The sequence below is a fragment of the Antechinus flavipes genome, chromosome 3 (genome assembly GCF_016432865.1).
Source record: "Antechinus flavipes isolate AdamAnt ecotype Samford, QLD, Australia chromosome 3, AdamAnt_v2, whole genome shotgun sequence".
NCBI classification, from domain to species: Eukaryota; Metazoa; Chordata; class Mammalia; order Dasyuromorphia; family Dasyuridae; genus Antechinus; species Antechinus flavipes.
This window is the reverse complement of record NC_067400.1, coordinates 423967919-425121351: the sequence shown is the minus strand read 5'-3', so window position 1 is coordinate 425121351 and position 1153433 is coordinate 423967919. Positions and strand designations below refer to the sequence as shown.

General features: G+C 34.1%; 3 protein-coding genes and 1 non-coding gene across 4 annotated transcripts; all 4 read left to right on the top strand.

Moving 5' to 3' along the window:
* The first annotated feature begins 215581 nt into the window (after positions 1 to 215581).
* On the top strand, positions 215582 to 277454 carry XIRP2 (xin actin binding repeat containing 2). Its single transcript, XM_051986230.1, has 8 exons — positions 215582 to 215707; positions 222620 to 222751; positions 256691 to 256783; positions 257981 to 258053; positions 262540 to 262673; positions 263354 to 272777; positions 274955 to 275088; positions 277356 to 277454. Exons 1-7 carry the CDS (start codon positions 215642 to 215644, stop codon positions 275047 to 275049), a joined length of 10017 nt encoding a protein of 3338 aa, XP_051842190.1. The 5' UTR covers positions 215582 to 215641; the 3' UTR covers positions 275050 to 275088; positions 277356 to 277454.
* A 79053-nt stretch (positions 277455 to 356507) lies between these two features.
* LOC127557298 (circumsporozoite protein-like) lies at positions 356508 to 444713 on the top strand. Its single transcript, XM_051990669.1, has 3 exons — positions 356508 to 356688; positions 356831 to 357260; positions 444623 to 444713. Exons 1-3 carry the CDS (start codon positions 356508 to 356510, stop codon positions 444624 to 444626), a joined length of 615 nt encoding a protein of 204 aa, XP_051846629.1. The 3' UTR covers positions 444627 to 444713.
* A 40963-nt stretch (positions 444714 to 485676) lies between these two features.
* On the top strand, positions 485677 to 1081654 carry B3GALT1 (beta-1,3-galactosyltransferase 1). Its single transcript, XM_051986229.1, has 7 exons — positions 485677 to 485763; positions 648488 to 648582; positions 700455 to 700484; positions 795570 to 795632; positions 935627 to 935705; positions 1027099 to 1027246; positions 1078447 to 1081654. The coding sequence occupies exon 7, from the start codon at positions 1078667 to 1078669 to the stop codon at positions 1079645 to 1079647; it is 981 nt and encodes a 326-aa protein (XP_051842189.1). The 5' UTR covers positions 485677 to 485763; positions 648488 to 648582; positions 700455 to 700484; positions 795570 to 795632; positions 935627 to 935705; positions 1027099 to 1027246; positions 1078447 to 1078666; the 3' UTR covers positions 1079648 to 1081654.
* On the top strand, positions 855775 to 855878 carry LOC127558457 (U6 spliceosomal RNA). The gene has a single exon (XR_007952844.1). It is a non-coding gene; the product is annotated as a U6 spliceosomal RNA (small nuclear RNA).
* Positions 1081655 to 1153433: the final 71779 nt, after the last annotated feature.

Below are 1153433 nucleotides of genomic sequence, written 5' to 3'. Positions count from 1 at the left end.
TAGATTAGTTTAGGTAGTATTGTCATTTTTATTATATTTGCTTGCCCTATCCAAGAGCATTTAATATTTTTCCAATGGTTAGATCAGACTTAATTTGTGTGAAAAGGAAACACGCATTTATTAAGCACTCACTATATGCTAGGCACTATGTTAAGCACTTCACATTATTTCATTTGAGTCTAATAAAAATCCTAGGGAAGTAAATCCCCATTTTACAGTTAAGACGACTGAGGAAGAAAGCTGTTAAATGATATGCCCAGAGTCACACAGTTGTTTAAAATTAAATTTGAATTTGGGTATTCCTGACTCCATGTCTATCAAATGCATTTCTTCCCTATGTTAGTTTTTTTGAAATAGTTCTCCTTCTAGGAATGGAAAGGTAGACAGATGACCATAACTAGTGCCCAAGATCCCTGTTTTTGTTTTTGTTTTTGTTTTTTTTAATTTAGGTATAAGACCCATAATGTTTCATTATATGTTTGGAGTTCAGCACCAAATAATAAGATTTATGTAAGCACCAAATATTGGGATTTGGTGATGTGAAGAATTCACAATGCCATTCTTTTTGATGAAAAGTAACTTTATTTAGAAGAGATTACAAACAAAATGAAGAGATAAAATAGACACCAAGAATGGGAGAGCAATAGGTTTACCAAGGAAAGGGGCTTTAACAATTAACAGTGGAAAAGACAAGTTTCCTACTAGAACTTACAATTAACCAGGAGAAAAAAAATAACTCCATGAGGTGAGAGTGTACCATTCATTGAGTAGCAGGCTAAATCTATTAGAGGAGTTTAGAACCCTAAAAGAATTAATTAGGTATAAGGAGAAAGATACATGAGGCATGGGAGAGGGATGAAGAGATAGACATTATGAGGCAAAATGTCATTCCAGGCTTACCCCAAAAGGAGATCAGCAAAGATGGGGTGAGCCATGGAAGGATTTCTAGAGAAAATTTAACTTCAGGGGGTTGATGTTCCCTTGCACAGGATTAATGACACAGCCAGTATGTATTAGCAGCAACACTTGAACTCAGACCATCCTGACACTGAGGTCAGTTACATCTCTCTAGATTATCTTTTCTCAAATCTACTCTCTAGACATCTATAAAAATAAATTTTCTCTTACCCAGAAAGCTTTGGTGGTCCCCCATTGCCTGTAATATAAAATGCCAACTCCTTAGTGACATTTAAGGTTCTTGTTAGGAGAACAAACTTCAAAATCTGAAATAACTTAGAAAAAAAATTTATTTGGCAAAGGGGAGAGCTGAAAGAAAGGGTGACAAGAGGTTTATTTTATATAGAGTTCAGACAAGATCATTTGCCTGATTGGCCTCAGGTAGGCAATAGATAGTCTCCAGAGAAGATGCATATCAACAGGTTATTCAATCTAATTTGAGGAACTCAAAACACAAGATATCATGGACCCAAAACAAACAGTGAGTGGGATTTAAACAATTCTTAAACCAATCCTGCTTTCTGGGACTCTCTTACAAAGGCTTGACCTCTGAGGAAAGCTTTTGAATTAGGCAATTTTCTAGCCACATAAAGTTAGGTTCAAATTATTTTAATAAATGATATATAATAAAGTATTTTTCTCACACCCTCTATAATTTAACACTGATCTACCTTTCCAGCTTAATTTCAAGTGTTCTTTAATTTAGATAGTATGGTTGTAGATTGACCCCTGTATTTGTCCAGATTTTTGTTGCTTCTCCATGTTGTCATTTTCTGTTTTGTTGTTATCACTGTATGTGCTACTAATTTAGATCTACTTTTCTCACCCTGTTTTACTTTATACAAGTGTTCTCATTTTTTTTGAAATGTCTCATTCTAAATTCCATTGTTTATGCCACAATAATATCCCCTTACATTTTAGATACATGATTTGTATCACCAATTATTAAGTAAGCATATATTTTGTTTCCAGCTTTATAATCACAAAATATTGTTGTGAATATCTTTGTACAAATGAATTTTTATTGTTGTTATTAAACCAACTTGGACTATAATCTCAATAGTGAAATCTCTTTGTCATAAGGCACAAACAATATAAGAAATTTTTTTTCAAAGTTCTAAATTGTTTTCCAGAACAGTTGAAGCAATTCACATGTCTACTAGTAAAAAAAATTGATATTGGACAATCTCTTTTGTGTAACCTTGGATCTCAGTGAGAAAGGCCTTTAGTGTCCTAGTCCTTATGCAATCATCACAATGTCACAGGCAAACAGGAAATATGGAGAACTTAATCATGTAGAATGTCTTTTCTAAATTTTTTGTGGGCTTTGAGAGTGATACTGAGAACTGTTGAACAAAACTATCATTTTTTTTCCCATTTTCCAGAGCCAACAATAAGTTTGCATAGGTTGGGTGGCATAGAAGCATGTGTGGTCTTTCCAGCTTTATCTTTTTTATCTAATTTGGTATTGATTTTGCCCTTTGTTCCAGTCAGACCTATGTATGACTACATAGAGATGGACAATGATCATGATAATGATAATAATAATTAATTTACTATGTAAAGAGTTAACAAGTTCTTTTTTCACATTTCTGTCAATTGGTAAAGCCAGGAGACAAACCCTGATATTTTGCCCCTGAGATTCATACTCCTTCAGTCAGAAAAACCTGAGTTCTAAACTTTCCCTGTCACAGACTGACTGTGTCATTGATGCGGGAAAGCTTGCTTTCTAGATTCCCACCCTCTCCTAGTTAATAATGTAAATTGCCCTTTAACTCACAAATCCTGGTCCTTTTGAATTCCAATAGAAGATCTGACCTGTTCCCAGCCCCACCCGGATATGAGCCAACTTTGGGGCTACACCCGAAAGCCCCTCGAGCTAAGTCTCCTATTATAAAAAGGCCACGCTGGGAACCCCTCTTTGCAGAGATTCCAAACATGGCTACCATGTGAGGACCCTCTGTCCACTGGACCCTCTGTCCAGTGCCCTCCTTATCTCTACCTTCCCCTATACTTTAACTTTGCTTATATAATAATAAACCTCTTTTATCAATCTAGCTCTCTGGGCCAATAAATGCTTTTATTGGGAACTCGCGCCGCTACTAGACCCCCTTGCGTCGAATCTGTACCCCAAACCTGCCACTAGACCTTAACCCTAATTTCATTTAGGTACCCCAAAGCTAGACCTCAACATCATAACCTTTCTGAGTCTCTGTATTCACAACTGTAAAATGAAGAATAATACTGACATCATTTACCCCCAAATAACTTAGGACTGCTTTATGCTTACCTCAAATTGAGGACTAGATGAAGTGATTTGACAATACTGCCTCTTACACAGCACCTTAGTCTGGGTTGTTTTGAGGATCAGATGAAACAATATTAAAAAAAAAAAAAAAAAAAACACTTAGTATAGTATCTGTTACAAAGCAGGTGCTATATTAATGCTTATTTCTTTTTATTCTCTTCCCTTTGTAAATCTTAATGTTGCTTAAAGCAAAATCTGTTATTGTTATACAATGTTACTATTGACACTGATACTAATGATGTTAGAAACCAAGAAATAGTATCATTTCTTATTTAGCCCCATGCTATGCTTTACTCTCTCATTTCCCTCTTCCAAAACCTTACACACACACACACACACACACACACACACACACACACTTTTTAATCTCTAGTACTACCATTGCTTCTAAGAATATACTAATTAACTTCCCTGTATAACTACTTAATGTTCCTATGATTTCCCAGTTAAAAACTCCTCTTCCTGGCTAACAGTCACCTATTCCTGTTATTTGCTTCTAGTGGAATGCTTTGTATTTGTATCTCCAGCTTTTATTATAGTGCCTAGAACAAAGTAAATATTTCATAAACTCTTATTTATCTATTTATTCAATCATTCATTGAAATCAATCAACAAATATCAATCAATAAGCGTTAAGTACCAACACTGGGCCAAGTGGTAGACACACAAATAAAAACAATAGAATGATCACTGCTGACAAGTAGCTTACATTCTAATGAGAAAGAGAACAAGCATACAATTAACTACATACAGCATAAATTTGAAAAGAGTAGTATGAAGTTGTTCAATACAAGGTTTTTTGGGAGGGAGGGCATTAGCAGATTGGTAGATCAAAAAGGGTTTTTTATCGATGGTAGTACTTGATCTGAGTCTGGAAAGAAAAGAACTATATGAGGCAGAAGTAAGGAGGAGGAGGAGGAATATTCCAAGCATGTAGGGATAACTAGTACAAAGACAGAGAGATAGGAGATGGAGCACAGGACTATCAGAGTATGGTAACAGAAAGAAGGCAAGTTTAGCTGGATGAAAGTGAGATATAGTATACTGTTCAATAAAATTGTATAGTTAAGTTGGGGATAGGTTAAAAAAAAGTAACAAATATCTATTATGGAAGGATAAGGCATGGGAACAATTTGAAATCTGACAATTATTTGTCAGATATGGAAATGTCAGATTTTCTCATTAAGAAAGTGGGATGTTTATAGTTAATGGCAAGATCTAATGCCTACAGTGTGGCAAAGAAAGAATGAAGGAGTAGATCATGGAATTTGAGGAATTAGGAGGTTAAAGAATTGGGGGATCATTCATGTTGAAATCCCCTGGTGTTGAGCGGTAATGATACCCTAAAAACAATGGGGTCCCCAGACCAATGTTGCAGGTTTTGTGAAAGAATTTGCAGTCCTAATCTCCAAGCAAGGTCTTTGGCAGAAATGGATTTATTATCACTGAGAAGTCTTTCAGTGGGCTAGTTCCTGTTAGGAATTAGCAAAGGTTGGGCTTCAGAGCCTTGATTATATTCACCTTTCTATGACCCGGGGCTAGGTCCTGGGAATCAAATAGGAGGGTGGATGCTCCCAAAGGCTGGGAGAGGTTGAGATTCAAGTTTTTTTCCAACCCAAGTTCACCCCCTCCCAAAGATCACGGGTACACAGTTCTGTTACGTGATTGGTATGGAGGCAAAAACTGGACAGTAGAAGATACTGAATACCTTGAGAAAGTAGAAAGAATGACCTGGGAATTGGTATACAACAACTGTGATTTGTACTAGTTGGAACACTTTGAGTGCAGTTCTAAGGAAAAAAAGCTTTCTGAGCAATAGTTGTGAAAAAGACTATGTGGCAGTTACAGTGGGTAGTTAAGTATTTCTAAGAAGCGTATTTGAAGAGAGAGAAAAGAGAGAAAGGAAATGGATGCTGGAAGGGGATTTAACCTGAGATTCTTTGTCTTTCTGCAAAATGATCTCAGTAAGGATAAATATGGGGAGGGAGCATGAGACAAAGAGGTCCTGAATTACGGATATTTGTTCATTTAGCGACCTGCAATTCAAAGATCTCAGCTAAGCGATGAGCTCCTTCTGGAAGGTCATAGATATATGAGGCAAGATGAGTAGACCCTTAAAGTTTAATGTTTTGTAATAAAGCAAATGGATCACTATAGCTAAAGAATTTATTGCTTTTTCTGTGTGATTGGCCTACTAGAGTTGAGACTTTAGGTGTTTAGAAGACTGGTTCTTAAGATATGATCTGTTACTATGCTTAGTCTTTCCAGTACAGTAGTAGAGGTAAACTTGGGTCTTTTAGTTTATTATTCAAGGATCCAGAAAAACTCCAAGCCATAATGAGACTTTTGGGTAAGACTGAATATTACCAGGAATGGAATGGAGTGCAGGGCTTTGAATAACGAAGTGCAGGTTTCTAAATTTGCCTCTGCCTGGGAGCTAGTTGACATTGGATAAATCTTTGTTTAATTTCTTTCAGACCCAGAAGTGATTTCTCTAAGGAATCTGAGGTTTTAAGGGAGGAAATTTCCAAAGAGGTCCTAATTTTCTGGGACTTAAAAAGAATTGAGACATAGATCTTCAGATCTGTGAAGAAGAGATGCTAGAAGAGATTTTGCACCTAGGAAAAGCTGACAGTAAAAACCACTGCTGTCTGTTCTTCATTCCAAAGAAAACACAAATCAATTTCTGTGAGAAACTGGTTGATGGAATGTACTTAACAAACATTGCTACTATTTTTTCTCCTCTTCTTTTCAGAGTTAAATCAATTAGAATAGTAATTAGAGCAATTAAGAGTACAACTAAATAGGCACAGATAACAGACAGGTTAGGTAGAGATAATAAAAGAAAGAATAATCTATACAGTTACATAATGGGGGAAAAAACAATGTATGTTGTAATGCATCTACTAGAGTTTTTTTTTTTTTTTTTTTTTTTTTTTTTTAAGGAGCTGCTTTTATCCAATAGATCGCCTAGTGACTTGTAAGAAAAGAAGGAAGGAAGAGAGGAAGGAAGGAAGAAAAGAAGGAAGGGAAGAAGGGAGGAAGGAAGGAAGAAAGGGAAGAAGGGAGGGAAAAAAGGAGGGAGAAGGGAGGGAGGGAAGCCTTTTTATAGTTGTGTGCTAGGCATTCTGCTAAACACTTTACAAATAGCTCATTTGATTCTTATAACAATCCTAGGTGTTAGAATCCTTACAAGCTGTTAAGTCATTAGAATTGATAGAGACAATAATTATCTAATTTAGTATGGTTCAGTATGATTGATCTGATCTTACAAGGAGATGTTATAGGCCAGAACTTGAAACAAGGTACTAAGTGGAACTGATAGAAACAATGCTTGTGTTCACACCTTTAGAGAGCTCATATAAGCAAGAAGCTCTTAGGGCCAAAGAGCACTCTGGGAGATACAGAAGCCCACAAGCCCACTCTCAGAGGCAGAGGCAGATTCATTCCATCTCCCACCTTTGTGCTGGCTAAAGGCTGAAGAAAGCAGAGGCAAAGGACAAGCTTCAAGAGCTCTTAGAATCAAGGAGAGAGATAGGTCTCTAAGAAAGCTAACCAGGCCCAAGACTTGAAAGGAGAAAATAAATGTTTGGATTTTATCAGCTGGCTGCATTTGAAGTGATTATTACTTGGAACTGAAACTAAGGCTGCCTCCAGAAAACCTCCCCGAGAAACCTGCTCCCAGAGAACCATTATATTAAAGAAGAGAACACCACATTTTGGCGCCCCGAATGTGGGATTGACAGACCCTGATCTCAGCTCCTGAATTCAGTGAAAAATCCTCTGATCCTGAATCCAGTGGAAACGTCTCCTCAACCCAGAAGTTAGGGTGAATACAACAAAGACATTTTGTTAAAAGAGTTAAAGTAGAATTTCAGCTAAGATGGGACAGATGTTTAGAAAACAGCCTTCTGTTTCTGTTCAAGGAAAATGTTTAGAGAACATTGTCAAAGTTATGGAAAGCCAAGGTTTGATTATAATTTTGGAGCATGTCACTGAACTTTTGGAAATTGTAAAGCCCATATATTCTTGGTTCTGTACAGAAAAAGAATTGAATCTAGATGAGTGGAAATTAATAGGAGAGCAACTGGGTAAAATACTACAATTCTAATCCAAACTCAATAGAGTGGAAATTAGTAAGAGAGGATCTTTGTCAATTCTACAATAAAAATGGATCTGACTCAATTTCCAAAGACATACTTAATACATACAATTTAATACAACTGTCTTTAAGAAATTATCTACGTGTTAGAATGAGGAAAAAGAAGAAAGAACAGGAGGGGGAGCTGCCAACTAAACTAGGTGAAAAGGAGGAAGAATCAGATAAAAATGGAGTTAAGTACAATTTTGAGTGTGATACTTCACAGCAGGAAAATTAGATCATTCCACATCTCTCCCTCCCCCCCCTCAATTAACCTTTCATGGGTGGAGGAAGAAGGAGGGGGAGAGACAGAAACACAATCATCTCCTGTGAAGCAGAATATGACAAGATTAGAAGAGGCATTAAGGCAAAAAATGAAGGAGAAGCTATATCTGATTTTATAAATGCATACCCTGTGATCAAAGAGCTTGACTCTTCAAGTTAAAAAGGGAGAAGATACACTCCTTTTAATTTGGAAAAAATTAAAGCTTTGAAAAAGGGTTATACTCTTTATGGGGCTATATCCTCTTATGTTAAGATATTACTGGATAATTTGTTTTATGAAATCTTAATCCCGAGTGATTGGAAATCCATATCTAGAACATGTTTAGAACCTGGGCAAAATTTGTTGTGGCTTTCAAAGTTTCAGATGCAAGCCCAACCCAACAGGAGCTAATGTACAAGTAGCTTTTCACCAACTAGCTGGTGAAGGTCAGTATGGAAAGAATTCAGAACAGATTTATTATCCCATACCAGTGTATGAGCAAATTTCTAAGGCTGCAATAAAAGCTTGGGGTTCCCTCCCAGGACAAAAAGATCAAGGGGAAGCCTTCACAAAAATAGAGCAAGGTCCCAGTGAACCTTTTGCGGATTTTGTGGGATATTTGCAAACAGCTGTAATAAAAATCATTGGAGATAATGCAGCTACAGAAATAATGACCAGATATCTAGCTAAGGAAAATGCCAATGAGGTTTGCAAAAGAATTATATGGGGACTAGACAAAAATGCTCCTTTAGAGGAGATCATAAGACGCTGTGCCACAGTGGGCACAAATACTTATTATACCTAAACTATGATGAACATGGGAAGACAGGGTCCTTCTTGGCAAGGGACTTCTAGAGAAACTCGTAGATGCTTTCAGTGTGGAAAAGTTGGACATCTTAGAGCTCAGTGTAGATATAGAGGTAGAATAAGAGGACAGGGTGAGAGAATAAAACCCAAAACCCCATGAGAGACAAAGCGCAGCTCTAAGATATCAATCAAAAGACAGGTAGGGCATGATGACAGCTGAGGTTACACCCAGAGAGCCTGTAGAAGGTCAGGACTCTGATGTGATCAATCAGCCTAAAAATAATCATATGGCAGGAAGAGATTACAGTTAGGGAGAATACAGACCTTTTAACCCAACAGAGCAGTGTCCAGTACAAATAGCTCCAATGTCATTGCCAGATGATGAGAAGAAATCCCAAAAGTGGTAAATAGAAGGGAATTGGATAGGTTAACTGCCTGGGAGAGAGGGTTTGCTTATATTTTGTACAGATGGAGAAGGAATTAGATGGGTGCCAACAAGCTGTATTCGCCTTGTCCGTCAGAGAAACAGAAAAGAAGAAAAACTTCAAAACAAAGGAAAAGATTTAAGAAACATCTGACACTGAAAGAGCATGGCTGACAGTAAGACTGTTGAAGGAGCTTTGAAATCTTCAAGAATCATTGGATTCCCTAATACAAGATGAACAAAACCCAGCAGGAATCATTGGATTCCTTGAGATGAAAAATTGTTGATGAGACTATTGCAATACTTCAAAGCTTTACAGGAATTATTGGATTCCTGGCACATGAACTGATAGACAATGGATTCCTTTTGTACTATTTCTAGAACTTATGGACATGTATAATTCTGTATGTTGATTCATGTTATTTGTTCCATCACTATTAGCCTGTGTTATATTGCTATGTGCTTATGTAATTATGTGTAATGCCTCCCATATTGATGGATTTATGTATACTTCTTTCAAGTGAGCCCCTTTAAAAACCCGCGAATCTGATTTGATTTCCCATTTCCTTTGGTATTTTCATCTCCCTTCCTGAGATGTCAGGGAGGGTGTGATCACCTTCTTTTTATGGTGTTTTCACTTTTTTTTTGAGCAGTCAGGGAAGGTGTGATCACCTTCTTTTGGGGGATTCTCACCTCCTTAAGAAGTCAGGGAGGTCATGACCACCTTATGTTCTAAATCAAAAGAAAGCAGGAGATATTAGAATCCTTACAAGCTGTTAAGTCATTAGAATTGATAGAGACAATAATTATCTAATTTAGCATGGTTCAGTATGATTGATCTGATCTTACAAGGAGATGTTATAGGCCAGAACTTGAAACAAGGTACTAAGTGGAACTGATAGAAACAATGCTTGTGTTCACACCTTTAGAGAGCTCATATAAGCAAGAAGCTCTTAGGGCCAAAGAGCCCTCTGGGAGATACAGAAGCCCACAAGCCCACTCTCAGAGGCAGAGGCAGATTCATTCCATCTCCCACCTTTGTGCTGGCTAAAGGCTGAAGAAAGCAGAGGCAAAGGACAAGCTTCAAGAGCTCTTAGAATCAAGGAGAGAGATAGGTCTCTAAGAAAGCTAACCAGGCCCAAGACTTGAAAGGAGAAAATAAATGTTTGGATTTTATCAGCTGGCTGCATTTGAAGTGATTATTACTTGGAACTGAAACTAAGGCTGCCTCCAGAAAACCTCCCCGAGAAACCTGCTCCCAGAGAACCATTATATTAAAGAAGAGAACACCACATTTTGGCGCCCCGAATGTGGGATTGACAGACCCTGATCTCAGCTCCTGAATTCAGTGAAAAATCCTCTGATCCTGAATCCAGTGGAAACGTCTCCTCAACCCAGAAGTTAGGGTGAATACAACAAAGACATTTTGTTAAAAGAGTTAAAGTAGAATTTCAGCTAAGATGGGACAGATGTTTAGAAAACAGCCTTCTGTTTCTGTTCAAGGAAAATGTTTAGAGAACATTGTCAAAGTTATGGAAAGCCAAGGTTTGATTATAATTTTGGAGCATGTCACTGAACTTTTGGAAATTGTAAAGCCCATATATTCTTGGTTCTGTACAGAAAAAGAATTGAATCTAGATGAGTGGAAATTAATAGGAGAGCAACTGGGTAAAATACTACAATTCTAATCCAAACTCAATAGAGTGGAAATTAGTAAGAGAGGATCTTTGTCAATTCTACAATAAAAATGGATCTGACTCAATTTCCAAAGACATACTTAATACATACAATTTAATACAACTGTCTTTAAGAAATTATCTACGTGTTAGAATGAGGAAAAAGAAGAAAGAACAGGAGGGGGAGCTGCCAACTAAACTAGGTGAAAAGGAGGAAGAATCAGATAAAAATGGAGTTAAGTACAATTTTGAGTGTGATACTTCACAGCAGGAAAATTAGATCATTCCACATCTCTCCCTCCCCCCCCTCAATTAACCTTTCATGGGTGGAGGAAGAAGGAGGGGGAGAGACAGAAACACAATCATCTCCTGTGAAGCAGAATATGACAAGATTAGAAGAGGCATTAAGGCAAAAAATGAAGGAGAAGCTATATCTGATTTTATAAATGCATACCCTGTGATCAAAGAGCTTGACTCTTCAAGTTAAAAAGGGAGAAGATACACTCCTTTTAATTTGGAAAAAATTAAAGCTTTGAAAAAGGGTTATACTCTTTATGGGGCTATATCCTCTTATGTTAAGATATTACTGGATAATTTGTTTTATGAAATCTTAATCCCGAGTGATTGGAAATCCATATCTAGAACATGTTTAGAACCTGGGCAAAATTTGTTGTGGCTTTCAAAGTTTCAGATGCAAGCCCAACCCAACAGGAGCTAATGTACAAGTAGCTTTTCACCAACTAGCTGGTGAAGGTCAGTATGGAAAGAATTCAGAACAGATTTATTATCCCATACCAGTGTATGAGCAAATTTCTAAGGCTGCAATAAAAGCTTGGGGTTCCCTCCCAGGACAAAAAGATCAAGGGGAAGCCTTCACAAAAATAGAGCAAGGTCCCAGTGAACCTTTTGCGGATTTTGTGGGATATTTGCAAACAGCTGTAATAAAAATCATTGGAGATAATGCAGCTACAGAAATAATGACCAGATATCTAGCTAAGGAAAATGCCAATGAGGTTTGCAAAAGAATTATATGGGGACTAGACAAAAATGCTCCTTTAGAGGAGATCATAAGACGCTGTGCCACAGTGGGCACAAATACTTATTATACCTAAACTATGATGAACATGGGAAGACAGGGTCCTTCTTGGCAAGGGACTTCTAGAGAAACTCGTAGATGCTTTCAGTGTGGAAAAGTTGGACATCTTAGAGCTCAGTGTAGATATAGAGGTAGAATAAGAGGACAGGGTGAGAGAATAAAACCCAAAACCCCATGAGAGACAAAGCGCAGCTCTAAGATATCAATCAAAAGACAGGTAGGGCATGATGACAGCTGAGGTTACACCCAGAGAGCCTGTAGAAGGTCAGGACTCTGATGTGATCAATCAGCCTAAAAATAATCATATGGCAGGAAGAGATTACAGTTAGGGAGAATACAGACCTTTTAACCCAACAGAGCAGTGTCCAGTACAAATAGCTCCAATGTCATTGCCAGATGATGAGAAGAAATCCCAAAAGTGGTAAATAGAAGGGAATTGGATAGGTTAACTGCCTGGGAGAGAGGGTTTGCTTATATTTTGTACAGATGGAGAAGGAATTAGATGGGTGCCAACAAGCTGTATTCGCCTTGTCCGTCAGAGAAACAGAAAAGAAGAAAAACTTCAAAACAAAGGAAAAGATTTAAGAAACATCTGACACTGAAAGAGCATGGCTGACAGTAAGACTGTTGAAGGAGCTTTGAAATCTTCAAGAATCATTGGATTCCCTAATACAAGATGAACAAAACCCAGCAGGAATCATTGGATTCCTTGAGATGAAAAATTGTTGATGAGACTATTGCAATACTTCAAAGCTTTACAGGAATTATTGGATTCCTGGCACATGAACTGATAGACAATGGATTCCTTTTGTACTATTTCTAGAACTTATGGACATGTATAATTCTGTATGTTGATTCATGTTATTTGTTCCATCACTATTAGCCTGTGTTATATTGCTATGTGCTTATGTAATTATGTGTAATGCCTCCCATATTGATGGATTTATGTATACTTCTTTCAAGTGAGCCCCTTTAAAAACCCGCGAATCTGATTTGATTTCCCATTTCCTTTGGTATTTTCATCTCCCTTCCTGAGATGTCAGGGAGGGTGTGATCACCTTCTTTTTATGGTGTTTTCACTTTTTTTTTGAGCAGTCAGGGAAGGTGTGATCACCTTCTTTTGGGGGATTCTCACCTCCTTAAGAAGTCAGGGAGGTCATGACCACCTTATGTTCTAAATCAAAAGAAAGCAGGAGATATTAGAATCCTTACAAGCTGTTAAGTCATTAGAATTGATAGAGACAATAATTATCTAATTTAGCATGGTTCAGTATGATTGATCTGATCTTACAAGAGATGTTATAGGCCAGAACTTGAAACAAGGTACTAAGTGGAACTGATAGAAATAATACTTGTGTTCACCTTTAGAGAGCTCATATAAGCAAGATGCTCTTAGGGCCAAAGAGCCCTCTGGGAGATATAGAAGCCCACAAGCCCACTCTCAGAGGCAGAGTCAGATTCATTCCATCTCCCAACTTTGTGCTGGCTGAAGGCTGAAGAAAGCAGAGGCAAAGGACAAGCGTCAAGAGCTCTTAGAACCAAGGAGAGAGATAGGTCTCTAAGAAAGCTAACCAGGCCCAAGACTTGGAAGGAGAAAATAAATGTTTGGATTTTATCAGCTGGCTGCATTTGAAGTGATTATTACTTGGAACTGAAACTAAGGCTGCCTCCAGAAAACCTCCCTGAGAAACTTGCTCCCAGAGTACCATTATATTAAAAAAGAGAACACCACAGGTAGGTGCTAATATTATCCTCATTTTACAGTTTAGATAATTGAGGCAAACAAAAGTGAAGTGACTTCCCACAATCACACAGCTAGTGATTGTCTGAGGCTGGATTATATTTGAACTCTTCTTAACTCTTGGCCCAGTATCTTGAGCAACCTCCCTCCCCACCCAATATAGCATTCTGCCTAAAACATTATGATAAGTAGACTAAGTATCAGTTGTAGTTTCTATCAATGTAGCCATTTAAGGCATATCTGGGAAACCTAACTGACAATGATAATCAATATTCACTTTTATATTCTTTTATATGAGAAATGAGCTATTGTTTCTCAGTTCCTGGTTTTTTTTTTTTTTTTATTGAATTTTTAAAATTTATTTTGGAATCAAAGATCAGTATCTTTCCATAGCTCCATGACATACCTAGAAAGAACTCTCTTCTCATCTTCATTTCTCAGAATTTAAGGTTAATTCAGATGCTATATTACTCATGAAGCCTATTTTGAGGTTTCATTTGTGTGTCTGCCCAGTCCAAAATTATCTTTGACTATGGAAGTGACAAAACATGCATTATTATAAAATTCTAGCCTTCAGATCTAAGCTTCCAAAACATGATTACTTGGGGGGAAAAAATCTGATGATAATATTTGAATCCAGATTTTTTTCCTGTTCATTGTGTTGACAGGAGAGAAGATTAGGATGAAGTTGGAAGCATAGAATGCTTTGGTATGGGTGACTGTTCTGATTTTCCTCTGAAAAGTTATCTATATTATGATAAACTACAGTAGGCAAATTACTTCCATCCTCTTCTAGCATTGAAGTTCTTTGGTATTACTGCTGATATGAAAGCATATAAATACAGTTTGTGTGTATATCAGAAGTAGAATTTGAATGCAAGAAATGCTGATCCCCAAAGCCAATTCTCTCTAATGTACTGCATTTCCTCTGAGCATGTCATTTAACTTCACCATAATATAGACTATTCTCTAACTTTCTAGGGCTATATGGTTACTTGTATGTATTTGTGTTTATATATATATAATATATATTTATGTGTGTGTGTGTGTGTATATACATATAAATTATAAGTTCACAATCCCCAATATAATACAAGACAAACTATAACCTCCCATATACATATATTGTTGTCATTCAGTCTTTTTAATTACATTTGACTTTTGTGACTCCATTTAAGGCTTTCTTGGAAAAGTTAACACAAGATTGTCCTTTTTCTTCTTCAACTAATTTTACAGATAAGGAAACTGAGGCAAACTGGGTTAAGTGACTTGCCCAGAGTCCTCATAGCTAATAAATGTCTGAGGCCTGATTTGAACTCCGGAAGATGAGTCTTCCAAATTTGACACTCTACTGTGCTACCTAGCTACTCTCCACAAATATATATGGGTGAATTAATATCTATGTTTGAGAGAGGCAGTGTGGAATGTGAATAAAAAGCCATGAACAGCATGTATTAAAAACGCCCATGAAATTGATGGTCAACCAATACCAATCTGAAGTTTAGAAAAGAAGTTAATTAGTTTGTGTTAATAAACTGGTAATACAGCTTCTTTCCAAATTCAACACTTGGATTTTTCTACTTCACTTATATAATTATTGATAATTAATGCATATAATTAATTATTAGAAAGACAATCCAGCCTAGAAAAGAGATGTGGCATTTTGTCAAAAGCACATTAATTTGACAAGCAGAATAATTAAACACCAAGTATAACTTCTATCATTCTAGCCATATAGGTCATTTTTAGGAAACCTAAGTGACATGATCATCAATATTCACTTTTAAATTCTCTTAGATTATAAAGGGGCTATTATTTCTAGCAAAAAGAGTTCGTTTCAAGCTCAGGAATTTCTAGATTCAAATTTCACCTGCTATAGATAGAGGCTATGTGACCTAAGTAGGTCATTGAACATCGATATTCCCAGTAGCTCCTTCAAATTATAAATCACAGAGCAGTTGTAGGTTTAAATTGATATAAGAAATTTCCTCAAAATTTAAACCATTGAAATCAGAGGCATGATCTGAAAATAGTAAAAGATGTTATCTTTTATTTCTGGCATGGACTTAAAGATAGTAGTTATTTCGTTTTTTGTTTTTTTTCATATTCTGATGGGGTACTTCAAGAGGGAATAGAAGCAATTTAGAAGATAAGAATCATTAAAGAATACCACCCCTTCTGTTTTTTTTTTTAAATAAGTATTAATTTCTTAAGCTTTTGAGTAAGGAATAGATCATTTTAGTACAAAACTTGTTAGAATGAGACAATAGGAAAACTATCTCTTCCTGACTGTGTACAAATAGACAAGAGATAAAAGAGATGATAAATTTGGTTCTTGAAAGAATTATTCAATCTCTGGAAACTACATCAATTAAGCCATTATTTTTAAGGTAATCAATGAAATGTTCCTTTTGAATTTGCCCTTCATTATGCCTTTAGTATATGTTAAGTTATGAATGATAACTATTTCATAAATTAATCTTCCTATAGTTTAGCTGCGTATCAAAAGATTTGTATCCTAGTTATTAATGCTCTCCCTACACTCCCTACCCCCCCCATTTTTTTTATATTTACTTTGCATACATTTAGCATTCACATGTGAGTATTTGTTGTTTCCTGACTCATCTCCCTCTTCTCAGAATGTAAGCTCCTTGAGAGCAAGAATTATTTTAATTTTTATTCTTTTATTTCTCATGTCAAGCATAGGGTCTAGCACATAGTATACATCTAATAAATGTTTTTGTAAGTGAATTGGACTGCATTTAATTGAACTACATAATTACAGAAAGCACTAGGAAAAATGTGTTATGAAACGGGTATTCCCAACATCATACCAGTGACTTTATGTAAAGAAAAAAGAAAGACACAGTCTCTTTAAATATCGATGATTTGTCATATGAAAAAGGGATTGGAACATGTGAGACTTTTATCAATACCCATCAACTCTCAGGGCTTCAGTTTCCTCATTTGTAAAATGGAGATTTAAAAAAATAACTCTACTATTCATTTTAATATATTTTTATTTTCCCCAGTTACACATAAAACAATTTTTTTACATTTGTTTTTAAAATTCTGAGTAACAAATTTTCCTCTTTTGTCACCATCCCTACTCTTTGAGAAGACCAGTGTGAAGTGATGTAAAATATTTCCATAGAAGTCATGGCACAAAAGAAAATATAGATCTCCCCTCACTCTCCAAAAAAAAAACCTCAAGAAAAAAAGAAAGTTTTTGTTTTAAAAGTATGCTTCAGTCTACATTCAGAAAAAAATCATTTCTTTCTTCCCCAAAAAAACCTCAAGAAAAAAAAGAAAGTTTTTTGTTTTGAAAATATGCTTCAGTCTATATTCAGAAAAAAAAAATTCTTTCTCTGGGTATGGATAGCATTTTTCATCATAGGCTCTTCAAAGTAATCTTGGATAATCATATTGCTAAGAATAGCAAAGTCTTTCACAGTTGACCATTCCACAATTTTGCCAATACTATATATAAAGTACATTTCATTTTGTTTGACCTCATGGAGGATTTCCCAAGTTTTTCTGATAGTATCATGCTCATTATTTCTTATAGAATAATAATATTCCTTCAAAATCAAATACCATAATTTATTCAGCTATTCCCCAAAAGATGAGCATCCCCTCAATTTCCAATTTTTTGCCCTGAAAAAAAAAAACCTACTAAAATATTTTTATACATATAAGTTCTTTTTTTAAAATCTCTTTTGGGATTCATGCCTAATGGTGTAATATTAGGTCAAATGATATGTTTTTATAACCCTTTGGGCATAGATCATATCTTTTGATCATTTATCGATTGGGGAATGGCATATATATATGACTTGGTTCCCTATATGTATGAGAAATGAAGCCTTCACCAGAAAAACTTATTTCAAAATTATTTTCATAGTTATTATTGCTAACTGTATTTTCTCCCTAATTATTCTATTCTATCTTTCCTTTTACTCTGTCCTTCCTCAAAAGTATTTTGCTTTTGACCAGTCTCTCTCCCAATATGACCTCTCTTCTATCACCCTCTTCCCTTCTTATATCTCTTTCCCCTCTTACTTTTTTGTAGGATAAGATAGATTTCTATACCCATATTGAATGTGAATGTTATTTCCTCTTTGAGCCAATTCTAATGAGAATTTTTCACTCACTTCCCTTTCTCTCTTATTCCCCATCATTGTAAAAACTTTTTCTTGCCTCTTTTATGGCAGATAATTTAAAAAGTATTCCACCTCTCCCTTTCTGTTCCAGCACATTCTTCTCTCACCCCTTACTTTAATTTAATTTTTTAAATATTATCATTTCATACTCAACTAACACCTATGTCCTCTGTCAATATATACTCCTTCTAACTGTCATAACAATGAGGAAATTCTTATGAGTTACAAGTGTCATTCTCCTATGTAGGAATGTAAACAGATAAACCTTGTTAAGTCTCTTATGATTTCCTTTTCCTAATTATCTTCTTAAGCTTCTCCTGAATCCTGTATTTGAAAATTACATTTTCTATTCAGCTCTGGTCTTTTCATCAAAAATGTTTAACTGTTCTCTATTTCATTGAGTTTCCACCTTTTTTTCTCCCTGAAGGATTATACTCAGTTTTGCTATAAGTGATACTTGGTTATAATCCTAGCTCCATTGCTCTCCAGACATCATATTCCAAGCCCTCTGATCCTTTAATGTAGAAGCTCTTTTAAATCTTGTGTTATGATGACTGTGGCTCTATTCTACTTTAATTTTTTCTTTCTGGGTGTTTGCAATATTTTCTCCTTGACCTAAGAGTTCCAGAATTTGACTATAATATTCTTGGGAGTTTTCATCTTGGAATTGCTTTTAAGAAGTGATTGCTGGACTCTTTCTACCAATCTTCCAATTTCTATTTTACTCTCTGGTTTTAGAATACTGGGACAATTTTCCTTGATAATTTGTAAAAAGATTCTGCTTAGGCTTTTAAAAATTATTATCATTATGGCTTTCAGATGGAGCAATGATTTTTAAATTATCTGTCTTGCATTTATTTTCCACTTCAGTTGTTTTTCCAATAAGGTATTTCTCATTGTTTTCTTTTTTCTTTTTCTTTCTTTCTTTCTTTCTTTTTTTTTTTTTTGTTTTAATGTTTCTTGACTTCTCATAAAGTCATTAGCTTTCATTTGCTCAATTCTAATTTCTAAGGAATTATTTCCCTTAGTTAATGTACCCCCTTTTCTATTTGGCTAATTTTGCTTTTTAAGGCATTCTTTTCCTCATTAGCTTTTTATTATTATTATTATTATTATTATTTTGCATCACTCATTTCTTTTCTCAATTTTTCCTCTACCTCTCTTACTTGATTTTCAAAATCCCTTTTGAACTCTTCCATATGCTAAGACCAATTCCTATTTTTTCTTGGAGTATTTGGTTGTAGGAGCTTTGACTTTGTTATCTTCTAAGTCTACATTTTGATCTTCCTTGTCATCATAGTAACTTTCTATGGTCAGAATTTCATTTGTTTACTCATTTACTTATCCTGCAAATCTATTATTTGGCTTTTAACTCTTTTTAAAAGTATGGCTCTGTTTCTGGGGTTGAGAGTGCAATGTATTATGCTTCAGGGATTTTGTGCAGCTGTTTTTATAGATCCTTCCAGGGACCTGTACTATGAACCAATACTGCTACTCAGATCTGAGTGTGGGCAACTAACAGAATCCTGACACAGTGCCTGCAAAGAGGTCCCTGAAAGGCTCCTCTGACTAGGTATCTGCCATCACATACACCTATGAGCTGAGATTTTCTGAAACTGGTTCTGTGGCTGTGGCTGTCACTGCTCTGTATTGCAGTATTGCTGCCACAGCTGTTGATTCAGTGGCTCCCAAAGTCCAATTCTCGACTGAGACTCCTCCACATCCTAGCTTGCCAAATCTTTCTTGCTGAGTTGTTACTAGCCTCTGTGACCTGAGAAGTCTGGAGATTGCTGCAACTTCCTAGTTTGCTGGGGCTTGACAGTGTTAGCACAGCCTGCACTGAAATTGTGCTTCAGACCTACCCTGATGCAACAGACTCCTCCTGCAAACCTTCCAAACTGCCTTTGGCTGGAAAATTGCACCATCCCATTTTTTTTTTTTTTGTGGGTTCTAATGTCCTGAAGTTTCTTTAGAGTCATTATTTCAAGGTATTTGGATAGCAATTGTAGAAGAACCCAGACAAGTCTCTATATTCACTCTACCTCCTTGACTCCACCCTCTACTACTAATTATTTTATATAAATCTTGTTACCATAAAGTACTAATATAAACTGTGAGTATAGATTACATTAGCTAGTAGTATATCAATTTATTTTTGTGGTCTAAAAAAGAATCCAAAAACTTCCAACTCAGGACTAGATCAGACAGTGACAGAATCTGGCTTTTCATTCATTCATAGAGTGAAATTCATTTAGTTTTATCTTTAGTTTTGTCTCCAGTTATTTCCTTCAAAGAAATATATTCACCAGAAAATGGCAGGTACAGGTGACTTGTGTCAGTGACTGCATTTCAATACATTATATATGCTCTGATTTAAACCAGTGTGGCAATTAAAGAGGCTGATGACTAGGAACAAACTATGTGGTTAAGGTCCTGATTTTTGTAGTACCTACCTATTACAGTTATAGCCCAAGAAGAGTTACTTTTTATAAAATTGTATGGTTAATTATAAAATGAACAGATGCTTCTATCACCTTGCAATCATTTCTCCAAAGTACATATTTTAGTCCAATAGATTTAATGTCTGCTATGTAAATATCTGAATATATTTAAAAGGAAAATAAAGTTGAAAAAACTTTTTTTTTTCTCTAGGTAAGTGTTAACAACAATCATAAGATGAAAGAGTTTTTCTGAGGCTATGCAATGTATTAAAGAAAATTAACAGCTGAGGAAATATATAATCAAATTAGATTATCAAGTGTTAGCCAGATGATAAAAGGCTTTAAATGCAAAAGAGAGGAGTTTCTATTAAATTCCTCCTAGTCCTCCTAAGACTCCACCTAGATCTTATAAGTATTTCAGCCAGCTTTTGGATAGTTTTTATGATTGGTATACCTTGGTCAAAAAGCCCTTACCTTGAGAGAGTTTAGAAGAAAAAATCAAATGAGATTCCCAGGAACAGTGTGGTCTGCTTTTTCCCACAGATGATCATATGTATTTCTGGATATGCCACTGTGCACACCTTAGGGAAAGGATAATCAGTTTATGTGACATTTGTCTTTTCCTGTGTCTTATGTGGCCTATATTTGGAAAGACTTCAGCAAAAAAAGAGATGTCCAGTGAAGTTAGCCTCAGAACCATTACCTGAACCTCTATAACTAAACATAATTTCCCAACAAGGTATCACAAGGGAAAATAGTTTCAAAATAGGCTGAAACAGAAGGAAGATAGCAAGTTTCCTGAGAACTTTTTATTTATAACTTTAAATATTAACTGTCATTTAACTTGTTAATGTACCACTCTGAAAAGGGACAAATATAGAGTTTGAAGTATGAAACTTAATCATCGAATTTGAAATGAGCACAAAAAACAAAAAAATAATTGGCCATAATAAAAATAAAATAAGCAGCACTTGTCCTAGCTACCCTTTTATTACAAAAGACCTTTCAATCCAAGAATTATTTTATTAAAGAATGCAATCAACTTTTTTTTTTTAACAGTAAGCCAACCTGATGTATTTAGGGTAAAGTCATTATAGATTTCAGCTGCTACATTAGTCTGCAATGACAGAATTGGAAGGAATTAACCTTCACTAATACTTTATTTCAAGTTTTAAACAACTGATTTTAATAAGGATTGGATATCAAGTGGGGAATAGCTAAATATATTATGGGACATGCATGTATTAGACTATTACTACAATAGAAGAAACAATGAAAATGATAAATAAAATTGGAAAGATTTACATGAACTAATACAAAAATGACATAAGTGGAAGCTGAATTACAATATATATATATATATATCATGACTATAACAAAGTAGATGAAAAGAACCACAACAAAAAAGTAAAACTGAATGCTGCAAGTATTCTTGACCTCCAAGAAGATTTGTAAGAATTGACTTCATTACCTTCATTGTTAGAGAGATATTAAGACTTTACTTGCAGAACTCTGAGCATCATGTCTATCTTAGTAGTTTTTCATTGTAGGATTCATTTTTTGTTTGCTTATTTTTCCATCTTACTGACTTTGTGCAATTGTTCCTTCTAGAAGGAAGGTATATGCTGATATTGCTGTTGCTTTCTTCTAATATTGGATATTATGTTATACCAGGCTCTCAGGGATAGCTCAGGTTAGGGACTTACAAACTCTTAGGACTCATAAAACGGTCATATTGAGAGCAAAATCTGAGTTCTGCAGGTTCTTTACCTCAGATTGGGTCTGAGCAAGAATAGCTTACTGCTAAATTCAACCATGAAAACCAGATGGGAAGCTCTACTAGTTCAGAGTGATGAAACTGTGGGATTACTTTTGCTCTGCAACCTGTCCTAGTTATTCTTCTATAGGTTTTAAATTAGGCTAAAAGCTGAAACATATTGTTCCTTACCCTAAAATAAAATGGAATCCCATCCTTAGGCATCAGTCACTTTTTCAGACTTCCTTATACTATGACCAAGAATTAAGTACTGGGCTTCAAAGCTGCCAGTTCAGATGTGTTCCTGTCACAGATCATGTTCTAATATTAAACAGAGACTTCTTCCCTTTATGCACAGCATCTTTGCCTTTACTGTAAGTACACTAGGCTGTGGGTTCTGGTCAGGCCCTCTAGTATCTCCACATACTTTCTGTCTTTATTTCTATATTGATTTATGCTAAAAATAACTCATGGGTAATTTTTCTTGGATTTCTGCATCAGAATTTGTTCTTATGAATTTTCTAAGTCTATTCACAGGAATCTTTGATAGAAAGAAGAGTTTACTGTACTACTTCTGCTACTCTTGTCATCTTGACTAAGCCCCAAGAGTAATTAACTTCTAGAACTTGGAATTAACTAGAAGTTGTTCCATTCTAATTTTCAAATAGCCTAATTGCATAGGCAAGGTTTTTGCTTGTTTTGTTTTGTTTTTTAACATCTTATGTCACGCTATTATTTCTTTTTCCAATTCTTTCTTACATGGCTCGCATTTTCAAACCATTTTTAAAAAATATTCTCTGTAAATTAATTTTAAATTAATTTTTTTCCAAAAATCTTGCTTCAGGAATCCTTTTTTAAAGGAATTTTACTTAAATGTATGATCATGTGGTATTTTTCTTCAAAGTTTTATCTTTAGATATTTTAGAGTCATTTTCTTCTGTGTTTGTGTTTTGAGTATCCCTGGTGCAATAATAGGCTTTTATGGTGAGATTTTTTGTTTGTTTGTTCATTCTTCTGGTCTTACTTCCTGACTTCAGACTTTGAGTTAGGGTAAGCCTCTTGCACCTTCTGGAGGAGTGTCTAGGCTATGTTTTGTTTTGTTTTGTGTCTTCTTGGGTCTTCTTCCTGCTTTCACAGAGAACTTGTCTCTAGTATTTTCATATTTCTTAAGCTATCTTCCTATGACTACCTGGACTAGAAAAAAAATGACTCACTGTGATTTTTGTTTGGATATCCTAATTAGGATATGCTCTAGGACATTTTATTTATTTTTATTTTTTTAATAACTTTTTGTTGACAGAAACCATACCAGGGTAATTTTTTGCAACATTATCCCTTGCACTCTCTTCTGTTCCAATTTTTCCCCTCCCTCCCTCTACGCCCTCCCCCAGATGGCAAGCAGATCTATACATATTAAATAGGCTACAGTATATCTCTAGGACATTTTATAATCTTGATGAAATAGTTATGGGGAAACACTAAATTGTATCTCTTACTTCTGCTCTAATATTTTATCTGATTTATGATCATTACCAATGTCTTAGTCAGGCTCTGCAAGTGGATATTGAGCTAAACTTAAAAATGAGTAAATGAAAAGACATTGACTAGATACATTTAAGAGATTGTTCAACAACAATCCTAAATTTCTTAAGGTGCTGAACTATCTTTTTTTAACTCTAGTATTTCTGCCTATGATGTTGTAAAGAAGTGGTGTCAAACTCATATATGATGGCATCCTTGCTATAGCTAGCTAGCTAGCTAGATAGATAGATAGATAGATATAGAGAGAGACTCAGAATCTCAAAAATTAACATCATCTAGGTGGTGTTGGCTTTTTGTTTGTTTTGTTAAATTCTTCCCAATTACATTTTAGTTTGGCACAAAACACTAAGGGATTTTGTTATTATAAGTTTGATACCTCTGCTAAAGCTTCCTTTTATGGAATAGAATCATTGCTAAAGAAACAAAACATATAGAACAATAATATTCCATTACCTTCATATACCACAACTTGTTCAGCCTTCCTCAAGTGATGGACATCCACTCTTTTTTCCAATTCTTTGCTGCTACAAACTTTTTTGCACATATGGATCCTTTTCCCTCCTTTAACATTTCCTTGGGATACAGATCCATTAATGGTGTTGCTGAGTCAAAGGGTATGCACAGTTTTATAGCTCTTTGGGCATAGTTCCAGATCACTCTCCAGAATAGCTGGATCATTTCACTTTACTGATAATGCATAATGTACAAATTTTACTGAGAGGGAAAGGTTAAGGTCCCCCACTAAAATAGTTTTGCTGTCTATTTTTTCCTGTAACTGGTTTAAAATCTTCTCTAGGAATTTGCCTGCTCTACCACTTGGTGTATACATATATAGCATCATTATGGATTCATTAGTTATTTTTATCAAGATGTATGTACTAATATTGCTATATTAATTATTCTTTTTTTTTCTTTTTGATGAGGCAATTGGAGTCAAGCGACTTGCCCAGGGTCACACAGCTAGGAAGTGCTAAGTATCTGAGCCTAGATTTGAACTCAGGTCTTCCAGACTTCAGGGTTGGTGCTCTATCCACTAGGTCACCAAGCTGTCCCCTCCTTATTTCTTTTAATAAGATCTATTTTTATTTTTGCTTTATCTGAGATCAGAATTGCTACTTCTGGTTTTTTTGTTTGTTTGTTTGTTGTTGTTGTTGTTGTTTTACTTCAGCTGAAGCATAATAAATTCTGTTCAAGCCTTTTACCTTTACTCTGTATGTATTTCTCTATGTCAAATGTGTTTTTTGTAAACAACATATTGTAAGGTTCTGGTTTTTTTAATCTACTCTGCTACTAGCTTCCATTTCATGAGAGAGTTCATCCCATTCACATTAACAATTATGATCACCAGCTCTGTATTTCTCTCCATCCAATTTTTCTTTCTTGTATATACTTTTGTTCTCTCCACCGTGTCCTCAGTTGTGTTTTTTAACCCACCCCACCCATAACCTTATCTCCTATTATTCTTCCTCCTTCTCTTACTAGGTTTTTTTTACCCATCCTACTCACTACCTTTCCTTCTATCATCCCCTCCTTTCTTAGTAGTGATTTTTTTAAGCCCCTCTACCCACTACTTTATCTTCTATCAATCTTTCTCTCCTTTTCTTATCTTTTCCCCTACATTTCTGCCCTTCCATCTAACCTGTTCCTCCATTTTCTTTTCCTCTTTCTTCTCCTACTTCTTTATAGGATTAGATAAATTTCTATATCCAACTAAATGATTTAGTTATTCTCTCTTAGGGTCAAAACTGATGAGATCAAACTTTAGATAATACTCATCTCCCTCCCTTTTTTCTCTGAATTTTAATAGGTTTTTTGAGCCTCTTGGTGTGAACTAATTATCCCATTATAGCTCCCCATCTTTTACCAGTACAGAGCTTGTTCCACATCTTCATGTCTTTTTCTTTGATGTTATCACATCAGAATCCATTCACAATCATATCCTTAGTCCATGTGATGGCCCCCTTTATTTGCCCTAGTGACAGACAGTCCTCAAACGTTACAAATATTGTTTTCCCATTTAGGGAAGTAAACAGTTTAACTTTTATACACACACACACACACACACACACACACACATGTTGGCATTCAAAACTCTTTATAAACTAAACTCTCCTTACTTTTCCAGTCTTCTTATCCCTTACTCCTAACATATACTTTTCAGTCCAGTGACCCTGACCTCCTAGTTGTTCCACAAATAAGACATTCCATCTTTTTGTTCTAAGCATTTTCTCTGGCTATACTTTATACTTAGTTTATTTTTCTTCCTCATCTCTATACACCAGTTTCCCTGCCCTTCTTAAAGTCTCAATTAAACTTCCATCTTCTACAGAAAGTCTTTTTAAATAGCTCTTCATTCTAGTGATTTCTCTATTATCATTAGTTCCTATTTAAATTGTATACATCATGTTTCTATATATTTGTTTGTTGATCTCTATGAGAGGAGAAACTGTCTTTTGTCTCTTTGTGTTTCCCTAGCCCTTAATATAATGCCTGGTTCATTGTAAGTCATTAATAAATCTTTATTGAATAATTGATTATACCAAGTTATTTTATAACTTCTTTTATCTAATGTAAATGTTCTTAAATTACCATTCTAGTTTTAATCTTGTGTTCAGCGTTAGCAAAACACTCTGCTTCTGACAAGTCTTCATTAAATTGCAGCTAATCATCATTTACTTCTAACAAGATCTGTTATATAGACTTAAGAAAAATTTAGCATCATGTTAAATTTTTGCTCTTCTATAACAAAGATAGTACATTTTTTTTCATATTCACTTTCATTTCTTAAGTGGGTATGCCTTCCCTAGAAGAGTGAAAGTAATTATATTAAAAGAAGTAAATTTATTTGTTTGTTTGCTTGTTTGTTTATTTTGTAGAGTCTGATAAAGCTAGAAGTGACTTTACATTAAGTTTGACTTTGAAATAGAATCTTTAAAATTAAGGGAGGGAATTTTTTTGATGCTTCATGTGCATGTAAAATTTATGATTGGGGAAAAACAACCTAATATTAGTGCAAAATTTAAATCACCCACTGGCTTTCCCATCTTAAGTCTTTCAATGTATCAGATGTTGAAAGGCAGAAAGAATATTCACAGAGGGATAAATCCTTACAACTAGAGGAAAGTAACTCATGAAGAGGCAAGAATTCCATTTCTGGTCATGATGATTTATGCTGAATTCCTTTCAGAAAGGGGAGGAAACACTTTACATATGATTTAGATTGGGGTTACTTCATTAAAGAAGCCCATGTTAGGACATCTGTGACTTTCCCAACCTCCTTATCAATGTAGAGAGAAAGACATTTATTATTGTGTCAGCTCCTAAATTAGTACAGTATTTTGGACAGGATGAAGCTGTCTTGTTCAAGAACCAGTACCATTTAACTTATCTGATATTAAAAAGAAGTGGAGAAGGATGTATCGGAAGCCTTCTTAAGCCCCAGAGGTACAAAAATCTATGCATCTTTCCTTCATCTTTAGTTCAACACTGGGAAACTTTTAAAATTCATTATTAATGTCTCTGCTTTCTTGTCATTCAGAAGCAATGACACGCACACATATATAGTCTTTTTCTATGGTTCCTTAAGATAATTGAAGGCTTTTCTCTGCCTAATTAGATTCTTCAATTGGGAAGCCAATTTGGAAACCAAAAGGAAAACAAGGACTATAGAATATTAGTCATTTAAATTCCTTTTGCTGTGCCTGAATTCTCTGCTCCTTCCTAATTTGAACTGACTAGTTTAATAATTTACCTAACTTGGGAAAGAAAAACCATAATGAACACATTGGACTTAGGTTTTCTAGGCTGACTTAAAAACATTATATGGTAATTGCTTGAATTTTTGGTGAGGATATTAGGGAAGATGATGAGTGTTATTTTTATTTGGGGGTAGATCAGATAAAATAAAGATGAGGTACATTTTAATAACTAAGTACTATGTGCTTGCCATCTAGGGGAGGGGGTGGAGGGAGGGAGGGGGGAAAAAAAATCGGAACAGAAACGAGTGTCAATATAAAGTAATTATTAAATAAAAAATTAAAAAAAAAAGTCTATTACAGACTGTGACAAATAGTCAAGTGTTAGGTTACTTCTGGTAAATAATAAAAAAAATTAGTGACCCTTAAAAAAAAAAATAACTAAGTACTATGGCTTTGAATTGGGAGTTAGCAGCTAGTGATTCTGAAATGATAGAAAATCTGTGTTCAATATTTCCATGATAATTTTCTTTCCAATATTTGGAGAATGCCTGCTGGACCCTGTCTCTTCTTTCAACTGACACAGTATTTTGGCCTTGTGTTGTCAAGAGGCAATTGGAAGATCTAGAGATTATTCAAAATTCAATACCTCATTTGAAAACACCAAGACCTTATTGGTTGAAAGGAGACAGAAAGTTCATCTCCATAACTAAAAACTGAATCACCATATCCCTGGGAGTTTCAAGGGAGTGACAGTCAAATGTTCCCTGGGGCAGCCTCTATAGTGAGAGTCCTATTAAACCTCACCACTAGAGACCTGTAATAGGGATATTAACTTTTTTTTTTGAGTCGTGGATTCCTTAAGCAATATGACAAAACCTATGGAACCCCATTCATAAAATTATAATTTTAAATACATAAAATAGGATTACAATGGAAACTAATTATATTAAAACATAGCAATATATGTACATATGTACATATATAGATATAATATATGCATGCATATATGTAGAAAGAATATGCACACATAAAATAAAAAGATATATATGATTTTATATAATATATATTATGTATGTATCTATTTTTTTCCCCACAAACTGCAGGCTAAGATGTCTCTCTCATATGTAATCTCAATCAATAAGCATTTATTAAATGCTTATTATGTTCCAAGCACCTTAATAAGTTCTTAGAATGAAAAGAAATCCAAAAGGAAGCACACCCTTAAGTTTTCTATTTCCTTATGAGAGATAAATTAAGATGAAACAGAATTTAGATTAGAAGGAGGGCATCCTTTGAGAGGTTGGCTCAAATGTCTACTTTTTAAGTTTTTTGGGTAAAGGGACCATTTTATTGTTGCTTTTGGATATCTAGCTGTATCTGACATGTAAGAGTATATAGTATTCAATACTTACTAAGCACACAATATTTTAAGTGCTTGACTGAAGAAAAACATAGCATAAAGTCCACATGATGATATGACCTCTTGGTGTATTAAAAACCCAAATAACTTCAGAGTTTCAGAAAACTATTTGCATATTGAATTCTTCTTCATTGTGTATGTGATTAATATCTTTTCCCTAAATCTCCCCAATTCCCAGAATATAACTTTACAAAACAGAATGATAAATGAGTTAACTAGAAAGAATGGTATTCAGTATTTTATTTGATATTGTTGCTGTGTTCTCATAATTTTTTTTTATTTCAGTCAACCATGTTAAAATAGTTTACTTCATATTAATATATTTAATATAAATACATTAAATACTTTTCTGCATATAGAATGTCATGGCTATTTTCCTTGCCACTCTTCACTCTCCAAAATACTTGAGTGTTCATCATTTTGAACTCAACAATGTGCAAAATATACAATAATAAAAATAGAATTATCTTAACACATCATTGCTTTTCAATAGAATTATCATCTTTGCTTTAAAATAAAAATGTATTTTAAAAAAAAATTCTAAATTCTTTTCCTTCTCCTTCCCAACTTATTGAAAAGAAATTCAATAGTCAGTATGCATGAAATTATAGAAGAGAAAGAAAGAAAGAGGCAAAAGAAAAAAAAATCAAGTTGCACTCAGCTCATCAGTTCTCTAGAATTCAGTAGCATTTTTCAACATTAATCTTTTGAAATCATGGTGGATTGTTGTAAATTTTAACAGCTGATAATTTTTACAATATTGCTGTTACTATATTATACTGTTTTTGCTCAGTTTACTTTGTATCAATTCATATGTCTTCCCTGATTTTTGTGGAAAAATCCATTTCATCATTTTTTACAACACAATAGTATTCCATCACATTTATATACCATAAGTTGTTCAGGCATTCACCAATTGTTGGGCATCCTCTCAATTTTCAATTTTTTATAATCACCAGATGAACTGTTATAAATATTTTGTGTATATATAGATAAATATGCTTATCTCATTTTTCTTTATGTGATACTTTTAGGAATGTAAATCTAATAGATATAATTCTGGGTCAAGGGAGTATTTATAGTTTTATCTCTATTTTCATAGTATTTTGTCCATAGTTCCAAATTGCTTGCCAAAATATTTGGAGTCAGTTGTTCAGAGATTCAACAACAATATATTACTATACTTATTTTCCCAAATTCCCTCCAACATTTGTCATTTCTCTTTTCTTTTGAAAATTTATTTATCAAAATGCTTTTTTTGAAAATTTTATCTTCCCTAGTTACATTTGAAAAACAACATTTGGGGAGTTACACATGTACATTCATTTTGTACATATTTTCATATAAATCATACTGGGAGAGAAAAATCAGAACAAAATAGAAAAACTATGAGAAGAAAAAAGTGAATGTGGTTTATATTGATTTATGTTCAGTTTCCATAGTTTTCTCTCTCTGAGTAGGGAGAGCATTTTCCATCAAAAATTTATTGGAATGGACTTGGATCACTGAACTGCTGAGAACAACCAAGTATATCAGAATTGATCTTTGCAAAATATTGCTGTTCCTGGGTACAATGCTTTTCTGATTCTGCTTCTTTCACTTAGCATTGGTTCATGTAAATCTTTTTAGACCTTTCTATTTTTTAAATGTATTTATTTTTAATACACATTGATTTGTAAATCATGTTGAGAGGCAAAAGTCAGAGCAAAACGGAAAAATACATGGGGAGGATTAAAAAAAAAGAAAAAAGAAAAAAGAAGTGAACATTATATGTGTTGATTTATTTTCAGTCTCCATAATTCTTTTGCACCTGCATCTGGATGCAGATGGCATTTTCTGTCCAAAATTTGTTGGATTGCTTTGGATCACTGAACCATTGAGAAGAACCAAGTTTTTTATACTTGATCACTACATATTCTTGCTATTATTGTGTATAATATATTCTTGGTTCTGTTTGTTTCACTCAGCATCAGTTCACCTAAATCTTCCCAGGTCTATTTAAAATCAACTTGTTTATCATTTTTTATAGAACAATAATATTCCATTACCTTTGTATACCATAACTTGCTCAGCCATTGCCCAATTAATGGGCATCTACTCCTTTTCCAATTCTTTGCTACACAAAAAGAGCTGCTACAAACACGTTTGTATATGTGGGTCCTTTACCCTCCTTTATGATTTCCTTGAGAAATAGACCCAGTAATGTCACTGTTGGATCAAATGGTATACATAGTTTTATAGCCCTTTGGGCTTAGTTCCAAATTGCTCTCCAGATTGGTTGGATCATTTTACAACTTCACCAGCGATGCCAATTTTTCCACATCCTCTCCAATATTTATCATTATCTTTTCCTGTTTTTTTAGCCAATGAGAAGTGTAAGAGGATACCTCGGAGTTGTTTTAATTTGCATTTCTCTAATCAATAGTAATTTAGAGCACTTTTTTCATATGACTATAGATGGGTTTAATTTTGCACCTGGAAATTGTCTTCATATTCTTTAACCATTTATGAACTGGGGAATGACTTATATTTTTAATAAATATGATATAGTTCTTTAGAAACTTTAGAAATGAGATCTTTATCAGAAACACTGGCTATAAAGATTTTTTTCCCCTAGCTTTGTACTTCCCTTTTAATCATTTCTGTTGGTTTTATTTGTGCAAAACCTTTTTAATTTAATGTAATCAAAGTTGTCCATAATTTTCTCTAGTTCTTCTTTGGTCATAAATTCCTCTATTCTCCATAAATCTGATAGATAAATTATTCCTTGCTCTCCTAATTTCTTTATGGTGTCATCATTTGTACCAAAATCATGTACCCATTTTGATCTTATTTTGTTATTGAGTGTGAGATATAGGTTTATGCCAAGTTTCTGTGATGTTATTTTCTAGTTTTCCCAGCAATTTTTGTCAAATAGTATGTTCTTATTCTAGAAGCAGGAATTTGGGGGGGTTATCAAATATTAGACTACTATAGGTCTTGATTATCATGTCATGTGTATTTAATCTATTCCACTGATCCACCAGTCTACTTCTTAGCCAATACCAAATGATTTTGATGACTGCTGTTTCATTATATAGTTTGTTTGGTACTGCTAAGCCATTCTTTGTATTTTTTTTTCTAATAATTCCCCTTACATTCTTGACCTTTTGTTCTAACAAATGAATTTTGTTTTTATTTTTTCTAGTTCTATAAAATTAATTTTGCCAGTTTGATTGGTATGACACTGAACAAGTAGATCAATTTAGGCAAAATTGTAATTTTTATTATATTATCTCAGCCTACCCATGAGCAATTGATATTTTCCAATTGTTTAGATCTGACTTTATTTGTGTGAAAAGTATTTTGTAATTGTGTTCATACAGTTTTTCTAGGCCTTTCAACAATTAGCCTGTTCATCATGTTCATAGAACAACAATATTCCAAAACATTCATATACCATAACTTATTCAGCCATTCCCCAATTGATGGGCATCTACTCTTTTTCCAATTCTTTAACACTACAAAAGGAATAACTACAAATATTTTTGTACATATGAGTCCCTTTCCTTCTCTTATGATTTCTTTGGGATACAGACCTAGTAGTGGCACTGCTGAATCAAAGAGTATTTTTGTAGCCCTTTGGTTATAGTTCCAAATTGCTCTCTAGATGGATTGGATCATTTTACAACTCCATCAATAATATATATGTGTCCCAGTTTTTCCACATCCTCTCCAACATTTTTCTAGCTCTACATTTTTTTTTTCAGTTTGATTGGTATGGCACTGAATAAGTAGACTAACTTAGATAAAATTGCTATTTTTATTGTATTATGTTGACTTACCCATAAACACTTGATATTTTCCCAATTGTTTAGAAGCTTGACTTTATTTGTATGAAAAGTGTTTTGTAATTGTATTCATATAGTTCCTGAGTTTGTCTTGCAAGGTAAATCCCCAAATATTTTATTTTTGTCTGCAGTTATATTAAATGGAATTTCTCTTTCTATTTCTTCCTATTGGACTTAGTTAGTAATATATAGAAATGCTGATGATTTTTGTGGGTTTTTTACATCCTGCAACTTTGTTAAAGCTGTTGTTTCCAGTAGGTTTTTGGATGATTCTCTAGGATTCTCTAAAGATATGATTTGCAAAGAGTGATAGTCTTATCTCCTCATTGCCTACTCTAATTCCTTTATCTGCTTTTTCTTTTGTTATTACTAAAGCCAACATTTCTATACAACGTTAAGTAATAGTAGTGATAGTGGGTATCCTTGTTTCATCCCTGATCTTACTGGTAATTCATCTAGTTTCTCCCCTTTACAAATAATATTTGCTGATGGTTTAAAAAGATGCTGCTTATCATTTTAAGCAAAACTCCATTCATTCTTATGCTCTCTAGTGTTTTTTAATAGGAATCGGATTTGTATTTTGTCAAAATCTTTTTTCTACATTTATTGAGATTATCATATGATTTCTGTTGTTTTGTTATTGATATGGTAGATTATGGTAATAGTTTTCCTGTATTGAACCAGACCAGCATTCCTGGAATAGATCTTACTTGGTCATAGTATATTATTTTTTCTTTGTTTGTTGTTGTTGGTGGTGGTGGTGATGGTGGTGGTGGTGGTGGTTTTGTTTTTGTTTTTGCTGAGGCAATTGGAGTTAAGTGACTTGCCCAGAGTGACACAGGTAGGAAGTGTTAAGTATCTGAGACCAGATTTGAACTCAGGTCCTCCTGGCTTCAGAGCTAATGCTCTAAACACTTTGTCACCAAGCTGCTCCCATAGGGTATTCTGCTAATAAATTGTTGTAATCTCTTTGCTGGTATTTTATTTACATTTTTTGCATCAATATTCATTAGGGGGAATTGGTCTATAACTTGCATCATCCCATTTACTGTCACAGTTATGATTTCCAGCTGTATATTTCATTCCATCCTATTTTCTCCCCTCTATATACTTTTCTTTCTCTCTTTTCACTCTGTCCTTCCTTTGTATTGTTTTGTTTCTAACTCACCTAGCCTAAAACCTGACTTTCCTTCTATCACCCTTTCTCTCTTCTCTTATCCCTTTTTTCTAGTGTTGCTGGCCTCCCTTGTATCCAGGCCCTCCCTTTTCTTTCCATTTTCTCCTCCTACTTCCTTATACAGTAAGATAAATTTTTGTACTCAATTGATTGAATACGTTATTTCCTCTTTGAGCCAAAACTGATGAGATTAAGCTTCAGAAAATGCTCTACCCCCTCCCTTCTTTCCCTCTACTATAATAGGTCTTTGGTACTTCTTCATGTGATCTAATTTATTTCATTTTATCTTCCCTTTCCTCTGTCTATGTATGACACCTCTAATTGCCCTAATAAAATAAATAGTTCTCAAGATTATTTATATTGTTTTACCACCTAGGGTTGTAAACAGTTTAACCTTTAAATAATGTAGATAGATAGATAGATAGATAGATAGATAGATTTTTTTTTCTTTCCTGTTTACATTTCTATGCCTTTCTTGAGCCCTTTGTTGGTAAATCAGATTTTCAGTTTAGTTCTGGTCTTTTCCATAGAAATGATTGAAAATCCCTTATTTCATTGAAAATCCATCTCCTTCCCTGAAAGATGGTGTTCAGTCTTGCAATGTAGTTGATTCTTGGTTGTAATATTTTGACTTCTGGAAGATGGTATTTCAGGCCTTCTGATCCTTTATTTTAGAAGCTGCCAAATTCTGGGTAATCCTGACTGTGGCTCCGTGATAATTGATTTTTTTTTTTCCTGGAACCTTGCAGGATTATTTCCTTGGGGTTATAGTTCAGGAGTTTTGCAACAATGTTTCTTGGGGTTTTCCTTGTGGGATCTGTTTCCAGAGGTTATCAATGAATTCTTTCAGTGATTATTTTGCCCTCTGATTCTAGTATATCAGGGCAGTTTTTCTTGATTATCTCTTGAAGAGTGCTATCCAGTCTCTTTTTGTGGTCAGGGACTTCAGGTACATTAAGAATTTTAAATTACCTCTCCTGGATGTATTTTCCCGGTCAGCTATTTTTTATCAATGAAGTATTTTACATTTTCTTTCATTTTTTAAATTCATTTTAGTTTGTTTGACTAATTTTAAATATCTCTTAGAGTCATTAGCTTTCATTTGTCTGCTTCAATTTTTAATGTATGTTTTTTCTTCACTTAGCTTTCATATTTCCTTTATCATATGATGAATTCTACTTTTCAAGGTGTTTTCTTCAATGGATTTTTTTTTTTTAATTTGCATTTGACCAATTGTATTTTTAAGGAATTGATTTCTTCAGTGGATTTTTTTTTTTTGTATTTGGCCAACCACACCTCATTTATTTATTTATTTGTTTGTTTTATTTGTTTAATTTTCAAAAAATATGCAAGGATAATTTTTTCAGCATCTGTCCCAACCTGCAGGACCAGAGCATGGACCCTGAAAGCAAAGAGAAAGGGCAAGGGACAGGAAACACGAAGAATGGAGACAAGACAGGCTTTCTGATCAAATCTCATTTATTGTGGGCAAAAGTACAGGTATTTATAGCAAGAAGAAAGGAAGTAGGGGTCATTCAAACTCAGTACAGAGGGGGCCCTAGACAAAGGATTAGTTGACCGCAGGTCTCTGATAAAGTATGGAACTCCAGGATGTGATTAGAACTGCGCCTAGAAGTCTGCCTATCCAAGGTTAAAGTAGTTTTAGGAATGTGGCCTTCACCCGTAAATTAGTGTTGGTTTCCCACAAGCATCAATCCTTGAAAAACCTTGTGTTCCAATTTTTCCCTCCCTTTCCCCCAACCCCTCCCCTACATAGCAAGTAATCCAACATATATTAAACATGGTAAAAATATATGTTAAATCCAAAACAGGCATACATATTCACACAATTATCTTGCTGCACAAGAAAAATCAAAACAAAAAAAAATTTTTTTAAATGAGAAAGAAAATAAAATTCAAGAAAACCACAACAAAAAGAGTGAAATGCTATGTTGTAATCCACCCTCAGTTTCCATAGTCCTCTCTGTGTGTAGATGACTCTCTTCATCACAAGATCATTGGAACAGGCTTGAATCATCTCATTGTTGAAAAGAGCCACATCTGTCAGAATTCATCATTGTATAATCTTATTATTGCTTTGTACCATGATTTTCTGGTCCTACTCACTTCACTTAGCATCAATTCATGTAAATCTCTCCAGGTCTCTCTAAAATCCTGCTGATTGTTTCTTATAGAACAAAAATATTCCATAGCATTCATATGCCATAAGTTATTCATTCATTCTCCAACTAATTGCTATCCATTCAACTTTCCAGCTACTTGCCACTAAAAAGAGCTGTCACAAACATTTTTGTACTTTTGGTTTTCTTTTCTTCCTTTGAGATCTCTTTAGGATATAAATCCAATAGAAACATTGCTGAGTCAAAAGATATATACAGTTTGATAATCCTTTGAACATAGTTCCAAATTGCTCTCCAGAATGATTAGATCCGTTCACAATTCTACCAACAATGTATTAGTGTTCCAGTTTTCCTACATCTCCTCCAACATTTGTCATTATTTTTTTCTGTCATCTTAGCCAAAATGAGAGGTGTATAGTGATATCTCAGAGTTGTCTTAATTTGCATTTCTTTCATCAATAGTCATTTAGAGCATCTTTTTGTATGACTAGAAATGATTTCAATTTCTTCATCTGAAAATTGTCTGTTCATATTCTTTGATCATTTATTGCCAGTTGTATTTTTTTTAAAAGATTGTTTTTTTCAGTCAATTTTTGTCTTATCTTTTTTGAATTGTTGACTCTCTCTTGCATATCTTTTGTTTTTTATCTCAGTTTTTCTTCTATTTGGCTTTCAAAATCCTTTATGAGTGCTTCCAAGAGGGCTCAAAAGGTACTCTGGAGTAAGAGAGACAGAGGGAAAATTAAGAAAAGAAATGAGAGTGATGCAAAGGGAAATACAAAAATTATAATAAAGAGAAGGATGCCTTAAAAAGCAAAATTAACCAAATGGGAAAGAAGTTACAAAAGCTCACTGAGGAAAATAATTCCTTAAAAATTAGAATTGACTGGAGAGCAATCAAACTGTGCATACTCTTTGACCCAGAAGTTTCTCTACTGGGTCTTTATCCCACAGAGATCATAAAAAGGGAAAAGGACCCAGATGTGCAAAAATGTTGTAGGAGCCCTTTTTGTAGTGGCAAAGAACTGCAAACTGACAGATAACCATCAGTTGGAGGGGTTAATCAACATGCCCACAGTCACCCAGCTTATTAATATCCGATGCTGGATTTGAATCCAGACTTTCCTGACTCCAGAGTCAGTGCTTTGTATCATTTTAGCTTACTAAACTCTGTACTCTGAGAATAGACAAATATAAATGGTGAAAAGTAAGTGCTTGAAACTGTTTTCCATTTTTACAAGATTGTTATAAAGAGTCATTACAGATTTCATTCTTATCAGGTAAGTATCCTTTAAAGTATTCAAATAAGGCAAATGTGGTGTTTATGCATTGCATGAAATATAGTATATTCCATTTGATGCTTCACTTGTCAAAAACTCATGGTTTATTAACCTGGTAGCTTATAGATTTGATGATAAATAAATAAATAAATGATGAGACCTTTCACAGATTTTATTTGCATATTTCAGCAATGCAATTCCTTTTCTTTATTTTTTCTCATTGCATAATACATTTGCATAAAAAAGTCAGTATTGTAGTAGGAGTACTTGTACAAGAGGAAAGAGAAAAGCACAAATTCACATAATTGAAGAAAGGAAATATTCAAATGAGTCTGCTCAATCAAATTGATTTCATCAATCAACCACAATGCAATCAATCAACAAGCATTTATTAAGGCCTTTTTATCTGTGAGGAACTGTTTAAGTACTAGAGAGACAAAGAAAAAGCAAAAACATATACTAGGTGGATAGAGAAAATGCAAATTTTATAGGAGAAGGCACTAGAAATTACAGGAAAGATCTCCAGAAAGTATTATTTTTTAAGAAGCAGAAATGAGAAGAGAGTATTCCAGTGATGAAAGACAGACATTACATTCCATGCACAAGACATTCAAATGTATGCTTTCAATGTGAGGAAAAATGAGCAAATCAGTATAATTGGACCATAGAGTATGCAGAAGTAACTAAGGTATAAGTGATCCAGAAAGATAGGAATTGGGAAAGTTATGAGGTGTTTTAAATGCTAAGCAGAAGAATTTATACTTGTTTCTAGAGATAATTGGTAGACTGAAACTCTTCACTTTCTATTCTTTAGAATTTATAACTTTCTTGAATAGCTATTAATAATACTGGGAATGTTGATATTTAAAATGCAAGCCCTTGTTTCAATGAGAAACTTTGTTTGTTTAAAATAACTTTTCAGTTTTCTGAGACAACCCAGCCCTCATCTTCTATTTAATTTTGGACCCAACTCATTTTCTATGTCAGGATTTATCACAAATACATTCATACTCATAGATGGAGAAGCTCTATAGGATATCCATCTAGCTCTATATGGCAGACATCCTTCATCCACTTGTTTTTTTCCTGTGAGTTGAATTGTCAGAGTCTATTGAGAGATTATGCATCTTAGTCAGGAATCTCTGCAGTGTCTGGAAGCTTGATGCAACAACACTTTGTCATCTGCCAACAAGAGCATCTAGGTGACCTTACTATGTATGTGGATATTTTTTTTCCCAATCTGGATTCTATATTAGATCTTCTCTATGACAGCAGCAAACATTGAATAAGCTTTTGTTGACCCTTTTGATGCATGCCTCATCTAAATTATCAGAGGATCATTCATCAAAATTATCCCCATTGTTATATCTTTTCAGAAATCCTATATCATTTGACCTCTTTCTTAGAGGAGAACCTTTATAGTGGCATTTTGTTTCGATGAATCAATTTTTTTTTATATATAGTCAACCAGCAATAAATATAGGAGAATTCTATATCTGTCAGTGTTATGATGGTAAATGTATAATCTACTGTGGAATATCACTCATGAAAGTCTACTTATTCTGTACTAATTAATTTATTAAATGTTATCTTTGATGAATCTATAGATTATTATTTTAAAATTTTATTTGGGAAACTAAACATATGATTCAGTAATTATTAATGTCCTTTCAGTCACTTTTCTTTCTAGAATAAAATCTGAGGTGGTTTTTTACTAAATCTTTAGAATCTTCCTTTCTAGATACCTCAAGAATTATCACAGTGCTCTCAAAATTTTAACATCCAGTTGTTTTTGCCATTTTCATATAGTTCTACTTCCTCCTTTAGAAGTTTATATGGGGCTGTGATTTGCATCTAGATATAGTGGCTTATCTTCCCTTAATGGAGAGAATATGTGGTCTGTCTTTCACTTCTATATTTCCTCATTTTAATTTCTTTCTGCTGCCTTTATCTCTGTTTTTGGATTGAACCTATTTAGTTGGGTCTTTTGTAAAAGTTTCTTTAAACATTTTCCCCTCCCCTACTTATACTGTATTATGAGACAACAATGCTTACTCATTTATGCTATCTTTTTGTGGAAGATATAAAGTAGAAATGCTATTCTAGACCAGTGTTGCCATTGGTATTATGTCTTTCTATTAAGATAGATCAAATTTTTCTAAGGCAATTTTAAAACTCTTTTGGTCTTCTCATTTTAGCAACTGATACATATCAGTTAAATTTTGTGTGCAAGGTTATTAAAGTTGACATCAGCATTCTTTCCTCCCTTAATTTCTCTCTCTCTTTTTAGCATCAATAACTTGTTTGAATAGGTCAGATTGGAGTTGTCTTAATTGCATACAATCTTTTCCTCATGTTTTTTTGGTGGTCTCTCCTAGCTTTGAAGTGGTTTTAATCTTTGTTCCAGTGTGTGATAGTAGTAATCCAACTGCACATAAAGAGCTGATTCCAGAATGAATGATACCAGTGTTAGTAGCAAGTTGTTGATTGATTCTTGATGTCAATTTTATATTGTTATGTTATTCAATAATCATTATTCAATTCTTTTATTGAAAAAAATATTCATAATGAATAGGCATTAAGCTTCTATATATCCAAGTCTTTGCCCTCTCCTGATCCATACTTTTTGATTTTTCTCTATCTTTATTTCAACTTGTGTATAAAAGCCACTAAAATATTAAAGTTAATGTTGATTTAATCTATAGAGTATTATCAAATTCTTCATATTAATTCTTTTTTCTCCTCATCCTGTGCAACAATGTTGGCACATTAGTTGCAAGTTATTTTCCAAAATCATTTAGTTTTGCAAATATTTAACCAATCTAAGCCTCAATTTCCTCAACTATAAAATGAAGAGATTTGACTAAGTGGTCTCTAAGATCCCTTTCAGCTCTGAATCCTTGATATTATGACTTCAAGATACACACACACACACACACACACACACACACACATTTTCATCCTAATGTTCTAGTACCACATCACCAATTCCTTATTGCCATTTCTAGTTTAATACTTGCTGCATATCTCATCCTCAACATTTCCAAAATAGAATTCAGCATCAATTTCTGTTGAGTGTACTATCATTGATGCCATTTTGGTCTTCTTCAAAAACACAGGATAACTATCAATCAACCACCATTGTAACATGCCATCATAGATTTTAAACATTTTAAAAGTTTTTTAAAAGACTAATGATCTTAGTCATTATTTCAGCCAGATCCTTCCTTTTATAGATAAATAAGATAAAGCCCAGAGAGGATAAATAATTTCTTTGGGGTGACATAGATAGTAAGTAGCAGGATCAAGAATTGAATACATATCATTTTGCTCCGTATCTAAGACTATTTCCACAACACTGCTATGCTTCTAGTCACTCGGTTTTGCCTCTTTAGAATTATCCTCATCTTGCTACTCTCCCTCAAACCCCATGTCAAATCTTATCCTAAAGTTAGCTTCTTATAACTTCACATTATCTCTTGCATTAGTTCTTTTTTCTCTGTTTTTATGTCTACTACTTAAAGTTCAAAGACCTTATTATGTGACCTACTACTGCAATCCCCCCATTAGAGTACCAGCTCCCATCTCCAACCCATTCTCCATACAGTGATCAAATTCTCTTCCTAAAGCAGAATTCTCTCTGGGTCACTTGCTTAAGAAAATTTAGTAATCCCTTATTGACAAATGGCTCAGTCCTGCATTTCAAAAGAAAAATATTCTGATTCTAGATTGCTTTCCAAAGTTATCATATAATACTTCTTTGGTCATTCTCTAGTCCCTCAAACTCTTCTATTTTCTGTTTCCTGAATTGATAATATATTTCTCATTGGTATACCTTTGCAAAGGCTGTCCACATCATCCTCAGCATCTATAATACATTTCTTTTCCTACAGATTAGAATCCTTAAATTAAAAGATCAAAACAGTTACCACCTACAAGGGGAAGATTTCCTGATTCCCTCTACAATTTGTACTCACTCTCTCCTTACATCAAATTGCTTTTTAAAAGTCACGTATTCCCAAAGATTTATTGAACTCTTCTTATGTGCTAGGTACTGCTTTGGGTGTTAGAGATGACCAAGACAAAAGAAAGAAAGAAAGAAAGAAAGAAAGAAAGAAAGAAAGAAAAAAAGAAAGAAAGAAAGAAAACAAACAAACAAAAAACCTCCCACAACTTTCCGTACTTCAAGAAGTTTAGCTTCTATTGTAGAGGAAACTACATGAACACAATTAAGTAAATATAAAAATGGAGTCAGTACTAACAACAGCATTATCAGGATAGACTTTGAATAGGAGGTGGCCTCCAGGGAAACTAGAAGATTTATTTTAATTTTTAAGAATGAATTAAATGAAGCCATAAATGGCAAGCTAGTCAACTTTGTAGATGACACAAAGCTGAGAATACAATTCATATGCTGAATATAGAATATATCTAGATTGGTACAATCACTTTGGTGTCATCTAGTAGTTATGGCAAGACTATTTCTATTTAAATATTATTCTTTGTGCTTTGGGATAAAAATAGAGGGAAAGTTAACTAACTTTTACCAAAGAAAATGTAGCAAAGGGAATCAGTATTTTAAAGGCAACCATAGCAACATAGCAATCTACCACCTTATATGTCTACTTTCTCCTCCCTGTAAATTATTTTTTTAGAATGGCATATGTACCATGAGTGTCTTTCATTAACAAATGACAGGGGAATAGAAAGATTTTCACAGATAACTGTCTGTAGCAGACTATTTCTTCACACTTACACATTTGACCAAGATGACACAAAATCCTGTTGTTTATATTTTTGATTTTTTTTTTTTGGAAAGCTTTTATCTTAGGCGGTCTTCAAGATTCTTCTCAAACAACATATTTCCTCTATATGTAATAAGATCAGAAAAGATTCCATGACTATTTCAACAACAATTCCGTTTTTTTATTTCTGGCATCACCCTATGTCCCATGTTTATTACCCTGGGATCAATGACTCCTTCCTTTTCCACATCTAATGCTCATAGCCTGCTGATTCAATCGCCACAATATTTCTCCACTTCTTTCTATTCTCTGCAATTGTTCATGTTCAGACTCTTATCATTATTGCATATTTAGATTTCCCAATCTTTTGCACTAGCTTTCTTAAAGGTTTTCCCTTAAAATCATACTTAATATTACAATCAGGGGAAAAATAATATTCACAGATCTATTCATGATCTTTGTTCAAAAATCTTCACTGGGAATTAAGAGATTGGTGATATTCTTAAAAGTATAGAATAGGTTGTTATCTCAATTGTCTTTTTTCTTATGCTTATACTTCCCTCCTAGTTATGAATAGAAATGAATTTTAATGTTCAGGTATTCTTTTGACTTGAGAAAAAATTTCCTCTTTTCTTTTTAAGCGGTTGCATAGTTTGAAAATATAAGGGAATTTTTAAAAATTAATTATTCCTAAGCATGTATTAAAAAAAAAAAACTTGGTTCAGATGCAACTTCTGAAAAATAGGTCAGTAAGAAGAAACCTACTTTGCTCTGTGAAAGCACAATTACAAGTAAAAGAAATAAAACAGGGAAAAAAATTAATTATTGTGTACTTATTGGGTACAAGATCCAGTACTATATGAAGTAATAAAAGGATGAATTTTATTGTAAAGGATTTGTAAAGTAAGAATTTTGTGAGTTGATAAAATATTTCATATTAAATTGACATATTTTAGAAACATCTGAATAACATAGAACATGAAAATCATGTAATGGTCCCTTTTGCTTATTTCCCATTCAAATCAAAGATGCCTGCTAGTTCTTCCCCAAGATGGCTTTCCATAATTTCCTATCTCCAAACCTTTGTACAAATATAATATCCCATCTTTATAAGTCCCACCTTATCTTTCATGTATGGTTAAATTGTAATCTCTTAAGCAAGATAGTTTGTGAGACTATTTTTAATACTAGTTTATTAAAACTTTTTTCTCTTTTGAAATAGCTTTTTGTTACTTTGTATTTACTTACTTATAATGGTGTTACATTATGTGAGCAGAATATAAACTCTGTAAGGATAGGAGTTGTTTCATTTCTATCTTTGCATTCTGATAATTTGGCACAGTTCCTAGAAATTCTTGGCTTTTACCTGATTTTATTTGACATTCCAGAGGTTTCTGCTTGAACTACAATCCAGTTGTATTTTCCATATCTTAGGGAGTGAGTGATTGAAGCCATTTGGAAATAGCAGTCAAAATATTTTTAGAACTTTAAAATGGTATAAAAATGACAGGAAGGTTTTTAAAAGTCTAATTATTCCAGAGTAGAGGAGACAGAAGGATAACTTTATATTGAAATCATATTTATACTGTAGACAACATAAAATATTTGGGTGTTTACCTGCCAAAAGAGTCAAAGGAAATATATGAACACAATCACAAAACATTTTTCACACAAATAAAGACAGATTTAAACAATTGGAGATATGGTAATTTTTCTTGGATAGGCTGAGGCCATTATAATAAAAATGACAATTCTCCCTAAATCAGTTTATTTATTCAGCACCATGTCAGTCAAACTGACAAAGAATAGTTTTTTTTAAGAGCTAGTACAAAAATAATAACAAAGTCTATCTGGAAGAACAAACTATTAAGAATATCAAGGGAATCAATGGAAAAAATGTGAAGCAAAACAGCCTAGCAGTGCCAAATTTGAAGCTATATTATATAGCAGTAATCACTAAATAAACAAATCTATCTGGTACTGGCTAAGAAATAAAGTAGTAGATCAGTGAGACAGATTGGGTACAAAATTTCAGAGGTAAATGACCACAGAAATTTAGAGTTTAATAATATTTTAGGGCAAGAACTCACTATTTGACAAAGGCTTCTTAGAAAATTAGGATGTTGTTTGGCAGAAATTTGGCATGGACCAATATCTCATAGCACATACCAAGGTCAACAGGGATATACAATTTAGACATAAAGGGTGATATCCTAAGCAAATTAGAGAAGCATGGAAAAAACTACATGCTTAGAAACAATTAATTCAATAAGCCCATATTCCCTTAAATTTTTAAACTATGCAATGCCATGGATAAGAGAAGGATCTATGATCAATTAAGGAATGGAGAAGAAAGTAAAAGGGATAAAGTAAAAAGAATAATTTTGATTATATGAATTGAAAAACTTTTTGTACCAATAATGCACCCAAATTTGAAGAAAAATAGAAAACTGAGGGAAATTTACAGAAAATGTTCTTTCATAAAGGTCTCATTTCTCAAATAAATATAGAACTAAGTCAATTTTTTTAAAGGAGTTATTCCTTAATTGATAAATGATCAAAGGACATGAACAGGAAATTTTCAGAAGAAGAAATTGAAACTATTGATAGTCTTATATAAAAAGGTCTAAAATCTGTAAAACTGTATATATTCTTTGACCCAGCAATACCACTACTAGATCTGTATTCCATGGAGATAAAAGAAAAGGGGAAGGGACTTATATGTACAAAAATATTTATAGCAGCTCTTTTTGTGATGGCACAAAATTGGAAACTGAGAGGAGGCCCATCAGTTGGGGAACAATTGAACAAGTTATAGTATGTGATTGTGATGGAATACTATAGTACTATAAGAAATGACAAGCGTAATAGATTCAGAAAAATCTGGAAAGACTCATATGAACTGATGCAAAGTGAAGTAAACAGAATCAGAACATGGTACATGGTAATAGCCACATTGTAAGAATGATTAACTGTGAAGGATTTAGCTACTCTGATCAAAGTGATCCATGACAATTCCAAAGGATTTGTGATTTTAAAAAATTGCTACCCATCTCAGAATAATAAATAATAAGCTCTGAATACAAATTAAAGCATATTTTCTTACTCCGCTTATCTTTTTTCCTCCCTCTTTTCCTCTCTCCATTCTTCCTCCCTCCCTCCCTCCCTCCCTTCATCCTTTCCTCCCTCCCTTCCTGCTTTCTGTCCTTCTTTCCTGCTTTCTTTTCTATCTAGATTTCCTTCCTTCCTTCCTTCCTTCCTTCCTTCCTTCCTTCCTTCCTTCCTTTCTTTTTTCTTCTTTCCTTCCTTTTTTCTCTTTCTTTCTTTCTTTTTCATAGTCAAAATGAGATAGTCTTCTTGTGAATTGATTCTTATTCAGTTCATTTGCAGATTCTCCTACTTGAATGAATGGACAAAAATATGTTAGGAGAGTTAAGTATGAAACTTCTTGAAAAATCTTTCCAACCTTTTTCCAGTTGACTTGAATGATAGCATTGATATTAATTTCAATAACTTTTACTGTGTTGTGCCAGAATTATCGTTATGAAGAAGAAATAAGTTATTTACAAAGATAATTAAAGAAAATAAAGAGCAGCTAGGTGGTGCAGTGGATAGGGCACTGACCCTGAACCAAGAGGACCTGAGTTCAATTCTGATCTCAGATTCTCTACATTTATAAGCTGTGTGACCCTTGGCAAGTCATTTACCCTACATTCCTCTGAATTTTCCCCCACTCCTAAAACAAGAAAATAGGAACTATAAAAGAGGAAGAGAGCTGAGTGTAATGGCCCTTGGTTATGAAAATTTTGATGGAGGAAATGATTATAGTTTTAGAACTTTTTGCACAAGATGCTGGGATATTCACACACACAAACATTTCCCATTGTTAGGAGTCATAAAAGAATGAATAGGCAAGTGAGAAAGCTCTATTCCCTCAAGTTGATGTTAAACAGAAGAAGATCCATGGAAACAAGATTTTTTTAATGAAATGTTGCCTGGGGAAAATGAGGTACACTTTAAAAAAAATCTTAGAAATAATATAGTATTAATTTTATGAGAGAGAGAGAGAGAGAGAGAGAGAGAGAGAGAGAGAGAGAGAGAGAAGAGAGTACCTTTCATCACTAACTTAATGATGAGGAAGCAAGGACCCAAGAAACAAAATGTCTTAATACCATTCCTGCATCCAAAGTGTGCTGTATTTCATCAGTATGGTAGTGCTTCATTGACTTGTACGAAAGACAGTCCTCTATGAACAGGGAAAATGTGTTGTATGATTCATAGCCAATGTGGAATATGTGAAGTCCTTTGGGTCCAGAGGAGAACAGTCTTCACAGCAAAATACTCACTACTTTTCTGTCAGAAGCTGATAAAAGATCCTTTGGGTGAACTGAAGAGGCAGTTAAAATTCCAGTATTCCAACCTTTTTCTTGCTTTGAAAAAGACAGTTTCTGCTCTTTTGAATACAACCTGGGCTCACACTTAATGATTCAAGCCCTATATGGCAGGCTGTCCATGTTCCCACTCTTCTAGTATTTCTGGTCTCCTGTGCTGCTTCTTCAAAAAACTGACTTTTTTTTTTTAATTACTGGACCTGAAATATTCAAATTTCACCTAAGTCAGGGAAATAGCAGAAAAAAAAAGAAGGAACTGTAGAGAGAACTTTATGTAAATAACAAAGCTAAAATAATTTCTTGTTATTTAAATGGGGAAAAACACCTGAAACTGAGATTATTTGTATTCAATCACAACAATAAATCTTGGACAAGTTCCAGTCTTTGAATTTGGACTTCAGAAGAATCCCTCTCTTTGTCCTAGTCTCTTTCTTACACACACACACACACACACACACACACATACACACACACACACACTTCATTAATAGGGAACTCCAGAAAGAAGGAACCCCTCCACCAAAAGTCACCACATTCAGGAATTTTTAGTTTTGGATAGTTAACTGGGACACTGAAAGTGTCTTGCTCAGGGTCATGCATGAGTGAGACACAGGATTAGCTCTTTTTGTTTCTAAAACAATTATCCCTAAGTTATATTGCCTTTCTATGGAGTCTCATGATAAATTAATTCTGCATTTAAGACAATTCTAAGTAAAAACTCTGCTTTTCATTGCAATACTATTGGTAGTCTTCTAGAATTTAAAATTTAGGTTGTGACTTTCCCAATCACTCAAATAAAGTTTCAGACTTTGATTTCTATTCATCTCTGAGTAGAAACACAGTCTAACAGAGTTAGAATAGAAAGAAGAGAGTTCAAATTCAGTCTCAAAATTCTAGTTTTGTGACCCTGAGCAAGATATTTGTCTATTTAGAGTCCTCACCTGTTTCAGCTCTAACTCTATTATACCAAAACATTTTGAAGAACAATTTCTATAATTCATATGACTTAAAAAAAAAAAAAAAGGAAAATTAAGTTCAGGCTCTGTGTGTGTGTGTGTGTGTGTGTGTGTGTGAAGGACAAGGAAAAAGACACTATGAGGTTGGGGAAGGAGATGAGAAGAAAGACATCATGGGGCAGAACCCTGTGGTGGGCTAATCCAATAAATATTCAGCAAATAAATGAAATGAGCAGAACCAGGAGATCATTATACACTTTAACAACAATACTATATGAGGATCAATTCTAATGGAAATGGCTCTCCTCAACAATGAGAGGATCTAAATCAGTTCCAAATGATCATTAATGAATAGAACCAGCTACACCCAAGCGAAAGAATACTGGGAAATGAGTGTGGACTACAACATAATATTTATACTCTTTCTGTTATTGTTTGCTTGTATTTTTGTTTTTCTTCCCTGGTTATTTTTACCTTCTTTCTAAATCTGATTTTTCTTGTGTAGCAAAACAACTGTATAAATATGTATACATATATTGTATTTAACATATACTTTAACATATTTAACATGTATGGTACTACCTGACATCTAGGGGAGAGGGTGGAGGGAAGGAAGGAAAAAGTTGGAAGAGAAGTTTTTGCATGGGTAAAAAATTACCCATGCATATGTTTTGTTAAAAAAAAAAAAAAGATTCAGCAAAGATGGCGGACCATGGGCAGATTTATAGAGGAGATTTAATCTTTGAGGGATATTTGATTGTATACAGTAAAATAGAGTTACCCAAGACTTCCACAGGAGGTGACACTGTAAGATTGAACTGATTTCCATTGGATGCCCTTCCTTACATATCTCAGAGAGTAATCTTATCAGTGCTTCAGACTTTTTTCCAACCTCATATAGTTAAACATGACCCCATCAGTAAGTTCTCAATAAATGCTTGCTAACTGACTGAACAATATTTCTAACTAATTCTAAAATCTTCTCAAGGAAAGCAAACTTCAGCCACCTAAAATAGTCCATTAAACTTTTGGGAAACTTTGTCAGGAAATCTTTCTTGACATCAAGCCAAAACTAGCAACTGTAACATATCCATTACTTTTAAATTTATCCTCTGGGGTAAATATAAACAAATGTAGTCACTCTTCCAATCTTTCTTATATTTTTTTTGATAATAACCTTCCTGTCCTCTATCTTCTAATCTGATCCCAAATCTTCTCTTAACCAAGGCAAACAGACTTTGTTCCTTCAAACTATGTTGATTTATATTGATCTTGAATAACTTAAAAAAAAAAAAAGGTCTCAAAAAAAAATTAAATTAAAAAGCAGGTCTCTTCATATGAATTTCTCTTTACTAAAGTCTCTCCTGTTTTACATTTGTGAAACCCTACATGTAATATTTTCATTTTAGTTTTACTAAATTTTTTATTATAATAAGTGCAATATTCTAATCTGTAACAGTCTTTTTGAATCTTGATTTTGTAAACCAGTATTATTAGTTGTATCTCCAAGCTTTGTGTCATATGCAACATTGATAAGTATATATGTCTACTTTTATACAAGTTATTGCTAACAATGCAATCAACATAGAATTAAACATAAATCTGTGAACCATTCTGTCAGAAACTTCTTCCCAAGTTGACATCAAACCATTAGATCTAATCATTCAGATTTATCTAACTGCCCTTTCATTGTGCAAAAATCTTTCTATTTTTCCCATAAGAAATTTTTTCAGAAACTTGACTAAAATGTAAGTGTTATCTGCATTTTCTCTCTGACCTATTAGTCTAGTATTCTAGGAATTTAGGAAAAAAATTAACTTGGTAATGCTCTGTTCTTCATGAAGCCTTGACTAAGAATGATCACCACTTCCTTTTCTAAATATTCTCTAAAACTCCTTTTAATATTACACCCTAGAATTTTGTTATGAATTGAATCATTGATTGGTCTATGGTTTTCAGGATCTATTGTCTTTTTTCTTTAAAAAACAATCAGAACATTTCCTTTTCTGCATTCCTATGGTACAATGGGAAATCTCTCTTTTCCCAGTATCCTTCAAAGATCAGTGAGTTTACCTCAGTAACCACAATGGACAATCCAGCTAGTGACTTAAGTCCATCAAGAACTACTAGATGTTCTCTTGATCTATCTTGGGTATCAACTGCCTCTTAACCATTTTTCTGGTTTTGCATTACTAGGCCAAAAATCATGCTTCTTGGCAGAGAGGCAAAATAGCAATTGAATAACAATCACTCATTGTCACCACATCTTATATGAAGGGCAACAACCCAATCCATTCTTTGCTCCTCTTCTTTTCTGCATAATAGCTTAAAGAACTTTCCCACTCTTTTATTTTTCTTGTCAATTTCAACTCATTCTTAATTTTATTACTCTTGACACTATTCTGAAAAAATAATGCCATGCTATTCTCTTCATCCTCTCCTATTTGGCTTACTTGACTGTACTTTTCTGTACAAGAAATTTAAATAAATCTAAAGTTCTCTGGGCATCCATATTAACCTCTCTAAATAGTGTCTTCCTTCCACCATCACTGGAAATGTGAAAATGTGAAAAAAAATTTTTTTCTTTGTATCATGAGAATTTTATTCTTAAGAGCTTTCTATCAATCCAAGTGTGACTTCCTTAAAAAAATTTTGGCCATAGGACCATACCAATGATCTCTTTGAACTCTGAAATAAATTCTGCTAAAATCTGGGAATTAGGTCAAATTTAATAGATTTTTTTCTCTACTTTTCAAACTTTAAGACAGAATAGTTGCCTTTCCCTAAATTTTTCATCATTTCTATCTTAACAGCCTCTTGCTAAAAACAATATCCAAAATAAATTTCAACCCACTTTTAAATGATAAAAATATCTTTAAGGAAATTCAAGAAATTATTACGTGCTTGATTTGGGGGCTGTCATTTTGAGTTACATTTCAGGAATCTAAATCCTATTTTTAGATGCCAGTTTTATTTGTTCACTTTCTAAATCTTTTATTTTTCTTCTAAAGCTCTGTCCTGTTATTGAAAGGTTTCTAACTGTGTTCTTTTTTTTCTGGCTAGGACAATAGTGTAAGTAAGTGCTTAGTGACAGTTGTAAAAATTTTTGATTATGCTTTGTGTGTGTAATATGCCCCAAATCAAGTATAATGCAAACTTTTACATTATACTTTACCATTGTATCTCCAGTGCTCAGTATAGGTTTTTGCACATAGTAGGAATATAGCAAATGTTTTTTCAAATGAACTAATTTCCTCTTATAACTCTCTGAGAATGGAAGAGGCAGACTGGGGAGATAGCTATGTTTCTTTGAGGTCATGTACAAGCAGAGATTGGATGGCCACTGATTTGAGATCTTGTAATGAAGAGTCATTTTGGGGGGCAAAGAACCATAGCTTCACAGTCTTACAAGAATTGGAAGCCACTTTGTACAACACTTTTATTTAATAGATAAGTAAATTGATGCTAAAAGAAGTTATTTCTTGCTAATGGTTACCTAGCTAGAATGTGTCAAAAGTGAAACTACAATGTTTTCCAGAGTCCTGATCCAATAATCTATATACTATGTCTTTCTGCCTTGCATCATAATGCCTCTTCAAATGCCTTTCAAGGGGGCAGCTAGATGATGCAGTGGATATAGTACCGACCTTTTAATGTTCCATTCTACTGGATAGTATGATTCTTGACCTGCTAAAAACATCCATACTTTAAGATGTTATCAAAATATATAACAGAATTACAAGGAAAAACTAACCTCAGTAATTATACCACAAATGAGAAACAGTAGCAGGGGAGTAGATACAAAATTAGAAATCCTCTGTTATTGTTTGGTTGTCTTGGATTCCTCTCTTCATTAGAGTAAAATAAAATCAAAATGATATAGAAGATGTAAGAAAAGCAAATTTACTGACTAGGTCTAAGACCCTTGCTTTTTACTATGTACTTAGTTGACAATTTTGCATTCTTAAAAAAAATGAATTATTTTATAGAGAAGTGACAAAGCAATGAGAAGATTTTTTCCACTGACTAAGGCAGGTTAATTTTTATAAAGGTTTTCATAGCTTTGATATTTATTAATGAGATAGTGGACAAAAATATCAGAAAATGAGTTATATACTTCATGGGTTGTGAATTCCTAAAATATATTTTACTTTCTCCATCTGGGAAGAATATCTCATTTATTAATGCATTAAAAACTTAGATACATTTTACAGCAGTAATTTGTACAGCAAATCTAAATGCCTCTATTTGCAGCAAGATGATAATAAAACAAAAGCTTGTAATTTTCCGGATAGCAATAAATGAATAGCATAGCACACAAATGCATGCCTATTTTATTGTTATTTGTTTATAATACCTTCCAGTTTTCTACCCACAATGAAAAAAGCCAAAGAAAAGTTTGTAGATTGATACTTGTCTATTCAAGGTTATCTTCCTCAAAAGTTATATGCTCAAGATTGAGAAATATGACTGAATTTAGAAGATTAATAAAAATCCTGAAAAACAGGTACCTACAAGGATTACTCAGTCTGAAAACTTCAATAGTGTCTCAGTAACCTAGATAATTTTTAAAAGTCTGATTATTGTATTTTAAGTCTTACCCATTCCCATTTAAGCTGTTTTCTGCTTTTTTTTTTTTTTTTTTTTGGCATTACATATATAGCTGCTATAAAACTTTTGAAGTTTTTTTTAATGTTGTTTTTATCACTTTCAGATTATATTTCCCAAAATTGAATTATTAAGTAAAAAGTATATTTGAAAGGTAATTTTTATTGCACATAATCTGATTTTTCTTCATAAAAATCCTTTAAGTGTTCAATTTTATCAGAAATGAATAACTCAATTGTTTTGAGTTATTTTTGGGTTTTGTGTTTTTTTTTTTTGTTCTGAATATGTAGATAATTGTAGCATCAGCAAATCTAGCTAGACACATTTAGCCCCTAAAAGCAAGATACATCTCTCCCCATCCATCATTTATTTTGTTTATTTTAAAAGGAGTCCTCTCCTTCACACTTTGTGGTATTTTTTCACCCCCAAGAAGTGTGAAGTATTAATCTAAGCCAGATTAAAATAAAATTGGAAAATGTTTAACAAAATATATTTTGAAATTATACTAGAACAGAACGAGTGTTAACATGAAGTTTCCTAAGTCAATATACAGCTAACACAGATCTTTATGTATGGTTTAATATGAATTTGACACCCTGTTTTGAATAATTAGTTATACAGATAACACCTTACATCCACAAACCATGAATTCTCTCTTATAGACCATGGAAGAATCCTAAATCATATAGTAAATTGTTTAATTAAGATAAAGTAACAAATTAACATGGTTAAAAATCATACTAGTAACAAAATCATTCTAGTCCATCTAAACAAAATGAGTGCAACTTCTTTTAAGTAAAAATGGATATAGAACAATTTTTGTTGAAATTCATCCTCTCGATGGCCAATGAGTAGATTGTATTCTTGCTATCCTGTCTTCCCTCTTTAAATCAGCTATTCATACTAGCGTAATTTTTTTCATATAACTACAAATATTATAAAGACTCTGATTCTTTGGGCCTCCCTCAATGAATACTTGCTCCTTAAAGTCAATCTGCTTTATAATTCCTATTAGACTTTAGGATTCATGAAGTTAGGAATCATAATTGCATTACCATTCAGTTACATACCCAGAAACCATAGTTTGTTTAGGTAGTTGATTCAATTGCGTGTTTACACTTTTGTTTAATGTATTTTCAAATTAACTGAAGAATAGCGATGCTGTCACTTTATCTTTTAAAAGAGCTGAATGCTGGTTGTTTAAATTGACGTTTCACATATTTTGTTTCATTTCATTATGTTGCATTTGAAATAACCTCATATCCACTCGTGTTCTAATAAATAATTGTTCTGTGTTTGAATTCTTCCATTCTTCATAGAATATTCAAGATTAGACATTAAACACAGCTTCTTTTTGTTAAAGCCATACAAATTCATAGGGTGATCACCATTTCCCTTTCTGAATATTCACAAACTATCCTTCTAGTCCACAATCTGGAATTTTACCACATAAAGTATAGCTAGAATCACATACCAGGCCCATTAATGACACTGTTTTCAAAGCTCTGTGTTATATGAACCTTCAATTTTTACAATTATAAAACTTTTTATATTTATAGCCACAAATTTTATTGACATTCTTTCCTTTTGATGAAAATAAAGATTTCTCAGTTTCGCATTATTCTTGTTATTGCTAAAATATTTTAAAGTGTATTAAAATACTTCTTTATTTTCTTGCTTTTAATGCCTTGAATAAAGAAGAATAGTCATTATAAAAATTATTTTGTGAAAATTCTATGCACTTCAACTTACCAAACATTTAGTAAGTTTTTATTTTGTACAGAGCATGAAATTTCAGTTTCCATGATAATTTGTCTCTTTTATTTTTCCATTTTTATTAAGGTTAGTTTGAATTGGTAGTATAGGAGATCTTTTCCTCCAGGTAAATATATATTAGAGAAAAAGCATAAAAAACAATTTTGCATTAATTATTTGTACCTTATTCTGACACAAATAATAGAAAAAGCAACAGGAATTTTTCAAAACCTGGAGGCTACCAAGCTCAACCTTAAAAATACTTTTCACTCTTTTTCTGGAAGGATTTGAGGAGAAAATTAGGGGAGGAATAGAAACAAAAATTGAAAGACATTCATTTTAAATGTTCTATTCAATGCAGCTCAATTTTAAAAGAAAACAACATTAAACATTAACTTTATACAAAATATTATGTTAAATCCTGAGGGAAACACAAAGATGAATGATATGATCTATACATCACTTCCTTGGAAATTGCAAACAGACACCTGCTTTTAAAAATAATAACTGGAATTTCTCTGTAGCAGACACTGTAATCAGCATTTTACTCCAGTTGATCTCATAAAGACCTTGGGAGATAGATGCTATTAGTATCCCCACTTTACGGGTGAACAAAACTGAGCCAAACAGAGGCTTACCCAGGCTCACAAAATTGTCTGAGACTGGATTTGAACTCAGATTTGAAAGTCAAAAAAACTTTAGGCCCAGTGCTCCATCTACTGTACCATCCAAGCCATAAGTCTTCAAAGATTTATGATCCAATTCTAATGTGTTAATTATTAGGATAAATTCTCTTTCCCAAATTACTATTACTTTTTAAATTTTTAAAAAATTAATTTTAAATGTTTTTAAATTAAAGAAAATTTTTTGGGTAAATTACTATTACTTTTGGGAATTGTAATGATTAAATCTCTATTGATAGCACTAAAGCAGCTTACCAGAAGTTGACAGTCATTTGTAATATTTGGCATTATAGACATTATAGGCTTATAAATTTAGACATGAAAGGTACTTTAGCAGATATCTCGTCCAACTTTCCAGATTTACTGGTGAAGTTCAGGTACTAACACATCACTCTCAAAGCTCTACATTCTATTAACCTATTTAGCAAAATTATAAAACTGTATTTTTTAAAAATTTAACCCAATGAGGATAAGACCTTGTCTATTGTGGTTTGTTTACTATATAAGAAAAATTTAATGAATGTAAACAAACCTCTTGTATGTCCAAAGAGTACTGTTTTTAGATTTGGAGGATCTAGGTTCAAATTCTGACTCTGCTACTTAGTACTTGTATGACTTAAGCAATTAGGCCTCAGTTTTCTCATCTATAAAATGAAGGAGTTAGACTAAATGATCTCCAAGAGCCCATTCAGCTCTAAATCTCTCTGGTTCCTGTGACTTCTTCCCTTTGTTAAAAGAACATTGAAAGTATCATTTACCACTCCAAATTGTTATTATAAATTCTTCTGAAATATCTATTTTTTATAATATAGTTCCCTTATTATTTTTTTAATTCTAGTGTCCTTTTCTCTGTATTTATCTTAGTTGTTAAAAGACATGTATCTCCTTTTTAAGCCACTTGTGAATTTAGCAATTTCATCTCATTTTCGGAGTCATTGTCGTTCATCATGTCTGATTCTTCATAATCCTCTGGACCATGCTCTTGACAAAGATACGTGAGTGGTTTGTCATTTTCTTCTCTACAGGATTAAGGTTAAGAGACTTCTCCCCATCACATAGCTGGTAAATGTCTGAGATGTGATTTAAACTCAGATCTTCCTGATTTCAGGCCCAGTGCTCTACCCATTATGCCACTTTCTAGTGACTTTTGAGTCATTAGAAAAGCTCAAATAGGATAGAAAATATCTATAGAACACATTTCACTTAACTTTATTGAGGAAATTGGAGTCTGTGCTTTATCAGTATGCAGGAATCTATCAATATCCACAAACAGCTGGTATTTTTCTGACCATAATATGATTTGAAAGTGTTATGTGATCAGTAATTTTAAAAACAAATACTTTACTAGGTAACTTTTTTGTTTTATTCTTTTAGCTTCATTAAAACTGGAGATAGATGCAGAAACGCTCCTCCATATTAACACTGAACTATTTACCATAAATATAAAATAGGGAACATGTAGCTTCCAGAGCTCAACATTTCCTTCACAGACTTTTCTTTTCATAAAGATACAAGGATTTCTAATTAAAAGATGGAGGGGTTGGTTTATGTGAGGCAGAGATTAGGAAAACAATCACTTCTCTTCCCTTTTTGCTTCCATTGTCTTAGTAGTAGGCAATAGAATATAGAACATGACTATTGTTTTTATCAATTTTTTAAAATGCCCTAATTTCAATATCTTCCATTTCAATCACTTTTGAGCTAGAATTTAATCACATTCTTTGACATTAAAGAAATAGTATTTTGATATGCTAATTGTATTTGAGATTTCTCACAAAAGGCCAGATATATAGAAATCACTTGAGAAATCAGTTTTCAACTTTCTTATGTATTTGAGCTTCAGTGTGAAAAACTCTTTCTTGTATATATGTGTTACATTCCATTACTAGATTGTTAGCAAGATGAAGGCAGGGACCCAAGGCCAGAATCCTCTTCTAGGAGAAAGAGCAAAGAGCTCCTCTATGAGTAGCTGTAGAAACTGTCCCACTGGGGACGTAATTGCAACTTGCCAGTTGTGCAACATAGCTTCTTTTCTTTTTCCCTTTCTTTCCCTTCCCTTCCCTTTCCCCCTCTTCTGTTTGCTTCTTTTCCCTTTCCTTCCCTCTTCTTTCCTTATCTTCTCTTCCTTTCCCTTCCCTTTCCTTCCCTTGCCTTTCTTCTTGCCCTTTTCCTTGCCTTTCTCCTCGCCTTTCCTTGCCTTGCCTTTTTCCTTTCTTTTCCTCTTCTGTTTTCTTTTCATTTCTTCTTTTCTTTTTTTTTTCTTTTCTTTCCTCTTCTCTGCTTTTCTTTCTCCTTTCCTTTCCCTTTCCTCTGTCCACATAGGGTATCATACCCTTACCTGTGGGGTTCTGCCAAAAAGAATGTAAGTTTTGATCTCTGAAACCTTCCAAGATATATTGGGATTTACTGACCAAGTCCTAGCCTTACATCCAAATCACTCTGGCTCTCATTGATCAACAATAGGCCATAGGCCAAGACTCATTTGGTCATTGCTTAGGCCCAGACTGGCTCAGAATGAAGGTAAATAGCAATTGTTTCTGTTTTGGCCAGAAGCCCAGAGGGTCTTCCCCTTCCAAACTGATTTTTTTTTTTTGCCTCATTTTTTTCCTACCCTTAATCATCGATTGGGTGCTATCTCAGTCAAACTGAAGTCGGTTAAAGACCTGAGCTTAAAAAGGCCAAGGTCTCCCACTGCACCCAGAGCCATCTAAAGTTGCTCTTTGTCTACATTTTGCCACTGAACTCAGAAGGCTCTGGAGTGGAAAGTGAGGCAGGTAATCTTGTCCTTACCCACTTAAATCCGACTCACTTGCAAGTCATGGCACTATCTCCCTGCTATTATGGTCTGAGTTGACCGCGTATTTAAAATCAGCTGGAGTCAGGAATTCAGATTAAGGGAAAAATCTTCAATCTTTATTCTTTTTGAGGTGAAGGAAGATTGTGATAGCAATATGGGCAGCTGCAACAGGAAGCCAGCCAGCAGAGGTGAAGGGGGATTGCAGGTGAAAGGGGGATTGGAGGTGAAGGGGGGTTGTGATAGCAATGCGAGAGCAGCTGTGTCAAGAAACCAGCCAGCAGTCTCTCTTTCTGCTTCCCTTTCTGCCCACCCCCCCCCTCCCCGCCTCCACCCACCAAAATCGTCATTTCCTATATAACACATCAGGACTTGCACAAAGAGTGGGCAGGGGCCATTCTTTCTCCAAGGATATATATTAATAGAGTATAGTCCAATTATTATTTAGCCTCACGTGCTTGGGATCTCAGTGCATCAACTCGAGCCTCAGCCCATTACAATGGTCCTCTTTGAGAATGAAGGACAAACAACAAAAAGATTCTAAGCAAAATGAGTACAGGGACCCAACTTTATTACCTGTTCTGAAGCCAAACAAAGCAGTGTTATACAAATAAAAAAATCTTACTCAACATTTGCAGAAACTGAGATGATATTTGTAAAGTACTTAACACAGTGCTTGGCACATTGGAGATACCGTATAAATACTTATTTTTCCCCTCCTAGAAACTGAAGTTTCAATAGATTTTGATCAATTCTATCATAAGATATCCTGCTAAATTTCACCTTTTGTCTAAACCATATGTACACTGATGCTTATGTAGTTTTAAAACTAGCTAAAATGCAGTAAGATTTAGGAGTGCTGCAATACCATTGGCATGATCCTTTATCAGCATTAAGTATCTTTGCACAAGTTTTAATAATCACCAGCATACAAATTAGTAGTTGATAACATTTTTTTTTAAGTGCTTTCACATTCATTATGACAAGTGATCCTGACAATTGCCCAGTGAGATAGAAAGAGCAAGGTTGATTTTTTTTTTATTATTGTTATTTTATAGAAGAATAAACCAGAGTTTATGCAATTAAGTAAGCTGTCTACAATTTCATTCAATTTCTTCACCAGTAAAATGAGTACACTGAATTTATCAGCCTCTGAGGTTCCTTCTACTTTAAAATCTAGGATCCTATACTCCTTTGATCCTATAAATTGTGGAATAGGGACCATGGCCTATTTCCTATCTTCAAGAAAATTACAGACTAGTTTATAGAACAAGAAAATTTTCACACAAGAAAATGGTTATTGTTGTTCAATCATTTTGAAGTCATGTCTGACTCTTTGAGACCCCATTTGGGATTCTCTTTGGCAAAAATAATGGAGTGTTTTGCTAATTCCTTTTCTAGCTCATTTTAAAGATGAGCAAATTGAGTGAAGCAATATTAAGTGATTTGCTCAGGATCACTCAGTTAATAAGTGTCTCTTCTCTTTTCTTCCCTCTTCTTTCCTTATCTTCTCTTCCTTTCCCTTCCCTTTCCTTCCCTTGCCTTTCTTCTTGCCCTTTGCCTTGCCTTGCCTTTTTCCTTTCATTTCCTCTTCTGTTTTCTTTTCATTTCTTCTTTTCTCTTCTTTTTTTCTTTTTTCTCTTCTTTTTTTTCTTTCCTCTTCTCTGCTTTTCTTTCTCCTTTCCTTTCCCTTTCCTCTGTCCACATAGGGTATCATACCCTTATCTGTGGGGTAGGAAAATGATTCTTCACAACTCAAGACCTAATGCTCCATCTATTATATTACCTAAGTACCTAAGAAAATAGACAGAAGAAATTTTATGTAATACTAGTAAGCACTAATTATTCAGATTACAAATATACAGAAAGTCAGTATAATAAGAGCTCTTAGGAAAGGAGAGATCACTGTTATCTACATTGTGAAAAGAATCAGAGTTTCATGGTTATGCTGAAGAAAATATGTTTAAAAAACAACAAGAAAATTTTTAAAAAAGCATAAAGAACCAATCAATCCATTACCTGGGGAGGATGCTTGTTTCCTTATATTTGCTATATAGTATAATTACCCTTCAGATAGGAAAAACAATTGTCATAATAGTATTTTTATGTACAGCCAAGAAGGATTTATGTCAGGATCAGCAGGTCAGTGATATGTAAAGAACTGAATAGAAAGTCATTATTTAGTGTGATTGCCTTTATTTATTTTATTCTGAACTTAAGAAATAAAATAAGCATTTCTACAGCATAGTACAAAGTGGGGGGGGAGAGGGGAAAAATGATTGCTCATGAAACTGCAAATCAAATTTGTACAACTTTCCATTTCTAGTTCCCTTTAAGTCTATAATAAAGTTATCATGTAACTTTTTTTTTCCTCCCATCCCTATAGAGAGCTACCAAATATATGTATATATATGTATATATGTATATATATATATATATATATATATATATATATATATACACACACACATACATACACACATATATGTCTGTATTTATGTAAAATCATTCTATACATGCATTTTTTTCTCTACTTCCTACCTCCCTAATTCCTGTCCAAGAAAAGTTTTTTAAAAAAGAAAAAAATAAATAAAAGAAAAGGGCAAGAAGAAAGGCAAGGGAAGGAAAGGGAAGGGAAAGGAAGAGAAGATAAGGAAAGAAGAGGGAAGGAAACAAATATGCAGTTACACAAAACAAATTCTCCACCTGGCTGAACCCAACAATGTATGTCTTATCCCACAGTTTGCATGTTTCCCATAACTGTCAGTAAGTGGGTAGTATTCTTCCTCCTTGGTTATGATAGGTCATTACATGGATCAGAATTCTTAAGTCTCTCAAAGTAAAATTTTTATAATGTCCTTTACTGTCCTGTCCTGATTCTTTTCATGGCACTTTGCAACAATCCATATAAGTCTTTCTTGGTTTCTCTACAACTGCCCCCTTCATAGAAAGGTATGGTAGTATATGTGATTTGGAAAGAAATAAAAGAGACCTAAGCAAAATCTAGATTTTATTGTTGTCACTCGGTTGTTTTCAGTTGTGTCTGAATCTTCATGACCCCATTTGGAATTTTCTTGGCAAAGAAATTGGAGTAATTCATTTTATAGTTCATTTTATAGATGAGGAAATATCTAAAGCCAGATTTGAACTCAAGAAGATGAGTCTTCCCCTCTACAGGGCCAGCACTCTATTTCTTGTGCTAACTAGCTGCCCAGCTAGACTAAGAATCCCATTAAAATTTTTCTCTAGAGCCGTGCTTTAGAATTTCTAGGTTTGTATGCTTAAAGCTCCAACCCCTTTATTTTAATGCTAAGGGAACTCAGGTTGAGTTTTTAAGAAAAAGGACTTGCCCAAGATAACTCAACCAGCCAATTTGTGTCCTGACTGAAACCCAGGTCTCTTTAATTCCAGTCTACAATTTTTTTTCCTACTATACCAGAGTATCTCATGAAAACATAGTACAGAAATTCTCTATATTCAGGCATACTTTGTCATAAGAACATTGATTTAGAAACCTTAGAGGTTATCTAGTTAAAAAAAAAAAGCTCTTTTGACTGATAAGAAAACTGAAGCCTAGATATAATGTCCTGCCAATGGTTTCATAGGTAAATATTTTTATTTGTCAAATAAAAGAAATAAAAATTAATAAATAATTAAAGAGTAAGGATTAACTTAGGTAGCTTGCTTTTGAATTCAGTTGTTCTTTCCCCTATGGCTAACTTCTACTACTGCTTCCAAGACCATCTCCAGTTATACTGATCTAAATCTGGCCTGTGAATCCAGACATCTCTGGAGGCGAAAGTGAGGCAGGTGACCTTGTACAGCCCTCCCTCACTTCAATCCAATCACTTGCATGACATAGCATCACCTCCCTGAGGCCATTATTCTTTTCAAGAACTAAGGACAAACAACAACAACAACAACTTTCCCCTATATTCCATACAGCCATTTCATTTGGTTCTCTATCAGTTGTTTTTTTGGTAGTATTGAGTGATTTGTGACAACCAGTACGTTTAGTTTCCACACATTTCTTTGTAAAACCACACAGCTTATTGATTTTGGATATAATGGGTTAATGGGGTTAAATGGGCCTGTGACTTGTAGAAATGGTTCTCCTTCATCCAGAAGGATGAAAATAGAGAGTATTGTCATTTACTTTTGCCTATTTGGTATCATTTTGAGTCCAGAAGGGTTATTGGATGGACTAAAATCCTTTCCACAGAAGCAATTCATTTTAAAAGAAAAAAAAGGGAAACCAATAGAAAATGTCTAAAATAAAGTAAAAGACAGAATGAAAACTAATAGGGAAGAAAATCCCCTGCTGGGAGTCTCTGATGAACATAGTGGTCCTGCCTTGCTTCAACTAGAACCACTGTTTATAAGATGAAGGATATGAGATTTCACAGGCCTCAGGCTTTGATTTCAGAGTATGTCTGCAATGAGTTTGGAATGTTGACTGAGTTGCCACACATTATGGCATAATAGAACTTTTTCCCTATTTCTACTCTTAAAATTTGAGCAGCAACTGCCTTATCTGAGTCGAGCAGGGCACTCTACATTTGGAGAGCAAGGTGCCAATTCACTTGTGATTATTTTTTTCCTTCCCCCCCTCCTCCTCCCCTTTCAGATAGTTTCCAATGTGACTAGTGATGGAGTAGCTGTCACAGACCTGAGCTTCTCATTTTGAACTGGAAGCTACCTTTCACTTGTTACATATGGTGTGGCATAATCCATCGATTTCTTGGGGGGTTAGTATTGATTCAGTCTAAATTCTATTTATGTCTTCAAACTGCTTAGTTTCTAACTGGTTTCAATGACAGACATTTAAAACCTGTGAGCACAAAGGCTCCAAGTGTTATACATTTGAGGAATTTAAGGTTTTGAGTTCAACTTATTCTGGTCCCCCAACAATTGTGTGTCTCTGTGCATGTATGTGAAAATGTGTGTATACATTTGGGCATATATAATGCATATATTATTATGTACACATATATAATACATATTTTTGGTTTTTAATAAAATGTTTTTTGGAACATATGAGGTAATACAAATAACTATATCTCAAGATTCTATTTTCCCCTTCTACACTGATTTATAATGTTAGATAATAATATTAATAGAATTTATATAGCACTTTAATGGCAGCTAGGCCTGGAGTCTTGAAGTTCAAATCCAGTCTCATATACTTCCAATGGACAAGTCACTTTTTTTTTTTCTTTTTTCTTTTTTTTTTTAAATAACTGTTTATTGATAGAACGCATGCCAGGGTTGGACAAGTCACTTAACCTCATTTGCCTCAGTTTCTTCTTATATAAAATGAACTGGGAAGGAAATGGTAAATCACTCCTGTATTTTTGCCAGTAAAACCTCAAAAGGGGTCATGAAGAAGCAGAAATGATTGAAACAATTGAATAATGAGTACTTTAATATTTATAAAGACCTTCATAAATATTATCTCATTTTATCCTCACAATAACCCTGGGAGGTAGGCATTTTTGTTATCCTCGTTTTATGAATGAGGAAACTGAAAACAAATATGATTAACATATTTGCTCAGGATCACACAGTGAGGCCAAATTTAAAGTCTTGAAGGTCCTGAGCTCTATCTACTGTACCACATAGCTGCAAAAGTAGTTAGTTCCATTGCTGCTATACCTTTTAGGAAAGATATATGAGAAAAGATGGAGAATTAGGCTGTTCAATTCTGCAAACATTAAGTACCAACTGTTGACAGAGCTTTCTGTAAGTGGGGTGGGAAACAGTAAAGTTTAAATAAAATAATTTATACCCTCTGCTTTTATAATCCAATAGTGCTATTATCAGCTGAAAAGCTATTATCAGCAGAAAAGGAGCTACAAGTCAAAACTAGACAAATAGAATTATGTTTTCCCCTAAGAAAATACTTTAATAATGGGATCTGTCTATTTATCTATCTATATTTGATAAGAAACATGGATACTTAAAAAGTATCAGTTTTGATCACTAATAAACTATTATTAATACTTCCATATACTTTATACATAAATTTATCTATAATGGACCATAAAATAAATAGGGTAATATGATAATCAGTCATGCTGCATTTTACTTAATAGATTTTCATAGACTTTTATATAAAGTTGTTATCTCAGTCCTTCTTAATTCCTGTTTAATTTTTATTATAATAAAATGGAAGCTTAAGGAGCACTTGCTACATTGAGAACATGGTATTCCTCAGGGCTTCTTTAGGAAAGTCATTATTGAGGAGACTTTTGGGGAAACAAACCACTTGATGACTTTCTGGATAAATGAATGTATGAATATTACTCTCTCTTTTCTTATTATAAGTTACATGGGAATAAATGTAAACTTTAAGGTTCAATTTCTTATACTTTCTTCTGCATTTAAAGTTGGAATCAATTTTCTCAAAAAATTATTATTGCAGCCTCCAGTATTGAAAGGTCTCCCTCTTACAGTTGGTTGTCATGGTACCCAGATCAAGAATTTCTTCAATTTAAACTTTACCTTTTGCCTTTCTTTACTCCCATGGTCATAAATTTAGAGCCAGAAGGGACCTTGAAACTATACTTTTTTTTCAGAACTTAATGGGGAACTGAGATGTGGAAGTGAAATAATTTACCCAAGAACACACAAGTTGTAAGTAATAGAACCAGAATTTGAATCCATGTCTTAGAATTTTATATCCAGTGCTCTTTTCATTATATTATGAGCTGTTCATCAGTAGATTTGTAGGAATGATTGATTTCTTCATTCATTAGAAGATTGATGGGCATCAAAAAATAATAATTTTAGTGTTGCAGTCTGTTGGTAAGGTGTCCACTTATTTCTTTTCCTATTTCTTGTTCTTCTTACTCCTCATTCTCCTTCTCATTCTCATTCTCCTCCCCCTCTTCTTCTTCTTCTTCTTCTTCTTCTTCTTCTTCTTCTTCTTCTTTTTCTTCTTTTTCAATGAAGAAATGCTTAATAATTCTTTCTCCAATTTTTCTCCCTTCGCTAAGGGGGATGGGTGAGAGGAAAATGTAACCCTTATTATAAATATGTATAGTAAAGTAATATAAATGCCTATTTTGGAATTATCCAAAAATATCTCATTTTGCATTAACTCTGTCTCGTTTTGTAGAGTGCTTCATTTCGGTCCTTAGAATCTTAATGGTTATTGCATTAATTAGGGTCACTTAATTTATTTTTTAAAGACTGGAAAGAAGACATACTGCTTCTCTAAACTTTCTTTCCTTGCTTAATTCTTCATTCTTTTCTGCCCTCAGCTGTGCTGTTTTGTTTTTTTTTTTTTTTTTTTTTTTTTTTTTTTTTTTTTTTTTTTTTTTTTGGAAGTGCCACAGTCCTGACATTTCACCTAGGCAATCTACATTTGGAGGATACCCAAGAGAAGGGTGTATTCACCAGACTGAGACTGGAAAAATGCAGGAGCATATCAGGCAGCAAATTTTTTATGAACTATCTGTTAAGAACATCAAATAATAATGTCATTGAATATTGTTGGAGCATCACAAAAGTGAATTACTGAATTTAGGAGCAACTGTAGTTATTTGATATTTTCTTTTATTTCCCCACTTCAGACTATAGTTTCAGTGATGTTGTGAGGTCTCCTTATGGGAGCTTTCTTCACTGATGCAGAATTATAAGCCCTCTAAGGCTTACAATTCTAGAAAATTTTCTAGAGGCACTGGGAAGCCTAATGAACTTCATGGTCATACAGCTAATGTTTCAAAGACAATACTTGACCTCATCTATTTATGTATATACATTTCTCTGTATACATATTTTTCATATTTAATTATGACAAGACATTTTGTAATTCTGAAATTGGTAAAGAGACAAATCTTATGTACCATACTTTAACAACATTTAACAACAAGTGGTATCACTTGAATTTGAATCAAATCAAATATAACCTGTTTTAGGAGAGTTGAAATAATCTCTTTCAGGTATTTGGCTTCCATGTTAAGTTCCTTAGCACATGTTCTTAGTATTTATAACTTATAGAATACTAATTCTTATCTTATTTAATAGTATATCTTTTTGAAAATATGCACAGAAAATAGATCTGCCTCTTTCTATGATTTTTTTAAAATTATGTCTATTGTTTCAACCTTTTGAAAAACAGACATTAAGCTTATTGATAAAAATGATCAGGGTGTAGTAGAATGATTAGAATCAGGAGTTCTTAACTTTGGGACCATGAACTAGATTTAATCAAAATTTGATATCTGCTCCTTGGTATAATTAGTTTCCTTTGTGTTATTATATATTTTATACATTTATTTTAGCATATTAATTTGTTTCATATATATAATTTGTTATATATTTTATTTTATGCATAAAAGCCCATTCTGAGAAAGGAGTCATAAATTTTATCAAAATGTCAAAGGACTCCAGGTCACAATAATGTTTAAGTTATTAAACTATTAAGTAATTTCCTAGACTAAAAGAACTGTTTTTACAGTCTTGGTTTTAAAATTATATTCAATGCTGCCACTAATTAACTTTGTGATTATGAACATGCCAATTTGATTCTCTGGATCTCAGTTTATTTATTTGTAAAATAAGATTGGATTAAGTGGTTACAAAGTTCCTTTCTAATGCCACATCATTCCATGATGATTCTCAGACTATATAACCTGTCTCCGTTCAAAAATCAAATCAAATCCACTTCCAACTGTTGAATCATTCATCCCAAAGAGATAGTAGAAAGCTCCTACTTGATGGGAATAATTAAGGCAAGATATTAGTAGGAACTAATCTTATTAGGATATGACTATAACCTCAACTCCTTAGTAATGATAAAAACAAAAGTTTTTTTTTTTAATTTTAAAGTTAGAATACCATTTAATATCTAGAATTAGCAACTAGCATTTCTAAGTTATCATTTCACTTTAAGATTTACAAAACTTCTTATAAATATTATTACATCTGATCCTCACAACAGCCTGGAAGAATATTATTTCCATTTAATAACTGAGGAAACTATTGCAGATTTAGATGATTTTTTTCCCAGAACACCAGTATTTTGAGTGGTTTTGAACTTAGTACTTTCTTATTTCAATACTTAGCTGATATTTTCGCGATAGTAAACAAAGGAAATGTCAAACTACTCCAGCATCTTTGTCAAGGAAATCCCAAATGAGTCACAAAAAGTCAGAGCTCACTGAAAAACAACTGAATAACAGCAACATTTAGCTACACAGAATTAGATGTAGAATAAACAATTATAAAGTCACTGTTTTACATAGTTATAATTTTGTAAATGATCCAAATCTGATCTTTTAAATGAGATCATATTTGTAAAATGATTAGCACAGCATCCCATATATTGCAAACACTTAATAAATGCGTTGTTTCATTCCTTCTTTCATTTCTGAGAAACATTTAGTTCTCCCTCTACTAGCCTACTCCTCTGTTCTTTCTCACCCAATCATTACCATTGCTATTCCATTATTTTCTCTTTCAATTTTAATTGGATCATTCTCCTCAGTTTTCTCATCAATTTCCCTTTCCTGTCACCCATTCTTTTGATCTAACATCATTCCCTTATAAACATTATTAAATGTCTATTATATTCTGAGTTCTGAGTTATCTAACTCTCAAAGAGAATTCAGTCTAGCTTTTGTTGTAAGTCTTTTTGACTAGATTCTAGGTTTTCTTGGAAAAGATACTGCAGTGGTTTGCCATTTCCTTTTTACAGATAGAAAACTGAGGCAAACAAGAATAAAGTCACTTTTTCAGGGTCACATAGTTAATAAGTGTCTGAAGCCAGGTTGGAATTTAGATCTTCCTGACACTCTATCCACTGTCCCAACAACTCACCCTTTTACTCTAGGTGAGGAAAGCAAATGCTAAAATATCCAACTGTATGTCAAAGGTCTATAGTTTTCCACTCTAGGCTAGAACTCAGGAAATTTGAAAATGACATTATCCTGTCTCTCCTGGAGTAAACAGCTCACTGAGTGAATCAATCCCTTGAAGCTTAGAAACATTCAGCTTTTTCCAGGACCATAGATCTAGTGCCATAGACTGTACTTGAATGCTAGTCTTTTTGATTCTAAGTTGGGCAGTCTATTCTTAATGCACAGGGCTGCCTCTCAAATATCAACATATATAAAGCATCTTTTTAACCTATTTTTTTCTAAATTTAAAAACAATCTACATACTTCACATTATACAAAATGTTACAATGCACACCACCCCAATCTGTAGAAAGAAGACTAGATTTGGAGCCAAAGGCTTTGTATTCAAAACTTTGACCTGCATCTTGCTCCCTTTGTGGCTTTGGACAATTCACTTACTTCCCTAAACCTCAATTTCCTCATCTTCTAAATATGAAACCCAACTATTATAGATTTAGAGCTAGAAAGAACCTAAGAAATTATCTATTCTTACCCCTTCCTTTTATAAAAATGCAGTCTGAGCCTTGAGTTAGTGAAGTATCTGAGATTGGATTTGAATTCAGAAAGATGAGTCTTACTGAATCTAAGCTCAACACTCTTATGTATTGTGCCACTTAGCTACCTCAGCTTTTCTGGCCTACTGTCCTAAATCAGAATAATCTTTGTTTGTTGTTATTTTTTGTAGTGGTGGGTGACCCTTTTGGCCCTGGAATTTTATTGTCTTGCTTACTTTTTGTTCCATGCTTCAATTTAACGCCTGACTATTTTCTTGACATTTGACCCCACTCTGGACCCTCTAAATTAAAAAGAACACAACTAGAAAGGCTTTGCCAATCTTCTTCCCAGAAGCTTGGCTCTCCATACAACACACTCCTTCCTGGCCCATTCCCCTATAAGTGAAGGGGCACAGGAGTACATAAGCAGTAACCCCCCAAATATATTGTAATTTTAAAATATATGGGAGTTCAATTCACCAGATGTCGGGGAGTGTCTGTTGTGCCACAGTTCCCTTTTACTGAACTGCCTTAGTTTCCCTTAATTGTCCTGCCTCAGTTTCCCTGAATTGTTCGGCCTCAGTTCCTAATTGTTCTGCTCAGTTTTGCAACACCACCCTTTCCTCCTAATCATCATGATCCAGATAAGGAGAAAGACCCTCTATCTTAGACATCATGATCCCAGCCCTTCGCTACTTATCAGAATGTCCGATGCCTCCCCCCATCCTGTCATTGTTTTTCTTGATCCCAACTTATCAGAATGACCGGTGCCTCCCCCACCCTGTCAGAACTGGTTTGATAGTCTGGTCCCTCTCTCAGTGCTTGGACTCTGCCGCTACCTCAGTTTATCCTTGGTAGCTTGGACCCATGTATGTATATATACTTCATGGGAAGCACATATTGGTTACTGGATGCTTTGGATATCAGCCCTGGGGACATCATGCCCCCAACACAATCTCTGCCTTTCAAATAAATTATTTAAAAATTCTTTAATTTCTATTTTGCCTCAGTTTCTCCAGCATTACAGTATCAAAATAATTTATAGGCTCCAAATCAAGAGGTAAAGATTTTATTATTATACCATATAAGGTAGGCTAAATTCCTAAAGGCAGTGAACAATTCTGATACTTAATAAGCTGATGAAAGGAGTTAGTTATAAAAAGAAGATACCATTTAAGGCAAAAATCCCTAGAATACTGTAAGGCAGGTTAAATTGTTGTGGGGTGAAGGGGATGAAGGAGATTAGGGTATCTACTAATAGGTTCTTTTTTAGGGTAAAAAATAAATTTGGGATTTGACATTATAACTTGGTCTTCTGATTGGGTATAGTAACTGTGGGGTCATGATGACTTTGTTAATGTAAAATATTCTACAAGGAATAAAAAGTCTACTTAAGAACAAAGGTCCACTTAAAGAGAGATTTCAGTGCACCATCCTGATTGCTGCAGGGAGTAGTTTGTACAGTAATTCAGGCTTTCTCTGTTGGTAGGTTGATTGATTGTTGACCTTCTTTTTCAAATGGAACTAAAATGACATCACTATGTTAGAGTCAAATTAGTTTGTACAACTGTGGCTGATTAGATCTAATAATATAAGAAGGCTCTGCCACAGGCTGGACACAAATAATCCCCATGAATATTTGAGGTGGCTTCTTCAACTTTACAGATCTCATTTTTCTTCTGAGTTAAATCTATATGCTTTGCTCACAAAGCACAGCACCTTCTCTGATGAGTGCACTCTATGCCTGGTGGGGCTGGGGAGTGTACTGCCAACGTAAGTGGATTTATCCACAGCATCAAAAGTTCTCCATTTGCTGGTTCTGTTGGTTCTACATATGGATGGTATGATGCTGGCTGATGGAGTACCTATGTTTCCTTGGTGTTAATTGTTAAGACAAAATTAGTAGCAGAGAATCTGTCTCTTGTTAACTCCCATCTAGCTACCAAAAACTAAAGACCCAATCATTTGGTAATAATCTCCTTAAGAACAAGAGCTTCCTTGCTTTTGTATTTGTATTACCAGCACCTCATTCATTCATTCATTTCCCAAAAGTCACCCAGGTATTGGCAAAGCCAGAATTTGAGTCCAGTTTCTCTAAATTGAATCCAGTACTTTTTTTCCTACTTTATTACAACCTCAAAGGCCCTTTCTAGTTCTAGACTTATCCCATTGCTATTCTATACTTTGAGTTCTATTGTTTCATAGGACCATAGGACCAAAAGATAGTACCCAAGACAAATGTTAGATGGGGCAGATCTTTGGTTAGTTATTCAAGAGGTTGCACTATGTCAGCTATGATGGGGAACGTGAGCTCAATAAGGACTTGATGAAAGAAGAGTCTATCCTTCCCCAAACCAAAAGCTAAATTCTTACTTTGCAGGCTAATAATCCTGGAACATACACAGAGACAAATTTTATGCCCAAATACTGCCTTTCTTCACTCAGTGACACATCAAGTTCAATGATTTGTTATGTTTTACTGAAGGTGATCCTGCTTTCTAATAGGGTCGTTAGACATTTAATTTGCAACTTCCAATTACTGCCCTCTGCCACCTTGCATTTCTCTTAGTCCTCAAAATATCAATCAATGTGAGACCATTGCTCAATAAATGTCCACAGGAAAAAAAAGAAAAAAAGAAAATACAATTGATGAAAGGCAGTGTGCATCAGAGCTGAGGAACATTTGAATAGGGTTAGCCTGCAGGCTTTAAGAAAATGCACTATTTGAATAGGTTTTCTGCACCCTCAATTCTGGGACAAGGTCTCTTACCAGAAATAGAATTGTTTCTCTGTTTTGCCTGGAAAGTTTTCCAACATACATTCAGCAGACAATTTTCATAACCATCCACAGTGGATGCATTAGAAGAATAACACTCGATGCCATCCTCAGCATTTGAGCAGATGGTCAGCATGATTTTTTTTTTTTTTGCATTGCCTGCTTTTTAAATTGCATTGGAATGAGTTTTCATCTTGTTTTTAATTAACGAATGTGAAACAGAGTATAGGCCTGTCCATGCCTTTGTTTTCAAGAAGGCTGATTTTCCACAACAACTAGAAAGCCTGCTTTCCTTGCAGTTTTAATTGACTATGATGGGCATCCTGATACAGACTTTCATTTTAATCCTGCAACAATGGTACATTTTATTACCTATTAGTAGAATTGATGGAACTAGATGAAAGGGGGATCATGATCATATGATCCTATCCATATAACTTACAGTCTCTGCACCTCAGTTTCTCTGATGGATTAAATAAGAGTTACATATTATATTTAGCTCCAAAAGTAACTTGTTAACTTCAAAGATTACTGGACTTCAAGTAGGGAATATTTGGGTGCAAGCAGTACCTCTGAAACAGAGTAAACTGCACAACCCTGAACGCCTTAATTCTTTGAGAAACAGGAAGGTGGAGTGCTGGTAAATGTTTAACAACTATATATATATATATTGGAAGTGGGTAGGGATGTACACAGAACAATTTTTAAACAAAATTTGTACTATTAACATTTCTCTATTACAATTTAAAAAACCAACAAATCCTGGGATTTGTAGCCTCAGCCAATTTCCAAGCTGTAAATGCTTACAATGAAAATATAACAATAGGGTCTATCAAACTGGTTTGGATTGACTTTGACATACTCCTGGAAATAGTGTCCAGGAATAATGTCTTGGGAAACAGTCATTAGTTCATTTGAAGGAGTGCATGAATTTGAGAGCTATTACAGAGAAATAATTGAAATGATTTGTCAGATGATTTGCATATGAAAAGAGAGGGAAAGAGAAGAATAAAAAGTGATTTTGAAGTCATGAGCATGGAAAAGGCGGAGTTAATGCTGATTGAGATGGTACTGTAGAATGTCTTGCAGAAATAAGGAATTTTGGAATAGATGTAGGTTAGAGAGAGCAAATAAATTTCATTTTGAACATATTCAGAAGGAGAATTAGGGTTGACTATGTAGATTTCACTGTCTTTGTGCAGAGATGCTTTTTGAACACATGGGAGCTACTATTAAGGGTAGAAATTGACTAACAAAGATTCTAAGATGGAAGCCTCCTGTGCTAAAGAGACTGGAATTAGTTAATTATCCTACAAAGGAGAATCTGATGCAATGACCCAAAAGATGAACCAAAAGACAAAAATATTACACAAGCCAAAGAAGTGGATCATTCCATTAGAAGGAGGTAATCAAATGCATCCACAGAAATTTCAAAGAGGATAAAGATTAAGAGAAAGTCATTGGATTTTTTTACTCCTTCCCAAAACCTCTTTTATTGATGCATTTCATTTTTATACAAAAATCAATAATCAACACCAACCCCATCCTCCCAATCAGGGTTTCTTAAATTTTTTCCACTTGGGATTCTTTTTTGCCCAAGAAATTTTTGTACGAACCTTGGTATATATGTATATAAAATAAGTATACAGACCATACATTAACTGATAAGAAATCATAATTCACAACCTCCATGTTCAATTAGGAGATACCATGCAGGGGTCCTCAAACTATAGCTCACGGGCCAGATGCAGCATCTGAGGACGTATATCCCCCTCACCCAGAGCTATGAAGTTTCTTTATTTAAAGGCCCACAAAACAAAGTTTTTGTTTTTACTATAGTCCAGCCCTCCAACAATCTGAGGGACAGTAAACTGGCCCCTTATTTAAAAAGTTTGAAGACCCCTGCAGGGTTATAAACCAAAATTTAAAATGCTGGGCTCTCCACCTAGTAACTTCTCTCAAAAACACTGCACCATCCCCAGATACAACAACAAAAATCCTGTTTACACAAAGCATCTGTTTTGATAATTGTAATTAATCATGTAACATTATCATTTCTTAACTGAGAGGAAAGATGTTTGTTTTAATATCAGTCACATGGAATCATCATTAGTCACTATATTTGATTTGAATACTTAAATTTTTAATGTTATTGGGTTTTTGTCTTTTTTGTTATTTTTACATTTTTATCTTTGTTTAAGTTGTTCTCCTAATTTTGCTTTCTTCATTTTGCATCAGTTCAAATATGACCTTTCATTTGTCTCTGTATTAATTCTCGATCTTCATTGTTCTTTATGGCACAATGAAAGCCCATCATAACCATATATTGCAAGTTGTTCACACATCAGGCAAATGACAAGCATATTTTTTATGTTTTTTTGTTAATATTTAAATGCAACTTTGTTTATTTGGGTAAAGTATATATGATACATTTCTTTCTGTTACTTGTCAATCAATCAATTAATCATATGTGCTCTCTTTGTGCCAGGTAACATGGTAAGTAAGCATAGGAATAAAGAGACAAGAGGAGCAAAATGGGACTTTGCTCAGGCAATTCTATGTGATCTATGGGTCAATAGATTTGAATTATTTAGTCATTTTTTTTCTTACAAAATGCTCTATCAACAATCTATTATGGTAGTTGTCTTCCCACATTTCCATCTGTTTTTTTGTTTCCATCTTTTTTTTTTTTCTTACTTTATAAGACCTAGTATAACGTAGTTGATAGAATCTGTCCTCATTAGGTGAAAGATCTGGCCTCAAAACTCTTCTTAGGCACTATGGTAGTCTAATTTTGGCTAAATTTATTCCTTTCTCATTGCCCTGGGTAATTTTCTAAGATTTGAAAAGAAAATAACACTATGCATTGGTAAAGGGAATTTCCAAAGAGGGACTTCCCTACACCAGTGTAATCACAGGTGTTAATTTAAAAAAATATATATCAGTTTGATGGATATGAGGATAAAAATATTACCATTGTTTAGTTCTTTTCTATTATTAGTAGTAATTTGGAGCAATTTTGTATAGTTGTTAGCAGTTTATGTTTCTGTTTTTGAAATTAATTTGTTCATATTCTTTGATTACTTATCAAGAAAAGGATATTGGTTTTACATATTTTTGAAGATTCTCTAAAATTTGAGTTGTTTGAATAATAAAATTGGCCTAAAGCAAGTATTTTCCTAATTTATAATTTTTCATCTTACTCTAATTGTATTTTAAATTTGTATCTAAAATTATTTTCCCTTTTAAAATTTCCTCAAACTACATCTCAAGTATGAATGCTATATATCAATCATAACTGTAAAAGATATGCCCTTCAATATGTAAAGCATCACATCATCTGTGATAATTTTGCTGATTTTCCTTCCCCTGATTTCTTTCTCCTACCTTATTGCTAGAGATAGCATTTCAAGAAATATGTCAAATGAAAGTGGGAAAAGATATATCCTGTATGCCTGAACCTACTGGGAAAGTTTCCAGTGTTTCTCTATCATATAAAAAGCCAGTTTTTACTTTTAATTATATGCTTTGATAATTAGTGCCCTTATGTGCTTATATTTTGTACACAATACAAACTACTAATATTGTATTTTTAAGCCATTTATGCATCTATACATATAATAATTTGATATTCATTATTTTGTTCTGTGTACGGCTAAGCAATCCTATTTTTTTTTCCTCTCCTGATTTTGAACAGTCTTTCTAAATACATGGTAAAAATGAACAATTTTTTGCAGAAAATTTTTGTATGTTACTGTAGTTAATCTTAATAATTCTTAGAAAAAAATTGAATCCCCAAAGGGCTATAAAACTGTGTATATCCTGTGACCCAGCAGTGCCATTTATTACTGGGTCTGTATCCCAACAAAATCATAAAGGAGGAAAAAAGATCCACACTGTCTAGTAGCTCTTTTTGTGGTAGCAAAGAAGTGGAAAAGGAGTGGATGATGATCAACTGGGGAATGACTAAACAAGCTTTGGTACATGAAGGTAATGGAATATTATTGTTCTATGAAAAATGATGAACAAGTTGAATATAGAAAGGCCTCAAAAGATTTACATGAACTGGTGCTGGGTGACACAAGCAGGACCAGGCAAATATTGTATAAAATAAAAGCAAGATTGTGTGATGATCAACTATGAAAGACTTAATTCTTCTCAGTAGTTTAGTGAGTCAAAGCAATCCCAATAGACTGTGGACAGAAAATGCCATCTGCATCCAGAAAAGTATCTAAGGAGACTGAAAGTAAATCAATAAATGCTATATTCACTTCTTTTTTCTGTTTATTTTTAATCACTCCCATGGTTTTTCCCTTTTGCTCTGATTTTTCTCTCCCAACATGATTCATAAAGCAATGTGTATTAAAAATAAATAAATGTACTATAATAAAAATGCATTAATATTTAATAATCATAGTAGTCTTTTTTTTTTTTTTTGCTTCAAGACTTACTCTTGTGGATGCTAGGAACTTAAATAAATATTAAAAAGTACTATAATAGTAGTAATAGTGTATGATAGTGGTGATAGTGGTGGTGTAATCACAACTATAATGCAAATTGAGCTTTCGATATTCAACTGCTTTCCTCCCTACTTAGGTCGCATCCACCTTCTGATTAGAGAACTAAAGCATCAAACTCACCCAAAGTTTTATTTATAGAGGGAAATCTTTGGACTTTCCAGTTCTCTCCATTTTCCATCCTTAGCAGCTCTGCTTGGTTTCAATTCCGACATTCTTTCCTTCCAAGTATCTCTATTCCCTCCCACCCACTTTTCCAGTTTTATTTTGTGTGTTGTCCTCCCCTACTATATTATAAACTCCTATAGGCTTGGGATTATATTATTTTTATCCCCAACATTCATCACAATGCTTGGCACATTATATACACTTAATAAATGTTTATTGAATTGAATTGAATTGAATACTGTTTTAAAGTTTGCAAAGTGCTTTCCATACTTGAGCCTTAGAAGTTTTATAAGATACAGACCACGATGCAATGAAAACTACATTCAACAAAAAGCCAGGGGAAAATAGACCAAAAAATAATTGGAAACTAAATAATCTTATACTAAAGAATGAATGGGTGAAACAGCAAATCATAGACATAATTAATAACTTCACCCAAGAAAATGACAATAATGAGACATCATACCAAAATGTGTGGGATGCAGCCAAAGCAGTAAGAAGGGGAAATTGCATATCTCTAGAGGCCTACTTGCATAAAATAGAGAAAGAGAAGGTCAATGAATTGGGCTTGCAAATAAAATGCTAGAAAAGGAACAAATTGAAAACTCCCAGTCAAACACTAAACTTGAAATTCTAAAAATAAAAGGAGAGATCAATAAAATTGAAAGTTAAAAAAAACTATTGAATTAATTAATAAAACTAAGAGTTGGTTCTATGAAAAAACCAACAAAATAGACAAACCCGTAGTAAATCTGATTTTAAAAAGGAAAGAGGAAAATCAAATTGTTAGTCTTAAAAATGAAAAGAGAGAATTTGCCACTAATGAAAAGTAAATTAGAGCAATAATTAGGAGTTACTTTGCCTGACTTTATGCCAATAAATTCGACAACTTAAAAGAAATGGAAGAATACCTTCAGAAATATAGCTTGCCCAGATTAACAGAGGCCTAAACAGTTCCATTTTAGAAAAAGAAATAGAACAAGCTATTAAACAGCTCCCTAAGAAAAAATCCCCAGGACAAGATGGATTTACATGTGAATTCTACCAAACATTTAAAGAACAATTAACTCCAATGTTATATAAACTATTTGAAAAAATAGGGATTGAAGGAGTCCTACCAAATTCCTTTTATGGCACAGACATGGCACTGATACCTAAACCAGGTAGGTTGAAAACAGAGAAAGAAAATTATAGACCAATCTCCCTAATAAATATTGATGCTAAAATCTTAAATAAAATATTAGCAAAAAGATTACAGAAAATCATCCCTAGGATAATGCACTATGACCAAGTAGGATTTATACCAGGAATGCAAGGTTCAATATTAGGAAAACTATTAGCATAATTGACTACATCAATAACCAAACTAACAAAAACCATATGATCACCTCAATAGATGCAGAAAAAGCATTTGATAAAATCCAACATCCATTCCTAATAAAAACACTTGAGAGTATAGGAATAAATGGACTTTTCCTTAAAATAGTCAGGAGCATATATTTGAAACCATCAGTTAGCCTCATATGCAATGGGGAAAAACTGGAACCTTTCCCAGTAAGATCTGGAATGAAGCAAGGTTGCCCACTATCACCATTATTATTCAATATTGTATTAGAAATGCTAGCCTTAGCAATAAGAGTCGAGAAAGAGATTAAAGGAATTAGAGTAGGCAATGAGGAAACCAAACTATTACTCTTTGCAGATGATATGATGGTATACTTAGAGAACCCCAAAGATTCTACTGAAAAGCTATTAGAAATAATTCATAACTTTAGCAAAGTTTCAGGATGCAAAATAAATCCCCATAAATCCTCAGCATTTTTATACATCAACAGCAAGAGATACAAAGAGAAATTCCATTCAAAATAACTGTCGATAGCATAAAATATTTGGGGATGTATCTACCAAAGGAAAGTCAGGAATTATATGAGCAAAATTACAAAAAAACTTTACACACAAATAAAGTCAGATTTAAATAATTGGAAAAATATTAAGTGCTCTTGGATAGGCTGAGCAAATATAATAAAGATGACAATACTCCCTAAATTAATCTATTTATTTAGTGCTATACCAATCAGACTTCCAAGAAAATATTTTAATGATCTAGAAAAAATAACAACAAAATTCATATGGAAGAACAAAAGGTCGAGAATCTCAAAGGAATTAATGAAAAAAAAATCAAATGAAAGTGGCCTACCTGTACCTGACCTTAAACTATATTATAAAGCAGCAGTTACCAAAACTATTTGGTATTGGCTAAGAAATAGATTAGTTGATCAGTGGAATAGGTTAGGTTCACAAGATAAAATAGTCAACTATAGCAATCTAGCATTTGACACACCCAAAGATCCTAACTTTTGGGTTAAGAATTCATTATTTGACAAAAACTGCTGGAATAACTGGAAATTAGTATGGCAGAAATTAGGCATGGACCCACACTTAACACTGTACACCAAGATAAGATTAAAATGGGTCCATGATTTAGGCATAAAGAACGAGATTATAAATAAATTAGAGGAACATAGGATAGTTTATCTCTCAGACTTGTGGAGGAGGAAGAAATTTGTGACCAAAGATGAACTAGAAACCATTATTGATCACAACACAGAAAATGTTGATTACATCAAATTAAAAAGCCTTTGTATAAACAAAACTAATGCAAACAAGATTAGAAGGGAAGCAACAAACTGGGAAGACATCTTCACAGTTAAAAGTTCTGATAAATTTCCAAAATATATAGAGAATTGCTTCTAATTTATTTATTTATTTGTTTTTTTAAATAACTTTTTATTGACAGAACACATGCCAGGGTAATTTTTTTACAACATTATCCCTTGCACTCTCTTCTGTTCCGATTTTTCCCCTCCCTCCCTCTACCCCCTCCCCCAGATGGCAAGCAGTCCTATACATGTTAAATAGGTTACAGTATATCCTAGATACAATATATGTGTGCAGAACCGAATAGTTCTCTTGTTGCACAGGGAGAATTGGATTCAGAAGGTATAAATAACCTGGGAAGAAAAGCAAAAATGCAAGCAGTTTATATTAAATTCCCAGTGTCCTTTCTTTGGGTGTAGCTGCTTCTGTCCATCCTTGATCAATTGAAACTGATTTAGATCTCTTTGCCAAAGAAATCCACTTCCATCAGAATACATCTTCATACAATATGGTTGTTGAGGTATATAATGATCTCCTGGTTCTGCTCATTTCACTTAGTTCATGTAAGTCTCACCAGTCCTCTCTGTTTTCATCCTGGTGGTCATTTCTTACAGAACAATAATATTCCATAGCATTCATATATCACAATTTATTCAACCATTCTCCAATTGATGAGGATCCATTCATTTTCCAGTTTCTAGCCACTACAAACAGGGCTGTCACAAACATCTTGGCACATACAGGTCCCTTCCCCTTCTTTAGTATCTCTTTGGGGTATAAGCCCAGTAGAAACACTGCTGGATCAAAGGGTATGCACAGTTTGATAACTTTTTGAGCATAGTTCCAAAATGCTCTCCACAATGGCTGGATGTATTCACAATTCCACCAACAATGTATTAGTGTCCCTGTTTTCCCACAACCCCTCCAACATTCTGCATTATCTTTCCCTGTCATTCTAGCCAATCTGACAGGTGTGTAGTGGTATCTCAGAGTTGTCTTAATTTGCATGTCTCTGATTAATAATGACTTGGAGTAAATTTTCATATGGCTATAAATAGTTTTAATTTCTTCATCTGAGAATTGTCTGTTCATATCCTTTAACCATTTATCAATTGGAGAATGGCTTGATTTCTTATAAATTAGAGTCAATTCTCTATATAATTTGGAAATGAGGCCTTTATCAGAACCTTTGACTGTAAAAATGTTTTCCCAGTTTATTGTTTCCCTTCTAATCTTGTCTGCATGAGTTATGTTTGTACAAAAACTTTTCAATTTGATATAATCAAAATTTTCTATTTTGTGGTCAATAATGATCTCTAATTCTTCTTTGGTCATAAATTCCTTCTTCTTCCACAGGTCTGAGAGGTAAACTATCCTATGCTCTTCCAATTTATTTATAATCTCATTCTTTATGCCTAGGTCATGAACCCATTTTGATCTTATCTTGGTGTACTGTGTTAAGTGTGGATCAATGCCTAGTTTCTGCCATACTAATTTCCAATTTTCTCAGCAATTTTTGTCAAATAATGCATTCTTATCCCAAAAACTGGGGTCTTTGGGTTTGTCAAACACTAGATTATTAAAGTTATTGAGGCATATAACTCACTAAAAGAAAAATTTGATCAAGTGGAAAAAGAAAACAACTTCCTGAAATGTGAATTAGAAAAGGTAAAAAACTCCCAAGAAGTTCAGGGAAACAGAATTTGTGAATTGGAAAAAGAAAATAACTCACTAAAAAATCCTTTGAACCTAACCTATCCCATCTTTGGGTGTAGCTGCTTCTGTCCATCCTTGATCAACTGAAACTGAGTTAGATCTCTTTGTCGAAGAAATCCACTTCCATCAGAAAACATCCTCATACAATATCGTTGTTGAGGTATATAATGATCTCCTGGTTCTGCTCATTTCACTTTGCTCTTAGCCAATACCAGATGGTTTTAGTAACCACTGCTTTATAATATAATTTTAGATCTGGCCACCTTAATTTGATTTTTTTTTCATTAATTCCCTTGAGATTCTGGACCTTTTGTTTATCCATATGAACTTCATTGTTATTTTTTCCTAGGTCATCAAAATAGTTTTTTGGGGGTCTGATTGGTATAGCGCTAAATAAATAGATTAGTTTAGGTAGTATTGTCATTTTTATTATATTTGCTTGTCCAATCCAAAATCATTTAATATTTTTCCAGTTGGTTAGATCAGACTTAATTTGTGTGGAAAGTTTTTTGTAGTTTTGCTCATAAAGTTTCTGATTTTCCCTTGGCAGATACATTCCAAAATATTTTATACAATCAGTAGTTACTTTAAGTGGCATTTCTCTTTGTAACTCTACCTGTTGGGTTTTCTTAGTGATATATATAAGAATGCTGATGACTTATGTGGGATTATTTTGTATCCTGCAACTTTGATAAAGGTGTGGATTGTTTCTAATAATGTTTTAGTAGAATCTCTAGGGATCTCTAAGTATACCATCATATCATCACAAAGAGTGATAATTTAGTTTCCTCATTGCCTGCTCTAATTCCTTTAATCTCTTTCTCAACTCTTATTGCCAAAGCTAGCATTTCTAATACAATATTAAATAGTAACGGTGATAGTGGGTAACCTTGTTTCACTCCTGACCTTATTGGGAATGGTTGCAGTTTGTCCCTATTACATATGATGCTCACTGCTGGTTTTAAATACATGCTACTGATTATTTTAAGGAAAAGTCCATTTATTCCTATACTTTCAAGAGTTTTTAATAGGAATGGATGTTGGATTTTATCAAATGCTTTTTCTGCATCTATTGAGATGATCATATGGTTTTTGTTAGTTTGGTTATTGATGTAGTCAATTATGCTAATAGTTTTCCTAATATTGAACCTTGCATTCCTGGTATAAATCCTACTTGGTCATAGTGCATTATCCTAGGGATGATTTTCTGTAATCTTTTTGCTAATATCTTATTTAAGATTTTAGTATCAATATTCATTAGGGAGATTGATCTATAATTTTCTTTCTCTGTTTTCAACCTATCTGGTTTAAGTATCAGTACCATGTCTGTGTCATAAAAGGAATTTGGTAGGACTCTTTCATTCCCTATTTTTTCAAATAGTTTAAAAAGCATTGGGGCTAATTGTTCTTTGAATGTTTGGTAGAATTCACATGTAAATCCATCTGGTCCTGGGGATTTTTTTTTAGGGAGTTGATTAATAGCTTGTTCTATTTCTTTCTCTGAAATGGGACTATTTAAGCAATTTACTTCCTCCTCTGATAATCTGGGAAGCCTATATTTTTGGAAGTAGTCATCCATTTCACTTAGGTTATCAAATTTATTGGCATAAAGTTGGACAAAGTAACCCCTTATTATTTCTTTAATTTCTTCTTCATTGGTGGAAAGTTCTTCCCTTTCATTTTTAAGACTACTAATTTGATTTTCCTCTCTCCTTTTTCTAATCAGATTTATCAAAGGTTTATCAATTTTATTATTTTTTTCATAAAACCAACTCTTAGTTTTATTTATTAGTTCAATAGTTTTTTTTTTTTTTGCTTTCTATATTATTAATTTCTCCTTTTAATTTTAAAATTTTAAGTTTAGTAATTGATTGGGGGGGTTAATTTGGTCTTTTTCTAGCTTTTTAAGTTGCAGGCCCAATTCATTGATCTTCTCTTTCTCTATTTTATTCAAGTAAGCCTCTAAGGATATAAAATTTCCTCTTATTACTGCTTTGGCTGCATCCCATAAATTTTGGTATGATGTCTCACCATTGTCATTATCTTGAGTGAAATTATTAATTGTGTCTATAATTTGCTGTTTCACCCAATCATTCTTTAAGATGAGATTATTTAGTTTCCAATTACTTTTTTGGTCTATTTACACCCAACTTTTGGTTGAATGTAGTTTTTATTGCATTGTGATCTGAAAAGAAAGCATTTACTATTTCTGCCTTCCTGCATTTAATTTTGAGGTCTTTATGTCCTAATATATGGTCAATTTTTGTGTAGGTTCCATGAACTGCTGAGAAGAAAGTATGCTCCTTTCTGTCACCATTAAGTTTTTTTTCCAGAGATCTATCATACCTAATTTTTCTAATATTCTATTTACCTCTTTAATTTCTTTCTTTTTTTTTTTTTTTGTGATTTGATTTATCTAAGTCTGAGAGTGCAAGATTGAGATCTCCCACTATTATAGTTTTGCTGTCTATTTCTTCTCGCAACTCTCTTAACTTCTCCTTTAGGAAGTTATATGCTATATCACTTGGTGCATATATGTTTAATACTAATATTGCTTCATTGTCTATAGTACCCTTTAGCAAGATATAGTTTCCTTCCTTATCTCTTTTAATTAGATCAATTTTTGCTTTTGCTTGATTTGAGATAAGAATGGCTACCCCTGCTTTTTTGACTTCACCTGAAGCATAATAGATTCTGGTCCAGCCTTTTACCTTTACTTTGTATGTATCTCCCTGTTTTAAATGTGTTTCCTGTAAACAACATATTGTAGGGTTGTGACTTTTGATCCAGTCTGTTATCCGCCTCCTCTTTATGGGAGAGTTCATCCCATTCACATTTACGGTTAAAATTACTAATTCTGTATTTTCTGCCATCCTAATATCCCCAGATTATGCTTTTCTTTTTCTTGCCCTCCTTCCCTAGTATTAAACTTATTGGTCCCACTTGCGTCACATAGTTCTCCCTCTTTAGTATCCCTCCCTCTTCCCTTTGAATCCCTTCCCCTTTCTTGTACCCTTTCCTTATTACACTTTTTCCTTTTCCCTTTTCCTCTCCCACTTTTTAATGAAGTAAGAGAAGATTCTCTGTAAAACAAATATGTCAATTATTTCCTCTTTGAGCCAACTCTGATGAGAGTAGGATTCACACAATGTTCCTTCCCCTCTCTAAGTTCCCTCAGATATAATAGGTTTCCTTTGCCTCATCATCACATGTAGTTTCCCTCTTTTTATCTCCCCTTTTCCCTTTTTCTGACACTATCCCCTTTCCATTTCTACTTCCCTTTTTTATGTTATATCAGTAAAATCAGATTATAATGTGGTTTTTATGTATATCCACAACAGAAATACAATTCTCAAGAGTTCCTTTTACCTTTTTCTACTTCTCTTGAGTCCTGTTGTTGGAGATCAAATTTTTTGTTTAAGTCTTGTTTTTTTTTTTTTTTCCTTAGAAATAAATGGAATTCCTCTGTTTCATTAAATGTATCTTTTTCCATGGAAAAAAAAATACTCCGCTTAGCTAGGTAGTTTATTCTTGGCTGCATTCCAAGTTCTTTTGACTTTTGGAATATCTGATTCCAGGCCCTTCGAACATTTATGTTGAGGCAGCCAGATCTTGTGTGACCCTTATTGTGACACCTTGGTATTTGAACTGTTTTTTCCTGGATGCTTGTAAATTTTTTTCTTTAGTCTGAAAATTCTGCAGTTTGGCCACAATATTCCTTGGAGTCTTTATTTTAGGGTCTTTTTCAGAAGGTGTTCGATGAATTCTTTCAATGCCTATTTTACCTTCCGGTTCTATTACTTCTGAGCAGTTCTCTTTGATGATTTCCTGTAAAATAGTATCTAGGCTCTTTTTTTCATCTTAATTTTCGGGTAGTCCAATGATCCTGAGGTTATCTCTTCTAGATCTATTTTCTAGGTCTGTTGTTTTTCCAAGTAAATAGTTGACATTTTTCCCCAATCTTTCATTTTTTTGGTTTTGTTTGACTGATTTTTGATGTCTCAATGATTCAGTCATTTCTATTTGTTTAGTTCTGATTTTTAGTGAGTTATTTTCTTCATTACCTTTTTTTACTTCTTTTTGTATATGTCCAATTGAGTTGTTTTGCTCTATGGAATTTTTTTCCATTTCACTATTTTTTTTTTTAGTGAGTTATTTTCTTTTTCCAATTCACAAATTCTGTTTCCCTGAACTTCTTGGGAGTTTTTTACCTTTTCCAATTCACATTTCAGGAAGTTGTTTTCTTTTTCCACTTTATCAAATTTTTCTTTTAGTGAGTTATGTGCCTTTTCTGTACTCTCTTGCATAGCTTCTCTTTCCTTTCCCCATTTTTCTCCTAGTTCTCTTTTAAGGTTTTTAATAGTGTCTTCTAGGAGAGCCTTTTGTATTGGGGGCCAACAATTGTCTGGAGATTGTCTGCTATTAGTTTCTTCAGCGTTAAAAAGCTGTTCTCTTTCTTTATAGAAACTATCAATCATTCTTTTGATTTTTTTACTCATTTTGTTAAAGCCTGTAGGGTCTGCCTTCAGAGCCAGGAGGTTACCAGCTTCCTCTGCAGAGCAGTGAAAGGTTATGGATGGGTAGCTGTCCTGCCAACTGGCTATAAAAAGCAGCAAGGTACTGGAGCACTCTGGGAAAGATTTCCCCACCCGAAAGTAACTCAGGCCTGCAGGGCTGAGCTGGGAAAGTGCCCTTCAAAGAACCCCTGCTGTGTGAGATAACGACTGCCCTGGGGCTAGATGCTGAGCAGTGAGAGTTTCACTTCCCAAACCAAAGTCTGCCCTGGAGCTATGGGTATTAGCAGCTGAGCAGTGAATGGATTTGCAGGGACTGGAAGTGTCTGCCCAGGAAGTGCAGTCAGCTGGGGAGGTTCTCTGCCAATTAGAGGCTGCCCAGGCTGTGCCCCCCTGCAATGCAGATTTGTAACTGCCCCAGCAAAAGCCCAGAACTGCAGGATGTGGCTGCAGGGCTGTGTTACAGTCTACCTGAGTCACTTCCGGGTTTGAGTGGTTACATCTAGATCTTGTTAGGTTCTGGCATTTTTTAGAGTACCCTCAGTTTTAGACTTTAATTTCTCTGCCAGTTTCATGCTTTGTAGTCAAGGCAGAGCAGTTAGCCTATAGCAGAGTCATCTCTATAATTTCTTAGCTATAGAGATCACCCCCGCCCCTGGTCTGCTCAGGACGCTAGTCTCTCACTGCCTATGCTAGTCTGTTCCTGGCCCCTCAGGACAAATCTTTCCCAGTGATTTTTCAGATTATCTTCTGCTGGTAAATTGTAGTGCTTCTAATCTTCATGAATTTAAGCAGTGAAGATTTGTTTTTGTGGCTGAATTAAATAGTTGGTTATGAGGGGAATGAGAGGAGCTTAGAAAGTTGTGTGTGCCTTCTCCGCCATCTTGGCTCTGCCCCAATTGCTTCTAATTTATAAGAAATCAAGCCATTCTCCAATTGATAAAGGGTCAACAGATTTGAACAGACAATTTTCAGATGATGAAATTGAAACTATTTCCACTCATATGAATGTTCCAATTTTTTTTTCTATTGATCAGAGAAATGCAAATTAAGGCAGTGCTGAGATACCACTACACATCTGTCAGATTGGCTAAGATGACAGGAAAAAATAATGATGAATGTTAGAGGAGATGCGGGAAAACTGAGACACTGATGCATTGTTGGTGGAATTGTGAACGAATCCAACCATTTTGGAGAGCAATCTGGAATTATGCCCAAAAAGTTATCAAATTGTGCGTACCCTTTGATCCAGCAGTGCTACTACTGGGCTTATATCCCAAAGAGATATTAAAGAAGGGAAAGGGACCTTTGTAGTGGCTAGAAACTGGAAAATAAATAGATGCTCATCAGTTGGAGAATGGTTGAGTAAATTGTGGTATATGAATGTTATGGAATATTATTGTTCTGTAAGAAATGACCAGCAGGATGAATACAGAGAGGCTTGGAGAGACTTACATAAACTGATGCTAAGTGAAATGAGCAGAACCAAGAGATCATTATATACTTCAACAATGATACTGTATGAGAATGTATTCTGATGAAAGTTGATTTCTTTGACAAAGAGAAGATCTAACTCAGTTTCAATTGATCAATGATGGACAGAAGCAGCTACCCCAAAGAAAGAACACTAGGAAATGAATGTAAACTGTTTGCATATTTGTTTTTTCTTCCCAGATTATTTTTACCTTCTGAATCCAATTCTTCCTGTACAACAAGAGAACAGTTCAGTTCTGCACACATATATTGTATCTAGGATATACTATGACATATTTAACATGTATAGGACTGCTTGCCATCTGGGGGAGGGGATGGAGGGAAGGAGGAGAAAAATCGGAACAGAAGTTAGTGCAATGGATAATGTTGTAAAAAATTATCCTGGAATGGGTTCTGTCAATAAAAAGTTATAATTATTTTTAAAAAAAGTTTTATAAGATAAATGCTACAGATATGATCATCTCCATTTTAATATTAAAAATTGTACTAAGGATAGTTTATGATCACTTAATAAGTTTCCATAAAATTTATGTTTAGATTTTTAGGGCTACAACATTTCCTACTATTCAACCCTGCCTCCTAAAAGGAAAAATGATAGTATTATTCTTAAGAATAATCTGATAAATGGATTATCTGTTCTTTAAGCTTTTGATAAAATTGACTTGAAAATCCACTTGAACCAAAGGGTTTTTGGTTTTTTTTTCCCTTTTGTAGTACATTTTTGGATTGCTCATTTTCTTTTTTTGACATAGATTTATCTATGCCATTAATTCCTATTTTATAAATTTATATTTTTATACTGAATTATATATTTATTGATTTCATTTAAATTCTCAATTTTCTGTCACATAATTTGTAAACCTTAAATGAAGAAGACTACCAAAGTGACAAGAACTAATAGAGACAAGAGGATTGCAATTTAAGGTTATCATGCAGCATTAGGGTATTGGAATGCCCAGTGGTGGCAGAGGGGTTATAGAGTTAAATACATTTCAACAGAGAAGGAATCTCACAAGAGGTACAACCTTGAGAATCTATTAGATAAGTTATTTTGTATAACAACTAAAAATTCATAGAGAAGGGTAGGGAGGCTGTGGAGGAGGAATGACATCTGGTCAGAACAGCAGGCTCAGATTCCAGATGCAGTTACAGGGAAATTAAGCCTTTGGACCAGCTCCAATTATGGGATCAATTGGGATCAAAGTCAGGAAGCCTCTTCTGATGTTTGCATTCAATAATCTTTTTTAACTGGCTTCCATGATTTTGATCCCCTTCAGGTAACTTGTAGATCTGGAATCAGGCAAACTTACTTGCTTTTAACATATTCTGTATAGTATTATTTTAAATAATTATCTTAATTTGTTCTCTATTTATTATGTCTTGTTTATTTTTTATTTTAGTAATTTAATTTTCTTCTCCTATTTTATTATTCTCTTCTCTTTTTTCCATTTTTTTCTCCATTTTTTCCTTTTAAAACCTATGACAACCTTGTTTCCTGTTCTTTACCTTTGCTCTCCCCCTCCACAAAAAAAAAAAAAAAAAAAAAAAAAAAATCTCTCCCTGCTCTTCCAGATTCCTTCAACATTCACCTGATTTCTCTTTTAAGTCAGCAGTAGATGTGACTTCTCCCTAGTTCTTCTGTTCCACACTTTCTTTTTGCACTCATCCAGAAATGTTAATTCATAAATGAGACATGGTTTCAAACCCAAACCCCAGAAATACTAACTTTTTCTCTTCTGAGTCTTTTGATCCCCACCCCCACTCCCCCCATCCTGCCTCTTTTGAAGTTTACTCACATGTAATCTTTCTTTGTTCTATTCTATTACCTTCAAATAAGATGAAATAACTTTTTTAAACTTTGAAACACTGATTTTTCCCATTTCTTGCTATTGGAACTTATTTATTTCTGATGTTTCTTTTTAAAAATAAATTTGCATGAAAAATACAATGTTAGCTTTTTATTTTTCTTGAAGCATTAACATTTGCCTCCCTTTTACCTAAATTCCATTCTTTCTCAATGATAATTAGATTCAATCTTGCAGGATTTTATTTAAGAATTCAAAATTATTTCCTTTGTTTTTTAGAGTATCTATATATTATGTTTCCTATAATTTTCCATGAATGGAATGTAGTATTGTATGATTTGGGCAGTTTCTTTTTCTTGGTAATGAAAAGGGTTTCCTCCATACTTCCTACAATATATATTTGTTTGTTTGAAATTGAAATTCTGAAGTTTATTCATGCATTTCTGAGTGATTCAAATCTGAGGTTTCTCTCTGTTATTTCACTCCTGCGTGGACAGGTTGTTTCCTCTACCCTATAGAATATAAGATTCTTGAGGACTTTAGGTTTTGCTTTTGTCTCTCAGAACTCCCATAGCCTAGCAATGCTTGATAAATTATAGATGATTACTAGACTATTGGATTGAATGTATGAAAACAAATTTGAATAAAATACTTTTGGTAACCTGTATTTGATAAAAATGCATGCCTTTGGCAAGAGAAGAATTACTTTAAATATACATAAATAAGTGAATTGATAATGGCAGAAGAACATTAAAGAAGAAAAATACTATTTACTTTTGATTTATCTCATTCTCATTTTGAATATGTTTGTGGATTTGCCTTTTCTAGAATACTTTATGTTTCTTTTGCTTGATATTCATCCTCTTTTCAAGTCTCTATTCTAAGTCATCATCTTTCACTTTATACTAAATAACTTGCTCATCTTAACAATTCCTTTGTGTTTTAGTTTCATCTCTGAATAGATGACCCTCAATCTATTTTTGTAGCTCTATTTTTTCTCTGACTTTCAGATCTACATTGTTAACTTTGTGCTAGACATTTCTTCTTGGATGTCTCATCTATATCCTAAAATCTACTTCTCCAAAATGGAACACATAAATAGATAAGTAAATATAGGTCTTATTTCCTATCATAAAATGCAAAATGCTTACAATTACAAAATCAATTCTTGGGAATGAGAAAAACATAATGTGCTTGTGATATGATTTTTGATTCTAAACATATTTCTGTTGATTAAATGGGGATTTTGCTGGTTTTATTCTGAATATGTTAGCTTCATCGATTGTAAGTAAGAGTATTAATAGCTAGTATCTATGTAGTACTTTGAGGTTTGGAAAGTGCTTTACAAATATTACCTCATTTGAGCATCACAAAATAGATGCTGTTGTTATTCCTTTTAAGAATGAAGAAATAAATAACCTACAAAGAATCAAAGAAAAGATGAATATTTGTGACTACAAGGTCATCCGTTATTATATATGCTTACTTGAAATGGAAATTTATTGTTACATATTTTGAATCCTCATGTTCTGCTGGGCACATGTCTTGTTTTGATTTGGGGGAGTTATTTTATATTTTCTTTTTTTGTCTTTCTTTTTCTATTTTTTTCTTATTTTGTATTTAGTTGTAAATAAATTTTTGAAAAAGAATGAAGAAATAGAAGTTAACTGATTTGCCTAAGAGGTCACCCAACTAGTGTCTGAGGTGGCATTTAAACAGATCATCCTGATTCTAGATCTAGAATTCCAGCTTCTTCATCACCTAGTTGTATCAACTGATGCAAATGGTTTAAGATCACATGGATCAAAGGTTCTTAAACTTTTTTCCACTATGACACCTTTTTGCATGAGAAATTTTTGCATGACCCCAGGTATATACATATATGTATACAAATTAAAGATTTGCTGATAATAAATCATAATTTCACAGCCCTCACATTCAGTTTTGAGACCCTCATAGAGGGTTAAGAAGCTGAGACATAGATAATACAAATGGATGCAGTGGATAGAGTACTAAATCTGGAATAAGAAAGAGCAAAATTCAAATTTGATGTCAATCACTTACTCTCTGTGATGCTGGGCAAGTCACTTAGCCTTTGTCTAAAACTAGAAAAGAAAATGCCAAACAGTTCCAATATTTTTGCCAAGAAAACCCCATGGACAGTTGGTTCACAGGGTCATGAAAAATTGAACATGATTAAACAACTGGAAAATATATGTACACACAAACATATACACACATATATGCATGTATGCATATACATGCACATACATATACTTATATACATACTGTAATGCCAGAGAAACTGAGGCAGGAGAGAGATTAGAGAGTTTTTAATATTTTATTAATGGGAGAGTAAGATTGACTGGACAGGACTCTCATCTCAAATTATCCAGTCAGACAAAGATAAGTATACTGGGACCAAGGAATCCATATTGGTCCAGGACTGGAGAAGACTGTCATCCCAAAGAATTCAGCGTCCAGCATACAGCCAGCTGCCAGCTGCCATCCTCAAGCAATGAATGGAGGAACCCCAACTTCTTAAATACCTTTTCTTTAAACAAAGGAAAGGGTAAGAAGCTGTGAGGATGGGGGAGGCCATAAATCCTTAAAAAAAACCCCAGAGACAGGATGTCTGAATACACAGAGATATCTTGGAATATTTTAGAGGGATATTATAAATTCTTGAGGACAGAAAAGAGTCAGGAGGTCTACTCTCTTGTTTATCTTGCTTGGGCTAACAATTTATAACCTTAGAGTAATTGGTCCTTAGTAATGGAACAGAGGGAAATTTACAGCTTAGGGGAGTAATTAGGGAGACTGAGATAAGGGAAACTTGTACAAGGAAACTGAGTCAGGACAGTTAAAGAGAACTGTGGCATAACATTCCACACTCTCTCTCCTGAATATTCAAACCTTTGAATCTTAGCACCTTCCTCTAGATACCCAGGAGATCTTTGACCCATCTTATGCAAAGTAAACGAGCAGGAATAAAACTAGAAAAATGAAAGGACTCATATGGCAAAAGCAAGTCTCTCCCTGCTAACCCCAGAGTTAACAGCTGTACAAACGCTCCCTTGTTGCAAGCTTGTCAGGTCCTCTACAGTTCTGGAGCACCATCTCAGCCAGAGAGAATCCAGTTTGAGATGGACAGTTAGGTCTGTGATCATTTTGCATTTAATTCAGTCTCTGCTTACAGAGTAGCAGGGCCAAAGACTCAAGCCCATTCAGAGGGGCAAATCTCTCCAGGGGAGAAGGGTAAGGCTGTAGTAGCTTCACCAGTCCCCGCCCAGAGAAACAGGCAGGGCTACTACTAGAATACAGATTTCTGAGCAGATTATGCACAGTTAGACCATCAAGGCAGGCAAATCCCAAACTTTTTAGGTGCCTGATATCAAACAAGGTCCTTTGAAATGCTGAGGTACTAATTTATGAACTGGGGTTACAGGACTGGAAAAACAGATCAGAGAGACTGCCAGTCCCAGGACAGGTGTCTGATTTCTAAAACTTTTCTAAAAAAAATAATAATGCCAAAAACTGAGTCTGCCAGGGCAATTTTAACAAAATAAGGGATTCTAAAGCTAAAGCATCCAAATTCAATCTGAACTAGTGAGATAGGGGGGTGGGGCAGAAATGCCTAAGGCAAAGTGAATAGGAGCTAGGGGTTTCCATTCTTTCAGGTACTTTGAAAAAATATACCAGTTTCCCCAATGTTCTATCTCTTCCTCCACTTTTTTTTCTCAGGGAAAGGAATTATCAAATGACCATTCCCCATATAAATCCCAAGAATGAATCAAAATCCCTATACATAACATTAGTACAGTAGCATTTCCTAAAAAACCCTCCAACATAATAGCAATAATCACAGAGTTTTTAACAAATCCCATCCCAGATCTTAAACACACAGTAATAGATGATCCAGGCAAGGTTTAACAGTCAGTCATCAACCATTCCCAAAGTCCCTTATATCAGTCCAAAGTACATTCGATGCAGGGTCCAGTTCATGGTCTCATTTAAAACACGGTGCTCCAGGCTGATAAATGGAATTCCATGCAGAGTGGGTGTATCATGCTGACAATCAAAAGCTGATCCCGGTTCCAGAAGCAAGCCAATATCTGTAATTTGACCAAAATCTAGAACAAAAACACAAATCTAACAAATAAAGATTAGATCAGTCTCAGATAGAAAGACTCGGTTCACCAGACTGCTGCAAAATATGAGGAGGCCAAAATAAATTGGCCAGCAGTTTCCTATGTGAAGAGATGAGTTTGCTTTACAGGCCAAGCAAACGGCTGCAGTCCCAAGTTGTAACATCAGTGAGGTCTCACAGATCCCTGTTAATTGTCCTTTTATCATGTAGAAACCTTAAAGAAACAAAACACAAATATCCAGTAACTGACAGATGACCAGGCTAAATACTTAGTTGTCCAAGCATTTAGGATACAATGACCAGGCTGAAAATAGCAAGGCATGACATAATTGAATTGCATTAACAGTTCTATTGACCATTGCTCTGATAAGAGAGATCAGTTACAAAAGGAAAAATGCAAGAACATAACTATAACATAATATAAACAGTTGAGTTTTAACTACTTATCCATTGTCCCAGTAACTGTCAGAGGGTAGAGCTTTAAAACTTCCAATAGCATTAACTAATTAACTCTAAGCCCAAAAAATTTTACCCCCAATAACAAATTCCATTAATCAAAATTCTGATAACTCCTAAACAAAGATTTACCCTAACCTTATAGTAATAACAGAAAGAAATTTTGTCTCAATAAATTCACAATTTAGAACAATTATCATATCTAGGTAGATGTTACATGAGTGAACATTATACATACAAATCATTTTGCTTTTAAAACACCCAATACATAGAAAAACATCCCAAACTGCATATTGTCCATAACAGAAACATCTTCAAAAGGACAAAGAAAAAAACTATTATGTTCAGAGACCCTTTAAATAACCTCAGGATGACCCAATATAATCAATTTAAACTTATACAAAAGACCCAATTCCACATAAAAGAATTCAAGTTTTTTTTTTTTTTTAATAGCAATTAAACTTTTAGAAATATTCGTACCAACGTATGGATCACATTTATGACCATATCTCTTAACCAAGAAAACCTTTATGTATCAAAAAAAACAAATATTCAATCAATTAACCTAAAAGTAAGCATGCCCTTAAAAATCACAGTTTGCTGAACTGGCCATAATCAGTTAAGAAAAAAACGGCAAGAACATACTCAGTGGGGTGAGGGAAGGAGAGGATTCCACGTGACCACCCTTCCCCCACTCCTGCCCCCTAAAAAAAAAACTTCCCTCAGATTCCCCACTCAATTTCCTACATGGGGATCCTTTTCAAGATTTAGCCCATCAGTTTCCCAACATCAGATTTCTTCCCAAATCCACCCATTTCCAACTTTCTCTTTCTCCCTGGCTAAATACTTGAACAATCTCCTTAAAGAACTTTCCTACCAGATGCTCCTTTGGTAAAGTAGCAGAAGACGGTGGAGGTGGGTGGCTCCCTCCCCCACCTCTTCACTTACTCCCAAAAGTCTTTTTTTCACCTTCCTAAAACCATGCAAACCTCTAATTTCCCCTACAAATCAGTCCTTACTAAATCACCTGTATTCTGCTTTCCTTTTTCCTTCAAAAACCTGTAAGATTCACATTATAGTGAATAGCCCAAACCTCCATAAAGCCCACACATGATTTAAAGTGTAACTTATGTTAACAAATAATTCAATATATTTCAGAAGGTAACAAACTGAATCAAAATAATACAGCTGTTTTTTTAAAAGTTTTTTTTTCTTTTTTTCTTTCTTTTCTACCACATTTCTTCTAACAGCTATTAGCATCTTGTCTCCAGAGCTTTTTATTGCCCAGGCCAGGCTAAGCTTGAATTTTATTGCTCTTTACTCTAGTAGGCTTTTCCTTAAAAAAGTTTAAAATCACAAGCAAATTTTCCTTAAACATTGTTCTTAAAACTCAACGAAGCTTTTACATCAGCAAAAACAGACTAGGGGCTTTTTCCAAGACCTCCACCCCCAGAGAGAAGTTTGTTTCACCTTGAATTCCCTTTTTCCCTTCCAGAATCCAAAGGGGCTTCTGTTAACTTCCAAGCTCATTTAGTGCTTTTCTCTGCCTTCACACAGAATGCCTAGATATTCCATTCAAACTTCACACTGCTCTTCTATATACATATTTTAACTTTCCGAACTTTCAAATCCCTTTCAATCTATTTTTTATTCATTTCCTTTTTTTACTTCTTCCTTTCTCTCCCTTTTCTCCCTTTTTCTCACAGGCTGCTGCAGTCAGCCAGAGACAGAAGGAGAGAGAAAGATTTTTCAAACTTCTTGATATTTTCTAAGCCTGCAACACAGAGGCTGAATTCTTATCTCTTACAAACTTGCTAACTTTTAATACAGACACACACAGAAACATGTGGAGCTAAGCACAGTTGAAACATTGTTCTTAAAAATTTCCAACCAACAACATAACAGACAAATCACACAGAACATAGAACACACATCACACAGACTACACAGTTACAATATTAAATAAACATATAACATATACCCAGAGGATATTTTCCAGCATCCCAGAAAATACCCATCTCAGAACTTTTAAACCTGTCGGTATTTATTCTGAGACCACAGGTTGCTAGCAACAGACTAGAACAGAACCAGAATAACCAGAACCAGAACCAGAACCAGAAGCAGATGGTACCCCAAAAGGTACCCAGACAGACTTACTCTCCCAAATGCCGAATCGATTTCGTTGTCCACTGTAGGTCAGACTGAGGCTGAAAAACTGCTTCCTTTTCCATCCAGAGTGCTGATCTTTTCCCAAGGAATAGACTAAAATCCTCAACCTCCTCAAGCCTAGGTGGAGACAGAGAAGTCTCTAATCTCTAATTCAGTTGTCAGTTTCTATTATCTCGGGGGAACCTCCAAAATGTGATGCCGGAGAAACTGAGGCAGGAGAGAGATTAGAGAGTTTTTAATATTTTATTAATGGGAGAGTAAGATTGACTGGACAGGACTCTCGTCTCAAATTATCCAGTCAGACAGAGATAAGTATACTGGGACCAAGGAATCCATATTGGTCCCAGGACTGGAGGAGACTGTCATCTCAAAGAATCCAGCAGACAGCATCCAGCATACAGCCGCCAGCTGCCATCCTCCAGCAATGAATGGAGGAACCCAACTTCTTAAATACCTTTTCTCTAAACAAAGGAAAGGGTAAGAAGCTGTGAGGATGGGGGAGGCCATAAATCCTTAAAAAAAAAAAAAAAACCAGAGACAGAATGTCTGAATACACAGAGATCGATATCTTGGAATATTTTTTTTTTAATTTTATTTAATAATAGCTTTATATTGACAGAATCCATGCCAGGGTAATTTTTTTTATAACATTATCCCTTGCATTTGCTTCTGTTCCGATTTTTCCCCTCCCTCCCTCCAGCCCCTCCCCAGATGGCAAGCAATCCTATATATGTTAGATATGTTGCAGGATATCCTTGATACAATATATGTTTGCAGAACCGAACAGTTCTCTTGTTGCACAGGGAGAATTGGATTCAAAAGGTAAAAATAACCCGGGAAGAAAAACAAAAATGCAAATAGTTCACATTTGTTTCCCAGTGTTCTTTCTTTGGGTATAGCTGCTTCTGTCCATCATTGATCAATTGAAACAGAGTTAGGTCTCTTTGTCAAAGAAATCCACTTCCATCAGAATACATCTTCATACAATATCATTGTTGAGGTATATAATGATCTCCTGGTTCTGCTCATTTCACTTAGCATCAGTTCATGTAAGTCTCTCCAAACCTCTCTGTATTCATCCTGCTGGTCATTTCTTACAGAACAATAATATTCCATAACGTTCATATACCACAATTTACCCAGCCATTCTCCAATTGATGGGCATCCTTTCAATTTCCAGTTTCTAGCCACTACAAACAGGGCTGCCACAAACATATCTTGGAATATTTTAGAGGGATATTATAAATTCTTGAGGACAGAAAAGAGTCAGGAGGTCTACTCTCTTGTTTATCTTGCTTGGGCTAACAATTTATAACCTTAGAGTAATTGGTTCTTAGTAATGGAACAGAGGGAGATTTACAGCTTAGGGGAGTAATTAGGGAGACTGAGATAAGGGAAACTTGTACAAGGAAACTGAGTCAGGACAGTTAAAGAGAACTGTGGCATAACAATACAAGCATACATATGCATATAGAGGTTCTCTCACTGCATTCTTATCTACTTAATACAAAAAGGAATCAATTAACAATCCAGGACGTCCTGGTCTTTTCTTATGTTTTCTTAGCTTTCCTTTTGTGTCCCTTGTTCTGCTTTTTGTTTTTTTATATTGCTTTTGTGGGTTTCTTGCATGTGTTAGTAGATCTTTTTCCCATCCTTTTCCTGGGAAAGCTGAATAGTATAATGTATTACTGAGACAACTTCTCTGAATCAGCAATAAGTACCAGATGCTTGTTTTTCTTGTTGACATAGTAAACAATTGTTTAGGAATAAACTAATGACATGGTTACACTAGTACCAGTGACTGAATACAGATTTAACTATATGCCCTAGAGGATTTTTTTTTTTTTTTTTTTTTTTTTTTTGCTTAAGGGGAAGTGGTGAGAATAGAAGTCAAAATATGCTAGAAGTAATAGGTTTTGCTCATTCAGTTTCATTCAGTTCTTAGCACTCACAGATTTAATTAGAATGTTTTGTGCCTTAGATCAATTCATTCAGGAGGGACTTATTTAGCTCCATTTGGTCAGGTGTACCATTTTACCTGTTAACTCCCAGAATGTATAGGTAAGGTCCACAGAAATGGTGCTAGAAAAGATCAGAGTCCTCAAAATCAGGTGGACAGTAAGATTGTCCTTTAACCTTCATATTTGTATTTTTGATCAAAGCTCTAGTCATTCCCACCTGATTATAGATCTGTCCTTTGGCATTTATAAAATTTCTCTAGGAAGAATTTTGAGATAGTAAATTCTTGGAGTGAGAGGCAGTGTTATATAATGGATAAAGACTGATCTGATTCAGGAAGGCTTGGGCTAGGGGAAGTGAGGTTAAATCCCACTCTGATCCATATTATTTCTGGGACCTATTATTGTCTAACTCTTGTCCATGGGGTTTTCTTGGCAAAGATACTGAGATGTTTTCCATTATTTTCTCCAGAATATATCCATTTTACAAATGAGGAATGGAATGAAATAGAGCTTAAGTGACTTGTTCAGGATCACACAGTTAGTAAATGTTGGAGGTTGGATTTGAACTCAGATCTTTCTGACTCAAGGCCTTGTGCTCTACTCACTGCTCCTAGCTGTCCCTTAACTTCTTTTAATTTCTCAATATCCTTAGACAGCTTTCTAAGGCAATAGGCATAGAAGCAGATGCTGAACTGCATTGGTAAAGAAATTTCTCATTGAAAGTTCCCTGTGCAAATGCAATCATAGGGTCAAAAAAAACCACATTAACAAGCCCTCTCATGTTATGTCTCTTTGCCTCTTTCCCAATCTAATAATAACTTTTTAATTCATCATCCCTTTTTGCCTGAAAAAATTTTTGCATGACCCCAGGTATATAGATATATAAAATAGGTATATAAATCAAACATTTACTAATAATAAACATAATTTCACAACCCCCATATTCAGTTATGAGACTCCTGTGAGGTTATGACCCACAATTTAAGAAACTAGGATATAGATGATGCAAATGGATGTAGTGGATAGAGTACTATAAATAAACATAGAATAACTGAATGAATTCAATTAAGAATAGCACTTAATAAACAAATCACTATATTTATACCCCATGAGTACAAAGGTGATACCTCTATCCTCCAAGGCCTTAAAATTAAACTGGTGGGAATGGAGGTGATAAGACATAAACACAAATGTCTTCACTCCAAGACATCTCCAGAAAAATATTCACATTAGGAGAAACATCACTTTTAGTTGAAATAATAGAGGAAGGTTTCCAGGGACAAGTGTTGAGCAGAAGTATTGAGCAGAAACTTGTAAGATAAATATGACTTCAATACTAAAAGATGTTTTTGTGACCCTTTTTATAAACAAGGGATATCATGAGACTTGAGGCTTTGAGAGTTATGGCTGTGCAAAGTGGGCAAGATTGTCACAAGGAAGATTTGGGATGAAGAGAGAACCATACAAAGAAAATGGATAATAAAACTTTAGTAATATAGGGGGAAGAGAATGGATATACAGGGAACTAGTTGGAGTGTATGAACTCCAGGACCTTGCACTCCAGTTGAAGGCAGAAAGTAAACTGTATGAGGACTTTCACACTCTGATGAAAGACCAAGGGCCCTTCAGGACTGAAACTTACAGAGAGTTTTTTAGAATAAGATCCATTTGGTACCTAAAGAAGATAGTTTTGCTATCCATATGGGGGGATAGTGAGGACCAGGGACATGATCACATTTTCTATCTTGCTTCATAAAAAGTATATATCAAGAAGTAAGCATCTTAGCACTAACTGTGTCACACCAACAAAGTTGTTGGATAAGGGGGAACACACAGTCTATTGGTCTATTATTAGCCTTGGTATATATATATGTCCTAAGGTAAATGGGGCTATAGCAGTCAAACAATTTTAATCACTTCATGAGAATTAATGAAATAGAGAACAAGAGAAAAAGAAAGAAGAAAAAAAAGAAAACATGCACTAAAACCGTGAGAATACGAATTTTAGAAATTAGGAGAAACAATTGTTAGTAAGAGACAGAAAAAAAAATATATAATGGAGCTATTTGGATAAGTATAAGAATGGAAGAGGTCAGAACTGAAAGGGACCTGAGAGATAACCTAGTCTGGTCCCTTGATTTTATAATTGTGGAAACTGAAGCTTAGAGGGCTTTAACTGATTTATCTAGTCACACAGTTAATAAATATCAGAGCTAGAATTTGAACTCAAGTTCTCTGACCTTACATGTATTTGTCCTCCCATTCCTAAACAATATAATTTCACCACTCACCAAGAGAGTATTAAAAGCCTTTCTTTTTTTAAGTTCTCATTACTATTACTACTCTGGTTCATTTTTATTTAATATTTATTTAGTACACATGAGAAAGCAAGTTGGAGAAGTTAGGCAGCAAAGTGGGTAGAGTGGCAGGCCTGTAGTCATAAAGATCTAAGTTCAAATCCAGCCTCAAACATATATTAACTGTGTGACCCTAAGCAAGTCACTTAACCTGTTAGCCTCAATTTCCTCATTTGCAAAATAAACTGAAGAAGGAAGTGACAAACCATTTTAGTACCTTTGCCAATAAAACTCCAAATGAGGTTATGAAGCCAGGCACTATGAAAAACAACTGAACAAATTTCTATTACTTGCAAGATACTTTTCTATGTTTGAGAATACAAAGTTGAAAACTTTCCTACCTGCTGCCCTCAAAGATCTTATGATCTTATATCTAGGAAGAGGTAGAGATAAAAGAATTATATAAGTAAGCATCACACTAGACACTACAATGGGATAAAGGGAAGATAGAAGCAAAAAATTCTAAGGAGATACCCTTTATAATTTCCAGCTCGAATCAAACCTTGAAAAGCCCAGATTTCTGGTTATTATTTTTACTGATTATTAATTTGCCAAGAGCCCAGATAGCATTATTTTTGGTGAATTTCTCCATACTATTTGAACTCAGCTTGCTAGTCCTGTCCCTATTTTTCTAGCACATAATCCCTCTTTTCCCATGTTCATCTATTTCAATACTTTCTTTTCTTCCCCTAATCTTTTGCTATATTCATCATTACAACACCTAATACTACTCTACCCCAATAACTCAGGAGGCTGCATTGTTTTTATTTTTTTGGTTGTGTTTTGGGGGGAGGGTGGTGGAGAAGAGTCATGCTAGGAATTGTCATGATAATGCAACAAAAACTCAAAAGAGGTAAGGGAAGCAATGAAATAGATGACCATAGAAAAAGAAGGATTATACATTGGAAAAATGGAGACAGGACAATAACCTGCGGGCAAAGTTGATGTGACAGAATGGGAAAAAAGGGAGAAGAAATAGAAACCAAAACGTCTCTTATGGATATCACAGTACTGGTAGGAATCTTTGACAATATCTGAGGCTCTGCAGTGGAGTGAAGATGAGGCAATTTGCCATAAATTAGCTGGATAATTCCCTCCATTGAACTGAATTATTGAATGGAGAGGATTTTACAGGAGATTCTGATACTCTGAAATGGACTCTATATAAGAGGAAGGACTCTGGTCATTGTCAATCAAGAAGTGGAGTCTATATTATTTTTTCTAGCACCTCCCTATCCTACTTCTCCAGGTTCCTAAGTATATTCTGGTACTTACCTCAAGACAAGCTCAGCTTCTGTTGTACCTAGTATTGAAAATTTAAAAGCTATTCTCTACATCAAGTTTTCAGAAATTGATTTTCCTTAAAGATCAACCATCCCCTTTGATCTATTTAGCTTGTTATTTGTGTGTATTGTGTGTCTAGAGAATGGGATTTTTATTTTCTATCACAAAATCACAGAGTTGGATAGGATCTTACAGGTCATTTTAAATCCTTTAGAATCTCTTTTACACCTTTCTGATTCACACTCATTTGGCTTTTGTTTAATAGCCTCTAATGAAAAGTAATCTGTTACATACAGGGGCAATTCATCCTACTTTTGGAAAACTCCAATTATTAGAAAGTTTTTCCTTCAAAGAGCTTAAATCTCCCTTTTTGAAGCTTCCATCCCAGTTCTTTCCTCTATGGTCCATAAGAGTAAATCTATTCTTCCTCATGTTAGCCCTTCAAATACTCTAAAAAAGTTAAGTTTTCTCTTCTCAAAGCTAAGCATGCTCAGTTTTTTCAAGAAGTCTTCACATGAGAAATGCACATTTAACTTATATAGTATTGCTTGCTCTCTTGGGGAGAACAGAGGGAAGGAGGGAGGGAAGAAGAAAATTTTGGAATACAAGGTTTTATAAATGTGAGTGTTGAAAACTTTTTTTTATGTATTTAGAAAAATAAAATACTATTGAAAACAAATAACTCTTCATGGGAAATGATCTCAAGATTTCATCATCATTATTGATCTTCCCTAGATTGGTTCTTTAATAAATTTAATTTATTCCATAGTATTTTAAATCTTCAAGTTAGAAATGCAAAGATAATCTGCCCCTACTCCCTACTTTCATATGGAGAAAGTAAAGTTAAATGACTTGTACAAAATCAGAATTAGTAATTGGCTGAAAGAAAACTAGAAGTTGAGTCTCTTATTTCGCTAGTTCATTGCTCTGTAAGAATTAAGATAAGTATGTATAAGTGAAATGTCATTTGCTAGGGCAGACAGATTCTGAAAAGTCAGCAGAAAAATGCCTTGATCTTCCTCTAAATGCTGTAAAATTGATACATGAGAGGTCTTAGAAGCAAAATAGCTCTAGAAAGAGAAGGGAACCCCTGATGTAGCTGCCCTTTCTTACCATAGAACATATTCTGTAAACCACAACTCATCAGATTTCAATTGTAGAGAGGTTAAAAGAGTTCATGGTTCACTGAATCTTTATCTTGAAAATATGTTATTTTTTACTGAGGATCTGAAGGGATGGGTTAAAGCATCTCTAAGTCAAATGTAATGTGTTCCTTCTAACTGAAGTAGACTGTCAATATTGAAAGAACCTAGAGTCCCTTCTGTTTATAAATCATTTGTTTAGTGCTTGGATTTTATTTTCCAGTATGAACAATGTAATTTCTGTTGGGTTCCTAGGACACTCCTCTAAAATTTACTTAGCCAATCATATATCCAAAGTATAGTATTACCTTTATATCATTTACAATTTACAAAGAATTTTCACATAAATATCCTATTTGAAAATCCTGACATCCACTTTAGGCAGCTCAGCTATCATTTACTCCATTTTACAGAAGAAATAGATATTTACTCTATACAACAACTCAACCACCACCACACCACACACACACACACACACACACACACACACACACACACACACTCAGCTAGCTCTTAGAATTTCTAGTATTTTTCAAAATATAGTTCAGATATTACTTCTGATATTGAACTTTTCACCAGGTGCTAATGACTCACTGAAATTATCTTTTGATTTGTTCTTTTACATATTTTTTAAAAATTTATTTTGTGTGTATTTATATGTGTATATAATGGAATATAAGTTTTTGGAAGACCAACTATGCATCCCCTATATAGTACCTGTAAATAACAGGCACTTAATGAATGCTTATTGATGGATTTATTGTTCTTTCTTGTTTCACATCTATGAGTCTAGGCCCCAGAGGTATTTCTTTTTTTAAGGAAGGCAGTGGAAAAGAGAGTAAAGGAGCAAGATGGACAAAGGGGAGAAGGAATCCAGTCTGTCATTCCACCAGCTTGCAGAATTCTCAACATAGAAATTCCTACCATTTGTTTAGCGATAACTTGTCAATGACATATAATCTTAGAGAAGGGCCTGGGACACTGAGAGTGACTTGCCTAAAATCCCACAGTCTATGCCTATGTCAGAAGCAAAGTTTGAACCCAAATTTTGGCTCCAAATTCTGACTCCAAAGAGAACCCTCAAATATATAGTTAGTAAAGTTAGAAGGGCCCTGACAAAAAAACTTTTTTTTTAAATCCATACTTTTCCTATAAAGAAGTGTATGTAAATATATATATATATATATATAATACACACACACACACAACACACACACACACACACACACAGACATATACAAGGTCTCCAAACTATGTATCCAGTCAGTTCATTTATATTTAAGGATAATTAATATAGGATTAAATATTTATAAATTAAGAATTGGGGGTTATAGCATTTAGTAATTCTGCTGATTCTTGCTTTGCCCTTTGTTCTCCTTTCCCCCTGGCCTCCTAATCAGTAAAAATTCACTAGGCATGAGGTTCTTTAGTAGATAGGTTTTCCTCTGGGAAAGTCTTAATGTTGAGCTTCCTGACCTTTAGGTTGGCAGTACTAGTACCATATAAACAGAAAATCCACTATCTAAATGAAGTTTCCTCACTGAACAGACTAGTGAAATTGGAATCTTTATCTTTGACATATTCTGAATTTAATGACTACATATAAGTTGGAATTTGGCATTCACATACTTTGTTCTTTAAAATGTCCATGGGACCCCAGATGGCAATTTCCTATCAGATAATAAAAATAGTTTTTTCTTATAACTATATTTCATCTGTCCTCTTCTTTTATGAGTTTAGATTAGAAGCAGGCAACAAGTCTATAAGTAGAAATTTTTGTCATTAAGAATTTTTAAAGATTTGGCCTTAAAAAATTAGGTTTTTGGAGATTAAAGCATTTCATCAAAAATATGGTTTGAGCACTTTTGGCTGAGATATCAGCTCTTACTTTCTTGATATCTGGTGCCCCTTCTCTTCTCTATATATGTTTCTTTAGTGATTGGATCGACTTCACTAATTTAACTTATAATTTCTATATTTGTACCTACCAAATCTATATATCCAGCCCTCAACTATTTCTTGAACTTCTGAATTTCCAACTGTCTACTGGACAATTTGGACTAGATATTTTCTAGGTAGCCCCCAAATCTCATCATTCTTTCAAACTGCCCCCTTTCTGTTGATACTACCATCATTCTTAGGATTAAACTTTAAATCAAATCAAATAAAATTAAGCCAATTTCAAAATCTCAGGGTGCTCCTTGGCACTTTTCTTCTTTTTTAACCTCTGCATTGAATCAGTTGCTTCATTTTGCTATATTGCTCATCCTTTCTTCACAATCACTCTTACTTCTATCTCTTTTCTCTGATTTTACATCTTCTACTCTAGTCTAGACCCTTAACATAATAGACCTCTAATTGGCCTTTCTGACTACAATCTCTCTGCTTTCTAATATAGATTCTACCCAGATGATAAATTTATATTTCTGAAATATAGCTGTCACCCTACTTAAGCATCTTAAGTGGTTCTCTATTTCCTTGGATAAAATGAAAACTTTTTTTTTTTGGTGGGAGGGGGTGAAAGAGAGGAAAGGTGGGGAGAAAGGCAACATTTAAATGACTCATAATCTGATTCCCATCTAGATTTGCAATCTTGTGTGATTTAATTCTCTTTTTGCTTTCTGTTCTAATCAAATGGACTTGGTTCCTGTTCTTTTTCTGATTCATGCCTTTACACAAATGGTATTGCAAGACTGCAATAAACTCTATCCGCCTTTCTGTCTCTTGGAATCCTTAGGTTCCTTCAATCACATTCAGATGTTACTTGCTACATGGAGACTTTCCTTTCCTAATATCTTTAGTTTTTAGCATTCTCTCCTTGCACTTATTTTTGAGATACCTTGCATAGATTTTTACATTTACTTTTTTTTTTTTAACTTTTTATTGATAGAACGCATGCCAGGGTAATTTTTTACAGCATTATCCCTTGCATTCACTTCTGTTCTGATTTTCCCCCTCCCTCCCTCCACCCCTTCCCCCAGATGGCAAGCAGTCCTTTACATGTTATGGGTTACAGTATATCCTAGATACAACATATGTGTGCAGAACTGAACAGTTTTCTTGTTGCACAGGGAGAATTGAATTCAGAAGGTATAAATAACCTGGGAAGAAAAACAAAAATGCAAGCAGTTTATATTCATCTCCCAGTGTTCTTTCTCTGGGTGTAGCTGCTTCTGTCCATCTTTGATCAATTAAGGCTCTCTTTATCGAAGAGATCCACTTCCATCAGAATACATCCTCAAACAGTATTGTTGTTGAGGTATATAATGTTCTCCTGGTTCTGCTCATTTCACTTAGCATCAGTTCATGTAAGTCTTGCCAGTCCTCTCTGTATTCATCCTGCTGGTCATTCCTTACAGAACAATAATATTCCATAACATTCATATACCACAATTTACTCAACAATTCTCCAATTGATGGACATCCTTTCATTTTCCAGCTTCTAGCCACTACAAACAGGGCTGCCACAAACATTTTGGCACATACAGATCCCTTTCCTTTCTTTAGTATCTCTTTAGGGTATAAGCCCAGTAGAAACACTGCTGGATCAAAGAGTATGCACAGTTTGATAACTTTTTGAGCATAACTCCAAATTGCTCTCCAGAATGGCTGGATGTGTTCACAATTCCACCAACAATGAATCAGTGTCCCTGTTTTCCCACATCCCCTCCAACATTCCCCATTATCTTTCCCTATTATTCTAGCCAATCTGACAGGTGTGTAGTGGTATCTCAGAGTTGTCTTAATTTGCATTTCTCTGATTAATAATGATTTGGAGCATATTTTTACATTACTTTCTTGTGCACATGTTATATCTCAGTATAGATTATAAGTTCCCCCAAGACAAGAACTATGTGATTTTTTAAATTATATTCAAAATGTCTTGCATATAGTAAGTGTTTAATAAATATTTTTGTTTTTAATTTAATGGAATTCATTAAGTCTCAAAGTCAAAGTAGCTTAAATAAATTACTATTATAATCCAAACCATATCCCCATCCCCAATAAAGCATAGTCAGTCTCAAGTGAAAATCAGTAGGGATCAGATCAAACTGAGATATTCAGGTTTTTGAGCACTTAATATGCTAGGGTTCACAGAAAAAAAAGAAGAAATTGATATTGAATACAGAGTGTATAAGCATTAATATCCAACTTTTATAAAGTATGGCATGCTTTTAAAAGCAATTCCCCTAAAAATAATTTCCACCTCCACAAAAAGACAAATATGTTACAGTTCCATGTATGAAAACTGGCTTTTTGCACAAGGACCATTTTCCAAATATTGGTTATGTGAATTCTGTTTCACATGGTTATTCTTACTTTTTCTTCTGTAAACAAACACCAGGTTAACTGCCTTTCCCTATTGTATAGCCAATAAAAAAATGCCCTTCCTCCTAAGGAAACATTTTCCCAGCTCTCCAAAAGACTGAGTTACAGAAAATAAAAGTGTATTTATTTCTCTTCTGCTTAGTTATTATCTGATAGCAACTAAGTGGTGCAGTAGATAAAATGCCAAAGGTGGAGTTAGGAAGACCTGAAGTAAATGTAGCTTCAGACTTTTACTAGCTATAAGATCTTGGGCAAGTCACTTAAACTCTGCTTCTATTTCTACAAATGTAAAATTGAGATAACAATATCACTTATTTAATAATTGTACCCATTTATTAGGGCTGTTATGAGGACCAATTAATATAACATCCCTGCAGTGGTTAGTGTAATGCCTATGACATTAAGAATAAATTCTTCCTTCTTTCCTTTTTACTTTCTTGTTTGTTATTATAGAAGTAACTTGTGTTTCTAGGATGCCTCTAATTCCAACTGACTGAAATAACTTACAGGATATCCTGGAGCTCTCCTCATATGCCTGCCTACTTTTCCATGAAATATCTATCCTCAGATGGCCTTCAATCCAGTCAGAGACACCTTTTTTAGAATCCTAGTGAGGGTAAAAAATCTTACTTTCACAATAACAGACAATCTTTCTCCAATGAGACTACTAACTAATTTATCTCACATGAAACATTGTTTTATTCTCATGACAACCCTGGGAAATGGCTACTATAGGTATTTTTAGTCCCATCTTATAGAAGAGGAAAGAGATTTTAGTTAAGTGACTTGTTCAGGGTCTCTCAACCAGTAATAATTTGAAGTGGGTTCAAACTTGTTTATTTTGCTTATAGGACAAGCATTTTTTCTTGCAATATCACATTGTCCTTCAACTCCTATACAAAAGAAAAGAGTCACTGCCTTCACATTCATCTGAGAAGTATTTTTATGTAGAACTCTTTGGAAACTAAAATATGTATAGTAATTATAGCTGTTTTACCATAAGACTACTACTATAGCTTAAGGAATTGAAAATATTAATAATTAGCACTAAATTACGATTTAAAGATTTGCAAATCAATGTACATTTTTTCATCTCAATTAAATATCACAATAGTCCTAAAAGGATTGAAATAGTCATGCAAGTTTTAAAATGGATAATATTTGTAAAGCACTTACCACAGTGCCTGGCACATAGTAACTGATACTTAATTAATGCTAATTCTATTCCATTCTCTCATTTACCCTATTACAAGTGAGGGAACTGAACCTTAGAAAAGTTCAGTGATTTGCCCATAAACACAAGACAAAAAACTCCAGAGGCAGGAGATTCATTAAGATGATTTGGCTACTGACTCTGCTACTTATTACTTGTGTGACTTTGAGTAAGTAATTTTATCTCTTTAGACCTCAGTTTCCTCATCTTTAGAATGAGGGGGTTGAAGTGGATAACCTCTATCGTCCTTCCCAGTTCAAAATCTCTGATATGTTGAATATATGCTCTATTAGTATCATACTTTCTACTATATCAAACTCCCTCTCATGTTGAAAATCCAATTTGTACAGCATCACTGTCCTACCTCCCATGTCTGGGGAAATTTGTGAAGTTAAAGTCTGATAGAAATTTGCTCCAGTTAATATCAACATTTGAGATAACATAGTAGAAGAGGGCAGAGCCAAGATGAGAGAGAGGAGACAGCTTTTTTTCTGAGCTCTTTCCTCAAATCACCACCAGATCAAGCCTCTGAATGCATTTTGGAGTGACAGAAGCCATAAATATTTGGATAGTAACAAATTCCCGCAAAAGATATTTTGGAAGAACTTCGGGAAAGTTCTCAATCTGGCATATAGTAACTGGTACTTAAGTAATGCTAATTCCATTCCATTCTCACATCTACCCTATTCCAAGTGAGAGAACTGAACCTTAGAAAAGGTCAGTGATTTGTTCATAAATACAAAACAAAAATTCCAATCAGGCAGGGTAGGAGGGCAGGTTGGGGAGGGGAGCCAGCCCAGCAGTGCAGCACAGGGAGTTCCAGCTAGAGTTGTTTTTGTGCATCAGGAGAATGTACTGGGAGGCTCTTAGCCAAAATATAGCAGTGTTGGCTACTGTGTCCTGGTTAAGGAGCTAGTGGATCAGCAGATTGTGAGACCTCCAAAGCAAATACAGAAGGCAGATAGAGAGTCCCTGAACTTCAGCATAACAAAATGAATTAGATGTAAGCCAGTAACACAGGATAGTGTGAAGTCACTAGTGCTTGTAAAGGAAGCTTGGGAAAATTGATTGAGCAGACCTCAATCTTTAAAAATGAGCAAAAAAGCAAAAGAACTCTGACCATGGATAGCTATTAGGGAGACAAGGAAGAACACAACTCAAACCCTGAGGACAGTAAACATAAAAGGTCTCCAGATAAAGGCTCAAAAGGTTCTCTCCAATTCAAAAGGTTCTCTTGGAAGAATTCAAAAAGGATCTTAAAAGATAGTTAGAAGAAAAATGCAAAAAGGAATTGAGAACTTTGGAAAATTGTCTGAAAAAAATTTGCTCCTTAGAAAAGAACCCATGTGTGAAAAATGTTTGTAACAGCCCTTTTCATAGTGGCAAGGAATTAAAAAGTGAGTAGAGCCCATCAGTTGGGGAATGGCTGAATATGTTATGGTATATGAATGTTATGGAATATTATTGTTCTGTAAGAAATGATAAACAGGCTGATTTCAGAAAGGCCTGGAGAGACTTACATGAACTGATGCTAAGTGAAGAGAGTAGAACCAAGAGAACATTATACACAGCAACAAGATTATGTGATGATCAATTCTGATGGAGTTGTTAAGGCGATTAAGCCCAATTTCAATAGACTTGTGGTGGAGAAAGCCATTTGCATTCAGAAAGAGGACTATGGGGACTGAATGTGGATTACAACATAGTATTTTCAACTTTTTTGTTGTTGTTTGCTTGATTTTGTTTTTTATCTCATTTTTTTTCCTTTTTAATATGATTTTTCTTGTACAGCATGATAAATGTTGAAATATGTATAGAAGAATTGTATATATTTGGCATATATTGGATTAGTTGCTGTCTATGGGAGGGAGAGGAAAAGGGAGGCAGAAAAATTTGGAACACCAGGTTTTGCAAGGGTGAATGTTGAAAACTATTTCTGCATGTATTTTGAAAATAAAAAGCTATTATTTGAAAAAAAAGAAAACAAAACAAACAAAAAAAAAAAGAAAATCACTCCTTAAAAAAAGATTCAGAGAAATGAAAATAAAAAACCCAATTCCTTGAAAAACAGAATTGGTAAAATGGAAAATGAGAATAATTTCCTAGGAATTACAATTGGTGAAGTGGGAAAAATCCAATAAACAAAACAACTCATTTAAAAGTTGAATTGGTCAAATGCAAAAGGAGGTAAAAAAGCTAACTGAAGAAAATAATTCACCAGAAATTAGGGAAGTGAATGATTCAATGAAATATCAAAAATCAGTCAAACAAAACAAAACAATATGAAAAAATAGAAGAAAATCTAAAACACCTCATCAGAAAAACAACTGACCTGGAAAGTTGTCCAGGAGACAATCTAAGAATTATTGAACTACCTGAATACCATGATGAATAAAAAAGAGACTAGACAGCATCTTTCAAGATTAACTGCCCCGATATCTTAGAACCACAGGGCAAAATAGTCATTGAAAGAATTCACCAATAACCTCCTGAAAGAGACCCCAAAATGAAAACTCAAAGGAATATTGTAGCTAAATTTCAAAATTATCAGATCAAGTAGAAAATACTGCAAGCATCCAGAGATCAAATATTGAGCCACAAGAAGGATTATCCAGGATCTTGAAGCTTCCAATTTAAAGGCCCACTTTGAAGGGCCTGGAATATGATATTGCAGAGGGCAAAGCAGCTTGGACTGTCACCAAGAATCACTATCCAACAAAATGAAGCATTAATTTTCAGAGGAAAAGATGGACATTCGATTAAATAGGGGTTTTTCATTTATTTTGGATGAAAAGACCAAAACTGAACAGAAAATTTGATCTTCAAATACAGAACTCCCGAGAAACATAAAAATGTAAAAAGAGAGAAAAAAAACTGTTTTTTAAAAGTTAAGACATTTACTTCCCTATGTGGGAAGAAGTTATGTTTAACCCTTGAGAACTGTATCTTTGTTAGGAGTATATTTAGAGAATACAGGTACAATTTGACTTTATTGTGATGATATTAAAAATCTAGAGATGGAAAATGTATTGTACTTGAAAAAAAAGAAAGGTGAGGTAAAATGGGGTAAATTACATCACATGAAGAAGCAAAAGAGACCCTTACAATTGAAGGAAAAAAGGGAGGGGGATGAGTATTGTGTGAACCTTCATCAGACTTGGCTCAAAGAGAGAAATATCAGACATATTTAGTTTGATAGAGAAACTTATCTCACCCTATAGTGAATTAGGAGAGGAAAGGGGAAAGGAAAGGGAAGGGCTAATAGAAGGGAGAACAGAAGTAGGTCAAAGTGATAAGAAAGGGGAAAGGGTTGTAAAAGTTGAGGGCAGATTGAAGGAGGTGGAGACAAAGAAAAAGGAAAGGGAAAAAAAAAACTATAACTTCGGGAAAATAAATGGCAGTAAATACAGAGTTAATAAAGTTAAAAGTTTAGGATGAACTCTCCCATGAAATTAAAATGCATGACAAACTGGATTAAAAGCGAGAAAACTACAATATGTTGTTTACAAGAAACACATTTAAAGCAGAGTAAAACATATAGAGTAAAGTAAAAGGCTGGAGCAGAATCTATTATGCTTCAGCTGAAGTCAATAAAGAAGGATTAGTGATCCTGATCTCAGATCAAGCAAAAGTAAATCTAATTAAGAGATAAGAAAGGAAACTATATTTTGCTAAAGGAACCTTAGATAATAAAGTAATATCATTAAAAACATATATGCACCAGGTGGTATAGCATCCATATCCCTTGAGGAGATGTTACTAGTACAAGAAGAAATATACAGCAAAATTATACTAGTGGGGGAATCTCAACCTTGCTCTATCAAAATTAGATATATTGAAACACAAAATAAATGAGAAAGAAGTTAAGTAGGTAAATAGAATTTTAGAAAAGTTAGGTATCATAGATCTTTAGAGAAAATTGAATGGTGACAGAAAGAAATTTTTTTTTTCCAGTGGTACATGAAACTTGCACAAAAATTGACTATGTATTAGGGTACCTCAAAATCAAATGTAGAAAGGTAGAAATAATAAATGCATCTTTTTTCAGATCATGATGCAATAAAAATTACATGTAATAACAGGCCAGGGAAAAGTAAATCAAAAATTAATTTGAAACTTAATAATCTAATCCTAAAGAATGAGTGAGTGAAATAACAAATCATAGATACAATCAATAATTTCATCCAAGAGAATGGCAATAATGAGACAACACATCAAAATTTATGGGATGCAACTAAAGAAGCTCTTAGGGAAATTTTTATATCTCTAGATGCTTACATGAATAAAATAAAGAGAAAATTAATAAATTGGGCATGCAAGTAAAAAAGCTAGAGAAAGAACAAATTAAAAACCTCAAATTACATATCATCTTTGAAATTCTGAAAATAAAAGGAGAGATTAAGGAGGTAAATAAAATTTTAGAAAAGTTAGGTATGATAGACCTTTGAAGAAAATTGAATGGAGACAGATCACAGCATAGTATTTTCACCTTTTTTGTTGTTGTTTGCTTGCTTCTTATTTTTTATCTCATTTTTTTTCTTTTGAATTTGATTTTTCTTGTGTAGCATGATAATTGTGGAAATATATATAGAACAATTTTACATGTTTAATATATTGTATTAATTGACATCTAAGGATGGGGATGGAAAGAAGGGAGGGAGAAAAAATTTGGAACACAAGGTTGTACAAGGATAAATGTTGAAAACTATTTTTGCATATATTTTGAAAATAAAAAGCTATTTTTAAAAAAGATAATATAGTGGAAAGTATATTGAATGTGTAGTCAGAAAACTCCAGAAGTGGTTTCAAATATGGACTTAGATACCTACTACTTTTATGTCATTGACCAAATCACTTTAGCATCTTGGGTCTCCTTGTGCATAAAATGAGAAGTTTAATCTAGATATCAGCTTCTTAAATTGTGGTTTGTGGTTTCATTTGGAGTTTTATAATTGAATATGGAGGTTGCAAAATTATGATTTTCTATCAGTAAATGTTTGATTTGTGTGTGTGTGTGTGTGTGTGTGTGTATGTGTGTGTGTGTGTACACACACATAAACCTGGTTTCATGTAAATTTTTCTTGGGTAAAAAAGGTTCACAAATGGAAAAAAAGTTTAAGAAGACTTGCTCTAGATGACCAATGAGTTCCCTTCTGGATCTAAATGTTTGATCTAATTGGCCATTTATACCTTATATGAAATGGAAATATATACTTTCCTCTCCCACAAGTATTTGCATTTAAGTTTTGCTGAAAAAGAGCATTTATACTGGGAAGTGGTTTGAAGTAAGCCCAGAGGGTTAGGCTAGATCCACATTGTGAAGATTTTGCTTATGTTGGGTAGTGATGATATCAAGCTTATGATCTTGTTTAGGCCCCAAAGTCTAGTTAACTCTAGCAATACTATTGCCATTTTTTTCCAATCTACTTTACACTGAATCTGGCCTTCATTTTCATTTTATCCCTGCTAGCTCCCTTGACCCTTCATGTCCTGACAGCTAGGGATCTCAATCTTTTTTTCATTTTTAATTAAAATTGAAATTCTCTTTTCCCTTCTGCCTCTTTAGACCTAATGATGGTTATTGCCTTCATCCAACCTGAAGATGGACCTGATAGATGGAATAAAATAAGAACAATCTTTTCCTGGATGGAACACCCAAATATATTAACTGTTATAAACACTGATTACTCTTACATGACTGATATAAGTGGATATATAGGCTTTCCTTTCTATTTCTCCTCTAACTTGAGTACAAATCCATGTTTTTACCTAAAACTCTAGAAATTGTGCCAATAAGAAGCAGACAAAACTTTAAACATATAAATAACAAAATCCCTAGTTTGGAAAATTCTCATACTATTCAAACTAGTATAATTTGCTTATTTTGTGGCTTTTTAGGTGGGAGACTTGGATTCCCTCTCTACTTTGAGCTGGAAAGATAATCTCCATTCACAGGCCATTCACAGGCCTGATTGAGCTTCAACATTGATTAATAGAGAAATTTTAATCTGCTCTGGTTTTCTGACTTATTCTGGTTTATTTCTCTTAAAGACTTTTGTAATCCAAAACTTCCTAGATCACAATATTAATGTCAGATTTAGTATAGATATCTGATCAACTTTAGCTCTCCTTCAGCTAAAAAAATTGCAAAAAAAAAAGCCACAAGCCTCAGTTTCTCCCAGTAGCAGCCATTTTCTATTCCACTTGGCTAGCACAACTTTTATTTTTTTAAATAATATTTCAACTAATTCTCTTCGGGATTTATTTTTATATGATTGTGACCCGTTCTTGACAAATGCTAGGTCAACATAAAGTAAACTCTGGTTGTAGGTCTTCTTCTAAAGTTAGGAAGTTTCATTTATGGGTCTATGATGTAACTGTGTCTTATTTTAGTTTGATAATTACTTTATTTAAGGAGGCTCATCATCATATTGACAATATAGTTATAAATTTTTCAAGCATAATAATTCTGTCTCTTTTAAATTTTAATATTTTGTTTTTTACATCTTTTTATATCACCTCTGTTTCTAAATATGTCCCCCTCAAGAAAAGTATCTTTTATAGCAAAGAGGGATAAAAAGTTTGGCAAAACTAATCTCACATAAACTGAGCCTGATATCCTATGCAATGTTTCATAGTTATGGTCTCCCCATTTATGCAAAGAAGAAAGGGGGCCTCAAAATACTCAAAGATTATCTTCTAAGTTTTAAAGGTCCATTATTTGAACTGGCAGACATTTTTGGATCTTTATTCTATTTTCCATATTGTAAGCTATTCCTATCAGTTTTATGTTATCTTCAAACTTGCTAAACATACCATTGATGCCTTTATTTAAGTTAAATAAACACTGATAAACAAGTTGAGTAGAATAGGACCAAGGACAGATTGGCACAGGAAATTGTGATTTTCTTCCAGGTTTAAACTATTAAATTTTACACACACACACACACACACACACACACACACATCTTCAAGTCTATAATGTGAGATTTTGTTAGGTACCTTGATGAAATCCAGGTATCCTAATGTCTGTGTCATGTCAAAAATGTCAAAAGAAGAAATAAGATTAGTCTGGCTTTAGGCTCAGTGTTATTCTCTTCTCATTCCCTCCCTTCTCTTCTCTCTTCATATGTATTCAAATATCCAACTCAGTTCAGTAATCCAGCATAGGGAGTCTGTGCAGTTGCCTTACATATAGGAATAAGGACAGAGCTTATAATTTCATGGGTACATGTAAGTAAGGAAACCAATTTTACCAGTACAGATTGATATCTTCCTGTAATTTATAACCTTAGAAAGTTGCCCAGAGCAACTGATTTGCTCCGGATTATACAAACATTATACAAAGAGGCAGTACTTAAATCCTAGCATCCTACTTCTGAAGTCATATTTCTATCTGCTTTCTCCTGATCCCTCTGTTTTAGATAGATATTGTACACATGCATATTAACATACATGATGTTTACTGTGTGTCTATGTATATATATATCCATTTCCATCTATATCTTTATATTCATAAATATATATATACATATGAAGTCTAGCTGTGTGACCTTGAGCAAGTCATTTAACCATTTTTTGCCAGTTTCTTCATTTGTAAAATGAGCCGGAAAAGGAAATGACAGAGTACCCTAATATATGCCAAGAAATACCCAAATGGTTCCACAAAGAGTTGGATACAACTGAAATAACAAAACATCAAATATACACACATATACAACACAGACATCTATGTGTGCACATGTGTACACATCACCATATAACTTTGCAGAGATTTGGCTAAAGGCACCTTCAGTTAGACAATTTAATTAGGAATTGGACCTTTGTCCTGTCATAACAAATGAACAAACAATTCTATTAAGTTCTATTAAGAATTCTATTAACAATAAACAATTCTATGTCACTTATTAGCCATGAGACCTCAAGGAAGCCAGGAACTTCTCCAAATATGTCTCTTTATCCAGAAAAGGAGGGAGTTAGATTAGATCTTTGTTAAGGCCTTATCATCTTGTATAATTCTTTATTGTTTCTCTGTATTCAAAGTCAGCACCATTCCCAATGTACTTAGAAATGTTGCAAAAGAAGATTGATTGGTGCTTTTTAGTCCTTTCCTGTTGGTTATATCAGCACCACTTTTGGTGATTTGTGGAGCATTTCTAGTTTGTGGCCACCCAGCTTTTTTGGGTTCAATCTGGCTTCACATTTTGCTTAAATAGAATCAACTTGTCTCCAATTATTGTAAACTAAAGTATGTTGGATACTTTGCTGAAGAGCTACTGCCCACAATCATAAAAAACATTTTTCTCTCCTCATTTTGTTCCATAATTAAATCGTGTAGCAGAGGCCATTATTTTCTGAATGTGCAATAACATATCTACACATCACGTTTTTGCATGTCAAAAATAGTTAATATTAATTGGTTTCTTCCTAAAGAATAGACAGTGAATAATGCTTGCTTTGTAGGTCGAATAAAATCTTACAAAGCACCTGACCTAATGACAGGGAAAATGATATTATGAGAGTTGACCATCAATTTCTGATTAATTATATTTCTCTGTAGATAATAATTGCAGTTCTGGTTGGTTTGGTTTTGTTTTTTACTTTCCATTTCACTGAAATGTAAATGAACCTAAATTAGTGGGTGTTCAAGTGATGGGTGAAAGTTAAGAAAACAAATTTAAAGACATTTACAAGGGATTTATTTGGTATCAGGTTAGTTTTTGCTCTAGCAGCCTGTTCAATCTTCTTTTTAAATGTTGAAAGGTTTGCAGCTAGAGCTAAAGCAAAATTCACATAATTGAGAGAGTTGACAAATTGCAACAAAATACAAAATAGTAATGAATTTCCACAAAATGATGTCCATTATATATCAGAGAAAATACATTGTGAAAAAGAAAGCCAAAATTATAAGATGAATCAAGAAATGAAAGACAGAACTCAGATATTTGGGGCAGTGAATGGGAAGCTCTAGAGAGGGAAGAGATTTATTATAGAAGACAAACAAGGGCAAATCATTCTTGCTCCCTTGCAGTTCAGAAGATTTAAACACATTATTTTGGTGCATGGCCAACCTACTTTTGTCAGAATTTGGGGTGAATAGTTTATTTGAATTGATTGTATGTTCTTGCTGTAGAAAGAGTTTTGAAATAATAGATTTGTTGTTCCAACTTGCACTGAAAAATGCACACCTTTTATTTTTTTTTCTGGGAAAGAAACTTCAAGGAAATGTGTTTTTTCCTCCCATTTTAAGAAAACTGCTACTTTATTTTTTAAAGTTATTTCTGGGCAAAAGGGAATTTTAAAAAATGGCAACATGAAGGAATCACTTTGAGACTGTGAATGGAACATTCAGGTACACTCTATCAAAAATCCATTTAGCTGGTTCTTATTTTTAGCCTTTTTAAAAAGGACACTGAAGTTCTCTGACACAAGCTAGTTTTTACTCTCCACTTGTGTCCATTTTATAATTTTTTACTTTTGTAGCCTATGTAGCTACTTTAGAGGTAAACTACTCCACTGGGGATAATTACATATTATAACAGGCAGTCACTGACTCCAGAACAGCTGACTAAGGCGAGGCAGTGCAGTGTTTTTGTGAAAAGAACAGATTGGGAGTTAGAGAATCTGGGCTCTAGTTTTGACTCTGCTCAATAGAAAAGAGGTGTGTGTGTGTGTGTGTGTGTGTGTGTGTGTGTGTGCGCGCGCACAGATGCACCAGAGAAAGAGACAGAGAGAGACACACAGAGACAGACGGAGAGATACACAGAGACAGAGACAGAGACACACACACACAAAGAGACAAAGAGAAGTAGAGTGAGAGGTGGGTAGGGGAGGGAGAGAGGCATAAAGAGAAAGAGGGGGAGAGAAAGAAAGAGAGAAAGAGAGAGAGAGAGAGTTCAGACCAATTAACTTACCTACTTCAGCCTCCATTTGGTAAAATAATCCTGGGCTAGACAAGATAATCTTTTGAGTGCCATCTATTTCTAAAATTCTGTCATCCCAGAAACTTAAAAAAAAAAAGTCAATTTTTAAAAATGCATATCTAACATTTCCTTTTAAAATTATTTTAGCATTTTTGTTCAATGTTTTGAGTTCCAAATTCTATTCATTTCTCCCTTCATCCTCTACCTCCTTCATGAAACTGTTATACATGTGCAATTATATAAAACTTGTCCATATTAGTCAGAAAGGAAAGAAGGAAGGAGGAAGGAAGGAAAGATGGAATGAAGAAAGTAGAGAGTGAAGAAATAAAGGAAGAAAGAAAAAAGGAAGAAAGGAAAGTAGGAAGGAAGAATGAAAAATTAAAAATAGCATGCTTCAGTCTGTATTTAAACATTTTGATTTTTTTCCTCTGGAGGGAGATAATATGCTTCATCATTTGTCCTTTGGGATTATTTTGGGTAATTGTAATGCTAATAATACCAAAGTCATTCACAATTTTTCATCATATTACTGTTACTATGTACAATGTTCTTATGGTTCTATTCATTTCATGTGAATCAGTTCATGTAAGTCTTTCCAAGTTTATTCTAACTTGTCATCTCTTATGGTACAATAATGTTCCATCACAATCATATACCATAGCTTATTTAACCATTCCACTAAATGATAAACCTCTCTTTGATTTTCAGTTCTTAGACACCATGAAAAAAAAAATTGCTATTGGTGCAAATAGGTCCTTTTCCATTTTGAGGACTGTCTTTGGGCTGACTTAGCAGCAGTATTACTGGATGTAAAGCTATGTAGTTTTAAAGCCCCTTGGGCATACTTCCAAATAGCTCTTCAGAATGGTTGAATCAGTTCACAGCTCACCAATAGTGGCTTAATGTCTCAGTTTTCCAACATTCAACATTTTCCTTTTCCATCTTATTAGTCACTCTGATAGATGTGAGGTGATAGTTGTTTTAATTTGCATTTCTCTGAAAAATACTAATCTAAAGTACTTTTTCATATGACCAGAGATAGCTCTGATTTCTTTGATGAAAAACTAGCTGTTCATATCGTTTGGCTATTTATCAATTGGGTATGTATGATTTGTTTTAAGAAATGAGGCTTTCTCAGAGATATTAGCTATAAAATTCCACCTCCCTCCCCAGTTTTTTGCTTTCCTTTATTTTTATTTGCACAAAACTTTTAAATTTAATATAACCAGTATTATTAATTTTATATTTTGTAACACATTTCTTGTTTAGTCAGTTTAGTCATCCCTTATTCATAATCTGACAGATAAACTATTCTGGGCTTTTTAAATTTGCTTATGGTATCAACTTTCAGGTGCAAACATGTTTCCATTTTGATATTATCTTGATATATGGTATGATCTTGATTTATACCTAGTTTCTGCCAAACTAGTTTTTCTGGCAGTTTTTATTAAATAATGAGTTTTTGTCCCCAAAACTTGGATCTTTGGGTTAATCAATTCTAGATTACTATAGTATTTTGCAATGCAATTTGTATTTAACCTATTCCATTGATCCACCACTAAATTTCTTGTCCAGTACCAGATTGTTTTGCTGATTCCCATTTTATTATAAAGTTTGAGATCTGGTATGGCTAGGCCACCTTCTTTTGCATTTTTTTTTTCATTTCCCCTGATATTTGTGAACTTTGAGTCTTCCAGATGAATTTTTTATAATTTTTTTCTAGCTCTATGATTTTTTTTATTATTGATTGGAATAGCACTAAATAAGAAGATTAATTTAGATAGAATTGCCATTTTTATTTTATTGGCTCAATCAACCCATAAGCCATTAAAGATTTTCCAGTTATTTAGATCTGACTTCAATTTTGTAAAAAGTGTTTTATAGTTGTATTCATAGAGTTCCTGGGTTTATCTTGGCATGTAGACTACCAAGTATTTTATATTGGGATTTATTTTTGGATATATATTGGAACATTTTATATTAAGTTATTTTAAATGAAATTTCTCTCTTTATCTCTTGCTATTTTTGTTGTTGATACCTGGAAATGATGGTGATTTATGTGGGCTTATTTTGTATCCTGCAACTATGCTAAAGTTACTCATTGTTTCAAGTAGTTTTTAGTTGATTTTCTAGAATTCTCTAAGTATACCATCATATCATCTTCAAAGAGTGATAGCTTTGTTTCCTCATTGCCTATTCTAATTCCTTCAATTACTTTTCCTTCTCTTATTAATAAAGTCAGAATTTCTAGTATGAAATCAAATAATAGAAGTAGTAATGGGCATCCTTACTTCATCTCTGATTTTAACTCTTCCTGGTTTGGATATCAGTACCATATTTGTATCATAAAAAGTATTTGATAAGACTCTATCTTCTGCTATTTTTTAAACAAGTTTATATATTATTGGGATTAATTGTTCTTTAAATGTTTGTTAGAATTTGCTTGTGAATCCTTCTGGTCCTAGGAATTTTTTTTCTTAGGAAGTTCATTGTTGGCTTATTCAATTTCTTTTTTCTAAATTTAGATTATTTAAGTATTTTATTTCTTCTGGTAACCTGGGTAATATATGTTTTTGTAGATATTCATCAATTTCATTTTGAATGTCAAAATAATTGGCATACAATTAGGCAAAATAACTCTTAACAGTTGTCTTAATTTCCTCTTCTTTGGTGATATTCTTTTTTTATACTACTATTTTTTCCCTTTTTAAATTAAATTAATTAATGGTTTAACCATTTTATTCGTGTGGTTTTTTTTTTTTTTCAGAAAAAACTTCTAGTTTTTCTTATTATTTTAATGATTTTATTTCTTTCAATTTTATTAATTTCTCTTTTGATTTTCAGGATTTTAAAATTGGTGTTTAATTGAGGATTTTTAATTTGTTCTTGTTCTAGTTTTTTTAGTTGCATGTTCAATTCACTGATTTATTTTTCCTCTATTTTACTGACACACATTTTGCTGTCATGCTGTTTTGACTACAATCCCATATGTTGTATGTTGTTTCATTAATGTCATTTTCTTTAGTAAAATTATCAATTTTTTACAATTTTTCTTTGATTAGGATTAGCTTATTAATTATCAAATAAGTTTAATTTCTTTCCATTTTCTAAACTGAAAACAATTTTTATTACATTATAATCTGAAATGGATGTGTTTACTATTTGTTTTTCTGCATTTGGTTGCAAGATTTTTAAATCCTAATAAATGACATTTTTTGCATTCATTTTTCTCAAGAGATCCATCATGTCTAAGTTTTTCAGAATTGTATTACCTCCTTCACTTCTTTCTTATTTTTTTTTTGGTTAAATTTATTTAGTTCTGAAAGGAGAAAGTTGAAATTCTGAACTAGTATAATTTTGTTATCTATTTATTCCTCTAACTCATTCAACTTCTTGAAAAATTTAAATGCTACCCCATTTGGTACATCTATGTTTAATATTGTTATGATGTCAAAGTCTATCTCAACAAAATGTAGTTTTCCTCTTTATCTCTTAATTAAATTTATTTTTGCTTTTTTTTTGTCTGACATCATGATTTCTACCCTTGCTTTCTTTGCTTCAGCTGATTCATGATAGATTCTCCTCCAGCCTCTTAACTTCACCCTATGTGTATCTCTCTGCTTCAAGTGTGCTTCTTGGAAATTAGACAGTTTTTAGAATGCAGTGACTGGGCTCTGCCTGATTAGTCCTGCTGATTGGTTAGGCATGAGTGGACTTTGTTCAGTATAGAATCGGACATGGTAATGACTACATGCAATGTTCCATTTGCAAGGATTTGGCAAATCAAAAAAAAAAAAAAGAGTTGGCAGCCCCTCCTATTTTGACAACTGAAAGAACTCATATTACTCAGGATGACATGGGCTAAGCCTCATTTCAATTCCTAAATGGACTCCTTGAATTTTAAGGTGAAGTCAAAAAGAATCAAACCTTCATATTCCTGATGTCATTCTTATATGATAGAGCATTATTTTGTGTTAATCATTAGTTATTTGAATTTGATTTCACATCCTGTGTGTGATTTCTTGAAATCTAAGTTATACAGTGAATTTCCTGTGCATCCGTATTCATTCCTTTAATGTACCTTTTTCTTACTTTCTTCCCTATCAAAATGAGTATGTATGTATGTATGTATGTATGTATGTGTATGCCACCAGAAATTCATTCTGAAAGCCACCCATCTCTCTGCTGGCTTCCTTTGCATAACTATAGGCCATGGGATACCATTTATTCTCCCACTCTTCCTAATTCTTATTTGTAGTATGTCAAAGTAGGTTCATTTTATATATCACAAAATATAAGATGAATGCTAACTTCTTCCTGAGGTTTCCCTCAATATTACTTCAACTACTTTTTATTATTTTTTAAATTTATAATTAAAAAAATAATAATTTATCAGTTCAAAATAGTAGTTCCCTGCATAGTTTCTTCCACCCAATGAGGAAAAATAATTAAGATCAGTCAAATATTCCTTAGAAAAGTTCAATCTCCATACTAACTATATTATACACACATACATGCCATATTTATGACCTTTGTTTATAGTTTTCCTTGGAATCAATGTGAGAGATAATGGTTAGGATAATAGTTTTATTAATTAACTATAAATTAACTACATTATGGGCAACTAGATGACACAGTGGATAAGTGATGAACCTGTAGTTACAAATCTCTGAATTCAGTTACACTGACTAGCTGTGTGACCCTGGGCAAGTCACTTAACCCTGTTTGCCTCCGTTTTCTCATCTATAAATTGAGTTGGAGAAGGAAATGGCAAAGTAACCACTCCAGTATCTTTGCAAAAAACAACAACAACAACAACAACAACAACAAAACCCTTAAATGGAATCACAAAGAGCTGGATATAACTGAAATAACTAAATAAGAACTGGCTACAATGTAGATTAGGTAGACTTTTCTGATTGGTTAGGGGCCTAATTATAGTAACTGAGAAGAGCTTATAATGCCCTTTCCTATAGAACCAAAAATTTTAGTTCCCCATAAATATTTTATACATCCCCTGTACATACTCTGTGGTCTAACCATAGACTAGACCTCTTTGCTGCTTCCCTCACATAATGCTCCATCTCCTAAGCTCATCATTTCATGTTGGCTACCCTGTAGCCTTGAAATGCTATCTCTTTTCCTCTAAGATTTCTTAGAATCTCTGACTTCCTTTAAAATCCAGCTAGAATTCACCTTCTGAAGAAAATCTTTAAACATGTAAATAGCAAAATCACTAATTTGGAAAATTTTCATGCTATTATCCCAATTGATATAACATTATTTGCATTGCAAAACTATATCATAATTCCTACCCAATATAGATTTACAGTGAAAGGTGAGCACTTCTTAAAATCTGTATCATTGGAGTGTGATATGGCAGTTCTAGGAATCAAGTTGATTTTAATTTGTGCTGTTTAGATGAATCTAATCCTGGGACTCAATTCTCTCACTCCAACCTAGATCAGTCATTGGTCCTCACTTATTTTTATCATTTGTTTTGTTTATTGTACATGCAAACTTTCTTGGAGATCAAGTTTAGGACAAAAAAGGGAGCAACTTTGTTCTCAGGTAAAATCTGAAAGTTCTCTGAGCTTAGAGGTCATTGAACAAAAGTGGCCTTCCTATGGGCCCACAGGCCTTTCTCTTCTTTTTTGCTCTATGCTCAAGCCTTTTAGAAGTGTTACAAAAAGGTGAGCTAAAAATGTAATAATCTCAAGTATTGAAAAGATGTATGATGATTTCTGAAGTAGTAGTGAAGGCATTTCAAAATTTGTCTAAGTTGCTCATTTTCAAAGAAAATTACACTTTGAAAAAGTATAAGAAATTTGATTAGGAATGAACTTTAGTTGAACTGTATATAACTTATGTTAAATAAATATTTATGAAAAAGAAGCAAACTTAGATAAGCTTCTTACCTATCAGTTAAAGTACAAAAATCAGGGGAAAAAAAAGGATTACATATACTGAATCCTAATCAAGAATTGCATTTTAATAACAAAATTACCAAAGTATCTGAATGCCTTTCTGGTCACATGTAGTTTTCAATTTCTGAAATGTCTAAGTGCTACATCCAGTTATTTATCTAAGATTTCTCTTCTCATTGTACATCCCTAAGACAGAAACAATTTAGGTAATGCTAGTTCCCCTTGTAATGTGGAGAAAGCTATCAGAGAATTACCGGCAAATAAAGCAGTTTTCCTTAATGGATTCTCTCTAGAATTTTTAAAATTATTCACACAAATATTAGTCCGTAGTCTGGTTGCCATTTTGATGGGTCTCTTATCTGATTCACTGCTTTACATGAGACAGTAAATGGAAAAAACATAAAAAACTAGGTGTAATTTGAGATATCTATATTAAAGAAACAAAATTTGTGAACTTTGCTCTACATGGGATGAACATGGCTAGCTGAATTCTAGGCATTCTTTCTTCAGGCAAAGCAACACTCACTTATTAAACATTATGTGCCAGGATACTGATAAACAAAAAAGAAAGAAAAAAGTCCTCATGGGGACTTCCATTCAGAAACAACAAATAAATGGGAGTTAAAATGGAGGAAGATGTCCCTCCCCAAGAGCATAGTATTGAAGTCTGAAAAATTGGAAGCACAGAAAGGAGGAAATGAGAGTTTACCAGCCTGACGCCCTTTTGAAAATGGAAGCCCTGGGAAGAACTCAGTAATGGAAAAAGAAGATTGGTATGGCAGAGGAATATTAGGTAAGATGGTCTGGATGATAGATTAGGGATGATCCAAAATAAGGATGCCCTGGGTTCCAAGGGGAATTCCAGAGTGAGACAGGAATTTAAGCAGTGGTAGGCAATCTCAAAAAAAAAAAAAAAAGTCTTCAAAAATATTTGTGTATCCTTCCTATTTTCCAAATAGAGAAAATAAGGTGATAGATTTGGAAGCAGAAGAGACTTTATAGTTCAATCTCACTGATCTTAAATACTTCTAAATTGAAGTTAAATGTCTTGCTCAGGACAGTTATAAAATATCTAAGGCAGAATTCAAACCTGGGTCATCCTATTGCTAAAATAGCACTCCACCAAGTCATCCTGACTCTGATTCTTAAAATGATTTCTAAAATCACATAATGAAATAGGTAAAGAGTTTTGATCTTCTGATTCACTCTCTATTGCAGTGAAGTCAAAATGGAAATCTGGAGATTCTTTGTGATTCATACAGGGATTTTCTTCTCTCTGCCAATGAATCTGTGCTCTATGATCCTAGATAATTCACTTCTTGGATCTGGGTCTCAGTTTATTCATCAATAAAATGAAGGAATTGAATTAAATTGCTTCTAAGGACTCTTCCAATTCTAAATTTATGATCTGTGATTTTCTTGGAAGATGACAGGTCACATCTAGAAACAATAACTGAATGAGAAAGGTCACTAATTATATGATACTGTTGGAAAAATAAGTCATTGAAGAGAGAATTGAAAGCTGAGGAAACTAGGAAGACAAAAAAGGCTAGATACTAATGAGGGATCATAAAGTTTCTTTGTAGCTAGTAAAATGCCATGGCAAATTAGAAGCACTTAAATATTTGCTGAATTGAATTAGTTTAGATATAAAATAAAGGCCTTGGTAGAAACTTAAATTTGCAATTGTGAGCCAGTAGGGAACCTATGTTAAATGCAGTGTTTATACCTTTTATCACACATGAGAGGATACAAGGGATGTCAAAAAAGGAAATATTTGTGTCCATAGTATACTCTCACATCTTTGCCAGCATCCCAGTTGTAACCTGAGCCAGTTTGTTTGTTTGTTTTGAAAGTACTCCAAGTTATATACTACTTATTTTAAAATATGTGAGCAGATTTTCAAATAACTTATCTTTTTCATCCATTTTTAAATTGATGGGTGATTCATGTTTCAGCAAGTGTTTTTTTTTATTTAAATTAGTTTTATTCTTTATTGAGCCACATAAAGGATGATTTAAGACAATGAGTATGAGAGGTCTTTTCATTAAATTTTTGGTAAAAATCTAAAAGAATCATACATTTACTAGTCATGCACAAAGCTCAGAAAGTTTATAGAAATTAGATGAGGCATAATCCCAATATTCATGATTCTTAAAGTCTAGCAAGGCAATAAGATTGGCATAGTAAAATATTTTTTACAAAGATTATAAAGCATGTGAACATATGTGCACAGAAGTTCAGCATCCCAGGGGTAGTAAGGGGTGGTTAAAGGCTCTGAATTAATCAGGGAAAACTCAAGGAATTTCTCATTGAATTAACACTGTTTCCATACTTCACTGTTTGCTTCTCCTTACACAATGTGTAGCTAAGGTCAAAATTAGGGTCTGGAATTTGAGTCAGAGTTAAGAAGTGTTACAGTGGGATTAATTTGAATGACTCAAGCCAGGTGGGATCCATTAGTTGGTCTAGGAACTGATGCAGAGTACAAACCACCTCCATTCAATATGACTGGATTCTCCCCTAGGTATAAGAGCAAGTAAAAAGTGATACATTTCTCTTGACCTAAGAAGGTTGCTGAAGATATTATCCACTTATTTTCTGAATTTCTATAGCAAGTATTATGTGTTCTATCCGCCTGCTTATTATTTTCCTTTCTATGTAAATGCCTACGGACTTCCCCTTATAACTTGATTTTAATTTCCTTGAGTAAAGAGGTCATGATATACTTTTTTGATCTATAGTATAAAAAAGTAAAAAAGAAATAAATGAAAAAGGAAGAAAAATAATGAAATAAAGAAAAATATCAATAATCAAGTATGAAAGTGCTTATTATATATTAGCTAAATAAAATCTGGATATACAAGTATGAATAATGAAACAATCTCTGCTCAAACTAAATTAATACTTTATGTGAAAATTTTTATATTTCACTTTTTCAAATTATATGTAAAAATAATTTGTAACTTTAATTTTTTTTTAAATTGAACTTACAATTTTTCCCTCTTGCCTTCCTCCCTGAGATGTCAAATAATTAGATTATCCATGGGCTGTTATACAAAACATTTTCATGTTAACCATTTTATGAACAAAAACAAAGACCAAAAAAATTAAGAAAAATCAAGTTTAAAAAATTCTATTTGTCTTTCAATTTCACCAGTTTTTTCTCTGGAGATAGATGGACAACATTTTACATTATGGGACCTTCAGAATTGTCTTGGATCATTGCATTGCTGAGGACAGCTAAATCATTCAAAGTTGATCATTACAATATTGCTATTAATGTATACAAAGAATCCCTGGTTCTTTTTACTTCATTTGCATCAGATGTTCAAGTTCTCCCAGCTTTTTTCTGAAAGCATCCTGTTCAACATTTCTTATAGCATAATAGTATTCCATCACAATCATATGCCATAACTTCTTTTGCTTTCCCCAATTGATGGGCATTTCCTTAATTTCCTATCTTTTCTCTTTTTTTCTTATTCTTTTCTACCACAAAAGAGCTGTTATTAATATTTCTGTTATTAATATTTTATTACAAGTTGGTCCTTTCCCCTTTTTCTTTGATTCCTTTGGTATATAGACTTAGTGTTGGTGTTTCTGAGTCAAAGGATACTCATGGTTTCTGAGCCCCTTGGATATATGAACTAACATTTTATTGGAAGAGGCAAATAAAGGAATTCCTATGACATGGAGATAAAAAGGGCAATTAATTTTAGGCATAGAGCCTTAGATTAGATGGTAGTTATAATGGCCAAAAGGAATAGAATAGATAAGAAAGGTGAGGCAGGTAAATGATGCAGTAGATAGAAGATAGATAGATTGTGGAAGATGATGAAGAAAAAAACAAAACAAAACAAAACAAAAAAATCAAAACAAACCAAAAAAAAAAAAAACTTTTGTTCCTGGAAGATCAGTCAGGGCTACTTTGATTTTCCATCTGTAGCCTGACCTAACAATATATTGAGTAACCTTAAGAGATGAGGACCTTAATGTAGTTCACTTTCACGCTCTCTCATTTTATGTCAGAAGAGTTTAAAAACAACATAATATAGCTCATTTAATAAATTTTGGAAGAGAAGGAATAGAACTATTTTCTTCTTCCTCATTTGGATTGATTTTCTTTTCTGCGAGGCTTTGGATAACTCATCTTTTGCATCTAGTCTAAAAACATCTAAATATTCTAAGGGATATACCATAGATCAACTAGCTTCAGTATAGTAATCTTGACTTTCTTCCTTGTACTTTATTCTATGAAAGTATCCACCCATAAGATCATAGTTTGATGCTTTTCAAAATATTTCTTCGTTTTTTGGTCATTTGGTCCAGAAGACATACCAATAGGACCACTCTCTATGTTAATCAGAGAATTAGATTTTTGTACTTGATGTGAGCATACACCTCTTTGTATAAATCCTTCTTTCATCTGATCTCTTTACTAGCAATAACTCCCATCTTTGAAACATTCTGTCCTCTTTTCTTTCATTAGTCCAACCCTTTAGACCTGAGCACAAAATCTACATGATTCAGAAAGTTTTCCCTCAGCAATTAAATACTTTCTGTTACATGAAACCTAATTTTTTCCTACCTTTTTTTTTTTGCTTATGCTGAAATACCAGTTATATGATTAACAGTTGCCTTTGTCTTACTCCTTATTTAGATTTTTGCATTGTGATAATGACAATATTTATATAGTATTATGTGCCAAGCATTGTCCTAAGTATTTTACAATTCTTGTCTGATTTGTTGCTTGTGGCAAACCTAGGAGCTAGGTACTATTTTAATCCCCATTTACATTTGAAGATATTGAGGCAAACAGAAGTTAAATGACTTGCCCAGAATTACACAAATATAAGTGTCTTAGGGTAGATTGGAACTAAAGCCTACTCTACTGTACCATCTAATATAATAACTAGAATTTTTATAACACTTTACAAATATCAAATCATCAGAGAAAAAATTAGGGAGACTGAGTATGGATCAAGGCATAGTATTTCTATCTTTTTTGTTTATTTGTTTTTTTCTTTCTCATAGTTTTTTTTTTTTTTTTTCCCTCTTTGGGTTTGATTTTTCTTGCACAACATAAGAACAATGGACAAATATGAAAATATGTTTTAAAAACTGTACATATTTAATTTAAATCAGATTATTTTTGCTGTCTTGGGAAGGGGGAAGGTAAGTAAGTGAGGGAAAAATAGGTATGCAAAATCTCATAAAAATAAATGTTGAAAAATATCTTTATATCTACTTGAAAAATAAAATACTATTGAAATAAAATATCAAATCATTTTATTTTCACATCAATTCTGGGGAGAAAGTGCCATTATTCTCCCCACTCTATAGATAAGAAAACTGAAAGAGAAAGGTGTTAATTAACTTTCCCAAAGTTATTTAACTTGCAAGTGTGTGACCTCAGATTTAAACTCAAAATTTCTTAATATTGTAGAGAACATCCTAGATTTCAAGTCAGAAGACCTAATTTCAAATCTTGGCTCAGTAACTATCTGAACTTCTTTGGGCAAGACATCTCATTTCTTGTGGCCTTCAAATTACCTTAAGGAAATTTCTATGGAATTATTATCTTGAACTAGGAACTTTCTAGTTTATGATTCTATACTTCAATTTGAAATTGATTCTCTTCAGGCTAACTGTGTAAAGAGAAGAAGAAAGTCTTCCACAGCATTGTTGGTGAAGAGATTATTGAAAATGATGAACATTTCTAGAAACATAAATATTGAAGGCACTCACCTGTCCCCTGGAATCCATATATACTCTTTCTTATATTCTATTTCTTATTTCACTTAGCTTAGGGCAGTAGATATAGAAGTTTTGTAGTATTCATTGGTATTTCTATTCATAGTATAACATACAAGTAAACTTTTTTTTTCAGAAGCAATTAAAATCAAGACAATTAATAATTATATTGTGCTATAGTTTGAAAACAATCTCTCCGCATTTTTGGTAGCGCTACTATTACCATATCATTAATATATGTATGCAGCTATGAAACATTTCACTGTAAACAGAATATTCAGAAAGGATAAGCATAGCCATTCATTTTCAGTGGAACTAACAAATTTAAACATTAGCTTCTTTTAATTTAAAAGTTGTATCTTCAGAAGCATTTGAAGTCTGAAGGGCCTGCTGGCTTACCATCCATACTGTTAGGAAATCCTGCAGCATATTCCTTTCTGATTACTATGATATGTCACATTTATTCACCTGATTTGACATTGTTTTGCAAGGAGCAGATTTTTATCACTTGATTTCTTAATAGATTTATTTAATCACAGAGATTGCTTTAATTGAAAATAATTAATTGTTCTGTTGAATTTAATACTTGTTTCATTCAGTAAATTTCAGTACTCATTTGATTCATTCAGGCATCTGGCATAGGGTCTGGCATAGAGTAGACACTTTAATAAACACTTCTTGATACATTACTTCTTAGTTTCCTTAGTTTTCCTTAGGAAAAACTTTTAAATGTTAGCTTATTGCTATTTATAAGATCAGCTTTAAAAATTATTTCAGAAACCATAATTTTTAATGAATTTTAAAAATTTATATAATATTTATTTTCCTCAATTGCATGTAAAGACAATTTTGAATATTTTTTTAAATTTTGAGTTCCAAATTTTCTCTCCTCTTCTGTAGCCCTCCTTTCCCTAACATTGTAAGCAATTTGATATAGGTTATACAGGTGTAATCATGCAAAAATCTCCATATTAATCATGTGTGAAGACCCAGGCCTCCCCCAATCGAAAAAAAAAAAAGGATGTAAAAATAATAATATGCTTCAATCTGTATTCATACTCCATCAGTTTCTCTGGATAGCATTTTTCATCCTTTGGAATTGTCTTGGATCTTTATATTTCTGAAACTAAGTTATTCACAATGGATCTCAATGTTGCTATTACTGTGTACAATATTCCTCTAGTTTCTGCTCATTTCACTGTGCATGAGTTCATATAAGACTTTTCAGATTATTCTGAAATCGTCCTATTCATTATTTTTATAGCACAATAGTATTCCATTACATTAATGTACCACAAATTGCTCAGCCATTCCCTAATGATGGACATCCTATCAGTTTCCAATTTTGCTATCAAAAAAGTGCTATTAAAAATATTTTTTAACACAAATAATCTCATTTTTAAACATTCTACCTTGACACACGTTTCTTAGAAGGTCAGGGATTCTCCTTTCATAATCAGAAATCTTTAATCATGACACCTGAAATAGTACATTCACAGGGACTAAATGTACCCATTTTAATGATTCTCTAGAGAAAAACATACTGGAGGCTCTTGGTTTTATATGGGTTTTCCTTATCTTTATTTTAATATTTTTTTTTATTTTAGTTTATTCATCTTCCAAATATGTAGTCAAGTTTCCCAAGTTTTATAAAACTAAGTGTTCCTCCCTTCCAAATGTACAGTAAAGGTTCTCTCCCCAGGTTTCTTAAAACTAAGTGTTCCTCACTACCTCAACTTCTCTAGTTCTGGAATCATGATCAGATCAACTTGTGCCATTATTTCCAGAAGAGGGGGTTTCAATTTATTCCCTTCTAACCCCACTCGCCATCTCTATTACTCTTGTGCCAAAGTGTTTCTTCCTTGGCCCTCAGTTCTTGACCAAGAATGTGTGTTATTCCCCCTATTATAATGTAATCTTTTTTCTTTTTAGTTACCACAATGAGATACATTAATGTTTTCTTTTATTTTCTTAACTATAATTTAGCAGTAAGTTTCTTTTTTAAGCTTTTTCTTTTCAAGACATATTGAGGAATAATTTTTCAATATTGGCCCTTGCATAGCCTTGTGTTTCAGATTTTCCCCTCCTTCCCCCCACCACTCCCCTAGATGGCAAGAAATCCAATAGATGTTATACATGTTAAAATATATGTCAAATTCAAAATGTGTAAACATTTATACAATTCTCTTGCTGCACAAGTAAAATCAGATCAAAAAGGAAAGAAAATGAGTAAGAAAACAAAATGCAAGAGAACAACAACAAAAAGAGTGAGAATGCTATGTTGTGATCCACATTCAGTTCCTACAGTTCTCTCTCTGGCTATAATTGACTCTCTTCATCACAGAGTCATTGGAACTGACATCAGTCATCCCATTGTTGGAAAGAGCCACATCCATCAGAATTAATCATTGTATAATCTTGTTGTTGCTGTGTATAATCATCTCTTGGATCTGTTCTTTTTACTTAACATCAGTTCATGTAAGTCTCTCCAGGCCTCTCTGAAATCACCCTGCTAATTGTTTCTTATAGAACAATAATATTCCATAACATTATCATTCTATGTAGTGGTTCATAGTCATCTCCCAGAGTTCTTTCCCTGGGTGTAGCTGGTTCAGTTCCTTTCTGCTCTATTAGAACTAATTTGGTTCATCTCATTGTTGAAAAGGGCCACACCCATCAGAATTGATCATCATATAGTATTGTTGTTGAAGTATATAATGATCTTCTGGTCCTGCTCATTTCACTCAGCATTAGTTCATGTAAGTCTCTCCAGAGTTTTCTGTAATCATCCTGCTGGTCATCTCTTACAGAACAATAATATTCAATAATATTCATATACCACAATTTATTCAGACATTCTCCAATTGATGGCATCCACCCAGTTTCCAGTTTCTTGCCACTACATAAAGGGCTGCCAAAACATTCTTTCATATACAGGTCCCTTTCCCTTCTTTAGTATCTCTTTGGGATATAAGTCCAGTAGAAACACTGCTGGATCAAAGGATATGCACAGTTTGGTAACTTTTTGAATACAGTTACAAATTGCTCTCCAGAATGGTTAAATCCATTCACAATTCCACCAACAATGTATCAGTGTCCCTATTTTCCCGCATCCCCTCCAACATTCATCATTATCTTTTCCTGTCACCTTAGCCAATCTAAGAGTTGTGTCCTGGTATCTCAGAGTTGTCTTAATTAGCATTTCTCTAATCAATAGAGAGTTAGAGCACCTTCTCATATAATTAGAAATGGTCTTAATTTATCTGAAATTTGTTTGTTCATATCCTTTGACCATTTATCAATTGGAGAATGGTTTGGATTCTTATAAATTCAAGTCAATTCTCTATATACTTTAGAAAAGAGGCCTTTAGCAGAACGCTTAAATATAAAAATGTTTTCCCAATTTATTGCTTCCCTTCTGATCTTGTCTGCATTAGTTTTGTTTGTAACAAAAGCTTTTTAACTTAATATAATAAAAATTATCTATCTGGTGTTAATTACGAGTTCCATTTCTTCTTTGGACATAAATTTCTTCCTTCTCCACAGATTTGAGAGGAAAACTGTCCTGTATTCTTCTAATGTGCTTATAATATCATTCTTTACATATAAATCATGAAACCATTTTGATCTTATCTTGGAATATGGTGTTAGGTGTGGGTCAATGCCTAATTTCTTCCATGCTAGTTTCCAGTTTTCCCAGCTGGTTTTGTCAAATAATGAGTTCTTATCCTAAAAGCTGGGATCTTTGGGTTTGCCATACACTAGAGTGTTATAATTATTGACTATTTTGTCTTGTGAACCTAACCTATTCCACTGATTGACTACTCTATTTCTTAGCCATTACCAAATGGTTTGATGACCACTGCTTTATAAGAGAGTTTTAGGTCTTGCACAGCTAGACCACCTTGATAATGTAATCTTCTTAAATTAACGATTGTCTTTTTTATATATTTATATCCTATGACTTAGCACAGTGCTTGGCTCATTGTAGGTGCTTTAAAAGTACTTATTCATTCATTTGGATTTCCTTATACCCTGAGCAATTCAGGGGATCAACTTTCTATGTAGGAATTTATAGCACACTAAGGTGGTGAATCAAGCTGGGTCCAATATCACAGGAATGCTCTGGGCGACCTAGAGGAAAATGCTTATTTTACCAGATTTTATTAGGTGAGTGAAAACCATATTATTTTTGATAAGTTGGTTTGGCAGAAAACTTTCATAAAGTATTTATACTCAAGAAAGCACAGAAATTCATTTGTTCAGAAATTTTTTCAACTAAATAGAATTGAACATTGGGGACAATAGACTTTGTGAGAACTCATGAATCTTGGTCACGCTTCAGAGAAACAAAAAAAAAAAAAAGGCATCAAAATCAGGCTCAATCTGCTTTTTGAGGAAATTATTACTTTCTCAACATGTTCATTTACCTGTTCCAGGTACTGTGCTAAGTGCTAGATATGCAAATAATCAAACAATCCTTTCTCTCCAGTAGCTTTTATCTGAACAAGAGAAATAACAAACATGTATAAGAGTATCTACCAGCACTTTACTGGTAAATGTTAACAACTGACTCTCTGGGAGAAAAATGCATGATATACTTTTAACTTTGATCTACATTAATAATATCCCCCTAATTTTTCTTGTTTGCTTATAAAAAATAAATCAACCCTTGATTTGTCGTGTTTGCTGATTTCTGAAGTGTGAATGATCAAAGTAAAAATTTAACAATCAGCCCCCTGGAGAGGTAGCTCCAACATACTTTTGTAGTAATAACAGAAATACAAGGAGAATAGTTATGAAGTAATTAAATACAAAAGGACTAAGGGCAATTGAATACATATGTAGAGAATAAATATAGAGTAATAAGATTCAAGAAGTTTGAGAGGTAGGGAACTAGTAGTTAGAAGGTATAGGGAAGGCTTCATATAAAAGATAATATTTGAGCTATGTCTTAAAGTAAATGTAAAATATATTTATAAAACCTATAAATATTAAAGAATAGGATAGCTTCTTGAAAGCAGAGACATTTTTTACTTTTATCTTTGTCTGTCCAATAACTAAAGTTTGGATCACAGATGTTGATTAATAAATGTTGGTTGAATTGAATTGAACTGAACCAAAGGCAAATCAATACATTCAACTCCAAAGCTAGGAAGGCTGAAAATACAAAATACAGAACATGTTAAACTTCAGCACTTTATTTATAGAATAATTATGTTTCTGCTTCTTTTGCTGCAATGAGCAGAAGGTGTTAAACATTAATCTGTCATATACCAAGAACTGATCTAATTGACCTAAAAGAGCATTCTTTTTTTCCCTTTCAGCATTGTAAAGATATCATACATATTGAGTGCACTTACTTAACCTTTTTTAGTGATATCATATTTAAAATAGCTTATTCTTGTGCATGGAGATTTATAAAATGAGTTTTTAAAAGATGAAGAATCATGGAGTTTTATCATGTTTACCCCTTTTATGCTGTTTTTAAAAGCATTCACCTTGCACAGAGTGAGATGGCTTTCTTTGAACTAGTCTAGATTGTTGGCAGCAAGAGAACTCAGAAAAGAATAAGGTATAAACATTCTCTCCCTGTTCACCTTTCTAGTTGAGCTTCATAGGAGGTTAAGTTCCCTTTACACTTCACCAGGAGCCTACAGCTGAACATTAGCCTTTTACAAGTCACATCTCACGTCTTGTGTATTCACATTTCTGTTTCTAGCAGAATTCATGTCCCCAAGCAATGAGTGACTTGAATAAATTTGCTAAGCCCTCTGTCTCTTTTGGTGTTAAATGCTAAATCCTCCAGAGACAGCAAATAATCTTTTAGGTTGTAAAGAAGTTAAGTAGTATTCACAACATTACTACCACTCTCATTAGAATCATATTGTGTCTGACTAATAGATGTTTGGGGTACTCTTATGGAAGTAGGATTTAAGAATTATCCCTATTATTAAGCCAACCTCAAGTTAAGAAGACAGCTTCATAAACTTTTTGTAGTTTATGGATCCCTATGGTTATCTGGTGAAGACGAGTAACCCCTTCTCAGAATGTCATTAAATACATAAAATATATAGGATTACGAAGGATATCAATAATAATGGAATACATCAAAATGTTAGGGGGGGAAATCATGGATTCCAGGTTAAGAATTTTTAAATTTAAAGTGAGCAAAAACAGGTATGTATAAGTTGGGGTGAGGGTTGGGGATCAAACTTAAAACTTATCTAAAGCCTCACAGCTCTTAGTGAAAAGTGTGAGAGGGAGAATCTTTTTTTTTTTTTTTTTTTTTTTTTTTTTTAACAATGAAAGTTGACTATACTTCTTTCCTTCGGATATACAAGTCCTGAAAACAACCAAAAAGAATTCTATCTATATACAATCTATAAGATGCCATATATTTTAAAATATATGACATCACACACACACACACACACACACACACACACTTAAATGAGTGCGTATGTATGTATGTATATACACATTCAAGATTTTAGCAAGTTTTTCCACTCTGGGATAGGATATGTAGTATGGAGAAAATTTTGCAAGACCCATGACCTAGTATTTACTTTGCTGGTAAATGTTTTAACAACCAGCTTTCTAAGGATGAGGATTACATACATAGGAATATGTACACTAGATACTTTTAAGTATAATTCTTCATTAATAACATTTTCTTAAGTCTAGAAAATAAACAAGACAATATATTAAGCTCTGATTTGTAAAGTTTGCTAACTTCTGAGATACAAATGTTCATCCTGAAAAATTAATAATTAGGTCTCCTGAAAACTAGCTTCAACATACCTAGGACCATTTTTTAAAGGACTCCAAAAAAGAATTATTAAATGTGGCTTATCCTTATGGCCAGATAAGCTAGTTTAAATTCAAGAATATTTTCAATTTGCTCATTTTAGACTATTGGGAGTTGTCATTGAATTGCCTTATTTCTGAAAAATTAAATTGGTTAAAAAGAAAGTCAGAGGTTAGTTTAAAAAGTAGAACCAAACAGTAACAATGAAAAAAAAATCCCACAAACCTTTTCATAGTCATATCTAAATCTCTGATGGCACATTCGTTTTTAAAGTGATTTAGAGATTAGATTTAAAAGATTTGGTCATTAGGGATTTTCCATTGCCAGCACTAGGGTCAATTGAAACTTGTTAAAATATTTTAATAGAAATTTTTTTTTCATTAGGATTCTTTTAAGAGTGGATATAGTCTCCAACTAATAAAGATAATAGTAAAATACATTAGGGCCCTATTGCAGAAGATGAGAGATACTGGGGCAAATTGCTGTTTTTTATTCCTGGCTGGGAATGGCTGTATTTCTTTCTGTTTTACATGGAAAATTAACTACCTAAATGCAATGCCAGCACGCAAATAAGAGTGTATAGTAGTAAAGTTCTGCATCTCATCAGGGACTTGTGTTCAATATTTCTTGGTATAAAATACCACAGGCTTTCTCAAGCATAGCCCAAGTCAAATGAAAATGGCTTCTAAGCAGGCAGAAAGCAATAGGACACATTAAGTATTGCATATCAATCCAAAACATTAATACTAGTACATTTGAATCATTGCACCATGCCTTCATTTGAGAGCCTCAATGTATTTAGAACTATCATCTCTTTAAACTCACCAGAACCTCTGTGTGTGGCAAGTAGCAAACAGCAACCCAACCATGCAAATGAGCCAATGCCCATATTTCCAGACTCTGAATTATACCAGCAGACAATATCAGAGAAATTAGGAAAACTGCTTAATAAAATAACAACAATAAAAAGCCATACAACACAAGGTTTTTTTCTTTCTTGTATAACCTTCCTCTAAGGAATCTGGACTGGGTTGTACACAGAGGTGATGGGATCTGACCTGGACAAGAATTACAGATTCCAACTTAGAATCCTGGCTTGGCTTTAGTACTAAATCAATGTGAAATCAAATCTCTTAAAGTGTTAGTGATCGATTTTTCTCCCCATCTATAGAAGATGAGGCTTGTGCATCCCAGGTTAACTCTATATGATGCTTATTATTATTTAAGTCTGGAACTGCTATTCCCCTGAATGGGGAACTTCCAATATATAAGCTCCTTTCATCAGTGCAGATCTGCTGTAGCCACTGAGAATTCCCCAAAGCACTGAGAGGTTAAGTCTCTTGCCTACGTACACCCCACTATTGTGTTGCCCCAGAACTTGAACCTTGGTCTCTGACTTTAAACTTAGTCCCTATCTGCTTGTCATGCTGCCTCTGAAAGGTTTTTATTTTTTTTTCAATCCCTTTTATTTTAGAGTTCATATAATGCCTCAGGCATCATCTCATTTTACAGAATAGGAAATGGACATAGAAAAGGTTAAGTGGCCTCTGCAAAGTCTCAGAGCTGATCACTGAGGTTTTGCACGTCAGGAGAAAAGCTGATTTGCTGTTCCAAGTTCAGGTGGAGATCAGTCCTGTGTGTAGGAGCCTCTTCCCACCCCGCTCCCCACCTGTACCAGAACATGGACACCAGGTGGCGCCTCTTGGAGCAGTCTGTTCCGACTTGCAGTGATTTCCAGGGCTTCAGAGCTGCTTCAGACATGATCTGCCCTGGATATTTACAGTCACATAGCTATTAGCTTGCTGAAATCCTAAGGAAAAAGACCTTTGGCCAAAATCAGCTGAAATTCTCAAAATCAGTAGCAGGTAAGGGCATGGAACTGAATTAAAGTAGGGAGATCTTAATTCATTACTCCACTAGCTTATGTGGAGAAATATAATAGGAAGAGTAGATAATTATGGACTCCAAAGGCTTTACAATTTAGGTGATGTTGGGTTGGGGGGGAGCAATTGCCTAAGTATTGCTATTTAGTCCTATTATTTGGGGTGGTGTGGCTGTCACATATTTGATGACTGAGATGTCTTGATAATAGCATAGAACTAAAGATAAAATGTGGTATGGAGTAAGGAAGTGGATTTCAAATTAAGTAGGTAAGTGTAGACTAATAGGGCTCTTTAATGACCTTGGGAGAAAAGTCAATCATATATTCATACCTTTTTAACTTGAGTTTTATACAATAAGAACGTGGTTTTGTGTTTCACATTATAACACCAAAGATTGAATACTCATTCCATCTGAGAGTTTATAAAAAACTAAGAAGTTAATGTGATGGATGGCAGGATCCTAGTACAATAATCTAACATGTCAATTTCACATGCCACCATTCACTTGGTGATCTTCTCAGCTCTTATGTGTTCAATTATCCTCTCGGTACTGATTCTCAAACCTACTTAAAAGCTCTAACATCTCTTCACATCCTGAATTTTCTGTTCATCAGATGTCATGGCATTAAGAAAGTCTGTCCTCCATTCCTCTGAGGTAGAAATGGGAGTTCCAAAGAGTGTTCCTATTATTTTGGAGCTTTATCATGTACCCATTTTCTATGCCTACACTGGTTGTCTGTACAGTCTGTACAGTGAACATGAAATGAAGAAGTGGGAGAGGACCTGAAAGTTATAGAATTACTTGGGAGATCATCCCATGTGATTCAGTTTCATAGATGTTGGAGTCTTGATTATCTTAATCGGCTGGGTGAATGATATTAATAGCAGCCAGTAAGCGGTTCTCAGATGTAGAGAGAGTACAATATATTGCCTTCATAAATGATGGGTTTTTAGCTTGTTTAGTTTGCATTTGTATTTGCATAGGTCTATTGCATTCAGGTGCTCCTTAGAACAAATATATAAAATAAAGTGAATGAATCCCAAGCATGATACAACTCAAAATTATTTTTTAGAACTTCAGACTGGATTTGGGATGGGAGTCCCCTGAATTTGCTACATGCATTTGGGTTGGACTAAATAGCAGTCAAGATCCCTTCCAATTCTAAAATTCATGTACTCTGAAAAACTAGAGATGTTTCAAAACTGTTGATATTTTTGGAGGGAAGAATGTATGAATAAAATTATAATTTTTTCTTCAAAACAATTGGAAATATCATGAAAAAGATAATTTTAAAAAATCAATGAATCTAGTTTATATAATTCAAACTGGATTTAGTTTTTCTCTTTTTTCTTTCTTTCCCCACATTTCTGTAATTTACAATAACATGCCATTTTCATACTCAAAGTGAAATAATCTGCTTTACAAAGTCACTTTATCCATTTCAATCTAATCAGCTTTGCTTTGACTTTTCCTTATTTTTTTTATGAAAACTCAGATAATTTTCAGTATTCAAATAGATTGACTATTTTCCAAAAGGAAAAATCAGAGAGACAATCAAGTAGTCATGAATAGTGATTGACCATACAAGGATTTTGGAAAAGGAAGAAAGTAGTATAGGCAGAATAAATGAAAATGGCTTCATGGAGGTGATGACCTTTGACCTGGATAGTAAAGGATTTAGACAGGTAGAAAAGAGAGAGGTATTTTAATGGTGGAGAATCTAAAAGAGCAAATGCTTGAAAGTACACATAATATGCTACTCTGAAGTGTACAAACACTGGAAAAGAAAAAAGTATCAGATATTTTGACAGATGTGTAGACCAGTTTCTTTTTAAAAAATGTTTTCATCAGTTCAAAAACAATTATTAAGAATGTATATGTCAAGTACCTTACCAAGTTCTGTGAAAACAAAAAAAAGTCAATGATAAGATCCCTAGTCTAAGGAAGTTAATATTCTGTTATAAATATATAGATATATTCTAATTCATATAAAATTATTTTTAATCTTCATTTTTTAAAAAGTTTTCATTGCAAATTCTTTCCTTCTCTCACCTCTCCCCTCATTGAGAAGATAAGCAATTTGATAGGGGGTATGCATGGGCAAGCATGTAAACATGTTTCCATATCAGTCATGTTATGAAAGAAAACAGACCAAAAGAAAAATGAAATATGAAAAATAAAGAAAACTTTTAAAAGAATTATACTTCTTTTTTTAATTTTTATTTAATAATTACTTTATATTGACACTCGTTTCTGTTCCGATTTTTTTTTTCCCCTCCCTCCCTCCACCCCCTCCCCTAGATGGCAAGCAGTCCTTTATATGTTGGATATGTTGCAGTATAAAAAGAATTATACTTCATTCTGTATTCAGCCTCCTCTAGTTATTTCTCTGGCGATAACATTTTCTATCATGAGTATTTCAGAATTGTCTTGGGTTGTTATATTGCTGAGAATAATTCAGTCATCACACTTTATCATCTTTTTACTACTGTTGTTTCTGTGTACTCCGTTCTGGTTCTGCTCACTTCACTTTTCATCAATTCATTTAAGTTCAGATTTTTCTGAAAGTGGAATTTTCCTGCTCATCCTTTCTAAGTCAATCAGAATTATATACTATGGCTTCTTCAGTCATTCCACAACTGATAGACATTCCTTCAATTTCTAATTCTTTGACAACACAGAAAGAACTGCTTGAATATTTTTGTATATATAAGTCCTTTTTTCCTTTTCTTTTTAAAAAAAATTCCTCTGGGGTACAAAACTAATAATGGAATTACTAGATCAAAAAGTATAGTAAGCAAAGTTTTATAGTTCTTTGAGCATAGTTCCAAATTGCTTTCCAGAAAGTTGGAATCAGTTCACAATGCCACCTTTTCTGTCTTGTTGGCCAATCTTATAGGTTTGAGGTACTTTAGAGTTGTTTTAATTTGTATTTCTCTGATCAATAGTGATTTAGAGCACTTTTTATGATTACAGGATAACTCCGATCTATTTGTCTCAAAACTGTCTGCATATCCTTTGACTATTAATTAACAAGGAATGGTTTTTATTCTTATAAATTTGACTCCATTCTCTATATATTTGAGAAATGAAGCCTTTACCAGAGAAAATTTCTATAAATTATTTTTCATGGTTATGATTACTGTGTATTTCTTCACATCCCATTTCCCCCATTTATTCATGTCTCCCCTTTCACTCTGTCCCTTCTCAAAATTGTTTTGCTTTTGCCCACTACTTCTCCTAATAATTCTTCTTTCTATCAGTTTTGCCCTTCTCTGAAGCCTCTTCTATACTACTTTCCTATATAAAACTACATTTTATACCTGAGTGAGCATGTTATTTCCTTTTTGAGACAATTCTGATGAGAGCACGATTTGAATACTTCCTGTTTTTCTTTTCATTTTCTCTTTTACTATGAAAGCTTGTTCATGCTTCTTAATCTGAGATAAATTGCCCTATACTACTCTGACTTCTCCTAATGCATCTTTCTTTCTGAACCTTTAATTTAATTTGATTTTTTAAAAGATATCATCCCATTATACTTAACTCACACTTTTCTGTTTATGCATACTTCTTCTAATTTCCATAAGAATGATAAAGTTCTTAGGCATTAAACATATTCTTTTGCCATATAGAAGGATAAATAGTTTAAATTTATTGAATCATTTATGATTGCTCTTCCCTTTGCTTTTCATTATTTTTCTTGAGTTGTACGTAAAAATTGAATTTTCTATCCAGATCTGGTCTTTTCATCATGAATATTTGAAAGTTCTCTATTTCATTCAATATCCATTTTTTCCCCTGAAGAATTATACTCAAATTTTCTGGGTAGATGATTCTTGATTGTAGTCTTATCATCTTTATCCTCTAGAATATCATATTCCAAGCCCTCTGGTACATTTATGTAAATTTAATATAAATTTTCTCCAATCTTGACTATGGTTCTGTGATATTGAAATGGTTTCTGGCTCCTTGAAGTATTTTTTCCTTGACTTTGGAGTTCTGAATTGGCTATGATATTTCTGCGAGTTTTCATTTTGGGAATCTTTCAGGAAATGACAAATGTATTTTTTCAATTTCTATTTTACCATTTAGTTCTACATTATCAGGGACATTTTCCTGAATAATTTCTTGAAAGATGGTGTCTACACTCTTGTTTTGATCATGTCTTTCAGATAGTCCAATAATTTTTAAATTATCTATTCTTGAACTATTTTCTAGGTCAATTCTTTTTCAAATTAGATATTTCATATTTATTTTTGTTTTTATATTTTGATTTCATTTTACTGCTTCTTGATGTCATCAGCTTCCACTTGCCCAATCCAAATTTTTAAAGAACTATTTTCTTCAGTGAGCTTTTACACTTCCTTTTCCATTTAACCAATTCTGTTTTTTTAAGAAATTCTTTTCTATGGTGTGTTTTTTTTTTATCATTTTGCCTAATAACCAAGCTATTAAGTGGTGAAAAATTTTTTTCTTCATAGTTTTCTTGCACCATTCTCATTTCTTTTCCTAATTTTCCCCTCTATCTCTCTCATTTGAGTTTTAAAATCTTTTTTGAGCTCTTTCAAGATTTCTTTTTGAGACTGATACCAGTTCACTTACCTTATATTATTGTTGTAAGGTCAAATAATTAAAAATGTATATGTCTTTGAAAAAATCTTAAAACATTATATAAATGCTATCTATTAATTAATATATGATTGTATAACTAATAGGAAGCCTCATGATTCTGAAAGCAGGGCTGGAATGGACTAATACATTAATAGCTATATTTTGGTAAAAATCACTTAGGCAAAGAAGTAGAGAATGTACTTGTATGGAGAGAGACTTGAGACCAGTATCAAATCAAAGGACCAACCAGAAATCTATTGCAGCAGTGAGGTCCTGCACTTCTGGATATGGGGGTATGTGAATCAGTGGAAATAAATGGGCAATGTTAATTGCTAGCATTACTAACTAATATTATTAGATGAAAGGCACTGTGCTAAGCTAAGATGAATAAAATTTCATTTTATCTATCTAACAACCCTGGGAGATAGGGAAATAGGTGCTATTCCCTCCCCCCCTTATTTTGTTACTTTTAAATTTGAACTCTGATTCTGAGGCAGCTTTGAGCTTTGCCTTTGAGTGTATGGGCCCTTTGTATTGTTTTGCTCACAGCATTGGGGGTAATTTGACCTAGTTCTGCCTGTTATTGCCTGGTTTCCCAGGCTAGCAATTTGTCTTCTCCTTTGGGAATGGAAGCTTTCCCACTGATCTGCTCTACTGAGTCAGAACTGAAGGTCTTGATTGTGAATCCACTGTGATTAAGACCCTCTCACTGGTTATCCCAAATATTGAGCTGAGTTGCACACCCTGTTCATCCCCATGAGACTGACTTTACTTGAAGTCCTTCCAACCTATCTTAAGCTGGAAAATTTTTTCATCTACTCTCTTCATAGGTTCTGTCATTCCAGGCTGTTTAAAGCTGTTTCATGTGGTTTTCAAGGAAAATGGGGCAAGCTCTAATAGCTTCCTGGCTTTGTTTCACTTGGCTCTGCCTTCTCTCCTCTATACTATTTCACTTGGTGATCACATTAGGTGCCATCATCTATGCTCATGATTCTCAAATTTGCTTATCCAGTCCTAATATCTCACTAACTTCCAATTTTATATCTTCAACTTCTATTGGACATTTTGACCTGAATATCTTAAATTCAATATCTTCAAAACTGAACTCAATATCTCACCTCTCAAAACTTCTCTTCTTCTTAACTTTGCTGTAACTTTTGGACATAATCTCACTCTCGTAGTCACCCAGGCTCACAAGCTAAATATCCTCCCAAATTCCTTATTCTTTCTCACTCTTCAACCCATATCCAGTCTATTGACAAAGCCTATCGATTTTATCTTTATAGTAGCTCTCATTTTTGCCTCCTTCTCTTTTGAAACTGCTACCACTCTGCTGTGGGCCTTTGTTATTGTTCAGTCATTTTTTAAGTCATTTTCATCTTTTTATGATCCTAGTGAGATTTTTTTTTTTTGACAAAAATACTGAAGTGGAGTTCTCCAATTCATTTTATAGATAAGGAAATTGAAGCAAAAAAGATTAAATGACAATTCAAAGTTTTGCTAATACCTATTTTGGACATGATAACTAATTTGGAAATGGCTCATATTTTAGTAGATGACTAATCTTTTTGTTTTGTTTTCCTTAAGATAGAATCGGTTTAATTTTTTTTATGTGTTTACTTTGGAAGAACATGATGAAATATTAGATAAAACATATTAAATGTTTACTATACTAAGTGCTCAGATGTCAATAAGCCAAAAGACAGTCCATGTTCTTAAAAAGTTTATATTCTTAACAGGGGAATAAAATAGAAGAAAGAATCCTGAAAAGGCTGAAAAGTAAGGGGACAAGTAAGAAAGATGATATAATATTGGTAAAGATTTAAGGATATATTAGAGTATATTGCAGATTTGCAGGGTGTGAGTAAGATGAAAAGATTTTTGGCCTCTTGTCTTGACATTAGCACAAAATTTTAAAGTAATTCCTCATGTCTGGTACCATTTTATTCTATTCCTGAAAAAAAATCTTCATAGTATATGAAACTGAGACTTCTTAATAGATTACCAAAAGATCACAGACTTATAGAGATGCAAGGGAAGTTAGAGACCATCTCTACTTTAACAGATGAGGAGCAGAGGGCATGGAGGAATAATTAACTTGCTTAAGGTCATTCAGTAGCAGAAGTAAGATTTGAAATCAGGTCTTCTAATCTAAAAATCAGTACATTTTCATTGTTTTAAATTTGTTTTTAAATACCTTAATCTGAAACAATATTTTTCAACATTTTTTTTTTACTCTGATTTTGTACTAAAGTCACAGAATGTCAAGATATAGGTTGATAAAGTATGTGGGGAAAATGCACCTTTTCTGTAATAAACTTTTTTTCCTTTTTTAAAATATTTTTCCCCCAAATTACATGTAATGACAATTTTTGGCATTCTTTTTTTTTCCTTTTGAATTTGAATTTTTCTTCTCTTCCTTACCTGCTTTCTCTCTAAGATGGTAAGCAACATGCTATAAGTTATATATGTGTAAGCATGTAAAATGTATTTCCATATTTGCCATGTTATGAAAGAAAAAAGGCAGATCAAAAGAATAAAACCATGAAAAGAAATGAAAGATAAAATAATATGTCTCTGTCTATGTTCAGACTTCATCAATTCTTTCTCTGGGTATAGTTACCATTTTCCATCATAAATCCTTTGGAATTGTGTTGGATCATTGTATTGCTGCAAGGAGCACAATGTTGCTGTTACTGTGTGAAATGTTCTCCTGGTTCTACTCATGTCATTTTGTATCAGCTCATTGAAATCTTTTCAGGTTTTCCTGAAATCAGCTTACTTATCATTTCTTATAGTACAATAATATAAAATGAATCTGTAATATAGAAATAGAATCTGTCTGTGCTAGTTTGACATTTCAAATACAGTTAATAAAACTATTTCTCTGACCAATTTACATTATTTTCTCTACTTATATCCTCAATAGAGTACATGCTACTGTATTTGTCTTGGAATTTGCAGTGGAGAACTGGCGCAGGGGCTAATCTTGAGACATTTCACTCAAAATAAGCATTGTTTAATGATTATTAAGAGTAGCCTTTATTCTTTAAAATTTATGTTGTTTCCCAAGGTTTTATATTAACTGTTTAATGATGGACGAAAACTAAATTTAAAAAAAGAAAAAATATATAAAGAAAACAATCTTAGACTGATTTAACATAACCTACCTTGGACCTAACTTCAATTAATGGTGACAATAATAATTTTTTTTTTTAAATTATGATGAACAAGAGAACTACCTTGTTTGTTTAAATAAGAGGCTATTAAGTATATGCAAATAGACCACAGCACATTGAAATTGTTTAGCAGCTTCTGTTTTAATTGATGTACAATTCAGAAAATATGCCAAAGGGTTATTTAGCCAAAGAGCTATTTTTTCCTATGACAGATGAAGATGCAGCAAAGTAATCTACTGTAAAAAGTGCTTTTAGAGCCGAGCTGCCTTTCAATCCTAAAGTCACATTCATTAAGCCCTCTATTGAAGATTCCATAAATGTGAAAAGTGACTTATTATATTACTGACTTGTTGGTTTAGAAGTCAGCAAGTCAACAAGCATTTATTAAGCATTTACTATGTGCCAGGAATACTCTGAGGGTGAACATTCAGATCTCTTGAACAAGGATAGAAGAAACTCCTGCCTATATTACGCCACCCCCCACCCCACCCCGCCCCAAACTTTTTTTTTTTTTTTTTTGGAGAAATTAACAGACTAACAAATAAAGAATATTGACTTTCCCTTTAGGGAATCTCTGGTATTTGTTTCCTTTTTTCCCTTTTTTAAAAAAGTTTTTTCAAAAAAAATAAAATATTTAAAGGTATAATTGTGAGTGTGTGTGTGTGTGTGTGTGTGTGTGTGTGTGTGTGTCCATTTCCCAATACATTTTCTGTGGAGTATACTTTGGAAACACTGTAGTAAAGGAAATGGTATGCCACCCCCACACACACACACACCCTTAATTTTATTTAATGGTATATAACTTCATTGATTCTTTATTTCAGATGCTGATAATTTTTTTTGAAATATCACAGGTGGGCATGATTTTCTTTTTAAAATCTCATTTTCCTTTGTCTTCAGCACATAATGTTGATACATAATATATATTTTTTTGAATTTCAAGCTATCGACTCTTTTTGGACTCAGTAAACTGCATATATTAGCATGCATTGCATTAAATTTCTACTCTTTTTGTGAAAAGCTTTACATGAAAGAAAAGCTAAATCAGAAATCATATTGGTGGCTGAAATGTAAACTAAATAGTAAACATGCATCTGTAGTTCTCGGTAAAGTTAGAAATTTACCCTAAAGCTTATTGGAAAATATCCCTTGTGATAGAAACCCCCCTTCTTCCCTCCCTCCCTCTCTCTCCATCTTTTGCCTTCCCAACCCTCTGAAAGCCACATCTGTTTCCTACTGATAGCTTTTAACACACATCCCCTTAATGCCTTCTAACAGGAAGTGGAAACGGAGCGAAGTTTGTGTTCTCCAGCATTGAAGAGTCAGCCCAGTAGCCGTCCCGTCAGTCCTGTGAAAGATCCAGACAAGAAAGGTGGAAAAACATCTTTTGACAAGATGTCATCTGAAAGTGGTCACAGCAACAACTTTGAAGGTTAGCATAACACTTTGATCTGATTTCTTGGCATAGCACCTTGTTCAATAGAAGTAAGCCAATAAAGTGTGTGGGTAGGTTTGCTTTTCAAAACAGTGAGGGGGAAAAACTGATGAGGCAGCAGATGGCTTACTTTCTAGCAAATCACCACAATTCAGGAAAATAAAAATAGGATTTTTTTTTAAGTTTGTAAAAACCAGGACAAGAATTGTAATACAGAAGGCATTCAATATGAATGCCTCCTATGTCCTAAAGCTCTGAATAAGTTAGTTTATTAGCTGCAAATAAATCAGTGCAATCATTTGTTTTCCAAAACTATAGTTAGAGAACAATGCATTGGATCATCCTCTGGCTGTTCCTTTTGTGACAAAAGAAAAAAACATATTTGTTTCACTAAGTCAGCGGGTAGTAAAAGAATGAAGTATGACTGCCTGTCACTTGCAAAATAAAAAATTTTTAAAAAGGCCTTCCAGCAGCTTGTCTTCAGTCGATTAAACTAAATGTGCTTAATGAATTTGGTATAAAATGTGACAGGACAATGTCACATTTTGGGAGAAAAACATATAAATTTGATTAATGTTTTTGAAATGCCATTAAAATGTTAATAGCTCATATGTTTGAAATTGCATCATTACCATAATTTTCAACAATGACAGAATTGCAAAATATAAATAATTTATTGAAAAATGGAGGAGGCATTTATCACATCTGAAGAGGCACTAACAGGATTTTCCATTTTAACCAAGTATAATTTAGAATTAGTAACATTTGTTAAAAGAAAAAAATATTAAATGACACCCAGTCCTTTCAGGTATGTCCTCACATAAAAAAAAAAAAAATCATGTTGACAAGCAAGTTTGTTTTGGTAATGTGGGTTTTTTGTGTGAAATGTCATTCAAGATTTGGGAAAATATATTTACCTATAAACCATTGCTAGCACTAAGTTCAGTGACTGTTAGTGTTATCTGCACATTACATCTTTATGAAATTTAAGATTTGTAGTCTTTTGCTTCAATACATGGTAAATAGTGCCTAATTAGAAAGAGCACAAGAGAGAGAATGGGTATCTAGATATTAGCAATGGGACTGAACTAAACTATATAATCTTGAAAGTCACTTTGTGTCCCTGAAACTCAGGTTAGTTACTGTTTCACAAAATTAAGGAATTGGATTATATGGTCTTGTTTCTAGCTTTCCAGACCTGACATCCTATGTTTCTGTGAAGAAAAGATTCAAAAGAGATAGCTGTAAGGATTCGAACGGATGTGATAAGATAAAAGGGAAAGATTGGGGTGAGAAAATAAATGTAAGCATACACAGTTGAGTGAGTTCATGCACTTTGTTGTTCAGTCATTTTTCAAACTTGCTTCACTTTTTGCATCCTCATTTGGGCTTTTCTGACAAAGTTCCTGCAATGTTTTTTTTTCCATTTCCTTCTCCAGCTCATTTTACAGATGAGGAAACTGAGATATACAGGATGAAATCATTAACCCAGTCTAGATCTGAACTCAGAAAGACTAGTCTTCTTGATTCCAAGCCTAGCACTCTGATTTCAGGCCCAGGGTTGTATTTTTTGTGCCATCTTGCTGCACGCTAAATCTACCTTGCTACCTACTAAAGACAATGTTCAATGCATAGATTTATTAGCTACTATCATTTGCAAACTTTTGTCAGGAGGTTCTAGAAGTACGCTATGAAATTTGCACAGAAGAATCATATATTATGATTGTAAAGGATATTCAAGATGTTAGGTCAAATTTAAAGACAAAACTATTGGATAAGAAAAATTACACCAAACTTTTTGGCTTGCTCTCACACATTCTTCCAACTATGACAAGACCAACAGTTCCTTTCAATCAGTTAAGAGCTTTCATTAGTGGGAAGGGATTGCTCTTCATCTTTGGTAAAATGCCTAGGGCATCCATTCATCCATGGCTTCACAGTGTTTAATATTATGGTCCATTAATGCCTATTTTTTATAAAGACAATAGAATGTATTTTAAAAGTAGCTCCTATTTATATCTTTTGTTTCTGGAAATACTTCCAGCCCTTCCTTATTGAAACTTCAAGTATAACTAAGAAAATAGTTAAGCAAAAGTTGATATAGTAACTAAGTCAGGCAAATGCCAGCAACATTCTGCCCTCGCAGTGCCCCTGATTCTCTGCTGAGAAAGGAAAGATGTTTCTGTAGATCCCCCAACCCACCCACTCATCCAGCTTGCTCTTTTCACAGGTATGCATGTTGACAGCCCCGCTACCCTGACCCCAAATGCTGAGAAAAGATGAGACCCCCATTTCTATAATAGAATTCTTGATAAAGCTTATACAATAAGAGAGTTAACATCACTCTCCAAGAACTTATTTAAAGGGAAAAAGGTATATGTGTCTGGTAGATGTTTCCAAATCAGTGTGGGCTATCCACACCCCTGAATAGTTATTAAACATCTGAGGAGACTATTGGAGGAAGGAAGATTTAGAGTCAGAGGACTAGTCTGTGGTCTTCTGACAATGTCACTTACTGCTTATGAGACCTTGGGCAAAATTATGTTATGTCTATGAAATTATTTCCTCCCTTTTAAAATAAGAGGGTTTAACTACAAGACTTTTAATGTCCTCTCTAAATCTTTAATTCTATAAATTAGGGAAGTGAATATTTACTCATTCTATAAATCAGTCGAAAAGAATGCAATTATCTATAGGAAACCAAGAATATTCTCTCTTTTCCTCTCTCTGTCTCTCTGTCTCTGTCTCATTCTCTCTCTCTCTCTTTCTCTCTCTCTCTCTCTCTTTCTCTCTCTCTCTCTCCTTTTCTCCCTTTCTCCCTCCTTCCCTCCCTCTATGTATATATACATAAAGACATGTGTGTCTACATATATATGCATGTACACACAGATACAAAATAGCATGTGTTTATGTTTGTGGGTGTATTTACATGTGTGTGTACATTCAAAATGTACATACATATGTGCGTATTGTTTATATTATAGATAAATAGATAATTTAAACAATCAATGTGTACATAGATAAGTTGCTTTAGATCTTAAGACCTAAATGAGTTTTCTCATTTGTTGAAGTAGATATCTAAGATTCCTTTCAGCACAAAAATATTGTATTATGAACCTAAGATCAAAATGAAGTTAGCCAATACTCTAAATTACTTCATCTTGGTAAGATGAATCTTATCTGAAAAATGAGTTTAGCAGTTGATCAACTCTCATAGATCAGTAGATCTGGCAACATACCTGAGAATTAATTCCATTCTTTGTAGATCCAAAGGTATAGCCTCTTTGCTTCAAACCCACACATAACTTCGCTTCAAACTTGCTTCAAACCTAATTTTAGCTTCCCCCCTTAGATGACTGCTCAGTTTTGTCCTCTTCTCATCTTCCTTGAATGAGAAATTATTCATTCTTGAATGGGAAAAAAACTACTGGAAAAAGTTAATGATTCTTTCATCCCTGCATTTGCAATGTGCTTCTCATATATTTGTTAGAACCTGTTAAGATTTAGTAGATTGGAAAGTAAGTGATGAAACAAACACTTGTATATACTTGGGATAGAGGAAAGAAAATGTGGTCTAAGAAATACCAAAGGAAAATTGAAAATCAGATATAAAACTGTGACAAGTCATTGCTATTGTTGTAATTCACAGTCTTAATTTGCTTAGCTTTCTTTAGTGATTTCTAAAATGAGTAAATTGGAGAATGAACAGGGGGTCCTAAGTGTTGAAGACATTGATAGCCTTCATAATAGGCTTTTTTTCCCTGATGAAATCTTGGGGATCTAGCAATGCTTCAGAAACCAAGCACAGGTGAATTGGACCATGTGGACTGTTATCTGTCTGTGTAATTATGCACATTCATATAGATGAATACATATAGATACACACACACACACATACACACACATATATACAAACACAAATATGTGGTTCAAAACCCTTTTACCACAACATTTTTCTTCTTCTCAACTTTTTGCTCTTGGAGTCATAATTTTAAAATTTAATTTTCTAGGTCATGAACATATAAAAAGCTAACAGAATAAAACCATACATTAAAGATTCCTGTTTCCAAGGCTTTTTATAGGAAGCTTTTGAAATTACCTGCCACATTTCTCTTTCTTATTCAGCTTCATTAAAGCTAAATTCATTCTTTATTCTTAAATTGGTCGTTAATTTTCCCTGACAGTTTTAACAAAACAGACTGTTACTTTTAAATTTTCTGTAACCAAGTGGAAGTATCATATATTTTTATATTATTAACTAAGTCTTAAAAATAAGAATGTTTTAAATCTCTCAGTCATTCTCTCTTTCTTTTGTCATTTTCTTTCAATTTCTCTAAATCTCACTCTCATTCTCTCTCATTATCTCTCTCTGCCTCTGTCACTCTTTCACACCCCATCATGCTTCTATATCTTACTTTTTGTCTAATCTAAGATTTTTAGAGATAGTAATTCCTCAGAACAGCTGAACTTCCTACAGGAAGTGATAGAATGGGCAAACCCCCTCTTTTAAAGACCTTTCTCTCTGCACACTTATCTATATGATTGAGAACATAGATGAGTAGAGAACAGGATATATTCATGTCAATAGAAATTGAAATATATTAATTCCCACACTAAGGAGGAAGCCTTCAAAAACTAGTAAAAGCTTCTTATAGTGATAAACTTGCCAAGTTTTTCCTTCTTGTACTTTTTTTCAACTGTTAAAAGACAGTGGTTTTATTAAAGGAAAAGCAAAGTCTAGAGTTAAGTCCATGTATCTTTTTCATGGCTTATTTCCTAGGGCTTAGTCATCCTGGGAATACTAAGTCTCAGACCAGGAAGCAGTACATCTGATAAATACCAGAGGTCTCTAGGTTAAAAGGAAATGAAACACCAGGATATTTAACATTAAACATCAGCTAAGCAAAAAAGTTCCTTCTGAAATCTACAACATAATTGATATTTAGTCACAGAACAGTACCAGCAAACGGTATTAGTATCATTTGTCTTTCTCTAAATTATTTGTTCTTCTCTAATGAGAATTACAGGGAAGACTTTTAGATCTGGTGTCTGGAGAGTGACTTGACAGAACTTATATCTCCTGTTCATAGTAATATCTCTTTACTCAGCACATTACTTATTTCTTGTACCTAGCATGATTCTTTTATAGATGGGCAGCATTATATCTGTATTCTCACAATAGAAAATTAATTTCAGTATATGATAAGAAATCAAAAAAGCCTTTACAGAAAAGATTTGAAAGAGAAGCTTTTTCTTCAAAGAATCTCAACTATTGTTCTTATAGAATGGATTCCACAGAAATGTGGGAATAGAATAGTAGTGATTCTCTACTCTGATTTTAAGGTCTTAACATAAATTGTTGGTATATGATGTAGAATAGCCAATCTTCATGAAAATCCTGTACTTAGTCATTGAGATTTCAAGCTATGACACTTTGAAATTCCCTACATTATTTTGGGGTCATATTAAGCCCTAACTTGGGATGAGAGGCTATACAGAATATCCATATAGCCTCAAAATCAACTGAGGCTAGAATGTGACACACCTGTCATCCTAATTAGTGTGACTAAGGACCCTAAACCATTAAGGAGTCCCAGTTATTGAGGAGAGAGCAAAAGGTCTAGCCCCGTTCTCTCAAAGCATACACATCATCATTCTAGAAATGTAGGTGTTATATCTTTACTTGTATAAATGGCTAAATACTTCAGATAGGTCATTGTCACTCATATTGGTTCAAGATTAAAAAGTCATAGACTAATTACTTTTGGTCACAAATAATTAATTTATAGGTTATCTGGAATTCATAAACTTTAAAAATATTATGACAACAGTATTTCAACATTAATGGTTTTCTTAGTAATATTAGGGCATTTTACTATACATTTAAATATTACTCATAAAAAGGGTCCCTAGGCTTCATTAATCAATCAATAAACATTCATTAAGTGCACTGTTCTATGTGCTAGGGTTATAAAAAGGGGGGACAACAGACAGTGCCCAGCCTAAAGGAGCTAATGTTTTAATGGAGGAAACAATATGAAAACAAATATACATAAAGCAAGTTATACAGAGCAAGAGGAAACTATTGACAAAAGGAAAGCACTAGAATTAAGAGAGGAGAAGGCTTTCTGTAGAAGATGGGATTTTCACTGGAATTTAAAAGAAGTCAGGGAAATTCAGTAGTTGGAGCAGAAGAGGGAAAGTGTTCCAGGCAAGTAGGACAGTCAGGGATAAACTCTGGAGCCAAGAGATGGAGTGTTCCATTCATTAAACCATTAGTAGATTGTCATAAAATGTCACAGAATAAGACATAAGAAGACTGGAAAGAAACAGGCAAGATTATAAAAGGCTTTGAATGCCAAATAGACCAATTTTTATTTTATTCTGTGGGCAATCATAAGAAGCCACTGGAATTTTTGAGTAAAGGAATTTAGGAAAATCTTTTTAGTGACTAAATGGTGAGGTTAGATTGAAGTGGGGAAAGACTTAAGGCAAGCATTTGCACCAGTAGACTATTTCAATAATCACCAGACTGTCAAGAGGTACTATAATATTAAAACACAATTTAAATGTTAAGAACCACTGCTGTAAAGGCATTAGCCTTACTCTGAGGATTTGAGATAGAGAAATATACAGGGGAGGCAGCAATTTAATTCAAAGAATTTCTGCAATAATACTTTCTAGAGTTTGTATTTATTTGCAGTTGTCCTCAAAGCTTATGCCAGTAGTTGTTCTAACTTATGTGTGAGTTTATGTTTCCTTTTATAGAAGTGTAACTTTATTTAAATAGCGTGCTGAACTTGGGAATCAGTAAGAATCATCTTCCTGAGTTCAAATATGGCCTCAAATACCTACTAGCAGTCACATAACTCTGTTTGCCTCAGTTCCTCATTTGTAACATGAGCTAGAGAGGGAAATGTCAAATCACTTTGCCAGGAAAATTTCAAATGGACCCACAAAGGTCAGATGCATCGAAACAACTGAACAACAAAAGCTTAAATTCACCTGTTCAACTGCTTTTAACCTGACTAGACCATCTAGCTATAAATGACTATCATTAATTTCAAATCAGAATCCTCACTCTTAGTCTTTGGTAATAGTACTAAATAATCTCCCAAAGTATCTCAACATTCCAAGGATCTAAGGACTTCCTTATTGATGTCAAAGTTGGGGTCCTCCATACTAAAATCCTCATGCAAGGATTATCTTCTGAAAGCTGTATATCGTATGACCTTTACATCCTCATTCATCTGGCTCTTATAATTTTTCTAATCTAATAGGACATATTAAAGGTAGCCTTACTAACTATATGAGGCAAATTTATTTATAGTTTAAAAGTCTTTATGTTGTCTCCCTCTGTAACTCCTTCTTAATTCTTATCACTCTATCTCTCCCTTTCTGCCTATCTCTCTGTTGTCTGTCTGTCTGTCTGTCTCTCTTTCTCTCTCTCTCCTCTCTTTCTCTCTCTCTCTCTCTCTCTCTCTCTCTCACACACACACACACACACACACACACACACACACACACACAAACACTACCACATTTATCTTAAATTCAATTCAATTCAATTCAATATAAACTTTATTCTGGAAATGCTAACGAAATGATAACCAGTTCTCTGTCAAACAAATAATTCTCAAGAAGCAAAAATGGTACATGAGCAACTTGAAGAAGGCCTAGGGGAACATGATAGCTGTCTTCAAGTATTTGTATGACTGGGGATGATAATGCTTGTTCTATTTGGTCTACATATTAGAACAAAGAGTAATACGTGAAAATTAAAAAGATGGCAATTTGACATCAGGAGAAATGTACTAACAATGAAAGCTGCCCAAAAGTGAAATGAAATGGAGTGTCTCAAGAGGTTATGGGTTCTCCCTCTTGGACGGCCTTCAAGCAGAAGTTGGAGAAGGAGTTTGAGGTATATTATAATAAGCAATCCTTTTGTATATGAATTTGACTCTGTGGTTTCTGAAGTACTTTCCAAATCTCAAATTCTCTGACTCAAACCAAAGATACTAGAGACAATTCATACTGGCAAGTCTGCAGTAACTCTGGACACTTGCATTGACTGATTTCCTAGGCTTTAATATCTGTTATTCATGGATTTGGAGTCAATAGATCTAGGTTTGAATTCTGAATCTATCTACCAGTAAATCATTTAAACTTTCTGAACTTCATTTAGAAAATGTTCATCTATTAAATGAGATTTTTGGGCTAGATCAGCTCTAGATGAGCTCCAAGGTCATTTTTAAAGCTAACCTGATGATGCTATGGCCTATGTGCTTCATTTTCTATACATGACAATTGTTTATCATATAGATTGTCTCACATAGCCCACACAATGAATTAGACTGCTGGGAACTCAACTTTGAGAGAAGATAATGAGTCTTTTGCAGAAAATATTTTGGAGATGAAAAAAGAAATCATCTTCTGAGAAAATGTCAAAGATGTGATTCAAGCATATTGATATAAAATGCCAATGGATGGTTTTAATGTAACATGAAAAATAGTACATATTCATTTTTTCAATGAAAACATTACATTATAATGAATCAAAGAGATATTATGGAATAGAAGTACACATGTATCAACAAAACTTTTCCTGAAATTTGTGTAAACCAAAATTTTGCAAGCAGGATAATATTCTAAGTATACTAGAAGTATCCATAATTTAAAATGATTCTTCAGAAAATTCCTGTTTTGTAAAATGAAGAATTTTATGTGTGTGAACAATTAACCACACTTGTTCTCTGAAAAGACTGAATTGTACATTACATTTTTCTGAAGCATGGGCATACCTTCATTTTTTTTTCCATTGGAGTCTCCCCTGAGCACTCAGGACCTGATCCAGTCAGCAAGTAAAAGCAAATTCCAAAGTTAAATCATGAGGCTTGCAGGAATGGACAGCTGAGAAAGTTTCCTATTCTGAGAAATATTCTATTAAAGGCCTACTCATGATTCTTTTTACATGTCCACCATAAATCAGTACATTGTAATGCAGGCATATTTCTATACATTAATAAGAAAAAAAAACCCTATAAATACAGGTTGAGTTCAGGGAGGTGAGTCAGGGAGAGATTTATAGTATAACCACATCAAATGATATGAAGTGGAAACAGTGACCACCTTAAACCCCAGTGGTTTTCTTTGAGATTGAAAATAGCCAGATATTATTTTAAAACAGTTATAATTGCATTTCAAATTTCTATACCTTCTCTCTCCCCCAGAAAATGTTTTTCTAAGCTGGAGTTTCAGGGTCAAAATAAATATGCATTTATCCTAGGAAATTTGGGGCAAAGTAAAGCTATGATTGGCAATGAAGGAAATTTTTATAAAGTCCCACATTTAAGGGATTCCAGATCATCTGAGAGTCATGTATCTGCACAAAATGGTAAATGACTGTGGAATGTAGATATAGGATAAAAAGAAGGTAGTAGCTCTACTATCTGGGTGTCATTGGAATGTTACCTATATACTGGTGATTTGCCAATATTGAACACAAAATCCATTATATGTTCTGATTGGAAAAATGAAATATTTGCAAGTATAATGGGTTTCATTCGGCCATTGTAAACTTCTCTAGTTGATGGACAATGCTGAAATGTGCATATTCAGCTTCTTTGAAATCAATGCAGCATACCATAATGGGGTTTTTATATTATATATACAGGTATTGTTTTTTAGAGTCAGCTCTGCAACCTCTCCAACCATCACCAAAAGAAAGTAGATGGCTTTTCAAAAATATAATTCAAGGTGTGTATGTGTGTGTGTGTGTATGTGTGTGTGTGTGTGTGTGTGTGTATAAGACAGAAAGAGACAGATAGAGAATCATTATAAATGGTATGTTTCTAGAGTGCTAGTAGGATGGACCAGACAAATGAAAATCAGAAATTCCAGTTTATGTAGACACTAGGTGGCTCAGTGGGTAGAGCACCATCCCTGAAGTCAGGAGGACCTGATTTCAAATTTGACCTCAGACACTTAACACTTCCTGGCTGTGTGACACTGAGCAAGTCACTTAACTCCAATTGCCTCAGCAAAACAACAACAACAACAACAACAACAACAACAACAACAACAAAAACAGACAAAAAAACTGGGGGACAAGAATCTACTGGTACATGTTATATAGCCAGTTATGTAGACTAGCAGGATTGGGTGAAAACTATAGGTCTAAACAGAGAAGAGATTCAGAATGCATCTCAGGGAATGGTCAAAGTAGGTGTTAAGCCATTAGTTAAGTAAACAGAGGAATTTTCAAGTACACTTAGAATGAAAATACAAGCAAATAAAACTTGCCTTTAAGGATTCTTATATTCTACTTGGGGAAAACATCACTTTCAAGGGAGCTAAAAAGTATGCATGTGGGGGGGTATGATTTTGTGATAGCAAGATAGAGGTCAAAATATAGGCAAAATAAGATGAAAACACACCTTTAAGGGAAAGAATTCAAATTTCTATTGGGAGGAGATGAGGATGATGGTAATAGAGCAGGTGGCATAGTTTGGAGATGGCTGGGAAATGAGAATTCAGATATTATTATACTTTTTTTGAGGAAACAGATGCAAGAAGATTAAATAACTTGCTTGGGTACAAGGCTATTAAGTGTCAGAGCTGGGATTATGAACACATTTTCAAGATTCTATATCATTCAACAGTCAATGAGAATTTATTAAACACCTACTATGTACTAGTCAGTGTTAGGTGGTGAAAGTATATAACAAAATGAACCACTATCTCCACTGGCTTTTTTTTTTCTTTTCTTTTCTTTTTCTTTCTTTTTTTTTTTTTTTTTTTTTTACTATAATCACACTGTCTCCTCAACTACCAAGGGTTAAAGGATGGGGGAAATAGTGGAGCCAGACAGTCCAATTATAAAGCCTTTTCCCCTTTGAGGCTATGCTTAGTATTCAGTCTAATATGACTTCACCTATGTAAAATGTAATGGTGTGGGGCAGACAGTGCAACTTGATCATGGGGCTCCTACCATCCAAGGAATAGACAGACTTTGGATACCCCTAATTTTGGAAATGGAAAAGTAGGCCTTAAGCATCTTACTCCATTCAGATGATGTAACCTTGAAAAGGACTGACTGTTTAAGCATTTTCCTAGTATTTTTTTTTAAAGAATGTTTTAGTCTTTTACTTCTTTTTTTTTTATTTTAGCCAAATAGCCATTATTTTATTTTTGTTTTATAACGTCTTTTTCTTTTGAAATTATATTTGAAGAACATTAAAGCTTTTAAACATAAATTTCTAAGACTTTTGAGTCAGTTATTTTTTGCAAAGTAATGTGTATTACTTCTTCTTTGTGCATTTTGTATTAAACCTTAACTGATTACTTTTTTAGACTATCCAGATTAATTGACTTTGCTTTATTTTGGATTTTTTAGCTTTTAATTTAATGAGCTGTATGAAAACTATTTTTCTATATTTCACCCACCAGTCCAGACAAAATTCATTCTCTAAAACCCTGCAATGTAAATAGCCAAGTCTCTGTATTTAGGTATTTACATCAATGTTGGTAACCCTGTGTTCCCACTTCCAAATCCTGATCATACAAATCACATGTGTCATAATAGAGACACACTAAAATAATTTCCTATGAATAAAGTCAGTGTGTCATTCTAAACTCTTAATATGTCAGGTTCAAATTGTGAAATAGTATATGAAGACTCAATTAGAATAGTACTTTCAGTCCTAGCCAGAAGTTACTTCAGTACTATTTTAAAGAATCCTATTGGGTCAATACCTACATATGGGGGGAAAAAAGCTTTATAAACAGTTGCGATTACTTAAAGAAGTAGTATTAAAAATAATATTTGCCTAATGCATTGAGAAATAAAGATTATTTCATGTTGTAATTGTTGTGAAAGTTTTGATGATCTCTAGGTTTATTATGGGCAATGTTGTCATGCTAACTCTGTTTTGCTTAGTAATGGCATTGCTCTTTCATGAACATCACAGGCAAAATTTGAGACCAATTCTCCAAATGATGTCATATCATAATAGCTATGACTCAATTTCTAAGTTTCCCCTTAGCAGTGGCTGGAGGAATATTGGCCTATGCAAAGATGGGGAGGGAAGGTTTGGATTCTATTGCATTTAGTAATGTTTTGAACAAGTAGCCATCATGAAACCAATTTTTGCAGATTTTCTTTATTATCTGTTTCATGGCTATTTCTTTAGCATACACTTCAGGTTAACAAATAAGGATATCAACAGATGACTAGGATGTCAGAGATATTTTTGTTCAGTGAGATGCTTGGTGGGTGAAAGTTCATCCCTGATTTCCCATCTCCACACCTCTATGAATCAATAGCTTTTTGCTATTCTTCATTTTATAAACCTAGATTTAGATCTATCAGGAATCTTGTCAGTTAGTCCAAGCCTCTCTTTTGTATAAATGAAGAAATTGAGGCATAGAGAAAGTGACGTCTAAACTCATGCAGCTAGTAAGTGTCTACAAGAGAATATTAACTTTAGTGTCCTCCAAGAAACCAGATGTCTCAAATTCCCTATCTGTAAATGAGGAGTTTGGACCAGGTGGGTTTCTTCTAGCTCTGACAACCAAATAGCTGCTGGTCTAGTTCTTAAAATGATTTTAAATGCCCTTTACCCTCACCCAAAAGAGAGAGAAAACATTTTTAAATGAATATTTACAGTAACTTAATGAGGGCATAGTATCTCAGTGTTGAAGTAGACATTATTTTTAGAAAACTGATCCACAAGATCACAAAGTTAGTAGCACAGATCTAGAACCCACATTTCCTCACTTCAGACCAGTGTTCTTTTCACTATCCCTAGAGGATTTACAAATAAGAGAACACTAATTATTTTCTACTGGATTTCAACCCAATACCAATATCATGACCTCATGATCTCGCACACAACTCAATCTCCCTATATTTACATGTGCATTTGAGTGAAGAGTTTTTGTTTCTACCTAACTACAAGGCTATCTTACCTGATGCCAAATACATGCAAGAACAAGGTAAGATAGTGAATTTCAGATTTTTAGAAAGAATATGAAATATCATTCATTTGTGCATATGTTATGGAACAATATGTCAAGTCAGAAAGGCAGGAGTCCCTATTTGGAATTATGAATGTATATCTGGGCTTTTTACAAAAGCTCTTTTTTATTACTAACATTCTTAAATTACAAAAGATGAATCAACAGTATAATTTCTAATGTCATGTGTAAATATGGTCATTTGTGGGGGGTATCTAAACTCTTTTCTCTGAGGAAAGATTGATGTCATATTTTGTTAGAGTCTATCATAGTTTTCAATTTCTTTCCAATTTTGTGGAATTTTGTCACAGTTTTGCAAGTTTTGTAAACCTTTTAAAAATGAAGGGAGAATTCCTTTTTAGGAGGAATTGATATAAAGTTAGATGACTTGAAATAAGTCCTAATTTCATTATAAGTGAAATATGACGTATTTCAAATGCTAAGGAATGAAGCTTGGGTTTTTTTAAATAAGTATACGAAGTACGTTTTAGGGGTCTTTTTCAGTGAGAATGGGGGTGGGAAATGCTATGGTCTCACTGTTTTGTTCATATATTGGTAGAAAATCTGGATTTTGTCCCAAGAGCTGAAGAATTTTGCATAAGTGATTTGCATTTCAAGTGCCTCATAATAAACAATAATTCAAACATCTTAAGTGGTATTGGGAGCTGCTAATGACTTGGGGGAAAAGCTCTGTTAAATGTTAACAGTGGTTTAGATTACATGTGAAGACATACTTTTCAATAGGATATGAATCAAAGGCATATAGCTTTTAGGAGAAAAAAAAGCAGACAAAAAAGGATTTTTTCATTGGAATAGGAGAACTAGCTTTTATACAGGCATATACTTCCACTTTATCAGACAAAGGGATAGTAATGTCTTATCTTATAAGAATGGTAGCTTTTTTATCTTTTTATGAATTAATATATCAGTTGTAGGTAGGTGACAGATTCTGTGCCCAGACCCTAGTCACTTGAATGCTCATCTTGAAGACTGTGATGTGGCGATCCAAATGAATAGAATGCAATTGATTAGCAGAGCATATGTGCTTCTCCACTTAATATGTTCATCTTTTCTTTCCCTTTTGTTAGTAGCCTCTGAGTGCTATGATTTTAACTGTCATTTTGATAGGCACAAACACTGCCTAAGCAGCCATTGCTTGGACCACATGAAGGGGAGGGACCACTTTTAGTGGTACTCTCCACTGACTTCAAATATAACAAAGGAGAATAGAGTTCTTTCTGGAATACTTGCTTAGAGGCCTTGGATTCAATCATATAACTGCTTTGTTATCTTCTTGGTATATATATTAAATTGTTAAAGCTACAAAGGAAGGGACTAGTATCAGAAAATGTAAAGCTCTTACAGCTTCTGGATCTTTTTACTTGCATCCTTTTCATTTCCATTTAGTCAACACATATTTATACAGGGCTTATTAGGCACAAGTATAGCATCATATAGAGCAAGTCCCCATAATGGGAGCTTCACTTTTCTTCATGGTGCATATGATCATCCTTCAAGAAAGTAGAAAGGAAAATAATACTTCACTCTTAGCTAATGTGAAAGCATGTTTCTAATACAATCACATTTCCCTGTTTCTCTCACATGGCTGTGAAAACTCATTCTTTCTTTCTTTCTCCCTGACCGTAACCTAAATCCTATTCTAGTACTCAGACTAGTCATTGTACAAATGCAGTTGGTAAAATTCACACACACACATACACACACACACACACACACACACACACACACACACACACCCCTCAAATATCCTCCACTCCCCTCAGATATCCTCACATCTGTAGCAGGCATCCACAGGCTTACTCTGTGCTCTAGGACAGTAACACATAGGCAAAAGTCTCCCTCTTCCTTTTCCAATTTTGTTTGGGACAGAATGAGGGATGCAAGGGTGGGCAGGCATAGATGATTTGCAATCTGCATTGTAGATCCTTATTACTTTATTTTTTTTCTCTAAAGCACATTTCTCTTTTGAAATCTCCAATCACTAAGGGAACCACTGTCCTAATCACCCAGGTAACAACTCAGGGAAATGTCCAACTCCTCAATTTCAGTCAGCTCTGAACTCTCTGAAATCATAAATTCTTGTCTTTCTCTTGATCATTTTCTGCCCTGCTGAGGTTATTATTCCATTATCCAAACCAGATGTCAACAGATCAAGCCCATGAAGTGCTAATACTCAACTCTGAACTTCCTGGGCTCATGCATCCTCTTCTTCCCATCAGTCATTTTTCTTTCTGCTGTCACAAGTATACCTTCTTCCACCTCTCTCTTTTTTATCTCTTATTCTAAGATCTGTAATCACATAAATACTACTATTGCTTCTAGAAAAGGCTTGTCAATGGACTGTCCTATTGTTCCACTGACATTCCTGTGACTTTTCAGAACAAAATATCCTTTCCTGACAACTAGGTAGCACAGTGGATAGAATACTAAACATGGAATAGAAAGACCTGAGTTCAAATCCACACTTATTATCAGTGTGATCCTGGATAAATCAATTAAACTGCCTACCTCAATTCCTCAACTGTAAAATCTGGATAATAATAGCATCTGTCTCACATATGGCTGTGAGAATCAAATTTGTAAAAATACTTTGCATGGTGACTGACACACAGAAAGACCTTAATAAATGCTTGTTTTCTTCCTTCTCCAGCTTCATCTTCTCTTCCTTTTAGGATGTAAGATCCTTTAAGGCAGGGAGTCTTGTTTTTGTACTTATATTAGATGTTCTTAGCACAGTTGTTGGACTAAAATAAGAGCTTAATAATCTGACATTTATATAACTTGACCCTGTACTCTTACCCCTATGCAATCAGTCATCATATCTTACAGTTATTATCTTTGCAACCTCTCTCCCATGTGTTCCTTTCTCCCTACTCACAAAGATGCCACACTGGTTAAGGCTCCCATCTCATCTTGCTTTGAGTACTATAATAGACTTCTATTTGGTTTTCCTTGCCTTTCCATCCTTTCTCCCCCACTCCAATCCTTCCCTTCCCAGAATTGCCAAAGTGATTTTCCTAAAGTATAAATCTGACCATGACACTCTCATACTCCGGTGGTTCCCTAACAGTTATAAAATCAAATATTATTTATTGTTACCTCCACTTTTTTAATGTCTATTTTATATAAATATTTAATGTATGTGATTATTAGCATGACAAGATATGTATGTAATTCTTAAATAAATGTACATATGTTGGGGATACATGCCTTTTTTTTTCTCTTTTATGCTAAATGGTGCTAGTCTTTGAGGTCAAGACATTTCAAGTTCAAATTCTGCCTTAGTACATATGGTATGAATGGAAGGAGGGGAAGAAGAATCCCTTAAACTCTCAGAACCTGTTTTCTCATTTGCAAAATGGAAACAATTCCTACCTCACAGAATTGTTAGTTTGAAATGAGATAAAGTATACTAAACACTATACAAATTCCTGTTGTTTTTGTTATCACTCTACAAGAAGAAAAAGGCATAGGACAGCCCTTCTTTATAAACTATTTATATATCTTTTCTCCCCAACTTGATTACACGAAGCTAAGAGCTTAATCAAGGAACACTTTAGGAAGGGTTAGATATTTAGGTGGATCTTGAGTCCTTCATCTTTGCGAATTGTCACAGCAGATGGTATGGGATGGGGGAAGAGGGGTTGCATGAAATGTCCTTGCCTCACCTATCTATTTCCTGGCTAGAACAATTTGTTAAATGTGGAAATTCTATTACCATCCAAATTCTAAATCTGAGTTTATGCTTTTGGCAAGATAGATGTATTCCTGAACTGTTTATGTTTCTGTGGCTGACAAGTTGTTTAGAGGTAATAGCAGCTCACTTTCCTGTTGTCATATTTCTAAATCAGTTTAAAGTGACTTTTGAAGCAATCTGGTATACTTGACAGTTATTACTGAGATAGGAGTGTCCATACCATAATACTTTCAAAAAATCTCATTCTGTTTATATTCTCAGTTTGACAAATGTATCAGTAAGTCTGCTTATTAAGATCATTGGTTATTGTCTCTCTCTATACATATATTTTTCAAAATCATTTCTCATCTTCTATTTTTATATATTTTAACCAAATAATGAGAATACTGAATTTAAGGCTAGAGATTCTGGATTCAACTCTCATATCTGATATTACCTTTGTTACCTTGCATTAGTAACTTCATCTTTCCGGATATCACCTTATTTGTTCTTATCTGAAAAATGAGAAAGTTAGTCTAGATAACCACTAAGTGTCCTTATAGTTCTGAATTTATGACCTCTATGACCTGCCAAGATGTGAATGAGAAGGTTGTCTAGGCTAGAACTATGAATCTGAATAAGCTGGTATAGTCTGACAGATAGTAACAGATCCAGGGATAAAGACCATAAGGCCAGAGAAAGTTAATAAAGAAAAAAGAAAGGAATGAGTACTGCCAAAAATAGAAAAAAAGGTGGGTTTTTGTAAAGCTTTGTTGGGAAAAATAAGATGAAAAATGGCAAAGATAATGTGGAAATAACCAATTCTTATCAAATCTAAAGATGATATAAGGCTCTGAACATAGATGACAGATTGGATGGCAACATAAAAAAAAATTGCCAGTCTAGAACATCAAGTTGAATTTAAGATGATAAAATATTATAGGGAAAAATGTAAAGATAAATTTGGATTCAAAAATTCAAGTTCATAAGCACATATGAGGATGGGCATGGTATAGCAATTCATCAGGAAAAAAGAGCTAATCATTTTATGAACTGCAAACTCAATGAATCAACAATCCTCCCTCCCCCCACCCCCACCCCCCCAAAAAAAGGCATCTCTAGTAGTACTAACTATATTAGCTTTTAAGTTCTTTGAGGACAAGAGCTCTCTTTTACCCAGGTCTTACCATGGTGTCTGGCAAGTAATAAATATTTCATTCAAGTATGTTTCGACTGAATACAGTATTATTCTACTCTTATTTGAACAAACTATATCTAGAAAATTGCATTCACTTCTAGGGACCACTTTGGGGAAGATCATTGATAAATTGAGATAGACTAGAAAAAGATAACTTCAATAGTGAATTTAAGTTCATCTCATGTGAATGTCTCACACTGCATTGGGTGGGGGGGTGGGGGGGAGGAGTCATCTCCAGTTGTCCTGACCATTGTCTTGCCACTGGATTCAAATGATTCTGGGGGATAGAGTGAGACTCTGTCTCAAAGTCTCATCATATCTGATGACTTTGCACAACTCTGCCTTATTTAAATCCAATTCACGTGCAAATCAAGACATCACTCTCCTGATGTCATTGATTCTCTTCAAAAGGAAAGAAGAATGACAACAACAATGTGAGAATCGATTGAAAAATTTGGAGAAGCTTAGCCAAGAGAAATAAAAACTTCATACATAATAAGTGACATCCATTACTAAAGGAAGATCATATGGAAGAAAAATTAGAATTGTTCTGCTTGATATGAGAGGACAGAAATTGGTTTGATGAATAGAACAAGCATCCTACTAATTACATCTTACCCAAAGTGGAATGTGTTTCCTTAGGAAGTTTTGGGTGGCCCTTATTGATGTATTTCTGGAAAAGTTTTGATGATTCTTCATATAGTATTGGGTGAGAAGAGTTGGGATTAGGTATGAATTTAAATAAATGTACTGAGAGTGAAATTCAACGATTAAGATAATAACTTGAGGGAAAATGAAGTCAGTTTCTTATTTGTTTGTTTAAGGATGGTAGAGAGCTACTCAGATTTTTATGCAACAGAAAGGAACCATTCAATCTGTTAGCAAGAATTTATTAAATATTCACTGCATGTCACGTACTAGGCTAGGCATTATTTTTCCAATAGAAGACAAAATTAGTCCCTGCCCTTTAGGAGCTTACATTCTTTTATGCCCCTAAGTATTCAATTTTATTTTCGGTTCCAAAAAAGGCAAGACAAAGGAGAAGGGAAGAAGAGGAGAGGAAAGTTTTTCAAACTACACTCTATCTTTCAAACTACACGACTATCTTTAAAATATTGCTGTGATTGTGTAAATGGTTCTGTGGTTTTGCTCACTTAGTGCTAGTTTCATCCAAATCTTCCCAGTTTTTTTCTGAAACATTCTCCTTCATCCTTTCTTACAATACAAGACTATTCTATCACATTCATATAGCATTATTTATTCAGCTATTTCCCTCGATGGACACAAAAAAATCAGATTCAAATGCTTTGCTACCACAAAAAGAATTTCTGTAAATATTTTTGTTCATATAATTCATGTTCTTCTTCTCTTTAAAAAAATTCTCTTTCAGATATAGTTCTAGCACTGTTATTATTGGATTAAAAGGTATGCACGGTTTAATAATAGCCCTTTGGGTATACCTCCAAATTGCTTTCTAGAATGGTTGGGTCATTCTAATAAGGGAAATAACATGTAACGATCTAGTTATATACAAGATACATAAAGAATAAATTAAAGGTTATCGCAAAGGATTAGACATTAGTAGCTTGTAGGACTGGGAAAAGCCTTTTGCAGAAGTGAGATTTGGTCTAAGTCTTAAATGAAGTCAGAGGAACTAAGAGGTAGAGGTGAGGGAGCAGAACATTCTTAGAATGAGGGGCAATCACTACAAAGGCTAACAGCAGGAAAATGATACTGGACTCATTGTATTGTGGTGCATAAGAGAAAGAGAATTCAGTAGCAAAAAGAATGTCCTGGAATTCAGTATCTTCTAAAGAAAGCCTGGTTTTCATTCTTGCTAAAAATAGAATGTGACATCAGAAGATCTAGGCTGAAGAATAACTTGTTATCAATAGAACAGGGATTCCAGAGCTTACAATAGAATGAGATTAGAAAGGAGAATTTGCCCTGCAGATGAACAAAGATGAGAGTATAGGGGGAAAGTAGGAAGGAAAGAAGGAAGGAAGGAAGTAAAGAAGGAAGTAAAGAAGGAAGGAAGGAAGGAAGGAAGGAAGAAAGGAAGGAAGGAAGGAAAAAAAAGAAAAAAAGGAAGGAAGAAAAAGAAAGAAAGAAAGAAAGAAAGAGAAAAAAAGAAAGAAAGAAAGAAAGAAAGAAAGAAAGAAAGAAAGAAAGAAAGAAAGAAAGAAGAAAGGAAGAAAGAAGGAAAGGAGGAAAGAAGAAAGGGAGGGAGGGAAAGAGAGAGGGAAGAAGGAAAAATATTTATTAAATGTTTACTATGTTCTAGGCATTGTGCTAAGGACTTTATAAACCTCACAACAACCCAAGAAGATAGATGCTATTATTATTCCCATTTTACAATTGAGGAAATGGAGGCAAACAAAGATTAAATGATTTGTACAGGATCTCATAACTAGTATGTATCTAAGGCTGAATATGAACTCATTTCTTCCTCCCTCCAGATCTGGTGCTCTATGCATTGCAATAGGATTTTCATATAAGTAGATGCTAATAATCAATGTCAGTTAACTGGGTAAAGGAACGAAAGATTTGTTAGAGATTTAGGGGAAAAAATGGGTTGAGGGCCCTATATTCTAGAGTCCTCTTGATGACTGAACAGTGTGTCAGTATTGGAATAGTGGTGATGGCTTCCACTATAAAGTCCTGCAAACACTAGGGTATAGAGCAAGGTTAAAAAAAAGTAGGTGGAAGTGGCAGGAAGTTCTGCATATCTGAGTCAGTAAATAGCTGGTGTTCAAGTCCCTCTGACTCAACACCCAATGTCTAAAGATAAGATACACACACACACACACACACACACACACACACACACACAAATACCCCGTACATGGCTGGACCATAACTTACACAACTAAAACCTAAAAGCACTAGACCCTGCTTCTGGTGTCTAACTCGGAGGTTTAGGATCTTGAATTGATCTGTGATGGGAATAAGCCTTCTGGTGCAGGAGCTCTAGTGCTTTTGATTCGTTAAGGCTCTGGATTTCTGAATGTGAATTCCCTTCCACATAGGTCATTTACTCTCTGAACACTGACACCATAGTTACTTTATCTAATCCTGCACAAAAAGCTCTTTGCTCTCTGAGTTGTTTTTATGAGTCCTCCTGGACAAGAGGACCGCTGGGTCTGTGTGTTTAGATGTAGCCAGAAAATGTCAGAGAACTAATCAGAAGCCTGTTCCTGGAAGAGGCAAGGACTGAGAAATAACACTTACCTCAGTTTCTTCTTATATCAACATGCATTTGAGATGATGCATATGGACATCAGTGGCAAATGAACTGTGTACAAAAGAATTGTGACCTAGAATTTATTTTCTTCTTCTATGGGTCATCATTCCGGAGGCCTATGTCACTCTCCTACTCCACTGAGGACCCCAGAGGTGTATTCAGGGGTGTGCCAGAGCCAGCTCAGACTAGCCACTTGTTAAATTTTCAGTGTGGTATGATTATTCAAATCCCAGAAATTAGCAGGTATTAAAAATCAGGCTTTGTTTATTGTTTTGTATATTATTAGACTTAATAATGGAGGGAGAAATTATTAATGCAGATTAAAATTTAAAGCATATGATGTTCACATTTTTCTCTTCTTTGGAGAGCTGGTTTTTAAACATTATTAGTATGCCTTTGGGTATATGTTCCATGTTAGCCTTTGCTACAGAATACTGTGGAGGTTCAGAGAGTGTTTGGTATTTTCCTCACTTCTGGGTAACCTCTGTTTTCTATAAACTTCATGATTCCATTGTAATCCCAATTTAAAAGCAATTTCCCTACTAGATTCAAGTCTTGGCAGACTTGAATAATAATTATATGACCTTGGTCATCAATTAATCAATAAATAAGCATTTATTAAGTCCCTAATATATTCTAGGCATTGTGGTAGTCCCTGGAGATACAAAAACTAAAATGAGACAATTTCTGTTCTCAGGGTTCTCTTGTAGTAGAGGAAACAACATACAAGCAAGTACAGAATAAATGCCAGGTACTTAAGAGTAGACCTTAAACTTTTTCCACTATTGACTCATTTTTACCTGAGAAATTTTTATGCGACTCTAGGTATATAAGTATATAAAATATGTATACCAATGAGACATTTATTGATGATAAATCATAATTTTGTGACCCCCAATTCAGTTTATGCTACCTCTCATGGGGCTGAGACCCACAATTTAAAAAGCTGTGCTTTAGAGAAAGAGGCTTCTGACATTTGGGAGCAAAAAAAGACATAAAGGATGATCCCATAAACAAATTAGGAGAACAAGGAATAATTTACCTATCAGATCTTTGGAGAAGGGAGGAATTTATGACCAAAGAAGAACCAGAAAACATTATAAAGGCAAAATGGACAACTTTGATTTATTAAATTTTTTAAAATTGCACAGACAAAACCAACAAAAACAATATTAAAAAGGAAGTACCAAGCTAGGGAAAAAAATCTATATAGCCAGTATTTCTAATAAAGGTTTCATTTCTAAAATATATAAAGATTGTGTCAAATTTATAAGAATACAAGTCACTCCCCAATTGATAAATGATCAAAGGATAGGAACAGACAATTTTCAGATGACAAAATTAAAGCCATTTATAGATATGAAAAAATGCTCTAAATCACTATTGATTAGAGAAATACAAATTAAAATAACTCTGAAGTACCATCTTACATCTTTCAAATTAGCTAAGTTGATAGGAAAAGATAATGGTAAATGTTTGAGGGGATATGGGAAAACTGGGACACTAATGTATTGGTGGAGTTGTGAAATGATCCAAACATTCTAGAGAGCAATTTGGAACTATGCCCAAAGGGCTATAAAACTGGATATATCCCTTGACCCAGCAATGCCATTATTGGGTCTATATCCCAAGGAAATCATAAAGAAGAAGAAAGGATCACATGTGCAAAACATTTTTAATAGTTCTTTTTGTGGTAGCAAAGAATTGGAAAATGAGTAAATGCCCATCAACTGGGGAATGGCTGAACAAATTGTGGTATGTGAAGATAATGAAATATTGTTGTTCTATAAAAAATGATGAATAAGCTGATTTTAGAAAGGCCTGCAAAGATTTACATGAACTGATGCTGAGCAAAACAAGCAAAACCGGGAATACATTGTACACAATAACATCAAAATTGTGCAATGATAAACTATGAAAGACTTGGTTCTTTTGAATAGTTCAATGATCCAAAGCAATCCCAATAGACTTTGTACAGAAAATGCCATCTGCATCCAGAAAAAAAAAAAAAAAAAAAAAAAGAGAGAGATAGAGAAAGGAAAAAAAAAAAAAAAAACTAAGGAGTGTAAATGTAAATGAACACTTGTTATGTTCACTTTTTTTTTCTGTTTTTTTTAATCTATCCCATGATTTTCCTTCAATTTTAGATGATATCCCAACATGATTCATAAAGCAATATGTATTAAAAATAAATACTTATACTAGAAAAAAAGAAAGGCTTCGTGTGAATCATTAATCCTCTCAGGACCTCAGTTTCATCATCTGTAAAATGAAAGGTTTAAATTAGATGGTTTCTAATGATCCTTCAAATTCAGATATAATTCAAATATAGGCTCCTATAAAGTAAGAATATGAATTTTTTTGAAATGCTCTTGGAAAGGATTTTTTATAAATGCTGTAAAGAATACACTGCTGTTTAGACCATAGCCTAGTCATGGCAATCACCACTGGAAGGAATGTTAAAGGAATTTTTGGTGGCAGCAGAAAATCTATTCCATAATTCATTACTATGAAAATTCTAAGAGTATGTTCTCTAAGACTGTAAAATTTCCTTATGATACAATAATGAATGTAGGGATTAAAGTGACTCATTCATTAACTACTTGAATATTCCCTTGTGCTGAACCACTGCCAGTCTTTCTATTGTAGTAGATGGTTCAGTAATATAGACTCTAGCTAACATTGGAACATAAATTGATGGTGATAAAGATATGAACTGCAAGACTATATCTACTGACAATAGTGTAGAATACTAAAAAATGACAACATTAGTACACAGTAGCTTTAGAATAAACTCTGCAGTGGAGAAATTCTTGAACAATAGTTGTTAATTTAAACTCAAGTATGTGGGTTTATATGACCTAATTTGTAAAAACTAATGGCACAAGGAAAAATGTATCTGAAGTGTTCCCTTTTACATGTGAACTTTTACTTTGAAATTCAAAATTTACTAAGAACATATTCCTATTTAGAAGGACATAGGAGCAATGTGATATGGTTTGTAGAGTGCTAAGCTTAGGATCAGGGAGAAATACAATCAAATACACCTCTAACACTTACTAGCTCTATGACCCTGTATAATTCATTTAACATTTATGAACCTAAGGTAACTTGGTAGGATTAGCTACAAATCATAGAAGGATTGGCTAAGTGTTTACATAGCAAGAGAGTCCCATTCTACATAGCTTTTCTGTATTTGTGGCTTAGGTAAATAATGCATTATCCAGTCTGTAATGTTTTGGGGAACATGCTATTACAATCTCCTATGTTAATGACCTGAATCCTTGTTATTAACTACCTATCTTGCTATAATGCCTTTTCAATCTCTTTTATTTTTCATTTATTTTATTTTCAATTCATGGGACAAAGCAAGCATTTCTATGACAATACAATTAAAAAAAAAGATTATTGCATTTGAAACTGCATGATTTGCTGCTCCCTCCCAGTTTATAATATAAATTTATTTTTTTCTTCCCACCTCCCTCCATCAAATCCACTTTTAGACAATAACAAGTGTGTGTGTGTGTTTATGTGTGTATAAAAGTATTTTATACATATTTCTACTTATTTTTATCTGAATGTAGGTAGCATCTTTCTTCATGTTCTTTATATTCAATTTGTATATTTATAATGGTCAAAATAACTTTCTTGCGCAAAGAAGTTCTTAAAACAATATTGCTGTCACTATGTACAATGTTCTCTTGATTCTGCTCTCTTCACTCTTCATCATTTCATGCAAGTCTTTTTATGCTTTACATAATAATATTCCACCACAATCATAAACTACAACTTCTTCAGCCATTCTCTAATTAATGTGTACATTCTTGTAACTATTTGATTATATGTATATTTATATTAATTTTATATTTGTGCTAACTATATTTTATATGTAATTGCTGTTCTTCCTCCCAAAAGCTCATTTATCATTAAAATGACAGAAAGGGCAACAAATGAAAAATAATTTATGTGCTTACAAAAAAGCATTTCTAGCTGTTACAATTGTTATGACATAACACAATTATATATGTATATATACATGTTTTATATATATATCTATGTTCATGTTTTATATATATATATATATATATATATATATAAAACATATATAAAATTAGATAATATTATAACAAACAAAAGGTTTGCTCACCAAACCTGAGATTTCCCAGGTATAGAAAAAAGAATTGCAGCCAATTCTATCCCATATAAGTAATAAATGGCATCTACCTTTACAAAATACTTCTTAAAACAGCTAATTAAACACAGCACCAAAAGTTTTAGTCTCTGAGACCACTTATTTTGCTATTCCTTTACTATTATTTTTATTTTTATATTCATACTGCATTGTGTAACCCTCCAAAGTACTTTTAGATTTGGCTGAAAGAGACTATAAAAAAGATTCTGTGTGGTACAACAACCTTTTGCAAAGATAAAAATACTAGACTCATTAACTTAGGAAAGTGCTTTTACATTTCAGGGAACTTTTAGGGGTACTTTTGGGTTAATATGACATATTAATAGAAACAACTAATCAAATATAATGGATTAGCTAAAAAAAAAATTTTTAATGGGTTGACATGCATTTGTGAGGATTTCCATGCTTCTTATTTTATTTGGAAATCTGATGTCTCCTGACACGACTTAGCTTTTTTCCTCCAATCTTCAACCCTTTCAACCCCAAATCTACTTATCTTCATTTCCTGCTCTCCCTGTCTTAAATGACTAAGTACCTCTCTTCTTTTACAGAACTAATTCCCTCACCAGTGACTTTCTAGCCATAATTCCTGCTCTGGATCTTTGCTTCATCATTTTATCTGATCTCTCTTTTTCTTTAGTGTCTACTCCAGGAATCCCTTATTTACTGTATATACACATACTCATCTCTAGACAATATAAGGGTTCCTTCCTGTTGGTTACCTCCCCACCCTACCTTCACCTGTTTTATCCCATGCACTATTGCTTCTGCAGTAAGCAGTGAGTAGTGGGCTGCCTTTGACTACTTATTGACTATTTAATAAATGTGACTTGGAGATGTCTGGCTTTTTACCATATATCTTTCTGGGTATAAGTTTATGTACCATGTTTGTTATGTGGGCTCAATCCTTTGGATTCTTCACTTCTCGATATCATGTGGAGTATGTGGGGGAGTAAGATAGTAGTATAGTCTCTAAAAGGGGATTCATTTGTTTTTATGTATCTTTAAGTTAAACAGGGTTAGTAAACATAGATAGCTGGACTCATAGTTTCAGTGTTGAAAGGAATCTGAAGCCATCAGGACCAACAACTAGTTGATCAAGAAAGGCCTAGACAATATCCCTGTGAAATGATCACCTTGGTCTTCATTAAAAATCTCTATTGATAAGGAAACCACTTCTTTTTTTAAATTTTTAAAGGTTTTTTTCATACTTATACATGGATAATTTGACAACATTGACCCTTGCATGGCCTTGTATTTCAGATTTCTTTATTTCAGATTTTCTCCTCCTTCCCTCTACCCCATCCCCTAGATGGTAAGCAATCCAATATGTTAAAATATGTCAAACATGTTAAACTATATGTTAAATCCAATATGCATGTAATTCTCTTGCTGCACAAGAAAAATCAGATCAAAAAGTAAAGAAAATGACTATGAAAACAAAATGCAAATGAACAACATCAAAAAGAGTGAGAATGCTATGTTGTGATCCACCCTCAGTTCCCACAGTCCTCTCTCTGGGTGTAGATGGGTCTCTTCATCATGAGATCATTGGAACTGGCCTTAGTCATCTCATTTTTGGAAAGAGTCAGGTACATCAGAATTGATTGTCCTATAATATTGATGTTGTCAGAAATCATTCTTCTCTGAAGAAGTTTATTCCAAAGGAACAAGCTACTACTTATTGTCTCTCTTCATTGCCTACATAATTGTTTGTGATCATGCATGATGTCCCTGGACCTCAAATCATATCTCTGATTTTAACTCTAATATCCAAATGGTTTATAATGGAGAAATTTAGAGAAGGAAGGATCATTCTTCATAGGACCATAAAAAGAGAATTAAAAGGTACCTCAGAGGCTGTCTAGTCTAAGCTCCTCCTTTTACAGATAAGGAAGATAAGAGCCCAAGAAGTGGAATATTTTGTCCCTAGAAAAGCTAAGTAATGTTTCAGACTTCACACAGCTGACAAGTGTCAGAGGTGGTATTTGAACCTGGGTTTGCCAAGTTTCAAACACCATTTTTTAAACACTAAACAATTCTGTCTCTTGGAATTATGTTTGAAATAGAAGAGTATAATAACCCAATTTTCAATTCAGTAACATACTGTGTCTGTCTTCTAGCATTAGAGATTTCAAAAGCATGCTTATGTTTTTCAAAGCTAGAAACCTTTTAGGAATATAGGAAAATATTGGTGGTGGTGCTGGGGGTGGTGATGCTGATGGTGCTGGTGGTTTTGGTTCCTTGTTTATGTTACACTGACTACTAAAAATTATAAGAGGTAATATCCATGTGACACACACTTCTGACTTTTAAACAGATTTGAGTGAAAATCAGATTTGTTAAAGAAAATGTGAAAGAAAGATTTCTATTTTCAAGTTTTACTTTGTAGTGCCTTTTAAAAACATGGTCTTTGGAATCCTCTTAAGAATTAAAATTGGCTTGATGATAATTGCAGTAGAAGAAAGTTTGATTGACTGCACAGCTGTTTAAGCTGTGCATATATTTGACAAAAGGACATTAGAAGACCTAGTGGCTTTACAAACCTGCTTCTGGAACAAGTAGTTGACTCAGGGACAACCCATACAGGCCTCAGGTCCTAAAAATAGGACTAAGTTGCATCTTTTACATGCAGGGCTAAAATAAAATCAGCTGTCCCATCGACTTGCTTGATACATACTTCAGTGGAGCTGGCCTCCACTCTACTAATACTTTTCAGGGGACTGGGAACTTTGCTGTACACAGGACAAGTGGGGGAAGCCTGCCAGTGAAGAATTGTGAGAAACTGTGCTTTTAGACAAAGTTGAGCTCAAATTTGAATTATAGAAAATGTAAGTACAATATAATTATTCATTGTTTCCTTTCCATGTTTTAGAGGGCTGTTGTTTATATGAAGGGAGAAGGTAACTAGAACATAAAGCTGGGTAAAATAAATGAAAACTTTTGGTTGTTAAAAAAAAAAAAAAAAAAAAAAAAAAGCCAGTGTTAAGTGTATAGAGAACTTGGCTGGGAGTAGTGTCTTCTCCCTAATTAGAAAGCTTTGAATACAGGCTGAATGACCACTTGCCAAGCACCATGCTGTAGGGATTCTATGGGCTGGGACACATGGCCACTGAGCTGCCTTCCAACTTGATAATTTTTCGATTCTGCAGCACTTCATGCTAGTGTTTTAATGTATTTTGTTCTAATATCATGGATAACATCTTTTTAACATTTATAATGATGACAGCATTGAGCTATAATGAGCCAAGCTTAATAAACAGTGGTGAGGTAAAAATCATTACTATATTAATAGCTAAGAGAGGAAATATTTTTTTTAAGGCTGCTCTGGTGAATTTAATACAACAATGTGATTAAAGAAGAGATAGTCAAAAGGGTGAGAATTTCTTTCTTATTCTTTTTTGGAGAAAAAGATAGCTTAAAGGGGCAATACTTATTATGTATTATTTTCTAAGGGAAACACAAGCACAAGACCTAAAAAGTCATGGAATATTAGGGCTAGAAGGAATACTGGGGATCATCCAGTCCAATCCCCTCAGAAGGTCTGGGTCTCGGTGCTTGCCATCCGGCTGAGTGGCCACCAGCTCCAGGGGTATTACTGGAATAGGATTAAAGAATCAGATCTTTAAATGTTTAGCTGTTTTAAGAAAAGGGCTGCCAATTAAGCCTGCCAGCTCTAATTATAGCAAGTGTATCCTTAAATAGTAAAGATTTAGATTTTATCTTAAAAATATAACATACTCTATATTGTTTCCAATAGATTTCCCTTTTCTCCTTCATACTTATCTTGAGTAAGACTTAAAGATGCCCATGAATGACTCAGTTTGAGTCTGTTATGACATAAGTGTTTGGATGTTATGTTTTGGAGTGTTTTTTGGAGACATTTTAATGCCAGCATAAGGAGATTAAGATATAAACTGAAAGTGTTAAGCAAAGTCTATTTTAGAGTTATAAAATGTAAAAAAAAAATACATTTCAATTGTTCAACTGTACCACTGTACAAGTATTTTTTAAACCATGGTTATAACATTTGATCACTAATAAACTGTAGGATTTTAAATAAAATTTTATGTACAGAATAACAAGTAAAATATTTACCTGAGTTGCACAAAAAAAATCATGAATTATAATGTAAAATTTCAACAAAATTAAGTTTAGGAAAATATTATAAATAAGTGATAAATAAGTTACTAGCTTAAAATGTTGTTTTCTTTAGTCTGAATCTATGATTTCATAATTATAGGCACCATTCATAATTTACATTTTCTACATCACTTTTTTATTTTATATTCTTATATCGGCAAAATAATTAATCAAATCCTGGTGTGTAGCATTTGTAGATTTCCAAAAGAGTAAATGATCATACTGAAAATGTAACAATTGCTCTGGAGAGTGATGAGCTGGTTTAAGCTGGTTCCAGCATACCCCTGTATCTCTTGTCTAAAGGTTTTAGTCATAGAGAATTGCCTGGGGCCTTGAGCATTCTGCCCAGGTTCCTGAAACTAATATGTGTCAACAGTAGGGATTAAGCCAAGTCTTCCTGATTCCCAGTCTGACTTTCTCCATTACTCTCACGTTGCCTCTCTCTGAGTCCATCATAGCTCAAACTAGGAATTCCAAATTCTGTTTCTGATTCAGTATCTAACCTATTACAAAACCCATACAAATGATTCTTGCCTTCATTTTTCATCGTATTTCTTTTTAACATGAAACCAGATCTAAAAAGTGTGAGAGGACACAGATATGCACATTTTATCTATAGAATACCAACCAGCTGAAGATTTGGAGACTTTTCATTTTATTATTTTCATTCTAATATTTGGCATTATGTAGTTAGCATTCTTACTTTTCAATGTGAAAAAAAAAAAAATTGAGACTTTAATGATTCCAGCATAGAGTGGACTCACTCTAATGTTTGTGAAAAATAAAAGTGTTCAGAAAGAGACTAATAAATCTTTTGAAAATGAAGTGAAAAAAGAGGAAAAATAGAAGACAATTGTTTTTCCTATTTTTAAACACGTATAAACTGTAGTTTCTTCTGTGCACAATAAATTTCCCTTAGTGAAAGGCCCTTACCTTTTTCTTTCTCCTGGGTTGTTATATGTACTTTACCTGCTACTGCAGCTGTGTGTTTTCGTATTTGCAGTCAGTGGAGGATAGACATCATGGAACACTTCTCTCTTCCTTCTTTCCTCTCTTTTTCTTTCTTTCTTTCTCACATACAGGCATTCAGACACACGTGTGAACACATTGAACACATGCACAAAAGTACTTGCAATCAAATATTTAAAGGCAATGAGATACACTCCATGTGTAAAAATAGACATGACTAATAGTCAGAGGTATGTCTAATTTCAATAATTTATAGGCCAGGAAAGACATTTAATAAATGGTCTAATAGCATAATTTAAATTTTTTGATTGAGCAGTCTATGTGGAACAGAACGTAGTTGACATGATGCTATCTTTTTTTTTTTTCTACTTGTTTGTTTCCCTCATGAAAACATTCAAACTGCACTTGGAAATTTAATTAAATCATAATTTGTTTCTTCCTCCTGCTCCTGAAGTCAATTTCCCTTCATTAGAATTGTGGACTTAGTCATCGCCTGCAGTGGACAGGCTGACATAGGGTTAGAATCCTGGTTCAGAAATGTCACTTTATGAAACTTTGAAGACAACATGCAAAAGCAAATGACCTTAGTATAACTGTTATGACCATGTTCTTTAGTGTGACTTCTCCTTCTGATCAATTTAATACCACTTCTAAACTCCAGGGTACTTAAGAAATGAGGGCTGTTTGCTTTTTTGATCTTTACCACCCATCTTCAGCTAATTTTGCTAATGATTACTATTTCCACTTCAGAAATAAAACTAACAAACATTTTCTTGGGAGAAAAAGAAAATCAAACTACAAGGACAGCAACAAGCTCAAACAGATTGAAGAGAGAAAGAAAGAATGCTGAGTTTTCTTCAAAACCAAAAAAACCACAAAAAAAGCTTTTAAATTAAGTTATTTAATTAAATAGAAACAACTTTTCACCAATTGTAAGACCTCAAAGGATAATTCTCTTACTGAGCAAATGTGTAGTTCACATCCCATGGATCTTTGGGAATTTAACTTAAGGTTAGAAATCTTAGAAATAATGTCATCATGAACTTGTGAGATCATAAGGTGTATTGAATAGAAGATTGGTCTTGGAGTCAGAAAATCTTGGGTTCAGGGTCTGCCTCTGACACATACAATTTTTTTTTTTAATCCTGGACAAATTATTTTACTACTCATTGCTCCAGGAAATTCTAGAAGTTACAGATCTGTATTGATAGTAGGAAAGGGAATGTTGCACACCAAAGAAATTATAGGTCTGAACCACACACACACACACACACACACACACACACACACACACAATGGAAGAAACAGGAAGTATATTTATTTCTTATGAGATAGCTGTTGTCCACTACAAATGGTGTAAAGAAAAACATTTGTTTTTATCCTTGGCCTGAAATTAAAGCCCCACCTATTATTTTAGGGTTCATTTGGAAATAAAAATCTATAAAGTCCTTTGTTTAACTTCCCAGAAGTGTCTATGTTTTTTTTTTTTTTTTTTTTCCACTTTGTACTTCTCACATCTTATAAAAATAGGATCATTCAGGGAAAAGGAAATCTAATCTGGAGATTCATTAAAGATGAAAATAAAAAAGGGTGATTCATTTTTCAAATATTCTAGGAACTTTAATTTGTTCATCTCCCTTGCTATATGAGCTCTCCCTCCCCCCCTGCCTCTATCTCTCTGTCTCTGTCTCTGTCTGTCTGTCTCTGCGTTTTTGTTTCTATCTCTCTCTGCCTGTGTGTGTGTGTGTATGTCTCTCTCTCTCTTTCTCTCTCTCTCTCTCTCTCTCTCTCTCTGTCTCTCTCTGTCTCTCTCTTTCTCTCTCTCTCTCTCTGTCTCTCTGTCTCTCTCTCTCTCTCTCTCTCTCTCTTCTCTCTCTCTCTCTCTCTCTCTCTCTCTCTCTCTCTCTCTTTCTCTCTCTCTCTCTCTCTCTTTTTCTCTCCCTCCTTCCAGGACTTTCATTGAATCTTGTTCTCTCACGGTTTCCTAATTGCATGCAGGAAGTATCCATTGTGTCTAGTGAGGCAATAGCTTCAGATGTGTCAGATTGCTCAGATGTAAAAAATTACCAAATTGCTCAAGGCATAAATGTGACCCGAAATAAAAATAATTCTAAAAGAGTTTATTTTGGGAAGTTACTTTAGTAGTCAAAGATCTGGTGGCATCAAACTAATAGGGATGCAGACAGCAACATGTGCGCCTCTGAGGAGGGTTCTAAAATTGGCTGTGACCAACATAGAAAGCCTAAATGACATGACACTAAGAACTTTACTTGTTTTTCAATCAACCCATCAACAAGCATTTTTAAAGGTTCTAATACTAATATTATACTAGCTGTTGGTAGTTCAAATTCAAAAAAATGAAATAATTTTTATTGAGTATTTATATTCAAACAGGAGAGTGAGCAAGCACATATCTAACCACATATGTAGAAATTACTTCAGCAGAAGTAGATAGTGGTGCTTGAGTTAATCTTTAAAGGAAGAAAAAGATTCTTTAAGGGAAGGTGAGGAAAGAGTGAGGGTCAGTTCAAAGCTGAAGGAAGAAGACAGCCAGTCTGTTTGGATCACAAAAAACAGGATTGTACAATGCAGCTAGGAAGATGGGTTGAAGTTCAATAGGTTTCAGAAAATTAACAAAGAAGTTTACAAACTTTTTTACAAAGTTCATTGATGTATTTCATTTTATATTACCTAAAATTCCTAATGCATTATTCCTCTATGTTCTTCCTCCCTTCCAACTAAGAATAATAAAAGAGAAAAAGAAAATAATTCAGTAAATCAGATCAACCCATCAAAAAAGCTTGATTTTGTCTATACAATACTGTATCTGGGTCTCCCTCATGTGGGGGAATTGGAAAGTGGGAAAGAGATACTGTCTCATATTTCTTCTTTGGGGCCAAGTTTATTCATAATTTCAAGGCACTTAGTTTTGTTTTGTTGCTGTTTTTTTTTTTATTATTATTAATTCAATTTATATGTCTTTCTATGTCTTTTGGTATTAGTCAAATCCATTTTTTTTCAGTACAATAATACTCCATGACATCAATATAGCAGAACTTAATAGTTATTCTTCAGTCAACAAGAATGTTAAATACAGATGCCCTTATGGATGGCTCCTACCAAGTGGTAAAACTTGATTGTGTTTGAATGATCTCTACATTATTATTCTTCCTGCAAAATTTAGTATACAAAAAATGGTGCTGAAATACAATTGTACTGTATTTTATGAAAAAAAAAAAGTCCCCATTATAGTAATGTAAATGGAATAAAAATAAATTAAATAATCTACCCCTGTTGACTAGCATGACAATTAAAGAGATGCTTTATCAATATTCCTGATTTATAGTCAATTAGCAGTATCTGCCTAACAATTCAGTTTTAAATTCTCTACCTGGAAGCTTTTTCTGTCCAGTAGTTAACAGTCTGTAAATAAGAACAGTAATTAAATGCTGAAGTACTCAATGCATTTATAAATTTAAGAATCTCTCTTTCTTTCTCTCTGAATCATCTGTTTTGTATATTCAGATTCTGAATGTGAGTTTTTAAGTTCATACCTATCAAAATGACAGGTACAAAAAATATATATAATTAAAGTCACAATATTTATGGCCCTCTGTTTCTATAAAATGAGGGGGATGGACCCAATGGTTTCTTATGAGCTCTTCTCTCCTTCAGTCTATGATCTTGTAAGGCATTAAGATAGAAACTTGATATTAAGTCCAGGCTTTGTAACTGGTATCTTATATTACTTTTGGCAAGTCATTTACTTTCCCTGAATTTGTTTCCTCATCATGAAGGGTTGGAACTCCTTAATTTCAAAATTATCTTCCTCTTCAAAAATATTATGTTTTTATATTTGGTATGGAACATCATGCCTGGATGGGGAGATCAGAGAAGGCTTCATAAATGTCATGGAATTTGAGATTATCCTCAAAAATTTGTAAGAGTAAAATAGGTAAAACTAGGGGAAAGGGCATTTCAGTCATAAGGAAACACATAATGAAATGATATTTTACTATATATGCACATACAGTGTGTATATGTGTGCATTTGTGTGTGTTTAAAAGAGTAAAACTATTATCTCTCTCTCTCTCTCTCTCTCTCTCTCTATATATATATATATATATATATATATATATATATATGTATATGTATATATAAACTATTCATTTGTGGTCTATTGCCCTTAGCATTTGAGATCAGAAATATGGTGTATTATTCTTTTTTATGAGGGAGGACAGTTGGGGATTTTCAGCAAATAAGTGGCAATATAAATTCTCTTGACCCTTCTCCCAGCCCACCACAAATCTTTCATAGCTATATGGCACTAGACACAAGTATATTTCTTATAATTATTAAGTATTTACTTTGCCAAACACTGTGGTAAGTATTGAGTATACAATAAAAACAAATAATTGGTCCATGACTTCAAGGCAATTTACATTCTAATAGTAGATACAACATGTACAGATAAGATTTATATAGAGTAAATGGAAGATAACCTTGGCAGAGACTAAGAAAGGATTCTAGTAGGTGCTAAGACCAGCAAAGTCCTTTTGTAAAACATGATTGTTTGAGCTGGCTCTTGAAGGAAGCCAGGATTCTAAGAAGTGTAGGTAAAAGAAAGTGAACATTATTAGCAGTGGGAATAGCCTAGTCAGTTCCTGCAGAAACAAAACTGATTATATCCTTATCCTAGAGATATTGAAAGGGTCAGAAAAAAGTTGACTCTTCTAAGTCTTAAAAAAGCAAAATAACTCCCTCAGTTAATAACTACCTTCATTCGTAGACTCATTCTAAGAGGTTTTCCCTCATAATTCATTATCTAGGACCCAGCATATATTTGTATTGCATGTTATAGATATTTAATAAATATTTGGTGAATTGGATGAAATCATCCCCTTTCCAAAGCCACAGTGCAATCTAAAAATAGGTGTTTGCATGCTATTTTCTCCCTTTATTAAACAATGAATTCTTTGAGGGAAGGGACTGTTTTCACTTTTCTTTGTGCATCCCAAGTTTATCACAATGTTTAGATCATAGTAACAAATATTTATTAGTTTGTTGTTGATTTGTACCTGTAGTTTCTAATATTTTTATAGTTTAATGTATCTATGATCCCATCCATGTAAGCATTCTCTGTGGCTTTTAAATTTGTGACCCAATCACACATACCCCTTCATCTTGTAAGACTTGCTTATGGATTTCTGTAAATTATCCACAAGAGATCCAGATTTTCAACGGTAATTTTCTAGAGATCAATCAATAAGTATGTATTAAGCACTTACTGTGGGACTGGCACTGTGTTTTCAATATTGAATGGCCATCAGTAGAACACATTAGCTGTCTATAAGCTTATCACTCCCACTCACTATTCGACCAGCCTGTTTCTTTTAGCTTTAGACAACTCTCTGATTATATCCTTTGTATTGCATTTATGAACTATTCTTTGTTAATAATATGTTGTAAGCCATTCACATTGTTCAAGTCAGTATGACAGAAATCAGCATAGTTATATCTTTATTCTAAAGATATTGAAGGAAAAAAATTTTTTTAAAAATTAACTCATCTTGAAGCCTAAGAAATGCAAGATAACTTTCTGCCATTTGTCATTGAGAACACTGTTCTTCTTTGCCTTTTGCATAAACAAAAAAGCTTGTCCTAGAAGCCAATTGTAAAATTTCAGCAAGAGCATTTATACCTTGGAAATCAGCAAATACTACAAATCAGGGTTAATTTTTTTTATTGATTTCCAGACCTAAAGAATTGATGGGGGGGAGGGAAATGTTAATGCTATAGAATATGCTTAAAAGTGTGTCATATGTTTTTGGAAAACAAATTGTTAAACATTTACAAGAAAGCCCCAAAGGTAATCAGTGTTAAAAGATAGGGGCTATTCCATTTTTTTTTTTTTTTTTTTTTTTTTAGGCAACTGTATGGAATTGATGAAAGAAAATTGATGTGTGAAAAGATGACCCTTAAGTTTAGGGAGTAGTTTGGTGTCAATAAAACTTCTATATAGCTTCCCAGAGGCAGTTCCATTGGTCCAAATCCATGCTGCCAACATTCTGCAGCCAAACTTATCTCCCTTTCCTATTTCTCTGATCATGATTCCTTGTCTTTGAACTGTTATAAGTATTCCAAATTCAGACATCTGTTAATTTTTCTTTTTTATAATCAAGGATTAATATTATTGATATTGCCAACTTGTCTCCTTTTTCTTCCATTCGTTCCATTCTGCTCACTCCACTTGAGTTGATAACTTCACTCCCAGGCCAAATGTTCAAATGCACATAGGTGTCAGATAACAAGCACCTTCTCTGATAGCCTTCCTGATATCATTTATAGTATTTGGAATACAGGTACAAAAAGACTGCCATGGAACTGTGAAAACTTTGTCATGGCTTTCATTGAGGTATAGAAATAAATTCTTTTCTTAAAAACTTCCCAGGGAGTGATTTCTCCCAATGTATTCTTTGTTTTTTGTTATATCTTCTGTGGTTTTGCTCTCTGGACAATCTATAAAGTATCTTAATACTAGAGTATTTTAATAGTTAACACATTTTAATGTCATTTTCTCTCTCTCTGTCTCTCTGTCTCTCTGAATCTCTCTCTCCCTCTCTCTTTTTCTCTCTCTCTCTCTCTCTCCATTTTCTTCCTTTCTTTATTCCCATAAGCATACTAATCAAAAAAGTAGTTGGTAACTTATTATTGTTCACCCTTAAGTGATTAAAATTACAGGTATTAAAAATGAGAAGAAAGAACCTTTCAATACAGATCTGATGATGAAACATAAGCCTACTGACTAAGAACAAACAGTTAAATTGGCTTTAAGGTGATGGTTTTACTTGGTTGAAAACTGTCTACTGTCAAGGGGGTAGGAGAAAGAGGTCACTTATTACCTGTATCAGTAGATGGAGTGCCAAACAACAAAATCAAAGATCCATCAAGTATTAATTGCATGAAATATTTAAATAAGATGAAATATGACTGCCATAGTAAGTCCTAACATACATTTTAAAAGTGTATTAGAAAAAATATAGAGGATCAAGTAAAAAAGAAATCAAATGATATTAAAAAATGACAAAATTTATGATCAAGCACTTGAATGGCAATTATTAAGATTCTGTCCATACATTATACCTCTCAGCAAAACAAAAAACATCTATGCAAGATAAATACAGAAATAGATTGTTGAATTTAAATTGGAAAGAGCACAGAGATCCATACTTGCTAAGGATCTTTGACACTGGCATGAAAGGTGTCTAGAATCAATCTATGCTCTCCTTTAGATAGTTTCTCCAACTTTTTCTTTATAGATAACACTATGTTAATTGCACCAAACCCTAAAATACTAAAAAAAAAAAAAATCTTCTATATTAAATCCATGAACTCAAAAGCATTTGATTTAATAATTCATGCCTAAAAAACTAAGTGGATGAAGAACTGCCCATTATTCAAACAACAATATACAGTTAGGTATTACTACGAACACTAAGATTTCTAAAATATTCAAATGACTTTTAACCCAAAGGAAAATGGAAGGGCATATGTAATTCAAGTAAGTGGTAGATTTGGAATCAGAAGGTCTGTGTGTCTTTAGGCAAATTACTTAACCCCTTTGGATAACAATTTCCTCATCCATAAAATATGGGGATTAGAATAGATGGCTTCTGACAGACTTTCCTGCTCTAGATCTCTAGGAACATGAGCCTGGGATAGATAGATGCTATATGGAGGAATTCTGGGTGGACTTGGACAAAAAATGATGAGGCATAGATACAGTGACTTATGTGGAGGGAGTGCCCATATTCTTGTTTTCCCAGTGCTATTGGTAGTGTCTTCTACATAAAAGATGCTTACCTGATTTTATGGAAAAATCTGAAAATCAATGAGATAAAAGATGTGCTCGAGTAGTTTCTGTGTAGTTTGAGCATCTAGAACAGTCATGGTTTTCTACAATCTTGCTTTTTTAAATGTATTTATCATAGTCAGATTTAATTCCTGGTACAGTGACTTTGGAGCTGATCTGTTAACATTTCCCACATCTCGGTGAAAATTTTATTTGTTCTTGATGTGGAATCACTCCAGTTTTTCTGGAACATTTTCTTTTCTGTATCCATTCTTTATAGTGAGCAAAATTGTCCAAACTGGCATTGTTCATCAATTGGCAATTTGTTATCTAGCTTTCTACTGATAATTTATAATTCTGATCCTGTTTTTTTATTTATCTTTCCATTATTTATTTGAATTTTCTGTACTGGACTTATTTCATCACTTTAGATGAGGGATGTCTACCAGTGCAACTTACAGTCTCCAAATGATACCCTGTTACTGAGAAGTTATGATTTATGCATTAGCAATAAGACTTGAGTTTTCATCTTTCACTCTCCACTAACCTGTTTCTGCATTAATTTGAAGTAAGGCAAGTAGATATAAATTGGGAAATATAGTATAGAGTCGGTAGAGTATATCTAGACCTGGTTGGTACTTGGTCATAGCTACTCATATATTCTTTGACAATCACTTCGCCCTTACCTGATTCTGCCTTTCTACTGTCGTCATAATGACTAGCTCTTTCCTTTCCCATTCACCTTTTGGAGAGGCAGAGAATAGGTTTTAGTTTTATATTAACTACATATATTCACCAAACTCTGCCCCGTCATGTTTCACCTGTATAGTAAACACGAGAGGTAGTTATATCCAGGGAAAATATTTTTTCTCTGGTTAAACTTTGTGATCCTAGATTTAACTATAATCTGGTATAGACTATACACTCTTTAAATCAGAGACTGTTTTGAGTCCTGGTGATTTTTCCATGATGACAGTTGCTTTGTAAATGTAAGGTATTTCATAAATTATATGTACCCTGATAACAGGCTACAGACAATGGAGAAATAGTGATAATAGTAATGATGAGACGTAGAGGTGTGGCTTCTGTTCCAGCAGAAGGCCTTATGTAGCTGGCGGGTGCTCATTGAAGGGAGGAGAAAGGGTAGGGCTGAGGACTTGGTAGTAAATGGAGGTAGAGCAGATGGAATATGGATCTTCTGTGAATTGCTCACCTCCCTATCATTATCCTTCATTTTTGCCAATCTGTAAAAGGAAGCATGATTGGAGGACAGATGGGAATGGGAGAGGAGCCAGGAATTGAAATAGAAAATGGCTCAGCATGGAGTTAGGAACAAGGCATGCCTCTGAGCACTTTAGGCCCCTACTTCCACTGCCAGTCGTCTGCCATGGAAGTTTCTTGGAATGATCTTTGATCACACTGATTCACAGATTCATGGAAAAAAAAAAAAAGATTGACTAGGTGCCTATTGTGTATGCTCAGCCTTAGAGATGAAGGATTTGTATACTCTCTGCACTTTACTTAGTAAAAAAAAGTAAGTTTCATAGACTGGCATTCCAAACTAGGATTAGCCCATTTTCACAGTTTCACAGTTATTTCAAATAACTCCTCTTCATTTTCTATAAGTATCAACCAAACTGAACTCTCCCAGTTTTGTCCTGTCATTCTCTAGTTTTCATAGTCTTTGCTTATAATCGAAAACTCCTTTCTCCTCTCTCTTCAAAGCTTTCCTTGATCCTTTCTACCTTACACACTCACATTTCCTCCTTTTTGTTATCATTTAATCAGTTTATCTTGAAAACTCTTGCCTACTTATCCTAATGCTACTCATCCTTTTTTCAAACTCCCAACCCTTGTTTATATCCAACATCTACTTCTTCTGCTCCTCTTTTATAAACTATTAAATCTTACCTATGATGTCATACAGCTATGTGAATGCTTTCCCTACAAACTTTTAAACTAATCTTAACTGACCCTATTGCTGTAGGCAGACCTTTCCTTTAAATGACTGCTCATTACCCTCCCCAAAGCTTTTTCTTAAAACTTTCTTATCTCAAAGCACCTCTACCATTCCCTACCTCTCCAGTTTTAGTAGAGGACTCAATTTCATTTCCCATTCTCTTCTCCTTTGTTCTAGTTTCAGAGGAAGTTTGTCCTTTTCCTTGCTATAAGGCCATTCTCTACTTTCTCTTTTAGTAATTTACCCTTTTGATTATTCCCCTGTCTTAGTAAAATCTTTAATTTTTTCTTTATTCACTAGCTCCTTTTCTATTGCCTATGAAAACTGAGACAATTAATTCTTTTGTCTCATGTTGTTTAGGTTTATGATTTCTTGAAATATAACTCTGAAAAGCTAGGGCTTGCTAATGCCCACTGGGATTCAAATGGAGCTCCTTTACTATGCCCTTAAACCCAAATCACTCTGGTTCTCACTGATTTGGTCAATAATAGGCCCCATCCGCAAGCCTTACTTACTCATAGTTTAGGATTTGATGGCTCTCAATGACTGTAAATATCAGTTGTTTCAGTTCTGGCCAAGAACTTGAGGGTCTTCCCCTATCTGATTGCCTTCTGTGATGGCAAAGTAGATTCTTTTTTACCTCAATCCTTACCTAGCTTTAACTACTGAATGGACATTGCCTCAGACAAAATGAGACAGAGAAAAATGTTAGCTTAAAAAAGGCCAAGGCCTCCCTTTCATGGCCAGTTATTCTGACCTATGCTGTGCCATTGGACTCTAGTGATTTCGTTAAAAAAAAAAAAAAAAAAAAATGGGGCTGATGTCTTTGCACAGCTCTGCCTCACCTAAATCCTCTTCATTTAATCCTCTTAAATCCAATTCTCTTGCAAATCAAGCTGTCATTGGTTCTCTTCTAGAACAAAGGACAAATCCTTAAAACTTTTACTTGATTTTGCCATGTCCTCAAGCTGTAAATTTTTCCTCCCTTCTACTGTTCCTATAAAAAAAAAAAACCCAAAATTTGTATACTCATTATCTCCATTTCTTCAACCTCCTACTGATTTTTCAGCTTCTGAAATTAAGCTTCCAATTCTACCCCTCAACATCCAAGATTACCAACAATCTCCTAATTCTTAAATCCAGGGTCCTTTTCTTAATCTTCCTCATTCTTGGCCTCTGTAGCTTTGAATTCTAGGTTTTCATACATAGCTGTCCTGTCTCTCCTCCTATGGGTCTGATTGGTTTTAATTTCTTTTGCCATAGTACTATCCACATTTCTCTTGGTATATTACCAGGCTGTCCTGCCCTGGACAGAGGTCCCTGTTTCTCTACACTCTTTTGGTCATCTCAAAATGTCATGGGTTCAGTTACCATCTCCCTACATATGACTGGCATATCTATATTGTAAATCCTTAGTCTCCTGAGTCCAGGCCCACATAGCCAGCTATCTATTAAACATCCCCAACTAAATGTCTCTTAATTATCTCAAACTCAATGTATTTAAAACAGAACTCATTATCTTTTCCCTAAACACCTCCTTCTCCTCCTAACTTTTAATAATGCTTGCTGAGCTCAATCCAATACCTATTTTAGCTGAAAGTGATCTCTTCATTGATTTTTCATGGACCCTATACTTTACATTTGAATTAAAATTTTTCATAAAGATATCTCATCCTCTCTTAAGTTCTTTGAGTACAGAAATTCTGTCTGACTTCATATTTGTTTTCCCAGAACTTATTCCAGTAGCTTGCATTCAATACGTGTTTACTAAACACGTATTGAATTGATTAGAATATAAGATTTTACAAACACCTCCAAGAAATTCATCTTCTTAAATTTTTACATTTAGAGTCCTGAGCTCTAGTCCAATATTTACATCTGGTTTCTGCACATTAATGGTTGGATTGTCTCTTTGTTGCCTCCCAAACTATATTCAACATCTACTTCTATAATCTTTAAACATTCTGCTTTAGATTTAGAATTAATTTGTCTATTTCCTTGGACCTTGTATGATTCCCATATCCTGTAACTTACCAAGCTGGAGGAATTCTTTCTTCTTATTGTATCTTATGCCTTCCTTTCTATTCCAACCACCTTAGCTGAGGCCTTTATCATTTCATGTGTACATTATTAGAAATAACCTCTTCATGGGTTTCCCTGACAGCAATTGTAGTCTCAATCAGTGCATCCTGCATATCACCAGTGGATTCATCCCAAAGCAGCACATTAAGTTTTTGTTTTTGTTTTTGTTTTTTTCTCAGAAACCTTCAGAGGCACTCTACATCCTAGAAGATCAAATTCTAACTCCTTAGACTTATATTCAAAGCCCTCCACAATCTGGTTCTATCTTATTTTGCTAGCTTTATCTCTAGCTATTTCTGTAGCTAAACCAACCTCACTAAACAAATTGGTATTTTCCTTATATTCTAATCATGCTTTCCATTTTTCAGCTTCTATAATTCCATTCATGATTATTTCCCTTATCTGGAATGTAATTCCCCTCCTTACTTCTGCTTATCCAAATTTAACTCACCCTCTAAAATTTAGCCTAAACTCTATTTCCTCAAACTACTTCAGCTGAAATTTATCACTCCATCTTCTGGACTCCTATTCTACCAGAGTTCTAATATTAACTACTAATAAATATAATGATGACACTCCTCCTCTCTTTGCTCCTCTCTTCTTCCTCCTTTTTCCTCCTCCACCTCCTCCTCCTCTTCTTTTTACTTCTCTTCCTCCTCTTGTTCCTCTTCTTCTTACCACTATTATCAACATATCAATACAATGATCTCACATTTTTAGAGAGCCTCAGTTCAAATTTCTGTTCTGAGACTATTTGTATAAGTCTTTAGAACTCTCTAAACTTCAGTTTCCTCAACAACAAAATGAAATGAATTAGATTGACTGGACTCTTGAGTCCTTTCCAGCTTCAGACCTAAGGTTTTATGAATACATTTCAATCTGTATCATTGTGGGAAGTTCCATTTATAGGAGTTCATTATGTTAATCCTTTACAAATTGAATGGTATCATTATATGTGACATATATGAACACATCCTTTCTATATTGCAGAGGTCATGTTGGGAAGTAAGAGAAGAAAAGATTTAAGATTTAAATGTATTTAAATTACTAAAAGTCTTGAAATAGCCAGAAGGTCTCAGAGAAATACAATAGATACAATTATACATAAAATATATACAATATAAAGGCAAGATAATTTTTTAAAACCTGGGGATATTAGGAATGGTCTCCTGTAGAAAGCAATGCCTAAATTATTCTTTAAAAAGAAATTAGCAATTCTAAAAAGCAGAAATAGGGGGTATCATATTCTAGGTATGGAAGATGGCCAATACAAACATACAGAGCTATAATCAAATGAGATAATATTTGTAAAAAGTGCTTGGATATAGTAAGTACTTTATAAATGCTTCCTCCCCTCACTTCCCTTCTCTTTGTCTATGAGATAAAGTATTGTATGCAAAGAACAGGAAGAAGGAAAAAGGATTTGGCTAGACAGTAATATATGTGAATGGAAGAAAAAAGTAGATAAGGTTGTAAAATGTATTATGGATGGTTTTAGATGTCAGAAGAATTCATACTCATTCCTAAAGTCCAATTGGGAACCACTGGACTTTATTGAACAGAAAAGTGACATACTTAAATCTGTACTTCAGAAAAAGATGTGTGGAGAATATATTGATAAGTTGGGAAACTTTGAAGCAAAGAGACCAATTATCAGGATACTGCAGCAGTACAGGTGAGAAGTGATGAGGACCCAAAAGAAGGTTGTAGCTGTGTGAAGAGAAAAAAAGAGCCAGATATGACAAATGTTTTAGAAGCATAATAGGTAAAACTTGGCCAATGATTGGATATGAAAGGTGAAGGAGAGTGAGTAATTGAGAATCACACTAAAGTTATGAACCTGAGTGACTAGAAGAATGGGGGAGGGGATTCCCTTGACAGAAATAGAAAAGTTCAGAAGTGGATTTGGGAAGAAAGTAAAGAATTTGGTTTGGGTAATGTTGAGTTTGCATCCTTACAGGTCATCCAGTAGGGTTATTTAAAAAAAAATAAAGCAAAAAGGGCCCCACAAGTTTAATATTTCAAAAACCACTATGGAAGAGCTTCATAATAAAACATTTTAGACATTTTCTTCAATTCCTTCACTTTTTGTCAATGGGAACTGTCAGGGCACTCTGTCTTATCTTTATTTGGCAGGCAAACAGTTGGAGAACATGACAAGATCCTCTGCTCTCCAAAACCAATCTTTTTGAATGCTTCAAAACCAATTGAGTATGAGATTGGGAATCATGTAGGCAATACCAGTTTCCAGGATTTTTAGAGCAAGACACAGCATACTTCTTTACTCCCTTGTTTATTTGGGAGTTTGGTAGGTTTAAGCAAAGGCAAAATGGACTAATGGATAAAGACTTGATATCAGAGTGGATTCAAGTTGGGCCTGTGAAATACACTGTTTGAGCAAGTCACTAATTTCTGAGGACCTTAGCTAACTCTCTGAAATTTAAGTCTCTCATCTGCATTGTTAGAGGGAGTTTTCCTCACCAGAATTAGAAATCACAGATCTAGATCAAAAGCATAAAATCAGCCCCCAAAACAATTTCCATTAGGCTCACTTGGTACCCTTTTCTTTTCTTCCCCATAGAAATACAATTGAGGCATGGAGGCTAGTTGGGTTTATGTTCTTGATGTTTTCTTATTTAGTTTTTTTTTTTTTTTTGGGGGGGGGTGGGGGGAGGCAATATAATATATTTTCTATTACCTTCCATTGCATTGAGAGAAATTCTGGCTGATATCAAATCTGGCAAAATACCCAAAGTTGTCTTGTTTCACTTTCTAAGCAAACATTTTAACACCAGTTCTAATTTTCACCTGCTCATGTGGCACCCTGCTGAGCTTTTTTTGTAATGAACTGGATTTCATTGTGAGAGGCTCATGGGTTCAAAAGTAAAGGTTCTATTTTTGCCACTTCCAGGAAGCTCTAATCCCAGCTTTTGCCTGCTGCTTTAATAACTTCCCTCCCATCAATCAAAAGTATTCTCCCTTTTCAGAAAGGGGAGGGGTGAAGGAGTTAAAAAATTTTAAAAGGTCAGTGTCAATCATAAGATAAACATGAGATGTTGTTATATTATTTCAAAAAATTAAATATTATCAAGTTTACTTACATAACTTATTTAATTAGGTTCTGTTCTCTCTTTGGGTCATTTAGTATCTGAGAAATTTAGCTCCAAGTATCTTCAAATTTTAGTTCTGAGAGATTCTGGAAACAGCCCTTTTTGTTTGTTGTTAGTTGCATAATAAACAAATATTCAATGAAGAAAGATGAAGAGAGATTTTCTGACTTGCTACCATTTCCCCAATTCAGGGATTTTTTGAGCAATATTTAAATATACATGCCTTTCAACTTCCAGACAGGTAAAGTTGTATTTGTGCTATTCCTACACCTTCAATAGCAAAGTTGAATTTTGAAAAGGAAAAAATCTTTGAAAGGAATCTACCCATTTCTTCTGAAAGGATATAACAAAATTAATTGATAATGGTTGTTATAATAACTTGGAGGGGGAAAAAATTGTAAGTTATCTAACACAAGTTGAAAACCTATTATTTTAATCACCTTTATAGCTTTATTATTTAAACAATTGCAAATGTGCATAATGATGGTGTAGAGACAGAATATAAGCGAGTCATTATTTTTGAGTGGAAGATAGAATCAAAGAAGATATTGCTGCTATTTTCCTGCTTGCTCAGGGAAAATAACTATCAGTACCTAAAAAAGGTGCATGAAAATCATTGTATGAGTTTATAACATTGTATGGGCTGGTTCTTATTTTCAAGGTTAAGATAGATAAATATATTTATGACCTTTGTAATTCATAAGTATAACTATTTTAAACTATTTGTAAGATAGAATTTAAATCAAAGGAGAGATATCATTTTTGTCTTTTGTGAAAGTAATAGCTGCAACAAAAACCCTTAATTCCCATAGTAACTCTAATTGTGTTACTCTTATAGGAGTATATTTTGAGGGAAAAGAAAAAAGGGAGCAAATGACCATTTAGTGTAGTTGTTTAGTCATTTTAGTCATGTCTGACTCTGTGTTTCCATTTCTGTTTTTCTTGGCAATTATATTAGAATGGTTTGTTATTTCCTTCTGAGGAAACTGAGGCAAACCAGGTTAAATGACTGGTCTTCCTAGGGGAAAAAAAGGGAGCAAGTGATTATACCAGATTTTGAAAATTACAGAATGAATAAAATCAAGGAAGCTAAGACTCACTAACAATGTGTTCTTTCTTGAGCTGAGAAACTATATTAAACTGTTTTTACTCTTGGGCTTCTCCTGATTGCAGTTATATTATTATAATTCTGATATCATTTTTTTTTTCCTTTTAAGAATGGGCACATTCAGTATGGTAATTGTGGAAATATGCTTAGATGAATTGCACATGTTTAATCTGTATTAGATTTCTTGCTGTTGGGATCTGGGAAAGGAAGGAGGGAGAAAAAATGGAAACATAAGGTTTTACAAAGGGGAATGTTGAAAAGTATCTTTGTATATATTTTGAAAAATATAAAGTTATTACAAAATTAAAAAAAAAGAATGGGCACATTATGTTAACATGTAGAGGGTATTTAGATAACATTGATGATTGAGAGACAACTTATTTATCGATTTTGATCTTTCTTTTTTGATACACTAAATTTTTTATGGGTTCAATTTACAATCACATTTATTACAAATTTAACAAGTCTACAAAATGTCAATAATAGTATCAGGTATCAAGTATAATTATCCAGGAGCAATAACTGATCCAGACTGTACTAGTTAAACTAGATGAACTTGGTGAATCTTGCAAATTTAATAGAATGGATGAAACATTGTATTTAGAATTAGAAAGATCTGGATTCAAATTCTGATTCAGAAACTTATTAGTGTGTGACCTTGGAAAAATTACTTTTCTACACTGTGCCTCAGTTTTCTCACAAGTAAAATAAGAGAATTAGTCTTTGATTGGTTAGAGATTGTTGAGATGATTTTTATCCAGGATCTTTTCCTCTATTCCTATGAAAACTTTTTTTTGAATAATTTATAAGTAGACATTGAGTGAATTTGATTCTTTGGTAATTATATTGCTCATTTTTTGAAGTTATGAACTAATTTGGGGCAAAATACAATAATAAAGACATTGTTAATGAAGATGCTGTCTTGAAAGAGTTGAGTTTTATAAAGATAGAACCCTGTACTGCCTAGATATAGTGTATTCAACAAGATATTAGACCAAATAGATTGAATTATTTAAACTTTATTATCTGTTCTCCTTGATTGTTTAGCTTTTTCAAATAAAATCAATAAAACAGGGAGGGAAATGAGTATATGTTTTGTGGTATTTGTTTATTTTTCCTCATATATCAAGTTCAGAGGAAGAAAAACATTCAATGTTTTTTGTTTGTTTTTTTTTTTTGTTTTGTTTTTGTAAACACAGAAGGAAAAGCATTTTAAACAAAGTTTGATATGTATGTGCCTTGAAATAAGCCTGGATAACTTCAGATGATTTGTTTCTCAAAGTTATAAAGTATGTTAATATACCTTCAGTTGAAAAGTCATTATTTTCTTCCTGTCTGGAAAGGGGTTTTTGTAAAAGCCATCTATTTCAGAAGATACCCCATCCCAAAATATACATAGAAAAGGAAGGGATAAATGATGGACCTGAGGAAGATGATTTCTATCACTAACAAGGTTAGTTGGAACGTTTCCATTCAAAACTGATTATCCCTTAAAAAAGGAACTTCACTATCCAAACCCATCAAATCTGGTATAGAATTTCAAATGCAGAACTTTTCATTTTTGGCTCCAACTCTCAGGGGGAAACTGAGGAGCAAACTTCAGAGATTCTAGCAAGATTGAAGGTAAATGATTTGTAATCCCATTAGACAAAAAGCAGTGGGAGAGAAGGGAGGTGAAAATTCCGGGTAATTGTATACAGAATTTTTTTTGTGGAACTCTTTTGTTCTGATAGAATAGCAATCTCTGCAGCATTTTATCTCTTTTCCTAAACCCAAGTCAAAGACCTTATTATTCCTTATTCTCTTAGGCTGTCTACCAGAAATCACACCATTCTCTTGATACTTTATTGGTAGGTAGAGTGACAGCCCAGCTGGACTACTTTGTAATCCTGGTTTACATCTCTCTCCCTTGTTTATGTCGCTATTCTTTTTTGTATTTCTTACCTTTGTTCCTTACATCATCCTCTCAGGAGTGACTACAGTTCTTAGCTTGTTATCTCTCCTCTATTGGTTAAAAAGAAAAGATCACAAAATGATTAGAAATCATCAAAGATTTAGAGATTTTTCAATCATTTATTACAACTTTTTCATTTTAAAAATGGAGAAACTGAGAACTAAAGAACTTAAAGGATTGTTCATAAGCCAGGTTTAGAATTCAAGTCCCCTGATTCTAAATCCAAAACTCCATCACATTGTGACCTCCCAAATCTTATGTCAAGTAAGAAAACCCAGCAAGCAACAAAAAGACATAAAGATTTGTAATCTACTTTTGTCCTACTTCTAAGAATATTCAAGGACCTGTGGATTTAGGAGCATTTTTAGAATTATAGCCTCAGTTCATGGGAGTTATTTACATGTTTGCATTTGACAAGAAATTAATTTCAAATTCCCCATTAAATGCCCACTTCTCTCAAAGCGAGCCATGTCTGTTTTATTAGCTCAGCATCCTGCTGTCCATTTGCTCAAAGATCTAGAAAGCTGCAGGCTGGAAAGGCAAACCAATTGAGCTAAAAATCCCCTCCAAAGCTAGCATGCATGACAGACAGACTGAATCAACTGCCATTAGTTATTCAAAGGAAGAGGCTGATTAACAGAAAGAACTCTGTACTTCCATGTATAGCAAAAGTGTGAGAAGATTATTGTTAGTTTCAATTGGTTCTCATGAAGATACTATCTGAGAATAAATATCAGATAAATGATACCTCTAAGAAATGTTGGAAGTAGAAGGTGGAACTAAAGAATATAGAAATTCTGTGGAACAGAGATGCAGAATCTTCTGGCTACCCTAGAATACAAATCATTTGACAACATATAAATGATTTCCTATAATACTGTCAGGTGTTTCGAAAGTAAATAATTAACATTCTTGCCACTGCCTACACACAGGCAGCTAAAAGTAGGATGCCAGAAAGGCTTTTTTTTCTTCCTTCTAGCTGAAACTTATTAAAGCTATATCACTGTTATTGTTGCTTATTTATGATCTGATGAGTGCCAATGGTATTCTTGGAACTGAACAGAATATACAAGTCTGGTATGTATTATAGATAAAGCAGAGCATTTTGGAAAGAGACAGATTCAAGACCCATATTTATGGATCATTTTCATATTCTTTATGATTCTTTAAATCTAGAATGAAATCTGTTTGGCACATTTCTGGTTGTGTTGACTGGTCATCATATTCATGCTGGGTATCTGGTTCATTTTAATAGGTTGCTATAATGTCATAATACAGCTAGGCAAGATCCTAGGCAAACCCTAAAAACTATTTCTGATTTAACTGCCCAGGGTAAAAATGGAAGGAGTTGGCATTGTCTGAGTCTGGGACAGGGAGAGATGAAACTCTGTTGCAAGTAGCTAAACAGTAATTGTGGAAAAGCATAAGAAAAATGGAAAACCCGTGTTGGAGAGAGAATAAAGTATTTTGGGTAGAATACTTGTCTTGGAATCAGAAAACCGGGGTCTGAGTTCAAGACCCAGCTTTAATATTTGCTTTTTGTATTATCTCTAAACCTCAATTCCCTCCTATAGAACAAGCATGATGATATCTGTATCACCTTATTCACATAGTTGGCACTTAAGGAAAGTAATTTTCAAACCTTAAATGTAAGCTCAATGAGAAAAGTTTAAGAAAAAAATATCAGGAATGGAATCATGGAAATGGAAGGTGAGTGGGTTAAAAAACAAATAGCAGCAGGAGTGATTGATTAGATTTGGGGATAGATAGAATAATGTAAAATGAAATAGAGTTTAGAAGATATGGAAAAATTTAGGAAAAGAGAAATAGAAATAGATAAGAAAAATGAGTCAAATAGGATGAATTATACACTGAACATCTGAATGCATGCAACAGAAACTACTGGTCAGTTGTTTAATTGTTTTTCAATCATATTCATCTTTATCACCTAATTTGGAGTTTTCCTGGCAAAGATACAGAAACGATAAGCCATTTCCATCTCCAATTCACTTTACAGATGATGAATCTGAGGAAACAGAGTTAAATGATTTGTCCAGTCACCCAGATAGTGTCTGCAATCAGATTTGAACTCATGAATATGTCTTCCGGACTCCAGGCCTGACATTCTATGCACTATGGTGCCATCTAGTAATCCTCTTGCTTAAGACAATCTTTCAAATATTCAAACTCAAATATTCCCTAAAATCTTGTCTTGGCTAAACATCCGTCACTCCTTCAAAAGCTCTTTGGATAGCGTAGTCACACTGTTCTGATTGCACTCCTCTGTATACACTCTAGTTTATCCTTCCAAAAATTTATAGCCACAACTGAACACAATCAATCAACCAACATGCATTTACTGTGTGCCAGATAATATGCTAAGCAATGGACAGAAGAAAGGCAAAAACACTGTCCTATTCCATAAAGTGCTCACACACTAAATTTACTTGGGCATCATCCTAGCAAGGCAGAACACAGTGAATGATGACTTTTCTTGGTTCTAAATTCAACTACACTCTTGATAAACAAAAAAAGTAAAAAATTAACCTTTTTAGTTATCTTGTTATATATTTGATCTTATACTCTTTTAAGCCCTCTAGATCTTTTTAAAAGCAAATTATTGTCTATTTACCATAATATGTTTTGTTTGTTTGTTTTTGACCCAAGTATAGAACTTCACAACAATATCTAGAAAATGTCATTTTATTAAATGCAGCCTGTTTTAGTCTGCCAGGATTGCTTATAAATCCTTAGCAGATGTATGCTGATAACATTTAACAAACAGATTTTAATTTTAAAAATGTATATGTACACACATTCTTAATTTTAATCTATATTATTAACTCCTACACTTTCTTGAGGCGAGAAATCAACAAAATAAAAGTCAAGTCCTGATTTGTAACATTTACTGATTTCTGAGGTATGAAATGCTATCACTGAAAATTTAAATCAGTACCTTCAATTTGAGATGGTCCCAGTACACTCCTAATTTTCAGTCTATCATCCAGCATGTTAGCAATTCCTTCCAGCTTTAGGTCATCTGCAAATTTCAGAAGCATGCTGTGTAATTCTTAAACTAAGTCTTTGATATAAAAGATATTTAAGAGCATAAGAAAGACAGATTACAGGGCCATTTAACTAGAGATCTTTCTCTAACTATACCAGCTCATCAATGATGAAGCTTTGGTTCTGCTTATTCAATCTGTTCTGCATTCACTCAAATGTCTTATCATCTAACCTACATCTTTTAAACTCACCCACAAGGTGTTGTTATTTCACTTGTACCTGACTCTGACCCTGATTGTTTTATGCTTTGTTTTATTTTTGTTTTGTTGTGGGAGATTTTTTTTTGGTTGTTGGTTTTTTTGGTTTGTTTGTTTGTTTTGGCAAACATAACAGATGATTTACCATTCCCTTCTCCAGTTAATTTTACAAAAAGAAATTAGACAAACAGGGTTAAGTGACTTGTTAAGGGTCACACAATGACAAGTGTTTGAGGCCAGATTAGCACTCAGGAAGATGAGTCTTCCTAACTCCAGGCCTGATATTCTATCCATATGACATCTTGCTGCTGATGTTTTATAAAGATACTTTGATAAACTAGAAATGTAATAAGCATATATCAGATGCCAAGGTATCTCCTCATCTAATTAGGCTGGAAATAGCAACAATCAAATGAAATAGAAAAAGGAAATATAGACAAATTTTCTAATTCTTCAGACTTAAAAGTATTTAGTATTTGTCCATATTTCCATTTTCTAGCAGGTAGGCCTTTCCATGTAAAAGACCAATTTTTCAAGGCCTAATGATCGAAGGAATAGGGAGGGGGCATAATATTCTCTAAAATCCTGGATCAGGGATAGAAAATAAGTAACTATTTAGAACACAGGAGAAAAATATTATGGTTAAAAGCACAGGACATAAAAAAAAAAAAAATGAAGAATTCTAATTTCAGGAGGTCCTCACTGAGAGGAAGCCAATTCAAAGGAACAAGGTGGTCCCAGTAGTTTATGATAAATAAAGCAACCAAAAACAAACAAACAAACAAACAAAAAACAAATACCAAGCCTCTAAAAGAAGTAAATTAGCTCTTCTTTATTACCAAAGAAAATGGCTAATATTTCTTGTCACCTCTTTTACACATATATGTTGGACATAGCAGTAGACATGCTAATTGATAACTATCCTTGCTTTTTTCTCTTTTAAGGCTATCCATAAAGTACATTTTAACCTGTTGTCCATACATAAACATTATTAGTACTAGGGAGAATATTGTGATTTTTCTTTGAGCTTGGTGTATCCAGCTTTATCCAGAAGGCTGCCTGTTAATATCCACATCCCGAGATAAGCTGATTTCCTCATCAGGGTCAGTCACTTGGATCTCATCCACAGAGCTGGCAGGATTTCTTTTTCATTGCTGATTGAGAGGGTGAAACACATTCAATTTCTCCTCCTCCCCCAGTGTCTCCTGTTTAGTAAGGAGGTGACAATGAGCTTCTGAAAGGCTGTGCCAGCAGAGCACAAGCTTCTAGAAGTCCCTCCTGCTTTCAAATTCAGATATGATTCTGGATTATACATGTGTAGGAAGAGCAGACTAGCTCAGTGCAGGGATTCACAGCATCACTTCTTCGGTTGATGATAAGTGATGGATTTTTTGTTCCAGCCAAAGAAACTAATGAAGAAGCCTGAAGCAATGTCTGTGTGGCTAAAGGAAGCAACCCCATGCTTGTCAATTAAATAATGGATACTTGATGTATTGAATGTTTGTTAAAATGGAAAATGGTGCTTATTAGAAGTAATGGGATATAATGGCTACAGAACTATTTATTCACAAAGTCAGAAAGGTTTGTGCCCAACTTGCTCCCTGACTGTTAATGTCTCCTTTCAGGAGGCAGCTGTTTAAACTAAGTTGCAGAGGAAATACTCATCTCTCTTGCTAGAAGGATCATAACACAATGATACCATGATACCTAAGGATTGACTGAAGGATCTGGGGAGGTTTAGCCAAGAAAAAAGATCTTAAGGAATAAAGAAGTCACCTTGGAGCAAGCATCCTTAACTTATAGGAGCTTAGATGAATAATAAAATAAAGGTATAAAACTTTATTTTCATTAGCCTCTAACTGAAATTTAACACATCCTTCAATTATAATTATTTTTTTAAATCGAGGAGTACATAGACTTTATCACTGCCAATGCAGACAATCTATGAAACTAAAAGAATTATGAACCCTTGCCATCTAATCCAATTTTCTCATTTATAAATAGAAGGCTTTAGGTGCTAGGAGATTGTGACTTGCCCAAAGTCACACAAATAGTAAAACTCATTAGTGGGATTCCAGTGAATCCTAGTCAGTGCTTTCTTATTTCCTTTCTTTGGGAATACTTTTCTTAACTGATTGATTTTCATAAAATAATAAGGAATCATTATTAGAGATAGATATCATAATTGAGAACAAAGCATGAACTAATAAAAATGACTTTAGGGTATGATGGTTAGTAGTTGTTGAAAATTTTTCATGAAAGACAAAGAGGAAAATCTCACATATATATGAGGCTAATTGGGATCAGGAGTTAAATGCTTGTTTTTAATGAGCCATAGCCATATTCCATGTTTCCTCAATGGAGAGAGACTGTGGTGAGGGGTAAAACCAGAGTTCAGGCATCTTTTCAGTTGGTGGAAGAATTCTGAGGAGCAGATGCAGCCTATAGAAGAAGCAAGCAAAACTCCATGCCCTTGGGTCAGAGAATCATCATTCTTCTGATATAGGGAAAAGTCCATTCCACCAGGTTCCACAATTATTTGAAATTATCCAAATACCTATTCCTGATGCCCTGTAGCTTACCCAGGAGAAGGCTGGACTGTAAGATAGGTTTAGAACTATTCCCATTATGCCACCATTGCTTTTTCTTTGAGATATTACCTATAGCAATGAAATCAAAGATCTTTTTGCTATCCCACTATTGCTAGCTTGCTTTCTATTTCTTTATTTCTTCCTCCTCTTCTTCCTCTTTCTCCTCTTCCTCTCCTTCTCTTCCTTCTTCTTCTTGTTCTTCTCCTTCATCATCATCATCATCATCATCATCATCATCATCATCATCATCATCTTCTTCTTCTTCTTCTTCTTTGTCATCATCATTGTCATCATCGTCTTCTTCTTTCTTTCTTTCTTTCTTTTTTCCTTCTTTACCTGAAGGATTTGTATGGAACGGGAAAGAGAAAACAAAAAGTTGATGTAGAATGGAAAGCTTCATTTAAATCCAACCTTTATCATTTAGTACCTTTGTGAATGTGGACAAGCTCTTTAACCACTCTGGGTTTCTGCATGGAACAGTGGAAAGAAGTCTATCCCTGAAAACAAAAGATCGGGTTCAAATATATTTATTACTTATGTGACCTTAGTGGAATTCCTTTCTAGCTCTGGATTTGGGATAGATGTAGCTACAGAATTGGGAGACTATATCAGATGACCTCCGAAGATCCCTTTTTGCTACAAATCCCTGACACTATGAGTCAATAATTAATAATGTGGGCAATTGTAAGGGGGTGAGTCATAATGTGTTGATATATTGCTTATCTATTTCCCAATAAATAAAATATGTTCATTGTGTAACTGTGGGGCTGCCTGAAATGTTTTATTTTATAGAAACCTTTCCTCTTAGTCAAAACACAGTCAGATATAGGATTGTGATATATCTTCTTCTGTTTAGTTTCCATAGTCCTCTCTGAACAGTAACTTTTAGGTCCTTACTCCCATCATGCTCCAACCCCCATTAACTTAATAAACTACAGTTTATACACTGAAGTTTTTGTTAATTCAAAGAAAAGAGTTTAATACTTGGATATACTGAGTAATCAGGCATTTTTTGTTTGGAATCTGAATTCTGAATTCTGGAAGAAAAAAGAAATAAAATGATGCATTGAAATGAATTCTCTAATACCAATCTATCCTGAAATCACATTGATCAATCTAGATCCCTAGAAAGGAAATAATCAAGATAATTAAGAGACATATTTGTAGCTTCACACAATTAAAGGCAAATTTGCTCTTTAATAAAAAAAAATCTCTTGGTTATTTTAAAAAGAAAATTTGGCCTTTTCATACACTATGAACTAAGCTTTACTAGGAAAAAGTCAGTCAACTAGAGATTTAAGCTGGCTACATGCACAACTGATTTTTATCATTTTGATTAAGTTGACTATTTCAGTTTTTTTAAAGGTCAGTCCAGACATTCAGTTTGGAGGATTTTTTAAAAACCAAATGGAACGTTTGTACTAAACAGACTAAATTAGCTCAGTCAAACAATAGATTTAACAACTTAGAACCAACCAAATCTGGAAAGGTAAAGATGGAAGCTTATTTTTGACTGTGTACACTGGGGGATGCAGGCATGTACACACACACACACACACACACACACACACACACACACTGCTTTAAATATCACTTAATTTCTACCTAATAGTGCTCACTAATAACAGCATGACCATTTTATTGAAAATGGGTCACCTGCTAAATTTCTAGTTACAAAGTATTTTTTAAAAGAAGTCAAAACTTTTTGTTGTTTTTCAGTCATTTCAATTGTATATGTGTATGTGTTCAGGAGAGTAATAAGTATTTTGTTTTGGTTTATGTTGTTTGTTTTTCCTTAAAAAAAAAAAAAAAACTTATTTAACAATTGTTAGGGTGGAAAAGCATTTCTGATTCTAAAGCCACCTTTCTTTTTCATTCCTCTGATGCAGTTAACTTTACCATATCTCACAGGGTATCTATTAATTTAGGTAAGCAAGGAGGAAAATAGGCTCAAAATGGCAAGAAAAGAGAGCTATTACATGTATTTTATTATGGTAGAGAGCCTTCTATTTTTACCATGGTTAAAGAATATTTGACTTGTCCTTTCTAGGTAGTTATTGCAGCCTAGAAGGAAAGAAGAACAATTTTTAAAGAAATTTTTATTAGTATATTTTGGTTTTATATTACCTAGATGCCTTCCTTTTATTCCTCTCTTTCCCTACTCCTAGAGAAATATCTCATTATCAAGATTTTTCCATAAAAAGGAAAAGAGAAGAAAAATCCAGTAAAACCAATCAATCCACCAAAACAAATTGATGTTATATACAATGTTCCATATCAGTTAACTGTTCAAAGGAAATGAATGAGTGAAGTATCTTTTCTTATCTCTTCTATAAAGTCAAGCCGGCTCTTTACAATTTTTTGTAATATTTATTTTTGTAGTGTTTTGTTTTCTTTAAAATATTGTAATTACTGTATATTTATTTCTTTCTCATTCTGCTTTCTTCACTTTTAATCAGTTGACATGTCTTTCGATGTTTCCCTATATTCATTATTTTATTATAACAGAATTAAAATTCTATTACATTCATGCGTCATTGTTTGATTAGCCATCTCCTGTCGATGGATATCTACTTGTTTCCAGCCTTATGCTGTCAAAAATGAGATTTAAAATAAAAACCTACAAAAATAATGCAAGTATGAAGGAAAACCATATTATAAATGTTTGAAATTTATTCATGTATTTTTCATCTTTCCTGAATATCCTTTCTTCCCCAACCAAGTAAAAGCACACTCAGAGAGTACAACACCAAATTTTTTTTGACTTTATCTTTCTCTTCTTTTTCTTCATTTTAAATAGCTACATGAAGATTAAAAACTATATCAGACATGAGCTTATGACAAATTTAGATCCTGCAACAGCATTTGAACATTTAAAAGGATGAATTTTATTAACAGCTGAGGAAAATGCAAATATTGAGTATTATTAAAAATGTATCCATGCTAATAGCCCTGAGCTTCTAATATATCTATTGATATAGAATCATGCACACTAATCAGTCCCTCTCAGTTTTGGTTCAGAAAATTGTAATATATCATCTTTTTTGGAGTTAGATAGTTCATCACTCTCCTAATTTGGTTCTAAATCAATTTTCTCTGTGCTAAGTATGATCATTTTTGTAATGCATCCAGGGTCAAATAGTTGAGTATGAAAAGAGTTAGATATGCCTGCTAGAAAGAGGAGGACCAAAGGAAAAATGCCTTTTAGCCAGAAGAAATAACCCACCCTTTTGCTGTTGAACAGGGATTAAGTTACTCTTAAGGCACAAGATTCCATCCAGATCATCTTCTTGTCTGACAACTATCTGGGAGTATCCACACATAGAATGAGGCTTTGTCACAGGCAATTCCTGTGCATATAGTTTTTGGTACAATCTTTTTGCATTTAATGTTTTCAGAGAACGAATGACCAGACCTATCCTAATCTTTGACATTATCCCTTTGAAGTTTCTGTGAGAATTATTTGTAATCTTCAATCCAACAATTCAGCTTATGTGTGTATGTGTATGTGTGTGTGTGTGTGCCCACATGTGTGTGTATGAGATAATTAAAGGTTAATAAAGTACATTTTTACATGCTCTTATTTGAACAGATCATTGCTCACTATTTTGTTGTCATTTAGTCATTAAGTAATGTCCCATTTTTCTTGACCCCATTTGGAGTTTTCTTGGCAAAGATACTAAAGTAATTTGTCATTACCTTCTCCGATTCATTTTACAAATGAAGAAACTGAAACAAACAGGGTGGTGTGAATTGTTCATGATCACACATCTAGAAAGTATTTGAGATTGGATTTAGACTCAGGTCCTCCTGATTCCAGCCCTGGCACTCTTTCTACACTTTTCCCACCTGGCTGTCTCTCCCCCTTTTATAGTTGAAGACATTAAGAATTAGAAATGTGAACTGATTGGATCATGGTCACATCTGGGCTCAGGGACAGTATTTGAATCTCGAGGTTTCCAAGTCCATGGTTAGTATGCTATCCACTATGGCATAGAACTGAGAGATCCCTAGAGGATGGTGTATTTTTTGCTCTTTAAATCCCTAACCTTTAGCTGAGAGCTACTGAATTTTAATAATAGCTCTCTTATCTGAGACTTTGGTTACTTTAAGATCTCTTTTGATATTATGAACACAAAAGTTACCACAAAGTTTAAAGAGGTTTCCAAGCAAAGGTTAGTTTTGGACAGAAGTAGAGTTTTTGATGCTGACTTGAAGGCCACACGACTCTGAACTCACCAAATAGAATCTCAGGGATCAAATTTTCATTCTATCTCTGGCGCTGGCTTTGTGGCACAACTCTATCTCCTTTGTCATGTTACTAAATCAAGACACTGGGATATATTTGTAAACAGTTACTGTAACCTAGATTCTTAAATTCTTAATCAGATTTCTATCTCACAAACATTTCAAAGACAAGAATTTTTTGTTTACATATAGTAGGGACATATAAATGCATATAAATACAGATATAGATGTATGTATATGTGTATAAAATGTTATATATAATTTACATTTTTAATGTTTCACAATGGGGGTAGTCATATATATGATCAGTGTAACTACTAAATTCTAAATTTGAACTGAACTAGTCTGACTCTATCATAGCTTAACTTGAATATCTTTGTTTTCTTCAAATATCATTTTAAAATAGAATTATTTTCTATTTTCCTAGACCAACCTGGCTATTACTATACTTGATATTTCTATTACTATCAAGAATTTAGTTTCTTTTTTTTAGTGACTAATGAGTCACAAGTTATTGCTCCCTTTCCCTACCTTTTTATTGTTATAATTTTATTTATTATCACTTATTATTAAGTCTAGGGCAACAAATAGATAGAGCACCAATTTCGAGTTAGAGAAATTTGAGTTCAAATCTCGCTTCAGACACAAGATGTATGACCCTGGATAAATCATTTAACTCGCTTTTCCTTAGTATGTCATCTATAAAATGGGGACACATTGGACAAGGAAATGCCAAATCTTTCTAGGTAATATCTTTGCCAAGAAAACCCCATGAACAAAAGTCCATGCAATCATATAGAGTCAGACATTACTCAACAGCTAAACAAAGATTAAATCTGTTCATATTTTTCAAAAGCAATTTATAATTAATTTATAAATATAAAATAGGAGATTAAAATTGTAGTATATATATATATGTAGATATACACACATAAAATAGCACCATTGAGTCCCATTTAACATATTAATGCCGTCATTTGACCATTTCTAAGGAGAAGCTGATGGATGGATGGCTATACTTTAATTCAGCCAAGGAGCTGAAATGTCATCCTTTCTGCTTACTGTATACATTTGGGCACCATGTCAAAGAAAGAAGAGCTCTTTGCCCTCTAAAGATTGTACTGTACATGTTGAAATGTGCTTTGTAGGTGGAAACTTCCAACAAGGCAAAGGAAAAGAAGAAACTAAACTCTTATACATATAGAGTAAAATGTCCTATGCACAGATAAGTTTTTACTCTTTATATGTAAAATATTGTTCTTATTACTGGAAATCTTACATTTCCTTCCTGAGTAGATTGCAATACTGACAAGTACAACATTTTATCTTTAAATTATACATATTTCTAATGTCCCCCATTAAAACAATGTTTTGGGGATAGGGAATTTTACATATTTATATTTGAACCTAATACAATGCTTTGCACAGCATTGGTATTAATAAATGTTAATTTCAATGGATCCCCAATAACTAATTATTAAAATAGATACATACTTTTAAAATAAAGAGCTATAATTTTTATCTATTTACTCCCAGCACTATTAAATGTAATTATAGCCTCTTCATAAATAGCCAGATGCCTTCCCATCATTCCAAAGGAATAAAAAAATCATATGTAGTAACAAACTTTCTGGTAATGTTTTTATGTTTCTTGTCTTATTCCTAGATGATAGACATAGTATTCAAAGAACAGCATTTACCAAGAGAGTATTCAAAGTCTTTCTAGCATCCAAGAATCTTTTTTCAGATATTCTTCACCTCTTAGTTATGACTATTGCTCTAGGAAAAAAATTCCTTTCACAGTCAGGAACTGTCAGTTCTTTGCACAAGTGATTGATAGTATTGAAATAGGCCAAATTTTACTCAATAAAGCAGATATGCCTCTCTCCCAATTGTAAAAGAATGAAGCTTTCAAGCACATTAACTTGTTCAGAAATTTCTGACCCAATATAAACATGTAAATTTAACAAAAATAATTTCTATAATTTGGCAATATGATCTATAACAATAAAACTAAATATATAGAGACACACAGCTTCCATACAAAGAGTGTAGAATTAAGTTATAAATCATAACTGTTCCCAGGACCCTGCTGAGAATATTTGACAGTTTAAACTGGTATCAGAGGGAAAGAAAAAAAAAGAAAGAAAAGGAGGGTCTCAGAAATGAAGCCAGAGAGAATTTTACAGTGCTGCCTCATTCTCAACTCTAGGAAAAGCAACTTACCTTCTGACTTCATCATCCAACTAAACTAGCACTTTTCAAAGTTAAAATGATAATTTAATTGTAAAATCTAATGACATTTTTGCATTTTTCTTAATCTTTCTATAGAACCTGATGCTCTTTCCCTCCTGTACCTCCTATATCTGAATGTGTGTGTGTGTGTGTGTGTGTGTGTGTGTGTGTGTGCGCGCGTGCATTTCCTTTTCTGGATTTTTATGATTCTTTTCTTTCTTGATTCTCTTGCTAGTCTTTATCTTATAAATCTCCTTTGATGGATATTATCCATATTGCTTTTCCTAATTGGAGGTATATACCAAAACACTGTCAGGCCCTATCTTCATTTCTCTATATTTTTCACTTAGTGATTTCATTAGTTATTACAATTTTAATTATCATATTTTTGAATTTATTTCCACAACTTTCCCTTGCTACAATTTAGGCCAAATCTGCTTTATATTCAATATCCTGAATGTATAATCTTCTACCATTTTAAGAAAAGCAAGGAAATGCATTTCATCCTCTCTTTTCTGGTTCTGTGATTATATTTACATTATATTATATTATATTACAAAGGAAATGTAGGTATTCTAAGTATAAGTGACTTGACTAAAAGTATACAGATATCAGGAGTTAGACATAAATTACAAGTGATCCAAGTCCTATTTGTACGCTTTCCCCATCAGGATCAAACATTTTTAAATTGGACTTGGAATCATAGAATCAAACATCTAAAGATAGCAGGGACCTCAGAGGTCATCTGGCTTATTACTTTCATTTTTTTAGTTGATAAAATTGAGACCTAGGGTAATTAAATATTTTCTCCAAGTTCACAAAGATAGGACACATTGCATATGAGATTTCAAGTTTGTAAACTTTGTCCTCCCAAGTTTGGAAAACTTTGTTCCTTTTATTATCCTTCCTCCTTTGTTCTTCAAACTTATATTCTCACAACAAAATAAGAACCAAGACATGGATTTTATTTTTTTAATATTTCATTTTTTCCCAATCATATGTGAAAACTTTTAAAAAATAATTTTAAGTTGCAAAAGCTTTCCCATCTTATTTCCCCTTCTCCATCGTCAAGAAGACAAGCAATTTGACATGAGTTTAACATGTGCTTTCATGTTAAAAACACATCTCCACATTAGGACATGATCCTCTTTAACAGGTAACCTGACTAGGTAATTTTGATGAAAAAAACTGGACTGCTGACTTAAGATTATCAATAAAAAATCAGTACTATCAAATAATACTGATTTGGGCAGGTTTTTAATTTAGGCAATCATGTTCAATAGAATCCACACATCATTCTGTGCAAGGAGAAAAGATTTAATAAAATCTGAATTCATTAATGGAGAGAAATAATTCACTCAAAAAGAAAATAGAATTTTTTGTACTCTGAAAAGTTACAGTGGCAGAAGAGAAGCCTTTATCAAAATTGAACAGGAGGAATGATTTATTTTTCATTGGAATAAGGTTTTGAAGGAAAGGTAAGCTTCTGAAATAACTGATATTGTTATGAAACATATATCCATTTTGCATGATGTCACCATTCATGTAAAATAACTTATTACTTGATATTTGGCATCTTGGTCAATAGCATATTAAGAAAATATGCTTGACTTCACTCTACCCCATATATTCAGGAATGTTTATATCATAAAGAAATAAAATTATGGAATTTTTAGATTGAGAATAAGAAGAAACCATAGGGTTATAGATCTGGGGATAGGCGGGATCTCAGAGACCATGCAATTTTAAAATTTATAGAGAGGAAATCTTCAACTTATCAATAATAAGTAATAAGTAAGTAACATGCCCACATTACATAATTTGTGTCTAATAAGATAATAACTTTGATCTTGCTTCCTATTAGGTATGTCCAGCACTTGAATCACTGTGCCATGTTCTTGAGAGACAGTTGGTAAAATGAATAGAGAGCTGGCCTTGGAGACAAGAAGACTCAGATTTTTCTTCAGGGCTGAAATCTCTTTTGGGAGTTCACTCAATTAAACATTTATTGATTAAATGCCTACTTTTCCAGACATTAGAGAGACTGAGGCAAAAGCAAAACTATCCTAGTCCTTGAGGCTTATATTCTATTAGTTCTGAGGACTGGGTATAAAGAGGTATTAATGTAGAAAGCTAATAGTAGAATAGACTGAAAGTTAATCTCAAAGTCAAGAAATATGAAATTCAAATCCAATCTTTGACACATATCTACTATCTGACCCTAGGCAAGTCATTTAATTTTTTAAACTCCTTAGGAAACTAAGGTCTATAAATTGAAGAAGAATGGTTGATTTGCATTATTTTTCCCAGTGGAAAAGAAATTTGCTATACCATTGAAATCAGTTCTCTCTAGGGGAGCAAAGAAAACCTTTGTTGTTCAGTCGTGTCCTACTCTTCATGATCCCATTTGGGATTTTCTTGACAAAGATACTGTAGTGGTTTGCCAGTTCCTTCTCCATTTCATTTTATAGATGAGGAAACTGAGCCAAATAGGGTTCCTCGCTGAGGATGACAGCTAGTAAATATCTAAATCTAAAGCCAGATTTAAACTCACATCTTCCTGACTTCAGGACCAACACTCTATCCACTGGGCCATCTAGTACCTCCAGAGAAGACTTTAAATATCATTTAATACAATCATGCAACAATTAATTTTACAGATGAGAAAACTATCTCAGGGATATGAAGTTACTTGAGATAGGAAGATTGAACAATTTTGGTATCATAGGAAGAGGCAAGACTTCAATTCATCCAATGAACTCCTATTCATTGTGTAAAAGCTCCTTAAATATCTCCAACCCAGAATTATCTATCCTGTGCTTAAATATCTCCATTGCTGAGGAAAACAGATGTTAAATCAAATATAAACATGATTTTGTCTATTCAAAAGACTCCCTTCTATTCTTCAGTCAATAAACATCTCAATACAATGATTGAAGTAAAAATATTAAAGGGAACTTGATTTTCATTGAAAAATATCTGATTTTTTAAAATTCAGCTGTGAATGTGAGCAACAAGATGGGTAGATTAGATATTTTCTTTCCATTCCCCATAATCTCTCAAACCTCTTTGAAACAGAAGTTATATGCTTAAAGATAAAGGAACATCAACTGTTTCCATTATCTAGAACATCTAATACCCTAAAGGTTAATTAAAAAAAAAAAAAAAACAAACTCCAAACCCAGAAACTGATGCTCACTGATCCTGAGTTCATCCTGCACCTTTTCTCTATCTCCTAGACTATTGGCAGTGAAACTGCCCTAGCAGACACGAGGACAGGATACAGGCTTATGTTAGAAAAAAAAAAAATTCTGCAATTCTCCTTCCTCATCTCAATTTCCAGTGCCATAGAGATCCAGCTCCAGACTGCGGAAGTTTTCTAAGACCTCAATAGCCTGTTTGGCCACAACATGTTAAGAGTAAAAGCCTGCCAGAGGCTGAAATCAGGACGCACTGGTGCTTCTGCCAATGTCAGAAAAAACAGGCTCTGAGCTTCCAGTGCCAACAGGCTCTGAACTATTGATACCAGGCCAGAGAACTAGGGAGAAAAGGGAATGGGATAGCTCATCAGTTCTGGACATAGCCTGAGGAAAACGCATAGCATCCAGCTGGAGTCAGTTGTGAACACCCAAAAATCAATTGATATGGAGACCTAGTCTGGGGAACTGCGAATTGCCTATTTGGAAACTGCAATCAGAGGAGAAAGATTCAGAAGTGAGGGATAAGGAAATTAAGTTTTGGAGGGGAAGAGATTGAAAACATCAAGCATTCCATAGAGAAGAAATCTCAAAGACATTGAACATAAACAGATAGAGTAACAGAAAACAGTTACAACAGAAAGAAATATAGCCTCCAGATATAGTAAATGAGTTCAGGCATCTATGAATAAATATAGCAAAATGAAGGAAAATGTCCCACATTTAATGAGACAGAGGACTCCATGGAATTTTAGAACATGGAACCACAACAGACTGTTTCTAAATGGTTTAAAAGTGAAATGAGAATTATGAAAGCAGAATTTATGTCCTCTATGGCAGAAATAATGAGCAAAGTAGGAAAACTGAAATCTGCAATGACAAGTCTCACCAAAAAAAAAAAAAAAAAAGCTAGATATTGGGAATATAAATTTCCAGAAATGAAAGACAACCTAGAAGAGAAGCCAAAAGCAAAAATATTAAAAGAAAATATTTAATATGCATACAAAAATATGGATCTCTAAGACAAGATGCACAGAGAAACCCTAAGAAATTAAGACTTCCAGAGGAACAGGACAGGACTACAAAGTCTAATACCACAATAAAGGATATACTAGAAGAGATCTACCCAGAACTTTTGTGCATAGAAAATGAAATTATAGTTGAAAAAATTCACAGATTGGCTCTAGAAAGCTCTAGAAAAAAACCCAGTGCTTCAAACTCCAAGGCTTATAGTGCTTAAATTTAACAATTCATTTCAGAAACAAGTTATGCAAATCATCAGGACGAAGACCTTCAAATACAAAAGAAAGACATTAAAATAAAGCAGGACTCCTCTATACCTACTAGAAAAAAGTGGGGAAGGAGGGTAGTAATGTGTTCTGAAGAACACTGGAGCTCAAGGATGCAGCCCAATTCTCTTGAAAATCTGAGCTTAATCATATAGACAAAAGATGGACATTCAGTCATAAAGAAGAGTTTAAACCATTTTTAGAAAGAAAACCTGAATGGAAAGATTATTTACTATTTGGATACCCCCAATAGGAGAATTCAGAAGTGAATATATGCAAATGGCAACAACAACAAAGTTACAAAAAAAAAAAAAAACAGTAAGAGACTTCTTATAAAAATACACAAGGAAATGGGGTTGCATGCAGAATTCTGGTAGAGGAAACAGTGAAGAGAAATGGGATCATTATGGACAGAACTTTGTGACACTCTGCCTACAAATGAATGTTTCTTTTGTGGGACTTCAAAGTACATGAATAGGAGAGAAGAGAAAAAGGAACTAGAGAGGAGTTAGAGATAGATAGAGATAAAATCAAGGACTAGCAATAAAGGAAAAATAACCTCACTGGCTTCAGAAAGAGCAGTCCCTGTTGGGGAGTGGATGAGGAAGAGGGGGAATGAAGATTGAAAAGGGAAGAAAAAGAACGAGATCTTATTTTTTTCTGGGGGGTGTCCTACTGATTAATGCTATTATCGGTGAAGAGAGATGAGGACTTTATGCTAAATGGAATAGTTTCAAAAATATAAAATACCCAAGTTTTTAGAATAGATAGAGATCTTATAATCCAATCTCAAAAAAGCAAATATATCTAGCTTTAAAAGAAATACCAATGAAAAAACTCCTGAACCTGATGGATTCACAGGAGAATTCTATTAAACTTTAAAAAAAAGAGTTAGTTAACATGCTTAATAAATTATTCTCAAATATTGAGAAAGAACATTATTAGAATTCTTTTATTATTCAAATATAATTTTAATACCTAAACCAGGAAAAGATAAACCACAAAAAGAAAACTATAAGCCAATATCATTAATGATGAAATTTAATGAATTCCCAAAATTTTAAATCCTATTAAATAAATTACAGTGACTTTTCCAAGATATCATTCATTATGATCCAGTGGTATTTATACTACCCTTAGGTGGTTCAACTCTAAGAAAACAATAAATATATTTTATCATATTTAAATCCCATCCCAATGTTTCTAATTTATATGGCTTTTTATGCCAAATACCCTACAAAGTATAGGCTTAGAGGGGGCTTTAAAAGAATCATAGGAAGTGTCTATCTAAACTAAAAACAAACTATCAAATGCAATGAGAATATACTAGAATCTTTTCTAGCAAATAAAGGAGTGAAGCAAGAATACCCTGTTCTTTCTTGTGTTATTTCATGTGATTCTGGAAATGCTAGCAATAGTAATAAGACAAGAGAAAATAATTTAAGGAAGATAGATAAGGTGGATGTAAAAGTATCCTTATTTGCTGATGATATGATGATTTACTTGGAAAACTCCAGGGAATTAGTAGTGAAACTAATTGAGACAATTAATAGCTTTGATGTAGTTGCAGACTTCAAAAATAAATCCTCAAAAATCAACAATATTTCTATATAATAATAACAAAGCACAAAAATAATAAAAAGGGGAATCCCATTACAAAAAACTAAGAATGCATAAAATAACTAGGGGAAAATCTCGCAAAGCACACAAAAAGATTTTATAGATGAAATTATACCATGCTCTTTACAGAACAACTGAAGTAGGTGCTAGGTTGTACTAATATAATAAAAATGACAATCCTACCAAAATCAATTTATAGTTTTAATTCTGTGTTAATCAAATTATTAAAAGGATGCTTCATTTAATAAAAGTAACAAAATTTATTTGGGAAAAACAAAATCTAGAATATCAGGAAAGATAATAAAAAGAAGTAAGGATAAAGAGAGGAGAAAAACACTTTTAGATTTCAACCTATTAGCAGTCATCAAAACCATTTGGTATAGGTTAAAGAGATATCAGTGGAACAGTCTAGAAGGAAATGCAGAAACAATAGAACTCAGTATCCCAATTTTTGATAAATTGGAAAACATCAGTTTTCTACCTAGGGAAAAGTCTTTGATTAAAAAAAAAATCTTCAGGGGAAAATGGATAGCAGTGTTGCAGAAATTAGACTTAGACCAAAACCTCATACCACACCCACAATAAGTTATAAATCAATATGTAACCTTAATACAAAAATCATATAAAAATTAGAAGAGAAACAGATAATACACCTTTCACAGATATGGGTAAGACATGTATTTTTAACTAAGCAAGAGATAGAGGTAACTACAAAACAAAAAAAAATTGATAACTTTGATGACCTTCTGCACAGAAAACATTAATGCACAATAAATTGATGCAGAACCAAGAAAACAACATGTACAAAAACTACAAAAACATAAAAGGAAAGAACACACCAAAAAATCAAAAGTAAATGTTATAAAATTATAATGATCAAGTAACACTCAAATAAAGAGATATGAGACGATATCCCCAACTCACTCTTAGTGGAAGTTGGACAGTCATACATTTCCCATGCTTTTGGACTTTACCAATGTATTGATCAGTTTATGTTGGCTTTTTAAAATGCTTTTTTATAAAAGAGAAGAAATAGCACTCATTATATGAGATAACTCTCAAGTTGGGGCATGGAAAGGAGATAGGTTCAAGATCATGTAACCAGTTTGTGTTAGAAGTGAGCTTGAACCCAGGACTTTCTGACCTCCCCCATACCCCATCCCAGCAGTTTAATTGTTCATACAACTTGGATAAAATCACTAATTCTGTTCTGCCTAGTGAGATGGGGAAAAAACAAATATTAATTGCTATCTACTATGCTAATACAATCTAAGATCCTCTAGGTTTTAGCTTTTATCCAATCTACAGAGAATCCTGGGTATCTCCTTACATGTCTGCTGTTATACTCTATGGATCTTTGGACTTTGCCATCAAACTTGCTACTTGCCTTCCATTCTGGGTCCTGTTCACTTACTCTGAAGCTAAACTTTTCCTTTAGCTTTCTCACCCCAGTTAGAGTATGAGCCTCTGGTTTTTATTGAATAGCTAATAAAAGGCCCCAATACAAGCCTCTTTTGCTCACATTTAGATTTTGATGGCTCACAGTGAGTGTAAATAGTAATTGTTTCTGGCCAGAAATGCTGAGGATATTCTTCTTTCATATACTTTTGTTTCGGTATACTAGGCCATCTTTTGTCTCAATTATAACCTAGTCATTAGTCATTGAATGGTGTTGCTTCAAGCAAACTAAGACTTGGGAAAGACCTTAATTTAAAAAAGGCCTAAGTCATCCACTTCATTCTTGCCTATATCCCAGTTGTCTTGACTTTTGTCTTACCAATGCATTTCTATGACTCTAAAGGAAAGAGTAAAGTTGATGGCTTTGTGTAACTCTACTAAAATGCAATTATGGCACAAATTATTTTTTCTATGTCCCTAATGCTTAACATAAAGCTTGGTATGCAAAAAGTGCTTAATAAATGTTTTTTTTTCCCATTTATTCACTCAACCACTACATTTCCGGCATTAAAACTTTAACAGTCTCCAATAAGATTTGAATTGTCCACAAAGACTATTTCTTTTCAACTTGGGAAATGAGGGAACAAGTTACAAGTTAAAGATGAAAAGATAGTGCTTTCTTTCCCTCACTCCTCCAAATTCCATGTGGGAAAAGATTTTTGAGGACTCGACTAAAAAAAATACACACACACACACATATGTATATATGTATATATACACATACATGCAAGGAAACAAATAAATTTAAGAAAAAACTCCAGCAGTCCACAATGATAAGAAGCAGAACAATGATTGTAGAGGGCACTCTTTTGTGAGAAAATAACTCATATTACTATTGGCATCTTCTTCTGAAACTTAATCTTAGAGAGTTGAGAGCACTGAGAAGTTAAGGTATTTGCCTAGGCTAATACAAATTCTCCATTCACTAAATCACAGTTATTCTTAGGACCACATAATAGGGGAATTTTTCTGTGTGGTGTATTATAATATGAGAAATGTGGGGTAGAAGAAGGACTAGAGGAATTGTTAAATGACAAACAAGTGACATAGATATCTCAGTTTGGGAGTCACACAGATTTGAGATTAGTGGGTGAGAACTCTCCAGTCTTTTGTTAAACTTCATTTTGCCGTCATGTAAATAAACTTTTCACCCTGGATCTGTGGAAGATGACAATAGAGAAATTAAGTAGACTGTGAAATTAGTAAATGGTAAAATTGTTTTAAATAATGCCAGTGTTTGTCTTATGAAGTGCTTTCATTTATGAACAAAATGATTCACCATCATTAATCAACTTACACAGTATCCCAGATTTAGATTTGTATAACTCTAGCATGGAAAATATTAAGGAAAAATTTAATCAAGATAAATTTTAAGATCATGCTGAAATTCAGCATTCTTTTACATATTGCCCTATCTGCAGCTCCCTTCAGAATAATCCTATAAGAAAGAGATGAATCCTTTTTTGATTAGTAAACTAGCATATGCTGAAGTAGCATTCTGTTTTGTGTGTAAAAACTTGGAAAAGACATCAAAGTGCTTGTGAAACACTATAAATGTCGTTAAATTACTGCATTCTGGTTTAGTATTCCAATTACCTTACGTTTCTTTTTTTTGTTTGGAAGGTGATGCTGTTTTATTTTCAAAACTTGCCATATCTTTGAGTGTTTTGCATTTGTTTTTAGCTGCTGATGGTCGTAACAAGCCTGTGAGTGGGTTTGCAGAAGACAATAGTGCTAACTGTGGGCCACTGGATTTCCAAGAGGCTGTATCACTAAAGGAACGGATGGCGATGTATCAAGCAGCTGTTTCCAGGGGTGACTGCAGCAGTAGCAGCAGCTTCTCTGCTAATGTAAGGACTTACTCCATTTTTCTTAGCATTTATAATACAGGAATAGGATCATAGGAACATCGATTCAGATTTAGGTCTTAGAGTTTCCCAAGGCCAACCTCTGTATCTTACTTATGTATCTGGGAGAGATGAATTGACTTGTCAAGGTCACACAAATAGATTATAAGTAGTAGAGATAAAATTTGAACTCAGATCTAAGATTCAAATCTAATGCTTTTTTTTTTTTCCACTTTACTTTTGTAGCCTCTAGCAATGCACAAATATGGCTTCATGATAAATGCTCTAGTTAGGAAAGTGAGGGATTCATTTCCAATTTTAATAATTTGGGTTTATATAGTACCCCAGGTGGTCTCAAAGAGATTTCATTTAAATTCTCTGGAAGTACAATTTCTTTTGCTTTTCTCTTTATGCATGAAATCCATTAGGAGTAGCTTAATCAACATAGAAATGAGAAAGATTAGCAATTTAGGTACTCTGCTAAACCAATTATGATCATAGCAAACTATGGGATTCAATGCTACCACCAATATTTAGAACCAATGGCTAATAAAATCATATTACAAAGGATGCTATAGGCCCCATCCTTGCTGGACGCTCATTCTCAGGGAGTTGACACAAGTGGCATTTTAACAAGAGTAGAATGACAGAATAATGAGAAAAGTGGATATTGTTTTATAATTATGTTGTCAGAACGAGCAAAATCATGCATTCAACATGCCAGAATATTTTAAAGTATTAAATGTATCTTTAATTGGGGGAGAAGGGAAAGTAACATATTTGCTCATCAAAGGGATATTATTTTTTATATCAGCCCTTAGCATTCTTCTTATAACTTGTTTCCAAAATAGATATTGAACATGTCAAACCTATTAACAATATTATGGCTCTGAATGAGATTTATTTTGCTATCTTTGCATTAAAATATAATATATTTTTATGAGTGGATGTTTTAGACATTAAATTACTGGAATTCTTAAATTGTCCATTAAGTAATTGGCCTTTGCCTTTTGACAGACTGCTTAGATAGCATCCCCTGCTGGATGATGATGAAATTACTAAAAGTTAATGCTCAAACCTTTGGGGAGAAAATAATCAATTAGCAAGCAGCTATTTGGTATCTACTGACTTTAGTAAAGACAATTTGGGCAGGGAGACTTCTGGCACATTGAATACAAGGAAGGAATTATCATAGAGCAAACTAATGCTAGGAAAATTATGGATCACCTTTTTCTATAGTAACCCAAATTTATTTGGCTAGAGATGACTAAATTTAGATTCAGAAGATCAAAGTTCAAATCCTGCCTCAAATAGTGACTAGTTTTGTAGACAAGTCATCTCACCTCTCTGAAACTCAGTTTCCTGATCTGCTAAGGTGAATGGGTTGCATGTGATTACCTCTAAAGCTCCTCTCAGCTAGATCTAAATATATGATACTATCATCCTATAACCAAAGGATGTTTATTCAATTCAAGAAGAGCTAGATACCAAAAATAAAAAACCAAAACTAAATAAGTCTTGTGCCCACTAGGGAAAACAACATTTACACATATAGATAAATATAAAATCCATACAAAATAATTTCTGGGTTTTGGGGAGAACACTGACAAATGGGAATATCTGGAAAAGCTTCTCCTTAAAGTAAATTTATGTTCTGGTTTTATGTAAGCAGCTATCTGAGGTAAATTAACCCTTATAGAATTCTTAGAATACTATTGAATGCCTCAGATACGTTTTTCTCATGGTGTCTTAACAAGGCTTCTTAAACTTTTCTATTCATGAACCATTTTTGTCTGAGAAATTTTTTATATGGCCCTGGATATATAGGTATAGAAAATAGGTATAAAAATCAAATGTTTACTGATAATAAATCATAATTTCATGATCACCATATTCAGTTAAATGATTTCATATGGAGTCATGACCCATAGTTTAAGAAGTTTTAGCCTAAAATTTCTGTTGTGTGAATTTTAGCCTCATTCTCTTCATTTTGTGAGAGTTTCCAATGAAATAGTAAGAAGAATTATTCTAATATCATATGTTATCTGAGTTGGTTTGTGGTAATTTGGCAAAAATTAATTTTTAGGATCCTTTCCAAATCTCTATGATTGTATGATAATCCTCTTTGGTGGAGAATTGACAGAAAAATAAGACAATAAAACATGAAATCTGTCTCCCCCTCTCTGACCCTATATATACATGTAGCTCAAATGACAGCTAGAGAAAAAAGTTTGCTAATAATAAAATCTAAGTATTGATAAAAAAATCTTCCCTCAGATTCTACAAGTTAGGTGAAACCCACAGATCCAGTCTTTAGTAAATTCAACAGAAGAATCTACCAACACCATAAACATTATTTTTTTCTGAAAAGGATTTCTTCTTTGTCAGAGATTCAAAAACCATTTCTGGAGAAAATAGTTGAGTAAGAGGTTCCATATAAGCCAGACTGTATTAAATCATAACTAATAGTGAAAATGGTCATGCTACTCCATTTAAACAGAATTCAAATCTGATATTCCCCATCCCTCTCCCTCTTAATCCATTTCCCATTAAACTGTTGTGGTGGTCCATATCACTTGTTTTTTTCTGGCTACATTTAAATATAGATTTGTGTTAGACTTAACAGATCACTGGTAAAAACTGTGTAAAATGTTAGAGATTCCATCCTCCCATTAATTTGCATCTAACTATTCAATTGATATGGATTATTTTTTGCCTATGATTGTAGGTGGTAACTGCTTAGTACTAGGCCTTTATTTTTTTCTACTAGCTTTCCTTTTCTCATCAAGTAAAGTCTGACTTGTATCTTTTCAAAATCAGATTCTCACAGCAACTTTACAGTTAGGGAATTAGCATAGAGCTAAATGTAGTTAATTAGCTGTGTCATCTCCTGAGCATTAGCTTCTTAGAATATCACAATGCAGACAACAAATCAGTCTGTTCACAGGGCTTACTTATTTCTGAAATGTAGTTGAAGAAATAAATTATATCCAACTTTTCCTAAGTATGTGAGTAGTCTCTTAATTTTGAAGAGTTGTAGTGGAAACCCCCTAACAAGGACCTCTTCAATGGTTGAAAAGTAAAATAAAATGCTTTTAGCAAAGTGACATTGCCATTTTCAAAATTACCACTAAATGGAAAGAAGCAAATTGAAATCACCAAAGAGGGAGAAAGAGAGAAAGTGGGGAGAGGCATAGATTAATTAGCCTTAAACCCTGATAGTGTAGCTCACTAAATAAAACATTTGTATAGTCCTCATGTGGGCCAGCCAATGTAATTCTGTCTTACAACCTTCTATTAGAGACCAATCATATTGTAAATATGTAATATTAGTCATAAAACAGATTGGCTATTAAAATATAATTAAATCAAATCAAAATCATCATTACTGTTGAAAATAATCATTGAAATCCTAAGCAGCACAATATAGGAGGAAGAGCACTGACTATGGACTTGAAGATCTGGCTTCAAATTGAATCTTTTACTTAATATCTATATGATCTTGACCAAGTCACTTAGCTTCCTAGAACTTTCTTGAGCAAAATGGACTAGACAACCTGCTACCTCAACCAACTGCAGTTGTATGTTCCCATTAGTTTTACTGATATGGCTCAAAAACTTTATTTTGAAATGCAAAGTACATCACTATTACCAAGTGCAGACGATTTGACATATGAGTGTATTTATTGACAAGTGTAAATGCACAGAAGCATTGTACTATAATAAATAAAGCAGCCAAACTCAAAGCTAGGAAGACCTGAATTAAAATCTTGCTTCTACTAGATATTAGCTGGTCATTAAGTTTCCCAGTGCTCTCCAGGCAACTCTCCAAAGTTATAAATTGTGGAGAGGATGCCAATAAATTGTGGTTACAGAAATTTCTAAAACAGTAACTTCCCCTTATCAAGAAAAGCACAAGTATAGCTTCTATTCCCTTATTGTTGGTAAACTATTTTTAAAAAATTATCAAGGATTTATTTTCCCCCTATCTTTTCTTCCTCCCAAAGAAATGGAGGAGTGGAAGAGTGGATACCTTCTTTGTAGCAAATAAGTAGAATTAAACAAAACAAATTTTCATATTAGCCACTTCTAAAAATGTATCTTATTCTGCATGTTAGTTCATCACTTTCTTATCAGAAGTTTGGGGATTAGTTATCAATGTTCTGGAATCAAGGCCAATCATCACATGGACCAGAGTTCTGGGGTTTTTTATTCAGAGTTATATTTTTTACACTTTTTAGTGCAGGAATGGGGGATTATATATATCCTAATTCCTAAAGCAGAATGCTATTGGAAAGGAATATGAGTAGTTTGCTTTTCAATTCCATTTTGTTATTGAAAAGATAATCTGCTTGTTCCACATCTCAAATTTCCTGACAATTTTTCCAATGTGAGAATGCTTAGTCACTAGTTGAACTCATCTAATCAATTTGCTTATGACTTGTGTAGTTATAACCACTTGTAGTTATTGAAAATAATAGAATTCTTATTATAATATTCAGGTTGATTTGTTCAATGTAATATATTTATGTTATAGGTATGTAATGTACACAGGTTGGTTGGGATGGAGGGCTGAGAAAAATAGCCTTTTGGCATATCAATCCAAAAGGCCTTAATTTTTTCCACCATTTCTTGGCCTTATGCCAGTGTATTAAAAATGGCCTGCAACTTTTTCATTACTTTATAGTGCATATTAGGTAGCACCAGCAACACTTTTTTTTTTTTTTTTAAACAAAACTAATAGAGTAGATAGAATGTTGGGCTAGGCCTCCGTTGGTACAAACAATGGTTTTTACATAGATCAAAATAGATAAATAATATATGCTAATTATCAGAGAAATGTCTGTTTTCAGGTAAACTTCATTTTAAGGCTATCTATGTAATGTCAATTATTTGGCCTGTTTATAAAGGCCTTGAATTTTAAAGTAGGGAACTGGATCATACTGAATGTTTGTATGACAAAAGTTAGTGATTGTGCAAGGGTGCCAAAGGATGGAGAAGTTTTAGGATTCTCCTGACACATATTACCAGACCCAAAACCATACATAGGAGAAAAGAAAGTAAATCATAGGGCAAAGACAAAGCTGAGCACATTGGAAAGAGAGGAGTGGTATATGTGTTCTTGGTACAGTGTTCAGTACATCACGATACCATGAATACGACACACATCCTGAAGTTAAGAAGTCTTGGGTTCAACACGTATCTGAGATATTTACTGACAGTGTAAGTCTGAGCCACTCAACCTTTTGAATGCCTAATGACCTGAAAGGGTTTTCTGAGCTCTAAATCCATGGTCTTACATTGGCCTTCATAAGGATAAATGAAACTGAAATGAATTTGAGCAATTTCCTTAGTGGACCATCTGCTGAATGAGGAATAATACCATATCAAATGAAAACATTGAAAACACATCAAGTTATTCTCTTGTGTAAATACAAGTGAACCCTATGATTTAAATATCTCATGTGTGCTCTCATAACTTTTCAGCGTTCTTTCCCCCTACTTCAGAGTTATCAGAATGTGTTTGCCACACACTGATTCTAATTTCCACTGGTAGATTTTAAGATGTGAAGAAACTTATGTGCACTGATTCTATATCTAGTGTGGATGTCTCTATACTGTTTTGATACTCTTAGCTCACATTTCAGGTTGCTTGACCATTATATACAAGACCTCATTGGCCCCCAGGAAATATGACATGACCTATTTAGGATTTATCATAATACATTCTGAAAGTCATAATACATTCTAGGACAGAAAACATATTTTGCCCTTAAAGGTGCCAAATGAAAATCCCACAGATCAAAATCACCAGCTCATTTTTTGGATCCTCTTAGTCTTCTTAGGCTGTATAAATTAGGCTTCCCTAGCAAGCCAATATTTCTACTGTGCTCTTGAAAGTGTCACCAATAGAGGTAGCCATCTTACCACTATAATTCTGTCACAAGCTGCTTCATTGGAAGTGCATGAAATATTATCAAGAGAAAAGAAAATGGTGATAGACTTTGAAGTGCCTAGTCATGGGGCACAGTAACCCCTTTATCTTTTTATTCTTTTTCAAGGTAAGGGAGACTGGAATTCAAAAGGCTATTAATATTTATCAGTCTTCAATCTTTCAAATGAATCAGATAATAATCTCATAATGAGTTAGCAAAGTTTTGATAACTAATCTTGATAATGTACTGCCTGTACAGATATTTGGGACTTTGATGACAAGCTCACTGAGGATTAGTTTTATAATTAAATCCATTATTCTTATATCTACTAGTTTGTATACTATTATTAGAATGTTTTCTAACAGATCCTAATATTCATTCAGATACATTAAAATGTATCCTATGGAGAGCTAACTAAATATTCTAAGTATTCCTTTGACTATCAAATATTTTGACAAATGAGAAAAGCATTGCAGGGAAACTACTTCAATCAGTGCCTTAAATAAGAGACTATGAACTTATGGAATATTTTAATGTAACCCATCAATAATTGGTATCAGCTAATAAAATGAAGAAGCACTAGTGGAAAAGTGGATAGATATCAGTCTTGGAATCACATTTGCAGTATGATCATAGGCATGTCATTTGGTCTATTAATACCTCCAGTCAAGGGAAGCTAAAAGGTGCAATAGATAGAATACAGGTCCTTGAATGATGACAACCTGAGTTCAAATCCAGCTTCAGACACTTACCATTTTCTAGCTGTGTGACGCTGGGCAAATCATTTAACCCCAATTACCTCTCAAAAAAGGTTAAAAAGTTTTTTTTTCCTTTAAATTACAGATGAGTTATGGATCTGTTTCCTACACTGATGGAATTCTACCATCTTCTTGATGGGAGGGAGGACAAAGGATAAGAACTCCTTCCAAAACCAAGATTTTTAACTTTTTTTCTTTTCTTTTTTCCTATGTCACTTTAGATGGTGGAGGAGTCTGAGACTCGAACAGTGCCAGGTGGCTTAGCCAGGGTGAAGAAACAATTTGAGAGAGATGAAATTGCCTCTTCACATAATACTTTTTCTCAGTACCAGCACCAGCAAAGATTTGATCAGGTAATGCTATTCTAGATGATGAAACTGCCTGGGTAACTTTGGGGTAAAATGCCTTATTCACGTTCTTCATAAGGATCCTTAGGGATCACAGAATTAACTTTGCTAAAGGTTATTCTCCCTTTCATATTTACTCATTAACATTATTTGCTCTTTAACAAAACTTGTTTGTTTTTTAGAATTATGACAGGAGATCAATTTATTTTTAATTGATTTACTGAATTTTTGCGGGATTAAGTTTTCTGAATGTAGTATTAACCATCATACACATTCATTAGTCAGTTTTAGATTTAGAGGTAACAATAATCTTAGAAGCCATCTGTTTCATTCAGTTTTTCAATATTTATTTAATGTCACCTGTATGTGCAGCACTAGCACTGAGGAAGATATAATGAACTAAGACATGATTCTGTCCTCATGCAATATATATTGTTAACAAATAGAACGGACTTTCAACTGCTAGTGAATGCACTGAACAATTGAAGGAGGGAAAAGTCTTAGCTGTGGCTCAGTTTCTGGGTCATAATTTATCGTAATATTGTCTGGTGTTGATATCAAATCCACAGAACTTGAAAGGATATTAAGTCATTCAGTTTAAGGACCTTGATGTTTTCCTACTGTTAGATTTCATCATTTTCTTTAAACAGATTAAAAAGTGTGGTGTAGAATCACTAAAATCACAAAATGCAATTTTAAGTGTTTTATATAGAGGGTGGTTTTGCATTTCATTACTTCATTATTGTAGATCATAAGAAAAAGTGGTGCAGGAGATAATGATTTTCAAATTACGTGAGAGTTTATGCAATAACATTCATCACATTATACATGGCGCCATGGAAAATAGTAATTACATGGTGAACAGCTACACTTAGTCTAATACTTTCTATCTGAAAGATGATTTACGCAGATGAGCTTCAAGTTTTGTAGCAGAAATAAAAGGGGCAGTTGAAAGGTCGCACATGGTCCTTGTTAGATTAGAAGTCATTCTTCTGTAAGTTCCTTACCCTATTTTTTTTTCAGTTACAATGGAATGCATAATATTGATGGAGAAAGTGTAATGGCAATAGCTTTACATGGAAGCATAACACCTGCTAAAGTCCATGAAGATTCAAGAATCATAGGATCATAAATTTAGAGCTAAAAAGAATCTTTTCAGAAAAAAATGACTCAACACTAGATGAAATCAGTTTTAAAAATTGAATATTTTGTTAGTCAACATTTTTTAGATGCCCATTTTAGGCAGAACTCTGTAGATTGGTACAAAAGAAATGGAAAACACAGTTTTCATCTTTGATAACTGCAAAATTTTAGTGAATGTAATAAAATAAGTATGTTCAAACCCTATGCCAAAAGTAGAAAAAATAGTAATATTTTAACACGACTCAAAAAAAAAAAAGCAAGCAAAACTTCCTAATTTCTTTATTCTGTGCTGCCCTTTTTAAAATTGCTTTTACTTTGTTCATTTTTGATGGTGATATAGTAAGGTAAAGTGTCTGTCAGTGGATAATACTAGCATATTCTATTTCTATTTAAGTTGTCTCTGCTCTGATTTCAGATTCATTGTTTTTGTAGTTTAAAATATTTGAGAAAAATTTCTCTTCCAGATCTTTTCTGATTGGATATTCAATATTTGAAATTCTCTTAATATCTAATTAATTTGTGATATCAGATATGGGAAACATTCAGTTTGTTGACATAGACTAATTAATATTAATTGGAAAGTCAGGATTAATTAGAGTTAAAGCAAAAATATTTGTTTTGGATTTCTGACAATATTTAATGTCACAATTAGTAATAATTTCATAAGTTATAATAATTAAATCCAATCTGCCTCTTTCTTTTCTAATATACTGAAGTCAGATGTTTTCAGTATAATTAGCTAACTATTTTATAAACACATGACTAGGAGATCAGCTCTGGTTCTAAACAAGTTTAAAAAATTAATCTACCTCCAAGCTTAAAGATGTTTTTAGCTTGCAGATGGGTTAAACAGTTTTCAAATTCCTGAAAAGGAGTTCTTATGAACAAAAGGAAGTCAAAGGAAAATTGTAACAAGCTTGACTTTTCAACTTTTGGAAGGTATCCTTCACATTGTAGGTCTTTGTAGTTACCTATAATAGTGTTTGTCTAAGTACCCCTCAACCATTTGTAATATCAACTATGAACACATATATATGTATATACGTACATATACATATACATATATACACATATATTTAATGTATGTATTTAAGAAGTTTGTTCTTGGAATATACATTCAATTTAATTCAACAAGCCCTGCACTAGAGATGCAAAAACAAACATCAAACAGATTGAGTTATTATGAAGCTTAGATTCTACCGGAGAGACACAACATGGACTCATAGATTTAGAGCTGAGGAGGACCTTAGAGGCAACCTAGTTTAATCCTCTCACATAGAATCTCTGGACATAAAGAGATATTCCTCAATCTGTCCTAGATCACTCATAGTAAGTGGGAGAGACAAATTGAACCTAGGACTTTTAACTTTAGATCCAAGGCTCTTTCCATCAACGCTCCTTCCATGTAAGCAAACAAATGTAATACAAGTTATTTTCAAGTGAGAAAGAGTGTTCACAAGTGGGTAAATCAGAAAAGACTTCCTTTAGGAGGTGGCACTTGGATTAAGCTTTGAAGGAATCAAGCTCACAGTTCCAAACAGTTTGATCCTTTAGATTTCAATCAAAATCCCTACTTTGGAAGAGAATTTTCAAGCCAAGACGAATAAAAACTCCATGAGCCTCCTCCCTGACCTTGTCTAGAACTTCAGTATCTTGATCCTTAATGTCTATTAGCTAAATAAACTTCAAAAACCTGGAATGAACAATTCATTTGAAAAGCTCACTCAGAAAATTTTCTTGAAGTTCTTGCATCAACCAAAATCAAGTGGAGGGAAAAGAAAAGGTTTTGTCAGAATCAGTCTCTTATCTGCACAGGGGATCTTTCTTTGCTCCACTCTAAAAATTATACTAGAACAGATATGAGATACACTCTGAAGTATTATTTTAGAATAAATGTGTTACTGGGACAAAGCTGTCACCACTTCATCCTCTGTTTAATTTTTACCCATTCATGTGATGTTCTCCTCTAGTTTTTTGGAAACTTAGTTAGGTACATGGCAGATTCTCACATTCAGGATTTGACATTCAGCTTCTCAAGTGAATGTCTTCCTTACTGCCTTTTCCCAACCCTGTTTATGCAAGTAAGGAGGAAGGCTTTGCTTATACATTTTGACATCCCAGAAGCCAGTTTCCCCTATTTTTCCCCAAAGAGGTGAAACAAGAAAGAACAGATGGAACTCCAAAAAACTTGGATATGTTCAGGCATTTGGGTGCAAAGCTTTGCTTAAGAAGTTGCTTTCATATGAAAATTGCTTCCCTGACTGCATGTCAGAAGTCTGACCTTTGTTCCCTATTGCCATTTTTGATGTGGTACCAGTGGGGAACTGACTGACAGTATGTGTTTTTATACATACATCTGCTGTTACAGAAATCCTAATGCAAACATTAGCACCTGGTAAGATTATGTGGATTTGGTACAATCCCCAGAGGATTTTAGGTCGATAGAAAATAATTTTGACAGCTTATGACAGATATAATCTGACATCTTTGTGTTACAGACTCTTTAAAAGTGGCCTGTAAATATTTTTTGACAAACTGAATATATTTTTAAACTGCTAAATGCCCTCCCACAGGCCACCCATAGAGTTCATCAATTCTACCATACAAAGCTCAGATCTTCCTCAATATATAATCGGAGCAACAATGGGACAGAGACTTTTTCCCAATGTATTCTACATATTAGAGTTCTATTTTAATTTAAAATAATTTCCTTCCTTAAGAACAGAGATGGTATGATAACTTGGGTATATATAGGTATGTGTGTATATATATACATATGTATGTATGTATGTGTGTATATATATATATTGCATATATATGTATATATATATATCATATGATCTATTTTTTTTGGGGGGGAAGGAAGGTTACACCTTATGTCATGTTTCTGCCTTAAGTCTACCTTCTTCAAATTATGTGATCATTAGCAGTAGTTCTGTACTATTTTAGGAGGCTCTTATAATCAAAGATAAATTAAAGGTGGTCATACATACTAAAGGAACATCTTTTTTTTTTGCTGTTCTGGAATATTTAATCATTTTAGTTCAGTTTTCAAAGATACATTTGGAGGTCACCTTTCCAGGGAAGTTTTCTACAATATAACTCTCAGAAATGTCAAAAGGTAAGCAAGGACCTCCTGAAATGCATGAGTGAAAGGATATGTATGAGAGGCAATTTGACAATATATTTGGGAGCTTTAGAGTGCTATTAAGAATAAAGGGGGTATGTTTGAAGAGAGGAGCAAATGGATAATATGGCATTTGAGAGCTGTTTTACTCAGATGTTTTTCTGTCTAGCTATACTATGCAAGAAAACAGTGAAATTAATATGTGATTCATGGCAAACATAAGAGAAAATGTGAGTATCCTTTAAATAAGTGAGAAATTGTGTTGAAGGACATTGATTTTTTTCTTTCAGTTCCAAAGAATGTAGTTTTTTTTCAGCTTAATTTCTTAGGTACAATTGGGGTGTTTGAAAGGGGAAAGGAAGGCCCACTGGTTCCTGAAATTAGTACAATGAAGATACATACTCTTCTTTAGCAGCTTCTAAAGAAAAACCTCTGAAAACTATTAATAATATGTTGCCATCAATATTCAAGGAGACTTTTCAATGTACAGGAGACTGCATTAATAGCTAGAAATATAAAAATAAGAGGGGAAACATCATTAAGTTAGAATAGCTGACATTCTAATTGGTGCAAATATTTTGAACGTATTTATTAGATATAAATTGATTAGTTTCATAACACCCTCCCTTGGGAGAGTATTACTATTTTATTTTTATTTTTCCTCATAATTTAATATTTTATTTTCCCCAATTACCTGTAAAACAATTTTAACTTTCATTTTTAAAACTTTGAGTTCCACATTCTCTCCCTTCCTCTTTTCCCATTCCCCCAATTGAGAAGGCAAAAGAAAAATATGCAAAACATATATAGACACATACCTATCCCCCACCCCCAGAAATAACTCTCAAGAAAAATAAAGTTTAAAGAAATTGTATTCTTCAATATGGACTCAGACACAATCAGTTTTTTCTTTGGGTATGGATAACATTTTTTTCATCATAAGTCCTTCAGAATAGCCAGGGGTCACTGTATTGCTAAGAATAGCAGTCATTCACAGTTGATCACCCCACAACATTGCTATTACTTTCTACACACTTTACTTTTCATGAGCTCATGACTTTCCAGGTTTTTCTGAAAGCATCCTTTTCATCATTTCCCATAGAACAATAGTATTCCATCATAATTATATACCACAATTTTTTTAGCCATTCCCCAATTGATGGACATCCCCTCAATTTTCAGATCTTTAGCCTGAGAAAAAGAGCTGCTATAAATATTTTTATACACAGAGGTCCTTTTTCCTTTTTAAAAATCTCTTTTAGGATATATGCCTAGTACTGCTATTGTTAGGTCAAAGGGTATGAATAATTTTATAGCCCTTTTGGCATAGTTCTCTCCAGCAGAGAGAACTGCTCTACAGTATTGCTAAATCAGTTCACAATTCCACCAACAATGCAATAACGTTTCATTTTTTCTAACATTTATCATTTTCCCTTTTCTGGCCCATTAGCCAATCTATAGTACCTTAGAATTGTTTTAATTTTCATTTCTCCAATCAAGAGTGAGTTAGAACTTTTTTAATGTGAATATAAATAAGCTTGATTTGGTCATCTGAAAACTATTCATATCTTTTGATCATTTATCAATTAGGAAATAGCTAAATTACCTATGTGTTTGAGAAAAGAGCTCATCATCAAAGAAACTTGCTTCAAAATTCTTTTCACAATTAATATTACTAATTGTATTTCCTATTTTATTTTCTCTCTTCTTGCACCCTGTACATCTTCAAAAGTGTTTTGTTCCTCAACCAACTCCTCCCTTTATATGCTCTCTTTTCTATTACCCTCCCCACTTCTTGTATTGTCTTCCCTTACTGCTTTTCTGCAGGATAAGATAAATTGTGTATCCATAATGAGTGTGTGTGTGTGTGTGTGTGTGTGTGTGTGTGTGTGTGTTATGTCCTCTTTGAGCTAATTCTGATTAGAGTAAGTTTCACCTATTCTCCCTCTCCTTTTCCTCTTCCCCTCCACTGTTAAACTTTTTTGTTACCTCTTTAATGACATAATTTATGCTATTCTACTTCTCCTTTTTCTTTTTACCTAGTACATTCCTCTCACTCCTTAATTTATTTTTTTAGATATTATCCTTTCATATTCAATTTACACCTGTGCCCTCTGTCTATATATACTCCTTTTAACTGTCCTAATTAAAGTTCTTATGAGTTACAAGTATGATTCACCCATGTAGGAATATAAACAGAATAAACTTAGTAAGTCCTTTCTGATTTCCCTTTCCTAATTACCCCTAAATTTTCTCCTGAGTCCTGTATTTGAAAATTAAATTTTCTTTTAAGCTCTGATCTTTTCATCACGAATATTTAAAAGTTCTCTATTTCACAAAATATCCTTCTTTTCCCTGAAGGATTATGTTCTTCATAGGTGTTCTTGGGTAATCTTAATTCCTTCACTCCCTGGAATACCATAGCCCTCCATTCCATCAATCCAGAAGTTGTTAAATCTAGTGTTACCCTGACTGTGGTTCCACGATACTTGAATTGTTTCTGACTCTTTGCAATATCTTCTCTTTGATCTGGAAGCTCCAGAATTTGTCTATGATAGTCCCGGGAGTTTTCATCTTGGAATCTCTTTTAGGAGGTGATTAGTGAATTCTTTCCATTTCTATTTTATCCTCTAGTTGTACAATATCTGGATAGTTTTCTTTGATAATTTCTTGAAAGATGATGTCTAGGTTCTGTTGTTATCTTGGCTTCCAGATAAACTAATAATTTTTATTTTTTATTTTTATTTTTAATAATATTTTCCCCAAATATCATGTAAAAATAGTTTTCAACATTCATTTTTGTAAGATTTTGTATTCCAAATTTTTCTCCTTTCCTCCCTTACTTTCCCTCCTCTCCAAAAGAGCAAGTAATCTGATATAGGTTACATATATACAATTCTTAAACATATTTCCATATTTTCATGTTGCATAAGAAAAAGCAGACCAAAATGTAAAAAAAATTAAGGAAACAAACAAACAAAAAGGTGAAAATATTATGCTGTGATTCACATTTAGTCTCCATAGTTCTTTTTCTGGATGCAGATGACATTTTCTATCCCAAGTTCATTGGAATCACCTTGAATTACCATATTGTTGAGAAGAGCCAAATCCATCACAGCTGATTATCACATAATCTTGTTACTCTGTATGATGCTCTCTTAGTTTTGCTCATTTCACTTAACATCAGTTCATGTAAGTCTTTCCAGGCTTTTCTGAAATCAGCCTGCTCATCATTTTTAATAGAACAATACTATTCCATTATATTAATATACCATAGTTTATTCTGCCATTCCCCAACTGATAGGCTCCATTCAATTTCCAATTCCTTGCCATGACAAAAAGGGCTATTACACACATTTTTGCACATTATCAGTCCTTTTCCCTTTTTTAAAGATCACTTTGGGATAGACATGCAATAGTTATACTTCTGGATTGAAGTAGACCAATAATTTTTAAATTATTTTTCAAGTCAGTCATTTTTCCAATGAAATATTTCTATTTTTTTCCATTCTTTTGGTTTTATTTTATTGTTTCATGATTTCTCATAAAGTCATTAGCTTCAGCTTGCTCAATTCTAATTTTTAAGGAATTACTTTCTTCAGTGAACTTTTGTACCTCCTTTTCCATTTGGCCAATTTTGCTTTTTAAGGAATTCTTCTTCTCATTAGTTTTTTTTTTACTTCTTTTGGCACCACTCATTTCTCTTCTTAATGTTTCCTCTACCTGTTTTACTTGATTTTTAAAATCTTTTCTGAGCTCTTTCATGTCCTGAGACCAATTTTTATTTTTCTTGGTAGCTTTGGTTATAGAAGCTTTGATTACTGTTACCTTCTTCTAAGCGTGTATTTTGATCTTTCTTGTCACCATAGTAACTTTCTTTGGTCAGAATTATTTTCTATTGTTTGCTCATTTTCTCAGCCTATTACTTGACTTTTAATTCTTTGCTAAAGTAGAGCTCTGTTTCCAATGTAGAGGGTACAATGTCCAAGCTTCAGGGGTTTTGTGCAGCTGTTTTCAGAGATTATTCTTGGGACCTATAAGTCTTCAGTTCTTCCAAGGTGGTATAATCCAAGAACTGTGTTTACTACTCTCCTGACCTGTCCTCTTGTCTGTGAATGGATGACCATAAGCATATCTCTTTTCTGCCCTGGTGACTATGAAGAGGGTCCCCAATCCATTCCAGTTGTAAATTCTAGTGTGCTAATGCTTCCTCTTTCCTCTGATTATGAGCCAGAACTTCATCTTACATCTGAATATGGACAAAACAACAGAGTTCTTCCTCAGTGCTAGTAATGAATCTTCTTCCATCTTCTGTGGCTTGAGACCCCCAGGATAAAGGCCCTGGACTGATGTTTTTAAAGAGCCGAGCACTAAAATTTAATGTAACCAATATTTATTACACACTATGTTAGATGCTGGGCACTTGTCCAGTTACTGGGACAGTTATAAAAAAAAGGGCACAAATGCTGCCTTCAAGGAGTCTACTTGTCAAAGATGGTAGAGAATATTAATTCTTTTTAACAATTAGCAAATTTTCAACTTTTAAGAATAATAATAAGAATGTTTTGCTAATTCTCCTTCACAAATCTAGAGGCCAATGACTTTTTATCTTTAGATTCTCAGTCAATGACTGTTAGGTGTACTTAAATAAAAAAGGGCAAGATAAGATTTATTTTTCATTAATTCAAACTGGAATCTCAAAGACCTAGAAAATTAAAGGTGATGACCTTTACCAATTATAATTCAGAGAATAAAATCAGTAAAAAGAAATCTCTATTAATCACAATGTCCCATTCCAGAATGATGTTTCTAATATAATTTTTATAATTTGATGGTTTGGACTTCCTTCTCATCTCAGATAACTTTGACAGACATTCATGAAATTCCTCCTCTCTGTAAGATACTGCATAAGGCCCTGAGGATAGGAAGACAGATAAGACACAAATTCTGCTCTCAGAAAAGTTATAATCTATTGACATAGTGAGAAGCATGTACACAAACAACTAATATAAGACAATGCTAAGGATAAGTGTAATAAGAATTTAGATGAAGGAGAGGAGGTAGCCTGAAAAATTAAGGCAATGAGCAATTTTAGCAGATAGAGAGAAGATGGAGAGGATCCATTGCAAGAGATATCAAGATAGATATCATGGCCCAGTGAAAAGAATACTGGGTTTGGATTCTTTAGACATGGTTTCAAATCCCAGTTCTGCCATTTATCTCTGTGAACTCAAACAAAAATTTAAGGTCACACATATCTTTATAAATAAAATCTTTTAAAAGTTCATTTATTTTTGACATTTTTAAATCAAGTTCCAAATTCCTTCCCCTCTCCTTTTTTACCCCTTCTTGAGAAGGTGGTACAATTGAGAAGGTAAGCAACATGAAATAAATTATACAAGCAAAGTGATACAAAACATATTAGCCAAACATAAAATCTTGACACCTTTTTTTTTTTTTTTGTTCCCCTTTCTGTAAAATAAGATGGTTGATTTTTAAGGTCATTTATAGCTTTAACTCCATGTTCCTAATGGGGCAAGATAAGAACAGATAATTAAAGTATGTGAAGGAAAATATTATGATATAAGATCCACAATGTAGTTTGGGCTAGATTATAGAGATCCTTGAATTCCAGGATCAAGAATTCACAGTATATACAGTAGTGAAGATCAATGGAAAGATTTTCAGCAGAGTAGTGAAATGGCCAGACTGAATTTAATAGATGACATAACTTTAGATAGAAGTTTCTCAACTATTTTCTTCAGTGTTATTTCCTCAATAAAAAATAACATTTTAACATTTACAAAGTGTATTCCTCAATAGAAATCACAGTATGAGTTTTGTAAGTTTACTTCAAGGACATTCTTTCTATTTGTGTTTTCTTTTCTTCTGACAAATGGCTCAAAATTTTATGACCTTGCTATGCTTCACACCAATGAGTGGAGACTTTCTTTCTATAGAAGTAGGATATTTTGGATATCTATTCACTAATTAGTGACAAATTTATCTCCATCCAGAATCTTTACCTGCTTTGGGAGAAAAAGGCAATGCACAAAATCCCACAGAAGTGATTGGACTTGGAGTGACAGTGATCCTTTAGTGTATTTTCTGCAATTCTAATTAATGCTGTTTTCAAGTTTACTGTCTCTTGGTCAGTTAAGTTACCTGAAAAACCATATTTTGTGAGGATTGAAATCAAAATAATGTTTCATCGCTCTCCTCCTCACTTGTGCTATCAAAAGGGGAAAAAAAGATTCTACTTTTTTGTAAGAATAATACCCTAGCTTCCTGACTTTTCATGGATACTGTATTCCAAGATTTCTTTTTCAAAAGTGGGGATCTAGCATCTAGGGAATGAATGGAAACAACAGCATGTCACCAAAAACATTATAAAAATGTACATATTGCAACACTGAGCAATTATCTATAACAGGGAAGAAGAAAACAATTAAAAATTATTGACTCCTTTATATATTGTCAAGGCATGACATATATTTTAAGTTCAGGAGCCTACTTTGATTAGGGCCATTTTGTCCATAAGTAAATTGGAATATAATTTGACTTTCCATATTTCTTCTCTTATCATGAAACTGGTATCAATGAGTATTTTCCTATATTCACACCTCTCAGCTTAAGATTATTTAAACTAACAAGTGATTGGTTTTCACAGTAGAACTATTAAAGAATACTGGCTTTCCTAGTAATGCTACTTGTTTATCTTTGCAAGAAGCATAGCCCACTGTTCATTTTTAATAGGTGTGTATCATTATATGTATACATGACTATATGATATACATGAAAACATCTATTTGTGTTTATACATAATTGGAAAAACATTATATTGTCATTATATTTACATTTCTTTTTAATCTAATGATTTTTTAGATATCCTAACACCAGTATCTTCAGCTATCCCTTCATGAAGATCTGTTTACATCTCTAATGCTAACATTTCTTTTTTTAATAATGTTTTTCTTAATTATATGTGAAGACAATTGTTAGCATTCATTTTAGCACTGATTTTGTGTTTCACATTTTTCTCCCTCTTTTTCTTTCCTTCTTTCTAAAATGGTAGTCAATTTGAGATGGGTTATATATGTGTTCTCATGCAAAACATGTTTCCATATTAGTTACAGTTGTAAAAGAAAAAAATAGATCAAAAGAAAAGAAAACAAAAAATAATTAAATAAGGTTTTTTTTTTTTTTAAATATGCTTCAATCTGCATTCAAAGTCCATTGGTTCTTTATCTGGATATGGATAGCATTTTTCTTCATGAGGCTTTTATTCTTGTCTTGGATCTTTATGTTGCTGAGAACTAAGTAAATCATCATTGATCATCACACAATGTTGCTGAGTTAGGATGCTAGCATATAATATGGTCAGTTGGGTCTTTTTCATGTCGCTCTTTATCCAGAGCATGATGAGAGCATGTTTTGGGAGCCTGGAGCTGATGGCTGCCCATTTGCTTAGGTGTCTGTTTGCTTAGACATCCATAGAGTTGGCATCTATCCTTTTGCCCAGGACAATGCTCTAACACACTGGGGCTTAGGATCTCCCACTGGATAACTGAGACTAGGCTTGCTGCTGGCTTACTGGAATACTTAATGTTCTGGACTATGCTCCCCTGCAGAACATTCCTGCCTATCTTCCAAGTTTCTTGAACTAAAAGATTGTTTCAGCCTATCTTTTTGATGGTTCTGTTCCTCGAAGTTTTGTATTGGGAGGTTATTTATGATTGGTTGGAGGTGGATATGGGAGAGTTGTAGCAATTTACTGCTTACTCACATCAGCAACTTAAGCACAACTTGTCAAGTTAAGATCCCTTGACATTTGATTCTAATATACTTAAATGTATTATGCTTTTATAATACTTCAGTGGCCATTAGTCCTATTCATACCTCCAAAGGATATCCACTAAAATATACCTAGCAAGTAGTCTTATAGCCTCAGTTTGAAATCATTCAAAGATACCTTCTGAACAGATACCTTTTAAAATGGGATTTTTTTTAGACAGTGCTAATTATTAAGAAATTTTTCCTGGCGTCAAACTTAATTTTGCCCCTTTTCAACTTCCATCTTTTGTTTCTGGTTTTGTCCATTGAGACCAAACAGAACTACTTGAACTCTTCCACCAAATATTTGAACATTTAAATTATCCACATCGAGGATTCTCTTTCCTCCAAAATAAACTACCCTAGTTCCTTCAATGTCCTTGGGTTGCAGGTCCCCTCATGCTTTACAAAAGGGGCACTTACTTTTTCCGCTCTCTATGAGTTATTTTCCCTCAGTTTGCCTTCATGATAACAGGCTGAGTGAGGTTCCCAGGAGGTACTGGCTGCTGAAATTCAGGGTTCTTATGATACTAGGGGTAACTGATGACTTCTTCTAATACTGTAGCTATGAGCCCCTACTGATATATTTTTCATAAATAAATCAGCCACTATTAATCAACCTTAATCAAGATATTTACTGAAAATACAGCTATTTACATAATATTTTACACATAAATTTCTATCAGACTCTTCCCATCAACATAAATAATCATGTGCAAGATGGGCATTCATTTAAAGTCCCAAGTTAATAAGATACACATTATGGGAATACATATGGTCTGAACAATTTAAAACTCTAGAACTATAGACTTTGATAGCCCCTTCCTATCTCAAGAACTGTTAATAAAAAGCTACTTAACAAAAGTAGCTTCTGTGTTGAACAAATTCTTCCACAGCTAAGGTGACTTGATTCACACTACTGAAGTATCACCTCCCTTGGCATGACATTTCAACTAGATTATTCATTCAACTGGGCTGCTTCTCTGATGCTCCACTTATAATCTTCTCCTTTATTCAGCTGTGCGTGCTCTTTAAGTATTGCTGTAGTATCTGTCACTTGTAGCTTCAGGTTAGCAGATGCTTTCAGTGGAAATAATTTTATTCTCTTAGCAAAAGGCAATGATTGGAGTGGAGGAAGGTAGAGCACCAAAATAATGTGGTATCAGGGAAATAGCACTGAGCTCCTTAACACAATTTCTCTTAAAAGAAATAGAAAATACTCTAAACTAAATTCTGATAGAGAAACCCAAGAAAAACCAAAATGAGTTATATTTCCAGAACAGGTGAGTGATGGAGAGATCTGCAGATACTGGGAACAGGAACTTTATACCAGGTAAAGAAGGCTTTCCAGACTTATGCAAAAGGACCTCAGCCTCACAAAGGATGCAAGAACAGGTCCCAGCTGGCAGATTTTTTATTCACTATCTGGTATAAGTTCAGACCCAAAATTAACTAGGGAGTTTACCCCTACCAAGAGAGGTGTTTCAAGGTAAGGTGCTTTTGCAGACTCTCGACAATGTATAAAAGAGGAATAAATTAAGAAGCAAGCAGCAGCAATATGAATCAACCCTGAGGAAGGTCTCATTTCTAATCAGAATTCCAGTATGATGTTAGCAATAGAATCCAGGGCAAGACTCCTAGACAAAAGGAAAGCCAGAAGTTCTATTATTTTGAATCTGCAGAACATATTGGCTGAAACCAGTAGTAATCCCCTGAAATTTTTGATCAGAGGTAAGCCCATAAGAGTGTAAAAATTTAGGAACTCTGTTCAACCTAATGACCAGTAGTGAGACCAGAGATTTTTGAAGGTAGTATGGTAAAATATGTTAGCTACTTCCAGATAGAGAGGTGATGAACTCAAAATGTGAATCAAGATGTATGTTTTTTATAGCCAATGAGGCCATTTTGTTTAATCAACTATACATGTTTATAAGAGGCTGGTTTGTTTTTTTTAATTTTATTTTTGTTTCCTTGACTGGAATGAGAAAAGGTGGTGAGAGGGAGATAAAGCAGATCTTTATTTGAAAAAAAAGTTAAACAAAAATAGAATGGTCTTTATCTTAACATTGTTAACATGTTAATTTTGGGCTGGATTCTTATTCTCCAGATGTCAGCAGCAACAGGTGGCAATGCAAAGAAATATATTCTCTTTTCTTTTTCTGTCACCTTTTTTTCCTCTTCCCTTCTTCTATCTCTTCCATTTCTTTGTATTATTCATATCCCTTCTTCCTCTTCCCAGGAACAGGTGGCAATAGGGAGCAAAGTATATCCTCATGACTACTTCTTAGCAGCAGGTGGAAGTAGAGAGAATTTCAAACTTTGATCAACCAAAATCTGCCTGACAAAAAGTGACTATACAGCTTTGACATAGCTCTGAAATCAATTCCTTTACTTGAACCAGTTATTGTTTTTATTCATTATTTAGATTCAATTTTTTTAGGTTTATATTTTCTCTTTCTCTCTTCCTCCTTTCATTAAGAAATCAAGAAAAATAAAACTGTTCTAAGTATGTATAAGTAAGCAAAACAAATTCCTCTATTATGATGCCATAATATGTATAGCATATCTTCATACATATACATACATATATACATATATATCTTATATATATATATATATATATATCTTATATACTTAAAATATTACATTTTTAATCTGTACTCTGAATCCTTCACTTCTCTATCTGAAAGTAGATAGCATATTTCTTCATGAATTCTTGAAATTTTATTGATCATTCCATCTATCAGAGTTTCAAAATATTGCAAAGCTGCTTATCTTTACATTATTGTTGGTATAATTTTTTTCCAATTCTGCTCATTTAATTTGATATCAGGTCATGTAACTATACAGTTCTCTAAAATCCTTTTTTTTTATTTTCTAAAGCACAAGTTATTCCATTATATCTATATACCATAACTTGTTCACCCATTGCCCAGTTGATTGACATTACTTCATTTACAATTCTTTCTTACAGTTAAATTGTAAATTTGTTGTAAATATTTTTCACATGTGTCCATTTCTTATTTGAATTCTTCAGACACTGCAGTAACATTTTTGTGTCATTTAATAGCTTTGGGGGTATACTTCCAAATTGCTTTTCAGAATAACTAGACAAGTTCAGTTCTAACAACAGTACAATAATATGCTATTTTCCCACAGTCCTATTAGCATTTATCATTTTCCTTTTATATCGTTGTTGACAATCTGATGTATTTGATGTGATATCTCAGAGTTGTTTTAGTTTGCATTGTTCCAATTATTAGTGATCAAAATCTTTTTTTTTCCCCTTATAATCATTCATGAACTGGGAGATTTCTCTTTTCCATATTAATCTGAATTAATTTCCTGCATATTTTAGATGTGCAATCTTTGTTAGAGAAACTTACTGCAAAGATTTCTCCTCTCCATTTCCTACTTCTCTTTTAATTTTAGCTGAATTAATTCTACTTTCACATAAACTTTTTTTAAGTTAGGTAATCAAAACTGTTTACTTTATCTCCCATGAACTTCTTTCTCTCTTGTTTGGTCACAAACTCTTAGCCTATTCAAAAATCTGATGGCTAATTTGTTCCATATACCTTCATTTATGATATCATTCTTTTGCTAAATCATATACCTATTTGCAAGTTGTCTTAGTTTTTGTGTAAGACATTAGTCTATATATCTATTTTCACTAGACTTTTTTATAGTTTTCCCAACAGTTTTGTTGAATAATGAGTTCTTACCCCATTAGGTGGAAATTTTAGAAATATCACACATTGGGCTACTGTCCTTACTTGTTTCTGTTCATTTTGTTCATTTTCCATTCCATTTTTTACCCTCCTTATTTCTTACCCAGCACTAAATAATTTTGATGATTATGGTTTTGTAGTAGCGTTTATGGTCTAATTTGATAAGGGTCTCCTTTTATATCACTTAAAAAATAATTCCTTTTATATTCTTGATTTTTATTCCTCCAGGTGAAAGGTTGTTATGTTTTTCTAGCTCTATAAAGTAATATTTTGGTGGTTTGATTGATGGATTAATAAACAATTAAACTGATTTATTATTTTATTTATTTATTTTATTATATTGGTTCAACCTACCCATAAGGAATTTGTTTTTCCACTTATTTAGATCTGTCTTTCTATCAAAAGTATTTTAAACTTGTATTCATATAATTTCTCTGTGTTTTAGAAGGTAGACTCTCAAGCATTTTAAGCTACTTGTAGCTATTTTTTAAAAGCTCTTTAAAAAAAAAAATCAATCAAGATCCATGTTTTACCTTCCCTGCCTGTATCCCTTACCACAGTTGAGAACACAAGAAAAATAAAACTTATTGCAAATATATGGAGGTAATCAAAATGCATTTCCACATTGGCCACAACCAAAAATTATGTATCATTCTACATACTGAGTTCTTCTCCTCTCTATTTGAAGGGATTAAAGTGTTTCTTCATTAGTCCTCTGGAATTCTGTTTGGCCATTATGCTGATAAATGTTCAGCACAATAGTATTCCATCATATTTATATGCCATAAACTTTGTCCATTCCCCAAATGGTAAACATGCCCTCAAGTTCCCATTTTTTGCTTCCTTAATTAGAGATATGAATATTTTTCCATATTCTAAGAATCTATATTATTTAACAAATCTACTTATTAACACATCTACTCTCCCTTCCCTTATTTCTCTCTTTCCTTCTTTTTCCCCTTGAAATGACATATATTTTTCTACACGACTGTGTATTTGTGTATGTAATTCTTCCTTCTTTTGATCAGTTCAAGTAAGAATGAAGTTTAAGAGTCAATCATTCCCCTCATCCTATTCTCCTTATATGTATGGATGTCTACTTGTGCTCTGATTATGTAAGGTAATTTTCCCTAACCTTCATTTCCACCTCTATGAATTTCTCTTCTTTTTTTTTCCCATTGTTTTCTTATGATCATCGAAATATAACAGAAATACTATCAGGAGTTGTCTAATTAGACTCCTTTTTTGGACCCTGACAAGGGCAGGGTTCTGAGGGAATGTGTCATCTCTCCATATTTAAAAGTTTATCCTCATTTAATTCTTTATCATTATTCATTCACACTTACCTTTTTATGTTGTTCTTCAATTCTGTGTTTGAACTTCAAAGTTTCAATACACCTCTAGTCTTTTCATCATTAATGCTTGGAAGTTTTCAATTCCACTAAAAGTATATTTTCTCCTGTAACTTCATATTCTGTTTTTCTGGGTAAATTATTTTGTGGTATAGGTTCATATCTCTTGCCTTCTGTAATATCATACAATACTCTGCTTCATTATAGAGGAAGGTACCAAATAGCGTGTGATTTTGACTGTGGCTCCTTATCACTTTAATTCTTTCTTCCTGACTACTTGCAAATTTTTTCTTTAATCTGGAAGCTCTGGATTTTGGTTATGATGTTCATGGAGAATTTTTATTTTGAGACTATTCTCATAAAGTGCCCAGTGGATTCTATCTATTATATTTTACTTTCTAGTTCTAAGAAGTATGGACAATTTTAGGATTTCTTGAAATATGAAGTCAACTCTTTTTGCCATAAATTTCAGATAGTCCAATGATTCTTAATTATTTTCTCCTAAATTGATTTCCATGTCAATTGTTGCTGTGGAATACTCCATACCTATAATTTTTATCAGCTTTTTTACTTTGTTTTATCATGTTTAATTCCTCAAAAATTCATTGTCTTCTCTTTGGTCCATTCTAATTTTCAAGTACTTGTTGCTTGAGTAAAGTTTGTACCTCTTATGCCAAAGTCTTAATTCTCTTCCCAAATCTTTCTTTTATAACTATCTTTTTTTTCTAATTTCTTTCTCAAAAACTCTTTTTTCTCCAACATGAGCTGCTTTTTTTCTGTGAGATAGTACTTGAAGATGTTTTGGAATAATTTATTTCTTCTAGGTTTGTGTCTTGATCATCTCTGCCACTATCATAGCTCATTATATTGGCTTTTTTTTGGTTACCCATGCTTCCAACCTACTTTCTGACCTCATACTTCATCTGAGGTATAGGTCAGGAGCCTACATACTTTTAGTATTGCCAAAATGTTCTGATACAATAAAGAGTTGGAGTTATGTCTTTGAGTTCTTGACTTGGGTTTGGGCTCACACAAGAATATACCATTGCTGGATTCTGTACCTATCAGCCAGCTATAAAATTGTAATGATTCAGAGTAGCAAAATAGTAGAATCTCTTTTGGTCTGGGATGCCTGCTTTGGTTAATTCCTCTGTTGTCTGTTCTAAATCTATTAAGATCCTGCTCTGAGTCTGGATTCCTTCACAATAGTTAGCCTGTGCTAAAGACTAGAACTACTTCTGAAGTCAGATCAACAGAGTTATTTGTTTTTGCTTTTAAACATTTTCCTCATTCAATGTGCAATTCAGGACCACTACCACTCCTGTGCAACACCCCTAGATACAGATTTCCTCCTGATTCTTCATTGAATCTGTGACCCAGAACAGGCAATAAGTAGCAGAGTTGCCAGATGTCATCTGTTTCCACATCTTGCATTGGTTCAGGATCTCTCTGAGACCTTTTCTAATTTTGGAGCACAGTTTGGTTTTCTTTTAGACACTAACTGCTGGAATAGTCTGCATAGGACATTCCAGCCCAGACCTTGTCCCTAGTGTCTGCAGACTTATCTTTGTCTCTTAAGCTGGAAACTGATGCACTATAATTTTTTTTCTTGGATTTTCTAAACAAGATTCAGTTTGAAATGTATTAAGAAAACTGAGATATACTTCTTGCTATTCAGCCATCTTGATTCCTCTCAGTATTTTTTTTTTTGTTACATTATCTGGATCCTACTTTATCTTATGCTTAGTAATCATTTTCATGTACTAAATCATGATCAGGGAAAATACATTTGTCTTATAATCATAAAATAGTTCTGTGTTCATATTTATGCAATGATTAACTTGAAAATTCTCTAGTTTTGCATATATAAACAAACCATTGAGACACAAAACACTTATACAGACTGTCTTATGTTCATTTTAAAGTTCTAAGTTGTCATTTACAAAGCATCTGAAGCAGACAATTCAGAAAAGATTTTCTGAGAACAGTGAGACTTTATTTCAAATTACTGTTAAGTTTCAACCCCTCATATCATATGGCATGACCTCAAAGCTCTTTACCACACTTGTTGCCATTCTCTAGAGACTTTCCATACCTTAAACCATGAGAGCCAGACCTGTACATAACAGTCCAGAAATGATCTGAGAAGGCAAGAGTAAGAAAGAATAATCTTTTTTTTTATATCTGAAAAGAATTTCTCTAAATGCAGCCAAAGAAACAATTAATTTATTTGGGTAATATAATTGCTGTGCTACCAGGCTCCCTCTATTTACAAAGTTAATTTTTTGAACCCAAATTCAAAATATTAATTACATTTATCTGGATTGCATTTCATCTTACTAGATTCAATCCAATTACTTTTGAGATTTCTTTGGATCTATCATTCAATGTGTTATCTATTGCTCTCAGCTTTGTGTCATTTGCAAAACTGATGAACACACCATCTAGACTTCTTTCTAAGTCTGGAAGAAAAGTATTCAGTAGTATAGAGACAAAAACAAATATCTGGGAAGTTCCACTGAAAATCTTGTGTCAAGTTGGAATGAAGCCATTAATGACTTTGATTCCAGCTATTTAGTCACTTAAAAACCTCTCTAATTGTATCATCTTGTTGACATTTTTATATTTCCCCCCCAAGAATAGTATAAAAACTTTATTAAATGCTTGGTTAAAATATAGGGTAAAGATCTTTTTGGAATAAATCTTTAGTAGCTTAGTCAGAAAAAGGAAGGAATTTTAGTCTATGACTTTCTTAATGGGTTCATGCTGATTCTTTGTAATTACTTCCATTTTTAGATATCCATCAACCTTATTTAAAAATTATTTTTTCCAGAATTTTCCTAAAATTAAAAGTCAAGCTTACTAGTATATAGTTTTTCTTTTTATCCTATTTAAAAAAGAGACATGGCCTTCTTTGAAACTTTGATATCTCTCATATTTTCCATGATTTTTCAGATAATTATAAAGAATGGCTCAGTAATCATATCTGCCAGTTCTTTTATTACCTGAGGATATAGTTCATCTGGATCATATAACTTAAATTCATCAAGAGAAACTAGTTGATCTCTTATTATCCTTTTCTTCTTCTTGGGCATCAAATCCCCATTAGGCATTTTATTCTGTCACTCTCTACCAATATAAAGATAATTCAAAATAAAAAGGGTCAAACAAAATAAAAGTTGAATAGAACTCATTTCTTTGTTGTCAATTATCATTGTCCCACTTGCCTCATGCAGTTTTTCTATCCCTTTGATCCTTTTTACCATCATAGCTTTAAAAATAACCATTTTTTTTGCTCAGCTTCCCCCAATACATTCAGTTCATTCTAAACTTTAGCATTCTTGATACGATATTAGAGTATCAAACCATGTTCTTGTTTTCATTTCCTTTACCTAAATTTGCTATATTTCACATACACATATACATGTATGTATGTATGTATATATTTATATGTATGCATATATATGTTCTATATGTATAATTATATGTATATGTATATAGAGATATATAATCTACATTGGTGAGTTCCCTATATATTGCCATCAGTTTCTTTAGACCTTTTCCATTTTTCTAATTTTTAGCATTATTTTCCTTTATGTTTTTGTAATTTCATTGTTGAATTTCCAGTGTTATCTGGACTACCTTTACTTACATCAGTTTTTTATGCATGAAATCTCACCTCTCTTTTCTGAACCTTTGAAGCTTGATTTTTTTTTTGTCTTTAAATGTCATATACATGTCCAACTCTTCTTCCCTATTAGAAATTCTAAGAGGGAGTAGCCACTTCCCTTTAAATTAATCATCATTTTCAACCCACTTATTCTCTATTATTAAGAATAATATATACTATAAACTTCCTATAGTTTCCTCTCTACATTTCATATGATTGAAGCATTGTTAAAACAAGTCAGAAAATTATTAGCTATTTTAATTTTGACAGAAAGAGTATTAGAGCAAATCTGAATTATGGAATTTACCCATTACTATCATGAATCTGGGTCAATTTTATGACCTCTTCTAAATATCTAACCTATATCCATTTCTTCTTTCTACTGAGGGATGCAGAAGGATGTAATCTGTGCACAGGATAGTAAACACGGGCAGGAGGGCCAAGCCCTGCTTATTTCCTTTTAAATACTCACTAGGCTAAGAATGCGGGGTTTTTACACTTTTGAAAGTAATAAAATTTCACATAAGTAATTTTTTTAAATTATTTATTTCTTTGATCATATAAAATCATGTAGTGACCTGGACTTGGCTCATAGCTCACATAGTTTACTGATATTTGATAGATTATATTGTAATGAAAAAAAAAGTTACATGTTTTTCCTTTTGTTGATTTTCATCCAAATGCTCTCCACCATATTCTTATTCCTGGATTTCATCACATGGGATAGTTTCATATTATGCTACTCAGCTTTCCTAGACTTCATGCTCTATATTCTTTCTAAACTGTTTATTTTGAATGAGCTCTATCTATATAGTCACATGTTCCATCTGATCAAGTCTCAGTGATATCTACTAGATAAATTTATTTCCTTGCATAAAGAACTCTGAGTCCTCTTCCATTTTGCCTAGCATTGGATATTTGCATTTTGGTATTTGAAGACATTTATTTTCACAATTGGCTCCTTTTTTCTTTTATTTTTTTCTCCTGTGAATTTCTATGTGTCTCAATTGCTTTCTTCTTTCCTTTTGACTCCTACTCTATATATGTATCTAATTTTATGTCCATATAAAGACAGTTTTCTATGCCCTCCTGCCACCATGGTTTTTAATTAAAAGTCATTTTGATTAACTTAGCAAAAATAGGGATAGAAACTGCACTTTCATTAATAGAAGGAAATCCTGAGGAAGGAAACTCTATCTACCCACACAAGTTGTCAACTTATCTGATACTTATATTCTCTGAGAGTTATTTAGAGTTCTCAGAGATTAATTAACTTTTCCATGGTTATGGAGACAGTATATATCAGAAATGGGATTTGTGTCCAGATCTTTCTTTTATCAAAACTAGCTCTCTATGCACTGTTATACTGCCTAGTTTAGATTTTCAAGATATATAGAAAAATACATCCTTAGCAGTCTTGATTCGATTCATTCCATCACTTGTATAGGATCAAACCAAACACTTCTCTGTTTCTTAGATCCTCCTGACTTCAGGGCTGATGCTCTCTGTCATCAACTAGCTGCCCCTGCCAATCAATTTTTACTATTTTTTTCACTTACCAATTGGTTCCACTTATCTTTTATTCTTTGCTATGCCTTGTCATCTACCTCCTTCCTTAAGTTCACTTTTGATCTCTATTCCTTAATCTTTCTTCAATCTTTTCTTACAAAAATGAATTAGAACTTGGATATGGAGAATGTTCTCCTTCACATTTCCCTCAATTTCTCCAAAATTTTTACCTTTTTCAAAAGTCTACATCCTACAAATCACCCACATAATTGCCCTTTTTTAATTTAACCCAAATATTTCTCTTTTCCTTCTTCCCTCTCAACCATCCTCCACAGAAGCGAGAAGGTGAATAACTATACATAAGCATTATTCTCTTTCACCCACATATTTTTGAAGCCTTTTTGATTAAAATTTCAACATTCCCCAAAAATATATTCTTTCTAGACAAATTATTATGTGTGCCACATCTCTTTCCAGGAGTATATGCTAAGCCTTGGTCTAACGTTTAAATTTTATTCTAAAAGCAAGATATCCTGTATTCTCTTCATTAATATGGGCCAGGCCTGTTCATATCTCCTTGGCCTATGTAAGGCACTGCATTCATGGATAAACAATGCAATCTAATGATCAAATTCTATTTTCTTATGTTTCTTTCTAGGATACTCTGTTCCCTGTTTTTTAATCATATAAAATTATAAGACATTTGTATCCTAAGAGATAACTTTGTTCAACCCTTTACTGATTATCAACAGCAATTAGACAAGGAGAGTCACCAAGAGTATTTGCTAGTTTTTACAAAAAGGCTTGTACAAAGTTCCAATCAAAGAGAGATTCTTGATGATGAGATATTCCAGATTTTTTTCTTTGCAGATGACACTGTGGTGATTGTATCAGTTCCAGATCCTAATAGCCATTTATAAAGAAGTCACTCAGAGTAGATTGACCAATCTATCTAACTGCTATCTTCCTCTTCTCTTTCTGGATACAGAATCTAGTAATCAGATCAACATTATATACCTGGAAAGGACATATCAATTAATTGCCTTTTTGATCAATTCATTATCTTTACATTGGCATGACTCCATTCAACACTTTTACACTTGCTTTATAATAAAAAATTCTTGGGCTACCCCATAACTATACATAAGGTCATCCTCTACTAGTATATAAACTGTTTTAGGGTTAGAGGCATTATCTTCCTTTTTGTTCTTGTATTCCCAGCATTTTGCATAGTTTTTGGTACATTTAAGTGATTTGTCCCTCAATCAGATATTTTGATTGAGATAAAAGTGTTGAAATGGACAAAGTATAAATTGATACTAGAAAATAAAAGGTAACTTTTAGGGTCTAAGATAATTAGAGTTATAGAAAATAAATAATAGTCTACTTTTCTAGCATCAGAATAGGAAGAAGAATGTAAAAAATAAGAACAATTAGAAAGAGTCTGTAGACAAAAGCGAATTTCTGGTCTTTTAAATCATGAAAATAGTCATTATTAAAAGAAAAAAAGAAAATACATATATAATTTCAACAATATAAATAAGCTTCTTGAATGAGGAAATTCCTTCTAGAAAGGAAAGTCAGCACTTTTTCTGCAGCTTATAGTCTTAGGAGGCTAAAAGAGCAAGAAGTTAAATGACTTACATAGATGATATAGGTATATGTCCAAGCCAGAACTTGAACCCAGGTCTTCTTGATGCTGAGGTCAATTCCTTATCCATTGAACAACACTGTCTCTATCTAAAAAAAAATCTGAAATATTTATAGACAAAAAAGTCTACTTAAATTAAAAGTTTGTTATTGCTTTGATTTCTATTATTTATACCTTAGTAAAATATAATTGTATTGATGAGCCTTCTGAGAATCATTGTTTTATAGGTCGTCTTTATGTCTGATAGAGAGATGCCTTTTAGATCTTTTTCGAGTCCAGGAATATGGACCATAAATAAAGCTTTTCAAAAAAAAGAGTTGTAATATCAGGTCTCTGGTAGTTAATTTTATCTCTGCTGACAAACTTGTTTAGTATTTTTCCCTTGAAGAACTGATTCTTTTTACCCTATTTTTGGAGAGAGGAAAAAACCCTCTGTATTTATGAATAAACAAATAAATGTAAAGTCTTGGCCTTAGAGTCAAACATGACAGAAGCATAAGAGTTTTAACTCTAGAAAGAGTTTAAATTAATTGAGTCATAAATTTTCCTCTAGATTTTATAATTCAACCTGCATAATTCATATTTCTGTTTATATTTAGAATTTCATTTCTCTAGGGAGTTATGCTTGCTGACTTTCTTTTAGAAGAAATCATTTTTGAACAGCCTAAAAAAAACCCTGAACCTTTTTCATCCTTTTATAATACTAATAATCCTTAAAAAAAAACACAACTACCAGGGAGTTATGTATGTTTCTGGGAAATTAGTCTCTTAGGTTATTTTAGAATTGCAGCAAAGTAAAAGACTAATCTTCAAGCATTTTATTAAGCACCTTCTAGATACTAGGATATCTGCAAGGCACTGGGGATACAAAAGTGAGAGAGTAACTGCCCTCAATAAGGTTACCATTTTATCAAGAGTGCAAAATAAACTGAAATTTTATTTTCTTCCCAACAAGACAGAATAAAAGGCTTCCTAGGCAATCACCAATACCTGCTGGTCTGATAGCTATCAGACAGAACAGCCCAAATCATAAAAGATGGGTCATTTTTAGTAAATTTTTTAGTGAAATGGAGCAAGACTAGAGTCTGAACTGAAATCCAGAAAAACTATAACCGAATAAGGATTCTCAGATTCCTATCCTCTTAGCCTCCAAGGCTTTAGTTATTAAACATTTTGGATCTAGTAAATAAAAGAAACTCCTTAGTGTAAAATTGCCAAGGTAGAAACGTATGACTCTGAAATAAGTTTTCTCATCTTTAAATTTAGAGTAATTTTGTGAAGTGGTATTCTGTTGCCATATATCTACAGAGATCTAAACAATGGTCAATCTAATAAAATATCTCAAAAAAAATGGTAACTTTGAGCCAGTCTTTTAGCATCATGTAGAACTATATGGAAGTTATTTGAATAAATTTTACAAAATTCTTTTCAAGTGCTCATGCTTTCTCTATGTTTAAGACGATTTCAACAATTCCCTGAGAATGCCAAATACTATTTCCTATATATACCTGCTTTTACATGACACTTTTTTTTTAACCAATGTTACTTATTGGATTATATGGCTATCAATCATCATCAAGCCAGCCAAACATATTTTCAGTTTATTGCTATAAATCGGTGTGATGACTGACTGGGAAAATCACTTAGCCAGCCAGTTTTAGAGATACAAAAATATTAACAGATGTTGGGGTGATGAATGAACAGTCTCAGAATACAAAGGACTAGCATCTAATCTATGTATTGACATACACTAATTGAATGTTCAGTGTCTCCATTGCTCCTTTAAATAAGTTGAAGAAGGAAATTAAATCTGGAATCTCAGCTTCCTCTAATACTGTAGTGTCTCTATATGTCCCTTTTATACAAGTAATACTGGTTAGCATCAGCAAGACAATATGTGGATAACAAAGCAGCATATTCACATAGGTGCTATTACAATGATAGAAGGCATGGTGCTTTGCTTATCACCTTCAATAATTCTACCTTACACTTAGGGGTCAGATTGTCAGCAGAAATACTTCTATCCACAGGAAATAAAATCACTCAGAATATAGGTAATCATCTTTAGACTCAGTTTAAACAAGCAGTTTGAGGACATAAACCTTATTTTCACTTAATGGAACTGTGCTTACTTGGAAAATGGGATAATATATTTAGGGAAAAGAAAATGAATAAAAATCTAGTGTAAAACCAAACAGACCTTTGAATTTTATTATTTATCACCAAATGTGCATAATTCAGCTGAATTTATAACAATCTTTTAAAAATAATATGTTAAACCCTATCATTTAACTAACAGAAGGTATTTTTCTCACAAATTTTACAACTTCTTGATAATTTTTGCTGTGATAGTCAGTACATACTGGTTGGTTTTCTATCTGTTTGACAGAGATGAGAAAAATATTAACAGATCATAACCTTTGGCTAACTTATTAAAAATAGGATTAGTGATGGATAAAATTGCTAAATTACCAGGTCAGACCTCTGTTATTTTCATTATGGTGAGGCAACTGTGATATGCTATTTGCCCAATCTTCTCATACATTTCTCTGCAGGTAACATGTTAGGAATGAGAATAATAGTGATACATTCTGTTCTATTTTTCTCCTAAGGAAGCTAGTAAAATGACTTCTCTACTTGTGACATTTTGTCTTATGGACATTAGCTCACTCAAAATTTGTAATCTATTCTCTTACATTAATAATGATTTTAAAAAGCAGAATGATTGTGATGAAGAGCTGTTGGTATTCAGATACTTGCTAAATGTCTTCCTAAGAGATTTCTGTACCAACAGGAGATTATTTCAATGTGCTTATCTGCTAACAAATAAAAAGCTAGATTTGAGTTGACAACATTTAAAAAAATTGTGCAGGGATTGAATTCCTGAATGAGTACCCTCCCTCTACCTGCTAGTCAGCTATTCTTTGCAGCTAATTAACTTAGAGTGGTAGAACAATGAGAGGTAAAGTGACTTGGCACACATATATCTCATAGCTAGTATGTGACAGAAATGGAACCTAAGTCCACATCTTCCTGGCTCTGAGGACAAACCTCTATTAACTACACCACTCCCATAACTGTGGAGGCTCTCATACATTGTACAGACAAAATAATAATTTGTATTTGCATAGAATTTCCTGTTTTCCTTTTCAAGTGGATTTGCACATTGCATCATTAACAAAACAGCTCTATGAGTTTTTGTAGCAACAACTCTGGAACAGATGCATTAATAATCTTCTTTTATGAAGGAAAAAATTGAGGAACATAATGATTTTGGGAAAATTTCCTCAGCCTGCCTGGGCTAGTTGATAGAAAATTTAAAACTAGATCTCAGGTATTGTGACTCCTGGCTGGGCACTTTTTCAAACAAAACATATTTTTTTTACTTCAATGAAAACATTTTATTTCTAAGATAGCTATTTGAATTTAATTTCCCAGTTTGCTGATCATTTAATACAAATTTACATACATAGTTTTGGCCAGAGTTCTTATTGGATTTATTGGGACCTTTTTATTTTTCTCCCTAAACACTACATTATTCTATCTTTTTATGTGTGCTTTTATATTATAAGATCCAGCAATTGTGTTAACAACCAATCAAAACAATGAGTTGGATTCAAAGGTTAAGCAATACAAAAGGGAGGAAGGAATACAGCCTACTTAATGATGAAAACACAAATCTTGGAATATTTTTCAAGAAGGATTATGTATGTTACTGCAACCAAGGGACACTAAAATTGATACATTGACCAGTAACATACCAAACGAGTATAGCAATTACAGTTCTATTTAGTAATAGCACACCAGTGTCCAAGTAGAAGCTCTACTCTAAATTAAATTTATGTGCACTTGTAGTGCTCATATTTGTGGCATCCTTTGCCAAAACAAATTACAAATTGTAGGCTTTGGATTGGTTTTCATACCAAGTGAATGAAGCCTAGAAATAAAATAATTGCCCCCAAATAGATGAGGGATTAAAGAAATCTGTTTCTAAACTTCACTAAAGTAAACTATTTTTCTCCTGTTCATATAGTATATATTTCTTTCTCTCTTATGAATAACACAGATGGATGCTAATTATTTCACCCTCATAATTAAATCTACAAATTTATATAATATTAAATATAATGCTGTACTTTCTTTTCTCGTGGTGTTTAGATTTTGAAGCTCTTATATTTTATCTATTTGTTAATTTGCTAAATATTGGTTCATGATCTTTCCCTTGGATATGCAAAAGGTTCATAATGTTCCCAACCTTGTTTCTTAAAATAATTTTTAATAGTTAAAACTTTTTTAACTTCTCTAAAAATTTTCCTAGCATCCCTTTCACTTAATAGAATATTATTCCATATAACAAATTATATATACATATTTAAATTATATACACATATTTAAATATATATGTATATATTTTAAATCTGTAAAACAACAATATATCAAAAAAGCCTGAAGATATGTTTAATATTTCCCACCCATCCTACCTTTGCAAAGGGGTCATCTCAAATCTGTTCTTTGGGTGCATAATTTTTTTTGTAATTTTGTAACATTCACTTTTGGTTGTTTTCTGGTTGTTCTTTCCATTTAAGTTGTTTTGGGATTGTGTATAGTTTTCTTGGCCCTCCTTAACTCATTCCACATCATATCATATAAATTATCCCACACTTCTCTGTATTTATCTTGTTCATCATTTTTTATAATGCAGTAATATTTCATTATATCCATGACCACAATTAGTTTAGCCATTTTCCAATTGGTGGGCATTTATTTTGTAGTTTTCCTACCTAAACCTCTTCAGTTAAAAAAATATATAAGAATTATCATGCATAGTTATTAATCTTCTCTGTTTCACCCTCAACCCCCAGTTCCCAGCTATATGCAGTGAGAATCATTTATCCTTCAAGCCTAAGGCCCTTGCTGTCCTTAAGTAAAACATTGTGTATATTGGACCCTTTTCCTAGGGCTTCTAAATTCTATAAAGTTCAAAGAATTTTTCTATAGAGTACATCTCATTAAGAAGAATTTTAGGAACTATCCAAATTATTGAGTCATTTTGGAACTTTGTTTTATCAAATAAATAGGTCACTAACTGAGGCTAAGAAATAGATATTTTAAAATGTAAATTGTTTTTATTGTTCTGAGTTGGGAGGGGGTAGATAGTGTGTGCTCCTCTATTTTTAAAATATGTTTTATTGAAATATTGTCTCTTTATGTCACATCCATCTAGTTCTCTTGGTATTGCCTTACTTGGAATATGTAGGTTAGTTAGTTAGGTGGTGCAGTGGGATAGGGTTGGGTTAGGAATCAGGAAGACCTGAGTTCAAATACAGTCTCAGAAATTTCCTAACTCTGTGATCTTGAACAAGTCATTTAATTTCTTTTTGCCAGTGGAGAAGGAAATCAATAGTAAATCATGAAGAGTCAGATGTGATTGAAAACAACTAAATAACAAAAACAATTTGGCTACAACTTGCTTTTGTCACTTGATTGGACTTTTTCTAGTCATATATTTTTTTCTGCTTATACCTTTAATACCATATATCTTGTATGAATATTTATTTGTAAAATACTACAGACTGCCTAGGACCATCATGTCACTCTTCATTATTCTTTTGCTAATAATCTTCAGTTTTAATTTCTGTGATAGGAAGACTTCAGGTATGGTTTTAGCAAAGGACTTTATCTGATTTTGTGAAAACTAGCCTAAATAAGGATGGGAAGGTTCATTTTCTAGTAGATTGGCCAGTTGGTGACAAATTCTGTAGTCACAACAACCCAGGGCATAAAGCAAAAGAAAAGATAGACTTTAATTCACCCAGTAGAATTGGGGGTGTGTGAAACAAGATGGCCGGTGTTTACCACTTTGAGTTCTTGAGGTTAGGATTGGATAATAGTAGTTAGGAGATAAGGGAGAGTGAATCAAGGAACCTTTATCTGGTCAGTCATGTTGATAGGAAGGGAGAGAACAGCTACAATGAGCCTTATATACATAATTTTAGAGCAGCATTCATAAACTAAACATTATTCAATGGATCCTTGCATAAAACAAAAGAAACATAAGTATTCATTAAAGTGAGTTGGTTATATAAAAAAGAATTGGACATATATAAAAATATATACATACATGCATGCATACATATATACACATACATGTACAACCACACACATAAACATAAACATATACACATGCATAGTGCACATGTCTATACACATGTACACATGTATACATAGACAGATGTCAATGTATGCACATGCATATTATAGATATATGATATATTCACATCTATTACAGGGAAGAACTTGAAACAAGGTACTAAGTGGAATTGAGGAGGCAATGGTTAAATCTAGTTTAGCATTGATTTAATCCTACAACAAATAATGGTTTCTTAGTGATATAGTGATTGCTTTATACTCAGTGTAGGGCATAAAAGCTAGAAGCCTCAGCCAGGGTTCAATTGGGGACATTCAGAAGCCAGAGAAAGCAAATGGGAACTCAAGCTCTTGGAACCAAGGAGAAAGATAGGCCTTCAGAAAAACTAGCCAAACCCCAAGTGAAGGAGGCAAGACTTTGAAGGAGACAATAAAGGATTTGGACTTTAATCTCTGGCTACTCGTGTGGTGATTACTGAACTGAAATAAAAGCTGTTCCCAGAGACCCCAAGAAAACCTCTACAGAGAGCATTACATTTTAGAGAGAATATTACATTTTGGTGCCCAACATGGAGCCAAGAACCTTCATCTGTGACTTAGAAATTAGGGTGAGTTAAAAAAAAAATAGACAAGGAAACTTTGTTAAGGGATAAAGTAGTATTTCAGCTAAAATGGGACAGATATTTAGAAAACAACCTTCCTTTCTCTTCAAGAAAAATGTGTCGAAAGCTCGGTCAGACTGATAAAAAATCAAGGTTTAATTGTAACTTGGGAACAGATCACTGAACTTTTAGAAACAGTACAGTACATCTCCTTGGTTCTCTAAGGAAAAGAATTGAATCCAGACTAGTGGAAATTAGTAAGAGAACAACTACGCCAATACTATAATGATTATGCACCTGACTCAATTTCCAAAGAAATACTTTATACATATAATTTAATACAACTGGCTTTAAGAAATTATATAAGTAGTGGAATACAAAAAAAGAAGAAAGATCAGGGCAGCATCCAAATAAAATAGGTGAAAAGGATGAAGAATCAGATAAGACTGGAGTTAAGTACAATTCTGAGTGTGGTACTTCACAGCAGGAGAAATTAGGGCATTCCCCATCCCCTGACCTACTTCCCTCAATTAACCCTTCATGGGTGGAGGGAGGAGGAGGGGGAGAGGCAGTAACACAATCAGCACTACTCCTATGAAGCAGCCTATGACAAGATTGCAAAAGGCACTAGTTAAGGCTAAAAAAGAAGGACTGGATACATCTGATTTAATAAATGCATAACCTGCGATTGAAGAGTTTGAGCTACTGCCTGCCTTCTCTGGCTTCTAAATCTCTCTGACTGAATCCTGGCTGAGGATCCTAGTTTATATTCCACATACTGAGCATAAACCAATCAATATATCACTAGGAAACCATTATTTGTTGTAGGATTAAATCAATGCTAAACTAGATTTAACCATTGTTTCCTCAATTCCACTTACTACTTTGCTTCAAGTTCTGGCCCATAACATCTCCCGCTTTCTTTTGTTTTAGAACATAGGTGGTCATGACCTCCCTGACTTCTGAAGGAGGTGAGAACCCCCAAAAAGGAGGTGACTTCCCTGACTTCTCAAAAAAGGGGTGAAAACACCATAAAAGGAAATGATCACACCCTCCTTGATGTCTCAGGAAGGGATATGAAAACTAAAGGAAATTGGGGATTCAAATCAGATTAATGGGTTTTTGAAGGGTGTCATTCTTAAAACAAGTATACATAAATTCATCAATATGGGAGGTATTATACATAATTATATAAATTACATAAGCACATAGTTACACAGGCTAGTAGTGATGTAACAAATAACATGAATCAATATGAGGAATTATACATGGCCATAAATCCTAGAAATAATCCAAAAGGAATCCATTGTCCATTAGTTCAGGTGCTAGGAATCCAATAATTCCTATAAGATTTGAAGTCCTGAAATAGTCTCATCAACAATTTTTCATCTCAGAGAATTCTATGATTCCTGCAGATTTTGAAGTTCTTCAACAGTCTCATTATCAGCCATGCTCTTTCAGTGTCAGATGTTTCTTATGTTTTCTCCTTTGTTTTGAGGTTTTTCTCTTTTTTCTGTCTCTCTCTGATGGACAAGAAGAATATGGCTCATTGGCACCCATTTGATTCCTTCTCCATCTGTAGAAATATAAGCAAACCCTCTTCCCCAAGCAGTTAACCTATCTGGTTGCTTCCATTCACGACTTTCTGGATGTCTCCTTATCACTTGGTGATTATCTAAAGATAGTGGAGCTGCTCACACTGGACACTGCCCTTTTGTTGGGTAATAAAACCTGTCTTCCAGAGCCAGTGCATCTTTATCAAAAATTTAAAAATTAATGGTATAAAGAGCTAAATTTAGAAATTCTCTAGGTTTTTTTGTGGCTCCCCCTTTTGTTTTAGAGGAGTGTCTTAATGTCTCTGTTTCTCCTCTCTATTATTGCCTGACCTTGAGGATTAAAAGGTATACCAGTAGTGTGTAAAATCTTATACTATACACAAAAGTGTGCAAAATGTTTAGAACTATATGCAGGTCCATTATGTGTTTTTATTGCTTGTGGCATGCCCATAATTGCACATCTATACATGCATGCATATATATATATATCAATATACATGACAGATAAATTGTCTCAATATAACTCATCTCACTAAATTAAAGAAATTTGATCATTAGACTAGAGGGAAAGAGAACTTTCCCAGAACTTTATAATTCTCCAATTTCAGCATCTAAATCTTTTTGCACCAATAAAAGAAGAAAAAGAGACACCAAACGACATTGACTAGTGTAGTTGGCTTGTAGTTCACTAGGGGTCATTTACAACAAAATGGTTGGCATGGCTTCATGCCTTGAAGCGGGGATGTTTCTAAGAAGGGCATGTTCTATGTGTTACACAAATATGTCAGGGAAGTTCATGGTGCAATTAGAGAAGGATTGGTAAGGGATAATAAAGCAAGGGCAGCAAGTAAGCTCATTGAAAACCATCAACCTCAGGACACTTGCTGAAATCAATCTCTGGAGCCCAACCAGGAAAGGTAATTTTGTCCAATTTTCTAATATCTTCATAAAAGAATTACTTTTTTATTATTTTTTCAATTTTGTTTTATTTTTCAGAAAAATAAATTTCCATTTTGCTGGATATTTTATTTTCTTATATCCCAATGCAAAATAACATGCTCTTTTCTAAATAGTGTTTTATTTTTTCTAATTACATGTAAGGATCGTTTCAACATTCATTTTCATAGGATTTTGAGTATAATAATAATTTCCAGTGATATAGGTTAACAATTTTCATGAATAAACACACCAATCAATCAATAAACAGTTATTAAATATTTAAATATACCAGACCCTCCATGAGGCACTATGGATATAAATTTGAAGAATGGAATAATCCCTTATCTCAAGAATAATAAATTCTAAATGGAGAGATAATTACTTCCAACATTGTTAAGCAACATATTAGACATATAGGATAATTTAGAAGGGAGGTCCTTAACAGTTGGGAAAATTTGAAAGGTTTCATGTGGTACTTGAATTGTATCTTGAAAAAAAAAAGAAGGATACTCTGTGGTAGAATGAAAAAAGAGTGCATTTCAGGCCTGGGGATGACCAGAACAAAATCATAGAGAGAAGATAGATTGCTGTAGGTGAGGAATAGAGACTTTTGCTTTTTCTCCTGCCAAATAAGATTATTATTAATTAAACTAATTAATTTTTAATTGCTTTTCTTCTTATTCAGGAGATAAAAAGTAGAAGCCATATCAATGTTTCAAGTGGCCACCAAGAAGTTGAAGGATATGAACAAGTGACTTCTAAAACACCTCAAATTGAGGTAAGAATTTAAGATAATGAAAAGATGATGTCTTAGTTGATAAATGAACAATGATCTTAAATAATAAAATAATAAGGTAAAACATAACTTAAAATAATTAAGATAATGATATTCAAAGCTCTTTTCATCTGTTTCATCATTTAATAGTTGGTTTTATTATCATTTACTCCATTTAATTCAATCAACTCTGAAAATATTAGCAACTGTCTCCCTACTTCAATGGAGGCAAATACTGGGGATAAAACATCCCTAGGATCATTAATATTATTTCATCCTGAAGATTAGTTTGATTTCAGTTTAGAGTAGTTTCAGGTCAGAAACATTTGTTAAATACATTTTATTACACAAGGTACTGTACTGTGTACATTGTTTAAAAGCAAAAAAAAAAAAAAAAAGGCAAAACATCCCAGTCATATGAGAGAAGATGTATATGTACATATATACATGTATAAATAAAGTAATTTCAAGAGGAAGAGAAGTTGAGAATATAAAGAAAGGCTCCATATAGGTGGTAGGAGCTGAGCTGAGTAAGAAGGACATTTTAGAGATGAAAGTCAACAAAGAGATAAAATATAGCTAGAAGACCAATTTGAATGTAGTGTAAAGAGCATTTCAAGTTGAATAAGAGGTTTAAATTTTGTAAAATCTAGTAGAGAGTTTATGGAGAGAGTTATGGAGAACTTTAAAAGGTCAACTAATAAGTTTATATTATATCCTACAGGCAATAAGAAACAACTGAAGACTTTTGGGAAAGAAAGTAAAATGGTCAGATATGTGCTTTAGAAAATTTATTTTGGCAATTATGTGGGAGCAGATAAAATGGAGACAGAAATCTTATAAGAGATATTAAATAGGAGACTTTTATAATAGTACACATGAAAGGTAATGAGAATCTAAGCTAAGATGATGATCATTATCAGTGTAGAGAATGGCACAATTGTCAGAGAATTGTGAAAGAATATTTGACAAGGTTTAGCAATTGTTTGGATTTGGGGAAAAGTCAAGGATATACCTGGGACTATGGGCCTACTAACATAGCTCTGTACTAGAAAGCATGAATAATGAGGATTAAATTTTGATTGCATCTCTAAGTGTACTTTGAAACATTGGATGAAAATATGTTTACATATCTACATACATTTAAGCAACACATTTCTAATATTTAAACATTCATTTAAATTTATTTCTTAAACACAGGTTTCTCATCTTGAAAAACATACCCAAGAAATAAACCAGGCCTCTCAGTCAAGTCAGTATGTTCAAGAAACAGGTAATAACTTGCTATTTTATTTTTGATCAAATACCTCCTTCTCCTAATGCAAAATTTACTTGCTCATTGCCAGTAGAGCAATATTAATTGTGATCAAACTATATAACTTTATACCTAAAAACTTAAATATAAGTCATAGTGTTAAAGATGCCAAAGTATGCATGTACATATGTGTGCATGTATATGTGCATATACAACCACACACATGTATGTATCCTTATGTGCGTATTTTCAAAATACACATGTGTAACATACATACACGTGTGTAACATGCTTATATGAATTCTATAATGGTGTCCCATAATAAGTGCTGCAGTATGTCTATATAAATAGCACATTAATTGGCCCATTTTAATAGTGACCATAGCTAATAACAATAACAGCAATAATAGCAAGCAATTAAAAGCCTTGCCCATAATCCATGCCATAAGGGGAATAAGACAATAGCAAAATAAGGCAATGCTAGCCAAAGGAATTTACCACATGGATTGTATATAGCCTAAAATATAGTTACTATGAAGGACCGACAGAGACCTATTTGCTGACCAATTGGATTCTGATGATGTCACTGATTGGGTTAAGGTGATTCTATGGGTCTAAGAAATAAAAGACATAATGTAAGATTGCAAACTAGAAGACACATCCAGTAAAATAGGATATCAATATTTCACCTATTATAAGTACTTTTATTTAGTAGGACCAACAGCTAAAGAGGATAATCCATGAGTGCAGATGCCCTAGACTGAAGATATAAAAAAATTTTATCATGTACAAGCTATACATCATAACAAAACTGGGAAAAGGTCTTATTCATACTACATGCTGCTTTTTGTTTGTGTTCCAAGTAATACATATTATAGGTTAATGCAAGATCTTTGTAACTTCAATTCCATGTCCAAATTTGATGAAGAATAAGGATTGAGAGTTTTATTTTAATCTGATGAGGGAAGAGCTAAAGAACTTGAAGGCATTAAAATATACTCAATAGCACCATCTAGTAATGAAATAGATGACCAAAAATAACACCAATGTCTTGAATGAGTTTGAAAAGGAGATGGGTATAACATAAAATTTAATTTTCAAAAGCTATTTTGACAGCACAACTACTATGACAAGTTACTAAAATTGGATTTAAAAAAAAAAAACTGGCTTCAGCCCTAACCATCACATGAACATGTTCTTCCATAATACTTGAACAAGTAGAAATCTTTTAGGCCTGTTTAAAACAGTAAATACTGTGGCTATTGTCATGGGAAGGGCCATAGAAGGAAATATGACACTATCTAGAAAAACTAATGACAAATATCAAATACCAACATGTCAGAAGCAACTTGAGAAAACTTTTGAAGACCTGTTGAAAGAGAATAGATTATACAATTATCTAGATCTTGTATGTAGTAGAAATCTTCTACATAATATCCTTTAACTAAAGGAAACAAAAAACAAATATGTATAATGGAATCCTAAAAATAAAAATAGAAATTAATAATACTCTCAATCAACAATTAAAAGTAAAAAAAATGTTAAGGCAATGCAAGGAATCAAAGTAGTACAAAGAATAAAAGTAACAATTCAACATCAATTTTTAAAAAATATTCTATACTGCCTTGAGGAAATTCAGATAGAAAGAGAATCTCAGCAAGATAATGATAACGATAATGTGGGAAATTCTAGACTCTCTGGCTGAGTCAAGTCCAACACAATGAAACTATAAGTTTGATATATGAAATAAAAAAACAGAAATCTAATGCACCATTTTCATCATGAATGGAAAAAAAAATCACTAAAGAACATGACAGACATTTTAGCCCCTCTGCAAAGTCAGAGGGACTAATTAAAAACTAAAATGTAGTGAGCTCCAGTAAGATTCATAATTTTTGTCTCACACACTTCATGGGGGTGAATAAATTACTTTGCCTTAGTGATGCAAATATGATCGCATTTTTAAAAATAAACACATAGTATCAAAAGATGAAGAAACCAATGCCCCTTCTAAATCTAGGTCTATTTCATAATTATATATTCTATATAAAGCATTTCATCTTTTATATCACTGAAAATCCATAAAGCATTCCAAAAGGGTTTCCAAAAATTCTCAGTGGTTTAAAGATCAATTTATTATTGATTCACTGACTGTTGAACATTTACACTATTTTTATTTATACTCGCCAAATCTTTGACTCAGAATTGCACTCAGAACTTGCATGTTTTCACAATATGTAAAATGGATCCAAGCATAGTAAAAATGCTAGAGTGATAGATGCTTATGTGAGAAACTATTCTCTACTTAAAACTCTCATTTCACAAATTAACAGAAAAGAGTCAGGATAGTATACATTACTAGATTTGTCAGATATGACTATTAATGATTCACCCCTGGAAAGTGATTCTTAAACTGCTAAGATATAAAAGTCAAATGGGCACATCATGCATGAAACCCATATGAACACAACCAATAATATATCAACAATGAAATATCAATCAAATGGTTGATCTATGTAAGCGTATTTATAAAGTTGAGTTTATGATAGCCATTCAAATCAGATCATTAATGACAGAAATTGCAGAAAGCAATAAAAACTGTGTAGCACATCACTAAAGATTGCAAAAATGAAGCTTCCATCAGATATCAGAATTATATAAACAAGAAGTTAAAATCACTGAAATCTTGTTATCCTTTATAAATGAACCAATCACAAATCTGTATTATATAAGTCCCCAAAATATCATTGAGAATACAACAAATAAGCTCTGCTCTAACTGTAGCATCCTTATGGACAAAACTGTAGTTCACAATTGTTAGATCTAATAGTAATCCATAAAAATGCAAAACAATTTTAAAATAAATGTTGTCACAGTAAATACTTATAATATCCAAAGAACATGGAATGAAAAGCTTTCAAAATGAAGTGCTCTAGTGGAAGAAATTATCAGTGTATGAAAACAGGGCAAAGTGAAGAACCCAAGCATAGCTAGGACATAGAAATTAACAGTGTATAAAAACAGAACAAAGTGAAGAACCCTAGCATGGCTAGGACATATTAGTACAGACATAGGGAGCACCAAGGGCAGAGGGGAGAAGGAGTAAGTAAGCATTATTCAACATATACTATGTACCAGGTGTTGTGTTAATCAAAGTTTTTACAAATACTGTCCCATTTAATTCTCATGACAATCTGTTAGTAACATGCTATTATTATTCCATTTTATAGCTGAGGAAACTGAGGCAGAATTGTGTCCAATAAGGCATCACTCTTAAGTGTCTGGAGCCAAATTTGAACTCAGGTCTTTCCAACTCCAAGCCCAACACTCCATATGTACAGACATTTCAAGATTGCTGATTTCTTTCAGTAGTGTGATTATATTGCTGTCATTGGACCTTTGCACTTTCCTATAAAGCATAGCAAGTTTCCTCTTTCTTGCTCTTTCTGCTTATCTTAGGCACAAATTTCAGGGCTTCACCACTTCAGGGTGCCATCTGCCCATCTTTCTCCCAAATACGGGGGTGTGCTAACTACAGAGCCTTTTTCAGAAAAGTATCTAACCATCCTTTTTAAAGTTATGAAATATCACACTTAACTAGAAGTTGAAACCCTCTGTCAAAAAAAAAATGACTAAGGTTAATCCTATCATTTTGAATACTCCGTCTTTCTTTCAGAATCATTAACTTTTCCCAAGTTGTAGCATTTTGATTTGATTTGGCAATAGAAAGTCTCTTTTAACTCTTGCCTGCTACTAGTTGTGAAACTATCCCCTGTCCTCAGACAATCTCTGGAACTACTTTCACCAAGCTTCAAAGGACAGTGTGGATATGAGACAATGTGGCTTCATTTGATCCCATATGCTCTAAGACCTTCCAGGTCTTTTGGTAAGAAAATGAATATAAAAAAATATCAGAACTAAGAAAAGATAGCAAAGTTATAAACCTGTACTTTCCTTGTCTACATGCCTAACTTTATTATGTACATGTGGTTAATAGAAGACAGGCTTCAAGTCATCACATGTATGTTAACTTAAACTTCACAACATACCTAGAAGATAGTCGCTATTATCTCCACTTTATTCTTGAGGGAAAAGGCTTAAACATTTAAAAGACATGCATATGGGTACACAAAATCTTTGATTTTCCTAACTCAAAGACTAGTTTGTCATTTCCTTTTGTATGTATATTTAGTATGCTAATCAATCCATTTCCCTATAAATTGATGCTTACCTCTAATTAATTTAAGTAATATACAATCTTGTTGACTAGCTTTAAAATTAATACTTAGGAAATAAGTACCACTTTCATAATTATGTGAAGAATGGGTAGATTTTCTTTCTTCCAATGAAGTGAGTAATGGGAAACTGTATTGCCTAACAAAGTCTGAAAACTAAGATGTATTGGAACATCCCGGTGTGCCTCTTCTTTTGGTTTTACTCCATTAAAGAATCATCCCTTCAAAAAACTGAAAAAAAATCTCCTGATGTTCTTTTGTGATTGCAGTTATTGATACACCCGAGGATGAAGAGATCCCAAAGGTTTCAACGCAGTTTTTAAAACAGCACTTTGAAAGGACAGCCCAAGAAAAGGTCCTTCATTCTGACAAAGATATGGCAACTCCAGCCAAACATATTAAGGTAGGTGATTTAACAAAGACGGTCATTTGGAGGGATGGCAGAATGGGTTAATAAGCACAGTAAAGGCCAGTTTAGAATAGAATACATGGTATTTCAAATTATTGCATATCTGTTTTTGACAACTAAGTAATTTTTAAAATTAAAAACCTGGATGCACACTATTGGGAAGAAGATCAGTCCAGCCAAGATTAAAGATGAAGAATGGTTAATACTTTTCTTCTTGGAGAAAATATAGACCTTGTACTTGATGTGAATTGGAATAGGGCATGGAAGTCAACATATTTCCTAATGTGAAACTGTCATAACTTCATAAATATCATGCCCACAGGTAAAATAATAAAATGTACTTTACATTCTTTTATCTATTCCTTTCTATATCATCCTTCTGTTTAGAATCCTGGCAAGGGGAGTACACCTTAAGTTTTCTGTTGCTTTCCTTCAGGTCATTTTTTTATGGCAAATTGAATAAAGGTAGAGAATACCAGTATTTGATATGGAATGTGGAAATGTTATGAAATGAAGGTTTTGGATATATTACATGTGCAACATTAAAAACTGCCCCTCTGAAGCCACTTAAATGAAGGACAGTAGGTTAATTTGTGTGGAAATATGATGACCCTGACCTACAAAGCCTCTTTTCCCTCTCTCACTCCTAAAACATAACTTTTTGTTCCCTAAAGATTGACAGTGAATATAAAGAAACTGGGTGGCCATCTCCACTTATTACTTCTGTAGCTGCCAGTGCTTCAGCCAGTCAGAGACAGGATACATCAACCACAAGGCACACAGAATACAGATCTACTTCATCTTCTGCACAGGGTAACACCACGAATTTTGGAAAGACAGAAGATTTTCCTCCTCCCCCACCTGAAATAATGCCAACATTAGCAGATGTGACAGCATTTTCCCAGTCCCCTGAATTCTCTAAGCCCCCTGGAAAATTCCCCATCCCCAAAGATTTATATTCCAAGCAAAGAAATTTATATGAATTAAATCGCTTATACAAACATATCCACCCTGAATTAAGAAAAAATTTGGAAAAATATTATATCAGTGATGTTTCTGAGATTGTATCTCATCAGATAGACACAGGGGATTCTGTTGCTGCAGATGTGCAGCAAACCCGCTATGTTTTTGAAAATACCGATGGCAGCAATCAAAAATGTCTGAACCCTGAAAGAGAGTTCCTTGAATGGGATGAAATTCTGAAAGGAGAAGTACAGTCTATGAGATGGATTTTTGAGAACCAGCCTTTGGATTCTATCAAAGATCAATCTTCTGGTGAAGATAACAGCAAAAAAAGCATTGCTGAGCAAGAAATCATTGCTGGAGGAGATGTGAAATATGCCACGTGGATGTTTGAAACCCAGCCAATAGATACATTAGGGGTTCATTCTTCTAGAACCACAGAAAGTGAACTGAAAGTTCCAGAACTAGCAAGGGGAGACGTACGCACAACCACATGGATGTTTGAAACTCAACCACTAGATTCAATGAACAAAATTCATCAGGACCAACAAGAAGGATCAGATGAAGTTGCCATTAAAGACATAACTGGAGGTGATGTCAAGACTGTGAAATACCTGTTTGAAACTCAGAATCTTGACCAACTTGGGCAGCTATATTCAGTGGATGAAGCTAACTTACTACAGCTTAGATCTGAACTGAAAGAGATTAAAGGGAATGTGAAGAGAAGCATAAAATATTTTGAAACTCAACCATTGTATGTTATCAAAAACAGCTTAGGGCAAATTCTTGAGATTAAGACTGTTCACCGGGAAGACATTGAAAAAGGAGATGTGAGAACAGCACGTTGGATGTTTGAGACACAACCATTGGACATGATTAACAAAGATGTTACGGAAGTTAAAGTTGTCCGTGGAATATCCATGGAAGAAAACATCAAAGGAGGAGTAAGTAAGGCAAAATGGTTGTTTGAAACCCAACCTCTGGAATCCATCAAAGAAGAATCTGAAATTTCCATCATTGAAAAGGAAACTATTGTAGGTACTGATGTTTCCAGAAAGTGTTGGATGTTTGAAACTCATCCTTTAGACACCCTTAAAGAAGTTACTGATTCAAATTCTTTGCCAGCTGAAGAAATAATAGGTGGTAATGTAAAAGCAACTAAGTACTTATTTGAAACCCTTCCAATGGATGTTTTAAAAGACAGTCCGGAAGTTGGTAAACTTCAAAAGATAGAGGCCTCTGAAGAAGAAAAGGGAGATGTGAGGCACCAAAAATGGATTTTTGAGACTCATCCTCTAGAAGATATTAGAAAGGGGGAGAAAGAGTATATAAGGACAGTTAAACTTGAAGAGATTGACAGAGGTGATGTTAGAAGCTACACACATATCTTTGAATCAAATAATTTAATTAAGTTTGATGAATCACATAAAATCCAAGTAGAAGGAGTGACCAAAGGTGCTGTAGAGTTCAATAAATCTCTCTTTGAAACAACTCCTTTGTATGCTATTCAAGATCATCTTGGAAGATATCATGAAGTTAAAACAGTTCAACAAGAAGAAATACTAAAAGGTGATGTGCGAAGTTGTAGGTGGCTATTTGAAACTAGGCCCATTGATCAGTTTGATGAGAGTATTCATAAATATCAGGTTATCAAAGGAATATCTACACGAGAAATACAGCCCGGTGATGTGAAGTCTGCTAAATGGTTGTTTGAAACACAGCCTTTAGATTCTATTAAATATTTTAACAACTTGGAAGATGAAGAAAGTAAAAAGCAGCAAACTGCAGATATTGTTAAAGGGGATGTAAAAACATACACATGGCTATTTGAAACCCAGCCAATGGAGGCCCTTTATGACAAGACAGAATTAGTGACTGATAATGAAGAAATTCATAAAGGAGATGTCAAAACATGCACTTGGCTTTTTGAAACTCAGCCACTCGATGCAATAAGAGATGACTCAGAAACAGTGGTCAAACTCCAAACTGTAAAACAAGAAGATATCCAAGGAAGGGATGTCCGCACAACCTGCTTTCTTTTTGAGACAGAAAACTTAGACACTATACAAGGAGAAGAAGGAAAGGAAATCAAGTCAGTAGAAGTGGATATTCAGTCTGGAGATGTTTCTAGCATAAAGTACAAATTTGAAAATCAGTCCTTGGATTCCATAAGTTCCAGTTCAGAGGAGGTTTTGAAAAAGATCAAAACCCTACAAGCTGAAGATATTCAGAAAGGCAATGTTTTAAATTGCAGGTGGCTTTTTGAAAACCAGCCAATTGAAATGATAAAAGAAAAACAAGAAGGTGATGAATTAGTTAGGACAGTGACAGACATACAAGGTGGGAATGTGAGAAAAGGATGTTTTATTTTTGAGACTTTTTCTTTGGACCAGATTAAAGACAAATCTGAAGATCTTGCCACTGAGAAAACCACAAGCAAAGATGAAATAATAAAAGGGGATGTGAAAAACTATAGAATGCTATTTGAAACACAACCACTCTATGCTATTCAAGACAAAGAAGGATATTATCATGAAGTGACAACAGTTAAGAAAGAAGAAGTGATTCACGGAGATGTATGTGGGACTAGATGGCTATTTGAAACAAAACCATTAGATTCTATTAATGAGTCAGATAATGTATATATTATCAAATCAGTAACTCAAGAGGATATTCAGAAAGGAGATGTTAGCTCTGTCCGATATAGATTTGAAACACAACCACTAGATACAATTTCAAAAGGGACAAATGTAATCGTTCCCACTATTGACTGTGTCCAAGGTGGGAATGTGAAATATCATAAGCAACTCTTTGAATCTGAAGAGTCTGATAAAAGAACTTATGTTAGAACAGTCAGTGTCAATGAAATACAACAGGGTAATGTAAAAACCTCTACTTGGCTGTTTGAAACTCATACTTTAGATGAGTTGACAGGAGAGGGGTCAAAATATGAGCATATCAAGACAGTCACCAAGGAAGATGTGCAGAAAGGTGATGTCAAACAGGCAATATGGCTTTTTGAAAATCAGACTTTAGATTCTATTAAGGAAACAGATGAATATGACACAGAAATCACCAGAGAAGAAATCCCTCCCTCTGATGTCAAAACAACAACATGGCTCTTTGAAACAACACCACTTCATGAATTTAATGAAAATAAAGTGGAAAAAGAGGAGATTATTGGAAAGAGCATCAAAGAAACCTTAGAAGAACTATATTCACAAAAAATGATTGAATCTCACGGAATTATCATTGAAGCAAGTGAAGTTGGGAATGTCCGGATGGCTAAATATAAACTAATGAATCAGGAATCTCCTGAAATACAGAAAGAAGAAGTTGTGAAAGGAGATATCAAAACTATAATGATGAATCTTCTTTCCAAGAGAAATGATGCCAAAAGAGAGATTTTAGTCAGTGAAGAAGAAAAGGGTGATATCAGTTTCACCAAAGCCCAGTTATTAAACAGATCTACAGAAATCCAATATGAAAAAGAAGAAATAGTGAGAGGGGATATCCAACAAACAATAAAAAACCTGTTCAGCGAAGAAAGATCTGTAAAACAAGGCATTATAATTCAGGAAGATGAAAGAGGGGATATTAATATGACAATCTATTGTCTTCTTCATGAAAATGATAACGATGACAAAATAGAACACGAAGAAATAATAGGTGGAGATGTAAAACGCACTATTCACAACCTATTGTCTTCTGCTGCAAACTATGAAATAGACAAAACAACTAAAGTGGATGCATCAGAGAGGGGAAATGTTCAGTTTTTCACAACATGCATAGAAGCTGGAGCATTAGATTACCTCAAACTACTGCAGACAGGGTCAAATGAATCACTTACAGCCTGGAAACCAGAAGGAGAGGAGGAAATAATTGGTGGTGATGTTGAAGGCACAAAGTTGTTACTAACAAAAAGAAAGTCTCAAATTGAACGTACTGTTAATGAAACTGACATCATCCCAGGAGATGTGCATAATACAGTTAAGGTTTTCATGACAGAGCCTCAGAGTACATCCTGTCAGGTACCCAAAGAAGAAATTATAAAAGGTGATTTGAAAGCAACCCTAAATTCCCTCAGTGAGGCCGTAAATCAGAAAACAGTTACAAAAAGAGAAGAAATTATAAAAGCTGACATGCTTACAACATTGAAGTCTCTTCAAGAAGCAAGCCACCAATGGAAAGAAACTGAGAAGCCTGATATTATCCATGGTGATATTAAACAAGCTATTGAATCTCTTGAAAAAGCAGTAAACACAAAGACTGAAATTCTGAAAAAGGAGCTTATGCGAGATGACCTTGAGGATACATTAAGAGCACTAAAAGAAGAACAGTATTCTTTCAAGATGATAGACAAAGAAAATGTAATCAAAGGAGAGACGCAGGCTGTGAGGCATGATCTGGTAGATTCCACTAAAGAATACAAAGCCCAGAGCAGGCAGGTAGGCCTCCCCAGGGACATAAAAAGGGACTTGCAGTCAAAATCTGAGTCATTTGAGCAAGAAGATACATTAGGAGTGCTTAAAAAACAGACCACAGTCAAATCTTTTCATGGATATTCAAAAGGAGAAAACAGTGAGATTGTTCCTCTAGAAGCCCCCAAAGGTACTGTAAAAATTGTCATAGGTCGTGAGCAAAACTGTGATGCCCTTGAGAAGAGCCTTCAAAGATTGTCTGATTCACCCCACAACAATGGTGAAAATTTGGCCAAGAATGGAGATCAAAACATCAGAATTGATTCTTCAAGAGCACAATATTCTAGAAAGGAACATGGGAGGAGTCAGCCAGCTTCTTATAGTTCAGTTCAGAAAAAAGTAAGGACTGAGAAATCAGAGATGGGTTCTATAATGAAAAAGGATATCTCTAGTGCTGCCTTGACTACTGAAAAAATGCAACAGTGTCAAACGGGTATGCTAAGCATTGGCCAGGAAACCAGGGAATCTTCCCATGAAAAAAAGACAAAAACAGCAACAAATACACCCAGTTTTGAGTCTTGTGCTAATCTCCACACAGTTAGCATTCCATCTAATGACAATAAAGCATGTGGAATAACTGATCATATTCAGAAGGAAATTTTACTAAAAGAGGAAATGAGACAAGCACAACAAGCTAGTGAGACTTTTGAAAGAAATGAAACAAACCTTCAGCAAATGAAGTCTTTTATTCCTTTGTCCCTTAAACAGGATATTCAAAATGTATCTGAAGAAAAAGCCATAAAGGGAAACCATGGAAAATTTAAAGCAACAACAGAAAGGAATAAAAAGATTGATGTTCATCAGAAAAATGAGAACCTTCAAACAAAGATGGATGCCTCAACAAACTTAAAAGTGATTGTGGAAAAATCCTGTAATCCAGTCAAATTGGCTGCTGTGAGTAATATGGCTGAAAATCATTCTTCCCTTCCACCTCCATCTCCACCTCCACCTCCACCATCCAATGCATCATCTGAAATTGAATTTCCTTTACCTCCTCCACCTCCTTTAATGATGCTGCCTGATAAACATGAGTTTTATTCGTTGCCTTCTACAGAAAAGATAAAGGCTGAATTTGATGGCTTTCCCTGCCTCCCTCCCCCACCTCCACCAGTGGATGACAAAGCTGAGAGAGAAAGCCCACCAACATTTTTGCCTCCCCCACCTCCTCCACCACCAAAACCTATACATGTTTTTCCTTCCACAATTCAAACAAAAGACAGTGAAAAGAATGTCCAGCAACATTTCCAAGAGTCAGAACAAACTCATTCAAGGGCCAGAACCTTAACAGGAAAGCCAACAACACTTCCACCTTCTCCCAAGTTCCCCAAACCAAAATTCTTCAGACAGTTAGATGAAAATGAAAATAATCTTAAATCAAAAATGACACCACTTCCTCTTCAATCAAATATGGGAACTATGGTGACAAAAACAAAGGAGCAAAATACAATGATGATGAAGAGCAATATGGAGCACAGCCAGAGACAGGAGAAAATTTATACTGAGACATCTGAAGAAAAACTACAATCATCCATTGCAGAGTCCAAGAAGTATTCCATTCAGACTGCTCAGGAAATATCACTTTCCAAAGATAAAAAGACCTCACCCCTTGTTAAATGTTATTCCCTTCCTTTAGATTCGGAACAGACAAGCCCTAAACCATATATCAGAAAATTCAAAACCCCTCTAATGATTGCCGAAGAAAAATATAGGCAGCAAAGGGAGGAAATCGAAAAACAGAAACATCAAAGCTCTTCCCATCGCATAGTCAAAACAGAAAATCATAATGAAATTGAATTAAAGTCTGAAATGAAAACACTATCACAGAAGTCAAGGAAAGAAGATGCTTTGCCTACATCAGCCACAAATGTCACACAATCAAATTCTACGAATGCAGTGAGCCTCCAAACTGAAGGGACTTCTAGTGAAACCCAGCTATCTGAATCAGTGTCTTTGGCTGCCCAGAAGCTCCAAAGTGTCTTGGATATATCCATGGATAAAGAACACATTCAAAAGGAAGCTCTCCAAGGTTCAAGGGATATTGTGCAACATAGTTTAGCTCATCAATTGGAACAAACACACCAAGAATATACTTCTCATAAAAGAGAGCAGGAAACTAATGAAAAGCAATTGTACCTGTCCCCAAAGATGCCATTGTCCCCAAGCTTAAAAGCTAAAAGTGTCAAGTTCCCAACTTTAGAGTTAAACTTAAACAAAATATCCCAAGATTTCAACATTTGTCAAAAGCAACCACTAGCTAATATTCAAGCCATGACTAAAGAAGAGCATCAAGAAAGACAGAATAATGAAATGAGTAAAACTATTAAAAATAAGGAAAATGTTACTGAACAATGTTATCAATTACACATGAAGGGAAAAAGAGGAATAGATAAAATGCCTACCAGTCCCTCAGAGAAGAATAAAAAAAGAGAATCAGCTAAAGTATATGAAAATCAAAAAGAAAGAATGGAATTAATAAACAAGAAAGTTTTAGCAACTCAAGAAGAAAACAAGAGAGAGATAGTGGTTTGTCCAAAAGAACAAAAACTAATAGTTGAAAGAAAACAAGAAGACCTTAAAAATAAATTAGAGAAAGTAGTCCAGCAAAAAGTTATTAATGTTGACTCACTGACAGAAAATCTTCAGCAAACCCAGATTCAAACTTCTGAATGTGAAGTCAAAGATAAAAAATTACCCCAGCAATATGATGGCCTGAAAGAAGAATGCCTTATAACCAAGAATATTCAACAGAAACAAGCTCCCCCTAATACTAAAGATTCCAAGGAAGATATAGCAGAGAATAAGGTTTTATTTTCTTCCCTAAAAAGTTCCCAGGATGATGATGGAAAATGTGTTGTAAATATATTAGAGTTCTTGAGAAAACGCGAAGAACTACAGCAAGTTTTGTCTCGGGTGAAACAATTTGAAACAGAACCAAATAAAAATAATATTAAAACATTTCAAATACTATTGAATATTATCCCAGCATGGTTGATGAATGAAGAGAGAAAAGAATATGGAACTCGCATTGCCATGGATAATAATTTAGAAAAAGTAAAAGAGGAAATAACCCATATTAAAAGTGAAGTGGAAGAAATGCTTATTTCTTGCGAGAACACTATCCAAATGTGCATGAACGCCTCCAAAGTAGAGAAATTGAGACGTGAACCTTCTAGTAAAGCATCTGCTAAAATATCAAACATTAGTGCTGGCTCTAACATAAAAATCCAAAAAGAGGAGAAAATTATGAAAGAGCAGGAATCTCATCAAAAAGGGAAACCCCATTCTAGTGGAGCTTCTCCTCAAATAGCAAACATTAGTATTGGATCTAACAAAACAGTCCAGAAAGAGAAGAAAATTATAGAAGAAAAAGACTCTCATCAAAAAGTGAAATCCCAACAGCAAATTAAACAGGTAGAATGTAGAACGATTTCTCCATATTTAAAACAACGTTCGCCATCACCTACTTTCATAACAATTGAGTCTACTGCCCGACGAACAGAGACTCCTGTTGTGAACAGACCTTCCTTGTCTCCTGTGAAGAAGGAAAGCGCATCTTCTCTTCCTTCCCAAAGCAGATCCACAACACCACCAGCGAGAGGTCGCCAGGCTTCAGCCTCTCCTTCTCCCCCTACAAGTCGCTCTGAGCAACTTGCCAAACTTAAAGACACCACAGCAAAATTGTCCCAAAGAACATGTCACTATCAGTCAATAATTCCAGGTCCAGTTGTAGAAAAAAGGGCTGAAATAGTTAAGTCTCCCGCAACTCTGCGACGTCAAATTAAGACGGAAACCCCAATACCTATAAATGTATCCCATGTCACTGCTAGTACAGTCAGAGGAGCCAAAGAAACACAAGAGGAAGTCCAACAAGTAGAGAAAAGGGCTACTTATGTTCGCAGGGATGGAGTCAATATCACAGAGCACATAGTACCAGATACTGAAAGTTTTGATTCCATTGAAATCATCCACAAAGTTGAAGTCCCTCAAGTGGGTTTGTCAGAACATTCTAAAATATATGAAGCTTCCAATCAAACAGTCCATATGGCTGAAAATGCTGTAAAAAGCCATGAAAGTGGAACAAACAGATGGCTAGAGAAATTTCAGAATGACCCAATTTTTGAGGCAAAGTCAAATGGAAGAGTTCACACAAATGGTGAAATAAACCATAACCTTAGACAGGAAATGCACACCTTTAGCACAAAGGGATTTGGATCAAGTGCTGTGGAAAGTGAAAGCAGAAACAGCAGTTTCAGAAACTTTTCTTGCAGACATTCCAAAGATCCCCAGAACAAAGTTCCACATAAGCAAGTCACAGAGTGCTCTGAAGCAAAGTCCTTAAGAGAATGTTTTTCAGGAGTAGATACATATGAAAATAAAATTGTTGGGTCAAGGACAGTAGGCTCCTCAGCACAAAACTCTGAAGCGGTTAAGCCTGGCTTTGACTTCAAGCATGCCCCACCAACCTATGAAGATGTCATTGCTGGCCACATTCTGGATATCTCTGCAGAAGATTCACCAGAAGAGCTCCTGAGGAATTTTCAGAAGACATGGCAGGAAAGTGAGAGAGTCTTCAAAAGCCTGGGATATGCTGTTTCTGATACTTCAGCAACTGAGATGAGGAGTAGCTTCCATGAGGAAGCTGCTTTTAGAAGTGGTAAATGAAATTATAAGGCATGAGTTTTGAAGTGTGAAGAATAACCAATTAAGGACACATGAGTCACTAACCAGAGTGTTTTGCATTAATGAAGTGTGTACATATTTCAAACAAGATAACTCCAAACTAATGAATGTGTCTATTATTTTTGCCTTCTCACTTTCCCCTGGCTGACTTTATTTATAAGTATTATTTATTATAATACCACGCCCTTTCCTGTCTTTGCTCAGCCATCATGATTCCACCTCCCCATTCCCTTTCAAAGAGATTGGATTTAAGTGAACAAACCAGTAAAAGGTTGGTTTTTAAAGCAGAGATTTGCTAAGGTAAATAATGGATTTCAAGGTAGTGGCACATAAGAAATAAGTCAAATATAATTATCATTATTCAATGGTAATGCTATATTTGAAATCAAAAGACTTAGATTCAAACTCTAGCTTAATCATTTAGTACCTGTATATTTCTTCATCTGTAAAATGTAAGGATTCTGGGTGCCTATGAGATGAATCCTTCTCTGGATCTATGATCCTATGATACTTCTAAGATCCCTTTAAGCTCCAAGTCTCTGATCCTATAAACTAAGAGCAAAATGTTGGTGTTTCATCTTTTAGTATTTTACCAATGATAGTGTTTTATCAGTGCACTTTAGAAAATACTCAACATTCCCTGACCCACTGTTGACATACTCTTAACTGCCAGAGTTAAGTGGTGTTTGTGTTGGAGTTCAATACAGCCTAGTAATAATCCAAGAAACAATTTAGAATGTTCATATGTGCTTTAAGGTTTCCTATTGATCTATTTCTCTGACAAAGGGATAAGAAGGAGTTGAATTAGACCCTTTATTTATTTACTGTTACAGAGGTTGTTTAGGATAGACTATAATGCCATTCTCTGTCCTGAAACACCAATGTTTTTCATCCTAAGTCAAGACTAAATTTTCCAAAAGGAATTTATAATATATATATATGAAATTATATACTGTGATTGGGTGTTGCTTCTAGTGATAAATTTATTCTATAATTGGAATTTGAGCTTTCTATATTCAGTCACTTAAAAAAATGCTTCACATGCAAAAAAGATTTATATAATTAGCTAAAGTCATTTATTATAGTTAATTCTACCAGGTAGATTGAAAAAAAAAGTCAAATTTTAAAACAAAAACCGTAAAAACACTAATAATAATTATCCCTCCATCATATTTGCAACATATTGTCTAGTTTAACAGGTTAATGTGGTTCCTTGATGGGCTTGCTCCTGGCATAATTAAGCAAAGCCGTCTAATAAATTTCAGATGCTCAACTTCTGCTCAGAAACACATGGCAAATACAAAAACAGGTCTTAAAGGAAGGAAGAATATCATATTTATCTGAAAGTCAACTGAGTATCAAATATTAAACATAAAAGATTTTAGCAGCCAAGATAGAAACTAAAGAATCCAAGTATGTTGTATCCACTTACAGATTTCTTTTTGATGGCAAGTAAGATTATTAAGACTTTCTTTGGTCATATTTTATGCATAATTGTATAACTTAGCTATTATGTTTCTAAGCACAGAGCAAACAACAACTAGAACAGACTAAAGAGCTGTGGACTTCTTTGTATGATGAACAGCAAGGAAAGGAGACTGAAAAATGATTATAAACAGACACATTTATTCAAAAAGCCAGTTAGTTAATCTTAGGTAGAACACCCCCACACTCATAAGAAGCCCTGAGAATATCTGAATTACAATATAACAACTGCTATTCAAAATAATAACTAAGTTCCAAATTATCAATCTTAGGATAGTAAATAGTATATTTTAGAAATTCTCTTGATTTCATTGAATCAATGAACAGATTAATATTATTATATGCTTTCTTATATTGAAAAAAAATTTGTAACATAAGGCTTCCTACTGTTTGATATGTAGCTGTGATATGTGGAATTACAGTGATGTTAACATGCACACATTCATAGACTTATATACAAAAACATAGTCTTGTTGAATTATATTGGCTTCAGATACATTGTGATCAATATTGCATGACCTACCTATTATCAAACAGTGAAAACTACTGGTAATCATGGTAATGCCTTTTATCTGCATGCACTGGCTTTTAAAAAACATTTGCTAAACTCTTCCTAAGAGATGTCTGAAGAAGATACCACAAACCATTGCAATTTTTTCCTTCCAGAAACTTCTACTTCAGGACAAGGAAATGTGTACACTTTGTCAAAAGACTGTTTATCCAATGGAATGCCTGGCAGCAGACAAGAACATTTTTCATAAGTCATGTTTTCGATGCCACCATTGCAGTAGTAAATTGAGGTAAGTGAGGGAAGAAGGATTATTTGTTTTCTGAAACTTTTTTTTGAAAACACCACAGAATAGACTATGTACTACCTTTCCTCTCATCTTTCCATTTAAACACAAGTATAACAATGATATACCACAAGTATAACAATAATTATTACATACATCACAAAATATGTTTTTACATATGGCCTTGAGCTTTTTCTTAAGTCACTCATTGATGTTTTTGCTTCTTAGAGTATTTGATTTGTTAATGACCTTGAGGGCAAAATTGTTTGAGTTCTTACTGTTGCTGTTATTGCTGCTGATTCCTTTGTTATCCTCAGCACCTACAACAGTTAATTTTTGCCTACTAACAGTAGGCAGTTAATTTTTGTTTATACAGGGAGATGAAATGGGGAATAAAATGAGATTCCCCCAGGTCTGGAAAACTGGCTTCATATGTGCAATCAAAATGGCAGAACCGTTATCTTGCTCTTGTATTTCATATTTATTATGATTCTCCTGCTCCTGAAAACCTTAAAGTATCATTTAAATATATATATATATATATATATATATATATATACACCTATGATTTCACTGATAATATCTGATAAGAAACTTCCTCTGTAAATTCAAATCAGTGACTTTTCTACAGTTTAAAATATGAATCTGTTGCTTGGAACACTGAGAATTTAAGTGACTAGCTCAGAATGATATCTCCAGCATGTGGTCAAGGCAGGGCTTGAATTTTCCTTAAAGATCAGTTCTTTGTCCATCCTGGATGGCCAAATAGATCCCCGTTCAAAACAAGTCTTCTTATTTAAAAGCTAATAAGATTTGGTTGGCCTGAATTTTGACTGATATTTTAAAAGGATCCTTTCCATAATTTGAAGGAGCCTAGGGATTGGTAGTGGTGCCAAAGACAAATAGCTTCTTCTATTGCAGTACTATGAGCTATACTGTGGAAGGGAATATTTTGTAAGACTTGAATTATCAATTTTAGAAAGAATCGTGGAATGATGAATTGTAAAAGTAAAATGAAAGGCAGTGTTTCACTTGAGGACTTTAGAATTTACATAAATAATTTAAGTGATTGGATAAATTATTTTCTCCACAGGGTATTAGTGATATTCTTATCACATTCTTCAGAAGAATTTTTTTTCAAATTGATAAGACCTGATAGAACTTGAATTCCATTGTCCTTTGAGGAAAAAAGGCTATAATATTTTCTTCCCTCCTAGAAAGCATTCTCTTAATAGCCTGGTCTCTAATTCATGTTCATCTGTCCTTGTTCAAGTCAAGAAAGCAGCTATTAAAAAACCATAGTCACTATGTGGAGTATAAGAACTAAAGCATTCCATAGGTGATAATCATCTCTGTATAAATTGAAGTCTTAAGGTCATACCAACAATGACAGAAAAATACTCAGTTAACTCATTTGGGAAATATCCAGTGCTGAAAACGTAGCCTAGAAAAATGGTTCCAAATTTACTCATCTTTCAGGACCCTTGAGGTGAATGCATTTAAATGAGTCTGATTTTTGATGAGTAAAAATGGGAGTGAATTACTTGTCATTCTGAGATGATAAAATGGGGGTTATCACCATGTATAGCACTTTGATTAAAGACTTTCAAGTCTAACCTATTTAGCTTCCAATAGGTTCTCAGTTTGTTGGACTCTCCCCCACCCATCCCCAGCAAAAGAGACAGGGGATACAATTAAATGTGTAGTGAGTTCCTATTTATCCAGAATCCCAATAAATGAAAGTCTCAAAAACCTGGATTTCCCCACTCTCCCCCCGACCCTCAGTGTCCAACTTTGCTATCAAGATATATTTACAAGTAAATCAAACCTTAGGGAATTGTTTTTTTTTTTTTCAAAACAGCAAGTTATATAATATTTCATAGTATTAATTCAAATTTAACCCAGTCTCTTAGGTCATCTACATCTAGAACAACAGTTTAGTATAACCCCCATTATGATGACCTACAGCTGCTATAACATCACACAATATTTTATGATATACTAAAGAGAAAAAATATTTGTGGTCAATGTAGTTTCAGGGGTAAGTAAATCAATACAATGCCCTTTTTTGTTTGTTTGTTTGTTTTGATTGGCAATTCAACTAAACTAAGTAAACCTAGGTTAACTGGGACACTTCATTTTTAATTATTTCAGATGGCCATTTTTCATACTAAATAATATCATGTAATTTTAGCGGAAGTCTGAACTTTGTTAAGTTGCAGTAGATATGCCATATACTATAAAGTGTTTTCTTTTTTCCTCTTTTTTGGCAGCTTGGGAAATTATGCATCACTTCATGGACAGATTTATTGTAAACCTCATTTTAAGCAACTTTTCAAATCTAAAGGAAATTATGATGAAGGTTTTGGACACAAGCCACATAAAGAGAGATGGCGTTGTAAAAATCAAAGCAGTTCAGGAGACTTTGTTCATAATGAAGAAATAGATTTAAATAAGAACATAACAACACCCCAGACACTTGATGTTCTCAGCCAGCACACAGATTCAGGCAATGGTGATGAGCCAGGGGAGAATTTGAAAAAACCTATTGAGAGGGGCAAACTGAAAATTACCTGGCCTCCATTTAATGAAACTCCTAAGAAACCCTTTACTATTGAAAATGATCTGAAAATGAGTAAACCAAAATGGCCTCCTGACATGACTACCTCTCTGTCCCCTGACCATCCTCTGGAGGAAGACAAAAATGAACTAAAGGTAGAAAATGGTAATCTTGTAGAAGGAAAATGGAAAGAGAGAGATGGCATTCCTATTTTGCAACCACATCAACAATCCATCCATATGTCTCAGAAGGACAATGCTATAGGGATCACTGAGATGAAAATGTATGAGACAAGGAGAGAAGAGAAGGAAGAAAATAGACATGTGCAAGAGAAAGTGAATGAGACTGAAGTTTCTGAGGATAAGAGGAAAAGTGAAATGGATCTTAATGACAGCAATAGCTTGGCTGTGCAGAGTGCTGAGAAAGAGAAAAATGAAAAAATTAATGAGCCTGGCAGTGCAGAAGTTTTACAGGTTACTAACACTGATGATGAGGCGGTGCTAGAAAATCGTAAAGAGAATTTGAATAAGAATAATAATAATAATTATGTAGCAGTCTCACATCTGAGCAATTGTAGGCAGAAAACATCTATCTTCGATGGGTCTAATCCATTACTAGGATCAAGCGAGACAAAACATACAGCATCTGAATATGAATTTGAAAAGTTGGAAAATGGGTCTAGGATTTCAGAATTACTTGGTATATTTGAGTCTGAAAAGAGTTACTCCAAGGAAGGTTTAGCTGTGGCATCTGACAAACAGAATTCTAGAGATCATTTGGATAATAGTAGTCAACCTGTTCCAACTGCCGTTTCCTTAAAATCTGATTCTAATAGTGGATTAGTGTCTAAAGAAAACACTGCCTCTGCAACATTACCTTTCAATACTGAATTGCCGATCAGAGAAAATACCAAAACTGATTCAAAATTGCCTTTTCTTTTCACTAAAACTGTGAAAATGCCTTCCTTTTCCAAAAAGGAGGAACCATTTTTAGGCACAGGCCTTTTACATTCTGTAGATACAATTAAAACCACTTTGGGCTTGTATGAAAAAGAAAACCAGAATGACAAGAGTCACTGCAAAAATAAAACTGTAGAAGTGTCAGCAAGTGATGGAAGAACAAGATTTGCTTCTCAAAACTCTCAGGATAGAGCAATGTCATTGGCATTATCTTCTGGAAATGAGATGCAGTGTGAGTCACTCACTATTGAAGAGCAAATTAAAAGAAATAGGTGCTACAATGACATTGAGTAGTTTAATTGATTTGGTAACACTGACATGCAGACACTGAAAGAATATGGAAGTTTACATCTATATCTATCTTAAACATTTTAGATGATTTAATAGCCTTTTTCAGAAACCCTTGTTAAATTTAGTGTATTATGACAAAAGTATCAAGTTTATCATAAAGAAATAGTTTTCTTGAATTGTAATTGACTGATTATTCATACTTAGCTTAACTTGTTTCCATCCCTAAAATGTCCACAAAGAAACTAAATACCTGTTGTCTTGTCAGTGGGCACTAAAGTATGTATTTATACCTATGGACATACTAGAAACAATCTAATGAAATAACTATTGAACTGATATGCATAAAACTTCCTTGCTGATCTTTAAAATGTCAGCAGAAAGGAAAAGTATTAGCACCTGGTGTGCAGGACAAAAGTAAGGATTTCATATCCGTAACTGTTTTTCATGTGTTGTTTTAATAAGTAAATGAGCTTTATTCCATAATAAAATATGAGCATTTGTTTTGTTTAGTTTGTTATAGATAAGTATTTCTCACAAGATGTTCCCATTTGCTATTTGGATTAAAAGTGGAATTATATTATAGTTTTCAGAAGCTTGCTATGTATAATCATCTTGATGAATGAAATCAAGATGAGATTTAAGAAAATTCAATTAAATATATTAACAGAACAAATTTAGTAGTGATGATCATGATGCAGAAGGCAAAGGAGTAATGGTAAAGAATCAACTAACTTGGAAATATGTTTGTAATTTTAATAAAATTTCCACAATGTATTATTGCAAAACAGATAAGTACTTTTGTGCAAACTAAAAGGTATAAACCACATTATAATTTTCCAACTTTTTTTCTCAATACTTATAAGGAATACCGTTTTATTTTACCTTGATTGCATGAAGGAATAGAATATATGTTACTTAACTGTTGAAGCTCAATAAAAAAAAAAATCTTTTCAAAATCTGAGTTTTGAATTTCTCCTGACGTGTCCTTTTTCTAAATGCTTTTGAAGTTTGTGTAGGAAGAATAATGCTGGCCTCAGTGCATGGTTTAACAGTTAATTAGGTGTGTGCATGTATAAAAGAAGCCCCTAATACAGATTCCATTAAGTAAACATAAACCTGTGATTTTTTGTTTGTGAAAAGAAGAAACAAGGGTCTTAAAGCTTTTTCCCCTTAAAAATACAGTATATTTCTTTTCAATGCTTTCTCAATAGATTTCTATGACCTACATTTTAACCATTTTTAGTTGAAAATTGTGCAGTTTTGCTGAGATAATGGCAAACTGCAGAAGTAGTATAGCAAATTCATGATTTGTATTGAATTATTGTATTGCTTTTACTTTCTCTATTGTTGGTGACACAGCATTATATCAACAATCATTTATGTTAAGACAACATAAACTTTCTGGAGAGCAGAAACCAATTAAATTCAATTAGAAAGCTCATGCTCTGTTCTCTAAATATTTTGTTTCCGAAGTCAGACTTTTTTGTAGGTGATTGTATATCATATGATATAACTTAAAATAAAACCAGGCAATTGTCTATAGATGGAATAAGTCATAGACTTATATAATAACAGATTTGGAATTACATACAAACTTGTAGAACAACACCTTATTTTGAGAGTCAACAATCTGCTCAATTTGACTCAGAAAGCTTAAGGATTTGCCCAAAGTCACAAAGTGGTAAAGCTGGAATTTGTAGCCAGATCCTCTGATCCTAAGTCCAGGAATTTTTCCAATGGACTTAGAATCATTTCCCAGTATCTTTCCTTCCCTTAAATTTAGCCTTCTGTTACAACAACAACAACAACAAAAAATAATAATTTAAGCAATCCCATTTGGCATAGAAACTATACAAAGCAGTTTTCTCTACTCAGTGTCCCACCCTTCTACCAAGAGGAAAAAAACATTTCATCATCTTTTCTCCTGGATCAAAATTTACCATATCAATTCATTAGTCTAGGTTAGTAAAAGTCAAGAAATAAACATTCTCTTCCAGTGTTGTTTTTGTTTATATTGTTGTAGTAATTATATACATATATCTAAATGTAATTATCTATGTGTATGTATGTTTATGTAGGTATACACATATATTTTCCATGATTTTCTGTAACAATTCATATGTCTTCCTGTGCATCTATAAATTCTTTGTAAATTTTATAGCACAATGGTACTCTATTAATGCATGTACCTCATTTTGTTCAGCCATTCCCTAACCTGTCATCTTTCCATTTTGAAGGTTATATTTTTTAAAATTCATAATTTCATAATTCAATTTGAAAAATAATCAAATTTGACTTATGATTTCCTTATTTGTAGACATGACAATTGAATATAGCTTTTTTATATTTAAAGATATGTTAGACATACATATATTGCTATCTTAGGAAAATACTCTACTTTGAGAGTCAAATCAACAAACATTGATTGTGTCTTCTATGAGGTAGGCATTATACCAAGTGCTGCAGACATAAAGAAAGGGGGGGGGGAGGAGCAAAACAACCTTTTCCCCATAAAAAGTTCCTGCTCTCAAGTAGCTTAATTAAGTTGGAGAAATAACATACAAATAAGTTTCTACGCAAAAAATATAAACAGAACAAATTGGAGATGATCAACAAAAGCCATTAGTAATAAAAAGGATCAAGAAATAGCATTTTAACTGAAACCTGAAGGTAGCTAGAAAATGAGAATTAGAATGAAAAGAATTCTTGGCATAAGAAATAAGCAATAAAAACGCCTACAGTGGGGAGTTGGAGAATCTTATGTGAGGAAAAACAAGAAGACCAGTGTCACTAAATTGCAGACTATATGGAAGGAGGATAAGGAGTATTCTACTAATAGAAAAGTAAAAAGAGGTAAAGTTATAAAGGACTTTAAAAGCTAGAGGATTTTCTATTTTTTTAGAGGAAATAAGGAACCATAGGAGTTTATTGACTCAGGAAGTGACATAGAATGATTCTTTCAATAGGATCATTGTCATAGAGCTGGAAGGAACCTTGAGAGAAGCCTTTCCTTTTAGTAACCACATCTCACAGAGTCCAAAGTAAGTCTATATTATAACAAATTCTATATTACAACAAAATCTATTGTTCTCCAATTTATTATAGCAAAGTTTCAATGCATAAAGTTTGCATTACTACAAAATATGGTTCCTGATGTTAATGTCTTCATTTTTGCATCTTTCATGGTATAAGTAAGCCTGGTGACAAGGTTAAGGCACAGAGCAACACATTCTTTTAAGTGGGAACAGATGTCCTGAGCATTTCCACATTGCAATTGCAGTGAAATTCTTAAGAACCTGCCTTCTTATTCTGCCAAGAGATAAATGAGATTTTTTCTCTTGCCTATTCTTTCTAAATTAATATTTTTCCTATGTACATGTCTAAAGTAAAAGATTTTCATTTCACAGTAACTAGAAAGTATAAAAGTAGATTTTCATTCTGATTTTCTTCTCAATGAACTTTATCAAAATGCCCCCCAAATCCTGAGAAATCAATGTAGGCAAGAAGGTAAGCAAGGAAAAGAAAAAAGTAGTGAAACATTTTTTCTTCATTTTGGAAATTTTGTTGGGAACTAAGGAAAAGTGCCAGGTGAGTGTTACAGTATGGACAAGCACAGAAACAGAGTTGTGACAAAGAAAATCTAAGAAAATAGAACCTGCATTAAGATTAGATGCAAGCTACCAGTAAAGTATATGGTTTCAGTAGAACCATATAAGAAATTATGCTCTGAGTATTTTTTTTTCTGTAGTCCCACAAGTTCTCTAGAAATTCACTAAATGATGGTGTACCAGATAATATATAAATTAGTAAATCCATCTTAGGGTTAGTTTGAGTGGGAAAAAATGTTGACCATTTCTATACAAACAAGTTAATTCAATTGGTAGGGCTGTATTTTTTTTTTTTTGTGATTACTAGTGTTGTATTCTATAGTACTTTTTAAGCTTTAAGAAAATTTAAAAAAAATTAAAGTGAAATAGAAGGGGAAAATGAAGCAATGTTAAGAATAATCATTCACTTTGGAGTACTATCATCAAATATAACTATACTAGTCCTAATATGGAGAAGAAATGTCTTTCAAAACCTAATCATTGTTTCTTGATAATAAGTGAAAACTAGAATGATTTTATAAAGCACAGAAATTGCCATGTTGAATAATGCATGGATTTTTTTTTTTTTTTTACTTCTAGACAATGTCCAGTTTAGCATAATTTCAATGTTGGGAAAAAGCCTAGATAACATTCTGATGACCTTAGATTTATTCTTTCTCTTCCTGCCCTGTATTGGAAATAAAGCTATCACCAATAGTGCCAAAAGGATATTTTGAAGTATATGACCTTAATATATTAAGGTCATCAATTTTTTTTAGAAAATGATTCCAAATAGTAAAGATTGTTATGTATCTTTTTGAAAATATTTCTATGGAAATGCTAAAAAGTAAACATATACTATTTAAAATATTAACTATTAGTAAAAGTTGGGTCTTGGTAACTATTCTTTAGTCCAGTATTAATCGACTTTTGGTCAGATAACTAAGACAGTTTTTCAAAACTAAAGATTGAACAGATTAAAGGAGGACAGGAGTACTAATAATAATTGATAATACTGCCATCCTCTTATCTAGATAGCACTTTCTTCAGAAGAGTTGTCTAATATGCTCCCATTAATTCTTGTGAGGTAATTAACATATCTATTATGCTTTTTATCTCTGAGGAAAGTGAAGGCTGTTTTTTTAAGTCCCCAGCAGGCAAGCCTTTCATCCTTTTTGTTTGTTTGTTTTTTACTTTACCTATGTAGGAGCTGTCTCTCTGAACCTATTAAAAAGACATATCAGTGCATGTCATTTGTCTTACATTTAACAAAAATATCACACAGCAATTTCAAATATGAATGTCTTTGTTATAGTTTTGCTTCATTTATAAAATGTTACTAACTACTGGCAACTTCTGAAATTTAGAAAAAAAATTAAATGAGTCATAGTTATGTGGTCAAATCATATCTTGCATATCTTCTTGATAATTAATGTTCTTTGGGTACACATGCTGCACCAGAAGTCCAAATTATAGCAGATGTTGGTAGTTGTGTTTTTGGATGATGTCCAGCAGTTCAATATGTATGTACAAAGTGAGCAACTGTTTTAATACCAAACATTTGTGATTTTGCCATGTGATGACATCACCTATCTAGGCTATGTTGTTGAACTAAGATGTCTCCCAACCTGAAAAAACTAGACAGATAGAAAAAGCAGAATAAGCTTAGAGCTAGCTTTAGCTGCTTTTATACTCATAAATTCCTTGACTATTTTTTAAAAGTTAAAATAGTTCTTTAATTCTGGTTGTTGTTTGAAAAGATACATTTTCCTGGGAATTTTTGATAAGAGCATGTCAAGGTAAAGTACAGAATATACATCGAGAATGGAACACAGATAAAGGGAATCATTGCGGCTTGAATGATAGGGTTGATGGAAGGAGTGGGGGTAAATCAGAAACTAAGAGATAATGTAGATCAGGAGCTGTCATGAGTTTTATGTCATGAATGTCTGAGTATATTTGGGTACAAATTCATGAAAGGTTGGTTTTGCCCCAGGGTAAACCTTGATTTATTAAAATGTCAGTTGTATGGAGTCTGGCACAATCTTGAAATCATATGTAACTTTTGGGCCTATTGCTCAGTGCCTAATGATTTGTGTAGAAATGACGAGAAAGTCCTAATGATTACTGAACCTAAATATTATTGTTTTAAGTTCCTAGCAGTCTTAAAATTGGAAAAGAGAGTGTACAAAGATCCCAGAAAGCTTAAAGAACATTTAAGGAATATAATAATTTTATTAGCTATGTATATATTCATTAAAAAGAACATCAGTAAAACATTTTTAAAATATGCAGAAGAAAACTAAAAAAGTTCAAAGAGGGACGCAAATGACAATTTTGTTAGTACCTTGTTAAACTTGATATACACTTTTAAAAAACAAAGGGGACATTACAGAAGTTCACAGTTTTATATGTGATTCTTTTGGGAGTTTGTATTTTATACATTGAAATGTCTGCATTTGTTGATAATTTTAAAAGAGAAGCTTTTAAGAGCAATGAGATTATGCTAATAGTTCTCTGATGGATTTAAACATTTTCTAGCCAATGCTCGGCATAGACAATAAATAGTCTTACACTAACCTCACATCCTATCAAAGAAAATTATATCATTCATTTAATCAATGGCCACATCAATTGCTTAAAATTATCACAGTTCTTGATCATAATAGTATACATACACTCCACATACATACTCATAAGCATAATTTTCATGAATGCCAGAAAAAAAAATCAGAATCTAATTTGGACCCAAAGAAGTTGTCCTTTTCTATATATCTCATGTGTAGCAATAATGTTGAGATACAGTCAGGCATCTGAAGCAACACACTGTTCATTCAATTGCATTTTCACTAGTCCTGAACTGCTGATAATATAACCTAAGATTAGGGTTTTTTTGTTTGTTTTTAGGGTGGTTGACATTTCACACAGTTGACTCATATCAAGCCTATAGCATCCCTTATACTCCCCAACCTTTTTCAGACTAACTGATGAATAGCTATATCTTCTTTACAAATAATGTTGATTTTTTAAAATCTAAGTACAAGATTTTATACTTATTCCAAATATATTTTAATTTATTTTATTTGGACTAATCTTTTTTCATAAGAATAGCATTAGAGATTTTTCCAAATACTTTTGACAAAATCTATACTAACCGTATCTAACACATATCTACCATATCCCTCTGTTTTACCAATCTAGTAATCCTATCAAAAAGGAAAATGAAGTTAGTCTGACATGGCTTTCCCTTGAAAAGCTGTGTTATGTTTTTGTAATTATTACGTCTTTTCCTAAATGGTGATTAAATATCCACTTAATGATATATTGTAGTTTTTCCCCAGAATCAAAGTGAAACTCACTTTCCTATAGTTTGTAGTATTTTCTTCTTTTTTTTCCAATATTAAGACTTTTTTCTCTCTTTAATTTTATGATGCTTCCAACATTTTCTATCATTTTCTACAATATTTCAAAAATCACTAATGTGTCTCTGCAATCACATAAATTAGTTCTTTCATTATTTAAGGATATCCTTTATCTAGAACTGAGGAGTTCGTCTCATACAAGATAGGGAGGTGATCTTTTACTATCTCTCCATTTATTTAAGATATCCATTCTCTAGTGATTTCTTTCCCATTATCCCTGATGCATAGATTAGTCCCCATGGGTTGAATGGGGGGGATAGAAAACACAGAGAGACAGACAGAGACAAAAAAGACAGAGAGACACAGACACAGAGAGACAGAGAGACCAAGAAGGGATGAATAGAAATCCCATTTTCTTTTCCACTCTGAAGATCCATCCATCCCATCACTTGTCTGATTCCCCCATTTAATCCTAATGTAATTGTAACAAAATTTATTCATTTATTACCATCTACAACTTATTGTGAAGTTTGGTTTTTCACCATATTTTTACAGCATCAGTTCATATTTGGAGGCTCATCCTCCATTATTTTTGCTGGCTTTCATTTTCTACATATCATTTTAAAATCAATGCATGCTAATGAATTGTCTTTTCATCTATAACAGTATATTTAGATAACACTTCTTTTGCCTGCTCAATGGTATTATTCTTTTTTTCAATGGAATTATTCTTTATTGATCTTTTAGAATTTCATTTATCAAAGTTTCTTCTTCTGAATTGTACTAAATTTCCCTACAGAAATTTTGACCATGTAAATCTACTTATCCTTTTTCTGAAACCTTGAATTCTTGTCTTAGCAATATAAGAGTACATGTCAAACTATACCTTGGTTTTCTTTTTTCTTTCAAAAAATCTTAGAATGCACATTTCTTCCATGTTTCATATCATTTCTTACCCAGAAAAAAGTAATTTCTTGTTGCTAAGAATAAAATCTAAAATATAAGATTTTTTTACTTGTTCATCTGCTTTATGAATGAAGAAAGCATCATTAAGGTAAATCAAGAAATCATAGCTTTAGTTGAAAAGTGAGTCAATGAGAAAGAGAAAGAGGGAGAAAAAGAAGAAAAGGAAAGTTAAAAGGAGGGGAAGGAAGATAAAGAAAAAATGGAAAGTGACAATAGATTCTGGTTTGTTGAAATTCACCATCACAGCCATCGTGGCAGGCAGCCTTGTGATCAGTTAATTTCTCCTCTATGTTCTCTCTGTTTAAGGAATTTATAGTGATCATCTGTACTTCAGTGACAACATTCCTTTTCTTTTTGCCTACATTAATGTTCCTTCAGCTTTTCTCTATTATGCTTTATCTTTCCAGTTCCAGGATTTATCCACATAAATGTCTCTTCTTAATATAAATGTTCTCTGCCCCACCCTATATTTTATCAATCCTTTTCTGTTTGAACATCCTTGAAGAACCATAATTTATTCATGGGTCTCATCCCACTGAGTCAAAATGATATCTATGAGATCAAATTTATTTCCTTGACTAAGGATCTCTAATTTACATTGGTTGTTTGATGTTTCCAGTTTGAAAGATAACTTTGAAAAGTGTGTGTATGTGTACATGCACACACATGAACACATGGCCATATATACTCATGCATGCATTTGATATAGGCTCAATAGATTTGACCTCTTCCTCAGAAGGAGAACAGTGGATATGCCATTATTTATATACTTCTTAAAGCTTTTGGCACATGATAATCATTTATTTAATAAGTATATATTGACTGAATAACTCAATAGAAACAACTGGGATGAATTTTAAGTCCATTACAGCAGCCCATAATAACCAAAATAAATAAATAAATAAACCAATGCCCTCTGTGCATCAGTACCTGGATCATTAATAATTGATGAGTTCAAAAATGCCTGATATCTGCTAAGCCAAATTACATATATTAGTAAAAGACTCCATATCCTCTTTATCTACCTGAGTATAGAATCAAAAAGATTTTCCCTTGTCCTTTCTACTCCCACCAATTACCTCACCAAACCCCCAACCATTTTGATTAAGATACATTTCTGAGAAATGATAATTTTCTTCTATGCATTTATGTATGTGTTTTTATTTCTCAGAACCATCCTGGAGTCCAAGTGTGGTGATGGTGGTGGTAGTGATGGTGGTGGTGGTGGTGGTAGTGGTGGTAATGATGGTAATGGTGGTTGTAGTGATGGTGGTAGGGAGGGAAAGCATGTGTCTCCTTGTATCTTTGTTTTATAAATTAGCTTTTCTTCAAATATTTTCATGCTATAAATAAAAGCTACAATTAGATTAGAAGTGAATATGTCTATATTCTCTTCCTCAAAACCCAAAAGCTCAAACTATAAGGATCTAATTTAAAGGATAAAGTCTATTTCTAAGTACATTTTTGACAGTTATTTTTTATTGTTTTACAGTGTCTTTACCATTAAATTTATTATTTTTGTTTTATACCTTGCAATCATGGACATGTTTTTCTTATGTTTGAAAGTTTGTCAATCAACAAATTGATTATATACATATACTTAAAACAATAGGAAAGTTTTGAAAACAAATTTCTAACAAGGGTTGTTACCAATGGAAATTTATTAAATAATGACTGAGCAGAAGTTTCAACATACCACAATATCCACATCAGGAAAAGACAAGAACTAACAAAAATATATAATATATTGGTACACATGTTCCTGATAAACTTATACATGTATATTTGTTGTGTTGTGTTCATATCAGAATGAAGACACAAATAATGAGAAAGAAAAATCAGTGATGATTATTTACAATTATTTTATAGCTTATGAGACTTTACTCCCAATAACTCTTTGAGGTTAGTAGGTCAAGTATTAAGAGTCACCAATGGAGTAAAGAAAGACTGTATATTTGCTCTCATTTTTTTTAGCATGATGTTTTCAGTAATACTCAGATTCCTTCAATGAGGATGAAAATATCAACAAGGTCAACTATTGCACTGATGGTAAATTATTTAACTTGAAAAATAGACAAGCCAAGATGAAAATGGAGAAAGTATTAGTGGGGTTTTTTTTTTGTTATTTTTGTTTATAGATGCTTGTGAACTGATGGAGAAGTTTTAAATGCTGTGGATAAGTTCACTTATTTTGTCAGTATACTTTCCAGGGATATATATAAAGGAAGCTGATTTACTTGTTGTCTCAGCTAACTCAGTATTTGGGGGGCTTTGCAGAAAAAAAAATATGAAAGGGAAGAGGTATTAGACTGTTTGCCAAACAGGTCTATAGAGGTGTTGTGCTGACTTTATTGTATGCTTTTGAAACCTGGAAAATATACCTATTTGGGTTTTTCTGGCCAGAGATACTGGAGTGGTTTATCAATTCCTTCTCCAGATCATTTTACTATCAGAAAATAGAAGCAAACAGGATTAAATGACTATTCCGTGTCATATACCTGGCAAATGTCTGAGGCCAGATTAGAATTTAGGAAAGTGAATATTCCAAACTTCAAACCTAGCACTCTATCCATTGCACCATCTAACTGTTCCATTCCCATTTAAAGATGAGTAAATAGATTCAATATGTTATCTAACTTAATCAAGGGATAAGGCTAATGCATGCCAGAGTTCAGATGAGATACAAAAATTTCCCAATTCTACAGACTATCAGTGACTCCTGATTTTAAAAAGTACTTATTCAATATTTAATCATCTTCAAGAAATGCAAGTGAAGGATGACATCTCATTCCTGCTGCCCTAATCCTTTTACTGATGTGAAAGGAAAGCTAGAAGTGGGACTGAACTTTTTAAATCAATGAAATTAGCGAAATAAATTGAAGATGGCATGAGATACCCAGCAAGAGCCATTGCATGTGGGCATAAGGATTCTGAATAACTAGAGACAGAGACATCAATGCCAGACCTGCAAGTGATTCATTTTGATAAGGCAACAGTTAACCTAGTGTCATTATTGTAAAGATTTAGTTCTAATTATGTGAGTCAGCAAAAAGAGCTGCTTGAAATTTTTAATTTTCAAAGCTCTGAAGTAGTTTTATTTCAAAATACATTGGAAGCCAACTAAAATGAAGTGAAGGAATATCCTGCTTTTTGTAATTCATTTAGATCTGCTGTGACTTACACACTAAGACATTTAGTTATCCAAAGGCTCAGATATTTGCTCTTTTCATTTTTCTAAATGCTTAAGATCAATACCTCTAATTCTAACACCTAAAATGGGAAAAAAAAAAAACAAATTCAGAACACAAGTAACAATTAAATCAGTTTTTTTATTTTATTTTATTTTATTTATTAATAACTTTTTATTGATAGAACCCATGCCAGGGTAATTTTTTACAGCATTATCCCTTGCATTCACTTCTGTTCCGATTTTTCCCCTCCCTCCTTCCCCCCCCCCCACCCAGATGGCAAGCAGTCCTTTACATGTTGAATAGGTTACAGTTATATCCTAGATACAATATATGTGTGCAGAACCAAACAGTTTTCTTGTTGCACAGGGAGAATTGACCCGGGAAGAAAAACAAAAATGCAAGCAGTTTATATTCATTTCCCAGTGTTCTTTCTTTGGGTGTAGCTGATTCTGTCCATCTTTGATCAATTGAAACTGAATTAGCTCTCTTTATCGAAGAGAACCACTTCCATCAGAATACATCCTCAAACAGTATCATTGTTGAGGTATATAACGATCTCCTGGTTCTGCTCATTTCACTTAGCATCAGTTCATGTAAGTCTCGCCAGTCCTCTCTGTATTCATCCTGCTGGTCATTCCTTACAGAACAGTAATATTCCATAACGTTCATATACCACAATTTACTCAATCATTCTCCAATTGATGAGTAAATAGATTCAATATGTTATCTAACTTAATCAAGGGATAAGGCTAATGCATGCCAGAGTTCAGATGAGATACAAAAATTTCCCAATTCTACAGACTATCAGTGACTCCTGATTTTAAAAAGTACTTATTCAATATTTAATCATCTTCAAGAAATGCAAGTGAAGGATGACATCTCATTCCTGCTGCCCCAATCCTTTTACTGATGTGAAAGGAAAGCTAGAAGTGGGACTGAACTTTTTAAATCAATGAAATTAGCAAAATAAATTGAAGATGGCATGAGATACCCAGCAAAAGCCATTGCATGTGGGCATAAGGATTCTGAATAACTAGAGACAGAGACATCAATGCCAGACCTGCAAGTGATTCATTTTGATAAGGCAACAGTTAACCTAGTGTCATTATTGTAAAGATTTAGTTCTAATTATGTGAGTCAGCAAAAAGAGCTGCTTGAAATTTTTAATTTTCAAAGCTCTGAAGTAGTTTTATTTCAAAATACATTGGAAGCCAACTAAAATGAAGTGAAGGAATATCCTGCTTTTTGTAATTCATTTAGATCTGCTGTGACTTACACACTAAGACATTTAGTTATCCAAAGGCTCAGATATTTGCTCTTTTCATTTTTCTAAATGCTTAAGATCAATACCTCTAATTCTAACACCTAAAATGGGAAAAAAAAAAAACAAATTCAGAACACAAGTAACAATTAAATCAGTTTTTTTATTTTATTTTATTTTATTTATTAATAACTTTTTATTGATAGAACCCATGCCAGGGTAATTTTTTACAGCATTATCCCTTGCATTCACTTCTGTTCCGATTTTTCCCCTCCCTCCTTCCCCCCCCCCCACCCAGATGGCAAGCAGTCCTTTACATGTTGAATAGGTTACAGTTATATCCTAGATACAATATATGTGTGCAGAACCAAACAGTTTTCTTGTTGCACAGGGAGAATTGACCCGGGAAGAAAAACAAAAATGCAAGCAGTTTATATTCATTTCCCAGTGTTCTTTCTTTGGGTGTAGCTGATTCTGTCCATCTTTGATCAATTGAAACTGAATTAGCTCTCTTTATCGAAGAGAACCACTTCCATCAGAATACATCCTCAAACAGTATCATTGTTGAGGTATATAACGATCTCCTGGTTCTGCTCATTTCACTTAGCATCAGTTCATGTAAGTCTCGCCAGTCCTCTCTGTATTCATCCTGCTGGTCATTCCTTACAGAACAGTAATATTCCATAACGTTCATATACCACAATTTACTCAATCATTCTCCAATTGATGGGCATCTATTCATTTTCCAACTTCTAGCCACTACAAACAGGGCTGCCACAAACATTTTGGCACATACAGGTCTCTTTCCCTTCTTTAGTATCTCTTTAGGGTATAAGCCCAGTAGAAACACTGCTGGATCAAAGGGTATGCACATTTTGATAACTTTTGGGGCATAATTCCAGATTGCTCTCCAGAATGGTTGGATTCGTTCACAACTCCACCAACAATGCAAACTCTGCTTCCCTGCACTTCTTGGGAGTTTTTTACCTTTTCCAATTCACATTTCAGGAAGTTGTTTTCTTTTTCCACTTTATCAAATTTTTCTTTTAGTGAGTTATGTGCCTTTCCCCATTTCTCTTCTAGCTCTCTTTTAAGGTTTTTAATAGTCTCTTCTAGGAGAGCCTTTTGTATTGGAGACCAACAATCGTCTGGAGACTGTCTGCTATTAGTCTCTTTAGGGTTGAAAAGCTATTCTCTTTCTGTGTAGAAACTATCAATCATTCTTTTGGGTTTTTTTATTCATTTTGTTAAAGCCTGTAAGGTCTGCCTTCAGAGCCAGGAGGTTACCAGCTTCCTCTACAGAGTGGCGAAAGGTATATGGATGGGTAGCTGTCCTGCCAGCCAGCTACAAAAAGCAGCGAGGTACTGGAGTACTCTGGGAAAGAGTTCCCCACCAGAAAGTAACTCAGGCCTGCAGAACTGGGCTGGGAAAGTGCCCTTCAAAGAAACCCAGCTGTGTGAGATAACGACTGCCCTGGGACTAGACACTGAGCAGTGAGAGTTTCACTTCCCAAGCCAAACCCTGCCCTGGGACTGTGGGTGTTAGCACTTGAGCAGTGAATGGATTTGCAGGGACTGGAAGTGATTGCCCAGGAAGCGCAGTCAGCTGGGGAGGTTCTATTGCCCCAGGCCGAGCCCCACACTGTGCCGATTGGAGGCTGCCTAGGCTGTGCCCCCCTGCCATGCAGATTAGTAACTGTCCCCGCAAAAGCCCCAAACTGTAGGATGAGGCCACAGGGCTGCACTAAATTCTGCCTGAGTCACTTCTGGGTTTGAGGGGTTACAGTCAGATCTTGTTAGATTCTGGCGTTTTTTAGAACATCTGTTTAGGCTTTAATTTCTCTGCCAGTTTACTGCTTTGTAATCAAGGCAGAGCAGTTAGCCTATAGCAGAGTGGTCCCTATAACTTCTCTAGCCACAGAGATCACCCCTGCCCCTAGTTTGTTCAGGATGCTAGCCTCGCGCTGCCTGTGCTAGTCTATTCCTGGCCCTTCAGGACAAACCTTTCCTGGCGATCTTCCGGATTGACTTTGGCTGGTAAGTTGTAGTGCTTCTAATCTTCATGAATTTAAGTAGTGAAGAGTTATTTTTGAGGCTGGATTAAATAGTTGGTTATGAGGGGAATGAGAAGAGCTTAGAGAGTCAAGTGTGCCTGCTCTGCCATATTGGCTCCGCCCCCGAAGTCCTCTAAATCAGTTTTTCATATAGCCACGTGGTAGATACAAGGAAGAAGGCCCAAGGTCTTTTCCTTTAGATCATCTTTTCTCAAAAAACAATCAGTACAATTGTAGAGGGCTGAAACTCTGAAAAGATATGCTTGAATCAGACAGCAGAACACTTAAGTCTAATTCCTATTTTATATGCGATAATGGCTCTATATACATATTTAGGTGAGATGGTAATGTGATGGCTCTCCTCACCATTGGAGATGGTTAACTGAATTTTGGTGGTGGAATAATCATAGGCAAAGATTGGAGGGCTGGGAGAGAGAAGTCAGAGTCGCTTGCAGGATGAGGGGGAGAGAAGCTGACTACAGACTATAGAATCCAGAATACATCTTTGGCAAGCTGCATGGAAGCTTGCCTGCCTCCTTCACTTCTCCCCCTAAAGACTAAGAATTTTAATAAATCCTGACTCTGACTGATCCTGAGGCCCTCCAGGGAGCTAGGCCAGAAATTACAATTGGCGCCCTAATGTGGACTAAGGACTGTTATTTTAGTGAAGAAGTCCTTCTAGGGTGAGTATTAAAATTGACAAACAGGGAACTTTGTAAAGGACTGAACTAGTAACTTTTTCTTTCTAGCTGAAATGGGGGGATATTAGGAAAAGATTCTTCCCAACCCCATCCTGAGGGACCTCTATAGAAAGCATGGTTAGACTAATAAAGAGGCAAGGTTTGCTTGTAATTTGAGAGTATAACTGTGGACTCTTGGAAACATTAGAATGCATGTCCCCTTGGTTCTTCAAGGAAGAAGAAAAAGGCAGATAAATGGAAACTAGTAGGAGATCAACTATGTAAATATTACAATGATAATGGTCCTGATTCAATTTCTAAAGAAACATTCTATATTTACAACAAAATACAATTGACCTTAAAGAATCCTGCAAGTTCTAGAAAAAAGAAAAGCTCTAAGGAGAACAGTCAAACAAGGAAGCCTGTGGAGAAAGAGGAAGAGAAGGGGGAGCATAGTAAAAAAAAAAAAAAATAGCCAAAAGGCATGGGTAACTTAAAGGGTGTGGTGATTCTCACTCTCACAGCCCAGCTTCACCTCTGCCTACATCCCAGCAGGTTCTTGACCCTCCCCCATCAATTTCACCTTTCTGGGTGGAGGGAAAAGGAGGAGTGGGAGAGGCAGTGATATCACCAACACCTCCCCCCTCAGCAACACCTCCTCTATGACTTGATTGCAAAAGGCATTACTTAAAGCCAAAGTGGAAGGGCAAAGTACAGCTGATTTGAGAATAGAAATTTATCCTGTGATTGAATAGCTTAACTCTTCAGGTCAAGAAAGGAGAAGATACACTTCTTTTAATCTAGAAATTATCAAAGATCTGAAAAAGGCTTGAACTCTTTATGGGGCTCCATCACCTTATGTTAAGATGTCATTACAGAATTTGGTTTATGAAATGTTAACCCCTAGTGACTGGAAATCTATAGCAAGGACATGCTTAGAAACTGGACAAAACATGTTGTGGCTTTCTGAATACAGGGAACTTTGTAAAATACAAGCCCAACAAAATAGGTAACCTGGAGTTAATACATTGTAAAGGGCTGAAACTCTTAAAATGTGTGCTTGAATCAGACAATCAAGCACTTAAGGCTAATTACCTATTGGACAATAACTCTATTAGCATATGTTTGGAATTGCTCTTCTCACAGTTAATGCTGGTTCAATGTTTGGGGTTAAAAGAATTGTAGGTAAGGATTAGCCAGTGAGTAAGAGAGGTGAGAGAACTGCACTTGGCCACAGGACGAGAGGAGAAAAGTGTGAAGATTCTGGACTCTAGAATCAAAGAGGGATCCTTGGCAAAACTTCTGGCATTTTTGTCCATCTCCTTCACTTTGTTCTAAAGACCAAGGACTTTTGCTTATCCTGACTCTGGCAGATCCTAAGGCCTCCAGGAAGCTAGCCCAGACTTTATAATACATTAATCACCTGTGACCAACTAACAGGTGTGAAGATTCTGGACTCTAGAATCAAAGAGGGATCCTTGGCAAAACTTCTGGCATTTTTGTCCATCTCCTTCACTTTGTTCTAAAGACCAAGGACTTTTGCTTATCCTGACTCTGGCAGATCCTTAGGCCTCCAGGAAGCTAGCCCAGACTTTATAATACATTAATCACCTGTGACCAACTAACAGATATAGGTCCTTATGCAGACACGTTAGTGCAGATTAATTGCCCTTTGACAGCATATGAGCAAATTGCTTCTGCATGGGGTACCCTCCCAGGAAAGCAATATAGAGGGGAAGCCTTCACAAAAATAGAGCAAGGTCCAAATGAACCCTTTGATGATTTTGTGGGACATCTGCAGACAGCTATCATAAGAACTATTGATGAAAATGCAGCAACAGAAATTGTATGCATCCATTCTAGCTCTTACTTATTATCCAGGAGATGTAAATATAATATCTGATTCAGCCTTTTCAGTAGGTGTGGTACAAAGAATTGCCATAGCCCAAATAAAATTTGTAGCTTCCAATATATATCAGCCCTTTAAGGAACTTCAAGAACAAGTAAGAAAGCATCCAAGTAAGATTTATATCTTGCATGTCCATTCTCATAATGGATTTCCAGGTCCAATTTTTTATAGTACTTCAAAGGCAGATCACCTTCCAACCAGGTTGGCCAATACTCCTTTATTTCAGGAAGCCCAAGAATCTCATTCTAAATATCATCAGGCTGCTGGAGCTTTACATTTGCAATTTGGGATAACAAGAGAGGAAGCTAGGAGCATAGTAAAAGCTTGTATAGCCTGCCTTCCTTTCCATTCTCCTATGCTCTCTCCAGGGAAGAACCCTCATGGTTTGAGACCAAATGAAGTTTGGCAAATGGATGTGACCCATTATAAATCTTTTGATTGTCTGTCTTTTATCCATGTTGTGTTAGACACCTTTTCAGGTGTCTTTGCAATACCAGCAACAAACGAGACAGCCCAAGTTGTCACTGAATTCCTTATACAAGCATTTGCATTTATGGGTGTGCCACAAGCAATAAAAATAGATAATGGACCTGCATATATTTCTAAATATTTTGCACACTTTTGTGCACAGTATAAGATTTTACACACCACTGGTATACTTTTTAATCCTCAAGGACTGGCAATAGTAGAGAGGAGAAACAAACATTAAGATGCTCCTCCAAAAACAAAAGAAAGGGGGAGCCACAGGTAACTCTACAGAACTTTTTAATCTAGCTCTTTATAGTATTAACTTCTTGATTTTTGACAAAGATGCACTGGATCTGGCACATAGGTTTTATAACTCACTGGAAGGGCAGTGTCCAGTGTGAGCAGCTCCACTATCTTTAGATAATCACTAGGTGATGTGCAGAGACCCAGAAAGTGATGAAAGCAAGGGACCAGATAGGTTAACTGCTTGGGGGTCAGGGTTTGCTTATGTCTCTATAGAAGGAGAAGGAATCAGATGGGTGCCATTGAGTTATATTCACCTTTTCTATTGCAGAGAGATGGAGCAGACCCTTGAAACAAAGGAGAAGACCCAAGAAACATAAGGTGGTTCCATCACTGATTGTGCCCACCACTGAAAGAGCATGGCAGTTATAGAAATTGACTCATAGACATCAAAAATTGTTAATGAGACTGTTGCAGGACTTCAAAAATTCCCAGGAATCATTAGATTCCCTGACATGTGAAGCAATAGACAATAGATTTGTTTTGGACTATCTCTTGGCTACTGAAGGAGGTGTATGTGTGATTGTTATTTACATACCCTGTTTCTAGGACTTCTGGAAATCTTTTACAATACCATGTTGATTTATATTGTTTGTTATATCATTACTTGAATGTACAATTCAGGTTTGTTATACCACATTGAGCCTGCACTGGCTGTGGGGAGAGCCATCATTGCTAGCCTGTACTTTATTGCTATGTGCTTGTATAATACCTCCCAAGCTGATGGGTTTGTGTATACCTGTTTCTAGTAAGACCCTTCAGCCCAGAAACCTGCTAACAATATCTGTCTTGACTCCCCACTTTCTTCTGGTGTTTTTCACCTCCCTCCCTGAGAAGTCAGGGGGAAGGGCATGATCACTTCCTTTTGGGGATTCTCACCTCCCTGAGAAGTCAGGGAGGGCATGACCACAAATGTCTAAAACAAAAGAAAGCAGGAGATGTAGAGGGCTGAAACTCTGAAAAAATATGCTTGAATCAGACAGCAGAACACTCAAGGCTAATTATTTCTCCTATGTGAGACAATGGCTCTATATACAAATTTAGATGAGATGGTGATATGATGGCTCTCCTCACCATTGGTGCTTGCTGAATGTTTGGTGGTGAGATAATCATAGGCAAGGATTGGAGGATGGAGGGAGAGAGTCAGAGTCACTTGGCTGCAGGATGAGAAAAAGAGAAGCTGGAGACTGCAGACTCCAGAATCCAGGATACATCTTTGGCAAGCTGCCATGCTTGCTTCCTTCACTTCTCACCCTAAAGACCAAGAACTTTGATTAATCCTGATTTTGACTGATCCTGAGGCCTTCTAGGAAGCTAGTCCAGACATTACATACAACCATGAGTTGACTACTCTAAGGGTGAAATGAACTAACACATTTTTGAATGTACCCCCCAGTTCTAGTGCATAAAGTTAGAAAGCTTTCTTCTAATAATGTAGTTAGTGAACCAGAACTATTTATTGAATATCTACAAAGAAGAGATGTCAAAGTCAAATAGAAATAGGATCATTATATATGTAAGGATCCCTGTGGATTACATAATGACTTAGAAAGTTACATATTAACATTATCTGTGTTCTTTTGTATTCATATTTATTTTGTTAAATCTTTCCCAGTTATACTTAAATTTGTTTCAACCCAAATTGCAGAAGTGTTTAACACCTGTGTTGAAGACATATTGATTAAGTAAACTCAGAAGGAGATGCTGCACCTGCATCTTCTAGGTGGGAATACAACTTTAAAGATATTCTATTTATAGACCAGCCCCATTTAGAATAAGAAAATTATTAAATTGGATTATATGTCAGCCACGTGAGAGGACAGAGACAAAAGTTAGAATGAGACTCAGTATTTTTGCCAAGCATCTTCAGCATTATCTCCTCCACAACAACTTATAAAACATAACAAAACTATTTTGATTGAGAAAACCAAAAAGAAAATTCACCATGAGTCCTTTTTTCAATTCAGAACAGCTTAGGACCACAGACAGAGAATTCTGCAGACACTGAGATCAAAAATGGCCAGAAACTCAACGCACTACAAAGTTTGAGGAGTAGGCTGTCCAGCATTAAGTCCAACAATAACATAAAGTCGAAAATGAAGAAAAAAGAAAACTGAGATTAAACATCAAGCAAGGAAGGACCATGGCAAAAAGAGATCCCAGGGGACCTTAAACTAGCACTGGAAATGTGTGCGATCTGGCAGCTCTGCTACCCATCAATCAGTTTCAGGATATAGCTCCAGGAGAAAGGAGAGTAGTCATGAACAAAAGAATCTTGAGATGTTTATAGAGGAAGGAACAGGTGGTCCTGAGCCAAAGAGGAGTGTGGGAATGGAGCTCTAACCTTTATCTCTACACAGAAGTCCTCGGTGTAATAATTAGGCCAGGAGAGAGACTAGCAGTTCAGTCCTTCTGAACCTGTTAAACCTCATATTCATCTAACAAGGAGTGAGTCTAATAATAGTCTACTGTAACTCAACATACATCCATTCATAAACTAACAAACCCATACCTTAGAAATTGCAGAGCTCACATGAAAAGGGAAGTAAAGAAACTTTTTTTCACATTATACCATGGAAACACTGAAAACTTTCAGATCTCAGGACTGAGCTGTGGAAATGGCAGTAGGACATAAAAAGACAGAAGGTCAGGCCAGAAATCACACCCCACTCACCTTCCCAAATGAAAAGAGTTCAACAATAACATAAAGTCCAAAGTCAACAAGTGCTCTGAAAGAATGAGGAAATAAACAACAATAACACAAAAAACATAGAGGTATGATGATGACAAGAAAGTCTGAAACATAAACATTTTTAAAAAGATGACTTGAAAAAACCTTATAAACACAACTTCACAGAAGAATGCAGATTAAACACAGGATCAATAAAAATTCTTATATGAGTGATGATAAAAAAATTTCAAAACTCAACTAAAAAGTAGAGAGGAAAACAGGAAAATAAATGGGAACTTTTAATGGGACAGAAGTCTACAGAAATGTACTTGAAACAAGGATTCTTACAACAAGGTGTTAACTCAGTGGAATTGATAAGACAATGGCTATCTAGTTTACATATGCTTAGTACTTAGCATTGTGATGTAATAGTTCTACAATTGATGTAATTTGTAATAGAGTGTTTAAACTCAGGACAAAGTCAGCCACCGAGATTTCATCTTTGATCAGTCTTCCGGTGGCCTCCTGCACTTTGAGAGAGAAGACTTGACCAGCCTCTGGTGGGTCTCCTGCCTACTGAATTCCTCCACTGAATCCAAGATCTATTCCAGAAGACCTACAGAAAGCTAGGCAGGCCCCAGGTGAAGGAGACAAACTGTGAAGGAGATAATAAAGACTTTGGACTCTATTCCTGACTATTCTCGTGGTGATTATTCTGCTGAAAACAAGGCCCATTCAGAAGACCTCCAGAAAGTTAATCAGGACATTACAGGAACTATGCAAGTAAGTTATGAAAAGAGATTAGCTTGGCAAAAGAGTTAGAAAATTTTACTGAAGAAAATAGTTCCTAAAAATTAGAATTGGCTGAATAAGAAGTCAATGGATCCATGAGAAATCAAGAAATAACATAAACAAATCAAAAGATTGGAAAAATTAGAAGAAAATGTGAAATATCTCATGGCAACACAACCCATCTAGAAAATAGTAGAGGGGAGATAATTTAAGAAGCATGGGCTACCTATCAATCATGAATTAGAATAGAACCTAGACATTGTATTTCAATAAATTATAAAGGAAAATTGCTGATATATCTTAGAACCAAAGGGCAAAATAGTAAGTGGAATAATTCCGAAAAAACAAAAACAAAAACAAAAGCTGCTGGGAATATTGTAGATCAAACATAGAGGTTGCTTGTTGTTGTTGTTGTTTGCCCTCCCTTCTCAAAAAGGACCATGACTTCAGAGAGAAGATGCCATGTCATGCAAGTGATTGGGATTTAGGTGAAGCAGGGTTGTGTCTCACTTTCTCGCCAGTGCCGTCTAGGTCCAGGGGCAAGATATAGATCAAGATGATAGGGGGGAAAAGATGATAGGAAATGGCTCTGGATAAAATGGAAGACCTTGGCTTTTTTAAGCCAAGGTCTTCAACAGGTCTCAGTTTGACTGAGCTGCACCCATTCAGTGATTAAGGTTAGTTAGCAATTGAGGCAAAGAACAGCCTCTTTCACTTAGAGCCCTCCCCCCCCCCAAAAAAAAATAAATACATAAGTAAATAAATGTATCTGAGAGTGGAAGACTTTTGGGATTTCTGGCCAAAACAGAAACGATTGCTTATTTATATTCAATCTGTGTCAATCAGGACTCAGATAATGGCCAAATGAGATTTGATCTAGGACCTATTGGTGGCCAATGAGAATCAGATTGGTTTTGGTTTAAGGCCTTATGCTTAAGAAAGAAATCTAGCCAACAATCTCCAAGAACAGGAGATAACAGTAATATATTACAAAGGCTACAGTATGGTTAGTTGGATTTTTTTGAGTGATTTATTTTTTATAATAGTTTTTTTTTTTTTTTGATACACATGCAAAGATAGTTTTTAACATTTACTCTTGCAAAATCTTGTGTTTCAATTTTTTCTCCCTCTGTCTCCCCACATCTCCCTTTCCCTAGATAGCAAGTAATCTAAGTAAACATGCAATTCTTCTAAACATAATTCCACATTTATCATGCTGCACAAGACAAATCATATCAAAAAAAAAAAAAAAGAAAGAAAGAAAATGAGAAAGAAAGTACATGCAACAAACAACCACAACAGCAAACGTTAAAATACTGTGTTGTGATCCACATTCAGTCCCCATAGTTCTCTCTTTGGCTACAGATGGCTGTCTCCATCACAAAGCTATTGGAATTGGCCTGAATCACCTCATTGTTAAATGAACCAAGTCTATAAAAGCTGATAGTCACATAATTTTGTCGTTGATGTATATAATGTTTTCTTAGTTATACTTTAATTGACTAGATTGAATATATATTAGTATAACAAAAATGTAGAATTTATGAATTGATTGATTCATTGTTTATGTAGTTAAATGTTAGGAAAACTGTAAGTATGCCTTACTAACTGCTAACTAATTAGAGTTGATCTAATCTTACAAGAAGATGTTTTGGCCAGAACCTGAAACAAGGTACTAAGTAGAACTAATCAATACAAGGCTTGTGTTCACACCTTTACTCATTGGAGTTCACAAGTATGCTAGCTTCACAAAGTACACTTTCTAACTTCAAGGGAGTCCACAACTCCCTTAAAGCTCATTGGGCCAGAGAGCACTATGGGAGAAAACCCATAATCCCATTCTCTCAGAAGAGGCAGATAAAAGGCCAGCGATGAGAGATCTATGGCAGAATACATTTTTTCCTCTTGGCTGGCTGATCGCGCTGGACTCGAGAGGAACGACTCTGGTGCAGAGAACACTTTGATGGATTTCAGTGGAGCTACGCCAGAAGCCCTCTCTCCGCGGCAAGTTGGTGGCCTCTGGTGCAGAGAACACTTTGACGGATTTCAGTGGAGCTACGCCAGAAGCCCTCTCTCCGCGTCAAGTTGGTGGCTGGGCTCCCCAGAAGGAGATAAGAGAGACCTTCCATCTCTGTCTTGGTTGGAGGCAGAAGAAAGCAGAGGCAGAGGCTGAAGGACAGAACCTTTGGATTTGGAGACATCCGAAGGGCTCCAAGCCTCTAAACCGGCTTTGCCTTGAGAAGAACAGGAGCTCCAACATTTGAACTCATAACATTTGGCGCCCAAGCGTGGGAACCAAGGACCCTACTTTCACTGAAGAAGTCTCCAGTGACCAGGAACTGAGTGAGTACAACCTTTTTTGGCTGAAATGGGACAGATCCTAGGTAAAGATTCTCCATCCCCCACCCCAACCCCCCCAACCCCAGCCCCACCCAGGAGTGGTGCTATAGAAAGCCTGCTTAAGCTGATAGAAGATCAAGGGCTACTTGTAACTTGGGGACAGGCAGCTAGACTTCTGGCTACATTAAAACGCACCTCCCCTTGGCTCTTAGAGGAAGAGAAAATCTCTCTAAAAAACTGGGCATTGGTTGGTCAACAGCTCTCCGCATATTACAATGAAAACGGTCCTCGTTCAGTTTCCATTGAAGTATTCTTTTTATACAATAAGATACAGATGGCCTTAAAATACCATACTTGTTCTAGGAGAAAAGGAAAAAACTCTAGGAATAGCCAAAGGGGGAAGCCTGAGATAAAGGAGGAAGACAAAGAACAGATTAATGGCCATATCCCCACAGGGCAGGGAGACTTAAGTGAGGCTCAAGGGTGGGGTGAATCTGAGGCAGTCTCAGCCCCACCTGAGGAGCAGGTAATTGACTCTCCTTCATCAACTCCACCCTCCGGGATGGAGGGAGGAGGGGTAGTGGGGGGGGGGGGGGCAGTGACAGCACTAGCACCTCCCCCCCAGCATCCAGCACCTCCCCCCCAGCATCTAGCACCTCCCCCCCAGCATCCAGCACCTCCCCCCCAGCATCCAGCTGCTCCTATGAGTAGATTGCAAAAGGGACTAATTAAGGCCAGAGAAGAAGGGAAAAATGTATCAGAATTTCAACACCACATTTTTCCTGTAATTCAACAGTTTAATTCTTCAGGTCAAGAAAGTAGAAGATACTCACCTTTTGATATAGAAATCCTCAAAGACCTGAAAAAAGCTTGCACTCTTTATGGGGCTACATAAGCTTATGTTAAGATGTTATTACAAAATTTGTCTTTTGAAATCTTGACCCCTAATGACTGGAAATCTATAGCAAAAATATGCCTAGAACCTGGACAGAACTACTTGTGGCTTTCTGAATATAGTGAGCTCTGTAGGATACAAGCCCAACAAAATAGTCAAAGTGGAGTTCATACTGCAATCACCTGTGACCTACTAACAGGTACAGGTCCTTATGCAGATGTCGCAGCACAAATTAGTTATTCTGTAGCAGCATATCAGCAAATTGCTGCTAATGCTATCAAAGCATGGGCTTCTCTTCACAATAAAGACGACAAAGGGGGGGCCTTCACAAAAATAACACAAGGGCCAAATGAACCCTTCGCTGACTTTGTGGGATGCTTGCAGACAGCTATCATAAGAACAAATGGAGAAAATGCAATAACAGACATCTTGATAAGGCAACTTGCTAAGGAAAATGCTAATGAGGTTTGCAGGAGAATTATACTAGGACTGCGCAAGGATGCTCCTTTAGAGGAGCTCATAAGATGCTGTGCCACAGTGGGCACAGATGCCTTTTATAGCCAGGCTATGATGCAGACTTCCCAAAATCCAAACATGGGAAGACAGAGTCCCTCCTGGCAAGGGACTTCCAGAGAGATTCACAGATGCTTTCAGTGTGGAAAAGTAGGACATCTGAAAGCTCAATGTTGGTATAGAGATAGAATGGGAAAACAAGGTGGGAGAACAAGACCCCAAACCCCATGTCCAAAATGCAACAGAGGCTTCCATTGGGCCTCAGAATGCAGACAGATTCAGGGAAATGGGATGAGGGGCCCAGCCCCAGGGCCCAAGGCAAAAAACACTTGGGGCATGATGGCAGCCAATGGTGCACCCAGAGAGTGCCTAGAAGTCCAGTACCCAGACATGACCAATCAGCCAGAAAGCCATATGATGGGAGAAGGGGATTACACAGTCAACCAGCCAGGAAGCAACCTGATGGCAGAAGGGAATTACAATTGGGGAGAATAGAGCTGTATGCAGCTGGAACAACTGAGATACCCCCTGGAGAGGTGAAATCTGTTCCTCTCCAGCCTATGGATCCCCTACCTCCAGGCACAGTAGGCTTGACCATTTCACCTCCTTGTATGTACAAAACAGTGTCCATCCACACACTGATGTGGGAAACTGGGGAATGTGTAGATAATATCCCAGTCACTAATACAGGTAGTCAATGTGTGACTTATCACCCAGGAGACGTAGTAGCATCAGGTTTACTCATACAGAATCCTAATAAGCAGCCTCGTGATAGTCACCCAGGTTCTGACTCCAGACCACAAAAACCAGGAATATACTGGACAGCAGCAGTAACGGCTGACCGACCTATGCTCACTATCTATATAAATGGCCTACCATTGGAAGGATTGGAAGACACAGGTGCAGATCGTACAGTTATTAGAGGTGCCAGTTGGCCCAGTCACTGGCCAAAGATTAAAGCAGATACCTATCTGTCTGGAGTAGGAGGATCAATAGCAGCTGAAGTTAGTGCTGCCCCTATGAGATGGACTTTTGAAGGCAAAACAGGAGTTTTTACTCCTTTTATAGTTGAAAAAATCCCCATCAATCTATGGGGAAGAGACGTTTTACAACAATTGGGGTTAAAAATGAGTACTTCGGTTTTTTAAGCAGGGCTGCTGTTGAAGGCCTGCCAACACTTTCACCTGTTCCTATCCAATGGAAAACTGATACACCAGTGTGGATAGAACAGTGGCCCTTAAGTAGCGATAAAATTCAGGCCTTATTAGATATAGTACAGGAGCAGCTTGAACAAGGGCATTTACAATCTTCTCTAAGTCCTTGGAATTCACCAGTGTTCGTTGTAAAAAAGAAATCGGGAAAATGGAGGATGCTCACTGATTTAAGAAAAGTGAATGAACAGATGGAAACTATGGGAACTCTTCAGCCTAGATTTCCATCTCCTACTCAGCTTCCTAGAGAATGGCCTCTTTGGGTTATAGACATCAAGGATTGTTTCTATTCCATTCCTCTGGATAAGGAGGATATGAAGAGATTTGCCTTTTCGGTGCCCAGTGTCAATTTAGCTGAGCCTTATAAAAGATATGAATGGACGGTTTTGCCACAGGGAATGAAGAACAGCCCCACTATGTGTCAAATGTATGTTGCTGCTGCTCTTGCTCCAATAAGAAAAGCATTTCCAAAAGTTATGCTATTACATTATATGGATGATATATTGGGATGTGCACCTGAGGAACAAATGCTAGAAGCATGTTTACAAAAAACCATAGAAACACTAAGATACTACAAACTTCATATCGCTACAGAAAAAATTCAAAGGCATGCTCCTTTTCAATATTTAGGATATGAAATATATCCTAAGGCACTTACACTACAAAAACTGTCTTTAAGAACAGAGAGGTTGAACACCTTAAATGATTTCCAAAAATTAATAGGAGATATCCAATGGATGCGTCCAGTATTAGTTAACTACCAATCAATTGCAACCCCTATATGACATTTTAAGGGGAGACACTGCTTTAAATTCACCAAGCCGGCTTACAAAAGAAGCTCAAGAGACCTTGAGAGAAGTTGAACTGGCTTTATCCAATGTAGTTGAGAGAGTAACTCAAAAACCCTTGGAAATATCAGTTTTTGCTACAAAAGAAGCACCCACAGCAGTCCTTCATCAAGGAGACAGTGTGATAGAGTGGGTGAACCTCCCAGCACAACCAGAACAAAGCCTTACGCCTTACCCAGTGCTTGTGGCTAGAATTCTATTAAAGGCCATTAAGCGAGCAGTACAATTATCTGGGACAAGACCTGACAAGATATATACCTTCTATACAAATGCACAAATTAATGTATGCTGTGAAACCATTCCAGAGTGGCAGATTTTATTGGCCATGGCTCCAAATTTTGCACATGGATCTCCATTAAAGATAACCAGACTACTGCATAATTGGCAATGGATTTTTGAGGAGAAGGTTTCTAAGGTTCCTCTTGAAGGACCAACCATTTTTACAGACGCAGCCAAACAAAATATTTGTGCTGTATACTCTCATGATCTAACCGTAAAAAGAGTAGTCAGAACTCCTTTTCAGTCCACTCAGCAGAACGAATTATATGCGATCATGCTAGCTCTCACTTATTACCCAGGCGACATAAATATAATATCTGATTCAGCCTATTCAGTAGGTGTGGTACAAAGAATTGCCACAGCCCAAATAAAATTTGCAGCTTCTAATATATATCAGCTCTTTAAGGAACTTCAAGAGCAAGTGAGAAAGCATCCAGGAAAGATTTATATCCTGCATGTCCATTCACATAGTGGACTTCCAGGTCCTATTTTTGATGGAAATTCAAAGGCAGATAGCCTTTTAACTATGTTGGCCAGTACGCCTTTATTTCAGGAGGCCCAGGAATCCCATTCTAAATACCATCAGGCTGCTCGAGCTTTGCGTTTACAGTTTGGGATTACAAAAGAAGAAGCTAGGAGCATAGTAAAAAGCTGTACAGCTTGCCTTCCCTTCCACGCTCCTACACTGCCTCCAGGGAAGAACCCTCGTGGTTTGAGACCCAATGAAATCTGGCAAATGGATGTGACTCATTATAAATCTTTTGGTCGTCTGTCTTTTATCCACGTTGTGGTAGACACCTTTTCAGGATTCACTTTTGCCATACCAGCAGCAAAAGAGACAGCCCGAGTGGTCACTGAATTCCTCATTCAAGCATTCGCAATTATGGGTGTGCCACAAGAAATAAAAACAGATAATGGACCGGCATATACCTCCAAACATTTTGAACACTTTTGTGCACAGTATAAGATTTTACACACTACTGGCATACCCTTTAATCCTCAAGGTCAAGCAATAGTAGAAAGAAGAAACAGGGACATTAAGACACTCCTCCAAAAACAAAAGAAAGGGGGAGCCACGGGTAACCCTAGAGAACTTCTAAATTTAGTTCTCTATACCATTAATTTTTTAATCTTTGATAAAGATGCACTGGCTCCAGCAGACAGGTTTTATAACCCACCAGAAGAGCAGTGTCCAGTGCGAGCAGCTCCACTCACTATCTTTAGATAATCGCCAGGTGATGTGGAGAGACCCAGAAAGTGGTGAATGGAAGGGACCAGATAGGCTAACTGCTTGGGGGAGAGGATTTGCTTGCATCTCTACAGGTGGAGAAGGAATCAGATGGGTGCCTACGAGCCGCATTCGCCTTGTCCATCGCAGAAAGGTGGAGCAGACTCTTGAAACAAAGGAGAAGACCCAAGAAATATCGGGTGGTTCTGTTGCTGATTGTGCTCACAAGAATTATTAGATTCCTGGCACATGAACTAATGGACAATGGAATCCTATTGGACTGTTTCTAGGACTTATGGACATGTGTAAATTTTCAGATTGATTCTTGTTATTTGTTACATTACTACTAGCCTGTGTTATATTGCTATGTGCTCATGTAAATTATGTATAATGCCTCCCATATTGATGGATTTATGTATACCATGTATATCTGTTACAAAGTTCTGGCCCATATTGATGGATTTATGTGTACCCCCTCAGAAACCCTCTATGTTTTAAAACAAAAGAAAGGGGGAGATGTTAGAATCCTTACTAACTGCTAACTAGAGTTGATCTAATCTTACAAGAAGATGTTTTGGCCAGAACCTGAAATAAGGTACTAAGTAGAACTAATCAAGACAAGGCTTGTGTTCACACCTTTACTCATTGGAGTCCACAAGTATGCTAGCTTCACAAAGTACACTTTCTAACTTCAAGGGAGTCCACACCTCCCTTAAAGCTCATTGGGCCAGAGAGCACTATGGGAGAAAACCCATAATCCCATTCTCTCAGAAGAGGCAGATAAAAGGCCAGCGATGAGGGATCTATGGCAGAATACATTTTTTCCTCTTGGCTGGCTGATCGCGCTGGACTCGAGAGGAACGACTCTGGTGCAGAGAACACTTTGATGGATTTCAGTGGAGCTACGCCAGAAACCCTCTCTCCACGGCAAGTTGGTGGCTGGGCTCCTCAGAAGGAGATAAGAGAGACCTTCCATCTCTGTCTTGGTTGGAGGCAGAAGAAAGCAGAGGCAGAGACTGAAGGACAGAACCTTTGGATTTGGAGACATCCGAAGGGCTCCAAGCCTCTAAACCGGCTTTGCCTTGAGAAGAACAGGAACTCCAACATTTGAACTCATAACAATGAGTGACCAAATCAATCACAAAAACAACTACCAAAAAAAGGTCATTTCAACAGTCAGAAAAAGCTTTTGACAAATACAATAATCATTTTTATTTAAAAAAATTAGAAAGCATAGGGATAAATAAAGGGGCCTAGCAGAATGGATTTCAAGTTTTATCCAAAATTGTAGTCATCAAAATAATTTGATACTCTGTAAGATATGGAGAGATTGATCAATGGAAAAGATTAGATACACTATGTAGAGATGCAAATGAGCATAGTAAATCTTGTGTGAAAAACTCAAAGATCTCAGATATTGGGATAAGAACTCACTATTTGACATAAACTGCTAGGAAATTTTGCAAGTAATCTGGCAGAAACTAGGCAACAAAATAAATTTCAAATGGGTACATGCTTTATACATAAGCAAATTAGTGGAGTAAGGAAGAAATTATCTATCAGGTCTATGGAGAGGAGAAGAGTTCATGACCAAACAAGAGATAAAGAGAATCATGGAGGTAAATAATTTTAATTATGTATTTTTTTTTGTTTTTGTTTTTCACCAAAAAAAAGTGCAATAGAGCCAAAATCTTTTTAAAAAGCGAGAAGTTGGGGGGAAATCTTTGCTGTATGTTTCTCTAATAAAGATCTCACTACTAAAATTCATAGGGAATTGAATTAATTTTGTAGGAATGAGAGCCATTCCTCAATTGATAAATGGTCAAAGGATATCAATAGACAAATTTTAGACAAAGAAATCAAAGCTATCAAGAGCCATATGAAAAAAAATGCTCTAAAATGCTGTTAACTAGAGAAAGACAAATTGAACACTCTGGTATCCCACCTAGCATGCATCAAATTGGCTAAAATGATATGCCATAGGATATGTGGGAAAAGAATTGTGTTAATAGTAGAGCTTTAAACTTGTCTGGAAAGTATTTTGGAACTATTCGCCCAAAGCTCTTAAATTATGCATACCCTTTGTTGCAGCAATACCATGACTAGGGCTATATCCCAAAGAGATTAACGAAAGTGGAAAAGGACCTTACATAAAGAATTGTAAACTATGGGGATACCCATCAATTGGAAAATGGCTAAACAAGTTATGATATCTGAACGTGATAGAATGTCATTTTGCTATAAAAAATAAATTCAGGAAAAAATGGATGATACGTATAAAAAGTAAAGTGAGTAGAACCATAAGAATAGCTTATACAACAGTAATAATATTGAAAGGACAATCAACTTTGGAAGATATAATCATTTTAATTAACAAATGATCCACCACAATTGCAAAGGATTCATGATGAAACATGCTATCTACTTCCAGACAGAGAATGATAGCCAGAAAGTGAAAATTGAAACATCCTTTTCTTTTTCTTTTTCCTTTCTCTTTTTTAAGAATATGGTTAATATAGAAATTATTTTGCATAAGCATAAAAAGAAGAAAATCAATAATTATTATAATTTCAGATTTTAGTCCCAGTTTTCTCCAAATATATAATTGGAAGAAATTTGCATTAATTCCAAACTATCTAGTAGGCCCTCCACCCTGTTCCCAGCCTCTTGGAAGTTTCCTTTTTGGTGAATTCAGACTAACTTTTTTTTTAATTTATGGAATAACAGAAGCATTTCCATAATATGATACGCAAAACTACAAATCTGCTTTGCACAACTTGCTATTCATTTCAAATATACACCCAAATTAAAAGGTAAATTTATTTTTCCCTCTTCTCACCCTAGAGATAACTACCATTTGACACAAATAGGTGTGTATGTGTGAATATACAAATACACACACATATACACACATATCTATCTATACATACATACATATATGTGTGTATGTAAAATTATTGTACACATACTTCTAAATATCAGTTCTTCCTCTGGATGCAGATATCATCTTTTTTAATATGTCATTTATAGTTAATTTGGGTATTTATAATATACAAAATAACCTATTTTTCTCAAAGTCAATCTTAAAACAACATTGCTATTATTGTATACACTGTTTTCTTGGTTCTAGTCATTCATTTCTTCATTATTTCATGCAAGTCCTTCCATGATTTTTTTTCCCTTAAATCATTGAGTTCATCATTACTTATAGCATAGCAATATTCCATCACAATTACACATAAAGTAAACATTCATGTGTTTAAATAATCAATTTTCTTTTTTTCCTTGATGTTTTTAGTCTAAAATGATAGAAATAAATATTATTAGTCTTCAACATCTCAGTACTTTTAATCCCTTCCTACCATTCTAGTTTTCTTACCTTTTTATTCCCTTCAAAGCATGCTATGATCCAGCAGCATTGGCTTACTTGAAGAACTAAAAACATTATATTAAATTTAACTATGATTATCCCCAATTCCTTGAATGCTCCATTTCCTCACTTCTGACTCTTAGTTTCTCTAGCTTCCTTCAAAACTCATTAAAAATTCTAGCTTCTACAGTCTTTCCCCCTCCTCCAGGCTGCTAGTGAATTTCCTTTACAAATACCTTTACCTACTTATTATCTGTGTACTTCATTATTTACATTTTGTTTTCCATATTAGATTATAACTCCTTGTAGGTAGGGAATGCTTTTTTGCTTTCTTTGTATTTCCAATGCTTAGCTCAATTCCTAGAATAGAATTAAAGGCTTAATGTATGCATGTTGATTGACTGAATAACTGGATAAATGAGTGTTAAAGTGCCCTTACAAGTATACCCATTGTTTCTGTTCTTCTTTTTTTCTTTCCTACTTATGTTGGGGTCCTCTGCTCCTAAATATTCTCAGTCAACAGCCAGCACCATAACTTTTTCTAGCAATCTCTTTGATTTTAGTATTTTTTTCTTCTTTGTCCCTTTAGCGACAAAGGCAAAAAAATTTTAACAGAGGTGATTGGGGTAGGAAAAGCTTTTGGTTGGTATGTGACTCCATTGTGAGAGAAAGGGACCAACTATTGATAGTACAAAAGCCATTGCACAACACCTTGGTAAAAGGCTGAGATACTCTTGGCAAGAAATAGAGAGAAACAGTGATGAAGACAAAAGAAACCATGATTCTAGATGTATTTTTGCCAAAAATCCATCTAAGCAATCTCAAGATAATCATTTTCCTTCTCTGTACCTCAGCTTCCTCCTCTTTATAATAAGAGATCTGGATTAAATTATCTGTATGTTTGTTTTTGTTTTTTTTTTTTTTTTAGTCAGCTCTAATATTCAATGGTATCAAATAATTTATGGAAAAAAATCAGCAATACATGAAAATCACTACTATATTAGTGTCCCCAAGGGAAGGCAGCAAGGGATCTGACCAGGAATTCTCCATCTGTGATGTCAGTTTACCATTTCCTGCTACTGCTTCTTTGCCAGACTCCTCTGGTGATTTAGGAGACCAGGCCTTCTTTGGGCCTTTGCCTTTCATCTCCCACTAGACTCAGGATTTCCCCTAAGGGAAGGTGGAAAGTATCCTGGAAGAATATCTCCTATCTGCCACAAAGCAATGACTTCCATGTGTACCAACATAGTCAACCTGTACCTCCTACTAACAGCCCAATCTCCCAACAAAAATACAAGAATCTCTAGTGAAAAAAGGAGCAACCTTTAACCTCAGGTCTTTCATCTCCTATCATACTTCTCCCTTTGATAGAAGAGGAATTGGAAAGTATGTATAGAATGGGACTTCAGTCTTCTATTATACAAGTTCAACTTATATCTCATTCTGCACTCTTTTCCTGCCTAATCTCCACCATGGCTTTTTTCTTTATCATTGGTTCCAGTTATGTCTGACTCTTCATGACCCGATTTGGGACTGTCTTGGCAAAGTTCCTGTAATGGTTTGCCATTTCCTTCCCCAGCTCATTTTACAGATGAGGCAAACTGTATTAAGTGACTTGTCCAGGGTCACATAACTAGTGTGTACTTGAGGCTAGATTTAAACTTGGGAAGACCCTTCCTGACATTAAGCTTGATAGCCATGTAGATTCTCCATTCAGAGAAAAGAGTGATAAAGCAAGACCTCCCACCTGCCTATATGACCACGTGCCTTTCATCTCATACTGCTTTTGCTTTAAGTCCAATCTTCTTTGGTAAGAGGAGTAGTTCCTTCCATTCAATAATAAACATTCTCATACTTGGTCAATCCCTTCACATTCCAACGACTCAGAACCTCTTTATATTTTTATCCAAACTCCATTCCTACCCCACCAATTCCTTAATCTTATTGTCCTCAATCTTTTTTATCTCAAAGTTTTAAGTGAACACTATCCAGATCTTTTACTGTCTTGTTCCATAGTCAACAAACTTTCCTTTATCCTAAATATTTTCTTTCTCCTCTCCTTCTGTCTACTAGCTCTTACTGAAACCTGGCTCTTCTATAAAGACAAAGTCTTCCTGTTTATACATTTTAGTATTGGTTATGTCCTCACTACTTTTCCTTGGCTCTTTAGTTAAGGAGGGGGAAAGGAGTTGGAGTATTCCTTGCTTCTCATTGCCAGTTCCAAGTCCTTCTCTATTTCTACTTCTGCCATTCAGTAACTTCTTCTACTCTAAGGATTATCATATTCATATTTTCTACCCTATCAAAATATTGCAAATCACCGGTTCTTCCAAATTTTTTCATCTCTCCTTCAATCTCCTCTTCCCAACTCCCATCCTTCATCCTCTAACTTAGTACCTTTACTTCATATTTTATAGAAAAAAAATTATGACATTTGTCATGAGCTCCACCTTTCACCTCTAATTTATCTCCTACCATTCAGATACTTTTGGCCATTATCTCTTCTTGTATCTCTGTGTCATATGATATTTTGGCCTTACTCCTTATCAATTCTGATTCTTCTCCTTTTTCAAGAAATATTTTATCCCATCCCTCCCCCCCCCCCCATATAATGCCCCTCTTCCATCCCTACTAGATCACTTATTTTCATTCCCCACTGTGTACAAACATGTCTGTGTCCCCTAATAATTAAAATAAAAGGCTTCATTTTATCCTTTCATCTACACAATCATCCTATGTTATTTTGCCCTTTGCTAAACTCAAAATGACTAGCTACAACAGAAGTCTCCACTTTTTTATCTTTCACTCTGTTGTTAACCCCTTACAATCTAGATTCAAACCTTATCAGTCCAACAAAAGTGCTTTCTCCATTTAACAATGATCTTTTAGTTGCCAGATTCAATGACTTTTCCTCAATTATCACTCTCCTTGTCCTCTTTGCACCTTTTGACTCTATTAATAACCTTTCTCCTTATCATACTCTCTTCTTTCTAGAATTTCAAGACATCATTCTGTTTTGGTTCTTTTCTTTCTATCTGACTTCTCAGTCTCCTTTGCTTGATATTAATCCAGATCACAACTTGTAATCAATGTCTTTCCAGATTTTCTCCTGATCCCTCTTCACTTATTGCTCTACAGTACTTCATCTACATTACTCTATTACTACATCTACATTTCTCATACACTATTGATCTCATCAGCTCCCATGGATTTAATTAACATCTTTATGTTAATCATTAGCAATTCTACCCATTCTACTCCAGATGTTCTGTTAACTATCAAGCTCATATCTCCAATGCTTTTCAGACAACTTATACTGGATTTTCACTAGACATCTTATGCTAAACATATTCAAAACAAAATTCATTATCATTTACCCTAAATCCTCCTCCTTCTTCTTCCCTATTTCTATAGAAGGCAGCATCATCCTTTGCATCCCCTCAGACTCACAAACTAGGAATTATGCTCATCCCCTCACTATCTCATCATTTTTTTTTTCCCTCACCACTCCCCACATCCAATATATTACTAAGGTTTATCAGTCTCTCCTTTTCAACATGTCTTGTATGAGTCCTCTTCTCTGCCTCCTCATCACACATCTAGATTATTGCATTAATTTGCTCCAATCCATCATCCAGGAAGCCACTGAAGTCATTTTTCCAAAGTTCAGATCGAATCATGTCAATTCCCACCTCCGTGAAAAAAAAAAGTCCACTCCAGCCTCAAATACATGTTCTTTTTGGCACTAAAATCCTTTCATAATAGACTTTTCCAATCTTTTTATACCATACTCCCCACCACAGACATTTTGATCCACTGACACTGGCCCCCTGGATGTACCATGAACAAGACATTCCGTTTCTCAAGTCTAGGCATTTTCCTTGGTTGTCTCCTATGCCTGGAGTGTTCTCCTTCCTGAATTCTGCCTTCCAGTCCTAACAAAAGTCCCACTCTTTATAGCAAGCTTTTCACATTTCCTTTTAATTCTCCCCTCAATTATTTCCTATTTGTCTTGTAAATAGCTTGTGTGTATGGATTTGTTTTAATATTTCCTCACTTTTTAGACCATAAGTTTCTTGAGAGCAGGAACTATCCTTTGCCTATTTTTGTAACTCCAGAATTTAGCACAATGCATGGCAAGCAGTTAGTGCCTACTGTTTATCAATTGATTGGTGTTGAAAAGTAAGTTGCTAAGTAACATTGTGGATAAAAAGCTGGGTGTGGAGTGAGGAATACCTAAATTCAAGTCCAGACTCAGACACTAGCTGTGTGACCTTGGACAAGTTACTTAACCTTTCTCTATCTTGAGTTCCTTAATTACTTAATAATAGCACTTCCTTGTCAGGGTTGTTGTGAAGATCAAATGAGATAATATTTGTAAAGTGCTATATATACAATGTCTAATACGCAGTAGGAATTATATAAATACCAGTTATTATTATTAATTATATTATTACATTTATTATAGTAAATAATTATTATTATATAATTATATTTTTATTATTATAGTAAATTATTCAGAGAAACTTTATATTTTCTCTCCTGAAGGGATAAAAATACCATAAATATTTTCAGGACAAGGCTAAATGTGCTAAATAAAGAAGAGTTTCTAAGGTCAAATACTATATCAGGCTGGTATTACTTTTTCTCTTGCTTTACCCCTGACCTCTAAGTGCTTCATCAAAGTAAGTAATTCAGAATTTCTGCCAAATTATATCTGTGTGTTGCAATACACATGAATTTGATGAAACCTGTTTTTCTTATCCTAATTTATTGTGTCCCTTTTAGAAAACAAAAAAGAAAATAAAAACAGCATTACTATTTCTGTAGTGGTTGGGTGGAGTAGTTCCAGAGTTGAATGCAAAAAGTCCAATGTTCAAATTTCATTTATGAAACTAATAGCTATGTAGCTAGAAGGCACCTTACATAGAGTAATGGACTGGGAATCAGGAAGACCTGAATTCAAATCCTGCCCCAGACAGAATTACTACTGGTTTTGAGATCATGGACAAGTCATTTAATATTTTTTCAGCTTCAGTTTCCCTATTTGTAAAATTTTTCTTTTAAATGCATCAATCTTGCATGGTTGTTGTGAAGATCAAAAGAGTTAACATTGTGAAGTATGTTGTGCAAACCTTTAGTCTACATAAATGTAGTTTGTTGATGATGCCGTTTTTATTATTATTGAAATTGGGCAAATCACTTAATTGCTCTGATCTTCAGGCAACTTAATATGACTCTATGTCATGGATAGTTTGTGATCTTTTCTATATATGACAAAATCCATGTGTGGCACCATACAAAGTAAGGCAAACTTGATATAGTACCTTTGAGTTTATAGTATCAGAGAGACATGAACTAAAACAATTTGAATAAATTGTAAAACAAAGCGCATTGAAGGTCAATATTTTATAAACTCAAGAATATAAACTACTTGGGGGGGATTCTTGGGAAAACTGGAAAGAAATATGACAGAAAATAACTTTACAACAGCATTTATGCCACATCACAAAAAGTTCCAAATGAATACTTGATTTTAAAAAAAGATACATTGTAAAAAATGGAAGAAAGAGGATGGATTTATCTATTACAGCTAATGCTAGGGGGGTAGTTCATGACCAAAAAGGGATTAAAAATCAGAAAACTTTAATTATATGAAACTGAACTTTGGTATGGAAAAAAATAGATGCAGCTAGGAAAAAACAGGGAAACTTGGATGAGAAACTAAGGTTTGCATCAAATATTTCTGATGAGAGTCCAGCATCCAAAATATATAGGAATTAACACAACTATTTAAGGCTAAGAGCTATTCCTTAATAATTTCATCTTCCATAAAGTTGAAAATCAGCATTAACAAAAACAATTCAATGCTATCATCATCTATTCAAGCCCAGCTAACCTCTATGATCATTAGTAGGACTTGTCTAAGATCTATGTATTATTGGACCATCGTTAGTCCATCTGACTGCTTGTCATCATTTGGGCAATAGACATATTTCATAGTCATTTTTTTCTTTTTCTTTTTTATTAATAGATTTATTTTTAATACACATTGATTTATGGATCATGTTGGGAGAGAAAAATCAGAGCAAAAAGAAAAGACCATGGGAGAGAGAAAAAACTAGGAAAAATAAATGAACATAGCATGTGTTGATTTACATTGTCTCCTTTAGTTCTTTTTCTAGATGCAAATAGTATTTTCTGTCCAAAATCTATTGGGATTGTTTTGGATCACTGAACCACCGAGAAGAACCAAGTCTTTTATAGTTGATCATCACACATTCTTGCTCTTATTATGTAAAATGTATTCTTGGTTCTGCTTGTTTTGCTCAGCATCAGTTCCTGTAAATCTTTCCAGGCCTTTCTAAAATCAATTTTTTCATCATTTTTGTAGAACAATAATAAACCATCATTTTCATATATCACAACTTGTTCAGTCATTCCCCAAATGATAGGCATGTACTCATTTTCTAATTCTTTGCTACCACCACCACTGCAACAGCAACAATAACAACACATTTTCACACATGTGGGTCATTTTACCCTCCTTCAAGATTTCCTTGGGATACAGAACCTATAATAGCACTATTGGGACAAAGGGTATGGACAGTTTGATAATTCTGTGGGCATAGTTCCAAATTGCTCTCTAGAATGACTGGATCATTTCATAACGCCACCAACAACCCACATCCCCTCCAATGTTTATCATTATTTTTTCCTGTAATCTTAGTCAGTCTGAGAGGTGTGAGGTAGTACTTCAGAGTTGTTTTAATTTTCATTTCTCTAATCAATAGTGATTTAGAGCATTTTTTTCATATAACTATAGATGGTTTTAATTTCTGAAAATCATCTGTTCATATCTTTTGACCATTTATCAATTGGGGAATTACTTATATTCTTATAAATTTGATACATTCTTTATATATTTTAGAAATAAGATCTTTATTAGAAACACTGACTGTAAAGATCTTTCCCCAGCTTTGTATTTCTTTTTTAATCTTGTTTCTGCTTTATTTGTGCATAGCATTTTTAATTTAATGTAATCAAAATTATCCATTTTGCCTTTTATAGTGTTCTCTAGGTCTTCTTTGATCATAAATTCTTCTCTTACCCAAAAATCTGATAAGTAAATTATGCCTTGCTCCCCTAATTTGTTTATGGTATCATCCTTTATTCCCAAATCATGCACCCATTATGACTTTATTTTGGTATAGAGTGGAAACTCTATCCCGAGTTTCTGACATTATTTTTCAGTTTCCTCAGCAATTTTTGTCAAATAGTGATTTCTTATTCCAGAGGGTGGAGTTTGAGAGTTTATCAAATACTAGAGTACTGAGGACCTTGGTTATTGTGTCCTGTGTATCTATTCTATTCCACTGATCCACTGCATTTCTTAGCCAGCACCATGATTTTTTTTTTTTGATGATGACTGCTGCTTTATAATTTAATTTTAGGTTACTTTTTTTTTTTTCTGATGTAGATTTCTGTCAGTCCTAGATAACTGGTCAAAGAATTTAAACAAACAATTCCCAAAAGAACTGCAAATTATTTATGAAATTATGAATGATTATTTCAAAACATTAAAAATATAAATTATACAAGATAAAAACAACTCTTGCATCTTACTCCACATCAATAAACTGGAAAAGATGAAAAAATATGGAAATTGTGGGGAGACAAAGACAGCACAATATCAGAGGAGCTTTGACCTGATCCAGTTAATCTAGGCTGGAGATTATTAGAAATGAGGTTTTTTAAAAAATTACTGAAGTTGCCCAGAAATCTTATTGCTAGGCATGTACCCCTAAGTAAGCAAAGATATACAGGTCCCATGGATACCTGAATATGCTTAGCAAAACTATTTTGTCACAGCAAAGAGCTAGAAACAAAGTAGTTGCTCACTGATTAAGGAATGGCTAAACAAACTATAATACTGGAATGGAATGGCACTGGCCCATAGGAAATGATGAATATGAAAAATCCATAGAAACATAGGAATATACCAAGAGAAGTAAACATTTATTAAGTGCCTACTATGTCACAGATATTGTGCTAAGTGCTTGCTTTACAAAAATTATCTCATCTGATGATCATAATAATGCTTCATGGTTGATTGTATTATTAATTCTATTTTATACTTGAAGAAACTGACACAAACAGAGATTAAGTACTATATCCAAGACCACACAAGTAATGTAAGGCTAAATTTAAGCTCAACTTCCCCTGACTTCAGTCCCAGTTCTCTATTCACTGTGCTATCCAGCTGTTGGCTCACCACATTGGAACTGTATCTCATATGGGCACCTCATTACCTTTAGCCGTACCTCAACTCAGAATTTCCAAATTCAAGCAATTATTGTTTCTCTTGACAAGGAAGGTAGGTAATGCCTTACAAAGGAAATGGGTCAGTAGTCCTGCACTGTAACAGCAAATAGAAGACAGAGATGGATAAGGAGGAGGATGAGTTCAACAGATTAGTTAGAAGTATTCATATTGGTTATTTCTTCCCTGTTCTAACTTATCCTATTCTAACAAAAAAAAGCATTTGTTGAAACAATCAGATCTCACATACTCCCTAACAATTAGAGCTGCACAGATATGTTATGGGCTGCCAACATAGTGATAAGTTCCCTGTCATTGGAGATCTTCAGGTAAAGTCCAGATTATCAATTGTTAAAGATGTTTTGGAGCCCATCTTCTTTAACTGTGGTTCACCAGCCCATATGGGGTCTTATAACTAAATATGGGGTCACAAAATTATGATTTATTATCATTAAATGTTTCATTTGTATACATATATATGTGACTAGAGTCAAATAAAAAATTTTCAGGCAAAAAAGTGGAAACTTCTTCACAAGTAGAAAAAGTTTAAGAAGCCCTAATTTAGAGGACTGTTTTTAAGATTCTATGAGGCTTCTCTTGATAGTATTAAATATTTTGAAGTACAAAAAAATATTGTGGGTGGGGGAACAATTATGTGGGAAGAGGTAATATAATGGAATGAGTGCTGGACCTGGAATCACAAAAACACTAGGCTTGAATTTCAGCTCTAATACTAGATAAAGTGACATGGACTTAAACTCAATAAGCTTCAATTTTCTCACTTGTAAAAAGGAGATCATTAGAATAGTTGCAAAAATTTATTTGTGAGTCTTTAAAGGCAAAATATGACTTAGTGTAAAAATCTCAATTTTCCTCTCAAAGTGATGGTCTAGGAATTTAGAAGGAAGAATTTATAGGGAGGCAGTGAAATACAATAGCAAGAGCATTGAACTTGAAATCATAGGACCTTAGTTAAAATCCATTTCATTTCTACTACTTACCATTTATGGGACTTTAGTCTAGCACTTGAACTTTCTGGGCCTCAGTTTTTCTCATCTATAAAATGGGGATTCCATCCTTTCCAGTCCTATATGCCTTCTAGTTCTAAATCAGTGACCTCTAATTAAATGCTATAATTTGAAGAGACATAGTGAAAGACTTTCAAGTAAAGTAACACAATGGAAGTTCTACAAAGAGGTGTGTGGTGTGGTTCAAGATAAAGAAAGAGAAAGAAGGCAAATCAGACTCTATTGAAGATGATGGTGGTGGTCTTTTGATGTGAGACCTGGGATCTAATCATTGTAAGAATTCTCCCTAGAAGCACAGATATAAACACATCTGCATGTCTTAATCCTCCCTAGAGGATCTGCATCATATGGCATTGAGTCTTTCAATATTATGCAAACATCAATGGAACCCTTAAGATGTTCATTTATTAAAACTTCAGTCAGTAACAGCATTTTAGTTGTCTACTATGTGCCAGGAATTGTGCAGCCCACCCTCCTTAACTAGTGTTGTCTTTAATACTGCTTCTTCAACAAAAGTAATTATTGATGGTATCTTATGGCACCAATTAGCTACCAAGCATTTATTAATCACCTACTATATGTCAGACATTGTTTTTAATGCTAGAGGATCCAATAAAATTTAAACAACCTCTTCTCTTAAGCTTTCAATATATTGAAAGAGATAGCATGTAAATATAAATTTATATAGAGAATAAATGCCAAATAAATATGAGATAATTAAATATAAGATCATTTGGAAGAGGGAGCATAAGTAGTTGAGGGAATGTATCTATGATCTCTAATGGGATATGATATTATTCATCTGTTCTGAAATACTATTGTGTTATAAGAAATGATGACCATGAAAGTTTCAGGGTTGGTAAGAAGACATATAAAATGACACAGTGATGTAAGCTGAATCATAAAAACAATTTACTCAATAATTTTGGCAACACAATTGGAGAGAACACTAAGTTCAAGCAAAATGCTACATAATTTTAATGATCATATTAAGTCCTTAAAAAAAGCAGTGAGAAAATGGACTTCCTCTACCTCTCTGCAGATGTGGAGAGCTATGGGTGTAAAATGCATAGTACATTGTAGGCATTTAATATATTTCTGTTGATTGAATCTATGAGAACCCATTGATGCCATTTATTCCTTTAAAGACTATTGTAATCACCTTTGGCTAATTTATTTCCTTTTAAAAAAATCTCTTTATAAGAACAGATTCCCAAGGTAAGAGGGATGGAGAAGAATAAACTTGAAAATTAAAGGGATTCTAGCACAAATCAAAGAGAAATTTGACAAAATAAAATAAAGAAGTTATTGTTAAAATTGCAGCAAATCTGTGTCACTGTGTTTCTATTCATCATCCTCTTTCTATTTTCAACTACAATATTTTTCTGACATCTTGATTCTGTTGGGTCTCACACCAGGTTTTATAAAGATTCTCTTCCCTCTCTGCTACTTTTTTCTACTTTGTTGTTTGATTTTGTTCATAATCTTCTCTGTCATTCTTCATGTTGATAAACAGTCTTCCTTGTATTTTATGTTTCTCCATTTTGTACATGGAAGACTTTCTGGTTGTTCTATGTGGTGATCTTCTTTTATAAATTTCTCTGCTTGGTTCCAAGAGCTGCCTCCAAATGTCTCCAAATCCAAAGGTTCTGTCCTTCAGCCTCTGCCTCTGCTTTCTTCAGCTTCCAGCCAGCACAAAGATGGAATGAATCTCTTGTCTCCTTCACTTGGGGTTTGGCTAGCTTTCTGGTGAGTCTTTCAGACCAGCTTGTTCTCAGTGGGGGAGGTGCAGGAGCCCAGCCACCACAGAGGTCTGGTTGTGCCTCTGAGAGAGCCTTCTCAATCTTCCGCTGAACTCTCGACTCATAACTTCTTCCTCTGAAAACTCTTCTTCCGCCACCAGCCAGCCAAGTGGAAAATATTCCCGTAAATCTCTCTTGCCTCGGAGAGAGGGCTTCTGGCATAATTCAGCTGAAATCTGTCCGAGAGCCTCTGTCTGTTTCTTTTATACGAGAGAGAGGAATTGTGGGATACGAGAGAGAAGGATTATGGGTTTTTCTCCCATAGTGCTCTCTGGCCCTAAGAGCTTCAAGGCAAGTGTGAATTCAGATCTCTCATACTAAACCCTGAAATTTCCCAAACATGTGAACTCCAATGAGTAAAGGTGTGAACACAAGCATTGTATCAATTAGTTCTATTTAATACCTTGTTTCAGGTTCTGGCCCAAAACATCATCTTGTAAGATCAGATCAATAATCTATCAACTCTAATGAGGTAGCAGTTTGTAAAGATTCCAACAGTTCTAGCTTTGTTATTTTGATTAACATTGGTCAAATTTATTAAAAAAGTAATGGCAGCTGATTACTTTTGACCATTTCTAATGTTTCTTTTTTAATTTTTTTTTCAGATTGATTCTTTTAGACCTATTGTTATTGCATTTCTAACTCCTAATTTAACTAGTTTCTCTTTGATTCAACATTAACTTTGACTTTTAATATAGCCAATTGATTTTACAGCCCACAGCCAATTAAAAAGTGACTTCAAAACTGATAGTCACTGCTCATATTTTAATATATGTTTCTCCTTTTTGTGCTGCTATTGTTTAATGTTCATCATGTCCAGAAAAACTTTCTTCTTGAAGAAAGTTTCCATTATATGCTGCCATTAGGTTTTTGGATACTCAATAAACTTTAAATTTTTTTCATTTCTTAATTCTGGAGCATATATTCTAACATACTTTTCACTATTCACTTTCTCTATTCACTATTCATTTTTATGTCAAAAGCACTAACTATTAAAAGATCTACTTGGTTGGAATATCTTAAGAAGTTCTTTAAAGACTAGTTTTAGTACTTCAACCTCTTTAACAAATTTCTTCATGTTAGCCCACTGATAGGTCAGTATGAAACAAGATAAGCAAACATCCCTTGAAATTGTATATCCTGTTTTCCCAAAATGCATAATAAATCCAACTTAACCATTTCCCTTATTCACATTTCTTAGAAGAATCTGCAAACTAGTCTTTCACTTAGCAGCAACTTCTTTGTCTCTTCTGGTTTCATTCATGAAAATAATGTCTGTATGGATAAGTATGTCAACAAACATTCATCTTTAGACAAAGTTCTCACATTTGTATACCAACTTTTAAATTAATTTCTTTTAGAATGTCCAAAAAAAAACTTTAGATGGTTCTTGGTGTCCTCTGTTACCTTTTCCACACTCTAATAACCATCGTACAGAATAAATATGTATCTCATTCACAGTACACCATGTCTAAATAATACCTTACTTTATATCCAAACTCCTGATACTCTTCAAAAATGCACAGACCAGTCATCAAAGAGCAGGCATAAGCTATTGTTAAGAATATATGTGAAGTTTTTACAGTTGGTGCTCTCTTAGAATAATTTACAAGAACACAGGCTTACCTCTGTGTAAAGAAAGATGAGGATTGGATTTTGTTGAGAATCAATACTAATGATGCTAATAATAATGATAGCTGACAAATGAATATTTTACTCTGGAAGCCAAGATATGGAGGATTAAAAGATGGTCCTCCTTGCCAAAAGCCGCTGAGAAGTCAAGTGGAATCAAAGTAGAAAAATATCCTATAGTTTTGTCAATGAAGTCAATCAGTAACATTGGCATTGGAGTGAAGTAGAAAAAAATTTGATGAGAATAGAATTTTTAGGATGTTGAGAATACCACAGATGCCTGAAAACATGGAACAAGATATTCATCCCGTGGCTCGTAGCTTCTGGAAATATCTTTCAGACCTGTGTTTTAAGAAAATCACTTTAGCAGCTGAGTAGATAATGAATTGGAAGAAGAAAAGACCTAAAGCAAGATGAATAATTTGAAAGTTATTTTGATAGTCGAAGTAAATAAACCTCATTTAAACAACAAAGCAATATTATGGAAAGAGGGGCTACAATATGTGACAATGAACTCAAGCCACTACCATCATCTTCATCACCATTTTCCCATCAGATTTTGATGGAGGCAGCCAAAAATTATCACTGTGGAGTTCATCTTGTGAAGTGTGGAGATACATCCTGGCCACTGTTCCCTCAGGTGCCACAGTTATTGAAGACCCAGAAAATAAAGTTATTGCCACCAGAGAACTTAACACTCTCCAGAGGTTTGCTATCAGAAACTGATATGATTTTATCAGTGGAAATTCTTTAAGAAGAGTCATTACTATCTACTTAGCTACTGCCCCATGAGAGCCATGTGACTTATTTTTGACATACAGCTGAAATCTTTCATATATTTTATCATCCCAATTAAAAATATGAACTCCTTAAGAGCAGGAACTAAATTATTTTCTGTAATGGGCTGAGGCTTGAGTTGATGCACTGAGGTCCCAAGCACGTGAGGCTAAATAGTAATTGGACCATACTCTATTAATATATAAGCTTGGAGAAAGAATGGCCCCTGCCCACTCTTTGTGCAAGTCCTGATGTGTTGTATAGGAAATGATGATTTTGGTGGGTGGAGGCAGGGGAGTGGAAAGGGAAGCAGAAAGAGAGACTGCTTGACACAGCTGCTCGCATTGCTATCGTGACCGACCACCCTTCACCTCCAATCCCTCTCTGCTAGCTGGCTTCCTGTCTGCCCATATTGCTATCGCAATCCTTGTTCACCTCTACTGAGAATAAAGAAGATTTTTCCCTTAAGCTGAATTCCTGACTCCGGCTGATTTTAAATATGCGGTCATCACAATTTTCTATTTGTGTTCCCAAGGCTCAGTATATGGTTTTGCACATTTAATAAAATGCTTCTTTCAGTCAATCATTCATTCATATAGATGTGAGCAGTGATGAGGACATGGACTTTCATAGTGTCTGAGTCAGTAAAAAGGAGAAATACCCAAAGAATCATTGCAAATGGAGAAATAGCAATATTTGGCAATTAATTTGCTTGAGTAAAGAATCAAGGATGGCATCACTATTGTGAAAGTATGATGGATACATGGATAGTGAGGAATTCACCATTAATTGCGATGTTCAGAAAAGATAGAAGTTTTGGGAAAGAAAATTAGTGCCTTTAAACATAGTTTTCTTGGGAATTGATGAATGGAGGACATTCTAATGAAGATGAACCCAGAATTTTAATTATAGAAATTACCTTTGCCAGCACCATTCCTGGAGAAAACTGAAAAACTTAAATTTTATTAATACTTTCTTCCTTGCAGCACTTCTCTCCTTTTTGATACCTATAAAACATTGGGGAGATATTGAACACATGGGGTTTTATTTCTTTTATGTGTCATTACATCTTCTACCAGTAATTGGGTCTTGATTAAATAGATCAGATCTCATGCACTATTATTAATATGGTAGGTTTGAAATCAAAGTACTTGCGTTCTGATCCTGGTTCTCCTGTTTACCACCTACGTGCTAAAGTCACTTAATAGTCTACCTCATTTTCTTCATTTATAAAATGAGGGAGATTGGATTAGAAAACTTCTAAAGTCTGTTCAAAACATAAATTCCATAATCCTTTAACATTAAATAACTTTAATAAAAGAAGAGAGAAAACTGTTAGAAAAAGAAATTATTAATTCATTAAGATAGGAAAGTTTATTATAATTTGTATGAATTTTTTTATTTTAAAGGAAATTTTAATTTTTATAGGACAACAAAAATAATAAAAAATAAAAAATAACTTCACTCAGATGAACTTGCTGAAATAATATTACTTTAATGTCTGGGCTAGCTGTCTGTAGGGCCTCAGGATCAGTGAGAGTCAGGATCAGTCAAAGTCCTTGGTTTTTAGGAGGAGAAGTGAAGGAGACAAGCAAGTTGTTACATGGCTCATCAAAGATGAATCCTGGACTCTGGAGTCTGGAGCCTAAAGCCTTCTCTCCTGAGCGTGCTAAAGCAGAGAGACTCTGACCCTCTCCCTCAGCCCTCCAATCCTTCCCTATGATTACCTCATCACAACATTCAGCAAACGCCAATCATGAGGAGAGCTATCACATGACCATATCATCTAAATATGTGTTTATAGAACCATTATCTCACATTGAGTAGGTAAGTGCTCTACTGTCTTAGATTCAAGTACATCTTTTCAGAGTTCCAGCCCTCTACATTTTACTATTTTTTTCATAGTTTTTGTCTTTCTGGAGGCTTATTTTGTCTCATTTTTGCTTCTATACACAGATTCTGAAGTTAATATACACAACTGTGGTCAAAAGATATGTAAAAGATGCCCAAAATGTCAATTTGACCTTGTCCCTACTCCTTAGGTCAGTACTTTGCAATATGCTTTGCATCTTGGAGGGTGGGAGGGAAGGTTTTAAAATACCCAAAGAAGGAACTTCAGAGTTAAAGACATAGTATGAAAGTGAATTTAAATCGCTAAATCATATGATGAATATCTTAGAGATCAGGATTTTACTACTTTGAAACTGCCTTAAATACTGACAGCCAGTGCAAAAAAAAAAAAAAATCATGATGAATTAAATTTCTGATTTTAAAATAAATGTTTAAAATGTCTACAAGAACCTATTTCAATTTCATTCAGTTAAGATTTATTGACTTTATACTATGTACCTAAGTATACTAGAACAAGTAGGGAAAGAAAAATCTCTTTTTCAAAGAGTTTGTGAATGGAAAACCCATCTGGAACAAGTAGAGGCTCAAGACAAAATAGAATATAAATCAATTTGCTGTGATACTAAGTGAACTTGGTGGTCAGGAAGGGGCTGAAACTAGGACAGATTAAATGCTAGAGGAGTACTGAACTCCAAACACAAGGAATCCCTTTTAATGATCCAGTCATTATTTGACTTGTAAGTATAATACAAAATAGAATTGTAGAGCTCCCCAAGTCTGGGGGTGGGGTGTTGTAGGAGGGGGGAGGGCTAGGTATTAAGTTTAAATAATATCAGTTCAATCTTTTTTGAACACACCCAATTCTCCTTCACGAATGAGACTTCTGGGAGCCAAGATGATGAAGCATGCAGTGAATCACTGTAACTCTTCCATATTCAAATCCAAGAAACCATAAAATGGACTACAAGACAGATTCTGGAGTAATGGAACCAGTAAGGAGACTGGATGAAACAATTTGTTAGCCCAGGAAATTAGCAAGAGGGGTCTATCTTGCTTAGAGGGAGTACAGTCTAGGACAGGAAGCTTCCCCAAGAGCTAGCAAACTTCACTTCAGCAAACCAGTTTGATCTTGAGTTCCATTGTAGAGCAGTGAATTAACACCAGCACCAGGACCTGTTACATGCCTTGGTATAGCCAGGGTGGCCATTGGATTCCAACTGTAGGAACCACCTTGTTCTTGATTATAGTCCCAGGGTAGGCAAGCATTCTACAGCAATCAAGCCAACACATGCTTCAGCATAACCTCTGGGCCCAAGCACATACCAGTCACCACCACGAGGACCCCAGCTCAGCACCAGGTAAGCTCCCAGACCTAGAGTTCTATAGCCTCCTGCAGCACCAACCACCCCCTAACCTATTTCCTCAGTGCAACACCAGACATAAGCAAAAAGAAGCAAGAATAAAAATAAGAATCTGACCACAGAGAATTATTATAGTGACAGGGAAGACCAAGAAACAAACTCAGAAAAAGATAATGTCAAAATATTTATGAGTAAATATTCCCAAAAAGTAAAAAGTGGTCTCCATTGTTGTGTTCTGGTTGGTTTTCTGGAGGCCTTTGGCCCAGCCTTCCTTCCAGCAGAGTAATCACCATGAGAATAGCCAGAGACAAAGTCCAAAAATCTTTATTGCTTCCTTCACAGTCTTGTCTTCTGGCCTAGGGGTTAGGCCAGTTTTCTGGAAGTCCTCTGAAATGTGTCTTGGTATCTGTGGGGGAGGCAGGAGGACCACCACAACAGTCTCTGTTTTGAAGTCTCCTTGTGTCCAAGGGCTTGTGCTTCAACCTCCAGCCACCACAAAGGTGGAATGAATGTCTGTCCCTGGCTTCCAGAACTTGAGCTCCCACCTCCAGTTCTCTGTCTTCTCCCAGTCTGACCCTGGCTGAGTTTGTCCCAGTTTATATGCTCTATTATAATTATATCATTTATAGTATACTTAGTATAAAACAATCATTATATTACTAGGGATCCATTATTTGCTGTACATTAAATCATTCATACTGAACTAAAGAACTATTAATCATCACGCTAAACTAGATAACCATTGTCTTATCAATTCCACTGAATTAACATCTTGTAATAATCCTTGTTTCAAGTACAGAGTTCTGGCCCATTACACTCCAATACAGAAAGAACTCATGAAAAATTCAAAAAAGGAGTTTTAAAATCATATGAGAGGTAGAAGAAAAATTGGGAAAAATGAGAGTGATGCAGGAAAATGATGAAAAAAAAGTCAATATCTTGGAACACTGTCTAAAAAGCAAAATTGATTAAATGGAAAAGGAAATACAAAAATTCACTAAAGAAAATAATTCATTAAAAAGTACAATTGGCCAAATGGAAAAGAAGATACAAAAAACTAATTGAGAAAAATACCTTAAAAGTTAGAATTAGGCAAGTTGAACTAATGACTCTATGTTATATCAAGAATCAATCAATAAAATTCAAAAGAATGAAAGAAAATATAAAGTACCTCATTGGAAAAAAAACAGACCTAAAAAGTAGATCCAGGAGAGAAAATATCATAATCATTAGACTACTTAAAATCCATAAATGAATAGAGTATAGCATCTCTCAAGAAACTGTGAATGAAAACTAAACTGCTGTTCTGGAACCAGAGGGCAAAGTAGGCATTTTCTTTTAAAATTAATAGCTTTTTATTTATAAGATATATACATGGGTAATTTTTCAGCATTGACCCTTGCAAAACCTTCTGTTCCAACTTTTCCCCTGTTTCCTCCCACCTCTTCCCCCAGATGGCAGTTAGACCAATACATATTAAATATGTTAAAGTACATGTTAAATACAATATATGTATACATATCATAGTTATTTTGTTGCACAAGAAGAATCAGACTTAGAAATAAGGTAAAAAATAACCTGAGAAGGAAATCAAAAATGTAAGTGGATAAAAACAGAGGCATTGGAATTGCTATGTAGTGGTTCATACTCATTTTCCAGAGTTCTTTCGCTGGGTATAGCTTGTTCTATTCATTATTGAATGAATGGAACTGATTAGGTTCATCTCATTGTTGAAGAGAGCCATGTCCATCAGAATTGATCATCATATAGTATTGTTGTTGAAGTATATAATGATCTCCTGGTCCTGCTCATTTCACTCAGTATCAGTTCATGTAAGTCTCTCCAGGCCTTTATGAAATCTTCCTGCTGGTCATTTCTTATAGAACAATAATATTCCGTAACATTCATATACCACAATTTATTCAGCCATTCTCCAATTGATGGGCATCAATTCAATTTCCAGTTTCTAGCCACTACAAAAAGGGCTGCAATGAACATTTCTGCACCTGTGGGTCTCTTTCCTTTCTTTAAGATCTCTTTGGGATATAAGCCCAGTAGTAATACTGCTGGATCAAAGGGTATGCACAGTTTGATAACTTTTTAGCATAGTTCCAAATTGCTCTCCAGAATGGCTGGATGTATTCACAATTCCACCAACAATGTATCAGTGTCCCAGTTTTCCCACATCCGCTCCAATATTCAGCATTATCTTTTCCTGTCATCCTAGATAATCTTAAGGTGTGTAGTGCTATCTCAGAGTTGTCTTAATTTGCATTTCTCTGATTACTAATGACTTGGAGCATCTTTTCATATGGCTAGTAATAGTTTCTCTTTTTTTGTTGTTGGCAGAGCTTTGTTTTTTTTTTTTTTTTGAAAAAAAATTTCTTTATAACATTATCCCTTGCACTCACTTCTATTCCAACTTTATCCCTCCCTCCTTTTACCCCCTCCCCCAGATGGGAAGCAGTCCTATACATGTTAAATATGTCATAGTATATCCTAGATACAATATATGTGTGCAGAATCGAACAGTTCTCTTGTTGCACAGGAAGAATTGGATTCAGAAGGTAAAAGTAACCCGGGGAGAAAAACAAAAATGTAAACCGTTTACATTCATTTCCCAGTGCTCTTTCTTTGGGTGTAGCTGCTTCTGTCCATCACTGATCAATTGAAACTGAGTTAGATCGTCTCTTTGTTGAAGGAATTCCTAGTAATTGTTTCAATGTCTTCATGTGAAAATTGTCTGTTCATATCCTTTGCCCATTTATCAATTGGAGAATGGGTTTATTTCTTATAAATTTGAATCAATTCCCTATAAATTTTGGAAATAGGGCCTTTATCAGAATCTTTGAATGTAAAAATGTTTTCCCAGTTTATTGCTTCCCTTCTAATCTTGTCTGCATTAGTTTTGTTTGTACAAAACCTTTTAAACAATATAATCAAAATAATCTATTTTGTGATCAATAATGATCTCTAATTCTTCTTTGATCACAAATTCCTTCCTCCTCCACAGGTCTGAGAGGTAAACTATACTATGTTCTTCTAATTTATTTGTAATCTCATTCTTTATACCTAGATCATGAACCCATTTTGACTTTATCTTGGCGTACGATATTAAGTGTGGGTCAATGCCTAGTTTCTGCCATACTAATTTCCAATTTTCCCAGAAGTTTTGTCAAACAGTGAATTCTTATCCCAAAAGCTGGGGTCTTTGGGTTTGTCAAACACTAGAGTTTGACTCTATAGTTTTGACTATTTTGTCCTTTGAACGTAACCCATTCCACTGATCAACTAGTCTATTTCTTAGCCAATACCAAATGGTTTTAGTGACCACTGCTTTATAATATAGTTTTAGATCAGATACAGCTAGGCCATCTTCATTTGATTTTTATTTCATCAGTTCCCTTGCAAGTCTTGATCTTTTGTTCTTCCAAATAAATTTTGTTGTTATTCTTTCTAGATCATTAAAATAGTTTTTTTTTTTTTTTTTTTAGGGGAGTCTGATTGATATAGCACTAAATAAATAGATTAGTTTAGGGAATATTGTCATCTTTATTATATTTGCTCACCCTATCCAGGACCACTTAATATTTTCCCAATTGGTTAGATCTGACTTTATTTATGTGGAAAATGTTTTGTAGTTTTGCTCATTCAGTTCCTGACTTTCCCTTGACATATAGATTCCCAAATATTTTATACTATTGGTAGTTACTTTAAATGAAATTTAACAATGGGTGTTGGATTCTATCAAATGCTTTTTTTGCATTTATTGAGGTGATTATATGGTTTTTGTTAATTTGGTTATAGATACAGTCAATTATGCTAATAGTTTTCCTAATATTGAACCAGCACTGCATTCCTGGTATAGATCCTACTTAGTCATGGTGTATTATGCTGGGGATGATTTTCTGTATTCTTTGTGCTGATATTTTATTTAAGATTTTAGCATCAATACCCATTAGGGAACTTAGTCTATAATTTTCTTTCTCTGTTTTCAACCTACCTGGTTTAAATATCAGTACCATGTCTATGTCATAAAAGGAATTTGGCAGGACTCCTTCATTCCCTATTTTTTCAAACAGTTTACATAACATTGGAGTTAATTGTTCTTTAAATGTTTGGTAGAATTCACATGTAAATGCATCTCGTCCTGGGGATTTTTTCTTAGATTAATAGCTTGTTCTATTTCTTTTTTTTTTTCTGAAATGGGACTATGTAAGCAATTTACTTCCTCCTCTGTTAATCTGAGAAGCCTATATTTTTGAATGTAGTCATCCCTTTCACTTAGGTTATCAAACTTATTGGCATAAACTTGGGCAAAGTAACTCCTTATTATTGCTCTAATTTCCTCTTCATTGGTGGAAAGTTCTCCCTTTTCATTTTTAAGACTAATAATTTGATTTTCCTCTTTCCTTTTTCTAATCAATTTACCAAAGGTTTATCTACTTTGTTGGTTTTTTCATAAAACCAACTCTTAGTTTTATTTATTAATTCAATAGTTTTTTTTTTTTTTACTTTCAATTTTATCAATTTCTCCTTTTAATTTTAGAATTTCAAGTTTAGCATTTGATTGGGGGTTTTTAATTTGCTCTTTTTCTAGCTTTTTAAATTGCAAGCCCAATTCATTGGCTTGAGAAGATTGATCTTTTCTTTCTCTATTTTATTCAAATAAGCCTCTAACGATATAAAATTTCTCCTTATTACTACTTTGGCTGCATCCTACAAATTTTAGTATATTGTCTCATTGTTGTCATTCTCTTAGGTGAAATTATTAATTGTGTCTATGATTTGCTGTTTCACCCATTCATTCTTTAGGATGAGATTATTTAGTTTCCAATTACTTTTTGGTCAGTCTATTTACCCCTGGCTTTTTGTTGAATGTAGTATTTTATTGCATTGTGATCTGAAAAGAATACATTTGCAATTTATGCCTTTCTGCATTTAATTTTGAGATCTTTATGTCCTAATATATGGTCAATTTTTGTATAGGTTCCATGGACTGCTGAGAAGAAAGTGTACTCCTTTCTGTCTCCATTCAGTTTTCTCCAAAGGTCTATCATACCTAACTTTTCTAATATTCTATTTACCTCTTTAACTTCTTTCTTATTTGTTTTGTCGTTTGATTTATCTAATTCTGAGAGGGCAAGGTTGAGATCTTCCACTATTATAGTTTTGCTGTCTATTTTTTTTTTCTTGCAACTCTCTTTAACATCTTCTTTAGGAAGTTAGATGCTATACCACTTGGTATATATATGTTTAATTTGATATTGTTTCATTGTCTATGCTGCCCTTTAGCAAGATATAGTTTCCTTCCTTATCTCTTTTAATTAGATCAATTTTTTAAAAATAACTTTTTTATTGAAAGAACCCATGCCAGGGTAATTTTTTACAACATTGTCCCTTGCACTCACTTCTGTTCCGATTTCTCTCCTCCCTCCCTCAACCCCCTCCCCCAGATGGCAAGCAGTCCTTTACATGTTGAATAGGTTACAGTATATCCTGGACACAATATACGTGTGCAGAACCGAACAGTTCTCTTGTTGCACAGGGAAAATTGAATTCCGAAGGAATAAATAACCCGGGAAGAAAAACAAAAATGCAAGCAGTTTATATTCATCTCCCAGTGTTCTTTCTTTGGGTGTAGCTGCTTCTGTCCATCCTTGATCAATTGAAACTGAATTAGATCTCTTTATCAAAGAGATCCACTTCCATCAGAATATATTCTCAAACAGTATTGTTGTTAAGGTATATAATGATCTCCTGGTTCTGCTCATTTCACTTAGCATCAGTTCATGTAAGTCTCACCAGTCCTCTCTGTATTCATCCTGCTGGTCATTTCTTACAGAACAATAAAATTTCATAACGCTCATATACCACAATTTACTCAACCATTCTCCAGTTGATGGGCATCCATTCATTTTCCAGCTTTTAGCCACTACAAACAGGGCTGCCACAAACATTTTGGCACATACAGGTCCCTTTCCCTTCTTTAGTATCTCTTTGGGAATTAGATCAATTTTTGCTTTTGCTTGAACTGAGATAAGGATAGCTACCCCTGCTTTTTTTACTTTACCTGAAGCCCAATAGATTCTGCTCCAGCCTTTTACCTTTACTGTGTATGTATCACCCTGCTTTAAATGTGTTTCCTGTAAACAACAAACATATTGTAGGATTCTGGCTTTTGATCCAGTCTTTATCCACCTCCACTTTATGGGAGAGTTCATCCCATTCATATTTATGGTTAAAACTACTAATTCTGTATTTCCTGCCATCTTATCCCCAAATTTTCTTTTTTTTTCTCCCTTACCCCCCTCCCCAGTATTAAACTTGTGGGTACCACTTGCCTCATGCAGCTGCCCCTCTGTAGAATCTCTCCCACCCCCTTTGTGTCCCTTACCCTTTCTTATATCTTTCCTTTGTTACTCTTTTCCTTTTCCCTTTTCCTCTCTCACTTTTTAATGAGGTGAGAGAAGTTTCTCTGTAAACCAAATATGTCTAATATTTCCTCTTTGAGCCAAATCTAATGAGAATAAGATTCACACAATGTTCCTCCCCCTCCCTAAATTCCCTCAGATATGATAGGTTGCCTTTGCCTCTTTGTGGGATGTATTTTTCCTCTTCTTATCTCACCTTTTCCCTTTTTCTGATGCTATCCCTTTTCCACTTCTACTCCTGCCCCCCTTTTGGGGGGGTATTATAACAGTAAAATCAAATTATATATGCACTCTTTATGTATGCCCATAATAGAAATACAGTTCTCAAGAGTTCTTTTATGCTTCTCTTGAGTCCTATATTTGGAGGTTAATGTTTTTGTTTAGCTCTAGTTTTTTCATTAGGAATAAATGCAATTCACCTCTTTCATTGAATGTCCATCTTCTTCCCTGGAAGAAAATGCTCAGCTTATTCTTGTATGCATTCCAAGTTCTTTTGCCTTTTGGAATAGCAGATTCCAGGCCCTTTGATCCTTTAATGTGGAAGCAGCTAGATCTTGAGTGATCCTTATTGAGGCCTGTTAGTATTTGAATTGTTTCTTTCTGGCTGCTTGTAATATGTTTTCCATAGTCTGATAGTTCTGAAATTTAGCTATAATATTCCTTGGAGTTTTTATTTTTCTTTCAGAAGGTGTTTGATGAATTCTTTCAATGCCTATTTTACCTTCTGATTCTATTACATCTGAGCAGTTCTCTTTGATGATTTCCTGTAAAATTTATCTAGGCTCTTTTTTTCATCATAATTTTCAGGAAATCCAATAATCCTTAGATTGTCTCTCCTAAATCTATTTTCCAGGTCTGTTGTTGTGCCAAGTAGATATTTAACATTTTTTTCTACTTTTTCATTTTTTTTTTTTTTGGTTTTGCTAGATTTATTGTTGATGTGTCTCAACAAATCATTTATTTCTATTTGTTCAGTTCTTATTTTTAATGAGTTATTTACTTCATTAGCTTTTTTTTTTTTTGCTTTTTGTATATGTCCAATTGAGTTTTTAAAAGAGTTGTTTTGCTCTATGGAATTTTTTTTTCCATTTCACTATTTTTTTTTTTTTTACTGAGTTATTTTCTTTTCCCAATTCACAAATCCTATTTTCCTGGGAGTTCTTCACCTTTTCCAATTCACATTTCAGGAAGTTGTTTTCTTTTTCCATTTAATCAAATTTTTCTTTTAGTGAGTTATATATCTTTTCCATACTCTCTTGCAGAGCTTCTCTCTCCTTTCTCCATATTTCTTCTAGCTCTCTTTTAAGATCTTTTATAATTTCTTCTAGGAGAGCCTTGTGTGATGACGATCAAGTTACATTCCCCCTTTGGGTTTTTTCTGGAGACTGTCTGCTATTAGTCTCCTCAAAATTGGAAACCTGCTCTTTCTGTATAGAAGCTATCAATAGTTAAGAGTTCAAATGGGCTGCAGAGCTGCCAAGATTTGGAATGCCCTGTGAAAAACCCTGCAGTGGAATCCATTGACAGGATACCAGGAAAAACCCTGGGAAGAGCAGCTGCACTGTGGAACTTCCACTGCCCCGGACAACCCTCCCTCCATTCCCTGCAGAAATGTAGCTGCCCTGGGCACAGCCCCACCTGGTGTGCAGAAGTGTAGCTGCCCTGGGCAAAAGCTCCATGCTGCAGGATGGGGCTGCACAGCTGTGCTGTGGTCTGTACTGAGTCACTTCCAGTGCTGGGTGGGTGTGGCCAGGTCCTGTGAAACTCTGGTGTTTTGGGGTACACTCTAACTTTGGCATTTGTGTAACTTCTCTGCTGATCTACTACTTTGCAATGAAGCAGAACAGATAAACTGTGGTAGAGTCCTCCCTACAAATTCTCCACCTGCAGAGACCATACCCTATCCCTGGTCTGCTCAGTGTGCTAGCCTCTGTGTTCTGCCTCCCTGCCTGCAGTGTCCTCCTCCCACCATATCAGGACAAACATTTTCTGGCAATCTTCCAAATTATCTTTAGCTGGTAATTTGTTGTACTCCCAATATTCGTTGATTTTACCAGTCAAGCACTATTTCAGAGCTGAATTTGATAATTAGTAGTGAGGGTAGAAGAGGAGCTTAGAATGAAGTATGTGTCCTCTCCACCATCTTGGATTTGCCCCCCCCCCCCCCCCACCACCAAAGTATGCATTGAAAGAGTCTACTTATCACCTCAAGAAAGAAATCCCAAAATACAAGGATGACCCAGAGAAATGAGAGGCAGGATCCAGCTCCAAAGTATCAATCAAAGGACAGGTGGGGCATGATAGCAGCTGAGGTTACACCCAGAGAGACTTTAGAAATTCAGGATTCTGATGTCATCAACCAACAGAAAAGCAATCAGGATTACAGTTGGGAAGAATACAGGCCTTTTAAGACAACAAGGCAATATCCAGTGCAAATGGCTCCAATGTAATTACCAGATGATGAGGAGAAATCCCAAATTTGGTAAATAGAAGGGAATTAGGTTAATTGCTTGGGGAAGAGGATCTGCTTATATTTCCACAGGTGGAAAAGGCTAACAATGAGACTGTCAAAAGAACTTTAAAATCTTCAGCTTTCAGTTCCTGAAAAACCAGCAAGAATCATTGGGTTCCCTGAGATGAAAAATTGTTGATGAGACTTTTTGCAGTACTTCAGAGCAGAATTATTAGATTCCTGGCACATGAACTAATGGACAATGGATTGCTTATGGACTATTTCTAGGACTTATGGACATGTGTAAAATTTCAGGTTGATTCTTGTTATTTGTTACATTACTATTAGCCTGTGTTATATTGCTATGTGCTTATGTAAATTATGTATAATGCCTCCCATATTGATGGATTTATGTGTACCCCTTCAGAAACCCACTAATCTGATTAGATTTCCTATTTCCTTTGGTGTTTTCATCTAACAAAAGAAAGGGGGAGATGTTGGAATCCTTAATAACTGCTAACTAATTAGAGTTGATCTAATCTTACAAGAAGATGTTTTGGGCAGAACCTGAAACAAGGTACTAAGTAGAACTAATTAATACAAGGCTTGTGTTCACACCTTTACTCATTGGAGTTCAATGAGTTCACACCTCGCTTGAAGCAATTTGGGCCAGAGAGCACTGTGGGAGAAAACCCATAATCCCTCTCTCTCGTATCCCACAATTCCTCCCTCTTGGATAAAAGAAACAGACAGAAGCTCTCGGTCAGATTTCAGTGGAGTTACGCCAGAAGCCCTCTCTCCGAGGTAAGGCAGAATATTTTCCACTTGGCTGGCTGGTGGCAGAAGAAGCTTTCTTCAGAGTGAAGAAGCTACAAGTCGAGATTTCACCGGAATGACATGAAGAGTTGGAGCTGGCTGGAGGCTGAAGAAAGCAGAGGCAGAGGCTGAAGGACCAGACCTTTGGATTTGGCGACATTCAGAGAGAGTTCTTGGAACCAAGCAGAGAGATAGGCCTCTAAGCTAACCGGGCTATATTGGAGATAATAAAAGATCTGAACTTTCAACACCTGGCTGCATTTTGAGAAGAAAAAGATCACCACATTTTGGCACCCGAACAGGGACCGATTCAGATCCATCTGAACTAGATCACAACATGCTAGCCTCTGTGTTCTGCCTCCCTGCCTGCAGTGTCCTCCTCCCATCATATCAGGACAAACATTTTCTGGCAATCTTCCAAATTATCTTTAGCTGGTAATTTGTTGTACTACCAATATTTGTTGATTTTATCAGTCAAGCACTATTTCAGAGCTGAATTTGATAATTAGTAGTGAGGGTAGAAGAGGAGCTTAGAATGAAGTATGTGTCCTCTCCACCATCTTGGATTTGCCCCCCCCCCCAAAGTATGCATTGAAAGAGTCTACTTATCACCTCAAGAAAGAAATCCCAAAATACAAACTCCAAGGAACATTATAGTCAAAATTCAGAACTATCAGATCAAGTGAAATACTACAAGTGGCCAAAAAGAAACAATCCAAATATCAGGAAGTTGCAATCAGCATTACATAGGACTTAGAAGCTGCAACACTGAAGTATCAGAGGTCATAAAATACAATATTCTGTAAGGCAAAGGAGCTACAGTTATAACCAAGAATCACTTACTCAGAAAAATTAAACACAATACATCAAGGTGAAAAATTGTCATTCAATGAAGCAAAAGGATTTCCAGGTTTCATAAGATCATAAGATCAGAACTGAAACATAAATTTGACCTCCAGTGTCAAGGCCCCAAAAAGAATAAGTTTAAAAAAGAAAAGAAAACAAGAGATTCAACAGCACTAAACTGTTTACATCCATACATAGAAAGATGATACTTGTAATTCTTAAAAAAATATATATATCACTAATAGTACAATTAAAAGGAATGCACATTGATAGGATACAGGTATAAGGTGAATTTGAAGGAATGACATAAAAATAAGGAATGAGAAAGAGGAATGTACTAGATTCAGAAAGAAGGAAGAGGTAGAATAGTATAAAATACAAACTACACTATAGACCAATTACAATGGAGGGAAAGATGGGAAAGTGGGAGATAAGCATCTCGAACCTCAATCTCATTAGTATTGACTCAAAGAACAAATAGTATATATCCTCAATTGAATATAGAAATTTATCTTATCCATCAGGAAAGTAGGAGGAAAGATTAAGTAAAAGGTAGGTAGAGACTGACAGAAGGAAGAGCAGATCAAGTGAACTGGCATACCTAAAAAAAACACTGATGAGGAAGAAAAGAGTAAAAGGAGAGAAATAGGACAAACAGGAGGGCTAATATTGTAGTGTTTTCTGATTCAGTTTTCTTAGGATCACTGGAAGCATTCTTCTTTTCAGTTCAATAATCACCACAAGAGTAGACAGGGTTTAAAGTCCAAATCCTTTATTATCTCTTTCAAAGTCTTGTCTCCTCTCCTGGAGCCCAGGCAGTTTTCTGGAGAGCCTTTAAGACTGACCTTGGTCTCAGTGGAGAAATGCAAGAGGAGAGTTTGTCCAAGCTTATATGCTCTCATCATAGGTGTGAATCGTGTACAACTATATTAAGTACTAAGTACATGTACTAAACTAGAGAACTATTAAGCACCATGCTGAACTAGATAACCATTGTATTGTCAATTCCACTTAGTTAGTACTTTGTATGAATTCTTTGTTTCAAGTTCAGAGTTATGGCCAATAACATAATAGAATGGATGTAATTACTGGTAGTAATCATAACTGTGAATGTGAATAGGATGAAATTTCCCATAAAAAAGTGGATAGTAGAATAAATTAGAAAGCAGAACCTAAAACATATTGTTTAGAAGAAATACAGGAAGCAGAGAAAGAGAGAGAGAGAAAGAGAGAGAGAGAGAGAGAGAGAGAGAGAGAGAAAGAGAGAGAGAGAGAGAGAGAGAGAGAGAGAGAGAGAGAAGAGAGAGAGAGAGAGAAGAGAAGAGAAGAGAAGAGAAGAGAAGAGAAGAGAAGAGAAGAGAAAAGAGAAGAGAAGAGAGAGAGAAAGGACAGAGAATGGATTGTAGTAAAATATATTATGCTTCAGCTGAAATTTAAGAAAAAGCAGGAATAGCAATCCTAATCACAAAGTAAAATCAAAAATAGATCTAATTAAAAAAGATAAGGAAAGAAACTACATCTTGTTAAAAAGTAACATAGATAATGAAACAATATCAATATTAAACATATATAAACCAAGTTGCATAACATCAAAAATCTCAAAGAAAATGTTAAATGAGCTACAGAAAGAAATACATAGCAAAATTATACTAGTGGGGGATCTCAACTGTCCATCTCGGAACTTGATAAATCCAACCAAAAAGTAAACAAGAGACTTTGAGGATAAATAAAATGTCAAACATCATAAACAAATTAGAAGAGCAAAGGATAACCTACTTGTCAAGTCTATGGGAAGGGGAAAAATTCATGACCATATAAGAGACTACATTATGAAATGCAATGTAGATAATTTGATTACATTACAGTAACAAGTTTTGTACAATAAAGCCAATGTAACCAAGATTAGAAAGCAGCAAAATAATCTGTAAAGCAAATGTTTCTGATAAAGGCCTAATTTCTCAAATATATGAAGAAATTATTCAAATTTATAAAAATTCAAGCCATTCTTCAATTGACAAATGGCCAAAGGATATGAACAGGCAGTTTTCAGATAAAAAAAGCAAAGTTATATATAGACATATTGTTAGAAAAATGCAAATTAAAACAAGTTTAAAGTATCACCTCATAAGTATCAGATTAGCCAACATGACCAAAAAATTGAAAATGATAGATATTGGAGAAGATGTGGGAAAATTGGAATAATAATGCACTGGTAGTATAGTTGTGAACTGATCCAACCATTCTGGAAAGCAATTTAGAACTATGAACAAAAGTCAACCAAATTGTACATACCCTCTGACCCAGCAATACAACAACTTGGTCAGTATCCCAAAAGGATTATAAAAAGACAAAAAGACCCAAAGGTGCATAGATATTTATAGCAGCCCCTTTTTGTGATGACAAAATGTTGGGAATTGATGGGATGTGCAGCAATTGAGGAATGGCTAAACAAGCTATAGCTAATGAATGTAACAGAATACTACTGTGCAATAAGAAATGGTGAACAGACAGATTTCAGAAAAACTTAGAGGGATCTCTATGAAATGTTGCAAAGTGAAATGAGCAGAACAAACAAAAAATTGTACACAATAAAAGCAGCATTGTATGATGATCAAATATGATTAAATCAGCTCTTCTCAGCAATAAAATGACCCAAGACAAAGGACTCAGAAGGAAAATATTATCCATAACCAGATAAAAATTTGATGAATTGTGAATGCAGATTGAAACTTGCTTTTCACTTGCTTTATTCTTTCTTTTTTTTCCTTTTGATCTATTCTTTCACCATTGTGATTAATACATGAATATGTTTTACATGTTAGCACATGTATAAACTATATTAAATTATCTTCAAAAAAGGGAATGGGAGAGGAAAGAGAAGAAAAATTAGTAACTCAAAATCTTGTAAAAATAAATGCTAAAAATTGTCTTGAAATGTAACTGGGGGGAAATAAAATATTTTTTAAAAAATAAAATAATGCCAGGAGTAGAGGACTAGAACGATACAGAAGGCTGGAAAAAGTATACTTAAATTGAGAACAGCAAAGTACTTAAGGCTAAATACCTAGTCAATGTAATATAATGGTTCTATAAACATATATTTAGATGATATGGTGATGTGATTGCTCTCCTTACAATTGGTGCCTGATGAATGTGGTGTGGTGAGGTAATTGGAGGGAAGGATTGGAGGACTGAGGAAGGGAGACAGAGTTTCTCTGCCACAGAGTGTTCAGCAGGGAAGACTTCAGGCTACAGACTCCAGAGTCCAGGATCCATCTTTGAGGATATTTTTTGCCTGCCTCCTTCACTTCTTCTACTAAAGACCAAGGACTTTGATCCTGACTCAGACTGATCCTGAGGCACTCCAGAGAGCTAGCCCAGACATTATAGCCAGGATGGCTTAAAAAAAAAAAAGATTGCATATTAGAAGTTCTAAACTAGCAGAACAATCTGTAAACTCCTGAATAATCTATTAAATTGGACCCTTTAATTTGCCTAAATGATGCCTTTTTAAATCCAAAACTAGTAAATGGATTGCTGCAACTGGAGGAAAATCTGTTCCTTTTTGAATCTACTTCTGAGCTAGAATAATTGGGAAAGATTTCTTGAAGATAACAGGAACTGAGATGGGATCTAAAGCATGGATGTTAGGCAACATTTGTTAAAGAAAAAGCAGAAGAAGGAAAGTACTCTATTGCTAGAGCATGAAAAACTTTAGAGGTATGAATAAGAGCATAGCTCTTGTATAGAGAGGAAGAAGGGAATACATTGCATCTGTGCATTTAGTGGTCAATGAGAAAGCACTAATACATTTTTAAGCTATTGGGTGCTTCCCCTGCTACTTTCTACCTATTATAAAATCATATTTTCAAAGGATTGTTGTAAATGTCTTTAAGTATGATCTAAATCATCCTTCTAATTAAACTCTTTCCAATTCATCACCAACATTACAATTCCACTGAACCTTTCTTACAGTGATAATCTTAATATTCAGACAGCCTGGGAAATAAATTTCATATTCACATTTATTTATTTTTATGTTTATTAAGTGAGTGTTTTCTAAGTACCAAAGATATTTTTAAAACATAAATTGTCCAGTGGTTTTAATCCTCACAACTTTCCAGTAAAACAGTCAAGCAATAAAAAATAAGAATATAGATTTTGTTTTTATTCAACAGAAATTGTGTTTTGTGACAATTATCTTGGTACTTTCCAAAAATAATGTAATATTCTTGCCCCCAAAGGCTAAAGCTCTATAAAGATGCTCTATGTATAAGTACCAGTACCTGCTGTTGGAGATTTTCTTCTAGCTCAAATAGTCAATTTGTTGTTTTTACCTGACATAGTTTCCTTCAAATTCCAGAAATTAGAGTTTTTGTTATTGCTTTTGTTTTTCTTGTGGATTAAAAAGACACAAATGAGGGAAGTTAAAGGGTTTAATTTAATGTCCTGGTAAGAGATTTCCACATTCCAACAGGAAGTTGGGACAACAGAGAACTCCTAATAGACGATCCTATTGCAGCACCTCTGGGATAATTGAATCTTGCTCTGGTGTCATAGGAGCTCTGAATGTACCTGTCTTCTGACATTGGATTTGTTCAGAGAGGCCAACAATGAAGACTTGAATAATTCAGCAATTGCATTATAAAAGTGGAACAGTACTTTGGGGCTAAGTTAAACCCCAGTTGTAGAGAATGTGTCTTCATAATCTCCTCTTCTGTTTTCCTCCTCTCATGCATATTAACATTCACTCTACTACAAAAGTCCTCCTAAAATACTTCACTCTTAAAGAAGTTTAAAAAATGTATCATGCTGGGGATCTACCTTATCTCACTCTACACAGCCATGTTTTGCAATGCTTGTGTTATAAATATTTATAATTAAGGTCTCACTTTAAAGTGCTTGATAATAATCAAAATGACTTTTTGAAGAAGTGGGGCACTCAAGTCAAGTACTCTGCTTGTCTAACTGGCAAATATAATTATGGGGGAAAACGAACTGCCCAACATACAGTCTTCACCAAAACATAAAAGAAAAGCATATGGGAAAAAAAACATTATTGTTATTATTATTATCATCATATTTTAAAACTTTTAAATTTAATAGTGAAGTTTGGACTTTTGAAAGCTTAGTAGCATAGTAGACAGAATGCCAGTCCTGTAATCATGAATTCTTTAATTCAATTTAATTCATGAATTCAAATTCAGTCTCAGAAATTTACTTTCTATGTAACTGGGCAAATTGCTTAACCTCTATTTGCCTCAGCTTTCTCATCTGTAAAGCAGGGATAGTATTATCCTACCTTTTTGAGTTGCCATGAGAATCAAATGAGATAATAATTGAAATATACTTAGAACAGTGCCTGGCACACAGTAGGCACTATATAATGTTAGTACTTTTATTATTATCTTCCTGTTGTATAATCCTATTAAATATGATTTTTTTTTCTTTTCAGGATTAATTTATACCAAAAGTTTCAAGATAGATATGCAGTATTATATTCTATTGTTTTGTCACTTGAGAAAGAGTTCACATCAAGAATACCAACAATTAAGTTAATGTTTGTAGATAGTCTAAAAATAGATAATTATTATCACTTTTTTCCCAACCACTCTTTTTTCTGCCACTACCATTGTGAAAGCAGAAGAGGATCTTAGAGGACTTAGGGCCAATATTCAATTTCCTTTGTTTTATAGGTTGTCATGTCCAAAAATTCCAACACTAAAATGTTGGTCGGCTGGCCTACATACATATTGAGCAAGGCCTAGATATAAACGATATTTTCATCTTTCATGAGTTAAGTAAAGAAACAAATAAATATAAGCTATAATTATATGTGTTTATTAGTTAGGATAACTAGGCAAGGAAGGCACAGATAAAGATCTTGACAATATGACCTCCAAAACTGATACTTCACACTAGTAAGAGTTTGAAAAGAATTTAAGTTATATTAACAAATTTTCCCTCTGAGAATTAAAAGAATTATAACTAAAATATAATTTGTGAGTCTCTACTTTTTGAAATTTGTTTTCACTCTATCTTATTCATATATAAAGCTCTGTTTGTTATCTGCTAAAGACAAATAAAAAGGAGCAAGATTTAGTACAGTAACAATGTGTTTGGAGCATATAGTGGAAAAATATATTCCCTGCACTAATCTCATTTATGATAAATTCTCAAATAGTCTTAGGCAAGGCAAAATTAGAAGTATGTAATAATTGGTTTTGTACTGTTATTTAAGACTTTTAACTATAATATGTGGAGATGTATTTCATTCCCCTCCACCATGAATTTAAGGATGTTCAATACATCCCTCTCTGTCTCTCTATAGTCAACATGCAATAAAATAAAGACACAACTGGCCTTTTATGTTTGACTTACTGACTAAGCAACAAAATCCAACTCTCATTTCAACAGTATTTCCAGTGCAATAGGAAATAAGTTTGCAATTTGCAGAGAGAGAGAGAGAGAGAGAGAGAGAGAGAGAGAGAGAGAGAGAGAGGGACAAAAACAGAGATAGAGACTTTGTGACACATGGGGGGAGAGAGAGAGAGAAAGAGAGACAGAGAGAGAGACAGAGAGACAGAGAGACAGAGAGAGACAGAGACAGAGACAGAAACAAATAGAATCAGAGAGAGACACAGAGAGAAGGAAGCAGGGAGTCAGGGAAAGAAAACTGAAATATTCTTGGAGACTTGATGTATAGAAATTAAGAAAGTCATATTTAAACAGGAAACTTTATTAATATGGAAATCCAAATGTCCATATACTTTGACCCAGAGATTTCGCTGCTGTTACAAACTCCAAGGATTTTAATGTCAATAGGCAGCAAATTTTGCAGCAACAAAAATGAAAACAAAGTAGATGTTCATGGATTAGGGAATGATTAAACAAGGTGTAGAACATAACCAGTATAGAATATCATTGTGCTTTAAGAAACAATGAATACGATGATTATAGTGAATGTTGGGAAGAATTATATAAACTAATGCAAAATGAGATAAGCAGAAATTTACATAATGTTATAATAATGTCATTCAAAAGAACAACAACAAAATAATTGGAACTGAATGAAGTGAAATTATAATGACTAAATTTGGAGTGAAAGAAAAAAACATGAGAAGGTATTTCCTTCTGCTTCTTTACCAAAATGGACCATTATTGGTATGAAACACTGCATACAATATCCATATTTTTAATATATTGATTAGTTTTGCTGAACTATTTTTTCTTTTTTTAATTCTTTGATTGACTAGGATTATTAAGGATTATTCTCTGGAAGGGAGAAAGAATAAGGATATGATAGGAAATGTACGATCTAAGAACAAACAACATCAATAAAAATTCATTTTAAGAAAAAAATATTTTATTGTGACATGTATTATTGGTTAAAAGTGATTGTAACATATACATGCAAACAGTTAATAAAGTAAAATAAGAAAAAATACATAGACAAGAAAGAGAAAAGGCTTTTTTATTTTATCTTTAATAACAGCACAGAATAATATTGTAGGAATAGAAGAATAGACAGATGCATATTTTTAAGCTTTATAAACTTAATCACTAGAAAGTAATTATGTTGCAGCATAATAACACACAAGTCTATTGATCAAAATTTCTCCTTCTCTATGGACTCCACAGACTTCCATGAGTCAGCATCAGTAAAGGCTAAATGATGATTCATGTTCCTAAACTTATTTGGCACCAATTCCAGGGAAATCAACTTTGACCTTACATTATTAACATTTCTCTTCCTCCCAAGCAAGCAGGATTAGGTTCTAGTCACACCTCCAATGACTAGCTAATGCCCAGCAAATCAATTGACAGTCTGATTGTTCAGGGTGCTACAGTGAGAAAATGTACCAGGATTATTACCAACATCTGTTAAATAACTCTAGGAGAGCCAGGGAAACGAAATTATATATGAAATTTTAAATAAATTGAAAACTATCTTGATGAAAAAGAATGCTGATTTTGTCATTTAGATTTAGACATCCAGTAATTTTTTTTTTAAATTATAAAATTCATATGGCATCTATATGTATGTGTATATTATATATACAGGGAGTAGTGAAAGAAAGAAGACAGAAATCAACTAATTTACTGGATTAATTTTAAAAGTAATTAAAAATATTTATTTAAAGCAAAAAAAACCCAAAATAGAAAAAAAAAACCCAAAATAGAAAAAGAAGAAAAAAAAAAGAGGCTGTGGAACAACATTGTCATATGCCCAGCAGAATATGAGAGGATTCAAAATATATAACAATGAATTTCTATTTCAAAAAAAGCATAGATAATAATAGAAAATATTGTATTCAGAACTGCCTCTTTTTCTTTGCTTCTTTGTCAATTTTCTTTTGTACTTTGCTGTACACTTTTCCTTTTTCTTTCTTTCTTTTTTTTTTTTTTTTTTGCCCTTTCCTGTTCTCCATCTTCCTCAAGCAGGTTAGAGTTAAGCACAAATATGTGTGTGTCACTGTGTGTGTATAATGTATATTATATATGTATGTATGCATATGTGTGCACATACATATGTCTACACATACACACCTGTTTATGCATATGCATTTACACATACATGCATGTGCATCTAAAACAATATTAACGTGGCTGACATATAATGTAGATTTCTATCTTGATTGAATCTTTTTTAAGTTTTACTTTGAGATCAGTGATTACTACCCCTACTTTTTTTTTTCCTAACAAATTCTACTCCTGATCATTGTTAATGAATTTGTGTATTATTTCTTATTTCCTATCCTTGCTAAGTCTTTTATAGTACCTCTAATAATACCTACCCATTGCTTCCCCTCTCCAAGGATCCCTCCCTTATCTTCTCTCCCTATCTTTTCCCTCCCTCTTTATCCTCTTCCCATTAAATATACATATCCTTGTACATCCCCCCCTTATTTTATTCCCTCCCCCTCTTATTTCTTTATAATTAACACATATAGACACATATTGCCCATTTAATTCCTTTTTATCTGTTCTTCCTCTTGTACCACATTCACATAGCATACTTATTGTTTTTAATTTTTCCTACATGATTTTGCTTTTTAAAGTTACATCATATTCAGCTTTACCCCAATGTTTCTTTTGGAACACCCAATTACTAAAGATAATTTTAGATATATAAATTATACTTTCACATATAAAATATAAACAGTTTGCTTTTATTGAGTCCATTGAAATTAGATATTATTTTTTCTATTAATACATATTAAATTTTCTATTGAGTTCAAGTTTGAGACAAATTTTGAAAATCTGACAGTTCATTCCCTATTTCTCTTTCCATTTTAATATTATACTTAATTTTGCAGGATATAATCTTTTCACCTACAATCTTTGTTCTTTTAGTTGTTGATACATAATATTCCAGGACCTTCAATATTTTATTGTAGCTACTGATGGATTCTTTGCAATTCTAATTGTAGCTGCACCATAATTATTTGTTATTTTTCCTGCTTGTAAAATTTTCTCTTTGATTTAGGGTTTTTGAAATTTAGCAATGATGTTGTATGATTTTCTTGTGGATTCTCTTTGAGATGGTGATTGATGGATTTTTTCTATTTTTACTTTTTCCTCTTGTTCTATCATTTCAGGACAATTTTCTTTATTTCTTTTATTATAGTGTCAAGGTTCTTTTTTATTGTATCTTTTGGATAGAGCAATAATTCTTATTTTTTCTCTTTCTTTTGATCTGTTCTACAGATCTGTTATTTATTGTATGAGATATCTCACATTGTTTTCTCCTTTTATCATTCTTATATTTAGTTTTATTATTTTTGGTTCTCTTATGACTTATGACTGGCCTTTTCTTGCCCAATTCTAATTTTCAAAGGATCATATCTAGATATTCCTTTCTAATTGGTTGACTTTTTCATAATCTCATTTTTCTTATATTTTCTAAACTTTTAAAATTTTTTTCTCAATCTCTCTCATTTGGTTTTTAGTCTTTTTTGATTTTTTCTATAATTTCTTTTTTGAGCAGGTAAACATTTCACATTACCTTTTTTTGGGGGGGTAGAAGAATCATTTTTTTATTTTGCTTTGGATTTTTTACTCTGAAGATGAACCTTGGTCTTCTCTATTGCCACAATAATTTTCTACATTTGGGTTCTTTCTCCTTTGTTTCCTCACTTAAAAAATAAAAATAAAATGTTGGCATAATCTAGCCCTGCAGTGAGGGGTAGATGATGCCTCTGGCTTCACTTCACTTCTTACCTCTGTCCTGGAATCCAAAACCAAGAATTCCACCTCTTGAAAGTAGCTGTAACCAATAATTACCTTTTCCCACTGCTTCTGCATTTACTGGGTGTGAATGCCAAGTTTCAGCAGCATAGCTAGGACTGGTGTTCTTTATCAGAAGTTTCCTCAGTCTTCCTGAACTAAGATCCCTGACTTTCCACACTATTCAAGAGAAGGTTCCTATGGTTCAGTGTGAGACAACCTCCAAAATCCACTAGCCCAGTGTTGCAATTTGCTATTTTAGCAGAGCTAGCCTGAAGGTGTTTACACTCCACACCAGCTGAATCTCCATCCTGGAGTCTTTTTTCCAGTCTTTTTGTACTATCCCTGTTGTGCCCCAGACTTATTTGTTTTTCATCCATCTATATTAGCCCTGAGGCAGAATTTTGTTTTGTTTGTAGAGAAAATCTGGGGAGCTTCAAATTTTCTGACCTACTCTGCTATCTTTTCAGAATGTACTCTTAGAAGTAATTCTTGATTCCACTGGCAAGTAGGTGCAAGAATAGATAGAACTTTGAGCCTGTAGTTAGGAAGACTTAAGTTCAAATCCAGAAATATACATTTATTAAATATGTACCCTTAGGCAAATCACTTAAGCTCTGTCTGCCTCCATGTCCTCAACTATAAAATGGGAATAATAATAGTACCCACATCCTGGGATTGTTGTGAGGATCAGATGAGATGAGGTTTGTAAATAATTTCAATTGTAGGGCCCAGATTTGTTTTAATACCCATTCCATGGAGAACACATTTACTTTTATTCTTTCAATTACTTGTACTGTGATGAATGTTATTTCATTAGTGTAAGAATTCCATTCATTAATGCAGATTGCAACCCAACCATCCCTTTTTATTTTGTTCATATCTTTCCATAAATCCTCCATGAGTATCTCACCTATATGCTGAGGCAGGGTATCCTGGGTCTTTTAATACTTCATAGATACAACAATCATTTTTTTTTATTCTTCACTCTTGACACATGACCTATTTATCTCCTTTCCTGATTCTATTCATTCTTGTTGGTATTTTATCAGCTCTCCAAAGTCATCCTTAATAATGACTTACACTTATCTCACCCACCCTGCATCTTGCCATTACACTTTGCTTAACTTATAGTTTTGCTTCAACTGAATTTGTGATATTCCATGATTCAGCGAGATATAGCACTGTTGCTAAATAAATGGCTTTTTGTAGGAAAGAGCAGTTTGAGATAACTGAAAGTACATGAGTTCTTAAATGCAGTTTGGCTTGATTTCCCTTTACTTTATGATTATAAGCCATTTACAGTGTCTGTTCCAGGTATATGTACTAAAGAACTAATTTAATGGGATGTCAATTCAATTATCTGCCTTAAATTGTAGTTTTAACCTCTCTAGATTAGGACTTCAACTATTATTCCTCTAATCTTTGTGTGAATTGTTCTTATTTGCTAAGAAGGGCCTGAATACAATAAGGATTATTGCTTCTAAAGAAGCAATTTGTTTGTTGTCCTTACCCAGACAATCTTAAAACACTCTATCTAGTGTATTAGTACCAAATCTCCTTGCAGGACTTAATTCACAAACATCAAAGAGTTAACAAACTTATATATAAGTCAAAGAGGGTTTATAACAAGACTTAGAAAGAATAACAATAGCCACCATTGAGCAATCCTCATATGAGAGGCCCATAAAGTCTTTTAATTATTTATGTTCATACTTAGTAGGAAATAATTTTCAGATGGCTACTCATTACTTTATGAGGCTGAGTAGCACAATAGAAAGATAGCTGAGTTTGAAGTCAGAGGATCTGTCTTTGTGACCTTGGGCAACCTTTCTGGGCCACAGGGTTTTCATCTATAAAATTAAGATGGTAGATTCTATGGCCCTTCCAGCTTGAAATCTGAGGCTTTTCATAGTCTGAGTTGATAACTATTGACTCTCTGCACCAGAGCTCTGCTCCCTGCCCTTCTGTGGCTGTTTATTCTGCCTTGAAGTGTTCCATCAAATTATCAGTCAACTTGCTGCCCTCAGTTCTGAACTTCTAGCAGATAGATGATATAGGTTGATGTTTCATGTTGTTGATTCCATAACTTGGCTGACTGTGCTAAAATTTAAACATCTCTCCAGAATGGCCACCTCTATTTCTGAAGTCATTCTTTATATTCCAAATTCAACAATCACACACAGGGGAGGCAAGTCATTGTAGCTGAAGCTAGGGCAAAGAAACAGAGACAGGAAGAGAGGAAGAGAGAAACAGAGACAGACAGAGTCAGACAGAAAAAGACAAGTAGAGTCAGACAGACAGAGAAAGAATCTCACACATACATGCACAGAGACAGAGAGACAGAAACGCAGAGAGAGACAGAGACAGAGATAGACAGAAAAAGAGAGAGAGAGAGAGAGAGAGAAGAGAGAGAGAGAGAAAGAGAGAGAGAGAGAGAGAGAGAGAGAGAGAGATGGAAAGCAGCATGTACTGAGTAGTCAAATGATCTCAAACACTTTGATCACCATCTCCTTTCAGATCATAAGAAAACAATCTAGGAGCTTAAGCTCAAAAGCTTTGGGAATAAAGGCATTCCCAAACCACCAGAAAGGCTTCCAACCTAGCCTTCAAAGAGGGGTAGAAATGATAGTGTATGGAAGGATCCAGAATCTTATCATCATCAGTAAAAACTGCTGACAAACTGCCATCAATAATCAAAAAGACACAGATAGGACTGGGAAGTCCTATCCCAGACCCCTGGTTTTATTTCCAACCTAACTTTTACAGGTATCATCCAAAAAAGCAACTCCAGTGAAGAAAGAAGCAGCCATCCTCTCCAAGTGTCACACAGAAGGTAGCTAAGCCAGCCTACAAGAAGCAGCAAGGCACCATATGGGAAAGAAAAGAAGCAGCATGCGCTAGGCAAGTCAAACTACCACCACTGCCATATTTTCTCAGAGTCTTATGGACAGAGCCAGGGTTTTGAACCCAAGGTTCTTTAGAAGAACAATGCTTCCATCCCAGTGCCTTTAGCTATCACTGGTGTGGGAAAACAAGTCCTATGGAGATGTAACCTGACAGTTGCTCTTGCAATTGCTATAGCCACAGCTACTGAAGACTCAGGAAATAAGTTCCTGCCACCAGAGTCTGTGGCACTGTCAAATATTACAACAGAAATTAATAACATTTTATGAGTAGAAATGGTATTAGACGTATCAACATCTGCTTTGCTATAACACCCTCAGGTCCATGTGACATTTCTATCTGATTTGGTAGCTGAAACCTTCTCTACATGTTGTTTCCTCTATTTGAATATGATCTTTTTGAGAGTGGGGATTGTCTTATTTTTTCTATTTGTATCCCTAGCACTTAGCACAGTTATTTGCATACATTAAGTGCTTAATAAATGCTTTATTTATTTATGCATTCAGTTCCCAAGTTCTCTAGCCTAATATTCCTGAATTCTAAAAGCAAATCTTTTGTCTTTCATAGTCTGGTTTGCTTTCCAGCCCATGGGCAATTGTCCTTTGACATGTCAGTAATAACCACTGGTTTTGAAGTTCAGAAGACACCCAATTGTCTCTCAGTCCCTTGTGATTCTCCTCTGGGATGATTAGGTAGGGTTATCCAAGTTTTCTGGGTTCACTTCTAGATAAGGAAGGGAACTATATGTTGTTCAGTGTCATGAAGGAAAAGCTTTTAGTAATTAGTAAAATCTTATGTATGAGTAGCAAATCTCCAGTTCCAGCCTTAAGCTCTTTCTTTCATTTCTCATTTTCTGTGAACGTTAGCATATGTAAAACGTGTCTATTCTTTAAGATAATTCTTAAGTATTAGCTCCTATATGAAGCTTCCTCCAATTTCTCTAACCTATATCAATCTCTCTTCTCTGATCTTTAATAAAACTTTCTCCCCTACATTTCATAAAATTAAAGAATTTATATCCATGACTAGACTTTACAGATAATTTTGCTTAACCTTCTCACTTTACAAATGAGGACATGAGGTCCACTGCATTTTATTATTTTGTCATTTTCTTTCTCAAATAAAGTCTGTAAACTCCTGGAAGACAAGGATTATATCTTGAGAAGACAAGGATTATGTCTTGACTTCATTAGAGCATTTCAAAGCAGAGGTCATCTAATCCAACTTATTTCTGAGTAGGAATTCCTTCTGTGTTAATTCAAAGAGATAAATAGTCATCAAGGGATGAGAAACCTATTGAGACAACCCAATTCCATTCTAGAACAGCTGTCATTGCTAAGAAGGTTTTCCTAATATTGAGCCAATATTTGACTATCTGAACTTAACTTAATTGTTATTTCTCTTAATTTCAGTCCTATTTTACCACGAATATACTAGGATCTCTATTTGCATGTCCTATTAGTACTCCGACATCCAAAACCAACTTCATCATTTTTCCCATGCTCCAAATTTTTTTTTCCCACTTGCTGCTGAGAGCAGTACTATCCTTCCCATTTCATAAATGTGTGGAGATTCTTGAGCTAATTTAGCTAATTATTAGTACAAACGAAGCTTGACTAAACCTTCTTATTCATAAATTTGCATTTTCTGAGAACCTCACTCAGAAACCAGTTTTCTAGTTCAATTAATATAATTGATTATATATGATAAAACTGATTTATCATATTTGTATTTATGTTCAGAAACCTAAATATCTAAGATGATCTCATATCTGAGTTTTTTTCATAACAAGAAGACATATGAAAAGAGAAGAGGATAAAGAGAGAAAAAAATGTGAAGTTGACACTAATATTTGGACTATAGCATTGGGAATAACATCACAAAAGCAAAAAAAAAATATGATTAATGTAACATTTCTTTTATAGGGAAACCAAAAAATGCCACAGATATACATTATCCTTTATAATTAGAAAATTTCATGGACAAGGACCAGAAGTGCTATTCCTTCAATTGAGCTTAAATATCATTTTTTTTTCATGTAACTTTCCTTAATTCTCAAGCCTGAAGGAATGTTTTCTTCTATAGAACTCAAGAGCACTGGATTCTATCTTTCATATATATTTCATATGTTTCTATTTTGTAATACATAATGTCTTGGTATATGTACATCTTATCTGTTCTATTAATTTATAAGCAACTGGAGGACAGGGATTGTATTGTGTCTTATTAAGTTTTGTATTTTTTCATGCCTGAACTATCATATTTTATATATAACTGAAGATGAACTAGAAAATTCTCTCTCAAAATTAAAGTTTTTATATAGTAATGATAGCTCATTCAAACCAACTGAAACCAGACCATCTCTCCAACATATATCTATATATTTCAGCAGTGTAAAGATTTTAATATTATTAATTGATATACAATGATTGAGATATAGGTTAACTATATATTTTTTTGCTTTTGCATCTTCATTGATTTTCATTGTTTCATATATGTGTCTGTCAGTAAGTGGTTAATTGTGGTAATTTGTATTGTTAGTAGAAGGTCCTATACTACCCAAATATATCAAAGTATTACTTTTACATTTGTAACAAATGCTATTTAATAATAAAAGGGAACATTATTATAATGCTTTACAAAGGACTTTGCAAATATTATCTCATTTGACACTGGAAATAAAACTCAAGAGGAAAGTATTATTATTATCTTCACTTACCTTTGAGGAAAGTGAGGCTTAAAAGGTTAAATGACTCTCACAGTCACATACCTAGTATCTGAAGCAGGATTCAAACTTTCGTTTTCATGACTCCAAGTTCAGTACTCTATCCACTGTATTTACTAGCTATAATCTTTAGTCTTCTGGCTCCGTTGGTGAAACTTTATTGTTGGTTCTACTTTGATTGAAAATTCCTTTTTAGCCTACAAGTTTTTATGACTAAGCATTTAGGAACACTAAAAAGTATGGGGGGGGAAGGTTGGGGAGGTGGAGTTATAATAGGCTGAATGCATATCTACAATTTTCCATAGAAGTGATTTTTAAAATTCAATTAAATTGAACAGTAATTAAACTCTGATTAATTATGATGATCAATCTTGTCCCAGGACAACAGATGGTAGCTCAAGAGAAAATGCCTCTTCTTTCTATTGATAAGTAAGAACAATCATATAAATTGTTAGAATCAATTGATTGCCTTTTTCTCCCTTCCTCTCTCCTTCTTTTCCTCCCTTCCTCTTTCTTTTTCTTTCTTTCTTTCTTCCTTTCTTTTTCTTTCTTTATTCTCTCTCAGCTTTCTATTTTTCTTTCTTAGAAAGTTTCAGTGGAATTGAAAAGTGACTATTATATAAAACAATATATATATTTAATCTAGTTGAAATATTTTCAATCTTTTAATCATTTTAAAAAATGAAAAACATACTTCCTCCAATCATATTTCTTCAGTTATACAGCACAAGTACCAATTAAAATTAAATAAAATTTCTAATTCTATGAAGACTCATGAGATTATATTTTTTCCTTAAAAATCATATTCCTCAACTATTAAGATAATTTATATTTATAAAAATTATTCACAATAAATTATTTTTGATAAAAATATTTCCCAAAATGTCATGTGCTTTAATTTCAAGATGTTTTGATATAAATTCCTCAAGAATCTGACTATTTTAAAGTTTTCTCCAAAGTTTTTCTACAAAGGTATGAAGTTTAATTAAAAATGAAGGGAAAAGTTTTCCCCAGTATTTCAATCTTATTCACAAATTAAGAACTCTTTAGAGAGATGAACAATATACATTTCTTTTTAGATAGATCCTATTTATTTCACTTATTAGCTGTGTTAAGTTGATAAAGGGCCTTCATTTTTCTGAGACTCCATTTGTCATTGCACAATGGAAAGGACTTAAATACTCTCTAAGATCATTTCCATCTCTTTCATTCTGTGAATTTCTTTAATTTATATGTATATGTACCTATATACATGAAAATATATATATAAGTGTGTATGTACGTATATACGTATATGTATATATATATATTTTCACACAATGAAAACTCAAGCTAATTTGTTCTATATTTCTTTACATGAAAACACAAATATGATTAGATCAATTTTTGAGTGGCCACAATATGATACCCTGAAGAGATGACAAATTTGTTATTTCTTTTCTGCACCAGGAAAATTGAATTCAAAGGCAAAAGTATCTACAGTGTCTCCATAAAATCACTAATAATTATTGACTCAGAAAACACCTAGAAAAAAAATAGTGAGATTTGCCTGATATTTGGTCCCTCACAATAAGTAGAGAATTCAGTGAGATTCAGGTTTGTTGTGTGGAGAAATGTGGAATCAGGAAAAATGTCCATGAAATCATCTCCACTTCAGAAAAAAAAAATAGCTTTACTTGAAGTTATCAAAGATATGTTTGCAATCCTAGGCAGAAATAGAGCCAAAACCGATGATAATTACATTCATCGGAAGGAAAGAGGGATTGAAGGTGCCTTCACTTTAGGACAAATAGTAAAGCTCAGTTCTGAACAAGTCTCATAAGCATCTTTACACAGGAGGTAGGAATATTTGTCATTTCTGTCTCACAACTCTGTGGCACATATAATTTACTAATATTTCTTTAGCCTATAAAACAGTACAACTTTCTTTCTCTTCTCTTTCCCTGCCCCCACCCCCACTCCCTACTCCCCACTCCCCCGTCCCCTTTTTTAAGGTAGAGAAAGCTTCCAGGGATTGGGGAAAATAGCATAAGTTTTCTGGGTTTATGCCATCACTTCACTTTGGGTGTGAGCCAAAAAACTTTGCATCTTTCAGAGCTGATTCTCCAGAGGGACTTTTAAGTGGCTAACAAGTATTTCATGCTTCAGAAAGGGGACAGTGAGGCGTCTCCCTACCACCATTTCTGAGATCATTCCCTAGTACGCATCAACGGATCCCTGCCTTTCTACATAGTTGGGGTGGTGGTGAGGGGGGTTGTTCTACGTTGATTAGTTTTAGGAGAGCCGAGTGGAGAGTCTGGAACCGGGACCTCGTAACAGCCTTGATTGCTAACGGGAAAATGAGGAGCTAGCCTTTGCCGGGAGCTGTCACTGCGCGTGGTGCTTGCCAGTATGATGATTCGCGTGATTTCTTCCAGGCCAAGGACCACCTTTGGCAACTCGCTCTCTAACAGTGAGTCTCGCTTACACACTTGCTCCATAGACTGTGAAACGGCGAGGCAGCGATGCCGAACGGCCATGCCACAGTTTTGGGGTCAGAGTCACCCTGGGGAACCTTTTTTTCTGCAGAGACCTGGACTTCATTCATCCAGACCCCAGAGAAGGCGTCCCGGATCCACCTTCATAAACCCTACCATCCTCGTGGCAATTACGGGAACCCGGCGAAGGGCCACCTACCCAGTACCCGTACCACTCTCACTCCTCCTTCTCCTCCTCCTCCCCCACCCTGCAAACCCATAAGCATCGCATTCTCTCCCGGAAACAACCCTGCTGAGCAAAGGCGGAGGAAAACCTTGGGCCTTCCGCTCTGATTGGTCTCCCCCCGCAGAGCTGGGCGAGGCAGTGATTGGCTGCCGGCTGTTGTCAGTCGGGGGAGATCAGTGCCATCGCTGGGTAAGTGGAGCCGGCCGGGGCTTTGGTGCTCCCGCTGCCGCCGCGGCTGCTCCGGCTGGTGCAGCTGTGGCGAGCTCGCGCTGGGCGGCGGGCGCTGCTGCCGCTGCTGCTACTCCTGCTGCTGCTCCTGCTGCGGGCGCTGCTGCTACGCTAGGAGGAGGAAAAGGAGGTGGAGGACGAGGTGGAGGAGGAGGCGGTGGTGGCGGTGGCGGCGGAGCAAGAGGAGAAGGAGGAGGCGGAGAAGTGATGCTGGCGCCAGGGATCCGGGCAGCGGCGGCGGCAATAGCATCACCGCCGGGAGTGCAGCTGCAACAGCCCCGTTGCCATCCAGCCGGGCGGCCGGCCGAAGACAACAAAACCAACTGGTAAGGTCCAGTCCAGAGGGGATCCGTGGGCGGCTCTGGCAACCTTTGGGTGAGATTTGGGAATTATTTGTCTGGATGGCAGCTGGGTGGCCGGAGGTTTAGCGTGGTAAGGCAATTCAAGGTGCAGGGTGAGCGCACCCTGCCCGGTGCCACAGACAAGGGTAAGGCGCTAGGCGAGGATGCTTGGGACTCGGGGCGCGGGTCCTGGGCGGGCAGCGTGACTGCTGCTGCTTCTGCCTATGCTGCTAGCCGCCACTGAATCTGTGACAGACTTTGACAGCAGAGAGATTGCATGGCATGTGTATGTGCGTGTGTGTGTTGCACTTTCCACTAAAAGCAGAGGTCTCCCTTTCTAATGTGCACCAATGTCCTTCAGGAACCGAGGCTTGGATGAAATAGATAGGATGCTCTTTGACGGAGAAAAAGAGGGAAAAGAAAAAAGGAAGAAGCGTGATATGAGCAGCAAAGTCCGCTGTGGCTCATAAAGAGCCGACTAAATTGAACTTTATTGCTATAATTAAAAGAAAGAGCATTTGGATCCAATCGCCTGGGGACAACGAATTCAGAAAGGCACTGTAATGTCAAAGCCTTGCTCGAGAATTCTGGAGGGGAAGAGTGTATGTTGATAAAAGGGAGTTTAAAGGAGGGTGGGGGGAGGAAACTGGAATAAGGGTGGTCGTTCAAAGAACGGTAAAGAAACGACTCCCCACACTTTTTTTCTGGAAATTGCGAGTCCGCTTTACATTTGGGTTTCAGAGAGGAACAGTGAACCTCCCTTTTCACCCCATGCTCTGAGAGTCTATTTCTACAATATATCGCCCACTTTTGGGCAACTCCTTTAGACGTGCTTCCCGAGTAGGGAATAGAGAAGAAAAAGGCATCAGGGGTTGTATTAAAGGACTGTATGTAAAGCTTTTGAGTTGGACCTGTGAAGGTCCCAGCTTTGGAATGAGAGGGGCTCTTTGATAGTTAAGGAGAAAGGAAGTAAGAAAAGGGGGATAGTACGGAAGCTACGATTGGGATTGGGGTGGGAGTGAAAAGAACGAAGGTTAGGAACTGCTTTCCTCGGGAAAGTTTCTAGCTCCCAAGGGTCTGAGGGGAAAAAAAGAACAATCTACTATTAACCAGAGTTAACCATCTGTTTGGGGAACTACATCACCAATACTGTTGGTGTTCTTCGGGCATGAGCATAAGAGTGAGTGCATGAGTATAAGAGTGAGTGCATGAGTGAGTGCGTGTGTTTTGCTTTCTACTGAAAGACCTTAAAATGAACGCGCCTTTTATAAATCCCTCCAGATGAGAATTGCTCCTTGTCTGAGACTAAATTTCTGTCGCTCAGTATAATGAACCTGTGGTCAGTTACTTGGGCAGCACCTCCAAACTTTTAATCCTCTATCATGTTAAGTATATTGATGGTTGACTTTTTCAATTCCGTTCTTGGGTTAACAAACAAATAAAAAGTGTTTGGAATGTCTCACAGCCTACCTAAGAACGGGCTCAGATCTGTCGTGGTAAGTCAAGAAAAGACTGATGTAGTTGAAGTGGGGTAGGAACATCAAAGAACTCCTACCCCTTCTAGAAATGATGAGAAACCTTTATTTCAGAAAGCCTAATCTTTTTCCTGATGGCAATGTTGTTTTTTTTTTTTTTTCATTAAGAACTTGCTTAAAGATTAGATTTCTGACCAATTTCATCAGAAAAAACCTTTTCTGAAAAACAAAAATAAAGGGCTTTGACAAAGGCAAGTGATTTTCATTTCTGCTTACATAAAATGTTCACTAAATTGAAAATATGCATGCTACTTAAATGTGGAAGAAAATGAATTCAAGAGACTGTTGGTCATCAGAGAATACTAGTATTTCCTCCTATTTTTTTCATTATAATTTACTTTCTCATTATTTCTTTATGTGAGTTTTTCTCAAATGGATGATGAAATGATTGTGGTATTCCCTACAGTGTTATTAGATTTGTGCTTTAAGGCAGTACTCAATTTTTTTTTTTTATCATTTGGTTTGTATGCTTTACATTTAAATGTCTTTTTTACCACTTTTTTATTTCTACACTTTAAAAAAATCATGATTGTTATACATTTAGAAAATTGTTGCTAATTTTTTTCCCCTAAGTAGCTCTCACATCTGGCACAGTATCTAAAATTTTCTGAAGTGGCTGAAGGGAATGTAGGATTGGTGGCTATTACATCCTTATATGAAACTTGCTTTCTTTGTCATTATTCTTAATATTGCTGAATTATAGTTAAATTAACTGTTCCCTGTAATCTTTGTACAAATAATTATTGTTGAAAACACCAAAAAGTAGATTTCCTTCTAAATTTTATTTATGGTGTGTCAGGAGTGGTTGAACAAAAAATGGTTCAAAAACATGAAAAATTAGCTGAGCAATCAATGAGTAATTGCAGCCATGAATGCAACTATTCTTAGTAAGTATTTAAAATGTATATGTGGAACAAGATGGGATAGCATATTGCTTCCCAGTATCTCACTTTAATATTTTGTGGTTAATCCAATATGAGATAGCACATATCTTAGAAAGTGTAACTAACACAGTTTTCATGGATTAACTATGCAACAATGTACTTTTCCTTATTTTAACATATTCTTAGGTTTTTGCACTCTTTCATAGGAATAATACTGTAATTATGAAAGTAATTGTTTTTAAAAACACTTTTCTCAACCTTTAAAGAAAACAAATTTATCTTGAAAATTGGTGTAGAAAACTGTTTAATGTAAAAGTAGTGCACTTTGCACAAACAACCATGAATACATATAATACATAAATATGCTCCTGAGATCATTTCTATATGCCCCCCCAAAGGAAGATAGCATTAATCTGTTAGTCTTCATGTAGGACAAATTTTATGCAGTTCTATAAATTCATTTCATACTTGACGAGTATTCCATATACCCCATAAACTTTGATTCTAACTTATTTTCTAAATAGTTTTGTAGTATGGTCAAATGTCAATTTGTCAAAGCTATATAAGCCATTAAATTGGGGCAGGGCTATACCAGATTTTACTTTTGATAGCCAAATATAAAATATTCTAGGATAAACAGACTGAATAACTTTTTCTTAAATTATTTATATAAAAATTTAATCTTTGGGTTATGAATGTAAGTAGTAATACACATTTGAACAAATATAATCTTTAAAACATTGTTAAAATTCTTTTCAAATACTCTATTTTCAAAATATATATGCAGCAAGGGTTAATTTTTTTATATATAATTCTTTCATCATTTCCTAGATAAATTGCAAACTACAATTTGAGTTCCAAATATTTGAGACAGAATTCTAACATTTCTTACTATAAACACAAAACAGTTTTAAACATACAAGCAGTATTAAAGGGATTAAAAAGCAAATAAAAAAGATTAAAAGCTGGAGGAGAACCCCAAGAGGAAATAATATAGTCTACCCACCTGCCCCTGGGAAGATTACACCCAAACATCTCAGACAGAAAAGTATTCATCTGGATTTTAAGTATCTTTCTTGGAAGAATCCAGTCTCCTACAATAAACCTGCCATTATGCTAATTATTCTGATTGGTCTCTTCTCCTCCCAGGTATCCTACTCCCTACCTTCATCCCCACATGCCATTATAAAAACAGTAACAAAACAAATTAGCAAATGAAAATGAAAAGTAGTAAGTTGATTGTTTTAAAAGTCAAGATCATAAAATTCTTTGTAATCATAATTGGATAATTTCCATCTTCCACCATCTGCATCTGATTTAAGAACTATACTTTTTTTTTTGTTTTTTTCCCCTTAGTTTAATCTTAATAGGACTTATGATTTTTATCAGTGTAGCAAGTACCTGTTTAGTAATTCCCTCTTCCAACACATATGGCACCATCTGTGAAACTTTTAATCATAAATGCCAAGGGCATTGAGAAGGTAAGTGCCCAAGGTCACACAATCAGTATATTCAAAAGATGGAATTTTAATTTCAGTCTTCCTGCCTCTGGGGCTCACCATATCTACCAGGCAAACAAATATCTCTTGTAAAATTTTTGCTTTTGTTTTAAAGGCATTTCTTTTTATCCAAATGCATCACTATACAACTACAATTTCCTTGGTGTTTTATATATTAGGTCAACAGAAAGATAACTAAAAGACTAAGAAAGCAGTGATATTTTTCTTTTCTTTATACTTTTTAGTAAAAATTAACCATCTTTCATTCAAAGATAATGCTATCTTTATATTTATATATTGTTTTCTGCACTATAATCAAGAATTTTAGCAGAGGACTCCCCAAAAGTTCTAATATCTAATATAAATTGGATGAACTCTATGATGGACAGCAAAGAGACTTCTCCTCTCCCCCCATGTTTAAACTATTAGAGTAGATTAAGAAGCTTAACTCCTGGGAAAGTATCCTTAACATTTCTAGACTTTTAATGGAAAGTTGAGTTTTAAGTTCGGAACTGCTTGTTATTCACTTTCCCTCCAAATTTCTCTCTCTCTCTCTCTCTCTCTCTCTCTCTCTCTCTCTCTCTCTCTCTCTCTCTCTCTCTCTCTCTCTCTTTCTCTCTCTCTCTCTCTAATATATAAATATTATACATATGTATGTATATATATGCATATATATACCCATATACATACATATATTATATGTGTGTATATTGTTCCTCCTCTTAAAACAGACCAATTACTTAAAGATAAACTTGATAAATTTTTACCAAGTTTCTGTTTTCTGGTGCATTAAATATTCTCATTTAGGATCCCAGTTTAGCTTTTTAGCTTTCTATTTCATTTTGAATACCCTGTTTCAAAAAACAAAGAAAAAAAAAACACTTTCTTATCCACAGTTCAGACAGTCTGAGGATGACTATTTAATTTAGTTTTAAAGATTGGAATTTTGAATTACATTTTTATATCAAAAAGAACTTTTTAAATTGCATCCTTGAGGAACTGTATGAGATAACAAATTAATACTGACCTATTCATAACTTCTTTCTTTTATCAGTATGTTAGAATAGGGCAAGTAATGCTTCCTAAATGCCTTTCCTTTTTCAAAGTGAGGAGTGTGTGTGTGTGTGTGTGTGTGTGTGTGTGTGTGTGTGTTCGTTTAACCTAGTTTCAGAAAACTAGAAAAAAAAGTTCTGGAAAACTATAACTTTTTTTTTTTCTGAAGAAAAGAACTTTATAGTTTCTATGTATTGAGCAGACCAGGGAACCAATAGGGAAACAAAATATTTTAGGTTAGAGTTACCATATCTAGCTAAATTGGTCATATCTCATTATTTTAAGGGAAAAAATAACATTGAAAAAGATTAGATATATTTTTTTGTATATTTTTAGCAAATTATTTATAATTTCAATTTGTAGACATCTGAGGCCAATCAGAGTTACCCCATAAGGTTTTTTTATTTTGTTTTGTCTACCAGTATGTTTACATTAGAGATGAGGGTTAAAATTATACTAATGATTCTCATTTTGGCTACTTAATTACTTCGATAAAGATAATATCCCACACCTAAAATGATTTTGATCATCATGCTTTGATGTCAGGAGGGGGGAAAATTATTTTGATAAAGAAGCCATTCCCTAATAGTAGAGGTAACCAAATACCCTTACGATTTTGTGTGTATGTGTATGTGTGACAGCTTTATCTTTTGTATCTACAAATTTCCATTAAATTGTTTATTAGCTTACTTAATGCTATTAAAATACATGAGATATATGTAAAATTTAAGTAAAAAAATAAATTTCAGTTGCTAATATTTCCAACAATATTTTTTCTTTTCCATTAAATCATAAAAGACGTATATGTACTTCCCTCCTATCGTATCCCCATTTCATTTTTCACTTTTTTCTTCTGAACTTAACCATATAAAAATTAATATTTCTATATGGAAAATAGAACAAATGAATATTTGTAAAACTGCTAGTCTCTATTAGGTACTACATGCTTTTTTTGAAGTTTATAATAAATTTACAATTTCATTTTAATTTTTTTACCCTGCACTCAAACACAAAAAAAGAACTTTTATATAAAACAATCAAAGAAGGATATGTAACTGTGAATATTATATATTGCACATTTTTTTAAAAAAGTATATAATTTTTATGTCACTTTCAAAGATATTCTGAATTTTCTTCTACTCTCTACTGTGCAGTTTTAAAAAAAATGCCTCAATGCCTCTTCTTTTGTTCTTTATAACTCCCTCTATCCACCTGTTCTTTCCCCATTTAAATAAAAGCTAAAAACCACAACCCTTTAAATAGATAAGCCCAATCAATTAAAACAAATTCACATATTTGCCCAGGGCCAATATTTTAAATGATATTTTATTGTGAACCCCTCATTTTTAAAGAGCTAGTTTTTTTTTGTTGTTGTTGTTTTTTTACTTATGTAATAAGGTAACAGAATTTAGGAAGAAGAGTACTGCTTGGCACTGCCCAATACAATTCAGCCTTCATAGGTTTTGGCTTACAGAGGCACTTCTTGTCTCCCAAAATATACAACAGCATATCTGAGAAGTTGGTTCCTAATTGATCATCTTTTACTCTATTTTGAGGTATTCCATTCAGCATATTTTATATGGTCACCAAAGACCAGCTGTTTTTCAAGGAAAGAGTCGCAAGGTCCAATGACATCTGGAGATGGTATCATCATTGAATCATAGCAGGAAGACATTAATTTCTTCTATACTGATTTGGAATTCAGTCAATCAAAAGGAAAAACTAAATTGGTCACTTGTAAATTTCTGTGAATTTTAGATGTTATCAGAAAAAATATGGTTTTAATGCCGATTAATTATGCATTGGTAAATAAAATATGAAGCATAGTGGTCATATTTATCATTGCTTATTATATTATATTTTCCATATTTTTATTTTTATTTCTATCTTTATGGCCTGAGCAAATGAATTAACAAATTCACATTATAGTCTCTATCAATGGAATGGGAATGATATTAGATAATCATTTAATTTGTGAGAGCAATGGAATTAAATATGAATAATTCATTTTAATAACTTAGAATGAAAATTCCCTTTTAAAGATGGGAATAATATTATTTTTGTTAGAAATAATAAAAGAGTAGACTACATCTTTTTATAATTAACATTTTTCCTATTTCACTTTACTCATAAAAAGAGGTTATTATTTTGTTTTTCAGGATACCTTAATGTTGAGGTTTGCTTATTAAAAAACATTTAAATATAAATTTTAATATAAAAACAAATATTTTAGTTTTCCAAAAGGACAGTATTGATATTCTTTGTATATATCTCATTGTGTCTCTCTCCCATTCTCACTTTTTCACCGTAGTGTAGATATCTCAGATTTCTTTTCTTTGCCTTTGGTATATTGCTTGATTTAGATACTTTGAGAAAAAATTCCATAATACCCTCACAAATTATGTCACTTTCAATATTAACCTCCTCTATGTATAACTGGACCATATGCTTTTCTCATTTTTGTTTCCTTTAGTGCCATTTCTCCTCAAATTTAAGCATTTCTGAGACTATAATGTTATAGTCCAACTGTATTGGCTTTACTTTGATGGTAACAAACTTTATTTGTTTACCATCAAGGTAAAGCCAACACAGTTGGACTATAACATTATAGTCTCAGAAATGCTTAACTTTGGAAAGGGAGGGAAATAAACAGGTTAACTCCTTCTCAAAGTTCTCAGTTGATTTTACTTAATTAGATTCATACGAGTTATATTTAACCTGTTTTTACTCTCCTCTTCTGTGAGGCAATATTTCTCATAATCCATAATCTTCCATTCTTCTCCATAGGAGAAGTTTGTATATGAAATAATTGCTACATTTACTTGTATATTTGCTCAGTTATCAAGCCATATGTTTTGTGACTAAGGCAATGCTAAAGTTGTTTTGATATTTAATACAATATGTTTCCCTTCTATCTAAATAAATGGTAACATTTAATGTTTGTTAGCTTGCATGTGTAATTTTTTTTGCTCCTTTGAATATGAGACTAATATTGGACATACCTCCTTCCATAGATACTAGCTATATGATTATGGATAAATCATCTAACTTCCCATAACCTTACATTCCACATTTCTTAAATAATAGTAGTATTTCTTGTAGTTAACTGCCTCACTAAGTTGTTTTAAAGCTTAAATAAGATAAAACATATAAAGCATATTGCAAACCTGAAACTGATACATAAATGCCAGTTACTATCATTATAATAGAAATACCATTCTTTTCTCATTGTGTCAGTTTGCACAATTATGTACCCAGTAATCTATTTCTTAACATGACAAATATACTTCATTGTGTCAGAAAAACTCTAAATTTTTTTCCTGTGAAGTATTTGGATTTTGAATCAGTCTGAGCTACATAAAATAGAAAAGAAAAATGAGAAAAACTTTTCCCCACACTAATTGGCAAAATTTCAAAACAAATATACCCTGAAAGAGAAAAAAAAAAAAAAACTTTTACAACAAAATTGCCACAGTCTCTGTCTCTTTCACTTTCTTTCTTTCCCTTTCGTGGACTCTGCCTTGACTATTCATTATTTTACAAACTTTGATTTGCTCTGTTTCTCACTTGGACCAACTTGTCCTTCTTTTAAAAGGTCTTCTTTTAGTAGTTCACCATATTGGTGCATTTTAACATGGGCACCCAAATGACTTTAATTCACTGTACAGCAAAAATCTCGGGCAAGCCACCAGCCTTAGCTTTCCAGCACTAGGAATTACAAATGTGTTCCATCTTATCAATGTCCTTTTCTCTCTTCATAACTTCTAAACTATGTATCACTATTACAGTTCAGCAGAAAGTCAAACACTTGAAATTAATTATAAAACACAATTATACGTGATAATAAGTATTCCATAGAAGAGACAACCAAATCACTGTGAGGTGCCTGAGGAGAAAAATTATTACCAACAAGGAGTTGTCACATATTAAAAAGAGTCAAAAAGAAAGAAAGTGAGATGGGGCCTTGGTGGATTTGGCTTCTTGTAAACAGTGTTAATCTATGTCTGATGGATATATTTAAATTCAATAGAATATCAAAGAACAAAATCCTTCTCTATTTAATTCTACATCTCTTGGACACATTCCATTTTGTCATTGTTTTTCTAAAAATGATTCTCAGAATGGAATACAATATCCCAGATATAACTTCCTCACAGTAGCATATAATAGTCTCCTCCTTAACACTACAGTTCCATCAATGAGCTCTAAGGTCACATTATTTTTTTTTTTTTTGACTGTCATAGCATATAGATGGCTCATTTTAAACCTGCAGTTTGTAGAAATCCTCATTGCCTCCCCTCCCCCCCCCCCCACAACCATTTACTACCTATTCTTTCACTGCCCAGTAATTGTACAGCTAATTTCTGGTAATTCAAAGATAGAATTGCAATGTTTATCCTTTTATATTCTATTTTTTGATCCATTGCTCTTGACTACCAGGATCCTTATTTTGCCATCCAAGATATTATTTTTCCCATGTCAAGTCATTTACAGATTAGAGAAGCAGATCAGGTATGCCTTCATCAAAGTCCATGCAGCTCCTTAAGGTCTACCACCAGAGATCATCCTCCCAATATATGCTTTGAGGCCAGCATCAATGCATTCGTCACTAATTTAGGGTTCAATTTTTCAAGGATTGTTGAAATATAATCATAGAAACTTTCCTTTTACCTATATCTATTGTATATCCAAGAACATTTAAGATATATTAGATATCTTGATTTCTGTGTATAATGTCTGTGACATTTTTAAATGCTTTTATGTTTTCCTTCATTTTTATTTTTTACATTTAATAACATTTTATTTTTCTAGTTACATGTAAAAATAGTTTTCAACATTCATTTTTATAAGACTTTGAATTCCAGATTTTTTTCTTTCTCCCCCCTTTTCCTCCCCCCTCCCCAAGACAATAAGTAATCTATCATAGCTTATACATATATATTTTAAATATATTTTCAAATTAGATATATTGTAAAAGAAAAAAATGAGAACAAAAGGGAAAAACCATGAGAAAGGAAGAAAAAAAAAAGTGACTAGCATGCTTGTTCTCCATTCAGTCTTCATAGTTCTTTATCTGGATGTAGATGGGATTTTCCATCATGTCTATTGAAATTGTTTTGGAACTCTATTGCTGAGAAGATTAATTCTATCACATTTGATCATTCGTGTTTTTTTTTTTTTTTTTTTTTTTTTGTTTCACCATTATGATAATTCTGTTAAAGAAGAAAATGAAATGTCTGGATTGACTTTTTTTTTTTACCCTAATAGTGATTGACGCTTCTCTTTCTAAATTCTTACAAACTATTCCTTTAACAATACATTCTAAAATTCAGGGTTTGTTGACATATACATACATACAAATTACATATATAGATATATATTGCCAGGGCAATTGGGGTTACATGATTTGCCCAAAGTCACACAGCCAGGAAATGTTAAGTATCTGAGGTCAGATTTGAACTCAGGTCCTTCTGACTTTAGGGCTGGTACTCTATCCACTACACCAACTAGCTACACCTGTTGGCACATATTTTGAAACATGCATACTTCCTTTTTTGTCAAAATTAAGATATTTTCTTTTTTTTTTTTGTTCTGTGACTCTTCTCCTAACTTCATACTTGTTGAGAAATTAGCAAATGTAACACATTAATCTTGTTTGCAAAGTGCACCCTGAAATGTTGAACATTCAAACCTAGTGACTTAAAAACATCGAGGGAAGAAAGGTGTTTCCTTAACATCTATTCAGATATTTTGAATTCAAAGTTTGTTTTAGTTCTTTGTTCTTTGTATATGCACATTATTAATATCATTCTCTTCGTTAAAGGGAAAAAAAGAATAGGGATAGAGAAGTTGTCATTTCTTTTACTCACCTCTTGTTATTATATCTATCTATCATGACCCACAGTCCTATCTTGACTTTTATAAATTGTCAATAAATTAAGCAATAAAAATTTATTAAGCACTTCCTGCATGCTATGCACTTGTGCAAAGTTCTGGAATACAATGAAAATCAGAGCCTACATTCTAATGCAGGAGATATATGTATATATTTTAATAGATATAGATATATAAGATACATGAAGAGCAGCTTGAGAAAGGAGAGGGTTTACAAAAGACCTCCTGCAGAAGATGGGGTTTGAACTAAGTCTAAAATTAAAAAAAAAAAAAAAGGATTGAAAAAGTCTAGAGAAAGAGGGAAAGTGTGGCTGGTAGACTCACTGTAAAAAGGCATGGGGTTATATAGAGAGAGAGCAGAAAGGAGGCCAGTGTGGTTAAATCAACCTATGTAGAGAGAAATGAAATATAGGAATGTAGAAGTAGAAAGGATCCAAGCCACAAAGAACTACTGACCCTATTGCTTTAGGAAAATTAATGTGATACCTGATTTTTTAAAGTAGTAGATTTTGCTGTTTTACCAGTAGCCAACACACACACATACACACACACACACACACACACACACACACACACACAGAGAGAGAGAGAGAGAGAGAGAGAGAGAGAGAGAGAGAGAGAGAGAGAGAGAGAGAGGACAGAGACAGACAGAGACAGAGAGACAGAGAGAGGACACACACACACACAGAGGTGGGGAAAGAGACAGAGACACACAGAGAGAAAGACAGGCAGACAGACAGACAGACAAAGACAGACAAAAAGACAGAGAGAGGGGGAGAGAGAGAGAGAGAGAGAGAGAGAGAGAGAGAGAGAGAGAGGACAGAGACAGACAGAGACAGAGAGACAGAGAGAGGGACACACACACACAGAGGTGGGGAAAGAGACAGAGACACAGAGAGAGAAAGACAGACAGGCAGACAGACAGACAGACAAAGACAGACAAAAAGACAGAGAGAGGGGGAGAGAGAGAGAGAGAGAGAGAGAGAGAGAGAGAGAGAGAGAGAAAGAGAGAGAGAGAGAGAGAGAGAGAGAGAGAGAGAGAGAAGAGAGAGAGAGAGAAAGCATGCATGTCCACATGCAGAAATGTTGTTGTATGAAGGGTCCCAAGACTTGAGTAGATCTCCAAGCTGATTGCTTTCACAATGTCTTCCTCTTTATCATTTCCAAGAGCTATTCCAAGGAGAATAAAATAAAACTAGTGAGTTCATTCCTACTCCACTTCTTTGAGAAACTTTGCTGTAAGCATTCTTGTCACATTATCCTCTTTTACTACTCGCTTGACCTATGAAGAAACTCAGAGTTAGGCTTCTCCTTTGGGTTCTATCCCTAAAGCAAGGCTTCAGGTACCTGAAAATCAGTTCCTCTTCACCAAAACTCTGGATACACATACATTTTTTAATTTGATTCAACACTTAAAATCTTTAAGACATTGTTTTTAAGTTACAGTGAACTCTTAATTGTCTATGGAATTAGAAGACAGGTATGGCATAATTATGTAAAAATGAGAAGAAATCTTTCATTTCATTTTAGCGAGCATGCCATTATCCTGTGCCATTAATTCTTACTAACAAGTAACAAAGTGACTGAATCTCATAATCTCTTCTTTATATCAAGTAACTTCTACTTTGGATACAGTTTCTTCAGAATAACCAACAGAAAAGGAAAAGGGTGTTAAAGGATAATCAGTAATCTACTTTATCAATCCCTGCTTTTATCAATCTCTGCTTAATTAAAAGTTGACTAATTGTCATATCCACTTGCTATGCCATTTATAACCTATTTTTAAATTTTATGTGCATAGTTGTATAATCAATCAGTCAATAAACATTTATTAGATGTCTACTATGTGACAGGCTCTGTACAATGCTATAAAGATACAAAATAATGCAAAAAAACAGTTCTGTTTTCAAGAAGGTTCATCTACTCCAGATGACAAGGTATACACAGCTATGTACAAACAAGTTATATACAAGATAAATTGAAGATAGTCAATATATGTGAGGCAATAGAATTAAAGGGGATTTAAAAAGATTTCCTGTAGAAGGTGAGATTTTGGTTGGGACTTGAAGGAAGTCAGAGAATCTAGAAGGCAGAGATGAGAAGGAGAGAATTCAGAGACCTGGCCCATGAAATATTTAGGTATCTGCCCCAGTCAATAAGACTTCCTTTGAATTTGTAATACTATAATTAATGGGAATAATTCAACTTCTTATCAAAGAAAGTTGTTTGGCATTATGCTTTTGTTATTTGAGGCTTTTATGTCTCGATGACAGGATCATCCTGATGGATTCATAATTTGAAAGCAAAGATAACTTTAGAAAATATGTAGTTCAGTATTTCCTTTTTTTAGATGATTATTATTCAACATACTGGGGGTTAAGCCTATTCTGTTTTATCAGATTGGATATTAGCATTTATAGTATGTGATCAGTCTTCTCTCCCTAGAAAGGCAAAAATTTATCAGGTCTGTTTCTTTTTGTACATATGAAATTATGAAAAATGCCACCAAAACTCTAATCCAGTGATTGTAGAATTCGGGAATAATTAACTTTTGTTTGCTGAGGGTTTCATTTTTAAAAATCTTATCCTCTAGTAGCAAAATAATGTTAGCCCAGCTGTATTCCTGTCAGATTCAAAGTCAGATTTACCAATTGTAAAACTGAATTATGTAACAGTATAACACCTATGGAGCTGTTTTTAAATGTCATAGAACCATGTGACTGATTTTATTACATTATATTAATGTTGTATTTAAAACAATTTAATTATTCCCTATACTAATGACATAATCTCAACCTCACAAATAAAGAAAATCTGGCATAATGTAACAGAGAATATTAAAAGTCACTGTCATTCTAATTGAAGATACATTTTTCTGTGGTAATGAAATAGTATAATAATCTGATCACCCTCCAGAGCAAAATATTTGATTTAGCACTATATCATCACTATGCAATTAGTCTTCCATTTCTTTTCTATGTGTTAAGTAACTTTTTATATAATGATTACTAGTATGAAGCTAAATTACTATATTATAATCAGCAAAATATATTTAACAGTAAGGTTGAATTTCTGAAGGTAAGCTGAGGAAAATAACTTCTGTAAAGAAACAGAATTGAGAGTTTGATTTCCCCAAATATTACATATTAAATTCTTCATGCTATTTTTGTTCCTGTAAACAGTGTTTTTGTTTGTGTTTTCAAAGCATCCACACTGTATTCTGCACATCATATAAGTGTGCTGGCAGGGAATTTTGCTGCATTCAAATACCTATGAAAATAATTTATGCTGTCTGCTGATAATGTCTCATCAAATAATTCTGAGAAGACAATGTCTATGTTCTCTCGTGCTATTGAAGCAAATGATATCCATAAGGTCTCTTTAACTTACAATATCAAATAGGTTTCCACTGTAAAAACAAAACAAATGAACACACAAAAATTTTGTGAATATTTTAGAGCACAAAAGTCTGGCTAGCTTAATGAGAATTGGTAAGTGTTTTAACTTTTCACCTTCTCAGGGCAAAGGGGTTAAACAGTCATTGATTAGATTTCTTATTCAAATTTAGATTTATTTTTTCATGAATCCAAAACCTTCCTAGAAACAAACATCTATTGAGTGCCTAGTATATATATATGTTGTGTTATGTTAGGGATTTAAAGATCAAAAAGAATGTAAAGTACTTGGCCTAAAGGAGCTCACAGTCCATTAGGAAGGGAAAGCAATTATTTATCTACTTACCTATATATCTAGATAGAATTGATGAGTGCGTACAAAGAGAGAAACACAAACAGAGACAGAGGCAGACAAAAAGACAGCGATAGACAACACAGATAGACAGACTGTAAGACAGAGATATATACGCAGAGAGAAACAGAAACAGAGATGGACGCAGAGAGACCAGCAGAAAAAGAGACCAAAGAAAGGGACCAGCAACTAGAACAGAGTCTTGTAGAATTCTCAGATGGGAGAGACAATATGGAATAAGCCAACAAAGGAAACTAAGATAGGCATGTAGGAGAAAAATGTAGAATTCAGAGTTAAAAAAGCCCAGAAAGGAGGAAAGGGTGATCAGCATGTGAAATGCAGCAGACAGCAAAAAAAAAAAAAAAAAATGTAGGAGGAAAAAGACCATCAAACTGAGCGATTAAAAAATTGTTGCTAACTTTGTAGAGAATAGTTTCCGTTGAGTGAAAGATTGGTTTGAGGATTCAGTGAGAGAGGAAATAGAGTCACTGTATATGCATTGTTTTTTTTTTTTTTTTCCCTAAGATTTTGGCTAAGAATTTTAAGGGGATAAAGAAAAATAGATTGAGAGGGGATGACTGTCTCTAGTAGATATTAGATAGAGTTGACTTGGGCATGTCTGAAGGCAATAGGAAGGAACCAATAAAAAGAGAAAAAAAATTAAGATCAAGAAAAAGGGGATCACTGAGGGGGCAATCTGATGGAGAAGATAGGAGGAAATTAGATCAGGCATACATATAAAAGGATTATGTTAGCAAGAAGGGCCACTTCATTATCAAAGACTATAAAAGGAAAAAGTGAGTGTTGTCAAAGGATTTTGAAATGAAAGGGGAAGGAGTAAACTCAAACGCTTCATTTTCTCAGTGAAGTAATAAGCATGGTCCTCAGCTAACTTGACAGGGAGAGGAGAAATACCATGGAATAGTTTTTGTTTATTTGACTAATTGTTTAATTGACTAAAGTGGAATAAAAGGATTGCCTTGCTGTATTGAGGGCCTAGTTGAAGTCAGGCCATACAAACTTATAGTGGATTCAGTCAGTATAGTTTCATAACTTTCTTTCTTTATTCAATAGGACATGAGTAAGAACAAGGAAAAGGGTGATAAAATAAAGACGATTAGGGTTTTGCAAAGCTTGAACTGTTGTAGGCCTAGGCCACAAGGGATTTAGAAATAGATGAGAGTGTCAATTCAAATTAGTTGTTATTAATTATAGGGTTGAGATGAGAAGAAAGGAAAGTGAAATCAGAACAAGGTGAATGGCCTGGAAAAGTGAGAATAGATATATTATATACTCTGAGAGATTGCGTTTAAGGATCAAAGAAGTCAATATGAGTATTGTTGTAGATATTGCTATTGAGGCATCTAGATGTTACAATGTATAGAACACTGGACCTGGAGTCAGAATGACTCGAGTTCAAATCCAAATCTCAGATATTTACTAGCTATATAACCTCTGGTCATGTCATTTAACTTTTGTCTGCCTCAGTTTCTCTATCTGTAAAATGGGGTTAATAATAGTACCTGTCTCTCAGGGTTGTTGGAAAGATGAACTGATAAAATATTTGTAATGTGTTTTACACACTCTAAAATTCTATGTAAAATATAATTATTATCATCAATAATAATAATAATAATGGTTATAAATGGCTTGATCAGGATAATATAGCTAGTATGTGTCATAAGTAATATTTGAATACTAATTTTTCTGGCTCCAAGATTAGAGTTTGTTTAACTCATTCATAGGTAAGATCATTTCAGTAACATTCACAAATATTTATGAAGTACCAAATTATTGAATGTGCTGCTATTCCTGGGAATACAAAGATATTCAAGCAGTGTGTCTTTCCTTCTCCAGTTAATTTGTATCCTGGGGATCCAAAGATTCCTACATCTTTGCCCTCAAGAAGCTTACATTCTACTAGCATGATACAAACATAAATAGAAAAAATAAACACACCATGAAAATCTGAGAAAAGAGAGAACAGAAACAACTCATATGACTCAGGAAATTCTTCTTTTAGAAAATTTCCCTTAACAGAGTCTTGAAGAAAGTTAAGGATTGTCTAGTCACTAACTTAATAACATCAGAGATCAAAAAAGTTAATGAATAAAGACAATGGTTAAGAGACTTTCTTAACTGCAGATATGTAGTTTAAAATTATGAACTAGAGTTGCTGCAATGATCATGCCTAGGGAAAGGTAGATGCAAAAGATAAGCATCAATTTAAGAGCCAAGAAAGTCCTTTTGCAGAAAATAGAATCTGAGTCTTGAGGAAAGCTAGGAATTCCAAGAAATTCAAGGCAGAAGGCAATGTAGGAATGTGGCATACTTATTTGGAAATTATAGGTGTGAAAGATATTTCAAAAGAAGGACTTGGTAAATGATCAATTACAAAGATAATAAAGAAATGAATGTCAAAAAAACCTAATATTGGAGATCTGGATGCTATTATCTGTTATCAGAGTTTTTAATAAAAGATGTTGGCAAAAGAAGGCAAAGATATTGTGAGAAAAATAATAACTGTAATATGTTATAAGTGTGTGTGTGTATGTGTATACATAACACATGTGTCATGCTTATCCATGCCTCATTGCTTCAATAGATGCATATACATAACACATGTGTCATGCTTATCCATGCCTCATTGCTTCAATAGATGCATGATCTCGTAATTGAGAACACTCCTATCAATGGTGCAGAATGTAGCCATCAGTACTTCCTCATTCTTATCTGGTCTACATCCTTCTATAAATCTATAATTTACTCAATTGGATGAAGTCCTTTTTCTAGGTTAAAACAAATCTATAATTATTAGTGCAGCATCTGAGCTGTTCATCCTTCAAAATTTGCTCTTGCTTACATGGCTTGTATACTTCCTCTTCTTGTGTGATGTTTCCTTAATGATATCAGTATTTATATCCAAGTCTTTGCTGGTCCTATACTGCAAGATACTTATATTTATGAGATGTTCTTCGTTGCTCTTTGGGAAACCTGATTTTTTTTAGAAGTTGTGGTTTTCCATAATTCAGATAGGTAGATGTATGGATAAATAGATGATAGACAGATAGGATAAAGATAGATAAATAATGGATAAATGTGTATATTGATCTCTATATGCACACATAAATATATACATGTCTCTTTGTGTGTATCTAATATATGTGTGTATGTATTCACATGGGCAGATTTTCAGAAAAGTTTCATCCATGTATCATTTGCTGTTGTTCAGTCATATGTCCAGTTCTTCATGACTCCATTTCAGAATTTTCTTAACAAAGATATTCGAGTGGTGTGTCTTTCCTTCTCCAGATAATTTTATAGTTGAGCAACTGAGGCAAATAGAGTTAAATAACATACCCAGGGTCACACAGCTAATAAATATCTGAGGTTAGATTTGAACTCACAAAACAGAATCTTCCTGACTCCAGGTCTGGCACTCTATTCATTGTACTACCTATGATTCTAAATCATAGATTTAGAATAGCATTCCATTTAGGTTTAGAATGATGTTTCATCTATACGTATCATTTTGGGCAATACATTTCATATTTTTGAAATTTAGTTCCTTAACTATATAACAGAGCAAGGAATAAGTAGACTAGATGATCTCTAAGGTCCCTTCCTATTCTAAATGTATCATTCTAGAAATTATGATAAAGGGAAAATAAAACATTTTTGTTTTATTATTTTTCTACCATATCATCTCCTACTTCTATTCTTATTAAATGCATGAAACCATCTATATGGTATTTTCTGTCTGCTTTACTTCTGATACTGGTGAAACCACTTTACCCTTATGGAAAGTCTTTTATCTATGTCTTTTATCTCCCTCTTTTATCTTTCTAAAGAATGTAATGCATTTAAAGAGAATGTCAAATGAAAATCAAGTCTCTTCCACTTAGGAATAGTTGTAGGAAGTAAAGTGGGAAGATCCTTACTGGGAATATCTTCAATTACATAAAATATATCCACCTTATTGTTTCTGTGGAACAGGGTGACACTCTTTAAGCATTATATTATGATTAATTTCCCCTAATTGAGCTACACATTCACAGAACTATAGGAGTCATATCTGCTCTTTGCTGGGAGAACCTCACAGTTTTATAAACCTTGAATAACAAGTTTAGAGGGCAGAGTATCTGCTCGATGATTTGAGTGTGAGTGTGTATGTGTAAGTCTGTAAGAGAATGACAAACAGAACAAAGAGAAAGATAAAAGAGAAGGACAGAGAGAGAAACTGAAGGAGAGAAAGAAGAACAGAAGGAATTTTCTTTTACTTATTTCTTTTTGGAGAAAATATTAGATTGCCTTTTATAGAACAAAATGATCTCCTATTGATCACCAAGTAAGTATATTCCCCAATCACTGGAAAACTATAAATCCAGAAAACTATCCTATACATATACACATATACACAAAATGCATATATGTATATGTATATATATGTGTGTATATATATATATACACATATATAAATATTCATGTCAGTGTATATGTATATACATGTGTATATATGCACATGTAAATACACTCATGTGTCTTTGCATATATATATATAACATATATGTATTTATCTATACATACATGTTTATACACAGATAGAGAAAAATTATTTACAATTATAGATTATTTTGGTTCACTTAGACAAATATATAAACAAAAGACTTAGCCTAAATGCAACCTTCTTTATGAATCCTTCTTGAATTTCCCACTTTCATAAATGATCTTTTTTGAATCCTTAACACTTTATACCTTTCTGGTGCATGTATATATTTTGTATCAGAGTTATTGATATATGTGTTGACAGCCTCCTCTAGATTGTAGTCTTATTTATTTTTGTAACTTTTTCAGCCAAAGATTAGGGGTTTCATATAGTATGGATTTAATAAGTGTTTTCTGAAGTAGAACAAAGAATAAAAGGGGAAAAAATTGTCAAATTCCTTAGCACCAAATGTCTGCATCTTCCTTTAATTCACTCAGTAACTCTGTTTTGGCCCAGATTATGTCAGCCAGTCACATCTAATTTAAGCAATGAAAATCAATCAAGGTGTTTAAATATTAAGATAGTAATATTTTACTATTGCATTCCTGGGAGTCATCTTGAGTTTTACCTTTACCTGATTCTTGCTTCAAGAAGGTAGATTTATTTCTCTCTTTTCATTTTAGGTCACTCTTACTTATAATGTTTACTCTGAGTACGATGTTGGATAGAGAGAATCACACACACACACATATACAGATAGACAGAGACAGAGACAGAGAGAAAGGGAGGGAGAGACAGAGGGAGGAAGCAAGGGAAAAAGAGGGAGAGAGAGAGAGGTAGACAGAGAGACAAACACAGATACAGACATAGACACATAGATACAGCCAGACAGACCAAAAAAGAGATAAACAAAGACAGAGAGAGAGAGAGAGAGAGAGAGAGAGGAGAGAGAGAGAGAAGAGAGAGAGAGAGAGAGAGAGAGGAACAGATGGGAGAGAGACAGAGACAGAGATAGACGCAAACATAGAGCAGAGAGAGACAGAAATAGAGACAAAGAGGGAGACAGAGGCAGAGAGAAAGATAGACAGAAAAAAAAAAAAACCAGAGATGCACAGAGAAAGAAACTTAGAAAAGCAGCTATGATAAAAAAAAAAATTCCCTTTTCTTCTTGCTTTTTCTGCTATCTCGATAATTCTTAGGTTCCAATTAACTGCAACCCACCCATTCTTTATCCAAATGTACAAATCAGGAACTCCAATTTTTGAAGGGAGCAGAATAATCAAAATATGCTAAATGCTAAAACCATTTAAACCTTAATTGTAATTTAAATTTCTTCAGAGTAAGCTATATTTAAGGTAAGGGTTATGAACAGGTTGATGTGGTTAGCAGTTTACTATGATTCTGAAAAATCTTTGTCAGCTATAACTTGATATTGGTCCAGCAATCCATACTTTCCTTGTCTCAACCTGAATAAAACAAGAGACAAGACAGCAGCTTCATTCAGCCTGGCTTAATTTAGGCTGTCACATCTCCTCACTTGGGAACTCCTTTCTTCAGAAGGTGGCCTTCTGGTCATATGTATGTCAGTCAGTTGTTTTCTTCCTCAGTATGTTCCTGACAGATGCACCTTGATTTATACTTCCCATTAGGAAGTACACGATCCTTGCAGATCCTGTCACAGTTACAGGTCACTTTTAGTCACATATTTTATTTAACTTTTTTAAATTTCTTTTTTGGCCAAAAAAGCACCCTCTCTCTTCAGACAATATGTTTTTTTTTTTTTTTAACTCTGCAATACATATGTATGCCTCCAACTCAATATGTTTGGAAGCTTTATTATGAATGATTCTTTCCTCTAGCCCAGTATCTCCTAAGAGTAATGTGCTGTTATTTTGATCTTCATATCTCCTATATTACCATGTCCTGTTCAATGTGAAACTACTCAGATGATAGGGAAGTCCTAGTCCTACAAAATCCTTGTCAAGTATTTTGTCAAGCATTTTAGAACAAAGTGGCTTTGTATTGGTCAGTCTTCTGTGTACCAGTAACAGTGTAAAGACATCCTTAACCCTCATCCAAAAAACACTCAAATTTTGCTTATACCTGAAGTATAAAGTTGAAATGAAAGTATAAAATCAGACTGAAATTGGTTATCTCAAAATGGGGGTCAATTCCAGTGGATATAGGGGAAAATTTTTCCTTGAATCAGCCAGTCATTCAGATAATCTCTTTACCCACCATAAATTTAAGGTGACTTTTTAGGCTTAGACTTCTGTCACCATTTATATGCAATTTAAATTTTACATGTATTAGTGTTACAATCTTGACAAGTATTCATTCAGTTTTTCATGGTCATTGAATAACCTAATGAAAATATTAGGTCATCCATTGATGTCCATTGATATAATATTCAGTAGTTTCATTTTGAGAAGTGGCAAAGCACTTTTTCATTGTTTATTTCCTAACAATTATTTATGGTTGTGGGTTTATATTTAGCTAATATTTTAAAAGGTATTGTTTTCATTATGAATTCTTAAAGTTCTTAGCAAAAGCACTAAAAAATCTAAAGTACCTAGACATAGATTAATCAGAATAATATTTTGATGTTCATATATTTAAAGCAGTTAAGAGGAAAAAATGGCTTTATTTTCAATTTTACACTGCAAGTTTGCCATCCTTAATTCTCCCTTAACCAACACCACATTTTATATGATATTCTATGGAAATTCGTTCATGTACTTAATTTGGTTATACTCTGTTACCTTTTAAAACACCAAATTCTGATTCCTATTATGGTATCATAACATAGTTTCAATATGTCCCTTACCTCTCAAATTCCTGGAGGAAGATATTTATAAATTATCCTCTCTAAACCCCTAGGTGGAGTGCTCAGCAAACATTCATTTGTAATCATGATGATGCTTTCCAAGTAACAATTCTTGTGTTTCAAATTAAATATATGCTGAAACCTTTAAATGAAATGCTTTATCTAAAGAGAAAATAGTTAGGAAACAGCAATGCACATGTTTTCCTTCAACTCAATATGTTTGGAAGCTTTATATAATGTCACTCACTGTCTAAACACCTTTACTGGGGAACTGTTCTGATCTGAAAAGAAAAACAATGTTAGGAAAGTTACGAAATGTGCATTTTGAAATATAAATGGCTGCATGTACGAGGTATAGACATTAGATGACATTTTATAGACTAACCCAGGTAGGTGAAACAGTGGATAGAGTGCCAGGTCTAAATATTGGAAGACTCATCTTCCTGAGTTCAAATGGATTTCAGATGTTTACTAGCTGTATGACTTTAGATACGTCACCCTGTTTGCCTCAGTTGTTTTATCTGTATAATGAGCTGGAATTCCAGTATATTTGCAAGAAAAACCCAAATGGGGTCACAAAACATCAGGCAGGACTGAAGATGAATTATGTACAGCCAAATGGTTTAATTGATATGAAATGAAGGATCACACTGGCCTGAAATATATTTTGCTCTTTTTTGAGAGATAGGAAGGTTGGGAAAGTCATTGAATTCTTTTAGCAAGTTTCAGGTCTTCCATGCTTTTTATTGATACTTTGATAAATATTTTGCCGTCCCATAAAAGAGAAGGCAGCATTTTCTCTTCTATCAGAGGCAGGGAATTTCATTTTCATCTTTGCAACCCCCAGTATATTACCCAATTTTTGTACAGAGTAGGCAACCACTTTGTACACTTTGTAAATGTTTACACAATTTAATTTAATTAACTCAGTTGCCTGTATTGAGTTAATTCTTCTTTATTACTGATTTAATAATTGTGTTGTTTCCATTGAACTTAAAAGTTGTTTTATCAATATACATTTTTAAATGTAAATGATAGTTCCAGTGATTAGTTATAGATATAGAGAAGGTCTTTTTTGACCTCATATCTTGGAAACATAATTTCAGCAGTTGTCCCCAACTTCATCACCTCCTTACTGAGTACCCATTAGCAACTAGACTTTCTGGGAATTTCTAGCCATTGCATTATAGTTTGTAAACTAATTGATTTTTAAATGTATTTTTTGCTTTTAATGAAGCACAATTTTTTTGTCCCTTAATTACTTTTTTACAAAATGTCTGAACTGGAGTAAAAATGTCACAAATCAATTTTTTTTTCTGTTACCTGTCACTTAGTCACCCAGTCTTTAGGGAAAAGAAATAAAGCAATTCAAGTTTATAGACACACACACACACACACACACACACACACACACACACACACCATTTTTTACAATCCTCTCTTACTGCTTAAGCTCTGCATTGGTTGGGGGCAGTAGGAAGTGAGGGAGCAGATGAGTGTATAACCTATTATGGGCTCCCTATTATTGTAGGGATGTCCTGATTTAAATAATTCATATTTAACAATGACCACACTGGCCCCCACTGTATGAGGACCAAGTATATTTCATTTTAGTCCCCTCCTCCAGAGTTCGCTAGTACCTCTAAGGGACTTGGAGATTGCCTTGACTCTACAAATGATTCCAGCCCCCTCTGATGTTATATCTTTAATTGTAGGGGATGATCACCTACAAACCAATTCCATTAAATGGTTAACAGATTAGTTTTTAGACAGAAATATTTATTTCAAAACATACTCATAAATAAATCAACTTTCTTTGGTAACACAAGAGGCATCCGTCTCTTCCCCAACTCTCTGCCCACCTATCTCCCTTTGGACTACCTTGGTCTCTAGGAAGGGGGAAGGGATTAGGTTCCTAGTTTAATTTGATTCCTATAGAGCACAGTATGAGTTCATTGTCTACAACTCCAGTCAGGCTCAAATCTAAAGTACCCTAGATTCTTAGGACTTCTATGCCAGGCTGATCAGTTGCATCATCCTGTCTACAAGTCTGGCTCCAATTACAAGGTCCCATAAGGATCCTTTTGAGCACCTGAAACTGAGGATAAACAACATAGAACAGGAACAAATTTCTCAAGATCCATTTCTCCAAGTTTAAGAAAAAAGAGAGTAGAGAAAGTCCTTCCCTACTCACCAGTTCAGAGAATGTGAAGCAGGAAGGAACACATAGATAATAGAAGCCAAAAAGAAAGCAGCAGTAACAACATGGCAGAAAAGAGTATCTGGAGAAGTCTCACCAGTTTTAAAGGTATAGACACTTCATCAAAAAAGGCTGCCTAAATACATCTGGTAAGATAAGCTTAGATTTCCATATTAGTCTATTAAGGCCTGTTCCAAAGGTCCTTCAAGGATGCTTCCATATTAGATGAACTGAGTATGTCCAAACAAGCCTGAGTTACATGCATATAAAATCTAATTTTCAAAATTATTGGATTAGCAGAGTAGTTGTTTTCTATATAAAAGCATTCACCTCATCCTTTAAAAATTAACCTCACTCCCACTTCATTTAAAAATATTCATTTTTATAAAAGTATGATTTGTATTCACTCTTTTATTAACTTTTTTGATAAAATATGAAGTAGAGGTTCCCCTGCATCACATGACCTATTACCTCTTATAATCTTTATATCATACTATTTTCAATGATATAATATTATTGTATAAACACATTTAAGTATCACCGTCAAAATACAGGTGTTGCCAAATAATATGGTCAGAAAGCATGTTCATGTTTTATTTATGGCATTCCTCTGAGAAAAGATGAAAAAAATGATTGTGTCTATGCTCTCTCTCTTCCCTATACTAAATTCCCAGAATTTAGTGCACCTGTGCAAATATATCACATGTGGTGAGAGTGTCTCTATATATTTCATTGTATTCTATAGAAGCAACAGGCTGCATCATTATGACACAAACAAAATAAGTATCGTAATCAAAGAGTTTATATTCTATAGTGCAGACAGAGCCTCAGTACAGTATACTATCACTCCTTTGAAAATGGTTATTTCTATTTTTTTAAGTGACAAAACCAAACATTCTTTGACTCTTCTAATGGTGAAGAAGTGTTACTGTCAACTCATTCTGGTAGGTTTTAGTTCACTCACATTGAAACGTCGTCATCTACTGAAATATGTGAGTTACAATAACATTCAAACATAAAGCAACATTTTAGATGAGATGGGGAAAGGTAGAAAATCAATACACTAAGATGCAATGATAGTTCAAGTGGTGAATAAATGGTTAAACTGAGTATACATGAAAACACTTTATAATATCAAACTTATACCTGTTCCTGGTATTGGGGAAGAAAAGTTATAGGACTGATATTTGATTTTTTTCCTAGGGTAGCATAGCAATGCTAAGGGATTCTTTGAGAGTTATCATTCAAAAAAATAAATATAGATAGGTTAAGATCATTGTACCCCATGGTAGCTTTTGTAGTAGAGTTTGGTTTTTGGGTAGTTTTGTGATTCACTAATAATGTTTTTTCCCCCTAAATAACATTTTTATTTCCCAGACTCCATATCCTTTTTCACTATTGTCATAAAACCCCATAATAAATGCCATTCATAAAACAAATCAACAAATCATCAATTTCTGCTGAGAAATGGGGAAATGGGCTTTGTGATCAGTCTTCTATAGTTATGTTAAGTTTTTAAATACTTACCTGTACCTTATTGTGACTATTATATATGTTGTTCTCCTGGTTATATTTGCTCTGAATTTTCTCACACAAATATTTTAAGGTTAATCTGAATCCTTCCTATTTGTCATTTCCTTTGACACATAAAAAATCCATTATATTCAAATAACACCGATTTTTACCCAATTGATGGGTAATAATTTTCTTTCCAATTACTTGCTAATATTGGAGGGCTGGTTTTTTGTGGAAGTTGGTTTTTTGGGTTTTTTGGCATTTTAAAATAATAATAACCTCTCTTTTAAAAGAGCTTATGAATTGGCTTTACTCACAATAAGTTTCTAATTACACTTTTTTGGTAGAGTTGGATGTGACAGATACCTCCATCCTTTCCCCACTTTCAATCTGGAATTGTTGATATTAGTTAAAATGAAAATGTCTGCAATGTTCACTTTGTTTTCTTTTCATGGTTTTTCCCTTTTCTTCTGATTTTTCTCTTCCAACATGATTCATAAAGAAATGTGTATTTCAAAACTTAATATACATGTATACAAAAAAACTAAAACAGTAAAAAATATAAAAAAATTAAAAATGAAATTTATATATGAAATTCACTACTAAAATTTTTCCTTTGAATTTTTATCTTTCAAAGTCATTATTTTTTAAATATAATATAAATGAGTTTTGATTTCTTTTTTTTTTGTTGTTGTTGAGGCCATTCGGGATAAGGAACTTGCCCAAGGTCACACGGTTAGGGAGTGTTAAGTGTCTGGGACCAGATTTGACCTCAGGTCCTCCTGACTTCAGGGCTGGTGTTGTATCTACTGCGCCACCTACCTGTCCCAAGTTTTGATTTCTAAAAACTTAGAATCAAAAAGGTGATATTATATTAAAATGTCTATGAGAGAATGCATTTTACTGGCAACATGAAATATTTTGTCTCTCAATAGATTCAACCTCCATCCAAAACTGAATTCTTAAAAATTCCTAATCTAGTAAAAACTTAGTGAGAATTCTTTAACATTAGTCTATTAGTAATAGTCATTATTGTTAATATTCAATTAAAACAAAATGTTTTTGGCTTGTTGTTAAATTTAACAATTCATCACTAGCATAACTAGGCCTTAAAGCTTAATTTAATTTAGCAAAAGTTTTTTTTTTGGTGTTTCAGGAACTGATTGCATTCCCCAACGCTAGTTTAAGTATAACTTAGGCTCCTCTTAGTAATTATTTCTAGAAGATGTATTAGTGAATTTAAAGTCTTATCTTTTGGTTCTTTATAATTAGCCTTTCCTAGGCAAATGTCACATGCACAATAAGAAAGCAACAAAAGTGACTTTGGTTCAAGGGTATCTCTACAATATGAGAAGGGGAAAGTTTGTTTTTTAATCAATTTTGTTAAAAATCTAAACTTGTTTGAATTTAACATTGGTTTTCATTAACGTGTTAGACACTAGAATATAAACTAATACAAGCTCCCTCTAGCTCTCATCCTGGATTTTTTGAGCTGGCTGAGCTTTCCCCCAGGCACCCCTGCTGAATTGCTTTGCTGCCCTAGTGACTGAGTTTCTGGCTGTTGGAAGCTGAGAAAAACCTCTTCTAAGAAAATCAACACTGGAGCTGGAAAGGCCAGCTCTAAGGTGGTATATGGGAGCCAGCAGCTACACATAATTTCTGCAGCAGGGACAGTCAGGTTTTTTTAAATGCCTTTAGCATTCTCTTTACTGTTGAGACCAAATGAAAAATGTGGTCCTGGCTCTCAAAAAGGGCTTGGAACAGTTGATATTTATAACTGGTGAATAATGAGGCCAAGTTTAAAAACAACCTCAGATTGGGCAGCTAATGTGTTTAGAAAATTTGTTCATTAGATTGTTTCCTTTAATTTGTTTATTTTTATGACTTTTTTGTAATGAATAATAAGGTCAAGAATAGATTGAAAAGTGACCTCATTCTGTTCTGGATATCTTTTAGGAACTTATTTACAGTGATATTATTACTAAACTTTATAAATGCAATATTATTTCTGTAATATGCATGTTCATAGTCTGACGTCAAACTTGAAATGTTAACCTTTCAACTTTTCTTCACTTCACTTACCTTCCTACTTCCTTCCATTCTCTACCACTGAATTAATCTTAGTAATGCTTTCACTCTACTTTCAGGTTAAGTATATGCCTACTTACTAAAAAGCACAATTTATTTTATGTATATCCAAATCATTTGGTCAGAATACTAGTGTGTAGAATATATCACTATAGCATATGAACAAGGAAGCAGAGTCTCAGACCAAGTGCTAAAGAAACAGGTCCCTGCTGAAAAGGAGAGAAGCTACTTAGAAAGAAAAATCCTGAATATAGAATTCAATATAGGTAACTTTTACTTTCCAAATTTACTTTTAAATGGATATAGCACATTTAATGTGATATGCAGTAACATATCAACAGTATGACCTTTGGATGGGAAAGGCAGTTATAAATACAGTGTGCTTGCAATTTGTCCCTTTGTGTAGCATGAAATTAAAGACTGCCCCTTTTTAATAAACCACTCTCTTCTCATGTTGACCTAGGATTTGAAAAGGAGATGTATTTGAATATTTTTAAGTAGCCACAAACATAAATATGCTTTGAGTTGAGATGGATTCTTTTTTGATGAAATAGAACTACTTTTGGCATTTAGTATCAATATATGAACTTGTGATTTCAAGGGTGTTAGAACTCTTGCCATCAACAGAGCTCCCATTTTATTCATAATATATACACATTCATTAAAAATGGCCTTAGGCTAATCTACAAAGGTAGCATAATTTCTCTGGGAAAGGGAATGCAATGCAGAGGATATAATATCCTACCTCTATTACTCAAGCTCACTTATAAAATCACTGTGGTGCAATTAACCAAGGTATCCTCAACTTTCTTCAAGATTATCCACTTTATACTACTCCTTCTTTTTACAAGGCTTTTACTAGGCCAAGTTTTAAAAATAAGTTTCATTCATTTATTTTCATCATCATCATCATCATCACTATCACCATCACCACCATGTCATCATTATACAGTCAGAAAGTCTTTAAGATTTGTAAACTTTAAGGTTTACAAACTTCTTAGAGTAAGTCATAGGATTCTTATCTGTATTATAAACCAAACTTGTCATTAGATATGTGAATAGAAAATAGAGTGATATTGATAAACTTATTCAAAATAAATATACAGAAGTTTTGTTCCATAAGAAATCACATATTTGTAGAAATCAACGAAATTAATGTAAGGGAAGACATGAATAGATATGGAATTTAAAAAACAGAACTAGGATAACAATGAACACTTGATGTAAATGAAGATAGCGAAAAACCACATTACTTAATTGTTTAATCTGAATTCAGATTAAATGTAATATGGGTATTTTGGTTCCAAAGGAATGATAAATACTTTCTCTCATCTTGATAAAATGTAGTGAATTCTGGATGTTGAATGTTGCATATACTATTGGCTTGGGTTATAGTTTTGGCTTTGCTGATTGTTTTCCTTTGTTACAATGAAGTACTCTGGAAATGATGTCTTATTTGAATGTAATTGTGGCATAAAAACAAAATGCATCAATGAAACAAACAAAATAAACCCCAACATACTAAGGTAATAGAAACTAAGTAACAAGAGCAATTGTAGTCACATAATGTTTGCATTTAAAAATGTTTAGCAAATTGTTTTTAGTATGAAAAATTTCCAGGTATGGGGGTGCTTTTTTTAAGGATTTCTCATTATCTGAAGAAATCAATGGAATTTTGAGGGAAATCTTCAAGAAAATAATCTTTGCTTAAAAAGGTAATAAGACTTAGAACTAGTCAAAATAGTGTATATAGACCAGCCTGTTTAATGTACTGTGATTTATTTTATCAACATTTTATATTGAACATCTTAAATATTAGCTTCATAATAATTTTATAAAAATAGAAATGTAAGAAAAATTTATTGAAGCAAAAATAAAAGAGAAAATATTATGCATAAAGTTATTGGTTGAAAAATGTCACTGAGCTCTTTCATTTAAAATATATAAGATGCAGGAAAGAAAGAAAAAACCCTAGCACACATTTACTTAATAATTCTATAATTCTAGGGGAAAGGAAAGTATGTACTTAAATCTGTAAACTATTTAGAATTTGAAATTAAGTATATTATTGATAATGACCATTATATTATTGAAGAAATATTTATCTTTGTAAGTACCATATACAGAAAATCTATTGTACTTTCCGTATAGATGTATATACACATATATATGCATACACATGTGTGTGTATACACAACTGCACAGTAGAGAGTACAGAGTTGGACACATGCATCTAGCTAGTCAGTTATATGCAAGTATTTATATGGAAATTACAATATATTTTCTTCATATGGTACTGACATATCTTTATCCTCTATCTATTTATATATCTGTCAGTCTGTCTTTCTGTCTGTCTATCTATAATGTTCTAGAACTTAGGGCTGAATTTTGCATTGCCTTAATTACCATTATTTAAAGTGAGGATAGGATAAATGAGAATACTATAGTCTTTTTTTGGACATCTCCATTTTATCACATTGCCTTGATTTTTCATTTTTTTTTACTATTTGCTCTCATTCTAAATATAAAAGTGCAAGTTAGTGAAAGAAAAAGATGCCTTGTGGAAAATATCTTTTATAGTATCTTATTTTTCTTTAGTAGAAATAAGAGTTATTCTTGTCTCTTTCTGCCTTTCCATGCTGGACATTTATCCAGTCTTTACTAAAAAACCCAGGGAATAAAAACTTTATTTTCACCAGAACGGGGAAAGAATCATACCACAAAAGCCCAGGTTACATCTCCTGGCCATCAAGAATCTGTGCTTATAGTTCCTAGGCTGCTCTTCCAATGTAACAATGAAATAGTAGATTCCATTCTATTAAACCATTTGGGATGACTTAATACATTTAACAAGTTCAAAATATGTGACATCTATTATTTATAAGCTTTTTAATAAAAGAGGGAACACTAATATTGAATGAAAAATTATATGGAAATTTCACTTGGGAAAAGAGATATCTCTGAGCTTGTGGGATATAATTTTAAATAATATTAAAATGTTTTATGGATCTAAGAATTAGTGAGTAGGAGGCATTTAATCCCAATTCGATTAAAAATGAGCTTTTCTTCTGGTGGATCTATAAATGAAAAATGGTACTTCCTGTTTTTACAGTGTGTTAAATTTGGTCATTTTTGAAAGTTGTGGAGAAATAAATTTAACACTTGTGTCAATTTGCATTATTTAATTTCAGGAAATAATTCCTGGACAAATCATATCTGTAAAGACAGTTTCGATAACTTTATGGTTCAAGTTAGGCTGCTCTTTTCATTGGGGAAAGACTTGTCATAGATGGAAGGGTTTTCAGAATAGATGTTGCCCAGGTATCATGTCTTATTTCTTGTTTTAGCTTCAGCACAGTTAGCACAGGGAAAAGAGTAATAGACTTGAATCAGAAAGGACAGAATTCAAATTATTCTTCAGATACTTCATACTTCTGGGGACCCATGACAAATTACTGAACTCTCATTCTCAATTTTCTCATTTGTAAGATGAGAATAATAATAGCAAACAAAGTAACATATGTAAGACATTTCAGAAATCTTAAAGTCATATATAAATGCTAACTTTCCTAGTCTGCCGTGATTTACAACAGAGCACAGTATTCAAAACTCAATGTGCAGAAAATGAAGAGAAGGCAACAGAAATTATGGACCTTTCAAAGAAAGTAAGATTAACTAGGGCTTTCAGATTGGAGAAAGTGTCTCATATTTATCTGTGATATTTCTAGATAACATATCCTTTCTTCCATGAATACTGGAATTACCTGGATTTTTTTTTTCTCAATAGTATTTTATTTTACAAATGTAAAAATGATTTTCTTTTTTAAATTAACAAATATTTACTGAGCACTACATGTAAGGTGAAGTGCTAAGCTACACAGGTGGTTAAGATAATAAATCCAGTCTCTGCTATTATGGAGCCCATATTCTAATTGAATTTACAGGCAGTGTATATCCATCTAAAATTGTCTATTTATATCCTTTGAGTGTTTATCAATTGGAAAATGGCTTGAATTCTTATAAAATTGAGTCAGTTCTCTATACAGTAAAATAGTTTTCAACATTCATTTTTGTAAGACTTTGGGTTCCAAATTTTTCCTTCTTCATCCTTTACCTTCCCTCTTCCCAATATGTACAGTACTTTAAAAGTATATTTTAAGAAAAATGTGACATAGAGGATGATGGGATGACTGCCTCCTTTTTATATTTTTTTTAAATTTTATTTTATTCAAAATTTTTTCTTTAAATTTTTAAAATTTTTAAAATTTTTTGTTTTATTTAAATTTTTTCTTATAAAATTAAGAAAATAAACAATTTTCTTTATATATAAAAAAAGACTAATTGAATAAGAATACAAAACAAAATGAAAGAGAACATTTTCCTATGCCCAGAAGACCATCAGGGAGAATTCAAAATATATAACAAATATTTATCTGATCAAGAAAGTATAAATATTATTAAAAAATTATACATGAGTGTCCCTTCTTTGTAAATTGTTCTTTTGTTCTCTACTGCTTACCTTTTTTATTTTAGTTTTTCCTCTCTTTTATCCCCCACCATCCCTAAGCAGTGTAGTAGTTAAGAAAGGATATATTTATGTTTACATACATAGATAAATACATAAACATACATAAACACATATTTCACTCCCCTCCACATGCACACACATATCTTTCCTATCCCTCATGATTCACTGTTTTAATACTGCTCCTGATTTGCCTTGCTGTTACTTAATCTTCCCCCACCCAAGGATCCCTCCGTTGTCTTCTTCCCACATCCTTTGCTTTCCAGTCTGCCCATCCCTTTTCCCTTATTTCTTAATAGATTTTGGAGAGTGCTATACCCTTTGTGGTATATATGCAGTGTTGTCTATTTAATCCATTCATAAAGTTAGTAGATTTTCAGAATTATGAGCCCTTCTCCCCCTCCCAGTGCTGCTATATTTATTCCTCCTCTGTACCTCATTTGTAAAATTACTTTTTTGCCTCAACTCTACTCATATCTTTCTTTTGAGCTGTACTCTTGTTGATGATAATAATAAATATATGTATTCACTTTCATTTTATTAAAAAAAAGCATAAACTGTCCATATTTGGTTCTTTGCAATTGATTTTTGGTGTTGGTTCTAATACGTTAAATTTTCTATAAAGGTCAGGTTTGGTTGAGAGAATGTCCTGAAAATCTGCAAGTGTATTGAATGTCCCGAAAATCTGCAAGTGTATTGAATGTCCCTTTTTTCTAGTTCAATATTATAGATAATTTTGCTGGATATATTTTTGGCCACAGGTCTAATTCTTTTGACTGTCAGCAGATATAATTCTAGGACCTGTGATTTTTTTTATTGTGGCTGTTGATAAGTCCTGTATAATTCTAATAATAACTCCAGCATATTTGAATTTTTTCTTCTTTGTTGCAAAATGTTATCTTTAATCTGGAAGTTTCAAAATTTGGGCCATAATGTTCCTATGTGTTTGCCACAAAAAAATTTCTTTGAGGTATTGAGCAATGGATTTTTTCTACTTCTATTTTCTCCTCCTGTTCTATCACTCTAGGATCATTTTCTTGGGTTATTTCTTGCTTTATTGTGTCAAGAGCCTTGTTTTGGTCACAACTTTCAGGCAGTCCAATTATTCTTATATGTTTTCTTCTTGATCTGTTCTCCAGATCCATCATTTTTCTTATTTTTCACATTCTGTTCTATTTTTTTTTTTTACTCTTTATAATCTGTTTTGTTATGGCTTGGTCTCTTATAACTTCACTGGCTTCCCTTTGCCCAATTCTAATTTTCCAAGAGTTATTTTTGTCTTTGTAACTCTGTACCTCCTTTTTTAGTTGGTTAACTTTTTTTCATAAGCTTTTTTAATGTTTTGTTTTATTTTATTTACTTTTTCCTCAAGGTCTCTCATTTTATTTTTAAATTCTTTTTTGAGTTCTTCTATAAATTTTTTCTGGGCAAGAAGCCTTTTCACATTACTTTTTGGGTAGAAGCTTTTTTTACTTTTATCCCCCTCTAAAGATGAACCCCAGTCTTCCCTGTTTCTATGGTGAGATTCTTTCTTCTTTACTGGTTCATTTTTTAATATAAGAATTAGTGTAAATACCTCTAATCCTGGAGTGAGGAAGATGGTGCTTCTGGTTTCACCTCAGCTCTCCCTTCTGATCAGGAACCCCAAACCCAGAGTCCCAACCTCCCAGCAAATACCCACAACCAACAGCATCTCTATCCCACTACCCCTGCATACATGGGTGTGCTGGTTCCCTCTCACCTAGGATTGTCTCTGTAGCACAGCTGAGCCTGGGGTCCCTCAGTCTTCTGGAACTCAAACCCTAAATCCATATGCTCTTCAGGAGATGAAAATGTCTGTGGTTCTTGCTGAAACTCTAGCCATACCTAACTAACTCCAGAGCTCCCCACTTGGTGATTCTGTAGAGATAGTCCAGAGATGTTTATACTTCACATGAGATAATCCTTGCCCTGAATCTTTCTTCCAATCCTTTCAGATTGTATTCTGCCCCAATTCTTCCTGATTTTTCATCAATCTATAGTCACCCTGAGATACAAATTTGTTCTATTTATGGGGGAAATCTGGAGAGCTTGAAATTTACCAACTTACTCAGCCATCTTCCCAGAATTCTCCTGCATGCAGTACTTTTAAACATATTTCCATATTTGTCATGTTGTGCAAGAAAAAAAAAAGCAGATCAAAGGAGGAAAAAACACAAGAAAGAAAAAGCAAACAAACAAATCAAAAATAGTAAAAATACTATGCTTCAATGTGAAGATCGTATTAGCATTCTGGATACTTTAAAATCAGCCAGAGTCAGGATAAGTGAAAGTCCTTCATTTTTATTCTTTATCAAAGGGAGAGGAGAGCTCATGGAATCAGGAATCTCCTCTTTTTTCCCCTCCTCTGAGCCACCTGGCTCGTCCTACTGCACCCTCTAAATCCTGGCTCAATCTCTCTATATGCCAACAGATCAAACTTGCATAGAGTAGTGGGCAGGACCATTCTTTCTCCAAGCATATGCTAATAGAGTATTGTCCAATTGGTAATTAGCCTTAAGTGCTTGGACCTCAGTGCATCAACTCAGTTTCAGCCCATTACACTTTGACCCCACATTCAGTCTCCACAGTTCTCTCAGCATGTGGATGGCATTTTCCAATACAAATCTATTGGAATTGTCTTGGATCACTATAATGCTGAGAAGAGCTAAATCTGTCCCAGTTGATGATCACATAATCTTGCTCTTACTATGAATACCGTTCTCTTGGTTCTGCTTACTTTACTTAGCACCAGTTCATGACCTGGATTATTTTTTTATAAAAGTTCTCAGAAGGGAATTCTTGAGTCAAGAAATTCATTTCAGTTAATTTCAGTTCAACAGATATTTCTTAGGTATTTGTTATGTGCAAGATGAGATTCAATGTAGTCTTGATTATCGATACTTACATAAGCCAATCTTGAAGTCAGAAGATCTGAATTTCAAGCTCTAAATTTGATGCATATTTTGTGAGCCTAAATAGATTTTTTGCTTTCCATGACCCCAACAAGTCTCTCTCAAGACTATAAATTGAAAGAAAGGTGGTAATGTACTTAGATAGAAAGAGTTTCTTAACTGGGAGTCCCCTACATTAGAAAAATTATATTGCCAGTAAAAGACAAAATTATGCATGATTAATTTTGTTTTTATATACTGATAGGAATTGACCTAATTTCAATAATTTTATATAATTTCAATTACAATTTTTCATTTCAATTTCAATAAATTTATAATCTAGCAAAATTATGAGTATAGTAGCAATTGTCATTTTTTCAAGAGGGGAAAGACCCATATAAAAATAATTGTGTAGTGCATTGCTTTTTTATGATAGTATTTATTCAGATATTTTATTGTTATTGCTGTTAGTTGTTTTAAAGTTTTTAATTAATGATGTTTTATTGTATTTACACTTGAGCCTCTTAAAGAATGCAGTTAAAAATTAATAAACACTTGTGCATTATCATATAAGATAAGATACTGAAACTGCCAGTATGGTATGTTAAAGCTTTAACATTATGTTACTTCCTGCCATGAAACTTTAAGAAACCATATGCTTTGTAATTTATTTTTTTGTTTTGTTTTTTTCCTGGCTTTGGTAATAAAATAGAGATAATTTTGTGAGGTAAGGAGGTACAGCTCTAAACTGATTTCCATATGTGGTCTGTAAAATAAACTAGGCAAAATAAATGTTTTACAGCATGTTTGATGAGTCACTGTAAGTATATCAGCATATTGATGAGTCAATATATATGATACCTAAGAACATTTAATAAATGCTTACTAGTTACAGGCATTAAATATAGTAAATATTATTTGGAAATAAAACCTTTACTTGCTGGAGGCTGACTTTTAAATTTCTAGGTGAAATTATTCTACAAAATAGAGATAAGTTTAGATAGCTATCTAATGGTACAAACATGAGTCCAAACATTAGTTCAATTATTTTCCTTCTCTATAAACCAATTCTTGCTAATACTAATAGCCATGCTATAGGTAATTACTCATTGTTTTGTGATTACTTATTAATACTTTCAAATTTATTCTCATTTTAAAATGTTAAAATACTCTGTTTAGGTATTTTGGTTATTACTGTTGTATTTGGGGCAGTGCAATGTTTACTGTTATAGATAGTATGATTTTTGATATGCTTAAATTCTTTGCCACCTTCAAAATATGATTTTTTAATTATTTAATTCTTCTACCATTCTTAGTCATTCTTTCTGACTTCAACGCTTGCTTCCTATTTAGAAGTACCATTCATTAAAACACATGTACCATCAAAAATTATCTGGCAATCAACAGCTATGTGTGGCAAATTATAACTTAACACTAAATGAAAAATGTATTTCTTTTGATACAAAACTGAGTTGGCACTTTTCATTGTGGGGATTTCCACATGGGGAGATTCACTGATAAAATTTAAAGGTCTAAACTTAAGTAGTAAAATGTTAAATAAGTGCTAATGACAAGAGGTTCAGAAGAGATGAGATCATTGTGGATTTTTTTAATAGAAGCAGTCAGACTTTAAAATCATCCTTTGGAGGATGAGAAGATCTTAGATAACATAGAAAATGGGGGAAAACTGGCCATAAAATAAGAAACAAGACCCCCAAATGAGTTTATTCAGGGTAACTGCCATAGATTTTGATCAGAGTGTCCTCAATGGATCAGAATGTTCAGTTTGGGGAGTTGTTGGATGTAAGTTTAAGAAGATAGCATAAAAATAAAATTTCATTCTTGGTGCCAAGATGGCAGAGTGAGGAAGGAACATTCTGAATCCCTCCCAAATTCCCCAGCAGATAACTAGAAAATTACTTCAAAATTGATTTAGGATCAGGGAATCAGTTACCAGCATGGCAGGAAAGATCCAAAAAAAAAAAGCCAGCCTCACAGCAGAGGGCCTGTGTAAAGGCCCCAAGCCTGAGGCAGTTCTGAAGGATTCCCCACTCTCCTGCAGAACAGCAGCCCCCTAGGCAAGTGATCCTTCTGTGTAGCTCAGCAAAGCACAACTCCAGCACTTCCACCCCCAGCAAAACTATCAGCAAAGCATTGACTCCATGGCTGACCAGAAGTGAAGCTCCATCTTGGGGCTGGTCAACAGCAAGACCCTACCCTTGGAGCCTGCCAGTAGAGAGTCTTTGTTTCCATAACAACTAGGGAGACCAGCGGAGAGGATCCTCAGCACTTATAAGCCAGAAAAATAAACAACCCTCATTGGAAAGCAAGCAAGTAAGCCCAGTGTAAATCAGCAATAAGACTATGAAACACAGCATGAAAAACACAGGGTAGTGCAGGATCAAAACCTAATTCTCACTAAAAAAAATAATAAATTATTGTTTTGAAATTACAAATTAATGTATTGAAAAACTGAACAACAAGCAAAAAGGAACTTGACTATAAAGTGTTACTATGATGACAGGGAAGATCAAGGCATAAACTTAGAAGAAAACAATAGTGTCAAAATGGCTACATGTAAAATCTTAAAGAAAAAAAACTTTAAAAATGAAAAACTTCAGCTGGAAGAGCTGAAAAGGGATTTTAAAAAGCAAATTAAAGGAGTAGAAGAAAAATTGGGGAAAGTAGTGAGAGCTGATGCAAGAGAATCATGGAGAAGGGGCAGGGGAAGAGCATAGGAAAAGATTTACAAAATATTTATGGAGGAAAATAACTCCCTGTTGCGTTATGAGAACCATAAGCAGCTGCCAGTGGCTGCTGGAGATCTAATTCAGACCTGTAGAATGGATCACTTTATGTGAGAGGATGATGATAATAATTGTGATATAAGGAGACTGAGAGGAAGTTGTTGTTCTCTGATCTCTCAACTGAGAGGCAATAGCATTGTCTGACCTCTCTACTCTTCCCTTTTGCCTCCAATTTATTTCATTCCCATTCCACAAGGAACATCTGCATCAGCAAAGGCTGCTTTGCAACTCCTTCAAGTATTATGATCCACAGCTGCGGAGGCTCTGGGATAATTGACCAGCCCCTTCACTTAGGCATGGTCCTGAACAAGTCCCTAAAAAATAATTGGTCAACTAGAAGTACAGAGGCTCACTGAAAAAAATAACTTCATAAAAATTAGAATTGAACAAGTAGAAATTAACAACTCTATGACATATAAATAAAATAAGATAAAAAAGAAGAAAACATGAAATTTCTCATTGGGAAAACATTGGAACTAGAAAATAGAACCAGGAGTTACCTGAAAGTCATGATTTAAAAAAAAAAGGCCGAATAACATCTTTCAAAAAATTATCAAAAAACAAAAAAGTTGTCCTAATATGTTAGAACCAGAAAGCAAAATAAAACTTGAAATAATTCACTGATCACCACCTGAAAAATTTCAAAATGAAAATTTCCAGGAGCTTTATAGCCAAATTCAAGAACTCACAGATCATGGAGAAAGTGCTGCAAACAGTCAAAATGAAACAATTCAGATATCATGGTACTATAGTCAGGATTAAACAGGATTTCACAGTTTCCATATCAAAGAACTGAAAAGGCTGGAATATAAAATATCAGAAGGCAAAGGAGTTAGGATTACAAACAAGAATCATGTTGAGGGGGAAAATGGATATTTGATGAAATAGAAAACTTTCTAACATTCCAAGTTAAAAGAATGGAGCTAAAGAAAAAAAATTGACCTTCACATACAAGACTCAAAGAAAAAAAAAAAGAGAGAAAAAAGAAACAAGAAAGAGAAAATATAAGCCATTCAATATGGTTGAACTGTTTATATTTTTATATAGCAAGATAATATTTGTAATTCTTAAGAAGTTTATTGCTCTAAGAGAAATTAGAAGTGTATATATATATATATACCAAGCATGTGGATATAAAATAATATTGATGGGATAATAGCCCCCCCCACAGACACAAAAAATAAAATTGCACAGCAAGATGGAGGGGAAAGAGATTGAATGGGGTATAATGTGAAAGAATTTTCACATAAAAAAGGCATGAAAGAGCTAATTATACTAGAGGTGAATAATGAAGGTAAAAGGTAGCAGATAAAGCTTAAACATAATTCATAAAAATTGATTCAGAGAGAAAATATACATACTTAGCTAGATATGGAAATCTATTTTTACTCTATAAGGAAGTAAAAAGGAATAGGAATAATGATAAAAGGAAGAATAGATTGGGGAAAAGGTAGGGAATAAGTGTTAGAAATATACTCTTGGCATTGAATCATCTTAATATTTCTGACCAGAAGTTGCCTCCACTCTTCTTGGGAAGAGGGAGCCCTGAGCACAGTAGTGGGAGAAGCTTTATACTTGCTAATTGGGCATGGCCCTCTCTTCAGACACCAGGTTGGTCTGAATAAAGGAAAAATAGAATATAAGGAAATATAAAGTTAGTTATCATAACTATAAATGCGAATGGGATAAATTCACCTATAAAACAAAAGCAGATAGCAGAATGGTTTCAAAATCAGAATCATAGAATATGCTATTTATTTATTTCTAATTATAGCTTTTTATTTACAAGATATATGCATGGGTAATTTTTCAGCATTGACAATTGCAAAACCTTTTGTTCCAACTTTTCCCCTACTTTCTCCCATCCCTTTCCCCAGATGGCAGGTTGACAAATATATGTTAAATATGTTGAAGTATAGTTAAATATAATATATGTACACATGTTCAAACAATTATTTTGCTGTACAAAAAGAATCAGACTTTGAGATAGTGTACAATTAGCCTGTGAAGGAAATCAAAAATGCAAATGGACAAAAAATAGAGGGATTGAGGTATCTATGTAGTGGTTCATAGTCATCTCCCAAAGTTCTTTTGTTGGGTGTAGCTGGTTCAGTAAATTACTGCTCTATTGGAACTGATTTGGTTCATCACATTGGTGAAGAGGGCCACGTCCATCAGAATTGATCATCATATAGTATTGTTGTTGAAGTATATAATGATCTCCTGGTCCTGCTCATTTCACTCAGCATCACTTCATGTAAGTCTCTCCAGGCCTTTCAGAAATCATCCTGCAGGTCAGTTCTTACAGAACAATAATATTCCATAATATTCATCTACCACAATTTATTCAACCATTCTCCAATTGATGAGCATCTACTCAGTTTCCAGTTTCTGGCCACTACAAAGAGGGCTGCCACAAACATTCTTGCACATACAGGTCCCTTTCCCTTCTTTAAAATCTCTTTGGGGTATAAGCCCAGTAATAACACTGCTGGATGAAAGTATATACACAATTTGATAATTTTTTGAGCATAGTTCCAAATTGCTCTCCAGAATGGCTGGATGTATTCACAACTCCACCAACAATGTATCAGTGTCCCAATTTTCCCACATCCCCTCCAACATTCTGCATCATCTTTCCCTGTCATTCTAGCCAGTCTGACAGGTGTGTAGTGGTATCTCAGAGTTGTCTTAATTTGCATTTCTCTGAATAATGACTTGGAACATCTTTTCATATGGCTAGAAATAGTTTCAATTTCATCTGAGAATTGTCTGTTCATATCCTTTGACCATTTATCAACTGGAGAATGGCTTGATTTCTTATAAATTAGAGTCAATTCTCTATATATTTTGGAAATGAGGCCTTTATCAGAACCTTTGACTATAAAAATGTTTTCCCAGTTTATTGCCTCCCTTCTAATCTTGTCTGCATTAGTTTTGTTTGTACAAAGACTTTTCAAGTTGATATAATCAAAAGTTTCTATTTTGTGATCAATAATGATCTCTAGTTCTTCTTTGGTCATAAATTCCTTCCTCTTCCACAGGTCTGAGAGATAAACTATCCTGTGTTCCTCTAATTTATTTATAATCTCATTCTTTATGCCTAGCTCATGAACCCAGTTTGACCTTATCTTGGTGTACGGTGTTAAATGTAGGTCAATGCCTAGTTTCTGCCATATTAGTTTCCAATTTTCCTACAATTTTTGTCAAACAGTGAGTTCTTATCCCAAAAGCTGGGGTCTTTGAGTTTGTCAAACACTAGAGTACCAAAGTTATTGACTGTTTTGTCCTTTGAACCTAACATATTCCACTAATCAACTAATTTATTTCTTAGCCAATACCAAATGGTTTTGGTAACTGCTGCTTTATAATATAATTTTAGATGTGGTACAGCTAGGCCACCTTCATTTGATTTTTTTTTCATTAATTCCCTTGAAATTCTTGACCTTTTGTTTTTCCATATGAACTTTGTTGTTATTTTTTCTAGGTCATTAAAATAGTTTTTTTGGGGAGTCTGGTATAGCGCTAAATAAATAGCTTAGTTTAGGTAGTATTGTCATCTTTATTATATTTGTTCACCCTATCCAAGAGCATTTAATATTTTTTCCAATTGGATAGATCTGACTTTATTTGTGTGAAAAGTGTTTTGTAGTTTTGCTCATATAGTTTCTGATTTTCCCTTGGCAGATAGATTCCTAAATATTTTATACCATGAGTCATTACTTTAAATGGAATTTCTCTTTGTAATTCTAACTGTTGGATTTTGTTAGTGATATATAAGAATGCTGATGACGTATGTGGGTTTGTTTTGTATCCTGCAACTTTGCTAAAGGTGTGGATTATTTCTAATAGCTTTTTAATAGAATCTCTGGGGTTCTCTAAGTATACCATTATATCATCAGCAAAGAGTCATTACCTACTCTAATTCCTTTAATCTCTTTCTCAACTCTTATTGCCAAAACTAGCATTTCTAATACAATATTGAATTGTAATGGTGATAGTGGGCAACCTTGTTTCCCTCGTGATCTTACTGGGAATGGTTGCAATTTATCCCTATTGTATATGATGCTTACTGATGGTTTTAAAGAGATGCTACTGATTATTTTAAGGAAAAGTCCATTTATTCCTATACTCTCAAGAGTTTTTAATAGGAATGGATGTTGGATTTTATCAAATGCTTTTTCTGCATCTATTGAGATGATCATATGGTTTTTGTTAATTTGGTTATTGATACAGTCAATTATGCTAATAGTTTTCCTAACATTGAACCAGCCTTGCATTCCTGGTATAAATCCTACTTGATCATGGTGTATTAACCTGGGGATGATTTTCTGTAGTCTTTTTTGCTAATATATTATTTAAGATTTTAGCATCAATATTCATTAGGGAGATTGGTCTATAATTTTCTTTCTCTGTTTTCAACCTACCTGGTTTAGGTATGAGTACCATGTCTGTGTCATAAAAGGAATTTGGTAGGACTCCTTCATTCCCTATTTTTTTCAGGTAGTTTATATAGCATTGAGGCTAATTGTTCTTTAAATGTTTGGTAGAATTCACATGTAAATCCATCTGGTCCTAGGGATTTTTTCTTAGGGAGTTGATTAATAGCTTGTTCTATTTCTTTTTCTTAAATGGGACTATGTAAGCAATTTACTTCCTCCTCTGTTAATCTGGGAAGCCTATATTTTTGGAGGTAGTCATCCATTTCACTTAGGTTATCAAATTTATTGGCATAAAGTTGGGCAAAGTAACTCCTTATTATTGCTCTAATTTCCTCTTCATTGGTGGAAAGTTCTCCCTTTTCATTTTTAAGACTAACAATTTGATTTTCCTCTTTCCTTTTTCTAATTAGACTTACCAAAGGTTTTTTATTGGTTTTTTCATAAAACCAAATCTTAGTTTTATTTATTAATTCAATAGTTTTTTACTTTCAATATTATTAATTTCTCCTTGTAATTTTATATTTTCAAGTTTAGTATTTGATTGGGCATTTTTAATTTGGTCTTTTTCCAGCTTTTTATGTTGCAAGTCCAATTCATTGATCTTCTCGTTCTCTATTTTATTCAAGTAAGCCTCTAAAGATATAAAATTTCCCCTTATTCTGCTTTGGGTGCATCCTACAAATTTTAGTATATTGTCTCGTCATTCTCTTGGGTGAAATTATTAATTGTGTCTCTGATTTGCTGTTTTACCCATTCATTTTTTAGGATGAGATTATTTGGTTTCCAATTACTTTTTGGTCTATTTACTCCTAACTTTTTGTTGAATGTAATTTTTATTGCATCATGATCTGAAAAGAAAGCATTTACTACTTCTGCCTTCCTGCATTTAATTTTGAGGTTTTTATGTCCTAATATATGGTCATTTTTTGTAAAGGTTCCATGAACTGCTGCGAAGGAAGTATACGCCTTTCTGTCACCATTCAGTTTTCTCCAAAGATCTATCATACCTAATTTTTCTATTATTCTATTTACTTCTTTAATTTCTTTCTTCTTTGTTTTGTGATTTGATTTATTTAATTCTGAGAATGCAAGGTTGAAATCTCCCACAATTATAGTTTTGCTGTCTATTTCTTCTTGCAACTCTCTTAACTTCTCCTTTAGGAAATTAGATGCTATACCACTTGGTGCATATATGTTTAGTATTGATATTGCTTCATTGTCTATGCTGGAATATGCTATTTAAAAGAAACACATTTGAAGTAGAGAAATAGGCAAAGGGTAAAAGTAAGGGAGCATAGCAGAATCTATTATGTTTCAGCTACAACAAAGAAAGCAGGAGTAGTGATTGTGATCATAGACAAAGCAAAAGAAAAAATAGATTCAATTAAAAGGCATAAAGAAAGAAACTTTATCATGCTAAAAAGTACCATAGACAATTAAGTTATTTTAGTTGTTATCATCTATGCACTAAATAGCATCTAAATTTTTGAAGAAGTTGAATGAATTATAAAACTATGCCAGTGGGGAAATCTTAACTTCTCAGAATGAGGTAAATCAAACCAATAATTAAAAAGGAAATAAGGAAGAGAATGAAATTCTTGTAAAGTTAAATATGATAAAACTCTGGAGAAAATTGAATATGAACAGAAATAACTAAATTCTGAAATTCAAAGGAGAGATTAATAAAATTAAAAGTTAGAAAACCATTGAACTATTAAATAAAGCTAGATGTTTGTTTTCTGAAATACCCAATAAATAGATAAAAGATTGGTTAATTTGATTTAAAAAGGAAATTACTAGTATCAAAAATGATAGGCATGAATTCACTACTAATTGTTGAAATCCTAGTGTTAACTCAACTTGAAACAAGGTGATAACTCAAGGGAGATGTTAGAATCCTAGTGTTGACTCAATGGAATTGATAAAATGCTTATTGGTTCACACCTTAGAGTAAATCCTTACGAAGTGATGTCAGTTGCCTAATTTAGCATGGTACTTTAGCAAATTCTCTAACTCACCAATGTATTTAAGTACTCATTGGAGTTTACAAGTATGGGAGATTCACAAAGCTAACTTTGTAACTTTGTGAATTCACATCTCCCTTAATCCCTCCCTCAGAGGAAGAGTCAACCTTTTGGAGATCATATATAAAGAAGCTCTTAGCTTCAGGTTAGCCTGTTCGGAACATTGCCAGAAGTCGGAGAGGGAGCTCTTGGAACTAAGCAGAGAGATAGGCCACCAAGAAAACTAGGCTATTTTGGAGGAAGCAATAAAAGATCTGAACTTTTAACATCTGGCTGCATTTGGGGTGATTATTGATCTGAACTGATACTAAGGCTGCCTCCAGAAAACCTCCCCAAGACACCTGCTCCCAGAGAGAACCATACTATGTTTTAAAGAAGAGAATACCATAACTAATGAAGAGGGAATTAAGAAATTGTTATGAGCTTTTTTTTTTGCTTAATTTTATGCCAATAAATTTGAACATCTATATGAAATGGATGAATACCTACAAAAATATAAATTACCCAGATTAATAGAAGAAATAAAATACTAAGATAGCAACAATCTTAGGAAAAAGAAATTGAACAAGCCATCAATGAACTTCCTAAGAAAAAGTCCCCAGGAACCAGATGGATTTATAAGCACATTTTATCAAACATTTAAAGAAAGATTAAATTGTATACTACATAAACTATTTGGGAAAATAGACAAAGAAGGAGTATTACTAAATTCTTTTTATGACACATATATGGTGCTGATACATAAAGTGGGAAGAGCCAAAATGGAAAATTATAGGCCAATTTATCTGATTAATATTGATACAAAATTTTAAAATAAAATATCAGTAAAAAGACTACAACAATATATCATAAGGATAATATGCTTTGACTTGGTGGGGTTTATAACAGGAATATAGGACTGATTCAATATTAGGAAAACTATTAGTTTAATTTATCATCTCAATAACAAAACCAGAAAATGTGATTATCTCAATAAATGCAGGGGAAAACTTTGACAAAATACAGCACCCAATCCTATTAAAACATTAGAGAAAAAAAAAAGAAATAAAAGGAGTTTGCCATAAAATTATAAGTAATATGTATCTAAAACCCATTGGCAGGCATATTTATAATGGGGTTGTGCTTGAAGCCTTTCCAATACAGTTAAGAGTGAAGCAAGGATGCACATTATCACCTCAATTATTTAATAAATAATGTTAGAGGAAATGTTAGTTATTATAATAAGAAGAGAAGAAAAACAAAGGGATTAGACTAAACAATTAGGAAGTAAAATTATCAATCTTTGCAGATGATATGATGTTATATTTAGAAAATCATAGAAAATCAACTAAAAATAACATGAAATTATTAAATATTTTGGCAAAATTCCAGGATGTAAAATAAAACCATATAAATCATCACCTTGAAAGTTTACCTTCCAAGAAAAACCCAAGAAATATATGAATACAAGTATAAGTGATTTTTCACATAAATAAAGTCTGATCTAAACAATTGGAAAAAAAAACATTACTTGCTCATAGGTAGGCTGAGCCAATATAAAAAAAATGACAATTCTTTCTTAATTAATCTGTTTATTCAGGGCCATAATTATCATGCTATCAAAAATTATTTTTAGAGCAAGAAAAAATAATAGCAAGATTTATCTGGAAGAACAAAAGCTCAACAATATCAAGGAAATCAACAAGAAGAATTCTAAAGAAAGTGGTCAAACTGTATCAGATCTCAACTGTATTTTAAGTGGTAATTATCAAAACAATCTGTTACTAAGAAATAGAGTGATGGATCAGCAGATGGTTTAGGAACAAATTACATTATAATAAATGACCATAGTAATCTAATCTATAATAAACCAAAGATCCAAATTTTTGGAACAAAAACTGCAATGAAACATGAAAAAACAGTATGGCAGAAATTAGGTATAACCCAACATTTCACACCATATGCCAATATAAGATCAAAATGGGTATACGAACTATATTTAAAGAGTGATATCACCAAATCAAGAGAGTATGGAATAGTTTATCTGTCAGATTTATGGATAATGGAAAAGTTTAGGACCAAAAAAGATATACAGATTATTCCAAAATGTAAAATAGATAATCTTGATTATGTAAAATTTAAAAGATTTTACACACACACATACACACACACACACACACACACACACACACACACACACACACCCCAATCAAAATTATAAAGAAAACAAAAAACCCCAGGGGAGAATTTTTGCAACCTGTATTTCTAATAAAGGTTTCCTTTCTCAAATATATAAATAAGTGAGCCAAATAGATAAAAATACAAAACATTCCCCAATTGATAAATGGTCAAATGATATGAATAGGCAGTTTTCTGACAAAGAAATAAAAGCTATTTATAGTAATATTGAAAAATACTCCAAATCACTATTGATTAGAGAAATGTAAATTAAAACAATTCTGAGATACTACCTCACCCCTATCAGATTCATTAACATCACACACACACACAAAAATGTTGAATGTTGAAGGGGATGTTGGAAAACTGGGACATTAATACATTCTTTTGGAGTTGTGAACTCTGCAATTATTCTGAAGAACAATTTTGAACTATGCCCAAAGGGCTATAAAACTGTCCATATAATGAAAGGTCATCCAGCTATTGCTAGGTCTATTTGGATCTATTTGTACAAAATATTTATAGAAGTTCTTTTTGTAGTGGTTAAGAATCAGAAATCAAAGGGATGGCCATCAAATGGAGAATGGCTAAATAAGATGTCGTATATGATTGCAATCAAATATTATTATGCTACAAGAAATGACAAGCAGGATGATTTTAGAAAAAAGCCTGAAAAGATTTGCATGAATTATTGAATGGTGAAGTGAACAGAACCAAGAGAATATTATACAAACAAATAATATTGTTTGATGAAGAATTATGAATGACAGCTTTTCTAAGCAATACAATGATCCAAGACAATCCCAAAGGATTAATGATGAAACATATTATTAATGTCCAGAGAAAGAACTGATATTGTTTTAATATAAACTAAAGTATACTATTCACTTTCTTTCATGTTTTTCTTTAATTCGAGTCTTCTCATATAAAATAACTAATATGGAATATTTTACATAATTACACTGTATAACCTATATCTGCATGATTATCACCATAAGGACAATGGAGGGGATGGAATGATAGAATTTGAAACTCAAAACTTTAAACAAAAATGCAAAATAGTAAGAATGATAGATTTGGAAGAAAGTTAGGTGACTTGGCCTAGGCCACACAGTTAAGATGAATTTTCCTGATTCCAGGTTCTGTGCTCTATCCAACCTACCACCTAGCTTCCCAGTGATAGGAAATAATAAGATCTAAAGTGAGTATTCTTATAGTCAATTAAAAATGTAAGTTATAAAAGGTAAGAACATTGATGATTTGGAAAGCAAGAATGTCTGAGGAGATATTAATGTTTATTTTGAAATTTTAGAGTAGATGTTGAGGTAGAGAAGACAATGATTCAGGGGTGTAACTTGAAAAATGAAGGAGGATGTTAATCCCTAGTAGATTACATTAGCAAAAATATAAAATGAAAAATAGATATATGGAGTGAATCTTTAAATAAAATTAGTGATTCTTGAGTGATTGTGATAGAAGCAGGGTTTAAGAATAGTATTGAAGAGCAAGTATGAAATCATTACTTTTCCTGTGCCATTGTTTGGAGAGAGAGGGACATGAAAAAGGAACATCCAGTCCTGGAAAGCACAATCAGCTGTACAATGTTTTAAGGAGACAGCCAGACTTTCATGAGCACAAGAAAATGGAGGATGTGAAAGGAAGAGATTATAGTTCTGAAGGTTACAAAGGAAAGATAGGGGAGAAGAATTAGAAGAGAAAAGGAATGAGATTAGGTCTAATGGGAAGATAAAACAAAGCAAGTTATGAAAGGAAAGCATTTTTTTTTTGTTTTGGCCTCATCAAGTGGCAAATGAGCATCCTATAAATAATAGGATTTTGCTAGATGTAAGTAGGGGAAATACCTATAAACTGGGCCTCCAAGATGATAACAAAGGGCAGCTCCAGCCTGCTCTCTCTTCCAATATCTGTGAACAGGAATGCAGGGATTCCCTGAATAGGCATTAGGTAGATTGGGCCATGGATTGTACTGGTAAATGACTGGTGATCATGTGTCAATTAATTTTCAAATATAATATTTGTAACCTATCATTTAATATTTGTCTTCATTTTTAGATGTTAGCATAATTTTTCTTACTTTTTATAGCTCTAATAGTTGGTCTTTGTTTACATTCATTTTTTGTGGGATTAGGGATGGGGAAGGGTTTCACTTTGAAATATTCATTTGATGATGTATTGTATTTTTGATTCAACCATCCAGTCACCTCTGTTCTTTATGATTGATAAGAGCAGTATTTATTATTTAAAGGCTCTATTTTGTTCAAAATATTTTTGAAGAAAAAAGCAGCAATAATATTTTTTTCAGTTTGTTTGCCTTTCCTAAGTGCATTAAACTACTTATCTCCTTCCTGATGACCACTTCTTCCTTTTAAAATGTTTTATTGATGTCTTTAGACATTATCCAATAATTTGAGTTAATATTTCATTATCTCCATCCTTACTCCACCCCCACTAAGATTTACCTCTCTTAAAAAAAAAGAAGAAAAATTAAGAAGAAAAATTAAGCAACTATCTGATACTTCACTTTATGTGAGAGTGTACAACATTTAATTGTAATGTTTTCCTACCTCTCTGCAAGGAGCAAAGTATGTTTCATTACCTTTTTCTATATCATAATTTATTTTTCAGTTATGAGAAGTTTAACTTCCATAAAGTGATTTTTAATGTACATCATTATCATTCTTTGGATACTATTCTTTTGATTCTATTTATTTCACTTTATACCATGTCATATAAATCTTATAATGATACTCTGGATTTTTTGCTTTTTTCCTTTTTTTACTGAATAATATTTGCTTATCATCATTTGCCAGAAGTTTTTTTTCCCTAAATCAAGGAATATGCCTTTTATTCCTGATTTTTTGCTAATACATAATAATGCATGAATATGCTGGTACTTATCAAATCTTTGTTTTCACTTTTGATCACTGGAGACAAGGCTATGGATAGAGTACTCATTTTTCATTCACAATGCCAACTTGATATACTTAACAGCCAGACCAGTTCTCAATTTCACTAACAATGTATTACTGAACTTATTTTCTCATAAGTCCTCTAACATTAAATTTCTACTTTCCAAATTTGTAGGGTATCAGTTCAAATGTCAGTTATTTAAATTATTTCTCATCATTAATGAGAACCTAATAATCCTTTAACACAATATACATAGTTATATACCTTTTTTCTTTATAAAATTTATTACAGAATTTTAAAACATTAAATATCTTGACCTTTTGTTATTTTTCTTTCCATATATTAGGGTATGTGTTCTATATGTGTTAAAAAACAGACAGCTGTCTAACTAGCTTCTGGATCTTAAATATGTTATAGCTTGACACAAATTGGCTGCACACTGATATGTTCTCCAGATAAAACCACAAACCGTTGTCTTGAATAGCTTACAGAGTGTATACAAATACTTGTACATTTGTTGAGTGTAAACTGGCATTTAAAGAGCAAAATGACTTTAGTAGGAAAGTTTCAAATATGCTTATTGAATGAATAATTTTACTCAGTTTATCACATATGAGGATACTTTATTGGATTTCTCAAAATGGGAAAAATATTTTACAATATGGAAGTGGAATGGGATCATAAGAATACCCAAAGTAGGAAATATCTATCACTACATAAATTACTGTTATTAATCTCATAGATAGGAACTATCAAGAGCCATATGGTTCCCCATGAGCTAATTACATCTCACTGCCTGTTCCCATATTCTCCTGTGTCACTCTTGCCAACACTGTTACCTTTACTTTATAGGTACTTTATAAGTAAAATGGATTTTCGGGGAAGAGTTTAAATGAGAAAAGAAGAGTTAGATGAAAAGAGAAAAATAAAGAGGGAAAGTCTAGCATTTGATGTAAGGTAAAAGGATTGAAAAGAGGTTTATAGTCTCAGGTAAAGACAATGGCTGGAGAAGTTTAAGGGGCTATTCCAGGAGTGGCAGATTGGTCAGGATTTTTGGACCCTAATCAAACCTAATCTAAAATTCAGTGCAGTTATACAGGATAGAAGTGAAACAGAGACAAGAAGAATTTTGAAAAAACTATATTGGTAGGACAAGTAGCAATAAATAAAATGCAATAAATATTTAAAATAATGAACAAAGAAATGTTAAGGAGGGAATCCCAGGAAATTCAGATGTCATAATCAATCTTCCTAAAAAATTAAACATCAATATATAAAATAATATCTGAAATAAATCTGTACCACTCTCTTTATTTATTTAATGTTATTGTTTTTTTTTTTAATTCTCAGCTAATATCCCACATGTACTTTCCCCCCCCCAAGATTCCTATCTATTCTTTTTAACATAATTCAATCTCTAGTGGAATACATTCTGTGCACAAAGAGTTTGACTAATCATGAGACCAATGGTTGCTGCTACCATTGTGAGAGTGCTTAACACCAGCTTTCAGGGCTTTCAGACTCATTACCTCTAAAATAACACCTCTATTGGGCTTCAAAGAATCTTTTCAAAAGATGAAAGATAACAAAAAGAAAATTGGTACTTAAGGAGGTCTAAACATGTCATGCCAGGGTGGCATTCAGGGATAATACATTGTGCTTTTTTGGAGAGTCTTCTTATCCTGCCTAATTTCTGCTTTGACTTTTGATTGAACACATTCTGAAATTTCTGTGAATAGGATGAAACTTGAAAATTACAAATGGCCACAATCATAGGAGTGCTTTCACATTTTAAACCATCTTAATCCTTCTGATTGGAACCAAGTAGAATGAAAAACTGAGTAGGTTAAAATGTTATTACTTAGGTAATAATCCCAAGTATAATCATGTTGGTGCAATTAGATTGTATAATAAGAATAAGAAAGAATATTTGGAACATTGATCTTTTTTCCCAAATTCTAGTTAATTCTAGCTTAACCTTTAACTCCTCCTCCCCCCAAAAAACCACTTCTTTATAAATTCAACTGATAGCAACTCTCTTAGGCCTCGTGTTGTAATGAAGCTTAACTGTTTATTTAGGAATAGAAGGACAAGATGGAAGAGACTATTCATATATGCAAGGATGTTTTGTAGCCAGCTGAAACTGGTTTCCAAGAGTTAATTTTTGATACAAGAATTTACATCTCAGAAACTTATAAACACAGTAAATCTGGGTGTGATTTATTGTTTTGTGCTTAGACTTTAAAAAGTGGTAGGAAAATGTTAATAATATATATCAAACTTAAAAGCATATTGTGCTTTTTTTCCCAGTGAGTCTATTGTTAAATGTCTCCTAGCTTACACCTGGGTACAGGAGACGTCCCTCTTTGAGGCATAGTTCTTACTCGAGAAGGAGTAGAAACAGTTAAGTCTCACCAAGTCTTTCCTCTTTACTTTCATATTAACATGCCTAAACACAACCAGCAATACAACACACTCCTATCCCTAGAGAGGAAACTAGTATATTTATTCTCTTGCCATTCCAAAGTTTACTAGAGGAAATCAGGAACTTTATTTTCTTCATAAATCTTTTGTTTCCTACCACAATGAGGCAGGAAAATATCTCTGGAACTCATGGAAAGATGTTAGTGAAAATGATATGCTTTTTAGAACTATCCACGATCCATTTTAATTCTTATGTACATGTGTACTTATTTGTGCATAAAGGAGCTTTTTTTTTTCTTTTTCATTCTTTGACTACTTTGGAATATAGAATTAGTACTGTATATGATCTTATACATAATTCCAAATTCCTTTCCAGAATGTTTGGACTTATTCATGGTACCAATATGCCTGTTTCTCTGCATCCTTTAAACTTGTAATCTTTTGTCACCTTTACCTGGTTTTTAGGTGTAAGAAGGAATCATATAGTTGCTTTAATTTACATTTCTCCAATTAATAGTAATTTGAATATAGCTATAAAGAGCCTAAGTTCCTTTTCTCAAGATTCTTCTCTATTATACATACTAGATTAGCATATATCATGATTAACTCTTCACATCTTCCATGATCATAAAATCCCAATTTTTCCTATATCAGGAGAAAGCAGGAGTCTTGATTTTATTAGAATACAAGAGTGAGAGAAGAAGGAAAACCTAAATGATGGTAAGCCAAGGCCAGGAGGAGAATGGGTTAGCAAGAAAAAAATTTTTATTTTAGTAAGTTTATTTTTTTTATAATGCAATGGATTTGGTTATTTTATTATTTTATTTATAATAGCTTTTTATTTACAAGTTATATGCATGGGTAATTTTACAGCATTGACAATTGCTAAACCTTTCGTTCCAATTTTTCCCCTCCTTCCCCCCACCCCCTCCCCTAGATAACAGGATGACCAATACATGTTAAATAAGTTAAAGTGTAAATTAAATACAAAATAAGTACACATGTCCAAACCATTATTTTGCTGTACAAAAAGAATCAAACTCTTAAATATTGTACAATTAGTCTGTGAAGGAAATCAAAAATGCAGATGGGCAAAAATGTAGGGATTGGGAATTCTATGTAATGGTCCTTAGTCATCTCCCAGAGTTCTTTTGCTGGGTGTAGCTGAATCAGTTCATTACTGTTTTATTGGAACTGATTTGGTTCATATTGGTGAAGAGGGCCAGGTCCATCAGAATTGATCATCATATAGTATTGTTGTTGAAGTATATAATGATCTCCTGGCCCTGCTCATTTCACTCAGTATCACTTCATGTAAGTATCTCCAGGCCTTTCTGAAATCATCCTGTTGGTCATTTCTTACCAAACAATAATATTCCATAATATTCATATACCACAATTTATTCAGCCATTTTCCAATTGATGGGCATCTATTCAGTTTCCAGTTACTGGCCACTACAAAGAGACCTGCCACAAACATTCTTGCACATACCAGTCCCTTTCCCTTCTTTAAAATCTCTTTGGGATATAAGCCCAGTAATAACATTGCTGGATCAAAGTATATGCACAATTTGATAATTTTCTGAGCATAGTTCCAAATTGCTCTCCAGAATGGCTGGAAATATTCACAACTCCACCAACAATGTAACAATGTCCCAATTTTCCCACATCCCCTCCAACATTCTGCATTATCTTTCCCTGTCATTCTAGCCAGTCTGATAGGTGTGTAGTGGTATCTCAGAGTTGTCTTAATTTGCATTTCTCTGATTAATAATGACTTGGAACATCTTTTCATATGGCTAGAAATAGTTTCAATTTCTTCACCTGAGAATTGTCTGTTCATATCCTTTGACCATTTATCAACTGGAGAATGGCTTGATTTCTTATAAATTAGAGTCAATTCTCTATATATTTTGGAAATGAGGCCTTTATCAGAACCTTTGACTATAAAAATGTTTTCCCAGTTTATTGCTTCCCTTCTAATCTTGTCTGCATTAGTTTTGTTTGTACAAAGACTTTTCAAGTTGATATAATCAAAAGTTTCTATTTTGTGATCAATAATGATCTCTAGTTCTTCTTTGGTCATAAATTCCTTCCTCTTCCACAGATCTGAGAGGTAAACTATCCTGTGTTCCTCTAATTTATTTATAATCTCATTCTTTTTGCCTAGCTCATGAACCCAGTTTGACCTTATCTTGGTGTACGGTGTTAAATTTGGGTCAATGCCTAGTTTCTGCCATACTAGTTTCCAATTTTTCCAGCAATTTTTGTCAAACAGTGAGTTCTTATCCCAAAGCTGGGGTCTTTGAGTTTGTCAAACACTAGAGTACCAAAGTTATTGACTGTTTTGTCCTTTGAACCCAACGTATTCCACTAATCAACTAATCTATTTCTTAGCCAATACCAAATGGTTTTGGTAACTGCTGCTTTATAATATAATTTTAGATGTGGTACAGCTAGGCCACCCTCATTTGATTTTCATTAATTCCCTTGAAATTCTTGACCTTTTGTTTTTCCATATGAACTTTGTTGTTATTTTTTCTAGGTCATTAAAATAGTTTTTTGGGGAGTCTGGTATAGCGCTAAATAAATAGATTAATTTAGGTAGTATTGTCATCTTTATTATATTTGCTCACCCAATCTAAGAGCATTTAATATTTTTTAGATCTGACTTTATTTGTGTGGAAAGTGTTTTATAGTGTTGCTCATAAAGTTTCTGATTTTTCCCTTGGCAAATAGATTCCTAAGTATTTTATACTATCAGTAGTTACTTTAAATGGAATTTTTCTTTGTAACTCTGACTATTGGATTTTGTTAGTGATATATAAGAATGCTGATGACATATGTGGGTTTGTTTTGTATCCTGCAACTTTGCTAAAGGTATGGATTATTTCTAATAACTTTTTAGTAGAATCTCTGGGGTTTTCTTAGTATACTATCATATCATTAGCAAAGCGTGATGATTTGGTTTCCTCATTACCTACTCTAATTCCTTTACTCTCTTTCTCAACTCTTATTGCCAAAGCTAGCATTTCTAATACAATATTGAATAGTAATGGTAATAATGGGCAACCTTGTTTCACTCCTGATCTTATTGGGAAATGGTTGCAGTTTATCCCCATTATATATATGATGCTAACTGATGATTTTAAATAGATGCTACTGATTATTTTAAGGAAAAGTCCATTTATTCCTATGCTCTCAAGAGTTTTTAATAGGAATGAATGTTGGATTATGCTTTTTCTGCATCTATTAAGATGATCATATGGTTTTTGTTAATTTGGTTATTGATACAGTCAGTTATGCTAATAGTTTTCCTAACATTGAACCAGCCCTGTATTCCTGGTATAAATCCTACTTGATCATGGTGTATTATACTGGGGATGATTTTCTGTAGTCTTATTTAAGATTTTAGCATCAATATTCATTAGGGAGATTGGTCTATAATTTTCTTTCTCTGTTTTCAACCTACCTGGTTTAGGCATGAGTACCATGTCTGTGTCATAAAAGGAATTTGGTAGGACTCCTTCATTCCCTATTTTTTTCAAGTAGTTTATATAGCATTGAGGCTAATTGTTCTTTAAATGTTTGGTAGAATTCACATGTAAATCCATCTGGTCCTAGGGATTTTTTCTTAGGGAGTTGATTAATAGCTTGTTCTATTTCTTTTTCTTAAATGGGACTATGTAAGCAATTTACTTCCTCCTTTGTTAATCTGTGAAGCCTATTATTTTTGGAGGTAGTCATCCATTTCACTTAGATTATCAAATTTATTGGCATAAAGTTGGGCAAAGTAACTCCTTATTATTGCTCCAATTTCCTCTTCATTGGTGGAAAGTTCTCCCTTTTCATTTTTAAGACTACTAATTTGATTTTCCTCTTTTTTCTAATCAGCTTTACCAAAGGCTTATCTATTTTATTATTTTTTTCCATAAAACTAGCTCTTAGTTTTATATATTAGTTCAATAGTCTTTTTTTACTTTCAATATTATTAATTTCTCCTTTTAATTTTAGAATTTCAAATTTAGTGTTTGATTGGGCGTTTTTAATTTGTTTTTTTTTCCCCTAGCTTTTTTAGTTGCACGCCCAATTCATTGATCTTCTCTTTCTCTATTTTATTCAAGTAAGCCTCTAAGGATATAAAATTTCCCCTTATTACTGCTTTGTCTGCATTCCACAAATTTTGGTATGATGTCTCATCATTGTCATTATCTTGAGTGAAATAATTAATTGTGTCTATAATTTGCTGTTTCACCTAATCATTCTTTAAGATGAGATTATTTAGTTTCCAATTACTTTTTGGTCTATTTACCTCTAACTTTTTGTTGAATGTAATTTTTATTGCATCATGATCTGAAAAGAAAGCATGTACTCTTTCTGCCTTCCTGCATTTAATTTTGAGGTCTTTATGTCCTAATATATGATCAATTTTTGTATAGATTCCATGAACTGCTGAGAAGAAAGTATATCCCTTTCTGTATCTATTCAGTTTTCTCCAAAGATCTATCATACCTAATTTTTCTAATATTCTATTTACCTCTTTAATTTCTTTCTTATTTGTTTTGTGGTTTGATTTACCTAATTCTGAGAGTGCAAAGTTGAGATCTCCCATTATTATAGTTTTGCTTCCTATTTCTTCTTGCAACTCTCTTAACTTCTCCTTTAGGAAGTTAGACACTATATCACTTGGTATATATATGTTTAGTATTGATATTGCTTCATTGTCTATGCTACCCTTTATGCTATGCTAAGATATAGTTTCCTTTCTTATCTACTAAGTTTATTTTTAATACACATTGCTTTAATACACATGTTGGGAGAGAAAAAATCAGAGCAAAGGAGAAAAACTATAGGAGAGATTTTTTTTTTAAAGGAAAGAAAAAAGAAGTGAACATAGCATGTTGTTGATTTACCTTCTGTCTCCTTAGTTCTTTTTCTAGATGTAGATGGAGTTTTCTGTCCAAAATCTTTTGGCATTGTTTTAGAAAACTGATCTACTGAAAAGATCCGAGCCTTTCATAATTGCTTATCACAATTCTTACTGTTATTGTATACAATGTATTCCTGGTTCTGCTTGTTTCACTCAACATCAGTTCATGTGCATCTTTACAGGCCTTTCTATAATCAGCTTGTTCTTCATTTTTATAGAACAATAATATTCCATTATTTCATGTATCACAACTTGTTTTGCCATTCCCCATTTGATGGGAATCTACTCATTTTTCAATTCTTTGCTACCACAAAAAGAACTGCTACAAATATTTTTGAACATGTGTGTCCTTCCCCTCCTTTATGATTTCCTTGGGTTACAGACCCAATAATGGCCCTATTGGGTCAAAAGGTATGCACAGTTTTATAGTCCTTTCAGCATAGTTCCTGATTGCTCTCCAGAATGGTTGGATCATTTCACAACTCCACCAACAATGCATTAGTGTCCCAGTTTTCCCACATAATCTCTACCATTTATAATCTTTTTCCTATCACTTTAGTCAGTCTGAGAGTTATGAGGTGATATCTCAGAGTTTTTTTTAATTTTCATTTCTCTACTCAATAGTGATTTAGAGCACTTTCATATAATTATAAATGGCTTTAATTTCATTATCTAAAATTGTCTGTTCATATACTTTAATCATTTATCAATTGAGGAATAACTTGTATACTTTTAAATTTGACATAGTTCTTCATATAGTATAGAAAAGAGACATTTATCAGAAATACTGGCTGTAAAGATTTTCCCCAACTTTGTACTTCCCTTTTAATCTTGTTTCTGAAGAAATTGGGGTTTTGTTTGTGCATTTTTTTTAATTTAATGCAATCAAAATTGTCCATTTTGCCTTTCATAATATTGTCTAATTCTTCTTTGGCCATAAATTCTTCCCTTCTCCAAAGATTTGATAGATAAATTATCTCTTGCTCTCCTAATTTGTTTATAGTATCATCTTTTATGCCCAAATCATGTATCCATTTTGACCTTATTTTGATATGGGATAAATCTATCCTGAGTTTCTGACATATTATTTTTAGTTTTCCCAGAAATTATTGTCAAATAGTGAATTCTTATTCCAGAAGCTGGAATTTGGGTTTTATCAAAGAGTAGATTACTATAGGTCTTGTGTTGTGCCTATCTAATCTATTCCACTGTCCACTACTCTTATTTCTTAGCCAGTACCAAATGGTTTTGATAAATGCTGTTTTATAATATAATTTTAGGTTTGGTACTGCTTAGCCACCATCCTTTGTCTTTTTTTTTCATTAATTCCTTTGATGTCTTGACCTTTTATTCTTCCACATGAATTTAGTTATTATTTTTCTAATTCTATAGCAAGAAACTTTTAGCTCTGCCTATCCACTAGTCTATTTCTTATTCTCTCTCCTTTCCTCTCCTCCCCTTTCCTCTCTTCTTCACTCCTCTCTATTCCTCTCCTCTCCTCTGCTCTGTTCAGTTGTCCTCTCTTCTTTTCTGTTCTCCTCTTCTCTTTGCTTTGCCTCCGTCTCTGGGTCTCAGTATGTGTCGCTGTTGTCTCCCTGTGTGTATTTCTTTCTACCTTTGCCTGTCTCTCTCTCTCTCTCTCTCTCTCTCTCTCTCTCTCTCTCTCTCTCTCTCTCTCTCTCTCTCTTTCTCCTTCTCTTCCACTCCCTCCCTAATTGCCCCACCCATCCACCAACTTAACCTTGAGCACTTTTTTGGTACTTCACCAGACCAACAAATATGAATCTTGTTGGCACTGAAACTGTATCTGAAATGCCACAACACTGACAATTTCTGTGGAAAATGCCCAGAAACATCAAGGTCATATCTGATCCAACTCCTTACATAAGGATCACTTTGAAAATAATAGAATATTATATTATATTTTGAGGATTGTGTCAACATAACTTTTAAGAAGCTATTTTTTTTAAAGAAACAACCAAAATGAATTTTGCATCATAATAGGTTTTAAATAAAATAATTTCTAATCTTCAAGATGTTAGATCTTAATATAGCAATTCAATTCCTTTCCTTTAAAAAAAAAAGCCTGGGATAGAGCCAAGATGGCAAAGAGTAGACAGAACTTTCCCTGCTCTCTTCATGGCTTCCCTCAGAATCAACACCAGATCAAGCCTTTGAACAGATTTTGGAGTGACAGAACCCACAAGTGTTTGGAGTGTAGCAAATTTCCAGCAGAAGATAACTTGGAAGGACTTCAGGCAAGAGAAGGAGATATAGTCTAGTGCATGTGCAGTACAGGAAGGTCCAGCATGAAGAAGCCCCATTTGGGGAATCTAATAGGAGGCTGTTAGCCAAAATACAATAGCATTGGCTACTCTATCCTGTTTCAGAAGCTAGTAGATCAACAGACTACTGTGAGGCCTCTAGTGCAACTGCAGAAGACAAATAATGATCCCTTAAATCTCAGCATAAGTGGGATTTGGCCATGCCCACCCAGCATAAGAAGTCCCAAAGCACTAGCCCCATGGCAATATAAAACTCCTGTTGCCTTGTAGAGGAAGCTTGGGACAATCTCCCCTTGTTCTAGGAGCAGACCTCCACATTTTAAAATGAGCAAAAAAAGCAAAAAGAGCTCTGACCATAGATAACTAACCCTGAGGATATTAAAGGCAAAATGCTTCCAGATGAAGCCTTTAAGGGAGATATGAACTGGTTCCCAACTTAAAAGGCTCTCTGTAAAGAATTCAAAAAGAATCTTAAAAGAGAGTTAAGAAGAAAAATGTGGAAAGATCTTTCAAAGAGAGTTTGGAAAAGCAAACACAGAAGTTGCCTGAAGAAAAGAACTTCTTAAAAATACAATCATTGAAATGGGGGAAATATACTGAAGAAAACCACTTCTTAAAAAATAGATTTGGCAAAATGGAAAAAGACAACAACTTGAAAAATAGAATTGGTGAAATGGAAAAAGAGAATAACTACTTCAAAAAATAGAAGTGTTAAAATGGGGTGGGGGAAAATCCAATGAACAAAACAACTCTTTTAAAAGTTCAATTGGCCAAATACAAAAGGAGGTTTAAAAAAACCTAACTGAAGAAAATAATTCACTAAAAATTAAAATTGGACAATTGGGAGTGAATGACTCAATGAGACATTAAGAATCTGCCAAACAAAACAAAAAAAAAAAAAAGAAAAAAAGAAAAGAAAATGTAAAATACCTCATTGGAAAAACAACTGACCTAGAATTATTTTCCAGGAGAGACAATCTAAGAATTATTGCATTACCTGAAGACCACGATGAAAGAAAAGAGCCAGGGCATAATCTTTCAAGAAATCATCAAAAAAAAAACTTCTTTGATATTCTAGAACCAGAGGCTAAAATAGTCATTGAAAGAACCCACTGATAAGTGAAAGGGATCCCAAAATGAAAACTCCAAGGAATATTGTACCAAAAAAAAAACCCCACAAACTATCTACTGAGTACTTTTACATAGTTGTTCACAATAACTTCACAAGGGAAAGTGTAATCATTATTCATCCCATTTTGTTAATGAGAAAATAGGCTGAAAGAGGCTAATTTAACAAGTTTGCACAATGACAGAAAAACTGAAAGTAAAGAGGCAATTCAGGAAGTGGCTCCCATTTGATTATTTATTATTTGTAAATTAATTTGTCCATTTATTTACTTGTTTCATTATTTGTTTATTCATTTATTTCTTTGCTTGTTTGTTTGCAGACTAAGTAATGAGTGATAATGGCCTATACTTACTTTGCAACAAACATGGTGACAATTTCAGGACAGAAGGTCTTTTATTTGTGTGTGTGTGTGTGTGTGTGTGTGTGTGTATCCCCAGCATTTAGATTTAGCACAGTTTCTAGCATATAGTAAGCATTTAGTAAATGTTTATGTTTATAGTTGATAAATAAGAAATAATTTTGAAAATTTAAAAAATATAGAACAGCTTTAATGTCTTTGTGATTATAAAGTACAAAGGATATTGAATCAAACTTGTCTCTTAGGATATACACAAAAGCAGCCTAGTGGGAAAAAAATAAGCTTTTTTAGGAAAAAATACATTTAGCATTTAATTCCCTATATTACTTCATTGTACTGATATTTTATTTGGGTGATAACCACAAAATGAAATTCTTCATTTTCTTTTCTCAGTACTAATTAAACATTGCAAAATTAAATTAAAGTTGAAATTTGGCCATCTTGAATGGTTCATAAACCTCCCCAGGGGCTGCTATTCTACATAAATGTAAAAAGGGAATGGCACATTTTTTTTTCTTTACTACCTGTAAACTTTAAGAGGAAGGACATTGGAAAGTTGCTAACCATTAGGAAAAACAATATGTTGACATTAGAGAAAAAAATCTATACTGTTTCTCATCAACAATAGGGCTACGTGTGACTTTCTTTGGTAAATAAAATTCTTTATTAGAATGCAAGTTTTGTAAGTAAATTATTCAACATGGTATATAAAAATAATACTTCATAACTAGATAGCAAATATAAGGCTCTTTAATTTTAATAAAATCCTATACAAAGTTAACTGAAAGAAAACTAAATATTTCACAATGACAAATCAGTGGAATGACATCCTGAGAAGATGATTTAGGGGATTCAGAAAATGGAAAATGAAGGCCCAAGACTAACTTCATGAAAAGATTTACATTAACTCCCATAAAAATTCAGCTGATATGCCATTTTTAATAGAGAAAGCATGAAAAATACAGAATTCCCATCAGGCCTCATGGATTTCATCAAAAAGGTTGGCCTTAAAAAAATTATCCTTGAATTGTTTAAATTCCTGCCTAACTTGAATCAAGTTCTAATTAGTTTCATTATTGTCCAAAAAAGTTTAAATAAAATGTTTTTTGAAGCTAAAACATTTTCTATAAAAATATTGGTAACAGGAACCCTAACTATTTCCCACCCAAGGAATTAATGTTAAATTTGATCATCTGTAAAATAAAGTAATTGAACTAGATTTTCCTGAAGGTACTTAACAATTTTAAATCCTATGGTTCCAGATTCTGAAAATAAATCCCATTGTGATTTACCAATTACAAACTTTTAAATAAATTTTAAACAAATGCTATATAGCTGGCGTTCCCTAATAAAAACTAGTGAAATCTCTCTAGAGCGTCAGTTTCTCTGTTAAACAAACAGGTATCTCCTCAAGAATTATGCCTTATATTATTACAGTGGCCACTTATTAACTTGTTTATTCATTAGGATTATTCATTAGTAGACTGGCCAAATATTCAGAAACTTGAACTATTGAAAAAAAGATCTGGGGCTTCTTACAGATATCTCTTGTGATATTTGTAAGATACAGAGCAAATGAACAGTCGATAAGTTTGTACTGTCAGTAGCAGCAGCAGTATGGCTAATATGTAGCCTCATTAAAGTTTGCAAAGGGTCTTTCATGCTATGTCATTGGATCCTCACAATCATCCTATTAAGTGATTATGGATATTGTGGATATTATTAAGACATTATCCTTATCTTACAGGTGGGAAAATTGAAGCATAGAGGTAAGAGATTTGTCCACAGTAATCCAGATAATATATGTCTGAGGCAGGATTCAAATTTAGGATATTTCTGATTATAAGGCTAGTTTTTGGTTCATTGTGTCATTCATCTGCTTTATCATTCTGGCAAACTGCAGAATGTTCAGAACATTCCAAAGACAAGCAGTAATTTGAAATAACATAATCTAAATTCCAATCTCAAGGGAGAACACCAAAAGTATAGGGAAAACAATAGCGAATGTTTCTGAATCCACCATTTTTTGTTTGTTTGTGGATGATGGAACAAAAGTTTAATTTTTTTGGAAGAAAATGACCCTAAAGAAATTAAACCATGTTTTAATCAAGCAAAAAGTTAAATGTTTTTGCTCATATTCCATAGACTATTAGTGATCTTAAATAGGATCATAGATATACAGTTGGGTCCATCAAATTCATCTCCATCATTTTACAAATAAGGAAACTGAAACTAAAGAAGGCTAAGTGATTTTCATCATATCACATAGTTAACAACTTAAGTTAAATTTAGGTCTTCCCAATTCAAAGTCCAATGCTCTAGATAACCCAATATGCCACCAAGCTATTTGTTAAAGTTCACCTAGAATTGTTATTAAATCAATCTCCTTCATAAAGCGCTTTGGTAATTGTGATACAACCCCAGTGATGCATCCCTTAATACCTTCTCCATAAAGTTGTCTCTCATAATAACAACCAGAAATAACCTCATCTTCATCTGAACTGCCAAAGCCCTTGGAGTCTATATAATTCTTATGGGACTTTAATATTCTGTCTTTGTGTGGGACTCTTGAAAGACTGTAAGCTCTGGGAAGACAAGAATCACCTTTTGTTTTTTATCCTTTTATCGTTATACTATATACATCCCAAAATCTTTATTTTCTAAGCAAATGAATTAATGAATAAATGGTTATGTTATTCTTACATCTCATTTTTCTTAATGCAATTTCTGTATTGGACCAGATTATGATTCTATATGTAAGGGAATTGACTATGGGATTCTTAAATAATGGAAACTGATGTTGGTTACTGGATGAGATGAGAAAGAATTTATGTAATGTGGGAATATTTTCACCCTATTCATTTGAGAAAATGTGTTTGACCTTTTGCTTCATTTGTTCATTCATTCATTGAACAACCATTTCTTAAATTCCTGTTATATTCAAAATACTGTGTAAGATGCTTGAAAAACTAAATCTAAACAAAAAAAACAGCAGTTTTTACCCTCAAGAAGTTTATATTCTATTAGGGAAAATATGACATTTAAGCAGATAAACAAATACCTCATAATTTAAGGAGGGACACAATATTAGCCTCAAGTATTGTTAGGAATGACTCTTCATGTGAGGTAGCAGATAACAGAAAACTGAATAATTTCCACTTAAATTGTTTTAGGAAGATTCTGAAGATTACCTTGCAAAATAAGGTTTTGAACACTAAGGTCCTGACTTGAGCTGAACTAAAAAGCACTCAAACTCTACTGAAGAAAACACAACTTCAATGGACTAGCCACACAATCTGAATGCCAAATGAATGCTTTACTCAAAGACTATTATACAGAAAACTCAAAATAAGCTCTCACAAGTTTGTCAGAAGAAATACAAGAATATTCTCAAGGTATATCTTAAGAACTTTAGTATCAATTGTGAGGCAAAGGAGATTCTAAAATAAGATGCCTAGCATGGAATGCTGGCAACAAAGAAGAAACTATGTTCCATGAGCAAAACAGAATCACAACACTGCAAAGGAAAGACAAACTTCAAAAATCCAGAGATACCACTATCCCAAATGTTCCAATATACTACTTGTGCCTGGGGTGGAGTCATCTGAACTTGAATTATACTCATCAGGCACAGCCAAACAGACCATACCCTGACTCCAGTACTGTGATGGCATTTGTCTTCTTCAAAGATAATGATGAACAGCAAAAGCTGAGTCTTCAGAAAAGAATTCTGGGAGTCTGAAATTGGGAGAGAGTGCATTTCAGACATTCAAGATTTACAGAGACATGGAGATAGGAAATGGACTGCAGAATGATGGTTACAGCTAGTAGCCTTGTCTAAAGCATAGTATATACAGAATATTACCATGAAATTTGTCTGGAAATTAGTCCCACTGAAGGGTTTTGAATGACAATGAAGAGGTTTTTTGGGGTTGTTGTTGTTTTTTTTTTCCTTTAGAGAAAATAAAGGGTTGTTCTGATTATTTCAGATTTTTTCCTACTAACATAAAGCTTAAATTTGTTTCCTTTTTTATTATCTTATTTTTTTATTGTAGAATTCTGTTTTTAATCCACTTTGCTATTTGCTTTCATTTTATGGGAAAGTTCATCCAATTCACCTTAATAGTTATGATTACCAGCTCTGCATTTCCCTCCATCCTATTTTTCTCCCCTGTATATTCTTTTGTTCTTTCTTTCCAGTCTGTCCTCAGTATTTTTATGTATTCTACCCACTATGTTATTTTTTATCACTCTTTCTCCTTTTACTAGTGTTTTTATTTTGGCCTACCCCACCCACTGAATTATCTCCTTTCACCCCTACCCCCTTCTCTTAGTAGTGTTACTCACTACCTTATTTTCTAACAGCCCATCCTTCCTCTTACTTTTTTTTCTTAATGTTTCTGTCTTCCTTTCTATACTGTCCCTCCCTTTTATTTTCCTTTTTCTCTCCCTACTTCTTTATAGGATTAAATAAATTTCTATACCCAACTGAATGATTAAAATATTCCCTCTTAGAGCCAAAACTGATGAAACCAAGCTTCAGATAACTCCTCCCTCTTTTTCCTTGATTGTAATAGGTTTTTGAGTCTCTTGGTGTGAACTAATGGTTCCATTATACCTTCCCTTTCCTCTTTTCCAGTATAGATCTTTTCCCACTGCTTAATGCCTTTTTCTTTGATGTCATCACATCAGAGTCCATTCACAATCACACTTTCAGTTCATGTGATGCCCTATTTTGTCTGCCCCAGTGTCAGATACATTTAAGTGTTACACATGTTTTCCCATCTAGGGATGTAAACAGTATATATGTATATGTGTGTGTGTGTGTGTGTGTGTATACATACACACACACACACACACACATTCACCCCCCCCATTTACTTTTCTATAATTCTCTTGAGTCCTGTGTTTGTAGATTAAATTTTCTGTTTGTCTGGCAGCTTGCAGTATTTTTTCCTTGAGATTATAGTTTTGGAGTTTCACAACAATATTCCTTAGGGTTTTCTTTGTGGGATCTCTTTCCAAAGGTAATGGATGGATGGATTTTTTTCAATGAGTATTTCCCCCTCTGTTTCTAGAATATTAGGATATTTTTCCTTAATCATTTCTTATAGAATGCTATCCAGGCTCTTTTTTTTTTTTTTTTTTTTTTTTTTTGGTGATGGCTTTCAGCTAGGTCAATAATTTTTAAAATTGTCTCTTCTGGATCTGTTTTCCAGGTGGGCTGTTTTGTCAGTGAGGTATTTCACATTTTCTTCCATTTTTTTCATTCTTTTTAATTTGTTTTATTGATTCTTGCTGTGTTACAAAGTCATTAGTTCCATTTTCCCTGTTCTAGTTTTTAATATGTGATTTTCTTCAGTTATCTTTTGTATCTCTTTTTTCATTTGATTTAATCTATTGTTTAAGTAGTTTTCTTCAGATAATTTTTTTTCTTTCCTTTTTTAAACTGTTCACTCTTTCATACATACTTCTCATTTCTTTTCTCTTTTTTTTTCTACCTCTGTTATTTGCCTTTTGAAGTCTTTTATGACCATTTCCAAAAAGCTTCTACAGGCTTGAGACCAAGAAATCTCTTGGAGATCTCCAATGTGAATATTCTGTTCTCATCTGAGTTCTTGTTTTGGTCTGCCCTGTCACTATCAGTAGCTTTCTGTGATAAAGGTTATTTTCTGTTCCTTGCTCCTTTCCTTTTCTTTTCTTTTGGTATGTCATTTTTTTCCCCACTTTTAAGGTGGAGCTCTACTCCTGATATAAAGGTGGCACTGTCCCAGGCTTCTCATGCAGCTCTGAGCTTTGATTTTGGGCACAGGGGACCCTTGTATATGTAGTGGGTAGTTTTGCCTGCTCTTTTCAGGAAACGGCCTTATTTCCCAGAGTTTGCTTTCTGAGTTGGGACTGGAAGCTGCCGCTCCCCCGCTTTGCTCCTCCACTAAGACAGGTCTGAAGGTTTTAGTTGCTGATTTGCTGTGATTAAGTTCCTCTTATTAGCTTTCTCAGAATCTATCTGACCCTGCACTGAACACCCTTTTCAACCCAGTAAGAACGATCTTTCTTGAGGTTTTTTTTCAATCTATCTTGAGCTGGAGAGTGGTTTCATTCCATCAGACTCTGTTCAGAGGATTGGTTTCATGTGATTTTGGAGGGAAGCTGGGAGAGCTCCAGCAGCTTCCTAACTTTACTCCACAATTTTGGCTCCACCCCTGGAACTCTTGAATTTGTTTCTTTGCAATATCTATCTACCACTCCTCATTCTGGCTTTTGTGGTATTGCTTCCTTCTCATCTTAATTTGGCAGAATGCTAGGGTTCTGACCTCCAAATATGATGCAAATCATATCTTTTCAAAATGACATTATATCATTGGTAATTTACACATTACAACTGTCCCTGTTGTTCCTTATATATTTTAACTAAATACTGTACAGTGTGCATTTTTTGCCTGAGGCAATTTCTTCAAACAGAAAATGACCTTGCCACAAGACTCTTCAAGATCTAGCAATGATCTTGTGCAAACTTAAGACCTTCATTTTGACATCAGAAAGTACTTGCATTTTTCTTTACTTTTTGTTTTCTGGAACCTTAGGACTTACACAGCTTTACTGTTCTATCTGAGTGAAAAGAAGAGGAAATAGCATTGTCTCAGGTGAAATTATTGATAGAATTAAAGATATAAAACTAAAAAGTGCTCTAGCCAAGAACACTCTATCCATGTAATTTTTATATTTGCTACTTTAATATTCTCTTCTTCAAATTGAAATGATTTTATGATGAATTTATCACATTTCACAATGACTGCAGAACCATGTATAAACCTTCCTTTATAGGTACAGGATAGAGACATATGGTATTACTGTGGTGAATGTCTCTTTTTATCTTTTGTTCCAATCATATTTAGGTATTAGGACATAATTCCTAAGAATAAAAGATTGTTTTAGTCTTTGTTTACGCTAATCAGAAAGGTGGGCTTTTGGAACAGTGATTTACTCTTGCTCACCTAGACTAAGAAAATATTGTGAACTGATTTGTTATGCTAGAGACATTTCTGTCTCAGCAGTGGTGCTTCTCTTGATTGATCTGACAGTTCAGAATGGAAATATATAACCTATAGCTTTCAAAGGCCTACTTTGTTTGTTGGCCCAATTGTATTAAGCACATATCTCAGTGTACAGAAATTCCTTGGCCAGGACTTAAAATACAAGTTTAATTTTTTATCCCTTCAAAGTCAATCTCAGGTAGTCTACTTTCACTTGGATTTTTATTTTCAATTTAAACTCCCATTGCAATACTTATTTAAAAGATAAATATCCTGAGTACACACCCATATAGTCACACACACACACACACACACACACACACACACACACACACCACACACACACACACACACACACACACACAGAGTTAACTACATTGACAAGGACAACAGCAGCAGCACAGCCATAATGACAAAAATTTTGTTTTGTTCTAATCTAGGGCAGTAAATCAATGTCATTTTAGGATCATAAAAATCCTAGGAGTCTCATATACACATTTGGGATACTCAAAACCTTAGGAATCTTTGGTTTTAACTGTGTGAATTCTTCCTCCATTTATGACAATGTGATCTGGTGGACAAGGAGACTGGACTTTGAGTTGGGAAGACCTGGATTCAAATCTTACCTTAGATACACATTAAGCATATGACTGGAAAAATTATTTAATTTCTCTAGGTTTCATATTCATCATATATAAAATGAGACTAGAGTTGATGACCTCTAATATGTCAAAGAGCTTTATATTTGTGATCTATAGTTTCAGTTCTTTCATAAAATTAGATTGTTTTTCAGAGTCCATGACTGCTACTGCTATTCATCATCCCTATCATTACCATCACCATCATCATTGTCATCCTTGTTATCATCATCATCATCATCATCATTATCACTTCATAATGAACCTTCTGGTGATGAACCTCACAGAATTATACTGGTTCAGAGGTAATAGACTATCCTTAGTATTATACTGTAAATCTTTCCAGAGGACAGTCTGTACTCCATTGGTATAGCCTTCAAAGCCTTACACTCATCTCCCCACTGCAATGAGTCATTGAAAGGGATTCTTACTGAATATTATTGCTGGCAGAATGAGGTAGAAATAGGTACTTTTGGGTTTCTGCCAATGTTGAAATTCTGTTCATTCATGGTAGCAGATGGGAACAATCAAACTTTTTAGTGCTTTAATTTCTGGCCCTGCACTTGTAACAGTAGCAGTGATTATGGTGATAACTACAATTGATACTTTTTCTAGTACTTATAGATTTGCAAAACATTTTTGCACATATTGTAACATCTCATTCTCCCAGAAAACCAGTAAAGTATATAATATGGCAGATGAAGAAACTGAGGCTGAGACATTAAGAAATTTATTTACCTATGGCAATGAGTGGGAGAAGTAGTATCCCACCTGGTCTTCCCTGACTCCCAAACCCAGCATTCTTTTCAGTATATCACAATGACTTTTATAAAGAAGGTCTCTCTCTCTCTCTCTCTCTCTCTCTCTCTCTCTCTCTCTCTCTCTCTCTCTCTTTTCTCTCTGTGCCTCCCTTCCTTCTTTTCTCTCTCTCTTCCTTCTTCCTTCCCTCCCTTCCTCCCTCCCCTCATACATATGTGTGTATTCACTTTATTTTCCCCTAAAATTTCATACTAAAACTATTTATAGGTCCCTAAAGCAATATAAGAATACTAATACTAGAAACAGTAACAATATTTATATAGTGTTTATTATGTGTCTGATACTGTGCTAAGTATTTTACAAATATCTCATTTTTATCTCACAACAACCTTAGAATCACCATTTTAAAGATAAGAAAATTGAAAAAGATAAAGGTTATGTGACATGCTGAGTCTTATAGTTTCTAAGAATCTGAGGAAAGTTCTAAATTCAAGTCTTCCAGATTCCAAAACTCTATTAACTATGGTCACTTAAATGCCTCTCATGATGAATACAATAGAATGTGTCCAGATCAGAGAGAGTAATATTTCCTTTAAAAAAATAGCTTTTTATTCTCAAAATACATACAAAGATAGCTTTCAATATTCATCCTTGCAAAACCTCTTATTCAAATTTTTCTCCCTCCCTTCCCCCCACCTCCACCCCTCAACAGCAAGTAATTCAATATATACTAAAGATGTTCAATTCTTCTATAAGTATCTCAAGATTTATTATGCTGCACAAGAAAAATCAGATCAAAAAGAAAAAAAATGAGAAAGAAAAAAGTAGGCAAACAACAAAAAAGGTGAAAATACTAGGTTGTGCTCCACATTCAGTCCCAGTTCTCTTTCTGAATGAAGATGGCTCTCTATCACAAATCAATTGAAATTGGCCTGAATTACCTCATTGCTGAAAATAGCTATGTCCATCATAGTTGATCATCACATAATCTTCTTGTTGCTGTGTACAATGCTCTCACCCTTCTACTCACTTCACTTAGCATTAGTTCATATAAGTCTCTCCAGACCTTTCTGAAATCATCCTGATGATCATTTCTTATGGACCAATAATATTCCATAACATTCATATATCATAATTCATTCAGCCATTCCTCAGCCAATGGACATCCACTCAATTTCCAATTCCTTGACACTACAAAAAAGGCTGCTACAAACATTTTTGCACATGTAAGTTCTTTTCCCTTTTTTTTGTATGATGGCATACAGAGAGGGTAATGTTTCCAATAATACATGCTTGGTTAAAGATCAAAGTCAGTTGATGTGGATGGCCTACTCTTTCAACTCTTATCTCTTAGAAGGATCTTAGGTAAACTAGACCCTCAAAAACACTATCCCTAATGATTGAATGGAAAAGTAATCCTTGGCAAGGTGAAAAGAGTATTAGAGTTACCCTCAGCAAGCATGAGCTCTTTAACTTTCCAGTATGTATGACCTTGGCAAGTCACTTAACCATCTTGTCCTAATTTTTCCCCAATACAAAATCAAATGTTCAAAAGTAAATGTTCTACAGTTTTCCTTATAGCCCTGATGTCCTGTGATTCTATAGTGACAAGTATCAAGCTTTCAAAGGCAACCAAAATGATAGGTCCATTGACCTAATTTGTATTTATGTGCTAGGTGTTATTTAAAGTACAACAATATAGTCATTCAACAGACCTTCAGTGTGCACAGTACTCTGTCAGGTGTTGGGGTAGATAAAGAGTTTAGATAATTTATACTTGCTTTGTATATCATTTTAGATAAAGTAGATTGTAAGTATGCAGATAAGTTTTATTTAGATATTCAGTAAAAAGATGGAAAACTCAATAGGATTTCATTTGCATAAGATATGCTAAAAAAAGATAAGGTCACTTCTGTAGAAAAATTAGTATAATCATAAATCTAGAAATATTATTAAGAGGATAGGTATCTTGTCCATTACAGACAGAAATATTCTAAGTTATTATGGCCTGTTAAAAACTCACTTTCTTTTAAGATCTCCAGGGAAGATTTCCAGAATTCTTTCAAGGCTTCTACAATCTTTTACATCCACCCACTTCAGTTTAGAATGACACTGCTAGGAAGTGAATTTTATTTTATGGTAGATTTTTCCCCCCTTGAATTATACTTATGCTTTTATCAAGTGAGAAGTTTTGGAGAAAATATTTCTACTCATTTATTTGAAATAACACTGCAACTAAAAAAGAGAAACAAGCTTGACCCCCAGCACTAGACTTTGTCAACCATTTAAAGAATCTGACCTGAGACTAATGTGCAATGCAAACCGAAAAACTGATTTTAGTACAGACAAAATAAAGAAATTTAAAGTAACAATGACAAGTATGTCAAAATAGTAAAGGAGATTTGGGAATTCAGCTCTTTATTTGAAAAGTACAGTATTCAGTAATGTACCTGGGAATGAAGAGAATTAGTTTCAGTCAGTTTTTTGGTTGACTGAAATGCAAAACATATCATATGTGTAACTGGGCTGCAATTTACACAATGATCATGGTTTGTGATTATTTTTAGCCAACAAATCTATTCAATATATAAATACTTATGTCTTGTGAACATACTTCATTTCTTTATTTTTATTATCATCAAATATTCATTAAGCATCTGCTATTTATAATGCCATGATACTTTTTTTAAAATTTTTATTTAATAATTACTTTATATTGACAGAATCCATCCCAGGGTAATTTTATTTTTTTACAACATTATCCTTTGCACTGGTTTCTGTTCCAATTTTTTTCCCCTCCCTCCCTCCACCCCCTCCCCTAGATGGCAAGCAGTCCTTTATATGTTGGATATGTTGCAGTATATCCTAGATACAATATATGTTTGCAGAACCGAACAGTTCTCTTGTTGCATAGGGAGAATTGGATTCAGAAGGTATAAATAACCCGGGAAGAAAAACAAAAATGTAGATAGTTCACATTCGTTTCCCAGTGTTTTTTCTTTGGGTGTAGCTGCTTTTGTCCGTCATTTATCAATTGAAACTCAGGTCTCTTTGTCAAAGAAATCCACTTCCATCAAAATATGTCCTCATACAATATCGTTGTCGAAGTGTATAATGATCTCCTGGTTCTGCTCATTTCACTTAGCATCAGTTCATGTAAGTCTCGCCAGTCCTCTCTGTATTCATCCTGCTGGTCATTTCTTACAGAACAATAATATTCCATAACATTCATATACCACAATTTACCCAGCCATTCTCCAATTGATGGGCATCCATTCATTTTCCAGTTTCTAGCCACTACAAATAGGGCTGCTACAAACATTTTGGCACATACAGGTCCCTTTCCCTTCTTTAGTATTTCTTTGGGATATAAGCCCAATAGAAACACTGCTGGATCAAAGGGTATGCACAATTTGATAACTTTTTGGGCATAATTCCAGATTGCTCTCCAGAATGGTTGGATTCATTCACAACTCCACCAACAATGCATTAGTGTCCCAGTTTTCCTGCATTCCCTCCAACATTCATCATTATTTTTTCCTGTCATCTTAGCCAATCTGACAGGTGTGTAGTGGTATCTCAGAGTTGTCTTAATTTGCATTTCTCTGATCAATAATGATTTGGAACACTCTTTCATATGAGTGGTAATAATTTCAATTTCATCCTCTGAAAATTGTCTGTTCATATCCTTTGACCATTTATCAATTGGAGAATGGCTTGATTTCTTATAAATTTGAGTCAGTTCTCTATATATTTTGGAAATGAGGCCTTTATCAGAACCTTTAACTGTGAAGATGTTTTCCCAGTTTGTTGCTTCCCTTCTAATCTTGTTTGCATTAGTTTTGTTTGTACAAAGGCTTTTTAATTTGAAGTAATCAAAATTTTCTATTTTGTGATCAGTAATGGTCTCTAGTTCATCTTTGGTCACAAATTTCTTTCTCCTCCACAAGTCTGAGAGATAAACTATTCTATGTTCCTCTAATTTATTTATAATCTCATTCTTTATGCCTAGGTCATGGACCCATTTTGATCTTATCTTGGTATATGGTGTTAAGGGTGGGTCCATGCCTAATTTCTGCCATACTAATTTCCAATTATCCCAGCAGTTTTTATCAAATAATGAATTCTTTTCCCAGAAGTTAGGGGCTTTGGGTTTGTCAACCACTAGATTGCTATAGTTGACTATTCTGTCTTGTGAACCTAACCTTTTCCACTGATCCACTAATCTATTTCTTAGCCAATACCAAATGGTTTTGGTGACTGCTGCTTTATAATATAATTTTAGATCAGGTACAGCTAGGCCACCTTCATTTGATTTTTTTTTTCTTTAATTCCCTTGAGATTCTCGACTTTTTATTGTTCCATATGAATTTTGTTGTTATTTTTTCTAGATCATTAAAATATTTTCTTGGAAGTCTGATTGGTATAGCACTAAATAAATAGATTAGTTTAGGGAGGATTGTCATCTTTATTATGTTTGCTCGGCCGATCCAAGAGCACTTAATATTTTTCCAATTATTTAAGTCTGACTTTATTTGTGTGGAGACTTTTTTATAGTTTTGCTCATATAATTCCTGACTTTCCTTTGGTAGATAGATTCCCAAATATTTTATGGTATCAACAGTTATTCTGAATGGAATTTCTCTTTGTATCTCTTGTTGTTGGGTTTTGTTGGTGATGTATAAAAATGTTGAGGATTTATGGGGATTTATTTTGTAGCCAGCTACTTTGCTAAAATGATGAATTATTTCTAATAGCTTTTTAGTAGAATCTCTGGGGTTCTCTAGGTATACCATCATATCATCTGCAAAGAGTGATAGTTTGGTTTCCTCATTGCCTACTCTAATTCCTTTAATTTCTTTCTCGACTCTTATTGCCGAGGTTAGTGTTTCTAATACGATATTAAATAATAATGGTGATAGTGGGCAACCTTGCTTCACTCCAGATCTTACTGGGAAAGGTTCCAGTTTTTCCCCATTGCATATGATGCTTACTGATGGTTTTAAATATATGCTCCTGACTATTTTAAGGAAAAGTCCATTTATTCCTATGCTCTCAAGTGTTTTTATTAGGAATGGATGTTGGATTTTATCAAATGCTTTTTCTGCATCTATTGAGATGATCATATGGTTTTTGTTTGTTTGGTTATTGATATAGTCAATTATGTTAATAGTTTTCCTAATATTGAACCAGCCCTGCATTCCTGGTATAAATCCTACTTGGTCATAGTGTATTATCCTGGTGACGATTTTCTGTAATCTTTTTGCTAATATTTTATTTAAGATTTTAGCATCAATATTCATTAGGGAGATTGGTCTATAATTTTCTTTCTCTGTTTTCAGCCTACCTGGTTTAGGTATCAGTACCATGTCTGTGTCATAAAAGGAGTTTGGTAGGACTCCTTTGATCCCTATTTTTTCAAATAGTTTATTTAGCATTGGAGTTAATTGTTCTTTAAATGTTTGGTAGAATTCATATGTAAATCCATCTGGTCCTGGGGATTTTTTCTTAGGGAGTTGATTGATAGTTTGTTCTATTTCTTTTTCTGAGATGGGACTGTTTAGGATATTTACTTCTTCCTCTGTTAGTTTGGGCAAGCTATATTTTTGGAGGTATTTTTCTATTTCATTTAAGTTGTTGAATTTATTGGCATAAAGTTGGGCAAAGTAACTCCTAATTATTGCTCTAATTTCCTCTTTGTTAGTGGTGAGTTCTCCCTTTTCATTTTTAAGACTAACAATTTGATTTTCCTCTTTCCTTTTTTAAATCAGATTTACTAAGGGTTTGTCTATTTTGTTGGTTTTTTCATAGAACCAACTCTTCGTTTTATTAATTAATTCAATAGTTTTTTTACTTTCAATTTTATTGATCTCTCCTTTTATTTTTAGAATTTCAAGTTTAGTGTTTGACTGGGGGTTTTTAATTTGTTCCTTTTCTAGCATTTTTAGTTGCGAACCCAATTCATTGACCTTCTCTTTCTCTATTTTATACAAATAGGCTTCTAGAGATATGAAATTTCCCCTTATTACTGCTTTGGCTGCATCCCATACATTTTGGTATGATGTCTCATTATTATCGTTTTCTTGGGTGAAGTTATTAATTATGTCTATGATTTGCTGTTTCACCCAATCATTCTTTAGTATGAGATTATTTAGTTTCCAATTATTTTTTGGTCTACTTCCCCCTGGTTTTTTGTTGAATGTAATTTTCATTGCATTGTGGTCTAAAAAGGAGGCATTTACTATTTCTGCCTTACTGCATTCGAGTTTGAGGTTTTTATGTCCTAATATATGGTCAATTTTTGTATAGGTTCCATGAACTGCTGAAAAGAAAGTGTATTCCTTTCTGTCTCCATTACATTTTCTCCAGAGATCTATCATATCTAACTTTTCTAGTATTCTATTTACCTCTTTGACTTCTTTCTTATTTATTTTCTGGTTTGATTTATCTAATTCTGAGAGTGCAAGGTTAAGATCTCCCACTATTATAGTTTTACTGTCTATTTCTTCTTGCAGCTCTCTTAATTTCTCTTTTAAGAATTTAGATGCTACACCACTTGGTGCATATATGTTTAATATAGATAGTGCTTCATTATCCATGCTACCCTTTAGCAAGATATAGTGCCCTTCCTTATCTCTTTTAATTAGATCAATTTTTGCTTTAGCTTGATCTGAGATCAGGATGGCTACCCCTGCTTTTTTGACTTCACCTGAAGCATAGTAGATTTTGCTCCAACCTTTTACCTTTAACCTGCATGTATCTCCCCGCTTCAGGTGTGTTTCCTGTAAACAATATATTGTAGGATTCTGGCTTTTAATCCATTCTGCTAACCGCTTCCTCTTTATGGGGGAGTTTACCCCGTTCACATTTATGGTTAGAATGACCAATTCTGTATTACTTGCCATCTTGTTAACCCCGGTTTATGCTTTTCTCCCTTCTTTCCCCTTTCCCCCCTTCCCAGTATTAAGCTTGTGAGCACCACTTGCTTCTCACAGCTCTCCCTTTTTAGTATCCCTCCCCCCGCCTTAGAGTTCCTCCCCCTATCTTACCCCTTTCCCTCCCAGTTTCCGTATTCCCTTCCGCTTAGCTTATTCCTTCCCTTTTCACTTTTCCCTTCTCACTTTTCAATGAGGTGGGAGAAGTTTCACCATAGATTGAATATGTCTTAAGATTTTTCACTTAAAGCCAATTCTGAAGGCAGTAAGATACCCCCTATATTCATCCCCCTACATTCTTTCTCTCAGGTATAATAGGTTTCCTATGCCTCTTCATGAGATGTACTACCCCCACTTTACCCTTTTTCTGGTACAATGTCCTTTCCACATCAATTTCTAGAACAAGGTATACATGTATTCCTTATATATCTATATAGTCGAAATATAGTTCCCAAGATTAATCTTTACCTTTTTAGATTTCTCTTGAGTTCTATATTTGTAGATCAAACTTTTTGTTAAGTTCTGGCTTTTTCATCAGAAATAGATGAAATTCGCTTACTTCGTTGAATGTCCATCTTCTTCCCTGGAAAAAGATGCTCATTCTTGCTGGGTAAGTTATTTTTGGTTGCATACCAAGTTCCTTAGCCTTTCGGAATATCATATTCCAGGCCCTTCGATCTTTTAATGTGGATGCTGCCAGATCCTGGTGATCCTTATTGTGGCTCCTTGATACTTGAATTGGGTTTTTCTAGCTGCTTGCAATATTTTTTCCTTCGTCTGAGGGTTCTGGCATTTGGCCACTATATTCCTTGGTGTTTTGATTTTAGGATCCCTTTCAGTGGGTGATCGATGAATCCTTTCAATGTTTATTTTTTCTTCTGTTCCTATGACTTCTGGGCAGTTCTCTTTGATAATTTCCTGGAAAATAGTGTCCAGGCTCTTTTTTTCATCATGTTTTTCTGGAAGTCCAATGATTCTCAGATTGTCTCTCCTGGATCTGTTTTCCAGGTCTGTTGTCTTCCCCAGAAGGTATTTCACATTCTTTTCCATTGTTTGATTTTTTTGGATTTTCTTGACTGATTCTTCTTGTCTCCTCGAGTCATTCAATTCCAATTGTTCAATTCTGATTTTCAGTGAAGTATTTTCTTCACTCACTTTTTAAAAATCTTTTTCTAATTGTCCCATTGAGTTCTTTTGTTCTGTGGAATTTTTTTCCATTTCCCCAATTTTGTTTTCCAGTTCACCAATCCTATTTTTCAAGGATTTTACTTCTTTATCCACTCTCTCTTTAACTGACTTCTCCAGGCTCTTTTGCCAACCCTCCCTCTCCTTTTCCCATTTTTCTTCTAGCTCCCTTGTGAGAGCCTTTTTAATTACTTCTATGAGGTTCATCTGTGCTGAGGAACAGATGATCTCCTCCTTTGGGGATTCACCTGGGGATTGTCTGTTTTTAGTCTCCTCAGGATTTAGAGTCTGCTCTCTATCTGTATAGAAGTTGTCAAGGGTTAAAGACCTCTTCAGTTTCTTGCTCATTCTGTCTAATAATCAAAGACAAACTAGCAAACTAGCAAAGAAAAACAGAAAAAACTTCCGGTTAAGATGGTGGAGAGGAGGCACACAGCTGTGTAGCTCCACGCTTTCTCTCACTATCCATATCATTACAAGCCTCTGAATTAATGTTTGACTGAAAAAAAAAACCACAAATAGTTACCAAGAGAAGCCATCCTTGAGATTCACCAAGAAAGGTCTGTCTTTACTGGAGGGCTGGGACGGTTTTAGATCGGGCGCAGGCAGCGGGCAGCGGCAGTGAGAGCACGGGAGCAGACTGGAGAGGGGGTGGGGAGTGATCGCAGCCGTCTCTGCGGGGAGAGCTTCGCTACAGGATTAAATACTTTGCTCTGGCAGCAAGTCAGCAGCCCAGCAGAGAAGCTAAAAACACCGGGGGTGAAGAATACAACCCCAAACAGCTGGAATCTCTCAGGACCTGGCCGCTCCCCCTTCCCCGCCCTCCCCCCACAGTGACTCAGCACGCTCTGGGATCTCAGAGCGCAGGCGCAGCACAGTAGGGCTAGTGCCTCACTGCTGCCACCCGCAGTCTGTAGAGGAAGCTCGGTAACACACCCAGCTCCTCCCCCAAAGAAAGACTTCAGTTTTTTTCTGTTTTTCTTTGCTAGTTTGTCTTTGATTATTAGACAGAATGATCAAGATACTTCTCTTTGTTAAAAAGAAAATGGTGTGATCTCAGACTTGTCTCTTTTATGCATTATTTCTGCTATATCTTTTTGGACCCATGAAGGGGAGAATTTAATGTCCCAAAGATTTAAGCTGTAGGATGAATTCTGTCCAGAATTAGCAGTTTCAGCATTGTGAAGTGCACTTTTTATTTTTCAATAATGTTTACCCAAATGCAAAGATTCTGATACACATATACTAACACACTGACTCTAAAAGTACCAACGAGCACTTTGAAATCCATAACAAATTCAGGCCAGACACTTAGAGTATTATAAAAAAATATTCCAAGAAGAAATTACTTAACAGTTCCCCCAAAATCAACTTCAAACATGGTCATCTCTAAAAGAATATCTGACAGCTTGGTTCAGCCATGATCACATCTCATAATCTCATCAATCATTGTGACTGACCTGAAGTAACTGAAGCCTACAAATGATAGGTGTGAGTTGAATAGGAGAGCTGCTATCTGGAACACTGTGTATTGTGACTGGTGACAAGTGAACATTCTAGAGTCAAATTTAGTTCTGCAAGAACTCTCCTGGATAAAGAAAGCTTATTCCAAGCATCAGATCTTATTACTAGGTCATGGGTGATCCACTCCCCAGTGGTTACCAAGACTGTTTTTTTTTTTCAAACATTGCCTCAGTGGGTTACCATTGTTTCATGTACAATGTGGGAAATTTTTTGGCTTTCTATTGTGACTCAATTCTTTTTGGTGACTGTACTGAATTTTCTGAAACTTGGCTCAGAATTCTTCAGCATCAAACCAGTGCCAGTAATTTTAGTAGAATGATTTTCTTTTCAAATTCTATAGAAAGAGATTTCTGATGCCTTGCTTTCACTTCACATTTTGTGATTTTTTTTCTTATTTCTCCTTATATAGATCCTTTTATCAATCTGGATATTTAGAAAAAGCAAACTAAAAACAAATTCATTATTTTTCAGTCTAGAAAAGTTTAATTGGTCTTTGGACAACCCAAAGATATCAAAGACTTTTAGAAAACAGCTTTTAGCTTCTCTTCAAAAGAGCTAGATTCAAGTTAAAGGTGTTAATATACTTTTTTTTAAATTTTATATGAACATGTTTCTTTGAATTTGATGAAGAGATTTGAACTGTATTTTTATACTCCTTATCTAGGTTCAGACAATTACTAAGTGACCCTGGACAAGTCACTTAACTCTGCCTCATTTTCCTCATCTGTAAAATGAACTGGAGAAAGAAATAATAAGTAATTCCAGTATCTTTGTCAAGAATACCCCAAATAAGACACAACTGAAATGACTGAACAGCATCTCCATTTTGGGATTTCTTGACAAAGATACTGGAGTTTGCCATTCCTTCTCCAACTCATTTTACAGGTGAGGAAAATGAGGCAAAGAAGGTTAAGTGACTTGCCTAGGATCACATGGCCACATTTGGAACCATGAAAATGAATCTTCCTAATTTCAAGCTCACTGTTTTATCCCTTGATCTACTCAGATGCCCCTAGCTTTTGTATAGTAAGGACATAATAAATGCTTTTTCATTTATTCATTGTTTAGTCATAATGGATACATACAGTGTTATATCCTATAAAAGACTTTTGATAAAGATTCCTCTAAGGTTCAGGATTAGTAGAAAGTGGAACAGTAAATAATTCAGAGAAGGTGGGCATGATTTGTATACATTTTATTTTTTTTTTCATTTCAAGACATTGACAAGAGACTTTAACATAATAAGTGATGAGTAATATGATCGCTATATATTTATTTTTCTGGAGAGTTCTAGTTGCATATTAATCTTGTCTGAATTTCCAAGTTCACGTGCACATCTCTCTCTCTTTTTTTAAATAACTTTTTATTGATAGAACCCATACCAGGGTAATTTTTTACAGCATTATCCCTTGTATTCACTTCTGTTCTGATTTTTCCCCTCCCTTCCTCCCTCCACCCCCTCCCCCAGATGGCAAGCAGTCCTTTACATGTTGAATAGGTTACAGTATATCCTAGATACAATATATGTGTGCAGAACCAAACAGTTTTTCTTGTTGCACAGGGAGAATTGAATTCAGAAGGTATAAATAACCCAGGAAGAAAAACAAAAATGCAAGCAGTTTATATTCATTTCCCAGTGTTCTTTCTTTGGGTGTACCTGCATCTGTCCATCTTTGATCTATTGAAACTGAATTAGCTCTCTTTTTCCAAGAGATCCACTTCCTCAAACAGTATCATTGTTGAGGTATATAATGATCTCCTGGTTCTGCTCATTTCACTTAGCATCAGTTCATGTAAGTCTCACCAGTCCTCTCTGTATTCATCCTGCTGGTCATTCCTTACAGAACAATAATATTTCATAATGCTCATATACCACAATTTACTCAACCATTCTCCAATTGCTGGGCATCCATTCATTTTCCAGCTTCTAGCCACTACAAACAAGGCTGCCAAAAACATTTTGGCACATATAGGTCCCTTTCCCTTCTTTAGTATCTCTTTGGGATATAAGCCCAGTAGAAACACTGCTGGATCAAAAGGTACGCACAGTTTGATAACTTTTTGAGCATAGTTCCAAATTGTTCTCCAGAATGGCTGGATTCACATGCACATCTCCAAGGATTTTTTTAGAAGTTAGAATTTTAGCTTCTCTCTTAATATTGAAGAACTAAACATTCAAATTACACTTCTATTGTAATAAAATGCTTTCTATATAAATATAGACATGGCCCTCCATCTAATCAATATTATTATGTTCAATTTTAAGAAATGATAAATAAATTATGGGATTTTTACTTGCTAAAAATCACAAATCACCATTTCCATTGAACTGCGAAATGTTTTGATTTTTGGCCTTAAATAAATAAACAAAAATGCAGAGGGCTAAGTAATGAGATTTTAAAGTTTAAAAACTTAAAAGGATACTAGAATTTAGTTAACTTAAAATGGTCAAAAGTTAGAAAATCAAAGTTCTAGAAATGGATTTATTATTCATTAGTTGTGACATCTAACAATTCATCTCAGGCCTCTGAAACCAAGTCACTTAAGCCTCAGTATCAAAAAAAAAAAAAAAAAAACCACCACAAAACAACAAACCTAGAGACAGACAGACAGACAGATAGATGAATGAATGGTATTTGTGTGTATGCGTCATAAGTGGGCTACTTATGTAATTCAAGTATAAAATGTGATTTGAACAAAAGTACTTTGAAAAAGGAAAGCACTATGGAAAGTAAAGTACTTTTATGATCATTATTATTAAATCATCATCATCATCATCATTATTCAAAGGTTTGTTTGTATTTTTTAAATAGGCAATTAAGCGTAAGTGCAAGTAAATGGAATACTGGACCTGGAGTCAAGAAAATTTAGCTTCAAATGCTTGGGTTCAGCCATTTATTACCTGTGTGATGCTATATATGTCATTTAATCACTCTCTGCCTCAATTTTTAGACTGTAAAATTAGTATTATTATCCCCATTAATATCATCTACCACCATATGGTTGTCATACGGATAAAAATATTTGTAAAATACTACAAAAATTAAAGCTCTATGTAAATACTAGCTATATGACTATTAATAAAGAAATTCATCTCATGTTTTCAACATTTTATCCACAAAAAACCTGTTTCATAAAAATATTGCACTCTCATTGAAGCAGAATTTAAATCCCTGGTCATTCATTTGCTCTCAGTGACAAAATGAATGTGGATACTTGTACAGAATGCCACACTTGCTACTTGACTGAATCAAATTAACAGGAAAAATCAATTTTGAAAGCTTTAATATACCAAACTTTTTAACTTGTTATGGTGAAAGAATTTTTAATATATTGGATGAGAGATCATAAATTGTTAAGTAAACATCCTGTGTCATAACTTTAAGATCTTGTAAATTTTGTAATTACTATTTACTCAGGTTTCCCTCCAGTGATGAATCTTGTACCTTCCAGTGAGGAGACACTTTCAGCCAAATCCTCCAACAAGTCCAGCATTGTGGATCTATGAATACAATGTAGTCCTTCCTTAGGCCTTTTAATATATGGTGATGTCAGTTCTTTTATGGTCATGTGTGACCATGGTATGAGTTACTGTAAAAAGACCAATCCATAAATTTGCCATTTACAGTATCTAAAATGGAAAGAAAATAAATAGGCTTTTAATTTTTGGAACTGCAAAATTATCTAGTAGATACAATGATATAACTAGCACCCAATTAGTGCAAACAATTAATCCCTTGGCCTAATCACATTATTTGAGTTGGCATGGCATTATTTCATTAAGCTATAACCGTAATCATTTTCACATAATTATAACTTCAAATAGTGAAAATTAAAATACCTGTGACCACTTCAGAGAATTCATTATTTGTATTAATCTGGACCTGACTGTACTTAATATTTTTGTAACATGAGTGTATACTTCTAAAACCTTTTGATTCCAAGATTCTCATCTCTCCATTATAGACATGACATATGCATGCACGTGCACACACACACACACACACACACACACACAAACACACAACAACAACAAAAGAATCTTAAATAGAATTTGTGTTTCTTTGTGAATACTTTTATCCTTTTAGGAATCTGCTTCCTTTCTAAAAAAAACTTTCATGACTAACACAGAGCTTACATATCGGCTCTTGGTCAGTCTAGCCTGGTTGCCTATTCATGGTGTAAGAGAAAGGGGGTAAGGAAATCTGAAATCAGCTTTCCTTTGTGAAAGTTGAGCTGACATAGCAAATCAAAGTCCACAAATTGGTGTGAAAGAAGGGTTAGACTGATGAAACAGATACCAGTGAACAATAGGAAACATAGATTTAGCACTGAGGGATGTTTTGTAAATTTCAATTTTGTATATATGACTATATTCCTATAAGAGAAAGTACAATATTATAAGCAGATATTAAGAAGGATAGATTTTAAAGAATGTAAGTTTCAAGAAAGAAAGCTGTAAAAATATATTGATTTGGGGGAAAAACGTTTTCCTTAATTTTACTTCCTTCTCCCCATTACTAGTTTATTAAATGTATGTACATGAACTCATATGCAGCTGTAACATGGCACTTGGCTTTATAAAATGATAGAGATGATATGACTGACCATGTGGACAAATGACCTGCTTTAGGGAGGTTATTTTAGGTCCTGTTGCTTTTCACATTTCTTTTCACCTCTGAAGCTAACATGTGACTTTAAGCTCTCTTAAAAGCAAACTCCCTGCTTGGTATGTGCCACATTTATCTGTTTGCTCCTGCTGTCCACATATTTATGGCCTGAAGGTTATCTCCACTATCTTTCTCTTGTATTTCTTGTGTCCTTTGTATTTAATGCTCTCACTTAAACTCAGTGTATTGCTGATTTTAGATATCTTGTTTTCTGGGATACTGTTGGCATTATATCAGTACTGAAATGCCAAACTGGATGCTTTCTTCATCTCAGATGGTCATTCATTCATGTATCCAAATACCAATTTACTAATATCTATAGGCCAAGTCAGCTTAGTTGAAACCACAAAGCAATTTGCAAGGGTCCTCAAACTACAGCTCGAGGGCTAGATTCGGTAGCTGAGGACAATTATCCCCCTCACCCAGGGCTATGAAGTTTCTTTATTGAAAGGCCCACAAAACAAAGTTTTTTGTTTTTACAATAGTCCAGCCCTCCAACAGTCTGAGGGACAGTGAACTGGCCCCCTATTTAAAAAGTTTGAGGACCCCTGTAATAGACATAATCCAAGTCTGTATCTGTAAGAATAGGGGTTCCTTACAGATCTATGTATCCTCCTAAATCTCTGGGCCCCTGCCCATTACTGAAGGGAGCAATTATTGTGTAGAAGGGATCTACCTTCTTCACTTACCCCACATCACCAACTGCTGATCAACCACCACTGATAGGGAGGTAAATTCAAGAACCTTAGGAGAGTAGTAATTCCTGTCAGACCACTTGTTTTATTTCCAGCTCATTCCTTCAAGCCATAATCCCAGTTTTTCCCAAATAATGAAATTTGTTAAATATTTCCAGAAATGTTGTAGCCTTAGCTACTGAAGACTCAGAAAAGAAAGTTCTCAATGTCAAATTCCTTGGCACTGTCAAATGATTCAACAAATAATCCCAAACTGATATGATTTAATCAGTGAAAATGACATTAAAGAAAATGCATTGCCATCTGTTTTACTATGACATCCTTAGAACCATAAGTCCTTTCCTGACTCGTAGTTAAACCCTTCCATATGTTATCTCCTCATAAGAATATGAGATCCTTGAGGACAGAGATTATATTGTCTTTCTATGCACATCCCTAGTAGTTAGTATAAGGCATTGTACATACTAAACACTTAAATATCTCTTCATTTATTCATTGATCATCTCAGATAGAACTTTCTTTTTATTTATCAGACTAGAGGTAAATAAAACAGAAAAGAGAAGGGATGTTTATGTTTTTGCTTGCAAAAATAAAAATGATGTTACTGATAATTTGCAGTTTATTAATACAAATAACGACATTATACTTTAAAGTTCTTCATTTACTGAGTGCCTGCTATGTTCCAGGCATTCCCCTAGATACTGAGGCTACAAAGACAGAAAAGAAACTGTTCCTGCTCTGGAGGAGCTTCTATTAGGGATGGGAGCAGGAAAGTGCTAACCAAAAGGTAAATACATGATAGACATGGAATGGATACAGAGTAATTTCTGGCACCAAGCTGATTAGCAATTGAGGTAGGAAGAAAGATAGACATCCAAAGGAGGTGATATTTGATATGAATTTTGAAGAAAGTCAGGAAAGGCATTTTGGATATGGGGGAAAACCTGAGAAAAGACTTAGAACTAAGAGATGTAATGTCCCATATGGATAACACTAAGTAAATCAATTTGGCTGAAGGATACAATGCATAAAATAGAGCAATATTCAATAAGTCTTTTGGTCATCTGGAGCCAGATTATCAAGAGCTTTAAAAAGCAAATAGAGAAGTCTGGTTTTCATCCTAAAGACAAGAGGGAATCACTGGGGCTTCTTAAGTAGGACTATGACATGATGAGTGCTGTCCTTTAGAAATACCCTCTTGTCTAACTCAAGACTAATTTTCTTGAACTTTCCAACACTGAACTTCTATTCCCTTGCTCTACTTCTTTCTGCTTTCTATTCCACTCTTTGATTGGACAGTATCACATATTTAAACAAAACAAAACAAAAAAAAAGCTTGTTTTGTTCCCTATTTCTTGTCTACATCCTGTCTCCTAAAAGCATGCATGGCATTGCAAAAAGATTGTTGGATCTGTAGTCAAAATAATCTGAGTAATTTTGTGACCTTGGGCAAAGCATTTGATCTCTCTCAGACTCAATTTCCCTATCTACTCAGGCTGGCTTATGGTATTTGGTAGGAGTTTTTTTATTGCTTGTTTTGTTTTATTTTTATGTCTATGAATATAAAATAAAGTCTACTATAGTGTATAGTTCACAGTCATGCCTTTCTCACAACTCACCTGCAGTGCAAAGGCTCTGATTTTAAAACAAGGAAATAATACTCAGAGGTTAGATGGTATACTTAATGAATGTCAGTTAATAGATGTTAGATTGAGAGTTGAACCCAAATATCCTGGGATCAAACTCATTTTTTTCTTCTACACTCCTTGTTTTCTAAGACATATTTAGCTTTCTCCCAGTGAACATACATGAATAATTTGTATTTTTAAAATTATCCTCTAATCCCTTGTTCTTTGGATTTTTTTTAATTCAGCAAAAATATTTTTGGATAGTGACTTTTCCTTTTGTCTATCATGTTTTGTTTTTCAAAATGAATGATTTTCTGGATCACTGAGTCTAATTTTCTTTAATTATGGTTTGAAAATTTTCATTGAATCCCAGATGCCAGTAGTAGACACTTTTAAAAGAAAAAAAGAATTTAAATGTAAAGATGTACAGGGTAGGCTTTTCTTTTCTTTCTTTGTTTGCTTTATGAGAAGGAAAATTTGAAGCAGAGCATGAAAAAAATGTAATGAGATGCTGCTCAAGTGCTGAGACTAGTCAAGTTTTATTTTTCAATGTAAGGAAAGAATTAAAATTACAAATAATCCTGCAGGCAATGGAAAGACACATAATTGGCATAAGTAGGCTGAAATACATTACCAACAGCAATTTGTGTTAAAAAATATTACTGAAGACATGAACAACCAGAAAATGTTACACTATATAACAAAAATGACAGACCATAGATGGACAACTTACATGATATCCTATGTCCCCATGAAACCAATAAGCAGGCCTCTAGTATATTGGTTACATCCTATGTGAAGGATACTTGAATGGAAGGGGAAAAAAAGTCTAGAATACAAGAAGTCATGGTGGCAATATTTATCAATAAAGGGAATGTCCACACTTGTGAAATCATAGATTTACCAGTGGTCCAATGTTTTCATAATTCACTTTTCTGATTTATTTAATTCAATTTAGTGAGCATTAATTGAAAACTTTCTACATATATTAAAGACAGTAGGAGCCAAAACTCTAAAACATATACACATTCTCTATAATTAAAAGGCTTATATTTTGCTAGGTAAGAGAAGAAATTTTAGTATATAAAAATAAATATATGATAAAGTGTCATGATGGAAATAAATAAGAGAGAAAGGAAAACACAGACACAGACACACAGAGAGAAGGACAAAAGGAGAGAGGGAAGGAAAAAAAGGGAGAGAAAGAGGGGAGGAGGAAAGGAGGGAGAGAGGAAGGGAGAGAGACAGATATTCAGAATCAGACACACAGAATATTTTAGGTAAATTTGAGAATAAAGAGGAAACTTTTAGTGAGTTAATCATGAAAGGCTTCATGAAGGAGATGGCACATGAGGTGGTTTTTCAAATAAAATGAAGATTTTGAAAGTTTTGGTTAAGGAGAGAATACATTCCAAAGATAACAGAAAAAGGAGATGGTGGTTGACCTGCAACTAATTCAGGAAAAGTCAAGAATGACATGTTGAGCATAGGCAACAAGTAATAGTCCATTTTATGAAGTTCATGAAGGGAAATCATGTGAGAAAAAAGCTGGGAACAAAGTATGTAGCTACATTGTAGGCACCATGAAATTTAAGGTGAAGGAATTTGTTGTTTGTTTTTTTATAGGTAATTATATGAGAAGACTGGAACCATTTAAATATCCTTCACAGTGGCAAGATGATTTTTAAGTTAATCCCCTTCATCTTTATCATTTCAGGTATGGTACTGTTTATAAATATAGGTTGAATATAGGTTGGATATCCAATTTACAGTAAATCTGAGTTCATGATGTATGAAATGGTGAGATTCCAAACATCAGATTGGGCATGATTTAGAGTAGCACTCATCTGATCTGTGGATTTAATTAAACTAGTTAAATTCCCTGTAAAAATAAATCTATGCATCACATTTTGAACGGCCCTACTATTATTCTAACACACACATATACACATAAATACACACACACACTGATTAAAATTTGGACAATTAAAAATTTAAAAAATTACATTCTTTGAGTGTTCTTGAATCTTCAAAAGAATTATTTAATTCAAATAAATGCATAGTTGTGCCTCCTTTATATGAGAGCAATGTCGATATAATTTTTTGTGATTAAACTAGCTTCTGATACAGTAACATTTAAAAGTTTCTCTGTCCCCAGTACTCTCAAATTCTGAGCTATAAACAAACACTTAAATATGCTAGCAGGAGGTTTATGTTTAAAGAAAACCAGCTGCAAATACTTTCTTAAAGTAAAGAACCTTTTAGTAATGTGGTAATTAAATCATAATTGATCTGGTTTATAGCATCAAAAATTTGTATAATTATTGTTCAAAAAGACATTTATAGAGTTTTTATTTTTCAATTTTGGTTAAAAGTAAGTATTCAATTTTATATAATATATATGTAAACATAAACATGTGTATACATATAATACATATGTATGAACACTGGCCTTTGACAACATTTCTTCATATTTTTTTTTTAGCAGAAGTGAATATTTCTTGCAGCATAGAATAGGCTATTTATTGCCATAAAGAATAAGCCGCCTCATTCTGAATATAGTCATTTTCTTATCACTAAATGAAGCCTTTAGAAAATCTGACTCTTAATCTTAAGGTTAATCAATCCAGAAATAATCAAGCTGGAGATATGCTGTATCATAATTAAGAATGATCTTAAATCAGACACCCACTGTGAAGGAGCATATATTCCCATGTGAAGATGAAAAGAATTTTGGAAATCTTAATTAACTTTGTAGACTCTGTGGGGTAGAATAGAGAGGAACAAAAAATTGACATGAAAAGATTTTTATTTTTAAAAATCCAATATTTTTAATTTCCTTTTATTGTTCATTATATTTCCATTTGTGATAGAGCAAATGTTTCTGATTAGTTCTCTGGCTCAAATAAATGAACAAAATGGTAATGAATTTGAAAATTAATTTCTTCCATATAGGTTTGTGCTTTTGTTATTATTTTTGCTGTTCAAAGTACTTCATTTTATTATATAAAAATATTTATTTGAGATTTTACTTCCATACTTGAAAAACCAATATTTGAGCAATAAATATATGTGTTTTCCCACGTGTTCTTCAAGTTAAGTAGAAATAATAGTAACTCTAAACATTCTCTTTCAGGGTCTTTCATTTTTGTTCTTGTATTCTCAGGACCTTGCACAGTTCATGGCACATAATAGGAGTTTAATATATAGCATGTGTATTGATATTTATATAACCTTGTAGATTTTGTGAAACATTTTAATACATTATCTCATATGATACTCAAATTAGCACTATGGGTTTGGAATGTTTCTTGTTTGTTTATGTGGTTGGTTGGTTTGGATCCAGCTCTATGCTTTTATTTATGTGGGAAATACTTGCACTTTTATTTGTGTGGGGAATTCTTCCATATTGGCAACTTATCTGAAACTTTTCTAGCTCCAAGGCTGGATCTCTAGTTAATGCTAAAATACTACCTTCAAATTCATGAGGTGAAACTACAGTAGTGTGAAAGTATTTGTGGCACAATTTTATTCCTACAAGTGTTCAGTTATTAATATTAGATTGTCGTTGCATGATAATTTTATGATATATAACTTGTTTAGTAAACACAAATACAGATTCATTTTATGCAAGAAGTTACCTTGCATACAATAAACTTATGGAAGCATATGCTTAAATACATAAAATTCCTTCAAATAAAAAAAATCTTGGAGAGGGAGGAAATGCCACAATTACAGTACAACTGGAAAATATTGGTCCATTGGGACAAGTGTGCCCAAATTAAATTTTTGAACTCTCTGGCATAACTCTGGAATTATTCTGAGACAAGTGACAGAAAGAATGCAGTCTCATGTGCGTATGAATGTAAGTTTAATGAGGATTTTTGTTATAGTTTAGTCATTTTCAATCATATGCAACTTTTTCTGATCCCATTTTGAGAGATTTTTTTTGTCAAAAATACTGGAGTAACTGGCCATTTCCTTCTCCAGCTCATTTTGCAGAAAAACAAATTAAGGCAAAGCATATTAAATGGCAAATCAGAATCACACAGTTAGTATCGGAGGCCAGAATTAAACTTGGGTCTTTTTGCTTCTAAGCCCAGCCCTCTATCCACCACACCCATTCTTTGAGCATAGAAACTCTTATTTTTATCTTAGTAACCTCACCCATTTAGAACAATTCCTGACACATTGTAGGTGCTTTAGTGCTTTTTCAATTGATGTGATAATGTAAAATAGTATACTCTGCTCTGTTCTAACTGGTTCCAAACATAGATTCCTCAAAGGAAGAAAATTCAAGTCAGGGTTAAGCAAATTTTATTTCCAACATGTTGAATAATATATGATATGATATGATATGATATATGATAATGCTTAAAGTATACGTGTATCAACTTACCCTAAGGCTTGACTTAATAGAAAAATCTCTTATTGAAATTGGCATGTATTTATATTATTATTTAGATGAACATATCAATAATGCATGATGGGCTTAAGGGAGGGAGTCTAAACAGGTCTGATTGAAGGAAATAAGAATTTGTTTAACTGTATTGTTTACATTTATATAATACATTTAACATATTATGGTTTACAAATCATTTTTATATATAACTTCTCATTTAATTCTCCCAATAGTCCTTTTAGATAGGTAGAAGACATTTGTTTTGTTGTTGTTGTTATTTGTTTGTTTGTTTGTTTTTTTCTATCCTATAGATAAGGAAATATATTCATAAAAAATAAGTTGACTTGTCTAAGATTACACAGCTAGAAAATAGCAGAGGTTAGTACTTGAACCTACTTTTTTGATCCTTGTTTTAATGCTTTATTTCTGTGCTATAGTAATACCAATTAGTAAATTATCTAGCTACTAAATAATGCAGATAACCTTCAGTTTATGTAACATATATTGTTGAAAAGGTATATTATCTAAAAAGTGAACTATTTAAAATAGATTAGGTGAATATAATACTGAAAAACAGATCATCATGAAAACTGTGATAAGGTGAAAAATTGTTTGGCATTTAGTCTTATTTTATTTTTCCTTATTTTTAATAAAGATTACATTAATTTCCAAATATGTTTCTCCCCCTATTTCTGATGTCTACCCAGAAGTCCTTTTTTAAAAAAAAATTTAAATAGTATTTTATTTTCCCAAATATATGCAAAGACAGTTTTCAACGTGCACTTTTGCAAAACTTTGTATTCCAAATTTTTCTCCCTCTCTCCCTCCCTTCCCTTTGCTCAAGACAGCAAGCAGTCCAATATAGGCTACACAGTGTAATTCTAAACATATTTCCTTAGTCATCATGCTGCGCAAGAAAAATCAGATTAAAAGATTAAAAAAAAAAAAAAAGGACAAGAAAGGGGAAAAAAAAGAACAGCAACAACAAAAGGTGAAAGTATAATGATTTGACCCATATTCAATCTGCATAATTCTCTCTCTGCATAGGAATGGTTATTTCTACCCCTAGTCCTAGATCATCTCATTATTGAAAAGATTGTCCATCACAACTGATTATCACATAATCTTGTTGTTACTGTGTACAATGACCTCAAGGAAGTCCAATTTTTTTTTAATTTTTTAAAAATTGTTTTATTTTTTCTGGTTACACATGTATACTTATTTTAATACACATTTCTTTAAGAATCATGGATAACAAAAAAATTAAAAAGAAATCAATACAAATACAATACAAAAAGAAATCTATATGACAGTATATGCAATATTTCATACTCATAGTCCCTTAGCTTTTCAATTAAGGGCAGTAGATATATTTTCTCAACTTTTATCCATGGTCGTTTAAGCATTGTCTCAATACAGCATCCAATGTCAATAAATATATTTTTCACTTTATGTATTTGAAATTACCTTGGGTTTGGCATTTTTTGGCTATATTTTCTTCACTCTGCATGAGTTACTATAAATTTTTCCATGCTTCTCAAAATTCTTCATTTGTTTCTTGTGGTTCAGAGAAATTTCATTACATTCATATATTGTAATTATAGTAGCAAAATTACAAATTGCCCTTCAGAATGGTTGAGTCAATACACTGCTCCACAAATATTGTACCCCTGTATAATATAAAGTTATTTATATTCATTTAGTACACTTTTTCTTTTCCAATAATCAATCCATTGTAAGCTGGATTTTGTTCCAGCCTCTTAAAAGATAGTGTTTAATCTGATGGTCAGTAATTTCTGTCAAAAAATATTAATTCTAATTTTGTATTCTGTGATACAGATTTGTCTGCCTAAAACAATTTTATTTAATTTGTTATCAACATATATCTGAAACATTTCTTGCTTAGAAAGCAAGAAAATGTAAAAACTGCCATCGTGTCCTATGCCCTCTAAGATTCTTCCCAAAGATTTATAGAAAACTTAGAAAAGGAGAAGATATGTTAGAATACATTCTGCATTAACATTCTAGAAATGAGTAAATAAGTCACTATCCTACCCCTCCTTTACCACTGTTCTTGAATTTCCTTCTAGAGATTTATATTGGGAATCTAAATTTAATAGGAAGAGAATCCTCCTGTTGAATGGAAAAGTACATTTTCCATGGGATGAACCCTAAACTAACCCCTTCTGTAGATAACAAAAGTTCTTATTCAACATTTTGTGGTGACCTACACCCACTTTTTTCTCTTTTGCGGGGAGGCAATCAGAGCTAAGTGGCTTGGCCACATAGCCAGTGTCTGAGGCTACATTTGAACTTATGTCCTTCTGACTTCAGGGCGAATGCTCTATACATTATGGTACCTAGCTGAGCAAAATTCCCCATATATAAGATACAATCTGTTCTAAGACTCATTTTACCATATTTCCCTTTTCATACTCAAAGCTCCGTCTAAACTGTTGTGTTCTCAGTTTATGGCATTCCATCTCTCCTGTCTCTATGCTTTTTGAATAGTTTGTCTCACATTTATGGAATGCTCTTCCTTTCCTTCTCCTTTTGTACCAATTCTTGGAATCTTCAAATGCCTTCTGACTTATGAGGTTTGAGTGCCACATCATTCAAGAGTCTTTCCCTGATTCTTCAGGTTGTTAGTACTATTCCCATCTCTACTCCCCCTCCCAAAATATTTTGAATTTATTTGCATATCTTTTTTTTTTTTTCCTGAGGCAATTGAGGTTGTGACTTGCCCAGGGTCATCCAGCTAGGAAGTGTTAAGTGTCTGAGGCCAGATTTGAACTCAGATTCTCCTGACTAAAGGGCTGGTGCTCTATCCACTGCCACCTAGCTGCCCTTATTTGCATATAGCTTGTATTTACTTGTCTGTGAACACATCCCCCTACCAATCAAAATATGTAAGATACTAGTTGCTTTTCTCACTTTCAGGCAATGAACATATATATATATATGTTCATTGCCTGATTCAGTGTCCAGCATATAGTAGGCATTTAATAAATGCTTACTGATATGATTCACATAGTGATTATATTTGGTCACATGTTGAGCTTACTATAAGTGTGGTATTGTGACATTTTAATAGTAAAGTTTCATGCTAAATGTTAGTAGGTTTGATGTAATGACCACATATTTAAAATCAGCTGGAGTCAGGAATTCAGGTTAAGGGAAAAATCTTCGATCTTTATTGAAGTGAAGAGGTGAAAAAAGATTGCGATAGCAATGTGGGCAAGAAGGATTGCGATAGTAATATGGGCAGCTGCGACAGGAAGCCAGCTAGCAGAGAGAGACCTGAGCTGAAAGGCCATTGCAATGGCAATGCGAGCAGTCTCTCCTTCTCCTTCTTTTTTCACTCCCCTGCCTCCACCCACCAAAATCGTCATTTCCTATACAACACATCAGGACTTGCACAAAGAGTGGGCGGGGGCCATTCTTTCTCCAAGCTTATATATTAATAGAGTATGGTCCAATTACTATTTAGCCTCATGTGCTTGGGACCTCAGTGCATCAACTCGAGCCTCAGCCCATTACAGTTTGGCCATTGTTCCTTACACTTGCAGTCCATTCTGGGTTAATCTAAAATGTGGTTTTCTTCAATGGTATGGAGATTTTCGTTTATAAAACTGTTTTAGTTGTTCTTTTTAAGTTGATTCATTAAATAATATACAAAAAAAATGTATTGGGACCATCTGGAGTAGCTTCAAGAGTAATATTTTCCTTTTCTTTCTGTAAACTTTTGTAATCTGTAAAAGATCAAATTTTTGGTAGATAGATTTAGTTCAGCATTTATTTAAAAAGTCAAAAGACACCAGGATGAGTGAATTCTAGTTTCCCTTAATTTATCTCTCAACAATAAAACATTTAGGAAATTGAATTGCATTTGGATACAATATGGCACCAAAATAGTTTGTTAAAGAGGAAATTTTTTTTTATTTCTGGCACTTCAACTCTATGTCAAAAAGCCAATCAATTCTGTCAGGAACCAGGAGAGTACTTAAACGAAATAGGAAACACCTCTACTGGCAGGTTCACTATTCATTTCTGACACCTGGCTGGTGCAATATTGAGTACTTTAATTTATGGAGGGTGGTTGTCTGAAAATAAAAGCCATTCATCCCATGCATTGCACCAATTTCAGCATTTCTTTATGGCTAGTTTGCCCAATTCCTGTTTTTAATATAACATTGAACCTTAATGTTTTCAGATAATGACAAAAAGCTCATTTGACCGGAGTCATTCACTTTTAATATATGCAAAATGTATGTGTAATTGAGATAGGAACATCTTACATTCATGATGAAATAACTATTTTGTTTTGTTTTCACACTTTAATTGGTAGAACATAATTGAAATCTTTTTTGGCTATAATAGAGAACTGGTGTGCAATTTTTACCCTTTAGAAATTACCAGAAGAAATTCTGCTCATCACCCTTCCTGTTCCAGTCATTTTTAAGGTATTTGCTAGGTCAACTATGCTGCTCTTTCCAGCTTCATTAAGACAACTCAAGCAAAGCAAAACTTTGCACTTTAGCTTGACTTTTTTATAATTGATTGTTTCCTAGCATCTATTCAATTCTAGAAGTGGAAAAAAAAAAGAATTGGCATCGATTACATTATTGAACAGCTATAGACTTTGGGAAAGCATGATCTTAATTGGATATTAAAGCATGTGATCTGGCTGATCTTGTTAGGCCAAGAAGGCTCTGAGAATGGGCCTAGCAATAGACTATTTGTTATCTAGGGACTGGTTTAGCTAAGTTTAGAGAGATTCATCAGCAAGTTGGCCAGTTGATAAATATTTTGACTACAGCAATTATTAAAGGTTGTCACCATAGTATTAACAATGCCAATACAGGAATTATCAAGAGTGAAGCAATTTCACTTTTTTTAAGTGTGTATTCTTTTGTCATCAATAATATTTAATAGTGACATCCTTAGTGATTCTGTCCATGCATAAGTTGAGTAAGCTAGGCATTTTTGAGATACATATTATCTCTTTCAGGAAGAAGGACATTATTTTTTGTGATGATGTGATAATTTATTAAAATGTTTCATTAAAATGAAAATTTCAGAGTTTTTAGGCATGGTATCCTTATGATCCATAAGAATGAATATAACTGTTTGTGCTCTTGCCTTTGAATCTTTTAAAATGTTTTACACTGATAGATATGTAAAATTTCCTACAAACATTGACAGTTGTTTTAGAATATGTCTGAAGGAAAAAAACACCAATCCTGTCCCCAATTATCAGGTATTAGCATATATATTCCCATTGTCAATTCATACAAATGATCATCTTTATACTATCTCATGCTACTTCTCAGACATTCTGAGCAATCAACAAGCAGTTCTAAGTCAATAGACTCATTTTTGTCTTGCCTAATATTTCACATCTTCTCCTATCCCATTCTAATACACACACACACACACACACACACACACACACACACACACATATTATGCTGCCCCTCTCTTTCCATTTTAATCCTTTTTTATTTTCCAGGATATAAGAAGAAGCCAAATTATTAATTATTCAATGTCAATAAGGAAAAAATGGAAAGCTTCATAATGGAAACACAATATTTAATATCATGAACCCCAGTATCAAGGAGTCATAGATATATAGCAATTCATGTGCAAAAGATCTGAAAGTTTTAATGAACTGCTAATTTAATATGAGTGAATAACATGATTTGGCAGCCAATAAAGCCAAATCAGTCTTAGGCTATGTTAAATTTAAGAGAGAGAGAATAGATGAAGAAAAAAGCATTTGACAAAATTCCTATTGAAAATTCCAGAGAGTATAGGAATAAATGGAGTTTTCCTTAAAGTGATCAGTAGCATCTATTTTAAAACATTAGCAACCACTATATATAATAAGGATAAACTAGAATGATTCCCAATAAGATCAGGGGTGAAACAAGGTTGCTCACTATCACCATTACTATTCAATATTGTATTAGAAATGTTAGCTTTACCAATAAGAGAAGAAAAGGGAATTAAAGGAATTAGAACAGATAATAAGGAAACCAAATTATTACTATTTGCAGATGATGTGATGGTATATTTAGGGAATCCTAGAGAATCAAGTAAAAATTACTAGAAACAATCAACTTTAGCAAAGTTGCAGGATACAAAATAAATTCACATAAATCATCAGTATTTTTATATATTACCAAAAAAGTACAGCAGCAAGTGATATAAAGAGAAACTCCATTTTAAATAACTGTAGATTTTGACCTAGCAGTGTCATTAATGAATATGTATCCCAAGGAAATCATAAAGAAGGGAAAAGGGAAAATCACACTCACATGTTCAAAAACATATGTAGCAGCTCTTTTTGTGGTATCAAAGAACTGAAAAAGGAGTGAGTGCCCATCTGTTGGGGAATGCCTGAACAAGCTATACAGTGTCAATACACAGAACAAAAAGTTAATGGAATATTGTTGTTCTGTTAAAAAAAAAATGATGAACAAGGCAATTATAAAAAGGCCTGAAAAGATTTACATCAACTGATGTTGAGCAAAATAAGCAGTACCAGGAATACATTGTACACTGTAACAGCAAGATTTTGCAAGGATCAACTGTGAAATGCTTGCTTCTTCTCAGTAATTCAGTGATCCAAAGCAATTCCAATAGACTTTGGACAGAAAATGTCATTTGCATCCAGAAAAAGAACTAAGAACCCTGAATGTAAATCAAAACATGTTATGTTCACTTCTTTTTTCTGTTTTTTTAATCTCTAACACAGTTTTTCACTTTTGCTCTAATTTTTCTTTCTCAACATGATTCATAAAGTAATGTGTATTAAAAATAAATAAATTTACTACAATAAAAAATAACTGTAAATAATATAAAATATTTGGAAGTCAATCTACCAAGGAAAAGTCAGGAACGATATGAACACAATTACAAAACACTTTTCACAAACATAAAGTCAGATCCAATCAAATGGAAAAAATATCAAGTGCTCTTGGACAGGCTGAGCTAATGTAATAAAAGTGACAATTCTACCTAAATTAATCTACTTATTTAGTGCTATATCAATCAAACTCCCAAGAAACTATTTTACAGAACTAGAAAAATTTATAACAAAGTTCATCTGGAAGAACAAAGGGTTAAGAATTTTAAAGGAATTAATGGAAAAATGCAAATGAAGGTGATTTAGCTGTACCAGAACCAAAACTATATTACAAAGCAGTGGTCATCAAAGCCATTTGATACTGGTTAAGAAATAAAATAACCAATCAGTAGAATAGGTTAAGTTCACAAGACATAATTGTCAATGATTATAGTAACCTAGTGTCTGATAAATCCGATTACGCTGGCTTCAAAAACTGTTTGGGAAAATTAGAAATCAGTATGGCAGAAATTAGACATTGATCCACACCTAACACCCTACACCAAGATAAGGTTGAAATAGGTTCATGATTTAGACATAAAGAGTAAGTAATTCTATAAGCAAATTAGAAGAACAAAGAATAATCCACCTCTCAGATCTATGGAGAAGGAAAGAATTTCTGGCCAAAAAAGAGCCAGCGCACATTATGGAATGCAAAATGGATAATTTCGATTTTGTTAAGTTAAAAAAAGTTTTTGTACAAACAAAAACAATGCAGACAAGATTAGAAGAGAAGAAACAAACTGGGAAAAATATTTTAAATCCAAGTGTATGAGAGTAAAGGTTTCATTTCTAAAATATACAGAGAGTTGACTCAAAGTTATAAGAATGCAAGCTTTCTCCAATTGATAGTTAAAGGATATGAACAGACAATTTAAAGATACAGAAATTAAAAATAAAAATTTTTAAATAAAATTTTAATAAAAATTATTAAATAATATGAAAAACTGCTATAAATCATTATTGATCAGAGAAATTCAAATTAAAACAACTCTGAGTTACTATCTGACACCTCTCAGATTGGTTAACATGACAGGAAAAGATTAATGTTGGAAGGGATGTGGGAAAACTAGGACAGTGATACATTTTTGGTAGAGTTATAAACTCATCCAACCATTCTGGAGAGCAATTTGGAACCATACCTTAAGGGCAATCAAATGGTACATACCGTTTGATCCAGCAGTGTCTCTACTAGGCCTGTATCCCAAAGACATCATAAATGAGGGGAAAGGAACTAGGTATGCAAAAATGGTTATACCAGCCCTTTTGGTAGTGGCAAGAAACTGGAAACTAAATGGATGCCCATGAGTTGGAAAATGGCTGAATAAATTCTACATAAATGTTATAGAATATTATTGCTCTCTAAAAAACAATCAGCAAGATGATTTCAGAGAGGCCTGGAGAAACTTACAGGAACTGATGCTAAGTCAAGTGAGTCCCCAAGATTATACAATGATCAATTCTGACAGACGTGGCTCTTTTCAACTGCAAGGTGATTCAGGCCAGTTCCAATGGTCTTATGATGAAAAAAGACATCTGTATCCAGAGAGAGGATTGTGGAGACTGAGCTTGGATCACAACATAGTATTTTCACCTTTTATTATTATTTGCTTGCCTTTTATTTTCTTTCTCACTTTTTTTTTCCTTTTTTTGTTTGATTTTTCTTGTACAGCATGATAATTGTGGAAATATGTATGGAAGAATTGCACATGATTAACATATATTGGATTACTTGATGTCTAGGCGAGGGCATGGGGAAAGGGAGGGAATAATTTTAGAATGCAAGGTTTTGTAAGGGTTAATGTTGAAACTTATCTATGCATATATTTTGAAAATAAAAAGATTTAATGAAAAAAAAAGTTGAAGGAAGGATCCAAGATGTGTGAGTGAGTGGTCATGGATAAACCTTTTATCATCATAAAACACCAAAGGAAAAAAAAGATGAAAAAGAGATAATAACAAAAGAGAAGGAGAAAATAAATCATCTTGGGGGAAATCATTTCTTTCATAATGAGAAGAATGATTAAGAAAATAAGTAAACAAAAGAAAGTAGTTTGATATAATTATCAAATATAGGATTAAAGAAAGTTAGGAAAAATGATAAGGAAAACAACATATTAACAACAACAAAGAAAAAATGAAAAAACTATAGGAATCTTCTGAGTAATAAGTTGCAAGAGAAGAATTGAAAGATCTCTCATCAACTTTAAAAATGAATGTAACATCAATGAAAAAATAATATAGCAAATATATAAGTATTATCTCAACAATCTGTAACCATTGGTTATTCACTAAACTGTTTAATAAAGAAATTATTTTAAAATTTAGTAAACTATTATAATCTCATAAAGAGAATAGGCCACAGGGCAGACAAACATGGAAAAGGTAAATATTTTTTAAAAGATTATAAAAACACAAAACTAAATACATAAAGGAAAACAAACTAAAACTAAAAACTAAACTTATTGAGGAAAATCACTTGGTGAGGAAATGAGATTTTTAAAAATTAAAAAAATATGAAAAATATGTAATCTGAAAAAAATACATTTTAAATATCATAGGAAAACATTCTCTGAATTAGTGAATGCAAGAATAAAAATGTAAGTCTTTAGACTCCATAGAATACTATCATAGAGAAGTCACATCCAGAAATATCATTGAGAAGTTAAAGAATTGTGATGACAAAGAGAAATTTATGAGGAACTTGAAAGATATGTCATACATCATAGAATCATAGTTATAAAGTTCAAATGGACATCAGAGATTACCTGACTTAATGTAGTCACTTTACAGATGAGAAAATTGAGCACAAGAAAGGTTAAATTACTAGGTCAGGCTGATATATGTAGAATGTGAATCAAGGTCATCTGATTTCAGAGCCTAAACTCTCTTAACTGCTTTACACAGCTTCCTTTTCAAGTAGTTCCAAATTCTAATTATTCAAAACTTTTTATTAATAGCAAGAAAATTGGTAGGGGGGAATCTAAATTGTAATAACATACTAAAAAGCAAAGAAACTGATTTTAGTCTCAAATTGCCAATCCAGCTAAATTGTGCAGATTCTATCATGAGAATATATGGATTAAAAAATACATTTAAGTGAACTCCCAAGTTTTCTTTAAAAAAAAAAAAATCTTCTCTAGACAGGGAAATTGGCAATCAAATCACTTACAAAGCAAATCCTTAAGATGATAAAGAATAATTTGAAACTAGAAATTGTGAAATAATTCCTTATACTGCCTTACATACTATGCAGAGGTTTTTAAAAGCTTTTTAAAAATGGGCCATTATATTTAAGTCCAACTTTGAAAGAGGGTTAATGAGGGGAATCTCCTCGCAACAAGAACAAAGGATATTGCCTCGAAAAGCCATGAATGGGAAGAGAGCATTATTATATTTTATCTTGAACCTAATTTCAAGAAGCAGCAGCAGCCAGTGGAAATATAAGGGTTAGGATCTAAGCAGGTGATTCATGAAAGAGATTTCTATTTGGAATTAGGACATATATAAGAAGCTTTAAAAAATATTTTACCTTTAAAAATAGATTCCTAATATACTTGAGAGTTGCTGGGAGGAGAAGAGAAAATAGGTAATTAAATGTGCAGAGGATTTGATTCTCTTTATAAAAACAAAGTAATTGGTATCACAACTAGTGCTGGAAACAAGTTGTATGGTTAAAATGATAAAAAAAAAATTAATTGCAACATCAAATGTAAAAGAATTTAACTCACCCTTTAAAAGAAGAGTTGTAAAAAGAAGAGATTTTCAGGTAGATCTTTTCTCAAAGTATTTAAGGTTGGCTCTCTACTTAATATCAACTTATAATTATAAAAATGTACCAATTGAAACTCATGAAATACATAACACTATGAAAACAAAACTAGGATATTTCCAGACTTTGAGGAGATAAATAGACATACTCTGGATCTCCAGTCTATGTGTATTATTGAAGTTTGATAGAGTGATCCTAGAACATTTGTTATACATATACATAAATAAAAGAAAATTATATTACAATCACTAACACAATGTTGTATTTAATAATTCAATATGGGAAAAATCCTACTTCTGATAGAATTATGAAGAGAATTGAATAGGAGTCACATAGAACATAGATATATTTCTTGTATACTCATGGTATTTCACAAAAACTGTTCATGAATGAGAACAAAACTAAATCATAAAATATAGGAAATAGGATATTTTAAATGCTTCCTGTACAGAAAAAATATATAATAAAAATTATAGGAATCAGTCACATAGGAAATATGACTGAGATTATCAATACAAAAATAACAAATGAAATATTTGAAAGAAGATCACAACAACATATTGAAGAATTATTTATTATGGTCAAATTGATCCATAATAAAGAAATTAAGTATAGTTTAACATTAGGAAAACAATCAGTAAACAAATTTTTCAATAGATCTGTGACCTCACCAATTGAGTATTACTCTAGTGATGCAAATCATAAAACATTCATACCTGGTTTTCCTCCCATAATAAAATTAGTAACAAAACAGTAAAATAACAGGAATACATTAATAAATGCAAGAAATTTTGTTGATAGAAATTTATTAGATACTTATCTATGTTAAATACTTAAAAACATAAAATGAAAACATATTAATACATTTTTATCTAAATTGAAGAGCTAATAATATTGTTGGTGATGAAAAACAATATAAAAAATTCAAATATGATAATATGAATCAAGAATCACCCCTCAAGACTTATATGACTGATGCAGAGTGATTTTAGAAATATCGGAACACCATAAACAACAACAGCAATATTTTAATCCACTGTGAAAGACAACTATTCTAATGAAGAGAATGATCCAAGTCAATTCCAAAGTCTATGTAATAAAAAATGTTACAATCTCCAGAGAGAAAACTGATAAACTCTTAGTGTCGATGTAAGCATACTTTTTTTTTTGCTTTCTTGTGTTGTTGTTTTCAATGTTTTTGATCTTTTGTAACATGGCTAATTGGAAATATGTTTTGCATGACAACATATATGATTGATGTCATATTACCTGCTTTCTCAATGAGGGAGGAAAAAATGGTGGGAGAGAAAGAAAAATTTGAAACTCAATTTTTGATATATCAATGCTAAAAAAATTTAAATGCAATGGATCATAATTTAATAAAGTAAAAGATATAAAAAGAATAACAAATAAGGTTATGTCCACTGATCAGTAGTATTTAACTTACCAAAAATATTATTTATAGCACTTAAGTAAAAATATTACACGAAATGGCTGGACACTATCTTAAAAAGACATGAATGATATTGACATTCTATGTTTATCCTAAGACCTACTGATAAAATAAATTCAATAACTATATACAAATTAGTTTATGTTTGTCATTATACTAGTGAAAATATCAAGAAGATATTTTATAAAATTAGGTAAAATAACAGACAGATTCAAATGTGACACAAAAAATGTGGAAAAATATGTAAATGGTAAAGCAAAGTAGAATAATTTTACCAAGTCAGAAAAAACATATCAAGTCAACAAACACTCATTAAATCTCCACTCCTTGCCAGTCACTGTGGTTAAAATAATGAAAACTATGTCCAAAACTGTACTAGCTTAATAACTAAGACTTTTGGAATTCCTATATAGTACTGAATAAAAATGTGGAAAAGTAGAAATGGAATAAATTAAGAAATGTTTTAGAAGCAAATGTATCACAGATTAGTATAAATAAACACACACACACACACACAAATGACATGAATGAAACATATGAAACAAAGAGAAATATAAATTATTAGAGAGGGCAATTTCCAAAATAGCCATTTGGTGCAAAATGCATTTCTACCAGAATATTATGCAACATACAACAAAGAAATTTTAAATACACAAAAGATCTAAATATATAATGCCATAACATAATAGCTTAGAAAAGAATGGAAGGTTATGCTTTTCACATGTGTAGCTATAGGGGAAAGTGGTAGGACTATATCCTTGGGGTCATGATATAAAAAAATTCTCTCAATAAAAACTTATTAAGAAAAATAAAACTTGGGTTTGTAATTTCATTGACATGTGGAATTTCCTACAGAATAAGAAAATTCCCTCTACTAACCTGGAATGGTTGCTCAGCTGTAACTTTGAGTCCTAGATATTTGTGCAGGTGCTGGTTTGTTCAGTAACTTGTTCATGGCAAAACTAAAATATATTAACTTTATGAAGAATTTTGTGGCCTCTTTGTCATTGTATATCCATCAATGTGGCAAGGCAAAACAAGATGGAAAAATTCAATGCTAAAGCATCTGTGAAAAAACTATGCATGTTAACTCACCATTAGTATATCTGTGAACTATTCTGACATTTTGGAGCGTAACAATATGGAATTAATATAACAAGTTACAACATTTTTTATATCCTTTCAGACAGTTATCCCTAAGGAGATATTATACCCTGAGTAAGTTGTAGAGAAAATAAAAGATACCTTATAGATTACAGGGAAAAACAAAAATATCTTGATGAAAACATTTGTGGCAACTCTATTCATAACAACAAAAATGCAGAAGCAAACTAGTTTCTCAATGATTGGGAAATAGTTTTAGAAATTGTACCATATGAGTGTAATAGGATATCATGAATTCTAATGAATGTGAAGAACTTAAAGCAATTTGGGAATCCTTTTTGTGAACTGATTCAGAAAGAAAAAAGTAGATGTAGAAAAGAAATAATCATGGTGACCACAATTTTGTAAATGAAGAAATGAAGATATTATGTAACAACAAAAATTAAGTTGAATTCAGTGGTCAATATATAAGTTTAGGTTGATTCACATAGTGTATAATCAGTGTGTAATGCATATACAATTAGCTATAAAAACATGGATTGTTGGAAAAATTTAGAGAAATATCTTTCTGAAAATATTTAATATGACTGCAACATATTTAATATACATAGGACTGCTTGCCATCTAGGGAAGGGGGTGGCGGGAGGGAGGGGAAAAATCAGAACAGAAGCGAGTGCAAGGGATAATGTTGTAAAAAAAATTACCCTGGCATGGATTCTGTCAATATAAAGTTATTATAAAATAAAATAAAATATTTTAAAAAATATTTAATATGGAGAAGACAAAGCTTAAGAAGGACATTATAGCTGTTTTCAAACATGTAAGGATGTCTGATGGAAGAAAGATTACATGGAAATTCTGATTCCCAGAAGTCTGGCTTTTTAAAAGTGGGTAGAGAGATTTGATTTTATATTATTAAGGAAAAAAAACTTCTTAATAATTGAAATAATCCACAAATGAAATGGGTTACTTCAGGAAGTCAGCTATTTTTCCCCATCAAAAGTTGTCAAGAATAAACTAGATAGCTGCTTGTTAAAGAAATCATTAGAGGCTAAACCAGATAACATGTGAAGTCCCTTAAATCTAAGATTTTGTAATTCTGTGATTAATTGTTTAATTCCACTTCAAACAACCTGTTTCACACACACACACACACACACACACACACACACACACACACCTGCTTTTTTGTTGTTTTTTTCTGCTTTCTTCCAAAAACTTCTAATTTAATTTAGGAAAAAAATATCCACCCAATAAATATCTCAGTCTATTCTCTGACATTTTCTACTACTCTAGTCATATGATCTTAGACAAGTCACTTAAAAACTCAGAATGTATTTGCTCATTAAAAAAAAAAATCTTATCTTACAAAATTGTTGAGAGGGATGGAATTTTTTTTTTTTTACTACAGAGAGCCACAAGCATTTTAATTTTTTTAGAAACCTCCAAAGCCCATGAAAATATGGAAAAACCCACCTTCTTCCACAACTGTAAATCTGCTTTTACTTTCTCTTCCTTTTTTATTCAAATAGTCTTTTCTCACAACTAGTGATCAAGATGAAACCATTTATTATTTTCATCTTTGTCATGTTCTCATTCGTTTTACTATTTTTATTGTTTAAGTAAAAATTTTAAAAAACCTAAACAGTAAATATTTATCAAGCATCTTTTATGGCACATATGTTCTAGAGGTATACCAAAGAAAATAGTATGAGACACAGTCCATTTCTCAAGCATCTTAGAATCTTTCTGAGGTGACTTTTGTCTAAAGGTCAGATAAAATAATGATCTTTACTTGGCCTAGAAGTATTTAATATTTTAGTAAACAACTTGAGTAGAGACAAAAAGGAATTTCTAGGCAACTAGATGGCAGGGTGGACAAAATGCTAAACTTGAAGAAAGATCAGAAATCAAATGTGACCTTAATCACTAATTGTTTTTTTGTTTTTGTTTTTGTTTTTGTTTTTTGTAAATGCTAGCTTTTATTACCAAGTCAGGTATCAGCTGGTTTAATAGAAGAGAGGTTTTAGGAAAATACAAATTGAGAGGACTCTTTACCTGATTGGATTCTGGCTAAAAAAAGAGGGAGAGTCAGAGGACTTGGGTTTAAATTTTGATCAGCTTATCCTCTCTGGGCCTTGGCTTCTTCTAGGAAAAATAAGGAGTTTGGATGAAATAATCTATTAGGGACCTTTCATCTGTGAGTTAAGATTCAGAGATATTCTGGGGCATTTCTTTGTTGAAATCCCTGGAATTACCTGAGACAAATTCCTTTTTGTGCTCTATTGGAGTAAAAGGATAGCAAAGTTTTTTTTTATGAAAGTTTTAGATGAAGTCGGAACAGAAGTGAGTGCAAGGGATAATGTTGTAAAAAATTACCCAGGCATGGGTCTTAATCACTAATTGTGTAACCCTGAGAAAACAATTTAACCTTTCACAATTTACTCATTTGAAAAATGGGGGAAATAATAACATTGTCCACAGAATTAGTATAAATATCCAACAAAACTATTTTGAAAGGATTAAATATTATATAAATTCTAATTAACATGTCTAATTTGCTACCACTGATGCAGAGCATATGATTGACTATAAAAATGAAAAATAATAGGAAAATGTAAAGTCTTATAATTTGTATCCCCTCCAAAAATTAGTCTCAAAAATGCAATATATTTTTGTACAACACAGGCATACCTATATACCTATGTCAGCTTATCTCAAAAAGATTTTGGAGATTTTTTTTTTTAGTATACTTCAAATTGAATGTGAGTAAATAATGTGTTGTGTACTATTGAAGTATTATAATTCATTTTAAAAGGCCTAATGATCTAGGAATTAGAAAAGCTATGGTATTATTACAGTGTTCCTTTGCAGGATACACCAGGAGAATTGTATTCAATTCTGGGCCCTAAAGTGGAAGGATTTGGATATGTTGAAGATTGTACAGAAAGGAGTAAACAAGATGATAAGAAACAGAAAATTCTTTTTATATTATGATTGGTAAAAGGAATTGGTAATGTTTAGTCTAGAGAAGAAAAGTTTAGGAAAAACATATTTGTCTTCATGTATTTGAAAGATTAGTAATGGAAAAAGTTCAAGAAATAAGCAATGAATAGAAGTTGAAGAAAACTAAATATTGTCATATTTTAATTCAATTGTAATGGATACTGTAGAGAGGGTTTCACGTTAGGTTTAGGTCACACTAGATGGCCTCAAAATTCTCACTCAATTCTGCAGTTCTCTGATTCTAGTAAAAGTCAATATTATAATAAACAAGATGTTATAAAATTATTTCAATCAACTATTATAATATTTAATTATAATAAGACAGTGTTATCTGTTGTTGGAAGAATAGATTAGCTAAGTTCAAATATATTACCAGAAGACTGACTATAAGATTGTGATTAAAGAAAAAAAATTTAATCTTTTACAGGGACTAAATACTATGGAAGTATAGGGTTCTGCATTGATAGAGATAGATTCTCACCACTAATGAAATCCTGGGTCCTTTTAGAAACACTTTTAGTTTCTAGTCTTGTAACCAAATAATTGTCCAATTTTTTCACTGAAAATGCCATCAGTTTGCGTCTCATAGATTAAATTGGTTTTATAAATTAATTCAGGAATCTATCATTTATAACATTGTTTCTATGGGAAATATTGTTCAGAGATGCAAATAATTACTTACACAAATAAGTTCCATCTACTTGTTAATTGGAAATTCCCCGTGTATTCTCATATACATATGGGGGACATATTAAACAGTATTTATTAAGAACTTTAGAAGTGATGGAATGACATGGGAGATACTGGCACAGGATCATCCAGCATGGCATACCTTCATTAGCAAAGATGCTGTCCTCTATGAGCTAAAGTTCAAAAGAAATGAGCTATGCACAGTTAACGAATCCACCCCCCAAATGGTCATGTGGATTGTGTCTGACCTGTGACGGAAAATTCTGAGCTTATATTGATCTGATCAGCAATAATTGGACACATTGTAACTTGACTCTAACATAGTAGTATCATTTTGTCCTCAAAAATGAATAAAACAATCATATGCATTTGTTGAAGGTTTTTTAACTTTTTAAAAATTATATTCTTTTCATTTAAGGAACAGAGAAGAAATTGTCAGATGCTAATCAAGGGACATTAAGTTTACTTGCTGAAATTCCTCATATAGTACTAAATTCTTGTGGGAAATCTATTGAGTAGATTGAGAGAAATCATCTACATAAAAAGAGATGGCTATATGTGATAGGCAGTGAATGGAAGATCCTATGAGAAAAAAAAAAGTGGACAAACCTTTAAGGAATCAATCATTCCGAATAGTACAAGGAAACCTCTCCCTCAGAAAAACAAAAACAAAAAGCAAGTAGATGATCCCAGTAAAACATGACAGTGAACAGAATAGGAATTCTAGAAAGGGAATATACAAGACCAAGGATATATATTTGGATGATGATGAAACTAAAGCCAAATTCCACTTGTATTGCTTTAGAATATACATTGAATGGTTTCCTATATATTAGGAAGACTTCCAGAATACAAATATGAAGATAAAAATCTTGCATGCCTTTTTTTTCTTTCATTTTTCTTCCTTTCTTCCTCCCTCCCTCCCATCCTTCCTTCCTACTTTCTTTCATTGTGGCTGACTGATTTTTAGCATTTTTGGTGACTGTTCAGCTGCTTCCTTCACATAATTATTCTGAAAAAATATCATGTGCCACAAGTTAATTCTCTTTTCTCCTTTTAGTTTCTCTTTTGTTTTTTAATTTTTTTTGTCCCATATCAGTGAAATTTTAAGAAAATTACCTATTACTGTATCTCAGAGTTTTTACAAATACAAAAACTATTACACAGTAATAGTACAAAACAGACAGTACTAGGCACAGTAAGTCCTCTAAGCAAAACATCCTGCATTCCCATTCCCCCCTCCCTCCCTTAAAAAAAATCTATATAGATATAGCACCTGGCAAAGAAATACTGTGACATAGGAAACTATAGTGAGGAATAATTAATTCTATGAAATACATTGAGTTTCTTCTCTTCAGCCTCCCTCTCTTCTTATTCCCTTTTCCTCATTGTCCCTTTCATTTCATCTCCCTATTCATGTTATTTCCTCCCTTACTTCTCTGGTGTTCTTTTTCATTTTTACTTTTTATTCTGTTTCCTTTATTCCCTCTTTTCTATTTTTCAGCTTTTAAAAGAGAGCTAGTTTTCGCTCCAATTGTAAGATGCTCTTTTTTTATCTTCCCTCATTATCTTCCTTTAGTCTTATTCATATATTCTTTTTGATATTTGCTAGCCTTTGCTTACCCATATCCTTTTGTCTCTCCTCATTATTTTATTTTGCAATACCCAGATCTTCTCTCAGGTGTCTATGCTTCTCCCAGGTCTTACTTTCTTTGGAAATTGTACTTTGCAGAAACCTCTCTTTCCTTCCTGATCATTTCCATTCTCAGTTCCATGTATTCTCTCATTCTGCTACTTTCTCAATCCACAGTTTTTCTCCTAATTTCTTGAATTTCTCATTATCTTTTGGTCTGCCTCTTTTCCAAGGTATTTTCTTTTATACCTCACCCCTCTTTTACGTAATTCCCTGCCCTTGCTCACATTAACAACAACTTTTCTTTTCAGTCCTTAGATGCTTTAGGCTATCTCTGTTATAAATTGCAGACCTCATGAATAGCTAAAAATTATTTTGTTTCCTTTCTCTTGTCCTCTCTAAATAGGGATTGGCTAAAAAAGGCAAAGTTACAATCTGACCAAGGCCTCATCCCCTAAAGATCTTATAACAAATAACAGCTAGACTTAATATAGTTAACATAGTAACAAATAAAAAATAGATCATAACTTCAAGCACAGGCCATTTTATTTTTGCCTACTTTAATATTTTCTTTTCTATTATTTAAAAAAAATCCCTGTCTTGGATTCTCTTGGCATCTGTTAGTTCTTTCTCTCTTCTCAAATTATTCAGCATTCATTCATTTATTACTTTATAACTTTATATTTTTCAACATGCATGCAAAGATAGTTTTCAACAAGGTTTTGTGTTTCAGTGTTTATGTGCTTACTGATTCATTCATTCATTGAATTTTCTATGAGACTATGGACTTTTCATCTTTTCCCTTAATACCTCTAGCACCTAGCAGACTTTCTTTCATACAATATGGCAGGTTCATCATAAATATCTTCAACTCAGTTTGGTATGAATTTAAAAATATACTATTAATAGTAAAAGGAAAATTCAATCATTAAGGCCAACTTCCTTATGTTACATGTGATGAAACTGACATCAGAAGAGAATATCATTTGCTCAAGATTACATAGCTAGTAGGTGGCAGGGCCAGATCCTGTGACTCTTTATCCACACTCTACAAGTCAGTGTGCTCTTCCTGCCATCTGGTCACCATTCCTTCCCCTATTTTCTTTGTTTCACAGTTCTATGTCTACCCACCTTTGTGTCCTAGAAAATAATCAATGGCATCACCATGAACAAGCAATGTGCTATAAAGAAATTGTGCCAAACTAAAACTTTTTTTAATTATTTCAGTTTTGTGTATTCTGTGAATATGAATGTTATTCAGCTATTTGATAAATCAACTTTGTCACTTTGTCTTTAAGCAGCATTTTCACTTAAAGATTAATGAGGACATGTTTGGAAGGGTGATTTGGGATTCACTTATGGAAGACCTTGAATTCAAAGCTAAGGAATTGATATTCAAAACCATATAATTTTAGAGTATAAAAGGGAGTTAAAGGCCATGTCCTGCCACCAACAGGAATTCCTCTTTAGAAAATTTCTGATCTATGATTCTCCAGTTTCTATTTGAAATCTTCAAATGATGAGGTACTCATTACCTAACAGAACAAATCACCATTTGAATTAAAGACAGCTCCAGTGAATAACAAATTCATTCATTTCAATCTACCTTTATATAAGTTTCATTGGTCCTGTTCCAGCCTTCTATGATTATTTAGCATGTCTCATTCCTTTTCCACATAACAGTCCTCCAAGCATTTTTTTAAGTATTAACTTTGCTCTATTTTAAGCTTTCTAGGTTTTGTTTTTTAAAGCAAATTTCATAAAATTCAGATATCTTCATCATCTTGATGTCCATCCTCCAAATTTGTTAATTTCTTCTTAAAATGTGGTACCTAGAACTGAATACCTCAGCTATTAACTCTTACTAAGAGACTATTGAACAGTCTCTTTGTTATGGATGCTCTTATTAACTCAGCCTAATATTCTTTAGCTATTTTTGCAGTCATATCACACTGTTGACTCATACTAAACTTAGGAAAACTGAAATTCCCAAGTTCTTGATCATGAAGTAATATTAAGCCAACTCTTTACTAAACTGTATTTGTGATTCTGACTTTTTAAGCCTAAGAGAAGAATTTTACATGTGTCCCTGTCACATTACTTCTTGTTAGATTATGCCCATCTTCCCAACCTAGTAGAAATTTTTTGAATCTTTATTGTGCCATTCAGTATATTAGTTATCCCTTACAGCTTTTTGTCATCTACATTTAATAAGCATGCCTTATGTGTCATGCCTGAAATAATTTTTAAAATGGTGGACAGATCACTATAATTAGTTGAATTGCTAGATTTTGAGTCAAAAGATGCCTTTTCAAATTCTGGTTCTGCTATTTATAACCTGTTCAACTTTGGCAAGTTGTTTCAAGGCTTCAATTTCTTTATCTGAAAAATGAAGACATTGAGAATACAATACCTTAAAGGTCCTTATGATCCTATAATTTCTAGAGCCAAGCACAGAGTCCTATAGCAATCAAGTAAAACCCTGATTCCTATTTGATTACAGACCATTAATCAGCATCTTTTGGTATGACTATTCAATCAGATGGAGGTTTATCAACAATATCATTATTCGACTCACACTTCATCACTTTATCTGCAGAGATATTGGAGACTCTGTAGAATTTTTTTTTTTTCTGAAATGAATGTATACTGATGTCAGCTGCATTTACCAGTAGAGCATTGGCAATATACCACTTTAATGACCATGTCAAAAGGAAATGTCACTTCCCCTGTCTGAGTCTCTTTTTATTCACCTTTGAATTGCAGATGTTAATATTTGTGCTATTAAGTTTACTCTAAGGATCAAGGAACTAATTACATTTCCCTCAAAGTTCTACCACTCTTCCAAATGTTCCTATTTTTGTGAAGGATATTGCTACCCTTCTAACTACCCAAGTTGCCAAGCTTAGAGTCATTCCTAACTCTTCTTTTTAATATACCACCATATCTAATAAGTTTTTAATTATTTTCAATTCTACCTGAAAAATACATTTCACATCATTCCTGTTTTGTTCCTTTCTGTAGGTCAGGACCTCATCATCTCTTCTTTTTATTATTGCAATGGTTTTCTAATTGATATCCCTATTTTCAGGCTCTCTTCTATCCAAATCACCTTTCACCAGTTGTCAAATTAATAAGCCCAAAATGCATTTCTGACTACATCACTTCTCCTCTGATTTTTATAGTGGCTTCCTATTGTATCTAATACAAAATTCATTTTCTATTATCTAGTATTTATTATCCTCCACATTCTTTCTTTTTCTATTTTTTTTCCAATGTTATTTTTCACCTTTTATCAGTTCCCCATTCCAGTGAAAGTGGCTGGAGAACTTCAAAATAAGTAATCTTAAAGAGGATGGAGGTTATTAGGAGTTTATAAGAGCAGAGAGATCTAAAGATGGGTCTACCTTATAAATCAAGTAGTTCATTCTGTTACTATTTTACAGATAAATAAGGTAAGGCCCATAATGATGCAGTCCTTTGCCTAATGTAATTATTATTATAGTATTACATAATTATATAATATTATAATAATATTACATATTATTATAAGGAAAGCTGAGATTTAACCTTGTTACACCAAATTCAGCAGTCCTTTCTTTCAATGCATTAAATCTCTTCAATGGTGCCCCTATATAGCTGTAATGCCATTAAAATGCCAGGTGCTCATAAAAGGGTCAGAAAGTTATGGACACATTGTTTTTTTTTTTTATTTTCAAAACACATGAATAGATAATTTTCAACATTTACTGTTGCAAAACCTTATGTTCCAATTTTTTTGCTCTCTCCCTTTCTCTCCCTGCTCCCTTAGGTGGAAAGTAATTCAATATATGTTAAAATTCTTCTATACATATTTCCATAATTATCATGTTGCACGAGAAAAAAACAGATCAGAAAGGAAAAAATGAGAAAGAAAACAAAATGCAAACAAACAACAACAAAAACTGTGTTCTGCTCCATACTCAGCCCTTCAGTGCTCTTTCTCGGGGCAGATGATTCTCTTTATCACAAAACTGTTGAAATTGGCCTGAACAACCTCACGGTCGAAAAGCACCATGTCCATCAGAATTGTTCATCATATAATCTTGCTGTTGCTGTGTACAATGTTGTCCTGGTTCTACTCACTTTACTCAGCATCAGTTCATGTAAGTCTCTCCAGGATTCTTTATAGATCATCCTGCTGACTGTTTCTTATAGAACAATAATATTCCATAATATTCATATATCACAACTTATTCAGCCATTCTCCAACTGATGGGCATCCACTCAGTTTCCAGTTCCTTGTCATATAAAAAGGGCTACTACAAACAATTTTGCACATGTGGGTCCTTTTCTGTTTTTATGATTTCTTTAGGAGACAGGTCCAGTAGAGACACTGATCAATCAAAGGGTATGTATAGTTTGATAGCCCTTTGGGCATAGTCCCATATTGCTCTCCAGAATGGTTGGATCAGATCTCAACTCCACCAAAAATGTATTAGTATCCCACTTTTCCCACATCCCCTCCAGTATTCATCATTTTTTAAAAATTTTTATTTAATAATTACTTTATATTGACAGAATTCATGCCAGGGTAATTTTTTTTTTTTACAACATTATCCTTTGCACTCGGTTCTGTTCCAATTTTTTCCCCTCCCTCCCTCTATCCCCTCCCCTAGATGGCAAGCAGTCCTTTATATGTTGGATATGTTGCAGTATATCCTAGATACAATATATGTTTGCAGAACTGAACAGTTCTCTTGTTGCATAGGGAGAATTGGATTCAGAAGGTATAAATAACCCGGAAGAAAAACAAAATGCAGATAGTTCACATTCGTTTCCCAGTGTTCTTTCTTTGGGTGTAGCTGCTTTTGTCCGTCATTTATCAATTGAAACTCAGGTCTCTTTGTCAAAGAAATCCACTTCCATCAAAATATGTCCTCATATAATATCATTGTCGAAGTATATAATGATCTCCTGGTTCTGCTCATTTCACTTAGCATCAGTTCATGTAAGTCTCGCCAGTCCTCTCTGTATTCATCCTGCTGGTCATTTCTTACAAAACAATAATATTCCATAACATTCATATACCACAATTTAGCCAGCCATTCTCCAATTGATGGGCATCCATTCATTTTCCAGTTTCTAGCCACTACAAATAGGGCTGCTACAAACATTTTGGCACATACAGGTCCCTTTCCCTTCTTTAGTATTTCTTTGGGATATAAGCCCAATAGAAACTCCAGTATTCATCATTAACTTTTCTTGTCATCTTAGCCAATCTGAGAGATGTGAGATGGTACCTCAAAGTTGGCTTAATTTACATTTCTCTGATCAATAATGATTTAGAGAATTTTTTCATATGACTAGAAATGGTTTGAATTTCTTCATCTAAAAATTGTCCATGTCATTTAACCACTTATCAGTTGGAGAATGGTTTGCATTCTTATAAATTTGAGTCAGTTCTCTATATTTTGGAAATTATTTATGGTCACATTCTTTAGAGAACTTCTATCCTAAAAAAATAAACAAGCATAGACCTACTTACATACCAAAAAAAATTGCCAAATTCCCGAGGAAGAAAAATGTAACTTTGGAGTTATTTAATATTTGGAACACATTTTTAAACTCTTTTTCTGTTCACTGAAGACAACAAATTAAATAATCCTGAGATCATTTTAAAAAAGAAAGAAAGGATTGATCTTATACCTATTGCATAAGAGAAAATGGTATAAACCAATAGAAAATCAGGTAGCTGAATGAATATATACAGCCTTTATTATTCTCTTTTGTGTTCTCATGGAAGCTTTAAAAATATTTTCTTTAGCCAGATGCTTCTGTTCTTTTAGCCTAGAAGGAAGAAATTGTTAGAATAACATTTTGCAAACAATTCTGGACAAATTAATATAGATTACAAACGTCAACCTACATAAAGAGTTTCTTAACAAGCCATTGTATATCATAACACAGTGTAATAATTATACCTTATATTCATGTAACACTTTATGGTTTTCAAATAATTAGTTTTTCCATCCCCATATCAATCTTATTTATTAAACAAGGCACATAGATTGTTATTGCCATTGTACAGATGAGAAACTGAGACTCACAAAAGTTATTATTTGCTCTCATGTTATAACATGATGTGATACAAATCATCAGAAAAGCTTAAATTATATTTAATAATCTTTTAATAAAGTAGGAAAGTGTGGATATATTTGGTAAAGATTCCCATCAAAAATGTATTTTAGTGCTGAATTATTTGAGGGCAAGTATAAAAGCAAAATCCTCTTATATATACTACTATTTAAAATGTTAATGTGATAGTTGGGGAAATAGTCAAGCTGATTATTTTAAAAAATCAAAGAATTCCAAATTAGCCCTCACATGTAAAACTTATGACTTTGCTCTTCATACTTTTTGGGCTTCTGGATTACATATCTTGAATGTTGTTTTCCTTAAGTCTACAGAAAGATAATCTGTCCCTTATTATTAGTTAGCTAGCAAGAGAATGCTGCATCTTAACGATACAAGAGATGAAGCTCCACTTGAGTCACCAATGTAGTCACTTGCTTTGTTACATATGTTAGACAGTCCTTCCCTAAAATCTGGAATGCCTCTGCCTATAACCAGAGGGCACTTAACCTGCAAACATATATATGTTGCTTTCCTTCTTGTCTGGTGCAGCAACCAAACCCACAGAGTAAGGCAGTGGTTGTGGGAAGCAACTTATATTAATTACCTTCAATGAGGTCCAAAATTAAACTAGGAGGTGAAAAGAAATATTGCTTGAAATATAAAAATATGAAATCTACTAGTTTTCCCTAATTAATAAGTCCTAATGCCACCTCTCAGTTCCCAACCCAATGCATTCACAGATTGTCTCAACATGTGATCACATTGTTTGTTATACATATAATGACTTAAAATACATATGATGCTTCTGTATGGAAATACGTCTCTTCAACTCTCTCATAGTCCTCCTCCTAGTAACCCTTACACAACTTTGGGCAGGGCTGTGAGTATAGTATAATCTTGATTACACATCTTTACTTCCTGGGAATTAATAGAGCCAAAGGATACTTTGCTGCCTGTTTCAGGATCACAGATTAGAAATAATGGAAAACAAAGAAGATTCCATTGTTTTCAGTTCTCTCTCCTACAGACACACCCCAGAATCCTGCTGGCTATCAGACATTGGTCATGCCTTCTGTGATCGAGCTGGGGGCAAAAACTGTGTTTCCGATCCTCATTGCTTGGGAGCCTGACTGCTCCCAAGTTTCCCTCATGTCATTAATAACCTCAGTGGCCTATCTAAGCCTCAAACCCTGATGTCTCAGAGGAAACTCACTTCTCCAGATTAAAGGAACAGAACTATGAAAGGAACAATGGCAAAAATGTTTAAAAAGTCAAAAAGAAGTAGACAAAGAGGAATGTAGTACTGAGATATCACTTCCCCTTTTTATCCCTATCTTTGGACTACAATCCCTCAGTACAGACTGGCCTAGATACAGTCAAGCAACCTCACTGGAATGACATATCTCCTAGTTATCTGCATACTACTATGGCACATATTCTCTGCCCTAAAATGTTCCTAAAGATTAAAAAGGCAAAGCAGAAATATTGGGCAACAGCACCATTCCAACTGAAAAGTCATAGAATTTTAACTGGAAGAAATTTTGGTCCAATAATCCAGAGAGAGAAACTTGTCCAAGATCACAGAAACAGTATTAAAATACAGGCTAACTAATATACTAATGTTCTTTTTACTATGTTTTATTTGTTATTACATTTTCTTTTTTTCTGTGCGATTAGCTCATGCCTTCTCTCTAATCTTCTTTTGCTCTTCATCTCTATGAGACAACTTCTGATTTCTTAACCAGGCTTTACTTAATTGGATAAAGATCTGGGAGAGCAGACTCTTCATGTCACTTTCATTGTATGACTCACTATAAACCCGTGAATGAATCACTTATTTTTTGTACATTTTTAACTGAAAGAATTAATAAATGGAAGTATGGATAGAATGATTTTTACATATATACGTATGTGTGTATCAAATTTGTTGTAATGGTAACCATCTCTAGAGTAGAGGGAAGGTAAGAAAAAAAGAAGAAAAAAGTTACATCATAACTTTATATTTAGAAGCAATAACAAGTTGTACATAATAGATTTGCAGATTTGTGTACAATTATTTTTTCCTTTATTCTACTATATTATGGAAAAGGTTGGGTTATTTTTTAAGTTTAGAATAAAATAAATCAAACAGAAATTAATATATTTTTTTACTTCCTGAGAATGTTGTAAGAACTGATGATCTACCATAACCCAAAGGAAAAAATGAATTTTTAAGAGATATTTGGGACTTTGTTATATCTTTTAATTCATTTTCTTCTCTGTGGAAATAAAAAAGCGAATAATTCTAAGCTTTCTTAAAGCAAAAAAAAATAGAGAATTACCATACATCCATTGTCTAAGAGAGGTTGGTAAAAACCAAAGGAAAATCAAGAAGCTAAATGAATATATTCGATCTCTTTACATTTAGTTCTAAACAGCAAGGGGAACCTATCAAACTTTGATTTAGAATGGAAAAATACATCATTGTTCTCAATTTTAAATCAGCAAAAGACCACAAAGTTTAACTTGCAGGTTGGCCCTAAAGGAGTTTAATCAAGGATTTGAACATTTATTTGCCAACCAAAAAAAAAAAAAAAAAAGCCCCCTCCCCTGAGCAATTCTAGCCTTATTCAAAGAATATTTATCAAATGCTATGTCTCCCTTGCTAACATACCCTGTACTATTCTTGTCATCCTTTGAATCATAAATAAGATTTTCTAGAGTATTTCAAGGCATAGCAAATCAAACATAACAGGACTTCAAGAACAAGAAATTCCCTGTTTATTCTTCTACCAAACTTGTGAGCAGATGGAATTTTCTGTCAGTTAAACACTGTATTGTTCCACTCCAATGTGAATTCCTTCTTCCTTAAAAAGCTCCTTCCACAAAACAAGAGAATCAAATGACTATTATACATTCCAATCAGACCTCACCAAGGATGATAGAAATATGACACTTTGATCTCAACCAAGCAAGTATACATGTTTATATGTGTGTGTATACAAAATACATGTACACATACATACATATATAAACATGGTTGTGTGTATATATATGTATATGTGTATATACATATATATGTATACATGTATATATACATTGTGTGTGTGAATGTCTCTATAGATAGATTTATAGGTGAATATGGAGACCCATGAATCAGATGTTCAGATATATAGCAAATTTTTCTGAGAGAAAATGACCTTTGGAATTGGTTAAATAACTTTAAGCTTAAATCAGGTTTCTGGGTAGGAATCAGAGCATTATATTCCCATTCATCTTCTATCACTCAAATACTGCTTGATTTTAAATTAGAGGACCTAGTTTTGAATCCATTTTTTCACTACTTCTACAGGTTGGTAAAGTCACTTGCCTTTTCGATATTTATTTTGTCAAATGAGAGAGTAGACAGATGTTTTCCAAAGTTCTTCCAGCCCTCAGTCTAAGGAGTTTATGGACAATTTGATGGGCTATAATGGCTCAGCCCTATTTCTTTCATAAAAGGAGTTTAACATTTGTTCTGGTCCATGTCATTTTTCATCCATATTGGGGGCTCTCGGATAAAATTGTACAAAGGAGACCTTTAGAAATTCATTGTTTTTAATGATTCTGTTGCTATGTATTCTGCCCTCTTCTCTCTTTTCCTGGTTCTTCAGGACCTGCATATGCCATACAAAACTTCTAACTCCACTTTGTATTTATACAGGGATCATTTAAATAAAATCCACAATAACCTTTCCCATATTGGTTCACAAACTTAATTTTGTTTTTCAGTTTTATAGAGGACTGACTTTTTTGTTGTTTTCCATTTATGTAGTTTGCAAAGAGTGAAACCATGTTCACCTGAAACACCTGATTAGGAAGTCTAATTAAGATTTTGAAAGATTTGCAATTAAGGCACTATATTTAACTCTGTGTGTGTGTGTGTATGTGTGTGTGTGCAAACCACTGTTAACTTTACTACTTTGGTTTAATATTGTGATCAAGGTCTATTACCATTTCTTACATTTGAATCTTGGCAATTGCTGAAACTTTTCATCAATAACATATACCCAACTTGTACCATTTTGATTTGCTTAATTTTGTGTGTGTGTGTGTTGCTCTTCAAATATTCTCAAGCCTGTGTCTTTACCTAATGCCAAAGCAAAATCATTGAAAAGTGAAGTATGCAATCAGTCTATCAATTGTCTAAAGAATTCTTTTTATTTTGATGGGGGAGTAGTAACAAATATATACACTCAAGAAAAATTAATTCCACATTGACCATATCCAAAAATGTATCTCTTGTTTTGCAACTTGAGTCCATCACATTTTTATTAGACAGTGGGTAAAATGTTTGAGTATGCTGGCAACAATTGCTACCAGTCCTTTGACTACAAATTCACCACTCATTCCACTGTACTAGATAAATGTATAGGTAAAACAAAAACAAAGCCAAATTTCTTTAAGTCTTCTGTAACTGCACACTTTGGATAAGATACAATCTCTCTGGGTCCTAATTCTTTCATTTGTGAAATGAGAGCATTAGACTAAATGATTTCTGAGGATCATTTTCAAGTCCAAATCTATGATTTCAATGTTTTTTTTTTAATCTAGACTAACTACATAGTTTAGTTTTAAGTAACTACAGTTTAAGTTTGTTTTGAATATATATATTTGTTCTCCCTAAATAGATCATAAATTCTTAAGAGTAATGATGTTAAGATAATTCTTACCCCCTAGTTCTTAGATATGTATATAGTGGATGCTTAATGAGTATTGACTAAATGAATGAAAGAAGATAATAAGTACATTTTAAATCATTAAAAATTTAATAGATGAATTGTGTAGTTGAAAACAAAATGGGATAGTTGTAATGTCCGGGCTAGCTTTCTGGAGGTCCTCCAGAAGGACGTTGGTCTCAGCAGGATAGACACCAAAAGAATGGACAAGAATAGAGTTCAAAGTCTTTATTGTCTCCTTCAGTCTCCCATATGAACCTGTCTCCCCCATAGTGCAGGAGGCAGGAGAGTCACCACCAGGCTGATCAAGGATAGAATGTTTTCTCTTCCAGTACTTGTTAGCCCTTATATACCTTATTGCAATTACATCATTACAGCATACTGATTATGTGTGAACTTAGAGAACCGTTACATCACCATGTTAAGTACTAAGTATATATGTGAACCAGGGAACAATCATCTCATCTTGTTTCACCTTGTTTCAAGTAGTCTTCTTTCAAGTATACTTCTCCAGAGTTCTGGCTCTTTACAGATAGTAAAAAGTGTTTTGTATTTAAGTCAAAAATTTTGGATTAAAATACTAACTTGTTTATTACCTGTGTGATCATGGAAAAATCATAATTTTGGGATTCCCTTTCTTTGTGTATAAAACAAAAAGTTTGAATTAAATCAGAAATTTTTAATTATTTTCTATTTCATAGGCCTCTGATAATCTGGAAACTATTGGACCTCTTCCCACAATAATGTTTTTTAGATGTATAAAATGAGATATTGTAGGAGTTATTTAGTCTTGTCCAAAGTTTTGTGATCCTATGGACCATAACTCACCAGGACCTTCTTTCCACTTCTGTTTTGCAGTCTGTCCATGTTCATGTTCAATGTTTTTATTACATTATCTATCCGTCTCATCCTCTGCCATTCTCTTCTCCTTTTGCCTTCAATCTTTCCTAATATGAGGATCCTGTCTTCTCATTATGTGGCCAAAGTATTTAAGCTTCAGCTTCAGGATCTGACCTTTCAGTAAATAGCCTGAATCAATTTCTTTAAGTATTAATTGATTTGATTTACTTGCTATTTAAGGGATTCTCAAATTTCTTCTTTTGTGTTTCAAAGAGTCAATTCTCGAGCACTAAGTTTTACTTATAATTCAACTCTTGCAGCCATACATTGCTACTAGGAAAACTACAGCTTTAATTATATGGACCTTCATCAGCTTTCTAGTTCAAATTTGCCACAATTTTTCTTCAGAATAAAATATCAATTATATTAAAGTAGTGTTATGAGAATATTTTTAAAAACAAGTTCACAATCTTTGTGTTAAGTGCCTTTGAATTCCAAAGCCTGTTATCCAAAATGGCAAATGAAATATATAATTTTGGACATGGCCATTGTGGGAGTTTGGCTTGACTATGCCTATCTAGGCATTGAAGAGCAATCAAATGTGGAAATTTAGACTGTGATGTATAAACTAAGGATTATTGTTTTTTCTTTCCCTTTTCCCCCACTTGGGGAAGGGTGAGAGGAACAGAAGATAAGTACTTATTAATTAAAGAAATAAGATTTTAAACATAAAAAAATCATTTTTTTTTCATCCTCAGAGTAGAAGGAAAAAGAATGCATGCTTTTGAGTGCTAATGGCAGATGAATTCAAAAGTAGTTAATAATTGTATTTTTTGTAAAATATTTTGATATAGATTGTATGAATGAAAAATAAAATTCAATTTGATTAAATGAATTAACATATGCAAGTGTTATCCAAAATTTAAAGCACTCTAATAAATGTTTATTAATATTAATACTACTCCAATATTAGGGAAGGATATGAAGGAAAGGATTAGAGATTAGAGATGTATAGATGTCTTAAGTTATATCAACCATGATTGAAGTCATAAATGTTTTTCTTAATAAATTAATTGATTTTGTGCTTAATCTACTGATCCTCTCATACCTAAATATCAAGCTATACACTCGATGAATAAAAATATTTAACAGGCAGTGTGTTAGTAACAGACATTTTTGTTTGTTTTTTACAAGCCAAGCATAGATTGGTATATATTAAACAGGGGTAATGAGGCAAGTGTTATTTTGTAGCTATAGAACAGGACTTCATTTTAACTCAGTAGAGAATGTACAGTATCCAAAATTGATGTGCATGTATGCTCTTAATTGTGGTAGACATTATGATTAAGTAACAACTGTGTGAGGGGGAATCCTAAGAAAGACTCCATTTTGATTTGGAACAAAGATAAAAGTTAATGTGGCAAAGAAAACTTTTCTTTCAGACAAGTATATTTTGGTAAAGATACAAAGCATTTCTTTGGCTAGTAATTCAATTTAAAAACTAAATTGACTTACTAGTTTCAGTCCCATTAGTGAAATTGGTAATTCTCTAGGTTTTTGTTCTTTTTTTTTTTTTAAATGAAAGCAGTGATGTTTGAAATTAACAGTAATTAAATGCAAAAACAAATTACAGTTAGGATTTTTTTTAAGGAAAAGAAAAGGAAAACCATTTTTTTCTGCTGTATAAATGTTATCTTATTCAAATTTCATGGATTATAGTTGTGCTTATATCCAGAATTGGTTTGTTTAGACAGTAGAAGACCAAAGGACCAGAATTATATCTGTATAACTGATATTAGTTAGCCCACTGCATTAAATATATAGCAAATTGAAGGAAAAAAATATTGACAGAGACTTACATGTTGCCCAAGTAGCTCCAACTTTTGAAGAATCCCAAAGAACAGTCAGTAATTGTAAATGTCACATAGACTATCTTAAAATTTTGAACTCTGGCTCGAGGGTAGGCACAATGGTTTTTCAGAAAAGGGGAAAGGGTTCAGCACATTGAATAAAGGGAAATTGAAGAGCAATCAAATGTGGAAACTTAGACTGTGGTGTATAGACTAAGGGAATTAGGTATTAATGGGAGACCTAGATGGAAATATGTCATAAGAAATTGCAGGATAAAGCTTAGGATAGAATTTATACCAGTATACAAATCTGTGGGAGTCATTCTAATACTTCAAGCCATGGAAACATATTATCAAGGGACGAGGGAAATAAAAGAACTAAGGCTAAACACTGCTAGAAACTAATGCTAAGAAAAGAGGAGTTAGGTGAACAATCAGCAAAGGAAGTCAAGAAGGAGCAATCAGAAAGGTAAAAGACCTACCTTGATACACCAATACTTTATATGCAAAACAAAGTAGAGCAAAAACTTACCAATTAACTGGTCTTTGCTGGATGGACAACTGACTACTTGGGGCTTCTAAAGAGTATAGTAAATAAAGGATTGAGAATCAGGAAGATCTGAGTTCAAATGAAGATATACTATTTATCTACTATATACTATATTATTACTAGTTTATAGTATACTAGGAGATATACTATTTATCTACCCTTGAGAAATCATTAAATTGCCCTTGGCTTCGGTTTTTGTACTTATAAAACTGAGATAGTAATAACACCTACTTCATTGAGTTATTGGAGGCAACAAATAAGTTAATATGTAAATTGTTTTGTAAATTTTTAAGTTCCTTCTATGCTAGATACAACTGTTGTTTTAATCACCAATTATCTAGCTTAAGCTTATATGATCTGATGACTGTCACTGATTAAGTCAATTAACTAGCTGCATTTTCATGTAAACAAATGAAATGGGAATGGGAACATAGCCAGTTGACATTTCATCTGGATATCTTATAGACATGTTAAGTTAGTATGTGCAAAACAAAATCTTCTTTCTTTACAAAACTTACCCCATACTCCTTATTTTCCTAATTCTTTCAAATCCATCACTGTTTTTCAGATGCCTAAGAGTTTTTCTCAATTCTTTAATCTCACTGATCAACCCTTATCCAATAATCTGGCAATTCTGGTTGATCATACCTTTTTCAAATTATTTCACATTCATCTGCTTTTCTCTAAAACTATCTTAATTCAAATCATTTATCTCAACTACAAACTCATATGGCATTTAAAACCCTTCAAAATCTAACTTTATTTTTTTTTTTTGGATACTCACCCTTCACCAATGGGACAATTATTATTGTTTCTTTTTGTGTTCACTCCACTGTCATTAAATTACTTAATATACTTTATGAATGTTACTATTCTCCTGCCTTTTAGACTGTCTTTCTCCAATCCTCCATATCTACAATATAACTTCAACAATCTCCCTTTTTCTCTCAACTTTCAGAGACTTTTATCTTCAAGATTCTTCTTTCTATGTATACTATTTTCTACATCTATCCTCTATTTATTTATCTGTAAATATGCTGTGCTCTCCCCAGAAAAATGGAAGTTCCTTTAGGTCAGAACCTGTTTCATTTTGTATTTAAATACCCTATGTCCAGCATTGTACCAGCATGTGGTAGATATGCTTGCTTAATCAATTAATATATTTCTGCAAGAATGTAAGTTACCAAATCTCATAGTTTATGCACTAGCAGAATCAAGTTGATTAGAGATTACTGACATTAAAAATTTATTTAAAATTCAAGGTTTTTTAAAACCATTTTAGACATATTATGCAGCTTATTTTTAAAAAGCTAATGAAAAATATATTCCTCATCCTTATAAAAAGCATGAATTCTTTTTTCTCTAGTTTTTAATGTTTTACTTTGATTTTACATTAACTCTGAAACTTTTTATCCAAGAAGAAAAAAACATTGCAAAATATAAGAATGAATATAAGGAACATAAAAGAATGCAAATACTGAATAAAATGAGATAATATGGGTGGTCCTAAACTGAGTAATACTCAAATATATTTGTAGTGATGTACAAGAAAAAGTACATAAAGTGCCTTACAGATCTTAAAACAGTAGATAAATGCTACTTAATAAAATATTGTTATATATTAATCTTTATGAAGGAATAAAAGACTTTTCTTATGTAATCAGTTTAATTCTTAAAACTTTACAATTACATACAGAAATATTTTCTGTGATATTTGTATATATGGTTTGGGATACTTTTCAAAGAGTTCCATTCAACCTTACTTATCTTGTTGTGAGATCATATGGTATGTGTGCCATTACTAACATATTTGGATAACTACAGGTATGTTTGGTTTCATGCAACTAATATGTTTTAGAAAGCTATGTGCAAATCAACATTTTGTAAATCAATTCATCAGGAGTTCCTGACATTAAAAAAGTAAACATCTAAATGAAACTCTTTGTAATACCAATGATGACAGTCTAATTGATTCAATTCAATAAACATTTATTAAGAATTTGTTACTTGTCAAGTGCTATATTTCCTAAAGAATCTTGCACTTTAAAACTTATTATTCAGTCGAAAAATTTAAAGACTTTCACTTTCTATATTCTATAGAATGAAAAAATCTAAAATTACTCAGACAAAAGAACAACATCAGTATTGGAGTTTCTGCAACACCCCTCTTTTCTATTCCATCAGCAAGAACTCTATTTTTTGCATTTGTGAAGGTGCAAATGATTTCATCATCTTTTTTTGTTTAAGAAACTTAGAGCTTATTTTCCATATGATCTTTTGTTGACATAATTGAAAAATATTTTCTTGGAAAAGATAGTAATTTTTAAAATTACATGTGTTAAAGGAAAATCATTGTGGCACCCTTGAATTGTAATTATCTTAATTCAGTACAGATTTTTCTGAATTTTGCTTATTTTCATTTGTATGTTATTGAAATATCCCCAATATAAAGCAAATATATGGAACTTAAAAGCCATCCCTTTTTTTGGCTATCCATGATATGAGTTTAACTAATTTATGAAAATTTCATCTTTTGTCACTCCATGCTATGGGAATTATATTGTTCATGTCTAAGACAATAAGAAAGGATTTTTTCCCCTTAACTCTTTCTTCCTGCTGTTTACTCATTAACGTTAGGAATACAACCCTAACTGAACTTCATGCCTCCAGTTAGCATCAGAATAACATAGAAAACTTGATTTTCTATTGGCAAAAAAAAAAGGTTTTGCAATGATTTAATCTTTTTCATAAAGCAGCTTTTTACTTGAATAATGGTGAAAAGCTGGAAGAAAAAATTAACTGTGGTACAATGGGAAAAGTATTAGATTTAAAACCAGAAGACTTGCCTTGAATCCTAGCTAAGTGACCTTAAAAAAACAATCTGTTTCAGAATCTAACTAGCCTCATCTGTAAAGTAATAATACTTGCTCCTACCATTTTACATAGTAGTTGGGAAGACCAAATGAAATTATGGATACAAAGTACTACATAAAATAGTTGTTGTCAATTTCATCATCTTTAACATCATCATCATTCTGGAGATAAGTTTCCTCATCTGCAAAATGGGATTATAATAGCATTATCTTCATTCATTCAAAAGTATTTATCAGATTTTTATTATATGTAATGCACTATACTAGGTGATGAGGGTGAGAAACAAACATAAATAAATTGTGATACTTGTCCTCAAGAATTTCATAATCTAAGGTAAAAAAGTATATACTCAGGTAAATTAGAGAATGATGAGTGCCAAAAAATAGAAGTAGTCTTTGGATGAAAGATGTAGTTAAGTAGTATCCCTTACCAAGGTTTTGGCTAATTTTCCCTTTCCTTATCTACATAATTCTTTCACATTTGTACTAAATAAATCAGAGACAGCCTGACAACTCAGTAAAAGCAATGTTGCCAATTATGTTTTATTGAATGTTGATTGTATGAGCTAAAGGATATAAGTTACAACAACACTAGCAGAAATAGGGGTTATCAGGTTTAAATTGGAATCCTCCTTGTTAAAACTGCAAGAAATCATTTTTCCATTTATTCTTTTCTGAACACAGTCACTTTTAACCTCACTTTGAGCTTATGTCATATAGTCCTCTATTGATTCTCTGCTCTTTTGTAAAGGAAAAAAAAATTTTTTTCTGATCTAAATTGGGTAATTCAATTAAGTGATCAAAGTATACTGTTCTTTCTACTGTGATCCTCTAGTTTTTCTCTTCTTGCATCTTTCTGTATTTCTTTTCCATATCTTTTTCTTACGGCTTTTTCATTTTTTTTTTAATCAATTATAGATACAGATGGTATTTGATTAAACTGGGTGTTTTGGCTAGTATGCACCAACTTGGACAAAAGAAAATAATAGCATGATCTTTCATTTTGCTGTTATTAGAAATTATTTATGACTCATAAACATATTTGTGAATTGAGGCAGTAGAATTAGATGGCCTCTAATATCCTTTGCAGCTCTAAATTTATGATCCTATGATTTAAAAAGACAAATAATTGTATATAAGTCTATTTTGGTAAAATCTGTACTGCCCAATAAGTAGACATTTCTTATGATTATGTGTTCCAAAAAACTCCATTAAAAAAAATCACCTTCAGAGGTAGAATGAAAGAGAAATGATGAAGCAGCAAGCTACCTGACCAAGCTTTCTGAACTTAATATGAAAATTTGGCCAGGCTGCTCAGTCACAGATGTAAAGTGACCTGTTGGACAACCAATATTTTCTAAATATCAACCCATACAATTGAATATTATGTAAAAATAATGTTTTAGAGAATATATTTTTTACTTATCTTTTGTTTCATGTTTCTTAATGACTGAAAAATTCAAGGATCAATGAATAGTAGAGATGGACGCAATATCAAGTTATCTGCTTATTCAGCTCTGCCCCCCTAACACTCATCAAAGATAAAGAATGAATTTGTAATTTCACTGATGTAAGGAGTACTCAGAAAGCACTTCTTCTACAGTGAAGATCAGAACCTCAGCTGTAATTAGAGAGTTGCTTAAGAAGTGTAAATATGTGGCAGCAACATTCCTGAGTATGGCTTGAAACAGATTAAAATTTAATAGGAAAATATTTAACAAAAGAAAGAAAAATACAATAGAACTTAGATAATCTTCATAGATGATATTCTAAGTAAATATATACCTTGCAGAGATCCTGGTGCATTGTCCAGAGTAGCTCCTTTTTCTATTTGACTTTGATACCACTGGCCTAGAGCACTGAGAAACTGACTCAGAGTCGCATGGCTAGTTAGTGTCTGAGACAGGATATGAACTCAGGTTTTGTTGTCATTGAGGCCACCTTTCTAAACATTGTGCAACACTGCCTCTCTAATTACTAAAACTAAATAGATATTAATAAAGGTGTGGCCTATTTTTTAATTTCTCCAGGGAAGGAAATTCCAAAATTTCCTGTAAAAGAGAAACTAATGAGAGAATAGTTGAGTAATGAGATGGTAGAGCATTCAGGAGAGAATGAAACAGTCAGAAAGATGTAAATTACAATTTTGTTCAGACACTTATTGTGTGACCTAGAATAATCACTCTGGCTTCTCTCTCTCAGTTTCCTTGTAAAATATCACTTAAAGCTGTTGGGAAGATCAAATCAAATATAAAGTGTTTCTACGAAGCTTAACCTGTTATATAAATGTTAGCTAATTATCATCAGCTATTAATGGCCCAAAAACAGGAATGTATATTTCATGTTAACAATAATCTACCATCACCTTTATAAAGTATTCAGGGTAGAACAAATTCTATTAAGCACTGTAGGCAGGGACAAAATTAATGGAATATAGTCTGCCCTTAGTGAACTTACAGTCTAATTGAAGGGATAAAATGCACTTATATACATATGCACAACTCAATAGATATATTTACAAAGCAACAAACAAAAGTTAATATAATACTAAGTAATCATAGTAATAGCTAATATTTTTATATAGTGATTTAAGGTTTGCAAAGCTTTTACAAATATTATCTCCTGTGATATTAATAATCCTTAGAGAATGGTGCTATCATTATCCCCATTTTATAGATAAGGAAACTAAAGCAGACAGAGATAAAGTCATTTCTAAAGGATTACACAATTTATGTCTGAGCCTGAGTTTGAATTTAACTCTCCCTGATTCTAGGTCCTATGCTTTACCCATTCTACTATTTAGAAGAAAATGATGAATAGAAGAATAAACAATCATCCAGGGCCAATCACAAAAGGTTTCCTGAAGGAGGGTAAGTTTTGAATCAGGTAAAAAATGAGTTAATTCATATAGAAGGATAAAAGGAAGAGAGAAAAGTTATTCAGCTCAGAGAAAATGGTAGTATTAAAGGTGAACAAGTCTTTTAGTTTTTATTTGTTTTAGTTAAAGCAACCAAGATGAGTTTTACCATGTTACTTTCATTTTCTATTCTTTTTAATAAGTCTGATGATATCACAACCCTACTCCTTTATTTGTCATTCAAAGTTTCTGATAATTTTGCTCCCTCATCCCCAGACCATCCTTCCAGTCTTCTTGCAATTTATTCAACTCCAGATATGCCTCCTTGTTGTTCCTTGAATAAGACATTTCCCTTTCCAACTTTATGGTATTTTCTAATGTGTCTAGGATAGCAATACCTAGTTCAAAATAAAAATGTGACAAATTCACAATGGCCATTCTCTTTGACAAAAGTTAGATTTATTTAAGGGAAGGAGTTACAGAAAAAAATGAAGGAATACAATATATAACGGGAATGTAAATATGAAATTAAGCTGGGAGAGCATATAGTTAGACTAAGGGAAAAGACAAGAACCCCAGGGGAACGCACAATTAACCAGGAGAAAGGAAACATTCCATGAGGTGGGAGAAAGTCAAAGTCATTGTTTGGCAGATTAGACTGACAGAAGTTAGCTAGAATATGGAAAATGAAGCCATTAGAAGGAAGGCACTATGAGGGAGAGAGAGTATCTCATAGTGGGTAGACTTAGTCCCAAAGAGAACTTAGCAAAGATTTTCATCATAAACAGATTTTTTATAGAGGAAATTTACCACTGGGGGCTTCCCAGGGAAGCAAAGTTCGGAATTCAGGAGCCAGAAATGGCAAACCAGAGGGAGGGGTCAAAAACCAGGTGGAATGTACCTGGCTAAAGATATACTAATCAGTCTCTCAAAATGTTGTTTGAAGATATCCGGAAGTTGGGGGAAATGGACATTGGGGATTGGTAAAGATTTCCTTCCTAGATCGTCTGGGAATTATCTAATGGAAATATCTGATGATAGCTTCTTCTTAACAGGGAAGAGAGTAAGTCACATCATTTTCTATCTCTATCTCTAATGCCTGGAATGTCTCTCTCTATCTTCATTTCTGCTTTCTAGCTTTCCTGTTGTTTTTTTCAAATCCCAGTTAAAATTCTACCTTCTATAAGAAAGCTTTCCTGATTCCCTCTTAATCCTAATGACTTTCTTTTGGTTATCTCCAGTTTATCCTGAGTATTTCTTATCTGTGCATAGTATATGTTTTCAGTCCCATGAAATTGTTAGCTAATTAAGGTAGGAACTCTTCTGCTTTTTTTTTTTTTATTGGGGGGGGCGGGTATCTTTAGTGCTTAGCACAATGTATGGCATATAATAAAACAAATATTTTTTATTGATTCTATTCATAATTTCATTGTCAATGAATGTATTTAATGGAATGGAGGCTTCATATTATTTTATTCTATCACACTAATAGAAGCTGATGTTATATTGTGTAAAACATCTTTGAAATGATTTGAACTAAAGATATATTGAAAAGAATGATCCATCGGGTTATTTGACTATGAAATTCAAAGCAGAATTGACTACAAACCTGAGGCTAAGGTGGCATGGGGGCTGCTAGCAGACACCCAGAGTATGATGTTATTGTTCTTTGGTGCTTTGTTCAGGTGATTACCATTTTGGAAAAAGTTTATTTGTTCCTATCCTTTTTAATGCTTTTTTAATATAAATAGGTATTGCATTTTGTGTGTATATGTATACTAAATATACATATATGTGTATAATATATACACACATTTTATATATTTATTTGTATGTGTGCCTACCCATTTTGATTCTTATTGTTTTTTATTAGTATAGATTATTATGTTTATAATTTATCTGATATTGAGCTGACCATGTAATATTATTATAAAGTCCACTTGGTTAGAGTATGCAACCATTTAAATATATTGGAATTGGTATCTTTTCCAATATGTTATTTTATTCAAAATTTTTGTAACAAAATTCATGAAAGATATCATTCTATAGTTTCCTTTTTAGATCATGGTTATATCATAGGAGAAATTTGATAGAAAATTTTTTTCTGCTTTTCCAAACAGTTGATATAATATTGGAATCAATTAGTCTCTGAATGTTTGTAGAATTCACTAATAAATTCATCTAATCCTGGATTTATTTTTTTTTGGAAAGTTCATTTATGACTTGTTCAATTTATTTTCAAAGATTGTGCTAATAAAGTCTCTATTTCTTGTTCTGTTAAAAAATAAGGATATATTTTTCATTCAGCAGTTATTTTTCTAGAGCTTGAGGTTTGCATTTATATATATAATTTTGTTTTATCCTCAACAGTCTTATAAAATAAATGCAATTATTATCCCTATTTTTACAGATGAATAAGCTAAAACATGGAGTGCTAAGTAATTTGCCCAAGGTTTCATAGCTAGTAAGCCTGTGGGGAAATTTTTGAATTCAGGTTTTCCTAACTCCAAGTCCCATGTTCTATACAGCGGGCTATCCTATAAGTCATTTATCCCTTTCCCCAAGATATTTTAAGTCCTTTAGCAAACTTGAGAATTTAAGGCAATATTATCCATATTTTACAGATGAATAAAATAAAGCTCAGAAAGGTTGGGTTGTTCATGATTATATAATCTAATAAGTTTTGATGGAAGAATTTAAACTCTCAAGTTCACATTTCTCTATATATATATCTATATATATATCTATAAGATGCAAAGCACTAAGGAAATACTAATAAAACATGGACAGAGAAAGTTTAACACTTTTTAAAATTTTTTTTTATTATTATTATAGCTTTTTATTTACAAAACATATGCATGGGTAATTTTTCAACATTGACCCTTGTAAAAACCTTCTGTTCCAACTTTTTCCCTCCTTGCCCCCATCCCCTTCCTTAGATGGCAGGTAGTCCAGTACATGTTAAATATGTTAACGTATAAATCCAATATATGTATACATATTTATACAGTTTGCACAAGAACAATCAGATCAAGAAGGAAGAAAAAGAAAAACTGAGAAAGAAAACAAAAATGCAAGCAAGCAATAACAGAAAGAGTGGAAATACTATGTTGTGGTCCATACCCATTACCCATAGTTCTCTCTCTGGGTGTAGCTGACTCTCTTCATTACTGAACAATTGGAATTGGTTTGAATCATCCTATTGTGGAAGAGAGCCACATCCATCGGAATTGATCATCATATAATTTTGTTGTTGCCATAAATATTGATCTTGTGGTTCTGTTCATTTCATTTAGCATAAATTCATGTAAGTCTCCCCAGGCCTCTCTGAAATCATTTGTTGATCATTTCTTAGAACAATAATATTCCATAACATTCATATACCACAATTTATTCAGCCATTCTCCAATTATGGGCATCCATTCAGTTTCCAGTTTCTAGTCATTACAGAAAAGGTTGCCACAAACATTTTTGCACATGGGAGTCCCTTTTCCTTCTTTAAGATCTCTTTGGGATATAAGGCCATTAGCAACATTGCTAGATCAAAAGGTATGCACAGTTTAATAACTTTTTGAGCATACTTCCAAATTGCTCTCCAGAATGGTTGGATTCATTCATAATTCCGCCAAAAATGTATCAGTGTCCCAGTTTTCCCACATCCCCTCCAACATTCTTCATTGTTTTTTCCTGTCATCTTAGCCAATCTGACAGGTATGTAGTGGTATCCCAAAGTTGTCATAATTTGCCTTTCTCTGATGAATAATGATTTGGAACACCTTTTCATATGACTAGAAATAGTTTCAATTTCTTCATGTGAAAATTGTTCATATCCTTTGACCATTTATCAATTGAAGAATGGATTTATTTCTTATAAATTAGAGTCAATTCTCTATATATTTTGGAAATGAGGCCTTTATCAGAACTTTTGAATGTAAAAATGTTTTTCCTGTTTAGTGCTTCCCTTCTAATACTATCTGCAATAGTTTTGTTTGTACAAAAACTTTTAAATAATATAATCAAAATTATCTACTTTGTGATCAATAATGATCTCTAGTTCTTCTTTGGTCACAGATTCCTTCCTCCTCCACAGGTCTGAGAGATAAACTATCCTATGCTCTTCTAATTTATTCATATTCTCATTCTTTATATCTAGATCATGAACCCATTTTGACATTATCTTGGTATACGGTGTTAAGTGTGGGTCCATGCCTAGTTTCTGTCATACTAGTTTCTAATTTTCCCAGCAGTAGAGGCATTGCCTGCCTGGTGAGTTGTGACTTTAACAGCCATGGTATCCTGACCATGCAAAGGTAGCATAATCACTTGTCTCTTAATTGAAAACTAGTATGAATGGCACAATGAGGGTTTAGCTGTCTCTTATTCCCAATCAGTGAAATTGACCTTCCTGTACAGAGGCGGGAATGCCTATATAAGACAAGAAGACCCCGTGGAGTTTAAGTCGCATAACTCAACACATACTACCATCCAACCTACCGGAACAAACTGCATAAGCCACTGAGTTATAGTCTTTGGTTGGGGTGACCTTGGAGCATAAAACAACCTCGGAATGAGGTTAACCTAGATTAACCAGTCCAAGTATTAATACTAGTAATTGACCCATCTCTTGATCAATGGAACAAGTTACCTTAAGGATAACAGCACAATCCTATTTGAGAGCCCATATCAAAAATTAGGGTTTACGACATCAATGTTGGATCAGGACATCCAAATGGTGCAACCGCTATTAAAGGTTTGTTTCTTCAATGATTAAAGTCCTACATGATCTGAGTTCAGACTGGAGAAATCCAGGTCGGTTTCTAACTGTAAATTCATTTCTCCCAGTACGAAAGGACAAGAGAAATAGGGTCAATGTCCCTGATAAACCCTAGAACCAACATATGAATCCATCTCAATATTCTAACTCAATCTCTACACCCCCAAAAACAGGGCTGTTAAGGTGGCAGAGTTGGTAATTGCATAAAGTTTAAGCCTTTACTACCAGGGGTTCAAGCCCTCTTCTTAACAAATGTTCACACTTACTATATTATCCCCATTCTCCTAGCAGTTGCCTCCCTAACACTTATTGAATGCAAAGTGTTAGGCCATACAATTCCAAAAAGGACCAAACATCGTAGACCCCTATGGCCTTCTGCAACCATTTGCCAATGCAGTGAAACTATTTACCAAGAACCTCTTCTCCAACTAAGCTCTTCCATTTCAATATTTATCATCGCACCTATTCTAGCCCTTTCCATCGCCCTCACAATTTGAACACTTTTTCCCATACCCAATGCACTCCTAGACCTTAACCTAGGGCTTACTTTCTTTCACTCTCCGGACTATCAGTATACTCAATTTTATGATCAGGGTGAGCATTATTTTGTCAAATAATGAATTCTTGTTCCAAAATCTGGGATCTTTGGATTGCTATAGTTACTGACTTTTGTTCTGTGAACCTAGATTGCTATAGTTACTGACTTTTGTTCTGTGAACCTACCCTATTCCACTGATCAATTAGTCTATTTCTTACCCAGTATCAAATGGTTTTGATGACTGCTGCTTTATAATATAGTTGTAGATCTGGTACAGCTAGGCCAACTTCATTTGATTTTTTTTTTCATTAATTCCCTTGAAATTCTTGACCTTTTGTTCTTCCAGATGAATTTTGTTGTTATTTTTTTCTATGTCAGTAAGATAGTTTCTTGGGTTTTTGATTGGTATAGCACTAAATAAATAGATTAGTTTAGGTAGTATTATCATCTTTATTATATTCACTTGACCTATCAGATATTACTTAGTATTTTTCTAATTGTTTAGAGTTGCAGAAAGTGTTTTGTAGTTTTGCTCATATAGCTCCTGACTTTACCTTGGCAGATAGATTCCCAAATATTTTATACTATCGACAGTTATTTTAAATGGAATTTCTCTTTGTATCTCTTGCTGTTGGATTTTATTAGTGATGTATAGAAATGCTGAGGATTTATGTGGATTTATTTTGTATCCTGCAAATTTCCTAAAGTTGTAGATTTTTTCTAATAGCTTTTGTAATAGATTCTTTGAGGTTCTCTAAGTATGACATCATATCATCCGTAAAGAGTGATAATTTGGTTTCCTCCTCTAATTCCTTTAATCTCTTTTTCATCTCCTATTGCCAAAGCTAGCATATCTAATACAGTATTGAATAGTAATGGTTATAATGGGCAACATTGTTTCACTCCTGATCTTATTGAGAATGGTTCCAGTTTATCCTCATTACATATGATGTTACTGGTGGTTTTCAATAGATGTTACTGACTATTTTAAGCAAAAGTCCATTTATGCCTGTACTCTCTAGTGTTTTTAATAGGAAAGGGTGTTGGATTTTATCAAATGGTTTTTCTGCATCTATTGAGATGATCATAAGATTTTGGTTAATTTGGTTATTGATGTAGTCAATTATACTAATAGTTTTCCTGATATTGAATCAGCCCTGCATTCCTGGTATAAATCTTTTAGGTCGTGGTGTATTATCCTGGACATGATTTTCTGTAATCTCTTTGCCAATATTTTTTTTTTAAGATTTTTGCATCAATATTCATTAGGGAGATCAGTCTATAATTTTCTTTCTCTGTTTTCATCCTACCTAGTTTAGGTATCACTTCCATCTCCATGTCATAAGAGGAATTTGGTAGGAGTCCTTCATTCCCTATTTTTTTCAAGTAATTTATATAGTATTGGAGTTAATTGTTCTTTAAATGCTTGGTAGCATTCACATGTAAATCCATCAGGTCCTGGAGGTTTTTTCTTAGGGAGTTGATTAATAGCTTGTTCCATTTCTTTTTCTAAAATGGGACTAAGCAATTTACTTCCTCCTCTGTTAATCTGGGCAACCTATATTTTTGTGGATATTCAACCATTTCACTTAGGTTATCAAATTTATTGGCAAAAAGTTGGACAAAGTAACTCCTAATTATTGCTCTAATCTCCTCTTCATTAGTGTAAAGTTCTTCCTTTTCATTTTTAAGACTAACAATTTAATTTTTCTCTTTCCTTTTTCTAATCAAATTTACCAAAGGTTTATCTATTATGTTTTTTTTTTCATAGAACCAACTCTTAGTTTTATTTGTTAATTCAATAAGTTTTTTTTCTTTCAATTTTATTAATCTCTCCTTTTATTTTTATAATTTCAAGTTTAGTATTTGATGGGGGGTTTTAATTTGCTCTTTTTCTAGCTTTTTTAGTTGTAAGCCAAGTTCATTGATCTTCTCTTTCACTATTTTATGCAAGTAAGCCTCTAGAGATATAAAATTTCCCCTTATTACTGCTTTGGCTGCATTCCACAAATTTTGGTATGTTGTCTCATTTTTGTCATTCTCTTGGTTGAAATTATTAATTATGTCTATGATATGCTATTTCATACATTTATTCTTATATTTTAGCAATTTTTGCTTTTGCTTGATCTAAGATCAGGATGGCTACCCCTGTTTTTTTTTTTTTTTTTTTTTTTTTTTTTTTTTTTTTACGTCACCTGAAGCATAATAGATTCTGTTCCAGCCTTTTACCTTTAATGTATTCTTTCATACATTTATTTCTTTCAACTACTTTTTGGTCAATTTTCCCTGGCTTTTTATTGAATGTAGTTTTTGTTGCATCATGATATGAAAAGAATGCATTTACTATTTCTACCTTTCTGCATTTGATTTTGAGGTCTTTATGTCCTAACATATGGTCAATTTTTGTATAGGTTCCATGAACTTCCAAGAAGAAAGTGTATTCCTTTCTGTCTTCATTCATCTCCAAAGATCTTTCATACCTAACTTTTCTAGTATTCTATTTACCTCTTTAACTTCTTTCTTATTTGTTTTATGGTTTGATTTATCTAATTCTGAGAGTGCAAGGTTGAGATCTCCTACTATTATAGATTTATTGTCTATTTCTTCTTGCAGCTCTCTTAACTTCTCCTTTAGGAATTTAGATGCTATAACACTTGGTGCATGCATGTTTAGTATTGATATCTATCTACCTGTTAGCAAGATATAGTTTCCTTCCTTATATCTTTTAATTAGGTCAATTTTTGCTTTTGCTTGATCTAAGATCAGGATGGCTACCCCTGTTTTTTTTTTTTTTTTTTTACTTCACCTGAAGCATAATAGATTCTGTTCCAGCCTTTTACCTTTACTGTGTATGTATCACCCTGCTTTAAATGTGTTTCCTGTAACAATATATTGTAGGATTCTGGCTTTTAATCCAGTCTTCTATCCACCTCTGCTTTCTGAAAGAGTTCATCCTGTTCACATTACACTTAAAACTCCTAGTTCTATATTTCCTGTTCCTATATAACTGTTAAGAGACAGGTCAATTCTCCAAGAGCCTCCACAGTTGGGAATCATGACATCTGAAGGAGTTGCAAAGTTGCCTTTGCTGACACAGTCTGCTGTTGCAGACTGGGAATGAGATAAATTGGAGGCAGAGGGAAGAGTAGAGAGGTCAGACAACACACAAGGGCCTGCCTCTCAGGCTCCTTATATCATACTCTCACAAGAAGAAATCTTGTCCTGGGTTGGTCTGGGTTGGATCTTTAGCAGCCATTGTTAGGTGGATCCATGTATTCCAACAGCTCTCCTGTCTATTCCAACATATAACCAGAACAAAAATACAGTTCTCAAGAGTTCTTTTTACCTTTCTATACTTCTCTTGAGTCTTATATTTGAAGGTCAATTTTTTTTTGTTTAGCTCTGTTTTTTTTTTCATCAAAAATAAATGGAATTCACTTGTTTCATTGAATGTCCATCTTCTTCACTGGAAGAAAATTCTCAGTTTAGCTGGGTAGTTTATTCTTGGCTGCAATCCAAGTTCCTTTGCCTATCGGAATATCAGCTTCCAGGCCCTTCTATCCTTAAATATAGAAGCGGTTAGATCCTGAATAATCCTTATTGTGGCTCCTCAGTTTTTGAATTGTTTTTTTCTGGCTGTTTGTAATATTTTTCCCTTGGTTCAGTAATTCTGAAATTTAGTCACAATATTGCTTGGAGTTTTAATTTTGGGGTCTCTTTCAGGAGATGTTTGATGAGTATTTGAGGAATGTTGAGGAATTCTTTCAATGGCTATTGTACTTGCTGATTCTTTGACATCTGTGCAGTTCTCTTTGATGATTTACTGGAAAATATTTTCTAGGTTCTTTTTTTTTGTCATGGTTTTCAGGGAGTCCAATAATCCTTAGATTATCTCTCATAGATCTAGTTTCCAGGTCTGTTATTTTCCCAAGTAGGTACTTAATGTTTTTTTTTTCTATTTTTTTCATTTTTTTATTTTGCTTGACTGATTCTTGATCACTCATCACGTCATTCATTTCCATTTGTTCAGTTCTGATTTTTAATTAATTATTTTCTTCATTTACTTTTTTTTTGTATTTGTACAATTGAGGTTTTAAATGAGTTGTTTTGTTCTATGAATTTTTTTTCCATTTCACAATTTTTTTGTAAAGAGTTATTTTCTTTTTCCAATACACAAATTCTGTTTTCTGTTTCACAAATTGTACACAAACACAAAGGTAAAGCATTCTTTATCTTTTCCATTTCACATATTCTCTTTTTCAGGGAGTTGTTTTCTTTTTCCAATCTTTCTTTTAATGAGTTATATACCTTTTCCAAACCCTCTTGCAAAGTTTTCCTTTTCTTTCCCCATTTTTCTTCTATCTTTTAAGATCCTTTTTTAATTTCTTTTAGGAGAGCTTCATGTGGTGGGGATCAGATTATATCACTCTTTGGGGCTTCATCTGGAAACAATCTGTTTTTAGTCACCTCAGGGTTTGAAACATGTTCTTCTTTCACTATAGAAACTATCCATCATAAGAGCTTGTTTTGAATTTTTATTCATTTTTTAAAAAAACTTTGGTATCTGCTTTTAGGGCAAGAAAGACTTCCCAAGCTTCCTATACAGACACCAGGAAATAGCAGCAGCTGCACTGGGATCAGGCTAAGTGATGCCCAGAGCTGTATGGGTGTGGCCAGGTCCCTTGAGACTCCAGAGTTTTGAAGTTCACTCATTACCTTTTGTTTTTATGTTGGATGTTTTATAACTTCTCTATTGATCTACTGGCTTGCAACCAGAGCAAAGTAGCCAACACTGTGGTAGAGTCCTCCCTGTAGATTCTCCACCTCACAGAGATTGCACCCCATCCCAGGTCTGCTCAGCTTGGGCTGGCCTCTGTGCTCTGCCTCCCTGCATATGCCTGGCCTCCTCCTGCACTTGACCCAAACAGACCTTTCTGGCAATCTTTGAAATTATCTTCTGCTAGTAATTTACTACACTCCCAATATTCCTGGATTCTGCCATACAGCACTGTTTAAGGGGCCGAATTTTGTAATTAGTATAAGGATAGTAGGAGAGCTCAGAAAGAAACATGTATCCTCTCTGCCATCTTGGCTCCACTTCCCAAGTTTAACACTTTTCACAGTGTTTTATGTATAAAATGCTTTATAACAGTCCATGTGGAAAAGTCAGTGTGGTGTAACTCAGGACAATAAATTAGGAGTCAAGAGACCTGCATCCTCATCTTTGTTCTTATATCACAGAATATTAGAGTTGAAAGGGACTTTAGCAGCCATCTAATGCAACCTTTGCTTAAACAATTCACTATCATAAAATAATATAGTGGTTATCTAGTCCTTATTTAAAAATTTTCTAGGCAAAGGGATCTCAGTATAGAGAGAGGCAACCTCTGTTAGGTAATTTTTTTCCTGTTATCAGGAAACTGCTACTTATTGCTCCTGCTTCTCAGCCTTTTAGTATCTAACAGACTAAAAACAATTCATCTACTGGACAGTCCTTCATATACTTGAACATAGCAAAGACTATAAACTAAGGGATTGGCCATCAAATACAGGATGACTGACCAAAATGTAGAACATAAATAAAATGAAATACTGTTATGTTAAAAGAAATGACCTAAGCAATGGTTTTAAAGACACTTGAGAGAACATAGAAATTGATGCAACAGAAACAGTTTATGATGCAAACAGTATAATTTATATAATGATATCAACATTATGAAAATGAACAATTGTAAAAGAGTAAATAGACTCTAATAATCAACCATGATTCCAGAGGTTCAATGATAAAGAATGCTACCTATAACCTAATAAGAAATGTGATGGACTCAATATGCACTCTGAAGCAGACATTTTTGAACTTGGCCAATGTGGGAATTTTTCTTGAAGATGTGTGTTTGTTACAAAAGTTTTGGTTTTATTCTTTCCTTTTTTGATGGTGTATTCCATTATTGTCTTTGACATTGTAACTTTCAACAAGTAGCTCTAATACCAAAATATGACACTAAAGAGCTGGGGTGCTTATAAAGCAGTCTTGGGTAGCAATGAGATACAGCACGGATAACATTTCCAGATATGAGTTCAGAATTTGGTCAATAAACTTGGTTCAAACTGGCATTCACATTGCAAACTGAGAGTCAAAGACAAGGGAGGATTAATTCCTGATAAGATATACTCTCCCTAGTAATGGATATATACATAAATGAGAATCAGATAGCAGACTGATTGTGTATGGAATCTAGCCAGAAGTCACACAGCCATTAGGAAAACTAGTTCCTTTAATTAGTTGATCCTGATTTTTTTCCTCATCATTTCCCAAAGCATCTTTTCATTGGTACCTGAAAGTTAGTTGTCTCAGGTATAAGATCAAACTATTAAGTGAGAATTTTTTTTTAAGATAAAATAATGTCATGCATGGTATTGAAGAATATGTCTAAGAATTTCTACAGTTTTTCTTTATGTACTTTTAAATTTTATTGCAGATATAGTCTTCCAAAATACCAAATTGTATTATGTAATTGGGATTAAATGCTGCTCTTGAGGCCTATAATGTTAAAGTATTATTTGGGACTCAATTTCTTCCCCCCTTTGTTTATACTATTCTGCTTGTTCTTTTTCTTGTAGATTGTTCAGTGCTTTAGAGAAAAATATTATTTCTTTCTCAACTTTTTTCTATTGTTGTTGCTTAAACCAGGCTCCTCTTAAATAATCATATATATAGCAGATAATCATTGTGTGCTATTGACAAATCTCCATGAGTTTTATCAAAATCCACTAATTTCAGAATTTCTTTAGATACAGAGAGATGAGATTATAGGAATTAGGGCCTCTTGCTATTCTCTACTGAGAATGACATGAGATTATGAAAGGTCTTTTCTAATTGCGTCCAAAAAGTGAAGAAGCTCAGTTCCCAAGGAAGCCTTTTTTTCTGATTTGGAAAATCAAGTTCATAAGCAACTTTGGGAAGGAGTGATGTAGATAAATGATCATTAGCAAAAGCTGATGAGAGAGCATTTCAGGCAAACAGGCCTTGCCTTGTTTTTCCTTATTCAACCAAAGATTCTGCTTCTAGCACCAGTTCAGTGGTTATATTGTGTGGTGTTCTCTTCTTTTTTATATGATATAATCATTCTCTCTGGGAGCAGGTTTCTTGGGGAGGTTTTTCTGGAGGCAGCCTTAGTTTCAATTCCAAGTAATAATCACTTCAAATGCAGCTAGGTGTTAAAGTAGTTCTTTATTGTTTCTTCCAAAATAGCCCAGTTAGCTTTCTTTGGTTCTGAGAGCTCTTGTTGCTAGCTTCAGCCTCTCTCTGAATCTTGGTTCTGCCTGACTTCAGATTAGTTTCTCAATCTCCCGAATTGAACTCTCACTCTGTCAGTCTTCCGAAGTGACTTCTGAGTCTAGCTGAACTCCCACTCAAGGCCTCTTCTGAACTGAGCTCCTCCACTCTGAATCTTTTCAACTGACCCTGCTGACTGAGCTCAGCTGTTTTTATGCTCTCTCAAAGATTAACGCTTCCTCTGAGAGTGGGATTATGGGAGATGTGAATTCACAAAGTTAACTTTGTGAATCTCCCATACTTGTGAACTCCAATGAGTACTTAAATACATTAGTGAGTTAGAGAATTTGCTAAGTACCATGCTAAATTAGGCAACTGACTTATCACTTTGTAAGGATTCTAACAATATTGTAATGAGGGAGATATTATTAAAAATATATCAAGATACTGTAAAATGTCTATCCTCCAGCTTGCAACCACAGAGTTAAAGGTTGAAAGTAGTACTCTAGAGATTAGGGAGATATTATGGGACATAATTTTCCCTATTCCTTGCCTTAGCAAGTCTCATAGGTTTTTTTGTTTTGTTTTGTTTTGTTTTGATAGAGTTAAGAAGTCTCCAGTTTAAAAATGGGATAAAGTTCATTCCAAAGTCAGTTGCTTATAACGAAGAATGCATTTTTCCCTAAAGATAATGTTATTGTAAGCTGTGGTTAGTTCACTAATCTAGTCCTCTCTCCCCAAGTCTGGTAAATATGCAGAATTTTACAATTTTACAATTACTTTCCAGCCTCATTCATACCTAAAAAGGAATCCCCACTAGAATATGATCACGATCATGCTAGTAAAATAGCTAGCATTTATACAGCACTTTAATGTTTGCAAAGTATTTCACAAATATTTTCATTTGATCCTGTGACATTTAAAAGATTCAAGAAACATAATTTCTGGGTAATTATTCATTTTATTAATAATCCTGGCATTCCAATAAAAGAGTTCAGTAACATTCTAGAATGCCAAAGACCCTCATAATAGTGGGCTTAAAGCTTATAGGGCCTTAGAAAAGTGATATACCAAAAGGTGGTGATCAACTCTGATTGTTTAACAAGTAATGAGGGAGAATGAATATTACTATGAGGGACTGAGGTTATTCTAATAAGCTTTGATTTTGTTAATTACTTCTAAAATACTCCCAACTTTGGGCAGTCTATTCACAGATTATTCTCACCCAAACCTATGTAGAGTACAGAGGGCTTCTTCCAGTTAAAATTAAAGTCCTTGTAAAGATAGGGGGGATCTGACCAAGATTGAGGAAAGATAATTCAATGTTATACTGTGTGTGTTGGAATGGGGGCAAGATGCTCATTCCCAATTAACTAATCAGAGACATATTCCAGTACAAAGAGAAAGCATTTATTTAATCCTTCAGGGAAAGGCCCAGACACACTTGAGAGCCATCCCAATTCTGCCATGTGCTTCTGGAACCTGGCCAGCTTCTGGCTTGTACAGGACTTAAAAGACCCCAGCCTTCTCATTGGATTGATTAAAAGGATGTAATCATCTAGCTACCTTCATATACCCAAAGTAGTCATCCAGCCTCAGTTTAAAGACCTCCAGAAATGAATAACTCACTCCTGACAAGAGTCAGCAAATTTCACTGTTGTGGCTCTGATATATAGGAGAAATTTTCTGATATCAAGTATGAATTTAGCTCTTTACAACTTCCATCCTTGACTCCTAGAGAACATCCTCTTCCTCATGACAACCCTCAAAATAAGTGAAACCAATTTTCCAGCTTCCCCTAGTTTTCTTCTTCTAAGCAAACATCCCTAGTCCTGTAAAATTATATCATCTTAAATACTTTCTAGTTACTCTTCTGCTGACCACATTTCTTTTGTTTTCCTTTCTTTTTTTGCTTTTGCTTTTTCTTTCTTCCACACAAGGTGGAATACCCTACTGGAGGTTGCTCTGCCCAAAGGAATGTAAATTTTGGTCTCTAAAACCTTGAAAGATATCTTGGAATTTACCAGCTAGATTTCTTTCTTAAGGACCATGACTTAAAACTAGATCACTCTGGCTCTCGTTGATTGATCAACAATAGATTCCAGCCAAGCCTCATTTGATCATTGGACCCAGATTGTCTCAGTGTCAATGTAAATAACAAGTGTTTCCAGAACACTTGGCCAGAAACCCTGAAGGGTTTTCCAGGTTTTCAGGAAAACCTGAAGGTCTTCCCTCCTATATTTGTACATACATACATACACACACATATGTATGTAGTGCATATGTGTGTACATACACAGAGAGACACACAGCACATGCATGAATGCATACACTTATGGTGCATGTACATAAATATATACATACATATACTTGTACTCATAAATATATACATAATATGTATTCATAGCATGGCACATGGTGAGATGTAAAATGGAGGACAAAGACAAAGTCTAATGGGATTAAGGACAGGACAAGTAATACTAAGAATGATCAGATAAGGGATTATGGGCAACAGGAGTGCTATAATCTCTTGCCAATTATAATGAATTTAGAATCACATCTTAGTTTGTCTGGATCCATGGTTGATCCCCTTCTTTTTTTTCTATCAATTCCAGGGAATACTCTACTTTTTTAATTCATTGTACAATTCAGCAAACATTAGTTGAATGTTTTCTATGTCAGTGTTAGACACTGAGATTCTAAAAAATTTGTAGTTTCAAATGGAAGTGATATGTGTATTTGTGTTTAAGTGTTAGGGGCAGAGCATTTCAGGCATATGCAAAAGGATGAACAAAGCAAGTGGGGAGTAGCAGTCAAAATTGGATTGTGTGTTCAAAAAAAGGAAAGTAGTATCCTTTGATTAGAACATAGAACTTCTCAGGAGGAATAATGCTTTGAATCCCTAGGGCAGTTGCTGCTAATCAGGGTTTTGTTCTTCTCAGATCTACTGCAAAACAGAATATGCTATAATAGCTTCTCTTTACTTTTCATCCCCTGAGGCATATACAAAGCCTCTTTGAGGTTTTCAGATAATTTTTACTATGCAAAAAAGGGCAAAGATAGGGGTGAAAGGACTCCCTATATTTCCCAGATTTACTGATTAGTGGTCCTTATGAATCTAAATGACCAAAGTAAAATTCATCCATGTTTCAAAGCAAAGCCAGATTCAGGATATCCTGAACATTTCTTCAAAAGGAAAGCTCACCTTTCTCTTCCTATTCTCCATCATTGTGAATACCAGTCCTACTGGTATTAGAATCTGGTATCTAGAAATTAATGTGGCCCACTAGAAGGATCACTGGTTTTAGAATCAGAAAAGCTAGTTTCGAATCATGGCTCTGTTATTACCAGATTGTGTAATTACTATCAAGTTACTTCACCTTCCTAGGCCTCAGTCACTTACTAATAAAATCTTAACAAAAGTGATTACTAAAATCCTTATAATTTGATCCCTTTTAATAGGCATGGGATATAGGAACAGGGTGATTCAGAAAAGAAGCAAGACCAAATGAGAGAAAAATAAGTGGTGGTGGTAATTTAGATATTTCCTGGGGCAACTTGACAACTCAGCTAAGTGACAAAGAATATACATTAATTTATGAATTATCTCTTTGGGTGATGTGTGCAACACAACTCTGCATTCCAGATGTATTTCCAGTGAAAACATGAACAACTTGTTGGCCAAATGTTTTCCCCATCTTTTCTTTCTCCTTTTTAGAAGTAGACTTCAAAATGCAAGTGCTGAGAGAAAGTACAGCTATGTCCTTGCATATATGGTCTATGCCTATGGTAGTGATTGCTAATTGACATAGACTAGAATTGAAATAGGCTCACAATGGGAAGCCCTGTTACATTTTTCTGCAGGGATCTAGCATTACTCTTTCTATGTAGTTACTAATGACATTCAGCCTGGCTTTATGAGTACCCCAGGTGTCTGAGTAGCTTATTTTATTTAGGATTGTATTACTCACAGCACATGAAGAAGGGTCTTTTAAAAAAGGAAAATAATATATTCTTTGCCTTTTCCAAATCAGGCTTATGAGATTACTGTGAATGATAGGTCTAACTTTTACAGTGAGACATTCAATTGAGAAATAAGAGGTACAAACACAAAGAAAAACAAATTTTAAAATTATAGCTTTATTTCCAAATTCAGGTAGATTCTTTTTACATGCAGGTATCAGAACAAGTGTTGATCAGATCCTGCCTAGTCCTTATATAAATTTTCATAGATATTGACATATGCATTTGAAAATAGAGTCATCATCACAGAACATCAACATGGGCATCTTTCAGAGAAATTCAGCTTTATATTCCAAATATGCCATAGAATATAAGGCTAAAAATGTTTCATCATTTTATAGAATTCATAGGATTTTATAGACCTTAAATTTCATGTAGGTCACTTCTGTCCCTCATTTTATAAAGGAGGAAGGAGATCTGAAAAAATTGGCACTCCAGGCCAAGCAGTTGTTAGTATTAGTCTTAGATCCATGTCTCCTATCTTGCGATTTTTTCCAGTATGCAATTTGTTTACTTTCTCTACTATAGTATCAAAATGGACATTTTGATTGTCCTCATTAGATATTTTGATTAACCTGCAGTTTTGGAGCCAGATGCAATGATCTCAAAAATAAAAGGCAAATTAGAATAAATTAAATTAGTTTTATTATTACATTATAAGATTCATTTGGTTTAGTCAGGTGGGAAAAACCTAATAAAATTAGTAGTGCTATTAATTAAGTACAGTAATATAATGTACAGTAATAAATAGCTGAAAAAGTATTGTAAAAATCTAATTTGTCTATGGGGTTATGGGACACTGTAGCTTACCAAATGACTTCTTACTAAGATTTTTTCTTATTTACATTCACTCTGAAAGTTAATTTCAGTGTTTTGACAAATTCCATTTTTCAACTTTAACATCTTTAAAGGAGTGGCTTTTTCTTGAAAGTAGCCTAAGGAACATCATAAAATGAATTTGTACTGGGATGGGGAGAAAAATTATTTAGTCCATTATTGCTATTTTCTTGTTTTTGTGATCACTGAATTTACTTATAAGTCTTTCAAAAATAAAGTATATTGGCATATTTATAATATTTATATTATGTATAAATTATAATATGTTACATATATAATATATATTATATTTATAATATATATGTTTTTATCTTTTATATAAATATAGCACATTTACTGTAGTAAATTGATATTATTTTTTTATCCAGTGGATTTTGAATCAAATGACACTTGGGCCACCTACAAAACATTTACTGAACTGGCATTTTTTTCCCCCTTTAAGTTAGCCTATTTCCTTGCCTAAACTACATGCATTTGTTTTTTAGGCTTACCATAAGTTTTATCTTATATAAGGAGAAAAATAATTGCATCAAATAGTACAATAAAGCTTCCCACCTAAATCCCAATAACACCTTGCTGATTGTATGGAAATATTATGTTTCAGAAACAACCTTTTGTTCATGATAGTACTAAAAGATATTTAAAGGAATATGTGCAATTTAATGGGATGTTACCTGCTGCATCACAAGTGACATTTTCTAAAGAGCAAAACTTGAATAAATATATAAAATAAATATGGAATAATTTTGAGTAGCAGGTGGTGCTGGGGGAAAGGAGACAGTGTGTTTGCCAGCAATCCTGTATAAGGGGAATTTCTCCAAAAGGAGCAATCTAAATTGGAGAGACATTCAGTAATGTTTGAAGCACTTTATCTTAAAGATTTCTTTTGAAAGAAGATACTAAATATATATATATATATATATATATATATTTGTAATGAAGTAAAGGGAGAATGACAGTGATTTTGTGAAGTACATTATCAAGAAAGGTAAGCCAGATTCTATGTAGTATGATTCAAAATGCCGAGTAGTTGATGTAAGATTTTTTTTGTGTGGTCTTAGGATAGAATCTGTCCTTAAATCATCCAAAAAATTAAAAATAGCAAAACATTTTGTGAAAGTAAACCATCTGTTCACTCAAAGCACCAAAAGTAGACTGGTTGAGGAATATGGGAGGTTATTGTGGCTTAGAAGTGGAAAACAACTCAAGAGGAAGGTTGTTTCAGCTTCATACCCCATTTAAATTAATTGTTTATTCCAGTTTCAGAGGGAAAGGTAAATAAGAAATTCATTTTCTTGAAGTTCAGAGAGCAAGCACAAATATCTGAGAAAATATCTTAGTTCAGCTAAATAGTCTTCCAGCATTCTGTGAGGAGGAAGAAAGACAAGAATCCTCCATGGTATGAGCATGATGTGGGTGTTTTCCCTAGGATAAAGGTTGGATGCCTCACTTTTGACCAAATCAAATTGCACATTTGTGTTTCATTAATACAACAAATTATGTGTGACCTGAGAGTCATACAGGTGCCACCTTTATGACGGAACATATCCTTTTCTTTTGTGGACAAAATAACTCCCAAGACTGTAGATTCTTTCTCACTATTACTAGGAGGGGGAAAAAAAAGACATTTCCAAGAACATATCAACTTTTTGGCTGCCAGAAAGAAGTCTCAATCTGGTTATAAACAGAGCCAATATGTTATATAAAAAGAACAGTCTGTCATCAACTAAATTACATGACTGTTTCTCTGTGAACATCTTTTGTGGCATAGTTGGGCACTAGTAATTTTTCTTACACATCTAGTCTAAGAAAAGATTTTATCTTCTTTTTCCTAAAGGAAAACTGTGTTATGCATGATTACAGGAACTCTAGCCTAACATGCTTAAATAATTTGTGAAAGAAAGATAAAAAAGAAAATAAGAGAGAAAGAGAAAAAATCAAGAGAAATGAAGGAAAAAGAAAGGAAGGAAGATGACAAAAAACATCATTTTTGATTATGACTATTTCTAGAGAAATTTTCCTGAAACAAAATCTGGAAGCCAAAAAAACCCAGAAATTGCTTTTTTTTTTCCTATCATGTATATAAATATCCTTGCCAACTAGAAAAACATGGAAACCAATGCCAACCCAAATGTTAAAAAACTAGGTCCTTTCTAAAACAAGGAGTAAAATGAGCTGTTGTGGTCTATTATAAAAAGAATTGGACTTAAGATCAAGAAGACTCATGTTTTAATGTTTACAGGAAAATATCTTTCAGGACATTTATGGTGATCTGTTTATATTAAGGATAAGTAGAGCTACTCCATTTTGACTGTCATCTCAGGATCCAGTACGCTATGTGAGAAAGTGATAGTGACACTTACGAAGATGAAGTTAATACATGAACTGAGGCATAATGAAGTATACAAACCAAGGATAATGTTATACACAGTAACAATAATATTGTTTCATGAAGAACTGTGAATACTCAGCTATTCATAAAAATACAATGATATAAGACAATTCCAAGGATCTTATGATGAAACATATTATCTGCTTTCAGAGAAAGAAATGATATTGACTGAATGCAGATTGAAGCATGCTATTTTTCACTTTATTTCATTTTTTCTTTTGTCTTGTAAAAAATTATTAATATGTAAATATAATTGTATATGTAGAAGTTATATCTGATTGTTTATCATCTCAGAGAGGTGGGAAGGGGAAGTAAGGAGAGAGGAATAGAATTTGGAACTCAAAATTTTAAATAAAAATATTAAAAAGTAAAAAGTAAAAGGGTAACTAGGTTGTACAGTGGATAGAGCACCAGCCCAGAAGTCAGGAGGACCCGAGTTCTTAGATGCTTAATATTTCCTAACTGTATGACCCTAGACAAGTCACTTAATTCCAATTGCCTTAGCAAAAAAAAAAAAAATGGAGTAAAAAGAGGATGAAATCAAAAAGATCAAATACATACTGAAAAAATGAGTGTCAGTGACAACAATTTAATGAAATTGATCAAAAAAACTCAAAGAGAGCAGATTTCCAAAAGGATAGGAAAAATCAAAAAGAAGTAACTAAGATGACAGTAGCAGCACTGGCTGATATGCTTAATCTTTCATCTCCACAAAATCTTTATGAGAATATGGTTTATGCATGTATAAAGAATATCTTCCATAATAATCTAAGAAGAGCACCTGAAGACCTTTATTGGCAATTTTTTATCATAGACTCCATTTTTACAATCTCATAACTTATAACTACATTGTCTAGTATGAAGAACCTGCCATCTCTTGATTCAATAAAAGTTGGGTGTGGGTTTTTTGAGATGGTAGAATAAAATGCAGCCTTGAGGGATCTCCTCAAAAAAAAAAGTATTATCCATTTCTCCACTGTATTGTAGATAATTCCATAACAGATGAAAGCACAAAAATTACTTTGTTCAATAACCTATTGAGTGTAACCTTCCAGAGGGTTATAAAATAAAGAGACATATACTAACCTTAGGTTTTCACTGTGTCACAGAAATTGTTGTTTGAAACATCCAAGTAAAAGAAATGTTCATTGTTGATGACAGCAGTCTCTAAATTTTCCTATTTGCACAAAAAAAAAAATTGCATCAGTAACTTTAAATCTGGGCAGACTACAAGTCTCAGCCATGTCTATTAGTCATGTGATAAATCACGGGACTATTATGAGGGTAAATAATATAATGCATATAGAGTTTTTTACAAAACCTGAAGCATCTTAGAACTATCATCTATAGAATTCTTATTGTTCATCTAATATTCTCTGTCTGTTCCTGTCTCTGTCTCTGTCTGTCTCTGTGTGCCTCTCTGTCTCTTTGTCTCTGTCTCTCTCTCTCGCTCTCTCTCTCTCTCTTTCTCTCTCTCTCTCTCCCCTGCCGCAAATAGAAAGAATCCCAGGACAAGAGTCACTGTTCTGTAATTTCTTTTACATTTAATATTCTGCAAACTATTACATAGATAGATAAAATAACTGCTTTTTGTAGTAGAATAAAAGTATTTCAACTTATGTCATCTTCTATAGGCTTCCTTAAAGTCACTTGAGGATAAGTCCAATAGCAAATAGGACAATGAGGATAATAGATACCTCATCCTATTGATGTAAGGTTTTTATTTTTTGAAGATTGTTCATATTAGGTAAAGTTACATCTATTGAAGATGTTTCTCTTAAATGTTTATGGATCAATGTTATGTCTAGAGAATTGTGAGCAATAATTTTCTTTGTAATAATGCCTTGGTTCCAGTGGAGTTTATTTGTTGAATTCTCAAAGATATTTTAAGATTTGTTTTTGTTGTACAAGGATTTGTTGTCTGTTAATATATGTAAGATAATAAACTTTTGATGTGTTATTCTGGCTAATATGTTGTATGTTGCTAGCTATTCAGTAGATGCTTACTTCCTGTAGCCTGCAGTGATGTGTTTCATAATTTCTTTCAATCTCTTGCAAAATCAGCCTTGATCAATAACTTTGGATTCTTTAAAATAATGTTTCCATAATTACTAATGCCAGTGACCTGATCTTGAATTGTCATCACCAACCTTTGCATTTCTATTTTTTAAAAAACCTGCATTATTCAGCCTTTAGGTTTATATTTCTTTGTAGACATATAATTTGTTGAATTTATGTAGTTGTCACCCATAGAGAGACTTTGATTTTCCTCTTGCATCTTGCTGTTTCATGGATTCCATCCAGAAAGAAAAAACAATTTGACAAATCTAGTTGAATGTTATTATTAAATGTAGTACTTAAAATTCATTTTGTCTAGATCATGACATATGGCAGTAGTGTGTTGGAACCAGCTCATACTAACAAGAACTGGTTATTAAAATTTCAATATGAGCATTTATATCTCATAAATTGGTAAACAATAAAAGTCATTATTTGATTTATTGTTTTGTTGGTGATCTAGTCCTAAGAAAGTATAGGAGAAAATATTAATAATGCAGATTAAATTTAAAAATGCATCTTTATAAATTTTTTGAGAACTGGTTATTAAACAGTTAGCAGCACACTCCTGTTTAAAATTATATGATCAATCAAGTTATTACATCAATCTGTAAGTACTGGATAAGTGATAAGATAGAAACTGAGTGGAGCTCATAATTGAATAGAAGAGAAAGATGAGGCTAGCTTCCATTTGAGAAGTAGCCTAGTATTTACAAATGTCCCAAACTACTTATTATTATAAAACCTCTTGTCTTAACTGTGATCTTTCATGACTTCTGGTCAGGGAACACCTTAATCTTAGGAGGAAAAATAAGCCAAAAAGTAGCAACAAAAATTCATGGTAAAAGTAAGTAGGCTTCAGTGTATTACCAAGGATGATTCACACTTGTGATATTGCATTTTTCAAAAAGTCATATAAAGACACATTTTATGAGAAAAATAAGTGACCTCCTCACAATGAGAATGTAAAACAACAAATTATTAGTGTGGAATACTGGTAATACTGGAGCTTTAAAAGAATGAAGGGAAAAGTGTCCAAAAATAGATTGGATATTCTGTAGATGATTTGTGGAAAGATACCTAAGATATCCTAAGACACCTAAGATAAAACAATAACAACAACAACAAAAGGATTTACAAGTATTATACTCTGCACTAGGGGAGACATCCACACAAAAAAGGTGGACATCCTATATACATATAGATATGGATAAAGATAATATAATATTACATATATTATATTATAATATGTATAAATGACAGATCTACTGCAGTGATCAAATACACAGGAATACACCATATAAAATTTCCTTGTTTTCCATAAAGAGAATCTCTGTGATCTCACAAGCAAGTCAAAGGGTAAGTTCATAGGGATATGCTGTAGGAAGAAGATGAGAATGGCTTTTGGGAACAGGCTACAAAAAAATCTCAGAGCTGAAAACTAAAACATTATCCAGTACAATTCCATTCTGAACAGGAATGACCTCTTTCATATTTCCAACATGAGACCATTCAGCTTCTGACCCAAGGCCTCTAGTGAGAAGAACTCTTTTATCTCTACTCTTGCCCATTTCAGTTTGGAGACAGCTCTAATCGGTGGGATAATTGTCCTCATAGGAACAGAATAGGGATTGGACATATATCTTTTCACTAGCATAAAAAACACATAAATGATACAACTCCTATACCAAAGCAGATCAATATCTTTCTTTTTCATGTAGTCAGAGAACTGACTAGGGTATTGAGAGACTGAGTTCTCTAGAGATATAGTCAGCCATCATCACCATCATCATCACCAACATATAGTATAATAGATTGTAGCTGTAATAATTATAGTACAGAATCTAGTGTTGAGGTGTGAGAAATGAGGGGTGAGAGATACACTAATAACAATGGAGTTCCCAGGCCAGTATTGCAGGTTTTGTGAGAGAATTCATAGTCCTGGATCTCCAGGTGAGGTTTTTTGGCAAAAAAAAAAAAAAAAAAAAAAAAAAAGGGGAGGGGGTTTATTCACTGAGAAACTATTTCCTCAGTGGGCCTAATCCTGATAGGAATTAGCAAAGGTTTGGGTACAGAGTCAGTTTTTTTTTTTTTTTTTAATTAGCCTTCTATGGTTTGGGGCTAGGGAGCAATTAAGGGCTAATTTTCAAATCAATAAAGGTTGTGACTGTTTACCAGACCAAAGTGATTCACAAATTAATTGGAGGTGGGCAATTCCTGTGGGAAACTAGGGAGATTCAGCTGGGTGGGGATCATTTTTAGGAATTTCCCCAGGCCAAGTAGGCCACCCTCCACAAAGATCAGGGGACACAGTTCTATTACATCACTAACATGTTGATAGTACTTTAAGATTAGCAAAAATATTTACAAATATTATTTTACTTGTTCCTCAAAACAACCCTTTGAGGTAGGTACTTTTATTATCTCCATTTTGCAAGTAAGGAAACTGAAAGTTGGAAATTATGTCACAATTTAGAAAATGTTCAAGGTATATCTTCCTTACTCCAGGTTTAGTGCTCTGTCCGTGATTATATTCATGTAAAATATGCCTCTATGTAGCATACAACCAGTTTCTTTTTTTTTCTCAAACAGCACAAATTTAATTCTATACCCACAATACAGTCTTTTTAATATTTGAAGTACATCAGTTATCATGCCCCCTTCAAATTTTTTTTCTAAGCTTAATACCTCTTATTCATTTAACATTTAAATAATCCTGATGAGTCCCTTCATTATTGAGGTCATTATCTTATGATGTGCTCAAGTATGTCAATGTCCTCCATAAAATATTATATTCATAAATATATATGGGCTGATCAGAGCAATGGATAATAGGACTATTGCTTCCTATGACCAGAACTCTCTGTCCTTATTAATGACCTCTAAACTTGCATTTGAACTTTTGTCTATAATGTTCATTCCTCTCTAAGCTCTAACCCTGAATCTCTGGACATTCTCTACCATATCACAGAAGACACCTCATCCTGGAATTTATTTCCACTCTTAGACTTCTCAAATTGGAAGTATATGCCTTCCTCTCATTGACTGGTTCTTCTCAGAAACTCCATTTTAAGTAAAGTCTCCAAGTCTGGCATGTCTTAATCCTCACTAGTATTCATCCCTGGACTTGACCTGCCTGCATATACATATCCTTTTCTTCCAACCCTCTTTAGATTATTTGTTGTCTTATGTCCATTAGAATGTAAGCTTTTGGAAGGCAGGGCTTATTTTTGTTCCTATATTTTTATTCCAGAATTTAGAACAGTATTTGGCACATTAAAAAACAAAACAAAACAAAATAATGATCATGTGAGAGAAATGCCTGCCAAATCAAAACACTACCAACATCTTGCTTACTCCCTCCGTTTTGACTCTGAGACAGTGCAGAACCCTGAACCCACGAATCTTAGGAAGAGTAATGTCCCCTAGGCTACAAGATTTCCTTCCAGCTAGCCCCAGAGTCTGAAAAATTTAGGGGAGAAATGGAGAATCATCATTTCCAGCAACTGCTATTGATAATTTACCACCAACAGGCAATATCCAGATCATCATTTTGGCTTCCAATCCAGTTCCTAAAGAAGGCTTCTCTAGTGAAGATGTAGCCTAGCAAATGTTCCCAGAAGTGTTACAGCCATAACTATTGAAAATGTAGAAAAGAAAGTTCTTGTCACCAAATTCCTTGGCACTATCAAGTAGTTCACCATGAGAAACTGATATGATTTTATTTGTTGAAATGACATTAGTGAAGAAGTACTGCTTTGATGCTTCATCCTCAGGATCATGGGACTTTTGCATTTGATTAGCTGCTTGAAATCATCCTTAAGTTCCAATTAGAATGTGAGTTCTTTGAGGAGAAGGAGTGTCCAACTTTTCTATTATTGTCTCCAGGGCTTGGCCTATGTATTATACCAATTAGGGGCAGGTAGCATAGTTTATTGAATGCTGGGCCTAGAGCAAGAGAATTCTGAATTAAAATCTGGCTTCAGGAATTTACTAGCTAATTAATCTAGGAAAAGTCACTTAATCTTTGCTTTAATATCTTCAACAACAAAATGGGGTAATAATAGAACTTACCTTTCTGGGTTATTGGGAGAATTAAATGAAGAATATTTGTAAAATGCTTAGCACAGTCAGTACTTGGCTTGTAGCACGTGCTATATAAATGCTTATTCTCTTCCCTTTTATATACACTAAGTTCTTAATAAATGCTTTATTCATTTATTCATTCAATATAGTCATTAGCATTTCCAATTTACAAGTGAGAGAATGAAGTGGCTGAGAAGTTTAAAGAATTGCCTATTATCATACAGACAAAAAATGACGAAGGCAAAATGTGGTCAGGTTTCCTGTTGCTAGATCTAGTGACTGCACTAAATCATACCAAGTAGGACAATTGTCAAGAATATGCCTTTTTTCTTTCTTGCTTTCAAGAGTCATTTGTTCAATATTCTTTCTCTGGTTACTAATTTCATTTCCATGGAACTAAGGAAGGCCATATTTGAAACCTTGACATACTACTTTTCTTAAATTTTTAACTTATGGTTTAAGTACCCTGGCAATCCTGGGCAAAGTACAATTTGCCTTCCATTTATAACATCACTTCTTATTATATAAATTTGTACATATATAAGCCCTGAAATATAATGACTGCATGCAGCAAGTTTTTTTTTTAAAGAAAGTCTTTTAAATGGTAGATGGTACATTAAAACTTATAACAACCAAAAGTATTAGTTGTGTCCTATTTGAATGAATTTTTTGACACATAAAAGTTAAATTAAAAACTGTTTTTTGTTTTTCAACTCAAGTTTAAAAAAAAAAAAACTTTTGAAGTTGACTTTTCTGGATTTGTAAGCATAGTATGTACCAACCATTATAGGAGCATTACCTATCTCTTTTGTTGAATAATTATTCATTTTCTATCCTTTAAGCATAGGAAAGTTTCTTTAAAACCTCTATAACATTTCCCTTAGTGATTTCACACACTTCCATGAGTTCACTTAGAATCTCTAGGCAAATAAATCCTAAATTTATATATTGAGCTATCATTTTTTGTGAACTTCAGTCTCACATCTCCTGCTAAAAAGCAACCCCTTCTTGCCTCTTCAGCATCTCAAAGTTAGCATGTCCAAAATATCTCAATATCTTCCCCCAAGCTTTCCTCCAAACATCTCTTTTTCTTTGAAAAGCATTATTTTCCCCTAGGTACTTGGTTTTGTAATCTCAGCCATCTTTTAAGTCTTCCTGTTCTCTCATCTCCAATATTGAATCAATAACCAAATTCTGTTGATTCTACTAGAACATCTCCCACATCTGCCCTCCCATTCTTATCTTTAGACAAATATTACTGTTATCTTCCTTAGTTCTTTTCTAGATTGTTAAAATGGTTTCCTAAGTGGCCTCTTTACTGCCAATTTCTGTCTCCTTCACATTTGCTGAAATAATCTTTCCAAGGCACAAGTAGGATAATATCATTCTATGGCCTAAACATTTTCCATGGCTCACTTTTGATCCTAAGAAAGAACATATTTGTTTCAACTGGGCATTTTCTTCCAACCTATTCATTCAGCCTTACTTCATATTCCTCTCCCTATGCACTCTACATTCATTCATGCCAGACTAATAATTGTGCCCTGAATTTGTCATAACATCTTAGGGTAACTGTTTCACTAGTTTGAAAGGATGATCTCTAGTCTACATTCAATTTGTTTTAGTAATAGCTATCATTAGATGGATAGGATTTGGCTGAAGCTTATCTGCATGAGTTTGAGCTGATTTATATGAACATGAATTTCCAAAATAGATTGATTTTAATTTTATTGTAGAGGAATACCAACAGGTAAATTTTCACCCATCATCTATCATTTAGTTTTATATTTCTTGAATCTTCCTTTTATCTTCTACAGTTCTTCATTTTCCTTCTCTCTTGTCCCTACCCATCCAGACCCAGTCTGTGGATGTTCATTACCTATTCTGTATTTCCGAGTAAGGATATCCCTAAGGCAAGTAATCCCTTTGAGACCCATCCTAAACAAGGAGAAAATGAGAAGGTGGTCTGGCACATATGTGAAGACACTGATAAGAACAAGAGACATATTTCTCATCTATTTTCATTACATATTGGCTAGGCAAGTCATATTGTTTTCCCCTGGCATAACCATTTCATTGTTTCTTGTTTCTTTCAACTGATTTCCTTGCAGTCTACTCATAGTTGATGGTTAGATTTTCAAAATATTGTTCTTATTTACATTAACTGATCTTATACTCTTTTATATCTCAATTTCTTACTTTTGCTTTCACCAACAGGTCTCAGAGTCTACCCTGGCATAACCATTTCATTCATTCTGCCTCTTACATTCTCCTGCCTTAAGCATAAAGCAAACACATAACATTGTTTCTTCCATACCTTCTAAATTGTTTCTTAAAATAACTTTTGCAGAGCTTTTCAGCTATCACTCACCCTGAAGGATGAAGGGAAAGGGAATCATGAAAAAAAGAAGAGAAAGTTGAGATAGAAAAATGTCCAGGAATATAGTATGGCTCACCCAAAGATTTATTTACCTTCTTGGTCAGTTTTTTTTTTTTTCTAGGTTCTTTTATCTCCTTTTTTTAGAATGTAAACCCATAGGACAGGAAGTTGTGTTCTCTGATATTCGTGCTGTTTCAGATACTGTTGATTATTAATAAGCAATTAAAGTAGTTTTAATGTGGTTTTTTTATATAATACATAGTGAGACAAAGGCCCTATAAATGAAACTACTCTTTTTTTTTTTTAATTTTCTATTAAGTAGACGAACATGTAATTGCTTACATCTTATTGTTATTTTTCAGAAGTTTTCAATTTTTTTTTGAAATAAGAGAAATATAATTTTGAAAACTGAATGTTATGTAATTAAATTGAATATTCAGGTAACAAACAAGGAACAAGAAGTTCCTTCTTTGAAGAAATTAAAGACTATGGAATGTGGTAAATGTTAACTATTAAAGTGTTGGTTTTGCAAAACTTTCTTTTGCTTTTTTTTCTCTTAAATTCTTTTTTAGAAGGGTAGAATACTTTTACTGGGGATAGTTTTAGAAATTAAGATAATATAAAAACAAAGTATATCTATATCTATCTATCTGTATTAAGTATTACCTAGAATTTTAAAAGTAGATTTAATTTGAAGAGACATTTCAGGCAAAAAAAATGTCTTTTTTTTGCCTGAATCTAAATTTAAATCTGAATCTAAAAACCTGAATCTAAATTTAAATTGCCTGAATCTGAATTTAAAAACATTAAAAATATAAGCATTTTACAAAATTGAGGAATCATTAGAGACTATTAGAGAGCTATTATTATAACAGCTGACATTTATTCACTTTAAAATGAGATTATATTGGGGGGCAGAGCCAAGATGGTGGAAAGGACATATGCTGCTTTCTGAGCTCTCCTAATACCCTTACATTAATTATGAAATTCAACCTCTGAAATAGTGCTCAACTGGCAGAATTGGGAGTGCAGCAAATTACCAGCAGAAGATAATTTCAAAGATCACCAGAAAAAGTTTGTTCTGATTGGGCACAAACAGCAGAAGAGGCCAGGCACAAGTAGGGAGGCAGAGCATGGAGGCCAGCCACACACTGAGCAGAGTTGGGGGCAGTGTATGGTCTCTGCGGGGCAGAGAATCTATGGGGAGGACTCTATCACAATGTTGGCTACTCTGCCCTGGTTGCAAGCCAGTCGATCAGCAGAGAAGTTATAAAACATCCAACACAAACACAAAGGTAAAGAGTGTACCCTAAAGCTCTGGAGATTCACGGGACCTGGCCACACCCATCCAGCAGGATGTGACTCAGCGCAATCCCAGCAGAGCCAATTTCCCTTCTGAATCTTTAAAGGAAACTTGGAACCTCATTGTCCTAAAAGTAGATCTCAACTTAAAAAAAAAAAATGAGTAAAAAAGCAAAGCAAGCTCTAACTATAGATAGCTTCTATAGTGAAAGAGAACAGATTTCAAACCCTGAGGAGACTGAAAGCAGATTGTCTCCAGATGAAGCCCCAAAGGGTGATATAACCTGGACCCCACCACACAAGATCACCAGAAAAAGGTTTGTTCTGATTGGGCATGAACACCAGAAGAGGCCAGGAACAAGTAGGGAGGCAGAGCATGGAGGCCAGCTGCACACTGAGCAGAGTTGGAAGCAGTATATGGTCTCCACAGGGCAGAGAATCTATGGGGAGGACTCTATCACAGTGTTGGCTACTCTGCCCTGGTTGCAAGCCAGTAGATCAGCAAAGAAGTTATAAAACATCCTAGAAGAAATTAAAAAGGATCTTAAAAGATGGCTAGAAGAAAAATGAGGTGAGAAAAGGAAAATTCTGCAAGAGGGTTTGGAAAAGGCATTTAACTCATTAAAAGAAAGATTTGATAAAGTGAAAAAAGAAAGAAACTCCTTGAAATGTGAAATGGAATAGGTAAAGAACTCTCAGGAAAACAGAATTTGTGAATTGGAAAAGGTAAAGAATTCCCAGGAAAACAGAATTTGTGAATTAGAAAAGAAAATAATTCCTTAAAAAATGTGAAATGGAAAAAAAAAATCCATAGAACAAAACAACTCATTTAAAAACTCAATTGGACAAATACAAAAAAAAGTTTTAAAAAAATAAATTAATTAAATAAATGATGAAAATAATTCATTAAAAATCAGAACACCACAAATGGAAATGAATGACTCCATGAGACTTCAAGAATTAGTCAAGTAAAACTGAAAGAAAGAAAGAAAGAAAGAAAGAAAGAAAAAGAAAAAGAAAAAATAGGAAAAAATGTTAAATACCTACTTGGGAAAACAACAGACCTGGAAAATAGATCTAGGAGAGATAATCTAAGAATTAATTGATTCTCTGAAAATCATGATTTAAAAAAGAGCCTAGAAAATTTTTTTTCAGGAAACCATCAAAGAGAACTGTCCATGTCATAGAATCAGAAGGTAAAATATGCATTAAAAGAATTCATTGAACATCTTCTGATAGGGACTCCAAAATTAAAACTCCAAGAAATAGAGTGGCTAAATTTCAGAACTATCAGATCAAGGAAATAATATTACAAGCAGCCAGAAAAATAATAATAATTCAAATACTAAGGAGTCACAATGAGGATTACTCAGGATCTAGCAGCTTCTACATTAAAGGATCTAAGGGCTTGGAATCTAATATTCCAATAGGCAGAGGAAGTTAAAATACAGCCAAGAATAAACTACTCAGCTAAACTGAGCATTTTCTTCCAGGGAAGAAGATGGGCATTCAGTGAAATAGATGAATTCCATTTATTTTTGATAGAAAAAAAGAGAGAGAGAAGCAAAAAAATTGACTTCTAAATACAAAACTCAAGAGAAGCATAAAAAGGTAAAAAGAAATCTTAAGAACTGTACAAAACTATAGTAGTGGGAGATCTCAACCTTGCACTCTCAGAACTAGATAAATCAAACCACAAAATAAGTAAGAAAGAAGTTAAAGAGTAAACAGAATACTAGAAAAGTTAGGTATGATAGCTCTTTGGAGAAAACTTAGGGGAGACAGAAAAGAGTATACTTCTTTTTGGTATGTCATGGAACCTATACAAAAATTGACCATATGTTAGGACATAAAGACCTCAAAATCAAATGCAGAAAGGCAGAAATAGTAAATGCATTCTTTTCAGATCATGATGTAGTATGTAACTACATGTAAAAACTACATTCAATAAAAAACCAGAGGAAAATAGACTAAAAAGTAACTGAAAACTAAATAATCTTATCCGAAAGAATGAATGTGTGAAACAACAAATCATAGACATAATTAATAATTTCAACCAAGAAAATGATAGTATTAAGATAACACACCAAAATTTGTGAGAGGCAGCCAAAGCAGTAATAAGGGAAAATTTTATATCTCTAGAGGCTTATTTGCATAGTGAAAGAGAAGATCAATGACCTTGGCTTACAACTAAAAAAGCTAGAAAAAAAGAGCAAATTAAAACCCCCCATCAAATACTAAACTTGAAATTATAAAAATAAAAGGAGAGATTAATAAAACTGAAAGTAAAAAAAAAACCTATTGAATTAATAAATAAAACTAAGAGTTGGTTCTATGGGAAAAAAAAAACAAAATAGATAAACCTTTGGTAAATTTGATTAGAAAAAGGAAAGAGAGAAATCAAATTGTTAGTCTTAAAAATGAAAAGGAAGAACTTTACACTAATGAAGAGGAGATTAGAGTAAAAATTAGGAGTTGCTTTGCCCAAGTAAATGGCTTAAATAGTCCCATTTTAGAAAAAGAAATAGAACAAACTATTAGTCAACTCCCTAAGAAAAAATCCCCAGGACCAAATAGGTTTACATGTGAATTCTACCAAATGTTTAAAAAGCAATTAACCCCAGTACTATATAAATTATTTGAAAATATAGGGAATGAAGGAGTCCTACCAAACTCCTTTTATGACACAGACACAGACAGTACATTTAGATACTAATACCTAAACCAGGTAGGACAAAAACAGATGTAGCTCTCTCTAAGCTTAGGCATTGCTCTATATAAAATCAATGAAACCAGTCAAGTTCAGTGATATTAAAGCAATTGAGTTGAATTAGTACTTGGGTCCTGGGATATGTATACATTACCAGAGCTTACTTTCTCAAGACATTAGCATCCAGTTAAAGAAACCTAACATAGGTCCTTAGACTGCCTGACCCTCAAAATGTTTTATTCTTTGTATTTTGTATTCTTTTTACTAGTATACATATTTTTCTTTTTACTATAATAGAATGTAAACTACTTGAAGACAGGAGTTATTTTGTTTTTTCTTCATATCGTTAGCTATTGTTAGCTTATTAGAACAAATTGAATTGTTGAAATTGGAAATTAACCCCTTCCCTAACTACATTCTCTATCTTTTTTTCTTTCTTTCTTTCTTTCTTTCTTTCTTTCTTTCTTTCTTTCTTTCTTTCTTTCTTTCTTTCTTTCTTTTTACAAAAATTTTAGCCATTTCCAGCAACTGTAATTTTTCTTTGGTATTATTACTCTTAGACAATTCTTCCCTCTTCCTTTTCCTATATTTTCCCTAGAAATTATCTTTAAATTGCTCTACCCAAGCATTTCATGTTGGACCTACAGAGATCATCATGAATGCCAAAGGATAGGAATTCAGTTCTTTGGTTTCTCTGATTAGGAAAAGAAGATTGATTAGTTTGTCTTTTATTATTGAGGTAATGTTAGTAGGAAAAATACTAAGCATTATAGTAGGGGGTGTTCATTTTAAATTATAAGGAAGCATATATTGTTTTATTTTCCTTATGAAAAGTAATTGAATTGATATGGATTACATAATTATGGAACAAAAAGTTTGTTCACACTTTTGCAATGGTAAAAAAATGATTTTGTTTGCTTTATAGGAAAAATATTCATATACACATAATATATATACATTTATTTATTTGTTTGCTTGTTAGGTATATTCTATGTTCTTAGATTTATTCCTTGCATTTACTTGGGCTATGGAGACTATATTTCTATTACATTAGTCTCTCAGGAGAAAGTTGGTAGATAAAATATCACATAAAGTAAATATCCATGAAATTGGGGAAAATAACTATTTGAGATAGCTGAGGAAGCAAGAGATTGAAGATTTAAAATGTTAAGAGTCAATACTTTTATTGGTTTAGATATTTTAGATAATTCTTCTAAAATAAATTAGGATTAAATCACTATTGATTAGACAAATGCAAATTAAAACAGCTCTGAGTTATCACTTCACACCTCTCAGATTGGCTAAGGTGACAGGATACCTATCTAACTTCTACATAAATATTTTTCATGTTGGCTAACTCAGTACATAGACTAATTATACTTTTAGAAAGAACTTCACTGGGAAGTTCTTCATTATATTAAATCGCAATCTTCCTCTATGTCCTTTTTACTTTTTACTCATTGGCCCTAACTCTTCTCACTGAAACAACAAAGAATATGTCTAATCTATCTTTTATTTATTTATTTTTTTAGGATATCTCTCCACTCTCTTATAAGTCTTCTTTTCTTCTGCTATGTAGGTGGTAATATGGATTGATCTTGTGCATGAAATCAAGAAGACTAAAATTTGAATCTTACCTTAGATATATTTTTAGTTGTGTGATCTGGGCAAGTTACTTAAGTTTTCTTCATCTCGGTTTCTTCATGTGTAAAAAGGAGATAATTAGAGTACCTATGTACCAGGGTTGTTGTGAAACTTAATTGGGGATTATTATCATAATCATCATTTTAATTTAATAATTTTAACAATAATTACTATCTCATTTCTTTGAATTATTTTCATTTAACAAGGTTTCCAAACATTTTCGTTCTTTTGTCATTTTCCTATAAATGTTCTTCGGTTGTGTGTCTCTCTCTTAAAATTTGGCTTCTATAATGGTCCATCATAACAGTACACTGCTTTACAATTGTGATCTTTTTCAGGCTATGTCAGAGTTCCATAAGACAATTTCACTGTTAACTGATAGTCAGTAAGAAGCTTCTTCTCTAAAAGAAGAGGGGAACCAGGCAATGGTAAGGGTCAGGAAATGTAAAACAAAACATAAAAGAAATTTTCATGATGACTTTATTATATATTTAGAAGGAATTGCAAGTTGTATGTAATAGATTTGAAGTTCCATGTGCAATTATCTTTTTATTATACTATGTTATGGGAATGCTTGTTTTTTTCTTCCATTAATGAAAAATAAAATAATTTTTAAAAAAAGAAGAAAAAACCCAAAGAGTAAGTGGATACAACACATTTTTTACTGGTACTATTTATGACACCTTGAGAGGGCAACACGGTTTTTGGTGTTAAGGTCGAAAGATCATGACTTAGTCTGTGCAGAAAACAAGTATAGCATATACAAGCAGGAGCATCCAGTAAAATATAAGGTCCTTCAGGGCAACAATTGTTTAATTTTTGCCTTTGTATGTTCATCACATGCAATTCCTTATAATTATTTAGTAAGTTCAATTTAGTACATTGAATTAATGGATGGCTTAATTAAATGAATGATAGGGCAATCTTACCATCTATAAGGAATCTCTCTTCAACTTGGTCTCTGAAGTTCTGACAATGACAAACACCTTATCCTAGCATATATGTCCTCCTTTCCCCCACTTGAAGGTTAATAATCAGAGGGGTGTTCATCAAAGCTATCTCTGGAGTTAGATTTTTATAACTACATTTTGTAACTAACAATGTTAAATTGCATAATTTTTGATATTTACATGGGAGATACTTTCTGGTTGGAGAATTTTCAGGATGATGTTTTGCTCAAGTGCATCAAGTTCTTTTTATAGAAGAAAAAACAATAAGCACTGGGGGATTTAGTGTTCTCTACACTGTTCAAGAGATTTTATGATTATAAAGATGTTATCTACTATAATGTCATTTTTGAAAGACCAGGTATTTCTTTCAAATAATCTCATCAAGGATATTAGAAATAACTCTGGAAGGCAAATACATGCCTCCATATGTATAGATTATTCTCATTAAAATAATGCTTACATGTTCTTACAGATTAATAAAATAAGAGAACTTGAAGGAATATGAGAGATCACCTAGTGAAATCTCTTCATTTTATACTTGAGGAAAATCATATTAAGTGATTTTCCCAAGTTCATATACTGACTTAGTGGTAAATCTGAGACTCAAACCTTCATATCCAAATTTGTTTCAATGTCCTATTCTCTGGTATTTTGATACTATTTTATAATCATGCCCTCAAGATCTATTCAATTCTGTAGAGCTATTTATCCTTACAATAAATAATCTCAGAAAGTTCTTTAAAAAAATAAAAAGGCTTGTTTCAGTTATTTAGGATTTTTTTTGTTCTTTCTCTTTACTGCCAATTTATCAAATATTACATTTTGTTATTGTCATCATGTTTCCTTGTCCCATTCCATGAATTTGTATGGGGAAATGAAAGTTGGGTTTTTTTGTTGTTTGTTTGTTTTGTTTTGAATTGTTTTGTTTTACTGAGGAATTAGTGGGTGATTAACAGGTACAATTGTCATTTGGAGATATGAAAATATCAACAATTCCAGGCCACAAACAGTATATCATTGCAAATAGATTAGTTGAACAAGGAGTCATACTGTTAAAGTATCCATGTTGGATATACATCAATAACTAAGAATGCAAGATCTATGGTTTAAGAGGGGAGGGGAGAGATCATCAGAAATCAGTGGTATTTATATCTAAAACCAAGGAGTAAATTAAGCCACACAAATCTAGGTCAAAACAATATGGAAGAAGGAATCTAGTGATTTGTATAGCAGAGTTGAATTCTTGATAAGAAAGGTATTACTGTGGGAGTGAATAAATAATGTGTTATTGTTTAGAAGCACTTTCAACTGAAAACTCTCTTTTTTAATTTAAGGGGGTTTTGTTCAATTTTGATCATTGAAAATCATTGTAAAGCATGAGCATTTCCTTATATAGTTCAGAAAAATAGAAATATGCCTGAAATTATATATGTTATACATTACTTACATTTTAAAGGATTATCATATGCTCAGTGTCTTAGTCTCAAAACTGTTCTGCTTGTCTGAATTTACTATTGAACTATATTCTGTTTTCTTCCATGAAGTTCTTTTTGTACCCCAATTTTTCCCTCTCCCTTTTAACTGCTCCCCACGCTAAAAAAAAAATTTTCCATTGTAAACAATTATAGTTGAGCAATAATAAATAAATGGCATACATTGTGTCCAAAAATATATATATTTTAGTCTACCTATTAAAACTCCTACCCCTTGAAGAAAATGATTTGCTTTATCATTGATCCTTCAGTGAAGACATTTCCATGCCTCATAAATTAGTTATACAAATGCATAGTATATGCCTTGCTTAGAAATTATACTATAACAATTAAAGTTAGGGATAACATCCAGTTTGGATGATCATTCTAACCCAAATAATGGTTTAAAGGTTTTTAGACATTTGAAAACCAACTCACGGGTTCATAGCAGGCAATAGATGTAATTTTTCTTGACTTTAGCAAGGCTTTTGATTCTGTCCTTCATGATACAGTTATTGATAAGTTCTGAAAATATGATTCAATACATACTTGCTTTCCCTGGGCTTCCAAGTAAATGGGAGTTTATACTCTTAGAGTCATCCTAAAGGGATATTATAAGTGGCTTTCCACAGGGGTTAGTTCTAGGTCTGGTGTTTGTGAATGATTAGGTGATGAACAGAGTGCAATCAACAAGTCTGTAGTTGGCGTAGAGCTAGGAGGTTCACAAGGATTTTTTTAGATAGGATTAGAATACAACCTGACCTTGACAAGTTAGGAAAGTAGGCACAAATAATGAATTGTGATCAATAATGAAAAATGTTATGAAGAACAAGCAGGATGGAAAACAGGATAGCAATTTACTGTGGGAAATAACTGAAGGGAAAGCCAATGAGTAAATAGTCATTCAGTTGAAGTCAGTAACATATCACTTCTAGTATATATACATATATAATAAAAAGCATAACACTTATATTTAATAAAAAGCATAACATATACCGTGACAGATGAACTGGTCAATGTAATGTGAAAGTTAGTTCTCTTGTTTGGCAAGCATGAATTAATCATTCTAGGACCCCAGAATATCTAGCTATCACACTGGAATGATGGGGTCAGATATTTAAATCAACTAATGGAAGAGTCAGAGCCATGATCCAAGGGAAGAATCATCATGCCAAAGGGAAAGACAATGACATCAACACACAGGATATGAAGTCAAGCTCAAGAATTAAGTCAAGATCATGGCATTCAGAATTGCAAGGGACCTTTGAGATTGGCCAAAGCTCTTCATTTTATACTAGGAAACTAGAACGCAGAGAAGGTATGCAATTTACCTGAAGTCACATCAGGAAAAGACCATACCAAAACAAAGTATGGGCAGAAAGTAGTTCAATAGGAGATTTCATGTTCACATGTGCCTGGTGGTTTGATGTTTTATGGCCTGTGTTACATAGATTCTCTTTCTGTGCCTGAATGTGTTGTCAACTTCTCAGGATTGCACAATGTGGCATGGTTGTGGTGTGAGATATTGTGATTAGGAGAAAGTTGCTATGTGTAGCATAGGTAGAGAACCAATTTGCTAAGATATCAAATGAAATAGGTTTAATACTAGGCCTTTCTAAGTCATTGTGATGAATAATATTTCTAATTATTCTATAAAATAATAATAATAAAGGTATTTTCAACAGACAGACTAAAGGGGACTAGCGATTTATTGTTAATGATAGGAGTCAGAACTTACCTCATGTTCTATGTTTTATTCTGAGTTATATTGAAATAACATGTACAGCGCAATATAATTTGGGAGGAATGTAAAAAGGAGATCATAGTTATCCCTTCCATATCAGCCAAGGGCATGGTATTCCCATGATCTGGAAAATCCATTAAAAAATTGTGGCTTTCTCTTCCTACCAGAGAAGAAACCTGAATTATTATCATATGAAAAGATAAAATATATTGATATTAAAGAATACTATAATACATTTTATATGTTTCTAAATTTCTAAAATTTTTGTGTGTTCTCTGCTGATCTTTTGCCAGCTGGTCTATCTATGGCTTTTGAAAATTCCCAACAAATTTCCATTTAATTTATTGTGCTGCTCCATAGTATATTGAAACCATAATGAGGAAAGTCATGCTGTGGAATAGATAGCTGTAATTATTTTTAAAGTCTGAATTGGCTTTGTTTATTAAAGAAGGCAGATTAAATTAAAATCTACTCTGCTGTCTACTTGTGACCTGGTTACCCCAGGTTTTCAGTGGGCTAGGTCACTGAAATATAATTGAGGGCAAGTCCCGCTAAGTTGGAAAAATCTTAAGTTTACTATGTAACATAATATAAATTATATAATAGACAAAACATCTTGCTTCTGAGCATAAACAATAAACATTTATTAAGTGCCTATTATGTTCCAGGCACTATGCTAAATGCTAGGGATAAAAAAAGAGACAAAAGACAGTGTCTTCCCTCAAGGTCCGTTCACTCTAATGGGGGAGACAACATGCAAACAAATTATATAAAACAAGTTATATACAGAATAAATAGGAAATAATTAAAATAGAGAAAATATTGTCATTAAGAAGTGGTTAGGAGAGATTTCCTGTAGGAGGTGGGATTTTAGTTGGGATCTAGAGAAGTTCTTTACTAATTTGACTGGAGAAACACAATTCTCTAAGACCTTCAGAAGCAGTGAAATGAGGTGTAAAGAGAACTGAACATGGAGTAAAAAGAATCTAGATTCAAGTTCTACCACTATGAATATCAGAAAGTTGTATAATATCTATATACCTCAGTTTCCTCACTTATGAAATGGGACAATAGTACTGTTCCCCCCCCTCCCAAAAAAAAGATCACTGAAGACTTAATGTATCTAAGTGAAGGAAGTTTATATATTCTTCTTTCTTTTTGTCATGTTCTAATACTTCAGCATATTTTGGTGGTAGGGATGAGTTTTCAGTAACTGTATGTCAATTCTATCTGCATGAGCTTCAGTTGAAAATGAACTGATAGCCTATATGGGACATAGAAAAACTAAATAGATATTTGCTTTTCATCTAAATATTTTGATTAGAGTGTTTACCAAACCTTGACTAATCTACAGAAACCACAGGTGCTATTGGCTGTATGGCTAATGCCCAGCTGGAACAAAAGGAACAAATGAGATAAATATTTAAGTAAAAAGAATGAGGTTATTTTAGCTAACGAGATATATGTACTGTGAAGAGTAGTAAGTATTAAAGCAAGTTTTTTTTTTTTTTTAAAGTAGCTAGTTAGTGTAGTGAATAGAGCACCAGCCCTGAAGTCAGGAAGATCTAAGTTTAAAAGTAGCCTCAGATATTTAACACTTCCTGGCTGTGTGACTCTGGGCAAGTCACTTAGCCCCAATTGTCTTAGGGGAAGAAAAGCAATGACATTTGACTTTGAAGTTCTTTGAAAATAGGACAAACTGTTTTTTAGAATTTTTTGAAAACAAGGTAGTGGCTCATGTCTATATTTTCTGCTACTGGAAGAAGAGAGAAAAGGAAAGAAAAAATGAAAGGAAGCAGGAAAATGCTAAAGTTTTGGAGTGGGAGATGTCAGGATTCAAATAAGATGATACAGATGGGCAACCCCAAGTAAATGTCAAGATAAAAATCACTTATCACACTAACCCCAAGATGTTACCCTATTCTTTTTGTCAAGGTCTAGATTATTTCTTTTATTATTTCTTTTTTTAAATAATTACTTATTTTTAATAATTATTTAATGATAATTATATTTTAAATTTTAATTAATAATTTTAATGGTTATTTAATAGTTAATTATAATAATTATATTATTTCTATTTTTATTGGCTTTGACCAGTTTCCAGTAAGATGACGGGCCATTATCAGCACTGATTTGCCATCACTGCCACCCTAATTTGAATTTCTCTCCCTTTCTTCCCTCATTACATAGCATAACAAAATTCACAGTACTAAATATATATTAAGATTAATTTAGTTTGTTTCTTTTCCTCTGATGTTCATGTAATCCTCTAACCATGTGTTTATTATTGTATTCAAATGAAAAAATGGTGCCATGTGGCTCTACTTTTCATTCTTTTCATCATGTTTTAATTCCTCAGCATATGGGGGAGGGAAGGGGAAGGGAGATGAGTTTTCAGTAACTGAATGTCAATTCTATCTTCATGAGTTTCAGTTGGAAATGAAAAACTTGTAGCATAAATGGGTCATAAGCAAACTAAATAGTTATTTGCTTTTCATGTAAATGTTTATGAACAGAGTGTCTACCAAACCTTGGCTAGTCTACAGAAGCCACAGGTGCTGTTGGCATGACCAATTACCAACTCATCTCATTTGGTTGTTCAAAATGCCATCATATCTAGTATCTGTCCAGAATCTTAGATCTTTGCACACAAACTTTGGCTAAAGGTGCCTCCACTTCCAACACTAATATATCTGCTGTCAATATCACAGCTGCTGGTGCAGTCTACCTCTGCCAAGGCCTTAGCAATAGGCATAGCAATCAATCAGCAGGGTCTACAGTTTCCTGCAGTTCTAGAAACTCTAGCCATGATTGTTTTCCTCACAGCCAAATCTGACAGAAGCAGATTCAAAACTATTCCAGTCCCTGTTTCTCATTTAACAACACTGAATAAAGGGGTACAGGCAGTTCAGATACTTCACAAGATGCTTGGCAGTCAGTTGTCAAACAATAACATGGTGATAGTTTGGGAATATGTTTTCTGGCAGCAATGGTAGATAGTGCCAATAAAGGTAGAAGTCACTCCCAAAACCAACAAAAGCATAGGGATTCTTCTCCTAAAGCACAACTGTGTCAATACTCAATGCTCTCAAAAGTGAATATTTGAATCAAAAAAGAAAAAAGAGAGTTAACATTTTTCCCTCTCTTAAACCAGAATAGTTATGCTGATCTTTTTCTAGGACATTAATCAAGCTGACACAAAACAAGAAGTATCTCTTTCTTCAGAATAAGGAAAATCAGGAATCAGGAAAAAAGGCACAGTATGTCAAATGATGACTGGATAACTTGGTTAGAAAGACATTGACAATTTCAACTCATAAAGCAAGCAAATAGATCACATCCTGCACACACACATACACACACACACACACACACACACACACACCCAAAATATGGCACCCTGGTAAGTAAGACAGCAGGTGAGTTTCATGGTATATAGATTTAGTGTCTTAATTTAGGAAAGGGACTACTGAAAGATTCTGGCTAGTATAGAAAAAACTGACCCCATACTATATCACTGCAAGAGAACTACTGGGGTTTCCAATATGATTTCTCCTGAAGACTTTAAGGGCATTGAACAATGAATCCCAATTCCCACTCTGACAGCATGAATTTTCTAGATATTCCCTGGAGAGTCTGATGTGACCTGATGGCTTTTTTTCCCTAATATTATTTGTATAGGTCTCCATAGTTTAATACAGTACAGGAACGATTACTGAACAAACCAAAATTGCGTTTGCTGTGAATTAAGAAAGAAGATTATTCAGACTTGATCCTGATAACTGGAAATAGGATTTCATAAAAAGCAAGGGATGAAATGGAAAGGAATGGGTTGTTGCCAATAAATAGTTTGAGACAGTCACTAATTTGAAAATAAGAGGTTATGAGTGAGAGCTGAGTAAAGGACTAGCTTTTAAGTAATTTCAAAGGCATTGCTTTAAATAAAGGTTGGTTGGAAACCAAATTGAGTAATTCAAGCAATATATGTAGATGCAAAAGGGAGCAAAACAGGTCTTGAGAGCGAAAAGTAATTCAAGGCACTTCTATGATCTGGAAATTAGGAGTAATATTGTGATTTGGGGGGGTGACATAAGTAGTTTATAATACATAATATTTTATTTTCACTTTCAAAGTTATGATTGCCTAAACACAGTTCACAAATCTAAAGAAATTAAAAGGCAACTGTAATACCCTTAGTGGTGGCAATTAGTGTTGTTTTTATGAAAAAAAAATTTTTTTAACATGACTTCATCTAAATGATGCTATGTAGTCAGTTAAAAGTGAAAAGCCCAGTCAGTCTATTGGGTCCATATGAGAATCCATTATTGTCTTGATTTATTTTCTCAGAACCTTGGTTGGTTCCTTTGGAATAAACTAGGTACAACCATACAGCTAAGTTTTCTTAGTATTTCTTCATTCAAGTCTTCTCAGGTTATTCTGACATTGTCCTTTAATCATTTTTTATGGGACAATTGTACTTCTTCACGGTGATATGTCATACGACGTTCTCCAGTTCCCCAGTTTATGGATATCTACTTAATTTATACTGTAAAAATTGCTATTATCAAGATTTTTGTACTTGAGCTCTTTTTTTCTTTTTTCTTTTTTCAGTTTGGGAGATGGGCTTAGTATTCATATTACTCACTGAGTCAAAGGACACACTTTGGCTTATGTACATAACCCATTTCCAGAATGTCCTCAACTGTTTCAGTTAAATATTAGGAACATTTTAATAAAATGGCCATTACTTTTTTCCTCTTTTAAAAATATGCTTTTTACTTCATGGAATTTATTTTTATATTTGAAATTATATACAAAATACAATAGTTATTAGATTTTCTTTTTTAAATGAATTATATTGATATCTTTTGTTGTTACATCACCTAAATTTTTTCCAAAATTTCCTCTCTTCCCACAGCCCAGAGAGCAAACTTTACAACAAAGAGTATTTTTAATATAAAAAAAGAAGAAAGAAAAAAAAGGAAGGATATAAAAGTCAACAAAAATGACCCATACAATATAGACAATATTCTATACTGTGGGCCTTCTACCACTAAGGATTGAGTATGAGGAAAGAGGTATCTTTTAAAAAATATATTAATTTGAACTAAAATTCAAATTCTTCAAAAAGAAGAACATTTCCACATGAAAAGCACAACCTAAAAAAGGTTTTCACTTTAAAGAGCATTCACTATAAAACCATAAATTTACATTTCAAAATGTTTTTTTTTTTAAACTATGTAAGTACGGCTTCATTTTCAAAGCTATTCTGCTTCCCATGTTTTCTTATACATTTTCTTTTATTCTCTGCTATGCAGTTTTTATATTTTCCCTCCCTTCACTCACTGCTCACTGCAATCCTACAGTTAGCTATCATTAGACTCTGTGTGTGTGTGTGTGTGTGTGTGTGTGTGTGTATATAACACCATATTATACATACTTTTATTTTATCACTTCTTTCTTTGGAAATAGGTAACATCATCCTTTATAGATACTTCATAGTTACTTTGAGTATTTGTAATATTCAAAATGACTTACTCAGTTTTTAAAAAACAATATTGCAGTTACTTTAAACAATATTTTCTTGGTTCTGCTTATTTCACTCTTCATTATTTCATGTAGATATTTCTATGTTTTTATAAACTCATTGAGCTCATCATTTCTTGTAGCACAGTAGTATTCCATTACAATCATATACTACTATTTGCTTAGCCATTTTTCAATTGATAGATTTACAATTCTTTGTTACCACAAAGAGAGCTACTATAATAAATTTACAACATAAGTTCTTTTACTTTTTTCCTAATCATCTTTGGGGGAAAGATCTAACAGTGACATTGGGATATAATTCCAGATTGTACTACAAAATGGTTGGATCAGTCCACACTTCCTCCAATAGTAAATTAATGTCCCAACTTTTCCACATTACCTCCAAATTTATCATTTTCCCTTCAATCACTTTAACCTATCTGATAGGTATAAAATAATATCTCAAGATTGTTTTAATTTTCATTCTTCTAATCATAATGATGTAGAGCATTTTATATGACCAAATTATTTTTATTTCTTCATCAAAAAGCTATTTATTCATACCCTTTGACTCATATTCTTATAAACTTAATAAAGGTCTTTATATATTTCAGATATGAGGCATTTATGTGAGAAACTACTATAAAAAAATCTTTCCAATTTTCTACTTTCCTTCTGATCTTGGCTACACTGGTTATATTTGTACAAAAACTTTCATAATTTAATGTAACCAAAATTATCAATTTTATATTATTTTGTTTAATCATAAATTGTTCACCTATTCATAAGTCTAATAAATATGTTCCATGTTCTTCTAATTTTTTTTTGTAATATTCCCCTTTGTATCTCAGTCATGTATTTATTTTGACTTTATCTTTGTAAATGGTATAAGATACTGATCTATGCTCAATTTCTACCAAAATGTTTTCTAGCTTTCCCAACAACTTTAATTAAATAATGAAATCTTATCCCAAAATTTGTCACACACAAGGTTTCTATAGTCATTTGCCAGTATATGATGTGGTTCTACTCTGTTCCATTGATTAACCTTTCCATTCTTAGCCAGTACCAGATAACATTGATAATTACCATTTTAGTTTAAGATCTGATACTGCTAAACCTCCCTACTTTATAAATTTTTTTTCCAATGGCTCTTTTGATATTCTTGAGCTTTTGTTCTTCCAAATTAATTTGCTTTATTTTTTCTAACAGTAAATTTTTTTTTAGTAATTTAATTGGATTGACATTAAACAAATAGACATTTGGATAAACATCATTTTTATGTTGGCCTTGCCTACCCTTGAATAATTAATATTTCTTTAATTATTTAAAATTGATTTTACTTATATAAATTCTTTTTTATAATTTTGTTCACATCGTACATGAGTTTGTTTTGGCAGGTAGACTCTCAGGTATGTATGTTATATTGTCTATAGTTATTTTAAATGTGATATTTCTTACTATCTTTTCTTCTAAGATTTTGTTAGTGATATATAGGAATGCTGATGATTGTGTGGGTTTATTTATTGCTATGTTGCTAAAATTATTATTTCAACTAACTTTTTGATTGAGTCTTTAGAATTTTCCAATTATATTATCATATAATCTGCAAAAAGAGAGTTTTGTTACCTCATTGCCCATTCTGATTCCTTCTATTTCTTTTTCTTCTCTTATTTATAAGAGGACTTGCCAACCCCCTTCCCCCACACACACACACCACCCTTGGATATCACACAGGGTACAGCTCAGGTTATCTGAGGGTAGCCTTGTAAAGGTGAACAAGATGGTGTTGGGAGGAAGGAATCCCACCTGAAGAAGCAACATAGCAATTCCCAGGAGAGGAGTGCCAGACTTTGGAGGGGAGTACCTTGAATATCCCTTTTAGGAAATGAATGTACACAAAATATCTACATGTATCTTCCTGTAGAGAATCACGTATCTATTATAGGTTAGTATGACATAGGAAGTAGAAGCAGGCACCGAGATGATAAAAGGACTGAAAGTCTTTATAATAAAGCAGAGTCTCACACCACCCTGACTCTCACCCCTCATTATTCACAGTCTTCACCATTCAAGTGGCCAGGCAGTGCTGGTCACATAAGGCCTGTTTCACTTGGGATTTGGGGCCATGACCCCCAACACTTATTGTTATTGCTAAAATTTCCAATATAATACTGAATAATATTAAGGACTAAACATATCCTTGTTTCACACCCAATCTTTACTGGGAGAGTGTCTAGTTTATCTCCATTGCAAATAATGTGTATTGATGGTTTTAGCAAATGATTCTTCTTGAGAAGGAAAAATTCATTTATACTTATAATTTCAACTGGATTTTTTAAAAAATAGGAATGAGTATATATTTTATCAAAAACGTTTACTGCATCTATTGCTATAAACATATAATTTTGATATCTTTATTATAGATAAATTTTCCTTATCCTTAAACCATCTTTTCATTCCTAGGATAAATCCCCCTTGGTCACAATGTACAATATTTATAATATAATGTTGTAATTTCTTGAATACTATTTTATTTAGGATTTTTGTGTCCATATTCATTAATGAGGTGTCTTTTAATAATTCTTTTTTGGTATCATGCTTTTTTCCCTAATTTCCCAATGTTCATTTTAAATTTTTTTGAACTTATTGTTCTTTCCATTTATATTATTGTGGTTATTGTGTACTGTTTTCTAGACTCTACTTGCTTCAGTCTGTATCAGTTTATTTCTATCTTTGCATGCTTCTTTGTGTTAATTATATTCACAATTACTTAAAGCACAGTAATATGACAATACATTTTTGTACAACAATTAGCTTAGTTATTCCCTAATTAATAGGCATCTATTTTACTTATAGTTCTTTGCTACCAAGAAAAAAGAACATGTTGTTTAATATTTTTATGTACATGCTGACTTGCTTCTTGTTAATTGCCTCCTTGCGGCATATTTCTCATAGTGGAATCTTTGAGTTAAACAAAGAATATAAAAATGGCAATTATTTAATTTGCATGATTACTTTTTAAATTAGTTTTACTAATTCATAGCTTCACCAATAATGTACTAGTATGCCCATCTTTCCACAGGTCCTCCAACATTGACTATTGTGCCAATTTGTTATAAAATCTTAAAGTTGTTTTGCTTTGCATTCATCTTATTATTGGTGATTTAGAGCATCTTTTCATATAGTTGTCAATGGTTTAGTAATTCTTGTTTATGTCATTTGGCCTCTTATTTATTGAGGAATGTTTATTATTTTCAATAAGGTTATGAATTAGGTTATTATCTTCTATGAGGTAAAGAAGAAGATCAACTTAGAAAGTTAGTGGTGGATTCTGAACAAACTAAATTCCTTTGTATATTGTCCCATTTAGGTAGTGTCACTGTCAGATATATCTACAAGTCTTTAGAAGGAATTGAATAATATGAAAAACATCTCATTTTCTAAATGTTTTGATACATGCCATTTACAGGCCCCTATAAATTCTCATTTGCATTAAAATTGTGTGTGTGTGTGTGTGTGTGTGTTTGTAACATATAAAAAGCAGTCTGTCCAGATTAGAAAGTTTTGAATTTTGAATAAGCTTCGCCGTGATTATAAAAGAAAGAGATGGGATGTGATTTCAATAATTTTAGGAACACCTGATAAGGAAAAGGCATCTAACAGAGTTTGGGCTTAATGTTTTCCAAGGTCCCTTCCAGCACTCAAATTATTATCCTAGGACTCAACTCATAAGCTCAGAGAGTTGCCTACAACAGTGAGACATTAAATGATCCTCACTCCCAAACTACCTCATATAAAATTTTCTTAACTTTACTTGTATTAATTTAGCTTCATCTATATTGCATATATCTTTTTTTTTTTTTTTTTTTTTTTTTTTTTTTTTTCATTTTTGCAATCTTTATTTTTATTCAGTTTTGTATTTTGAATATAGTCATGAATTTATTTTGTTGTTAAAAAAAAACATTTATTGTATAGCTTCAGTATATAAAGGTGTCTTCAAAATTTAAGTGTTGGGACTCCAGTCTAGGTATCTACTGATAGTAATTGTCTTTTTTTTTTTTATTTAATAATTACATTATATTTACACTCATTTCTGTTCCGATTTTTTTTTTCCCCTCCCTCCCTCCACCCCCTCCCCTAGATGGCAAGCAGTCCTTTATATGTTGGATATGTTGCAGTATATCCTAGATACAATATATGTTTGCAGAACCGAACAGTTCTCTTGTTGCGTAGGGAGAATTGGATTCAGAAGGTATAAATAATCCGGGAAGAAAAACAAAAATGCAGATAGTTCACATTCGTTTCCCAGTGTTCTTTCTTTGGGTGTAGCTGCTTTTGTCCGTCATTTATCAATTGAAACTCAGGTCTCTTTGTCAAAGAAATCCACTTCCATCAAAATATGTCCTCATACAATATTGTTGTCGAAGTGTATAATGATCTCCTGGTTCTGCTCATTTCACTTAGCATCAGTTCATGTAGGTCTCTCCAAGCCTCTCTGTATTCATCCTGCTGGTCATTTCTTACAGAACAATAATATTCCATAACATTCATATACCACAATTTACCCAGCCATTCTCCAATTGATGGGCATCCATTCATTTTCCAGTTTCTAGCCACTACAAACAGGGCTGCTACAAACATTTTGGCACATACAGGTCCCTTTCCCTTCTTTAGTATTTCTTTGGGATATAAGCCCAATAGAAACACTGCTGGATCAAAGGATATGCACATTTTGATAATTTTTTGGGCATAATTCCAGATTGCTCTCCAGAATGGTTGGATTCGTTCACAACTCCACCAACAATGCATTAGTGTCCCAGTTTTCCCGCATCCCCTCCAACATTCATCATTATTTTTTCCTGTCATCTTAGCCAATCTGACAGGTGTGTAGTGGTATCTCAGAGTTGTCTTAATTTGCATTTCTCTGATCAATAATGATTTGGAACACTCTTTCATATGAGTGGTAATAGTTTCAATCTCATCCTCTGAAAATTGTCTGTTCATATCCTTTGACCATTTATCAATTGGAGAATGGCTTGATTTCTTATAAATTTGAATCAGTTCTCTATATATTTTGGAAATGAGGCCTTTATCAGAACCTTTAACTGTGAAAATGTTTTCCCAGTTTGTTGCTTCCCTTCTAATCTTGTTTGCATTAGTTTTATTTGTACAAAGGCTTTTTAATTTGATGTAATCGAAATTTTCTATTCTGTGATCAGTAATGGTCTCTAGTTCATCTTTGGTCACAAATTTCTTTCTCCTCCACAAGTCTGAGAGATAAACTATTCTATGTTCCTCTAATTTATTTATAATCTCGTTCTTTATGCCTAGGTCATAGACCCATTTTGATCTTATCTTGGTATATGGTGTTAAGTGTGGGTCCATGCCTAATTTCTGCCATACTAATTTCCAATTATCCCAGCAGTTTTTATCAAATAATGAATTCTTTTCCCAGAAGTTAGGGGCTTTGGGTTTGTCAAACACTAGATTGCTATAGTTGACTATTCTGTCTTGTGAGCCTAGCCTTTTCCACTGATCCACTAATCTATTTCTTAGCCAATACCAAATGGTTTTGGTGACTGCTGCTTTATAATATAATTTTAGATCAGGTACAGCTAGGCCACCTTCATTTGATTTTTTTTTCATTAATTCCCTTGAGATTCTCGACTTTTTATTGTTCCATATGAATTTTGTTGTTATTTTTTTTAGATCAATAAAATATTTTCTTGGAAGTCTGATTGGTATAGCACTAAATAAATAGATTAGTTTAGGGAGTATTGTCATCTTTATTATGTTCGCTCGGCCGATCCAAGAGCACTTAATATTTTTCCAATTATTTAAGTCTGACTTTATTTGTGTGGAGACTTTTTTATAATTTTGCTCATATAATTCCTGACTTTCCTTTGGTAGATAGATTCCCAAATATTTTATGGTATCAACAGTTATTCTGAATGGAATTTCTCTTTGTATCTCTTGCTGTTGGGTTTTGTTGGTGATGTATAAAAATGCTGAGGATTTATGGGGATTTATTTTGTAGCCAGCTACTTTGCTAAAATTATGAATTATTTCCAATAGCTTTTTGGTAGAATCTCTGGGGTTCTCTAGGTATACCATCATATCATCTGCAAAGAGTGATAGTTTGGTTTCCTCATTGCCTACTCTAATTCCTTTTATATCTTTCTCGACTCTTATTGCCGAGGCTAGTGTTTCTAATACGATATTAAATAATAATGGTGATAGTGGGCAACCTTGCTTCACTCCAGATCTTACTGGGAAAGGTTCCAGTTTTTCCCCATTGCATATGATGCTTACTGATGGTTTTAAATATATGCTCCTGACTATTTTAAGGAAAAGTCCATTTATTCCTATGCTCTCAAGTGTTTTTATTAGGAATGGATGTTGGATTTTATCAAATGCTTTTTCTGCATCTATTGAGATGATCATGTGGTTTTTGTTTGTTTGGTTATTGATATAGTCAATTATGCTAATAGTTTTCCTAATATTGAACCAGCCCTGCATTCCTGGTATAAATCCTACTTGGTCATAGTGTATTATCCTGGTGACAATTTTCTGTAATCTTTTTGCTAATATTTTATTTAAGATTTTAGCATCAATATTCATTAGGGAGATTGGTCTATAATTTTCTTTCTCTGTTTTCAGCCTACCTGGTTTAGGTATCAGTACCATATCTGTGTCATAAAAGGAGTTTGGTAGGACTCCTTCAATCCCTATTTTTTCAAATAGTTTATATAACATTGGAGTTAATTGTTCTTTAAATGTTTGGTAGAATTCACATGTAAATCCATCTGGTCCTGGGGATTTTTTCTTAGGGAGTTGATTGATAGTTTGTTCTATTTCTTTTTCTGAGATGGGACTGTTTAGGATATTTACTTCTTCCTCTGTTAGTTTGGGCAAGCTGTATTTTTGGAGGTATTTTTCTATTTCATTTAAGTTGTCGAATTTATTGGCATAAAGTTGGGCAAAGTAACTCCTAATTATTGCTCTAATTTCCTCTTCGTTAGTGGTGAGTTCTCCCTTTTCATTTTTAAGACTAACAATTTGATTTTCCTCTTTCCTTTTTTTAATCAGATTTACTAAGGGTTTGTCTATTTTGTTGGTTTTTTCATAGAACCAACTCTTAGTTTTATTAATCAATTCAATAGTTTTTTTACTTTCAATTTTATTGATCTCACCTTTTACTTTTAGAATTTCAAGTTTAGTGTTTGACTGGGGGTTTTTAATTTGTTCCTTTTCTAGCATTTTTAATTGCAAACCCAATTCATTGACCTTCTCTTTCTCTATTTTATACAAATAGGCCTCTAGAGATATGAAATTTCCCCTTATTACCGCTTTGGCTGCATCCCATACATTTTGGTATGATGTCTCATTATTATCGTTTTCTTGGGTGAAGTTATTAATTATGTCTATGATTTGCTGTTTTACCCAATCATTCTTTAGTATGAGATTATTTAGTTTCCAATTATTTTTTGGTCTACTTCCCCCTGCTTTTTTGTTGAATGTAATTTTCATTGCATCGTGGTCTGAAAAGGATGCATTTACTATTTCTGCCTTACTACATTTGAGTTTGAGGTTTTTATGTCCTAATATATGGTCAATTTTTGTATAGGTTCCATGAACTGCTGAAAAGAAAGTGTATTCCTTTCTGTCTCCATTACATTTTCTCCAGAGATCTATCATATCTAGCTTTTCTAGTATTCTGTTTACCTCTTTGACTTCTTTCTTATTTATTTTCTGGTTTGATTTATCTAATTCTGAGAGTGCAAGGTTAAGATCTCCCACTATTATAGTTTTACTGTCTATTTCTTCTTGCAGCTCTCTTAGTTTCTCTTTTAAGAATTTAGATGCTACCCCACTTGGTGCATATATGTTTAATATAGATAGTGCTTCATTATCCATGCAACCCTTTAGCAAGATATAGTGTCCTTCCTTATCTCTTTTAATTAGGTCAATTTTTGCTTTAGCTTGATCTGAGATCAGGATGGCTACCCCTGCTTTTTTGACTTCACCTGAAGCATAGTAGATTTTGCTCCAACCTTTTACCTTTAACCTGCATGTATCTCCCCTCTTCAGGTGTGTTTCCTGTAAACAACATATTGTAGGATTCTGGCTTTTAATCCATTCTGCTAACCGCTTCCTCTTTATGGGGGAGTTTACCCCGTTCACATTTATGGTTAGAATGACCAATTCTGTATTACTTGCCATCTTGTTAACCCCGGTTTATGCTTTCCTCCCTTCTTTCCCCTTTCCCCCCCTTCCAAGTATTAAGCTTGTGAGCACCCCTTGCTTCTCACAGCCCTCCCTTTTTAGTGTCCCTCCCCCCGCCTTAGAGTTCCTCCCCCTATCTTACCCCTTTCCCTCCCAGTTCCCGTATTCCCTTCCGCTTAGCTTATTCCTTCCCTTTCCACTTTTCCCTTCTCACTTTTCAATGAGATGGGAGAAGTTTCACCATAGATTGAATATGTCTTAAGATTTTTCACTTAAAGCCAATTCTGAAGGCAGTAAGATACCCACTATATTCATCCCCCTCCATTCTTTCTCTCAGATATAATAGTTTTCCTATGCCTCTTCATGAGATGTACTACCCCCACTTTACCCTTTTTCTGGTACAATGTCCTTTCCACATCAATTTCTAGAACAAGGTATACATGTATTCTTTATACATCTATATAGTCAAAATATAGTTCCCAAGATTAATCTTTACCTTTTTAGATTTCTCTTGAGTTCTATATTTGTAGATCAAACTTTTTGTTAAGTTCTGGTTTTTTCATCAGAAATAGATGAAATTCGCTTACTTCGTTGAATGTCCATCTTCTTCCCTGGAAAAAGATGCTCATTCTCGCTGGGTAAGTTATTTTTGGTTGCATACCAAGTTCCTTAGCCTTTCGGAATATCATATTCCAGGCCCTTCGATCTTTTAATGTGGATGCTGCCAGATCCTGGGTGATCCTTATTGTGGCTCCTTGATACTTGAATTGGGTTTTTCTAGCCGCTTGCAATATTTTTTCTTTCACCTGAGGGTTCTGGCATTTGGCCACTATATTCCTTGGTGTTTTGATTTTAGGATCCCTTTCAGTGGGTGATCGATGAATCCTTTCAATGTTTATTTTTTCCTCTGTTCCTATGACTTCTGGGCAGTTCTCTTTGATAATTTCCTGGAAGACAGTGTCCAGGCTCTTTTTTTCATCATGTTTTTCTGGGAGTCCAATGATTCTCAGATTGTCTCTCCTGGATCTGTTTTCCAGGTCTGTTGTCTTCCCCAGAAGGTATTTCACATTTTTCTCCATTGTTTGATTTTTTTGGATTTGCTTGACTGATTCTTCTTGTCTCCTCGAGTCATTCAATTCCACTTGTTCAATTCTGATTTTCAGTGAAGTATTCTCTTCACTCACTTTTTTAAAATCTTTCTCTAATTGTCCAATTGAGTTCTTTTGTTCTGTGGAATTTTTTTCCATTTCGCCAATTTTGTTTTTTAGAGAGCTGTTTTCTGTTTCCAGTTCACTAATCCTATTTTTCAAGGATTTTACTTCTTTATCCACTCTCTCTTTAACTTTCTCCAGGCTCTTTTGCCAAGCCTCCCTCTCCTTTTGCCAAGCCTCACTCTGCTTTCCCCATTTTTCTTCTAGCTCCCTTGTGAGAGCCTTTTTAATCACTTCTATGAGGTTCATCTGTGCTGAGGAACAGACAATCTCCTCCTTTGGGGAATCACCTGGGGACTGCCTGTTTTTAGTCTCCTCAGGATTTAGAGTCTGCTCTCTATCTGTATAGAAGCTGTCAAGGGTTAAAGTCCTCTTCAGCTTCTTGCTCATTCTGTCTATTAATCAGAGACAAACTACCAAAGAAAAACAGAAAAAACTGGAGTCTTTCTTTGGGGGGGGGCTGGGTGTGTTATCGAGCTTCCTCTACAGACTGCAGGGGGCAGCAGTGAGGCACTAGCAGGACTGTGCTGCGCCTGCGCTCTGAGATCCCAAAGCGTGCTGAGTCACTGAGGGGGGGGAAGGGGGGGCGGCCAGGTCCCGAGAGACTCCAGCTGTTTGGGGTTGTATTCTTCAGCCCCGGTGTTTTTAGCTTCTCTGCTGGGCTGTTGACTTGCTGCAGGTTCCAAACCTGTAGCGAAGCTCTCCCCGCAGAGACGGCTACGATCACTCCCCACCCCCTCTCAGCTCTGCTCCCGTGCTCTCACCGCCGCTGCCCTCAGCCTGCGCCCGATCTAAAACCGCCCCAGCCCTCCAGTAAAGACAGACCTTTCTTGGCGGATCTCAAGGATGGCTTCTCTTGGTAACTATTTGTGGGTTTTTTTCAGTCAAGCATTGATTCAGAGGCTTGTAATGAAGTGGATAGTGAGAGAAAGCGCGGAGCTTATGCAACTGTGAGCCTCCTCTCCGCCATCTTAACCGGAAGTCCCATATATCTTTATATGTACTTGTTTCCCCAGGTGAGTGTATGAACTTATTGTGAGTGGAGTATGATAGTATAGTATTTTTATCTTCAGCACTTAGCATAGTATGTAGCACATATATAGATGTTTAATAAATACTTTTTGATTCATTAATTATGTTATTTAAGGGGCTGGTAAGTAATGTAATGGATAGAATATTGCACTTGGAGTCAAGAGGACCTGAGTTTAAATCCAGCTTCAGATAGTTACTACATTTGTGATCTTGGACAAGTCACTTAAACTCATTGTTTGCCTCAGTTTCTCATCTATAAAATGAGCTAGAGAAGGAAATGACCAAACATACCAAAGATAGTTGTTTTTGCTAAGAAATCCTCAAATGGCATCCTGAATAGTTAGACATGACTGAAATGACAACAACAATAACAAATATCTTTTAATCTTATTATAGGATACAAGAAGTTGGCCTGACCAATTTTGAATGAATTGAAGATTTGAATAATTTTTTGAATATCATGATTACTCTAGCCCCACATTAGTTAAATATATTAGTTGTATAGTAAATCAAAGATTTACGGTTTAAGTTGGCAATTGGTTGATACTAGGATGTTGCCAAATAAGCCAATTCTTACTATGATGCAGTTAATCAGCTAAAGCTTTGGGAATTTTTCAGTAAAGCTTTAGAACCATGGTTGCCAACCTGATTTGGCATTACCCAGTTACTCAATCCATTCCCTGGAGTTCAAGATAATTAGAGTGATTGTTTAATTGAGGTCCATAAAGAGTGGCCTCTGAAACATGTATCCATATATGAGCATGCTATAATTTAATTTCAGGTGTGATGATGATCATACAGAAAACACAAAACAGTAAAGTAGTCAAATTCCCCACACATGTATGTACCATTCTGGGAAATGATCTAGGAACTTTGTTCTTCAGATAAAAAAGGCAATCCTTTGAAGTAGGATGCTTCAGTAAGACATCATTTTATCTGGAGATGACTAGTTTTATCATTATCATTATCATACTCCTATAATTATTATTTAATGAGAACTATTGAGATTTCTACAAGTTTGTATAGCTAGTTTATAAATATAATTATTTTGTTCTTCATAATAATGAAATTTCTGTCAACTAGGTCAGAACCAAAGATTTTATTCTTATATCAGGGAAATTAAATAATTGTTATTCTTTAAAAATATATATTTAGTCATAAATTTCAATAATGTTCAAGTATAAATTTTCAACTACCTTTCATTTATTTCTATTAGATAATTTGAGACAGAAATGAATCATAATAGATATTTTTCAGATTCAGAGGATTTTAAAATTTTACCCTTTCATAATTTCCAGGTTGTAATCATATGCTTTTAATACCTATTAATATTATAAGAAACCAAAACTTCCATCCTAGTTGGTGAGAGTATGATTTGGTACTAAACTTTAAACAAAAGCCTTATTTGCAGTTATACTAGGGGTAATGGTAACTTTAATTAGGATGTAGTTTCTGGAATTACGGGAAGCCTTGCATATAGTTGGTAATAAGTGTTTGTTGAATTGAATTGAGTCAAATTGTAGCATATGTAAATTGCAATAAATGGAAAGGGAAACAAGGAGACATAGAAAGCTTTCCTAGAAGAGTTGGTATTTGAATGTGCAGGGCAAAAATAGGGAGAGCTGTTCCTGAAGAGCAACATTGTAACATAGGAATAACAGTCATGGATCATGGGAACAGTAGTAAACAGAAAAGTTATATAGCTGCCAGTTTCATTGCCCTCAGGTTGATGGACTTGTAGCCCTGACATGCAGCAGGTTGAGCTTTCTAATCAAATATTCCCCAAAGCTACTCTAAGCTCAAATTTATAGAAAATTTTAATGAAAGAGTTTCAATAGCACTAATGGGAAACTCCAATCATCTAAGAAACAAAGTGGTAGGATAGTTTTGACCAGAGGTATCAAAAACCTGCTTGTGACCAATAACAAGTTGGAGTTTAAACCAGATTAAAATTTAATTGAAGAATATGATAAATTGAAAACACAATAAAGCCTAGATAATGTTGATGTCATTTTCTATGTCAATATGTGGTCTTAAGAAAGCCTAATGAATGATTTAGTGATCCTTGTTTCCATCTGAGTTTCACACTATTGGGGTATTTTCTGAATTGTCTGGAAAAGAAATGGTGATCAGACATTACAAGAAACGGAATTGTCAATGCAAACCAGAAGCTAGAGAATGGGACAATGCCTAGCATTACATAGTTAAGTCTTAGCCTCCATGTATTTTAGAGGTTAAGAATATACTAATCAAATCCACTTTCCTCAGCTCACAGAATAATATTCTCAGGATGACTAACAATTCAACAAACAGTGGATGTAGGCAATTTGGAAGAGGATATATTGAGATGGCAGAGTAGTTAGTATATGTGAATTATGGGAGAGGCATATTTCAGGCACTAGGAAGAGCAAGAGCAAAGAAGTGGAGAAAATACAGTATTTGGAGCATTCCAAGTTAGTTGAAGTATAGTGTATATATAAAGGGAGTTTGAACTATAGTTGAAGAGTCAGAGTGACCATAGATTGTAGAGGACCTTGAATACCAAGCAATGGAGTTTGAACTTGATCCTGCAGGCTATAGAAATATATTAAATCATTTTGAACAGAGGGTCATAGGATCATAACTCTAGAGCTGTTAGGGAACCTAGAGGCCAGTAATCCTGTCTGCTCATTTTACCAGTGAGGAAACTGAGGTCCAGAGAGGTTATATATCTTGCCATAAAGTTATGTAGGGAGTGTCAGAGATACAATGTGAAATGATTTCATCTGATGTAAAAGCTGCAACTCTTGACCCATAATGCTATAAGACCTACCCCACAAGACAGACAAGTCTGGAATGGAAGCCAGAGAGGCTGATAGAAGAAGCCCATGGAGTCTTTTCTTTTCTTATCTCCTTTGAATTGTTGGTATTATGAAAGCAGAGGAGGAGAAAAATTGGGTATATTTCTACATTCTGTTTTTGTACTGTGTTAAATATTATTACTTGACCTCACTCCATTTTATCATATCTTATTTTCTGTCTCTGACATTATTGGATATATATACAAAATATCTTCTTTATAACCCAGGTCCTCAGGTATGGTACTGAAATTTCTGTAAAGTCCTCTTGACTTTTTAGCTCTATATACCCTTTTAAGGATAGCCTTTTTTCAGTATTTTGTGTTGACTATGTTAGTCTGAGGTATTATAGTTTGTCTTTCATTGGAAGTGCTGTCTAGATCTGTACATTACTTCTCAAAAGAAAGGAGTGAAGGAATGAATTTTTAAATAAATGAATGATTTGTATTAAGGTTTACAAAAAAAAAAAAAACCCTTCATATTCACTAACCTTTATTATTCTCATCATAGCCTGGCAAGAATGGTAGTGCAAGAAGCATTATTTCATTTCAGAGATGAAGATGTCAAAAAGTAAAATGATACACATAGTTCAAGTATCATAGACTAAAATAGTGTATCATTTAACTAAATCTAACTTCTCTGAAAACAATTATAGCATGAGTTTTTTCTATGCCATGATAATGCATAGATTTAAAAAAAAAAAAACTTAAAGAAAAAAAATCTTTGTAGTTAAGTTTCCCTAATAAAACTCTCATTTCTAAGACATATGAGGAACAGATTCAAATTTATAAGATTAAGAACACTCCCCAGTTGGTAAAAGATTTAAGGATTGAGCAGGCAGTTCTCTAGGGAAGAAACAAAGGCTATCTCTGACAATATGAAAACTTGTTCCAAATTACTATTAATTAGAGATATGCAAATTAAAGCAATTTTGAGATTTCACCTCACACACCCATAAGATTAACTAAGATGATTAAAAATGACAAGTGTTCTAAGGGCAAATGTTATTTTTCTTTTTTTTTTCCTAATGAGGTGGGATAAGGAGAGAGAAAATAGATTTCTGTTAAGAAACAAAACGAAACAGTTTAAATCCCTCCCAAAGAAAAAGAAGCTAGAAGTCCACCCACCTGATTTTAGTCCTAGTATAGTGAATATTGGAATTAATCTTTAATAAGATAAAATTAATTTGTTGAACCAAGTTCAAGCACAGAGTATCAGCTTAATATTTCATTTAATGACAACTTTTAGTCTTGTCTATAAGGCCTTTGTTGCAAGTTGGAATATTTCTTTAATCTCACACCACCCTCTCAATTTTAATTCAGATGTATGCCGTGAGTTGTGTTCCCTGAAGTATATTTCCCAACATGATTGAATGAGCATTTAAGTGTAAAACTCATAATATGAAGGATTCAGCAACCATCCTATGGTTGCACAGGATGTTACAGGATGGTTGTTGAAGCTTTCATATTATGAGTCAGCAGCATTCCACAAAATCATAGAGACCCCCAAGCATCACTACAAGATGGTCTTTAGTAATAGGGTTGTGAGACATATATGTAGATATAGAAAAAAAGGAGAAAATATGTTCAAAAATTCTTTTTATTATCAAGAAAAATTATCCTTCCTTCATGACTTTAAAAGAAATAGCACTTATACAATCAGCAAAAACTGAAAGGACAATTCTACCTATTTTATCATTACCAATGGTGCAAAATCTTCTTTCAAACTGTTTTGATGAAGTCAGCATGAGAGAGACTTTATCTTGAGAAAACATTTACTTCTGTTTCTCATTTTGCAATTTAAAATTCAGGGACAAATTTTTTTTTTTTTTGGTATCCTTATTTACATTCTCACCCTAGAAGTAGTGAATTGCCTTGATAATTTTGCAACTGTTTTACACAAACATGGCAGTTTTCACTGGTAGTTTTTTAATTGCTTAATCAGTTGGCCTGTGATATAGATAAGTACTGCTATATTCACTTTACAAACAAGATAACTGAAAAAATAGGAGCTGTGGTTGCAATTTGCAGAAAACTACATCCCTGCTTTGTGTGTAAAGTCTATACTGAAGATAATTTAACTGTATCTGTATTTAATCCTAATCAAAATGTAAGCACTGACTAGTTCATAGCTATTTCTGAGGTTACAAAATAAAGTTAGATATCCTAAATCCCAGATATGTCCCAAGGACAATGATTTATTGAATTATGCTTTCTCCATAAAAGTCCATTTTTAACAGACAAGCTTCTTTAAAAACATTGATGTTGGGGCAGTGACATGGCATAGTGGATAGAGTACCAGCACTGAAATCTGGAGGACCTGAGTTCAAATTTGACCTCAGACACTTAATGCTTCTAGCTGTGTGACCCTGGGCAAAGTGACAAATACTTTAGGCTTTTGATTGGCTTGTGGTGAGCTTTTTCTTCTCAAAACGCAGCCAGGTGATAAAAGTTCAGATCTTTTATTATCTCCAATATAGCCCAGTTAGCTTAGAGGCCTATCTCTCTGCTTGGTTCCAAGAGCTCCCTCCGAATGTCGCCAAATCCAAAGGTCTGGTCCTTCAGCCTTTGCCTCTGCTTTCTTCAGCCTCCAGCCAGCTCCATTCTTCATGTCATTCCAGTGAAATCTGACCGAGAGCTTCTGTCTGTTTCTTTTATCCAAGAGGGAGGAATTGTGGGATACGAGAGAGAAGGATTATGGGTTTTCTCCCATAGTGCTCTCTGGCCCAAAGAGCTTCCAGGGAGGTGTGAACTCATAAAGGTACAAAGTTTACTTTGTGAAGCTGGCATACTTGTGAACTCCAATGAGTAAAGGTGTAAACACAAGCCTTGTATTAATTAGTCCTACTTAGTACCTCGTTTCGGGTTCTGCCCAAAACATCTTCTTGTAAGATTAGATCAACTCTAATTAGTTAGCAGTTTGTAAGGATTCCAACATTGGCCAATTGACAAAAAGGGTTTTTTTAAGATTCAGCAATTTTTTTGATGCTGTTATGTGCAAGTCACTATGCTTGGCAGTAAGAAAACGAGAAAGATATTAATTAGATTTATGGTTAATCGTAGAGATTAGAGATCCAATCACTTCATTTAACAATGAATTAAGAGAAGTCTAAAGAAATGAAGTTAATTACCAAAGGTCATATGAGTAGGGAATGTCAGGGACAGGGAAGTATTGCCATTCTAGTGCACTTTCCATTATATAGTTATTTCCTGTTGTTTTTTTGTTTTGTTTTGTTTTGTTTTGTTTTGTTTTTTTCCCCCAGGGATTCTCAATAGATTTCCCACAAATATATGCTCCCATCTATAATGAGAATTGAGAACAGTGCCTAGAAAATTGATTGGGGACTTAGAGGTGTTGTCAGAAGCACTACTTTATCGAATGAATCTAGTGCTTTCTTGATAGTATCTGGTCTCCTAGGCCCAATGGCATCCCATATAGTTGTAGAAATATTTCCTAGAAAAAAGAGTTTAGAATGATAAACTGATTGGAAATATGTGCTGCTCTGAATAAATGAAAATCCTTCTTCATATGGGGGCTCAGAGAAAATATGGAGGTCTGTGGAGCAGAGCGATCCTGATGAGGGATCTCACAGCATATTCTCTCTGCTTCATTAGAACAGTGGTTCTTCAGACAATTGTCAGATGAAGAAATTGAAACTATTTCTAGCCATATGAAAAGATGCTCCAAGTCATTATTAATCAGAGAAATGCAAATTAAGACAACTCTGAGATACCACTATACACCTTTCAGACTGGCTAGAATGACAGGGAAAGATAATGTTGGAGGGAATGTGGGAAAACAGGGATACTAATACATTGTTGGTGGAATTGTGAACACATCCAACCATTCTGGGAGAGCAATTTGGAACTATGCTCAAAAAGTTATCAAACTGTACATACCCTTTGATCCAGCAGTGTTACTACTGGGCTTATATCCCAAAGAGATCATAAAGAAGGGAAAGGGACCTGCATGTGCCAAAATGTTTGTGGCAGCCCTCTTTGTAGGGGCTAGAAACTGGAAACTGAATAGATGCCCATCAATTGGAGAATGGCTGAATAAATTGTGGTATATGAATATTATGTAATATTATTGTTTGGTAAGAAATGACCAGCAGGATGATTTCAAAAAGGCCTGGAGAGACTTAGATGAACTGATGCTGAGTGAAACGAGCAGGGCCAGGAGATCATTATATACTTCAACAACAGTACTATATGATGACCAATTCTGTTGGACCTGGCCATCCTCAGCAATGAAATGAAACAAATCAGTTCCAATGGAGCAGTAATAAATTGAACCAGCTATACCCAGCAAAAGAACTCTGGTTGATGACTAAGAACCAATTACATTGAATTCCCAATCCCTATATTTTTCCCCACCTGCATTTTTTATTTCCTTCACAGGCTAATTGTAAATATTTCAGAGTCCAATTCTTTTTGTACAGCAAAATAACAGTTTGGTCATGTATACTTATTGTGTATTTAATTTATACTTTACTATATTTAACATCTACTGGTAATCCTGCCATCTGGGGTAAGGGGTGGGGAGAAGGAGGGGAAAAATTGGAACAAGAGGTTTTGCAATTGTCAATGCTGTAAAGTTACCCATACATATAACCTGTAAATAAAAGGCTATTAAAAAAAAAAAAGAACAGTGGTTCTTGATCTTTTGGGACTCAAGAAAACTTTATGCATGTTCTTCAATTTCTGCAATCTTCTTTTGATGAAAGAAATTTCCTCTGTCAAAGAAAGAACATGGTAGGTTTTGATCTTATCTTAGAAATCACTCAGATAAAGTTTGCTAGTGAGAGATTTTCTTCAAGGACCTATCCTATAAGTGTACTCAGTTCCTCCCATTTAATTGAAAATAAAGAAGTTAAATGATTTGAATTATTGATACCCAAAGCTTCATATATATATATATATGTATAGTGTGTATGTGTGTGTGTGTGTGTGTGTGTGTGTGTGTGTATATATATATACACACATATATATGTGTGTGTGTGTGTGTGTGTGTATAAAAATATGTGTATGTGTGTTGTTCTTCTTCTTTTATATACTATGATCTTTCTCTGTGGGAGCAAGTTTCTTGGGGAGGTTGTCTGGAGGCAGCCTTAGTTTCAATTCAGAGTGCAGCCAGCTGATAAAATCTAAACGTTTATTTTCTCCTTCCTTGGGCCCGGGTAGCTTTCTTAGAGGCCTCAGCTTTCCTTGGTTCCAAGAGCTCTCGTTGCTAGTCTTTTGCCTCTAGCTCAACTACGAATGTCTCCAGCCAGCACCAAGGTGAAAGTTGGAATGAATCTGTCTTGCCTCTGAGAGAGGGCTTCTGGCTCCCAGAGTGCTCCTGTGTCTGTCCCAGAGTGCCCTTTGGCCCTGAGAGCTTCTTGCTTATATGAGCTCTCTAAAGGTGTGAACACAAGCATTATTTCTATCAGTTTCATTTAGTACCTTGTTTCAAATTCTGGCCCATAACATCTCCTTGTAAGATCAGATCAATCATACTGAACCATGCTAAATTAGATAATTATTGTCTCTATCAATTCTAATGACTTAACAGCTTGTAAGGATTCTAACGTGTGTGTGTGTGTGTGTGTGTGTGTGTGTGTGTGTGTGTGTGTAATCCAAGTACATTTTTGCATTTCTCCACTTCTCTGGAAATCATATGCCTCTTATTTATATTTTGTTTTTCACACAGTTTTCTCTTGCTTTTTGTCTTCATTGCGTAGTTGGTCAAGAAAGCAGATTTTTGTATGTAGATGACTTTTGTATGTAAATAACTTTAAGGTATCTACTAGGTAGATCACATGGTACATCTTAGTAAAAGTGATCTAGGAGCATGTCTATGACTACTAGAAACATTAACTGAGATAGAAAGTGCCTACCTATGTCCTTAAAAAAATGGGGCAGCTAGGTGTTATTTTTATTCTTATTTTACATATTTTATCCTATATTTTACCAGAAACTGAGACAGAGGTTTAATAACTTGTCTACAGTCACATAACTCATAAGATATCTGACAAGATTTGAACTCCAGTCTCCTTGACTACAGGTCCAGTATTTTACCCACTGCATCAGTCACTACTGCCACTGATTAGTCTTCTAATGAACTAACTCAAGAGTCCTTAATCTTTTGTGGGTATCTTTGACATCTTTACAATCTTTGTCAGTGAAACCATATGGAACTTAAAAAGAATTGTCTGTTATTTACAGTCATTATGAAGAAAGTGCCACATTATCAGTTAAAATATTATTTTCCTCTACTCTTATTTTTCATTGCGAGATCTCTTAGAATCCTTCTGCCATCTATGAATCCAAGATTAAGAACCCTTGGGCGATAATGATCTCTAAGATGCTGTGATTAAATTGTCTGTCCTTCATATTTAGATATAATTAGAGGTATAAAGAAAAAATAAAACATGGTGATTTCCTGCCTTCAAAAGCTTACAATCTAGGTTGAAAGAAAATGTTAACATGCACAAAATAATTAGATATCAATGAAAGACACTATATAACTTTTGATTATATTATTAATTGGAGTATCTATTTAAGATTTAAAATGGAGGAGTAAGGGTGAATGAAATATTTTAAAGGTCTATTCCATATCTTACATTATGATCCTATGATTTTATTATTAGAATAGGAAAATCCCATTGTAGAAGCTCCTGCCATATGTTAGAGAAAAGGCTAAAATGCAAATCTTTTTGGTTCTAAGTCCTGCCATTTATCTACTACAGTAAATGCTTAAAGAATTATGGGTTCACTAAATATATAAAATGTGAATATTGGATCAAGTGATTTTCTTTTTTTTAATATTTTTTTTTATTTTCCCCAGTTGCATATAAAACATTTTTGCTACACATATACGTACATTTTTATTTTTTATATATTTCCATATGAGTCATGTTGAGAGAGAAAAATCAGAACAAAATAGAAAAACCATGAGACACACCAAAAAAAGAAAGAAAGAAAGAAAGAAAGAAAGAAAGGAAGAAGAAGAAGAAGAAGAAGAAGAAGAAGAAGAAGAAGAAGAAGAAGAAGAAGAAGAAGAAGAAGAAGAAGAAGAAGAAGAAAGTGAACATAGCATGTGTTGATTTACATTCAGTCTCCATAGTTTTCTTTCTGGAAGCAGATGGTATTTTCCATACATAGTTTATTCGGATTGCCTTGGATCACTGAACTGCTGAGAACAGTGTCTATCATAGTTGATCATTACACAATGTTCCTGTGTGCAATGTTTTCCCTGGTTCTGTTTGCTTCTTTAAGCATTTGTTCGTGAAAATCTTTCCAGGCTTTTCTGAAATTAGCCTGTTCATCATTTTTTTATAGAACACTAATATTTCATTACTTTAATATACCATAACTTATTCAGTCGTTCCCCAGCTGATGGGCAGCTACTTATTATCCAGTTCTTTGCCACCATAAAAAGAGTTGTACACATGTGGGTCTTTCCCCCTCTTTTATGATTTTTTTGGAATACAAACCCAGTAGTGGCACTGCTGGATGAAGGAGTATACACAGTTTTGTGGCCCTTTGGCCATAGTTCCAAATTCCTTTCCAAAATGGTTGGGTCATTTCGCAACTCTACCAATAATGCATTATTATCCCAGTTTTCCCACATTCCCTCCAAGATTTGTCATTATTTTTTCCTGTAATTTTAGCCAATCTTAGAGGTGTGAGGTGCTGCCTCAGAGTTGTATTAATTTGCATTTCTCTAATCAGTAGTGATTTAGAGCATTTTTTCATATGACTATAAATGGCTTTAATTTCTTCATTTGGAAATTGCCTGTTCATATTCTTTGATTGTTTATCAATTGGGGAATGGTTTGTATTCTTATAAATTTGAGTCAATTCTCAATTTATTTTAGAAGTGAGGCCTTTATCAGAAACACTGGCTATAAGCATATTTTCCCAGCTTTCTGCTTTTCTTCTAATTTTGGCTGCATTGATTTTATTTGTGCAATTTTTAAAATTTAATATAATCAAATTTATCCATTTTGCAATTCACAATGTTTTATAGTTCTTATTTAGTCATAAATTCTTCCCTTCTCCAAAGATCTGATAGGTAAACTATCTGTTGCTCTTCTAATATGCTTATAGTATCACTCTTTATGCCCAAATTGAACTCTCTTTTCTAACATTTTTCAGATAGAAAAAGCTTCTTAAAACAGATAGGAAACACTATTTCCATTGTTCTTCAAAGTGAAAAAATTATAATCTTAATGGAGATAGTTAAAGCAATAATATTATCAATTCAACAGGTCTTTAATAAGCATCTTCTAAGTGCCTGATAACTGTGCTTACTGCTAGGTATACAAAGAAAGGCAAAAAAAAAAAAAAAAATGCAGCACAGAGGATGCACACACTATGTTCTAATAAGGTATATACAGGTTTAACTGAAGATTATCTCAATAATCACGATAAGGACAACAAGCAAGTTTTCTTGAAAAAGGTAGATAGAATGTATCAGTTCTTAGAAATTGCCAGTTTGCAGATTGCAAGGACTTTCAGCCTAGAATGTGTTCAAAGATAAACCTTTCCCTGATGGTTTCATCAGCTTTCTGCGGATGCTGCTTTTGGCTCTCTATATCACCTTTGCTCAAAGACCCAGCAGCTTTTCTCCTCACTACCCAACTGGTTATTCTAACTAATGCTGCTATTTCTCAGCAGGCAACAGCCACAGTGTATCATTTGAAATTGGGCCTTTGTTTAGGTAAAATTGTCATCACAATCACAAAGCACCTGTTATTAAAACACACTTTTCCTTGGGATTATAAATCTGAAAGTCTAAAGTATTGTTTAAAATAAACTCAGCTTAAAATGAGAGAAGAGAAAGAATTTTCTGATCACTGAAACAATAATAACAATGATAACATGGTTCCCAATCCTTCATACTATTAAGAGTTCCCTTTGAGGTTATTTTCAGTTTATTTTACATATATCTTGATATGTATAATTGTTTGCATGTTGTCTTTCTCCTGGAATATGAGCTTCCTCAGGCAAGACTGTTTTTGACTTTCTTTGTATCCCTAGCGCTCATTGCAGTACCTGGTACAAAGGAAGTGCTTAATAAATACTTATTGACTTGATTGATTTGACAGTAGTTTTCAAGTCTCTAAAGCAATTTCTGCAGAACCATTCTATTAAGGAAATCATAAATTTACAATAATTCCTCTTTTAAGATGAAGAAATTCAGATGCAAGGGTCAAGAACTTCCCCCCCCCCTTTGTGACATATAGTCAAAGACTATACATCAAACATACATCAAAGACTGATGCAAAATTCAAATGAGGTTTCATTCTTAGCCTAGCATTCTTCCTCCCATATTATCCTGTTTTTAATTTGAAATTAAATTGTAATTTGTAAATTTAAATTTACATTTTTGTCTCATCACAGCTGTGGAATAACTTATTGAAGGTTCTCCCAAAGAGAACCTTAAAACATAGACATTACACTCTAAAAAGTGATCTTGAAGGCATTGCATCACTACAATACTACAGCAATATATGTATGTGATATATCTATTTTCCATCCTTGACAAGTAGGCAAAGTGTCACATTTAATATTAAGAGTTGACTGAATATTTTTGAAGCAGTCTGGTTGGTTGGTTGTTGTCCATTTTCAAAGAGTACCATACTGATATCACTATATTAGACTCAAGTGTGCTGATGGTGGATCATCAGACCAATATAAGCTCAGAATGATCTACCACAGGTTGGGAACAAATAGTCCATGGGAATATTTGGGGTGAATTCTCTAAATCTACACATTTCACACAGTATATGTGGTCAACAAGTGTGGAAGGTGGGATTTTTTTCAAACTGCAGCAAAAACAATCCTTCCTACATGAGGTTTTACCTGGTCTCTCCAAAAATCACTTTGATTTTTTTTTCTTTTGAATTCATATGAATGTACATGTTTATAAATATATCTTATTCATGTGTGGGCATGTTTGTATAGTATGTAGACATAAAGAATATATATATGCACTACAGATTTATATATAACTATGCACATATAGTATATATACTTATATGCACTGTGAGTATACAATCATGTTTGTGTTATTGTATGTTATATTATGTACTTATGTGTGTAATTGTTGTCTCCTTCTTTCAGAGGATCAAATTTGCTCAAAGGCAAGGGATATTTGTTGTTTTTGTAATACCAGCAGAGTATCTGGTATATAGTAGGTACTTAATGAATACTTGCTTGATCACTAATTTAAAGCACAGCACGCTTTGCATTATTCCATGTGACTTGTAATTACTATTATTTAAAGATATATCCTAGTGCCCTCATTATCTCTGCTCAGAATACAATATTCAGTTAACATTTATTTAGTGTTTTAAGAATATTTTCCTAACATTCCAGAATCCTGGAAAATAATTAGAAATCTAAATGTGAAGACACATGGAAAGGATATAGGAAATGTATAAATAACTCTTTGAACAAGTGTAAAACTATAAAGTTACTAGATTACAGCAGAATTAATCAGAGACAGTTTTGTGGAGATAAATACTAAGTACATTTTTGAAAGAGATAGTTTTAAGGTAAGTATACTTCTTGAGGCAGTTTCCCTTTACTTTATGGTCCTTCCTAGTTTCTCTTACAGTCAAAACACATTATTTGCTGTTCCCTAAACTCCACATGTTATCTCCCACTTTTCTTCCTTTTGTAGATATATCTTTGCATGAGGAAATTCCATATTCTGCTAGATTGCTTAATCCAAGACTCAGTTCATTTATCTTCATGTCCCTTCAGTTCATGAAAGCCTTTTCTTCCCCTTACTCCCATTTTTTAATGCATTATTTCTCAAAGTATTTGATATATGTGACTTTTTCTTTTTCAGGAAATTTTAATGGAAAAATAATTAATTAAAATAGTTTTTTGTAAATATGTGATCTATTATTTAAGGAGTTTGTGACAATAGAAGAAATAAATTTGTTACCAGACAAGAGTCTCCAACACTTCTGACTGAATGATAATAGGAAAACCTTTTAATCTTTATGATCTTCATCTTTTTCATTTAGAGAATGGGGATGAGAATGTCCCAAATTCTTTTTCCTGCTTTAGTAGTTTGTGGCATCTGGCATACAAACAAGATTCATAATAACAATAACTAGCAAATTGAGGTTTGCAAAACACCTCAGAACATTGACTATCTTTTGATGACCCATTTAAGGTAAGTTTTATTATTGTGTGGGACAGCAATTAAAGAATCATATATTGTCTGTGTCATTATTCCTTTTAACCCTTAAGAAGCAAGGACTGCTATCCAGAAATCATTTTTGGAATTCTTTACCCAAATTAAAAATCAGAGACTCTAAGGTTAAAAAAAAAAAAAAAAAAAAAAAAAAAAAAAAAAAAAAAAAAGGACTTCCAGCCAAGATGGCAGAGAGGAGGCACACAGCTGCGTAAGCTCTGCATTTTCGCTCACTATCCATTTCATTACAAGCCTCTGAATTAATGCTTGACTGAAAAAAAAAAACCCACAAATAGTTACCAAGAGAAGCCATCCTTGAGACTCGCCAGGAAAGGTCTGTTTTTGCTCGAGGGTGGGGACGGTTTTAGATCGGGCGCAGACTGAGGGCAGCGGCAGCGAGAGCACAGAAGATGGCTCACAGCCGAGCAGACTAGAGAGGGGGAGGGTGTGATCGCAGCCGTCTCTGCGGGGAGAGCTTTGCCACAGGATTGGATATTTGCTTGGCAGCAAGTCAGCAGCTCAGCAGAGAAGCTAAAAACACCGGGAGGTAAAGAATACAACCCCAAACAGCTGGAGTCTCTCTCCACCCCTCCCCCACAGTGTCTCAGCATGCTCTCGGACTCTCAGAGTGCAGGCGCAGCACAGTCTGGCTAGTACCTTGCTGCTACCCCAGCAGTCTGTAGAGGAAGCTCGGTAACACCACCCAACCCCTCCCCCCCCCCCCAAAGAAAACAGACTCCAATTAGGTTTTTTTTCCTTTGCTAGTTTGTCTTTGATTCTTTGACAAAATGAGCAAAAAATTGAAGAGGACTTTAACCCTTGACAGTTTCTATACAGATAGAAAGCAGACTTTAAAAACTGAGGAGACTAAAAAAAAGACTGTCTCCAGGTGAATCCCCAAAGGAGGAGATCATCTGTTCCTCAGCACAGATGAACCTCATAGAAGTAATTTAAAAGGCTCTCACAAGAGAGCTAGAAGAAAAATGGGAAAAGGAGAGGGAGGTTTGGCAAGAGAGTCTGGAGAAGTCATCCCACTCATTTAAAGACATAGTGGATAAAGAAATAAAATTCTTGAAAAATAGGATTAGTGAACTGGAAACAGAAAATAGCTCTCTAAAAAGCAAAATTGGCGAAATGGAAAAAAATTCCATAGAACAAAAGAACTCAATTGGACAATTAGAAAAAGATTTTTAAAAAGTGAGTGAAGAAAATACTTCATTGAAAATCAGAATTGAACAATTGGAATTGAATGACTCGAGGAGACAAGAAGAATCAGTCAAGCAAATCCAAAAAAATCAAACAATGGAAAAGAATGTGAAATACCTTCTGGGGAAGACAACAGACATGGAAAACAGATCCAGGAGAGACAATCTGAGAATCATTGGATTCCCAGAAAAGCATGATGAAAAAAAAGAGCCTGGGCACTATTTTCTAGGAAATTATCAAAGAGACCTGCCCAGAAGTCATAGAAACAGAGGGTAAAATAGACATTGAAAGAATTCATCGATCCCCTACTGAAAGGGATCCTAAAATCAAAACACCAAGGAATATAGTGGCCAAATGCCAGAACCCTCAGATGAAGGAAAAATTATTGCAATCAGCTAGAAAAACCCAATTCAAGTATCAAGGAGCCACAATAAGGATCACCCAGGATCTAGCAGCATCCACACTAAAGGATCGAAGGGCTGGAATATGATGTTCTGAAAGGCTAAAGAACTTGGTATGCAACCAAAAATAACTTACCCAGATAGAATGAGCATCTTTTTCCAGGGAAGAAGATAGACATTCAATGAAGTGAATTTCACCTATTTTTGATGAAAAAGCCAGAACTTAATAAAAAGTTTGATCTACAAATATAGAACTCAAGAGAAATCTAAAAAGGTAAAGATTAATCTTGAGAACTATATTTCGGCTATAAAGATGTATAAAGAATACATGTATACCTTGTTCTAGAGACTAGATGTGGAAAGGACATTGTACCACAAAAAGGGTAAAGTGGGGGTACTACATCTCATGAAGAGGCATAGGAAACCTATTATATCTGAGAATAAGAATGGAGGGGGATGAATATAGTGGGTATCTTACTGCCTTCAGAATTGGCTTTAAGAGAAAAATTTTAGACATAGTCAATCTAGGGTGAATCTTCTCCCACCTCATTGAAAAGTGAGAAGGGAAAAGTGAAAAGGGAAGGAATAAGCTAAGTGGAAGGAAATACAGAAACTGGGAGGGAAAAGGGCAAGATAGGGGGAGGAACTCTAAGGTGGGGGAGGGATACTAAAAATGGAGGGCTGTGATAAGCAAGTGGTGCTCACAAGCTTAATACTGGGAAGGGGGGTAAGGGAGAAAGAAGGGAGAAAAGCAAAAACCGAGGTTAACAAGATGGCAAGTAATAGAGAATTGGTCATTTTAACCATAAATGTGAACGGGGTAAACTCCCCCATAAAGAGGAAGCAGTTAGCAGAATGGATTAAAAGCCAGAATCCTACAATATGTTGTTTACAGGAAACACACCTGAAACGGGGAGATACATGTAGGTTAAAGGTAAAAGGTTGGAGCAAAATCTACTATGCTTCAGGTGAAGTCAAAAAAGCAGGGGTAGCCATCCTGATCTCAGATCAAGCAAAAGCAAAAATTGATCTAATTAAAAGAGATAAGGAAGGGCACTATATCTTGCTAAAGGGTAGTATGGATAATGAAGCACTATCTATATTAAACATATATGCACCAAGTGATATAGCATCTAAATTCTTAAAAGAGAAATTAAGAGAGCTGCAAGAAAAAATAGACAGCAAAACTATAATAGTGGGAGATCTCAACCTTGTACTCTCAGAATTAGATAAATCAAACCACAAAATAAATAAGAAAGAAGTCAAAGAGGTAAATAGAATACTAGAAAAGTGAGATATGATAGATCTCTGGAGAAAATGTAATGGAGACAGAAAGGAGTACACTTTCTTTTCAACACTTCATGGAACCTATACAAAAATTGACCATATATTAGGACATAAAAACCTCAAACTCAAATGCAGTAAGGCAGAAATAGTAAATGCCTCCTTTTCAGACCACGATGCAATGAAAATTACATTCAACAAAAAGCCAGGGGAAAGTAGACCAAAAAATAATTGGAAACTAAATAATCTCATACTAAAGAATGATTGGGTGAAACAGCAAATCATAGACATAATTAATAACTTCACCCAAGAAAATGATAATAATGAGACATCATACCAAAATGTATGGGATGCAGCCAAAGTGGTAATAAGGGGAAATTTCATATCTCTAGAGGCCTATTTGTATAAAATAGAGAAAGAGAAGGTCAATGAATTGGGCTTGCAACTAAAAATGCTAGAAAAGGAACAAATTAAAACCCCCCAGTCAAACACTAAACTTGAAATTCAAAAAATAAAAGGAGGGATCAATAAAATTGAAAGTAAAAAAACTATTGAATTAATTAATAAAATTAAGAGTTGGTTCTATGAAAAAACCAACAAAATAGACAAACCCTTAGTAAATCTGATTTAAAAAAGGAAAGAGGAAAATCAAATTGTTATTCTTAAAAATGAAAAAGGAGAACTTGCCACTAATGAAGAGGAAATTAGAGCAATAATTAGGAGTTACTTTGCCCAACTTTATGCCAATAAATTCGACAACTTAAATGAAATAGAAGAATACCTCCAAAAATATAGCTTGCCCAAACTAACAGAGGAAGAGGTAAATATCCTAAACAGTCCCACCTCAGAAAAAGAAATAGAACAAACTATCAATCAACTCCCTAAGAAAAAATTCCCAGGACCAGATGGATTTACATGTGAATTCTATCAAACATTTAAAGAACAATTAACTCCAATGCTAAATAAACTATTTGAAAAAATAGGGATTGAAGGAGTCCTACCAAACTCCTTTTATGACACAGACATGGTACTGATACCTAAACCAGATAGGCTGAAAACAGAGAAAGAAAATTATAGACCAATCTCCCTAATGAATATTGATGCTAAAATCTTAAATAAAATATTAGCAAAAAGATTACAGAAAATCATCCCCAGGATAATATACTATGACCAAGTAGGATTTATACCAGGAATGCAGGGCTGGTTCAATATTAGGAAAACTATTAGCATAATTGACTATATCAATAACCAAACAAACAAAAACCATATTATCATCTCAATAGATGCAGAAAAAGCATTTGATAATATTCAACATCCATTTCTAATAAAAACACTTGAGAACATAGGAATAAATGGACTTTTCCTTAAAATAGTCAGGAGCATATATTTAAAACCATCAATAAGCATCATATGCAATGGGGAAAAACTGGAACCTTTTCCAGTAAGATCTGGAATGAAGCAAGGTTGCCCACTATCAACATTATTGTTGAATATCGTATTAGAAACACTAGTCTCTGCAATAAGAGTCGAGAAAGAGATTAAAGGAATTAGAGTAGGCAATGAGGAAACCAAACTATCACTCTTTGGAGATGATATGATGATATACCTAGAGAACCCCAGAGATTCTACTAAAAAGCTATTAGAAATAATTCATAATTTCAGCAAAGTAGATGGATATAAAATAAATCCCCATAAATCTTCAGTATTTTTATACATCACCAACAAAACCCAACAGCAAGAGATACAAAGAGAAATTCCATTCAGAATAACTGTTGATACCATAAAATATTTGGGAATCTATCTACCAAAGGAAAGTCAGGAATTTATATGAGCAAAATTATAAAAAAGTCTCCACACAATTAAAGTCAGACTTAAATAATTGGAAAAATATTAAATGCTCTTGGATCGGCCGAGCAAACATAATAAAGATGACAATCCTCCCTAAACTAATCTATTTATTTAGTGCTATACCAATCAGACTTCCAAGAAAATATTTTATTGATCTAGAAAAAATAACAACAAAATTCATATGGAACAATAAAAAGTCGAGAATCTCAAGGGAATTAATGAGAAAAAAATCAAATGAAGGTGGCCTAGCTGTACCTGATCTAAAATTATATTATAAAGCAGCAGTCACCAAAACCATTTGGTATTGGCTAAGAAATAGATTAGTGGATCAGTGGAAAAGGTTAGGTTCACAAGACAGAATAGTCAACTATAGCAATCTAGTGGTTGACAAACCCAAAGATCCTAACTTCTGGGAAAAGAATTCATCATTTGATAAAAACTGTTGGGATAACTGGAAATTAGTACGGCAGAAATTAGGCATGGACCCACCCTTAACACCATATACCAAGATAAGATCAAAATGGGTCCATGACCTAGGCATAAAGAACGAGATTATAAATAAATTAGAGGAACATAGGATAGTTTATCTCTCAGACTTGTGGAGAAGAAAGAAATTTGTGACCAAAGATGAACTAGAGACCATTACTGATCACAAAATAGAAAATTTTGATTACATCAAATTAAAAAGCCTTTGTACAAACAAAACTAATGCAAACAAGATTAGAAGGGAAGCAACAAACTGGGAAAACATTTTCACAGTTAAAGGTTCTGATAAAGGCCTCATTTCCAAAATATATAGAGAACTGACTCTAATTTATAAGAAATCAAGCCATTCTCCAGTTGATAAATGGTCAAAGGATATGAACAGACAATTTTCAGAGGATGAAATTGAAACTATTACTACTCATATGAAAGAGTGCTCCAAATCATTATTGATCAGAGAAATGCAAATTAAGACAACTCTGAGATACCACTACACACCTGTCAGATTGGCTAAGATGACAGGAAAAAATAATGATGAATGTTGGAGGGGATGCGGGAAAACTGGGACACTGATGCATTGTTGGTGGAGCTGTGAACGAATCCAACCATTCTGGAGAGCAATCTGGAATTATGCCCAAAAAGTTATCAAATTGTGCATACCCTTTGATCCAGCAGTGTTTCTATTGGGCTTATATCCCAAAGAGATACTAAAGAAGGGAAAGGGACCTGTATGTGCCAAAATGTTTGTGGCAGCTCTGTTTGTAGTGGCTAGAAAGTGGAAATTGAATGGATGCCCATCAATTGGAGAATGGCTGGGTAAATTGTGGTATATGAAAGTTACAGAATATTATTGTTCTGTAAGAAATGACCAGCAGGATGAATACAGAGAGTCTTGGAGATACTTACATGAACTGATGCTAAGTGAAATGAGCAGAACCAGGAGATCATTATACACTTCGACAACGATATTGTATGAGGATGTATTCTGATGGAAGTGGATTTCTTTGACAAAGAGACCTAACTGAACTTCAATTGATAAATGATGGACAGAAGCAGCTACACCCAAAGAAAAAACACTGGGAAACGAATGTGAACTATTTGCATTTTTGATTTTCTTCCCAGGTTATTTTTACCTTCTGAATCCAATTCTCCCTGTGCAACAAGAGAACTGTTCAGTTCTGCAAACATATATTGTATCTAGGATATACTGCAACATATCTAACATATATAGGACTGCTTGCCATCTAGGGGAGGGGGTGGAAGGAGGGAGGGGAAAAATCGGAACAGAAACAAGTGCAAAGGATAATGTTGTAAAAAAAATTACCCTGGCATGGATTCTGTCAATATAAAGTTATTATTAAATAAAATAAAATAAAATATTAATTTAAAAAAAGAAAAGAAAAGAAAAGAAAAAAAATCTATTACATTCTCACAAAAAAAAATGGCAACTCTAACAAACAAGATATCAGTAGAAGAGTGCAAAGCATAAAGTGCAAAACACAAGATTTATAGATCAGAAACCCCAATGCTATCCTACCCCACCCCCACCTTTTCTCCCATTGTCTGGGGAAGGCCAGGCTTAAATCTATCCCAGAAACAAAAGAATAGTATATGGTTATAGTAAATAGCAAACTCTTAATTTAAGAGTTTAATCTTAATTAATTTAATCTGTTTTATAAGCAGATATTTTTAGATGAGACGATTCTCATCCCATCATCCAAAGCCATCATCCCCTTTAAAAGAAATACTTAAATGCTAATTAAGAGGTGGGGAGAAACAGGAGGAAAATGTTCATCCAAGGTAATTGAACATCTGCAACTTTTTAGCTATAGCTCAACTTGTGATTGTAAAGTCTCAAGTCACAATCATACCTGAATTCAAAACTCCAAATAATATCAACTACAGTCACAGGATATTTTGTCTCAAATAAGTCTCAATAATCAAAGCCTGATGTGAATTTAACTCTCAGGGATTTTGACTATAATCTTACCTTGTTAACAGTAAGAGATTCATTCTAGAAAGTTCATAGCTTATCTGCATATCTAAATAGATTGGTTTTAAATTCAACATTACACAAATCATTTCACTGTAAGATGCACAATAACCAATCTATATCAAAACATGTTCAAGTATTAATCATGTTCAAAAGTGTAAAGATATAGACCACTGTTCTCAGAATCTCCCTAAAAAATAGGAACTGCTTTATAATGACTCAATATAACCAATTAAAACTCACATAAAAAATATAACAGACTGTCCTAATTTCACATTAAAGAACCCTATCAGAAATAACATTAATAATTTCTTCATCCAAAAAAATGTTAATTCAACTTCCTCCAATTGAGGAGTCTCTAAACTTTTCTAGAAATATAAATAATAGGTATAACATCAATATTAAAAATTCCTCTCAGCACAATTAATCTCCCTTCCCACCAAAACATTCCTAATTATAAAATAAATTTTAGATGTTATAAATTATCCTTAACAGTTCATTTTTGAGGTTCTTACACAGATCCTTTAACCCTGGTGTTCTCAGCTTCCAGACTGCTGTCTCAGTCATCTGTAATGTTTAGTAAAGTTTTTTCCACTCTGCTTCTCCAGGACTTAATAAACACCCACTCTCCTTGAATTGCAAATTCCAGGAATGGTTTCTGGATAGCATTCCTTGCTTCCTAAGGGCTAAAAGGAATAATGATACAGATAGCATATAATTCCTTAAAAACTTATCCTTTGTTTCAAAAGAGAGTGTTTCTCTTTTTCCTCCCAAATAAAATAAACCAATATCAGATGGGGAATATCCCAGATCACTTCTGTGGACAGTTCTAATTCTTTAACAAAGCAATAGGCAAAGATTTGGTCCAAAGCAATTTAGTCTTTAACATCAATTTAATAATCCATTTCTTAAGAATCTGATTCATTCTTTCTACTTTCCCTGATGAGGGCAGATGCGCAGGTATATGGAATAGCCAATCAATATGTAATGCCTTCCCATTATTTCTTATAAAACCTTAAAAGTGAAATGTTCCTTTATCAGAATCAATAGTCTCTACTTATCCATCCTTAGGTACAATGTGTTCCAATATTGTTCCAGTAACCCCTCTAAAGCAGCAAAACTAAGGGGAAAGCTATTGCACTTTCCCCTTGGTGTCATTTCATTAAAGTTTAACTTGAATATTTTGGAGCCAGGCTCCCTCCCTCTAGAAGAACATCTCAATACCTTCTTATTTATCTTTAGACATATTACATATTTTTCAGATACAATTTGTTTGTCAATTACACATATACTGGTGGGGTGCTGGTGGTGTGAGTATTGAGGTGGAGAATCCCCTCTGGTCAGAGACGCAGGTCCAATGCGAAAGAATTTGCAAACCTGAAAATCTGAGTCAAAAGGGAATTGTATTGTCACTGAGAAGCCAGCTTTGCTAGGAAGAGAGACTTCTTTGTGGATAAGGTCCTGTCAAAGAAATAACAAAGATTAACACTGAGAAGAGGTTATCTTCACAGCGGGCAAGAATCCTGTCAAGCAGCTTTGCCAAGAAGAGAGCTTCCTTGCAAAGCAAATTCCTGTTTCAGACTTCTGCAGAAATTTGGAGTTCAGAATTGTCTTTTATTAGTGGTCTGAGGCTAGGGCTTCCATTCAAAATTGAATGAGAACCCCTCAATGTTGTCAATGCTCCCAGGCCTTGATTTCCAGTTGAAAAGAGAATACTTATCTTGGAGTTTCAAGCCACTCAATAGGAATATCAGTCCAGGGACTCCAACTGAATGAGCTCACCTAACTGGGAGTTAGAGTTACTGGGAGTGATCCCAAGCTAATTTTCAACTCAATAGAGGGTGCAACTATTCCCTACCAAGATTTTCAACTGAATGAAACCACTTATCTTGATTTCCTGAGGGTGGGCCTCTCTCGGAGGAGAGTTTCTCAGAGTTCACCCCCATTGCTTCCCTCCAGAAGTCAAGAAGGACACAATTTGCATCACCCGTATACACCAAATTTTCTTGCTTTTATTTTATTAAAAGGAGAAAACAAGACAAACCTTAAGATTCAGAATATAGTTGAAATTTAAATAAATTTGGATCAAATTTCACAAAATTAATACTAAATATCTAGCTGAGCTGACAAAATGTTAAATCACAGCTCATATAATTTTTACAAATTACCCAATATACAATTTAGCAAGCAACATAGTAGCTTAAATATATTTCATTTAATTAGGAGCTAGAAACATGTGACCTCTTTAGGAAAGTTACCAGAGACCCTCCCCCCAAAAAACATTAACTTAAAACCAAATCAGATACAGATTTAAATTCCTAGTAGCAATACTTCAATATTAATGCACACACATTTCTCAAATCTTATGCCACAATTAAACAAGTTCACAATTTTAGCACACACTAGTTAATAGTGATTATCTTTGCCAGAAAGGTCTGTTTTGGCTTGAGAGCTGGGACAGTTTTAGATTGGGCACAGGCTGAAGGCAGGCAGTGGCAGCTAGAGCCTGGCAGGCAGCTCACAGCAGAGCAGACCAGAGTGGGGTGGGGTGTGATCGCAGCAGGAGAGTTTTGCTACAGGATTGGATACTTTGCCCTGGCAGCAAGCTAGCAGACAAGCAGAGAAGCTAAAAACTCAGGGGGTGAAGAATACAACCTGGAACAGCTGGAGTCTCTCAGGATCTGGCCACCCCTCCCCCACAGTGTCCCATCACGCTCTCGGAGTCTCAGAGCTGCAGGCACAGCATAGCAATTGCTGTCCTGCTAGTGCCTCTCTGCTGCCCCCCGTAGTCTGTAGAGGAAGCTCAGTAATACCACCCAGCCCTCCCCTGAAAAAAGCAGATTCCATTTGGGGTTTTTTTCTTTTTTTCTTTGCTAGTTTGTCTTTGCTTCTTCTCTGACAAAATGAGCAAAATATTGAAAAGGACCTTAACTATTGACAGCTTTTATATGGACAGAGAGCAGACTCTAAACCATGAGGAGACTAAAAACAGACTGTCTCCAGGTGAATTCCCAAAGGAGGAGATCATCTGTTCCTCAGCACAGATGAATCTCATAGGAGAAATTAAAAAGGCTCTCACAAGAGAACTAGAAGGAAAATGGGAAAAGGAGAGAGAGGCTTGGCAAGAGAGTCTGGAGAAGTCATCCCGCTCATTTAAAGACAAAGTGGATAAAGGAATCAAATCCTTGAAAAATAGAATTAGTGAACTGGAAACAGAAAATAGCTCTCTAAAAAACAAAATTGGCGAAATGGAAAAAAATTCCATAGAACAAAAGAACTCAAATGGACAATTAGAAAAAGATATTTAAAAAGTGAGTGAAGAAAATACTTCATTGAAAATCAGAATCGAACAAATGGAATTGAATTATTTGAGGAGACAACAAGAATCAATCAAGCAAAACCAAAAAAATCAAACAATGGAAAAAAATGTGAAATATCTTCTTGGGAAAACAACAGACCTGGAAAACAGATCCAGGAGAGACAGTCTGAGAATTATTGGACTCCCAGAAAAATATGATGAAAAAAAGAGCCTGGACACTATTTTCTAGGAAATTATCAAAGAGAACTACCCAGAAATCATAGAAACAGAGGGTAAAGTAGACATTGAAAGAATTCATCAATCACCTACTAAAAGGAATCCTAAAATCAAAACACCAAGAAATATAGTGGCCAAATGCCAGAACCCTCAGATGAAGGAAAAAATACTGCAAGCAGCTAGAAAAACCCGATTCAAATATAGAGGAGCTACAATAAGGATTATCCAGGATCTAGCAGTATCCACATTAAAGGATCGAAGGGCCTGGAATATGGTATTCCGAAAGGCTAAGGAACTCGGTATGCCAAAAATAACTTACCCAACCAGAATGAGCATCTTTTTCCAGGAAAGAAGATGGTCATTCAATGAAATAAGCGAATTTCACCTATTTTTGATGAAAAAAAACAGAACTTAACAAAAAAATAAATATAGAACTCAAAAGAAACCTAAAAAGGTGAAAAGAAATCTTGGGAACTATATTTCTGCTATAAAGCTGTATAAAGAATGCATGTATACCTTGTTCTAGAAACTAGATGTGGAAAGGACATTGTACCAGAAAAGGGTAAAGTGGGGATACTACATCTCATGAAGAGGCAAAGGAAACCTATTATATCTGAGAGAAAGAATGGAGGGGATGAATATAGTGGGTATCTTACTGCCATCAGAATTGGATTTAAGAGAAAAATTTTAGACATATTCATTTTATGGTGAAACTTCTTCCACCTCATTGAAAAATGAGAAGGGAAAAGTGAAAAGGAAAGGAATAAGCTAAGCAGAAGGGAATACGGAAATTGTGAGGGAAAGGAGTAAGATAGGGGGAGGAACTTTAAGGTGGAGGAGGGATACTAAAAAGAGAGGTCTGTGAGAAGCAAGTGGTGCTCACAAGCTTAATACTGGGAAGGGGGGGAAGGGGAAAAGAAGGGAGAAAAGCATAAACTGGGGTTAACAAGATGGCAAGTAATACAGAATTGCTCATTTTAACCATAAATGTGAACGGGGTAAACTCTCCCATAAAGAGGAAGCAGTTAGCAGAATGGATTAAAAGCCAGAATCCTACAATATGATGTTTACAGGAAACACATCTGAAGCAGGGGGATACATGCAGAGTAAAGGTAAAAGGTTGGAGCAAAACCTACTATGCTTCAGGTGAAGTCAAAACAGCAGGGGTAGCCATCCTGATCTCAAATCAAGCAAAAGCAAAAATTGATCTAATTAAAAGAGACAAGGAAGGGCACTATATCTTCCTAAAGGGTAGCATAGATAATGAAGCAATATCAGTATTAAATATATATGCACCAAGTAGTGTAACATCTAAATTCTTAATAGTGATTATCTTGTACAATTCAGAATCAGAATTCCAATTTAAAAACACACAGCCTCCAAATTTAAGGTGACAGAAAATTGCTCTTTTAAAATCTGTCCACAAGGCTTTAAGAAATTGGGAGATTTTAGGACCCTGGGACAGAGGATTAAAGAAATTTGGACCTAGGCATCTGTGACCCAGAAAAGTTCCAGTCCAGCCCGGGACACCAGCCTTCCCAGGACAGATTCTATAACCTTTCCAAGAGAAAAAAGCTTGGAAAATCCCAGAAAGGGTGGGTTGTTTTTTCCCCTTTTCAGTTTTTTTCGCTAAACTTCAGATTTAGGTCCTCAAAAGGCTTTTAGTCATGTAAATTAGGTCTGTTTTAAAATCAATAGACTACCAAATTAGCTGATAGATAGTGCCAAACAACTTAAAACTCAGAATCTGATAAAATGTTTTAGCAATTCTGTAACTTTAATTATTTCTACAGACCCAAATTGGTCAGTTCTAGGTCCACAGAAAAATATCAGTTTATTTCCTTTTCTTTTTGATGTGGCAGTTAAAAACTTTCCCCATCTCAGAACTACTCCTTCTTTTTTCTAGCTAAAAGCTATTTGCATAAGTACTTATGTAAATATGTCCAACAAGCTTTTTAAAATCCCAAATAACCAGATCCTTTCCTTTGTAATTCAGCTGAGAGAAACAGAGAAGAAAAACACAGGCTCACACACAAACACAAATTGCTTTTCTAAATTAGTAAATCATCACTTCTTGTTCTTGACCCTATCTTGAGATGGAAGTGAGGAGGAGAGCTGTGGACCAGAAACCTCTGGGGCTGGTCAGATAAATATTGAAGACTCCTTTGAATGTATATCCAGCCCTTGGTGGGATGCACAGTTCTTCCATGTGAGGAGAGCATTTTACAAACAAAACAATAGGATTCAATCCCTCTACATTTTGGTACTTCATCCCAATTCTTTCTAGAGAGTGATCTTTCTGATACACTAAATAGGTTTTAGATAGTTTCTTTCCGAAGGTTCATAGTATCTTATCTTTTTGATGGAGGACTTACTCGATCTTACCAAAGGAAAGTGAGAAAGTTCTTATTAACTTGAACCTCTTAAAATTTCCCAATATCAAAAGGAAATAGGAACCTTTTATGGCCTTTAACCACTTAAATTCTACCAATCCCAATCCCAATGCCAGCTACTCAGGTAGATCATTAATTCTTAGCAAAGGAAAAAATTATCTTATGGATCTAATCACTTTACAGTCTCTCTTCTCCTCACCAGTTGCTTGCTCTACCTGGTTGTGCACTTACCTGACTGACTTCAAACTTTTCTCAGCTGGCTTATCTCCTGGGACAAATTAATCCTCTATCTTTGCTAAACCACTTCCATTTTTGTTTTGTTTTGTTTTTTTTCTGAGTGTCTCTCTTCAAGAGTTTACCCAATCAGGGCAAGAGTTCCCAAGCCAAGTCCAAGGACCAAAAGAGAACTGTCCAGAAGGTGCCTACCAAAGAATTCAGTACAGAAGAGATCCCTCATGAACAGGAAATATCCCAGACGAGACCCCAAACTGTGTGGGACTGTAACCCTTATCCAAATTAAAAATCAGAGGCTTTCAAGGTTAAAAAAAAAAAGTGACTTATTAAAAGAAAAGGCAACTCCTAACAGACAAAGTGTCAATAGAGGAGTGCAAAGCACAATATTTATAGACCAGAAGTCCCCGCCTCTATGATCTTTTCTCTCATTGTCTGGGGGAATCCAAACTTACACTCTAAAAATCAGAAGTCTATCCCAGAAACAAAAGTGTATCAATAAATATCAAACTCTTAATTTAAATTTTCCTAGAGAATTGCTATGCAAGCAGATATTCTTGGATGAGAGAATTCAGTTACCTGAATTCCCAAAGCCATCATCACTTTTGAAAGGAGTACTTAAATGCTAATTTAGAGGTGGGTGGAAAGTGGAGGGGAATTGTCCACAAACTACAGCTCAACTTCTGATTGTAAAGTCTCAAGTCACAATTAGAGCATAGTTCAGAGTCACATTCCCATGAGAGGTCTTCACTCAGTTTATCTTATTCATTATCACCCCCATTTTACAGATGAAGAAACTGAGTCCATTGAGTGATTTGTCTTTAGTCATATAGCTAGTAAATGATTTAAATTTCAGGCTTCCTACTCAGTCCAGTACCTTGCCCACTGTACCACCCAGCTGACTTAATTAAATTTTCATTACCTACCTGACAGAATTCTAATAAGAAAAGAACTCTGTAAATGTTTTAATTTTTTTCTAAATTTTATTTAAAGTTTTGAGTTTCAAATTCCATTTTTTCCACCTTTTCTTCTTTTTCTTCTCCTATCCCTGAGATGATAAGCAATCAGATATAGGCTTTACATATGTAATTATGCAAAACATTTCCATATTAATCATTTTTGATAAGACACAAATAAAAGAAAAAAGAGAGAGTGAAAAATAGAGTGTTTTGGTCTGTATTCAATCAATATAAGTTGTTTCTCTGGAGGCAGATAGTATGCTTTATCATTAGTCCTTAAGGATTAGAGCATCATATTTCTGAGAATAACTAAGTAATCCACTGTTCTTTAGCAAACAGTATTGCTGTTATTGTGTACAACATTTTCCTGGTTCTATTTACATACTTTGTATCAGTTCATGTACATCTAGATTTTTCTGAAACCATTCCATTTTCCTACTTGTCCTTTCTTACAGCATAATAATATTTCAATACAATCATATACCTTGTTTAGTTATTCCCCAACTTAGGGGCCTTTGATTTTCACTTATTAGCTATCTCTCCTCAACCCCCCCCCAAAAAAAAAAAAAAACTGACCTAAATATTTTTTGTACAAATAGGTCCTTTTCCCTTTTTCTTTTTTGGATGTGTTTGGTATATAACCTACCACAGCTATTACTGGATCAAAGAATATATATGTTTTGTAGCTTTTTGGACATAGTTCTAAATTGCTCTCCAGAATGGTTGGATCAGTTCACAACTTTACCAACAGTGTATTAGTTTTCCAGTTTTTCCACATGCCTTTCAATATCTAACATTTTACTTTTTTATCATATTAACTACTTTGATAGATATGAGATAGTACCTCAGAATTCTCAGAAAATTCTCAGAAAAGAGAGAATTTGCATTTCTCTGTTCAATAGTGATTTGGAATATTTTTTATGACTATAGATAGTTTTGATTTGTCTGAAAATGCTTGTTTATATCCTTTGACCATTTGTCAATTGGAAAATTATGTGAATTTTTGTAAATCTGATTTAGTTCTCTATATATTTGAGAAATGAGACCTTTATCAGAGATATATGTTGCAAATTTCCCCTCAGGTTTCTTCAGTTTTCCTTATCATTTTGGTTGTATTGGTTTTCTTTGTACAAAAAACATATAATCTAAATTATCTGTTTTATATTTTGTAATATTCTTTATATTTTCTTTGGTCCTAAATTCTTCTCTTATCCATGAATCTGACTAGTAAACTATTCCATGATCTCTGAATCTTCTTGTGGTATCACTTTTTAGGTATAAATCATGTATCTGTGTTGACAATATCTTGATATATGGTGTGTAATGTTGGTCTACACCTAATTTTTGTCATATTGTTTTCAATTTTTCACATCAGTTTTTGTCAAATAATGAGACTCTATAAATCTCAAGTTGCTTCACAAACGAATTGTTATTAAAAAAAAAACTATGGATTATATACATTCCAATTTAGAAAATGTATTTTAAAAAGCGAATGATAATGGAAATACTATTCACCCTTTTTAGAGAAGTTAAATACTGTAACTGATATTCCACAAGAATCAGTTTATAACAAGGAATCTTTGAAATGTCCTAACAGCTAAATTCATTTTGAAGTAATATACTAATCATTCAGCAAGTTATTTATTAAGTACTTACTATTATAAGTACTGTGTACTGAAGTGATAAAGCTAGTTTTATGGCTTTACAACATTAACTCTCCAGTCATGTCATAGATAAGAAACTCAGTTCAGAAATCAAGTGTGAAGGTGGAAGGTATTTGAGCAAAGAGTTCCTCATTAAAAAAAAAAAATACATATTTTTTTGGACTGGGTTTCAAATGAGGAAAGGTGCCCAATGATGTGGTTTTTATTGGAATCTAAAAATGATGGTGACAATAATATGATTCTTGATCAGTGGCCTGGCAGCCTAGAATAATATACATGCACAGATGCCATTGTTTCATTGATCACTGAAATGCCACCTGCTAAAATGCCAGTGGGAAGACATAATTAAAATTATATAATCCGAAGCAGAGCCCTCTTTCACTTGAAACTTTGAGATGAAATATTTCCTTAGTCTTAAACAATGGCAATTTCGAATATGTTTTCAAGAAACCAAAGGAACAAAAGTTCTTTCAAACTATATTTAAATTGAGACAAGTCTATAAATATTGAGACCTCTAGAATCCCCTACTCATTTTTCCCTGCACCTGTCAGGAAGGATGAATAGTTTGGCAAAAGCTTTTTCCATATCTTCTAGCCAAAGGCATGTTGACAAGAAAGGCTGTGGACTTAATGCAGTAACAGACGGCTACATTATATCTTATTTCCTGCAACAAACAGCAGTGAATTTGAAAGTACTCTGTTTTTACTATATGCCTTGGGGGTAGGAGGTAGGCAAAGGAGGGAGAGGATTTTTCCCCCTTAGCTTTAGAGCCAATATTGTATCTGAAACAAAATATCTACCCATATGCCTGTACTTTTCCCAGATGCTTCTCCAATTTAAATTGTTTACTTCATATACTTCATATACTCGTAATATATCTTGCTAGTAGTTTTGTGTCAGTCTTACCTGATACAATAAATCTGACCCTTTACCTGATGTGTCACAGTGAATAACTTGCGTTTGTGATTTTAAGCATTGTTGGCAACTTCTTTAGATGATAGGCACTTGACAAAGTATTGTGAAAAGTTTCCATTTGTTTCTGGCAGATGAAATCTTGCAGTTTGTGGCATGAGGGAGGTACAAATCCAAACACTCAAATGTTATGTTCTCATTTCACTTTGTAGCTTCCTGTATTGAAATGATTCTGAAAGGTAAAATGATCTTTTATTTTGCACATGTAGCACCTTACTGCCAAATTCAATTCCCAACAGTCACTTGAATTAGCCTTATCTAAATGCTGTTTGCAAACTCCTCTGAACTTCCTTTGACCATCCAAAATTAATCTAATTGATATGGAAAAGAAAAATTTAACAAAATATAAGATGGATATGTTATTTCTTTTTTAAGTTAAAATGAAAGCAGCAATAATTCAATCACCTGTTTCCCAAACAAAATTTGCCATATTTCTAAGAAATGTAGAATTAGTTCCCTAGGATTAATTTCCCCAGCTAGTTTGCAAACGCTATACCACAAGTTAGGACAACATGGAAGAGATTTCTATATATTCTCTTGGTATTTCCCATGCTGCTATATTTGGATACTTTAACAAAAGAAAGGAGGGTAAAACAAGTTAGCAATTTGCACAGACAGATAAACAGCTAATCATCCCAGGAGCTTCAGAGTCTAAAGTGTAGTGCATTTCAACACCAGATTCTGTGAACCAGTAAAATCTTGCAATTTTGGCTTCTCAGAATAAGAGATGCCTGTAGTCTTGCTTCTTGGGACAGGGAATGGAAGTCTACTGTTAGAAGTTAAAGATAAATGCAATTCTGGGTCATTTTCCTGGATCTACACCCCTCTGTTCTTTATCTATTAGAATCCTCCCATGTCCTATATTTTGCATCAGAGTTTGCATTCAGTCTCTCCACCAGGTATACTGTAAATGTTCACCTCCAGTTAAAGTCTTTGTTAGAATAGTATCATCATCTGTAGTGCTCCACACATGATGGTGAAGGATATAGTTCGTAAGGAGGCCATCTCTCTTCCCATACATGTTTATAAGACTCATATATGCACATAATAAAAGAGATAAAACATGTAGAACATTTTTTGAAAAGTTACATAGGAATGAAATATCTATTCTGATGTTGTGAATCAATTTACCAAAAATATTATCTTAAAAGGAGCATTTAGACTGTATTAATGTCCTTTTAAAGAGATTGCAAACAGTGCAATAATATGTTAGAGAAAATTATTTTCCCCCTCTACTTAGAGAAAATGTACAATTCTCCAAGCATGCTGGGTAGAACACTGCTAGCTTTTGGTTCTAAGAATTATCTCCTCAGGCAAACTAGTAGGAAAGCAAGAAACCTATTATGCTGAACTGTCTTCTGAGTTGATAATAGAGACTGCATTTACTCAGTCTTTTTCTTTCCATCATTTTGTGCACAAATGTACATATATACCTAAGTACAGTTATAATTCCATACCTTTTAAAGTGATTCGTGAACAAATACTCTCACTGTGTGCAAAAATAAAAGGTCTCTAAAAAGTCCTATAATGGAATTTGAAATAAATCAATTCCTATTTAAATAATGATACTGATTAAATATTACTTTGACATCAAGCTTTAAAATGTTCTTTCCTACGGGATGATACTTTTTCAGCATCTGGACAATGATATAAGTGAAAAACAAAGACATGTCCTTGTAACTTTATTCCAAATTATAATACAGCATGTTTTTCTATGACATAAAGGTTAAAGAACATTCTATCTATATTGAAGGTCATCTTGGACAAATATAGGTCTTGGTGAGTGAAGATGAATGGTTGATTGTCTGGTGTAATCATTGTAATGATATGCTATATTCCATCACTGCTAAGGTAGGATTCTGGTTTCTTGACAATCTTATTTTTGATCCAATTGAGGGTATAATAAAATGTTGGAATTTGAAGGGATTTTAGTGATTCAGACAGCCAACTAGTGGTAGAATCAGGACCAGAATAAAGTCTCAAATTCTGAATTCTGCGTTACCTTTACCTTACTATACTGCCTCCAATTCTCTGCTCCTGTCTGGATCTTTTGTCTAGAGGGTCAAATTCCTTTCCTCTTGATCCCTACTTTGCAAAGCCAATGGTGACTCCAAATATGATTGCAGGTTCACCAATCATGAATAGCAAGTGTTCATTGAAAAATGAATATTACTGAAGTCTTATCTCTTTGAAAATTCCAAATAACCAATACTCAGTAGAATATGTTTTGTGCTATTAAGATAGTGCTAACTGAAAAATCTCCTATCAATGGAGCTTATTTTAACAATATTTTTATACCTTATTCTTCAACACACAATTTTTGATCCAATAAAACTTGCCTCTTGTATGTTCCATGAAGGAGACACCCCATCATTTCACTATGGGTGATTTTCTTGGTTGTTCCCCAAACCTGGAACACTCTTCCTTCAACTCTCTGACTACTGACCTCCCTGGATTCATTTAAGCCCAACTAAGGTGCCAACTTCCATTGCAAGCCTTCCCTAACCCTCAATTCTAGAGTCTTCTTTCTGCAAATTATTTATTATCTATCCTGTATATAGCTTGTTTTGTCTAAATTTGTTTGGTTTTTTCTTCTCTTATATTATAAGGTCCTCAAGGGTAAATGTTGTCTTTTGACTTGTTTTATATCCTCAACACTTAGCACAATGTCTAACACATAGTCAGTTCTTTAATGTTAAATGATGATTAAAAAGACCTCTGAACTTAGTGAATCAAATCCCCTACAAAAAGCATAAATTTCTTTTGAAACAAACAAACAAAACAAAAACAAAAAAGACAAGTCTCTTTTTTGAAAAAGTTCCACAAAATAGAGAACTCACTAACCTCCTAAGGCAAATCATTCTTATTTTGGAAAGCACAGATTCTTGGGGAATTTTTCTCTATTTGAGCTGAAGTTTTATACCCTTTAGTTTTAACCCATTGGTCTCAACTCTATTTTCCAAGACCAAATTTTTTAAAAATTAATTATTCTTCCACATGACTATTTAGATTATTCAAGAAATCCTGCCCAGTCTCTATTAATTCCTATTTCATAAAACTAAACATACTCAAATCCTTCAAATGATTCTCTTGGAATAATTTGAGACCTCCTCTACAAATGATTGTTCTCTTCTGGATACATTCCAGCTTATCTATGCTTAGTCCAAAAATATAGATTTGCAAAATGATTGCATAAAACTAGATAATTGAAAGCAGATTTAAGATAAATTTGCATCAAAGTAATAATGAAAGTTGTGAAAGTTGATGCAATTGTCAAGGGATAAAGTTGAAAGAGAAGGCCGAAGAAATAAGAGCATAATTTCACAGAATATTCACTTTAGAGAGCTGGAAGGAGAAACATGCAACAATGAAGAAAATAAAAAAAAGCTATCAGAGAACTGGGAGAAGAATGAGGAAAGTGTGCTATCACAGACTAAGGAAAAAAGGGAGAATCAAAGAGGAAGAGGAAGTCAATTAACTGCATAGCAGTTTAACAATTTTTCATTAAGTTCTTATGCACAAAAAGTTATAGCAGATACTGAAGAAGAAAAAAACTGTTTTGAATGAAAAAAAATGTGTTGTCCTTTCCCTCAAGGCTCTTATAATATAAATACTTGTAATATGTAGAAAACTTTTTTACTGCATATAAAAGGCCAGAATGGTATGAGAGAAACAAGGAATAAGGGCTCATATCTAGGGGGAGAAAGCATGATTTAAAAAGTATCATGGGAATGAAATACCTAAGATGTCACTTGAAGGAAAAGAAACAGTCTAATAAGTAGAATAAAAAGAAGAGAGCAAAAGGTAAGCCATTCCTAATATGTGGGATAGCATGCACAACTATACTGAAGTAGGAAAGAGCAGAACAAGATTAAGGAAAATAAGGTAGTTTTATTTGAGTATGGTAGTGTAAAATTTATTTGGGACAAACAGGTTTTATATTGCTTCATTTTGAGATAGTAAATGTCACGTATCTGACTCTAGTCTAACTTAGAACATTTAACTTTGACCATATGAAACTGTACTGAGCTGGTTTCCCCAAATTTGGATAGTTTTCTTTTTATTAAGTGCTGTATTTTGTGTCAGATATGCATAATATTCTTCTTTTGTGTTTTTAATTTGGTGGATTTTAAGAATGGTTATTACTACAAAAAAATGCAAAACTTGTACCTTTTAAAGAACATACTACAATAAAGTAATCTTTGGTGTGGGGACATCAAACATTTTAAAATTCATTTAAGCCCATAGTATCAGCCATAGCAAAGCATAAAAGAAAGTTTAAAAAATAGTCCGAAACCAAGATATTACTACTTTAAAAGAGTCCTAATTAATTCTCAGAAAACAATAACTTCACAGGGACCTGAAAGTGACAGAGTTGTTATTCATTAGCATGTAGTTACTTTTTTTTTTTTTGAAATTGTAAGAACAGTGAGAAGCCCAGTAAAAACAAAGGACTAACAACTATTAGTATAAAGGAATAAATAACTTGTTATAGACAAGACCAAAAAAAGGCTGAAATATTAAAGATTGGAATGGGATAATTTTTAAGAATGAAATGTGCTTTTCTAATTTAATGTGTGTATGTCTATAATTTTCTCACATATTTTGTGTGCCATTATAAGGCTGTAAAAGTTGGAACAAGACTGTCAAAGGCTTAAAGACTAGGCTAAGAAATTTATTTTATTCAACAGGAAGCCCCTGAACATCCTTGAACAGGAGTATGGAAAGGTTTTGGAAAATTAATTTGTATTTGACTTGTATGGAAGAAGAATGAGAGAGAGGAAACTGGAAATAGAGAGGACAGATAGAAGAGCTTTTAGATGGTACCAAGGACACAACCAGAGGGATCTTTATCAAGGAATAAAGGAACTTTTCCCCCCTCTGAGTTGAAAGAAGGAGAAGAGAATAGATAAAGGCAATAAACAGTTCTGAGGTATAGAAAAGTAATACATAAAGGGATACAGAAAAGGAGAGCAAGAGTGGAGGGATGAGAGAGAGAGAGGGAAACAGAGAGAGAGAGAGAGAAATAGAGAGAGAGAGAGAGACAGAGAGAGACAGACAGAGACAGACAGAGAGAGAGAAAGAGAGAGAGAGAGAAATGAGAGAGAATGTATGGAGAGGGAATAGACAGGAAGTGAGAAACAGAATTATTCCCAGCTAGATAAAAGGAAATGTAAGAAATGTAAGATAAGCTTGCTGTAGTATGGAGATGGTCAATAAGTATGGCAATAGTAAAGAGAGAGATGATAATATAAATATACAAAATGAAGGTCATTTCAATTTTTCTGTCTAGACTTGATGACTTAATCCACTTCTGTGGATTTAATTACTTTTATGCATAGGACTTACAGAATAGTACATCCTTACCAAATTTCTTTTTTGAACTCCAAACCAGCCATAATAACTGCATATTGGATATTCCAAAATACATTTACAAGAAATACTGTGAGGGGGCAGCTAGGTGGTGCAGTGGATAGAGCACCAGCCCTGAAGTCAGGAACACCTGGGTTTAAATCTGTCCTCAGACACTTAACACTTCATAGCTGTGTGACCCCGAGCAAGTTACTCAACCCCAATTGCCTCAGGGGGAAAAAAAGAAACACTTTGAGCTTATTACCTTCTCTCTCACTTCTACCATTTTGTTAAAAAAAATTTATTGAAATTCTTCTAGTCTCCTAGGTTTTAATTTCAGCATTACACTTCATTCTTTCTTACTCCACATATCCAATTGATTACTCTTTTTACTTCCACAATATCACAAAGCATTCAGAACCTTTTATAGACTCCCCTTTGATCTTCTTCTTTAGTATAGGTAGCATATCATATTGTATAGTGCTAGACATAAAGTTAGAAGACATAGATGCAAACCCTGCTTCATGAATTTGCTGCTAAAAGAACTTGGACAAGTCACTTAACCTCTTTTGGCTTCAGTTCCTCAGTGACAAAATGAGTGAGACAGACTGAGGGATTTCTCTTTCATTGCTAAAGCTTTGTTCTGGAGTCCTATTTTGATTTCATTTTTTAAATCTCTTTTCATTTCAAGCAATAATCTACCCAGCAGCCAAGAGATTTTTTTAAAATTAATTTTAGCTGTAACCACATAACTCCTCTGAAAATTCCACTGGTTCTCTATTGCCTCTAGGAGAATATATAAACCACTCTACTTGTCTTTAAACTCCTTTCACAATTTGACCTCAACCTATCCTTCTAGTTCATTATACATTATTTCCCCTTTCTATACCTTAAAATTCAGCAAAAGTGGCTTTTCTGTTCCTCAAATATAGCACTCCATCTCCTGTTTCCATACCTTGGCAATGGATGTCCTTCTATCACGCACTCTGTTCTCAATTTTACCTCATAGAATTCCTCATTTCCTCTAAAATATATTACCTTCTATACAAACCCATTCCTGATCCCCTCCCCCACAGCTACTAGTGCCCTCCTTCTTATTTTTATTTAACTATCTTGTACTTATTTTCACAAATTAATTACAACTACATGAATACTTTCCCTTCTATATTAGCATAAAAATTCTTTGAGAGCAAAGATTATCTCATTTTGCATATTATCCTCAGCACCTATCACAATCCCTGGCCCAATCATTTAATAAATATTTGTTCATTGATTTGTTGTTAGATGATCAAAATATATATATACACACTATATATATATATATATACACACACATATATATGTACATATACATATATACATAATGTATATATATATATATACACATATATTATTAAGTTTTCAAAAAATACATAATATTTGCACCAACCTATAAGATTTCACCAAACAAATATAAATAAGAGAATATAAAATAAAACAAGTATAAGACTTTACCACACATTCAGGAGACTGGAAAATATGATCAAAGATTGAAATTGTCAATATTGGAAAGGATAGAAGAAGATGAATTCGGCAATATGTTGTTGATAGAAGTGTGAAGTGATTTAACAATACTGGAAATAAATTAGTCACTTTACCAAAAATTTAAAAATATATAGTAATATCTTTGGACCTAGAAATTCTTTTTTCTAGGCTTACATACCAAAAAAGTCAAAGTCCCAATTATACTAAAACATTCTTAGCAACACACTTTTTTTTTCTGGCAAAAGTGAAATTTATTTGTTTTTTTTAAAGCTTTTTATTTTCAAAACATATGCACAGATAATTTTCAACATTCATCCTTGCAAAACCTTGCATTCTAAATTTTTTTCTCCCTCCTTTCTCCCCATACCCTTCCCTAGACATGTGCAATTCTTCTATGTGTATTTCTACAAGAATCATATCAAAAAAGGAAAAAAAAAACAAACAAAATGCAAGCAAGTAATAACAAAAAAGTGAAAATACTATGTTGTAATCCACATTCAGTTCCCACAGGTCTCTCTCTGGGTCCAGATGACTCTCTCCATCACAAGACCATTGGACTGGCCTGAATCACCATGTACCATTAGAATTGATCATTGTACAATGTTCTTGTTGCTGTGTACAATATTCTCTTGGTTCTACTTACTTTGCCTAGCATCAGGTCATAAGTGTCTTCAAGCCTCTCTGAAACAGTCATGTTGATCATTTATTATAGAACAATAATATTCCATAGCATTCATGTACCATAACTTATCCAGCCATTCTCCAGTTGATGGGTGTTCACTCAATTTCCAGTTCTTTACCACTACAAAAAGGGCTGTTAGAAACATTTTTGTACATCATACTTTTTTTCAGTAAAGAACTGGAAATTAAGCGGGAGTGCATTAATCGGAGAACAGCTAAACAAATTGTGGAATAAGAATGTGGAGGAATATTATTGTACAGCAAGAAAAAAAAACAATACAAGAAAGAAATTCAAAGAAACATGGAACTTTTCACAAATTTTAAGAACCGGAAGGATGCATAGAAGGTTATATAATCCAACATATAATTGAACAAAAATCCCTTATTTTTTCTATAAAGATGTATTGATGTGTTTTGTTGTACATAACATTTCTATATTACTTTCATTTCATCATAGGCCTCTTATAACAAAGTAAAATATTTAAGTAAAATAATAGAGTAGTTTGACCTGAAAATGCATATAGCATTTCATATCCATATTACTTTATCTCCAGCTCTCTATTTAAAAAATCAGAGAAGTCTATTTTCTCTTCCTCTCACTTCTATGTTTGGAAACAAGAAAAGTAAAAGCAATTTCTTGTAACAAATATATGCAATCAAGTGAAACAAATTCCCACAATGCCCACACTGAAAAACATATATAATCTTTATGTATCTGTGTATAACTGTGTGTATAAATATATGTGTGCCACTCTGTGCCCTAAATCATAAATGGTCTTTTGTATTGATCATAATTCTTACAGTTTTCAAAGTTATCCATATATGTTGTTGTACAGATTGTTCTTCTAGCAAAGGATTATAGCTTTTTTGATTTTTTTTTGTAAATGGATATAAAAATAAGTGACATCTATATGAATTTAATATGTTGGAATTGAACTTAATATATTGGAAAGTGAAAACTCTCCATTTCACATAACTTTATTTACCTTTTGCCTCAGTTTCCTCATCTATAAAATAAGCATAATAGCACCTACCCCCAAGGTTGTTGTGAGGATCAAATGAAATAATAATTGTAAAGTGCCTAACAAGTGCCTGCCACATAGTAAGTTCTATATAAATGTTAGTTTATTTATTAATGTTTGTTTGTTTATTATTCCTCAACTGGCCAGATGAGTTTTGCTATTTAGGAACATTGAAAACCAAAGTGTTAACGTATTTTCAAAGAGTGGTATTCATTTATGATTTTATATAAGTAATATAAACCAATACAGTCATTAGATGATACTTAGGAAACTTGGAAGTGCTTTGAATCTTGCTTGAATTCGAAAACTTAGATGACTTAGAAAAATAAAAGAAAAACATTTCCAATATATAAATATTATCTATAAATATGAAGAAGAGGAGAAGAGAGGAGGAAGAAAAAGAAGGTGATAAAAGGAGAAGGAAGAAGAGGGAAAAAAAGACAGGGATTCTTATATGGCTTAATTCATTATTCCTAACCTAATTTAGAATTTAGAATGCAATTTAAAATAGTATTTTAAATACTAATTTTCTCACCTTGAGAAGGAAGCCTCTTGGAAAAGTTAAGGTCGAGGAAGGGAAATCACACAATAATAATAGAAATAATAATAATAAGGTTTATGCACATGGGCCACAATGTACCTAAAAGAAGAACTTGTTTCATTGTGATTTGTGATTCAGATGTTTATAAGGCTTACTTGCATTAATGGAACAGGAGTAACTCACATGATAAAGAATAGAACACTGTGGTATTTGTGACTTAGCATTTTAATATTTCCCAACTTTTAGTGAAATGTTAAAATTCTGCCATTATAATACCTTTAGAAAAAAGGTCTTCAAGAGCTATAACATCCATTTGTTATTAACTTTTGAATTTTGGGGTCAAAATACTCAAAAATGATCCTCCTATAGGCAGTAAAGGATATTTTTACAGGGGAAATACATTGCTTTGTAATTCAAATACCCATTAGGAAAAAAATAGTACTATTCCCTCTTCATATATGGATCACATTATAGTTAATTATTTATTCCTAGTTAATTATAATGGGGCAAACTTTTGACATGTAGTCACAAGGCAAGTCCAAAAAAAAATATGTTAATATGTTACAGAATAGTCCTTCTAGTGTATTCCTACCCTTAAAGGTGTTGAAACCAATGTGTTCTTGGGATTACTGGGTAATCAATAGATGAGGAAAAAGTTCAAAAGTTTATTAAATAAGTGGTATAATGTAATGACAATGGAATAAAAGAAATGAAAGAAAAGATAATCAAGAAATAATGCAAGCTTCAAAGTTCGAAATTCAAAAATAACAGGGGGGTGGGGAGTTGGGTTGGATAACATAGCCCAAGTTCAAGAACAATTGGTTTAGAGCTTGGATAAGTAAAAGCAGTGAGAAAATGCAAAACACTAAGGGAGGAAAATAAAACTTCAAAAAGAATTACCTATTGTAGCATCAGGCTTTCCCCTTTCCCTACTCAGCTAAAAGCAGTACAGTGATTGGCTCAAATATTTCTCTATATCTCCAAGTTGCCACTTGGTAGGTTACAATTGGGGCATTTCTACCACCTCAAAGATGAGTAAGTTGCATATTAATTTCCTTTTTCTTCATTTCTATGGTCTCCATAGTCTATCAACTCTTAAAGATAAATATGTTATCAATTTAAATATAATATTACTTGGACTATAGGAATCTTTGTCCCAGGGGATTGAGTAAGTATTCAGTGGCTAAAGTTTTTATCAGAAAAAGAGATATATAGCAAGATAGATAATCTTATTTAAATCTATAACTTATGTGCTCATTTACTTTCATTACTAATCAGGGAGACATTGATGATCTACTTGAAAGAAATATTGATATACAGGCAATCAATAAATATTAATAAAGTGTTTACTAATTAGCAGACATGATAGGTATTGACCATACAATGACAAACATGAAGGCTCCTATCTTCAGGAACTACTAAGGGCTGCAAAAAATTCAGATATATGCAGAATATATGCAAAATAAATGAGGAATGGCCTAATAACTGGGGGAATTAGGAGGTCTCTTTAAGAAGGTTATACTTGAACTTATTTAGAGATTCTAGGAGACAAAGGTATGGAGGAAGACCACTGGAAAAAAAAGTTGGAGAAGATTATATAAAAGAATACAGGTGGGAGATAGAATTCCATGTACAAGATGTAGCTTTTTTTTTTTTGTTTTGGCCTAAGCATGGTGTTTGAGCAAGAGTAATATAAAATCAGCCTAGAACAAAGGCAGGGTTTTACATGTGACAGAGAGGAGTTTATATTTTATATTAGAAACAATGGGAATCTACTGGAAATTCTTGAGCAGGAGAGTATGATAAGAATTGTACTTTAGGATTATGATTTTGGTAACTGTGTAGGTATTTGTTTTGAGAAAGGAAGAGCCTGGATGCAAAGAGACTAATTAAGAAGATACTAATTTGACTGTATATATTCATAAGAGATTTTGTTTTTCTTGCCTTCTCAGTGGATAAAAGAAGGGCAAATAAATAAATTTGAATTGAAATTATTGCTTCAGAAATGAACTAGGAATATGGGGAAATGGGTGGATATGAGAGATGACAAGAAAGTCAAATAAACAAGATTTGGAAACTTATCGTGTATAGAAGAAAAAGGACAATGAAGAGACAATCATGACTCCATGGTTATGAATCTGGGTAATATAAAGAATGGTTCTGCTTTCCACAAAGATAGATATGTTAGGAGGTTTAGAGTCAGGGTTGCTGTTTTTAAATTTTCTTTTTCAAATATTGTATGAAACACAAATAATATATTTAGTACATGGAAAACTTTGGCTTTAAGAACTTCAATTAGAACAAGAAATGAGGACTAGATATTAGATATTATTTGTATGTTTTCTTTATAGAAATGATAGTGAAATTCAAAGTAATTAATGAGATACCAATGAAAGGAAATGTAGAGGGAAAAAAAAAAGAGGAAAGACCTAAGTACTGAATTACACTCATGCATAGGGGATAGAATATAGATGATGATATATAAAAGAAAGAAAAGAAAGAAGGATGGTTCTGAGAGCTACAATAAGAATATGGTCAGAACAGTATCTATAAGGATGGAAAGTTGTGAGGAGGGAGTAGTCAACATTACCAAATACTTCAAAGGGATCAAGAAGGATAGAGTCTTTAAAATAAAAAGTCACTAGATTTTTCAGTATCATTAGTGTTCTTGGAGAGGTCAATTTTAATTGAGTGGCTCCAGTGAAGTCCGATTGCAAAAGGGTAATATATGAGTAGGAGATTTGGAAATTTAGGCAACTAGCAGTAGGCAGCTTTTTTAGATGATAAGTCACATCTGATTGCTAGCATTTCATTGCAAATGAATTAGGATAGTATGGGCCAAAGTTATCAATTGACTGACTAGTTATACAGATTGGCCTGTTGATAGGGAGATGTTGCATTTTTTTCCTAGGTAGCCCTTAACTCCCACAAATGGCTCTCAGTGACTAAAATTGTACTGTGAGGCATGAATGCTCCTCAGAATGAAAATTATAGTTTGTATAAAAGGGCAAGTTTGAGGTTGACACATCAAATTTTACACAGAATTTCACCGTGGGAAGGAACATAAACCAGATTTTAAATTGGACTTGTGATATTTTTTCAAGAATCTATTATCTTCTCTCTTTTGGTTAAACTGGAATAGATAAACCACACAAAGTGGATTTTTTTTACCTTTTAATATAGGCTTTAATAGTATAACCCTTAAGTGTGAGATAAGGGTAAGTCGGGAAGAAAGATTGTAGAACTAGACTATTATTTTTTAAAAAAGGAAAGCTTCTCTCTTTTAAGTGGAAAGTCTTACACAGAGGAAAAAGTACTCTTCTTGTTCAAGGTATCTATCAGGACAGCATATAAAACCTGTCTGCTGGAGCCAGTGCATCTTTATCAAAGATTAAAAATATACTCTAAATGTATATTGACCCAGAGGAATGAGAGGCAGGACCCAGCTCCAAAGTATCACTCAAAGAACAGGTGGGGCATGATAGCAGCTGAGGTTACACCCAGAGAGACTTTAGAAATTCAGGACTCTGATGTCATCAACCAACAGAAAAGCAATCAGGATTACAGTTGGGAAGAATACAAGCCTTTTAAGACAACAAGGCAATATCCAGTGCAAACAGCTCAAATGTAATTACCAGATGATGAGGAGAAATCCCAAATTTGGTAAATAGAAGGGAATTAAATTAACTGCTTGAGGAAGAGGATCTGCTTATATTTCCAGAAAAGATTAAAAAATTAATGGTATAGAGAACTAAATTTAGAAGTTCTCTAGGGTTACCCGTGGCTCCCCCTTTCTTTTGTTTTTGGAGGAGTGTCTTAATGTCCCTGTTTCTTCTTTCTACTATTGCCTGACCTTGAGGATTAAAGGGTATGCCAGTAGTGTGTAAAATCTTATACTGTGCACAAAAGTGTTCAAAATGTTTGGAGGTATATGCTGGTCCATTATCTGTTTTTATTTCTTGTGGCACACCCATAATTGCGAATGCTTGAATGAGGAATTCAGTGACCACTCGGGCTGTCTCTTTTGCTGCTGGTATGGCAAAAGTGAATCCTGAAAAGGTGTCTACCACAAGATGGATAAAAGACAGATGACCAAAAAGATTTATAATGGGTCACATCCATTTGCCAGATTTCAGGGTCTCAAACCATGAGGGTTCTTCCCTGGAGGTAGTGTAGGAGCGTGGAAGGGAAGGCAAGCTGTACAGCTTTTTACTATGCTCCTAGCTTCTTCTTTTGTAATCCCAAATTGTAAACGCAAAGCTCGAGCAGCCTGATGGTATTTAGAATGGGATTCCTGAGTTCAAATCCAGCCTCAGACACTTAACAATTCCTGGTTGTGTGACCATGTGCAAGTCACTTAACCCCAACTGCCAAAGCAAAAAGAAGAAGAGAAACAAACAGAAGAGCAGTGTCCAGTGCAAGCAGCTCCACTATCTTTAGATAATCGCCAGGTGATGATAACTCTGGGATGGAGGTTAGTTGGTGTCACCATACCCAACAAACTTATTGACTTCCCTGCGGCATCCTTTGCTTGGTCAAATATTTTGCAGGGTTAGTCATAAGGGCAAATATCCAATTTTATACATGACTAACAACTTTCAAGAATGATTGAATTTAATATTATTAATAATCTTTTTAATAGCCCATTGTGTTTAACAAAATACTTTCATCTCAATAACACTGTGAAATAGATCGTTCAAATATAATTATCACAGTTTTCAGGAAATTGAGGCTCAGAGAAATTAAGTCAATTTGACTAAGATCATATAATTTAGTAAGTGGAAGAACTAAAGTTTGAACGCAGGTCTTCTGACTTCAGATTCAGTATTGTTTCTACTATGTAAGTAGATCTGAGTGAGTGACAACCTGCCAGGTATGACAGCCTCAGCACTGCCTCTCCTAAGGGAAATGCAGACATAAGCACAGATAAAGACACCCCTCTGAGTTGAAGCCTAGTTTGGGTACAAATTGAGGCTACATGGAACTTGGCCATTGAGGCCTGGTTATAGGCATCCAATCCCTGCAGTGAATAGATCAGATTTAGTAGAGTTGACTCAGGCAAAATGACTATAAAGTGCATGGTCAATAAGAGTGACTGCTGTGTAAGAGTGGAATGCTGTCCATTAACAATACATCTGTCTACTAATTATAGTGTCTTAGCATTTGGAATGCTAGGATTTTGAGTTGGAACAGATTGTAGAAATTACCTTGTTCAACCCTCTCATTTTGCACATGTTTAAATTGGACTCCACAAAAGAAAATGGAAAAAGAAAAAAGAAGAAGAAGAAGAAGCTCAATGTTGTATAAGTATAATGAAGAATCTTGATCTAAAAAGGAAAAAATTAAGAAAATGAGCTCTCATCATTTTTTTGAAGAGATAGAGGATGATGGTTACAAAATGTTGCATGCTCTGCCAGGCATGGTTGCTATGTCAGTTAGTTTTGCTTAACTTTTTGTCCTAGAGAGGTTTGTAAGGTAGGTTGGAATAAGGTATGAGAAATGACTTTGAAGCAAAAGGTAAAAGGCATTAATGGACTCCTCTGTTAGGCACAAAAAAAGGTAAGAACTTTGACAAGAAAATTTGAACATAACTGAAATGACTGAACAAGAACTAAAGGTCCTTTAATAGTTATGAAGTCCATACTATAAAGACTAGATTCAGTTTTCTTTTCATTAAATCCATAGTGAAGAATTAATAAATTTAAATCTGCTGAAACCAAAGCCCAAAAAATTGTCTTGCAGATCTGATCATTGATGTTCATGGTTTGGAGAAGATAGCAAAGTTTTTGATACTGTGTGTATAGATAGATATAGATAATATAAATTAGACAAAAGTTCAGAGATTCAAGTAGATCAAGATTAGAACCAAGCCTCTTTTCAAAAGCGAGATTATTCAGGTCAATTTCAATGGTCTTGTGATGGAGAGAGCCATCTATATCCAAGGGATAGGGCTATGAGAACTGAGTGTGGATCACAACATTTGATCCACAAATCAACATTTTTTTATTGTTGTTTTCTTTCTCATTTTTTCCCTTTTTGATCTGATTTTTCTTGTGCAACATGATAATTGTGGAAATATGTATAGAAAAATTGCACATGTTTAACATATATTGGATTACTTAGTGTCTAGGAGGGTTTGGGAAGAAGGGAAGGAGAAAAAAAATTGAAAAACAAGGTTTTCCAAGGGTGAGTGTTTAAAACTATGCATATGTTTTGAAAATAAAAAAGCCTTAATTAAAAAAAAAAAAAGAGATGTAGCATGGTTCTTCCTGCTCTCCTGATGAGCTGGAAGTGAGATCTGTAGTTTTGCTATTCTTGTGAATAGCTCCCCTGAGAATCCCTGTTTTTATGGAATAAGATATATTGTTGTCATCTAATTCAGTAGAAACAGTATGGCATCAATATTATAAGAAAGAGAGGTTATTAAAGAATAGTAAAAAGGATTTCCTAGGGAAAAAAAAGAGAATTTCAGTTCTAAAAAATATTAGAATCAAGTCCAAAGTCATTTTTCACAGAAGTTCATAGAATGTGCTCACTCTTTTAATGTCCAACAGAATGCTTTTGACTATTTAAGCAGATTGATGAGAGGTATTATCAAGGACCAAGGGGAGGAAATCATGATAGTATCCTGCAAAATTAGGACATTGTTGCAAGTCTTTCGGTGATATTGAGTTCCTCATTATAGTATAGTCTTTCCTCATATCTCCATTTGTACTCTCTCTGAGAGCCTATGATATGTCCCAGATGTTCTATCACCTCTTCATCTCATACCTCCAGCTTAACAAATAGCTAAGAGCAGTTAGCAGTTTTTGAATAGAAGAGAATGCCATCAAGATAAGCCATATTATGGTGCAGCAGGTTTGAAAAATGAAATCTAGGAACATCTGAAAGACTCCACATTATCAATGCACAATTTTATATTCCCTATGATCAGAAGGCTCTTTTCCATACTTAATTTTTCCTTATCCAGTTCAGCTTTGATTTTCTTTTAACTTCCACTTGGGTGATATCACCTCCCCATTTGACTTAAGAGGTCTTTTGTCTGGAGCAGAGGATATTCCAGTAGGGAATTGTTTTTAACATTCAGGGCTTGGTAGTCCTGACAGATGCACAACTCTCTGCTTATCCTACCAAATCGCAGTGGGGCATTAACAATCTGGCCTTGCAAGATTTAACCCCTATAACTCAACACAGAATAGTACAACATATTGAGCAGAATCAAGAAAACATTGATGGAAGTAGGTGGAATTTCCAAACAGGCATTTATTAAGTTTTAGGTGCCAAAAATTCATGGACAAAAAAGAAACAGTCTCAAGTTGTTTTAATGGAAGGACTAATACAAACTGTACCTTGAATTTTATTCTCAGAGCTGAAGGAAATCTAGTTAGATAAGAACCATTCATAGAAAAGGCTACTTTCCAATTATTGTCAAATGTCAGTCCTTTTCTGTTATGAATAAAGACAATAACATTGTCTTTATTCATATAGAGAGAAGCAAAGACTCCGGCAGATAATTGACTTTTCTTTGCTGTTGGTATAAAATATACTTGGCAGGAGAATAAGCTGCCATCGAGAGGGTTCTTTCTCCACTCTTCAGACAAGAGAATGCCTAAGTGGTTTTCTGTGTGTGGAGGAGAAAGTAAGTTGAATGTGTGATAGGAGTTTTTGATCGAGAGCATGATTTTAATAGGTCATATTCTGCTCTTCTCTGGAATATTTGATTGATCAACAACAAATAAAGGTTAAGTTGAAATATTGTTTTTAAATTTGATGGAAAATCCAACCATTCTGGAGAGCAATCTGGAATTATGTCCAAAAAATTATCAAATTGGGCATACCCTTTGATCCAGCAGTGTTTCTATTGGGCTTATATCCCAAAGAAATACTAAAGAAGGGAAAGGGACCTGTATGTGCCAAAATGTTTGTAGCAGCCCTATTTGTAGTGGCTAGAAACTGGAAAATGAATGGATGCCCATCAATTGGAGAATGGCTGGGTAAATTGTGGTATATGAATGTTATGGAATATTATTGTTCTGTAAGAAATGACCAGCAGGATGAATACAGAGAGGACTGGCGAGACTTACATGAACTGATGCTAAGTGAAATGAGCAGAACCAGGAGATCATTATACACTTCGACAATGATATTGTATGAGGACATATTTTGATGGAAGTGGATTTCTTTGACAAAGAGACCTGAGTTTCAATTGATAAATGACGGACAAAAGCAGCTACACCCAAAGAAAGAACACTGGGAAACGAATGTGAACTATCTGCATTTTTGTTTTTCTTCCCGGGTTATTTATACCTTCTGAATCCAATTCTCCCTATGCAACAAGAGAACTGTTCAGTTCTGCAAACATATATTGTATCTAGGATATACTGCAACATATCCAACATATAAAGGACTGCTTGCCATCTAGGGGAGGGGGTGGAGGGAGGGAGGGGAAAAAAATCGGAACAGAAACAAGTGCAAGGGATAATGTTGTAAAAAAAAAAAAATTAAAAATAAATAAATAAATAAATAAATTTGATGGAAGTTGAATAGTGAAAATCATTCCAAAAGTACTTTTATTCCAGTGAGTGTTCCCTGTCTCAATTATACAGCATTTAGAATTGCTATGGCAGAACTGACCAATTCAATATGAAAATGTTAGCTGGTTTAGGTTACATGGAATGTTCTCTGCCAGTCATATGAATAACTATAATATTCTAACAAACTTTAAAAATTTTAAAATCATTTTTCATAATTTTCACTAGAATATTTTGTATTACATTGACCTTTATGACCATAGAGGTTTTGATTGGCTGAATTCTATAGCATATATCTATAAAAAAGTAAACCACAATTCATTGGGAGCTTAATTCATTCACAAACCATGATCATTAATTCAATTTTTAAATTTTATCAATCCACAAACAGGCATTTATTAAGTTTTAGGTGCCAAAAATTCATGGACAAAAAAGAAACAGTCTCTATCCACAGGTAGCTTTCATTCTATAAGGAGACAGGCACGGATAATATAAATTTATGTGCACAATATTTATGAGTTTATATTTATACATAACATAAAATGAAATTATCTTCAAAATAAATGCAGGGCATAGGTTTTTTTGGAGGGGGTACTCTGCATCTAATAGAAAAAGAAAACTCTCATATGAAAGATGATGTAGATATTTGTGATTCTAAGATGCAAAGTTAAAGAAGGAATTCCTTTCAGGCTTGGAATACAGGTTATGAAAAGGCACAGACACAAGAGAGGCAAAGATGATGTGGTAAGAAGAGCAAGGACAGTTTGGCTGGATCAAAGAGAGAGTAAAGTAAAGTAATGAAAAATAAAGCCAGAAAATCAGGTTAGGAAAACAATATACAGCATGTCTGTATCTCAGGTTCTACAGGGAAGATTCCTTCTCAATATTTATGAAGAAAAGGAAAAAGTTGGAATTCTGGTCCATTAACTCTTGGCTTAGTAGGTAAAATGAAATGTAAATATTCTTAACTAATAATTTCAGGAATGAAACTATAGCTAGGATATGTGAAGACAAGGCTGGAAGTAGAAAATATTTTAGTTTTGCATTGTGAAATGAGTACAATTTTTTTCTGGGAGAAAGACAACTGACATGAAATTTTCAAAATTTTACATAAATATATGATGTCTGATTTCCTTCCTGCTTCAATGGATCTGTAATTTCATTGATGTGAATACTCCATCCAAGAATGCAAATGCCAACATATCCATGACTTTTAACAAAGTATGACTATACCACTATATATTATTTGAGTACTAATGAATCATACCAACTATCCATCTGCTTTCCTTTATTCTTGCTACATAACCAATAGTCAGCTGTTCTTGTCTGATCGAATTCTTTTTTTGATGCTAACCTTTAGATATACCATTGCCCTTTGGATAGTTGAGATTGGGTGTGTGTGTGTGTGTGTGTGTGTGTGTGTGTGTGTGTGTGTACATATAGATAGACAAATAGATACAGATATAGAAATACAGGGGAAAAGAAGAAGAGGTATATGTGTGTATTTATATACACATAGAGATAGAAAGATAGATATCTATGTCTATCTATCTATCTGATATTATGGCATATGATACATTACATATTCCATATTCTTTTTCTTACAGGAAGAATCTTGCAGTAATTTGAAAAACCCCAGACAATTTCTCAACCTGGACAAATCATTTTTCATATAAAAAATGATTTTTTTTCCCAAGATATACTGGGTATACTAATAGACTGTCTATCATATTGTACTGCATAGTCTGAACAATAGGCACTCCATCCATTGGATTTTTCATATTTTTATAATTCAATAAGACTCTTTATTGGTGGATTTGATTAAAAAGTCTCTGAAATGTTCTGAGATTTTATTCAGTCAACACAATGTCATCTACAAATAGGAACATCTGGAACATCTTGTGGCCCATAACAAATCATTCTTCCATTTTATTTTTTCTAAAAAAGCCTGGAAAACTAAACAAGACCTAAAGTTATACCTAACTATAAACACATACATTTATACTAAAGAAGAAAATAGAGTGGAGAAGTGACACTAGACATCAGTTTGAAACAAAAAAAAATCTTTTTTTTAAATGTGTAGAAGATAGTTGCTAATTTCCTTAAAGTTTTCTCAGATTACTAAATTTCCATTTTCATCTCACTTATAGGACTGCTATATTGATTGAAGTAATAGTTTTATTTCATTTAGACAAAGAACAAAGAATATTTAATTCCACCTGCTTGGCTTGCTGAATTTCTGATAAATTATTTTCCAGTTTCCCTAGCAATTTTTGTCAAATACTGAGTTCTTATTCCAGAAGTTAAAGTTTGGGAGTTTATGAAGTACTAGATTACTATAGGTCTTGATTATTTTGTTGTGTCTATCTAATCTATTCCACTGATCCACTATTCCATTTCTTTTTTTATTATAGCTTTTTATTTACAAAACATATACATGGGTAAGTTTTCAATATTGACCCTTGCTGTACCTTTTGTTCCAAATTTTCCCCTACTTCCCCCACCCTCTCCTCTAGTTGGCAAATAGTCCAATATATGTTAAATATGTTAAAATGCATGTTAAATTCAATATATGTATACATATTTATACAGTTATCTTGCTGCACAAGAAAAATCAGATCAAGAAGGAAGAAAAAGAAAGAAAACAAAATGCAAGTAAATAACAACAGAGAGAGTGAAAATGCTATGTTGTGTTCCACACTCTTTTCCCACAGTTCTTTCTATGGATGTAGAAGTAGATTTGTTGGTAATTTGGGAGCAGATCAATGAAGTCTTAGGAATATTAGAGTGCACATCTCCTTGGTTCTCTAAGGAAGAAAAATTAGAGCTAGATAAGTGGAAACTAGGGGGAGAGCAAAGTATTGAATATTACAATAATAATGGTCCTGATTCAATTCCTAAGGAAATATTCTACATATACATCATCATCTAATTGGCTATAAGGAATTACATAAATTCTAAAATAAGGAAAAAAGGAGAAAGAGCAGGAGGTGGATGGTACTGACTAAGTATCTGAAAAGCATGAAGCAATGGACAATAGATTGTTTTTTAACTATCTCTTGGCTGCTGAAGGAGGTGTATGTATGATTGTTATTTATAAACTCTCATTCTATGACTTATCGACATGTATAATTCCTTATGTTGATTCATGTTTTTTGTTACTTCACCACTAGCCTGTGTTATATTACTATGTGCTAGTGTAATATCTCCCATGCTGATGGATTTATGTATACCTGGATTAAGTAAGACCCTTCAGTCCAGAGGAAACCTGCTAACAATATCTGATTTGGTGTTCTCACCTCCCTGAAAAGTCAGGAAGGGTGTGATCACCTCTTTTTTAGTGTTTTCACCTTCCTCTCTGAGATACCCTCTCCTAAGGAAAATTATCTATTTTATGATCAATAATGATCTCTAATTCTTCTTTGGTCACAAATTCCTTCTTCCTCTACAAATCTGAGGTAAATTATCCTATGTTCTTCTAATTTGTTAATAATATATTTTTTTATGTCTAGATCATGGACCCATTCCAACCTTATCTTGGTTTATGGTGCCATATTTGTTTCCAATTTTCCCAGCAGTTTTTGTCAAATAGTAAATTCTTATCCCAAAAGCTGGGGTCTTTGGGTTTGTTGAATACTAGATTGCTATAGTTATTGATTATTTTGTTCTGTGAACCTAACCTATTCCACCAATAAACTAGTCTATTTCTTAGCCAAATGGTTTGGTGACCATTGCTTTATAATATAGTTTTAGATCTGGTACAGCTAGGCCAACTTCATTTGCTTTTTTTTTTCATTAGTTCCTTTAAAATTCTTGACCTTTTGTTCTTCCAAATAAATTTTGTTGTTATTTTTTCTAGGTCAGTGAGATAGTTTCTTGGGAATTTGATTGGTATAACACTAAATAAATAGATTAGTTTAGATAGTATTGTCATTTTAATTATATTCATTTGACCTATCCAAGAGCACTTGATATTTTTCCAATTGCTTAGATCTGACTTGATTTATGTGGAAAGTGTTTTGTAGTTTTGCTTATATAGTTCCTGACTTTCCCTTGGAGGATAGATTCCCAAATATTTTATATTATCAACAATTATTTTAAATGAAATATCTCTTTGTATCTCTTACTGTTGGATTTTGTTAGTGATGTATAAAAATGCTGAGAATTTATGTGGATTTATTTTGTATTCTATAACTTTGCTAAAGTTGTGGATTATTTCTAAAAGCTTTTTAGTAGAATCTGTGAGGTTCTCTAAGAATACCATCATATCATCTGCAAAGAGTGATAATTTAGTTTCCTCATTACCTACTTTAATTCATTTAATCTCTTTTTCTTCTCTTATTTCCAAAGCTAGCATTTCTAATTCAATATTGAATAGTAATGGTGATAGTGGGCAACCTTGTTTTAACCCCGATCTTGTTGGGAATGGTTCCAATTTATCCCTATTACATATGATGGTTGTTGATGGTTTTAAATAGATGTTACTGGTTATTTTAAGGAAAAGTCCACTTATTACTATACTCTCTAGTGTTTTTAATAAGAATGGATGTTGGATTTTATCAAATGCTTTTTCTGCATCTATTGAGATGATCACATGGTTTTTCTTAATTTGGTATTGATATAGTCAGTTATGCTAATAGTTTTCCCAATATTGAACTAGCCCTGCATTCCTGGTATAAATCCTACTTGGTTGTGGTGTATTATCCCAAGGATGATTTTTTTGTAATCTCTTTGCTAATATTTTATTTAAGATTTTTGCATCAATCTTTATTAGGGAGATTGGTCTATAATTTTCTTTCTCTGTTTTTGTCCTACCTGGTTTAGATATCAGTACCATGTCTATGTCATAAAAGGAATTTAGTAGAATTCCTAGAATTCCTAGAAGGACTAGTAAGAGTCCTTCATTCTCTATTTATTCAAATAATTTATATAATATTGGAGTTAATTGTTTTTAAATATTTGGTAGAATTCACACGTAAATCCATCTGGTCCCAGGGATTTTTTCTTAGGGAGTTGATTAATAGCTTGTTCTATTTCTTTTTTTCTGAAATGAGACAATTTAAGCAATTTACTTCCTTCTCTGTTAATCTGGGCAGCTTATATTTTTTAAGGTAGTCATCCATTTCACTTAGGTTATCAAATTTATTGGCATAAAGTTGGGTAAAGTAACCCCTACTTATTGCTCTCATTTCCTCTTCATTGGTCAATAGTACTTCCTTTTCATTTTTAAGACTAATAATTTGATTTTTCTCTTTCCTTTTTCTAATCAAATTAACTAAATGTTTATCTATTCTGTTTTTTTTTTAATAAAACAAACTCAGTTTTATTCATTAATTCAATAGTTTCTTTTTTTATTTTAAATTTTATTGATTTCTTCTTTTATTTTTAGAATTTCAAGTTTGGTATTTGATTGGGGGGTTTTAATTTGTTATTTTTCTATTTCTTCGGTTGCAAGCCCAGTTCATCGATCTTCTGTTTCTCTATTTTATGCAAGTAAGCATCTAGAGATATAAAATTTCCCCTTATTACTGTTTTGACTGCATCCCAATAATTTTGGTATGTTGTCCCATTATTGTCATTCTCTTGGATGAAATTATTGATTGTTTCTATGATTTGCTGTTTCACCCATTCATTCTTTAGGATGAGATTGTTTAGTTTCCAATTACTTTTTGGTCTATTTTCCCCCTGGCCTTTTATTGAATATAATTTTTATTGCATTGTGATCTGAAAAAAAAATGCATTTACTATTTCTGCCTTTCTACATTTGATTTTGAGGTCTTTATGTCCTAATATATAGTCAATTTTTATATAGATTCCATGAATTGCTGAGAAAAAACTGTTCTCCTTTCTGTGTCCATTCAATTTTCTCCAAAGACCTACCATATCTAGCTTTTCTAGTACTCTATTTACCTCTTTAATTTCTTTCTTATTTATTTTGTGATTTGATTTGGCTAGTTCTGAGAGAGCAAGGTTGAGATCTTCCACTATTATGGTTTTGCTGTCTATTTTTTTTTTTTTTGCAACTCTCAACTTCTCCTTTAGGAATTTAGATGCTACCCCACTTGGTACATATATGTTTAATATTGATATTGCTTCATTATCGATGATACCCTTTAGCAAGATATAGTTTCCTTCCTTATCTCTTTTAATTAGATCAATTTTTGCTTTTGCTTGATCTGGGATCAAGATGGCTAACCCTGCTTTTTTTTTTTTTTTTCACTTCAACTGAAACATAATAGATTCTGCTCCAGCCTTTTACCTTTAGTGTATGTATTGCTCTGCTTTAAATGTTTCTTGTAAACAACATATTGTAGGATACTGGCTTTTAATCCAGTCTGCTATCCACCTATGCTTTATGGAAGAATTCACCCCATTTACATTTACAGTTAAAACTACGAATTCTGTATTTCCTGCCATCATATTAACCCCAAATTATATTTTTCTCTTTTCTTTTCCCTTTTCCCTCTTCCCCAGCATTACTTATGAATACTACTTGCCTTAAGCAGTCCTCCCCCTTTAGAATTCCTTCCTTTTTCTAATACCTTTCCCCTACTATTTCTGTTTTCCCTCCTATTTAGCCTACCCCTTCCTTTTTCCCCTTTTCCCTCCCACTTTTCTATAGGGTGAGAGAAGTTTCTTAGTGAAACCAATATATCTAACATTCTTTCTTTGAACCAAATCTATTGAGAGTAAGATTCACACAATATTCATCACACTCCCTTCTTTCCTTCAATCATAATAGGTTTTCTTTGCCTCTTCCTGAGATGTAATTTCCCTCATTTTACCTTCACTTTCCCCTTTTCTTTCTGTTACAAGACCCTTTCCACTTCTAGTTTCTTTTTTTACATTATGACAGTTAAATCAGATTATACATATACTCTCTATGTATACACATAACAGAAATACAATTTTCAAGAGTTTTTTGTTTCTTTTTACCTTTTTATGCTTCTCTGGATTTCTATATTTGGAAGTCAATTTTTTTTTTGTTTAGCTCTGGTCTTTTCATCAAAAATAAATACTGCTTTCATTGAATATCCATCTTCTTCCCTGAAAGATAAAGCTCAGTTTAGCAGGGTAATTTATTCTTGGCTGCATTCCAAGTTCCTTTGCCTTTCAGAATATCAGATTCCAAGCCCTTTGATACTTTAAAGTGGAAGCTGCTAGATCCTGAATAATCCTTATTATGGTTCCTCAGTATTTGAATTTTTTTTTGGCTCCTTGTAATATTTTTTCCTTGGTCTGATAGTTCTGGAATTTATCTACAATATTCCTTGGGGTTCTCATTATGGGGTCTCAAGAGGTGTTCAGCGAATTCTTTCAGTGGTCATTTTATCTTCTGCTTCTTTGATATCCAGGCAGTTCTCTTTGAAGATTTCCTGAAAAATAGTGTCTAGGCTCTTTTTTCATTATATATTTCAGGAGTCCAATAATCCTTGGATTGTCTCTCCTAGATCTATTTTCCAGGTTGGTTGTTTTCCCAATGAGGTATTTTACATTTTTTCCTATTTTTTTCATTTCTTTTGGTTTTGCTTGACTTATTCTTGTTATGTTATCAAGTCATTCATTTCCATTTTTTCATTAGTGAATTATTTTCTTCTTTTTGTATTTTTCCAATTGAATTTTTAAATAAGTTGTTTTATTTTATGGAATTTTTTCTTCCATTTCACAAATTCTGTTTTTAAGAAGTTATTTTCTTTTTCTGTTTTACAAATTGTGTTTTTAAAGTAGTTATTTCCCTTTTCTCTTTCATAAATTCTGTTTTTCTGGGAGTTGCTTTCTTTTTTCCATTTTATCAAATCTATCTTTTAATGAGTTTTATGCCTTTTCCAGACCCTCTTGCAAAGTTGTAATTTCCTTTTCCCATTTTTTTCTAGCTCTCTTTTAAGATCCTAGAATTTCTTCTAGGAGAGCCTTTTGTGATGGGGACCAGGTTATATCATCTTTTGAGGCTTCATCTGGAGATAATCTGCCTTTAGTCTCCTCAAGGCTTGAAATCTGTTCTTCACTTTCACCATAAAAGCTGTCTATTGTCAGAGTTCTCTTTACATTTTTATTCATTAAAAAAAAAAAAAAAAAAAAAACAAACAAACAAACAAACAAAAAAAAACGTTAAGGTCTACTTTTAGGGCAGGGAAGGTTCTCCAAGTTTCCTCTACAAGCATTGGCTTTCTCTGTAAGTGCCCATGTTTATGCTGGGTAAGTGCTGATTCATTCCCGGTGCTGGGTGGGCATGGCCAGGTCCCATGTGATACTGATGTTTTGGGGTTCAATATTTACCTTTTGTGTTTGTATTGTATATTTTATAACTTCTCTGCTGATCAACTTTGGCTTGCAACCAGGGCAGAGTAGCCAACACTGCTGTAGATTCCTGTAGATTCCTCCCCATAAATTCTCTGCCACAAGGAGTCTGCACCTCCCTGTGAGAGTCCATACCACCCTCCAAATTCCAACTGCCCCAGGACTCTCTGCTGTCTGTCCTGGCATCTGTGCTCAGCTGCTTGTGCATGGCTGCCTCCCTCCCATTTCTTATTGAAATAGACCTTTTCTGGTCTGTTTCCTCCCTCTAGATTCTCCACACATGGAGTCTGCACTGCTACACAGAATCTGGACCACCATGCAATGTCTGCATCATCACACAATCAGATCTGCCCCACAACTCTATGCTGTCTGTGCTGGCATCTGTGCTCAGCTGCTTGTACTTGGCTGCCTCCCTCCCATTTCCAATTGAAACAGACCTTTTCTGGCAATCTTCAAATTATCTTCTGCTGGTAATTTGTTGTACTCCCAATATTTGTGGATTCTGCTGGTACAGAGCTAATTTAGAGGCTGGTTTTGCTAATTAATCTGAGGGTTGTAGTGGAAGGTGAGGAAAAAACATGTATCCTCTCCATAATCTTGTCTCCACCCCCAAAAGTGATACCCATTACTCTACTTCTAACCAGGACCAAATGGGTTGATGATTGATTGCTGTTGTATCATAGTTTTTGGTTTTGTACTGCTAAGTCACCATCCTTTGTATTTTTTTCATTAATTCTCTAGTTTCCATGACCATTTGTTCTTCCACATGAGTTTTGTTATTATTTTTTCTAGTTCCATAAAATAATTTTTTGGCAATTTAGAATAGCATTGAACAAGTAGATCAATTTAGGCAGAATTGTCATTTTCATTATATTAGCTTAACCTACCCATGAGCAACTGATATTTTTCCAATTATTTAGATTAGACTTTATTTGTGTGAGAAGTGTTTTGTAATTGTGTTCATATGGTTCTTGGGTTTGTCGTGGCAGGTAAACAACCAATATTTGATTTTGTCTAAATCTATTTTATTTTTTTATTTTTTTTTTTTTTTTTTTTTTTTTGTTCTAGGGTTTTTTTTTTTTTTTTTTTTTTTAATAAATTTTATTTTATTTAATAATAACTTCGCATTGACAGAATCCATGCCAGGATAATTTCTACACGACATTATCCCTTGCAATCACTTATGTTTCGTTTTTTCCCCCTCCCTCCCTCCTCCCCCCCCCCCCAGGATGGCAAGCAGTCCTATATATGTTAAACATGTTGCAGTATATCCTAGATACAATACATATTTGCAGAACCAAACAGTTCTCTTGTTGCACAGGGAGAATTGGATTCAGAAGGTAAAAATAACTCGGGAAGAAAATCAAAAATGCAAATAGTTCACATTCATTTCCCAGTATTCCTTCTTTGGGTGTAGCTGTTTCTGTCCATCATTTCTCCAATAAAACTCAGTTAAGTCTCTTTGTCAGAGAAATCCACTTCCATCAGAATACATCCTCATACAATATCGTTGTCGAAGTGTATAATGATCTCCTGGTTCTGCTCATCTCACTTAGCATCAGTCCATGTAGGTCTCTCCAAGCCTCTCTGTATTCATCCTGCTGGTCATTCCTTACAGAGCAATAATATTCCATAACATTCATATACCACAATTTACCCAGCCATTCTCCAATTGATGGGCATCCATTCATTTTCCAGTTTCTAGCCACTACAAACAGGGCTGCTACAAACATTTTGGCACATACAGGTCCCCTTCCCTTTTTTAGTATCTCTTTGGGGTATAAGCCCAATAGAAACACTGTTGGATCAAAGGGTATGCACAGTTTGATAACTTTTTGGGCATAATTCCAGATCGCTCTCCAGAATGGCTGGATTCGTTCACAACTCCACCAACAATGCATCAATGTCCCCGTTTTCCCGCATCCCCTCCAACATTCATCATTGTTTTTTCCTGTCATCTTAGCCAATCTGACAGGAGTGTAGTGATATCTCAGAGTTGTCTTAATTTGCATTTCTCTGATCAATAGTGATTTGGAACACTCTTTCATGTGAGTGGTAATAGTTTCAATTTCTTCATCTGAAAATTGTCTGTTCATATCCTTTGACCATTTATCAATTGGAGAATGGCTTGATTTTTTATAAATTTGAGTCAGTTCTCTATATATTTTGGAAATGAGGCCTTTATCAGAACCTTTAATTGTAAAGATGTTTTCCCAGTTAGTTACTTCCCTACTAATCTTGTTTGCATTCGTTCTGTTTGTACAAAGGCTTTTTAATTTGATATAATCAAAATTTTCTATTTTGTGATTGGTAATGGTCTCTAGTTCATCTTTGGTCACAAATTTCTTTCTCCTCCACAAGTCTGAGAGATAAACTATCCTATGTTCCTCTAATTTATTTATAATCTCGTTCTTTATGCCTAGGTCATGGACCCATTTTGATCTTATCTTGGTATGTGGTGTTAAGTGTGGGTCCTTGCCTAATTTCTGCCATACTAATTTCCAGTTATCCCAGCAGTTTTTATCAAATAATGAAATCTTATCCCAAAATTTAGAATCTTTGGGTTTGTCAAACACTAGATTGCTATAGTTGACTATTCTGTCTTGTGAACCTAACCTTTTCCACTGATCAACTAATCTATTTCTAAGCCAATACCAGATGGTTTTGGTGACTGCTGCTTTATAATATAATTTTAGATCAGGTACAGCTAGACCACCTTCATTTGATTTTTTTTCCATTAATTCCCTTGAGATTCTCGACTTTTTATTGTTCCATATGAATTTTGTTGTTATTTTTTCTAAATCATTAAAATATTTTCTTGGAAGTCTGATTGGTATAGCACTAAATAAATAGATTAGTTTAGGGAGTATTGTCATCTTTATTATATTTGCTCGGCCTATCCAAGAGCACTTAATATTTTTCCAATTATTTAAGTCTGACTTTATTTGTGTGAAAACTTTTTTGTAATTTTGCTCATATAATTCCTGACTTTCCTTTGGTAGGTAGATTCCCAAATATTTTATGCTATCAACAGTTATTTTGAATGGAATTTCTCTTTGTATCTCTTGCTCTTGGATTTTGTTGGTGGTGTACAAGAATGCTGAGGATTTATGGGGATTTATTTTGTATCCTGCTACTTTGCTAAAATTATGAATTATTTCTAATAGCTTTTTAGTAGAATCTCTGGGGTTTTCTAGGTATACCATCATATCATCTGCAAAGAGTGATAGTTTGGTTTCCTCTTTGCCTACTCTAATTCCTTTAATCTCTTTCTCGACTCTTATTGCAGAGGCCAGTGTTTCTAATACAATATTGAATAATAATGGTGATAGTGGGCAACCTTGCTTCACTCCAGATCTTACCGGGAAAGGTTCCAGTTTTTCCCCATTGCATATGATGCTTACTGAAGGTTTAAAATATATGCTCCTAACTATTTTAAGGAAAAGTCCTTTTATTCCTATGCTCTCAAGTGTTTTTATTAGGAATGGCTGTTGGATTTTATCAAATGCTTTTTCTGCATCTATTGAAATGATCATATGGTTTTTGTTTGGTTGGTTGTTGATATAGTCAATTATGTTAATAGTTTTCCTAATATTGAACCAGCCCTGCATTCCTGGTATAAATCCTACTTGGTCATAGTGTATTATCCTGGGGATGATTTTCTGTAATCTTTTTGCTAATATTTTATTTAAGATTTTAGCATCAATATTCATTAGGGAGATTGGTCTATAATTTTCTTTCTCTGTTTTCAGCCTACCTGGTTTAGGTATCAGTACCATATCTGTGTCATAAAAGGAGTTTGGTAGGACTCCTTCAATCCCTACTTCTTCAAATAGTTTATTTAGCATTGGAGTTAATTGATCTTTAAATGTTTGATAGAATTCAGATGTAAATCCATCTGGTCCTGGGGTTTTTTTCTTAGGGAGTTGATTGATAGTTTGTTCTATTTCTTTTTCTGAGATAGGAGTGTTTAGGATATTTACTTCTTCCTCTGTTAGTTTAGGTAAGTCTAAATCTATTTTAAATGGAAGTTGTTTTTCTATCTCTTGCTCATGAGCTTTCTCAGTAATTTATAGAACTGTTGATGATTTGTGTGGGTTTATTTTATATCCTATAATATTCTAAAAAGCTTTTAATTGTTTCCAGTAGGCTTTTGGATGATTTTGTATTATTCTCTAAATATACCATTATATCATCTGCAAAGACTGAGAGTTTTATTTCCTTATTGCCTATTTTAATTCCTTTAATTTCATTTTCTTTTCTTATTGGTAAAGCCAATATTTCTGATACAATGTTGAATAACAGTGGTGATAATGGACACCCTTCTTTCTCCCTGATCTTATTGAGAATGCATACAGCTTCTCTCCATTACAAATAATGCCTGCTGTTGATTTTTGTTGGATACTGCTTATTATTTTGAGGAAAGCTCCCTTTATTCTTATACTCTTTAGCATTTTTAATAGGAATGGATGATGTATTTGTCAAAAGCTTTATCATATGATTTCTGTTGGTTTTGTTATTGATATGGTCAATAATGACAATAGTTTTGTTGATATTGAACCAGGCCTGCATTTCTGGTATAAATCTCAATTGGTTATAGTGTATTGTCTTGCTGACAACTTGCTGTTATCTCTTTGCTAATATTTTATTTAAAATTTTTGTATCAATATTCATGAGAGAGAGTGGTTTGTAACTCTCTTTCTTTGTTTTGGCTCTTGCTGATTTAAGTGTCAGTCCTGCATATGTGTCACAGAAGGAATGTGGCAGGATCCCTTTATTTATTTTTCCAGATAGTTTGCACACTATTGGAATTAAATGAATTCCATTTTTCCATTTAACATTTTTTAAATGTTTTGTAGAATTCACTTGTGAATCCATCTGCATGTGGGGATTTTTTCTTAGTGTGTTCATTAATGACTTATTCAATTTATTTTTCTAAAATGAGACTATTTAAGTAATTTATTTCCTTTTCTATTATTCTGCACAATTTATATTTTTGTAAATATTCATCCATTTTGATTAGATTGTCAAATATACTGCCTTATGTTAGTCAAAATAGGTCCTAATTATTATATTAATTGCTTTTTCATTAGTGCTAAATTCACCTTTTTCATTTTTGATGCTGGTATTTTGATTTCTTTTTCTAATCAAATTAACCAAAGATTTATCTATTTTGTTGTTTTGTTTTTCATAAAACCATTCTTCTTTTAATAATTAGTTCAATAATTTTCTTAGTTTCTATTTTATTAATTTCTTCTTTGGGTTTCAAATTTTCTACTTTTGGTATTTAATTGGGGGTTTTAAATTTGTTCTTTTTGAAGCTTTTTAGCTGCATGCCCAATTCACTGATCTCTTTCTCTATTTCATTTATATAGCTATTTAGAGATATAAAACTTACCCTAAGAACTGCTTTGACTGTGTCCCATAGGTTTTGATATGTTGTCTCATTACTGTCATTTTCTTGAATGAAATTATGGGTTGTTTCTGTGATTTGTTGTCTGACTCCACTCATTCTTTAGAATTAGATTACTTAATTTCCAATAGGTTTTTAGGCTATCTTTCCCTGGCCCTTTATTGAATATAATTTTTATTCCAGGATAGTCTTCAAAGGAAGTAATTACTATTTCTGCCTTTCTGCATTTGATTGCAAGGTTTATACTCTAATACATGGTCAATTTTTGTGTAAATGCCATGTACTGCTGAGAAAAAAGGTGTATTCCTTTCTGTTCTATTCAATTTCCTCCAGAGGTCTATTATACCTAGGTTTTCTACATCCTATTAAACTCCCTAGTTTCTTTTTTATTTTATTTTCAGATTTGTCTAATGTTGAGAGAGGAAAGTTGAGGTCCCCCACTAATATAGTTTTGCTCTCTGTTTTCATTCCCTGCAAACTGTCTCAATATCTTCTCTAGAAATGTATATGTTCTACCACTTGTGTATATGCATTTAATATCATTACTGTTTTATTTACGGTACCCTTTATCAAGATATACTTTCTTTTCTAATCTCTTTTAATTAGATCTATTTTTACTTTTGCTTTATCTAAGATCAGAATTGTTATCCCTGTTTTTTTTTTTTCCTTCAGATAAAGGATAATAAATTCTGTTGCAGTATTTTGCCTTTCCTCTGTATGTCTCTCTCTTTGTCAGATTTGTTTCTTGTAAACAACATATTGTAGGGTGTTATTTTTTGATCCATTCTGCCATTCACTTGGGAGAGTTTATTTGATTTCCATTCACAGTTATGATTACCAGTTCTGTATTTTCCTCCATTCTAAATTTCTTCCCTGTATATATTTTTGTTCTTTCTTTCCACCCTGTCATTAGTAGTATTTTGTTGGGGATTTTTTGTTGACTCAATTACATTTGTTCAATTATATTTTTTTTAGGGAATTGCCTTCCTTTTCCATTCTCTTGACTCTTTCTTGCATACCTTTCATTTCTTTTTCTCATTTTGTCTTCTACCTCTCTTATTTGCCTTTTAAAGTCTTTTATGAATACTTCCAAGATGCTTGTTTGGGCTTGAGACCAATTCATAATCACTTTTTGAGATTTCTTCTTTAGATATTTTGTCCTCATCTGAATTGGTGTTTTGGATTCCCTATCACCATAATCGCTTTCTATGGCCAAGTTTCTTTTCTGGTCTTGCTCATTTTTTTTTCTTTTTCTTATGGTATTTCTTTTTTTTTTTTTTTTTTTTTGTATGTGGTTATGCTCTGCTGCTGTGTTAAATGGGGGCTTTGTCCCAAGCTTTCTTTATATCCTGAGCCTTGACTGTGAGCATAGGAGACTTTTGTGTTTGCAGAATAGTAGCATTGTCTGCTCTTTTCTTTAAAAGAAAAATTAATTAATATTTTCCCCATTTACTTTCAAAACAATTTTTATATTTATTTTTAAGATTTTCAAGTTCTATGTTCTCTTTCTTATCCCCACCACAAATAAGAAAACACATATGAACTTATGCAAAACAACATTTCCATGTAAGTCAAGTTGTGGAAAAAAGCAAATCTCCCATCCTAATGAAAATAAAAACTCTCAATAAAAATTAAATTAAAAAATAAAGAAAAAAGAGAATAATAGAGAATGTTTTCATCCACATTTGGACTATATATCACTTTTTTCTCTAGTTATGAATAAGATTTTTAATCATAAGTCCTTCAGAGTAAGTGTGGATGATTGTAAAATTGAGAATAACAAAATCTTTTACAGCTAGTCATCCCAGAATATTGCTAATACAGTATATTTCACTTTGTTCATAGAGGACTTTTCAGGTTTTTTTTTTTTCCCTGAGAATATCCTGTTCATCATTTTCCAGAGAACAATAAAATTCCATCAGAGAAAGTTGCTTTGAAATTTTTTTTTTTACTGTTACTATTGCTAATTGTATTTCCCCCCATTTATTCTCCCTCTTGCCCTGTCTTATCTCAAAAAGTGTTTTGCTACTGACCACTCCCTCCCCCAATATGGCCTCTCTTTTATCACCTTCTACCCTCTTCCTATATCCCATTCCCTTCTTCTTTTCCTGCAGTTAGATTTCTATACTCCTATTTAATATGTATGTTATTTCCTAAGTGAGCCAATTCTAATAAGAATAAATTTCTTACCCTTTCTTCTCCCTCTTCCCCTCCTCTGTAAAAGTTTACCTCTCTTTTTTTAGGAGATTATTTGTACCATTCCACTTCTTTTCCCTTTTTCCCAGTACATTCCTCTGTCACCCCTTAATTTCATCATTTAAAAAAATTATTATCTCTTCATATTCAACTCACACTCATGCCCTCTGATTATATATACTTATAAGTGATGTCATAATGAGAACATTCTAGTGAATTACAAATATCATTCTCCCATGTAAGAATGTAAACAGATAAACCTTATTAAGTCTTTTATAATATCACTTTCCTGATTACCTCCTTATCCTTCTTGAGTCCTGTATTTGAAAATCAAATTTTCCATTAACTTTTTATCATGAATGCTTGAAAATCCTCTGTTTCAGTGAATGACCATCTTTTCCTTTGAAGGATTTTACTGAGTTTCTGGGTAGATATTTCTTGGTTGCAATCCTAACTCCATTGCTCTCCAGAATGTCATATTCTAAGCCTTCTGGTCCTTTGATGTAGAAGCTGATAAATCTTGTGTTATCCCAACTGTGGCTCCATTGTACTTGGTGTTTCTTTCTGGATGCTTTCAATATTTTCTCCTTGACCTGGGAGTTTTGGGATTTGGCTGTAATATTCCTGGGAGTTTTTATTTGGGGATCTCTTTCAGGAGATGATCGGTGGGGTCTTTCCATTTCTATTTTATCTTCTGGTTAGAATATCAAGACGATTTTCCTTGATAATTTCTTGAAAGATTATGTCTAGGCTCTTTTTTGATCATGACTTTCAGGTAGACCAATAATTTTAAAATTGTCTTTCCTAGATCTATTTTCCAGTTTACTTGTTTTTCCAATGAGATATTTCACATGTTTTTTTTTTTATTTTTTTCAGTTTTTGGTTTCACTTTATTGTATCTTGATTTCTCACAAAGTCATTAGCTTCCATTTTCTAAATTCTATTTTTAAGGAATTATTTTTCTCAGTGAGTTTTTTGGTACCTCCTTTCCCAATTGGCCAATTTTGCTTTTTAAGGCATTGTTTTCTCATTTTTAAAAAAATTTCCTTTTGCACCTCTCTCAATTCTTTCCCTAATTTTTCCTCTTATTTCTCTTACTTGATTTTCAATGTCCCTTTTGAGTCCTTACGTGGCCTGAGCCCAATTCTTATCTTTCTTGGAGATAAGGTGTAGGAGATAGGTATAGGAGCTTTGAGTTTGTTATCATCGTCTAAGTGTATGTTTTGGTCCTTCTTGATACCATAATACCTTTCAATGGTCAGAAACTTTGTTTTTGGCTAATTTTCCAAGCCTATTGCTTGGCATTAAACTCTTCGTTAAGTAGGGCTCTGTTTCCAAGGTGGAGAGGGCATTGTCCCAAGCTTCAGGGACTTTGTGCAGCTGTTTTCAGAAATCCTTCTAGGACTCTGACTTACAAGCACTCTCTTTTTTTGCCTTGCAGCTGTTAGGTGTGTACCTGCCCCACTATACCTGTAAAATCTAGTTTGCTGGCCAGGGACTGGGGCTCTGTTGATCAGGACTGCACTGGGACATAATGAGAACATTCTAATGAATTACAAATACCATTCTCCCATGTAAGAATGTAAACAGATAAACCTTATTAAGTCTTTTATAATATCACTTTCCTTTTTTTTTTGAGATAAAGACCCCCACCCTCTTGTCACAGACCCTCTCCATTAACCTTCAGAGTCTTCCCTGGTATCCCTAGGCTGAGAGGTTCAGAAATCTCCAGCATTGTTGCTGATTCAGAGGCCCCAACTTGCTGATGCTGGGGTCTAGACTGGAGTTGGGGCCAGCTTGCATTGGGTTTGCAGGCTGGGATAGCAAGCTAAGGCTCCATTCTGGTTTCAGAGACCTTTTCTGCTGATGTTCTGGGTCCTCTTGGTGTCTCGGGCTGAAAGGTCTGGAAGCCACCAGTACTGATTTAAAAGTCAGGCTGGTCCAGGCTGGGGCTGAGTCCAAAACTGGTTGGCATGTCTTGCCCTAAGATTCTCACCCTGGTGTCACAGACCTTTCTGCTGAGCTTCTAAGTTGTCTTCAGCTAGGAAATGTTCTACTGCACTTTTTTGAATGTTCTGATACTTTAAAATGTATTTAGAGTCATTATTTAAAGCAATTTGGAGAAGTTTGAGAGAGAGTTTGGGCAAGTTCCTGCCTTTACTCTACCATCTTTGCTCCATTACCCCTTTGCCTGCTCTTTTCAGGAAACAACCTGGTTTCCCAGAGTTTGCCTTCTGAATTGGGACTGGAGGCTGCCCCATGGATTTGCTCCTCTGCTAAGCCAGGACAGAGGATTTTAGTTAATGATATTATGAGTAAGACCCTGTCATTGGTTTTCACAGACTAAGTTGGACAGAACATTCTTTTCACCCTCTTGAGACCAACCTTTCTTGAAGTTTTTCCAATCTAGCTTAAACTAGAGAATGGTTTTATTCCATCAGACTCTGTTCAGAGGCTTGGTTTCATGTGTTTTTCCAGGGAAACTGAGAGACTTTAAGCAGCTTCCTGACTTCACTCTGTCATTTTTGTCCAACTTCCAGGTTGTCTAATCTTGTCTTTGATTTTTTCACCTTACATACACTCTTCTGTAATCTGGCTTCCAACACAGAATTCCTGTCTTTTTTCACAGAACAGCTCATATAGCTACACAATTCTAATGCTCCCAATTATTAGCACAATTTTCCTTCTTGAAATTTCCTTGTTAACTTTTAAATACTACATTTCTTCACTTGTGTTCAGGTTATTTTAGCCTAGTAGAGTGTGAGCACCTGGAAGGCAAGATTTTTGTTTTATTTTGTTTCTTTTCATATTTGTATAATCAGCACTTTGTATCCTGTGTACATGCCTTGAACATAAGTAGTTATTTAATAAATGCTGGTTGAATTTAATTGAATATATATATTTTTGGTCTTTGCTCTTTCAACCAGGTTTATAGGTTCAGCAGCTTTAGGATATACCATACAATAAAGAACAAAAAATGACTAAAATATTTTCTAATTTTAGGTCTTATGACCTGTTACTGCATACCTTCATCTCCCATTTTTATTAGTTTATCCAGCAAAGTAGAGATCATCCAATTTTACTTATTTGCTTGACATATAAGGAAATTGAGGCTGAAAAATCAAATGAGCTAGGTTCACACAGAGATAAACTAGGATTTCAGCGTACATTTGGTTTAGAGTTCAGTTCATATTACTATAATGAAAATACATTTATTTATTCCCATCACATTTTCATTAGGATTCTACGGAAGAAGAAAGGAAGGAAAGATTGAAAGACAACTTAAGCTGAGGCATAGGACTGTGTTATCAGCTAAAGTTGTGACTTCCCTTTCTTCTGAAGGAATATATATATATATATATATATATATACATATATATGTATATATAATATATATATATATACATATATGTATACACATATAAAGTAAGTATATAAACATATATCTGACTGGATTGGCTTGGTCTAACCTTTAGGGTTCATACTTATGGCTCTAATTTTACAATAGAAAATTGGAACTTTAAAAACCCATTTCACAACTGCTATCCTTTCTCTGAGACATCCATTTTCTCTATTAAAATAAGAAAATCTGATTCCTATCCACTCCAGTTTGTTATAATCAAATTTTGCCCTTGAAAGCTAGCAACTTGCATCCATGCCTGTATTACTTTATCTTGAAAAATTTCCAAGTAAGACATTTTACTCTTCAACATTTTTTTTTGCTCTATTTTGTTTGGGGTATATTTGGTAATGATTATATATTTTAAACACATAAAGAATGAAATATTTTATCTCCATTAATGAATTATTCTAGTTTATTACATCATTATTCATGATTTTAAAATAATTTTAAAATGAAGATAATTTCTTAGAAAGAGGGGTAATCTTTATGATTCAGCATTGTCCCTATAAAAATACATAGTATAGAATTTAAGAGTTCAAGAAAATTCCATCTCCATAAATTTTAGCTTTACAGACCTTGAGAACAAGTTAAAGTGATGATTGGGAATGGTAGGCTTATTAATGTGTGTTTGACTTTGGATTATTATATCCTCATAGAAGCACCCAGTCTAACGTCAAGTACTGTCTCCCTTGTTTGTTGCTCTCCTGTATTATAATAAGAAAGAAAATTTCTACCTGTTACTTTTCAGGCAGGGTCTGAGTTGGCAGAATTTGGCATCATGTATCATCAAAGACTAACTCCTTTATGATATAAGAAGGCTGGATTTGTTTTGCCTGTGTATGAAAAAACAATATAGATAGGAAAAACTCTATGGGATCACATGAAAGGATAATGTAAGGAAATATGTCTGATTTGTGCATAAAATTCAACAGCAATGAAAACCCAAGGCCATCATGAGTGTAGGTTTTGTGGGAATTTCAATTCCATGAATTGAAATATAGTGTCAAAAAAGATGGCAATGAGATTTCTCATCTCCATTCTGTGAGACAACTATATTTGAAGGACTGTGATAAATCCTGGATATAATACCAATAAGCTGAAATGCTGCAAGATTAAAGTATAGAAATAAAGGAACACAATTTAAAAAAAAAGAAAATCACAAAGATAGTAAGTGGCAAAGCTATAATTCCAACCTAAGCCTTCTAATTTAGATTTATCCAATGAGGGTCTTCAACATATTCTGATCAGATACATGGGATGTATATATATATATATATATACATCCCATGTATCTGATCAGAATATATATATATATATATATATATATAAAACTATTCAGGAAGTAAATTAGCAAAATAAAACAATTTAAGCAAATGTCTAATAGCCTACAACTGGTAGTAGTTACTACGTACATGTGGAAGTATCCAAAAGACTAAAGTTTGAGAGTGATTAATTAGAATGATTAGTCAGGTAGTTTTCTGAAGGAAATAGTTTTTGAGTAAAAGTGTTATTTTTTAAGAGAATGAAGGTTATAGGATAGAATAGAAAACATAAACTAGGCAGGGAGAATGTAGAGCTATAAATGTGATAGTGAGTGGCTCACCAATGGGAAGTGCCAAGCATAATAATTTGTTTAATTTATTCAACAAATGTTAACTGTCTCCTCTATGAAATGTCCTGGGTATCCAAAGAGAAAAACTAAATAATCCCTGTCCAAGAGGGGTAGCTAGGTGATGCACTGGATAGAGCACCAGTCCTGAAGTCAGGAAGACCTGAGTTCAAATCCAGCCTCAGACACTTAACACTTCCTAGCAGTGTGACCCTGGCAAGTCACTTAACCCCAATTGCCTCTAGGGGAAAAAAAAGGTATAATCTCTGTCCTTAAGGAGTTCAGAGTCTGTGGAAGGATTTATCAGTATATAAGTAACTATAGTAGCAACAAGAAAATAAATAGATAAATAGATGCATATGCAATTTGTAAATGAATAAATACAAATTGCATATGAAATAACATAATTGAGAAGGATAGACATTAGTACCCAGGGAGATCCAAAAGACTACTTGTAGAATTATTATTATGTATTATGCATTAAGTATTAAAAGAATTCTAATAGGTGAAGGTGGAAAGGGGAGACAACCTGTATAAATATGATGGTCTCCCAAACTGCACTGTTGTGTCCTGGGAATGGAGAATAAGGATAAAACATTGGATCCATATTGTGAAAGGCCTTTAAGTGTAAGGCTAAAGCTTTTAATTTACCAAGTAGGCAAATGAAGGCCATTGAACATTTTTGAGTAAGAAAAGAACAAACTATGATTTGTGTTTTAGGAATATCAATTTAATGTATATGTAAAGGACGAGTTCTAGAAGGAAAGATACTTATTAGGAAGCTGTTGTAAAAGCTCAAGTGGAGAAGTGATTAGAGGATGATCTAGGAAGCCATGTTAGTATAAAGAAGGAGATAGACACAGGAGATGTTTTAGAGATAAAATCAATAGTTGATAAAAAAAATAGAATTGTATTGCATTGACTATAAAAGGAGGACATATAAGGCAATTGAATGGATATATTCAGAGAGAGAGAATGAGCACAGAGTTTAGAATTATTCTAAGGTTTCAAGGCTATGTGACTGGAAGGATTGTGGTTCCCTCAATAGAAACAAGAAAGTTTAGAGTACTGTTATATTTGGGAAGAATAAGAGAAAGAGAAAATAATATCTGAATGAATCAGATTGTGTAATGAATGAAATGAGATTAGTAAAATGAGGAGAATGATGGAAGGCCTTCAAAACCAGGCTAGAAACTATGAATCTGAGATAATTAACAATAGGAAACCATCATAGATACATCAGCATAAGTGTGTTCAGACTGTGGGCCTGCAAAAGTCTACCTTCTTGAACAAGGGAGATGATTTAAAGAAAATAAAATGAAAAATATTGAGGAAAATTATTCTAGCATTTTTCTGTAGAGTACTATACTTTGTAAGTGGAGCAGAACTGGAGAAAGAAAGATTATAACCTAGGAATAAAGACAGTTTTTAGTTAAATCAATGGCTATGGAAATAGAGGGTTAGGAGACATTTCAAAGTCAGACTCAGTAAAATGTGTTAACTAAATTGGAAAATTTAAGAACAGCGAAATTGAAAATACCCTTTAGCTTGTTCAGGATCATAGATTTTGTATATATCAGATATGGGACTTGAACTCTGGTCCTTTACACTGAGATCATATATCTTACTGTTTAATACATGTTATCTGGATGGTAGACTCATATATACATATAAGTAAATACAAAAGATGTATTTGTGTATATGGAGGGAATATATGTATGCATATAAATTTAAATATATACATACACATGTATGTCTGTGTATATGTATATATGTATACACACACACACATACACACATATATATATATATATATATATATATATATATATACAAACAAATGTATAATCATGGTGATTTATGAGTATTCTCAGAATATTTTGGCTAGGATGAAAATTATCATTCTATTACTCTAACAAAACTAGCATTTAGAACCCTGATGCTATATTTTACTTATCATATATTTGATAGATTTAGTAGATAAAGCAAAAACAACTTACCATTATTTACTATTGACTTATTCATGATATGACTTAGCTCAGGCAAATGTGAATTTCTAGGACATCAACATCAGTTTTATTCTGCTATGTATATATGTGTGTGTGTGTGTGTGTGTGTGTGTGTGTGTATGTATGTATGTATGTAGTATACATAAACTACAGGTAAATCAGTGAACAGGCCCAAAAAGGAACAATACAAAGGAATTCAATAACCCAATGTTTAATATTTGAGAATATAAATTACTTAAGGACTCCCTATTTGACAAGAATTGCTTGAAAAATTGGAAAGCAATTTAGCAGGAATTAGGTTTCGAACAAGAACTTATACAGTTACAGGAAGAAACTCAAAATAGATATCTAGACTAAACACTAAAAATCATCCCATAAAAGCCAAATAGAAGAGAACCTAACCTTTTACAGCTACAGCTAGGAGGAGAGTTCTTAACCAAATAAGGGACAAAGGCAATTGCCAAAAATAAAATAGATTATTTCAGTTGTCTGAAATGTAAAAGTTTTGCATATACACCCATTCTATAGGCACTGATACATGCAATTGTGTAGGATAGGCTTTAGATTATATTTGTTTTTAATTGTCAAATATATTGTCTATGTCTTTAAATGTGAAATACTTTGTATTTTGTCTTAGGAGCAATAATACTTCATAAGCTGAGGAATGATATAATCAGACTTGTACTTTAGGAATTTTATTTCAGAATCTATGAGGAGGTTGGAGTGGAGAAGAAAGAAATTGGAGGTAGAAAGACCAGTTAGGAGGCTATATTATTAATCCTGTGAGAGAAATTAAAGGCCTAAACTAGGACAGAAAATTGCATAAGTAAAAAAGATAGCTGAGGATTTAATGGAGATTTGTTGTGGAGATAGGGTTGATAATAATTGTCAATGGGTCAGATTTGGTTTTGGGATCTTTAGACAATATAAAATTGAAGGTGACATGAACCTGGATAACCAAAACGATGATGGTGTCCTTTAGCAAAAGTGAGGGGCAAGTTAGGAAGAACAGTTATTTTCAGAGAGAGGATAATGAATTGTATTTTGAATATGTTGAATTTGAAATGCTGATGAGACATAGAGGCAGAGGTAACTGTGTTAATATTGTGGAAGTCTCAGTTCCTCATGGAATAAAGGGAAAAATGTTCAGGTTCCTTTTCCTATATAAGGGGATCAATGAGTCTCATTTCATTTGATAGTCTCATAAATTGAAGGATAGGTTCGTGTGCATAGAGCTGTGTGGAACAAAGGGGTCATAAATGTCTTGGTTTATGACCCCCTTTTCCCTTGTGATCTTAAAGGGATGAAGTCAATGCTTTTCAATTAGAAGAGAACTGAGCTTAGTGGTTTGAAGTACTTTGATAACATCAGGTGGGAAAGATATTATGAAAATGGGAAATGGAAGTTATGAAGATGTCTATCTCTGACTAACCAGAAAAATTGCAAAATATAAACAATAAATCATTCCTAGATGAGGTTTATAGAAGGTAATAAGCAAAAGAAAAGTTTTTGAATATATATACTGTGATTGTGGGGTAAAAAATTAACCTGTTCCTGACATTTTAGAGTCATAGCTCATTTCTTTCAGCAGGTCTATTCTATCTAACCATTGTAAACAAGAAACAAAATAAGCAGGTTTTGAACTGAGCTGTCCTTTTTCTGCCTTTCCTAATTCTAAGAACTAAATTTTCCTCTCTTTAATCTTTAATCTAATTTCTTGGAAAAGTCGAACTGATATATGAAGACTTTCTGAACCATAGTTAATTTAAATGATTTACACAAAGACTTCATTACTGGAAATCACGTGTCCTATTCCATTATGGATTTTTTTTAAAAGGAGAAAGGACAGGATATCCCAAGATATTTTGTATCAAAACAAAGTGTTAGGAAATGCAATTAATGATCATGATAATTGTTTCATTGGTTTATTAAAGAAGTAACTGGGAATTTTGAAACAATACAAACTAAAGCCTTTGATCTCTTTTTATAAAACTCATTTTTCTTTTAAAAGAAGAATTGTATCTAAATAATTTGAACTGGAATTTTCTTGTAAGAAGTGAAGGTTGTTACTTCCTAGCATATACTTTACTTTGTGAAACAAGATTCTCATGATATTCTAGCCAAGATTAAGATTATCATTATAATACTTTTTTATAGAAAAAAAATGTCATTTTGAGCCCTCACACCAAATTCCCTATATCATCTATTAAGTAGAATGTTACAATAAAGTATCCATTATTCATTGTTAGTTTATTCATTTTTGTGATGCCTTAAGCAAATGATGTTTTTGAATACTTCTACTCTATTTTTAAAAACACAAACTAGGAGTTTGTTTACTCTAAATTTATAGGATTTAAAAGTGTGATGAGGATTTTAGTACTCATCTAGGATAATGCCCTAATTTTTACAGATGAGCAAGCAGAGGCCCAAGAAAGTTAAATTACTTGCTAAAGGTCACATGGGAAGTAGGAGCTAAATTGGAACAAGAATCCAAATCTCTTGGCTTTCAGTATGGATCTTTTTCTCTAGCCTCTTACAACTTTAATCTGGGATTTCTCTGAAGAACAAGTATCTTAAATAAAATTAATTCCTTGACTCCCCAAAGCAGCAAACACTAAGTTTTCAGATAAAGGCTAGTTTTTTCTCACTTAATTCTTTTCTCTTTTTTTCCACATGTTTAAGAGAAGCTTATTAGAATAGCCTCTCCAATGGAGAAAACAGAAGAACTAGAAATTCACAAAAAGGGCATGTCCCCATTGCTTTAGTCAAGACTATAAAACATGGCGGCCAAAAAAAATAATAGCTTAGAAGTCTTACCTAAAATTACTTGGAAAATATTTTTGAGATGGATAATGGAAAGTTATTAGTTGTATTGACACAGAAACCAGAAAAAACAATTTGAGGAAAAAAAACTGAAAAGAATATGCAATTAGATATTTAGATGTAGTTCTACCAGATTTATATTTTCTATACTTTGAATGCACACTCTCCTTACTTCTCTCTAATAGAATATTTAAAAATATTAAGGTTGGCTAGGAGACATTAATACCTTCTACTATTAAGGGGACTTCCTTGTCTTTTTCCTTCAATTTCTTCCTAGACATGAGTAGGCAATTCTAGATAGAACTCATCCAGTAGACTAATTGATTGCTTAAACAACTTGAATGAAATAGGATCACAAACTATATTCTTTCTGGTAGGAAGGAGAAATATCTGGCATTATCAAGATAATTGCCATTTACTATCGCAATTGCCATTGCATCTTAAGATTATTCATATCTGACTAGCTACCCTTTTTCTATATCTTGCAATGTAGATCATTATCATCTGACTTAGTGGTAAACTCTAAGGCCCTCCTAGGACTTGGTATCTGTACCATCCACCTATTTCTTTTCATAGTCTGAATAATAATTTATTGCACTTTTTTCATTTTCAGTATGGACTTGGGAGTTATATAGAAAGATAGCAGCATATAGAAGCCAAGGCACAAGATTATATTAACATAATTATATTAAAATTAAAATATATCATTTTGTTTGAAATATCATTAATTCCTAGGTCAAAGACTATGAGGATGGAAAGGGGGAGAGTTGTTTGAGAGAGGTGGTGATCAGAAGCAAAATAGTGGGGAGGAGAGAAAGGGGAAAAGTAAAGAGAAAATTGTAACTTGGAAAAAATAAGGTGGAAGTAAAAACAGCTAGTAATTTGACTGCGAATATGAATGGGATGAACTCTCCCATAAAATAGAAGTAGATAGCAGACTGAATTAAAAGCCAGAATCCTACAATATGTTGTTTATAAGAAACATATTTAAAGAAGAGTGAAAGGTAAAAGGCTGAAGCAAAATCTCCTATGTTTTAGCTGAAGTAAAAAATGCAGGGATAGCAATCCTGATCTCAGATCAAGCAAAAGCAAAAATAGATTTAATTTAAAAAGATAAGGAAGGAAACTACATCTTACTAAAGAGTACCATAGATAATGAAGTAATATCAATACTAAACATATATGCACTAAGTGGGATAGCAACCAACTTCGTAGAAGAGAAGTTAAGAAAGTTTCAGGAAGAATTAGCCAGCAAAACTATACTACTAGGGGATCTCAACCTTGCTCTCTCAGAATTGGAAATATAGAACCAGAAAATAAGAAAGAAGTTGAGAATGTAAATAGAATTTTCAGATGAAGAAATTGAAACCATTTCTAGTTATATTAAATGATGCTCTAAATCACTATTGATCAGAGAAATGTAAATTAAGATAATTCTGAGGTACCACTACACACCTCTCAGATTGGCTAACATGACAGGAAATGTTGGATAATGATGAATGTTGGAAGGGATGTGAGAAAATTGGGACACTAAGACATTATTGGTGGAGTTGTGAACTGATTCAACCATTCTGGAGAGCATTTGGAACTATGTTGAAAGGACTATCACACTGTACATACCATGTGATCCAGCAGTATCTTTATTGGGCCTGTATTCCAAAGAGATCATAAAGGAGGGAAAGGAACCCATATCTGCAAAAATGTTTGCGTCAGCCATTTTTGTAATGGCAAGAAACTGGAAACTGAGTGGATACCCATCAGTTGGAATATTGTTCTATAAGAACAATCAGGAGGATGATTTCAGAGAGGCCTGGAGAGACTTACATGAACTGATAATAAGGAAAGTGAGTAGAACCAGGAGATCATTGTACACAGCAACAACAAGATCATATAATAACCAATTCTGATGGATGTGGCTCTTTTCAACAATGAGATGATTCAAATCAGTTCCAATGGTCTTGTGATGAAGACAGCCATATATACTCAGAAGGAGGACTGTGGGAACTGTAAGTGTAAATCACAACATAGTATTTTCACTCTTTTTTTGTTGTTTGCTTGAATTTTGTTTTTTTTTTTTCTCATTTTTCTCCTTTGACCTGATTTTTCCTTGTGCAGCATGACAGTTACGGAAATATGTATAGAATAATTGCATATGTTTAATATGTATTGGATTACTTGATGTCTAGGGGAGGGTGTTGGGGGAAGAGAAGGAAAATTTTGGGGCACAAGGTTTTACAAGAATGCATGCTGAAAATTATCTATGCATATATTTTAGAAACAAAAAGCTTTAATATTAAAAGGACTTTTTCCTATAAAATCATCTTATGAAGTCAAAAATATGCTTTTTAAACTATTTTAAATACTCTACTTTTATTGGTATGGATATTTGGCTATTGACTAAAATAAAAGAGGTTAAAGTACTGCAAAGCATCCATATAATTCCAAAAGGATGCACAAAAATTAGATTTGAAGTAAAGTGATCTGAGTTCTAATCCAGCACTGTTATTTCCTTCTTTTTCTAGAATCTCAGTTTTCTCATTTCAAAACTGGACTAGACCTTTCAGGTCCCTTTAGCACCAATATTTAATGGCCACTTAATACATGCTTCTTGATTGACATTTTCAAATGTTCCTGTATCTGATCTACTAAAATTACCTTGTATCTAGTTAGGTCAATAAACATTTGTTGAGCATGTACTATGTACCAGGCATCTATTAAGTATGTATTTTTCTGTATGCATACATACATAGATATGCTTATATTCACACTCACATTCACAAATATATAGATAGATCACACATTTCGTCCTTTTTTTGATAGAATATCGTAAGGTCAGGAATGGATTCATTTTTGTGTTTTGTATTCCCAGTGTCTGATAAATAGCAAACTTTTAACAAATATATTAATTGATTTATTATGATTTGGAATTTTTTCTCTACAATGGTGTTTTTTCCTTCTCCAAAAGTCTCTCATTTTCAATATCTCTATAACAACAAAAAAAAATCTCTATCTACAGAATTACCTGTAGAAATTCTCCATTATATCTCAATCATTTGAACATTTTGTTTCTTAACAAAAGATTGCTTACTGTGTTGTGTTTGCCCTGATTGTCAGGGAGCCTCTTCTGCCCTATGATGTTGTCCCATTTCTTGAAGCCAGACTTATGAATCTAAGGCTTTCCTTCTCAAAGATGTATCAAGCCTAAGATCATGATTTGGTCTGTAAATTTGTGTTTTATTTTATAGGGAACAAAATCTTGAAATGGAATTGAAAAGGAAGCAATTATTTCAATAATTTTAAGTGGAGAAAACTGGTTTATAGCAAGAAATTTGCATGCAGCTTGTAAAATATTTAATAGAGGATATGCTTAATACTGAGTAAAGTGGGTCCCCAGTAAATTTCATACTTCATTATTTCAATACTTCAAGGTTCTATGATTTCATTGGTGTGGAGACTCCTTCTGCCCATGCAAAATATCATCCTTTCATGCCTTGGTAGATACTTATTGGTTCATCAGTTGCTGTAGCTGAAAAAAATTCATCACCTTCTTGTCAATCTTCTTCTTAAGACTTGTCCTTAAAAGACACACATGAAGGGGCAATGAGGTGATACAATGGATAGAGCAGCAACTCTGAACCTAAGTTCAAATTTGGTCTCAGACACACTTAACACTTCCTATCTGTGTGAACCTAATCAAGTCACTTAACACCAGTTGCCTCAGGGAAAAAAAAAAAGATACACATGCAGTCTGGACCTATATTCAGAGGTTTTCCAGCTTGGATTGACCACCTAGGGGTCCTCAAACTTTTTAAATAGGGGGCCAGTTCACTGTCCCTCAGACTGTTGGAGGGCCAGACTATAGTAAAAACAAAAACTTTGTTTTGTGGGTCTTTAAATAAAGAAACTTCATAGCCCTGGGTGAGCGGGACAATCCTCCTCAGCTGCCACATCTAGCCCATGGGCCGTAGTTTGAGGACGCTTGGTATGAACTTGTAATGCCCTGGCAGAGTCTGTAAGAATCAAGATAATTGTCATATCATGGGTAATTTAGTGAAATTTTAGTTGAAAAACTATACTACATTTGTTCTGATATTTGGTTGGATGAATGAATGGATGATCTTTTTCATTTTGATATTCCTTCCAGTGATCATTTAATCCAATCCATTAATAGCAGAGTTAGAGGAACCTGAAGCAAGAGAAAAAGTGATTCATCTTAACTCATGCAGACAGAATGGAGGAAAACACAAAACTGTGTCTGCGTTCTCCAACCCTCACTCCAGCTTTCTTTCTATTCCTACCTTGGTATATCTGATGAAAGAATTCCTTTAAAGTTCCTGGCATAGTACTTGATATATGAACAATGCTGTTGAAAAGAACGAACTATCAGTTCCTGAATTTTTTACTGCTTTACCCAAAAGGTTCCAATAACTTGAATTTTCCCTCAACCTCTTGAAATTAAGAGTTAACTAAAGATTGATATAAAATTACAATAGGGAGTCAAACTTCTGTTTAAATGTTAGAAATTGTTCTAACTAGAGGCTCAGATTGTCAGAGTACTTATTTTTCACCTTCTATAAATTCCCCAAAACATCAGAGGAGGGAATCATGTGTATCTGAGGAACCATTTTACAGTGTTCTAGACTTACCACAGGTAAATTACTATAATAGAATATATAAAGATCATATGAAGGCACTGATGAGTGTTTAGACTAGAGAAGCAAAGTCTTAATGGGAGGAAAACATGATTGATATTTTCAAATATATTTGAATGTCTTATGCGTGGAAGAAGAATTAGATTTTTTTTACTCAGACCAGAAGAAATGGGGTGGGATGGGGATAGATTTGCTACAGGTAAAATCTTGCTTACATTTAGAGCTATACATCAAGTAGAATGGGCTCTATTTCATTCATGTGTTGGCACATTAAAAAGGAATTCTTGTTCACTGACCACTGAGATTGCTTCTAATTCTATTATTATACAATTATATGGCATATATCAGGATATCTATGATTTGTCATTCTATGCTACTTGTCTCTATACTCTAGCATAGATCCTTAACAAGAACACTCAATATGTAGGGGTCTTCTATTAGGTCTCTTGACATTGTATTGATACCAGTGGCATATAAGTAGCCCCTTCGTTATTTCTTAATCTCCTTTCATATACTTTTATCCTACATGTACCTCTCCAATTAAAATTCATTATCTTTTGACATTCTTATTGGTATTATATATGTTCATAAAATATCATTTAATGGAACTAGCTGACCAAGAGTAGATAAAGGAAGCACAGTTGTCATACCGAGCAGATAATTTTGCTATGAATTATTATTCCTAAAGTTTCTCTTCTGTTTGTTGGTTCCCTTTTGTTTGTTTTGTGCCATCAGCCAGATTTCTGACATAATGAAGTATCATGGCCTGAAGTGTTTTACTTGTAAAAGATGAGTACAGAAGACCATTTCATAGTTAAAATACTGAGAGTTCAACATCCTAGTTTTAAAAATGAAAAGTAACATTTTGTTTAGCACTTGGGCTATTGCATTTTAGTCAACTCCTTTTTTTTTGATGGGGGAAAATACTCTATATAAATTAATGCAACCTATAATTTATGAATTTAATCCAACAACGTGGATAAACAGCATGCATCCCAGGCTTCTGAAAGAGTGAGGTGAATTCAAAGACTATAACATGAAAGGTAAAAGATTTTAATTATTTGGAGTAATATCACTGTGAAAAGCTGTTCTTAAGTATAATTTCTCAGGTTTTTTTTTTTTTTTGTCCAAAAGGAATTACTATTTCTAGATCAGAAGCACAAACACATATAAACATGTACATATATAGATATAGATATCTACATGTACTTAAATGTATGTGTGTGTGTGTATATATATATATATATATAGCAAATTTCTAGAGAGCCACATAACAAAATCATGTTCTGTAAAGTAGAAACTGAGGAACATAGCTATTATGTAATTTTCCCAGGTTCACAAATAGTAAGTTCCAGAACCAGGATTCTAATTAAGGTATCATCTCACCCTAAGTCTAGTCTCAGACATTTACTAACCATGTGACCCTGTAAGTCACTTAGCCACTGCCTGCCTTAGTTTTGTCATTTGTAAAGTAGGAGTAACAATAGCACTTAATTCACAGGATTGTTGTATCAAATGAGATAATATGTATAAAGCATTTAGTAGGCACTTAATAAATATTTATTACCTTCTCTCACATCCTTTGAGTCCAGTGACTCAATTATATTATGTGAGCATTATTGAAATATGTTTGTCCTTCTAACCTTGGGTGCACAAGATACTCTATCTCCATCTTCTGCACGTTTTTACTGTATGTCCCCGACATGTAAAACACTCTCCTCTTTATCTCTGCCTCCTAGTTTCCCTGGCTTTCTTCAAGCCAAAGCTAAAGTCCCACTTTCTGCAAGAATCTTTTCCCAGTCCTCTTAAATCATCATGCCTATACTTTGACAGCAACTCTAACATCTTGTCTATATCTTTTTTGTGTGTAATTGTTTGCATGTTGTCTCCCCTATTAGCACTAAATAAATGCTTTTGACTGATTTAGAATGTACCTGCTCTATAGATACATATATTTCATAATGAATATTTATCTCATTCTACTAATACATTATGGTGTGCTTGCATGTATGTGTGTGCACCCACAGGGACCCAATGAGGGATCGTATCCCAATTCTCATTACACTAACATGTTGAACCCCCCACCCCCCCCAAAAACAAGTAGCTATGTTTTCCTGCTCAGGGCTCAAAGGCTAATGCTAAAGGATTGGAGTGGTACTGATAAAGGTGTTGACTCACTTCTCCTTTCCGTATATTTCACCAATCAATAGTGAATTAATGTCTTTTCAGTATCATCAATGGCAGGGATTAGCACAAAAACTATCAACTTAAGCAGTTAATATTGCCTCAAAATCATCAATAAACAATTAATATCAATTAGCTTTTACAAAGAGATATTTACTGAGAAGACAGAGCAAAATCAGAAGTACAAATATATCCTTCCTCCACAGCCAGAAGTAAACTCTCTTTTATCCTTTAACTCCCTGGGGAAGTGGGCTCAAACTTACAGCAGTTGCTAATAAAACATTTTATTTAGCATATTTATTGGTAATTTCAACCTCAAATAATAGACAAAAATTGCTCCCTTGTTTATAAGACACAGTACCTCATTTGTCAAGTTTATCCCTTGCTAGGCTGGATCCCACAGGTCATTTCCTGAGTTTTCAGTAGTACCTCACCTGGCTCACCTGTGGCTACCAACTCTGCTGTGCCCTCCTGTCACCATACAATTGGTAATTCCTCTAAACTTTAGAAATTCATGAATCCATTACAATACTAATTTAGCCTAAGAACAAATACAAAGGGGCCATGTATTCAAGGGTCCCAAAGGAATGTGTGTGTGTGTGTGTGTGTGTGTGTGTGTGTGTGTGTGTGTTGATTAGAACCAAAGATACTGATTTGCCTGCAACAGTCTTTTGTATGCACACTCAGTCCCAACTTCACAATTATTTAAAAGGTTTCTCTTTGTCATATAGGGAACCAATGGGAAATAATTGTAAAATACTTTTGATTCTAATAAATAAGAGGTGGGCTCCTTCCTTCTGTGTTATCAAACACAGAGAAGCAAGTTTAATCTGATTATCCATCTTTCCAGAATTGGCCTCTTTCTTGACCAATCCCCCATTTCAATATGATGAAAGTATTTCTAAACTTAAATTAAATATGCTTTTGAAACACTAGAAACAATCACATTTATATAGCTGGGCTCTAGTAGATATTTAATAAGTAAGTAAATAAATGTTTGATCCTTAGAGATAATTTATATTTTTTGTCAGTCAGTGCCCTCTAATTTCCAAGCTTGGAGATAATTACTTAAGACTTGCTTTGGTGATGGTGAAGAATAACAAGAGAATTTTATTTCTACTTTTTTGTTTGTTTGGCAGTGAAGTATTTTAGAAAGAATGCTATTCTTCCAGTCAAGAATTCCTGTTAACAGTATGACATTTAGGCAAGTCATTTAATCTCAAGTAGTATCAGTTTATAAAATGAGGGGATTGCACTAAGTGGTCTTTGAGGTCCTCTCTAGCTTTTTAGTTTTAGATACTGTTTGAATTTTCACTATGCAGTCCACTACTGTAAAAATAATTATCTTCACAGAAACATAAAGCTAAATGAAGCAATTCTTTCTAATTATTTTTCTTAGTATTTTGAGAAGCATATACATGGATATAATAAAAATGTAGTAGCATTTAACAGTTCATCAAGGTTTCAAATGCATTGCTGTTATTGTTTTGTTTTTAAGTAGCTAGTTTTTTGTTCCCATTCAAAACTGCCAAATATGCCCCCTCTATTTTTTTTTAAATTAAGCCTGAACTGCATAAAGTTATTTTGAATTCTTTGAAACAAGGGTCACACAAAATGTGCCTTTTCAATGGTGGCTGATTATTTGAATTTTTTTTGTCTGTATAGATAACATTAGTTTCTGCTTGTTCCTGGCCAATTTCAGACAAATATGTTCAAATTAGGAACTTGTATGCAATTTTAATCCTGATTTGTATTCATGAAATTCACAATCATGGAGTAAATAATACTTCTTATCTGGTAGGTTTCTATCTAGCTTCCTTTATGTCTTAGGGGAAAAAGGAATATTTTTCATTTTTAAAATTAATTAAATATTCAGCATATTTACTGAGCTCATAATCATACATAAAAGGAATTTCATTCATCCCTTTATTGGTGATTTTTTCATGAATCTTAAATAATCAAGAAATGCAAGCTTCAATGGCTTCAAGTTTTAGGGGAAAATGAGGGGCAACAAATTAAAGCAGTGAAGTAGTAGCTAAGGATATCAGGCTCCTCCCTTGAGTTTTGTAATTTGAATTTATGTGGCTTAAATCTCTGGTCTTAGTTTTTCCACTAACATACTATCTAACATTTGAAGGGTTGGATTTTACAGGAGTCCATTGAATATGAATTTAGAGGAAATACTCATATTCTGACTAAAAGTGATTATAGGCTGTTTTGCCTCAGAAATATTTAATTCACCAATCATTTACCAAATACCATTCTAGGTAAAAGTGATATAAATACAAGAAATGAGAACCACTTTATTTGCAAGGAGTTTAAATTTGTTCTAGAAGTTACTAACACAGAGATAAGTAATTAGAAAATATACAGAAAGTAAATACAAAGTTATATGACTTGGTTGGGTGAAGAAGAAAGAAGTACCAAATAATTTAGAGATATGGAGATCAGGTAAGTCCTTCTATAGGAGATGACTCTTTATCTGAGTCTTGAATAAAGATTCCAAGAAATAGAACTGAGGAATGAAAGCATTGTCAGAATGTGGGACATCTTTCAGAAAGGTGAGGAGGTGGAAGATGTAATCTTGTATGTGGGTAACAGCAGCTAAACTATGGGATACATGAAGGGGACCAAGTCTGGGGAGGGGGGGAGAGGGAAGTTCTGGAGTCAGACAATGAAGGAATGTAAGTACCAAACAGGAGATTTTACTGTGTCTTAGAGGCAAGGAGAACAATGAAGCTTCCTGAATAAAAAGCAACATGATCAGATCTGTGGGTGGAAGAATGTCAATTTGACATATGCTATGCAGTATACCATGGAGAAGAGTCATGCAGCAAATATTTTTTTAAATGGCTCCTATTCTTGAGTTCTTCACTTCCCTCATCTTTTTCAAGTACTCTTACTTCTATCCATGAATTCTGAACATGAATTCTTAAAATTCACTCAAGTCTTGTAATTACATAAAAGTATAGGATTTGAACTTTACCTTTAAAATTTATAAACTGGACAGACTGGAACAAGTTATTTGATCTGTTTTGGTCTCAAATTCTTTGTCCACAAAATTTATTTATCAAATGACCTTTAAGGTTTCATACTTCTCTAATCTAATCTAATTTCTAATCTATGAAGTTCATAATGAAATTTTTCCATGAATTTGGAATAAAAATGCCAATTTGTCATTACTTAAAGAGCTTTCAGTTTGAGGGATTTGGTAGATAAAATTTTAAGAACTCACTGCATCTACACTCAGAGTTTTGAAATCTCTAGAAGAAATAGGAAATAGAAAGTATATGTGTATAAAAATATGTATTTATATATGTGTATATATATACACATGCATACAGGCATGCATACATTCATATTATATATATACACCATGCAGTTTGATAATTTACATTCTGCTTAGTAGATTGCTATCTTTCTACAGTCATCATTCTACCAAGAAAACAGGCTCTATAACTTTTGGCAGCCTAGTTCATTAATATCCTTTAGAGAAGTAGGAGTGGGAGTGGGTTGATTGGAGAAATTCATTTTAATGTAGTTTCCAACTCCTTGATCCTGACTGGTGGGGGGAAATGGAATAAAAATCTGTTAAAAATAGATAAGCTTAATATTGTATAAACAAAATGAGGAAAACTTCCTTCTTGGGTTTTCTTCCTGAAAGGAGCCTATGAGGATTTTATATCTGAACATTGTCTGGAAATTAATTAGCTGATATTGAAAGTATTTTGGTTTTGAAAACAAAATCAGTTGAGATTGTGCCCCCACATTTAGCATAGATATGAAGATTTATATAACCTGTCACTTAAATTGGAATTTGGGACACTTTTAAGATTTTAAAACTATCCCTCACTTCACTAATTCCACCACAGTTTAATAAATAATTGTCTAGTGTTTTATGCAAAGGGCCTCTCTAAATGCTTATGGTATTGAATTCATCCCAATCATACTGACTCAACACCACCTACATAACACTCATAGCTCATAAAGCTGTGGTACTTCCCAAACCAATGAATCTCTTCTGTTCCACTCCACTGGCTCATTTTTGCCTTTCTCCTTGATATGGGGAAACAAGTAACCTTTTATTTGAACAGATGGATGGCTAATAAATAATTTCCTTAATTGCCAGTTTAGATTATTGAAGGGAATGAAGTGGAATAAGCAAAAGCCTTGCATTGTTAACAGAATTATTAAATTCAATTAACGTGTATTTAGAGAGACAATATGGTACAGTGGAAATAAGTACTGACTCCTGATATAAAAGAACAAGGTTCAAATTCATTCTCTGACACTGAATTCTAGGTATATTAAATTCTCTGGACCTCAGTTTCTTTTCAGAAAATAAGAGCTAGACAAAATGGCCTTTAAGAATATGCTATGTACTGAGTACAATGCTAATGCCAGGAGAAGATTCAGTCACTGCCTTGATAGAGTTTAGCTTAATATACACAAATACAGGTAATATAATAAATTATAAACACAACAATAAGTGATAAACACATTAGAAACATTAGAAAAGAATAGTTCACTACTCTTTTGTCAACTCTTTCCCTGCCACTATTATGGAAAACTAAGTATTGATGGTCACCTTGAACCATTTGGACAGCAATTTACAAACTAGACTAAATGATTTCATAATGTTCTTGAATCATCAGAGGACTTGGGTTTAATTAGAAACAGTATGGTATCATGAAAAAAGCAACATATCAGCAAAGGCAAAGTAATACAAAAATCCTAAGGGAATCAAACACTAAATATTTATTAAGTGTCTCCTATACATCTGGCATAAAGCTGTTATCCAAGTTTTCAGAATCATTCCTTTTTTTTTTTTACATTATTCAATCAATTTACAAAGTGTCATTTGGTTGTAAATGAAAGTTGGGGTAGGGTAAAAGGGAATAGAAAATAATTCATCAGGGAATTAGAAAGGAAAGTATTACACTTTCTATTGCCAGCTGCTGTTTGGTGCTAAGGGACAGGGGAAGGATATTTTAGTCTCTTAGTTTTAAAAGGGAAAGGGAAAGCAGAATAAAATAAGTCAAAACTCTAACTTGAGAACTGTATAAGTACCTGAAGAATTTAAAGGAAGAGATTAAAAGAATAGAGGATTCACAATTAGCAAGAATAATTAGACAATCATAAGCTTATATTTATGTTAATTTTTCAAACCAAAAATATAGATTTATATGAAACTCACTGTCATGCACATTCAATTATTTTTTTAACAAAAGAAATCTAATTCTCTGAATATATATATTTACTTGTTAAGAATATGTAACATTTTTATTTAGCTAACATCAACATCTGAAATTTGTCCTACTTCTTCCTGGTCCTTTTCGAGGGTAGTTATCTGAAAGAATCTGAAAACTTTTTTTTTCATCATTTCAGTAACATATTAATGCACAAAGACCTCAGTGGAGGTAGTTCTGTTTCTCAGCACACAGACAATCCACTACTCTTTTGTTAATTCCCTTCCTGACACTATTATGGAAAACTAAATATTGGTGGTCACCTTGAACCATTTGGACAACAATTGACAAACTAGATTAAATAATTTCCTATTGCTCTTGAATCATCAGAAGACTTGGGTTCAAATCCTATTTCTGATACCTATCATTTATGTATCCTTGGGCAGGGCACTTAATCTCATTAGGTCCCAATATCCTCATCTATAAAATCAAACTCTTCAGTGCAATAACTTGTGAAATCCCTTTTAGAATTTTTATTTAATGGCTAAAGTTCCCATACTAACCATCTTTAGAAACCATTCACATTTTAGTCACTGGTTGTATATTATTTCCTCAGATATAACACAAGAACACTCATTAAATATTAAGAATTTATTGTCATTATTTTATCATAACCTCAGACTTTTCATTTAACTCATAATTTCTCTCATTGACTGACTGTGTTTATATTTTCCTAGTTCTAATGATTGTAAAACCATTCCGGATTGGTAGAAAAGGTATCAACTAATCTCTCCACCCCTTTTGTTTCCATACTATTCAATGATTATGCCACATCCTAGGCTAAAGTATTTCTTTTGCCTACCCTCTTTTGTTATCTCACATCATCTCACTAAACATCAGGTTGGATATTCTGCTATCACTTGTTTTCCAGACCTATTCAGATGAACAGAATTTTGTAGCAATAAATGTCACTTCAATACTAAAAGATTTGCAGTTTTCTTATTTTTGGTCTGTAACAGATTTAAGGTGTATAGAAGTCTGCAGTGGGCTTTTACTTTGTTTTTCCTGTTTGATGAAATGATTTATCCCAATTTAAATTTTTTTTAGTTTTTCTAAGGCTGCAATGAAAACCAGAAATCATTAATCCTACTCCTTCTTCTTTGAAAATTATGCTTTTGGGCCCAGGGGCATTCACATTTTCTATCATTCTCATTATTCTCCTGACTTCCTTGAAGATTACTACAAAGATGAGAGCAATTTCATTAGTGTCATCTTTAAGACTTACTTAATATTAAATGGCAAGTTGCTAATCTGAGATATGTTTTTTCAGACCAATGGGAATCCTCTAGAGGATGAATGAATACACACACACACACACACACACACACACACACACACACATATATATATACATATATATATACATATATATATATATGTAAACATAAATAGCAGATTAAATCTATCATATAATCCTGCTTAGAAATCTTTGCAATAGAAAATAGATTAGAAATAACAAAATTATTTTCCATGTAACCAACTATACCATAATAAAATAGTTCAGGATTGAAATGAGCTTCTTACAGAAGCCTATTTTTTTTTTGAATCATATCAGGCATAGCTCAGTGCTAAGAATTTTTGAAAAGTTTGTAAATTAATGACTATGATACAAGTCCTCTTCATAACTATAACCATAGCAGCTCACTTACATTGCCCTAAAGACAACCAGATTAATGTGACTGTAACTCATGGCAGCTCCACCCAACATTTGGCATGTAAAATCATTCTGACTACGTTTACAAGCCTTATTAATTCTATTCCCAACTTTACTCTGGGAATAACTCATAACTATACATCACATTATCTTCCCTTTGACTTCTCCCCTAAACCAAGCCTTATTGAGATGTGTAGAGAATGGAATTGTAAAATGTTTGTGATGGGAGATGGGAATCAGTACAATTGAATGGATTCACATACTGTATTAGACAAAGATTGTAAAGGTACATACATAGTGGTATTCTGGCTTTGCAAGTACATTTAAATTAGAATGTTTCTTTCATTTTTATTTTCTTCTATGGAGGAAAAGGACCTAGAAATTATCTTAAAATGTTTTTTTCATATTTTGCAAATTCCCTCTGATGTTTCCCTCCAATAAAATGCAAATTCTGAGGAAGTTATGTTTACATCTTAAGCTCTTAGCAAGATATTTGGTATATAGCAGTTATATAATAAATACTTGTGAATAAATATAACAAATTCCTCAAGATTGTCTCAGGATCTACATTTTATTAGGAATTCTCGTTTTCCCATTTGCTCAACCTTCCTGTTAACATATTGGATTTTTTTTTTCATTTTTGATTTTTCTGTCCTGCTATTCAAGGAAAAAAAATCATGTATTACCTGCTATATGATGTCCAGAAGTCCCTTTGCAATTCCAGGAACCCATAACTAATAATGTTCTGTTAGTGTGAGATACTGTAAAATTCCCTCCAGAATCCCACTATGACTGCTTTCTACCACTTGACATCAGATTAGTCCCAATATTTGTGACATCTCTGAGTCTCAGTTTCTTCATTTGTAAAATGAAGAGATTGGATTATGCTAAGGAATTTCCAGCTCTAAATTCTTAACCCAGTGATACTGTGATTTAATGGAACTTAAAGTTATTCCTGCTTATTAAAGAAGAGCTTATGCAGACATCTGTTTGGAGAATTCATCCCAAACATTTGAAAATTTTGATTTAGGATCCAGGTACATCCCTATCTCTCTTTGTTCTCATGGAGTAATTGACTTCAGTAAAGTTGGCATGAAGGTGATTAATTTTATTAGTATCACCTGTTAAGCCACACTTCACATTAAATGACACAGTGGTATCACCAGCAGTGAAATCATCAAAATCCATAGAAAAATGAAAAAGAGAAGTGGCTTTTTCTTGAATTTTCAGGAAAGATTTTTCTAGTTATTTATTTACATGAATGTAAATAATTCTGGCAGCAAAAATAAAATGAGTGGGTTGGCCGGTTACTTTCAAATTGTTTGATCATCTGAGGCATATAGGTTCCACAATAGATAGAGCACTGGCCCTGAAGTCAGAAGGATCTAAGTTCAAATCTAACTTCAAGCACTTAATACTTCCTAAATGTGTGATCTTGAACAAGTCACTTCAAGTCACTTATTATTATCATTATTTATTTATTTTGCTGAGGCAGTTGGGATTAAATGACTTGCCCAGGGTCACACAGCTCGCAAGTGTTAAGTGTCTGAAACCAGATTTGAACTCAGGTCTTCTTGACTTCAGGGCCACTTCAAGTCACTTAATCTCAGTTGCCTTGTCCTCTTCCAAAAATATATTGTTTGATCATCTTTATGTTTTCATTAGTTCTTACAATTATAGGAAATGCCAAAGGATCCCAACAAGTAAAATTAAATAAAAAGCAAAAACAAATAAAGATATGGAGAAATTTTTTTAGTTTAAAGGTAGACTAAATTTTCTTTTTTGCCTATGGAATATATTCACAATATTCACTCTCCCAAACAGAGTGGAATAGGATGTAGGAATCTCATAGGTAATTTTGGAAAACAGAACTGACCTCTGCATATAAAGTTGATATAAGTATGTATTGTGAACAAAAATTGTATGCTGAGATGTGAGTCTCTCTTGAACCTAGTTCTCAGTACTAATAATGAGCATATGGAATAGAAGTACATACAGCAATAGAAAGAAGAATAAAATTACAAAACTGAGACTTACTTGGATGATAAGATAAAAGAAAGGAAAATGGATAATGTAGTAAGACTCCATAATAATATGAAAGTAAGGTCCAAGGAAACATTTTTAGTGAAACTATAACATATTGCTTTGGTTTAATCTCTATTGTAAGTTACTAGACCATTTTATGGGAACTATATAATGTCACCACAAATGTGTCTTACAAAAAATAATAGAGGACATTACTGATTCTACTGTGATGGCCACTGCAGAGAAGGTATTAGCCCCATTTATCAATGTAACTTTGTAACTAATAGCATACTATTTTCTATAAGCATTCATTTGAAAAAAAACCTCTCTATTCAACATTTTAAAATTATCACTTCCTTTTAGATACATTCTATCCACTTGTCAACTATGAGTAAATTCTACTGCATTTTCTGTGAAACAGACTGAAATACCAACAAAACACGCCAACAAAATAAATCCTGAAGCACATTTATTTTGAATTTTTAAAAAGTATCAACAAAGTGCATTGCACTTGCAAGTTATCTTTGTTATTCTCTATAAATTTTGTGGAGATGTTATTATATCTTTGTCATTAAAAATTAAACAACAACATTAAAATAGAACACATACAATGTAGAATTCCATTAAGGCAAATAATTCTTCATGATAAAAAAAGCTCAGTGGTCAGATGCAACTGAATATCATACTTCTTCCATCATTAAAATAAATCTGTACAATTAAATAAAAAGAAAAACTCCCTTGAAAACTATATTTTGAAGCTAGGGAGAGACTAACTCTGACCTTGACCTCTTCTCCATCTATAAAGATTAACCAATACCTTGACCCCTTTTTTGAACATCCATAAGAGCTTTGATTAATGAGTGAAGAGTAGTAGGAAAAAAAAGGTAAAGGGAACAGAAAGGGCATAATACATTGCACTTAGTAGGCACTTAGGAAGCCTTTGCCCAAACTCTTTAATTCTTAGTGTGTTCTGTTATTTCTATTTCTCCTCTATATAGCTTTATGTATTTGTTTACATATTGTATCCTCCATTAGACAGCTTGTGGAGGACAGGAATTTTTTTTTGTGTGTGGGGGGGGTCTCTTTTTGTATTCCCAGTGCTTAGAACAGTACTTGTCATATACTGGGGGATTAATAAATGATTGTTATGATTGAATTAACTTGAAAAATGGAGGGGAGACTAGTATGTGAGGGATTCTCTAATATAAAGAACCACTAAGTAGACAAATAACTTTAACAAAGCTTTTTTACGTTGTTCTTCATGTCTAAAATTATTGGATGATCACCCTAGGTCCCCCCTCCAGTATTGTATTTCCTTTCTAACTTTGTATTCTTCTAAATGGGGAAATATAATTAAAAACTGCTATAAAATAGGTGCAGAAGAACATATTATAAAGACTACTTCAAATAATTATCAAGATTGATTATTCAGATTCTGACTCTTTCATATCCCTTCCTGCTATTCCTTTTTTGTACATTTCTCTACTTATTATTTTTATTATTTTATCTGAAACCCCATCAATTTGATTTACCACTAATTAGCAATTCTAGTCAAAGATATAGGGATAGAAGCAAAAATAATTGCCTAAAATTGGGCATGACAGTTACTTGTTATACGGTTATCATTTACCTGCATCCATTGCTACTATTAAAATGGATAATAAGAAACTGAGCTGTTTCACTATATTTTTATTTAAATAGGTTTTTCGTAAATAGACCAGAGCACTTTTGAATTATAGCATGACATGGTAGAAAGAATATTTGACTCAGAGTCCAAACTGGGCATGAGGACTGCCTCTAATGTTACTAGGCTGTATAAGGTTGATTAAGTAAGTGCCTTAACTTGTCTCAAAAACCTTGTTCAGTACCTTCCTCATAGGGCTATTGTGATAAAACCACTTTTTTAAAGATTACTGCATTGAAACAGGATGATGTGTGTCAAAACTAGTCAGTCTTTCTTTGTGATTTTACTTTCTTGGTTTAACTGCTTTAAATTATGATCTATGGATAGTAGATAAATAGGATTTCCTATGAAGATACTTTGGGATCATTTCATTTTCCACTTGCTCATACTACAAAATCTTGGCAGGCTGCCTCTGCAAACATGATGGGGACAAATTTGGGATCCATTTGTTCATCCTTACATATATAGAAGTGGTTTTATATCTGGGATTCCTCTCTCTACCACCAGGGAGCCACTGTGCTACATGTCAAAGTCAGAGACTCAACTATTAGAAATTCAACTTTTTAAAGACTGTTTTCAGAAAGCACTTTTTTAATAAACAGTTTCTGTAGGGGACAAATTTTGTTTTCTTCAATAATCAAAACTCACCTCCTACTTAATTGCTACTGCTTTCCCCAATGCAGCTAGCTTTGGGGAAGTAATAGAGTAACAAATATCTCCATCTACTTAAGCCAAACCATTTAATAGGAATATTTCCTCAAGTCATTGCGTTAAAATGGGTTGAGCACAAATTCATCTATCATTGCTCTCCTATGCTAATAATGAGCCAACTTCCAGGCCTTACCATTACTGATCTTAGAATGAAGATGTGAAGAGCTGAATGGGCAAAAATAATAATAAATAAGAGGTAGAGAGCAGAGCTTTTAAAATTCCATTAAGGATCTTTCTACAATAAGAACACTAATTATTTTATTCCTTTTTGTTTGTATAGAACTTAATCATATGGAAAGTCAATGTGACAGAAAGATGCTTTTGAGTATGGGGTTAAGTAATTCAGGACACTAGAATTCCATTAGGTAAATTTATTTTTCTGGGTCATTAACTGTCAAGTTAATGGGAGGATTAAAGCTTGTAAAAATTTCTGATCCCTGGACTTCTATTTCTGTCCAGAAGCATTATTGAATCAAAGGTGAAGAAGATTCCAGGGTTGAGGAAAACCAATCACTCTCACCAAATCCAGACTTTTAATTCCCAGAGACAATTCTTTCATATCAGAATTAGATATTATTACTAGTGAATCTTGTCTAGTTGAGCTCTATCTTCCTTATGGAAAATTAGCTGCCAAAACATCTTCTGGCTCCAAGCTCTGTGGGAATTAAATTTGGTGGTGGTTGTTATTTGTTTTTGTTAGTGTCTTCAGAATTTCTTTGTAGAAACAATGGCTGAGTATATTGATTCTTAATGATTCATTCTCTGCCCTACCATCTAGTCAAATTGACCTCTAATAATATATTCAATTCCATCTAGTGCTCCCAGACACAATATTTTGATTGAACCATTGTATTTAGTGGTAATTCTAACCTAACTAAGACACATCATTACAATTCTAACTCCTGATGGGCCTAATGCCCATTCAAGGTAAGGATCAAGTACCTAAATCCAGAAAGGACTACAGAGATCATCTACTGTTTTATTTGAAAGGGGAAACTGAGGCCCAAAGATATTTAGCAATTAACCCAGAATAGATAAGTACTAAGTTCTAAGCAATGGTTGAAATCCAATTCCCCTAATTCTAAAACCTATCTTTTGATAGATTTTTAAAAAATCTTTTAAAAAAATAATCATTTAGGAACATCATTTCTTAATTGACAAATAATGTCTACAAGAGAATTGTAGCACTTTATAATTTTAGAGGATGAATGGAACATGACAATAATCTGAAGAAATATAATTTATTCTTTGTCTTAACCAAGATTTCTATTCTCTATACCTCTTATTTCTTTCCCAGGCCATCATTCTTGATTCTGTTCTTTTATCTATTGATTTTTGGTGAATCAGTTAAACTTTAAAACATTTTCAGCTCTTGAATCCTTTACCCCCTTATGCTATCATTGTTTTCATCTCACCATACCTTGGTTACATGTTACCTTGTCAAATCCCATGGTCTGAATCATTGCCTCTACACAGATAATTTCTGGACTTATAGATTCAGCCTTAAGCACTTTCTTAAATCCCAAACTCATATTAAAACTGGTTTCATGGACATCTCAAATTTGATGTCTGGTAAACATTTTTAAATCAAGTTTTCCAAAGCAGAACTCATTATTTTTACTAAAAACCCCTCAGCCTCTTTCAAAAATTCATTGTTGTCAAAAGTACCATGATTGTCCCATCATCCATACCAATGTAATCTTCAACTACTCACTCAAATCCAATCCACATATCAAATCTATTGCTAGATCTTGTTGATTCTACTTTCACAGCATCTTTACTATGTCTTCTTCTCTATACTCACATTGTATATACACTAATATCCTCTTCATGGGCTATTGCAATATGGTCCAACTTGTCTGTCTTCCTCAAGTCCCTCCCAACTCCACACCATCTACCACTCAGCTATAATGATGATTTACCTTTCATACAAATCTGACTATATAACCCTCCTACTCATTAACTCCAGTGCCTCTCTATACAGTTCCCTTTGTTTGGCATTCAAAACTGTGGTGTTTTTCTTCTTTAAAATATAAAGGTTTTCTCTGGGAGCAGGTTTCTTGGAGAGGTTTTATGGAGGCAGCCTTAGTTTCAATTAAGAGTAATAATCACCCAAATGCAGCCAGGTGCTAAAAGTTCTGATCTTTTGTCTCCAATATAGCCCGGTTAGTTTTTTTTTGGAGATCTGTCTTTCTGCTTGGTTCCAAGAGCTCCCTCCAAATGTCTCCAAATCCAAAGGTTTGTTCTTTAGCCTCCAGCCAGCCAGGTGGAAAATGAAAAGAATTTCTCTTGCCTCCGAGAGAGGGCTTGTGGGCTTCTTCCCAGAGTGCTCCTCTCCAACCCTTGGGAATGTTCTGAAGTAACTCCTGGCTCTAGCTCAATTCCCACTCGTGGCTTCTTCTGAACTGACACTCCTCCACTTTCTTTTCAACTGAACTCTCGTGATTGGCTCACTGAAGCTCTATTTATGCTCCTTCTCCGAGAGAGGGATTGTGGAATATGAGAGAGTGGGATTATGGGTTTCCTCCCAGAGTGCTCTCTGGCCCTAAGAGCTTCAAGGGAGGTGTGAATTCACAAAGTTACACAGTTAACTCTGTGAATCTCCGATACTTGTGAATTCCAATGAGTACTTAAATACTTCTTGCTTATAAGAGCTCCCTAAAGGGGTGAACACAAGCCTTATTGTCTATCAGTTCTACTTAGTACCTTGTTTCTTCTGGCCCATAACATCTCCTTGTAAGATCAGATCAATCATACTGAACCACGCTAAATTCGATAATTATTGTCTTTATCAACTCTAATGACTTTACACTTTGTAAAGATTCCAACACAAAACCTTTAAAAATTTGGTCTGTTCCTGTTTTTCCAACCCTTCTACTCCTTTTCACACATACTACAAATATACCTATAATTGATTGCTTCTTGTTTCTCACCCACAAAACTTTATCTTTCATACCTGAAATGTTCTTCCTCCTCACTCTGCTTCTCTCACTTTCTCTGTTTTCCCTTTGCTCAAATCCTACCTTCAAAGTTCTCCTTGTTGTTAATGCCTTCCTTTCTGAACTAACTCCCATCTGTTCTGTGTATATATTGGATATACTGAGTTATTTTAAGTATAGTCTACTCACTTAGAATCCAAGATACTTGAGACTAGAGACAATTGTTAGCCTTTCTTTGTATCCCCAAAATAAAGTAAGTTTTTAATAAATATTTGTTAACTGACATTTTCATATCACAAATAAGGAAACTGAGTCTCAAATTATTTAAGTGATTTTCTGAAAATATTTAGATAATTATCAGAATTTTACTCAGGTCCTTTGGCTCCAAATTCAGCATTTTCCCACTGGTAAGAACTACTTCTCCTTAGGATATTGAAGATTAGAAAGGACAGAAATTGTAGTATCCTGATTGATAAATACTTGGTTAGATTTATTGTATGGTATGTATGGTAACATGTAACCAGAACCAAGCAGAAATAACTTTGTTGGTGTTCTTATTCAGGGCATATTTTTTATATGCCTATAGCTTTCCAAGTGTTTTTTTTTAAACATTTAATTTATTACTTTGGATTATTTCTGTATGTTTGTGTACCTACATGTATATACACATTTCTTCTGTTGGAAAGTAATTTATTTTAATAGCAGTCACTGCCACTCACCCATGGAGCTAAGCCCATGACTATTCAGAGCTGTTCCTTCCAAACAGAAACTTCTCAGAAGATGATGTGTAACAATTAGCTGGTGCAAAACAAAACTGAGAATCTATCTAGAAACTCTCAATGGCATCATAGTGAGTCATAGAGCACATCCAATGAGCCAAACATAAAGAAAATATGACCAAGGAGACATAGTTGCTATTACTCATGTTAAGCCTCTACTAACTACAAGGTTTAGGCCACCTACTTGTATTTATTTCTGGTCTTAAATATCTCTAGAGGCACTTCTGGAGCCAGAAAACACATCTTCTAATTCTGAGTCCTAGTCTTGGAGTCATAAACTGGAGTTTAAATCCCACCTTTGGTATTTAGTTAAAATAACTCTGAGGAAGTCATGAGCTCTCTGGGCTTCAGCTATAATTGAAAATTTATCTAGAGCATACTATGGACAAGACATTCTGTCAAGACAAAGACAAAAATTAAATAGTTCCTGGGATCCAAATGTTTTTCTCTTATAAAATGGGGACAATAATAAATTCTCTATCTAGACATGAAAAAGATTTCATAAATCTTAAAATGGAATAGAAATGGCAAAAGATAGGAGTTTTGTTTTATTTTATTTTTGAATCTCCACATCACCACCAGTACCATCAGTACCACAACAGTGAGTACTGATTCCACAAGCTTTTATTAAGTGTTTACTAAATCTACTGTTACTATTCTGGGTAAAGGGAAATCAAGCATAAAGTACGACAAAATCCCTGCTCTCAAGGAATTCATCCTCAAAGATGAGGTAGAAAAAGTGGGACATATGTACAGTAAAGAATGAAATATAAGGGATAATCATGGAACAAAGCAGAGATCTAGACAAAATATGCAAGGAAAACTTGAAGAATAAGGTCGGAAAATGCCAAATGGAAGTTTTCACAGGAATTGAAACATGAAGAAAGAGAACATTTTTATTTATTTTTATGCAAATTGTTTTATGAATCACATCAGGAGAAAAATCAGAACAAAAGAGAAAAACAATAGAAAAGGAGGAAAAAAAGAAGTGAACATAGCATGTGTTGATTTACATTCAATCTCCACAGTTATTTTACTGAATGCAGATGGCATTTTCTATCCAAAATTTGTTGGAATTGCCTTTGATCACTGAAGAACTGAGAACAACCAGGCCTTTCATAGCTGATCATTGTACATTCTTGATTTGCTTATGGTGTCATCATTTATGCTCAAATCATGTACTCTTTTGACCTCTTTTTGGTATGGATTATGAGATACAGATCTATGCCTAGTTTATGATATATCATTCTCTAATTACTCCAGCAATTTTTGTCGATTAGTGAGTTCTAATCCCAGAAACTAGAGTTTGGAGGTTTATCAAATACTAGATTAATAAAGACCTTATTATTGTGTTGTGTGTATCAAATCTATTCCACTGGTGTACAACTCTATTTCTTAACCAGTACCAAATGGTTATGCTTTATAATATAATTTTAGGTCTGCTAAGCCACATTCTCCGTATTTTTTTTTCATTAATCCTTTGATATTCTTGACTTTTTGCTCTTCTAGATGTATTTCATTATTTTTTTTCTAGTTCTATAAAATAATTTTTTGGCAGTTTGATTGTTAAGTCACTGAACAAGTAGACCAATTTAGCAAATTGTCAGTTTTATTTTATTAGCTCAACCTACCCATGATTAATTGATATTTTTCATTTATTTAAATATGACTTTATTTCTCCAAGTAGTGATTTGCAATTATGTTCATATACTTCCTGGCTTTGTCTTGGCAGGTAGAAACCCAAATATTTTATTTTATCTACAGTTATTTTAAATTGAATTTTTCTATCTTTTGCTCCTGGGCTTTGTCAGTAACATATAGAAATGCTAATGGTTTGTTTGGGTTTATTTTATATCCCACAATCTTCCTAAAGTTGTGAATTGTTTCCGATAGGTTTTTGTATGATTTCTAGGACTCGCTAAGTATATCATCATATCATCTGCAAAGAATGATAGTTTTATTTCCTCTGCCTATATGTTTTTCTTTTCTTATTGCTTGTACACTGATGAATAATAGTGGTGATAATGGGTATCCTTGTTTCACCTCTGATCTTACTGGGAATGCATAATGCTTGTTATTGGATTTTGATAGGTATTACTTATTATTTTGAGGAAAGCTCACTTTATCCTTATGCTTTCTAGTCTTTTTAATAGGAATAGGTGCTGTATTTTGTTAAAATACAGGTTCCCCCATTAATATAGTTTTGCCATCTATTTCTTTCTATAATTGGCTTAAATATCTTCTCTAGAAATTTGTATCCTCTACAACTTGGTGCATATACATTTAATATCTTTACTACTTCATTGTTTAAAGTACCCTTTATCAAGATATACTTTCCTTGCTTATCTCTTTTAATTAGATCTATTTTTACTTTTTCTTTTTCTGAGATTAGAATTGCTATCCCCACTTTTTTCCTTCACATAAAGCATAATAAATTCTGTTGCACCCTTGTATCTTCACTCTGAATGTGTCCCTCTGTGTCAAATGTGTTTCTTATAAACAACATATTATAAGATTCTATTTTTTAATCCACTTTGGTATTTGTTTTTGTTTTATGGAAGAGTTCATTTGAATCACATTGACAGTTAGGATTACAAACTTTGTACATGCCTTCATCTTATTATCTCCCCTATATATACTTTTGTTCTCTCTTTTTACTTTGTCTTTAGTGTTTTGTTGTTTTTTTTTTTACCCACTCCACCCACTATCTTATTTCCTATTACTCCTCTCTTTTTTATTACTCCTTTACTTTTTTCCCTTCATGTTTCTGTTCTCCCTTCTATCTAGCTCCTCTCTTTTCTTTTTTTCTTTCTTCTACTTCTTTAGAAAGTTAGATAAATTTCTTACTGATCTGTTGTGATTAAGACCCTTTCACTGGTTTTCTCAGACTCTATCTGAGTTTGGTTGAATATACATTTCACCCTTATGAGGCTGATCTTTCTTGAAGTTTTTCCAGCCTATCTTGAGTTGGAGAGTGGTTTTATTTCATCAGATTTTGTCAGAAGTCATATGGTTTACAAGGGAAACTGGGAGAGCTCAAGCATCTTCCTGGTTCATTCTGCCATTTTTTCTCCACAATGGAAGTAAAACAATGGAAAGAGAACAATTTTAAAACATAAGAACAGTAGGGAATATATTCTAATCATTATGCATATACTACATTAACACCTGAAGGCAGGAAATGACAACTTAATTGCTTAAGAGATGACTAGGATGTATCTAAATGCATGAAGGAGAAAATTGTGCAATAGAGGAAAAAACCTAGGCAGGAGCTAGATTTTGGTGGGTCTACAATGACATTTTATCCTAAATCTTACATTTTATTCTAAAGATAGTAGTCACTAAATGTTTTTGATTAAGAAAATAAGTCAGATCTGTGTATTAAAATCATTGTAATGCCATATGAGGGATAGGTTGAATAAGGGAGAATTGCCCTGTGTACAGAAAGTCAGGTAATAAAATAGTGGAGCTATTTCAGTGAGTAAGAATTCCCTCAATTAGGGCAGTGTCAATAAGAGGAGAGAATGGATGAGAAAGATGGGAAAGAGAAAGAATCAATTGGATTTAGCAACTAATCTTTAAATAGTTTGAAGATTTTAAATACTACCCATCTACATGGCAATAACAAAAATGTGTTAAGCACATAAACATTACTATGGTGAAAATTTCTTTAGGTTGATTTATCTCCTTGAGTTCTGAAGTAAGTTGTGGGGTTTAGAAGTGATTAAGTATACTGGGCTTATACCCCAAAGAGATACTAAAGAAGGGAAAGGAACCTGTATGTGCCAAAATGTTTATGGCAGCCCTGTTTGTAGTGGCTAGAAATTGGAAAATGAATGGATGCCCATCAATTGGAGAATGGTTGGATAAATTGTGGTATATGAATGTTATGGAATATTATTGTTCTGTAAGAAATGACCAGCAGGATGAATACAGAGAGGCTTGGAAAGACTTACATGAACTGATGCTAAGTGAAATGAGCAGAACCAGGAGATCATTATATACTTCAACAACAATACTATATGAGGATGTATTCTGATGAAAGTGGATTTCTTCAACAAAGAGAAGCTCTAACTCAATTTCAATTGATCAATGATGGACAGAAGCAGCTACACCCAAAGAAAGAACACTGGGAAATGAATGTAAACTGTTTGCATTTTTGTTTTTCTTCCCAGGTTATTTTTACCTTGTGAATCCAATTCTCCCTGTGCAACAAGAGAACTGTTTGGTTCTACACATATATTGTATCTATACTGTGACATATTTACCATGTATAGGACTGCTTGCCATCTGGGGGAGGGGGTGGAGGAAGGGAGGGGAAAAGTCAGAACAGAAGTGAGTTCAAGGGACAATGTTGTAAAAAAATTACCCTGGCATGGGTTCTGTCAATAAAAAGTTATTTAAAAAAAAGGTTATCACCACCCCCCCAAAAAAGAAGTGATTGAGTATGAGTATTTTGTATTTAGACTTCATTCCTTAGTTGACTTATTTACATTGGCTTTGAAAAAATTCCATCAGTTCAGTAAAGAACTTTTACTACCAAGAAATGTTTTTCATGTCTCTACTAGTTATTAGAGATACATAAAGATATAAAACATGAGATTTATGGGATGTTTGAGGAGGACTAGTTTCTCTGGTGTGAAGTCCTGTCAAGCCCTTTTCAGGGCTGTTTATCTATCTTTGGGGTTTATCTTTCACCTGACCCTCACCTATGGCTCTAAGAAACTGTAGAAAATGTAGGACATATAAGAGCCATATCAGAGTAAAGCTATCTCAGCAGATAGGCTAAACCAAGTTGAGGATAATGTGAAGCCATACCCCTGTAGAATTGATAGATAATAACAGCTTATTACAATGGCCATGAAGAAAATTGAAGCAGTTCTTGTGGAGAATTTAGATCTTGATCAGATATCAAAAAAATCCAAAGTCATCTACTACATCCTGGATTATGGCCAATCTTGACTTTTGTCCTACAACTGGATTTTGATGATTCTGGAAGAGAGTGAGATTAACAACTCATTTAAATCTAATTTATACACAAGTCAAGACATTATACATCAGCCACTTTACATTACACAACACATTAAACAAAACATCAGTTTTACCCCATCATTGGGATGTCATTGATCCTCTTCAGAAATGGAGAATGAACAAGAAGATATAAGTCACTTCAACCTGAAAGGGCCTTAGCAAATGGATAAAAATAGGGTAAAGGTGGGGAAGGGGATGAGTTTTATCAAGACAGTTTGTCTAAGAAAAATAGAACAGAATTATATTGAAGTTAATATTGAATTATTAGATTCAATAACAAATCTATTTGCCTCAATTTCCTCATCTGAAAAATGGGAACAATAAAAGCACCTACTTCCAAGGGTTATTTTAAGGATCTACTGAAATATTTTTTAAGTGCTTTACATAGTGCCTGGCACATAGTAAGCACTACATTAATATTAACTATTATTACTAGGTTTTATCAATGACAGTTGTCATTCATTATAGTTTTCACCACTTTAAAATGCTTTGAATCTGCCAAAATAGATACTCACACTTGAGATTTAACATTTGCATCACGCCTAAGGCTGCTTAACCAGAATGTTGTTTTCTGTATATATGGGTATGCTACAAAGCTATGAGAAGGAAAGGTTTTCCCCATAACTTTGAATGTAGCATAATTTATAGAACATTGGACTTAGAATCAGACTCAAGTTCAAAATCTTCCTCCGATACTTCCTACCTATGATGACTCTAATACTTAACACTTGTTTTATTTTACCAGCATTATTACAAACCACATTCTTATAGAGCAAATACTGGTCCTTTTTGGGTGAACTGTTTTGAAATCTACCAGAACCAGAAAAGGCATGATGATGCAAGTTCCATTTACTATATGAACTTATCTCATGTTTCACTACTATAAACTACCTGTGCTTCCCATCACAACATTTTGGACTAAGGAGACTTCCATTGCAGAACTTCCATGAATTCTCTCATCAAGGTATTAATTTATGTTCTTACTTTTACCAGGGAGGTACTCTTCACATAGAAATCTACACTTTGGGCTATCAAGGTGGCTGAGGAGAGCTGATGAGAGTCAATCTGAGCACTCTGCTCTACAGTTAAACTTCACACATTATTTCCTGAACATGAATTACCCTCTTAATTTACATTACCTCAGAATTTTCTTTGATATTCCAGAAATGCCTCCTTTCCTCATCCTCATCTACTGAAAATGATCCCAAAATAGAAGAGGCTTGACAGCTACATATTAAAAATGTTAGAGAAGTAATATATTTCATTGTTCTGGCTAGCCAAGGCTCTTCCAACTCTCAAATTCTGTGAATTCCTACCCATGCTTCAAAAACCCATGTCACATGTTATCTTCTCCAAAAAATATTCCATGATTTCTTCAATTAGTAACAGCTAACCACTCATTTCACATAGTACAGAGATACTCTCTGTTATACTTAACTAGAGAACAAATCTGCCAGATGCTACTAGATAGCATACTGTAGATAGCATTGTGCTGACAACATTAAGTCCCATAATCCTACAGTAAGAAGTAAAGGCCTTCTTACTGAGATAAATAGCCATTCAAAAGAAATCAGCCTAATAATTAATACAGGAAAAATGCAAATATATGAAAAATGCATATTAACCCAATTATGCAATTAAATTGAATGGGCAGCATACATAGCAAATTGAATTGAATTTGGGAAATTGTATAGAACTTTCAGCAATCTAAAGTTTTTCCTTGATATACATCTTTTTAATCCTAATATTCTATAGGATATATGACTTTGAATCATGGAGCACCCCAGTTTCTAAGAATTCAAAATTATGGATGACTTAAGGAACAATAAATGTGTCAGGAACATAGACATCCTGCAGTGTTTAAACAACAATTATTTGTCTTTAGCATGATATACTGGATAGAAAGCTAGTCTTGGAACCAGTAAGAACTAGGTTCAAGACCTACCTCTGAAATATTTGGAGTAGATCACTTATCCTGTAAATGTTCTAGGCAACTGTCATTTATTAAGCATTTACTATACGCAAGGTACTGTGTTAAGCTGCAGAGAACATGCCAATCTGCATTGGTAAAAGGAGATTCCTTATCTAGGAGTACCCTCATAGGTCTAATCTCCAGTCCTGTCCCTACTTGTGTGTAAGAATTGACCTAAAAAGTTGAATTGATGGAAAAGAAAGTAAGTTAAGTCATACAGGGCCAAAACAGTATAATAAAGAGATAGGCATCTTTATTGTTATACCCATGAAATATTAAAAAGACTGAGAAAGAATCTAATACATTGAATAGAGCTTTATGGATAATTATTAGGAGGACATAGATAAGAATTTGACATGATTTTTAAAAAGTATATATGTTAATTACTATCTTCATTAATGAAGTACCTATATTATTGAATCATTAAAGTATTAAACTATAATGCTTTTTGTAGGTAATAGTGTATATTTTCATAATGCATATTGTTATCGCCACCCATCAAACTTTAAGTGCCATAAAGATAGGGACTGTACCTGATCCTACCTTTGTTCTCCAGTGTATACAGTGTATATAGTGGTTACCTATAACTTTTGTCAAGTGGGGACCTTCACCAATTCAGATCTTAACTGCTTCAGGATTCAAGAAACAGTCTAAAAATTGTTCACAGTCAAAGATTCCTAGAATCTACCAGAGTTTTAATTTGAATTGTGTCATCTTTGAGAACCCAAAGTCTTTGCCACTATGGGGCACCAAAGTAGGATGTTAGTGGAGACTGAACAGTATGATGCAGTGTCTGGAACATAGTAGATGTTTTTAAGTAATTAAATGCAAAAGGGTCTTAAAGTGTGTTGTTTTTCTATATATGATCCTTTTAAAAATGTACTCATTAGAACTATTACTAGAAACTATACTTTCCCTAATAATCTTTCTAATGATGTGACATAAATAAACTAAATGCTATCAAAGACTGACCATAGAATGAGAGTCAGTGGAAGGGATTATGTCCAATGAATAAGCAGAAAAGGTAGAAAGGGGGGAGGGGAGGAATTAGCAATAACTTTAGAGAGAATTGCTTTAATTATACTGTCTTGAGAGACATCTACAAAATTAAAATAAGATGTGATGAAATGTGGAATTATTGTGGGGGGGAGAAAATCCTAAGTAGAAAAAGGGAGAATCTCTGCTAGATATTTTATTTGCTTAGATGGATGATCAAACAGTGACAAACAACAGTGAACATCTCACCAGTGTAGCCTGATTATGATTTCTTTGAATACATAAAAGGACCTGTGTTTCAGATAACTGTCTGCATTCTTCTTTTAGTTCTCAGTATTATGTTTAAAATCCTGCATTTTCCCCTATTACTGGAATTTGCTCCAAACCAATGCTATTAGGTCATAGACTAAAATTGTCATTAAGGGGACTAGTTGGAAGTAATGATTATTTTCCACTGTTGCTCTAGCTTAAATTAAACATCCTCAATCCATGGTCAGTTTTTCAGTTCCTAGAATGGTTCCTAGCATGTTTTCTCCATAATCATATACATATATATACATATGTGTATATGTATGTATACATAAAATGACCTTTTATCACATATAACTTAATGTTCCTTTCAAACATATAATAAAGTTATCATGTAATATTTTTCCTTTTTTTCTTCCCTCCTACTCTCACTCTAGAGATGGCTAACATTCGGTATGTGTGTGTGTGTGTGTGTGTGTGTGTGTGTGTGTGTGTGTGTGTGAAATCATTCATTTAAAATTATACGAATTTGACTCTACACTACCATAAAAGTATAACTAAGAATCTTTAGAAAAACCCTCTTGGAATTAATCTGAAAAAAAAAAAGATTTTCATTAGTAGTGAAATTATTTTATGTAGTTCTTTCTTTCTATTTGTTTCATCTCATTTATCTTCTCATTTCTTCTTTTATGTTGCTTTCTCTTTTCTTGGTGAAGTGAAATATTCATGACAATAAAGTTAGTAAACTAAGAGAGGGGGAAAGTGATTTGTGTCTCTTTAGGCTGAAGTAAAATTGGGAGTTCTCTAAAATTTTAGTTAAGGAAATAATGGTCTTTTGGAAACAAGGGCTCTTAGAATTAGAAGAGGAGACACTAGAGGCTATTTGGATCAACTATCCATAGAAATCCTCCCTGTTGACAAATGATCATTCCATCTCTACTTGGGTTCTTCTTGTGAGAAAAATCTCTTTTGTCTTGACAAATAGTTAATTCTATTTTTTAAAGAAAAAAAATGTTGGTTTATACAGTTTGTGATGAAAAAATATTTGTATATATTTCTCCATGAAAAAGATAGGTGAAAGTATTTATTTATCTGAAAACTATCCATGCTGGAATATTGCCCCATTTATGATTGTAATTTGTTTGCATGTGGAATATTGCAGCTGCCGTGGGCTTGGAGTTATAACTAATATGCACACTGTTGATTGTTAGGAGAGCCATCAAATCCCTCACTGGCATTAGAGCCACCAGGAGCATCTGCACCTGTCTTCCCAGATGAAGTTGACTTGCTAGAAGGAGGATCCTTTAACATCATGTTTTCCACATGGACAGTTATAGATATAAGCTGCCATTAGATTGTAAGATAACTAAGCTTTGTTAAAAGGGGGACTCAAACAATGAAATGCAGGCATAGCTCTTTATATTATGCTTCACTTTACTGTGTTTCACAGATACTGTGATTAAAAAAAAACAGATTGAAAGTTTATGGTACTCTGTATCAGACAAGTCTATTGGAGCCATTTTTCCAATAGCATATCATATCTCTATGGCACATTTTGAATTCTCACAATATTTCAAATTTTTTCATTATTCCATATTTATTTTGGTGATCTATGATCAGTGAAATTTGATGATGTTATTGTAATTGTTCTGTGATGCTGCAAACCATGCCCATATAAGACAGTTAACTTTATCAATAAATGTTGTATATGTTCTAACTTCTTCACCAACCTGCCATCCCCCCTATCTTTCTCCTTCTTCTCAGACCTCCCTATTCCCTAAGACAATATTGAATTAAGACAATAATTTTACAAAGGTCTCTAAGTGTTCGAGTGAAAGGAAGAGTCAATCTCTGTGACAAACTTCATTGTATTATAGCCACCCTATCTTCAGCAGTTACATATTGACCAGTCAGCAGTCATCAACATTGATATAATACCCTTCACCAGCAAAAAGATTATCATTTGGTTAAGGCTCAGAAGATGCTTAGCATTTTTTAGCAATAAAGTATTTTTAGTTCAGCTAGACATAATGCTATTGCACACTTAATAGACTATAGTATAGTGTCAACATAACTTTATATGCACTGTGAATCTAAAAAAAATTGTGTGACATTTTATAGCTATATTCAGTTTATTGTGGTAGTCTGAAACCAAACCCACAATATCTCTGAGGTATGTCTGTAGTTTAATTTAAAGAATTTAAGCAAATTCTGATTCATTAATTGCAGAAGACAAATGGACTTTGTTGTAGCAAAAACTATTTCACTAGAGTTTTTTGGGGTTATAATTCAGTTTGTAAAAGTCAGGTTAATTTTAGCTTGAAGTTCAGTAAATTAGTGTAGTTTGCTTTGCTCATAATTCAGTTTAACATAATCTTTAAAACCCATCACTTTCTGAACAAGTTAGAGAAAAACTGTTCTCCATAAATTCATCATCTTTACTAGTTCTGGGGAAGACAATGATGAATTATAAACACAAAAGTTTCTTAAAAGACTTCATGGTTTAAAACGTTTCAAAATATGAAGAAGCTCTTAAAAATAAGTTTGGATGAGAGTAATAGGTTTTGTGGAAATTACTGATGAACTTAAGAATATTTAAAAGGGAAATGGAAGACTCTGGTAAAATGTGTATGTGTGTGTGTGTATGTGTCTTTTGCATATACAGCACACATATGATTATATAAACACACATACATCCCAGGTAAGCTGGTTTCTAACTTTCCTTATTCACAAATGTGTAGAAATTTTACTCATTATTAAGTTTGTACTGCACCAACCACCTTCATGCTCTGAGCCTTCTGCACTCCAAAGGTACACAAAATAAAACACCTCAAAAGAATTAGAGTGCAATAAAAAGGCCTGATAAGTCTCCTTCCCATTACTCTGGTTTATATTGGCCCAACACCATTCTTACAGAGAAGATTTGAAGTATCCCAACAAATCATAGAATTGTAGAATTAGATTTTAAAGTTTATTTAATTCAAACTTCTTATTTTTATACTTTTATTCACATATATCTGAGAGGCAGTGTCAACATTTTATCCCCATTGTACAGATGAGAAAATCAAGATTCTGAGGGACTGGCTATTTGAGAGAGAATTTCAACAGTCTTCTAACTCCAAATCCAACTTTTTGTTCAATAACATTTCCATTATTCCTGCCCGTGCCAAATAAACAAACAAAAAAGCAGGGGAGAAAAAACTTTCTAAGCTTGTAGACTGTGGAGAAGATGTTTGCCAAGTAAAGTCTGTGAAAAATGGATTCATCGCATTAGTGCCGTCCATGATTGACTGCCAAAGCCAGCTTATTTTCTTTGCTAGCTCCAGAGGAGAATGCCTGTAATGTTGTGTTGATGGAAAGCCATCTTACAGAACATGCTGGCTGAGAGCAGTTTTTCACTGGCCCAGGTCAGCATTATTACAGACTTGATGGGGGTACTTAGGGCTCTGGAAAGGATTTTTAGATCAGAGGAAAAAATAGGCACAAGAGATTAGGGACCAGAATGTGTTAGTTTTATCTCACAATACAATAAAGCAATAAAACAGTCTGAGTAAAACCACAGACAGGAATGTCTAAACCTAACAGATTTCTATTTCTTAAGCAGGAATGCTCCCTGTTTCTAATGAGACCAAAGTGTAAAATTGTGGTCTAGGGAAAATAAGTAATTGTGGAAAGTCCTAATTTTCCCTGGAGAAGACAATTTGGAAATAATATGACTTTATAATGGGAAAAAAGTGCATTAGTCTCAAAGGTGAGTGTGGCTAGATGATAAATCATATTGGTAGCTCAAATCCAATTGTCCAACAAATAAGATGTCCAAAAAACCTGATTAACTTCTTTTCCTTTGTTTGGTAGAAGATACCAAGGGAAAACTATGTCATGTGGTTAAGAAGGAATCTGACCATCTTCAAATGCAGAATCACTCATTGAGATTTCACAAAGAAGACCTAGAAAGATAACTCTTAATTGTTGCCTTTGCCTCTTATTAGAATATCTATGTTTTTCCCTTTACTTTAGAAAAACTTCAAGAATTGATCAGCTTCAGAGTAGAGGGATTGAGTGAAAACATGGCAGCTATACTTTGAGAGAAGAGCAGAAATTCTCATAAGAAGGTAAAAGCTTGTGTGTTGTTTTTTCTCCACGCTAATCTGTTTCTTGTTGTTTTGAAATTCATGAAAATGTAAAATAAAGACCTAATTCTATTTTTTCTAATTCATTAAAAGTGCTTCAAATTTGATTAAATAATTCATTTTATGACATTCATATATTATATTTCACAACAGTTTTGCCTCTTAAAATTGACATGATCCTTGTATGCACTCATATCTCTGTTTATTTGAGATCTAGAGATGTGTTTTCTTGAAGAAAAATGAAAACTCTCTATATTATTTATTTTACAAACTTGATGTCACCTAAGGATTGATAGCAGAGGCAGGTGGATGGCTCAGCGGACAGAGAGATGGCTTGGAATTAGGAAGACAAGTTCAAGTCTAGTCTCAAATATTCATTAGTTGTGTGACCCTGGGCCAGTTAGTGGTCCTCTTTTTACCTTCATCCATTGGAGTAGGAAATAGTCAACTATTTTTATATCTTTGCCAAGAGAAGCCTAGATAAGGTTCCAAAGAGTCAAGTATGACTGACTAAACAGCAAGAATTGACCAATACATGTGCTGTTAGTCCCCCGTCCTCATATTATATCAAGAGACTTCCCTTTCTCTCCTAGAATGCCATTATGGCTTCATCCCAATTCAAAGATAAAGTATTTGTGCAATGTCATTTATTTGTTCACTCTCCAACAGATATTTATTAAGTTCCTATAATGTATCAAGAAGTATGCTATGTGCTGGAGATAAAAAGACAAAAATAAAAATAGTTTGTGTTCACAAAGTTTATCAAGCTCCTTGTGTATTTTGATCTTTTACCAAAAAAAAAAGTCCAATTCTGATGATTATAGGGATTCAATTCAGGAATATTTTTTAAGTGCCTATTACGTGCTAGGCGCTATGCTAACTGCTGGGAATGGAAATAAAAAAGAGAAAGTCTCTGCCCTCAAGGAACTTACATTCTAATGAGAGAAGACCAGACACCAAATGAAACTAAAAAAGAAGGAAAGAAACCATAGGGTTTCAAATAGAAAAATTCTTGTTCCACATAGTTGAAACCAGGTAGAATTAGAAAAGGAAAGTGGGGAAAGCTGGTTGCACAGGACGCCCAATTCCAGCCTTCAATTAAGGAAGACTTTCGAAGAGTTCCATGGTTCACCCTTATGCCCTCCAATCAGAGGAAAAAGTATCCAAGTGTTCAGAATTTCTTAGCCTTTTGGTGTCATGGACCCTTTTGAACCTCTGACAAAACCTATGAACTTCTCAGGATGATGTTTTTAAATCTAGAAATTATATGGTCTTTCACATTACATTACAATGCAATTACAAATGTAATTTTAAATTCCTGTTCAGAGACACCAAGTTAAGAAATTTTGATCTAGTGCAAATCCTTCATTTTACAGATGAGAAAACTGAAATTCAGAGAAGTAAAATGTTTTGTTCAATATGACATAAATAGTAGCAGAGTTAGGATTAGATTTATAGTTGGATGTTTTTTTCATAATATCATGTTGCTGCTTGAAGACTGACATGACTTTAGAATTTCTTATAGCATATTAAGGCTTCTTTATATATATATATTTAATCTGAAATATGATGTCATTCAGAATTTGCATTTGCATTATTAGTCATTGTATATAGTTTTTTCCTACCTAAACCACTTTCACTCTTCATCACTGAAGACTTCATCCATCAATTTAAATAAGACTGTATCAGCCTTATGACCTTTTAGGCCATAAGAAACTCAAGTCACATCAATCTTCAAAGGTTTTTTAGATGTGTGAGTCTAATTTAAACACTAATTTAATCTCCTAAAATAATTACTGGTCTATGGAGTTCAGGTGAAAATACATTGGTCCAAATGTATACCTTTTCTATAACGTCAGATAATCTAGGTCAGTGAAGTCAAACTCAAGTAGAAAGAGGTGCCATTAACCCCTATATGAGAATGTCTTCATATCACATACTAACTTTGAAAACCACATATGAACATTATATATGCTTTGTTGTATTTTTATTTTATTTTAATTATATTTTATGCTTGTTTCCACTTGAGAAAATTGTCAGTGTGTAGTGCAAACATGCATTTGACATCTTGAGTCTAAGTTGCCTTAGACAGCAGAGCTATGGGTGGGATGCCTGCTGACAAGATAAGGATTATCTTGACAGAAAGCCAACTTTGGTCCTTTAGTAAAATCCTAAAAATTCTAATTATAACAAACTACTATATTTTGTTTGATTATTATTCTTTTAATTTTTTTACAAGTTATATGCATGGGTAATTTTACAGTATTGACAATTGCCAAACCTTTTGTTCCAATTTTTCCCCTCCTTCCCCCCAACCCCCTCAGATGGCAGGTTGACCAATTCATGTTCAATATGTTAAAGTATAAATTAAATACAAAATAAGTATACATGTCCAAACATGTCAGTTATTTTGCTGTACAAAAAGAATTGAACTCCGAAATGTTGTACAATTAGCCTGTGAAGGAAATCAAAAATGCAAGCGGACAAAAATATAGGGTTTGGGAATTCTATGTAATGGTTATTAGTCATCTCCCAGAGTTCTTTCACTGGGTGTAGTTGGTTCAATTCATTACTGTTCCATTGGAACTGATTTGGTTCATCTCATTGCTGAAGATGGCCAGTCCATCAGAAGTCATCATCATATAGTATTGTTGTTGAATTAAATTAACTTTAAAATCTAATTCTACAATTCTATGATTTGTTGGGATACTTCAAATCTTCTCTGTAAGAATCGTGTTGGGCCAATATAAACCAGAGTAATGGGAAGGAGACTTATCAGTCTCTCCTGATCCTGCTCATTTCACTCAGATCAGTTCCTGTAAGTCTCTCTAGGCCTTTCTGAAATCATCCTGTTGGTCATTTTTTACCAAACAATAATATTCCATAATATTTACATACCACAATTTATTTAGCCATTCTCCAACTGATGGGCATCCACTCATTTTCCAGTTTCTGGACACTACAAAGAGACCTGCCACAAACATTCTTACATATACAGGTCCCTTTCCCTTCTTTAAGATCTCTTTAGGATATAAGCCCAGTAATAACATTGCTGGATCAAAGGATATGCACAGTATGATATCTTTTTGCACATAGTTCCAAATTGCTCTCCAGAATGGCTGGATGTATTCACAATTCCACCAATAATGTATTAGTGTCCCTGTTTTTCCACATCCCCTCCAACATTCTGCATTATCTTTCCCTGTCCAATCTGACAGGTGTGTAGTGGTATCTCAGAGTTGTCTTAATTTGCATTTCTCTGATTAATAATGACTTGGAGCATCTTTTCATATGGCTAGAAATAGTTTCAGTTTCTTCATCTGAGAATTGTCTGTTCATATCCTTTGACCATTTATCAATTGCAGAATGGCTTGATTTCTTATAAATTAGAGTCAATTCTCTATATATTTTGGAAATGAGGCCTTTATCAGAACCTTTGACTGTAAAAATATTTTCCCGGTTTATTGCTTCCCTTCTAATCTTGTCTGCGTTAGTTTTGTTTGTACAAAAACTTTTCAATTTGATATAATCAAAATTGTATATTTTGTGATTAATAATGATCTCTAGTTCTTCTTTGGTCATAAATTCCTTCCTCTTCCACAGGTTTATTTATAATCTCATTCTTTATGCCTAGGTCATGAACCCAATTTGACCTTATCTTGGTGTGCTGTGTTAAGTATGGGTCAATGCCTAGTTTCTGCCATACTAGTTTCCAATTTTCCAGTAATTTTTGTCAAACAGTGAATTCTTATCCCAAAAGCTGGGGTCTTTGGGTTTGTCAAACACTAGAATATTAAAGTTCTTGACTGTTTTGTCCTTTGAGCCTAACCTATTCCACTGATCTACTAGTCAATTTTTAGCCAATACCAAATGATTTTGATAATTGCTGCTTTATAATATAATTTTAGATCTGGTACAGCTAGGCCACCTTCATTTGATTTTTTTTCATTAATTCCCTTGAAATTCTTGACCTTTTGTTTTTCCATATGAACTTTGTTGTTATTTTTTCTAGGTCATTAAAATGGTTTTTTGGGAGTCTGATTGGTATAGCGCTAAATAAATAGATTAGTTTAGGTAGTATTGTCATCTTTATTATCTTTGCTCACCCTATCCAAGAGCATTTAATATTTTCCAATTGGTTAGATCAGACTTAATTTGTGTAGAAAAGGTTTTGTAGTTTTCCTCATAAACTTTCTGATTTTCCCTTGGCAGATAGATTCTTAAGTATTTTATACTATCAGTAGTTACTTTAAATGGAATTTCTCTTTGTAACTCTAACTGTTGGATTTTGTTAGTGATATATAAGAATGCTGATGACTTATGTGGGTTTATTTTGTATGCTCCAACTTTGCTAAAGGTGTGGATTAATTCCTATAACTTTTTAGTAGAATCTGTGGGGTTCTCTAAGTATACCACCCTATCATCAGCAAAGAGTGATAATATGGTTTCCTCATTACTTACTCTAATTCCTTTAATCTCTTTCTCAACTCTTATTGCCAAAGCTAGCATTTCTAATACAATATTGAATAGTAATGGTGATAGTGGGCAACTTTGTTTCAATCCTGATCTTATTAGGAATGGTTGCAGTTTGTCCCCATTACATATGATGCTTACTGATAGTTTTAAATAGATGCTACTGATTATTGTAAGGAAAAGTCCATTTATTCCTATACTCTCAAGTGTTTTTAGTAGGAATGGATTTTATCCAAATGCTTTTTCTGCATCTATTGAGATGATCATATGGTTTTTGTTAATTTGGTTATTAATATGGCCAATTATACTGATAATTGTCCTAATATTGACCCAGCCCTGCATTCCTGGTATAAATCCTACTTAATTATGGTGTATTATCCTGGAGATGATTTTCTGTAGTCTTTTTGCTAATATCTTATTTAAGATTTTAGCATCAATATTCATTAGGGAGATTGGTCTATAATTTTCTTTCTCTGTTTTCAACCTACCTGGTTTAGGTATCAGTATATGTCTGTGTCATAAAAGGAATTTGGCAGGACTTCTTATTCCCTATTTTTTCAAATAGTTCATATAGCAATGGGGCTAATTGTTCTTTAAATGTTTGGTATAATTCCCATGTAAATCCATCTGGTCCTGGATTTTTTCTTAGGGAGTTGATTAATAGCTTGTTCTATTTCTCTTTCTGAAATGGGACTATTTAAGCAATTTACTTCCTCCTCTGATAATCTGGGAAGTCTATATTTTTGGAGGTAGTCATCCATTTCATTTAGGTTATCAAATTTATTGGCATAAAGTTGAGCAAAGTAACTCCTTGTTATTTCTCTAATTTTCTCTTCATTGGTGGAAAGTTCTCTCTTTTATTTTTAAGACTACTACTTTGATTTTCCTCTCTCTTTTTTTCTAATCAGATTTACCAAAGACTTATCTGTTTTATTGGTGTTTATGAAAAAAACAATAAAATAGATTATTCTTCTTTTATTTGGGTAACTAGAGGGCATAGTGATAAAGTACTGGCCTTAGAGTTAGGAAGATTCACCCTCATGAGTTCAAATGAGGCTCAGACATTTACTAGTCATGTGAACCTTTGCAAATCACTTAACCCTGTTTAGCTCAATTTCCTTTTCCTCATCCATTAGATGATCTGGAGAAGGAAATGTCAAACCATTGTAATGTCTTTGGCAAGAAAATCAAAAACAGGGTCTTGAAGAATTAGATATGATTGAAATGACTAAACAACAATAACAAATCTTTTTATTCAATAAAATTAATAATAATGTGATAATTGTTAATAATAATCAACATGATTAATGATAGATGTTTCCTACCCAGAAAATCAAAATCCTCTTTGATATTTACTTAGAGGCAATGTGATTGAGAGTCTCAGCTTTCTCCCCTAGCAATATCTATTGGGAGCACAATTATATAATGTGTTTGTATGTATGTGCTGTTATTCACACAAGTATGTGTGAATACTATGATCACCTAATCCTGAATTCCTTTTTGATAGTCAAAGTTTTCATCTTTTTTATATATACCAATAAAATAAAACTGCATGGTGAATTAAGAATGATTTCCTTCAAAATGTTGTATGCAGATACTGTAAATACTAATCTAGTAACAGGGTAAGTTTGAGTCCTCGAAAGCTGTTTAATGCCAGACATAAAACAGAATTGATGTCTCTATTTCTCTATATGCCATGGAATCAAGAAACAGGAAGGGAAAGGGGAACCTCTCTGAAAAGTTTTTGCCTTGTTCTCCAGTGTTAGAAACTAAATACAGCAAAAAAGTTTTCAAAATCAAGAAAGGATGAACATTTTTGTGATTCCTATTTTGATTCAAATTGGGAATGAAAAAAGAAAAAGGACCAAAACAAATTTTATAGAGAACAGAAAAATATAAATTTGGCATCAACATGTGTCTTATCTTTTATTTTGAAATCATATGTTCAATACCTTATTTATGTCTTATGATTAATAATTTAATGTTAACATTGTTGTTGTTCAGTTGTATTTCATTCTTCATGACCCTATGGAACATATCATGGCAATACTGTGCATGGAATTTTCTTGACAATGGTACTTGAGTAGTTTGTCATTAAGTGATTTGACAAGGGTCACACACGTGGTAAGTGTCTGAAGCTAATTTGAACTCAAGTCTTCCTGACTTCCAGGCCCAGAACTCTGCACTTAACACTAATAACAAAATAATAACTATAAATTTATGTGTATTAATACCTAGTTTGTGATGAGATGAAGTGGTTGAAAGAGAACAAATTGAAAAAATTTCCACTGTACCTGACACTTCAATCAATTATCCCTATAGAAAACACAAAACACAGAAAATACAGAACCATAATGAAAACAGGGAAATAGGAGTACTATAGCACTAGAACCCTAAAATTTAGGGGAAACTGATAGCACTGCTACTTCAGGAGGTAAAACCAATTAATCTTAGCAATAAGGAAAATTCTAAATTTTTATTGTTGTTCAGTCATATTGAGCTCTCTGTAACCTATTTCAGATTTACTAGAATAGTTTGCCATTTCATTCTCCAGTTCATTTTACAGAAGAGGAAACTGAGAAAAATAGGATTAATTGACTTGTCCTAGATCAAACAGTTAGTGTTAGAGACAGGATTTGAACTCAGATCTTCCTGATTTTAGTTCCAACATTCTTATTCACTGTACCACCTAGCTACCCCCAATAATTTAAATGACATAATATATTAACAGATGTTTTTCATTTAGTAACAACACATAATGTGATTTTCTCTACTCACTAGACTAAATAGTTGCTGTATTTCTCATTAGTTGTCTCCCAAGAAGTAGCTTCATAGTATTCCAATTGTTATTGATCAGTACAAAGGTTTGTCTTCTTATCATAACATCTGTCTCCACTCATTTTATGGGATCTCTCCAATTATCTCATCCTAGCAGAAAACTTTCTGGTCTGAAACCTAAGATCTATCTTCATGGTCTTATCTTTTCCCCAACTGCTTTCCCCAGACTCAAGAATTTCTAGTTGTGGCTCTGAGAAGATGTTACTCTGCTCCTTGAGGATCTTTTGTTGATTTGGAAAGAAATATGAAGCAATCAGAAGATAATTTAAGAGAGAAGTGTTTCCAATGGCTGTCCAAATTAGTCTTTTGTCATTTTAGTCTTTCTTGAATATGGCTATTTCTGCCTTACACATACCTTCCCAAACTTTGGTCTGAGTCATTCATTTCACAAGAATTGACTGGATACTTGCTTCCTCAATGTATATTACTAAAGTAATTTCATAATGTAAGAAATATAGATGATGGATATTCTATCATTTTTGGCTATGTTCAGCTCTTAAACCTATTTGGGGTTTTCTTGGCAAAGACATTGGAGTGGTTTGCCATTTCCTTCTCCAGCTCATTTTACAGATGAGGAAACTAGGACAAACAGGGTAAAGTGACATGTCCACACAACTTGTAAGTGTATGAGACCAGAGTTGAACTCAGATATTTCTGACTCCATGCTTAGCACTCTATCCACTGTGCTCCCTCTCTGTCCATAGCATATGGCTCTTGCCCGTAAAAGATCAGTATATTATAATGGAAAGATCACTGGACTTGGAACTGGAAGATTTGAATTCAAACCCTGGCTTTTGTATTTACTCATTTCCACTACATCAAGTCACATAAACCCCATGCAGCAAGATGGTTATAAAGAAACTTTTCCCTAGCAATTTAGTTCTGCATAAATGTGATATGTCATTAAGTACTGCGTTATATTACAATTGGACAGATAATGCCAGAAGAATTCAGAGGATGGAGAGAGATCAGTGTAAAAGGGTTGGAGAGGCCTTCATAAATGATGTTGAATTTTGTGCTAGACTTCAAAGGATAAGCAATTTTTCAATAACCAGAAATGATATGGATGAATGTTCCAGGCATCAGTAAGAAAAGGAAAAGTAGGGAGTATGGAATGAATATATCTTGTATTAATATCTTTGAATTTTAATTTAAATCTTATATTGTTGTTTGGGGAAGCTAGATGGGTGATAGAGTACTAGGGTGGAAGTCAGGATGACACATCTTTCTGAGCTCAATTCTGATCCCAGATACTTATTAGCTATGTGAAGCTGGCCAAGCAATTTAACCTTATTTCCCTCAGTTTCCTCATCTATAAAATAATCTGAAGAAAGAAATGTCAAACAACTTTAGTATCTTTGCCAAGAAATCTCAAATTGGGTCACCAAAGGTCATATTTGACTAATCAACTGAACAATTCTTTTTTACCTTTCCATGTAGTTCTGTCTTCATTCCCCAGCTAGAGCTTTAATGGCAAAGTCATATCTTATACTTCATTTGTATCCCCAAATATACTTAGATTCCTAGACTATATGTATTCAATTAATATTTACTAGAAAAAATGAATAAATGAATGAATGAGCAGAGAAACCTGATTAAAGGCATTTTGTACTGGTGTGTAATGACAGAATCAAGCTAGGTAGCCATTCAAATGCCATGAGGAATTTATCCTCAATCATATAAAGAATTGGAGTTTTTAAGCAAAAGAATGAAAAGATGAGTTCAATGTTTTTCATATCTGGTAGCAATATTCAAGAGGGGAGACTGAAAAGGGGATGTCTTTTAAAACACTATTGAACTAGTTAAGGCATGAGATGATAAGTGTTGGAATCCTTACTAACTGCTAACTAATTAGAGTTGATCTAATCTTACAAGAAGATTTTGGCCAGAACCTGAAACAAGGTACTAAGTAGAACTAATTAATACAAGGCTTGTGTTCACACCTTTACTCATTGGAGTTCACAAGTATGCTAGCTTCACAAAGTAAACTTTCTAACTTCAAGAGAGTTCACACCTCCCTTAAAGCTCTTTGGGCCAGAGAGCACTATAGGAGAAAACCCATAATCCCATTCTCTCAGAAGAGTCAGATATAAGGCCAGTGATGAGAGATCTATTCCAGAATACATTTTTCCTCTTGGCTGGCTGGTCGCAGAGGAGAATTCAGCTGGACTCGAGAGGAGCGACTCTGGTGCAGAGAGCACTTTGACGGATTTCAGCGGAATTATGCCAGAAGCCCTCTTTCCGAGGCAAGGCAGAATATATTCCACTTGGCTGGCTGGTGGCAGACGAAGAGTTTTCAAAGGATAAAGCTACGAGTGAGAGTTCAGTGGACAACCAGATTCATCTTCATCTCACACAACTGTGGTAGGTGGCTGGGCTCCTGCACACCCCCACTGAGACCAAGCTGGTCTGAAAGACTCACCAGAAAGCTAGCCGAGCTCCAAGAGAAGGAAACAAGAGATTCATTCCATCTCTGTGCTGGTTGGGGGCTGAAGAAAGCAGAGGCAGAGGCTAACGGACAGAACCTTTGGATTTGGAGATATTCGGAGGGCCCTAAGCTAAACCGGCGGTGTTTTGAGAAGAACAAGAACTCCAACATTTGAACTCATAACAGTAAGGATTGTGGAAAGAAGAACCAGTAGACAAAGACAGACAAATAAATATTTTAAAAGTAGTATCAACAGGATATGTTACATATAAAGAATGAATAAGAAGAATAGGCCAAAAAGAACATAACATATGTGGTACAAATGGCAGAATAGGAAATTTGATGGGAAGGGAATCCATTTGGTGAGAATCAAGAAGGAGATGGATGAGTCACTGCAGAGAAATTCCACTTACAAATTTTGCCTGCACTCAATTCTGGTTAAACTCTCCAAAGGAAAGAAGAAAAAGAGAATCAGAGGGTCAAGACTGAGCCTGGAGAAACACTTATGGATAGGAATCAAAATGAGTAAGTAGAGAGAATAAAAGAGAACTATTTGGAGTAATAAGAAAGGAATCACTTCATGACAAGAAATCTGACTTCAGTAAGAAAAGGGGTGGTATTCAATATCAAATAAGAATGAAAAATAAAGAAAGAGGAAAAATCATTAGATTTTGACATTAGGACTCATAAGTTACTTGGAAAGAATAGTAGCAAAGTGGGAGTGGAAGCTATATTGGAGGGAAACAGATTTCAAACAACAGATGGTACATTTACAACTAATGATATTTCTATACTTGTTCCATATAAGTGAAATGCTTTATATAATATGAGTGCAGTTAAGTTAAAAGATAGCATTCTAATTTATCTACAAAATTATTGGTAAAATGTCCAAGAAATATATTCAAATGAAGTTTTTAAATGACTTTCCTCAAATCTTGGGGAGGTTGGGAGTTCATAAATATAGCCTTCCATTTCTTCTAGTTGGGGACATATATATTTCATGCTTTCTTCATGAATTGTGATTGCAAAACAGGATTACATGATTTTAGAAATATAATATAAGGTCTAGTAAAGCACAGCTCTCTTCCATATCACATGTTGGACACTATACTAATCAGATAGAGTCTAAATTGAAACAGTGCCTTGCCTTCAGTGATATATGTAGTCTATCAGGAGTGGCAATATGTCTGTATTGAATGTATATTATGAAAAATAGATACAAGGTGATGAGGCAGAGGAAATGAGCCTCTGGTAGGATCAACAACAACTCTATGTAGAAAATGTTACTTAAGCTGAGTCTTGGGAGAAAGAAACAAGGGTTTCTAAGATGCAAAACTAAGGGGTGAATGTATTTGAAGAATAGGAGATGGATAGTACAGAGGTAGGAGTAATGGAGAGCCTTATCAATAAATACTCCAGATGACTACATAATGACTAAATCTAAAGGTTTTTCTTAATTCCTCATTTATTGTGACCTCTTTGTTTCATTTGATATATATGAAGGCATTCACAATATTCATGAGCCTTATGTATTTGTATTTTGGTGAAGAGGTACTCTAATATTACTCACCTTACAGATTTCTTTAACCTGAGATGTGATTTTTTTTTTCAGTCACTCAGCAAATCTGGCATTTAATCAATGTAGCAGGCCTGCTTTGGGGCTATCTGACAGGATTTTCTGGTTTCAGGAGAACAGTTAAGTTAACACAAATACATTGTTAAGGTAGAGTTAAGCTGGGAGCCTGTCAACTCTGATAATGTCCTTTGATATCTCCTTTATTGGACACTTTTTAAAAGTGTCTTAGTACACTTCTGTCAACAGCCTCATAAAGGTCATTTAGAACTCAGATATGTAAAATTAGAAGAGTCAGTTGTGGTTCTCAGTTATATGTGAATTAAAATTTATTTTTAATGTATTTTTATTTTATGACTAGCTCATAAGAGGCAATTTTTAAAAGTTTTTAAAAAGAGGCAATTTTTAAGAACGTTGAATATCAAATATTTTAGTGAAGAAATGGAGAGGAAGATACAAAGAAGAAAAGTGTATAAAGGGAAGAATTGCATCATATAGTAAGTTTATTACAGTGCAGATTCCTTTTGGATTTGTTTGGATTAGGTAACTGCTTAAATCTCCTCCAATTCCAAAATCTGTGATCCTATAAAAACTTGAAGATACAAAAAGAAACATTTTGCAATAAAGAATAAATGGAATGGGCAGGAAACTTAAAAGAGAACTGGGATGTATTTTCACACTTTCTCAGCCTCATCCATCTTTAGTTTTCAGTTCTTTCCTTCCCCTTCCATCTACACCTTTCAAGAAGGATTAATTTATCTTACCTATTATTCCAATATTTCTATGATATCACAGTTAATGTAAATCAAAGTTAATGTGTCCTATGTCCCTGTGTTTTAGACATTCTATCTCACTGAAAAATTAAAGACTTGGGTATTTTATTAAAAAAATTTCAAGTGTAGATAGCAGGAGGAAGATTCATTTTGGGACAAGGATTCTATGTCTCAAGTCCTGAAATGATACCAGAGACAACTGCCTCTTTTATCTATGAGTATTGCCAGATACAGGATTCAGTTGTTTTTTCAATAAACATGCTTATGCATCTACTTTGTACAGAGCATTGTGCTAAGTTGATGAGGGACATACAAAATTTAAATACATTATGTCCCTTGCCCTCATGAAGCTTATGGGGACAACAAAGAATTTAGACTAACGTGATATATTGGATTTGTATGATTTTATACATTCTTTTTGCTCTATCAGCCCTTTCATTTTATTTTTCTGCTCTTATTTCATATTAAAAGCAATCTGTGGTTCTTAAAATTACATTCTGATGAGATTCTTTCTACTTTTAATTAAAGTGCCTTTCCCCCCTTAAACTTGACATTTAATTTGGTGGAATTTGTTAGCAAATGCAAAATTTTAATTAGAACACCACATTTCTTCTACTACTTAATATGTGATATAATTGATATTATGTTTCAAATGAGAAAGTTTTAAAATGGAATTTATAGTTGAAATTATTTGTGTGCATAGGGCGGAGGGTAGGGAATCATCTTCTTCTGGAAGAGCCAGCCAAGAGAGTGATTAAAAAAATCTTGTTGGCTTATATTTCTTGGAAGGGGGGAAAAAAAACTAGATAACTATCTTGCAGCTCTGAATGATATTTGGTATTAAAAGACTTAAAAGATAGAACTGTGATGAAGAATAATTGATATACTTAAGTAAGGGAAAGTTATTTTAAATTGATTATATCTAAGAGAAAATCAGAAGACACCAGAAGTGGTATTTAGATAGGAAGAAATTTCTGAGCTTATGACAGAAATTAGTCATCTTACATCATCAAGAACAGAAGTTTTCCTCTCAAAAACATAGAAAAATGTATAGCTTCTCTTTCTTCAATTTCACAAAATTGGAAGTAATTCGCTTTATAAAAAATAGAAATTTTAGAGGGAAAGTAGATAGACAATACAAAGAAAACTCTTGATTTGGAGTCAGAGGAATCCTAGATCTGCTACTTATTAACCTGAATGATTTGGGATAAGTTTGCTAATCTTTCTGAGCCTCTGTTGATTTATCTATAAAATGACAGAGTAGTTCTACTGATTGTAAAGTGCTGATCTCAAAGAACTATAGCAAGAAAGATTCTAATTTTTTTTTCATTTCCTCCCCCAGCATGGGCAATAACAATTTTTAAATCATGAATGTAGGAGGAATAAATTATAATATGAAGCTATTTGTTTTGGGGAAAATTATATAAGTTAATTAGATTCCCCAGCCTCATTTTTGCTTAAGGGGAAAGATTGTTTCCCAAATATTCATCTAAAAATGTCCTCTCTTTTATCACAAATCTATAAATCTGTTAATAAAATGTCTTTGAAAGTTTCAAGTATCATTCTTCCCATGTGTATCATCAACATCAAAGTGGGCAGCCTGAATTCTGGGAAGTGAGAGATTTAGAGAATTTTCAGGTCTAGATCCTTATTCTTCCATTGAGTTGTTCAGCTGCTTAGAAAAATCACTTACTCTTTGATAAGTTGAATTTTCTGTGAAAAACATTCACTCAATGTCACAATCACCTTGCAGGAACTATATAATGTTTGTACTAAAGTACTACTCAAAATGAGTGAAAATCAAAGGATCCAAGAAACTAGTAAATTCTTAAGTTTCTAAAGGAGTAACTTCACAGTAGGGCAGCTAGATGGCAGGATGGCTAGAGATTGAGCCTGGAGTCAGGAAGATGAATTTAAATTCAGCCTCAAATACTTACTAGCTGTATGATCCTGGGCAAATATTTACTACTTTGCCTCAGTTTCCTTATCTATAAAATGAGCTATAGAAGGAAATTGTCAAACCACTCCAGTATCTATGCCAAGAAAACTCCAAAAGGAATCACAAAAAGTAGGACATGAACAATAAACTTCACAGTGAGCTATATTTGTGTGTATGTATGCATGTATATAAAATCTGGTTTTGAAACCCAACTTTTTCACTTACTATCTATGTTATCTTGGGCAAGTCCCATCAATTCTCTGGGTCACTCTTTTGAGGAAAATGAGGTTAATGAGAGATAAATATGTTAAAATAAATAAAATATGAGATTTGGATTCAGAATTGTTGTTCAGTTGAAATTTCACTTGGACTTTTCTTGGCCGAAACACTGGAGTGACTGAGATTAAAAAAAAAAAAAACTGAGGCAAATTGGGTTAAATCACTATGTGTTCAAGATCACATAGCTAGTAAGTGTTTGAGGTCAAATTTGAACTCAGGTCTTCCTGATTCCAGAGCCAGCACTCTATTCATCATTTTACCTTGCTGCTCTCTTTGATTTATAGTACCTGGGATCAACTTCTTGCTCTATTATTTTTTTCAGAATACATTTTTGAAAATCTAAAGAAAATTAATGAGAATGTAAGATATATCTATAGCTATGTTTGGTTTATAAAAATGTGTCATTTTCCAGTGAGGTAACATGTAAAATATTTTGTCAATCTTATGATATTATAGCTACTTATTTATCATTATTATTATTGTTACAACCATTTAAGAATCCATGCATCTGGTCAACTCCTAATGTCAATCTCATTATCAAGTAATCATCAAAACAACAATATTTGAAATGAAGTAAAATTAGTGTTATTGTTTCAAATAAGTAGCATAAATCCATAATCATTTAAAGTTAGATCATTATTAATAAAATGAAAAGTACTCTCAAGACATTATGAAGTAGCTAATGGCATTTATCTTTTAAGTGAAATACAAATCAAAATAGCTTAATCTGTCCAAATTTTCAGACACTTTTTCCCAGTTGAAAATTAAGAAATGTTAATTTATATGTCTGTAACAAGAAGAATAATATTAATTAGTCTAAGAATACCACTGAGCTATCTTGAAGTAATTAAATGCACTATTTCACCTGAAATTATCTATTAATTTTAAATTTTTCAGTCTTTATATACATTTAGGTTAAAATCAGTAAACATATGTTATGTAGTATTTTAACTATGTTATTTATATTTTGCAGTCTAAAATGTTGATTTAATTGTGACAAATAAATGTAAAGAGGCCAAATTCTATAGTCATAGCAATATATACACTCCAACTATATTCTTCTTCTTCAAATATAGTCATACCAACAGAGAAGTGATTAAATGTGACTAATAGGACTATTGGTAGCAATGGCTGCCTCTAGAATTCTTAAAAGGCCAGTGAAAATATATAAGTATTTCAAGATGTATATATTCTAAATTAGTTTTGGAATTCAAGTGGAAGTTTTTGCCACCCAGAATTTTATCTCTTCTCTATGTCTATCCTATAGTCTTCCTCACCTTCCTACTATCATTGGCCAAAAGATCATTAAAAAAAAGAAAAATAACAGTGGTGAAGAGATGATTTTAAAAATCATGAGAAATTTTGGTTAGATTACTGATAGCATCTGGATTACATTTTAGGTTTTGTTCATGTCATTCCTCCATTCCAAAAATTCTTATGAATTCTTATTGCATATAAAATACAATTAAAATGGAACCATAATTTGACACTAACCTACGTATCCAGTCATATCGCCAAAAATACCTTCCATGAAACCTTCACTCCATCTAGATTACTTAAAGCCTCCTCAACATGCCTTATGCACTCCCACATAAATGTCATTGTTCTTAGAGTTCTCCCTATGTCAAAGGCCTTTTCTCTTTCTCTCTGTTTTTTGAAATCTTAATCATCAATCACCTTCAAAATGAAATGTCACCACTTTTCCTGACCAATCCCAATCTAAAAATTATGTCAGGGACTTTTTCGGATGCAGTGAAGATGGGGAAGTAAAACCAGGAAGCTGCTTGAGCTCTCCCATTTTCCCTCAAAAACTACATGAAACCATGATTCTGATCAGAGAATGATGGAATGAAATGACTCTCCAGCTCAAGGTAGACTGGAAAAACTTTTTAAAATATCAGTCTCACCAGGGTGAAAAGAATGTTCAACCCAGCTCAGATTCTGGAAAAGTTGGTGAGAAGTTATTAATTACAGCAAATCAGCAACTAAGACCCTCAGTCTTGGCTCAGTAGAGGAAAAGATTATAGGGCAGCTTCTAGTCTCAGTTGAGAAAGCAAACTCTGGGTTTTCTGAAAAGAGCACGTAAAGCTGTTACCTGCAAACACAAGGAGCCCCTGTGCTCAAAGCTAAGGCTTAAAGCTTCACAGAAAGCCTAGGACAGTGCCACTTTTACCACAGGAGCAGAACTCAACCATAAAAATAAAAGAAGAGAAAATACCAAAAGAAAAGCAAAGAAAATAAGCAAGAAATAGAAAAGAACCTTGATCATAGAAATCTACTATAGTGAAAGGGAAGACTAAAACACAAACTCAGACAAGGACAAAATGTCCACAGAAAAAAATCTCAAAAAGTGATATGAATTGGTCTCAAGCCCAAATCACACTAAAATTAAAAATTAGAACAGGATAAATGGAAGCTAATGACTTGGTAAGAAAGCAAGAATCAAACAAACTAAAAAAAAAAAAAAAAAAAAAAGAAAAAATGAAAGAAAAGTGAAATATGTCTTTAGAAAAACAGCTGATTTGTAAATTGTTCCAAAAGAAACAATTTTAAAATTATTATTTGAAGGCCATGACCAAAAAAAAAAAAAAAAGCCTTGATGGCATTCTACAAAACATCATTAAGGAAAACTGCCTTGATATTCTAGAAAGTAAGGGGGGGAATACTTATTGAAAGAATTCACTGATCACCTTCAGAAAGAGATCCTGCAAGGAAAATCTTAAGGAACATTGTTGCAAAACTTCAGAACTACAATCTCAAGCAAAAAGTACTGCAAGCTGCCAGACAAAAATAATTCAAATATCAAAGAGCAACTGTTAAGATAACCTAGAACCTGCTAGCTTCTCCAATAAAGGATCAGACGGTCTAGAACACTATATTCTGGAAAGCAAAGTACCTAGGGTTAACCAAGAGTTAACTAACAAGCAAGACTCAGCATCATCTTTCAGGGGAGCTTTAATAAAATAAGAGATTTTCAATCATATCTATGGAAAAAAAAACTAAACAGAAAATTTAATCTACAAACACAGGACTCAAGAGAAGCATAGAAAGGTAAACAGTGGGAAAAATATTATTTAAAGGTTAAATTGTTTACATCCCTAGAAGGGAAAATGATATCTGTAACTCTTGAGAACTGTTTTTCATTGGGACAGAGAGAGGGGAGCATCATGTGGGCAGAGGGCATGGTTGTGAATAGATTATGATGTGATGACATAAAAGAAAAAGGAGTGGAAAAAGGTCTGTACTGGAAAAAGAGGAAAGGAAAAGTATAATGGGACAATTAGTTCACATGAAGAGGAGCAAAAGACATTACAATCCAGGGAAAGAATGTGGGAGGTGGGAATGAGCATTGTCTGAAGCTTGATTTCATCAATTTGGGCTTTCAGAGGAAATAACTTAGTCATTCAATTGGGTATAGAAATTTATCTATCTCTATAAAGAAGTAGGAGGAGAAAGAGGAAAGAAAAGGGAGGGGCAGGATAGAAAGGAGGGCACAAACACTTGGGGAAATGGTAAGAAAAGAGGGAAGGGTGATAGAAGATAAGGTTGTTGATGGAGTGGGTTACAAAAAACTTCAAAGAGAAGAAGGAGGGTTGATAGGGGATAAAGTAGTGCATGGGGTGGGGGAAAACACTACTAAGAGAAGGGGGAAGGGTATTAGGAGATAAAGTAGTGGGTAGGATTGGGGGAAAAACACTGATAAGGTCAGAGTGAAAAGAGAACTGTGGCACAACATGAACTCTCCCATAAAACAGAAACAAATAGCAGAGGGAATAAAAAAAAAAAATAGACTCCTCCAATATGTTGTTTACAAGGAACACATTTGGCATAGAGGGACACATACAGAGTAAAATGTAAAAGGTAAAAGATTGGAACAGACTTTATTATGCTTTAGCTTAAGTAAAAAAATAAAAGCAAGAGTAGCTACCCTGATCTCAGAAAAAGCAAAAACAAAAATAGATCTCACTAAAAGAGATAAAAAAGGAAAATACATCTTGATAAAAAGGTACTATAAGCAATGAAGTAATTACTATACTAAATGCATATGCACCAAGGTGTAGAGCAGTCAAATTCCTAGAAAGGATTTTTAAGCCAGTTACAGGAAGAAATATACAGCAAAACTATACTAGTGGGAGAACCTCAAACTTCCCCTCTCAGAAGCAGAAAAATCTAATCATAGAATAAACAAGAAAGAAACAAGGGAGGTTAATAGAATCCTAGAAAAATCTAGAAATGACAGACTTGTGAAAAAAAATTGAATAAGATGAGAAAGAAATACGTGTTTTGCATTGCTTTTTTCCCCAGCACTACAAGGCATCCAACAAAAACTGAACATGTTTTAGGGCATAAATCCCTCACAATCAAATGTAGAAAAAATAGTAAGTGCTTCCTTTTTAGACCACAATGCAATATAATTTCATTCAATGAAGGAGCAGGGAAAGATAGACTAAAAACCAATTGAAAATTAAATAATCTAATTCTAAAGAACGAGTAGGTCAAACAACACATCACAGAAACAATCCATAATTTCATCCAAGAGAATGGCAGTAATGAAACAACATAGCAAAACCTATGTGATGCAGCCAAAGCAGTTTTTAGGGGAAATTTTCTCTCTCTAAATAGCTTTGTGAATAAAAGAGAGAAATAAGAAATCAATAAATTGGGCATGCAACTAAAATAGCTAGAAAAAGAACCAATTAACCACCCTCAATTAAATACCAAATTAGAAATTCTGAAACTCAAAGGAGAGATTAATAAAATTGAATCTAAGAAAACTATTGAACTAATGAATAAAACTAAAAACTGGTTTTATGAAAAAAATAGATAAACCTTTGGTTAATTTTATCAGAAAAAAGAAATTAAAAAACCAAATCACCACTATCAGAAATGAAAAGGGTGTACTTACCACAATGACAATGAAATTAAAACAATAATTAGGAGCTATTTTGCCCAACTGTATGCCAGCAAATCTGATAATCTAAGTAAAATGAATGAATATTTACAAAAATAAATTACCCAGTTTAACAGAAGAGGAAATAAATTACCTAATAGTACTATTTTAGAAAAAGAAATTGAACAAGTCCTTAATGAACTCCCTAAGAAAAAAATCTCCAGGACCACAAATGAATTCTACCAAACATTTAAAGAATAATTAATTCCAATACTGTTTAAACTATTTGGAAAAATAAAGAAAGAAGGAATCCTTTCAAATTTTTTTTATAACACAAATACAGCACTGATACCTAAACCAGGAAAAGCCAAAACAGAAAGAAAATGACCAACTAATAATGAATATTGATGTAAAATGTTTAAATAAAATATTAGCAAAGATTACAGTAACTTATCAGCAGGACAATATACTATGACCAAATGGGATTTATATAAGGAAGGCAGGGCTGGTTCAATATCAGGAAAAATATTACCATAATTGAAGCACATCAATAACAAACCCAACAGAAATAGTATTATAATCTCAATAGATGCAGAAAAAGCTTTTCACAAAATACAGTATGCATTCCTATTAAAAACTCCTGAGAACAAAAGGAAAAATGGAGCTTTCCTTACATTAATAAACAGTATCTATCTAACACCAATAACAAGCATTATTTGCAATGGAGAGAAGTTGGACACATTCCCAGTAAGATCAGGGGTGAAACAAGTATGCCCATTATCACCACTATTACTCAACATTATACCAGAAGTATTGGCTTTAGAAATAAGAAAAGAAAAAAAGAAATTAAAGTAACTAGAATTGGCAATGAGGATATGAAACTACCACTCTTTGAAGATGATAATGATGATATACTTACACAATCCTAGAAAATCATTCAAAAACCTGAATATAATTAATAGCTTTTGCAAAGGTTCAAGATACAGAATAAACCCACACGAATTATCAATATTTCTATATATTACTTTCAAAGCCCATCAACAAGAGATAGATAGATTCCATTTAAAATTACTGTAGATGAAATGAAATACTGGGGGGCTTATCTGACAAGACAAACTCAAGAACTATATGAACAAAATTCAAAACACTTCTCACACAAAGTCAGATCTAAACAATTGAAAAAATATCAATTGCTTATGGGTAAGTTGAGCTAATAAAATAAAAATGACAATTCTGCCTAAATTGGTCTGCTTGTTCAGTGTCATATCAATCAAACTGTCAACAAAAATATTTTATAGAACTAGAAACAATAATAAAAATCATCTGGAAGCACAAAAGATCAAGAATATCAAGGGATTTAATGAAAAAAAATACAAAATATGGTGGCTTAGTGTGGTGTTGGATGCCAAAATGTGGTGTTCTTGTTCTTCTTTAAAATATAACATAAGATGGTTCTCTCTGGGAGAGAGTGCAGGTTTCTTGGGGAAATTTTCTGGAGGCAGCCTTAGTATCAGTTCAGATCAATAATTACCCCAAATGCAGCCAAGTGGTAAAAATACAAATGTTTATTTCTCCTTCCAAGTCTTGTCTCTTTCCTTGGGCCCAGATAGCTAGATTCTTAGAGGCCTATCTCTTTGCTTGGTTCCAAGAGCTCCCTCCAAATGTCTCCAAATCCAAAGGTTTGTCCTTCAGCCTCTGCCTCTGCTTTCTTCAGCCTCCAGCCAGCACAAAGATGAATCTGTCTCTCTTGCCTTCCGAAGTAATTCCCTCCTAGCTCTAGCTAAACTCCCACTCATGGCTTCTTCTGACTTGATGCTCTCCTCTCCATGTAATTTGGCTGAATTCTGTCTGAGAGCCTCTATCTGTATCTTATATATGAGAGAGAGGATTTGTGGGATATGAGAGAGAGGGATTATGGGTTTTCTCCCAGAGGGCTCTCTGGCCCTAAGTGCTTCAAGGGAGGTGTGAATTCAAAAGTTACACAGTTAACTTTGTGAATCTCCTATACTTGTGAACTCCAATGAGTAATGGTGTGCACACAAGCATTGTATCAATTAGTTCTACTTAGTACCTTGTTTCAGGTTCTGGCCCAAAACATCTTCTTGTAAGATCAGATCAATAATCTATCAACTCTAATGAGTTAGCAGTTTATAAAGATTCCAACAAGAAGAGATACTTTAATCCATGTCTTTCTGACTATGAAGTTACTTTTATCCTATATTTCAGGCTAAATTTTACATTCCTTGGCAATTTAAGGAGATACTGTGAATTTCACTGAGAAGGATTCAATGAGTATGGCACACCCAATATTTAAGGACCTAAGAGAAAAAGACAACCTTCACCTAGCATAATAATTGGCACAATATAGGCATTTAGTAAATTATTATTGATTGTGATAGAGGGATCAAGTGCTGGCCTGAGACAGAGAGACCTGAGTGGGAAGGAAGTCCTGAAAGCATTTGCTATCAGCCACTGAACGTTGGAGTAGGAGGCTTGCAGAGGGCAAGCTTCAGCACTACCATCAAATTCTGCAAGGCATATCATAATGGCTAGTTACACCAAGTGCCTGAAAGACTGGTCAGGCAAGGAGAAAAAGAAAAGAACAAAAAAGCAAAGAATTTTCATACCATTCCATTTGGCAAACATTTCCTGAGTGGCCATCCTGTGCTGGACTCAAGGTTAGGAGGCCTGGGAGATGCAAAGACTTGATCTTTGCCCTTAAGGCGGAAGAAAATAGGAGCAAAAGTAATCACTATGGTAGTTAGATGGAAGGATAGTGTATCAATAATGAGTTGAGATGTGGTACTTCTAGATTTGGAGTCAGAGGAACATGGGTCAAATACTGCTTTTATCATTTGCTGCTTATATGACCTTGAGCAATAAGTTGTTACTCATTTTGTTCATCTTCAAAATGATGGGGTTAGGGCTGCATAATCTCCAAGATCCCCTTCTATTCTAAATCTGTTTCTTGGCTTAGTGCCAAACCTTTAAGCAGAAAGTGTAAAAAGATTTTAAAAGCCTTACTTATTGAGTATCAACATTTTGCTGAGAGTGTTCAGAACATAGAATTAGACTGGATTCAATCATTATGTAAAGAGTAAATTCAAGTCCAAATAGTAACTATCCCAAGGCAGAAATTGCATCCAGTTATACTTTAACCATGAGAATAGGCACCCAGTATGTTTGTCCAAGGCCTCAGCAAAATCACACTAAATCTGAGGATATGTTCTTCTTTTCCTCTGATGATTGATTTTCATGAAACTGTGTTTGTGGGGAAATTCTTGGGTATATTTGCTTCATGTTGGTTTTATTTTGTTATTAACGGGACTAGAAATGTATGTAAATGATTAAAAAGACGTTTTCAATACTACATGGGAACAAAACTTATTTAGTTTTTTTATAAAAAGCAAGACTGAATCAGGCCTAATGGATTCTAAAAAGCAGTTTTCAAGACATTGTTCTATGCATGGTGCTTTCACACACAAACAAGACAAACACATGCAAACAGAAATGTTTCAAATGAGTATATTAGCAGGATTGAGGAATCATGTTACTGATAACAAGAAAAAGTACACACAGGTTTGAATTGTCATTCTCTGGTTTCTTGAATAGGCCATAAAAAGAATTGCTCTTACTAACCCTTCAGAACACTGTTGTCATTCTGGAGCAGGAATATCAGATCTGATTGAGTCTTCACGATTCTCACATCTCCAAAGTGCTATTTTTCTTGATTCACTTGAGAATAAATGATTTCAACAGAAGATACATGAAACACATCATAAGACTTTGTAAGCAACAATAGAACAAGGAAAGATTGAGGGGCAAACATGGTATTTCACATATTTCTTCCCCATTCAAAACTGTAAATTTTGAAGAGTAAAGAATAAAGTTAATAATTACTGGTTACCTATATTGCATCAAAAGACAACATGTGTTTTGTAGGCTTGAGCTTAAGATAAGTGGTGGAGAACTCCTTAAGAAGACCAGAAAAAATATTCATTTCTTTGGGAAAAAGATCCAATATAGCCACATTCTCCTATTGCAAGTATTTTCATTGAATTAATTAGATCCCAAACATTTTGTGTGCTAGGAGAAATTGTGGTTCCTAAGAAACAATGGGAGCCTCTATCACTTACCCAAAGTCTTAATAGTTTGATGTGTTCAAGATTTGATGAAAGTTCAGAAACCAATGATCATTTAGCAAGTGTATACTATGTGCTAAGTGATAAGTGCTGGGATTACAAAGAATGTCCCTGTCTCCAAGGCACTTATATTCTAATGAAGAAGAAAATATTCAAATAACTATAGGTACCAAACATATAAAGAGTATAAAAAGAAGGCAATTTCATTGGGAAAGGGTTAGTGACAAGTGTGAAAGCCTTATGTATGTATGCACACATATGTATATCAAGAAATGCATAGACATGTATATCTATGTATACTGGAAGCAATGTGGGACAGAGAATAGAGAATTGGTCTTACAGTCAGGAAGAAATAAATTAAAGTTCTGCCTTTCTTTCCTACTAGATGAGTGACCTTAGATAAGTCCCATAATCTCTAAATACTCTTAGACAACCTAAATTTAAGCATTGCAAAGAAGGGGCTAATTTACCCAAGTTAAAATAAATACATCATTGGGAATTATCTATATTGATGAAATACCTATATTAAAATGTATCAATTTTTTCCTTAAATTTGTTCATATTGTATGAATATATTACCACTAAAGAAGTCTGTTTTTTTTCCAACCAAATTCATTTTTTAAAAAGAGAACTAAATTGGGGAAATAGGATCTACTATAAAACAGATTTTATTGTTGTCATTTAATCTTGTCTAATTCCGTGAATTTTCTTGGCAAAGACACTAGACTAGTTTGAAATTTCCTTCTCCATTGGATTAAGGAAAACAGGTTAATAGGTCTTTTCCAGAGGCATACAGCATCATGAGTGTCAAAGATCAGATTTGAAGTAAGATCTTCCTGACTCTAAGCCCATCACCCTATCCACTAAGCCATCTTGCTACCATAAAAGATATTTGCTTTAGTACAAACTTTAGTGGAGCCTCACCATTCCTTTAAGTGAGAAATATAAGTAAAACATTTGTCCATCTGCAAGCATACTCTCTAATGCAGATTACTACCTAATTCATAGTTTTATTCCTTAGCAAATCAGGCATATACTGACCTTACTTGGGGCTTTCATTTCAAAATCTCTGACTTTTCCATTGGGCTTGAATTGAAGAGAATTCTAGCAATTATCTAATGTCAGTGTGAGTTGATCAACATAACCAAACCTAAAAGATATAAGCAATAAAGATAAAGGCAACAAATACAACAAATGAACGCATTTGTATTTGCTGCTGACTGTGTATGTCTCTCTTTAAAAGAACATATACATTGATTTAAGGTTAAAGAGTAAAAAAATAGAGAGTAAGTACTATCAGAAGCTTCATTTATTCACTATAGAATGAACTTTCATTTCATATTTCAAAGTAGTCAGAGACATGCTAGTCTGGGTTTTGGATTCTCTTTCTCTCTTTCTCAGGAGGTAGATATCTGTGTCTCATGTTCTCTGAAAAGACAGGGGGAAATTGTCCTTTTCTTATCTCTAACAAAGAACCTGCAAAGACAAATATTATTTTTGTTCAAATGTTTCCTTCTTTGAAAAGATGATAATTTAAGTCACTGGTCTTTACACACATAGATGTGTGTGTGTGTGTGTGTGGGTGTATATATATATATATATGTGTGTGTGTGTGTGTGTGTGTGTGATATCCATGACTATACATGATTTTAAAACTCTGCCGTGTGTGTGTTGTGTGTGTGTGTGTATGTGTACACAGGTTCTTCCTTTTCTTCTTTCCTTCATGTCCTTTAAAACTCAGCTGATTATGCTAAGAAGATTCAGTCCAGGAACTTGTTGCAATATGAAGGATTTCTTTGTTCAGCTTCAGTTTTCTTAAGTCAGTTATTTGTTGCCTTTTGTGCCTTAGTAAGTTATGGTTCTAGAGTTCTCTACCTATTAATTTTTCTGTTATCTTTATGTATGCATATCAATAATTTTATTTCCCCAGTATAAGGTGCTCATGTTATTATCTAATTGTGTTTAGAGATTGTATAGGGTAATATTCTGATGACAAACTTGGATAATTAAAATAAATTTTTATTCTAACATACATTTATATAACTAGCAGATAGGTTATTGACAAATAATGGATTTTCCATTATTAAAAGTAAATGGCTTTGGGAGCTAGAGATGTAGAATTCATTATTAACCAATTTCTCAAACCACAAATGCATAGGAACCTTATCATATCACTTATTACTATTTTCTAAATGTGTTGGCAGAATAAAGAAGTCTTCAATTTACTGAAGAAATTACCTAGAATATTTAAGGCAGTAACTTACATTGTCTCTAGCTATTCTGTAATAAAATATAAAAATAAATGATTAATTAAGATATTGAATTTTTAGTTCATATAATGAGGATATTAATCCATGGAACATTAATCAGTGGATAATGGTAAAGAAAGTATTCAGGGAAAGGGAAATTGAACACAAACATTTCCTACTTTATAACATAATTCAGATTATGCAAACTGAAGTTTCTCAGTGATAATTTAGGGCATCTTTCTATATTAGAATGCCCTTCTCTCAAACCCACCTGCTACGTACTCCAGTAGAAGACTGTATACTTCTTTAGGACAGGGACTGTTTAATTTTTATCATTGTATCCCCAAAACCCAGAACAGTGTCTGGCACATAGTAAATAATTAATATTTATTTAATGAATGAACAAATGAATGAGATGTTGATTTATAAAAATAATTGTACCCTTCATAATTATTAACTGCCAATATATGTATATTTGAATCAGGTTTTTAAAGAACAAAAAATTGTGAAGAATGATGCTTGATTTAATTATTTCTTATAAAGGTTTTTTGTAGTTTCTTAAATCAGAATACAATATTTTGTGATAGAAATTAAAAGCCATCTTTTTATGACTTTGGAAAATGCAATATTTTAACATTACTTTTATCTATGAAGTTATTTTTGAGATTCATCATCTTTAATGATATCATATTAAATATTTAAAATTATACTTAGAACAAATGCTACTAGCATGAGTAGTAATATTCATCATGGATTTTCCTAATACACAGCAGGGTTTTTCCCATTTCCCCAAGAACTGCATCTGTAAGACTCGGATACAAATTATACAGTGTTCATTAATGTTCGTGCCAATCAACCATGCTTCAAAAAACAAATGCTTAATTTCCTGGAGTAGGAAATACTTCCATGTTGTCCTTATAATTAAGTCAGAGTGTACAAGAATGTCTGAACTGGAAGACATCGAACAGTGTTAGTCAGCTGAGTTTTACTCAATTGGCATCAGCTGATAAACTATGCAATCACACGGAAGCATAAATCCGGGCCCTGAAATGCTTATAAGCAAACAAATTACAGCTTCAAGGATGATGTGCAGCTATTTATTGTTTTGTCTTTACACAATGTAAAAAGTCACTTCCATTATGGTTTATTACTATTGAATATTTATAATGGCTCTTAGTTTTGCTTTTCTACATAAGCTGTCTGCAATTGCTTGTTTTCTCGAGAAAATTAAATCTGTTTGCAGAGCAAGACAATATAATTCAGTTCAGATGGTAAAGTGGATAGAACACTGGCCCTGAAATCAAAATGAAACACCTAATTAAAATATAGCTTTAGACACTGACTAACTGTATGACCAGGGGCAATAAATTTAACCTCTCTCTACCTTAGTTTCCTCAGCTGCAAAATGATGTTAATAATAATACCTACCTCCTATGTGGTTATGAGATAATTATCAAGTGCTTTAAAGTGCCACACAAATGCTATCTCCTTCATTCTATTTTCAGTGTAAGATATGATGTATAATTAACATTTGATTCTATAACCTGCAGATAGGTTGCTATTTTGGGGAGCTAGTCATCCTTAGAAATCCCTCAAGCCTATAGAACTGTCTAGGTTGTTCTCAACCAAAAAGTAACTTTTAAGCAGAATGATTAAAGAACAGTCTAGTTTTGAAAATAAGTGAAAAACCAATGTTTTATGAGCCTACAGAATTTTTATCAGGCCAGTACTTCCAAAAATCTTAGTGATGTAGTATCTGAATGCAGTTTTGAAGGAACTCTCAGTATCCATGGTGTAAAATAATCTTTTTTTTTGTTGTTGTTTATAAAATGTCTATTGTCTACAGCTTGGCTTTTTTTTAAGGTTCAGTATGCTATTTCCCCAATTGGAATAGTCTGTCACGTAGTCATATTTTGTAAGAATCTTTCCCTAGGGGGGGAAAAAAAAAAACATCCTTGGGTCTTTGTTAGTGTAACAAAGGGAAAAGAACTAGTTTGGCCTGAAGTTGGATGGTAGAAAGGGAGGAAAAAAGAAAGAGATTCCTGCAATGCAAAAGTTAAAAAAGGGTTCTGACTCTCTACATCCAATTCTTGCTGTTTCATAGTTGTGTCCTTATCAGCTAGAAAGTACTGGCATAACCCAATACTCTAGAATCAAATTTTCCTCCAGGGAATTATAATTCTCTAGTTCTTCTGTTGAATAGGCACATTAATGATATGCTACTTGAATTTCTCAGTAGCAACACAGATTACTTATTCGTTTATTTGAAAATCCTTTGAAGTTACAGTAAGTTTCTTCCTGAAAATAACTTTAAATATAGCAAAACATTTAACTGTAATAACTTACAATCTTCACCAATTCCAACAGGTTAGTAGTCTCTTCTAATAATCATGAGCTATTTTTTTTCTGAGTTCTGCATGTCCTTTTACTTCCTACTTTATATATCTCTTATTTTTCATTGATTTCCATTAGAGTAAGAGGAGCAGTGATCCAGAAACAACTCATGAATTGCATTATCTAATTTAATTAAGGTGAGCTGAAAGTTTCTCTCCAGATTCAAGTCAGCAAACAGACTAAAATGAAACCTTAAAATGGTTTTGCAATGGATATAAACTCATGCCAGTTACCAGAGTAATCTCCTCTTGGCCATTTTCTTGACATTATTTTTAAACCAAAGTTTCATTGCTTTTGGATTTGTCCAACACATCTGTTTCTCAATGATGTTGCAAATTTGCTTCCATTCTCCTGTACTATTTTTTTCCTGTATTATTTTTCAGAATGATTGATGCAGGGTAGATTGTACAGGCTAGGGGGGAAAGGCTAAGAAAGAGAAAACAAGAATGAAGGAAGAACAAATGTCAAACAATTATTTGACTACCTGATTACTCTTTCTTTGCTCACGGCTATCCCTGGTCTGTTCCATTCAATTACTGACCAAGCCTATCTATGGACTAGACTTTCTGCCTAATTCCTCTATTTCTGATATGACCATATATTTCTGTCATAAGACTAATTCAGAGCAATAGTTTAGAAGAATACACAGGCGTTATTGGTCAGAGTAAGGTACTAGATCAAAACTATACAAATATGAGTGAGCAGTATATATTTTAAAAAGGGTAAGGTAATATGTATAAAAGTAGACAGTCAGAAACTAAGAAATCCATAGGAAGCAGAGGATTAGAAGGCAGAGAATCAGACAAGCATTCCAAATGGTAGGAAGCCAAAGACCATTTGGAAAAATCTGGGCAGTTGAGGGATGAGAATCTAGGGAAGTATTCAACACATAGAGAGAATGCTACAAGCTGTAAGATTTTGATACTGAGACAACTTCCTCCTTCAACCCAGGTGAAAATCACTGAGACTGTGAACTAATTCTGAAGTGCATCCAAATGGCAATTCAACAATTTGCCATGCCTAAGCAGATTTATACAAAAGCAAAGTGAAAACATAACAGTGATAAAGAGGCATTGTCCTGAAAAATAATCTTCAAAATGGCAGATACCAATCTTTTCAAATAAAGATGATGAAAAGGTGGGATTATTTCTCATACCAAGGCATGTACACACAGTATGTCTGTTAAAATACCTAATTTCTATTTTTATCTGGTAACTGATAATATTTATATAATCAATATATAAATATAGTATATATATATATATATATATATATATATATATATAACCATATCTTTTTCATCCTAATACAGGCACATATTTTATCTTTTACACAAATTTTGTACTTTTCTTAGAAAGGCTTTAGTCATTATGATTTTAAGTATTTCTTGTGATAGTAAGTTTTTCCTTGGAAAGAATCATGGGAAGAGCAAAAATATAGCATATCTATAATTTCGTATTAAGAAAATGAGGATTTCTTTGTGTCTGGCTTTAAACTAGTTAAACACTAGTTCAATCAGCTTAATTTGAGTATGTTCATTGAACTCAATGAACATTTATGAAGCACTCCATTATCAAGAGAGATAATAATTACAAAATGCTTAGCACAGTGTCTAGAACATAATAGAGGATATATGAATACTTATCCTTTTCCTCCACCACTTTAGATGTACCTCACTGTACCTGACATTGAGGAAACAGAGACAAAAATGAAATGGGCTGAGCCATTAGGAAATTGCATTCTAATATGAAGAATGAACCATGGACATAAATAGAAATAGAGCCTGACCTTATGATTGCTATTGCCATCCCTTAGATACTCCCCATATCAATGCAAATCAGCATTTCCTTTGCAATTTATCCTTTGAGAGTTGTTGAAAAGACCAAGACACAAAAAGGCACAGGAAGTTATATATATTTTTTCTTATGAGTAGATATAGCAATTAGGAATAGAGTAATTCTGTTGGTCTAAAATGTTCAGAGTGTCAAGGCAGGTAACAAGAAATGACTGGCAATGTAGATTGGAATCAGACTATGGGGGGCTTTAAATGCTAGACTGATGAATTTGTATTTTATCCTGTCCAACACAATTTAATTCAATTGGACAGTCCCAGCCAGTATTTATTAAACACCTACCATGTACATCACGTGTAGTGTCAAGATACAGAGACAATTCATAGAGTCCAAAAGGAGTCGCTGAAGTTTTTTGATCAGAGGAGTGACTTTGTGAGATACCTTAATGGGATCAAAGTGTCAGGATTACTTCCTATGCATTTATAAGTTAATTTAATGCTGAGGGGAAGGAATAAAACAACTCAATATTATAAAGATAGACCCTTTGTAGAGTGTGGATGGCTTAAAATTATGATACTCCCTGTCTGGCCTACAGACTTGTAACATACTGATTGTCTTTGACAACATTTTTTTTTTGTGAAGGAAAGACAGTACATCACCATTTAGATGGTATTTTAACTGGGACATTGGATTGAGCTTATTTCCCTTCAAATCCTACAGACTACTTGGAGACCTGTGGTAAAGCAGTGCACAAATTACATCTGAGGGACACCAAGTATAGTTGAGAAATGAGCTTCCTGATAGAATAGTTATTATTAAAATTATCCTTTAATTGTTGGAATTTTCAATTGAGTAATGCCAACTTGAAACTTGTCAGTATATATGTATGCAAACAGTAAAAAGCAACAACAATAACTACGAAGGAAGCGGAGCTTGAATATCTTTTCTGATCTTGATACAGCAGACAGTATATTGCTAATAAACATGGATATTTTCAATATATCAGTATCATATTTACCATATGTTTATTGCATACTAACCAGCTGTTTTTTTTCATAAATCTCATTCTAGCTTCATTGAATATATCAAAAAATATTTTAGGTTTTGAGATTTTTATGTAATACTTCTCCATGCTTTTTCCCAAGTATTCCTAACCCAATTTATTTTCAAGAAAAAATATAATCCACATGTTTATATTTCACTTGCATTTTAAGTTATGCAAATTTTATTAAGAAGGATAAATTCAACTATGTGAAATTATCATGTATTTTGTTTTCTAATAAATGTGACTAAATTACTAGAATCAAACAGCACACACATACCCAAGTATTATATAAGGTTGAGATTAAAATGGGGTAGCTAGTGACTAAAATATACACATTGACTTTAAAAATGACAGCTGAAAAGCACTGGGACAAATCATCAATGTGAACTTCATTCAGGAGAAGGAATCCAGAAAGGATTCTGGAAACTATACATTAGTGTTTCATTTCCATTCCAGGTTTCAAAAATAGAATCTATGATAAAAAAATAAGATTACTGAACACTTAAAGAAAATTATTAGGAGAAAAGCAAACTTATTTGATCACACACACACACACACAAACACACTTTCTCTCTCTCTCTTTCTCTCTCTCTCTCTCTCTCTCTCTCTCTCTCTCTCTTTCTCTCTTCTTTTTCAAGGTTACTTCTCCCCAACCTTTCTATATTGTCTTCCTTGTCTTTTCAACAACATTGATTGATAATTTATCTTTACTATTAGTAGTAGTAATAATAATAGTACTTCACATTTATATACTACTTTTTATGAATCATGTTTATCACAATAACTTTTTATAGTAGGAAAAATGATCATGATTATTTCCATTTTGTAGTTGAGAAAATTTTAGCAAAGCAATGTTAAATAATTTTCTCATTGCCTCATAGCTTTGAGCTGAAGTCTGAGCCCATATCTACTGATTTCAAGCCCCATACTCTTTGAACTCTACTCTATGACTGTGAATGGACATTCTATCATAGGGTAAACAGTTTGCGTAAAAACTGTCATTGAAATAGGTTATCAACAGACTTTCTTAGGTTTTGAAATTTATTAGTTATATGACTTTGACAAAGATATTTGATCTCTATGAATTTTTATTTGCTCATTTCTCTCCCTCTATTTTTTTTTTGATTCAGACTTGCGAGTTCATTCAGAATAATAGTAATAGCTAGCATTTATCTAGTCCCTCAAGGTTTACAAAACATTTTACATATATTATATCATTTGATTTTCACAATAACCCTAGGAGAAAGGTTCTAAGGGCTTCTCAGTTCCCTAAGCAGAGGCTGACCAGTCTTTTCTTTATCACATAAAATGAAATTAATAATTATTAGATTGATTGCTATATAAGCATATTGTGAGAGTCATAATTTTAAAAAATATTTTATTAAAATACTTCAATGAATCCATTACCTCAGTGATGTGGGTTTTCCTTTCAATAATACAGATTAGGCACTAGAGTTATAGTCAGCAAGACTTCAGTTCAAATTCTGCCTTAGACAATTAATTGCTGTGTGATCCTGGAAAATTCAATTAACCCCAGTCATACTGAAATTTCTCAATTGTCAAATGGGATTAATAATGGTATCTGCCTCTCAAGAGTGTTATGAAGATGAAATTAGATAACTCATAAAATATTGTGAAAATCTTAAGATATTTTATAAATACTAGTTTTATTAAACTATTGAATATTTATAATAATAAACTAATTGTATTTATTAAATAATAAACTATTTTATTAAACTATTGAATAAATCTCTTTTTGGACAGCTAGGAGGCACAGTGAATAGAGTGCTAGGCCTAGAGTCAGTAACCTAGATCCTGAGTTTAAATATGACTTCAGACACTTACCAGCTGGGTGACCTTGTGCAAGTCATTTAACTCCATTTGCCTCAGTTTTCTCATCTGTGAAATGAGCTAGAGAAGGAAATGGCAAACTCTCCAATATCTTTGTCAAAAAATCTCCATGGATTTGGTCTACCAGGTAATAAAGAGTTGAACACAAAGGAGCAAAATAACAACAACAACAAAAAAAAAACAGAGTTAAAGAAATAAAATTATTTTACCATGACTATAGATAAAAATGATACTCCTTTTCTCTGCTTTTAGTTTTATTTTATATTCGGGGGGAATACAAATCTTCTAATACCATTCTTTGTCAATCATAGTTGATCATCAAATAGTATTGCTGATACTGGATACAATGTTTTCCTGGTTCTGTTCATTTCATTTTACATCAATTTATAAAAGTCTTTCCTGGTTGTCTTTTTTCTTTACATAATTTTGCTATCAACTGGAACTATGCCCAAAGGACTATCAAACTCTGCATTTCCTTTGATCCATGAATGTCTCTATTGGGTCTGTATCCCAAATAAATGATAAAAGGAAAAGGACCTACAGTTGCAAAAAATGTTTGTAGCAGCCCTTTTTGTGGTGTCAAGGAACTGGTAATTGAGTGGATGCCCATCAGTTGAGGAATGGATGAATAAATTATAGTATACAGATGTAATGGAATATTATTGTTCTATCAAAATGATGAGTGGACTGATTTTAGAAAAACTTGGAAATACTTACACGAACCGATACTAAGTGAAGTGAATAGAATCAAAAGAACACTGTACACAGCAACAACAGAATTATGTGTATGATCATCAATTGTTATGGACTTGGCTTTTTTCAAGAGTGAGAGGATTCAAGGCAATTCCAATAGACTTGTTATGGGAAGTGTCATTCACATTCAGAATGAACTATGGAGATTGAATGTGGATCAAAGCATAATGACTTGCCCAAGATAAAGGAGGGAGAAAAATTTGGAACACAGGGTTTTACAAAAGTGAATGTTGAAAACTATCCTTGCATATATTTGGAAAAATAAAAAGCTATTAATTTTTTAAATTGCTAGCCTTACATGGGGATTAGGTGGAAGATCAACATGAGTGAGTGAAAATTGTTGGATCATTTATTTTAAATTAAGGTATAGTTTCTCAGCTTTGCTGCTCCTCTTAAAAATATTCTGAACTCTAGGTTTGCAAATGCTCACCTGCTTTTAGATAATATAACATTGAAATAACTTGTAATTTCTTTCTACAATGTTGATGAGCAGCTGTGATAAAAACAATTCATTACCAAAGTAATAAGGCACTAACAGTGAACCTTTCTATAGTTATCTAGTGCACACCTAAAACACTAATTTTTTTTCTTGTATTATAAACAGAACCTTTCCACTTTGGCAGGATTTTATATAACTTGAGGTCCAATGCTATCTCCTACCAATAATAAAGCATTGGAAAGAAAGTTAGTCTTTCTTGAATTGTTCATTTTAATTTTGAAGATCTCTGTAGATGAGTTCACAACTCCTTCAGCAGATCAAATGGTTAATATTAAAATAAAAGCCTCCCCAAATTGAATCAAAATATCTCACTACAAGTTAAATCCATTATTTTCTTTTTGGTGAAGAGACAAATTACAAACTATTGGTTAATGTCCTTTGTTAGAAGGACATTGTTTTGTTTGTTTTGCATAGTATCACTAGATCACAAGACTGAATATAAACAGTATCGGCAAGGCATATAGGTCTGAAATTAGAAGAATGGGGTTCAATTGCCATCTTTACTCTTATTTGAAGTCACTTTACCTATCTTAGTTTCAATTTCCACATATGTAAAACAAAAGAATCAAGCCAGGGTCTATTCAAGTTCTAAATCTATAACCCCAAATCCTGTAAAAAAAAAAGTTGTTGAAAACAACTGATTAAATCATAGGGTTTTTCTTTTTGGCTAATTTGCCCTGGTTTCTAGTGAAATGGATGTCATCTAATATCCCTTCCAACTGTAAGATTCTGATTCTGATGAATGTTTTATCACAAAATCCTTTTCTGAGTTTAATCATATTTGTTTATCTTTAAATCCTTTAAATCTATTTTTGTCACATTGCAAAATGCAGTCATCATGTTGAAAACAATAAAGGACTAACACTGACTATAGAATAATTAGTTCCCAGTTCTTGTCATTCTACTATTGCACTTACATATCATATGATGTGTGACATACATCACACATCATATGCTTTTCAAAACAATAGCATTACAATGATTCATGCTCACTTTGTAGGTTGGTAATCAGTAGGGTATGGAATGTTTGTGTAGGGGTGTATGTATGTGTGTGTGTGTGTGTGTATGTTTGTGTGTGCATGAATTTATATGATGTGAGATAAAGAAAGAGGAATGGGAAAAAGTATAAGATATGAAACAGAGAAAGGATATGGAGATAAATTGCTCATTTCACAGCATTACCATCATACTTAAAAACATATAGAGGAGATTGGGGCCTCTTAACATGTAAAATCTTTTATGTTTTATCCATGGTACCTTAAACTGGTCTAAGGAGGTGTCATTCAGTGTAAGTGTTTTGATCCAGATTTAGCTAGAAACAGAAACTCAATGAAGCAGGGTAAATTTTGAGCTTAGGTATCTGAGAAATATAATCATAGCTGTATAAATATGTATGCATGTATATAGATTGTGTGTATATGTATATAAGAAACACATGTATACACACACATATATACATGAGAATCACACACACACACACACACACACACACACACAGAGGGTCTCCATATCTGGCCCAAAAGTATAGCACTTATTCTCTTCTAATCAACTTCCTTTAATGAACAGGGAAGCTTTAACCTGCCTCTTTTGTATCATGGATTGGTATGCCCTTCTTTATACAATCTGGTGGCCTGTTGTTCCTAATGACTCACATCCTGGTGCCAGACTTCATTTGCTTTACTGAAGTGTGGAACTCTGAAGCAATCCACCAATCTCAGCCTTATAGTAACAGGGATTATGTACCTAAGATTGTTATAATGAGCTAGATACAAAATGACCCATGAAAGTCAGCCAATCAGTCAATAAACATTTATTAAGTGCTTACTTATAGAATAGTTATATGACTCAGTATATAAAACACTATGCCTAGAATCAGGATGATCTGAGTTCAAATTCAGTTTCAGACACTGACACCCTGGTCAAATCACTTAATCTCTGATTGCTTTAATCCCCTAGAAAAGTAAATGGCAAACCACCCAGTATCTTTGCCAAGAAAAGTCCCTGAGCAATATAGTCCATGGACATATAGTTCAAATTCAGTTTCAGACACTGACACCCTGGTCAAATCACTTAAACTCTGATTGCTTTAATCCCCTAGAAAAGTAAATGACAAACCACCCAGTATCCTTGCCAAGAAAAGTCCCTGGGCAATATAGTATCAGACACAACTGAACAACTAATGTTCTAATCATGGTACTAAACACTAGGGTTAAAAAAAAAGAAGAAGAATGAAAAGATAATTCCTGCCCTCAAGAAGTTTACAATCTAATGGAGGAAACAGCAAACAAATATGTACAAACTATACACAGAATGAATAGAAAATTATTTTAAAAGTCAGACAATAGAATTGAGATGTTAGAAAAGTCTTCTTGCAGAAGATAAAATTTTATCTGGGACTTGAAAGTAGCTGAAGAAATCATCAGACAGTGATGTAGAGGAAAAACATTCCAGCTATGTGAGACAGTCCAAGAAAATACCCAGAGCCATTTATTTGTTTTCAGTATGCTTCAGTATTGTCTGCCCAGGGAAACTATCATATTCTCTTTTTACCTTATCATCTGTCTTTATTTTTCTCTCTTCTCTTCTCTTCCCTTGTCCTTGATTTTCTTCTCTTCTTCTTTACTTCTTCCTTCTCTTCTCTTTGCTTTTTCCCAGTTCTGGTGCCCCAGGATGTCCCTTTTCTTCCCCTACATTTGCTGATTTACCAGAGACATTTTATTTTCTTGCTTAGTACAGTGGTCTTAGTTCTGGATTTAGTCAGGGAATCTGAGGTTAAGCCCAAATGCTGCCATTTGCTTACCTTGGGTGTCTAACTTGGGAACAAACCCCTTAAATTCTCTTGGTCTCAGTTTCTTCATCTGGAAAATGAGGGAGATGAACCAAATAACCTCTAAGATTCCTTTTAAGTATAATCCATAAAGTGCTTATGAAAAAGAATGATTATCATTCAAAATGACACTGAAACATAATGGCTTTAATGACATTACTATAAACTATATTGGTTGGGGTAATAATTATAGCTTATATATTTTTATGGCTATGAGATATGAACAAAAATGCTTTGTTACAACAAAATACCCTTAGGAAAAAAACATTCTTTTCTTCATTCACATATAATACATAGATTCAAAAATCTGAGAGGTGACAAAGCAGATTTTTAAAAAATTTTGTCTAAAATCAGTACTGATCTAGCAATACCAATGCCATGTAACACTCTCTCTCTTCTCTCTCTCTCTCTCTCTCTCTCTCTCTCTCTCTCTCTCTCTCTCTCTCTCCTCACTTCTCCTCTCTCTCTTCTCTCTCTCTTCTCTCTCTCTCTCTCTCTCTCTCTCTCTCTCTCTCTCTCTCCTCTTCTCTCCTCTCTCTCTTCTCTCTCTCTCTCTCTCTCTCTCTCTCTCTCTCTCTTCTCTCTCTCTCTCTCTCTCTCTTCCTCTCTCTCTTCCTCTCTCTCTCTCTCTCTCTCTCTCTCTCTCTCTCTCTCTGTATGTGTGCTTTACATAAACCTGCAAGCAGTTGGGATGCATTCTGTAAAGGTGTGATTCTCTGTCTCACACCCCCTTTGCATCTCACCTACTCTCACAGTGAATAATAATAACACATTCCCACTTACTTTCACACACAATCCCATTCTCTTGAACAATGAATTTAAATAACTATGTATATATTTTAGCTTAGTTGTGTTGTTTTATATGGAGAAAGATGAAACAAATATTAACTCTGACCAGGTGGGAATATTGGGTTCATATAGAGCATATCCAAAGTCTTAGTTTTGGTTTAAACTTGTTAAGGTTAAACTTGTATATGTATGTATTCATAGGGAGAATGAATATCCCCCTCTTGTCCAGACTGGAAGTACAACAGCTTAGTACAACATCTAGCCCCACCAGTAAACAACAGGGAAGTTTTAATCTGTTCCTCTACTTCCCTGGTCAGTTTGCCAATTCAGCTTGGTAGTCTTCCCAACTTAAACCTGATATAAGATTTTTGAGATGTCATTTTGCTTTATTATTGTTGTTTATTTTTGATTTTTTGATTGTTTGTTTTTTGAGTGAAATAAGCAGACACAGGAGAAATTGAACTGTTAAAAGTTGTTGGAGAGGGGCAACTAGTTGGTGTAGTGGATAGAGTACCAGCCCGGAAGTCAGGAGGATCTGAGTTCAAATATGGCCTCAGACACTTAACACATCCTGGTTGTGTATCCCTGGGCAAGTCACTTAACCCCAATTACATCAGGAAAAAAAAAGTTTGGGAAGAATAACAGAATCTTAGGGTTGGGGGTTATCTAGTTCCCAGCTTCTTAAACTGTGGCTCACAACCTCATATGGGGTCTTATAACTGAATGTGGAGAATAACTATGTTATTCATAGTAAATGCTTGATTTTTATATCAATTTTATATTCTTATGTACCAGAATTGCTTAAAAATTTCTCATGCAAAAAGGGATTGCAAGAAAAACTTAAAGAAACCCCCATAATCCAATTCCTAAAAAAAAAAAATCTTTGTAATCATACTTCCTAAGGTGCCTTGTAACTCTCTTTAAGGAATGGGAAACCCACTAACTCCACAGGCAACTTAATCCCTGCTGGACAGTACTGATAGTTAAAATGTTTTTTTTCTTTATATCTAACAGGAGCTTGTTTCTCTGTAGTTTCTATCAGTTGCTTATGAGACCAATGTAAGGAGAGAGGTGTAGGGTCTGTTTTGTTCTGTTTTACTAGAAAGGCTTTAGGAAAATCTTATGAGACATGGGTTTATTTTTAAATTTTTTTGTTGAAGAAATATTTTGGTTTTCAGTTGAGGAGAGCCACATGAACCTAAAGTTATCAGGAATATAAAAAGAAACAAAGGCAAGGGTGAGGGAGCAGAAAGAAGAAATTACCTTATGACCCTTATAGGATCAGACAATTACTGTGATCCATGTTCTGGCTAACTTTTTTGTTCAAAACAAAAATTCCTGGCAGCCAGATTTTCTTTACCCATTCAAAGATGAAAATAAACAGGTACCTCTAGAGAAAGTTGCAGGAGATAAAGTTCCTCTTATTGTTTTTCATGCCATCATTCCCTCTAACCCCTTTTTTGTAACTTTTTTTTACACTCTCTCTGTGATCTGTCACTTCTCTGAAAAGACAAAAAGTATGCCAGTCTAAGCCAATATTGAATGTCAATAATTTTTTTAAAAATTGATGTATTCCATATTGACCTGCTGGATTGGTGAAAGGAAATGAAGGGAAAGAGGAAGCCTAAGGAAGGTGAAAATGACACTCCAAAATCAATCTCTACTCTCAAGGAGCTTACAAAGTCTAAAGTAGAGACAACATTATGTATCAAAAAAGATACATATTTATAAGAAATGATAAGCAGGCTGATTTCAGAAAAGCATGGAATTACACGAATTGATGCTAAATAAAGAGAAAAGAACCAGAAGGTCATTGTACGCAGCAACAGAAAGATTATGTGATGATCAATTTTGATGCCCTTGGCTCTTTTCCACAATCAGGTGATTCAAGGCAGTTCCAATCGACTTGACATGGAAAGTGCCATTTACATCCAGAGAAAACTATTGGAGACTGAATGTGGATCAAAGCATATTTTTGTCATTGCTATCAATTTGTTTGCATGTTTTTTTTTTCATATTTTTTTCCTTTTGTTCTGATTTTTCTTGTGCAGCATGACAGATATGGAAATATGTTTAGAAGAATTGCACATTGGAGCTGTTTGCACTGGATATTGCCTTGTTGTCTTAAAAGGCCTGTATTCTTCCCAACTGTAATCCTGATTGCTTTTCTGTTGGTTGATGACATCAGAATCCTGAATTTCTAAAGTCTCTCTGGGTGTAACCTCAGCTGCTATCATGTCCCACCTGTCCTTTGATTGATACTTTGGAGCTGGGCCTTGCCTCTCCTTCCTTTGGGTCAATATACATTTAGAGGCCCAACGAAAGCCTCGGTTACATTTTGGACATGGGGTTTTGGGTTTTCTCTCACCCTGTCTTCTCATTGTATCTCTGTATCTACATTGGGCTCTTAGATGTCCAATTTTTCCACATTGAAAACATCGACGAGTTTCTCTAGAATTCCTTTGCCAAGAAGGACCTTGTCTTTCCATGTTCATCATAGTTTGGGCATAATAAGCATTTGTGCCCACTGTGGCACAGCATCTTATGATCTTCTCCAAAGGAGCATCTTTGTTTAGCCCCCATATAATTCTTTTGCAAACCTCATTGGTATTTTCCTTAGCCAAATGTCTAGTCATTATTTCTGTTGCTGCATTATCTCCAAAGGTTCTTATTGGTTGCTTATTGCTTGCTGTCTGGAAAGGGAAATGGGAGGAAGAGGGAGAAAAATTTGAAACACAAGGTTTTAGAAAGGTAAATGTTGAAAACTATCTTTGCATACATTTGGAAAATAAAATACTATGTTTTTAAAAAAAATCCAGGACAATTCTCCAATTGATAAATGGTCAAAGGATATGAATAGACAATTTTCAGATGATGAAATTGAAATTATTTCCACTCATATGAAAGAGTGTTCCAAATCACTATTGATCAGAGAAATGCAAATTAAGACAACTCTGAGATACCACTACACACCTGTCAAATTGGCTAAGATGACAGGAAAAAATGATGAATGTTGGAGGGGATGCGGGAAAACTGGGACATTGATGCATTGTTGGTGGAGTAGTGAACGAATCCAACCATGCTGGAGAGCAATCTGGAACTATGCCCGAAAAGTTATCAAACTTGCATACCCTTTGATCCAGCAGTGTCTCTATTGGGCTTATATCCCAAAGAGATACTAAAGAAGGGAAAGGGACCCGTATGTGCCAAAATGTTTGTGGCAGTCCTGTTTGTAGTGGCTAGAAACTGGAAAATGAATGGATGCCCATCAATTGGAGAATGGTTGGGTAAATTATGGTATATGAATGTTATGGAATATTATTGTTCTGTAAGAAATGACCAGCAGGATGAATACAGAGAGGCTTGGAGAGACTTACATGAATTGATGCTAAGTGAAATGAGCAGAACCAGATCATTATATACTTCAACAACAATACTGTATGAGGAGGTATTCTGATGGAAGTGGATTTCTTTGACAAAGAGAAGATCTAACTCAGTTTCAATTGATCAATGATGGACAGAAGTAGCTACACCCAAAGAAAGAACACTGGGAAATGAATGTAAACTGTTTGCATTTTTGTTTTTCTTCCCGGGTTATTTTTATCTTCTGAATCCAATTCTTCCTGTGCAATAAGAGAACTGTTCAGTTCTGCACACATATATTGTATCTAGGATATACTATGGCATATTTACCATGTATAGGACTGCTTGCCATCTGGGGGAGGGAGTGGAGGGAGGGAGGGCAAAAGTCAGAACAGAAGTGAGTGCAAGGGATAATGTTGTAAAAAAATTATCCAGGCATACATAGGTTTTGTCAATAAAAAGTTATAATTATTTTTTTAAAAGATCCAGGACAAATTGGAGATAATCTCAAAAGGAAGGCATTAAGATCAAAAAGGATCAGAAAAAATATTCTTACAGAAAATGTGGAACTTTAGCTGAGTCTTAAAGTAAACCAGGAAGACAAGGAAGTATAGATAAGAAAAGGAGAGCATTCCAGGGATAAGGAACAGTCAGTGAAAGTGAACATAGTTAAGAGATGAAGTAGCTTGTTCAAGGAACAGTAAAGAGGTTAGTGTCATTAGATAGGAGAAATATGTAAAAGTATTGAAAAATCAAGAAGATGGGGCAGCTAGATGGCATAGTGGATAGAGTACCAGCCCTGAAGTCAGGAGGACCTGAGTTCAAATTTGACCTCAGACACTTAACACTTCCTAGCTCTGTGACCCTGGGCAAGTCTTAATCCCAATTGCCTCAGAAAAAGAAAGAAAGAAAGAAAGAAAGAAAGAAAGAAAGAAAGAAAGAAAGAAAGAAAGAAAGAAAGAAAAAAAGAAAGAAAGAAAGAAAGAAAGAAAGAAAAGAAAAGAAAAGAAAAGAAGGAAGGAAGGAGGGAAGAAAAAATTGGAAGGAATGAAAAGCAACTGGAGTTAATTAAATGGAGGTATATGGGGATTTACCTGTGCTTAAGGGAGATCATTTTGACAACAGAATTGAGGATGTGTGGTGAGCTTTTTCTTCTCAAAACACAGCCAGGTGATAAAAGTTCAGATCTTTTATTATCTCCAATATAGCCCGGTTAGCTTAGAGGCCTATCTCTCTGCTTGGTTCCAAGAGCTCTCTCCGAATGTCGCCAAATCCAAAGGTTTTGTCCTTCAGCCTCTGCCTCTGCTTTCTTCAGCCTCCAGCCAGTGCCACTCTTCATGTCATTCCGGTGAAATCTCCCAAAGTGCTCTCTGCACCAGAGTCGCTCCTCTCCAGTCCAGCTGAACTCTCCTCTGCAAACAGCCAGCCAAGTGGAAAATATATTCTCTCTTGCCTTGCCTCGGAGAGAGGGCTTCTGGCGTAATTCCGCTGAAATCTGACCGAGAGCCTCTCTCTGTTTCTTTTATCCAAGAGGGAGGAATTGTGGGATACGAGAGAGAGGGATTATGGGTTTTCTCCCATAGTGCTCTCTGGCCCTAAGAGCTTTAAGGGAGGTGTGAATTCCCAAAGGTACAAAGTTTACTTTGTGAAGCTGGCATACTTGTGAACTCCAATGAGTAAAGGTGCAAACACAAGCCTTGTACTAATTAGTTCCTTGTTTCAGGTTCTGCCCAAAACATCTTCTTGTAAGATTAGATCAACTCTAATGAGTTAGCAGTTTGTAAGGATTCCAACAAGGATGAACTATAGAGAGAACTGTAACAGAAAAAGCAACCAATAGTCAATTATAACAGTCCAGACACTGTCAGAGGAAAGAATGGGACACATACTAGAGATCTCACAAAGACAGAACAGAACTAATGGTCAAATAATTAAACACCATGGACATTATGCCTACTGAAAGAGTATTGTGGATGTTACCTTTCATACTTAAAGGATACTTGAACCTAGAGATCACTTGAATTATACATTACCTGTGTAGAGTGTCCAATGAGAACTGAAGCTTATAATAATTGATCTAAATATAGAAGAATATAAATGCCATTTCATCTAATAGTTAAAGACACTGTGGTGGAAATTAATGATAAATGAATGCAGTTCAGTGAAAGTAATGTAAAGTAGGTTAATCTTCTCAAGCTCATGCAAGTGATGTCAGCCTCTGGTCTTTCCTCTAAGGTGCAAACATGATTTGAATGTCAAAAAGGAATTTTAACAGAACATAGGCCTCCCTTTTCTCTTTAATAAGGATTTGGACAAAAAAGAAGTTAACTTTAAAACTTTCAAAAATGTTTGTAATCCAGTACAAAAATAGGCAAATGAGGCCTCCAAGGACATTCACTCATAAATTCATCAAGGCAAATATTTGTGGTTTTCAAAAAGAGCACAGGTATGCATAACAGCCAACTGTGATGCAAATCATTATTCATCATTCAAGCTAAGTCCAAGGGAATGCATTATTCTGCAAAAAGGGGTCACCTTTTTCAGCAGAGTGATACGTTCTTAACCTCACCTGAAGAAAAAAGATCATGATTTATGGTCCCAATAATATGTTTCATGAGAAAAAGGGACAGGGTTGATTATCCAGTCTGACATCGCAAAATAAGCCAAGGTTACCTGTAGATCAAATAAACAAGCTGTATTCTAATTACACTGAAACCAGAATGACACATTTGTAGCTTTTATAGCTTTCATAAATGTAACCAAACTGGCCTTTGTTTTTCCATTCTTCAAGGTCTGAGCTTGAGAGATAAATGAGAAAAATGGAAGACAAACTAAAAAAGAATATGTCCTAGTCTTCACATAATAACATTAATGAGTGGAAACAGAACCAGATGAATCTTAAATATTTTTGAAAACATTTATTATTTTCTTAATTCTCAGTTAATGATGATCAAATAAATGAAATCTTTATTTCCTAGAAGAACTCATTGCCTATTAGAGGAAAGGAAACAATGATGGCTGGATCCCTTGATTCAAATTTGTTTTAAAGTAGACTATTGTACAGTAGTACAATGGAACCCATTCAACCCAACTGCTCTAAATCTTGTATAGAGAAGAATTATTTCCTCTGTGTGATTCTGTAATTGTGGAACATTATTTTGCTAGTATATTTATGACTAAACTTAAATTATCCTTTAAATTATCCCTAAATTATCTTTAAATTATCCTAATTTTCCATTTCCAAAATTGAGGAATTCCTATATGAGGAAATAAGAGATTCCCTATGCCTAACCTGGAAATTGAATAGATAGGAATTTTTCTAAAATAGAGTAATTGGCAATATGGGCTTTCAATTTCCATCCCATATAGTATCATAACTGGTATAATCATACTTGGCTGTCATGATTATATATTATTACCACATGATCATTCATTAAATTGACTAAAATGAAAGTGCAACAAGGTTTCATCAGATGTAATATACAAGATACTTGTTAAATAAGAAGGTTTTACTGAAATAAAACTGGTGCCTACACTCCTTTAAAAATGTAATTTCCTTAATTTCACAAATCCTTATTCAAACTCATCTCACAGAAACTCCAGGAAAAAAAGTAACAAATAATTGAATTGAAATGCCATAAATTTTTGGTCATAGTCCTGGATTTAGTTTTCTCTATGTGACCTTGTAAAGAGCATTTAACTTCTTAGTTTTTCCATATTTAATTTGGATCTTCACTAAAAGATTAGCCACCAGAAGATGAGTTCACTGGATAAATTTTTCTTCTGTCCATAGCAACTCATGAAGACAATCTATAATATGATCTGTATTAGTGGAAGAAATTTCTGCCTTGATGAAATTATAGAAATATATGGAATATGGAAGAACTAATATTTATAACTTACCTCAGAGATATTCTGTAGACTTTTAAGATAGTATATAGTAAAAATGTTGAGTTCTGAACAAAAATTCTATGTAAAAATAAAGTATTAGTATTGATTTTCTGAGAACTCAATCATATTTTTCTTCACATGTCTCATGGTATGTAATGGAAAAACCTTCCCTTTCAAAGAAAACAAAAAAAACTTCAAAGGATTCCATCTGTTCTTTCCTCAAAAAAGCATGGTATGATTGTTAAATGCTGAACTTGGTATCTCTAATGCCTGAGTTCAAATGCCCACATCTAAAACTTACTAGCTATGTAATCATGGATAACTCACTTATCTCTTCCCAGCCTCAGTTTCCTACTTTTTTTTTTTTTTTTTTGCTGAGGCAATTGGGGTTAAGTGACTTGTCCAGGGTCACACAATTAGGAAGTGTTAAGTGTCTGAGATCACATTTGAACTAAGTTCCTTCTGATTTCAGGGTTGGTACTCAATGCCTAACTTACCCTGTTTCCTATTTATTATATAAAACAGATATAATAATATCCGGAATACCTACTAAATGGAGCTTTGTAAGATTTAAATGACATAATGTACATATTTAGAAACTATTAAAGTACTAGATAAATGTAAACTATTGTTACTCTTTACTTATAATTGGATATAAAAGGCAAAGTTGATCATTTTATTAAACTATATTTTAGATGATTTTTAAAATGATTTTTTATTTAAACAATTTGTTACCCAAATTTCTTTGGTATGTCTCTTGTTACATCCCACAAGAAGCTATACTATTACAAAAATCATTTATATAATCCATTTCACTATCTATATAGTTATAGTCATATAGCCATGGACCCTTTTGCCATCAATAGATGTGAAAGGTAATTTTTTCTTGCTCTTCTCATTTATTTATGATGCAACCTTTCATATCTCGGTCACATAGCTATTTGGAGATTATCTTAATATGAGGTGTAGGGTGTTGGTCTAAATATAATTTCTTCCACACTAGTGTCCAATTTTCCTAACAGTTTTTTGTAAACACTGAGACCTTGCCCCCAGTAAGTAGTTTATTGAGTGTTTGTTGAGTGAGTGTTTGTTATACATTATGCTGTTGTGCTTGTTTCCTTCTGTATATAATCTGGTTCAATGATGTGATTTTCATTTTTAAAGTGTTACCAAATTGTTTAATATTACTGCTTTAAAATATCTTTTGATATCTGATACTGATACACTCCCTTCTTTCCCATTTTTCACACATTAATCTTGAAATTCTTGACCTTTTGTTTTCCATATGAATTAATTTTTTTCTACCTCTATCATTCCTTTAGTAGTTTGTCTAACACAATGCTATCAATTAAATTAATTTAGAGAGCATCATCATTTTTATTATATAAACTCAATTTATCTATATAAGCTTTTATAACAGAGATTTTTTTCTATCCATAATCCATTATTGTTTCTCTAATTATCTAGGGCTATCTCATTTCTGCAAAAAAAGTGCTTCATATAAGGATTTATGTAGTTTCTAAGTAAATCTTACTAGATATAATTCCAAATATTTTATGACAACTATAGGAATTTTGAATGAAATTCCTATTGTGGTTTATAGGTAACATGCAGAAATGCTAATGATTTATGTGATTTGTTTATTTTCTATCCTGCAACTTTTATAAAGTTATTTTTTCAATTAGTTCTTAGTTGACTACCTTGAATTCTCTATGTATACCATTATATCCTGTGCAAAAGCAATGATTTTATTTCATTCTTACTTGTGCTTATTACCACATTTTTTTCTTACCTTGTTGTTATAGCTAGTATTCTAATATTATGTTAAGTAATAGTAGTGTTAATGGATACTCCTGCATTAACTTTGTCTGATTTCAAAGATCTCTAAAATTATAATCACATTAAATAACCACTCTTGGATTTAGGTAAATATTATGCTACATTCAGGAAAGGTTAACTTATTACTATAATTTCTAGAGTTTTTAATTAAAAGAGTTGTTGGAGTCCGTCAAAATCCTACTCAGTATCTGTTGATATCATGATATTGCTTTTATTTTTATTTGTTATTTTATTATATTTAAATTTTTGCTCATATTAAACCAAATCTGCATTTCTGTTATATACCCAATCTGGTGACAGTGTTTAGCTTTTATAACATGTAGTTGTAACCTACTTGCTAATATCTTATTTATAATTATGGTGCCAATATTCATTAGCAATTTTGCTCTATAAGTGTCTTTTTTTTCTTTCCCTGGATTTGGTATTAACAACAGAAATGAGAGGATGTCTTCTAATTTTTATTATTGTAAACAGCTTATGTAGTTAATTTTTCTTTAAATGTTTGGTAGAATTTATATTGTAAATACTTCTAGTCTTAGAGGTTTTTATTCCTCCTTTGAGAATTCATTTACAGTTTATTCAGTTTCTTTTTATGGTATTGATTCACTAAAATAGTCTATCCCTTTTGTTAATGAATATTTTATTTTTTGAAATATTCATCTATACTTTTTAAAGTAAAATGTTTTTAAGAGAGAAGAAACAAATTTTTCATATCAAAAGCAAAATCAACTAAAAAGAAAATAAAGAAATTATCAGTTTTGTTAGCATATAATTGGTTAAAAAGGTTTCGAATGGTGTTCTTTATTCTCTTTTCAAATGTCTTCATTTCTTCTTTGTCATCTTTTAAATGAAAATTTTGGATTTTCTCTTTTTAAGAAGGTGGTCATACATTTATTTGCCCATTTTATTAATTTTTCCTTCTAAAGAACTGTGTAACTAAGTAAAGAATTGAAAGTGATTTATTATGCATATTGTCTTAGCATAATTTAATTTTAGTGCTTATCTTTTTATAATGTTCTTATTTTTGGAAATTTATCTGAAATAATGGTTGCTTCCCTTTCTATTTTATTCAATTGAAGCATAATAAATTCAACACCAATCCTTCTTTTTAATTTTATGTCAATCTCTGTTTTTCTAATAACATATTGGCAGATTTCTACTTTATGAAACACCCTGCTATCCTCATTTGATTTATGGATCAACTATTCATTCAAAATTATGATTTTGAACTGTATATTTTTTGATACTGTCCTCTTTTCTCTTTGCTTCCATCTTTTACAAATAATTGGTTTAAAAAAAGGAAGATTGATTGAACTATAACCTTTCTTTTGAAGCTCTTTTCTTTCCCTCATTTTTCTTCTTTTCCTATTAATTTACCTTGTACATTTCTCCTTCCAACACGGTTTTATTTTTCTTAAGGCAATTCCATTTCCTATCCTACCCTTCATCTCTGATTCCCAACACTCATCTCTCTCTCTTTTCCTCTCCTTCCCCCCACCTCTTTCTCCCCTTCCTTCCCTCTTCTCCTCCCTTCCTCTCTCCCTCTCTTCCTCCTTCCCTCTCTCTCTCATGTCTCAACTAAACCAATGAAAAAATGAAATTTTAAACATGTCCTGTGGGGTTCCAAGTTTTTATCACTAGAAAATTTATTTAGCAAAGAAGCTACAATTATCAGATAGTATTCTATTTAGTAAAATTATTAATGAAACAATAATATTTACACCATTGATTTTAATGTTATTTATGGAACTAATATGACCAAAGTTATTTAAAAATAATGATAAAAGAATAAAATCAATTTTGAGCAAAGATTTCCCAGGTACATTCAGACAGCAAAACTTAACTTTAATGAGCCTGCTGAAGTTTTTTGAAGGTATTATTGTCATGAAGAGGAAGGTTATTTATTGCATTATAATTGTTATATACTCCTGGGTTTAATGAATGAGAAGTATGACAGAACTTATTATATGCAGAAAGCAAAAGTTATTTAAAATATTAAAAATAAGCCTAAAGGTCAGGTTTATGTAAATAATATTTTCCAAAAGAAAGAATGGGAAGAAAATGACCTCAGGGCTTTAAAAAATATCTAGCTACATAAAATCATTTAAGTGTCTCTTATATTAGAAGAAGGTTTAAATTGTAAATAGACATTGATATCTATGTAGAATTTAGATGACAATTTTCCCTCCACTATTAAAAAGATATTTTGTGAAAGAGTAATCATATATTGTTTCTGGTATCAGATATATTTTCTTTACAAAATAGTGATGATCTTTAAACTGCAAGTCCAGAGACCTGAATTACAAATTTGATTAGGAACTTTGTAAAGGAACTTCACATCTATTCTTCTGCAGAGTACTACATTTTGTAAAGTGTGAATAATATATGGTATTTTACTCCTCCTAGGTATAAAAGAAATATGTTTTTAAAGTTTAAGAGATTTGAAAGCACTACATATAGAAAATAAATATTACTTGCAAGACACTATTTTAATCACTGAGGGTGATAGAAATTTAAAAGAGATAGGATATTGCTCTCAAGGAGACTACAATAGGAAAGTAGTATGGTATGATGGACAGGTTTGGAGTCAGAAGTTATGAGTTCAAATTCCACCTTTTCTATTTCCTATCTGAATGAACTGTATTAAGTCACATAACTTTATTGTCTTGGTTTTCTCATGTGTAAAATGAGGAGGATTTTTTCCTTTGATAGTCTCTGAAGTCTCTGCCAGTTTTAAATCAATCATCTTCAATTATTAATGATAATAGTTCTCATTTATACAGTGCCTAATAAGACACTTTACATATGTTTTGTTACTTGCTCTTCACAAATATTAACTATAAAGTTAATAGTACATTATTTTATAAATGAGGACATGATTTTATAAATAGTGCATTTTATAAATGAGAGAACTGACATACAGAAAGATTTAGTAATTTTCCCAACTTTGTCCAACTATTCAGAGGTAGAACTGAAACTAGAACCACAGCTTATCTGTTCCCAATTTCAGTACCCTTTCTACTTTATCAGGATGAATTCAGAATACTTCATTCTGATTTCTGATGCTTTCTGAGGAAAGAAAAGAAAATGGTCAATTGAAAGTACAAAACTAAGTTCACAGCCTTTGCCAAAGGCATCCAAGTAATACTGAAGGTCTCAGGTGTTGCCAAGGTTACAGATATCACTACTCGTGTCATATCTATGGCTTAGATTACATACATCTAAATACAACTTGTGCAAGGACACATGTTTTAATGAAACATGTACATATAGGCAAACTTACCAAGGAAAAAAAAGACATCCTACACAAATAGGCATATTGCTCTTCTATGAAAATGTCTTCTGATGTTAAGATCATAGATTTAGAACACTAATGGAGCTTCAAGGTCCTCTTCATTGTGCAGTTGATAAAACTAAGTCTGGGAGATTTTAGGCACTTTACAAAGTTACATGGATGTTAAATAGAAGGCAAATGCTTTTCCAAAGTCACAGAAGTGCCTTAGATGATATTAAACAGGATCTATTGACTCTGAATCCAACATTATTTTTGCTGTACTGTATTGACTCTCTTCCTACAAAATAAACAGCTCTATAACAATAAAAATGGATCATCCTGAAAACCAGAAGTTCATCACTTCTTTTCTTCCCTACTTTTATTTTCATCATCAGAATTGGACAGAGCTTGGTATAGTCATCAGTTCCTTATTACTTAATGTCACTATTTGCCATCTTCAGAGCTTAAATAAGCTGCTTAGACTTCTTTATTGTGATAAGATAACCTAACTTAGATAGGCTGTATTTATTGTATTACCATTTTGGTTCATTATTGGGATGTGGTCATTGGTAATTTTTATGAATAGCCCACAGTGGTCTCTTGCTCTAAGAACTCTTAGAAAACTTAAAAATCCAACACATATTAGGGTAATCATATATTCCATCTTGTAGTTACTTAACAGTTTACTTAAAGGGACTTATCTCTGCAATTAGCTTCATATTACTGAAGCACAAATACTGGACATCATAACCCTTTGGATACGACACCATGCCTCACAGCATACCAAATTCTGATTCTGACTCTAATCCTAACCCTAATTTCCTTCAATTCTAAACCTAATCCCTTAAGGTTACTATTTAGTAGGTACTAAATAAACATCAAGCCATTGTATTTTATGCCATTTCATAGATGCTACCATTTTGGCTACAACTAAGATAAATATAGTGCCTGTCTTCTAGGGACTCACTTTTTTATTGCAATAAAACTATCACTTTATTATTATTTATCTCCTGCCAATGCTTGAACATTTAATTATTTTCACAGGAGCTAACAAATGTGCCAGTAAGAAGTATGAATACACCTTCAGTCATACTCTCCCATTACATAAAAAAGATTGTGTTCTATTGTTTGGGACTCTGGTGATATACATTTAATGGATCCCTCCCATCCACCAGGGCATATAGACTACTCCAAAGACATATTTTATTTTGTCCTAGAGCAATCCTATTGTGCATACTTGAATATACCAGTGGAATTTCAGCCCCAAATATCAGTGACTTAAAATAGTCAGTATTACATTTTATGTATTATCTCAGATTTAAATAACAAATATTTTCCCCAAGAATAAATAGAAAGACCTCCAATAGCCAATGAGGTGAGCCCCTAATCATTGAACCCTGGTAAAAAATATACACTAAATAATCAGTGCCCCATTAAAAAAAATTTTACTTTTCTAGATTTTGCTTTGAAATTCTCAGCTATAAGTAGCAGTATATCAGCCCTTTGGTTTCCCATTTTGGTATTACCTTTAATAATCTACTTTGATGTTTTCTCATTTATTTTTACAACTAAATCCAAAATAACTGTATTAAGTGGTTGTATTCTATAACATAAATTTCCTAGTCTTCCTTTCATTCTCTATATTCTTATCTTATCTGGTAAGGGATTTGGAAGATAGCAGATGGTATAAGCATAGTAATCACAAATTACATAGTGTTTTCATATTGCATGTTATGTATGTGTATATTTATGAGTATGTATTTAATATATATACATGTGTGTATATCTATCTATGTAGATAGATAGATATATCTTTCTCGTGAAAGAATAGATATTTTAATGGAAAGGAATATTTTAACATATTTGTATTTAATTATTTCAGTAGAAAGTGGTATGTTTGGTCTTATGTCAAGAATATTACTAAAACTCTGAACATCTGTTTTCCTTGCAGGAATACCTGATGACAGTTTGACTACCAAAGGTAAATATAATATAGTTGCTTCTTTTCCAATGATAGGCTATGTATTTCAAACTCAGAAGATAGATCTAAGAAAACATATTTTAGATCTTCAAAGGTCAAGTGTCTTCCATCAGCAGTGGGAATTATTTCACAAATTTAGAGCATGTAGACTAAGTTTCTGAGTCATTTGTGAGAAAAGCTTGCTTTTCATTTCTTTGAAGACTTAAAGTCAACTGAAAGAGAAGAAAATGTACTGACAATGGCATCCCTGAGATGAATAGGATTCAAGGAACTGTTAGCAATTACATTATTGAATGGCTGAGAATCTTGGCAAACCACAGAAAATGGGATAGTGATGATTTACACATTGAGAGTTGTGACAAACTGGATTTGAGATCTACTAGTTAATCTTAAGTTCCTACTGCTGATGAATAATTAATTAAACTAGCTTTTCTATACTTAGACTATATAGAATATGACTTTTTATTAACATTCAAGTGTAATCTCTCATCAGATAGATATAAGTAAATCTGTTCTTAAATAAACTTATGTTACTGTCCATGGTCCTGGAATTTACTGTGTAACAGCCATTTCTTCACATTACTTTATAATTTGCAGACATAGCTTCAATATATGATTAGTGCAGTAATTTTTCAGGCTTGAATAAGGAAAAGGTTGATCTGATGAAGGAAAAAATCTAAGATAGACATTAAAGAAAGTCTCACCTTGCCAGATAAGTAGTCCATTGATCTCACTAGGTTAGTTAAATCAAGTTCTAATTGACACTATACATGAATTCATAAATTTTCCTGAACCTATTCATATGGAATGTTATTATACAATTAAGTATCAAAAATCTTTAAATGTCTTAGTTGTTTTGCTGAACATTTGTCTCCCACTAATGCTTTTGTTGACATTTTAACCTTCAATTGATTTGTATCATATGCAAACCGAAATGCTTACAACTCTCAGTTTTCTCTACAGCCATTAATTGGAAATTCTAACACTTAGAGAAACAGTCTTTTTATCTATAAGGAAGATATTGGGAAATGTGTCTATAACCATTCTTCTGAATTGGTGTTGCATGGGAAAGGAAGGAAATGATTACATACAATGGAATCCAGGTAGTGTGAAAGTTTAGGAAAAGATCCCCTTGAGGTCAGAGAAAGTGAGATACAGGAATGAATTAGATGAAAGGTCCCCTTAGGACTTTACTTTTCCTCCTTACTACTGCTGAAGTCTAGTTAGCACATAGTCAAGTGCATTGGAAAGATAGAAGAGAAGAAAATAATGGCTGAAGGATATGAAAGGCTGCATTTACCTTCCAGGTTAGTAACTGCAGTGACTAGTGGCAAGCTACAGTCATTGTTTATTTCCTTTCTTCCCTCCACTCAAAAGCCCAGAGATTCCCAGCTTCTCTGGAATGTGTCTCTAGGCCTAATAACTTGACTATGAGCAAGAAAGCAGATGATCAGTCTGTCAGGAGGGGGAATGAATATAAGGAAGAAATATAATTCCTAAGATTTTGCCATCTAAGACACAACCATAATATCCCCAAGCTTATTTTTGAATGGTGTCTTTTCTTGGATATTCATAGATTCCCATACCTACTCTTTGGATCAGATAGCAAAAATACTTTTACAACCCAGACATCTCATTAAAAATATTCGGGTTTTTTTTTCCTAGTGAAGACATGAACTAACAGATACTAATCTTAGAGTGGAGCAGCTTAGTTCATGTTTCTCTAGACAATGTGATGTGACTCTTCCCTAGTACATAATCAAAGGAACAGAGAGATAGCAAAGTGTTATGCAGTTCAAATTAGAACTTTCTTAGAGACTACCGAGTTATGTTTCTGTGCAACAGGATATCAATTAATCTTGGGCCATACCCTAAAGCCTGGATGATGAGGGTAATTCTAAGAGATGATCATTTAATTTCCCCAAGTACTTTGCCTTCATTTTTTGCCACTGTTATAATTATACTGTATGATTGGTACCTATGTGGTAACTGTAACTTTGTACAACGATCTCTTTGAATGGTTTGAAGGGAGCTTAAGAAATCTCCTTGGTGTTTCTATATTCATCACTCTTACAAAATATAATATTTCTAGAAAAATTTTAGAAATTTCTAGAAAAAATTAGAGAAGATTTCTAAAGAAACAAAAAGAAAATTTCTAGGGAAAAAAAAAGAACATGTAGGATCTCACAATTGGAAAGAATCTTAGAACTAAATAACCCTTCAAATAATTGAGTGCAACATTCATTTTTCACATCCCTTTACTACCCTGGCCCCTGGAATTTTTTTTTCAGGCTAAAAATTCTAAAACTCTTCAATTTGGTCTGTACATGCCTTATCACTCTAAGATTACTCTTTGTTGATTCAGATCTTCATTAGGAAAAACATTTGGAGGCACTCCAGTTTGTGCATGTTCTTCCTAAAATGTGGCACCCAATAAAATATATCTAAATTATCACATACTATGTACCAAGAATTACGTCTTGTTTAGCTGTCTCTGTTTCTTTTTTTTTCATCAATATAAGTACATAAATGTGCATGTGTATGTATATGTAATTTTATGCATATATATAAATATATAGAGCTGCCACCCATGTAGATAATAAACCTCTAAATACAGTTTAGAGAAAGACATAAATAGATATCTCTGTAATACAGGCCACCTTTCTCTAAGAAAGACTTTGAGTCTTTCCTGGAGGGGAACAAGAAAGATGGCCATGAAGATAACCACACTTCTCTTCAGAAAGGGACTGCTAGTCTAAAATTATGTCTTTCTCTTTAAAGATTTCTTATCTATTGGGAAATAATGGTTCAGATAGCTTTTCTCATTACTGTTCATGAAAGGAGGAATGCCCTAAGCTATATTTCAAGACATGACTTCTGACTTAATCCTAAATGTACTAAAGATCATCACAAAGAGTGAATAGCAAATAAATCATTTATCCAAGAAGATAGCAAACAAAAATCAGAGGAGTTATACATGTTATATAGACAATATATTCTAGGTATTAGTCTATACATAGAGTGAATGAACTCTCTCATCACAAAAAAACAACTATCCCAGTTCAAACAGGAGTGTCCCTGATTTCCATTAAGGGAAATTTACCTGATATACTTATAGCCATAAATTCAAAATCAGAGATATGTTGAGATACTGTATCGTCAACCTGTCTGCTGTTTCTCAAAGTCCTTTCTATCTTTCATGCAGATACAGCACCAGATGTGGTTCTTTGTACCAATTGAGGAGATTCTTTTGGATATGCTCCAGGCCTGATTTGGGGGTTTAATACAAACATAAATACATGTATCTATATGTGATAACCGGATATCTATATGTGATAGCCGGAGTCAGGAATTCAGGTTAAAGGAAAAACCTTCAATATTTTTTTCTCAGTAGAGGTGAACAAGGGATTGTGATAGCAATATGGGCAGACAGGAAGCCAGCTAGCAGAGGGGGATTGGAAGTGAAGGGCGGTCCCCGATAGCAATGTGAGCAGATGTGTCAAGATGCCAGCCAGCAGTCTCTCTTTCCACTTCCCTTTCCACTACCCTGCCTCCACCCACCAAAATCGTCATTTCCTATACAATACATCAGGACTTGCACAAAGAGTGGGCAGGGGCCAATAATTTACAACATAGGCTGCTATCTCAACCAGTTTTCAATTACATTTTCTTAGGTTGTTCTCCTGGCAATCAGCATTTACCTGGCTATGTTTAATGTTGTAAAACCTCCCCCACCATTTTTTTTAGCCCTTATCACTTGCTTTCTCTCAGCTTTTGTAGTGAAATCTATAATGTTGCTGACCCAAACATTAACTGATTTTAATCTCTCACCAGGTTCAACTTTACATAATAGTAAATAATATTTTAGCATTTTATAATATCATTTTTAAAAAGAACCCTGACTAGTTTGCAGCTAAAGGAAAAAACAACCTGAATTAAATCTGGCAAATACCACAAACCAAATAATAGTTCAAGAAGGTAAATTAAGAGTATGACTTAGCCAAAATAGGCATTCAATAAACTTGTAGATTTGAATTAAATAAAAAAGATTTATTTACCTGTGATGTCCAAATATGAGTACAAATAGCATTCCAAAGTCACAGAATTTCAAAAATTCAAGTACTGTTTTGGATGTTTTTTGTCACTATTTCTCTTTTATTAGAATGAATAATAAAAATTGACTGTATTTGAAAGGTTTAAAATTGTGGTTTGGAAATATGAATTTAATTTACCATATTTATTAGCTAAGATCATGAAGAGTAGAGCTTGAAAAATGTTCATAACTTAAATCTGGGATTTTCGTTTTTTTAAAAACCAGAGTGAGTCTACGTTTTCCCTTTTTTATTTTATTTATTTTGTTCTGAACTTTTAAAACCTTCATTTTCATATCATTAAATAATTTTTAAAAATTGTATGTTAAACTGCAAATTATTGTATACAACTTCCTATGTTGCAATATTATATTACATTGCGTTTATTTATCATGTATATATTTATATTTTTTCTTCTCTCCCCCCACTCTGGAAATGGCTACTATTAGACACAAATGTGGCTGTATGTTATGTGTGTGCGACTCCATTCCATACATATTTTTATTTATCAGTTCTTTCTCTGGAAGTAAATAGCATCTTCCTTCATAAGTCCTTTGTAATTAATTTGGGCACTCATAATAGTCAAAATTAATTAGTCACTCAAAGATGTTATTTAAAGTGGTTGTATTTGTTTTTCTGAAAGAAAACTACATGAATCAAAATTAACATTTTTATATTGTTGTAAATTTTTTTAATAATATTGCGATGATGACAAGGCATTTTTGCCATTGGGCAATTAGTATCATTCCCTTTATTTTTTGAGTCAAAGAATATTATATGTCATTGTTTTTTATAAAGATGTTTTAAGTCCTTGAATTTCTCCCCTGGCTACCTGTAAATCTCATTTATTATTCCTTAGCAGCAGTCTTAATCAAGTCTTAAGTACTTGAATGTGTTGTTAAACATCTTTAGGACTTTATTATTTTATTCCTGATTATACCACCAAAATATATAATCAAATATTTATTGTATTATGGTTGTTAACTGTATAACAGCTGTGGCAAAGCAAAGAAGAATTTAAATTACTGTAGATTTTATTTTTTTTAAATTAGTAAAAAAATTTGATCTTAACATTAACCAAAATCATCATTGACAACTTGTATTTCATTGTAAAAGTTTGTTGCTAAAAGCAAGAAAACAGCAGTTAGAACAAGAAAGGAAATAAAAATTGATTTCATTCATGTATATAGCATAGAATCAAAGATTTTGAGAGGAAAGGAAATTTTGAGGTCACATAGTTCAAATTTCATATTTTTTTTGAAGAAACTGAGATTCTTAATCTAGTATTTTTTCCACTTCATTATATAAAAAATCTGAAACTAACCACAGCTAAATAAGTACCAGAATCATCAATTTAAGAGCCAAAGGGGCCCTTGACATCATAATGTCTGGTCTTTTCATTTTCCAGATGAGAAAACTGAGACCTAGAGGCAGAACTAGATTTAGAAAATGGGATTTCTGACTTCCAATCCAATGCTTTTTCAGTTCTAAATGGCTCAGATCAGTCATTGTGAGTCAAGAGACCTAGGTTTAATCATAATCTGTTCATTAATTCCCTATGTGGCCTTCTGGAAATTATCCCATCTCTTAGGATTATAACTTCCTCATTTGTAAAACAAATGGACTAAACTAGATGATTTTTTGCAGATCAGAATTTTGGTTACTATGCCATAGACTGTTTTTCTTGGTCATCTAAACATGAACTTTATCGTTGGCAAATCTTACTTAAATTTGTCATCTTGGAATTATGATCATGTTTATGAGGCTGTTTAGCTTAAAACCTTTTTTTTCCAAATACTTACCCATCAATCATCAGAAGTGCAGCTGGCAAATATTCTACATTTTGCTATTAAGGATGATTTTTTTAAATCACAGAAGAATTAAGATGAGCACTATACAGTATGAAAAATTCTGGCTAGACTTACAAAATGATCTAATTTTAATATATCAGCTCTTTAAATCATATTTATTTGTAACAGTTATAGTTTTTGTTTTGTTATGTTTCAATTTTTATCACTCAAGACTGATATAAATGACCACTGTGTCCTAATCCTAAAGTAATTTAATTTTTGTGTCCAAGTATAGTCTTAATAGTCTAAGGCCTTCTAAGATCCTCAAACCAATGCTTAAATAAATCAGATAGGACCTTATAGAGAATAGTTAAAACTATTGTGAAGGAAGAGAATTAGTTTGTAAAATTTGTCCTGTATGACTAGACCCAAGAAAGAGGGAAAGCAAGAGGTATTATATTTTATACCTCTTGCTTTCCCTCTTTCTTGGGTATTAGAATCTTCTTCTCAGGCAAAGTAGACTATATGTCATAATTTCAGGCCCATATTCCTGAAGTTAGGAAGCCACAGAGAGGTTGAAGAAATCACAGTATTCTATCAACACTAGAGCTAGGAATGCATCAGCCTCAAGGGATCTTGATAAATTGTCTTTTGTTTGACATTTGATTATAGCAATGTTTGTTTTCTCCTATTTTTCTTCTACCTTTTCTCCTGCTTTTCCTGTTTCAAATTTCATTTTTTAAATGGTATAATATTGAGGTTTTCTTTCTATGACACTAAGCTGAAAATCATGCACAGGGTAAAGCATAGAGGCTATAACTATAGCATCATTGGAGAAAAAATTATTTACAGATTTCAAAACTAAGTAGTGTAATGAAAGATTATAAAAGTACTACATAAGAAAACTTTATTGTGGAAGCAAATGCATTTTCAAACTACTTTAATTATTGTTTCCTTTATAGAGCTAGATATATAGATAATACATGCATATATAGATATAGATGTGAAGATATATAGTTCATATATATATATATGCATACACACAGAGAGAAACATACCACATATTACACTTCCTGTTTTTCCCTTCCCTTTCATTATATACATTATGCACGTGTATACACACACATACATATATTATGTCTATATATACAATATATTTTGAACAGATTTACTACTAATTTTATATTTTCAAAGAAATCCAATTATACATATTAATATCTACTTGTAAATATGTATACCAAACACATGTGTGTATAGATGTCTGTATCTATACACCACATACACATACATATAATATGCTTCTCTTTTGACTTCTTTCTCTCCCTTTTATTTATACTATCTATATAAAGAATAAGCAGATGAAGAGGAAATAGGTAATTTTCTATAATTTTGTTTTCTCATAATTAAATTGCATTAAAATTCAATACAATTTATAGCAAATCTACTAAAAATATAAAATTGTCTTTCTGGAGCAAGTGTTTAGTATTTCATTGCCCCCTTCAAAAATTTTTTGAATATCTTTCTAATTAAATTAAGCACATTTATCCTTGAATTAATTAAAAGGTCCCTTCTAATCCTATTTATCATCACTACTCATTTCAACTCATTTTTTTCCGGGAATTTTTGTGTTATCATTACCATTTTGTGACATAAAAGCTATTATTACTATCACTCAAGTGTTTTTATTAATCAATCATATTCATATGATATTGGACTCAAAACAAAGACAAGTTTTCAAGGTCTACACCTTCCCGGTGCTATAGTCTAAAGGAAATGGCATAGTCAAGAAAAAGAAATGACAATGAAGTAAAAAGATTTAAATTAATTAGCATTTAGTATACTCTAACCATTTGTAAGATACAGTGTTAGATGAATCCTAGGGATGAGAGGGCTGCACATTTGTAGCAGAAGCAGGCTCATGTGTATGTAGTGAGGTCTGTTGCTATGTAGCTTTATGGGAATCAAAGTAGACATTCCTTGCCTTTCCTTCCTTTCTTCTCCAAGAAAGGTTTTCATTCCTACCAGAAATGAATGCAAAAGACTGGGGCCAGAGGCTACTCTGTTTATCTCAGAGAGTGGGAATAACAGACTAGAATTATATCCCTCTGCTCCCTTAAATATTACTGGCTTAGACAACATGATCAATTGCGTTCTAATTTCTGATCACTTTGTCATTTCCAGGGGAAAAGGGTAACCAATTCTACATCCAAGACTTGATGCCCTTTTTCATCAATACCAGTTCATCAATACCAGTTACACACATAGCAATTAGTGAAGAAATTCATTTATCCAAATTATAACAAAAGAGAAATAAGAGAGTATGAATAGGAAAATGTATATCAAACAATACAGAGTGAAGAAACTCTCCTATTGGGAGCAAGATAACTAATCTCATACAAGAGAAAGAGTTCTAAACCTTACCCAAGAGCAAACTCTCCAAAGTTTCTAGAGTAATAAGCTGTATATGTGGACACTGGAGACTGCCAGAGTCTTTTTCATTGGCAACCTGAAATGAGGTGGATGTTTTCTATCTTCTCTGTTGAAATGGGAAGGCAGAAGTGACTGGAGGAATTTGATGCTTGAATAAAGACTTAATATTATATATATATATATATATATATATATATATATATATATGTGTGTGTGTGTGTGTGTGTGTGTGTGTGTGTGTGTGTGTGTATTCACTAAAGACCCTAATGGAAGACCAGTGAAGTCTAGAGCTCTTTTTCTTTTACCAGCTCCATCCTAACACTGATAGGGTAGAGCTTTTACGTCTGCCAATAAGGAGAGAGTCCCATAACAATGGGTTTGGGGATAGGAGATTAAGTGTAGCACAGACCACCATAGATTTTACTGTCTACAAGGCCAGGAAGATTAAATTTCATTTTTCCCCCATAGTTCTCATATACTTTTAATTGGATTGAAAGGAAGTGTCTGGGATCTACAAAAACTTTCAGCTTGCTCCTCCCAACCAATGATGTTCTTCAAGTCTAGAACCCCAAAATCCCAGTTCCATTTTTCTACTAACAGTCAAATTAGCTCTTACAAATCACAAATATATAAATTTACTTCCTTAACACATGGGAGAAATAATCCTTCCCTCTCATCCCATCTCCTTACACACTTCTTTGCAGAAAGGAAAAGGGATTAAGTTCACAAGTTAACTTGGCTTCCATAGATCACAGTGCCAGTTTTTTGTCCAAAACTTCATTTGGGCTCCAGTCCCTCGCACTCTGGATTCTTAAGGTTTCCATGCTAGGTTGTCTGGCTTTGACATCCTACCTGGTTCTAAAGTTTCTGTGGCTTGAACTTCCATATCCCAAGTGGGTCACCTTTGGCACCTATAACTGAGGAAGAGAAACAACAGAACAAAAAACAAATTTGCTCACCATCTTTAAAGACACAATCATCCAATCAAAGGAAGTTACACTTATCTATGTGGTAGGGAACACTGTGACCTCCAAGCTAGGCAATCTGGATATTGTACAAAGGCTCCTCTGGTAACATGCCTGTATAACCCAGAAGTAAATATACATTATATACAAAATAGCTGAAAGAAGCTCAAAAGTAAGTATTAATCATGAGAGAACAGAAAAAGCCTCTCCTAAGATTTGGTAATTGAGTTATTCTTTGAAGTAAGGTACAGATTCTATGAAACCAGTAAGATAAGAACCATATTGTGAAGAGCCTTGAATTCAGGCTGAGTCTTTTTGTTTTTTTTTTTTTTTTTTTATCGCAAAGGCAAAATTTAAAGATTTTTGAGTAGGGATCATGTGGAGACATCCTCAGCACTGTATTTTAGAACCATTAGTTTGTCACTACTATAGAGAATCTATTGAAGAAAAAGAAAAAATAGATCCATGGAGATAGATAGGAGACAATGCATCATGTACCAATGTTCCCAGGTCATTTAGAGAAGTGGTAATAATAACTTGAATTAAAATAGAAACAATGTGAATGGAGAGAAGGTAAATAAATGTCATGGTGGATAGATTTCTGGATTTTGGAGTCAAGAAGATCCAAGTCCAAATTCTGCCTCAGGTATCTACTAGTTATGCTATTCTGGAAAAACCATTTAACTTTTCCCTGCCTCAACCTACCACCATCTGTAAGTTGAGAGAGTTGAGTTCAATGACCCTTGGAGGTCCCTTCCAGCTTTTAATTTCTGCTCTGATGAAGAGAAAAGACATAAAAGATGTTGTGGAGAATCAATCAATAGACCTTAGTGATGAACTGGATATAGAGAGTGAGAAAGGGCAGGAAGAATTAAAGATACTCTTAAGTTTCTCTTAATTGAAATGGGGGGAATTTGGAGGAAGAATGAATTTAGAAGAAAATATGAGATCTGTTTTGGCTATTCTGAGTTTGAGATGCAGATGGGACATCCAAATAGAAATGCACCAAAACTTGAGAGTCTAGAATTACAGAGAGGCAAGAATAAAACCACAGCTATTAATAACTAAATACTTACACTGTATATGAACTTTTAAGTGTTTACAGTTAGTATTTTTCTTTTTGTTGTGGGGGTTGTTTTTTATGCAGAATGAATTAAAAGGAGGGAAAATAGAAAAAATATTTATAGAAAAATAGAGAAAAAAATCATCATCTCATTTTCATTCTGTCAGACTTTGTGGAAGAGGTAAACTTTTAGGAAGATAAATTCAGCATCTAATTGCATATACAACTCTGTTATACTGAAGTAGCATATCTGGATCCATTTCAGCTTCTTGCTTATATTGTATAGGTTCTGTAATAACTGTCACATTTGAAAAAAACACACTATCCTCTGTTTAGAAACTTAAATAGGTTAACAGCAATGGCAGAGACAACTCTGAAGAGAAAAGTGAGATACTGTCAGATCAGCATTAGAAGTTACAATAGACATCAATTAAAATCTTGAGAATGTCATACTGTGAAATACCATATGATAAAAGATGTGCTATGGAGTTGCGCCTGATCCCATTTGCCATATGGTATGTTACTGTATTGTATTTCCTTTGGGAAGGCACTGACGATGAAAAGAGAATTGTACCCTTTAAAAGTGTGTTGAATAATCATCAGAGTCTAAATGGTTTTTGATTATGCCAACATGCACAGTAAGTGAGAGAGGATAATGAAATATTGGAAGCCCTAGATATAGTGTTCAGTTTTCTAGCTATTGACTTCAGCCAAATCTGAATTAGTCAAAAAGAATAAAATCTCAAAGGATTTTCCTAGGGATTTCGAGAATAACCCAGACAAAGTCAATATATAGCATGATTCTCAATGGTATTTTCTTTTTTCTTTCCATGGTAAGGTGAAAAAAAGTTTTAATGCAAAAATATTTTAATGTAGAAAGTTTCCACAGAATCATCAAAAAACCAGTTTGGATTCTAATTATGGAGAATTCATCTACTCAGGGTGCTTAGATAAAAAAGATTTAATCATAACACTTAGAAATTAGGGCAAATGAGGCATGAAACAGCAACATGAGAAGAATTTTCTTGCATTGCCTGATCAATGAACTTTCAATAATCCAAATGTAGAAAGTATAAAATATGTGATAGTTACTGTATTTTTAAAATCTCTGAATGAAAATGTTTTCATAGTTATCACTTGATAAACATTTGTTTAATTAAAGAAGCAGTCAGTCACTATCAGAAAGCCATTAAAGAATCTGAGATATATTCTATAGCCAGGTATCAATGGCACATTCTTATAATCACTGCTACTGGAAGACTGAGGCTAGTGTATAACTTGATTTTGAGAGTTCAGATTGCAGTAGCATTAAAGCTAATCAGATATTTGCATTAAGTCCAGAATCATTTTGTTGAATCTCTAAGAGGAAGGATCACCAAGCTCCCTAAAGAAAAATAAACCAGTCCAGGTTGGAAATTAAAAAGTCAAAGTTTTTCTGTTAATCAGTAATGGGATGAGACTCACAAATACACTGATGTATCACCAAGTATACAAAGTACACTGAGTGAGATAGAAAGACCCAATCTCAAAAAAATAGAATATATTCTATGAAAGAACACTAGAGCTTGAGATACCATATGTAAATTCATTATAAATAATTTTAAACAACCTAAAGTATTTTAGATGGTACCTTTTTCTTTATTTTCTTTAAAGGTTTCTATTTAGAGCACACATACACTTTGAAACCTGCATTTTGTGTAGTGATGAGAAGAGATTATCCGAAAGGGATACAGAAGCAAAAGGTGTACATACATACAAGTCATTGCCAATACCTTCCTTACAAGTAACTGATCTCTAGAGTAGAAGTCCCCCTTCTTGCAAATCAACTAAGACAAAAAGATACAAATTTTCACTGGTCATATGTCACCAGAATTATATGTTTAATTTTTCAATTTCCCCTTCCATCTTTTTTATGTTGTTAAAAAGAAATAAATGTCTATTCTCAAACATTCATTCTTCTGTGCCTAGTATTAGAAGTAAATAATAACATGAACAGCCTATTTGCTCAGTACAGTCTTTAAGAAGCCAAAAAGTTGTTTTGCATCTTATCAACCTTCAAGTATTTGTTTACAAAACACTCTTAGGAACCAATAAACTAGACCTTATAATGCACTAAAACTGAAAAAAAAAAGGAAGTTGCCTATTCATATCACAAAATGGCAGCATTTTAAAGTAAATTTAGTGAAAAATTATGTCGTTAAATTAGCTTAAAACTCTAATTTTTATTAAGACTTTTTGATTAAATAATTTATATACAATGATTTCCTTCCTTGCCAAGAATGGTCACCTCCTCAAAAGAAAAATATGCCTCCTTTCACCTTTCCAATTAGAGTCATTCATTGTGAATCAAAGTAATAAATTACTTGGCTACAAGATGGAAATTACTTTATTTGATTAAAATTTATGTGTTTTACATGTGCTTTAATGTTTAAATAGTTTGGCTCTGAATGCTACAGTTGACCAGAGAGGCATCTGTCTTGGATTTCTAGAGCATGCAAACATTTTTTCTCTATTGCTTCTATTTTTTCTTTAGTGAAATATAGTATGGAGAGAATTGAGGCATCAATGGTTATTTTGGATTTATCCTTATTTAGCTATATGATGTCAGGCAAGGTATAGAACTCACATATACACACAAATTTCCTATGTGCAATATATCAACAGAGATACTATAGAAGGCACCTAAACTACTTTTCCAAAATATTTCAGATTTGTGATACTCCTTAAGAAAGGGTACATATTTAGATTATTTGGTACTAGTCTATATAGCCAAAGATTCCTGATAGGACCAGAATATCACAGTAGGAATAAAGGAAAATTCACACTAACGTAGAGTTAAAAGAAAGAATTCAGGCATTATTTTCATCATAATCAATGAAAAACCATTACATATATGCATATATGTATATGTGCATAATCTGTGTTAGATACTGTGCTAAACACTAGGCATACAAAGAGATCACAGACAATCCCTGTCCTCAAGGAACTCACAGTCTAATTATATATTGAGACTAAATCTTTTATAAGCTCTTGAGTCACAGCTCACTTTCAACTACTGTCATTCACTTAATAACCAAGTATACAAAAAATAAAGTCCTTATTTAAATGCTCCCTTCCATCCACTGTCTCTCATCCACAAGTATGAGGAATTTTTTCAAAAAATTGCTGAGATCAAGGTATGAAATTATCTGGCCTTTATCTGATCTATCAGTATAATAGCCCATCAAAAATAATACTGCTTTTTTACTTCTCTAATGAAGCAGCTTTTGTGGGAGTGAAGTAGAAAATGCCACTAGAAATCCTTATCTAATGCATTCTCATAGTATGGAAGTGACCCTGGGATTCGAGAAATATTATCTCAGGACATGGAATTTCTGGGAAGTTCTACTATGTATCTTCAAGAATGGACTTGGTGTTCAACTGAGTTTGCTATCAGAGAACCATTCCAGTAAAAAAAAAAAAAAAATTCCAGTAAAAAAAAAGAAGTGCATTAGGATCTTAGTCACCAAGGGATGAATTTTTTAGTCGTGTTATTCCTTGTAACAAAGAATAAAATTTTTTAAATGACTCATAGCTTTTTTTTTACATTAATAATAATGCAATGCTATAAAGGGAGCAGAAAGTGCTAAAAATCACATAATCTTCAGACTTCCTTCAAACATATATTTAACTACTAACAATTCCCATCTGGAATCCTTATCCAATGGTCAATAGATACATATTTACAAAGAATCTGAATCATATCAGTATTTATAGCTTCATTCCACTTGTCTATAACTTCTTTTTATTTTCTATTTTCATTTATACTTATAATATCAATATTGATATAGTTAATGAGTACATATTTGTGAAGGAAATGAATCATATCAATATTGATAACATAAAGCTGAGCATAGATTATAAGATAAATTCTTCCATGTATTGTTTGTTGTCCTCCATAATAAATAAAGAAGATAAAGAATTGTAGAAAATTCATGCTTACCTAAATAGGAATGCTTTCTTTAAGCAGTAAGCTTTTAACATATTTGAATATGTTAAAAACAAAATAACACCAAAAATGAAATTTCATTAAAAATGTCTAGTGATGTATGCAGAATTTTGAAATGACCAAATTTTAAAAGGCATTGTTATAAAAAATTAGCAGATAATAAACAGATATTATTTACATGGCTATTATCATGACTTGGAAAATATTAGCTAATATAAAATGTTTGCCACAATGAGGAGGCCAAATAAACTTAAAAAGTACTCCTACTAATAAATAATATTTCTCCTTACCAGGCTGAAATATGACACCTAATAGCAACACCAATTTGAAACATAAACCCATTTAGAATCTTACAGAGGAAGATAATGAAAGATTATGAATCATATAAATGGGTAAAATAGTGAAAAGTGGTAAAAGTAGAAGAAAGATTTGGAAAAAGCCAAGAACCAATTAAGTCAGATTATTACAAGACAATTCATGTTTGAATCTGGAAAGAAAGTAACAAACTGAAAATATCTAGCAATTTTTTCATGATAAAATGGAGTCACATTCTTTAGAATCTAATATTCCAATCCTCAAGTACCACATGAGGAAATAAAAATGTCATTAAAAATAAAATGGGGCATACTGATGGAACAAACCAAATATGTACAATGAAGCAACACGTTGTAGGCAAAACGTTTTTTAGAACTATAGCATTAATTCTCAAGATATTAAAAAGAAAAAAAAGAGAGTGAATATTTGGGAAACAGCAGGTAGCATTATTACTGTGAAAGTGATTAAAAAATACAGTAATAACTATTGAATCATATACCTACTTCATATCTCTGCAAAGTTTTATAAGAATGATCTCAATTTGTATTAAATAGGTCTTTGATGAAATGAAATATTCGAAGGATTAGTCAGATTAATATAAGTTATAATCTCAAGCAAATTGTGGCTTTGTTTTTGTGTAATTGGCCCAAAACTGCAGCAGAAATGAGATCCATATGTGTTTATTGTTCTTTAAAGATTCAAACTAAGCATTTGAGATGAGCAAAATACATTTCTTCCAACAAGGTTTATCTTTATTTATGTGAAGACTATTTGAATTTAGCTTCCTCTATAGTAAATATTGTTTCATCCCAGAACCTGTTCATTGGTAGGCACTTAACCCATAAATAGAAAGAATTACTTAGTCACCCAATAATACAAGAGAACTCTTGTATCTCTCTATATATAATTGCCCCCACACACACATATGATCTTTCTACAGGTTGTTTTGCTTTTACTGCTGGGGAATCATCTTGAAAAGTATTTTTGACAGATTCATTCACATAAAGATATACAATAGGGATGTAAAGTCTTATAAAAAAAGTTTTTTCTCACTGTCATGAAGACTGTCCAGCACAGAGTCCAAATGGAAAAGTAATTCCCGGTAAATGGGGAGAGGAAATTGTCAGACAGATGTTCCTGTTTACAGATAGCATTGTACTCATTGCATCAAATTCTGAAACATTTTGTTCAAGCACACTAAATTACATCCACACATATTCAAAAGAGTTCGGTCTAACAATTCACATAGGTAGGGAAAAAAAGCATGTGAAGAATAATCATTGCCCACACTATTATATGAAGTAGCATAAACAAGCCATTGAACTCACACATATAAAATCCTAATAATAACTAATAATTTTTAAAATTGCTATCATTTCTGTGACATTTTAAGATTTGCAAAGCAATTTACATATATAGTTTCATCTTATTCTAATAACAGCACTGAAATATAGGTATTATTATCATCTCCTTTTTCCAGCAGTGGAAACTAAGGCAGATAGAAGTTAAATGATTGACAGTGTATGTGGATAGCGAGCTGGACTCAGAATTTCATAAAAGGAAAATAGCAACCTGAATTCAAATGGGGGAACTGTGGTATATTTTCAAAGATTATAAGTTTCCTCAAAAAAAAATCTATCTTTTTGACACCTACATTCTTTTGGCATTGAAATATGCTTGTAAATCATGGACTATTGAAATTTCTGTGGATCACACAAATTTTGTGTATCATATTTTTAATGAAATTGCAACTAACTAGCCCAAAACAGAGAGATGAGATCAAAAAAGAGGTGGCTCAGTTGTGTAGTAAGTGTAAGGAAGAAGGATGGATAGTTTGTAAGCTCTACTAGTACCAATGTATACTTAAGAAACCTTGAAAAATGCCTCCAGCACATTGAACAGAATGTATGTGGAGAATTTATAGGAAGATATAAACAAGAATCACATTGACAAAATTGATGTAAATGATTTGTAAATGTGATCAGAGAGATCACAAAAAACATAAACATGTTATAGTATTTGTAGAGCATTTCCAAACCATTAGAAAAATGAATGATCTTATATTGAACTGGTTAAAGTTACTCTTTTCTAAAGAAGTTCTCCTATATCAAACAAACTTTTTCATGGTCAACTTCTTGCTTAAAGATGAGAATGATACATATGACCAGAAATTGAAGACTGGCCTTTTTGCCTTTAAACCTCATTTTGATAAATTATGTTCCATCATGCCAAAATTATGAGAATGACAAAACTACCCAAGTTAATTTATTTATTTAGTTTTATACAAATCAACCTACAAAGTTATTACTTTATAGAATAAAAATATGTAATTTAAAAATTGGTTTGGGAGATCAAACTGTAAAGTATTTCAAGAAAATTAATTTCTCAAAGTGTGAAGGAAGTGAAGCTAGTAATAAGAGTCTTCAAACTATATTTCAAAGTATTTATATTAGTTAAAAAATGTAAAAGTCAATCATTAGAATTGATTAGGTAGATAATATAAATTGGAAAATGAGAACAATATCATGGTGTTCAACAAAACCAAAAATTCTCAACTACCATGGTAAGGGCTATTTAACTGGTAGTCAGGGAGACAACAAGGCACTTACTATGTGCCAAACACAATACTAAATACCGGATATATAAAAGTAAACTTACAATTCTAGTGCTCAAGATTTAAATGGCCCTAGGCCCATTCCCAAATGGAAGTCTAGAAGAAATTCAAAAATGGGAGAATTTGTCCACATGATAGAAGGATATCACAAGGTAAATAGGCCCTGGCTCTACAACAAATTCTGTGATTTGAATGCAACTGTGTCCTGATTATAAAGTCCAGGGAATCTACAACATGGTTGAGAAGGAAATAAAGCTGCAGGGGAAACTGGAAAGCAGCCCAGAAGAAATTAGATTTAAACCTTAAAGGTCATATCATAAATAAATTAAAGGCCCAAAAAAGGAAATTCCTTTCACAAGTATGGGGGAGGAATTCAACTCTATATAAAGCATAAAGTATCAGAAAAAAATTAATAATTTTAGTTACCTAACATTGAAAATTTTTGCACAAACAAAATCAATTCAGTTAAAATGAAAAGAAATAGCTAACCTAGTCAAAAAATCTTGCAGTTATTTTCTCTGATAAATGTCTAATACTCAAGACTCAATTGCTTCAAATACATAAGAACAAGAACCATTTTGTAATGAATAAAAGTTCAAAATAAATAAACAAAAAGTTAGCAACATAAAATCATGCAAGCAACAGTTATATAAAATGTAACAAATCATTAATAATTAGATAAATAAAAATTAAATAATTCTTAATTTTTACCTTACACTTACTCAATTAATAAGGGTAATAAAAATGACAGCTATTTCAGGAGCTACCTACAGAGCTTCAAATTTTTCTAGTCATTTTAGAAAGCTATTTATAACTATACCCAAAAAGTTACTAAACTGCATAGCCTTTGATTTACTATCTCTATAGCTTAAAAATATAAAGGAAGAGAAAAAGGAACCATATATATTAACAAATATTTATAACAACATTTTTGTTGTAGCAAAGAATTGGAAGCAAAGGGGATTTCAACTGAGAAATGACAACAAATTATGGTATATGAATATAATGTAATATTGTTACAATTTAAGAAATTGTGACAGTTTGATAGAAAACTGGAAATACACATGTAAACTAATGCAGAAGAATTTGAATAGAACCAGAATATATATATATATAAAATAGTGTAAAGAAAAATAAATTCAAAAAAATTAAGAATCCTGACCAGTAAAATAACCAAGCAGAAGTCAATAGTATGGAAGATGAAGAAAATCATCCCCCACCTGACCAATAAGCTGATGAATTCAAATAATTATATACTAAGGCTTTGGAGATACAAATAATGACAAAAATAATTCCTGCCTTCAAGAGCACCCTTTCTTGGGGTATAACGAGGGAAACAATATATAAATATTACTCAGAATAGATGAAAGACATTAATTTCTGGGTATATAAAATGGAGAATGATGCTATTTAAAATATGGGAAATATGTGGACATATTTTGCTTGACTGCTTATTCTTTACAAATTTTTTGTTTTTCTTTTTATTCAATGATTTTGTTTGGCTGAGGGTAGTAGGGAAGGAGCAGGTTTAAGGACAGTGTTACCAAAAAGAATAAAATTAAAAGGGGAAATTAGTGTATTTAATAAAAAATGAATATAAGAGAAAGGAAGGAAACACAGATAAACTCAGGGTTTTTTTGTTTTGGTTTTGATTTTGTTTTGTTTTTGTTTTTGCTGAAGCAATTGGGATTAAGTGACTTGCCCAGGGTCACACAGCTCGGAAGTATTCCATGTTTGAGACCAGATTTGAACTCAGGTACTCCTGACTTCAGGGCTGGTGCTCTATCTACTGCACCACCTAGCTGCTCTGAACACAGATAAACTGAACAATTTTGAAATAACAAATTGAATTTATTTTATACTTTTAAAAAAAACAACAAGATATACTTAGAGATTCATTGTTCTATATAGGAGCTAGTAATAAAAATTAAAATAAAAGCAAAGGTTTATCATAAACTTATAGAATTTTAGAGACTAAAACTACTCAGTCCTTTTCCCTCTCTTTCTTTTATTTTGCCTCTAAAGTACCAAATCTACAGAGACTTGCTAACTTATGTCAGGATTGAAGCCATAACCTTGGTCTTCTAGGATTAGTTTGTTCTCAAATCATTCATTCATTTACTAAATATTCAAGTGATTCATTGAACAGCAACTATATGCAAGGTCTTGTGCAAGAATTAAGCACCAATATATGAATATCATGGAATATTATTATTCGGTAAGAAATTACCAACAGGATGATTTCAGAAAGGCCTGGAGAGATTTACATGAACTGACGCTGAGTGAAATGAGCAGGACCAGGAGATCATTATATACCTCAACAACAATACTATATGATGATCAATTCTGCTGAACCTGGCCATCCTCAGCAGTGAGATGAACTAAATCAGTTCCAATGGAGCAGGAATGAATTGAACCAGTTACACCCAGTGAAAGAACTCTGGGAGATGAGTAAGAACCATTACATAGAATTCCCAATCCCTCTATTTTTGTCTGCCTGCACTTTTGATTTCCTTTATAGGCTAATTATACACTATTTCAAAGTCTGATTCTTTTTGTACAGCAAAATAACTGTTTGGACATGTATATTTATTTTGTATTAAATTTATACTTTAACATATTTAACATGTATTGGTCAAACTGCCATCTGGGGAATGGAGTGGGGGGAAAGAAGGGGGAAATTGGAACAAAAGGTTTGGCAATTGTCAATGCTATAAAATTACCCATGCATATAACTTCTAAATAAAAAAGCTATTAAAAAAAGAATTAAGCACCAATATTTAAGGGAGTTAAAAGAAACACTTCTTTAAAAATAAAACATGAGTAAATGACATATATGGACAGAACTATTATGTTACTGATGGAGAAAAATTCTGTTAGAATAAATAATGTAGTCTTAGGCTGCAGAATCTATATTTGTTAGTTATATTTTCTCGTTTCAAAATTTACATATTTGTATTTGGACCATAATTATCACTCATTGAGATCTTTGGGTTCTCAGATTTGTTACCCACTATAATTGCTATTATTATTTTTGTCATTCACAAATTTATTAAGTGTACCATCTTTTTTTTTTCATGTCATTGATTAAAAAAAAAAAAAGGTAAAAGGAAAGGAATGAAAAACACAGGTCAACCATAACATAATTAGAATCACATACATTTCTTCTAAGTTAACATCAGTTCATTAATCATCAGTCTTTGGAAGAGAACTCTCAATTATTCTCTGATACAATGGCTATAAATTTTACAATCATTTAAAAGAGCAGGGATTGAAAAGTCCAGAAGAATAAGAGCTGAGCAACTTATAATTATTTTGCCTATAGGAAGGTTTTATAACTATTTGCCTATAGGAAGGTTGTCTATTCTTGGACAATTTGGGAAAACTAGAGCCATTTTTAAATTATTTTCATTACTATTTATTTTTCCAAATACATGCAAAGATACTTTTACACATTCACTTTTGAAAAACTATGTTCCAATTTTTTTCTTTTTCCTTTCCCCCTCCCAAGACAGCAAGCAATCCAATATTAGTCAAAAATGTCTGGTTCTTCTAAACATATTTACATATTCATCATTCTGTGAAAGAAAAATCAGATCAAGAGGAAATCAAGGGGAAAAACCAAAAGAAAGAAAAAAAAAGCAAAAAACTAAGAACAAAAAAGGTGAAAATGCTATGCTTTTATCTACATTCAGTCTCCATAGTTCTCTCCATGAATGGAGATGTCACTTTTCACCCCAAGTCTAATGTAATTGCCTTGAATTACTATACTGAAAAGAGCCACATCCACCACATAATTTTGCTGTTACTGTGTACAATGCTTCCTTCATTCCACTTACTTCACTCAGAATCAGTTCATGTGAGATTTTTCAGGTTTTTTTTTTTATATCAGCCTGTTCATCATTTCTTATAAAACATTAATATTTCATCACACATATGTCATCTTATTCAGTCATTCCTCAACTAATTAGCATCCATTCAATTTCCAGTTCCTTACCACCAATAAAAAGAGCTGCTACATTTTTGTACATGTGAATCCTTTCCACTCCTTTATGTTCTCTTTGGGATTCAGACCATTAGAGATACTGCTGTATCAAAGAGTATAAAGAGTTTTATAAAAAGTAGAACTATATAGAAAATAGAATTGGTTTCTCCAGATGAGATGATCTATAAGAATGACGTACCCTTAGTGAAAAAAAAAATGGTCTTTCTAAAAAAAAAAAAAAAACCTGATATATTTACAAGTGAATTCTATCAAACATTTAAAGAACCAATATTAAATAAATTAATTGGAATAATAAGCAAAGAAGGGATGCTACCAAAATTGTTTTTATGAAACAAACATGATACACCTACCTAAACCAGGTAGAATAAAACAGAGAAAGAAAATTATAGGGCAATTTTATTAATGAATATGGATTCAAGGATCCTAATTAAAATACTAGCTAAAAGATTACAACAATATGTTATAAATATTATACATTATCAACAAATGGGATTTATACTAGTAATGCAGGATTGATTTAACCTTAGTAGCAAATTATAAGATAATTTTGTGTCTACAGCTATGTTAACTAAATCACTGCAGTCTGGATGATTAGAGAAATATAATTTCAAACTTAACAAAATAGTAAATAGAATTAATCTCTAAGACCAAGGATAATAATGCTTGATCATTTTTCAAACAATGTTCAAATGAATCTGTTCCTTTCATTTAAACTAGGAGTTGTCTTTTTATTCATTATGCACAGAATTCTGATTTGGTTTTGATAATCCAAGGCCATTTCAAAGACAAGTCAATTTATGAAGACTTATGCATCATTACAGGAAAGAGATTGTCCCTGAATGTGTATATTTTAAAGCTGAGGAAGTGACATTGACAGTGGTAATTAATTTTATTCCTGACAAAACTATTACAGTTATATATCGCCTTTGCTTTAAAGCTTATTTTGATGTTTCAAATGCTTCTGTAATACTTAAGTGGAAAGCAAGGGAAAAAAAGGAAAAAGAAAAATAATTCTAAGGACATCCATCTGAGCTAGAAGTTTTTGGTGCATTTAGAGAAAAGTAATGGTTCTATGAAATAGTTTAGTTTCAGAATAATTAGGAGTACTTAAATAACTAAAAAGAAAGAGGAAAAGTTTGGATATTGGAATTTTAAACAAGGTAGAAGTCAAAGTCTTGAACATTTACAGCTCTATTGACTGGCAAAAGAGCAATAATGGGCATCACTATAATTGGTATAAATCCAGATTAGGTATCAATTCAATATATAAAATAGAGACAATCTTGTCATTTGTATTATTTTTTTATCTAGAAAAATGCTAAAACATTTGGGTTTTTCTTTTTAATTATTATTTCTAGGGATTCTATCTATTCTAGGGATTCATAGGAAACATCAAATGTCATTAGCAGTAAGAGATTTTTCAATCCCATTTTTATGGCTTTTCAAGTTTAGAGTTATATAGCATGTTCTATATTAGAAAATATTTACCAGAGCCATAAGTAGAAGTTCTGCTCCTAATGAAAGCACCACAAAATGTGCTCAGGAAAAGTGATATCAAAGATCCTAAAGTTCTCTTTTTAAGACAAAATCAATTTGGACAGACCCCTTTATTTAAAAAAAAACCTGGAATCTTGGAGCACAGTTTATGTGGAGCAAGAAATCACTGGGACATCATCCTTGCAAAAGACAGGAAACTGCATAATGCTAGGGACTATGCTAGGGCAAAAATCAAGGTAGAAGGGGGTAGAGGATGGCCTCACATGAGATGCCTTCAGCAGGGGTAGGAAAGTCTTTCTCTGGCTGTTTTTTTAATTTAACTAATTATTATTGTTTAACCAAATGCTAAATTCTTCCTACCTACTGAAGAAATACGAATGCTACCATATTCTTTCAGTATTAGGTCCCTGAGACAAATTTCTCCACTGCTTCAAACAAATTATAGTTGTAATGTTGACATGTGCTACTTATAGGCATATGCAAACACAAGTATTTCTGAGTCTTTTAGTATTAAGAGAATGGATGTTATCACTTTTAACTGAGTTACATAAAGACTTTATAGATTTTCTTAATTATCCCAACAGATAAGCTTTTCACAAGTAATGAAATATACTATTCAAGCAAATGAGAAACTCTCTAGCTATATTTATGCTAGCTAAATATTCTACAGTGATATTCTAATTTTTTTTTCCTCCAAACTCTACCATTCTGCAAACTTAACAATCCTCTGCCTATTTAGGCTCTTAGCTTCTATGTTTGTTAATAAAGCCCATTTTAGTTAGGATTGGGTCTGTTGTACCATTTCATCTAGAAGTTCAGTCAATTCTACCGACTAATTCATATCATAGAAGTTAATATCTTTTATTGCTGAGAAAAGGCTTCTACAACCAGACAGCTATGTTATAGTCAGTTCAGAACTATATCTGGAGGGACAGTAAGAAAATCTGATACTGGTTGCCTTAGGTTAGAGGAAAAGAAAATTGTTGGTTGGGCTGTTAATTAAAGAAAATGAGGAAAAGAAAATTAAATTTGTAGACTTTCTTTCACCTGTCCAAAGCAACAGTGATCTATTGTGGTTTTTAACACCTTTCTCAAAAGATCTCTACTACTTCATATTTTCTATAATGGCTTCTCTTGTGGCTTCTTTTATTTCATAGGGGTAAGACTTGTAGAAATTGGACAAGAGTGATGTGAAAAATAGACTGTATTGAAATTTTAAGTACAGACTGAGAAGAAACAGGTTTCTTTTTCTTTTCTTTTTTTTTTATCATTTTCAGAAAATTTATTTTTCCTGTCAAATAAAAATAGGATATTAATAATTAAGAAGTATAATTTTAAAACTTTTTTTGAAATTTTGAGTTTAAATCTTATTCTTTCTTCCCTTATTCTCTCTCCCTTCCCTGAGACAATAAGTTATCAGATATAATTTATACATGTGCAATTATATAAAGCATTTCCACATTAGTAATTTTGGATAAAAGACTCAAATAAAAATCAAAAAATAAAGAAAGAAAGAAAAAAATATCATGTTTCAGTCCACATTCATTCAATATCAGTTATTCCTCTGGAGGTGTTCAATATGTTTCATCACTGTTACTTTAGAATTGTCTTAGATCACTGTGCTGCTGAAAATAGTGGTCACTCATAGTTTTTCATCAAATCATACTGCTGTTACTAGTTACTAGGAGAATTCTCCTAGCACTTTCCATTTCATTATGCACCAGTTCATGTAAGTCTTTCCAGTTTGGTTTTTTCCTGAAATCATCCTGCTTATCATTTTTTATGGCACAATAATATTGCATTATAATCATATACCACAACTTGTTTAGCCATTCCCTAATTCATGACCTTCCCTTTGATTTCCAGTTCTTAGCCATCACCAAAAGAGCTGCTATAAATATTTTTTCTAAAAATTGATGCTTTTCCCTTTATTGAATTTGAGATAAAGATCATTTAGTGATATTGCTATATCAAAGGGTACATACACATAAGTAAAATATTGAGAACTGCTTGATTAATAAAACAAATTCGCTTCTGATTTTCATCAAGGAAACCAAAAAATATGTATGATGTGTATGCAAAAATACTTATTCATATACATTTATGTATATGCATACTTTTTTTACTATTTGGAACATTATTAAATTTTGTTTGACACTGGAGATGACAGTAAATATGATTAATTGCTGCTCATAATTGCAGTTTCATTCCAGTGGTTATTGCTTGTCAGTATCAATTAATAGCTCAACGAAAACCTCATTCATTTTAGAATATTAAAGAATGATGGCTTATGGGAATTATGCTAAGCTAGCACTTTCAATTAAATTTTGTATATTATAGGATACTGAATAATAGCGTATGGTTTATAATAGTAAGCAGCAATGGGTTATTGTTATATTGTAATTATTATAATTATGTATGTTTATCTGGAGAATGATAATTAGTTTTGTCATCATATTTAAAAATAGGCAATTGTGCTTAATTTTTCACTTAATATTCAGCTTTTGAGGTCCATTATGTAAGAGCCTGTCACACTTAATTAATCTCAGCAATTTGTAGCCAAATATACTATGACTTGTGATGTGTCCACAAGAATGAAAGTGTTGAAAGAGAATTACCTGATATCTGAGATCAAATGAAGTTTTTAATGTGTATTATTCATAGCTTGAAAATAAGTTTCCTATTTACTTTTCCATATTCTAAATACTTTACCATGAAGTAAAAGTCATATAAATTAATAAGAATAGAAATGAGTAGAACAGTGCCTAAAGAGAAAAAGGCATAAATTTTTATGTGATAGAATTTCTGTTGAAAACTAGCTTAATTTCTGTTTACAGTGTTTACATTTGTGGATGCCTTGCTCAATTTTAGAAGTTGCTAAGTTTCCACGCTGTTTTCTTCAAGGACTATCTTCAAATCATTGAGTATTCTGTACTTTAATCGTTAGTATTCCCTGTACTTCAAAAGTTCAAAATGGTGAAATTAAATCATAAAAAAAAGAAATAGAAATGAAGGAAAAATGAAGGGAAATGAATCCAGCATCTTTAGACGCCATGCTCAAAAATTCAGTTCTTAACTAGAACTGAAAAAATAATTAGCTTTGATAATTTAAGATGAAAATGTCAGAAATAAGGTCAACTAAGTCTAAACTTATATTTGATCTAAATCATCTAATCCCTCTGTTTATAGCAACACCTAGACCCTTACTCAGAAAGTCTGGGGGCTTGACTACATTAGCAGTTACTTATTATCTTAGAGTAGGACCAGTTGATTATGTGATAATAATTATTGCAACAAGTAAAGTCAGAGGTGTCAAATTCATGGCCATCGGACTGCAATTACCTCCTATTCAGATTAGAATTTAATTGGAAAGTGTTTAATGAAATAAAAATACCACATAGCATAGATAATATTAATTTGTGGTTTTCTAAGCCAGTATGTTCTTTCAGGAAGCCTTTGGTTTGACACTAGTAACCATAGTCAAATAACCTTTTTGATTGATTTTAAAAGTTTACTATCTAGTAAGTGTTTCCATTTCCATTATTTTTGTCAACTAAATGATGACATAATTGTCACACCAACTATTTTTGGATAAGTAAAATAACCTTCTTTATTAAGAATAAATAACATGATGGCCGAATGGGAAAAACCCTGAATACAAAATTATCTGAAACAGAATGAAATTTAAAATGAGGGAAGAAGTTCACATTGGACTAGATAGTTTTTGAACTCCTAGTTCTGAAATTCTATAATTTCAGATAGTGGACTACGAAGAAAAAGTCATAGAATCATAGAAACTTTGGATTGGAAGGCATTTTATAGATCATTTCACCCAACCTCCAAATATATGTAACAATCTCTTCTATGATATTCATGAAAATTAGTCATGCAGACTATTTTTGAATAGTGTCCCACTGACCACAACAAAAACAGTCCATTCTCTTTTTCAACAATTCTAATTATTAGAAAGTTCTTCCTTACATGAAGCTAAAAATTTACCTCTTTGTAGCTTCTATTCATTTTTCCTGTTTACCTTCTGGAGCTATAGTAAATTGTTCTACTTTATTTTCTTCATCATAGTCTTCAGATATTGAATATAGGTATGATACCAACTACAAATATTGTCTGTTTCAGTTCCTCATATGACGTGTTTTACAGAATCTTCACCCTCTTGGGCTTCTGGATACATTCTAATTTGTCAGTGGGACATCTTGAACTAAAAATAATAATGCAAATAGTATTTTCAGACCACTGAATATTATAGTAAGATTATTATCTACATTGTCATGGGTATTATATTTCAGGTGATGCTGCCTAACATTGCTTTCATTTTTGGTGATCAGGTAATTTTGCTGAATAATTTTTAATTTATAGTCTAATAAAAGATCAATTTTTATATTAAATGCATTTAACTAGTTCTCCCTAATTCTGTGCTTATGTAATTATTTTTCTACTCTGTGTGTATTGCTTTTTCATTTGTGTCCATTAAATTTAATTTCAATTGTTTTGATCCATTGTCTCATATAAGTATTGTATATCTTGATTCTTTCAACTAATACTTTTGTCTATATCATCTTTGTGACTAAGCCCCTACTATAGTATCCTGTACATAGTAGGTACATAATAATTATTAAATTAAGATGAATTAACTAATTAATGGAAAACTTGGTGGCAAGAACTGTGTTCATTTGTTAATACAGCAGTTAATACAGATAATCTCAGTGAAAAGTGGGGCATAATATAATCATAATAGAATGATAGCCTGACTACAGCCAATTCTAAACAAAATTTTAAAATAGGTAAAATTCTTTTACTCAGGTTGATTCATCTGGAAAATAGGGATAAAAATATCTATCTTACAGGGGTATTTTGAAGAGCAAATTTGATAATGCATATAAAGTGCTTCAAAAACTGTTTTCTTGAGGCATCTATATGACATAGTGGATAGAGTGTCAACCCTGAATTCAAAACTGACCTCAGACACTTAATACTTCTTATCTGTGTGACTCTGGAGCTAATCACTTAACCCCAATTGCCTCAGAAAACAAAGAGATGAACAGACAGATTAAATAGATAGATGAATGAATGAATGAATGAATGAATGAATGAATGAATTAACCAACCTGTTTTCCCTCTCCCCCCATCCCTGCAATTTGTCTTTTACTCTGACTGGTGAGTGCCCACATATTTTTTTGACTCCTAGCCCATGGTCATCTTCAAGTCACTTAGTCTGAGTAATAAGGGATGAAAACTATTATATATCCATTCTCACACCTCCCTACCTTTAATTAGGATACTCTATATACTCTCTTTTTCCATCTTTTCTTGTGATACTATAAAACTTTGAATCCTATATCAAATATCATCCCCTCTGGGAAATTATATTGGTATCCCTAAATTTTAAGATCATAAAATAATAGATATAGAGCAGGGAAGGATCTTAGGGACGTTGAATCCAATTCCTTCATTTTATAAATCATGAAAATAACACTGAAAGAGCTTTAATGAGTTATCCAGGATCATCCTGCTAGGCAACTGTCTGAGGAAGGATATGAATTCAAGTCTTCTTGATTCCAAGCCCAACCTGTATACTGATTCATCTAATAATAACCTGACTCATAAAGTATCTTATTTTACTGTTATCTAATATACTTATCATTTAAAGCTGTCCTTAGACACTCATTAGCTCTGTGACCCTAGACAAGTTATTTAACCCTGCTTGCCTCAGTTTCCCCTTCTGTAAAATGAGCTGGAGAAAGAAATGTTAAACCATTTCAGAATATTTGCCAAGAAAACACCAAATGGACTCATGAAGAGTCAAGCATGACTGAAAGGATCAGCATCAATAAAAGAATATATTCCTCATGTAATTTTGTATATTACAGTTCTCCATTTTGATCTTATACCTCTTATATATGACTTCATCAAAGTTAGATACTTTTTTCTTATTTAAACTGAGAGACTCCCATTAAAAACCTTCTTTATTAAAACTTCATTTACTCTTTCCCGGCTTAAGTCACTGACAGGTCTCAGAAGTCAAGTCAGTGATTTCCTAGTGAAGAAAAACCTGTCTCTGTGATTCAAATAGACACACAAATAACTGATCTCATGGTCCTTTGCAAAGAAAGATATAAAACTTTGTCACAACCATAACAGTCAAGTGTTTTTCCTAATAGTACACTATTTTCCATATTTATTTCTTACTAATTTAATACAAAAGCCTGAAATCCTAGACTTATGATTTCATTTTTATAGAGAATTCCTTATGAGAAAATTCATCTACCACTACTAATTAGTACTTTCTCTTCAATTTAGAATCTTTGCAGGTTTTTGGTGAACTGAGAGATTAAATGTCCTCCCTGTTATGTGTAAGGGACAGGACTTGAATGCTGGCCATCCTGAATCTGAAATCAGAACTCTATGCAATATATTATACAAATATATTTTTTTCTTTTCAAATTGCCCTTTTAAAGTGTTCAGAATAAGCCTGATTGATATTAAAAATTCACCTTCATGCTATACCTGTAAACCAAAGGATTATGCTGTATAAGACATTTCTAAAGGACATTTAACCTAAACTCCTGATTCCAGGGATAAACAAATATTAACTACACAAAATTAGGGAAACATTACAAATTATCAAATTGAATGATTTGGAATAGATTATCTCCAAAGTCCCTTCTGGGGCAACTAGATGGCATAATGGATAGAGCACTGAACCTGGAGTCAAGAAGACTTGAATTCAAATCTAGTCTCTGACATTTGTCAGCTATGTGACTCCCAGTAAGTAACTTAACTCTATTTGCCTCAGTTTCCTCATCATAAAATGAGCTAGGAAATGGCAAATCATTTCAGTATCTTTGCCAAGATCACAAAAAAATCATTATGACTGAAATGAATTAATAATAACAAAGTCCCTTCAGGTCAAGTCTTAATACTTCTTAAAGTACTGAAACTTGAATAATAAAACTTTTCTGTAGCATATCTATTATATAGATATGTAAAAGACCTCATTACATTATACAAATATTTATAATCCTGATAAGTCTATTCCTCAATATTTTGTACACTTCAAAATCCACAATTTGTATTTGGCATCAATTTCTAGAATGGAATTAACTAAGACTTTTTTGTGATCAGCAATAAATTATTGAGTTGTTAAAGGCAATATAGTCTGTCCCCTTTTTCTTGATATAAGGTGTAACACACAGTCATTGGTAGATATAGGTAAAATATAAGCTTTTCAACCCATAGGCCAGAAATCTATTCATTAGTGCTTTCTCTGATGATACCATGAAATTTGAAATTTCCCCTCTGGTTAGGACTAAATGAGTGTTAAGCTGGCTTTTCCCTATTCCTATCAATTTCTGCAAACTGATTTTCCTCAATGGTTTCTAGCAAAGAAAAAAAAAAGGGCCATCTTTTAAAATTAAGCAGAGAAATCTTCAAGCTGTTGAAAGTTATTTTCTCTCAAGAACTCAGTAACTGAAATGCTGCTGTTCTAATAAAAAAGTTTCTTGAAACCATAACTCTTGCCCTAATAGAAATGAGGAGACACCAATTGCATGATTCTGAAAGTACTTATGCTCATAAGCATTAAGATAATCTTTTTCTCATTTAAGCAAATTTCAGAACAACCTCAGAAGTTGGAAATGAGTGAGGAGATAGTGATATAGCAAGTACACCAGAGAATTGGGGACATTTAGAGGGCAAATCTACTTTTTTTTTTCTGGTGCTCAGCTCTGATATTCAAATCAAGAACTGTGGCAATAAGGAATCTAATAATACAGTGGGAAATAGGTCTGTTCTGTAGAATGAGAGGAAGACACAAAGGGAACAGATGGTGATAAGTTTGAAGTGATAGGGCAAAGCATTAAATAATCGTTGACAAAGCTTGCCCCCAGTTATAATAGCAGTGGCACAGCTTAAACTATTTTTTCCTTTTAAATTGTGCGTAGACTTTCTTTGCCTACTAATAAGTCTTCTGAGGTTAAAGTCAAGTTGCACCCTGACTGCTTTTCTCTGCTAATATAACATGGCCTAGTCTGGATTTAGAAGAGAAACTTAGTTTGTTTAACTCCTGGATTGAGGGCATTGCAGTTTCGATTTCTGTATGTCATTTCCAATCAATTCTTTTCCAGACATGGCTGAAATGAATTTTACAGAAAGCAACTTGCCTTCAAATATTCTAATCTGGGTTTTGTGCATTAACTAGAGAAAACTGAAGAAAAGGGAAAGCTTTATGGTATAGTAGGGAAAGCAACCACTTGGAGTCAAGAAAGAACTAAAATCAAATTCTACACTTGACACTTAGAAGTTGTACTACAGTCAACTCATATACTATCTGAGTCTCAGTTCTTTCATGTGCAAATGAACTAGTAAATACTTAGCTATCATGCCCACCAAAAAGATTTGTTGTGAGGATTAAATGAGAGAGTACATATAAAGGATTTGTAAACTGTAAAGCAACATACAAATAAATACTATCATTCATTTTTCTTCAATGATGTAAATAATTCTACATCAAGGATTTTGGCCAACTGTTTATTCTTCATTTTCAATAAGGATTGAATAAAAGTAATTTCTTTTATAGTATTGAATTTTGGTTCTATCGCCTAGAACAGATTAATCTATAGGCACAATAGAGAGAGTACCGTGAGGGAATGTTGAAAAATTCCATCCTGTAAGCGACAAAAAGCAAAGATTATACCTTCTACCTTTTGCATAATGATTTAGCTAGTCACAAAAAGAATTAAAGCCGTCTTCCCGAAATTAAGTGAGCTATTGTAGAACAGTTGCCAGAACGAACTTGTCTATGTAGCAAAATAGTGAGATGATTTTACAATAGGGGTAAAAAGCCTATCGAACTTAATGATAGCTGGTTGTCCAAAAAATGAATTTTAGTTCAACTTTAAATTTAACTCAAATATTAACAAACGTAATTTAAATTTAAATACTACTCAAAAGGGGGACAACTCTTTTGACACATAAACAAACTTATTTAGAGGATAATGATTCATACACAAAACATTATAGGCCTAAAAGTAGCTACCAAATGAGAAAGTGTTAAAGCTCAAACCAACTTGCCATTTAATACCAACAATCCATCCAAGTCCCTAACCCAATATTGGACAATTCTATTAATATTGTTATCTTGATCAAATTCTTTTAGATGGTCTGATTCTCTTTAATCATCTAGCTAATACTCATGGAAAACTTCTAGACTGCTCCCTGAAAGGACATCTTCAAATATTTCTCTTTACATGTATTGAAAATAGAGTATCACAGAATTTGAATTAGAAGAACCCTAAGAGACCATCAAACTCCCTCTATATATGATTGGAATCTACAATATGATACCCAACAAGTGGTCATCTAGTTTCTGCTAACAGATCTACAAAGAAGGGGAACTTACCATATTTTTAATATGATGACCCTATAGATACATGAAAAAAAAACTATTGTGTTTCCCTCAAATCCTCCCTTAGATAAATATCTCTAATCCTTTCCACCAATTTTCAGATCATATGGACTCAAAACCCTTAACTATTCTGATTGCCATCTTCCAAATACTCTCTAGATAGTTCATATCTATTAAAGGACATATTCTCTTTCCTACCCTTTTAGTTATCTGTATAACGAAAACAGAAATGTTTTTATTAAAAACAAAACCTTGCAAAAAAAAAAAAAAGATAGTGGAACTTTTTGATATTTTCCAATCTCAATCTGCTATCATTACCCCACTTCCCAGTGTTCTAAAAGGCTTGCTATTGGTATTTGCCATCAACTTTTAGGATCAAGAAAGATCCCAAAGTTTATCATTTTATAACACTCCAATTTCTCCATTGTTATTGAAGAGCTGCAATTTCCTGTTTTAGTTCAGACCTCTTAGAGCTGAAGGCAATGTAATCCTAATCCCAGGCAGAACTAATATCCTGACCAACTAGCCCTGAAAAAGACATTGAGAATTTTTTTTTTACTAGAAAGCTCTTAGAATTGCCAGGCATATTTATAATTATGTTGGCTATATAATTGCTAATGAAATTCCTGATTCTTGAAAACCTTGAAACCCTGGTTGTTTTATTTTCTAGTGGATGAATTGTAATTTCCAAGGAGTTGAGTCTCTTCTGAGGGGTACAGATAAAGGGTCTTAGATAGACACCCATTATATTCTTTGCTCTTGAAATTCAAGCTCACTACAGGAAGTGCTGCATTCTCAAGATATTTGAATTTTGGTGGTCAGTTAAAATTATTTGGCTCTATTTCAACTTTGCTCATTTTAAGAGGTTTTTATTCCTCAATGAAACTAAGGAATATGCTTCACCGCCCCGCCCCCCCACCCCAGGCAACTGGGGTTAAGTGACTTGACCAGAGTCACACAGCTAGGAAGTGTTAAGTGTCTGAGGCCAGATTTGAACTCAGGTCCTCCTATCTTAAGGGCTGGTACTCTATCCATTGTACTACTTAGCTGTCCCAAATATACTTTTTTTAAAAATGGATCATTACATAATTTTAATACCTTAGTTAACCTTCAACTTTTTAGCTGTGTGATTTCAGACAATTTATTCAACAACTTGGTATCTTAGTTTTCCTAATATATAAAATGGGCATGAGGGGCAAATATGAGTGAGTGTTTGTAAGGGAAAGTTTATAAACCAAAAAGTATGCACAAACATAATTATTTTTATCACTTCATTCTCATATTTTCCAAGGAAATACAAATAGAAATAATTCTAGGGGGAAATACTATCATACTATTTATTTTTAAATTTAATGTTGTATAGATTATTGCGAAAATTAATTTTTTGTAGTTGAACAAATTTATGTTAGCTCATTTTCTGTATGCTCTAAGAAAGCAACTCCAATAAAAGTACAACTCCTATAGCCATTTGAAGAGTAGGAATGACATGTATCTCATCCCATTCCCAAATAATTTTTATCTCCTATGCAAAGTCTATATTTTTTAAAGTTTTTAGTTTACTGTAACTTAGAGTCAAAGTGCTTAATGTACTGATATCTTTCTTAAAACATTGCTTTTAAATTTTCATGGATGAATATTATGGCTGGGCAATGGTGCTCAATAGAGTTGTCTGTGATAATGATTTGATTCTAATATAACTTGTCACCTCAGTTCTATTGGCTATTCTGAGATTCCTATTTGTAGGATTATGTTTTGTCACTTGCCAGTTCAAAAAAGATAGTGAATTTAAGGATCCAGTAAGTGTCAAGTTTTGGAAACTTTCAATGATATGTTATAGAATAATCTATTTTGATGATTAAGTTCAGAATCCTCAAAGGTACTGTTTTTATTATACTCATTATATTAAAAATAACGTAATACTACTTGGGAGATAACCATGTGTATGGATATTTTAAAATTCTCATTTCCTTAACTCATTTTGAAAAAAAAATTATTGATTTTTTATTTATATTACAAATTACTTTACAAATATATGTATTCTCTATGACAGGCCACTTGCAATAAAGTAAAACAATTAAGTAAGATTAATGATATGTTGACATTATTGGAAAGTGCTCACAACATTCCACATCTGTAACACTCTCATCCACCACCTTTTCTATTTTACAAACCTAAAAGAAATGTATTTGCTCTCTCCCATTTCTAACATCACAGAAAAAGAAAAGAAAAACAAATTCCTTGTAGCAAAAATGCATAGTCAAGCAAAATAAATTCTTCTGAGAAATATATATGTTATATATACACATATATGCATGTGCGCACATGCATATATGTGTATATATACATATTTATATATAATATGTGTGCGTAATCTTTAATGGATAGTATGTTTCATTATTAATCTTCTGTAATCTAAATAGTTTCTATATCACATAATTCTTACAGCTTTAAAAATATATTTTAGTATCATCATTGCAATTGTTATCCTACTTGTATTCCTTTCGTTCTTAGATTATAAAAGTCATCAAAATTGTTCATTTTTAAATATTATATATCATACTACATATACACTATATATTATCTATACTACATTATGTAATATAGTGTAGATACTATATATGATATGATATAATAAAATAATACTCTATGTTATATATAGTTGTTCAGTCATTTCAGTCATATCTGACTCTGTGAACCAGTTTGCCATTTCCTTCTCCAAATCATTTTATAGATGAGGAAACTGAGTCAAACAGGGTTGAGTGGCTTGTTTGAGGTCACATTTGAATTCAGGTCTCCCAACTCCAAGATGGGTGCTCCATCCATGGTGTCATCTGGCTTCCTGTATACAGGTATATATCATATACCACATATTCATATACACAGAGATGTATATAATTTTTTCTAGTTCAGTTTATTTTATATTATTTTGCATGTCTAGTCCTTTTTAAATAATCAATTTTTTCATTTATTAAAACCTAAGAGTATCCCATCATATTCTTATACCATAACTCTGTATACCATATTCCTTAAGTAGTGAGCATTCCCTTAGCAAGTTTTTTGCCACTACAAAAAGTACTACTCTAAGTAATAATTTTTCCTCTTTTTTATCTCCTTTTATGTCAAGTGTCCGGAAATTGTATAATTGGGTCAAAGGACACATGCTGTTTAGTAATTGTGAATAATTCCAAATTGCTTTCTTGAATAATTGAACCCATTCGCTTTAAACAACAGTATATCAATGTACTGGTTTTCCAACCTCCAACATTTATTATTTTCCTTTTTTATCACCTTTGCCATTTTGATGGGTGAAGTAGAACCACAGAACTATTTAATTTTCATTTCTCTATTTAGTAGTGTTTAGAAGCATTTTTTCATGACTTGATATTCTGGGTTTCTTTTCTTTAGAATTGTCTGTTCATGTCCTTAAATCATTTATGTTTGGGCAATAGTTCTTACTCATATATATTTGTATCAGTTTGCTACATATCTTGGAAATGAAAGCTTTTGCAGAGAAACTATTGCAGCTTTTTTTCCCCTCTTCATCTTAGCTTTATTGAATTTATTTAGGTAGAAGCTTTTAAATTTTATGCAACCAAAATCATTCTTTTTATCTTCTGTGATCCTTTCCATTCCTTGTTTGATTGTAAATGTTTAGTCTATCTATAATTTTAACATTTCTCTAATTTGTTTATGATGGGACCTTTTATATCTAGATGATATACTCATTTAGCTCTTATCTTTATATAAGGTGTCAGGCTTGATCTAAACCTAATTTCTCCAAAACTGCAGTCTAATTTTCCCATCAATTTTTTTGTCAGATAGGGAGTCCTTATCCCAGTAACTAGAATCTTTCTTTATATGTAATACATGGGTACTTGATTCATTTGTTTCTGTATGTTGTGTACCTAATTTGTTCAGTGGATCTATTGATACCTCTTTCCCTTTAACTCTCCTTTTCCCTCTCCTTTTCCCTCTCCCCTTCCCTGTTCTTTTCCCTCTCCTTTTCCTTCTTTTCCCTCTCCCTCTCCTTATCTTTTTTTTTCTCTCTCCCTCTCCTTTTTCCTCTCCCTCTCCCTCTTCTTCTCCAGTACCAAATTGTTTCAATAAGTCCTGGTATATAATGTGGTTTGAGGTTTGCCACTTCTAAGGTCCCTTTTGTCCTCATTTCTTTGTATTACTTCTGTTTAAATTCTAGATTTTTAACCCAATATGCAATTTATAATTGTTTCTAGTTCTATAAAGTAATCCTTTAGTAGTTTGATTTGTATGGCATTGAATAAGTAAATTGATTTAGCTATATTATCATTTTGCTTTTATTGACTCATTCAGGACAAGCAATATTTTCCAAATATAAATATTTATTGATGTATTTATATAGTTCTTATATGTGTCTTAAAAGATAGGTTCTCATGTATTTTCCATAGTCTATCATAATTTTGAATATTATAATTTCTCTTTCTAGCTCTTCTTGATGGCTTTTACAAGTAACATGTAGAAATGGTGATTTGTGTGAATCTATTTTATATTCTGCATGTATATTGAGGTTATTAATTGCTTCAAATAATTTAATTGACTCTTTATGGTTATGTATACTATCATATGTGTAAAAAACTACAACATTTTCCTCTTTTTCTATGTTTGTTTATTTGATTTCTTTTTCTTGTCTTTTTGATATTCAGTGATTTTAGTACTATGCCAATGAGATGATGGACATCTTTGTTGATTCCCTGAATGTATTGGGAAGGATTCTAGTCAATCTCCATATATATGATGTTAACTGCTAATTTTAGATATATTTTATTATTTTAGGAAAAGATCCATTTATTCCTGCTTTCTATTGTTTTTTAAGAGAAATGAATGCTATATCTAATTACAAGGGTTTGAAGTTTTTTTTTTTTTTTTTTGTACAACTGTTGCTATAATCATGATTTTGTTATTTATGTGATTAATTACATTTGTAGATTTCTTAGTATTAAACCAATCCTGAATTTCAGGTATGAATCCAACTTCTGCTTTAGTCACTTTAGTCACATTTTATTTTATTTTATTTTATTGCATCTATTTTAGTTAGAGATATAAGTCTATAATTTTCTCTTCTGTGTTACTCTTTCTGGCTTGTTTATCAAGGCCATATTTGTGTCATGGAGGAATTTGATAAGATCACTTCTTTTGCCATTATTTCAACCAAATTATAGAATATTAGAATTTTTTTTTGAATATTTGCTAAAATTCAGTTGTGAATTCATCTCATCCTAGAGGTGTTTTTTTGGTTTGTTTTTGTTTTTTTCCCCTCTTTGGAAGTTCATTTAGGGTTTGTTCAATTTCTTCAGCTGAAATTATGGAATTGTCTATTTCATATTCTGTTCATTTGAGCATTTTAGATTTTAAGTATTCATTTATATCATTTAACTTGTTGGATCTATTTGCACATAGTTGTATACAACAGTTTCTCATAATGTCCTTTATTTCTTCTTCTTTTCTTGTGAATTCTCCTTTTTCAATTTTGAAATGGATAATTTTACTTTTCCCCTTTCATATTTCCACTCTTTTAAGATAACAAGTTATTTATTTTATTGTTTTCCCTAAAAATGTCCACATAAATTCTTATATGTGGGTTTTTGTTTGCTTGTTTTTGACATAATTAATTTCTTTAATATTCAGGGTTACTATATTGATGTTTAATTGAACTTTTTCTATTCAGTGGTTTTCTAGTGTTTTTAGTTTTGTTTTATCCCCAATTCATTGATTTATTCTTTCTGCTTTTGTTAACAAAAAGTGTTTAGAAGTACATTATTCCCCTTAAAGACTTTTGTCCACATCCCCAATGTGTTGGTATGTTGTCTTGTTATTGTCATCATTATTAACTGAATTTTCTAACATTTCTATTATTTGTTTTTTAATCCACAAATTTTTTAGGTTTAAGTTATTTAGTCTCCAGTTAATTTTTCAATATTTTTTAGTATTCCTTTATTTAACAGTATAGGTTGTATATGATATTTTTTTTTCTTTTCTGCATTTGTTGGTGCAGTTTTGATATCCTAAGTTACAGTCAATTTTTGTTAAGGTGCCACATAGATAAGAATATCTATGTTCATTTTTATTTCCATTCAATAATTGTCAGGAATCTTTATATTTAATTTTTCTAAAATTCTATTGAGACCTTTAATTTCTTTCTTGATTATTTTGTTATTAAATTTATGTAGGACTGAAAAGGGGGAAATTCAGATTGCCAATTAATAGTTTTATTGTCTATTTCATCTTGTAATTTATTTAGTATTTTCTTTAAATATTCAGAAGCTAAGCTACTTAGAGCATATGTTGTGTTGAAATCAATACATTGCCTATGTTAACTTCCATCAAAATGTAAATTACTTCTTGATCTCTTAATAAGTCAATTTTTTACTGTTGCCTTATCTGAAATCATAATTGCTATTCCTGCATTTTTTGTGTTCAGCTGAGGCATTATTTTATTTTATTTTAATTCTGTGTCTTCATGTTTCAAGTGTTTTCTCTGGTAAATAACATATTATTGAATTTTTCTTTCTAATTTAATTGGTTAATCTCTCATTATTAGTTCATCCCATTTACAGTCACAATTATGATAGTTAACAACTCACTTCCATCAATATATTTTGTTGTGTACTCCTTTGACTTTGAGCTTTCTAAAATCCTAGACCCAATGGGGTCCAAGTTATATATAAAGAGCCTCTCTCCAGAACTCTTCATTTTGTGTGTACATCAATGGAACACAAGTACTATCAATTATTTTTTTCACTTTTTCTTGCTACATGACCAACCCACCTCTTTTTCTAGTCTTATATCTCTTTAATGTCCTTTATGCCTTTCTCCCACATAGTTCTGAATTGTTAATATTCTGAAGCTTCTGCACACCCACAAGGTAACTTTCCATTGCCCTATAGGTGACCTGAAATTTTAATTCTTCATAAACTACAATTTTCCATGTCTCATCAAAAAAAAAAAAAAAAAAAGAATCTTTGTCTCAGGAGGAAGTTTGAGGTCATTAAAATGGCTGGTAAATTTCCTAAAACAAGCCAACCTGGTCCCTTCTTCCTGCTATATGTTGGCCTTACTTTTTTGTTGTTTTGTTTTGTTGTTTTTTTTCTTTGCTATCTATTGTGTCTATCCAATAAAAGTTATCAATGAACCAGCTCTCCAAATCATCTAACCAGGCCCAAATTATTGTCTTGACAATAGCCATTTTTCATTTACTTGATTCTGCATGAATAGTTAGTTTGAACTCTTGTGGAATTATGGGTCTCATTTAGGAAGTTGAACAATATTCCAGAGTTTGACTTAAGGGGGACATTACCATAATGAAACAGTCAGTTAGGTATCATCGTATCTATTATAGAATCCCTCTTGTATTCTATGCTGGATATTATCCACAATGAGGGCAAACACCTTTCGTCAGTCAATATTAACCTATTTTAGGCCTTACTTGATAATAATAACCAAAAGATCATTAAAGAAGATCATCTTTGCTGTTACTCCTTTGATGGAATCATGTATAATTTTGATATCTGTATAGGAGATAATTTGCTGAGGAAGATTTCTTAAGGAGGCATATTGCTTTACAAACCACTTTCTTTTAGAAAAAAAATAAAATAACCAAATTAGAATCTTGTATTATCTGAAGTTCTTGTGAATTTTTGGAATATAAAAGATATGGTCTTCTCTAAAATTTTGTTTGTAACAACCTACCTTTTTTCCTTATGATAAAAGGCATCTTCAATGATGAATAGGTCATTCTCACAAATATTTTAGAGATATAAGGAAATAAGTATTTGTAATTGGTTGTTACTGATTTTTCAGGGATTTTTTTGATAAAAATAAAATATCTAATCTTTTCCAAGTAATAGATATCTTCCCTTCTATCAGATAACTTTAGAATTAGTGTCTCAACACCTTTAAAAGTATGTCAACTCCATCATGAGCCATATATATATACACATATATATAATATATATATACATACATAAATATATATTATAGAGAGGATAAACTAAAGGTAATTGAAAGTAAGGCACTGGTTTTGATGGGAATCAATAAAGGCTTTCTGTAAAAAGGGGGATCTCAGGGAAAGCCAGACTTGGGGGAAAATCAGGGAAGATGTCCAGAGATGCAGTATTTTGTTCATGGTAGGTAAATGGCGCAATGGATAGAGTGCTAAGATTAAAGTTGGGAAGGCTCTGGGCAAGTCACTTAATCTTATTTTCCTCAGTTTCCTCCTCTCTAAAATAAGCTAAAGAAGGAAATGGCAACCTACTCCAGTGTTTTTTCCAAGAAACCCCACTTGGGGTCCTGAAGTATTAGACATGACTGAAATGGCAACAGATGACATCTGTTTGCTTATATGCCTTTTGGGGGAGTAGACTATATAAGTACTCATACACCCATGGTTATTGCATGTTGTCGCCATTAGGCTTTAAGCTTCTTGAGAGTAGGGGCCTTTTTATTTTGCTTTACTTTGCATATCCAAAGCTTAGTGTATTGTTGGCATGTGGTATGTGATAAATAAATAGTGATGGATAGATGAAAAGAGAGAAGTAGAGATAAAGCCAAAAAATAGAAAGGCACTACTAAAAGTAAATAGAAACAGAGTATTTAGGAAAGATAGAGAAAAAGTAAAGTTGAGAGGCAGATGTGATGCCTTACTATAATTTATTATACAAAATTTAATAGATCTTTACTTTTTTCTATTTATTGCCTTTAATATCCTTTAAATGATCTTGTTTAACTTGATTTCACTCTAAGCTTTCTTGCTTTTTCCTTTCATTTTTCTTACTATTTTCTCACTCAACAATATCAATCATATAATTTGACCATCATCTTCCACAAAAAATTTCAAGATAGATATAGTTTTAAACCAGATTTGTTTTTGACTGCTTATCTCTTTTCTTGATAAGAGAATGGAAAATTTGTAGACTGAGAGAATGTCTAGATGCTTTTGATCCCTTTGAAATAATAAATTCAGATCAGTTAATTTTTTTGATTAATAGTGATGGCCATAATCTTTAATATACTTCCTATTTTTAAGCCTCAACAAATGTTTAAATTTGGAGTTGCCGCTATCGAGTGTCATCTCCTCTCATTTTTATTCTTTATTCTAATTTGGTATTAATTATTTATCCTTGCTCTGGTGAGTTGGTGTTTTGATAGTATCCCGATAAGAGATTCCCAAATGACTTACATGTCAGTAACCAACATTTCCTGTCTGTTATAAAATATTTAATTCCAGTTTTCAAATGCTATTTGGTATTCATCATCTACTACTTCCTAACTCTATTTTTAAAAGTAATATTTATACCTAAGGATGAGATTTCTGTGCAATTTTTAAGCCTTTGGCTTCTCTCATCTCTGTCATTTGTTTTCTGGGCAACACAGTTTCCTGTCTTCCTGCCTTTCTTCCTCCTTCCCTCCCTCCCTTTCTTCCTGCCTCAAGATCTTGGGATTCATGGGCTAGTTTTCTTTCTGGGTCTCATTGATTGGCAAAGAGGTCCCAGGCCAAGCCCATTTGGTCTCTTTTGGTCCCTATTACCTTGGCCAAACTTCCAGAAGTTTTCCCCTCCCAGATTCCTTTCATTTATTTATTTAGAATAGGGAAAAAGAAAAACAAAGAATGCCATTTTTTGCTTCATTTCTTTCTTACCTAAACTTAACCACTGAATGGATGGTTGTCTCACTCAAACTGAGACCTGTTAAGGACCTGAGATTAAAAAAGTCCAGGTCTCCCACTGCATCCAGAGCCTTCTCCATTTGTCCTATTCTAAATCTGATTACTGGATCCGGATATTTCCAGAGAAAAAAATAAGGCTGGAAACTTTGCACAGCCCTTCCTCACTCAAATACAATTCACTACCTTGTCATGGCATCACCTTTCTGATATCATGTCTTCTTCCAGACAAACAACAACCAATATATTTATTATAATCCTTCTCTAGAATCCACCTTTGCATTGAAGTCATTGTTATGTTGTTGCTATTGGGAGTTACTGTGAAGTTCTTTGAGATGTAGCCTGTTAGATTGGATAAAGAACTGGTTCACGTCTTATGTCTGGCATAGTTTTTCATACTAGACAAGTCACTTAAATTCTCAATACTCTAGATAAATCATTAAGACTATAAATTGCAGAGAAGGTACTGCTCTGAGTTAGTGGAAGTTTTCTCATGTGGAAGTTCCTTATACTGATAAGTTCAGTTTTTCTCTCCATCAAGTTCATCATAGAATTTCTCTATTTTATCTTTTGTAATAAGAAATTGATATACAAATTACAAGTATCTTCATTATGGCCTTTTGCCAAGTGCTATTGCATGCACTATTATATAAATGACCAAGTGTCCCATGCAGTGATGTTTCTTGTTGCTTCTGAATAAACAATAAAACCAATTTCAGCAACTCCTTTGTTTTCTCTCCAATAAAAACCAGTGAACTGTTCTCTAGAACTTGCTTTTGTTTTATTATTCAGTTTCTTTAGTTCAGTGTCCATGGGTTGATCATAGGCTCCTAGCTAGTATTATCTATGTTACTGTTCAGAGGTAGTCTAAAAGTTGTATATACTCTGCTTCCTGCCCCCTTCTTGTCACAATACATTTCCATTACAGAAGCATGAGAGAACCAAATAATTAATCAAGTGGTCAATGTACTGCTAATCACCTTCTTTCTCTACATCAAATTTGTTGTAAGGACCATATAAAGATTTCACAACATAGTATAATATGGCAAAGATTATGCCCTATTCCATGGCCTTTGAAAAGATTATTCTTTACCCCATAGCCTTTGAGAATGCAGGTACTCCTCAGATAGCTTGGTAAGGTATTGGAGCAGAGCTTTGCTGAAAACTTTACTGGAATTTTTTTCTCTCTTTACTTAGGCATTTATGCTACTTCATTAAATAGATTTCAAGAGGAAAAAAAATACAAATGATCTTTTAAATCTGAAATTCTTTAGCTGCTCCATTCTTAGTTAAATAAACATTATAGATAGTTTCTGCTTCTTACTTGGAGATCTTCATTTTATAAGGAAATGCATCTCCCCTGAAAAGAATAGAAATTGACATCATTGATCTATTGAGCAAGTCTTTTGTCTTTTTATTTAGAAAGATATCTTTGAGCATCATTAGATTTTACAGTTCCTCTGAGCTTGATGTTTTCTGATTCCAATCATGTAAGACCACCCCAATACATCTGTGCAAATAGATAAGTAATGAAAAAGGGCTGTACCACAAAGACAGAGATGATGTTCACTCAATCAGAGTAGGAACATCAAAAACCCAGAAGTTTCTGAATACAGCACGAAAGAGAATTTTTTGACCACCCAAGATTTCCAGTTGACATATTTCTTTATCATGGAATTTTTCTGTTCATTAGATTTTGGCAGTATCACATGAGCACTGCAAATGAGGGTTCCCAGGATTGTTGAGTTTCTGTTATTATTATGATTTTGCTAATAAGCTCCTAAGTCAGTATGCTTTTTCCTCTGTGTATGTGTGTTCTGGTGATATGGTGCAATATGACAGTGTATCATCTTCGCCTCAGGTTATCAGCAGCTTGCAGTGTGACAGTAGTAAGATGGAAGAAGGGCCCACCTCTAGTGAGCTGATTCTAAAAAGAAAAGAAAAGCTGCCCACATTTCTTGGTTCATCTCCCAGATTATAGAAACTGACTGCCTCATTAATGATTAAAACAGCAGCTGTTAATGTCTTGGAGCAGGTTGACCAGTTTAATTATCTTGGAATCTGGCTGGATTCCTCTTTCCATTTAGTCAACATGTGGACTTCATTCTCTCCAAATGGAACTTAGGACATGGAACTATGTGAATGAAGTCAGAAAAAAAATCAAATTATTCCAGAAAATCAAGTGTCTCCTACTCTAGATTTTATAGAGATTCTAAACAAGATGGATATTCTAATAATTACAAATGTTATGTAACTAACTTGTCATCTATTAATTGTTTGTTTTATTAGTATCCACTTTTCAGACAAGAGCCCAGTTTTTGTTTTGAATTTTTCCACATAAGACAATCAACATCTCTTTTGAATGTTGAAGCAAAACCATGGCTTGTCAAGATACTTGGTAAGCCTTATTTAATAGCTAATCACAATATTAGATTTTAGGATTCTAATGACTCCCTTAAATTTGCCTAGAGCCAGAGCAGAATATGAATTCTAAGTACCTACTTTGTGAGAGTTTTAAACATCAGCTACATTTCATTTACTTGCCCTTTCCTTGATATCTACAGGGGAAACAGGTCTGGAAGAAGTCATACAGAGTTAGTAGAGGCAATAGAAATATAAAATTACAACTTCAAATTTATTAAGACTTTCCTATGGTATATTAAAATGATTATAATTTGATGCAAAATAAAAAATATATATCTTGGTAAAAATTAAAATTTATATATAAGTTCAATATTTTCCCTCTGTGACTCCTTCCATTGTTTTTATTCTTTTATGTTTTTGTAGTTAATTTTGAAAGTGATCTAGTTCTGCTTTCTTCATATTTTACATATTCTAAGTACCTATTTATATTCCTCACAGTTGTGATAGTTAATTAAATTGTAATATTGTATTGCATTGATGTATCACATTTTCTATGACCATTTTCCAGTTATTAGAAAGTTAGGGATTTTTTTATTCTTTTGAAATGTCAAATAATGTTGCTATAAATATATATGAACAATCAACTCTTTGGATGTAAGTTCCTTGAGCGTAGGAATTATATCACTTTTGTATTTGTATCCCAGTGACTAGGATACAGTAGAGGCTTAGTAAATACATGATTGATTGCTAACTTTTTAAATTTCCCTTTTAGACAATGTTTGAAAGTTATACTCCTGAAAATCAAATCATTGTTGGGGTCAAAAAGCATGATAATTTTTGTAATTTCACTTTGACAAATTGCTCCCAAATTAAGTTGCCAATACACAGATACATTCATTGATAATGGATAGGTGTACATTTCCATTATCAAAGGTTATTTAATAACCTTTGAGTTTTCCTTTTATGTTTTGTGTATTTAATGAGTGTGTACAAATTAATGAAAATTATCTATTTATATAACTGTCTGAATTTCCACAATCAGGGAATGCAGACTAATTGAAATGTGGGAGCAAAAAGACACACTCTGCTGCCCCTAATACTAATAGTAAGGCAGTCTATTAAAACTGGCAAGAATCCAGTCACATGAGTCAAAATTTCTGTTCTATTGCTATTTCTTACTAGGTGTTGTTGTGGCAAATTGTTTAATTTTGTTGGGCATCAGTTACTAATTTGCATAATGAGGAGGTTAGACTAGTAGATGACTTCAAAATTCTCTTTTACTCTGAATCTATCACCCTATAAAAAACACAAATTTTTGTGACACTTCTCATTAAAAATAGAAAAATCTCAAACTGCTGACATTCTAAAATTAAAGGCTACTAATTGCACAGTAGACAGAAGAGTGCACATGGAATCAGGAAGACCTGAGTTCAAATATTACCTTATACACTTGTGTAATATTGGCAAATGACTTAAGAACTATCAGCCTCAGTTTCCTCATCTGTAAAAATGGGGTTAATAGGTATTACCTTTCAGGTTTGCAGTGAATTCTGTGAGTTTATATTTGTAAAGATCTTTGCTAACCTTAAAGCACTATTTAATGCAATATTATGAGCTATAATCCTGATTGCATTTTTACTGTGGTGATAAAGTTCAGTGTAATAACAATTTAACTTCTGGAACATGCTATCTAACATATGGAATTTCAGAAAAATTCCATATATTGAAGGTAATCTGTAAGTCAACTTCCACTCAAAACCATAACCCCTAAGTCTTCACTGAAACATTTACTTTCCCCAGCCAACTAGAGACCACAGAACAAACAAAAGTCACTTAATTAACTACCATGTCAAATAATGACATAAGATTTCTTTCTTGCACACCTATAGTGCATGCTCCCACAGGCTGCTATACCATCAATGGAGATGGCTCATACTGGGAAGACATAAGGAAACATCATGAGGAGACACATGCCAGAAGATGGGACATGTACATGAAGAGCACATGAAGGGAACATTTAGGATAAACATCAATTAATTCATCGATAAACAAGTATTTAAAATCCTAGTAGATGACAAGCACTATTCTAGAATATGGAGACATACAGACTAAAATAATAGAAATAATAGACACTGCATTCAAGAAGCTTTCAATCTAATGGGGAAAACAACATTTTCATATAGAAGTATATTCAAAAGATGCACTGAATAATTGTGATTATAGTGTGTACATGAAAGAGAGACAGACAGACAGAAACAGAAATAGAGACAGACACAAAGACAGAGAACACACACAGATGGGGTAAAATGAAGGGAGAGCCATTGTCAGTTTGAAGAATAAGGAAAGGCTCCATACAGAAGAGTACTGTAACAGAGATATGAAGGAAAATGAAGATCATAAGAGATGAAAGTAACGAAGGGCTTATTCCAGAAATGAGAGACAGCGCCAAGGCAGGGAGATGGAAAATGGAGTACTGTTTTTAAGAACACCAAACATATCAGGCTTTCTGGGCCATAGACTATAAAGTGTGCAAAGAGGAGCAGTATGAGACTGGAAAGGGAGGCTGGAACCAAGATATAAAGAACTTTATTTTTCTGTGTGTGAGTTTTTGTTGTCACTGTTGTAAAGGGCTTTAAAAGGGAGATAACTTATATTTGATCCTAGAATTAGTAGGGAGTCCCTAGAGATTACTGAGTTGAAGAGTGATATGGCACAACCTATACTTTAGAAAAATCATTTTGGCATTCATTCTGAGGCTGGATTTGAGTCAGAGAGATGAGGTAAAGAGAATAATCGGGTGTTGATTGTAGTGGAGTGGAAAAAAAGATGATATGGGCTTACTTGAACTAGCTTGGTGGCTGTGAGTGGAGAAAGAATAATTGATGTGAGAAATACAGAAGCAGAATGAAAAGACTTGGCTGGTGATTGATTAGGTATCAAAGATCAGAGCACAGAACACCTCAGATCCAGCTTAATTACCAATATTTTCTAGTGATGTCCCTGAACTGTTTTTGGCTGGACATTGCATTTCTCCACTAAGTCAGCCATTTCTGCTAGACATCTGTTCTCTCCTCTGGTATTTATGTCATATCTCCTCCATTCTCCCAACTTAAGAGTTTCTGCTCTTCAGGACTACTTGCTGACCATATCTGACTAAAGATTGCTGAATAAAGGCCAGGTGGAGTGTGTGTTGGTTAAGATTAAGTGTCTTCTTTTGGATTGTTTCCCTGAAACTGAATCAAAATCTGTTGTCCCAGACAAGATGTTTAAAAGTCCTTTAATTCCCATGTAACCCATTATGAAAATCTTGGGACCCTTAAAAAGAACTATCTTGTGGATTTTGCTAAGGAAATAGAATTGGGGCTATGGAGGCACACTCATTGCTTCCTAAATCATTGTTGAGCTTGATGTACAAATAAATCCATATATGAACAAAAGACAAGAACTGCCTATTTTCCATTGTCCTGCTTCACTTTTCAACTTTCATGGATATAATGTATATATGTCAACAGCTAACAAAAACAAATATCTTATATTTTGTGCTATGACCAATGCAAAACCTTCCTGCTATCCTAGGAAAGGGTAAGGAGGAGTATAGTCAGAACATGTTTTCTTAGTAATCTATTTATTTATGAGGCAGCTAGGTGGTATAGTAGAAAGAGTGTTCAGCCTGGAGCCAGGAAGACCAAAGTTGAAGTCTGACCTCAGACACTAGTTACAGCCTTTATCAGCTTCAGTTTTCTCATCTGTAAAATGGAGTTAATAATAGCTCCCACATCCCACAGTTGCTGTGAGGATCAAGTGAGATAATAATTGTAAAGTTTTTTTTTTTAATTTAAAGCTTTTTATTTTCAAAACATATGCATAGTTTGCAATATTCATCCATGCAAAGCCTTGTTTTCTAATTTTTTTCTCCTTTTCCCTGCCAACTCCTCTCCTAGAAAGCAAGTAATCCAATATATATTAAACATGTGCAATTTTTCTATATTGTAAAGTTTTTAGCATAGTAGCTGGCATATAATGAATGCTATATAAATATTAGTTATTATTATTATTATTAAAATGGAACACACCTTCCAACACTGTTTTGAGAATTAAATTAGATAATAAATATAAAGCATAGTACATGGCACATAGTCAACAGTATATAAATGTTAGGTAGCTATTATTACTTAAATGGTTAAATGGCTTTCCCAGGATCTGTGTTTTCCTACACTCTGTGTGTGTGTGTGTGTGTGTGTGTGTGTGTGTACACATAAAAGTCTGTATGGGGCTATATACAGTGAGCTTCTAGAAACCTTGGGAAGGTAAAGTTACACTGAAGAGATTGGTAATTACGACTCCCTATCACAAGGTCGGCAACACCTGCATCCTTGATAACACCTTCTAAACCTTTCCCTGTTATCTTGGGCATGATTGTGTCAGCAGTCATAGGACCTTCTGCTGTTGCAGGATTCTGGCAGTCAGCAGTCACGAGACCTTTATGGTTAGGAAGGTTGAATTTATTTTTCAAGTACCCTTTTCAACCAATTTCTGTATCTGGATTTATAAGTTGTTTAGTCATTTATCTTGACTATTTCCCCAGTAGAAAATAGATATCCCTTGAATATTTGTGGCAGTTTTTTGTATATTTTAATGTTAAGTTTTATTCACTATATTTGCCATAAACTTTTTCTATCCACCTAATTGAATCTTATTTATCCTTTAAGCTATAGTTTAAATCCTACCTTTTCCATTAAAACTGTGCTGAAAACTATAACTTAAGTGATCTCCCTTTTTTCTCCCCTCTTACAGCATTTCCGGATTTTATTATTAATTTGACACATAGATTGCATAGATTTTACAGGATTTGAAATTAAGCAGCTCATACAGCCTCGTACTGATTATCTAGGTTTGTATGTCCTATCTCCTCCAAGAAGGAATTCCGGCATTTATAACAGTAGGAGTTCCTTAAGGACAGAATTCTAGTTTATATTTCTGTCTCTTCCTCCCCCAAGTTCCTTGGGCATGGCAAGCACTTGATGAATATTTGCTTTGTTGGAGTTTTTTATTATTATTTTTAGGACTTTTAAATTTTTTTTCTCTCTCCTCCACTCTATCTGAGAGAAGGCTGCAATTAAACATATATATGTATATAAGTAGGCAGCTCTCTCTCTCTCTCTCTCTCTCTCTCTCTCTCTCTCTCTCTCTCTCTCCCTCTCTCTCTATCTATTATATATATATATACATATATTTATATATGTATATATAAAATATGTATGTATATGTATAGATATATCTACCTCTGTACATACATACACATACACACTTGTGTATATATAAAAACATACTGTACATAGTTCAAATTATGAGTTTTTTCTCTGGAAGTAAATAGCATCTTCCTTCAAAGATCCAAATCTCCATGTTGTAATCAACTAGCATAGAATGACAAATATAAAGACATATTTAGAAGAATTGCACATTCAATCTACATCAGATTGCTTGCTGTCTGGGGAGGGCAGAGGGCAGGAAAGAGAAGAAAAAATTAGAATGCAAGATTTTGCAAAGGTGAACATTGAAAACTATTTTTTCATTTATTTGGAAAAAATGAAATACTATTTTTAAAAAAGAAAAGTTAGGACACTAAAGATAAAAAAATTAAACTTGAAAAACATCTGGAAAAAATAAAAATTAAAATAAGCTAGATAGTAATTTCTTATAGTTATTGAAATAATATTCCTTTGCATCCACATTTCACTATTCATTTAGCCATTCCCTAATTAAAGGGCATCTATCATTTTATCAATTTGATAAAATGATATCTCAAAATTGTATTAATGTGTATTTCTCTTGATGAATATTTGTTAAAGGACTGATATAATTAGTTCTATCCTGTGGTAAAATAAGATCTAGATATATTTTAGTGGTTCTCTTTCTAGTGTGCCAATTTATTTTAAAACCTGAAGTAGCCTTTGGAAAACATGGATTGTTTCTCTTGGTTTTTAGTAATGAATGAATGAATGAATGAATGAAATAAAAACCCAAATTTTAAAATATTCCCTGACACGTAGCACAGTATATTTAACAAAGGTTTCTTGAATGGCTTCCCAGGACTGTTAGGATTATACCATTAAATTAAACCCCAAATAAATGCAATCATCATGGGTCTACATATCTTCTAGCAGTTCTTGTTTTATTTTGGACAGCAATATGTGTTGTGCTCACAAATGTTTCTGTATGCTTCTCACTAAAAAGAGAAATATTTTAAATATATATATATATATATATATATATATATATATATTATATATATATATATATATATATATATATATATATATATATATAGTCTTTTGGAGGCAGCAGACCTTGTGTCCTGAAGTCTGTGAAATGAATCAAAGGAACTGTTGCTTTGGGTCATAAAACTTCATGTCTGAAGTTCAGTGTCCTATTAATTCTTGAGGAATAGAAATTAGCTATCACTGATGAGAATTTGGTTGCAGATCTTGGTTGTTGTCGTATACCTTTAAATGTATATGGTTTTCTTAGCTTCCACACATTGATCTAGCACACTGAAAATCCATTATGCTTTTGAAAACAGCAAGTACAGTGCTATGTATTCAGGTATCCTTCCTTCCTTTTATCTAGCTGTTCATTCCAGCAGTCTTGGGATCATAGGATCAGGGCTTTGGAGCCAGAAGGCATCTCAGCAACTGTCTAGTTTAACTTCATCCTTGGATATATAAAGAAAATGCAATTCAGAATGATTAAGCGACTTACAGATAGCCAGTCATTCTTCCCTTTTCAAAAATTGCTCTAAAACCTATCACTACATGAAAACACATTGAACAACATGATGTGAGATCTTTCAAGACAGTTGTGAAAATCAAGTAAGGCTTCATCTTCTTCAGAGTTTGAGTAGGCCTGAAGGACTTTGAGCATTGATCCAAGGGCATACTTAAGTCCCCTTCCTGCTATTCTCCCATGACATCATTTTTTCCCTATTTCAGTCAAATATGGGCAACTATGTACTTATTGGTCAAGTTCAATTTCTTGGGTAGTTCTCTAGTTTAGAATATAAGACTCTCAGCCAATGAGGATGATGGTCAGTGGTGGGAGGGGGTATTTGCATTAGGGATTAAAAGTGTTAAACTTTGCTTTGCTTCTAGAGATCTCTCCAGCTCTTTTTTTATTAAATGGTGACCCCTCACCATTTCTGAACAACACAATGTCAATTGGTATAAACATGACAAATCTGGCTAGTCATTGGAGGAATTTGTTTGCAGAGAAGTGATCACAGACAGACAAAGGCCTATCCATGGGAAAGGCTCTCTCCAAAGAACATATGGGACTACTCTTCTTACTGCTAGAAAGTTCCTTGTACCCGACAGAAGGATGGGGAGGTTACTGAGCATGGAGGCCTAGAAAACCATATTCAACATAAGGTTTTTGTAACTTAATTAAAAAAAAAATACTACACATTTTGAATCCCAAATCCTTGACTCTAAGCCACATCAAACCAAAATTGGAATTCATGGAAAAGCATAGGCAATAGCTATACAGCATAAAGTTACAGGGAAGATTTCCATTTCATTTCATTTAATCTATCCATGTGGCAATAAAAAAAAAAAAACTGTTTGAATTAATTCAAGCATCCAGTCTGAACTAAACCAGATCAATTAATGGTCGATACATTAATTTTGTTCTGAATTATCTAACTTAGATAGTTGGACAATCAGTTAGTCTACTGACAAATTTTATTTAGACCCCAGTCTGTACCTATTTAGCATTGTATTTATTGATACCGGGGAAAGGGGAGATACTGAAGAATAGAATTGGCCCCTGCCCTCAAAGAGGATGTTGTTAGCATATGTGAAACAATGGCAAACAGCACATGACAGAAAACAGAGGCTTCACAATGCCTTTATGTAGTTTCTAAATTTTAAAACTTTAATGTGGTTTATAGGTTAGCTAGAAACGCGAAGCTAAGTGCACAGGGAAGCAAATTAAATTTTATCACTGACATGGAATGTGATTCTGCCGGTCGTTTGCCTTCTCAATTTTGGCAGTCCTTTTTCATTTGTCACAGCATCTGAATGAGAGTATATTTTTGGACAGTCAGGTAATATAGCTTTCCTTGACTTTCAACTTGCTTTCAAAAGCTTATAATTATACCTAAAACTTTAGTTATTATCATTCAAAAATACACCTATATTGTATGTAACCCTCTATTATTAAGCTCCAAGTCGTACAAAGTAGACTCAAGTTTAACAGTACAAAGGATTGAAAAGACCTTATATAGAAAGACCTTACATAGAAAAAAGACCTAGAACTGATCTTGATGGTATGTGCAAAACTTATTAATAAACATTCATTAAGAACCGACTATGTGTCAGAAACTGTCCTAAGCTCTGGAAGTACAAAACAGGCAAAAGATAGTCCCTGCTCCCAAGGAGCTTGCAATCTAATGGAAGGGAGGACTTACAAATAGATAGATAGATAGATAGATAGATAGATAGATAGATAGATAGATAGATAGAGATAGAGATAGAGATATACAAAGCAAGTTTTTATACAGCATATATAGGAAATAACAGAAAAAAGCAACAGCAGTGAAAGGGGTTGGGTAAGGCTTCTTGTGGAAGATAGGATTTTAATCTAGATTTAAAATAAGCCAAACAGATAAGCAGAGGAAGGAGAGGGTTCCAGACATGAGAACACCTAGAGAAAATAGTCAACACCATTAAATAGAGTATCTTGGTTATGGGACAGCCAGAAGGTTGATATCATTTATTGAAAAGTGCATTGTGAGGTATAGTGTAATAATTTTTGAAAGGTAGAAGAGGATTAGATTATGAAAAATTTTGAAGGTCAAACAGAACATTTTTTATTTGTTGCTAGAGGCAAAAGGAAGCCCTGGAGTTGTTTGAGGGAGGGGGGCCTTGACATGTTTGAACCTATATTTTAGAAAAATCATTTTATGGACCCACACTTAACACCATATACCAAGATAAGATCAAAATGGGTCCATGACCTAGGCATAAAGAACGAGATTATAAATAAATTAGAGGAACATAGGATTGTTTATTTCTCATACTTGTGGAGGAGAAAGAAATTTGTGACCAGAGATGAACTAGAGACCATTACTGATCACAAAATAGAAAATTTTGATTACATCAAATTAAAAAGCCTTTGTACAAATAAAACTAATGCAAACAAGATTAGAAGGGAAGCAACAAACTGGGAAAACATCTTCACAGTTAAAGGTTCTGATAAAGGCCTCATTTCCAAAATATATAGAGAACTGACTCAAATTTATAAGAAATCAAGCCATTCTCCAATTGATAAATGGTCAAAGGATATGAACAGACAATTTTCAGAGGATGAAATTGAAACTATTACCACTCATATGAAAGAGTGTTCCAAATCATTATTGATCAGAGAAATGCAAATTAAGACAACTCTGAGATACCACTACACACCTGTCAGATTGGCTAAGATGACAGGAAAAAATAATGATGAATGTTGGAGGGGATGCGGGAAAACTGGGACACTAATGCATTGTTGGTGGAGTTGTGAACGAATCCAACCATTCTGGAGAGCAATCTGGAATTATGCCCAAAAAATTATCAAATTGTGCATACCCTTTGATCCAGCAGTGTTTCTATTGGGCTTATACCCCAAAGAAATACTAAAGAAGGGAAAGGGACCTGTATGTGCCAAAATGTTTGTAGCAGCCTTGTTTGTAGTGGCTAGAAACTGGAAAATGAATGGATGCCCATCAATTGGAGAATGGTTGAGTAAATTGTGGCATATGAATGTTATGGAATATTATTGTTCTGTAAGGAATGACCAGCAGGATGAATACAGAGAGGACTGGCGAGACTTACATGAACTGATGCTAAGTGAAATGAGCAGAACCAGGAGATCATTATACACTTCGACAATGAAATTGTATGAGGACATATTTTGATGGAAGTGGATTTCTTTGACAAAGAGACCTAACTGAGTTTCAATTGATAAATGATGGACAGAAGCAGCTACACCCAAAGAAAGAACACTGGGAAACAAATGTGAACTATCTGCATTTTTGTTTTTCTTCCCGGGTTATTTATACCTTCTGAATCCAATTCTCCCTATGCAACAAGAGAACTGTTCGGTTCTGCAAACATATATTGTATCTAGGATATACTGCAACATATCCAACATATATAGGACTGCTTGCCATCTAGGGGAGGGGGTGGAGGGAGGGAGGGGAAAAATCGGAACAGAAACGAGTGCAAGGGATAATGTTGTAAAAAAAATTACCCTGGCATGGATTCTGTCAATATAAAGTAATTATTAAATAAAAATTTAAAAAAAAAAGAAAAATCATTTTAGTGACTTATGGAGGATGAAAGAAACTTGAAACATGCAGACCCACTAGCAGGTTATTGGAGTAGTCTAGAGTGGTGGCAGTTGACAGGGGAGAAGGGGACATATTCGAGGGAAATTGCAAAAGTGAATTTGACAAGGCTTGGCAATAGCTTGGATAAAGGGTATGGATAGTGAGGAATCTAGGTTGAAAAAAATAAATTATGCTATCCCAAGAGTATAGGAAAAAATTAAGTAAAGGCATCAAGATGGGAATGAACATGGTGTTTTTATGGTCCTGATTTAACAAAAAAAGACATATTGGAGAGCAATGGAAAATAAGATTATATAACTAAGGCTGGGTAAATAATGGCAAAGAATTTTGAAAGCCAAGAAGAGGCATTCAGATTTTATGTAGAAGGAAAACACGGAATAATGGAAACTTTTCAAGTAGAGAGAGAACTGACATGGGGGTCGTGATCACCTCCTTTTTGGTGCTTTCACCTCTTTTCCTGAGAAGTCAGGGGGGTCGTGATCACCTCCCCTTGGGGCCTCTGACCTCCCTGAGGAGTCAGGGATGGCATGACCACCTGTGTTCTAAAACAAAAGAAAGAGGGAGATGTAATGGGCTGAGGCTGAAGTTGATGCACTGAGGTCCCAAGCACATGAGGCTAAATAGTAATTGGACCATACTCTATTAATATATAAGCTTGGAGAAAGAATGGCCCCCGCCCACTCTTTGTGCAAGTCCTGATGTGTTGTATAGGAAATGACGATTTTGGTGAGTGGAGGCAGGGGAGTGGAAAAGGAAGGGGAAGGAGAGACTGCTCGCATTACTATGTCTAACAAAAAAAAATCTGATGATACAAGATAAATTTTTAAAAGTATATTAAATTTTAGATAGTAGTGATAATAAAAGTTAGCATTTACATAGTGCTTTAAGTCTTGCAAAGTACTTTACAAGGTTTAGCTCATTTTATGATCCTAACAAGTCTGGAGGCAAGTACTATTATTACCCACATTTTATAAATAAGGAAACTGAGGCATCCAATTTTTAAGGTGACTTGCCCGGAGATAAGTGTCTAAGGCAGGATTTGAACTAAGGTTTTCTTAACTTTATGTTAAGCACTCTTGTTTCACCACTTCATTGCATCTAGCAAGGAAAGAGCCTGGAGAAAGGGAGCCTCCAGTTAGAAAGTTATTACAGAAATCCACTTATAAATTATAATGGTCTCAAATTGGGTTATGCAATGGAGACCAAGGAAATATCAACAGGACTTGGTGACAGAATGCAGTAGGTGAAGTGGAAGGCTAAATTAGAAGAATGTGACTTTCCAGACTTGAAGGATAATGAAACCACTGACAAATATTAAGGAGTTTGGAATGGGACCTAATTTGGAGGAGAAAGAGGATAGAAAATGATGAGTTTGTTTTTAGATATTTGACATTTAATGTGTCCAAGACATATTCATGAGGAAATATCCTCTAGTCAGTGAAATACACAAAACTATGATATAAATTCCACAGTCATCAGCATAGAGGTCAAATCCACGAGAATAGATGAGGTCTCCAAGGGAGAGAATGTAATTAATAAATACCAGGGACACAAATTAACCAAATATTTACTTAATGTCCACTTTGCTTCAATGACATTTATTAAGTCAGCATACAGTACTCAATAAATAACTGGCCCATAGATTGATAGTGCTTATGATCTCCTGTCCTGTGGTGTTATGCTCAAATTATATTTATTCAAATAAGAAATTTATGGAATCTATCTTTTTTATTAGATTAATAAGATTTTTCCCTATTATTTAATGCTCTGGAAAAATATGCAAAGGTAACTATTCTGTACTATATTAGATATTCTACATTCTCCCTTCCATTTTCCAAACCACTAATGAAAACAGTGTCCATAATTTGGGTTAAACCTATAGGAGACACCATAAAAAATTGGTTCAATTGATTTGGAAGAATTTACATAAAAGAAGATTCAACTCTTAAACAGGTCATAGAGAAACAAGATGATATAGTTTAGAATGAAGCACACTATAAGGGAAAAAATATTTTGAGGAAAGAGACATGGAAGGAAAGGCAAAAAATTCTTCAAGGAGGAGAAGAGGAAGACAAGGTAACAAATATCTATTAACTATCTACTAGTATCACGTACTGAGTTAAATGATTTACAAATATTATGTCTTTTGGTAGTCGCAACAATCCTTGGAGTAAGGTGTCCATATTACTTAAACATTTTATAATTTAACTCCATCACATTATGATATAATTTACAGTTGAGGAAATAGAGGTATATAGCTATTAATTGACTTGTCCATTGTCATCCGGTTAGTAAATGACTAAAAATGAATTTGAATTCACATCTTCCTGATTGCAAAGTTCTCTTTCCATTTCATCATCTACTTAATGAATTTTGCAAAAATCATAAGACAAAAGAGTATTATGATGGAGTTATGCCTAGGAGACTGGGGATAATAGCTGCTAGTTAGTACTAGACAATAAACTGAATCTAGATAACAGGATATAGAATGAAAACTTTTACATCAAACCATGGCCTTTCATCCAATACCTTATTGTGCTATCTAGGTTACCTTTAATATTCTGCAGAGAATAAAATAAAACTGCATTAAAAGAACCACTACACTTATAATAATTTATGTAGACCTAATCTTTTTCTTTTTGTTGTTCAGTCATTTTAGTGATGTTCAACTCTTTGGAATACTATTTAGGCTTTTATTGGCAAAAATACTGGAATGGTTTGCTATATATTACATAAATGTAGCAAATTATGTCCACATGCAGATGTATGAATAACTTCATCAAAAATCCTTTACAGAAGAAAATACATCCCTAGATCACCTTATTCTGGTTCACATAATAGAAAAACAAAACAAAACTAAGGAAATCTTTCAGTCCAAGATTTACCATAGAAGCTGCACTCACAAAGAATGGTTACCAGAACACATCATGGGGTCAGATATCTGATTAATAGAAATACTCAAAACAACTTGGGAAATAGGTGTGTCCAACTTTGGTAATATAGTTAGCTCTTTCACATCATGGGGGTTAGAGGCACAGAATCCCACAATCTGGAACTCCATATAAAACCTTTTGACCCTCACTTTGTACTAATTTGAATTTATCTCTTTTTTTGTGGGATATTGATACTATACTATACATATATTTTATGCACTACTCAGTCTCTAAACTTTTTCTATGTTGTTCTGTTAGTCTTTGCATATCATCTGTAACTTTCACAAAATTCCAAAAAGTTCCCATTTAATTTCTTATGCCAACCTGTAATATAATGAAACCATAATAAAGAAAGTTGTAATATGGAAGGGATAACTTTATATCAAATGAAGTAGTCTCTATGACATAGTGCTAGAGGTGAATGTGAATTCATATTTCTATATTTTTATAGAATTAAAAATAAAAGCTTCTCCTCTGCACTCAAAGCTTCAAAGATCCATGTGAGCAGAAATTGAGAACTGTTTTATTTGTGTTTTGGGGTATGTAGGTTGACAGAAGCTGAGTGAGAGGGATATTGTCTATCATATAATTGCTAATTCTCATCCATTCCAGAGAAATTTGAATGTTATCATCTTTTGACTGTGACTTCTTACCTTCAACTGCGTGTGTGTGTGTGTATGTGTGTGTGTGTGTTTAAAGAAGGGGAAAGCTCCTTGGAGCTTTATTAGAAGGAGATAATAGTTCTCTACTCTGCGGTTGCCTTCTTTGGCAATTGAACATACATCAGCTGGTAATATTTAATTACTTTGCATACGTGCATTTTGGTCTCTTGAGGAGTAAAATTAAATTTCTTTCTCTTAGCCTGGAAGAATACAGATATTTTGTGAGGTTTTATTTTATTTGAACCACTAACAATGGCAACATCTTAACTAAATTATCTCTGTATATAGAAAAAGAATAGCAATTTCTCAAAATTTTAGAGAACAAAGGTTGAATTTTTCTAATTTAAGTTGGGCTATATGTCAATTGATCATGCATTTATTAAACACCTACAGTGAGCCAGGCTCTAGGGATACAGACACAAAAAATGAAACAATCTTTATTCTGAAAGAGTATATATTGTATTTTAGAATTTGACACTGAGAGGAAGTGTGGTATAATGAATAGTATATTAGATTTGTAATCACATAGATAATATCTATGTGACCTGAGGAAAATCACTTAATCTCTCTGAGACTCAGTTTCCTCATTTGTAAAACCAAAGAGGTTCTACTTCTTAAGTCCTTCACAGTTCCAAATCTATGCTCTTTTGATTCTATACCTGTAAAAGTATACACTGAATAAATATATACATAATAAATACAAAATTGTTAAGTACAAGTTAATTACAGAGGAAAGGCACTTGCATTTGGAGAAATCAGGAAAAGCTTAATGTGGAATTGATATTCTGACCATGTCTTAGAACATGTCCTTAGAAAGGAACTCTAGGAGATATATAATTTTAAAAGAAAGGGCATAGAGACCTATACATGCCAGTATAATAGCATGGAAAGAAGCCTTAATTCTATATGTTAGAAAGTATATATAGAAACCAGTTTGACTGGATCATAGAGCACTGGAATGGACCTTGATTAGGACAGTCCCTCTTGTATTACTAATTATTGATTTGAACTGGACTAAATCTATAGCAAGTATTCCATAAAATATTAGTTCAATTGGCTTAAAAGGAGTCATTGTCCATAGGCCTTTGAAGGTCACTTGTCTTTCTGCCTCTCCATTTCTCTTTATGCAATGGAAATGTTCCAGGATACAAGAAAAAGCTCTAAGAAAGTAGAACTAAAGTAGTTTTCTTTCAAAACAGAACTGAGCCAGCCATACATCTAGGCTGAACAATTTAATATTCTCAGATGACACTTTTATAATCCAATGCCTTTTGATGTATGTAGTTGGCACAAATTCTAGGACCATGTGGTACTCCTTTGGCTCATTGGTTTGCCACTGGACCAGTTTTTATAGCTATCCCTAAGGTGTATACAATGTGGTAAAACTGGTATGAACCAATGCCACCAACTCAGCTGCAAGGAGATCTGTAGCTGTCACACTAGGCAAGAAAACAGCAATGAGATTCCATTTTTGCCAAATGTACTTTCTTCACTGGTTGTGCTCAAGAACCTCATTGAATTCTATCTGCATTCTGTGCTTGTGATATATTCCTTATCAAAAATTATCTAGATCTTGGTTAAAAGATTGTGCTGATGAGACCAAGATCCCAGATTTAATTTCCATTAGTACCAGTGAGTTATACATAAAAGAGAAAGCATACCCATAAACATCCAACTAAACTCCTAATCCTAGCCAGTCATTTTTAGCCACATGCTTTGACTCTCTAGCAGGGAAGGGAGCAGAGGCAGCAGGCTAAAATGAGTAGTATCCCTCTACTGCAAAATACTACAAAAATAAAAAGTCAAAATGTACATACAATTATTATCTTTGTAGATGCAACATGCATTTTCACAGATGACTTAGAATCTACTCATATCTATTTCAGAAACTTGAAACTTACTGAACTCTCTCTAGGAACTAGAGAGAAATAATACCAATTCACATCTCTATGGCACTTTATGGTGTACAAAGTACTTTTCTCCCAGCATTCTCATGAGGCAGAGAGCATAAGTGTTCTAAGTATTATATAGACATTCTTATATGACACTCCATGATAGGACCAGAGTATGCCAACTGCTTTTGGGTGGAAGAAAGAACACAAATAAATCAGAAAATAAAAACACAATAGGTGCAAACTGACAATTGGATAATTAATCTTTTTTGTAATACACTGATTCAATTTCACAATGATTAGATAATTTTGATATATAGGTCCCATGCTAGATTACTAGTACCAACAAAATAAAGCAATAAGCAAAACAATTATCCTCATAATTTAGTCAATGAAAACAACTATTCTAAATTTTTAGCTCCTTGATTCTTCTCTTTACCCCTATAAACAAAGTGAATTATTATGTTTTTATTTTCTTGAAAGATGATATAATTATTTCAATTTGCCCACTTAATCATGCTTAAGTGAGCTCAAGCTATGGGTCTGACAAATGAAGGTAATGTTAGTATAGAAAAAAATGAAAAAAGAATATTCCTAGTGTTATATTTGTGTTATATATTCAAACAAATAATGACAAAAGATTAATTAACTTACCTAGACTATCCCCAAATGCCACAATAAGATTACCCATATATGAGTGGTACATCCACATATTAATGTCTCCAGTGACAGGGTTTTCCCTAATATCCTTATGATAGAGTTCACTGTTACAACAACCAAATGGACTTCAGTTGCTCCATTTTCATTTATTTAAATATAGTAATACAAGTCTCATGTCTGATTAACATTTTTTACCAGACAGCCACTGGTTTTTTCCTCCAACTCTGGGTTAACTGAAATGAAGGAAAGGAAATATCATAATTCCTATCTTCCTTGGTAATCATTTTAATAGTACTATATTACAATTGTTTCTACTTACACTATTGATCATTAGTTGCAAAATATTCAGGCTTTTCCAGCTTAAAAATTACTATTGTTAATGGTCTTTTAATGTGAATGAGATTTTATTCCTCTCCATTATTGTTCTGTGTGGCTTTTAGAGTCTCAAGTAATATGTTGCTCACCCTAAATAGGAGAGAAGACAATTGAAAAAGGGGAAAATGAGATTCAATTTTATGAGAGAGAACTTTAGAAAGTCTCATCACATTTTTGCCAACAGTTTTTGAGCATATTATCAAAATTTCCATCTGTATATCATGTTTAATAACCCATTACAAGCTCCTCCATAGATGACACCTCCCATTGTATAGGTTGCAGAAGATGGGCAATTTTCCATGAAGCAAGTGTTGGAGAAAGCTGCGAGTTAGTGGGTGTTTCTTTCCATATGTTATCTGAAATGTCCCTGAATTAAACATTTTTGTTGTGTGTCACCAAAATATGTGTCAGCTTGTGGGGGAACATTGCATCTTCTGTCCTTTATATTCTTAACTTGGAATAAACAAAAACTGAAATCAGATTCTTTATTGAAACGTATGTTGTTGAGTAACAAAAAGTGCTATTGCTATAGAAGTGAGCAATTCTGGTGAACTACCAACTGGACATATGTTCTTCTAAACCCTGACAGGTTATTACAGTGGGAAAGTTAGTCATTTCCAGGGCACCACCCACCTTACTACCAATCATTCATTATAAGTGTGGAAATGGGAGTGGTAAGCAAGCAAATGAATTTATTGCATTTTTATCTACAGCAAATTAAAAATATGCTCCCCATATGCTGTGTGCAAGAATCAGGGACTTTTGATATCAACAGTCTTCCTTTCTGTGTTTTCTGAGCTATTGCTTATATGGGTTCAAAGGAGAGAAAGCTAAATCAGGAAAATTGAATCCAATTATGAAAAAAAAAAAACCTAGGAATATGAGCAGCCATGTCTGAGAAGCCATGTCTTTGCAAATCTCTGCTTCTTAATTTTATCTTTGTATTCAAAGAGTTTATTCTTGCATCTAACTAGATCAACTTGTTTTGGTTTAAACCCATTTTCTTTTGTTTGCCTTTCTATAAGACAGGTAACAACTGTTCCAATCCTCTAAGGAACAGTCCCTCATCTATTTGTCAGTCACCTTGTAGATGACCCTCTACTCTTCTCAGTCTCTAGCAAAGCACATTGGACTCTGATTTCCCATCTCATGTTCTATTTTTCATTACTTTCATCAATTTTACTGGGGTTTTTTTATCCTTCTCTTTATTCTCATATCTTAATGTGTGGGACTAGAGATTGTACAATCTATTCTAATGATAGCTCAGTTTTATATTTTATCTATATTTAAAATTTATATTCATTTTATGCCTATTTATCTTTAAGATTGACAAAGGATTTTTCTCCTGGACAGTACTATGAAGTAGGTTATATGACTCTCAGTTTACATTTGAGAAAAATGAGGTTCTAGTTGTGTGATTTACATTAAGGCAATAAAGTGTCAGAATTAAAATTTGAATCCAGGATTCTCCCTACCATACCACACTACTTCTGAGAGTCTGCACTATGTAAAGAAAGATACTTTTTCAGTTTACTAAATTTTTCCACTTTTCCACTGGATTTTTAGTAAATAAACCAAGTGAGGTTGCATAGAACTCCTCATACTGACTATAAACTATATGAGGGTAGTTGCCATATCTTAGCAAAACTAGTTTCCTGGAGTTTACAGATAATAGAAACTTAATTTTATTTGTTCAATTTAACCAGCAAATAATCCAGTTAGTTGACTAATCTATAAAAAGAAGCTCCTTCACATTCTATCTAAGCCAAATAGTGCATTGTTGTGTGCTGCTTTCTAGATCCCCCACACCAGAGTGATTAAAACGTAAAATCTTGGTGGAGGAGTGATGAGGTGAGACTCCTGAGGATGGTGGAGTCTGGTTATTTCAAGTTCTTTCACTTTTATATACCCTAATACCCTTATGTAACCAAAACAACACTGCTTATGCGGCAGGTATACACTACACACATGGAACCACATGAACAACTTGCTATTGTATATAGTTTAACACCTGGTAAACCTCTTCCACCTGTATCACTCTGCTTCAATTACAACAGGTTGTCATCTTCTCAGGAAGGCCTTAGGGAAGATGGGGAGCTGAACCAGACATTGTTAACAGGTTCCCTCTGGGATGAAGGGTCTTATACCTCTCTGCAACCCCTACTCTCTGCAACCCTCTACAGTGCCTTATATTACCTATATATTTTATATGAACTTTTTACTGTTCCAGTAGATGCTTCCTAAGGATTGAAATCAAAAACACTGATTTTCACATATAGCTGCCTGATCTTGTTATGAACACTACCCAACCCCATTCTTCCTTCTGCATCCTCTCTCCTGTTTGTTGTAAAGAACATCTGCTTTTACTACAGTTTTCAAGCTTTGTCCTAACCTTATTCTTTATACTTAATTACAAGGAAAATTCTTTTTGTGCATTAGTATGCTAGAAGCTCCTTCTACAAAAGTCATGCTCTTCAGTGGTTGAGACAACTTTCTGCTCTTCCCATCATCACCTTAAGTCCTTCACTTCCTCTTTCTCTTCCCTGACTCCAATCCCTACTTATTTATCAAAATGCCTTCAATTGTTTGCTTCTTGGTTCTATCCAATTGCATGATTTAGTAAAGAGATTGTTGCTCATTGTTGATGCCACAGTGGCTGGAGCTTCAGGCCTGGAGTCAGGAAGACCTAAGTTCAAATGTAGCCTACATTTACCAGATATATACATGGGCAAGTCATTTGTGCCTTTGTGTTCTTATTTGTAAAATAGATATTAGCACCTACATCTCAAAAGAGTGGGGATCAAATGAGATAATAAATGTAAAACACTTAGCATAGTATCTGGCATATAGCATATATTATAAGATGGTATCTATGATTATTATTATTAATCCCCCCTCTGAGAGTTATTAATTGTGAGATATAGTTCACTTAACCTCTCATTGTCTCAGGCAACTCAAATAAAACAATCAACCAAGTAATTAATAAGTATTATTCACTTACTCTATGTAAGACACTAAGGCACTGAGTTTACAAAGACAAAAATAAAACAGTTCCCATCCTTGGAGAGTTTACATTTTATCTGGAGAGATACCATATAAGCTGATAAGCATATTCAACTATATGCAAAACAAATAAAAGGTAATTTGGCAGATAAGATACTAACCACTGGGGATGTTGTTAATTGAAGACTCATATTTGATCTCCATTGGTAGAGAAAATTTCTTTACTGGTAATTCCCTATATCAGTGAAATTATAGGAACAGACCAAAAAAAAAAAAAATTCTGAGATAGGGGCAGTTGATAATACAGTGGACAGAGCACTAGATTTGGAATCAGAAAGATCTGAGATCAGATCCTACCTCAAACATTTACCAGCTATTTGTCCGTGGGTAAATGATTTAACCTCTCTCACCTTCAATGTCCTTATCTATAAAATGGGAATAATAACAGAACCCACCTCCAAGAGGATTGTTAACAGGATAAAATGAGATAATATTTATAAAAGTATATAAATGCTAACTCTTAACATTGTATACTAACAACTTACTATGTAATGATCAATTGTAACAGACTTGTCTCTTTTCAACAATGAGGTGATTCAAGGCAATTCCAATAGACTTGGCATGGAAGGAGTCATTCAGATCCAGAGAGAACTATGGAGAATGGATATGAATGGAAGCACAGTATTTTATCTTGTGTTGTTGTTTTATTTCTCTGCTTTTTTATTTTTTTCTTTCTCATGTTTTTTTCTTTTTGATCTGATTTTTTTGTGTGTGTGAAGCATGATGAATATGGAAATGTTGAGCAGAACTGCATATGTTTAACCTGTATTGGATTGCTTCTTGTCTATGGGAGAGGATGGGAAGGGAGGAAGGGAGAAAAAATTGGAATACGAGGTTTTGCAAAGGTGAATGTTGAAAACTATCTGCATATATATTTGGAAAGATAAAATATTATAAATTTTTTTAATTCTAACATCAAAAAAGCTCAATATAAGCAAAGTACTTTACAAACTGCAAAGTGCCACATAAATGTCAATTAATATCATTTTTTCCCTCTCACTCTACTTATGGAAACAGCTTCAATGTGGGAGTTTTGCCATCTTAAATTGCAAGAGATCAAAAATTCAGATAAGAGGCAATCAAGAAGTACATAGACATGAGTTCAAAACCTTAAATATGTTTTTCTCAAATCAGAATATTTAGAAGAAAAGAACTTTGTTTCTTTTTGCAAATCTATGTAGAATAAAAACTGCTGTGATTTCAAATAATTTTAAAACTTCTTTGACTTAATTGAGTTATTGCCATTAAAAGCAACACAAAGAGAACATTTGAAAAGGAAAACTGCCAAAGAATAAATAATTAAAATAATTAGCACATTTACATAAGACATTTCCTGGGCTGGATGAATTTTTCAAGCTAAGAAATTGAAAGCAGTATCATCCACCCTAATCTTCAGGGCTGCCTCTGTACTCATTAGCCCTTTGATCTGAAATTGATGCTGTCCACTTTGGGAGGAGAATGCAGAATTCAGCAGTGTTGGGAGTGTGTGATGCATGTGATGGACTAAATAGGATATAAGGGTGACTGCTTAGGCACCCTAGTGCTAATATTGCTAAAGTACCAAGGAACCATATTTCTAGAATAATGTAACTTTCAAGAGACTCAAGATTGTCCCTAAATACTGAAACCAAGAAGTCTTATTGGCTCCTGAATTAATGCAATTGCATATATTGATAGTATGACCTCTATCAAGAAATTTGCATAAAATCACTTAGCGATTTTGGTTTGTAGGTTACTGTTTTTTCATTCATATGATTGTTATAAGCCAACCTGGTTATTTTTGTTGTTATGTGAAATCACATAATTGTGATTTCATCACTGAGGGAGAACAGGGTATAAGGAAGAGGGGAATTCTCATTTTGGAAATTTTTCTCCACTGATGCAAAACAGCAATTTCCTGCAATTTTGTCTTACTTGCTGAGTCTATGAGAGCTAGATGGCTCTTCCAGGTTCACAAGTCAAACACAAGATAACAGGATCATAGATATAAAGCTGGAAAGAGCCTTTAGAATAAATCTAGTCTAAACCCTTTAATCTTGCATATCAGAAATTTGAGACCTTAGAGATTGTGACTGGAACAAAGTCACAAAGTTACCAATAAACAGAGTGAAGAGTTGATCTTAGGTCCAAAGAATCCAAACTTGGGGCTTCTTTTCTTGGAGTCAGGTCTTCCTGACTCTAAGATCAGCCCTCTACCATACTATGTTCATGCTGACTGTACATCTATATGTAATATGTAAATAACATATTAAGTATTACAATGAAGGGAACAATAATGGAGGAAATCATACCAAGAGACCCGAACTAAGATGGTAGTTAAATATTGAATCTTAGTCTCAGAGGCATCAAATCCAACCACTTCATTTTGTGGTTGAAGAAATAAAAGCTTAAGGAAAGTAAGTGTCTCACCCAAGATCACATAAGTAGTCAGAGTCAAAGGCAGGATTTAAACCCAGAACCTCTGGCTTCAGAACCAGTATTTTGTTTGTTTGAAGATCAAGCTTGTTTCTTTATTTCCTCATAGATAATAGTTGTATTTATTGAATGATTCTTTACATAAAACTGTTTAAAAGGGCAGCCAGGTGGCACAGGAGATAGAGCACCAACTCTGAAGTTAGGAAGACCTGAGTTTAAATCTGGCCTCAGATACTTAGCCCATCCTAGCCGTGTGACCTTAGGCAAGTCACTTAATCTCATTTGCCTCAGCAAAAAAATAAAAAAGTGTTTATATACAAAATTTCCTTTCATGTAAAGTACCCCTTTTCTGTGGAAGAAAGAACAACAACAAAAGTCAAATTTTCATAATATACTTGATGGAGCACTTGGCAGTTGTACCTGCCCCAATATCCAGCACTCTTCAGAATCAAGATTTTAAATGGCAAATGGAGATTAGAAGTGACTGAACTTTGAATTTCTGAGCTTCCTCATCACTGTTCCACTGGTTCTCTGGATACAGGCCCCCACCTCATTCCCTCTATCAGCCTTCCTCCCCCAGAATGAAGGCAAGGGACAATGACAATAAATTCCCTTCTGTAGAGCTTGCTAGCTAGCTTTCAGCAATCCTTTTAATAGAAAACTACTTCTCATCTCAAAATCTTTTACAGCCATCTGGCCAAATTAGAACATTCCCCTCTTGCCTGATGAAATATTCCTACAGTTTCACAAAGACACACTCCCAACTCCAGTTGATACTACTTTATTCATAGAGGATGGCTCCCCTATTCCTTTTCTCTAAGGCTCCCATATTCTCCTTTTTTCTCCCTTCCTCCCTTCCCATCCTCTTCCATAGACAAGAACTTTTTTCTATTCATGGCTTCTTTTATATTTATATGATCCCCAAGTATATGGTATATGAAATAGGTATACAAATCAAACATTCACTGATAATAAATAATAATTTCATGACTCCTACATTCAGTTACATAACCCATATGTTGTCTCAAACCACAATTAAAGAAACTTTATTTTAGGGATCACCTTACAATAATCAATCAATGTCAACATATGACTGTAACTGCCATGACTAACCAGAATTTGCTTATTTATTTTCCATTATACCAGAAGCCTGGGAGAAACAGCACTTTTAGAATATTAATGGTTTGGGATTAGAATGTCAACACAGAGGCAAAATTAGTCTAGTAACTCAGTTCCATACAGAGGACCAAAATCCCTGAGTCTAGTCTTGCCAACTAGGCAAGGGAAGATTTAGCAATATGGGTTTGTAGTTAGGGAGAAACATTGCCCAGCAGCTAGTGATAATTTTAATTATGACCAAGGCAAATGACTATACATTCTAGAGATTCCTTATGCCTAACTGAGAATCTCTGAAATTTTTATGAAGAGGAGCTACTTAGAACTTCCACAAAATTTTAAGAGCACTGTGGGAGATGCTGATAAAGTAATCTCTGAATAGGGCAGAGGAAAGGAAAAAGCAGCTAAATGCTCCCACTTTTCTGGGAATCCCAGCAAGCCATGGAGATAAGACTATAGTCCTATGAATGGTAGATCTATCAAATGAGAACTTCAGGATCTCTTGATTAATTCTAATTTGATCATAGAGGATGGCTCCCCTATTCTTTTCCTCTAAGGCAGGGCTTCTTAAACTTTTTCTATTCATGACCTCTTTTAGCCCAAGAAATAATTACAATTATTACTGGTACTATATACTAGCTATGTAGGTATATAAAATAGATGTACAAATAAAATGTTTACTGACAAATAATAATTTCATGACCCTTACATTCAGTTACAGGACCCCAGATATTGTCTATAAGCCACAATTTTAAAAACTTTGCTCTAGGGATTGCCTGATCAATCAATCAATGAATATACATCTATTAAGTGCCTACTATGTATCAGGCATAGTAAGACTATGTTAGTCAGGCACTGAGTATACAAGGCAAAAATGAAATAGTCCCTGCCCTCAAGGAGTTTATATTTTGTCAGAGGATTCACAATTAACCAAGAACTACTTACCTACAAGTATATCTAAGAAAAGATTTATAGTTGAAGCAGGATTGCACGGAGAGATTCATGAGTTCTATTTTCTCTGCACTTTCCTTTACACTGAAATAATGTCCCTGGGTTCTTGACATCCACTTATCTCACTAAGTCTTTGGATCACATTCAATTCTATTGTGTTCAGGAAGATTTAAATGCTTATGACTACACTACCATCTGTGTCCCTTGATTTAGAGACTGGGGGAAGGGCAGTAGCAGAGATGCAGGAAGGGAGAAGTTGTAGCAAAGAAATTCCTGAAAAAATAAGGATGAGAATTATGATGCAAATAAAATAAAAGCAAAAACTGTATCAACGAGACAGGGAGTTAAAAGGCCCAAAGGAAGTCGGGGTTGAAGAAGATGAAAGCAATATCAACACCAGAAATTACAAGACCAGAAATGGAGATAAAAGAGGAGAGCAGGCTGGACGTCAAACTTTCACACAGAGTTGGAAAGAAAGGAAGAAGATGGGAATAAGCATTTATATAGCACCTACTATGTGTCAGGCACTGTGTTAAAAACACTTCACAATTCTCTCATTTGATTTTCACGACCCCATCAAAGTTAGATACTGTTATTTTTCCCATTTTTGCAGTTGAAGAATCTGAGGTGAGAGATTAAATGACTTGCCTGGGATCATACTGCAAGAAATTGTCTGAGGCTAGATTTGAACTCAAGTCTTCCTGACTATAGGATCAGCACTCTATCCATCTCACTATTTAATTGCCCCTATAAGGGAGTTCAGGGGTCACCATTTTGACTGCCATCAGGCCTCATTTTACCGATAAGGAACTGAGGTCCAGAGAAATCGGGCAATTTGCCCAATGTCATACAACTCATAAAGAGTAGAACTAGGTTTCAAATCCAGATCAAGGTAACTTTCAAATCCAGCAATTTTTCTACTATACTGTCTGTTCTTTAGATGAGGTTACCTGATTATTACATGTGTGTATGTGTGTGTGTGTGTGTGTGTGTGTGTGTGTGTATGTGTATGTGTATAGAGATATAGATATAGTATCATTGTTCTGGGAACCATTAATAGTGATCTAAATTTTCAAAGTCAAGAAAAAAAATCCTTTCCTTAAAATTCATAGTTATCAGGGTTTTTAATTTAATCTAGTAAATAGAATATCAGGTTTGGATTTGGAAGAACTGTATTCAAAAATCTATTTCTGCTATTTACTATGCATGTGACTGTGTACCTCTCCAAATCTTAGTTTGCTTATTTCTAAAATATAATGGTTGGACTAGAAAATCTCAAAGCATCCTTCAGACACAGAATCTTACAAAATACACCATGAACATAGGTGTGAAACTTGCCTTAGCAGAGATTGACATTTTGTTCTTGCTTATGGCACTTACCTGCTGTGAGACTTTGGGACCTGCTTGGAACCTATTGACTTAAAGTGTCTGGACCTATTTTCTCACTTGTAAAATGGAGAGAGTAACTCAAAGGAAAGGATTCTTGAAACCTTAAATAGCTCCATAAGTGGTAGTTATTATAAAGATTCATAAATAATTATTTCTAGTAGCAAATTCCAAGTTTAAGACTGTAAATGATCAAAAAGCTTGACATTGAATTAATTGCTCAGATGCTTGTCTATACAGTGCAGCAAGTAGCTTAATGGACCATTTTCTGGTTGTAACTATTTTCTTTGTCCTCGGAAAAATTAAAATCTCAGTCAGGAGACCAGAAAGAGAAATGATCAAAATAGGAACTTTATTTTTTTAACTAAACAGATTTTTACTAGGTTTGGTTTTTGTTGGGAAGAGGTAAGAGTGAGAACAACAACAAAAAATACTGCTTAATTGGGTAATTTTGAAAAAGAATTTTGGAGATCTAAGTTTAATTTTGTGTCTTTCTCAGGTACAAAATACCCGAGTTGGGGGAGGGGGGTAGACTAGATGTCCTACTTCCAATGTGCCTTCTTCATTTAAAATTCAATGATGCTCAGCATTGTTTGAGCACTTCCTAAGCATAACATAAGCAAGATGTGGAAAACCTCCAAAATCATTAAACTTTTTTGATATTATTATTTCTTTTTTTAAAAAAAATTATACTCAATAAAAAATAAAGGAAGTAGAACCATTTTTCTGGAGTAGAAGGAAAACAAATAGAAACCATTTTAAGTTGTAATGTAAGATACTTAGAATGTTATAAAGAAAATGTTCTTATTAATATTATTGTGAGAAACTAGTAATTAGTTTTTGAATGAGAAGACAGATTTTTCTTTGAGAGTGTAAATTCTCACTGAGCCTACAGCATTTTAGGTGTAGTTATAGTTGAAGGCAAGAAATTAAACTATATAACTTTTGTAAAGTCCTCTTTCATTTCTAAGATTTAATATTTTAAGAAGTGTTGGACTTAGTCACTTCCAATTTAATTATTAAATCCCAATTTAATGACTAGGAAACTGCAACATTGAAAGGTTAAGTGACTTAATTTAAGGATCTTAAACAAGGTTATCACAAGGCATAGAATATTAGAAATTCAGTTCTTTATTTCCTTTCCCTATTCAATAAGCCATTATTCTTCTAAATAATCATTCCAATCCCCACCCATCTACCCAAATTAAGCAAAGTAAGGACAGTTACAAATAGATATTTTTGTATTTGAAGATGCTTTTAAACATGAACACTGGGCATACTAAATACTGCTTCCCTCTTATATGATCTAAGAATAAATGTTGAATTTCTTATTGTGGTCTCTCCTATTGTGATACCACTGAAAAATCGAACTTTCTCTGAAGTACAGTTGAAATTCTTAGTGCTGAATAAAGAAATAGTGTAATTTTTAGCAAGTGCCAACAATTTCCATGTGAATGGGGCCTCTATTAAACATATTTTAACACTCCTGTGGATTAATAATGTGTTAGCAAAAAAAGACATGTTGAGCTTAGCTCAATTATCCTTCCATCCCAATTATACTGTGACATTAAATCTTGTGACATTTCATAAGAAAGGCCATTTCACCCATGGCTACCTCGAGTGCAGACAATTTATGCAACAGTGTTCCCATAGACAAAATTATGAAAAGCAGGCATTCTAATATGCTGATATGTCTAACTGCCCATGTAAATTAAATAAGGCTTAGCAAAATATATACATTGTTAATATTGTGATTACTTGGTACCTGAGACAAAAGAAAGATTGAATTAACCACACCAACAACTTCATCATAAAATTAAACAAATGTACCCTGATAAAAATAGAAAAAAGAGAGCGAATAAAATAAATAGGATTTTGAAAAGTGTTCATATCAGTGAGGGACTGAGAGGAAGCTGATTTAAGGAACTTGTATCCCTCTAGCAGAGGATTTGGACTTGAATCAATCTCAGTGTTTCTTTAATATAAAAAGCTAATTTGCCTTTAGGGGGTTGCAAGACTGACTTGTCACCAAACAATTGAAGCATTTGGATTTAGCTATTGATTCCTTTATCTTTTAACTTGATTTTATTTTCATCATTTTAGTTAATAAGTTGTATCAGCATGCTAAATAATTTCTTAAAGCTTGGCAGATGGGACGTTGAGAAAAGGGGAGAAGAATTAGGTAATGACTGGGTTGTATGGACAATGACAAAAAGCTAGTGGGAATGATCTCCCAACAACACCACTAGTTTATTATAACATGTACTTTTTAACCACACTGTGGAAATAAAGTAAAAGGATTCAGTGTTAGGAATTTCTGACAAAGGCATCTATAACATACAAGTTTTGCAAGTTTTGGTTGCATATTAAAATGGCAATCAGCAGAATTTGACATTTTTACTTAGACAGCTAGTTGGGACAGTGGAAAGACTTGAATTCAAGATCTAAGTTCAAATCTGCCTCAGATACCGACTAACTTGTGTGCTACTAGACAAGTCATCTAATTTATCACCCTCACACAAACCTTTGTTTGTCTGTAAAATGCAAATAATAATAGCACCTACCTGCCAGAAATATTGTAAGGATAAAATGAGATAATAATTATAAAACATTTTGTAAATATTAAAGCTCTATATGGGTGTCTATTGGTTATTATTGTCATTGTTTGTTTGTTTGTTTGTTTTCCTGGCAAACTACTAGTTTGGCTGATGCCTATTTCTATTCTCATAGTGAATTTAAAAGTCAATCCAATTGTTTGGTCTGTGTAGACAAGGAGAATTTGCTACAAAATCAAACTTTCTAATCTATCTTGCTTTAGAAAAGAAAAGAACTATATGATAAGTGTTTCTTTTTAATGATCCAGGAGAAAAGAAAGTTATTCAAGTGAATAGGAGAGAAAAATCATAACCAATACTTTGGAGATCATTCTCTTTGTGCTGCAGTCTCTATGTCTTCTGTGCAGAAACAAGAATAATAGATTAAAAAATCATAGAATTTTATCATTGGAAAGGCATTAGAGGTAAGATAGTACAATAGTCTCATTTTCCTGTTGAAGGATCTCTGCAAACTGACTAATCCAGAATCATACTATTAGTTAATGACAGAGCCAAGACATAAAAAAAAAATTGGTTTAATTTTTAACCTGAATATACTAAACTTGTCTTCTGTGTTTTTATTAGGCCTGGAAGATGCTCCTCAGTGTTATCATTTCTATATCCTTTATTAAAAAATCTGGTGCCAAACATCTGTCCATATTATTTCCTTTTCATTTTTTACCCTCAAAAGGCTAAAAAAAGTCATATATGATAGATCCATCGTAAGGCAGGGACAACTGATGAAATATTTTCTGCTGAAGCAGTGTGTGCTTGACATGTACAGCAGCTGGCAAGGTCTCTGACCACTGCCATAAGCATACCCAAAGGGAAAAGCGATGGCCTCACAAGGTCATACCAGGCATAAGCAACAGCTGGGGCTGTGGCACAAATCACTGTTAGCTGAATCCCTATTGTCAGCCTTAGTGCCTGTATCTATGAAAACAAAATACATACAAAATATCCTTAGACTGACATACACAAGACATGCTATTCTGATTGCCTTCCCCAGGCATAAGAATATCAGAGACTATAAAGATGCTCAGAAAAGGAATCACAATCCATCCCAATTAGGCTATTTCATAGCAGGAAAGCCCCTCAATTACTTCTCTCACTTTACATTCATTCTACCCCCACACAATACTGGTTTATACTTCAGTTAAAAGGCAAATGCCAATAACAGCTTCTCACTCTTGTGAACTTTAATACCTTACTTCACTATTGTTGCTGCCAATGTGGAAGTGCCAATACATTTACTATTTCTGGCTAGGACTTGTACCTGGCATTTCAGATCAGCTTTAATGCTTTTGCTTTATACTAAAAAATCCCTATCTCATCTTTGGACTCAACGTCTTCATGGAGGATGGATGGGTCTTATCCAGACTTTTTTTTTTTTTTTTTTGGCTGAGGCAATTGAAGTTAAGTGACTTGTCCAAGGTCACACAGCTAGGCAGTGTTAAGTGTCTGAGGTCAGATTGAACTCAGGGCCTCCTAACTTCAGGGCTGGTGCTCTATCCACTGTGCCATCCAGCTACCCTAACTAGACAGCTTTTAAAACCAGTCTGAATCCTGCATCAGAAATAGTTTCTATCCATTCCCTTGACTAGTTGTGATGTCACTACTGTGACATTTTGGCCAACTGGCTGAGGTGGGCAATAATTGGTTTTCTCCTTCACTTATTCTATACAATTATCCTTTGTTATGTTTTCCAGAGTTTGTTTATCAGCTGCTCTTTTCTCAGTGAATGATCACTGCATATTTGCCTGCTGCTGTTTTTCAAATCAATTCTATGTGTTTATGGTGCCCTCATGTCTGATTATTGGATTTCCACCCATCATTGAAGATAGGACTCAAATGCTGCCTCCTCTGGGAAGTCACGCCTGACACTTCTAGTAACCAATGATTCTTTTCCTTTGGGTCCTAAAATAGTACTTGACGTACATCTTTGTTGTGCATTTATCATTCGTCATTTTGTATCATAGTAAATATTGTAGATTGTGAAATGTATGACAAGAGGAATTTTTATCATATTCAAATTATGTATCTCCTCCAGCATGAGAGACAACATACTATAAAAAGACTCTTATAATTGTTGGAAAAATTCTTCATTGATACATAGTTTCATGACAATGTTCAAGTTTCCTTTAAGTCCTAGGTAAAATCCCACATTCTGTAGCAGGGGACTCAAACTCATGGTAAACAGCCTGAGTCAAATTTAAATGTAATTGGGAAATGTTTAACAAGATTAATAAAAATAAAATACAACATAATGTTAATTTATGATTTTTCTGAGTCAATATGCTGCTAAGAATCCATTTCTATTTGAATTTGACACCACTGCTCTACAGGAAACCTTTCCTAATCTCCTTTCATCATAGTTCCTTTCTTCTGCTGATAATTTCTGATTTATGCTACATGAAGCTTATTTTTACATAGCTACTTATGTTGTCTTCGCCATTACATAGTAAGCTTTTTGGGAACAAAAATTTGTCTTTTGCCTTTTTTTTATCCAAAGTGTCTGACACATAGTAGGCAATTATATGGATGGATTACCTGATTGATTGAGAGCCTCTCTAAACCTCAGGCAACTTTCTAGGACTTTTTTTCCCAACTAAATTATAGATGTTTCTTAGTGAAAGGAATTACCACATAGATGAAATCATAGGCCTTTGAGGTTTTATTTTTATTTACCCTATACATAACATAGTAAGTATTCTTTGGTCCCATCAATGAAGTTATTCTTCCAGTGATGTATATTAAAGTCCATTCATACCTGGCCATCTTCATGTGACTTTTGTTCATATCTTCAAATAGGTTTGCCACATTAGAATCATCCAATGCTAATATCCCTCTACATGAAAACATGATCTTATCCTTTCCTGTTTTCTCTAGCAGATCATCCTATCTTTTCCAACCCCCTTATCTTCAATCTCCTCCTCCCTTCACTTGTGCCTACAAAGATTCCATCTGCTCTATTCTTTTGAAATCTTAACTAGATCAAAGCTTCACTTTGAGATTTAACCCTTTCCTTTCTTAGCTAAATTCCTTTAAAAAATCTCTATACTCAGTTCCTTCCCTTCCTTTATTCCCAAAAACTTTCTCTAAGCTTATTTCCAAATATATCACTCAACTGAAACTGCTGTCTCCAAAGTTACTAATGATCTCTTCATTGCCAAATATAATGGCTTTGTCTGTTGTCATTCTTCCTTGACCTCTCTTCAGCTTTTAATATAGTCAGTTGCTCTATCTTTCTTCATAAATTTCTTTCTCTGGGAAATAATAGCAAGGCTAACATTTATAGAGCCCTTAATATGTGCCAGGCACTGTGCTAAGTGTCTGTCATAAGTTCATGATGCTGCTATCTTAATTAAATGACTGATTCGTTTTAATCTATTGTGGTAGTACATCATCCATGTAATAGTCACAATTGTGGATGTGTCCCAGGTCCCCATTCCAGACCTTTTCTTTTCTCTTTTTGAACTCTATACTGTTTCATTTAGTTACTTTATCAGTTCCCATGACTTCATCACCTATCGTAATGCAGATATCTTTCAGGTATGTATGTGCATGTGCACATGCACACACACACAAACACACATATCTGGAATACATATATGCATGCACATAGAGAGATACATATGCATTTATATGTATATCATATATTTGTAATCTCATTTCAGTTCTATCTCGTGAGCTGCCTTTGAATACATTGGATATTTCATAGATATTTCAACCTCAATATATCCAAAAAGCTTACTCTTCTTCCAAACTTCTCTCAAAAGTATCATTATCCTTCCAAGTCATTCACATTTATAGGTCATTACTATTTTGTGAAAGGTCTCATAACAAAGTAAGATAAGACAGTTAAGTAGGACTCATTCAATCATTTCAGTTGTGTCCAAATTTTCATGATGCCATTTAAGGTTTTCTTAGCAAACAAACTAAAGTGGTTTTTGACTTATTTTCCAAATCTCACAAATGAGTAAACTGAGGCATTGGAATTATGTGGCTTGCTCAGAGTCACACAACTTGTAAATGTCTAAGGCCAGATTTGAACTCATGATGAATCTTCCTGATTCCAGACCAGACACTCTATCCACTATGCTACCCAAGCTGCCCTAGAGATCTCCATGATTGGAAATCATTAATCAGAGGCTAGATAAACATGCATTTGTTTCTTTATCCTTCATTTGATATTTACTCTGTGTCACTCCAAGTGCTTTTTCATCTAATAACACTGATCTTCTTGCTGTACTTCAAAGAAGACATCCCATTTTGCAATTCCATGTGTTTTCTCTGACTTCTCCCAAGGCTAAACTGTTATCCATCCTCATCTCCTCCTCCTAGTTTCTCTGAATTTCTTTAATCTCAGATAAAAATTTCATCTTTTATAAGAAGCATTGGCAAGTTCTCTTAGTGCCCGAGCCTTTCTTCTGAAATTATCTTTAATATAATTGTGTGTGTATATATACATATATATAGTTATTGTCTCCCTCATTAGAATATCAGTTCCTTAATTTGTTGTTTTGTATTTTGAATCCTCTTTTGTGTTCTGCTGTATACATGGCAATTTTCCTACTTTCTCTTTAAGTTTAAAAGAAAGAAAAAAAAGAAAAATGTCATCTCCTGAAGAGCAAGGACCATGTTTTTGTTTTTCTTTGTATCTCCAGAGCCTAGAATTGTACATGGTACACAGTAAGTGTTTCTTAATAAATTTTTGTTGAATAACTTACTAGACCAACTCACTGACTGACACTTTTTTACCATTGGATTTTATTGTATTTGATAAGATTGTTTTTATCATGGACAAACTAAACATGATGGGATCTTGTATTCCCTACATCTAACCACAGTGGTATTTTGTATTCCCTGTTGATAAACATTATGTGTACTGTGGAAGATCACTTTCAAAAGTCTATCTCTTCCTTTCTAATACCCTCATCAAGGATGTCCTCAATGTGTCTATAGATTACTCTCATAAAACTTTTTATATAGATAGGAAAGTAGACCTAGTAGACACTTAATAATAGTCGTTGAAGTTATAAATGTGAAGTCCAGTTAACTGTGCCCACAAGATTTATCTTGCCTGAATGGCCATCTGCCTGCTGGGTTAGCAGGATAACTTTGTAGCACATTAGCTCCCCTGCAAGGGGAGTAGCTTTCCACTGTCACTATGGGCTCCAGGGCAAGGGAAAAAGATTCATTTTTCCAATGTAAAGTTTAGCAATTGTGTATAGAATGAATAATAGGACATACTCTGTAGACTTTTTTTTAATTGGCCCTTTTGCAATTAAAAGAAAAATCATCTCATGCTACCAATTGCCAAAGTTTTAAAAGTAATTAAAATGAAAACACCTACCATGTATAATATAAAGTGTCTATGATTGCTATAGTACATATATACTACCTACCTAAAGGCAGCTAGTGGCCCAGAGTTTTAGACCTGGAGTCAAGGAAATTCAAATCTAGCCTCAGATACCTGTTAGTTATGTGATCCTGGGAAAGCCACCTATTTTCTGTTTGCCTTAGTTTCCTCAACTATAAAATAGGGGAAATAATATCATGCACCTTGTGGGGTTGTTTTAAGGATAAAATAAGGAATTTTTAAAAAGTAGCACCTGGCATATAATAGGTACTATTTGACTATGTCTTCCCTTCCCACTTTTGTTTTCAAGGATGACAGTATTAGTGATAATTGCTACTGCTTTGATGGCTCTGTGGCTGAAGAATAAGAGAGGAGGACCAGTCTTCCTCTTAACACTGCCTTCCTGGAGAGATGAGCTAATGACATAACCACTTTCTGGGTCTTTTTTTTCCCTTTTCAATAAGATGAGAAGCAAGGACAAGATAGTCTCTAGATTCTTTAAGCCCTAATATTCTGTGCTATTTATTTGATATTGTGAAGTCCATATAACAAAGTAAAACAAGGAAGTAAAACTAGTAAAATAGTTAACTCATCTGAAAATATATACAGTATTTCATACTTCTTGTACTTCCATCTAATTTTTAAAGTAATGAACAAAAATCTATTTGCTCTCCTTCCAATTTTTTTTTCACATTTTGAAATTTCCCTCCCCCACATCCTTCAAAAAATACAAATTTATTGTAATAAATATCAATAGTCAAGAAAAACTAATCATCCCATGACTTTACAAAAATAAATGCTTCTCATTGTGAACCCTAAGTCTATCCCTTTTTGTAATGTATGGAATGTTTCATCATATTTCATTCATCACATGTAAAGATGGGTATGTCATAAAAAGACATTTATTTTTGTAAACATATTTTAAAATTTCATGATAGGAGTTATGTAGACATTAGGAAGGAAATTGGAACAAAGAGAGTACCTCCAAAACCAGGAGAAAATGTTCTGCTATAAGAGAAATCAGTTTTAAAGCTTCCTGGAATATCATTGATGGTAAATTCTGGCATAATAAATCTAATGGTAAAAATTTGAATCCTGATTGAAAAAATATATTTTTAATCCATTCTACCTGTTGTACCCTTCTCTCTTATGTTTTACAACAACCCTATTTCATTCAGGGCTATCTCCAGTCTGAGCTATATCTGGCCTCTGGATCCAGAAGGCTTTGGAGAGAAAGTGAGGCCTGTGACCTTGCAGGGTCCTCCCTCATTTAAATCCCTCACTCCATGTCAAGGCATCACCACCTTGTTGTCATGGTTGTCTTTGATAACAAAGAACAAATAGCAACAATTCCAACATTTCTGAGAGTGGGGGTGGTGGGGAGTCAATAAAGACTTTCTTATTTCTCCTTTGTTTTTACCAGGAGTCATGTTCTGTGATTTCAAGGAATCGAGCAAGGAAGAATGACTGAAGTCTGAAGAGACAAAGTAAAATAAGCTAGTTTTATTGAACAGAAACATAATATGAAGGATAGTCAAGGACAATGTGGAAATAAGTCCACTGGGAGCCCAGAGGAAAGGGGCACCCAAACCAGTAAAGCTCACAGAATTTTTATAGCATTCTTGTCCTGAGGACCAGGGACTGGGAGGACAGAAGCAAAGATCCTGTACCTGGTGTGCAATCGATGTTCAGAGTCAGTGCTGATTCATGCTTGAGGACTATGTGGGAAATTGGCAGATAGCTGAAATTCAAACTGCCTCTGGACAGAAACAGGACATTTAGCCATTCCTCAAAGCTTTACTTTGACCACATGATTCTAAGGATGTGTTTCTCTGGAGTTTCTTGCATTCAGCAAGTCTAAGAAAAGGGGCATGATGCTAAATATTTTACCAACTAATTTCAAAAAAAAATGTACACAGGGACATATTTTAAAATTTAATCTGTATTATTAATATTCCCTCCATAATTTTCTTATCTAAATAATCAACAAAACAATAAATGAAGTCCTGATTTGCAATGTTTGCTAATTTCCTGGATATTTATGATCACACTGAAAATTTAACAATAAGCTAATAATAGTAGCTTATAGCACCTGCTATACTATGGGCCAGGCACCATGCGAAACACTTTACAAATATGATCTTATTTTAGTTTTGCAACTACCTTGCACAGTAGGTGATATTATAGTTGGTAGAAGAAACTGAGGAAAACAAAGACTGTGATTAACCTAAGATTACACAATTGATAAGTGTTTGAAGATGAATTTGAACTCAGGTCTTCCTGACTCCAAGTTCAGTGTTCTATACATTATGTCTGTCAGAACTGTTTCTATTGGGTCTGCTTCCTAGATATGTATAATAGAATAGGGATAGAAACAAAAGTGTCAACATTATTTGTGTTCAAAAAAGAAAAAAGAAAAAAGAAAAATGCCCATGAATTTGGTTCATCTTCTGACCCTTGGGCTTAAATTCTGCAAGTCTTTGATAATGTTAAAGAATTGGCCATTTTTCAGGCATTTACAGACTACTATATTGAATCATAAAGAATTTAAGTACTATTCAATTTCTGATTCTGACAGCTTACATCTGAACAGTCTGAAAAAATAGAACATTGTAAAAGTTTGCCAAGACTTTCCTTTCTGCCCATTTTATAACATTTTTTTCTAACCATCTACATTAGCAAGAAGGTAATAGTCAACAAAAGGGGGAAAGAAAGTCACTCTGAAAAAATAGCAGACAAATATCTGGTTTGGCTGATGTAGCCAATATTGTGACATCAAGTGATATGCTTTAGAAGTACTAAATGTCGGGGTTCAGTCATGTAAAGAATTCACAATGGCCATTCTCTTTGGCAAAAGGTAGGTTTATTTAGGAGGAGAGGTTACAGACAAAATGAAAAGATTAAATAGACACCAGAAATGGTAAATATTAAATAGAGTGGGAGAATATATAGTAAGAAATAAAAGGATTTTAACAATTAATGATGGAAAGGTCAAGTTCCTTAGTGGAATCCCAATTAGCCAGAAGAAAGAAACTACCGCATAAGGTTGGGGCATAAATCCTAAAAGAGACATAGCACCCTAAAAGAGTTAGTTAGCTATAAGGAAAAGTGAGGGTTTGAGAAGAGAGACACCATAAGACATAGAGGAGCTTAGAAGAGATATCAGAGCTAAACTGATCTCTACCAGAGTCTTCCACTTGCCTGCCTTAGGGAACAATTTCATCAATACTCCAGTTTCTCCCTGCCAACCATGTCCACCCTTCAGGATCTCATCATGTCCAGGGTATAGGTCAATGCACAACACTCTACTGGTGAAGTTGCCCTGGATTTTACTAAGTTATTTATGTATTTACTGCAATGGTGCATCTGAAATCCAACTCCAAGTATGATTGTTATTGGATTACCAATCAGATCAATAAATTTGAGCCAAATGAAATCTGTTCTCTTTCAAAAGATCTCTGCCCCCAATATAATGAAAGAAACAAAAGATACTTTGCCTTTGCAGAACCTCCCAGACTAGCATGCAAATTCCCGTGGGGATCTATTCTCAGTATCAAGAGCACTTTTCACATTTCAACTCAGGAAGTGTAAAATTATAAGAGGGAAGGAGAGAATGGGTAAACAAAATTGGAATGAAGGAAAAGTAGATTATGTGATAAATACATTCTATTGTCAGAGGAAAAAAACATTCATTAAGTAGCTACAATGTATAAGGAACTACATAGAATACAGGTACAGGTAGAAAAGCATTCACAATGAAAGGAAAAGTGTTAAAGATGGAAATATAAGCTATTTTAATGACATACCAATATATAGAAAAATAAATATTGTGATATCAATTTTTATTTATGAAAAGATGTTTTCATTTAGTCATTTTTCAGTAGTGTCTGACTCTTTGTGATCTTTTGGGGAGTTTTCTTAAGAAAATATACTGGACTGGTTTGCCATTTCCTTCTCATTTTACAGATGAGAAGAAATTGAAGCAAATGGTTCCCCACAAGTGCTTCAGGTCAGATTTGAACTCAGGAAAATGAGTCTTCTGGACTCCAGGCCCAGAATTCTACCCACTGCACTATCTAAATGCTTTATGAGAAAGTAGTAGAGCATGTAAGTAAATAGGATGACCTAGAAGTGGGAAGATATGTGGCACTGATTCAACTTCATTACTTCTGTTCATAGTTCAAAGTAAGGTATGGACACGAAGATGAATAACTCATTGCTCCTGTTTGTATAAAGGTGCTTATATGTTTTGCTATATCATTGGTGACACACTGAATGGTAAAAATAGGGACAGAATATCAAAGTTGGAAGGGACTTTGAAAATCATTTTGTTTAACCTCTATCGTACAGAAATCTGTTCTCTAACAGAACTGACAAGTACTTCCCCAGCTTTAAGATTACAGATGTTGAGGAATCACTCTGGCTCTCATTGATTGGCCAATAAGCAGGTCTAACCCAAGACTTTCTGGTTCATTGTTTGGATTTTGATGGCCTGGAGTGAAAATAGCAATTGTTTTCTGTGTAACCAGAAATTCCCAGGGTCTTTCCCTCCTCAATAGATTCTTTTATGATAGCAAACTAGGAGAGCTTTTGTCTGTCTTTACTTAGTTCTTATTCACTGAATGGACAGTTGCCTCAAGCAAACTGAGGCCTGTAAAAGATCTTAGCTTAAAAAGATTAAAGTCTCCTAGTGCATATGGGCCATTGCCAGTAGTCTTAACTTATGTCTTTATGATGTCTTTGGTTTTCCTTGAGAATGAAAGATCAACATCACCTGGTAGTGAGGAAGTATTTCACAAAGAATAATTTACACATGTTATCATTTATGATCCTCATAACAATTGGGGGGGAGGTATCTTTATCATCTTCAATTTATTGCCAAGTAAACTGACAGAGTTAAGTGACTTGCTTGAGATCACATAACTAGTCAATGCCTAAGATAGGCTTTGAACTAATTTTTCCTGACTCCAAATCCAGTATTCTATCATGTCCCTTAGCTCTCTACCAGACACACTACTCTTTATTCCCCAAACCAGCTCATTTTGGGGGAATTTTTTGGGAATACTTTATTGGGAAATTGTTCATTATATTTAAACAAAATTAGCCTCTCTTTTACTCTTTTGATTGCCAAATCCAATGGCTTTTTCTCATTTCCCTAGCCCAGTGGTTCTCAAAGCCTGGTCCAGAGCATCCTCGGAATCTCTGAAATCCTTTCAGAGAGTCTACAAATTCATAGTTGGTTTTTATTTTTAATGTGATCAATATTTATAACTATAACTCACATAAACAAAAACTCTTTGGACAGATCCTCAATCATTTTTAATAGAATAAAGATATTGAGAACAAAAGTTTGAGGACCACTGCAATTGTTTACCATTTGAACCTGCTGACCACTCCATGATAATACTCTTTTTTTAAGTTCTTCTTGTATCTATATGATGACTCTTTCTTCATTGCCTCTTCTTTATTTTCCCTAAGCTTGAGTGCCCTCCAAGGCTCTATCCCATGTTCTTTTCTTTCATTTCTCTCTTTTCTAATCTTTGACAGTGTTATCCATTGTTATTGCTTCAATTATCAACTTTTTATTTGTATCCACCAATAATTTATAGTTATGTTTTTAGGCCTAATCTTTTCCTTGAGCTCCAATCTCACGTCTCCTTAATACTAAATAGCTCTACCTGTACATCTATCTCACTGACACCAAGAAATGCACAAAACTGAATTCATCTTCTTACCCTATAATATTTCCCCAATACAAACTTATTTCTATTGATGAAAATACAATTTCCCATGTCATCCAGGATCTAAATCTCATCTTTGATTCTCCTTCCTTCCCTCATCAACACCCTCTATCCATTTTATGACTACTAAAAATTCTACATTCAGCATGCATTTCATATTTATCTGTTCCACCATATTTATACTATTAATACATGTATTCATCACCCCTTCCCTGAACTAAAAAAAGCTTCCTACTATAAAAGTCTGCACTAGACGATGTTACCACTACCCCTAATGCACAAAAAAACAAACACAACTTAGTAATTGCTTTCCACCACATTTAGGATAAAATAACCCCACTTAACAAAAATTTAGGCCCTGGGCAATCTGTTGTAGCTTCAGCTTCCCAGCCTTATTTCATGCTACTTTCCTCCCCATTCTTTATCCCCCAATCAAATTTGATTCCTTGATAGTGCTAGAACTTTCCTTTCCCCTCAAGTTTCCATATATTTGTATAGGACAGCTTTCATGTCTAGAACATATTCTCTTTTCATCCATACCCATTAAAATATTGCTCTTTTTTTATACATTAACTGTTGCTTCTTTTCCCATCAAGATTCCCATGATCCTGCAACTAAAAATTCTCTTTCCTTACTCAAATTGTCATACAGCTTTCTGAATGTGCTAGTTATCCACAAAGTAGACTAGAGTATTCAGCTTTAGAGCATAGTTATATATCCTATCTCTTTATTAAATTGTACACTCTTCTTAGGCAGGGATTGTATGTTCATTTGTCTTTCATTTGTGTGTTCCCAGAACCTCATGCCATGCCTGGAGCATAGTAAGCACTTAATATATGTTGGTTGAATGAAATCGAATGTCATAAGCAAAAATCTATTCATCTACTAGTTCCAAAATCTCTATTGTGCCAATCTATGCCAATCGAACTGTGTCCATCTAATGTCAGGGTTCATTCAAACTTTTTTGAATATCCATAAAAAACACTTTCTTTGAAATCCACTGGGCCTTTACCCATATAAAACAGTGTCAATCAAAATCAAATACCAGTAATCACAGGTCATACTCTTATGAAGTCATATGACAAGTTTCAGGAATTGGGTATCTGATCTTCCTCAAGTACAGATCTGATCATATCACTCTTGTACTTAATAAAATTAATTTTTAATTTATTTTATTTTTAATTTATGGTATAAAACAAGCATTCCATAATATAGTACAATAAAAAATGATTGCACATGAGACTTCAAATCTGCTATATGTAATTTGTCATGCCTTTCAAATACAAATGTATATTTCTTTTCCCCACTTTTTTTTTCTTCTCTATCCCTCTTCATCCTAGAGATAGCTACCATTTGACACAAAGAGAAATGGGTACTATTAGACACAAATTACATACACATACATACACATATGAATGTAAAATATTCTAAAACCATACAAACATTTTTACATATCAATTCTTTCTCTGGATGCATATAGTATGGTTTTTCATAAGTTCTTTATAATTAATTTAGGCATTTATAATAGTTAAAACAACTAATTCACTCAGTCATTCTTAAAATATATATCAGTGTTACTGTATACAATGTTCTCTTGGTTCTTCTCATTTTACTTTTCATTATCAAAGGTTCCTTATTGCCTCTAGGATCAATATATTTTCTCCTGTTTAGCACTAACAACCCAATATGTTCCCTACAGATAAGCAATCAAAATATATAAACAAACTTTTCAAAAGAAGAATTGCAAATTATTGGTAACTATGAAAGAATGCTCCAAAAGCATTAATCACAATGAATTGCAAATCAAAACAATCATGAAGTTTTACCTCAGACCCAGTAAATTGTCAAAAATAACAAAAGATATGAATAGTCACAGAAGTTGTAGAAGATAGGTACAGTAATTCATTGTTGATAGAGCTTTGTGTGAATCAGTACAACCATTTTGTAAAACAATGTGGAATTATACAAATAAAATGATTAAAATGTCTATGCTCTTTAACCTGGAGATTCCACTATTTGGCATTGACCCCAAGGAGACCATTGACAAGAAGAAAATCTTCATGAAGGACAAAGTATCTATAACAGCACATAAACATTGATTAGGGAGTGGCTAAACAAAGATGAGAGCTGGTAGGTGGTACAGTAAATAAAGTGCCTAGTCTGGAATTAAGGAAATTTATCTTTCCCAGTCCAAATCTGCCTCAGATACTCACTAACAAGTCACTAAACACTGTTTGCCTTAATATTCTCATCTGTAAAATAAGCCAGAGAAAAAAATGGCAAACTACTCTGGTATCTTTGTCAAGAAAATCCCAAATGGGATCACAAAGAGTCAAACACAACTAAAAAATTGCTGAAAAACAAATGGTGGAGCATGAATGTAATAGAATATTATTGTGTGGTAAGAAATTACAAATGTAATAAAGAGAAGCATAGAAAGAAGACTTAAAAGAGACTTGGTAATAGCAATATACATGTGTGTTTGTGTATTTAATCACGTTTTGCTTTTGTAACATAAATGGGTACAGAACTCTTAAAAACAGTCATCTGAATCACCTTCATCTCCTATAATCCTGTACTCTACAGGTCAAAGTCATCTTCATGCTATTCTTCACACCTGACCCTCCATTTCCCAACTCAGTACCTTTGCACTGGCTTCCCCCATGAGTGGCATTTATCATCCTTACACTTGTGTCTTAGAATCCTTAGGCACCTTCAAAATTCAGCTTAAATGCTAGCTTCTATATAAAGTATGTCTATAAGCAGCTACACCCAAAGAACGAACACTGGGAAACAAATGTGAACTATCTGCATTTTAGTTTTTCTTCCCGGGTTATTTATACCTTCTGAATCCAATTCTCCCTATGCAACAAGAGAACTGTTCGGTTCTGCAAACATATATTGTATCTAGGATATACTGCAACATATCCAACATATAAAGGACTGCTTGCCATCTAGGGGAGGGGGTGGAGGGAGGGAGGGGGAAAAAAAATCGGAAAAGAAACGAGTGCAAGGAATAATGTTGTCATTATAAAGTAATCATTAAATAAAAAAAAATAAAGTATGTCTAAATCTTCTTACCCATGATGGTTCTTCCCCCAACTCCAAAAAGAAGTTTTATTTTATATATACTTGTATCTTCTCATGTCATCTTTCTTGATAGAGTGCAAACTTGAGAGCAGGAACTATTTCATTTTTTTTCTTTTTTATTTCAACGGCTAGCATAGTGTTTGGTTCATAGTAATTTAAATAATCAATGAGCACAGGAGCATGGATTTAGAATTGGAAAGAACTTCAGAGGGTATTCAATTCAATATTTTCATTACAGATGACAATTAGAAGTACAGGAAAGTCGAACAACTATAGTCTAAGATAGTAAGTGTCAGAAATCTGCTTTCAGCCCAAATCCTTTGACCAATAGGGCCAATGTTGTTTCCATGGTGCCATATTCCTCATCCATTCCTTCATTCATTATTCATTCATGTGGTGTTAGAGAACTCTCAGAAGTTCTGATAAATTTTGGACCGATCAGACTTCTAGGTCTTGGTACAAAGATCCATATCTTAGGTCCATTAAAACGTTGAGACTAGTGCAGTAACATTTGTACTTATTAAGGCAAGGAAATTAAAGACCTAAATCTGTATCAAGAGTCAAGACTCTGATGCATCCATAAGTTATGGGCTCTTAATTAATTTGTATTTAATAATTCTCTAGAGATGTATCTCTAGGGCCAGAGTAAAGTGAAGAGTTAAAGTTATTATCAGGATAATGGATAATTCCGGTAATTATTTGCATAGATTATCTAAGACCAAAGAAAGATTCCACTCTTGGGGAAAAGGGGAAAAAACTTAGAACATTTCATTTTTATCTCATTATTACTTCTGAGCTTTTTAATATAAAACAGGAATTCTATTATATCTTTTTAGCCAAAAGTCATTTACACTAAATCATGTTCAGTTCTAGGCACAATTGATGAGCTACAGGTGTCTAAGATAGCATCAAAACTGCTACGGGAAGATGTGTTAGAGGAAGTGGGAGCTATTAAGTTTGAAGAAAAAAAGGTACAGGGAGGGCTTGATAAATATCTTTATGTAGTTCAGCTTTCACCCAAGCTGTCCACAGAGCTATTCCTCATAAAAAATCATCTCAGGCTTGGATAGAAGCTGAGTTACATTCAAATATCTGAAGGGCTGTAATGGCAAAATGTGTTAGAGCCTTCCTTCTAAGGTTATCTCCAAATTATCCTGCCTATATTTTACTTATTCATAGCTGTTTACAGATTATCTTTCCCTTTGAACTGTAAGGAACAGCTATTTAGAATTATCTGGAAGTGGATTCATCTAGGCACACAGTAGGTGTTTCATAAATGCTTGTTGATTGTTGCTAGACTGGTAAGTAGTGAAAACCCTTCACTGGAGGATGCTTATATGTGGGAGATGCCATCAAAAGGATTTCTACCTATGTGTTCAAATAGAGATCTTCTAAGGATCTTCCCAAATCTGAGATTATCCTATCTAGGAGAATACTCCATAAGAGTAAGGATCGTGTCTTACATTTGTTTGTCACCTAGGACCTACCACAATGCCTGACACAGGTTCACTTACATTGTCAGTTTGCTGAATAAATATTAGACATATCATTTTGCTTCTTCATAATAATTCTAGGCCTGTTTGCATTTTTAGCAGAATATTTTTGTTTTCAAATGTCTTTTAGAATGCAGAAAACTGCACCTGCTGCAATATATCTGTATCTTCTCAAAAATTTCCCAGTATGCTTCATGATTTCCTTCCCCCTTGACAAAATTCTCCTGATCAGATCCAGGCTGCCTATTAGAGTTCTGTATATAGAAGCATTGAAAAGTCAAAGATTTATTTATACATCTGGGCACAAGCAAAATAACTGATTTCTGGGTGGAAAAATATCAAGATCATTTATGTTGTAAATAGGCATTGCCTGTGAGTTGTATTTAATAGATGAAATTCCCTGCAGTGCCCAGGAACATCAGGATATCTGTGAACTGTTACAATGCACCAGGCAGACAGAGGTAGAATAGGGCCCAGGATAATGGAGTTGAATCTTTGCCAAAAAATCCAGGGTTTTTGTGGAAATGAATTAACGGTGTCACAGACTTGCAGCTTGCCAGAGTTGTTGCTGTGGACATTCATCTAAAAAAAACTGAATATGTTGATGAGTGAACCCCTATGGCTTTTCAAATGAGTATTTAGTCACCCCTTCAGCCTCTGTCATTCCAAGACTGCAGTCCTGACACTATGTTAGAGATCGCAGGAACTTCATCTATTCTAACTTTAAGGATGACTTTGCTTTCTAAAAAGTTTTGTTTCCTCCATTGGTGCAGCAATGTCATAGACACATCAGCTGAGAAACCATTTACAATCCCAGGAAATAAAGTCCATTACATTTCTGCTCTGTATAGAAAAATGTATCTAACAGATTGTTTAATTTGAAAGAGAATACAAGTGGCTTTCAGATGAATTGCTTTATCTCCTTACATTACTTGGAGACAACTCATAAAAATGTCTTCATATATAATCATTAATGGTGGGATTTTTTTAAGGGGGTAATGATAGCATTTGGATAAACCGACGAATTAAGACCACCATCCTTCAGTATGTGGATTAATCATTTGTTATTAAAGGGCAGTTCAGGGAAATTAGCTTTCTCTTTGAATGATCTGCTTTTATCACTATTGTTAATTTATGAATAATGGACCTAAAATCCCTCAATTCTCTGGTCCAATAATATGTTTACAGTAAATGAGACATTAACCTTTTGAAAACTCTTTCCTGGAACCCTAAGGCAAAAAAATAAAAAATAAAAAGCTTTACAGAGACTTTTGATAATGGCAAAGTGTGTGTGTGTGTGTGTGTGTGTGTGTGTGTGTGTTTAACCTTGATTTGCTTTTGTAATGTGGATAAGTACAGAACACCTAAGAATAACAAATCATTTGAATAATTCTCGACTCCTAGAGGGCATATCAGAACATCAGCTTCACCAGCTTCTAAGCATGATTTCTTGGGGTTAGATGGACAAGTCAGGCTGCTTTGTGTTATGAATTCTAATGTGTACAATTCCAACACCTGTTTTGTTAAATAGAAAAAGTCTTGAATTGATAATGAGATCATCCCGATGGAAAATGGGTATCATTGTGATGGCTTGTCAGTCAGAACTGTCATGCTTTCTATTCCATCCTTTCAATAAGCTTTCATTTTTCTCCTTTTTTTTAAAAGAATTTTTTATAGAAAGCAGAATGTCAAAATTATAAATGGCAAAACGTCGCATAGAGATAATATTCTACCTTGCTTTTAGACTTAAGCTGTACTGTTCTCCTTATTTCATGTATGTATGATATTGGTTTGATTCTGTAACAGTTTTCTCACTGTAGCCACAGTCTATACCAACCATCTCTATGTCTACTTTGAAGGTGTCCAGAGATGAATGAATGTTAAGGCAGAACAACACTCAAAAATAGAGAAATGAAATTTGACAAAAGCTTAAATTTTTCCTACATACACACAGGCACATCTGTGAGCTCCAATCCTTACAACCCTCTTTCTGACATGAAAGTGAAAGAAATACTGAAACATCTTTAAGGAAATAGATCTTTGTCATTCTAGGGTTTTGCACTGAGGAAAAGAAAACAAAATAGGGGAAAAGATAGGAGATGATTATCAGTTATTCTCTTGCCCTCTCTGTGGCAAAAAGGGGATTTTACGGAATCATCAGTTCTGATCATTCCATTGACCTTTATTGCCTATCTACTAAAGATAAAATGCCAAACTATCTGGTATCCAATTTACTCTACAATATGATTAGAATTTGTCCATCCATCATGATCCCCCCATGTATAGACTATGCTATAGTCTAGCTGTACTGCCCATGGATCACTGATATATAGAACTTTTTCACCTCTTTGCCTTTGTTTCATTATATTTCCCCCCACCTGAAATACATTCCCATGCATATTAAAATGAAATGTTCTCCTTTATAATAATAATGGTAATAGTAATGGTGATGATAGTAATAATGAGAAAAATTTTGATGGCTTACATTTATTTGGCATTTTAAAATTTGTAAAGCATTTTATGTTATCTTCTTTGGTCCCCCAATACCTCTTTAAAATACATGCTTTTATTATTCCCATTTTACAAATAAAGACTAGGAAGTAGAGACAAAGACACACATGCAGAAAAAGAGAGAGAGAGAGGAAAAAAGAGACAGAGACAGACAGAGACAGAGAGAGGCAGAGAGAGAGAACAGAGAAACAGAGAGACAGAAGTCACAGAGACAGAGATAGAGAGAAGCAGAGAGACAGACAGACAGAGAGAACAAAGAAACAGAGAGACAGACAGAGACAGAGAAAGGCAGAGAGAGAGAACAGAGAAACTGAGAGACAGAAGATCACAGAGACAGAGACAGAGACAGAGAGACAGAGACAGAAATTAAGTGACCTGGCTAGAATCATATAGCTTTAAGTGAATGAAACAAGATTTGAACTTTGGTTTTCTTAACTCAGATTCAATTCCATCTTATCTATGAAGCCTTCCCTATCCCCCATAAAACTTAACCCCTACCATATTCATGTGTTTTATAGCACTCTTATGGCAATCATTATATTCTTGTTCTATAGTCATTAATGTGCTTATCAAGAAGAACATGTGCATAATAAGGGTAAGTGAGGATTGTGTCCTCCATTTGTATACCACATAGTACCTGACTCAATGACAACCTCAAAGTAAGCACTCAGTAGATTTTATTTGTCAAAAGCAAAGGAATAGAATATCAGCTTTTGTCTCTAATTTTAAAGCAACAGGATTTTGAAAATAGAAGAGACTATATATACAATGAAATATAACTCACTCATTTCACAGATAAGGATATTGGGGCTCAAAAAGATTACATGATTGGCCCAAGGCAACACAACTGGGCAGCTGAATGGCTTGGACATAGAGCACCAGACGTGAAGTCAGTAAGAAACATGTCCCTGAGTTCGAATCTGGCCTCTCAATTCCTGGTTGTGTGACCCTGGCCAAGTCACTTAAATCTGTTTACTTCTATTTCCTCATCTATAAAATGAGGTAGAGAAGGAAATGGCAAACCACTCCACTATCCTTGCCAAGAAAATTCCAAATGGGATCACAAAAAGTTAGAAATAACTGACAGGAATGAATAAAAATTCACAACTAATTAGTGACGGATCCAATGCTATAAATCAAATTACCTGTCCAATGTCACCTCTAGGTGACATCACCTATCTTGATTTGGTCAATGAAATATGCAATGAAAATCTGTTTAACCTAAAGTTTCACTTTAAGGATTACATTTTTAATTAACCTATTGAAAATAACTACCTACTAGTATGAATAGAGTTCTGGATCTAGAGGCAGGTAGATCTGAGTTCACACCTCCTTCAGACACTATAACTCACTATAATTCTGTGACCCTAGGCAAATGTGTTTCAGTCTCCTCAGCTATAAAATGGGGGAAATAAGTAGAATCTACTTTCCAGGATGGTTAGGAGGATAAATTGAGATTATTTTTGTAAAGCACTTTGCCGAGTATCTGGCATTTAGTAAGTACTTAATCTGCTTCTAACCTATTATCTGATTTATGAGAATGTATCCCTAACCTTAGTCCTGGAAAGTACCAGACAAAGTGGGTCAAGTTTTTTTCCTAACAGACAGCAGAATCAGGAAATTACTGTTTACATTTTTTTTCATTCTTTTTATTATGCTTCAGTGAGAATCTCTTTCTTGCTCCAGTCTCACAACCTAGACTGAGCTAAAGCAAATTCTACAGACTCCAGAGAGTTTGTTTCCCAAGCTCAGACAGTGACAGGCTCCAAAGACTGCTTTACTGTCTATTATAAAAATACAGTGAAAGGATTTTTATATTATCTTTAATTTGTGATAGACAATCAAAGTATTTTCTGATAATTCTACAAAAAATACTTGTTTTTAAGAATTAAAAAATACTGCATTTATTATAGTTGAAAAACATTGAGGATCCCAAGTAAAGAGGTGTTTAAAGCCAAACTTATCAAATAAAAATTTTGAAAGAAGGAATTTCTTGTCTCAAAGAATTTCTTTGATTTTCTTTGAGACAAGACAGTCTCTTACTCATAGTGAAATAATAATAATAATTCTTGAAATTAGCAAATGTCTGACCTGTGCATATTTGCATACACTGGAAGTTCTAACCAAGAATCTTTTCCTGCAGAGTATGTCTTATTTCATTAAGAAAATCTAGGGAAGTCAATAAAATAGCATTGCCATGAAGATATGCCCCTAATCTAAGCCTCTGAGGCTAATTACAACAAATTCTTTTTCTAGAGTGTCTGCTCCAATTAAGTTCTTTTTTGAGAAAATTTGTTTTCAAAATAATTAACTAATATCATAATCATAAATTTTTCTCACACATAAAGCTCATGGAATTTTTTAGTTAGAGAATAAAGCCTAAAATTTTAGAGGAATATTTAAATCTCTGGCCTGGTTAAATTCTTTGTATTTCTAGAAAATGTCCTACATTTGTCTTCCCTATCATAGAATTTTAATATAGAGTCATGTATCATAAAACAATTATGATGATTTATAGTTTTATTTTTTAAATAAAACAAAATCAGGAAATAGAATGACATTAAAGAAATTGTGATAAAAATCAAGTAGAAGTGCCTATAAGCACCAGGTACATAGAGAGAGTTGGTGGGGAATTCAATCTTTTGCAGCTTTTCTTCAGAAGTCTAAGTGATAGTGTCAACTGGTAGGTTTACTGAGTTCTCTGTTCTATAGAGTAAAAGTTTGTCCACTGAAGCCAATCTATGTTGTTTTCAAAAAAAAAAATCTTGTTTTTTAATTGATATCTTTTTGTTTTCATATCATATTTATTTTTATGCCTTTTTAATATGCCTTCTTTCCCTCCTCCACTCAAAAAATTATTCTTCATAACAAAATCTTTAAAATAATAATAATTAGTATTTATATAGCACTTTAAGCTTTGTAAAGTACTTTACAAATATTATCTTATCTTATTCTCTATTACTAGCCCCATTTTACAGATAAGGAAACAGAGGAAAACAGTATTTAAGTGACTTATACAGGATTACACAGCTATATGGATTTAAACTCAGATCTTCCTGACTCCAAGTCCAACACTCCATTCACTGAACCACGTAGCTACAGAAGAAAAAAAAAAGCAAAAAAAAAAAATAATCAACATGTATCAATCATCCATCTTCCTACCTTCTTCATCCAATAAAGAATAGATGTATGATAGATAGATAGACAGAAAGACAGACAGATAGATAGATGAGAGACAAAAGAGAAAGAAAGAATGAGAGAGGGAGTGCAAGAGGGAGATTTATAGAATCCCTATATCTTCTAAAGACAGTCAAGCAAAACAATTCCTTAAATCATTTCCGAATGTGTCCCATATTCTTGCATATTAGCCAATCATCTTTCTGATTCATAAAGTAGACAGCGTTTATCTCTATCAATCCTTTGGAATCTTAGTCAGTAATTTAGCTAATCACAGACCTTGAGCCCCTGTTCCTGGAATCCACACTGCAAGATGTCTGAAGGGACCTCATTACCATCACATTGCATAGTTGTACCCAGTGAAAAAATGTTCTCTTTACAACTCTATTTCCTTTCTCTATTCCTCAGACTCATACAAAATTCTCAGCATGACTCAAATCCAACATCTACTTCAGTGCTCACAATAAATCAAATCTCTGCCAGGTAAAAGAGAGTATTGCTCTTCCACGACTACAATTCCCAGGATTCCTAGGGTTTCCCAGGTTTTTTTTTTCCCTTGATCCACATGAGAAGTCCAAATGGCCAGTTTTCTTGAGCACACACACACACACACACACACACACACACACACACACGATTGCCATCATTACTACTGGTGTACAAATCATTCTTATAATTTTCTTTAGTTGAGTAAGGGGAGAAAGGGAATTCTTTGAAATATTCGATAGCAAGAAATCCAAACAGAGCCTCTGGTCCCTGAGGATTTTAAATAACTTATTTCATTATGCCAACATAAAACACCTTAATTTGCTGGTTCATCATTTTCTTGTGATTACAGACATTAAAAAGACATTTTCTTCTTAATATTCCCAATTGGAGCACATATGAATTGTTTACCTCAGTGTGCTTATTCTTCATTCTTTCATGTAGTAAAATCAGTCTAAATTCTGAATGTATTTAACTAAATTCTTTTCTGTAATTCAATAATATCTCATTCTTAATAGTTATTGTGTTCTAACTCATTTCCTACTTTTGATAGGGTTCCTGGACTGGTAGATCAAGAGAGACCTGGTAAATTAAAAAGTCCCTGGATTTCATCAAGGTATGTAAAAAATTATGTCATGATATCCCTGTAGATGACATGGAGAAATTTGAGTTGGATGAGAGCACAATTAGGAGGATTCTTAACTGGTTGAATTACTGTACTCAATGTGTGCCTATTAATAGATTGATGTCAACTAGGAGATAGGTCTCTTGGGATGTGGTACAGAGTTTAGTCTTTAGCCTTACCTTGTTCATCAAATCAGTGGAATACATAAAAGTCATGCTTATCTGAATTACAGGTAACACAAAGCTGAAAGGGATAGTTAATATGATAAATGACAGAATCAAGGTTCACAGTGATTTTAACAGGGTAGACAAATGAGTAGAAACCAACAAGATGACATTTAATAGGGATTAATTTAAGTTCCTGCATGTAGACTCAGGGAAAAAAGTCACTTTAGGATGGCAGAGATGTGGCTTAACAGAAGTTTTTGTGAAAAAGCACTGGAGATCTAAGGTGACCACAAGTTGAGGGTGAGTCAATATATGGTGCAGCTGCTTAAAAAAAGAGAAAACTAATGGTGTTAGATTGCATTTACATTACCATATAGATTTAGTACTCTACTCTGCTGCACTCAGACCTTATTTAAAACTTTGGGTTCTAGTCCCAATTACTGCATTTTAAAGGAGACTGAAAACATGAAGAGCCTATGGAAGAGGACAATATGGATAGTAAAGGTTTGGGAAACCATGGAATGTGAAAAATGATTAAATAAACTGGGAAGATCTATCATAGAGACTGCTCCCTCCCCAAATCTCCCATACAGCCCTGAAATTGTCTCTAAATTGCTACTTTGCTGCCTTATTATGTCTCTTTTTCTTGATCCCCCAAATTTATCTGGGGTCAGACTCTGTCCTATGTGTTTTATTGAGTTAATCAGATTTGTTTCCTAAGTAGCTAGGTGGCCCAATGGAAGGAATACTGGCTCTAGAGTCATGAAGACCTGAGTTCAAATTTAGCCTTGGACACTGATTAGTTGTGTGACTTCAAATAAGTCATTTAAACCTCTTTGCCTCAAGTTTCCTCATTTGTAAAGAGGGGATACTAGCACCTACTTCCCAGTGGAGATCAAATGAGGTATTTGTAAAGTGCTTAGCCATCTAAGTCATTCTGATCTTTATCTGGCCACTGGTCCCAGATGGCTCTGGAGGAGAAAGTGACACTGGTGACTGCACAGCCTGTTCTCACTTCAATTCACTTGCACATCATGGTTTCACCTTACTGAAGCCATGGTCCTCTTGAAGAACTCACGGTAAACAACAGCAACAAGAGCAATACCAGGGACATAACAGTTGCCACATAAATACCTATTTCCTTCCCTTTTCCCTCCTGTACTCCATCTCAGTCAGATTAACTCTTTATATTCTGTCCTAAATCCTCATTCAGCTCTTTCTCTCTGTGTATGTTCCTATCCCTGTTTCTGTTTGTCTGCCTGTCTCTCTTTCTTTCTCTATCTCCATTTCTTTGTATGTGTCTCTCTCTGTCTCTGTCTCTTTGTCTCTCTATTTTCCTATCTTCTCTCTTTCCCTGTTTCTTTTTGTCTCAGTCTCAGGGGTAAGGCGGGGAGAGGGAGATGTACATGTAAGACGCACATTTAATTTTACACCTAATCATTAGCATTTTCTCAAGTCTAGACAGTCAACATTAAATTAAGCCCAAATGTGTAGCATTTGCCTATTTCAAATGGTGGGGGGTGGGGGGGAGGGAGTAAATGCTTACTCTGAACATTTAATCAGGTCTCTGGAACCTTTCAAGCTGGCTCCAGCTCTCTGCCATCTCTGCCACCAAATATGCATAAATCTTGTTGATCCCTTTGTCATATTCTGTTAACCTTGTCAAAGTCTAGAGCTCCTCCTTGAATTCTAACAGGAGTAAATAATTTCTGAGGTTGCTTCTAACTCTTAAGAATTTGTTACTCTTTTCTGCAAACCTGAAAAGCAATATAGTTCCACTTTCTTTTTTTCCCCTACAAATTTCCTTGAAGTTGTAAGTCCATTGAATCATCACTGTTCACTTCCAGTGACTGCGTCCTAATTATATCTTCATTTGGAGTTTTGACTACTTTTTACACTACTTTCTGTTATATTTCCCTCTTGTGCCAGTAATACCTAATGAAGTTGTTGGGAGGAAAGTCTTTTGTAGAATTTAAAGATGAATTATTCAAAGGAAGCATGGGAAGTAGAGAGTACTAGACCCTGAGGCAGATTCAAGTCTTGGTTTGATTACTTACTAACTCAGTCAGGCATTTAACTTCTCTGTGCCTCGTTTTCCTTACATCTCAAATGGGGATAACTCACTGGACAGGAGAAATGTTTTATAAATCTTAAAGTATTATGTCAATATGAACTGTGATTTACTTTCCTCCCCTCGAAGGCACATACCCATCGGACTACATAGAGGAGAGGGCATCAGTAGCAAGCATAAGAGAAAAAAAAATCAACTTTTCCTTTGAGGGAAGCACAACTTTGTGTACCTTTTGAAGCCATCATAACAGCACTTACTCTATTCTAGCTAAAATAAAGTTATAACTGCCTCAGCTGTGCTAACCCTCTTCTCAGATATGCTAATTTGGTACGTACAGGATGCTATGTGACTATTATGGGAAAACATGCCTTCAGAAAGTCACAGAACATAACCATGAACTCTTAGAGGCAGAAGAGTCCTTCAATTATTGTTGTGCTTTCTCTCCTTCAAAATACAACTCAAGTTCCACCTTTTCCCTGAAGTCTTCCAGACCACCCTTCCTAAAAATGAAAGCTCCTTTCTTCATGATACCTTGTTTGACTTTTTTTTTTTACATTTACCATAACTCTATCTTGTGTTATGGTTATTTCTCTATGTCTTATTCTACGTTCCCGCTAGAATATAAACCTCTTGAGGATCAGGACTTTGTTATTTTCCATCTTTATATCACTATAGCCCATCACCAAACTTCATTACCTCTCAAAGCAATTTGCTACATTTTTATACAATTATATTTTTTGGAAATTGTTACTTGTATTAAGGCAGAATCTGTCTCTTTGCAGTTTCTAGTGTCTCCTTAAAGCTTCTCATTGGTCAGTCAATTAATAAACATTTACTAAGTGCTTACTAGTTGCCAAACAATGTTCTAAGGACTAGGCAGACTAAAAAAAGACCAATAATCATGTACAAACAAGCTAAATAAACAGGATAGGTTTGAAATAATCAGCAGAGAGAATACATTAGAATCAAGAAGGGGTTGAAAAAAGGCTTCTGTCAATTTCTAGGACTAGAAAGAAGGCAGAGATTATTTCCTTCATGCATTATATCCTTCATCCCCATATCTCCCTATATCACATCATTATCATGATCCTCTCAATGTCTTTCTTCTCTAGATCTTGACCATAGATGTGTTTATGGAAGTACAATCATATTCCCTCTCTCCTTTTTGGAGGGGGGAATAATTCAAGAGATGATCTTTTCTCCATGAAAATCTACTTCCCCATGAATATTTGGATAACTGATCTCAGTTGGCACTGTACATACAACTCTCAATGAGTTACACAGTTAATACACAACAGTGAGTGAGGAAATAGCAGTGAGTAAATATATTGCCTGTACTGAAACTCTGGGGACACTGGCCTTCATGCTGTTCCTTGCACACTACATTCCATTTCCAGATCCCTCCCTTTTCATTGACTATCCTCTATGCTTGAAATATTCATCTTTCTCATCTCTGCCTTCTGGTTTTCTATTGTTGTTCAAGACTCAGAAAGGATTCTACCAAGAATCTGCAAGCCTCTGAAAGAGGCTTTTTCCAGTCCCCAGGTCATTCCAGTCACTGGTAGTTCCTTTCAACTGAGATTACCAAATATTTATACTAAATATATATTTTATATAAAAATTTATTTTACATTTTAAATTTATTTTACAAAATGTATTTTATGCTATATTTATGTATGTAGCTGTTTACATGTTGTTCTCCCAATAATATTAGAGCTGCTTAAGAACAAGAACCATGTTTTTGCCTATATTTGTGTCCTTAACACCCATAATAATGTCTGGAACATTGAAAATGTTTAATAAATTTTTGAATCTCTGCCTATCCCACTGCAATAAAGATTGTACTTAGACATAAAAGAGAAATGCAACCAGCTAACAAGAAGACTATCTAGGATATATAGCTGCTTCAGAAGAAAGTACTATTTTCCTTCGCCATAAATCTATTTGAAGGTGTAACAAGTGGCCCATTAAACCACACTCACACTCTGTGATTGTACCTCCAGTTACACCCTCATTTGAAAGTGTGACTGCCTCTCACACTAAGGTACCTTCTGGGACAGGAGGCAGCCCATAATCTGTTAAATTGTTACAATTCCATTTTAATGTGCTAGTGTTTGAAGTACCCTTGAAATTATATTCCCTGCTATATACTACCTCAATAACTTCATCCCTTAACTCTTGACAGTCAACCTTCCTCCTCCTTCTCTCTTACTTCCCTCAATTACCACCTCCCTTTAGAGTAGTTAAGAATTTTTTTTACTATGTAAAGCACATTCTGTCTAACTTCCTACTTATCTGCATCATGAGCCTAATTTGCCCAGATGAGGAAATATTTTGATGCTAAGAGTATCTATATTGTCTCTCCCTCCCCCCACCACCTTTTTCTCTTTGGGAAATATTACAATTAAAATCACTCATAAGGATCCAACAAAAACCATAGAGACAATGATGCTTCAAAAGAGACAGCTTTTCAATGCAGGATGATAGATGTCCCAGTAGTGATTTAAAGTGCATCTATGCTTAAATTCTATATCCCAAGGCACTGAAAAGGATACAGTAAATGTTTCTGGTAGAAATGTACCTCCATGCAAATTAGGCATTTATTCGTTAAGGTCAGAAATATGTGGCACTCACTAAAAATAGTAAATATTAATGTATTCTGAAGAAAAGGAAGAAAGGAAGGAAAGAAAAAGGAAAAGGAGAGGAAAGGAGAAGAGAGCTGAGGAGAGGAAAAAAGAGGAAAGGAGACTAGAGGAGAAGAGAGGAAAAAAGAGGAAAGGAGAGGAGAGGAGAGGAAAGGAAAGGAAAGAGGAAAAGGAAGAGGAGGGAATGAGGAAGGGAAGGAGAGAAAGAGAGGATAGAAGGAAGGAGAGAGGGAAATAAGGGGGAAAATATTAAATGAAAGATTAAAAAGCAATATTTTAGTTGGAATATTAAATAATATTTTGCTTTTCTAGCAATATTTTGTTTTTTGATTTTCTGCTAAAGCGTTGCTCTGGTACCTCATTGGCATATGGAAGTAATTTGGAGTCATCTAAGAATAAGTCAGCATCACACAAGTTATTGTTGGTTCTTCCAATTTGGAAATGCTTTGAGTATGGACTTAGTAACAGATTGTGTGGAAGTCAATCATACTATCCTTGCCAACTTCTGAGAGATTCTTTACAAGTGAGACAGCATGTGATAATGGATAGAACGCTAGACTGAAGCAAAAAGGCCTAGTTTCGAGCCCCACTTCGGTTACTTAAGAACCTGGGCAGGTTTGTTAACCACTTTGGAAACTGGTTTCCTCATCTGTAAATACAAGGACTGTTCATGGTGACTTCTAAGGTCTCTTCTAGGCGTAAAGGATGATTACCAGTTATTGAGTTTTTTTCAGCCACAGCAATTCATGAAAAGTATTTCTTAAATTGTAGAAAAGTGGTTTCTATGCCATGTAAGGACATGTGCACATGGAGGGAACCACAGGTCCTTTCCATAAAGAATTAGATGTCGTTTTTTATGCCAGTCTACTCCCACTAGGAAAAGTTCACAAGATCTTCAAGAGCTAGTTTTGTGTTAAAAATCCATCACTTCTAAATTACTAAATAGTTTCCAAAAAATAATTTTGCCCTAATTTAAAGATAAATTTTAATTTCAATAATCAATAACTGTAGGAAAGATACTATACCTCAGTACTCTCTGAAAAACCAATTGAGAAACTGATAAATAAGGCACAGCATTTTACCCTCCCATAGTGTTTTGTTATCACTTAGTCCTGATCAGATCTCTTACAGTCTGCCATGAAATAGTTAGCTACTACCTATTGGGGATGGTGAAACAGGCTTTGACAAAATGAAATTATTTATGGCTTCACAAGAACTAAATGCAAAGCTTGCCTACAACACTTTCTAGCCTGATGACAGGATTGTGGTAAGGAAAGTGTTATGAAAACTGTAAAACATATATGAGTTGTTTTGTTGTTGGATGACAATGTGACATAATGGATGGTCTCAAAACTAGACTAATCTGTGTACAATCCCCACTTTAATAGAGACTAGCTGTTTCAAGTTGTTTAACTTCTCAGAACCACCAGGCAACTCTCTTTAGCTATGGAGAAGTTGTGACTATACATTGGTTTAAAATATTCCTTCCCCAGAATTGCCATTTCCCAATGAAGTCACAAGTTTGCACCCAAAAAAATTTATTATTATCATTCTCATCTTTATTTCGATAAGTTTCAAATAGAAATGGTACTGAGACAAGTCACTATCCTATTATTCTTTTATGTTCACTGTTTTACAAACTATTGCACAGCTGGACAAGATAACTGCTTTTTTGTAGTAGGATAAAAGCATTAGCCTGGAAGCTCATCCTCTGTAGATTCACTGTAAGCATCCCAGCAGCACAAGTCCAGTAGCAGATAGGACAATAAGGATGTACCTTATCTTATGCCTAAATGATTTAGATCGTCTCTTACTGGGCTTCTGTATTTTGAAAGCTTTTGTTAGCATTTTTGAAATCTTAATACATTGCTTATGTATTCTATGAATATTTGAAATCTATTAAAAAGTTCCTTGATTTGTCATTTATCAGTGTTATGTACAGGCAATGATGAGGAACATTTGATCCATGATAATGCTCTAGTTCTACTAAAATCTATTCTGTAGGATATTTAGGGATCTGTGGTGATAATTCAGCTTTTTGCTTTACTTCAGTTCATGCAAGTTAATGAACTTCTGAGGTATAATTCTGTTCATCAGGTCATGTCTTTTTATATATTTGATAGCTAGTGTTTTCTAGTCAAAGGAATTTCAAGTCAAAAAAAAAAGAACTCATTTCAAAGCTCATAGAAAATAATATCACTCACCAGAGAATTTGCTGTTGTTGTTGTTGCTGAAACCACTGTTATTTCATTCTTACATTTTTGATAGAGAAATCTGTAAAACATTTATTTAAAATACTATTCTTAAGTACTTATGGATCAATGTTGGGTGGATGTGGGCAACACTTATCTCTGTAATGATGCTCCAGCTCCAGTGCAGGTTATTTATTGATTCTTAAGGATATTTTGAAGTTTGTAATTCCAAGGCAGGGATTGGTTTTCCTGTTAGTTTATAAAGGCAGAGAGCTTCTGGCAAATCATTCTAGCTACTTGATTGTACCTCTGTAAATATCCAAAGAAATGCTGAAATTGTTTCGATCTAAAATAATGTCATACAACTTCTGGAATTTCCTTTCGTATCGTTAACATCTTTTTCAAAGAAAATCAAATAGAAACAATACTGGGACTAATCAGTATAATCTTATTTTATAACTAGTATTCTACAAACTATTACACTGATGGATAAAATAATTGTTTTTTGTACTTGAATGAAAACATTAGGTTTTAAGCTCATATTCTGTAGGCTCACAGAAAGAATTATTAGCACAAATCTAGTAGCAGACGTAGGGCAGGTGAGGGCCTCAAGTTGGGAAGGTTCATCTTCCTGAGTTCAAATCTGGTCTCAGATACTTCCATCTGTGTGACCCTATCCAAGACACTTAATCCTTTTTACTTCTGTATTCTCATCTATAAAATGAGCTAGAGATGGAAATAGGAAACTACTAGTTTCTTTGCCCAGAAAATCCCAAATTATGTCATGAAGAGTTGGACATGATTGAAAATGACAAAACAATGCCATTTACATAGATAGTGAGCCTAATAGGATGGTCAGCAGTAACAGCTACAGTCCAGAATATTCCTGGATTCTGTTATTGGGAGTCAAAATCTGAGTGAATATCACCAACTTGCTTATTAGGAGTCTGTATCAGTAAACCTGATGCTACTACTTCTCCTGGGTGATAAATCTCTTATTATCTACTTGTATTAGTGACTGATACCAAGAACACAATTCCCTCATCCTATACCCCCATGGTTTTGATCTCCTTTGCTATCTAGCTGGAAATGATTAGAATATGAAGTGATGAAGTGAAAATATAATATGAAATATTCACATGCATTCCATCTTTTGCTGGATGCAGTTTGTCCCCTCAGGAAAAGTGGCAATGGGTTGGGCTGAGCCAAGCAGGACTGTGTCTGGCCGAGTATCTCCCATCTGCCCCAAAGCAGCAATTTCCATCTGTGGAATGTGCTGTGCGCCAGAACAAGGCAACTGCCAATTCCTGTTGCCTGCCTAATCTCCCATCTGGAATATGGAGAGAATTCAGTGCAAAAAAGAACAACCTACCCTTTGACCTCATGCCTTCAATCTCCTGTCACATCTGTCCCCTCGAAGGAAGAGGAAAGTTGGTGGGGAATGGAACTTTTTTCTGTTGCTATGTAGGTATAACTTCCATCTCTTCCTACATCCCTTTCTTGTATATTCTTCAACTTTTGGAGAGAAGAAGAAAAATGGAGCAAAACCTTTAATCAGACAATATGATTATACCTATCATCTCATATTGTACTTGCTGATCTCCAGTCTCCTTTAAAAAATGGAGTAGCATCCTCTGAGCTGATCACAGATGGTCATAACCTTGACATCCCAGTGATTCTGAGCTCCTATAATCATTTGAACTCTATTCACTACCTCCCATCACCTGATTCCTAATTCCTATGTTCTTCAACTCTCGCATTCCAGAATTTCAACCAAACACGACTCAGTTCTTCTATAGCACCCTGTGAAATATCCATTCTATAATCAAAAAGTCTCCCTTCTGACCAGCAGGATGAATACAGAGAGGACTGGCGAGACTTACATGAACTGATGCTGAGTGAAATGAGTAGGACTAGGAGATCATTATATACCTCAACAATGATACTGTTTGAGGATGTATTCTGATGGAAGTGGATCTCTTCGATAAAGAGAGCCTTAATTGATCAAAGATGGACAGAAGCAGCTACACCCAGAGAAAGAACACTGGGAAATGAATGCTTGCATTTTTGTTTTTCTTCCCGGGTTATTTCTACCTTCTGAATTCAATTCTCCCTGTGCAACAAGAAAACTGTTTGGTTCTGCACACATATATTGTATCCAGGATATACTGTAACCTATTCAACATGTAAAGGACTGCTTGCCATCTGGGGGAAGGGGTGGAGGGAGGGAGGGAGGGGAAAAATCAGAACAGAAGTGAATGCAAGGGATAATGCTGTAAAAAATTACCCTGGCATGTGTTCTATCAATAAAAAGATATTAAAATTAAAAAAAAAGTCTCCCTTCAACTTAAATCTTTCCTCTCCTACTACTTTCATTTACCAGTTATTATTAAAATCTGGCTTTCCCCAATGGCACAATCGCCCTGGCCACCTTTTCTAATACTGACTGCATCTTCATTCACTCTCCTTGACTCAGTGGTCAAAGCTGGGGCATTTGGATACTTCTTGGTGACTTCTATGGGCATGGTTCTCTTTTCATAATCTATTACTTAGTAACTTCTCCTCCTTTGAGGTTCATGCTCTTATTATCTACTATTCAATCCAAATTCTGATAACTATTGTTTCAAGACTTCCAGATCACACAACCTTCCTTTCCCAACAAGTTTGCTATGTGGGTCATAGTTTTTCACTCCTCTCAAAACTCCACATTCTCAGCCAAGAACCTTGCTTCCTATTTTATAAAGTGAGAGCATGTGTTCTCTCTTCTCTTCTCCTCTCCTTTTCTCTTCTCTTCTCTTCTCTCTCTTCTCTTCTTCTCTTCTCTTCTCTTCTCTTCTCTTCTCTTCTCTTCTCTCTCTTCTCTTCTCTTTTTTCTCTTCTCTTCTCTTCTCTTCTCTTCTTCTCTTCTCTTCTCTTCTCTTCTTTCTCCATATTATATCTCTCCTTTGCCTTCTGCCACTATCTATTCCTATAACTCATCTGCCCTCTGTGGCTAAACTAGTTGAAAAGATCATTTACAATAGATGCCTCTACTTTCTTTTCTTTCACTCTCTTTTCCAGAACCAAGAGAACACTGTACACAATAACAAGATTATATGATCAGCTGTGATGGACTTGGCTCTTTTCAACAATGAAGTGATTCAAGGCTGTAATGTTTTTTTCTAAAATATAATGTACTCTGAGAGCAGGTTTCTTGGGAGGCTCCTGGAGGCAACCTTCCTTTCAGTTCAATCACCCCAAATGCAGCCAGGAGTTAAAGGTCCAAATCCTTTATTGTCTCTTCAAAATCTTGATTCCTTGGGGCTCAGCTAGCTTTTCTGGAGGCCTTCCGGATCTTGGTTTCAGTGTTCTCCACAGGACAGCCTGCCACCACTTCTCGGTCCTCCTTAGTTCTGCCTGACTGCCGTCTCTGACTTGTGAATCTCCTCGACTGAATCCTGGCTTGTGAATCTCCCAAAGTCCATTCTGGTTGAGGCTCCTAGCTTATATATGCTCTCTCAAAGTTGTGAATCTTGTAGAACTATACTAAGTACTAGAGAACTGTTAAGCACCCTGATAAACAACAATTGTCTCCATCAATTCCACTGACTTAGCATCTTGTAAGAATTCTAACACAAGTCAATTCCACAGATTTGTAATGGAAAATGTTACCTGCATCCAGAGAAAGAATGATGGAGATTGAATGTGGATCAAAGCATATATAGTATTTTTGTCTTTTTGTTATTGTTGTTGTTAGTTTATTTGTTTGTTTTTGCTTTCTCATATTTTTCCCCTTTTGACCTGATTTTGTGTGTGTGTGCAGTATGACAAATATGAAAATATGTTTAAAAGTACTGCACATCTTCAACCTATATCAGATTGCTTGCTATCTTGAGGGGCATAGAAGAGGAAGAGAGGGAGAAAAATTTGGAATGCAAGATTTTGCAAAGGTTAATGTTAAAAATTATCTTTGCATGTATTTGGAAAAATAAAATACTATTTTAAAAACCCTGAAAAACAAAACAAAACAAAAATGACTTCCAAGCCTATCATTACACAAAATCTTTTTCTTTAAAGTTATCATTGATCTTAGTTGTGAAATCCAATAGATTTTTTCTTAATCCTTATCCCCCTAAACCTCTTTGCAGTCTTTGGCATTGTTGATCATAACATTCTCCTTGACATTCTCTTCTTCCTAAGTTTTTGAGACTCTATTCCACCTTTGTTCTCAATCTACCTATTTAACCATTCCTTTTCTGTCTTTTTAGCTAGATCACATACTTTAATCATTAATGCCCCTCAGAGTTCTGTCTTTGACCATTTTCTCTTCTCCCTCTTCACTATTTCACCTAGTGATCTCATCAGGTCTCATGGATTTAATTATGATCTTTGTGCTGAGGAATAAGAGTTCTATAACTGGTCATGGAGATCATATTGATTATACTACAAAAGCTCCTATCCTATCTTCATTGTAATTTATCATTGGTTTGAGGTTTGATGCTACACATGAGTATAGTATTGCTATATGCCATGATGAAGATATGATTTTAGATAAGGAGGAGGGCAGAAATTTAGTTTGAAGAGACTTCATTTATAAATCAACCTCGGCGACAAACAAAAGGCTTTTGCCTGTAAAGTTGACAAAGATTTTGAAATAAAAAGTAGCTTTAGTTCCTTTTGTTAAGATACAACCACATTCCTTTCCACCTTTCACAATAATGTATAAAATCAGATCAATGTGGGGCAAAGAGAAATCAAAATCTAGCAAGGGGTGCTCTGAGACTCACAAGATGAAGATGTAGTCAACATAAGCCAATGACAAGTTTGAATGATTTAAAGGTTAATTTGGATCATTTCTGATGCTGTTTTTAACATACAGAAACTAACTACAACACTTGTCCCAAAGCTGAAAAGTATATTTGGAGTAAAAGTAAGTAAAAGCAAATTAAGAACTAAGGAGACATTTTAAAATTGTATTTGTCTCAAATGTAATTCTCAGATTGCCATTCCTCTAGTATGGGAAGCAGAAGACTTGTATTCAAATGCTGACTCCTCTAATTCCTTCCTGTGATTTGGGAGAAGTCTATTTAATTTGTTTGCCCCTTAGTTTCTCATCAGTAAAATGAGAGGACTGGACTAAATCCCTAAATGGTCTCTTTCAGCTCCAAATTCTTGGCTTTAGTAATTCATGAGAGGCCCCAGTCATATTTATTTTCTTCCCAGCTAGAGTCAATCTTAGCAAATCTCTACCCCTAGAAGCAGCAGCATCCCCAGTCTGGAGATACCTTCACCCTGAGATCCACTCTCCTGATTGATGAGTCCCCAGGCCAGACTAGCATTTCATTAGTGACCCCAGACATGTTCACTTCACTCTCAGCTCAATATACATTCTAGCCTTCTCCAGTTTCCCAGCAACAGTTTTACTTCCTATGAGAATATCCGTCCTTGCTCTCCCTCCTTTCCAGTATTCTTGAATGTATTGTCTTCTCTCATTAAAATGCAAAGTCTTTGAGGATAGAGAATATGTTATTTACTTAAACTTGTATCTTCAGTGTTTAGTATAGTGCCTGGCACAAAGTAAACAATAAATATTTTGTGTCTATCTATCTATATCTATCTATCTATCTATCCTTGTATCCTTGTATCTGTGGCTTCTTCATAATACAAATGACCCACTTATGTTTGGCTACTACTCATTTATTGGCTCACTCAGATGATCTGGGAATTTCAATATCTATCACATACTCTAGATTTCATCAGCAACCCTAGGAAAAATATGACCCACAGAATCAAAGCATGAAAAGGCTAATTATAAGTCAATGAAAACAAAAAGATCTTACAAAGCTCATAGATAATAACAATACCCATCAATGTGCAGCTCTTCCCAAGAGGCCAATATTATATTTATTATTTAAAATATTGTGCTAGATAAAGTACAAAGGGTACCCAGGATGGGATGGTTGTTAGTGAGTTGTTTTTGTTTTTCATATTTATGTGCAATTCATGGTTATCACTTTTCCTACCACTCATATCAACATTAGTTATCAATGGATATCTCCATATCCTAGTCCTTTTTTCTATCCTTTCTCTTCTATTGGATCTGGAACTCCAACTTCAACCATTTTCCAGCAGATCTTGCTAAGTGCTTAAATGAATTCAGTATCCCATTTTGGTCTTTTCTAATATCTTGTTTTCACTAAGTTTACCATTCATGTTTCCTGCAGTTCTACTTAACTTCTGCTAGGTAGTGATTCTTTCTTTTCCTTAAAGAAGCAACTTTCAAATTCTAAAATTCTGAAATACCTATCAGCTCAAAATGCAAGTCTAGGGGTCTCGATTTTAGAAGGTCTTTTTTGTACTAAGATTTCAAGACACCAGCACTCACACAAAAGATCCCAGGAGTTAGGAACTACCTTTTATAACATGCATAAATCTGTTCCCCCGATTCTAATTTGGCTATCAGTAATTTTTCAGTCTAATGGCAATTCTTCCCAACTCTTTGGCTCTATGGCTCCCACTTTCATCAGCACTTCCTATAATTCTCAAGGTGGGATTCTTAATCAACATTTTGATAGCTGTATTTCAATAAAATTTATTTGCTTTGTAATTCTATGTATTTTATAACTTTAAAGTCATGAATCTGTGATGGGATTAATAGGTTTTACCAAACTATGACACAAAAAAGGAACCATAATCTAGAAGCAAAGAAGAATCTAATCTTTCCCTCATTGTTTCATATTCTCCCAGGAACCTGAGGAAAGTTATTCAAATTTCCTGTGGCTGTTATCTAGACATGTAAGGGGGAGGGAACTGTATACTCCCTGGTAGTAGTGGTACACCACAGAGAAAAAGAGAGATACAGAGACAGAGACAGAAACAGAGATACATAGAGAGAGATAGAGACAGAGAATGAATGAATAAGTGAGTTTGGGTTACTCTAAATATGAATCTGCTATATTTAAATGACTGACCCAGAGAGCAGGACCTGTCTGTGCCTGATGTTAGTTTAATTTCAGTATAGAGTCTGTAAAGAGCAGATCTATTCACAGTTAGGTGTTTAATAAATGCCATTTTGATTTGGAAATTTCAGAACTCAGAAGTTGTTTAAAAAAGCTCTAATAAAAAAGACATTTAGAAAATATAGTGTAAATCACGTGTTGCTAACACACAATAATAAAAAATGAATGTGTTTCTTTTTTATCTTTGGCATTTTCTAATTTCTTTGAAATTTGTAAATTCACACTTACCTTGAATATTTTCCAGCAAAGCAGCAAGATATTTCGAGGATGGGCAATTGTAGTCTGAATGAAATTCATAGAAATATTTACATTGGAGATTAAATATCACAGTTTGGAAGGAAAATGGAATACATATTTCTAGTATAAAGGTAGAGAGACCTTTTTTTAAAAAATGCACAAAATCTGTGAAATCATGCAGACAAAAATAGGAAAAAAAATTACTTAGGTCTAAAATGAGAAGCAAATAAAATGTGCTAAATTCTAGGAATATCAGCTAGAATCATTAATATTCAAAATTTTCATAATCAGATGTTGCATGTTCTGATTCCTTAGTCCTTTACAAAGGACCATTCTTCTGAGGCCATCATTTGAAGTAGCTTAGCAAAAATCTTCATCCTGAGCCTACACCTATTAAATCTTATAAGTTTTCTATTATGCCCATCTCACCTACCATCTCAAATAACCTTTAGGTGACAATGCAATTAAAAAACAAATTAAACAGTTGAGAAACTCTTATTTTTAAGACTCTAAAGGCCTCAAGAGGATATGAACATGATGAAATCTCTTTGGTTATGCATTTATTCCTGTTTCATAATTACTACATAACTACTGGACCTTAGGTTTCATTGATATAGTTAATTCCCAGGTGAGGAAACCCCTCTTCCAATGCAGGTCAACACTCCTTAGTAATTTATAGCTTTACAGAGTTGCCTAGAGCACTGAGACAAAAATGACTTCCTCAGAATCTCTCAATCAAGAGACACCAAAGGCAAGAATTAAAAATAAAGCTAGCATGTATACAATGCATAAAGATTTGCAAAGCATTTTATAAATGTTATTTCATTTCATCCTAACAATAACCCTGGGAGATAGGTTCCATAATTATCCCCATTTTTACAGATGAGGAAACAGAAGCAAACAGAGGTTAACTCACTTGTACAAGAGAACTCAGTAAGTGTCTGAAGCTGGATTAGAAATTATCTTTCTTGTTTCTGGGTCTAGTCTTCTAGTTACTGTACCATCTAATAACTCACAATACAGTATATCCTAGTAACTCTGAGTAACTATTATAGAAAATTCTTCTTAATATCTAACCCACATTCCTCCTGATATATATAGTTTAAGTCTTTTCTTCAATTCCATTGTCAGCAGGCTAACAGAAAAACTGGTCTTTTAACCTCTTTGAAAAAGCCATTTTGATGTTTAAAAACTATTATTTAAAAAAGCTTTTTAAACTCTCCTGCCCATGGTTCTATGTAAATTCCATTAGTGGACACAACTCTAGTTCTACAGGTCTTCTTTTGAAAATAGAAATTCTGACATGATGGGAGAAGTAAAATAGGTAGGGAAGGGTATATGAGAGCAAAATCAAGTGCTAATATTTACATGCCTAAGTATATTATGGTAGATTCATCTGTGAGATATATAAGCTCATCTACATTAGTTTGCCTGTGGCAGGGATCTGTGAGCAGTTGTCCATAATCTATTCTGTTAAAAGATAAAGAATGAGGTGAAATTTTCCATATTTAACTGAAAAGTTCAAGGGTATATCAGCTATTCCAAACATCTCAGCAGGTAAAGGGACCTCTTAGTGATGGTAGCAGTCTCTCTCCTGCAGGTCTATCTTTTCTTCTCATAGTCAACTTCTGTTCTTCTCTTTTCATTTTAATGGATATTTCTTTTCTAGTTGCTGTCCACTCAATTTTCTATCTGTAGCTACTCTTCTGACTCTATTACTACAGATACTTTTTACCCATTGTCATTGAAAAAAAAAAAAACCTGATGCTAATGGCCTTTTTCAGCAAGTTTGGAATAATTTACATCTTTTGTATATTTAGGTTGGAAGCTTCTAGCCCTAACCTTGTTTGAGGTGGGTACCTCAGGATTGGTTCATGGTTTGAGGGAGTTTTTTCTGACTACTTACTGACATTTGTCAATAGAGTATAGGTCAGAGGTTATTTAACATGAGTCATGAAATTGTTGCTAGATGAGAGAGAGAAAAAGAGAGACAGACACTGAGAAAGACATAGAGAGATGGATTATCATGTATTTTAGTATAATTTGTTTCTTTTATAATACTACATGTTTTATCATATGCATTAAAAACACTCTGATAAGAGATCTTTCATCTTCACAGATAATCAAATGGATCCATGATACAAAAAAAGGTCAAGAACCCTGGTATGGGGAGCAAAGAGTAGTAATTCTCTAAAATATCAGCCCCAAGGAATCAACCTACATAAAAAAGAATATAGGCAAGTGATATGTCTGATGAGCACTTCTTACAGATTCCTTATAATACTCTCTATCTCTTCCTCAGCCCCCTTTTATATGCTCTTAGAACTCTCATCCCAAGTCTCCCATCCTCATTTCTCATTTAATTTAAAGGCTACAACAATTCAACTTACTGTTCCAGATTTATTTCACATTTCTCTCCTCTTTGTGATATAATAATCCCCGTGAATTGAATGGCTATACATAAACACACACACACACACACACACACAAACATATGTAAATAGGTATACACATGTATTACACGTACACATATATAATCATAATGCATATGTGTGTGACCAACTTTCTGGTGAAGAAGGTCCAGCTAAGGTTTTAGAAAAAATTAAAATAGCTAACATTTATATATACCTCTTCCCAAAGTGCCTTTGTCATTGTACTTTCATAACAACCCTGAGAGACAGATGCTTTTATCTATATTTTATAGATGAGAAAACTGAGACTGGAAGAGGTCTTTTGCTAAGAAGAGAAAGAAAATAAAAGAAATGAAAATAGAGGAAAGAGGAAGAAAGGAAAGGAAGGGAGGAGTAGGGAAAGGAGAGGAAGGGAAGGAATAAAAGAGGAAGAAATATTTTTTAAAAATTAAAAAACTTAAGCCCAACAGAGGTTTTTGTTTGGTTTTGGTTTTGTTGTGAGGGTAAAGTAGTGGGTATTTTCTAGGATGATACAATGTAAAACATTTCATATCAGCTAATGTCCACAGCAGGAAAGGACAATTAGGAAATAAACCCAATGTGCTTTTGTGTATTGTTTTTATTTTAAAAGCTAATTATTTGTTGGTTTAATTAAGGATTATGTCTTAATCAGAAGTATTACCATGTAAAAATATTTGCCTTCTGGCTTCCCGCTAAGAAATTCAATACTTATGATCTTCAAAAGTACTTATAAAATGCCAACACATTACTAATGGCTGATAATCAAGGCAAACAATTTGTTTAGATAAATAAATATAAACAGAAACAACCATTGATATAAACAAATACTACTAATGGATTTATTATCCTTTTTCCTCTATGGGAAAATAACCAACAATAAATATCTTGGTAAGCAATATATTAGAAATATTCTCTAGAGACCTAAAAGGGTTAACATAGCTTGCAAAATTACCTGATTTGCTGTAGATTATAACTGAATAGAGTTGTCCAAAAGAATTTGTACTTAAAAAAACATACATTAAAACATAAATAAAAGGAGAATAGATTTCTAGTTGAATGGTAGGCATCTCCAAATGAGGCAGGACTCCCCACTTCAGCCATAGGATTATGGGTTTTATGTCAAAGATTAGAAGAATCTAGTACAATCAGCCTTACTCCATTCCATTTTCATACAAATTCTGTACAATGTAAACTAGCTTATAGTCTCATTAGCACATTAATGAAAAAAAAAAAAGGATGGAAAGATGAAAGAAATGGAAATATTATTTAAGATCAAAATATAATCTAGGTTTATAACTTTCAATCCCAGTACCCTACTTTAAAGTTCCTTGGCCTCTGTTTGGTGGGAGTTATAATAGTTCCTTTCAGGAAATGTGTTATGAAATGGGGTTATATGTTTTCTTAATACCACCATAATAAAACTCTAGTATGATTTCAAATCTTGGCTTAGAGATTACCTCCTCCACAAAGTTTTCTGTATCTTATTGTATCCTTCTGTCCATTCCTTTCAGAACATGGACATACAGTATACATGATGGTATTTTAGACATTCATTTTCACTTTACATTTCTTTCCTAATAATTCTACATTTTGTTCTTGTCTTCCTTTTTATCCTTCTCCTTTTTTCAAATCACAGCTTATAAGAGAATTTAATCAAAGGTAAAAACTGGGTCTTCAGCTTTGTCTCTGTACTTAATGATGTTCTATACCACCAAGAAAAAAAAAAAATGAACTCTGATGTGCTCACAGTCACCATGTGGACATGTGAATGAATGATGATTTGAAAATCATTCCTGAATGATGTTCAAATCTGAAGCGGGACATAAAAGCCCAGCTAACTACTCTTACTGAATCCCTGCATTTGCCCTTCTAAGCAGTGCTTGCTTTACTGTGCTATTTTCATTGAACTATAAGAAGAATGTTTCTGAGAAGAAACTAGAATTTCTTACTAAGAAATAACCTATAATTGCCTATTTCATTTAAAAAAAATCCTGAATCACTGTCTAAAGATTGGTCAATCCCAACTGATCAAGCAGCTAATGATTTCCCATCAGCTTAAAGGATTTAGTATTCCCCTGGGCCAAATCTTGTTCCATAAAGAAGAGAGACCTAGGCCTAATTGGAGAATAAATCTCAAGCATGAATCATGAGCAATATGGATTTTATTTTATTTTCTACAAATAACTTGTCAAGGAAGTACACTGAACTTCAGGAAACTTAGGGTTGGACAGTCTTTAAAAAGAAAGGAAAATAAGAAAGCATACGTGTCGTGATCTTTTTCTTCTCAAAAAGCAGCCAGGTGATAAAAGTTCAGATCTTTTATTTTCTCCAATATAGCCCGGTTAGCTTAGAGGCCTATCTCTCTGCTTGGTTCCAAGAGCTCTTGCCGCTTTTTCCTTTGCTTCTGCCTCTGCTTTCTTCAGCCTCCAGCCAGCTCCAGTCTTCATGCCATTCCGGTGAAAATCCCGACTTGTAGCGTCTTCCTCTCTCAAGAACTCTCCGACTGGCCCATTGGCCTATTTATGCTCCTTCCAGAGAGAGGGATTATGGGTAGTTCTACTTAGTACCTTGTTTCAGGTTCTGCCCAAAACATCTTTTTGTAAGATTAGATCAACTCTAACTACTTAGCAGTTAGTAAGGATTCCAACATCTCCCCCTTTCTTTTGTTTTAAAACATAGGGGGTTCCTGAGGGGGTACACATAAATCCATCAATATGGGCCAGAACTTTGTAACAGATATACATGGTATACATAAATCCATCAATATGGGAGGCATTATACATAATTTACAAAAGCACACAGCAATATAACACAGGCTAGTGGTAATGTAACAAATAACATGAATCAACATGAAAATTTAACTACTTCAAAAGTCTCATCAACAATCTTTCATCTCAAGAAATCCAATGATTCTTGCAATTGCTTAAAATACATAAGCACATAGTAATATAACACAGGCTAGTAGTAATGTAACAACATAAATCGACCTGAAAATTTACAAATGTCCATAAGTCCTAGAAATAGTCCATAAGGAATCCATTGTTCATTAGTTCATGTGCCAGGAATCTAATAATTCCTGTAAGCTCTGAAGTACTGCAAAAAGTCTCATCAACAATTTTTCATCTCAGGGAATCCAGTGATTCTTGCTGGTTTTTCAGGAACTGAAAGCTGAAGATTTTAAAGTTCTTTTGACAGTCTCATTGTTAGCCATCTGATTCCTTTTCCACCTGTGGAAATATAAGCAGATCCTCTTCCCCAAGCAGTTAACCTATCTAATTCTCTTCTGTTTACCACTTTTGGGATTTCTCCTCATCATCTGGTAATTACATTGGAGCTGTTTGCATTGGATATTGTCTTGTTGTCTTAAAAGGCCTGTATTCTTCCCAACTGTAATCCTGATTGCTTTTCTGTTGGTTGATGACATCAGAGTTCTGAATTTCTAAAGTCTCTCTGGGTGTAACCTCAGCTGCTATCATGCCCCACCTGTCCTTTGATTGATACTTTAGAGCTGGGCCCTGCCTCTCATTCCTCTGGGTCAATATACATTTAGAGGCCCAGTGAAAGCCTCGGTTACATTTTGGACATGGGGTTTTGGGTTTTCTCTCACCCTGTCTTCTCACTCTATCTCCATATCTACAATGAGCTCTCAAATGTCCAATTTTTCTGCACTGAAAACATCGACGAGTTTCTCTAGAATTCCTCTGCCAAGAAGGACCTTGTCTTTCCATGTTCATCATAGTCTGGGCATAATAAGCATTTGTGCCCACTGTGGCACAGCGTCTTATGATTTCTTCTAAAGGAGCATCTTTGTCTAGCCCCCATATAATTCTTTTGCAAACCTCATTGGCATTTTCCTTAGCCAAATGTTTAGTCATTATTTCTGTTGCTGCATTGTCTCCAATGGTTCTTATTACAGCTGTTTGTAAACGTCCCACAAAATCTGCAAAAGGTTCATTGGGACCTTGCTCGATTTTTGTGAAAGCATTATTTCCATCTTTCTGTCCAGGGAGAGAATTCCAAGCTTTTATTGCAGCCTTAGAAATTTGCTCATACACTGTGATGGGATAATAAATCTGTTCTGAACTCTCTGCATACTGACCTTCTCCAGTTAGTTGGTCAAAAGCAACTTGTACAATAGCTCCTGTTTGCCTATTGCGTTGGGCTTGAATCCTACATAATTCACGAAACTCTGAAAGCCACAATAAATTTTGTCCCGGTTCTAGACAAATTTTCACTATGGATTTCCAGTCATTCGGGGTTAAGATTTCATAAGACAAATTATCCAGTAACATCTTCACATAAGATGATGTAGCCCCATAAAGAGTGCAACCCTTTTTCAAATCTTTAATTTTTCCCAAATTAAAAGGAGTGTATTTTCTCTCTTTTTGACCTGAGGAGTTGAGCTCTTCAATCACAGGATATGCATTTGTAAAATCAGATACATCTTCTCCTTCATTTTTTGCCTTAATTAATGCTTTTTCTAATCTTGTTAAATTCTGCTTTACAGGAGAAGCTGACTGTGTTTCTGTCTCTCTCCCTCCCCCTTGTTCCACCCATGAAGGGTTAATTGCGGAGGGAGGGTCATGAGATGTGGAATCACCTAATTCCTCCTGCTGTGAAGTATCATACTCAGAATTGTAATTAACTCCATTCTCATCTGATTCGTTCTCCTTTTCACCTAGTAAAGTTGGCATTTCTTCCTCCTGTACTTTCCTTTTCATCATTCTATCACTTAAATAACTTCTTATAGCCAATTGTATTACATTATATGTATTAATTATTGAGTTAGGCCCATTTTTGTCATAGAATTGACAAAGATCCTCTCCAACCAATTTCCATTCATTTAGATCTAATTCCTTATCAAGAGAGAAACAAGGACATATGTCCTTTACAGTTTGTAAAAGTTCAGTGATTTGCTGTAAACTTATAATTAAACCTTGGCTTTCCATAACTTTGACAATGCTCTCTAAACATTTTCCTTGAACAGAAACAGCCTGTTTTCTAAATATCTGTCCCATCTTAGCTGAAATTCTACTTTAATTCTTCTAACAAAATTTCTTTGTTGCACTCACCCTAATTTCTGGGTTGAAGAGTCTTTTCCACTGGATCAGGATCAGAGGCTTTTCCACTTGAATCAGGATCGGAGCTTTTCCACTTGAATCCGGATCGGAGCTTTTCCACTGAAATCCACTGAGGGGTCTGTTTGCCCCACGTTGGGCGCCAAAATGTCGTGATCTTTTTCTTCTCAAAAAGCAGCCAGGTGATAAAAGTTCAGATCTTTTATTTTCTCCAATATAGCCCGGTTAGCTTAGAGGCCTATCTCTCTGCTTGGTTCCAAGAGCTCTTGCCGCTTTTTCCTTTGCTTCTGCCTCTGCTTTCTTCAGCCTCCAGCCAGCTCCAGTCTTCATGCCATTCCGGTGAAAATCCCGACTTGTAGCGTCTTCCTCTCTCAAGAACTCTCCGACTGGCCCATTGGCCTATTTATGCTCCTTCCAGAGAGAGGGATTATGGGTAGTTCTACTTAGTACCTTGTTTCAGGTTCTGCCCAAAACATCTTTTTGTAAGATTAGATCAACTCTAACTACTTAGCAGTTAGTAAGGATTCCAACACATACGCTCCTCCATCTTCTTTCCTCAATCCATTTAAAATCCAAGTCAAGTATGTTTTTTGTTAAAAAGTGTATAGACCAGTTTGCAACTCCAAAGGCCATGAAATGCCACAGAAATAAAAATGGATGGCTAACCTTTGAAGTCGTACTAACTGCACCACAATTATTCTGACCTTCATCTGTTCACTTCTTTGGCAGGAGCATGGCTATTCATTTATTTAGTACTTTTAAAAAATATATGATAATGTGATTTAAAAAATTTGTTTTACACTTACATGGGTGTCTAATGGAGCCATAAAGACTAAAAAGACATGTTCCCGAATTATTATGTAATCAATAAAATTAAAAAGTAAGAAGGCTGAAAATTCAAAAGGAAGAAATTTTATTTCAAACACTAAAACATACCAAATCCCTCCCTGAATTGTGTTTCACATTCAGATGAGAAAATGTGCTAATAGCTACCTTCACTTCAAGTTAAAGGAGATCTTTTGGATCATACTATATTCATCCTAGTGGCATGATCCATTTTAAACTATTTTCTCCATAGCTCTTCAGAGCAATTCTAATGCCAAGGGAAAATTGATTGTGGGTAAGTACTTGGGATTTGGTGCATAGATGAAAAAACTGTGACACCTAAAAACTACCACCAAGGAAAGGAGTAAGGTGAATTCAATTTTCTTAGCAAAGATACTGAAGTGGTTTGCCATTTTCTTCTCCGGATCATTTTACAGATGAGGAAACTGAGGCAAACAGAATTTAGTGACTTGCCCAGAGCCACAGAACTAGTAAACACGGGGATGGCAAGAATCTCAGTGGAGAGAGTGTGGAAGAAACAGTATAAGCTATAGGAACGTGTCTTGGTTTTGGAAGTAAAGGACCTGATCAGGAATCTTAACTAATATGACCTTGGACAAGTACCTTGACCTCTTAGTGTGTTAGATTCTTTATCTGTATATTAAGGAGCTGAATTGGATCGTTTCAAAGTCCCTTTTAATCACTATAACTTAAGAAGTTGAACTTGAAACTAGAGAGGCTGATTTCCACATGATCTACATTATCCACATGGTCCTTGATTGTTTTTTTTATCCAAATAAGTTATTTCATATATTAAAAATAGCAAAGGGAAGCTAGAAATAACACTTGTGTTTGTATTTATATCCTTCCCCTCTTCCCTTGAACTGACAGGAAGCTATGCAAAGAAGTTGAATTACATGATATACATGAGAGTCAAGTCAACAAACATCTCTTAACTAGCTTGTTACTATATGCCATGCACTAATTGCTAGAGTTACAAAGAAAGGGAAAAATAAAGTCATTGACATTGTGCTGTAAGCTGAGTAATGGAAAGACTCACTCACCAGTGGAAAGACATGAACTAAGGTGGGATAAAATCCAAAAACAAATAACCATTATGAGTAGTGTGATTAGACTTTGACTGAACCAGAGAATTTTCTTTAAAATAACAGACTACAACAATTTAAATGATATTTTGTCATAAGCTATTTCATTTGAATTAAAATCTTCCTTTAAAAATAAAGATTTCTTTTTTAAAATTAAATTTTAATTGATATATTTTATTTTGACACTGCCTACATTTTTTCCTGAATTCCTTCTTATGTTCCTCCCAGTTAATCCCATATAATAAAGTTTTTTTTTAAATAGAAATGAAACATAATTTATTATTGTACAAGTTCTTGGAATACAACCTCTTCTTATTTCCATCACTTAGAGTTCTTTGCTTACTACAAGGTCCAACTCAGATATCATTTCCTATCATGCTCCTTAAAGATAGGGATTTTTTTTTATTTTACTTTTATGTCTCCAGTATCTAGAATAATGCCTGGCACAAAGCAGGATCTTAATGAATGCTTGTTGAATTGAACTAAATAGAAAGTGGCCTGAGAAAGCATTTCCAAAGGGATTGTAATATTTCAAAGAAAAGCATATTCTAGGCCAGCCTCCTTCTTCTATCCAGCTCCCTGTTCTCTATTTCAAGCTTATTGTGCCCTCACAGCTTAAAACTTTCTTTTTACAACTTTCTAAGGACCTAAAAGGGCTAAAAGTTTCCCTGGCTGGCTTGAGTTTAATATTGATGTCCCTGACAAGTCAGAAAAAAAGTGTAGATAACTACCTGCTGTGTTTTTATGGCTTTTTTTGTTCTCATCCACCTTTCTCCTTCTTGAAAAGATTAAAAAAGAAATTCAATTCAGCTGGGCTATAATGGAGCAAATGTAAAGGAGGTTGTCAGTGTTTGAGTGGATTAAGACTTTCAGGGTAATATTAACTTGCCTGCACTGGGGTTCTGTTCTGGGCTCCCTCTGGAGGGTAAGGCTTTTGCAACCCTTGTTCCATATCCTTCTGTTCCCCCACCCAGGAGCCTCCTCTCTTCTCTGTCTACATTATACCCAGGATATAGACAGAAAGAGAGAGAGCCTAAATATAGAATTGTATTTGTGGCTATCGTGATCACATAGTTACACATCATATCTAGCTGAATAGAGGTTGCACTCCTAAAATCATATATCTTTAAAAGGAAAAAAAAATGTACAGCTATACAATGAAAAACATTTCCCCTCTTTCTGTTTTGGAATCAGAGAACAATCAGAAAGGAGAATTTCAGTAGGATTTTCCTGAGGGAAGAGAATGTTTAAACCTATGTCCCTAATTAACTTCCTTCTTCAGCATCACACTCCCAAAAGTGTGTATGGGAGAATGGAGGGAAGTAGGAACAATACATAGAATCAGTGTGCTTTGTCCTCCTCTCTTCATCCTACTCTTTTTTTTTCATTTTGCCCTCTTCAAACTTCAGAAACCTGATTGCTCCCTGGAATCCACTCTCTGCTCTCCATTGGTCCCCACTTTTCCGTCACAACTCCACAAAGCTGCCTAGCAGCTGTGAACAGCAGCACTGAATAGAAAGCACTATTGTTTTGTGGAAAAATTACTGAAACCTCCCTAAATCAGAGGACCTGGATTCAAATTATCCCTCTGACCCAACTTCTGTAACTGTGAACACCCGCCTTCCTTCACCAGTACTCTGATTCCTTATCTGTAAAACAAACAGGTTTTACTGGAGAGACTTTGTGGTCCCTTCTATCTCTGGTTCTGTATTCATATAATCTATCTGTAAATATAAAATTGAATGCTAGCCACAGAAGAAAGAGAAGACCTGTTGAGAAGCTAAAATCCTTGTGGCTCCTTCTAATTTCCTTAAGGTTCTCCTCCAATTTTGAGGACATCAAGGTGAATGGAAAGGTTAAGCTAATGACTTTTGCAGTGAAATCCCTATTTCTAAGAGGAGGAAAGGGTAACAAGAGGAAGAGATAACAACTGACATTTATATAGGGCTTTAAAATTTGCAAAGTATTTCAGAAGACTGTGATGCTCTGGCTTAGTCCTATCCTGTTATACATATATTATCTCATTTGATTCTTACAATAACCTTGCAAAGTAGATACTCCAGGGTTTCATTATCATCTTCAGTTTCTAGATGAGTGTTTCAGTCACTTTTCAAGCACATCCGATACTTTGTGACCCCATATATACTTTTCTCAGTAAAAATACTGGGCTTGTTTGCCATTTTCTTCTCCATTTGAGAAACCAAGGCAGTGTTAAATGACTTGACTAGAATCACATAGCTAGGAAATGTCTAAAGCTAGATTTAAACTCCTGATTACAGGTCCAGTACTATCCACTGTATAACCTATCTGCCCCACTGGTTGTCAATACTAGGGAATGAAAAAGAAAAGTCATATACAAGATCTACATGGCTAATATCTTTTGGATGGCTTGAGTTTAATATTTTCTTTGTAGCTGACTGGGGTTGAGAGTAAGTCTCCAAAATGACATTTAGATTAAGACTATGCTATGGTAGCTTCCCAAACTGGAATGATGGGTCAGTCTGAAAGATAATTTCCTGGATTTCTCTTTTTATTTAATAAAAGTCCCTCTTTGGAAAGATGCTCCTTCATTTTAAAGGATTGCAAGATGGTGTTCAGTAGGGAACAAGATGTTATCTAATACCTTCACTTCCAAATACACATTTTGACATTTGAGAACATCAATTGTTGATGGGGATAAGAATATGGGACTGGAATTTTTTCTTCTTAAGTAGTTTGCTATAAAGAAGGACATGATAGATCTTGTGTGTAGTATCAGATGCTACAGTCACCTGGGCCCAAATGCACATCTTATATATGAAGTTATTAGGAAAAGAATAAAATAACTCATCCTATTTGAGGGATAAAAGCAAAAAGAGACATTTAAAATTCAGGATAGTGCCAATTATTTGACACATTCGTGGAAAATAACCTTAGATTATTCTCTCAAGTAAGGAATCAAAGACCTCATAGAGATGCTGATCAGCTTTTCTCTTCCTTGGGGATGGCACATGAAATGCTAACTTGGATCCCATAGAAGATAGGGGAATATACTTCTACTACACAAAGTTTCTAACCACATAATAAAGGCATTAATTATAGCTTTGTATAATTGTGTGTAAGCATGTTTATATTCTATAGCAAATAATATTGATTCATATATATTCTTCAGATTAAGGAACGTTAGTAAATGTAGTTACAAAAATCTAGGTAAAATCACAACTGTGATATAATCATAATCATTTAACAAAGGGTCACAAAAATTGCAAATCTAGCATTAGGTTTCAGCCAAAACTTTGCTGGCCCTGACACAGTTTTAGATGTGTCTGTGGCACTAAAAACATAATTATGGGATGCATTTTCTTTCTATTCAAGTCAAATTTAAAGGGAAAAGCTGACCTTTTTTAAACTTTTGTACACAGAAAAAGGATTTCCATTATTTCTATCAAGAACTGATTTGTAGTCTTTCCAATGAGGAGACTTGGATGATACCATTTCAGTGTATTATATACTAAAATGTGCTGGAGCTCAAACTGGTTCTTTAGGGTTAATTGTTAAATTTTCATTGTATTTTAGAAATCACCATACATGCACACACACACACACACACACACACACACACACACACACACACATCATCCAGAATGGAGAACTCACATAGGGTAAACACTGACAAGGTGGTCAGACAAAGTGATATAAGGATACTCTTAAGGTCTCTCTTAATTTAGAACTGATTGTATGACATGGGAGACGCTGGCACAGGACCATCCATATGGCATGCCCTTATTAGAGAAAGTGCTGTGCTCTCTGAGCAAAACAGAATTGAATTATCTCAGAAGAAATGGAAGATACACAAAATTAGAAAAGTCATCCCAAATGTTCACACACTATTTGTGTCTGATCTGTGACACAGGATCCTGAGCTCATTTGGTCTGATCAGCCATAATCAGACACACTGTAACTTGACTCTAATGATTTTATCAGTATAAAGAATTCATAGATGAGAAACTATCACTAAAGGTCAGTACTCTCTTACACAGAGAAGATGAATTGTGTTGGTAGAAGAACTACATGGAACACCTTTATATCAACAAAATCAAAGGTCTAAGTCCTATGCTAAAATTTTGAAATAATTTTTCAAATTTTATAAGACATAGAATTTTAATTTCCCCCAAATCATGCAAGTACTTAATGTTCTTTGAAAGATTATGGAACAAAAACTTGGGCTCAAACAATATATATTGAACATGTAGTCAAGGCATCTAATCTTGACTAAATGTATGAATTCCTGGAATTCCCAGTATAAAATTGGGTATCAGACTATGAATTCACTAATGCATAAATTGTTCTTCTCTGCTACTTTCCTCACTTGAACTTATGTTATAATACCTAGATCTTATACTATATATATATAAAGATATCTAAATCTAGATCTAGATATATATACATCATGGATATATACATCAAATTATGTCACATGTATATTGTGTATATATATACACACATACATATAAACAAATTCTCTGAAGAAACATGAATTCCATTTAATTCAACAGACATTAAGCACCTATTATTTGTTTGGCCCTGTGCTAAGTAATATGAAATAAAAATCATTGTCTGGTTTTCAAGGATCTTATATTCTCCTGATGGAGATAAAAAATGTATAAAGTATATACCAAGATAGAAAGTTCTTTATAATAAAGTTCTATTATTTCCATGTAAACTAAAAATCATAAAGATGTTAATTCAAGTATGTAATGAAGCTGCCATCATTACATATAATAATGAAAGGAGTTGCAGTAATAATCAAGCCTGTGTATAGTTTTAATATAATTTACATATTTACCTTCATTCTGGAAATTAATCTATTTTTAATCAGCCATGTTGCATAATTTTAATTTAAACTCTGATACTCTAATAATTCAAATATTTCTTTTCCAATATCAATTCTTAAAGTCAACTAATGTGAAAAAGTGAATCCAAAGAAATATGCGCTTTTTTAGCAACCACTTGACATTTATCTCATAGTACTCTATATCTTTCATATACTTATAAACTATATTATATTTTATCTTTGTATATAGAATCTCTCTCTAATGAATTCTAAATTCCATTCTTGCCATGACTGCTTTTTTTTGAGGCAATCAGGGTCAAATGACTTGCTCGGGATCACACAGCTAGTTAGTAAATCTGAGGCCACATTTGAAATCCAGCCCTCCTGACTCCAGGGATAGTGCTTTATTCATTGCATCACTCAGCTGCCCCAGCAACTATGTCTTTAAATGTCTTCCAGTGTTTAATGTGAAATATGTGCTTAAAGTTTGTTAATTGAGTAAATGAATGATTGATAACCTGTCAAGATTTGCAAACAGCACTAAACTTGGAGGGATTTTTAATAATCATCATTAATAATAATTTAATAACCAATCATCATTAGTAATAACTTATATTTATAGAGAGCTTTAAGGTTTGTAAAGCATTCCATATATTAGTATTTCATTTGATTCTCACAACAACTCTGTTAGTTTATTTCCATTTTACAGATGAGGAAAGTGAGTATAAGAGAAGTTAAATGATATGAACAGGATCACACAGCTAATTTCTGAGGTAGAATTCTAACTAGTCTTCTTGATTTCCAGTCCTACACTCTACCTACCATTAGCTAAGTTGACAACACAGAATAATAATAAAAATTAAATTTATAGGGACAAATTCAAATTATTTAGGAAATATAAAGGACAAGGAGACAGAAGAATATAATATTTAGAATTAATATAGAAGGAATTAGTTGAAGTTAAAAGAACTGAAGATATTTACCCTGGATAAGAAGTTGGGGATCAGGAGGATAAGGGGGCATGATAGTTGTCTTCAGGTGTTTGAATGGTTGTCTTATAGTAAAGGGATTGTAGACCTGTTCTGTTGGACTCCACAATATCAAATTAGAAGCAAAAATGAATGTTGCAGGGATAGATTTAGGCTTAAAGCAAAAAATTCCCAACCTTAGGGATAATGAATAACTTGCTTTTGAAGGTTAGTTAATTGTTCATCATTATAGGTTTTCAAGGATATTTGAATTAGTCACTTATTATATATGCAGAGAAATTGCTGATCAATTAGGATTTTGGATAGATGATTACTAAAGTCATCTCTGAATGTTGTGATTGCTAATTCATATAAAACCTATGATAAATTTTCTTTAGTGCTTTTCCTCAGGTACTGTTACCAAGCCTTGTATCCACTCACGCTTTGCTTATGGAAAAAACAGAGCTATAGTCAAAGTTAGTGCCTTTCAAATATGTAATATATAATATGAGCCTAGTTATATATGTGTATATATATAAACACACGCAAACATGTTGAGAATGAAAGGTCAAAAAGGTACAAATGATTTTGAGCTATGAAAATGAAAATAATGTTTCATGCTACAATTCCATTCAATACAATTTCATTCCTCTCATTGTTAATCTTAAATAGGAATTCAGATGAAATCAAAATTGTTACAATTCCCTTCAAGAATTCTGGTTCCTGAATGAGGTTGACACTTCTCAATAAGCCCTATGGACCCTGCCAGAAAACGTGATATAACTTATAAAAGAGAAGTGAAAGTAGCTCTCATGTTTAACCAGGGACCTTGGGACTGGAAATGGTGAAGAAAACATCAATAAGATTAAATGATGGATCAGAACAATACCTGTAGTCAGCAGTTTATAAACATTAGTGACAATTCCATATATTGACATTTTCTGAATTGCATTCCAGTGGTTAGAGATATATTCTTTTGATATAAGTACAGTTCTCTAAGATAAACAAAAAATTAAATAAACACCTATTAGAAGATAAGTGAAAATTTTTCTCTTGAAAAAAGTGAAATAAAATTCTTTTTTTTTTCCTCTGCCCTGTTCTCTAAGGAGACAACCTAAAGGTCAACCTCAATGGGATTGACACATTAGGGGAGACATGCCAAGCGGTGTTCTGTGCAAATTGCCTCTCCAGCAGGTTTGAGGGTTCACTGTGGGTTTCCCTCTTTTGTGAATAACTTTATTACAAAGCTGAAAAGAAAAGGGAAAGGCAAGATTTTTTCCAAGTTGAACCAACATCTTTATGTGAATTGTTTTCACCCCAAAATTTTCATCTTGAGAACTTGCTGTCCAGAGTGCTCACCTGGTAGGCTTTGTGACAGCATCTCGACAAGTTGCCAATCAAAATGTTTCATTCACTTAATCAGTTACCTCAGTTATATGACAACAAACAACAAACTTGACTCTTATTGTCAGGTTTGAAAAGGAGTTGGGGAAGGGAGTTGTCCTTGAGTTAGCCAAGAAAAGAAGTTTTGTCATCTTATCGAAAGAACCACAATCTCATAAGTCTACTACTGTCATAAAGAAACATTTTAAAAATCAAATTAAACTAACAACTGTAGTAATAATAAGATAATCCATATAATGTTTTACAATTTTCTTGGGACTTTCACCAAGATTAACTTATCTGATCCCCAAAACAATCATCTACAAAGTAGCTAGGGGACCAATTAATTATATCCATTTTACAGATGAAGAAAACTAAGGCTCAGCTTTGTAAAACATACAAACTTGCATGGCTAATAAATGGTGGAATCAGGACTAAGACTTAGGTTCTCTGATTCTTAGGCAAGTCCTCATTCTAACATATGAAAATAGTTCTCACACATATTTCTGCATTTTAAAAATAGATGTCAAAAGTCATCAGAGCTACTGAAGAAGAATTAAACTTCTCTATCCAACCTTCAAGGCTCACGTCAAAACTCATCTCTTTTGTGAAGCCTTCACAGATGATTGCAGTTGAAAGTCATCTCTTTTTCTGAACTATCCATAAATATTCATTGTATCTGCTTTATACGAGACATTTTTTTTAATTATATACAAGGGATAGAGGCAATTGGATGTATTGAGTTAGGAAGACCTGAGTTCAAATTCCACTTTAGTTACTTGCTATGTGACTTTGAGCAAACCACTTTTTAATCTGTATGCATCAATTTCTTCAACTGTACAATTGCTATTATTGTTCAGTTGCTCCTGTCATGTTCAACTCTCTATTTCCCTATTTTGAATTTTCTTGCAAAGATACTGGAGCAATTTTCCATTTCTTTTTTCAAGCTCATTTTATAGATGAAGAACTGAGACAAATGGGGTTGTGACTTGCCCAGTGTTACACAGCCAATATGATTTGAATTTATGAAGATGAATCTTCCTGATTTCAAGCTCAGTGTTTCTACCCACTGCACAACTGTACAGTGAGGATATAATACCAGCATCTACCTCCCAAAGTTGTTGTGAGAATTAAATGATATATTTGTAAACAACATTAGAATACTGCTTGCCACATAATAGTCACTAAACTTGTTTCTTTCTTCCCTTCCATTGTGATAAATGCTGAACTTTGACACCAGTTTATTGTTTTTTCCCCTCATTTGCAATTTAGCATGGATTGTTTTGCAAATGTGACTTTTCAGATATTGAGTTTGGGACTGGTAGTCAGTAGTGCTACATCGAAGACTCACTGCCTCTATCTTAATCCCATTTCCCTATTATAGTGGTGCCCAGGTGGGAAAATGAGAAGTATCAGGGAAAGTAGAAAAAAAAAGAACTCATATTCTATCAGAATTGTAGAGGCTTTGAAAATCATTTTTCAGCTCTCTCATTTTGTAGATAAGAAAATTGCAGCCTAGAAAAATTAAATGACTTGTCTACCATCACATATGTAGCAAAATGATAGATTCAGGACTTGAATCCATGTATTTCCAATCAAAGTTAGAAGTTGCAAAACTAAATTCCCTTTATACTATGTTGCCTCCCCTTAGTGAAGGCAACAACAGCCTAGTGAGGCAATGTATCTTTGTCATATACATACCCCTGAAGGAAAGGTTTGGGGGAAGGGATACTGATGTGCTAAGTCATTTGCCTATGCTGTTCCAGAGCCTGGATGCTGAGAACACATAACAGAAAAGGGAATTATGCATGCAAGGCTTAACTGTGCCACAGATTCAACCTAACAGCTGCAAAGTTGAATCTGCCAGCTGAGCTCAATCTCTCGACCCTGTGAATGTGTCCAGTGGCAGGCACTAGATAGGATATTTAGGTCCATGATTTCCCAAATTAGGCCCAAACTGATGCCCAAATCTACATACCCCATAACAACTTGAAAGTTTTCCAGCATCCATTCCCATCTCATTCCTCTAAGAATGTGTCAGGCAATAAATATTTAAGTGACAATGATGTGCCATTCACTGTGCTGTAAACATTGGCAATATACAGAAGAGCAAAAAAAAATCTATCCTCTCAAGGAGCTCATGATCTAATGGGAGAAAGAAGAAACGATATGTGAATAATTAGGTACAAACAAGCTATACACAAGATAAATTAGAAATAATCAACAGAGGGAAGATACTGGAACTAAGACAGACTAGAAAAGGCTTCCTGTAAAAGGTGAAATTTTATCTAGAGTTTGAAGGAAGCCAGGAAGTTGCCATGAGAGAACGAGCATTGTCTGCATGTGGAAGTTAGTGAAAATGCCTGGAATTAGGAGATGAAGTTTCTTGTTGGAAGAAGAATAAGGAGTTGAGTGTCATTGGAACCCAGAATATATGAAAGGATTAGGGAGAAAACTCACTTCAATCTTTAGATTTGCTTGGGTTTCTGTTCAGCATAATCTATTCCTTAGTTAAGGGTCTGTAAGCAGCAGGTAGAGCAGGTCCAGCTTCCCAGCCACAAAAGGCTAGTTTTAACAATGCAATCATTGAATTCCTATAATTGAATAAAGTTTTCTCACAAGACAGAAATTGGACTAGATCCATAATTAAATAGAAAGGGAACTGATGTAGATCCAGAACTGATACACAAAATGGAGTCGCTTTGGTTCACTTAGTTCCTACAATTTCCACATATTCTTTGGCAACCTCTAGCCATTGCCATAAATGGCAGGCAACAAGAGTCACTCCAGCAATTTCTTCTTGGTAAAATAGTTTCTTTACAGCACATTTCTAAACTGTATTCTAGGCCCACCAGCAATTTAGTTGGTAAAAAAGGCTTGTTAACATTATTTGAGATCTCAGCCCTTCCCCCTCATTCTCTAGGACCCACATCAAGAGGCAAGGAATAGAATGGTAGAACTCATGCCCTGAGTCCCGTGTGGTTGAGAAGAAACTGAGAATGACATGTTTAAGGGAGAAGATGGGTCTATTAGCTTGTACTTTAAAAATTAGATTCACTATGCATGCATATATTATAGATCTACATATATAGTATGATTATAATATGTGTATATGGTTGTATGTGTATACATGTATATATACATGTATATGTATATCTATGAATATATAGAGGGCTTCCCCAAAGATGTTTGGCATGAAGCATGTATATACATATTCACATACATTTTCACATGGACATACATATATATATATGTGTGTGTGTGTGTGTGTGTGTGTGTGTGTGTATGCCATCAGCCCATAATAACCCCTATTTTCCACAAAGTAAAATAGTAATCTCTGCCCTGTCTCCATTTCCCACCAAACTCAAAAGGCCATTTACTACTTCTTTTCCATTAATATCTCTCTTCCATGCTCTTTTTAACCTGATTTCATCATTTTAAAAATTCCTGAGGAATGAAAAGAAGCACCAGTAGCCATCTACTCTAAGTTTTTTTTTGCTATTCTCCTAGGAGTAGTATTGATGTTCATTTGATGATTGACCAGAAAGGGTATTTTTCATCTAATTTAGTTCTCCAATCTTATACAATTCTAAGAGCATCCATGAGTATGCCCACTAAAATCAATTCTGTGTTCCATAAGAAGTGCCCCTGTCAAGTGCCTGATATTCTCCTAACCAATTAAGGCTTTTGGATATGGCCTTCATAAGGTTTTCTGGGAGAGTTACTCCATAGTTCAAAGACATAACTAACAATCTTTGTACCTAGAGCAAGGGAGAGGGAAATAAGAGAGCTTTTAAATTTCATTACATGAGACTCCATTTGGAAGTTGACTCGGGACAGCCATTTGTAACAAAAAGAAAACAGGATCTCAGATGCAATGAGGATGCTGATAGGAAAGCTATCACTTTGTGGAGTTAGGGAGAAATGAAGGCCAGGACATTCATAGTGACAATTGAGAGAGAGATTGTCCCCTATCAAGTGCAGCCCATACCCTTATGACCCAGTCTGGACCCTTCAAACCGCAGGGAAGAGAGGAAAGGAGAGCAGAACAAGTAGAGAGAGGACAAATGAATGAAGATGTGACATGGTCTCTGTAACGTTCTTCTTTTTTCTAAAACATGATGGTTTTCTAAGAGCAGGTTTCTTGGGGAGCTTCTGGAGGCAGCCTTAGTTTCAGTTCCAGTAATAATCACCTCAAATGCAGCCAGCTGTTAAAAGTTCAAATCCTTTATTGTCTTTTCCAAAATAGCCCAGTTAGTTTTCTTAGAGGCCTATCTCCCTCCTTGGTTCCAAGAGGTCTTGCAGTTCTTTTGTATCTTCCAGCTTCAGCCTCCAGCTCCCTCTGAATCTCCAGTTCTGAATCTCCCAGCTGAATTCTGGCTCTGTCAATCTCCTGAACTGACTTACTTCTCACTGACTCCTCACTGAGGCTCCAAAATATATGATCTCTTAAAGGTGTGAATCCAAAGGTTGACTCCTCCTCTGAGAGTGGGATTGTGGGAGGTGTAACTCGTGAATCTCTCAGACTTGCAAACTCCAATATGTGAGCAACGTGTGAACTCTCAAAGGTGTAAACTTAAGCATTGTTTCTATCAATTCCAGTGAGTTAACACTTTGTAAGGATTCTAACAGGTGTCGACCTCAAGAATTGGGAAAATGAAACTTTGGTGAAGGGAACCAGCAATTAACTTTGTAAATGAGTAGTATGGTCAAGGGAACAAGGTGATGTAGAAACCCTGTTCCAGTTCTAGGTAAAAGAAAAAAGGAGATTGAATAAGGAGAGTTGTAAAGACTTAACTGGGGGATGTGAGAGGGAAGGAAAAGAAAACATATCTTTCAAATGTCAGACATCTTGGACCAAAGACTTGGTCAATTCACTCTAGTTATACTCATGCCTCAAGCCATTGTTACCTGAATAATTAAGGCTATGCCTATTCATGTAAGAGGAGCTAGTTGGCAGAGTAAATAGAATGTCAGGTCTCAAATCAGGAAGACCTGAATTCAAATCCAACCTCAGACACTTACTAATTGTGTAGTCCTAGGAAAATTTACTTAAACCTCTTTGCCTCCATTTCTTTATCTGTAAAATGAGCTGAAGAAGGAAATGGCAAACAACTCCAGTGAATTTGCCAAGAAAACAACAAATGTGGACAGGTAGAGTCAGACATGGATGAAAATGCCTCAACAATAACAATTCATGTAAGTGACCCTAAGGCAATTTTTCAATATTTTACTTAACTTTCATATGAAGATATAGCTAATGTATGTATTGGACTAGAGAAAGAAAAAAACAAGTTCAGGGAAGCTATATGTGGAAAAGGGAAGCAAACTAGTATCTTTTAAGACAAAATGCTAATTGAACTAAAAGATCTCAGGAATACCAATTAAATTAAAACACTATTCATATTTCTGTGTATGATATTTACAACTGTTTATAATAATTATTTGTCTTAAGCTGATTATTTAAGTTGACAATGACAAAATATATCAATTACTGGAACTGCTTCATTGGCCAATTGTCTATAGGGGTGAATATAGTCAAAAGCCTGAAATTTTGATGGAAAGAAATTTTTGAACTATGTTTAGTGATTTAATTCAGATATTCTGAAAGAAAGAATAAGGAGGGAGGCAGAGAGAAAAGAGGGAGAAAGAGGACGGGAGAAAAGGAAGAAAGAAAGGAGAGAAGAGAAAGAAAAGGAGGGAAAGAAAGAGTGGGGAAGAAAAAAAGGAGAGAGTTGGAAGAGAGAGGAAAGAAAAAAGAGGAGATAGACAGAGAGAAAGAAGGAGAGAGAGAGAGAGAGAGAAAAAAAGAGAGAGAGAGAGAGAGAGAGAGAGAGAGAGAGAAGGAAAGAGGAAGGGAGGGAAAGAGGGAGGAAGGGAAGGAGGGAGGGAGGAAGAGACGGAGAGACAGAGAAACAGTGTAGCAGAAAGAGAGAAATTTAGAAAGAATTTATCTTATGGCTTCAAAATAAACTTCACATCTAAAAACTAATTTTCTTATTATGGGCGAGGGCTAGATGCTATTTTATAAGAAGATTTAAAAGGTGTTTCCACCACTGATTAGACCTTCATCATTGTCTTCAATGAAAGAATCCTGCAAATGTTAATACACACAGCACAAGAAACATCTTTCTATTTCAACTAATGAGTTGATTTAGGAGGCATCTTTTCAGGTTTCAGGTTAATTTCTATATCCTTAACAGATTTTATATTTCCCTTCTAAAGAGGAACCACTTTTTCAAATTTTAGCCATTTGATTCTGGTATCTAAAGCTTTTGGCCCCATTCAAAATCAGAAATATGTTCACTACAAGAAATTAATTGCATGGCTAATGTTTCCTTTACAAAGCCTAGAACTTTTCTTTTGCAATATTTTTTCATACATTTTCCTTTTATTCCAAATAACTACAGATTTTACTAGGCCTAGAACTTTCCTTATCTTGCATTATAATCCATTCCCCTTGTTATCTTTAAGCAGGACTGCTTATTGAGGAAGGAAAGCCTCCAGTATTTGACTTTTGAATTGGAAATCCATTAGCTACTACTTTCTCTTCTGTATATTATCAGTAAAAGTTGGCATCAGAATTGACCAACATGTACTCACAATCCTAATATTTTCAAAAAGCCAGCCTGCCAGAGCTTTTATAGAAATACTTAAGGAGGAAAACTGAAATAGGACAGAATTTTTTTTTAATTTTGGCAAGTTTTGCATGAAGTCATTTGGAGTAGTACCTGAGATTCAGGATAATGGAGAACAATATCCATTGTGCTGAAGACTAAATGGCAAACTCTGTACCAAAAAGAAGTAAATTGAGGGATATCATTAAAAAAAGAAAAAGAAAAAGCCAGCATTTCTTGTCTATCTCTAAACATATTGTAGATTTACAAATATTTTCATTCAGCATCTGTACAACCTCAGGCCATTGAAAATAAGCATTTGTAATTTGGGTCATTTAAAAATTTTGTGTTTTTTCCCCCAGAGTAGATTAGTGGTTGTATACTTACCATGCTAAAAAAGTGGTCCCTAAACTATGAGTTCCCTTGCATTTGAGAAAAAATATAGGCAGGATTTATAAACAAATATCACTTGCTCATCTTCCTCTTGTTACTTTATTTCCTTTTGATTTCCTAGCAAATTCCATAGTACTAGATTCTCTGGATATCCATTTTGAGACAAAGAGAACTAGCTGGCAACAAATGGGGTCATATTGGGGATAAGCACAATCTGACTTTTGGAGATAGTGTGTGAGGTCTGGTGAAAAAAGACAGGCCCCCAAAGAGGAATGCCACTAGAGGTTCCTGGAGGGGTATCCAAGGGCTGATTGAACACCATGGTGGTATGAGCTGTAATATGTCTACAATGCTGTTCATAGTAACAGTGGCCCCAAGAAAAACTTCCCTTGTGATGTTTCAAAGTTCGAAAGACATGGTTTTTAGGTAATTAGTAATTTTATTAATAAAATGGCCAGTGATACTCTCAAATGCCAAAGACTTCTCATGGCAATGGAATCAGAGTTTACATGGCCTTGGAAGAGTGGGTTTTTCTGAGGTTGGCAATCAACTCTGATTGGTTAACAATGAGAGAATGAATACTATGATGAGAAGTGGGTTATATTCCAGTAAAGGTGTTGAGGTACCATGACACTGAGAACTCAAAGACTTATCAATTTCTATATCACCTAATTTTTCAGACCTGTCTGAATAAATACAATGAGCAGGAATCCACCCATTTGCCTGAAGTTAGAATTTCTTTTACTGTCTTTACCTAGATCTTAGTCATCCTGGCTTGATAAGTCTTGGAAAAAGATTTCCAAAACTGATTGATTTCTAGATGAAGTAGAAAGGGAGAAATTTTTGTTTTTTATTCAATAATTAATTATTAATGTTAGAGATAAATAATTATTTCTTTCACCCTCTCCCATATTGGCATTCTGTAACAAAACCCTATTTAGTTCATTCAAGTTACAGCTCAGCTGAGAAGTTAATCTTCAGCATCCATGAAGATAATGAACAGGGTTACTTTCATGTTCAAGACCCAAATAAGAACATGCATCCTACAAATTAGGAAGCAGGTCTAAAGGAATCCAGCAGCCGGCCTGAAAAGCCAAATATAACCTATTTCTTTTTCTTTCTTCTCTTTTTCTTTTTGTCTACGGGAAGAACTTGCAATTTCTGTGAGTTTTTTCTCAATAGTTGAATATTTTTCTGGAATTAAAGGGCCAATTAGAGGTTTTCATAATGTCTTTTTTTTTCTATCACAAAAAAAATTTGTTTTGGTTTGTTTTTCCAAATATTTTGCTAATAAAGAACTTCCCCTTCTGCTTTTTGGAAAATGCAACTAGATTTTACTGTCTTTTTTTGATAATCCTTGATTATCACGTAGTCAACATTTAACAAATATATGTTGAATTGAATAGTAGGAAGTTGAAGGTAAGGAAAAAGAAAAGGAGACAAATCAAACATTCTCGAGAGGCAGAGACACGGTGAGGTAGAAGGAAGGACTAAAGCTCCAACTCAGACACATATCTAAAGTCATTTGTAGAAAAGTAATTAAATTAGTATTATATAATAGTAATTAATAGACACAGTAATATACTTATTTTTTTTCATTTTTATATAGAGAGTAATTAGTATGTTAAATCTACTGCTGTATGCCTTTCATCGGTTTATGTCTACCATTGTAGAGGGCTTTGTTGCTGTTCAGTTATACCAGTTGTGCCTGAATCTTTATGACTTCATTTGACGTTTTCTTGGCAAAGATACTGGAGTGGTTTGCCATTTTCTTCTCAGTTTATATTATAGATGCAGAAACTGACACAAAGGTTAAACGACTTGCTCAGGGTCACTCAGCTAGGAAGTATCTAAGACTGGATTTGAACTCAGGTCTTCCTGACTCCAGGCCATGTACTCTATCCATTGTGCCAGTTAGTTGACCTATTTTAGAGGCTATGGAACCATTTATTTTGTTTGTTTTTTTTAAGATGAAAACTAAAAAACAGGTTTGAAGAGAAGACTGTAGTCAAATATAAAAATTTCCCCCCTTTACCACTTGTTTTCTGACTTCTCTGTCCCTTTTTGATATCCTTTAGTTAGAAAACCTGGATTTGATTGTGAGTTAAGACACTTGTTTAGCATATGATAATAGAAGAGTTATTTAAGCTCTTAACTTTTCAGTTTCTTTATCTATAAAAGATGGTAATAATACTGGCACTGCCTACTTCCCTGAGTTGTCAGAGAAGTGCTTTGTAAACCATAAAGTATTATTATGTAAACGTGAGTTACCAGTCCCTCAATTTTCCCATTTCCTTCTTGCTATTGTTCCTTCTGCTGCTGCTGTCTCAGGTCCCCCGGTTCCCTCGCCCGTGGCCCTGTATCTCTTGACCTCATACCCTTTATTCTGCATCTTCTTCTTCTTCCAGCAACCATATAGAGATGTGGATGATCTCAAACAGGCACATTGACAGCCCATAAGAGAACTAACAGGAAGCAAATGATCCTCATGCTTATTTTGAGTCAAGCAATCTCAGCAGAAATTCAACAAAGTGATCAAAAAGAGATAACCAGTAGGACTTGAGAATTTTAGTAAGAAAATACTTTTGGAACATATAATATTAAAAGATACTGCTAAGAAGTTTTTTTGGTAATTGGAAGGGATTCTCACCTTCCTCAGTGTTCTCAGCCCAGGGAACATATTAGCTCATATCTGGGCTGCTAAAAATCCCCATCTCCCTGCTGGCAGCATCTCCTAGCTCAATTCACTCTATACATCACCACCTAATTAATGTCCCAGAATACACAGCTGTGACTCATCACTCCACTGCTCAAAGACTTCAAAGTCTTCAGTTGTTTCCTATTGCTTACACCATGGTCATTCTCATCTATGTGAATGCTACTGCTCCCTTACTCAAAATCTTGTAAAATTTTTATATGATCTCAGCTCCAAATTTAAGTACCATCTTTTCCATGAAGTTCTATGTATAAATGTAGACTCCAATCTCCCCTTTCTAAGTTTCTATATTACTTATTGTTATTGAATGTACATATTTTAATTTTCCTTAATAGTATTTTATTTTTTCAATGCATGTAAATATAGTTATCAGCATTCATTTTTGTAAGATTTTGAGTTCCAAATTTATTTCTTCCTTTCTTCTTACCTCCATCCTTTCCAAGACAGCAAGCAATCTGACATTGGTATATATATATATATATATATATATATATATATATATACACATACACATATATATATGTATATATATATATATATATACAAACACATATAAGCAAACAAAAAAATGAAAACTGAATGCTTGATCCACATTCAGTCTCCATAGTTCTTTCTTTCTATGTGAATGGCATTTTCCACTCCAAGACTATTAGAATTGTCTTGAATCACTGTATTTTACTTAGTTACTTTATTAACATAAACAAATATACAAATATTTTTATATAACATAAATATTTATTTATTTATATAAATATATTTTCTTATAGTCAGTGATATAGTCTTAGCATTTCACTGTTCTTTCTTTCATGTGTGTATATATTTTGTCTCTTTAAGCATTTTAACTATACTTCTCTGCATGGGTTTCCTCCTCAGGGAAACAAGAGGATTAGACTAAAATGACTTCTCAGGTTCCATGCAGTTTTAGCATTTTGTGAAAGCATAAATTTTTTTTTATATTTTAATCCCCATGAGGTCTTGAGTATATTGTAGTTATTACATAAGGATTTATTCATTGATTAATTGATTGGATAAGGCCAAGGCACATGAGTTCTACCGGTTGACTTTAGCAACCTTACTCTTTTCCTCCCTTCTCATAACCCCAGAGAGAGTGTGCTGTGATAGAAAGAACATTGGTGGCAGAATTCCTAGGTCCAACCAAGTACTGGATTTGACTCTTGGTAGCTGTCTTTTTAAAGAAGGAGATTTAGGAGGGCAAAACTTCTGTGAATATGTTTTTTAATCTATAAATGGAGATAGTGAGGTGCTATAACTCAAGATTTTTGTGAGAATCAATGGAATAATTCGTGAGAGTGCTTTATAACCATAAAGTGCGAAATAAAGGTAAGCCATTATTATCCTACTCCCCAAAACTTTGATGATGACAAAGATGATGATAGCTAATTTTAATATATGATTTAAAAGTATACAAAACAACACATATGTAGTTTCATTTACTTCACACTATAATCTTATGAGATAGGAGCTATTATTCCCATTTTTACAGATAAAAAAGTAAAACTGACAGATTAAGTGATTTGTCCAGTGTCAAAAAGTTAGTGTCAGAGGCAAAAATTTGAATTCAGATCCTCCTGTCTCCAAGTCTAGGATTTATTCATTCTGTTCAATCAGTCAATCAATAAATCAACAAATCACCAAGAATTTTTAAAGATTACTATGTAAGAGGTGAGCAGCTAGGGGGTGCAATGGTTAGAGCCCCAGGACAAGAGTGAGGAAGGATCATCTTCCTGAGTTGAAATATGGACACAGATACTTATTAACTGTATGACCCTGGGGAGTCACTTAACCCTGTCTGCCTCAATTTCCTCATCTGTATAGGGAACTAGAGAAGGAAATGGCAAATCCCTCTAGTATCTTTGCCCAAATAAAAAGTCCTAAATGGGACAGCAAAGAGTTAATCACAATTGAAACAATTCAGAATTCAGATTCAGTCGAAATGTGAGAGACCCTATCCTAAGTACTAGTGACACAAATAAAAACAATGACGTGCTCTCTTAGCTCAAGGAATAAACAACTATGTACACTATATAAGGCATCTACAAGGCAAAATGGAGATAATATCAGAAGGAAGGCATTTCACTAGAAGCAAATATCAGATCTTTTAGATGAATTTATATTATGGTCATCAAAAAGGTGTTCTTTTTCCATTTGGCTTTGAAAATGACAGTCAATTTTATCCCAACCCAGAAAGCCCTTTGACAATAAGTTTTTTTTTTTAAGTGCCAGCTACGTTGTAGCTCATCATTCTCTATAACAGTGTGTGAGCCTAAAGTGGAAGAGACAGTATAATAATGGAAAGACTAAATTCCCTACCTCCCAACTCTTCCTTTTGCTTTGTCCTACTTTCTCTTATTCCTGTTCCCATCTCCCTCCTCTGCCACACTCCCATCCAGCTTCATTTTCTATCTCAGCCAAGTGATTTATCTATAATCACTGATTTATCTGCAATTTCTTGTAGCTAGCCTAGAATTCTATGCCCATTCTCTCAAAAAGAAGAGGAAAAAAACTGAAGAGCCATATGCCCCTTCACTTAAGGAAAAGAGAAAAACCTGTATTTCCCAGCTGTGGCTCTTAGCCCCTCTCCCCTCTCAACAATGGGCACCCTAAAGTCAAATGTACCTCTCCTATTCACTTCTCCATGCTATTATGCATTAAGCTTCTCCCTTACTTGGGATGGGAGACATTAATTGTATAAGTTCTTTCTGAGGGGTCGGAGGGAGATATTTTTCTTTCTCTGGAGAAGAAAAAAATAGAAAAAATTGCAATGCCTTTAAAATATGTTTTTCAGTAAATTAAGCTCCGATATTAATAAAGCTTAGATGTCATGGCATGGGATGACTTCCCATTCCCATAATGTTTCAAAGATAAAAATTCAATAATTTAATTTACTCATCTTAATGCATAAAAAGATGAGGATAAAAAGAGTATACAATAATCTACTTGTGAGTGCTTTGCCCTTTCACCATCCTTTAAATTTGACCATTCAGTTTTGTCACATTCCCTTCTTAGTTATTGAAACTCTGAGTATTCCCCAAACTTTCTCAGTGAACCCCAATCCTGCACTGTCATAAAGCTATCATTACCTGTAATTCACTCCAAAAACATACCAAATCCATTTGAACAAGTAAAAATTACAAAATATAATCTAGGGATCCCAGCCTTTTGCCCCTTTGCTCAGTAGACCTGGCTAAGGGTTGGAAACACAAATTCCATATGCTCCCTTAAAAGTGTAAGAAATAAAGCTAGTGAGGAGTTTTATACTAGACTTATATTCTTACCTAGCAAATCAAAAAGGGATTTTTTTTCAGGTCTATTTGTGGCCTGGTATCTCAAGTAATGTTCCTAATGAGATATGGTAAATCCCTTTCAAGCAGTTGGCAAAAGTTATTAAACACACAAGCTTTTGAAATTGACACTGGGTCAGGCAGCAGGATTAACACTCCAGCTATTTACCTCTGACAGTCTAGCTTTAAATGTGTAACTTAGGCCACAAGTGCTGATTAGTTTGAGATTCTAAAGGAGATTGGTGCATATGAAAAAAAATTAAATTAAATTCAAAATAGCAAGTATAATATACTCAGCCTAGGGATATGACAATTTAAGAATAAAGTCAACAGATAAAGTAGTAGAAAAATCCAGTGCATTTGGTATAACCCATGTCAGGTCATTAGTTCCTTACTTATAAGCTTGTGGAAAGCGCCCAATCTTTAATAATAATTTAAAACTTGCAAAGCAACACACTGTGACACTCTGATATAGAAACTAGGAAATCAGAAGGAAAGAAAATACTACCCCCAAGCACAGCAAATTCAGAAAGGATATTTTGGGAGCCGAATGTTTTATTTTGAGAAGGGAAAATAGGAATAAATTTGAATTTTTTTATTGACAGTTGGTAAATCATCATATTCATTTCTATTTAACTATGTGGTACAGATGGATAGGCTAACTTCTTCCAGACTCATTTCTTGAGCATATATAAGAGCATATATATATAGGCCCTTGAAATTTGTAAGTTTTGCCCTATTTGCTCGGGATTGATTTGATATTAGCTACCATTTCTGAAGATTTAACTTGTCCATCTATTATTTCATCATTTCAACAAAGACTCTACACAGAAATATCAACAAAACAGAGAGGAATATAAAAGTGAATGTGTTGATGTTCAGACTTAATATTTACCTTCATGTTTTGAGAGGCATTTAAATTATAATCACCCAACTAACAACTCCTTATAACCTTACTTTTAATGAGGAAAAACAGAGATTTGGCACTGTTCACATTGTTCTTCATTGCTTCTCTCCCATATTTTCCTGCCCTGTTCACTGATGCTCATCATACACTCACCACTGACCAGCAGACATAGTCTAATTTGATCAACGGTCTGATTCCATTATCACTCTGACTAATGATTTCAAGCTGCAACTCACTGCACTTGTTGCCAGCCCTTTATCCAGAGCCTCCCAGAAGATTTCAGAACACAATACAAAGAACAACCACCTTATGTGCTCTTCCACACTTGTATCTTATAGAACTTAATTCTCATCACTAGACTGGAAGTAATGCTAGTCTCTTCCACCCCAGACCATCCCTGCCCCCTTACCAGTGCATGTCCCTTGAGTGAGAGGGACAGATGATAACTACCACTCTGGTCTGCTGCCTTCTTTCCTAATAGTAGTTAGTGTTTCTAAAGGCTTTTCACTTTACAAAGCACTTCACTCATGTTATTTCATTTGATGGTTATCAGTTCAAATTAAAACTATAATCATTTATTAGAATTTGTTCCAGGTACATGCACAAATTAGGTAACAGGAAGGGAGGTAAGTTTCACTTCGTTTCATCCCAAATCACAGAGATAAAAATAATAGGAGTAGAGAGGCTACTATTCATAAGATAGGTGAAGAATCATTTGACTGAGTGTATGTTCTTCCAGGATTCTCTGAATGCTTGAACATGGCATAAATGAGAGGTAAAGGCATTAGCTTCTATACTTAGTCATTCCAAACACCAGAGTAGAATGATGGTGGCAAGGAGATTTATCCTATTCTAAAGATAGTGTTTCCTGTATAATTAAGCACTTTATTTACATTTGGAAACTTTAATGTGTTAATGAGTTGGTTTTTTATTATTATTGTTGTAATTATTGTTATGCTATTGTTAGAAAAAAAAAAACCTTCCTATTTGCTCTGAAATCTTCAGACCGAATTGTGTCAAGTTAGACAAATTGTCAACTACTGGAACTGAATGGAGATATTAATTGAAAAGTCTGGTTCACCCATAGCATCTCTTCATAAGGGAAGAAGGATGGTGATCAGCTCCGTCATACTACCAGAACTCATTTGGTTCCTAATACTTTTTCTTCCTTCTCCCTTGGAAATGGATTTCTACTGCAATGATAGAATCATAGAGAGATATCTTGGATCTACTTTTTAAAATTTAATAAGAATGCAACTCCCATTAAAGTATTGTCTATCCTTTGAGATAGTCAACTAGCATAGCCTCAGAGTCAGATAATCAAGATGGTATACCAGAAAATAAAAATGATGCTCTACTAGTGTGACTAACTCTGATGACTCTATAATTTCAAGTTTACTCCCAACTGAGTGGACTAAAGATGTTTTGTCTATCTGTCTATAAACATTCTCATGCCCCTCAGACATGAGCTCAAACCTTTTAATCTTCCAGACTGGACAAGCCTATCCAGTTAACTGATAAAGTTACAAAAAAGTCCTCAAGTACCTCATTTAATCTTTGACTTGGACTAGGAAAGAAAGTTTCCTAATTTGAGAGTTTCCTTTATTAAAAAGAAAAAAATCAGAGGTCTAGTCCCCATCCCTATAAAGTCCAAATAATTTGGACTTGTTAGTTCCCTTGCAGAAACTAATTGTCAATAAAAAGAATCATATTTTGTTTGAATATAATGAGTGAATTCATTAAGTAATCACTAAATAGATAAATGCCAAGTCTTTACTCATTATAGCAAAGGTCTCAACAATTCAGCAAATATTTTCTTTGTTGAAACCATAGAAGAGAATCATGTATTTTCCACACCATTTGATAGGATTAATGAATTTCAGGAAGGCTATTTTTGATACAGTGATTTAGAAACTTTATTTTTCATTTATCAAGCATTGATTATTTTTGCTTTTTTGTGTCCCCCCATTTAAATAAAGAAAAAGAAAACTCTTGCAAATAGTCAAGCAAAACAAATTTATATAGTGTCCATTGTCCCAAAATGTGTGTCACGTAATGCATATTAGTTTATCTATCAAGAAGTACATAGCATTTCATCATGAGTCTTCTGGAATTATGATTTATCATTGCATTGATATTTAGAAATTTTCATTTCTAATACAATATTGTAATTGTATAAAAAAGCAAGTCAGATGTATCTACCTAGATTTAAAAAAAAAGAGCTGTGCCCATAAAATATAAATGTTCTTTACCTGTTTCATGTCTTGGTCACCAGTGTCTAGAGAAGACTACCATCTAGATAGATCTATCTAGAGAAGGTTTTCATGATTATCTTCAAAGTTTCTTCGTTTCAAAGTTTCAAAGTTGGGGCAGGCAGGTGGCTCAGCAGATAGCTCTGAAGTCAGGAGGACTTGAGTTCAAATCTGACCTCAGACACTTAACACGTCCTAGCTGTTGACCTTGGGCAAGTCAATTAACCCCAAATGCCTCAGGAAGAAGAAGAAGAAGAAAACTTCTTTGACTAAATTATTTCAAATGCATTGCAAATTGAAGGATTCTAATAGTAGATTCTTTTGCAGAATCAATAATTAACCCCTAATTTTTATAGCTGCAGATTTTCATCTATATGTATAACAGCAAGGATCTTCCTCACAAACAGGCTCCTCAGAAAACTATCTCCAGTTCAAAGCATTCTGCGGATTAACAACTACTCAAAATTATCACTTACTAGTCCTAACTGGAGGCTTTAACTTTTATCAAGCAACCAAAGGTTCTTGGTTCAAAATCAAGAATGTTTAATCAAATAGTATAACAAATAAAGTGAAAAGAAAAGATATTCCCATGGATACTTTCAAGAATGGAATACTTTTCCCTCCAGAGATGAGCATACCACTACATATTAAAAAATATATGAACCTGGGAACATTATGGGGAGCAAATGGGTAGGAAGTACAAATGGTTAAACCACACATGTAACCTAATCCTTTAATCTTGTATAGCTACTAGTGATGTCTTTGTACTAATATCTGCTGCTTTCTCTGCTGCTCTTTGCCTAGATATTTCATTTTGTAGTTGCTAAGCTGCTTTCTACTGTTATCTGCTAGAGTTCAGCTATTTAGTTTTAGGTTGTTCTTTGTTTTATTTTGTCTTTTCAGGGCCCTTTGCCCTCTTCAGGACCATCTATTGTTCTCTGTTAACATTTACTAAGACAGAGCTTCTTAAATCTTTTTTCACTAGCAACCTTTTTTTGCCCAAGAAATTTTTTACATGACCCCAGGTAAATAGACATATAAAATAGACATATAAATAAAATATTTACTGATAATAAATCATAAATAAATTTATTTTAAAATAATTCTTTGGTACATATATAATTTTATCATTTATTAAAGACAAAAGCAAATTTACATACTAATGAGATGGTTGCACTTATTTATTTTTACATAAAGAATTAAATCTTGGGAGAATATTCAATATTTTTTACTGTTGTCAAGTTTTTCATGACCCATTTGTACTACTTGTGTAACCCACCATTGTGACCCACCATTTAAGAAGCTTCATACTAAAGTACAGTAACTAGAAAACTTTTCTCAAGGAGAGAAAGTGACAGGTGTGTGTGTGTTTTTTTTTTTTTCATGAAAAGCTATGGTATTACTATAAATAGTTAAGAAGTCACCATTAGTAAAGAGAATACCTCAGGCAAAGGTTAAGTCCATTATGTTGGCCATCTTATTTTTGGTGTATACTTGAAGTACTTTTCTCTAGATAAGTCTGATTTAGGATTAGAGATCTCTCTTAATTCCTCTTAAATCCCTTTCTTTGAGACTTCATCTAACTTTAAAAAAAAAAAAAAAACACTGAATTTTTGTGAGAAATGCTACCATTAGATTCTCCTTTCTCCTGATGTCCTTGACTATCATGCAAATGTAGATAGGGACAAAAACAAAAGACCAAGTGAATCAGGTAGAAAGAATTACCTTGTTTCATGTTTTTGCTTTTATTTTTATAAGCCAGTGACTTTTAGGTTGACTTTCAGTTAAAAGAAATCTAATTGTTCTCCCTCTGCAGTTTGTTTAAAGTAGAGCACATATATAGTGCCATTTGTTGTACCCAATTCTTACTGAGGCAAATAATATTAGAGAAGAGTAAAGATACCAGGACTTATAAAAATTTAGCCACAATCTTCATTTTTCATTTTTGCATTACAATTCTCACAGAGATCTGAGTCTCATTCATCTCTTGTCCTTCTCTTGCTCTTCCAGCATCTATTGATATTCAGGAGGTGTTTTTAGTAAGAAAGTACTTTCAGATCAATGGTTTGGGATTTTAGAGTCAATTTATGTTATCATCACTAAGGGATATATACTATATTTGGAAAAGTCATGGTCATTATTATGGCTACAAATTTTATAACTTTCTATCGAGATTAATGGACAAGATACACATCTGCTCCATTATCCCTTTAAGATTCCTAGTTGTTCCATAATCTATTTACAATTACTACTATTAAAACTACAACTAGAATAACACAAATGCTTGGTAGATAAGCTTGGGGAGGAAATGGGGACATAAAAAGGGTGTCATTTGCAAGCCTAATCAGTCCTCAATTTAATCAATTATTTCCAGTCTTTTTTTACATTAATCTTCTTCATGTAGTCTACCTTCCAACTAAACTGTTCATTTTAGCTGTTCCCTAAATATGGTATTCCAATTCTCATCTCCATATACTCATGGAAGCTATTTCCCATATCTCTCTACCTCTCCATTTCTCCATCTTGCAGAACATTTTATCCTTCAAAGCATAAGTGATGTACAAGCTTCACAATGAAGCCTTTCCTGATTCACATTCTCACTTCTCAGCTATTAATGCCTTAGGCCAAAATTATTTTTTTAATCTACTTCTTAATTAATACTCTTTCAGTTGCAGAAAATAAGCTCCTTGACAATAGAAACTTTTTTTAAATTTTTTTCTTTGTATTCCTATGGTATTGCACACATTAGGCACTTAATAAATGTGTTTAATTAAACTGAATGAAACAAAGGTGATGGTTAATTTATTCTAATCATTTATTTGACTTATCTTAGTCTATTGTTAAACATACAGTCCTATCTTAAAACATAGACTTTGTAAAAATATGTTGTTGTTATTGTTGTTACCCATATCTCTTTAGCCTGAGAATATGTGAACTAGTGATCTCTAAAAAACTGAGAATATGGTTACTATTTCTGGTGCTCCTTTCTGTCTCCTTACCATGTGTCATCTGTGTCTACCAGATCTACAATACATGCACAAAGGGACCTAATTCATCACTGGCAAATTGTCTTACTATTTTGTACAGTCATTTAAATTACATCCAACTTTTCCAAAACTCATTCGTGTTTATCTTGGCAAAGATAATGAAGTAGTTTGCCAATGCCTTCTCTAATTCATTCTACAGATGAGGAACTGAGGGAAATAGGATTAAGTGACTTGCCTATAGTCACATAGTATCTGAAGTATAAGTGTCTGAAGCCAGATTTGAGCTCAGAAAGATAGATGTTCCTAAGTTCAGTCCTGGCATTCTATCCCAGGTGAGTCCCTGGCACCTAACTGCTAGCGCCCCTAAATTGTCTTAATAATAATTTTAAAATATATTACATGTCATCTAGAAATAAACACAAATTTCTTGTTTACAGTCTCTTCGGTCATACATACACACCCACATATGTATGTATTAGAATAGTTACTGTTGTTCATTCTTTGTTTTCAAAGAGGTCCAATGGCATGAGGGATGATGACTTGTGCATGAATTGGATTCAAATGAGACAGAATCTCACTAAGTTATTAGTTTCAATCTGTCGCCCAGAGTTCTCAAAGCCAGTGGCAAAACAGAAGTCAAGACAACTGACAGTGACCTAGGATGCAGTAGATGATCTCTCATTCCTCTCCTCTAGGACCCTTATAGATACCTGACATTCAAAGCCAGCCAAAATGAAACCCTAGTTTACTGTGCTTTCACAGATTTGTCTTCTAATACTCACTACTCCAATCTTTACTATCACCAATCTAGCCTTCTCCTTATTAATGGAAAATACCTTGTTCTTTCTTAGCCTTTGTCTTAAAACTTGTCTTATTTACAATGTTCTCTTTCTACTGCTCCTATAATCAAAATTCCAGCTATTTCAGAGGCTCAGATGTAGTCCTATTTCTTCCATGGAATTTATAGCACTTATTTTCTGTTCTACTCATCTGAGAATGATAGACAGTTTTGTGAATTCTCTAATACTATATCCTTGTATTGTTTAACACTTCAGATGAGAAGTAATGTGGTATAGTAGACACTCAAAACCATATCCTGTGAGAATCAGTTGAAGGAAGGGATAATGTTCAGTCAAAGAAGAGAAGGCTGTAGGGCATGTGATAGCCATCTTCATGTATCTGGAGGGATGAAATAGAAACAAGAATGATGAGTGGAAGTTTCTAAGATATATTTGTATTCATTCTTAGAAAAAAGTACCCAACAGCATCATTCCATACTAAAATAGGCTGTCTTTGGAAGTTACAAGTTTCCCTCTCATTGAAGTCTTTAAACATAGATTAAATGATCATATGTTGAAGATGATGTACCTGTTCAGGTATAATCAATCAATAGATTTTTTAGTTACCTATTATGTTCCAGACACTACACTAGAAACTAGACATATTGACCAATATCAATCAAACCTCTCCCTCAAAGAACTTGCATTCTCTCAGAATGCATTCAGAATAAATACATAGTAATTTTTTGAGGGAGAGACACTCGTATCTGGGGAAGAAGACTCAGAAAAAGACATGTAAAAATGTTGTTTGAATTGAATTCAAAGGAAAGCCAAGGGAAAAATTAGAGAGAAAACTGAGTAATGGAGGGCAATCTGTGCAGTTATGTAGATGGAAAATGGAATATTACATGTTGGCAGCTCAAGTAGGCCAGGTTAACTGGATCACAGAGTATATAAAAAGAAACAATCTTAAAATAATGTTAAATCCACTTGAATCCAAATTATGAAGAGCTTTAAATTTCAAACAAAGAAATTTGTGTTTGATGCAAAGGTAATAGTGATTAAATCTGGATTGTATTATGTGTCCCAAAAGTCTTAATGCAATTTTAAACTATTAAATGTTAAAATTTGTGGATAGATTTCAGGAAATTTATAAATTTGGATGCGGAAAAAAAGAATAATCACTATTTTGACTAAACTGAAAAGAAATTTGGCTTTTTTATTATTTAAAAACATTATTCTGAGAACAGAGTCCATAGGCTTCATCAGGCTCTCACTTGGCCATCATACAAAAAAAGTTAAGAATCACTGAACCAAGTGATCCTTCCTTGGAATATTTGGAAAGGTTGAAAGGGTTCTAATCAGATAGTTGTTGACTAGAGCCATTAGAGCTCAACATTGCATCAAGAATTTAGGGACATAATATATAAGCTCTAAAGTTGCTTTCCAAGCTAAGATTTTATGTCTATTTTTCCTCATAATGAATGCCACCCATGACCAATCTGCTGAAAAAATGTCAACTGAATCTAAAAGACTTCCTGATATTAAACAAGGAGCAATAATGTGTCAGCTATTTAATTCCCAAAGTGGAAGATTTTGGTCAAAATAACTTCCATATCAAAAAATAGTGGGAAATAGGCCAAATGAACTAAAAGAACAGTAATTAAAAGAAAATAATGTGAAGAAATCCTAACAAAGTAATCCTTAATAAAAATTAAAAGAAAAAAAAAACAGCAAGGGCCATACTAAATAAACCCATGTTTCATCTACCCTCATATCAACTCTGACTTGGTCTTCTTAATCATAGCATTGTTTATAGAGTTAAAATTAGCTACATACTACATACTGGTTTGGGTTAGCATGCAGTCCCTTAAGATTCTCACAGACCTCCTAAGAATTCATCAAAGTAAGCAATGATTCAAATGTCTTTCAGTCATTTTTAGTCATGTCTGACTCTTTGTGACCCCATTGGGATTTTTCTTTGCCATTCCTTTTCCAGCTCATTTTACAGATGAGAAAACTGAGGCAATCAGGGGTAAAGTGACTAGTACAAGGTCACACAGTTATTAAGTGTCTGAGGCCAGATTTGAATTCAGGAAGAATTCCTGACTCTAGGCTCAGAGCTCTTCATACAATGTCACCTACATGCCCAATGACCAACAACCACCACTAAACCCAGCCAGATGTAGTCACAGACTCTTCCTCATAGAGTGGTGACTACCAAGTCCAAAAAATCTTGAAAGCTATCCTGTGCTTCAAATGTCCCCCCAAAGTGGGGTGTAGTGGGAAAAGATGTGTTTATGGAAAATATTGGGACAGCTACAAATGTAAATTGCACAAAACATCCCTGCCATACTATGGTTCTCAAGATCACCATGTGCAATGATGCTAATTGCTTTCCATTATCCTCACTGAAGTACCTGGAAGCCAAGGAAAGGGAAATTGATTTCATCATAAATTGAGGTACTTGTCAGGTGTTGAGCTCATCTTTGGAATTTTTAACCTGGAACTTCAAAGGGATCTGTGGATACATTTTAGGGAATCTGTGGACTTAGATGAGGACAAAATTATAACTTTATTTTCAATAACCTCTAAAATGAAACTTAACATTTCCTTTAATTTTTAAAAATTATTTTGACATTTTTGAATTTTGAATTTTAAAAATTAAATGAAATAATTATTTTAAAAAATTTCTGAGAACAGGGTTCTTAGGGTTCATCAAACTTCAAAAGGAAACTATGGTACCAAAAACAAAGATCAAATAGCAATGAACTAGACAATCTTCACTTGGAATAACTCTGAGGAAAGGAGGAGGAAGGCAAGAAAATTTGATGGTACAATCAGAAAGTCAGATGGAGACTAGAACAAGAACACAGTTTCATTCAAATAGCAATCATTAAATGCACACTACAGGCAAGACACTAAAGTTGTGCATGCAAAAACATTAGTAAAATGGATTCTGCCTTCAAGGAACTTACAATCTCTAGATTATTATTCAAGTCTTCCTCTTAGTATATATACTATGTCAGGAATCAAAAAATATATATAGGAATATGAACTAAGGCTGAAACAGAAAACAAGGAACCCTGAGTACCAACCACAATGAAGACATTAATGGAGATGCTGTGGTTGTATCCAAATAGGTCCTCTTAGCCCATAGGTTAGCACAGATCTATCTTCCTCTATTCTTTCTACAAATTTGAGCTTATATATGGTTGGCTCATTTACTGATATACCAGGTCCCTGGTCTTCCCTATAAGTACCCTAGTTAACTGTAGTTCCTGAAAAAGTATCAGTACAATCAGTTTCTTACTCAACCCAACTGGCATATGGTGCAAGGCACTGCTTATATTTTCTTCTATCTCCATTCCCCCATTGCCCCTCATTTTCACCACTCTTCTTGTGGCCTTCCTTTTCCCTCCCCACAAAGACTTCTCCCCATTATTTCTTCCTGGTGTTTGTATAGGGATGGGAGCAGGGGAAAGGTGGAGGATGTGGATTAGACAATGAATTGTAATCTACCACATTCCTTGCTATTTTACCCCATGAGTCAGGACTTGAAGCTAAATCAATCAACAGAAAGCTAATTTCAACCCTATTTAAGCCATCTAAATGAAGATACTTCCTAGACCTGGAGAAGGACTCTCAATAATGACTCCTTCATTAAAAGGATCGCCCAACTAAAAGAGGAATGAAATTGACATGAGACCAGAATTTAGGGTCTGGAACATTAACCCAACCTGGATAAAGACTTCCTCCTAACTGGAAATACAAATAGCCTCTGAAACCGGAAGAAAAAATAAACTTGAAAGAAGAGATCACTATTGAATAGAATGAATTGGTACCACAGTCCTGATTTCCTTTCTGAGTGTCCAACAGGGAACACTTAAGTATTCTTGCAGCCCACACCCATAGTTCCTTTAATCTTACAAATGCATTTGAACAATTTTTCTCCCAGTATTAGAAAACTTTTTTTTTTCAATTCTTCTATACATGTATTTTTCTCAAAATTCTAGGGCATCCAAACTAAAGCACTATGATAGGAAAGGAGAAGAATGTGCTTTTGTGCGCTCTGCCTCAAGCATGTAATTGGAAAGAAGAAAACCATCAGAAAAGAGAAGAAAGATAAGGCATTCAGGCATTGGGATGTCATTTTTTTGAAAGTGATGACTTTCACTGGATAACTGAAGGATTGTTCTATTGTAGAAAGGGAAACAGAAGCTGTAAGGCTAGAATAGATAATCTACAGCATATTTGAGTTGGGTCCTCTGTAGTCAATTTTGGTACTTCTTTCTACTTCCCAGGATTTATGCTTTAAAGAAAGGTGAATCTCTATCAGTATTTGACCATAAGTAGAGATGCATATGCTAAAGAATAAATAATTTCTAAAGTATAGAATGAAGGAAGAGCCATAAGCCACGAATTGTGTTTCTATGTAGCTTCAGTTATATAGGAGATTTGTTTGAGGAAGGCCTCTTTTTCTTGGTTTGAACTGCTAGTATATAAAAAGCATTTTAACTAAGTTTATTTTTATAATATGAAATTTAAAACTCATAAAAATTTGGACTTATTGACTAGATTCAAAAATATGCATTTAGAAGGGATAAAATCAAAATACAGTCTTATACAGGAAAAAATTTAGTATTGAAAATAAAAATCTAATCATGAAAATCATTAATGAATTTTAAACTGGTTTTCCATAATCCTATCTTGTTCATATATGCTATTGTTGTTGTTGCTCAGTCATTTTAGTGGTGAACTTTTGTGAACCCATTTGGGGTTTTCTTGGCAAAGATACTGAAATAGTTTACTATTTCCTTCTTCAGATCATTTTATAGTCAAAAAAACTGAGACAAACAGGATTAACTGATTTGTGCAAGGTCACATAGCCTGTGTGGCCAGATTTGAACTCAGGAAGATGAGTCTTCCTAATTTCTGACCCAAGCCTATCCACTGCACCACCTAGTTGCTCCTAGATAGGGATTTTCACATTGTCTTCCCCATTAAAATGTCTGCTCTGGCAGAGACTTTTTGTAAAACTTTCTTTGTATCCTTGGTGTGTAGGACTAATAAGTACTTAATAAATACTTGTTGATATCAAATCATGGATTTATTATTCAAATGTTAGCTTTTCAAATATCTTTATCAATGATAAAAATTTTTCTGTTAAAAACTTTTTTTATTTATGTTTTTGTTGAACACCCAAGACATTATCAAATTAGTGATAAAAATATTCAACTATTCTTTTAATTTCAAATTTGTAAAATCTATAATTGCCTTTTGAATCCATTAATGATAAAGAATGTCCACTCTAATTAATGTAAAAGATTTAATAAATTTATAGAAGAGTGGAATAGTAAAGTAAATAGAAAGCTTATTGTATTACTTTTCTAAAGAATTACTTCCAAGCTAAATCCCTTTTGGGGTTAGCTGCCTCCAAAGCCTTATGATGTCTTTCTCCTTATTATAGCTAACTATTTTAAGGTATTCAATCCCTTTTAGGGTTAACCCATCAATCAATAATGTTATCCTCTTTCCTTGCTAAACCCTGTTGGGATTAGTCCACTAAACTCCTCTATAAATTTAGCCTGCCACTTCATAGTGTCTTCCCTTTCTCCTGGTTAATTGTAAGTTCCACTAGGGAACTTGTCTTCTCCATTGTTGATTGTTAAAATTCCTTTCCTTGCTAACTATATGCTTTACCCAATCTATTTCCTATTTACCAGTCTTGGTACCTATTTTTCCTCTTCATTTTATCCATAAATAAAAAATAATTCTTAAAAATAAATTCTCATAAATAAAAGAGCCTTTTAGCAAAGAGATACAGAGAGACAGAGAGAGAGAAGGGGAGACAATGAAAGTGGGAAAGAGAGAGAGAGAGAGAGAGTGTGTTACTTCCATTGGTTAGTAGATTGAATAGTGTTTTTTTCTATATATCAGGTGAACACATAAGTACATTTTATTGACCTGTCTGATATTGAAAGAGTCAAGTAAAAACAAACTATTTTGTGCCACCATTGTGAAACTTTCCCTCAATTCTATGTAACAACATGTTGAACAAAAATAAGTTGTTAGGCAGTTATTCTGTTTAATACTTAAGGGTGAATTAACCTCACCATTTTTGTATACCTGTTAACATTTGTGAGTTTTGACATTTCTATACACAAACATTAAATTACCTTGAACAGGGACCCTCTTTCTTTGTATCTAAGACCTCTGCACACTACCTAATGGGACATACAAATATTTAATAAATGCATGTTGATTGATTCATTCATTGAAGGAGAGACACTAAAGAGATTTTTTTTAATAAGATGAGTGCCAAGCACAGACCTTTTGGAAAGATCTGTATAGTGATGATATGGAGGAAGTAAAGTAGAAATAATTAGAGAAAGAAGAAAAAATTAAAGCAGTGATGCCTTGAAGTCGAGGACAGAGATTGCATCCTTTAGGAGGAGATAGTTGATAATATTAGAAACTATAGGGATGAGGATGAAGATCATGACTCAGGGAGTCATCGAATTTCCCATTTAGGTTAGGAAGGACATTTTCTCATTTATCACTGGTGAATTTAAAGACTACTTTGATGAAATAATAAGTATGGAAATTATATTGAAAGACATTTAGAGACAGTTGCTACTAAAACAGAAAACATTGGATATAGGCAATGTTTTCAACAAGCATAGCAGTTCAAATCAGAAAAAAGGTGGTTCATTAGTTAAATGAACTAAAAGGATCAAGGAAACTTTTTAAGAAAAAGATCTAAAAATGTTCATAGAAAAATCTGCAAAAGCAAACAGTTATGGAGAGATTGAAGATGCTTGAGAGATAGGTGCTGACTACTGCAAGAAAGACTTGGATGAAGCAAGAGAAATGCACAATTTAGCTATTTCAGCCCTACCTGGCTACCCTAAATGAAAACAGGTAAGAATAACAAAAAATCCAAACAGTTCCTAAATGCTGTTCAATTCTAGATATCCTGAAAGAACTATATCCAGATCATTGGGGTAATAAGATCAGAAACTAGGACTGGGCATTCAATGCTGCTACTCATTTGTTCACTCTTTTGTTCCAGGAAAGGAATTTACAGACCCCAGGTTAAAAATGTCAGTTACAGAGTGAATGGAGTACCCCCCAGAGATCTGTCCTTGGTCCTACCATTCAACATTTTAAAAATATATATCTGTATTCAAATAGAGGCACAGAGACAAGTTAGCAGAATTGCAGATAACAGAAGATTGGAATAAGAGCTAACTGGTAAATCCTGAAAATGAAAACAAAAAAATATTAAAATGAGGCAATCTAGGCACTCTAGGAACTTTGAATAGGGTGATACAATATCTATACAGATCTTTCCAAATGGTCTTCTTTTTTATCCCTTATTTTAATGAATAAATAAATTACCATGCTGTCATGGGCTGTGTTGGAAAGTGTAGTGTTCAGACTCAGGAAATTGAAATTTTGCTATCCTCTGGCCTGAGCAAATCTATCTGGAATACTGGGCTCAACTTGGGATCCACAAATTTAGAAAAGGTATTGGCATACATATTGAAGTATAGGTAGAAGAGGATAGAGAGAGGATTAGAGAAATTCATCCTGGAGAAGGGAAGACTGGTCAATGGAAATGATTACTGTATTCAAGTATTTAGAGGATTGGGTTATGAAAGAAGAATTCAACTTGTTCTGCTCAATCCCATAGGATAGAACTAGGAATTATGGATAGAAATTGAAGAGAGGCACATTTGTGTTTTATCTGAAGAAAAACTTTCAAACAATTGGAGCTGTCCAAAAGAAGGTTCTCTACCATTAGAACTTTTCAGGTAGATGAAAGATGGACATTTTTCAGTGCTGGCATTCTTGGTCAAATATAGGCTGGACTAGACGTCCTCTTGGGTCCCTTCCATCTCTGAGATCCTATGATTTTGGAAAGCCGTTACCCCAAGAGATGATTTTCTGTAACAAGCATCTTGATAAAATTAGACTAATAGAGGCTTTGCAAAGTTAATTCTCCCCAATTTTAGAATCTTTGTGTTTGGAATATACTACTCTAAAGATTTTACTTGTGCATATGCCATTCTTGATTGAAAGAACATGTCCTGGACTTCTAGGCTCCTGGGTTTCTGGCTAGGAAAGGGTTATTGAATAGATAATCTGATCTTCTTGAGGTATTTCACCCCAGGGGAAGGAATTGCCTGCTCTGGATGGTAGAAGTAGTCTGAGCCAAACGTTCTGAGTAAATTTTTTTCCTTAACATAAAACAAATCTAACAATTAGAGCTATCCAGTAACAGAACAGGCCTACTTTAGTGAGCTCCCTGTCATTAAAGGTATTTAGTCAATTCATTTATTCAAATAACTTGAAGCAGGGGCAGTTAGGTAGTGCAATGGATAGACCACCAGCTCTGAAGCCAGGAGGACCTGGGTTCAGATGTGACCTCAGACACTTAACTCTTCCTAGCTGTGTAACCCTGGGTAAGTCTCTTAACCCCAATTGCCTCAGGGGGGAAAAAATGTCAGAGCAAATAACTTGAAGCATCTGCTATGTACCAGGAGCTGTGGTAAGTACTGATGATAAAAAAAAAAAAAAAGAGGTAAAAGACAGCCCTTACCTTATGGAGCTTATATTCAAATAGGGGAGACAACATGCAAACAAACATATACAAAGTCAGCTGTATACAAGTTAAATAGGAAATATTTCATGGCATTGGAATTAAAAAGGACTGGGGAAGGCTTCCTGTAGAAGATGGGATTTTAAATAGATCTTGAAGGAAGTCAGGGAAGCCAATGAGGAGAGGCTTGAGACAGGCAAGCAAGAAAAAACATTGATACCGGTTTTTGAAAGAGGTAGGAGGGCATATCAAACAAACTCTATAGTACCTTTTAACTCCAAAATTTATTATTCTAAGTTACTTAGTGGATAGTAGGCAAACATTATAAAGTAAAGATAAACTTTTTTATAGGTCAGATAGAGTAAAAGCTATAATTGCAAATTTGAGGAATCATCAACATAAAGGTGAGAGTTCAGGCCATAGAAAAGAACCAATTTAAGAGGGGGAGAAAAGGTGTAGGAAGAAGAAAATATAGAGCAAAGCCTCACTGGGAATTCCCACAGTTAGAGACAGAAGTGGGGAAAAGGGTCAGAGCAAAAAGAATAAAGGAAGTCAGAGAAGTGGAAAGAAAATCAGGATTGAGAAATGCCATAGAATAAAAGGATGTAAAAATTTCAATAAGGAAAGAGGAGCTAAAATATTCAAATGCCAGAATGAGTGCTCACTTTGGCAGCATACATACTAAAATTGCAAAGATACAGAAAATATTAGCATAGAGAGGCAAGGATGATACACAAATTCATGAAGTGTTCCCTAGTTTTTCCCCAAACAAATTTTTTTAAAAGTCATAATAAAATCAAATTGAAACTTAAAAGGATAGCCCTTGGATTAGGTAAAAGAAATTATTGAGAATGTAGTTAAAAAAACATTGCCTTAGGAATGAATGAAGATTTTGGAAAGTTGGAGTAGTTTGCATAAAGCACTTGACTTGAGAAATTTATCAAGGAAAGGAAATTTTTAAATGGGACAATATTATAGTAGTAATGAGATGAAATAAAAAGTTTTCACCGTGAGGGAGAAATGTGTTTGAAATTATAGATGAGGACCAAACAAAAATGGAGAATGAGAAGATTAATGAGGATACATATAATACAAGAAACAAGATCCTCAAATTTGAGCAAGGAATGAATATGGAACTGGAATTATTTCTGAAAAGGAGAAAAGAACCAAAAAAGATAACAGAATCAATTTATAAGTAGAGTTACTGACATGAAGAGGCTTAAAGGTGAGGAAGTTTTTCATATCAGTAAAGTCTGGACTGTGACCATTTGTTAAGTTTGTACAAATAAACATGTTGAGAGATGGGGCTGAGGGGAAGTAAGAAAAATTTAGAATAATTGATCTGAAAAGGATATTTAATCAAAACAGACCACCCAATCAACCAATCCACACTTTTATTAAGTATTCACCAAGTACCAAGCAGAGCAGCTAGTTGGCTCAATGGATAGAGTCTGAGTGCTAGAATCAGAAAGACTCATCTTCCTGAATTCAAATCTGGATTTGGACCAGGACAATCACTTAATTCTGTGTGCCTCAATTTCTTTATTTGTAAAATAAATTGGAGAAGTAAATGGCAAACCACTCAAGGATTTCTGGCAAGAAAACCCCAAATAGGCTCATGAAGAGTTGGACATGACTGAACAACAAAGAAATGTACCAGATACTGTGCTAGGCTCTGGGGTTAAAAAAGCAAATATGAAACACTTCTGGGCTCAAAGAACTTAAATGAATTATTTCAGGGGGAACAGCATGCACATATTGGAATAAATACAAAATACGAAATACAAAGTAATTTTTCAGAGGATAGACAACTGAGTACACAAGAAAGCATTTCAGCTGAATTTTGAAGGAAACTAGAGATTCTTGTTCTGGAGAAGGAGGACTCTAAATGACTTACCTAGGGTCACAAAACTAGCAAGTAGAATGAAAGTAATTAAAAACAAAGGAATAAAGGAATTACTGAGAAGTAACTAATTTTAGTTTTTTTTTTAATCACTTCTGAATATTTTTCAACTTTCACCTTCTAATTCTGACTTGACTATCTACAAGGAAATGCTAAGGCAGGGTGCTGAAGTACCTGATATGAGGAATCCCTATTGATCCTGGATATTCCACTGGTGTATGAAACCAAGACACATTAATGAATAGTGACTACCACTATAGTGTTAGTATATTGTGATCCAAAAACCTAAGTGTTACAACTAAAGCAGCCTTGGCCTGAGGAAGTAGAAGAATGGATTACAGATCAACACCCCCTAAAAGTGAGAAACCAACTGGACTAGTACATCTTTGATGGATCAGGGGAAGAGAAGGTAACTCACTACTACCAGGCCTTCTTATACTCCTAGGTAAAGGATTTCCTAAACTTTCTGCCATGAAGTTTGGCTTATTTACTGAGTCTACTGGGCTTGTGTACCCATTCTCTCATTACTTCCTCCTCCTCATCCCTTTCAACAAGTACCTTCTGGGCAAACAGTTTTGAGTCTAAAACCCCCAAAATAGGTTTTTTGATATTTTTTTTTCAAGAAGACAGTATTTTATTCCATTCACAAGCTCTTTTCCTTCCTTTCTCTCAGCCAACCTTACAGAATTGAGACCACTGGTACAGTAAAAGAGACAATTTTAAGGGCCATAATCAATTTTAAAATGAATTGGCTAATATCTTCTTTCCCTGGTATGCCATTCTGGCATCCTTGTGCCTCTGGTAGTACCCATCATTCATGTTTTAGGGTGGTTATTTTGGCAAGATGAAAACACTGATCAAAATGATGCTCAGAAGCAATAAAAAGACTTAGACGAGAAATATATTGCACATTGTACCCTGTTTCAGTCCAGAAACTGAGTGGCTACAGAAGGCAAAGGCAACTTTGGGGCCATAGAAAGAGAAAATGACTCAGAGTGCATTTTTGGAAAAACATTCCTTCCCATTCCTGTTCCCTTTCTGTTTACCTTAGGGATAAAGAAAAGCATTATATGAACTAAAAATGTTTCTTCTGTCAAAGGCTTCTATGGCTTCCTTCAAGATTATGCTCAAATTCTACCTTCTAGAAGAGGCTTTCCTAGTGACTCCCTCCTTTTCCCTTTCCTCAGAAATTACCATTTACTTATACTGCGTATGTCACAAATTTCCAGTGAACATAATTGTTTGCATATTGCCTCTTCTATTAGAAAATTAACTCCCTGATGGCAGCCACAATGTATTTGCTTTTCTTTGTATCTTTAGAACTTACTTCAGTGACTGGCACATAATAAGTGTTTAATAAATATTTAATGATTAATTGATTAGTAATTGACCAGAGCCTTTCAAAACAACATTTCCACTAATACTATGAAGAACTAATTAAGACAACTCTGAGATACCACTACACACCTGTCAGATTGGCTAAGATGACAGGAAAAAATAATGATGAATGTTGGAGGGGATGCGGGAAAACTGGGACACTGACACATTGTTGGTGAAGTTGTGAGCAAATCCAACCATTCTGGAGAGCAATCTGGAATTATGCCCAAAAAGTTATCAAACTGTGCATATCCTTTGATCCAGCAGTGCTACTACTGGGCTTATACCCCAAAGAGATACTAAAGAAGGGAAAGGGACCTGTATGTGCCAAAATGTTTGTAGCAGCCCTGTTTGTAGTGGCTAAAAGCTGGAAAATGAATGGATGCCCATCAATTGGAGAATGGTTGGGTAAATTGTGGTATATGAATGTTATGGAATATTATTGTTCTGTAAGATACAGTAGGAGGAATACAGAGAGGACTGGTGAGACTTACATGAACTGATGCTAAGTGAAATGAGCAGAACCAGGAGATCATTATATACCTCAACAACGATACTGTATGAGGATGTACTCTGATAGAAGTGGATTTCTTCAACAAAGAGACCTAACTCAGTTTCAACTGATCAGTGATGGACAGAAGCAGCTACACCCAAAGAAAGAACACTGGGAAATGAATGTAAACTGTTTTCATTTTTGTTTTTCTTCCTGGGTTATTTTTACCTTCTGAATCCAATTCTTCCTGTACAACAAGAGAACTGCTCGGTTCTGCACACATATATTGTATCTAGGATATACTGTAACATATTTAACATTTATATTCTAATTGCCATCTGGGGGAGGGGGTGAAGGGAGGGAGGGGAAAAGTCGGAACAGAAGTGAGTGAAAGGGATAATGTAAAAAATTATCCAGGCACGAGTTCTGTCAATAAAAAGTTATTATTAAAAAAATAAAATAAAAGGCAAACTTGTTAACCTAGCATGTATAGCCTTTTACAATCTAAAAAAAATATATATATACCATGCAGAACTATAGAATATGTAGTTCTTTACTATGGTTACAATAAATATTCGCAGATGAAAACAAATATATCTTTGAATGTCAATTTTCTTATCTATAAAATGAAGCTAATAATATTTGCATCACCTCACTCATAACACTACAAAAAAGAGCTGCTACCAACATTTTTGCACATATGGATTCTTTCCCCTTTTTATTATTTCTTTGGTAAGGACACTGCTGAATTACAGGGTATATATAGTCTTATAGCCCTTTGAGCATAGTTCCAAATTGCTCTCCAGAATGACTGGATCAGTTCACAGCTCCACTGAAAATGCATTAGTATCACAGCTTGCCCACATCCATTCCTTCCAATGTTTATCAGTATCTTTTCCTGTTATCTTAGCCAATTTGAGAGACGTGAAGTGGTACATCAGAGTTGTCTTACTTTGCACTTTTCTAATCATAAATGATGTAGAGCATTTTTTCATATGACTAGAAATGGCTTTAACTTATTCATCTGAAACTTATCTGTTTATATCCTTTGACTATTTAGGGAATTTAATTTCAAATGAAGGTAAATAACATGAATATATAGAAATATGTATTTGTCAATATGGATCCTCAATATCTCCAAGCATTTTGCTAGAGCAAGAAAAAATAAAGGATTAGAAAAATAGTTTTTAGTAAAGTAAGAATGGTGAATGGAGATATAGTCTGTCTAACAAGATGGTATATATATATACATACATACACATACACACACACACTATATATATATATATATATATATATATATATATATATATATATATACACACATATATATATGTATATGGTTTTGCAAATGTTAAAGTGCTTGATAAAGGTTAGCTATTAGCACCTTGGAGCACTCATCTCACACATGCTGCTTCTTGTCTCTTGTTAGCCTTAGCCTTTTGGTATAGCCAGACAGCTCCTATTGGGTATATGGCCTTAACCATTGTTTTAGTACACTATTTCTTTTAGTTCCAGATGTTTCAATTAGGAAGGTTTATTAGCTTTAATACTTTTAACTGGCAAGGATCTCCCTGTGAAGTTCTTTTAAGAAGGTGGCGTGCTTGGAGCTCTTGTGAGATGGAAAACTGTCAAGGTTGATCCCTACTGTCCTTAGAGCTAAAACTACCCTTATTCATCTGGTACCTGAATTAGAAGAGCATACTTTTCAGTTTTAACAAGTCTCTGTTAATATTCAGGAGTTTCTCCTGATGATATTATAGCAACTAGCATTTAGGTAGCTCTTTAAAGGTATATGTCTTATTTGGTCCTCCCAAGCAGTCAGGAAAGCAGGTGTTATTATTATCTTCACATTTTAGATGAGAAAACTGAGGCAGAAAGAGATAAAATGACTTGCTCAGGATCACACAGCTAAAAAGTATTTGAGTCAGGATTTTCATTCAAATCTTCATAATTTGATGTCCTCAATGTCATCCACTGTGCCCCTCAGATACCTAATAAGTATTTTTAAAAAACTAGCATATGGATTGAACTGTGTCCTCCCATATTAATAAACCAGTCCCGTAGAGAGAGAATCAACTAATCAATCAACTAAGTTTTGTAAACATATTACCTCTACTTGGCAGGTAGGATTTAAAGTTTATGCATCATTTTCCAGAAGAGGATTTTTAACACTCGAGTATTTAGTATTCTCTCTTCTTATGATGGCTCCAAAATCATAATAAGGATGCAAAAACTGGAATTTATTACAGGAAGTGGTCTCTAGATGCTGCTTTGCCCTCCCATTACTGTCTGTGCTGCTGTGCACTTTATGGTAGTAGGAATGCTGATGAATCCTCTAACAGGAACCTGACCTGTATTTTAAGAGGCATACCTTTAAGAAGCAGGCAAGTGGAACATGGAAGAACTTAGGTACATTTATAGAAAAGGTCAAGTGACATTCTATAGACCTTGGCAAACTTATTCCTTCCCAAGATGGCAAAGGAAAATAATGTGGAGATTCTCTGATCAAGACATTCCATTTTCAGCTTTCAGCTGCCAATACTTCTGTATAATTGCCAAATGCTCATTACTTCCATGTTGTAGAAATCTTGGCACAGACACTTTATCTAGCCCAACAGAGACTGTGTCCACTTCATATTAATGACTGATAAAACAATCTTTCCAAATATGAACTGTGAGGATCTGTTCTTTTAGTACATACTCAGTGGTTCCCCATGTAGTATTAGATGCTTTAACTGAGGGAGCCAGGATAACAGCACTTCTTGTATTGTTGCCTCATATCTCTAGACCTGATCAATGTCACTGTTATTTTAGACACAGTCTATTCTGTTGTTTCTGTAATGATGTCAAATTCTTATTTAGCCAAAATGAAGAAAAACAGTTATGCTTATGCTCTTTGTTTTTATCATGAGAGGGATCTTTATTTTTCAATGTAACATATTCATTCACCATCAGAACCACAGGAAAAATAATAGACTAAGACTAATAAAACTTATGATCCACTTCTCCCAAATTCTTAAGCCAATATGTTGTGCATATGCACATATACATAGGTTGACCTTATATATGTGTGTATGTGTGCGTGTGTGTATATAGATATAGATACTGAGCATCTACTATAAAGAGGAAAGAAATGGGCTTAGTATTTGTTTAACAAAAATAAAAATGAAGTAATTACTATCCCTAAGAAGTTTATATTTTAATAGAAAAAAGATGGAAATATACTTAAATGTGTAAGATATACAGAGTAATTTCAAAAAGAAAGAGGTACCAGCAATTGGAAAGGTTTTGTGTATCAGATGCCTGCACCTAGGCTGGGCTTCAAAGAGTGATAGAGATGGAGGAAAAACCAAATGTATTCAAAGCTTAACAAAGTGGTTAGAGGTTTCATTCAAATCTGAAAAGAAAAAAAAAACCATTGTCTTATTCCTCAAATGCAGCATGAGAAAGATTAGTGGAATTTAATAACTAAAATCAAAGATACACATAGCTTTTCGTATCTCATCAAGCCCCATAGTTACTTCTAAAGTAACCAGTAATAGGTGTTGACCTAGTTCCTTTCACCTCATGATTTAGTGGGGTAGGGAGGGAAGAGAAAAAGAAGAGAATAGGTTCCTTTTGGAAGGAGCATTAACTATCTCAGACCTCTTGGGGATCATTCTGTATTAAAATTTCAGCATCTTGCAGAAAAAAAAAAAAATCTGCTCAGGTGTCTATGTAGTTTCTGAGCTATTGCCACTAAGGTAGAAATTTCCTGTGCACATCTGAGTCAGATTCTCAAAAATGTCAGGACATGTCTCTCTCATTAGGATGTATTGAATGTAAGATTGGAAATGTCATCTGTGTTCTACAAATAGTCAATCTAGTGCTTCTAGGTCCTGACCTAATATGTATGCCTGGCACATATTAGAAACTTAATAAAAGTTTATTGACTTACTGACTACATTATGTTGCCATATTGATAAAGTAAGCTAACTTTTATTTGTTTGCATATATATACTTTCATTTTTATATTTTATATAATTTATTTGTTTGCATATATATATTATTTAATATAATTATAAGTGCTGACATAGAATATAATAGATGCTTCCTTTGCCTGGGGGAGAAAATGTCATTTTTGCAAATGCCTAACTAATATAAAGTAGTATATAAGAAAAAATTAGCTTATTTGTTGACCCATTTTATGGATGGAGAAAATGATACTATTCAGTGAAGAACAAAACCTGAAGTGCATATCTCCTCCTTCAATACTGTAGGCACAATTCAAAACAAACACTTTCTGGGAAATATTCAGCTTAATTTTCATTTTCCATCTTACTAGCATTCAGCCTTGAGAAACATAAGACTCTCTGTTGACTATAGGACAAACTAAAAGTTCCTAGCTTGACACTAAAAATCCTTTATAATCTAGTTGCATTCTAACTGTCCAAATTTATTACCTAATCATTCCTCAATCCACCCTTTCCAGTTGAACTTGCCTATTTATTCTCTTCCCTTTGGTATTTCCCTTCACCAAATCTTTGCATAGATCCCCAGATTATATTTATGGAGTGTATTCCATCCCCACATTCAGTTCTAATAAATATCCTAACTTTCTTCAGCTCTGCTAATAAAATGCTTTCCTGATTTCTTTTGTCATTGGTGAACTATCAAATATGTCATGTAAATCTATTGGTTTCTTCAGTTCTTGTTGTTGTTGCTCAGTCATTTCAATGTGTCTAACTCTTTATTCCCCCACTTTTGGATTTTCTTGGCAAGAATATTTTCCATTTTCTTTCCAAATTCATTTTACAAATGAGGAAAACTGGGGCAAACAGGATTAAGTGACTTGCCTAGGGTCACACAGCTCTTAAAGATCTAAGATTAGCTTTGAACTCATAAAGATGAAGTTTCCTGATTCCAATCCCAATACTTTATTCACCATCCTACCTAGTTGTCCCTGTCTAATTAATCATATATTTACTAAATACTTATGATTGAATTGCCAGGCAGTGTGTTAGGTAGTAGAGGTACAAAGAGAAAATGAAAATAGCTCTTTCTCTCAAGAAAAGAGCCTATTTGAATGTATAGCATATACATGTATAGGAACTTAAACAAGGTACCTTTTAAATATCTGTAAGGTAACTGTAGGGGATTAAAAAAAGCTTTTAATTAAAGGTAGTAATTGAGTGAGGTCTTGAAATAAGCTGGAATTTCTGAGAAGGAGAGATGAGCAAAAACAGTCTAATCATAAGACCTAGCTAGTGCAAAGGAACAGGAATGTTCAGAGATGCAGCATCATATATGAGGAATAATAAGAAGGCCAGTAAAACTAGACCATAGAGTCTGTAGAGGAGAATAATGTGTGAAAATCCCAGAAGGATAAAAAGAGACCAAGTTGTGAGGAGCTATAAATACCAAAGAGAGGAGTTTGCATTTGATCCTAAAGGAAATTGTATTTGAAACTTGAGCTTATTGGGTAGTGAGGTAACATAGTAAGATCTTTGCTTTAGGAAAAACTTCTTTGACACTGTGCAGAGAATTGACTGAAACATGTAGAAACCTGAGGCAAGAAGATCAATTATGAAACTGTTGCAATAGTCTGGCCAAAGAGATGGGCCAACTCTTTCTCAGAGACTGGAATAAAGGAGGATTTATTTAGTGGGAAGGCCACAAGGATGGGCAATGAAGAGAAGGGTAGATAAGGGATCTCATGATGAATAGTTGTGAAGACCACATCAGCACCCTGGATACTTTAGAATCAGCCGAAATCAGGATAAGCAATCTTTATTCTTCTTTGAACCCAGAGGAGAGAGCATGGACACAGGAATCTCCTCTTTCTTCTCCTGCCTGGAGCCACCTCACTCATCCTACTCCACCCTCCAAATCCTTAACCTAATCTCTCTATACACCAACAGATCAAGCCTGCACAGAGTAGTGGGCAGGGCCATTCTTTCTCCAACCATATGCTAATAGAGTATTGTCCAATTGGTAATTAGCCTTAAGTGCTGGGACCTCAGTGCATCAACTCAGTTTTAGCCTATTATAAATGGTGTCTATCTTTTAATGAAGTGGGAAATGTGGTCTTGAGTTGTGTCGAGAGTATGAGGGACTTAAGTGTGCTTAAGGAAAAAGGAGAAAGTTTGGAATAACTGCTACCTATATGGCCTAGAGAAACAAGTAAGGTGTGGGGAAAAGATTAACATGGACAGCTACATGGCACAATGGATAGAGCACTAAAGATGAAGTCAAGAAGCACTAGATATGAATTCAAATTCAGCCTCAGACAATTGCTAGCTCTACCACCCTGGGCAAGTCACTTTACTCTGGTTGTCTCAGTTTAATCATTTGTAAAATGAAGTAAGAATGGGGTCACAAAGAGTCAAATATGACTAAAAAATGACTAAACAAGAAAAAAGTAGAAGAGGTTGCCCTATAATGATGATCAAGGGAGAGTTTGGAATAGAATTTACAGGAGAATTCCAAATCTTCAATGGGATCAATAAGATTGGAGTGGCATAATAAGATAATATACACCCAATACTGAAACAAAATGCCAAAGATGTAGTGTTGTCTAGGAGCAGTTAGGTCTCAGTGAGTTCCAGAAGATGGAAACAACAAAAAACAAAAAAAACTAAAATGGAAGGATTTTTTTTTTAATTTACAGAGTGGGACATTATGTAGAGTAGGGTTATAGTAGATGGGAATGAAAGAGCAGACATCAGCAGTTGGTGAATGGTATTTATTCTTCAAAGTCAGAGGCTAAATATCAGTATAATTCGGAATCAATGGAGTAAGAGGTAATTGGAAGATCCTAACCATTTGGAAACTAATTCAGGCAGAGCATAAATGGATGGGAGACATCCCAGTGATAAAAGCAAGATTCAAGATTCCCCCAAGATTTAGACAAATTAGCAGAAAGTGTTGCCATGTCCCCAGTTAATCCTCAGAAGAATATATACTCCTTGAGAGCAAGGATTTTTTTTTTTCATTTCTGACTTTGTAGCTGCCAGAGCTCAGCACAATGTCTTAGATCTAATGTATACATTATAAATCTTATTGTATTGGACTGGAGAACAAAACCCACCTTCTATTAATTATCAAAAGAGTGGGAAGATAGAATTTCCCATTGGGATAAATCTACAAAGGCCTTTCCTCTGAAGCCTTATGAAAGCCTGCTTGCTCAGCTGTGGATCACAGGAAGAGGATGTTCAATTAAATCTAACAGTCACTGAAGATGCAAAAGGCATAGCCCAGCATGCATTGAGCTTGCAGTCTAGCTTGATAAACAAAGCCAGTATATATCAAGTATATCATAAAACAAGACAGGATATAAATTCCAAAAATCTGTGACATAGATAATTGCTATAGATAACAGTGCCTGATACATAGTAAATACTTAATAAATGTTCTTTCTTTTTTCTTTTCTTCCTCTCTTTATAATCCATTTATTATACACACACATATATATATATATATCTACTTATCTATCTACCCATCGCTCCATTCATTTAGTTATCCATCAATAAACCAATAAATGTATTCATCTATCCATCTATCTATCCATCTATCTATCTATCATCCATAAGATGAGATTAACTATTGTTACTACCAAAATTCACTATCCCAAGAAAATATATTGTACATTAGTACATACATGTAGGCTATTTTATAAAAGTAAAAGACTAATATAGATGTAATTGTGACCTGAAAATTGTTTCAAGGGCCACATTTGAACCATGTAATAATTTTATGCAGCCCCAAGACTTTTTTCAAGACAAAAAAAAATCTCAATGCTATTTGAAGCATTACTTATTTGATTAAACTGGAACATTGGCTAATAAAGTCAATCTTTCTGGTTGCATACAGAAACATTGGTCCTACTCTACATGTGAAATTAGGGAGGACCTTTCACAATTTGGAATTATCCATTGTTTCAACCTCTATTTAAAAATTATTGGAGGCATATAACTTAGTCAAAGAATGTCAAAATATTCTTCTTTCATAAATGATACATCTAATATATTGCTTCAGGAGTTGAACAAAGGTTTATGGGAAATTTTGGCAAGCAATGTGAAAGCTCGAAAGAAAACTGAATTAAAATAGAAACACATCTTTAAGAACATTTTTGTTACTTTTTCCCTTATATCTTTTAAGAGAACATTTTTTTAATTATTAAGAAAATAGTTGAGGTATTTCTAAATTGCTTCCCAGGCTTTACTTTGCACCACCTCAACTCCCACAATGATTTCTAAAAATTATTCAAAGGATAGATTTTCTTAATTAAAACTATATGTGGTTTTGAAACACTATCAATAAAAAAACAACCATGGGATTTACTGTAAGAAAGGCATTTTAAAATGTTACAGAATGCAGAACATTTTTAAGAATTTGGCTCTGGAATAAAGGCTCGGATTTTGCAGAAGGGATATCCTTTCTCAACCTAGTAAGGAATTTTTGTAAGACACTTGCTCTAACTCTGGTTTTCCTCTGCTTCAGATCCCTGGATCTTCTGAAGCCTGGAGATGGAAATGAGGGAACAGGAGAGGGATGGAGGAATGGACTTTCTTTTTAAATATCAGATTACATAAAGAAATGTGTGTCTGGATAGTGAAATTTGTCTCAACCTGAACAAACCTTCAGTTTTCAGAGGGTTCTGAACATGTTAAAGAATGAAACCTCAGAAATAATTAAACTGTTGTCAAACAGCTCCCCAAAAATGAATATGTTGATACAGAAGTCCTCCTTGCAAAAGTTATATGCAATGAATTTTAGAGGGTTTTTTTCCTCATGTTTTGTTTTGGTTTTTTGTCTGACAAACAAAATTCTTCAGCTGCTATGCTTAGATAACATCTTAACTTGCTCCATTTCTCTATAATGTTGAGGCTTTCTACCATATTCAAATATTTTGCTGCTTTTTTGTAAGCCTAGTTATGACTAGGGGAATCTAGATTCCCTAAAAATCTGAAGTGTATGGTACATTTTTAAGAAAAGCAAAAGCAAATTATACTAGTGAATTTTAATTTATTTCCTGAATCAACTGTATTTTTAGGTGTAATATATAACATATAATCATTTCATGAATCTGAAATCACATAATTTTAAACTTGTAATGGACACAGTCCAAATTATATGTGAAAATAATCCCCACTATGACATATGGGACAAATGCTCATCCAAGACTTTTCTTGAAGATTGCCAAAGAGAGGGGAACTAAATTTATTTGGATGCTGCCATTCCATTTTTCACTAACTCTAAATATTAGGATGCTTGACCTGATAGACAGACTAAATTGTCCCTTAGTCAACTTCCATTTTTTTCTAGTTTTTCCTCTGGGACCAAGCAAATCAAGTCTTCATCTACTTGACAATCCTACAAATGTTGTTGTTATTAAATTATTTCAGTCATATTCAACTCTTCGCGACCCCCATTTGGATTTTCTTGGCAAAGATGCTGGAGTGGTTTGCCAGTTCCTTTTCCAGCTCATTTTATAGATTAGAAAACTGAGGAAAATAAGACTAAGTGACTTATCCAGAGTTGCTCACCTTGTAAATATCTAAGGCTCAATTTGAACTTTGGTCCTCCTCACTCCAGGCCCCATGGCCTCTATCCACTATACCACCTAGATCCCCAACCCTTCAAATAGTTGAAGGCAGCTACCATATTTCCATTTCACATCCTGTCTTGTCTCCAGGCTTCTTTTCTCCATCCTCAGTTCCTTCCTCTGATCGGGATGATAACATGGACTTAATGCCCTTCACTTTTATGATTGCCTTCCTTTGGAACTCTTCACCTTTTTTAAAAAAATTAATTTATTTATTTTGATAGATGTTACTTTATGAATTATGTTGGGAGAGAAAAATCTGAACAAAAAGGAAAAACCATGGAAGAGAAAAAAAAACAGAAAAAAAAGAAGTGAACATGGAATGTGTTGATTTACATTCAATGTTCATAATTCTTTTTCTGGTTGCAGATAGGCATTTTCTGTCCAAAGTTTATTGGGATTGCTTTGGATCACTAAAACATTGTGAAGAACCAAGTCTTTCATAGTTGATCATTGCACATTCTTGCTATTATTGTGTACAATGTATTCCTAATTCTGTTTGTTTTGCTCAGTGTCTGGTCATGTAAATTTTTCCAAGCCTTTCTGAAATCGCCTTGTTCATCACTTTTTATACAATAATATTCCATTATTTTCATCTATCACAGATCATTTAGCCATTCCTCAATTGATGGGCCTCTCTTCATTTTCCAATTCTTTGCTACCACAAAAAGAGCTGCTACACACATTTGTACACATATGGGTCCAGATTGCTCTCCAGAATGGTTGGCTCAGTTCTAAACTCCACCAATAATGCATTAATGTTCCAGTTTTCCCCCATCCCCTCCACCACTTATCATTATCTTTTCTTATAATCTTAGCCAATCTGAGAGGTGTGAGGTAGAACTTCAGAATTGTTTTAACTTACATTTCTCTAATCAATAGATTTTGAGCATTTTTATATGACTATAGATGATTTTAATTTTGTCATCTGAAAATTATCTTTTCATATGCTTTGACCATTTATCAATTAGGAAATGACTTGTGTTCTTGTAAAATTGACACATTTCTTTATATATTTTAGAAATGAGACCTTTATCAGAAACCCTGGCTATAGAGATTTTTTCTCAGATTTATACTTCACTTTTAATCTTGTTTCTGTTAGTTTTGTTTGTACAAAAATTTTTAATTTAATGTAATGAAAGTTGTCCATTTTGTCTTTCATAATATTCTCTAGTTCTTCTTTGGTCACAAATTCCTCCCTTCTCCAAAGATAGGTAAATTATCCCTTGCTTTTCTAATTTGCTTATGGTATGACTCATTATGCCCAAATCATGTACTCATTTTGACCTTATTTTTGAATGGGATGTGAGAGGTAGGTCTATGCCAAGTTTATGATACATTATGTTCCAGTTTTCCCAGCAATTTTTGTCAAATAATGAGTTCTGATTCCAGAAGCTGAAGTTTTAGGGTTTATTATTGCTATAGGCCTTGATTGTTGTGTCATGTATATCTAATCTATTCAACTGATCCACCACTCTTATTTCTTAACCAAAACCAAATAGCTTTGATGACTGCTGCTCTCTATAGAGCTTTAGGTTTGGTACTGATAATCCACCATCATCTGTATGGCAGAATTCACTTGTGAATCCATCTAGCCCTGGAGATTTTTTCTTAGGGAATTCATTAATGTTTTTGTTCAATTTCTTTTTCTAAAATGGCACTAAGTAATTTATTTTCTCTATTGTTAATTTGAACAATTTATATTTTTGCTAATATTCATCCATTTCAGTTAGATTGTCAGATTTGCTACCATACAATTGGACAAAATAGCTCCTAATTATTGCCTTAATTTCTTTTTATTGATGGTAAGTTCACTCTGTTCGTTTTTGAGTTTGTTTTTTTCTTTCCTTTTTCTAATCAAATTAACCAAAGCTTTATCTATTTTGTTGGTGGGGGGGAGAGGGGGGAGGTTCATAAAACTAATCCTTACTTTAATTAATTATTTCAATTGTTTTCTTAGTTTCTATTTTATTAATATCTTCTTTGACTTTCAGAATTTCTAATTTGGTATTTAATTGGGGGGTTTACTTTGTTCTTTTTCTAGCTTTTTTAGTTTTATGCCTAATTCATTGATCTCTTTCTCTATTTTATTCCTGTAGCTATTTAGAGATATAAAATGTCACTTAAGAACTGTTTTGATTGCATTCCATACATTTTTAACAATGTTGTTTTATAGTTGTCATCCTCTTGGTTGAAATTATGGATTGTTTCTGTGCTTTGTTGTTTGACCCACTCATTTTTTTTAGAATTAGATTATTTAATTTCCAAATGCTTTTTAGTTTATCTCTCCTTGGCTCTTTATTAAATATAATTATACACTGTCTTCCCTTCTGCATTTGATTGTTTTGTGCTCAAATACATAGTCAATTTTTGTGTAGGTGCCATGTAGTGCTGTGAAAAAAGGTATATTCATTTCTGCTTCTATTCAATTTTCTCCAGAGGTCTATCATATCTAGATTTTCTAGGATTCTATTCACCTTTCTAGTTTCTTTCTTGTTTATTTTGTGGGTAGATTTGTCTGATTCTGAGAGAGGAAGTTTGCAGTCTCCTATTAATATAATTTTGCTGGCTATTTTGTATTGTAACTGGCTTAATATATTCTCTATGAATTTGTTTGCTCTATCACTTGGTAAATACACATTTAATATCTTTACTACTTCATTTTTTATGGTACCTTTTATCAAGATATACTTTCTTTCCTTATCTCTTTTAATTAGATCTATTGTTACTTTTGCTTTATCTGAGATCAGAATTACTACCCTTGATTTTTTTTCTTCAGTTTAAGCATAATAAATTATGTTACAGCTTTTTAGCTTTACTCTCTATATGTCTCTCTGTATCAAATGTGTTTCTTGTAAACAACATATTGTAAAATTCTGTTTTGTAATCCACTCTATTTTCATTTTATGGGAGTGTATCTCATTCACCACTCACAGTTATGATTAGAGCTCTGTATTTCCCTCCAATCTATTTTTGCCCCTCTGTATATATTTTGTTCTCTCTTTCCACCCTGTTCTTAGGAGTTTTTTTAAATCACCCTACCCACTACCTTATCTCCTATCACCATCATCCCATTTTCTTACCTTTTTTCCCTAGTTTTTCTGTCCTCCCTTATATCTAGTGCCTCCCTTTTCTTTCTTCTTTCTCTTCCTACTTCTTTATAGGGTTAGATAAATTTATATACCCAACTGAATGATTAAGTTATTCCCTCTTAGAAACAATAATGAGATCAAGATTCAAATAATGCTCATTCCCCTCCCTTCTTTCTGCAGTTGTAATAGATCCTTTATGCCTCTCCATGTGATCTAAATTGTCCTGTTATACCTCTATTTTCCTCTTCCAGTAAAGACCTTTTTTCATTCCTTAATGTCTTCTTCTTTGATATCATCATATCAAAGTTCATTCAAAACCACACCCTCCATCCATATGATGCCTCCTTCTGTCTTCCCCAGGAACAGATACAGTTCTCAAAAGTTATAGAAATTCTTTACCTTTCCAATGTCCTTCCTAAAATAGAGTACCCAGAATTGAACATAATATTTCAGCTGTGGTCTGACCAAGACACAGTACAGCAGGATCATCACCTTTTAATTTGTGGAAACTATCCTTTCTTGAATGTACCTCAAGATCATATTCAGCCCTGTTGATTGCTTGGTCACACCATAGAATCATGTTGATTTTGTAGACTACTAAAACCGTATGTATTTTTTTCATAAGAATTATTTATTTTGATTTTTGTTTGTTTGTTTTTTTGTATAATGCCCCTCTTAGTTTGTACTTATGGAGTTGGTTTTTTGAGCCTATATGTAAGACTTTACATTGATCCCTATTAAACATAATCTAACTAGATTCAGCTTGTCAAAATCTTTTTGAATCCTCATTGACATCCAGTTTGTTAACTATCCTAATATGAAATCCATTACCATCCCTATACATAATCAATTTTGTCTTCTTATTCAATAAAGTGATCCCAGCACTATAGAGCTATTAAATAGTTTATGTATTTATATATTTTAATCCATTTTTTTTAAAAAGAGATATCTCTCTCCATTTATTCTGACTTCATTCATTATAGATTTTTTTAGTCTTATTCCAAGTCTCCAAGAAACATATATTCTTTTTCCCAAGATATATTCCTGACTTTTGGAAAGATGAGAAATAATTATCTCTCCAAGAACTTTCTTTGCTTTTTTTCTAGTTTAGTGAGGGCCAATAGGAGTAGAGGGATAGGTGTGGGGAAAACAGAGAACCTAGAGGGAGTTGTGTGTGTCATTTTATGGGATACTTCTTTCAGTTTGGGACTCTGGTTTCCTCTCCATGATAGCATTTTCTCCCGATCATGAGAAATAGGTAGAGATTTCCTTTTCCATTCATCCCTGGCAGGTAACTGACTTTATTTAATTACACCTTTAATTGATAGAATGTATTGCTAAGTATTAGGCTTTCTAATTACTAATGTAAACATACAAGTCTTTCTTACTTAACAAACCTTAACAATTTCTAAATCACTCACATCGTGATTGCCCTGCTCTTTGGGTGAAACCTTACAGCCTGACATTTCTAAATGCTAATTGTTTTCTTTTTGTCACTAGTAATTCACTCCAAGCACACGTTTTTGATGGAGGATTAGTTCTACATAAATATTTTGTGAATGAAATATCAGTAGAAAGTAAAACTTCTGCTTAAGATGCAGAGAGCAGCTTTGCAGCTATATTTCAGTGACTTAAGTTTGGCCTTATTTCTCTTGGGCCACAACAGGACCTGAATTCCTGTAATATACAATTCAGGAAGCTCATAAGCAAAAAGTTATTGAAAATAGCTTACATGAGGGATGTGTTTTGTATCTAAATTCAGAGATATAGTGCTAGGATATATTTGTTTGGGAGGCTGTGGACTTGTATGCATTCACAAATACAAATCACATCTAAACCTAGTTTGAATACAAAGAGAAATTTTTTGAAAGCAAATTGTAAAATCTAGTTCTTCAAAGCCTTAAACATTGAGAGTTTTTAAAAGTTATAACAATGAAAATACCCTTCTACCTAGCATCTAATCTATATGCTTAACGTATTCAAAATGTTTTCCTGGTGTCCATCAATTAACCCTCTGAATGGCCCAGGGAGGTAGGTCACTTTAATTCATTTTTTTCTCTAAATAAATGGAAGTCTCAGGAGGTTAAGTGATGTATTTGACCAAGGCCACAGAAGTAAGTTGCAATTTTGGGATAGGAATTAAACTATTTCTCATATTCTTATTCTATTATGAATAGCAGGTCTTACCTATTCTGAAAATTTGGAAGAATAAATTGTGTATAAGCACTGCTTATCAAGTGATTGTGGTTGAAGATAACATTTGATTGTTGGTGGTCTTTGAAAAACTGGAAGAATGGAACAGATACCCTAGGATTAGGGGTGGATAAAATATTTTGTTTTTCAAAAATAAGGAAGAAAGTGGGATTCACAAATCATATGTTGGTTACCTTTACTTATAGTTCAAGGAAAATTCTAGAACAGATTATTATGGAAAAAAGTAGAAGTAGTTATCCTTGAGTTAGCATGAGCTAATTAAGACCTGGTGACTAATCTCAAGTTCTTTCTCAGAGAAAATTAGCTTGTTAGATTTCCTATAGACTATGTATCCCTGGATTTTGGCAAGACTTTTGAAAATGGTAGCCCTGTGGAAATAATTAAAAGAGGGGAGCTAGATGATGATACAGTTTGGAACTGAAAAGAAACATTATTCTCAAGTCAGTCAATCCAAAACCAAAGATTTTTAAGTACCTATTAAGTATTAGACACTATGCCAGGTGATGTACATACAAAGACAAAAATAAAAGCAGTCCCACCTACCCCCAAAGGAGCTTTTGCATTATCTACTATGTGGAAAATCAATATGTAAACATGATTTCATTGGCCAGAGCCAGTGTTGTGAAGGGCTTTAAATGCCCAACAACAACAACAACAAAGCATTATTCTAGATGCAATAGGGAGGCACTGGAGCTTACTGCTCACCAAATTGATATAGTCATATTTTAGGAATATCACTTGGAAGCTATGCAAGGGATAGATTGGAGAGAAAATAGACTTGAAAGGAATGAATCAATTAGGAAACACAGTACAGATAAAAGGTGAGAAGAAACTCAGGTTGTGACTGTGTGCATGGTCAGAATGGAAAGATTAAAAATGGTTGTGAAGGCAGAATTGACAAGACTTAGGAATTAAGTGGATAAGTGAAGTGAGGGGGAGGGAGGTATCTACACTCACTACTACAAATAATAGTTATTAATGTATTGATACTAATCTGGAGGGAGTTCTCTAATAGAGGGTTCCAAAACCTATCCTCTATTTTGTTTGACATTATTATCAGTTACATGCAAGAAGGTATTCAGGACTCAAACATCAATTTTTTTAAATTTCATAAAGCTAGAAGGGAGAGTGAACAAAGATTTTCAAATATTTTGCAAGAATATCCAAGAATGATGAGTTGAGTCTAATAAATTATTACTTTTATTCATATGACTCCAAGATTTATAAATCTAGTCTCATCTTCTCTCCTGAGCTCTATTCTTCAACTGTCTCCTAAATAGCTCCATTTGGAGAGTTCCTCACATCCCCAGCTCTTTGCATCAGATTTCTCTATTTCTATTGAGAATCATACTCAATTCTCCCCTCTCCCACTCTCCAATATCTAATAAATTGCCAAATCCTATCACCTCTATCTATTTAACATTCTTCATATCTATCCATTTATCTTTTCTCATGTGCCACACTAGACCCCCACCTCTTTCCAAATTATACTCTTAGTTTCCAGTCTCTCCCCTCTCCAATCTATCTTTCACTCAGCTGTCAAAATAGTTTATCCAATCTAACTATAGCATTCTCTTAAAGAACTCTCCGTGGTTCTGTACTGCATCCAGGTAGAAACACATACTTCTTAGTTTAACATTTAAAGCCATTCATAATCTGGCTTTTATCAGCCTTTCTTTCTCCTTCACGGATCTACATTCCTGTCAAACTACCTTACTTGTTCCTTGTCAAATTTGACACTTTCCCATATTTCTGTGCATGTCATCTCCACTCTTGGAATTCACTCTTTCCTAACCTCCAGTCCTTAGACATCCCTTCCTTCAAGTTTTGGCTTCATGTTTCTCTTCCAGGAAGCCCTTCCTAATCTCCTTAACTCTTAGTTAAAAACTCTAATTTTAAATGTTCATGCATATGTTTTTTTTTTCTGCCACACTCTCCAATAGAATGTAAGTCTTCAGGCTTGATGTTGCAGCCTTAGTGCCTTTCACATTAACAGAACTTTAATAAAATCTTGTTAGCTTGGTTGGATTGAATAACCAGCCATTCAAGAATCAATTGAAGGAATTGTGGATATTTAGCATCAAGGAGAGCTATTTTGCCTCTCCATTTAGAAGAAGGGAGAAGACTTTTCTGCTAGGGCTGAAAGGGACAAATTGGAGCAATGTATGAAAATTGTAGAGAGACAGATTTTTCCTAAAAGGCAGTTGGGGAATGTTTTTGGTCAAAGGAACTCAAAGTGGAATGGATAATTAGACTAAATCTTAATGAGACCCCACACCAACTACACGATGCTCTATCTCTTCCTTAATCATTAAGCAATTGGGGAGTGGATGACAAGCTCCTTATGGCTTTTTTTCTGGCTGCTAACATGACTTCCTCTGGTCAGGATCCTTTATCTTCCAGTTTCCTACAAAAGATAGTACAAGTTTTCCATTCTTTGTATGCCTAAGCTCTGAAATCAGCTTATAATAAGGTGCTTATTTCCTAATAAATAAGAAAAGTTGCCATATCACAATTCTTGAAAGCTAGCTCTGGTTTTTCATGCAAAGAGAAAGAGGGAAGCCTAGACATTTCTTAGCTATCCCATTTCCTGACTCACACATCTTGAGAGATAGCTATGATTTCTGATGTCCTTTTCCATTCTATGATTCCATTTTTATTCATGATCCACATATTCATATTCACATAGCTGTATAGTCAAGCATTATTCCCTATTCAAATATAAAAGGAAAAACTACAGCCTTTGTTTCATGGAAGAGTCATAGTAGTGGAATTGTAGCAATGTAATCCTGGGCTTTAGTGATGCCTCTGTCACTAGCTGTGTGACACTGAGCATATAACCTATTTTCTTGGCCACCTAGTTTCCTCCTTTCAGAAATGTGAGGATCAGAATTAGTGGATCTCTCTGATTTCTTCCAGCTCTATGATCTTCACAAATCAAGGAAATGGGAGCCATGTTGTAGTAACTTAAGACTACAAAGCACTCTGGAAGCTTTTGAAAAGCCTATGTTCTTAAAAGGGATCAAACAATAATCACCATTGTCACTTTCTTCAGGAACAGTACATCCATTTTTCATGGGAGTATTTTTGCAGTACTTGCTCCCAAATACTGTGGGTGACCCTAGATCACATTTTCATAGCCACACTGGTAGCTGTGATTAAATAATAAAAAACATCTGGGGAAACATCTGTTACAGTTAATTCAGCAGACTGTCATGCCCAAAGGGTTTCCCATTATTGGGCACAATATCTTACATAATTTCAAATCTAACCTGAATATAGTTTTTTTTTTAATTTCCCAGCCCAATCAGTAGACCAAATTATCCATACAGACTAGAATATCCCCTTCCTTCTGACCTCCTAGATTGAATTAAGAGGGAGGAGAAAATCTAGTGGCATGTCCCCCCATTTTTGAGTTCAAAGTATGCACTACATGAAATTTAAGAGATTATAATCATTCCATAAAATGCTAATTTTTCTCTGTGCTTCAGCCAAAACCAACATCATCTTGAATAGTTATTTACCAAGTATTATGGCATTAATATATTCAGGTAACAATACATCCAATCAATCCCTCCATCAGTGGACTGATACCAGAGGTTGTGATGGGTTATCCAGGTCCACACTCTTTTGTCTACCATGAATTTCTCTAATACATACAGAGATATATTTGATGAGATTATGAGAAACGATCCCAGCAATTTTGTGAAATCAGGAAATTCTAGAACCTGAAGGGGCTTTAGAGATAGATCTTGGTCAATCCCTTCATTTGGCTGATAAGAAAATAGAAGTTCAGAGTAATTAAATGTTTTGTTCAAGGTCACATAGCTAATGAGTAGAGGACCTAGAACTGATATTCTGCTTTCCTAGCTCCCAAACCAGTTTTTTTTTTCCCAATTCATTTCACTGCCTACTTAATAAGCTTAAAACTTTTGAAGTGGTTTCTGGTCTGAGATCAAATTGAAAGGTAGCTGATATTGAATCATTCTTCCCATTATCCACTGCTTCTTCTTGGGTTGTTTAGAATAAATCACTATTATGAGACTCTGGTATGATTGTTGTATAGGTGACTTATAAATGTGTAGATCTTAGTAAAAAAACAATTTGCTCCTTTTTAATTCACAGGTGAAAATTTTTTCAGGATTATAAATTTACAGAGGCATAAATTCCCTACTGCCTATGCATTTACAGCCAAAATGAAATTATATTGCCCCTATTTGACAGTTTATTAATATTGGCAGGCAAAGTATCTACTGAACTTCTTTACTTTAAATTGCATGGCTATAGTGTTTACTGAAAGAATTACAAAAGAGAGTGCTGGAAAAAAGGGATTAACATCAGCACAGAACTGACTTACTTCCATTCTCAAATGTTTAAGAAGCTCTGATTCTTCCAAATTCTCTAAGACTAAGAAATATTAGATTTTCAGAATACATCAACAAAGGCAAAGTGAAGTAAACAGGTGAGGAAATTACTTGAGTATCTCAGGTCTTAAGCTCTCCCATCTTAATGGAACCCTCAATAGAAATAAGGATTTGATGAAAGGGTAGATTGAAGGGAAAGACATCCAACTGGAGTAATCCAATCAACTTCATATTAAGAATTGTTGTTACCGAAACTCAAATGCATACAGATCTAATTATCCCCATTTCTCAGATGAGGAAACTGAAACCTAGAGAGAAATCTATATAATGATAGGTACAGGATTCCAATTTATATAATCCTGTTTACATGCTTTGCTAGAGTTCACAACTTTTTTTTTTTTTTTCTGTTCTGCTAAAGGAGATGGCTTGTACCTTTCCAGCTATGAGTGATAGAAATAGTTTTATGATTTTTATTTTTTTTTAGCCATCACCTCTTGCTAAAGGTTTAGGGATTACTGAGGGGAGAAAAGGAAAGCAGTCTTTCTTCTCATAGCTCTTCTTAGATTTAATCATATGCATTAACTTCCTTGCTCACTATCTATAAATACTTTCACACTATTCCTTCTCCAACCAGGTTGCCTCACTCATATCTTCTTTTTTGAGTCATCTGTTTTCCATTGGCTGATTTTCACCAGACCATATTTATTCTCTGTAGTTGGTCCTGTAGTGTAACATGCAAATTAAGTTGCCCATTGGTCACAAACTTCAGAGTTTACTCATTTAACTTGGAATGCCAAGCCAATGCATTGTGTCTATTGTGGGTTTAAGTAGCCCTATTTAGCTCTACAAAACACACTCACAATTTCCTATTATAGCATCAATCTCCTATCAAAACTAATTTTTAAGTTATAATAGTTACATTATGGCCACTTAGGAATGTCCCTCTCATTTATAATCTTATTACTATAGAGTTAACTGCATCATGTGATGCAGGTACACAAGTTCACGTACACTTATTTTTTTTTTTTTTGGTATTAACTAATAGTATGAAGATAGGGCAACAAAAACTATTTGTATAGAATCTATTATGTGCCAGACACTATACCAAGTGTTCTTTATAAACATCACATTTGATTCTTACAAAAAAAAATCTGGGAAAGTAGATATTATTATTATTATTAATCAGAAAACTGAAAAAAAATAATAGTCAAATGGTTTTCCAAGGTTTTAAACAACTAGAAAGTATCTGAGTCCAGATTTGAAGTCAGATATTCCTTACTCCAATTCCAGGTCTTCATGCACTGAGCCATCAGCTATCTCTCATTAAGTATATTAGGTAGAATATACCTGTATGGGCTTGATCAAACAGTAGATACATTTTCCCCCATGAACAAAGCCAGGCTGGTGGAAGAAAATAAAAGTGTAATTTTGTGTCAATATAATGGTGGTAGTAATATGTTACTCATGTCAGTGGACAAACAAGGCAACGACTTAGGGAATATAGGAAATTTCTGGTAGATGAACATATGTGGCAGAATCTTAAGGACATGGAGTGAATGACAAATAGAAAATGCCCAGTGTATTGCATGGAATGATCTTACTGATTCCCTCAATTAGATATGAGAGGTCAACCAATGTTCTACCATTTTTGCTATACCTTCTTCCTATTTTTCCAAGCTGAACCAATCATGAATGGTAGATCTAGTAATGATGAGTAATTAGAAGTGACTAGTGTATCTACTACCTCCTTTAAGAATCAGTTTTAAGCTAGAAAACACTTAATTGAATAGATATGGAAATTTCCCCATCACTATTTTTGAATAGCACCTTCTTTAATGATCCCCTGTACCCCCTCCCAAACCAGGAGCTAAAAAATAGAAAGACCTTCCCAAACAGCTTTGAATTCCATTAAGAATACATGTTCCTTGCTTGTTTGCTTCCTTGATCCTGCTAAATATTTTAGTCCATGCTTCACCTGCTTCACCTGAAGTAAAAAGGTCATTTCTAATTTATTTATTATTAGTTTGCCTTGATAAAAACCAAAATGGGAATGTGAATCATTTGCAAAAAGCCATGACTGTGAGACTTCAAGCTTGGAAAAACAGAATTGAAGGATTATTAGACTTCAACACCATCAACTTTTTCATTATTTTTAATGTTCCTTTTTGAGAATAACTCGAAGTGGGAAGATTAGACAGCCCATTAGGATTTATGAACACTGACTTCTAATAAAGTCCTTTTAATGCTTTACTTTGTGCAAAATTAGTTTCTTTAATAAAAACATGTACAATATTCCATTCTAATATTTCAATACATTTGTCTAGGATTATTTGTGGGCCATACAATTTTATAGCTATTTGTGACCTGATCTTGTGGCTTTTTTCTAAGCAAAAGTCTCATTGACTCAAATTAATTTTTTTAAATGCTCTGGGACTTAAATCCACAATGTTAGCAATTGAGTGGAGCTAATGAATTCACTTCCTCTTCATGTCTCGTTAGATATTAGATGAATCTAGCAACATTACTTTGCAATAGAAACATCTATAAAATTAATAAGAAAAATGTTAATAAAAATAAAATCTAGGTTCAAACAAATTGTCTTTCCTGTTGTCATTGAGTCTTATTTGACTCTCTGTGAACCCATTTGGGTTTTTCTTGGCAAAGACACTGGAGTGGTTTGTCATTTTTTCTATAATTGATCTTACAGATGAGGAAACTGAAACAAATGCAGTGAAGTAACTTGTTCAGGATCACACAGCCAGTAACTCCCTGAGACCAGATTTGAAAACAGGAAGCAGAGTCTTTCTGCTTTAGGACTGGTATCTATCCTTTGAACCACTAAGCTTCCTTTTATCTTTCCTTATTGCTTTCCAAATCAACACACAATCAGTAGAGAAAACAAGAGGCTGTCCTCTATACATTTTTTATTTCGCTATTAGTTTGCATTTTTAAAGGAAAATTATTTGTTTTAAGATTAATGTTTAACCAGGGCAGCTAGGTGGTACAGTGGATAGAGTACTGGTTCTATAGTCAAAAGGACCTGAATTCAAATATAGTCTCACTTATTGGCTGTGTGACTTTGGGCAAATCATTTAATCCCAATTACCCAAGAAAATTAGATTTAATCATAAGGAAACCAATTTTAAGTTATATTGAACTAAAGTGGAGACCATCACCCAAGAGTAAAATTGTCCCTCTTTAAACAACTGCAAACATCCTATTTGCTCCTCTTCCTATGATACTTATGGAAAATGGATGTCCAATAGACACATCTACCAATTCAGTATTAAAATTCTCTGTTTACATAAAACTTGACTGCAACCATTGTCAGTTGGCCTGATGCTGCTCTCACACCCTCACCTACTTACAATGTGGTAAAATCATGTCCTCAAATGTTGCAAAGCATTATTTTTTTTTAACATGTCGATTTTTTTCTGCTTAAGCTACAAAAGGGAACTTTTGTTGTAAGTGTGGCCTTTAAGTGTCTTTGGTAGTAGGTATATTTCCAAGACAAGCTGCTTTTTAAATTTATTATGTGTCTTGGATCACAGCTAATACAAAATTCTCTATGTATTCCAAAATTTTGGAATACTTGTAAGTTTCAAGAAGGTTGATTGGTAAATGGTCATTTGCCTATAAATTCCAAAGTACTACATTGGCCAAAATACGATGGAGGTTATTTATAGAAGAGACCTGGTGATCTTAAAGTAGTCACTGGGAACTTGGGAGAAACCATACAACACATTTGTAAAAGTTATATGTTATTCCAATTTATTTAGGCCTTATTTTTAATGAGCACTGAAAATATTTAAATGAGACTTGCTGAAGGATTTGGTAACCATGGCAACCCAATATTGAGAAGGCACCCATGGCATGCTAGGATATTAGAGCAAATATGTTATGGTTCCTTTCCTTAGGGTTTTTCTTTAAGTACCAAGTGTAGAAGAGAGAAGTAGAGAGACATGAAGCATAAGAGAGACTATGTCTGTGAATATGTTTTAAATGTTTTTTAAAATGGGTGAAATTCAAGATAAGAAAAAATAAAAAGAATGCAAACCAAGACCTTTGCAATGCAAAGCTATCTAAAAATTAACAAAAACACATTGACACTGAAAGTACAGAATGAGAAAAGATAAACACATGGAAGGCAAACTAAAGTTCTTACCAGGAAGTCTTGATTCTATTTCCTGAAAGTTAGAATCAGTATAATAGCGTGGTACCAAAGAAAAATATGATCAAAATTTTTAAATGAACTGCTTTTATAGCAACTAGTTCATTACTAGTGATACGTGAAATAGAATTACAAAAAGAACCATTTTAAATGAGCTTACTGTAACCAAAACATATTTATTGTATTTGCAGTTAGTCCCACATTACATTTCTACTCTTTATTGTGGAGCTTATGTACTAATTGGTTCCAGGGGGGTGTAAATTAATAATGTACCTGCTGTTTAATATCACATTAAATTATGAGCATCTAAAAGTCAAATATCCTCTGAAACCTGGATTTACATGATAAAGTGTTCAGTATTCTCTATAATTAACAGACATTAGACAGTAAAACCCTCTCATCTGATTCTCTTATCCCATAATTCTTTCAGTTATAAAAATGAACTAGGTGAGAAATATTACTGCATAGGTTTGCTAGGACATTCAATAGATTTTTAGGATGGGAAAAACCTGGTTAGAGCAAAGTTATGTGGCAATGATTTCTCTGAATATTAACTTGGAACACATTTAGGAATCCTTGGGTTGAGTTGGTTAAGCTACTCTGGTAGGACTCATCTTTCTAAGAATCATATCTGGAACTTTCTTCCATACATTAATGATTGTGTGGTTTTGTTATTGTGTGTGTTTCCTACAATCCAAAATCCATATATTCCTTTTTTCCCATGCAGTTCTTACTCACGTCCTCCCATAAATTCTCCATAAAGGTCCACTCAAAATGATAAGAATTTTCCTCAAAATCTCTTAGTGTTACTTTGGAACCAATGGTTCAAACAAGAAAACTTTATTCTTCATTTTCATTTCAGGATCAGTTCACCTCTTTTCTGGTCATATACCTATATATTGAGTTTTTATGATAGTCTTATACATGCATATCAATGAATGTGAATGCTGAAACCTGTTTAAACACACTTTCAATAAATTCACCTCAACAAATGATGATTAAGTACCAATACATCCAAGACATTAAGCTAAGAAGTTGAGATAGGGAGTGGTACAAAGCCTCATATGTATCTCCACTACAATTTCAAAAACCTTCAAGTTTAATTTTTATAATAGCATTCTATGATTCACACCTATTTAGCATTATTATAAGAATTATGGGTGATTTTTAAAATTTGCTTTTGTTTCAGACAGAAACCTGAGGTCATGAAAAATACTGTACAATTTCTTTCAAATATAAACCAATCTACTCTTTTCATTCTATTCAATCTTAGTCCCAGTTCATGGTCCATCTGCAAGAGATCCAAGATGAACTAACCCATCCAACTGCATGTCACAGTTTGGACAATATGTCTTCCTATCTACTTGGTTTTTCCTTAGTGGATAAGCCAAACTCTTTCAAATATTTTATTTCAGGATGAAAATATGCTCTCTCTCTCTCTCTTCATATATATATATATATATATATATATATATATAAAGCCCTAGAATTCTATAGACTCTTCTAAATCTGACTGTATACATATGTGTTTGTATATATATATATATATATATATATATATATATATATATATATGTATATGTACATACACACATATATGCATGTATATATATACTCACTGGAGATAAAAAGTTTTTCCTAAAAAGTATAAAAATACACTATTTTTCAGTGTAAAAAAACTTCTAATAAAACATGTATTCTAATAATTAAAGTTACTAGATATATAATGATGGCAAACATCTATCATTTATAGTTATATTCTACAATTTCATTTGGTTTAACTCTTTTTCTAAAAGGAAAAAAAATCAAATAATACTTTGTTGTTCAACAGCAATAAAACTTGAAGGAATTGTCCTTGGTATGTTGAAATGTTTGTATTTGTTGATTATTAAGTTTAAGATTTTAAAAGAAAATGAAACTAATGAAATATACATTTTTAAAATCTACAATAGTTCCAATTTTTGTGAAATTCAATTGAAAAATTGTTTGACTATTACATATCAGGTAATATGCTATCCTCTAGGGCCATAAAAACAAAAATTAGTTTCCATCTGGCTTGATGGAGAAATTTCTCTGTTCAGAAAGCTACTCAATGACAAAATCATGAGTGTTCAATGTTTTAAAGCTTTGGGATTGGTGAAACATAAAAAATACAGTGATTTCAATGTGTTTATTTTAATATAAAAGCAGAGGATGGAAACATCTGTAAAGAATCATTAGGGCCCTAGTAAGGCTTCAATGAAATAAATCCAGAACAATACTACTTTGCCTTATAAGCTTTCAAAGTAATGATTTCCATATCTGATAACCAAAGCATTGCTTTTTCCATATAGTAAAAATTCTTCATGGTCTTTTTTTCTGAGCATACTCCTTGAAGAAAATGTTGAGATGAGCTATTCATGCAGGTTCCCTAGAGATTTAATTCAATCCAATCTCCAGTAAGTTTGATGAGCCAAGAAAAGTAGTAATGTCTGTGAAAGTACAAACTGACAGCATGAGAAGTAAAATTATAACCCTTAGGGAAGTGACAGGAGCAGAAGGCTTTGGCTGAAGGCATGATTGAATCCTCTGGGAGTCTCAATAGGGAAACTGAGCTGTTGGTAAACCAAATGCGAGTTTAAAACTTTGGAATGCATGGGATCTTGGAGAAAAAAAGCCCATAGAGCTTATGGGTAAATGGTTTTGTAATTTTCGTAATATCAAGAAGCATTATTTAAAAAGGCAGAACTACAATTGAACAACTAAAAAGTCAGCAGGAGAAATAAGCAAAGGAAAAACTTCACTGAATGTTTCACAGATGCTAATAACTGTGACTGTCTCCAAATAGAAAGCAAAGAGCCTGACATTTTAAAGGACTCAACCTCCTGTGCTCATTTAAACCCCCTGATGAAAGAATGTACTGAGCTTGAACAGATTTGTATAGAAAGAGGAATCAACAGAACTTTGCACTTTCCCCAACCACGTGAAGAGTCACACATGAAGAAAAACTTCCATCTGGTTTGGGACACTAAATCTACCATGAATCTTTTAAAAGCCATAAACCTAAGTAGAGGAAAAGGGAACCCTCACTGTGAAATCTAATTCAATCAAAAAATAGCATGTGTACCTTATGGCAAACTGGTGGGATATACCAATGGTAAGTTTGGACTTCTTCCTTTATTAAACTTAGATTGTTAATAATGCCTTGAAAGTTTCAACATTTCAAATGCAACTTTATATCTCTCCCATGTTCAACATGGTTGACTGCCCCCTTTTCCCTTGATCTTCAACTTACACTGACCTGATCCTTTTTTTATCTCTCACTCATTTTTTTTCCCCCTTTGTTTCTGTTACTGGACCTGATTGTTTCTGAATCAAAGGTTAGATGTTTTCAAGATTCAGTGTTAGATTGTTATTTTTTTTCTTTATTTTCTCTCCCTCAGAGTAGTCATCCCTTTCTATGGTTTCAAATATTGTTACTTCTGTGTTGAATTGTCTCAAATTCACACTCACATCACACGCGCATTCTTCCCATCAAAACAACTTTGCATGTATCAATCAGCAAGTCTTCTTAGATTTTTTTAGTCACCAGAAACACAGTATATTAAGGATGTATTCTTTCTCTCCATTTTGGCTTCCTCTTACAGAAAAGACTAAATAAAGCTGAAGGTTTCCCTCATGTTCATAGTCATGCCTGGGCAATTGTCAGTCCTTAGAAACTATTTCCCTTGGGGACTAGTCTGTCAGCTTCCAGGTGAATCAGTTCAGGAATGTGCACAGTCACTGAGACAAGAGAAAATTCCATCAGACCAAGTTCTGTGTCTCAAACCTTTCTCAATGTCAGATTTACTTATTGGGTCAGTCCAGTCAAGGTCAATATTATGTTGAAATAAAATATATCTACATGACTGGGATGGTGAAAGCCCATAAGAAACTTCATTTAAATAATTGGGAATGTTCAGCCTGGGGAAATAAAAGTTTTGTTTGTTTATTTGTTTGTTTGTTTGGGGGAAGAGAGGGACTGAAGAGAAGAGGGAGAGGGAAATGATTATATTGTTCAAATATTTTAATGAATGTCATATGGAAAAAGAGGCATTTTCTTCTTGATGCCAGAGAGCAAAACTAGTGGTGGGATAAGCAGGTTTAGGCTGTAGAAAGGCTCCGTCTCTCTGCTAGTAGTGATAGGGTAAAATATTCTAACAATTCAAACTAGCCAAATGCAACAAGAGCAGCTTCTGAAGAGACTGAGTTCTACATCACTAGAAGTCTTCAATCAGTGTCTAGATGACCACTTGCCAGAGATGTTGTGGAGGCAGTTTCTATTATCCTCTGAGATAGAATGGAGTTACTCTGAAATTCCTATTCACTAAGACTCTCTGAGTAATGTCATTAATTCTACTCATGTTTTATTTTTTAAAACTTCTGCTCCCAAAGAAATCTCATTAGGTTTTTGTTTTTGTTTTTTACTCTCTTAGGGACAAATATTTTAACCAAGTTAAAAATGATTGAAATATACTTAATATTTATTGACCTATGGTTAAGATTTTTCTCTTTTAGTCTTCAAACAGCTAAAAGTCCTAGTCATGACACATTCTTTTTTTTTTTTCAGTTTCTTGGTACTTCTGCAATGTTTAAATGGTCTCATAATTTTATAGGGAGTTGTTTGCTTTGCTTTGAGAATATCAATTTGTCAGTGAGTTATATGTTTCTTGTTATGGTCTCTGTTTTTCAACAAGTTTGAACCTTTTGGTTTGTGTTCCATTTAAGACTTGGTAAACCAAAACTTACAGATTAAGAAATATCTAAAAACAGGTTGTTTTAAACTTGAAATCTTGATCACTCATCCACAAATACCTACTTAGTATCAATCTGTGAAATGAACTTAGATAATGGAATTAGAGACCAATTTGTCCAACCATTTCACTTGAAGTCCATAGAAGGGGCATGACATGGCCAATTTCACACAGCTAGACCAGGTATTCATTGCTTTCCTTCATCATGCTATCTTTCTTCCTTATGGAAGAGACACAAGAGGAAAGGACTTTGATTATTTTTTTCAGTCTATATAAAACAGAGAAAAGCATGCACATGCATGTACACATATTTTATCTGTGATTTCATCAACCTGAAGAGAGGCTCACAATGGAAACTGCTTTTACCAATGCAAATCTCTGCTTATCTGTGGTTTAGTAAATAAGCCCTAAGAAATCATAAAAGTTTAATGACTTTTTCAGTCATTCAGCACTTAGAGTTAATGGTTGGATTTGAACCCAGATAATTCTATCTAGTTTTCTATTTGCCACGCTACCTACTGCAATATCAAGACAGATACAGAATACTGATAAAATTATCCAGATTCATCCTGCTCTAAGAAAATGTTTTATTCAATAGTCTGAACCCCCAAAACAAAAATGTTAGGCAACTATTATTCATATTATATAAGGTTTCTTCTCTTTACAGAAAGCTGCACTGCAGTGTTTCTCTTCTGCATTAAAGATCTGTTTTACAAAGAATTGATTTACCCACAATTTTTCAAGAACACATCTGTAGCACACCTGGATAGAAAAAGATGTGTGCACATCCATATGCATGACCAAGCTTTGGTGGAATTTCTGTCAGACTGATAACTTACTGTATCATTTGCTCTCTTGTTCTTCATCATGCAGAACAATATACAATAAATCTTTAACAGTACCTTTTATGTAGTAGGCACTTAATAAGAATATGTCAAATTGAATTAAACATTCAATTTGCTGGAACACTCAATTCTCTGGAATTTTTCTCTAGTTTGCTTTGTAAGTGAAAGAAGCAAATGAAAAACAAAAAAAAAAAAAACTTGCTATCAAGAGCTTATTTTTAAAAATAATTCCTGGAGCTTAATCTAGCATTAGTAAGAGGCAGCTAAAGCTCCTATATGTGCCACATCTGCATCTACAATTGCTTCTAGAGCACTGAACAATGAGGAAACATCTGCAAGATAATCACTTTAGATACTTGGAGATCTGGATTCATCAGAGATGGATGCTTACAATTCTGAACATGGTAAGGCAGGAAAATGAGTCTATATATATATATATATACACACACATATATATATTATATATATATATTTTAGAAAGAAAGAATTTTAGAAAGATTTTTGTATTTTGAAGCATTTTTTTTTTTGCTTAAATCCAGAGTTAACAAAAAAAAATTAGATTCACCCAAATGTCTTCTTTTTCCCTGAACTTCTATGAGAGATTTTGTTCTACTATATATTGTGTGGAATAAATGAATTCTATTTCTCAAGCTCCTTTCTTGATTTTATGCCTCTCCACTTAGCCTATGACTCACTATATAGTATAACTTTTCCACCCATTAGAGCCTTCTTCTCTGAATGGTCAGTTCCTCCAATACCATTCTTTGAAGAAGCATTCATGCCAACCATACGCACTTTAAACACAGCTCATCCCTTCATTCTGCAGACTGTCTTTCCACCTTGCCCCAAATGTAATTTTTGCCTACCCCCCTCCACCCTAGCACACGCACAGTTGCTTTTCTGTTCATTTTTGTGCGTTATCATCACCCATTAGAGTATAGGCTTTTTATGGAACTGTCTTTCTTTTTGTACTTAGATTCCCAGAACTTAGCTTGGTGTCTGGCATATAATAAGTACTTAATCAATGCTTTATCTATTTACTTACTTTATGAAGCCTCCCATTACTCTGCCTATTCAAAATACTTAACACTGACCACATCTACCTCCCCACATCCCAAAACAATGGGTCTAAACTTGGAATTTCCCTTTTGAAGTAAGAGATCTGTATTTAGACTTTCTACAATGGTAGTAGATTAGAAGAATTTCTTAATTGATTTCTAAAGTGAAAAAGATGAAATCCTTGAATCAGAGTTTCCCTCCTACCATGAATTTCCTTCAGGTATCCAGAAAATTTTTAACTTTTCTGATACATTGCTCCCACTCAGATGATCTCAAAACTTCCATGTAATACTCCCAAAGGTAGCCACCAACTTCCCATTAATATGCATATAAAGTCGATTTACATAATATTATTTAAAAGTTAATGAAAACAGAAAGGAGTTGCACTTAACCCACAGTGAGCACTTTTCTCTCAGAAACGTTTAAGGTCTCAGTGATTTAGATTACTGCTTTGGCAAGGGAGCAATTGCCATTTACTCCTCCATATTGCTGCTCCTCATCTATGGAGCACTGGTTCTTTCTAGCCTTTCTCAGAACACTCACTGTATCAAGTCACTGTTCTCTGTCTCTATCTACAACAGGTGGCCATTAATCATATTGCCCCTTTCTCCCTTTGTCTTCTCTCATTCTGTAATTCTGCAAGCCCCCTCCTTTTCCCAGATGATCAGGAGTCTAACAAGTGGTCCTTTAATAGAGAAAAAGATCCTCTTGGTGAGTTTAAAGCTTTAGAATGTACTTAAAACAAGAGTGCTTTCATTTTTTCTTTTGTATACCTATACCTCAGGTCCCAGATCTCATATATAAGTAGTCATCTTTAGGAGTTACAGGAGTCCCTTTCACCTGGTCTCTCTCCACAGGGCCACCTAAGGTCATGATGGCATATTGCACTTTATTCCCCATACTCTCACTCTATCACCTGAGCTATGTGTATCCTACTTACTTTCACATTTTCCTTTAAGTCTAAGGGCATTGGGAGAAAGTAGCAGTCTCTCTTTCCAATCATCCTTCCATTCTCCTAGGCATCTGGGCAGGTTTATTTAAATAACCTTAGATAACCGTAATGGAGATAAGAAAGAACCAACAAACTGACTACTGCTAGCAAAGAGAAGAATCTGTAAACTTTGCAACAGAATTAATCATACTCTCACTGGAGAGCAAATAAATCTAAAAATGGTTCTGCTGTTGAAATTTCCATTTTAATTTCCATAGGATGAAATTTTAAAATTTGGATGAGCCATCATCTCCTAAAACTGGAGAAGAGAGAGAAATGATTGATGAAGCACTTGTTTATAATAGATATTTATCAGCTTTAAGAAAATTATCTGATTCCTAGAAAGATAGCAAGGGTGGACATAAAGATTTCTTCGTAAGCACATCTGCCTAGCAGCTAATACATGTTTTCTCATGGATAAAAATAATTCAAGTGAAGAACCTTATTTTGTTCCTAAGAGCTGTTGATTTTACTGGGAAAATTGTTATTGTTTTTTAAAGATCTTATATCTTCATATTCCTTTGTTTTCACTCAAGCAGATGTCCTTGATCAAAAATTAATTAGTATACAATCTAAATCTGTTCTGTGGTTCTGATAATTGCAAACCCATGCAGTATGTTAACATGCTGATACACTCCCCATTCCTCCTCCCCAGTTTCAAATTCAGGTAAGCTTCCAAATTTGGCAGGAAGTTTTCTTGTCAGGAATTTTGAAGAAAAAATGCTACTTGGCAAGAATCATTACATTCAGAAAGTCACTTTCAAGGCCCTGATTATAGTACTGGCATTTTACTATTGCATCAGTTATAGACCTGTTAACATCTGTTTTAATTTCTTATCCATTTGCAATTATTAAAATTGAGCATATAAGCTGGCAGATTGTGCTGAGATTTGAGTTTTGAAGCAATTGTTTAAATATTCATTCATTGTAAACAGTGAACATCCATGACACTTTGGTATTTTGTACAAAACCAACAAGTGCAATTATTTAATGCCATTCTGCTTTCTTCAGGCACTCACCTCCCCAGCTTCCTCTGAGGACTCCCATGAGATCACCATCTGCCATATCATTATTCACCTTAAAAAAAAAAAAAAAAAACAGAAAATTTGTCATTGCCACCCCATGGAAAAAGCAGAATAGGGCTGGTAATCAAACACTGTCATATACTTGCTTCCAAATATGTTATCTCCCCTCTCCATAGTCTTTAACAAGTAATAGTGACTAGGTATTTGATTTCCCTAGAGTTGTGAACTCCTTGGGAGGAGAGAAGATGAGTCAATCTTACCTGCCTCCTACTAAGCAGGTGATGCATAAAATGCAAAATGAAACATGTACGTGTGTGTGTGTGTGTGTGTGTGTGTGTGTGTGTGTGTGTTTGGGTGTGTGGTTTTTTAAAATATAGCCAATGTAAGAATTTGTTTACCCAAAAATACATACTTGCTATCTTTCTTTTTTAAGGTCTAGTTGGGTCAGTGGGGGAGAACTGGAAGGAAGGGAGAGAGAAAAACATGCTTGTAAAATAAACAAAATATAGACAAAGGCAGAGAGAGAAAAATTTTCTGATGAGGGAATTACTCTATAAATGATAATCATAGAGCATTGATTAGAAAGATTACAAAAATTGACCAGTATCACTAGGAAAGTGTGTATTAGAGGCAGAACTCAGGTTTGCCTAGCTCTGCAGTTATTTCTGAAGCTGCTATATTACATTGCCTCTCATCACTTGTTTGCTGTATTATTTTCTGAGAAAATACTCTACTACAAGAAGTAATATTTTTCCCTTCTATTCTGGGAGACCACTGTAAGATGGATGTTCATGTGTACTAAAGAACAGAATGAAATATTGCATAATAAGGATGAAATTGTCATTTGTTTACCTTATATTTTATACATTTTAATAAGCAAATTCCCATTTAAAGGCATTACATTTTCTAAATTTTGATTTGAGTAGGACTATATAATTTATGGAAGTAATATTCAATAACTTCATATAATTCAGTATGGAAAAATGTTGAGAAAACAAATAACATATATGTATTCCTTAGTCAAAGAAGGTACATGCAATTTCTGTTTGAAAACTTTTAGAAAATCAAAGACTTGTCTAAAACAAAAACATTTAAATGCTATTAGTAATTGATTCTGGAATTTCATGCCATTTTAAAAGTTGTTTATGGGACAAATATAATTATATTCAAGTAAGCAACATGCTTTTGTTCTCTCAGAGATTCAGACAAACTTCAGAATGTGAAGCAATTTGCAAGACTGACATTGCACTTTGGCCCTGAACTTTCTCCCTCTAGTAACATGTTTTCTCAACAGCCAGGTCTGGGTTTAAGCTCCTTTTTCTTGTGGGGGTATCCTCACCAATGCAACAACTCTCCCTGCTATTAGGCAGCTCAAACTAAAGGACCTCAGACTCTCTAACCTCTCAAGGTTAATCCCAAGATCAACTTTGTTCAGTCACCTATAGTTGAGAAAGGAAATATCAAGAACAAAAGGGCAGTCAGAAGCCCCAAGGAGAACAGTAACCATCCCTTCCAGGTTGTCAGGAAAAATACTAGAACTATGCCCCATCTCTCCAGGTATAATCTCAGAGAAACTCAACATGGTATGCAGCTGGGAAGAATAACTGAGGACAGGTTATTTCCTTTTCAAAATTCAATGAATTAGTGGTTCAATAATATTATTAGTGATTCAATTGCATCATCATCTCCAAAGTACCCATGTCCTTCCACACTGAGTCATAAATGGTCAGTGAAAATTGGTCAGCATCCAGGGGCTCCATCATCCCCAGGACTGACCTGGAAGATGTCCATTGGAAACAAGCAGAGCACTGTGTATATCTTATTGTATATGTGTTAAGCATCATTTTTTACTTATATACTTATATTTTACTTATATTTTTACATATATATATATTTACTTGTATACTTATATAAATATTCAATATTCAATAATGCTTATTGAATGACTGGCTGACATCCTAAATGCACATGTGAAATATTCCACACTAAACTTTAATTGCAAAGAATTGAAAAAAAATTCCAAACTGTTTAAGTTTGATCTTCTAAAGAAGTAACAAGTAGGATAATAATATAGAATATTTTGGGGGTGTACACTTATCTTGTTCACTTGGGCAATTTTCAACTTAATTCAACAGGTTATTAACTGAGGTTATTACTGTGTTTATAGCTACCATTCAGGGCAGTAATATCATGAAGACTCCCCAGCTTATTTCTGTCAGAAGTGGCAATAAGGAGTCTGGTGGCATGAAAAAAAAAAACCACTGAATTTGGAGTCAGAGGCTCTGGACTTATTCCCCTACTGCTTTGATTTTGAGAAAGGTTCCTACCCTATCTATCCAGGTGGGGAAGGTCTAATACTAGATGTAGAGCCTGGAAGAAAATTTGAGTTCAAATTGCTCCTTGGTCACTCCCTGTCTGTGACTTTGGACAATTTATTTGATCTCTATCTCAGTTTTATCAAATGTAAAATGAGTATAATAGTAACACTCACTTCACAGAGTTGTTGTGAGAATAAAATAAGATAATATTGTAAAACACATAGCACAGTATCTGACACATGGTAGATGTTTAATAAATGCTTTTTCCTTCCTTCCCTCTATCTTAATTTCCTCATCTGGAAATGAGGATGTTGGAGTAGGTAATATAGGAGGTCCCCTCAAGCTTTAAATCTAATATCCTGCTTTAGGAACAACTTTCCCAGAGAATTGTGAGAATATAATTCTGAAAAATTATATTTATGAAATCTTGAGTCCAGAAGAGGTGACCCAGAATTGGAGCAAGAATATAAAATGTGTTTTTCTCTTTAAACATTTGGGCTGAGGGAAAATTGCAAGTTTATATTAATCTGGAAAAGAGGATTTGATTGAATGGTACCAGGAAAAACACTTACCATCTCGGGATATCACAGCTTACCCATCTGCAAGCTGTTTTAATATGAGACACTATAGGGACCTGTCTGTTTGCCCAGAAACTGAGGTCACATCTTTACTGAACTCCTTATGGGAAGCTGAGCTAAGGAATGAAGAGATCTGGGCATAAGAACAGATGGCCTTAGAATGAGAGAAATTAAGAAACACTCAGGTGCAGAGAAAACACAGGGAATTACTTATAGGAAACCCAGAGAAAATACAAATTGGAACTAGAACAGCGCAAGAGAAAGAAGTGTATAAAAATGACCCTTAAAGATTCCCTCATCTTTCATAGCTGGAGGGGACCCAGAAGTCATCTCTTCACTTTTGAAGAGAGTTGTGTTTGGCAGAAGTAAGGCAGATGATGTTATTTTCTAACATGATGGGAAGGACACTCAAATACTCAAGAACCTCATAAAATCATTGAAATATAAAGATAAAGATAAAGTATATATAATATTTTTACATTTCACATATAAAATATGTTATATATAAATACAAAAATATGTACACATTTTACATATGAATATAAAATATACTTCATTTTATATAAAGATGTCATTAATTTTAAAAAAACAAAAAGATTTCAACTTAACTGGAATTACATCAGACAAAAGTTTCAGAGCTATACACCTCAAGTGGAATAGTCCTATAACCACTTTTTGGTCTTCTTAAATAAGGAATACAGGATTGAAATAGAACCAAGGGAAAAGATGGGAGAATCAATAAATCTAGATGAGATCTATTATTAAATCTCTCCAGAGAGCAAAAGAAAAGATCTTTTATTCACCAACAAGCTACCCATCACTGTCACCCATTCACTGACCCAAAGAAAACTGATGAATTGGCTAGAAGACTTTCCAAAAACAAGGAAAATAAGAAAAAATAAGTAACTATAAATTGAGGATGAGGAGTAGAGCTGTTTCAAAGGAATCTGGAAAAAAGGAGCATTTAAGAAATGCTCTACTTTAATAAAACTACTAGAAAATGCTCTGTGACTATATTATCAATCAGCGGATACCCTATATGCTCCTAGGTGCTCATGCTATATTCAGAGATCTAGAAAAAAGTTCTTCCCACTCCCACACCTTCAGAATGTTTCTAGGAATGGAGGATAATGGGAAAAACAGGGACAAGAGTTCCAAGTGAAAATATGAATGCAGTATGATCTGTACTTTTAGAGGAGCTGTCATGCAAGCAGCTAGATGGTATCAGGAAGACCTACATCAAATTCTGTCTTGAATACTTACTGGTTTATAAGACCCTGGATTCTTAACTTCTTTCATTTTCACTTTCTTTACCTGTAAAATGGAGGTAATAGTGCTCCTCACCTCATGAAGCTGTTGTGAAGATCAGATCTAATAAGGAAGGGAGGAGGGAACAAGTATTTACTAAATGCATACTATGTGCCAGGCACTGTGCTAAGCACTTTACAAATATCTCATTTGAGATAACATATGAACAGCACCTTGCAAACCTTAAAGTGCTATGTCATTGCTATTATTAGTTGTTAATAATAAATAATAATAATAATAATTTATTGTTATCCCCCCATATGGATGAGATTACAGAACAATCAAAGTATTAAACTATTATCATTATCATTTCTTACCTTTTAGGATAGGGAGAAGGACGAGCCTTGTGATTTTATTTATATCAAGAATTCTAAGGTACTGAGAGGTTAAGTGACTTTCATAGGACCAGAGTATTTGAAACCATGTCTTTCTGCCCCACTATGCAGTACTTCACCTCATTTTTGCCAACTGACCAGGAATAATTCATCATAACTACCCCATGGGTCAAGTTTCTTTCTTAACATTAAGCCCTGGATGACTCGTCTCAAGGAGTTGCCTCAGGTTGCCTACCAAATCAGAGAAACTGAGATCTGTAAACAAAGGAGAAGGGCTTGCTTTCCTCGGTGTTTACAAAAGGAGATGCTGAGATGAAAGCAATATAAATTAAGTTAGATATGATCTTGATAAAGGAAGTTATTTTCATGAAAGATAAACCAGGGGTCATTTAAGCTGCCCATGACTGTCTTATAAATTTACTGGTGCATTGTAAATATCAAACCATAAGTAAAAATAAAAACTGACATGATCCTGACTGAAATTTTTTAAAAGTACCAGAAATCTCCAGAGTCCTTCCAACTCATATATCATGTCCTAAGGAAATATTTCTTTATCTGTTGTAGCAGGTGAGCTGGACCTGGAAGGTTGAGAAAGTATGATGGGGGAAGAGGGAGACATTCAGGGAGATGGGTAATTTCTAATTTACAGCTTTGAATCCAGGTCCTATGAGCCTGAGCTATGATTGAACATTCACTCTAGGATTATCTCCCTTCAAATCTGTATATGTCCTATACATACGTTTTACCTCCTGTTAAATAAAATGTGAGCATCTTAAGGATAGGAACCCTGCTTTGCCTTTTTTTTTTTTTGGTATCCCTAGCATTTGGTAAATTCCTCATTGACTTTGTAGGCATCAGTTTGCAATCTATAAAATAAAGATATTAGATTAGATGATTTCTATGGTCTCTTACAGCTTTCAAATCAATAGTAGAAATGTATGTTTGCTTATTTGTTAAGCTTTTGTTTTGCTTTTTTTTTTTCCTGATGGTTTAAACCAGCTAATGCAACTTCAAAATGTTAAGCAATTCTTTCCTCACTCATCCTAGATAAGCAAACTAAATTTTGCAAGAAGCTTTCACCATTTCCTTAGAGATATAATTCAGTAGTTTAATAGGCCTCCAATACAGGATTTTTTTTCCTGATGTTCAGTCTATTTTTAATCTCTCTGGTTTCCAAATCTTATTCCCCTTAAAACTTGCAGTCTCATACAAAACAATTACCCTCCTTTCTGGATGTAGATGCCTTTCATTTGTTTGTTGATTCCCAATTTTGAGCCCAAACTATTAACAATGTTAAAATAAAAAATTACAAAACCGATCTTGTTTTCAACAAGTCCTGAAGAAGAGAGGACGCTAAAAAATTATGCTTATTTCCTGGTTTTGGCCTGGGATTATACATACAGTGAGACTTCACATGTCCTGAATCAAGTAATCAGTTTTTACCAGATAGTTTCAGAACTCTAAATAATATATACTATTAGTGCTTGATGAGCAGTTAAACTAATGGTACAAGATGATGGGGGTGGGGGAGAAGGAGAGAAAAAGAAAAGAATGCTGGCTCTAGAGTAGGAGACTTTGGCTTTGAACTCTAGTTCAAACACTTATGGTTATATGACTTTGAATAAAACATTGATACTCTCAGAGACTTAGATTGTTGTTGTCCAGTTCAGACATGACTTCATGGAGTTTCCATCATTTCCTTCTCTAGTGGGTCACCATTTTATAGGGGAGGAACTGAAACAAATAAGGGTTAAGAGACTTGGCCAGATTCACACCACTAATAAGTATCTGAGAATAAATTTGAACTCAGATCTTCCTGACTTCAGATCCAGTGCTCTCTCCATTGCACCATCTAGTTTCCTGGATCTCAGATTACTCCTCTATAATATGACACTATTGGACCAGATTACCTCTAAAGTCCCTGACAATTCTAAATCTATTGTTCTAGTAGTAACTTACATTTATATAATGATTGAAAGTTTACAAAACATTCTCCACCTACCAACTCCATGAATTAGGTGATATAACTATTATAATTCCCATTTTACAGATGAAGAAATTAAGGCACAGAATGGTTATGTTACTTGCCAAAAGTTACACAGCTGGAAAATGCCAGATCTGGGACATGAGTCCAGGACCTCTAATTCCAAATCATACCATATTGTCTCCCAAATAGTATCCATCTGCCTGCTAGCATTGCTCCAAGCTTACAGCTTCTCAATTGTTGCTGGCATTTTAGTAACAGCTGGAAGCATCAAAGCCCAACTGCTTCCTGTGAAAATCTTCTACCTTGGCTCAAGCAGTGCTTGCAAATGCCCTTCTTTTGTATGCCTGCAGTTGTCCTGCTTTTTGGCCAAGTCTAATTCAATCCGGAGCTAAGTGGATTACTCTGTTGATCTGGGAAAACTCAAACTTTATATAAGGTCCTAGAATCAGAGCACTTTAGAGTATACAGGCTCTAGACATCTTCTAATTCAAATGTCTCATTTTATAGATGGCCCATTTGAGAGATCCACTGAAGATACAACTGGCCTAATATGATTGAAGGTGGGGATGGGACTTGCACTCTGGGCTTCTGACTCCCAAATGTGGAATTCTTTATACAATATTAAAGGCTAACTTATTCCTTTGTCTCAAAATCAGCTGGCCAACATATTTCAGCCTATACACTGCCCTGAACTGCTTCACTACAGGAATCTTCTACAGTCCAGGTTACAGAGGTCCTCAAACTTTTTAAATAGGGGGCAGTTCACTGTCCCTCAGACTGTTGGAGGGCCAGACTATAGTAAAACAAAAACTTTGTTTTGTGGGCCTTTAAATAAAGAAACTTCATAGCCCTGGGTGAGGGGGATAATCGTCCTCAGCTGCCGCATCTGGTCTGCGGGTCATAGTCTGAGGACCCCCTAGACTCTAGGATATAGAGAAACAGGGATCATATTAAGACTGTAAACTGAGCTCTCACATTGGGCTTCCATCACCTAGAGTTTCAAATCTCAGGTCATCCAAGTTTTAAGACTTTAATTTATTCAGCCTGTCCTGACAAGTGGATATATATATATATATGGATGGAAAACTGGATGCGTTATTATGGGAGCTGGGAGAGGAAAGACAGAAGGAAGAGGAAGATCTTGTTCTATTGTTCAAGAGTTTCCCCTTTAAAATGCATATAATCCAGGGATGAAGGGTTACATATATATATATATATATATATATATACACACACACATATACACATACATAAAGTATTTTATACACACACACATATATGAAACACATATACTGCCCTTTGTGAATCCTTCTCAGTCAAGGAAATTATACACTAAGGAGGAAGACTGCTGCCCCCTTGAAATCCCCCAGTCCAAATAGGGATTCTATCTTAAGGGGACTGTCTTGCTGTATAAGACTGGAAAAAAGATTTGAAACATAATTATGAATTCTAGGAATGTTAATTTCAAAGAGACTTTGCTCTTTTTCAACTTTAGAAGAAAGCATTCTGACACCTTGGAAAGGGTGATGAGGTAGAGAGACTAGAAGGATGTTGATTTTTTATTTTAAAAGAGACTGAGGGGGCAGCTATGTGGTGCAGTGGATAGAGCACCAGCCCTGAAGTCAGGAGAACCTGAGTTCAAATTTGACCCCAGTCACTTAACACTTCCTGGCTGTATGACCCTGGGCAAATCACTTAACCCCAACTGCCTCTGCAAAAGAAAAAATGAGGTTCATTAAAAGAGACTGAGGTCAAAATAGTTAATTGTGGATGAAAGAAGACAACAATAGCTGAGCAGTGGTGATGAGGGGGAAAGAGGGAGAGTCCATATTATTTTTTAGAACTACAAAAACCTTTTGTGCCTATCACCAATAAGCATTTTTTAATTATTTTCTCTTATTTCCTGATTTTTTGCTTCATATAAAGTAATTATGATCAATCATAATTTTTTTGATGTAGCTAGGCAGTACAGTAAATAGATAAAACACTGGCCCTTAAATTAGGAAGACATGAGTTCAAATACAACCTCACAGAATTCCTAGTTGCAAGACCTTAAGCAAATATTAATTTCTACTTGCCTCAGTTTTCTCAACTGTAAAATGGGGGTTATATTTATTTTCTAGAACAGTTATAAGAATCAAATGAGATAATATTTGTAAAGTTCTTAGAATATAATAGTTGCCATATAAATTCTGGTGGTGGTGATACTGATGCTGGTGCTGGTGGGGCTGGTGGTGATGATGCATTTATATAATTTAATTACATGCAAAAGATCAGTGGAGGACACCAGTAAATACTTTAATTTTCATAAAGGACTAAGCTTGAAGAGGCTTTCTGTCTAGGGATGAGTCAACTTTGAGAGAATTTTATGCTTATGATTTCATTAATATTTTTATTAGCTCCTAAATAGCAAAGACAATTTGTATGACGCAAGGCCATTTCACCTCTATGTTAAAATGAATTTTTTTTTTTAATGCAGTCAGGTCACTTTGAACTGGAATACCCTCAGGAAATTTCCCTTCTCTCTCTAAACAAGGAACAGGGTAAAATATGTACTAAAGTTGGATCTCAACTCATGGACTACCCAGTAAGGAAAAGGGTATATTCTGGAAAGAATTTAACCTCCAAAAATTTCTAGGATGGTAGTGAGAAATATAAGAACAAGTTTCTAGTTTACATTTGGTCTCTCCTGTACAGCCAAACCTTGCTTCACAGTGGCATCTGCTGGTTATACATTTTCAGTCATTATTAAGCTAACAATTTACACTGTGGCTGAGGTTAAGTAATAACCATTTGGGAGCAAGGACAAAATAGGAGACTTTAGAAGTAGGGATAATTAAGGAATACCCTAAGAGAAAAGTGGACTGCATTGAAAAGTATTCATTTATTACACTTGATCCTTCCTGGCAATGATATGAGGGAGATAAGTCAGAACGAGTAATATATCTATTTTACAAATGGGGGAAATTAAGGCCTTTCATTCCCAAGCTGTTCTGATGAGATTGTTATTCATTGAGTCCTCAAGACTAGTAGAAGGTATTTATTTTAAATCTTGACAAAATTCATTATCTTGCTCATTGGTATTGATCACATCCCAGCTGACAGGAAGTGGAGAGATCATTATGTAAAAAGGCAACATAACAGAAATTGCTATGGTTAAACTAAATTTCTTCTCTGTTGTTTACTGCAATTCCTATTATTAATAGTATAATATAATATCAAGCAGTGAACTTCAGTGATCATGTTGGGCAGAAAATCACTGTGTGAAAACATTGTGTAATAATTAATAATTGGAATACAAGTCCACATGACAGCTACAGCTGGTACAGATGGCAGCAGCCCACTTACAGAGCAAGGCATACCACTGAGCATCCATTTCCCATTTTTTGATTCCCCGCATTAAATACTAACACCATTTATGATTCTCTCTGAAATTCTTGCACTCATTTTCAAAATCTTAAAACCAGATTGCTTCAGAAAATGTCATCTCCCTCTTTCAGTTCCCAAAGCTTATTTCCAAAAAAAGGGAAAAAAAGAATTTTCCTAAGAATTCTTAGCAGAACTGTGTCCAAAGAGGACAATAATAGTTCCAAATGTGCCATCTTCAAATAATATTCATCAAATCATTCTACCCTAAGAGAACTGTTTCCAATTTACATGTATATATAATATATATGTATGTATGTATGCATGTGTATGAATATGTATATATATGTGTGTGTGTACATATATATATATATACATATATATATATACATGTGTCTATATGTCTAGGTATGCACATAGTTTTTATATAAATAAATATTTATACATAATGTGAATATGTATCTATAGCTATTCATATATATAATATATGTATGTTTAATGTTTTTATTGTATGTTTGTAAGAATACACATTATATATTATACTATATATAAAACGTATTTATATAGAGTATGTGTGTGTGTGTGTGTGTGTGTGTGTGTACTCTTTCCTCCTCTGATGTAAGAAAAAAATTATATATACATATATATATATATATATATATATATATATATATATATATATGCTTAGAGTTTTCTAAATAATTCCTATCATCTCTCTTCTCTGCTTCTGCTATTTTTACTTTCTTTCATTTTTTCTTTTATTTGAGTCTTTTTATATAAAATGACTAATATGGAAATGTTTTACATAATTGCACATGATATCCTATATCTACTTGCTTACCATGTCAGGGAAAGAAGAGGAGAGAAAGAGAGAGAGAGAGAGAGAGAGAGAGAGAGAGAGAGAGAGAGAGAGAGAGAGAGAGAAAATGTAGAACTCAAATTTTAAAAAAGTTAAAATTGTTTTAGCTTGTCACTGGGGGAGAAATTATATATATATATATAATTTTTAAATTATTTTTATTATATATAATATATATTACTAATTTTATTATATGTAATTATACACACACACACACACACACACACACACACACACACACACATATATATTTAAAACAATACCCAATCCTAAAACGTCCCTCATTCAACATGCTATTCTTACAAGCTATTTCCTCTTCACTCTCTCGAACATATAGAAAAAACACAGTCTGTACTGGCTACTTCCATTTCCTCAGTGACAATCCATTCTTCAGCCCCTTGCAATCCACCTTCTCTTCTTTCTCACACTAATGAAATAACTCTTTTCAAAGTCACAAATAATCTCCCTGTGTCTAAACTTAATGTTTTTGTTTGTTTCTTTATTTCTTTTCTATCCCTATCCTTTATGGTCTTTTCAAAATAGGTGGGTTTTTTGAACACCCCTCTGCTTATTAATGTCTTCTCCTCCCTAGGTTACCTATGATTCTGACGTTTTAAGATTTTATTCTTTTGTCTCTATCCACTCCTCTGTCTCTTTTTCTGATTCACATCTCTATGTCTCTCTTTCCTTCATTAGATAGTTAGCTCTTGGAGACCAGGTTTTTGTCATTGTCATAATTGAATCTCTAGTAACTAATATGTTGCCTTACATGCAATAATAAGTCTTTGAATTAACTAGCATCACATAAAAAATGTTTTAAGTTTTGCCAGGTATTTTACATATCTTATCTTATTTGAGTCTCACAAAAACCCTGGGAAGTGAGTTCTACTTTTATCCCCATTTTATAGATGAGATAATATAATCTGAAAAAAAGATTGTGACCTTCTCAGTGTCACAACATATCTAGCGATTGATTGAGGCAGTATTCAATTCAAACCTTCCTAACTCAAAGTTTAATACTTTCTCCATTGAGTTCCTAAGCTATCTAAATAAATAGATAAAAACTGTGCTTAATAAAATTTTGTTGAAATGAAAGTAAAATGAATTATTTATAGAAAGAGTTTATAGGAATAAAGCATCCTTATTTAGCTAATTGAGAAATGATATGTATATATATCCATATATATACACGCATCTGTATATGTCCATGTCTATAGACATTTTATCTACAAATATATTTACATATATAAATGTATAGTATGTATATATGTAACATGCTTGTATCACATATCATATGCATGTAAGTATATTTATCCAACCATTCCATCCTGAGAACTCTTTCATATGCGAATACACATATGTGTATTGTGTGCATGTGTCTATATACACATACATACATGTATCTATATAAATATTTATATAAAATAGAATTCTATAATGAGTATGTTATATATAACATATAACATTGTGTGTATGCATGTAATGTGTGTGAAGCACATATTATATAGTGTAAGTATATATATTATATTGTGTATGTGGTCACACTATTATGATATAATTTTTATAAGTATTTGTTTAGAAACTGCTGAGATTAAAATATCCTGGGTAGTTTCTTTTAAGAGGTATCAAAGAATAATGAAAACTAAATTTTTATTGCCATATAATAAATTTCCAGCTCTTTAAGAAGATTGGTTTATGTTAAATCACATAAATTATGAAATTATTTTATGAGTATTAGCACTGTTATAACCTAGAAAACTCTGAAATAAACTCATAATGACAAAATAGGCCCTTTAGTCCAGGTACAATATGCTATTCTTTTATTGAGATAGAAACCACATAATAATAAGCAAAATATCTAGAAGTTCCTACCACCTTCTGAATTGCTGCCAAGCGTGGTATGAATCTCACTTCTATTAAGATGTTGAATATAAATCACCCTTTCTTTGCACTATTGCTGACATTATAACTCTGATGTTATTTCATTTACACATTTGTTTTTACATGTCTGATTTACATATGTATAGATGTTTCTTAAAATCTGAATGGAAGCCAAAAAAAAGCAATCATCTGATTTTTTTTTCCTACATCATACCTAAAGCATATGCTCCTTTTCTCTTTTAATCCACAAATGTAAGTATGGTGCAAGCACAATCACAATCTAAGACATCCATATCAAGAAATCGATCACTGTCTTCACACAACTCAGCCCTATCTTGTGGTGATCTGAGCTAAAGGAGTAACGTTAAGTAACTCACACCCAAACTGATGGAGAGTTATATGGACAGGCTACATAAGGCCCTTACTCATTCTTTCAATCAACAAATATGACCAGTGTGCTGAAATAGACTTGAGTTTTGCAGTCACATTCTTGAATCATGACTGTATTCTTTACATTTCTGACTAAGAACAGATTCCCCTGCCACATATTTTATAGTCTTTGCTATCATTCTTGAACTCTGTTTTCCTTCCTGAGATCAGTCTGAATTGATGACATATGTTTCTCTGGTTGGCAACTGCCTGACTTGTGTTTAATACATCCTCAGAATATATTTTGTAAATTTAATGCTTATTGTTTCAGCAAAGGGAGAAAAGATGGAGGAGAATCATTTGTTTCTAGAAGCTACTGATGAGCCCACAAGATTCCATCTTATTGTTTCATTAAGTTTTTCTTTTGGATGTTTAAAGTTTCACTTTCCGAGTCAGATCCTATTCTCAGACAGTGTCTGCTATTGAGGTGTATTCATCGTGGCAAACATTCAGTGTTACAGACAATTTAGTTTATGTGCTAGAGCAAATATACATGGTTTCAGGCAATTTGTTTTATGTACCCAGAGCAGCTTGGTTGTCTGCCCATAGCCCCTGAGTCACCCTTGCTGAAGAGAGGCAGAATTGCTAAGAACAACAGCAATGTGGTAGTTGGGATAGAAGGAAGCTATCACCAAAAACTAAAGAAAGGAAAAGGGTACAGGGGGAGGCAAAGAGCAAAAATAGAGACAAAATTATCATTTCAGGGACCTTAAGGAATGAACATATTCATGCCACAATCTGCCTTTTCCACAAGGAATTTCCCTCTTCAGTGAAATAAAGGGTAGGAAACTGAAATTCATGGGCAAAGTAAGGATTTTAGTTTTCTGTAAAATAAATGGGTATTGAGTCCTGAGTCAGGGAAGAATGTTATTTCAAAAGTTTTCTCCAGATATGAGGCAAACAGATTTTACATATTTATGACATTATTTTCTTCACTCGTGGCTGATACACTTTGGAGGGTGAGCATAACTGGGCAATCATGTCATGGGGACAGTGCTTTTGGTTCCCAAATATTGTGGACTATTTGTGAATAGAAAGCCTATCCTGTCCATTCATTATGAGTACATTGTCCTAGGAAATTACCATTAGATGTATTGTTTTCTATTGCTTATGGCAAAAAATAATGTTCTATGTAAAGAGGATAAACCTAATTAGTCTTTTCAAAAGTTAATTGTTGTGCTATTAGTTGTTTACTTTGGTTTTCTGTATAATGAGCATATGCTTTCATGTAGGGTACACAATTAGTATATTGTAATGTAAGAGCAAATTCCATTTATGGTGGATAATTTCTCCTACTGATACTCTGAAGTTAATGGACCCTTGCAATTCATTATACATAGAATACTACCTTCCTTCTTTTCTCTTGTTGTTATATGAATATATTATCAGTTATTTAAACTATGACTGACTGCAATGTCTAATTCTATTCAAGGAACTTCAATAACCCAAAGGAAACAGGTTTCAGCATCTGTGACCTATCTTTAACCACTAAATGAATATTTGGTCTAGGTATGTTGGATAAGGAGAGAACGCCAAATTGCTCCTAAGTGCCCCAAACATTTTTAATTAGCTATTTATAGTTCCTTTAAAGATGACTCAAGTTCTTTCTTATCTTACTGCAGTCATGACTGTTACTTGTTCTTCATAACATCAAAAAATGGAATTATGATTTGAAATCTAATATAGCAAAAGACTAAAATGTGACCATTTAAGCATAAATCAAAGTGTTTGAGGGTTGGGGGAGGGTGAAATGTGAAATTGTCCAGTGAATCAAAAAAATTATTCCAGAAATTATCATTAAACTAGGCCAATAATATTTAGTAAGGTTTTATAGTATATGATGATTTCCTGATAATCTTCATAGTCAAACCTCAGAATATGGACCAAGAGATATACAGATTTGTGTGTGTGTGTGTTACACATAAATACATATAAATATATCCTTTGAATTATAGTCTGAGGATTGATTGCTTTCTTCTGAATGTCCAAGAATCTCATTTATAAGGATATAATACTTTGGGGCTTATTAGACTAAACATAATATCACGTGCACAGGAGCATTTAAAAGGTAATCATTTTTTATATACACCTTCTATGGAGAAGACCTCTTGCCAATCAATTAACGAGTATTTATTAAACATATACTTTATGCCAAGCACTGTAAGAAAAAGAATACCTCAAAATTATCTCTGGAATTCAAAGAAACAACCCCCCCAAAAAATAATGTGTCTTGCTATCAAGGAACTCGCATTCTAAAGGGGGATAAGAGAGACAATTTACACACATTTATGTATGAATCATCGAGAGAGATGATCTATTGGGAGTGTATCAGTGAGGATCTATTAAGATTAAGAGAAATTAGGAAAGGTTTTTTGCAGAAGGTGGATCTTTACCTGAGACAAAAAACAATCTAGAGAAATATGTTTCATAAAAGTGGCTAAAATTCCTGGCAAGTAGATCTTTTTTTTTTCCTTTACTTGATAATCAAATAAAATGACATCTTTAGTTATATCAATCAAAGAATAATATATGATGAGTTTTAAGATTTCATTGTACTCTATTTCCAAATGATTGTTTTGTTAGTAAAAAGAGAAAGTACAACAGGATCCCAATAGAAGATAAATTGCGAACAGGGAAGAATTTGTAGGGAGAAGGATTGTTTTTCTACCCCAGTTGCTTAAAACAATGTCTTTAAAAAGCAGATAATTATTTGCTAGATAAGATCGGGTTGGAATTTTGTATTCTCTTCACCTTTAAGGCAATTGTGTCACTGACATGTGATGTGTTGTTACATGTTTTCATCATGGCTATTCTCAAAACCTGTCAATAACATTGAAATAAAAATGTTAGATAATAAAATAGGCATGTTGACATTTTGATGGTTTCTATGATCTTTTGCATTCTTTTAGTATTTTCTGATCTTTGTGAGTTATCTTGAAAATCATTTTCTTAATGTCTTTGAACTTTTGGCACTCCAGCACAAATTTCCTGATCTTCATATCTGATCAATGGTCAAATTGCTCTTCTCATTTTTATTTTGTGAGTGAAATTTCTACTACATCTTTTAGCACACTGGATATTCAAGTGCTATGGTCCAAATAGGTTAATTGCACTCTCATTGGTGATGAAAATAGATCATTACAAAAATGATATGTTCTGTTTAACATTTTATTTATTTATTATGTGCTTATTTGTTCATTTATTTGTCTGTTATTTATTTTTATCTTTGATGCTCTCAGAATCATTTGATCCAGTTGGGTGCCATACCACACTTTCTGCCTTTCTACTATTTTGAATATTTTTATCATTATTACTAATAATCTTCCATTTTTCTCCTTCTCCACAATGTACAGTTAGATGCCAATTAGTATGAATTCCCCTGAAATGGTCACACCATTTGAATTTGCATTAGACTGAAGCCAATTACCATATTTTACATAATTATAACTTCAGATAGTGCAAACTCAGATACATTTGACCACTTCACAGGATTCATTATTCATACTAGTTGGGACCTAGCTATATTCCAAATTAAGTTGTATTCTAAGGAAGTGTTTTCTTTGATTTCCACATCTTTCTTCTCAGCAAGATAGTCAAGTGTTTACTGGCTGATAAAATTTTAGGCCTTCTCATTGTGGAAGTTTTTTTTTTTTTTCATCAATTAATCTTCCCTAAGAAATATCAATTTTTATCCATTCCCAGTTTTCGGTATTTTTACCTACTTATTTAAATGATTTGCCACCTACCATAATTGCATTGTGTCTTCTCACCTCTCTCCTTTCTTCTAATTTGGTATTGTTTGCACTTTGCTCTGTTAATTATCTGATTGCATACAATTATATGATTGCACTCCCACATAACTAACTAGTCATTTCCTATATGTTAATATATAATCAATTTTTTTTAATATTGTTCCCTGGTCCAGGATATTTTGACTCTCTTTTTGAATGAAGCATTTAAGATATTTAGACATAGATATTGATATCAATATTGATAGAGGTATAGACACTCACAAATGAATACACAGTGTGTATTGTCATAGACATACATGCATATATATTTGTATATATGTATATGTGTGTGTGTATATATATATATGTATATATATACACACACACATATACACAGATGTAAGATTTCTGAGTTGTCAGTAACTCTTTGGTCTCTTTCATTTTTTAATCCAAAACCAAAATTTCCAACATATTTATTTATTTTCATTCTCAAAGATTATTCCTAATTTAATCCCCACCTTTATGTAAACATATGTTTATGTATATATCTATGTATATTTCCCAATTTATTTCTATGTTCCCAATTTATTTATCTATACCCCCAATGAAGTCAATGAGTTATATTTGTATTTGAGTTGGGACAACTTGTCAAGTTCTGCATATAATTTCTATATTTCCTTATATACTACTATAAACATTGGCCCATACGCCCAGATTATTTTTGTAGTATTGGCTTTATCTCTGCTCATTGTGAGCAGTACAAAGCAAGATAACGAAGTGTTTCATGAAATGATGTTACAAATTTTTCTGGTCCTGGTGGTTTTTTTCCCCTTAGGTAACTCATTTATAGCTTGTTCGATTTCTTTTTCTAAAATAGGTCTATTCTATTCCATTTCTTCTGCTGCTAATCTAGGCAATTTATATTTTATTTAATATTCTTCCATTTCAAATTGACCTGGGTTTATAAAGAGAAATTTTGACCTCCATTTAGATGAAGCTTCTTAATGTCTTCCCTTTTTTTATTAAAAGCAAGAAATCTATTATCATTCTGATTCCATTCCTTCCATTATTTACCAATGAATTTGCAAAAAATAAACAAAAAAAAATACAGAGCATCAACAGATAAATTAATGTTTGTAAATGCTTTTTAATCTATAGTATTCTTAACACTTTCCAGCTTTTTTCACTTCTCTCTGCCAGCATGGAAATGGTAAGCAGCTTCACAATATCAAGAGCCATTTTGTGATTTTCCTCTATTTAGTGGATCAAACAATTCATCATGTACTGGCTAAGCTGATAGGAGCCTCTTCACATGTAATTGGACTATTCTTCAGACAACAGGACACACACAATCTGTCACCAGATCCATACACATGACCTTTCTAAGTTGGCAAAAAAATCTACCAAAGTATACTTGCCATTGATATAGACTTCAAGACAAAGGCTGACCTCTAATTCATATTGAAATATTAGAGTAACACTTTTCAGGAAGTGCTAATCTAATAACAATATAAGGTTATATAAATCTCTATAAGAAGATAGTATAGAAAAGTATGTAAAGTATCTATTCTTTAAAGTACATTCAATAGAATTTCTAATAAGAAACCTTGGCATCAGTGAATAATAATACATATATTTAAATGAACTAAAATTGAACTTAAAATAAAAATTCTCTAACTTAAAATGCTTTCTTTCAAATCAATACACATAACTAATATTGTTCTGTGATTATAAGTATCTCTTCTTTAATTTGGTTTTGCAAAGTTTAAAAGTACAATGATTCCTTTCTAGTAAGCTCTTACTGGTCATTGAGGATTGTTGTTATCTTTGCCTTTATATTTAGCAAACTAAATAATGAAGCTTCAAAAATTTCCTCAAGGAAGTTATTTATTGATTATATTTGAATTTACATTATGTGAAGTTATGATTAAGTAAAATATGATAATAGGTTCCAGCCCAATAGAAATATAGTTATCTCTTCCACATCGTGGGGATTAGGAATGCAGTATTCCTGATTTGGAAAAACCTCAAAAAATTTTTGCCCTGCCTTCATCCAGAAAAGAAGTCTGATTGTTTTCTTTTCTTTTATGAGATGCTTTCAGTTCCTTGTAAAATTTGGCTTGAGTATTTGGTCATAGGCTGTGTCATGTCATGTCTTCTCATGTTGAATGTGACTTCCACAAAACTTCCCAAAATTTTTCACTTAACTTCCTATGCAAACCCAAGATACATCAAAACTGCAATGGGGAAAGTTCCAGTGTGGAAGGGATAACTGAATATGGTTCAAATTCTAATGCAACTCCTTCACAGAATTCACTGTTCACTCTAATTGATACCTAGTGTTTACTTGGTTTCTTTTTTTTTTAACAAAACCAGTGAAGTTTTCTTAATAGCTATACTAAATCTTTTTGTTTTTGTTGATTCTATCTAATTATTTCTCCTTATGATGAACTTTCATTATATGTTGAATTAAATCTAGCAATGATCATTGAAAGACTAGTAAGATATCCAAGAACAGTGCTGCTAAGTTCCAGGTTACACCTTATCTTCCAGAACCCTAGGACCTCAGGACACAAGCCCAGATCAAGCCATTGGGAGAATTGAGTTGTTTAGAATTGACCCAAATCCTACATGACAGTGAAGGGCTTCAAGATGAATTAGAATACATATTCTGACAATAGGAATCTGTATTGTTTTAAAGGTCCCTATCTCTTTGACAATAATAAGTGTCATCTTTGAAGGACTTAGTGTGTCCTGGAGAGGAGGAGGGGCAACTATCATTTCCTTCAATGGTTTCAGTTTAACAAAGCTCTTTTGGAACTGTCCATGGTTCTTACTTCAGACCTGTTTTTCAGTCTAATAGTATTTCTCATCCTGCCTGATCCACAACTTACTTAGCTTATTTGTTAGCCTTATGTAGTTCCTGTTTATAATATCAACAATAATAATTTTATATTTCTTGTAACTTGTAACTTGTGTCCATATTCTAATGGCCATTTTTACCATAACCCAGAGAAGATCCAAATTACCTGATTCTGCTTCTGGTTCAGGTACCATAATGTCCTCTTCTATTGACTTGTGTGAGAAAAACAGCAAAAAAGACTTAGCCCATATGTGGGCAGCTGAGCCAACTACTTTCATGGTTTATTTGAAAAATGACAAGTAAAAAGTTAAATATCTTTCCTATTGGTCTTATTGTGGTACCAAAAATTCCCTTAATATGTATTCCTTTAAAGTGTATAATTAATACTGTAAATGTTCTCCAGGATAGGTATAGAATTAATTTATTAGCAACTATTAGCACCTTAGTCATGGATTAATGTATGAAATTAGGTCTACTTACTTAGCAGGGGTCTGAAGGAATGAGAAACATTCCAAGAGAATAGGAAAGGTCTAGGTCATAGAGCACTACATTAAAGATTCTTGAACCATAAATAAAAAGCATGCAGGCACTAGGATCTGGGAACGAATGAATTGATGGAGTGATAAGAGTAAAGAAAAGATGATGGAGAAAACAAGCTTAATCTACTAAACAATCATGCCCATGGTCTGGATCTATCAGTTGTAATACTCAGCATGCCAATTCCTATCTTATCTTTGTTACTGCAAGTGGCAGGACTAAAAACAAAAAACAAGTGATGACATCCTCAGATGGAAATATAGAATTAAGGAAGAGCAATAGTGAATGTGTAAGAATAAGAGGAAAATAGCTCAAACCCAAAAACTTTAGCATGGATAACTATGCCAAAAAGTAATAAGCACTTTTTGTTCCATTTTCTCACACATTTGTAAAGGGAAAGTAAGTCCACACTATTCATTTTCCCTCCAATTTTAAATGTTTTCCATTTTAAAGCTTTTTCTTAAACACTTTAAAAACTTATCCCTTCTCCCATTTTTCTTGCCAACCACTTGGTTTTCATCAATCAGGCTCATCATTCTAGACATAATTTCTATAACATTCTTTCTCTGTTTCTCTCTGTTTTTCCTACTTCTCCTTCTGTTGTTGTACCAAACCTAAACCCAATGCATCCAGTACAGAGGCAATGACAGAAGCTCAATGAAGAATAACTATTTGTAGCAAAACTTTGACAATTTTTATGTTGGTCCTTAAAGCTGCAGGAGTCTGCTACACCTTCCTAGTAACTTTTCTTTCCAGCTAAGCATTAGCCTCATTAGCAGACAGAATACCAGGGGAAGGAAGAGCATGCTGAGTTTATGTCCTCACCTCTTTACCCAGAAGGGTGCTTGGCTTGTATCCTCCTGACCCTGAAGGGAAGAATAGAACCCATTGTCTCTTTATAGAAGCCCAAAATAGAATTGGCCTTTTCAGACACTGCATTATAGTGTGAAAGCTCAAATCTATTATCCTGTCTGCTATCATCACTGAGGCTCTCACCAACAGTATTGCTCTCTAGGTTTCTCTAAGTCAATTTCCAAGTACTTTTTCCCTAAATATATATAAGTTTGAATTTTTCCAGGTTGGATTTCATTTCTTTTTTTAGCTAATTCCAAATTTAATTCCCTCTTAGTTATTAATGTTGTCTGCTACACCTTCCAATTCCGAATGTTCCCAAATACAATGAATTGTTTTCTTGTTTTTGTGGACCTTTGTTATAGTATTTTTAAAATGATGTTCATGTATTTCATTATAACACCTTAAGCAACTTGAGAAGATTGTTGGTTGGCAAGTATTTTCTTCTTCAAAGGTCAGAAGCTGAGATTCAGATGATTAGAAATTTTCACTTTTAAACAGTTTCTCTTTTGGTATCTTTTTCTCTCCTGCGATCAAATGAGATGTTTATAAAGCATTTCTCACAATGCTTAGCACACAGTAGGTGTTGACTAAATATTTATTCTCTTTCTCTTCAGTGTATTCTGGATCTTCCAAGGATTGACTTCTGTCCCTGGATAATATTTTACATCCTATAGTTCTATCTTCATAACCTATGAAATTAACTCTACTTACCTAGCAAGGGTCTGAAGAAATGGGAAACATTGCAAGAGATCATTAAAAATTCTTGAACCATAAATGAGAACCACAAGGGAACTAGGAAGAGAATGACTGAATTGTGGGAAGGGGAAAAGATGATGGAAGGAGATAGAAAAACAGGTTTCATCAACTAAACAATTATGCCAGTGGTCTGGGTTTATCAGATGCAATAGCTCAGTACCCCAATTCCCATTTTATCTCTGCTACTGCATGTGGCAAGACTATACTAAAAACACAAAATGGTTGATCGACATTCTAAGATGGTGATGTAGAATTAAGGAAGAGCAATAGAAAGAGTGTGGGGGTAACAGTGAAACAGCTCACACATTGAAATTATCCTCATAGTTATGGATCTTTCATTGAAGGTGTTAATGATGTTTTTACCTACTATCCAATGCCAATAGTTCAATTTCTCCTCTTCCCCATTCCCTCCCTGACCTCACCTCCAGTAATCTAATTCCTTCTTGGAATGAAGAAATTTTTACTTTGTTTTTCAAACCACTACAAATTGATGAAATTCCTTTGTTTATGCTCAACTGTTAACATACTGCATTATGGCTCTACCTATCACTTAATTTTAAGTGCAAGGTATGCCCAGATATGAAATGTTGTTCAATGTGAACCCAAAATAGTCGGCAAGAAAAATCATAAGCACAATGAAAAACTTTATGCGATAATGACAAAAACAAGTACAAAATGACCATAATTGAAGCAGACACTTTATAAAGTAAATTCCTCCCCAACCCAGTCAGCACAGGCAAAAGAGTAAAAATGAGAAGGAATTAAAAGATTGAAATTGTAGGTAGATTACACATAAGACACATTTTTAATGATATTGTAAAATATTATGGTAAGATTTTCAGTAAAATCTACTCTGTTAGGTTTGCTATAATAAAAAAGACAAAGTTACAGAAGAATAGTGATATAATTAGAAATCAAAATTCTTCAGAATTGCAAAGCTAAAACTGGACAATCACATTTCAACTTTCAACAGATGGTCAGAATTACATCCTGCTAGGTCTTTTCTGTTAAGTTTAACTTCTACAGTGTCACAGATTTAAGTGGCAAGTAATTTGATTGGCAAAGATTTCATTTCCCCAGGAAATTCTTAACCTGATAGTAATGGTGGCAGAGAAAAGCAGTGTAGCCTCTGTCGCATGACAGCCGCTGCTGACATGTGAAATGACAACAGTTATAAGGCTGAGACCATCTCTGCTCAATGCCAGAACAAATGGTCTTTTTAGTAAGGTCTGTCAAAAAATCAGTCAATTCAGTAAAGAGTAAAAAGAAATCATTTATTTAAGTCATTTATTTATCTTTAAGTACATACAAACAAACAAAAACAACAAAAGGGATATGGGCAAATGTTTAAACATTTTGACTAGTTGTGTCAATATGAGTAGACATTAAGAATATTAAGAATCCAATATATATTATATTAAGAATCCAAAATAATTTGGTTCATATTTCTGAAATATAATAAATGCTAAAAGGGAAATCTATTCATATTCCCTATCACTCTAAAATGCAAGAATAAAATTATTTTTGTATATGGTTTAAAGATTTTCCATATCTATTATTTGCTCCTTGAAGACACCTTGTGACGTTGCTAGTTCATGTATTTGTGAGACAGAGGGGAATAATAGATTTGATTCTAGAAGGGACTTGGAGGTCATTTAATCCATCCCATTCATTTTGAAGATGATAAAACCAAGCCAAAAAAGCTGAAATTATGTGCCCTAAATCACACAATTATATTAACAGCAGGATTCACACTGGGGCCCTCCCACTCCAAAACTCTTTCCTCCATACCAAGATAGTAGTGACTTTTCTAATGTCACTCAACTAGAGTCATGCTTACAAGCTATATCCCATCACTCCCCACCATTTATTTGCCTTTTCCACATTAACTTTCATTTATACAATATGTTTAACAGCACAACTTTAGTTGTTGTTGTTTGTTTGTATAAAATAATTTTAAGTAAAAAAAAATTAAATAAAATTCTTCGTTCTGTTAAAAATAGAATTCTTCAGTCATCAACCTGGGGCTGCCCATGCTTAGGTCAGAGCACTATTTAAAAAATTCAATGGTTTACAATTAGAATCCTCCAAGGTTTCTGCGCTGACTGAGGGGGAAAGCCCTAGCATGTCTTTAAAGACAAGGGGTAAGATCCTGGGAGCTATTAATGGGTTTAGAAATATCCTGCCATTCCAAAGATAGCCTGAACTAAATCCAGCCAAATAAAAACCCTATCCCAGCTGAGCTGACATGAGATCATTAGGCATTTTGCCATTCATTGCCTACACCTAATAAATTTTATCCAGCTTTCAAGACCAAGGAACTAAGACACAGACAGTCCAAGTTCAAGGTTACATAGTGAATCAGTGGCACTGTGGGAAAGATCATCTCAGGATACTGAATCCCAAAGCAACCAGCCATCTATCCAACCATGATGCCTCTTGTGCACAGAACAGGAATTTTCCTAATTGGTTTATTGACATCTAAGATAGTATTTATGGGTCTATAAAATACTTGGCTGCGAAATAGATTCCAGAGCATGAGTTCCCCTGAACAGCATTAGGGAATGCTTTTCTGGGGAGAGTCTGTAATGACATCTCCTAGGGCATTTCAGTAAGGAAACAAGCATATGTTGGTACAGGGAATGTTTACCCAGGTCAAAAGAAGAAAATAGCATCAGCCTTTCAAATTACTCTCTAACAATTTCATAATCTTCAACACCTTTTGACTGCTCTTTCCACTAACAGAACAAGAGGTTACTGTAATTTTCAAGTCCAATAAGTGCTATGAGGCTAGAGTTAGTTTTAGGGGCACTATACTGGCACAGGTAGCTAGATGATAGATAGATACATGTGTGTATATAATTCTCCCTACTCTGGTCTAGATTGATAGATAAATTGATTGATAGCTAGGTAGATAGATAGATAGATAAGTAGGTAGGTAGATGTGTGTATGCAGAAAACAAGTTTCCTTCATGTCCTTTGAAATGACTAATGACTGGGAAATATCAAAAAGACTTGCAAGTCTTAGCTTGAAATTAAAGGGTCAGAGCAGTTGCGTGGTATCAAGAGGACCAGAGTTCAAATCCAGCTTCAGACTCTTGTTAATTACTAGCTGTGAGACTCTGGGCAAATCACTTATTCTCATTGCCTTGCAATTTAAAAAAGAAAAAGATTTTTTCTATTCAGAGTTGGAAGGATGTCTGAGGTAGTTTTCCTATTTCCTTATGTCTGGCATTAAAAGCAGGAGAGAAGATATTTGCTCAAAATCACACAGCTATTAAGTGGCAAAATCATGATTTGTTCTTAGATCTTTGAGCCCAAATCCACTTCAGTTAAAGATGTTGAATTTCTTTCATAAAACACTATATTCTTTCCTCTAAAACTCAGCTAAAATATACTAAAGGTTCCCACACATGAACTTCAAAAAAGTGGGAAGAAATTATGAAAGATATAGATATATAAATATATAGATATTTCTTTTCATCAAAGGGAAGATGTCCTTCAAGATCTAGATCTGGGGAACCTGACCTGCTAAAGCAGTAACATCAGAGATGCCAGAAATACTCCTCAGTGTACCAAACCAGATTACAATGTAATTGGGAAATAGTTTACAAAATAAAAAATACTATAAAACAGAAATAATGTTAATATGGAGTTTTCTAAGACAATATGTGGCATAGGGCCCCTTACATATAGTTTAGTGACTAGTATTCTAGTCACTATATTACTTACATTAAGAAAAGAAAGAATGACTTTCTGGAAACTAGACAGACTTACTTCTGTTAGATTTATTATTTGTCTTTTGTCTTAGAAAAGATGCTCTTGAATTTTTTTAATTTTTTCTTCTTTGGTGTATGAGGCAATCGGAGTTAAGTGACTTTTCCAGAGTCATACATGTTAAGTGTCTGAGGATGAATTTGAACTGAGATCCTCCTGATTTAGGGCTGATGCTTTATTCATTACTTCCATATCTAGCTGCCTCCATATTTTTTTTTTGCTGAGGCAATTTGGGGTTAAGTGACTTGCCCAGGGTCACACAGATAGAAAGTGTTAAGTGTCTGAGGCCAAATTTGAATTCAGGTTCTCCTGACTTCAGGGCTAGTGCTCTATCCCCTGTGCCACCTAGCTGCCCCTTTTTTTATTTCTTTATGTGATTTTCTAATTTTAAATCCCCAACTCCTTCTCTCATCATTTTCTTCATGCTTTCAACATTTTCTTTTCTTTCTCTTTTTCTTTTTCATCTTTTCTCTATCCTCCATTTTCTCCTCTTAGTCCTTTTTTCAAATCAACTAATTGCTTTTACACATTATTTTACATTTAAAAAAAAATAAAAGTCTATGGTTCAGTGTTTCTTCTATCTTCCTCCAAGGAAGAGAAAGAAATATTAGATATAAAAGATATCTGGACCAGTAGAATAATTTCCACCTTCAGCATTAAGAAAGAAATTACAAATTTCAAAAACCATGCTTCATAGTCACTCAGGTCAGCTTAGGAGTCCACAATAAAGGTGAAAAATGATCCTTCCAAAAAGCCAAGTTATTTCAAATTTTGCTCTTTTATGACTCTGGACTCATCAATGCATTCTGGAAATCAGAGCTTTTCAATATATTTCCTTGGAGTTCACTAACTCTAGAACTTAAAATTCTAGAATAATGTTTGGAGTTTGGACTTCTCTTGCCCTTAGAAAAACTACAGATCTTAATAGAGTAGTAGCCAAAAAGAGGGGAAGTCATCCCAGTTCTACCATTGCCATCTCTCTAGTCAAGGAGTATTAGCTTAGGGAATTCTTCCCCAAGGAGAGTGGACAAGATGAATTCGAGAGAGAGAGAGAGAGAGAGAGAGAGAGAGAGAGAGAGAGAGAGAGAGAGAGAGAGAGAGATGTGTGTATGTGTTATGAATAGATAAGTTATATTCTGTGTATGTGTATGCACCTACAACCTCAAGGAGAAAGTTACAAAGCTTCTCTAATAATTCCTAGCTCCATCCAGAAGCAAACACAATTTTTGAAACCAAAATTCTGTGACTGTTGTGACAACTTATTTGTCCTTCATTCTGACAGCAGGGAGGTGATTCCATGACACCCAAGAAAATTAGTTTTCAGTGAGGGAGGACTATGCAAGGTCACCTGCCTCACTTTCCCTTCCAGAGCCATCTGGGTCCAGTGACAAGATATAATTCAAGACAATTGGAGATGGTCTTGGATGAAATGGGAGACCAAGGTGATCCTAGCAACATGAAGAGAAAAGCTAATCAGGAAAACCAATCCAGATTCTCATTAGCAGCTAGATGGATGCCTTAATGGATAGAATGCTAGACCTGGAATCAAGAAGATGAGTTAGAATCTGGCCACAGAGACTTTGCCAAGTATGTGATCTTGAGCAGGTAGCTTAACTTCACAGTGCCTCAGTTTCCCCATTTAAAAATGGAGTTAATAATAGTACCTTCCTCCCAGAGTGATTGTGGGAATAAAATGAGAAAAGATTTGTAAAGCATTTTACAAATCTTGAAATACTATAAAAAAACTGTTGATTATCATTATTGCTATTATTAAAAGAATAATACAATAGCTTACAGTGATACTTACATCATCTTGTTTCTCACAATTATCCTATATGGTAAATATTATTATTACTCTCAGTATGAGATGATGGATGATGGAAACTAAATCTCATAGTAGTAAAGTTACTTCATTGGAATCCCAAAGGAAGTAATTGTCTGACATGAAAGAACCATATTCTTGACATTGAATCTGATGCTCTCTCCACCTGCTCCCTGCTGATTCTACTATCAATACCCACTCAAGTGTTTCAAAAATGAAGATATTATTCTGACAATAAGATACTTTATATGGAACAAAGTCATTGGAGCAAAATTTAAACAGAAATGTATTGAAGAACTAAGGAGATATGTATAGGGAAGAGTTTTTGAGAAATATACAAATATTTACAAAACTAAGGATTGTTATTCTCATCATTGGTGGAAGAAGGACAATTATAAAGCATCACTAGGATTGCATAATGAGAGACAATATAGTATAGCATGCAAGTTTCTAATGTGGGTCCCATAAGAATCCATGGTTAGATGTCAGGAGGGCATTGGATTTAGATGGGGAAAATATACATCTTTAATTTCAGTAACTGCTAATTGAATTTTAGCATATCATTTCATTATTAATATAGGTAACAAACATTATCTCAAAAAGGAGTCAGGTTTCATCAGACTTCTGAATGGCTCCATCACACACACACACACACACACACACACGAATGTTAAAGATCGAATTCAGGTTCTAGCCTTCTAATGAATTTGTTTGACTTTGAACAAATCACTAAGACATTCTGGGATTCTGTTTGCATATCTGTAAAATAAAGAGACTGAATTGAATGATCTAAAAGGTCTTTTCCAGTTCCAAAACTCATGCCATCTTTGATTTTATTTCCTCGATTTCTGGCCAATGTCTCACACATTGTAAGTATTTAATAATGTTTGTGATCAAGTGAATGGATGAATGAATGAACAAACACATGATTCCTGAATTCCAGAGAAGGAGAGTTTCTTCTTGAGTCGAAGCAATTGTTTGAAGGTAGCAGCTGATAAAATCAGTCCCCCAAGGAAGTAAATGGTAAAATAAAATAACATAAGATAATCAAGACAGATCAAAGAACATCTGCAACAATGCCATCAAAAGAACATTGCAAGGTCTGATTATTCCTAAATTGACCTTGAATTTTTACCAACAGAGTGAGATTTTCCTATTGAAAAGTACAGGCACTCATTAGGAACCACCCAACTGTGATCCTTTTGTCTTTTTTCCTTCTTTCAATTTTAAAATACCACTGATGTCTGCCAAGCAAAAATACAAAATAGTTTAGAATCTCTACTGAGAGAATTACATCAAAATGCTTAACAAGAGAAAGACAGAGATATAGAGACAGAGACCTGAGATATGTCAAAGATCAACTGCCTAACTATCCTTCTAGAGTAGCATGTGAAACTTTCCAAAAACACAAAGCATGTTGCCTGTTTCCCAGGCAAAAATATGCCAAACATGGAAACAATTATACTTTATAGATAGAAACTGAAGGCCTCTACTTAGGGCCAGATTTCCACCCATTTTTCAATATTGTGGTAGCAAATTCCAATCCATATTGCATTTCCTGTACTCTTTTTGTATTACTTGAGATTGTAATCATCCTTTTCTGTAGCCTTTAAGTCACAGCCATTATGGAAGTGAATAAAAGCAGAAAATTATAATGATTCACAAATCTCTCTATTGGTCAGTGTGCTTTTATGAAAGCTAAGTAGATTTTTCCCAACTTCTTCCTTAAAAAAATAGTAATTCTTACATTTTGGCTCCTGAGATGAGGATAGGAGAAAGGAGATCTAAGATGTTTCTAGCAGAGATTAAAAACTTAAAGAACTTCTAAGAGAAAAGGTTAATAAACGTTTCCATGAAACCTTGGAGACACCTCAGTAAAAAGGCAACTAATATCTTAAAAGAGAAGGGGGATGATGAAAGTCTGTACATGGTAGGAAAACTGAAAGTTGATTCTGATTTCATTTAGTAGCATTCAAAAACAGCTCTGGTCCATTAAGATCTGATTTTTATTTTTTCTTGAAAAGCATGGAAAGTTTTCCTGTGCGACTTTCAGACTTCAAACAAATTACTATTTTTCTCTTCCAGTTGTATCTATTTCTGTCATCCTCCTTTTCCTATGAGCTGTGTTTAAAAAGACTTTTGGTTTAATAGCCTATTATCTGGAAGTGGTTTGGACAATTGAGAAACCCAGTGCCAATATCACTTCCAGGCCATGTAAGGAAAAACTTGGAGATTAAAGTAAGACAATTTTCCTTCAGGAGTCAGCATCATTTTGAAAGTTACATTACATTATACAGAGATTAAATATAATAAGGCATTCTCTAAAAGTAATTTTTTTAGGCTATGAGACATCTTACATCTTATCTTTTAAGCAAGTTTCATAGCATCTTAAGACCTCTGTTTTCTCATCTATGAAGTACAGATAATGTTTGAAGTCCAACTCATGGGAATGAGCTGCCTATTAGAATAAAAAAAAAATGAAATGTTCATAGTTAATTGGCTTGTTGGTACACAAAAATCTGTATGTGGTCCTTAGGGTCTATACCCTGGGATTGGTTTATCAGTGAAATCAACTTATAATGAGTTCCTTTGGGTCTTTCATTATTCTTAGGAGAGAATTTGAATGAATATCTCATAAATTCAATTTAATTCCACTAACGTTTAATAAGTGTCTTTTATGTCTTACATATTAACCTAAGCACAAAGAGTCAAAATGAAAACAAAATAGTCCCTGCCATCTTAAAATAACATTCTAATGGGCAATACTATGCATGTCTCAAGAAGAGGGCAGGAAGGGGAGGTCAGATGAAAGGAAAGAGAATGCCTACCAAGTAGGGCATTAGGGAAAGTGTTTAACAAGAGGTAGCTCCTCTGATGAATCTTTCAGAAAGATTATTGAGAAGCAGAGATAAGGGACTGAATACAAAGCCTTCACTTATGAGCCTCTTGTAAATCTCCCTCTTTTTTTTCAAGAGCACCACCATTTTTATTTTCTCTCAAATTTATCACAGATTTGCAGAATCATGGTGTTTTCTGGATCTCCTCTATTCCTCAGGCTCCCTCTCCCACTATGCATCTTATCAAGAATCAATCTTTTCTGCTCTAATCTCTCTCCCAAAGAACTCTTCTCTAACTCACAAAGCCACCACTCTAGCTCAAATCTTGTCAAGAATTTTTTGTTGATCTCCTAACTGATCTTTCTGCATATGAACTCCCTCTGATTGGTTCCATCCTCTACCCAGATGCCAAAGAGATTTTCCTAAGCACAAATATGAGCATGTATGTTTCTTCCCTACTCAATAAACTCTAGGGATTTCCTGTGACTGCTAGGATCATATATAAACTCTGCTATTTGACTTTTAAAATCCTTCCTACTCTTGCTCTCATCTTTGTTTGTAACCTTATTCTACATTATTCAGATGTGTTGTCCCATTTTCCATCTCCTTGTTTTTGCGTTAGGCATCTGTCATTCCCTGCTCAAAGTATACTCCTTTTCCTTCTGATATGCCTCAAATACCATCTTCTACATAACTGCCTTATATTTAGCTACCTTGTACTTATTTTGAAGTTATTTTGGGTATATTTATTTTATATATGCTTATATATGCATGGATTATCTTCTTTGTTAGAATAAGAACAAAGATTTTTTAATATCCCCAGCACTTACATTATACTTGGTACCTAGTAGGTCTTCAATAAATACATGATGATTACTGGTTGACTTGAGACTGAGAGGATTAAGAAGCAGAGACAAGGAAATTAAGGACAAACTTTTATACAATTAATTTTTCCAGTTTCTTATCCTAAATGCAACTCTGTAATGAATGTCTTCAAAAGACCTTAGTGTAAAGTTTTTTAAGAGCAGAATAGTCATATTGATATTGCTTTTTTATGCTTTGTAGATATATTACAAATTCATTTCAGGATATCCAAGGAAGTAGAATAATTTAATGAAAAGAAGACCAGAGTTGGGAATTAGGGAACTGGAGTCATTCTCCCACTTTGATCTTAGACAAGTTACTTTATCTTTGGCTGTTTCAGTTTTCTCATCTGTAAAATGGAGGCAAGAACAACACTTATCTTCTAAGATTGTTATAAGGATCAAATGAGATAATACTATAAAATGCCTGTAAAGTATTTATCACGATACATATAAAATAAGTGTCATGTAAATGATGGTTAGTATTATATAGAAAATGGGAATAAGAATTTATATATGTGTGTATGTGTATATATAATTTATAATACCTCACTTCTCAGTTTTGTTATGAGGAAAGTACGTTACAAATCTTAAAATGTTACATATATATTGGCTTCTATTGTTTTTATCATTGTTATTATCATATATAATCAGTTAACAGTTTTTACTCTTTCTATGTCAAAGGGAGTTTGTGAAAATTAGATGAAATAAAACATGTGAAAGGGGCTTTAATATGATTGTAAGTCATTGACAAGTATTATTAATATATTTATATGTGATAATAAAATATTATATTTTGTGATATATAATATATTACATTATATAGTATAATATGCTATGTGTTATAATATAGAATATTATTAGGAATTTTAATAATGTTCAATGTTTACATCATCATAAATATTATTGCATAATATTTTATTATATTATCATGTGATTATATAATCTTCTATATATAACATAATAAATTGTTATTTTATATAAATTATAATAAATGTTATAATGTCCATGAATATAAAGTTTAATGCCTAGAGGGTCTGCCTTAGAGTCAGGAAAACCTAGGTTCAAGTACTGCCTGACATACTCTAGCTCTGTAACTACAGGCAAGTTTCTCAAACTCCTGGTTAACTACTCAGCTGTCCCAAACTGGAAGTTATTGAAGACTGTCAAATCTTCATTAATGAAGAGAATCTTTGAGCTAAGTTTTTCATATTGATGAAATCACAAGTCTAGACAGAGAGAGAGAGACAGATAGACAGACAGAGAAAGACAGATAGAGACAGAGACAGAGAGAGAGACAGACATACAGACAGACAGAGAGAGACAGAGACAGAAACAGAGAGAATGATACAGGGATAAGAAGAAAATCACTTTCTAGAAAAACTTTCAGTCCTTGTATACCAAATCATAATTAAGATTGCCCAATCAAGCCCTTATCAAGCACTTGTGCCTCCAGATATTGTGATAAGTCTGAATAGTCTAAGAAAAGGTGTTCATGTTCTATTAAGGGAAACAACATATAAATAACTAGGTACACATAGGATACATAAAGTGGATGGAAATCATCTTACACCAAAGATACTTCCAAGGGATAGATTGGGAGGGAATGGAGAAGAGAATTGGAGGTATAAGGAGGTATAAGGACACTTACTCGCAAAAGATGGGTTTAGTCTTAAAGACAAAGTGAAGAGGAAGAACCTGTCCAGTAGAATACAAATGGATCAAACTTACTTCAGTCATTTTTTTCTTTTTTTCTTCATTAAAGCTTTTTATTTTAACTTTATTTTATTATAATATTTTATTATATTTTTATAATTATTATATAAATATTTTATTATTTTTTGTTTTAACTTAACTTCAGTAATTTCTTTAGGTTTTTTTTACATAAGTCTCCCCACCACATCAATGGCTTTTTTTTTTAATATAAGGGGAAGGAAAAAGGGAACAAATAACTGTTAAGCACTTTCTATCTACCAGACACTGAATTAAGTATTTAACAAATATTATATCATTTGATATCATGTGATATACCTTAGCTGCAAATGCACAGTGCTTTAGACATCATCAGGCAAAGGTGGCAAAAACAACAATAAAGGGTAGATAATGATTTGAAATTTTCAAAAGAGGGGAAATGCAAATAATTAAACATCAAATTGGTATCTGATTGAATATGAACTTAATGGAATGCTACAATGCCATTACAATGATAAATATGGGGAATATAAAGAAGTTTGGAAAGACCTACATGAACAAAAAAATCAGAGCCAGAAAGGTATACACATTGGCTACATAAAGAGATGAAAGAAAGAAGACTAATAAGCTGTCATGGATATAATGTATGCAGCAGAAATGTATTTTCAAGCAAAAATAGTTGTAAATCTATATTTAATTGTTTTTGTTGTTTAAAGTTAAATATATAATAAATCATTTTTTTCCATGTATAGTGCAGTCCAAGTAAAGATTATCAAATTTTCAAAGAGCCTTCATGAATCATGTCACCAAATGGTCTTTGGTTATGGAAAATAAATCTTTTATTTGAATTCACAGAAAATCAAGAATAATTCCACCAAAAATGTAATAAGGCCAGACAACTAGGGAAGGATTGGGAAAAGTTGGAGTCCCCTAGTTTTTCAGGGAATGAGATTCCCATCTGCTTAATTCCCCTAATGGAGGTGTGTGAATCTAGATTTCTTCAAGTGCTTTGCTGTTGTGGGCCTTGAAACAGCTGCTGCCTTACCTTGGAAAGAATTTCCTTTGGGAGGGAATTTAGCCAGAAGACTGTAATTTAACTCTTGGGCTACTAAGAAATATTTATGTAAGGAGTTCCCTTCCTTTTTCTCATCTTAAAAGATGGATGGGGAAAAAAATCTTTATTCCATTTCAAAATAAAGGCGAGAAATATAAAGGTTAATGTAATAAAGTTCAGCTGCAATCACCATGAATTGATTTATTTGATGCGGGAAATCATCTTCCAAGGTCTTTAGTGCCTTTTTCGCAAATATATAATAGAGTATGCATGCCCCCAACAAAAGGCCAACAAAGGGTTTTATCTGCCTGTGATTGGTTATCTTCCAGAAGAGACAAATTGTCTGTGAATTAAAAACTCCTACAGATAAATTCTTTCTTTCACCACTGAGTACATTTAGTTCTTGTTGACTTCATTAACAATTATGTGACTGCAAAGGTACATTTTCCTGTCTCTTTATTATTTCAAGGATCTATAATTTTCTATGTGTGGGTATTCCCTCCATCAATAATGATTGCACCTCCACAACAGAGCTTTTCACTGTTAGTTCCACATTTGTATTATGGCAGAAGTTCTAGACCAGGCATCTATGAATTGATTTGGATGGGGGGAAGTTATATCTCTATTTCAATATAATTGGTTTCTTTTGCAATTCTATGCATATTATTTTATGCATTTAAAAGCACTATTCTAAGAAGTGGGCTAGACTGCCAAAGGAATCCATGATACAAAAAAAGTTATGAATCCTGGATTCAAGGATTGTAGATTTATTGTTGGAAGAGGACTTAAAACTCATTTTACAAAGGAGGAAATTGAGACCCAGAAAATTAAAATAATTTGGCCATGCTCACATAGGATGCAATGGATAATATCAGGATTCCTATCCATATCTAGCCAGAAGACTGTAATTTAACTCTTGGGTTATTAAGAAGTATTTAAGTAAAGAGTTCTTTCCTTTTTCTCATCTTAAAGGATTCAACACTGCAACTTTCTATTGTATCCTGATGCCTTTGGTTAAGAATTTCATCAAACATAATTTTTATTCCATATGCAAAACCATCACTCAACTGTTTGCCAAGTACAAAACCTCTTTTTATACAAAACTCCCCTCAGTAGTAAAGAATCAGGAAATGAATTCAATATGTGAAGGGTGCTAAGTATTCATTTTAGGCATTTAAAATTTTTGCTCCCCTCCCTCAAATTTAAAAGCTAATTTGTTAGGCCTACAGTCTTTAATATTAGAAATGCATCTCCTTTTTTAATATGTATAAATGGCTCAATATACATAATTTCACTCCATTCATTTATCATATAAGCTATATACAAGTCATTGTGCTAGATTTTGTAATAGATAACAATGATGAATAACACATAGAATTCTACTACTATTAGCAGTATACTCCTCTAAATTCAAGCATGATTTCCAATTAATTATGCATATGCTTGGGTTGGTCACACATATTGACCTTATATCAGTCATTAATACCTTAGTATGAATAAGCACTGTGGATCTTTTGCACAAATAATCACTTCTTGAAAACAAATTTTATAGGATAAATTTTCTAGAAGGAAAAGATAGAGGTCCCAATTATTGCCTCAGTAAGATAGCCTTAGAACAGGGCAACTAGTAAGCAACATAAAATACTTGGGGAAAGTTGTGAGTTGGAAGAAAGGCACTCAAAGGTGAGGAAGAAAGTTCTGGTTTCATAATTTCCCCCAGGATTTGCATTATACAATAACTGGCAAAAGCATAAATACACATACACACAGTATTTAAATCATTGGTTCAAATGATCGGCCTACTTTATTATCAATAATTAGAAAGCCAGGTTATAGGATATTTTTTCTAGGACAAACCAGCTTGAAAGTTTAATGAGCACTAGTCAAAGAGTTTTCCTACTAAAACTAGGAAAGCAGGGTGATTGGAAGGTCAGGAGAATCCTTATAGCAGTGATTGGAGGTTTGTTTTATTTACAATATTTTTAAATCATCTAGAAATAATACATTAAATAAGTTAAAGGTCTTATTTAAATTCCATGACCACGGAATTTAAATAACTCACCAAGTTAGAATAGGAAGGCAATACAGATACTCATTCCCTGTACTGACAGATACAAAGGTCTTTGGGCTATGACCAGCTAGATATATCTCTCTGGAATGGAAAGTGAAAACAAAGGGAGAAGCCCATATTGGTCAGAGTGATTTCCCTAAGCAGATCGCCAGAGAAATAGGAAATAGAATAGGGAATTCCCAATGTTGCCACTACTAAAGGGCTTCCAGATTGGAGTGAGTCTAGTGGTATATGAAAAAGACCAGCCTTTCTGGGAAACCCCTTGAAATTTTCTCCTTTTGAGAACTCAGTATGCTTTGGAAAACAAATTCTATGATCTATGTAATGAGTACAAATCCAAGTTTCAGGGGCAGGAAGGGATAGTGAAAAGACCACTGGACTTGAAAGTTAGAAGATCTCATTTGAGTCTGTAGTGGCCATACAAATACAGGAAAGTTCTTTTAATTTGGAGCTTCTATTTCTTCATCTACACAATGGAGATAATACCAGTCTTCTGGGGTTGTAGTGAAGAAGAAACTGTTTTGTAAACGGCAAGTGCTATATAAATAGGAGCTTTGACATATCAGATGCTCCCTTCAGTGTTCAAGAAACAGAGGATCATGGATATAAAATAATCACAGAGCTTAGAAGCAATCTGGTCCAATCCCCTCATTCTAATGAGAAGGAAACAGGGCCATAGAAGTGAAATGTCTTCCCTAATGTTGCACAGGAAGGAACATTGGAGGCAGGATATTAACCCAGATAATTTGACTCCACAGTTGGCCCCCTCTCCATTGTACAAAGAATCCTGCAAAAGCTAAATGATTCATGAAACTATATACATCCCTCCGAAGCTAGACCAAAGATAAACCTTTGGAGACCACCAAAAACAATATCAGCTTCAAACACTCTTATAGTCACTCTCATAATTAACTTGCTTTTTTATGTGACCTTCAGTTTCTTCATCTGTAAAATAAGGAATTTAGAGATGATGACCCCTAAGATTCCTTCTGGCTCTAAATATAACCTTCCCTCACAGCCAGTAGCTATGTGCAAAGCTGACCTTGTAGGACTAATGTTTGTACTCGGCTAGCTGGATGGAAAATAAATGTGCTCCTATCAGTTAACATGGCTACTGAATGTATTTAGATTATCCTGTCTGATCTTCTGCACCTAAGCATCCTTTCTCTCTGCCCATCTGTTCCCTTCACTCAAGGTCCTGGAATCCTTCTCTGTGATGGTATTTTCAGTGCTCAATATAGAACAGAGTAGGTTACCTTAGAGCCCAACTGAAAGACTTCTTAATAAGAATAAATCATCACCCTGGTATTCTGTTGGAGACAACAAACATTGATTTTGTCGTTAACGTGTATGAGAGACATCTTTCTTCCATTCAAAGGACTATAAATTGTAACTGTCAATAAGTGTCCTCTAATTTCAGATTATGTGCTTCAGAATAATGCTCTGAAGGATCATCTTTTTGATCAGTTATTGATTGCAGTTTGGGGGACCATGGGCTTAGATTAAATGCAGTGTCTCTTGATACCAATAGGTAAGTACTTTCTAGCCATGGGAAGCCTCAAAACTATTTTCATGTTTTAAACCAAGTTTCTACAACAGCATGTCAGAATTGTGACACTTGGCGTTATTTTAACAGCAAAAATAATTCCTTTAAAATGCTTTGAAAAGCAACTGGAGTTCACTCGGAGACTTTGATTATGCTTAATAGCTTTGCTGTCAGATAATGAGTCATGATCTCCTTGTTCAGCTTTCCCATTTGTATTTACACCTCCTTGTGGCTGAAAAAAGAAATAGAAGGGACAAGTATGACTCCTAAATTTTAATCAATAGTAGCAAAAAATAAGGATGGCATAATAAGGAGTGAAAATAACTCCTCTGGGAATTTAAAAAAATGGTGATTATGCATGTTACCTTTTAGATATGCAGCTACTGTATAGTAACCTTTGGAGGTATGTATAGAAGTTTGACTGCTGGGGGAAACTTGGTTTTATTTATATCTGGAAAAGCAATAGCAAAAAGAAGTGTGGGTTTTTTTTCCCTTTTATATTTACTGTTTATTAGCATAGCAAGTAAAAAGACAATGTGGTAGAATGGAAAGAGAAGTGGATCGGACCTAGAAAGATAGAATTTGGTTTCAAATCTTTGTTCTTCCATTTTCTATCCATGCACTCCTCTGAACATCAGTTTCCTCATTTTTAAAATGAGGGAATTAGACTAGAGAGATACTGTTAAATGCACATAAAAACACTGAACTGGGGCTTCTTAAGCTTTTTCAATTCATAATCCCTTTTCAGCCAAAAATTTTTTATGTGACCCCAGGCATATAGACATATAAAATAGGTATACAAATCAAACATTTACTGATAATAAATCATAATTTCTTGACCTCCACATTCAGTTATGAGATGCCACATGGAGACATGAACCTCAATTTAAGAAGCTGGGCACTAAAAAATATACATGGATTCCTAGGGACTGTAGGTTGACTTATAAAAACTCATATTAACATATTATTATGTTTTATTGTATTTTTATTCATTTTCTTAAATGTTTCCTGATTATATTTTATTCTGGTTCAGATCATACTCTACTCATTTGATTCTAGGCAATGAGTTTGACATCATTGGACTAGAGGACTTCTAAAGTCTTTTCCAGATCTAAATCTATATATAAATATGTATTTATAGGACCTTTTTCTTTTTTAGAGAGGAAAATATTATATGAAAATGTTGTTGCTTAATCTCAGTCTGAAGTTATATATCCAAGTATGGTCAAACTGCAAAGAGAAAGCTAAAACTTTAACCAGTCTTATTCAAGTATCTTAGGACTTAGATGAGAATCCTTACTCTGTTACTTAGTTTCCATATGTCCTTGAGCAAATCCCGTTAAGCCTCAGTTTCTTCATCTGAGGGATTCAGAGATGATTTCTAAGGTCCCTTCTAAATCCTGTAATTTTGTGGTTTTATGATCCTGTGAAGGGATAGGTTGAGTATTTCTTGATGTGATCAAAATCAGATAGAATATCCTCGCTCTTCTTCCTCCTTATAGAGTAATTCTTTATCATTCTTTTCAGACTTGTGTATACTTGAGTGACTTGTATATTCTATATTTGGTTGTTCCCTTGATGAGTGCTATCAGTTTTAATGAAAGGCTGGTTCTACCATGAAAAGTGTTTAGAGTTTAATATATGTGACAATGATCATGTATACTTCTTCTCTCAGTAAGAGGGATATTTGAGATCCCAACAGAGACATGAAGGGGTGACGAAAGTTCTATTAACATCCCAGGGATCATTAGGGGCATATTACTAGAGAAATTTTAGGAATTTCAGGCTCTAATTGCTTGTGATGGTATATCAGTAAGCAATGCTGAAGCTTCTTTGGATGCCAAAATAAAAAGTTTTATCAGAATATTAATAGTCATAAATATCACTTGCTTTTATGATAAAGACTATGCTTTCCTGACAAAGCATTATTTATATTTCTACATGAAAATTAAATGCAAAATCTGTCATTTTGGTGCTACATTGTTCTGTGTGATTCTAAGCAGCAGAGAGTCATAAATTGTCTTCCTCTTTTGACACATAAAAGGGTCTATTTTATTGTAAAAAAGGAATTTAAAAGGTGTACAGAGAATTTAACCTGGAAATTTAACATTTTCAAGAGGAAAAGTGAAAACAAAGAATGGTAGCAATAACCTTATGTATAGTAGACATTTCAAGTTAAGATCAGTTATTGTCGTGCAGAATGCTTTATGAAATAAGAATAGGAATTCTTTTGACCTTTATGTGAACATTTAAATACTCATGAAACATTTCTCCATTTTATGACAAGAATTTGAAGGACTTGAAAATAAAAGTAAATGGATAATGCCTGTTATTAATCTAAAGAAGGCAATTTATAGCATATTATCTTGACAGTCATTAGGAGACCAGTTTGACTTTCTCCGCTATTTCTGTAGTTTTCTTATAGTCTCTAAGATGGAGATATTATGTTTGTTATCCAGCAAAGCACTGGCTTTTACTATCTAGGAGGGATATTGGCTTTGCTTTAATTCCTCAATCAGCTGCTTCTCTAGACAAAGTTTATCAGAAAAGGTCATGCAGAACAATTCTAAGGAATTACAGCTCTGTGGCCTTCTATGAATTTATGTAGTATTGCATATACATATACTTGTTTAGAGAGAAAGAGTATTATATATATGCACACAAATTTACATGAACTATATTAATATGTACATAATTTGTAATTATACATTATTTAATGTATAAATATTATGTATACAGCATATTATGTTTATAAAATGTATATATGCACAAATATACATGGGCTATTAATATAATATATTTGAAAATGTATATATTATGTTATACTAATGTGTATGTGTTGTGTGTATATATATATATATATATATATATATATATACATCATATATTACCTATATGATGTTGTATATGTATATATATACATCATATGTTACTTATATAATGTATATAAACACAAATATGCATAAAGTATATTTCTGAATATATACATATGTGAGAATATGTCTATATTATGTCGAACATACAATATATTGTCATATTTGCTTTAATGTTTGAATTCATGCCAAAAGTTGAGAAGAGTTGTTCACATATATTATGTCATACACATCATATATATTGCATGTATAAAATGCATATATGCACAGATATATGTAACTGTGTTCATATACTATAATATATTGCATATATGGTATATACATATATGCATACAGATATACATGAAATGTATTCATATAATTCATATATATCTATATTATGTTATGCTAATATATGCACAGATATATACATGAACTATAGTAATATAATATACAAGAATGTATGTATACATTATATTATACTAATATTAGCATAATGTTATGCATATCAATATATAATATGATAGATACTATAATACACATGTATTATATATAATACACATACAGTATATATTATGTATACACACAAATGCACACTAGTCAAAGACCATAAAACTTTTAATAATGTATTGTACATGACACAATGCTTAAATACTGAGAGATTTCCTTTGTGATAACAGGGCCAATATAAAGCAGAGATGCTAGACAAATGACCATCTGGAATAATCTAATTTACACAGCAGTTGCTGGGACTGAGGCTTAAGTACAGTGATGCTTTCCTCCAGCAACCTAAAGAATGGTAAAGGGACATTCAGTGAAGAATATCTGGTAGCAGCTCTTCTCAACTCCTGGCATAAATCCAAACATTAAAGCAAATTGTTGAGTGAAAGGCACATTGGAAAGTCATGCCATCAAGACAGTGCAGTGAATCCAGCTAACCCTAAGTGACAAACTATCTTACAAAACTGTCCACAACAGGCTGATGGTGTGTCTACTATGCGCAGAACAGTGGGAAAAGAATAAAAGTAGAAAACAATCTTTGAATCTTGCAAGTTATTGCAAGAGGAACTCCAGATGTAATAACTAAAGCTATTTTTTTAAGTTATGCACCTTTGAAACAGCTAGAAAATATTGCCATAATTGAGAAAAGTAAATTCATTACAGAAAGAAAATCATGGTCTTTTAATCATCATACAACTAGGAATTGTTCATTTAGCCTTAGGGGAAATTCATTAATGTGGATAGGTATTGCACTTTTCTTTTTTAATTTCTCATTGTTCCCATTATCTACTCATTGACCATTATGCATTTTTATTAACATCATCATTGTCCTTTTTGTTATCATCAACTAAAATAATTGCCACAGTGTTTGCCTTTCTTTGGATTTTCTTCCACTATTTGCATGTCACTAAGCAAGCATACTTAGAATTAATAAGAAAAATATGATCTAACACTAGCAGATAATTGAGATCATTGTAGTAGAAAATCTTCATCACTAGTTTGCTCAGGGGGCAAGGATCACATTTGATGACTACTGAGCCAGTGAGTGGCTAAAGCTAAAGGAATGATTCCTGTAGGTAATAACTCAATTAATATCAATCAGTCATAAAACATTTATTAAGCTCTTACTATATGCCAGGCAGGGTGCTAAATATAGGGATGCAAAAAGAGGAAAATAAAGTCCATGCTTTCAAGAAGCTTATAATCTAATGGAGGAGATAGCATGCAAACAAATAGACAAACAAGCTATATAGGAGGTAAATAGGAAATAATTAACTGAGGGAAAGTACATGAATTGAGAGGGGGAAGACTTCCAATTAACACTGGAATTTTCTTGGGACTTAAAGAAAGCTATCGAGGTTAGTAGTAGGAACATTTATAAAGACTTAATGGTATTACAAAGGCCAAAAAAAAAAGCTAGAAAAGAAATAGCTGCTGCCTTCAACAAGTTATTGCAGAAACTTGTTGGATTTGGATTAACTAAATCCAAAATGTGAGGGAAGGAAGGAGTTTCATCTAGGCACGTGGGATAGACAGCCTGTGTAAAGACCCAGGATGGGTTGTCAGATATAAGAAACAGCCGGACTATTTGGATTTCAGACAATAGAGGAAATAATAGAGATAATAACCATATAATAGAGGTAATAACCATAAACACGTGAACTGGAATCCCTTCAAACAAATGAGTTTATATGTTATTCTAGAGATGATAGGGAATCACTAGAAGTAATATGGAAAGATCTATGTTTTGGGTATATTCTTTCAACATGGAAAATCAACTGGAATGAAAAGAGACTGTAAGAATACCAATTAGAATAAGAGTGAAGATGATAGCCTTATTTCAAATCTCCCATCTATCAGCATTACTTCACCATTTTTAAAAATCTGAAATTGTATGGGGTTTTGGGTGATAAGTTGGCTTTCTAGTTTCCAAAGGGAGAAAAAAGTTCTAACCAACATATCTCATACAACTCCTTCATTCAGTTTCTCTAGCTTGTAAGCCAGATCCAGGACTCACAGCTATTATCTAAATGAAGGGATATTCGTGAGTATAATCATTTCTTCAAAAGAAAGGCCATACAATATTGTTATGATTGTGGAAAAAAAAGATTTGTTTTTAATGCCAGTTGTTTGGAGGTGAAATCTTTTGTGAACTTACATAATAAGCATTCAATCTAATAGCAATAGAAAGTTTCCATTATTGAAATTCTATGAAATTTAGAAAATTCAGGCATGAAATTACAGGCTATATCTTTAAGAGTAAGTTTAAAGATAAATATATTTAATACATGTTATGAGGTACCTAATTTTCTCCAACCTGATTTTAGAATTTCCCAGAATTCAGATTTATATTTAGTCCTTTAAGCGAGTAGATGCGTAGATTTTATATATAAATTCAACTGAAAAGTGATTAAAGTTTTCATCATGCCAAATGAAGCTTTTAAAAGTGTATTCTCCTTTTGAATATGGTTCCAGGGAATGCTGACATGAAAGGAGACAGTAAATAAGAGGCTAAAAATAGCTGAAAATCAAAGCTTATATCAAAATAGAATTCTGATTGAGATGCCAAATAAAAAGGAAGAATAAAATATAGCCTTTTCTCAAACTCCTCATTCCTCTTTTCCTTTCAATATAGACACACAGAATCCAGGAAGCACACATTGACTCCACCAATTGTGACTCCACTGATTGTCCTCTACTTCTTCTTGTACATATATATAGAATTGATCTAATCCTACTTTCTACTAATAGTCACTATTATGTTTCTTTAGGGTAAACTGTATTTCCAAGACTCATTCTTAACTAGTTATCCAATCTAACCCATACTTGAGCAGGAATTCTTCCCATTTTAAATTCCAAAATTCTTCTCCTAGGTTCATCTTTTAGTAATGGAGAATTCATAACCTGCCATAGTGGATTTATTTTTCTTTTGAACAGTTCTTTTTGATAGGAATCTATCTAGCCTTAATCTACTTCCTTCCAGCTTCCATCCACTGCTCCAACCTTTTGCCTTCTTGAGACAATAAAGACAAATGGGATCATTTTGTATCTCTCTAAGATATCTCTGATTGAACTGTCTAGTTAACTTTATGAAAAAGGAAAGTTATATTTGTCTCACATATCAATAATCATACCTAGTTCTTAGTAACCATAGATTTCTTTTATAAACATTCACAAAAAATCATCTCCATGCATTCTAGAATTTTGTCAGGAATCTAAGTCAAGCTCACAATCTATTTTAGAAATTAGCATATCATTTGCCCATCTTTAACCCTATATCAACTCTCTCATTTTTCCTCATTGTCCAGTGATAGCAGTTAATTATGTGATTAACAATCAACTCTGAAAGTTTTCTTCTTTAGCTATTATTATCCCCATACATTAAAAAGAATTTATTAAGTTCTTATTACATGTCTGTACCAAATCCTGGGAATACAATGGTGGTAGATAATGTGCAAACAGTTATGTACCATTTAAATAGAAGCTGATCTCAAAGGGAAGTCACAGAGAGTGATAAGAGAAAGATGAAGGATATGGGAAGAACCTCCTACAGATGATGGTGTTTGAGTTGGGTCCTAAGAAAGCCTGGAAAGCCAGGAGGCAGAGATGAGGAGAGAGAGAGCATTCTAGGCAAGAGGAGTTGGGAAATGAAATGTTATTTGTAAGGAACAGTGAGAAGTCCAGTCTCGGTGAATCACAGAGTATGCAAAGGAGGAATAAAGTATGGAGAAGCAGGAAGGGGACAGGTTATGTAAGACTTTAAATGCTTAACAGAGGATTTTATATTTGATTCTAGAGGTAATAAGGAGCCACTAAAGCAGACCTGTGCATTAGGAAGATTACTCTGGCAGTTGAGTGGTGAGGAAATGCTAAAGGTAGGTACACAGACTGTTTCTATTTTTCAAGTTAAAATGCTAAGAGCCTGTACCAGAGTGGAGATCATGTGGGTGGTAGGAAGATAATGTAAAGAAATTCAACAAAATTTAGTAACAGTTTGGATATGTGGGTAATGAGTTGGGATGACACCTAGGTTATGAATCTGGGTGAATGGGAAAATGGTGGTATATTCTACAGTAATAGGAAAGTTTGAAAAAGAAAACAGTTTAGGGATAAAGATGACACTTTAGGGTACTTTTTTAGATGTCTACAGGACATAGATTTTGAGATATTTAATTAGTAATGTGAAACTGAAGGTCATAAAAGAAATTAGGATAAATGGATAGAGCTAAAAATCATTTAAATAGAAATAAGTGAATCCTAGAAGCTAATAAGATCACTAAGGAAAGCACTATAGAAAGGGAAGAGAAGAGGACCAATAGTAGACCTTGAAATAATGATGATGCTAAGTGGACATGGTTTGGTTGAAGATACATCATAAGACTCTGAGAAGAAATGGTCAGACAAGAAGGAGGGAGAGAGCAGCCATCTACTTTGTTTTGGTCAAGCTTGTGATTGAAACATCAGAGGAGGCAGGTGCTGCTTATGAATCCCCTCCTGTATCTTAGGTTTAAATTCCCATTTACCATGCTTTATTCTAAACTGTTTATCTGGTATGTTCATCGTCGTAAACAAATGAAAAAAAAACAGTCAGTATTTAACTGTCTTGTTTACATAACTAAATATTTCTGAACACTTCATGTTTTAAATTATGTATTGCATATTCCAACCAAAAACTTGGCATTGTGTTTTGGAAAGCATACAATATCTATGTATTCTTTGTTTAATTGCATCTCTAGGCTTGCAAAGCAACTAGTCAACAAGTGGAGCAATATGTAAGGTAGATTCAATGAACAGTAGTATGCACAGGCAGTTTCTGACCAACTAATGGATTATATTCCAAAAATCAGTTTGCAAGCCAATTGTTCAGAACTCACAAGAACATACTGGTCTAAAAGGTTAGGGCCTCAGGAGAGTTCACAAAAAAACTAGCATACTATACAGAAAAGTAGTACCCATGGTAATAGCTGGAATTTTGGGGGTTCTAAGAATAATGTCTCATATGTCACAAGAGAGAGAAAGAAAAGATTATTCTTTCTTTCCAGAGCAGGGTAATTTTGAAATAAGTGAAGTATTTCATTAGCTGTTTCCTTTTCTGTGTCAGTTCCCAACCTTTTTGTTTCTTTCCCCTCCTCTAACTCTCCCCTGGCAGAATCCAGCCACCATCCCTACATACAATCCTGAAAGCCAAATCACTTCAGGCTCCAGAATGACCTACCTCTCCCTCCCAATAAAGAGTTACTTTCCTTTAATGCATTGGTCTCAGCTGCCAATTAGGAGGAGAGCAATCTGATTGAATTAATTCATAGTAATTGGGAATGACTGAAACTAGAACTTTGACCCTTGAATAACATTTGGATTTTTTTTTTAAAGTGTTTATGGATCCAAATTAATCTGCACTGTTGGAATTTCATCCAGTTTGGCAAAATTCTTAACCTATGAAAGGAAAGCAAAACATTTCAAGCAGTGTGGAGGAAGTCATATTGGTTCAGAGGGATGAGCTCTGCCTGAGGCAATTCTCCTAGGCTTTTCCTGCTTTTCACAGCTGCCTCTCTGCCTTGGCTTTTAAAATCTGCACATTCTCTAAATCTTGAGCTTTATCCCAATGACTCCAATGGCAATGGTAACAGGATTCTGTCAGGAGTGATGGCAGAAAGTGCCAATGGAACAGAATGCACCATGTGTATTCATGGGTCATTTTAAAGTGGAGCATTGTCCAATCTCTTTTGTCTCCAAACCCATGTAGATTGTATATGAATATTGAGTATTGATGGTGAATCATGTTAATTAGAAAAAAAATACTTTTTGCTAATATGCTGAAATCAATACTGTTTTATTATGATATTCATCTCTAATTAAGTTGGACTCAGCAGGCTAGAAATGGATCATGTAGCTTTTGGTTAAATGGAATTTGAAACACCCTCAGCTTCAGGCTTGAGATAAAAAAGTGGGTGATTAACTTTGTGGGAGAGGAGTGTTTTCCACTCTTCTACGGCCAGCTGCTTGCTCCCTGTGAATGAGTTTCAGAAAAAGCATGTCTTTGCCTACATAATGTTGTTATCACAGGACTAGCATCATCAGTGAAGGAAGGAGACCTTAAAAAAGTGAAGAAATGCAGAAAGATACCCCAATAGTGTGAGGGAAGGAGAACTGGGATTTAGGAAACAGTTTCCCATTTTGATTGTCAAAATATAACACCCAGATGCCCAATTTCATCCTACACCTTTTTTTAAAATACCACAGAGTCCTTTGTAAAGCAAATAAAACAAAGGGGAAGTTTAGAACATCTCAAGGCGAAGGGATGTAGTAGAAAGAACATTGAAGTCACAGTCACAGGAACTGAGTTTGAATTCCAGATCTATCATTTATTATATGTATGAGAGCACAAATCTCTTAATCTTCCCAATGTTCACTCTCCTCATTTGTAAAATATGGAAATTGATGATTTCAAAGTCCATCCTAGTTTTTAATTTATGCCCTACCACATATAGTACAGTTTTGTGATTAGGATGGGGAGAAAGATGGTAAAACTTGACTGATGGCTGATCTAACCATGGATATATATATAAATTGTATTATAGTAGATGTCTATTATACTCATATACCCATATTTATTTCTGCAGGAGAGTATTTTTCAGATCCATAGTGGCTCTTACTGCCCTTGTGGTATTAGGGAAAACTGTGTCCCCAAATATCTCTTCATTTCTTTCAAAATTCTCATACTATTTATGTGCCCTGTAGTCACATATCAGGAGAATAAGAGTGAAGACTCAGGAAGGCAGTGGCCTCTTCTCTCCCGGCCTTAACACAAGTCAGATTATAAGCTAAAAATAAAGGTGACCCTCCATGGCCCTAGTTCTGTACTACCAAAGATCCCTTGTGATTGATCTGAGTTGATGTATTATTTATTAAACTCCTACAAGGTGCTAGGTTCAATACCAGGAATATCCAGCTGTGCACAGCTGTTAAACCAGCAGATAATTAAAGATGTATTTTCAGTCTCCTCAACTGTAGGTAAGGATTGAGGTGTAAACACTAATGACACTCTATTGGGAAGTTTTCTGAGGTTATCTCTTTATTATGCAGGGCTGTAACACACTTGTTATTTGTCCCTCAGTTTAATGAGTACTGAATTCACTCAAAATACACTGAGAGTCTTTATTAAACATGATATTAAGCAAAAGGGTTAGACTGTCTTTGGGAACTGCAGGCAATTACTGAAAAATGTAATTCCTAATGGGAGGAGAATTGGAAAAGACATCGGCAGTGTTCTGCCTCCCTGATCCACACCCCCAGCCCAGCCAGCTCTACAGGAGAGAGCTGTCACCACGTCCTTTGTGTCCTGAAATGCCATTTTGAGAGTATGAGATTTGCTCCATATTCCATCCATACAGAGTCCATATGTCCAAGGATGCTTGCCCTGAGCCCTGCATGGAGCAGAGAAGGAAAGAGCTGGAATCCTCTAGGAAAACTTAGTTCCATTTCCAGAGAAGTTCATGATTGCATTTCAGAATAAAGCTAGGGCTGTTTTGCCCACTCTTCTTCTCTTTTCCATCTGGAAGTGATAAAAAAAGAGAGAAACATGGCAGCAGCAAGAATGCAGAGCAGAATATCCTTCCCTACTATACCCTAATACATACAGAGCTGGGACCCTCTGTGCACACAGAGGAAATTAAGAGCGCCGACTCTCTCACTGTGTTATCTCCCCAAATGGATCTCTCCCTTTTTATCTTAAGGGGAGACCACGTAGCTTCTTTAGATTTGCATTGGTCTTGTGTTCATACAAGCCTATTAGAGTGTTATTAAAGTTCCTTCACCATTGTGAGTGTTTGTTTACTTTGGCTGAATCGCTCTTGGGGAAAGCATAGTATGAAAAATAAATGATGGAGTTGTTGGGTTTATTTTGCTGGGGTTATTCTGAATTCCATCTCTAAAATCTCAGTCCAAGATATGAGTTGAAAGCCTCTATCACATAACGAGATGCCCATTATAGGTGGTATTAAGAGTTCACTTAAGGATACAGTCACACTTGTTTCATTTCACATGAAAAATTAAACATAGAAGTAACAACCATCAATAATGCATTTTCCCTATGCGATTTTTATAGACTGGGAAACATATATGTGTTAAGCATTTGATTAACGTAGAAAGCTCCCGGTTCTTTGGAGAACAACATTGGCGATTGTTAACATGGCCAGAATTGTAGTGAAAATGAGATTCTATATATCACTAAGTGACAGAAAGACCCTCATTATGGGGATAAGAGTTGTTTTGATATATGAAAAAGTTGAATAATGTGTGGACCATAGTTGCAGATTTTCTAGCATAACTATTGTATCCAACTACTAAAGGAAGCATGCTGAGGAATGAGCAAATTCAGAAAGAGCAAGGCATCCCAAAATGACAAAAAATGGACCTTTGAAAAAACATCACATTCGTAGCTATGAGAAGTAATGGATTCCTGAATTTCTAAAATTGTTTAAATGTTGCAGAAATCTTTTATTCTTAGGAGACAGTCTATTATCCTCTGAGGGACAACAGTGGATAGCACGCCAGTCCCGGAGTTAGGAAGACTGACCTTCCTAAATTCAAATCTGATCCCAAACATTTGCTAGCTGTGTATCCCTGAGCAAATCTCTTTCCTGTGTTTACCTAATTTCTTCATTTATAAAATGAGCTAGAGAAAGAAATGGCAAACTACTCCAGTATCTTTGCCATGAAAACCCCAAGTGGGATCTCAAAGAGTTGGACATAGGTAAAATGACTAAACAACAACTATTATCCTATTTTACAAGATACATTTCTCATTACAAAATTATCAACCCGGTAAAATGACTAAACAACAACTATTATCCTATTTTACAAGATACATTTCTCATTACAAAATTATCAACCCATAGATTCCTGAAACAGACATTGCTACTTGTGTTTTTTTCATTCCTCCTTCCTTTCCCTCATTGTCCTAATCACTACCTATAATGCAAAGCCTAGTTATATCAAGTTACTTAACAAATATATGATGTTAAAGAGTCAATGCAACAATGATAGAGGTCTAGCCTTGGATTAGGGAAGTCTGGATCAAGTCCTAACTTTGGAACATTCTGATTATCTCTATGGGTAAGTCACTAAACTCAGATGCCCTGGGAAACTGGGAATATGTTACAGATGAGTTGAAAATCTGCATCAATGGAGAATTTCTACAGTGGGAGTGAGTATCACACACTGATGAAATCACAACTAATTCCCCTCAACTCTAGCTCCCAATTGAGGTTAATAAGAGATGCAAAGGACTTTGGCTTGCTGGAAAGAGGGAAAAACAAAGATCATTATTGAGTTTTAAGTTTTCCATCTTAGAGGATGATAGATGTTCTCTTAAAAAAAATATCCAGGAGATTTGGGCCATAGCATGATTGATTCTATGTTCTATGAGAAACTTGTAATATAGCATTGAACTTACCATCTGCCTTCTTGACCCTAAATCAGAGGATTATGGGTTGATAAATTAGAGCAAAAAGAAGTTCTAGAAGTCATCAGATCCAGTTTTCTCATTTACAAATGAAGAAACTTAGACCAAGAGAGTTTAGGTGACAAACTTAATGTCATAAAAGCTGTCTACTAAGAGACAAACATCAAAAATACTGGGAAGCATAGTCTTTCAAAGACTATAGCTAATAATAGCTAATATTTAAAGGGATAGGAACACGGCTTGTGGTAAAGTTCCAAATAAAAAGCTGAACTAGTGAAGATGTCACCTTCTCTGTACTGTAGAGTGTAGGAGAACTGCCTAGAACACTGAGGGCTAAATTGACTTGCTCAAGGTCATTTACTGTCCTTTGTATCGCGCTTTAAAGTTTGCTGCATACATTATCAGAGGCAGCTAAATGGTGCAGTGGATAGAGCACTGGGCCTGGAGTCAGGAAGATCTGGATTCAAATTCAGGTTTAGACACTCACTAGCTGTGTGAGCCTGAGTGAGTCATGTAATCTTATTTGCCTCAGTTTCCTCATCTGTAAAATAAAGTAAAGAAAGAAATGGCACATTCCTCCAATTAATTTGCTTTTTAAAGAAAAGCACCAAGGGGATCATGAAAAGTCAGACATGACTGAACCAATCGAACACCAACTTATACATTATTTTCTTGAACCTAACTACAATCCCATGAGCAGATATAGATATGTTCATAGATATACAGATAGATACATAGATACAGATAGATACATAGACATATACCTATGTGTGTATATATATATATATATATATATATATATACATATATACATATATATATACATATATTAAATTCACATATATAACATCTATATATCAGATAAGAAAATTAAAACTATAAAGATAAAGTGGCTTGTTTCTGGTCACAGTAAGCAAATCTCCAAGTCAGAATTTGAATGCAGGTCTCCCAACCCAAGGGCTAGAAATCTATCCATAAAGCCATGCAGTCCTTTGCTTCAAAAAAAAAACCCTTCTTTTTTGAGAGAAAAAAAATCTGCAAAATGAAATCACAGCATAAGAATGTCTAAAATAGCAGGAAACATTGTGAATTCATTATCTTTCAGTGAATTTTTTGTCTAGTATCAATGTCTTCTTTGTTATCAAGAAAACAAGCTCCCATTTTGAATTTCTGTAACAGATTTTCCTGCTGGAGAAAAAAATATATTTTTTTAAATTATGGTGCTGTGTTGATATAAAGCACTTTTCCTCCTTAGAAAACTGTCTTTACAGCCATTATCAGATCATTGTGAGTCTCATTCTGTGTGGAAACAGTGTACATGAAAAAACAGATTTATCAAAGTTAAGAATAAAATCACAGGTAGCCCAGGAGTCCTTATGAAGGATGCATTTTTGATTCAATAGGATCAGTGTCCCTTTTTTTCTACCCTTACATCTATCCTCCCCATATTTACTGGTGACACTCTTGCTCAAAGCCTTTTTCCATTTATCACTTGTGTACTTTGTGTGGGGACTGGTGCTTAAAATTGGCTCTGCTAAGGTTACCTGGGGCAATGGACCACCCCTTCACAGATCTCTAACTAACCAGGAAAAGAAAAACATATGCTGTGTCATAAGCATCCTAATGCCTCTTTGTTCAGACAAGCACAAGCCTTTCCAAAGCAAGAGGAGTTCACTGTCTGCAACTAGAGATAAGAAATCCATTTCTCTCCCGACCCTCCTCCAACTTCTGTAGATTCGTGGGCTCTCCAGATGCATCCAGTCCAAACTTTGTGAGTGAGATCTCCAATGGATCTAAGATTTGTTTCAAAATCAGAATTGGGTGATATATGGTCAAACATCTAAAACAAAGGATACAAAACAGAGGGAGATTTATTAGAGAAAAAGGAAGGGACTGATTGAGACAGGACCAAAAAGGTGAAAATTTGGAGCCAACATATCAGAAAAATAGACAGGTTGATATTGAACCGATGGAAGTTTACAGTCTTCTGTCTCCTATTAAAAGTTCATTTTAATAGGATCTATACCTGATTATTATTGGACATTGGGTAGTCCTATTCACCAAAAATTGAGTCAGGAGAGCAAATTGCCTTTTAAATCATAAAAGAATTTTGTTTAAGATTATATTAATAGTTTTAAACCTAGAAAAGATCTTATAAGTCACCTAGTTCAATCCCCTCATTTTACAGATAGGGAAAATGAAACCTAGAAAAATCAACTAACTAATGATAAAAATAATAATAGCTAGCATTTATAGAGTACCTACTATGTGCCAGGCACTGTACTAAGAATTTTACAAATATGATCTTTTGATCTTCACAACTCCATTTTATAGATGAGGAAACTAAGGCAAACTGAGATTAAATGACTTACTATGTATCACATAACTAGTAAGTAGTCACATACCTAATAGGACTAGGTCACAAGATAAGTAGCAGATCAGACATTTGAATCTGATTCTCCTAGATCTAGATTTTTCCCACTATCCTACATTAGACTTGCTTACAGACTGAATATTTATTTTCTCCAAACTCTAGAAAAAAAGGTCATACTCAAATAGAAAAGGAGATCACTATTCTGTAAATATGTCAGGATAAAATGAGATAGTATTTGTATAGCACATTTAAACCTTAAAGTGCTACATAAATACTAATTATCTTTATTATTATTGACATTAATCATATTATTATTGTCCTTCATAAAGAGTAAATATGTAGTGTAGTGCAAAGCTTCTTAAACCATGAGTTATGTAACTGAATATGGGGGCCACAAAAAATTTGGCAATAGTAAAATATCTTAATATTCCACCATTATTTAATTATTTATGTAATTAAAACAAGTACATCCATCTCAGTATGCAACTTTACTTTCATCTTCAATAAATGGCAAAATTATATGTATACCAAAGAATTTTTAAACATAGATTTCTTTATGATTTGCTATCAGTATATGTTTGATTTGTATATCTATTCTGCATACATAACTATCTAGGGTTGCAAAAAAATTCCCAGTTTTGGTGAAAAGGTGTTGTAGGTAGAAAAAGTTTCAGAAACCCTCATCTAGTAAATATAGCACTTGATCTGGAGTCAGTCAAAAAGACTTACATTTAAATCCCATATTAGACAACTAGATGTGTGATCCTGAAGAAGTCATTTAGCTTTGCTGTATCTCAGTTTCCTCATATGCAACATAAGGATGTTGCATCCCTTTCACTCTAAATCTGTGATCTCAGGAATTTTAAAAGAATGTATGTAGCAGTTTTTTATTGCTACTACTAAAGTGTTATGAGAATATGAGTTTACATTTCAAATGAACTAGCTCTGTCCTCTCTCCTTCCCTTCCCTTCTTCTTTCCACAAATATTTGCTGAATGCCAACTTTGCATAGGGTCTTGCAAGACAATGGAACTGGAGGATGGAAGGGAAATATACAATCATGAAGACACAGCTTTTGCATTACCTTTAATATTCTAATTACTTTGGGGGGGAAAACAATCACAAAAAAACAACAACAACCAAAAAAAAAAAAAAAAAAACAAGCTCTCCCTTTGCACATAATGATGTTGAGAATCTACTAATGGAACTTTCCTAAAAGGAACTTTTTTATTCTCCCACTAGAGAACAACATTAAATCTTCTACCCAGATCAACATACATGTCTCACAATCTTTTAAAAGATACATTAAAAGAAACACCAAAAAAATTTAAAAATAAACAAACAAACAAAAAAACTCCATAAACACGGAGAAAATTTTGTGGGAAAATTAAAGAAAATGAAAAGAGAAAAGGTAAGAAATCAGACTTTCCTGCTTAATGATTTATTTAGATGCTGATTGAACTAAGGGCTCTCACATTTATGTGGAAAGATATAGGAAGATTATTTTCTGAAGAAAGCGCTCAACCAAATAGACCCTGTGAGGTTAGAGAAGTGTTTAGTTTGAACATTTTGTTTGAAGAATTTCAAGAAAAGTTCAATTTAGCTAACTTTTGGAGGAAATAGTGACTGAACTGATATGATCCCAAAGGCAAAATCTTTTCTTTGGTAAGAATTAATCTTAAAAAAAAATAGAAAAAAAAAAGTTTAGTTTGTATTAGAGCACAAAAAAGAATTCTGTTTGACTTGTTATTTTAAAACTGTTGCTCTTATCTGCCCAGAGGATTAATAAAGTTGAAGCTTAGCTGCCATATAGGCAAATGGAAGATATTTGTTCAGCCTGATGTATACATCTCCATAGGTAGCCCTAATATGTATTCCAAAGAGAAATCTGGTTTCATAGCTATTAAGCTTCATTGCAGGTTTAATCAATTTAATACAATTAACGTTTATCAAACTCAGTACCATAGTATGAGCTTAGAAAATGCCTACAGCAAATGGTTGGCTAAAGCAGGTTTTTTCACATGAATACAAAGAAAACTCAAAATTCTCATTTTGAAAAAAATATATACATTAGAGAACCTGACTTTTTCTTTCAACATCTAAGGTTTTTCCTTCCTTTTTTGATTCTCTTGTCTGAAAAAGATCAAAAGATGGAAAACCTTGGTTCAGGAAGGTCACAATACAGAAATATATGTATTGGACTCTAAAAATAACAGGATATTTTAAACCAAGAGCAGGTTAGACAGGGAAAGCACCATACCATCTAGAACCATTACTAGAGAGGGACTATAGACTTTGTTCCTTGTGCTAGTCATTTCCAAATTATCATACCTACAATCTAGTCATCTACTTTACTTCTTTCTTACATGTGAATTTTCACCTAATCTTGCCCAGAAATAGGCCTCTAAGTTATTTGCATAATTGCTCCATACCCCCCATATCTTGTCTTCCCAGATTAGAATGTAAGCTTCTTAAAGACAGGGACAGTCTTGCTTAACTATGTTTGTATCCTCAGCACTTAGCACGATAGCCATTAAGTTTAATAAATACTTTATCACTAATTCATTCACTATCCTGTGACCCTGCAGGGCCACAGTACAAAAGGAAAAAGACAATACAAAAAAAGTGGATAAAATGGAGTCCATGGTCAACAGAAGTTGAAGAAGGAGGAGACAAGTTCAATGTTGATCAGATTGGCCTCTGGTGCTTGGTACCTATATAAGACTTTATAATTAGCTAAAATACTTCCACATCCCTTTTATTAATTGGTCCTCATGACAACCCTATGAAATAGACCACAAAAATCAACCCAAATGATTTGAGATACTTAGGATTCAGTACCAGTCACAAAAGAAAAAAATATTAAATTAAATAAGATGAAACAAATGGCATCAGCCCTATCCAAATCTGTTACCAAAGCCTGAAATTAATGGACCCTAAGCTTCCAGCAAGGAATAAGACTTCTTAAGTACAGAAATTTGCCAAGAAAATATTCACATGGAAAGTTAGTACTGTTTACACAGTAAATTTTGGGGGCAATCTGTTTTGAAAAAAGTCTGAAGAATGCTAAAACTAAAAGACACAGTCTTCAAGTCCTATGAGAAAGAAATATGTGAACAGAAATGTACTAGAACCAGCTCAGAGATGCATCGTTAAATTTTTAGAGTGAATATTGGTAGCTCGGAAATTGATGAATACTAGAGATTCAGGCTTGATTTGTTGTTTTGTTTTATTGATTTCCTAATGTCTGGGCAAGTCTTAATAATGAAAATTAAAATGTGTTGTATTATAATTTTTGTACATTTCCCCCAGAAAGACCAGTTAAACAATTTTCAGCAGACTCCTAATTATAAAATAGTATTCTTAATATATAACAGTAGTACTCAATCTAGTTGCTTTCAATCCAAAAAACCTACTCAATCTAAATTCATTCCTAAACCCTTTTCAATCCAACCCTATTCAATCCAAAACCCTACTATACAGATGACCAGAGATTTTACTAGCCAAGAGCGATTCTTTCCCATTTCCAAAACATCGATGGCTTATTCAGGTGACTGAATCCCAAATACCATGCAAGCTTATTCTAAATAGCATCACTGTCATTTTAGGTCCCTTGATCCATTACTCTATTAGGAAGTTTGGGAATCGTGGTCACTTAGACTGAAAAACCTAATTTCTCTCTCAAAATTATTTTCCCTTTATTCTTTCAGCTAAAATAGTACAATATTTTGTTTCTATTTGTCTCCTGTCACAGCTGAAGGGGCAAGAAGGGTGGAATATTAATAATGTATGATAAGGTTAGGTATTAGTTGGACCCATAACTAATGAGAAATTTTACATAGGGATAAGATATGCATAAATCTCTGTGTGTGGAAAGATCCAAAGATACAGCTGGAGAATCTTCATGTAATGGTCCTACTTCATTATTATTTTCACATGGGTTTACAATGTAGTGGTTCTATCAGATAGCAGCTTTTTCCTTCCTGCTTCAAGAATCTGTAAATAAAATCATTACCACTCTAAATTGAAACAAGACCTATTACCTTAGGAGGCAATCTTAAGCTTTGCTGTGTCTAAAAAATTCATCAACTATTTTCTAATCTTGAAATGTGCTTCTTGGAACTAGACCAGTGCTTAGATAACATGCTACCACTGAAGTCCCAACACAAGTCTTCAACAGCCAAAGTTTGAATTTTACTGGTGCATCCTTTAAAAACATTTACACTACAATGAGGAATCAAAGATCATTAGTATTTTGTTGTTTTTTGCTTAAGGGTTTTTTTTGTTCGTTTGTTTGCTTTTTCATTAAGATGGGAGGAAATTATTGTTTCAATGAAGCATTTTCTTCATACAGTTTGCTAAATTTTATACATAACAGATTAAATATGCATATCTCTAAAGAGCATTGTGTTTGATAATCCTATTCCCAGGTGCACACTATTTTTAAGAAGAAGATATATTTATTTATTCCAAATCAGGTAAAAGACCTCCAATATAAAAGAGCAAATAATGGTTCTAAATAAAGGAAGATTCAGCATGTTGGTTTTTGTTCAACCTAGATTAATGAGAACATTAGAATATGAAAATATGTAATGACTTTCAACAAACAAAATTTTAAGCACACTGAAAGCCTGATTGAGTGGATGAGAACATGGTGAGACATTGATATCAACATGGAAACAATTTAATAGTGTAAGCTGAATTGAGGCAAGTTAATTGTACACATGTCATGGGGTTTGTCTTTTGGACAATGTAATTGTTACTCACTCAGACTTCTGTGTCTTTGTATGTCATCCGTGATTGAATCTGCAAGGGACCAGTCTTTATGCTAACAATAGAATGGGTATTAGAATTCTGCAGGAGGTCACTTCACATTCTAGAGTTGAGGTCAGTGGGTAATATTTAACACCACTATTTTAATTATTATAACTGTGTGTGTGCTTACTTAACTATAAATATGGCAGCTTGGAAACCCAGCAGGCTAAGAAAACGATGAGTGCCAGGGGCTGAACTGTTTCCTCTCCTCATTATGAAATAATTGTTTTAGCTCAATACTTTTAGCAGAGGAACTCATGTGTTTGCACATGTGAGAGTGGCAGTCATAGAATTATACTGATGGGGAACAGAAGCCCAGATTGAAATCATAAATGAGAACTTCCATGTCCCACTTGGGTCTGTCCCATATTTATAAGTCACACAACGTCTGGGCTAAAGGAAGTGAGAGCCCCTTTAGTGTATTCTTGGTCAGAGTTGGTTGGAGCAAATGACATATTTCTAATGGAAAAAATTGAAACAAGATCTAATAAATCTGTTGTTTATACTCTGAGGTAATCTGGCTTGATTACATTTCAATTCTAAGTGATATGGTTCACAAGTTACTTAAACCCAAATTCATCAATTGGTCAAATCATCATTATTCTTTTCTCATTTGATTCACCTATGTCATTCTGAATAAAAATGAACATTACTCTGAGAATCAAATATACTTTTACAGAAATATAGAATGATTACTCAAACTGACTAGTCAACCTATATGTTTATAAACTCTTTAAAGCCCAAGTTGAAACTCAGGTGATATATCTCTAAGATGACACTTCATCCCAGAAAATTCAAACTGGAAGGAATTTTAACAATAATCTAGTCAGACTCCCTGAATTTTTCAGCTGGAGAAACTAAAGGCTAGAAAGTTTATGTAATTTAACCAAAGTCATCCAAGCATTCTGGTATCTAGTTTAATGTACATGCCAATGAGCTTTTTCATAAAGACATCTTTTCCAAGTCTTTCTTAGGTACAAAGAGTGACTTGTAGGACCATAAAGATTTAAGTTCTATAATATGATACTGGCTACAATATTTTTCAGATGGGTGATGCAGGGAAAAAATTAATCATTATTAAGTGCTTATTCCATTCTAAATTCCTTACAAAGATTATCTCATTTATCTTGTTAATTTTTGTTAGCAAATTTAGGGGAATATAATTTTGTCCGATTTATTTCATTAGCTAGTGAGTTTAATTCATTTAAACAATCATGTAAAAAAATTGCTGAGCATTTGAAGACAAAATGAAACAGTATCTACCGTCATGGAGCTAATACTCTATGGAATCTAGGAAAAAACTAATTTCCTTGATGCTGAAACTGAGGTCCTCCTTATAAACTCTGTGTTATTGAAGTTTCCAATGGATTTTTCAGGCAAAGTTTCTTGAGGTTACCTTCTCTCCTGGCACTTATGAATACAGTACCATCTTTGGATGATCATGCTAAGTCAAACCAGACCAAACTTTAAGATAATAATGTCCCAAAAGCAACATGGAATAATAAATAGAGTGCTGTATTTGAAATCAGTTAGCTGTTAATGCTAATCTCCCCTCAAATATTAACTAACTATGTGACCTTAGGAAATCATTTGAACCTTTCTCAGCCTCATTCATCAAATGGGGTAATAAAACCTCCTAATTCACAGGAAGATTATGAGGATTTCTATAAAGACTGTGCAAATATTAAAGCATTATATCAATGGTAGTTATTTGTATTGTTAAAGTAGAATGATTGATCGTTACCTCACTTAAAGTGACAAGGTTCTACCTTTATTCCTTTTCAGAAGGAGAACTATCAATAACAGGCATGAAATAGACATGAATAAGGCCTACAAATCTTTAATCTATCAATCAATAAATAAATTATAGACTTTAAACTGAGTTGGAAAAGTCCTTGAGGGAGCTAGATGATACATGAGATAGAGAACTGGACTTGAAGCCAGGAAGACCTGAGATCAAATCCAGCCTAGATAACACCCTTAACCTTTATTTGTCTCACTTTCCTCATCTATTAAATGGGGATAATGATAATACCCACCTCAAATAAGATATTATATTTAAAGCACTTTACAAACATTATTTTATAAACATCAGCTATTATTATTATTATTTACCAATATAAAAGTTTTTGAAATCCATTGGAGTGACATTTCAGAGGATGCATATGCTATTGGGTGTGGCAACTTGGTCATTCCTTGTGGGTCACATATAAAATAACCAATTTGGGGGTGAAGTAAGAGAGCTCCTTGACCTCTTCTTTCTTACCCCTGTATGCCTTAACCAGAGGAAGTTCTTAGGATCATAAGAGTTGGACTTTCCATTAGCATCCTAGAATGGAGTGCAGAACATCAGTAATCAATAATAGTGTCTTCATCCAGAACCAAGAATAAATATAATACAACAAGAGTAGTAGTTTGGGGGCTTTACAAATAGCTTCTCCATATCTAAGATGAATTTCATGAGTACTACTTGAAAAGGAGCAAAGAATTTCCAGCAATCAATTTCCAGCTTTAGAGTTACCTCTTAGCTACATGTGCTCTTCAAGCTTGAGTCTCCTTTTCTATAAGATATACTGGTAAGAGAATGTATCATGGACATTGGAGGAGGGAGAAACTAAATAAATATCTCTTTGTAAAAACTAAATAAGGTTAGATAATTTGCCTAGAAGACTTCTTCACTCCTAATCACTGTTATTCCAGAAAGACCAATGAGAAAGAAATAGAAATTTTTCAAGTTTTGATAACTTTTATACTCATAAAATATATAAATAACAAGAATAATAATAAAGACTGAGAACATGTTTATACTATTAGATTAGTCTAAACCAAAAATGTTTTACCTCTAGATGCATTCCTCAAAATTGCTAAAATCCAAGAATAGAATCTATAGACTCTTAACAAATAACATCTGCATAAATTCACGTTACAGAGAAGACTCAGAAAAATATCTATGACATGTAGATTTGTTTGTAGAAATGAAAACATTCATGGTGATAATTTAGTACCACCAGAAATTATAAAGGATTATCTTTAAGACCCTCTAATTTAATGATCACAGTAGATTATGAAAGAAAATAGTAAAAGCTCTGCAATTTATAGTTTCTGTAAAATATACATCATTTTATTAAATATGATAATGAAAGTCTGTAAAAATTTAGCATTTACTAAATGCCTAGCCAAAAAAACTTTCAAAATATAAATATTATTAGAAATCAAATTCATGTGAGAACTCATCAACTTTCTGCTGCTAGCATTATACCAGTCATGCTATCAGTGAACCTACTGAGCTTAATTAAACATGTATGCTATACTGTTATTCAACTACAAAAAAAAAGTTCTTTTTTCTTTATATGCAATTGTCTGTGGAACATTAAGTATAATAGAATATTAGCAGGATAGCAACTTATTCCAGAACTGTTTCTATCTTACTCCCATGAAAAAAGTGAGAATCAGGTGAAGTTGATAGCAAATCAAAAAAAAAAAGAAAAAAAATTAGCACAGGTATTCTAGAGTCAACTCTTACTGACTGGAAGGAGCTGATTATCAAAATTGGGTGAGCATTTACATCTCAGAAATCAACAAATGCTACAAATCTGGGCCAAATTCATTATTGCATAAATTTTTAAAAGTGATGAGACAAAATGTTAACAATATAAGTTAAAACTAAAAGTGCGCCTCCTTCCATCTTCTTTCACTTATCAGTACACCCCTAAATAACAGAGATAATGATAATTTATATTTATATTGTATTTATTTATTTATTGCATATATTTATATTTATATTGCATTTTAAGGTTTGCAAAATGCTTTGCATACAACATCTCATTTGATAGTCACAATAAGCTTATAAGCAAAACATCACTGGTATCCCTATTTTATAGAGAAGGAAGCAGACTAAATGAGATTCACCAATTAAGCCAGATTCATACAGCTGGGCAATGTCTGAGTCAGGATTTTAAGTCCATGGCTCCTAACACTGAGAATGGCATTCTATCTACCATGCTATGTGCTGCTATAATCCATTTTGCTCCATACAAAAGGCACAGATTAATAAATAGCATCTCCATTGTCCAAATCATATATGTCATAATGTCTAAAAGCCATTTCAAAAAATAATAATGGTTTAACCTCATAAAAGTCAAAAAGTATTTTCAAATCCAGCCTCAGACACTTACCAGCTATATGACCTTGGGCAAGTGACTTAATTCCATTTGCATCAATTATGTCATCTATAAAAATGAGCTAGAGAAGGAAAAGGCAAAGCATTCCACTATCTTTACCAAAAACAAACAAAAAACAAAAAACAGAAGTGGTCAGGCAGAGCTAGACATGACTGAATAAATGACTAACCAACAAGTATTATAGAAAAAAAAACACTAGAATTGTTTTATTATCTCATTATAGATTTTGTTCAAAGGAAATACATTTATCATGGCCAGTTGACAAAAAGAAAGATTTTACCACTGTATTAATAAAATTGTTTTCCTGTGAAACTTGTTAACTTATTTGACTTCTACCTGATAGGTCAGGAATAGAGAATGATGCAATTGCAAGTTCCTCTGGTAATAGATGCAATTATTTCCATGACAGTTGTATATTTGTTCTCAAAGATACTGAGCATAAATTAAAATGTTAGAAGCCAAAAATGACAACTGAACAAACAAAGGTTATTGCACATGTGAAAAGTGGGTATTGCTTCTGATGAGTTTCTAAAAATATATATTTCTCCTTGCCATCTCAGAATTTTGCCCAGACACCTAAAAATGTTCTTCTATTTTAAGTTAATTTAAAGGAAACTGAAAATTGTATGGGACTTCAGAAGTCACAAGACTTGAGATGATTGATATTCATTTTAAAAAATGAACTATGATACTTCCCATGGTGCTGTTGGATACATGCCTATAAATAATATTTATTTTTAACTTTAAATATAGAAATTTAAATTTATTATTATTTAAGATCTTATCTTTCTTAGAAAGTTAACCTACTTCCAGGATTTTTTCTGACTTTTGATATACTTAGAAGGATCAAAGTAGATAACACACTTTATGATAAGTGTATACTCTTCATTAGTGGGGATCATGAGAGGTCCACCTTCCCATCTTGTACAATTCTTTTATGAATCTGCCTTACTCACTGCATGAACTGCTCCGATTCATTAGTGTAGCATTTGGACTCTCATAGCAAGCCATCCCACTTCATTTTCTAGCCAGATATAATAATAGTTAGCTCTACATAACACTTTAAAGTTTACAAAACACTTGACAATTAGCTCAGGTGCTATTATTATCCTCACTTTATAGATGAAGAAATGTTATCTGAGATGATGCAAGTGACTTGTCCAAGTTCAAACAGCTAGGAAGTGTCTGAGGAAGAATTGGAAGGCAAAGACTTAAATCCAAAAGATCAAAGCTTCAAGGGCTACCCTTTATGTTCCTAGAAGAATGAGGTCCCTCTTAGCAATCAATCAAGTAACATTTCTTCAGAGCCTACTTATGTGCACTGGAAATAAAAAGAAAGGCAAAAGACAGTCCCTGCCCACAAGGAGCTTACAATCTAATGTAACTTGCTGATCTCTGTAGGAAACAGGAAGAAGTCAGAGGGAATGTGCTATGTTGGAAAACTAGTCAGAGCTGGGTGCCCAAGAACATAACTCTGAGACCCTTCCTTTCTATCAGATACAATAAGGATAGTTGAACAACTTTGAGATCCTCCAATTGATAAGGTCAACCCATTAATTGAGGCCATATATCTTCCTAAAACTATTTTGACCTCAGTCAAGGAAGAATAGGTTGGTAAAAAGATTTGCTTATCAGATCATTACTTTTGTAAACTATTCTAATCCTGTTTAAATCCATGTTGCTATTAATGAACCGAAGAGGACTTTTCCAATGAAATGGTTCATCAATAGCTAATTAAGACAATAAGCATGCTCTCTCCCCTCCCACCCTTTTGTTGAATAAGTTGAAAATGAGTGTTCCTCGACTGACAACTATCACAGATGAACAAAATTATAAATTATGGTTACCTCAGAAGCATAAACTAAACCCTAAGTTTATTTCCTCTTTTGTAAATTGAGAGGTTTGGATGAGATTTACTATAGATCAATCTTCCTGAATAACGTTAAACAGATTCAATTTGGGAATTGCCTGAAAAAAGCCCCAGTTATCTTTTTTTTGAGCATTGTCTTTCAAAACTAATCTACACTTCTATAATCAATGCTTATGGCAGGGAGCAAACCCAAAAATATGCAAGTGAAAAAGGATATAATGGATATCCTAGGTTCTATGACGGGGACCAATCAGTTCATTATAGACACACAATAGGGTAGTCAAATCATATCACCCAAACAATGAGCTGTTTGTATTCCAGTCTCATTGTATGTCATACTCAAGTACATCATTGCATCTCATAGGATATGTACCTCAAATTAAGGTGGGTATTCCCTACAGATACCATCCATGTCTACCCTTTACTTCCTTGTTTGCCCATGTTCTCCCATAAGTTTGCCAAAGCCACATAACTGGTGAAAAGGCTTAATACTTCACTCCAGATTCAGTGTTTTTCCCAGCACATCCCTTTTCTTGTATTTCAGCATTGGAGGAAAAGATAAAAGAGAGAAGAATGGGGCAAGTCCACCCAACATGTTGTGGGCCTTTTTTACTCTTAACATTATTAGAATATCAACAGAGCATGCAGGATATCCATCCATTATCTTGTTTTCTCCTTATGTGTGCTCGTATATCTCTTTGATGACATCTTTTGCTCCAATTCTCCTTCATACTTTGGTGTTTGTAGTGTGCTGCAATCCATTCACATTAATAGTGGGCCACACATTAATAGTATGATACTCATTTTTCTGTTCTTTAAAGACTTTTGTGTCCCATGATTATAATTGTACAAGACTTGTAGGATAGTGATATTGAAAAGATGAGCCTTTCCTTTAGGGAGAAGGTGGAATCATCAAAAGTTTGCAATTTCCCAAAAGCAATTAAAACTGCTGTCTTCCTCCTGAAAAATTTTGGGACCAACTCAATGTCTATTTGAAGTGTCTGTCTAAGATATCTATACTGATGGATGAGCTCTATAGGTTATCCATCTAACTGCATGTCATAATCTGGCAAGAGCCATTCTTTATCCACTTATTTTTTTCCTGTGTAGATAATTAGGATAAATTCTTTTGAGTGATGATAGTTCCCCTTTAGGAGTGTCTGCAGTGTTCTAAAGCATGATGAAATCAGCACCATATCATCTGAAATGTGGAGGTATATATACACATAGAAAGAAACAGACAGAGGAGAGAAAGAGAGAGAGAGAGAGAGAGAGAGAGAGAGAGAGAGAGAGAGAGAGAGAAGGAGAAGAAGAGAGACTGAGACTGACAGACAGAGACAGAAAGAGAAACATAGAGAAACAGAGACAGAAAGGGAGAGAGAGAGAAAGAGAGAGAGAGAGAGAGAGAGAGAGAGAGAGAGAGAGAGAGAGAGAGAGAGAGAGAAGAGAGAGAGAGAGAGAGAGAGAGAGAGAGAGAGAGAATATGGAAATTACACACATACACACACACACACACACACACACACACACACACAAACCTCTGGGTAAGTAGTCCAGTATAGCATTTGTTTATAATTGTTTTCTATGTCTTTAAGCCATTTGCTTTTTATTTTGATAGGTTACCTAACCCATGGCTTATAGTTGTGAAAAAAAAAAAAATTTACAGACCCTCCATCAATCAGTAAGGTACCTGGAGACTTATAGATATGCAGAACAAGATCTTTTGATTAGTTGCATATGCATTTCAGTGTGCAATTACAGGATTAAAGGTCATCCTTTTTTATGTTTCCTTATTAGTCATCTAAATATTCTAGTACTTCCAAATAGATAATATATAAAGTTTTTTTTTTCCCAGCTCAAATCAACATCTGCAGCACTGCTGATTAAACTTTATTGATACCTGTCAAGAGATAATTATCTTTTAATAGAGCTGTCCAAATGTTTCTTAATTCCTTTAATATAGAATTCTTCCAGCCAAAGGAAAACATTCCATTAACCCTTAGAAAGAACATGCCTGAACTGTCTAATGTTAGTCATATTACAGGTTGCTATAATACACATCAACTGGGAAATTCTGATATCTGGGACAACATTTTGCTTCTAAGTCATTCAAAACAGAAGAACCTGTCAATTGACTTTGGCAGAATTTTCATTGTAATATCTTTGTAAACAAGTAGAAAAGTGACAAGCACCAAGGGCTATCATATCTAAGTCACAGCTTCCCAGTACTCCAGATAACTTAGTAAGACTTCAAGTTGAAAAAAGTTGTCAGCATCACAGGGGGAGTTTCCATGTCAAAAGTTATCAACATGGAGAAAATCACACATATAAACTAATAATAATAATATATTGATATAATAAAAGTGAAATGTTTGATGAATCTCACTCAATAATCCTTGTTTTTGTTGTTGTTCAGTCATTTTTCAGTCACATATAATTATTTGTGACCCAATTTGAGGTTTTCTTGGCAAAGATATCAGAGTGGTTTGCCATTTCCTTCTCCAGCTCATTTTACAAATAAGGAAACTGAGGCAAACAAGTGACTCACCCAGGGCCATACTGTTAATAAGTGTTTGAGTCCAGATTTGAATTCTGGTCTTCCTGAATCCAGCACCAGCTCTCTATTCATTATGCCACCTTGGGATAACATATTTAGAGCCAAAAGTGACCTTGAAAATTACTTTCTCAGGGCAGCTAAGTGCATAGTAGATAGAGTACCAGCCCTGAAGTCAGGAGGATCTGAATTTAAATCTGACCTCAGACACTTAACACTTACTAGCTGTGTGACCCTGGGCAAGTCACTTAACCCTAATTGCCTCAGCAATTAAAAATTAATTAAATTAAATTAAATTAAAAATAAATAAAAACTAAATTAATTTAAAATAAAAGAAGAAAATTGAGAGAGAAGAAGAAGGAAGAAGAGGAGGAGAAGGAGGAGGAGGAGGAGGAGGAAAGGAAGGAAGGAAGGAAGGAAGGAAGGAAGGAAGGAAGGAAGGAAGGAAGGAAGGAAGGAAGAAAGAAAATTACCTTCTCCTTCGGAAACTAAAGTCAAGAAGTTTCCTGACTAGCTTATAGTCATACTGGTGAGTAGCAAAGTCTTTTATTTGAACCCAGAGCCTTTGGTTTCAAACCCAACACTGTGTCCATTGCTCCACAATGGCTCCTTACTTTCCTAAATAGTTTTAGTCTGAGTTCTAAAAAAGACACTGACCTTCCTAACAAAGAACAAAAACAATATAATAATAACAATGGTCACACATTTTAAGGTTTCCAAAATGTTTTATGGAGCTGTTGAATTAATTATATATGAACAAATCTCAAAACATAAGGGAAACCAATTTTGAGCAGGAAGGATACATTAGGCTTTTTGATCTGGCCTCTGTTTTAACTTTCTAATAAAAAGGTTAAGTTAACAATCAGTTGGAGTTCTTGATGTCTCAATCCAAAAACAAGTAAGTCCCTCTCTATGCTTTGAATTACTTCCTATCTTGAAATAAGATTGAAAGATTATTTTAAAAGTCTCACCCTGCAAGACTGTTTTCACCACCCCAGATACGCTTATTTATTTGGGGAACCACCATGTTGTTAAACTGGTGATAATCCAATCACTGAAAGAGTGATTTCTATTTGCTCCAAGAATCTGATATTGCATTAAACTAACTAGGCAACATAGGAAATTCATTTCTGTATTGGTCATCCCTGGAAATTTTAAGTATTTATCAGTATTAGGAAAAATATTTACTGAGGATAAAATTGCATTCCACTTTCTCTATATTATTCAAGCATTTGTATACACACACACACACACACACACACACACACACACATATATCTAGATAGAGAAATAGCTGAAAATATGTGAAACTGAAACAGCCCCTTTTCTTTTTGATTGTTATTCTCAGCGCTCTCCTTTCTCTCTTTCAACCTGGAGGGGTTGGCATTTTTCTGCAGTTTTTTGTGGTAGACTCTTAGAACTTAGCTCATAAGATATCAACTCATTCTAATGTCCCTTTTAAAAAAAATTATCTCATAAAAATCTAGCCTTGGATATCTCTCCTGAGAGCAAGTGTTCCACAGAGACCTAAGTTTACATTTTCCCATAGAAATATGACAGCAAGAACAAAATATGAATGGAAACCAAAGGCTGGAGCTTGGACTCCAGGCAGATTATTCTACATTTGTCAAGGACACCTCAGCTCCTAATAATTCATTAAAAACTTTAGCAAGAGATATAAGACAAGATGAAGTAATGGGAAGAATATTGGACTTTGGGTAAGCAGAAACTTGGATTCAAATCTCACTTCAAATAGTAATTACATGAGAGCTCTTGGATCCTATTTGCCTCAGTTTTCTCAGCTGTAAAATGAATTGTACAAGGAAATGGTGAATTACTCTAGTATCTTTGCCAAGAAAACCCCAGATGGGGTCACAAAGAGTCAAGCATAATTGAACAACCAACAATCCTTGGACAAACTGTTTTAGCTTTCTAAACCTCATATCTCTCCTTGTTTGTGAACTGGGAATATTAATATTTGTGTAACAGACACAACCCTAGCCCCCTGGATAATTTCTGAAGGCCACACCTATTACGTTTTACCCATCCCCAAGTGTTCTCTAGTACCCATAAGTTGGCTTGATAGTTTCTTGTCTCTCTGATATTGGCTCAAGCTTTCTATGTGCCAGTTCCATTTAACCCTTTAATCGTATTAGCTTTTGCAAAAAAATATTTATTTCAAAACCCCTTCAAAAGGCAGTATAATCCTTCCAAAATCACATCATTCTCTGGGGAGGGGGAAAGAATTATATTTACAGCTTATCTCAGTTTCTTTGTGGCCTAGTCCCATCACGTTCCAGATCCAAAGTCCCCTAGGACTGATTCTTGGTACTCTGACTCTCAGGGTTTCTCTGCTAAGCAAGCAATGTCATCACACCTAGAATTCTAACTATCTCTTGGATTCTGGGTCTAGAAACTGCACCATGCATTTAGACCTGGAAAATACAAATGAAATAACTCAGAACCCCAAACTCATTCTGGGGAGCTATAGAGCTTAAAAGGGAAAAGTTATCCCTTTCCCCCACTCAGTTTAGTTTATTAGAATTGTGCTATGGATAAATAGACTTCTCACACGCTGAACCTTGTTAGAAAAGAGAAAGAACAAGATTGTCCCATCTGATCGTTTTAAAGATACAATTTGACAACAAGACAATTTTCAAGTTCCCTTTTTAGTCCATGTCTATAAAATAACAAAAAAAAAAGTCTTGGAAGAGCATAAATTTGTGCTGATGAGTATGAGTAAAGGAAGGAAGGAAGGAAGAATTGAAGGAAGGAAGGAAGGGAAAAAGAGAGGAAGGAAGGGAGAAAGGGAGAGAGAGAGGAAGGGAGAGAAAGATATTAAGAGCTAAATGATATTCTTTGTTAATAACAAGTAAAATAAGAGTAATTATTCTAGAAACTCTATGATTTCCTTTCATGTCTAATACAACTGTCCAGAAACTCAGAATTGATACTATTTGTACTATATTTCCTTTGTATGCACATATTCATCTTCAGTCTCTGTCTTGATGTTAGCCTCAATTCATGACTATTGCCTAACTCTGTATTCACTGAATATGATTTCTGGAAAATGTCAAATAATGATCTATTAAGCAAGAGCAAAAGCTAGAAAATCTTCTAGCTTCCTGATGGAGAGGGAAAGGAAGATAAGAGACCATTAGCATCATTATTTAATGCCTTTTGAGTGCCAATTTCATCACTGACTTTACATGGACCTAAAAGAGATTCAATCCCATGGTACAATGATTCATTCAGGGCTTGAGAAAATTGATCATGGGAGAAAAAGCCAACCAGGTAAGTAGACAAGCTCCAAGTTTGACATTAACATAGAATAACAAGGGCAAATGTATTTGGTACCTAGCAAGCAGAGAATAATTTATAAGCCTATTATAAATGAGTCTTGTGTGCAGTCTAAGGATCTGCTACTTAGTATGCAATCTTCTATCATATCACCACCCCAGACCTTAGTTTTCAAAGAGGAAACACAATATTGTGAAAGGAGTAACAAAATAGGAGTGAGAAGAGGGAAATGGGATTGAATCTCAGTTCTACCATTAGACAAGTGATTTCATTTTTTAGGTCAAAAAATTCTTATCTTTAAAATAAAGGTGGGATAGATTAAAATGATTTCTAAAAATCCCTTTCAGTTTTGAATATTATAATCTTATGATCTGCTAAAAAGAATGAGAGAAAGAGGAATAGGAGGAATAAAACAAGAAGAAGAAGAAGAAAAGAAGAAGAAGAAGAAGAAGAAGAAGGAGGATACATAAAATCGTGATCTCTCAGAAAATCAGTGCAAAATTTCCTTCAAGGATAAGAAAGATCAAATCCTAAGAAATAGACATATAAAGCTTATATCAAACAGTTATCGTAGTTCCTTAGTGGGATTAATTTGAGTTTTCTTTTAAATGGTCCAAATCAAACATCTTAAATTGTCGGTCACAATGCCCTATGATAACTGAATGTGGGAGTCATACAATTATGATTTATTATCAGTATATATTTTATTTGGGTACCTATTTTATAGTACCTATATACCCCAGGTGATGTAAAAACTTTTTGGGTATAAAGGGGTCATGAGTGGAAAAAGTTTAAGAAGTCCTGGTCTAAACAGCAAATATCTACAAGTCCTCAATATTCTCATGGTGTATATCGATATTATAATAGAGACAGAAAGAAATCACACTGAACCCCTGATGATGGTTCAGTTAGACATTTAACAATTGACTATGAATAATATTAGTTCATCTTATTTGCTCAACTTAGTTCTCCATTCACCTTTCTGCCTTTCCATTGTTTTTAGTTTCTTTTCTCTCCACTTTTTCCCATTTTCCTCTTTCCAAACTCCTTTTTTCTTCCTTTTAAGTCTTCTTCTCCCTTCACTATGCCTGTAATCTTTATACTGGGATGTTCAGAGAGAAATAGCACCTCTGTTATGAGAGCTCATCCACCTTTGGTGTATGTCATTCAGCTCTCACCTGTGGCTCCAAGAAACTGTAGAATATGCAGCAGCACATTTGGTAAACTGTCTCAGCAGACAAGACAAATGACCAATGGTAATAAACAATTAAACCATCAGTAAGTTAGGGGAATGTCTACTGAAGCATGTGAATTCTTTGCCCTAGTTGAATGGGCAGCTCCAGAACAGTTTATTTGAATGGCCATGAAGAAAGCTGAAGCAGGCTTTTTGGAGTGCTTAGAGATTGGCCAGACATCAGAGACACTAAAATCGCTGCATTTTATCTTGTTACTGGATTTGAATAACTCTAAAAGGGGAAAAGGGTTGACAATTCTGTGCAATTCTACCTTAAATTCAATTCATGGGCAAGTCAAAACATGATCCTATGATGTCACTGGTACTGATCCTCTTCCAAAATGGTAGAAAAACAACATTCTTCCTTCCTTTTCCTTTTCAATAATACAAGAAGGAGACTGAAGTGACAAAAAAAAAAAAAAACACAATTTGGTGTCAAATGATTCACTCTACTACTTCCTCTACTACTACCTGAGTAATTCTCTTTATTGGTCTCAGGCTGATATCTTCCTCTGGAAGAGAAGAAGTATGGATTATATGATTTCTAAAGTTCTTCTAAGCTCTAAAATCTTCTAATTTTAATTTCTCAGCATGGAACCTGTGCAGAATCTCAGATTTTAGTTCTTCAAAGTGTGTCCACATTTGATAGAGAAGTTTCTTCCCCTTGCCAATTGCTCCACCTATTCTTGCCAATGTTTGTGTTAGGATATTGAAAGAATTGAGATGTATGCATAAATTCTAGGTTGACAACAAGGCAATTTTTAAGTTCCCTTTTTAGTCTATAACTATACAATAACAAAAAAAGTCTTAGAAGAGCATAAATTTGTGCTGGTGAGCATGAGTAAAAGTTCAGTGTGAAATTCATCAGAGGGTAATGAAATGCTTGAGCAAACTGTCTGTTTTGAAGCCCCTTACCCTGTTTTGCTGTACCGAAAGGAATCTTCCACTGGAAGAATAACCCACTGGCACCTAATTAAAGAATCCAGGAAGGCTCATCAGCTCAGGCTTTCAGGCCCATCACTAGTCACAAGTATCCTGTCTTTCCTGACACCTGTCAGAAAGCAATGAGTCAAATGTAAATGATGGATTTAAAAAAAAAAATCAGCCTAGAGCCCAAAGCCTTTGGCCAATAATTTGGGACTATTTCAGTTGCAATGACGTATTAGCCCTGGGGCCAAACCAGCAATATGGTAGAAATCATTGGATGGTTTGGGTGATAGGAAAGGACTAAATACCAAACTTTTCTCTTAATTTTGCTATCCATTTGTCATACATAATTAATTTCAGCATTTAACACAGTGCCTATAATATTATTGTTGTTCAATAATTTTTCATTTGGATCCAATTCTTTGTGATCCCATTCAAGGTTTTCTTGGCAAAGAAAATCAAAATAAATAGAGAATATTTTCAAAAGAGAAAATGCCAAAATATTGGAGTAGTTTACCATCTTTTTTCTCCAGCTCATTTTATATACGAGAAAACTGAGGCAAACAGTTACGTCACTTGCCCAGAATTGTCATATAGTTAGCAAGAATCTGAGACAGATTTGAACTCAGGGAGGGTAGTCTTCCTAAGCAACCTTGGCACTCTAATTACTATGCAACTTAGCTGGCATATAGTAGGTACTTGTTATACAACAAATGCTCATTGACTTGAATCTCATGTAAACAGATGGTATGGGGAAAGCTATCGTGAGCCCATTCTTTGAATTGAAATCAATCAATCAAGAAGTATTTATTAAACATCTAATATGTATCATCACTGAGATACGTACTGGGGATACCAGTACAAAGAATGACATAATCCCCACTCCTTAAAAGCCTACATTCTGAAGAAGCAAACAATAAATGCATATATAAATGTATGCAGTATAAATAAAAGATGAATAAATAACAATATGTACTGACTTGTTTGGAAGGGAGGGGAAAAATCAGGAAAGATTTCATGTAGAACATGGTACTGAATTGTATTTTATAGGAAGATAGGGACTCTGTAAAATATAGGCAAAAGTGCATTTCAGGTTTGTGGGACAACCAGTGAAAAAGCACAATGATGAGAAATGAGATGTGGGAGGAATGTAGAGAAAGTCAGTTTGGCTGAATCACCAAGTGCAGAAAAGAAAGAAATGTCTAATCAATCTGGAGAAATAGGATCATTTGTTTTATTTGGTCAAGGCTGAATCTTGTAATCTGAATCAGAAGAAAGGAACAAATTCCTTGACAGACCAGTGAAAATGTTTTATGCTGATTAATATTTTAAGAAAACATTTAATAAATTTGAAAAAATAATATCTATTTCTAATAATAATTCTGGAAATTCTTTTCCCACTATCTCATTTGAATGAATGAAGATACAAATACATACAAAAAGAATGAACAAATGAAGATACATTTACAAAGTAAAAGAATGAAAAGTATTAAGCAATTACTATTGTTAAATGAAATCTTGGTTCAGGCACCCCCTGGTCAATGAGGTAAACTCAGGAAAAAAAGATAAAAAGATTTTCTTTACCACACCAAGGCTGCCCTACTTTTATAAGACAGGACTAAATAACTTCCATATAAGGGCAAGAAGAATCCTGATTGGTACACATTTTCAATGAGAAAAGGGAATTTGTGATGCTTCAGCTCCTTCTCCATTGCAGTATCATAGAAAAATCAAATTAGTGGACATGTCTGAGGGTATTTTCTGGACAGCCATTCACTGCAAGCTGATTGTCCGCCCACTCAAAAGGTCATGAGATCACTCAGACTGACTGTACCAGTGGCTAACTTTGCATAGTCCACTCTTTGTTGCCAAACATACTGATTGTGCAGCACCACAATTATACTTATATTGCTCTTCTATCCTCAACTGCATCATCCTATTCTCTGTTGCTTTTAATTTGGCAGACAGATTGGAAGTCAGTTTTGGGTTTTTTGTGCCAAGGGAGACATTATAAATACAAGCAAAACGCAATTCCTAGGAAGATACACAGTGAAAAACTCATAAACATATACTTCAATCATGAGAGATTGGAAAACCAAGAGGTTGACCATTCCCACAGGGATCAGTGTTCTTCCCATCCTCCTGGAACTCAACTCAGGCTCTCCAAACTCAATCTGTATGGATATGAATGTTGCAAAGTCAGGAACCCAGGTGTAGCACTCTGCCCTTTCCCTTTCTGTTAGGAGGAAATATGGAGTTGCCCTATTTTATAAGAATGCAGGTCTAAGTGCCTAAATCCAATATTTAGGTCTTCCTCTGGATCTATGGTTTCATTAACAAACATTTGCAAAAATAGGTTCATTTTATTCAACAGTATTATGGTCTAATACATGGGTAACAGTATGGAAAAGGCACATTCAGTCTCACTTATTAACGAGAGAAGTGTGGAAGAAACTGGGATGATTGTAGTCTTGTTTCACAACTGTTTGCTAGAAGGCAGATTAAGTGTGAGCTGGAGGCCAAAAAGCACCTACCCCAACCTAGTCCATCCAGTTTGAGAGGAGCCAGTAATATCCAGTAATACACTAGAAATAGAATCCCTGTGAGGCTATCCTAAAAAATCTTCTCATATGTTCCAGGCCTCCCTGTTGAAGGAAAATTCTCAGAAGGCCATTCTATCTGACTTGTCACATTTCATTTCCAGATAGGGTATAATTACATCCCATTTCCTGACCTTGTGTCCCATTTTGCTCATAATATAGAACTAGTGGCCAGGCAATTTGTTATAAACTCAAGGTGGGGTGAGAATTGAAAAAGGTTAGTGATCTTTTCCCAATTAAAGTGAATGAGTGGGAGGACTCATTCTTCCAGCCCATGGCAGTACAATCTGGTGTTGTATCTAACTCTACTTTATTGATTGAAAAATAATAATCACACAAGGGTCGAATGTCTGCCCCCACACCCATCAGGGGCATCCTTTCCCCCAAGGACAGAGGGGTATATGGATATATTCAGCAGGTAATCTAGTTAAAAGCATGGCTGGCATGGTGAATCAGATACACATAAGTGTTGAGCTCTCTTGTTCTCACAACCCCAAAGAAGGGCATAAAGCAGAAACAACAAATACACAATAGATGGCAAGTGAGGGATTAGGTCCTAATTACCAGGGCTAAACAAATAAACAGCCAGAGACTCCTGATTGGTATCAGGGACCTTTTCGGCTTAACATAGGTCAATAGGAGTGAGTTGACTAGGTTATCTGCTCAGTAACCTTGGTGGCAGTATGACTGGTTAATGGCCTCTACCCAATGGGTCAAATGTTCTCTACACAACAAAACATGTCTGTAGCCCATAGATTTTGCCAATTCAATAAAGTCAATCTGCAGTATTCAAGGGACTGCCCACTTCCTCCCTTCTCTCCCACTTTTGTTAGTTTTCTTCCATGAGGAGTTAAACTGTTGACCAGAAAGATACTTGCAGTACAAGGGCCACTATTCCCAAATTGGTATCAGTCCAACCAGAAATAATAAGCAACTTCCAGAATAGGGAACAGAGAGAACTAATAAAACAAGCAGAATTATGATAAGGTGAATAAAGAAATTCAATTTAGCTGTAGTTTTAGGAGTGTCAAATCCTTTGGCAGGAACCATGGTCTTTAGCATTCTGGCTAGCATCTCTTATACATATCTAAGCTTCTGTGCATGGATGAAGTCAGGTTTGCAGAGGTACTTTCTCAACTATCTCGAGGTTCCAGGTCACTTATAGAGATTATCTAGGTAATATTGCTAAATCCTACTAGTGATAAGACAATGTGATTTAGTAAAATGTAACAAAATCTAATCAAAGTGATTTTGCAGTAATTAGTTCATGTTTCTCAAAGTTTGCCACTGCATTAAATACATTTTTTCAAAAACTTCACATCTTTATCCTATCTCCTTCTTTTGAAGATTATATCTTGCGTTTATATTCTCTTGAAAGAATGATCTCATTCTTGCCTGGTGCCTTGCCTGGAATCAGGATTTTGTCAGTCCCTGTTCGGGCGCCAAAATGTGGTGAGCTTTTTCTTCTCAAAACATAGCCAGGTGATAAAAGGATCTTCAAGGATATAGAAAAATATATAACCATTAGCAAGGGAATGGTAAGTCTAAGAATTCATTTACTTAATTGCTTAAAATATGGAGTTGACCACAAAATTAGACTAAAATCTCAAATCATGCTTAAAGTTGGAATTTTTTTGAACAATGAACCAATAGAAGGACATTCTATTTATTCTTCATTAATAAAGCTTGAGTATTCACATTCTTTAGTTTTACAATATAGTGAATGTATGATACTTCACTCCACACCCCAGAAAATGTTGACTACAGACATCCTCCAATCTATATTGCCTATTAACCCCCAAGGCAAAAATGAAATATTTAAATCTATGGTCTATTGTTATTAAGTTGACTCAGAGATTAATATATGCTATTTATTAACACATACAATTTCAAAATTTCCATAAATGATGGTCAAATAATCACAGATAAAACTCATTTTAATATAAACAAAAGTGTTAGTCCTGCCCACTTTGGGAGTGGTCCTAGTTTCTCAAAATTAAGAGCCAATAAGATTTTATGAATAGAAAGTCATTAATAACTTTATAGATAAGTACAACTTGTGGTCTTTGATATTTTCCCAGATAATGTTATTATTATTGTTTATTTTAAAGAAAAGCATAGTTGATTAAACATTTAACAGTTCTCAAACATTTTTACTACATTTCTTTAACAGCTCAATTTATAATCCAGATTTTTTTTAAAAATTACTTTTCTAATGATATAATTTCAATATTTTCTGGGTATCATTTTCCAAGTTAACAACATTTCTGATTCAATGACTTCTTAAAATTTGCAATACAAGAAAAATTTAGGAAACACAATATTATTATTATAATTAAATACATAATACTATATATTTAAAATATGGAAATAACTTAGTCAAGTAACATTAATTCATTTGAATGCATGTCAAAATTATTTTACATAGGAAATCATTCATTTTATCACCTTTGGCATTCTGTATTGATTGTATTCAAATCCATTGTAGAGTAATTTTGATATGATTATGCATTTAACAAAACTTACTCTTGTAGCTTCTAAACATATTTCTATAATGCCAAATACTAGATGTCTTTTACATTTAAGGCCAGCTTTCCTCAAACAATTCCATAGTTGAAATAAATTTAGACTGTCTGGTGGTGGCTTCAGCTCACATGGCAGTGGTGAGACAGGCCAGAAGTCATGATGGAGGTAGTAGTCCATGTGGCAGCTGTATCTTTATAGACATTTCCTGCTAACCTAGAGGATGCTACTTTCTGCCAAAGCTTCCCACTTACACTTTCCTACAAACTCCCTTAAAGTTCCCCTCTTTTTTATTCTAAAACATGCCCAAACCCCCCATTTTGTTTTCTAAATTTCCCTTCCTAGTCCTTAATCCCTTTCCTTGTTTTTTCTGTATTGCCCTTTTCATGGGGCACCAAAATCATTAATTCCTTGTTTTCTGATCATTTCCTACCAAAATTATTTGATATATAAAAAAATTACTTTTAAGATTGTCATGGTCTTTAGTTCTGAAAAATTCAGATTGAATAAGCATGATAATGAGGGATAGTCTTGATTAAAAGTTCTACCCAACAGTTCCAATAATCCATTTTTCCTAGTTCTAGATTTTCAAGTCTAGTTTTTAGCATGCATAGCTGAAAACAATCAAAGACCCCATATTCATCTGGATAAATTTGTTTTCCATAATTTTCTACTATTACTGGTACCCCTTTGCCTTTTTGTTTCTTGGCAAATAAGTATTGGACAAGACTAGTACTCACCACTGTCACTCATTTCCACAGATGTTTCTTCTTTTATTCATGTACAAATAAAAAAGAATCAATTTGAAGTTTGGTACCTATTTCTCATCCTTCCTGAATTTGGGAATTTTAATTCTCCAATCACTTCATGACTGCATGACCACTAGGTGAATCCACTCCAACTCATGATCAGACAAAGATCATAGTGCTGGCTATGGAACAAGGTGATAAACTCACCTAATGATAGCCTAGGTGACAGCCATGGGTGTAGTTTTCCAAATTATTAAACAAAATCTTAGTTTACGCCTTACCTGGTCAATGGAGCAATTTCAGAAAGAAAAGTAAAAGAACCTTATCTGATATACCAAGGCAGTTTGCACTTGGGTATGGCTGGTCCCTGAATTCAAACTGCTCCCTGCTTTTATAGATAGAAATTAATTACTTTCATGTAAGAGCAAGACACTCCTGATCAGTATATGTCTTCATTGAGGAGATGGAATTGGTATTAAGTCAACAACTTATCAATTACATTATATAAGATGGGATTAGTGTACATGCTCAAGAGTATTTTCTGGATGGTCATTTCCTACAGTCTGGTTGACCACATAATCAAAATCTAAAAGTTCATAGTGTCAGTCTGATTCTGTACCAGTATCTGACTTTGCATACTATATGCAAAGGAAGGACTGTGCTGAGAAGTACTGGAGATATAAACAGAAAGGCAAGATAGCATCTTTGGAAGCAGTGGTCAGATCTCACCTCCACCTGAGCTGAATCCCTGGATGACAGATAATGATGGAGGAAACTAAAAGTAAAGCTAGTGTTTGGTGAGGTGGGAAGGAAGGTAGTACTGCTTTTCTCATGACTTTTAATCTTAGTTTTCATCACAGCAGATGGTCAGTGGGAACAAGAGATGTTCCCCCTGAATGATAGCTATGTAGATTGGTGTGAAAACAATATTGGTGATCTAGATATGCCTGAAGCTCTTGGGCTCAAGTCCTAGGCTATTTCCACCAAAATCTGAGTAGAGGTGATGGCCAAGATAGTGGTGGTAGTTTTCCCTGCCTAGTACATGCTGTCTTTCATCTTTTCTTCAGGGTACCCTGTGACATAGGTAGTTCAAATATTATGGTACCTGTTTTACACATTAGAAAGCTAAAACTTAGAGAAAATGTGGCTTTCCAAAGGTCACATAATCAATAAGTAGGAAAGTCAGTATTTAAATTCAGGTATCTTGATTCTAAGTACATTGTTCTTTCTGGGGCTTCCTTTCATTTAATAAGAGGTAAAACTACATTCAAGTTTAAAATTAATTTTGTAATTTTCTTATATAATTAACCTCATCAATAATCATTTGTTTTTAATGTCTAGAAATAATTGATTCATACCTTTTACATTGCAAATGTCTTCTGAAATTCAAACCAAAACATTTTTCTAAGGGTAATCTCTGAATTTTGGTGATTGAAGTCATTTTGAAAGTCCATGGAGTCAGTCATGACAACTACTGAAAAGCAGGGGTGAATTTTCATCCGACATGGCTTGGAAAACATAACAATCAAAAAAAGAGCAGCAAGAATCAAAGTGCCACATATTTTATTGTTCTCACGATTCTGTTCAAACTCACAACTGTTGTTAGGAATTTCAGACTAATCACTGGGAGACAGAGTGCTCTAACCATCTGTTCAGAGCATTGTGCAACCCTGTTAAAAGATTTAACACATATGTAGTCCTCTCAATTTAATATCATTTACCCTAAAAACACTCTAAAATATTTCATCTGTATCAAAATGTCATTGTGAATGTCAAAAAAAAAAAAAAAAAAAACGTGCTTGAATGCTTACTGCCAAGACCTATACTTTCCTTCCTCACCCTTGTGTCAAAAAACACAGATAGTGCTAGAAGATATCTGAAAATAGAAGTTCATTTTTCATCTTCATTCTGAAACTTCAAGTATACTCTCAATAATGTCTCATAACAATGAAACAAGAGTTGATGGTATTCTTTGTAAAATACAGAATTCTATGCATAACTGGATCAAAAATGACAGATACTTAAGAAATATATGACTTGGACCAATATGACTTTGGACAATCAGCTTTAGTTAGGCATGTTATAAAATAGGCATTCTCTATTGTGAAAGAATTATTCAGATCATCTGAAAAGCAATAGTTGAAAAAATGCACAGATTATGATGACCAGCTCTTCAGAGATACAGGGTTGTCTAATACTTTAAATAGAGATACTTTTCTTCCAGTATCACTAGCCACAAAAGACACCCCCAATCCTTTGATCCCATTGTTTTGTATGAGCTGTGATGAGATGTGATTGATTCAAAAGACATCATTTTTTAAAAAAGATTGCTGTGTTTAAGAGAGCACAAGAGAACTGTCTAAAAGTACCTTTGGAATGCCACTTGGAAACTATGGAATTGATCAAATATAAAAAAGGAAGCTGAAATTTCAGTCCTTGAGACTTCAGTGAAGGTACTCCTCTACAATGACTTTATTTCTGTGGCATTCGAGCTGTTTTAGGAGTATCTGATTGGCAGCAATGAGTTAAGATGACAGTTGTTCATTTCACAGTTGCTAACAGGATATATGCTGAAGGACTTTCCTAACTTATCCAAAAAAAGCTTCTGTATAGATTTATGTATGTAAATCACTTGGCTGCTACTTTCCTGAAAAAAAAAATTTTAAGAAATTCAGATTAAAAATGAACCATTCAACCAATTTTCTACTATTAGTTCAATCAATTAAACAACAAACATTTATTAAGTACCTACTATATGTCAGATAATATACTGAGCACAGTTTCACTTAGCCACTAAAGAGTTGGCTGACCAACTAAAGTTCTTGTAATTCCTCCTATATCAAATGGCAAAATGATATGGTAGATAGAAGTCAGTCTTGAAATCAAGAAGAACACTTTTCAAATGATAATTCTGTCATAATATTAGCTGTGGGACCATGGACAAGTCACTAAATTACTCAGTCTCCTAAGCAACTAAGACTTAGTTACTAGTCAGTCTGGCTGCTTCAGGTTTCTTTCCACTCCATTCCTTCTTTCATTCATGCATCAAAATGATTTTCCTGAAGAACAGGTCATACTCCATAATGAAGAAATTTCAGTAGCTCACTATCATCTCCAAAATCAAAATCTGTTTGGAGTTCAAAAAACCTTCACAATCAGTCTCCCTTCCTCCAACTTTCTAAACTTATACTTTATTTCTTGCTATGTACTATTTGATTTGGTAAATTTGGCTTCCTTAGAATACTCTAATAAACCTGGAATGTTCCCTCTCTTCATCTCTGCTTCCTAACTTATCTGCTTTACTTTAAATCCCAACTAAAATTCTTTCTTCTATGTTTAAAAGATTATTTCCTAAAATAAATAAATGAGATTATTTCCTATTTATTTTATTATTATTTTATTAATTAGTTCCTATTATATATATAATCTATTTGTATAAACATTTGCTTATTGTCTCCCCCATTAGACTGTTAGCTCTTTGAGGGCAGGAACTATTCTTTGCCTATTTTTACATAGTACCTGCCACATAGTAAGCCCTTAATAAATGTTTATTGACTGACTGAACTAATCTACATGACTGAAAGAAGTTTCCACAACAGGAACTCCCACAGGTGCAAAATTATATATCAAAACAAACAATCAGCAAACATTCTCTGCTTTTAAGGAATTCACACACTGTTGAAAAGAGACAGTATGCCTTCCCCCAGTGTATATGATACCTGCCCAGATAATAAGTCTTTCAATGGACTTAAACTAATGAGCCCAATTTTTCATATTAGCAGCTACTGAACTCAAGAGAAGCCAAGATGACTCCAGAAGTTGGAATTAAGTGAAAATTGCCATAAGAAAGAAAAAATCTTTTTACAGATTCCTTTTATAGCACTAATTGGAAAATTAAATGGCCTTCAGCACTGAAGCATTTCCAGAAGTAGACTCTAAAATATGATCATATGGATTTGTTTATTTTTGAACCATTAGGGTTCTGTTGCATCTATTTTTTTAATATGTAAGAAAATTAACATATATAGCATTTGACCAACTTAAACCACACAGAGATGCCTTTTTTTCAATTCACCTAGTGGCAAATCTAATGCAATTTCTTCTTAATAGCATCCTTCCTTCCCATTGCCAAATTTCAGTCTATTGTCTATACTTTGACATGAAATGCTACCCTATTATTCCTGTCAACACTAAATCTGCCTGGAAGTTCATTTTTAATGGGGCACATTTTCATTCTCTGAATCTCATCTTCATCCATAAAAGTTCCCAGTAAATAAAAGGGAAAGGAAATAAGATGTTACTTAAAGGAACAGAAAAAGCTATTCCCAGACCTATTTTTATTTTTAACAGTAATACTAATTTTGGTTCAGAGAATTCTACATCCCAGTGGGAGTGGGTAGGAGCAAGAATTCAAACTCTATCTGCTCTCTCTCTCTTTCTCTCTCTCTCTCTCTCTCTCTCTCTCTCTCTCTCTCTCTCTCTCTCTCTCTCTCTCTCTCTCTCTCTCTCTCTCTTCCTCCCTCTCTCTCTCTCACAAATGCCAGCCAGTCAAGATTTAGACTGCTCTGGTGATCTGAGTGATTGCTCAAATCACCATATTGGGTAAAAACTAAAAAAAAAGGTAACCATATTTTCAAATAATAAAAATGCCCTCCTAGTCTTCCCCAAACCAATCCACTTCCCAAACAACATTATTTCTAAGCTAAACAAAGAGTATTTGATCAATGCATTATGTATGAGGGATGTGCCTTCATTTTTCCATTGGTTAAGTGAAGATTGTAATTGTCCTTTTTCACAAGAACATTGTCAGCATACTAGATCCTAAATTGTGATGGTGCCGTGTGGGTCTGGAGTCAGTAAAAGTGAAGTTCAAATCCTTCATATAACACATCCCACCTATGAGACTATGGACAAGTCATGGAGCCTTTTTATCAGTTTCATCATCTTTAAAATAGGATTAATAATACCTCGAATGGGCACCAAGATGCCCTGGGGGATGGAGCATTGGGCTTGAAATCAGGCCTCATGAGTTCAAATTCATCCTCAAACACTGACTAGCTGTGTTAGCCTGGGCAAGTCACTTAACTCCGACTGTTTCCTCATCTGTAAAATAACCTGGAGAGAGAAATGTCAAGCCTCTTTAATATCTTCGCCAGAAAAATCCAGATGAGATCACAAAGAGTCGAACCAATTAAAACAATAACAACATTTCAACAATAACAACAAAATACTGTTAGTATCAACCTCATGGGGTTGTTCTGAGGATCAAATGAAATGAGGTATTTAAGTCTTTTGCAACCTTTAATATGCTATAAAATATTAATTATTCGTGAAGAGTGGCTCCTATCGTTATGACTTGCTGCTAGTTCCAAAGAGACTGTGGATACTACATCCACTCCCTTTCCCAAAGAGACATCTCTGTTCTAGAGCAATGTAAAGCAACGCTTAGTTCAGATCAGATTTAATCCTTTGAAAATTTGTCCCTTAAAAACTATGGAGATTTAACTCCTTTTTCTCACACAAACTAGATGAGTCTCCAATCCCAGGGTTATGAAAAAAAATCTGCTTAAAACTTGAGCTGTTGATTCAAGTCTAGTTCTCTCCAAAGTACAGGATAAAGAACACTTAAAATAAATGTAAACCAGGTATGTTGTTGTTGTTGCACAGAGCAGGTATTACTTACTAAACATTAAAGAAACACTAGATTCTCAGAAACATATACGGATACCACTTTAAAAAATAATTTAGTAACTTACACTATTGTTCTGATCTGCTTAGAAGCTGATACTTAAACCTTGTGAGAAATTGGAACATTTTGCAGAAAAGACTATGATTAGGCAGTTTACATTTTACCTCACCTTTGCAATGTCAACCCCCCAAAATTATATATCTTCTAGAAAATCAGGCCAGGATTTTCATCACTTTCTCCTCTCAGTAGTCATCTTCTCTGATGATAAATTCCCCTTGCTGCCAGTCAGCTTAACTTAGTCAACCCAAGCCCTCCAGACTTACCATATTCATAATGTCCCTCTAAGCTTAGACATGTCCATCTTGAAGCTGATACTTGTCACCTAATTAATAAAGCAAATGCACAAAGAAAAAGGATAGTCACCCCAGAACAAGTAATGGATTCTTCCTACTCTAGCTTTAGTTTCCACCATACTAAGATGAAGAAGGATCACATATTCCCTGCTCCTTCCTAGAAGTCTCTGAATTATATGATACCACCTGGAGGGTCAAAAAAGAGACTTGTGAGTGGTTGTCTTTTATTTTAAGTGTCACAACGCTTTATACACTCTTCCCTACCCCACTATCACAGAACTGGGCCAAGGATCCAAGGATTATTCAGACTATTTCCCTTCCCTCCTCATATCAAAAGTTCTGAGTCACTACATAGCCAGAAGCAGCCAGGGAATTTTTCACCTCCAACACACCCAACTGCTAATTTACATGTGTTGGGAGCATGAAGAAAGCAAGAAGTTGTGTGTGCTCTGTAAAAAATAATCCAACACCAAGATTTTTTTTTCACCTCTCTGAAATGATTAGGGAACCAATCTGCCTGAATCCAGAAAAGTATGAAGTAAGAAATTATTGTCACTCAGTCAGGAATGATAAGAATAAATTTGAGAAAGGAAAAGCTTAGGTTTTTCCTTAATTAATGAATGAATTAAGTTCAGTACACAAGATTCTGACTGTGTGGTTTATTTTACCATAGGTAATCTCTCCAAAGAGTGTATAGAATAAAATCTAGTGGGACATTTAATGTATGGCAGTTTGGAAATGCACAATCAAACATCTTGTCTGTTAATAATGTCATTGAAGAGGGGGAGATGAAGGAAACAATGAATGAAGCAGATGACCTAGAAGATTCTTAAATTTATCACTCCTATTTTATGTGATTATGTGATTCCCATACTAAACAAGGTTAGACAGTGAAAGCAAGAGATGATAGAGAAAAAAGCAAGAAATGCTTCTGTTCCTCAATATGTCTTTCAAATTTCTACTTAAATATTGTTGAAGTTCAAAAGAGACTCCAGACTGGTATGGCAAGGTATCTCAAAAGAATTTGTAAGCTTGAACTCATCTCCAAGTCAAGGGGCAAAGTTTATTATACTTATAATGCCAAATGAAGCAAGATAAATTCCAAAAGGAATTTAGCTAAGAACCAGAAGCAAGAAGATAAATTTATAGGAAAAGACAAAGAGATGCAGTTCTTCATGTGACTGATATGCTAATTTTATGCCTTAGAGGTAAAACTGAGGAGTGGTCTGATATGTACCTCAATATTTAATTTTACGGTTTAGAGGTGGAGTTGGTCTGGTATGCACCTCACTATTTGTCTCAGAAATTCTGCTATCACTGTTATCTGGCAATCAGCAATGTTTGTAGGACTATATTATAGTATTCCTAAGTTCAGAAGACTTTAGGATCATTGACAAACAGATTGTTAGAACAATAGCATTGCTAAGGTCCAAGGGTCTCAGGATTGCCATTATATTTCTCCTAGCAGCTGCATCCCATCAATATCGTCTTCTAAATAAGATCCTTTATAGAACTGCGCCATCCCTACACACAACCATGCTCTGATCCTATTTTTCCTTATATTTGTATTTTAAATTATACTAATTTAATTTATGTACATGTTTTTCCTTTAGTTAAATGTAAATTCCTTGAAGGTAAGAACTATTTCGTGTTCTTCTTTGTATTTAAAGTACCCAGAACAAAGATTTTTTGTTGTTCAATTGTTGGTGAGTCTTACTCTTCATGACCCCATATGCTCCTGGAGCCAGGACTATTAGTTGTTGTTCATCCTTTCAATCATGTCTGACTCTTCATGAACCCATTTGGTATTTTCTTAGTAAAGACAATGGAAGTGGTTTCCCATTCCCTCCTCCAGCTCATTTACAAATAATTAAACTGAGGCAACCAGGTTTTGACTTGTCCAGGGACACAATTAATCTGAGGCTATATTTGAACTCAGAAATAGGAGTCTTCTGTCTTCAAGCCTGGCACTCCATCCACATGGCTGCCCTTGGCATAAAGTAGGACCTTAGTAAATGCTTGTTAATTGAATATACTTATCTATGAACTTTTAATCATTTTATTCAAAAGCACTGACTACACATAAAGGTATGGCAAATATCTGTGACCCACCAGAGAATATTCTTTCTTTATATCGGGCTGCCAGTCACAACCAATTTGGTGAGTTTTCCTCACAGTTATGATTTTTCTAAGGCTCCTTTCCCACCTCCCCCTAACTCCTGACTCTGAATCACCCTGTGATTCTTCCACACACAAAGTGGGAATTCTTTTTCTGGCTCTCACAGTCAAAGGTGAAGTCATTCCTTTCTTGGTACATTTGCTTGATGCAAAGTTGGCTATGAAGTAGGATTTCATTGTTATTTTCTCACCACAAAAGGGACATTTTAAGGAGAAAAGCTACTGTTCATCTATAACAATAGCAGTAGAATTGAATTTTCCTAGCAAGAATAGAGGTCAGAGAAATAAGACACCTTGGGCTTATCTGGATTTCAAAGGCCAAATCTTAGTATCAAGCAAAATAGAATTCACTGAAGGAAATGTGGTCATTAACTTTCCCAGGGAGTTAACTTATGGTCATTAACTCTCAGGGTGGTTGAGTGGCTTGCCCAAGGTGACACAGGTACATCAGAAGCAGGATTTGAACCTTGGTTTTCTGACTCCAAGGACAGTAACTTTTCCACTACCCCACCTTGTTTCTGATTCTGTCTACAACACACTATCTTTGATCTTTTCAGACACTATGGAACTAACCCTCAATGTGAATATACCTATAGAAAACGAACCAAGTGAATTAAACTGAATATTCAGAAAATGCATAATATATTCCTCGTAGCTAACAGAGCAAGGATGGTCTCCAAAGAAAGATGCTCACCTGGACCAAACACCATTTGCTCATTATAAATGCAAGGGCATTTATACAAAGGTCTGTTATTGTTTTGTAAAGCAGCAAAGTAATGAAATTTCTCATTATCATGCAAGAATTCACGAGTTCAAAAAGTAGGAATGACTTTGGAAACACAAATTAAAATTGAAAACCTCTTCATGTCATGAGTCAAATCCTTGACTCAGTACATGCTTCCATTAAAAACATCATAAAGCTCACAGGTGGTGGCCTTGGAGCAGATAATAAGAATGTTTTTCAAAACAAAGTGGCCTGAGCCGAGCATTTCTTGAAATAAAAAGATTATGCCGATACCCTGGAATTTCCACTAAGATCTTCACAATTAAATTTCACAGCTAATGAGTCCAGCCCCTGTATCTGATATGATTATAAAATGCATCCTAAAATAATCAGAACTTGGACTGAAAGATCACCTCCCAAGGCCTCAGTTGCTTCATTCGTAAAATGGAGGCACTAACTTAGGGCATTTCTAAAGCCCTTCCAGCTCTGAAAGTTTATGCAGTGTATGACATTCTATGAATAGCAAACTTAGGAGTGGTATGACATAACATAAAGGCACTAAATTTATTAGGGTCTGAAACTCAGGATGTTCTGAGCTGTTTAGTCAGGTTGTCATAAAACTGTTCAAGATCAAGAATAGTGTAGTCAAACTAATAAATATATTTAGAGGTAAAGGAGCCTTAGAGGTTGTTGAGTCCAACTCCCTCATTTTCAAGAAAAGGAAACTGAGCCACAAAGTACAATGGTTACCCAGGGTCACACAGAACAGGCAAGACTGGGTATCAAGTTACTAGAATAAAGCCAGAAACATTGGTCTCAGAGTCAGAGGTAAAAATACAATCAAAATTGTGATTACAAGACACTTTGAAGGGGGAAGAAAGAGTTACACCAGACTCCAAGCTCACAGGCTGGGACTGGATAATGTTGGAGAAATAGATTGTGACTGTTAATTTTGAAGATAACCATTAGAAATGAAAAGTTCTTTAAGTCTCAAGTGTCAGAATGTATCCGACAATGACTTCTCAATGTGGACCTTTGTCAATGCTTAAACCTTCCTAGACCAACCCATTTAGTTTACCATGAGTACTTACAGAAGCTCTTCTTTAGTAAATTCTTAGCTACAGTTTTCTAGAAATTGAGCAGTCTTATTCTACAAGTTGGTGTTTACTGTACTAAGTAACACAGTTCAGAATGTCATTTAAATGCCTAGGAACAAATTAATGGCATGATTTACAGTGATGGGGCCCATGACACCCTAGTCTATATCATGTTAATAGAGGTGTTTTGTTTCCTATCACCAGAATAAATCATAGAACTAATTGGCACATTGTGCCTGAAATGTCATGCTTCACTGATCCACTAACTACAGCAGTTGCTCCTAGAATTCTTCATTTGGGGATTTCCTTGATGATTTAGGTCCATCCAGACCATAGTACTGTACATCTTTGACAGGAAATGTTTTCCACTGGGGGAATAATATTTACATCAAAATCATGCCCCTTGTCATTCCCCATTTTCCAGCTCTCTTTCGTGGATGGTCTCCCCTATGTGAATGTAAGCTTTTTGAGTGCAGGGACTTTTTGTTTTTGCTTATATTTGTACCACTAACACTTAGCACAGTACCTGGCACTTGGAAAATGTTTAATAAATCCATGTATATTTCTTTCCTTCTTTCTTCCTTCCACATTCTGATGATCTGGCCTGCTTCAAGTAACCAAGTTCATCAGATCAAAAAGCACTGCAGTAAAAGTACTATGAAAGCACCTTTCATCACTATAGAAAGTTCATATCACCATTTCCTTCTCCAGTTTTCTGTTCTGGTTTCAAGGCAGTAAACTTTCCAAAGTGTTCAAATCAGCAAGAACTGTTGATTCATAGGTGTTACAATGACAGCTATTTCCATTGCTCATTTCCAATAATTCTCCCTAGTCAGCTTTTCTGAATTACTGGGGTATTAAATCAACAGAGGAACAAATGACGGGCCCACTGCTTATTCTGTACATCTGGGTAGGCTTTGGAGCCATTGGTGCTACAGACTGCTGAGATCAGACCTGTCACATAGTTCACCTTGAAAGCTTCAGGAATTCATATGCTCACTTCCAGAGTTGGCTACATCCCTTCCGTGCTCACTCAGGATTGATTTTATGATGTTACTTCCAGGTTAATGCCATGGAAACCTCACTTTTCTTGCAAGCTCCTCTTTGCCTAGTTAGCAATTTACCAAGTTAAGTGAAAGGCCATAGCAGATACAAATAAATGTAATCACACTGTCTCATTCATTCTTTGGTCTACCAAGCCAAGTACAATGCATCATTTCAAAACAATGAATATTTCTAAATGAAACACCAAGGACATGCTATTTCATCATTTCTTTAGGAATTGTAGCTAAGCATTTGCATATCTATTTCTTCTCAATTTAGGATCCATTCATTTGAAAACATTTTCTCAGTTCTATCCTACCTTAGAGAATGTTCTTTGTGACAGCCTTATCACGTCAACAGCAAAAGTCACTAGGGTCTGGCCAGACCATCCATTTTTGTCAGCTAAAAAGATCAATATGAATCACTACAATTGAATTTTTCCTTGCAGTTAACTTAACTAAGTTAAATTAATTAAGAAAGAAAGAAAGAGGAGGAAGGGAGGAAGGAAGGCATCGAGGAAGGAGGGAGAAAGGAAGGAAGTAAAGAGAAATGAAGGAAGAAGGAAGAAAGGAAGGAGAAAGTAAAGAAGGAAGTAAGGGAGAAAAAAGAAGAAAAGGAAGGAAGAAGGAAGGAAGGAAGGAAGGAGAGAAAGAAACAAAGAAAGATAGAGGGAAGAAGGAAGGTAGAAAGAAAGGGAGGGAGAGAAGAAAGAAAGAAAGAGGAGGAAGGAAGAAAGGAAGGAAGAAAGGAAAGAAGGAAGGAAGAAAAGTTTGTATATTTCAATCAGACTGTAGCATAATGCCTTTTAATTAAGGCTAAGATTAAGGTTAAGATGATACCTAAAGCTGAACTAGTTGCATGGCACACCCTGGGGAAACATTCCCATTGGTCTTTCTTTTTTCTATCAGGAAATGCTTTCTATGTCAGGGAGAAAGCCAACAGGCCTCTTCCTTATGGTGTACTGGAACACTTGGCCCAGGCTGGTTTTATGCACACCACACCTGCTCAAATAGGACACATGTGACACTGGCAGCATGGAGTGTGGGGCCTGGAACCAAGATGAATCTGCTTCCTGAGTTCAAATCTGGCTTCAGACTCTTACTGAGTATGTGACCAATTGTAACTCAGTTTTCTCATCTCTAAAATGAGCTGGAGCAGAAAATGGCAAACCACTTTAGTACCTCAGCCAAGACAATCCCAGTGGGGTCGTGAAGAGGCAGACACAATTGAAAGTTCTAAATAACAACAAATGGGACACAATCCTTGATCCTGGGTCTATCCAGCTCTGAGATCTGCTCCCTATCCACAAAGCCAGACTTCTTCTCTAACTTACAATTATTGAGATGAATGAATAATCATTCATTTAGCAATATTGCCAATTACTCTGCTAAAGGATGGGGAGAAAGATAAGTAAGTAAGAGTTCCTCTTCTACAGCAGCTCCCATTTTTAATGTGGGAGAAATAATGTGAAAGAAGTCAGGGTTGGATTACCTGCATGAAGCAGGCCAGGTAAATCACATGATGGTAGGTAACCAGGTGGAGTTTAATAGTTAATGGGCCATAGTGGACATTTTCCCTCACTCTGTCCTCTGGCTGTCTCTAGCTACACCAAGCAACCCAATCCAAACAAAGGAAAGTTCCTGTGGGAGTCAGGCAGTTATTTCTAACTACAAGCAGCTCTTTTAGACTGAAATATAATTTTCATTATTCAGAAACAGTGTAGAACCAAATGTTCTAGGCCCCTTTCATCTCTGATAAAAGTTTACCAATGGCCACATTGCCTTCCAAGATAGAGCAACCATTCAGTCAATAAACAAGCATTTGTTAAGCACTTATTGAACTCTGAGGGTACAAAAAAGGAAAAAAATAGTCCCTGCCCTCAAAGAGTTCACATTCTAATTTTTATCCTAAGATCAGTATAAGGAGATTCACGCAGCTTCCATATAGAATAAATGAAAGATAATTTCAGAAGGGAACAAGTCAAAAATGCTGGAGTAGAGGAGGATTAGCTAAGCCTGAAGGAAGTCCAGGAAAATAAAAAGGTGAAGATGATGGAGGAAGAATTATAGGGAACAATCAGTGGAGAAAGGAGACAATTATAGGTCAGGGAGGGAGAGACAAACAGTGGAAAGGTACAGAGACAGGAAATGGGAAGTCATGAATTACATCAAGGAGGTTAATGTACCTGAATCACAAAGTGCATTGAGGGGAGTAATATTTAAGAAGAATAGAAATATACTGAGGAGTCAGGTTATGAAAGGCTTTAAATACTTAAGAGTTTATATATATATATATATGCTTTCTTATAGGGAAACCACTAAACTCTATTGAGCTGGAGGGGAGAAGAAGCAAAGAAAACAGGGAATGGTCATAGCTATACTTTAGGAAAATCACTTTGACATTTGCATAGAGGTGAGAAAAGAGATTTAAAACAGAAAGAATGTTATTGCAATATTCCAGATGAGAGAAACTAAGAGCCCAAACAAGTGCAACTGCCTTGGAATGTTCCTCCTACACATCTCCTCCTGTCCCAGTGTCAATCCCCCTAACTTCTGGCCATTCAAATGTTATTAACAGAAAAGTACTAGTTAGTCAATTTTCACATGGCATACTTAGTTTTGGGTGAAACCCAAAATAATTACTTCCTCACCATTCCTTCTTACACTAGCAGAGGAAGCCTTCAGATTGGATTCAGTGAGCAATTTATCCCTGATGGTGGTTGTGATGCCATAGAATGCATAGAGGAATCATTAATGAAAGGCCCTCTCTATTGCACTTCTGTTCCCTGGTTAAATTTTTGCTGAAAACCTGGGTGTGAGATGATACCTCAGAGTTGTTTTAATTTCCATTTCTCTAATCAAGAATGATTTAGAGCATTTTCTCATATGACTAAAGATGGCTTTAGTTTTGTCATCTGAAAATTGTCAATTCATATCCTTTGACCATTTATCAATTACAGAATGTCTTGCATTCTTATAAATTTGATGCCGTTTTTTATATATTTTAGAAATGACATCTTTGTCACAAACAATGATTATAAAGATTTTTTCCCAGATTTGTACTTTATTTTTAATCTTGTTTCTGTTGGTTTTGTTTGTTCAAAAACTTTTTAATTTAATATAATCAAAGTTGTATACTTTGCCTTTCATAATTTCTCTAATTCTTGTTTGGTCATAAATTCATTCCTTCTCCAAAGATCTGACAGATAAATTATCTCTTGTTCTCTTAATTTATTTATGGTATCATCCTTTATGGCCAAATCATGTACCCATTTTAACCTTATTTTGGTATGGTGTGTGAGATATAGGTCTATGACAAGTTCATGACATATTCTTTTCCAATTTTCCCAGTAATTTTTGTCAAAGAATGAGTTCTTATTCCAGATGCTGGAGTTTGGGAGTTTATCAAATACTAGATTACTATAGGCCAAGATTATGGTATTGTGTGTGTATCTAATTTATTCCATTGTTCCACCACTCATTTCTTAGCCAGTACCAAATGGTTTTGATGATTGTTGCTTTATAATATAGTTTTAGTTTTGGTACTGCTAAACCACCATCCTTTGTATTTTTTTCCTTTAACCCCCTTGATATTCTTGACTTTTTGTTCTGTGAGATGATTTTTTTTGTTAATTTTTCTATTTCTGTAACACTTTTTTTTTAGTGTGATTAGTATGGCACTAAACAAGTAGACCAATTTAGGCAGAATTGTCATCTTTATTATATTAGCTCAGCCTACCCATGAGCAATTGATATTTTTCCAATTGTTTAAATATGACTTAAAATTGTGTTCATATAATTCTTGGATTTGTCTTGGCAGGTAGACCCACAAATATTTTATTTTATCTATAGATATTTTAAATGGAATTTCTCTTTCTATTTCTTGCTGATGAGCTTTGTCAGCAATATATAGAAATACTGATGATTTCTGTAGGTTTATTTTATATCCTACAACTTTGCTAAAGCTATTAATTTTTTCTAGTAGCTTTTTGGATGATTTTCTAAAATTTGATAAGTATATCTTCACATCATCTGCAAAGAGTGATAGTTTTATTTTCTCATTGCCTATTTTAATTCCTTTAACTTTTTTCTTATTGCTAAAGTCAACATTTTAGTACAATGTTGAATAATAGTGATGATAATGGGCATCCATGTTTCACCCTTGATCTTATTAGGAATGTGTCCAGCTTCTCTCCATTACAAATAATGTTTGCTGTTGGATTTAGATAGATATTACTTATTATTTTAAGGAAAGCTCCCTTTATTCCCATGTTTTCTAGTGTTTTTAATAAGAATGGGTACTGTATTTTGTCAAAACCTTTTTTTGCATCTATTAAGATCATCATATGGTTTCTGTTGGTTTTGTAAATGATATGGTTGATTATGCCTAATATCAAATCAGCTCTGTATTCCTGGTATAAATCACATTCAGTTATAATGTGTTATCCTACTGATAAGTTTCTGTAATCTCTTTGCTAATGTTTTATTTAAAATTTTTGCATTAATATTCATTAGGGAGATTGGTCTATAAATTTCTTTTTCTGTTTTGGCTCTTCCTGGTTTAGGTATTAGTACCATATTTGTGTCATTAAAGGAATTTAGCAGGATTCCTTTTTCATCTATTTTTCCATATAGTTTGAAAAGTATTGGAAATAATTGTTCTTTAAATGTTTGGTACAATTCACTTGTGAGTCCAAATGGCCCTGGAAATTTTTCTTAGGGAGATTATTAATAACATTAAATTTTTTTTCTAAAATGAGACCAAGTAATTTTATTCCTCTTCTGTTAATCTGAACAATTTATATTTTTGTAACTATTCATGCTTTTTGGTTAGATTGTCAGATTTGCTGGCATACAGTTGGGTAAAATAGCATCTAATTATTGCTTTAATTTCTTTATCATTAGTGGTAAGTTCACCCTTTTCATTTTTGATGCTAGTGATCTGGGTTTTTTTTTTTCCTTTTTCTGATCAAATTAACCAAAGGTTTATCTATTTTATTGATTTTTTTTCATAAAACACATTCTTAGTTTTTTTTTATTGGCTCAATTGTTTCTAAGTTTCAATTTTATTAATCTCAATTTAGAGTTTCAAAATTTCTAATTTGGAATTTAATTGAGTGTTTTTAATTTGCTTTTTTTTCTAGCTTTTTTAGTTGCATGGCCAATTCATTGATTGTCTTTTTCTCTATTTTATTTATGTAGCTGTATAGAGATAAAAAATTTCCCCAAGAACTGCTTTGACAGCATTGTCTAGGTTTTGGTTTGTTGTCTCATTATTGTCATTCTCTTGAATGAAATTATGGATAGTTTCTGTGCTTTGTTGTTTGACCCATTGATTTTTTAGAATTAGATTATTTAATTTCTAATTGGTTTTTAATCTATCTTTCCTTACCTCTTTATCAATTATAAGCATTATTGCATTTGGTCTGAAAAGGAAGTATTTACTATTTCTGCCTTTCTGCATTTTATTTGGAGATTTTTATACTCTAATACATGGTGAATTTTTGCATAAGTGCCATGTACTGTCAAGAAAAATGTGTATTCATTTCTGTCCTTATTCAATTTCCCCAGAGGTCTTCATATCTAAGTTTTCTAGGACTCTATTAATCTCCCTAGTTTCTTTTTTGTTTATTTTGTGGTTAGATTTCTCTGATTCTGAGAGGGGAAGATTGAGGTCCCACACTAGTATAGTTTTATTGTCTATTCCTTCCTGTAACTGGCTTAAAAATCTTCTCTAGGAATCTGACTGTTCTACCACTTGATGCATATACATCTAGTATTGTTATTACTTCATTGTTTATGGTACCCTTTATCAAAATGTATTTTCCTTCCTTATTTCTTTTAATAAGATCTCTTTTTACTTTTGCTTTATCTGATATAAGAATTGCTACCCCTGCTTTTTATTTACTTCAGCTGAGGCATAATAAATTCTTCCAGCCTTTTTACCTTTACTCTGCATGTGTCTCTCAGTGTCAAATCTATTTCTTGTAAAAATATATTGTAGGAGTCTAGTTTTTAAACCCACTCTGCTATTTGCTTGCTTTTTATGGGAAAGTTCATCCCATTCACATTCACAGTTATGATTACCAAATTAGTGTTTCCCTCCATTCTATTTTCTCCCCTGTGTAAGGGTTAAAAAGCCTCTGGGAGCAAGGAATGTGGCTCAAAGCATGTGGAAGGACCTGAGGGATGAGAGGTACTGAGTCCTTACGTGGAGGTGGGGCATAGCCCCAGGAGGCAGTGTCTGATTCCCAGGTACCACGCCTCCCTCCTTAACACTCTCAAAGCCTAGCACACCTCCCTCCTTTTTCTTGGGCCAATCCCGTTATGACCTGCCTGTCCTGGTTCCTAGAGGACCTCCCCTTCCCTGGGATCCTCAAGGGGGTATAAATATGTGCTACTAAGAATAAAATTCTCTTCCACTTGACCCCTACCTCCTGGTGGGCTGTCTCTATGGGATCCGGGTTGGTGCCACTGACTGAAGGACATTAAGAGTAGCTCAAAGGGGAGTTACCAGATTAGAGTAGTCCATAGGGGTGTAACACCCTGTATGTACTTTTGTTCTCACTTTCTACCCTGTCCTAAGTAGTGTTTTTTACCCATCCCACCCATTACCTTATCACCTGTCACCCTTCTCTTAGAAATGTTTTTAACTTACCCCATATACTATCTTATCTTCTATCCCCTTTCTCCTCTTCTCTTACCTTTGTTCCTAGTATTTCTATGGTCCCTTCTATCCTGCCCCTCCTTTTTCTTTTTAGTTCTTTTTTCAATAGAAATGAAAGAAATGATTCTTACTTCACTGAATAACCATTACCTCCCCTGAAAGATGATGCTGAGTCTTGCTGGGTAGTTAATTCTTGGTTGTAACCTTAGGTTTTTTGCTTTCCAGAATATAGTATGCCCCTATAGCATAAAGTATAGATCTCTCCAATCCTTTATTGTAGACACTGCCAGATCGTAGGTAATCCGGACTGTTGCTCCTTGAGATTTGAATTTTTTTTTTTGTCTGGCAGCTTATAGTATCTTTTCTTTGCGATTGTAGTTCTGAAGTTTTTCAACAATGTTTCTTGGGATTTTCTATGTGGAATCTCTTTCCAAAGTTAATTGAGTACTTTTACGAGTACTTTCCCCTCTATTTCTAGAATATTGGGACAGTTTTCCTTAATATTCTCTTGAATAATGCTATCCAGATTCTTTTTGTGGTCATGGACTTCTGATTGACCAATAATTTTAAATTGTCTCTTCTGGATCTATTTTCCAGGTCAGCTGTTATTCCAATGAGATATTTCACATTTTCTTCTATTTTTTTCCATTATTTTTAGTTTATTTGACTGAATCTTCATGTCTCATAGAGTCATTAGCTTCCATTTGCCCCATTCTAGTTTTTAATGTGTGATTTTCTTCAGTTAGCCTTTGTATCTTTTTTTTCCATTTTGTTGGTTCTACTTTAGAAGGTATTTTCTTCAATGGAATTTTTTTTTTTTTTTTGCATTTGGCCAGTTGTATTTTTTAAATAATTGCCTTCCTTTTCCAAGCTATTGATTCTCTAATGCGTACTTCTCATTTCTTTTCTCATTTTTTTTCTATCTCTCTTATTTGCCTTTTAAAGTCTTTTATAGGCACTTCCAAGAAGTTTCTTTGGGCTTAAGACCAATTATATTACTCTTTGAAATTTCTTCTGTGAACATTTTGTCCTCATCTGAAGTGTGTTTTGTTCTTCCCTGTTACCATGATAGCTTTCTATATCAACGTTCTTTTCTGGGTTTTGTTCATTTTCTTTTGGTATTTCCCCCTCTTTTTTTACTTGTATGGTTGAGCTCTGCAACTTGAGTAAAAGGGAAACTGTCTCAAGCTTCCTGTGCCCCTCTGAACCTTGGCTTTGAGGCAAGAGCCCTTTGTGTTTGCAGGGGGTAACTTTGCCTGCTCTTTTCAGGAACAGCCTGGTTTCCCAGAGTTTGCCTTCTGAGCTGGGACTGAAGGTTACCTCACGGATCTGCTCCTCTACTGAGCCAGGACTGAGAGTGTTAATTGCTGATTTGCTGTGATTAAGACCTTCTCACTACTTTCCCAGAGTCTGTTTGAACTAGGCTGAACAGCCTTTGCACCCCAGTGAGAATGAAGTTTCTTGAAGTTTTTTTCAGTCTATCTTGAGCTGGATAGTGGTTTCATTCCATCAGACTCTGTTTGGAGGCTTTGTTTCATGTGGTTTTCAAGGAAAACTGGGAGAGCTGGAGCAGTTTCCTGGCTTCATCCCCATAAATGAGTTGGAATATTCTCATAAAAACAAGGGAAAGGAATTTTTGCTTTGAGATTTTTTTTTCCTTGTTTGTCTTTTCTGTCATAATTTATTCATTTGATTTTACCTTTAACTAAATTACAGAATGCATGCCATGGAGTTATATGCTGACATTGTTTAATTAATCATTTCTAATAGTTTACATTTACAACCTTGTGATGTAGAAATTCAAGCACTTCCCCTTTACCACAAAGAAAACTAGAATTCAGAGGAATGAAGCAACATAGCCATAGTTCTATAGTTGGTACTAGGAATTAAACTTAGTAAACTTTATCTTAATAATGTTATGGCCTTCAATCTTTTGCCTCTGAATTTTCCTGGCAACTTAATATAATAGTTTTCATATTTCTATAACAATAGTTTTATAATATAAATTAATATAAAACATTATATAAATATCATGTTACCATTTTCCTGACTACTTAACATAATTTCTCGTGGTTCTATAATATAAATACAATATTTTTGTAGCTACTTAATATAATAATTTTTAGTAGTGTAAGTATATATCAGGGTTGAAATTTTTTTCATTCCTCCTTTCAGAGAAAACATTCATGATTCTAGATTCTCTTGGGAACTCAATCCAAATGAACTTTGGAAGATCGATATGTTTGCCTCCTTAGAGACTTCAAGAAATTTTCTCTTGAGTAAAATAAAGACCTGTCTCATCCCCATCTCATCTAAAGAGCTCATTCTCTCATGAATTTTTATATATTCTCATCTGTAGAATTTCTCCAATTTGTGGTTGTTCTCTACTTGGATAAATGGGTTATCATGAGACGCCTCAAACATTTTATTTACTTCCCTCCCCATATATTCTTTTTCACTCTATATCTACTATATACTGATTGCCTTCCCTCCACCCATTCCATTAGGTCCCTTTTCCCATTCTAATCCTCCTTAGCATGAGCATGTCCAGCCATGCTACTCATGCTCCTTTATTTACTCACACTCTGGACTGCTCCACCTCCAAACCATCTTCCTGGCCCTCTAAAAATGATCATACTCTTCCCCATTATAGTGCATTTACAGCCTACTTCCCCATATCCAATCTGTTGCCAAGTCCTATTGCTTCTACTTTTATAACAGCATATATATACATTGCTTTCTTTCCTCTGACACTGCTACCACTCTGGTATAAGACCTTAACTCTGGGCTATTGCAATAGCTTTCTGGTTAATCTCATAATTCAAATATCCTTCCATACCAATTTATCTTGAGCGAAGACTATCAACTACCAAAGTGATATTTCTAAAATGCAGATTTGACCATTCCCTCTCCCTCTACCCTCATTCTTTAAACTCCATTGATTCCCTGTTGCTTCCAGAATCAAATAAAAAATGCTTTGTTCACCTTTTAAGCCCTTCATGCCCTGGCCTTGGCTTCCCTTTCTAATGTTCTTATATTTTATCCTTCTCCACATATTCTTCAATCTTGTGGTTCCTCAAGGAACACACTCCTATCTCACAGCTCCTGTTCATTTTTACCTCCTGTTTCCCATGCCTAGGATTCACTCCCTCTCATCTCTGGCTCCTGCTTTGTCTGGTTTCCTTCAGTTTCAACTAAAACCTCAACAAATTTAAGAAGCCCTTCTGTGTCCTCCTTAATACTGGTTACCTTCCTTAGAAAAATATCTCCAATTTGTCCTTTCTATATCTTGTTAAGACAAAGCTATATACATGAATCACTTAAATACAGTTGATTAATTGCAGGGACTGTTTTTGCCCCTTTTTAGTTCCCCAAAAATGTAATGAAATTTCTGTTTAGTGGCCTTCAAATAATGGTATCTTAGGTTTATTTTGCATTTTTTTCCAAAAGAGTTCAAAGCATCTTCTACTCATTTAGTACAGTCCTAATGTTAGAAAAAGGACAGTGTTGGAAACATGATAGACATTCAATCATAATCTCTGGATTAATTGTTTGGATGATTTGTATTTGGAATCATATTTATTTCAGTGACAAGTAATTTGTCAAATGGCATCTTTTCAACTTGCAAAATATGTGTACCTATAAAAAAGGGAACAAATTACTCCAATCTCTCCAGTAGAATCAGCTTAGCTAGTATAGTACCTGGCACATAATATATTTTCAGTATCATCTCATTTATCATCAGACCATCCTTTCATATAGGCATTAGGTGAATTATAAAAAGGCTGTGTGGTTTCATCAGCCTAGAGAATTCTCACTGTGGAAATTCTTTCCTCTACCTCAGATCACAGCCCATTTATAACTTAATAGAAAAGTTATAGAAAAAGTATAGATACAATAAATTACTGTCATTGAGTTCTCGAATTCTACAAATAAAATTATAATCCACTGACCTTTGTTTTTTCACATTTGTTTATTCTATGTTTAATTTAAAGAACCTATATGTTCTAAAATGTTTATAGCTGCTCTCTTTGTTTTTTATATGATAATCTTATAATTAAAATGAATAGTAAGTTGTACATATCAAATTTATAATTCCATGTACAATCATCTCTTTTTTGTTTTTAAGAGTGAAAATGCTATGTTGAGAACCACACTCAGTTCCCACAGTCCTCTGTCTTGGTGTAGATGTCTCTCTTCATCATTGAACAATTGGAATTGGTTTGAATGATCTCATTCTTGAAGAGAACCATATCCATCAGAATTGATTATTATATAATATTGCTGTTGCCATGTCAATGATCTCCAGGTTCTGCTCATTTCATTCAGCATCAGTTCATGTAAGTCTCTCCAGGCCTCTCTGTATTCATCCTGCTGGTCATTTCTTATAGAATAATATTCCATAATATTATTATACCATAACTTATTCAGCCAATCTTTAATTGATGGGCATCCACTCAGTTTCCAGTTTGTTGCCACTACAAAGAGGGCTGCCACAAACATTTTGGCACATACAGGTCCCTTTCCTTTCTTTAGTATCTCTTTGGGGTATAAGCCCAGTAGAAACACTGCTGGACCAAAGGGTATGCACAGTTTGATAACTTTTTGAGCATAGTTCCAAATTGCTCTCCAGAATGGCTGGATGTGTTCACAATTCCACCAACAATGTATCAGTGTCCCAGTTTTCCCACATCCCCTCCAACATTCTGCATTATCTTTCCCTGTCATCTTTAGCTACTCTCTTTGTGATGACAAAGAACTGGAAATTGCAGGGATGCCCCTCAATTGAGGAACGGTTGAACAAATTGTACAATATGATTATGATGGAATATTACTGTTCTATAAGAAATGATGATTTCAGATACCCCTTCTTATCTTCATTGAGACTTCTCTGTAAAAGAGTCCAATGTATCAAATTCTCCAGAATCAATTACTAAATACTAATACTGTTTAAGAAATACCTCTTTTGTACAAAATACCAGACCAAACATCGTTGAAAACGACAGCGACAGATAAATAAATATAAATCATGTATAAGCCCTCTACAAGCTTTTAGTCAAATTTAGCATAAGCAATGCCTGAAAAAAAAAATCTGACAATATAAGTGATAACTCAGACCTCTTGAAAAAATGGAATAAAATCCTAAATATGTGTATCCTTAGATATGGCCCTGGCTTCCTTTGCTTTTCTCCCTGATTAGAATATAAGCTTCTTGAGGACAAAGACTATCTTTGCCATTCTTTGCATCTCAAACATTTAGCATCTGACTAGTATATAATAAACATGTAATAAATGCTGGTCTATTGACTGAGTGATCTCTACCTTCTTTTTCATAGTTACTTTATCCCTATTGCTTCAATTATCATCTTTATGAAAGTTATTTCACATTATACATATATGTATATATATGTATATTTAAATGTGTGTATACACACACACACACACACACACACATACATGTGTGTGTACATGTACAAGACAGCCCTCATAGCAATTATCCAGGAAAGGAACCCGTGGAGAGAAAGGGATAGCCATTCCCACCAGTTATTGCCAACCAAATCCCAAAGAGTAGACTGGACAGCCTCACTGAAGCAGCAGGGTACCTGGGGGAGAGATAGGAGACACCTGGGGGTAAGAGAGGCAAAAGCATGTGCCTAGGAGACCAGGCCATACAATCACCTCCTCTCAGATCCCAATGTAGACAGCCCAGGACCCTGAACCTAAGAGCACTGGGATGCAAAACTGGCGCCTGCACCATCTTCCAAGAAGGCAACCCTTGTGAACAAGGAGCCTGGCATCTGTTCCTGCAGGTGTTAGAGCCACATCTATTGAAGACCAAAGTCCTCGCCGCTGTCGAATGCTTTAACACCAGAAAATAACATGATTGTATTCATGGAAATGCTATTGAAGAAGAAAAACTATCATCTACCTTGCTACTGCACCCTAAAGACCATGAGACTTTTCCATTTAACTTGCAGCTGAAACCTTCAACAATGGTGTTGTGATCACCATTAGAATGTGAGCTCCTTGTGAAAGTAAAAAACAGATCTGGTTTGCTTTTCTCTGTGTATCCGCAGTATATAGCTGAGTGCTTTGCACACATTAAGTCCTTAATAAATGTCTTATTCTTTCATTCGTTCATTTATTGATAATTAGTGTCTGTCTTTCCAATATCTTGTAGTCCTGCATTTCTGCCTCCTAAAAATAGGATATCTTCTTAGTACTTTAAACTCCATGTGGCTATAATCAAACTTACCTTCTTCCTCAAAATCACAATTCATCCCTCCTCCCAACTTTCCTAATTCTATTGATGACAACACAATTTCCCCTAGGTCCAAACCAAAAATTATCTTTAATTCTTCCTTTTCTGTATACCCATCCCTAAATAAATTGCCAGGTCCTACCAGTTCCTAAGTTCTCTCGTTCTCATTCTGACAGTATACAAGTTCTGGTCCTGGTTGTCTGGATTCTCAAAACCCATCACTGAATAATCTCAGAGTCTAAAGAAAGGCCTTTCCAGCACAGACTTGAAAGCCTTACCAGGCCACTGACTCATTACCCCGTAGGAGAGGTGCTGAATTCTGTCACACAATACCAGGTACATGAGGAAGAAGAAACAGAAACCCAGACAATGAGACCAAAAGGCACCAAAGTGGGCTATCCTAATTAAATCAACTAGCCCCTATAAAAAAGTCCAGTAGTGTCTGTGTTCCCAGCCCAGAACAATGGTCCAGCCATTCTGTGCTGCTTCTGTGCTGATTACTAAAGTACCACACTTTTAGCCCAGTGCTTGGCACAGTGCCCAGCATATAGTTGGCACTTAATAAATGTTTATTCATTGGCTAATTAACTGAGCCACCTAGATATTTTCAGGCTCACCAGAACATCTAGCTGTGAGCTAACATTAATTACTCTAATCTTGATTTATTATAAAAGCCTCCTGAAGCCTGTTTCTCCTTCTTTCCATTTTATCCTAAACACAGCTGATAAAATAATCTTCCTATGACACAAGTTTGACGATATCACTCCCCTAATTTTTTTTTAATTTAAAAATTAAAAAAAAATTTTACTGGCTCCCTAATCACCTATCAGACAAAATTTAAAAAGACTATATTAGCCTGGCATTTAAACCTTTCAGTCTGATTACAGGCTATTTCTAGTCTTCTTTCCTCTAAATTTCAGCGAAGTATCCAGGCTTATATCCTTTTTAGAAAGATCATTTTCTCAACTTCCTCCATCAATCTATGTAGAAAGCTCTCCTCACAATCTCTACCTACAGAAATCTTTTGATCCCTCTTCAACTAGCTTCTGTGTCAGAGCCTCCCTTCTTCAGTAAGGTTACCCAGACTCCTCCTACATGGAAGCTTAAAATAAGCTCTTCCTCCTAAAACTTTCTTATAGAACTTTATCTCTCTCCTTAGCCTCAGTGACATTCTGCCATTTTTTTATTCTTGATTTGTATGTTTCATTCTCTTAGATTTTATATAAGCTTCATGAGTGTTAGTTTTCTTATCACGTTTTTTTATTCTTATGTCCTCAGTGCTTAAAACCCAGAGCTTATTTGTCCTTCCTTTTCAAAGAGAACCATGATATCAGGGAGGGAATGTCATGACATGCAAGTAAGTTGGATTTAAGTGAGGGAGGGCTGTGCAAGGTCATCTGCCTCCCTTTCCCTTCCAGAGTCATCTGGGTCCAGTGGCCAAATATAGATCAAGATAAATGGAGATGGCCCTGTATTCAAGAGAAAACCCTGGATTTTTTAAGTAATAGGTCTCAGTCACTTAACTCTGCCTCAGTTTCCTCAACTGTAAAATGAGTTGGAGGAGGAAATGGCAAATCACTCCAGTATTTCTGCCAAGAAAACCCCAAATGGGATCTCAAGGAATCAGACTGAAACACAAAATGAGAGGTTGAACTACATGACTTTCGAGGTCTTTCCCACTCTATACCCATGAACTTGACACTATATTGTGTTGAATGGAATTACTAAATGAATAGTCAAAACAATATAATCCATAATAATTCAGAGTGAGAATCAGAAACAGGTCTGGAAGAGACTTTAGAAGCCAATTCTTCAATTTGCAGTTGGGGAAACTGAGGCCTGGAAAAGTTAAGTAATTTGTATAAGGTCTTAGAAGAAGTAAGCACCTGAATTGGAATTTGAACTCAGGGTCTTTGGCTTCAGAGCCAGGGTTCTTTCCCAGAGTGGGAAAAAGCCTCATATAATCCACTCTTATTTAATAGATGTAAAAATTGTGGCTCAGGTAGTTTAAATGATTTGTCCAAAGTCACACAAATCATAGTCATCAAAAGCAAGATTTGAACTTCTCTGACTCTACAACCAGTGTTCTCTCCTCTGTGCAATAGTGGAGGGATCATTTCCATCACTATCACTTTTACAAGGGAGAAAAAAATCAGTCATTCCTGTATTTGGCATCCATGACAGGTAATACATATTTGGAAAAGATTTGGGTGACTGGTCAAATTTCTCACTTCTTATTCACATTTTGCTATCATTTAGCAGGGAGTATTTTGCTCTAAAATAGGAGTTTCTTATCCCTTGGCTTAAACACACTGACACCTTGGGGTTGGCTTAGGAAATTCACACTATTAGCTATGAAAGAGAGGTGTTTCCCACTGATTTATTTTGCTAAGGATAGCATTTACCCTGGTTGTCCCTACTAGCCCAATCAATCTTTTAAATCAAATTTCCCTAAAATATAGAATTGACAGTTGCATGCTTCAGTGGTTTAGCACTTGAAAGATGGTCTCACTAGACCCATTAATTAGCTCTCAGTTTTTAAATCCCTATTTCTACCTTAGCCTTTTCAGCCATTTGGGTTCCTCTTTTCATATCCTGGTTATCCATTTCTAACCTGCTATAAATATTTCTAGCTTTTCTTGGAGCATCGATTTGTTCTCTTGTGTTTAACACCAGTCGAGTTCAATTATTTTTCAGTTTCATTATCACTGAATAAACTGAAACCTTGCAGTGAACCTAATGAATTTATGTTTTATTCAAATAAGTCTGGTTGAATTTGATATTTTTAATAAAGGAACATACACACTGGAACAGGCTGATTTAGTTCAGAAAGCAAAGGAATGAAGTTCCTTCTGTTGACTCATTGTTGCATTTGAAGAAAAGAAATGCCAATTCTTTGGGTACATATTGAGAGATATCAGCCACAATCCTCCTTGACAGCATTTTGAAAAGTGATTCTTTTTCATAGTCACCTCCATTTAACTAAGAAGTTAATCTCTCTTTGAAAGAACCACAGACCAAGAGACCAGGAAACCTTATGAGATATACATTTTCTTTCTCCACCTTGCATTACAAACTATTCCAAAAAAGAACATAGTCCTTTTTTTCTGACATTCATTCCTATTGTCTGTGAAGAGTGTAATCTGTTCAACAAATCTTTATTTATCCTATTGTCAATTTTGAGTTTATTAACATGACAAACTGTATACTCTCTTCAACTATGGTTAGGATGAGTGGATGATAAATTCATATTCTTTTGTTCTATTTTCTTTGTCTCTAACAAAAAATAAACACAGCCTCTCCACTCCCTCAAACACAAATATATAAGCAAAGAAGGCAAAATTAAATTACTTATTTTTTATTCTAGAAATGATAAATTGGAATAAAAAAGAATAATAGTAATTTTGGGAGCTTCAAGTCCCATTGTTCTTTCTGTTAAAATATTGGGCTCTATAGGAGAATTCCTAATGAATTCCAGTTAGGAACATTAGAATATTTCTCATCTTTTCCATTTGTCCCCTTACCTTTATTCACACAATCACCATCCTAGTTTAGGGCCTGATTTACATGCTTGGTCTGCCTGCCTCAAAACTCTCCCAGGTCCAATCTATCCTTCATACAGCTACCAAAATTATATTCTTAAAGTGCTATTAGATCACATCACATATCACATATCACATTAAAACAGTGGCTCCCTATTTCCACTAAAATCAAATATAAACTCCTCTGACATTTAAAATTCTTCAAAACTTTTGTTTTAATTTTATTTATTTTATTTTGAATTCATCAAATAAAATAAATATTTTCATGACATAGTAGAATGATAACAATATGATTGCCTTTGAAACTGCAAATTTATTACGTACAACTTGGCTGTGTCTTTTAAATTTTTTTTTCCTTTCTTCTTCCCTCCTGCCCTACATTTCTAGTTATCAATTATTTCACTGGATGTAGATAGCATCTTCCTTTATATGTCCTTTGTAGTTAATTTAGATATTTGTAATAATCAAAATGATATAATAATCAAAGTCATTCTTTAAAAAATACTTCTGTTACTGTATACAGCATTTTCTTGGGTCTGCTAATTTTTCTATTCATTATTTCATGCAGATCTATCCATGTTCTTCTAATATTAAAGAACTCATCATTTCTTATAATGTAGTAGTATTCTATCACAATCATATACCACAACTTGACCCTATCTTATTCTACATTTCCAATTTTATTATACATTATTTCTCTTCTTGACAGTATGGTCAAGTCAAACTGGCCACATACATTAAAACTCCATCTCCTTTCTCTGTATCTTAACGTGAAGTTTTCCCTATACCCTAACTGTAGTCTCTTTTCCCTGCCTCCCACCCTCCCCAACCTCTGTGAATATCCAGTTTCCTTTAAAACTCAGCTCAAATATTTTTTTCTACATTAAAGACTTTCTAGATGACCCCAGTTATTAATTCTTCTCCCAATCATTGCCAACTTTCTAATTTTAGAAATTACTTTCTATGTATTTTGCATTTGTATATTTACATATATATGTATTATTCTCCTCCAGTAGAATGGAAGTACCTGGAGGGCTTACCTATTGAATTTTCCCCCTTTGCATCCCCAGGGTCCCAGCACAGTATCTGGAATATAGTATACTAGCATTTAATAAATTCTTGTTGGTTGATTGATATTAGTGCAAATTTCTGGATAAATTTCCGGGACTTATAACAAATGTGATTTTTTTCATCTGAGGAAGCTGCAGATTATTTTAATTCACAAGCCTTTAAAACCCGATAGACTATACTCTCCCAAAGAATTATAAAAACAGATTTTTAGAACTGGAATGAAATTAGAGATCATTGGATAACTGTTGATTTAGAAATGAAAAGGATCCTAGGAGTAATCTAGTCCTATCTTTCACTCAAGAAATGAGGAAACCAAGGTCATGAAAAGCGGACTGGAGACAGCTCCGGAAATAATTGGTAGAAATGTTGAACCTGAAGTCAGGAAGACCCGAGTTCAAATTCTAGTTTAAATTACTAGATTTGTGACCATGGACTAGTCACTTAAACTCTATAAGCCTCAGTTTCTCCATCTGTAAAATGGAATTAATAATACTATCTTCCTTGTAGGGTTGCTATAAGCATCAAATATTTTAAGAATGAAATGAGAAAACGGGCATAGTCCCTATAAAAAATGCTTCCTTTTAGGAATTTAAAAACAAACTCACTTTTCTATATCTCTTTAAAGTTTACAGAGCACCTTCCTCCCAACAACCCTATATGACAAGTTATCTAATAGAATAGAAAAATGACTTGTCAATAGATGATGTGCCTTGCCCTGATCTTTTGGTGTGATATCACTGATCTTTCCATTTTCCTCAGATTTGTGTAGTTAAAAAATGTAAAAAGATAATTAAATGAAGACCAAATTTGTGAAGAAAGATGAAAAGAATTATTTCTACTTAGGAAGAGAAAGCTGAGAGGAGCCTGGCTTTGTCTATGCAATTCTTATACATCCAAAACATTTTAAAACTGGAAGGTTTTCATAAGATGGTATAGTCCCTATTGTACTCTCCACTTCCCCACCCCATCCCCTTCTTTAAAAACCCATCACTTTGTGACTACCTTTCAGGTTAAAAGTCTCTGCACATACAGCTAGGCTGGCTCTGAGCAAGGCTATCTACCATTGGGTCCATACTCAAAGCCTTTCCAGCTTAGCAGGATCTAACACAGATAGTGTCTATTTCACTATCATTGTATAGAATGACTTTCACACCAAAATGAGAAATTGAAGAAACACAATTTCTTAAAAAAAAAAAAAGTAAAAACTCTTAGATAATGAATTGCATTTGGCAGATTAAATCATTCATTCATTCAACAAACATTACTAAGTGCTGACTGTGAGGAAGACAAGATTGTTACAATAGGAGAAAAGTGAGTTCAAATCCTGTCTTTCCCACTTATTCTCTACACAATTTTGTGCAATTTATTTAACATCTCTGAGCCTCAGTTTCTTCTTGTGCAAAAATTAAGATGTCGATCAAGAAGATTTCTAGTATTCTTTTCAACTCCACATGTTATGATTTTGTGTGCAAAGTACAGGACTCGATACTTGTGATATAAAAATAAGTCCTATTCTTAAGACTTCTTATTCTTAAGTATCTTGCATCTACTGGGAAAAGATACTGGATGAGCTCAAAGAAACTGTTAGTATGAAGTGGACTGTGATGGGTCAAAGAAGCTATCAGACAAAATGATCCCATCAATTGAAGAATGGATGAACAAATTATGATATATGAATGCCAGTCAACAGTAAGTCAACAAGCATTTATTAAGTGACTGCTATGTGTCAGGCAGTGAGGATTCAAAGAAAAGCAAAAAAAAAAAAAAAAAAAAAAAAAAACCCTGTCTTTGCTTTCAAGAAGATCACAGGTCTAATAGGGATGATAACTGTACAAACATGATCTATGCAGAGTAAACTGGAGATAATCTCAGTAGGAAGACTGTAGCATTAAGGAGGCCTGGGAAAGGCTTCTTGCAGAAAGTGGTACTTTATCTGAGACTTGAAGGAAGTCAGAGAAGTCAGGAAGTATAGATAAGGAGGGAGAGAGTTGTGAGAATGGGAAGTAGCCAATGAAAAATATCCAGATTCTGGATAGAATACTGGCCCTGAGGTAGGAGGACTTGAATTCAAAACTGATTTCAGATATTTAAATTTTAGTTGTGGTATCCTGAGCAAATCACTTAACTCCAATTGCAAAAGAAAGAAAAGGAAAGAAGGAAGGAAGGAAGGAAGGAAGGAAGGAAGGAAGGAAGGAAGGAAGGAAGGAAGGAAGGAAGGAAGGAAGGAAGGAACAAAGAAAAGAAAAAGGGAAAAAAAGAAAAATGCACAGATTTGAAAGATAGAGTGTCATATTCAAGGAACAGCAAGGAGACTAGGATCACTATATCACACAGTATGGCAAAAAAGGGAGGTAGGGGGATCTGGATCAGACTTGTGATACCAAAATGGAATATATGATGATTTCAAAAAGATATGAAGACTTGTATGAAATGATACATAATGAAGTAAATAGAATTAGAAGAATAATTTGCACTATAAAATCAATATTATAAAAGGAAAAAAATTGAAACATTTAAGAATTCTAATAATTGTGATTAACTATGATTCTAGAAGATTTAAAAAAAACTCTACTCACCTTGTGCAAAAGAAATACTGAATTAATTATGCTGATTATTTTTCTTATTCAGAATAAGATATGCATTTTTAGATATAGCCAATGTGGGCGTATGTTCTGTTTGCCTGTAATTATCCATGTTATCCAATTTCAAGAGCCAGTTTAAAGGGAAAGCTGATAAACTCAGGTGAATACATATTGACTTTGAGGTGATGACAAGGAATTCAGGTGGAGAGATCTAGAAAGCAGAGATACAGAATAAATTGAAGAGAGAGATTAAAGCAAAATGTGTGTTTGAGAGTTATCTGTATCGGAATAATTTAACTTACTAAAAAAAATTGATGAAACCCTCAAGAAAGAAAACTTACATAGAGGAAAAAGAAGATAGCTTTAGGAGACCCTCTGGGAATATCTGTACTTTTAAGATGTGAAAGAAAAAGTAAAATCAAAAAGATGAAAAAAAAAGAAAGAAAGAAACTGGAAAATGGTCAAATAGGTATAAGAAGAAAATAAGCTAAATAAATAAGAGGAGAGAACAGCATAGTAAACGCCAAAGGATGAGGGAATATACAAAGAGAGCAGGTGGCCAGCAGTGCCAAAAAGCTACAGAAAGGTTAATGAGTATCAGGACTGAAAAAAGAAAATCATTGGATTTAGTAATTAAAAGGTCATTGCTGACCTTTGAGAAAACAGTCCCTTTGCCCTTATCCAGACAGTTAGAAAGGAAGATGGAGTCAGGCTGGCTTTCTTATGTTCTTGCCTGAATGAATACAAACTTTCAAGGTCCTTTCAGCCCAGTAATTTCCATAAATCTAAAGCCATCCATGCTAGCAATGATGATATTTCCTTGATAAGAACGTTGGCTTACAGTCTGGGATGCTTTAACTATTTACTTTTTATGGGATATGCATAGAAGGAAATTGCCACTGTCCAAATTAACATAAGCCATTCTGATATCCCTGTCCAAGAATCCTTGACACAAGTGATAGAGTAGCCTCTAAATCTGACATCTCTGAAATACAGTGTCATTTCCAGAACTTTGGGGGGGAAACATGGGAAATATTTCAACTCTGAAGTTTTTACTCAAAAATTAGTCCCAAACAATACGTCCACATATTTTCAGTAGTTAGTTGAATTGCCCATAACAATGATTAATCCCCATACAATTAAAACTGATTTTCATTATTTTGAAATTACATCTCCTGCCATCCAGTCACTGGATTTTCCTAGATTTATTCATGCTATTTAGTGCTTCTTATCTTTTGCTTGTTGAAAGCTACATGTTGTATAGTCTCTGAACAGCATGTTCTCTGGTGAAGAAATAGGAAGGGAAATGACCAAACTTCAAAGCAAATATTAAAGACCAAACCAATTATGATCTAAAGAATGAAACATGTCTATGTAAAATTCTTTCTGACTTTAGCGTAAGAACTCTTAATAGAAGAAATACAAGCTCAGTCTTAGACATCATATTCTTTTAAATTTTAATACTGCCCCAATTTATGTGAAACCAAGCTTTTACTTCATCAAATAAATATAAAAACACTTGTTTGGAGAATTGGGAGAATTGGAGGCAAAATTTATGGGTACTGACAAAAGTTTGACCAAATTTTGAAATCAAATATCATTGTATAATCTTACCAAATTTTTATGTCTCAGAGTTGTTGGGGTTTTTCCCTGCAATCCACTTTTAGTAATCTCTTTTCCCACTAATCACTAGGCATAAGTTTGAGGAATACAAACTTTTATATATTTATATATGTATGTTGGAATCCTTACTAACTGCTAACTAATTAGAGTTGATCTAATCTTACAAGAAGATGTTTTGGCCAGAACCTGAAACAAGGTACTAAGTAGAACTAATTAATACAAGGCTTGTGTTCACACCTTTACTCATTGGAGTTCAATGAGTTCACACCTCCCTTGAAGCTCTTTGGGCCAGAGAGCACTATGGGAGAAAACCCACAATCCCTCTCTTGAGCATAAATAGAGCTTCAATGGGCCAGTCGAAGAAGTTCTTCACAGTGAAGACGCTACAAGTCGAGATTTCACCGGAATGACATGAAGAGTGCAGCTGGCTGGAGGCTGAAGAAAGCAGAGGCAGAGGCTGAAGGACCAGACCTTTGGATTTGGTGACACTCGGAGGGAGCTCTTGGAACCAAGCAGAGAAATAGGCCTCTAAGCTAACCAGGCTATATTGGAGATAATAAAAGATCTGAACTTTTATCACCTGGCTGCGTTTTGAGAAGAAAAAGCTCACCACATATGTATATTACTATTTATATATTATTAATTATATATGTATATATTATATATAAAACAATATTTATATCTAGTGTCCAGCCACATATATTTAGATGGCTGACTCTGCTACCAAATAATAATAATTGTATTCCCACCCAAAACACAAATTATTTTTGCATGCTATTTTGATATTATGTGATAAGCCCCCATTCATTAATTAAAATTTGAGAACTGACAAGGTTTTCTTAGTGGTATATACATATCTCCTGTCCTCACTAATGAAGCAATCTAGTCTAATGTTTGGTCCAGACTCATCTTTTCTGCCTAATTAAGGGATGTTTTTCTACTGAATAAGAAAATTAATTTATTTCTGCATGATTTGGTACAAGTCCCTGGATTGGCTAGCAAAGAACCTGCCTTGTCTCACTGACACCTGTCATCTATCAGTATCATGAAAAATGAACAATGCAGAAACAGACAAAAATAAAACTTTGCCCAGGGGACCCTAAACATGTGTGGTTTTGAAAAGCAGACACTAAATATAAGATTTAAAAATGAAGAGATTGCCACTCATTGCCTTTTATAAATAATTCTGAATATATGTTGTTATGAGGACCCACTTTTAAAAAGGCAATAGTTTCTATGTGATACTAATATAGCTAGTTAAAAGGAGTCCCAAAAGAGACTGTATAGATGGAATACTGGTTCCAGAACTTGGAAATTTTGTTATTCATCTGTTTTTCAAACATGTCCAATTTTTCATGGCCCCAATTAAGGTTTTCTTGGCAAAGATAACGTGGGAGGAAACTGAGGCAACCAGGATTAGATGACTTGTCCAGAATCACACAGCTAGAAAGTAACTGAGACAACATTTGAACTCAGGAAGATGGGTCTCCATGATTCTATGCTCAGCACTCTCTTTGAAATACTATTAACTGCCACCCAGAACCCACCCAACTGTGTGGCCCAAGGTACCTCTCTTCACCTCTCTGGGTTTCTCTTGGGAGAGACTAAATTCATGCTGGTTCTCTATCCACTGCACCACGTAGCTGCCCCTGCTAGTTAATGTTTAACAACTGACTAAAAAATATCATGACTCACTTTTTAGTTTAATCTGCATTATTTAATTTTCTCCATTGTTTTCTTAAATCCAGATGAAAAACAAATCAAGCCTGATTTATAGCAGTTGTCAGGTTCTGGGGTGGAAATGTTCACACTGAAACTTTAATGACTGTCTCTTACGATCTATGTCTAGCACACCCCTGTTTCCCCTTCATTGAAAGACTTCAGGCAATACTGCAAAGATTCTTGTTCAGTTCTATCTTAAACTGGATAATCTCAGAGGGTCTTTCTGGCTAGGAGAATCTGTGTTTCTTTGACATTTTGCAAACCTTAACAGGCTGTGAAAAAGGCTAGGTATTAGCATAATTACATAGTGTACATGAGAGTCATGATTTGAGTTGGTCTAGATGATGTCTGAAATTCGTCCCAATTTGGACTTTCTGTGATATTGTTTAGTCTCCACAATAATTCTGTGAAGCAGGAGAGGTGTTATTGTCGCCATTAAATATATTAAGAAATAAAAATATTAAGGGCAAGGAGATTTTGAGTAATTTGTCAAAGAGCGGAGTTACTAAGGGACAGAGTTGGGTCCATAGGATTGTGGATTTGGAAATGGAAGGGTCTTTAGAGACCATTAAGTCTAACTCTCCCATTTACTTTTATCTATGCAGATCTGCATATAGTCTTAGACAGCTAGGATATTGAAAATCTAAATAACTTTCCCAGAATCCCACCACCAAGTATCAGAGGCAAAATTCAAGCCCAGGTCTTTTTAGGTGTAAGTCTGATTCTCTAATAGACAGCTGGTAGCAAAGTGAAAAGAGTGCTAGTACCTGGAGTCAGAATACCTCAGTGCAAATCTGGTATCATTTACTAGCTAATTGACCCTGAGCAAGGCACTTAGTCTCCTGTTTGCCTCAGTTAACTGTAAAATGTAAAGAAGAATAGCACCTACCTCACAGGATTATGATAGAGGATCAAAGGAGCATCTATCTTTTAGATATATGATGAGGATTTTTAAAAATAACATAAAGTAATCAGCAAACCTTAAAACACTGTACAAATACTAGCTGTTATGATTACTATAACATATGAGTGGAGGCAACACTAGAAACAGCTTTTAGCAAAGACATAGAAGAAGGCATAAATAGCAAGTCCATCAAATTTTCAGTTGATGCAAAAATCAAGAGGAAAAGCTAATATGCTAGATGACAAAGTCAATATCCAAAAAAAGAACTTGACAGGCTACAGCACTGAGCTGGCTCTAATAAGATGAAATGCAAAAGGAATAAATTAGTTTGAAAAAAAGACGACTTTACAGGTAAAAAATGGGAGAGGAAAAATTAGTCATTTATCTGCAAAAGATTTGAAGATTTTAGTGAGCTTTAAGTTCAGGGTGAGTCAGCAGTGTAATGTAGAATAAAGGAAGGTAGTACAGTTGATAAAGCACCCAGCCTAAAGTCAAAAAAATTAATCTTCCTGAGTTCAAACTGGCCTCTCACACTGATTAGCTATATGACCATGGGCAAGTCACTTAACCTTGTTTGCATCAGTTTCCCCATCCGTAAAATGAGATGCAGAAGGAAATGGCAAAGCATTCCAATAATATTTGCCAAGAAAACTCTAAATTGTATCATGAAGAGTGAGGGATAACTGAACAATTAGAAAGAATGATCTTAGGCTGTTCTAAGAGATGTTTTATTTCCAATGTTAAGGAAATAAAAATTCCTCTGGGCTTTAGTCAAGCTATTCAGTTCTGAAACACAGGTTAAGAAGGAAATCGATAAATGGGACAGATTCAGAGAAAAGATGTGGCCTGGGGGGAGGGGAAGGATCAAATGAAGAAATTGGAAATACTAAGTGTAGAAAATAGAAGAGAGATTTGGGATAGGACAGTTGCATTCAAGGAATGTTGAATGGAAAAGAGATTATGCTGTTTGGACCCTAAGAACAGAAACAAGAATGATGGGTGAAAACTTTCAAATTAAGGATTGATATAAGAGGGAGGAATAAAGCTTCCTAATGATTAGAAATATAACCAAATTAGAAACAGGCTGACACTAGAAATAATGAGTTCCTTTTTCCTGAAGTTACTTAAGAAGATTCCCTGTTATGACCACTTTGGGTAAATTGCTCCCTTATTCAGGAATAGGTTAGATTAGATAGTCCCGGAGGTTCCTTCTAGGCTCTGTGTCATTCTGTGTGTAATTCATAATGCTAGGAACTCTTTCTAGGTTCCTCCTAGAAAATAGCAAGAGTTGGTAGGCTTTGACAAGTCTCTGGAGACTCCTTGTCCCTTCCTAAAAGCATGCCTAAGGAAATACCAAGCCTCCTTATCAGACATGTCAGTTTGACATATGGCTGCTTCCATAGCTCCTAGTGGGAAGTCAACTGCCATCACAACAGGTAGCTTCTTCCTGAGGCTAGGAACAGATGCCCTCACTCTTGGTGGCATCTGTGAATTCCCCTTGTTCAATTCTTTCAGCTATTCTTCCTTAGAAATCCTAGATGTTCCCTCCTTAGAGAGAACTTCATAAGTATTATTTATTTTCAAGTGCTTAGAATTGTTTCTTATTCCTCTATTTCTTTACAACACATTCTTCACCCTTCCAGCCTCCCAATCTTTAACCCCCTGATTTGGATTCTCCTCTATTGCCGTAGCCTCCTTTTTAATTTTTATATTCTCTTGCATCTATCCTATTATTCTCCAGGATAAGGCTTCACCTTCGTTGCTAAGCTGGACAAGCAGAGAAGGGAAACTCTATCCCTTTAATGTCCTCCAGGAGGGACACCAATTTACTCATAGTGTATATACATTCTTGTTGATTACCTATTCCACAAACAGAAATATGGCACAATCTCAGCTGGGCACAAGAACTGTGAGTTCCTACCTTTTCCTTTAATACTGATTAGAGACCCCTTGTTATTTGCTTTTTTTTCTGCATTCTTTAGATTTCTTCCACCAATCTATTCAATGTCACCAGAGGCTTAGAACTCCCTATTGCCTTCATCACTCTATTTTATAGCTGCCAAAGTCTTTGATTATCCTATTTCCTTACCTTAGTTTCCTTGACATAGACAGTAATGCTACCCAAATGTCCCCAATTTTCCCCCCAAAAAAAGATTCAACCATTAGGTTTCTTTACTTTCTCAAGAGTTCCAAATACATGCTTCCCCCTTTCAATGTTTTGTTTTCTATCTCCTGTTCATTTAAAGCATGAATATGGATCATAAGTTTTACAGGCTATCAAATGTCATATTATATAAGTGTAAACTGCTGCTACTACTACTACTACTACTACTACTACTACTACTACTACTACTACTACTTTTATTACTATTATTTTAAAATGAAAACCACCACTTAAAGTTTTTGTCTCTACTACATAAATAATTATCTTGTTATTGTTGCTTAACCTCTCTGAAATTCCATATTCTCAACTGTAAAAAAAAAAAAGAGGGTAGCAAGATCTGTAGCATCTATCTCACATACTTATTGTGAATATTAAATAAGATAAAACAAATAAAGTGCTTTGTAATCCATAAAACACTAAATGTGTCAGCTAGTATTTTGATTATTGCTTTTATTATTATAATTTACTATGTGACTTAGTAGAAATGGCTCCCAGAATCTCCGATGTGGAAGGGGATTTCAGAAGCCATGTAATCATACTCATAATTCACAATAAGCTCCTCTAAAACAAAACTGATAAGTGCTTCTCCATCCTTTGCTTAAAGATCTCCAGGGAAAAGGAACTTTTGGCCTCCTGAGATTGTCTGGGTTTGAATCAGAAGATATAATGTGTTCAAGTCCCAAATATATTTCTTATTGTGTCTACCATTTCACCTCTCTGAGACTCAATTTCATCATTTGTAAAACACAGGAGATTTAACTAGATGAGAGGTTCTCAATCTGATATCTACAGACTTCCAAGAGCTTTACAATTTTGGGTTTTTTTTATTTTGATAGCCCTATTTCAGTATAAGATTTTCTGATACATTTTGCTTTTCGCATTTAAAATATTTTTCTGTGAAGGAGATCCATAAGGCTTTACTAGACCACCAAAAGGATCTAGGTCTCAAAAAAAAAAAAAAAAAAAACCTAAGTAAGCTTAAAGGTCTCTTCCAGCTCCAATTCTAATGTCTACCACATTTTGCTTAGACTAAAGCAATGTGCCCCAAGCCCAGGCTGCAGATGTCAGGTTCTGAGATCTTATTATCTTGGTTAAATAGTCTAAGCTTAAAAGACTCTAAGGCTGAAGGGAAGCAGAGCCTTCATATGCATCCACCAGGGAACTTGCAGAATGAGATGACGAAATAAATCGCTCTCTCTCCTCTCAATCTACTTTCTTGAGCAATAATGCAACTGGATGCAAGCAAATCAAAGCATGGGCAAAGCATTTGGAGTTGGATAATATAGCTCAGTATTTTGGCCCCACCTGCTACTCTGAAGGATTGGCCAAGAAAAAAATGAGAGAAATAGCATTTTATTGATATGGCATCAATACATTTTTCCATTTTATCAATGATTTTTTTTCCCTTTGTACACCACTGTCACCTTCCAGTACCATTATTCTCTTATTAGAACCCTTGCTTGTAGCAAAAAGAAATTCAAAAAAAATTATAGTATATACATCTGACAGTGTAAGCAACATTCTATCATCAGAGAGTATGTTTTTGTCAAAGATTTTTTGACATTAAAGAAGATGAAATACTGCCTATCTTGCCATTGTCCTAAGGACCACTGGATCTTTCCACACCTTTACCCACTATAGTTAAACCCCATTATGTGCATTGTCTGCCATATTAGAATGTGACTTCCTTAAGAGGAGAGAGATGGTCTCACTTTTCTACTTATGTGCTCAGTGTTGAGCACAGTATTTATCACATAATAATACATACATTCATTCATTCATTGTGCACGTTGTTATCTTGTTTCTGAATCATTTTATGCAGTATTTTCATGTTTCTCTAAACTCCTTATATTCAGTGTTTCTTATCAGGCAAAAATATCTCACTATATTTATATACTGCTAGTTGTTCATCCCTTCTCCAATCAATGGGCACTACCTTTGTTTCCACTCTTTTGCTGCCACAAAAGGTTCACCGATGAACATTTTGGAATATATGGAATCTTTATGTTTTTTATCACTTTGTCATATATTTCCAGCAGTGAAGTAATGAATATTTAGAGGAATATGAATAGTAACTTTTCTCATATGATTCCAAATTATTTTCTAGTATGGTGAAACTAATCTCAACTCTACTAATAATATGTTTAGTGTGCCTGTCTTTCGATAGCCACCCCAACATTGATTAATTCTGTTTTAAATTAACTTTACTAATTTATTGGGTATGAAATAAAGTTTCAGAATTGTTTTAACTTTTGTTTTTCTTATTATTAATGATTTAAAGAATTCTGCACAGTTTCTGATTGCTTACATTTCATCTTTTGGAAAATGTTTTTTCAAATCCTTTGACCATTCATCTTTTGGGAAATTATAACATTGACAGTAACATTTATAAATTTCTTGTTATAACCATTTTCTAGTTATAACTATTAGCAGGACTGTGTTCTCTGTAGAATTCCACAAAGAATGTAAATGTTCTATTTGTTCCAGTGTACCTGATGATCACACATTTGACAAAGAATAGCATTCTATATTAAATCACCACATTAATGAGAATCAAATGGAATTTGCTATAACTTTGCATTCTAATAGCATTAAAGATTATGTCATCATTATACATCTCTAGCAAACACCAGATAGCAGCTTGTATTTCATTCAGCTAGCAAGCATGTACTAAACAAGCACTCTGTGACAAACAGACAAAGAGGTTGAAAACTTGAGGGTGTAAATGAAGCAGTTTCTGCACTCAAGGGGCTTAGGGAGGAAACAATATATACATATATATATATATATGTATATGTATATAATAAATACAAATTCCTTCAGAGAGAGGCACTATTAGCAGGGATAAGTATCAGGTTTAATTCATTTTTTTGCAACCAAGTTGTGTCTTAGAGAGTTCTGGACTTAGGAAAATCTGGGTTCAAATGCTGCTTCAGACAGTTTTATGACTGATCAAATCTCTTAACCTTTCTAAACTTCAATTTCTTTTTCTGTAAAATGAACATAACAGTAGCATCTACCAAAAAGGAGTTGTTTCAAGGAGCAAATGAGATAACATAACTCCATTTAAGGTTTCTTGGCAAAAATATTAGAGTTGTGTGCTATTTTCTTCTCCAAATCATTTTACAGATAAGAAAATTGAGGCCCAGGAAGAAAAATCTTCCTGACTCCAGGATCAGCATTCTATTCACTGTGCCTTCTCACTGTTCATAAAACTCTCTATAAATGCTATTTATATTATTTTTTGTGGGAGACAACAGGGAAGAAGAAGAGAAGAAAGAAGAGGAAGAGGAGGAGGAGAAGGAATGGGGGGGGGAAGAAAACAAAGAGGGAAAAAAACTTCCTATAAAAGATCATGTGTAAGCTGAGAAGTGCAGAAAATTAAAGGTTCTAATAGATGGAGATGATAAGAGAGTACAGATCAGGCATAAGAAAGAACTTATGCAGAAATGGACATGGAAGATGCTTAATAAATGCTTATTTTCTTCATGCCTTGTATGCCCCTTGAAGGCAGAAACTTTATAATATTCTTTCTACCTATTATACAGCACAGTTGTTTTTTCTTTTGGTTTTTTCTTTTTTGTGTGGGAAGTGTGGAGGCAGTGACTAGACCCAGACTTGTAATTTCATCATGTAGGAGCTCCCAGTACTTCTACTTCCCAGAACTTCTACTAATTCATATCAGCAATCTCAACTGTAATTTTCAATCTTGTAAATATCTTAGGTTGCATTAAGAGAAGCTTTCCTTCCAAGAATAAAGAGGTTTAAGTACAGCTGAATAGACGACATCTGTAAAATTGTACTCAGTCCTGGCTAACATGAAAGGACATTATAAACCAGAAAGTGTCCAAAGGAGGGTGGCCAGGTGAAGGACCTTGAGTCCATGTCATTTGAAGAATGAAAAAGGAACTGGAGATAATTAGCTCAGAGAAGAGAAGATTCAGAGAGGACATAATAGCTATCATCCAATAGTTGAAGGCTGTCATGCAGAAAAGAGATTGGACTATTTCTGTTTATCCCCAGAGGGAAGAACTAGGAGTAAATGGTAGAAACTGCAAAAAGGCAAAGATTGGCTTTTGGTTTTGTTTGGTTTTTCCTTGATTTAATATCAGGAAAAAAACTTCATAATAAATAAAATTTTCTAACAAGTAGAACTGATTTAATATTAAAAAGGGAGGATCCTTCATAAAAAGTAGAACCTAGTAGAATGGGCTGCCTTGGGAGGGAACAGATTATCACTCCTGGTAGTGTTCTTTTTCTTTAAAGTATAATGGTGGTTCTCTCTGGGTGAGAGCAGATTTCTCAGGGAGGTTTTCTGGAGGCAGCCTTAGTTGCAGTTGAAAGTAATAATCACCTCAAAACGCAGCCAGGTGATAAAAGTTCAGATCTTTTATTGTCTGCACTATAGCCCAGTTAACTTAGAGGCCTATCTCTCTGCTTGGTTCCAAGAGCTCTTGCAGCTTTGTCCTTTGCTTCTGCCTCTGCTTTCTTCAGCCTCCAGAGCCTGCACCAAGGTGAATCTGTCTTGCCTCTGAGAGAGGGCTTCTGGCTCTCGATCTCCCAGAGTGCTCCTCTCCAACCCCATCAATGTTCTGAAGTAAAACTCCTCACTCAGAGAGGGCTTCTGGCTGAACTTGCTCTAATCTGAAGTAACTACCTAACCCGAAGCTAAGAGCCTCTTTATCTGTGATCTCCCAAAGGTTGACTCCTCCTTCTGGAGGCACACCTAAGAGAGGTGTGAATTCACAAAGTTACAAAGTTTACTTTATGAATCTCCCATACTTGTGAACTCCAATGAGTACTGGTGTGAACACAAGCATTGTATCAATTAGCTCTACTTAGTACCTTGTTTCAAGTTCTGTTAACTCTAGGATTCCAACAACTCCTTGAAGATTTTTCAAAAAAAAAAGCTATATGACCACTTGTATGGTGTGTTAGACTACTTATTCCTTTCAAACATGGATAAGAATGACAGCTGCTGCAATTTTGAGAAGCTGTGACTTTTCCAAGGTCCATATAATCAATAGGTATCAGAGACAGATCTTGAACCCAAAACTTTATGACTTCAAGGTTATCTACTCTATATGATGCCTTTCTTTTTTGCACAGATTAGGCATTTAATAAATATTTGTTGAATTAACTGAAGCTTTTAATAATTGGATTATTAAAGTGATTTTTACAGTTATATCTAAATGGAACATTCCTAACAAATCTTTTGAGCCTCTGTAATATTAGAAAATATAATTGCTTTTCATAAACTGAGAGATTCCCTTAAAATGGATGCCCATAAAATGTCTATTGTGGTAAACAGATCCCATTTTATGTGGGTCACCAACTATTTAGTGATTGATGTGCCTTGCAAAGTAACTATATCTTCTCTCATGAATAGCTCAATTGTCCTTTGATTGCAACATCTGATTTTTCAGGGTTTTTGGATCTCAAATACTGTAATCATTTATACATAACTCAATAAAGACTTTTTGATTAAAGTTTCTATTCAAAAAGAAAAACAGATACTGAGCTGTTGGTGGGCACCGGGGTTGAAGAGTTCTTTCTGAGTCATCAGAAATTTCAAAATACACATTAGTGCCTATTGATTTCACCAATAATTTAGGTTTGACTGCAGGTGATTGAAGTATTTTGTGCATTTAAGGGACATCTACAATTTGAAAGATAAGAAAAGGAGATAAATAAATGCTTTGTTGCCACCGCTCACTGTTGCTAATAAAGTCTCCTCAAGCCAGTAGCCAGCAGCAAAAGCAGAGAGATCAGTCTGACCTTTCTCTGGGAGTAGGGGGGCCCTTCTGGAGCTGTTGGCAACTCGACTTAGTTCCCAGCTTCATCGCCTTCATGAGCAAAGGCCTCATAAATGAAAGTGCATTCAGTCCATTTATCCCAAAGTCTCCCAAGGAATACATTTGTTCTTTATAAAGTACACTCTTAGTGACCCATTCGCACTCTTGCTCCATCGCATGTATCAAGATACCCTTGAGTAGTATGCAGTTCCAAAGCATGCATTTAGCCCAGCAAAGAGGAACAGTATTTTACTTTAATGGAGGTATATTTCATGGGACCTTTTGTATTTATTACCATTTTTCCAGGGGAAAATGCCAGAAGTACACACATACACACTGGCCCTGATTTGTGGCTCTTTTCCTCAATTTTCATTTTCTCATTGTAAGAGAAACTATGATTAGATGAGAGAGAAAGGTGAACTGATTGGTACTTAGGGTCTGAGACAGGAGGGCTTAAATAGAAGGAACAGATGGGCTGTTTGAGGTACAGTATCTTTAGGGCTAAAACCATTGCTAAGTCCAATGATATGTACCATATCAGATTGTGTGTGTGTGTGTGTGTGTGTGTGTGTGTGTGCGCGCCTGCATGCATATTTGTGTAATGGCAGCAATTGAACATGGCAGCAATCTGTTTATTCTTTACCATTACTTTGTTTTCTCTGAACTTCAGGCAATATATTGGTTCCCCAGGTTGTATCTAATAATCATCTGCCTCCTGCTCTGCCCCTGAGAAAAATAAGACACAAACCTGAAGACATCTATCTTGTCAAACAATGTTTTTAATAGAATTCTGGAAAATTCAATGCACATTAGCTGAAGTCATTGACTGACTTATCTAGGGGTAAAATAGTTTCATTTTGGAAAAAATATAGGGATTTATCATGGGACAGAAATCAGAGAAAAAAACCCACCTACAAAGACAGGTGAATATTTGGTTTCCTTTCCTAGCTGCTGACCTTGCTCTCCTTGTTGGAGTACAATGCCTGAGCATCTGAGACCCTTAATGCAATCAAGAAGAGCAACAGTCCAGGTGACAACCCTGCATATTGAGTAGGGGAACCCAAGCTTTCAGGACCCCCTAAAGATCTAGGAAGCCTAAAAAATCAAATTGATGAAAGTAGACCGAGATAATTGTCATTTTTATATTTTCAGGCAAAATGGAGTAAAAATTGCAAACTATCTCCCCTGGAGCATGGAGAATGGAGTAAAATATCTCATCCCAATCTCAAACCTTCCATAAAGCTTGTAAGATCATTTCTGACATATGCCCCTTGCATATAGATGTCCAGTTGTTCTTGATGCTGCCACATATTTTAACCCAGTAACAGTTTATGATCTCCAAGACTATCATTAGTCATTAAGTTGCCAACAGTGGAACTTGAACATGACAAAATCTGAAGCCTGTAAGGACCTTTCAGATCATATATCTAGAATAATAATGTCAAGAGTCAAATAGAAACAAATCCCTGAAAACTATATGACTTAGAAAGGCACATATTAACATTATCTATGTTGCATTATATGGCAAGGTCTGGAGTCTGACAGATACTTCTGATTGAATCCAACCCCCTCATTTTAGAATGAAGGAAAGCACAAGTTATAGAGAGAAAGTAATTTGCCAGAAGTCATAAAGCTAATAAAGTTAGTAGCAGATATGATATTTGACAAATCCTCTGATATCAAATTTGCTATACTTTTTTGTTGCCAGTTTATATTCTGATTCTTGATCTTAATTTTCTGATTCTTGGTCTTCAGATGGTAAAATCGGTATGTAGAAAAGTTTATTCATAAAAAATACCATTTTGATCTGACTTACTCCATAACAACAAAATGGTGATTAAGAGTACCATGTCTACGTGTCTCACCAAGATCAAACACAGTAAAAAAAAGAAAATATGAACAAAAATATTCATAAAGCCCATTTTTGCTGTAGTAAAGAACTGGAAATGGAGTGAATTTCCCCTTCAATTAAGAAATGACTGAAAGCTCTTTGATATTGAAGAAGAGTTACTATATTTTGTCTTTCTTCAAATTTCCAGAGCCTGGAATTCCAGTGCCTATTACATAAAAGTCACCTAATTAATGTTTGTTGACTGACTAAATTATGGTATATGAATAGAATAAAAAATTATTACTATATAAAACATAATAAAAGGGATAGATTCAGAAAAACCTGAGAATACTTAGCCGAACTAATTTAGAATGAAGTGAGCTGAATGAGTATTTTAGAATGAGTATCTGTAGACTATACTACAAAGGAAAATAATTTTTTAAATTACCCATCTTATAAATTTAATTATCAATCATATCTTCAGAAGACTGATGATAAAACCTCATCTCTTTAAAGAAAAGTGACAGATTTTAAGAGTAGAACAAAATGTACATTTTCAGATGCACACATGCACATACTCATACACCATATACACACAAAGAGAGAAGTTCTAATACTTTCATGAATGCTATATTCTATTCCTCATTCTCTTGATAAACTTTTTAAGTGATTCAGTCTACATGAAAATGTGTTATTTTTTAGAATTGTTTTTAAGACTACAAGAATCAACAAAAACCTAGCAAACAGCTTTATACTTTGCAGAAGAATTATGTACCAGTCCCAAATTGGATCCATTCTTTGCATCACCTTCACTTTATCAAGAGCTCGTTGATCTGACAATAAAGAGTAAATGTTAGAGCTGATGAGCAAAAATTACCAAATTACCAAAAATTACCAAAATTTACCAAATTAGAGGGGTCCTCTCTTCATTGCATGCCCGTGACCAGTTCATGCATGTTATTGGCGTCATTCATAGTTAGCAACATGATCAATATGGCTGCGGTCATCAAGACCAAACATGAACTTAATGAAGCAGTAGAATCACAAAACACTCCATTTTCCTACCTATCAGTATAATGTACCATAGTTTTAATGTGAAAGCAAAACTACTGTTGCACGTCTTTTCTTTTTTTTATTAAAGCTTTTTATTTTCAAAACATATGCATGTATAATTTTTCAACACTGACCGTTGCAAAACCTTGTATTCCAAATGTTCCTCCCTTCTCCCATCCCCTCCACTTGATGGCAAGTAATCCAATATATTTTAAACACTGAACCTCTTTTCAACAGTAAATCTGTTACTACTCTTTGACATTGAGCAAGTCACTTTACCTCTCCAAGCCTCAGCTGTGAAATAAGAAACCAAATAATCTCTCTTTTTTAAGTATAGTAAGATTATTTATTTTTAATACATACTGCTTTATGAATCATGTTGAGAAAGAGAAATCAAAGCAAAAGGGAAAAACCATGGGAGAGATTTAAAAAAACAGAAAAAAGAAATGAACATAGCATGTGTTCATTTAGTCTGTCTCTTAGATCTTTTTCCAGATGCAGATAAACCAAATAATCTCTTAGGTTCCTTCAGTTTCTAAATCCTATGATCCTATGTCTTTTCTTATTATTTACAACAGAATCTTCTGAGCATGGCTTAAGATTACCAGCTGAGTATACATCACCCTAATATATATCTTTTGCAAACCTTTTGCATAAATTTCCTGAAGCATCTTTAACTTTGGGGTCTGGATTTCACCACCACTTCAGAAACATTCTTGGATTACAATTTAAGGAGAGTTTACCACCAAAATTCAGGGAATACATTTGTTGTAAAGACAAAATTATGTTCTATGAAAATCAGATGAGAATAACTTTTATTTATTCTTGTCAAAATTGTGTGTGTCAATAAAAACATTCTTGTGACTAAATAATGAAAGTTGGAAATTACATCAATTTTCTAAGACAGTGCTCCACGAAATGAATGCCAGGGACCCTTACTGTTTTGCATTATGAGAATAAGAATTCTGTAAGAAAATGTTCATGCATGTAAGTTTTCCCCTTACAAACATTAAATTTAAAAATATTTACATAGCAAAAAAAACCAAAATGAAACATATTAAGTGCTTCAGGTTTTTGTTATTTTTTGAAAATAGCCTAAATTTCCTGTTCTGTACCAAAATTTCTCTGACCCATCTTTATCCTAAGGATATTCAGAATGACCAAATGACCAGATTCTACTCACTCACTACCCAATTCCCATTCCAATAGAATTTTGGGGTTATAATATATCAAACTTAAAAGTATTCAGTGGCCAAATTAGTTTGGGAAATATTGTTCTAAAAATTCCAAAGCTATTGATAAATAGAAATTTAGAAAAGTAAGCAGAATTTTTATTTGATTAAAATGGCTCAGTTGTAGTTCAACTGGAAAGCAGGGGAATGGCTTCTTCTGTGTCTCGGATTCTATGTCTCTTCTGCTCATGATATTCCCTATAATGTTAACAGAGACATTTAGAGAAGCCCAGTTTTACACAGAATAATTTGGTTTTTCTCTAATTTCTCATCTCTCATCTGCCAGCATTCACATTGAATAATTAGCATAAGAACTAAATGAGCAGAGTTTTGAAATGAGTTAGTTTAAGACAGTGAAAGGAACACTGAGTCCAGTCTGAGAATCTAAATTCAAAACCCACTTCTGAAACCTACTCCTTGTATCAGATTAGACAAGTTATTTAATTGCCCCTGAACTCTGTTTATTCAACTATAAAATGGGATATGGGACTAGATAGCCTCAGAAACATCTGGAATGATGATTCTGATAGGATCATCTTTCAGCACTCTCACTGAATACTTTGTACAAAAGCTGTAGAAAGATTTCCATAATAAAAGTATACATATGGTACTTTAAGGTTTGCAAACGACTTCATACATACTGTATGGTCCTCAAAAATAAAAAGAAAAAGCCCTGGAAGGGTCTCTCATTCAATTAGTGATCATAATATACTTGAAGAAACACCGAATCTAGAATAGGAGGCCCTGGGCTCAAATCTTATCTTTGACATTTAACTACCTCTGTGATCTTGGGCCAGTCCTTTTCCTTCCAAGAACCTCTATTTCCTCCTCAGAGTTATATAACTTAGATTGCCACTAAGGTCCTTTTTAGCTCTCACACTCTGAAAGTTAAATAAGGATTCTCACCAACACTTGGTCTTAGTGACATTTCCCCTCCAGGTCATCCATTTTAAACTATAACCATTTGGTTGACAACTATTATGGATGGATGCTGAGAATTTGAGTTCCAGTACTGATCCAGTACTGTAGTACTGTACTAACCATACAGACGTGTGCAATTTACCTCTCAGTGCCTTTATCTTTCTAATGAGGGGGTCAGACTCCAAGATGATAGAAATCTCCAGTTTCCTTCCAGCCCTAACATTTTATGCTTTCCTGAATATTAAAATCACATCTATGTCTGCCTATTCAATTATGCCTTGCATATGGTTGGTAAATCTTGGCTGCATTGGATTTAACTGAACAGATATATTAGTGGGTAGAAAGCAAATTCTGCAGATTTATTTAATACACATACATACAAACACATAAATAGGCATACATATACACATACTCCTATGCTTATAGGTAAGAAGCAGCACAGCAAAGTAGATCATGCTTTAAATTTGGCTTCAGGAAGACTGGCATTTGAATACTGACTCTGACATGATCATGGATAGATCACTCAAACTCTCTGAGCCTCTTTGTTATCATCTGTAAAATAGAGAAAATAATTTTATAATAATTGTTGTTGTGAGGCTCAAAAAATGAAAGACTGTAACATAAAAGAAAGATTTGATTTGTTCTCCATACCAGAGATGAGTACTAAATACTATGAGCAGAATTTGAAAGGGGTGTAGGGGAGGGGAAAGCAAATTTCCTAACAATTTAAAACTATACAAAAGTGGAATGGGGTTGACACAGAATGTAGCAGGTTTCACGAATTAGAGGTTTTCAAGCAAAGCCTGAACAACTATTTATTGAATGTATTGTAAAGAAATTCATATTCAACATGAGTTGGACTAGATGGCCATTGAAAATTCTTTCAAATAAGATAATGTCTGTAAAGGTACTATGTGAACCTTAAAGCACTATATGAAATTCATTATTTTTCTAATTTATTTTCCATTGTCACAATTTCATTATCGTAAACTATCATTTATTTTTAGAATAATATGTATGTGCTTGTGTGTGTGTAGCAATCAAAGGCCCCAAGAGGAAGGGCTAGAAAGTTGAATTCCCTTAAATTCAATAAAATTCAATGAATGTCTACTGTGTCTAATGTGTGACATTGGACTAGGTGACAGAAACACAAGACCAAAACCAAAATAGTACTTTACCTCAAGTAACTCAGATTACATAGAAAGGAAACAATATTCATCAATAAGTAAATTAAAAATATATTCACAGTAAAAACATAGTAATGGAAGTGAGGAAAAAGGCAAAACAGATAATTGGGGGAATGGGTGGGGTGGGTGTGAAAGACCTCTTGTGGAAAATGGCACTGGAGCCCAGTCTGTCAAGGAGTCAGGGAAATAGGGACCTACTGAACTTCTTGGCCAAGACAATTATATGGTCAGGTCTTTGCACAAAAAGAGGTGGAGATTAGGAATGATTAGGGAGAGACCTCTCTTGACTCAGGCACTCAATCTAGAATCATAGAGAGGAAGGTAAAACTATTTGAATGAAACTATGTTTAAAGTATAAAAAGAAAAAACTAACAATGTTCCCCTAACAAAGAACCACTGCACCCCATCCAAACTAAAAGATCACGAGTGCCATCTCAAAAAACTAACCAAAACAAACCAGAGCCTAAAACATGTCTTTTCTCTAAAGAAGAGTTGCTTCTCAGCTAATAAATGAATATATCAATATCCAGACCAAAATCAATTCAATGTATTTGTGAGGTATGGAATCCAAGATTCAAAGGCTAGGGGAAGACACTGCTTAGAAAGCAGGGTCAGAGGACTCTGATCTAGGCAATAATAGAATAAAGCACAGTGTTCAAATCATAGGGGTCATGTTCTCTTGCATGTGCTGTAACCATGTATAAATATTCTAAGAGGCACTGAAGTGCATCTGAGTGAGCACCTGGGACACCTACACCTGGGACAGACATTGTTCCAATTCAGAGAGACCACAGGCTTCTCAAAGCATTAACAATCAAAAATGGGAAATCAGACAGTGAAACAAATGAAACACATGCCTAGATACTGGGCAGCAGAAGTGGGACAGATGTAGAAATGATGGTCAGGGATAGAAAAGCATTGGGAGCTTGGAAAGACTAAGGGAACAGATGTTCCATGTGATAGTTTTGAAATGTGGAGAGGTATGTGGTTCGAATAGAATTAATTCTCTTCAAAATGCTTCTACTTTCCTGGTCATTTTAAGAATAGTTTTTCATTTAAAAAATACACATAATTACTATTTCAGAATGGAACCTTTAAACTAAATCCTTCTCATGGGGGTTTTGTCTTCCTCAGTGGGCAAGTTGACAGCAGGCCACAATCTCTTTTAGATTTTATATGAGCTCAGCAGGGTAGTGAAGAATGGTAGTCAATTTTCTTCAACTTTCCCTGATTCCACTTAGTAGCAAGAATTGCTAAGAAAAACCTTCTAATGGCAAGAGTAAAACTATTTCTGTGATAGACTATGAATGGATATAGTAAACATTGAGTCAGCGATCACTCAAAATCAAGAGTGGTCCACATATGTCCCACTAAGGTTCCTAATTCTAGCTGCCTTGTGCTAAAATAATGATGCTTTTCTCCTCTATTCAGGGTTGATTGTTAACTCCTAAAATAGACGTTTTTGCAGTGCTTTTGTAATTGCCACATTGCTGAGATCTAGAGGAAATGCAGGAGTTGCACTTTTTGTATTAATGTCATACTGTTGATCAGGTCACCAAGCTCTCTGCTGTCCATTCTTATAGAATGAATGAATGAATGACTCAAAAGAACCAAGAGTTTTGAGAAGTGACAAGCTTTGGGTGGTGAACCCTTCGCAGCAGAATTCTCATTGGATTGAACAAATCACTTAAGCGACCTGGGCTTTAGTTTCTTTTTTAGTAAAAATGGATTAATAAAGATCATGTACCCCACAAGAATGTTGTAAAACTCAGATGAGATCAAATGACAAAATATATAAAGCATTTTGGGACCCCTACAGTACAACATAAATTTATTAATATATGTATAAATATAAATGTATTTATACAGATAAAATGCATAAATAGCCATAAATTATTAATATTAATCATCCTTACAGAGCTATGCAAGCTGACTGTCTATTATCCTCCTAGGAACTGATTTTGAAAATAGATGGAAATGCCTTGTCTGAGATCGGTTATGTGGTCAGTACCATGGACAGATCTCTGAACTTGGAAGATTTTTAATACAAATCCTGCCTCAGATATAGTCTAGTTATATGACCCTGAACAAGTTATTTAAGTTCATGTGTAAAAAAGAAAGAATGATAGAACCTACATCACAGGGCTGTTGTAGGAATCAAATGAGAAAACATAGGAAAAGAGCTTTGTAAACCTTCAAACATATATAAATGCTAGCTATTGTTAGCCAATTTCATTTCTGCCTCATAAAGTGTCGTACCAACAGGCTCCATGCATATTGTATGACTTTGTAAGTGTCATTCCAATTTGACAAGTGTTTATTAAATATGCACCTTATGTTATAAACAAGTGTAAGTATTTTAGGAGACACAAAGGGTTACAGTGGCTGACTTTGAGGATGTTTAAATGGGGGGATAGGAAAGGGTATAAGCATTTCTAAAGAGCTTACTATTTACCAGATGCTGTGGTAAGCACTCTACAAATATTATCTCTTTTGATGTTTATACCTACAATGGGAATAAGGTGCTATGATTATCCCCATTATACAGTAGAGGAGATTGAGACAGAAATTAAGTTTTTTGGCCAGTTATTTAGCTTTTAATTGTCAGAGGCCAGATTTAAGGTCAGATATTCTAGACTCAAAGCTCAGGGCTCTAACACTATGCTGTATAGCTATGGGCCACAAGTAAGTTTAAGGCAAAAGAGAAATTAAATGCATAAAGGCAGTACAAACTATATGCCAGAACTCCCAAACATGCTTTGTCTGACTAAACCACAGTGATTAATTTTAAGTGTTTTATATACAGTCCAAACTTGTAGTCATAACTGACTTTAGGTATGTTTTTTGTTGGAGGGATGGCGTATGGAAATAATGATCTTTTTTCCTCACCTTCAAAATTCTTTTCCTTTGTCATCTTTATTGTGAAGGTAACAAGTCAGGGTAAATGTACCCTGGTAGTTGATTTACTCATTCATCCCTTTACCAAATAATTTCCTGTATGCTTGGTGCAGCCTAGTGTTGCAGTTCTAGTTGGTACAGTTAGGAGGATACAGAGAAGGATTCTTGACTTCAGAGGGCTTACAACCAAAATGTAGAGAAAAATAGAATATAAACTCCTTAATTAGACTTTCTTTATCCCTCATAGCATCTAGGGCAGCAGTCGGCATTCTACAAATATTTGTTCAATAGATGAATGGAGAAAACTCAATGTATTTACACAGACCTATCTCTCCACAGAGAAAGAAAGGTAAGGGAAAGAAGAGTAGTTGAGAAGGTTAGGAAAGTAAGGGTCATTACTACTAAATACTAAAGACCCAAGAGCCTTGTGTTCCTGCTCCAATACTCATTAACTAATTATAGGTCAGCTATTACATCTATTTTATTTTCTAATGGACCACCACTTTTAGCTTATAATTTGTTAAATGGACAAATTGGAAATGCTTTATAATTGGCTCCACCTTCTGGGACTCAAATTCTAGACAAGTCACACAAAAACCAGGATCCAATATGAATCACATATAAAATTCTAGTATTTAAATGGATGAGGGTTTCATAATACAAATTCTGTCAGTGGCAAGATTGAGAAACTTAGAAAACTATGATGAAGCAAATCTCTATTTTCACTGACTCCTTAGGTATAGACAGTAAACTACATGCATTCCACTGAAGTTTATATATGTCTCCTCTGCTGCTGACATTGTGGTAGAGCAATTCAGCAGAAATTTCAAAGCCTGGCATAAATGATTACTTATGTGAGAGAATAGGTGGCTAATTTTAAGACGATTCATTCTCTAGGCAAACAGAACTTAAGCATTCAACTCTCAATAAAGGGCACAAACAGAATGATGCATGTGCTAATTATCCCAAATAACATATTTTTAAAAATTTTTCTTTGGCTCTAAAATGGCCAAGTATCTTTGCCAAGAAACCATAAATGGGGTCATAAGGAGGTGGACATGACTGAATAGACAATAACAACTGACTCCAAAACTACTTCACCAAGCTACCTCCCAAAGTAAAGCAAGGAATAATGGTTAAAATGGTGGACCTGAACTCAGATCTTCACACCCTTTTTCTTATATTTTCTACATTGCCACACTAAGTCAATAAATATTTATAAAGCACTTATTGTATGCTATGTGCTGAGTGTTAAATGCTGAGGATACAAAAGTCCCTAACCTCAAGCTGCCCATGAGCTAATGGGAGAGACAACAAGCAAGCAAATTTTTTCAAACAAGCTATATACAGGAAAAAATAGGAAATAAATAAGAGAAAGAAGGCACTGGAATTAGAAAGCATCAGGCAAGTCAAGGACATATATCAAGAGGCAAGAAGATTTTTATCTTCTCACAAAAGAGGAAGAGAAGCTATTTCCTCTCAGACTCTTCACATGATTGTTTCCAGCTTCATGGAAAATAAGAAAAATCCCCTCTAGGCACAATATTTTCTGCAGAGAAATTAAATCACTTGCCTAAGTAAGAAGATATTCTGTTTCTCCAATTACACTGTATGCCCTCTGAAAGCAAGAATATCTCTGTATCCCTCATAGCATCTAGGGTAGTAGTAGGTATCCAGTAAATATTTGTTGCATGGGTGAAGGATGAAGGAGTCACCCACAGTCATAATCCTGCATGATAGCCAGAAAAATTTAATTGTTTGCTTGTTTAGTTTTACGGATGCTGACAAACTCATTTGGGTTCCCATTCTTGCTCTTCTGATAGAAAAGGGAGCAGGAATTGCAAAGAACCAGCATAGCATCATCAAGAATAGGCCTATCCTGGTTATATCTGCTTCCTTTCTGACAGTTATTAAGCCTGTAGATCAGGAGAATGTAATAGACCTAGTTTATTAGCTCTTAGCAGAATATGTCAATAAGATTCACCTTTCTGAGTTCATAGCTAGCCTCAGACACTTACTATCTATGTAACCATTTAACCCAGTTTGACTCAGTTTTCATTTGTAAAGTGAACTAGGAAAGGAAATGCAACATATTCCAGTGTCTTTGTCAAAAAAAAATTCAAATGGGGTCATAGTCAGACAAGACTGAAATGATTGAACAACAAGGGCAGTAGAATATTTAATAAAATATTTCCCACTTTTTCTGTGAGAGAAATGAACAAATGTGGATCCAATGAAAATTCAATGAGATGGATTTGGAAATGGCTGAATGTCCTGACAGAGGAATCATTAAAGCTTCAATGTCAACTTACTCGAAATCTCCAATGGAGAGCTCAAGGAATCTGTGTTTGGTGCTGTACTACTTAACATTCTTCTCAGTGACTTAGATAAAGGCACAGACAGCATGCCCATCAAATTTTCAGATGACAAAGCTGAGAAGGACAACTAACACACGGGATGACAAAATCAGGATTTGAAAAGATCTTGACAGGCTAGGAAGAACACTGGACTGAATCTAATAAGATGAAATGCAAAAAGATAAACATAAAGTTTCAAAAAAGGCAAAAAAGGCAAAAAAAAACTTCAAAAAAGGCAAAAAAGGCAAAAAAAAACTTCAAAAAAGGCATGGACTTGAAGTCCATGAAATTTGATTCAGCAGAGTGATGTGGAAGGCCAAAAATGTAGATCTTTGGCTTCTAAACGTAAGTCATAGTTCCTGCCCTCATCAGACTGATTCTAGAGCAGTGTGCTGAATTTTAGGCACCCCAGTGTAAGGAGAATAGTGGTATATTGGAGAGCATGCTGAGGAGGGCAGTGAGGAGGATGAAAGGCCTTGAGTCTATGTCATTCAGGGTTCAGATAAAGAAATAAGGAGAGTTTAGTGTGTAGAACAGAAGACTAAGGAGGGAATGGGGGAGCGGGAAACATGAGAGCCATATAAGGACATCTGAAGGTTTGTCATATGGAAAAGGAATTATGCTATTTGATCCAAGGGAATAGAAGCAAGATCAATGGATGGAAATAGCAAAAAGGTTTTATATAAAGAAAAACAATTGTTGTTCAACCAAGTCCAACCCTTGACCCTGTAAGTGCAATAGTGTCCATGGTATTTTCTTGGTAAGGATAATGGAGTGGGTTGCCATTTCCTTCTCCAGCTCATTTTATAGATGAGGAAACTGAGGTAAAGGTTAAGTGACTTGACTAGGATCACACAGCTAGTCAGTATATGAGGCCATATTTGAACTCCGATCTCCCTGTCTCCAGGCTCAGTGCTCTATCCACTGAGCACCTATCTACTTCTAAATAAAAACAATTAGAGCTATTCAAAAGAGGAATAGGCTACCTTAGAGGTGGTAAGTTCCCCTTCATTAGAAGACTGAAGGTTTGTTATAGCTAGTATTCCTTTCTGATAAAAGTTGGAATAGATGAGTAAAGAGGTCACTTTCAAATCTAAAATTCAGTGATTTTGTGAAATATTAGCTCTTATTTGTAGTAACAAAAAATAGAAACCAACAAGTGGGAATGACTAAACAAAATACAGTATATGAATGTGATAGAATATATATATATACAAAATAGTATATAATTATATATAATATATAAAATTTTATACATTATATATATAAAATATGTAGCAAAGACAAACATCTGTGAAGGACTTAATTGTTCAACATAATGATTAACTCTGTATGTGTGTTTGTGGGGTGTTGTGTGTTTTAGACATGTCATTGTGAGGATTTGTTTCATTTGACTATAAATATTTGTTATAGGGGTTTTGTTTTTCTATTTTTTTCAATTCATATAAGGTGATATGGGAGAGAAGGTGGATTTAGTTTATTTTAAAAATAAACAGAAATGTCAGCTATTATTATTATTAAGTCCCCCTAAAAAAAGAACCTACTTACTGAAAGAGAGTTTACTGCATTGTTTTCTCACAGCTGTTTTCCCAAGGGTTCTTTTGGTCCTGGTTTGGTGACTATTTCATTCTATGTTGATCTTTAAATGTTTAGTATAAAAGGGTCATAAAATTCTTATCTTGGATCTAAAATTCGAGAAGACTGAGAAAGTCATATTTTTATGTGCTATAAAGTAAAACCTCAGTGGCTGAATTTGCAAGGTCAGCTTGTGAAATCTATTTAATTCTTTGAATATTGCCACTACAGAGAATCATCCATTGACATTTAGAAAATTATCTATTAAGTACATTAATCCTTGGGAAGAAAGTATGGAGAGGAATGGGGTGAAGGTCTTGCACATTCTGAAAATTGACTAGCCACGCACTTCTAGCTAAAGAAACAGTATGCCTCAGAGAAGAACTTACAGCTAATGGCATGAAATTACTGAGCTTACTAATATGTTTGACAATTTGCTTTGAGACTCATTGGACTTGTTTTTGTGAGACAACTAGGTAGCACAGTGATTAGTGCCGGCAGATCCTTACTATCTGTGTCACCCTAGGCAACTTAATTAACCCTCTTTGCCTCAGTTTCCCCTCATCTATAAAATGATCTGGAGAAGGAAATAGCAAACTACTACAGTGTCTTTGCCAAGAAAACCCAAATGGAGTCATGACAAGTCAGACACAACTGAACAACAACAATTTTGCTTTTACCAATGAAGGAAAATAATTCAGCATCTTCATAGAGGTCCACAGACCATGTAAATTTTATTCCTGAAAGCAACAACAACTGATTAATTTAGTAGTTGAAGTATGGCATGGCAGCAAGAAGGGAGCAATGGACTTCAAGTCCACGAGACCGGTGCATGGAACCAGCTCTCAGATTTTCTAGTTGTATACGTATAGGCAAGTTACTTAATGAAAAGTATTTAATTAAGTGATGACTATGTGCCCGAGCACTGGAGATATAAATACAAAAAGGAAATGGTCCTTGCCCTCAAGGAAATTTCAGCCTGTTGTTCAGTCTTGTCTGACTCTTTATGACCTCATTTAGGGTTTTCTTGCCAAAGATACTGGAGTTATTTGCCATTTCCTTCTCTAGCTCATTTTACATTTAAGGAGATTGAAGCAAACAGAACTAAGTAGCTTGTCTAAAGTTATATAGCCAGTAAATGAAGCTGAATTCACAAAGTCTCTATCATATAGAGTGGAGATTGTGCTTTGTAAGCCTAAAAATGCTACTTGAACATGAAATTTGACCATTATTTTTGCTTACTTGTCAAGATGGACTAAGAGAAGGCTAAGGAACAAATTTTTGACTCTATATTGTGCTACTTCACCCCATCAAGAAGTATAGTAGGCCTTCCTACCTTCCCTAGTGCTCATCAGTGCCCCCCACAAACATTCCTCAAAGAATATAAGCACCTGGAGAGCAGAGAGTATTTTGGTTTTGTCAATCAGCAAGCATTTATTAAGTACTATGTGCCAGACATTATGCTACATGTTGGGGATGCAGAGAAAAGCCACAAAAACAACAACAAAATTTGTTTCTGGCACATAGTAGGTGCTCCATAAATGTTTGTTGAAATGAATAGAATTGAGATTGAAACAGCAAGGGGATTCCAGTGGATCCCATTTATTCATAACTGAGGGCCATTCCATATCCTCACTACTTCCTTGTTCCACTCCAAGCTAAGCACCATACCAATTCATGCCAAGAATGATAATTTAGTGGATACTAGACTGTAAACTCTATGATGTTAGAGACTGTATTTTATTTATCTCTGTATCTACTATAGAAACTAATATGATCCCCTGCATAGTGAGTTCTTAAAAGACATTTATTGAATGAATTTTCTGATGACAGGCAAAATGTTGGCTTGACCATGAGAAGCAAGGCTATCTTGATATTCCATAAGTAATAAACAAGCTAATTAATTAATTGATAGATGGGTGAATGGGTGAATAAATGAATGAATGAACAAATACCATGTTTATGTCTTTCGTGAACTTAAAGATTAATTAATTTGTTGAATGGTTTAGCTTAAGCTAGATGACTTCTACAATCCTTTTTAATTCTCTGATCCTAAGTTATTTTTGTCCAATCTTTTTTTTTTCATCCATAGTCATACATATATGTCCTTTGAGTAATTTCTTTTTGAGTAGCAGAATTCTGTACTGACTTTTGCACATCTTAATAATTTCATTTGTTCTCAAAGTTCTCTCTATTTTGTTCTCCTTAGGATTCTTCTGTGTACTGAACAACATCTCTTGGTGATCTCCTGTAAATTCCCTGCAGAGTTACTCTCAACCTCAGGCAGATGAAAACTGAATTTTGTATACAATACAAAAAGTGAGAAGAAAAAGAACATGACATGCTTCATAAAAAAGGTAGGATCAGATTGCAGTGGTCAATTTGCATGATCTGCCATTGTGAAAATGACTCATTCCTTAGAATCAGAAACCATTCAAGTTCAGCCTTCCTGAAGAAAAGCAGGTGGGGTAAGGAGAAAGGAGAAGAGAAAATGTCCTCTCTCTTTTTGGAAGTTGACCCAGCAGGTATATGTTGGGCCTTGGAATCAAAGTCTTTTCAGCTTAATAAACACAGGAAAAATTGGGCATTTCAATGAATTCTGATTTTTTTCTTGATTTATATAGGCAGTTGCCCATGAAATTTTTATCTAATTTTAGGTGTAGCCTCTCTTATCACTACTTTGAATGAAATACTAAGGAGTTAAAAAGAAAAGGGGGAAAATAGCCTCCTTTGTCAAGGACTTCTAGTTAGATTTGGTTTCTACAGGGCCACATCTAATTGATTTGTGAACCATCCTTGGTGAAATAACCTTGTTCTATACTTTGATCATTCTTATTTAAGTCTAAAATGTTGTTTTATGTACTGAAAGCTTCAAAAATAAACAAGTCCATTTTCAAATATGAGAAATGCTGAGAAAACCAATAAAAAGAAGACTGAAAATTCCATAATCCCCCTTTCCCTGTTAACTTCTCCTTTGCCCTAAATACAGAGTTGGATAGTAATTATTTAAGAATTGGCTCTAAAAAAAAAAAAAACAAGTCACATATTGAAGTATAATCTGCATTATTAACATTTCTTTCTAACTTTCTTAAGTCTAGACACAAAACAATAAATTAGACTCTGATTTGTAGGTTTTTTGATTTTCAAATTATAAATGCTCATGCTGAAAATTTGACAATTGGGTTTAGTGAACTGGGACAGATTTTAGAAAATTCTTTCCTAAATACCACAGCTGAGAAGCAGAATGAAGCAATGGATAGAGTAGAACAGCATCAGGAAAACTGACTTCAAATTTAGTCTCTGACCTATATATTGAGTATAACTTAAGTTACTCACTCTCATTGTCCCCAAGAACATTCCTAAGATGATAAGGAATGGAACATGATGATCTGCACTAATAGAAGGTGTTTCCTCACCAGGAATAAAATCATAAATCTGGATCTTACATGCATACACACACATTTTTGTATTCACTTAGATGCATACACACATACATCCATAAATACATTATATCTCCATATGGACACATGCAAACATACATATCTCTGCATGAAGATACATGTGTGTACACATGTGTAGATGATGTCTGTGTGTTTGTGCACATGCATGTATGCATGAATGTGCACACAAAAGGACAGCAAGCAAATTAACATGACTTTAGCCATTCTAGGAGTATGTGGTATCATGAATAGGATAATAATTCTTTTGCGAGTCATGAGTGTTTGCTTATACATAAAATAAGAAAGCAGTATTCTCTAAGTTCCCTTTCAGATCTGTGAATTCATGGCATTTAAACTATGAAGCAATAATAATAGCTTCTATTACTTCTTTAGGATTCCAAAGCACTTTTTTCTATATATTAATCAAGCATTGATTAAATGCCTACTATATGCAAACAATACACTAAGCTGCAGAAACAAATGGAAGGAAAAGACAGTGCCTACCTGCAAGCTTACAAACCAGCAGGGAAGATAACATGCAGACAAAAATTACAAAGCAAACTATATACAACATAAACAGGAAATAATTAACAGAGGGAAGGCATTGAAATCAAGAGGCACTGGAGAAGTCTTCCTATAGAAGGTGAGATTTGGTAGCTCAGAAGTCTGAACAGAGGAGGGAGAACGTTCCAGGCAGGAGGAACAGCTAGGGAAAATGCCCAAAGCCTCTAAAATCGCTTCCTAGCCCATGTCTGTTGTCCAAAAATCCAGATGCCCCTCTTTCAAAATACAAAGGAAATTCCCAGAAATGCTAGGATCTAGGATACATAGTCAGCCTAGATGATTATATTTGAATGAGACACACATAATCACATTTTTAGGTCACATTTAGTCTTGGAAGGAAACTTAAGAGTTCAATTATTCCAATCTTTTCATTTTGTAGATGATAAAATTGAAGCCAGAGAGATTGAGGGATCTGCCCAGAGCAATGTGGGACTTTTTATGATGAATTTGAACCCAGGTGTTGGGGAGCTCAAATTGGTTTCAAAAATTCTCATAGTAAATGCAGGGAGCAGGCATCCTTACTTTTATGGGAAATATCATAGAATGGTTAATGCTAAGAGATGACAGATGGGTTTGGGTACTTATGATCCAACTGGAGGAAAAGGAGGGTGGGTAGGAAGAGGAAAGAGTCCAAAAAGTATAACACCCTCAGCATAAAGCAAAGTGCATAATGTGTACTTTATCTTACTTGGAAAGAGAAAAGGACTGAATCAGCCCTCTGGAGATTTGACTGCTAAGCTACTACTTTCTTGACTTTAGCCCTCGAACAATCCTTAGACATCCATAGTTATTATAGCTTGGAGCCTTTATTGCAAATTCATTCTGAAGCCAGTTTTAGGGCTTTAACGAGCTTTTATTGAGATCAGAAAGATCATAATAAGAAAGTCAGGACTGCCTCTTATGTCAGTCGGTTAACTAACCTTTATAAAGCACCTACTATATTCCAGGTGCTGTGTCAAGAGTGAGAGATACCAAAAAAAGGCAAAACTCAGCTCCTATATGAGATCTCATGGAGCTCATGAAGGCAACATGAAAAACTCTGTATGTGTTATTTATGTAATATATATATATACATATATACAGAATACATACAAGATATATACAGAATAACTTCTAGACGATCAACAATGGGAAAGTACCAGCATTAAAGGACAGGGAAAGGTTTCCCAGGGAAAGGTTTTAGCTGGGACTTAAAGGCAGAGATGAGGAGAGAGAGAGTATTTCAAAGATGGGAAATGGCCAGTGAAAATGCCCAGAGTTTAGAAATGAAGTATTTTTGGTGAGGAACACCCAGGAGGCCAGGATCAGCAGATTATAGGGGATACAGTGAGAAATAAAGTGTTAGAATTCAATCATCAGATGAGTCATAGAAGTTCTTAAATCTTAATATATCCAAAAAATCTCTAAGGATATCTGTGAATGATACACATTGTTAATAATAATAGATCATCATTCATACTAAAGCTATATGTATTCCAAAAGAGACTTAACTCAGAACTGGTTGTAATGAGCCATGCTATGCTAATTGTTATAGCTTCCATTTATTCAGCCTCACCCTATAATTAGCACAGTATTGAAAATGGAGTTTTCAATGACATTAAAATTCACACCCAGAATACCCTTTAATTATTTTATAATTCCACATTAGTGCCTGAGCTTCTCCTAACAATGGGTGGGATTATTATTTATTGCTTATTAACAGAAAAAAAAGCATAAGTAAACCCATCCACAAAAAGCATTAAAACTATCTTGATTTTATTTTGATAGGCAGAGAAATAGAGATAGAGGGGCAAAAGGGAGAAGAAAGGAAGAACTCATAGATCTAGAACTGAGAGGAATCTAGAAGTCATCCACATTTTACACATGAGGAAACTGAAGACTGGGGAGGTAAAGCAGTGTCTTTCCCATGGACACAGTGGTAACCAGCATCAGAGATGGAGTTTAAACACAGGCATAGCTCATTTTGGATTCAGCGTTTTTCCTTCTTTACCATGGGGGTAAAGGAGTGAGGGTGAGGAAGGTGAGGGAGAAGAGGAGAGCACTAATATTTGGGGGAGATAATCAAGAAAGGCTTCATGTAGAAGGAGAGTGCTTGAATTGTCTTGAAGAAAGAAAAGGATTCTATGATGAGTAATATTTTCCAGCTATGGCGGATGGCCAGTGTGGGAAAAAATGAAGAATCCTGTGTGAGAAATAAGCCAATTTGGCTGATTCTAAAGTGTGGGAAAGACATTAATGTACAATAAGGCTGGAAAGATATGTTGGAGCCATATTGCAAACTACTTTAAATGCCAAACAAAGGCATTTATACTTTATCCTGGAGGTAATAGGGAGCCAACTGAGTTGATTGAGTATGAGAGTGATATGGTCAGATGTGCAATTAAGGAAAAATCACTTTAGTAGCTGTGTAAAGTAATGGACTAGAATGGAGAGAGACCTGATGTAAGAAACTGATTAGAAGACCATTTCTACAACCTAAGTGAAAAGTGAACTAAGTTGGTTGCTTATTAAAGCAGAGAAAAAAAATCACATGAAAGAAATTTTGTGAAAGTAAAACCAAAATTTGGCACATATTAGATATGTGAAGGAAAATAAAGAATCAAGGATTTTGCTAAAGTCACAAACATGGTAGAGTACATAAATGATGATTCATTTGAACAGAAATAGGGAAATCTAGAAAAAGGAAGTTTGTGGAGAAAGATGAGTTAGTTTTGGATACGTTTAAGATGTTTCTGGCACATCCAGATAGAAATGTCTAATAAGAAGTTGGTGACTACATGAGATTTTTCAGCAGTTGTTACTTTCCACTCACAGATACCATTTTCTCAATCACTATAGAATGGCTTCTCAAATCATTGGTAAAAGCAAAGGTTACCCCCCCAGACAACAGTAGCATATGTCCAATTTGTGTTAAACTGTCTTGCGGGTTAATGAATGCAGTCCTTCTGGAGAAATTTGCTCCAACCAAATGAAATGCCCAGGGGGGGAAAAACATGATGGATAGAGGTCACATCACATTAGTAAAATGGACATTTAATAGCCTTCCCAACAAATAGTGTTACTCCTCTTAGGAATCTAACTATGCCCTCGGATACCATAGTCATGACCCAAGCTCTCCTTTATTTTGTTTCTGTTACTTGGATCTTGAATAGAAACTAGGATATTTCTATAGTTATAGCAGATGGATATCAAAGATCTGGTCAGTAAAGGATCCCAGAAATGGATCCCAATTATCAGAATGATGGTTACAGGAGTGCTATTTCAAGTGAAGGGGCAAAGTCCAAACAAAGTCTGACGTATCAGCACCTGCAAGATGGACCAGCCCTCTTCCAAAGATTCCTCATTATAGTATGGAAATGGCTCTGACATCTTAAAGGTTTTGAGAGCAGAGTATTAGCTTTGGCAAGTCACATCAGTTTGAAAAACCTTCTAAAATATTCCCAGGGACAGACAATATATCTGATATCTGAGGACAGATGTTACATGCCAAAGGGCTGATCACCTTCTAGAGGGTGGGCCATCAAGTGATGAATCATTTTTGGTCAGAGCATTCATAAAATATCTCTTGAAGTATAGAGTATTTCTCTTTCTATTTTGGTGGAAGGACTGTCCACAGTGATAAAATCATAAATATTAGAATCATAGGACTATAGCCAATAAATTAAAAGAGACCTCAAAGGCCATTTTTAATTTACACATGAAGAAACAATTTCAGAGAAATTCAGAGAAAAGTTACATAGGCAGTATCAGAGCCAGAATATGAACCCAGGTACTCTAAATCCCTGTTCTTTTCCAGTGCGGCAACGTATCTTACCAACTATTAAACTGTTGATGAATGGTATAGACATATAGATTTGGCTCAAAAGACTAGGGATATGACCGATAACATTCCCCATTGCATAAATCTTAAAGAATTAATGTGAAACCATGGATATTTTAAAATGTATCCTATAAAAGTGAGATTATTGCACAGAAACAGACATACATACACATATTAATCTTTAATTTTGTCCATGTACACAATCAATTGTTTTGACTATACTAAGTAACTGAGCAATCAGTTCATTCCATCAAAGCATCAGTCTGATGGAATCTTTGACAGAATTCACTAGTTGTGAAGGCAGCATGAAGTATACTTGTCTCTTTAGAATGATGTATTCAAAACAGGAGAATGCAATCTGGTCTTTTTATCCACAGCACCTAGCACAACAGTTTATGTAACTTCCCATTGGAGTGAATATAGAGTGGAGAATAGAGTGGATTACATTAAAGAGAAGTAGAAAGGGCTGAAGTACAATGGAGAACAAAGTAGAATGGAGTGGAGAGGATGGAAGGGGATTAGATGGAGACAGTGGAGAGAATAAGAGTGGAGTGGAGAAAACTAAAGTGTATTGGAGATCAGTGAAAAGAAAAGGAGTCGGTTGGAGGAAAGTGGAGAGGACTAGAGAAGAGAGAAGTGGATTAGAAAAGAGTAAATTGAAATAGAGTAGAAAGGAGTGGCATCTAATGGAGAAGAGTAGAATAGACTAAAAAGGAGTGGAATAGATTAGAGATTAATCTCTTTTACTAGAAAGCTCACTTATACTTTAGGAATAAAAGTCATTTATTTATTAATTATATAACATTGACCAACTCAGTATGTCTGAACTTCATCTTCCTCAATTGTAAAATGAATAGATTGCCAAGTTCTAAAATTTCATTATTAATTGTTTATGAGTGAGTTGATCAATCATTTGTAATCACAGGTGTGTCTGTACACATCATTTGTATCCATGGGGATCATTGGGATTCTTTGGGATCCTTTAAAATGGAACCTCTGAACATATTTCGAGCACTCTTTCTGGGATAATGCCCCAATTTGTGTTTGTCTCCTGAAGGACAACTTATTTTATCCTTTGTTAGGGTTCTAAGAGCTATCATTTTAATACTGTTGTTCCTGAACCCCTGACTAGTGTGGTACCCATTAATAATCAACCAATTGATTACATTGGCTTTTATAAAAGAGATTTGTTGAAGAAAAATAGTAAGAATAGTTGTTATATGCAATTCCCCCCAAAAAACTTTGGAGGTATGATTTTCTGCCAGATATACTCAGAGTTCATGCAGAAGGGAAATGGACACAAATATAAAGTATAGTAGTAGTGAGCACATAGCTAGAAAAGATGTATGGCCTTCTCCAGGCTCCAGAAGTACCTTTCTCCCTTTGTGTAGTACCATAAAATTCCCTTTAGGAATATCTGCTGGGTTCTGAGGATCTGTACTAATTTAATTTTTTAAATAATTTAATTCTTTTTAATACACATTGTTCTATGAATCATGTTGGAAAAGAAAAAATCAGAACAAAAGGGAAAAACCATGGGAGAGATTTAAAAAAAGAAAAAAAAAGTGAATATAACAGGTGTTGATTTACAATCATCCCCCTAGTTCTTTTTCTGGATGCAGATGGCATTTTCTGTCCAAAGTCTATTGGAATTGCTTTGTATCACTGAACCCCTGAGAAGAACCAAGTCTTTCATAATGCATTTATCATCATGCATTTTTGTTGTTATTGTGTACAATGTATTCCTAGTTCTGCTTGTTTTGCTCAATATCAGTCCATGTAATAAGCCTTTCTAAAATTAGCTTATTCATCATTTTTATAGAACAATAATGTTTCATTATCTTCATATACCACAACTTGTTTAGTCATTTCCCAGCTCATGGGCATCTACTTATTTTCCAATTTTTTACTATTTCACAACTCCACCAACAATGCATTAGTGTCCCATTTTTTGACATCCCCTTCAAAATTTAGCATTTTCTTTTCCTTTCATTTTAGCCAAAGAGGATACCATAGTACCTCAGAGTTGTTTTAATTTGCATTTCTCTAATTGATAGTCCTTTGTCCATTTATCAATTGGGGAATATCTGTTCTTCTTTAAAGTTCATGGCCAGAAATTTTCTCCATTTCAGTGTATCATGTTCTTTAAGATGCTAATGTCCTCAAATAATTTCCTTCCACATCTTTCTATATCTGCTTCCATTGCCATTAGCCAGTGACACTCTACTGGCCATTGTTACTTCCTCCATTAGCTGTGACCACGGAGGAGACGTCTGATGGGCCTTCTGGATTTCCTCCTGGTCTCTTGGACACTTCCATCTCAATATATTCATTTGCCTAAGATCAGGAAAGAATAAACACAAAGAAATGAAAGAGGCCATGTGCTCACAAATATTATGACTGAATGGAAGTCAGAGCTGCCACATCATTCTTGGACCAGCCCAAGTAGTCCTCCCTGCCTCTAGTTACAAAGGGGAATTAGAGTGAAAAAGGTGTGAATTGTCCCTTTTTTTATACTCACTTAGTTCTGGTTTAACAATCCCTGAGACATCTGTCCTTCCAACTTAGTGGACAGTTAGAAAACTTTTTGTTGTCACTCACACATGACTAGAAACCAGTTCCTTCCTAAAGTTTCCATGCAATTATTTAGCCTGAAAGAAGGAAGGAAGGAAAAATGATATTTATAAATGCTCCAAAGACTGGCTTCCCTAAGTTAATCCACCTATGTTACATATACATTTATCAGTGTGCACCTGTTCTTGTTTGAGTGATGACTTGGGATCTTTCATCATATGTGGTTCAGTAGTACCTTTTAGGAACTACACAATATACACTGTTGAAGATAATGAACCCAAATGCTGATGTAGCTAATGGACAGTCTCCTTTAGCTGAAGTGCATCTGCTGTGGCATCTGTCGACTGTAACCCATAGAGAGTATTATTATATGTGCACATGCAAAATTGAGTAATTACTATGTAATTATAGTTTAAATTGTGCATTCATTGACTGTCTCCTCAAATCTGCATTTTTGGAATACATACAATACTGAAAACCACTTATTCAGTATTCTAAACGTTTTCTAAAATATTCAGGTGCAATTTTTAAATCCAGAAATTTTGGACTAAATGTTTTGTTGGCAAGACAAAAGAGTAAGAAAATTGAGCCACTAGGAAGGTAAAAATTAGAAAAGAAAAGTAGGGAAGCAGTTGAAATGAGAGAGTTGGAAGAGAAAAGATGATATGAAAAAAAGTTGAGTCTTGTGGTACTAACTTTATAGAGTAAGGAAAAAGAATTTATGGAGACATAAATGGGAGAGAATGCCAGTAAAAAGGCAAGTTTTCAAGACTTCATTAATAGAAGCTTTTCTGAAATTAGGAAATAGGATTCATTCTATCTGAGATTAATCTCTGATGGTTGTGGATTATTAATATGAAATATACATAAAGGAGGAAAGCTAGGTGGCACAGTCTGGGTAGAGTACCAAGTCTGTAGTCAGGAAAATTCATCTTCCTAAGATGAAACTAGCCTCAGACACTAATTGTAGGATTCTGAACAAGTCACTCAATCCTATTTGCCTCAGTTTCCTCATCTGTAAAACAAACTGGAGAAGGAAATGGCAAACCACTCCAGTATCTTTATCAAGAAAACTAAAAAATAGGGTCATGAAGAGTTAGGAGTGAAACAACTGAATAACAACAATACATAAAGGAATCAATAACTCCAGAATATGTTTTCGGTGGTATATTAGCACTCTGGCATTTTATAGATATGGAAATTAAGGCCTTGTTAGCTACTTGCATGTGGTCACACAGAGCCAGAGCAGTAAACAGAACCCAGAGTTCTACCCACAATCCCAGGCAGAATTCAAGACGCACAGCATATTGCCACTGTCAAGAAATAATTGGACACCAAGGATGGATGCAGATTTTGAAACTGTGGCAGAAACAAATGTAGATAGTGGTCCCCTTTTTAACTTTGCCTGCTACTTGAGACACTTGTCACTGCAGTTTTCTAAAAGGTTAGGACTTTCCTTAAAATAGAAGGACTGGGACTTCATTCCTCATTTGCAAAAACCATTGCATGCATTCACACCACTATATGTCCAATTTCTAAAAGCTCAATCTGTATGACGGATACCCAAGCTCTGGTAAATAGCCTATTAGAAAATCAATTACTTGACAATCACATTAACAAAAAACTATTCAATTCTAATAGCATAATGTTTTATGAACAAATGTCCAACTATCCAATCTACCAAAAAAAAAAAAAGACCTAGTTTAAGGGTGGAGAAGGGTTTCATTACAGCATCTACATTTACAAACAGGAACAAATCAACAGCCTCCCTGATATCCATTCACTCTTTTGCAGGGAGGAGGCAACATATGGCACTATCACAAACCCACAGCAGAAGTAGGGCTATCACTATTAGTCATTTGGCTAAATAGAAAAAAGAAGTAAGCCTAACAGGGTAGAAAAGCTCAATCCTCTGGGTGATCAGTTTCTTAAGAGTTGGGGAAGGGTTGATTTGCAATTCCTCCTCCCCTTGCCAGACTCCCCTGTTTATAGGAGATGAATCAACACCTTATATTACACATTATGCAAATTATAGTGATAGTTTGGCACTTAGCTTCATCTCCCTGCCAGCCCCTGGATTTGCTCCTGCTGTTGTTGTTCATGGAGAGTTAAAATAAACTCATTCTATTCTTCCTGGCTCCGTTATGCCAGAAATATAGTTTCCTTCAAGTCCATGGCTTAGAGATTGAACTTCATGGCAGATAGCAGGGTATCCCATACAGCCATGCACCCTGAGGTCACATGCTGGAAAATTAATTTGTCCAAAGCAAAGGGCAAAAGATCAAGGCTTCTCTCTCTCTCTCTCTCTCTCTCTCTCTCTCTCTCTCTCTCTCTCTCTCTCCCCCCCCGCCTCTCTCTTTCTGTGTGTGTGTGTGTGTGTGTGTGTGTGTCTCCCTCTGCGCCTCTCTCTCTCTCTCTCTCTCTCTCTCTCTCTCTCTCTCTCTCTCTCTCTTTCTCCTCTCTCTGTCTCTCTCTCTCTCTATCTCTCTGCTTCTCTCTCTCTCTTTCCTCCCCCTCTCTCTCTGTCTCTGTCTGTCTCTGTCTGTCTCTCTCTCTCTCTCTTTCCTCCCTCTCTCTCTCTGTCTCTGTCTGTCTGTCTCTCTCTTTCTCTCTCTCTCTGCCTCTCTCTCTGTCTCTCTCTCTCTCTGTTTCTTTCTCTCTCTGTCTCTCTCTGTCTCTCTCTCTCTCTCTCTCTCTCTCTCCGTCTCTCTGTCTCTCTTTTTCTGTCTCTCTCTCTCTCTCTCTCTTTCTCCCTCTCTCTGTCTCTCTCTCTCTGTCTCTTTCTTTCTGTCTCTCTCTGTCTCTCTCTCTGTCTCTGTTTCTCTGTATCTCTGTCTCTGTCTCTGTCTCTCTCTCTCACACACACACACACACACACACACACACAGAGAGAGAGAGAGAGAGAGAGAGAGAGAGGGGGGGGGGATTTAAAACTATGGATAAAAAATGGTAGGTCACTGAATTGTTTTCATTTTGAAGAGTGCAAACAAAATGGCTATGAAAGAATAACTTATTAGCCCACTTCTTCCTGTAAATCTCCTCAACTTCCAAATTGAAAGGTACCTGAGAAGACTAAAATTGTAAGGGACATTTGAAATCATCTAAATTCGTGCCCATCTCTCATTTCTATGGGAAGAAATTGAAATAGAAATGACGGAGGAATCTGAAGCCCAAAGTGGAATGCTAAATATTACAAAACTGCTAAGTGAAAGAGCCAGAATTTGAACTTAGATCTCCTCCTGTCTGCAAACTCAAGCCCTTTCCCACAATACCACAATAACAGTGACTTTAGAGGTCTGTATTTCTATTTCATTACAGCCAACAATTGTTTTGAGAGGCAATATGATATAATAAAAGATTATAAAGTTATCAGGAGAGACTTGAATTCAAATCCCACCTCAAAAAGTTACTAGCTTTATGACCTAATAACACTCTGTTCCTGTTTTCACATTTACAAAATTAGGAGCTGAACTCACTGTTTTTTAGATCCCTTCCAATTCGAAGTCCATGATCCTATAAACTACTCACACATAGCAAGTCTGATTGTGCAGAGGATTATTTGATCTGTAGAAAGAAAAGTTAAATTCCTGTTTTACCAATTGTCCTCACATAAATGAAACACCCTTGCAAGGAGGCTATTAACTGGCTTTAATCTTACCATCAAATAAAATGGATATGAGCTTAAACTGCTGAAAAAAAGATGATTTGGGCTTAATATGAGGGATGTAGGTGGTTCAGTGGATAGAGCATTGGGTTAGAGTCAAGAAGAACTGCATTCAAATGCAGCCATATATTCTATCTAGCTATATGATCCTGGATAAGCCACTTAACCTTGTTTGCCTCAGTCCCTTATCTGTAAATAAAATTAGAGATAATAATAACACCTATCTTACAGGACTTTTGTGAGAATCAATAAATTTGTTATTTGTAAAGCATTTAATATAGTTTCTGGCACATAGTAAAGACTATATAAATGTTAAGTATTATCATTATTATTTTTTTATTTAAAAAAAAAACTTCTTTACTATAAAAGTGATCAAACTATGAAACAAAAAACAGAAGAACACCCTTGTAGATTTGAAGATTTTCATGTTATAGTCTTCCTGGAAGCAGTTGGCCAAACTAAATGATACCTAAAGAAATGATACCTTCTAACTCTGGAATCTTATGGTTCAACATTGGTTTTATTTTTTAAATACAATTTTATTTTTCCAAACACATGTAAAGATAATTTTCAACATAAAAGCTTTTTTTATTTTTTTAAAAAAATATGCAAAGATAGTTTTTAACATTCACCTTTATAAAACCTTGTCTTTTTCCCCTCCCTATCCCTCTTCCCTCCTCCTCTAGACAGCAAATAATTCAATATGGGTTAAAAATGTGCAATTCTTCTAAACATAAAGGGAAAATCAAATAAACAAACAACCACAATGAAAAAAAGGTCAAAATACTACTCTTTGATTCACATTCAGTCTCTATAGTCTTTTTTCTGCATACAGATGGCTCCTTCCACCACAAGTCTATTGGAACTGCTTTGAGATGCCTCATTGTTGAAAAAAGCCAAGTCTATCACAATTGATCATCACATAATCTTATTGTTATTGTGTACAATGTTCTCTTGGTTTTGCTGACTTCACCCAGCATCAGTTAATGTAAATCTCTTTCCAGATTTTTCTGAAATCAGACTACTCATCATTTCTTATAGAACAATAATATTCTATTACCTTCATATATCGTAATTTATTCAGCCATTCCCCAACTCATGGGCATCCACTCAATTTCTAGTTCCTTGCCACTACATAAAGAGCTGCTACAAATGTTTTTGCATATATGTGTCCTGTTCCCTCTTTTATGATTTCTTTGGGATGCAGACCAAGTAGAGAAACTCAGCATTAATTTTAATTGTTAGCTTAATTTTTTGGAGTTGAGTTTGAAATTCTCCTGTGTGGTATGTTGTCATCATTGTTGTTGTTGTTGTTATTGTTGTTATTATTACCCAGAGTTAGAATCTATGATTAAATAAACATTGATTCCTAAGTAGATATCAACCATTCCCAGTGCAAAAGTTTGCTGTGGCTTTGTTCTGAAGAGTTAAAGATCCATAAGGATAGCCAGGGCAGGGGCAATGGTATCATTATGGTTATGGCACCTTTATAGACTTATCATATTTGCAATGGTAATCTCCCTTTGGGTTCATGAAGGTTTAGACACACAATGATCTTCTGAATAAACATATGCATAGTAAGCTATTACTTATGTAGCAGGTGGATGGAGCCTTGACTTTAAAAAAAAAGTCAGAGAAAAGAGTCAGAGACAGACAGAGAGACACAGAAATATAATACACAGAGTGAAGGGAGAGGGATACTAACATGTTATGGTGATCTGTATGATGGGCTGAACCAGTTCTACATACTCTGATTTTAGAGTTTGAGGAGAGAGGAGAGAGTGGTGCCATCTCTCTCTCTCTCTCTCTCTTTTTTTTTTTCTAAGGCGATTAGGGTTAAGTGACTTGCCTAGGAAGTGTTAAGTGTCTGAGGCCAGATTTGAACTTAGGTCCTCCTGACTTCAGGGCTGGTGCTCTATCCACTGCATCAGCTAGCTGACCCTGGTGCCATATTTCTAATGTGGCTGAACCCTGTGTGAAAAAAAAGGGCTTTCTGTTTTCCCAGATGTGTCCTAACAATCCCTAGATACCTAGATCTTAGCTCAGATTGCATTTGCTCATTTGACACTTTCTCTCTCTCCTTCCCTCCCTCCCTCCCTCCCTCTCTGTCTCTTTCTATCTTTGTCTCTGTCTCTGTCTCTCTCTGTGTCTCTTTCTCTGTCTCTGTCTCTCTTATACACACCTACTTTCCATCTGTAAAACAAAGAGGTAAACTTTTTTCACTCATTCTACTTGTAAACATTTTGAAATTGTAATGCCGGAAAAACTGAGGCAAGATAGAGATTAGAGAATATTTAATAATTTATTAAATGGGAGAGATTTACTGGAACCTAATGGATCCATGGTTTGGTCCCAGGGACCAAATGAGACTATCATCTCCAAGAATCCAGAAAACAATGTGAGTTCTCAATGACATATATACACATGGCTCAGACTCCGGGGTAGGCTGAGGCAGGAGCAGAGTCAGGGTGCTGACAGTGGGAACAGGACTCTGACAGGGTGGGGTAAGTCACCGGAAAAGGGGAGAGATATCTTGACATTCTGATATCTTGGGATGGAGAGAGCCATTCTGACATTCTAAAACATAAGATCTTTTATCCTTATCAAATATTCTAATAAAGAGGGAGGGGAGGTTTTGCAGGACTGAGCTTTGAGCTAATAATTATAAACTGAAGCAGAACAATTAGAGAAACTGAGGCAGGACTGGGTAAGAATAATTAGGGAAACTGAGTCAGGATAATAAAAGAGAACTGTGGCATAACAAAATCTTTTATGTATATATAAGGTCTCTCTATCTACAGAGGACCATACTTTTAAAACACTCAAAATGTCTATAAGCAGAATGTACTGATATGTTTATATGCAAATACATGTATCCATACATACAGATATGTGTGCATGTAATGAGCTAAGAAGTTCTACTTCAAATTTCCTTGCTCATTATTTATTTCTGTTCTATTTGTTATTAGAGCTGTAATCGGGAATTCTAGAACCTGAGGCAAATTCAATTGAGGGGCTCAGGGAGAAATAGTGACTTCAGGGGTGTCCCAAGGCTGAAGAATACTACCATTTCCACTGTTTCTTCTATTAATCCCAGGTATCCCTTGTGGTATTAGTATATGAAGCAGTCCATTCTGGGAGTGTGTGGTTGTGTTATCTTATTGGTAGGGGAAAAGCAGACTTCTTCTCCTCTGACCCCAGGAAAGTCCCATGAAGGCAATAGACAGCCCAATTTGGTGGGATAATGTCCGGGAGCTGTGTAGGTGAGAGCAACAATACCACACAGGGTGCAAATTCCTTTCTTAGCCTTAATTTCCTAATCTGAAAAGTGAGGATAATAATAGTACCTACTTTAGAGAATTATTGTTAACATCAGATAAAATAACATATGTAAAGCACTTTGCTTAAAGTGCTAATAAATATATTATACCTTCAACCTGGGAAATTTCCTTGGGCTTTTGTGATCATAAATATGTTTCTCTCCCATGCTTCAATTATTGAGAAGGCAGAGATTTAGGGCATTAACACACTTGTACCTGTGCCCTCAGAGAAAGATCTCAAAGAATTATATTACAGGTCTAATGAGGAAGAAAAGATCCTCATTAATTTTTTTCCCTAAACCCTTACTTAAATCTAACATACTCACATATCATGGCATCACCTCCCTGATGTTATGCTCCCCTTCAGAAATGAAGAATAACCCTTAACAGGAAGGGAGAGGAACAAATCAGGAAATTTCACTAAGCTATTGTTCTATTCTAACATCCCCTGCAATGTGTTTTCCATTAGAAAAGCACAAGCCAGATCAAGACAAGAAATCTGAATGAGTCTGTTGACTATTGTTCTTGTACTGCTAGGAATATTTCAAAGGAAGAAAAAAGAAGGAAGGGAGAAAGGGAGGAAGGGAAGAAGAGAAGAAGGGAGGAAGGGAGGAAGGGAGGAAGGGAGGAAGGAAGAAGGGAGGAAGGGAGAAAGGGAGGAAGGGAGGAAGGGAAGAATGGAGGAAGGGAGGAAGGGAGGGAAGGAGGGAGGGAGGGAGAGCAGGTGGGAGGGAGGGAGAAAGGGAGGTTTCCATATTTCAATCAGAGTGCAGCACAATGCATTGTACCTTTTTTTTTTTTGGTGGCCCAGATCTATAATTTTTCTGCTTATGCCCTACTGCTTCTTTATTGTTTCCTCAATAGGGAAATAATTTAATAGGTGTAAAACCTGTATATGCCTAGACACTAAAGGAAAGAGTGTCATAGAACCATGAAATGAGGACATTTCCCAGCTCATCATATTCACCCCCATCACCATCCCCCAGTTCCTTTGCATCCTTACACTGTCTTTTAGTGTGCCAAAAGCCCAAGGGATTCAATCAAGAAGAGAGAATAAGATCACAAGATCACAAGGAGATTTTAGATATGGAAAGTATTTTAGAGACTACCCAAGTAAAACTTTCACTTTGAAGATGAGAAAACTAAAGTCCAGAGATGGGATATTTAATTGACCAAAATCTCACACACACACACACACACACACACACACACACACACACACACACACACTAACAACTGGAATTCAAATCAACATTCCTTGACTCCAATGTCCTTCCCTATAGAAGAACAGGGCCTTTCACAGTCACCCATTCTAAACTTTAGCAAACAAAATTGCATTTTTTTCTGTTGTCTGTTTTTTGCAAGGGATCATACTCCGTAGGCAAATTCTATGGGAAAAGATGGATATTGTGTTTTCCAAATTCCAGATGGCACTAAACCTGAACTTAGAACAGTAATCCATTTTATGATATGAGTTTCTAGGTGCTGAAATAAATATGCCAGTCAGAGTCAATGCAGCCAAAGCTGATCTGCAGCATTTGCCCCCCCCCCAATCCTGCCAAAAAACAAAACAAAACAAAAAAACTACCATAGGCTACTGATAGGAGGAAGAATCCTAAGTTTACACACAAACCGAAGGGAACTGTCGAAATTTTCTACATTAAAAAAAGACCAACTTAGCTACATAACTTGGACTGCCTTAAGAGCTAGTGAGCTCTGTATCCCTGAGGATGCTCCAGAAATTTCCTTTCCAAACATAGGGCAGATTCTTTCCACCTCAGTACAGCTACAACAATACTAGTAATTGGTTGTCCTGGGTACATTTTGACAAAATTCCGGAGATAAAACCTAAAACTATTAAAAGACTATTTCACCTAACAGTGAGTACATCGACAAAGCTCAATCAACATCTAGTAGTTACCTGGAGGTAGCCAAGACAATTCTGCTCTGGTGTCACTTTTTTTTGCCTGACTTTTACTTTTGGTTGCTTCACAGTTGCGTAGCCTATGGCAAAAAATAAATCAATCAAATTATCCATTATCTGATAAGGGTCAGAAAGGAAACCTAGAGAAGAGGTACATTTAGACTCCAGAAAACTTGCCTGCAAGGTTCTAGCACTAAACCACTTAAGCAGAGAAATGCCTGAAAGGATTTTTAAAATGACCTCTTGATGAGATGCCCCAATCCCTAGCAGACAAAGCAGACTGGCAAACTCAGTATCTGAAAGACCACAGTGAATGTCAAATTTGAACTTATTAATCAAGTTATCCTTGAGGCATATGAAATTAATGCTTGGGAAAGATAGAATTCTCATTCAATTCAATTCAGTTACACACGCATATATTCAGTGCCTACCATGTGCCAAGAACTTTGTTGGGACCACAGGTTATAAAGACAAAGAAAGAAATATCCCCATCCTCAAGTAGTTCTAATGAGATGATGAGGATGCAGGCTCCTAAATAAAAAGGGTAGATGTATTGAGGAAGGAACTGACAGGAACAGGGCAAGACTAAAGCAATCAAACTTTAGTCTTTCCCTGTTCCTGTCAGTAGTTGGGACATAAATTTTCCTGGCAGACTGATGAATCAGGTCAAGATGTTATGAATGTCAGCAGCACAGTATAAGTATGATTTCAGAGACTCCAGCCATCAGATTATTGTTAGGCTTTCTCTCAATGACACTAAATAATTGAAATAGGTGGTGTTTCTAGGACAAGCTTTTATATAACCAAGGCCATTGTCATCTGTTTAAACAGTCATAGTTCCGACGAACCATATCACAAGTGTTTCTGAGAATGTTGAGGGTGTCGGAACCCAAAGATCAAGGAAATTGTTAGGAACAAAGAAAGGTCAGTCAAGGATGGAAACTGTGCTAGACTCCCAAGGATTGAACACACAATACATACACCCACATAAACAAAAATGTTCTGTTTATTCCCACTGTCTCCTTATGTAATTAAGCAATGAAAAATCAAAAAAAAAAAAAAAAAAGATCCCCAAGTTATTTTTTTCAGAGAGGTTCCTTTTGAATTTCCTCCCATAATTTGCAGTGATCATGTGGCTTATTCCTTCCTTTAGAAAAAAAGGAAGGTACTAGAACAAAAAATGTTAATAATAAATGCAAATGAGACTCTCACAACAATTTATTTAATTCTTCTACACATGCACTAGGTTATTAACAATCCACATTGAACTTGGTTTTCCCTAGTGTCTAAATTGGCTTCCTGATAATAATATTGATATTATGATGATCATTAAAATAATAATAATAATAGTAATTCATTTGTATAGAGTTTTCTGCAAAGTACTTTTCTCACAACAATCCTGTATGGCAGGAAGTGTCTTTTTTTTTTTTTAATAAATATGAAGAGTTCCCTACACCAGTGAAATCACAGGTCTTAGACTAAACCCCCCAACAAATGTGCTAGACCTGGCTTAGAATGAAGGAAAGAATGGTAGAAAGAAAAAATATGTAAAGTTCCTGCCCTACAGGACCTTATAATCAAGTTGGGGAAATAAGATATATAAAGATCAATATACTATGAACTACAATATGAGAAGTGAGAGTATAGTTAAGTGTTTGGCACTATTTTTTCCATTAAGGGAAATCAAGAAAGGCTTTATGGAGAGAATTGTATTTGAAGCAGAACTTGAGGAATATATAGAACATCAGTAGGTACAAATGGGTAAAGGAATACTAGGATAGCTTCATTTAATGCAACTAAGGTTTGTATTCATTTTTTCCACCTTCCACATTGTGTTCCATTGTGCATCACACACACACACACACACACACACACACACACACACCCCTTATACATCCAATTCTTTTTCGAGTGAATTGATGTCTTGCTACACCTTCCCATTTTATTTTTCTGATCTTGATTTTTTTTAATTGAAGCATAAAGCTTTACCTTTATCTCTATTATTCCAATTTGGTAATCTGTTAAAATCTTTTTGAATCCTGACTGTCATCCAAACTGTTAGCTATTCTTCTCAACTTTGAAATATCTGAATGTTTGCTAAAACGTATGTCAGTTAAATCTTTAAAAGACATTGAGAACAATATTAAGTAGTGAAGAGCCAAACAAAGATCCTCAAATTATTTGTTTCAGGGAGATTCCATTTGAACATCTTCCCATAATTTGCAGTGATCACATGGCATAGCAGATAAAGAACTGAACCTGGATTCACATCAGCATGGGTATGAATCCCCATGCAGAAATGGAATAGATATGTGGCAAGTAACTGAAACTTCCTGAACCTCAATTTCCTTATTAGTAAAATAGGGGGTGATAATGGCACCTACCTAGCAGGTTTATTGAAAGGATTAGATGAGATGATGCTTTTGTAAGTTCAATGTAAATGTGAACAATTTTTCCATTGACATTAACCCATTAATGACTACTTTTGAGGTCCAATTACTTAACCAGTTCCAAACTGATTAAATTATCCTATCATCTAACCTACTTTACCACCAGAGGAAAGAATATAAAACTTGGGGACCTGAAGTCAGAAGACTACTAATGGTATAAGCTACTGTCAATAATCTTTGATTGTGGCAAACAGGAGGGATGCCACAGGATTAAAGAACAAATATTTACTTTTCAGAAAAGGGAAAGGGGAGCTAGCAATTACATAGAACAGTACAAGAGGAGATTGGTAATAGCTAGATGGCACAGTAAATAGAGTGCTGAATTCAAATCAAGCCTCAGACACATATTAGCTGTGTGACTGGACAAGTCACTTCACTCTGTTTTCCTCAGTTCTCTCATCTATAAGATGAGCTGGTTAAGGAAATGGCAAACCACTCCAGTATCTTTGCTACAAAAACCCCAAATGGGGTCACAAATAATCAGACATGAGAGAAACAAGTAAACAATAATTTAAACTTCTCTAAATCACTAGAAATCTACCAAGAATTGGGGATAGAGATAAATTGTTTTAAAAAAATAATAGTTGACTTGCTGAGGACAGAAAAGATTTAACTAGAGATAGGGGCCAGCGAATATCGGTAGGGAGAAGTATTGGTCTGAAAAGTCTTAGTCAGTTCATTATGCCCCATCCCCCACTCATCCAATTCATAGAAAGGATAACAGAGACAATTAGGTTTTAATGTCTTCATGTGCAAAGAAGAATTTTTACTTCCTACCACTCTGTAACATATGAGATTCTCCTTGATATAATATATAAGATGTGGCTTGGTATTGACTGGCCAAAGATCATGCCCCCATTGGCTAATGAAAAGCAAATTTGACATTTCTGGAAGACAGTTGAGCAAGGAAGTAGCTCTAAGTAATGTGACCCCTGTCTTTTTGAGTCCCTTTTCCTGTGCTAAATAATTTACTACTTCCGCTGTTCTCTTTTCTAAAAAGCAAGACATTTGCATTTCTCTAATCACAGGGTCATTATGAAGAAAAAAAATTAGTTAACATTTGTGAAATGCTTTGCAAACCTTAAAGCCTTATCTGCCAATTATCATCATCATTATCATCATTGCCACCACCACTACTAAAACTACCATTTCTTCTTTTGCTACTACTACTACTAATACTAATACTACTATTTCTACTTGTACTTCTACTACTACTATTACTACTTCTACTACTACTACTACTTGTACTTGTACTTCTACTACTACTACTGCTATTGCTACTTGTACTTCTACTACTACTATTACTATTTCTACTACTACTACTATTGTACTTGTACTTCTACTACTACTACTACTACTATTGCTACTTGTACTTCTACTACTACTATTACTACTTCTACTACTACTACTACTATTGCTACTTGTACTTCTACTACTATTACTGCTTGTACTTCTACTACTATTACAACTACTACTACTACTTCTACTATTATTACTACTTCTACTACTATTGCTACTTGTACTTCTACTACTATTACTACTTGTACTTCTACTACTACTATTACTACTACTACTACTACTAACTACTTCTACTACTATTGCTACTTGTACTTCTACTACTATTACTACTTGTACTTCTACTACTACTACTACTACTACTACTACTACTATTGCTACTTGTACTTCTACTACTATTGCTACTTGTACTTCTACTACTACTATTACTACTACTACTACTTCTACTACTACTACTACTTTTCCTTTTTACCATAATCTAGCAAAGGTCACTAACAGTGGTTTATACAAGTAATCTCTGACTCCAAGCCCTGCATTCTTTCCATGATGCCAATTGGAAAGTACTTTATTTTTTCAGATCAGAGGAGTTAACATGCAAAGGGCCTGCTGCATGGCAGTAACACTACCTGAGTATGTCATATACTTTTATTTTTTAACAATAATGATGATACCTGGCATTATAGCACTTTAAAATTTGCAAAGCACTTTACAAATATCTCATTGGACTTTGATAACAACCCTAGAAAGTAAATGCTATTATTATCACCACTTTGCCACTGAAGAAATTGAAGTGTCTTGCCCAAGGTCACTCATGTAGTGTCTGAGGTCAATTTGAACTCAGATCTTCCTGACTTCAGGTCTGACACTCTGTCCATTACATTATTACTGTTGTTACAATACTCTTCTGACTTGAATGGAAGAATTAATTTTCAAACACCCATTATTAACTTTAATTCTCAACTATTGATCAGTGTGATGTAATAGACAGAATACTGGATTTAGAAAAAGAACTTGGCTTCAAATCCTATCTCTGCCAGTAAGTACATAGAGGACCCTGGATAATTCATTTTCTGGGCCTCAGTTTCCTTCCTTGTTATTAAACTGAGATAGTTGGATTAGGTGACCTTTAGGGCACCTTCTCACTCTAAATCTATGATCTTGGGATATTCTAACACCTCTTTCCCCTAGCATCCTGAAAGAGCTGGTGCCTCTCTTCCTCAGATTCTAGCAAACTGTTGGGGAGGGATTTGGACACTGAGAACTACTGAAGTCCCATCTTTATTATTACTATGAATATAGCATTTTGTATTTTGAGAGCCTTTGAGATGTTAATTAGTTATTCCTCACATCATTCCTATTACCTGAAGATGCAATTTACCCTCTTGAATCTGGCAGCAAAATGGTCTCTCTAAAGAATTTTCAAGTATATTAGATCCTACTTAACAAAATCTCTAAAGATATTTTCTCAGAAGAGCAATTTTGGAGGGTGAAATCGTGCCTCCCAAAAACTTTCCAAGGGTTATACAATATCACAGCCAGTATAGATGCGATGTGAGGTGAAGAATCTGGTTAGGAGATTTCACAAAAGAACAAAGCATAGTAGCTATTGGAAGTGATGGTTGTGTCTATGGCAACCCAAGGTAAAGAGCATTATTTGCATCACTTTATCACTCCATAGAGATGCAATTTAAACATGTTACAGCAATAACAGAACAAAATGGGTGCAATCACAAATGACCTCTCACAACATAGATAATTTTTAAATGGTTTCAGAGATATTCAGGAAAGAATAATTCAAAGATTTGACAAGTGATATCCTCTGGAAATTTTTGAAAAAAGAGTCACCTCAGAAATGTTTTTTCTTCTACATTATATTTCCTGAATTTTTCTTTAAGCCAGTGAGAGTTTATGTACATGCATGTGTGTATGCATCCATGCGTAGGCAGGGTCCAATGGAGAAGTATGGATAATCTATGCTACTAAAAATGCTTAATTATATACAAATAATTTATACTGAAGTCACATAAGTTCAGTTCTGAAATCAGAGACAATATTTTTCCAAGTGTCTTAAGAAGAAACAAATAGAGAACATGTGATCAGCAGGAGAGGTCAGGGAGGTATGAGATGCTGAAAAAAAAAAATAAAGTTCATTATAGCAATAGTAATCATATCTTTATTGGTTTCATTATCATTAAAAATAGCATTTTATAGGATCAGGAGATCAGGAGATAGAAGAACCTTAGAGTTTTTTGTTGTTGTTGTTGTTTTTTGTTAAGGCAATTGGGGTTAAGTGACTTGCCTAGGGTCACACAGCTAGGAAGTGTTAAGTGTCTGAGGCCAGATTTGAACTCAGGTACTCCTAACTTCAGGACTGGTGAAACCTTAAAGATTTTCAAGCCTCTCATTGCCCTGTTAATATTTCAAAGAACAAAATCCATTTTTTTTAATTAACCAAACTCCAAACAGTATAGATTTCTGTCTACAAATAGTAAGTTGGCTTTTGTTTCAGGACAGGATATGCTAGAAACTTCTAATCACAAAATTTTAGAGTTAGAAGAGAACTCAGAAGCCATCAAGTCCACACCTGACCAAGAATTTCAGTCAATAGTCAACAAGTATTTATTAAGTGCAGATTATGAGAGTAATTGTGTAAAACACATGGGAAATAAAGACAAAACATAATACCTGACCTCAAGAAGATTAACCTTTGGTCGATCACATTTTTATGTACATACTTGCAAACAAGTATGTACACTGTAATGGGAAATTTTCTAAGAGGAGAACACTGGGTATGGTTGGGGGGTGGGGAGAGAGACATTTGAAAAGACCTCTTGCAAAATGTGGTATTTAGCTGAGTTGAGAAAGAATCAGGGAAGCCAGAAGATGGAGATAAAGAAGGGGAAGCATTCAAGTCCTGGGGAATAACCAGTGAAAAGGCAGTCAGAAGATCAAGAATAATGTATGAGGAATAACAAGGAATAATAGGGTTACAAGTTCATAGTGAATATGGAAGACAGTAAAGTATAAGGAGATTGATAAGGCAGGAAGGGGTAGGGTTGTGAAGGGGTTTAAAGGCCAAAAATGACTTTATTTATTCTGTAAGTAATAAATTTATTGAGTAGTGAAGAGATATGGTCAGATCAGTGCTTTAGGAAAAATCTCTTTGGCAACTGAGCAGAAGATGAACCGGAATGGGGAAAATCAATCAATAAAGCATTTATTATAAATAAGCATTTATTAAGCACCTACTTAGTTCAAGCACGATGGAAGTGCTGATGATAGAATGAAAGCTAATTAATCAACAACCCAGGCTTTCAAGGAGTCCATAATCTAGCAGGGAAGACAGCAAACAACTTTCCACAAACAAGGTATATGCAGGATAAATCTGGGATAGCCTCAGAGGGGAAGCACAAAGTATAAGGAGGACTGAGGGAATCTTCTTGGAGGAGGGGGGAAGTAATACGAGTTTTAAGGACATCAGGAAACTTCTGGGAAGCAGAGATGAAAAGGAAGAGCAATCCAGATGTGTGGGGCAGGGGAGGGGGGGGGGGGAGGGTGGAGAATGGCAAAAAGACCAGTGTCAGTGGATCACAGATAATGTGAAAGGGTATAGGGGTAAGAAGATTGGAATTGTATAAGAGGTCATTTCAGAAGGACAGTCTTGAGGCAGAGAGACCAATCAGAAGATCAGGGATAAAGACCTGCACTATGGTCAATAAATAATATCCATCACAACCCTACAAATACCTAAAGACAGTATCAGATATCTCTTCATTCTTTTCTTCCCCAGGCAAAATAAACATCCCAGTTCTTTTTATTGTTATTATAATAGCTTTTTATTGACAGTACATATGCATGAGTAATTTTTCAACATTGACCTTGCAATCACTTCTGCTCCAACTTTTCCCTTCCTTCCCTCCACCCCCCTTCTCTAGATGGCAGGCAGTTTCATACATGTTGAACTTGTTAAAGTATATCTTAAATACAATATATGTGTACACAGTTATACAATTCTCTTCTTGAATAAGAAAAATCGGATTTAGAAAGGTAAAAATAATCTGGGAAGAAAAACAAAAATGCAAGCAATCCACATTCATTTCCCAGTGTTCTTTCACTGGGTGTAGCTGCTTCTGTTCAACACTGATCAGTTGGATCTGAATTGGAGCCTCTCAGTGCTGAAGATAGCCACTTCCATCAGAATTGATCCTCATGTAATATAAACTTCCCAGTTCTTTTAACAATTCTTCATATAACATTATCTCAAAGCCTTTCACCATCTTAGTCCCCCTCCAACTTATCAATTTCTTTGTCAAATGTAGTATCCAGAATAGAACACAATTCTCCAAAACACAATTCTCAATAATAGCATTTTATTTTTATCCCTATTAAATTTTATCTTATTGACTCGTTTTATTTTTCTGGAAGTTTAAATACTTTGGCCACATATTGAGAAGACAGAACTTGGAAAATACCCTAATGTTAGGAAAGATTGACAGTAAAAGAAGAAAGAGATGACAAAGGATGAGATGGATAGACAGTGTCATGGAAGCAATGAACATGAACTTGAATAGATTTCAGGAAAGAGTGGAGGACAGAAGGGCCTGAGGTCACAAAGACTAAGACACAGCTGAATGACTGAACATGAACATCATTCTGGAGATGTCATAGAGCATAAAGAACAATTCTTGAAAACAGAAAGACCTGAGTTTTAGTCCTGCTTCTGTCACAGTATGATGTGATTCCACACTAAATCTCTCAGTGCTGTAAGAACTCTATAAGATCATTACTTGTTGAATTGTTTTAGGCATGCTTGACTCTTCATGACCCCATTTGGGATTTTCTTGACAAAGACACTGGAGTGGTTTGCCATTTCCTTCTCCAGCTCATTTCACAGATAAGGAAACTAAGGTAAAGAGTGTTAAATGACCTGCCCAGGATCATAGTAAGTCCTGAGGCCACATTTGAACTCAGGAATATGAGTCTTCCTGACTCCAGGACAACATTCTATACAATATGGCATCACCTTCCATTGGAAGAGGGAGTTTCCTCCCCCTATTAATAAAATAACAGATCCTAGATCTATCTCTAACACACCTCTCTAGCTTATCTTTTTTTGTTCTGACTCTCCTCTAGTGTGTTAATATATCTCCAAGCTTTTCCATCTATACATTTGCTAGCCTTGACATCTATGCCTTTATCCAAGTCGTTGATTTAAAAAGTTCAATAGCACAGGGCAAAAGTACAAAACACTAAGGTACTTTATAGAGACTTGCCTCCAAAGTTAACACTGGACTATTGATTATTACCCTTTATGTTCAACCATTCAACCTGTTTGGAATCCACCTAATTATCCTATAGAGTTCACATCTCTCAACTTTGTCTCCAAGGATAATATGAGATGGCTTTTTGTGAAAACCCCATTTATTCCTAGATGCCTATAAAGCATCCCTTTAATAATGTTTTCAACACTTAATACAAAATCAAGATCAGTAGAACTAATATTTGCAGATTTCATTCTTTTTTCCTTATTTGAAAACCAGTCAATCAATAAACATTTATCAAATGCCTACTATGTGCCACGCACTTTGCTAAGTGCTGGAGATACCAAGAAAGACAATCCCTGTTCTTAAAGAACTCACGAACAACTACATACAAACAAAAATACCAGAGAAATTGGGGATGATCAGCAAAGGAATGGCACTAAAGGGAAACTTAGAAACAAGCTGCTTATATAAGGTAAAATTGTAGAGTCTCATTTTCCCAGAATATACTATAGTCAATGGTAAGAAGACTACTGTCTCAGAAACAAGATGGAGTACAATCCAAAACCAGGATCATCAAGGGTTCCATTCTATAATAAAAGTCAGACAGCTTATATACAATGTAAGTGTTTTTAGTAAACTTTCTTAAGGACAAGCAGATAGTAAAGTAGGTGGAACCCTAGGCCTGGAATCAGAAAGTTGCTGTTATTGTTCAATGATATCTGACTCTTTGTGACTCTTTGTAATAGGGTTAAGTGACTTGGGCAGGGTCACATAGCAAGTAAGTGTCTAAGGGCAGATTTAAGCTCAGATCCTCTTGACTCCAGCCAGGTACTCTATCTGCCACACTTCCTAAGTGCCCAATCAGGACAACCTGAGTTCAAATTCAGCCTCAGACACAGACTAGCTGGACTTATCTTCCCTGGCCATGACACCTAAACCTACTTGCCTCAATTTCCTCATTTATAAAATGAGCTAGAGAAGGAAACAACAAATCATACCAGTGTATCTACCAAGAAAACCCCAAGGGATAGCTAAATGGCACAGTGCATATAGCACCAGACCTGGAGTTAGGAGGACCCAAGTTCAAATTCCACTTTAGACAATATTTCCTAGCTAAGCCACTAAACCCCAATTTTCACCAAAAAAAAAAAGAAAGAAAACCTCAAATGGATCCCTAAAAAGTTGGACATAACTGAAACAACTGAACAACAAAAAAACTTTCTTAGGAATAATCCAGGTGGGAATAGACCCCCAAAGGCCATCTAGGTCAATTTCCTACCCAATACCTCTTCTACAATACCTCTGGCAAGAAGTTATATGACTTCTGTTTGATCATTAGTATCGGATAATCCTAAGTAAAATCCATTCCATTTTCGAAATGTATACCTGCTAGAAAATCCTTTCTTCTATTTAGCTAAAACATGCCTATTTATACAGTCAACTTATTGGGCCTTGCTTTAACTTGCAACACATCAGTACAATCTATCTACAAGAAAATAAAAAAAGTGGAAGCAGCTGATGCAATTAAGGTGCTTCTAGAAGTAATCAACATTAAATGAAACCAGCAAAAAAAAAAAAAAATCACTACGCTTGGAAGTATAACACTATGAAAGAGTATTGAAAGGAATAAGGGTTATTCTGTAATGACAAAGGTCAACAGCAGACTAATGGACCTTACAGAAGGGTAGAAACAGGAGAGTTGTAAAGCAAGAGTTTTTCATTAAGTTTCTTGCATTCCTAGGAAAAAGGTTTTCCCCACCAATGGATACGATTATTTTGATTTGGGTAGTGTGTGTATATATATATATATATATATATATATATTCTAGAGGGATATCATGAATTGATATATTGATATCATGGATCAATGAAAGTATTCTTTCTTTCTTTAACATTTTCTTTAAAGTTTTGAATTCCAAATTATATTCCCTCCTTTCCTTCTCTCTCCCACTTCTGAGACAGAAACCAAATATAAGTAATACATGTGCATTAATGTAAAAATGATGAAAGTATTCTTTAAAGACATTCATTTGCTATAGAATTCTATACTTACCAAACAATCTTATGATTATTGGTTCAATAACTTGATATTAGGGAATAGGCACCATGGCCAGGAAAGATAAGTAATTTTATCTGAAAGGCAGATTTATATCCCATTACAAATTAATAAATTAGTATTCTGTCTACCTAGTCAATCTCATGTAAGTGCAGTTAGCATGAATCAGTTATGCAGAACTTGGTCACCCATGTGCAAGCTGATTAAATCAATTTTCTTATGCTGCCAAATTGAGGACCAGACCATGGAATAGAGATGGAAGGCTGAGAATCTAGATTTTTTAGGATGATTTGAAACATTAATTCAGATGACATTCTTTGCAGATAAGGAAACTAAGATCTAGAAAATCTAAGCCAGTAATATGTTGGAGACAGCTCAAATCAACTCACAAAAAATTTACAGGATTGTTAAATTTTCAGCATGGAACACATATCACAGATATTAGCAAATACTACATATCAAGACAATTTTTCCATTGTCTAAAAATGATAAATGAAATGTTAATTCAAATTAAAATTAAAAACATGTCATACATACATTTTATAAGTATCAGCTGTTAAAAATTTAACAACAGACTCCAAGATAAAGTTTGTCTAAAGTCCTAGAGCTGCTTAGTGTCAAAACTCCAACTATAATCTAAGTTTCCTAATTCCCACTGCAGTGCCTCTTTACTACATCACAAGATCTTTGACACTAAGATGTCCATCAATAGTATAAGAAAATAATTAAATCAACAGCAAAAAAGAATTCTTTGTAGCTCTATAGTTTTGTTTCAATAAGGATAAATATTAACAATTTACATTAAACAGTATCTATTTCTTGTAATAAATATAGCTTATACTGTGATTTACGGTTCTATCTGATTATACAGCATACTATACTTTTAACAGAAGAGAACATGACAAAGAAAAACAAATGGTTTTCTTTAGTCCATGATTTCTCATGACATTGTCATTGCACTCTTAGATATGTTCCAGGAAAGAGACTATTCTTTCACAACTGACCTGTTTCCAGTTGTAGTATAAAACCTTTCAGAAGTTCAGCTAAACTTTCAGAATATCTCATATTCCCTTAAATGACATGCCAAGGCAAAGCAAATAGCTTGAAATCTTCTAGAAAATCACCTCTACCATCTTCTCGGATTTATTTGGGAAATGACTGTAAAAATGCTGACCTAGAAACATAAAAGGGCCACAGAATTTCATAGAAAGGTATTCCTAATGGACCAAGAAAAATACCCTTTTAATGGTACTTTTCAATATCTTAACATTTTTCAGCAACAACTTGACATCTTAAATTGCAAAGAAAGGTGAGAATCTCAACTGTGCATATGAAAAAAATGTCATAGAATATTTTTATCTTAGTAAAACCTGATCTTTACCCTTGATATAATTATTTGAAGTATATGCTTTTCAGTTGACGAAGTTGGAAAACTAAACACTCTCTTTAGAAGAAGCAAACCTTCAAGGTTCCATCTGAGGTGATGAGAAAGGATTGTTTTTTTTTTCTGCCAAAAATGACTATGATATGAAAACAAAAGGTATCAATAAAATGTTCTTAAGTATACCTTCTACAAAAAGCTCAGAAGCAAGACAGACTTATCTTTCTCATCTCACCACCAGCTTCTTCCTACACTGAAAGAAGAAATAGTGGTAGAAATAGTGAGATGTAGTAGATTCCTCAGAAATAGGAATCTTCCAGTTCCATAATTTTTGATATAATCAAGAAAATAGCCAAGTTCTATCCTAGAAGTGATAAAAGACAGTAATCCCCAAAAAAGAAGAAGGAAGGAAGGAGGGAAGGAAGGAAGGAGAGAAGGAAGGAAGGGAGGAAGGAAGGAAGGGAGGAAGGAAGGAAGGAAGGAAGGAAGGAAGGAAGGAAGGAAGGAAGGAAGGAAGGAAGGAAGGAAGGAAGGAAGGAAGAAGGAAGGAGCCAATGGCAGAACTGATGTAAAAGCATTCAGAAATAATAGCACAGAACTACAACAGTATCATGGAAACAAGCCAAGAGGGATGGTTCAAGGTCAGAGAGATCAGCATGACATTAAGATCAAGGAAACTAGAATGTTGAAAACATTTGTTCACTCCACATTCATTTACTGAGCACATATTATGTGCAGTACACTGCACTAAGGGCTAATGGAGAAACAAATGTAAGGTCCCTGACCTAAAGAGCTTAAGCATCATTGAAATTATTATGCCACCTTAGAGCAGGAGTTCTTAACCTTTACTGTGGCATAGCCCCCTTTGGCAGTCTGGTAAAAATCTATTTTAAGTGTATAAAATAAAATGCATAGGATTACAAAGAAAACCCAATTTTACTAAAATGTAATTATAAAAAAATTTAAAGTTCATGAACCCCTGGTTAATAACTTGTTTTCTAGTAAGACATTTGCTGAATAGACGCTGAAATAAGACACAGTCTATCTCTCTGAGAATATTAGCTATGAAAGGAAGTAAAAGAATAAAACAATATTTGGAAGAGGTGACAGGGTCCAAGTCAGATCCAATAATGGAGTCATTATTTTAAAAAAAAATAGGGGAAGCCTATGTCTATTCAAAAACAAAAAAGAAGTCCATGAAAAGATAGAGATTGGAAATAAGAGTAATAAGTGGCATTTATATGGGGGGTTAAGTTTTACAAAGCCCATATTTTATCTAATTTGGTCTTCTAGACACTCCAAGGAAGAAAGTCATTACTATCAACTTCATTTTATAGATGAGAAACAGGCCCAGGGTAGCATAACTAGCTTAAACTGAAGCAGAGTACAAATCCAGGTCTTCCTGATTCCAAATCTAGCATCCTAGGCAGGAGAACAGGCTGTCTCTCCAAATATGTCTGAAAGCAAGCTCCCTCAGCAGATGGAGAGGAATTAGTTTAAGAACACTGCTGAAGGAATAAGCCATAGAAAAGATGGAAAAACTATTTTCCTTCAACACTGCAAGAGAGGCTGAAAAAGTAGCTATAGAAACTGGAAGAAGTGAAAATGAAAAATCAGAGAATGGGAAAGTCATACCAAATGACCTTGTCCTTCATGACAATCTTAATTGTAGCACAGGATTCATAGAGATGGAGGAGCAAGGGGGACGGGATGCGAAGCAAAGAGATTGTGTACAAAAAGGATGATTGCTAAGCTGACTTCAAGCCTTGCAATGATGAATCTATATAAACCAGCAGCTGACAAAGCCAACTTGGCTAAAGACTGTTTTCCCAAGTGTATGTTGAAGCCATCAATGATAATGAAAGGTGTGGTTCTTTCACAGTATTAGAGAGTTAATTATAGAGCAGTTATTAGCATAAGAACTTAGCACACTTATACACTCAACTCTAGCTTTCAATAATCAAGATCACCAATAAAATAGTATTCTGCTCAACAAGATCACGACTGCCTCATCTCCTAACTCTTCTCTGTCATCTATGGTGAAAATATGTTCATATGACTTCTGTTGTGCTGATTTCTAAAAACTTCCACTAACTGAATGAATAATAATTACACATATGCTTCAGTGCTTCAACAACTGCCATGGCTCCCTGTTATCTCTAGGATCAAATAAAAACTCATCTGTTTGATATTTGAAACCTTTCACAACCTGGCCCCCATCTTCTTTTCTAACCTCCTCCCCTCCATGGAGTCTTTAGTCCAATTATGCAAGAAAGACAAAAAGGAAGAAAGAGAGGGAGGGAGATAGGAAGAAAGGACATGACATTCTCTCTCCTGTCTCCATGCCTTTACACTGATTGCTTGTCCCCATCCCACCCTTCTTCCCAGAATACTGGCCCTTCTCAGCTCAGCTTCTTGGAATTTCTGTCACAATTCAAGACTCAGCTCAAGTGCCACTTTCCACAAGAATCCTTTCCTGATCTCTCCAGCTGCTCATGCTGTCCCCTCCAAGGTTACCTTGCATTTGTTTTCTGTGTGTCTTATACATCCCTAAATATATATATAGATATATAGATATATATATATACTTATATATATATAGTCTCCTACATGAGAATAAGGACAACTTTTTTTTTTGTCTATTAGACTCAGCTCCTGGCAGAAAGCATGGTATATAATAGACTCTTAAGTGCTTTATTGATTTATTTATTCATAAATAACTTCTTTCACCAATGTAGATTATAAGTTCTTTCAAGACTTAGGCAAGCAGCTGAGACTAAAGGAAATCTAATACCAATGGCTGAGCCTTTAACAATGGCTGACCTTCTCCAAACATATCCAGGGTGCTCCTTTGACTTTAATGATGTCTAATCTATTGCTAGGTTATACTTATAATCTTTTCAGATTGGGTGAGACTTTCTAGAACTTGTGACTTACTGTTACAGGGTTTGTAAACCCACGGCCATCACCATGTATGATGAGACATTAGAGTGAAACTTCAGTGAGGAGTCACATGTGACTACCTAGTTTCTAATATAATAATTTACAAAATTACAAAAAAAAAATAAAGCTATGAAGCAATTCTGGAGGTAGAAGGACCCCAGAGTCCATCTAGTCTACCTCCATTAATTCACAGATTTAATTAATTCACATTAATTAAATTAATTAATGCAAATTTAATTAATTTACTAATCCTATGGAGATAAAATTACTCGTCCAAGTAAGCATCAGAAGCAAGATTTGAAACCAGGTCTTCTGGTTCCAAGTGCAGTGTTCTTTCTACTATAAAATGCTGTATCATCCACATTTGCATGTATAAATCACCCTATTACAGACATGTGACTATAATAGCCTAGAAACATGATACGATTCTGTTGCATTTGAAGGATGCTATATTGAAGGAAAACTGTAGCAAATCTGGGCAGCCGATACTAAAAAGCAGAGATATCACCTTGCCAACAAAGATCCAGATAGTCAAAGCTATGGTTTTTCCAGTAGCAATGCATGACTGTTGGAGTTAAACCATAATGAAATTTAAGTACCACAATATCAATGATTTCAAATTCTTGACCTAGAAAAGACTTTTGAGACTCCCTTAGGCAGGAAGGAAATCAAAACAGTCAATACTTAAATTACTTCAGCTAGTCACTAGAAGGTCAGAAGTCACTGAAGCTTAAATACTTTGGCCAAATGATAAGGAGGGAACTCATTGGAAAAGACCTTCACGTTGGGAAAGACTGAAGGCAAAAGGAAAAGGGAAGGCTGAGGATGAGAAGGTTAGATAGTGTCATGGAAACAATAAACATGAACTTCAACAGATTTTGGGAGAGTGTGGGGGATAAAAAGGGTTAGGGTGCTATATGTGGTCACTGAGATCACAAAGTATCAGTAAGGACTGAACAACAGCAAAGTCTAACTGAAAGTTTCTCATTAATATAGTCAATCTGGGGCACTAAATTATTTATGTTCAAGAACCAAATTTTTTAAAAATTTGCATTTGCACAATCTAATACTATATTAAATTGTGTGTTTCTCATAACTCACCTTCAAGGGAATTGTCTCCAGATTTGCCTTTAAATAAAATTACCAGCCTGCACAGTAATTCCCTTGGAGGTCTATATACAAAGTGGTCATGGCTCTTGAGTGAATAATGAAAATCCTTAATAACAATATCCCAATAATACTTATGTGTAAAGCAGCTTGGAAAAAATGAAAAAATAAAAACAGAATTCCATACTGTATTTTCCTGAATTCCGCACCATCTCAATATCTTTAAGTTGAAAATGTAGTTCACCTCTTGAAATGAATTACCTAAAGGAAATATCTCCTTAGCCTATGTAAATTGTAGATATTAAATATCTTTTCACTAACTAAAAATATCCCATTAATATCAGCCTGAGGGGGAAAATGGACCAAATGAAAACTCCTTCCTGAGTCCCATAGCTCATCATTTTTAAACTTTCCCAGCTGCTGTTTTTATTAGTAAGATGTCTCTCCTCTCATCCTCTTCCCTATTTCTAATAAAAAAAAATCCCCACATTTCCCATCCCTGTAGAGAAGCCCCACACGGGGCCTGATTGTGTTGCTAGGCTTCCAGGCTCTTAGGATGAAACAAATGATTGCTCTGCCCATCTTTAAAAACATATATGTCACAAAACTCAGCCCCACAAAGGAAATCAAGCATTTATTTTATATAATGAGATATTCTCATTCTCTGTATTTTTTCCCTAAAAAAGAAATGTAAAAATGTTAAAAAGGCCTCTAAATTCTAGAAGCAGTGGAACCATGAATTTGCTGAAAGCTATAATCTTGACTTCTAATTGGAAGAGCATATTATCCACAGTTGAACCAAATGTGACTCTGAGAATAGCAAGAGCCCTAACCAACCAAGATACACTGACAATACTGTTTTTTTCAAATTTGACTCCTTTTTCCAGATGGAGGGGCCAGACAAAGCTGAGGCACATCCCTGGAATAAACTTTAAGGTATCAGAAAGCAAAAGGACCCAGAATAAAGTCATTTCTTTCCAAATGGGGGCAGGGAATGACTGTAGCTGCCAAGTCCTGATGAATAGGCTCATTGGGGTTACCATCTTCACCTCCCTTTTTGCTGAGTGACTTTCAGCTGTGAAAGCTAAATTGAGGGTCTCTTTGAATGAATGGTTGAGTAATTAAATAAAAAGGAATAAATTTGGCCCTGTTTTCTTTCTTTCTGGGGCAGAAGAGTCAGAACATTTCCTAGAAGCACTTATCTATTTATACCTCCAAGGGGCTCTGAGGCTTCAAGAGCAGAGTCCAAGAAAGGGTGAGGAGAGGAACTAGAAAAGGAAAGCAAACCTTTCTGAGAATGGATAATTTGAAGAGATAATAAGTTAGCAAGGTATGTAGCATAATGGCCTATGAAATTGTTCTTATAATAGCCATTATCTGATGTTAATAGTGTTCTATTTCTTCTTCTCTGTGCTTATTTAGAGCACAATTATAAGTGCAGGGGAGGAAGGGGGAGAGGGAGTTGAGGATCAAGATAACCACAGGCTAAATTAATGCAGCTCTGTGAAACTACAGTATGTACTGGCCTTTGGGACTCATTTATCAGTTCTCCTACGTAGAGTTAGTGCATTTCCCTGAAAAAAGGGGAGGCCCCTTCGATTTCATTCCTATAACAATTCAGAGAAAAATAATTTTGAGAGGCAAAACATTTCCTGAATTTTTTTTTTATATATACCACATCTATTTTATGAGGTGATTTACAGACATATCTGTAGTTTTTCCTTTGGCTTTCATCCAACTCATAGTTTCATTTTGATATAGACAATTGTTATTAGTAATAATAACATTAACTCACATTGATGCAGTGATAGATAAAAATCCTTTTCCTCACAATAATCCTGAAGAAGATATAACAATAATACTAACTTATATTTATATAACATTTAAAATTTACAAAGCAGTTTACAAATATTATTTCATTTGATCCTCACAACAACTGAAAGAATTAGGTACTATTATTATTCTCAATTTACAGATAAGCAAACTGAGGCAGGTAGTATATTTACTAACCAAAAATTTACATAAAATGAAATGCAGTGCTTATTTGTAAATGGAAGTTATAATGTTTATACCAACATTATTGGTATAATACCAATTGTTGGTATTATTATAGGATTATAGAAAGGAAAATGCAATGTTAATTATGACAATATGGCATAGTAGAAAAACTAGCTTTTGAGCATTTGGAGTTAAAAAGACCTAGGTTTAAAGACTATCCCTGATCCATAGGAACTGTTATGGTTCTTGTTTATTTTTCATTCCTGAAGAGAAATATGACATCAGGAGGGTGATGCCATGACATGTAAATAAATAGAATTTAAGTGAAGGAATGTAATGTTTGGACTAGCTTTCTGGAGGTCCTCTGGAAGGGCCTTGGTCTCAGCAGGATAGACATCATGAGAATGGACAAGAATAGAGTCTGAAGTCTTTATTGTCTCATATATTCTGTGTCTGTCCCAGTCTCAGGCTGACCCAGTTTCCTCCAGCAGTCTGACAGTCTGACAGTCTCAACCAGTCTCCCCCAGTCTGACTTCCCCCCAGTTTAAATACCCTATTATAATTATATTATCACAGTATACTGAATATGTATGAACTAGAGAACCATTATATCACCATACTAAATACTAAGTATATATGTGAACTAGAGAACCATCATCTCATCAATTCCACTGAGTTAGCACCTTGTTTCAAGTATACTTGTCCAGAATTCTGGCTCTCTACAAGGGAGGACTGTGCAAAGTCTCCAGTTTCACTTTATTCCCCAGAGCCATCTGGATCCTCTATAACCATCAGCTAAGCATTTAATCTCTCCACATTCCCAGACAACTAAAGTCTAAATTATAGCTGAATTGTCTGTATGTTTTAGAAGAGGGTGATTCCACACTATTTCAAACAATGAATTCTACTTCTCACTTTTAACCTGGCCATTTACTAACGCCATCACTCATGACAACTCATTTAAAGTCTTTAAGCCTGATTTTTGTTCTGTAAAATGGAAGTTATAATATGTATACATCTTCCTCATGGTTGTAGAAAGGAAAGCATTTGTAATATGTTATAGAACTATAAAAATATGAAATGTTATCATTATGATAATTTCCCCTCTTAATTACTTGCAAGGGGCAGTTAGATGGTTCAGTGAATAGATTAGGGAACCTGGAGTCAGGAAGACTCATCTTCCTGAGTTCAAATCTAGCCTCTGAAACATACTATCTGTGATACTAGTTAAGTCACTTAACCTCATCTGTTTCTTTATCTGTAAAATGGAATGAAGAAGGAAAGGGCAAACCACTTCAGTATTCTTGCCAAGAAAACCCTAAAGGGAGTCTTAACAAATTGGATATGATCAAAAAACAACTAAACAACAGTAAAATATTACTGAGTTAGTGATATTGTCCCCATCCCTTCCAGAGCTGATCCAGAGATTCAGTAAGAAAAGTTCCCCAGTCTCCAATGTTCTGGGGGGGATTATCTGCTAGAAACTAATAATTCCTTAAGTGAAATTTATTAAATAATAGAGTGATAAGCTACAAGACAGGTACAAGTTTCCCTGTCTATCCTGAAATTAGGTGGATCTACAATCCACCTCATCCAGGACAGATTGCAGTGATGAATGTAAGAAGGAATGAGGGCAAGATGAAGCTCTTACCTTCATACAAATACATGCACACACACAAATAACTCACACATGCACATATGGACATGTACACATACAGTTCAAACAAGGTGCCCCGGAGCTTTTGTCCTCATCTACCTTAGAACCAATTTGTTTCATCCTCCATTGCTTTTCTTTTCAGAACTCTTTATTATGCCTTGGTTGCTACTACAGTTCTTCCACAACCTCCCCTACATTGGAGGAGACTGGGAGAAGAACTCAACCACAACAAAGAAATAAATGGTAGTAAATAACTGCTACTTTCCTCAGGAGTTCATATGCAATAGAAGATAGAAATCATTTTTTGAGAAGATGATCCCTGTAATGCTTACAACTTGGCCAAAAAATGGCCAAGAGAAAGGCTCTCTCATAAAATCACATCTGAGCTTTTATGAGAGCCTCTCTCTTGGCAATTTTTTAATCCTACCAGAAACATCATTTCACTTCATGTTTCTTCCTTTGGGACACCAATTAAAAAGCTTTGAAGAGAGCAAAAGAAGACTTTCATAGGACCCCAAACTATAAATTTGGCTTCAGTATCTCCTAAAGAACTGGCTTCAGGGCCAAGAAGATAGGGGTTCAAATTATGCATCTAATTTTACTAATTTTACTATGTGATCCTGGAAAAAATCACTTGAACCATCTAGAAATACTAGGTTATACAAGTTATTGAGAATTTGCTGACCTATACTGGTAGAGTCTTTTTACCTAAAATTCTTCATATCAAAGTGACCACAAATCTATTCCCTATCCCAGTCCCTATTCTTATCCTAAAACTAATTACAGAAATGGAAAGCATTGGTTTCAAAGGGTTTTTTAGGAAGCATGAAGCTTTCACACAGTAAGTCAATTCATTTTAGATTAGTGCCAGATGTAGAATTTTCATCCAAAAGAAAACAGAGAGGGAATCAAGGGCATGTTGTCATCTACCTGAACATGACTGATAGGAAGTCAGTATGACTTCCAGAGTAGGAAATTCAATTCAATAAAACAATAAATATTTAAGTGCCCACTTGAAGAGGTTTTACCAAAAGAACACAACCTATGCTCTGCTATTTCTTAACTTTATGACAAAGAAAAGGAAAACTTTATAGTTTCTTTCATAAATGACTAAAAACAGCAGTCAATCAAACATATTTTTCAATGAGAACCATAAGCTTCTTGAAATGAAAGTTCTACCACATTAACTCTCTGAAAAGTGAAACAGACCTCATTATCTTTCCCCTAAAATCTCCATCTCCTCCCTACTTGTCTGTTTCTGTCAGTTGCATCACCCTTCTCTCATTCAAGGTCATGATATAGAATGATCTGAGATCCCTGTATCTTCCTTAGTGCCACATTCAACAGTTCTCACCCCTGTCTTTTCTTTCCCTGCAGTCATCTCTTCAATCTCTCTCAGTATTCTCCTTTACATTCTTCCTAGTGTCATCATTATAGAGGCCTTTCATGTGGACTAGTCTCCTGTCCTACCTCTTTGTCACTAAATTGGTCTCTCTTTTCTCCTTTATCCTACTAAGTTAATCCTCCAGTGCATAGGTATGATCATTTCCTTGCTCAAAAATCTTTAAATACACCTCATTGCCTACAAAACTTTGCCTGTGTTTGCTTCACAGTGTTTTTCCTTGGACTAAGATGGTAGACTGACCAAGATCATCACCCCCATTTTATACATTCTTTGGAATGCCTTCTCCATAAATAACAAATATGCTGTCATCTTAATTTTTTTCTTTTCTCATTTCCTGCATTTTCTTGCACTTACTGAGATCTGGTTCTCTCTTGATGGCACTTGCTGACCCTTTCCAGCACAGGTTGCACTTTCATTCATATCCCCACTTCACCGGTTAAGGTGGGAGAATTGTACTATTCCTTGCTCCCCGTACACTTCAAAACTCTCTCTTTGCCACCATTATTCAGTGATACCTCTCCTCCTCTGAGGTTCATTCAATCCATAATTATCACCCAGACAAGGTTCTAGTTGCTTTATCTATAGATCATTTCCCATGACCTACAACCCTATCTTAAATATGCAAAGTTAGTAATACTCCTAATCTTGTCATCACCCACAGTTTTCCACTTTCAGGTTCATGAATTCTGCTATTTCTTTTTCTGGTCATAATCTATCATCATTCCACCTTTTTTTTTCCCTCAGACCATCACTCTTGCACTGGCTACCTTCTTTTCTCTTCCTCATCTTGACCACTTGGTGAACCAATTTGGCTCTACATTTTCTTTTCTCTTAAGTCTCTTCCCTGTTGTATCCTATTGAAAATCATGTCCTTCCAAATTCAGTCTTGAATTACTCTCACCACCTTTGTCTCTTCTATCCATTTTCTACTGAACAAAACTAGAGAAAATCATAGTGGATTCAATATAAATTTATGTTACATAATCTCAACTGGGCCCTCATTGTGACAAGGTAATCCCTTTACATTTCCCTAATCCATTCTCTATTGCCCTAACCACAAAAGTTTTTCCAAAACTTTTCATCTCATGCTCTCCCTTTCACTTAAGAACATTGCCTTATATTTCCCAGAAAATGTTGAATCATTTTTGGAAAGCGCTCTTTTTTTCCTCATTCCTCATTTTACCTCACATGGATAACTTCTATTACTATCTCTTCCTTTGCCCCTGCTTCATATGAAAAGTGGCCCTTCTCCTTGCAATATACAACTGATCCCATTCTATCCTATTTTCTCCAGCAGATTGCCCCATTTACCACAACAATTATCTCATTAATCTTCAGTGTCTCCTTATCTACTAGTTGCTTCCCTACTGCTATTCATATCTCTTATCCTCAAAAAATCCTCACTTAATTCTCTATCTACATTTTGTGATTAAACTCTTTAAAAAGACCATATTCAATAGATGCTTCCACTTCCCTTCCTCTCCCTCTCTTCTTAATTTTCTATAATATAAGTAATTCCACTGCAACATTCAAAGGAAACTGCTCTTTCCAAAGTTACCAGTTATCTCTTAATTGTTGAATGTAATGGCCATTTCTCAGTCCTTATTTTTCTTGACTCCTTTGCAGCCTTTGATCATCCCCTTTACTTTCTTCTTTTATCTATTTGATCATTGCTAAGTGCCATTTGCTGGATCATCATCCGGGCCATATCCACTAACCATGAATGTCCCCTAAGACTACGTCCTTGGACCTCTTCTTTTCTCCTTCTATAATATTTTTCTTGGAAATCAGCAGTTCCAATGGATTCAATTATTGCCCCTATGCTGATGTTTCTCCAACTTCTATCCTTAACTTCTCTTCTGATCTTTACACTCCCATCTCTAACTTCCAATTAGATATCTCAAACTGGATCACTTGTAGATGTCTTAAATTCAGCATATCCAACTCATTATCTTTCCCTCATCATCTTTCCCTCATTATCTCCCACTTCCCAACTCTTCCTCTTCCTAACTTCTCTATTGCTGTCAGGGGTATCATCATCTTTCCAATTACTTGTCATCCAGACTCAAAGCCTAATTTGCCTCCTAGATTCCTTTCTCTTTCTTACTTTCCACATATAATCAATTGTCAATTTCTTTTGTTTCTACCTTCCTATCATCTCCCTTTTTTGTTTTCATTCTTTCCCCTGACGTGACCATCACTCTAGTGAAGGCTTGTATCACTATGTCTAGACTATTGCAATAGTCTTCTCATTAGTTTCTCTGTCTCTGTCTCTTTCTACTTCACTCTATCCTCCACTCATAAATCAATTTGATCTTTCTAAAATGCAAACTACTTTCTTTCAAGTCCTAACTTTGACAAGAAATCTTTCCCTGTCATCCTTAATCTTAGTACCTTTCCTCTGAGGTGACCTCCGATTTTACACACATTGTATACATACATTAAATACATATACATTTGTGATATGTTTAATTCAATTCATACTATATTATCTATCACCTGTGTGATATATCATACATAATGATAAAATGAATTCAAAGAGTTCAGTTTAATAGGGAAGACTCCTTGAGAACAAAGATTGTTATTTACCTTTTTGTTTATCCCAGATTTACCACAGTGTTTGTCACATAGGAGACTTAATAAATGCTAGTTGATTGATTGATATAAAGGAAAAAATACTTAGTAAAGAATCTAGTCCATAATAGGTATTTAATGAATATTTATTAACTAACTAATGCTTTGAGAAGTTGTGATTATCTAATACTCCTTTGAAGAACAGAAGCAAATCAGAAGCATAACAGGGAATTAATTTGCTAGGATTTTCTGTTCAAGAAAGTAATTTTTCTTCTGAAAAAATAGAATAGATTGATCATTGTTTTAATTGTGTAAGAAACTATAAAGTTTTTCACTTCTTTATCATAAATTTAAGAAATAGGAGAATATGGGCTATGTTCTTTTGGTAAAACTTCTTCAAGGGACCATTTAATTGTTTAATTGAATTGAATCTTCATGTCCCAGCTAGTAAATGGCCAAACTGGGAAATTCAAATTTGGTCCTCTGAATACAATTCTACTAAATCTATCTCATACTCCTGACCTCAAACTACTTTTCCATCTTTAGTTTACACTGTTCTACTATGTATTCTTTTCTCCAGCCAATCTGTTTTGTTTAACCATTCCCTGAACACATCCATCACCTTTTTATTTTTACTCTCACTGTTCTCTCTTCATGATCTCTGATATTTGAAAGACTACTTCTCTCATCCTGTGAGGATCCTGTCAAAAACTATGCCCTTTATGAAGACTTCCTTTAACTCCTTACTCACAAGTAACTGTTGAATCCTTCTAGCTCTGGGCTTCTGATTATTCTGTACACTTGTGTAAGCTTGATTAAATCATTTGACCTTTCCAGAACTCCATTTTGTCATCTGTAAAATGAGAGCATTGGGATAGATGGCCTTTGAAATCCCTTGCAAGTCTCCTCAAGGATCTTCTAATCCTAAATACTTACTATGTGCTCAGCACTGTATTAAATGATGAGAATAAAGAAAGGGAAAAAAAACAATCCTGACTATTGAGGAACTCAAAATTTAATTGAGCATAAAACCTGCAAACAACAAGGTGAAAGAAAATTCATTTAGGATAAATTGGAAATTTTTCAACAGAGTGAAGGTCCTAGGACTAAAAATGATTGGGAAAGGTTTTAGGTAAAATGTAGAATTTTAGCTGAGACTTGAAGGAAGCAAAAGAAATCAAGAGGCAGAAATAAGAAAAGAGAGCATTCCTTGTACAAGGAAAAGTCTGTGAACAAAGTTCAAAGATTTGAGTGTTTTGTTTGAAGAACAGCAAGGAGGTCTTTGATAGTAGGATATAGATTATATTGTGGATATGAGATGTAAAAAGACTAGACAGATTGGGAAAGAAGTAGAAAGGGCTTTTAAATGCTCAAGGATTTTATATTTGATCATAGAGGTGAAGAGAGAGACCTAGTCAATTGAGTAGTAGGTCAGATCTATACTGTAGGAAGATCACTTCGACAGCTAAGTTGAGGATGGACTGGAGTAAGAAGAGATTTATGGTAAACAGATCAATCAGCAAACTATTGCAATGCTATATACTTGTATATGTTATAGATACTATGCTATAGAGTATATACAATAAATACTCTATAGTGGTAATTAAGTGATATAAAATGAAAAAAGATTTTTGTATATTGCCTTTGCTTTTCATGTTTGCTTTAAAAAAAAAGTGATAATAAAACAAACAAAAAAAAAAGATTCTTGTTTATTTTACCTCTGTTTTTCATATTTGCCTAATAGAAATATTTGTGTATAAAAGATTCTTTCAGTAGGAATATGAAGAATTGTATTTGGTATTGTTACAACAAAAGTTGATTTTAAAAGCAAAAATAAATAAAAATAAATGAGTGATAACATTCTGCACTATTGTAGTAGCAATGCTGGAGATGTGAGGGAGGAATATATGAGACATGTTACAAAGGTATCTTTCTTATGTTTGTCCATGTCAACTCCTCTAATAAACTCCTAAGAATGGTCATAGCTCACTTATCTTTGTATCTTCTTCAGACTCTCGCTTAGGTTCCATCACAACAGAAGCATATGGTAGATGTTTGTTAAAGGAAGCATTTAGGTGCAACATATTAAACACTGTCTTAGGGTTCAAATGACCCCTCAGGCACTTGCTACCTGGGAAATTGAACTAAATGACATCTATCTTCAACATTTAGTTCTAAAATCTAATGAATGAAAAGTGTGTTATCACAGGGATGTAAGCCTAGAAAGGGATGATCAAAGAGCGGATAGTCAAGAAAGTAGAAATATGTATCCTTACTTTTGCAAAAATTTAGCAATAAATTGGGGAAGGAAGGAAAGATGATAATTGGAGGGAATAAAAGCATCAAAGTAAGGGTATTATAGCTTGGAATAGAGCTGGTCATGTATGTAGGGAATGGGAAGGAGCCAATAGAAAAGAAGAAACTAAAGGTGGATGGGGAGAGTGTGAAGGAGGTGTTTAAACTGCTGGAATATGGTCTTAGAGGAGCGGGTAGGAAATAGGTCTAGTCAGCTGTGCAAGTCAAGGAATTAGTTTTATACTTGAATACACCAAAGAAAGAATCAAGAGTGTAAAGGGCGAGGGAGAAAAAAGGAGTCCAATAATATAATAAAGCCCCCAGGGAAGAATCTTTCTAGCATCTCATGGAATGTTTTGTTTGAAGGGGTTAGTATTTCAAGGATGACAGTTAATGTGTCATCAGTGTCTGCCATTGTGTTAGACGAATGACAAATGTTGTGTGCACAACTCTCAATTCTACTGATACATTAATTTTTCCCTTAAACAAAAGCAAACAAATGAACAACAAACAAAAACCAATTATTATAGTAAAGGAAAAGAGCCCTGGGGAGAATTGTACTGGAACTGCCAGAATCTTATCCAGTGCTCAGCTGTTTTCCTGTGCTCTTTAACTTGTCTATAGGTTTTTGGGTTGAGGTTTTATGTTTGTTTGGTTGGTTAAATTTTGTTTTTGTTTGTTGTTGTTGAACACCAAGATCCTCTATAACAGGAAAAATTTTAGCTTAAGTATCTTGAGTAGGAAGTAAACTGCCTCAACTTCCTTTCTTCAAACCATCTTGGAACTTTCCCTGTCTCTCCTCAGTTTATAAACTGAGTCTTTACAAATACTTCCAGAGTCTTTACAAATACTAATTACTCTATCTACGGGTTAGACCCTATTAGACACCTTCTCCTTCCAGCTCCACTAATACCTTGCTCCACCAATCAGGGATAGCTAGGTGACTGTTTCTGGTTGTAGAATTCATTACTGGTAACTGAAAGACTTATCTTACTGAGTTCAGTTCTGGCCTCAGACACTTACTAGCTGTATGACCCTGGTCAAGTCCTTTAACTTTGCCTCAGTTTCCCCCTCTGTAAAATGAATTGGAGAAGGAAATGGCAAGTCACTCCAGTATTTTTGCCACAAAAACCTCAAATTGAGTCCAGAAGGGAATAACAAAGTCCTCCACACACTCCATTCACCTTCCTTCCTTATTCTAGGACCAGCTATGTCTATTCCAAAGAGAATAATGAGAAAGTGAATTTGTTCAAAGCCTGCCTCTTACAAATTCAATCTCTTGCAGTCTGTGTCCAATGGTTTCTCTCTATTTTGCAGTTTCATTGACATTCTCTCCTTTGGACCAAAATCCAGTCAAGTGAAAATCTGGCACTTTGGATCAAAATTCAAATCTCTGCTTTATTGCTGTGTCTATATAGCACAAGTTATTCAATGCCCCTCATTCTTTATCTTTCATTTAGCAATAATGAATCCAGAACCAGAAAGAGAAAAACAGGCATTTCATATAAACAATGGATTCAAACATCTAAACAAAAATCATAAAGATAACTTTAGAGGAGAGATAAACTTTTCAAACACCTTCGGCCTCCACAGTAAGGAATTGAAGAAGAGAGTTAAAATATGGCACCATCTTTTTTAGCTCTGAGTGGGAACAGTTCAGTAGTGCCTTAGTCCAATCCAGTAAATCATTATGCATTTATTAGAGGCCTATATGTGCCATGATCTTTACTAAGTGCTGAGAATACCAAAAAAGGCTAAAGGGAATACTAGCCCTAGAGGAGCTCAAAATCTAAAGGAGGAATAACAATGTATAAACTGAATAGCAATTAACAAAGGGGAAGGACTAGATTTAGTAGGTATTGAGAAAGGTGAGGTCTTCTAAAACAATAATAGTGATTATAATGATGATAGTAACAACTGGAATTTATGTATCATTCTAAGGTTTTTCAAATACTTTGCAAATATTACTTTATCTGATTGTTATAACAACCCTAAATGGTAGGTGCTATTATTACACCCATTTTATAGATGAGAAAACAGAGGCAAGTGGAAATTGTGATGGTCACATATCTAGGTAGTATCTGAGACCTTAGCTGGAGCAGCACTGACCCCGTCCCTTCCTCCTCCTTCCACTCCCAATAGTCTCATACATAAGTAATTTTCCCCTCTTAGGAAGTATCTTCTTTACAAGAACATGCTTAAACTCCTCAGTTTCCTCTAAGCTTCTAGTATAGGAAGGTTTTACTGCTTTCCACTAGTTATCAGTGGAATTTATATAATTGGTATCTATATATAATTAATATAATTGGTCCAAATTATACTCAATTTATTTGTGTTTTAAATAATATTTTTCACAGTAGAATATAAATTCCTTGAGAGTAAGATCTGATTTTGTTTTTAGATTTTATATCCTCCTCCTTTGCACTTTGCCCAAAAAATTTAATTAATATTTTTGAATTGAACTGAACTCAGTGTCAGAACAAAGGTCTCATAGATGGGGCAATGGGGCCTGGGCAGTAAAGAGTTCACACTTTACCTGGAGAATTCACACCTTATCCAGATGGTAGTCTAAGTTTCTCTGTTAAACATTTATTAAAGGACTAACTTAAAGGCCTAATTTCAAAGTATTAGGAGTCTTATATGTTGCTTCTCTAAAGAACAGGCTATTTTTTAAAATAACTTTTTATTGATAGAACCCATGCCAGGGTAATTTTTTTTACAACATTATCCCTTGCATTCACTTCTGTTCCGATTTTTCCCCTTCCTCTCTCCACCCCCTCCCCCAGATGGCAAGCAGTCCTTTACATGTTGAATAGGTTACAGTATATCCTAGATACAATATATGTTTGCAGAACCGAACAGTTTTCTTGTTGCACAGGGAGAATTGAATTCAGAAGGTATAAATAATCCGGGAAGAAAAACAAAAATGCAAGCAGTTTATATTCATTTCCCAGTGTTCTTTCTTTGGGTGTAGCTGCTTCTGTCCATCCTTGATCAATTGAAACTGAATTAGCTCTCTTTATCGAAAAGATCCACTTCCATCAGAATACATCCTCATACAGTATCGTTGTTGAGGTATATAATGATCTCCTGGTTCTGCTCATTTCACTTAGCATCAGTTCATGTAATTCTCAGAACAGGCTATTTTGTTATTGTTGTTCAGTCATGTGAGATTTTTGTGACCCCATTTTTGGTATTTTCTTGGCAAAGATACTGGAATGGTTTGCCATTTCATTTTTCAGCTCATTTTATAGGTGAAGAAAGATGCAAATAGAATTAAGTGACTTGACTGGTATCTGAATCAGTATCTGAGGCCAGATTTGAATTCAGGAAGAGGAATCTTCCTGACTCCAGGTTTGCATTCTCTCCGGTACCTTTAATTTATTTTGAAGGGAATACATTGAGTGAGCAATGCTTAAATTAAATGGTATAAGTTATAAATAACATTACACCAAATATCTTAAACAATATTTAGAGAGTATCACATTGAGTTCAGAATCAATGCAGAAATGGTATGCACTTCTCTATTCAGATCAGATGAGGTGTACTGGGCTAATTCTTAGTTCTATACTTTATAAAGAATGAATGATATCATAGCACTCTACTAGATCACAGATTTGTGAACTTTTTAAATTCCAGAACTTTTTCTGTATCGAGAGTCATCTTCAATTTTCCTATAAGTTCTTTACATCTGGATTCTCCTTCCCCTAACTCAGGAGTTCCATGTCTCTGTGAAGGGTAGAAAATTTTGTGGGTTTTTTCCCTGAGAAATACTTTGAGGAACAGCATCTTCATCCCCCTTCCCATGTTCCCCTTCTCCCCAGCTTGGAGCTGTGCACTGGAAAACTAGTAGAGTCAGTTAAATCAGGATTCCTGTAAATAATGAATCCCCAATATGTTAGTCATATATTCAAATTCACATTATTTGAAGTTACAATTATATAAAATATGATTATTGCTTACTGCCCAATGGAAAACATGCAGAGCAAATTTGAATAATGCAACCATTTCAGGGGATTCATTATTCACACTGACTGTGTATAACTAGTATACAAACAGTTAAAGAATGTTTTTGAAAATACATTTTCCTTTGAGTAAGCATCACTCAAACAAAACATAGGTAGGGAGAAAACACAGAATAGCAGCTAAGGTCCTCTTTTCCAGATATCAGCTCTGTAAAGACAATCTAAAAATGCTTTAAGAAAAAACTGTCTAGGCACAAAGCTGAAGAACAAAAGGAATAGGATAAAGAAGCGAGGACATAACCCCAAAGCCCAAATCTAAGGAGGACCCCCTTCCATTCCTTTAGTGAAGAAAAGCAAAATATCTTATTTTGATTACATAGAAGAGCCTTCTTTTTGAAATTGTGAGAGGTTACTATTGTATTGATCAGAGACCAGGAAAACATGGCCGGGAAATAAGCAGGTAATGATGCTAATGGGTTCCAATGGAATAAGAGGGACAGGTGAGTAAGTGAGCCTACAACACAGGGTGTGGAAAAGGAGAACAATTGGGATAGAATTGAAGTGAGGGGGAGGGTGATTCTGGAATCCTTTATGGAATTTCTTTCCAATCCTGTAGGAGCAGAAAGAATGTTGTTAAAATAAGAGCATGAAATCTTGAATTGAGTCTTAGATTTCCAAAGCATTCTTTGTTTCTCTTTGGAGATTTCAAAGAATACAGCAAACTATATTCTTTTTAATCTGCTTCCCCCCAATTTTTCCACCAGGAGTTTGGCAATACTAGGGCCTAGATTTGGACAGTGTTTATTACAGGTCAGCTGGAGCCCTCGCTATATTCAGAGTCATGCTGCTAGGAGCTATTCTAATGTTCATTTAAGAAGAATCATAACTACAATGAGCTATTGCTGGCTTCCCTCCTATGGCTCATATATTCACATTCTGCTCTTGGCTTAGACAACATGGTGTCTATTGACTCTGCTTTTATTCATCCCTGTCTTCTTATTTTATTATGATGATTGTGCTTAGGAACATGAGTCTCCATCCATAACCTCAGTTAAATTCTTTCAATACAATGCATACATTGAAGTGCATAGTTTATTCTAAAGCTGAGTTTGTTGAAATTCACATCCATTATCTCCTATCTCTGACTAGCAGGACTACTGCAGTATGCTCTAACAAGGAAGCCAGAGACAATTTTTTACATGAGTGAACTTTGTAACCTAGCCTACCTTTAAAAATGACATGCTAGAAGTTGGAGTTCTAGGAAAGAACCAGGAGTTCCTAAGCCAACTTTTTCATTTGAATGCTAATTGAAATACTCATCACTTCCCCTTGAATTGGCGTCCCCCAAATTCAAAAATCTCATTTTCTAGAATCCTACTGTATTTATAGGTAAGTGTATTCTAAGGAAGCAAACAATTAGCAAGGACTAGTGTAATTTCACCTGGATATATATCACTGACACTCTGAACTGGCAACAGAAATATCTGCCAGAAGGGTCAGGGAATGGTTTCAGCATATGAGAGAACAAACAGGAGTGTGAGAATGTGTGTGTGTGTGTGTATGTGTGTGTGTGAGAGAGAGAGAGAGAGAGAGAGAAAGAGAGAGAGAGAGAGAGAGAGAGAGAAACAGAGATGGGGGAGAGAGAGAGAGAGATGGGAAAGAGACAGAGAGACAGAGACAGAGACAGAGACAGAGGGAGAGGGAGAAGGAGAAGGAGAAGGAGGAAGGGAGAGAACTAGAAATCAAGAGTAGGTATTGACATGTTTAACATATATTAGATTAGTTGCCATCTAGAGGAGAAGGTGGGGAGAAGGAGGGGGGAATTTTAGAATATAAGGTTTTGCAAGTCAATGTTGGAAAATTATTCATGCACATATTTTGAAAATAAAAAGCTTTAATAAAATTTTGAAAAGTAAAATAAATAGGAACAATGGATAACAGTGGACAAATGGTGAATTTCCATATGATATAAGGAAAAATGCTTTAAAAAATAGTTGTTGAAAGAGAAGGGAGGTGTATTGGGAGAAACTACTTTTGATGTTGTTTAGTCGCTTTCAGTTATGTCCCTCTCTTTCTGACTTCCTTTCAGGGTTTTTTATGAAAGGACTGGAGTGATTTGACATTTCTTACTCCGGCCCATTTTACAGATAAGGAAACTGAGGCAAAAAGGGTTAAATGACTCAAATTGTGTATGGACAGAATACTGGCCTTGGAGGTGAGAGAATTTGTCTTCCACTTCTGGGTTTGAATTTCATCTCTGATACTTCCTAATTGGAACATGGATTAATCACCCATCTGAAAGCACAACAACAAAAACAATATTAAACTGAAACATAAATGTCAATTGAATATGAGGAGGCAGAAGGATGAAGTGAAAAGAATGTTGTGTCAAGAGATATAGGATTTGCATTGCTATCTTTGTGACTTTATGGGAATTACTACATCTAAGGGATGTACTGTTAAATATTTAATGATAGACTCTCAAAAAAATCTACACAAGACACTTTCAAATTTAATCTAAATTATTAACATTTCTCAATTACATTCTTTAGCCTAGACAATCAACAAAACAAAAGATCAAGATCTAATAGGTAGCATTTACCATTTGGTTGATATAAATGCTCACACTGAAAATTTAACAGCTTTTGTAAACCAGCTGGCTTTAGTTCACCTTTGATTATATTTCTGTGGACCTTTTTGAAATGAAGATGTTTACTTCTAAGGTCTCTTCCTACTCATCCAGCTATAAACATATCTGTTTCCTTCAAGAATAATGATTAATTAGGGTAAGAGTAGAAAGAATAGGGATTGGATTTGTAATTTCATTGGTGGTGATGGTTGTTTGTTCTTCGTTCTAGAAGAAGACTATGATGTGAGGGAGATGATGGCCGTGATATGAAAGTGTATTGGATTTCACTTTGGGAGGACTGCAAAGTCACCTTATTTCTCCTCTAGTGCCATCTGGGTCCAGTGGGCAAAATATAAATCAGGATTGCAGTGGCAGAACTTAACTTTTTAAGCTAAGGTATTGAAAAGGTCTCAGTTTGGCTGAAGCAATGTCCATTCTGCAGTTAGGCTAGGTAAAATTTGAGGCAAAAAATGGCCTTTTTTATCTAAACAAAATAAAAAGAGAGAGAGTCAACCTGGGAGAGTTTCTGGCCAAACCCTTAGGATTTCTAGCCAAAATAGCAACAATTGCTATTTACATTCACTCTGAGGCAATCTTTCTGGCTCCAGGGCTAGCCCTACATTGTTGCCGATAGAATTCTCATGTGAAAAAATATTTATCTTTTACCAATGCAAAAGGTTGGTACTTTTTCATCAACTTATAGTCTTGGCATTGCCTAGAGTGCTCAAAATATTAAGTGACATGACCCGTGTCACAGATCTTGTTTGTGCCAGAAGCAATGTTTGAACCCTTCCTGACATTTATACAGTAGCCACCATGGTCCAAGTACTTTACAAATATTATTTTTTAAATCCTTATAACAACCATAAGAAGTAGGTGCTATTATTATTCCCATAATTATTATTCATAGTGTCTGAGGCAGCATTTGAACTCAGGTCTATGCCTCTAGATCTAGCACTCTACCGTACAACATGGCTATTTACTGTTTGATTTGTTCCTTACAACAATTTTGGGAAATAGATGCTACCACCTTCTATCCCCTTTGTACAGATGAGGAAACCAAGGCAATCAAGTGACTTTCTCATGCCCTATATACATACCACAGTGCCTCTAATGAAACAGGAGGGCATTATAAACCATAAAATCTTCATGATATCTTAATAATTCTGAATTGAAATATCAAACCATGTAAACAAGCTTAACAAACAGTTTGCTTTCTTGCATTTTGCAGAATTAAGAGGAAGACTTATAAAGACATGGAACCCATCATCACAGGGTGGAAGAAAGTAGAGTGACAAGCCTGCTACTGATACCTATGAACAATCTCACAGTAACTTGTATTTATCGAACTTTAAGATTTTCAAGTAATATGCTGCCTTTGCAGGACAAAGAGATGTTAATGGTAAGAAGGCTATTTATTCAATATACTGCATAGAAGAGCTGCAAAGACAATGGCTTCAAAGGTCTCATGTCTCTATGTTTTGACAGTTGTGTGCTGGGCTAGTGCTCTTTGGTACCTAAGTATAACTCGTCCTACTTCTTCCTACTCCGGCTCTCGGCCATTTACTAATGTTGCTGCGGCCAGGAAGAATGTTACCTTTGGTAATATAAGAACTCGACCTATAAACCCACATGCATTTGAGTTTCTCATAAATGAGCCTAAGAAATGTGAGAAAAGCACCCCCTTTCTTGTCATCCTCATTAGTACCACACACAAGGAATTTGACGCCCGGCAGGCTATCCGAGAGACGTGGGGAGATGAAAACAACTTTAAGGGGATCAAAATCGCCACTCTCTTTCTCCTAGGGAAGAATGCCGATCCTGTTCTAAATCAGATGGTGGAACAAGAAAGCCAAATTTTCCATGACATCATCGTGGAGGACTTCATTGACTCATACCATAACCTCACCCTCAAAACTTTAATGGGGATGAGATGGGTTGCCACTTTCTGCTCAAAAGCCAAGTATGTCATGAAAACAGACAGTGACATTTTTGTAAACATGGATAATCTCATCTATAAACTACTAAAACCCAACACCAAACCAAGGAGAAGATACTTCACTGGCTATGTCATCAATGGAGGACCAATCCGGGATGTCCGCAGTAAGTGGTACATGCCCAGAGATTTGTACCCAGATAGCAATTACCCGCCGTTCTGCTCAGGGACTGGCTATATCTTTTCAGCCGATGTAGCAGAACTCATTTACAAGACCTCACTCCACACAAGACTGCTTCATCTGGAAGATGTGTATGTGGGACTGTGTCTTCGGAAGTTGGGCATTCACCCTTTCCAAAACAGTGGCTTTAATCACTGGAAAATGGCCTATAGCTTGTGTAGATATCGCCGAGTTATTACTGTGCATCAAATCACACCAGAAGAAATGCACAGGATCTGGAATGACATGTCAAGCAAGAAACATCTCCGGTGTTAAGATTTGTACAGATGTAAATGTCTTTTGTTTTCTCTTTCTTTCTTTTTTCTTCCTTCTTATTTCCTTCTTTTCTTTCCGTTTTTCCTTTTTTCTTTCCTTCCTTCCCTTTTTTTCTTCTTTTCAATTTGAGAGCCTAAATAACTAGGAGTTTACACCTGTAACTATGGGGAATGACTTGTGAAGGAGTTTGCAAAAAAATAATTTCCCTCCATCTTCCCTAATGTCTTAATTCCTTTCTTTGATCACCAGTTTACAAATGTCACATTCTCATTATACAAGTATTATACAAGTTTAAAGTGCCAGATGCTAACCTCAGGGCATAGGGCATTACTGTTTAACTCAAGAAGCATCTCCCAAATCTGTGCACCCCAAAGGAGAAACTGGCTGAATAATACGCAGCTACCTAGTCTGTATCTGAGTTGGAAATCTGGTTTTGAGAGAAGGAAAATCACCTCAAAATGCCTTCATTTTATCCCTTCAAAGACAAAATAAGTTTATTTAAAAACCCATTTAGAAATAGAGTCAAGACACAGTGACTGGGAGTATTTTTGTGTGATATTTACATTGGTTTTTTCCATATATTGGCATGTAAAATGTGTGATATATACAATTCCACTCCCAAAAATAACTTAGCATTGGCAGAAAGACAGGAATTGGATGTGTGGGAATTTGAACTTGAGAATCTGATGTTCTGTAAGTTCAGGAACCAATTTTATTATTCATCCAAGGATTAAACACGTGATGGGCAGCAGGTAGAATATATATAGAATGCTATTTAACAAAATAAATAGAAGATTTATTCTTAGTTCTTTCAGACAAACATAAGATTGTGCCTCCAAGGGAAATTGCCAAATGTAACTTTACCTGCCTCTACCCAGTATGCAAAATCACTGAGTGGTACACTAGGAGTTTGTAGGTCATGTGGGCACAGGTTCCAGAGAAGGAAATAAAGGGAATATGTGGCCAGGAAGAGTAATACATAACAGTGCAAAGATAGCAGATTCTGAAAGTACCAAAAGAATTAGAGCCTAAGAATCAACTAAGGGGCTCTGCTAATAAATAAGAAAATGGTGAATGGGCATCAAATCTGGTTAGTACACACCATGAGTGTAGTGCATACTTTAGTACAATTGAATGTCAATATTACATGTAATTGCATTAGCACTGAGGTCTTCTCAGGGGCAGAGGTATAAGAGATTTGCAGTGAGGGTAGGTAAGCCTGCCACAAGACTCATAGTGTCAAAGGAACAAATGATGGAAACCTCAGTGTGCCTCAATTTATTCATTTGCAAAATGGTAATTATTAAAAAAAAAAAAAACCCTACCTCCCAGATGCTGTGAATTTTAATTCATGTTTGCTAAGTACTGAAATCCTCAGCTGAAAGGTGCTATGTATGTGCAAAGTATTATTATTGTTATATTATTATTATTATTGCTATAATCCCAGTAACCAGGAAGTAATAATGAGAAACAGAGGAGGTATGGTGTCTGGAGGGCTAGTCTTGAAGTTAGGAAGACTGGGTTCCTGTCCCATTTCTAACACTGTGGGTAAATCACTTATTCTCTTAGTTCTTCAAGTGTTTTAACTCTACAATGTCTGATTTGTATGGGGCAGAAAGTTTCTACATTGAGAAGTTCTTATTCAGATTTAAATCATGGATCCAGTTTCCACCCCCCCCAAAAAAAAAGCAAACTACTAATTATCATCAGTAATACACCACATGTATTGACATAAAATTCATTACACTTAATCTTGACTATTGATCTTCATGCATCATAAATCATTAAAACATTTACTTCTCTCTAGTCTAAATTATAACAAGAGTTCTTAACCTGGAATCCATTTTTTAAAAAATGTTTTGTAACTGTTTCAATATAATTGGTTTTCTTTGTATTGCTACATATTTTATTTTTTTTGAAAAGGTATTCTTTTTTATCATTATAGCTTTTTATTTACAAGATATATGCATGGGTAGTTTTTCAGCATTGAAAATTACAAAACCTTTTGTTCCAATTTTTCCCCTCCTTCCCCCTACGCCCTCCCCCAGATTGCAGGTAGCCCAACACATGTTAAATATGTTAAAGTATACATATTTTATTTTCTGCCTTTCATTACACTATTATGAAAATGGGTCCTTTTTAGTAGACTGAGAAAGGGGTAACCGAAGCACCTACAGGAACTTTAATCGTGTTCCCTCTGGCATCACTTAATGAAACATTATTTCCATGTGTTGAATACTATCCCTCTGTGCTGAAGGATAATGTTTCTTCCAAAAGTTGGGGGCAGACAGCATATTTTTGGCAAAAGTTTCTGCCTTTTTGAATGTTAGAATAAGCTGAGTTTACTTAGAGAAATATGCAACTTGACATCTCCACCATCATTTGAATTAAAGCCTCTCTGGGATTTGAGAATAGGGAAAATTAACTCACTTTACCACTCACCTATCCAGAAAGAAGAATAAACACAGCAAAATAAATGACAAACCAAACATTGATGATAATGCAGCATCCATTTGGGAAGTTTTGCTTATGATCAGTGATATGAAGACAGTACTTTATTTTTGTTTTTCCTATTTTGATTGGTTGAATTGTTTCAATCTTTAAAAAGTAGTCCCCTGGAAGTTCTTTAAGTCTCACATCACCCAGAGACATTAAGACCTAGGATCTAATTAGTCACCCCTTCTCTTAACATATAGACACACACATATGCATACGTACACACACAGGTATATACATGCATTGCATTTATATACATACATGTATGTGTGTCTATCCACCCATACATGTGAATATGTGTATAGTCATATAGCTTATTTCAGTTTGGATGATACAATAAAAACATTAGAAAAATTGGGGAGAAATTGAGCCCCACAAGATCAGTCAGCTTCTTTGTCCAGTAATTATTGCCAGTTCTCAACTCAATAATATCTTCCTGTCATTCAAAATATAACATATATTTGTGTTTAATATCTATTAAATTGTTAAACAGTTGAATTGGCCCTTGCTCAAATAATTTTGCCTTGTATCTGTCCAATGCCCAGCCAACAATTCAATATGAAGGAACTACACATTATGAGCATGACATATATATATATATGTGTGTGTGTGTGTGTGTGTGTGTGCGCGCGCGCGCGCGTGTGTGTGTGGTTTTATATATATATATATATGTTTCTTATGTATATGTTATAAATATATACATATTATGAATAGACCTTTCTAGCATAAAATAAAACAAAAAAATCAAAAACAGTGATTGTTATTATTTTGGAAATTTCTTTAAATCTTCATTTAAAAAAAGGTCTATAATGCACAGAGGACAAACATGTAAATATCCATCAAAGACCATGTGTATATATTTTAAAGGAATCATCTCTCTTCAACTGTACATATAGAGGTGGGAGCCTGCCTACTGGGTAGCATTTGGCTCTGCATGGGGCTTGTCTGAGCAACTCGCTTTGTCCCGTGGTTCTGTAGCCTTAATTAAAGCATGTTTGCCCTCTATTTTTGAATGTTTGAATTTTTTTATGTTAGGTGATCAAGGAAAGCCTCTAACTTCCTACTTCTGTTAATTTTCTAATACTGGCTATATCAAGACTCCAATCAGTTGGGCAGCCCTTAGAAAGAATTTTTTATCTTTTGTCTTTTTTAAAGAGCAATGGATAGAAAGCTGGTTTACAAGGTTTCAGGCTAGTTTTTAGCATATGCTGGCTGTATGGTAAGTCACCTCTCAGTGACTAAGCCAAAACTGAGACTCTTAGTTTCAGTCAAAGTTCTGACCTGCCTTAGTAATAGACTTTCTTCACCAAGGAGTTCCCTTCACCAATACAATCACAGATCCAACCCCTCTCTCTATTCTATCCCTATCTCTTATGCCATTCTTTCCCCACCCCTATCCTTATTCCTATCCCAACCCTTTTCTCAGATTTAAAACATAATCGCAGGTAGCAGCCTCCACAGGGTCATGCAGTCAGTTTTTGTCTGATAACCTGCTTCTCATACCTCCCATCTACAGTGTTGCTTTTGCACAGGATGATGTATCCCAGCTCATTGTCTGCATTCTTAATGTTCCTTTTTCAAATGAGCCTTTCAGTTTTCTTTAGATAAAAAGTTGCAAGGTTTTCTATTCTTTTCCTATAACACGGCGAATGCCAATTTGAATATAACACTGGAGCTGTAGAAATCACTGAAGTCAAAAATCGGAGGAAGCTCCTGTTTACTTTAGATGGAATTTCAACCACTCTAGCCTATTGGATGGATATGTTATGGGGGTAGGGGTGTGGGGATGAAGGGAAATACCCCTTTGCCGAGGGGTGAGGGGAAGACTTTTTCAATAAAACTTTTCCTATCAAAAGACAGTGGAATATTTAACCCAAAGTACCTGGGATTGATTTTCTATCTTTCATAATATGTGATTTCAGTGGAGGAATTAACTCTAATTTCTGCTGTAAAGGGGGAAATGGTTTTTATAAGCAAAAAGCAACTTGTGAATGAAAGAAGCAATTTATTAGAGAAGCTTGTTAATAAAAATTGACATTTAGGTGTATCATTATATATGAATGGATGTATTTATGTATTTATTTGTCAAAATTGTATATATTGTTTCATCAGAAGTAAGTGTCCGTAAAAGTGCACTCTTTGGGTTTAAAATATTATTTAGGTTTACGTGGGGTTGCTAGTTGAGCTGCTAATCAGAATACTATTTTTTGTATTAATGTCAAAAAACAAACAAAAAAAGACAAATTGAAGCTGAAGGTGTGTGTACAGTTGGTTTCTTCACCTTCTTCTTGAAATGTAAACTCTCCATTGACTGGAAAGCACGATGCTAATGTATAGGCCCATCTGTCATGAGGAAGATTATTGTTCCATAAAAGCTGATTTTTTAACCATTGGGAAAAATAAACAGAAGGAGAACATATTTTTTACTTTATCTGCTTCTTTTCTGACTCTCTTCTATGAAATACCAGCAATTTTCAGTGTTAAAATAAACAGACATTTTACAATTCACCATTGACCTCCCCCAAACAACAATCTCAATATGTGTAACAGCTCTGAAACCAAAATAAGCCACCAAATTGTTCATTGCTCCTGAAAATTTCAATATGACCTCAGCGCATTCAGGGAAAATTAACTTCAAGAGCATTTGGTCTAGTGAACCAAATGTTGGTCTATGATAGACAGAAAATCTGAATCTTTTTTCTGAACCCTTTTTGGCCTTCATGACTGCAGTACCTTTCCACGGCTAGAAATGGAGATAATTTTTTTCTATTCTCCATAGAAAATATTGAGTTAATAAAATGCTCAGAGAGTTTGGGGTGTTTAAATATGGACACATTTCAAGTGAAGTTGGCCCTTCTCATATTTCTCTCTTACCTGAAGTCTTTATAATGTTACATTGTGATCAGATATTTGCATAGACATTTATAATTGTCAAGAAAGTGCAGGTGCCTTTGTTTCTGGGTGGAAAGTTGATAGCTATTTAAGAAAGGGAAGCTATGTTCCTGCCCTTGCTGGGTCATTGCTGGGTGCCCTTATTTCTTATTGGAAATGGAACTATGAATCCTAACCACCTTCACACAAGGCAAAAGTATTCAAGGCACAAAAATCTCCTCAGTGTAGCCAAATACTTACATTCACTACCTTTTGGAAATGTCATGATCTATTTAAAATTTCATTTGTACTTCTTCAAAAAGGAATGCCTGATAAAGAAATGGGGAAATACCTTGATTGAAGAATAGCATCGATAAGCATACTAGTGTTATCTCTATGTTGCCAGGGAAAAGACAACATAAAAATTAAGATGAATAGTATTAAAAAAAAAAAAAAACCTGACAGCCACATATATTTTAGAGATATTTCCTTTTCCTTCAGACACTTTCAAAAAAATTATAAAAGCCTGATTCTAATTGTAACAATTACCCAAGGTTTAATTAATATATTGCTTAAAGTTGTGTGGGTATTAGAATGGGGAGGGTGGGTTTCATACGGCTTGATTATCATAATTACAAGCATTCTATTTTCTCATTTACTTAATTGATTGTCATAGATTTCCAGATGAATTCACGCTGCTGGAAGAGAATTGAATAAATTTCTGGAGCAGGGGGAAAAAAAAGAACCTGGGCTATTTAGAAGAGCAGTGTGTCTCAGAATGTAATCCATGTGAGCGTAAAAAATTGCCCTGGATAATATCTGCTTACCTTTCTGTTAGTTAAAATGGGTATTTTTTGTGTGTGTGAAATGAAAAAGAAATGAATGAAAAAGTTTTATTGATTCAGCTACATCTATAATGACACTGGTTCCACTGGCTTTGAGGCTAGCATTGCCTAGTACACACAAAAAAAAATCTTCCATTTAGTTTTCCTTATAGAATCTATTAGTTTGGTACATTATGTTGGCTATTTGTTATGCCTCTTGCAATGACCTCAACCCTCACCTGAAGGGACTGCAGCATGAGAGGTGATTTATTCTCTCAGTGAGGTTTATTCCAGAACATTTACTCAGCAGAGGCTGCCTTCTATGTCAAGTTGGGCAGAATTGTGTGTGATGGTTTTATGATGAAGAATATTTTTCAGTGAGACAAGTATGACATCATGAAATAAGAGTCATGCTACAGAAGATTAGAAACCATCACCCAAGTCTTTCAAAGACTTGGATTTCCAACTTTAAGATGAGAAAATCTTGAAGATGTTCATCTTTTGCTGTGGTCATGATATTATATTTGTAATATTTAGATAATGGTTCTGATGAGTCCATTATATCAATGTCATGTGAAGGCAGGAGAAAATAAATACTTTTAAAAGAGAAGAATAGAGGAAAGAAGAAAAACAAGAAAAGTAATGTTACATGATTAAGAATAAATGTTAAAATAATAAAAAGATTATGAAGCTAAAAGTAATGGGAATTTAGAAACAAACTGCCATTGATTCGATAATTTCTAAGCTTTATGAATACATGTTAATGAGACAAAGCAAATTAGAAATCTATAACCCCACTCACTCAGCATCTAGTCCAAGTCACTAGAAACTTTAATAAAGTTTGGCTAGCTCAGAGCTCACATCCAGTTCTGAGGAGTGCAGAGAACAATCTATAACTTCCAATTATATTTTTTTCCTCTTGGAAGGAAAGGATTCTCCAGAGGACAATCCATCACTTGCAGGCTCATTAAAAAATCAGGCTCTCTCTTCACCCAAGGATTTTTATTCACACCTGTCTCTGAACACAGTTACTTCAACCAGCCTGGCTGATTCTCCTTAGCTGACTTTTCCATATGCATCTCTTTTTTAATAGTTTTCCCACAATTGTTCATTTTGTCTTCCTTCAACAAAAGATAACTCCATAAGTACAAATCTCTCTTCATGTCTGGCAGAGAGACACCAATGACATATCATTCTCAAGCAGGCTACTCAGCTTCTCTCAGAAAGAGGACCACAGACAATGAGGAAACGGCACGGAAGAGCTGAAGTGTCCCAGGTCAGCAGGTGAGGTAATGTGCAGATATCAAAGGTGCAAATAGGCAGTGGATCAGAATTCCATATAGGCAAGACTTTAAAAATTAGGCAATTTTCAAAGAGTAGCATGGGCAATAAATCTGGAATCCAGGGGAAAATCCAGAGAAGCTAAGTGAGTCTATACTGGATTTAGAAATCCAGAAAGACAAATTAAGGCAATGAGGTGACAGCCAGTCAATGAGCATTTCTTAAATACTAATTATGTGCCAGATATACTTCTAAGTACCAGGGATACAAAGTAACTTAGAATTCACTCAAGGCATCTGGACAACAGGCAAGAGGACAACAGTCAAACCTTTATATATCTAGGAAGATTGCAAACACTTATGATAGCCACAGTAAGACTGTTAAACTAGATAACTTTGTGTGTTTGATGACCATAGGTGGTGATAAATAGACTTGATGAGACTCATGGCCACTATGTAAACACAGACAATGCACTGACTGAGCAAATGCCTCACAGGAAAACTAAAAAACACCTCTCTATAGTAGCCCAACTGTTCTTACTTTCACTTACCAATTTTCTCCCAGGAAACCAATTACCAGCCCAGAAATAAAAGCCTACCAAAGAGGCAACTGACTCTTGTGCTATTGATCTGTTGATTGAAGAAGGCCACTTCTTCTAGCACAGTAGGAAGGGAATTATTTATAACATGGTTGCCATACATCAGGTAATCAGGTCAGCTGTGGCCCTGGAGAATCCCTATTAAACAGAGCTTTTAGGAAGTTTCTTTCCTGCCTAGCCATTTGTGTAAACTTTGTATGTCTTCCCTAATGCTCCATAGCCCTCAAAGAAGGTGCTGTGTGCTATGAAAAAGCAGAATTGCAGTAGCTCAAAAGAAATGTAAGATGAAAAAAATTAGAGCCATCTCCACTCCAAGGTTCATATAAACCATTTGTGTTCAACTTGTGGTAGAGTCTTCCAAATTTACATTAGTCCAATCAGCCACAGTAAGACACAACTGGACTTTGACCTCAACATAGTGATCTTGGTCTTCTTCAAGAATGGACAACTATGAGCCAGTGGTCCCTATACTGCATCATATAGACTTGATGATAGATTTTTGTGTGTAAATCCGGAAGATATAGTCTTCAAGTAGTTGAGACTCCTTTAAACTGTGTTCATCTGTGAATAGTGGAAATATCAGTGATTTCCTTTTCCCATGCTCCCTTCTCTAAGAGTTGCCCATGATCTCACAAATGAGGCAATCCTGAGTCAAATACAGACTATTCAGGTGAGTCTTAGAAAATATGTTTCTGGGGCCTGACCTCTTCTCACTCTTGAACATACTCAGAAAAGTGAGAATTTCTTGTCAGCAGTTTACCACAAGAACCAATCCCTAAGCTTGACTAGCTGGCAACCTTCAGGTGAAGGTTAGCTGTAAATCAGCAAAGTAATGTAGGGAGTCAGATTCAAATACAGTTTCAGACCCTTAATAGTTGTGTGGCCCTGTGCAAACAGTTTCATTCCTTTCTATCTTATTTTCTTATTTATAAAAAAAAGGGGATAATAAAAGCATCTACCTCATGGGGTTTCTGAGAGATTCAAATGATGTAACATGTAAAATGCTTTGTAAACCTTGAAATGCATAAATCCCAGCAGTTGTTATTGAGTCAATGAGAACATTAGGAAGGAACTGGATAGAGAGAAGTATAACTACTAGCAGTGATCTGAAAAAGCAGCCACTGCTTTTTGCTTCTTTTTAATAGTTGTTATTTCCACTTAAGTCCTACCATGATACATTTTGCTATGGAGGAGACAATATGTTCTCAGTGACTATTTCTGTGGGGCAGGACATCGGCAGGTTATGCTAGACTAGAAAGGGTCTTCAGTGAGTACTGAAATACATTGTCCTCCATGACTCTTTTCAATAATGACATGATTGAGAAGAGTTCCAATATCTTGTGATGAAGAGAGTCGTTTACACCCAGACTGTGGGAACTGAGTGTGGATCACAACATAGAATTTTCACTCTTTCTGTTATTGTTTGCTGGCACTTTTTTTTTCCTTTTTGATCTGATTTTTCTCGTGCAGCACAATAGTTGTACAAATACTTATGCATATGTTGGATTTAACATATTTTTAATATGTTATATATATATATATATATATATATATATATATATGTAGGATTACTTGCCATCTAGGGAAGGAGATAGGGGAAAGGAGGGAAATTTGGAATACAAGGTTTTACAAGGGTCAATATTGGAAAAATTATCCCTGTATAGTTTTGAAAATAAAATGCTTTAATAAAAAAGAAAAGAAAGAAAGAAAGAAAAGAAACAAACTGTCCTCCCAGTATTATCTTCTAATTTACATTGGGGAATCTTTTCACCAGAAGGGAGTCACCAAATAATGACCTTTTTTGCCTTCTTCTGCTCATGCTTCTGTTCTCTCAAAATAAGAAGAGCTGCAGCCTCCCCTTGGTCAAGGAGCGTCCAAATGGCTCAAATCACAGATCTTTTGAAATGATGAAGTAGAAATGTTTCCAATGAAAAAAACAAAAGATTTCTGAGCTAGTTAAAACAAAATTAAAACATTATTGAGGCCCTTTAATTATTAAAACACATCTGACTCTTTTTCTGATATTTCTCCTCCACTTTTTATTCTCCATTTGGAACCCTTTCCCCAGTAATGGAGGAAAGAAAAAATACAGAATACCTTATGAATTTTCCTGTCACTTCACACAGGGACCTTGCTAAATTCAGTTTCATTCCAATTTTAGTATATCTGTTGCCAGAGCAAGCATATCTGCCTTGTTTTTATATGAAGAGATTTACTGATGAGTTGCTGTCAATCCCTCCAGAGGAAATTGGCCTCCTCCCCTCACTGACTACAAAGAAATTCTCAAACTTCCTTTTTCCTCCTCCCCTTGGTTCAATTTTATACTTAGTATGCTTACTTAATATTAAATGCCTTCTACTGAAATGAACTGATTTGTAGACATAGCTTCAGAAACATCATTATCCTCACAAAAGACTATTTAACTCTCTCTATACCGAATAGGCTTAGTTTTAAATTACAAAATAATCAAAGGAGGTCCCAGTCCCTGCCTGGAAATCAAGATACTGTTTGACATTTGGCATAACCTTTCAAAGATTCCAGTATGCTTAACAAGCATCATGTTATTTGATCCTCACAACAAGGCTGTAAGGTTGGTATTTTACTATTCCTGTTTTACAGATAAGGAAATTGAGGCTCAATGAAGTTAAGTGATTTACTCAAGTTCATACAGCCATTAGTTTCAAAGGCAGAATTTAAATCCAGTTCTCTCCTGATCAGTAATTATCTGCTTTGTCTGCTATACCATCTTATTCCTTAGATGTTACTAGAGATATTCTATTCATCTCACAATAAAAAGCATATAATTGGTGTTACACATGTTGTCATAAAGATCTTTACACATTAAAAAATGAAGGGACTTGGACTGAAAAGGAGATGACTTTAAGAAAGTCAAACAAGAAAAAGTAGGAAGCAGATGGAGAACATAATTATCTAAGAAAATAAGCAGGGAGTGATAATGGAGAGTTATTTGAAAGAAGGTAGAAGAGGGAAGAGCAACAGTAAAGAATAAGACATAAAGATGAATCAGGGTTAGAAATATTTTAATTCACTTTTTCCCAATATTTTTCTGAATTTTTATCATTGAATAAAAGGATAGAAGTCAACTATTGAATTTTTTTTTATTTCTATTTTTTTCCAATTTGCCTTTGATTTCCATCAAATTCTCTTAGAGGTAGACAATGAAAATCTGACTCTTTTTTTTTAATTATAGCTTTTTATTTACAAGATATATGCATGGATAATTTTTCAGCATTGATAATTGCAAAATCTTTTGTTCCAATTTTTCCCCTCCTTCTCCCCACCCCATCCCCCAGATGGCAGGTTAACCAATACATGCAAGATATGTTAAAGTGTAAGATAAATACAATATATGTATACATGTCCATACAGTTATTTTGCTGTACAAAAAGAGTCAAGCTTTGAAATAGTGTACAATTAACCTATAAAGGAAATCAAAAATGCAGGAGGACAAAAATAGAGGGACTGGGAATTCTATGTAATGGTTCTTAGTCATCTCCCAGAGTTCTTTCGCTGGGTGTAGTTAGTTCAATTCATTACTGCTCTATTGGAACCGATTTGGTTCATCAGAAAATCTAACTCCTAAAACACATTTTATGTGAATTCACACAATAGTTTGCAATGAAGATTTTTTTCAATTTACATTTTCTGATATATTGCTTTCCATTTTGCTGTTCTAGGTTACTTCTTATCTTCATACCAAGTACTAAATTCTTTGTAGCTAAGTTTTGCAAGATTGTGAAAAAAAGTCACAGACCCCATTGATCATGTTTGTGGAATAGCAAGGAATCCAGTGAAACGATCATAACACATAGGGAGGAGAATAAGGTGTAAGAAGACTGAATAGACAAGAAGAGGTCAGGTTATGATGAGCTCTCAAAGCCAGAGAATTTCATATTTGGTCTTGAGGGTAATAGAAGCCATTGGGGTTTATTAAATAAGGTGTGATATGATGAGACCTTCATTTTAGGTAGATCAAGTTGACAGTGAAGGATAGATTGGTAAGGTGGTGCTCTCTATAATGGTAAGAAAATTAGGAAAAAGGGAGGGTTTGAGAAGAAAGAAAATTGGTTCAGTGTTAAACATGTTAAGTTTAAAATCCTACAGACAATGTAATTTGAAGATGTTTAACACTACAAGGACCAGGCATCTCAATTCATGCAAAAATATTATAATTTCCATTTGAAATAAAAATTTTCATTCTACTCCCTCTGTTTTCTTAGCTTCATTGATTTAAAAAATGTACGGCAGAAATTGATATAACTTAGTCCTTGGAGATATTCCTAAATTAATTGGCAGTTGGAGATGCAAGGTCAGGAGGGAGGTTAGGGCTTGACAAGTAGAACTGAGAAGTGGAACTGCATAGATGAGCCATTAGTGATAAATTTATAGACATGAAGTAATATTAGAAAAATAAGAGAAGAGGGCTCAGAACACAGCCTTGAACCAGCATGATGTGGATGAAGATGCAACAAGAGACAGAAATTGAAAAAAAAATTTCAGCAAATTCTCAAAACAAAATGAATTTTTTTCCAAAAAATTTAGTTAGGTTTTGAACTTTTATAAAATAAAATATATTTCATTTAGCGCTTTAATTATAACAGAATCATCAAAAAGCAAACTAATGATAACTTTGCATTTAAAAGAAAAAAGCTCAGGGTTTCTGGTCTAAAGAAATAAGAAGAAATTGATTATCTCTTCTCCTCTCTTACAGAATAGAGTTACCTCAAGTTAAATATCAAAATCTCCATAGTCTTTAAAGAGAATCCATAAGAATTGTGAAAACATAGGTTCTGATCCTAATGTTGTTGCTTTCTTCTTCACTCATTATACTCTTCATCATTTATTGAGTGGCAACGATTTCTACAAGGCTTGAGTTTTCTCATTCAAATAAAAACCCCATGCTAATTGCCTACCTTATGAAGCACTGGACTAAGCACTGAAGCTATAAATATATAAAAGATTCACAGAAGATTCATATACATGGCAACAAGACTATATGATGATCGATTCTGATGGATGTGGATCTCTTCAACAATGACATAATTCAAAACAGATAATTGTTCAGTAATGTAGAGAGCCATCTACACCCAGAGAGAGGACTATGGGAACTGAGTATAGACCACAACATAGCATTTTCATTCTTTCTGTTATTGTTTACTTGCATTTTTGTTTTCCTCCTCAGGTTTTTTTTTAATCTTTCTAGATCCAATTTTTCTTGTGCAGCAAGATAACTGTATAAATATGTATACATATATTGGATTTCACATAAATTTTAACATAGTTAACATGTATTGGACTACTTGCCATCTAGGGGAAGGGGTGGGGGGAAGGAGGGGAAAATTTGTAACAGAAGGTTTTGCAAGGGTCAGTGTTGAAAAATTATCCATGCATATGTTTTGTAAATAAAAAGGTATAATAAAATTTTAAAATAAAATAAAAAATAAAAGGTTCAGCCCCTGCCCTTCAGGAATTTACAATTAAAGAAGGGGATTAAATAAAGAAATTTAATTAAATGTTTAAATAAGTAAATTTATTGGCTAAATAAAATGTTCACAAATAAATTCAATACAAGATAGAGGGCAAGAGTAACAAAAAAGAAAACCATCTAAAATATTCTAGGAAAAGTTGAGAAAGGAAGCATCACTTTCAGCTGAGGGTTTCAGGGAAGGTTTGAGGAGAGAAGAGCCATCTGAGAGAATCTTGAAGAAGTTTTAAACTTTAACTGAGGAAATGAGGCATGAAGACTGGCTTAGCCAAATGAGAAGCAGAAGAAGGCAGGACGAGTAGAGGAAGAGTTCAGTTTGAAGCAAAGTAGAGAGCATGAAGGCATCAATAGTGAAATGAGATTGGAAAGTAGGTTGGGGCCAAAATCTTTTTGATGTCTTTACAGAAATAATATTTGTAAAATTAGCACTTTAGATAGGATGATCCCTAGGCTAGCATTCCTAGGATCCTAAGGCAAACATACCCTGTGATTGTTTTGGCTGGATGTCATTCTTGTACTTCTCAACTAGAAAATAACCATTTTTCGGTAAGTTAAGTTTGCCTCTCTTGTTATTGTTCAATTGTCTTAATTGCATCCAATGCTCTGTGACCTCAATTGGGATTTTCTCAACAAACGGACTGGAGTGATTTGCCATTTCCTTCTCCAGCTCATTTTACAGATGAGGAAACTGAGGCGAACAGGGGTAAGTGACTGGCCCATGGTCACACAAATAATAAAGTCTGAGGCCAAATTTGACCTGAGGTCTTCCCGATCCCAGCCCTAGTGCTGATAGTAGTCAGTATTCCTTAGTCCTTTGGCCTTGATATCAATCACTTAGTTTTAGTGTTTGCTGAGACCCCAAAAAACTAAATAACTTCCCTAATGTCAAAGGTTGTGTCTGAATAGGGTCTTCCTGAATCCCAGTTCAACTCTGTCCTCCCCAGAACACCAAGTAAAGAAGTTCCCTCCACCTGCTTTACTTCCTAAAGAGAGCTCAGCCTCTGCCTTAGGGACTCAAGTAAGCTTTTAGTTTTGGCAAACAAAGACACTTAATTTTACTAGAATATTTATATAGATTTAGTTGCCAGAGGCATCTCTGGTTTGTTTTTTTCCTACTTATTCCCAAGGAAAAGAAACTGATTAGGTGGATTGTGGATCCAGAGTGTGTGAGATACAAAACATCCTCTTTACACGCAAAGCTGCCCCCAGTGGGGAAAGCACTTCATCCCACTCACATCTCATTCACAGGGGAAATCTACCAAACAAGAACTGCATTTACACACACACACACACACACACACACACACACACACACACACACACACTTGCAACTTTTACAGGTGATAGAGTGATCAAAATATATTAGCAGTGGATAATCATTAACATGTTTCTCCCCATCACCAATAGCAACAGATACACAATGTCCCTCACCAATTTTCATTTCTCATTATGTGCTTCACTCCAGGAGAGCTCAAACAAAGCCCCAGGATTTCCGCTGGATATGAATACACAAGAGAAAGTTGAGGATTCAGATCCTCCAATCTAGCCTAATCCCTTCAGTTTACAAATGGAGAAACTAAGGCTCACAGAAAGAATTTCCTAAAAGTCATATAGCAAGTAAATAGATGTTTTTATTTTTTGATTCAATGTTCCTCCACCTCACCCCCAACTCCCTTCCCTTCTGAGATTACCTTCTATCTAATTTGTACATATCTAGTTTTTCTATATTATCTCCCCACTCAAATCTGACTTCCTGAGGGAGAAGGCAAGGACCTTGCTTTTCATCTCTTTGTGTTCTGAGTGTTTTGTATCCCCAGTGGCTGTTACATAGAAAGCACTTAATAAATGCTGATTGACTGATCTCCTTTATTTCACTGCTCACAAAAAGAGCAAAAACCACAAAGAACTAACACAAATCAATGTGTGATATTTTAAAAAGTTCTGAGAGACATTATTTCTGGCTAACAATCATTTTAACAAATCTGGCATGTTTATTAAAAAAAAGATGGTCATTCGGCCATCACTGTCTTAGACCATGGTGGCAGGCTTACAGTGCTCTGTGAAGAACAGTTGTTCTTGAGGATGACAGTCAGCTCTGATTGGTTAGCACTTAATGAGAAAATGACTATTACAATGAAGGACTGGGTTATGTTGCAATGACAGTGTTGGGGTACGTGATTTAAATCACCCATGTCTTGATCAAAGAGACTTATTAATTTACATATCACTGTCTGACAAAAGAGAGAATTCACATTTCCCCAGACCTTTCTGAGTAAATATAATGAACAGTAATGCACCTATTAGCCCCAACCTAGAATTTCTTTGTCTATCTTTGATTAGGGCTGGGTACATCTTTTGAGAGAGCTTTCCCACACTGGTTGATTTCTGGATGAGAAAGAAGAAAAGAGAAGGAAAGCTTAGCCCTGATATGATAATCAGTTACTAATACCAGACAGAAATAATTATTTCTCACAGTAGACACCCCTCCCCTCTCTTAACAAATCTTGCTTTCTTCTAGGGATCTATGTGGCCTCCAGACCTAGAGGACCATCTTATAATTGAAGTTCCTCTAAAATATTGGCATTTAAGGCTGATGGAAAGATAATCCAATTTCTAGTGACCCCCACATTCACACAGATACCAATTTATAGTATTAGGGTAAGATTGGAATTCTGCAAAAAGGAAATGGCAAATCCTGACAAGGACTCTTGAATAAAAATTCCTGAACTAGCATGTCAAGTTGAGATGGATGACTTAGAGGAGAAAACCATTGTGTATCACAAAAAAACAGCTGGAAAAGTGGTTCAGTTCTTATTGTACTATAAAAATGAGAATGACTGCTTCCCCACAATCATGTCAGTGAGACCTAGGGAAGCTCAGAAACATAAGGAAGATGAGTTGACTGCTTCTCCCAAGGGGATGAAGTGTCTGATCAAGGAGAACAGATTGGGAATGAAAACCAATAGTTTTCCAAATCCCAAGTCAATTAAGTATAGACAGATTGTTTCTGCTTATGGAAATCTAGTATTTGAAACACTGAGCAGATTGTCTGAAAATGTGAGCCTTTGATTCTGTGAATGTTGGAGGAAGCAGCCCATCCTGAAGACCTGGAGGGAGATATTGGGTCAGATCCTGAAGAGAACCTGGTATCCGGGAGGGTTTGAAAGGTATTCTTGTCAAACAAACAAATGCACGCTCTAAGTGGGAGGCAGGAGTTTTACTCTGAAGGGACAGGCTCCCTGAGTGTGGAATGGAAGCTAATATATTCCTTTTTCAAGGTAACTTGGGGCCTGGCTTCTAGAGTAATGTAATCTGAGATGAATGAGGAGATGAGATAAGACAGTCGGTGGGGGGCTGAGGATAGGAGGAAGGAGGAATAATCTGCAGCTTTAAAGACCCAGTAGGATACATTTCATACACTGAATCCCAAAAATCGAGTCGAGTCTGCCTTTCTCTCACATCTTTCCCTCATGCGCTGTTTTCCCATCACTGAGCACACCAGAAGATGAGAAAATGAATGCTATATGTTGAAAAGGGACACTCAGTAATGGAAAAACAACTTGAAAAAACACTTCAGCACGTAGGCTTTCAGTTCCATCACTAACTCTGGTTTACAAGTTTATTTCTATTTGCAGTGAGGCACAACCATGCAGGCTAGCTCTAGCAGGAATACAGTTTGATAAACCTTCTGTGGAGTGTCCAACTGCAAAGGGACATGATGTGACAGCCAGTCAGAGAGAGCTCTCTGCCCAAATATTGGAAACTTCACCGTGACCAGACAACAAAGAGGCAAAACTTTCCTTTCTCTCTATACCAATTGTGAAATTCTGAGAAAGATGAGGAAGTGGTAGAAATGACACTCTAAGAATGGAAACTATTTCCCAAATCCTAATGTACTAACCACTCTCTGAAGAGCTGGTCAGAGCTAGATTTTGAGCAACGTGTCAGGGATACTCCTCATCTCATTTAGATGACTAAGCTAAATGAGAAGCAGCTTGGGAAGAGTGAGAGGATGAGCCTTCAAGGCATTATGATTTGGACTCACTTCTCACCTATGTCACTTAATATCTCAGAGTAATTCTCTAAATTTATATATAAAAGGGGATCAGCCTTGACCAATCCTCCTGGTTATATATAAATTGTTGTTCAGGCATTTTCAGTCATGTCTGATTTTTTATGACCTCATTCAGGGTTTTCTTGGCAAAGATATTGAAATCATTTCCTTCCTACTGAAGTCATTTCCTTCTTCAGCTCATTTTCCAGATGAGGAAACTGAGGCAAACAAAGTTAATTGACTTGCCCAGAGTCACAAAGCTAGTATCTTGAAATAGGATTTCAACTCAGGACTTCCTGACTCCAGGCCCAATACTCTCTTCACTTCACTTGCCACCTAGCTATATACATACATACATATGATAAGGTTTTGGGTCACTCAGTGGGGTTGGCAGATAAAACCAGAAGTACAATAAAATCACTGTCTGAGGCAAGCAAGGAAGGGCACTGATGGAGATCAGCTCAGCCTTATAGTTCTATCCCATGTGGAGGTCATGGGTAAAAACCACTTTACTATATCTAATCAAGAAAGTCAAGTTACATCAAACCCCTGAGGTTAAATTTCCCCTATAAATCTGTCCATGGCCCACACCATTTTTGCTTACTCCCTTTTGGGCCAGCCCATCCCAGCATTCTGCCTTATGAGTGTCTTTCTTCTCACCTCTCCTCTATACCTCATGGTGTCTTTCTCCTTTTTATAGTTAACTTACTCTTTTAGGGGGCTAAACTTCTCTATGGATTTAGCTTGCTGATCAATGGCATATTCCCACTTCATGGAGTATTTCCTTTATCCTGGTTAATTGTGAGTTTCACTAAGGAACTTGTCTTTTCCACTGTTAATTGTTTCTTGCTTCCTTGCTAACTAAATGGTCTCCCAAATCTGTTTCATGTTTAACACTCTTGATGTCTATTGTATCTCTTCATTTTTTCTGTAACCTCTTCTAAATAAATGCACCTTTTTGAAAAGAAAATGGCCATGGTGAATTCTTCACATGACTAAACCCCAATATTTGATATCTACATCAATCTCATTATTTGATGCTATATTTCAAATATATCTCACACACACACACGCATATATACACATATACACACACACACACACACACACATATATATATATGCACACACAGACACACAGACACATATGTGTATCTATAAAATAAATTCAAAATCTTTTGTGTGTTAGGATGGGGAGGGAGTAGGAGGGACAGATGAGGAAAGATTTCCTAGGAAGACAGTGTTTGAATTACACCTTAGAGAAATAATGAGACTCTATGAGATGAAAGCAAGGAAAAAGTATATGTTTCAATCCCATGGAATATTCAGTACCAAAACAAGGAGGCAGGAGACAGTAGAGATGTATGTGTGAGAGGAACAGAAATGAGCCATTTACCTAGATCACAGAGTGTGGAACCAGGAATAAAGTCCTATGAATCTAGATCTATGGGTTAAGTCAAAGTAGTGAAAAGTTTATTGGAGAAGGGAGTCATAAATTCAGATCTCCTCTTTTTTTTAAAAAATTTGTATTTAATAATTACTTTATATTGACACTCATTTCTATTCCGATTTTTTTTCCCTCCCTCCCTCCACCCCCTCCCCTAGATGGCAAGCAGTCCTTTATAAGTTGGATATGTTGCAGTATATCCTAGATACAATATATGTTTGCAGAACCGAACAGTTCTCTTGCTGCATAGGGAGAATTGGATTCAGAAGGTATAAATAACCCGGGAAGAAAAACAAAAATGCAGATAGTTCACATTCGTTTCCCAGTGTTCTTTGTTTGGGTGTAGCTGCTTTTGTCCGTCATTTATCAATTGAAACTCAGGTCTCTTTGTCAAAGAAATCCACTTCCATCAAAATATGTCCTCATACAATATCGTTGTCGAAGTGTATAATGATCTCCTGGTTCTGCTCAGATCTCCTCTTAAGGAAAATAACTTTGGCAACAGTGTATAGAATGAATTGGATTGGAAAGAGATTTGAAGCAGTGAGACCAATTAGGAAGCTATTGGTATAATCTGGGTGAGAGGCGATGAAGAGCTGAGCTAAGGTCATCACTGTGAGTGAAGAGGTCAGATGGGAGAAATCTGCAGAAACACAAACAGTTGGGCAACCGGTGGGATGTGTGAGGTAAGAGTGAATGAAAAGCTGAGTGATGAGGATGTCAACCTGAGAGCCTGGATGTCTGTCTGGGTGTGCCTTCAAAAGGAATAGGGAAGTCTGGGAGAGAAAGGGCTTTAGGTGGGGAGAATAAAACAATGAGTTCGGTTTGGGATGTGTTGAGTTTGAGATGTTTCTGTGACATCCATTTTGAAATTTCTGATAGGCAATTATTGATGATAGACTGAAATTCAAAGAAGAGATTGGATTTGCATATAATCCAGGAATGGTCTGTCTTAATGAGCCTATAGTAAGTATTGAAAAATACTCAGAAAGTAGAATTCTGTATCAAGTCCACCGGTCTATAGTTTGAACAATCTATTCTTTTTCTTGGATTATGATATCTCTCTAGTTCACTAGCTTTTAAAGATCATGAAAAAAAAGTTCAGAACTTCAAGTTTTCTCAGTATCCAGGGATATGTATAGTTTAATCTGACACAATGAATTTATTGAGGGAGTTAAGTGAACTCTGTTCATTGTGGTTTTAGGTAGATAAGGAAAGCTTAAAGGAGAAGGTGCCATATAAGGTACCAAACATAGATGTTAAAATAAGTAGAGAGGAAAAAGGAAGACATCCTGGGAAGGAAGGAATAAGAGAGTCACATTAAATGAGTCCAACATATTTGAGGACAGTGTTAGAGTAAAAGAGAGCCTTATATGTTGATGATTACCAGAAGATGGTTGGAAAGGTAGAACAGACTATGAATGCCTAGAATGCCAATCTAAGGAATTTGAACTTTATTTGCAAGTGCTCAGGTAGGCACTGAAAGTTTTTGAGCAAGAGAATAATACAATAAAAGTAGTAATTTTGGAAGCTTGTACCTTGACTGGATTAGAGAGAAAAGATATTGGAGTGAGATTTAGTAAATTATTATATTACTATAGATGTGAGATAATGAATTGATATAGTAACTGTAGGAATAGAAAGAAGAGATTATGAGAGAGATGTTGAAAAAAAAAGAATAACTGGGTCTGGATAAATGGATTGGATGTGGTAAGGGAAAAATGAGAAAAGTCAAATATTACTTGAAGATTTGGGGTCACTAGAGAAATAAATGACTGTGCCATTGACCCAGAAACAGGAATCCAGGAGGGAATCTAAATTGGGGCAAAAGATGAGAAATGTTAAATTTAAGGCAAAAAGCAAAACATCCACAGAATACCTTTTAAATAGTTGGAGTGAAGATTAAAAAAAAGTTAAAACTAAAAATGCAGATGGGGGAGTCATATGTATGTGCATACATATCTGCATGTCTATATGCACATTAATATATCCATATATACACACATATGTGTATATATATGTGATAACTAAAATTATGAAATAAATTTAGTTCACAGAATCACAGAATCTTACAGTTGGAAGGGACTTCAGTGACCATCAAGTCCAAACCATTGCCAAGAGAAATATACACTATAATCTGTCTAAAAAGCAAACATCCAGCCTTTGCTTGAAGACCTTCAAAGAAATTGGACCCACTCCTAGCACCAGCCAGGCCATTCTGCTTTTGGACAGCTCTGAGTATTGGGAAGTTTTCCTTGACAACCAACCAAAGAATGGTCTCTTGATAACTCTCATCCATTGCTCTTTAACCTTGTATTTTGGAGCAAAAGAGAACAAGTCTAATCCTTCTACATGACAACCCTTTAAACATGTGAGCATTTCTGCCCATCCAATCTTTTCAAACCTAAACACCCCCAGTTTTTTCAACTGTTCTTCATATGACATCAACAGTATCCCAGCCCTTAACATGTTCTGGCCAGGACAGAATATGGAGAAACTGTCACCTCCTCATTCCTGGGAGCTATGCTTCCCTCTCAGTGTAACCCAAGGCCAAATTAGCTTTTCTTTTTTCTTGTTCTTTTCTTTTTTTCTTTTTTGCCTCTACATCATGCTGTTAATTCATATTGAGTTTGCTGTTTTCAAAAATACCCTCATCTTATGCATATAAATTGTTGTTCAGGCATTTTCAGTCATGTCTGATTTTTTATGACCTCATTCAGGGTTTTCTTGGCAAAGATATTGAAATCATTTCCTTCCTACTGAAGTCATTTCCTTCTTCAGCTCATTTTCCAGATGAGGAAACTGAGGCAAACAAAGTTAATTGACTTGCCCAGAGTCACAAAGCTAGTATCTTGAAATAGGATTTCAACTCAGGACTTCCTGACTCCAGGCCCAATACTCTCTTCACTTCACTTGCCACCTAGCTATATACATACATACATATGATAAGGTTTTGGGTCACTCAGTGGGGTTGGCAGATAAAACCAGAAGTACAATAAAATCACTGTCTGAGGCAAGCAAGGAAGGGCACTGATGGAGATCAGCTCAGCCTTATAGTTCTATCCCATGTGGAGGTCATGGGTAAAAACCACTTTACTATATCTAATCAAGAAAGTCAAGTTACATCAAACCCCTGAGGTTAAATTTCCCCTATAAATCTGTCCATGGCCCACACCATTTTTGCTTACTCCCTTTTGGGCCAGCCCATCCCAGCATTCTGCCTTATGAGTGTCTTTCTTCTCACCTCTCCTCTATACCTCATGGTGTCTTTCTCCTTTTTATAGTTAACTTACTCTTTTAGGGGGCTAAACTTCTCTATGGATTTAGCTTGCTGATCAATGGCATATTCCCACTTCATGGAGTATTTCCTTTATCCTGGTTAATTGTGAGTTTCACTAAGGAACTTGTCTTTTCCACTGTTAATTGTTTCTTGCTTCCTTGCTAACTAAATGGTCTCCCAAATCTGTTTCATGTTTAACACTCTTGATGTCTATTGTATCTCTTCATTTTTTCTGTAACCTCTTCTAAATAAATGCACCTTTTTGAAAAGAAAATGGCCATGGTGAATTCTTCACATGACTAAACCCCAATATTTGATATCTACATCAATCTCATTATTTGATGCTATATTTCAAATATATCTCACACACACACGCATATATACACATATACACATATATGTATATATATATATGCACACACATACACACAGACACATATGTGTATCTATAAAATAAATTCAAAATCTTTTGTGTGTTAGGATGGGGAGGGAGTAGGAGGGACAGATGAGGAAAGATTTCCTAGGAAGACAGTGTTTGAATTACACCTTAAAGAAATAATGAGACTCTATGAGATGAAAGCAAGGAAAAAGTATATATTTCAATCCCATGGAATATTCAGTACCAAAACAAGGAGGCAGGAAACAGGAGAGATGTGTGTGAGAGGAACAGAAATGAGCCATTTACCTAGATCACAGAGTGTGGAACCAGGAATAACGTCCTATGAATCTAGATCTATGGGTTAAGTCAAAGTAGTGAAAAGTTTATTGGAGAAGGAAGTCATAAATTCAGATCTCCTCTTAAGGAAAATAACTTTGGCAACAGTGTATAGAATGAATTGGATTGGAAAGAGATTTGAAGCAGTGAGACCAATTAGGAAGCTATTGGTATAATCTGGGTGAGAGGCGATGAAGAGCTGAGCTAAGGTCATCACTGTGAGTGAAGAGGTCAGATGGGAGAAATCTGAGAAACACAAACAGTTGGGCAACCAGTGGGATGTGTGAGGGAAGAGTGAATGAAAAGCTGAGTGATGAGGATGTCAACCTGAGAGCCTGGATGTCTGTCTGGGTGTGCCTTCAAAAGGAATAGGGAAGTCTGGGAGAGAAAGAGCTTTAGGTGGGGAGAATAAAACAATGAGTTCGGTTTGGGATGTGTTGAGTTTGAGATGTTTCTGTGACATCCATTTTGAAATTTCTGATAGGCAATTATTGATGATGGACTGAAATTCAAAGAAGAGATTGGATTTGCATATAATCCAGGAATGGTCTGTCTTAATGAGCCTATAGTAAGTATTGAAAAATATTCAGAAAGTAGAATTCTGTATCAAGTCCACCGGTCTATAGTTTGAACAATCTATTCTTTTTCTTGGATTATGATATCTCTCTAGTTCACTAGCTTTTAAAGATCATGAAAAAAAAGTTCAGAATTTCAAGTTTTCTCAGTATCCAGGGATATGTATAGTTTAATCTGACACAATGAATTTATTGAGGGAGTTAAGTGAACTCTGTTCATTGTGGTTTTAGGTAGATAAGGAAAGCTTAAAGGAGAAGGTGCCATATAAGGTACCAAACATAGATGTTAAAATAAGTAGAGAGGAAAAAGGAAGACATCCTGGGAAGGAAGGAATAAGAGAGTCACATTAAATGAGTCCAACATATTTGAGGACAGTGTTAGAGTACAAGAGAGCCTTATGTTGATGATTACCAGAAGATGGTTGGAAAGGTAGAACAGACTATGAATGCCTAGAATGCCAATCTAAGGAATTTGAACTTTATTTGCAAGTGCTCAGGTAGGCACTGAAAGTTTTTGAGCAAGAGAATAATACAATAAAAGTAGTAATTTTGGAAGTTTGTACCTTGACTGGATTAGAGAGAAAAGATATTGGAGTGAGACTTAGTAAATTATTATATTAGTATAGATGTGAGATAATGAACTGATATAGTAACTGTAGGAATAGAAAGAAGAGATTATGAGAGAGATGTTGAAAAAAAAAAGAATAACTGGGTCTGGATAAATAGATTGGATGTGGTAAGGGAAAAATGAGAAAAGTCAAATATTACTTGAAGATTTGGGGTCACTAGAGAAATAAATGACTGTGCCATTGACCCAGAAACAGGAATCCAGGAGGGAATCTAAATTGGGGCAAAAGATGAGAAATGTTAAATTTAAGGCAAAAAGCAAAACATCCACAGAATACCTATTAAATAGTTGGAGTGAAGATTAAAAAAAAGTTAAAACTAAAAATGCAGATGGGGGAGTCATATGTATGTGCATACATATCTGCATGTCTATATGCACATTAATATATCCATATATACACACATATGTGTATATATATGTGATAACTAAAATTATGAAATAAATTTAGTTCACAGAATCACAGAATCTTACAGTTGGAAGGGACTTCAGTGACCATCAAGTCCAAACCATTGCCAAGAGAAATATACACTATAATCTGTCTAAAAAGCGAACATCCAGCCTTTGCTTGAAGACCTTCAAAGAAATTGGACCCACTCCTAGCACCAGCCAGGCCATTCTGCTTTTGGACAGCTCTGAGTATTGGGAAGTTTTCCTTGACAACCAACCAAAGAATGGTCTCTTGATAACTCTCATCCATTGCTCTTTAACCTTGTATTTTGGAGCAAAAAAGAACAAGTCTAATTCTTTCACATGACAACCCTTTAAACATGTGAGCATTTCTGCCCATCCAATCTTTTCAAACCTAAACACTCCCAGTTTTTTCAACTGTTCTTCATATGACATCAACAGTATCCCAGCCCTTAACATAGTGCTTGCCACATAGGTGCTTAATAAATATTAACTGACCAACTCAAAGCCTTCCACTATCTCATCACCCCATTATGGACACTATCCCTTGTCAATGTTTTCACCAAATAGTGGTTTTCAGAATTGAAGATAACAATCCAGATCTACTCTGGCCAGGACAGAATATGGAGAAACTGCCACCTCCTCATTCCCGGGAGCTATGCTTCCCTCTCAGTGTAACCCAAGGCCAAATTAGCTTTTCTTTTTTCTTGTTCTTTTCTTTTTTTCTTTTTTGCCTCTACATCATGCTGTTAATTCATATTGAGTTTGCTGTTTTCAAAAATACCCTCATCTTTTGCACAGAAATTGATGTCTTGTTTGGCCTTTCCTATATTGTATTTATAAAGTCAATTTTCTGAACACAAGTATAAACTTTAACAATTTTCTTATTTAATTAAGTCTCCTTAGATTCAGCCTAATGTTCTAGCCTGTTTGAATCTTCTTGAATTTTAATTCTGTCACTCAGTGTTGTTAACTATTACTCCTGGTTGTCTGTTACCTGAAAATTTGATCTTTGTTATACAAGTCATGAATAAAATACTTAAATAGCATAGGACCAAGCATAGATCCCTAGGGTTCCCCTCTGGAGATTTCCTGCCAAGTTGACATTAAACAATTAACTATTATTCTTTGAATTCACCATTCAACTAGTTCCAAACCTATGTAATCATATTATTGCCCACGCCATAGCATTCTATCATTGTTCCTATAAGAATAGGATGAACTGCTTTAAAAAATATTCTGCTAAAATCTAGGTGACCTATATTTATATCATTCTTTTGCTTTATTAATTAAGCATCCCTTAAAAAAAAGGAATGAGGTTAATTTAGCATTCCCAAGTAGGCTCTTTCCTTTTGTAAATGGTCACCAGTTTTTTCATGACCCACTATAGAATTTCATCTTTTTCATGATCCACTATAGAATTTCCTCAAAAATCTTTCATAAACTTACTGTTATTCTCTAGGGTACAAACTTGATTCTCTTCCCTTTCTTAAACATAGAACATTTTCTTTTTTCTAGTTCTGTAGTATCTTTCCCCCTTTCTTACCATCTTTCAAACACTAACTGATGGTATTTCAGTCATGAAGCAGTTAAGTGCTCAATGGCACTAACAAGAGCACTAGACCCAGAATCAAGAAGACCTGAGTGTGAATGTCTCCTCAGACACTAATTAGTTTTCTCAACTGTAAAATGGGGATAACAGCAGCACCTGTTTCATAAGGTTGTTGTGAGGATCAAGTGAGATAATATTTATACAGATCCTAGCACAATGCCTGAACTAGTAGGCACTGTTTAAGTGCTTATTCGTTTCTCATTCCAACCTACAAGTTCTTTCAGTTCCTGCAGATGTAGTTAATCTGAACCAAGAGATATGAACTCATCAGAGACCACCAAGTATTCACTTAATATTTCCTTATTAATATTACATATCAATGTCCTCTTAGTCATTTTTGTTCTCTAATTTCCAGTGCAAAGGTTATTTTCCTAGGCAGAGAAGACAAGAGCACAATAAGAATCAAGTAACTTTACCTTCTCTGTTGTCCACCTTTTGCCCCATCCAAGCTATGCCCTGTTCATTCTTCTAATTTCTTCTTTCCACACATAGCCCAAAAGAACCCTCTTTTTGTGGCCCTTAATCTTACTCACCAACCTCATCACATTCTGCGTCTCAGACCAGATTTGAATTCATGTTTCCTGATTCCAAATTCAGTATTCTTTCTATTGTACTCCATTCCCTGCTAAGAGTGAGATGGGAAGATGGTCAGATTAGGAGCCCCTCTAAATAGATGGATTATTCTATCAGTTGCTTTGTTTCAAATTCTATCTTTTATGCTGCAGTTGCTCATTCTTGAAATGGTCCATTCCCAGGACCCAACTCTAACTTTTAGATACACGCAGGGCTGTCCAACTACCCTAGGCAAGGATAGCACAAATCCCAATTCCCCTCAGTCCAGTTGAAATGAGTTTGGGATTTTTCTAAAAGAATTTCATCTTAATAAACTAGGAGATAATCCAAACAAAAGAAATTGAAAAAACTTGAAAACAAATAAATTTATAAAACACAAAATTTCTTATCCTGAAGTTAACTACAGTCTCTCTGTAAATTGATTTGGCAGACAAAGCCTAAGGGTCAACCAACCTCTATTTGCATTCCTCATTTAATCCTTGACTAAAGAATTCTACCTCAAAATCTTTTTAGCAAAATTTCTCAGTTCTTCAATGCTTTTTCTCTAACAGCTTCTTGTGATTCTCCATTCCTTCAAGTATATGATCTCCAGCTCCTGCTACCTAATCTATAGGATAACAACTGATCAGAGCAGCTAGGTAGTACAGTGGTTAGAATACTGAACCTGAAATTATGAAGCCATCTTCCCAAGTTCAAAGCCAACCTTAGACAATTACTAGGTGTGTGACCCTGGGCAAGTCACTTAACCCTGTTTGCCTCAATTTCCTCATTTGTAAAATGACCTGGAGAAGGAAATGGCAAATAACTCCAGTCTCTGCCAGGAAAATTCCAAATGGTGTCAGATACAACTGAAAGATGACTCAACAACAAATCATTTATCATAGGATTTAGAGCTGAAGGGACATTATAGATTATCTAGTGTAACCTCTTATTCCATAAGTGAGGAAAATGAAATCAGAAGAACAAGTTACTTGTTCCAAAACACATATGTAGTAAATGATAGGTAGTAAATTGATATTTGAACTAAATCATGAGTCCAGGTCTAGTGCAATATATTCTCTGCTCCCTTCTGCCTGGATATATTTTAGTTTACAATACAGCCAACATTCTAAGCAGGTACCTATCTTGCTGTGCGTTTTTTGGCTGGGCAGGCTTGCCTCCCACAAACTTCCTTGTCAAATAGTGCCTGGAACAGATTAATTAATTCAGATCTTAAAGGCTTTTCTCTCTTCAAGACTCCTATTAAAATGTCTTCCTATAAAAAATAGTCCTGAGAGGGATAATACATTAAGTCCTTATCAACTTCTACCTTATGGGATTAGTTGACAGCTAGCCAAGAGCAAGCTTGAGGGCAGAACAGAGAAGGGTCATCTCCAAAAGGGAGAGGGAAGCTGAAACAGTAGGTGACCTAGGGACTTACTTTGCCTACATCACAATGTCTCCAAGGGCTTAGCCTGGTTGTGAGACAAGAAGTGGATGTGTTTGGAGGGATTAGCCAAGCAGCAGCTGAGCTTACTTTTGTTCTGCCTTAGCCTACTACTAGATTTGGCATAAAAACCAAATCAATAGAATTGATGCTATAAGAGCCCTCTTGAGGTTTGCATCCAGAATTTTAAAGGGAGATGGAGAATCATAACACTTCGGAGAAAACTGTGGGCTTCTACTACACAGCTTCAACCTCATGTTGTGCTCAAGGCAGGCTAAAAGAACTTGGAGGCTATAATGTGATTTTGTTTTAAAGACTATTTCTTCCCTTGCTGATTAGTCAGCAGTTGCTCCCAAACCTTAATAGAGATAACTAGATTTCTGAAAGCACTTGGTCAGCTAGAGTTTCTTTCAAAGAAAGAAAAAGTTCTTTCCTGTCTCCCTTTCAGTCTCAAAGCTGACACTTCAAGAATTGAAGTAACTAACACCCTAAGATAGAAAACAAAAAGCCTGGAAATTGGACATGGAGATTATCTAAGAGAAATGGTTTTATTTCTTAAGAGCCTCTTGATAATAACTTGTGTCCATATATCAACTGGTAAAAGGACAGCCGAAACATGGAAGTATTCTAATAAAATCCACCATACAAAAGCCTTAATAATGCAGTTAAAATTAAATGCAGTATACTCCATGATGGAATAGAAAAACAAGGCTGACAGACTTTAAGCAAAGGGAACTTGGCCATTTCTCAGGTAAACAAAGATGCTGTATGTATATACTGGAGCAAGGGAAAGTGCTTCTTTGTCTTAGGTGAGAAGCCTCCATGAGGCATTCCCAGGCATGAGCAGCCATGGAAATAAACACAGGCTTGAAAGAAATCAAGGTGGGTTTAGAGGAAATCCCATAGGGCTGTCAAAGGAGACTGAGCAGAGTCTTGTCTATTTCTTCTATTCCCCCTTCTCTCCCAGGCAAGTCCCTCCTGAGGAATAAGGCTGAGTTTATTTACTTCAGATGAATAACTGTTTCCTTAGCTTAGAGATGCAGAAAGGGGAAAAAATCTGGATAGGGAATGTAAGATTGATTCTGGATTTGGGTGGGTAACAGAAGAAGAGATTTTTTATGGAGTCCAAATAGAATATCTGCAAACTTCAACTGGATCTGAGGACTTCCAGTCTTCCTTCCTTTCCCTCATTTAATATGGCCAGGATACGGAAGTTGGGGAGGGGGGAGGGGAATTGGAGAGGGAATGAGAAAAAGTCAAAATGATTAGCAGAAAAAGTATTGAATATGGAATTATGGGACATGAGTTCAGATACTGGTGGTGCCAGGTCTGTGACCTACGGCAATTTGAAAGCTATTTCTTTAGTTTTTACCTTTTTCTTTTGTAAAATGAGAGGGTTGGAGCAGATGTTAAAGAATCTATAAATCATTGGAGGACTAAGGTTGCTCTTGCAGTCTCAGGGGTATGATGATAAATATGTAACAAACAGTACACAGTGGGGGAAAACTGAAAGTCAACACACTTTTTGATTTAATCTGCTTTATTTACATTTTTCTCTATCGCTTTTTTAAATCAAGAAAATAATCAACAAAATAATAATCAAGCCTTGATTTGTAAGTATTTGTTTATTTCAAGGTGTAAAGTCTCATGCTAAAAATTTATCAATTGGTGAGCTGACTCTAACACACCCCTGAGAACTATCATTTTTTAAAAAATCCATCAGAGGCCAGCAAATCATTGTGAATCAGTGATTGTTTTTAAATAAGGAAAATCAGAGTTCAAATCTTGCCTCCGAAAGCATACTGGCTACATGAGCCTATGTGGACAAATGATAGCCTCTCAATTACTCAGGCCCCTTTCTCTCTCTGGCCATACATGATATGACATAGAAAATGCTGAATGATCAACTTTGCCAGAGTGAGTTATCCCAGAATGTTCTTGGAGTTCCTTATATCAATAAAATCAAAGATAGAGTTTTTTTAATGGACATATTTATTAAGTACTTTTTTTACTATGGAGAATTCAAAGAAACCTGATGGCCCCTGTCCTTCAAAAGTTTATATTCCATTTGAGAAATCATTGACATTGACACAATAATAACACAAAAGGGCAATCCATGCTAAGTGCTAAATAATGATAAGAAATGAAGGTGTACTAAAAAGATTTACATGAACTGATGCTGAGTGAAGTGAGCAGAACCAGGAGAACATTGTACACAGTAACAGCAACATTGTGAGATGATTAGCTTTAACAGACTTCACTCTTCTGAGCAAAACAATGATCTAAGACAATTTCAAAAAACCCATGATGGAAAATGCTATCCACATCCAGAAAAAGTTAGGGTGTCTAAGCATAGATCTAAGCATGCTATTTTTACTTTGTTTTTTTTTTTTGTTTTTTCTCCTTTTGTTCTGATTCTTCTTTCATAAAATGACTATATGGAAATTTGTTTAATATGATTGTGCCCATATAACTTTTATCAGATTACTTAACATCTCAGGGAGAAGGAAGAGGGGAGAAAGGTAGGGAGAAAAAAATTGGAATTCAAAAATCTTATAAAAGTGAATTGCGAAAACTATCTTTATGTGTAATTAGGGAAAATAAAATAATAAGGTAGGGAAAAATAAAAATAAAATTAATGATAACTTTTTTAATATCAAAAAAATTTTTAAGAAAAAATAAATGAAAGTTGTAAACAAATCAAAGTAAGATCTGAAGATGGCTGGACCCATGGCCAGTTGATTACACTCCAAAAGTATTTCAGAGGAGATTAAAGACACAATAAATTTAGAAAGAGAAGTTATTTTTGTACAGCATGGTAATGGATAGGAATAATGAACAGAGAGCCAGACTCAAAGCCAGCAAGACCTGAGTTCAAGTCCTGCCTTCTAACACACTGGCTGGGTAGAACAGGGAATGTCATTTAATCCCTCACTGATGAAGGAAGCTCTCTAAAACAATGATTGGACAAAAGGTAATGATTTGCATTGGCACAGGAAGGTTTTTTAACCTGGTGGTTCCCTATACCAATGAAACCACAGGTCCATCACCTATCTCCTAGCATTATGGTCCAGAAAAGCTTCATGGAGGAGATCTGAGACTTGAATTAACCTTGAATTTTTGGATTTTACTAGATACAGGAAAATGGGTAGAGTGTTCTGAGGTTGCAAATAATGAATGAGAGTTGACATATCAATGATTCATAGAAGAGACATAAAATTAGAAAACTGGATAGGAGCAAATTGGATTTTCAATACCAGGCTGTGGTGATTTTCTTCTTTAAAATATATAAATGATGATTTTCTCTGGGAGAAAGCAGGTTTCTTGGGAGGCGGGGGGTGGAGGGGTAGGGGTGGGGGTTCTGGAGGCAGCCTTAGTTTCGATTAAGAGTAATAATCACCCAAAATGCAGGCAGGTGATAAAAGTTCAGATCTTTTATTGTCTCCACTATAGCCCGGTTAGCTTAGAGACCTATCTCTCTGCTTGGTTCCAAGAGCTCTTGCAGCTTTGTCCTTTGCTTCTGCTTCTGCTTTTTTCAGCCTCCAATTCAGCTCCAAATTGAATTTGTCTTGCCTCCAAGAGAGGGCTTCTGGATCTCAATCTCCCAGAGTGCTCTGTGTCTGCACCAGAGGGCTCCTCTCCAATCTAATTCTCGATGAACTCTCTTCACTGGGCTTATATATGATGTCTTCTGAGAGAATGGGATTATGGGTTTCCTCCCAGAGGCCCTAAGAGCTTCAAGGGAGGTGTGAATTCACAAAATTACAAAGTTTACTTTGTGAATCTCCCATACTTGTGAATTCCAATGAGTAAAGGTGTGAACACAAGCATTGTATCAATTAGTTCTACTTAGTACCTTGTTTCAGATTCTGGCCCAAAACATCTTGTAAAATCAGATCAATAATCTATCAACTCTAATGAGTTAGCAGTTTGTAAAGATTCCAACACCAGGCCAGGAAATTTGAACTCCATCTTAAAAGTAATGGAGAGCTACTGTTGATTCTAGAGCAAAGAAATGACATAGTAAAAATGGTATTTTAGAAAGATTTCTCTTCCAGGAGGACATAAAATGGATTGAAAAGAGTCATTTGGGATAGGGAGACTTGTTGACAAGATTATTGCAATAATCTTGTAATCATGACAAGTTAAAAATTTGAAATGATAGTCTTAAAAGTGGAAATTGAGAGAAAGAAAGTAGAGAAAATGGGAATTGAGAGATGTTAGGAAAGAAAATAGATTAGAATTAATAACTGATTATTAACTCATTGAACTTCCCTTTCCCTGGTATCCAACAATAATTCTGAAATCACTGGAGTTATTGGGAGAAAGGCAAAATTATGTTGTTAGCAAAAATGTGGATATCTGGAGAGAAAATCATTATGGAAAAAGAAATGAATTCAAGTTAAATCATGCTGTCATAATATTCATAAAACATCTAAATAGAACTGCTCAACAAGTATGAGATATAGGACTTAGACTCAAAAGTCAATGGATTCAAAAATTGGCAGACTTCAAAATGGCTGATGTCTATAAGGAAGAGGATTTTGAGAGAAAACAACAAAAAGCCATGACTTTGGGCATTACTTATATTTACAAATGGTATACATTTATATATCACAGTATTTTCCTCAAGAGAAATCTATGAGGTAGAGAAAATGATTACCCCATTTTACATATGAAAATATTGAAGTACATAATAAATGAATTACCCAAAGTCATACAGCTTAAATGACAGTCATACCTAAGCCTAAGTTTTTTGATTCCAAGTCCAATCAGCTTTCTGCTACACATAGTAGATTTACTTGGGGATTAAAAAACAAAACAAAACAAAACAAAAACTGATTCAATGACTTCTTTATTTTTTTCCTCTTTTTTATGTTACCCTGTTTTCATTGCTTTTTCCTTATCCATCCACTCCATTGGATTTAAAAAAAAAAAGACTTTAAAAAAGTCTTGTAAGAAATATGCATAATCAAAAACCAAATTTCTACAATGTCTGTTTAAAATTTATTCATTAAGAATCTACTATGTACTTGGTGCTGAAGATGCTAAGACAAAAGTGAAGCCATACATGCCTTCAAGCAACTTTTTATTCTACTGGTGAAGATACAAGAAAGAACAGGTGGCTATGCAGTTGGTGGGATAAGGAAAGACTTCACAAAGAAAGTGGTATTTATATTGTATCTTAAAGTACATTAGGTTTTCTAAGAAGTAGAAATGAGGGGGAAGTATATTCCAAGGAAGTAGGAGAGCTAGTGCAGTGATGATAAAAAGATGAGAAATGAACTGCTGTGAATGAGGAATAATAGAAGCAGATTAATTGGACCATAGAATGCATGCAGAAAAATACAGCGAAATAAGATGGAAAAGATTGGTTTGGGACAGATTGGGACTTTCCATGCAAAACGGAGACCATTCTTGATCCTAGAGAAAAGAGGAAGCAGTACATTGGAGTTAATTGTGGGAGGAAGCAACAATCAAATCTGTGCTTTGGCAGCTCTTTGAAGGCTAGTTTGATATGGCTGAAAGACTTGAGACATGGAGGCCAATTAAAAGGCTATTGTTACAGTCCAGGCTAGAGGTGGTGAGAGCTTGGACTAACTATGTGGGTGGAGAGAAATAGATGGATACTGGAGAGGCAGAGGTTGAAACAAGATTTGACATTTGATTGGCTCCATGCGGTGAGTAACAATGAAGAATGAAGGCTCTCCAAGGTTGGCAACCTGGATGACTGCAAGGATAATGATGCCATCAACAAAAGTATGGATATTTGGAAGAAGGGTAGGCTTGAAGGGAAAAGAGAATGAGTTCTGCTTTAGACAAGTTAACTATAAGAAGCCTGCAGGATATTTGGTTTAAATTGGGAAAAAAATAAAAGAATATGGATTTAAAACAGGGTTCTTAACCTTTTTGAGGTGTTACAGTTGCTTTTGGCTGTCCAGTAAAGGCTGTCCAGTACCCTTTCTTAGAGTAAAGTTTCTAAAAAGAGATGAAATAAAATACATAGAATTACAAAAGAAACCAAATATTTTGAAATATGGTTATCAAAAATATATTTTTAAAAAACAAGTTCTTGGACCCCAGGCAAAAAAAAACCCAATTTGAACAATTGGTTTATTAAACTTATTGGTCACTTCTGACCACTGATCCAGTAGTGTCAGTAATGGATTAGTTAGAGAGTTAAAGAGAACAGGAAGGGATGGTGGTAAAGAATGGAAAAAAATGTGTGGGTGATTTATTTAGGAAGTTTGTTCATGAAAATAAAGCAAGAAAGGAGTTTAGAAACCTGGAAAGGCTTTTTTGATCGAAATTCTTAAAAATACAAAGAAAAAAGTCTGTGGACTCACTATAACACTCTAAAGGGAAATAACTTTCAAAGGCTTAAGAACTGTGATCATTGCAATGACCAGTAAGAGAATAAATGATAAAATAAGTTCCCATTTCTTGGCAAAGAGGTGATAGGCTGATCAGAAACATCAGAAAAAGCATGCATTTTTAGACACAATCCTATGGTTTTGTTTCATTGGACTCATTTGCTGCAAAAATGGTTTTTTATTTTCTGGAGGTGGGATTGTTGTTGAGGTAAATGAGAGGCAGTGAAAGTTATACAGAAAAGTGTCAACAAAACATTAAAAATACACAGAGAAGAGCAGGAGAAAGTTCAAAAGAGGATATAGACAAAATAAGCAACTGTGTTAAATTTATTGTGTCCTCAAAAAAATCTGTTGAGTTTGATAGATTTAGTTTCATATGCAATCTTCTTTCTGTCCTCTTTTTCTCTCTTCAGAAGACCTATATTTGAATGCACCAAGAGGAGCAGAGGTACAGACTATATCACAGAGACAAGAGGAGGAGTGAGACTGGATTTTAAAGGTCTTCCTTGTGCCTTTAAAACATTTTCTTTAAAAAAAAATTTATTATAAACTTGGCAGTCATCGACATACATGACTACTTTCATATACCAAAGACAGAAAAAGAGGATTGCATATGAAACAGTGAATCTGCCAAAATCAACAGATTTTTTAAGAACACATCAAATTTAACATGGTAGTACCAACACTGCCTGTCATGTCTATAACTCTTTCTGAACTTTCTTCTGCTCTCCTCTTTGTTCTTAGACAAAGGGTCAAAACAAAGAAAAGTAGAGGAATAATTCTTCCTTTGAGATGAGAAGAAAAGACAAGAGAATGGGGAGGGAGGAGCAGAAGGCAAATACTCAGAAGGGGTGATGGAGAAGTTTGCACCTGATCCCCTTGATGGGAAAGCAGAGGGTTTAAGGAAAGGTGGGATTTGGAGGTTCCATAAAAATTTAGAGAGATCATCTCAACAATTTCTTTTTCTAAGTTTAAGCTAAATGCTTGTTGATTGATTTTGTTGATTAAAAGCCACCCAGATGTTCACTCTTAGAGGAAAATAAGTAGGGGATTAACACTCCTACTTGCCACAGAGAGAGACAAAGTCCAAAAAGATTGTGGGGTTTACTTAGGTCACAGAATAACAGATTTGATGGTAATGTGGTTAGAAATGAGCTCTGGATGATTAAAAATCAAAGATGGAAAGAAATTGCTTCATGTATATCCAGGCATTCTGACACTTAGTCCAGAACTCTAGCAACTAAACCAGCTTTTGGGCTGGTGAGATTTAGAACTGAATGGTACCCTAGAGATTATGTAGTCTAACTTTTTTATAGCACAAATAAAAAAAAATACCAAGGTCCCCAAGAGGTAAAGTGATTTGCCTAAGCTCTCCTGGGCAGAACCAAGATTGATACCCAGATCTTTAAAACTCAAACTGAGTGCTCTGTATACAGTACCTGCCTAGTACTCAAATCAGCAGACAAACTTGACTGATGAAAGAATATCATGCCTTTGAGATCATAGAATACTATGATCTCTAAATGAGACTTGCAGAATCATATTAGTGACTATATGGATAGGATGACTTCAAAACTATGGCTCTTTAGGCATTTGGTGCTGAGCATGCAGGGCTTGGTTTAACTTTTCGATTATCAAAAGCTGTGTTCTCTTCTATAAAAGCATTTCAACAAAAGCTCATGTCTACCATAGGAATCCAAGAATTTGGTGATTTAGTCACTTGATCCTGAAACAGTCTGGGGACAGCTTATTGTTAGGAAATGATCTGATGTATACCAGCTGTCTTTTTTAATAGGGCAATTCCTGGCTTCCCCTGATTGTGCTCTCCCCCTTCCCCGAATCCTTGGCTTCAATCATCAATCCAGGAAGAGCAAAGGCTAGAATTTGTCCTTTGGGTCATTGAACCTGTGATCCTAAAGGAGATTACAGATTTCAGAAACACGTGATAGGGGAGGAGGAAGAAAAAAGATAAGATGAAGATAAAGTGCTCTGTACCTTGGCCAATTATTCTGAGCTGCACTGAGACTGCCAGACCATTAGCTTTGCTTCAGTTTTTGCATCAATACCACTCAGACGATGGCTTATTTGTAAGAGGAGCAGGACTTCAGGATATGCATTCATTTGTAAAAGACGCCACAGCACCCATTCTGCTGCTAATGCTGTGTTCATGAACTTTACGTGTGACTAAATACATTTCACTCCTCGCACCTGAGCTCCAGTAATTGGTTTTTGCAACGATGAACACAACCACCAAAGGGACAGGAAAGAAAAAAATAAATAAATAAAGACCAGCTCCCTTGCTGTGTTTTGAAATGGTTCGGCTGCAGATGGGGGGAAAATACTGATCCCATTGTTTGTTATTGAGGTCACATCTTAGATGGCTATCAGCTGGGGTCTAGGAAGGAAGTAGCAGGTGGCTCAGGAAGAATGGGTGACCCTGAGGGGAGAAGCCAGGGGAAGAGGAAGGAAAGTGAATGGAGATTAAGGAGAGGCAGTAGTCAGGACTAAGGGAATCTAGATCCCAAGCAGAAGTTAGCTTCTATACAGTAGGGCCCAATGACAAAAGCTACTGGTTCTCCCCCAGCATATCTGGTCAATGGAGGCTCCCCTGAAATGCTTAATCAGCCTTTAAATTATAGCTCATAATCACTTCCAAGCTAATCGACCTCTAGGGTCAGAAAAGCCATTATCTGGTATTACAATGCTTTTCCTACAAAAGAAATCAGGTGGATAGATTATCTATCTGGTATCTCAGAGACAACGGGGGAAATGTTAATCTCTATGAATGTACTTGAAAAATGTGCTTGAAAAAACTTCATTAGTTGATTCTCCAGGGCCCCAGAATATTTTCAGAAAACATGATGAGATGGTCTACTCCATCATATCAACATGTAAACATGCCAACTGATCAAACACCTGACTGCCCATAGTGAATCAGTGGAATAATCTTTGTTCATTTCCACATTCTTAGTCTTAGGGGAAACTGCAAAGCAAGCAAGGTTGTGTTTATTTTCTGACATTTTTTTTCTTTCACTTACTGCACACCTCCTCACTGCATTTTTCCCATCTCTTTGGCCTCAGGATTCCATAGTTCAACTACTTTGAATTTCTTGCTCTCACAAGAATGAGCTTGAGGAAATGTCTCATTTCCCAAGTTTCTGTGCTGAAAAAGAGAACTAATTAATATTGTAGGTGTTAATGATTGATAATATATTGATGCCTTACCTCTCCCAGGGAGTTTGGCTTGTCAAGCTGCTTTCAGCTAATGATAATATTAGACAACAAGACTGTAGGACAATATCTTGGGGCATAGTCCCTTAGGTCAGGGCTTTTTAAACTTTTTCCATTTGTAACAAATTTTTACACGGCCCTGTTTATAATATATAGGGTATATAAAATAGGTATACCTATCATTTACTGATAATAAATTATAAAGTTACTTTAAAACAAATTTTAGTATACATATAATTATGCTACTTATTAAAAATGAAAACTAATTTACATGCTAATGATATGAATGTGCTTGTTTATTTTTGAATAAAGAATTAAATCTTGGCAGAATGTTTTGATAACTTTTACTGTGGCCAAATTTTCACCACCTCCACAAAGAAGCTTTGCCTTAAGCTACACTTTGGCCAATGTTAGCTATTAATATGACAAGCTCCACCTACTAGTACTTCAGGTTCACAGATTTGGGCATTGTAAACTCATGATAATCTTTTTGAGGCATCTTAGGCAGAGAGCTAGGCTTTCAATTTAGGAAAAAATCATTCTAAATCTTAACGGCTATTTTATGATTTTCTTTCCAAGTGGACACCTTATCTAAATATTAATTGCTTGATTGAAATGTTATTGATGTTTTGTTTTTACATTGCAAACATTTACAAACTATTTTGTGAAAACTTTCTTCTCACAAATAAAACAGTTAAATAAAATTAATAATAGTAACCATCTCAAAATGCATCTAACATTTCACACTGGTAACAGTCCTCCCTCACTTAAAAAAAAATTAAAGAAATCTATTTTCTTTTCCTCTTATCCACTCTCCCCTCAAATTAAAATTTTGTATAGCTATGCATAGCCAAGCAAAACATATTTCCACCATGGCTTTGCATATAAAAACGTGCATTCTGCATTCTAAATCCATGACCTCTCAGTAACAGATAGCATGTTTCATCATTAGTCCTCTGGAATCACAGTCATTAAAGTGATCATAGTACTTCCAGTTTTCAAAGGTGTTTGTTTTTAGAGTGTTTTTCTTACTGTATAAATTGTTTTTCTGGTTGTACTCATTTCATTCTTCATCAATTTATAAAAGTTGTTCTTTTTTATAATATTGATGTTATAGTATGGATTTTTTTTATTTCTCCTTTCTTTACTTTGCATCAGTTCATTTGTACTTCCAAGTCTTTATGAAATCATCTGTTTCTTCATTTCTTATAGCAAAATAGCTAAGTGCTACATTGACTCATATAGCATGATATATGCAGACATCCCTCAATTGTTGGACATCAACTTAGTATCCAGTTCTTTTTGCCAACACACGCATACACATATACACACCCACAGAAAGTTGCTATATTTGTTTCATGTAAAGGATCTTTTCTTTCTTTTTTTTTTTTTTTAATTTCTTTTAGGTAAACGTCAAAGGGCAAGACAACTTAATAACTTTTTGTGGTTGATTCCAAACTGTTTTCTGGAATAATCATATCCATTCATAAGTCTATCAATAGAGCATCAATCTGCCTGTTTTTTCTCCATCCCCTCCAAAATTTTAAAAATGTTTTGCTATCTTTGGCCCTCTGAAGAGGATAAGGTAAAATTTCAGAATTGCTTCTGACATATACTGGCTATGTGACCCTGAGTAAACCACTTTAACTTCTTAATGCCTCAGGCATCTCCCTAAAATTACAAATTATATATGAGTTGTAGATCGGTATGAAAGAAAGAAGTGAAAGGCTTGTTGCTTTTGTTGTTGTTGATTTAATCCTTCTTTAAGGGAACATGTACTAATAGAAATTGGCCACTCTGGTGCTCAGAGCAGGGATTTCAAATTGGTAGCTACCTTGGACTCCCAGAATCCTTCAGGGAAACTTCCCAGTTCTTCACCTCTAGATTCAGAAGAGGGAGTTATCAGATTAACAAATCTTTCTCAGAGCAAACAAAGATTTTGATCACTGATAAACAGATCATTGCATAACAGATTTTGTATTAGCAGGGAATTTAAAGGTTATGGAATCTAGCCATTTTAGAGATGGGAAAACAGCAGTCCAAAGGGGTTAAATATTTTGCCCATAGTGACCTGAATCTTCAGTCTTTGACTCCAGATCATTTTCTTTCCTTTCTACCATGTTGCCTCTGATGCTGCAGCCTTAAAATAAACCTATAATTCGAATTTGAGACAACTACTTAGAGAATGTTGGGTTCAAATGAAGAAATTGATTCCAAACAGAATAAAACTATAATAAGGCTAATATCATTTTATAATGAGGCACATGGGATAAATATCTACATGGAATAAAGTATCAATGTTGCACAGAACACTTCTTAAGTGATCTCTATGATGAAATTCAAGTTAACATTTATTAAATACCTACTATGTGCAAGGCATGATGCTAGATATTAGAAGAAAGGAGGGAACAAGTAATGATTAAGTTTTTTCTATGTTCCAGGCACTGAACTAAGCTCTTTACAAATATCATCTCATTTGATCCTCACAACAACCTTGGAAGATAGGTATTGTTGTTACTACTCCCATTTTTCAGTTGAGAAAATTGAGGTAGAGGTTGAAGGTTGCCCAGATCCACACATCTAGGCAGTATCTGAGGCTGGATTTGAATTAAGATCTTCCTGACTCTGATACCAGTGCTTTATCCATTGTTTCACCTAGCTAACAGATAAATAATATAGGACATTTTATATCAAAATGATCAGAATCACAGAGAGGACATAAGACAATATTGTGATTATAAAGCAAAATAATACATAATGCTTGCCTTATTAAAAAAAAAATTAAGGACTCAGGGATAGTTAGGTGGCACAGTGAATAGAACACCAGCCCTAAATTCAGGAGGACTGGGTTCAACTATGTGATCCTGGGCAAGTACTTAACCCCAATTGCCTAAACAAACCAGCAAACAAAGAATAAGAACTCAGCAAGGTGTAAGGAGGAAGTGCTAATCACTTGAAGATTTCAAATAGAAGAAACTAAATTGAGCTGTCTTGAAGGAAGAAGTAGGATTTTAAAAGGCACAGATGGGGGACAGAGTGAATTCTGGGAAACTAGAAAACTACGACACATGTCCCAGGGAAAGCAAGTAAGTCAATTTGGCTGATACCAAAAGAAATGTGAGCTAAATTTGTTAGAGTAGATTGAAGTCAAACTGTAGAAGTGTCTTGAATCCAGCCTAAGAATCTTGGTCTTTGTTCCATGGGCAATCGAAATTCATTAAAGGGCTTTGATTAGAATTACATGAGCATATCTGTTCACAAGGAAAATATACATACTGGTAACAGTGTGTAGAATGGATTAAAAGGAGGGGACATTGGAGAAAAAAAGACCAGTTAGGATGCTATTGAAATAATCTACAGGAAAAGCAATCCAGGAACAGATTAGGGTGTTGGCAATGAGAATTGTAAGACTCATGAGCCATTGTGGAAATGGAACTGCTAGAATTTCACCACTAGTTGAATATAAGAAATGTAAAACATGGATCAAAGACAACTCTAAAATTTCCAACTTGAGTGACTCCAGTGCTATTTGTATTAGAAATAGAGAAGTTAAGAAGTTTACTTAGGTAAGAACTAAAAAACAAATTTTTTTGTCATTTTCAGTTTTATTAATTTGGTTTTATAGTATATCAATTTACATATTATTCCTACTTTGTTAGAGGTATCTTGTAGGAAAGGAAAATAAGAAAAACTAATAATTATTGTTGATTAATTGTTTTTCAGTAGTATCTGACGCTTTGTGACCCCTTTTTGATGTTTCCTTGGCAAAAATATTGGGGGAGGGGGATCTAGATGGTACAGTGGATAAAGCACCAGTGCTGAAATCATGAGGACCTGAGTTCAGATATGGCCTCTGACACTTCCTAGATGTATATATAATGTTGGGTAAGTCATTTAACCCCGATTGGAGAGAGAGAGAATACTTGGAGAATTCACTGAGGGATTAAATAACTTGTTCAGGGTGAGGGATGTCAGAGATAGGAAATGAAATATATTTCTAACTCAAAGGCTAGCTCACTATGAGTCTATGCAAATTTCTTGCGTTGACTTAATTCAACTAATATTTGTTGAATAGCTGCTATCTTCAAGTTATTCTGTTAAATCTTGAGTATGCAAAAATAAAAACAAATTGATCTCTGCCTTCAAGAAATTGCCAGTGGGCAGCTAGTTTATGCAGTGGATAGAATACTGGACTTGGAATCCAGAAGACTCATCTTTGTGAACTGAAATCCAATCTCAAATACTGTGTGACCCTGGGCAAGTCACTTAATCCTTTTTGCCTCAGTTTCCTCATATGTAAAATAAATTGGAAGAGGAAATCCAGTGTCTTCGCCAAAAAACCCTCAAATGGTGCCATGAGAAGGCAAACACAACTAAATAACAACATTAATAATGCCGCCATGTGCAAAGGTAACAAATAATAGGAGGACAACAAAGATGATATAATAATGGGAAGATCTGAAATCTCGTGTTGTTGGTTTTTAAATTATTTTTTCATTTCCTAAAGTAAGATAACTATATATAGTTCTAGCCTTCATCCTTCATCTCTTCCAGTTTTAATTGGAATGCTGGCTGTATGGTTCTTTATGAAATGTAGACATTAGAGCCAACAGGAAGACATCTTAATCCCCAGGAATTCTCCAGTTCCGTTTCAGAAGATGAAGAGCTTTAATGTTAACTTCTCACTTGGCTTACTGAGAGGACTGGGCTTCTTTGGAATGATTAATGCTGCTATACAGGATAGAAATGGTTCTAGGAAAAAGGTTTCTTATGTGTTATAAATTCTATGTATAAAGTGAAAGTATAGTAAGATCGATAGGCTATGTTGTTGGATACAGGGGCAGCTGAGAATAAGTATATTACTTGCCTTATGTTTATATGCACTTATGTTCATTATTTTGCTTTTTATACAACTCTAGGCCAAGGTATAAATACAAGAGATGAGGATTTTAAAATCCTTACATTTATCGTACTGAATTCTATGACAGAAACACAATGCCTGGTATATGCTAATATATTAGCTACTATTTAAAAAAAAAAAAAAAAAAACCTGAGTCCTCTAAGGAAAAAAGTATTGGACTCAGCATTATAAATCTGGATTCCTATTCGAATTCTGATACATATTAGCTAGCACTGTAACTTTGGGCAAATTGATAAACTTCTCTGAGTCATAGTTTCATCATGTGTAAAATGGATGCAATAATACCTTACCCTGCCTATACTACTTAAAATTATTATGAGGCTCAATATATATATATATAGTTTTCCCCCATTTCAACTTCCTCATCCAGACACCAATCAGTGTAGGAAATCTCTCAGGTCAAGATCTAATTCTAACTAAAAGACATTCTTTTACTTAGTAAAAGTAAAGTAAAAAACAGTAAAAGCAATTTTAAGTTTGGGCTAATGTATATATTCCTGCTCATTGAGCTTATTCAGATAGGTCTGGAAAAATAATGGTTCTCCCTACTGTCAAGACAAGTGATGCAGGAATATCTCTTTGAGCAAGATTTGGGTGACACAATTCATATATCCCGGATCCTTATTTTAATATAGCTCACCTCCCAATATATTAACTAATCAGAGTTGATTGGCACTCCTCAGGACCTACACTTTGAAGGACACATTGTGAGCCCTCTACCAATAGGGTTTTTAATCTAAAGAGATACAGCCATCTGTTTATTAACAACATGCTGCCCTTATCAATAAAATGATTAAATTTTCCAGAAATCATATCTCCAAATCTTTCTAAATCACCACACAAGTATTCACCAACATTACGAGGGATTTTTCATCTTACAATTATGTTCAATAAAATTAAATTCATTAAGCATTCAATAAGCTCCTACTTTATACTAGGCACTATTTTAAGCAATGGAGATATAAATAAGAAAGAAACAGACCCTTTAATCAAGGATCTTACCATCTAATAGGCATAGACAACACAAAAAAGAAGCTGAAAATGGGAAGGGAGCAGCCACCAATAGGTGTATAGGCCAGAACTCTGAACTTGAAACAAAGGATTCTTACAAGATGCTAAGTCAGTGGAATTGATAGAGACAATGGTTGGTTAGCATGGTACTTAACAGTTCTCTAGTTCAGTACATGTACTTAGTACTTACTATAGTTCTACAAGATTTACACTTATGATAAGAGAGCATATAAGCCCAGACAAACTCAGCCAGAATCAGAACTAGGGAAGACATAGAAGTGGTAGTGATCCTCCTGCCTTCCCCACAGAAACCAAGACACATTCAGGAGGACCTCAAGAAAGCTGGCCTGGAGCCCCAGGCAAGAAGACAATAAAGGATTTGGACTTTAACACCTGGCTGTTCATGTGGTGATTATTCTGAACTGAAATGAAGACTGCTCCCAGAGACCCCAAGAAAACCCACAAAAGAACATTACATTTTGGCTTCTGAACATGGGGCTGACACGATCCTGATTTCAGTGGAAAAGTCTCCTTGCCCAGAAATTAGGGTGAGTACAAGAAGGAAACTTTGGAAAGGGCTAAAGTAGTATTCCAATTAAAATGGGACAAATGTTTAGAAAGATGATTTCTCCATTGAAAGGAAAATATATCAAAAGCTTGGTCACACTGATAAAAAAAATCAAGGTTTAATTTTAACTTGGGAACAGATCATTGAGCTTTTAGAAACAGTACAGTACACATCTCCTTGGTTCTCTAAGGGAAAAAAAATTGGATCCAGATGAGTAGAAATTAGTAGGATAGTAACTATTACTCTATCTATCATTACTACAATGATAATGGACATAATTCAATTTCCAAAGAAACATTTTATACATATAACTTAATACAACTGGCTTTAAGAAATTATATAAATATTAGAATAAGAAAAAAGAAGAAAGAGCAGGAGGGGGGAGGATCCAGATAAACTAGGTGAAAAGGATGAAGAATCAGATAAGAATGGAGGTAAGTACAATTCTGAGTGTAGTGCTTCACAGCAGAAGCCATTAGGTCATTCCCCATCTCATGACCCTCCCCACTCAATTAACCCTTCATGGGTGGAGAGAGAAGGGGGAAGGGGAGAGGCAATAACATAATCAGCACCATCTATGAAGCAGCATATGACAAAATTACAAAAGGCATTAAGGCTAAAAAGGGAAGGGCAGGATATATCTAATTTAACAAATGCATACCTTGTGATTGAAGAGCTTGACAAGTCAACAAAGGAGAAGATACACTCCTTTTGATCTGGAAAAAATTAAGGATTGAAAAAGGGTTGCACTGTTTATGGGGCTACATCGTCTTATGTTAAGATGTTATTAGAGAATTTGGCTTATGAAATCTTAACCCCTAGAGATTGGAAATCCATAGCAAGGACAAATCACCTTTGACCAACTAGCAGGTGAAGGTTAGTATGCAGACAATTCATCACAGATTAATTACCCCATAGCAACATATGAGCAAATTGCTACTGCTGCAATAAAAGTCTGGGATTCCCTCCCAGGAAAAGATCGAGGAGAAGCCTTCACAAAAATAGAGCAAGGTCCCAAGGAACCTTTTGCTGATTTTGTGAGACATCTACAAATAGCTGTCATAAGAACGATTGGAGAAAATGCAGCTCAAGAATTATGATAAGACAACTAGCTAAGGAAAATTCTAATTAGCTTTGCATAAGAATTATATGGGGACTACACAAAGATGTTCCTTTAGAGGAGATCATAAGATGCTGTGCCACAGTGGGCACAAATGCTTATTATACCCAGACTATGATGAACAGGGGAAGACAGGGTCCCTTTTGGCAAGGGTCTTCTAGAGAAAAATCATCAATGCTTTCATTGTGGAAAAATTGGGCATCTGAGAGCTCAACGTAGGCAAAGAGATAGAGTGAAAAGACAGGATAAGAGAAGACAGGATAAGAGAAGACCCAAAACCCTATCCAAAATGCAAGAGGGGTTCCCACTGGGCCTCAGAATGTAGATTGACCCAGGGAAATGAGAGGTGGAGTTCAGCTCCCAGATATCGAACAAAAGACAGGTGGGGCATAATGGCAGCAGAGGTTACACCCAGAGAGCCTTTAGAAGTTCAGGACTCTGATATGATCAATCACCAGAGAAGCAATCAGATGGCAGAAAGGGATTACATGATCAATCATCCAAAAAGCAAGCAGATGGCAGAAAGGGATTATAATTAGGGAGAATACAGACTTTTTAACCCAACAGAAGGGCAGTGTCCAGTGCAAGCAGCTCCAATGTAATTGCCAGATGATGTGGAGAAATCTAGAAAGTGGTAAAATAGAAGGACTAGATAGGTTAACTGCTTGGGAGAAAGGGTTTGCTTGTATCTCTACAGATGGAGAAGGAATCAGATGGGTGCCAATGAATACCTGGAGAGAGAAAGAAAAAGAGAAAAACCTTGAAACAAAGGAGAAGACCTAAAAAAACATCTGATACTGAAAGAGCATGGCTGATAATGAGACTGTTACAGAACTTCAAAAGCAGAAGGAATCATTGGATTTCCTGAGATAAAAAATTGTTGATAAGACTGTTACAGAACTTCAGAACCAGCAGGAATCATTGGATTCTCTGAGACATGATAAGATTGATACAAGACTTCAAAATCTGCAGGAATCATTGGATTCCCTGAGATGAAAAATTGTTGATGAGACTATTGCAGGACTTCAAAATCTACAGGAATCATTGGATTCCTGGCACATGAAATAATGGACAATAGATTCCTTTTGGACTATTCCTAGGACTTATGAACATGTATAATTCCTCATGTTGATTCATGTTATTTGTTACATCACTACTAGCCTGTTACTATGAGCTTATGTAATTTATGTAATTATGTGTAATACTTCCTATGTTCATATTATATATATCTGTTTCAAATGAGACTGTTTAGAAACCCGCTAATCTGATTTGATTTTCCATTTCCTTTGGTGTTTTCATCTCCCTTCCTGAGACATCAGGAAGGGCGTGATCACCTCCTTTTTTGGAGTTCTCATCTCCTTGAGAAGTCAGGGAGAGTGTGACCACCCTATGTTCTAAAACAAAAGAAAGCAGGAGATGTTATGGGCCAGAATTCTGAACTTGAAACAAAGGATACTTACAAGGTGCTAAGTCAGTGGAATTGATAGAGACAATGGTTGGTTAGCATGGTACTTAACAGTTCTCTAGTTCTGTAAATGTACTTAGTACTTACTATAGTTCTACAAGATTCACACCTATGATAAGAGAGCAGATAAGCCCAGACAAACTCAGCCAGAATCAGAACTAGGGAAGACAGAGAAGTGGTGGTGGTCCTTCTGCCTGCCCCACAGAAACCAAGACACATTCAGGAGGAACTCAAGAAAGCTGGCCCGTGTCCCAGGCAAAGAGATAATAAAGGATTTGGACTTTAACACCTGGCTATTTATGTGGTGATTACTCTGAACTGAAACGAACATTACAAATAGGTGTGGGGCATGGTGTTCCATGAAGTCAAAGTCAAACAGAATTGTGCTGATACAAAATATAGTATGCCCATCCTGTCATGACCTGCCTTACCACAGTTCCTGGAACATAGTAAGTGCTTAGTAAATGCTTACTGACTGAGTGACACAATGGAGGAAAATACAACATGAATTTGATCTGCTAAAAAGGGGAGCAATTAGCAAGAGAAAAAGTAATTATCTGTTTTGGAATACAATTGAGGCAATAAAGTTTATGCCCTTATTCCTAGGGAATTTGCCCTAGAATGCTGAATAACTAATTACATTTAAATACTTGGTCTTACATTTACATTATCTGTCTTAAAATATATGAAATGGATATTATTTCAGAAATTCCAACAGCTTTTGTGACCTCTTTTGTGGTTGGTTGGCTCTGAGAGATGTTTTGTTTCAAATGGCAAAATCATTCCATAGTATATAAATAATACAAGAAAAAAGAAAATATAGAAACTGCATTTGAGAAAGAAAGCCTGCTCATTTGGGAGTCTCAAGAGAGGAATTCAGGGAAAATCAATTTCCACCCCCTTATATATGATTGTATGTTGTCTTACAAGAATTCCAACTTGGCATTCCCCCTATGTATAAATGATTGAGCCAAGTGTCTAATGTCAAAGTATATCATCATTGATTTTTAGGAACACATTAAATACTATATTCTTCTCCCCAGAAACCCTTTCAAATTAAGGTACATGAGACTGTCACTGAGAGTTCTGTTCAATCATCTAAGGACATTCTATCTCAAACATTTTTTTCACTCCAATTATTAATTTCAACATCTCCTAAAGGCATCTGGTAACTGGGAAATGTGATTTTTAGCCTATTATCCCATTTTAAAAACACTTAAGGAAATAACATGAAATCCTCCAATCCCCAAATCAGTGCTACCAGTCCAAGACATCAACTATTCATTCTCCTGCTTCAGAAGAGAAACAGACTGGTTTTATGAGAGATCTAAACCCAATCCATGTGTCATTTGCATTATTTTTAATTCCCTACACCTCATGAAAACTAATCTTCAATCCTACTGAAGTCCATGCAGAGGAAATGCTGGAAGCTAAAATAAATAAATAATCAAACAAACAAACAAATAAATAAATAAATAGTTTTTCTTTTAGAAATTTAGCAAATCAACTTTAGTCATCCTGCCACAAATAGGGAGGCTGAATGGAGATGGTTAATCCTGGCCAGGCTATTTCAGGCTAAAAAGGAAAACCTTTTGTAGTTCTTAAAAAAGTTTCTCACAGATAATTGAATTCCTGGTAAATGGGAATTATTTCTCTCACTGACACACTAACTCCCTTTTCTCTCTTTTTTTGTTGTCATAGAGCTTTCTGAAAATGAAAGAATGAAAGGATTTATCATTCGAAAAATTTGAACTTCCTCTAAAGAAGAAGATAAAGAAATGTGTGGAATACTAGTCTTGACATCAAGAATTCAAATTGTGCCTGTGTAACCCTAGTTAAATAATTTAATTTCTCTAAGCTGTAAGAATGGCAATAATAATAGCACCTACCTCACAATGTGGCTGCAAAATTCACACGAGATAACATACTTAAAGTACTGTACAAATTTTAAAGTATAATTTAAATGTTATCTAGAATTATTAGAGAAAAAAATTTTCTTTCTCAACTTTTTTCCTCTTTCTGTCTCTGTCTCTGTCTCAGACTCTTTTTCTCTCTGTTTCTCTCTGCTTTCCCTTCACTTTATCAGTGGGAATATGAAGTGCTCTGCAATAATTTATAAGACTGTAACTTTTTCTTTTTCTACCTTTCTTCATTTCCCTTCTTCTCACCCTTTATCCCTCCCTCCTTTCCTTCTTTCCTTTCTTCTTTTTTCCCTCCTATCCTTCCTTCTTTCTTTCTTTCTTTCCTTCCTTCCTTCCTTCTTTTCATTTTTTGAAGCAGACTTGTGTTTTGAGTGGTATGGAGAATTCCTAATGTGGATATTCCTTCTACCAATGCACTTAATAAACAGCTACTCTGCAATTCATAATCTAAAAGTCATATGGATCCACTGGGTTATTTTGTTCTCTGGAATTTTGCTGGTCCATTTGACACCTTTGAAGAGTACTCAAAAGTTATATGACTGTCCTAGTGTCATTAGAGAAGGTCTTGGATTTCCTCAATCAGACTGTCTACCCCACTATTCCGAGCTGCCTTTTACCAGAGATTTCTGTGAAAATCTCAGCTCTGGAGGGAAGTCAGGCATTTGGCTTCCTGGGGAGTAGAAAAATGAGCTCACTTTGAGGAAGCTTATAGAATGAACACAACTTCAATGTCCATAAATATTTGTGGCTGAGGCCTTTATTGACATCACTTTGCACCAGCACTGCCTGGGTCCCAATTATTATCCTAAAATTCTTTGGTTCAATTCTTTGACTATAACAGAAATCTCAGGACACTTTGAAATGAGCTGTTGACTGTGAAACAGCTTGACAATCACCATTCTAACCATCATAAAATGGCCATAAAATGATGTTTATGTGTGTTATAATATTGGTCTTCTTGATAGTGACCAAATAAATTATGGAAGTGTCATAATATATGACTATCAAATCTGAATATTTAATGAGATTGACCATCATGTAATAAGATGGAAGGAAAATAAAGGGCCATTTTTTTTCTCCAGTGGAAACAAATTCAATAGCTTTTTCAGTCACTTGGCAGAATATTTGTGCAGGTTAGGAAACCATTTGTCCAGTCCCTTTCCCAAATGTTCCTTTAACAGGTTCCTACAGTGTACATGTGAGCTATAGAAAACACTCCAACTATCAGGTGCTATTGATTTATGGGTCAAGCCATTCATCTAGGCTATGTTTAAAGGACAGATTAAAAAAAAATGCATCATTCCAGTCATTCATTAAGAGAATATGTCACATGGAGACCTTATGTTTTCTCTAGTTGTAAAGAACAGAGATGTCTCTTTTCTCTTAAACCTACTCCTTGATAGTTAACTTCATTAGTGCATACCATTTTGGCCTTTTGTAGATTCTGATTTATTCCACAGATCACTCCGGGAGACAAAAGCTAGGACTATTTTGGCAAATGAGGAATATGGGAAGTGAGACAAAATGGCTTTTGCTTAGAGGAAACCATGAACTGAAGTCAGATGAGTTGGTAATTTGTCTTGCACTTTGATCTGTTGGTAAAATATTGTCACCTTCTGAGTGACCCATTTCCAAAATACTTTTGTTAACACAAATCTAAGAATGTGCTGAATCCAAGTAAAAAGAAAATTGAATTGATGAGTGATAAAACAATTAGACAAATATGCTATTTTCTCCTTGATTTGTCTAATCTATCTGTTTGAAATGAGGTAGAAAAATTATTAGTGAATCAGTCAATAATATTGAATAGATCACCAAAAGGTCCCAGAGAGAGAGACAGAGAGATACAGAGACAGAGACAGAAAGAAAGAGGACCTTAGAGTTTGCTTATCTTTTTCCTTGGCCAATCCCAAAGCAAGCACGACCCTAGACAAGGGGAAGATTTTTTGTATGACCCTGAGCCTGAGCAAGTCACATGACTTGTCTCCTCAGTTTCCTCGACTGTAAAACAAAGGTGATAATAGTACTCACCTCAAGAGAGTTGTTGTGAGGATCAAATAGAATAATACTTGTAAAACACATAATTTAGTATATAGTAGGTGTTTATTAGATGCTTTTTAATCTTCTTGCTCCAACCTTCAAATCCTACTAGCCACATATTGAATCAATCCAATAGCTTTTTGGTCATTATATGCCAACCAATAGAACATCACTGCTATTAGAGGTGATAGAAATATATATTTTTTAATCTTTCTAAAGTGTTTCTCAAATAAATGTTTCTGCAGTCATAAAGATTCTCTCTTTCCGCTGAACAAAACTACTGCTGATTTTAAAAATTACTTGTAGAGTTTATTATGCCTAAAAGGAAAAGAAAATCACACATTAGATTTGCAGTTTTATGTTGCAATCTTTTTTTTTAACTGTATATTTGGAAGTGTTCAATTTAGCTGTCTCATGATCAAAACTATTATTTTTAAATCTTAAAACACTTGCAGTAAACTTCTGAAATGAGCTTAATATATACTTTTTAACATCTATTTTTTTTAAAAAATTGGTTCCATTTTTTGAAAATTTTGAATTCTTAATTCTCTCTCTTCATCTAGTCCTCCATCCATTCAGAAGACAAGCAATATAACATCAATTATATATGAGAAATCATGTAAAACATTTCCATATTATCCATGTTGCGAAAAAATAAAATAAAATGAAAATAATTATATTTCAACCTGCAGTCAGAGTTTATCAGTTCTCTCTCTGGAGCTAGTTACCATTTTTCATTGTGAGCCCTTCAGAATTATCTTGTATCATTATATTGATCAGAGTAGCTAAGTGTTTCATAGTTAATCATTATTATGTTATTGCTATTACTATATACAATGTTTCCCTGCTCCTGCTCACTTCACTTTGTATCCGTTCATATAAGTGTCTCAGGATTTTCTGAAATCATTCTGGTTAGCATTTTTTGTAGCACAATAGTATTCCATCCATAATGGGTTCAGTAATTCCCCAATATATGAAGAATTCTCAGTTTCCCTAAATTTCAAAATCTTTGCTATCATAAAAAAATTGCTAAAATATTTTTATATGTGTCTTTTTTTTCTTTTCTTTTCATCTCTTTGGTATATGGATTTTGTAGTGGTATTGCTAAGTCAAAGAGTGTGCAAAGTTTGACAAACTTTTGGACATAGTTCCAAATTGTTCCCAAGAATGGTTGGACTAGTTCACAACTCTACCAACAATGTATTAGAGTCCAAAATTTTCTGTACTCCCTCCAGATTTGTCTTTTTATTTCTATTATGTTAGGCAGATTGATGTGAGATGATACCTCAGTTATTTTAAATTTGCATTTCTCAAATCAATATTAAATTCCTTCATATGACTATTGATAGCTTTCATATCTTTTTCTGAAAACTTTGATTTCTTATTCTTCATTTGGCATTCTTATTCTTTCTTATTATTCTTTTGAGCAATGGTTTATTCTTTTTTTTCTTTTTGTATTTTACCCCATTAAACCAACTCCCAATGCTATTGAATAGTTTAATGGATTGTTTAAACTTTAAACTTTATTCATCTCTTTAGTTCTGAGAGAAGAAATTTTAGGTCTCCCACTAGAAAAGGCTTACCATCTATTTATTCCTATGACTCACTTAATTTCTCCTTTAAGAATGTGGATGCACTGCCATTTAGTGCATGCATGATTAATATTGATATTATTTGTCTATAGTACCTTTTAACAAAATATAATTTCTCTGATTATCTATGAATTTGATCTGGTTTTGCTTTTGCTTTTTCTGAGATCATGATTGCTATTCCTGCCTAATATATTCTGTTCCAATTCTTTATTTTAATTCATGTGTATTTCTATTTCAAGTTTATTTTTTATAAACAATATGTTGTTGGGTTCTAGTTTCTAATCTATATTTCTATCTGCTTCTATCTTATGGGTGAGTTTATCTCATTTTTAAATTAGAACAAAAGAAAAAAACCACTAGAAAGAAAAAAGGTGAAAATAAGATGCTTTGATCCAAATTCAGTCTCCAAAGTTCTTTATCTGGATGTGAATGGCATTTTCCATCTATTGGAATTTTCCTGGATAAATGTATTGCTGAGAAGAGGTAAGACTATCATCACAATGATCATCACACAATTTTGCTGTCACAGTGTATAATGTTTTCCAGGTTCTGTTCACTTTACTCAGCATCAATTCATGTAAGTCTTTTCAGGCTTTTCTGAAATCAGCCTCTTTATCATTTCTTATAGAACAATAAGGTTCCCTTACATTTATATACCATAACTTATTCAACCATTCGCCAATTGAAGGGCATCTAGTCAATTTCCAATTTTCTACCATCACAAAAAGAGCTGCTACAAACATTTTTGCACACATGGGTCCTTTTCCTTTTATCATGTCTTTGGGATACATACCCAGTAATAACACTGCTGGAACAAAGGATATACACAATTTGGTAGCCCTTTAAGCATACTTTTAAATTGTTCTTATATTCACCAAGAATGCATTATTTCCCACAACTCCTCAAACATTTATCATTAACTTTGCCTGTCATATTAGCCTATCTAATAGGCATGAAGTTATAGTGTCCGGACTAGGTCCCTGGAGGGCCTTAGGATTGTCCAGAGTCAGGATAAATCAAAGTCCTTGGTCATTAGGGGGAGAAGTGAAGGAGGCAGGCAAGCTGCCATGTGCCTTACCAAAGATGTATCCTGGATTCTGGAGTCTGGAATCTCCAGCCTCTCTCCTCCTCATCCTGCCGACAAGTGACCCTGACTTCTCTCCCTCTGCCCTCCAATCCTTGCCTACGATTATCTCACCAACAAATATTCAGCAAGCACCAATGGTGAGGGGATCCATCATCTAAATATATAGTAATAGAGCTATTAGCCTTAAGTGCTTTCTTGTCTGATTCAGAGTTTCAGCCCCTTATATGAGGTAATACCTCAGATTTATTTTAATTTGCATACATTCACTTCTGCAAAGCCTTGTGTTCCAAATTTTTCTGCCTCCCTTATTTCTCTCCACTCCCAACATAGCAAGAAATCCAATATTGTTAAACATGTGCTCTTCTTCTAAACATATTTTCATATTTATTAGAACACTTTTTTATATGACCTAAAGATGGCTTTAATTTCTTCATCTGAAAATTGTGTTTGATGATTATCAGTTGGGAAATGGTGTGTATTCTTGTAAATATGTTTCACTTCTCTATATATTTTAGAAATGAGGCCTTTATCAGAAATATCGACTGTTAAATTGTTTCTCAGATTTCTGCTTTCCTTTCAAATTGGCTGCATTGGTTTTGTTTGCAAAAGCTTTTAAACTTACTGTAATCAAAATTATCCATTTTGCATTCCATATTGTTCTCTATTTTTTTGTTTGGTTATAATCTCTTTCTCTCTCCAAAGATCTGACAGGTAAACTGCCCCTTCCTTTCTTAATTTGCTTATAGAATCACCCTTCATGTCTAAATCATGAACCCATTTCAACCTTATCTTGGCATAGGATGTGAAATGTTGGTCTATGCCTAGTTTCTGGCATAAGGTTTTCCAGTTTTCCCAGCAATATTTGTCAACTAATGAGTTCTTATCCCAGAAACTGGAGCCTTTGAATTTATCAGAAAAAGAGTTAGATTACTGTAATCATTGATAATTGTGTGGATACCTAACTTATCCCACTGATTTGTCACTCTATTTCTTAGCTAGTACCAAATGGTTTTGATGACTGCCACTTTATAATAGTTTTAGATCTGGTAGAGTTGGACTATCTTCCTTTGCATTTTTTCATTAATTCCCTTGATATTCTTGACCTTTTGTTCTTCCAGATGAACTTTGTTATTTTTCTAGCTCCATAAAATAAATTTTTGGTAGTTTGTTATGGTACTGAATAAGTAGCTTAATTAAGGTGGAGTTGTCATTTTTATTATATTAGCTTAGTCTATTCATAAGCAATTGATACTTTCCCAATTGTTTAGATCTGACTTTGTATGAAAACTTTTTTGTAATTGTGTTCATAAAGTTCCTGAATTTGACTTGGCAGCTAGCTTCCAAAATAGTTTATATTGTCTACAGTTATTTTATGTGGAATTCCTTTCTACTTCTTGTTGCTAAGCTTTGTTGGTAATATATAGAAATGCCAATGATTGGTGTGGGTTTATTATATAACCTGTTGTTAACTTTGCAAAAGTTAACTGTTTCACATAGTTTTTCCATTGATCCTCTAGGATTCTCTAAATATATCATCATTTCATCTGCAAAGAGTGATAGGTCTGTTTCTTCATGGCCTACCTTAATTCCTACAATTTCTTTTTTTTTTCTCTTATTGCTAAAGCTAACCTTTCTAATATAATACTGAATCATCATGGTGATAATGGACATTCTTGTTTTACCTTTGATCTTAATGGGAATAGTTCTAACTTATTACATATAATGCTTGCTCATGATTTTAGATGATGGTTTTATCATTTTGAGGAAAACTCCATGTATTTCTATTATTTCTATGTTCTCTAATGTTTTTTTTTTTTAATAGAAAGAGGTGCTGTATTTTGTCAAAAGTTTTTTTTTTTTTTCTGTACCTATTCAGATAATCATATGATTTCTCTTAGTTTTGTTCCTGATATGGTCAATTATGCTGATAGTTTTCCTGATATTGAATCAGCCCTGCATATAAATTCCTCTTGTTCAAAGTATATTATCTTGGTGAAAAATTGCTGCAATCTTTTTGCTAATATTTTATTTAAGATTTTTGCATCAATATTCATTAGGGAAATTAGTCTATAATTTTCTTTCCCTGTTTTGGCTCTTCCTGGTTTGGTGTCATAAAAGAAATTTGGTAGGATTCTTCCTTCACCAATTTTTCCAAATAGTTTATATAGTATCGGAATTATTTGTTTTTTTAAATGTTCAGTAGAATTCACCTGTACATTCGTCTGGCCCTGAAGATTTTTTTTCTTAGGGAGTTCATTCAAATTGTTTTGTTCAATTTCTTTTTTTATAAAATGGGGTATTTAAGTATTTTATTTTCTCTCCTGTTAATCTGGGCAATTTACATTTTTGTAAATATTTATCCATTTCAATTAGGTTATCAGATTTATTGGCATACAGTTGGGCAAAATAGCTTCTAGTTATTGCTTTAATTTCCTCTTCATTGATAGTTAAGTTCATCCTTTTCATTTTTCATATTGATAATTTGCTTTTCTTCTCTCCTTGTGTTAATCAAATTAACCAAAAATTTATCTATTTTATTGGGATTTTTTTTCATAAAATTAACTCTTAGTTTTATTTATTAGTTCAATAGTTTTCTTACTTTCAATTTTATTAATCTCTCCTTTGATTTTCAGAATTTCTAATTTGGTATTTAATTGTGGGTTTAAATTTTGTCCTTTTTTCTAGCTTTTTTTAGTTGCATGCCAAATTCATTAATTTCCTATTTCTTCCAATTTATTTATGTGAGAATTTAGAGACATAATATTTCCTCTAAGAACTGCCATAAAATATGTTGTCTCATTATTATCATTCTCTTGGATGTAATTATGAATTGTTTCTATGATTTTACTGTATTTTCCTTTTGACTGTTGCATGTAATTTTTAATTGCATCATGATGTGAAAAGATTGCATTTAATATTTCCGCCTTTCTGTACTAGATTGTGAGGTTTTTGCGTCCCAATATGAGGTCAATTTTTGTGCCATGTTCCGTTGAGAAAAGGAATATTCTTTACTATTCCCATTCAGTTTTCTTCAGAAGCCTATTGTATCTAACTTTTAAAAAATTCTATTTACCTCTTTAACTTATATCTTGTTTATTTTATGGTAAGATTTACCTAATTCTGAGAGAGGGAGGTTGAGATCCCCTATTAATATAGTTTTGCTGTCTATTTCTTCCTATAACTCATTTAACTCCTGCTCTAGGATTTGGATGCTATACCACTTGGTGCATATATCTTTAGCATTGATATCACTTCATTATCTATAATATCCTTTAGCAAGATGTATTTTCCTTCATTATCTCTTTTAATTAAATTTTTTCTTGCTTTTGCTTTGTCTGAAATTGCCACCCCTACTTTTTTTTAAAACTTTATCTATCTCAAATTGCCATCCCTCTTTTTTTTTTAACTTCAGCTGAACCAAAATATATTTTTGCTCCAGTATTTTACTATTTTAGTATATATTTCTGTTTCAAAGGTGTTTCTTACAATCAACATATAAGAATCTGGCTTTTAATCCACTTTGTTATTCACTTCTATCTTATGGGAGAGTTCATCCCATAATTATGATTACAAACTCTATTTCCCTCCATCCTATTTTTCCCCATTTATACTTTTCCCTTTCCTTTTACATTTTCCTCCTCACCATTGTTTTGCTTCTGACCCATACCTCTTTCAATCTACTCTTCCTTCTATTACTTCCCCTCCATTTTCTTACCTCTTTCCCCTTCTACTTGTGCCCTCCCTTCTATCAGCCTTCCCTCTTTCCTTTTGTATCCCCTTTTCCATCTTCCTTCTCTACAGAGTAATATACATTTCTGTAGCCAATTAGGTCTTTGAACCAAATCCTATGGGATAAAAATTCAAACAATGCTCATCCCCCTCTCTTCTTTCTTTCTATTGAAATAGATCTTTGGGGCCTCTTCATGTGATACAATTTGCACATTTTACCTCCCCTTTTCTCTTCTCCCAGTTAAATCCTTTTTTCTATCCCTTAATTTCTTTTTTTATATCATCACATCCAAGTCAACTTTTACCCACATCCTCTTTCTATTTATAGTACTTCTAACTTCCCTTACAGATATAATTCTCAACATTTACAAATATGTCTTTGTGTGGAAAGATGTAAACAGTTTAATTTTGAAATAACATTTTTTCTTTCTTATTTTATGCTTCTCTTGAGCCTTGTATTTGAAGATTGAATTTTCTATTCAGCACTCGTCTTTTCATCAGTAACATTTGAAAATACCCTATTTCATTGAATTTTCATCTTTTCCCCTGAAAGATTATGCTTAATTTTGCTGGGTAGTTGATTCTTGGTTGTAGTCCAAGCTCCTTTACCTCCCAGAATATCATATTCCAGGTTTTCCAATTCTTTAATGTGGAAGCTGCTGAGTCCTGGGGTTATCATGACTGTAGCTCCTCAATATTTGAATTGTTTCTTTCTGGCTGCTTACAGTATTTTCTTTTTGACCTGATAATTCTGGAATTTAGCTACTACATTCCTTGGGGTTTGCATTTTGGGATCTTTTAAAAATTGCTGATCAATGTATTCTTTCAATAGCTATTTTATTTGCTGGTCCTAGGGTATCAGGATAGTTTTCCTTGATGATTTATTGAAAGATATAGTCCAGGCTCTTTTTTTGATCATGGCTTTCAGGTAGCCCAATAATATTTAGATTATCTCTCTTGGACCTATTTTCTAAGTTGGTTGTTTTTCCAGTGAAATATTTTGCATTTTCTTCTATTTTTTCATTTTAAAAAATTGTTTGATTCTTTTATTTGTCATCATCATTTATTTATACCTATCCAATTCTAATTTTTGATGAATTAACTTTTTAAAAATATCCTTTTCTATTTGAACTATTTTACTTTTAAAGAAGTTGTTGTGTTTAGTGGATTCCCTCTGCACCCTCCCTCCACTCCCATTCCTCTGATTCTACTTTTAAGGAGATATTTTCCACATTAAATTTTTCTCGTTTTGCTAAATCTATTTTTTTAGGAAGTTGTTTTGTTCAGTCAATTTTTATCCTTCAATTTCCAAACTGTTGATATTTTTTCATAATTCTCCTGCATAGCTCTCATTTCTTTTCCCAATTTTTCTTCTATCTCTCTTACTTGATTTTAAAAATCCTTTTTCAGTTCTTTCAAGAGAACCTTTTGAGCTTGAGGCCATTTATTATTCCCTGGTAAGGCTTCACATGCTGGCACTTTGCCATTGCTGTCCTCTTCTGAATTTGTGTTCTATAGCTGTAGTAGTTTTTTTTTTTTTTTTTTTTTTTTTTATGGTCAGGGATTTTTTATTTTTTGCCCATTTTTAAAAGCTGAGCTCTGTTCCTAGGGCTCAGGGGATGTTGTCAAGCTTCTTTTGCAGGAGAACAGAGGACTCACTGGCTTTCCATGTTGGCGCTGGAGGTGCTAGCAGTTTTCCTATTGTCCTGGGTTGGCTTAGCCTGTTGTGCCTAGTTCAAGGGTTTGCGATTTACCTTCTGCACCCAGATGGAGGCATCACAGCTAGCCTGCTGCACCAGGACTGAGAGGCCCCCCCACTGCTGATGATCTATGCTGTAGCTAAGAGACTTTTATTAGATTGACTGCATTGGGTCTATACTGGATCTTGCTCCCCTTTTAACCAAGTGGGACAGATCTTTCCTGAAGTCTTCCTATATTATCTTAATCTGGAAACTTTTTCACTTCAAAATATTTGTGAGTTTTTTTATTGCAAAATCTGTTTAAAGGCTTGATTTAACATAGTTTCTGAAGGAAATTGAGAAAAGCTCAAGCACCTTCCTAGCTTCTCTCTGACATCTTATTCTACCCTTCAAAATAAATTTCTAAACATCTAATAAAATATTTTTTCTCTGGTCCAGATATTATTTCTTTGGCCACAATGTGGAAATCCCAGTGATGAAAGTTTCACTAGCAATGTTACCCTTTTGGAGATTTTCTTGCAAAGTTATGGTTGTGATTTTCCATTTCTTTCTCATCTTACAGATAAGGAACTGAAATTTGCTTCAGGAATAAGTGACTTTAGAGTTATATATCTATTAAATGCCTAAGGCAAGATTTGAACTCAAGTTCTAGTAACTCCACTGCACTACTTAGCTTACTTTCTGTAATAATTGAACATTACAGAGTTGTCTAGGGTCTTGAGAGAATAGTGACTTATTCAGGGTCAAACAATATGCTCTCAGTGATTAGCCTTGAATCGAGTTCTGAAACTATTTTCATTTCCACTATGCTATATGACTTTGAGACTGATTGTTTTATTATAACTTTTTATTTACAAGATATATGCATGGGTAATTTTTCAGCATTGACAACTACAAATCCTTTTGTTCCAATTTTCCCCTTCTTTCCCTCCATCCCCTTTCCCAGATGGCAGGTTGACCAATACATGTTAAATATGTTAAAGTATATGTTAAATACAATATATGTATACCTATCCATAGTTATTTTGTTGTAAAAAAGGAATTGGACTTTGAAATAGTATACAATTAACCTGTGAAGGAAATCAAAAATGCAGGTGGACAAAAATAGAAGGTTGGGCATTCTATGTAGTGGTTCATAGTCATCTCCCAGAGTTCTTTCTCTGGGTGTAGCTGGTTCAGTTCATTACTGCTCTATTGGAACTGATTTGGTTCATCTCATTGTTGAAGAGGGCCAGGTTCATCTGAATTGATCATCATATAGTATTGTTGTTGAAGTATATAATGATCTCCTGGTCCTGCTCATTTCACTCAGCATAGACCTTTCTAAAATCATCCTGCTGGTCATTTCTCACAGAACAATAATACTCCATAACCATCCATATACCACAATTTATTCAGCCATTCTCCAATTGATGGACATCCACTCAATTTCCAATTTCTGGCCACTATAAAGAAGGCTATTACAAACATTCTTGCACATACAGGTCCCTTTCCCTTCTTTAAGATCTCTTTGGGATATAAGCCCAGTAGTAACACTGCTGGGCCAAAGAGTATGCACAGTTTGATAGCTTTTTGAGCATAGTACCAAATTGCTCTCCAGAATGGCTGGATGTATTCACAATTCCACCAACAATGTAGGCTGATTTGTTTTTTAACTGAAATTGAGTATTTTAGTTCCTTGGACCTGCTAACAGGAAAAACCAAACTCAGGAGGAGATAACCAATTTTCATTTTTCTCATCCCTTTACTTTATATTTAAAACTTATTGAGGGAGCCAAGATGGTGGAGAAGGCACATGTGGATTTCTAAGCTCTTCTCATACCTTCATGACCAATTATTAAATTCAGCCTCAAAAATAGCACTTGACTGCTAAAAGTCACGAACATTAGAAGCACAACAACTTACCAGCCAAAGTTAATCTGGAAGATCGCCAGGAAAGGTTTGTCCTGAGGGGCCGGGAATAGACCAGCACAGGCAGGGAGAGAGGAGAGACTAGCGTCCAGAGAGACCAGAGGCACGGGTGACCTCTGTGGCTAGAAAAGTTATAGAGACAATTCTGCCATAGACTGATTGCTCTGCCTTGATTACAAAGCAGTAAATCAGCAGAGAAATTAAAGCCAGGGCAGAGAGTACTCTAAAAAAAGCCAGAACCTAACAAGATCTAGCTATAACCACCCAAAACCGGAAGTGACTCAGCACAGACTATAGCATAATTGTGCAGCTGCAACCTGCAGCACGAGGCTCCAGTGGACAGTCACTAATCTGTACAGCAGGAGAGTGCAGCCCAGAGCAGCCTCTAATCTGCACAGTGTGGGGGCTCAGCCTGAGGCAATAGAAATTCCACAGTACCCCACTATGGGCTTTGGCCTAGGATAGTAACACTTTCACTGCTCAGCTTCTAGCCCCAGGGCAGTCCTTCCCGCATAGCATGGTTCTTTGCAGGGCACTTCCCCAGCTCAGTTGTGCAGGCCTGAGTTAATTCTGGTGGGGAACTCTTTCCCAGAGTACTCCCATACCTCACTGCTCTTTGAAGGAGATTAGCAGGACAACTACCTGTCCATAAACCTATCCCTATTCTGCAGAAGAAACTGTAACCTCCTGGTTTTGAAGGCAGACCCTACAGGCTTTTTAAAAAATGAGTGAAAAAGTCAAAAGGACAATTGATTAGCTTCTATACAGAAAGAGAGCATGTTTTCAACATCAAGGAGACCAATAGCAGGGAGTGTCCAGACAATTGTTGGTCCCCAACACAAAAGGCTCTCCTAGAAGAGACTATTAAAAATCTTAAAAGAGAACTAGAAGAAAAATGGGGAAAGGAAAGAGAAACTATGCAGGAACGTAACAACTTCCTGAAATGTGAATTGGAAAAGTAAAAATACTACCAAGAAATTCAGGGAAACAGAATTTGTGAATTGGAAAAGGTAAAGAATTCCCAAGAATGTAGGATTTGTGAATTGGAAAAAGAAAATAATTCACTAAAAAAAATTTTAGTGAAATGGAAAAAAATTCCATAGAGCAAAACATTCATTTAAAAACTCAATTGGACATATACAAAAAAAAAAAAAGTAAAAAAAAAGCTAAAGAAAAAATAACTCATTAAAAATCAGAACTGAACAAATAGAAATGAATGATTCATTGAGACATCAAGAATCAGTCAAGCAAAACCAAAAAAAAATGAAAAATTGGGAAAAAATGTGAAATACCTACTTAGAAAAACAACAGATCTGGAAAATAGCTCTAGGAGAGATAATTTGGGGATTATTGGACTTCCCAAAAATTATGATGAAAAAAAGAGCCTAGATACTATTTTACAGGAAATCATCATAGAGAACTGCCCAGAGGTAATAAAACCAGAAGGTAAAATAGGCATTGAAAGAATTCATCGAACACCTTCTGAAAAAGACCCTAAAATAAAAACTTCAAGGAATATTGTGGCCAAATTTCAGAACTATCAGACTAAGGAAAAAATATTACAAGCAGCCAGGAAAAAACAATTCAAATACCAAGGTGCCACAATAAGGGTCACTCAAGATCTGGGTACCTCAATAATTAAAGGATTGAAGGGCCTGGAATCTGATATTCGGAAAGGCAAAAGAACTTGGAATGCAGCCCAGAATAAACTACCCAGCTAAGCTGAGCATTTTCTTCCATGGAAGAAGATGGACATTCAATGAAACAGAGGAATTCCACTTGCTTCTTAGGAAAAAACCAGTTCTAAACAAAAAATTTGATCTTTAACCATAGGACTCAAGAGAAGCAGAAAAAGATAAAAGGAACTCTTGAGAACTATATTTCTGTTGTGGATATACATAAAGACCACGTGTATAATTTGATTTTACTGCTATAACATAAAAAGGGAAGCATAAATGGAAAGGGGATAGTGTCAGAAAAAAGGGAAAAGGAGAGATAAAAAGAGGGAAACTATATCCCACAATGAGGCAAAGGAAACCTAGTTTATCTGAGGGAACTTAGAGATGGGGAGAAACATTGTGTGAATCTTACTCTCATCAGAGCTGGCTCAAAGAGAAAATAACTGACATATTTGTTTTACAGAAAATCTTCTTTCACCTCACTAAAAAGTGGGAAAGGAAAAGAGTAATAAGGGAAGAGTACAAGAAAGGGGAAGGGATTCAAAGGGAGGAGGGCAGGATCTTAAAGAGGGAGAGCTGTGTGACACAAATAGGATCCACAAGTTTAATACTGGGGAAGGGGGGAAGGGGAATAAGAGAAAGAAAAGCATAATCTAGGGATATTATGATGGCAGGAAATACAGAATTAGTAATTTTAACCGTAAATGTGAATGGGATGAACTCTCCCATAAAGTGGAGGCGGATAGCAGACTGGATCAAAAGTCAAAACCCTACAATATGTTATTTAGGAAACACATTTAAAGCAGGGAGATACATACAGAATAAAGGTAAAAGGCTGGAGCAGAATCTATTATGCTTCAAGTGGAGACAAAAAAGCAGGGGTACCTCAGGATACTCAGATTAACTCAGATTAAGCAAAATCAAAAATTGATCAAATTAAAAGACATAAGGAAGGAAACTATATCTTGCTAAAGGGTACTATAGACAAAAAAGCAATACTAAACATATATGCACCAAGTGGTATAGCATCTAACTTCCTAAAGGAGAAATTAAGAGAGTTACAAGAAGAAATAGACAGCAAAACTATAATAGTGGGAGATCCCAATCTTGCACTCTCAGAATTAGATAAATCAAACCACAAAACAAATAAGAAAGAAATTAAAGAGGTAAATAGAATATTAGAAAAATTAGGTATGATAGATCTCTGGGGAAAACTGAATGGTGACAGAAAGGAGTATACTTTCTTCCCAGCAGTTCATGGAAACTACACAAAAATTGACCATATATTAGGACATAAAAACCTCAAAATTAAATGCAGGAAGGCAGAAATAGTAAATGCTTTCTTTTCAGATCACGATGCAATAAAAACTACATTCAACAAAAAGTTAGGTGTAAATAGACCAAAAAGTAATTGGAAACTAAATAATCTCATCTTAAAGAATGATTGGGTGAAACAGCAAATTATAGATACAATTAATAATTTCACTCAAGATAATGACAATGGTGAGACATCATACCAAAATTTATGGGATGCAGCCAAAGCGGTAATAAGGGGAAATTTTATATCCTTAGAGGCTTACTTGAATAAAATAGACAAAGACAAGATCAATGAATTGGGCCTGTAACTTAAAAAGCTAGAAAAAGACCAAATTAAAAACTCCCAGTCAATTACTAAACTTGAAATTCTAAAATTAAAAGGAGAAATTAATAATATAGAAAGTAAAAAAAAAACCTATTGAACTAATAAATAAAACTAAGAGTTGGTTTTATGAAAAAACCAATAAAATTGATAAACCTTTGGTAAATCTGATTAGAAAAAGGCAAGAGGGAAATCAAATTAGCAGTCTTAAAAATGAAAAGGGAGAACTTTCCACCAATAAAGAGGAAATTAAAGAAATAATAAGGGGTTTCTTTGCCCAACTTTATGCCAATAAATTTGATAACCTAAGCGAAATGGATGACTACCTCCAAAAATATAGGCTTCCCAGATTATCAGAGGAGGAAGTAAATTGCTTAAATAGTCCCATTTCAGAAAAAGAAATAGAACAAGCTATTAATCAACTCCCTAAAAAAAAAAATCCCCTGGACCAGATGGATTTACATGTGAATTCTACCAAACATTCAAAGAACAATTAGTCCCAATGCTTTATACACTATTTGAAAAAATAGGGAATGAAGGAATCCTACCAAATTCCTTTTATGACACAGACATGGTACTGATACCTAAACCAGGTAGGTTGAAAACAAAGAAAGAAAATTATAGATCAATCTCCCTAATGAATATTGATGCTAAAATCTTAAATAAGATATTAGCAAAAAGACTACAGAAAATCATCCCCAGGATAATACACCATGATCAAGCAGGATTTATACCAGGAATGCAGGACTGGTTCAATATTAGGAAAACTATCAGTATAATTGGCCATATTAATAACTAAATTTACAAAAACCATATGATCATCTCAATAGGTGCAGAAAAAGCATTTGATAAAATCCAACATCCATTCCTATTAAAAACTCTTGAGAGTATAGGCATAAATGGACTTTTCCTTAAAATAATCAGTAACATCTATTTTAATATTGTATTAGAAATGCTAGCTTTGGCAATAAGAGTTGAGAAAGAGATTAAAGGAATAAGAATAGGCAATGAGGAAATCAAATTATCACTCTTTGCTGATGATATGATGGTATACTTAGAGAACCCCAGAGATTCTACTAAAAAGTTATTAGAAACAATCCACACCTTTAGCAAAATTGCAGGATACAAAATAAACCCACATAAGTCATCAGCATTCTTATATATCATCATCATTCCTTGAATCTAAAACCCAAGTTTATTTCACCCCATCATGGCTACAGAAAATACTAATAGGGAGGTCAAAGTGGACTCCTTTCTTCCAGAGTTTCTTTCCAACTCCATTAAGGATGTCCATAGATTTACTGACTATATTTTTCATTTTTTTTTCCTTTTTGCATAATAGCTTTTTATTTTTTCAAAGTACATGCAAAGAGAGTATTCAACAATCATCCCTGCAAAATGCTGTGTTTCATGTTTTTCTTTCTCCCTCCCTTCCTCTCCCCTCCCCTGGACATCAAGTAATCCAATAGAAGTTAAACATGTAATTCTTCTAAACATATTTCCACATTTATCATGCTGTACAAGAAAAATCAGATCAAAAAAAGGAAAAAAATGAGAGAAAAAAACAAGCAAGCAAACAATGAAAAAGAAGAAAATATTCTGTTGTGATCCACATAGTCCTCTCTCAATGCAATTGGCTCTCTCTATCACAAGTCTATTGGAATTGATTTGAATCACCTCATTATTACCAGGAAACATTGAATATATACTCATTTTCCTGGGCACCAATGTTTGTTTAAAAGGGAGGAGTAGATAGGTATAAAGAAACGTGGAACTAGTAAAACCTAGTAAACCCAAAAAATGTTGAAGGAAAGTGGATAGTAGGAAAATAGATTTTTTTAAAAGTGAGATTCCTATGAAGAGACTTGAGGAATATCCAATATTGGATAATAGGAAAAAGGGACCTACTGTAGCAATCAAGACATCAGGAGATTACTGGGAATGTTTCTATAAAATTTCTTTAATTTCTTCCTGTTTCTTTCATTTTTATTTCAAATTTTAGCCCCTGAGATACAAAGTTACAAATAATTTCAGGGATAAAAATCTATTAGGGAGGTATTAGGTATCTTTTGCTGATTTCTGCTCCATAAATTAAGATCTAGGGCCATGTTGGCAAAAACTTTGGCTTAGAGCAGATAACAAATAATCAATCAGCAAGTATTTACTGTTTTCCCCCAGCAAATATTCGTTATGTGCTAGGTATTGTACCAAGCTGTGGAGTTACAAGTGCAAAAAGTTAAATAATTCTTACTTATGCATATTAATTTATGTACATATAAATGTGAATCTATATGATAAATATGTATGTATAAATATGAATATATACAGAGTAGTTACAAAATATAAATATATACAAAGTACTCATTTGTAAATAGGAAAATAGACAAAATAGTTAAATTCAGGGTAGTTTGAAAGAGAAGAGTGAAAGCCCTGGTTCTTCCCATGTAGTTTTGCTCAGCCCAACCAATTCCTTACCTCTGGTTCAGTCTTTGGGCCTGCCAATAGATTTTACTATCACAGATACTAGAGTAAAAAGTGGTTAATTCCCAAACTCACAGGTTTTGTTTTAGTTAGCATGTCTCTCCTACCTTGGACCTTAAGATATTGGTAGGACATCATTTAATAGATAGAATCAGACATAAACATGTCTGTTTTCTCTTTGTCTGCCACTGCAAGATATTTTTACTAAATAGAACTTTTGGGATGATTTCTTGGAATTACAGGAGTTCTCAGAAAACAGTTATAATCCAGTTGCCAAAACTTTCTTTATTGGTAGTGATTTGAGTACTCAATACTCCACACCTGCATGAAGGGTGGAATTAGAAAGTGTGGGGGATGAGAGATCTTGGTCTTCTGGCTTTTTTTTTTTTTAAACTTTCTATAGAAAACATATATGGTTCAAGATGCACTCCAGGGAAGGACACTCTGGCACAAAGATGAAATATAGATCATCTGGTACCTCAGTCACATCCCTATCCCCAGCTTGCTACACTAGAGACTTCCGAGAATTTCCCTTTAAGTATGATCTGGAACTCTCCCTTTAAGACTGTGAAATAATCACTTATTTTCATTATACTTTTCTGGTATATTCTTATCTGTACATTTTCTCAGATTTCTGTTTGCTATCAGCTTGGGGAAAAAAATGGTTTTGTTTGCTATTTTTCACGTACAGCCTTATGGAACTGGCATTTGGTAGGAAGAAAAACAAATGTATTCAATGCACTCTGTATTTGATAAACAGGGTGTCCCAAAAGTTTTAGTGTCGTTTGAAGCTATTAAAACTTATCTGTTGTAGCTATTAAAACTTATTTATTGTAGATATTAAAGCTCATCTAAATTCAGGCACTGGAGTTAAAGAACCTGTGGAATGGGCAAAAACGATTTCAGAGGAAGAATAGAGATTTAGGAGAAAGCACAAAGCTTTTCTTGAGAAAGGTCTTAAGGATGACAATCTTTGATTCATAAAAATTTCTCATATTTCTCTATCATATTTATAAACGCTCAGTGATTAGGAATTTAAAGCAAAAGGGCTTGGGAAGTATACAAGAAACAATTCATCCAAGCCTACATGCTGGAAACCAGGAACATGTGAAATAGGAAAAAATATTGTTAGGGGAAAAGAGATCTAGGTAGAGATACAAAGCTCTTCTTGAGATTAATCTCAAGGATGAAAAACCAAAATCCTTACAGATCTTCTCATATTTCCCTGAATTTATCATTCATCTAAGTTCCTAGTTTCTTATACAACCCCTCTCACTTTTCTTTGCCTATTGTAATGATTGTATTGATTATAAAATTCACAATAAAAAAGAAAACTTATTATTTAAAAATATACTGAAGTCTTAGGTGGACATTATCAAGAAGTGGATGAGATAGACTCAAGAAAAGATAACATGAGGTGATGGATAGGGCAAGAAAACTAAGGCAATAGATAAATATATTTGTAGGCATCCTTTCCCAATAATTCCCAATAGCTTAGATGTCAAAATTTCCTCTGAAAACTGGTTGTTCAGAATACATAACACTTTTTTTCAGTACTTTAATTTTTAATAAAAATTTTTATTTTCAAAACACATGTATAAATAGTTTTCAACATTCACCCTCGCAAAACTTTATGTTACAGATATTTTTCCCTCCCTTCATTCCACCTCCTCCCTTAGATGGCAAGTAATCCAACATATGTTAAATATGTGCAATTCTTCTATACATATTCCCACATTTATCATGCTACACAAGAAAAATCAAATCAAAAAGGGAAAAAATAAGAAAGAAAACAAAACACAAGCGAACAACACCAAAGTGAAAATACTATGTTGTCATCTACACTTAGTCCCCACAGTTCTCTCACTGGGTGCAGATGCTCTATCCATTGCAAGACCATTGAAAATAGCCTAAATCACCTCCCTGCATAAAACAATTTTCTAAAGAAATGTTTTTTTTTAAATAGTTATGTTCAGAGTAGCCCACAAAAACTCACTTGATTGAATATGGAACTGAAGTATTGGAATAGTCTGAATTCGAGATCCTAAGACCAGAGAGCTAATTAGCTTAACATAGGAATGCAGATGGAGAGATAGGGAAGAGCTTTCCATTTCCTGGGCACTGAGCAAAATTAATAAGGAAATGTAATTTAACTTTGGTATTTTACCAGCATCTAGTGCTTCTCTTTCCTAAAGCCTCCAATCTTCTCATGTTGAGCTTCCAACTATGCTCCTAACCCAGATCTATCTTAGCTTTATTCTGCTTCTGTTCCCCTTCACAAGGATTCCATACTACAAAATTATCTTTTTTTTCTTGTTCTCAATCAAAACTTCTCTTTTCTCAAAAGGTCTGCCAGATTCTAGGGAGTAAAAACCTACTCTGAATTAATTCATCCGTAAGTATGAATGATTGATAGCCCCATAGCCTTCTTATAGGCATTTTAATTTTTTTCCTGAGGCAATTAGGGTGAAGTGACTTGCCCAGGATTACACACCTAGGAAGGATAAGTGTCTGAGGTAGGATTTGAACTCAAGTTGTCCTGACTCCTGCTCTAGCCACTGCACCACTTAGTTGCCCCAGCATTTTAATTTTTTAAAAAAATTGCTTGGTAATCTGACAGAATCTTCAGTTAGTGGAATTTCAGGGTATGACATGAAAATCATCTGAAATTCAAATACTGAAGTTGGAGATACCCATCTTACTAGAAGAACCTTTATAAATTAGAAGATTTTCTGTGCTGAGAATTAAATGGAAGGTTGCATGTAATTTCTAAATTTATATTACATGAAGAGGCAGTGGACAGCAGAATCTGAAACAATTCCTCAAGATCTGCTTCTGTCCCTCATCCCTTCCCTTCCCCCTTCCCCATTCCTCTGTGAAGGTGGGGATGGGAAAGAGAGGGAAGGGGAGGGGACCAGGAGCCATTATCAGTCCCATCATTACATCTCTCTGTAATCTTCAGTCTCATCCTTTTTTCACTTTCATTTCCCGATGACTAAAAGCATGCTTCTTCCCATTTACCATTAATCTTATAAAAAGAGAAATCTACACACTGTTTCCACTCATTTCATCAATCAAAAAGCAAGAATTCATTCAGTGCTTACCATGTGCCAGACACTTCATGGAGTGCTGAAGATACAACACAAAGAAAAGCACAAATGGTCTCTGCTCCTCAAGGAGCTGATATTTTATTGGGAGCGATAATATGTAAATAACGTATAAGTTACTCCTCAGCTAGATGGACAGTACATAGAGCGTGGGACTTGGAATCAGGAAGATTCATTTTTACAAGTTCAAATTTGACCTCAGACACTTATTAGCTGTATGAACCTGGCCAAGCTACATTACTCTGTTTGCCTCAGTTTTCTCATCTGTGAAATGAGCTAGAGAAGGAAATGGCAAACCATTTTAGTGTTATTGCCCAGAAAATGGGGTTGTGAAGAGTCTGACATGACTGAACTACCGCAATTCTATATACTGTCTTTCTCCTCTGCCTCTTGATATTCCTACTTTCCATTAGTATTCAATCTCCTGTACTACCCTCTACTGCAGAGGGACTTTTTATGACATACCCCCATCTCTAACCCCAAAGCACAAGTGCTAGTGCTTTCTCCCTTCTACCCTCAATTACCTTACATTTTTTAAAAAATGGATTTAGTATACAATTACTTATGTGCTTATTGTCTCCATTTTTAGAAGGAAACTCCCTGAAAGCAAAAATTGTTTCTTTTCCCCTCCCTTCTTCCCTTCCTTCCTTCCTTCCTTTCTTCTTTCCTTCCTTCCTTCTTTCTTTCCTTCCTTCATTCTTTTTTTCTTCCTTCCTTCTTTCCTTTTGTTTTCTCTTTCTTTCTCTCTTCCTTCCTTTTTTCTTTCTTTCCTTCCTCCCTCTCCCTTTCTTTTTTCTCTCTCTCTCCTTCTTTCTTTTTTTCCCTCTCCTTCTCCCTCTCCTTCTCTTTCTTCCCCCTTCTCCTCCTCCTCTTTCCCTCCCTCTTCCTCTCCCTCCCTCCTTCCCTCCATTCCTCTCTCTCTCTCTCTCTCTCTCTCTCTCTCTCTCTTTTTCTCTTTCTTTTTTGTTTCTTTCCTTCATTATTTCTTTTTTTCCCTAGGGCCTAGTTTAGTGCCTGTTCTATAGTAAATAAATATAAATATTCATTACATTGGTTGATTTTTTGATCCTCTCATCTATTTCCAAGGGATAAATGATCAATTGTATTAAGATGATTCCTAAATCTTTATATTTCCAGCTCCAATCTTTTCCCTGAAATCTGGTACAAAATCTCTAGGACATTGAGTATTACTGTTTGTAAGTAAATGAACTAGATGTTCCACTATCAATTTCATCATGCACAGAACTAAATTCTTTGACTTCAATAAAATGTTAACATCTTTAGAGCAAGGGATTTTTCATTTTTGAATCCTTAGTACTGAGCAAAACACTGCACATAGTAGGTGCTTTATTAAATGCCTCCCAAATTGAATCTGTTGCCCAATCCTGTTGATTTCTGTAGTTTGAATACCACAACATCTCTCCCACCTGCTCCCTTCTCTTCAATCACAATACCAGGACTCTTAGTCCAGGTCCTTATTGCTTATCCCAAGATTATTGCAAAATACTGTCTAAACTGATCTCTCTGTCTGTATTTCTTCCCTCCCCCCTCTCCCAACCACCCTGCTTCTTCACTCTATTTCTCAAAGGGCTGCCAAAATTATCCTTCCAATCCACAGGTCTCACATGGCATTTCCCTGCTCAGAAACCTTCTGTTGTTCTTTCCTGTACATAGAGCAAAATATAAATCCCTTAGGCATCTAATGTTCTTTATATTCTGGCTTCAGTCGACTTTTCCATGAAACTCCAATTTATAATGACATTTCCCTCCATCCACTTCAAGTCCAGACAAATTGGACCATTAGACTATTCTTTAATCTCATCTGCCTTTGGGTACTAAAATGGACTAGGCCTGTGCCTGGAGCTTACTACCTCCTAACTTTTTCTTCTAGAAAACCTCATTTCTTCAAAGGCCAGATCATGTGTCATTTCCTTCATGAAGCATTTGCCCTTTGATTTCCCTAACTCCCCCCCACCTGGACCCGAGGCAGGACTGAAAGACATTTTTCCCTCTTCATATTTCCCTAAAGCATATTTTCTGAATCTTTTCTTTTCCTTAGTAATATTCCTCAATTTGATGTTGAATTATTATTATTGTTGTTGTTATTATATTTATATTATATCATTTTATATTTTAGTATTAAATTTATTATGTCATATTATATATATATATTACATATATCACCCATAATATCATATATTAATTTATATATTATATATATTGGAAGCTCTTAGAAGGCAAGGATTAGATGTGGGTTGTTTTTATTTGTTTTGGGCAGCTAGGCCAGTTACCTGTATATAGTAGGAATTTAATAAATATATATTGAAGTGAATTGTGCTATGTGGGTTAGATACTGTTCTTTAGAAGCTTAGATTGAAGAAAAAGTAACTATAAACTGAATTTGGCTGAATGAGCTGCTTTGGGGGTTTTATAAATATGGCTGCCTTAAATGTTTGGCATTTGTCGAAAACTGAAGGGCACTAAGTGACTATGTGACTATGAAACCTCAAAATCTCAAAGACTTCAGCAGGGCCTCGGAAGGCAGAATGCAAGAAGTTTCCTGTGCTGATGCTTTATAAAGTGTCATCACATCTTCCAATAAGTATTTCTATCCAGCTCATGGTTTAAGTGCCATTTTACTCCAACTGTTCAAAACATAAATAACCAACTAGAGATCTCCCTTGTGTAACCATGCATTTATTCTAATTGTTGATGGAAATAATATTTTGAGATCAGTTTACACAATGAATTTGGCCCACAGATGCTTACAGTGTTTCACATCCTCAGTTTACCTAATGCAGAATCATGGACTTTATAGTTGCTAAGGACGTCAAAGATTGTCTAATCAAACTTGTCTGACAAAAATCCCATACCGTGTTTCCCCGATAATAAGACCATCCCAAAAATAAGCCCTCCCCTTACTGTGTAAGATTCCTCTAAAATAAGCCCTCCTCCGAAAATAAGCCCTATTGAGATTGCTACTGTAGTGAAGGTGATCCCCTGCGCTACACACATTATGGTACCCTCTGTATGCACCGTTCTTCCCGCCCTCCTCCCCGCCCCCCCCCCCCCCCCCCCCATGAACCACACACCGCACTCCGAGCTGCATCCAATCAGAGCTGCAGCAGTGAGCACATCATCCTGTTCTTCCCCAGTGATTTGCTTGCTGGGGCCATTGAGAGCAGTGCTGCGGAGGAGAGCTGAGGCAGGACAACATAAAAATGTTCATTAAAATAAGCCCTCCCCTGAAAATAAGCCCTCTGGTGTTTTTCTGTCCAAAAAAATATTAAGCCAGTGTCTTATTATCGGGGAAACACGGTAGGTGGAGAACCAAATTGGTTTACACATTAAGATTTCTTGATCTTCTGAAAATAAACTTAGGATTGCAGAAATGGACCAATGAACTCAATAAAGAAAGCCCAGGAGAATAAATCCTAAAATGGGCAATAGGGTTTTGGAAATAAACATACTATTCTTTTTAAAAATTTTATTCATTAATCTTTTTTTTTTTTACTTAATAGTATTTTATTTTTTCCAATTACATATAAAATATTTTTCAATATTCATTTCTTTTCTGAGATTTTAAGTTCCATTTTTCCCTCTCTTCTGCCTTGCCCCATTGTCCAAGATGGGGTTCCACAATCCGATATAGGTTATACATGCACAATCATGTTAAATCTATTTCCAAATTAGTTATGTTATAAAAGAAAAATCAGAACAAAAGGAAAAACTATAAGAAAAAAAAAATGAAAATAGTATCATTTGACCTGCATTCAGACTGCATACATCTGGAGGTGGATAGCATTTTCCTTCATGAGTGATTTGAAATTGTATTATACCATTATATTGATGAAGACAGCTACATTGATTATACAATGTTGCTATTACTCTCACTTAACTCAGTATCAGTTCATAT

Excerpts from the sequence above, each read along its gene's own strand:
- B3GALT1 (XM_051986229.1), top strand. The coding sequence starts at position 1,078,667 with ATGGCTTCAAAGGTCTCATGTCTCTATGTTTTGACAGTTGTGTGCTGG.
- XIRP2 (XM_051986230.1), top strand. The coding sequence starts at position 215,642 with ATGGCGATGTATCAAGCAGCTGTTTCCAGGGGTGACTGCAGCAGTAGC. Across the intron at positions 222,752-256,690 it reads ACCAGCAAAGATTTGATCAG|GAGATAAAAAGTAGAAGCCA; the intron begins GTAATGCTATTC and ends CTTCTTATTCAG. Across the intron at positions 272,778-274,954 it reads GGAAGCTGCTTTTAGAAGTG|AAACTTCTACTTCAGGACAA; the intron begins GTAAATGAAATT and ends TTTTCCTTCCAG.
- LOC127557298 (XM_051990669.1), top strand. The coding sequence starts at position 356,508 with ATGCCGAACGGCCATGCCACAGTTTTGGGGTCAGAGTCACCCTGGGGA. Across the intron at positions 356,689-356,830 it reads GGGCCACCTACCCAGTACCC|AGCTGGGCGAGGCAGTGATT; the intron begins GTACCACTCTCA and ends CTCCCCCCGCAG.